This window comes from Stegostoma tigrinum, chromosome 15 (genome assembly GCF_030684315.1).
Source record: "Stegostoma tigrinum isolate sSteTig4 chromosome 15, sSteTig4.hap1, whole genome shotgun sequence".
Classification (NCBI taxonomy): Eukaryota; Metazoa; Chordata; class Chondrichthyes; order Orectolobiformes; family Stegostomatidae; genus Stegostoma; species Stegostoma tigrinum.
Window position 1 is genome coordinate 65,671,573 of NC_081368.1, and position 1,153,433 is coordinate 66,825,005.

The 1,153,433-nt window shown below is 42.0% G+C and overlaps 6 protein-coding genes and 1 non-coding gene across 32 annotated transcripts; 3 read left to right on the forward strand and 4 right to left on the reverse strand.

Annotated features, from left to right (window-relative positions):
- The first annotated feature begins 1,834 nt into the window (after window positions 1-1,834).
- Window positions 1,835-90,657, forward strand: LOC125458823 (diamine acetyltransferase 1-like). 8 transcript variants are annotated; one of them, XR_007248907.1, is made up of 4 exons: window positions 1,835-2,171; window positions 7,682-7,710; window positions 84,994-85,023; window positions 90,043-90,657. XR_007248907.1 is itself a non-coding variant. In XM_048544530.2 (3 exons), the coding sequence occupies exons 1-3, from the start codon at window positions 2,105-2,107 to the stop codon at window positions 90,211-90,213; spliced, it is 267 nt and encodes an 88-aa protein (XP_048400487.1). In that variant the 5' UTR covers window positions 1,846-2,104; the 3' UTR covers window positions 90,214-90,657. The 8 variants fall into 8 exon arrangements, 2 of the variants coding, with proteins under 2 accessions (XP_048400487.1, XP_048400488.1); XR_009446719.1 differs by lacking the exon at window positions 90,043-90,657 and adding an exon at window positions 89,895-90,036; XR_007248908.1 differs by lacking the exon at window positions 90,043-90,657 and adding an exon at window positions 89,895-90,036 and having other exon boundaries at window positions 1,835-2,144.
- Window positions 90,658-94,417: 3,760 nt separating this feature from the next.
- Window positions 94,418-132,217, reverse strand: LOC125458822 (MICOS complex subunit MIC27-like). 2 transcript variants are annotated; one of them, XM_048544529.2, is made up of 9 exons: window positions 132,054-132,217; window positions 119,702-119,806; window positions 117,196-117,315; window positions 107,307-107,361; window positions 104,780-104,878; window positions 101,235-101,326; window positions 100,205-100,303; window positions 96,277-96,406; window positions 94,418-94,811 (listed from the first exon to the last, which is right to left on the reverse strand). In XM_048544529.2, exons 2-9 carry the CDS (start codon window positions 119,768-119,770, stop codon window positions 94,723-94,725), a joined length of 753 nt encoding a protein of 250 aa, XP_048400486.1. In that variant the 5' UTR covers window positions 119,771-119,806; window positions 132,054-132,217; the 3' UTR covers window positions 94,418-94,722. The 2 variants fall into 2 exon arrangements, with proteins under 2 accessions (XP_048400486.1, XP_048400484.1); XM_048544527.2 differs by lacking the exon at window positions 132,054-132,217 and adding an exon at window positions 131,827-131,924.
- A 7,801-nt stretch (window positions 132,218-140,018) lies between these two features.
- On the reverse strand, window positions 140,019-694,844 carry si:ch211-26b3.4 (connector enhancer of kinase suppressor of ras 2). 5 transcript variants are annotated; one of them, XM_048544968.2, is made up of 23 exons: window positions 694,513-694,844; window positions 618,432-618,595; window positions 483,156-483,358; window positions 477,136-477,223; window positions 463,491-463,532; window positions 449,688-449,807; window positions 433,707-433,766; window positions 379,315-379,383; window positions 366,464-366,610; window positions 355,654-355,787; window positions 354,981-355,192; window positions 303,429-303,667; window positions 241,710-241,744; window positions 232,892-232,943; window positions 220,672-220,720; window positions 217,591-217,763; window positions 204,036-204,109; window positions 199,003-199,074; window positions 166,399-166,469; window positions 159,017-159,117; window positions 156,876-157,389; window positions 149,287-149,486; window positions 140,019-141,721 (listed from the first exon to the last, which is right to left on the reverse strand). In XM_048544968.2, exons 1-23 carry the CDS (start codon window positions 694,574-694,576, stop codon window positions 141,506-141,508), a joined length of 3,099 nt encoding a protein of 1,032 aa, XP_048400925.1. In that variant the 5' UTR covers window positions 694,577-694,844; the 3' UTR covers window positions 140,019-141,505. The 5 variants fall into 5 exon arrangements, 4 of the variants coding, with proteins under 4 accessions (XP_048400925.1, XP_048400926.1, XP_048400927.1 ...); XM_048544969.2 differs by lacking the exon at window positions 694,513-694,844 and adding an exon at window positions 691,712-691,803; XR_007248946.2 differs by lacking the exon at window positions 140,019-141,721 and adding an exon at window positions 150,934-151,042 and having other exon boundaries at window positions 149,373-149,486.
- A 23,920-nt stretch (window positions 694,845-718,764) lies between these two features.
- hdx (highly divergent homeobox) lies at window positions 718,765-808,857 on the forward strand. Of its 10 annotated transcripts, XM_059651290.1 has the most exons (13): window positions 718,926-718,984; window positions 721,161-721,268; window positions 723,245-723,355; window positions 724,578-724,725; window positions 747,162-747,308; window positions 752,394-753,524; window positions 757,834-757,887; window positions 783,751-783,897; window positions 790,469-790,667; window positions 791,717-791,853; window positions 802,184-802,279; window positions 805,566-805,688; window positions 808,606-808,857. In XM_059651290.1, the coding sequence occupies exons 5-13, from the start codon at window positions 747,162-747,164 to the stop codon at window positions 808,675-808,677; spliced, it is 2,106 nt and encodes a 701-aa protein (XP_059507273.1). In that variant the 5' UTR covers window positions 718,926-718,984; window positions 721,161-721,268; window positions 723,245-723,355; window positions 724,578-724,725; the 3' UTR covers window positions 808,678-808,857. The 10 variants fall into 10 exon arrangements, with proteins under 10 accessions (XP_048400538.1, XP_048400541.1, XP_048400545.1 ...); XM_048544580.1 differs by lacking the exon at window positions 724,578-724,725; XM_048544581.1 differs by lacking the exons at window positions 718,926-718,984; window positions 721,161-721,268; window positions 724,578-724,725 and adding an exon at window positions 718,765-718,890.
- A 31,706-nt stretch (window positions 808,858-840,563) lies between these two features.
- Window positions 840,564-962,177, forward strand: rps6kal (ribosomal protein S6 kinase a, like). 5 transcript variants are annotated; one of them, XM_048544249.1, is made up of 21 exons: window positions 840,564-840,663; window positions 901,266-901,382; window positions 906,151-906,232; window positions 907,985-908,065; window positions 916,176-916,255; window positions 916,775-916,881; window positions 917,230-917,267; window positions 921,323-921,465; window positions 922,298-922,368; window positions 924,748-924,836; window positions 928,770-928,834; window positions 929,266-929,368; window positions 933,132-933,256; window positions 933,433-933,555; window positions 941,873-941,962; window positions 946,493-946,651; window positions 948,382-948,543; window positions 951,761-951,837; window positions 957,672-957,789; window positions 959,817-959,957; window positions 960,259-962,177. In XM_048544249.1, exons 1-21 carry the CDS (start codon window positions 840,568-840,570, stop codon window positions 960,382-960,384), a joined length of 2,193 nt encoding a protein of 730 aa, XP_048400206.1. In that variant the 5' UTR covers window positions 840,564-840,567; the 3' UTR covers window positions 960,385-962,177. The 5 variants fall into 5 exon arrangements, with proteins under 5 accessions (XP_048400206.1, XP_048400208.1, XP_048400207.1 ...); XM_048544250.2 differs by lacking the exon at window positions 840,564-840,663 and adding an exon at window positions 840,991-841,193; XM_059651506.1 differs by lacking the exon at window positions 840,564-840,663 and adding an exon at window positions 843,417-843,431.
- Window positions 962,178-964,553: 2,376 nt separating this feature from the next.
- On the reverse strand, window positions 964,554-964,625 carry trnaq-cug (transfer RNA glutamine (anticodon CUG)). Its single transcript has one exon. It is a non-coding gene; the product is annotated as a tRNA-Gln (tRNA).
- A 140,250-nt stretch (window positions 964,626-1,104,875) lies between these two features.
- On the reverse strand, window positions 1,104,876-1,136,227 carry LOC125458732 (POU domain, class 3, transcription factor 4-like). The gene is made up of 2 exons (XM_059651507.1): window positions 1,135,081-1,136,227; window positions 1,104,876-1,104,960 (listed from the first exon to the last, which is right to left on the reverse strand). Exons 1-2 carry the CDS (start codon window positions 1,136,206-1,136,208, stop codon window positions 1,104,940-1,104,942), a joined length of 1,149 nt encoding a protein of 382 aa, XP_059507490.1. The 5' UTR covers window positions 1,136,209-1,136,227; the 3' UTR covers window positions 1,104,876-1,104,939.
- Window positions 1,136,228-1,153,433: the final 17,206 nt, after the last annotated feature.

Sequence of the window (1,153,433 nt, forward strand, 5' to 3'; positions counted from 1 at the left end):
TTGCTTTATCTGGTGTCTCTCTCTCTGTTACACATTTGTTTTGGTTTTGCTGACGGTCTCTGGGCTCTCCTCTCTCCCGCTCTTCAATTTTATTTTCTTTAAAGGCTGCATGTTTGGTAGATTGCTGTGGTGCTTGTCATGCTGAAGACAATCTAATGACTTTTGTGTTCCTAAGATACTGCTTGGCCTGCTGTGTTCAACCAGCCCCACAGTTTGTTAGCTTACCTTTCCCAGCCTTGCTACTGGAAGATTGTTGCTTGCTTATCATTATCTCCATCATTGGCACTGACAATAGACCCTTGGAAGATGAAACATTGAAAGATTTCTCCTGAAATTGTGCCATCTCATTATCTGATGTCAAAGTCAAATCTGCAATTTCAGTTGGCTCATGTACTGTTTTGCAATCTGAACAACTACAGCTAAACATGCTTCATTGAGCTCAAAGGGTTACGCTGCTAATTCCTTTCTGCTTCCTCTGCATTTTCTTGTCATCCTAATTTTTCTCAGCGTGGATTGAACTGCTTTGTATTCCTGACCAGCCTGTGTAATTGCAAATTTCACAATGAGATATGAGGTCTTCATTCTCACTTGATATTTCTGGCTGACGCACTGTTGCCTGAGCTCTCGATGTACAGCTAGCAATGTTGAAACAGCCCCAGCGCATCCTTTCCAAGACATATTCCTAAAGGGAAGCTACAGTAACTAGTCTTCAGTCGTAATCTTCATGAGTTTGAAATGCTATTGATGCTCAAGTATGTATTCAAAGCCAACTCATTAAAAACGTTGATCTGGCCATCCTTCAGTGCAACATCAATGAATCGTTGTCCATTTTTTGGTCATTCTTTTGTTCTTGTTGACTTTGCTTAAGCATACTTTGACTTGCTGCCGCTGGGTTTTGAACTGAGAAAGTATTTTTTCCCACAGAGCGTAATAGACATTTCCCCAGATATATTAGGAGACTGTTGTTGAGTGAGCAGTGAAGATTTCCTCAGCAATTCAGGAGATTGAGATAACATGGATTAACTATCAGCCTTAGAAAGGACAACATCCTCTCTGGAGAACAACCAAGGGATAACTAATCCTCCAGCAGAAAATCGATTTGCAGACCAATCCAAATCAAAATTAGAATTCAGGTCAACAGTACTGGGCCCACAGCCCACTGACCTTCCAAATCCAAAGATACACAATTTGTGAAGTCACAGGTTTGGCTACGGGTGAATGGGGCAGTTGGGTGCTGTGTGGGAGTGGAGGTGTGGTACCAATAAATGTAAGCATAGTTACATACCCGAATGTACAAAGGGTATGGGGTATAATGCTTGATGAAAGATGTGGTAGAAGGTAATGTTTTTGAAAGGGTTAATTGGAGGCTATTTTGAATCTTGCTCAATCTGATTCACACATTCACAGGTGGGAAAAAAGAAGATTTTAGCTGGAGATTCCAAGGAGAGAGGTGTAACATCATTGTCTCTCGCTAGTGTTAGTTACTTTGTATAACAATGAAACATAACTTGTAACTGTTATTATTAAGCAATAAACTCAATTTGTTAAGACAAGTGCCTCTTCTTGTTAAGATCCTCGACCACTGCTTACTAAGGAATTTTAACACTTTGATTTTTGTTGTGAAACCATGCTCCAATGTTTTTGTTTAGGAGCAGGAAGTTGGATAGGCCCTACTATTTGCTATTACTAATTCCACAGTGCATACAACAATCCCTATCCTGCAATCCCTTTCCTCTATGCCAGCCACGGCTTAGAAGCTATTGTCTCTCTTAAGAAGTCACGTATCAACACTTGAACACAGGAACTGTGATTCGTACTTCAGTGTAGTACTGAGGAAGTGCTGCTCTTCTGAATTTGATGTCTTTAGTTATACTGAGGTCCCAATTGCTCTCTTGGATGTGTGTAAAAGATCTCATAACAGAGCAGCAAAGTTGTGTTCTGGTTAATATTTATCCTGCAATCAATGTCCCAAAAGCAGATTATCTGGTTATCTTCATGCTGCAGTTTATGTTAGCTTGCTGCGTGCAGATTGGGTTCCTGCGATCACTGTCACCAGACTTTCCACCTTGTAATTTAAAGTTGCTGCGCAAGTAGAGAGATTGGAATGGAAATCCTGTCGGAGAGAGGAACAGAACTTCTTCAAGGTGGGCGTGCCTGGAAAAGAGGTGGCGGTGAGTTAAATGCTAAATAAAAACCAAAAGAACTGCTGATGCTGTAAATCAGGAACAGAAACAAAGGTTTGAGGAAGGGTCACCAGGCCCGAAACATTTACTCTGTTTTCTTCTCCACAGATGCTGCCAGATCTGCTGAGCTTTTCCAGCAACTTTTTTTTTGTTCCTGATTTACAGCCTCCACAGATCTTTTGGTTTTTAAAAGGCAGTGTGGCTATGTGGTAACGAGGCCTGGTGTGAGGGGTATGGGGCTGGGGCATGGGAGAGTTTAGGCTCTATAATTACAGAACTCAATATTGAGTCCAGAGGGCTGCAGGGTCCCCAAGCGGAAAATGAGGTGCTGTTCTTCCAGCTTGCATTGGGCTTCGCTGGAACACTACTGCTAGCCAGAGGCAAGGATGTTGGCCAGGGAACAGGGTGGTGCATTAAAGCAGCAGGTAACAGGCAGCGCAGGTTCTTTTTTACGAGCAGAACGTAGATGTTCTGAGAAGCGGTCACCCTGCCTCTGCAGAATGACGCAGCCTGAGACCTGAGCCAAACTCAGCCAAACTGCCCAGCAGCAGCATTTTGCAAGCTGGATTTACCAGTTGCCCAGTGTTCAACCTAACTGGTTGCTTACCTTGAAAGAAAGTCAAAAGAAACAATCCCATTTTTGTCCTGCTGTAAATGCAACTGGTCCTGCGTCTCCCCTGGGTTCGTATCCGTTTATTCCACTGGACTCCCAAGTATTTAACAAGAATGCTGTTATTGAAGCTTGCTTAAGATTTAGTTTAAGGCATAAGGTTAATTGTTAGCACATTTGTTTCATGTTTTAACCCCCTTTACGAGCACGGTAACCAATTATGTATAAACTGTAACCATGGCCCCAACTGATGACGGAATGCAAGTTCATGCTAGTCTGGGAGGTTCCAACAGTTGTCACAACGACAAACCATTGACATACTTTTGGAATCTGCAATCTTTTTGTAACGCAGATCTCTATTCTATATGGGTCAACAAACACAAAAGAGAAGATGGCAAGTCTCCCCACCAGGGTCTGGTAACAAAGGCAGCGTCATTGAAACAATAAAAACCGAAATCACTGGAGAAACTCAGCAACAAAAACACAAGTTGCTGGAAGGGCTCAGCAGCTCTGGCAGCATCCATGAAGCAAAAAATCAGAGTTAACATTTTGGGTCCAGCGACCCTTCCTCAGAACTGATGGTAGCTGAGAAAATGGCGGTTTATACGCGGAAGATAGGGAGGGAGTAAACGATAGGATAGAGCCCGAAGGGAGAGAAAAGCAGTGGAACAGACAAATGAGTTGTTAACAATCGGGCTGGGAGGGTGAATAGCTGTTAATGGGGACTGTTAGAGGCTAATAAAAGATAATGTGTAATAGCAGGCTATGTAATGACAAGGCCTGGTGTGAGGGGTAGGAGGCGAGGACATGGGAGAGCTTAGGATCTAAAATTATTGAACTTGATATTGAGTCCAGAGGACTAAAGGGTCCGCATGCAGAAAATGAGGTGCTGTTTTTCCAGCTTCTGTTGAGCTTCGCTACCACACTGCAGCAAGCCAGTTACAGAGATGTTGGCCGATGTGTTAAAGTGGCAAGCAATGGGTAGTTCAGGGTCTTTTTTGTGAGCAGAATGTAGATGTTCTGCAAAGCGGTTGCCAAATCTATGTTCCATTTCCCCAATGTAGAGGAAACCACATTGAGTGCAGCAAATGCAGTAGTCTAGATTCTGGGAAGTGCAGGTGAAGTGTTGCTTTACCTGGAAGGTATGTTTTGCCCATTTGAAACTGGGGATGGAGGAGGTAAATGGGCAGGTGTTGCACCTTCGCCGGTTACATGGTAAAGTGTCGTAGGGCTATGGGTGTTATTGTTGGGGGAGGAGGAAGAGTGGACCAGGGTGGAAGATGGCCAAGTGAGGGGAAGGGAATGTGTCTGGTGGTGGCATCTTGCTGGAGATGGTAGGAATGGCATCTGATGATCTTCTAGATGTGGATGCTGGTGGGATGGTAGGTAAGGACAAGGGGAACCCTATCGCTGTTGCGGGAGGGAAGAGAAGGGGTGAGGGTGGAAGTGTGGGAGATGGGTCGGTCCTGGTTGAGGATCCTGTCAACAAAGGTGCTGGGGAATTCTCACTTGAGGAAGAAGGTGGACATTTCAGAGACTCCCACGTCAAAGTTGGCCTCATCAGAACTTATGTGACAGAGATGAAGGAACTGCGAGAATGGGAAAGAGTCTTTACAGGAAGCAGGGTGTGAGGATGTATAGTCTGGATAGCTGTGGGAATCAATGGGTCTGTAATGGATATAGTGGCTATCCTCAGAAATGGAAACAGAAATGTTGAAGAAGGGAAGGGAGGAGTCAGAGATAGACCAGGTGAAAATGAAGGCAGGGTGAAAATTGGAAGCAAAATCAATGAACTTTACCAATTCCAGATGAGAGAGGGAAGCAGCACCGATGATATCAGTGATATATCAAAGAAAGAGTTTTGGATTGGAGCTGGAATAGGACTGGAACAAAGAATATTCCACACACTCCAGGAAGAGCCAGGCACAACTGGGGCCCATGTGGGTACTCATGGCCATCCCTCTGGCCTGAAGAAAATGAGATGAGTTAAAAGAGAATTTGTTGAGGGGGAGGACGAGCTCAGCCAAGCGGTGGAGGGTGGGGATAGCTCAGGTCTTTGCTCCAGGTAGAAGCAGGGAGCCCTAAGACCCTCCTGGTGGGGGATGAATGTGTAAAGGGATTGCACATCCATGGTAAAGAGGAGGCAGCGGGAGCCTGCAAGCTGGAAACTTTGTAACTGGCGTAAAACGTCCGAGGAATCAGGGATGTACGTGGACAGGGATTGGACCAGAGGGGAGAAGACTGAGTCAAGGTAGAGAGAGATGAGTTCTGTGGGACAGGAGCAGGCTGAAACAATAGGTTTGCCCAAGACAGCCCTGTTTGTGGGTTTTTGTAAGGAGGTAGAAGTGATCTGTGTGGACCTGGGGGACTACCAGTTTGGAAGCAAACTTGTGGCAGCATTAATCACTCATCAGTTTCCTGAGCTGAACATTGGATCTTTGAGCAGAGACGTAGATACTAATGAAGTTGAACCTAATGGCCTTATCACGTGACCTTTAGGTGTATAGAAAACAAATGCAGTCTTTCTGTGGATCCTGGTCAGTCTGCTTAAACATCAGAACAGAGTAGTAGCAGGCAGCACACCAGGTTGATATGTGAGCCTGCCCTAAGTGCATAAAACCCAGCTTTAGAAAGATTTAGCAAACCTATTCTCTGTCAATAAATATCATCTTGTGATGCCATCACCAACTTCAAAGAAATTTTGCGGTTCCTGTCTTTCATTCATTTGGAATCACCTGAACTTTACCCTCTGAGTGAAAAAAACCCTCTCACTGGACCATGATTTATATGATTTAACAATTACACATTTGGTTTTAATTTATTCCTTTTTGTGAAACTTTTATCTCTTCTGCTCCTCTTGTACTTGCATCGATGCGTGTGTTTACATGTGTGAGTAAAGCAATTTTTAAGACAAGAGAAGCATTTAAAAGGGACCTGAGGGGCAACTTTTTCACACAGAGGGTGGTTCGTGTGTGGAATGAACCTACCAAGGAAGTATAGGTGTGGATACACTTACAACATTTAAAAGACATTTGGATAGGCACACAGAGATAGTAAGAACCGCCGATGCTGGAGTCTGAGAAAACGCATTGTGGAGCTGGAGGAACACAGCAGGCCAAGCAGCATCTTAGGAACACAAAAGCTGTCGTTTCAGGCCTAGATGCTTCATCAGAAAAGGGGGAGGGGGAGAGGGTTCTGAAATAAATAGGGAGAGAGGGGGAGGCGGATCGAAATGGATAGGGGAGAAGATAGGTGGAGAGGAGACAGACAAGTTAAAGGGGCGGGGATGGAGCCAGTAAAGGTGAGTATAGGTGGGGAGGTAGGGAGGGGATAGGTCAGACCGGGGAAGATGGACATGTCAAGGGAGCGGGATGAGGTTAGTAGGTAGGAAATGGGGGTTTGGCTGAGGTGGGAGGAGAGGATAGGTGAAAGGAAGAACAGGTTAGGGAAGCGGAGACAGGCTGGGCTGGTTTTGGGATGCAGTGGGGGGAGGGAACGAACTGGGCTGGTTTTGTGATGAGGTGGGGGGAGGGGAAGAACTGGGCTGGTTTTGGGATGCAGTGGGGGAAGGGGAGATTTTGAAGCTGTGAGCCTAATGCAGGTAAGTGGGACTAGTTTAGTTTGGGAAACATAACTCGGCATGGATGACTTGACCGAAAGCTCTGAAGGTTGTCCTGCTCTATGACTCTATGAGTGTGAGAGAGAGTAAGAGAGAGAATTTGCAAAGCTCATTCTGAATTTGAATGTATGAAAAAAAATAAAACTCCCATATTTGAACCTGAGAGTTTGCTGCATGTCAGTTTAAAGTTCCATCACCAAAAAATGTTTGAAAACTCAACACAGCTTATGTGAAAGTAAATGGCCCTTATTTACAGGGGTGGGGAGAATGAAAGGAGATCTGTGTGTCTTCCTGGTCTGTAGAAGTAACTTGCAACTCTTTTTATGGCAACAGAATCTGTGATTTTAAAGTGAAAATGTTACTTATATTTTTATGAGTTGTTTATTGTTTACAATGATGAGTCAAAGGCTTCAAACTTTGATTTTCATGACATCACCGAAATCAAGAGGTTCCACAAGGTAGGTGATGTACTTTACATGTATTTTACATGCTACCCCTCTTCAACCTGGATTTTCGTTCTCATGATGCTGTCCCCTTTACATCTTTTTACTTTCACCTGAATGAGATTCTCTGGAAATTCCGGTAGTAATTGGTGCCTGTAAAGATGGCGTTGTTTTGCAAATGGTGGCCAAAATTAATCCAGCAGCCACGCCGAAACAGTAGACAGCACTGACTAGCACAATCAGTGAAACTGCAGGTATGACTGAATAAGGAACCTGCATTTTGTAGCAAGGTGAAGGGGGTAAAGTGCAGCCTGAAGGAGCAGCCACACAGATAGCTCTGGGCTGACTTCAGTGCGGTCTGAGGTGAGGTCTCGGTGCTGTCTGAACAGCGAACAAAGAACACCACAGCATACAAACAGGTCCTTCTGCCCACGATGTTGTGCCAAACGGGACGCTGAATTAAACTAATCCCTTCTGCTTGCCCCAGATTCCATATGTCTCCATTCCTTGCTTATTCACACGCTTATCGAAGAGTCCTTTAAATGCCCCTATCTTATCTGCCTCCACCACCACCCCTGCCAGTACGTTCCAGACTCCCACCACTCTCTGTGTAAAAAACTTGCCCCTCACATCTCCTTTTAACTTGCCTCCTCTTACCTTAAATGCATGGCTGCTTTAAGGAGTGTACTGCTGAACATTTTTAAAAATTTCTTCATTTTTCTAATTTATTCCTCAAGTTTTGTACTTAGGTATTTTGTACATAAGCTGGCACAAAGGATTGTAATGCTAAATTTCTTAATTCTTTATTTTTCTAATTTATTCCTAGATCCCGTACCTGGGTACCTTGTCCCTAAGGTAGGAGTCTGAGTGGTGTCTTTATAAACTATTCACCGTACTCATGTGAGTACATGTCAAAATAAAGCTAATTCAATTCAATAAAGTGTCCAAATATGGATAACTTTTCCTCCCTGACAAACACACCAGTGGTGAGAACAGACATCTGGTGGGCCTACATCCAATGGAAATAACAGTGAATGATAGATGTGGACTTCTGCTGATTGAAATCTAAACCAAACAAATTGCCTGAAAATGGTTCAAATTAGCTTAATTCCTTTTCACACTCTTGATGTTGCATTGGCAAAATTGAGGCATTGCAATAAATGTACAAAGCTAAAGCTATAGTTTGACATTAGCTTTAAAGGAATGATGAGTCTAAATATAGCCGATCTGAACTAATTTTACTTTGTAATAAACATTACCTATCACTGAAGGTCAGCTTGTTGGAATGCAAACACAGATGTGGTGAAAATCGAGATAACAACGTGTAGAGCTGGATGAACACAGGAGGTCAAACAGCATCAGAGGAGCAGGAAGGCTGATGTTTCAGGCCTAGACCCTTCTTCGGAATTGGTGGTGGGGCCGGGGGGGGAAGGGGGTTCTGAAATAAATAGGGAGAGAGGGGGAGACGGATAGAAGATAGATAGTCGAGAAGATTGGTGGAGAGGAAACAGACAGAGGCGGGGATGGAGCCAGTAAAGGTGAGTGTAAGTGGGGAGGTAAGGAAGACCTAGGTCAGTCCAGGGAGGACGTACAGGTCAAGGGGGCAGGATGAGGTTAGTAGGTAGGAGGTTGGTGGGGTGGTACGTGAGAACGAGGGGGATTCTGGTTTGATTGTTATTGCGGGGAGGGGGTGTGAGGGATGAGTTGTTGGAAATGCGGGAGACACTGTCGAGGGCGTTCTCAGCCACTGAGGGGGGGATGTTGCAGTTCTTGAAAAATGAGGACATCTGAGACGTATGGGAAGGAATGCCTCATCCTGGGAGCAGATGCAGTGAAAGCAAACGAATTGGGAATTGGGAATGGCATTTTTGCAGGAAGGTGGATGGGAGGAGGGGCATTCTAGGTAGCTGTGGGAGTCAGTGAGCTTGAAATGGATATTGGTTTCTAGATGGTTGCCAGAGATGGAGACAGAGAGGTCCAGGAAGGAGAGCGAGGTATTGGAGATGGTCCAGGTGAACTTAAGGTTTGGGGTGGAAGGTGTTGGTGAAGTGGATGAACTGTTCGAGCTCCTCATGGGAGCACGAGGCAGCGCCGATCTAGTCATCAATGTAACAGAGGAAGAGGTGGGGTTTAGAGCCAGTGTAGGTACGGAAGAGGGATTGTTTCACATAACCTACAAAGAGGCAGGCATGGATTGGGCCCATGCGGGTACCCATGGCCATCCCCTTTGTCTGTAGGAAGTGGGAGGAATTGAAAGAGAAATTGTTGAGGGTGCGGACGTGTTCGGCTAAGCGGATGATGGTGTCAGTGGAGGGGGACTGGTCGGGCCTGCGGGACAGGAAGAAGCAGAGGGCCTTTAGGCCATCTGCATGGGGAATGCAGGTGTATAGGGACTGGACGACCATGGTAAAGATGAGGTGTTGGGGACTGGGGAATTGGAAGTTCTGGAGGAGGTGGAGGGCATGGGTGGTGTCATGGGTGTAGGTATGGAGTTCCTGTACCAAGTGGGAAAAAGAATGGAATCGAGATAGATGGAGATAGGTTCAGTGGGGCAGGAGCAGGTGGAGACAATAGGTCGACCAGGGTAGTCAGGTTTGTGGATTTTGGGAAGGACATAGAAGCGGGCGGTGCAGGGGAGGGGAATGATGAGGTTGGAGGCTGGGGGTGGGAGGTCACCTGAGGTGATGAGGTTGTGGACTGTTTGGGAGATGATGGTTTGGTGGTCGGGGGTGGGGACATGATCTGGGGACGGTAGGAGGAGGTGTTGGAGAGTTGGCACCTGGCCTTGGCGATATAGAGGTCAGTGCGCCATACTACAACTGTGCCTCCTATTTTTGCCTCTCTGCCACTAATATTATTCCTCGGCCTATTTAACTGGATCTGTCTGTGTGTTATCTGTATGGCTTATATGCAGTGAAAGCTGTCAGCAATACTTTAACCTGATTGTGCAATGAAGTACTGGTACTGACTACCAATGAGCCTAACCCTCTCTCTACGGACCCCTTCTCCCACCACCAACACACCCCCTCCTCCTGGATGCCACCCCAAGGCCTCCTACTCTCCCTCTGCGGGTTGTATGGTCAGGTTGGGATTGGTGCGGAGGGCTGCCCGTTCTGCGGGGGAGAGGTTGGAGTGGGTGACAGGGGTGGAGAGGTTGAGGTGATTGATGTCTCGACACCAGTTGGAGATGAAGAGGTCGAGGGAGGGTAGGAGGCCTGGGGGTGGCGTCCAGGAGGAGGGGGTGTGTTGGAGGTGGGAGAAGGGGTCTGTAGAGGAAGGGTTAGGCTCACTGGTAGTCAGTACCAGTACTTCATTGCACAATCAGATTAAAGTATTGTTGACAGCGTTCACTGCATATTAGCCATACAGATAACACACAGACAGATCCAGTTAAATAGGCCATGGAGTAATATTAGTCGTAGAGAGGCAAAAATAGCATTTGGAAATCAGGGAACGGATGAAAAGATTGCATACTACAGAGTGTGAGATGCTGTCGTCTGAAAGGATTGTGCTTCAGACAAAATATCAGGCCCAAACCCAAACTCATTAAAGGTTGAGACAGTCATAACAAGCACAAGTAATGCGTTCTAAGGGCATTCTCCTGAACATCCTGGGCAATACTTGTCACTCAGTCAACATAGGTCTGGTCATTACTTCCATACTGTTAGTGGAGTATTGCCTTGTGCATAGTAGCTACTACATTACAATAGCAACTACATGTTAAAAATAGATCATTGGCTGTAAAACACCTCGGAGAAAAAGTAATTGAAGTATTTGATAGGATGTTAGGACTCATATATAACAGGAATGAAATGATGCTTCAGGTCAATAGAGCTTTGAACTGTGACAGGGTATTAACATTTTGATGAATATAGCACAAATTCACTGGAATAACACCAGTTAACAAAAATGTTGTTAATAAGACTATAAACTGGATTTGAGCAACAGTCCTTCAGTACCATTAGTTTAAATCCTTACTTGATGAACAGGATGGATCTGGGACTGGATGGTTTGAATTATGAGAGGTTGGGGGATAGGCTGACCTTATAGAGATTTATAAAATCATAAGGGGCATAGATAAGGTGAATAGCAAAGGTCTTTTCACTAGGATGGGGAAATTCAAAACCAGAGGGCAATTTTTCAAGGTGACAGGAAAAAAATTTAAAAGGAACCTGAGGGGCAACGTTTCCACACAAAGGGTGGTGAGTATATGGAATGAATTGCCAGAGGAAGTGGTAACTGCTGGTACAGTTACAATATTTAAAAGACATTTGTACAAGTACATGGATAGGAAAGGTTCAGAGGGATATGGGCCAAACAAACAAGTGGGACTGGTTTAGTTTGGGAAACTTGCTTGGCATGGAACAGTTGAATTAAAGGGTCCTTTTCCATGCTGCATGACTCTATGATTTAATGAGGATTGTTTTCATAGACCAGGCCTCCATGGTCCATGTCAAATCTGTGGATCACTGCTAACCATCATGCACCACATCCTCCCACTTCTCAGTTTCTAATGCCTTGCTCTCCTCTAATTGGACTCTCCTGAGGTTCTTCCCTGACATCAGGGTTAGAGAATCTCTGTTCCCCACACCCCAGTGACCACCCATCAGGTCCCTTGCTGCTTTACTCAGCTCACTGATAGTGCTCTGTGGGAGCACCCATCAGGTCCCTTGCTGCTTTACTCAGCTCACTTGATAGTGCTCTGTGGGAGCAGAAAGGCAGGTTCTTGTGGTTGTGTTGCAGGCTTCTGTAAGCACCATGTTTGCATCAGTATTGTGTCTTTATTTAGACATAATCCAATTCCTGGACCAATGGGTTTAAAATTGATTAGGAGGCAATCTTGGAGATAAGCTGTCATTACTTAAAAATCGATGGGGAACAGGGGCCAGATGAAATGCATCCAAGAATATTAAAGGAAGTGAGAATGAAAATTACAGACATGCTATCAATTATCCTCGAACCTTCTCCAGATTTGGGAATGGTGCTGAAGAATTGAAGAATTGCCCACTTTATATTCTTCTTCAACTAAGGGTTTAAACATTGGTTTGGCGATGACAAATCAGTTAGTTTAACTTTGGTGGTGAAGGAATGTCTCGAAACAGTTAGCCATGTTCAAATTAATAGTTAGGTGGAAAAATGCAGATTAACTTGGGAGAGACAACATGGATTTGTTATGACAGTATTGTGTCAAACTGACTTGCTACAGTTTTTTGAAGAGTTAACAAAGATGGTTGATGAGGGGAAAGCTAGTGATGTGGTGTATATGAACTTCCAAAAGGTGTTCGATACAGTGTTAAACTGTAGCAGATGTGTGAGAAAGTGCTAAATCATGGAATTAAAGGGACAGTAAAAACAAATACAAAATTAGCTAAAGGACAGGCAACAGAGAATAAAGGTTTCATGGGTTTTTTTGGGGCTGAAAAGTTTGTAGTGGAGTTCCCCAGGGCTCAGTAGTCGAACACTTGGTGTGCAGGGGACAATTTCAAAATTTACGGGTGACTCAAAATCTGGGAAAATTGTAAACTGTTAGGAAGAAAGTGTAGAACTCCAAAAAGACATTGACATATTGGTGCAGTGGAAGGACAGGTGATAGATGAAGTTCAATGTGAAGAAGTGTGAGGTGATGCAATTTTGGTCCAAAGGATGTAGAGAGTCAAATAAAATTAAATGTTGATTTCAAATGCTGCTTAGGAGTAGAAAGACCTGGCTGTAAATTTATGTAAGTCATCGTAGATGGATTTGTTAATAAAGCAAATAGCACTCTAGGTCTCATTAATAGAAAACACGGATTCATGAACTGGTTCTACCTCGACTGAAGTATCGCGTACAGTTCTGTGCCACACTTTTGAAAGATATTAAAACTTTAGCGAGCGTGCAGAAGAGCCTTACAAGAATGCTAACAGGGATGAGACACTGCAGTTATGAGGATATATGGAAGAAATTGGGACTGTTTTCCTTTGAGAGGAGAAGGCTAATGAGATCTGATAGAGGTTTTCAAAACCATGAAGGGTATGGACAAACTGAACAGGGCAAGGAGTTCATACTAGTAAATAGATTAAGGAAGAGAGGCACAGTTTTTAAGTCTTTTGCAAACAAAGCAAACATAAGAACATAAGAACGAGGAGCAGGAGTAGGCCATCTGGCCCCACGAGCCTGCCCCACCATTTAATAAGATCATGGCTGATCTTTGAGACTCAGCTCCACTTACCCGCCTGCACACCATTACCCTTAATTCCTTTACTGTTAAAAAAATTATCTAGCCTTACATTAAAAGCATTCAGTGAGGTCGCTTCAACCACTTCACTGGGCAGGGAATTCCACAGACATTGGGTGGAAAATCTTTTTCACACAGCAAGTGGTTAGGTTATATCATGAGCTGCCTGGAAGTGGCAGGGCAGGTTCAAGTAAAGCTTCCAAGAGGGTATTGGATGATTAAAGAGAAACAATATGCAGGGTAATGGGGTAAAAGCCATAAAACGATCAGTGAGCCAGTACAGGCGTGATGGGCTGAATGACCTCCTTCTGTATTGTAATAGTTCCATGATTCTCTGATCTCCAGTAGCTGTTGGCAAAACACTCAACCTAGCAGGGGAAGAAGTACTTTTCAATATCAATCACCAAATTTCCCTGATCATTAAGAAGACTTTAGGCTTGATTGTGTGAAACCTATGTCAGAGTTCTTTTCATTTGGGCTACCATGCTTCATCTTATTTTAAAGAATCAGAGGGTGTGTTTTTTTGCATTGACATCGTACTTAAACCAAAACCTATGTCCAAAATTCTGGGTGCCGCACTCTTGAGCACAAATTCAGACAACGTAAGGTTTTCCCTCAGAAGCAACCCTGAAAATGCTTTCACTCTGTTTACAGTGCTACCAACAGTGAGGAATCAAAGGAAACCCTACCCTTGATACTTATCAAATTACTCAGAGGAAATGTATTCAAGTGAACTGTAGCTGTTTTTTCTGAAAATTTATAAGGTTGATGCAAGATGAATGAATATTAAAAGAATCCGAATTTTGTTCTTTTAAGGAAGATGTGGGAGTTATTCTGGAGCTGTGCAAGTGGCACAGTGGCTGCACGGTTAGAACTATTGCCTAACAGCACTGGGGACCCCGGTTCGATTCACCCTTGGGTGACTCTCTGTGAGGAGTTTGCATGTTCACCCTGTGTTGGCATGGGTTTCCTTTACGTGCTTTGGTTTCCTCTCACAGTCCAAAGATGTGCAGGTTAGGTGGAGTGGCCATGCTACATTGCTCGTAGTGTCCAGGGATGTGTAGGTTAGGTGGATTAACCATGGGAATGCAGTGTTACAGGGATATAGTAGGGGTGGCGTGGGTCAAGAAATGCTCTTCAGAGGGTCAGTGTGGACTCAATGGGCTGAAAGGTCTGCTTCAGCACAGTAAGGTTTCTATATTGCCATTACTTGGAACCTCTGTGGTGATGATTATCCTATTGTGTTACTCTGTGTTAACTGAGTTGAGCTTTTTTCTTCATTCTGTCCGTTTTCAGTTACACTCTAACCTTCAGTTTATTTGAAAGATACTGTGGCACACAGATTTGCTTTTACTATTGTTCTTTGTGCTTTTTGTATATTGAGTGAAATGTTTGCTGTGGTGATGCCATTTAATGTAGTTCATCCCAGCAATAGCACAATGAAGGAGTTTGGACTCAAGCTCTCATTGTGTCTTTGCATAGAGCATTAGGTAAAGTGCACTGCTTGGCTAAGAACATCACCCACCTCCTCTCTGCAGAGTAATGGCGATTTTAACATGTTTTTGAGTGCAATTTAATTGCTTTTTATGTTGTGCTCAGTCACATTGGATTTCTATCCATTGCATATTTTGTGGTTGCTTATCTAAATCCTTAACATCTGTGTGGATGGCCTTCACTCTGGTTTTGTATAACCTCATCAGGTAAATGCAGCATAGCTGTGGAACTGTTTGCTTACTTAGCATCCAGCTCACGTTAAGCCGCTAAACCAAAGGGACAAAGAAGTAGACCATTCACCCCTTTGAAACTGTTCACTAGTTTATGTAAGATAACAAGGTTTAGAGCTGGATGAACACTGCAGGCCAAGCAGCATCAGAGGAGCAGGAAGGCTGATGTTTCGGGCCGAGACCCTTCTTCCAAAACATCAGCCTTCCCGCTCCTTTGATGCTTCTCAGCCTGCTGTGTTCATCCAGCTCTACACCTTGTTATGTCAGATTCTCCAGCATCTGCAGTTCCTACTATCTCTCCCACTAATTTATGTACCTAGTTGATGCTAATGCTGAACAAGACCGGAAATCACACGACACCAAGATATAGTCCAACAGGTTTATTTGTAAACATAAGCTTTCGGAGCCTCAGTCCTTCTTCAGGTGTTAGCCTAACACTAACACCTGAAGAAGGACTAAGGCTCCGAAAGCTTGTGTTTACAAATAAACCTGTTGGACTGTAAGCTGGTGTCATATGATTTCTGACCATGTCCATCCCAGTCCAACTCTGGCGCCTCCACATCAATACTGAACGAGACAGATTCCAGTGTGAAACTTGGCTTGATTGATTTAATTTTGTAGTCGGTTAATCACTGAATATATTAACATGAGGCTGCCACTATTCTTTAAAAAATTAACATAACTTCATTACATAAAAGATAAAAACATCTCCATATATATATGATAGTTCAGAAATAGTATGGCATAAACAGCAAAACAAAGTGTCAGTCTGCTTCCCAGAAACGTCCTTCAGAGATATTCAATCCCAATGAAATGTTACTGTTGTCTTCACTCCTTAATTTCTTCCTTAACTCTTTCCAGCCTTCAGGATCAATAGACTTCTTTCCAGCCCTAACCCATTTTTTGTTCAGTTCTGACAGCTTTGAACTTCTACACAAATTTCACAGCTTGGAGACTTCATCAATTAAAATCCATCTGCACTGCAAAACCTGACCCTGACTCTTCTGAATTGAACGAAAAGACCAGGGTCCCTGGTCTGTTTTCTCTGTCATAAACATTCAACTTTGTAAACACTTCGTCAATTAACTTCACTCCAGCCAGGCACTTACTAAATTGTGTGTTTTCTCAGAAATAATATATTTTGGCCACTTACACAATTTGGAAAAGTGAAATTGGAAATCCCAAAATTCCTGTCTTTTCCCCGTATTCTTTGATACCCGCCTAAGAAAAATCTATCAACTTCAATCCCAAAGGTCTTAAGTGACCCTTCTTACACCATAGAATCCTTCTAACAATTTTAAATCTTGAGTTAAACATTTGATGGATGGAACAGTTTCAATTGTTGATTGCACACTGGAAACTGGAATGTGGTTACTGATGGACGCCTGGATTCAATCCCAACACACTGACTCCCGATATTGCCCTATATCACTCCATTAACCATTGTACTGCAGTGCTGCAGAGCTCTGGTAAGCCCAACAAATCAAAGAAATGGAAACATCTTCCCACCACATCAGGACATCAACAATGATCTGCAACACCATTAGAACACACCAACATGGTTACGCAGTTTCTTGTAATCCCACATATCTGACCTTCAGCACTGACAATGCTTCCAAAGTGCAGATACAGGGGAAAACCAACACCTGCAAGATCCCCTTCAAGCCATGCATTATCTTGACTTGGAAATATATCGTCGCTCCTTCACTAGCTCGAGGTCAATATCCTAGAACTTCCTTCTGAACAGCACCCAACATCCCTAAGACTTGAGCCTGTTAGTTTCAGAACAGCAGCTTGCCACCACTTTCTTCAGGGAAACTAGGGATGGGCAATAAATACTTGCCCAGCCAATGACACCCACGACCTATGAATGAATAAAAATATCTTTAGTCCAAGTCACTATCTCACAACAACTAGATGAAACACTTCTCATCAAGAGCTGTAGTTGAAACCGTTGCCATTGAGTCTATGTCTGCAATAGAACTTTCAAGTAACTCACCCTGAAGGGATTATATTGTGCTGTAACAGATGACATTCCATTCAATTTTATTTCATTGACTGGTTTTAATGAATTGAGATAATATGGTGTGACAGACAATGGTGAGCCTAAGATAATAAAATGTGAGGCTGGATGAACACAGCAGGCCAAGCAGCATCTCAGGAGCACAAAAGCTGACGTTTCGGGCCTAGACCCTTCATTAGAGAGGGGGATGGGGTGAGGGTTCTGGAATAAATAGGGAGAGAGGGGGAGGCAGACCGAAGATGGAGAGAAAAGAAGATAGGTGGAAAGAGTATAGGTGGGGAGGTAGGGAGGGGATAGGTCAGTCCAGCGAAGATGGACAGGTCAAGGAGGTGGGATGAGGTTAGTAGGTAGATGGGGGTGCGGTTTGGGGTGGGAGGAAGGGATGGGTGAGAGGAAGAACAGGTTAGGGAGGCAGAGACAGGTTGGACTGGTTTTGGGATGCAGTGGGTGGAGGGGAAGAGCTGGGCTGGTTGTGTGGTGCAGTGGGGGGAGGGGACGAACTGGGCTGGTTTAGGGATGCGGTGGGGGAAGGGGAGATTTTGAAACTGGTGAAGTCCACATTGATACGATTAGGCTGCAGGGTTCCCAGGCGGAATATGAGTTTCTGTTCCTGCAACCTTCGAGTGGCATCATTGTGGCACTGCAGGAGGCCGATGATGGACATGTCATCTAAAGAATGGGAGGGGGAGTAGAAATGGTTTGCGACTGGGAGGTGCAGTTGTTTGTTGCGAACTGAGCGGAGGTGTTCTGCAAAGCGGTCCCCAAGCCTCCGCTTGGTTTCCCCAATGTAGAGGAAGCCACACCGGGTACAGTGGATGCAGTATACCACATTGGCAGATGTGCAGGTGAACCTCTGCTTAATGTGGAATGTCATCTTGGGGCCTGGGATAGGGGTGAGGGAGGAGGTGTGGGGGCAAGTGTAGCATTTCCTGCGGTTGCAGGGGAAGGTGCCGGGTGTGGTGGGGTTGGAGGGCAGTGTGGAGCAAACAAGGGAGTCACCGAGAGAGTGGTCTCTCCGTAAAGCAGACAGGGGTGGGGATGGAAAAATGTCTTGGGTGGTGGGGTCGGATTGTAGATGGTGGAAGTGTCGGAGGATGATGCGTTGTATCCGGAGGTTGGTGGGGTGGTGTGTGAGAGCAAGGGGGATCCTCTTTGGGCGGTTGTGGCAGGGGCGGGGTGTGAGGGATGTGTTGCGGGAAATACGGGAGATGCGGTCAAGGGCGAGCCTAATCTGGTTTCGGGAAAAGATTCCGCATTCTGATTGCTGTACAGTGAACTGAATGCAGTTAAGGGTATAATTTAGCAGTTCACCAGTGAAGAGGTGTTATAGTGAATAGAAGGGCAAATTCCAGGCACTTCGGAGTTCAGACGCAGAAGTGGCTTAAGTGAAAGATTCTCGAGAGGTCAAACAAATTCCGACATTCCAGTAAATAGATAGTGAGAATAGGTCAATCTTCCAATGATCCCTAGCCTAGTGCCACTCATTCTCAACAGTCACAATAATACTGACTACTTGTGACTAAATGATGGAAGGAAATTTTTTTAGCAGTGGATAGTTGCTGTCTGAAATGCACTGCCTCATAGCGGAAACGATTCAATGGGGACATTCAAAAGGTATTTAGACAATTACTTGAAAGAGTGGAACATGCAGGGCTCCAGAGAAAAGGCAGGAGAACAGGACAAAGTCTGATATTCATTGGGATAGCCAGTACAGACATGATTGGCCTCCTCTGCACAGTAAAAATACCATAAGTCTGTGAAATCCAAGAGGCTGGTGAAGAGGCGGGGTGGTGGGGAAGATGCACCTCTTCAAGATTCAGAGGCTTCACAAGATGACAGGAAAATGGTTGAAAATGGTTCAAACTTCAGTTTTGCCCAGCACCTGCTCTATCTAAGGAGGACATTGTCCAACTTCTAGCTGCTACAGAAGGAGATTCTTATCCATCAGAAATGGCCATTGGGTATTCAGATACACTGCTTCAGATCACTAAATCATATGCAATGCTCATCTAAAATTCCATTAAGCACTGCCAAAGAGCAGCTCTTCCACTTCCAAATTCCAGCGATTGCGAAAGAATAACATTGTGCCTAAGTTTACGGAATACAAGGTTAACCATTGACAGGGACAAACATAGAAGAGAATTTCATGAATGTCTTTAGAAACAAGTCTTTAAAAAGTAACGTTAAACTCCCTGCCCCACTACAGATTAGTAGGTTGACTGATCTGACCTGATTAAGGGAAGATCTTAAAACTAGTTCTCACTGTCACATTGTCCAGAGCAATTAAAAAGAATGAATAATAAATGCTGATCCAGCCATCAAGACACATAAAACCCACTGAAAATAAAGAAAACCTTCTACTGAACTTGCACAAGGAGGAAGCCAGACAGTTCATTGATTCCAATGGAAGTTAGGCTGCCATCAGAATCACTGAGGAGGCTGTGGCCTAGCTGGACTGTTAATCCAGAGACCCAGGTAATGTTCTGGGGACCCAGGCCTAAATCCTGCCATGGCAGATGGTGGAATTTGATCAATAAGTATCTGGAATTAAGAAACTAATGATGACCTTGAATCCATTGTTGATTGTTCAGGAAAAACCCACCTGGTTCAGTAATGTCCTTTAGGAAAGGAAACTGCCATCCTTACTTGGTCTGGCCTACATGTGACTCCAGACCCACAGTAATATGGTTGACCTGAACAATTAGGGATGGGCGATAAATGCTGCCTGATCAGTAAAGTCCTCATTCTGTAAGTGAATGATAAAAGAAGGAGAATTCAACAATTCAAGGAATAAGCTGTTATTCCCTCAGATCTATTGTAAAAGGAAGGCAAGGTTTCTTTTAAAAAAAATTCACTCACAGAATGAGGGTGCCACTGGCTAACTAAGCTTTTATTGTCCATCCCTATTTGCCCACAGTTAAGTGGCAACCACATTGCTGTGGGTCTGAAGTCACATGTAAGCCAGACCAGGTAAGGTCTGCAGTTTCTTTCCCTAAAGGACATTAATGAACCAACAACCAATTCATGGTCATCATGAGACTTCTAATTCAGATTTTTATTGAATTTAATTTCAACCATTTGCCATGACAGGATTCGAACCCAGATCGCCAGGACATTAACTGGGTTTCTGGATTAATAGTCCACTGGGCCATCAATTTTCTGCCCTCACCAGCATGTTGCCATTGTGCTCAGGATTTAGGTTTAAATCCAGGTAAAAGGGTGGTATTTCAATGTTGCTCTTAAGTGCTGCAAGTTTTCAGATGGGCTGCCTATGAAGGGGAGCATTATGGTAGAAGTCCTAGCAGATCAAGAGGAGGTGAATCCTGAGGTCTACACAGCACATGCTGCATCTCCTGTGAAAGAGAAACAGCTTAGCATTTTGGGTTGTGACTTTCAGAACCATTCTGCCTCATATACATTGCTAGATTGATTCCATACAGTTGCCCGCAACAGGGAATACAAACGAGTTAAGATGGCCTGAATTAGTCTCTCAGATCCTGTCAGTACATTACTAACGTTCCAATTTCAAGAACAAAAACAAAGTCGCTGGCAAGCTCAACAGGTCTGGCAGCATCTGTGCAAAGGATAAAACAGAGTTGGTTTTTGTTGGCAATTTCGAGATTCTTCTCACTGCTAGAAATATTGAAAGTCATTGTTTCAGATTGTATCCACTATTTCTCCAGAACTAGTGCTGAATTCTCTCAGATCAACATTTTAAAGAACAAATGAACAATTATCGGGGGATATGCGAGAATTTAGAGTGGAGGTTAAAATCGGATCAGAGAACGAGACTGGTACCAGCTTAACCTGAGGGTCAGTGCACATTGAGTGAAGGCTAGAGTTGAGAAGATTTGACCTTCATGGGCATTAATTGAACGTGTGCTGTTGGTGTTGCAAGCAACTGTCCAGCCAGTTGAGCTAACCAGCCCACAGAATGTTTGGCTTTATAGTGAGTTCAAATGGTTGCATTAAAGATGCCTGAACTTCCTACTGGGTATTTGCTCTCAGTATTTTCCAGTTCTTCCCTTGCCCTTGTTTACAATTTCCTCCATTGCACCAACAGATCTCATTAATATCCTCCATGTATGTCCTCACACTCGACTACTGAGTCTGTCGATAATGGCTGATTGGGCGCTTTGACAGTGTTCTTTTTTATTCATTCGGAAGATGAGGGCATCACTGCCTAGTCCAGCATTTATTGCCCATCCCTAATAGCAGGTAACAGTTAACCACATTGCTGGATTCCCCATTGTTGATAATTGTGTAGAATCAATCTAGCAATGTATACAAGGCAGAACGGTTCTGAAAATCACAACCCGAAAACATTCTCATAACCTACCTTATCAATGCCTCACATAATTTTGTACAGCTTAATCAGATGCCATCAGTCTCCTCTGCTCCCGGGAAAACAAACCAGAACCTATCAAGTCTCTCCTCAAAATTGAGACTTTCTAATCCAGGCTACATCCTGGTGAATCTCTTCTGCACCCTTTCCAGTGAAATCACATCCTTCGGATGGTGTGGCGATCAGAATTGCAAACTGTATTTTATCAGTGGCCTACCAGGTCCCTGTTCAACTGAATGGCTTATTTTTGGAAAACAGATAAGAGCCACGTTGATGTGTGTTTCAGTGATCTATTGATCAGACAAGATGAAGATGGCAGACTTCCATTGCTGAATGATATCAATAAATCAGCTGAGCTTCATGGTCGTAGAATCATAAAATTACATTGTGCAGAGTAAGATCATTCACTTCCTCATGTCCGTACCTCCTGTTTGAAAGTGTTATTCAAGTAAAGCACGCTCCTGCTCTTACTCATAAGCCCTGCAATCAGAGATCAAAAATGTCACTTTCATTACAGCAATAAATCCTTAATTCTTAATTCTGCCCTGATAGCCTCTGTTGTACAGTGGTGTCAAGTTCTGACGGGTTAATGCCTTAAGCAGTGGAGTTGTGAGCAGAACAGGTTTTGTGTTGAGGAAGTGTGACTTTACATTCAGATCCTTCTCATTGCCTTTGTAACAATGTTCATCATGTCAGTGTAACTCATACCTAGTTGCTGTCATGAAATAAATTAGATTTTATTTAAGAATCTCTTCTCATTAGAGTACCATGTGGTTTTCCAGCAACCACATTCAACTCTGTAGACCTGAACAAGGATGGAGCACCTCACAGTTAGCATTAGTGCAAAGAGCTCATAGAACAGTGAGTAGTGACATGGATTGTTCAAATAGCAGTTTTCACTGTCTATTGACTTCTAATTATATCTTTTCTTATCATTGAAGTGATTTCATCCTCAATCATGAAGGACATTGCAGCCCCTTTGCAATTTTCCCTATGTTTTTTGTAGACCTAATCATTAGCTTCCAGTCCTGAACATCTTGTAGCTATTTTTTAGTAATGATGAATACATTGTACAATCTAAGTTGAATTTGTGTCAGCAATTAATTGAACTTGTTACTTACAACCTGCTTTTTCAAATAATGAAAGTTTGTTTGGCCCCGAGTCTATGATTCTACTTGAATAATTTACTTACATCTTTCTTATTTCATTCCAATGGTTTAAAATCACTTTACAGCTTGTCATGTTCCCCATTGGTTCAGACAGTTACTTTCCTCTCTTCCATTCTGTCAATGTATGTATCATTATTTAAGCTACCCATTCTATCTGAGCCCACCTTCTATTTATTCACTCCTTCAGCCACATGCTCACCTCACTAATTTGTTTATTCCTGTGTCACAACTCAGGTAGTAATCTGGAGATTATAATCTGCTGTGATGATCAACATCACCCCTAACCTCAGTCTTTGTGCTGCTCTGTGATCAGCATTCCTGCAGCCCCTAGTGTCCCTGATTGTAGCTTCTGCAAGAATAATGTTGTTATGTGATTTTGAAGTTAATTTTGACAGGAACTCAGAGTCTCAAATGTCAACTTCTACACCTGACTTACTTCCACAATCTGCACTGTCGCTATTTCCCTACAGATCTCAGCGCCAACGTTACTTATCCATTAACCTGTACCCATAATACATCACGAGACAACAAGGTGTAGAGTGGGATGAACACAGCATGCCAAGCAGCATCATAGGAGCAGGATGGCTGACGTTTTGGGCCTAGGCCGGCTTGGCCTGCTGTGTTCATCCAGCTCTACAGCTTGTTGTCTCGGATTCTCCAGCGTCTGCAGTTCCTATTATCTCTCTCCCCCATAATACTCCGCATTGCTTCTCTTCTGACATGCTTCCCTCAGTAGCTTTAACAAGTTGATCTGGTAAGAGCATGATCCATTTATCAAAAAGATTGACATTTGTCTTGCTATGTACTCTTTCGTCCACAGTCTTCAGCTGGATCTCAGTTTTAGCTGCTGATGTGGGTACAAAGGGAGTCCAAGTCAAACAGAAATAGCTTCTGTTCTGGTGACAATTATTTTCCACTATGGGGAAAATAAGCGGGAGCTGGGCGCAGGGCAGCATGGAAAAGCTATCAAAAGCAAGCAAATGTCAAATCCACATTCAATAAACACACAAATGCAATTTTGTATCGATGAATGAAGTGATTCATTTTGGTTGAAAGAACGAGGAAAGGCAATATAAAGTAAGGGATACAATTTTAAAGAGGGTGCAGGAGCAAAGGCACCTGTAGGTATAAATATATTGAAGGTGACTGAACAAAATGAGAGTGTGGTCAATCAAAGAAAAATAATATAGCACTTTACGAATGGGGAATTGAGTATGAAAATGAGTGTGTTCTATTAAAAATAAACACAGAACTGTAGATGCTGAAAATCAGAAACAAAAATAGAAATTGTCGGAAAAACTCAAGAGGTCTGGCAGCATCTGTGGAGAGAAAGCAGAGTTAATGCTTCAGCTCCAGTGGCCCTTCCTCGGAACACTTGGAGTTCTGAGGAAGGGTCATTTGGACCCAAAATATTAGCCCTGATTTCCCTGCACAGATGCTGACAGACCTGCTGAGCTTCACCAGCAATTTGCGTTTTTGTTACATTAAAATCACTGTCTGTGCAGAGTTTACACGTTCTCCCCGTGTCTGCATGGGGTTCCTCCAGGTGCTCTGGTTTCCTCCCACTGTCCAAAGATGTGCAGGCTAGGTGGTTCGGCCATGCTAAATTGCCCATAGTGTTCAGGGGTGTGTGGGTTACAGGGGGATGGGTCTGGGTGGGATGCTCCAAGGGGCGGTGTGAACTTGTTGGGCTGAAGGGCCTGTTTCCACACTGTAAAGGAGAGAAAAAAAGATATATGGGAGTGCCACCACCCGCAAGTTCCCCGCCAAACCACTCACTATACGGGCATGGAAATATATCACTGTTCCTTCAGTGTCACCGGATCAAAACCCTGAAATTATCCCCTAAAGGCATTGTGGGTCTACCTACAGCAGGTGGACAGCAGTGATCTGGGAAGTGATAATGGGAACTGCAGCCGCTGGAGAATCCAAGATAATAAAATGTGAGGCTGGATGAACACAGCAGGCCAAGCATCATCTCAGGAGCACAACAGCTGACGTTTCGGGCCTAGACCCTTCATCAGAGAGGGGGATGGGGTGAGGGTTCTGGAATAAATAGGGAGAGAGGGGGAGGCGGATCGAAGATGGAGAGAAAAGAAGATAGGTGGAGAGGAGAGTGTAGGTGGGGAGGTAGGGAGGGTATAGGTCAGTCCAGGGAAGACGTACAGGTCAAGGAGGTGGGATGAAGTTAGTAGATGGAGATGGAGGTGCGGTTTGGGGTGGGAGGATGGGATGGGTGAGAGGAAGAACAGGTTAGGGAGGCAGAGACAGGTTGGACTGGTTTTGGGATGCAGTGGGTGGAGGGGAAGAGCTGGGCTGGTTGTGTGGTGCAGTGGGGGGAGGGGACGAACTGGGCTGGTTTTGGAATGCGGTGGGGGAAGGGGAGATTTTGAAGCTGGTGAAGTCCACATTGATACCATTGGGCTGCAGGGTTTCCAAGTGGAATATGAGTTGCTGTTCCTGCAACCTTCGGGTGGCATCATTGTGGCACTGCAGGAGGCCCATGATGGACATGTCATCTAAAGAATGGGAGGGGGAGTGGAAATGGTTTGCGACTGGGAGGTGCAGTTGTTTATTGTGAACCGAACAGAGGTGTTCTGCAAAGCGGTCCCCAAGCCTCCGATTGGTTTCCCCAATGTAGAGGAAGCCACTCCGGGTACAATGGATACAGTATACCACATTGGCAGATGTGCAGGTGAACCTCTGCTTAACGTGGAAAGTCATCTTGGGGCCTGGGCTTGGGGTGAGGGTGGAGGTATGGGGGCAAGTGTAGCATTTCCTGCGGTTGCGGGGGAAGGTGCCGGGTGTGGTGGGGTTGGAGGGCAGTGTGGAACAAACAAGGGAGTCACGGAGAGAGTGGTCTCTCCAGAAAGCAGACAAGGGTGGGGATGGAAGAATGTCTTGGGTGGTGGGGTCGGATTGTAGATGGCGGAAGTTTCGGAGGATGATGCGTTGTATCCGGAGGTTGGTGGGGTGGTGCGTGAGAACGAGTGGGATCCTCTTTGGGCGGTTATGGCGGGGGCGGGGTGTGAGGGATGTGTTGCGGGAAATGCGGGAGACGCGGTCAAGGGCGTTCTCGACCGCTGTGGGGGTAAGTTGCGGTCCTTGAAGAACTTGGACATCTGTGATGTGCGGGAGTGGAATCCCTCATCGTGGGAGCAGATGCGGCGGAGGCAGAGGAATTGGGAATAGGGGATGGAATTTTTGCAGGAGAGTGGGTGGGAGGAGCTGTATTCTAGGTAGCTGTGGGAGTCGGTGGGCTTGAAATGGACATCAGTTACTAGCTGGTTGCCTGAGATGGAGACTGAGAGGTTCAGGAAGGTGAGGGATCTGGGAAGGCAGCTCACTATCACCTTCTCATGGGCAACTAAGGATGGGCAATAAATGCTGGGCCATCCGAAGATTTCCATATCCCATGAGTGAATAAAAAAGTTACGATTTAAGAGACCTCAAATGGGGAAAGATTAAGTTGTGGAAGTCCTGCTCCCATCATTCTTTGTTTGCGAATGAGGAAGGTATGTGTCAGAAAGATGTTACACCATGGAGCACATTATCGTCAAGGCGCAGATACTCAGCAAACCGATCCCTGAGTCTGCGTTTGGTCTCCTTGATGTAGAGGAGACCAGAGATAATGGGAACTGCAGATGCTGGAGAATTCCAAGATAATAGAATGTGAGGCTGGATGAACACAGCAGGCCAAGCAGCATCTCAGGAGCACATCGGGAGCAACAGATACAGTAGATGAGGTTAGATGAGAGCATCTGCACCCTGCATGCACCAATCGACATGACCTCCTGGTTGCCATGCACCTTAACTCCCCCTCCCACTCCCCTGGTGACATGTCCATCCTTGATCTCCTCCAACATCAGAATGAGGCCAAATGTAAACTGTAGGAACAACTCCTCATTCTTCACCTTAGGAGTTTACAGCCCAATGGCCTGAATATTGATTTCACCAGCTTCAAAACTCTCTCCTTTCCTGACCTGTCCATCTTCATCTTCACCTATGCACTCCACCCTTCCCACTGACCAACTTCAGTAACCCCCCCTACCTGCATCCACCTATCTCCATCACATCTACTCTCCCCCCAGCTCCAATCCCTTCCTCTATTTATTTCTGGGGTCCCCTCACTCCTCCCCAAACCTGACAAAGGGCTTTGGCCCAAAACATTGACTTTCCTGCTCCTCAGATGCTGTCTGACCTGGTCTGCTTTTCCAACTCCACATTTATTGAAAGGTTCAATCCAGTTCTTTTTACTAACAGCAATTGTAGGGCCTCACCTCATCCAGAATCTCAAAGGAAACAAGTCAGGCCACATTCCTGTTGTCATTATGCACTTCCAAAGTGAGCATGGCAGAGGCAAATGAGGGCAGGTGATCAGAGACTGATATTTGGCACAGAACAGGTTTTGACTTGGGAGCTGCAGTTTGTGTTATGTGGGGAGGAAACGGTGAGAACTGCTGCGGAGGAGACAAAGTTGTCTAGAGTGAGAATGGAATGCTTTCACTTTTTCCCACACTGTTACAAACATTTCCAAATATAAAGAAGCAATCTCTTAACTTGTTTCAATTTTACAACCTGTCAGTACATCTGCATTTCTTCAGTCCTGACTTCTTGCACACTCCCAAAGTCAGTCGCTCCATGAATGAAACCAGCATTTCCAGTTGCCAAGACCCTTAGTTTGGGAATTCATTTCCTAAACCTCTTTTGTGCACTTTCCTCTAAGAGTTTCTTTAAAACATACCCTTTTGACTATGATTTTGACAGCATTTTCCAAATCCACGCCAGTTCCATGTAGAAGGATAAGGGCAGCCGATCTATGGGAACCCTACCACTATTGACTCACTAAGCAACTCACCATCTTGACTTGGAAATATATTGCTGTTCCTCCACCATCATTGGAAAATCCTGGAATTCCTCTACTAAAGGCCTTGTGGGCCAAACTGCAACACATGGACTGCAGCAATTCAAGAAGGCAGCTCACCGCTACCTTCTCAAGGGGCAAGTAAGGACAGGCAATAAATGCTGCTGCAGCCATCAATGCCCAAGTCCAACAAGGGAATAAATAAAAACAGTGATTTTAAAATTCTCAATCTCAAATTACTTCCGTCTGATCAATAATCGAGTTTCAGGTATCAGTCCAAATCTTTGGAATCATTCAAGCTTGTGAACAGTTTTAGGGAGTCAGGGGATGAATTACACACTGCAGATTTCCCACCCTTTGACATGTAGCCATTATATGTAAATGGAATTTATATCCAGTTCAGTTTTTTTGTAACTCATAAATCTTGGCTAGCCCCACCCTTTCTCATAGTAATTTGAATACCATGAGTTAGATTAGAATCTCTCAGCATTGCACTTGTCTGATGTGAATGACACTTTCCATTTGACGTCCCAAGCCTTGTTACATATAAACATAGACTGCTTCATTATCCGAGAAGTTGCAAATGGTATTGAGCATAGCGCAATCATCCATAAATATACCCACATCTGACTTCATTTTGGAAGAATGATCATTGATGAAAGAATTAAAAATGGTTTCAACACTAGTAGAGTTCCCTGGAGAATTATTGCAGCAATACCCTGGGGTAATGATCTTTCTCAAGGGAAGGGTTGCCCCAATTTCCAGTTGATTTTAATCCTCCCAGGACTCTTTCATGTCACATTCAATCAAATACTGCCTCAATGTCAAGGGCACTCACTTGCCTCTGGAATTCAGCTCAGTTATCCATGTATCAAGGCTGTTATGTAGCCTGGAACCTGCTATCAGTGAACAGATTGCCACTGCAGAGCACTATTGCCGATGTCTTCCAGCACTCTGATGGTGATTGAAAGGAGATTAATGGTGTGGGAAACGACTGGGTTGGATATGTCCTTTATTTGCAGAAAAGTCTATACCTGGGAAATTTTCCACATTGGCTGGGGGATAGCATGTTGCAGCTATACTGGTATAGCTTGATAACACATGCAGTTTGTCTGAGACACAACATTTCAACGCTGCAGCTCGGATGTTTTTAGGTTCCCTGGATCATCCGTGCGGCACTTTTGAAGTCAGATAGAGGCATAGATCAGTAGAACCATACAGCACGCAACAGGCCGTTCTGTCTGACGGGCCCATACCAACTAGGTATCCTAAATTAATCTAGTCACACTTGCCAGCACTTTGGTTGCCTGTGCTTCATCTATGTCTTCTGCACTGACACACTGGGTACCTCGATTGTTGAGAATGGAAATGTTTGTAGAGATAACACCTCTGGTTAAATGTTTAATCTTCCACCACCACCAAGTCATGACTGAATCTCGCAGGACACCAGAGCTTCAAACCCAGTCGATGGCTGTGGGATCACTTTGCCCTGTCTGTGTTGCTCATCCAGTCTTACATTTGTTGCCAAGTTTTTGGTAGGCCTGCTGCTGCTGCTGGCACTGTCTCTGATGCTTCCTCATTGAACCAGGGTTGGTTCCCTGGGTTTGAGGGTGAAGGTAGAGCCAGGATATGCCAGGCCTTGGAGTTACAGACAGGAGTTGAAGAAAAGCCTGCCGCTGTTGATGGTCCACATTTTTCGATCTGTTTGGAATCTGTTGGTGATAGGTGTCGTATCATGGCATCGTCTGCTGAGTTCGAGGACAGGACATAGAACATAGAACAATACAGCGCAGAACAGGTCCTTCGGCCCACGATGTTGCGCCGACCTGTGAACTAATCTAAGCCCCTCCCCCTACACTATCCCATCGTTACCCATATGCTTATCCAAGGACTGTTTAAATGCCCCTAATGTGGCTGAGTTAACTACATTGCCAGGCAGGGTCTTCCACACCCTTACCACTCTCTGAGTAAAGAACCTGCCTCTGACATCTGTCTTAAATCTATCACCCCTCAACTTGTAGCTATGCCCCCTCGTACAAGCTGAAGTCGTCATCCTTGGAAAAAGACTCTCACTGTCTACCCTATCTAATCCTCTGATCATCTTGTATGTCTGTATTAAATCCCCTCTTAGCCTCCTTCTCTCCACTCATGTACTGTACAATAGTCACTGCCACCAATCCTGACCTGGACAGATGTGTCCGTGACAGGTACATTGGTGAGGATGAGGGCAAAGAAGCTTTTGCCCTCCTGATGCTACTTTCAATATCAGCCATTGGCCCAGTTTGACAGATATGCCCTGAAAAAATGGTCGTCAGCCTGGCTAGTATTGACAGTACTGCGCCACTCTTGGCCATGGAAACTGAAGTCCCTTACATACTGTGTTTTTCCTATTCACAATGCTTCTGCAAAATAATTTACATTTGAACCCAAAATAGCAACTCTGAAGCAAGACTAATTTGACTTGCTAAGCAGGCACTGCATGATGGACAAGTACAGGCAAACAGGAACCAAATCTGTTCACCAATGCTATGTTTTTGAAGGGAATCTGGGGTGACTTTATCTGGGCATTACTGCTGAAGAAATGTGAGATAGCCAATGTGGACTCTTCACTTGAAATAAAACAAAGAAATGCTGGTGTTGGAAACTTGAAACAAAAACAGAAATTGCTGACGAAACTCAGGAGGTCTGGCAGCATCCAGAGAAAGAAAGCAGAGTTAACATTTTGAGTCCAGCGATTCTTTATCGGAGCGTGTTTAGAATCATAGAATCCCTACCGTTCAGGAAGAGGCCACTCAGCCCATCGAGTCTGCACCGACCTTCCAAAGAAGATCCAACTCAGATTCAGCCCCACCCTAACCTCGTAACTCCACATTTATATTGGCTAATCTACCTGGCTAACACTGCAGACAATTTAGCATGGTCAATCCATCTAATCTGCACATCTTTGGACTAAGGGAGGAAATCAGAGCACCTGGAGGAAACCCACGGGGTAACATACAAATTCCACACGAACTGTTGCCTGAGGATAGAATTGAAGCTGGGGCCTTGGCACTGTGAGATAGCAGTGCTAAACACTGAGCAATGGCACAAGATATTATCTTGCCAAGGGAATTGATAAGTATGCTACCAATAGCTGCACTAGCTGTGGGAATGTTAAGGAACTGAGGAACGACAATAAAACTGCTCAAGGTTACCTTGCTGAGAGCTCAGAGCCCAGAACAGCGAGGACTGCCCAGCCTGTGACAGTCAAAGCCAGAGTCATGTTTAATTTCTACGGTAACAAGGTGTAGAGCTGGATGAACACATTTCAGGCCTAGACCCTTCTTCAGAGATGCGGGAGGGGAAAGGGCTTCTGAAATAAATAGGGACAGAGGGGGAAGCAGATCAAAGATGGATAGAGGAGAAGTTAGGGTGAGAGGGGACAGACAAGGCAAAGAGACGGGGATGGAGCCAGTAAAGGTGAATGTAGGGGCTGTAGGCTGCATTGCCATCTATCAGGTTATTCTACCCACACTGGCCTCAGCAGCCTAGGTTACCCTGCTCACAGGCAACAGCCAGGGTGAGATCGGGGTGCTGGGGCATACAGCAGCAACAGAGCAAGTGTCCTGTATTTTATGTTTGCCACATCATGACTTCAGTGTCTCTTCCCAGCCTGGTCTAGTGACCTCGTGGAGGACAGATCTCTAGCCATCAGGGACTCCGTCAACCCTCTTCAATCAAGGAAGTCAGAGACTGCGTGATAATCTGCCAAGCTTGCAGTGTTGCATGTTATTGTGCAAAGTGAGCTTCAATGTCTGTGCTGAGACAATGTCAGGTTCTTCATTCGCCTCTGTGTTTGGAGGAGTGGTGACCGCTGTTTAACCTCTGTTTCATCAGAGGACGTGTGAAGGGGGCATCTGTGAGGTTGGGATTGTCAGAGATCAGGAACGTTTATGCATCTGTAGGGAAGGTGGGGTGCCCGCACACCCCTAAGCAATATAGCCCTTGCTCTATATCTGTTCACATTGTCCTGTAGCTACCACTGCCCTCCTGATTATGGTCAGTACTGACGGTATGTGGGTGTGTTTGACCTTCCCCAGCCAGGTCCCATTCACTCCCTGTTCTGCGCAGTCTTGGCCTCGAACAGAGAGAACAGCTGCTTGAATGAATATGTCACCAGGGCTGTCCGTACACGAGTGGTGCCTCACATCGAGTCATATAACACGGAAACAGACCATTCAGTCCAACACGACCACGTTTCCCATACTAAAACTAGTCTCATTGACCTGCATATGGTCACATAGATACAAGAATAGAAATTACTGGAGAAGCTCAACAGGTCTGGCAGCATCTGTGGAGGGAAATCAGAGTTAATATTTTGGGTCCAGTGGCTCTTCCTCAGAATGTTTCTGATTTACAGCATCTGCTGTTCTTTAGGTATTTAGTAGGCAACACTGAATTGTGACAGGTGTGTTTGTGTATGAGTGCGCGCATCTCTGCATGAAGGTCTGTGTGAGTGTGGGTGATAGTGTGTGTGGGAGCGTGTATGGGTGTGAGTGTTTGTGTGTCGGTATGTGTGTGTCTATGTGTGAATATGTGTAAGTATGTGTGAATGTGTGTGTATGTTTGTCTATGTGTGTGTCTGTTTTTCTGTATCTGTGAATGTGTGTGAGTGTGAATGTGTGTGTGAATGTGTGCATGTGGTTGTGTGTGTGTCGGTGAATGTGCGTGTGTGTGTGTCTGCCTCTCGTTCAGTGTCAATGTGTGACAGTGTGTGTGTGAGCATGTGAGAGTGAGTGTGTGAGCATGTGAGAGTGAGTGTGAGAGTGTGTGTGTGTGAGAGTGTGTGTGTGTGAGACTGTGAGAGTGAGAGTGTGTGTGAGTGTGTGTGTGAGTGTGTGTGTGTGTGTGTGAGAATGAGTGTGAGAGAGTGTGAAAATGAGTGTGTGTGTGAGAGTGTGTGTGTGTGAGAGAGAGTGTGAAAATGTGAGAGTGTGTGTGTGTGTGTGTGTGTGTGAGAGAGAGCTGTGAGTGAGACTGTAAGTGTGTGTGTGTGTGAGACTGTGCGAGAGTGTGTGTGTGCGCGAGTGTGTGTGTGAGTGAGTGCGACAGTGTGAAAGTGCATGTGAGTGAGTGTGAGTGTGTGTGAGTGTAAGAGTGTGAGAGTGTGTGTGTATGAGTGTAAGAGCGTGAGAATGTGAGTGGTTGAGAGAGTGTGTGTGTGACAGAGAGAGTGTGACAGTGTGAGAGTGAGTGTAAGACTGTGAGAATGTGAGTGATTGAGAGAGTGAGAGAGGCATAGGGAGAGAGCACGCGGTGGCTGTGAAGGATACATAATGAGGGCTGTGTGAATGTGACGGGGAGAATGGATGGATGAAGTGTGTGGAAGCTCTGATTTTGCTGGTTATTGGGAAGTGCTGTTGTGGGATCTGATTCTACCCTAACATTTTTGCCAGGTCATTAAACTGGAACCCGTGTCTTGGGACCTGGCTGGGGAAGGTCAAACACACCCACATACCGTCAGTACTGACCATAATCAGGAGGGCAGTGGTAGCTACAGGACAATGTGAACAGATATAGAGCAAGGGCTATATTGCTTAGGGGTGTGCGGGCACCAAGGGCCATCACTTTCCAGCTGAAACAGGACATTCAGTCCCACTACCTGCATCACTCTCTTTCTCCCTTTAAACCAATTCAGTTTCTGCTTGACCTGCTACTCATTTTCCCTAATTTCATCAATATTTCTAAATTTCAACAGTTTCTACGCCTGTTAAAAATCAGTTACTTTAATCGCCACATTAAGGTTGCCCATTAGGCTGGGTCTTTTGCTTAAACTTCAGTCTGTGGTGATCCACAATTAACCAAAATAGTAGGTGGTGGCTTGGCTCTTTGTTTTAAATATGTCTTTCTTACAATTTTAGCCACGATTTTGAAAGTGTCTTTCAAAATTTCTTTGAGGATACAGGTACAAAAGGAGGTAGGTTGCTTTAAAATGTTTAATCCTCAGGCTAACATGTTGGTGAATTTGACATTCAATTTTCATCACTGGATTTCTGAGGTGGGACTTAACTCAGATCTCTACACATTATTCCTCGCTTTTGGATTATAAGTCCTGTAACATTACCACTAATGTGACCGTCCTGCTGCTTTGAAACCGTTTGCTGCTGTTCGTATGCTTCACGTTCACCTGGATCTGTATTCTGCTTTACATTTGTATCTGCTTGTCCTTTTAATATTAGGCTGTCTCTTCTCTCTTTAGTTCTCTGTGGCTGTTGTCTTCTTCCAAGCAACCAAAACAATTGCTGATTCTACGTCATGATGAATTTGTTTTTGATAAAATCTAATTTTCTAATTTTTAATTGGGCCCTTAGTGTCTCTTCTCCCTGCTGACCTCTCTCTTTGTATCGTGCCTTTTCATTGGGGTGATTTCATAGTTAATCATTAACCCTTCCACGTCCAGCTTCCCTCCTGCAGAAGTTTTAACCCAGTATATTTTGTTCCCAGCTCTGACTGTCATGGGCATGTCTCAGTATTAGCTACCAAATTATATCCTCCAAGTTGAACTTGTGTCCACAATCCATTCAATTTGTTCCTTAAACTCCTCACAGAGACAGTGAGTGAAGACAGGGGCGGGAGAGTTTTTGATAACCAGAAGTTTAATGAGGTGAAATGTTGGAGGTTCAAGTGGGAATGTAAACATTTTCTTAGCAACCTGTTTGGAGATATTATTCCAGACCTCCAGAAGGGGTGGGACTTAGAGCATAGATTCATACAGCACGGAAACAGATTTTTCAGTCCAATTCATCCGAGCTGACCAGACATCCTAATCTGACCTATTCCCATTTAGCCCATATCCCTCAGAACTCTTCCTCTTCATATACCCATTCAAATGCCTTTTAAGTGCTGTAATTGTACCAGCCTCCACCACTTCCTCTGGCAGCTCATTCCTTACGCGCACTACTCTCCGCATGAAAAAGTTACCCTTTGGGTCCCTTTTAAATCATTCCCCTCTCACCAGAAACCCATGCCCTCTACCCTGGGGAAAAGGCCTGGGTTATTCACCCTATCGATCCCCCGCATTATTTTATAAACCTCAATAAGGTCACTCCGACACTCCAGGGAAAATAGCTCCAGCCTACTCAGCCTCTTCCAATATAGCTCAAACCCTCCAGTCCTGGCAACATATTTGTCAATCCTTTTTGCACCCTTTCACGTTTAACAACATCCTTCCCATAGCTAATTGACCAGAGTTGTACAGAGTACTCCAAAGTGGCCTCACCAATCTCCTGTAGACCTACAACATTATGTCCCAACTCCTGTACTCAATGCACTGACCAATGAAGGCAAGCACTCCAAACGTGTTCTTCACCACCCGTCTACCTGCAACTCCACTTTCAAGGAAACGTTCTACAATACACGCCGAGGTGCTACCATTAACTGTATGTCTTGCTTGAACCCAGCTCTCCAAGCTCAGAGGTAGGGACATTACCCCTGCATCACAAGAGCCCTTAAACAGGGGCATACCGGAATAGTTAATCTAGAGGGTAAGCCATCTTCATCTGCTTCATTAATGACAACCCTTCTATGATAATGTGAGAAGGGGAGGTTCACTGACTATTGCTCAATGTTCAATTCCATCCTCAGATACTGAGGCCACTTGGGATCTGCTTGCAGCTTGGCCTGGTCAATATTCAGGCTTGAGGTGACAAGCAGCAAGAAACATTTGACGGCAGGTGTGCCAGGTAATGACCAAGTCCCTTGGACATCCATCAGTATTACAGTCACTGAATCCTTCGTCATCAACATTCAGGGGGTCATCGCTGACCAGCGGTATAACTGGACTAGTCAGAGAAATACTGTGGTCACAGAAGCAGGGAAGAAGTTTGGAACTGAGTTGAGAAACACTCAGGAACAAAAGCAAAGTTGCTGGAAAATCTCAGCAGGCCTGACAGCATCTGTGAAGCAGAAAACAGAGTTCGCATTTCGGGTCCAGTGGCCCTTCCTCAGAACTGATGGTGGCTGGGAAAACGTCAGTTTAAGTGCAGAAAGTAGGGATGTGGGTGGGGTAGGGAATAAACGATAGGATAGAGCCCAAAGAGAGAGGAAGACAGTTGGACAGACAAAGGAGTTGCTAATGATCAGGCTGGGAGGACGAATAGTTGTTAATGGGGACTATTAGTGGATTAACAACAGGGGGTGTGCAGTGGCAGGCTATGTGGTAACAAGGCCTGGTGTGAGGGGTGGGGGGCTGGGACATGGGAGAGTTTATGCCCTAAAATTATTGAACTCAATATTGAGCCCAGAGGGCTGCAGGGTACCCAAACGGAAAATGAGGTGTTGTTCCTCCAGCTTGCATTGGGCTTCACTGGAACACTGCAGCAAGCCAAAGACAGAAATGTTGGCCAGGGAACAGGGTGGTGCATTAAAGTGGCAGGCAACAGGTAGTTCAGAGCTCTCTGAATGGCAATGTAAAGATTGTGATGGAATAGTCTTTGCCTGCCTGGGTGAGTGCAGCTCTAACAACACTCAAGAAGCTCAACATCACCCAGGACAAAGTAGCCTTCACTGTCAGTGGGTATAAATCCTGTAACTCCCTCCCAGACAGCACTCTGGGAGTATCTACATCACAGGCACTGCGCTGCAACTCAGCACCAGCCTCTTGACAGACCATAAATCTTAACCTTGCCAGTCATTCTGGGAATGGAAAGTTTGAGTTCTAGGGATAGGCCAGGAGTTTTCTCACTAGAGTGTAGGAGGTCGAGAGATGACCTCATAGAGATTTATAATATCATGAGGGGTATAGATAAGGCAAATGGCAGGTGTCTTTTCCCTGGGCTGGGGCATTTCAAGACTAGGGGGATATTTTTAAGGAGAAAGATTTAAAAAAGGACATATGAGGGGCAGAGATAATGGGAACTGCAGATGCTGGAGAATCCAAGATAATAAAATGTGAGGCTGGATGAACACAGCAGGCCAAGCAGCATCTCAGGAGCACAAAAGCTGACGTTTCGGGCCTAGACCCTTCATCAGAGGGTCTAGGCCCGAAACGTCAGCTTTTGTGCTCCTGAGATGCTGCTTGGCCTGCTGTGTTCTTCCAGCCTCACGTTTTATTATCTTACATATGAGGGGCAGCTTTCTTTTACATAGAGAATGGTTAGTTGTGGGGAGTGAACTTGCGGAGGAAGTGGTGGATTCTGCAGTTATAACACTTAAAAGGCATTTGGATAAGTACATGAACAGGAAAGGTTGGGAGGGATATGGGCCAAGCGCAGACAGGTAGCACAAGTTTAGTTTGGGATTATGGTCAGCATGGACTGGTTGGACCAGAAGGTCTGTTTCTGTGCTGTATGACTCTATGAATCTTATTGGTGCTGTTAATGATGATACTGATGTACGATTGTTAACTCACCTCAAATCCAAATGTAAAACCAGGATGGGGAAGGTGCGGTCCAGTCTTGGAAAGTGATGAAGAAGAGGCATAGTGTCAATCACTACAGAGAGCAGTTTGCTTTCAGAAACTGAAGGAAATTTCTGCTGATCTAGCACTGAATGCCAGATAAGCATTTTGGCAATATTTTTTTCCCCTTTTTCATTCATTCCCTGGATGAGGGTGTTACTGGCCAGGCAGCATTTATTGCCCATCCCTACTTGCCCAGAGGGCAGTTAAGCATCAATCACGTCAACCTGGAGTCACATGACCAGGCTTCCTTCCCTAAAGTACATGAGTGCACCAAATGGTCTTTTCCCCTGACAATCGACAATGGTCATCATTATATTCTTAGTTCCAGATATTTTTAACGAATTCAAATTCCACCATCTGCCATGGCACGATTCGAACCCAGGTCCCTAGAACTTTATCTGGATTGACAGTCCAGAGACAAAACCTCTAGGGCATCGCCTCCTCTTCGAAGGCAATGTGAAGATGATGAAGTAGGGCTGAACTGCCCAATGATTTGTGAAAACTGATGTTGCATTTTAGCTGATGTTGCAGGTTAATGAGAAAGAGTAAACAAATGTCAGTGCTGCAGTAATTCTTGCTTCTAATCCAGAGAGTTGTGGGTTCGAATTCCATTCTGATACAAAAACACTGGAGAGACACATCAGCGCAGTATTGAGGGAGCTTTGTAACATCAGAGGTCCCGTCATTTTCACAAAGGAAAGATTTGAGTTTATATAGCACCTTTCATGATTTCTGGATTCTCCAATAAGTAAGGACTGTCGTGATTTGGGAACCAATCAACCTGTTTTTGTGATGCAGTGGGAGTAATTATATTAGTCAGGACACGAGGGATGCAAATGAATTAAAACACCAGGAAAAAGTCTCCTGTTGTTCTTGAAAAATGCTGCAAGATTTTTTACATTCAACTGAGGGGGCAGAAGGTGGTCTGATTTAATATTTCCTCCAAAAGACTGCATATCCAACAGTGCAGCATGTAAACACTGGCTGCATGTCGGCTGTAAATGTTAATGTGCCCAATTCGCTGGAGTAGGGCATGAACCCATGATCTTCTGATTTGGGGAACTGAGATGCTAAAATGTGCTCCCAAAGTAAATACGAACGAAGTCATGCCAACATTTGAAAGATCGCTCCTTGCCCCCGGTCCTTTCCTCTTATTTGCTGTCTATAAGTTCTGTGCGAAATCGCTAGTGGTGTCTGAAGACTGCGAGGTGAGCTGGTTGTCTCTCAGAAGTTGCACGGCCCACGCAATTTTGTGACTGTCAACTTGCAGTTTAGCAGCAGGCATTAGCACTGAACAGCTGAAACCACTTACAGAACAAACAGCAAGCAATCCGAAACCATATCATTCGAGTATGGCGATATCATTGACATGATCAGAAGCCAGTTTTGGAATAATAACGTTCAGCAGTGGTGATGTCATTCCAGACTATTTACTGTCATTTAAGTTAATATTTATAAACAAAACAGACCCACAGGTGCTGCCCTTCAGAAGTCACGGTAAATCGCGGCCCATCAATTCTGCATGTTAGAAAGGTACCAGGAGCACAATTCAGAGAACACTGGGCGAATTCTCCTGGTGTCCCTGCCAACATTTCAGAGAGTCAAAGGCTGCATTTTATGGCAGGGGTAGGATCTATTCGCCCCACCCTACATCCCATACCCCAGGAAGGGAGGTCAAGCAGAAACCCCCTCACTCTCTGAAGGCTAACCCCACTATCACAACATGCTGTGGGTAGGCTAAGCTAGCTAACAGTGGTACCTCCAGCCCTTAATGGGAGAGTTCATGCCCTTGGGAGCTACGGGCTGGCCCGTCATTCCCGGCAGTGCCAAAGGGAGTGCTGAGGGTGGCAAAGGCAGAGTGTGTGGTCTGGGTGGGGGGAACTTAAGTGTTTGTCACTACGGGCTGCTCAATAGCACCATTGGAATTGAGAATTTTAGAATTAGGTTCATTGTCGTGTGTACTCAAGTTACAAAAGAACAGGAGTACTGTGAAAAGTGTACAGTGTTGCCAAAGATGGTGCCATCATAAATACTAAGTACCTCACTATAATCGTAGCTACAAAAAGTAGAGAAAATTAAAGAAAAAAATTATACTACACATGTATGCAAAGCTTATGTAAGAGTTTGGAAAATGAGGAATACAGCTAAAATGATAGATATTACAATCTTTCTATAATAGCTTCCATATGGTCTGACTGGGCTCCACCGGCTCCCAGACCAGTAGCTATCATCGCTCTGGGCCTATTGGCCATCCCCGCTCTGCTCTAGGCCGCAGGCAGAAGATGGAAAAGACAGGGAAAACAAAAACACAAAAGCAAGGAGAAAAAAAAATGAAAAAAAAGGAACACACAGAGCTGACAAGCTGCAGCTGGCACGTCCTACCCTGCTGCTATCTTGGTCGCTACTGACCAAGCTGGCCAGATGTTACTGCTAGACTGGCCCTGCAGCAGATGGTAAGGGCATTAACAAGGGGGAAATGTCCACTTGAACTCACCCTCACCAATCTGCCATTTGGTGATGGTTGGAGTGACCAGTGCACAAACCCTGTGGAGTCAAAGTCCTATCTTCACATCGAGGCTACCCCGCAATTTTTGGCACCATCACTGTGCAAACGGGACGGACTTCAAACAGACCCAGACACTCAAAGCTGGGCGTCCATGAGGTGTTGTGGGCTATTAGAAGCAACAGAATTGCATTCAATCACAACCTGTCAAGATCATACCTTAGCTATCCCCCACTCTACCATTACCATCAAGCAAGGAAATCAACCTTGTTTCAATGAGAGTGCAGGAGAGCATGTCATTAGCAGCATGCATATCTAACAATGAGGTGATAATCTGGGAAAAGCACATCTCAGGGCTACTTGAATGCTCAACAGCAGAAACAGCAATAGACGTGGCGGATGTGGGATTGCTTCAACAGGACCAGATATAAGCTCTGCTGTCCAGCCATACCCAGTCATGAGCGGCATTGGACAAGTGAAAAAACAAGAAGTGGAGGGTTCGCGTATACTCCACCTTCTTAATAAAGGGGACCCCAGCACATCAGTGTAAAATACTTGCACTGACCTTCAGCTAGAAGCACCAAGTGGATGCTCCACTGGTCTCCTATAGTGGACCGCAGATTCATAGATACCAGTCTTTTGTCAATTCGATGTTCAACCTCTCCCATTAAGGGCTGATATCAATTTGATATCATGTGATATCAAGAGACAGTCAGAGGCACCAGATACTGCAAAGACTTTGGCCCTTGACAACATTCTGGCGTAGTACTGAAGACCTATGGTCTCGAACTTGCCCCTTGCAGAAAATGTAGCCAAGCTGTTCCAGCACAGTTAAAACACTGGCATCCATCCAACAATATGGAAAATTGACCAGATAGGTCTGTAACACAAAAAGCATGACAAACCCAACCTAACCAATTACTGGCTGTCAATCTACTCTTGATCATTGGTAAAGCGATGGAAGAGGTTGGCTGCAAATACTTTCAAGTAGCACTTGCAAAAGAATAACATGCACACTGATATTCAGTTTGAGTTCTGCCAGAGCCACTCAGCTCATGGCCTCATTACAGCCTTAGTCCAAACGTGGATAGAAAACCCTAAATTCCAGAGGTGAGGTGAGAGTGGTAGCCCTTGACATCAAGTCTTCATTTGACTGAGTGTGACATCAAGGAGCCCTAGCAAAACTTCGCTCAGTGGGATTCAGGGTAAAAATTTCCACTGGTAGAAGTCATACCTGGCACATAGGAAGGTGGTTGCGTCTGTTGGATGTCAGTCATCTCAGCTCCAGGGCATCTCTGCAGGGGTTCCTCAGGGTGAAGTCCATCTTCAGCAGCTTCAATGACTATCTCTCCATCATAAGGTCAGAAGTGGGGATTTCGCTGATGATTGCACAATGTTCAGCATAGCCATATGCAGAAAGACCTGGACAACATCCAGAATTGGAGCAATAATTGTCAAAAAAACATCTGTGCCACCAAAGTGCCAGCCCGTGACTATATCCAACAACAGAGAATCTAATCAACATTTCTTAGACATTGAATTATGCCACCATCACTGAATCTCCACTATCAAAAAAAGAAATGATCCGATCATTTTGCTCATTTGTGGAATCTTACGGTGCACAAACTAATTGATACATTATACTCAAATGATGACAAGATGACACTTAGAACAGCAAACACCGAATGGAAAAAGCTTTGAGACATCATGAGACACAAAGACACCATAATAATATAAAATTACCTTCCCATATTTTGCAAGAAGTAAAATCTCATTGAGTTAGAATGAAGGAAATAGCGATGGAGTCAACATTGTCTGATACGTCAAAAGAAAAATGGCATTTGACATTTTGTTTAAAGAGGTCTATGTGGATGACATGACGGGGGTGGATAAAGAGGATGCAATAGATGCAGTGTTTTTAAATTTACAAAGGCCATTCAATAAGGTGTCACATAAAACGTGGCACACAATAAGAGTTCATGGTGGTGATGGTAATGGATAATGCAAATAGGATAAATGGATCATTGTCAAGTTGGCAAAATGTGACTAGTAGGGAGGCATGCCACAGGATTGCTAGGCCATCAGTATTTGCAGTTATATTAATGCCTCAGTTATAATTGTAGCTACACTTGCTGGTGGTATAAACAGTAGCTAGAAAGCAAGCTCTGAGGTGGACTCGAAGAGTGTCGAAATGAGTATGCAAAGATTGGGCAGATGAAATATAACATGGGAAGATCTGAGGTTACCCATGTTCACAAGAGAAAAAAGAATGCAAAGTAGTATTTAAATGAAGTGAGATGACAGAATGCTACAGCACAAAAGTATCCGTGTATCCTGAATCACGAAAGGTAGCATGCAAGAAGGTAAATAAAAATTGACCTTTATCAGAAAGGGAGCCAAGTATGTTGGAAGTATTTTTGAGGGGTTCTTTTCGATTGATTCCTGAGAGAAAGGGTTTCTCTACTAAGGAAAGATTAGCCTATTCTCACTGGAATTAAGGTAACCATACCGAAATACGTAAGATTTTGAGGGGCTTAAGAGGGCAAGTGCTGAGATGACATTGTCCCATATGGCAGTGACTAGATTTTTGGGTGCCTAAATTCAGAATAATTGGGGTGTCACCCAGTGAAGTTGAGATGAGGAAAATATGTTTCTCTCAAAGACTTGACAACTGTTTGGTGACTGTAGACAATTAAGGTTATTGAAAGGCCTAATAGAGCAACTATCAGAGGTTGACAATATCTAATTAACCCCCAAGCACCTGGAAAGCAGAATAAGTGCCCAGAGGTGGCAACCTCCTGGTGAAACACCAGGGGGCAGTGCTCCTGCTAGGGAGTGAAACCAATGAGGCAACAGCTGAAGCCAGGTTGGCACAGAGGAACCTGCCCATTAGCAACTAACCTGCCTTTTGTGACTAACATCATGGAAATGGTTATATCTATCTCAGCTAAAAGAATCTTCCCAAAATTTGACTAAATCTACACTTAGACTGGAGTCCTGAGAAGTAGCAATTATTGTAGAAGGGAGTGAGTCTGAAAGGGTTAATAAAAGAAGATTTACTGCATAATAGCACTGAGAATAACTACATTCTTGACAGAATAATGCCTAGCACTGTACGAAGCTGATACAGATACCTTTACTCTGTCTGAAAGCGAGAGTGGAGCTCCTTGTTTCCACCCACTGACTGAGACAGACATCAGTAGAATGGGAGGATCCCATTATGGACCAGACCAGACACCCCCTCTCCTCAGTGCATTGTGAGGAAATAGCCTAAACCCTAAGTTATGTACTTATTTGAAGGCAATTGCAAGGTGCTGTGTTCCAGATGTAATTCGACTGACCCACCACGAGGCTTTAGTCCAAATACATTTTATTCCCACAACACAATTAAAATACAAACAAAAATGACATTACTTTACTGCATTGAAATACTTCACAAGATAATGCAATATTTAACCACTAACCCTCAACTGTTCCATGCTACTGTTCCATCTTTGACAAAAAAAATGCAAGTTAGCTAAACAGCTATGATTCTCATGTGCTGTCGCTCTCCAGTCCAGAAGAAAGAAACAATCTTCCCTTTTTGATTTTGAAGAGGATACCTCACCCTATAAGACTTCAATCTAGCAACTGGGAACTCAAGCTTTTAGCTCAGCAACCAGCAGAAACCTGACTGAATGCAAGACTAAAAGCCGACCTGGATCTGTGTGAGCCTTGATTCCACCACTCAAGTCTATTTCTCTCATTTTAAAAAAAAAGCACACTTAGGGAGAACTTAAAGGCTGTTTACCAACTGCCTGCCTGAACGAGACATTTCAGCACCACTGTGGCAATGCCTCTCTGCATGAGAAATATCATAGAACCCCTCTCAAAGGTACAGTCTTGGCACAAGCATACATAACATGAACGGTAACCCCTTGCAGAACTGTTATCCAACACAAGCATTCGGTTATGGCTGATGGCTAATTGGCTCATTCAGGGTGCGTGCCTGGAATGTAACACACCCTCAGCTGCTCTGATTCCTCACCCCACTGAAATGCAGCGCTGAGACAGGTCAGCAGTTTCAAAGGAGAAGCAACTGTGGTTCTGCATTCATTTCTTCTCTTGCAGTTTGTGCTGAGGATTGCTAAGCCAACTTTCACTGTGAAACAGTAGCTCTGAGAAACAATTGCTTGCACTGGTGCCAGAAAGGGCCAGAAAGTTACGCACACACAGACACAGTATTGGAGAGACATGCCAAATGTGTAACCACCCTTTACAACACATCAACGCTCAGCTCTTGGCATAGAGTTGTCTGACAAAAAGACTGGGATTACTTGATGTTTTACAGGAATAAGAGCATTTTGGCAGAGATTTCTGATTGAAGCATGAATTTCACACAGTGTACTGTTCGTGAGCTAAACAAGAGGCATCGAGGCCTTTCCTTTAGCTTTTTCATTTAACTAATGTGCAAATGCTGGTGAATATTTCATCGTAAAATTCTAGTTTCAGTTGCAGGTGGCAAAAGAAAGCTAATTTCCTCCTCCAAATAACTGCACAACTTGAATCTCTTGGGGCAAAGTGAAATCATTCATAAGTAGCACCAGTGGGCTGTTTTGTGGTAAACAGCAAACTCAACCTGCTTGCTTGTACCAAACACAGGTGAAGTCACACATCAGTTGAAGTAAGGCAAGATGCTAACAATCACAATTATTTGAAATAAAAATGAAAGTGCCTGGGTAATTTAACATGTCTGGCAGCACCTGCAATGAGGAAAACAGTTTTAACATTGGCAATCTGAGGTGAATCGCAGAAAGAGAGTTTTTATGTGGTTGACAGAGGGGGAGGAGGAGCGAGCGGAACAGATGACCTGGCAGTGGGACTAAAGGAGAGCTAGATTTGTAAAATGAGTGTAAATGAGAAGAGTGAAGAGGACAAAATGGGTCCACTGCAGTGAGAGCAAAAACAACACACCACAAACAAGATGAGGGGGAGGGGGATGTGGATATTCAAAGTAGATGAAAAAAAAGTTGCATTGCTAAAAGTGGCTGTCTTCTATGTCGAATCCTGAAGCCTGCAAAGTAACCAAGAGGAAAATGAGGTCTTGCTCCTCCAATGTGCATTGAGCTCTGCTGAAATACAGCCACAGATCCAGGATGGGAAATGTTAGCATGTGGACAAGGCCATTTCAATAAGCCACAAGCAACTGGAAGGTCAGGGTCTTCCTATAAACAGAGAGGTAATGTTCTGCAAAGCTATCACCCAGTTGGCAGTTTGTCTCAACACTATAAAGAAGTTCATATTGTGAACTGCAAATGCAATTGTTTGGTTCAACCCTCTTCCTAAATACAAGCGATGCAGTTGACTAGGTCTGATGCAAATGTCTCTGCTTCTCATTCTATTTAATTTTGCAAAGATCCATAATATCTCACATCTAAGAAGCTTAAGGCACAATTCATTTTTTCCAATGCACCACTCATAGTTGAATTCAGGCTTGATTGCCCCAATAGAAACGTAGTAAGGAACAAGGATGGGCCATTTGACCTCTGACATCAGTTGAACTATTTAGCTAGGCTATGGTTAATCTTGATCCAGTTTCCTGCACTATCGACATTCCTTTGATGTCTTTAACAGATCAATATCTATCCATTTCTATCTTGAATATTTTCAAGGACAGAGTCTCTCCAACCTAATGGGGTGGGAAATTCCGAAGACTCATCACGCTCTGAGTGAAGAAATTGCTCCTTATCTGAGTATATGTTACCTCCTCATTCAAAGACTTTGTCTCCTTGTTCCAGGCCTCCCCAGGAAGGGAAAACCTCCTTCCAGCTTAATGCCCTGGAACATTATATTGATTTAATTCAGTGTTGGACAGAGAAACTGCTGGACCTAAAAGACCAGATGTTATTTTCTTCTTTCATCCAAATTCTCACATGATACAATGGTATAGGAGTTGACATAAACAACTGATCTCTACCAAGTAGTCTCCATCAGACTCCCTAGTGGTGGGAAGTGTGGTATTTGCCTTGATTGCTGGCACACCACTTCTGTCTGAATGTGGTTTGGGGGTAAGATTTGTTTGAAGTAGTCCAGGGTCACCAATCTTTCTTTTTCCACGTTGAGTCTAGGGCTTGTTTCATTACCTATTCTGGAGGGTAGACCAAGGGCGAGTCTCAGCAGAAGAGACACTTGTCTACATTAACAAGGTGGTTTATTGCACAATGGCAATAAATAGTTTACGTCAGGCACAATAACTGAAGCCTCTCAGGAGATGGACTGAATATATCTGCTCCCTCACATCTGCTTATGTAGAACTTCCTGTCTCCACCTAAAGTCTGGGGGAGACATTATCAAAAGGGATGAAACTAATGAAGCTTCAAGTTTAACCTTTTCACAAAATGCAATGAAAACATTAAGAACTGAAGGCCCAAAGTGACTGTCTGCTCCCAAGCTTGCTACCCAACAGAAATGTTTTACTTTGGTCTGCTCTTGTGTTCTTGAGGGGTACAAACATGACTCAGAATGATTTCTCTGCCTTGTTTGCCCATGGTTACAATGATCCCAGTTCTGCTATTTATACTAGTAATCCTACAGTACAGAAATTCCTACAATTTGCCACAGCAGTTTGAGAATCTAAACTCAATTTTTTTTTAAAAGAGTTTGCAAATAAAGTCATGGTATCAGAAAAAGGGACCATAAAATAATCGCAGTGCTGTTAAAGATTTACTTAATTTCCACCCTTTAGAGAAGGAACAAAAAGCAAAATATTGCAGGCGCTGGAAATCTGAAATGAAGGTGGGAAATGTGAGGGAAAGTCAGTTAACATTTTGACTCCAGTATAACTCTTCTTCAGAACATTCCCTAGAAAAGGAAAGCTGCCAATCTTACCCTGTCCAATGTTGTATGCGACTCCAGCCCACGTGGAAAGTCATGTGAATGGTACCTTCCACTGCTTTTCCTCCTGAAACCTCAACAAACCTATGAACAATTATAAATAGTCCACTCAGTAACAACACTCCACCAAGGATGTAACATTGTGAATGGTATAGTTGTTGTGGGTGTGAGTGCAGTCGGTGATTGGGGGCTGGGGTTGAACAACAAATTCCATCATTCTGTGCTGTCATGGCATCATGGAGAAGAACTTTATCAAATAACACTGTCCTAACAGTGGTGCATTATTGGTCAGTCCTGTGGAACAGTCAGGAGTGATGATGATGTCACAGCCTCCCTGTCAGTGTTGGATTAAATCTGGGAAAAGGTGAGGTGAAAAATCACTCCCAAGTTATGCTTTAAAATGGAGATTCCCAAGTGGCAAAGAACTATCCTTAGCTGCTATTTTAATCTGACATTGAAGGAAATAACTGTGCTAGTGTGCTTTGGAAATTGCCCTCTGTACCAAAGGACCACCTCCTTTGGCAAAGACCAGTCAGCTGTAGTGCCACAAGCATCTGTGTCGGTGAACACTCCTTTTCAGGGCAACATACATTACGATTACAACTTCTCATTTTATCAGTCCTTGCAAGGTACCTCAAAGATCATCAATCTTACACAAAAGGGAATGTGTGCTGTCTACTAATCTAGCACAGGCCAACTTGATACTGAAATTCCATTTATCTACAATAGCAATCAGCTGTTCTGCAGACGAATGAGTCATTCATTCCTTCAGGTTAAATTCAAAGCAGCAATTCCTATGCTTCCTACATTGACCTGACCCGGCATGGAGACACTGGAAGCCAGAGAGAAGCTATCATCTCCTTTAAAGGAAAACAGATTGAGACTAAATCTGCAAACCGGCCAATCGAAGAGATCTGTTTGAGATAAGCATCCCTTTTATAAGGTACATGAACACACAGAAATATTGGCAGGGCTGGACAGTGGCTCAGTGCCTAGCAATGCTGCCTCAGTGCCATGGACCCGGGCTTGATCCCACCTTCGGGTGACTGACTGTGTGGATTTTGCATGTTTCCATGTGTCTGCTTGGGTTTCCTCCGGGTGCTCCAGTTTTCTCCCACAGTCCAAAGATGTGCCAGTTAGGTGGACTGGCCATGCTAAAAAAATTGCCATAGTGTCTCAGGATGTGCAGGCTAGGTGGATTAGGGATAGGGCAAGGGGGTGGGATGCTCTTCAGAGGGTCGGTGTGGACTCTCTGGGCCGAATAACCTGCTTCCATGCAGTACGAACATTGCAGAATATAGAATACTGGATGGAATATATGCTATGGTGTAGCATGGTGTATATAGAATGGGCACAGCACAACAGGGACATTTCATAGCGCAGTATAGCACAACAAAAGACAGAACGGCATGGTTTGGCATTCCACTTCACAAGGTGATACAGAACGACACACAACCACCAAAAAGAAATTAATAAGTCTATACAGTCAACACATGTAACTAAATAAAATAAACACAACCCCACACCCTGGGCCCAGGGGCTGAGGGCAATTGGTATGCAGGTGGCATGTGTGAGGAGTAACTCTAACAGGTAAGCTGATCAAATAGGGGGCAGAAATATTTGCAACCACTGGGCTATGTTCCAAATAGCTTGAATATTTTGCAGAATTTGTACGGCAGACAAGCGCAGGGCAGCAAAGACAAAGAGAATGCCAAGCGACAGAGGTAGAATGATTTGGTAGTTAGGAAAATGGAGTTGAAACTTTATGGAATCTGAAAGCATACAACAGACGATTTACTTGCGCTCAATCTGAAGTGCCGAGGGAGAAGGTTGGAAAGTTTAAAAGGAACCAGGAGAGTAGGGAGTGGTTTTACTCTGGACACAGCATCGAGTGGGAATGCAGCAAGTTTAAAAAGGTCAGAGAGAGTGGGGAGTGGCCAAATGTGAAGAAATCCAACTCTGATGACATTGGAAACCAGAGCAGTTATTGGTTGAGAAGCAGCTGTTACCAGTTCAGTTCCAGGTTCCAGGTTTTTGAACCTGAATTGGAGTCTCTGGTGTTTACTATGAAGCAGAAGTCTACAGGAAAACCATATATAGGGTGGGGGTCACCCTGCAGATTTGAAGCATACAGCAATGGAACAGAGACTATAAAGCAGTCTCAGTAAACTGTTTGAGTCTATCATGCTTGCTAATCAGTATTCCATTCTGGAAACAAGTGAACATGATGGTTTTACAGGGAAGTGCAGTCAGACAGCAGTCCATGGCACCAACCACTTTACATGGGAACAGGAAGAAGAATGTTAGGGCAATAGTGACAGAGTATTCCTTAATCAGGGGAACAGATAGGCATTTCAGCAACACTAAATGTAACTCCAAAAACCAGCCCAGCTTGTCCCCGCCTCCCTAACCTGTTCTTCCTCTCACCTATCCCCTCCTCCCACCCCAAGCCGCACCTCTATCTCCTACCTACTAACCTCATCCCACCTCCTTGACCTGTCCGTCTTCCCTGGACTGACCTACCCCCACCCTACCTCCCCACCTATACTCTCCTCTCCACCTATCTTCTTTTCTCCCCATCTTCGGTCTGCCTCCCCCTCTCTCCCTATTTATTTCAGAACCCTCACCCCATCCCCCTCTCTGATGAAGGGTCTAGGCCCAAAACGTCAGCTTTTGTGCTCCTGAGATACTGCTTGGCCTGCTGTGTTCATCCAGCTTCACACTTTGTTATCTTGGGTTGGTAACTGGGTCAGTTGTTGTTTGTTACGTAATCATCTATGCATAAGTTAGGAGGTTCGATCAGTAAGTATATAGATGGGGTGAAAATTGGGCGGTGTTGTTAGTGGTGAGGCAAGTCATGCTTTGATCTCTACAGGATGATATGGATCAGCGGAACAGTCACATGAAGTTTAATCCTGAGAAGTGTGAGGTGATGCACTTTGGAAACAGTAACAAGTCAAAGGAGCAAATGAATGAATGGTAGGATCCTGAGAAGTATAGGGGATCAGAGGGACCTTTGTGTATGTAAACAGATCCTCAAAGACAAGTCAGGTGGTGTTGTGGTTAAGAAGGCATATGGGATGTTCCTGCTTAAATATTTTTGTAGCTCACCTTCCCCCAATTTAACACCTTCACCTGAGGACTGCTGTTATCCCTATCCATGAGTATCTTAAAATTCACTGTATTATGGTCACTACTCCCAAAATGCTCCCCCACTCACCTGGTCAGGCTCATTTCTCAAAATCAGGTCAAGTATAACTCCTTTCCTGGTTGGACTGTTCACATACTGTGTCAAGAAACCCTCCTGAATGGTCTTTACAAATTCTGCCCCATTCAAGCCCCTTGCACAAAGTGTGTGCCAGTCAATATAGGGGAAGTTAAAATCATCCAACACAACAACCCTGTTGTTTTTACATCTTTCCAAAATCTCTCGACATATTCTCTCCTCTACCTCCTGGGGGCTATTGGGAAGCCTGTACTATACCCCCAGCATTGTGATTTCACCTTTCCTATTCTTGAGTTCTACCCATATTGCCTCACTGCACAAGTCCTGTGATATATTCTCCCTCAGTACAGCTGTGAGATACTCCTTTATGACTAATGCAACTTCCTCACCCATTTTACAACCCTTTTTATCACACCTGAAATATCTGAATCCTGGGACATTCAACTGCCAGTCCTGCCCCTCTTTTGGCGAAGTCTTTGTAATCACAACAATGTCATTGCTCCAAGTACTAACCAAAGCTCTAAATTCATCTGCCTTGCCCATTATACTTCTCGCATTGAAATACAAGCATTTCAGACCACAGCACCACCCCCCCACCCCGCCAAACCCCCGGCTCTTTTCAACATTTATGTGGAGGCAATGGCCTCGTGCTATTATCGCTGGACTGTTAATCCAGAGACCCAGATAATGTTCTGGGGACACGGGTTTGAATCCCACCACAGCAGATGGTGGAATTTGGATTCAAGGCATTGAATATAAGAGCAGGGAGACTACAATCAAGCTGTACATTACTAGTCAGACCACAGCTGGAGTACTGTGTGCAGTTCTGGATTCAATGAAAAAAAAATCTGGAATTAAGGATCTAACGATGACTGTGAATCCATTGTCGCTTGTCGGAAAAATCCATCTGGTTTACTTATGTCCTTTCGGAAAGAAAACTGCCATCCTCACCTGGTCTGACCTACGTGTGACTCTAGACCCACAGCAATGTGATTTACTCTCAACTGCACTCTGGGCAATTAGCGATGAATGACAAATGCTGCCTAGCCAGCGACGCCCTCACCCCATGAATGAGTAAAGGAAAAAGATTTCCCTGCCTGTTCTTGTTCTTAGTCATTTTTGCCTTGGTTTCTACTTCTCCCTCAATATCTGCATCCACTGCCTTTCTCCTCTGGTTCCCATCCCCTTCTACATGAGTTTAAACCCTTGCTAACCAAATAGACCCCACCTAAGGACATAAGTGCTGGTCCTGCCCAGGTGTAACTTGTCCAGTTTGTACAGGTCGCACCTCCTGCAGATTCATTCCCGATGCCCCATGAATCTGACGCTTGTCTTTAGTCAAGGCATTGAATATAAGAACAGGGAGGCTATGATCAAGTTGTACTTTACTAGTCAGACCACAGCTGGAGTACTGTGTGCAGTTCTGGACACTACCATGCAGGAAGGATGTGATTACCCAAGAGAAACTGCAGGGCAAATTCATCAGGATGGTGCCTGGGATGGATTATTTTAACGGTGAAAAGAGTGGAGGCTGGGTTTGTTTTCCTTTGAACAGAAAAGGCTGAAGGGCACATGAGTGAGGTGTATAAAATTATGAGGGGCATAGACATGGTCGATTTTCCCTTAGTAAACAGGTCAATAACTGAGGGCATAAGCTTAAAGGTAAAAGGGGATGAGGGTGGCAGGGCATTTAAGGAAATTTTTTTTCGCTCAGAGTGTGGTGTGTATATGGAACTCATTGCCTGAAAGGTGGGTGGCAGAAACGGAAACCCTCAAAACATATAAGAACTATTTGGATGAATGTTTGTAATACCGCAACATACAAGGCTACAGGCCAAGTTCTGGGAGATGGGGCTAGAGTAATAAGGAGCTTCATAACCAACATGTATGCTATGGACTGAAGGTCCACATTCTGTGCCATAAAACTCTATGTCTCAACAGTGCAGTATGGAGGAAGCTGATGACCCATCTTCCCTCACAAGTAGATGTAAAGGATCCCTTAATTGGCACTTTGTTTAAAGAAGATCATTGCAGTTCTTTCAATTATCCCGGCTAATATGCACCTTCAATTTACATCACTAAAACAAACAACCTAATCATTATCATATTGCTCTTTGCGCAATCTTACTCTGTGTTAATGAGTTGTTACATTTCCCACGTACAACAGTGACTGCACTTCCAAAATACATAATTGGCTGTAAAATACTTTGAGATGCCCTACATTTATGAAACACATTTCCGTATGTGATCTCAATATTTCTATTCCCACAGCAGAAACATATGTTCAGTGAGCTTTCAATGCATTTGCTGTTATGATTAAAAGCAGAAAGTGAGAATGCTTTTTGATTGTTGAAAGCAACACTCCTTTTATTACAGAGCAGTGGTAGATGGTAAGTAATTAAACACATGAAGTGCAATTCCCTGTCTGTGACAGCATGTGCTAGGCATTTCATACTGGAATCCACACAAGTACTGGAATGGCTTTATTGTACACAGCCAGTCTTATAGTCAATCAATAATTTCTGAAATTACGCTACCTTAGTCTTAATGTGTATATGCTGAAATAGTTAAGGTTTTGATAATTATGTGCATTCAAAATACCCAGGCACTGTCTTGAATATTCTGTGCAGTGACAAAAATATTAGGGTATGAGTGAACAAGCCATTGGAATGCACCTACAATAATACTGCTGACACCTAGATTGATGGAATTGAATGGTTACAGCTTTGAAGGACGCCATTCTCCCACTGACTCCCCAAAGGGTTGTTTCAGTTATTGCCACTCCACTGACTTCTTCCCATAGCCCTTCACATTCCTCTATGTCCAAGAAATATCCAAAGCTACCATAAATGCCTCAATTGAACCTGCCTCCACTGCGGTCTCAGTGTATTCCAGATCTCAAGCAGTCACTCCATGGAAAGGTTTATCCTTACATCTCCTTTGCATCTTTTACCAATAAATTTGTGCCAACTTGTTCTTGATCCTTCCACTAAAGTGAAAACAATTTTCCCAATCTATTCTGTCCAGACCAATAGCAAATCTTCTTTCTTCTTTCTCCGAGGAAAAAGTTGTCCCAGCCATTTCAAGCTACATAAGTAACAAAGTTCCTTATCCTGGAACCATTTGTCTTAATTGATTCTGCAATTCTTTCCAATGCCTTGACATCTTTCCTGAAGTGAGGCACCCAGAAATGAATGCAGTATTCCAGTTGAAACTGAATCTCTGCGCGATACAATGCAACATAACCTCCTTAGTTGTAATGGGCACAGTAAGGACTGCAGATGCTGGAAGCCAGTCAATAGAGGTGAAGCTGAAAAAGCACAGCAGGCCAGAGAGTATCTGAGGAGCAGGAAAATTAACGTTTTGACCTGAAGTGTTGACTTTCTTGCTCCAATGATGCTGTCTGGCCTGCTGTGCTTTTCTGGCTTCACATCTCCTTAGTTTATGTTCTCTGCCCTGGTTAATAAAGCTTTGAATGCCACATACATTATTAATCATTCTCTTAACCTGTCCTGACACCTTCAATGACCTATGCATTTACATCCAAGTCCCTCTGCCCCTGCACCACTCTTAGAATTAAACCCTTTATTTTAGGAGGCCCTATGTCATCTTCCTTCCAAAATAAATCATCCCAAACTTTTCTTTTCATTGCCTTTCACCTTTCTATCTGTAGATTTAATTATATCCAATACACAATTAGTTATCTAAAGAGGATGTTTGTGGCTCTACAGCACATCCCTCACTGTTCACTGTACACTGAAAATCCATGTGTACAACATTACCCTTATCAACACTCTCTGTTACCTCTTCAGAAAAACTCTAGTCAGTTAAAAAAATATGACTTGCCCTTTGGAAATCCTTGCGGACTCTTCTTTATCAATGCATTTACATTGGGTTTAGATTAGGTTCTGTTGCTCTGGAAAGTTTGGAAACATTTGTATAAAGATCATTCCATGCTTAAATCCAGTATAGACTTCACCATTAGACCATAAGATATAGGAGCAGAATTAGGCCATTTGTCCATCAAGTATGCTCTGCCATTCAATCATGACTGACATGTTTTTCAATGCCATTTTCCTGGTCTCCCTATAGTCCTTAATCCTCTTCCTAATCAAGAACCTATCTATCTCTGTCTTAAATACACTTGTGATTTGACCTCCAGAGTCCTCTGCAGCAATCAGTTCCTCTGGCTGAAGAAATTCCTCGCCTCAGTTCTAAACGTCATCCTTTCACTCTGAGGCTGTGCCCTCAGCTCCCAGTCTCTCCTACTCCTGGAAACATCTTCTCCATATCTACTCTCTCCGGGCCTCTCAGTATTCTGTAGGTTGCACCATGGCAGGACCAGAAGATTCTGAAAAGCTGGCTTCAACACAAAGGCTCCGAAGATCATTAAACATGAGACAAAGATTGAAATGCTCCCTGTGGGATGGAGTTATCAAGCTGACTATCCAACACGCCCAGGAAGATAAGCACATATAACTCATAAATCTTGTGAAAAGGACAGATAAATTTAGATTAGTGATGTCAATATGTGAATAATTCAGGCAAAAAAACCTAGCAAAAACCAACATCCTCTTTAGATAACTAATTATGTATTGGATATAATTAAATTTACAGATAGATTAAGTTAAGCAATAATGTCGTAACAAAATATGAGAGGAAATTGGCAGTGATCTTAATGGTAAACTTTTGCACTCTGCTAATTTTTTTTTCTAAACAACTTTCTAAGAGTTGGTACTGTTATTTTCTAATATAACAATAACTTTCTTTTGTATAATATTTTTTATGTAGTAAAATGACCCAAGGTATTTCACAGGAGCAATTCCAAGCAGCATCTGATGCGTGGTCACATAGGGGTTATGAGAATTGGTAGGTTTTAAGGAGCACCTTAACGGGGAGTAATGAGGTTAGTGAGGCAAACTGGTAACTTCAAAGTTCAGGGCTTTAGCATCAGAAAGCTCCATTGGCGCAGGAATTAAAATCAGGTATGCGTGAGACACTCCAGTGCAGATGTTTTGTATATTTAAAGGAGGTTATAGAGATGGGAGCAATAAGGGATTTGTAAACTAGAATGAATGTTTTAACGTATAACACGAGGTAATCAGTTGGGGAAGTGTCCTGTTATCAGATGCTGTCCACTTCCATAAAGAAAATAATATTCGGGAGCTCTTGAAAAACAGGCATTCAACAAAACACTATTTTTAAGCCAAATTAAAGTAGGCTTCCTGTTGCAGAGAACTTCCAGCTGAATAGTTTTATTGGCGCCACTGAATGTATTGATAGAAAGCCAAGGGAGATGTGATAGAGCTGATTGTCCTCTGTTTGTTGGTCCACAAGTACATGATTCAGGGCTGCTGGCCAGAAGAAACAGCCTAGTCTCCACTGTTCCTTTGTGCCTGGTGCAGGATTTCTGGATGCATACCCTCTCTCCATTGAGTAAGCAAGAAATCTTGCCCTAAGGCTGGTAAATGTTCAATAATTCTGAAGTATGCGTAAATCCTCATTGTACATTAGTCTGACAGAAAGGGGTATCAGACCACCCTCACATTGCTGGAGTGTGAGGATCCTACCAAGCAGAAAACCCTAGAAAGGTTTTCCTTCGAGAACTTGGGGAGAAGATCTGCACGGATTTCCAGGCAGCTCCTGAGAGGTAAATGAGGGTAGGCCAGGAGGACGTTGTAACAAGAGAGCAATGAAGGGGGACCAGTCCAAGCTGGAATCCAGAGATAATGGAAACTGCAGATGCTGGAGAATCCAATATAACAAAATGTGAAGCTGGATGAATACAGCAGGCCAAGCAGCATCTCCGGAGCACAAAAGCTGACGTTTCGGGCCTAGACCCTTCATCAGAGAGGGAGATGGGGAGGGGGTTCTGAAATAAATAGGAAGAGAGGGGGAGGCAGACTGACCTATCCCCTCCCCATCTCCCCACCTATACTCTCCTCTCCATCTATCTTCTTCTCTATCCATCTTTGGTCCGCCTCCCCCTCTCTCCCTATTTATTTCAGAAACCTCTCCCCATCCCCCTCTCTGATGAAGGGTCTAGGCCCGAAACATCAGCTTTTGTTCTCCTGAGGTGCTGCTTGGCCTGCTGTGTTCATCCAGCTACACACTTTGTTAAGCTGGAATCCATCTTGGTGCTGTTTTTGGCAGTGAGGATTACATGTGGAGTACCATTCTTAGAGGTGTTTCTCTTGTAGGATAAAGGAAAGGCCACGCAGCTGAGCTGCAGCTAGGCATTCAATCCTGGTACAATGAGGCTGTTCTCTACTCCCTACCCATGCTGGGATCCCGTTGTAAATAGAATGGAAGTATAGAAGCCTGATGATTGGCTTCTTCATTGTGAAGGCAGCTTTACAGAAGTCTGAGGAAATCTTGAATCAAATGGGAGGAATGTTTGGAAAATATCTCTGCCAGATGGACTGATGGCTTTCCAGGCTGTTAAATTTTCATTTGGATACTTGTGCTCCACATCTGGTTAGAATTGTAATTCAAGTAAATAAGCTCTTCACGGCACTGAACTTCTGGGAAGTGGAAAGACTTCAAAAAGTTTTAATCTTCAATAATAATGCTTCAGGAACAACATAGTGTGTTGGATTCTGAATGAGGACTGGGATTATGCGTGTTTTGATTGAATGGTTGGCTAAGCGGATTGGTTAAAGGTATCTGTGAGGGTGACTCAGATCACCATTTGAGCAGGTTTCCTCATTTTTCAGAATACCAGTAAGTTTGAAGTCCATAAGGAGCACCTCAATGTCCACAACAAATGTTTATTTTCTCTCCCACATGCACCCCCCCCCACCCTGAACCACAGTGACCACCTGCCCTCAGATGTTGTTTCACGTCATAGAGGTTTTATGGATGTGAGGTTGTTGTTGTATGGATAGTCACTGAGGCAGCTGAACACCACATGATCCTCGCCCTTGGCTGGTGGTCAATACACATGAAATGATGCAACAGATGGTTTGGAAATCGCTGGTCACTGACAAACAGACAATTCAGGATCCAGCACCAAGCTGCAACTTTCGGTTTGCTGTTACAACTACTACACCATAATTGCAAGGCTCAGCCCTGTCAGGATGTCTCAACTGACTGGGGTCTATAAGTTACATGAAAAAAAATCACACATGTGGTGGCCACTTCTAGTCCAACAGTTTAGAAACAGCTAAGCAATTTCAATAAACCTTGAATTGAGGAACTTTGCAATTGGATACTGGGAGCATCTTTATCTCATATTCATTTGCATGTTCAAAGACAATGGGATATTTCCCAAAATGAGAAGAGTTGAAAATTGTTTCTGTCTCCACTTAACATGTTTCAAAGTGAAAAAAAACTTGAACAGCATTTCTTTAAAAGTTTGTTTAGAAACTGCTAATGCTCACAATCCACTTTGTATTTCTAAAAATTTCAGAAAGGCGTAAATAGGGATAACAAAGTGTGGAGTTGGATGAACACAGCAGGCCAAGCAGCATCTTAGGAGCAGGAAAGCTGGCATTTCGGATCTAGACCCTTCATCAGAGATGTCAGCTTTCCTGCTCCTCTGATGCTGCTTGACCTGCTGTGTTCACCCAGCTCCACACCTTGTTATCGCGGATTCTCCAGCATCTGCAGTTCCCATTATCTGAGGCGTAAACAGAGATATTGTTTTCTACAAAGAAACAATTTAATTTACTTTGTATCTCTAAACCATGCTAATGAAATGATCAACAATACAGTGCCACAGCAAATTGAAAAAAGGCTGTTCCAATATCTCTTGGATTACCCAAAACTTTCAAAAGTCTCTGATGTCTTTGACTGCACAACATGGAAACGTGCTCTTCAGAAAAAGGAACATGTTGTGTCTTAATGTGGTGTAAAAGTAAAATTACTTATCGAACTTCTTTCTTAAACACCCAAGGTTTGTGCCAACAGCTGTCTTGCAGTTGCTTCACAAACTCGTTCCGAATACAGGGGGTACCCATTTTGACCTAGGGCTGTCGGCTTGGAGACTGACTGATGTCAAGTGGAATGTGGAAAGAAATTCCACAGACTGTGTCAATGCAGTTTGCAATATGTAAGGCAGCAGCTGGATCACATGGCTGCCCAGTGCAGCTGACAAACCCTAGCGGCCACAAGGGATTAGAGACTTCACAAGATTAGAGCTATATGAATGAAAGCATTCAAAGTAAATGGGGTCTGAAATATAACGTTACAGTGGGAGAATTGACCTCAATAGCTGTGCACAGATTGAATAGTTACAGACAGCGATTTGAAATCACAGAGAGGGAAAATAATTCTCTGCACATTTTGTGTATTGATTTTCTCGTGGACATATATCGAGAGTTTGGGGCTGTATGATAAATTTGGGTTAAATGTAGGTTAGGTGAAGTGGCATCAGTGACATTGCCTGCTAAGTGGACTAAGTCACCTTAATAGGAGCTGACTCACCCTGCCTTGATCTACTTGCTTGCGAAAATCATACAATGGTTGCAGTGCAGAAAGAGACCATTCAGCCTTTCAAGTTCAAACCAGTTCTCTGCAAGAGTAGCTCAGCTAAACCCACTCTCCTCTCTTTCCCTGTAGCCTGGAACTCCTTTCTTTTCTCTTCTCCCTTTTTGGTCCAATTCCCTTTTGAAAGCCACATTTGAATGTTCTTCTGACCCACACTTAAATGGTGCATTCTGGATCGTGATCATCCAAAAGTTTTTCCTCATAGTTCATTGGTTCTTTTGCCAATTACCTTTAATCAGTGTTCTCTAACTTTCAACACTTCCACCAACTAAATTGCTTATTCCTCTCTGCACAGCCCAGAATCCTTGAAGACCAACCAATCTCAACACATCTCCTCTCAACCTTCTTTCCTCCAAGAGGAAAAGTCATTCATATAAATAAAGACCCTCATTGCTAGAACCACAGTTTTCATCATTCCAAATGTGTGATGCTAGGTCTGTTATCTTGTCAAAAGATGTAATCTTAGATAATAAAATGTGAGGCTGGATGAACACAGCAGGCCCAGCAGCATCTGAGATGCTGCTGGGCCTGCTGTGTTCATCCAGCCTCACATTTTATTATCTTGGATTCTCCAGCATCTGCAGTTCCCATTATCACAAAAGATGCAATCTTGTTAGGTTGTGAATTTGACTTTAAAAGAGAAAATCACGAAGGCTATCTTTATAAATCCAGACTTGGACAGGTGACTACTAATTTTGTCCTGGATTATAAAAGTAAATATTTCCTTCCACTGAGTTTAAACTGACTGGACTGCAGATGCTAGGTTTATCCTTTTTTGAACAAGGGCTCACCATTTGCGGATCTCCAATTCTGCAGCACTGTCTCTGTGATGAGGGAGAATTAAAGTGTTGTGCACAAAACTCCACAATTTCTAACCTCTGCCACCTCAGGTGCATCTGATCTAATCTTGGTTAACCCGAAATTGTAAAAACAGCATCTGTTTGCGAACTGGACTGGATACATGCTTCTTTCACAGGAATACCTCTTCAATTCACATTCGGCTGGAATGAAGAAATAATTGAAGACATGAGATCTGATAATGAAAACGTGAGCTGCAACAGTTATGTTCAGTTGAACATTTACAACACCTTAACAAAATGGTAGGAGAGAGGCTTTAATTCTTCTCCACTGCAACGTCTCAACCATTATGAAAATGTCTAATTATCCCACAGCTTTTCTAATCTATTCACCATGGTGACAGTTCTTACAGTTTTCTATTTAGCAAATCTGATGTCTTCAACATCTGTCTACCTAATTTGAACTTTACCTCCAGTTTGCTGAAAAGAGAGATACATTATTGAAATGTTATTGTTCTTCAGTCATCAGGACAAATGCAAGAATGTAAAATTTCAGAACGACAACAACAATTTTTGCTTCACGAGAAAAGGGGCTGATTATTTGCCATACAGTGTGGAGCTGGAGGAGCACAGCAGGCCAGGCAGCATCAGGGGAGCAGGAAAGTTGACGTTTCTGGCCAGGACCCTTACTATCTCTGATTGTTTGGTATCCTAACTTTGATTGGCTGAGGCATTCTCAGGGAGGAAGCAACAAGGAACTGCAGCCTCCTGAGTAATTCAAAGGGATGAGGCTTGAAAATATTCCTCCCATTTGCAGAAAGAGGGTTCTTACATATGTATGTTTCTTCTAGCATGCACAAATGAGCCATATTATGAGCTTGGCAGATTATTTTAAACTGGATTTTGATGTAGCTGTTAGCACACACAGGCTTGTTTAGCAAGCATTGCCCAATCGCAGACTCACATCTTATGAGGGACATTTTGTATGGGGCTTTGCAAGTCCAAGCTGGTTGAGTATAGTCTGTACCTGCTCATTATGCCCAATTTGTTCGCAAGCTGACAAATTACTTCTTGCTTGATTTCTGACTTTGATTTAATTTTGATTTGATTTATTACTGTCGCATGTCCCAAGGTACAGTGAAAAGTGTTGTCTTACATGCTCTACAAGGCAGATCATTCTATGTAAATGGTTCATACTGTAGGAAATAATGTTACAGCTGCTGAGAAGGTACAGAAAGAGATCAGCATTAACATTTGAGAGGCCCATTCAAAAGCCTGATAACAGTGGGGAAGAAGCTGTTCTTGAATCTGTTCATAAGTGTATTCAAACTTTTATATCTTCTGCCCGACAGAAAAGAGTTGAATGTCTTAAACTTGATCCAAGATTTTGGGACTCAATTCATCCAATCCTGGTTTATAACACTGAGGCAGGAATTGCCCCAGGGCTAATTGTACAATACCCAGAGTGAAATAGATCCAACACCACCACAATTTACACTTGGATGAAGATTCAGCAGTGGTATCCTTGAGCAGATGGCACAGCTCTGTATTCAGACAGCTATCAGTTCTCACTTCACTGCTCCCAGAAAATTGTGCCTGTGTCGGTAAATGTTTATGGGAGGGTAGTGACTGAATACAGACTAACTAACTCATGTGGCATTCCTGCTGTTGGTCCTCCAGTCAGAGTAACCAAAGGGAGTTCCCGTTCTGGAATATATAGGCCACTAAGTAATTGTTACAAAAGAGAAAGGAGAGACAAAGAAAACAAAAATAAAACCTTTAAATGCTGGTCTAAATAGCACAAATGGGACTCCTTGATGCTAGCTCTGGACCAAGAAGAACTGAGAATGTCCAGATGGACATCTTCCATTGGATGAGGAGGTAATTGAATGCTTTACTGGAAATAACATCAGGATATTGCTTGCATATCTGAAGAACTTCATTGGAGGCTACTTTTAACTAGCTGCACACAAATGAGCAACTGTCTAAAACCCACTCAGAATACTGGATGCCCTGTTACACGTGCGGAGATCTGGTACTGTAGATGTCCAACATTTTCTAGTCAGTCAATCAAACCCACTTCACACCCACTAATCACTCAGATGGGACAGTGGCTCAGTGGTTAGCACTGCTGCCTCATAGCACCAGGGACCTGGGCTCAATTCCACCCTCGGGTGACTTTCTGTGAGGAGCTTGCACATGTGTCGGTTTCTTCTCACAGTCCAAAGATGCGCAGGTTAGGTGGGTTGGCCATGCTGGAAAGCCCACAGTGTCCGGGGATGTACAGGCTGGCTGGATTAGCCATGGGAAATGCAAGGTTACAGGGATAGTGGTGGGACGCTCTTCAGAGCTTTGGTGGGGACTGGGTGAACTAAATATATTCACACTGTAGGGACTCCATGATAACCAATGAGAAAATGTTGGCAATTCTCCACACTGGAGAACAAACAATTGCTTGGATTGGCAACTGTCTTCTGCAAAGTTAGATAAGAGAGAACATCCAAACTTGGGCAAGTTGGCAGCTGCTTTGGACGTTCTCCCTTATCTAACTTGGCAGCAGACAGCTGCCAATCCAAGCATTTAGCAGCTGCCAACTTGCTCAAGTTTGACCCTTCCAGATGGTCTTTCTTCCATTCAGCAGTTGCTGGGATTAACGTTGTTTGGATGCGCACGTGTATGATTTAAAATTAGACATTCCCAGCAAATCCCTAGAGGATATTACAAACGTATCATTGTACAATGCAGACTGAGATATTCAACTAGTCTGATCATGAGCTTGGCTTCATGAATGTCATAGCTTGTCCAAAATTGAAATGCATTAAAACTCCATATGTCACTTTTGTGGAACCTACCCTCTCCTGATTAGAAAAATTAAATCTATCAATCAAAATAATGTACCTTCATGGTATATTCAATTGAAGGCTTTAAGTCTTTGAAGTAAAATTACACAGATTTTACAAGTCACAAATTAAAGAGCATTGCCATCATGAATTCTGTAATTGACATTTAAACAACGTATACATTTGCAATTCTACAGACTTCATGTCTACTACACACAACCACGTTCTCCAAACTTCAAGTACCCAGTCTTCAATGAGGAATTTGTACATGAACTCAGTTTGGCATTGAAATAGGAACAGTAACTGCCCTAACAATCACAGACTCAACCGTTTGTGATAGTTGGTTGGTGTTAGGCAGGTTGATTGTAGGCCATGATGCTGTTTTAATGTCACTGGACATTAATTCCAGGTGCTGGGCCATTGTACTGGGGAAATGTGTTTGAATCCCCCACGGCAGCTGGGGGGAGTTTTGATTGCTGTAAAAATCCGTCTTTAAAGTTGTTGTTAAGTATATGGATTGCTGTAAAAATCAATGGGTTGACTGATGCCCTTTCGAGAAAAAAGTCTGCCATCCAGACCTGGCCTAGTCTACATGTGACCGCAAACCCACAGCAATGTTATTGACTCTTAACTCCCCTTTGAAATAGAGATAATAGGAACTGCAGATGCTGGAGAATCTAAGATTACAAGGTGTGGAGCTGGATGAACACATCAGATGAAAGGTCTAGGCCCGAAACGTCAGTGTTCCTGCTCCTAAGATGCTGCTTGGCCTGCTGTGTTCATCCAGCTCCACACCTTGTTATCTCTGCCCCTTGAAATAGCCCAGGAAGGCATTCAATTTGAGGGAATTTTGGGATAGGCTCTCAATGTAGTGACACCAAATCCCATGAACAAATAAAACAAATTCTACATCTGAGATAATGGGAACTGCAGACGCTGGAGAATCCAAGATAACAAAGTGTGAAGCTAGATGAACACAGCAGGCCAAGCAGCATCTCAGGAGCACAAAAGCTGATGTTTCGGGCCTAGATCCTTCATCAGAGAGGGGGAATGGGGACAGGGTTCTGAAATAAATAGGGAGAGAGGGGGAGGTGGACCAAAGATGGATAGAGGAGAAGATAGGTGGAGAGGAGAGTATAGGTGGGGAGGTGGGGAGGGAATAGGTCAGTCTGGGGAGGACGGACAGGTCAAGGAGGTGGGATGAGGTTAGTAGATGGGAAATGGAGGTGCGGCTTGAGGTGGGAGGACGGGATAGGTGAGAGGAAGAACAGGTTAGGGAGGCGGGGACGAGCTGGGCTGGTTATGGGATGCAGTGGGGGAGGGGGAGATTTTGAAGCTTGTGAACTGCATCCCAAAAGCAGCCCAGCTCGTGGCCGAACCAAAGTCTTACACAACTGTAACATGACCTGCCAACTCTTGTACTCAATACCCCGTCAAATGAAGGCAAGCATGCCGTATGCCTTCTTGACCACCCTATTGACCTGTGTTGCCACCTTCAGGGAACAATGGACCTGAGCACCCAGATCTCTCTGTTCATCAATATTCCCTCGGATCTTTCCACTTACTGTACAGTTCGCCCTTGAATTAGATCTTCTAAAATGCATCACCTCGCTTTTGCCCGGATTGAACTCCATCTGCCATTTATCTGCCCAACTCTCCAGTCGATCTATCTATATTCTGCTCTACACCTGTTTATCTCTGATTCTCCAGCATCTGCAGTTCCTACTATCTCTGAAACAATTTTAACCCCACTGCAAAGCCATTATTCTGAAGAAGGGTTCAGACTTGAAACATCAGCTTTCCTGCTCCTCTGATGCTGCTTGGCCTGCTGTGTTCATCCAGCTCTATATCTTGTTATCGCAGACTCTCCAGCATCTGCAGTTCCTACTATCTCTCAGTTTCAGAAAATGCTTACTTGTGGAACGTTTCTCAGTATATGGGATAGACTGCGGGAAGATTGGTGCAGTGGAAAACTTTTTATCTTTTAAATTACGGTTGAAGGCTAATAAGTGGACTGGGGGAGTGTCATAGATTTTCTGCATGGGTAGGTCACTAACAGCTAGTTATTCTCATTTGGTTAAGACGTGTCTGAGGCTATTCACTGAGCAAGTAGATTGAAACCTGCTAATCTTTTACTGATGACGTTGGATTACTCATTGATAACCTTCTTTACCTGGCTACATCTGAAGGCATCACAAGTGCAATTTGCCTCCATTGTTACCCAAAACCTCTGCTTGAACTGGCCAGAATGTAACCAGCATACAACCAAGAGCCCTCACAAAGTGAATGTCCTTTTATATTGTGTGGGCTTCCATATAAATCCATGGGTGGTATAAACAGAAAATGGATCTACTGACCATCCCACAATGACTTCTGATCCATGAATTGGCATTAATTTGTTCTATTTGTGCTGCTTTGGCCATTTAGTTACAGCCCTTAGTGCAAGAACGTGCTTTAAAGGGGCTGTAGGAAAATCAACAGTGGGATTAGAAAGGTGTGACTTAGATCTTGGTTCAAAACCAGGTTCCAAAGCTTTTGAAAGCAGGAGAGAGAGATGAGCTAGTACAGGACTAAGAACGGGGTGTAGAAAGCTAAAGGAATGGCTATTGTTATTTGTGTAAAGGACCCAAAGTCAAGAGAACAAAATGATCAGCTGGTTCTTGAGAGGTGACAGAACTGAAATATTCATGACGGGGAGGACCAGCACCAGGGGGGAGTTAAGGACATGGAAGGCCTTAAATTAAGAACAATCATTTGCACTTTGCAATTTTAAAAAACAAGGAACCAATTTTTGGCCCAGTGAGGACAGAGAGCAGATGAGTGAGCATAAATTAGTTCAGGACAGCTAAAAGCAGCATGTGAGAGAGAGAGAATGTGAAAATATCAGTTAAAGCATTGGGAAAACTGAGCTAAGAAGTGAGGGAAGTTATCTCAGAGATTCAGTAGCTGATTGATTATGGGAAGAGCAGTATTAGATAAAGTTAAGGAGGTGAAAATCTTTATAGTGGAACGATCACAGAATTGGAAGCCTCACATGGTAAAACTGTTGACAGTAATCATTTGTGATATATAATTCATTTTGAAATATTTTGTTGAGGGCACAGTTTCTCTGCAATGAATTTGCATCTCCTACATCAGACCATGATGTAGATTGTGGTGCAGGGAGCTTTTGTGTAATGGGTTCAATGAATTGGGATCATGTTATGATATGGATCCAACTGTGAAAGGCAAGAAAATCAGTTCTTATGTGTATCATTTTTAAGATTCAGCTGCGGCTTAGCTCACTCATAAGCTTTCAGGTTCGAGTCTCACTCTTTTTTTTGTCGCATCAGTACAGTAGGGAAGAAATACTGCACTACTGGAAGTACAGTCTTTCAGATGAGCCATTAAGCTAAGTTCCCATCTGACTGCTCAACTGGATGTAAAGCATTCCATCTCTACATTGATAAACAACAGTGGAGTTGTAGTCAGTATAGAAAATATCAGCAGAAATAGGCCATTCAGCCCATTGAGCCTGCTCTGCTATTCAATAGGGTCATGGCTGGTCATATCCAACTCAGTCCCCTTTTCTCTCTTTCTCCCCTTATGCTTCGGTCCCTTCAGCCTGAAGAACTATGTCTGGCTCCTTCTTGAAAACATTCAATATTCTGGCCTCAAAATATTATTTTATGCGGCAGAAAAGGGCTATGTGACATAAGTGGTTGTGCTTTTGTTCTGCCAACACAGGTCCTGATCCTGAGGGAGCTCAACCCAGAAAACAATGTCACCGGCTTGAAATTCACCAAATCTCGTGTCCACCAGATCAACAAAGATAGCCCGAAATAGTATCCACTGCAATTTCCAGAACTGCTTCTCTGAAGTACGGCATATGGCATCAATGTCACTAACTAGAAAGGATAACCATTCTGAACTAGAGCCATCGAATGCCCACATTGGGAGAAAGAGGCCATTCGATTCCATCAGGTCTGCACCCTCTGATGAGCCTCCCACCCAGACTTAGCACCCACCCCCACCTCCACCATCCTTGCATTTTCTTCGGCTAACCCACGTAGTCTGTACATCCCCAGACTCAATGGTGAAATTTAGCACAGCCAATCCACTCAACCTGCACATCTTTGGACTGTGGGAGGAAACCGGAGTACCCGGTGGAGACCCACGCAGACACGGGGAGAATGCGCAAACTCCGCACGGACAGTCACCCGAGGCTGGGTTCGAACCTGGGACCCTGGTGCAGGGAAACATTGAGCCACTGTGTCACCTTACTTGCTCTGAACATTATTATACAGTGGTGATTCTGATGTTCGCTACTAACTGAGCAGTCACGGTGAGTAGATTTTGCCAAGGAGCATGTTGCATCAACTGCTGCTGTGCATCTACCCTAAGGACTATCATCTTCTCTAACCTCCAATTTATCTCTCAGTTGATCTAATGCTGTAACTAATGCAACCCTTGCTGCCTCTATCTGAAGACTGGTCGGAGAGATTGGGAGGCTACCTCCCCAAAGACAGTGGAACAGTTGAATCTTCATCTTTATTTTTGGCTAATGCCTACACCGCAGTAAACACATGATCTGGTTATGATCACACTGCTGCAGTGGGAGCGCAAATTAGCACCATATTTCCTACATTCCAACGCCGCAAGAAATACAGCAGTGCTTGGAACACTTTGAGATATCTGGTCGTTGTGGAAAACTCCACATCAATCCAAATTTTGGTTTACTATAAATTTTTCTCACCTTTTCAGCTAACGTGAAGCTCTCACTCTTAGAATACCCGTGCTTTTAGTTAATCATTTAATTGATAATCGGACGGTCTGCATCATAAAACAACGCAGTCAATTTTTCCAGGATTGAGTGCTCTTACATTTGCCGCCCAGGATGTGAGTCAGGCGCGGAGGATTCTGAAATGCCAAAAGCCTTACAGTGAACTGCACTCCGAAAGTGATGGTGAAGATCACCTCACAGGCACTGCAAAGAACAGCTGAGCAGATAGCTTTCTCTGGCTGATATTGAGGAACGGGTGTAGGGGGCAGCAGACAACAGCTGCTGGCATGCGCTACCAGGGTGAAAAAAAAGTTCCATCTTCCAAATTAACAGATATGAGGCTGATAAAAACTAAAGAGAGAGCAGACTGCACGAAGAGATCTGCTCACATCAGTTTCCTTCCCAGTCATGAATTTCTTGCTCTCCACAAGAGTACCAAGATCAAAAATCAGCCTTTTAGATTGCTCAAGATCATATCAACTACCGCAGTGTTCCCATGGCTACAAAAATCTACAGCTACCACCATCTTATAAGCACCAATCCTTTTACAGTAAGTTGATTAATGTGACTTCAGGAAGGTACCTGGTCCACTCAAAGGGGTCGAGAAATTATCCTGTGAATTTGGTGATACAACACTGTCATTGAATGATTTATCCAACCTCATCGTGACTTTAATAACTGGATGGATACTAAAGAATCATTAATTTATACGGTATTGTTATGGTGTTGGGATGAGCCTTCTGTCAGTACTTTATTTGGAATTCTAAAGCCCACTGCATGATAAAATGCCCTGCATGGTAATCGATGAGGAAAACGTGTGCAGAAATTGGGGAGAAGCAATTGCCACTGAATACTGAGGGAAGTTATTTACATGGGAGACATATGGTGAAGCTTTGCTTAAAATCAGCACTCCTTTTATCTAAAAGATCTCACTTAGAGATCTCATTGAACAACAATAAATCTTCAATAAAATCTTTGCTGCAGTGCCGAATTCTGTGAATTTGATCCTTATCAGGCTGAAACAGAACTATTTTAACAATTCCTAAAAGCAGGCCAAACCAATAATTCCCTCTTCCTGGCATGTGTCTGTGTCATACCTCAAAGCAGATATCAAAGCTCCTGATGTAATTACACATACACATCATAGTGTGCTCAGACAGAGCGAGGCAGACAAGGTTACAGCTGCACAGTAGGTGCGCAAAGTAAAATCAATGTTAGATTTGAAATTAGAGACGTCCATTCAGCAGTCTAAAAATAGGAGGGAAGAAGCTGTACTTAAACCTGTTGGTGCATGTGCTCAAGCTTCTGTGCCTTCTGCCTGACGGAAGAGGTTGGATGAGAATACTACTGGGGTGGGAAGGGTCTTTTTGATGTTGGCAGCCTTTTCAAAGACGCCTTGACTTTAAGGGCACAGATTAACAGATAAACAGACTCTAAACTACCCATTAGTAACATCAAGGGAAACCTACTATTCAAAACCCCTGTGAGCAAGAAGTGGGAGTAATTCAGAATGTTAATTTGCACCACATACTGGATATGACACATGGTCTCTCATAAACATTCAATGTGTGCTCATGATCTAGGAGCAAATTAAATTAATTTGTGGAATATTTCAAAAGTAATCATAAGATTGAAGAAGCCATGCGGCCAATTGTGCGACTGTATTTGTACACAACACCATAGTGACTGACCCGGGAGATATTTGGGAAGCTCCCAATGACAGCACTGTCTCTGTAATTCTTTCAGTCATTTGCCTAATACTTATTTACACGAGATGACATGGGGTCGATTGCTTATCTTTTTCGCCAGTAGTAACTTTACCAAGCTGGATGATTGACATTTTTATAGAGTCACAGCCAAAGGCGTTTTTTTCAAGAAAAGTAGGAAATAATGGACGAATGACAAGCTTTTAAATAAAACTATTTGACACATGCTATAGTTACTACAGGGTGGAATGTTTCTTTTAGAGTGTCTGTTGGATGAGTGGGTATTGACATGAAATAGGTTGGCATGGTGAGTATGAGACACCATGGGAGATGGATGGAGGGGAACAAGGGTGACATGGAGGGTCTGAGGGTCTGGGTGAATGGGTGAGATGAACTGGCCTGAGGTAGTGTGGAGCGAGTGTGTGAGGGGTGAGGGCTGGAGGATATTTTCTTTGACTTTGCTGTTTTCATTGTAACTAGGATGAAAAAAATCCCAGATCACCAAGGAAGGACTTTATACTCACCCAACTGCTCCAGTGGCTGCCTAGGAACTCTCCCCAGTTCCAGTTCCCAAATCCCGCTACCTGACCCCAGCATCTTCAGTGATCTATATGGTTCACTCAACACAGGTTGAAAGGAAAAATGCTGGAGATCACAACGGTTCAGGCAGCATCCATGGAGACAAAGCAAGCTAATGTTTTGAATCTAGATGATTCCGCATCAGAGCTTTGACGAAGAGTCATCTAGACTCGAAACATCATCTTGCACTCTCTCCATGGATGCTGCCTGACACATTGTGATCTCCAGCGTTTTGTGTTTTCAGTGCAGATTCCAGCATCTGCAGTTATTTGCACTCACAAAGTTGAAAGTTTTGTTTCAGGTCAGTCAAATCAATAAGTGTGGAGTTTGTAGCTTAATTTGGAAGAATGAACAATTGCAATACCATCAAATATCCATTGGAATCAAGTTCAGTTCAATTGAGAGCTGGCATTTGAATGATCTCTAACAGTTAATAGGCATTATGAAACTGTGAGGATTATTTTCTACTTCTATAATCACAGGCAGTTCTTATGTATAAGGAATGTAAAAACAGTCACTTTCAAACAAAGTGGAAATAAAACAATTATCAATGTTCTAGTAACATGGCACTGGGGGAAGAGGCGTTCAGTGAGGAATGCTGATGTCTATATTTCCAGGAAGAAAATTAGTGAGCAACAGTGGAAGTGATGTACCGGGGTATGATGTAAACTGAGTGCTCAGTACTCAGGTAAAAATTTAGCCATTATAATTAAGAGAAGGTGTGCACAACGAAGATTGACAGGGAGAAATCTTAAATGAAGAGTGAGAGGGGAGAGATATGCCTGTGATATAGCACCAAGATACGGAGTGAGGAAGTTACAAAACAGACAGAAAGCCCTCTATCAATTCAATAACCTCTGGTAATTACCAACCACAGTTTGAGACTCATTGTCTTAACTATTTATTTCACTCTTCTCTTACCCCTCTTTAATGCCTCACAGGACACTGTCTATGTTAAAGAGAAAATACAAATGCAATCTTCTATCTCTAGTCATGAATAACCTTGAGGGAAGCATTCCTGCAATATTACAATGTCTGCTACAAGTGATATCCACATGTGGTGAGATAAAAAGCAATAAAGATATGAACTTTCAAAGAGACCTGGACTAATATTGTTATTTGTTATAAGAACCGGTCCAGGTACATTAATGTAAATTAGACTATAAAAAGTAAAACCATAAAATAACATGAATTGAACATCAAAAGAATGTGTGTGTCTGGCCAGTGGGCAATTGTAATTGTGTTGGGGTCACTGTAAATGTCCCTCTTTAATGGGTAATGCCTGAGAGGGAAAGGATCGACTTCCAGAAAATGACTTTTAAAAACTAAAATAAAATTATAATGAAGATGTTTTAAATAAACAATGGATTAGCATGCTGGGGGGTCAATGGCAGTAATTTTCAACCGAATGCCAATGGCTGATGGCTAAAAGGCAAGAGGCTGAACATTGCTCCAGAGAGATAACAAGGTGTAGAGCTGGATGAACACAGCAGGCCAAGCAGCATCAGAGGAGCAGGAAAGCTGACGTTTCGGGTCTAGACCCTTCTTCAGAAAATGGGGTCTAGGCCTGAAACTTCGGCCTTCCTCCTCCTCTGATGCCGCTTGGCCTGCTGTGTTCATCCAGCTCTGCACCTTGTTATCTCAGATTCTCCAACATCTACAGTTCCTACTATCTCTGAAACAACATTACTCCAGTGCTTTCTGTGTGTATTGCTCAAAACAGCATTCCACAAACAGCAGTATGATGAAAAATCAGTCCGTGTGTTTACTGTGGTGTTGGTTGAGGGATCAATGCTGGTCGGGTGATTGGAAGAATTCCTAGGCTTTTATTTGAATATTGTGAGGGATTTTCTGTAAGAAGAAGCAGGCAAGGGCTCAGTTTAAAATTCATAATCTTGTTAAGCAAAGGTCAGCATTTGTTAAACACCCGCAACTGCCCTTGAGCTGAGAGGATGTTAGACCATTTCAGAGGCAATCAAAAGTCAACCGCATTGTTATGGATTTAGGTTCCATGTTGTCGGAGGACCAAAGATGTAGATTTCTTTCTGTAAAGGACAGTGAAAGGTTTAATTAAAATAGCCAATGATAGTTTCATGGTGTCATTCCAGAGACCAACTTTCAATTCAGGAGTTATTCTATTGTTGACCAAATTTATATTCCACCCGCTGCCAGTGGAAAGATTTGAAGCCATTAATGTTGCATTCTATCTCACAGCTGGTCTACCGTTCTGAGACATGCTTGAGACATCATCACTGTTTCCTAGCGCATGCTTTAGGGTACAACGGTCTCAGACTCCATCTTAACTGGGGTCACTTGAAGCATGACAAGCTGATGGAAGCGTGCTACAGTTGGCAATCAAATAGCTTCATGTTAGGAGCTAATAAATGTCTTCTGAAACGTTCAATATTACATAATTAACATCTTACTCTGTGTGTGTTCATAAGCATTGCCACATCACTCTCAACTTAGGCTGTGCAGTCAACACAGATGTGAAGCCATATATTTCTGTCTCATGTTAGATGTCTGTGAATATTGATCATAATCACACCCCTGACCCAAGTCCACATTAACTTCCTTTTGTTCCCTCCTCCCTCCGTCCCTTCCACAAGAGTAGTGCAATTTAAAGAAAGGACCCAGCAGGAGCAGTTGCGAACATGTCAATTAGTTCCTCCAGAAGCAAGCAGTATAAATGATTGACAAGGGAATGGAGGGTTTTAGATGCAGAAGTGTAAGCTGGAAATGATCAGGCGCTCCCTAGGTTTGGTGCTTCTTGTATGATTTGAATGTAGAAAGTCAGGACTGTGAAGCAAGCTTTATTGTTGAGATGGTGGAAGGATAATAGAAAAAGTAGAAATGTCAGATTTTTCTGGCTCAACGCTTGGGTTCATAACATTCTTTAAGGAGCTGAAATGAATACCATTGAGTTTTTGATAAAATAGGCAGATGGTGCAATGGGTAGAGTCCATGAGGCTGACCAACATTTCCTCGTTCTCCAGTCTCCTGTGTTAATTAAGCGGTTGTGTTTTCTTTTGTCATCCTTGCTGATTTTCTGAAAGGGAGGAACACGCCAAAACAGGAAGACCACAACTGACATCATTGCTATTTTTACTGGTGATGCTTTGTTGCAAGATGCATTTATTCCAGTTGGGTGTCGGCACTTAAATGAGGCCCTGGCTATGTGTCATTTCTATGGAATATTCTGCTACTGGAAGCACACTTACATTTTCCCTTTTTTTTAAAAAAAGCACCAGATCTCTACTTAAATATTGAAAAAAAATGTAGATTCGGTCAGGGGCTATTTGGAGATTGCATTAGTCATATTGCAAAAGTATGCAAAGTCTGAAACCACAGAAAAAAAGCAGGCAAAGTAAAATGCTGCACATTTGGCTTGCTAAATGTGACCTGAACAGCACAAAATTTTCTATTTTTTCAATGCATAATAACGTATCCATTACTAAGATTTAAGAGACGTGACACTGATCTAAACCTATTGTCTATTCATCAGAAAAACTGCAACTGCTGGGATCATGGGCTTAATATCGCCCTCTTCTGGCTACTTGGTCAAGCAACAATTGAATCCCTCCTCCGACATTTTCACGCACACATTACCCACACGCACTTCCGGGGCTTGAATCATAAACTTCAGAAATAAGGTCCTTTAACTCGTCGAGTGTATACCAGTTTACTGAAACAGTTATGCTATCCCACTCCCCTACCCTCTCCTCATCAGACTGTAAAACATCTCCTGTGAAAGTTCAAACCTCCAGACCAGAAACTTGATGAATTACTGTGCAAACACATTTCCATTCTTCTGACATTGCGAGTGTCATCTGCCCAATTAATATAAATAATCAAACAGGAATACTTTTCTTTAAACAAAAGCACAAAACAAGACACATTGGAGCCACATACGAAGAGAAACGTATCAGTTAAACAAGTGTGTTATACAGGAGATAGCAAGAACTGCAGATGCTGGAGTCTATACAGTGTGGAACTGGAGAAACACAACGAGTCAAGCAGCATCAGAGGGGCAGCATGGTCAACACTTCGGGTTTACACCTGTCACAAGTCCTGATGTAGGGTGCAAACCCGAAACGTTGACTTTCCTGCACCTCTGATGCTGCCTGACCTATTATCTGCCTCTACCTCCTCACTGCATTGACAGTGTACCGTATACACATCATAATAACATTAAAGTAAAAGCCTAATATAATGTGGATACTGGGGTCTATGAAGTGAAATCACAATGTAGCTGTACCTCATACTTCCACTGTACATATATTTATTCTTGTGTATAGTTACTTGCATGTTGGTTGTAGTCTTAAACATTAAATTATGATTAACAGGTGTAAATATTGAAAAGCTGTGACATATATGCGGGACATGACTTATCTAACTAATGACGAAATATGAGTGGAATTCAAAGGACAAAGAGCAATACAGCACAGAAAATAGGCCCTTTGGCCCTCCAAATGTGCACAGACACAGTTTATCCTTCCATTCTAAAACAATCTTCACATTTCCACTCAATTCCCTTCCTCTTCATGCAGGTTGTTCCTAAATGCTGCGATTGTGTCTGCTTCCACTACCCCCTCCAGCAGCGTGTTCCAGACACTCACCACCGTTTGCAGAAAAAACTTGACCTCGTGCATCTCTTTTAAACTCCCCCCCTCACTCCTTGAACCTGTGTCCCCTAGTAATTGACCCCTTCACCCTGGGAAAAACCTTCATACTTTCCACTCTATCCATGCCATTCACAGCCTTATAATTTAAATTCTGAAACATGTTAAGATTTGAATTTGAATTTTGAAAGTGTCCAGTACCCAGTTTCGGGCAGGTACCTGGGACACACAGATGTACATGGCTTTCAAAGTTGCAGCAGCACACTTTAGGAGAGATCAGGCAATGAGAGACCACAGTCTAACTATTGTCCAGTATTTGTGACATCTGGTTCATTTTCTGCCTTTGCCAAGCTGTTGTTTTCATTGATCCGTCTCTGCTTTGCGCTGTGGGTCTTTTTCTGACAGGAATTGTATTGAGTCTTTCCAAATATTTAAGAGCACTACATCCAGTCAGTTTGGTTAAATAATGAAAACTTACTCCCTTCCATCTCTAATTTGCACTGTATAACGTACCTTGTAGAAAAGGCACTAAACTCAAGAGCGACATATAGTCCACACACACACACGCAGACACATGTCGCCTGTTCTTGAGGGACTAATCAAAAATTTTAGTTAGCTACAAATGAAGGACAGCCAGAATCAACAGCACATCAGGATTTCCACAACCATTGATGCATGCTTATGTCAGCTGCTGAATAAGGGCTGGATGGCAAGCAGGAGCGAGGCCATATACTTTTGGAACCAAGCCATCCAATCCTTTATCCCCTTTGCTGTCAGGACAGATTACCTGAAGGTGCTGGGAATATGGCTGGAAGGCAACGTGGCATAAGCAGAAACTTGGGAGGAGCGCGTCGCCAAGTTGAGGTAGAAACCGATCTTTTGGCAGCACCGCTCCCTCTCCATTGCTGGTTAAAACCTGGTCATTAGGTGTGAGGTACCCTCTCTGTTGCTGTATGTGGTGCAGGACAGGCCCATTCCCTGAACCTGTGCTCTCTCAGTCACCCGAGCCATCTTCCACTTTAAAATGGACTGTGTCCGTAGGGAGTCCATATACAAAACTCTGGATAAGGGGGAGAGGCAGTACATACCCAGAACCGCTCTCATCCTGATGACTACCCTCGTATGCGGCTGCATCAAGCTGTATGCAGACCCTCAGAATGCAGAACACCAAGTGCAACTATATACTGAGGTTCTATCTGTCCCTGGTGTTGCAAAGGATGGGACTGGCTCATTGCCACGGGATGCTCCAAGTAGTTGGACTGTTCCATATCGCCTGTCCTTTGTGGAGAAATTTTGCAAAGAAAATCACCTTCGTCTACAAGTCCATCAGGAAGTGCTCAGCACATAGCATCCTTGAGACCCTGCAGGCAAAGGATCCTGCCTTGGCCAAGTGTTGCAGATGGCACATTCCAAGGTCCAGGACTATTTGCAGGGGGATGCAGTAAAAATCTGAGGCAGCAGCCGCCAAGCTGCAGGGGGGAAAGACCTCCATCTGAGGTCGTTCTGCTGAAGTTAAATGGGGGTCCGTTTAGTTATCAGACCCTCCCACTGCCTCAAATATATGTCTGCATTTCTTGTATAAGTAAGAAATGCTTTTGATTTGTTTGTTGCATAGAGCCAAACTCCGATATTTGCCTGTTTCCTCATATGCTACTGCACAGAACCAAGCTGCTTAAATGACCATGTATATAACGACATTTTTATGAATAAAGTTTATTTGTGAAGTGAAAAGAAATGAATCCATTCCAAGAGCACTAAAAGTAACTGCCGCCCTTTAGTTCTTTGTCATGGGATCATATCTGAGAACTACAAGTGACTTCTGTGGGGTCTTGGAATGCAATGGCAGCATGCCTACCTCTGGACCAAAAGGTCAGGGTTCAAGTCCCAGCTGCCCCGGCAAATATCTCAGCATGCCTGAACAGGCTAATTAAAAACATAACTGGGCGCCGCTGTCGAATTTCATGGTTGTCAAATCATACGTACAGCCAATGGGCACAAATGTTGTCTTCGGGGCAGACCACCGGTTCATCTTGCTCTACCTTGGCACAGGAGGTCAGGCAGTGAGGGTATTATGATTCTCAGTCACTGCTCATTCCTTGCTGGTTCACAAACCAGAGAATCTTTTCACCAACCAGCAGTCTTTGTGAACAGTAAAAAGATGGCCCCCTCAATGTCCAAATCATTTGTAACCGCAGCATCCAAACAGTGCAAGTAGTCATGCTATAAGACATGTTCCATGAACGTGAATTGGCTGTAACAAATTTGAAGAATAGTGGATGCAGTTTGGATAACACAAACTTTCTAGTGTACAGGTGTGGCGATTTTCTATAGTGATTTCCCTATAGCGCAATTATAGGTCACACGAAAATACAACTACCATGTTGGAGGGGAACTGCCTGCATAGTGCTGGCCATACTTCAGGATTGGGCATTGTAGAGCTACCAGTCGGCCTCTTAATAAAGAGATTGTGATGCCTGGACCAGTCTGGCATTGCCATTCAGTTTGCTCACGACAGTGTGTCCCATATCATTGTGGTGCTTGTCATCAACAGGGGACATGTGTTGGCAGTGGAGGAAAAGCAGCAGTGTGCACCATCTACAAGACACGCTCACCAACCTCCTTCCTTTAGGAGCACCTTCCGAAACCACGACCCTTACCACCGAGAAGGATATGGGCAGCAGATGCATGGGAAAACCATTATCTCCAAGTTCACCTCCAGGTCACAGTCCATCCTGATTTTGGACTTATAATCACCATTCATTCACAGTCACTGTAATTTAGCAGCAGAGTGGCATGTATCTACAGCAGCTGGACTGCAGCAGCTTACCACCTTCTCCAAGGAGAATGGGCAATGAACATCAGCCTGACCAGCATCAGTCACTTGCAGTGAACAAATAAAAAGAGGCCTCCACTCTCCCATCCAACCCCTTTGGAAAGTAATTTTGCAAAGTTGCTGAAGCATACAGTTTTGAATTAATTAGTGAAGGTGACAGCGTTAGTGAAGGTGATAGTAATGTGTCCCGAATTAGCATAACAAATCTACTGTACAATACCCATCTTCAACCAAGTCCTCATGAGCAAGGTCTCCAATCTACAAAGATGCAAAGATCTGTACAGCACAGGAACAGGCCCTTCGGCCCACCAAGAGTGTGTTATCATGATGCCTTGGTAAACTAAAAACAACATTTGCCTCTATGCAGTTCATGTCCCTTCTCTTCACTGCCTATTCATGTGTCTGTCAAATGCCTCTTAAACATTGCTATTGTCTCCAATTTCACCACCTCCTTTGGCAGCACATTCCAGGCACTTGCCTTCTTCGGTATAAAAATCCGTGCCTCTCACATCACCTTCAAATTTTCTCTTAAACCTATGCCCTCTTGTAATTGACTTTTTTATACTGGGAAAAAGATTCTGACTATCCATTCTATAATTGCCTCTGGCCATTAAATGAAAGCAGGGCCTCTACTTTTAGCCTGACGTGCTAAATGTAGTTCAAATTTACAGAAAGTAAGTTTACAGAGAGTAAGAGAAATTCACTAAAGTTAGTGGCAAATATTGTGATCAGAGATAATGGGGACTGCAGATGCTGGAGAATCTAAGATAACAAAGTGTGAAGCTGGATGAACACAGCAGGCCAAGCAGCATCTCAGGAGCACAAAAGCTGACGTTTCGGGCCTAGATCCTTCATCAGAGAGGAGGATGGGGATAGGGTTCTGAAACAAATGGAGAGAGAGGGGGTGGCGGACTGAAGATGGATAGAGGAGAAGATAGGTGGAGAGGAGAGTATAGGTGGGGAGGTGGGGAGGGGATAGGTCAGTCTGGGGAGGACGGACAGGTCAAGGAGGTGGGATGAGGTTGGTAGGTGGGAAATGGAGGTGCGGCTTGAGGTGGGAGGAGGGGATAGGTGAGAGGAAGAACACGTTAGGGCAGCGGGGACGAGCTGGGCTGGTTTTGTGATGCAGTGGGGGAGGGGGAGATTTTAAAGCTTATGAAGTCCACATTGATACCATTGGGCTGCAGGGTTCCCAAGCGGAATATGATTTGCTGTTCCTGCAACCTTCGGGTGGCATCATTGTGGCACTGCAGGAGGCCCATGATGGACATGTTGTCTAAGGAATGGGAGGGGGAGTTAAAATGGTCCGCGACTGGGAGGTGCAGTTATTTATTGCGAACCGAGCAGAGGTGTTCTGCAAAGCGCTCCCCAAGCCTCCGCTTGGTTTCCCAAATGTAGAGGAAGCCACACCGGGTACAGTGGATACAGTATACTACATTGGCAGATGTGCAGGTGAACCTCTGCTTAATATGGAAAGCCATCTTGGGGCCTGGGATGGGGGTGAGGGAGGAGGTATGGGGGCAAGTGTAGCACTTCCTGTGGTTGCAGGGGAAGGTGCCAGGTGTGGTGGGGTTGGAGGGGAGTGTGGAGCGGACCAGGGAGTCATGGAAAGAGTGGTCTCTCTAGAAGGCAGACAAGGGTGGGGACGGAAAAATGTCTTGGGTGGTGGGGTCGGATTGTAGATGGCGGAAGTGTTGGAGGATGATGCGTTGTATCCGGAGGTTGGTGGGGTGATATGTGAGGACGAGGGGGATTCTCTTAGGGCGGTTATGGCGGGGGCGGGATGTGAGGGATGTGTTGCGGGAAATGCGGGAGACATGGTCAAGGGTGTTCTCGACCACTGTGGGGGAGAAGTTGCGGTCCTTGAAGAACGTGGCCATCTGTTGGTGAAGTGGATGAACGGTTTGAGCTCCTCTCGGGAGCAAGAGGCGGCGCCGATACAGTCATCAATGTAACGGAGGAAGAGGTGGGGTTTGGGGCCAGTGTAGGTGCGGAAGAGGGACTGTTCCACGTAACCTACAAAGAGGCAGGCATAGCTGGGGCCCATGCGGGCACCCATGGACACCCCCTTTGTCTGTAGGAGGTGAGAGGAATCGAAAGGGAAGTTGTTGAGGGTGAGGACGGGTTTGGCTAGGCGGATGAGGGTGTCGGTGGAGGGAGACTGGTTGGGCCTGTGGGACAGGAAGAAGCGGAGGGCCTTAAGGCCATCTGCATGAGGAATGCAGGTGTATAGGGACTGGACATCCATGGTGAAAATGAGGTGTTGGGGGCCAGGGAATTGGTAGTTCTGGAGGAGGTGGAGGGCGTACGTCGTGCCATGGATGTAGGTGGGGAGTTCCTGGACCAAGGCTGAGAAAATGGAGTCCAGATAGTTGGAGATCAGGTCAGTGGGGCAGGAGCAGGCGGAGACAATGGGTCGGCCAGGGTAGGCGGGTTTGTGGATTTTGGGAAGGAGATAGAAGCGGGCGGTGCGGGTTAGTGGAACAATGAGGTTGGAGGCTGTAGGTGGGAGGTCACCTGAGGTGATGAGGTCACGGATGGTATTGGAGATGATGGTTTGGTGCTCGGGGGTGGGGTCATGATCAAGGGGGCGGTAGGAGGAGGTGTCGGAGAGTTGGAGTTTGGCCTCGGCGATATAGAGGTCATGGCGCCATACTAGAACTGTGCCTCCCTTGTCTGCGGGTTTGATGGTGAGGTTGGGGTTGGAGCGGAGGGACCGGAGGGCTGCCCATTCTGCAGGGGAGAGGTTAGAGTGGATGAGAGGGGTGGAGATGTTGAGGCGGTTAATGTCTCGACGGCAGTTGGAGATGAAGAGATCGAGGGAAGGTAGGAGGCCTGGTGGTGGTGTCCAGGAGGAGGACTTGCGTTGGAGGTGGGAAAAGGGGTCAGACTCCCCCTCCCATTCGTTAGACAACATGCCCATCATGGGCCTCCTGCAGTGCCACAATGATGTCACCCGAAGGTTGCAGGAACAGCAAATCATATTCCGCTTGGGAACCCTGCAGCCCAATGGTATCAATGTGGACTTCACGAGCTTCAAAATCTCCCACTCCCCCACTGAATCCCAAAACCAGCCCAGCTCTTCCCCTCCCCCCACTGCATCACAAAACCAGCCCAGCTCGTCCCCGCCTCCCTAGCCTGTTCTTCCTCTCACCTATCCCCTCCTCCCACCTCAAGCCGGACCTCCATTTCCCAACTACCTACCTCAACCCGCCTCCTTGACCTGTCCGTTCTCCCCGGACTGACCTATCCCCTCCCCACCTCCCCACCTATACTCTCCTCTCCATCTATCTTCTCCTCTATCCATCTTCTGTCTGCCTCCCCCTCTCTCCCTATTTATTCCAGAACCCTCTCCCCATACCCCTCTCTGATGAAGGGCCGAGGCCCGAAACGTCAGCTTCTGTGCTCCTGAGATGCTGCTTGGCCTGCTGTGTTCATCCAGCTTCACACTTTGTTATCTTAATTGCAAATATTTCTGGTTTTGTTCCTTTTCACAAGCTGACGAAAATTGTTTAATAAGCATGAAGTAACATTTGTTTGGGTTTCTATCAATATTGAGCATTTATTGTTATACCCTCGAGGCATGTACTAACTCATTGAAGGGTGTAAGTATCTGTTAGAGGGGTTGTTGAGTATCTCAAAGGGAGTATTGGATGTGTACTGGTGTGAGATTCTGGAAAGTTTCACAGACATGCAACCATTGGAAAGACAAGGTCATGTGATGCAGCCTCATGGAAGCAAGAGGCGGTGCTGAATGAGGAGTTCGAACAGTTTATCCTCTTCACTAATAGCTTCCACTCCAACCTTAAGTTCCCCTGGGCCATCTCTGATACCTCTCTGTCCTCCTGGACCTCTCTGTTTCCTTCTCTGGCAACCGCCTGGAAACCGATATCCATTTTAAGCCTACTGACTCCCATAGCTACCTAGAATACACCTCCTCCCACCCACCTTCCTGCAAAAATGCCATCCCCTATTCCCAATTCTTTCGTCTCCAATGCATATGCTCCCGAGATGTGGCATTCCACTCCCAGACATCCCAGATGTCCTCGTTTTTCAAGGACCACAACTTCCCCTCCACAGAGGTCGAAAACGCCCTTGACCGTGTCTCTCATATTTCCAGCAACTCATCCCTCACACCCCCTCCCGTCAATAACAACCAAAACAGAAACACCCTCATCCTCATATACCACCCCACCAACCTCCAGATCCAACGTATCATCCTCCGGCACTTCCCCCATCTGCAATCTGACGTGACCACCAAAGACATTTTTCCCTCCCCACCCTTATCTGCCTTCTGGAGGGATCACTCTCTCTGTGACTCCCTTGTCCGCTCCACACTCCCCTCCAGCCCCACCACCTCCGGCACTTTTCCCTGCAACCGGAGCAATTGCTACACCTGTCCCCACACCTCACACCTCAGCCCCATCCCAGGCCCTAAGAAGACCTTCCACATTAAACAGATGTTCACCTGCACATCTGCTAATGCAGTATACTGAATTCGCTGTTCCCGTTGTGGCCTCCTCTACATCAGGGAAACCAAGCCAAGGCTTGGGAACCGCTTTGTGCAACACCTATACTTGGTTCACGACAAAGAACTGCACCTCCTGGTCATGAACTGTTTCAACTCCCGCTCCCACTCCTTGGACAACATGTCCATCCTGGGCCTCCTGCAGTGCCCCCGAAGGTTGCGGAAACAGTACCTCATATTTCACTTGGGAACCCTGCAGCCCAAGGGTATCAATGTGGACTTCACAAGCTTCCAAATCTCCCCTCCCCTGACCACAGCCCAACACCAGCCCAACTTGTCCTCGCCTTCCTAACCTGTCCTTTCTTCCTCCCACCTGTCCACTCCTCCCACCTCAAGCCCCACCCCTATCTCCTACCTACTAGCCTCATCCCGCCTCCTTGACCTGTCTGTCCTCCTTGGACTGACCTATCCCCTCCCTAACTCCCCTCCTGCACTCACCCATACTGGCTCCATCCCTGCCTCTTTGACCTGTCTGTCTCCTCTCCACCTATCTGTTCCTTTATCCATCTTCTATCCGCCTCCCCCACCTCTCTATTTATATCAGAATCTCCATCCCCTCTCCTATTTCTGAAGAAGGGTCCAGACCCAAAACGTCAGTTTTCCTCCTCCTCTGATGCTGCTTGGCCTGCTGTGTTTGTCCAGCTCTACGCCTTGTTATCTCAGATTCTCCAGCCTCAGCAGTTCCCACTATGTCTGAATCATTGCTTTAGTGACAGTTTGCTTTACTGCTACATGAAATACTCTGCATTTCCACAAATAAAGACAGAAATTGAAGCAGGGAGAGAAAGAAACCAAGAGATATAGAGATTGATAGAAACAGAGACAGACTAAGGATTAAAAAAGCAAAGACATAAAGACAAACAGAGAGCAACATATGAAGATAGAGAGTCAGGTGAAAATATATGAGGAGAGGCAGACTATAAGACCAGGAGAAACATGACAGAGGAGATAAGTCTTGGCAGAGACTGTGAGAGACAGAGGCTGCAAACCATTGAACTCATTTTTGAAATGGAAGATTAAAATCTGCTGTCACTGTAAAGTCACAGAGAGCAGGCAATTCCCAATGCAAAGGGGCATTATGCATTGGGCTGCAGGAAGAATCTGTTTGGGACAAGCTTGTGCCTCTTGTGAAAGCTTGCACACTTTGAAAAGCACCACACAACCAGTGAAGCACTTTTAAAATGTATTAGCGGCTACAGTGGGCAAAATGTAGCAGTCATAGAGCGCAGTGAGCTCACACAGACAACAATTAGGCCAAAGAGCAGCTAATCTGATATTGGTGATATCAGGAAAATACTTCTCCACTTCAGTGTGTGAGATCTTCTCCACCAGGCAGGAGGCAAAGGGTAGCTGAGTGACTTCAGAAGGAAAGCACTGATGTTGAATACAATTTGATTATATATGTTATGTCTTATGTGAAATGACAGTTATCAGCGTTCATTGCAGCTTTCCCCCAACTCTGTGCCAGGTTAGATAATGTGGAGGGTCTGAATTTGCAGTTTGAGAAGGGGCTGGTGTTAATATTGATCCAAGGCTGATGACCTCCAGAATGGAAATGCTGAAAACTATGGATTCCACCCCATTTAACACAGTGCTTCAATAAGGCAGTCTGAAATCACAGCATTGACTGAGTGAGCAGTTCCCTTGTGCACACATGCAACATTTATTGTGAGAACAAAAGGTAATAAAACTTCAAATGATATTCATTTTCGTATCTCCTTTTTCGCTGATTATCTCTGCACCAGCTTTGCTTCATTTTATTGAAAGTTTCCAATTAAAGTAACAGATGAACTTTGGGGTTCAAATCACTGCACTTCCTTAAAAGAGGAACTCCTGAAATACGCACGCATTTCGAGTTTCAGAAAGTAATTACACCCACTCAAGAGACCGAGGAGTTTAATATGAACTTAACAGTTAGCTTAAAATTCCAAAGGTGGACCGTCCCTCTGCAGTGCACTGATGTGCCAGCTTATAATTACCAGTAAAGCCTGAAGATTGCAAGAAATGTCTGAAGATTAATACAAATCTTCTGAGTCAGAAGCAAAAGAGCAAAAATTGATTTATGGCTAAAGGCACAAGGAATATAAGAAAAAAAAAGCTTAAGTGAAGAGATTGAGAGAATAGAGGTAGATGGGGAGGGAAGGATGTGAATGGGAAGCCAATATGGTCTCATGCTTAGTGTCTCACTAGAAGTGAACGATATGAAATTTCTAGCCACCTTGAAAACTCACAACTCACTGAAAAGTTAAACATGCTCAACCTTTCCAACTGCAGTGCTGATATTACAGGTTAATGTTTAATCATATTTATAACGGCTTATGGCATTTGCCGTTCCCAAGCTGGTTAGAGCCCTGGAGATTCCCAGTGATTGACACAAAGTAAATAGCGGGTAGTGGCTTTCACATCTTCAGTCTGCTCCACTCCCAGCTGATGCAGCTCAGCAGCTATGGGGAGAGAGTAGGCCCTGCATCTGCGTGTGTGTCTGTGTGTGGCTGTCTGTGCAGAGTGTCAAAGAGTCATACACCACAGAAATAAACCCTTCAGTCCAACCAGTCCATGTCAAACATAATCCTAAAGTAGGCCCATCTGCTTCCTCCTGGCCCATATCCCTCTAAACCATTCCTATTCTTGTACTTATCCAAATGTCTTTCAAGCGTTGTAATTGTACCCACATCCACCACTTCCTCAGGAAGTTCATTCCATACACAAACCAACCTCTGTGTAAAAAATTTGCCTGCCATGTCTTTTTAAAATCTCTCTCCTCTCACCTCAAAGTGTGGCCCCTAGCCTTAAAATTCCCCATCTTAGGGAAAAGGCAACTATCGCAACCTCGATCTATATCTCTCATTATTTTATAAGCCATCTATAAGGTCGCTTCTCAGCCTCCTACACTCCAGTGAAAAAAGCCCCAGTCTATCCAGAGGCAATGGGAACTGCAGATGCTGGAGACTCTGAGATAACAAAGTGTGGAGCTGGATGAACACAGAAGGCCAAGCAGCATCTTAGGAGCGCAAATGAGACGTTTCAGGCCTGCTTTCTTTATAACTCAAACCTTCCATACCTGGCAACATCCTGGTAAATCTCTTCTGAACCCTCTCCAGCTTGGTAATATATTTCTTGTAACTGGGTGACCAAAACTGGACACAGTATTCCAGAAGAGGACTCACCAATGTCTTGTACAACCTAAACATGTCTTCCCAACTCTTCTACTCAAAGGACTAAGCAATGAAGGCAAGAGTGCCAAACCCCTTTTTAACCACCAAAGACTTTTTTCCCTCCCCACACTTGTCTGCTTTCTGGAGGGACCACTCTCTCCGTGACTCCCTTGTCTGCTCCACACTCCCCTCCAACCCCACCAGACCTGACACTTTTTCCTGCAACCGCAGGAAGTGTGACACCTGCCCCCACACCTCCTCCCTCACCCCCATCCCAGGCCCCAAGAAGACTTTCCACATCAAGCAGAGGTTCACCTGCAGATCTGCTAATGTGGTATATTGCTTCTGCTGTACCTGTTGTGGCCTCCTCTACATCAGGGAAACCAAGCGGAGGCTTGTGGGCCGCTTTGCGGAACACCTACGCTTGGTTCACAATAAACAACTGCACCTCTCAGTCGTGAACCATTTCAACTCCCCCTCCCATTCCTCAAACGACATGTCTATCCTGGGCCTCCTGCACTGCCACAATGATGCCACTCGAAGGTTGCTGGAACAGCAACTCATATTCCGCTTGGGAACCCTGCAGCCCCATGGTGTCAATGTGGATTTCACAAGCTTCAAAATCTCCCCTCCCCCCACTGCATCCCAAAACCAGCCCTGCTCGTCCCCGCCTCCCTAACTTGTTCTTCCTCTCACCTATCCCCTCCTCCCACCTCAAGCCGTACCTTCATTTCCCACCTACTAGGCCCCCTTGACCTGTCCATCCTTCCCGGACTGACCTATCCTGTCCCTACCTCCCCACCTACACTCACCTCTACTGGATCCATCCCCGCCCCTTTAACTTGTCTGTCTCCTCTCCACCTATCTCCTCCTCTATCCATCTTCGATCCGCCTCCCCCTCTCACCCTATTTATTTCAGAATCATCTCCCCATTCCCCTTTTTTGATGAAGGGTCTAGGCCCGAAACGTTAGCTTTTGTGCTCCTAAGATGCTGCTTGGCCTGCTGTGTTCATCCAGCTCCACACTATGTTATCTCGGATTCTCCAGCCTCTGCATTTTCCATTATCTCAAAGTACGTATAAATCATCTTTTCACCTGGTAGGATGGCACAATGGCTCAGTGGTTAGCACTTCTGCCTCACAATGCCAGGGACCCAGGTTTGATTCCACCCTTGGGTGACTGTGTGGAGTTTGCACATTCTCCTGCGTGTGTTTCCTCTGCGTTCTCTGCTTTCCTCCTGAAAGATGAGCAAGGTAGGTGGGTTCACTGTGTTAAATTGCCCATTGTGTTTGGGGATGTGTATATTAGGGAGGTGGGTCTGGGTGAGATGTTCTGAGGGTCAGTGTGGGCTTGCTGGGCCGAAGGGCCTGTTTCCACACTGTAGGGATTCTATGATCTCTGAACATGGTTTGGGCAAATATCCTTGCTATTATTGTCTCATTGCAGGAGCAGAAAAGGAGGACCAAATAGCAAACGGTAAGATTATTTTATTTATACCATGACCAGGCTGCTCAAAAGTACAGAAAACAATAAACGCTGGCTATCACAGCAGGTCAGGCAACATCCACAGAGAGAGAGTAAGCTAATGTTTCGAGTTAAGATGAGTCTTTATCATGAACAGTTCATCTAGACTCGAAACATTAGTTTACTCTGTCTCTGTAGATGCTGCCTGACCTGCTGTGATCGCCTGCATGTTTTGTTTTCAGTACAGATTCCAACATCTGCGGTAATTTGCTCCTGTTCAAAATTCATTTTAGAACATTTCTGCTCAATTTTCACCCTCTCACCCTATCTTTCTATGCCTTGCTGCTGTTCTGCTGTAAAGGGGTTCCGTTCCTGGTTCTGCTGGTGGACATTCAGTATTTTGCTTAAGAGGCCGTTGGCCTTATGATAGACAGTGAGTTTTGGAAGGCAAAGTGTGAGCCTGGAAACTGGACCTCAAGCAGTCTGTGTCTGGCCAAATGCAGAGGAGCTGGGGAACCCAAGGAATGTTGAGTCCAGTGACAAATACCATTGATGCCACCCGGTCTAAAAATTCCAGATATAATGTGCCATTTCAACCTCAGCTTCATGATGGCACTGACACTGAGTTAGAAAGTTTTAGGTTCAGGACACAAGCCACTCATTTGAGCAAACAAGTGTGGAGCTGGCGGAACACAGCAGGCCAGCCAGCATCAGAAGAACAGGAAAGTTAACATTTCAAGTCAGGACCCTTCTTCAGCAAAAAAGAGAAAAAGAAGGGCTCCAATCTGAAATGTCAGCTTTCCTGCTCCTCAGATGCTGCCTGGCCTGCTGTGTTCCTCCAGCTTCACACTGTGTTATCTCTGACTCCAGCATCTGAAGTTCTTGCTATTCCACTCAATAGAGCACTTTTTTTTGGTTAACTTTTCTGTCTGGTATGGAACATGCAACGCAATAAAAGCTGGTCAAAACATGAAAAATTCACATCACCATTTTGAAGAACCACAGAGCCGTTCCAATGTTCTGGTGAAGATTTATTTGTTGACAAGCATCAGTGAAATAGACTAACTAGCTAATTATTGTGTTGCACATTTGAATTTTGATCAACACAAACTAATCATATATGTCTAAAAGAGTTTTTTTTTAGTTTGTTCATAGGATATTGGCATCATGTGCAAGGCCAGTGTAAGATACTTGCTGGAACATTCTATGCATTTCCTACCTTACACATCGGGGAGAACGCAAAAGAGATTACATGGATGATTCCATGGATGATAAGTTTCATTTCCGAGGATAGTTGGAGAAGTTGGGACTGGTCCCCTTGGAGAGGAGGCAGTTAAGTGGATATATAATGGAAGTTTTCAAAATCATGAAGGGGCTGGATAGAGTAAGTGGAGAAAACTGTTCACACACATGATTTGAAATGAGAGGGCACAGAGCTAGTGATTACCAAATGCTGCAAATATGGTGTTTGCACTTGCAATGCTCTGCCTGGAAGTGTGATAGACACAGGTTCACTTAAGGCATTTGAGAGAGCTTTGGATGATTTTTTTTACATGGATAAATTTGCAAGGCTATGGAGAATGGAACTAAGTTCATTCGGAGAAACAGTGCAGACACAATGAGCTGAACAGTCCACGCTATATGGGACTGGATACGACCGGACTGCAGAGCTTTGATCTGATCCATTGTTTGTGCTGGTGCTTTACTCTGTTGACAGAATGCTGCCTCCTCTGTTTTGCATGCATGTGTTATAGCTTCATCAGTGTGATGTCTCATTTCTAGGGTTGCCTCTCAGTTTGTCCCTCAACTGATATTGGTTTCCTGGTTTAATAGTAAGGGTAAAGTGAGGGATATGTCGGGCCATGATGTTACAAACTAGTGGTTGAATAAAATTCCGTCTCTGCTGATGGCACTCAGTGCCTCACTGGTATCCAACTTTGAGTTGCTGGTTCTATTTGAAATCTATCCCATTTAGCATGGCAGTGATGCCAAATAATGTGACGGGGCAAATCCAGTGTGAAGATACTCCACCGAATCGCTGCAGTGGTCACTCTTAAAACAATGAAGACATAGACAGTTGTATCTGCAGCAGCTAGATTAGTGAGAATGTTTTTTTCCTTTTTAGTTGGGTTTTCTCACCTCTTACTACAGGCTGAGTCGCAGATTGTCTCTCAGGATGACACTTCAAAATTACTTAATTGGCTGTGAAGAATTTTGAGGCTGTGAGATTTGGGGGTCACTACATACATACACTTGCATTTAAGTGAGGAAACACCTTATGATTTTTAATAATTCCTTCTCAGCTCTTGGACACTACTGAACAACATTCATTGCCCAAACTAGCTGTACTGAGTTGAACTTCACTTGAGGGGTTTTCCTTTGTGGTCATGAGAGTGGCCACCTGGACCATTTTAAAGAGCATTTATGTGAAGTACCTTGGTGTGGGACTGGAGGGCAGACCAGACCTGATAAGAACCATCCCGCACATTACAGGACATTAATGAACTACCTGAGCTTTGATAACAATTAAAATATAGATAAAGAAGTATGAGCAGGAAGCTCAAAGAATGAACGTTCCTTGCTACATATTCCACCGGAACATATGTCACATTAAATCTTGTGGCAGACCACGTTTTCAGGAATTTTAAATGAATTCCAAAATGGAACCACCTTTGGCTTGATCCTCCAGTCAACTATGTGGGAAGTAGAGCCTAATTGGCACTCAGGTGGCTTTCAATTGGCCACCAATAGTTGCCTCTACCATTGCTGGTAACATGCCACGGCAGCTGGAAGGCAATGGTTCTTGCTTCCCAACTCCTATGCAAAAGACTGATAATGTTCAGCCTTGTTTCTATTGAGCAGAACTCTTGCCTCTGAGCCGGAAGCTTGTGAGTTGAATCTCATACCTGAGGCTTGAGCACAATTCAGGCTGACACGCAATGGAGTAGTGAGGGAACGCTGTGCCATTAGAAGTTCTGTTAGATTATGAATGAAATCTAAAAGCAACCTCCAATCTACCTCCTCAGGTAGATGATTTGAAGAGCAGAAGAATAAATAGTCGTGGGTACATTGTTTAAAACTATTTACTCTATTGGTTATAAAATGCTTTGGGATCTTCTCCAATTGTGGAAGGTTCTACATAACTGCATGCGCCTTTCTCATATTTCTAAAGAAGGTAAAATTATGGAAAACAGTTTATTATATAAAAGGAAGGTTTCTTTGAGATATCTTGCAAGTTTATGAGTCACTGACACATCTCTCCAAACAATTCATCAACACATTGGTTGAATGTTTCCTTTCCTCAAGTGTGTTTCCTTCATAAAATGTTATCTTAACTTGACAGCATGCTGTGCAGTGAATATACCTTTATTGTTAGGACACAAAGTTCTTACTTCACATATGACCCACAGACTGGAAAGATGATTTAGTTTGAAGACTTTTATATAATGGAACACACAGTGGTAAGCAGAGCTGCTGATTTTTTTTTCCACAAATATGTTTACATGATCCACCTTTCTACCGATCACCATAAACAGGAACGTGACCACTAGCTCAGCTGCCTCTCTGCAAACACGAACCAAAAGCCAGATCCAAACATCACTTTAAAAAGATGTATTCTCTGATCTGAGGCACTTTGTTACCATATCTGACTGACTGAGCTCAGACCCTAATCAATTTCACTGGTATTCTGGCCTGTCACAGTGGATCTGTCAAAGGTGATCTTTGAACAGTGTCCTGTTACAGAAAGATTTTTTAAGGCCACTCTAACCAACATGAATTGAGCTTGTGGTACATTAATCATTGTCATTGTGCTTGTCAGTTTGTGGAATTGTGCACAGGAACCCTTGGGTATCCTCACATCTCCCTGTGAGGATTTTGTCTCTTCCAGCTTTCCTGTAGATGCCAGTGGTGAAATTTATCAAGTGTTTAGTATGCGCACAGAATCTACTGTGCCATTCCAATTATCCACTGACCATTGTGTTAATTATCCAGTGTACAGTTAGATGACCACCTAAAATGTCTTTTTACAATAATATATAAACAATCCTTTAGGTACCAAAGGAGTTTTCATCCATTCGCTTGGGAACCCTGCAGCCCAATGGTATCAATGTGGACTTCACCAGCTTCAAATTCTCCCCTTCCCCCACCGCATCCCAAAACCAGCCCAGTTCATCCCCTCCCCCCACTGCACCACACAACCAGCCCAGCTCTTCCCCTCCACCCAATGCATCCCAAAACCAGTCCAGCCTGTCTCTGCCTCCCTAACCTGTTCTTCCTCTCACCCATCCCACCCCAAGCCGCACCTCCATCTCCTACCTACTAACCTCATCCCACCTCCTTGACCTGTCCCTCTTTCCTGGACTGACCTATCCCCCCCCCTACCTCCCCACCTATACTCTCCTCTCCACCTATCTTCTTTTCTCTCCATCTTTGGTCCACCTCCCCCTCTCTCCCGATTTATTCCAGAACCCTCACCCCATCCCCCTCTCTGATGAAGGGTCTAGGCCCTAAACGTCAGCTTTTGTGCTCCTGAGATGCTGCTGGGTCTGCTGTGTTCATCCAGCCTCACATTTTATTATCCTCGATCTATTGCTTTAATGACTTCTGACTTTAGGGCAGCTTATGCATCTTTTCTCCCTAATCCCCGATTAGAAGTGCAGTTAGTGCCAAGGTATTCTCTGCATTCACTTTTAGTTCTGTTTGGCATTCAGAACAATTTTATAAATATCAGTTTTCTCCTTCAAAGGTTGAAGATGCCAGATTTTTTCTTACCCTTTCCTCAGAGTTCTTTGACATAAGGGAGGGAATCAGCCAATATCTGAATGTTATTTCGATGCAGCAGTGAGTTGTTTTGAATAAAAGCTTTGTGATTTTGCTTGCAGGTTTGGGTACAGGATCTGAAATCCTGAAGAGGATTAGTCACGGAAATGAAAATTCAAAATTTCTGCCTAACAACCAGCCACATTACTGATTTAAAACCTTTCCTCGTGTTACTGTGATTTTAAATTGGATTTCTGTTGCTCTTTTCAGATAGCAATCCAGAACTGCTGTTGCACTATATATTTTCTTGTCATGTGGCAGAACACAACCTCGATAGAATACTACACCAGACATAGTGCTCAGGATTTGTCACAACAGGAAGGAAAGCATCTGTTCAAATTCAGTAAAGAAAACATGATCAAATTGGCACATGAGGAATGAAAGCAGCACCAGAGGACAAACTAAAGCAGGAAGATGATGTATGTTTCTTTTCCTTGTTTGAGGGAACAAACTTCTTTTTGAGACAGGAGTTCTGCCTCCAGCAGGATTATTTGAGCATCTCCTTTTTATTAGAAAACAACAGAAGGGTGTAGGCCTGAAGTGTCAGCTTTCCTGCTCTTAAGATGCTACTTGGCCTGCTGTGCTCCTCCAGCTCTACACCTTGTTATCTCTGATCTCCTCACATATCATTCAGTGACTGCATTTTTTCAGAAAGACATGCTGTGATGGCCTCTCTGAATGCAAAGTTCCATTGCTACTGGAATTGAAAAATAATGGTTGATTTAGCATGAGTACATTTGTTATTGACAATGTAATGTGTTAACACTTTCATCATGTACAGTCCTTAATTCAGGTTTGTGTCCTATATAAAACTCTAAAAGTGAATCAAGGCCACTATTTCTGACACTAATTTCTATGAACTTGTTGCTTTGATAGGCAAAACATTTCAGCAAACTGGGATTACAATTTGTTGCACCTAGTACTATAGAATGGGATCGTGCAGCTCATTGAACTGTGTCAGCACCTGGAGCAAGTGTCAAGTTTATTATTTCTGCTGGTAGCCAAGCAGTACAGCAGAGACAACCTCAGCAAAGCTTCGTAGCTAGTTCTCATCCTTTTTTGGATTATATAGCATAACACAATGTTGAATGAAACTATTCACCTCGCTGTTTGTGTGTAAACTGAGCAACTTTTCAATTTTGAACTGTTCCGCTTTTGACAGCAAATCCAAAGCTTCAATCGAATAGATCAGCATAATAAATCAGACTAAAAACTGTAGGAGCTGATAATATAAATTGCTTTGCATTGCAAAACAAGCACTTGCCCCAAGCCATACTCAAATATCCCTTCTCTAATTTCTGATTCAGATTTTAGAACCATCAATTCTCCCATATTAATAAATGTAATATTAAATCATAGTCAAATTGCTTCAAGTCAAACCTTAAAGCCAGTAACATCTCCTTAGTCAAATTACCTCTTATGTAAGTTTGGTTTTGTCAAACATGCCTGTTTATAGTTGAACTATTGAATAACCTAACACCACTGAAAACATTATAAACTGGCTGTTGCTATAGTTTGTAGAAATGGATCAAGTATTACGTGTCAAGGTGATGTGTGTTGTCAAACACAAGTCTGTCATCCTTCAATGGCGGACCTTTGTTAAATATAAAAAAATTGTCCTTTCTACAAAAAAAAACAGCAATTTCCTGTTGTTCTCCAAAGGTTAATCTGGTCTCTCACCAAGGTCAAGAGCTGGAGGTTCACAACCAGCTGCCAATCCACAGAAGTCTCTGTTGACAGTTTGCTTTTAGGACATGCCTATTTAAACACTACACAAGGGTGAGAGTTAAAAGTTCCAGGCCAGAAAAACAGCTTTGGCACAAACATCAAAATTGTAATAACAGACTCCAAATTAATCATAAGAAATGAGATCTATTAACCAGAAAAACAATACTGCCTATCCACATGTTAAATCTTAATGACAAGATGGGGTGGCACAGTGGTTAGCACTGCTGCCTCGCAGTTCTAGGTACCTGGGTTTGATTCCACCCTCGGGCGACTGTCTGTGGATTTTGCACATTCTCCCCGCGCCTGTATGGGTTTCCTCTGACAATCCAAAGATGTACAGGCTGCGTGGATTGGCTATGCTAATAATTGCCCGTAGTGTTCAGGGATGTGTAGATTAGGGGATGGGTCTCAGGGGAATGCTCTGACGGTCGGAGTGGATTTATTGGGTTGAAGAGCCTGTTTCCACACTGTAGGGAGTTCTAAGAATCAAGATGGTTTGCTGTCAGCAATATTTGAAAGGCTTACTTTTGCTTACTTGATTCTCTCAAATTTTCAAATTCCTCAATTCCATCTAATGATCAGGGTCCATGGGAATTAATGGTTCATTTTCTCAAAGAGGGACGGGTTATGTTTAGTTTCTCTAAATCACCATATACAATTGTTACTGTTGGAAGAATCTGATGAAAGCTTCCTGCTGATTTGTCCAATACTCCAAAATGAAATAGAGATATCCAAACGCAATTTGCATCTCTACTGGTCCCATTTCTTGTCTCAGGCTGTACAACCTCTGGTTTCAGAGACTTTACATTGAACTAGTTCTTAAGGTATCATAAGTGAGGAAATCTGTCATATCACTAGAGTATAGAAGCATTACCTGATAAGTCTGCCTCATCCACAATGAAGGATGATGGAAAGGACTGCAAAGGTATTTCTATGCATTTCTCTTTATAAGGCAAAGGTACTTCACTTCTTAATGTTTTTGGAGCTTAAAGATTGTTTTGCCTGATATCATCCTTAATTTTCTTAGTTAATTAACATCTGAAGAAATTAAGGCCGTTCCCCCGAGCTTGAGAACATGAGGCAAGATCTGGAGTTCCTTTAAGGACTGAATCTCCCCATTCATGTTGGGCTTGAGTTTTGCCTTACCTGTTACCAGCTGAACTTGAATGCTAACTTCTTGTGATTCATGAATGAGGACTCCCAAATCCCTGCTCTGTAGCTTTCTACAGTTTTTCTTCATTTAAATAATATTCAGCTCTGCTATTCGTCCTGCCACATATTTTTATATAACACATATAACCACATTTTCCCCATGATATTCTGTCTGCCAAGTTTTTGCCCAGTCACATATTTGGTCCATATTCCTCTGCAGACTCTCTTTATAACTTGCCATCCCACCTATTTAATGTCATCTACAAACTTGGCAAAAATATGTTCACTTCTCAGCTCCAAATCATTTATTTACCATTGTAAGTAATTGTAGTCCAACTATTGGTCCCAGTGGCACATCACTACTTACAGGTTGGTATCCTGAACATGCCACACCAACTCTTTCTGCAGAAGGCTTACTTGCCCTGAAACATTACCTCTGATTTCGCTTCATATATGCTGCCAGATCTGCTGACCTTTTCCAACAGTTTCTGTTTATGCTTTCCAAAATCCACAATTCTTTCAGTTTTTGTCCTGTATTCTGTTAGCTGGCCAATCCTCTATTCATACTAATATGATATCTCCAACACTCTGGAAACTTAAGTCCTCTAATGTGGGGTACCTTAGCAAAAACCTGAAAATCCAAATATATTACATCTACTGCTTCTCCTTTATCTTGTCTGTTACCACCTCAAAGAATTCTAGTAAATTTATCAGGCATGACTTCTTAAATGAAACTACGCAGAGTCTGCATGACTGTAACGTATATTTCTAAATGCTCGGCTATTACATCCTTTATGAGAAACACTAACATTTTCCCAACAACAGACTGAAGCTAACTGGCCTGTAGTTACCTGCATTTCTGTCCCCTTCTTTTTGTAAATAGATATATTACATTGGCAGTGTTCTATTCTTTGGAGACTTTTGCAGAACCTAAGGATTCCTGGAAGATTACTACCAGTATCTTTGTGTGGTGGAGTGACCGGAGTGTTTGGTTGATCCCAAGAGTGATGACATCAGGAGTCCTCAACACCTGCAGGGCAACCCGTGATGGTAAGGTCAGAAGGGAGGAGCCAGACAAAGTGCAATTAGAAACAAGTCCTTAGTGGTGATCCAGGCGGAAGTTACTCGATACACCAATGGCTGCAATGGTGGAAGTTGGCTGTAGCATTTGGAAGATCCTCAGTCATTGAGGTTTCCTTGCCACTGAAATTGGGTCTACCTTGTGTCAAGGCCTGTGTGTCTGATGTGCAACAGCATTTCCACTTTAAATAATGTCTACACAAGGCATCCATCTAGAGGGCCACACAAGGACCCACAGAATGCTTGACCAGTGACATGGAATTTTCTAGACAGACAGTCATAATAGCAAGTGATTGCCGACCACAGTGATTTCCTAGTGCATCCACTGTCTCTGTAGCTACTTCTTTTAATACCCTAGCAAGTATCCCATTAGGTCCAAGAAATGCATTGGCCTTTTAGCCCCATTACTTTGCCTAGCACCTTTTTCTCTGGTGATAGTGTATTTATTTCCTCTTCTTCTTTTGTCCCTTAAATATTTTGCAATGCTATTAGCATTTTCTACTTTGAAGATTAATGCAAAGTATTTATTCAACTTCTCTGCCATTTCCTGGATCACTAAGTAATCACTCTCACTAGAAACTGATCTCCTCACACATTCTGACAAAATAAAGATCTATGACCTTCCTGCAGTTACTCAACATTTATTTTCTAGATGCTACAAACACCATTAAACAATGTGGTATAAACAGGAACAACAATCTTATTTCTTTATTAAAATGTGTCAATTGAATATGTAAAATTTTAGGAGACAGGTTTATAATCAACACATTTTGACAGATATAAATAAATACACACTGCATAATGAAAAATTCACACTTTAGCATAAATGGTGGTCATCAACATTTCTGGATATACAAATTTGTTCCACTTCCAATAAAGACTCCTTGAAATACCAGAAAGCATATTGTAAGCGTCTGCAGTCGTGTGTCCTTAACTTCGAGTGCTGTACAAATCTGCATCTTCAGGACTTGACTGGCCATGGTCCATCAATTTGGGGTCAAGTGTAGTCATTTGTTTTTCTGTTGTAGGAACAAAACAAAAGATGGCTGCCATTTCATCCGGAACTTCTGAAACACGTTCCCCGTAACAATCGCAAAACATTGATATGTGGCTGTTTAAAATAGAGATGTCACAGCAGTAACTTTCTATCATGCTTAATAAAACAAGCCAAATATTTCCAGAGTTAAGAAAAATATCTATTAAGAGACCACAATTGTCATTAATACTTTGTAAAATAAAATGTACAGAAATAGAAAAAAAAATCGGATATTTAACTTACCTATTTCTAAACATTTAGCTGTTTATTACCCGAGGATGGTATAGTTTTACCTGTAGTTTTATACCAAGCTATATTTTAGAAGCAGGACCACAGATTGCCTGTTGCACGGTATGATATTTCTATCTAAATAAAATTGTACATCAAATGACCTATGACAAGCTAGATACAAAGGATAGTTGTGGAGTAGTGGAGAAAGGAAAACACAAGGCAGACAGAAATGATCAAGAGAAGTTGATCAATCTAGAGATGAAGAGATAGTCAGAGAGGTCAACTAATCAATTACTATTGAAATTATGTATATGTAGAGAAATTAATTGTACATAATATACTTGACATTATGCAAGCCAGGTCTTTGTAACTTGTACTTGTTTATATACGGAAGGTATTTGCTTATGGAAAATTGTTTGGCAAACAAATTTTAAAAACTTGGCAAGTGAGGAAACATGTTATCTTTGTAAAATCTAATCAAGTTTACTAATTAACTAACTTTTAATGGTCATTTATTTCAGAATATAGTGGCAAACAAGCTGTCTGCTTCTGGTGGTAACACAGGTAGTAAATTAGATGGCTAATGAGAACTGGTTACTTGATCAGCAGGGGCTGACTCTGGTCTTCAGAATTTCTGCTGGCACACATTCAGACGATTTTGCCGGCATGCAAGATCCAGCTCAATGCAATATCATTTTTAGAGAGTAATTAAGAGGCGAGTCAGCCTAGTGAGGGGATTCAGCACAGTGAGTGAAGGAAGATGCTGTTTGGTATTTTACAAAACAAGGAGTGGTTCAATTCTCAGGTTTCACTATGTCTTGCGCCCTCTCTGATGTTCAAAGACATTAAGTCAGCAAGCCAATACGATCCGTTAATAAGATTGAGTTTTTATTCTTCCTCTAAACCACGGCATTCATTTAAACTAGGAAAAGTTTACGTCCTGTATTAAATTTATAGCTTAATTAATTAAACTACTTAATAATGACATTAATTGTGGGAGAACATCTAGGTGGTGTATTACGCATAGTTAACAACTCTATGATCCTATGACTGAACATTGTTTTTAAATGTTCAGTTTTGTTACCCTGCTAGGCTTCTGGTAAAGCCTAGCAGGGTGACATTTGCAACCGAACCCACCAGCTCAGCGTGTCTACAGCCTCATTCACAGCCCAAACTACAAATCTTCGAAAACTTTAAGTAGAAATTCTGGTTAGTACCTCTTGTTGGCACAAAGATAACTTCTGGCTGTTGTACTTTTTCAGGCAATTCCTCTTCAAGCAGAGAGTCTGTGTTCTCTAATTCACCAAGTATCTCTTGCTTCGGCTGATCCTCCTTCACTTTAGTGGTCTAATATGAGGAATTAACACATCAACAATAAAACTGTCGAACTTAGCTCACTGTTTATTTCAAACAAGTAAAACAATGAGATGCCATTAACACTTCAGGAATCATGTGGCAATTTTGTTGACGCAACATAAAATGAATTTTGTGGCTGACCTCCCAAGACTGAAAGTTTCTTGTTCAGTTTCTTGTCATGTGTTGTATCGCCCCGATTACCCATGCACAGAAATTTACTGATAGTACTGTTCTAAATTGAAAGTTGAGCTTCAATAATCCTGCTCCACAGAAAGTTCATTACTGGCACTTCCAGTTACTTTAACAGTCTCTGCCCTGGCTCACTCCCACTGCCAATAAAAGCTAAGCTTTTCCATCAAAAGATGACGTTCATGGATTTTTTTAACATCCACTGTAATTAAACCAGAAATCTGGCATCTGCTTCCCATACACTCTGATTTCTGCCAACTTACAATGCTTTCCACTGACCAGTTTAGTTGTACTAGTCCATTCACAAATATTACACAAAAACAAAACTGTAATTGTATCAACTTTACTTTATGAGCTAATTCCACAACACCACAAACCCTCAGAAAGGTGTGCCCACAGACAGCACAAGCTAAGGTCAATGCTATAATATCATTATACACAGTCTTCTCGACCAGCGCTCTGAATGTCCACTGGAATTACTCCTTGTACATAACGATATAACTGAACTTCAGCTTAGTATAACAATTTTCAATTTTGATTGTTATTCACATTGTCATAGCTCCCAAATAGGTTTACAGCAGGAGAATGCTAATTTGCAGCTGGAAAGCTTTCTTGTCAGTTTAGGTTTCATCTGCAACATTCAGGAATGGCTCATGTTCAATTATTTACTGCTACAAAAACCAACGCTGTAATGTTTCGAGGTTTTCAATTAGACCACTGGAGAGCTCAGATTACCCCGCTGCCTAAAAACACAAATTACAGAAAGGAACAAGGTGGCAGGATAAACACAAAGAAAAATAATGCAGCACAAACACCAAAAATCAAAAATGTAGAACAAAAAGTTGGGTGGGGTGGGGAGGAGAGAGAAGAAGAAGAAGAACACATGGCAGGTCCCTCAACATCTATGAAGTTAAAAGCCAGGTAACAATACATTTTCAGGTTTACTGTGAGATTCCTCTATTTTCAAGCTTTGTTTCAAGTTTCTGGCAGTACATCAATTTGATTTTCTTTATATATACAGGCCAAATTCAAATGAATAAACTTGGAGCATTAATTTTTCCTGGCTTGTCAACATATACAGGAAACTCACAGTTAATACGCAAGAGTGGAAAAATATTTCACTTTTTGTTTATAATCATATTAGTGACAAATGTACACCCTTGATTTTAGTTGTCTCATTCTAGCAGCCACTTTCAACTAACAAGGCCCAAAGCTCTGGAATTCTCTCCTAAACTTCAGTGCCTCTGTTTTCCATTAAGATGCCTGTGAAACCAAACTCTTCGATTGGGCTCTTGGTCATCTTTTCTGACATCTGTCAGTGTCAAAGTTATTTTTTGACAACACTCTTGAGAAGATTCTTGGAAGCTGTTACCACATTAAACGAGCAATACAAGTAGTATATAGATGTCAGTTGTTGATTATATCTATTAGAAAAATGGGGTTGGGCGATTGCATTCTCAAGCTCACTTAAGCACCCTGACTGAAAGACTTCAATTTCAATTGAATAATTACTGAATTTAGCATCAATTAATTCAAATTTTTCAAACGTGGTCATCAAAAGAAACCATAGGTCACAGAAATGGGAAGTTATTTAAGCCTGGAAGTATATGAAGGAGAGTGACACAATTGGAAAACTTTGGACAAGATCTCAGTTTTGCATTGATGATAATTGCATAAAACATGTTTGTCATTAGTGGTTAAAGAAGAAAAAGTGATTTAATTGTCAGTGACATTATATAGCACCTTGGGCAAGCTTGCAAATAAAAATGAGTCCGAGTAACACAGACTTCCAAAGCAACTTAGTCAGCTCCAAGAATACTAGGTGTAGGGAGGAAAGCAAGGCCGGCACAAGGACATCAGCCACGGGCATGTAACATTTACTGACATCCTTGTCAGTAGTAAATGAGCACTTGTTGATCAAGTAATAATAAATACCAAATCACAGAGTCATCTCATCCTTTGGATTTATACAATTTTATACACATTGCTACTCTCAAAAGACCAAGAGTTAATGTACCGATGAACACTCTCACACCTCATCTCTTCTGAAATTATGTTTTCTACAAATTCAACATGTTGAATTACCCCGTGTTTGACAACTGACAGGAACAGGAGTAGACTTGTTCAGTCTTTCAATGGAATCTTGTTTGATCTGCTTTCCAACACCATATGCTTGTCTTGTTCCATATCTCTTTATACTTTTGGTTGGCAAAACCTTATCAATCTCAGTTTAAAAATTACCAATGATTTAATATCAATTGTCATTTGTAGATTTTCTACTACGACCGAAATGTCAAACACAAAGTTTTTAGAAAATGCAATTTAATCTCAGGCTCAAGGAGCAAAATTAATTTCTGTCCATCGACAACTATCGGTTCTTCTAAAATCACTGAACTTCAATCAAATCACCACTAACCTTCTAAATTTTGGGGATTACAAGCCTAGTCTGTGTAATCTCTCCGTGTAATTCAACCCTTGGATCCAGGTATTATTCTAATACAATCCACACCTCACTCCCTCTATCCTTTTTATGATACAATGCCCAGTATTTGAGTTACAGTTTAACCAGTTTGAATAGCTAAAACAGGACTCCCAGCCCCTTGAATTCTAGTCTTCTCGGGCTTTACTATTCTATAAACTTGATCATGACATTTTAATGGTGAAGGCACCCAGACCCTCAGGTTGCATATCCCAGATCCATTGATATGTTGTCTGTGGATCCACTGTGTGTTAACCAGCAAATGAGATTCATTCCTGAACTCCACATGCCATCATATCACATACCATCATATCACATACCTTGCCCCTTCTTCTTTCAATGCCCTTTGTGTAATCAATGAAACAGCTGAAGAAAATCTCATTATAAAACTGTACAATGTTGACTGATAATATTTTAATTTTATCCTTAATTTTCTTCAGCTGATGCCCACGCAGTGGGAAAATCAGTGAGAAACTACACTGCACGTAATGAAATGTGCATGTTGGGGGGGATAGGTTAAGAGAATGAAAACAAAGACCATTTTCATGCATCTGCTGGTTTTCATACCCATCAGCTGGTTTGCAACAGGAAGTACTGAAGAGATCCTGTTCAGTGCTGGCGTATCTGATCTCATCAAGAATGGCAGTGGATAGATTCTTAATAGAACTCAGTGATCACTTTTATTAGAATGGGGGGAACGAGAGAGAACAATGAGTGAGGAACAAAGGGCTATCAGGTATAAAGCAGCTAGGTTCAGGATTGAATCCAATGCCCACTTTAATAGCAACAAGGCGACAGAACCAATGTTGAATTGAGGGTCACTTTATACTTTGCACTTGCATATTAAAAGGGCTGTTTTCTCACACATCAGGCTAAACTTGTAATTAAAATAAAGATACCAAAACAATTTTAATAAGAATATCAAGTAACACACCACAAAGTACACACAAAAATTGTAAATGCAAACTAAAATAGTACATTTGTAATTAGTTGCAAGCCATACTTGTCTTTTCAGAAAATTGTGAATATTTAATGATTTAAACAATTTATACATTTTATCCTGTTTTAATGTTACGTTAGATTTATGTTCAATTACTATTGTACACAGTAATCTAAACTACCTCCAAGTCTTCCATTTTCTTTTCACTACTTCTTTTCCAGAGAGATCGAACTGCCTCATAACTCCCCTGGCTGACAGCATACATCTTCTGACCAGAAAACTAAAAGAAAAGCACAATATTAACAATTCTGCTGCTTGAAGCTGAATCCAATTGCAAACATTATCCTGTCCTTACACGGTTGGCAAATTGAAACACCGTCTGTCAAGCTTTCTAATAAAATTAGGGTAAAAATTCAAACTATGATTTGGGATTTTAAGATGCTTAGTTACGTGCTAAATAAAAAAAGCTGATAGAACAAAACATCAGTGAAACCAGGTCTAAGAAAGAAGCAAATAAAACATTCTGAGTACAAACAACAACTGCTGGATGTGGATCAAATTCTGGCCTCTTCCTCATTGTACTTTTAATCACTGCTAAATCTTTGCCATTCTCTCTACTTCCCTGTCCTCTTTGAACGTATGTTGACAAAGCTCTCTTTGTTCAAGCAATCAGGCATCTTCCTTGATCTTTCTTTATAGAGCTCTGTCAAAAGATGATTTTTCTTGATATCCATGTAAATTGTTATTTAACTATAAAGAAATGTTTTCAATGTCAACTGAGCAAAAGTTGTTGCTTCTTTAAAACGTTTTGTTCCAACTGAAAATAGTTTCAAAAATTTACCCAATTTTTTCAGTCCAGATTATTCCAATATTACTTAGTGATTATAATTTGTTCTCCAATGGGTTTCAGCTCCATCTGAAGAGCAGACTAATTCATTGCTTATCATACGGTACAATGAAAATTATTCATTTTCCGAAGGAAAAAGTCGAGAGTTCACATAGGTCTGCGTAATCTTCATCGTAAGTATTATTACATGGAAAATTCAAGATACATGCGGCTTGGGAAGCACGTCCAACTACTTTGTAAAACTCTTGTCCCAATTCTCAACAATGTTTTAAACAGTGAATAGTCCTACAATCATTAAATTAACTGAAAAGTAACACTTAAAATTACACTCAGGTGGAGGGAAATATCTTATCATCATTATTACCTTTGCCACTGAAATGGCTTGTTGAGGGTAACAAATGGCCATTCCAACAGATGCAAGTCCCGCAGGATATACCATCTTCTTAACCCGTGATCCTAAGAAGAATTAAATCAATTAGGGTGAATAAAACAGCACAGGAAGATAACTTCAAGATTCTTGAAACCAAATTTCCGCTTAGCCAAGCTGCAAACTGAATCAAATTTTTTAAAAAAGCATGAGTAGTACGAATACAGAGGACCAGCATTTATGTAGTTGTTGTAGTGATGTCATGGTTGGGGGCATGTCAACTTCAAACACTGTTTCTCTACTCAGGTTTCCTTCACTTCTGAAACAACTTTAATATACGCCTTCCAAGTCACTCAAACATCCTTATTTTGTTTAGGCCACTTTAGCAACAGTTTCATCAAGTCATTTCAAGCCATTTCTCACTCAGCCACTCCGTTAAAAACACTCTTGGTTCTTTTTTTCTAACCTTGTCCTGCATTTTCACTTTGATTTTGGGTCTATCTCCTTTATTTTTAATTATGTGACTTATTTTTCTTAGTATAAACTTCCAGGCGTCTTTTTGAACATTAGCACACTACAACAAGTAGGCTAGCTGCCTTCATCAGGTTTGCAATTCAGGCCTTTATGCTAATTGCTGCACTATAGTGGTGTTGGCTTGACTGCTTGATAATTTCCCCTGAAGCCACTGTTTAAAAATAACAGCTGAAATGAAGCAATTTTCAGCATGCAAACATTTCTGACCACTTAATTAATTCTTGACTGAGTGGTAAACAAATCTTGTAGCAAATCTAGCTAAAAAGCAGTCAGATTCCATTTCTGATGGTGCCTCTGATTCAATTGTTGTGGTCACATTGGAAAAACTGACATCATAGTTCATCAGAAATTAATACCTCAAATGTAACTGAGCAGCTGACATAGGATTCAGAAATGGAATCTTCGAGCGAGTCGGAACTGGGCTTAATCAGTAAAGGATTATGAGTAAGAAAATGCTCTTAAGTCAAATCTCACTTCAGAAATTTCAGAAAATATGAGAGTTGACCCTTTCACGCAGCATGGAGTAGACGGTGCGTTTTCAGACTTTCAGATGAGACATGCAATCTAGCCCTCCCTTTCCTTAGGAAAGAGATCCCGTGGTAAATATTATGAATCAACCTGTTCAGATACGTTATAGACACCTCTGGAGCAGGTGGATCTCGAGCTCAGGCCTCCTGGGCCAGAGATAAGGACATTACCACTGCACCCCAAGACCCTTAGATATCCCATGATACTATCAGGGGAGCAATGAGCCTCTCCACAGACAAAATCTATATTCACCCTTCATCCCATATGACTAAAGCAGATGATCTGGTCAATGATTTCACTGGTGTTTGAGGTAACCTTGGAGACAAAAATTATGATGTAGGTTGTGAGATTGCTGACATTTCAAATGTCATGACATTTCAAGATTGGTTGTTGACGTTAAAACACTTTGAGAAGCCAGAATTGCGACAGCGGTTTAGAAAAATGCAATCTCATTTCTAGGTGATGTACCACCTGCAGAGAATGTCTGATATCATAATTACCAATCATTATCCAAACACCATTTCACATGGATGTCAGTAGAAACTTCCAAGTCATTGCATTTTGATGCAATTAAGCTTTTAAATAATGCTATCTTTCTTCTGAAAGAAAGGGCAATTGACTACTGCAACAAAACTCATACTGATTCTTTCTAATTATTCTTAATCAAGTCAGAGGATTGTGCAAATTGTATGGTTTTCGATCTCAAGTTAAACAAAGAATTCCCATCAATTCTTATGGCTGTAAACATTAGGCCACGTGGGGAAAATGACTCATTTGGGTACTGAGGCAGATTTTTTTTTAAAGAACAGCCTGTCTACACACCTGTCTGCCAGTGTCTAACTCCAACTTTTTACTTCTCCAGGATCAGCTGGCCTCGCTCTCGTTAGCACCCTGTTCTCCACCCAGGAATGAAAATTCCATTTTCCTGGCATTTTGCCTGAAGGTAAACAGGGTGAGCCACGAACTTTCCCAGATCCAACCACCTGCCCCAAGGATGAAAATCCAGGCCAAACAGCAGGGCTCCAGTGGTTTGTACTAAGCCACTGGCTTTTCTTGACATATTAATAAACCAGATTTGGTACAGTGCATAATTTCAAAATTTGCATTTGACACAAATCTTGGAAGCATTGCAAACTATGAGGAGGGTCGTGACACACCTCAAAGGCACAAAGTCAAGGTCAAATGAAATTTAATGCAATGGTGAAAAGTTGGTAGCTTTTAATAGGAAGAATGATGAATGACAATATTATTTGAAGAGAACAATACTAACCACAGTGTAAGTGCTCCAGAGGTAGAAGTACAAAATCTTTGTAAGTGTCAAAATAGCCTGAGAAACTGGTTAAAAAGGCATACTGGATCCTGACTTTACAAAGTGGTATTTGATACAAAGCAAGAAATATTCAATGAGCTTTGCAACTGCGGGACTGGCATTTTTTTACCCTTGAAGTTGTCAAAGTCATGAACTAAAAGTTATATGGATCATAAAAGTTAATATTTTACTTGTTTTTTTTAAACTGATGTTTTCCCACTGGCTAGTGACATAGAAACCAGGGGACATAGATCTAAAAGTTCTGGGCAAGAGATGCTGGGACAAACTTATTTTTATGCAAGTGGAAATGGTCTGGAACTTTCTGCACATGAGGTGGAGAAAGAGGTGATCAGTGATTTCAAAAGCAAATTTAGTCAACACTTGAGGAAATGCACTACAAGTTTACGGATGCATGGGAGATTGCCGACATCACAGCTGGCGTGTGCTTATAGGGCTGCTTTTGTGCCACTTTGGCTGTACATAATGGTGAACCATAAAACCACTATAAAATTCTAGTTCAGCCTCAAGACTGGTTTGCCCAATTTGGGGAACAGCACTCTTGGAAGGGTATGAAAGCTTTAGACAGGCTGCAGAAAAAAAACTGATGAGAATGGGTCCAGAAATGCAGGACTTCAGTTATGTGGACAGATTTTAGAAACTGAGGTTGTTCTACTTACAGAAGAAAAAGAGGAAAGAGGAAAGGAAATTTGAGGCAGGCTTTCAAAATCATGAGGATCTAAATAGCACAAGTAGAGAAATATTGGGCCCATTTGCAGAAGGATCAGGAACCAGAAGTTGATACAAATTTAAGATGACTGTTAACACAACCAAAGGCAACAGCAGGAAAGACATTTTTTAAAAAGCAGTGTACATCACCGGACACACTTGTTCAGGTAGATTTAATTGTGGTTTACAAAAAGGAATAGGGAAAGAACCTGGACAGACAAAAGACTGCAGGGGTATACGGAAATGACAGAAGAGTGGGGCAAGCTATACTGTTCTAGTTGAGAGCCAGTATGGATTTGAATGGGCCTGAATCCTCCTTTAGTGTTGTAACCACTCTCAATTCTGTGAAAATAGATGGACAGCTACAACTGCTTTCAAACCTGTTAGCTGAATTTATGCGAATCAATGTCCAAGGAGTTAAAGCTGTTTCATGCTCACTACTTACCTCTTGTTGCTAGAATTAATCCAGCCAATCCAGATACTGTTATCACACCCACTCTTGGGAAGAAACCTTCAGGTGGATCCTTGAGAAAGATATAGGCATCTTAGAAGAAGAAAAAGATGAATATTTTCCTTGTTATATCTCTATGTCAATCATGGAAGTTACTGAGAGAACTGTGGACTAATGTTACAGCATACAATGCCCCACTCTGCACTTTTAATTTTACCATCTCAAGGGCTCCTGAAGCAGCACTCTCTCTCTGTCCATTCACAATTTACACTGTTGCAGACAATTCCATTTTAAATTGCATATTTGTTTCCAACTGCACAAATTCTACATAGATAACCACTTCTTTATACTTCATGATTCATTGCGATTAATGAGCATATAAATCTCTTCATTATAAACAATGAGGAGATCTTCAACTTACATATTCAGAAGGCTATGAAAGTCATGCTCATTTAATTTATCAAAATTTTAACAACCTCTCAAATTTCTCAACATTACTTGCTTCTTACCTTTGATAGCTGACATTATTCCACCTTCGAGGGTGGGTCAAGTTACACTCTTATATTACCTTGTGGAAATTTGATTAAAGGCCAGAAAAGGCTAGAAAACTTAGCAGCTTAGTAGTATCCATGGACAGAATCTAAGTTCACAATCTAGGTTGATGCTCTTTAATTGTGTTTCTTATCACAGAGACAACCTAACCACTCACTGTGTGAAAAAGGTTTTCCTCGTGTCATCATTGCTTCTTATACCAACTACTTTAAGTCTGTGCCCTCTCATTCTTGTTCCTTTCACCAATGGGAACATTTTTCTTCAACTATTCTGTTCAAATTCTTTATGATTTTTAATATCTTAGTGGAAATCTCAATCTTCTTCTCCAGGAATAGTCCCAACTCCTCAAATCTACGTAACTTAAGTTCCAGTCCTGAAACCATTTTTACGAATCTTTTCTACATTCTCTTTAATGCTTTCACATCTTACCTCAAGTGCAGAGCTTAGGATCAGGTGCAATATTCCAGCTGACACTGAACTAGTGTTTATTTTACAAGTTTAATATAACTTCCTTGCTTTTGCACTCTATGTTGATAAAGGCCAGGATGCCGTATGCATAATTAACCTTGTTTTCAACCTGATTACCAGTTTCAATGATCTACACACATTATACACCAGGTTCCCCTGCTCCTGTACCACCTTCAGAATAGTATTCCTTTCTTTAATGTCTATCCACGTTCTTCCTCTCAAAATTAATCACTTCACACTTCTCCATATTTAAGTTTATTTCTTAACTGTCTGTCCATTCCACACACTTGGCTACACCCTGAAGTTCCACGCTACTTACCTCCAAGTGCACAATTTTTAAGTTTCACATCATTCACAAATTTTGAAGCTGTGCCCTGTACACCAATATATAAATCATTCATTACATATCAAAAAGAGCAGGGGTTCCAACTCTGATCGCTGAGGAACCCTGCTGTAAACTTTCACCCAATCTGAAATGCAACAATTCACCACTATGGTGTGCTCCTCATCATTCAGCCAAGTTCATACTGATGTTGCTACAACCCCTTTTATTTTACGAGCTCTAACACTGCTCACAAGTCTGTGTGACACTTTATCAAATGCCTTTTGAAAGCCCATGCAGACCACATCAACAGCATTATCCTCATCAACTACCTCAGTTCCCTTACCAAAAAAAGGTCAAAATTTCTCTAAATGACTTGGCCTTTCTTTTGCAATATATTGTTGTTGCAGACATTATCGCTCTGCTTTCCATTCTTACTCTTGCTGGGCATCAGATGTGTAATTCTAAACAATCTTTTGTCCTCTGTTTATTCTATGTTAAAAAGCTTACTGAACTTCCTCCTTCTCAACATATCATTTCTTTAATATTAAACTGTGGAATTCTTTCCCTCCCTCAGTCTTCCATTATCTTGGGCTTCTGGAACACCAGTCTGCCACATGAGCACTGCATCTTGATTTAATCACACCTCTGCCTTTTCACATTAGTATCTCATAATAATAATAAAGGACTTTAGCTCTTTACTCAGGTTATAAATTTTTTTTTCCATCTTTCAAGATTTTAAAAGAAGTACAGTAGTTAATATTCCTCCCAATACCGTTCCAGGTCAGTATGTCATATACGTGGTCAAAGATTTTAGTTCCAAACCAGAGCTATCTTTCCATAAATTAAATCATTTTAGAACTTTTCCTGTCCAACATTTAGTCGCACTGTGTTTCAGCTGATACGATATAAACAAGCAATCAAAAATCTAATGCTCAGATGTCACGCAAACAGAATCCGATGATCAATATTTATTAAGGGAATGCATTTCCCTTACATTGTTGATGGGTTACCAAGTAGTGTACAAGCTGGAGCTGAGTCACATGAACCATTAAGACCCAGGGTTGATAAATGCTGAGCCAGTCAGCCTCAATCAGGACAAAAGTGGGCCTGCTCCAAATGGCGTTAGTATCCTCAGGCTAAGAGGGAAACAAAACCAAAAAGAAAAGCGACACTTACCTTTCCCAAACGTAACCATATTCGTCGTACTATTTTTCATAACATTATATACAACCTATGGAAAAAAAAAATGAAACCACGTCAAGTGTAATTTTATCAGTACTAGGAAAAGTATTGTGCAGGCAGAAATGAACACTGAACATACTGGAAGTGAAATAAAAATGAAAAATGCTTGGTAAATGAAAGGCTCTTGTAATGGGAATTTGAATATTTTGGCTGGAAAGGGAAATTAAAATGTGACTTAAACACATTTAGTGCCAAATGTAATGCAGAGGTTTCAGAGGAGGAACAAAATAGATTGTAATGTTCAGAAGAGAAGTGATAAGCTAGAAAGCCTAGTGCTGTTATAAATTTGTCAGAAGTATAACAGTTGATGTGTACAGCTAATGGGTAGGAACAGGATTTGAAAAAGATAACCAATTTTCAGAATGAAGGAAAGGCAGAAGAACTTCAATGAAAACTTTTCCCATTTTTTGTCTGATTAAAAATGTGGTAGTAGGAATATAGTTAGGTATATGAGGGAACGCTGGAGTAACTAAACACGTTAATTACTGATTAAGAAGTAAAATTTTAAACAGCTGGTGAAACTCACGAAGGAAGAGGCAATGGGCCTGATCACCTGCAACTCAGAATTCTGAAGAAACTGGAAGAGGAAACAGCAGAGGCCCTGACCATGATGTAGCCAGCATCCTTGACTATGGAAACTGGGGTGAAAGCCAGAGGATTTACTCATATCATATTGCTTTACAAAGAGAAGAAAAAGCAGGTGACCACTTAACTAACACTGGCAGTGGCCATTCGTAAGTTTTGCTTTTTTAGTAAACTTACTCACAGGATGTGGGTGGCATTGTCTAGGCTTGCCCATCACTAATTGCAGAGGATAGTTAAGAGTCAACCACATTGCTATTGGTCTGGTGGCACACACAGGCCAGACAAGTTAAAGATGGCAGATGTCCTTCCCAAATGTCATTGGTCAACCAGATGGGTTTTTATGAAGACGGACAATGGTTACATGATTGCCATTAGGTAGCTCTCCACTCCAGACATTAGTGAATTCAAATTTCACCACGTTCTGTGGTGGGATTTAAGCCAATATTCCAGAATTTGACATTGGCTTCTGACTTGTTGGTCCAGTGACATTGTCACTATGGCTCTGCCTCCCTTTAAGGTCAAAATAAAATTAATATTTACATAGAAAAGTATGGATTAATAAATAACAACCAACATAAACTAGGAGAAGGCAATTGTGTCTAACAATTTAAGAGCTTCTGACAAAGTAACAGATGAACTGATAAAGAAATATGTACATATGACTTTTCCAGGAGCATTAGAGTGGTACCATACACACAGCTTACTGATATAATGAAGGTGTACTGTACTAAAAGGAAAGTGACAGCAGAGGGAGAAAGTTCAAGGACAGAAGAAAAACTAGTATTTAGAAGATCATTTCCAATTCAAAGAAAATCTAAGTAATGGTGTCAGCATCAGGACCATTGTTCTTTGCCAAAAAGTATATAAATACATGCAAAAAACCCCACAACTTTGAGGAAGTGCATGCAATATCTAAATTAGAAAAGAAATTTAAAATAGGGAGCACACTAATTGAGAGGAAGAGGACCTACGTGATTTTTGGAGATCAGAGACAAATTAGCATAGTGGGTTGACCAGCTGAAATTTAAGACACATTGGCACCAGCCACAAGGATGTCTAAAAACAGTCAGTCAGTCATTCTAAACAATAATTAAAACAGTTTAAGAAGTGACGAGAACACAGGGACTTAACTGTGTACAATCAATGAAATGGAGGCACTGCAAAATGGAAAACTGAACCATACAATCTGGCTGGCATTTCAATGTCGCATTGAGGGATTACAGAACTTTCAGAGGTGACAATAATACCAAGGCCCATCTGCCACTTCAGGTGGCTGTAATAGATCTCGTCACTATTTGAGGAAAAAATATGCATTCTCTTCATGGTCTGACTAACATTTGTCCTTGTAGAGAAAGATAAGTTAATGTTTCAGGTCCAGTGACCTTTCTTTAGAACTGAGCCCACAGCTTTAACTCTGCTTTCTCTCTACGGATCCTGCCAGCCCCATTGAGTTTATCTAGTAATTTTTGTTTCAGGTTTCCAGCATCCGCAGTTGTATTGTAACAACTTTCCTTCATATACTTAAAAATAAAATGATTAAACACCTGACATAGCTGTTAACATAACCAGCTGACTCATGTCATCAAACTGTGGTGCTGCACTTCAAGAGTGCTGAGCTGGCTATGAAATGCACCCAAAGACGATGTAAGGTGTGACATACATAAAGTTGTTCTTTTTTGTCAGGTAGATCACATATAGAATCACAAGATTTTATGACTCTAAGATTAATTTTACCTCTTGTTCAGCAGGGAAACCCTTGCTTGCAGGGATCTACAATTCTCATCACATGCCTAATCCTTCAGATTTTCCATAATTCAAAGAAGCATTCTGCCCAGACAACATATTTAACTTAATTACACCCAAATCAAATAAAGTCATTATTCTGTATTAAAATAACAATACTCAAAATAAGTCACTTAAAAACTTGAGTACAGAATGGAGACTGGCACTTCACTACAGGAGAAAAGGAATGCTCTATTGTCAGACAGCAAACATGAAAAGAAGCCAAACTTTTATTAGCTAGATCAAATAACTCTACAACAAGGAGCTTTTCTGGCATCTTAGCCAATATTTCACCCTCACATAAAAAAGCGTAGTCACAAGTTTCATTTGCTATTTGCTGGTATTGAGGTTCTAATGCACTCTGTGCGCCAGATATCTCCTTTTCATATGTCAGATATTTTAGTGAGGTAAATACAATCCATATTGTTTTCCCACTATTTATACAGTTTGAAAGTGAATGGAAGGGAAATGAAAAGGAAACTCATATCTTGTTTTATTGCAAGGCTACTTAAAAATCAATAAACTGCCTTTTTAAATTAAAATATATACTTTAATGAATTTTTTTCCTACCAGTACATACAGAAGATTTTAAAACAGTTCTGTACAGGCTTTGCAGAGAGAAAACAAACAACGTATTGGAACTTGACACTGTAACGCACTTAAATTTGTCATTTGAGACGCTCTGAGGATGAAAATCCTTCAAGCGGAATCTGCTATTCGTCACTCTCATTACAAGGATCTTACTGCTCATAGAATTTGTTTGTGAATTCTTAGCAAAGAAAGAGTTATGCCAGTCTCTGTTCAGGCAAATCCATTTAACACAATGCTTTGCAAATCAATATCTCAAATTAAAAACAAGACACAAAGCAAGCACTGAATGAACATATGTAAATAAAAGGAGACTGGGCATGATTCACTGCATTGTGACGCTCACAGTAACTTACTATGTCCTCAAAATGTTACAGCTACGGCCTAAATGTTAAAACATTAGGAGAGTTATTATTCTCAAAGAAACTGGGTTTAAATCTTGTAGCAATTCATTTAATGCATATTATAGATGTTACAAATAGCTACAAGCCTTGATTTTAAATTCTTTCTAAACAAAGCCATCATTTTAGGATTCATACCATAGTTCTTGTAAATTGATTGAAAGACTGCATGCAACCATGAACATGTGGACAAGACAGTTTGGAGAACTACTTAGTTCCCTTTATTTTCGTAACACACCATGTTGATTCAGACATTTTTTACATTCTTTATAGAAATGGAATTATTAAAACTTTGCTGTTAGCAGATCAGGAAATCAAGTTTGATTAGTTGGTTTAATAATTGTATCTCAAATGAAAACAGTACTCCAGAAGTTGTTTGAGGCCTGCATAATGACAGGCAAACTCCAGTAAGTGAGAGCTCCACTAATATTAATCTCACCTCAGTCAGAAGATTTTGGCTGAGATTCCAATTTAGAATACATTAAATGAGATTCAAAAAAGCAACATCCCAACCTGTAAAATGGGCTTGAAGGATCCCGGGGAGCTATTCAAACGAAAGTAAACGGGGATTCCTTTTCTTAACCAACATTCCCAGACCAAGTAATGTTTGAATTTGACTGGAAGTTGGTTCAGAGCTGGGGGCACCATGACCTTTTCCAAAGTCTCCCTCTTGGTTACACTGTCCTACCTGACCCAGCTAAAATCATAGCAGTGTGCAGCATTTGTTACAACTCGTCCCCTCAGTCATTGCTTCAAATATCATACCATGTTCTAAATGTTTTCTCATTTAAAATTCTTGCTGTCTACTGTCACCAGTCTTGAATTTCTGGCTGCTGCTTTTATTAAACCGTGGATGCTTGTAATGAATCTGTAAAACTCTAAAAACTTTTTATTAACTGTATGTCAGGTACAATTGTCACCAACATCAAGAGAGGAGCAGTTACTGTGCCCATACAGCATTCTGTTACTTCCAAGCCAGTGGAATTTTAAGTTTCTTAATCTCGCAGCTAAAATAGCAGAATTCAAAACAAACATGTTAAGATTCCTTGATAACATTGTGGAGCTGGATGAACAGAGCAAGCCAGGCAAGATCAGAGGAGCAGGAAAGCTGATGTTTCGGGTCAGGATCCTTCCTTCTCTTAATAACACCATGAATTCTTTACAAGTTCTGACTCCAAAACTGGAATTATGTGGTCATTGCCAAATTAACATCTATCCTGTATGCATACAAGTGGGATCAAGCCATCTATTAACAAAAGGTTTTGCTTTAATTCAGCAGCCAATTCAATACAAGTGCCAGGATATGCAAAGATTTCTGTAGCACTCCTACATCAGCTTCAAGCAACAGTACTGAGAACAAGTGGGCAGACTGCAGTAACAGAAATAAAGCCAACACACAGGACAAAAGCTTGTTCATTACTTGCAATATGCAAGGAAGAAGTGGGATGGAATACTCTCTACTTTGTATAGATGAGCACAGTTCATCTCTCTATCCACTACTGACGCACAGTGGCAGCAGTGTGTATCATCGCATTGCAGTAAGTCACCAAGGCTTTGTCAATAGCATCTTCCAAATCAACAACCACCTCCTTCCAGGAGGCTAAGGGAAGCAGATTCTTGGGAGCAGCACTACCTGCAAGTTTACCTCCAAGTTACACACCATCCTGACAGGAAACTATACTGCTGTTCCTACACTGTCACTGGGTCAAAATCCTGAAACTCCGTTCCTATCTGCAATGTGGGTGCACCTACACCATATGAACTGCAATGGTTCAAGGTGGCAGCTCAGCATTACCTTCTCCAGAGCAATTAGGGAAATAAGTGCTGGCCTAGCTCGTGAAATCCTTACTTAATCATAGTTATTAGACTGAAAGTTCCATGAAGAGTTTTTTTAAGATTCTATGATTTCATTTTCTTGTACAATGCTATCTAATTGGCTTTCTCACCATATAATATGATTTCTTTCTCATCTTGGTTTCCTGAATTTAGGCCATCTCTCTCCATTGTGCTAGTACTGTTACTAACTAACAGAGCCAGCACTCCACCTTCCCTAGGTTCGTGGTATTTCTAAATGCACTGTCCAAATCAACATGCAGACCCCCGAACTAAATCATCCTGCAGCCATGGCTTTATAATGGCTAATAGATCATACATATTAAACCTTATATACTCTGTCATTTATCCACTTTGCTTCAAAAGCAACTTTGGGGCGGCACAGTGGCTCAGCAGATAGCACTGCAGTCTCACAGCGCCAGAGACCTGGGTTCAATTCCACCCTCTGGTGACTGTCTGCGTGGAGCTTGACACATTCTCCCTGTGTCCGCATGGGTTTCCGCCAGGTGCTCCGGTTTCCTCTCACTGTCCAAAGACGTGCAGGTGAGGTGGATTGGCCATGCTAAATTGTCCGTAGTGTCCAGGGGGTGTGTAAATTAGGAGGATTAGCCATTGGAAATACAGGGTGAAGGGGTGGATCTGGGTGGGATGCTCTTCAGAGGGGCGGTGTGGACTTGTTGGGCTGAATAACCTGTTTACACACTGAGGATTCTATGATTCAGATAAAGGCTCATTTTTGTTATTTCTGCAGCCCTCGCCTCCTCAGGTCATTCACTGCCTGATTGTATTCACCATTCCTTCCTGTCATAGTTTATTAGTTCCCAAATTAATACTTGTGTCTCATACTGTTTTTCTATGCCTGAATTATATTATCTGCCTAAACATGATTTTCTTCCCCCCCCACTATTGTTCGGTTGTACTTTCAGATGCTTAGATCCTAAGCCCGGGATTTGCAACCTTCAATCACTCAGAATCCCCACTTTTCACTCTTCTTTAAGTCATTCTTTCAAGCCTAGTTCCTTGACCAAGCTTCTGGTCACCAGTCTTGATATCTCCTCCTGTGGCTTGACATCAAATGTTAATTAATGGTGCCCACAAAGCACCTTGGAATAATTTGTAAATGAAGGGGCTATTAAATGGAAATTATTTTTCTGGATTTGAACAATTTACTAAAACTGACAATGACATTTTAAATGCGTTCAAGCAAGCTAGGTCATACAGTGCATCACAGGGCCATAGCCCTTGTTTCCGTCATCAACATCCTCCATTTTCTAAACTAGGAATATAATTTCACCAAGCTGATGTGACAGTTAAAACAACAAGGTGTTTCAAAGTTATGAAGTTCAGTAGTTTGCTTCTTGGGTGCATACAAATATCTTTTTCTGGCACAGTGGTTGTGTCCCTAACCCTAGACCAGGAGGCACAAGTTCAATTCTCACCTGCTCCACACGTGTCTAAAAACATCTCTGAAAGGTTGATTCGGAAAAAATTGTAATGATGACTAGTACAGATGAAATGATCCTGTCTGTTGTTGAGGTTTGCATACGTTTTGTGCTTCAACATATTACTGATCCATCTATGGCAATTTTAAATAATCAGCTCTTCTGAGGCCCTTAAATTTACCCTTTGCATTCCTCAAAAGTAGGTGCTAGCAGCTACCAGGAGGCTGGTTTGTTGGAAAGGGTAGAAAACAGTCCAAACATAGGACATTTTGAGGAAATAAACAGAACATTAAAAAAAGCTTGCTAAGTCATCTGAAATAGAGTAACCCATTTTAAGAATGAAAATGTGCAGTAAATAGGTTTCTAAAATATTTCAGTTTCTGTCATTCCTTTACACTATGGTGACTGATACAGATCACACCAGGTCAATAGATGTTGACAATAACATACAAGGCATGTGTCATTAACCATTTAACAGAAATGGGAAATCACAAAAAAAAAACAAAAATCGCTAGGAGCTGCTAGAAATTTTAAACGCAAAACATCAGATAGAGAATGAATCAAGGAGAAATGACTACGAGGGAAGGCCACAAAAAGAAAAGAAACCAAATGGAGAATAGTTTTTTGATTAATCTTCACTGGTATAAACGGTCATTAGAATGTTAATTGTTAGTAACAAAATCCAACTTTAGGGTGTCAGATACAAAATGTTGTGACTCAAAGATGCAGCTGCTGGGCATGGTTGAAGCAATTTGTGAAGAGATAGTGAAACATACATTTACAAGACACGGAAGCTTAATTTATCTTGTAGCAGTGACATCTAGGCCGCGGAGGATTATTAAACAATTGCTACCATTTTCTACACCAACAGTTCCAGCATGTAAGCAAGGAGCAGATGTATGCTTAAACCCATATAAATGGGAAAAACCATACAGGAACAAACAGTGAAAGACGAGCAGAAAACCTTTAATTTCATTAAGTGACCAGTATTCCAAAACAGGAATAACAAACCTTTGCTCAGCAGCAACATGCTCTTAAAAACACGAATAGCGCATCAGATAATTTACAAGAACAAAGCTTGCCATTCAAATTCATATAGTACAAACAAGGAAACTGAGTACACAAGATCATATACGGATTAAGCAACTTTGAATTATTAGACTGCATTTGAAAACAGAACAACCACCAGCACAAATGCTTGTGCCTTTAAATGTATCAGGCGTACATATTGAACAATCTCATGACACATGGAACAATAAGAAATGATAGTTCACTGACAAATTATTGAGAGCAATAAATTCAACAGGTTTTAAGAACAGGTAAACATTATTAGGTCCAATGTGATAATTATACAGGCATCAACCCAATCTACTGATCCTCACGTCATGTCTCTAAACTCCCTTATGAACTCATCTGTAGTGTCCATTTCAAGAGCCTCCTTTAGTAATTTAATGAAACACTTATTTTAGATAGAAAAGTTCTACTTGATTCTCATGCTCTAAAGTTCTTAGCTTTTAAACTTTCTTATTATAGCTGAACTGTTAAAATTGTGAAACTTTTGCAGCAGGACCTACTAACACCCAACTTTACATCTGGGTATAGTGAACTCAGATTGGGACGAAATTCCCACATATCTTATGGCTGGGAGAATTCATGACTGAGATACTCAGAATTGACATCACCTCTTATAACACTTAAAATTAAAAGTATTTTCCTAATTAGCAGACCTGATTGACAAGTTATATTTTGTCTGACTTCTTGAATACACTAGTAACAATCTGAGTGGCTATAGGGTGACATTATTCTACAGTCAAAGTTTTTAACACCCTTCATGCCCTAAAGTAGCTTGAGTTTTGTATTTCAGACTTCTTTCGAGGATGACTACTAAATGCGAATATCCAACAATTTGGGTCATGGTAAGCTTTGAGTGATAAGCCATGTGTAGGAACAGCACATCTACTTACTCGACGCTATTCACCTATACTATCATAAGTTTCATTTCAAGTCTTTGATAGTGGTAGGGGAGTACATTTTACGTTTTCTTCAGGGATTAAAGTTAATGAATACTTAGCTCATCTAACAGCAGTTTATATGGACTGCAGAGTCAATCATCTGACTCCTTCGTCACACAAAAGATCACAAATCTCAGAACAATCTAAGCACTTGTCAAAATATTTCAAATAGAAATTTTGTTCTTCTGGATATGCAAACTATACCTGGAAAATTTCAAACAACTCTTATGAATTTCAACCGAATGGTTCATTTTCAATTATTTTTAATAATTCGTAGTCTCAGAAAACAATTACCACACGATCCAGTATTCAATTTTCCCATAACTTACAATTATAAACAGAACCGTTAATCCAACACAAACTGAGCCAATCACAGTGATTGTTCATGTTTTTGCTTATTCATCTCTCTAGCCACTGGTCAATAAATGTATATACTGTACAAAACAGGCTACACAGGCAGGAGCAGGAAATCCGATCAATTTTTACAAACTGACTGACTGCAATTGTAAGTAAATGCATTAGCACCAACCCAAAATTAGGTAAAAACAATACACTTATCAGATCAAATACTTCTAAGTGCCACCAACGCTGCTGTCTTCAAAAAGAGTTAAAGCTGTACTCATTCATATGTGCCTAGATGCTTCTGTTTTGGAAAATAGAATAATATTTAATGGTTATACTGTATCCTTATTAAGCTCTGTAATTACATCAATAATTTGTGGCCAGGACATATGAAGTAGGGTCATACTTGCTGCAGCACCCAGAACAATTGAGTGTTTCTTTTTTAGTGCAAGTTTAATCTTTCTTATTTGTTGGAGGCACATGAATGGTGATTTCCATCCCTCGCCTATTCTCAAAGTCATCTGCTTGGTTCAGTCCAATACAGGTGCTGCTACAGTGAGGAGATCTGCAGAAGCTCAGTAACAAACTGTGTACACCAGAAGTTTTAAAATTTATTTTACTGAAACAAATTCTACAGTCTTTTTCTAACAAAATAATCACTGATGTTAGATGGAAAAAAAACCAAAAGTCAGAAAAGAGAATCCGTCAGACTTTTGAAATTTCAAAAGAAATACATCATTTTAAATCTTGCTGAAACAAACACTTGCACAAATATTTTCGTTCAAAAAAATCTATAATACATAGCACAAGTGAACACAAAAGAATGAATATATAGTACCTTGCATTGAGCTGCAAATGGTTCAAATGCTTGTCTCACAACAATTATCCGCTGGAGCAGCCAACCAGGCTGTTCACTTACGTACTTAGAGTTTGTGGGAGGTTCTGTGTAAACTGAAAGCTTAAAAACAACAAATGACATTCCAATAAATAACTGTGATACTTTACATAAACCTAATGCTTGACAGTCAACATTTTCTTTTGCAGAATTAGTTTTGCATCAAAAATCCTATTTAAAAATAGGAAGATTTATCATTTTCTCGAAGATACAAAGGCAGTTATGTTGAAATCTCTCCTTATATTTGTGTCTTTCTTACTGAAATAGTTTCGCCAAAGACACTCAGATCTTGAAGGCAATTTAGTTGCTTTCAGCTAGACTACCTGGAATTATTCTTTATGTAAGTATGGTTAACATACTGATACATTCTCCTGTAATGACTGTTGATTTACAACGTATCTATGCACAAATACACACAGTGACTCTCTGCTGTGATGATATATGTGCAATGGGCAAGAGAAAATTCAAAAATGCATTCAAGTCTGTACTGTGTCATAGCTCTCCAGTATTATCTTCTTTAATACGCTCTAACCTGAGTGTTATTCAAACTCTAATTAGGCCTTATTCCCTCAGTACTGCTGCACAGTTTTAACAACACTCAATGATGAAAACTTCCAGAAATGTGTGACTTGTTGCATCTAATGAATCATTCACTAAGTTTCAGAAAACAAATGGTTCAACAAAGACAAAACTTATATACCAACTATTTCATACAAGGCCTCACTGGCATCAATGACTAGAGGTTTCTGGAACTGTTACTCAGCATTCATCCTTTAGCTATGTCAGGTGGAGAGCATCCAATGTCACGGTTCCATAGCTTTAAAAGAAGTATTTTGTCCTTTTTATAATGAAGAAAAGCCAAGACCGAGGTTCTGACCAGTCTGCTCAAAGCCCATTAGCTAAACAGCTTGAGCACCCCAGGACTTGTTTTCTCCCCCCACGTCAGAACAACAGAAGCAGCCTGAGTGGCTGGAGTCAAGTTTCCACAGGAGGAAAACTTTTAGTTTTAGCTTTCTGTAGTTACTGGGGACTCGAAGCTGGACGTGGAAACTCTTATTCCTCACTCTGTGACAGACGAAAGCTGGGGTTCTCTTCCTGTTGACAGAATTGGATGCGAGACAGTCTATTTTACTAAATCTGCCTTTGCCAAAGGTGTGCTTTTGAGCTGTTACAATATTCGAACATTAGCAGTAGTTACTATAGCTATTATTTCATCAAGCATTTCAACAGAAATACAGTTAAGACAATTCTTCCATTTTAATTTTTCTGTATGTTAACTGTAGTGTAAAAATAAAGTGTGTTTTGTTTAAAGTTGAATAGTTTGACCAATTGAATTGCATTTGGAATGCAACACCTTAACATTTACCTTTAAAATAAGAAAATGTTAGCATTTAGACTATCTTAATAAATTCTGAGGCAGTTTGATCTGGTCCCTAACAAATCTTAATTTCTTTTCCTGCTCCTCCTGGCTTATACAAGTAAACCTTACCTACACAAGTAAATTCTTTAATGAAACTGAAGTTTACTTTTCACCCAATCCCTGATCAGGCTGTACATTCTGCAGCAACTTTTTCGCTTCCAGCATGCTTTTCTTTACAACTTCAACAACACTCAATGGCTTATCTTGTTGTCCCAGTGCTTTTTCGAAAACAGCAACTCTGCGATTTCATGCGGCCTAGTTTTTTGCAGCAAAAACACCCGAGTTTTTTTACTCCTCTTCCCCCTTATGGGTTTCCTTTTACCCTGTGGAAAATCATCTTTACTATTTTCAATGAGAAGGAAAATGACTGTAAATCTGCAGAAAGTAATTTAAAGATCCCATGTGAGCACCCCATTTCCTTCCTCTGATGTGAAACAAGTGTACAAGGCAAATTTCAATCTTCAAAACGGTCTTAGGTCAGATAAGCGACTTTGGTAGAAGAAACCAACATTGCACCCTCCCTCCTTAATTTTGAGTAATGGGGAGAAAATGACAAACAACAAAAAAAATCTTCATTTATATAGCACCTGGTCACATTTCACGTAAATGGTGATTTGTTTGAAAGGTTTACTACTTTGATGTTGAGACACTTTTGTAAGTGAACTCAACATTTCTGTTACATACACAAATATCCCACAAATTTAGCATGAGATGACTGTGCTGCGATACTGTACTAAACCGGGCTTGCAGGGCGTGCAGAGGGGAGGGGATAGGAGAGGAAGTGGGAGAAAGGGGGGAGCGAGCGAGGGGGAAGGAGAAAGAGAGAGAAAGGGGGAGCAAGAGAGAGGGAAGGGGAGGGGACAGAGGAGTAGACAGGGGAGGGGAGTGAGAAAGTGAGAGAAGGGGAGAGAGGGAGAGGGAGAGGGAGAGTTATATTTTTAAAAAACTTCTACATCATTGAAACATCGAATCCAACAGGTTTTGAAAACTTAACAGAAATTCAACAAATAAATGAGGAAAAGAACTCACCTGCTCAGGCTTGATTGAATACTTGTCCTGGTGGCTTTTATTTGAAGCATATACTTTGAAAGAGACCATGCCCAGGCCAGCTGGAAGTGCTGACAATCTAACAACCTGCAAGAATTAAAATCAAATTACATGATATTCCTACTGATTGGATTCATTTTTCAGTCACTGCTACCAAGGTTAAAAACTAACTAGTTGGGTAGTTACACCATGATCCACATTCACTCAATCTATACTTACCTCTCTTTAAAGGAAATGCCTAAGCAATTTATCGTGCTGTTCCTTCTTCCAATGCAAACTGATAATAAAAATAAACTCAACACGAAAAATGTCCTGCTTTCCTGCTCGTAATCCATTAAAATAATTGTGATTTCACTTTGTAAGGATCAAGGGTCAAATAATTGCTGTCAAAATTATTCGCAAAGCACAATTACGTTGAAGCCAAATAAACTTAAATTGGACATCATGAACACTTCACATTTGTCCATTACAACCAGTGCCTCTGCTTCAAAAATAATTGAACAGCACTTTTCAAATGTCCTGTGCTATATAAATGCATATTTGCTATTTCTTTTAACCTGAGCCAAAAAACACTTCCTGAATGTAGTGAAATGCCTGCTTCCTAGTCTGGCTCCTTCTGAAATGAGCAAAGCAACAGGATTTGGGTTGCTTTAAGATAACAAGGTGTAGAGCTGGATGAACACAGCAGGCCAAGCAGCATCAGAGGAGCTGGAAAGCTGACATTTCAGGCCTAGACCCTTCTTCAGAAATGGGGGAGGGGGCAGGGGATTCAGAAATAAATAGGGAGAGAGGGGGAGGCAGATAGAAGATGGATAAGAGAGAAGATAAGTGGAGAGGAGACAGACAGGTCAAAGAGGCAGGGTTGGAGCCAGTAGAGGTGAGTGTAGGTGGGGAGGAGGTAACCTGTCCGTCCTCCTTGGACTGACCTAAGGGGGCAGGAAGATGCCAGTAGGTAGGAGATGGGGGTGGGGCTTCAGGTGGGAGGAGTGGGTAGGTGGGAGGAAGGACAGGTAGGGAGGCAGGGACAAGCTGGGCTGGTTTTGGGATGCGGTAGGGGGAGGGGAGATTCTGAAGCTTGTGAAGTCCACATTGATACCATTGGGCTGCAAGGTTCCCAAGCGGAATGTGAGGTGCTGTTCCTGCAACCTTCAGGTGGCATCATTGTGGCACTGCAGGAGGCCCAAGATGGACATGTCGTCTGAGGAATGGGAGGGTTGAAATGGTTTGCAACTGGGAGGTGCAGTTGTTTAGTTCGATCCGAGCGTTGGTGCTCTGCAAAGCGGTCCCCAAGCCTCTGCTTGGTTTCCCCAATGTAGAGGAGGCCACAACGGGAACAGCGGATTCAGTATACCACATTAGTAGATGTGCAGGTGAACATCTGCTTGATGCGAAAAGTCTTCTTGAGGCTTGGGATGGGGATGGGGATGAGCGGGGGAGGGGTCACATTTCCTGCGGTTGCAGGGATAAGTGCAGGGTGTGGTGGGGCTGGAGGGGAGTGTGGAGTGGACAAGGGAGTCATGGAGAATGGTCCCCCTGGAAAGCGGATAAGGGTGGGGAGGAAAAAATGTCTTTGGTGGTGACGTCAGATTGCAGATGGCGGAAGTGTTGGAGGATGATGTGTTGGACCGGGAGGTTGGTGGAGTGGTATGTGAGGACGAGGGGGATTCTGTTTTGATTGTTATTGTGGGGAGGGGGTGTGAGGGATGAGTTGAGGGAAACGCGGGAGACACGGTCGAGGGCGTTCTCAACCACTGGCAGAAGGGGAAGTTGCAGTCCTTGAAAAACGAGGACATCTGAGATGTTTGGGAGTGGAATGCCTCATCCTGGGAGCAGATGCGGCGGAGGCAAAGGAATTGGGAAAAGGAGACGGCATTTTTGCAGAAAGGTGGGTGAGAGGAAGTGTATTCTTAGTAGCTGTGGGAGTCAGTTGGCTTGAAATGGATATCAGTTTCTACCTAGTTGCCAGAGATGGAAACAGAGGTCCAAGAGAGAAGGGCATCAGTGATGGGTCCAGGTGAACTTAAGGTTGTGGTGGAAGGTGTTGGTGAAGTAGATGAACTGTTCAAACTCTTCGTGGGAGCACAAGGCGGCGCCACACAGTCATCAATGTAATGGTGGAAGAGGTGGGGCTTAGGGCCAGTGTAACTATGGAAGAGGGATTGTTCCACAACCTACAAAAAGGCAGACATGGCTTGGGACCATGCAGGTACCCATGGCCACCCCTTTTGTCTGTAGGAAGTGAAGTTGTTGAGTGTGAGGATGAGTTTGGCTGGGTGAATGACAGTGTCAGTGGAGGGGGACTGGTCAGCCTGCGGGACAGGAAGAAGTGGAGGGCCTTTTGGCCATCTGCATGGGGAATGCTGGTGTATAGCGACTAGACTTCCAGAGTAAAGATGAGGTGTTGGGACCAGGGAATTGGGTGCTATGGAGGAGGTGGAGGGCGTGGGTGGTGTCACGGATGAGGACCAAGGGGAAGAAAACCAGACAGGTGGAGATAAGTTCGGTAGGGCAGGAGCAGCTGAGACAATGGCTCGACCAGGGTAGTCAGGTTTGTGGACTTTGGCAAGGAGATAGAAGCGAGCAGCGTGGGGTTGGGGAACAATGAGTTTGAAGACTGTGGGTGGGAGGTCACCTGAGGTGATGAGGTTGTGGATGGTTTGGTGGCTGGGGGTGGGATCATGATCAAGGGGCGGTAGGAGGTGGTGTCAGAGCGTTGGCACCTGGCCTCGGTGACACACAGGTCAGTGCATCATACAACAGCTAGGCCTCCCTTGTCCGCGAGTTTTATGGTGCGGTTGGGATTGGAGCGGAGGGCTTCACATTCTGCAGGGGAGAGGGTGGAGTGGGTGAGAGGGGTGGAGAGGTGACAGGGGTTGCTTTTACAGGTTGAAAATAGTTTAAGTGTTCCTCAGAGATGAAACCAAATGACAACTGACACTGAGCAAAACAAAAACTCAGGAGGAATATCTACTTGCAGAAGAAATCAGCTCTTTTGCAAGCACTGCCACTGCATCAGCAGTCTGGGTGCCCCTTCTGCAGTTGCAACAAATGCAGCCCAAGTTTAATTCTAAGGCTATGACAAGAAACATTTGGCAATGATAAAAACAAATTGTTACAGATCTGCTATTCCATACGCATAGAATTTGTAACTCGAGGTCAGGTATACAACAGATTCTGTGTCTGACTATACCTTTGTGAAGAACCATGGGACCATTCAAATACAGTAATCTACTAAGATTTTGGAGTAGATTTGTAGCTCAGGTTATTGGTTGGCTCACCCGCCGAGCTGGTTTGTTGTTCCGCAGCCGTTTCACATCCCTGCTGGGTAACATCATTAATGCAGCCTCTGGCGCTTCATTGGAGGCTGCAGTGATGATGTTACCCAGCAGGATAGTGAAATGTCTGCGGAATAACAAACCAGCTCAGCGAGCCAACCAACCTCACAGAGTAATCTACTGCTGTCCGCTTTGGAGATAGAAGCACTAATGTACAAAATGTGGTTCTCACAGAGGTTGAGATAAAACAGCACTAACATTCCAAGCTCAGACATGGCAGTAATTAGTGATAACGTAAACTAGTGTAATCCAGGAACTCAGCTAATGTTCCAGGGACCCTGAATTCAAATCCTGCCAAGGCAGATGGTGGAATCTGAATTCAATAAAACTATTTGGAATTAAGAATCTATTGATGACCACAAAACCATTCCTGATTGTTGGAAAAACCCACCTGATTCACTCATGTCCTTTAGGAAAGGAAACCTGCCATGCTCAACTGGTCTGGCATACATCTGACTCCAGACTCTGCAACGTGGTTGACTCTCAACTGCCTTCTGAAGTGGCTGAGCAAGCCAGTTGTACCAATTGCTACAATGTCAAAGAAATAAAACTGGATGGACCACCTGGTATCGAACTAGGCACCAGAAATGATAACAACAAAAACACCTCTTAACAAACACTTAAACTGTTTTCAAGCTGTAAAAGCAACCCCTCTCACCTCTCCACCTCTCTCACCCACTGCAACCTCTCCCCTGCATAATGTGCAGCCCTCCGCTCCAATCCCAACCTCACCATAAAACCCACAGACAAGGGAGGCCTAGTTGTAGTATGATGCACTGACCACTGTGTCACCGAGGCCAGGTGCCAACACTCTCCTACCGCCCCTTGATCATGATCCCACCCCTGGCCACCAAACCATCCACAACCTCATCACCTCAGGTGACCTCCCACCCACAGTCTCCAAACTGCAAAATTTCTCCTTACCAACATCTGAGGGCTGGTGCCAAAACTGGACAGCTGTCTCAATGACTAGTCAACCAACAACCTGACACAGTCATACTCTCAGAATCATACTGACAGGCAATCTCCATCTCCACAACCATCACCATTCTTGCACATATTCTGCTCCAATGGCAGGACAGACCCAGCAAAGTTTGTGGCACAATGGTATACAGTCAAAAGGGAGTTGCCCTGGGAGCCTTTTTGGCCAGCATGATCAATGGGCAGTATGACTTGCTTTGGTGTCTCAAACTTAATGTATCAATGTAAAATTCTACTAAACACCAACACACACCCCACGACTGCAAACATCCAATTTTTCCAATGCAATAAATCAGTGAGATGCTCTGGGCAGAATGTTTTTAATTGAAATTTGCTTTCAAGCCTTTAAAAAAAACCCAGACCCATCCCTCCATATAAAATCCTCTCTCTCAAAAAGGGCTCTGCCCATGATTAGTACTACACTTAGAGGGAAAAGGGTTCCTTTTATCCTGTTATCAGTTAAGGAAGTAACTAAACGCGCTTTATCAAAGACAGCATAGGATTTTCCAGAGACAGCAGTGTGATGCTTAGCCATAAGTTTACAGGATTACAACAATGATCTTTATATGCCATTACGATGCAATCTGTACAACACACACAGCAAAACCCAGGGAGATTTGAAGACAGAAAATAAATTCAATTTATTTTAGCCACGCTGTATCTGTCCATTATTCTCAATTTCATTGGCTGAAGTATTTTGTTAATCAAATGCAAGTATCACAGGGCTTCAGTTATAACCATATTGCATGTAGCTTTAGTGTGTGATTTTGAATGCAAGGGTGAACTTTTCCATGGTTTGTGACTTGCTCAAGAGAATTAACATGCTACATTAGGATTAAGGAACGAGAGCAGCTGCTATTATCTTTTCTTGAAAGAAGGTTCATTTTATGCAGGGAATGTACTGATTACCAAAAAGTGTTTTCCTGTACTGGTAAGATTTTATTAATAGCTGTAATGCCTTTTCTGTATTACCACAGTTTCTTTTGTTAGTAATAAAGGGTTAACAAATAAATAAGGAATGACAAGGCTGCTTCAGTCTTGAGAATACATCCAGTGTTATGTAATCACTCCAGGGTAGTTCTTGTGGCTTGAGCAGCCACTAGTGTCATTGTGGTGCATCCAGGAGGCTAAACTCTCTTGGGATAGCATGTTTGTAGATCAGAACACAGAAAGTGACAGCAAGTTAAAATTAAAAAAGGCAGACAGTATAGGGGTCCCTGCGAGTGCATCCCACTGTCCAACCAGTATTCATTTCTGAAAACAGAGTGGTGATTCATCTGGGAAGCACAATGAGAGCCAAGTCCATGATACCACAGGTGGCTCAGCTTCAGCGTGGAAAACAAATATGGCTTGAATAGCCATATTGAAAGGTATTTCGATAGCCTGAAGAGCAGAATGAAATTTTTGGGCCATAGGCCCTTAGTGAATAACTACACAGCACACAGAGGTGGTTGGGGGGGGGCGACAACATGGACAGAAAAAGGTAGAATTTAAGAAGTTGGTGGGAATTTAGAAAGATGATTCTCAAAAGTAATCACCTTCTGATTACTCTGAGTGCCACATACATGTTTAAAAATAGGACAGTTAAGAGAGATTAATCCAAGGTTGGGAGGTTAGTGCAAGGGAGAGGGTTTTAGATTTACTGGCTTTGGGACCGGCACTGGATGGGGTGGGACCTACATAGGTCAGACATTTGCACCCGAATAGAACTAGGCTCGAGTTCCTTACAGGGCATTTTGCTCGTGCTACTGTGGATGTTCTAAATTAATTTGGCAGGCGTGTGGAAACAACAAGATATTATCAGAGAGGAATTCTGAGGTTTAAAAAATACTGGGAGAGATAAAGTGTTCGCGTAGAGAATTATTTACTAGGTGAGAAGGAGAAAGTAATAAAGTCGACATCACAGTCATTATTACACATGCAAGTGTGCAGAGTGCGGTAAATAAGATTGATGAGTTCCATGCAGAAATTGCAAGTGGAAAATGATGTTTTGACTATAAGAATGGTGCAAAAATTAGACAGTTATCATGGGGAACATTAATTATCTAAATATAGACTAAATAGTGTTACCACTGAGCCTAGAGATGCCCAGTATTGTTCTATTCCCACTATTTTAAGAGACACAAGTTAAATATACTTTCTCCAATCACCAAGACAATTAAATAAATACATTTTCTTAAAAAAAAATCAGATCTCAAATAACAAGATCCACCAACCAGGTTTCTTAAAAAAAAACTTATTGCTTTATTATCACAACTAAACTAGAGATGCAATAATTGGTTTACATAAACAGTCGGTAATATAGAAGCATAGAGAGTTGTCATTCTAAATATGCACAAAACATACTGCACATACACATTATTAATGAAGAGAGAAAAATAAATTCTCTACAAAGATTAGCTTTCTTGGGGAAAAAAAGCACTTTGGCTAATGGGTTATTCTTGCAGGCATATACAAACTTTTGAATGGTTTGGAGTTTGTTCCTCCAATGTTCTGATACGTGTAGTCAAGTATCTAATCTTGCATTATTGTTTTTGAAGTCTTGCAAAGACAGCTTGCTCAAGAAATACAATTGAGATGTTCCATCAATTAATCAAAAGACTTGACCCTGAACTCGCCAAGGGGGCTTTCTTTTCAAAATTGGGAGCGCTCATCTGGATAGCTTGTTATTAGCAGGCTTTCCTCCAATTCAGCATTTCCTTAGCACACTTTCTTCAGGGTAATCCTGTTAAAGCAAGCATCTCGCAAACCAGTCACTACCCAAAAACAGCTGTAGCATGTATCTTGCAAAGCAAGCAGTTACCAACAATTATTCCCTATGTAAACAGTGAACTTTCAATTATCTCTTTTACAGAAACCACTTCAAACAAAGCTAGATATTAATTAACTCTAAGCAATCCTTTAAAACTCAAATCCCCTAAGCATCACTGATAATAAAGGGGACAGTGGGGCAAGATTACCATTAGCACATCCAAGTAAATTTTCTGCAGCAGCGGTGAATACAGGCATATTGTCCATTTACCCCAGGCGTGAATTTGGAATCTTAAAATAGTTACAACATAACAGGCAGACTTCAGACAGTTTATTCCATCACTTCTTGTCATGCCTCGTCACCAGAGGGGTTGCAGAGCCTTGACCCCTGCAATTGTCCAATAGTCATGAGATTCTTGCAGGTTGTGTGGATGGATCTGGGGGGCTGCAGGGTCAATGAGCAAAATGACTTCACACCTTAGCAAATGGAATCATTCAAGCGGGGCCAGGCAATAGGAATGTAGTAGTGGTAGACAGTATAACTAGGGAGATGCATACTGCGAGTGGGACTTTCAAAGATTATATGCTTGCCCAGTGTCAGAGTTAAGGACATTTCTTTGGGGCTTGAGAAGAACCTGGAGAAAGAGGGGAGGGATCCAGCTGTTATGATCCATATTGGCACCAACAACATTGACAGGAAATGAAAAGAGGTTCTACTGTAAAATTTTGAATATTTAGGAGCTAATTTCAAAAGCAGAAATTCCAAGGTAATAATCTCTGAATTACTATCTAATCCAAAGGCAAACTGACATATGGGAAATAAAGTCAAGGATTTAAATGTGAGGCTGAAAGATTGGTATGGATGAAATGGGTTTCAGTTTGTGGGGCACTGGCACCAATACTGTGATAAGCTTCACTCACAGTCATACAGCACAGAAACAGACCCTTCGGTCCAATCATTCCACCAAACATAATCCCAAACCAAAGTAGTCTCACCTGCCTGCTCCTGGCCCATATCCCTCCAAACCTTTCCAACTCTTGTACTAATCCAAATGTCTTTTAAAATGATGTAATTGTAACCACATCCACCACTTCCTCAGGAATTCATTCCAAAAGCAAACCACTCCCTTGTGTAAAAATCACTTGCCCCTCATGCCTTTTTAAAAAATCTCTCCACACCTTAAAATGTGCTCCCTAGTCTTGAAATTCCCCCATCGTACCGAAAAGACAACTACTGTAACTCTATCTGTATCTCTCATTATTTTATAAACTTCTGTCAGGTTGCTTCTTGACCTCCTGTGCTCCAGTGAGAAAAGTCCCAGGCTATCCAGCATTTCTTTCCAACTCAAACCTTCTGTACCCAGCAGCATCCTGGTAAATACTTTCTCAACCCTCTCCACTTAATAATATCCTTCCTATAACTGGGTGACCAGACTTGGCTATAGTATTCCAGAATTGGCCTCGCTAATGTCCCATACAACCTCAGCATGACTTCCCAACCCCTATACTCAAAAGGACTGAACAATAAAGGCAAGCATGCCAAATTCCTTTTTAACCACCCTGTCGATGTGTGACACAAACTTCAAAGAATTATATACCTGCACCACTAGCTCACTTTGTTCTACAGTGCTATCCAAGGCCCTACCATACATTAATTGTATAAGCACTACCCTTGTTTGTTATACCAAAATGCAATACCTCGCATAACCTGAACATGTTGGACCAGTGTCATGGTGACTTGAATAACTAAGCTATAGAAGGGGTTTTAAACAAATTAAAGAGGTGGGAGAGTTTCACAGAGGGGAAATGTAGGTATAAATAATGGAAGTTAATTGAGTAATCGCTTGTATAAGAGTATCAGAGGAATGGACAGAACATATGACCATTTAAAAACTGAATATGATCAAAGGCGGTTAAAACATGGTAAAAAGGCAAAACAAATGGCTATTTGCTTGAATATGTCTAATATTCAGAACAAAATAAATTGATGGTACAAATACAGGTTAACTGATTTAATCTTACAGCCTTTACAACATGCTTACAAGGATATTGAAACTGGGAAGCTTCGATGCAGATGTCCAGAAGTCACTAACAGTGAGAACACTTGCCACGGAGTCCAGTACATGATAAGAACCTGTGCTTGGGAATTTTTTTTTAAATGAATGGTTGCTGTTGTGCACAGTACAGGGAGGGAATGGCTGAGTGGTATTATCACTGGACTGTTACTACATAGACCTGGATAATATTCTGGGGACCTGGATTTGAATCTCCCCACGGCAGACAGTGGAATTTGAATTCAATAAAAAAGTCTGGAATTAACAATCTAATGACCTTGAATCGACTGTTGGGGGAAAAAACCCATCTGGCTCATTAAGGTCTTTTAGGGAAGGAAACTGCCATCCTCACCTGGTCTGGCCTACATGTGACTCCAGGTCCACAGCAATGTGGTTGACCCGGAAATGCCCTCTGGGCATTTAGGGATGGACAATAAATGCAGCCTAGCCAGCGATGTTCTCTCATTAACGAACAAAGAAAAAGAAAACTAAACCATAGTTCTGGCCAATTGGAAACTGTTAAGCTCTTACCACCTATTTCTGTATTTGAAGGGTTTACCGGTTGATGTTCGACCTGTTTGGCCACATGATGAGCACAACTTCCACGGCCATTGAGCAGGTAAACTGAATCTGACCATGGAGCTCCTGCCTTGCTGTGTCACAAGAGCTCTTTAGAAAATGTGGAGCTTACTCAGTGAAAAAGGCCACACAACCACATTTAATTCAGCGCTGTCAATTTAGAAAATCTTCTCTCAGAGATTTGGAATCACCAGATTTAGGACTTGCGCTCCAAACCCAACTCTGGCTTTTAAAGTCTTATCTAACAAAGATGTTGCCAGGGTTGCAGGGCTTGAGCTATAGGGGAGAGGCTGAATATGGTTGGACTATTTTCCTTGGAGTGTTAGAGGCTGAGGGGTGACGTAATACAGGTTTATAAAATCATGAGAGTAATGGAGAGGGTGAACAGCCTTTTCCCCAGGGTAGGGGAGTCCAAAACTAGAGGACAATAGTTTAAGGTGAGGGGAAAGATTTAAAAGGGACCTGGGAGCAACCTCTTCCTGCACAGGGTGGTGTGTGTATGGAATGAGCTGCCAGATGAAGTGGTGGAGGCTGGTAAAATTACAAGATTTAAAAAAACATCTGGATGGGCACGTGAATTGGAAGGAGTTAGAGGGATATGCGTCATATGCTGGGAAATAGGACTAGATTAATTTTGGATATTTGGTCAGCCTGGACGAGTTAGATCAACTCTATGTAAACGATAGTGCATTAATGTGAGAAGAGTCTCAGTTTAATAAGCACTCAACACTGCACTGTTTCCTTTCAGGCACTGTCACTTGAGCATGGTTTAAGGAAAACTAAAATGGAAAACAACAAAATCATTGCATTCTTTGTTGAAGTTGAGGCACTTTGGTGAGGCATGGTGACAGCAATTTTATTGTCTAGCTGCACCATATCTGACAATGGGAATGTTTGATATTAAATGTCTCATGTTCCCAAGTGTTGACAAAGTGTATCATAACAGCATTCACACCAGATATAAAATATAATATGCATTTTCACTAAGTGTTATACAGCTGTTCACTGCAAATCAAGCAGATATTAATATTTTACCACACCCTTTTTAAAAATGTTAGTTCCTTCAGCAATCTAAACCCTAGGAGCTAGGATTCCCACTCGAAATGTCTCTCCCTTCCTTTAGGACAGAATTTAAAACATAATTGTTGAACAAGGTTTTGGACACATGTCCTAATATTTCACGAGGTCTGGAACTACACTTTCTTTGATAACACTCCTATGAAGGAATATTTACATCAAACAAATCCTAAACATACACAGGTACATACCCACAGATATTTTCTTAACACAGCATATGGCATAATGGCTAGCACTGCTGCCTCACAGTATCAGGAACTCAGGTTCAATTCCATCATTGGGCAACTGTCTGTGTGGAATTTGCACATTCATCCCGTGTTGGTGGAGGTTTCCTCCCACAGTCCAAAGACGCGCAGGTTCGGTGGACTGCCATGATAAATTTCCCAAAGTGTTCAGGGGTGTGTAGATTAGGTGGCTTTTAGGGATGGATCTGGGTGGGATGCTCTGAGGGTCAGTATGGACTTGTTGGGCCAAAGGACCTGTTCCCACACTGTAGAATTCTGAGTTATGCACAGCTGATCACACCATCTCCCACCTCTGCTTCAGTGGCCAGATGGGTGGAGTTACACTCCCAGCTCAATTCTCATTTATCTGACATTAGTCACTTGCTGTAGCTTCTTTATCTGTTTTGTCATTATGATCACTGGTGTCACCCAAAAGGATCTATCCTTGCTTCCTCTCTCCCAACTACCCTCAATTCCTCAGAGTGTAAGTAACCCCCGGCAATATCATCAGAACGTACAGTGACCATCTCCACCTCAAATAAAGGCAAAACATTGTGGATGTTGGAAATCAGACACAAACAGAGAATGTTGGAAAAAGAAACAGAATTAATGCTTCAAGTCCGCTCCGGCACTTGTTCAGTTCCGACCGAGACAGATCAGACCCGAAACATAAATTCTGTTTCTCACTCCTCAGGTGCATTCAGGCCTGAATTTCTCCAGCATTCTGTCTCTGCTCCAGGTCCAGGCAGCCTGCCCCACACCTCCTAAAAATACCAAGGTTATTTGCCAATTAACACCTCTTTGATCAAGCTTTGGTCATTTGACCCTATTTCTTTATGAGGCTGAATGCTGTTATTCTAGAATGCTCCTGTGAAGCGCACAGGTATGGTTCGTCGCTTTAAAGGCGCTACATGAATGTACCTTGGTGCTGATCCACAAACTCTCACACAGAGGCCAACTTTCTGATAACATCTTATCATTCAGACTGTCAGTCCATACAAACGCCCGGAGTCCTGCTGCCCTGGACCACAGTAGCACAATAAAATGAGTAACGGCCGCTAGGACCCCGCCTCTCACGTTCGCACAACAGGCCTGCGGACACTCACCTGAAACGCCATCACGACACCGCCGGCTCCGGGCATGCGCAGTGCCCGAGGAACCGGCGCCAGAACATGATCAGTCCACGAAGAACACGCCAGAACATGCGCAGTGCCGGAGGAGCAGGCGCCAGAACATGCGCAGTGTCCGAGGAGCCGGGGACAGAACATGGGCTGAGCCGAGCAGGCGGTGTCGAAACATGCGCAGTGCACGAGGTGCCGGCTTTGGAACTTACAGACTGCCCTCAGAGATAGTGGGAACTGCAGATGCTGGAGAATCTGAGACAACAAGGTGTAGAGCTGGATGAACACAGCAGGCCAAGCAGCATCAGAGGAGCAGGAAGGCTGACTTTTCCCTTCTCCAGAAGAAGGGCCTAGGCCCGAAACGTCAGCTTTTGTGACCCGGTGTTGGAGCATGCGCCTTTCACCACGGCATTGACGTCCATCACATGCGCAAAACTTTCAGCGCCGGCTCTAAGGTCTTGGGAGTGCCTGTGCTGACCAGAGTCATGTTAATTGGGATAATTATCATCACTAAAGTCATCTTCATAGGCAACTTATCATCACCAGGGTCGTCCCCATGGGAAACGTATCACCCACAAGGGTTTCTTTTTATATTCCCCATGAGGATGACTCTGTTGATGACACAGTACCCAGTGAAGATGTCTCTGACGATATGTGAAACAGCTTGGAAGGCTTTTAATACAATAAAGGGTATGGATAAGCTTGATTTAGTTGTTGTTTGAAGAAACACGCAGTCAAAGAGAGCTCCCCACGATTATGTATGATGGGGACTGCATATGTGGAAACGGATACCCTCTGGGACAAGTCTCAGCAAATGGAGTCGCAAGCCAAAAGACATGCTGCAACTATAATCACATTTGTAGAAAAAAAACCTTCAAATATCGACAGACCCCAGCAACACACAGCCTCTCAAATACTGACTCACAAGTCAGAGGCATGCCTAACCATTACCTTCTCAATTACTGATACAGTCCCCCAGGGACAATACCCCATCGCTAACAATACTGACACATATCCCAATACCTAGAGAAAATGAAAAGTTCGGACAAGCTTCACGGGAGGCTGCTGAGTAAGGCGAGGGCCCACGGTGTTCAAGGTGAGCTATTGGTTTGGATTGTGGATTGGCTGTCTGACAGAAGGCAGAGAGTTGGAATAAAAGGCTCTTTTTCAGAATGGCAACCGGTGACAAGTGGTGTCCCGTAGGGTTCAGTTTTGGGGCCGCAACTGTTCACTTTATATATTAATGATCTGGATAAAGGGACTGGGAGCATCCTGGCGAAGTTTGCCAATGATACAAAGATAGGTGGACAGGCAGTTAGTACTGAGGAGGTGGGGAGGTTGCAGAAAGATTTAGACAGTTGAGGAGAGTGGTCCAGGAATTGGCTGATGAAATTCACCGTGAGCAAATGCGAGGTCTTGCACTTTTGAATAAGGAATACAGACATGGACTATTTTCTAAATGGTGAGAAAATTCATAAAGCCGAAGTACAAAAGGATCTGGTAGTGTTGGTCCAGGATTCTCTAAAGGTTAATTTGCAGGTAGTGTCCGTGATTAAGAAAGTGAATGTAATGTTGTCATTCATCTCAAGAGGGTTGGAATATAGAAGCAGCGATGTACCCCTGAGACTTTATAAAGCTCTAGTTATGCCCCATTTAGAATACTGTGTCCAATTTTGGGCCCCACACACCTCAGGAAGGACATACTGGCACTGAAGCGTGTCCAGCGGAGATTCATACGGATGATCCCTGGAATGGTAGGTTTAACGTATGATGATGGGCTGAGGGTCCTGGGATTGTATTCATTAGAGTTTAGAAGGTTGAGGGGAGATCTAATAGAAACTTACAAGATAACGCATGGCTTAGAAAGGGTGGACACTGGGAAATTGTTTCCATTAGGTGGGGAGACTGGGACCCTTGGGCACAGCCTTAGAAATAGAGGGGGTCAATTTATAACGGAAATGAGGAGACATTTCTTGAGCCATAGAGTGGTCGGCCTGTGGAATTCATTGCCATGGAGCGCAGTGGAGGCCGGGATGTTAAATATCTTCAAGACAGAGGTTGATAAATTCTTGATCTCACAAGGAATTAAGGGCCATAGGGAGAGTGCTGGGAAGTGCAGTTGAAATGCCCATCAGCTATGATTAAATGGCAGAGTGGACTCGATGGGCCGAATGGCCTTAATTCCACTCCTATGTCTTATGGTCTTATGGTCTAAGCAAAACAAAGACGAGCATGAGAATTTTTGGAAGCCTGGTTTTCAACTACTGGTACCATAAACAAGCATGTTGAAATAGACCCCAACAACATAACATTATGGAGTGAAACCAGAAACACAACTATCCACCATAACAGACTGGACCATATAATTTCAGAAGAGAATAGAACAGCACTTCAACGGAGGCTAGACAGGACTGAAGATGTCACCTAACCAGTCAGCTCGGCGAGCAACCAACAACTCCAGCGACAGATCTTTGCTAAAGAAAATAAAGAATTTAGACACAACTTGACCTTTCAAAACTTTGAAGATGCGTGAAACAGTTCACAGTCAATTAAATACTTTGATGTTTTTAGTCTTGTAATTTTAGACACCGTGGCAGAATTGAGAGAAAGGCTACCTTGGCAAGGGTTGGGGGCAGATGTGAAAGATGATGAATGGCAAAAATCCACAAATTTATTCAGGTGCTAGAAGGAATGCGCCAAATCTTTTTGGCAACTCAATAAAGAAAACATAAAACTTATATTTTGGGGAAATGGTACAGTGGTAGTGTCCCTACCTCTGGGCCAGACAGTTTGTGTTTAAATCCCACCTGCTCCAGTGATATATCACAAAATATGATCTAGGAAAGCACAGTGTGGTTGTGCTCTTTCATTAACAAATTTAGAAAAGATTAATTCACCCACATAATGGGACCAAGCATCAAATTTATATATGCCTGACCAATTCGTGTATCCACTCCTGGCCGATATGGCAGGCAAAGCACTTAAACAAAAGGGTATGGAGGAGCCAATCATCCACTATGCTGTATCTTCAGGTGCCCAATTAAAGAGAAGATTGGAGCATGCAGTACCTTGTTCAAATACCACCAATTACACTGTTGGTAATCTTGGTGGAGAATTGGTATGAAATCCTGATGGGTGTCAATATGTTGACCCTATTGTGGGTACAGAGAAGAAGGAATATTGACTTGTGCTATAAAACTGAGGCTAAAAGACAAACTCCTTTCGACATTTAAGGGGTCATTCTACTCAATCTACAATCCAGTCATTCAATTTATTGGGGCTTGTGATATTCAGGACATGAACCCAAAAGGAGATACAGTAGCTCAGTGGTTAGCAATGCTGCCTCACAGCGGCAGGGACCTGGGTTTGATTCCAGGTGAACGTCTGTGTGGAGTTTGTATGTTCTTCCTCTGTCTACTCCGATTTCCTCCCACATCGAAAGATGTGCATATTAGGTGGCTTGGCCATTGAAAATTACCTTGTGGTGTCCAAAGATGTGCAGACTGGGTGGATTAGCCTTGGTAAATGTGGGATTACAGGGATAGGCTGGGATGCTCCTTGGAGGGTCAGTACAGACTTGATGGGTTAAAAGGCCTCCATCTACACTGTTGGGATTCTATAAAAGCTGAGGATCTATTGGCAGTCACTTTATTTCCATCGAACCGAGGGGTCTATAGAGTATACAGCATTATTTTGGTCCATAAATTTGTAATATTTGCCTACCTATCCTCTCGTAAAACCATTGTTAAAAGAATGTCAGTCAAGCTGTTACACTGAGTTTTTGAGCTGTTTGTCAGGATTCAATTTGTATTCATACCTTTTGCCTTGTGTAACAGTAATTTGAACTGTTTATATCACAGCCACTTGCATGTAACAGCATCCTATCTTGCAGTAAACTAAAACAATCTCAGCTTTTGAACAGCCAAATACTGTTTGTGTTTTTTCAAAACATTGGCACACTCCCTGTAACAGCAGTGATGAATTAACAATTGCTGCAGCTGATATAAAACACATCCGAAATCCTCTGAAACAACCTACTGAGATTTATTACATAAATATTGATCCTTAAATGTGCATTTCCCAAACATTCAGACCCTTTGGATCACGAGATGCTGCAGCTTTTACCAAGTAAGAAGCTAAGCAACAATTAAAGGTTGAAGGTAGGGGTTGAAAGCATCAGATAAATTAGTTTTTCTTCTTATGGATGTGATGCTGGATATTATACCTTTTTTGATCAGGCTGAAACTGGATAACCTTGTCACTGAGGTTTTCAAAGATTAGGCAAGCGTTCTTTTTTGTGAAATGTACTTGCAGATTCATGTAATTACCATGACGAGAAAATATTGATTCTATCCACCATCTGCTGTATTGGCTGTTTTCTTGATCATTATCAGTTGGAAGAAATGGGCTTAGATAATTCCATGTTGTTAATTTTTAGCTAAATTGGAGAAAACCAGTGTACTAATAAAGATGAGCCAGGGAAACAACAGACCTAGTAGTCTTATAACCCTCACTGCAATCGAATGAAAATCATTATTACAGAAAAAATACTTAAGGTTACACTTGCCTTCATTGGGCAATGTTTTGAGTTTAGGAGTTGGGACGTCATTTTGCAGCTGTACAGGACATTGATCAGGCCACTATTGGAGTACCGTGTACAGTCTGGTAACCCTCCTATGGGGAAGGATATTGTTAAACTGGAAAGGGTACAGAAACGCTTTACAGGGATATTACTGGGACTAGTGGGTTTGACTTATGAAGGGAGTCTGGGTAGGCTGGCATTTTTATCCCAGGAGTGTCAAAAGCTGAGGGGTGACAATACAGAGGTTATAAAACAATGAGCGGTATAGGTAAGGTGAATAGCAAAGGTCTTTTCCCTAGAATTGGGGAATTCAAAACTAGAGGGCATAATTTTAAAAGTGAGGGGGAAATGATATAAAAGGGACCTGAGGGACAACTTTTTTTTCACACAGAGTGTGGCGCATATAGGGAATGAACTGCCAGAGGGAATTGTAGATGCAGGTACAATTACAACATTTAAAAAAAACTCTTGGACAGGTAAATGAACAGGAAAAGTTTAGAGGGATATGGACCAAACACAGGGAAACAAATCTAGTTTAGTTTGGGAAACGTGGTCGGAACAGACAAGTTGGGCCATACGACTATAATTATCCACATTTAATCTAATGAACCAGGATTAATTTTGCCTTGGACCATCCATTGAGCAGCACTCATTGTTGGATTGCTACTCCACTCAGTGTATCTCTGCACTGAGGGTATTCCTCACTTCTGCTCGAGGCTTCCAAGCACAGCTTCTTCAGAAGTGTGCACCATACATCAAGACGGCAGCTGCAGAGTAGACAGCAGTCAGGTGCCTCAGCCTGGGGCTTGTCAATCCGTCCACTTTGTTTCTCACATCTTTTCTTTCTCTACCTTTTTTTTCTAAGATTTTAAGGTTTTCTTTTCTCTGATAAGAAAAGTTACTTTGGAGCAGCTGAGAGCCGGAGCAAAGTGGGCCAGAGGCACAGAATGGCTGAGAGCTGGAGCGGAGTGGTCTGGAGGCACGGAGCAGAGCAGGGGGCGGTTGTTGGACTAGGGTCTAGTGTGTGCAGTCAGCAGCTTGCGAGGCCAGTCAGACCATGTGTGGAAGATCCTGCACTGAGCCACTGCAATGTAATGTTTATCTGTGATTTGTTTATCTGACTGTAATGTTTATCCTTTTAAGCATGTCTTATTTCTAACTGAGACTGTGAATCACTGTATAGTAATGCGACTTCTTTTCTTTTTTTATTCCTCTTTTTGTGTCTAAGATTTGTACCAAGGTACTTTGTACCTAAGGTGGTGTCATGACAGGCGACTTTGTAAACTTTTCACTATACTCCCGTACTTCTGTACTCGTGTGCACATGACAGTAGTCACGTTAGTTAGTCATGGGGTAGTTGGGTCAGGTGGGGTCACCAGGTCAGATCAGCCAGGTTAGGTCTGGCAGGGGCTAGTTGGATGATGGGGATTAGTCAGGCCAGGCTGGGAGTAGCAAAGTATTTGGGGTGTCAGGGAATTTCCGGGCAGAGTTGGTGGGCAGGATAGTTAGATAGGGTAATGGGGGTTGGTCAGGAAACATAGGCAGAGGAGATAGTTGGGGTGGGGAGAGGGTGTTGGCCTCAAGGGAGGAGTTGAGAGGGTTATTGTGAATAGAGTGGAGGTTGAGCTCAGCTGATGCCCAAGAGTTGGATTAAAATTGTTCTGTACAACATTTTCCTGGATGACTTTCCAACTACCTAAATTGGTACCGTGCAAAGTCTCTGAAACAGAGACTTTGTGGGCGGGGGGTGGGGAGATGTCCCAAGGAGTAGCGAATTTCACAATGGAGGTGTTAATGCATCACTCAGAAATCCCAATAGTTGTTCCATCCAGGCTCTGATGATTCAGAGATCAGAAGATTTAGGCCATGGTTTCAGGTGACCTGACCAAATGAATTCATTTGTTTGAGGAAGTTATGTCCCAAGGGGAAGAAGTCCTGGGGGGGTCTTGTGACAATCAAAGAGGCCATTTTGAAATGCTTCAAGGGGACTTTGTCCATGAGGAGTGGCATATCTTTGAACCGCTCACAGTGCTGACCATGTGGTGAGTAACCAGTCCTTGATGATCACAGGTTCTGAACATGAATCTGGAAAATTAATCATAAAAAGTAAAGAAATGGAGATGGTGAATTAAACAAAAAATTCACATTCAGCTTCACTGCAGAGAGTACAAGTAACATCCCAAAAATAATCACAGAACAGAAGATGAGAGGGCGGAAGGCACTTAAAACAATTACAATCACCAGGGAAAGGTACTTGGAAAATTATTGGCATTAAAAGCTGTTAAATCCATGATAGACTTTATACTAGGTTCTTAAAAGAAGTAGTTGCTGAGATAGTAGTCACATTGGTTTGAATTTTTCCAAATTCCCTGGACTCTGGAAGGTCCCATAAGGGTCCAATAGTGAGGTGACTCTTTGATTTGGGAAAAAAGAGAAATAAAAAGCAGAAAACTACAGGCCAGTCAGCTGAACATGTGTAGTAAGGAAAATGCTGGAATTGATTATTAAGGCTTCTCCTTTCCAATTAGCATTTTCTGTACTTCAGGGTGAACAGAACTGAAATTAATTGAAATATCAGCTGTTTAAATGCTCTTAAATGTACATTTTCTTCTTGCATTTTTCAGTTTCGTTTCAATGTTGTCAACAGGCTCACCTAACTCCTGCCTAAGCCCTTGACATTAATAGCAATAATTCCAGTTATTTGATTTTGGCAGGAGATGGGTATTGGATTTTTCCAAGATTTTGTCTGGATTTCAGCTGTCTTCCTCAGTAAGCTTCCAGCTCTGATATAAATGTAATCATTCATCTTGTGCCCACTGATAGAAATAGCTGATCCTCTCTCCATTGCTAAGCTTTTTAAAGAAACTACTGAATGTCACTTGAAGATCTTTTAAAACTTCTCAGAAATCTCTACGACACCATTAGTGTCCTGATTCATTACGGACAGTAGCTGTGCAGTAATTGCTTTCCCAGTTGACATTCCATTTACACTTGACTCATTCAGTTTTCCTTCTGCCACTAATGTGAGTCAATTTTCCAAATCAACATTAAATGGATTTAAAATGTTTTGGAATTGCTCACAGCTGCCGCAATGTTGCTGGCTGTCTCCTGGTTCCCAGATATTTGAAATAATTGCACTTCAGGATTGCCAAGGAGAAATTTTCTGGTGTTTAATCCACCGGTTGTGCTGCCTGGTCAGAAAGCTTTCTTGGTCAGTGTGAAGTTGCACAAAATCTGATTCTCCAGTGCAGACGTGAATGTTTCTCATTGGAACACTTACAAATACATCAATTTCCTGGCTAATTAGTTCCTAACTCTTGGCAGAGAATACATTCACATATAACATTCCCAGATTATTTATTGCATTTGTCGAGACCAACCCACATTTATGTCCATTAATTTTACAATGACTGAAAGAACTTTAGTGGACTTGCACTGTGGTAAAACATTTCACTGTCAAGGAACTCTGTTTATACCGAGCTGGCACATTTTGGTGTTTTATTACCTATTGCCCAAGGCAAACAAAAATGAATACCATCGCTTTCAAACGAAGATTAAATTAGTCAGGGGAGATACTGTATCACAGAGAGTTTCATTTAATGAAGTCAAAAGTTTTACAACTCAGGCTTACAACTTGTTCAAAAAAGACTACCTTTTAATCATGAGGAATAATTGCTTCCAATGATGCACAGAACACATGTTAATAGTTAACCATAGCATTGCAAAAAAATGTTAAATTTTTCTTTTTATTGTTGCAGTGCAACTGACAACTCATACATATGTGTAATGTACCGTGAGGTATACACACAGTGGAGAAACATACAATGGAAACCTACATATGGCAAAAACCTTCAAGTCATAGAAAGTGAAAAGAGGTGACATAAATTCTGTCAGTAACTGATACATACTATCCATGGATTTCAAATCAAAAATTTACCAAATTTACATTCTTGAATTTGCATGGCTCAAAAGACTCAACAAAGTCTTTAAACACTGATAAGGAAGTCAATTGACATTAAGTGACCCAAATGAACATTATCACAGTTTCAGTACACTCCTTCCCCTCAGCCTACAGTTAATGGTGCAGGTAAAGTGCAAGCAATAAAGACAATAAATGACAACAGAATAATGTATTTAGATAAACCTTACTACTGTGTTTTTTTTAAAGGTACAGTGTGGTCTAACAAGTCTTCTGTCTACTTGCATATAGTTAGAGTACTTATCCTGGGTGCCAGAAGCAAGTTCTGTCAGCTTTATTACACAATTAATAACAGTACAAAACTTGAACATGACATTTCAGTGAATCACTTTGAATCTGTCAATCGTTCATCCACCTGCTTCTGGGCCTCAGGTATATAAGTTTTGAGTCAATGTATTTCTTTTAACAAGCAATCGTATAAAAAATCGTGAGCAGGGAGTCATATATAAATATCAATACTTGTATATTTTTAGTCATTTTCATATACAGCTTTTAGCTATAATTTTAATAAAAGCTGGTTGTTTTCAAAGGGACATCAAAAATTACTCTTGTTCATTCAGTGTTACACTAGCAAAACTTTACATACTTTACATACATTCAGCAATTTGTATGTTCAATGCTTACGTAAAAATGAATGTTCACCTAAAACTGTGAGGAGATTAAGACATTCCCCTCTGGTTCACCAGAGATTGTTATCAACCACTTGTCACCAGCATTATTCATTTTGATGGGATGAATTAAGTTGTCAATATAAAATTGTCAGAACATATAGGTGCCGTTAACTAAAAGCTTAGCTTTTTTTTCAATACAACATGTACGGTATGTGTGCAATTATAATTTCTATAAACACCACTACCTGTTCTTTCAATGCAAGATTGAAAGCTCATTGTATTGGTCGACAAAAACAAAAACAAAAGTTGGGAAGAATACAGATGTGATCTCATGCAGATATTAGGCATCCTGTGACACTATTCTGTTATCCAATTTATGTACAAGAATACTTCTGAATATATTATGTACAAATATACAATGTAGATGCTAAAGATGTGATAGCATGGAGAGACTGCTGTCCGTCGGGCAGTATGCTGCAATTACAAATTGGTTTACACATGAGTTTCGATGAATGAGTGAGTGTGTGTCAACAGTGGTGCTGGTAATACCAGTTCAGATGCACCATTCTGTGGCTTCATAACTGCACTGTACCCACAAATGTCCAAGAAAAACTCATGATTCAGCCGTTTCCACTCTCTAAATCTTTTGGATGTTAAGTAGGGTTCTTCGAGAATTTGGTTGATAGTCATCAAGTCTCCTTCTTTCGCCTGGGAGAAGAAAGTAGATTGGAATGAGAAATGCAAAAACAGCAAAGCTCTGTTCTTTTCAGAAGACTCAGGTCATTGAATAACACGCTCAGATAATGCCATATCTACAGGTGCATTGTTATTATGCCACAGATGGATACATAAGAACATGAGTAGTCAAAATTCAACCTGATCGTGGCCTGTCTGAATCTCAACTCAATTTCACTGCCTCGGGTCTGTCACCCTTATTATCTTCAACACCAATACTTATCAAAAATCTATTGTCACAATTATACCATTTTCAACTGATCGAAGCTACAATTCTATTACTGAAGGTTCTATACTGAGGCATTCAAGAGGAATTCAACATTATTCTTGTCTTGTCTCCCTCTTCTGCCAATGTCACGTTTATGTCCTGTTTACTTTGCACTTAGTAAAAAGGACCAATTTCCCTCCTTTCACATCTTAATCTACACTTTTTAATGTTCTTTTCCCATCATTGACAACTTGTTTTCTTTTGCACTGAGCCTACATACTATCTGCCCTCTCACTCCTCCTCTGTCTCTACTTAAAGTGTAATAAAGACGCTTTCCAACACCTCTCAGTTCTAAAAGGTCAGACCAGGTTCAAGGCGTTAACCCTGTTTCTCTGTCCATGGATGCTGCCGGAGCTGCTGAGTTTTCTCTGTGTTCATTTCTTGACATGACCTACACATCTTTGACAGCTTTACGGTTGCAAACATTTTGTGCATTTTTCGACACAATTTTCTCGACTGTTAACAAACCTGTCGTCTTCCCTGCCTCTCCTTCCCTCAGGGTACCTGGCCCCCTCATGACCCTCACCCAAATGTACCCCTCGTGAAAAAAACGCACAAGATCTGGTGTCTCAGGCACAAGGGGGACCTTAGCTGAAGGAAGGAATACTCCGGCTCTGTGAATGAATGTGCAAAATTCAGGCACACATTCTGGTTTCCGCGCTACTGGGGATGCCAAAATCCCATTTCAGTGAGACAGCTAGTGATTTGAGTGGCCAACTTGCCTCTGGAAACCAGGTTTACAAGACTCACTTGCTCTGCCATGTAAATAGGAAATACCCTTTTCGGGGGGCAGAACGTGTGATTTCAGGCCACTTCCACCATAGGGGCTCCTTTGTGCTGAAAATTGTGTCTTACATTGGTGTAGCTGTGTTTCTGACATTCTAAAAATTTAAATTTAAAGGTGCTTCGCCAAATGTAATAGTCTTTGGGACATCTTGATGTCATGAAATGAAAGTATTTCTTTGCTGTTTGTCCAGTGAGATTCTGGCTGGCAGCTTTACTGGGAAAATTGGGTATGGGTTCGGTCTTCAGGTTTGTTTCATGACATGAATTGTGAAAATAGTGTATATCAAGCATTGTGGTTTTAGCCGGTGCTGAGATATATTGGGGAAATATTCATTTCCAGGTGAAGCACTCCAAAGATTCTGACCTTGACAACAATTTATTTTTAATCCAACAGTGTCTACCTATTCATTCCAAAGCACTGGAGGGAAACACATACAAATGTTGCTCCTTCCCTGTCACACATGGACTGTAACTACCCTCCCATTAGGGCTCCCTACAAATTGCATCCTCATACTGATTGACATCAAGGGAAGGTGTTGTCCCTCTGTGGCAAATAGCACAAATATTGTGTATTTTATGTAATGTAGTTTTGGAAAAGTTAGAGTTAAAATGGAAACTATCATTCCTGACCAAATTTTGGAAGGAAGGGTTGGGAGGGATTACCAGTTATTTGCTTTTGTCAATTCATCAAGGTTACCAACACTTTGCCTGTCCTGCAGTTCATTTCCATTTGGTCAAAGTCTGTGCTAAAAGATAATTCTGCCTCTGATCTTGATTGAATGACAGTTCTGTGCTGAAGGGCTTTTGACCTGAAACAGATACCGAGGACCCTTTCTCCCCAAATCATCAGTTCTCTCCAGGGATCTAAACTAGTTGGTCACATCAGTTAGTTGGTCACAACAGCTACATATATCCTTGTAAATAGACTTATAAAAGAATATTTCATGCAAGAGCCCTAGAGTTAACAAGTTGTGTGAGAAATGTGTTTGGGAAATGGTATTTTGAACCTTTGTGCAAAGTTCCGACTGAACTGTTCGAATCCTTCTTCTCGAAGTACTTTATTGTTATTGTATTTTACTTATAAATAAACCTAAGCTTGCCTACATCCCATAAAAGAATAAAAGAAAAGCCCAAACAATAATAGCCGTATTCTGTATGCATTGAACTCGTGAACTTTGGTGAGAGATAGTGGAGGATATTAATCTAGAGGATGTCTGATCCTGAGTTTGCCCCACACTGTATAATTTATTTTTGGCCTATATGCACAGACAGCCAATCTGATAACCCTTTCTCTGCCTTTTTAAAATGTGTGTTATTATGTTGTTATCTTGCTGTACTAAACACATTAAAAGGGTTTAAACAACATCATACAGGACTGACAATAAATGGAGAGAATAGAGAGCATTAGGTTCCAATTATTTGAAGTGGATGCACTTATTGATTAACGTTAGGCCATTAACAAGAATTGCTTCCATTCAGAATTGATAAATGACAATTTTGGCTCAATTAAATCATGACAGGCATTTTCTTTGCTGCCTCCGTCAGGGTTCAAGGAAGTTGTTACTTTAGCAAGCTCACTGTTTGAAAATTACGGCCCAATTCCTGGGGAAGGTGGTTGAGCTCCGATTGGTTCAAACACTACATGAGTGATAACTTAGAGCCAGGAGGTGAGAAAGTGAGGATGAAGGGGTAAGAGGGGAGTAAGAAAGTGGAGGAGAAAGAAAGAGAGTGGGAGAAAGGGCCAGGGGGAAGATTAATGTGTATCAGCAGAAAGCCTTGAAAACTCAGTCGTTCCTTTGGACAGATTTGCTCTGCAATGTTAAGGACAAAACTGATTTTCTGGTATATCTGCCATGCAGAAGGGGATTAACAAGTTATGGGGAAGGCTATGTTTAGACTGTGGCTGGGTAATAGGTCGCTCCGTAGGACTTTTTGCTTTTGCAAACAGTCTTAGTGATAAGATAGTAGGAACTGCAGATGCTGGAGAATCTGAGATAACACACTGTAGAGGTGGGTGAACACAGCAGGCCAAGCAGCGTCGGAGGAGGAGGAAGGCTGACGTTTCGGGCCTAAAATTTTCTGAATAAGGGACTAGGTCCGAAACATCAGCCTTCCTGCTCCTCTGATGCTGCTTGGCCTGCTGTATTCATCGAGCTTGACACCATGTTATCTCATTATTAGTGACAAGATGACATTTCAGGGAGCCAGTGTGAAACAGTTATGGGATTGCCACCTCCAGTCTCCAGTAGAACTCTATAACAATTAGGTTTCCATTTTATTTTCTACTCCAGTCACAGTTCATTGCAAATTATAAATCTAAAAGTATCTCACAAACCATGTTGACGTGATGAAGATAACTGCATTTTTATCAGCAATTCCTTCCTTGACATTAGCAAAATGAGTACAAACAATATTGAAGGATGGAAGTCATTAATTTTGGTCTGGAACATATTAGAAGAGATAGTAGCCCTATTAAAGGCATTTACTATTGAAATGTATTTCCCAAGATATCTGTAACTGACACTCAGCATTTCTTATAGATTTGTTCTACAAATATCTCGAATCAGTAAAATGAAATCACTTGACCAGATCCATTCTTAACATGACTGTGAAACTTATGTTATAATAGGGATCACTAATATTAAAAAAAAATCTCAGTTCTGTTCCAGTTGTAACCCAAAATTGGACTTCGTGAGTTTCACAGAGTAGCCCTGGAAAGAAAGGTTATTGAAAACTTTTAAAAAAGGCTTATATCATGTGTTGGTCACATCTCACAGAACACTTCAAAGCACAGCACATAATTAATTAGGTTCAAGTAAATTGTTGGACTGGAATGAATTGAAACAAAGTGCATGGCATGACAAAGAAGGCTTGCACTTATAAAGCTCAATTCAGAATATCTGAAAATGCCTTCAAAGTATTTTGGAAGTGTCAAAATGTCAGAAATGCAGCAGTCAATATGCACACAGGAAGCTGTCGCAACAGCAATGATAATCTAATAAAATCTGGCCTTTCAGTGATGTTGGATGTGGGGTGCATATTGACCAGGACCTCTGGAGAGTTCCTTTCTCTTCTTCAACATACTGCCATGAGATTGTTTGCATGCACCTGAGGGCAGATACAACCTTTTCTCTGTACTTATGTACATGTGACTACAATAAATCATATCAATAGACCTAGGTTTAATATCTCACCCAAAGGACAGAATGTTCAAATGAACGGTGATCCCTCAGAACAATGTCATTTTGCGCAGTAAAACCCCACACCCAGCAGTGAAATGAATATCCAGTTTGTCTGATGACATTGAGGGATGCATGTTAGCCAGGACAACAGGATATCACCCTGTTCTGTTTGATTAATGCTATGGGTTCTTTTTCTACGTAAGGAAGTATGAAAACAATTTCTGTACATTGGGACTCAGTCATATACAACAGATGACACTAGGATTTTATTAGATAGCATGAATGTCAGTGTAACCTGCGCAGGGAATAGCAACAGTAATTCCTGATTTAGAAATTAGGAACATCTTTGGATTGAAAACGTGATTTTCGCTTCTGCAGTATATCCCTAAACAAATTGCTTTTGAAATGCAATTACTGTTGTTATATAAGGAAATGCCAGAGCCAATTTATTTGAGTCATAGCCTCGCTTATGGGACTAAGTGAACTCTCTTGATCTTCTTTGAATGGTGCCATGGGATTGATTATGTCCACTTGACCTGGCAACTAAGGCCTCGTTTTAATCTTTCTTCAGGCAAAAAAAGCAGCTGTCCCTCAGTTCTACTGTTCAGTGTCAGCCTTAATCACATGTTGAAGGCTCTGGAGTGAGACTTGAAATCTCAGTTGGAGTTTACACCATTCTCAACTGAGCCAAGCCGGACCTTTCATACAATACCTCAGATTATATTCAGATCGAATATCTTTTGATTTCCCGATTATTAAACATGCCAGTGCTTTTCAATAAGCTTAAAAGCATGCAAATTGTGAGCAGATTTTTTTCTTTAGTAAGCATAGCTTCGATATTCAAACAACTATAAAGCTTTTTGATCTCCTTCTGAGATAATCTGACAATTTAAATACTTAAATAATATCAACTTTGGCATCCTAGAATGTCTTCCTTTTCCTCTGCTTTCATTTCTTTTTAACTGCAGACAGATGCTGAGTGACTCTGTAGGACAAAGCAGTCGCCTCATTTAATCCATTTGATGTATCAAGTCAGCATTGAAATAAAACACTGAGCAAAGAGATGCGACAACCTGTAAATCTCACGCCTAAAGTGGCTCCTGCTAACCTCAAACTGGCTCAAGGCGGTTCAAATGCAAAGTGCAAGGTAACAGCACTCAGTTCCGAGATGTCTAAAATTAGTTGCTGTTTGGGCAATGGGTTTGCTGCAAAATTGCAGTTTTCAGTCAAAGTTGGGATAGTATAGACTGACAGCTTTGCAGCACAAATCCCATCCTTGAAGCAACCACCACAAGATGCAAAACTAATATTCTCCCGTTCCTTCTGCAGTGCTGATCTTGCCAGGTACCTCAGTTTGGGAATTGTGTTGTCCATTGAGGAATGGAGTCAGCATTACAATTGACTGAATGTTCAGTGAGGGCCTCAATTGCAAGCAAGATGGCTACAGTTACCGTCATTCACTTTTGAACATTTACTCTTTTGGGCATTGGGTGGAATTGAAAACAAGACCTGTAGTTGCGGTAATCTTGATTCTTCAGCACTTGTAAGAATTAGGGATGTCTGGGGTTCCTCATGGTTAGCGAATCTTGCCGGCTGATGATTCACATTATAAAGTATGGTCAAGACGTGCAACCGATGCCATTCCATAAGACCATAAGAAATGGGAGCAGGAGCAGGCAATTTGGCCCCTTGAGTCTGCTCCACCATTCAATAAGATCATGGCTGATCCTCACATCCATGCCCACAGTCAAGTAATGAGAAACCGGGCATCCAGCCACAGGAAACGAACAGAGGGCAAATAGATGGGTAAATGAGAGTTGAGAGTTGTGAGAGCATGGAATGCGTTGCCAGCAGCAGTTGTGGAAGCAAGGTCATTGGGGTCATTTAAGAGACTGCTGGACATGTATATGGTCACAGAAATTTGAGGGTGCATACATGAGGATCAATGGTCGGCACAACATTGTGGGCTGAAGGGCCTGTTCTGTGCTGTACTGTTCTATGTTCTATGTTCTAATCCTGAGTTAGCCATTTCTAGACAGGCATCTAGAACTTTTACACATCAATTACACCTCTTTAGTCAGAGACCAATAGAATTGGTGAAATGTTGTTCTTCCAGTCTTGATATGGAACCACTTTGGGGAAGCAGGTGAAGAAGGAAATGAGTTGTGGTCATGTGAAGGATAATATCCTAATGGACTCAAAATGTTTAGCATTAGAAACTTATGTTAGAAATAACCTCTGTCATTATCAGTAAAGCAATGGCCAATATGATCACTAGACATTCCTATGTCTGTATTTCAGTGGAGGTATTATCCCATTTCAAAGAGATTAATACTTCCATTAAGATGGCACAGTGTTGCTCAGATGAGTTAAGCAATCATTGGAACAAGACCAGAGATAATGGGAACTGCAGATGCTGGAGAATCCGAGATAATAAAGTGTGGAGCTGGATAAACACAGCAGGCCAAGCGGCATCTGAGGAGCACAAAAGCTGATGTTTCAGGCCTAGACCCTTCATCAGAGAAGGGGGATGGGGAGAGGGTTCTGAAATAAATAGGGAGAGCGCGGGAGGCGGACTGAAGATAGATAGAGGAGAAGATAGGTGGAGAGGAGAGTATAGGTGAGGAGGTAGGGAGGGGATAGGTCGGAGACCAAGCCATTTAGCCTTGGAACTGCCATTCAGCAACATTCTGGTTGATGTGCACCCATCTCCATTGTCCTGCCTCTGTTTCCATACTCCTGGATACAGTAACTGAACAAAGTTTGTCAAAATTAGTACCAAAAGCTCTAATTGACACACGATCCACAGCCTTTCATGGGCAGCATTACTGAGAGATGCAGAGGCAGGAGGATAGAGAACCACATTTCCAGATATCCCTTTGTGTCAACATCCTTCCTGGCTTCACCCTTGATTAGCTTAGCTCTCAATGTATACTGATGTGCCTTTTCCCTTGATGACTTCACCAGATGAATCAGTATGTCTATGCTGCTGAATCTCTTAAAACTTCATTTACCTCAATTAGACCAGTTCTCAATCTTTAGTCCTCAGGGGATCGCAAGCCATGTTTGTGAAACCCCTCCTCACAATCTGCCCTTATAAGCCCTGTGTACCATTCTGGTGAATCTGTGTTGCATCCTCGGAAGGCTCTCAATGTTAAGAGGACATTTGTGCATCTAATTCTCTAACTTCAATTAAAACTAAGGGTTATGGCCCGTCAGAAAGGTCAAATGTGTATTCCAAAAATGGGCATCTTGTTCCTCGAGTTTCTGATTTAGAAGAAGTAAATGATGCTGCTTCTCACCTTTAGTGTACTCTTCAGCATCCTAATGTGGTGCAACTTTTCATTGACAACTGGATCATTACATCTTTTTATAAAAGACCTTCTGAATTCTTGTTTGGTGGAAGGGCGTTGCTCTCCGATTGCAGACAGACTGGCCTGCTCCAGGGACCTGTACAGCTCCTGTAGCCCGTCGGTAGATCTTCTGTCTTCTGCTGTACTTTCTGGAAGGGAATATTGCAGGTGTTTGAATCTTGTCACAGCTACTGACCAAACTGGACTTTAAACATACACTTCTATATCCGGCCTGTATTTTGTATAAACACTTGTGACTGACATAGGAGTGGATTTGTTTTATGTTTCTATAAAGTAAGGCTTTTTGGAAACAGCTAGGAGCCTAATGATTTTATAAGGGAGCCTAAAATGATATTGGCAGCAAGTGAGCTGGTATGAAACAAAACGCAGACCTCCTTGAGAAAGTTTGGATCCGTGAATGATGTGCCCTTAAAAGGCAAAGAATTGAATCCAATCAATCTTCACTCATTTATTCACGTATTTGCTTTGTACCTTAAGTCTAATTTTAATTCAATGTTGCTTCTTTTAATATTCCATTTCCCTGTTACCTGTTGAATTTGCTTGTCTCTTCCTGTTCTTACATAGACATTTTAAATTGGTTACTTAATCTGTATATGGATTTTATGAATTTTTTAATGTTACATTACACAACCATTCAGTGTTTGGGCTGTGGGCTTTTTTTTCAGCAAGACATTATTATTAATTTAGGCTGGATTTCATATAACGACAAATTCAGAAAATAACACGAAAATGGGAATGTATTACTTGCAGAGCAGTGCATGGAAAGCTACAAGGTATTGTGTGAAAATTTACAATAAAATTATAAATGGATGGAAGAAAAAATTAACATTTGACAAGTATTATTGGTCTAATAATATAAAAGATTTGGAAACAACTTTTGTTTGTTGAGTCAATGCTTTATTGAAAAATATCTTTTGCAGACTAAACTCAACATTGTAATATTACAAAAAGTGGAGTAAATTCATATTTGCCAACAGACATCATGCTTGCAGAGAGACATGGCTAATGACCATCTACTAAAACAAAAGTCACTCTTTTGGATTGCTAAGTGCTCCATGCATAATGAAATCTGTGCATGCAACAATGCTTAAATAAATAATCAGGTTTTGTCAGGGCAATGACTGCATGGGAGATTTGTTAACTGGAATCAGTCGTGATGTTTTTACTTATTATCACAGCTACATGTCAGCCAGTCACAACTTATGCAAATAAATACTAAAATGTAATTCCTCCAACAGCAATTGTAGTGCAGTATCAATCTTTTAATGAAAAAGATTATCCAATCGATGTATACATTATGGGGTATTCTGGATAGATCTTGGACAATTGTATTCCCTGCATTTAAATGCATGTTTCGGTTCGCAAACCATTTGGCACATTTTACATTACCTACAGTAGTAACAGCTACAAAGATATTTGCAACATTGCAATTCAAATATGTGTGTTACAAGGAAACAAAATCAAATATGGTGAATCAGCTGTATCTTTTACGATTACGTTATAAATAAAATAGGACAAAACAAAACCCATTTTAACGTTTAATTTAACCATGAATCGCTCACTGCTCCCTCTTACCTCACAAATTCTCCATTCTTGTGCTGTTTCCACTGTTTTCAGACATAAACAATGTAATCTTACAAGATTACATTATTTACGTCATGTGACTGCGGCCTTGCTGATCGGCCTGAAACAGGGAACAGGGGATTTTTAAAGTAGGAGGGGCAACACTCACTCTTTTACTGACCAACAGTTGCAGGTTATTAATGACCGATTAATTAAACTGCCATATTCTTCAATCATCATTATGTACATGCACTGTTTCATTTTCTTTTAAAACAAAATAAAACTTGGTGACATTTACCCAAAAAGAATTACTGTTCTAGTGCGAGTCGAGCAAATGAAAGCCTCTTTCACTCACACAGCAACACTGTTGATGGAAATTAAACACTAGGCTGCCATGGTTTGAAAATTTAGAATAACTGCAACTAAAAGAAGGTGTTTTGTTTCATTCAAGACCCCGAGTTAAGGAAATTGACCAGATTGAGTTAAGGATTGGACAACGGTGGTGAAGAGAAAGAAGGATGAACCTTAGATGTAGTATGGTGACAATAACATGAATGGAAAGGCATATGACTTATTGGCAGAATCCACATCATGATCGGTGCCAGTGCATCACAGTGACAAAAGGAGGAACATCGCATAAGCTTGAGTGAGCCTCTCTTGACAGGAAACTGGACTGAATATGAAACAGACAGCACCCGATTTTCATTCTTCCTGGTTTTATTTGAACCATTGGAAGATCAAGGCATCAATTGGATTCACCAATCTCCACATGTGATTAATCTACCCTCCTGGTGAGGCATCATCTCAAAAAACTGTCCTCAGTGCATCAGTCAGCCTTGTTTCTCATGAGGGATTATTATTTGCAGATTGCTCCAAACAGCATTATACTAAATTCTGTACTTGAGAACTGTTCTATTTTTGTCCCTCGCTGTCCGGGGCTTCTATGGTCAGAATTTAGGTAGAACCCTTCACCTGCACAATTCAACTATTGCATTTAACTCTGTGCCGCAAAGTTGAGACTTAAAACTGATTACTGGGTGGGACTTCTTGGGCCAAATGGCCTGTTTCCACACTGGAGGGATTCTATGAATCCCTTTGGAATGCTGAACACAGAGGGGATGATGCATTTTGTGAGATGGTAGCATCACATTGGATGCAATGGAAATGGCAGAAAATGATCGATTGAATAAGGACACTGACGAGGACCAAGAGAACCCTAACATTTGTTCTTGAAGCAATGAGAGTTGAAGTGTAGGAAATGGGGTGGTTCCAGTCCAGAGCCCCATCAACAACATTGGGTGGGCTGGAGTCCTTGAGCGCAAAAGCCAGAAAACATTTCAGGAATACTGGCTTGAAAGATTGCATCATTAGAATAAATGGGTCAGAGATGAAATGTAAAAGCTGAACTGGGATGCTGTACAGATCTGTAGCAGGTAGTGGCTGCTTTGAATTAAATGCAAAGGCTGAGCCTTGTGTACAGATAAACATGTGCCGTGTGTTTGCTTCAGAGCTAAATCTCATTCAGACTCAGTGTGGCCCTTCCTGTCTCGCCCAAAGGTTCTTCATTGTTACTGATGTGATTTTCCAGAGGAAAGCAATTCCTTTTTGTAACAGGATGAGAGGCAGCACACTGATTTTCTTTTTCCCTTTATTCATTAATGGGATGATGGTGTTGCTGACCAAGCATTATTTATTGCCCATCCCTAATTGCCCAGAGGGCAGTTAAGATTCAATCATATTGCTCTGAGTCTGGAGTCATATGGAGGCCAGAATCAGGTAAGGATGGCAGTTTCCTTCCTGAAAGGACATTAGTGAACCAGAAGGGTTTTTCCTGACATCAACAATGGATTCATGGTCACCATTAGATTCCAGATATTTATTGAATTCAAATTCCACCATCTGCTGTGGCGAGATTCGAACACACGTCCCCAGAACATATCTGGGTCTTTGGATTAACAGTCCAATGATAATACCACTGGGCCATCGCCTCCCCCAAGCAAATACACTCACTAAATTCCAGTATCACTGAATCCCTAAAGTGCTGAAAAAAGCCATTCAGCCCATCAAGTCTGAACCAACCCTCCAAAGAGGGTGCAAAGAGCCTCTAACCCTGCATTTGTCACAGCCAATCCACCTAACCTGCACATCCTTGGACCGTGGGGTAGAACCAGAGCACCCGGAAGAAATCCGTGCGGACACTGGGAGAATACCCCACACTGATAGTCACCCGAGGGTGGAATTGAACCCAGGTCCCTGCTGTGACAGGATTCAAATCCAGGCCCCTGGAGCATTATCTAGGTCTCTATATTAATAGCCCAGTGATGGTACCAGTAGGCCACCAATTTCCCCATAATCTCTTATTTCCTGCGTGGGAAATGAACCTGGGTTGCAGCAGTGATTTTGCCAAATCTTAACCACGAGATCACCAGGTAAGGTAAATGTGTTCTTGAAACAGACATGTCAATTTTAATGAACTGACTGCTGGATAAATGATTTCTGAGTCAAATTCAGCCTTATTCATGATCTGACCGGAAGCTTATTTTGTTGGTATTTGAACAGCTGGGCCAGAGTGGCTTGCTGACTGTCAGTCTGCTGATCAGTATCTTGGTCACAGTCAGAGGGTCTGCAAAGACCCTCGAGGCGCTGTTGCCTTTATTTTACATTGTGCTTAGTCATGGATACCTTCTACAAAATAGCGCTCAAGTTTTAAAGGGCTAAGACTGGCTGGCTAGCAGAACAAGGTATGAATAAATGAGTCTATGTCTGATTGGCAGGAGTCCTTCAGGCATCTGTGCTGGAACCTCAACCCTTTACAACTTCTAACAACATCTCAAGTGAGGGGAGCGAAGGCGTGGTGGCTAAATTTGCAGCTGACACAAAACCAGATAGAGAACACATGGGGAACACATACAGGGTTTGCAGGTGGATATTGACAGGCTGAGTGAGTGGGCAATTTTTGACATCCACAGATGGAGTATAACTTGGGAAAATGTAAAGATGCCCACTTTTACAGGAAAGATAAAGAAAAAGCAAGAGTTTTATATAAGTGGGGAATGACTGCAAAATTCCAAGATGCAGTGAGGTCTTGACGATCTAGTGTCATGAGTCACAAAAAAGTTAGTACGCAGGTACAGCACAGCAATAAAAAGTCTCATGGGCTGCTATCGTTTATTATGTGTGGAATTGAACATTACAGTGATGGTGCTTCCATTATACATGGTATTGTTGAGACTACGTCTCAAATACTTGGTATCCTTATTTAAGAAAGGATGTATATACACTGGAGGCAATTCTGAGAAGGTTTACTACATTGATGCAGCTTATGAACGAGTTGTCTTATGAGGGTGGGCTGCTTGGGTTGGGTTTGTTTCTACTGGATTTTGGAAGAGAGAGGGATGAGTTGATTAAAGTATATAAGAACTGGATGTTTAATTGCAGGCCAGTCCAGAATTAGGAGGAACTATTTAAAATTACAGGTCACTCTTTCATGAGAGACGAGCCAAGGAGAACTTTTTGCTCTCAGAGGGTTACATGACTTTGGAACTCTCTGCCTCATAAGGCAGTAAATGTGGAGGTCATTGTTTATTTTTAAGACAGATACAGGTAGATTCTTGTTTGGAAGGGAAATCAAAGGTTGTCAATGATAGATGGGAGTGCGGAATTCGAAACAAAAACACAATTACCCATGTCCTTACTGAACGGCAGATTAGACTCCAGGGACCAAATACTTCAGCTCCTATTTTTGAGGTTTGCATCCCAAGGGAACAATGGCTAAACACAATGAAGTTTATGGCTAGTGGCAAGTTAAGACAGACAGATAATAAATACCTGACAGGTAAAGATACTCCGTCTCATTTAACCTGTCTCACATAAGTGTACATATAGTCATCATTGCGAACTAAAGGAAGTCGTATTGTTCAGCAGGTAGTGCCCTTGTTTCAGAGCCAGAATTTCTGGATTCAAGATTTACTACTGGACTCGTTGGTCACGGAAGGAACATTTTCGATGTTGCCCTTCTAATACTCCCTCACTATTCCTCAAAGGAGAAAGCAAAGATACAAAACAAGCCTGTAAAACATAAATTTTTCAATGATTGGTCTTATTATTCACTTAGAATATCTTGAAACAAGTTATTGTAACAAATGGCCAAGTTTGATCAGAGACATCAAGCGAGCAACACAACTGTGCTGCTCTGTTAGTGCCAATCATTGACAATTTGCCTTTCAACATCATCCCTCATACAGGGACACATCTCAAAGTGTCTTTCTCTCCCTTGGTCTGGGCCTGATTGAAATGAGCTAACGCTTTGTCTAATTTTCAAATTCCCACATGTCTTCTCCACCCCTCTGACAATTCCTCTTACTCCTTTTCACTTCTCCAATAAGAATGTTCCTCATATAGTCCTTGCTGTTCAGTCTTGCCACCCTCTCTGTGTTTAAAAGAAAACTTCCAAAGGCACTTTTCTACCATTCTTTCCGAAACCTAGAGTTTATTTTTAAACTTGCCCTGATTGCTCAGCTTCCACTGTTTAATCTTCTTGAAGTGAAGCACTTCAAGATATGTCCCTGTATGAGGAATACTATTGAAAGGCAAGTTGTCAACTATTGGTGCTAACAGAGTAGCACAGTTGCACCGCTCACTTCATGTCTCTCATCAGACTTAGCCACTTATAACAAAACATTGGTAAATGAATAATAAGACCAGTCATGAAAATTTTATGTTTTACAGGCTTGTTTTGAATTTTCACAGATACTTTGCTTTCTCTGTTGGAGAATAGTGAGGGAGTATTAGAAGGACGATATCGAAAATGTTCCTTCTGTGGGTCTTGACCCCAAAATGTCGAGTTCTGAAACAGGGGCACTACCTACAGAACGATACAACAGCCTTTATTTTGCAATAGCGAGTACATGTGCACCAATGTGAAACAGGTTAAATGGGATATACTATCTTTATCTGCTGCTTATTTGTCATACATCTGTCTTAAATTTTCAGCCACTAACATAATTTGAATACCTCAAACTTGAAAGTGCTCAGTTACTCCACTATAGATAAATGGACTTTTAATGTCTGAAAGTGTTACACTTGGACAAGTAGGTTATGTTTTACTCTATAAGAAGGCATCCCTTCAGCTTTGATGGGAGGCCATATTGTCCTTTATCACATGAGTAGGAATTTTTTAAACATTTATTGCAAAGCAAACAAAAACAGCAATATAGCTTCGGCGTACTGCTTTGATTAGATAGAGATTCAATAAGCCTCATGCAGTTTCTAAGCTAACTGACAAACATATCCATTTACGCTTGAAAATAGAAAGTAACTCATGATTTTTGTACCAATTGTCTTGATTTTTAAGAGTTTGTCCATTGACTCATGAGATACAGAGGGAAATGGCTGGTTTGTGTAAACCAAACACTTAGTGATGAATATAAAATGTGAAGGGAATTGAAGAGTTACCTACTGATTCAGTGACTGCCAATTTTTTTTAGTTTTTTTTTCTAACATGACTCAGTGGTTGTCCCTTCTGAGGCACAAGACCCATGCATACAAGTAGCTGGGTGAGACTTTAGCATTATAACCAGGTTGACACTTCACTCCTATGCAGAGGAGGGCGCCCCAGTGCTATCAGTTGAGTAAGACATGAATTCATCTGCCCGATCAGATGAAAGAAGAGCAGAGAGTGAGATGATCCAGTGTGTTGTCTATCATTTCTCTCCCAACCAAATTCCTATCTTCTGTTTCTGGGACCTGACAATGTGCTTGCACAGCAACAAGGACAACACTGCAAAAGCGGGTCATTGCCTGCTGAGTGCTTTGAAACACCTTGAGAATGTGCAAGGCGGTATCAGAAGAGCAAGTTCCTTCTTTAATGAAATGAATTCCAGTCACATACAATATTTTCTAATTATTCTGTCGAATAATATGATAGGCTGCATGAAAAATATTGGCACACCAACCTTGTTTATTTGCGCCATTTTGCTTGATGCATTGGATCTCATCGTCCTCGGACCTCTCTTCAGTGAGCCCAGAAGCCGGTGCCTGCCCTTTCATTCTTCCTTCCCTATTCCTTGGGAGACTCTGGCTACGTTGTTTACATCCTCTACTGTGAGATCCAGGTCCCCGCTCACATTCCACCAATGGAAAAGGCCCATCGCTGTCACGGTTGTGGCGCCTCTGAACGGGTAACGTTGCCTGCCGTCTTCTCTCGGGTGACATTAGTCCTGTCCTGTCCGCGATATAATCCGTTTCCAGAGGGACAGTCTGCAGGAAGTGCAACCCTGAGCTAGTTAGCGGGGTTTCAATCAGGTCCTGCCATGACCGCCTCTCTCTGTAGGAAGACCTACAGCCAGATGAATGGGTGCTTCCTGATGCATCGTGCCGTGAATCCTCAGCAGATGAATGCGAGTATGTTGACTCACTTGAGAAATGACGTCCATGCTTAGGTTCCGGGTAGGGACTCGAAGAATTAACCTATGGGAAAGAGTCAGAGGTAACTCCTCTGTAATTACTGCCAATTATCAGAGTTAGCCTTATATATTCTTATAATGGTAGTATTGAAAATTGGTATAAAATAAATGGACAGCTAACATTTGCAACTTTGTAACATCCTCCAGCCCCCGCTCCCTCATATTTGTGCTCTCTTCCACCTCTGTGAGGTTCTTTGTATCTCATTGACAACTCCTGAGATCCTAAGCTTGAAATTCCATTTCTAAGCCTCTCCACCTTTCTAACCAACTCTCCTACGTGATAATGTAAACTTCACAACTCTAATAACTCTTCACAGATTGAAAGACGCAGCAGTAACTCTGTCTGGTATAACCGTTAAGGGACAAAGACAAATTTATGCAGGAATTGAAAACACTTAGCCATGTCTGGGAGAAGAATGAGTCGAAGCTACTGTTTTAACATCTGCTAGATAACTGGCTGCCTTATACCACAGCAATAACTGGTTACCCTGAAGAAGCATTTAAGGAGTTAATTACACAAACACTGTGTCTTCAAACAGACAGTCAAAACCAAATGTAACAAGGTGCAGGGAAGTTATCTCTAACAAGACGGCAAGCTGCAGACGTGCAATATTGCGGATGAAAGAATCTAAAGGATCATCAATAATGTCACACCGCAAACCTGAAGGAAGCTAAATTATTTAAGAAGTATGGAGAGCAACACTGCACAAGGATCAAACCCTGGGCACATCCAGAGATAGATAATTGTTGGTCTGAAATGTAGCTAATTTCCACCTTTAATCGGACAATAGCCAAGTTGAGGGATGAGGCTTAACTTGCTTACTGGAGTGGTCTTGTTTCAGTTATTGTCTGCAATAAAGTTTAAGTAATTATTTCAATGTTTGTTTGCCTGCGAGACTTTTTAATAATGAGCTCAATTTAAAAAAAGGATAATATACTCACAACACCTCCTTTAAGATGCTCACTAAACCCTATCTCTTTTTGCCAGACCTTTGGTCATCTATTCTAATATGCAATTCAATTATAAATATTGTTTGTCGAACCACACTTACAAAGTTCCTTAAAATGCTTTACCATGGTAAAGGCATGTATAAATACTAATTACGCTTTTTACTGTAGGAATGACATCAAAATATAGCACAGATGGACACCGTTTGGCTCACAGCTCCCAGGCCAACTCTTTGAAAATACTGTCTAATTGGTCAATCTCTCCTACTCTTCTCACAATGCCCTGCACGTTCCCTTTTCAAGTGCATTACCAAATCTCACTTAAAAGTTGCAGTTAATTGTGCCAGCACCTCCTAGGCAGTCCATCCTAGATCACAGCTCGTTGTGTTAAATTAATTTCTCTTTTAATTTCTTTTTGCCAACTATGTTTTAAAAAGCCCTCTGTCTGCCATCTGAGGAGAGGCTTCAATTCATTTAGCAAAAGGGGCATTGTGCCGTATTTCTCATGGTTCAGAAAGTTGAACACTCATCTCTAAGTCAAAAGATTGTGCATTTAATACCCACTCCAAGACTTCAGCCCCAAATCTAGCCTGACACTCCTGTGCAACGCTGATGAATATCATTGGAGTTGTTTGTCTGCAAGAACTGCAACACACATAGCAAGGATGCGTTATGATTCTTACCGATGGTGTCCGAGGGTATGTGTCACACACTGCTGAATGGCCCTCTGCTTTTACTGTTAAAGGATCATTGGCATCCTCTTGGTCACTTTCACTCCAGTAGTCTGGAAAGGAACAAAAAACACCTTATTGTAAAACACTCCTGACTTAGAATCTTTTCAAACAGTCCTATCAGAGCTGATAGTGAGAGTCATACAGTCATATGGCTGTGGAAGTAGGCCTTTCAGCCCGACTCATCTGTGCTGACCAGGTTTCCTAAGCCGAACTAGTCCCATTCGCCTCTGTTTGGCCCATAAACCTTTCCTATCCATGTACCTGTCCAAGTATCTTTTAAATGTTGTAACTGTACTCACCTTTATCACCACCCTCTGTGTGAAAAGGGTGCCCTTCAGGTCTGTTTTAAGTCTTTCCCCTCTCACTTTAAACTCATACCCTCTATCCCCGGGAAAAAGACCTCGGCTATTCATCTTATCTATGCCACTTATGATTTTATAAATCTCTATATGGTCAACCCTCAGCCTCTGACACATCAGGGAAAAGAAAATCCCAACCTTTCCAGCCCCACCTTATAACTGAAACCTTCCAATCTCAGTAACACCCTTGGAAATCCCTTTTGCACCTTTTCCAGTTGAATAGCATGCTTCCTGTAGCAGGGCGACCAGAACTGAAGGGCAGTATTTCAAAATGTGGCCTTACCAACGTCTTGTACAGCTCTGACATGACATCCCAAGTCCCATACTCAATGTTCTGACCAATGAAGGCAAACATGCCAAACACCTTCTTGACCACCTTGTAGACCTGTGACGCCGCTTTCAAAGAACTATGTACCTGCATCCCTAAGCGGTCTCTGTTCAACAACACTCCTCAGGGCCCGTCCATTAACTGTGTAAGTCCTGCTCTGGTTTGTCTTAACACAATTCGAATGGCTTTCTCACAGTTCTTCACACTCACCAAGTCTAAGGGTTCCAATTTGTTATTCTTCATTCCAGAGTAGATAAGCTCATACTGCCACACAGTCGACTTCATTTGCTACAGATTTGCCCTTTGACTCATTCAGCCTATGTTCATTTGTAACATGCTACACTTATTTATGCAACTTATTGACCCAAAACTTCTGAGGAGTTACAACCCACCTGTTTTGTTTAATTTGTTCATGAGGTGTGGGCATTGTTGGATGGTCAAAATTTACTGACCATCCCTAACTCTGCAAACGATAGTTAAGACTCAACTGCATCACTGTGTCTGGTGTCACGTGTAGACCAGACCAAGTCAGGATAGAAAATTTCCTTAGATAAAGGACACTGGTGAACCAGATTGGATTTTACAACCATATACAATAGTTATACGGTCACTATGAGACTAACCTTTCATTCTTCATGTTTAATGAATTCATAATTCACCATCTGCCATGGCCCCAGAACATTAGGCTGGAGATTTAGATCACTCATTGCAATGCCACTCTGACCCCAACATTTTACCCTCTGTTAGAGCTCTGCATTTTTGACCTGGATTTCCAAACTGGGCCTCTTCAGAAATACAAACCATAGTTTAAATCTCAGTCCACCCTCACTGCAGAAGTTTGTTGTGGTAACCCAAGCCACAGGCTCTTTTCAAGACTCTGCTAAGTATAGGATTTAGTTGTCCTGAAGCCTCTTTGAGAAGCCAAGAAAGGTAATCATTGGTGAGGGCTTAGAGTGGCAGGTGGGTGAGGTGAGGTACAATGGGAGGTCAGTGATGAGGACAAGACGCAAGGAGGGAGTTGGATCGGGTAGCAAGTAGGCAAGAGTATAAGCGAGCTTGTGTGTGAGAAGTTAGGGCGGCATATAGGTGAGAGGGGATGGGTGGCAGATGGGTAAGGGGATTGGGGTGGCAGGTGGACCAGGGGAATAGATGAAAGTTGGTGAAGGGGGTAGGGTTATAGATTGGTGGGTAAGGGTAAGTCAGGTCAGGGTGGTGTTGTGGTGGGCCGCAGTTAAATCTGATCAGGGTGGTACCTGAGGGTTTGACGTAGTTGTTGGTGGGGAGTATAGTCAGGCCAGGTTCAGGTTTATTCACATGTAGCGAGGGGTTGGTGATGGAATTAGTCAAGTGGTTTAAGGATAGTTCAGGATCAGGAAAGGCAGACACGCACGGGGGTGCGCGAGGGGAAATCTGATTGGAGGGGATGGAAGGGTGGTTGGGTGATGAGGGGTAGTTTGGGTTGAATGAGAAAATTGGGGTGTAGTGTTGAGGTTTGGTCAGTCAGGGGGTGTTAGTGGTACAGTTACCCAAGAGTTAGACATGGCTTTCAGCAGGCTGACACTTTGTGGGTAACTACATGTGCAGATCAGTGGGTTGGAATTTTCTGAAGCCTACGACTAAGTTAGTGGTGGTTACTTTCTCAGAGGGCTCCAGCTGCAGGCTTACTGCTCATTAGACGTTTAAACATCCAGGGCAATTCCTATACAAATCGCTGCACTGGGACTTCCAAGGGGACCCAATGTGTATCGTTTGGGATAGTTCAGCTATCCAGTAACTACATTGGATTGATACCTTCATAAACAGCTGACAGAGGAATTAGTGCAAACGTGTGCAGTACTCATGCAGTAACAGCATCCATTAGCAGACTCCAATATCTGTGCCTAATTTAAAATCAATAAATCAATGGTCAGCTATCTGGAGTCACACTGTGTTTGGTACAGCTGGGCAGCCATAGTACTGATTTATCCAACCTGCACCTTTATACTTAGGAGACCCACTACAGAAATTCCACGGGTGTGACCAGTGCGAAGAGGCAAACAGCCCGAACAGTGCACAGAAATTACGCACTGCGAGTCCAGACACCCATTTGCCCCTGCAAATGAAGAAAGGAAACACTCACTGATGCTGCAGAGAACATCTCCTTTTCTCCTGGTCTATTTCTGCATTTCCCACAATATTAATAATGACCGAATGCAAATTACAGTTCTGGTACCAATAACATTTTAATCTATAACAAGGTGAGAGCTGAAAATACAAATGATGTTTTGGGTGCATTACTATTTTATTCTGTCAGATTTCGTGCTGGAAGGACCATGACTGAGATTACCAAGGGATATGGTGAGGTTGTCATGGGCCCAGGTTTTGCTCAGGCAGTTTGTTGTTATATCGAACCTGTTTAGAGGAGTAGGCCAGGATGTGACCCAGGAGCTTCCTCAGCCACATGGCAGTGTGTGGGCCTTTACACAGATCAAAGGGAGACACTGTTAGATTGGAAGTCTGGGCCCTCATGGATTCCAAGGCCCAGGCATGTACATGATAGAAACACAGAAATGTAGAAAATAGGGGCAGGAGTGGCCCCTTTGGGCCTGCTCCATCGTTCAACCTTATCATAGCTGATCACCATAAGCAGTAGACTGTCCCTGCTTTCTCTCCCAGACTCTTTGATCCCTTTAGCCCTAAGAGCTATATCTAACTCCTTCTTGAATACATTTGATGTTTTGGCCTCAACTTCTTTCTGTGCCAGTGAATTCCACAGTCTCAATACTCTGTGTGTGAAGAAATTTCTCCTCAGTTCCGTCTTGAATGGCCAACCTCGTATCCATAGACTGTGACCTCTGATTCTGAACTCCCTGATCATCGGGACCATCCTTCTTCCATTTACACTATTCATTACTGTTAGAATTTCAATGAGACTCCCCCCACATTCTTCTAAACTCCAGTGAATGTAATCCTAACTAATCCAATCTCTCTTCATACATCAGTCATAACATCCCAAGAATCAGTCTGATAAACCTTCATTGCACTCCATCTACAACCAGAACACCTTTCTCCAGATAAGGAGACCATAACAGTGCACGATACTCTGGGTATGATCTCACTGAGGCAGCAACAGATTCTGCTCCTGTACTTGAACGCTTGACAATTTAGCAATCTTCACACAATCTTGAGATCTGCTGGTTTGGCTAGACACCCGAGACACATCACACACAGCAGATGCTTGACTATCTGAATAATATTCAGTGACTATCATCTGAGCCTGCCACAGATTTTGGGTGAGGCAGTTATGCTGTGGGTCTGATCAATGTTTTTTTAAGCTTAGAATCCCTTCTGTAACCAATTTAATCCTCACTATAAAGAGTTTTGTTCTCTCCAGTCTTGAATTTAAACACGTCTGTTTGTCAAATCACGGTGCTTATTATTTTATCTCTTGCTGTGAGATGAAATGATGGCCAAAGGCAAGAAACTTTTGTCATGACCATTTTCTGTTCTCGTGACTAACTTTTCAAAAGCAAAAAGAAAGGAAAGCTTAGAGATACTTCCCACGTTGGCATTACTTTTGTCAAATATCCCAATGGCTCTTTGTTACCTATCTTGAAAAATCATAAACTGCAATTCCTCACCTCACATGACAATGAAAATTAATTGTTGATTTTTACAGGTTAAATTTGATTTTATTCCTTTTTATAACAAATTTAAGACGGAAACGTGAAAGAAAGTGGAGGTGATATTTTCAGTTCTGGGATTGGCTCTTCCTGCTCACAAGAATATTATTGGCTCTGTTTAGGAGGACAACCATCATTCTGGAGCTAGTTTCCTGGCACCGTTAAATGGAGCTCAGTTTCCAACCTGAGCAGCATTATCTAGTTGTGAAAGATCAGGAACAACGGCTGAAATGATAAGTGGCCATTCCGCCCATACAACCAAAATTACGTTCAATTAGCCTTTCAATTCAGTTCAAAAATCTCCTCTGGACATGGTGCACACATGGAGCTGTGGTTGTCTGCTTTAAACTGGAATAGGTTATATAATTCTTCATGCATCAGCCGACTCTTAAGCCTGCAGCCTAATACATTCTTCTGTTGTTTAAAGTTCCACAACTTTTAAACTGAAAGTAAAGTTTATAACGAGGGAACTAAGGGTGAACTGTTAACATTTTCACTGGTGAATCGTTTAAAGCTTTCTCAGTGTTTGCCTCAAGTATCATTCTTAGTGAGATTTTCACCATTGTCAATGATCAGAAATTGCTGCATTTCTCAGTTTGAGTGTGTTCGAATGTTGTTGTTCACTGTGATCATTGACACTTTGGAGGGAAACACCCAGGAACTGAACGCAAGTGATGGTAGCCACCTCACACATTGGGAGTGCAGCTCCTTAAACTGGACTGAGGAAAAACATGTCAGATTTTCACTCTTAGATGGCAGAGTTTCTTGACAGGCTGGAATGAAAATGCAGACTGCTAGTTGCGGATGGGGGTTGGTTTGAGGTCACCCTCCCTCCTCCGCCAATGCACTGCAAAATTCCTCCAGCCCTCATCCCTGTGAATCCCTTCCCCATGCCCCGTTCATGCCAACTTGCTACTTTATATCTTCAATGCCACATTATACTCCTCTAACTATCACTATTTCCCCTAATAGCCCGTATGCCTCTCCGCCCATTTCCTAAAGCCATGATTACTCTCATGTTAACCCATTTTTCTTGACCCATGCAACCCCCACCCCCGCTACACCATGGTCCTTCAAACCCCAATGTCAACAGTTCCTCTGTGCCCATCACGCTGGTGGTTTATAGTCCTAATGTCAACTGTTCCCTTGTGCTCATTACCCTGGCCCCTATGCCAATTTAATGTCAACTCATGCCAAAGCATGCCCCCTCGCACTACCTTTTGGCCTTCTTCCCTGCATTCTGACTCATCTAGTACTGACTCAGGAGCTCTGCTGACATTAAGAAAAGTTACATGTCTCCTGGTGCCATCACAATTTAAATAAACATTCCCATTGATTTAAAGAAAAAAAAATCAATGTATTGTATTTCCTTCAATGGATCACCTACAGAAGCAAACATTTGCATTTTAAGTTGTTCAGCAGTGGTCTCTGGGAAGCACACATGTGTGATGCCAGGGGAATCCACAAAATTACAGTCTTTCCATCAGGAAAAGGAAGAGGTTACAGCAGGGAGTAAAGAGATGGCAGATGCGTATATTTGGTTCTGTCTTCAAAAGGAACGACAGTACAGTGGCTCAGTGGTTAGCGCTGCTGCCTCACAGAGCCAGGGTCTGGGTTCAATTCCAGCCTCGGGTGACTGTTTGCGAGGAGTTTGCGCATTCTCGTTGTGTCTGTGAGGATTTCCTCCGGGTGCTCCAGTTTCCTCTTAAAGTCCGAAGATGTGCAGGTTAGGTTGGATTGGTCATGCTAAATTGCCCCTAAATTGTCCAGGGATGTGCAAGCTAGGTGGGTTAGCTATAGCAAATGCAGTGTTACAGGGGTAGGGTAGGTCTATGTGGGATGCTCTTCAGAGGGTCAGTATGGACTTGGTGGGCTGCTTTCACAGTGTAGGGATTCTATGACTGAAATAAAATCCCAAATATATTGGGAAGCACAGGGTGTAGTGACAGGGAGGAACTGGAAGGAAATCAGTGTTAGTAGGGAGATGGTATCAGGGAAACTTGTGGGATTCAAGGCTGATAAAGCCCTAGGTTGCAATAATAGTGGAAATGGTCCTAGAAAAAAAGATGCATCGGTGGTCATCTTTCAAGATTCTATAGACCCTGGAGCAGTTCCTATGGATTGGAAGGTTCCTACTGAAATCCCACTACTTACAAAAAAGATCTCACACAGCAGACATGCTGTCTGGTAGGATATTGGGCCGAAAACCTCGCGAATAAAATATAAACACTGATGTGCTGTAAGTTCCTGTGGATCTCCATACACTGGGACTTTCGACAAAAGATCCTCTCCCCTCCACCTTCCATTCTCCTCCCAGCCCTGAGGACATAAGGGGTCCACAATCCTTGAGGCAAGCGGGAATGGAGGATAATGCTTCTTTTCCAAATCCAAAAGACAAGCTGAGGAAACGCACCCAGTCAAACAAAATAAGGGCAGTGCAGGAATTCCTCAGTTATCATGGAACGTCTGTCCTGTATTTAATGATTCCTAAATTCACTTCGGACATATGAAATCAACTTCTGACAACTTTCACCAATTTCAAACTGGTTGCTTCCTCCTTTGGAGTGTTGTGAGAGGTTTCCTGGATGCAATGATTAAGTGTTCACTTGCCCTACTTCCTTAATTCAACAGAATTTGGAATGCATTCCTTTGGAGTTCAGCAACTCCTGAGCAAAACAACAGCAGTGACAAGATCTGAGTGAAGGAGATTGGTTCATGGTAAAGAATGATGCTGACAAAGGGATGGAACAGCAGTAAAACTAAAAGGGAAGAAATCTCACTTTATTCCTCTTCATGAATCCTGTGCAGTGAATGTGATAAAATACTTTGACTTTTTGCTGCCTGTCATTCCCATGTGATGGCCACTGAACCTACCCTATTGTTTGATGGCTTTTCAGGTCCTCTGTGATTCCTCCTTGCCCATCCCCTGTGAGAAAGCATTATTGTCGAATATTTGTAAGAAATGCAGCTACAGACACTCACCTTCATCCAGTCTGGTCACTTTATCATCAGGAGCATACCCGATAGCAGCTAATCCCAGTCGGTTCATCCACCTATTGAAGCAGTAGAGATGCAAAGGAAATAAAAAGACACACATGGGATTAACTACAAATGATACAATTCACAATCGGCAGTCATTTTTTATATACAAAAGACTAAAACAGTCAAAATGCGTTTGATATTTTCAGCAGAATATTCAAGATCTCTTCCAGTGGGAAGAATCACACACAATGTTTGACGAGTTGTTCTGCATTGCTTTGTTCTTCACTGAGGAAAATGGATGACAAAGCTCGATAACTTTGAATCAATTAATGGCATTTTCTCTCTAGCGAAATATTGCTGCTTTCCATCCAGATTCTTTGTGCAGATATTAACCACCAGAAGGGTGATCCACCACCAGAATGTGGCTGGTCCACATTTTTTTATATTTGTTCACAGGATGACGGCATCGCTGGCTAGGCCAGTATTCATTGCTCTTTCCTAGTCGTCCAGAGGGCGGTTATTAGTCAACCACATTGCTGTGTGTCTGGAGTCACATGTCGGCCAGACCAGGTAAGGATGACAGTCTCCTTCCCTACAGGACGTTAGTGAAGCAGATGGGATTTTCCTGATAATCGAAAATGGATTCATAGCTATCATCAGACTCTTAATTCCAGATATTTACTGAACCCAAATTCCACCATCTGCCGTGGCAGGATTCGACCTGCGTCCCCAGAACATTGCCTGGGTCCCAGGATTAACAGACCACTAGCCTATTGTCTTCCCACATGAAGCAATATCGGATCTCATTTGTCTGCCACATTTGCCCACTACACCAGCATCATTCTGGAGAGCAAAGATATCTACAGGCTTCACAAGTCACTTACTCTTTCCCTGCCAGTAAGTGCAAGATGTTTATGAACGTCTTTACCAGTAAGACTGATACCAACTGTTCAGTTAAATCCTCCTTTCATATTACCCACCAAACTAATCCTTCCTCTGGATTCCTATTACCCAAGCATTGATCCCTTTAATTCTCTCCTATCTTACACCCTGCTATGTCCATGGGACCCACCTCTTACTGTCTCGGCTCCTTTCCATGAAAATGTGACCGCACATCTTCCCTTCCCAACCACCATGCGAGTAAAGGTTCCAATGATCAATTCCGTCTTCCAGATCTTACACCAATAACCCTTCCTCAAGAAATCTGCGCTTGATCCCTCTGTCCTTTCATATACTGCCTCATCTTTCCTCTCCAAAGTACTTGAAATGTGTGGTAACAAAGAGCAGAGCTGGATGAACACAGCAGGCCGAACAGCATCTTAGGAACAGAAAAGCTGACGTTTCGGGCCTAGCCCCTTCATCAGAAAATTATGTTGCTACCTCACAAACATACGCGCAATCTTCCTGGAATTCCTGATTAGTCTCTCCAGTTATGTTTCCAACCCCGCTGCAGCACTAAAATGGTCTGAATCATCATCGCTATGCATGTTGTTATGAGAATGCCTAACCCTTTTTCAATATCTCAGAGCCCTTCATGTGGTCAACTCTAACCATCCACCACCAATATTGACAAACTTGTTGAGACCGCTCTGGTTTGTTTCCACTTTTGTTATGCCATTGTATTCAAAACATCTCCAATAAAAGCTTCACTTCCTGCACCGTCAATCCTATCTCAATACCCAAACAGCTCTCTCCTCTCTCCTACCTACACACTACTCCTTTGGCAAAATCCCTACCTCTCCACTTCCTCTCATGACAACTCTGCTGCTTTTGTTCATAGAAACCCTACAGTGTGGAAACAAGCTATTTGGCTCAAGAAATCCACACTGCCCCTCTGAAGAGCATCCCACCCAGACCCGTTCCCCCACCCCTGCATTTCCCTTGTCTAACCCACTTAACCTAAACAACCTGAGGCACTATGGGCAATTTAGCATGACCAATCCACTTACCCTGCACATCTTTGGACTGTGAAAGGTCCCGGAGGAAACCCACGCAGACACGAGGAGAATGTGCAAACTCCAGACAGACAGTTGTCCAAGGCTAGAACCGAACGTGGGTCCCTGGCAATGTGAGGCAGCAGTGCTAACCACTGAGCCACCGTGCCACACCACTATCACACTGTTTGGCTGACGTTCAACGATGGGTCTGCAGTTCCCTTCAGCTAAAGAAGACTGCAGTTTTTATCATTGGCTGCCACCTCAAGGCCTATGCTGAGTACTTCCCCATGGCCACCGTCGCAGGTGGACTGGATTACTCACAACCTCGTCATTTTATTTCAACTTTCTAAACTCAAATCTTCTCCGTCATAATGACTGCCAACTTTATTGCATCACACGCCTTGCCCCCCTGACAAAACTAAGATCCGGGTCACCTCCAGACTCACCTATTCCAAAGCTCTCCTGGTCAGCTGCTTATTCGCAATTTGCCATCAATTTCAACTCATCTCAAACTTCATTGTCTATCCTATTTTGCCTTAAGTCTCACTGCATTATTACTTCTGCCTTGCTGAACTGCGCTGGGACCCAATCCTGAAACAAATCCTAAATCTTTCTCTGGCTTCGAAACATTCTCCAGGACAACAATAATGCTCAGCATCAGAGCCCTGATTTGGTGCCTATCCCTCTCCCTTCACTCTCAGCTTCAGAATGTCATTCATGAAGAGCGTCTTGAAATATTATCTTTCTGACTGCTCCTGTGCCTTCACTTTTGAGACAAAATCCATTTGATTTGATGAAACCGTCATTTTTACACAGTAAAGGCATCATTTAAATGCATGTTGGAAGTTTTCAATGCGACATTGAATGCTTCGTGGCATAGGTTTCAAAGTGAACTCCCTCAACCATAAAATAACAGGCACATTTCAATGTTTATTACCTCACAGAAATGTTGATTTTGTTGGTTTATTTCCTACAGTTTCTACAATAAATAGATTGCTTTCCTTTAGTTGTCTGGCACAGTATTCTAGAAACGAGGAAAAAAATATTTCCAAACTTTTACCAAGCTTGTTTGATCCTTTGTGCAGGTACTTTCAAGGGGTCTGTGTTTTTTCAGAGGCTTCTTGGAGTGTTTAAATAGACATGAGTTCTCTCAGTACTTGGGTGCTGGTATTTCCAATTGGGTTCTGGAAACAAATTAATATTTAGATACAACTGATGAAATTAGCCATGATTTACAGGAGGTTCCCTGATAGTTTATCATTCAATGGAGGGAAGTCCTGCAGATATGGCAATATGTGAGGAAGATCCAAAGGATGTGTCGGAACTTACATGGAGTCCCTCGGTCAATAGTTTTGCGGTATCCCTGGAGCGTGACTGTATTGGTAAGGGGTCCTGGTATTAAATACATTGTCCCTGAAAGGTGACAATATTTGCACAGTATAGAAATGTTTGTTCAAATTAACTTATTTTGTCAGAAAATTCCCTGTTTATAATTTTATCCAAGGCATCAACACCCATAAATAAGTCAGGTACCACACCCCATCCAGCAGCAGATATTATGAATTTCACACATCGAGGGAAATGTAGGAAACTGTAGGCAAATAGAATAATTACACTGCTAAAATCTGAAACCATAATGTCTTCTGGGAGATGAGCACTGTAAACTGCACCTGCCTATACCCAGACTAGCAATCTGTTAGAACATGCAGCAGGAGATTATGTACTTGTAAATGTTGCTCACTCTTTTTTTAATTTCAAAAATATACATTATTCATAAAAGTATCATTATATACATACATAGTCATTTTAGTTGTAGGCTTCTGTACAGTAGCAGAAGAGGGAACAAACAAATATTGGAGTTTGATTCTATCTGACAAACAAACCAAAAAATCTCTTACTTTTTTAAGATAATATTTATGTGCATTGAGGCACCAGGAAGTCCAATAACTGAGCAGAACCCTCATTTAACTATAGAAGATGGTGGTATTTCCCCAACTTGCTTTGGCAGCAACTGCCCCAAGCTTTAGCGCGTCCCTCCCCAAGTAGTACTGGATCTTAGAATGTGCCAGTCTGCAACACTCTGTCAGGGTCAACTCCTTGCTCTGAAAGACCAGTAAGTTTCAGGTGGACCAAAGAGCCTCCTTCACCGAGGCTCTCCAGGTGCAGTCGATGTTTGTCTCAGTGTGTTTCCAGGGAACAGAGGATAGAGCACAGAGTCCTGCATCACGGAACTGCTCCTGGACTAACCTCGACAAAAACCACTGCATCTTTCTCCGGACTTCCTTTGCATTTTATAGGCAAGAAAGCGCTTTTGAACTGTAGTCAACCATTGCAATGTAGGAAATGTGACTGTGAATTTATAGTGAATGCACACTAAGATCCCACAAGAAACAATGTGAAAATGATAAGATAGTAATTTTTTGTTAGATCGGTTAAGCAGTAAATATTGCCTGGTGCACTGGAGGTTCTTCTTCACAATAACACCATGTGACATTTCTATCTACAGGCCAGGCTGTTTCTCGATGTTGTATCATTTTCACTGTGCAATAGCTAGGATGGGCTGGAATCAGCGCTAACACCTTCCAAGGACCCAAACAGAGGTGGCAGATCCTAAGCTAGAACATTAGATGTCATAAACTGGGCTCCCTGGGTATAGACTTGGTTCCCACGAGAGTGTTAGGCATTGTATGTGGTCATAACATTGTAAAGTAAGTAAAGAGCAATTTGAAACCCTCTTCAAAGAAATTTAATCTTTTTAGGAGTTCGTAAAACTGTTATCTAGAACAGGAAGATGTATTCCTGGTGCCTGGGAGTGGGATGTGATCATGGGGTGAGATCTACTTACCTAAATGCTAAAGTGTACAATCCTGAGGTAGTCTGGCAGGCAGCATCTGATAGTGGGGGAGCCATGTACTCTTCATGGACCACAGAGAGTGCTGTGAAGGAACTTGGCTTCTCCTAGTGACCGTCATTGTCTTGGGGCAACTTTTGGGTTTCTTGAGGACCCATCATCCCTTTCGTCACTTAGCCTTTCCAGCCTTCAGAGACCTGCCATTTTGCTCCTTCCACCCTCTCCCTCTACCTGTTCCTGCACTCCCTTAAACCCGATACATCTCTGGTATTTGCCAACTCCAACAAAAGGTCATTGACCTGGAACATTAAGTCTGTTGCTCCCTCCAGAGATGATACCAGAACTAATGTGTCCTTTCAGTTTTCACTTCTGAATTCCAGCTTTCACAATCTTTCATCATAAGTGAAATTTCTGTGGCGGCCCCCGTTAATCCCACATGGTTTATCGCCTCACATACTTCAGACCAACAGAAATGTTTGATGGTTGTTGGCTGCTGTCAGGGGACAACATTGTTGTTTGTAATTTTAAAAGAAGCACATCAAAGGCAGGGAAGTGAAACCGAGAATATAGATGTGGCTGAAAGAATGTTTGCTTGCGGCGCAGACTATCCCAAGTTCTGCTTTATTTACATATTGGCACTTTCCCAGAAAGCTTGGAAAGAGTGGGACAAAGCCCTGCACATAAACTCACGAAGTGAAGAGTGTGCACTCTGTCTCTGGCATTGTCAGCTCGGGGGTTGGGGAAGGAAGTTGGAAACAATGATTGAGTGAAGCCTGACGTTAGTTTACTTTTCTGTAAGAATAGGGAAAAAAAAGGGAGAAAGTGAGAGATGAGGAGGAAGAGATTATGAAGTACAATGGCTGCAAGAGTAGGTCAGAGTCTTGGAAAACAGCAGCAAGTAACTCACCTCCTGGCTTCCCAAAACACTGTTCACCATCTCCAAGGCACAAGTCAGGAGTGTGATGGAATATTCCCCACTTGTCTGGATGGGTGCAGCTCCAACATGAACACCATCCAGGGCAAAGCAGCCCATTCAATTGGGAACCACATCCACAAACAACCATTCATTCCACCACGAGGCTCAGCAGCAGCAGTGTATACTATCGACAAAATGCACTGCAGAAATTCACCAGCAGCTTCCAAACCCAGGACAAGGGCAGCAGATACATGGGAACAACACCTTCTTCAAGTTCCTCTTTAAGCCACTCACCATCCTGACTTGGAAATATATCGACGTTCCTCACTGTTGCTGGGTCCAAATCCTGAGATTCCCCACCCCTGTGCGCCCCCCCAAAAGCATTGTGGGTTCACTGACATCACATGGACTGCAGTGGTTCAGGAAGGCAGCTTACCACCACCTTCTCAAGCGCAACTAGATATGGGCATTAGATGCTGGGCCCAGCTCCTGACACCCACTTCCCATGAGTGAATGATAACTTATTAGTGGCTCATGGTAAAATGGAAATAATACCAGCAACAACAAATAACCTACTTAGGGAAGGAAAGAGATGGGTTATGTATAAAGATACAGAAACAGAACTCAGCTACTCAGTTACAAAGCTTCCTAGAGAGAATCCATGGATATAATCGGGCAAACTTTCCTTCAATGTTATGAATTTTTCACACTCCCCTTCCCTATTCTCCTTCAGGCTTTTAAAACATTTTTTCAGGGATATTTATGAGGTCTCCATGATGAATTCAATTGTCATTGCGCCCTGCCACTCCCTCCACCACTACACTCCTCCCACCTCCCTGCCCAACGCCAGCCTCCAAAGTACATTGAATACTGAATCCTTGATTCCTATTCGATAAGTGGATAAAGTCTTTATTTTAAATGGGTTAGGTCCATCTGCAGACTGAGGATCACAAATGTAGGCACTGAACAGTCAACCACAAATATTGTCAATTGTTATTTCAAGGCTGATATTTCTCATTCGAGGCTAAATATTCTCACAGATTGCTTTTGGGCATGCTGATGTACTTGTGGTAAATATCAATATTTTATGCAACCACTGTGTTTTGTGTCTGGGAGAGCAATGAGAACCCTGCAAAACAGGATCTTTTCTTGCTCTTTGCCGATCAGATGGGGCCAAAGATTGACCAGACGAAACAACCCCGCCCTCCCAATATTATTTGGACAAAAGTTTTGATCATTCATTTGACTGAACATTGAATGAGGTTGGTCACCATCTTGTTATCTTTTTGGGATATGCAAAGACAGAGTTTTGAACAGTAAAGGAATTAAGGGTGAAGGTGAGCTGGTGGGAAAGTGGCAGAGTAGGTTCCAGGCGCCAGATGGTCTCTACTCCTGCTCCTGTTCCTTATGTTCTTATGAACTGCATATACATAAAATGTTCAAGGAGTTTTAACAGCTTACAAATGTTCAAGTTGGGCAATGGGAGAAATTGAAGTGCACTTGAGCCTGATTCAAGATAACCTGCCTGAGAGTCCGTGGTGTGACATATGTAATGGCCATTCGCTTGATCAGTAAATGCAGATGAGATTGAACCTATTGTGCGCTGCCACATTAGCTTAGCTATGCTGTAAAATGAGCATTGTTGAAGAAAAATTGCACTGAATAAAATTAACATGTCCTTGAAAAGAAATAAACTGCCTGCAGTAAACGACAGAAGCAGGAAAAGGATTTCGTAACAAAAATTTTACTTAAACAGATCAGGAGGTAAAAGAGACACTGCCAGTGGGTTGGGAATTCATTTATTGTTGCTGTTGGCTTAGTTGTGGCTTTTTAACTCAGTTCTAGGTTTGCTGATCATAAAAGGCAAGGATGCACTGAATCTACCAAATGAAGGATTTCTGTTTTGAGAGACCCTGGCAGCAATCAGGATGGCTTAACTGTACAGTGATTCCTAAAGCTTCAGGAACCATGAAAATGGGATGTAGATCTGGAAATTCTGTTCCTTAAACTATCCCTGGTTGTGGGACAGCCGCTACGAGGTCTTGCTGTGGGATCTCATGCTTTGTAGTAAGGAAGAGGACGTCCTCCTGGATCATGTAGGTTCAGATGGGGTGGTTGAGGAAGACAGTAGCAGGACTGGATGCATTTGAGCCTGGGTGCATTTCTCCAAAGATGCTCAAAAACCTCAGCAATGGCAGGGAAGGTGAGCAGCATCACTCTGGCTGGTATCAACTACTCCTCTTTGTCTTTTCTAGCATTCTTCCGCCCAGGATTCCTCAGACTGGTGCCCCTGTTTTTCTCCACTTACTCCCATCCTTCATTCGCAAAAATGCTGGCTCATATCCATACCTGGACAGCCAACATTCAAATGCATCTTCATGCCATGGCCCTCTCACCCCCAGCCCTCACAGGCATTTCCCTTGCCTCATGCAATCCACTTCTCACGCTCATGGCCTTCCGCTCTCCCATGGAACGCAGAGCTGCAGGCGCAGGCAGAGAACAGGGGGAATGGGGCTGAGAGACCGCTGGGTTGGAGTGCCGGAAGACTCCGCAGTCAGCGCTACCATGATGGCCACTGGCAATGTGTGCCCACCCAGATGAATAGGTAGTAAGTGACCAGTCTCCCACCAATAGACAGCTGTGCCAGCTGAGAATCTGGGCAAAGTCATGACCTGCTCTTAGCCCAATACCACCTTTTAGCTTTTAAACCACTCTGAGCTGCCTTTGTCTGGCAGTTATAAACCAGCCAAATTACTCTAATCTGAGATTACAAGATGTGGAGCTGGATGAACACGGCAGGCAAGACTGCATCAGAGGAGCAGGAAAGCTGACATTTTGGGTCAAGACCTTTCTTCAGAAATTACTCTAATTGACTGGATTTGTGTTTGAACATCCCATCAGTGCTAAAGTCCATTTGCTCCAATTTGAATAAGCCTTCTTTAGTTGAAAGACATCCATGTATTATCACTACAGCTGAATTCAGTTATCCACTGCCCTGCCGACAAGCCTGGAATTAATGAACATTTGCCTTCCTTTAATCACTTCCCAAGCTATGCACTATTTTTTGGGAACGTTTGATGTTATTTTTGCAGAGAATGTGAGAATATTTTATTTGCAAGCTTTTGTTCTGACAACAAATGCAGTCTTTCAACAATTGCCGTTCTCCCAAGCCAGGACTTGCCAGATAAAGGGAGGAATGAAATGAATTAATCTGTAGCAAATTCGCTTTCGTTGCAGCAAAGCAGTGCATTCACCCAGATAGAGATTGTACCAGCTCTGTGGAAGGTTCCTGAAAATCAATCAGCTCCCAGGAAGAAGTACTGTTGTGTACTCTTCACTGGCTGCACTAACGTGGCTCAGCTTGTGTGTAGTACACATTGTGGTACTGGGCAGGAAGTGTTAACGTGGAATAACTCTGGTATATCATCAAGCAACCAGCTCTGAGTGGAGCATGACAATGTTAGCCAGCTCTCCAAAATACCTCACCACAATCCTTCCAAAATACCTGAAATGTTCCGAATTTTGAAACACATCAGTCTTGGGATTTTCTGATGCAATAGCCTTGTCACTGCATCCAATCTAACAACTTTGCAGACAGTCAGTGGATAAGTTTAACCTTAGAACTCAGTTCTGAAATGGCACCAAAATTTACTCTGTTTCCCTCTTCACAAACGCTACCAGACTTGCTGAGTATCCCTAGCATTTTCTATTTTTGTTTAGGATTGGCAGCATCCACGTTTTATTGAATTTTAAGAGGAAGTTAGTGTTATCAACAAGACCATAGGTAAATCCCTATAATAACATGAGAATGTTGGATTCCTTTTGGAGGCGGAACCAGAGACGAAATACCAACATTTTTCAATAACTCTCCAGAAGTTACAGCCCATGGTGTTGTGCTGTATTGCTCGCTTGATTCTGCTGCCTGTGGGTACCACCGACGAATGGAACATATGGTCTGTTAATGGAGGAAGAGCTGCAAAGGTCAGGGAGTAGGACAGGGGCATTGTCCTTCCATAGTGATGATAATTAAGCTAAGGTTTTTCTAAATAGACTATCTTTTACCTTGTCTTCGGGGAGGTGGGGGGGGGGGGGGACGGGGGTTACCTCCATCAAATGCTGCCTCTTGCTTTCCTGCCTCAGCAGCTTCCACCTCAGAGGGTAGGGCAGCTCATGTGATACTGTTGGAAGGCTCCTATTGATTCTCTAACATCAGAAGCCTGCCCTCCATCCGTGCAAAGGTCAGAGGAGGCAATGGCCTTGTAGTATTATCACTGGACTGTTAATCCAGGTAGCATTCCGGGGTTCAGCAGATTGTATCGGGGAAAAACCCATCTGGTTCATTAATGTCCATATAGGGAAGGAATCGGTCATCCTTAGCTGGTCTGGCCTATGTGTGACTCCAGACCTACCGCATGGTTGATCCTTAACTGCTCCCTGGGCAATGAGGGATGGGCAATAAATCCTGGCCTAGCTCATATCCCATGAATGAATACATCGAGACTGTGAAGTCAATGTAACCTGGGTCAGGACCAGGAATGAGGCCCATCATTGGGGTTTTGACCCGACTGGAAAATCCCTAATTAGAGACAGGGTCAGATCCTCCCACTGACTTTATAGACAATGAAAATAATTAAAGACATGCAGACAGCTAGTTTTTGAAGAAGGGATAACCACAAATCTTGGGGTGGGGCTGGTGATGTTGATCCTGTTCTGAGAGAGATGGTGTGACTACTCGACTTTCTGTTTATTCCTTTGCATCCTCTGAGGACACGGTAAGGCAGCATTTACATAAACAAGGCTGTTCTTCCTTCATTCATTTTACATTCCAACTTGAAAAGCAAAGAGACTGGGTGTCGCGAGAAACTCCACATTTAGCATTGTTGCGATTTATGCTATTTAACAGATGCAGAGTTGGTGTCTCCACTCGAGGGAGAACAAATTTTCTTTGGAAAAATCAGGTATTAAGTATAATTAGAGAAGCATCAATATTGATGTGTTCTGATGTGAAGTGCCTGATAGTATCCATCACTGCATTAGCCAGCTTCATGCTCCAATAAATTTGTTGGTGAACCTGAGTCAGACAAATTCAGAAATCCATCTTCTCGTAGGCTAGCTACTGGTACAGTGTGATAAGCAGTAGGCAGCAAATTAATCATGAAGTGGGTGGCAATGGCAAGTCAGATTTAAAGTAGAACATTAGCCTACATGTGTTAAACGAGACCAGTCTTCCGAAATTAAAGCAATAGATATGAAGAAAATCCTTGCTTCCTGGTTCTCCAGCAACACATCCTTCATGTCAACACTTTTTTTTTGCCAATGCTTTCTTGATAGTATAAAGTAGAACATCAGCAAACCAGACGTAGAGAATGGACAATTTGTAAGTAAGTCTGAATGGCTGTAAATCATCATGTCGAACTGCCAAGGGTTTAGCAAAACTGCTAATGCTGCACAATTAAATGAATCCCTGAAAAAAATGATGCAAGCTTGTCAAATCACTAAAGAAGTGATGTATTCTTCCTTGCCAATGTTCTTCTCATTGATTACAATTTGAATCTTCAAATTTCAACATTTAGCAAAAATAACCTCCCATTCCAGAATCACTATTGAACCAACATAATTATTTTCTTTGCCTTTTAATAACTTCAAATTATTTGTCCGTCTCAAAAGTGCTGATTTTGATTGGATACTTGTTGCTCAAAGCAGTTGAAAAAAATGAACAACACTGCAGACTTTCCCAGCTTTGCTTGGGTTTTCCAAGAGCTAACTTATTCTGCGACAGCACTCCGCCATTTCTCTGTTTAAAATGACTGGAACAGTTTTTAATGCAAAATCTAGGTTGATTTAAAATTCTAACCATTGTCAAATGCTTAATTTCTATTTAGACACAGCATAAGTCAGAGGTAATAAGTGAAAAGGAAAAGAAATTAGACAAGGAAGGAAGGAGTTGTGATAGGTCCTGAATCACCATAAAATAGATTTAATTATGCAACAGTGAAATGTGTTTTTTCTCAATGCTTTTGACTGACAGCTATTTTGTTTCAAAGTCAAATGAACTGAACTAAAAAAAAACTTTGCAGACCAAAGACATTACATTACCTGAGCCCAGGCCTCCTGGCTCAGAAACAGGGGCACTACCACTGTACAAGATCCCTGCCCGCGTGAGTCTTTGTTTTAATATACATGTGAGTTGCTGGTATTTTTAACCAACTGTTTCAGAGATGTTATGACATACCTCTGCAGCAGGTAGGACTTGAACCCTGGCTCAGAGATAGGGGCATTGTCACCGTATCACAAGATGCTTAAAAGAAGCAAGCTTTCTTTTGTGCATTTTCTGATCAACCTGTTCAGAAATATTATGACTCCTCTGGAGCAGATGGGATGTGAAACCTGGTCACCTTGTCCAAAGTTGGGGACAATACCTCTTCCCCACAAGATCCTTACTCTGTGTGAGCTATACTTTTTTCATATACCTGTGTAAGTTATAGGGTAATTATACAGATTATAAATAGCTGACTTAGTTCCAGCAGTGTTAATTACAGATTAATTCAAGGGGCTCTTATGTCACACTGGTGGTGGTAAACTTTACAAACACTTCATTGCTATGTGCATGAGGATACATGAAACAAGATGAGGGAATAGATCTGAAACCGAGAACTGCACCAAAAGTAAGTGCCTTTCCTGTCTTTGAAGGAAAACACAGTCGACATCCATGTATCTATGAGTTAGAAAGGAGAAGGATCCTTCACTCGTCATAACTGCATGGGAACATAGAGACCGCATTGCAATGTGACCTCTGTTTGATGGTATCTCAGCATTGCAAAATCTGTAGAACACCACTGCCAAAAGATATGGACAGTAGGGGAGAATGTATCACTGAAATAGATAACAGCATTTATGTAGCACTCTTCACAACCTCAGACATCAAAATGCATTTTACAATTAACAGATTACTTTTAAAAGATAGTCACTGTTGAAATGTAGGAAATGCAGTAGCAAATTATCCTTTTCCAGCTTTGAGAAACATTTACTTGAATTGATGATCTCTGCTTGGGCAATATTAATTTGAGAGATAAATATCGGCCAGGATACCAGGAACTCATTTCCTCCCTTCTGAGCTAGACACACTCGCATCCACCTAACAGAACATATGATCTCCTGGTCTAACACCTCATATGAAAGACAGCACCTTGGGCACTGCCAAACCTCTTTATTATTGGAATGAAGCATTGGCCTTGATCAGCACTTTCTGAACTGGGGGTCAGGACCCAGCACTGAGGACACAGGCATTGGGGTTTCAATGGCTGCGTGTGAAGCTCTGACCAACAGCTGCACCCCTGCACATTCAGTCCTCACTCAGGACCATTTGCAACTTTCAAACCTCAAACAAGGGTGATACAAGGAAAAGGCTTGGGAAGCATTGGCCCAGAAACTGTGGACAAACCTCTGGACTAATGTTTGACCTTCTGGCTTAAATGTGAGAGTGTGAGAGAAACATATAGAATTATGAAGGTGATAGTTAAGAAAGAAGCAGGGAGGTTGTTTCCACTGGTGGGTGAAACTAGAGCTAAGGGATATGGTGCAGCAGATTTAGGACTGAGTTGAGGAGGAACTTGTTCACCCAAAGGGTTGTGAATCTATGGAATTCCCTGCCCATTGAAGCAGTTGAAGTTACCTCACTGAAGATTCTTAAGGCAAAGATAGATAGATTTTTGAACACTAAAGGAATTAAGGGTTATGCTAAGTGGGCAGGTAAGTGGAGCTGAATCCATGAAGAGATCAGCCATAATCTCAATAAAAAGGCGCCATGATCTCGGAGGATAATAGACTGCTCTCTCGTTACAGTCAGAGAGAGAACTGACGGTGAGTTTAACATGAGGGTTACTACATTTCAGACATTTGAGGGTGGGGTTGAGAAGGTCCCTCCTCTATCTTGACCTTAGCCAATACAGGAACCCATGCTTTTGCAGTCACTCTGCATTGCAAACAAGCTGCCATTGTTAACTTATCCTGGGGGTGACACAATATTGCACAAGATAATTGTTTTAGTACTGAGGGAGAGAAAAGCAGAACTCCTGAGATGCTGCTTGGCCTGCTGTATTCATCCAGCTTCACACTTTGTTATCTATGGTGAACTAAAGACGGAGAATGCTGGAGAATCTGGCAGCATCTGTGGACAGGGTAACAGCTAACATTCAGAACTGAAGAAGAGTCATAACAGACTCGAGATGTTAAGTCTGTTTCTTTCTCCACAGATGCTGCCAGGCCTGTTGAATTTCATCAGCATTCTCTATGTTTGTTTTAGTTTTTCCAGCATTTGTGGTATTTTAGCTTTACTTAAGCAGTATAATGAAATTGACAGTTACCTCTATTGCCTCTATAAAACCACTCTCATGCAAGAGATAACAAGGTGTAGAGCTGGATGAACACAACAGGCCAAGCAGCATCAGAGGAACAGGAAAGCTGATGCTTCGGGCCTCAACCCTTCTTCAGAAAATGCAACTCTAATGCAAGTTACCTTCTATTGTCCTTACAGCAGCAGTACAGCATTACAATAGATTTCAGCCTGACATGCAATTCCTTCAATCAACCTCAGGCAGATGCAGTGGGGCTGCAGAGAAGTGGGTGCATCTAAATTGGCTTTGATCTCCTCCTGGGCATGTCTGTTATTTTAATTTGTGCCACTCCAACTGTGAAATAACGTATCTCAGGTACTTAAAAACCATCACTGAGAATGAACTTAAAATTAATCATGGCTGCCAGAGGACATTTTCAGCTGCCATAAATTGCTTTTGGGTCTCTGAGCTCTGATAGATTGTAAGGCCCTTTTTCATAGTGTTCCTTTCCTGCTGGGGTTCTTAAATCAATCAGGTGATCTTGCACACAATGTTTGGCTAGCTTTACATCTACTTCAACATTCCATGAACAGAAATCAAATGAAAAGAAGATAAATAACTAACATCAGCGTTAATAAGGTGCTGGAAAAATGAGACGGCCCACAATTGCAGCTCTGTTTTTTAATGTATTCATCTTGCATTTTCAGAGCAGTCAGACCCAGCAGGCGTGGAACACGATCCTATCTAAATGGATATGACCTTCTTAAAGGGACGATTCCACCAACTGGTGTGATGTTTTAATTTTTACACTTTGTCAAGGGTGTACTCATCAATATTTTGGTAGGGATACTGCAAACTGAAAACATGAAAGGTTGGAAGCTGCTACTGGTGTTACAGAACACACATGTTCTATGCTTTCATGTGACATTTATCCGACTGCTACTTTATGGGTTTAATAACTGATTTTAAATACATGTTGTGTGTCCTGGCATTGAAATAGTGGGCGCAGGATCACTTATAAACACTTCAATAACTATCGTGAGCGATAAGTTTGGAATCAGAATTTTAGGCCAAGCATTCCAGTTGATTTGTACATTACAGCTTGATAATTAATTACTCAGTTTGACTTGTAGGACTGTCAGTGAACGTAATTTATGACTGGTTATCAAGTTCGCAAAGGATGCATCAAATTCTCTGTAAATATTTTGTGTTAATCGTTTGCTCATTACATGGCTATCATGCCAGGCCAGGGACCCTTCACCCTCGCACCATCGCACTCCCCTCACCCCACTCCCCATTGCTATCCTTCAACCTATTTCAACAGTACAATCCTTGGAAAATAGGCTGGGTGGAGTGTACAGCTATTCAGCAGAACACAACAGGTTGGATATTACAGTCAGAAGCGAAATATTAGCAGTTGAAGATTGATGCCCACAAAAATCTAGCAATTTCTGCGGCACGCATTTCCCTGTTCCTGATGACAGTTTAACTCTGAGGATCTCCAGACTTCAAGCAACAATAAGGTCAGCAAACAGATCAACTCCTGACAAAGAGTTTCAGCACGAAACATTGACTTCCCTGCTGTCTGACCTGCTGTGCTTGTCCAGTTTCAAACCTATAGACTCTGGCTTCCGAAATCTGCAGTCCTTACTGTATCCAAGTCAGCAAGTAGGGAGACAGGTATTCTCGCAGACAGCAAACCAAAACTTTAACATTTAATATCCTTCAGTTCCAACGGAAGTGGTCAGATAGCAAACTAAAGATGACTGCGACTCAACTAAGATTCATGCTAAAATATTATTTCGAAGTATACAAAGTAATTATTTTAAGGGTATGTGGATTTTGCAAATGGAGATTGAAACTCCATAAACATTCGCTAAGCTTTTTAGAGTCAATTGCAGCATTTGACAGCAATTACTATCTTAGTGCTGCTTTAAAAACCCAAGAGACAACTCTTTCAAAGAGATGCAAATTTTTGATGGTTTTTTATGAGGCTAAAAGAACAAGAGTGAAAGTTTTGTCAATTTATTGATTGCCCGGCAACTGCATTGGGGCTGGGTGGGGTCACATATCAATAATGAGGCCACTGGGGAGCACAGAATCATTAACAGCAACCTCTCAATTTCGCTGTTTTCCTATGTCTCTGTCGATTCTACAAGTTCTGCCTGTTTCAGTGGATAATGGCATCCTGACAGCTTTGCTGGTGTTGCCACTATAAACCCCAGGTCATATATAAAACATGCAGTGGAACCCAAGGCCGTTTGCAGAGCATGGAAATCTGGCCTGCCCTTATGTACACCAACCTTACAGTTCTTGCCATTTGGTTAGTTGGAAGCAGGCCAACCAACACCATATGTTGCCATAGCTCTTTACCCCATTATTACAGATGCTTAAATTACAAAGCTGTTAAAAATGAATGCCTCCTTGAAACCCTTCATTGTAGTTTCATGCTAAAGTGGGCCCTTCAAAGAAGTGAATCTTCCTTCCTTCTTCATTCAGCTCTTCCCATGTTACATAGGTTAGCCACAGCGTTTGTTGGTTGCTCTGCTTAAATATTGAGTATCACTTTTGGATTTTGACGTGATTTTACAATCAGATGCCTTTCTTGCCATGAATACTCCTCAATTTTCTGAGCTGCAAACTAGTACAGTCTTGCTGGTACCAGTGACTGGCTCCTTTCGTGACCCACAAGTCTGGAAGCGGGATTTGAACCCAGTAACTTCTGGCTCTCTGGCATGAAAACTACCTGCAGAACCAAGTCAGGAGTGTGATGGACTACTCCCCACTTGCCCAGATGAGCGCAGCTCTAACAACACTGAAGAAACTTCCACAGTGCCAGGGAGCTGGGTTCGATTCCAGCTTTGGGTGACTGTGTGGAGTCCACACGTTCTTCAATGTCTGCAGGGGTTTCCTCGCACTGTTCAAAGATGTTCATGTTAAGGTAGATTGGCCATATTTAAAAAGAGTAGCCCAATAGTGTCCAGGGAGATGAGGTGGGTTAGCCATTTTGGATGGAGTGGGGTGGGGTGGATCTGAGTGGGATGCTCTTCAGAGACTGGTGCAGACTCAATGGTCTCAATGATCTCTTTCTGCGCCAAAGGGATTCTATGATAAACTTGACACCATCCAGGACAAAGCAGCCCACTTGATTGGCATCACATGCGTAATATCCACTCCCTCCATCATGATGCTCTGTAGCAGCAGTGTGTACTATCTTCAAGATGCAATGCAGAAATTCACCAAAGTTCCTTAAGCAACACCTTCCAAACCACAACCATTTCCATCTAGAAGGACAAGGGCAGCAGATCCATGGGAACACCACACCTTCAAGCTCCCCTCCAAGCCATTCATCATCTTGACATGGAAATACATCACTGTTCCTTCAATGTTGCTGGATCAAAATCCTAGAATTTTATCCCTGCCAGAATTGTGGGTCAACCTACAGCATTGGTTGCAGAAGGCCACCACTTTCAAAAGGGCAACTAGGGGTGGGAAATAAATGCTGGCCAGCCAACGATGCCCATATCCTGTGAGTGAGTTAAAAATAACTCCAGTGGCAAACAAGTGAATCTTTGCTTCTACATATATTCCACTGTGATAATCTAGCCAAAAGATCATTTTGTTCTTTCATTAAATTCTATCTATTGCTATCTTGGTAAAAAACTTCCATCCACTTACCCATTCAGCTCTATCATAATCCACAGGAATTTTATCTTCTCCAATTTTGACATGTTTTATGCTTTCTGCTTTACAACGAGATTGCTGGTTCCCATAGGGTCACAGAATTGTACAGCACAGAAACACCCTTCGGTCCTTCTCGTCCGTGCCGATCAGATATCCTAAACTGATCTCATCCCATTTACCAGCAGTTGGCCCATATCTATCTAAACCCTTCCTATTCATATGCCCACCTAGATGCTTTTTAAATGTTATAATTGCTTCTGATGATATTCCAGTCAATGCCCATATTGAAACCTCACCTACTATTCTGTCTTTTCATTCTATCTGATTCCCAGCTCATGTAGTCTTCCGGTGGAAATGGAAGACAACAGATGAAACCCAGGTAGCTTAAGGAAATTTAAAAGCACAATCACTCTGACTCCTGCCTCACCACCCAACACAGTGCCTCATTATCTTTGCAACTTCCTGTTGCTAGACTCCATCGTGGTGTATATTCTCTGATTTTTAAAACAAACCTTTCACAAAGCCTCAGCTGCTGAGCACTTCTCAGAATAACATGCCACAGCAAAACTTGGAGAGTAAGTTAGATTTGCAAGTCTGAACTGACTTTGAGACTAACCAGAATCCTCAAGAGCATTTCACTTTACTTCATTCTGTCATCAAGGCAGGCTCCATTTTCAAGCTAACTACAGGCAGTACGTTGTGGAACTCTTCACACTAATTTTTGATTTGATTTGATTTGATTTATCATTGTCACATGTACCCAGGTACAGTGAAAAAATTTGTTTTGCATGCAGGCACGCAGATCATACCATGCAAAGTGCATCACTGTAACAGACAGAGCGCGACAAGTACAATTTTATGGCTGCAGCGAAGGTGCACAAAGAGTGAGATCAATATTAAAATACCAGAAGTCCATTCATACGTCTAATAGCAGTAGGGAAGAAGCTGTTCTTGACCCTGTTGGTAAGTGTGTTTAAGCTTTTGTATCTTCTGACCTACGGAAGAGGTTGGAACATTGTGTAACGGGGCTGGAATCATAGGACCCCTACAGTGCAAAACAGGTCCTTTGGCCCAACAAGTCCACACTGACCCTCAGAGCAGCTCAGCCAGACACATTCCCCTATAACCCACCTAATCTACACATCCCTGAATACTATGCACAATTTATCATGGCCAATCCACCTAACCTGCACATCTTTGGAATGTGGGAGGAAACCAGAGCACCCAGAGCAAACCCACACAGACATGGAGTGAATGTGCAAACTCCACACATACGGTTGCCCAAGGGTGGAATCGAACCGGGTCCCTGGCGCTGTAAGGCAGCAGTGCTAACCACTGTGCCACCGTGCTATCAGAAGGGGTCTTTGATTATGTTGGCTGCCTTCTTGAGGAAGTGGGAAGTAGCTGTAGAGTAATGTATACTGTTATGTAACTATACTGAATCTTTTTTAGGTGCAACGATGTAAACCATTGTGGGATAATTAATTGATATGACCTTATTTGCAATGTCCAACCAATTGCTAGCTTATAATTTACGGATTCAACCTTGAATAAACAACTTTTGATATTGTTATCATAGCAGAGCAGCATATGGTTTGTTAACACATCTCTCTGAACCATTCATACACTTAACTCTGAAATTACAAGTTTTGACTGAACATTGGAATGGAAGAGATCTACACATTCCAACACAACACAATATCTCATTTGAAAGCTTGCCATTGATGTGGACATAGCTCTGACTGGCTAGAATTGTTGCAACTTTTTTTGCATTCTGAACTGACTGAGTGGGTGCATATGGCATTCAAAAGGTTTTTACAGTCGAGTTTAAAAAGGGCGTGGGCCGAATACACATCTGTGGCTCTGCTTCCACAGATCCTTACAGCCCAACTGACAGGGTGATTGCATTTATGGAACTAATTAACTGTTATTATTTCTAATGAACACAATGTTTCCTTTTACTATCTAAGTATGGGGGCTTGTCAAATCAGGTACAAAACAGAAATAAAGATCAAGAAATAATGGGAACTGCAGATGCTGGAGAATCCGAGATAACAAAGTGTGGAGCTGGATGAACATAGCAGGCCAAGCAGCCTCATGGGAGCACAAAAGCTGATGTTTCAGGCCTTCAAGGGTCTCAACCCAAAACGTCAGCTTTTGTGCTCCTAAGATGCTGCTTGGCCTGCTGTGTTCATCCAGCTCCACACTTTGTTATCTCTAAAGATCAAGAAAGTTGGACTATTAAGACAGTGGGGGAGGAAAAACACAGAAAGAACAAGTGGAAAAAATTGACTTCTAAAAGTTTCCTAAAAATTCACCTCCCAAAGAAATGAGAAATCACAGAAAAGTTGACTGGTAGTCATCAATAATGACCACTGTTAAAAGCATGCTTGTACTGTTCATTATAGGATTTTATGGTAAATTTAATGGGCAACGTATGAAAGCAACAACTGTGTGAAAACCTTTTCTTTGTGAAAATACAGCAATACATATAGTCCAGCTACGTCAAGGATATCTGGTCATCACCACTCGTTGCTGTCTGATTTGCTCATTCGCACGGGGTGCGGCATTTGTATGTTGCTGGTATTTTTTTGACAGCAGAATCTGGGTGAACAAATGTTTAGCACATTGCTGGGTAGGCCCACATGGCTTAAGTTTGAGATGTCAGAGATAAGCCTGAGGAACAGGTATGAAAATGCCTGCTAAATACACGTGCTCGTGAGCTCCAGAGATCCGATTGTCTGCTGAACAGAATGACTCACCAAGCAGAGTGAGAATGGAAATCCGTGGGAATGACAGGTTAGTGTGGTTGAAAGTCGGGGGGGCGGTGGGATGAAATTGGGTGCTGCATTCCTGAAGGTGGTGACCCTGGAAAGCTGCAAAGAATAGTCATGGGGGGAAGGAGTGGAGCAAGTGGTTAGAGAGGTTGAGGTAGACAGTGCAGCAACTATCTGGAAGTATGAAATTTTCAAATCAGTTTGGGGCATTGACTGCTGGTAAGGGTGATGCTACTTAGGGAGGTATCCAAATATCCACGCCTCTTTGCTGTGACACCTCTACAGTTTTTTGACCTAATGTGTAGTATCCAAGGAGTGTCAAAGGGATGGGTTCTGCAACCATTAACAGGAGTCTCATATGGCGTATGGTGCCAGGCTGAAGGATTTTATTGAGAGAGTGCAAGGCATTTCAAGTTAAAGACTGAAACATCAAAGATTTCAAACCTTTGATTATTACTCCATGTCACATGCTGGTGAGTTTAGACTATATTCATCTCTCATGGTTTTGAGTTCCCTGTTCAACTGTGCAAAAACTCAGCAGTATGCATAACGCTACCTATAAGATACAACCATTTAAGTATTGCTGGAAAAAGGCACATTTTTATTGAAGTGTCTCATCTTGCACTCATCAGGCGACTTCTGAGGAATAACAATTCCTTGGGAATACCGAGCCTACTTCTTTATTGTAGGAGAACACTCAGTTTGGCAAGTAGAAGATGATTGATAGAGACATTGTCAGGAAGAATGCGCCAGTTCATGATAATTGGCAGTTAATTGCCCAAATTTGTTTCGATTTTAACAGGAACGTCGACTCTGATTGGTGAGGGTATTTCGCTGAGAAATAAACCAGTGAATAGTGTTCACCTATTTTGTTGAGTCGAAACTGGCTCAGCGTGTGTTTGCGTTCTTTCTGCCTTCAAAGAGCATAGACCTGAATATATATCGGTAAAGCTTCCACTTTGTGCAAGTGCATTTCTCTGCACTTTGAGAGAGAATTTCTTTTTCTTATCTCCATCAGCATTCAGCATGTCAAGTCTTCTCAAGGTATTTTCAGTTTTAACAACAGCATCTCTCATGCTTTTGAATTCCAATGGGTGCAGATCCAAATTGTCAAAACCTTCCTTGGAAGGCACTTCTCTCATCGCAGGAAGTGAACCTTCTTTGTACTGCTTTTAATGCAATTATATCACTTAAGTAAGGAGATCAAACCTATACACTATGCTCCAGATGCGGTTTCACCAAAGCCCTTTCCAACTCTTATGAAATTTCTCCACTTTTATGTTCCACTTACCCTGCAATGAACAACAAGATTCCATTTGCCTTCTTCATCGCTTGATGTGAAATGCTTCAGGTGCATGTCACAGTACTCCCAGATCCCTTTGTTTCTACAAAGTTCTGCAGGCTCTCTCTCCATTTAAATAGAGCACAATTTTTCCAGTCTACCTGCCAAGTTCACATTTCCTCACATTATAATCCATCTATGAATTTTTTGCCTTATTACTTAACCCAACTCTAACCTTTTGCTAGCATACACCTCCTCCCACCCACCCTCCTGCAAAAATTCCATCCCCTATTCCCAATTCCTCCGCCTCCGCCGCATCTGCTCCCACGATAAGACATTCCACTCCCGCACATCCCAGATGTCCAAGTTCTTTAAGGACCGCAACTTTCCCCCCACGGTGATTGAGAACGCCCTTGACCGCGTCTCCCGCATTTCCCGCGACACATCCCTCACACCCCGCCCCCGCCACAACCGCCCCAAGAGGATCCCCCTCGTTCTCACACACCACCCTACCAACCTCCGGATACAACGCATTATCCTCCGACACTTCCGCCATTTACAATCCGACCCCACCACCCAAGACATTTTTCCATCCCCACCCCTGTCTGCTTTCCGGAGAGACCACTCTCTCCGTGACTCCCTTGTTCGCTCCACACTGCCCTCCAACCCCACCACACCCGGCACCTTCCCCTGCAACCGCAGGAAATGCTACACTTGTCCCCACACCTCCTCCCTCACCCCCATCCCAGGCCCCAAGATGACATTCCACATTAAGCAGAGGTTCACCTGCACATCTGCCAATGTGGTATACTGCATCCACTATACCCGGTGCGGCTTTCTCTACATTGGGGAAACCAAGCGGAGGCTCGGGGACCGCTTTGCAGAACACCTCCGCTCAGTTCGCAACAAACAACTGCACCTCCCAGTCGCAAACCATTTCCACTCCCCCTCCCATTCTCTTGATGACATGTCCATCATGGGCCTCCTGCACTGCCACAATGATGCCACCCGAAGGTTGCAGGAACAGCAACTCATATTCCGCCTGGGAACCCTGCAGCCATATGGTATCAATGTGGACTTCACCAGTTTCAAAATCTCCCCTTCCCCCACTGCATCCCTAAACCAGCCCAGTTCATCCCCTCCCCCCACTGCACCACACAACCAGCCCAGCTCTTCCCCCCCACCCACTGCATCCCAAAACCAGTCCAACCTGTCTCTGCCTCCCTAACCGGTTCTTCCTCTCACCCATCCCTTCCTCCCACCCCAAGCCGCACCCCCAGCTACCTACTAACCTCATCCCACCTCCTTGACCTGTCCGTCTTCCCTGGACTGACCTATCCCCTCCCTACCTCCCCACCTACACCCTCTATCTTCTTTACTCTCCATCTTCGGTCCGCCTCCCCCTCTCTCCCTATTTATTCCAGTTCCCTCCCCCCATCCCCCTCTCTGATGAAGGGTCTAGGCCCGAAACGTCAGCTTTTGTGCTCCTGAGATGCTGCTTGGCCTGCTGTGTTCATCCAGCCTCACATTTTGTTGTCTCTAACCTTTTGCTGACTGTTTTGGCAGAATTATATGTTTTGAAATTAATTGTGGCTTCAGGTTTAAAGCAGGAGCTTCTTCCACTCAGGCCCTGGTCATTTTCTCATGCGATTACATTCTTTTAAGCTCATGCACGAGTAAAATGCCATGTTTTATAGGGAGGCAGGGCTGGATGTTCTGTCCTACTCCAGGACTTTCCAGACTACACGTTAAAGAGGTAACCGACTCACACTTCGCTCTCTGTAATCCAGGAGCATTAGTGGACATTAGCACATCACACCTACACACCCCAAAAGTATCCAAGATTTTGCACAAATCAACGCCAAGCTCAGCAAAGCCTCCCTGCAAAGTGTCTTGAATACTGTTGGGGAGGGAAGGGACATTCTTTCCCCCACAAATGGCAACAAGAAGCCACAATGGCATTGGAGGTCAGCACCTGTGGGTGACTGTCAGGACAGCCTGGCTCTAGTGCCGCAAGAAGGTGCATGATCAGTCTCTGTCAGGGTATGTGCCACTCTCCACTCAATGCTTCACGTTTCTTTCAGTGTGAGTCAGCATTGGAATGTTGCCAGTCCTTTCAAGTTACGCTCCATTTGCCTGCCCAAATCAGGTCTGCTGGAATCCACAGCAACCCTGCTTTTACCATGGCTAACTCACAGGGAGCTGGGTTTGGGTAGCAATGCTCTTCGAAGGGTCGGTGTGGACTTGATGGGCTGAACGATCTCTTTTTGCACTGTGGGGATTCTATGATCTTGCAGGAGGAAACCAGAGCACCCGGTGGAAACTCACACAGTCATGAGGAGAACATGCAAACTCCGCACAGGCTCCACATAGTTCTCAGGAAGGGTCACCAGATCCAAAACATTAACTGTGATTTTTTTTTCCTTGACAGATGCTGCCAGATTTGCTGAGCTTTCCCAGCAACTTCTGTTTTTGTTCCACATGGACGGTCACCCGAAGCCGGAATCAAACCCGGGTCCCTGGTGCTGTGAGGCAGCAGTGGTAATCACTGAGCCACCGTGCCGCTCAAGAAGCCAATTTGCTGAAGAAGTTTGAACTTCCTGGAGCTTGGAGGAAGAAATCTAACTCTGTAAGGCATACAGCTCATATATAAGGCTGGGTTTGTGAACATTGCTGCTGTCTCCTTTCTGGCGAATAAGATTGCACCCATGCGCTTAATTCCAGCGCGCTGGTATGTTAATGGGTATTCATGGCAATGATAGCAAATGCAAAGCAGAAAGCCAAGCTGCCTGAAAGGCTCTGAGAGCTTAACTGAAAACTTTGGCCCACTGCTGGAAAACTGAACTTTCCCCCCAATATAATACCCCTTTGGCTCTTCTAAAATGCTCTGTGGAGCCTCAGAAGATTTCACAATGTAATCTCCTACCTACGCTTGTGCCATAAGCAAATTTAGCAAACATACATCAAGTCACTTCTTCCAAGTCACAGTTTGTAAATAGTTAAGGCCCAGGTATTCATTTGTGGCACACTCCCTCCACTGGTTAATAACCTAAAAGTGAGTCAGTTATCCTGTCTGAGTTATAACTGTTAACCCATCTTCCATCCATGCTAAATACGCCATCGTGAGGCCTTATTTTGTATGGTAGCTTTTTATTGGCTCTTTATCAATGTCTTTTGAAAATTCAAGTGCCAGGAAAAACGGCCATCAAAGTGGCAGGATTGCTGTAAGTCCTGCCCCTATTTAGGAATAGAATGAACAAGAAATCCACAGTAGTATGGCTTAGAACTTCTCAACGTCCAACTTCGCATTATCCAGTTAGTTGCCCCAGTGCAACATCCTCAGAGGAACCTTCTTCCCAACGAGACATTACAGACAAGGTGCCTTTGCAATGTCCTGAGGTCAAATCAGGCCCCATGTAAATGCAAATCATTCATTCCTTCCTTTGATTTTATCAGTTACATTGATATTCCTGATCACTGTCTCCAGTGGCTGAGATAGCTCAAAGCATTCCCTGTTAGAAAACAGAAAAGTCAGCAAAAACATCACAAAACCATTCCACCGTACCAAGAGAATGTGTTACTGCCAGCTCTCCTGAACTTGTTATTCTTTCCAGACACTTTAAAAAACTTGTACTTGACTATGTTGCATCTTCACAGATGAAATACTCTCTTAATGAGGTACTTTAAATTCGATTACTGCCATTGGAAATGGCAAGAAAATAAATCAGTGGACTGAAATTGCGGCTTATCGTTCATTTTACATAAATCAAAACCTTCACATTTTGGATTATAAAAACAAATTAAACAGCAGAATCACTGCAAGGTAGATTTATATTTCACACCTTGTAAAACTCAAGCACGCTTATAAACATGCTCCCAACTAAAACTCTTCCTAGTTTACTTAAGGCTAATCTACAAGCAACATTACTAGTTAGAGATTGCTGCTGCTGATATCAGCAAATAGCTACAATATTTGTACTTCAATCTATTGTTTTAAACTGCCAGCTTAGCTCGGTGAATATCTTTTTTTAAAACTTGTTCATGGAATATGGGCTTCATGAACAAAATCAGCATGAATGGTCTTTCCCTGACTGCTTTGGAGAAGGTGATGGTAAGCTTACTTCTCAAACCACTGCAGTCCTTGGGACGTAGGGACACCTACAGTGCTGTTGGGAAGGGGGTTCAGCCCTGCAACAACGAAAGTACAATGATATATTTCCAAGCCAAGATGGTTGTGAATTGGAGGGGAACTTGTAGGCAGTGGTGTTCTCAGGCATCTGTTGCTCCTGTCCTTCTTGACAGTAGAAGTTGCAGGTCTGGAAAGCGCTGTGGGAGGAGGTTTGGTGAGTTACTGCAGTGTATCTTGTAGATGGTACACACTGCTGCCACTGTGCATTGGTGGTGAAATGTTGAAGGGGATGATTTTGGGTATTAATCAAGCGGGTGCCTTTGACTTTGATGGGGTCACCCCTCGAGTATTGTTGGAGCTGCATCATCCAAGCAAGTGGGGAATATTCCATCACACTCCTGACTTGTGCCTTGTAGACAGTGGACAGGCTTTGAGGAGTCAGGACTTTCTGCAGTCTCCCGAGCCTCTGACTTGCTCTCATAGCCATAATATTTATATGGTTAGTCCAGCTCAGTATCTGTTCAATGGTATCCCCAAAGAATGTTCATAGTAGGAGAACTTAATGTGGGTAATGCTATTGAATACCAAGAGGTGGTGGTTACATTGTCTCTTGTCAAATTTGGCGATTGTGTGGCATTTGTGTGGGGAAAAAGTTAATGTTTACTTATCAGCCCAAGCCTGGACATTGTCCAGGTCTTGTTGTGTTTGGACATGACTGCTTCAGTATGTGAGGAATTATAAATAGTGCTGAACATTGTGCGTGCATCAGTGAACATCCCTATCACTGATCATATGATGGAGGGAGGGTCATTGATGATGCAGCTGAAAATGGCTGGGCCACAGAAACATTTGAGTAACAGACGGTATATCAGAAAATTTTGTTTGCTGATAATCATTGGTAGAATACGCAAGTAAACTGCATTTTATAAACAATTCTGTTTGGCATCCAAAAAAATGCTTTTATAGTTCTGCTTCTTTTGATATGACTGTTAACATTTAATGTGACCGGGAAAGCATAGCTTGCATTCCACGAGAACCGTTATCAGTTATTTTCAGATGTGAGGATCGTAAAAACTGAGTGGCTCTTATAGAGTGAAAATGGGAACTGCAGATGCTGGAGAATCCAAGATAATAAAATGTGAGGCTGGATGAACACAGCAGGCCCAGCAGCATCTCAGGAGCACAAAAGCTGACGTTTCAGGCCTAGACCCTTCATCAGAGAGGGGGATGGGGTGAGGGTTCTGGAATAAATAGGGAGAGAGGGGGAGGCAGACCGAAGATTGAGAGAAAAGAAGATAGGTGGAGAGGAGAGTATAGGTGGGGAGGTAGGGAGGGGATAGGTCAGTCCAGGGAAGACGGACAGGTCATGGAGGTGGGATGAGGTTAGTAGGTAGGAGATGGAGGTGCGGCTTGGGGTGGGAGGAAGGGATGGGTGAGAGGAAGAACAGGTTAGGGAGGCAGAGACAGGTTGGACTGGTTTTGGGATGCAGTGGGTGGAGGGGAAGAGCTGGGCTGGTTGTGTGGTGCAGTGGGGGGAGGGGACGAACTGGGCTGGTTTTGGGATGCGGTGGGGGAAGGGGAGATTTTGAAACTGGTGAAGTCCACATTGATACCATTGGGCTGCAGGGTTCCCAAGCGGAATATGAGTTGCTGTTCCTGCAACCTTCGGGTGGCATCATTGTGGCACCACCCATGACCTCCACCTCCTCCAGGACTTCCAATTCCCTGGCCCCCAACACCTCATTTCAACCATGGATGTCCAGTCCCTATACACCTGCATTCCGCGTGCAGATGGCCTCAAGGCCCTCCGCTTCTTCCTGTCCCGCAGGCCCGACCAGTCCCCCTCCACAGACACCCTCATCTGCCTAGCCGAATTCGTCCTCACCCTCAACAACTTCTCTTTCGATTCCTCCCACTTCCTACAGACTAAGGGGGTGGCCATGGGCACCCGCATGGGCCCCAGCTATGCCTGTCTCTTTGTAGGTTACGTGGAACAGTCCCTCTTCCGCATCTACACAGGCCCCAAACCCCACCTCTTCCTCCGGTACATTGATGACTGTATCGGCACTGCCTCTTGCTCCCCAGAGGAGCTCGAATAGTTCATCCACTTCACCAACACCTTCCACCCCAACCTTCAGTTCACCTGGGCCATTTCCAGCACATCCCTCACCTTCCTGGACCTCTCAGTCTCCATCTCAGGCAACCAGCTTGTAACTGATGTCCATTTCAAGCCCACCGACTCCCACAGCTACCTAGAATACACCTCCTCCCACCCACCCTCCTGCAAAAATTCCATCCCCTATTCCCAATTCCTCCGCCTCCGCCGCATCTGCTCCCACGATGAGGCATTCCACTCCCGCACATCCCAGATGTCCAAGTTCTTCAAGGACCGCAACTTTCCCCCCACAGTGGTCGAGAACGCCCTTGACCGCGTCTCCCGCATTTCCCGCAACACATTCCTCACACCCCGCCCCCGCCACAACCGCCCAAAGAGGATCCCCCTCATTCTCACACACCACCCCACCAACCTCCGGATACAACGCATCATCCTCTGACACTTCCGCCTTCTACAATCCGACCCCACGACCCAAGACATTTTTCCATCCCCACCCCTGTCTGCTTTCCGGAGAGACCACTCTCTCTGTGACTCCCTTGTTGATCCACACTGCCCTCCAACCCCACCACACCCGGCACCTTCCCCTGCAACCGCAGGAAATGCTACACTTGTCCCCACACCTCCCCCCTCAGCCCTATCCCAGGCCCCAAGATGACTTTCCACATGAAGCAGAGGTTCACCTGCACATCTGCCAATGTGGTATACTGCATCCACTGTCCCCGGTGTGGCTTCCTCTACATTGGGGAAACCAAGTGGAGGCTTGGGGACCGCTTTGCAGAACACCTCCGCTCGGTTCGCAACAAACTACTGCACCTCCCAGTCGCAAACCATTTCCACTCCCCCTCCCATTCTTTAGATGGCATGTCCATCATGGGCCTCCTGCAGTGCCACAATGATGCCACCCGAAGGTTGCAGGAACAGCAACTCATATTCCGCTTGGGAACCCTGCAGCCCAATGGTATCATTGTGGACTTTACCAGCTTCAAAATCTCCCCTTCCCCCACCGCATCCCAAAACCAGCCCAGTTCGTCTCCTCCCCCCACTGCACCACACAACTAGCCCAGCTCTTCCCCTCCATCCACTGCATCCCAAAACCAGTCCAACCTGTCTCTGCCTCCCTAACCTGTTCTTCCTCTCACCCATCCCTTCCTCCCACCCCAAGCCGCACCTCCATCTCCTACCTACTAACCTCATCCAACCTCCTTGACCTGTCCGTCTTCCCTGGACTGACCTATCTGTCTTCCCTGGACTGACCTATCTCCTCCCCACCTCCCCACCTATGCTCTCCTCTCCACCTATCTTCGTTTCTCTCCATCTTCGGTCCGCTTCCCCCTCTCTCCCTATTTATTCCAGAACCCTCTCCCCATCCCCCTCTCTGAAGAAGGGTCTAGGCCCGAAACATCAGCTTTTGTGCTCCTGAGATGCTGCTGGGCCTGCTGTGTTCATCCAGCCTCACATTTTATTATCTTGGCTCTTATAGAGACTATGTGAAAGATGTGGAAATAAAAACTGCACTGTACAAATCTTTTCAGATGAAACTCAAGCCTGGAGTTCACAGCTCATAATATTAATGGATGAACATTTAATGCTCTTGTGTAACACTCCTTCATCATTTTAGTGAGGTGATCTTCCGATTAAAAATGCATTAAGGCAGCCAATGAATAAACATTATCTCCAACTTGCTCAGACTTTAGTGAATAACAATGACACTCATTCCTCAATTTGGTAGCAACTGTTTCAGAAAATAACAGACAGTGGTCAAAAAGGCTGTTGAACTTGATGGCTAGCAAATGGAGTTTGTGATGGGATTGAAGGTGATGACTTTGGGCTTCCTAATGTCCAGTTGCAGGAAACTGTAGCTCACCTAGGACGGATATTGGATTATCAAACAGTGTACAAAGATTGGAGGGGTTGAGAGAGTGGGACATAGCTGCGTTTTCTCACTGTGCTCATGAAACTAGATTTTGATTGGGCTTCTGAGGTATATGACAAATAGGAGACGGGCAAGGAAAGATTCTTGGAGGTTCCAGAGATAATGGCATGGTGGCAGGAGGAAACACCGTTAATGAAGATTAAACTAAAACTAAAAACTGCAAATTTGATACAATCTGCTTGCTGGAGAAAATCAGCAGGTCTGGCAGCATCTTTGGAGGGAAAGCAGAGTTAATGTTTCGAGTCCAGTGACCTTTCTTCAATACTCCAGTTCTGAAATGATAACTCTAAACATTGGATCTGCTTTCTCTCTACAGATGCTGCCAGGCATACTGAGTTTCTCCAGCAATTTTTGTCATTGCAAAAGATTATCTGGAGAGCTAAGAGTGGAATGAGGCAGTCTAATGCAGTAGGTCAATGCTTGCAGAGAGTTTAGTTTGCACTTTTATTATTTCTCCACTTTGAATGTGGCAAATGATCATTAAAAAATGTCTCATGGCTAGATCTTTCCTTCATTCTTTAAATAAAAAAAATCAAAAGCCATGGTTAACAGTCCCTCCATTTCCCCCCTCCATATCTATTTTGTTACATGCATGAATATCAAGGTAATGAGTGAATAATCAGCACTAATTTGCAGATAATCTTCGCACCACAAGAAAACCTATACACAATGTACATTTTGGAAAGGTTACCATGAATATTAAAGAAGAAAAAAGAATACCATTTTTCAGTCACTGACAGGTATCATGTTAGTCTGCAAATTTACCACATTTATGTCGAATTGTATAATTATCCAGTCCGCACCAACAAAAAAACTATTCTAAAACTCCCAGCGGGTCTGGCAGCGTCCATGGGGAGACAGCATGTTAACATTTCCAGTCTAGAAGTTAGCTTGCTCTCTCTCTCTCCATGGGTGTTGCCTGACCTGCAGGGATTTCCAGCATTTTCAATACAGATTCCAGCATCCACAGTTATTTGCTCCTATTCTAAATCTAAATGAGTTTCACTTTCCAACACTTGGCCTTGAATGTTATGACATTTCAAGTGCTTTGATCCAAGTACTTTTCAAAAGTTATGAGATTTCCCAACTCAACTACCATCTCAAGCAATGCCTCCTAGATTCCCACCACCCTCTGGGTGAAAACGAAGTTCCTAAAATCCCCTCTGAACCCCATGCCTTTCAGCTTGTGAGCATGTCCCACTGTTATTGACCATTCAACTAAGGGGAAAACATCTGCTTTCTGTCCATCCTGTTCATGCCCTTCATAACCTTATACACCTCAGACAATTCCCCTGCTCTGTTCCATCCAGTGCTCATCCAGACTTTCTTTGTAGCTAAACTGTTCCATCCTATTTCAATTTCAATTTTAGATTCAATTTAATATTATTTTCTGTTTAAATACACAGGTGGGTATCTGACTGCACAACTTCTGTCAGTTCAGTATTGTAACCGCAGAATCCCTACAGTATGGGAACAGGCCCTTCAGCCCAAAAAGTCCACACCAACCCTCAGAACATCCCACCCAGGCCCCTTTCCTGTAACCCACCTAATCGGCACACTCCTGAACACAATGGGCAATTTAGCATGGCCAATCCACCTAGCCTGCGCATTTTTTGGAGCGTAGGAGTAAACTGGAGCACATGGAGAAAATCCACATGGACACAGGGAGAACGTGCAAACTCCACACAGACAGTTGCCCGAGGGTGGAATTTAACCCGGGTCCCTGGCACTGTAAGATAGGAGCGCTAACCACTGAGCCACCATATCATCCTAACCACTTGCCCACCATCACTTGTTAGATTTGACATTGAATCTTACATTTTCATCACTTGGCAGCAGTAAAATTGAATTGTTTGCAATGTCTCAAGACAAGATCTTGTGTATCAATTGGACAAGCTGAGAAGAGAAAGAGCCGAGGAGGCGGGTGGTTGGTTGCCCTTTGAATCAAGGCAGAAAAGGTGGAATGGCAACTTTTACTTTTCAGCTTTTGACCGGTGTCCTTACGGAAAAGTGCAAAGTATAGTGAGGAAAATAGCTCAGTCATTTCTTCACATCAACCACCAGAATCAGGCAGAACTAAAGTGACTGTGAATTTGCAGAAAGGGTAGCTCTTGTGAACTGGAAGCTTGAGTTCAGAGAGAAACGGTGTGTGTGTAAATTGAGTGAATATTGAAAAGGGGGATAAACCATATCTCTGACCCAGGGAGAAAGTGCAGCCTCTGCCACAGGAATGGTCTTTGGTTATATTTTCAGCCAAGACAGAAATAATTCCCAGAAAATCCCCTGTTAGTTTAATGCAAACAGCCAACATTGTAATTAAGCAAATGTGCATCAACGCCTGTGTTCAAACAGTTAACTTGTGAAACTCACGCAAACTTATCCAGTTTGTGCACACCACCAGCACCAGCAGGAATTTATATATTTCATGCTGAGTTTCAAACTGCTCAAAGTATAATGTATCCAGAATAAGTTACATAAATTCTTTGTAATATGCCTCATGGCCCACAATTAACAAAATCTCTGTGATGCTGGTCTGTCATCAAGTCAATCCACTTTTCATTAGCTCATTAAAACAACATGCACTTTTCTTTCAGCTTTGAATAACCATTTACATTGCTGAACATTGTTATGGAAGCTTTTTTTTACCTGTTCATTTCTTCCAAGCAGTCAGTTGCAAAGTAGAAGCTCTTAATTTTTGGATGGCAAGCCTTGAAGGCACTGCAGAGGAACAAACATGAAAGTCACATCACACACACACATTGACTGAAAGAAATGCCATTATTCTTCAAACTTTCAGTGACACTGTGGCAGTCTGTGGGGCAGATTATGACTCTGTGTGCCAGTGTATAATGACTGATTGTGAGTGGGCAGCTCTGCTCACCTTCGCTCATGAAGATGGTTTTACAAAGGCAATGAGGAAAGATGGAAGATGAGCTAATGGGAACTGCAGATGCTGGAGAATCCAAGACAACAAAATGTGAGGCTGGATGAACACAGCAGGCCAAGCAGCATCATAGGAGCACATAAGCTGACGTTTCGGGCCTAGACCCTTCATCAGAGAGGGGGATGGGGTGAGGGTTCTGGAATAAATAGACAGAGGGGGAGGCGGACCGAAGATGGGGAGAAAAGAAGATAGGTGGAGACGAGAATATAGGTGGGGAGGTAGGGAGGGGATAGGTCAGTCCAGGGAAGTCGGGCAGGTCAAGGAGGTGGGATGAGGTTAGTAGGTAGATGGGGGTGCAGCTTGGGGTGGGAGGAAGGGATGGGTGAGAGGAAGAACAGGTCAGGGAGGCGGAGACAGGTTGGACTGGTTTTGGGATGCAGTTGGTGGATGGGAAGAGCTGGGCTGGTTTAGGGATGCAGTTGGGGAAGGGGAGATTTTGAAACTGGTGAAGTCCACATTGATACCATTAGGCTACAGGGTTCCCAGGCGGAATATGAGTTGCTGTTCCTGCAACCTTCGGGTGGCATCATTGTGGCACTGCAGGAGGCCCATGATGGACATGTCATCTAAAGAATGGGAGGGGGAGTGGAAATGGTTTGCGACTGGGAGGTGCAGTAGTTTGTTGCGAACTGAGCGGAGGTGTTCTGCAAAGCGGTCTCCAAGCCTCCGCTTGGTTTCCCCAATGTAGAGGAAGCCACACCGGGTACAGTGGATGCAGTATACCACATTGGCAGATGTGCAGGTGAACCTCTGCTTAATGTGGAATGTCATCTTGGGGCCTGGGATAGGGCTGAGGGGGGAGGTGTGGGGACAAGTGTAGCATTTCCTGCGGTTGCAGGGGAAGGTGCCGGGTGTGGTGGGGTTCGAGGGCAGTGTGGAGCGAACAAGGGAGTCACGGAGAGAGTGGTCTCTCCGGAAAGCAGACAGGGGTGGGGATGGAAAAATGTCTTGGGTGGTGTGGTCGGATTGTAGATGGCGGAAGTGTCGGAGGATGATGCGTTGTATCCGGAGGTTGGTGGGGTGGTGTGTGAGAACGAGGGGGATCCTCTTTGGGCGGTTGTGGCGGGGGCGGGGTGTGAGGGGCGTGTTGCGGGAAATACGGGAGACGCGGTTGAGGGCGTTCTCGATCACTGTGGGGGGAAAGTTGCGGTCCTTGAAGAACTTGGACATCTGGGATGTGCGGGAGTAGAATATCTTGTCGTGGGAGCAGATGCGGCGGAGGCGGAGGAATTGGGAATAGGGGATGGAATTTTTGCAGGAGGGTGGGTGGGAGGAGGTGTATTCTAGGTAGCTGTGGGAGTCGGTGGGTTTGAAATGGACATCAGTTACAAGCTGGTTGCCTGAGATGGAGACTGAGAGGTCCAGGAAGGTGAGGGATGTGCTGGAGATGGCCCAGGTGAACTGAAGGTTGGGGTGGAAGGTGTTGGTGAAGTGGATGAACTGTTCGAGCTCCTCTGGGGAGCAAGATGCGGCGCTGATACAGTCATCAATGTACTGGAGGAAGAGGTGGGGTTTGGGGCCTGTGTAGGTGCGGAAGAGGGACTATTCCACGTAACCTACAAAGAGGCAGGCATAGCTGGGGCCCATGCCGGTGCCCATGGCCACCCCCTTAGTCTGTAGGAAGTGGGAGGAGTCAAAAGAGAAGTTGTTGAGGGTGAGGACGAGTTCGGCTAGGCGGATGAGGGTGTCGGTGGAGGGGGACTGGTCGGGCCTGTGGGACAGGAAGAAGCCGAGGGCCTTGAGGCCAACTGCATGCGGAATGCGGGTGTATAGGGACTGGACGTCCATGGTGAAGATGAGGTGTTGGGGGCCAGGGAATTGGAAGTCCTGGAGGAGTTGGAGGGCGTGGGTGGTGTCACGGACGTAGGTGGGGAGTTCCTGGACCAAAGGGGAGAAAATGGAGTCCAGATAGGTGGAGATGAGTTCGGTGGGGCAGGAGCAGGCTGAGACGATTGGTCAAATCGTCTCTTCACTCGACCTCTTCATCTCTAATTGCCGTCGAGACATTAACTACCTCAACCTCTCCACCCCTCTCACCCACTCCAACCTCTCCCCCGCAGAACGGGCAGCCCTCCGCTCCCTGCGCTCCAACCCCAACCTCACCATCAAACCCGCAGACAAGGGTGGCGCAGTGGTAGTATGGCGCAGTGACCTCTACATCGCCGAGGCCAGATGCCAACTCTCCGACACCACCTCCTACCGCCCCCTCGATCATGACCCCACACCCGAGCACCAAACCATCATCTCCAACACCATTCATGACCTCATCACCTCAGGGGACCTCCCACACACAGCCTCCAACCTCATTGTTCCCCAACCCCGCACGGCCCGTTTCTATCTCCTTCCCAAAATCCACAAACCTGCCTGCCCTGGTCGACCAATCGTCTCAGCCTGCTCCTGCCCCACCGAACTCATCTCCACCTATCTGGACTCCATTTTCCCCCCTTTGGTCCAGGAACTCCCCACCTATATCCATGACACCACCCACGCCCTCCACCTCCTCCAGGACTTCCAATTCCCTGGCCCCCAACACCTCATCTTCACCATGGACGTTCAGTCCCTATACACCTGCGTTCCGCATGCAGATGGCCTCAAGGCCCTCGGCTTCTTCCTGTCCCACAGGCCCGACCAGTCCCCCTCCACCGACACCCTCATCCACCTAGCCGAACTCGTCCTCACCCTCAACAACTTCTCTTTTGACTCCTCCCACTTCCTACAGACTAATTGGGTGGCCATGGGCACCCGCATGGGCCCCAGCTATGCCTGTCTCTTTGTAGGTTACGTGGGACAGTCCCTCTTCCGCACCTACACAGGCCCCAAACCCCACCTCTTCCTCCGTTACATTGATGACTGTATCGGCACCGCCTCTTGCTCCCCAGAGGAGCTCGAACAGTTCATCCACTTCACCAACACCTTCCACCCCAACCTTCAGTTCACCTGGGCCATTTCCAGCACATCCCTCACCTTCCTGGGCCTCTCAGTCTCCATCTCAGGCAACCAGCTTGTAACTGATGTCCATATCAAGCCTACCGACTCCCACAGCTACCTAGAATACACCTCCTCCCACCCACCCTCCTGCAAAAATTCCATCCCCTATTCCCAATTCCTCCGCCTCCGCCGCATCTGCTCCCACGACAAGACATTCCACTCCCGCACATTCCAGATGTCCAAGTTCTTCAAGGACCGCAACTTTCCCCCCACAGTGATCGAGAACGCCCTCAACCGCGTCTCCCGTATTTCCCGCAACACGCCCCACACACCCCGCCCCCGCCACAACCGCCCAAAGAAGATCCCCCTCGTTCTCACACACCACCCCACCAACCTCCGGATACAACGCATCATCCTCCGACACTTCCGCCATCTACAATCTGACCCCACCACCCAAGACAATTTTCCATCCCCACCCCTGTCTGCTTTCCGGAGAGACCACTCTCTCCGTGACTCCCTTGTTCGCTCCACACTGCCCTCGAACCCCACCACACCCGGCACCTTCCCCTGCAACCGCAGGAAATGCTACACTTGTCCCCACACCTCCCCCCTCAGCCCTATCCCAGGCCCCAAGATGACATTCCACATTAAGCAGAGGTTCACCTGCACATCTGCCAATGTGGTATACTGCATCCACTGTACCCGGTGTGGCTTCCTCTACATTGGGGAAACCAAGCGGAGGCTTGGAGACCGCTTTGCAGAACACCTCCGCTCAGTTCACAACAAACTACTGCACCTCCCAGTCGCAAACCATTTCCACTCCCCCTCCCATTCTTTAGATGACATGTCCATCATGGGCCTCCTGCGGTGCCACAATGATGCCACCCGAAGGTTGCAGGAACAGCAACTCATTTTCCGCCTGGGAACCCTGCAGCCTAATGGTATCAATGTGGACTTCACCAGTTTCAAAATCTCCCCTTCCCCAACTGCATCCCTAAACCAGCCCAGTTCGTCCCCTCCCCGCACTGCACCACACAACCAGTCCAGCTCTTCCCCTCCACCCACTGCATCCCAAAACCAGTCCAACCTGTCTCCGCCTCCCTAACCTGTTCTTCCTCTCACCCATCCCTTCCTCCCACCCCAAGCCGCACCCCCATCTACCTACTAACCTCATCCCACCTCCTCGACCTGTCCGTCTTCCCTGGACTGACCTATCCCCTCCCTGCCTCCCCACCTATACTCTCGTCTCCACCTATCTTCTTTTCTCCCCATCTTCGGTCCGCCTCCCCCTCTCTCCCTATTTATTTCAGAGCCCTCACCCCAGCCCCCTCTCCGATGTAGGGTCTAGGCCCGAAACGTCAGCTTTTGTGCTCCTGAGATGCTGCTTGGCCCGCTGTGTTCATCCAGCCTCACATTTTGTTGTCTTGGACGATGAGCTGTTGGCTTATCGCACACTGTCGCTCATGGATTTTATTTAAACTTGCAAATCAAAACAAAAATGACCCTCTATTTGCAGCTCAGAACCTTATGAACAGAAAGGCACATAATTACCATCACATGGTAATTGAAAGTAAATGTTCTGATCTGTGTGCGAGACCATTTATTCTCTGTTGCTTAGAAATGTCCCTTCAGGGTCCCAGAACCTGGGTAAGGATGCAACCCCTGTCCCAAGGTCTGAGGTCCACTACTGGAAGCATGCACTTGGTAAATTTACACTCAGATGTTCATAGCTCAGGGGATGCTTCCTTCTGTTTGGAAACCTTGACGTTGATGAACTGCATTGTGGCATTGCAAGATTAACACTTACTATTTCCGTCTGCATTCAATAGCTCTGTCTATCCTGAACTCCGGCAAGCTGATGAATCCTTCAGCCTTTTCATCCTGTCAAGAAAGCACAGGGTCGGTGATGAGAAAAAAAAGTGCTCTGATATGAAAAATCAAGTTTTCTGGTCTTAAAGCCTCTTGTGATGCAAAAATTTATCAATTTACATTGACCAAATTTTAATCCATTTAGATTTTGACGAAAATGGGGATGAGAAAAGCTTCAATTCCTTCCCTCAAGTATCCATTCATTCAACATGTCCCTAAAATAGCTCCAATTAAACACTGAATTTTTCGTCTCATGAGATTTTATTCAAACCCTGTGCCTCTGTACATCAAACCGTAATATCCCAAAACAATGATTTCTGTTTTAAAGCAGCATTCTTTTCTCAGGTCACGCTGAAAGCTCTCCATCAACAAACTGTATGCAGGTTAATTTAGAATGAAGCTACACAAAATGGACGTACCATTGCAGCTGAATAGCAGCATTAATGCTTTAATCCTTCCACCTTAGCAGTTACCTGTCAATCTACTTGTGCTTCTTCTAACTGATAGCTCTGTTATGAGAAGTATTAGAATTGCAAGGAAATGCAAATGTATGCATCCAAGTAAATTACACAGTTGTTTCTGATAATATTCACAACATAGAAACGGAACATCCAAGCCAAAGGGCCTATGCTTATCCTATTGATATCCAGAACGAATCTTTGTCCACCCTTCTTCATCCAAACCCATCAGCATATCCCTTCTTCTTCCATGCTTACTTAGTCTACTCTTAAATGCATCTACACTAACCATTTTAGCTCTCCTTTATAGTCATAAGCTCTACATTCTAACCAGGTTATGAATAGAGGTTGCTCCTGTTGGATTTATTCATAACTATGATACACTTACAGTTATTTGTCTGTCTTCCATCCAGTGGAAACATCTCTGCATCTAACTTATCACAATGCCTCCTAATTTTATAGACTTCCATTAGGCATCCCTCCGTTTCATCCCTCCACGTCTCTCATCCCAGTCTGGTCAATTGTCTGGATTAGTATAAACTCTCAGTCCCGGTATCAGTGAAGATACATTGACTTCACATTCTCCCAAGTTGCTATTGTTTTAGGATATGGAGACTAGAATTGCACTCAACACCCCAAGTGCAGTCTAACCAAGATCCTATGCAAGTTTAACACAATGGGCTGAAGATTGATCCAGGCTATTAATTGGTTGTAGGGGTGCCAATTCCAGATCTGTCTCTTCTGGTTCCAGTGAAGGTACAGCTAAGTTTCATTCTCATTTCAATGATTTCTACATGTAACTCAGCATGTTCAATCCTGCTGGCTGTCTGCATTCACAACCCTGTGGTGCAGAAACTGGGTGCCTCAGTCTGAGAAGTGAACATGTGTTCCAGCAAGCTCCTAGAAGAGCAGTCTGTTCTATTTAAGGTAAGCTGCAATGGAACACGCATGTCAAAAAACAATTGGAGCAGAAATATTCAAAGTAAAGGAAAATGGAGCACCCATCTAGAGATAAGGCTCCAAGGTTCACTGATATTACTCTGGAAGAGGAGAAAGGAGAGGTTTCTTCACTCTGGTGGACCTATGGAATTCTCTGCCACAGAAATTGTTTGCGGCAAAGTCATTGAATGTTTTCAAGAAGGAGCTAGATACAGTTCTTAGGGATAAAGGGGGCCAAAAGGTGCAGGGAGAGACTTGCAATTGGGTTTTGAATCGCATGATCGGTCACGGTAGTATTGAATGGTGCAGCAGACTTGAAGGGCTGGATGGCCTACTTCTGTACTGATCTTCCATATTTTTACATTAAACACTAGCGTAGGCGGTGGACAGAAGGACAGAAACAAAACATGAAAGTCACATCATGCAGTCAAATAGGAAGGAACTTCATTATTCTTACATTGCAATCTTTATGGAATCATCCTGAGAGACTCTGTGTGTGTGTGTGTGTGTGTGTATGTGTGTGTGTGAGCAGATAGTTGATGATTTGTTTTGTACTGTTTACACAAAGTCAGCACCTCCTTCGCTGTGTTCAGTAACACAGAGCACTGCTGTCGGCTGATTTTGCTTAAATGAAGAGGAAATGTAGGCAAGTGACAAGGAAGGTCACTTTGAAAATTCCGATAGCAGTGCGAGAAGATGCTTAATAACTTCAGATGCATGGTCAAGGCCAGTGAATAGACCTTCATGTCCTGGCCTCATACCCACAAAACCACCATGGTCTCACCTTGTCCAGTGCACTGCACCTCTACCACTCAAGCAGCAGCACCTAGCACTCATCCCTAATGCTTACATACTGTGTCACACTAAGCTTCCAAAGCTCCTGACTTCCTCTCACTGCTTTTGTTGATTTCCAGCTATTAATCTATGGCAGACACATCACTGGGCACACTGTCACACAAACGCCAATATGCTGCCATCTTGCTTGCATGAGAAGGGCACCCATAACTGGAGGGAGCAACATGAGGCCAGGAAAACACAGAGACATCACAATTACTTGCACCCAATTAATGATGTGCCACCCTAATCACAGTCCAGCACCAAAGGAGTGTGGGCACCCGACACCGCACAGAACATTCAGACTGATCTTCTGCTCACTGCTCACCCACATCCTGACTTAAATTATAAATCTGAAGTTGTAGTTTGTGTGGCCTTCATAGAATACTGACAGTGTGGAAGCAGGCCATTTGGCCTATTAAGTCCATATCAACCTGACCCAGCATCAACCTGATCCACTCCCCTATCCTGTAACTGTAACCCACCATTCCCAAAGGCTAATTCAACCAGCCTGTTCCATATGCATGGATCATATGAGCAATTTAGCATGGCTAGTCCACATAAGCTGCACATCTTTGGACTGTGGGAGGAAACTGGAGCACCCAGAGGAAGCTCACTCAGACACTGGGAGAATGTGCAAACTCCACACAGACAGTCCCTCAAGGCTGCAATTGAACCCATGTCCCTGGCACTGTAAGGCAGCAGTGCTAACCACTGGGGCACCCATGCCACCCTGATCATCTTGGAGCTCTTGCAGTCCCACCCTTCCTCACCCTGATATTCGCCTCCTACTTTTATGCTTTCAGACACCGCCCAAGCTCTGGTACATGGCCAGCCTCAATGTAGCCATGTGGCAGAGAGAGATAAAGGAAGCTCATGCCACAGATAGGCAAGTGCCATCACTGGATCTCACGATCTCAGTCATCAGCTTAGATAGCAGTGCGTGGTGTGAGGCTGGATAGAGTTAGGATCAGCCATGGGGAGGGCAGGCCTGAGTGTGCTACACTCAGGTTTACTGTTGCTGCTTGTGATGCAATCTGACACTGAGTTCTCACGGCCTAGGGCTGCTCAAGGATAGCCTGTTCACTTCCGTAGTCACAGTTAACAACCTTGCATGAGCCACTGGGTGTACCCTGCTACAGGGTCAAGAACAAGCAAAGACCCCAAGAGTTCATAAGTCTGATAACAGCAGGGAAGGAGCTGTCCTTAAATCTGTTGGCATGTGTTTCCAAACTTTTGTACCTCCCAATGTTTTAAAAAAGATCTATAGCTTGGATTGTGGCTGGAGCTGTTGGTTGGTTCACTGGGCCGGCAGGTTTTCTGCAAGCATTTAGACAAAGAAGGACATCAGTTTAATTAGGACAACATAGCAGTACTAGGACAAGCAAAACAAAGACATGCACAAGCGTTCCTGGAAGCTTGGTTTTCAACCACTGGAACCATGAACAAACATGATGAAATAGACCCCATTTACATACCACCTATTTAGCAAAACCAGAAACAGAATGACTCACCAAGACAGACTGGACCGTATAAATTCAGAATGGAACAGAACAATGGCGCTTCAATGGTGGCTGGTGAGCAATGAAGATGTTGCCTCGAAGGGGGATGAAATGTTTGCATGAAAACCAGCCAGCTCGGTGAACCAACCAACAATTTTCTACCAATTGCCCAATGGAAGAAGGTAGAAGAAAGTATAACTAAGGTGGGAGAGTCTTTGATTATGAAAGATAGTAGGAATTGCAGATGCTGGAGAATCTGAGATAACCGGGTGCAGAGCTGGATGAACACAGCAGGCCAAGCAGCATCAGAGGAGCAAGAAGGCTGAAGTTTCGGGCCTAGACTATGTTGGATGTTTTCCCACCAACAGAGTCAAGGGAAGGAAGAGATAATACAGTGTGGAGAAGTACAGCAGGCCAGGCAATATCCGAGGAAAGGAAAATTGACGTTTCGGGTCAGTGAAGGTAGGGCAATATATTCCCATTCAGAATGGTTAGTGGCTTGGAGGGGAACTTGAATTTGGTGGTGTTCCATATATCTGCTGCGCTTGTCCTTCTCGATGGAAGTGGTCCTTTGGTGCTGTCTAAGGATCTTTGATGAATTTCGGTTGTGCATCTTGCAGATCGTACTCATTGTTGCTACTCAGCATTGGTGATGGAAGGGGTTGCTGCTTGTGGTTACGATGTCAATCAGGCGGGCTGCATTGTCCTGGATGGTGTCAACTTTCTTGAGTGTTATTGGAGCTGCACTCATCCAGTCAAATGGGGAGTATTCCATCACATTCCTGACTTGTGATTTGTAGATGGTGGACTGGCTTTGGGGAGTCAGGAGGTGAGTTACTCGCTGTGTTATCCTTACCCTCTGACCTGATCTTACAACCACTGTATTTATATGATGAGTTGAGTTGAGTTTCTGATCAATAATAACCCTAGAATGCTGACAGTGGGGGAACTCAGTGTTGTTAACACCATTGAATGTTTAGAGGCGGAGGTTAGACAGTCTCTTACTGGAGACGGTAAATGTTTGGCATTCGTGTGTCATGCATGTTACTTGTCACTTGTCAGCACACATCTAGATATTGTCCAGGTCTTGATGCATTTGAACATGGACTGCTTCAGTATCTGAGGAGTCACGAATGATGTTGAACATTGTGCAATTATCAACAAACATCCTCACTTCTGACTTTATGACGGAGGGAATGTCATTGATGAAGCAGCTGAAGATGATTGGGCCTAGGACACTGCCCTGAAGAACTCCTGCAGTGATGTCCTGGAGCTGAGATGACTGACCTCTAACAAACGCAACCATCTTCCTCTGTGCTAGGTTTGACTCCAACCAGTGGAGAGTTTGTCTCCTGATACCTAATGATTCTAGTTTTGTCAGGGATGCTTGATGCCACACTCGGTTGAACATAGCCCTTGACATCAAGGCTGTCACTCTCACCTCAGAATTCAGCTCTTTTATCCATGTTTGAACCAAGGTTGCAATGAGGTCAGCAGCTGAGTGGCCCTGACGGAACCCAGACTGGGCGTCACTGAGCAGGTTATTGTTGAGCAGGTACTGTGTGATAGCACTGTTGACGATACCTTTCTTCAATTTACTGATGAGAGTAGACCGATGGGTGGTAATTAGCTAGGTTGAATTTGTCTTGCATTTTGTGTACAAACCATACCTGGGCAATTTCCAGGTAAATGACAGTGCTGTAATTGTACTGGGCATTTGCTGAGTTTCTGGATTAACAGTCCAACGATAATACTGTGAGGCCATCACCTTGTTATCCTGGAATCTAGCCTCTCGACTCTTTTCTGCACTCTCTCTGCTAAAAGGCTGCCCAGAACAGGATACAATATTCTCGTCCAGGCTCAATCTCATTGATTTTGTACTCTATGCTCCTATGCATAAAGCCTGGGATCCTGCGTGCTTTACTAATCACTCCTCAACCTGTCAGATCCCTTTTGATAATATAGTGTAAAGAAAAATATGCACAAATACAGTCACGTCTTTTCCCCTGCACCAATTTTATGACTGTGTCTTTATTTTAAATTGTCTCTCTGCATTCTTCTACCAAAATGAATCGCTTCACATTTCTCTGCACTAAATGTAACTAGGCACTAATCCATCCACTCTGCCAGCCAATGGTGGTGTAGACTTTTATCATTTCAAGCTCTTGAATATATCCTGCAGTGACTTGTACTGCCCTCAGATTTGAGATGTGCCCTGTACACTGAGGTCTAGGGCATCATTAGATCTCAGGGGTCTGAACAAGGGAAGGGAAGAATAGGGACGCATTGTGACGTCTGAGGGATACTGACGTGTTTTTCAGGGTACATTGCTGACATTAATATCTTTTAATTGGAAGATCTGGGCCTTCATCTGATTTGACACTGGATGATGCAGTAGTAGCAAAAAACAACTCGAATTGAGAGTGTGGATACAGCATGTCCATGCAGAAGCCCACCTTTTTCTACATGGCTTTTCAGAGAGTTTGCTTCATAGCTGTACACTTACAAGGGGCAAGTTTATTGTCATGGTCAAACTGCAAACTCTCAGTGCAGGCATTGTCAAACAATGCTCAGTATTCTGGTAATTCATATTTTTATAATGGGGCTAACAAGGCTGTCAATTCATCATCACAAAATGTGTATGTTCCATCAATTTCAAAAATCATGAATTGTAATTTAAGATTTTTCTTAAAAAGTGTAGTCTGAATCAATAACCAGTACTGTAACTATAAGGCTGAAACAATGCAGTAGATGCTGTTTTGATTAAAATTATGGCAAGGAATGTAAGAAACAGCCTGGTTTCAATTCAATTCCAGTGAAGCATCTAGATTAAACAGAGGTTCTACAGAAATCAAACTGAGCAGTATGATGATACACACAGCAAGGACATGCTGTTTACAAGTCCTTATCAATATATATTAATGCATGTAAAATTCATTCTTAAAATGCCATTTGCTCCATATTTGTTTGTTTCATTTGCTCCAACAGTCCAATGATAAACCACAACATTGAAGCATTGTCGAAACTAATTGGAAATTAAATCAACAAGGTATTAGTGTACTGAGGCAAATGAAGTCAATCTCAGTAAAACACAGCCAAGCAGTGTGTTCTAACCTTGTGAGTTATAATTTAGCATCTGCAGACAATCAGGGACGTCAGCCCTTATACCTGCTAGGTGCCACCCTTACTGAGGCGCAAGAGTATTACCCATTGAAGTGAATATCGTTACTGATGAAGTTGTAGTATAAACAACCTAATCTTGCCAATTACAACTACAGAAACTCACATGGCCTTGTTCTGTCTATCGGCTTCTGGATGTAGGAAATTATTTTCTCAAAAATGATGATAATAATAATAATGATGATGAAAAGCAATGACGAATATATCAAGACATGGAAACAAATCTACTGATGAGGCACTGTGTGTTGTTCAAGGTGCCATGCAACTGAGAGCCATATAAAAACACAACATAAGTGCATTGGAAAAAGGGGTATGTGTGTTACAAGCATACAGAAGAAGATTCAAAGGCTGCAATTTAAACAAAGTGCTGGAGAAACTCAGGAGATCTGGCAGCACCTGTGGAGAGAGAAGCAGAGTTCTGAAGAAGAACCTACTAGACTCAAAAAGTTACACCTGCTTCTCTCTCCACAAATGTTGCCACATTTGTTGAATTTCTCCAGAACTTTCATCTTGACTTCACATTTGCACCATCTGCAGCATTTTGCTTGTTTTTTTTTAACCAACTTGTTCAGAAACGCAGTGACATATGTCTGCAGCAGGTTAGACTTGAACGCTGCCTTCATAAAACAGACCTTCAGGCCCTCTTTCTGGGCAATAATGAGAGGATACCAAGGCTGGTGAACCACATCATGTGGTATCCTTTCCATGGCTAACTATTCTTTGAGTGGATCGTGAACCTTCAACTTCTGGACTGGAGACTACCATAGTGCCACAAGGAGTGGGTGAATGGGTGGAAAGACTTGAGGTGGGAGGACAGAATCCACTCCTCCCACCTCAAGCCTCACCTCCATCTCCTACGTACCAGGCTTATCCCACCTCCTTGACCTGTCCATCTTCCCTGGACTGACCTATCCCCTTACAAACTCTCCACCTACACTCACCTTTACTGGCGCCATCCCTACCTCTTTGACCTGTCTGTCTCCTATCCACCTATCTTCTCCCTTATCCATCTTCAATCTGCCTCCCCACCTCTCTATTTATTTCAGAATCCCCTTCCCCTCTCATATTTCTGAAGAAGGATCCAGACCCAAAACGTCGGTTTTCCTGCTCCTCTGATGCTGCTTGGCCTGCTGTGTTCATCCAGCTCGACACCTTGTTATCTCAGATTCTCCAGCATCTGCAGTTCCCACTATCTCTGGTTTTTTAAGGTGTTGTTTTGATGACATTTTGAAGTTTACCTACTACCCGAGATGTATGACACATTTTATGGAATTGTACAACATATTTGTGAAGTCTTGGCCAAGTAAAATTCCTGATTACTGATGCCTGAGTTTTCCGTATTCCTAAATGTCCTGCCATAGGAATTTCATATGCTACTCAAAACATCCCCTTATGGTTTCTGGGCAGTGCCATTATCTGATGAACTAACTGCCCATTCTTCATCGGCAGGTCTGTTGGGGTCTCCACTTCCTCATCAGAAATCCATCTTTAATATAACAACCATCTGGAACACCATCAGATTCAGCTTCAGCCCAAGTTGTCTGTGATAACTTACTTAGCTCTGGATCTGCTTCCTGAGCCTCAATTCATGAAAAGATGTTAAATACTTCCTTTGAATTACCCTCTCCACTAAAGGAAAGTTTCAGCTAGTCTAACATCTGCCTATGATATTACTTTGACTTCTGGCACTGGACTTTGTTTAGCCACTAATCTCGTCACCAGGCATGATGGAAATATGCCTACAACCTGTCCTTGCAACTGTTCCTGCTTCTATAACCTCACTCAGAGCTTCTGAGCAAACATTTAACGTTCGCTCCAACCAAATCAGGTGTAAGTCTTTAACTACTCCTACTATCTCTGGTCTAACCAACAAGTCACACCCTAAATGCACTTTGCACAGTGGAATCAGTAGACATTCTCCACTTGTGGTGTTTCTTCACATTTTGGCTTTCAATGACCTTTTTCTGAAGGAAGAACTAAGCCCATCTGCAGTGAAAGCATTTGCGTAGTTATACTGTCCGTTAATGTTATGTGTTGAGATGCATTGTTTTGGGACAAAAGGATTATCTTTTCTATTGACAAAAAAACCCTTTATTTCTCGACCACCTTATTCACTTCCTCTGTACTTACAGCAGTGTTTTCCTCTGGTCTCATCGTCATAGCTAAAACCACACTTTAATCCACAACGTTTCCTATTTAAGTTCCATTTTCAGGCTCACTGTTAGCAGCCCAAATGTGAGTTTTTCTCACAACTTCCACCATTCTGAACAAATGTGTCTCATTTTATTACAACTGAAACACTTCAGCTTTCACCCATAATCCTCAGTACTTCCCTTTCTACTCTGTGGTGCATTGCCAGATGTCCATTCCTTACATTGGTTACTTGCTTCCATTTCACCCTCCTGCTGTCAGTCCATTTTAAATCTATGAGGATGATGGAAAAGATGGTTTAGTTTTATGAATCAGCTCATGATGGTCAGCCGTTACTGCTGCCTGTCTAGCAGTTGCGATCCAATGGTCTTCTAAAGGGCTCTTATCACAAAAAGTAGGGAATTTTGAAATTCTTCTGGGAAAATGCTATCACCGAGAATGCCATTGGTGGTTCTTGATCCTCATGCTTATATGCACATATTAAAATTACTTTGTTTAATCCTTTCAAATTCGACAAAAGTCATGGTCGTTAGAGGTCATCTCAGCTCCAGGACATCTCTGCAGGAGTTCCTCAGGGCAGTGTCCGAGGCCCAACCATCTTCAGCTGCTTCATCAATGACCTTCCCGCCATCATAAGGTCAGAAGTGGGGATGTTCAGCTATGACTGCGCAATGTTCAGCACCATTCGCAACTCATCGGGTACTGAAGCAGTCCATGTTCAAATGTAGTGAAATCTGGGCAATATCCAGGACTGGGCTAACAAGTGGCAAGTAACATGTAACATTTGTGCCACACAAATGCCAGGCTAAGCACCATCACCAATAAGAGAAAATCTAACCACGGCCCCTTGACATTCAATGGTGCTACCATCACTGAATCCCCCACTATCAACAACCTGGGATATATCATTGATCAGGGGCTCATCTGGACTCAATACGTAAGTACAGTGGCTACAAGAGCAGGTCAGAGGCTAGAAATACTGTGGCAAATAACACACCTCCTGAGTCCCCAAAGCCTGTCCATCATCTCCAAGGCTCAAGTCAGGGGTGTGACGGAATACTCCCCACTTGCCTGGATGAGTGCAGCTCTAATAACATTCAAGAAGTTTGACACCGTCCAAGACAAAGCAGCCTGCTTGAGTGGCACCACATCCACAAGCAGCAACTCCTTCCGTTACCCATGCTCAGTAGCATAAGTGTGTTCTATCTACAACACGCACTGCTGCATTCACCAAAGATCCTCAGGCAGCACCTTTCAAACCCACAACCACTTCCATCTAGGAGGACAAGGGCAACAGGTTTTTTGAAACACTATCACCTTCAAGTTCCGCTCCGAGCCACTCACCATCCTGGCTTGGGAATATATTGCAATTCCTTCACTGTCGCTGGGTCAAAATGCTGGAATTCCCTCTCTCATGGCATTATGAGTCAACGCACAGTAGGTGGGCTGCAGCGGTTCAAAAAGGTAGCTCATCATCATCTCTAAAGTGCAACTAGAGATGGTCAAGAAATGGTGGACCCAGCCAGTGACGCCCACAATCCACAAATGAATGTAAAAGAAAACCTCGGGTGTTGACCTAAATTTCAAAACTTTTGCCTGTATGCCTCAGGAACGTAAACATCTGTTCCTGGAATGGCTGTTTCATTTATTATCATAATCCTCAGAAACCTCGTCTGACAGGGAAACATAAATTTCCATGAACTTGCTCAGCATGGGAATTGTCCACTTTTCCTTCGACCAATCTAACATTTAGCTTGTTATTTTCTCATTTGAACTGAAGAATATCTCTTCATCTTTCTTCTCAAATTTTGGCAAGGTTTTGCATTAACAAAATTTCCTAACAACGTTAGATTAGGCTAAGGGTTTTCCCCATCAAAAACCTCTTTGTTCTGGGCTCTTAACTGTATTAATTTCAGTTTACGCTCTTTTCCTTCCCCCTGACAATTCAATTTCTAGACTTCTTGTTTCCATTTCCTGTACTTTTAAAGTAAGTTTCAATGCTCTTTCCTCACATCTCTCTGCTTTTTTAAGCTTCTTCATTCATCCCGTTTGCTTAACCTGCATTAATTGTACCTCAATATCAACTGTATCTGGTATCTCACTATTTGCAATATCTGGTCTCTCCCCTATTTCTTATTAAACCCAAATGCTGTTCTAGGACTTCCATTATTTCTACTTTCCTAGCTCTGACAGGAAATGTGCTTTCCAGATAACTTGCCAACTGAAACAACCTGACTTTCAGGATCTTGTATCAGTTCATGAGAAACATCTCTTCCACTTGCAGAAAGGATCTTCACAATTTCTGCTGAAATTCCACTACACATTTATCTTTTAATCCAGCAACTCCTACTGCCATTGAAGCTTTTGCCAAAGTCTCATCCCAAAGTCTTGTTCACTGAATCTAGAGAACAGTAGTTTGGTGTTCTGAAGAAGAGTCATACTGGAATTGAAACATTATACTTGCTTCTCTCTCCACAGATGCTGCCAGACCTGCTGAGTTTCTCCTGCATTCTTTATGGTTTCTTCCTGATTTACAGCATCCATAGTATTGTTCTTTCATTGTCATCGTATTGTGTTTGTCATTAAAGAGCACACAACATATTAAATTTCTGAGGATGCCATATCCCTGTTGTAGGTGATGGCCATCTTGTTTGTGTTTTTGTTCAAGAACAGGATCTTATAGATGAATGCAGCATTTTCTGTTTTGCTATCTCTGTTATACCAGAGAATGAGACAATGCTGAAGAAATATCAAGAAGCCCTTTTCTCAAAAAGAATCTAATAAATCACAGCAGATCCATAAATTTGTGCATAATTGAGGAGAAAGAGCAGTCAGAGGATACTGAGGTGATGAGAAAGAACTTACACAAGAGGTGTTATTTACTGATGTTTGTTCTTGCACACATTACACTGTGATGAGGTGTGAACCAGTGAATAAACATAGCTGTTTCTGTCAAAATAGCTGGAGCACGAACTTTAGAAAACAGTTCTCAATTTGACTGGTTATCATTTAATGCTTTTTAGCCAATCTCAGCCACTACCTATTCCATAACTGCAAACTGAACTTAAAATTTTTGTTCTCACTTATAAATTCTTTCAAGAAAACCATCCCACCTCTGCGATTTTCTGCATCCCATTATCACTTCCTAACTGCTTTGATTGGCTGTTTCAGCTGCAGGCAAAATTTCTGACCGCCTCAGTTCTTTCACAAAACCCTTCCTCATCCCTTGCCCATTACAGCACCCTGTGACTTTTTAAAACTGCCTCCTATCTTACTTCCGGTGCTGACACTCAGTGCAGTGAAGTCTTCATCACTTGGCAGGCATGTAGGATGGGCAGTGCAGATTAATCAAAACGCTAATCATGAGAAGTAGCATTATTCTTGACCCGAGACAAAATACAGCTCTGTCTTTGAGGGATGGAGGGTAGACAAAGTAGCAAGGAAGATAACGGTCCCAGTGCAGTAAGTGCTGCAGTAAAAGCCACACAACTGAAGAGCAGGCCAAAATCACAAGCTCCAGATAGGTTTTGAAAAGCAATTATACTGTCAGCTTTACTGATAATTGCTCTGAGCATGTATCTTTGCCCAGGCACAGCAACCAAGACGGCAATTCAATAACTCAAACGCATAGCATAAGACCAACTTCTGCAGACTTATAAACTACCACTGTTGTCAGTTTTCTTTAAAAAAATGCATTATCTGTACACTGAAGGCATTCAATTTTTTTAAAAAAATCGAGCTGTCAGATATTGCTGAAGAATTCTGGTAGTACACTGCTGAGTAACACAAAGCTTACAGCATCGTCTTGTCCTCTGTACAGCAGTTAGATGACAAAGCGAGCCATTGTTACTGAGAGTAAATTAAATTGCTCATTAAAAACGAAAAGGATTGGCATTTTCTTTTTACTCAAATTATCACAAAATCGGCAGCAAAACTTTAAACCGGTGGTAGGGGCTGTGTGCAACAAGTGGCTTGCAAAGTAATAAAGAAGCAAACTCGGCAGATGCTGAAAATTTGAAATAAGGGCAGGAAATGCTCAAAGATTTTTGCAGGTTAGGCATCATTGGTAGAAACAGAAACAGAATTAACGGGAAACATTTTCATCCTCCAGGCAGTGAATGTGAGTCAGGGAAATTCCTGGCTTTCCACATCCACTTCAAAATTGTCACCTTACGGTGCTTGGAATTCTAGTATCTTTGGGAAAATTGGGAAATATTGGTAACGTGTCAAGGCCCTTGCTCAAAGTGATGCAGGGAGTTCCAAGCATTTGCTCCATATTTTCATCATTCTGCTTAAGAGATAGAAAGCTGGGACAATGCAGCCACCTTTGAATGCCAATGATAAAGGCTTCGATGCACAGTGACATCCTTTAATTTCGTTGACTCTCCCTGAGACACTACAAAAGCAAAGAAAGGAGCGTGTCCCTTACATTTTGATTTGTGTACCAATAGAGTGAAGCTTCTTTCAGAATAAACCAATATTTCTTCCATTTCTGAGTGAAGTATCCTTTGGCATCTTTCTTCTTCCACAGCCAGCCTTCACAGTCTCCATGTCCTAAGTCCTTGCAGGAAATACGTCTCCTGCTGCCACCAGTTAGAGAACCTGAGGAGGAGAAGCAGAAATTAAAGGACAACTAGAAGTAATGTCTCGGATATCCCATCAATGCCTGCAGTCATCCAGCAGTGACATCACTGAGGGGGATAGTGAGGGTCTAATGGAGCGCTGCCTAACCTCTCTTTGCTTGCCGTGTAAATTCTAGTGGGCTTGACAAATGCCGCTCATTTCTGAGATGACAACTGGAGCCAACCCATGTTTGACTGACCTGTGCTGAAGAATTAAAGAGTCACAGCATTATTACAATGCAGACAGATGCCATTTAGCCCATCATGCTTTTTGAGCATTTTGTTCACGTGCCCTTTCTCCTGTTCCATAATCCTGCACCTTGTTTCAATTTAAATAATCATCCAATGCTTGTACGAATGCCTCATTTCAACCTACCACCATCATACTTCCAGGCATTACAATTCCATCCTCGAACCACTCACTGTGTGAAGAAGAAATGTTCACCTCACATATCACAATACAGCTTCAATCAGTGCCCTATGTTTCTCAATCCTTTTATGGGCAGCGGGGTTAGGGTCAAACTGATCTCAACATTCACTCACCATTTGAATAGGCGAGCATGGTAAAGAGGGGCAGCAGGTCAATGTATGAAGATATGTTTAATGGGATGTTGTACAGGCCAGAAATTAGGTTGGTGAATACATGAAATACAAAAGAAAAGTCACAGAAAAAAAAACATTCAAGCACATTAAGCATTCATCACGAATATCAGCAACAAGCTTTTCAAGGCAAATGTTGTTTCAGTTTATTAGGCTCGCTGGTTCTGCTCTCTGATGGTAAATTAAAGCTATTATTCCAGTATAACTCTTCTCTATATTTCTTCAGAAATGGCTGGAGTAAATGATAAAGACATTCCAATAAGTGGCAATCCTTAAAAGGGATAATGTGGCCGAGCAAAACCTACAAAAGGTTAATGGAACAACATTCAGGATTGAAATAAATGAGCTCTCAGGCAGTAGATTCAAACATGGCTGCTGTGGAGCAGAGTTCTACATTTTGATGTTTACTGTCTGTATTTGTTGTTCCTTTCACATATCCCATGAAATTTCAATGATTTTTGCACATTTAGAAGGTGATAATGAATCTTGGCTTGGCGAAAAAAGAGAAGGAAAATGAAATGTGATAATTCCCTCCATACAAGTAATTAATTCTCATAAGGATGTCAATAGCAATGTGGTCACTAAAATAATGCAAGTAGACAAATATGAAAATCGATTAAAAAGGCAATGGGCACATCTGGATTTATCTAAAGCGGAGGCAATTATGTTTCAGTTGTGTACATCTTTGATCAGATACCATCTGAAAGGCTGTATTTAGTTTGAAATCATCTCAGGAGAAGGTGTGACATGATTTCACCTGAATTAAGTTGGGTATTTCAAGGGTTGAATTATGAGGTGAAATTGCATCAATGTTGCTTGTATTCCCTTGAGTGGAGGCCATTCAGGAGTGGTCTGATTGAAGGTTTTTTAAATTGTTAGAACACATTAATAGAGTAGATCCACGGAGAAGCGATCTCCCCCAGTGGTAATCAAGAACCAGGGGACACAAATTGGAAAATAGCCAATCACGGGCAGGGTCAGAAAGTAATTTTTCAAACAAAGGGTAGGAGAAATTTTAAATTTAGTGACTCAAAGAGTGGACACAGGTTCAACTGTGGCTTTACAAGACAGCAATCGTCAGGCTGATGCTTTGTTTTAAGAATTTTCACAGCCCTTGGGAGAACGCTGGATTATTTTGTATGAATGAAAATCAGTTTAACTTCTAGTCTGCTGTATGATCGCTAAATATTGCGCAGTGGGACTAGCTATTGGCTGCCATGACTACTTAATCAGGAAATGTTGTAGAGAATGGGCTGTGACTCAGGGCAGGCAAAACAGAGCTCATTCATAAGGGTGGCATAGTTGAAGTGGTGGGCTTGTCAGCAGGTTTTATAGATGAGCTAGTTTGCAGTATCATTGCACTGATTATTCCACTTGTGTTCGGTACAATGAGAGAGGATCAAAAATCACAATGATTTTATCAGTAGCAATCGCTAAATTGCATCCAAAACAATGTTTGCAAGAGGCAAACAAATTGCTAAAAGCATATCTGGGTTCTAAAGCCAGAAAGATTAACAAATATAAATTATACTAATGTAACATGACATAAAGATTGGCTGTAAAATGACAGCTAGCTTAAAATAATGGAATGTCACAAAGACTCAGCTGCTCCTCTGAAACTGGACAACAATGCAAGAGTTTTCATGTTTAACAAATCACTGAATCATACAGGAGGCAATGAGCACATTCGCCCAGCTGTGATGTGTGAAAGAACTATTCCCACTCCCCCATTTCTTTCACTATTTTCCTGTGTATTTTTCCCTTTCAAGAATTATGCAATTCCCCTTCAACAGCTGTTAATGAATCTGCTTCTACGACAATTTCAGGCAGTCTACTGGACATCACAACAGCCCATTCTGGATAATACATTCTAATCATTGCCCCCGGTTACTGTATCAATTATCTGAAATCAGTGCCCTTTGTTACAGACCATCTTTCTTGTTTCTCTTGTCATGTTGAAGACATCTACTAAGTATTCCTCTGACCTTTTGTAGCCTGACGAAAATAATCTGGGCTTCTCTAGTCTCTCCACAAGCAACCCTGGTACCACTCTCGTAAATCTCCCCTGCATCCTCTTAAGTTTTGGTATTCTTCCCAATGCCTGAATTAGGCCCAATGTTACTGTTGTGGCCAAACCAGTGATTTATAAAGCTACAGAATAACCTGTTCACAATAGTGCTTGACGCCTCTGTTAATAAATCCTGGGACAGTGCATGTCTTTCACACAGTTTTGTCAACATGGTCTACCACCTTCAATGAATGAAAATGACATATTTTATGTTCCTTACCTTTTGGTTTCTTTTTGGTTTTCGATCTCAAAGAAGCATAATGAAAAGACTGTGAAAAGCAAGCAAACAGGATAAATCAACACTTCCAGTCAATGAACTGAAGCTTTGTACATAATGTGTGACACAATGATGAAAAGTGTTAATTGTCAAGTTCACAAAAGAAGCCATGCATTTTATTTCATGTCCCAGAGTTCATCCGTTGTATGAATTCTTTTTCTCAGATGTAAACTCACAGTTCAAATGCACATTACCCTGCAGCGAAGGGGTGCAGATACTGATATTGTTGCTTTTTGGTGCAGGTATCGCAGTGTCAACTTTTGAGAGCCAGAGGGGTTCAATAACTAAGCGTACTTTGGAGGGAGTTGTGTAAAAACTGACGGTGACATCTGGAAAACTTTCAAATAGCCAACAATGGAGATGTTGCTGGGAAATTCAGCACCCTTCATCAACAGGAACAAACAGCTTCTCTATGATAGTAAAAGTCAACAATCAGGAACAATACTACCTTTCAACATCACTCAGGAAATAAAACAGGTTCCACGTTTTTACCAGAAATAATCACTTCGAGATGCGACATGTGAGACAATTTTCTCCAGGCTAAATTTTCCGCTATTGACTCTAAATGTGAAACATTTATCTCCATTGCAAGTTTCTGTCAGGCTGACCTTCAGGAGCTACTTGGCTGAACTGGAGCACAGGAACTGGAGTAGTGGGCCTTTCAGCCCCTTGAGTCTGCTCAATTAGATCATGAGCAGAGTTTTATCTTCCCCTGCCAGTTATCCTGGATGCAGGGAGACCCATCAAATTACACTTGAGGCCTTCTCACAGCCCTTCCACTCATAAAGACCTCACTTTAGGATGGGCCAGGCCTAAGCTGATACATACGTGCACCAAGTGAGGCCCATGAGTGACCAAAAGAAAGCCCATTCTCCGCATGGCTGGAAGTTCAGTAGTGGGTGAGGAGATGTAGGCCCAGAAAATCACATAGCCTCGAGGCAGCAGGGTTTTTGATGGGTTTGGAAGGGGGTGGTCAAGGCGTTGCCCAACTAACAAGCTCAGGCACCCACGATCTGCCGACAAGGTCCTCACTCCCCTCAGCCCTCACCTGCCCTGAGAGCCTCCAAGTGTACACTCGGAGTACAGTTCAGAGATCTCTCGCTGCCTAGTCCTGCCTACTATGGCTTCTGGCACCAGTGGAAGAACAGAGTGTTGACTGTCCTTGGAGGCAGGGCTTCCTCTCAGGTGAAGACTGGCAGCCCCAGCTTGTGCCACATGGACATGGGGCAGCTGGAATCAGCTGGGATGGGACCTCCATCGATTTGGCCGGGAAACCTTGGCACCGGAAAGATCTCGGCACTGGCTCCTCCCACCTTCAACTCCATTCAGCTGCTGTTGATCAATATTCCACGATACCCTTTAACCTAATGAAAAACCATCAACTGCTCTCTTGTATGCTCCAGCGGGCACGCAATATCCACAACCTCTTGGTTAGATAGCTCCTGATTTCCAGCCGTGCTTGCAAGAAAGAGTGCTTCCTCATTTTACCCCTGAATGAGTTAGAACATGAGAACTAGGAATAGGAAGAGGTCCATCAGTCCGCTCTGCCACTTAAAATGATCAAGACGTTGGCTCCATTTCGAAGATTCTCCCACCTCCCTCCAGGTTTCCTCTGCCAGGTTGGGCAACCTCCCAGGGCCAGCCTTTTCTGTCACTTAAACACCACAATCTAATCACCTCGTGCTGATTTCAGTTGCTTGTAAGAGCACGAACTGAGTGGTTCACAGCTCGTTAACAGAAATGGAAATGCCTTGAATTTTACATCCACTGAAAACCCGCCCGTGGAAAAGTTGGCCTGATAGCTCTGTTTTATTTTCCAGGTGGGCAGCATTGCCTGGAAGGCAAATTGGGCAACTCTGGAGCAATACCAGGCCCTGCAGGCCTTGGATGTCCAGCTGGGCAAAGATCCCCTTGCGAGCTGAGCACTGAAGTTCAAGTTTAGAAATCAAAGCAAAAATATCCCTCCAACCCTCACCACTTGTAGGACCTTCCGCCCGTATATTCCTGCGCCACATCAATGCCCCTCCATAAAGTGCCATGCCATCCCATTATAATCCTCCAAGCTCCTTATACCCTGTGTTGTCTTATTCCCCTTTAACCATGCCACTCATGGCCCTCTCACTCTCCTGTGCCAACCTGGGCCTCTCCGCCCATTCCATCGTCCACACTGTGTCAACTTAGTGCCTACTCATGCTGACTCTTACTTCCATCTATCACCCTTCCCTCCTTGGCGAGGGAGATGGATCACGGTAAAAATCCCTGAAAATTGGAATTTCCACCCCCATATTTGTCCCGTCCAATTTTCACGGGCCCTGGATTTGTTATAGCGTAGGATTCATGGTGCATAAAACTAGTGGGCTGGCTAAGCAATGAGCCCTTTCAAGTTACATCCCAATTTGGTATTCCCATTCTCTTGAACCAGTGTGTACAGAGACAGAGCGTACCGAGTATCTAGAATCCGCTAGCACCTGTGCATACAGGAGAAATAAAAATAAAGTTCTATCACCAGAAGTTTCAGATTGAAGACTTCACTCTATTGGGGAAAAAATTCTCTGTAATTTATAAAAAGGTATTTTGAGGGATTTTGACAGTTCTTTGACAGGTTTGACAGTTTCCGGGTGCATATATATCTTTTAGGTTCAATCTTCTGTACTTTTAATAATCCCAAATGCTACTACATTTCCCCCCTCGCCCAAACAAAACCTGACCCTGACTCTCCCCAAAGGTATCTTGGGGCCATATTGAGTTCTTTAAAGTGCACTCCGGGTGCATATATATCTTTTAGGTTCAATCTTCTGTACTTTTAATAATCTCAAATGCTACTACATTTCCCCCCTCGCCCAAACAAAACCTGACCCTGACTCTCCCCAAAGGTATCTTGGGGCCATATTGAGTTCTTTAAAGTGCACTCTGTCTTTCCAAAGGGAATGCAGTGAAAACTGACCCACTCTGACCTGTTGTTCTGCACATTCTGGTTCCAGGCAGTGTGAATTTCGAATTGGGATTTATGTGGAAATAGCTTGACTGGTCCGCTGGCTTTGTCAAACAAAAATCCCAGGCCGAAACAAATCCAGCTGCTGTGAATATCAGACATGACGAGTATAGGGATGAGACTTCCAATCCCTCAGGATTTTCACCATGATTCATTACCCTGGTGAAAATCCGGGCCAAATCCATGGCTCTGTAAATGGGGTGCCCACTTGAACTTTTTGGATGGTGGTTCTGGCTCAAAAAAGTCTATTAGCTGTATTAAAGACTACCAATAACTGCATGATGTGTTTGCCATTTAAATAAGGGAACTCAAGCTGCATATGGACATGTCATGAGGATGAGTGTATCACTTGCATGTGACCCTAAATGGAACAGCAGATGACCTATCATCTATTTATTGCTTCAATGATGACAGTGTCTTTTTAAAGCAAACTGCTACTTTGCACATAAATGCAAATACAGCGGGTGAAATTAGATTTGTCTAAAATGGTCTTATGGTGAATTGGCAGCTGGTTTTACACTGCATCCATTTACTATTCGGCACTCTATAAAATGGGCTGCCAATTTGCTAAAAGTCTTTTACACTCAACTGCCACAGATCAATTCCAGCTCCATAACTCTAATAAGATAAAAATGCAGGAATGAAGTAAAGTAATTCCAGTAGTTTATTTGTACTTTCATCCTGCCGTGTTACATGCACTGTAATACATATTTAAAGTCAAGGAAGATGCAGTGTGACGAGCAGTGGGATTAGCTTTGCTGCATCAAACAGCCCACCCAAACAGAATGTGGACATAATGGTACTGTCAATGGACTGGTAATTTAGAAGCTAAGGCAAATGTGTTGGAGACGTGGGGCTCAGATGGTGGCTCCTGCAATTAAAATTAATGTAAAATCACAGGTGATGGTGAAAAAGAAGCTATCATCAACATTGTCCAAAAAAAATTGTAATAGAACTGTGTAGGGAAAGAAATCTGCTCTCCTTTCCTGGTCTGACATTTACAGTCCCTCTGAAACAGCTCTAGCAAGCCACTCAGATCACAGATAATAATTGATATGCACCAAAAGCTGACCTTGCCAATGACACTCATATCCCATGAAAAGAATAACGGGTTAAAAAAAAGAAAGCCCTCTGTCTGTGCTGTAAACACCAATAGAAAGTTTCTAACATTTATAAAGAATTTCCATTTGTGGAGAGACCATCTGGGGCCATAAATATATTCACAAATAAAGCAGACAAGAAATGTTGGAGAAACTTCCTATAGCTCGAAAGTCGTCACAACATGGAACTTATGGTTATCTATTGTTAAGCAAAAGTAAAGCCTTTCCTGATTGGAAGTGGTTGAGGAAAATCCAACTTACCCTTAAATATATCTAAGTGCACAAAGCAGATAGGAATAGAAAGATAGTGCTGATAGTGTTAGATGATATAGGATGGGAGGAGTACAAACACAGGCATTGATCTGCCAAGTCAAATGATCTGTGCTGTAAATTCCATATAAGTCTAGGCAACACTGCTATACTCAGCTGCACTCACTGAATCTCTGTCAACAATATGTATGCTGCAGTTTCCAAAGAACTACCAACAATGGATTGCTACAAGACAGTTTAAGAACAAATGCACCCAGGGACAAAACTGAGGGAAGATTGATTCCACAAATAGAACATTCTCTGTGTTCTGAATGTATCACAAGGCAATAGATGGGACCTTTTAGAGCCATCACCCGGCAATGTAGATCGTCAATAAAAAACAAGGAGCTTGTGTGTGATGCATATCATCTCACAGCTGGTCTTCAATATTCCTTTGATCAAACGCTCTCCAGACAGCTTGAAATGCTTTCTGTCCTGTCACATAAAGCCCACCTAAAAATAATGTACCATATTGAGAGATTTTGAGTGGAATTCATGAATGACAGAAAGGCCCACATCAGTCAAATAGTACCACAGGGAAGCGCAGTATTTAGCGATATTATTTACCACCATGGTATCGCCTGGCCAAGAACACAGCAGCATTTTCCACATTCTGTGTCAGTGTCTACACATCAGGAACATCTCATTGGATGTACTTATTCTGGGGTGGCCCGAGGTTTTATTTCCTGCTAACCGGGCAGATAATTTGGAAATTACTGCATGATTCTTTGGAAATGAGGTGCTTGGCAGCTTACCATGCAAATCCTTCACACTGTCAAGCTGAAGTCCATCAATAATTGGTGTCATTATTTGGCAATATTATCTGTCCAAATATGTCACTGTGCATAAGAATATTTTTGCATCAGAAATTTCTCCCTTCAGATAAAATAAAGTTACTAAAAGAGATCAAAGTTTGGTTATTCTAATTTGAGGTTTGCCTTCTCAAATGGAGTTCACTGTCTGAAAAGCACAGGACAGGATTGTGATAGAACACTCCAGTTGCCCGGGTGAGTGCAGCTCCAATAGTTCTGAAGAAGTGTAGGTCAAACTAAGTTATCTGCTTGCTTGATATCAATGCTCTTCGTCACCAGGGCACTGCGCACTGCACTGCTAGCTATGCACAGGGATACATACTAGCAATTGCTGTGAGTTCCTTTGATAAAAGGAACTTCCCAAACTTGTAACATCTATTACTGAGATGCCTATGCAGGGGAACACCATCACCTTCAACATCTGCTGCAAGGCATACACCATCACAGTTTGGACACGTAACACAATTCCTAAATGGTCATTGGGTCAAAGTCTTGGCACTTGCTCTCAAGTATAGCTGTCAGAGTACCTTCATCAAGTCAACTGCCATGATCAAAGTAAAGATTTAAGACCGGTTGGGGGGGGGGGCATATTTTTAAAGTAAGAGGAGAAATATTTTAAAAGACATGAAGGGCAACTTTTTTTACACAGAGGGTGGTCTGTGGGTGGAATGAACTTCCAGAGGAAGTGATGGATATGTGTACAGCTACAACATTTAAAAACCATTTGGATAAGTCCATGAATAAGAAATGTTTGGAGGACAAAGCGCAGGTAGGTGGAACTAGTTTAGTTTGGGATTATGGACTGCATGGATTGGTTGGACTGAAGGGTCTGTTTCCTTGCTGTATGAACACTTTCTCAATAATGAATGGACATTAAATGCTAGTCTTCCTGGTGCTGCCTGTATTATGAGCATGAATAAAAAGGAAACTCGCACCTGATATCATGTAACTTGACCCTTGAATTATTCTTTCACCCACCCAAATTGCAGACAGCAAGGAAGCCTGGATATCTAAATATCTGATATATAACCAGGAAATGGCTTTATTTTTGAGTTTCTGATGTGTGGCAGCAGAGCACAAACACATCAATGTAACCAATGGAGCTCCTGCAGGGATAGGGCAACAGTTGCAATTACAGCCACTGCCCACTGGGTTGGCCCTCTAAACACATAAGCTAGAGTTATCATTAGGTTTCCTATTCAGTTGATAGTGGAGCAGTCAGAAATTGGATCTGGCAATCTCAGGAAGGAGATGCAACACATCATAATTTATTGTGAAAGTCAAACAACAAATGTGTCTTTTATTTGTGATTCAATGAATTATTTGGAATGGATACCTTTATGTATAGGAGGCAAAACAAGGCATCAATCAAATGTATCAGAGATAATGGGAACTGCAGATGCTGGAGATTCCAAGATAATAAAATGTGAGGCTGGATGAACACAGCAGGCCAAGCAGCATCTCAGGAGCACAAAAGCTGACGTTTCGGGCCTAGACCCTTCATCAGAGAGCTCTCTGATGAAGGGTCTAGGCCCGAAACGTCAGCTTTTGTGCTCCTGAGATGCTGCTTGGCCTGCTGTGTTCATCCAGCCTCACATTTTATTATCCATCAATCAAATGTCCCGGGTTCAAATCCCGGACGAGATACCACCTCAGCATCAATCAAATGCACCATGGAAGCTTCCTAAATTCAAATGAACTGGGTCATTTTACATACATACTTAGTTGCCTTTTTACATTAACTTAGTAAACGTATCACATTGCACATCCAGATGCTCCAGTCTCAGAGTTTACAAGATCTCTGAATGGTTAGCATAAATCATGAAAGTAATAGAGGCATCACCAGATATTTAGCAGGGAGGAATGCAGCACTGAAAACACTTGCCAGAATTCATTAAAGTTGTCTTCACATCCTCAATTTTCTGTTGGAGACAAATGGACACAACACCCACGCAGAAAAAGAAACGTGGAACAAAAAAACAATGTGGGAAATTGCTGAGGTCTGTCCTGTACACAAAAAAGCAGGACAAATCCAACACAGCCAATTACCGCCCCATCAGTCCACTCTCAACCATCAGTAAAGTGATGGAAGGTATCATCCACAGTGCTATCAAGTAGCACCCACTTGGCAATAACCTGCCCTGTTTGGGTTCCACCAGAGCCACTCAGCTTCTGACATTGTAGATAAGGTCAACAGCAAAGATCTTTTCCCTAGAGTTGGGGAGTTCAAAACTAAAGGGAATAAATTTAAAGTGAGAGGAGAAAGATTTAAAACAGACATGAAGTGCAACCTCTTCACATAGATGGTGGTTCGTATGTGGAACGCACTGCCAGAGGAAGTGGTAGATGTAAGTACAGTTACAACATTTAATACACATTTGGACAGGTTAATGAATAGGAAAGGTTTAGAGGGACATAGACCAAACCCAGGCAAGTGGGACTAGATTAGTTTGGGAAACTTGGTTGGCATGGATGAGTTGGACCGAAGGGTCTGTTTCAATGCTGTGATTCTACGATTCTCAGGCTCCAAAGCCCTAGTTCAAACATGAGTAAAAGAGCTGAATTCCAGAGGTGAGGTTAGAGTGGCAGCCCTTGACAATAAGGCTGTGTTCGACCAAGTGTTACATCAAGGAAACCTAGCAAAACTGGGATCAGTGAATATCAAGGGACAAACTCACTGCTGATTGGAGTCATTCTTGGTGCATAAGAAGATGTTTTTGGTTGTCGTAAGTCAGTCATCCCAGGTCCAGGACGTAACTTCAGGAGTTGAGCATTCTAGGCTCAACTGTCTTCAGGAGCTTTAATATCAACCTTTTCTCCATCATAAGGTGAGAAGTGGGGATGTTCACTAATGATTACAAAATTTTCAGCTTCATTCATGTCTCCTCAGATACTGAAGCAGTCCATATTCAAATGAAACAAGATCTGGACAATATCCAATCTTAGGCTGAGAAGTGGCAAGTAACATTCACGTGACACGAATGCCACATAATGATCATCTCTAATAAGAGCCAATCTCAACACTGCTCCTTGACTTTCAATGGTCTTACCATCACTAAATTAGATTCCCTACAGTGTGGAAACAGGCCCTTTGGCCCAACAAGTCCACACCGCCCCTTGAAGCGTCCCACCTATACCCATCCCCCTATAACCCACACACCCCCTGAACACTGTGGGCAATTTAGCATGGCCAATCCACCTAGCCTGCACATCTTTGGACTGTGGGAGGAAACTGGAGTACCCGGAGGAAACGCCATGCAGACACAAGGAGAATGTGCAAACTCCACACAGACAGTCGCCCGAGGCTGGAATTGAACCTGGGTTCCCTGGTGTTGTGAGGCTGCAGTGCTAACCAATGAGCCAGCGTGCTGCTCCAAATCCTCCACTATCAGTATCCTTGGGATTGCCATTGACTAGAAACTCAACTGGAGTCACCATATAAATATAGTGGCTACAAGAGCAGGTCAGAGGCTGGGAATATTGCAGTGAGTAACTCACCCCCTGACTCCCCAAGGCCTGCCTGCCATTAACAAGGCACAATTCAGGAGTGCGATGGAATACTCCCCAGTTGCCTGGCTGAATGAAGCCCTAACAGCACTCAAGAAACTTGACACCATCCAGGACAAAGCAGCCCACTTGATTGGGCATTGCATCCACAAGCATCCATTCCCTCCACCACCAACGCTCAGTACGAACAGTGTGTACTATTACAGCACCTTCCAAATCCACAACCACTTCCATCTGGAAGGCAGGACAAGAGCAGCAGATACATGGGAATACCAGCATCTGCAAGTTCCCCTAAAAACCACTTACCATCCTGACTTGGAAATATGTTGCCATTCCTTTACAGTCACAGGGTCAAAATTCCCTCCCTCATGGCATTGTGGATCAACTTACTGCAAGTGAACTGCAGCAGTTCAAGACAGCAGTTCACCATCACTTTCTCAAGGGACTATAAATAAGTACTGGTCCAACCAGTGATGACCAAATCCCAGGAGTGAACAAAATACTGAGGGAGCTCACTGAGTCTTTAGGGTATCAGCAAATTAAAAAGTGTTCCTTGCTTTGTCCCAAGGAGCTTCGCTGAAGCTTCATTGTATGCTTCAATATTTAAGTACTAAAATCAATGAATTTCATCTTCAAAACCATTTCAATACCAGGATTTAAAGTCAGATGATGGAATTCAGAAGCCAATTGTTTACACTTTATCACTATTGAGACACTGATATCGAAATTATAAATGTTTGTTTCATAGAAACCTTTATGCAGTTGTAGTAACAGCAGTTATTTATGATTTGAAGTAACTGTTCCAAGATGTTAACAGATCTCTGAAACACTGTAGCTGTTATTGAGCTGAAATTTGAGTTCAACGGGTGTGTGTTGAATATCAGAAGCCCTCACTGTTTGACCAGAGAGTGGGCTCTATAGCAGAAAGAAGAGACTGGAGCCCGTAAACAAGGTGAGTACAGAGGTTTTGTGTTGACAATCTGGACCAGAGTTAACGTTACAGTCATTGGTCTTGGATCAGAGCACGAGAAGTGAAACATCACAGGTGCATACTCTGCGGATTGTCGGTGAGTGTCTCAGAAAACAGCGATTAACAATTGGAGTTGGGTGATCTGCATAAGCCTTCGACTCATGGACCATCAGTATGCGATTGACAGTGAGATACAGATTTCAGATAGACCATGCTGGCCAAGCAGGAACCAGACAGGACAGGGATATATCCTATCAGTCCTTGCTCTTCATGCCACTGAGGCTCCATGGAGGGACTGTTCTACAGAATGACAAATAACAAGCAGATATTAGTGGAGATTAAAATGAAAATGGACGAATATCGAATGGAAATGAGTCTGATTCCATGGCGTCAAATCTACAGATCCAATCCTGGCTCTGAAGCCTACATTGTGAATTTCCTAAGAACAATAAGGACTTAGTGTCATTAGCCTTATGCCACTGGGTTGTAAGAACGAATCCTCAAATGGTCAGCAACTACGTTCTGTTACCTTTTACATTTAGCCCACAGCATCCTTATCAAAAATTAGATCTAAGGGTTGAATTTAATGCATTTCTAAGGGTCAGGGGCACATTCAATTGAGCAAGTGTCTGCCCACCTGGTCAATCTGTAATTGTGCCACCATTGAGAGGGGCCTTCCCACCAGCGACCACATTGATGCCCTTAAGTGGGCAGTAAGTGGTGTTACCTGCACAACCACCTCTGATTAGTCAGCAGTTGGCTTTTCAGTGACTGTGTGGCAGCCATTCACCCACTGGGCCCTGTCCCCTTCTGGCTTTTAGCCACACAACTTTCTAGTTCATTAGAGAATCAAACTGGACAGTATAAATTCTCAAAGAAGCTCAGTGCGCACCTTATTTGTCCGACGATCATGATAAGAAACTACCATTGCATGAGGAGCAAAGGGGGTGGGGGGGTTTGGAATTTGTTTATTTTAGTGCCACATCTAATGCCACCATGATGAGGAATGCCCGAGACAACCTGTAGCATTTGTCACTGATATCATTCAAGGCACTGCGTAAGACACATGGGTGATGTCCACCTGCCCCAAGGCAATTAAATGTGTACTACTGCTTTTTCATTACTTCCCTTCTGTATAAACCCTCTCCCCCATTCCCATCCACATCTGTCACCCAGCGACTCCCCTAGCCTGACTTCAAGTAAAGGAATAGCTAAACATAAGTCCATGTAAAGTAGGTTAACTCCAGAACCTTGATTTCTGGACTTGGTCCAGGACTTGCCCCCTTTGAAGAAGTTTGACAACGATCCACTGGAACAGTTCCCCAAGATTTTGAAGACAACTGAAGAAAAACATTCATGCAATTGACAGCCCTCTTATGTGCATTTACACAGTCATAGAGCTCAAAAACAGGCCCTTTGATCTTTCCAGTCCATGCTGGTTATGTTCCCAAACTAAATTAGTCCCACCTCATTCATGAGATGAGGGCATTGCTGGCTAGGCCAACATTTATTGCCCATCCCTAATTGCCCAGAGGGCAGTCATGAATCAACCACATTGCTATGGGTCTGGAGTCACGTGTAGGCCAGACCGGGTAAGGATGGCAGTTTCCCTCCCTAAATAACTGAGTGAAATGGATTTTTCTGAGAATGGATTCGTGGTCATTATTAGAAGCTTAATTCCAGATATTTATTGAATTCAAATTCCACCAGCTGCTGTGGCAGCATTCAAACCCAGGTCCCAGGAACATTACCTGGCTGTCTGGATTAACAGTCCGGTGATAATACCACTAGGTCATTGCCTCCCCTTTGCATGTGCTTGGCCCACATCCCTCTCAACATTTCTTATTCATGTACTTATCCAAATGTCTTTCAAATTTTGCAACTCTACTCACATTCACCACTTCCTCTGGAAGGTTATTCTAGGCATGAACCACTCCCTGTGTAAAAAAAAAGTTGCCTCTCATGTACTTTTCAAATCTTTCACCTCTCACTTTAAACATATCTTCCCAAGCCTTGACATCCCCCACCCAAGGGAAAAGACAACCACCATTCATCCTTTCCATACCTCTTACGATTTTATAAACCTCTATAAGGTCACTCCTCAACCTCTTACACTTCAGTGAGAAAAGTCGCAGCCTAGCCAGTCTCTCCTTACAATGACAAGATGGAAATGTTGAATATCTCCACTAGCAAGGAGGATGAAAATTTGATTTGAGGAATTTGTTGTTAATGCACGTTCAGCAACCTTGCTGTGCAAAGGACTTTTCCGACCACGTTGCCCAAAAGAAGCAGCAAAAGTAAATGCATGGAAAAAAAATGTTGTGGCATATTTCTACTACCAAGTCAGTTATTTGTAAGCAAAATGTAAACTGCTGAGAGTACAGAAGTTGCAATAAACCAGATATGGCATCATTTCAGTGACATACACTGTCAGAAATGAGGTGCAGAGAATGGCTCTTTTTAGAAGTCTTACCTTCCTCATTGCTGTGCCACCTTGTCCCCTGTCAATGCCAGCACTTGCATACCTGTGTGAATAAAAATGCCTGTGTACAGCATTATCTTCAGCAGAGCAAGGAGATCTTCCACTTTTTTTAATTGAAGGAATACAGCATTAAGTGAACTAAACATAGCCTTTTCATTACTTCAATGCTGTGTTGACAATTTCAAATGAATTTCATAAAAATGATTCATGTTCTCAGTCTATGCCACATACTTCTGACAAACAGTAAGTGTTTTTTACAAGTAGGTGAATGATCCAAAGAAATAATTCTTAAAATGTTGTTAGCACTTAATAAAACAAGAATCAAAGAATTTGCCAATCTCTTGAGCTACCACTTTAGTGCCTATTAGTCGCTTAATAACAACAAAGGTTTTTAAATGGAAGGCCTTTCATGTAGTTGGATGTGATCAAACCAGCCCTGAGCAAGGGTTTTAAGATCGCAAACTTTAAATTTCTCTCGTTTTGCACAGATGTTGCTTGACCTGCTCAGCATTTCCAGCTTTCACTTGCTTATGATTTATAATTAATCAGGCACACCAGTCCCTTAGAAACCATGAATGTATGGTCACTTCTTTCAAAGCTGCAGCGCCTCAAATAACAACCTGTTCATAAAAAATCATGGCTCACTGAGGCCAAAAGTAATAAATTATTCCTTTCTGATATGCCAGTGGACATTGATGAGTGCCATTATGGCAGTAATCTCATCAAGGAATTTAAACAAAGCTGCAAAGTTCGAGGGAGCACAGCTACTATCTGAAACCCAAGATAATTTCCTTTGCAAAAAAAATTCAATATTTGCAGTTTCATGTAATGGGATAGTTTTACTTATGAACCTGAAAATTGAATGCAATAAAAGGCGATCATTCCTGACTATTAGCCATGGCATGCCAGGAAATGAAAATAAAAAAGAGAGCACATGAAAGGCAAAATAATGAAAATGTTTTCTATTATAATATTGCGAAATTATAGAAACATAAAAAATAGGAACTGCAGTCAGCCATTTGGCTCTCTAAGCCTGCTTCACCATTCAGTATGATCATCTGACTCAACACCCTGTTCCCACTTTCTCCACTTATAAGGAGCAAATGTATGTTCTGCGATGGAGGTACCGCTGATGCAAACTATTCTGAGCAATGAAACATACGGTGAAATTTACCATAGGGTCTCTTAAACAGGGGTCTAAGCTGCAATGCCTCAAGAGAGGGTCTGGGACACAGATACAACAGATAAAATTGTTCTGGGAGTAAACATTCTGCAACTCTATCATTAAGTGCCAATTGGGAACTTTACTGGACAAGCTTGGGCCTTTGCTGCAATCAAACATCCAAGGAGTGGACATCTTGCCCACAAGAGCTACCAGCCAATGAGAGGCCAAGGTGGCAAAGTAGCTCAGTAGTTAGTCTGCTGCCTCTCAGTGCCAGGGACCCAGGTTCAATTCCACCCACAGGTGACTGTGTGGAGTTTGCACATTTTCCCGTGTCTATGCGGGTTTTGGCGGGATGCTCCATTTTCTACCCACAGTTCAAAGGTGTGCAGGTTAGCTGGGTTAGTTACAGGTAATGCAGGCCCACAGGGATGAGATGGTCTGGGTGGGATGCTCTTCAGTGGGGCTCGATGGGTTAAACAGCCTGCTTCGACATCGTCGGGATTCTGTGACTCTAACTCTTCATAGCTCTGCATCATCACAGGACAGGTTTTGGTTGTTACTGGTATTGCACTCTCCTGAGACCTGAGATGGATGAGGGACTCAGGCTGCAGATGAGTCATAGCGGGATGGTGGTGGGATAGCGGGGGTGGAGAGTCGGAAACAGGGGTGGTAGTGGAGGATTGCTAGGTGTTGAGATTGGGCTGCTTTTTATTGGCGACATCAAACAGAGACTGGCTCCCCTTCCCCCACTGCATCCCAAAACCAGCCCAGTTCTTCCCCTCCCCCCACCACATCACAAAACCAGCCCAGCTCGATCCCTCCCCCTACTGCATTCCAAAACCAGCCCAGCCTGTCCCCGCCTCCCTAACATGTTCTTCCTCTCACCTATCCCTTCCTCCCACCTCAGGCCGCACCTCCATTTTCTAACTACTAACCTCATCCCGCCTCCTTGACCTGTCCGTCCTCCCTGGACTGAACTATCCCCCCCCCCACCCCCCACCTCCCCACCTATACTCTCCTCTTCACCTATCTTGGTTTCTCTCCATCTTCGGTCTGCCTCCCCCTCTCTCCCTATTTATTTCAGAATTCTCTCCCCATCCCCCTCTCTGATGAAGGGTCTAGGCCCGAAACGTCAGCTTTTGTGCTCCTGAGATGCAGCTTGGCCTGCTGTGTTCATCCTGCTTCACACTTTGTTATCATAGACTGGCTGACTACTTTGCAGAACACCTCCACTCTGTCCATAAGAGTGACCCTAAGCTCCCAGCTGCTTGCCAATTCAAGAAACCACCTTGCTGCCATGCCATCATTTCTGGACCCGGCCTACTGTAATTTTCCAATGACTCAAAACACAAACTCAAGGAACAAGACCTTATTTTCTACTTAAGGACCTTACAACCTCGAGTTCTCAATATCAAATTCAATAAGTTCATTAGCCAACTGCATTTGTCTAATGTCCAGTTTTCTTCAATTTCCCTCCACCTGAGCTATATTGAGTTTGTGTCTTGTTTACTTTGCATTTTGTAGAAAGGAATAATTCTGTCCCATCTCTCCTTAATTTACATCTTTTTTACATTTTTTTTCTTTCGCCAAGAATAACAACTCCTTTTGCTTTGTGCTGTGCCTCAAGATCATCTGCTCTCTCGGTGTTCGTCCGTATCTGTCAAAAGTGCAAAAAAAGTGCAACTTCCCAACACCTTTCACTTCTGAAGGAGCATTGTGATAACAGGCTCAAAATGTTAACTCTATTTCTCTCTACAGATGCTGCCAAACGTGATAAAGTTAGGAAGGTCTTGATAGAAATGTGCAAGGTATCAAACAGGCCACATCTCAAATACTGTGAACAGTTTTGGCCCCTATATCTAAGGAAACACGTACTGGCATTGGAAGCACTCCAGAGAAGGTTCATCAGATTGATTCTGGAAGAGACTGTCTCAAGAGGAGAGGTTGAGTTGGTTGAGTTTAGAAAAACATCCTTGAAACATTTAAGATTCTTAAGAGATTTCATGAGGCAGATGTGGAGAGGTTGTTTCCCCTTGTGGGCTGGTTGAGGACTAAAGAATGCAACCTCAGAGTAACAGGATACCTAGTTAGGGCATGTGAGGCAGAATTATCTTCTCTCAGAGGGTAATCAATCTGTGGAATTCTTTATTGCTGTCAAAGTTGCTTTGTTAAGTATATTCAAGGCTGAGGCAGACAGATTTTTAGTCCCGAAAGGAATCAAGGGTTATGAGAAATGGGTGGGAAAATTGATTTGAGAATTATCAGATCAGCCATGGGTTGATGACTTGATGGGTTGAATAGCCTATTTTGTTCTTGTGTCTTAAGGTCTTGTTTACTGAAAGTTATTTTCGAATTTGTTCTCGCTACTCTTTCCAGACAAGCATTCAAAACTTGCAACGCTGAACAGCGTCTCATCTCCTCTAGGTTGTCGCTTTAAATCTGTGTCCTCTGGTGAGCAACACTCCTGCCTGCGGAGAAAGTAAAAACTGCCGATGCTGGAGTCAACCTGAATTTGTTCTGGTCTCTGATTTGCAGCGACAGTGTTTTTCTTTTAGCTTCTACTTTACAATGTGCCCTTTTCTCTTGCTGCTCCTTTCCCACTTAAACCATTTATATTAACCTGGATTTGTGTTTCCTCTAAACTGATGGAGAGAAATTTTAGGCACCTTTGTTGTGTTTATGTAATCAGAACACAACTGGACCAATTTCTGTCTGACAGCAATGCAGTCCAACAAGGTAATACATTGCAGCCCAATAACATAGTTTCCTTGTACATCTCTGCGCGGGTTGCTCCCAGAATTTAAGACCTGCACTCATCCATCTTGGTGGCAGGACAAGTTGATAAGTCTGTCAAAAGACAGATTAAATACGATCATTGAAGTAACTCCGTGGAGTCCAGCATCTTATCACCAAGTCACACTTGCACAAGACACGGACCCTGGCCAGCTAGCTCAGAGCCAGTACCGAGTATGAGGAGAATCACTGAGACTCCTGTTTATATCTGTCAGCCACGGCTTCTGGATTGGCCCAGGTTAACATCCCCAGTCAAGGATCCCATACTCAACAAGATCCACCTGGCCAACCTGGTTCCAATCAACACAATCCTAGAATTTATAAGCAGGGGAATAAAGTAATGAAGTAAGAACCATTTGGCGAATCTTTATAAATCACTGTTTAGGGCTCCGTTGGACTGCTCAGTTCAAATGTTGGAGCACTATGCGGGATGGCAATGCCTTGTAGAGGCTGCAGAAAACATTACAGCAGGCCAGGCAAAGAAGGGTCCTGACCTGAACCATCAGCTTTCCTGCTCCCCTGATGCTGCCTGGCCTTCTGTGTTCATCCAGCCCCACAATGTGTTATCTCCTGCCTGTGGAAACAGTTTCTCCCTGTCTACGCTATTAGAATCGTGCTTAATGTTGAACACTCCAAATAAATCTCTCAGTAAGCTTCTCTACGTAGCTGACACCGCTCAATTCAAAACCACTCAGATAAATGTTTTCTGCAGTATGGGATTCCTGACTGGGGATATTAACCTGGGCCAATCTTCCAGCCGTGGCTGACAGATATAAACTGGAGTCTCAGTGATTCTCCTCATTCTCTGTACTGGTTCTGAGCTAGCTGGCCAGGGTCCATGTTTGTGCAAGTGTGACTTGGTGATGGGATGCTGGACTCCACAAAGTTACTTCAACGATTGTATCTTATCTGTTTTTTGACAGACTTATCAACTTGTCCTGCCACCAAGATGGATGAGTGCAGGTCTTAAACTGTGGGAGCAACCTGCATAAAGACATGAAAAGAAACTATGTTATTGGGCTGCAATGTATCACCTTATTGGACTGTGTCGCTGTCAGACAGAAATTGGTCCAATTGTGTTCTGATTACATAAACACAACAAAGGTGCTAAAATTTCTCTCCATCAGTTTAGAAGAAATGCAAATCCAGGTTAATGTAAATGATTTTAAGTGGGAAAGGAGCAACAAGAGAAAAAGGGAAGTTGTAAAGTAGAAGCTAAATAAAAACGCTGTCGCTGCGAATCAGAGACTAGAACAAATTCAGATATCCTCAGCAAGTAAACAGTTCAGATAAGACGCATGGGTAACAAGTCCAATAAATAAAGCTAGCCTGGCATTAGATGCAAAGATGTACTGAAATGGGTGATATTGCAATAACTATAACTCACTTGTAGGTCAATGCTCTGTGACACAAATCTACAATACTGATATGTGAGGTGGAAGCAGAGGTTGAATCTCCCTCAAATTTGCCTCAGCAGTTTGATAAAATCCCTCCTTTCCCAAATCCATTATAAAAGTGCATCAAACAGATCAATATCCAATTTCATATAGACTCCTGCTGGTAGTAAGAAAGATGAGCTGTAATCCATAGGTGTTAAACCACTGAAATTCAGGGCTATGGAAATATTTCAGGTTATTTTTATGACTTGTGGTAGATTTTACTAATCAGGACCGAATATGCTCTTCTTAATTAACATCATAACATGATAACGTTTCTCTTAATCCATTTTGCTCCAGGTAGGTTTTGAAGGTGTGTTTCCATGTGACACTTATTTAGCCTGTTTTCAACATATTGTTATAAACTTCATTGACACTGTACAATATTAAGAGGAGGTTCCTTTTGAATTTGCAGGGTAAGTATTTTGAAAGTCAAATCTATTCAAAAAATGGTGTTAAAAGCTTCCAGATCAGGGATGGAAACTTGATGTCCTCTGATAACGCTAAGTAGCAACCCTGCTGGTTGGCTTCTCTCTGTCACCACCTTACGCAAGGCGGCCAATTGAGTGGCGATCTCCTTTCTTCCTTTCAAGAAAGCACGGCAGCAGTCTCAGTTAGAGGGCCTGAGACTTTGGGCAGGCATTTGCTCAACTGGAAAGGTTTACCCTGCTGAGGCAGATAACAGAACCACAGGGTGGCTCAAAACAACGACAACAACAACAAAAATCAAATCATGGCGACGGACATTAGGCCACCATTGTAGAGGGCTTGTGGGGCCTGCTCATTCCGAACTAGAGTGATTAACAAGGAAGTGCCATGTCTTCCCAGCCAGCCACTGGGTTGACCAGCACTATTTGCCTACGGACGAACACGGGGATTAGGGTGAGGCTCTTCGGCCTCTCAAGCTGCTGCTCCATAAAAGTCATAGCTGATCTGATTGTGGCCTTAGCTCCATTTTCGTACTTAACCCCATAATTCTCGCAGGTAAAAGAAAAACCTAGTTCACCCTTCAATATATGCACTGACCTAATCTCCTCAGAATGGAATTCCACAGCGCAATAACCCTCTGAAAGAAAAATAAATCTGCTTATCTCAATTTTAAATGGAGAATGCACCATTTTTAAACTGTGTTTCCTCGTACTAGATTGTTCCATAGGTGGAAACACCCTCTCAGCGGCCACACTGTCAAGTCCCCTCAGGATCTTATGTTTTTCAACACAACCTCTCATTCTTCTAAACTCCAACACAGGCCCGCCCTGGACTACCTCAACTCATAAGATAACCTGCTCATTCGGAAGTCAACTGAGTGTACCTTGTATGGAATGCCTCTAATGCCATTATATCCTTTCTTTAATAAGGACAGCAAAATTGTACATAGTACTCCAGATTTGGCCTCCTCAACACTTCTCTGCTGAGCTGTAGCATAACTTCCCCATTTTTAAACTCATTCCTCCTCTTAAAAAAAAACCACCAGTCCATTTGCCTTTCTAATCACTTGCTGCATCCTGCCTATCAACGTTTTGTGATTCACGGATCACAATTCACGCACCCAGATTTCTTCTCATGGAACAGGTGACCTGGAGTTCAGCAGTCACCCTTCATTCAAATAATATTCTGCTTTTCCACTGTTCCTACTGAAGTGGACAGTTTAATCATTTCCCATATTATACTCCATGTGCCAATTTTTTTTTGCCAACTTTCTTAACCTACATAAGTTCCTCTACAGAGTCATTGGGATGGATTTTCTGAGGAACGGAAATCTCACGCTGGTTGTCGCTCTGTTACTTTCTTTCCATGAGACAAGAGGGCTCTGCATTTCTGAGAGCGGAATCTGCTCAGGGCTCCTCCTGAAACGCAAAGCCGTACTTCCATCTTGTCAGCCCCTGTCAGAGGAAGGCACACCATGCTGCTCTTTCGCAGCAGACAGAACTTGAGTGTCCAGAATCACAGACAGCCACTTGATCAGCTGTTGTCAAACATCAAGTCTGTAAGATAAGGTAGGTGTAGGTGCTCTCGCGGTACAGTGGCACTGTCCCTATCTCTGATCCGGGAGGTCCAGGTTCAAATTTCCCTTGTTCCAGAAATGTATAATAATATCATTGAATAGGCTGATTTAGAAATATCTATGCAGTAAGTGTGTTGTTAAGGAGCATATGTAGCGGGGTAAATACGGTGCCAGGTATATAAGGGTGCAAGCGGTCCCAGGTACATTGGGTGACATGTAGGTCAGCTGCTAGTTGGGCACAGGGTTAGATTCCAGCACGGAAGGTGAAAGATGGATAAGGGTGCCAGGGCACAAGTTAGCAAGGGAGTCAGGTAAGTGATGGAGTATTCAGTGTAGGTCAGGGTGTGAGGGAAATCAGGTCTAACAAAGGAGGGTTCTTACTGGTTCGACTGGGGGAATGTGCTGGTGGAGGTCTGTCAAGTCCACAGCAAGGATAGGAGGAGATGGAGCAAGGAAAAGGAAGGGTGCAGGCAAAGTGGGTCTGATCGAGAACAGGTCCGAATGGGTCCGTTTGGGTTCAAAGTGGATGAAGAAGGGTCGGGTCCCGGGGCTGTGCGGGCAGGGTCTGGGAGTTTTCTGGGGTCGAAGCTCGGTGAAGTCAGTGTGGGATTTTTCCTGGTCTACAAGCAGCGCTGTAGAAGTATCCAACTCCTCCACAAAGAAGACCTCACATCCATTCAGAGACCTGTGAGGGCTTGTGAGGGTTGTACACCTTACCATCCATTGACAAACCTGCTGCACCAAGTCCAGTCAAAGTCTGCCATCTTCATTAACATACATAGATATATTTGTGCATTTGTTTAGATAAAATGCCAATCTCTCTCCAGAGATTAGGCAGGCCAAAACCTCCCTCTCCCACTAGTTGCACTCACCCGTCTATTCATTCTTCACAATATGGCCAAGGAGGCAAATGCCTATAGAAGTCTCCTTGCTCTTGCTCTCAGCTGATTTCCCCCCGAGTTGCGGTCAGCAGAGGCAGGGGTTTCGTGGTAGTGCAAGGACGGGTCCCTGATCAACGTTCCACCTCTCTGCCTGTGCAGGGCTCAGTTGTCCCAGCCTGACTGCTGACTTAGCTTAAAGCCGTGTGGTATGACCTTTGGCGCTGTCTGCTGTTGGCATGTTTAGATTGTCCACTTCATTTTAATGGAGAGTGCCCCTGGGCAACAAAGCTCAGGACACACATATGCTTTGAGGTCTTGCCAACCTTTCTGCCAGGGCACTTTCACCTTGCTTAGACTTCAGTGCAACCCCTCACTCAAACAGAAGCCTTCAAACAATAAAAGGGTCAGGTTTTACCTAATTTACTATCTCTTCTGTGGCATACATTCACCGTCCACATCCAGGTGATTCTTTTACACTTTGAACAAGCAATCATATTTCAAGAAACGTAATCAGAAAGAAAAGATTTACCTTTCAGTCTCCCCAACAATAGAATCCCCTGCTCGCTGCAAACAACAGAAGATGGAAAGAGGAAAGAAAAAGCTGTGTTAAAGTCTTTAACAGAAATGAAACAAGCCCCTTTTCCCATTATTAAAACATTCAGCAAGTGTGCTCCAACATACCTGAAACGTGAGATCATAAACTCCAACAGGTATGAACAGCGGCTACTATAGAGGAGCAAGCTGAAACAACTCAGTAATGTGATAAATACTTGTCTGCAAGATCTAAAGGCTTACGCTTGCCTCACTGCCGCTGATGACACCTAAACCCACTGACAGCAGGTTTCATCTGCTTTTAGTCAGAAGTTCATGCGTTGGAGGCTTGTAGTGTTTTCCCCACCCACAGTTTTGTTTTTCAAACTTGTGAGACACAGACATTACCAGATGCTCTTGCTTTTGGTTCTACATCCAGGTTAGCTGATATGCCACTTGTGGAAACTAAAAGAAAATGTACTAATGGACACCCAGATTACACTTTCACAACAGGATGTTCGGATTCTCTGGTACAGTTCCTCCATTTCCTCATTGTCGGGAAAACTGGTCATTCTTTCTTGTTGACACAAAAGTTCTCTCTCTCCCTCTCCAGTCTTACAATTACCCAATGGATGAATGTCCTGCTCATGAGAGTCCAAAATAGACTCCAGGAGCTGTCTGTCTAATCTTGTTTCTTGGGGAGAAGAATGTCTTTGCTCGAACTTCTTTTGTGACTTTTACCTCTCTTAATGCTTATTCCAGGGAAGTTTCTTGTAAGAATGTTTCTCTAACCAAGTAAAGATGGAAAGCTAACTGAACAGTTACTGAGCAGCACCAATCATGCAAATTTTGAGCTAACAAGTTACTTAGAACCAGTATAACTGAATGTATAAAACAAAATAAACTTACTGAACCAAATGGTAGAAATATGTTTCAATTCATACAGAAGGCTGATCTGAGAGTATTTCATTCAAGATATTTAAGAAATCCAAATGAGGGACTACCTTGGAGATAGCAAGAACTGCAATTGTTGGAGTCAGAGTCAATACAATGTGGAGCTGGTGGAACTCAGCAGGCCAGGCAGCATCAGAGGAACAGGAAAGATATTTTTAAAAAGGCCATCCAACCTGTCGACAGATAAATCTTCTCCTGTTAAAATTATGGACAGAAAAATTGACCATTTGTATGACATTAGTAGTTTCTAGGCTACTAATGTGTTTCTTATATAACAAATATGAAAGTATTAAGGAGAGGTAAAGGGCCATTGGACATGCTGAACCTCATTTCTTTTTGACAGGATGTTATAGATAATTCCATGATCTCCGCGTCCAGGTGGGAGTCATGTCCTTAGAGAGGGAGGATTGGAGACTTGAGGCTGTGGTACAGTCTTACCTCAAACTGCCCTCCTTTTGAGCACAGCCTGGTGGCAGCTCAGGATTATGCCATGAGATCATTTCTCACCTTAGCATAAACCACAATTTTTGCATATCACTAATGAGTTTGCAGCATTTTATGTAATCCCGAGGAGAGCGAAGCTACATCTTCTTGATGACTTGTCAGTGTAAAACTGTTAATGGCTGGACACGTTGAAAAGAGTGAGAGAGCTCAACTGAATTTCATGAGCTGAATGTGACATAACATATACCATAGAACATTGAGTAAAATTCTAGATGCAGTAAACACAATAATTATAGATGCTTAAAACTTTTCACCCAATGTGGTAAAGAGCCAATTCTGCACAAAATGTATACCAAAAAACTTGAAGAGTAATTTCCACATTTTTTGACTACTTGTTAGAAGAGAGTTATGAGTTACTTTTCATTTCTTCCGAAAATGTTTATTTATTTCTCTTGATTAAGGTCTGTAAGGTCAGCTTCTTTTTAATTGTTTCATGGACTGTGGGTATTGCTGACTGGGACAACATTTATTCACCCCCACCCTCCTTCACTGCCCTCAAAGAGTATGGTGGTGAGCTGCCTTCTTGAACCACTGAAGTCCTTTTTAGTGAGGGTAGGTCCACAATATTGTTGGGGATGGAGGTCCAGGATTTTGACCCAGCAACACTGAAGCAACGGCGATATATTTCCAAGTCAGGATGGGGAGAGGATTGTAGGGAAGCTTGGAAATGTCACGTTTCCATGTATCTGCTGCCCTTATTCTTCTAGATGCAAATGGTTGTGGCACTGTCTCAGGAGTCTTGGTGCATTTCTGCACAACGGCTTCCAGATGGTATGCATTGCTGCTACTGTGCATCAGTGGTGGAGGGGGTGAATGTTTGTTGTTGTCATGCTGATCAAACAGTCAACAATGGTGTCAAGGTTTTCGAGTGTGGTTGGAGCTACACTCATCCAGACAGGGTGGGATGAAGTCCATCATGCAGCTGACTTTGCCTTGTTGACAACAAGGCTTTAGGGAGCCAGTAGGTGATTTACTCAGTACAGGATACCTAGCTTGTGAACTGCTCTGGTAGCCACAGTTCACACAGTTAGCCCTGTTCAGTTTCAGGTTAGATTGGACAGATTTGCTGCACCGATGTTTGAATGGCATATTACAACCACCTCAATAACACAACCCTCATACTTACGGACATTCTTGACGCTGCCAAGATGATTAACCAAATCCTCATTAATAAACAGATCATTTTCATCTTTAACTCAAAATTTGAATCAAGTTCAAAATAACAGTTCAAAAGGATTGTTCCTTCACCTCAATAATTATAATGTGGGATATCAGCATCTGTAATTATCCATAATGCACTACATCAGTGGGTGCCATTTACAACTAGGCAAAAGGGAGGAGGGAGAGATTTCAAACACATTACTCCATAAGAACACAACAACGTCATTTTAATAGAGATAGTAGGAACTGCCGATGCTGGAGAATCTGAGATAACAGGGTGCGAAGCTGGATGAACACAGCAGGCCAAGCAGCATCAGAGGAGCAGGAAAGTTTAATGTTTTGGGTCGAGACCCTTCTTTCCTGCTCCTCTGATGCTGCTTGGCCCAATGTCATTTTAATGACATGGTCATTAAATGGTCTTGAAGTTGTACCAAGAGTTTTTAGTGTAGTTTCCTTGTGTAGGATGTGATTTAAGAACACTTTATCAGTTAATAAATAACCGCACGATTATTAGTAATGTTGTATTTGTGAATATATATTCCTGGAACAGAGTAAACAGCTAATTGAAGCACAGGTTTTGTGACAAAGCCACAACAGAAGTTGATCAATATGTCCACCCTAGCTCTCACAACAGATCAGAACTGGATGTTCCCCATTCGAAACAATGTTTTACACTTACAGTGTCTTAATGTAACTGAACATCATACGACACCTTGAAGTGTTACAAGATGGAAATTTGGCAACCAGCAACATTAGGAGGTCTGAGACTACTTGACCAAAAGCTTGGTCAAAGAGACAGCTTTTAAGATGTCTTAAAGAAAGGTAGAAAGTTGGAAAGATTTCAGGCGGACAGCCTGCAACTTAAGGCACAGTTTTCAGTTATGGAGTGATGGAAGTTGATCCAGAATTGGCAGGACACAGAGATCATGGGAGGTGATCACGGAGCTAGGTCGGAGCTAAGTCGTGGAGGGATCTGAAGTCAAGAGTGAGGATCTTAAAATCAAAGGCGAGGATCTTAAAATCAAGGATGAGGATCTTAAAATCAAGGGCTAGGATTTTAAAATCAAGGCCTTGCTTAAACAGGAGCCAATGTAAGTCAGCAGGTGCAGAGGTGAATGGCTTTTGGGGCAAGTTAGTACATGTTTTCAAAATTGTGAATGAGTCCAGGCTTTCCAGGGAATAGAATAAGCATACTGGCAAAGAGTACACTCAAATAGTCAGGTTTAGAGATAACAAAAGAATGAGGTAGATATAATAAAAGAATGAGGTCAGGCTGAATTTGGGTAATATTACAGAGGTGGAAGCCAGTGTTCTTAGTGGATGTGGCAGGAAACTCTCCTGGGAGTCAAATGTAGCACATTCAAGCAGTCTGTAATTGTAGTGTAATTTCTTAGATTCTAAACAAAAACCGCAACATTCACACTCCAGAAGGTGGCAATTGTCCTGGTCACTCTGATCAACTATCAATGGGTTGATCCAAAACTTTTTAGTGCAATAGATGGTTTCACACCCATGATTTTCAGTGTGACAGACAGACGGGGCAGATTCCCACTCTTTCAGCATGAGATTGACAAGCTGACATGCGAGTTATAGAAGGATGGAACTGAAACGAAACATGCCGATGGGCTCACAGTTCACTCATTCAGAAGGGCCGTCTGACTGTGGTGACCAGATGTCCCACTTTGGCCTGGACAGTCCAAGCTCTCCACAGAGCCCTGACAGTTTCCTCCAGATGCTGTTAGTGGGGGTTTTGTGATGGTGATGCCATTGAATGTCAAGGGGTGGTGGTTAGATTCTGTCTTGTTGGAGATGATCTTTGCCTGACACAGTCTCACAATTAACATGCCAAATGGTCATCTGGGTGAAAGAGTGAGAGGAAACAATCTCTGGGGTCATTGCAGTGCAATTGGATATTTACTGGGATGGAACTTGGGACGGTAGTGATAGCAGAGTGAATCTGATTGGCTGAATAGCCATCTTCACCTCTGTGATCCCTGCAATAAAAGTGCTCAAAAATCAATCGCCACAGTAACCACAGTGAAATGAAGCTACGATTTTTCGTTAACTGATTATATATTGAATAATAATTTAAATGTGCTTTGTTTGCTGTAATAATGGACAAGTTAACAAATTTCACGCCAACAGTTTCTGCACAGCAGTGTAGCTCACAATTAACTACCTACTAAATGCAGGTGAATTTTTAATTTGCTTCCTTTCATGAATGATATTTCTCTCAAGGTACAAACCCTTAAAAAGGTAAATAGCTGCTTCACACATTTGGGAAAATAATTACCTTTTCCAAGCATTGAACTGAACGTTGCTCCCGTGTCAAATTGAACTGATGAAAAATCATTTGGGACCCAAATGGGGAAGGGAAACGTTGATTCCTGTGCCTGGATTTATGTGCTATGCTCTTCATAGAATCCCGATAGTGTTGAAGCAGGCCATTCAGCCCATCAAGTCCACAATGACCCACCCCTCTACCCTCTCCGTAATCCTGCATTTCCCATAGCCAATCCACCTAACCTGCACATCTTTGGAATGTGGGACAAATCATAAGCACCCTGAGGAAACACACATAGACATGGGGAGAATGTGTAAAATCCATCGAACCCAGACATCAGTGCTTTAATGTCCTTCCCTGATTTAAATGTCAGCTCTGCAGATGGTCGAAACAAAACACTTGCACAAATTCATGACAGAATTGGAAACTTGATGGAAGAAAGGAATCACTCTTTTGTGTTTGTGTGTACAAAACAAAATGTTCAATTCATGTGAAAAGAACTGGGTTATTTAATGCCTTGTTTTTGCCGCACCTCTAGTTACAAGTACTGACATCATCGACAGGAACTGAAACCCCTCCTTGTTATGAATGGAATTAATGACACCATAGTTCAACTTCTTTAAAGGTTAGACTTCATGAGTTTTCCACTGAGACCAACTTCATCAATTGTTTCTGAACTCTTCCATTGCGCCTAATAGCTTGAACTTGCACATCCTCATCATTCAGTCCGTCATGTCTGTCACAAAATTCTGTGATAAACCTTGAATGTGGAGCCCAGTGTCACTTTATTTTGCAGGTACAGTGGATGGAGTTGAATGCAGGTTGGTGTGATGAACCTGAATCTGGCTCGGGTGTCAAATCCCCCCCAAAAAATCAGCTCCAATTCTAGATTTCCGCATTTAAATGCAGTGTGCTAGGCTATGGATGGGCAATACTGTCGGGAGATTGAGGTGTGGGTGGGCGGAGGTGTGTTGTCAATTTCAAACAGCCATTCACTCAATTACAGCAACCCTGCGATGGCTTTTGGAGTCTAAGTTTGGGTCCAAAAAGCTTTCCGGGACACAGCAGCGCAACCCAGGCGAAACCCGTGGTGCTTTTGATGTGACAGAGAACAAGCACAGGTATCCTCTAACGGCTTGGTAACTGTTGGTTAAAAGGTTTCATCACAGTGGTCGCACGAGCTTTATGGCCACAGGGGTGTTGTTTTGTGCTTCGCATGTCTCATCTGCATCCTGCAGCTCAGATCTATCAGAACAGCGCTGACTGCCACTTACGTTGGATGCCATCAGGACCTCCTGTGGCACAGACAGGCAACAGTTTACTAACTCTACAAGAGCTGGGTGAGGGGCTGGTGGGAATCAGCAGCAGGTGAGCTTTAACCCAGACACAGCACCGACAGGGAGAGGACAGGCTTCCCTTGACCTGACAGAACAGCAGTCTCTCGCGAGGTACCGGCCAGCTGGACAAAGGCCTGCTGCAGTGAACCTGGTAGCCGTGCCACCAACAGTGGTCAATGTGTCTCTAGCATCCTTCTTACCCTTTCCCCTCCGACCCCTTCCAGTGCTCTGAATGAAACTAGTAATCAGTGGAGCGCAAAATGTATTAGGTACACACAGCTTGTGAGTTTTGAGAAGATTTGTAGCTCAGGTTGAGGTTCTGGATGTGAGTTTGCTCGCTGAGCTGGAAGGTTAGTTTTCAGACGTTTCATCACCATTCTAGGTAACATCATCAGTGAGCCTCTGATGAAGTGCTGGTGTTATGTCCCGCTTTCTATTTATCTGGTTAGGTTTCCTTGGGTTGGTGATGTCATTTCCTGTTCTTTTTCTCAGGGGATGGTAGATTGGCTCCAAGTCAATGTGTTTGTTGATGGAGTTCCGGTTGGAATGCCATGCTTCTAGGAATTCTCATGCGTGTCTCTGTTTGGCTTGTCCTAGGATGGATGTGTTGTCCCAATCAAAGTGGTGTCCTTCCTTATCTGTATGTAAGGATACGAGTGATAGTGGGTCACGTCGTTTTGTGGCTAGTTGATGTTCATGTATCCTGGTGGCTAGCTTTCTGCCAGTTTGTCCAATGTAGTGTTTGTCACAGTTCTTGCAAGGTATTTTGTAGATGACGTTCGTTTTATTTGTTGTCTGTATAGGGTCTTTTAAGTTCATTAGCTGCTGTTTTAGTGTGTTGGTGGGTTTGTGGGCTACCCTGATGCCAAGAGGTCCGAGTAGTCTGGCAGTCATTTCGGAAATGTCTTTGATGTAGGGGAGCGTGGTTATGGTTTCTGAGCCCGTTTTGTCTGTTTGTTTGGGTTTGTTGCTGAGAAATTGGCGAACTGTGTTCATAGGGTACCCATTCTTTTTGAATACGCTGTATAGGTGATTTTCCTCTGCTCTGCGTAGTTCCTCTGTGCTGCAGTGTGTGGTGGCTCGTTGGAATAATGTTCTAATGCAGCTTCGTTTGTGGGTGTTGGGATGGTTGCTCCTGTAGTTCAGTATTTGGTCCGTATGTGTTGTTTTCCTGTAGACGCTGGTTTGAAGTTCCCCATTGGCTGTTCGCTCGACTGTGACATCTAGGAATGGCAGTTTGTTGTTATTTTCCTCCTCTTTTGTGAATGTTATGCCAGTAAAGGGTATTATTGATGGTCTTGAAGGTTTCCTCTAATTTGTTTTGTTTAGTGATGACAAAGGTGTCATCCACATAGCGGACCCAAGGAAACCTAAGCAGATAAATAGAAAGCGGGACATAACACCAGCGCTTCGTCGGAGGCTCACTGATGATGTTACCTAGAATGGTGATGAAACATCTGAAAACTAACCTTCCCGCTCAGCGAGCAAACTCACATCCAGAACACACAGCTTGTTTGCTGGGTCGGCAATTGTGCCGCCCTTTCCCTGGTGCCGCAGTTCTGGTAGCTACAGGCCAAAAGACGCCGTCTATCCCCCCAACTCCACACCCGCCCCCAAATAAAAACTCCTCTATAAACAACTATCGCAAAGGTGTCCTGCAAATTACCAAGCATCCCTTTCACAACCCACATTACTCAGGACTTGAAGCAAGTTACAAAGCCTCTTCCCAGGCTGATAATTTAAAAAATATACGGGCACTGCAGAAAAGTAGCAGAAGGAAATTGTACTTAAGTTACTCAGAAATAAAATGCCAACTAGCTGATTTAAGATGGGGAATGCGAGGGAATGCAAATGCAGACTGGGATGGGTATATTTACATGTTTAGGTACGGGGAACGGTATGCCAAAGTAGGCCTGAGAAAGAAAAGTGGGAGATGGGCATCGAAATGTAATTGCTTTTACCTTTCTTGCGCTGGTCTGGTCATTAACACTTTGTGCTGAATACACAAGCACGGCATCTCTGCTCCTGGCCACCTTAGTAACCAGTAGCAACACACTTTATGTGCATCCAACTCAGATCCCCTTAGGCAACCTCTGCATTCTTTGTCCTATCACGCACAGCCCCACCCTCAGTTGTCCAGACTCTAAGTTTTGAAAAACCCTCTGAAACCTCTTGTTTCTCACACTTCTCCAAAAGGCACTTTTTAAAAATTTAACGATGTGATTAAGCTTTTTATCATCAATCCTAAAGCTACATGCTGATCTTCAGTTTATACTCCTGCAAAACGCCTTGGACAACCTTTCATTAAGGTAACAATGCTTTCTGAATACAAATTGCTTCATGAAAAGTACTTGCTGTCACATACTTAGAATCATAGAGTCATTCAGGATGGAAACAGGCCCTTGACAGTCCAACCAGCCCATGCTGACCATAATCCCAAACTTAACTAGACTCACTTGCCCACATGCCCCCCAAACATTTCTTATTAATGAACTATCAAAATGTCTTCTAAATGTTGTAGCCGTACCTGCATCTACCACTTCCTCTGAAAGGGTATGAAAGCAAACACGAGATGGGAGTGAGCACATTAACTGAGTGTTAGGCGGAGACTGCGGTACAGGAGAGTTGGTTTGGGGAGGGAGTGGGGGTAGCGCTCAGACTGAGGAGCTGGATGACTGCAGAGATTTCAGGTTAAGGCTGCATCTGCAGGAGCTCATTGTGAGGGAACAGACAGCAACAAGGTCAGAGTGAGAGCCTGGAGAGTGTCAGTCTCTGGGCTAAGTGAGACACGAAGAGAAGAACAGATAGCAGAGAAACATAGGCATCAGCTTTAAAAGGACACAGATAGAGATTGAGATGGCATGTCAGGTGCTACGTGGAATAGAAAAAGTTAATCCTGTGTCATTACTTGAAGCTTAATCATGACTGTAAGACATGGAAACAAATTGGTCCAAACAAGTTCCACAACAGACATCAGGATCAGGAATCATGCCTTCACACAGAATGACTTGTAGAAGAGAGCATTGGAGGGCAAAACTGGGTTCATTCAAGGGGCAATTAGATACCGAGATGAAAGGGTTACAGATTTCACAGGAAAGATGAGTCAAAGGAATAGTGTGCTTCCTCAACTGAATGTTACTTTGTGAAAGCACCTGAAAAAAAAGGCTTTTTTGTAACTCCTAGGAGTGTCATGGTTCAGCTTTCTCGCAGGATTAAAAGTATTTACTAAAATATGATCTCCTGCCTTTCTTGCAGCCTTGGATTGAATACAGGAGAAATCAATGTGGCCTCACCCTGCAAAGACTGTTTACAGCATCGAGGACGATACCAATTACCTGCAAGTTGCTAAGCAACCCGGCATGGTGGAAGTGTAGCCACCCTTGACTTTACTACGCTGATGCGACTAGCACAATCCTCCCACATGTTTAAATCTCCGCTTTACATAATCTAACGTGGCTCGCAATTTGAAATTGATGACCAATTCGAGGCTGCTGAGTAAACATGTGACTGGGAATACAGGCTTGAATACTGCTGTTTCGGGGACTACCAGATCTGCCTTTGACCCACTTGTGTCACAGCCCTCTCTTTTTCTCCGAGATTGGCAGAGGTTTCAATCCCTTTATAACAGCCGAAGGAAATCGGACGAATTCACCAAATGCTTGCTTGCTGAAAGTGCAGCAACAGTAAGCTTCAGTCAACGGAGGGATACATTGCATAGAATCCCTGCAATGCAGAAAGAGGCCATTTGATCCATCAAGTCCCCACTGGCCCTCCAACGAGCATCCCACCCCGACTCAGCATCCCTCCATCCTACCCCTGTAAACCTGCTTTGAGCATAGTTCACCCATCTAACCTGCACATGACAGACAATGTTAGCTTGGCTAATCCACCCAACCTGCACATCTTTGCAAACACTACATTGGACAAATTGGCAGAAAGCTAGCCACCAGGATACATGAACATCAACTAGCCACAAAATGACATGGCCCACTATCACTCGTATCCTTACATACAGATGAGGAAGGACACCACTTTGATTGGGACAACACATCATCCTAGGACAAGCCAAACAGAGACACGCACGAGAATTCCTAGAAGCATGGCATTCCAACCGGAACTCCATCAACAAACACATTGATTTGGAGCCAATCTACCATCCCCTGAGAAAAAGAACAGGAAATGACATCACTGACGCAGGAAATGACATCACCAACCCAAGGAAACCTAACCAGATAAATAGAAAGCAGGACATAACACCAGCGCTTCGTCGGTGGTATCGAAACGTCTGAAAACTAACCTTCCAGCTCAGCGAGCAAACTCACATCCAGCATCTTTGCAATGTGGGAGAAAACCCACACAGACATGGGGAGAACATGAAAACTTATCTTTAAAAGACATGGATAAATATCCATGTTCAAAACGCTAGCGTGGCCTCATATGGAATACTGTGGGCAGTTCTGGTCGCCCCATTACAGGAAGGATGTGCAAGCGTTGGAAAAGGTGCAGAGGACATTTACCAGGATGTTGCCTGGTCTGGAGTGCAGGCCCTATGAAGAAAGGCTGAGGGACTTGGGTCTGTTCTCATTGGAGAGAAGGAGGCAAAGAGGGGATTTAATAGAGGCATACAAGATGGTCAGAGGAGTAGATAGGGTGGACAGTGAGAGTCTTTTTCAGAGGATGATGATTTCAGCTTGTACAAGGGGGCATAGCTACAAATTGAGGGGTGATAGATTTAAGACAGATGTCAGAAGCAGGTTCTTTACTCAGAGAGTGGTAAGGGCGTGGACTGCCCTGCCTGCCAATGTAGTTAACGCAGCCACATTAGGGGCATTTAAACAGTCCTTGGATAAGCGTATGAATGATGTTGGGATAGTGTAGGGGGAGGGGCTTAGATTAGCTCACAGGTCAGCGCAACATCGAGGGCTGAAGGGCCTGTTCTGCGCTGTATTGTTCTATGTTCTGTATGTTCTACGCAGACGGTCACCTGAGGCTGGAATTGAACGCGGGTCCCTGGTGCTGTGAGGCAGCAGTGCTAACCACTGAGCCAATGTACCACTGAACAAAACAAAAGGAAGGACATTTCAGATGTTGAATTCCCTAAGTGAGCAATTATTAGAAGTTCAGTTGTGCAGAGCGTAAATTTCCTTGTGGATCATCTTGGGCTTCCTAAGGTGGCACAAGGTCAGAAAATTGCCTCAAAAGTCTTGCTGAGTCTCTTAATAACAGATTATTGAATCACGCAGCTACAGCTGGCCTCAGTATCTCTGATCAAACCTAAAGTTAGAGCTATCTGACTGTCTTCAATGAACCCTGGTCCCCCCCATTTGCGACTGTCCCCTGATTCGCGACTCCCAACCTAGGGAACACATCCCAACTGCATCAACCATGTTGAGCCTCGCTGCAATTTTATACATTTCAATCAGATTCCCTCTCATCCTTCCAAACTCAAGTGAACACAGGCCCAGTTGAACAAATTGCTCCTTGTAGAATAGTCTACCATCCCCAGCATCAGTTTAATGAACTGTGCTGCACTTCTTCTATGCCAAGTGCATCCTTCCTTAGGTGTGGAGACCAAAACAGCACACAATACTCCAGCTGTGGTCTCACCAAGGCCCTTTATATCTCAGCAAGACATCCCTACTTCTGAACTCAAATCCTCTTGCTATGAAGGTCAACATACCATTTACCTTCCTGCTTGGTTGCTGCACCTGATTGGCTACTTTCATTGGCTGCTGTAAATCATCTCGGAAAATTAAAAATTAAAACATTTTAGAACGGGTTATTTAAAAATTTTGTTGGAAAAACTCAGCAGATTTGACAGCATTTGTGGAGAGAAATCAGAGATAACGTTTTGGGGCAAGTGACCCTTTCTCAGAACTCAAACCAAAATTCTAACTCTCATTTCTCTCCAAACTTGCTGCCAGACCTGCTGAGCTTTTCCAGCAATTTCTGTTTATGTTTCTGATTTGCAGCATCCATAGTTCTTTCAGTTTCTACAAATTTCATTGCTGACGAGATTTAATATATTAAAGGAGATAATTATTTAAGTAGAAAACAAAAACAGGAAATGTTGGTGGAACTCAGCAGGTCTGGCAGCATCTATGGGGAGAGAAATGTTTTCTCATTGTACCAGAAATGTTAACTCTGTTTATCTCTCTCCAAAGACGCTGCCACAGTTTCTCCTGAATTTTCTATCTTTATTTCAAATTTCCAGCATCTGCAGTATTTTGTTTTTATTTGATTGTTAAAATACACAGTACTTGCTGGTCAGAGATAATGGGAACTGCAGATGCTGGAGAATCCGAGATAACAAAGTGTGAAGCTGGATGAACACAGCAGGCCAAGCAGCATCTTAGGAGCACAAAAGGTGACGTTTCGGGCCTAGACCCTTCATCAGAGAGGGGAATGGGGAGAGGGTTCTGAAATAAATAGGAAGAGAGGGAGAGGCGGATGCTGGTAGCTATTTTAAAATACAATGCCATGATTCTGAATACTGAGAGGCTGAATTACTGTAATAGTTAATTATTTAACTGTTAAGTGTCAGACACAAACCAATACTACAATTTTACAGTAGTGTACCTCACTTAATGTACTGTAAAATGGCATATAATTAGCTTATGTGGGGCGGCATGGTGGCGTGGTTAATTGCAGGTTCAGTTCCACCCTTGGGTGACTGTCTGCATGGAGTCTGCACATTCTCCACGTGTCCTCGTAAGTTTCCTGCGGGTGGTCCAGTTTCCTCCCACAGTCCAAAGATGCACAGGCTAGATCGATCAGCCGTGCTAAATTTCCTGTAGTGTTCAGGGGTGTGTGGATTAGGTGGGTTACAGGTGGATGTGTCTGTGTGGGATGCTCTGAGGGTTGGTGTGGACTTGCTGGGCTGAAGAGCCTGTTTCCACACAGTAGGGATTCTATCCGGTCATAATGGGAACTGCAGATGCTGGAGAATCCAAGATAACAAAGTGTGGAGCTGGATGAACACAGCAGGCCAAGCAGCTCCTGAGATGCTGCTTGGCCTGCGGGATTCTATCCTATTTATTCCTCAATGCTTCATGCAAAGCCTTCTTCAACAACAACATGGAAAAATGCCCCAAGGTGCTTTTACTTTGTAGTGACAATCAGCAGCTGTTAACAGTTTGTTGCAGATGCTCCACAGTTTTTGAAGGAGGCTTTAACTAAGCCAGTCATTTCAGCAGAATAGAATACAATAGAATAGAATTTCATGGTGGCTATTTTTGACCTGGCACCAACAACAGATAACCTAGTTTATATTGCCCTCTGATTGAGCTTGGGGATTCACAAGTCACTACAAACAACCAGATTTACATTTTCAAATCACTTCTTGCTGGCATTCATTCACACAACACTGAAGGACATCCTTCACAACCACTGAGATCCCATCACAGTGTAGTTCCTGAAGTAATGAAATCAAGACAGTGCCAGCAACTGGTGCTCAGTTAATCTCACAAACAGCAAATGGCCAGATCATATCTGTAATTAGTTGAGGAAGTAAATACAGGCTAAGCCTCTCCGTGGGTAAATCCCTTGTTCTTTAAATAGTCCTGCGAGATTTTTTCTGTTTACCTGAAAGGGTAGACAGATCCTCAACTTAACGTCACATTTGACGTAACCTGTCAATGAAGCAATGCTCCCTCAGTACTGCACTGGCAAGTTGGCCTCAATTTCATGCTCCAGTTATTGGAGTGCAATTTCTTTTTACACAGAGAGTGGTTGATATGTGGAATGAACTTCCAGAGGAAGTGATGGATGTGGGCACAGTTACAATATTTAAAAGGCATTTGGATAAGTACGTCAATACGAAATATTTGAAGGGATATGGGCCATGCACAGGTAGGTGGGACTAGGTTAGTTTGGAGTTATGGTTGGCATGGACTGGTTGAGCTGAAAGGTCTGTTACAGTGCTCTATGGCTTCATGATTCTCTGTCAATCGAGTGGGATTATCCCTACTTGCCATTCAGCCGTGATTGGTTACTGGCACCAAACTAGATGTGTGTAGAATACTGTCCATCATCATTGTTCTTTAAATGTCTTGGGCATCCAATTTGAGGGGATTCCCCAACTCAAATTGGTAAAAGATTGCAAGCAATTTAAATATGTTTTGTCACATTTCCACTGAGGGCTGCAGGGAACATGAAACTGCTGGCAAAATGCAAACAGAGACTGTGAGCAACAGGAAGGGGAGCGTGCGGGCAAGTCATGAAATCAGGCCAAATTTTTGTGGCTTTTGGAGCTGTTAGCAGGGCCTGTATACCAAAGACACCTTCCACAGTTACAGCACAGCAGCAATGCTTGGCAGGGGGCAGGAGGCAGCTCCTATGCTATGGAAATGGCCACAGGATGTGGGATCAGACACAAAGGAAAATGACACACATTAAGAAGGAATCCATCTCAGTCTATAAAACCATACTATTTGTCGAGGAGAAATGGCCTAAGCATGTTGTAGCTTCATTGCAATTCATGTTAAATCCTGACTCGATTTTAAGGGCTGCCATTGGCTGTGCGGTCACACTTCATGCAATTTACAGATGAAGGCTTCAACAGAACAAGGGAAATGATGCTCTATCCATGAGATTGTCAAGATAATGTCACATTCATTCCTTAGAAATCTGTCAGAGGAATGGGCGCAATATAAAGAATGGTAAAGAATGATTTTTAAATAAAGCGTATCTGCTGCAAATGCCCTTGAGCAGGAAGTTGATAATGTTGATTATTATCATGTTCTTACTCCTCAAAGCAAAAAGAACCAGAAAGGCTGAGTGCCTCTCTCTTGCTACCCTGCTAACTGTTCCCCGTTCTGCTGCTGAAACCCCGACTGTCCCTGTGACAACCCTAACCCTAACTTTGCCAGTTGGAGAGGGTACCGGGGAGACCACATTTGGCATACTGCAAATAGTTTCGATGTCCTTACTTAAAAAAAAGATATCAATCCATTTGAAGCACTTGACAGAAGTTTCTGATTCCTGTGATGGGGAGGTTATTTTCTGAGGAAGGTTTGGACGAACATCCGCTTTGGAGTTTAGGAAAATGGAAGGCTTTCTTATTGAAACATACTAAAAACCTGAAGGGGTAAGACAGGGTGGAACGTGAAAGGATGTTTTCTCTCATGGGAGGGAATAGAACTAGGAAATATAATTGACACATAAACGGTGGACCATGTAAGACGGAAATGAGGGCAACTTTTCTCCGAGAGTGGAGAAGGCAAGGTTCGTAAATATAATTAATTGTAGTGAATATAAATAATTTTCTTGCCCAGCGTGGGTACCAGGAGTAGGCAGGAATGTGGTGTTGTAGATTGGCCATGATGTTATTGAATACTGGGTTAGACACAACAGGCCAAATGGCTTATTCTGACTCTTACTTTGTAAGTTCATGTCACACCATCAAAGGTCTTTACATCTAAAACCACTGTAATACGCAGGATACACAGTCATATCATGAAACACAGGATCAGTCATTATATATACGTATCTGTCACTATGTATATTCTTCTTGAACTTATACCTCAAGATCACTTCTCAGCTCGCATAATAAATGGTTCAGAAAGATGTGAACTGCAGGGAAGAGTCAAAACTGTTAAGGAAGGACAGTGTGCTTACCATCACATTTATACTGTAAGTGTAAGGAGTGTGGATATATTGGGTTATAGAACCTACACAAACTCTGTATCAAATCCAACGAGCTCTTACACTTCTCACTCACCTTTCTCACTCACTCCAACACAGGTTTACAGACAACCATTGTGCATCTAATTACCACTGTCCTGTTCACTCATCATCCTAGATGCTTGCTAATTTGAACGAGCTCCTGGTCCCCAAAATAGTTCAATTGTAGAATTCTTATCCTAACATTGAAACCTCTCCATAGCAATGCCCAGCCCTACTTCTGTGACTTCTGTCAACTTTGCAATCCTCTCCAACAACTGTGTTGCTCCGAATCTGCCCACTTGTGCATCTCCATTTCTACTTATCATTTACATAATTCATGCCTTCAACTGTCTAGGTAAGAAGTTATGCAAATCCCTCCTTAAAACATTCCACCTCTCTCTCTCTTTCTCTCTCTCTCATTTCCTCCAATGGCCTGCTTTGACCACACTTTGGTCAGCATTCCAAAATATTTCCTTCTTTACTCAGTGTCACTTTTTGGTTGATTACGCTTTTTAACCACACTGTTTAACCATGTGAAAGTTGCAATGATAAAGTGAACACAAGTTGTTGCTACTAGTCTGCTGCATGGGAATACTATTGGAAAGGTGTGCCATACAGCTGGCACTTTTACATGAGTTTTTTTTCTGCCTTTATCAGAGAGGCAGAAACCCATTCAGGATAAGTGGCACATCACTCCATCCTATAGCCTATTTCACCATTGCCTATAAGCCTGAGAATCCTGGAGGATGAAGTTGAGGAAACATGAGGAGGCAGAAGCTGCTGAATGAGAACTTGGGGGTGACAAATGGCACTGCCATAAGAGGAACAGGAATCTGTTCCCCAGACTGCCACCTGATGTGCCATTAATGACTCTTTATTTTGGGAGGTACAGCAGTGTAATTCATCAGAGGGCTTTGTCAGAATGTCAGAGCAGCTAGCCAGCTTGGTAAAAGGCAATAGGGATCAATGAGGGTCTTGAAGAACAACAATGAGGTAAAAAGTTGAAGAGCTTATGACGGGGAATTCTGAAATGTTGGCTACATCAATCAACAAGGTAGCTACTTATTTAATTAGCAGGGATAAACACACATCAGCTGACATTGCGATTCATTCCATATCAGTCAGGATGGAGCCAGGTCAGAACTGTTGAGAAAGTGAGTGAGATGTCAGCAGGCAATGCTGTCTCAATGATGCAGATGCTTTCAGCTTTCTAACTGGCTCGCTACTGATAGACAATAACAAAGATGTCAGTTGTGTTAATTATTACCAGATAGCAGATGTGTTAAAGGCCTGAAAATAAGGTCACAGGCATAGTGGTAAGCTTGGGGAGACTGACCAGGATTACTGGCTATTTCCTTGGCATGCCTTCTCTCATCTCCTGATCCAATCAGCTTCTGCCACTTCTTTGAACGTTTTAAGATCAATTCCCCTCTTGCACTTAAATTTGACTTTTTAACTAACATAGCGCTTTGTATTGGAGTGTTTGTCTGTTAGATTTTCTCTGTCTTCCAGAACAAACTATGAAAGCTTACATTGTGTGAGTTCCCTTTTCATGTTGCCTTTTTCTCAGTTTCAGTTTTTGTAAGTGTTTCATTTAAAGTTGGCCTTCCTGCAAAGTGGGAGGCAGCATTTGCTATTTTAAGTTGCACTATCATTATGCAATGATAAATGAAAGTTCACCAACAAATAAGCCCTTTCAAAAAAAAGGATCAAAGCTTTTTATAATGATGATTCCAAAACAGAACATAACAGTCAACATTTACCGCCAAACTTTAAATTCAAAAGGCCGTGCAAACTAGTAAGGGATTGACAAGTGGATATATTTTCCTTTGAAGGAACAAAGGTGAACAGGACATGACAGAGGTGTTTCAAATTATTACAGATTTTAATAGATTAAATGTTCTTAATTGGAGGAAGAGCATAACTAGATAGTTGCCAAGAGATTCAATAAGAACTCTGGAGAAAATTCTTTCTCTAAAGAATGGTAAATCATGTGGAACTTACTACCACAATGTATGGTTTAAGAGAATAGTATTGATGTGATTTGGGAGAATATTAGTTAAGTGACTGAGGTAAAAAGGAATGGAGCATCATTCTCCAGCATCTGCAGTTCCCGTTATCTCTGGAGCATCACAATAGTGGGTTTAGCTGAAGAAAGATGAAAGCAACTTCAAGTGTTATGCTGCACAGGCTGGTTGGGCCAAATGACCTTTTTCTGTGACTTCTATCCTATTTCTAAATTACAACTCTGCCCTTTAAAAGTTCCAATTAAATTCATACTTAGAGTCACACTTCTCAGCTGGAGAATAGAGCACTGTGTGATATCATGCTCAATGGACAGGGAATCAAGCATGCTCTTCTTAATTTGTCCACTTTGTTTTACTTATTTGACATTATTGACGAGACAAAGGTATTTTAGACCGATCGAATTGCTGTGAGGAATTGGCACAGATCCAGAAAATGGGCCATTGCCAAATATTCTGGATCTCCCTTCGCTCTGCACTATGGTTTTGTACTCAAGTCTTTGGAGTAGTTTTTGAATTCACAACTTTCTGATTCCAGAGCCAATTCTGTTTCAGAGCTGCGCTACCCACTGAGCTACAGCTGATGCATTGGATGTAGCCTACACTGAGACTGGTTGCCCTGCAATATCAGTAAAGATGACCTCCTTCGATATTTTCTTCTTTTTTAACAGCTCCACATTTTAAGGGCACCAGTGAATTGCTGAGGACTGAATCAAATTGCTATGAATGTGGTCATCAATTGTCTCCAATTTGCCTATTCTTGAAAGGGCTTGACCACACTCGCAAGAAGCACAGTCTTGGTTCTTTCCAAAACAAAAGTCAACTTTTTCATAAGCAAAGCAACTTTGGTGATCCTAAACTAGAAGTTTGAAACAATGTGTATCCTTGTCCCATGTGCAGGTCAAGGCATAAATGCACCACTATGGTAAGTAAGAATATTTTATTAATTTGCACGATGTGGAAAATAATGAGCAAACTGGCTTCCATTGCTTATACAGAGCTCTCCTGGGAAATTGCTGGCGAGCAACCATCTTAAACTATCGCCGGCGATTCAATACAACTATCAATGAATGCTGGACAACATCACAGGGTGGTAAGTGCCAATCATTGATTTGAGACTGGAGTCACATATGGGTCAGACCAGGTGAGAGAAGGCCAGTGCGTTGAGTTTTTATTGCAATACACAGCCTCACGATCACCTCATGGTCAGCCCCATCATCCATTCCAGTTGCCTGCCACTTCAACACATCATCGTGTTCCCTGGCCAACATCTCTGCCTCAGGCTTGCTGCAGTGTTCCAGCGAAGCTCGGTACATGCTGGAAGAACAACACCTCATTTTCCACTTGGGAGCCATCCAGCCTTCCAGGCTCAATATTAAGTTCAACAATTTCAGGGTTTGACGCACTTTCTCCCATGTCTTTACCCCAACTTCCATATTCCAGGCCTTGGTATCACATGGTCCACTACTACACACAACCTGTTGTTAGCCACTAATAGTCCCCATTAGTAGCTATTCATTCTCTGAGACTGACCATTATCCAATCCTTTTACTGTCCAACTGTTCATCTCTCTCTTGGGCTTTATCCCCACTGATGGTTTATCTTACTCCCTCCCCCTACTCTATCTTCTGCATGAAAACCAATTTTTTTCCAGCTACCATCAGTTCAGAAGAAGGGTCACTGGGCGTGAACTATTAATTCTGATTTCTCCTCACAGATGCTGGCAGACCTGCTGAGCATTTCCAGCACTTTGTTTTTGTTAAACTTTAAAAGCTTTATAAATATAAGCACTCTGTGAACAAACTCCAGCCTCTACTGGTAGACTAGTAAAATACAGCCTCAGTTTATAACAAATAGGCATGAAGAACAGTAGAATTTATGATGCTTGTGGGCTATACTTTTTTGGCAGAATTAATTTGGGAGACAAAATGTTGTTCTTGCTGTTACCTTGGAACGGTCAGTGATTACCAAGCCCAAATCCTGCCCATGAGAAGGCTGAAGGCATCATTCAGTTAAGAATCTGACATCTCAGCTGACTACCTGACAGTGAAACAAGTTTTAACAGGAGCAGAAAAGCAAGGTGCCCTTCATTGCATAGAATTTATGCTGAAGAGTAAGTCAACCAAAACTTCTGACTGCCTCCATCCTGATGCTTTGTTCAATTCAGCACAGGACTGGAGTGCTCTTACTCCCTTTGGAGTTCATTTTCTCTGACAGAGTGAAGAAATATCAACATTGGCAAGCACTGTGTTACTGCTGCATTGTTAAGAAGTTGAAATTTTGCCTCCCGAATCAGGGTTAACCTGGAGCTACGACAAATGGCTGAAATGGAAGGGGACGGGTCTAGAAATTCTGATTTTCGCCGACTATTCCTACCACCCACCATTTTTGTTTTTGGAATTCAGGATGAAGCATATACAGGTGGTGGAACATGTTGGACAATTACTTAAGCACGTAGAAAGAGACACTTACAGACACTGATGCCAGGTGGTAAAGTTAAGGTATCCTTTCTCTTTTGAAAAAAATATGAAGGTGAATTAAGATTGACTTGCGGACCCAGATTTGTCAAACAGGAATGGACACCCCATTTTTATCCTGATCTAACAATAAGTGGTCTTAATCCTCAAACATTTCCACATAGCCTATGTGAATTCAAACACCAACTAACTTCCCCAAGATAATTTCCACGTGGGTAATTTCTGCAGAGGCCTTTACATTGGGATACACAAGTCCAGGCAAAACTATTGCAACAGCTGATTTCCTATCAGAAAATCTGGGCTCTGGAGTTTGCTCGCATCAACAGATTGTCAGATGTTTAAAAGCTATTTATTTTCATTTTCCTTCATGTCCCACTCATCCCACCCCATGGCCTCCCCCACTTCTCTTTCATATCTCTACTGATCCTGTTGTTTCTTCCAAATGGTTTTATGAATGCTGGGCTGAACCCCAAGAAAGGTCTATACACACAGCACAACAGGGGACTGCTAAAGCAGCTTTTCTATTACCAATGTTTCAATTACCTTGTAAAAATGCTTTGCAAACGTTTTTGTTTATTTGAATAAGGATAAGAAGTGTGAAGTGGATGAAAATGTTTAACTTTGATATGATAAATATCTGTGGCTTCATATCCCATGAATAAAAAAAAACAAGCTTTTCTGTGAAAAAAATCTAACTAATCATTGTTAAGTATGATTACTGAAGAAGGGTCACCGGACTCAAAACATTAACTCTGATTTCCCTCCACAGCTTTCCACAGCTGAGCTTTCCTGGTAAATTGGAATCACAGAATCCCTACAGTGTGGAAGCAGGCCATGTGGCCCATCAAGTCCACACTGGCCCTCTGAACAGCACCACACCCGGACCCATCCCCTAAAGCTAACCCTGTAATGTTGTATCTTCCACGGGCAATCCACCCAACCTGCATATCTGTGGGAGGAAACTGGCGTACCCCACAGGAAAACTCACGCACACATGGGAAGAACATGTAAACTCCAAACAGCCAGTCACCTGAGGGTGGAATTGAAGCCAGGACCCTGGCACTGTGAGGCAGCAGGCTAGGCACTGAGCCACTGTACTCCCCAACTTCTCTTCTTGTTTTTGTTAAATCATTATTAAGGCTTCATTTGACTGCTCAATTACATTTATTAGTTGCTGTGTTATAATTATGGATCATTATCATGTCATTTACTTAGCAGGTACCTGAGAGGCAGAGATTAACACAATGTTAATACAGAGCATGACTTAGCAGACCACTGTTCAAGCACGGAATTTAGTTTAATTACAATGGACTGATAGTGATCTCCAAGATTATGATAATGACACAATAGAGATGTAGGAGAAGTTGTTTCCAATTGCAGGCAAAAATTATGAACCATAAGTCATGAACCATAAATGTAACATGATATTACTAGAATATGGAATTCAGAAGAAATTTCAGAGTATTTTCATTCGTAAGAATTAATTTTTAATTACAGCTCAGAACAACAGAGATTATGCAATCCATCCTCTGAATCAGGAAGCTTACATCCCACTTCCGAATCTCAACTAACGCTCCACTACCACTACTGAAGGAATGAAGCATTTTTCAGTGCGCTACCTCTGACTGAGACTTTAAACAGAGCCCATTCTATCCTATTAGGGGACAGAGAAAATCATATTGTGCTGTTCAGAAAATGAACAGATCTCTCTGAGAATATTCATCCTTCAGCTAACAGCTAAAGAACAGATGATCTGATCAATACTTCACTGTTCCGTATGTTACTTGCTGTGCACAACTAGTTCTGTTTCCTACAAAAGTGGTACATTTTACATATAACTATTGCGGAAGACATGACAGAAATACGCATGGATCTTTTCTCTCTTCCAGCATACGTGGACGAAACCTTTGATTTTGTCACATTAAACCTGGAGGCAGTACCTCATGCACATAAAGTGCTGTCACAAACGGGTCATGTTTGCTCTCTTGGAAAAGGGGTTTGACTGTTGACCATATGGACTAGAAACTTTCCACCATAAATGTCGTCCAACTTATTTTACCAACATCGAAGAGACAGAATCTTCTACCCCAAGGAGAAGAATGGTCTTTATACCGTTATTTTTAAATGTTTCTCGATACTCCTCGAATTGCCAGAGTGGCTCCTTTAACTAGAAATATGATCCATCCCTTCGCAGAACTCTTTTGTATTCAGTTAAATATTTATTTATTGCGGCTAAAGAGCTTCAGCCATTGAACGTTTAACTTGAACAGCACGATAGTTAGAAACATACCTAATGTCAGTTTCGATGTTTATAACATGAACACAATAGTTTTGCAGTTCTATTAAAGAACGGCTGCAAAGCTCATTGCCTGTGATTAATTAATGTTGATCTTGTATATTAAAATTAAATTGACCTATTGAACCGTTTCAATGCAATCAATTTTCATGCTGGCAGGAAGTTGGGTTGGACAGTGTTTACTGTTAGGAGCTGACAGTACTGGAAGCCTGTTGTCCTCAAGAGCCTCTGAGAAGCTCTGCATCAATAATGGACAGCGTCAATTTAATTCAGGGGCCTCACGTGCCTATCACATGAAACTGTGGATAATTCCGGGATTAGCAGCAGTCAATAAAATCAATTTGCATCTGCTCAATGCCTTCAAAGTGATCAAATGGGCCAAGAGGTCCCGTTTTTATGAAGCGAAACACGGGGAGATATCTGGGGGTGGGGGAGAAGTGAACAATGACTTATGCCGTGGTCATAGAGACAGGGTTTTACAACCACTTTAAAGGAGCAGTTAGAACCAGAGCCGCAGACAGGTCATGGGAATTCAGATCATAAAATGGTTACAACATAGAATGAGGCGGTTCAGCCTGACATATCTGTGCAGCAATGCAGCTGCTTTCAATTCCGCCTGTACCCCAGACCCCTGAAATAACTGTGCAGAGGCTGGTATCCCATCACCAAGTCACCCTTTATTTTTGGGTGCACAGTACACTGGCTGTGGTTAGCCAGCTCACAATTAATCCCTGAATTCAGGACACTCTCTGAATCCCCTGTCAGCTCGGGCTCCCTGATTGTCCAGGGTTAACAACCCTGATCAAGGACCTCATAGTCAATAAGATCCACCTGGTTCCAAACACTTCACCCCTGTAACCTGCTCTTCAAATTATTACCAAATTTCTCTTTGGAAACCCACAAAAAAACCTTTATCCATCACACTGGACAGAATCACAGAATTACTAAAACACAGATGGAGACTGTTTGGCCCATTGTGTCTGCACTGGTTCTCCACAGAAGCAATTGATGTTGAGCCACTCTCCCAACCTTCTTGCCATAGGCCGGCACATTGCTCCTCTTCAGAGAATGATCCAATTCTCTCTTGAATATGTCACTGAACTGTCTCCACTACATTCTCAGACAGTGCTTTCTAGAACCTAAGCACTCACTACATGAAAGTGTTTTTCTTAATGCTGGTTTTCTTCTTTTGTTCAATAGACACTAGCTGCCCTTAGGCAGCTGAAGATGTGGCAAATAATGGCACAGCAATTGAAATTGAAGATGTTTGAAAAGTCAAATTAATAAAGCATAGGAATCCCAGATTGGACGACTTGAAGAAATAACAGCGTTAGGGAAGAGCAAAGCCAAAGAGGGGTTTGAAAACAGGGAAGATAATTTTGAAATTGTGAGCCAATGTAGAACAGATAGAACATTAATATTAATAATATTGATATTAATATAAATTAAGGGGAGGAGCAAGATTTTGGGATAACTTCAAATTTTACAAACAATGAGTGAGGATGTGAAGGGTAGATACAGGGCAGGGTCCTCAGATTCTGCACAGTGGAACCAGTGACGAGCCAAGAGCAGAAAGATGGACATTGTTAGAACTCAGGGAAAGTTCTAAGTTCTTAGGATTAGTCAGCAGCTAAGTGTTGGAGTCAAGACACAAAACAAGGTCGGAGGAGTGGCAAAAGTAGGAGCATTGCTGGCTATATGTTGGGAGAAGCTCTGAGATGCTGAAGATGTCTGTGAGAATTACAACTACTGTGCAGCTTAGTTGGTAGCAAGATGCTTGGCACATCTGTAAGGCAGACACCTTGCCATAATTGTGACAGCAGGTTGCCGGTCAGGTTTTGCAGGGCTCTGGCGCATGGCAGTGAAATGAACACAGAAGTACAAAGGGCAAGTTCCTTTGACAGCACTCCTGGCCTCTCAAGGAATTGTCAACTCATGCCTCCCACCAAGCAACAAGCTCAGAACTCAAGTTACAAGTCTGAAATAAGTTGGAGAAACTCAGTAGGTCTAGCAGTGTCTGAAGGGAGAGAAAACAGAATTAACACTTTGAGTTCACAGTGACTCTTCTTTAGAACTGTGACTGATTGACACCGCCACACTCTTAACCTCCAGCCCCAATGTTTATGATCTGCCCACCTGAACCCGAACCGCAAGCTTACTCAATTGCTGAGGAATGTCCTCAGTAGTCCTGACTGGCACTCAGTAATCCTGGGTAGCACACAGACTCAGCAGTTAGCACTGCTGGTTCACAGTGCCAGGGACCTGAGGTCGATGCCAGCCTCAAGCGACCTTTGGTGTGGAATTTACACACTCTCTCTACGTCTGTGTCGGTTTTTGCCGGGTACTCCGGTTTCATCCCACAGTCCAAAGGTGTACAGGTCAGGGGGATTAGCCATGCTAAATTGCCCCTAGTGTCCAGGGATGTGCAGGCTAGGCGGGTTAGCCATGGGAAATGCCGGGTTACAGGGATCAGGGGAGGGAGGGTTGGGATGGGATGCTCTTTAAAGAGTCAGTGTTGTTTCAAAGGGATTCTTTGACTGTCACTCTCTTTCCCTGAATTTTCCAGTAGCCAGACAGGCTATACAATTGGGAGACATAAAACACACTGAAAAGTGGTAACAGGGTCTTGCCTTTAAATTCAGCAGGATTTCCACATCCCTGAGATGCGACCCGAGATAACTCCATCACACTTTCCATTTCACCTCTCTGGAAACAACAGGCCATTGGTTCCACAGGTACAGTGGCTCAGTGGTTAACACTGCTGTCTCACAGCACTAGGGACCCAGGTTCTATTCCACCTTTGGGTAACTATCTGTGTGGAGTTTGCACATTCTCCCTGTGTCTGCGTGGGTTTCCTCTGGGTACTCCGGTTTCCTCCCACAATCCAAAGATGTGCAGGTTAGGTGAATTGGCTATACTACATTGTCCATAGTGTTCAGAGATGTGTAGATTATATGGGTTACAGGGGGATGGGTCTGGGTGGGATGGTATGAGGTTTGGTGTGGGCTTGATGGGCGGAAGGGCCTGTTTCCACACTGTAGGGATTCTATGAATACGCTCTTTCCCCTTGGTTTCATTATTCCGGATGAGGTGAAATAGTTTATCATGGTCAATACTATCAAGCCACCCTAGAAAACGAAAAATAGCACCACATCATCTCATAATGTTCTGCTCTTACATGAGAACTTGCTCAATTTACATAATTACTCCTCTCAATCCAATACTTCCATCCCCACGATCATTTTGTTTGTTCTCTACTGTATTAACTTTCAAAACTAGCAAGTCTGCAATTCCCCAGCAGGAGATTCTTCACAAAAATCCATTGCCTTTCTAAAAATACACCCTCATTTATGAATAAAAAATGATCCCTTCTTGGTTCCTTACATCCGATGAGCTCTCACATTTTTCAAAGACTTCAACTCCGGGTCCGAATACATCCACTGCTACAAATAATTCATTGGAAGTGCCATTATCTGGAAATTGCATGCCAGAAATTTCCTCAGGGATCTTTCTGAAAATGGATACTGTAATTTCAGCAGAGCCCAAGGAAACAGGCTACTGCTGGTGTGACAGCAAAATATCAAAGAAATTTCCAAGGAGATTCCTGGCTGTCGCACGCAGAGAATGCTGAACTTGCAGTTCAAAACTTAAGTAACTTCACAGGGAAAAATAGGTACTCTGGTTCATTACACAAAGAGGTTTTGAGAGCAGAATTGTTGGGTGCAGCATTACGGTGTAGACTTTGAATGCAGATCAAAAATCAGGAAACAACGTGAACTGGGATACTACTGGAAGAAGAAGAGTTTCTCAAGTATTTTCAACAGAATGTTCTTCAGCAGTACACTTTCAGCTGAATGGGGAAGGAGGCCTTACAACATCTAGTTCTCAGAAATGAGGTGATCACATGGACCAAACGTCAGTGGGATAACATTAAATCAACAGTGACCAATGAATCATAGGATTGAGATTAACTCTGAAAAAAAAATACAATGAACAATCTCAAGTTAAAATAAGAGCAGGGTCAATTTCGATTGCGTTAAAGACCTGCGCTGTACAAATTGGAACAGATGATTCCAGGCAAAATTGGAATCAAATGAAAGGGGAGATTGTTCAGGTATAATTAACGTACATCTCTACAAGGAAGAAACGTGAAGTGACCAAAACCAGAGCTTCCTGGATGACAAAAAAGACAGAGTGTAAGATGAAGTCGAAAAGGGGGCTCATGTGTCAAATGTCAGGCTGAGTAACAGCCTGGTTGAGTAGAAAATGTTCAGTAGAGAAGTGAAAAAGGAAATAGAATTGCAAATACAGTACAGAACACAAAAGACTGGCAAAGAACATGCAAGAGAATTGAAATGTTTACCGTAAGAATATAAATAGTAACTGGGTAGTAAAGGAGGCGTAGGAGCAATGAGGGATCAAAGAGGAAAATTCCCCATGGAAGCAGAAGGCACGACCAAGTAACAGGTACTAATTGAACATTTAACAAGGATGGCAATGTTACTGAAACCACAAAGAAGGCAGCTGAAATACCAATATTGATAAATTGGGTGTATAGGAGAGACAGGCTGCATGACAAGTCATAGGATTGGATGAGATGTTCCAGAAGATCCTGAGGGAAGTGAAATGTGGCAACTTTGGCGGCTACTGAACATAATCTTCTAATCATTTTTGGATTATAGTTGGTTCTAGAGAATCCATGGTTCAAAAATGATGCAAGTCTAAACCTAAATAGCTTAACCTCAATGATGGGAGAACTTTTCGAAATAATAGTCCAGGAAGAAAATCAGTCACTTTGACTGAGGGGAATGATTAAGGAAATCCAGCATGGAGTTAAAAGCAAAGCTTGTTTAATTAAATCGATGTGGATTGATGAGGGTAATGAGGTTGATGCTTTCTATTTGGGCTTCCAAAACATTTCAGGTAAATTGCCAAATAATAGGCTTGTCAGAAAAATTGTAACACATGGAATGAAAGGAACCGCATGGAGTGAAGTCAGCTCAACTACAGGAACCACGGAATCACAGTAAATGCTGAGGAAAGTAAAGAAATGGATTCACCAGGGGTCAGCACTAGGCATGCTGCTATTTCTGATCCATATTGATGATTGAGAATTGGCTGTATGTGGCTTAATTTCAAAATGTGAAGTTGACACAAAGCTTGAAAGTAGTGAATTGTGAGGGGGATGGTGTGTTTAAGAAGACACAGATGGGCTGATGGGTTGGGCTGTTGTGTGGTCAATGTAATTTATCATAGAGCAGTTGCTAGTATTGCATTCTGATAGGAACAATAAGAAGAACCAAATTAATGTAAAGGGTGTTAATCTCAAAGGTTTGCAAAAATAGACACACTTGTTGGTATGTGTACACAAATAATTGCAGGTAGCAGGGCAGGTAGAGAAAATGATTTAAAAAAAAAGAGGATTAGAGCTTTATTAACAACTGCATAAATGTCAAAAGCAAAATATTGGTGTTGAATTTTATCATAAAATATTGTACAAGCTCAAATAGAGCATTGTGTTCAGTTCTGTGCAAGGACATTCGAAGAATGTAAAGACTTGAGACAGGATACAGGAAGGATTCACACTTCTTAGAATCCCTACGGTGTGGAAACAGGCCACTCAGTCCATCGAGTCCATACTGACCCTCTGAAGAGCATCCCACCCAGACATACCATATCCCTGTAACCCAATATTTCCCATGGCTAATCCACCTAACTTACACACTATGGACAATTTAGCATGGCAAATCCACCTAAATTGCACATCTTTGGGCTGTGGGAGGAAACCGGAGCACCCAGAGGAAAGCCACGCCATCACGGGGCGAACGTGCAAATTCCACACAGACAGTAGCTGGGATTGAATCCGGGTCACTGGCGCTGTGCGGCAGCAGTGCTAACCACTGAGCCTCCATGCTGCCCCGAATGCTTCCTGGAACAAGGGACTTCATTTGCACGGATAGATTGACGGAGCTGTTTTCCTGCGAAGAGGTTGAAAGGAGATTTGACAGAACTGTCCAAAACTTCAGAGATGGACGGACTATGCAGAGAAAGTATTTTCCCATTTGCAGAAGAGTTGAGAAGCAAAAACCATGAGGCATGGTGGATGTGGAATTGTGAAATTCAGACAGAATTTCAATGTTACTGACAAGTACATCTGCAGGAAGTGTGTTTGGTTGCAAATCATATTGGATCAAATGGAGAAATGAGAACTGCAGTTAGAGGCAATGAGGAATTTACAGGATAATAAAATGTGAGTCTGGATGAACACAGCAGGCCAAGCAGCATCTCAGGAGCACAAAAGCTGACGTTTCATTTTGTGCTCCTGAGATGCTGCTTGGCCTGCTGTGTTCATCCAGACTCACATTTTATTATCTTGGAATCTCCAGCATCTGCAGTTCCCATTATCTCTGAGGAATTTACAGGAGCCGGGGGCGTGATGGAGGGTATTTGCAGGAAGCTAGAAAACGGACACGGTCATGTGGATGGGTTACCTCTTAGACAGGTAGGAGAGGTGGACAGATAGTGCAGGAATCTTCTGTGGCTATCCCATCTCAAATAATAATGCTGTTTGGAAAAATGTATGGGGTGACGGACTCTCAGGGAATGTAGCATTGACAGCGGGGCTTCTGGCACTGCGAATGGCTCTAATGTGTTGGGGGGACGACAGGTTCCAAGCGATCGATTGCGACAGGGCACCCTCTACTCAGAGGCACAGTCAGCTGTTTCTGTGGCTGGCACCGAGACACCAGAATGGTGTGTCACCTTCTCAATGCCAGGGTCAATGACGTCTCGGAGAGCGTGCAGAATATTCTCAAAGGGCAGGGAAAGCAGCAGGATGTCATTGTACACATTGGAACCAAGACATAGGAAGAGTGAAAAATGAGATTCTCAGGAGAGGAAATGGGAAATTAGGCACAAGTTTAAATATTAGTTCCTCAAAGGAAGTAATATCTGGATTACTCCTGGTGTAGGGTGCCAGTAAAAGCAGGAATAGGAGGTTAAAGCAGATGAATGTGTGGCTGAAAAGCTGGTGCAGGGGAGGAGGATTCACATTTTTGGATCATTAGACTCTCTTCTGGGGTAGAGGTGACATGTATAAGAAGGATGGTTTGCATCATGGATTGGAAGGGGGCTAATATACTCATGGGAAAATTTGTTAGAGCCGCATGGGAGAATTTAAATAGTTGGATGGTGGGGGGTGAATCCAGAGAGATAGTGAGAAAAGGGATTAGTTTGAGATTGGTGCAGGTGGGAAAAGGAGCAAGTCAAATCGTCAAAGCAGGCAGGAACAAAGCAGAGAACGAGGTGGGACTGATGAAGTAAATTTCACGTATTGCAATTCAAAAGGCCTGACAGGTTAGGCAGATGAACTCAGGGCATGGTCAGAATATGTTGGGTATGGACAGCAGGGATGAAGTGAATCACTATAGGAGTATATTAGCAGTAGGCGTATGCTTAAGAGGGAAATCAAGAGGGCAAAAAGGGGACACGAGATAGCTTTGGCAAATAGTGTTATGGAGAATCCAAAGGGATTCTACAAATACAGTAAAGACAAAACAGTAACTAAGGAGAGAAGAGGGCCCCTTAAAGATCAGCAAGGTGCCCATGTGTGCCAGAGGAGAAGTATTTTGCATCAGAGTTTACTGCGGGAAAGGATATGGAAGCTAGAGAACTTGGAAAAATAAACAGGGACATCTTGAAAACTGTCCATATTACAGAAGAGGTGGTGCTGGATGCCTTTAAACGTATAAAGGTGGATAAATCCCTGGGACCTGAACAGGTGTACCCTAGAACATTGTGGGAAGCTAGGAAAGTGAGTGCTGGGCCCTTTGCTGAGATACTTGCTGAGATAGCTACAGGTGAGGTGCCAGAAGACTGGAGGTTGGCTAACATGGTGCTATTATTTAAGAAAGGCTGTAAGTAAAAAGCAGGGAACTATAGACCAGTGAGCCTGGCATCAGTGGTGGACAGGTTAATGACGGGGTGGGGGGGGGATTCTAAGGAACAGGATTTCACATATTGGAAAAGGCAAGGACTGATTAGTGACTGTCAACTTGGCTTCATGCATGGGAAATCATGTCTCACTGATGAGTTTTTTGAAGAAGTAATGAAAGCGATCGACGTTGCCTATATGGACTTCAGTAAGGTATTTGATGAGGTTCCATATGGTAGACAGATGAACAAGTTAGATCACATGGGACACAAGAAAAACTGACCATTTTGGCTCAAAGGTATGCGACAGAGGGTAGCTGTGAAGGACTGCTTTTCAGTTTGGAGGGCTGTGACCAGCAGTGTGCTGCAGGGATTGGTGCTGGTTTCACTCTTTTTTGTCATTTATATCATGACTTGGAAGTGGAAACAGGAGGAATGGTTACTAAGTTTGCAGATAACACTAACATTGGAGGTGTAGTGGTTAGTGAAAAAGGTTACCTTAGAATGCAATAGGAACTCGACCAGATGAGCAGATGGACAGAGGAGTGGCAGATGGAGTTTAATCTAGATAAACGTGAGGTGCTGCAATTTGGTAAGTAAAACCAGGACAGGAACTATACTTTTGATGGTAAGGCCCTGGGGAGTGTTGCTGAACAAAGAGATCTTGGAGTGTAGGTTCATGGTTCCATGGAAGTGGAGTTACAGGTAGACAAGGCAGTGAAGAAGACCCTTGGTGTGCTTCCCTTTATTAGTCAGGTAATGAGAATAGGAACTGCAGCTGTACAGGACATTGGTTAGGATACTTTTGGAATATTTCATACAGTTTTGGTCTCCCTGCTATTGGAAAGATGTTATGAAACTTGGAAAGGTTCAGAAAAGATTAACAAGGATGTTTTGGGGGTTGGAGGGTTTGAGCTATTCAGAGGCTGAATAGGCTGGGGCCATTTTCCCTGCAGCATTGGAGGCTGAGGGGTGACCTTATAGAGGTTTATAAAATCATTTATGAGGGGCAAGGATGGGGTGAATAGTCAATGTCCTTTCCCCATCGTAGGAGAGTCCAAAACTAGAGGGCATAGGTTTAAGGTGAGAGGGGAAAGATTTAAAAGGGGCCTAAGGGGCAACATTTTCACACAGAGAGTGGTGTGTGTGTGGAATGAGCTGCCAGTGGAAGTGGTGGAGGCTGGTACAATTACAACATTTGAAAAACATCTGGGAGGAAACATGAAATGGAATGGTTTAAAGGGATATGGGCCAAATGCTGGCAAATAAGACTAGACTAATTTGGAATATCTGGTCAGCATGGACTAGTTGGACTGAAGGGTCTATTTCCTTGCTGTACCTCTCTGTGATTGTACAATTGGTTAAAGAACTAAAGAAATGGTGAGCAAAGATGTTTCATGCAGCAAGTTGTTATATCTTGGAAAACACCCCCTGAAGTTTACTGAAGGCAGATTTAACTGCTGTTTTCCAAAAGGAATGGATAAGTGCCTGAAGAGAAAGAATTCCCAGGGATATAGGACTGTGGAAAAAAAAATCTTGCTGTGGACTGGAGAGGCCCAGTGGACCAAATGACCTTGCCTTGTGCTGTAGGTTTTCTTTGATTCAAAATTTAAAGCACCCTCTCATCTTAGGTCCACAACCAAATGAAATACCTTTCCTCCACCTTCCCTTTCATCTCTTGAGACCTTCAATCGAATTGCTCCTTAATCTATAGCAGGATAATGCAGACGTTAGAAATCTGAGATGAAGAGAGCATGCTGGAAATATTCGGCCAGTTATGGAGAAAGAAATGGCCTTAAGGTTTTAGATTTGTGAATTCGCTTGGCAAATATTAGAGATGCAAAAGGTTTTGTGCAAGAGGTGGGTGGGACAAGAACAAAAAGAAGGTCAGTGTGATTGAATGACAGAAGATTTAGTCCTCCAGGGCTAAAAGACTTAGAGATGGGACAAGAAAAGCAACATAGAATTGTAAGATGTAACTAGAGGCGGTATACTGCCGATTGAAACAGCAAAACAAAATGAGATTGGCAAAGAAGAAGAAACAAAGTGGAGAATAAATATTATGATCTGAAACTGCTGAACTAAATGGTCAGTCCAGAAGGTTGTAGAGTGCCTCACTGAAAAATGTTGTTCTTCAAGCTTGCAAAGCTTAAAAAAAAATGTGCTTGAGAACTTTGGGGCCTTGAAAGGACAGAAGGTAGATGATAGGGTTTCCCTTTGTCCTCACCTTCCGCTTCACCAAGTCTTCATGCTCAATGGATCATATTCTGCCAAAACCAACTCCAGCATAATGTCGTCACTAAGCACACCTTCTCCACACCCTGTTTCACACTCTGAAGGGGCCATTTCCTCTGTGATACCCTGACGCACTCCTCAGTCATCCCTAATACCCTATCTCCTTCCCGCAGGACCATTCCATGAAGTGTAGGAGATGTAACATCTGCCCTACCTCCTCTCTCTGTGGTTCCATTTTGATAGTTTTCATTGCTTGTTTGCTCACTTACTGCTCTTCTATCAAACAGTAACACAAATATAGGTAAATCTTTCATTCCTTTGTTCCCCTTCCTACCTCATCCTCATGTCTTTCAGCCTTGGAAGACTAACGTTTCAGATAAAACATCAATGATCTGAAACTTTCACACTATCTCTCCACAGGTGCTGCCATAACCTGTGAATACTTCTAGCACTTTTGGTTCTTATCCCAGTTTCAGTAATCTCCATTTGTAGCTCCATTCATCCAGATATAAATTCTGGTAAATCTATGTCGCACTCTCTCCAAAATCAATATACTCTTCTTCAGGTGTGATACCAATTGCAGCCCACATTTCTCCAGGCATGGTTTAACCAGTGCTTTATAAAGCTGAACCATGACCCCTATCCCTTTGCAATTAGAGATCTCTCCACTTATAGGCTTGCATTTAAAGTCATAAAGTCACAGAGCTGTACAGCATGGAAACAGACCCTTCAGTCCAACTTGTCCATGCTGACCAGGTATTCTAAACTAATCTAGTGTCACTTGCCAGCATTTGGCCCATATCCCTATAAGCCTTTCCTATTCATATACCTATCCCGGTGGGCTTTAAATGTTGTAATTATACTAGCCTCCACCACTTCCTTTATCAGCTCATTCCATACACATGTGTATACGCTATGTGAAAAGGTTGCTCCTTAGGTCCCTTTTAAATCTTTCCCTTCTCACCTCAAACTTATGCTATCTAGCTTTGGACTCTCTCACCCCAGGCAGTTTTATAAACTCATCATTTTATAAGCCTCTGATAATAGGAACTGCAGATGCTGGAGAATCCGAGATACTGGATGAACACAGCAAGCCATGCAGCATCATCCTGCTCCTAAGGTGCTGCTTGGTCTGCTGTGTTCATCCAGCTCTACACCTTGCTATCTCTATTTTATAAACCTCTATCATGTCATCCCCAGCCTCCGAAGCCAGGGAAAATAGCCTCAGTCTATTCAGCCTCTCCTTACTGCAAAAACCCTTCAAACCCGACAACATCCTTGTAAGTCTTTTCTGAACCTTTTCAAGTTTCACAACATCTTTTCAAAAGCAGGGAGACCATAGTAAACTGCAGTATTCCAAAAGTAGCCAAACTAATGTCCTGTACAGCCACAACATGACCTCACAACTCCTACACTCAATGCACTGACCAATAAAAGCACACATACCAAATGCTTCCTTCACTACCCTGTCTACCTGGGATTCCACTTTCATGGAAATATGAACCTGCCCCCCAAGGTTTCTTTGTTCAGCAACACTCCCCAGAGCATTACCATTAAGCGTATAAGTCCTGCCCTGATCTGACTTTCCAAATTGCAGATCTCACACTTATCTAAATTAAACGCCACCTGCCGCACCCCAGCCCATTGCCCCATCTGATCTAGTTCCCACTGTACTCTGAGATAACCTTCTTCGCTGTCCAATACACTTCCAATTTTAGTGTCATTTGCAAACTTACTAACCACATCTACTACGTTCACATCCAAATCATTTTATATAAATGACAAAAAGCAGTGGGAGTTAGCACTGATCTTTGTGGCACACCACTAGTCATGGGCCTCCTGTCTGTAAAGCTCATTAGGCTTTTTCATTATTTTCTAGACCTGCTCATGTTACTGGATCAACCTGGGAACTTGGATCCTAAAGTCCGTTATTGACTCCCACTGCTTCTTGCTTTTCATCATTGGGAAGTTCTATCCCTTTTCGAGGCCCATGTCAATTAGCTCATATATGCCCGGATTGAAATCCATTTCTCACAGTGTTGCTTATCACTTAATTTATCATTATCTTTTTGTAACTTTACACAATGATTGACACTGCTTACAATACTCTAACTATGCGTCATTGGCAAAGTTGGATTCGTGGCTTTCTACAGATCCCTCTCAGTTATGACTAAATATCTTGAATAGTAGAAATCCTTTTGAGATGCCATGGTCACATCTTGCCAATTGGCGTGCTTGCTTCTTTTCCCAGTGGTGTTCCCTGCCACTCTGCCCTATTTCGCAAGAATTAGAAGCAGTGGTCAGCCACAAGACTCTTCGGCAATCGTTTACCATTCAATGCAGTCATACTGTATTTGTCACAGGAGAATAATTTGTCTTCAATTCTATGGGCATCAAATTTAAGTACTGGTTTCTTTCAAGAGACTTCTGGTAATACAGGTCATTATTCAGCCTTTATAAATTCAAGCAGCTTATAGGATTCAGAATGTTAACCTCATGTTTCAGGTCCAGGGGAATCTTTCAGTGCTGTGGCAGTTTCCTTACCTCTGAGCCAAGAGACTTGGATTCAAGTCCCACTTCCTACAGAAGAGTGTCATTATGTCTCTGGAGCAGTGGGGTTGATTGATTGTAATCTCTGGTTGATTACAAAATGCTTCAGGTCCATGACCGTTCATCATTGCTGGTGGAATGTCACAAATCTGGAATGCTAATTCAGTTTCTTTCTCCCCTGCAACTCACCCGAGTTCTTCCCACAGCACCTTCCAAAACACAGATTCTATCAAAGAAGAACACAGCCAGCAAAAGCATGGTAACACCATCGCCTGCAAGTTCTCTTCCTTATGTTTAACTCTTATCACCTTTCCCTTACTGTCACTGAAGAGGTGAAGAGTGCAGTGTAGCAATGAAATTTGCTCCAGTAGATGTGGGGTTTGAGTTTAGAAAATGCCAGGGTTGGGAGTGCAGGATTTGGAAGTGCACAATGGGACTGGAGAAGGAATGAGAAAGCCTTAGTTTGGTTATGGGTAAATTCAGTGCATCATTTCAGTCAGAGGTGATGAGAGATGCATTGGGAAAGGGAAGTGAAGCAGGTGTATTATTTTTGAGAAGCATTCTAGTGGATGGGATAGGAAATATCTCAGATGGAACAGAAGATATGCTAGGAGATAAAATGATGTGCAGTAAGGTCCAGGGAACATTGGTGAGGGAGATTGACAGCAGATTTCAGCTTCAGTCAACCAATTATTAACACAAGGTATGCAGCTCCCATACAGCTTTATAATGCGATCCAAAACGTTTATGTGGTTTCTCTCTCTACAAATGCTGAGTTTCTCCAGCACCTTCTGTTTTCATCTCAGACCCTCCAGTATCCTCTGCATTTTGCTTTTAAGTGTGGTCATTTGTTTCATGTTAAGCTTACAGATGGGTTATTTCAACATTGCAGCCCATATTTACTTTTTTACTTGCGGAGAATGTTATTGGGTTAGCCTGTTGGAATGACCATTTCTTGAAATGGCGGTGTGCCTTATATTAAATGACGAAGGAAGGAACGACCTGCCGTGGGCTGAAATTCGATACTTCACACTTTTTTTCGAATGAGCGTCACCCACTGCCGTAAGGAAATGTCAAAGCAATGGACGGTAGAAGTATGAAGGCACATTATTTGTTGGAAGGACCAGTAGAAAGCAATAGGTCAACATATGATGTTAACAAAACCTCACTTTATTAAGGACACAGACGGTCACCTGAAACTGGAATCGAACGCAGGTCCCTGCCTCTGTGGGGCATCAGTGCAAATCACAGAGCCGACGTGCTGCCCCCTACTACTTGTGTACTGGACCCCAACAATTTGAATTTATAATAAATAACACCTTGAATTAAATTTACGAAGGAAATAGTTTTGTCTCGATTATCGTGCAGCAGTCCAAGGATTAACGTATTCTGGAAATCTCATGAAATTGTTGTGTCACTGTGTGTCTGTGTTCGGGCAGAAACTGTAGAGCATGGCTCTTGCCCTGTAATTTCCCCACATCAAGTACACTTTCCCACGTGGAAGAATCTTCACAGAAGCTTGATTTAAGTTTGTCTGAGCGTTTCCCTTTCCAAGGTACACACAAAATCTGACAGTGAAGAGAAAATGGAAATCATGGGAAATAATGAACGTGCAATGATTCTGAAGGCACTGTTTAGCTTTTAAGAAAATTGGAAATATTTCAGTACTGAAATTACACTAAATATCTTCACATTGAGAATTACATATCTTTTTCTTGTTTTTCAAGCCACTGTTGCATAGCTCCATTCTATTAACAGCAGGATATCTCATGTCATTCTATGCCAATTTCTACTTCAAATGATCAAACTGCCTTTCTACTAATCCCAGGATACAGGAGCTGGTTAGATATCACTGGGGAATTGTTGCGTAGTCAATCTGCAGCTGCTATACCCAAAGCTCTACTCATCAGTCTATTTCAGCAAACTGGCCATACGGCACTTGCAGATTTATTACATTAAGGCTAAAAATAGCTGCAAGCAGTGAACCGAGACTGATGCCTTGGCTTCTTTCTCCTTTGGATATTTCGAGAATCGGGGAAGCAAGCTTCAAATCACACGTCACAGAGACAGTGCGAGAGCTGCTTAATGTAAATTATTCACTATACCCTCTCTCTGCTTTATTTCCAAACTGCTACTTTCTGAATCACTTTAATCTTTCCAACGGTTATGTTGACAATGAGTCTGTGCAGTAAAATATGCCTCGTGCCTTTGTGCATTTGCTTAATACCGTCATCATCGTGTCAACAGAAATGAACAGGAGCATACAGAGAGCAGAACAAACACTCTGATGTCCAAAATAGCCAAGATCACCTGTTTGCACTGTCAGTCTGGGGGTGAAAGTGCTATTTATATAATGTCACTATTAAAAACACTTTTTGCCAGCTTGACAATACTTTGTGTTCTAGGATTCCTTATGACTCATGCTGTTCAACATTGCAAACAACATCACGTCATTCTTTTATTCATAGGGAATAGAAAGCCAACTACAAAACTACAAAAGTACATTTATTACTTGAACACTTATTTGGAATACTAGAATTTTTAAGTAAAGGCTGACCAAGGTCCATCTAGTTTTTTTTTACCTTCCTGGTAGTCAGTGATACAATTTGAATGGAATTTGTCGCAACTAATGATAACCAAAAGCTTAATCAGTATACAGTTAAAACCGGTCAAGTGATAAATGTACTTGACGGAATCCTTTTACCTACACATGCAATGTTTATAATATTCCTCTCCTCTCTATTGCAATACCAATGCTAGGCATTCTCAGAATGATTGCCAATAATCTTTGCTGCAATATAGACACAATAGATCAGAACTTTATTAAGATTAAAATAGTCGATTGTGATTTTGAGTCTATTCTCTCTCTCTTCAATTCTTGCATGTAACTCCCTCTTTCTTTCTCTCTCCTCAACCCTTTACTGAACATGAAATCTCTGCTTAGGGGAAGAAAATGAAACTGGACAGAACTACGTTGTAAATGATGGGGAATTAACAACATGGGCTGTCAGTGCTCGAACAGAGAAAAGATACACCATCTAAAGAGGAATGTGTGAAGCACTGAAGGTCCTTTGTTTTTCTGAGATGCTGATGGATCTGTTTGTCTCCAGCATTTTCTGTTTCTGTTTCTTGTCTGCTGGTTGTACCATCTAACAAAACAAAACCTGAAACCAATCTACAATTTAAGCTGTCACTAAGCCAGTTTCGCTTTGTAGCCAAACTCTACTGTAGCACAAAGCAAGACAAATATTTCATTGAATTTCTTTTCATAGAATCCCTACAGTGTGGAAACATGTCCTTCAGCCCAACAAATTCACACCGACCCATACAGTATACCACCCAGACCTATCCCTGTATAGCCCACCTAATCTACATACCCTTGAGCACTACTAGCAATTTAGCACGGCCAATGCACCTAATCTGCATATCTTTAGACTGTGAGTGGGAATGGGAGCACCCAGAGGAAACCTACGCAGGCATGAGGAGAATGTACAAACTCCACACAGACAGTCACTTGAGGGTGGAGTCGAACCCAGGCTCCTGGGGCTATGAGGCAGCAGTGCTAACTACTGAGCCACTATGCCTCCCAAAATGAATATCCCTCTATATTAAGTCTAAAATTAAAATTAGTCACATAGGTGAGGAATTATCCTACAATTAAGAACCATGAAGAAACGAAGGAAGGTGAGAGTTGTATTCTACTTTATAATGATGGTATAATTTTCATATGTTAAAGTCTTTTTTGTAAACGAGAACAGCCCAAGATGGCACCAACTGCTGTCGATTTCCATTTTTGATTTTCATCCTGGAATCATAGAATTCCTAGTGTGTGGAAGCGGACCACTTGGTCCACTGAGACCACACTGACCCCTCTTGCTGTAAACCTGCATTCCCCATGGCCGATCCAGGTGCATTTTGGCTCTCGAGAATCTACACTATTACACATAATGCATATGCACTTGACAGCTTCTCACCACTTAAACCGTATTGAAGTAGGTGAACCAATTTATAAATAACTAAATATAAACAGAAGTGATTCTGGACCAATACTTCAGCACAAAATAAACTGCTTTCTAGTCTGTTTTGCCACAGCAAACCGCAATGGTTCACAACCGTGACAACTAAAGGACTCCACATGAGAAGAAGATTTCTAAAGTGTGCCTGTGTCATGTGGGCACAAAGTTCTCTCATTTTGGTCATAGTTTAAACCTATTAGGTCTCTAAGCATCAGGAACACGTGAGCCTCAGTGCCCCAAAAAGCAGGATGCTTGTACTATCCGATACATGCAAGCTACAAATTAAAACAGATACAAATGAGTCTGATATACCCCAAAACACATCTCTGAGCTAGGTTGCCATTTTTGGTGGTACATGGTGAAACCAATACTTGTGAAGCCAATATGGATTCAGTGGCCTTTTCTTTCATTAATTTCTATGCTCCACTTACACTAATTGAATAATATTGAAATTCTAATGATAAAACTGAAAACCTGATCAACAGGAGAAAGAGGAGGCATTCAATCAATTTATCTGGGTTAAATTTAATTTCCTTTCCTATTGTAATTTCAGAATACACACAGCTTTTTATAGTATAACATCAGTATAGCTGGGAAATAAAAGAGACATACTGGTGAAACTTTACATTTTGCGAACTGTCAGGACAAATGCAAGAATGCAAAAATTCAAAGGAAGCAACAATTCATTTTGCATGAGGAAAGGCTTCTGGTTGCTTTGTAAGTTGACTTTGATTGGTTGAGGTGTCACGATGGAGAATGTATGGTGGGGGAGGGTGGGTGGGGCTGTTGTTCTTTTGCTTAATTCAAAAAGACACACTGCTTTTTCTGCTTATAGAAATTAGGTCCCTGCCGGGGTGGGGTGGGAAAAACTTCTTGAAATTACCTTTCAAAAGATTACCTCACAAAACCGCTGTGCTGCTGCGTACCTTAATTCTAAAAGCGAGCCCAATTCCATTTGAATCAGAGATTAACCTATCTCCACAATGCAGATAACAAGTGTAGAGCTGGATGAATACAGCAGGCAAAGCAGCATCAGAGGAACAGGAAAGCTGACGTTTCAGGTTTTCTGAAGAAGGGTCTAGGCCCGAAATGTCAGCTTTCCTGCTCCTCTGATGCTGCTTGGCCTGTTGTGTTCATCCAGTTTTACATCTGCAGTTCCTACTAACTCTCCACATTGCAGTTAGTCAGGTTGGGGGTGAAGCCTGTTTACTCAGTAAGGCAGTGTCTAAATGTTTAATTTGTGCAAATCTGCAGGTTTAAAAAAAAATTATTTCCAAGACTTAAATTCAAAGATCAGCCAAATTATGAACCACTGAAATCAGATCCTTGTTAATTGAACCAGCTATGCTCATCCGGTTGGAAACTCACACCCCTTATTCTGTTTATTTTTCAATAAAATGTCCTGAAACCTGCTTACATGTACTAGTTTTCTTCCCCCATGAAGCACATCATTTAAATACTTCACTAGAGAAACAAACAAATGGCAGAATGCTCAGGAGATTGTCTCTTCAACCTTTCATCCATCACGCTAAAACATTCAGTTGTGTGGGCCTTGACTGTAGCTTTAAAGGCCAACCCCATTTTAATTATAGCTGTGAAGCTTGAGCTGAAAGGTCACTCTGGGCCCAGCTGGGGAAGTAGTGGTCATCATATGGACATGGCCAGTGACAGCTTAACTTTGTTCCAGTAACTTTACCCAAAAAGTGCAACTGGGTATATTTTTGATAGTGGTTATTTGAGTGGTTAAAACCACAGAGGGGAAAGCAACACAATAATATATTTAGAGATAACAAGGCGTAGAGCTGGAGATTCCAAGATAATAAAATGTGAGGCTGGATGGACACAGCAGGACAAGCAGCATCAGAGGAGTAGGAAAGGTCCATACCTGAAATGTCAGCTTTCCTGCTCTTCTGAGGCTGCTTGGCCTGCTGTGTTCATCCAGCTTTACACCTTGTTATCTCAGATTCTCCAGCATCAGCAGTTCCTACTATCTCTAAAATAACATGTTTGGAGCATTTTTTTAAAAAAAAGCCGATTCCTCATTTAGCACGTACTTTTAAAATTTACTTTTTTCTCTCTTTGTGCTGAGGTGTGCCTTTGCGTCAGGACCGACCTCTTGGGTGAATGATGCACATGGCACTAGGGCACTGGTCTAAAGGGTCACCCTGTCATTTGTTTCTGCTACACCACCCACCTCTCCATTGGCTCCTCTCAATTGGTTCACTATCAAGAGCCAAAAGACTCAGTGTAGGCTGAATCCCAATCTGGCACGTTAACTCCACCATAACAAAGAATGGGACAGCACAGGAACAGGCCCTCCTTCCCATCAAACCTTGGCTTAAATCCACCTGTCTCCCTCCCTGTACGTGCTGAGTCAAATTTGAATGAGCTTATAAAATACTGTTAAACTATCTCTTTAATCAGTTTGTCAAGCTCTCAATTGCCAGTTTTGAACAAGCAAGTGCCATTCAAATTGAATTGTTCCCACTGCTGGTAGATTACAGATATGATGGGATGCCAATTTTTCATCTCCCTCCTCTTCCCAATGCCTCCAAGACAAACCTCTATGGAACTACAAATTCCCTGTTTTCAATACATACAAAGCTGCATTAGCTGAAAGCAACCAGTGAATGCAGTCAAATGTCCAAATGAACATAGAACATAGAACAATACAGCGCAGAACAGGCCCTTCGGCCCTCGATGTTGCACCGACCTGTGAACTAATCTAAGCCCCTCCCCCTACACTATACCATCATCATCCAAATGCTTATCCAAGGACTGTTTAAATGCCCCTAATGTGGCGGAGTTAACTACATTGGCAGGCAGGGCGTTCCATGCCCTTACCACTCTCTGAGTAAAGAACCCGCCTCTGACACCTGTCTTAAATCTATCACCCCTCAATCTGTAGCTATGCCCCCTTGTACAAGCTGACATCATCATCATTGGAAAAATGAAATTTAAACTGAACAAACTGTGAAAAAAAGAGAGACTTTATGTACACAGAAATGTAATGGGGAGGAAAAAGCCAATTAACCCACAGAGCCTACTCATCCATGGGCCATGTATTATTTGCTTTATCAGTATCCTACCCATGTTCTTTGAAATTTCTTCCTGTTTTCTAAAGATAAATAAATACCATTCTGAACATCCAATTAACAAACAATGTCTGCTCTTTGCACATGTCCAATTGCATTCTCCAGATGGCTTGCCACAGTCTTGACCGAATGGCAACCATCCTGTCCCGTTCAACACTTCATCTCCGTCTACCTCTGTCATTAGCGTTAGTCCTTGCTCTTCAGAAATAAAGTGCTCCATTCATTTCAAACAGGTAAGCCCACTTTGTACACTTTCTCTTTGAAATAAACAGCAAACTCATCCCATTCACATTTCTGCTGCGTTTGCACATCCATTCTGAGGAACTCACCAGAAACACAGTGTCCAATAAATCTACACTCATGAGACTTAAATGGTTGTAACTTGGAATTGCTCATTGCAGTAAATTTTACAGTTGTGAAAGACTACTTTCAATGACGCGTGAATTTCAGTAAAGTAAAACAGTGCTACAGTATATATAACAGCTGCTGAATTTTATCAAAAATGCACAAGAAGCTCTTCAGTCTGAAAATTCACAATTATATGCTTGTACTGTGGATCCCCTGTTGCTTTTGCAAGCTGAAAATAAAGCAGAAAGACTGAAAAATGGTAAGGCTATATATTTGGTTTATAAATTGAGGCATATTCCATCATGTGGTTAATAATTACCATTTAAACTACCATTTAAAACATTTCAAACAAAATTTAAAAAAAGAGAAAATAATATTTGCAGTGCAAACGAAAATTTCCTTATCCCTATTCACCTGATCTTTCCACGATCTTTGCGTAATTTATTTATCAAGGTCTTCACCGAATGGATTTGGTCTTCTGAGAAAAACCTCAACAAAACCCATTGCATCAAAAGTTAAGTAAAGACAAGGGAAGCCACTCATTGCATGTTTAACATAGCCATCCAGGTTTTACAAAATTCATTTATATTTATTCATCAGCAGTTTCTGACTAAAAGTTTTCCTAATGTATTTTCCAATATATTTATACTGTAGCATTTCTATGACAATTTTATGCTTTGCATCAAAGGACTGGAATGTACAACTTATGCAAAATCCGGTCAAGATTTTCACCTTCACAGAGACTGTCTCTGCAGTGGTAAAAGTACTGGAAGCACTCCAGAATCTCAAGGCCTGCCTCTAAACATGCCATCTGTCATTTTTGCAGAGGAAGGATGAGGGCCAGTCCATAGTTCATGCACCCAAGCCTTCTGGAGGCATTTGAATGACCAATTGTCTCCACCAAAATGGGAATTTGCAGTCCATAGTTCCGGGACTCAGAGCGTGGCAATTAGACCAGGTAAGAACATGTCCTTCTCAGTGCGTTTCATTTGGATAACTTTTTGGAGAGGTAAGATCCCCCCATTGGTCAGATCCCAGAACACCTTGAGGTGGGGTAAGCCATCCCTGGAATTATGAAAAGCAGGCATGCTTGTGTGTACGAAATGCATGAACTCAGTTGTTTATTCTTTTGTAGGATGTGGGTGTCACTGCCCAGGCTAATATTTATCTTCTATCTTTAATTACAGCGAGAGATGTTGGCGGTAAGCTGCCTTGTTAACATACTGCAGTTCTTGAGAGGTGTGAGTATACCAACAGGAATGTCAGGAAGGGACTTCCAGGATTTTAATGCAGTGACAGGAACAGCAATCTTTTTGCAATGGTAGTGCAGGGTTAGGAGGGGAACTTGGAAGCAGTGGCATTCTCATCCATCTTCTGCCCTTGTTGTTCATGGTGGTATGGGTTTCGGGTCTGGAAGGTGCTGCTGTTGGAGACTTGGTGAGTTGCTGCAGTACATTTTACAGATGGCATACACTACTACCTGTGTGCATCAGTGGTGAAGGAAGAGAATACTGAAGGTGTTCAATGTGGTGCCAATCAAGTGGGTTGCTTTGTCTTCGACAGTACTGACCCTTCTGAGTGTTATTGGAGATGACCCCATCCAGGAAAGTGGGAAGTATTCCAACACACTCCTGACTAATGTCTCGTATCTTGGACAATCATTGGGAAACAGGAGGCAACTTTTGTTGTTAATGAATGCTTTTATAGTTTGCTTCTGAATTTGTTTATTGTTTACTTTCACATCCTAATTTTACTTCAGTTATCTCTTTATTGGTTCTCCTTGGGTAAATTCTAAAATGCTCCCATTCTTCAGATTGACTACGTTTTATCTGGTAATGTTATAAGCTTCTTCCTTTGATGTAATTCCAGTTTGGAGTTATCTTAATAACTATATCTTTCCTGTTAGGGTTTTGTGCATCCAAGAAGTGTAATAATGTTGTTTACATGTATTTGTTTTTATTAAACCTTACCACTGCCGATCTACTCTAACACCACTTAATGCAGTTTCCCAATCTACCGTAACCAATTTGCCCTTCATATGTTCACAGCTTCCCTTGTCAGATTTAAGATCCTAGTTTCAGATTAAACTGTATCCCATCAAACGTAATGTAAAATTTCACCATAACATGCATACTCTTACCTAACAGCTTCTTGGGGTAACATGGTGGCTAGTAGTGCTGCCTCAAAGCACCAGGGCCACTGGTTTGATTCTACCCTCGGGCGACTGTCTATGTGAAGTTTGCACAATCTTCCCGTGTCTGCGTGGGTTTCAGCTGGGTGCTCCCGTTTCCTCCCACAGTCCAAAGATGTACAGGTTAGGTGGATTGGCCGTGCTAAGTTGCCCATAGTTTCCAAGGATGTGCAGGCTAGGTGAGTTAGCCGTAGGAAATTCAAGGTTAAGGTAGAAGGGTGGATCTGGGTGGGATTCTCTTCAGAGGGCTGGTATGGACCTGATCGGTCGAATGGCTTCCTTCCACACAGTAGGACTATGATATTTTGCAATGAGACATCGATCTTTCCCTTCTGTGTGCATAATACTAGTTCTAACATATCCCATTCTCTTGTATGTTCCTCAAACATACTGTGCTTAAAAAAAATCCATTTTCCATACACTCCAGAAATTAATTCCCCACACATTGGCACTAATTAGGTTCACCCAGTCTATACATGGTTTGAAGTCCGCAGTCATGACTAAATATGAATATTCAAACTTTTTTTTAAATTTGTCACATGGAACATATCTATAATAATAATTGGTGCTCAGTTCTGAGGTAGAAGAATGACTTAAAATATGTGGCAGACACTGACTCCACCACAGGATCAAACAACAGAGAAATCCTGGTCAGAGTTCTGTCACAGATTTTGAAATGTCCTTCAAATGGTGTATTTATAATGGCTGTATACCTTAAAGCATGTGTGAACAGAATGAGATTTGGCTTTTAGCTATGCACTCAGTTCTATTCTTCCCACTTGGGGTACAACACCTGGTTCAAAAGGTTTTTAATTAATCTCAAAGGTAAATTTTTCATTATGCGCTGAATTCTAAGGAATACATAACCACACACAACCGACCAACTGTGTCTTACAGAAGGTGTAAGCAGTGAAATGTAATTCTACATATTAATTAATTAACCAATATGAACATTATATATGCAGACAAGCTAATACTACACAGAAAATGATGCAATTGTGCAGGATCCTATGGCATCAGGATTGTCATTTTTACAGTAGTGACATAAGCCTAACCTTTTCTGCTGCAATTGTGATTAGCATATGATATGAGAAGACACAACTCATGCCGATGGATTCACTATTCTCTCTCAGTATGTGGTGAAATGTATTCTATATCTTCAGTAATGAGCCCAGTTCTGGCCACAGGAAGCAATTCAGAAAAAAAGGCTGAGCCCTAATGTCATGACTTGACTTACGAGGAAAGAGCACAACAACTGAACCTACTGCGCCTTGTAAGTCATTGATTGAGTAATTGCACAGAGGTATACGAAATGATAAATGGAAGAGGAAGATAGGATAACAAATTGTGCCAAATTAAACTGTCAGTGTAGGGCAAGGGAATACAGGCCCAAATTAGTGAAATATACATTTAAAGACTGATTTTAGGAATTTGATTAATAATTGCAACATGCAAATGTCAATAAAAGTCCTGGAACAATTTCAGAAACAACTGTATGCGTGTTAAATTTCTTATATATTATTGGTGAAAGAGGAGATCAGAAGCTAATCTGACTCAGTATTTGATTTAGTCATAAAATCAGATATTACAAGTATTTGGTTCTTCGATCCACAACAGACTGCCAATATCAGCAAGTGTCTGTTTATATCATTACACGTAATTGGCAAGCAGTGCTGTAGGCCACTCCTCATGGGTGACAACAGCACATGGTCTGCCATAGTAGGCTACTGGGTGGGGTGAAGCAGGAGAGATGTTACAAAGGGGACTATGAAACTTTTCAAAAACAATGTGAATTTAGACTATACCAGACAGACGTCCAAAAGACCAGGAGACATTGCAGTCTTGGTCTCTTTATTTGAGGAATGCTGCACACATACTGAACTGAAATAAAGCCCTGTCATTGTGATTTCCTGTTTTCTTGGCTGCCAGATTGAAAATGCTACTAGGAGGAATCAATGGGACCAACAGATTTTGCAAGCACAAAATACTCTCACCGGATCTATTGATACACACAGATGAGACTCCCTGCAAATTACTTGCAAATTACCAGCTGTATTTTGTTCTCAGCATCTGTTGTCAAAAGACAATGCAAGGGGATGTGCCCGTTATGCTTAACAACAGTACACTGTAAACATCACTTCAGATTTAACCATGCTCCATAGACCCTACTATAGAGGCACTTCAATTATTCCTGAGTGTCGCAAATTATCTTTGAATTTTCAAAACTCTCTGCATCATGTCACAGATTAGTTTTATTAAATGTGACAAACATAGAACTAAATGACTTAAAAATGTAACAGAAGCCATTGAATCAAACAACGGAAAGATCCTGGTGAGAGGTCTATCACTGATCTTGAAATATTCTCGAAATGGTGCATTAATTATGATTGCACACTTTAAAAATAAAAGTGAAGACAAGTGCAATTTGACTCTTAGGTATTCACCCAGTTCTATTGTTCTTGGAGTTCTATTGCACTTGGAGTGCAACACTTGGTTCAAAAGGTTTTTAATTAATCTTAAAGATAAATTTTTCACTTTCAGCCAAAATCAAATGAATGCACAACCACAGGCAACGGACCAACTGTGTCTTACAGAAGCTTTAAGCAATGAATGTCATTCAAAATATAATTTAACTAACCCACATGATTATTACACATGCAGGCAAGCTAATAGTAGAAACTGCAAGGTTAGCAACAGGTTTCGTTTGTTGTAAATTATTTCATAAACTTCTAAATAAATGTATTCAATTCAGTCAACTGACAGCACTTATACCTCTGAATTAAATGGCAACAGAACTTGCTGGCAGAATTCAGCAGGTCTGGCAGCATCTGTAGGGAGAAAGCAGAGACCTTGTCCCCACAGATATTGCCAGACCTGCTGAGTTTCTCCTGCAGTTTTGGTTTTCGTTTCTGATTTCAACTGTCTGCAGTCTTTTGTTTTACCTCTGGATTGCTGGGTTCTAGATTCAAGTTTCACTCCAGAGAGTGACTAAGCACAAAATAAAACACTCACTGCCATACACTGTGGAGTGCTGCACTGTTGAAGGTGCCAACTTTCCGATGAACTGCTAAACTAAGACCACATCTGTCTGCTAGTTGGATAGGGGAGTTTTCTTTTATTCACTTATAGAATAAATGTGCGCACCTCTGGTTGGCCAGCATTTGTTGCCTGTCCTGAGCAGCCCTTGACAAAGTGGTGGTGAGCAGCCTTCTTGAACCACTGCAGTCCGTGTGCTGTAGGTTGACCCACAATGCCCTTAGGGAGGAAACACCAGGACTTTGACCCAATGACAGTGAAGACTCAAGGAGGACTTTGCAGGATTGATGGGACAGTTTTCACTTTGGCAGTACCAACCAAAATCTATGAACTTTACCACTCAGAAGGTCAAGGACAGGGGGTACATAGAAACACTATTGCCTTTAGGTTTCTTGACTTGGCCATGTATCACCATTCCTTCCTCTTGATTAAGGAAATTTCTGGAACTCTTTATTGACCAAGCGTCATGCCACTCTGTGACAGAATGGTTCACAAAGGAGGTTTACCACCTCCTTCTCAAGAGCGAAGACTGAAGATGAGTTTCATGGGAGAGACAAAGAATGAAATCTCAAAACCACCAAACACTAAGAAATTTCTTTTCTGAGAAACTCAGAGGATCAGAGAAGGTGGAGGTCTTTCAACCCTTCGAACCTGCACTGCTATTCTTCACCATCAAGGCTGATCATCCAACTCAACAGCCTAATCCTGCTTTCTCCCCATAACCAAAGATCCCATTCGGCCCAAACACTATATCTAGTCGCTGCTTGAGTACATTCAATGTTTTGGCATCAACTACTTCCTGTGGTAATGAATTCCACACGTTCACTTCTCTTTGGTCAAGGAAATGTCTCCTCATCTCTGTCCAAAATGGTCTACCCAAATCCTCATACGGTGACCCCTGGTTCTGGACACACCCACCATCGGGAACATCCTCCCTGCATCTAGCCTGTCCAGTCCTGTTAGAATTTTATAAGTATCTATGAGATCCCTGCCCCCTCATGCATCTCAACTCTAACAAAAACAATCTTAACTTAGTCAATCTCTCCTCGTATGTCAGACCCACCATCCACGGAATCAGCTTGGTAAAGTCCACTCCCTCGAGAGCAACAGCATCCTTCCTCAGAAAAGGAGACCAAAATCTCATGCAATATTCGAGAAGATAATGATGCAGAAGCCACAGTGGTCCCATCGAGGTCAATCAATTGGGTCCTACTTTAGGAAATATTTTGATCTTGCTCTGGGAAAAAAAGCACTTCAGTGTCAAGCTAGTCTTCCTGTCTCCCTGAAGACTCATATGATCATGTAAATGTTCCTCAATTCCCAAAGGTAATCAACTGAGAGGGCAAGATTTTGTGCGCAATGTAAATTTTGGATGGTAAGCAATAAAAGGAACAAAATGAAGCAACGAGATTTCCTCTCATGCCACATATACTCCAGGCAGCAGGTTGACAAGGTGAGGGTGAGCAGTGATTTAGTTTCCAGCTTAAAAATCTCACCGCATTCAAAAAAAAACTGACTACTATACAGTACCTGTTCTGCATTCCAGTGCTTAGTGGGTCTGCTACCTGTTGACCTATTCACTATTTTGAGATGTTGGCTTGATGAGGCCAAAAGGACTTTTTACTATTTTCCTCAGTTCTGTCCTTGGTAGATAATTAGAAGCACAGAGATAAATAAGGGCAGCTATCAAATGCTGGAGACAGATTTTCTGCCAGAATTTTTTTCTTAAACATCCAAGACTGTATATGCTGTCACAGCCATTCTGTTGCTCTATGTTTCAATAGACAGTGGCAAACAGCTTATGTATGTGCATAGCTGAGTTTCCTGCCTTACTTCCATTGATATTACAGCAATAGAGCAGATTCAGTTCCATGGAGAATGATGGCTCAAATCTTTAGCCATTGTTAGAAGTGAACCTCAGTGCATTTATTTCCCAACTTTTGTGTTAGTAAGGCAATACAACTAAGCATAGAAATCAATGGACAGCAACCAAAAAAAATTCCATTGCGGAGGCGCACAGGATCTATGCGAGAAAGGAAATCAATGTGAAAGCAAATTAATGGAGAGCACCACTCACCAGAATCTAACTTTTAGTAAGAAGAAGAATATTTTGTCAGTGTTTCCCTTTTAAAGTTAGAGAAATTCATGGGATGTAGGAGTCCATAGAGAACATTGTTCTCAATGTCACTCTTCAGTGCCTTTGAGCAATTGATAGGCCTTCTCAAAGTTCTCTCGTGCAGCAATGGAGATGCTACAAGAGGGTTAAGATTAGGAAGGGAATCCGAGCATATTGGTCTCTCGACACTGAAGGAGCAATGATATAGATCAAAACATTAACATTGCTCAAAAGTGACATGAACTTGAAGGCCAAACTCATCAGGGCTGAAATGCAGAAGACTTTAGAAATAAACCAACAATGTATGTAGCATATGAAGAGGATGTTGGTTGGTTTTGTTATGGTTTGCATGAAACTCTTCTTCACTGACTGATTAATTTCAAACCAGACAAGTCCACTCTGATGTATTAGGGTATTGACATGACCCTGCAAGAGAGATTAACTTTCTCTGTAGCCCTTTCCTTTCTGATAAAGGTGCAGTGTTCTGTACATATTCTGAACACCACAAATGCTGGAGATTACAGCAGCTCAGGTAGCATCCATAGATGGAGACCAAGCTAATGTTTCAAGTCTAGATGACTCTTCATCAGAGCTGATGTGAACTCCTTCCTTTTGCCTCCAAAAATCAGTGCTAATAAATATAGCTTCTAACTCTAATCCTATCACAAAATAAATCACCCTACGTATCCAATTAATAATCTTAAATTGCTTTTCAGTGTAACTGTTAGCACAGTCAGAATTATTTTACAAATGCTGTCCAATAGTAGAACCACATCTAATGTTGGACACGACATTCTGAGTTTTGTAGGTCCATGCTGGTAAAACACAGGCAGCAGAGTGCCCTTTGTGAACAGTAAGAGGAATGTGGCTTCTGATATAGACTGCCAACTCAGCATCAAATCCTAAAACCTTTTATTTCAAGGGAGTGGAATAGCAGAAGTTACTCTTAATATGCCTTGGAGAAGAGGGTGGTGGTGGATGGGAACCAGTTGGACCTCTTCAACCTCAAACCCACCCTCAGGTATCACCAGCGATGAGGTAGTTCAGTCAAAAAGAGGGATGGAGTTAACTTTTTCGACTGGATCTGAAAAGGGGGAAGATGGCCCGAATGAGATCTTCAACAGTCAGAGTGCTAGGATAGGGTAAATATTCCGTAGGTCTACGAAATCATGACAAGTTCACACAGATTCAAGACAGTTGCAAGAGTTAAAAGGGAGATGGCAAAAAATATATTTCCACAATATTGTTTGAATGTGGAATTCTCACTGTCACAAACTGCTGTGGAAGCAGGTCCCAAAATGTTTGTTTCTCTTTCAATAAAATGGAATTGGTTTGTCAAAAAGAGGAAATTTGCAGGATATGGGAAACAATCAGGAGCATTTGTTGGATTAGGTGGCACATGTGCATTTTGGAAAATGTGGACTACAGTAGTTCTGGTAACGTCGATGATCTATTCTTATAATTCGATGATGAAAATAGTCAAACTTAACCTTACGTGCATGAGTCAGAATTTCAGAAGGACAGCAAAGAAAGTTGTTGACTGAAGCAATTGGAAACAGGATCTAGTAGACCTTTTGTTCTTGAACTCCCATGTATTAGTCTAGAGTTGTGTCAAAGTTATTGCCATTCAGAACACTTGCAAATGACCATTTTAAAGGGAAATAACTGAATACACTTCATGCTGAGCTTTGTTGCTGTGCATTCTTACTATAAATACTGCATCCTTGGAATGAGTCATGGCAATAATGGTAGATGAATGCTTCACGTGGCTGTGTGATATTCTCTGTCCAGGTGCATAACCCATTTAAAATTTTAAAAAGTCTTATAAATGCAGAAATGTATGAATGTGCCATGATGAACTGAGCAGCGTCCCTCTGTGATTCTTTGAAGATAACTACAGTAATTTCGAGGCTTATGTGTCATGATAGCTGTGATTTAGATGAATGATTTTGCACCAAATATTTAAATATTTTAGTAGATTGAATATTTTTAAAATTGATTTTGTGCTGCAAAATCTAAGTTCTAGGTTTCTCTTGCAGTTTGCATGATGAAATAACAAAATTTTCACAGCCCTGTACATAAGAACATTAAGGTGTTTTAACAAATCAAGACAGCTTAAATAACATAGAGTGTAAAAGAGGTAAGAAATTAAACACAAAGAAACATATTTAACTAGAGCAATCTAATTCAAATATGTGACATTTTTAAAGCTAAGAAAATTTTTATTTACAGTTTGGCTGTGTTCTGATGTTGTAATTTGCAATTGCTATATAAAACTACTGCAATTTAAAGCATAAAGCTTACTCCTGATCTCTCTGTTTCACTCAGCTAGCAAGGGCCCTCATCTACAACATTAATTTCTCATGGATTTCTCTCCTCAGGCATTTTCAGTCTGACAACTGATGTGATTGATCACAAAACAACGGTCTGATTTGACTGATGATGTCTTCTCTGCTTTCATCAGTCTTGAGCTTCACTGCACAATTTGTAATAATCTCACTGATTCGCAAAACGGCAACTTTAATCATTCCCTACTGAATGGGTTTCTTCATTGCTGATAAATCATTTCAACTTTAAAATACAAGTGTTTTTTAAAAATAATTTCACCCTGACTGAGTGTAGACAATAGACTGACATATATAAGAAGGATATTTGCGGTAAACTACCAAAAGATAGAAGAGGTACAGAGAAGTGACAATGGTGGACCTCAATTATTCTGATGTCGATTGGCTGCAGTAACAGAGTAAAGGACAAAAAGTTTCTAAAAGATGCACAATGTAACTTCCATTTAAATGAAGAAGGAAGCAGTACTGGATTGAGTTCCAAGCATGAATTGGGGTAAGTGAAGCATGTTTCAATGAGAAACCATTTGAGGAACAATGATCACAATATCATCAGGTTTAGAATCAAAAAGGAGAAAGCACAATCAAGTATAAAGAATACCTTGCTGGATGGGGCTCACTTCAGTGAGCGGCAAAAGAATCTCACTGAGTTGGATTGAAATCAGACATTAATCGTCAAAATAGTAAGTGAACAATAAGACAAGCTCTCAAAGAAGAGGCGATTTGGTTACAGACTAGACACTCGCTCGAGAGGTGAAGGAAACAACGCAGTGAGATTTCTCTGGATGAGTAAAGATATAGCGATTAAGGTAAAACCATAAAAAGGAGGCTTATGAAAAATGTAATAACTGAGCCGAATATAGAAAGTGCAGACATCATCTAAAAAAAAGGAACTAAAAGGAGTAAAAATAGTGTCTGAGAATAGATCAGTGACTGATGTAAAAGGAAACCAATGTCCTTCAGAAACTCATAAATAGGAAAATGATGATCAAAAGGAAGATTATACACCAGGAAAGATACATTATTGTGAGAGCTGGAGAAATTGGATGCAGTAAGTCTATTTTCATAAGGTTAAGAAATGTTGCCATTGTGTACAAGAGTGAAACTGGGCTCACTGCGAGGATAAAAGCTTTCATTTACAGGAGAGAATAGATGAAGTGGTATTCTCGCCCTCCAATATTTGAGCAGAAATGTTTCCAGTGGCAGGAGGGTTGGTAAACAGGAGGAAACAGGCTGAAGGTGACTGCCAAACGAATCAGCTATGCAGGAAGAAATATGTTTTAGACAGCAAGCAGTTGCATCTCGAAGACATTGCCTTAATGAGTGACAGAAGCACATTCACTGGTAAGATTCAATGAATGAACCAGATAAATACCTGAGGGGAAAATCTACACCGAAACACAAGGGTTGTGAGATTAATTGGCTTTCTCCAGCAAAGTGCCAGTTTAGGCAGGTTGGGTTGATTGGTCACATTCTGTGCCATATCATTCTATAAATCTACTTTCAGTGAGATTTGATTAACATAATTTGAGTGGACTATTTGTCCACCTGTGCTGTCATTAGTATAGAGTTGATATTTGAATATACAGTTCCAATTCTTTTCTGAACGAATGGAATATAAATCCGTCATTTACATGAACTGTTCATCTAGAAGCCATGCTGGTTAATTCCAAGTATATCCATAAACCATGGCTGGTGGGATAAAGGCTGACTATTGGAATATTTAAAAGAGCTTGAAGAATTCTCAATGTTTATTGTTTTTGTTTGTGTTTAAGCTAACTCTGTAAAGGCTGGTATCCTGTCATCAAGTTACCAACCCAGCCCCCCCAGAGCCAGTGTATCAGGATGTCTGACATACCTATTCTTGTCTGTCAACCAGGGCTCCCTGATTGGTTCAGATTAACAACCCCAACCAGGGAACTCATTCTATGAGGTCCACCAGGTTGTCCTCATTACAATCACTACATCCTTCCCTCCGAAGTCTGATGATATAGACTGATTCATTTTTTTTGTAGCGCCTCCTGGGGCCTTTTAGCACTAGGTCAGATTCCTCCAACTCTGCCTCTGATACAGGTAGCGAGCAACGCACAACAGCTTGCCTCTTGCATCCGGAGTGTCTCGGAAGGAGCTCGTTCTCCTCTTCAGGCAGCAAAGGCATCGAGGAGGCAACATCCACCGTGTCTATTTCAAATTCCAAGGTGTCTTCAATGCTTGACGGAGAGGGGGGAACCCACAGTTTCTGAAACAGTCAGAAAGGCAGTCAAGGAGCAGGGCACGTTTTGCTCCTACACTGTTTGCGGGTTTACAGTTTTCATGTGGTCCATGTGCTTCTTCCAGATGGGCGTATCTATTCAAACTTCACATGTCATTCGTCCTGACCTCGAGTAGACCATGCCTCTTACCCATGTGAGCCCATTCCCGTGGTTCCTCTCCCAAACCTCATCACCAAATAAACCGTCTCTCTTGCTTTGCGGAGCCTTGTGTCCAGCATTGGCATTCCTGATGCCATTTCACACCACCTCCAACCCCGCCACCGCCGAGGTCAGGGAAGATCAGATTTAACTCTGCTGTAGTTGCATAACGGGTGGTCTGATAATCAACTTGGGAACTGGGACAACAAAGTTTGTAGCTGGATGAACACAGCAGGCCAAGCAGCATCTCAGGAGCACAAAAGCTGACACTTCTGGAATCTACTGAAGCTGTAGGCTGTTTCTTTAAGTCTGCCTTGGAAGTTTGGACTGCTCTATCTTCCAGACCTTTGTATGATGGATGCTATTGAGCTGTCCTTAAATCTCGAATGCCATTTGATTTTAGGAAATACTCTCATTTCCTGCTGGTAAACGACCTTCCTGAAAAACTTTCAGGTATTTAATTAGGACTTCACTCAGGCATCCATTTTCTCACTGAAAGGGTGTTGAGCCAATCTAGGTGAATCTTTCTCAACCAATTTCATCACATCACGTTTGGACCCGAGTCTTTTACTAGAATCAGTACAATAGGCTGTTTCTCAGAATAGACTGGAACTGAAGTTGTACCCTTAATCTGTAAAGGTTTCCCAGCAGGGGTTCTCAGTCTAGCTGAGGTCTTGCACAAACCCAAGGGTGAATTTTGTTAAAGACTGGGTCTGCAAACACTGAAACACCCACATTGGTACTGACCTCCATTAAAACCAGTTGATCATTTAAGCAGATGTTTATTTTGATTGATTCTGATTTGGATGTTGCTAAGCTAGTCAACTGTTCCAAACCAGATGTAGGTGGGCTTTCCAGGTGCGCACTCTCCTGGGTACTGACTTCTCTTCCTCAATTTAGGTCTCGTGAGGCTCTTTTGCTGTCTTGAGTCTGCGTACTGGCAGCAACTACAGTGGCTTGGCAGCCCAGATCCTGAAGAACATTTTAACCATTTGGCCGAAGCTTGACTTTGTTATGGGGTTTTGCTATGGGCTGACCAGGAGTCTGTCTGTTCAGCATGTGTCCTCAGTGAGGCTATGCGGTTATCTTCGCTCGTGTGGTGTTCCCCAAGCTCAGTCTGACTGGCAAGGGTGTCCGCTTCTATCAGAATTCCCTGTAACTCACAAACTCTGCGTGATGAATTTTCCAATGATAAAGTCAGCTGTGGGGCCAGTTTGAAGTCCACTTAGGTTTCAGCTAGTTGGTGCTTTTCAATGTATGCATCATTAATCTCACTTACCAAAGGATCTTTTAGCATCTCTTTAAGGCTTAAACAAAAGTCACATTCCTCTGCCAGTCATTTTAACCTCATCAAAAATCCTGATACGATTCCACTGGTTCTTATATTGTCAAGTAAAACCAATACAGTGTCAGAATTAGAGGAGGTTTGGTGGGGGGGGGGTCATAATATTTCTTTATTAAATCCACCAGCTCTTAAAAGGTTTTAGTATCTGGTGCCTCAGGAAAAGTAAGGCTCCTGATAACCGAAAAATCTGCAGGTCTACAAGCTGTCAGAGGAATTGCTCATTGATTTTTGTCTGCCCCAATGACAATTACCCAGAAGAAAAACATTCTTTCTACGTCCTGGGCCCTGCCTACAACAGCTAGATCGAATGAGTCAAGCTTCCCAAATAAAGACATGATGTCAGCAATGCCTACCCCAACTCAAGGATGAGTGTTGTGAGCAAATTTCTTCAGAAGCATGTATTTGTCACCACTGTAATAACTGCACAGAAGCTGTTAACCCATCACCAAGTTGCTCTCTATTTTCATGCAGAGAGTCCTTGACTCTGACCTAGCTCCCTCACAGCCAGCTCTCAGAGTGAACAGAATCTCTGACATCTCAGAATTTCTGACAATCCTGTTCTTATCCGTCAGCCAGGGCTTCTTGATTGGACCAGATTAACAGCCCCATATTCTATGAGTTCCAACTGGCTGATCTCATTACAATCACCACAGTGTTAACCCATGTTGTTTTTTCCTCCGCTACCTTGCAGCCAGCACCCTTTATGGGCAGAGGGCAATCTCATCCTGTACATACAAAATTACAGCACAAATGAAGCTAACTCAGCCCAGAAATACCATGCTGGTGTCAACACCCCACAGCGGTAATTATCCTAACTGCATTTCATTCCATTGCCCTGCTCTTTTGTGTCTCTTTCCTTTAGTCATCTATCCAACACATTCTTAAATGTCAGGACAATCTCTTCAGGCAATTGTGAAGTGTCTTCCTTGCAGTTTGGCAGTCACCAAACTCCTGGTCTTTCCTCGCTCAAAACAGTCCTTGGACTAGGGCAGTCAACCAATTCTGGTGGGAGGGGATGATCAGTGAAAGGCCGCTGTCTTCCTGGTATATATACTGTGGTTCATTGAGACTATAAGAGGTTATAGCTCCAAGCTTCCCACTTGCCTCAGGTTGCCTGCTGCTGTAAAAACAGGGTTAAGCAGCTGGTGCTTAGCATCACACACTCAGGGAACCTACAGAAGACTTGCTATCTCAATCCTCAGATATGCACACACACCGACACACACAACATTTTGCTTAGAGGATTCACTGCCAACCTGTCATGCCATAAGTGTTGGGAATGCCCAGTCATTCAACCTGGTTCCAGCACATGATTTGAAATTTCATGTGCCCACTGTTGCTGTTCATTTCAAGGCATAGCTAAAGGCTAAAGAGACTGGATGCATCATGTTCAGCTTACAACAGGAAATGCTGAGGGCATGAATTGCATTCTTAATGAGGCAGTGAGACCGAATTGCACTGAAAGAAATGTTTTGAAAACCTGGTTATGTCCTGTCTCAGAAACAGGAGGTTTATTCCTGGAGTTGAATCAAAGTCAAAACTGGGGTAGAATATTCTGGCCAGAAATTTGCATTTGGAGTTGTAAACAAATACTCCACAATGACTGTTTCTTTGCACATTAATTTTAAGGAGTTATTGCATAAATTTATTAATATATGGCTTGACAAAAAAAGAAAAGAAGTCTGATCACCAACATCACAAAATAATCAGAACATCTGGTCAGTGAATATTGCTGAAAAGGAAACACGAGAAATAAATATTAAGCCTCGAGTATTTTTTGAACTATCTGAAAGCTTCATCAGCCTGTTTACTCCTTGACAATGGCTCAGCCAATTAAGATCAATTTGCTGGTCAAACAGCACACTTTTCTCCCAAAAGTAGAAACTTGTCCTGATGAAATGAAAAGCTTCAGCAAAATGTCTCCTTTGTCAGCAACGTTCGCATTCTGTATTTTAAAACGACTGTTTGTCTCCTTGTTGTGCAAGGGACTTTTCTGTATGCAAACAGACTGCTATGTTTCTTACAATGTAAAAGTGACTACACTTCAAAAGTACTTACTTGGCTTTGGACATTCTGTAGTTATGTAAGGCACTTTATAAATGCAAACTCTTGAGTCAAATTCAAAGCTATAACTGTATTCAAATTGGAATTGGAGGGACTGAAGCTTCTCTATACAGCCTTGTCAATCCAAGGAATAACATAATTCTACGTTACTCAGGATATTTCATTACACCTGTTAAATAAAGGATTCAAAGTGCTGTTTCTGTTACCTCTCTCACAGATTTGCAACAAAAATAGTCATTTTACAAATGTTCAGCAAGGACAATCCATGAAGAAAGAAGACCAGCCACAGCTTGAGCAAGAATCCCTGGTTAAATTACTGAAAAATAGCTATGGCTGGCACTTTTTTTAACAATCGCTGTTCTTAACATTTAAAATAAATATAGGTTTCCAAAATGGACCTAATAGAAAGTGGTGCTTGTTACCTTGTGAGAAGTGCTGGTCAGTGCTGTGTGGCAGGAGCCAAGCCTAATACCTTGTCAAGAGGCCAGCACAAGAGTAGACACAAAGGCGTGTTGCTGTGTGAGTCCTTACTCCCAGCACAGAGCCATAATAACATTACATGAGGACTCCTGGAGTTAAATTCTATTTTCAAACTCCAAACTCAGTTTACTCCTTACTTCAATGGAGTGCAAGATTACTTACTGCTGTCAAGATGATTACAAGCAGTGACAGTAATGTTTATTATTATAATAATATTACTTGGATCGTGAGTAATTCAAACTTTCGTAGTGCCTTTCTAAATATGAGTGAGGGCTGCAATACTCCAGCAACCATTCATCACTAGGAAGGCATCCAGGCAGTGCCAGAGCAGAATGAAATTAGATTCACATTATATCCCCTTTGACAGCTAAATTATCTCATTGTATTTGTGAATGGCTGATGTAAATTATTTTCAAGTTGAACCCCTTGCTGTTCTCAGGTAAATAATTAAAGGGTTGTCAAAGGAAAGATGTAGCCAAATATAGGCCAGAAAATTGGATCTTTTTGTGTAGGCAGAGGGTTTGACAACCATTTTTACATGAAAACATTGCAACTGTTTCACTAAAGATAAGGATTCTTCTGGCGTCATTATGTGAAGGTGGAGACAATAGAAAAACCACATGAGTTAACTGGCAATTAGATCATTAGTCTGGTATTGATGTTGATGGGGAACATTCAGAGGCATTAAACTGAGACAAAATTAACCGGCTGTTGGAAAAATGGAAGTTAACCAATGAAAGTCAATGCAATGTGAAGGAATCAAAGTCCAGAAAGGGCTATCGGTATCTATCTACATTAGAGAAAGACAAATGGTTAGCTGAAGCTTGAGTTTAAACACTCTGCAAGCTTGGGGTAAGATGAGGAGTCAGGCACGAAAGTCAAGAGCGAGTTATCAAAGAGAAATTCTACTTGATGGTGCTGGTTGAGGTCTTTGATGAAATACTGGAGGTGGTGCAGTTCGCACAATTAAAGCCCACTAAACTTAAAGGTTATGTAGTAGTAAGCATGAAATTGGACAAGAGACAGAAGGCAGAGTATATTTGTGAGTGATTGTTCTTCAAACTGGAGTAATATGTTCAGTGTAGTTCATAGTGATTGCTATTAGAATCCCTTCTCTTACTGATGTGGACCTGGACTTGGGTAGACAGGGAAAAGCTTCAAAGTTATTGAATGATATGAAATTTGGTAAAGTGGCAAACAATGGGGAATATAGTAAAGGACTTCTGGAGGACATAGTCTGGTGAAATAGAAGGCATGTGATATTTAACTCAGAGAAGTATGAAATGAAATCTTTTGGTAGGAAGAATGAGTATAAACAATACAAACTAAAAGGAGTAACTTTTTAAGTGTAAGAACATAGAGCCAGTAACTTTCAAAAAGCATCTGGATAATTACTATAACTGAAAAAAAAATGACAGGGCTGCAGAAAAAGGGATTGAGATTGATTAGAGAGCTGTTTTAAAGTGCTGGCACAGACATGATTGGCTGAACGATCTCCTGTATTGTCACATTTATGATTCTGTTATTGGAGCAGTGACTGTTGTAGATGTGTTGCAGGATGGCACAAACAGTCATGTGGCATATGACCCCAAATTATCTGATTTAGCTGTTGTTTGAGTATAAATATTTATCTGTGATTAAGAAGGCACAAAAACGGACAAGAATGAACATCAGTGACCAAAGCGTTGCTGAAAATCACACAAAACAGGAACTGGAATAGAAAGGGCTAAAAATAATTGCACTTCAGCCAAAATAAAGTTCTGTGCTGTGATATTAACAGCAAGAAAATCTCAAGCTGCTGACAAAGGTAGAAACTCATAAAGACGAGCATCTAATTGTTTCAATTATTCTGCAATCTAATAACATCCCACCAGACATCTTTAATTCACTCTATAACACTGAGTTGATCAATTCTTGATAGTTCTGTTTCTCGGGCAGACATGTTAAATTATCTTATTTGTATAGTGCATGAATTTTACTTCAGAACTTTGTTAGAATAGAGACTAGGGATTAACATTCATAATATTAATATTAATACCATTTCAATGCTGATGCTGATCCATTTAAATTGATTAATACTTCACTGAAAAAAACAGAGGAGAGGAAAGTTGTGAGAACACTTGCTCATCACCATGATGATTCCTACCCTTTCATGCTTGAGTTCTTTAAGATTCACTTACTATAATAATTGGTATATTCTTGATCTCTCGCCATGCAAAGAACTGAACATTGAGCAAATTAGATAAAACACAAGAACACAGTCAGAGTTTGACATATTGGGAATGTAATGCTTCACATGAATCTCTTCACCGTTTAAATAACCCAGGTTTTAAAATTGCAATTAAACTACAGGCAGACAATAAAGGTACTGAGTCACCACTAAAATTGCACTGGATACCAATGACACCGATCACTGCTGATTGATGCTCGTGAGGATTTGGTGGCAGTCCAGTTATAAAAAGGCATTAACTTAAATTTAGCCATTTTATCTGCAACATGATACTGAAGTTAGGCTGGGACCTAATATTCCTTGAGGGCACTTCAGTGTGATTGAAAATGTAAAGCTGCTCCAGATTCAAACAGCTTCAGATTGAAAGTGCCAAATTGTGTTCTGTAAGTGTAACTGCACTCACCAACCATTGCTATTAAATCTACCATTGTACTTTAAAAGGTAAATTACCTTATTTAGACTGTACATAGTTGCTTCAGAATATTATTTAAAAAGCAAGGCCTGTGCATGTTTTGCTACACTTAGTTAAACAAGATGCAAATGCATATGCCCGACTTGAGCCAGGGAAACGGATCAGCTGAATAATAGTAATGTATGGAATGAAATTGAATGTAATAACTTACGTGATAGAGGGGTACCGTATTGCTTTCAGGCAGTGGAAAATTCAAGATATCCTGAGAGGTGGGGTCAAGTCTCACAGGGGCTGTCAATACAGAGGGGCTAATAGGGTAGCTGGGACTTCCTGGATTCTTCTTTCTCCTTGAACTCCTGCCTGTATCTCTCTTGCTCTCTCTCTGTGTCATAGGTTCCTCTTGAATGATCAGAATCTTATCATCATTCAGATACCGTAGAAGCGAATCCTCTGAGTCAAAGGAGGGAAAAAAAAGTGTGGTAAGTTCATTTGCAAGCGCATCGGAATGCACACGCTTGTAAAAGTCACAACTGAGGCATCACTTCCTTTAAGTGTTCAGTCAACCACAAAGCAACATCACTGCAGCCCACAACCGTCTACTTTGAGCTGCGTTAGCTACCACCCAACCAAGAAACATTCCATTACAACCAGAAAGAAAAGTTATTTTGGAGACACTGGTAAAGCCTTCTCAAAGTCAAATGTAGCTTCAAACCTTGTCGAGAAAGCAAACTGCGGCGCAGTTTGTGGTATATGTTAGTTATATTCGCAGTTTTATAACCATTTCCTGTGCCGTGATCAGATGAAACATTCTAATCTAGGCACAAATTTAACAGTAATGCAGAAAATCAGTCGCAAGGAAAAAAATCCTCTATAATTTTATGAACTGTGGTCACTTCCAGATTTCCAAAGAAATTCTCACCCATGAAGTTTCCACACAGTTCAAAAGCAGTGAAGGTATCACCCTCTACTGGACTACTTAATGCATGTTTTCAGCCTTGCATTGGCCTCAGTCAGTTCAAACCATTCAAAACAACAACATGAGAGGCAATCTTGGGTACCGCGTACAACAAAAACAAAACAAACAAAAAAAATGCTGGAACCACCATCAGGTCAGGCAGCATCTATGGTGGGAAACAGAGTTAATGCTTTAGCTTCATCACCTCTCATCAGAACAGTAATTGTATCTCTGTCCATGCATGACAAGTTTTCCCAGCTCCTTGCTCTCGTTGTTTCAGATTTCTATTATCCATAGTATTCGTGCTTTTGGGATTGGACATCTCATCCCTGGCACTCAGTGGACTTGTACCTATGAATCTTCAGATGAGTGACAAACCTTAGTTCAGACACACGGGAAAACTCTTCAGGACAACAATTCTGCTCTGTTTCCCAATAAAACCACCTGAGTACGACAGCACAAGTTATGGTATGCAACATGCTTAAAGCCTATCCAGTCAAACAGTGAGCACGAAATACGGCGCTGAGAAGGTCTGGCTTTGTCTTACTTTCTTTGTTGTACTGTTTTGGCTGGACTCAATGCAATTCTTACCATGAAAGTTAGACATACATTCATGTTGTGCCTTTCACAACCGCTGGATGCCCTGAAGTGTTTGACAGCCAATGAATTACTTTCGAAGACTGAATACTGTTGTGATGTGAGTAACATGGCACAAAAGGTCACCCAAACATTAATGAGATAAGAGCCAAATAACGTGATCTGTCAGTGATCGGAATAAAGGATGACTATTGACCAGGAGGACACCGAGAAGAATGCCCCTGCCCTTAAATAGAACACAGAAAAGTCTGGCATGGGATGGGATCTTCTTAGAAGGCAGGTGGGCCTCCACTGAAAGTGTCAACTGAAAGACAGCATTGTTATTACTGCAGCACTCCCTCAGTGTCAAATTTAAGTGATAGCTGAGATTATAGACTCAAGCCTCGAAAGTGGGACTTGAACCCACAAGCTCTGACTCAAGTTGAGAGCGCTACACACTCAGCCACTGTCAACACAAGAGTGACAAAAATTTGAACAAGTGCAGGATTATTGATTTCTACATTTAATTAATATAAAATAGACAATCCACTCCTATACATTTGAAATTTTTAATGGTTATATGTGTTGTACATATATTGTTTAGTCATTTATATTAAAATATTGCATCTGAGTGTAATTCCTGCTAAGAACGTGTTTCTTCCTGTTTTGTGTTTTCCAGTTTTTTTGGCTTTAGATTCATTTGTGGCAATGCACAATGGAAATACAGATAATTCATAATATTGGCGCAGCACACTTCAAAGGGTATAACTACACTTCTTTCTCAGAGGGCGTGCAGCAGAATCTCACATTCATATTTGCAAGTCTCCCACTTTATATACCAGAGAAACTCCTTTGCTCTAGCTAAGTCAACTCATGTACTTTGTTATTTCTCACTGCCAGGAGCCATCAGTATTTCCAGATTCATCGCAAAAGTTAAAGACTTTACATATTACAGAAGTACACCAAATTCCCTAATTTGCTTGTCTTTGAGAACCAGATGGGCAGAAAGTATGGATCACATTTCTATACTTAAGAAGAATTATTTATGTACTGTCAACATATAATTTCACTAGTTAAATCCAAGCCATTACGTACACCACACACACACACACACACACACACACACACACACACACACACACACACACAGTGTTATGGGTAGAGGAAAAGGCAGCTAAGGCAGTTCAGTGGTCCAGTAACACACAGTTTGCAGAATACTTTTGATTTGTCTGGACTTGCTGTTCCTTGACCTTCTTTCTCCAGGGACTTTCACTTGCTTGCAGAAGGCACGGAGAAACTAGATCACACTTATAAAGTCTCTAAAATATTAGTAAAAAAACATGTTTACAGCAACTGATGAGGTAAAATAAACTGGCTGTCCTTAGGCTTGAGGTGTATTTCATTACAGATAAGACAGTACTTACGTCTCAGCAGTCCGATTAGCTTCTGACCAAACATTCAGACCCACAAGCTGTTCAGCTACCTGGGAGCCAATGACATAGTTGTGAGCAGGCAGGAAGCCTTTACTATTGAGAATTGCTTACTATTGCAGACCTTTTAGCTACTTGCTGCTATCAAAATCTCCCTTCGTACGCAGCCCTAACTCCAACTTGCCTGCAGTCACCTTCCCAACTGCTCATGCAATCAGCCCTGGTAACGGCGCTTACAATGAGTGTCAGGTAAATGAGTTTACAAACTGTTGCAAGCCTTTCCACAATCCTTCGTCTTAACAACAATCCTTTTCCTATTTCAGTCCACAATCAAAGACGCAGGAAAATAAAAAGGTACAGCCTTTACAGCTTCTTAAACTAGGCCTGCTTAATAATAACGTCAAATCAATGTCTGATTTTGCAATGGAACATGTTGTTTGGCCTTAGTATATGGGGCATGGAAGGTGCGGGTGCACTCATTGGACAGGTTAGGCTTGTAGCTGCTGAGTTTAGAAGAATGAGAGACAATTTGACTGAACCATTTACGGAGGGATTTTGACAAGGGAGACATGGGTAGGATGTTTCCTCTTATTAGAGAACCTAGAACTAAGGATCACTGCTGAAAAATCAGGGTTGCCCACATTGATCAGATGAAATATTTTGTTTGAGAACATTCTGAGTCTTTGGAACTCTCCCCTGAAAAAGTGGAGGACTTGAATAATTTTGGAACAAAGGTGGGTAGATTCCTGTAAAATACGAGGCTAAAAGCTTGTCAGAGGAAGGTAGGAATGGGGATTTGAAATTACAATCAGCACTGCTGAATGGTGGCACAGGGCTGAAGGGCCAAATGGCCTACTCCTATACCTTGCTCACAACATTTGTATGAATTACATTGAGAGGACACATTCCCTAACTGAAAGATGGTACCTGTGCTTCACTCTCTAAGAGTAACAGCATGAGATAGAATCAAGAATCTCTACATTGCAGACAGAGGCCATTCAACCTTTCCATTTGTACCTCTGAAGAGTATCCCACCATATCCTCGTAACCTCACATTTACCATATTTGACCCAGCTAGCCTGTACACGACAGGCAATTTAGCATGGCCAATCCACCTAGCCTGCACATCTTTGGACTGTGGAAGGAAGCCGGAACAACCTGAGGAAACTCACACAGACACAGGAAGAATGTGCAGGTGAAACCGAGTCCAGGTCCTGACGCTGTGAGGCAGCGGTGCTAACCACTGAGCCACCATGCTGCCCAGTTATCAACCAGTTCACTCTAACTATGGGCTAGATTTTCCTTGTGAGCCTCTACACTTAACATTTGGCTCAAATTACGGTCAGGTTCCTGCGCTTTCTGGGTAACAGTCCCTCAATGTTATTTTCCAAGAGTAGCCAATTAAGGGTCAGAGGGGAGACTGAAAGGTTAAAGGGCAGGCTCTCAAAGCCATATGGGAAATCATTTTCAAAGGGAGCAGGGCACTCTGGCTGGTAGAAGTGAAGAAGGGCTCCCCAAGATCACCTCTCCAACCTTCTCAAACTTTGTACTCAACGTGGTCTTTGTGGCAGGTCCACAGCTGTAGGACACAATCCCATGTACAGAGTGACTTACAGCCACTCAGGCAAATCGGGAGGATCGCTGGCCTCTCAATCTTCTGTCTTCAAAACCGGCTCTGGCCGGAAGACACTTGGGAGTCAAATAGGGAAACTTTGTTGAGCTCCTATAATTGGCCTTCCCCAAATTTTAACAAGGGTGGCATTGACACACCCACCACCTCCTTGTCCCCTGTGTTCCAAGATCTCCAGTGGGAAATTAGGCTGGGGGCAAGGCCTAGCTTGTGAAGCATCCTGGAGGCCACACGCACCACCTTTAGTAACCTCCTGCCTCCAAAGCACAAGACTCAAACATCCAGATTGTGTAATTTTAGGATCTGCAGCTCAGCAATGAATTCAGTGGAATGCAAGTCAATTCAGATAAAGGACAGGTTGTGGCTTCGTGCAACAGGATAAAGCAGATGAACAGTAAGTTTCTAGCCTCTCCCAATTTGTGCCAAGAGAAATAGAAACGAGAAGGGACGCAAAGTGAATTCCTCATTCATTACCAACTATATTAGACCTGGAGCACAAGGCCACAATTTACCCATGGTATATAATTTTTCCTCTGTGACCCCCACCCCCCCTTGTTCTCAGGTTCCCTTCTTGAGGCAAGGGGAAAGATTGAGTGCAATGCTTCCTACATAGATTTGGGCCTGTTTCTGGGTGTGGACCCCCTCTCCATCACCGGAGGTGGAAGAACAGGTCACTGAATGTGATTTTACACAGCAAGGGGAGTGCCCCAAGCTGACATGGAGGCAGGTTCCTTGTCCAATCAAGGATGGAGGGCAGTCTTTCGAAGCTGGAGGGACCATCAGAGGCCTCAAGCTTGAAAGGTTGCTATGGCAGGTGAGTAAGAGAGAGGGGGCACTTATAGATCAGGCCACCCTCTCTCTCTGGCATCTTTAAATTTGTAATAGAAACAAGACTTTCGGTGCCAGACTACCAACATGAGGACTGTAGTGCTGCTGCCTCCAATCACATAAGATGGGCCCTGCCCCCAGTAGTGGCCTCGTTGGAGGCTTAGGTCAGCTCTTCACAAATCAGGAAAGCTCCCTGCATGTGTCAGCGTAGCCTCTCCAACTCCTCCTCCTGTTTCTTCAAAACTGAGCCCAAAGGCAGTGTGGAGCTGGGCTATTTTTAGCTCCTGTTTGCCTCCAATACTGGCCCTTGGGGTCGGGCTGAAACTCTAGTCCTTTGCGTTTCTGGTCTTCTTCCAGCTTTTTGCTAATTTTGGAAATGTAAAGCTGGCTCAGCAGCACATTCGGTGTGAAACAGGCAATTGTTAAAACATACCATGAAAGGCCAGAAATCCCCAGCTGTGTTATAGAAGCATCTGCGACTAAAAGTCAGTCAGATGGCATTACTATTTTCAAGGGATTGATTCTACTGTAAAGAATCGCTGAAAATATAAACCTGTTTTCTCAATCTTCATATATTAGCTCATCTTTCAAATTTAAAAACATGTAGAAACATTCATTTATATAATGCATTTCATGACAACAGGGCATTAGAAAGCACTTGACAGCCAATGAAGTACAGCGTAGTCCCTCTTGCAATGTGGGAAATATAGCATTCAGTACAACTAACACTCATGAGCAATTATGGAATACTATCCAAACAATCTGATAAAGGGGCCAGGGACTGAGGTACAAACAGTGACCATGAGAAATTGCTTCTCTTCTTCCAATCAAGGTTTTTTTTTAAAAGTTCATCCAAGACAGCAGGAGGGCCTCAGTTCGTAGTATATTCAAGGCTGAGGTAGACACGCATTCTATCAGTAAGGGTATCAAGGGTTGGGGAGACAAAGCAGACAGGGGTCCTTTTGTGGTGCAGAGGGTGCATGCCGACCATGGGCCAAGAGCCATAGAGTGATACAGCATGGAAACAAACTCTTTGGCCCAACTAGTCTGTGCTGACCATTTCAAATCCCATCCTCTGAGAAAAAGAACAGGAAATGACGTCACCAACCCAAGGAAACCGAAATAGATAAATAGAAAGCAGGACATAACACCAGCGCTTCACCGGAGGCTCACTGATGATGTTACCTAGAATGGTGACGAAACGTCTGAAAACTAACCTTCCAGCTCAGCGAGCAAACTACATCCAGAACCTCAACCTGAGCTACAAATCTTCTCAAAACTCGCTACTCTCTGTCTTCTGCATTTGAGCCAGTTCTGTATCCAAATGGCTAGTTCTCCCTGCGTTCCATGGGATCTACCATGAGGAACCTTGTCGAACGCCCTACTGAAATCCATATAGATCACGTCCACTGCTCTGCATTCATCAATCCTCTTTGTTACTACTTGAAAAAAACTCAACTGAGGATCATCAGACATGATTTTATTGAATAGCACAGCAGACCCAATATGCCAATATGCTGACTTCTGCTCTTATGCTCTATGGTCTTAACATTTTATTGGAAAGACCCTGAAAATGCAGTGCACTGATATTAATATTGAAGGACTGTGAAATGAGAGAGAAATTCAATATTAAATGGATATCCCAGCCTCCTTTCTGCTCATAATATCATAAATGGCTCAAATCCATTGCACTTGCATTGGATTTTTTGTTCAAATTCTTTCGAGGGATTGTTGGGCAATGTTGACGTTTGAACCACATTGATGTGTGTCTGGAGACACATGTGGGCCTGACCAGACAAGGGCAGCAGACTTCCTTTCCCTAAAGCTCCTCAGAACTCTCAATGATATCTGTCACAGTCACTATTGCTGAGACTGGCTTCATGTTCCAGACTCAATGAGAGGGTGAGGGACTTGAACCCCCGTCCCTAAAGCATAAGCCCTGATGTTCAGTTGAATAACCATTCCGTTAATATCTCCCAGAGATTGAGCTCACAGCAAGTAGAATTGCAGCATTCATGAGCTGCTGACTTCACCCAACTGCAGAGAAGAATAATGGGAGATCCTATGAAGTAAATAAGATGATACCACTTAAAGTTTCCTCCTGAGTAATTCTTACATACTGCATGCTCCATGTTTTTAGCAAAGATATAACACCGCTTCATCGGAGGCTCCTCTGATGATGTCACCTAACATGGCGACGAAAAGTCTGAACAAGAATAAAGCAGCTTGGCGAGCAGGTCAACAACCTCATACGATGTGTTCTTAGTTTACGTGATAGCAGGATGGAGATGCTGTTCATGAATGAGCAGAGATTGCCTGCTCAGTAAGAAAATTTTAACTCACAACAGGCCCCCATATACATGTGAGGATTTCCAGCTTCATGGAAATGACGCTGAGGAGAACGGCCTACTAAAAAGTTGAAGCGAATATCGGTTCCACCATTGACACGGGGACCAAGTGGTTAGGCCTTCTAGAATTACCAGCCATCTGACCATATGAGCATATAGATTGACCAATCACCTCAACAGCAAGAGTGAGCTTTCGCTGACCCCCAACAGTGGGTTCCCCTCAGGTCATTGTTAGTCTGACAGTGGCAGTGGAAGGAATTTTTACCTCCTCCACAGGGATGCCTCAAAATGAAGGCAACCCTCCTCGCTGCACCCCCCCCACCCCATTATTGCCCTTGTAGCCTCAGCAGAGGTCACCTCTCTCACCAATGCTGCTGAGGGTACAGAGCTAAAAGCTTACTGGCCAGACCAGCATTGTGAAGAATGAGCCTGGTGTCCTTAACTATACTTGGGCCTAGATTTGGCCACTGCTCGGAATGCTGGGGATTCACTCATTGACTGCATAGGCATGAGACCTGCCTGCCAACAGGAAATACCCCGTCCCAGGAAAACCCAAGAAGCACATGTCTCTGGTGTCGGTATTTGGATAGTGTCAGCTTTTTTTCTGAATGCTTCAATAGATTTATTTTCTTGGCCACAAAAGCCAAATTCTTGCCAGAGGTTTCAGACAGGCTCTGGTCAAAACAAACAATAGTCTGAGGAACTATACAGCCTACTTTTTTGTTGGGGCTTTAGCTTAAAACTGTTTTGAGAGAGTTCGATCTGGACTGAGAGTGTTTGGTGGTTCCCAGCAACCATGCATGTTTCTAACACGCGTGCTCAGGTGAAGTATTGATAAGGATCACTGCAGGTTTGGGAAGCAAACTATGTGTCTATGGACCATGAAAAGAAAACACACCAAGTTAAGTCCTGGTGTATTTTAAACAGGCTTCATTTCCCAGAAGGGTTGGAGCCATGCAAGATTAGCAGTAGAGATAACAAGGTGTAGAGCTGGATGAACACAGCAGGCCTAGCAGCATCAGAGGACCAGGAAGGCTGACGGGCCTAGACCTTTCTTCAGAAAGAGGATTAGCAAAAAAAGATTAGCAGTAAGCAGCTGGAGATCTTACTACTCCTTTTTAATCCTGTCAGACTTGAAAAGGTCCTCCATCAGCTGATTACCAGCTTTTTAAAATAATCCTCAACGACAAATTACAGAATTACAATCTCAGACACACTATCTTCAGCTGAAATCTCTTCTACAACTTGTACACACTAAGATTGAGGGGAAAATCTCTCGTGACCTTGCAGCTATTACTTGTACGGGATGATTGTGCACTTGACACAAAATCTGGAGCTGATTAAAACTTGATTTTAAATAATGATACACTATAAAATTACAGTATGAATCTTTTATACCTAGGTGAAAAGACCTAGGTTCATTGAAATCTTGCACTGGGGTAATGACATACATATTACACTTGTTAGCATTTTGGTGCTGAAGTTAAAGCATGAGTTAATTATACTGTTATATACCTGATTGGGGATTGGTTAGCTCAGTTAGCTGGTTTGCAATGCAGATTAACACCAACAGCGTGGGTTCAATTCCTGCATTTGCTGAAGCTACTACGAAGAACTCTCATTCTCAACCTCACCCTTGCCTGAGGTGTGGTGACCCTCAGGTTAAACCACCACCTGTCACCTCTGTAAAGATAGAGCAGCCCTATGGTCGATTAGCACTTTGGAACTTTAGCTAAGTACCTGATGATATCATTTGCTGGAATACCTGAACTACCTGACTAGAGGCTTTGCTAAATAGTTAATTATTGTAATTGTACCCTCACCCCCAAATTGCAATCAATGTCGACAATGAATTTCAGGTTCTTGATTGGTAAGAGGATCAAAGATTATGGGAAGAAGGCAGGAGACTGGGGTTGAGAAACATATCAGTCATGATCGAATGGTCTAATTCTGCTCCTACATCTTAAAGCTGCCAACTATTGCCACAGCTATTTCGAACATTGCCGACCAGTATTGGGGTACACTGCGATCACTGGAATCATAGTCTACTGTTTGACAGAGGAATATTAACACTATGCTGCTGCTTTTCTTTATTCTTCTGTGGTGTTCTTATGGGTCTTTGGCATCAAGTGCATAAATAGGAGTGGGTTCCTGGTTCTGGCGTTCAAATACAATCGAAATATAAACTGCTCAGGAACTCCAATTGCTGTCAGAAACCTGGGTTCTGACTCTGACTAGATTAAAAATGACCCACTTACCTCTCGATAATTGCTACTCTGGAGGTTCCTATCAGGGGCCTCCAAACACAAATCTGTCCAAGAATATACAAATCCAGCAGCAAAGTGAATTCTTGTAGAAAGCAGAGATAATGAGAACTGCAGATGCTGGAGAATCCAAGATAGCAAAGTCTGAAGCTGGATGAACACAGCAGGCCACATCTCTGATCACAATTTTAACCTCACTGCGAATCTTCTTCCAGGGATGTCTAACCTGAAGAAGTTACCCTCCTCCCTCCGGACCAACCTCAGGGAATCTCTCTCCCACTGCAAACCTGTCCGTCGTCCCTGGACTGATATCCCCTCCCCAGTTCTCCACCTATACTCTCCTCTCCACCTATCTTCTCCTCTATGCATCCTTGGTCCGCCCTCCCCTCTCTCCCTATTTATATCAGAACCCTCTCCCCATCCCCTTCTCTGATGAAGGGTCTAGGCCCGAAACGTCAGCTTTTGTGCTCCTGAGATGCTGCTTGGCCTGCTGTGTTCATCCAGCTTCACACTTTCTTACCTTGTAGAAAGCATGCCACCTTTTACAGCATTGAAAGGACAAGCCACCCTCAATGGAATTAACTATTCCCATTAATGAGTGGAATAACAAGGGGTAGAGCTGGATGAACACAGCAGGCCAAGCAGCATCAGTAGAGCAGGAAGGCTGACAGTTCAGCCTCGACGCTTCCCCATTTCTGAAGAAGGGTCTAGGCCTGAAACGTCGGCCTTCCTGCTCCTCTGATGCTGCTTGGCCTGCTGTGTTAATTCAGCTCTAACCCTTGTTATCCCAGATTCTCCAGCATCTGCAGTTCCTACCATCTCCGAAACAATTTTAACCCCTCTGCAAAGCCTCTTCTAAGGATGCCTACCCTGAAGAAGTTACTCTCCTCCCTCTGGAAAAACCTCAGTGAATCTCTCTTCCACTGCAACTCTCTCATAACCTCTTCAGCCTTGAAACTGCTCAACAACATCCTGAAGCAAACCTGGTACTACAGCCACATCACCTTTCTTATTACCTGCCTACAGAACGAGATTATCCCCAATGGACTACAGATTCAGGCACATTCAGGCCTTCCCAATTTGGCCCCGTGATTCCCTTGTCTGCTCCATACTCCCCTTCAGCCCTACCACACCCGGCGCTCTTCCTTGCAAGTGCAGGAAGCGCTACACTTGCCTCCACACCTCCTCCCTCATCCCCATCCCAGGCCCCAAGAAGATTTTTCACATCAAGCAGATGTTCACCTGCACCTGCTAATGTGGTATACTGTATCTGCTGTTCCTGTTGTGGCGTCCTCTACATTGGGGAAACCAAGCGGAGGCTTGGGGCCCGCTTTGCAGAACACCTACGCAATAAACAACTGCAACTCCCAGTCGCGAACCATTTCAACTTCCCCTCCCATTCCTCAGACGACATGTCCATCCTGGGCCTCCTGAAGTGCCACAACGATGCCACCCGAAGGTTGCAGGAACAGCAACTCATATTCTGCTTGGGAACCCTGAAGCCCAATGGTATCAATGTGGACTTCACAAGCTTCAAAATATCCCCTTCCCCAACCGCAACCCAAAACCAGCCCAGCTCGACCTGCCTCCCTGACCTGTCTTTCCTCTAACCTATCCCCTCCTCCCACCTCAAACCCCACCCACATCTCCTACCTACTAACCTCGCCCCACCCCCTTGACCTGTCCGTCCTCCCTGGGCTGACCTACCTCCTCGCTAACTCCCCACTTACACTCACCTCTACTGGCTCCATCCTCTTTGACCTGTCTGTCTCCTCTCCACCTATCTTCTCTATCCCTCTTCCATCCGCCTCCCCCTCTCTCCCTATTTATTTCAGAGCCCCCTTCCATTCCCCCACTTCTGAAGAAGGGTCTGGGCCTAAAACGTCAGCCTTCCCGCTCCTCTGATGCTGCTTGGCCTGCTGTGTTCATCCAGGTCTACACCTTGTTATCTTACATTCCCTGACCTAATGGAATGCATCCTTGAATATTTAAGAAATTAGCTAACTGCCAACGTACCACTCTTACTTAAAAAGGGGAAGGAGAGAGAAAACAGGTGATGACGGTCCAATTAACTTATCATTTATTCTTGGGAAAATGTTACAGTCCATTATAAAGGATAGAATTGAAATATTTAATATGATCAAACACAGTCAACATGGTTTCATAAAGGAGAAATCATACCGAACAAAGTTATAAGAATTATGTTGAGGAGATAACAAGTAGGATAGATGAAGGGGAATCAGTGGATTTATCCATGGATAAAAGATTGGCTAACTAATAGACAAAGAGTTTGGGTAAGGGGGAGTAATTTTAGAATGGTGACCTATAATTAGTGGAGTGACACACGGGGGGTCAGTGCTGGGACTACAATTATCTACAAAATATATCGATGATTTGGAGGAGGAAAGTGAATGTACATTAGCCAAGTTTGCAGATGACACAAAAATAAATGGGAAATCAATGGTGAATTTGACAGAATGTCTGCAGATAGTTATAGACAGTAAGTGGGCAGAAACTTGACAGATGGAATATAGTGTGAGAAAATGTGACATAATACTTTGGCAGAAGGAAAAGAGGAGTTGAATATTATTTAAATGGAGAAAGACTGCAGAAAGCTGTAGCAATGTGGGATTTGGGGTCCTTATACACGAATCAAAAATAGCTACCATCAAGTTCAGTGTGTAAAAGGAAAGCATGTGGAATTTTGCCCTTTATTCCAAAGGGAATGCAGAATACAAATAGAGAGGTGCTTCTTAAGGTACACAAGGTAATAATCAGACCACACTTGGAATACTGTGAATGGATTTCGTCCTCTTGTCTAAGGAAAAATATATTGGCATTGGAAACAGTACAGGCAAAGTTCACAAGTTTGATCCCAGGCATGAATTAATTTTCCTTTGAGGAGAAGTTCAGTCATTTGGATCCGTAATTGTAATGAATGGGATAGGTCAGTTAGGTGGACCTCACAGAACATGAGTTCCCTGATTGGGGCTGTTAATCCGGTCCTATCAGAGACCCCTGGCTGATAGATATAAACAGGCAGTGTCAAGGGTTCTGCTCACCCTAAGAGCCGACTCCAAGCTAGCTGGGTCAGTGTCATGTACTATGCACATGTAAATAAGGGATGAGTTGGTGACAGGACACGAGCCTTGCAGGATCATTTCAGTAATCGCTGGAGTTTAGAAAAATGAGAGGCGACCTTATTGAAACATATAAGATTCCTAATGTCCTGACAGGGTAGCTGCTGAGAGATTGTTTCCCCTTGTAGGAGAGACTAGTACAAGATTTCATAATCTGAGTAAACAGTAACAGGAATAATTTCTCTCTGAGACTGCAGTGAATCAGTGCTGTAGAGGCTGGGTCATCAAATATATTCAAGAATCAGGCGGACAGATTTTTAATTGGTAAGGATATTGAGACTTACGTGAATTAGACGGGAAAGGATTATTAGAACAGCCACGATCTCATCGAATGATCAACCAGACTCAGGCAAAAAGGTCTTTGATACAATTCCACAAAAGAGAATTAAATATTGCTGATAAAAACTTTTTGTCTCTTACCCATCAGAGAATTTGCAATGTTATTAATTCAAGGAGGAAACCTACAATAATCCTGCACGGGAAGAGACTGTTGATGCATTGGCAAACAGACTCCGGTAGAGGTATTGCTATAGAGAATGTATCCATACATACTAATTGACAGTTAACTACCAGGCATTTTAAAATTTTTGAACCAGTACAACGGCTTGCAGGTAGAGCTATTGTACATGAAATGAACAAAAAGGACAGTAACAACATGCATGAAAAAAATTGTTTGAGTACAGGAAATGATTGTGGTTAACAGATTTTCTTTTCAGATGGAGGAAGGGGGTCAATAGGTGGCAGATGAGGTTCAACATGGAACAATGTGAAATGATTCATTTAGGTTGGAAGAACATGGAGAAACAAAACAAAAAATGCATGATTCTAAAGCGGGTGCAGGAGCAAAGAGATCTGGGTTTATATTCACGTCAGTCATTGATGTTGCCAGGACAGGTTGAAAACATGGTTAAGAAAGCATATAGTAACCTATAATAGGGACACACAGTACAAGCAGGGAGGTTATGTTGAACATGTATAGGATAATGTTTGGACCTTAATTGAATTATTATGTCCAATTCTAGCACTGATGTTTGGAAAGTTGTGAAGGATTTCAATTTATTTAATTTATTATTGTCACTTATACCTAGGTACAGTGAAAAGTTTTGTTTTGCATGCAGTACACGCAGATCATACCATTAAAAAGTGCATCAGGGTAATAAAACACTGCACAGAATACAACGTTAAGGCTGCAGAGAAGGTGCGCAGAGAACAAGATTAACATTAAATTTAAAATTTCAGAGATCCATTCAGAAGTCTGATAACAGTGGGGAAGAAGCTGTTCTTGAATCTACTGATATATGTGTTTAAGTTTTTGCATCTTCTGCTTGATGGAAGAGGTTGGAAGACATTATAATCAAGGTGGAAGGTGTTTTTGAATATGTTTGCTGTCTTCCCAAGGCAGTGAGAATCATAGATGGAGTCAATGGATAGAACATTGGCCTGCATGATGGACTGGGCAGTGATCACAACTCTCTGTAATTTCTTACAGTTCTAGACACAGCAGTTGCCATACCAAGCCATGGTATATCCCGATAGGATGTTTTCGACTGTACATCTATAAAAATTGGTAAGATCCCTTTAAGGACATGCTGAATTTCCTTAGCTTCCTGAGAAAGTAGAAAGATTGGGCTTTCCTGACTGTAGCATCAACATCAGTGCAGAAAAGATTCACAAGAATGTGACAAGGAACTTCAATTACGAAAATAGATATCAGAAGTTACAACTTTTTCCCTTTGGGCGGAGAAAGAAGCCCGGGTGGAGATTTGATAGAGGCATTCATAATCATGAGAAGACAGGGTGGAATAGAGAGGGATAAACTGTTGGCACTCATGAAAAGAACTGAAAACATCAGATTTCAAGTAGCAGGTAAAAAAAGCTAACGTGGCAATCACAGCTTTCTTATGCAGTGAATGGTTAAAGTCTGTAATGCACTGCTGGACATGGTTCTATTGAAACATTCAAGAGGGAGTTAAATGGTTATCTGACAAGGGAGAGTGAACAGGGTTATGGGGAGAAGATGGGAAAATGGCATTAAGTTAATTGATCAGTAAGATCACCAGAGTTGGTGCAGGCACAGTAGGTTGAATGGACCCCTTCTGTACTGCACCAACTCTGCGATCTAAGTAAGAAACAAGCCATGCTGTCTAACGATTGGGTTGGGGGGTGGAATTGTTCCTATCTGGAACAAGTGAAACATGTTTCACTATGATGTGCACTATTGCCTCAGGGTTGGATGAAGAGTCTAGCTGGCTCTTCATCAGAACTGAAGTGAAGTGTGGAGGAGACAGCATTTATGCAACAGTTGAGGTGGGGTAATTGGAGTGCTGGGGGAAGAAAGGATGTTGATAGTTCGGATTAGGTTATCAGAATGTGATATTGCCTCAGTTGGCTGCTGCAAAGTCATTCTGCAGAAGTGGGGATACAGCCAAACAAATTCTACTGGGTATGACTGTGAAGGTGCATCCCAAATAGTGAAACATTTCCTCGATTGCCTTCTATTACCAGAGACTTGCAGCACAGGACTTGATATTCTATCAATTCCTCAAGCCACAGCCTGTGGGGAACAGTGATGAGCCAGGAGCGAGATGACAAGAAAATTACAGCTTTTTTCATCCCAAGATGTATCTTCCTTTTTCTTGCGCTGTGAGGTCTAAATTAAAGAAAAATTAAAATGTGGAAATGTATTAAATCTTGTCATTGTGCCCAGATACTGCTGCTCACATTGCAGGCATTTTCACTTATTTGAGCAATAAAAGACTGTCATTTCTACTCGACTGCTCTGGGAAATCAAGGGCATGAGAATACATTCATTGAAATCATAGAAACCTCAGGACAGATGTATCATGACTATCGAGTCTAATTCCGTTTTACAGCTCTGTTCCTCAATCCTTTAATATTCGCAGTACTGAAGTGTTTCTCCAAGTTCTATTTATACACTGAACTTCAAGATCCACTTAAGATAAAGTGTTTCGTACTCTAATAAGTCTTTGTACAACAAATTCCTTCCAAACACCTACTTCTACCTATATTATCGATATTGAGTTTTTTGCCTACTTAGTGGCAAGTGGAGAAGTGTGGGAGAGGAAGAGGAACAGGTAATACTTCACTGTTTATACTCAAAAGCATTTTTGTTTTGTATTTGTTCAGAACCACTTCTGCCGTACTCTCTTATTGCAGCCATATCTGTCCAGCATGTCAATCAACTCAGTGAATTTATGATAACTTTTATGTCTCCAGCATCGCTGATAAACAAGTGCAGACCATTGCCTTTTAATGGGCTGAAAATAAAAAAATGCTGGCAATCATACTAAGTAAGGGAGCATCCATGGAGAGAGTAAGCTAATGATTTGAGTCTAGCTGGCTCTTCATCAGAACTGAGGTGAAGTGTGGAGGAGACAGCATTTATGCAACAGTTGCGATGGGGTAGTTCGAGTGCTGGGGGAAGAAAGGATGTTGATCGTTCGGATTAGGTTATCAGAATGTGAGAATGGCAGAACAATAGAGCATAGAGCATAGAACAATACAGCGCGGAACAGGCCCTTCGGCCCTCGATGTTGCGCCGACCTGTGAACTAAACTAAGCCCCTCCCCCTACACTATCCCATCATCATCCATCTGCTTATCCAAGGACTGTTTAAATGCCCCTAATGTGGCTGCGTTAACTACATTGGCAGGCAGGGCGTTCCACGCCCTTACCACTCTCTGAGTAAAGAACCTGTTAGTATGCCCACATTCATTGAAGGAGTGAATAAACCAATATTTATCTTCTAAATTCCAGGGAATGCAACCTTCGCTGGTACAATCTGTCTTTGTTCTGAAATTTTTAGCACGTGGGTTCTATAATGTTCTATATTAAAAACAATCACCAAATTTTCTCTCCAAACCCTATTGCCATTTGCCAGTTTCTCCTCCTTTATTGCTTCTCGATGTCTGAGGCCCAGAATATTATCTTTCTTGATGCTGTCCATGCTCACATCTGATCTTTCAAACATGCAGAATGGCCATTTCAATGAGATGTTGGAGAGCAGCCAAAAAGATCCATTGCCTTTGAGGGAGAAAAGCGGGGAATGGTGGTTGAATGAATGTAACCACATTCTCCCAAAATCCAGCTCAGCATTTGTAAAGTTAATGGGTTACACAGTTGAAGTAAATCATTTTCAAGGCCATTTCCTATGACTGGCAACCAAATCATTTTGAAAACAATAGCTGAACTGGAGGGAAGACAGGAAACTAGATTCTGTTTTATAACTAGAATCAGACCGCCATTGCGCACTGTTAGTTTCATAATGTTCTTTGTTCTTTGAGGATGTGACTAGAAAAGTTGATGAGGGTCAAGCTGTGGATGTGGTGTATATGGACTTCAGTAAGGCATTTGATAAGGTTCCCCATGGTAGGCTCATTCAGAAGGTCAGGAGGAATGGGATACAGGGGAACTTAGCTGCCTGGATACAGAACTGGCTGGCCAACAGAAGACAGCGAGTGGTAGTAGAAGGAAAATATTCTGCCTGGAAGTCAGTGGCGAGTGGTGTTCCACAGGGCTCTGTCCTTGGGCCTCTACTGTTTGTAATTTTTATTAATGACTTGGATGAGGGGATTGAAGGATAGGTCAGCAAGTTTGCAGACGACACAAAGGTCGGAGGTGTCGTTGACAGTATAGAGGGCTGTTGTAGGTGCAGCGGGACATTGACAGGATGCAGAGATGGGCTGAGAGGTGGCAGATGGAGTTCAACCTGGATAAATGCGAGGTGATGCATTTTGGAAAGTCGAATTTGAAAGCTGAGTACAGGATTAAGGATAGGATTCTTGGCAGTGTGGAGGAACAGAGGGATCTTGGTGTGCAGATACATAGATCCCTTAAAATGGCCACCCAAGTGGACAGGGTTGTTAAGAAAGCATATGGTGTTTTGGCTTTCATTAACAGGGGGATTGAGTTTAAGAGTCGTGAGATCTTGTTGCAGCTCTATAAAACTTTGGTTAGACTGCACTTGGAATACTGCGTCCAGATCTGGTCGCCCTATTATAGGAAAAATGTGGATGCTTTGGAGAGGGTTCAGAGGAGGTTTACCAGGATGCTGCCTGGACTGGAGGGCTTATCTTATGAAGAGAGGTTGACTGAGCTCGGTCTCTTTTCATTGGAGAAAAGGAGGAGGAGAGGGGACCCAATTGAGGTATACAAGATAATGAGAGGCATTGATAGAGTTGATAGCCAGAGACTATTTCCCAGGGCAGAAAGGGCTAACACGAGGGGTCACAGTTTTAAGCTGGTTGGAGGAAAGTATAGAGGGGATGTCAGAGGCGGGTTCTTTACACAGAGAGTTGTGAGAGCATGGAATGCGTTGCCAGCAGCAGTTGTGGAAGCAAGGTCATTGGGGTCATTTAAGAGACTGCTGGACATGCATATGGTCACAGAAATTTGAGGGTGCATACATGAGGATCAATGGTCGGCACAACATTGTGGGCTGAAGGGCCTGTTCTGTGCTGTACTGTTCTATGTTCTAATGGTGTGTCTAACTGCAAGACTGGAAAGAACAGCCCCTCCACTGGGGTGGGGGCATTAGAGACAGAGGGTGACCGAGTGTGTAACAAGCAATGCTAAATGAAAGGGAAGTAATGTGTTCACAATCTGAAGGTGTTGAGCTCAATATTAAGTCCAGAGGCTGTAAAGTGCCTAATCTGGTGTCAAGATGTTGTTCCTACAGTTTGCACTGTGGTTCACTGGGGCACTGCAGTATGCTGAGGACAGACACGTGGGCATGCGAGCAGGATGCTGCATTAAAATGACCGGCTGTGAGAAGGTCAGGGTCATGCTTGTGCACAGACCGGAGGTGTTTTGTAAAGCAGTCACCCAGTCTGTGTTTGGTTTCTCCAAGGTAGAGAGGCCACATTGGGTGTAGCAAATATAATACATAGGATTGGAGGAGGTACAGGTAAAATGTTGCTTCACCTGGAAAGACTGTTTAGGCCCTCGGATGGTGAGAAGGGAGAATGTGAAGGGGCAGGTGTTACATCTTCTGCGGTTACATAGGAAGGCGCCGTGTGAAGGGGGTGTGGGAAGAGGGGCTGGTGTTGGTGGTCGAGGAATGGATTAATGTGTCTTGAAGGGTACAATCCCTAAGAAATGCAGACAGGGGAGTGAGTGGAACACGGGAAGGTGCTGACCCACTCTTTGTAATTCAGAATGCAAAGCATGCAGAAAACCTGGCACCTTTAAATCCCATTAGTTCTGTTCATACCATTTCCCATTTAATACTTATAAATATTAGCTGCCATTTGACATGCACCACTGGTAATCCAGGAGTGTTTCCTTTTATAAATATTAAGGTGAAATAGTCATTAACCATCATTCATTTATCCTCTCCTCTAAGATTTTGTCTCTCAGTAGATTTCACACTTTTAATTATCTAATTGTTCTTGATTTGTGCACAGTAGGGAAGTCTTTAAACTAATGACCAGTCTTTTACCATTCATATATTTAACTTTCCTAACTTTTGTCTTTTCCTTCTTCCCTAGACTTTTGCTATTTCTCTTAGTTTGCTTCCTTGTAACCGGCAGTCAATTTGTAAAATGTGATTACTTTAAATGCCCTTTTGCCCTAATCTCTTCATTTAGTTCTGTAACTTCACTTCTGACACAATTCTTTTGCTTCTCTGTAAAGTATTTGTAGTTTGAGTCTTAACCATCTTGTACCAGAATAGGTATTACTTATTGCAGTCCAGTCCTTTATATTACAGTCTGAGATAACAAGGTGCAGAGCTGAATGAACACATCAGGCCAGGCAGCACCAGAGGAGCAGAAAGCTGGCATTTCGGGTCTGGACCCTTCTTCAGAATTGGGGGAGGGGAAGGGGTCTCAGAAATAGAGAGAGGGGGAGGCGATGATGGAAAGTGGATAGAGGAGCAGAGAAGACGGACAGGTCAAGGAAGCGGGGATGAATGCAGTACAGGTGAATGCAGGTAGGGATAGCAAAATGTGAAGCTGGATGAACACAGCAGGCAAACAAGCAGCATCTCAGGAGCACAAAAGCTGACATTTCGGGCCTAGACCCTTCATCGGAAAGGGAACTGGAATAAATAGGGAGAGAGGGGGAGGCAGACCGAAGATGGAGAGAAAAGAAGATAGCTGGAGAGGAGAGCATAGGTGGGGAGGTAGGGAGGGGATAGGTCAGTCCAGGGAAGACGGACAGGTCAAAGAGGTGGGATGAGGTTAGTAGGTAGGAAATGGAGGTGCGGCTTGGGGTGGGAGGAGGGGATAGGTGAGAGGAAGAACAGGTTAGGGAGATGGAGACAGGCTGGGCTGGTTTTGGGATGCAGTGGGGGGAGGGGACGAGCTGGGCTGGTTGTCTGGTGCAGTGGGGGGAGGGGAAGAACTGGGCTGGTTTTGGGATGCAGTGGGGGAAGGGGAGATTTTGAAGCTTGTGAAGTCCACATTGATACCATTGGGCTGCAGGGTTCCCAAGCGGAATATGAGTTGCTGTTCCTGCAACCTTCGGGTGGCATCATTGTGGCACTGCAGGAGGCCCATGATGGACATGTCATCAAGAGAATGGGAGGGGGAGTGGAAATGGTTCGCGACTGGGAGGTGCAGTTGTTTATTGTGAACCGAGCAGAGGTGTTCTGCAAAGCAGTCCCCAAGCTTCCGCTTGGTTTCCCCAATGTAGAGGTAGCCACACCGGGTACAATGGATACAATATACCACATTGGCAGATGTGCAGGTGAACATCTGCTTTATATGGAAAGTCATCTTGGGGCCTGGGAGGGGGGGGAGGGAGGAGGTGTGGGGGCAAGTGTAGCACTTCCTGCGGCTGCAGGGGAAGATGCCGGGTGTGGTGGCGTTGGAGGGGAGTGTGGAGCGAACTAGGGAGTCATGGAGAGAGTGGTCTGTCCGGAAGGCAGACAAGGGTGGGGACGAGAAAATGTCTTGGGTGGTAGGGTTGGATTGTAGATGGCGGAAGTGCCGGAGGATGATGCATTGTATCCGGAGGTTGATGGGGTGGTGTGTGAGAACGAGGGGGATCCTCTTGGGGCGGTTGTGGCGGGGGGCGGGGTGTGAGGGATGTGTTGCGGAAATGTGGGAGTTGGGATGGGAGTTGGTCAGTGAGGAGGGAGGGGCGGGCAGGGGGAAGACAGACAGGGAATGTTAAAATTAAAATGGCTTGTGGATGGTAACCTTGAGGGAGTCAGTACAGACGGAACAAGGGCAAAAACAAAATACAGAATCATAAATAAGAACAGTGATTGGCAGAAAATTCAAGCCATTCAAACACAATAATGTGAACAACGCTAAAAAAAATTAAGAGGAAAAGTCTCAAGACATTGTCAATTGATGCATGGAGCATTCAATTAGTTGCACACATCGGTACAAATGGATACAGCATAGTTGGGATTATGGGGACATGGCTTGAGGGTCACAAGGGATGGAAATTAAATATCCAGAGGTATTCAGTTTGAATGAAGGAAATGAAGGGGGGCTGGGTACTGCTGGTTAAAGTGGACATTAACACAATGGTGAGGAAGGTGATTAGCTCCAGTGAAGTGGAATCGGTACAGTCAAGCTTAGAAACACCAAGACGTGAAAACAATAGTGGCGGATGTATATAGAACATTAAACTTCTGTCGTTAGGTTGGGGGAAGGCAGTAAGTACAAAATTACAGCCGACAGCAATAAGTTTACATTGTAAATTTTACCTTCATTCACTTGTGTACATGAGCATCACTGGTTGGCCAGCATTTATTGCCTGTCCCTAGCTGCCATCATGAAGCTGCACACAAATCACTGCAAGTTGGCATACAAAATCAAAGCGAATAGAAATAATCTTTTATCTCCACATTCCAAAGAAGGGAATTCTAGACCACATCAGAAGTATTACGTACAGTCTTTCACCTCGAAGCCCAGGTGCTGACTGACTGACAGTGTTAAAATTATGAGACCATGCAAAAGAAACTTGGATTGCTGGGCAGGGCATTTGTCAGACAGCCACCTTAGAAGAGCATGCACACATTGGAAGTAGTTCAGAGAAAGTTAAGTGGGTGAATCCTTGAGAAAAGAAGGGGCTTATATTATGAGGGAAGGTTGAGTCAGTTGGACTGACAGTTTTGGGAATCTGGAAGACTGAATGGTGATGTATTGAAACATTTAAGGTTCTGAGGCAACATGCCCGGATAGATGCAGGGAGGATGTTTCCCTTCATGGGGAAATCTAAAACAAGGGAGCAAAGTTTAATCATCAGGACTCTTCCATTGAAAACAGAAATGAGGTGAAACTTGTCCTCCAAGAGAAGAGGGTCAGTAGCTATTGGAGTTTAGGCCAATATTCAAGTCTGAGTTGGATATATTTTTGATTGACAAGGGAATCAAAGGAGAGGCAAGGAGGGAAATAAAGGGCAAGGCAAATTCAGAGCCCTGGTCTGATTGAAAAGCAGAGCAGGCTCAAAGGGTAAATGACCTCTGTTCCTATTTTTTCATGTTGTTTTGCTTAGATGCTGTCACTTTCAAATGTGTTTAAAGTCATTGAAGAGGATTAAAACTCACCAATTTAATGAAGAATATTGCATTTGAAATGTTGTCAGGGGATAAAGAATGATCAAACTTTATTGGAGCTATTGCAAGATCCTGAAAGGTGAATTAGGGTGAAGAACCAAGATAATACAAGGGTACCACAAGGCACTTGTATTTGCTACCAACAATGGTATTGCCCATGGTCACAAATAGAGAAGCTACCAATGATGAGTCCTAAGATGATAATACTGAAATAGTCCTGCTGGACATATTTGGTAAAATGAATCAGATAAAGCAAATGACATTAAACTAAAGCTAGATTCACCATTAAAAGTCACAGCCAAGACAGATGGGTATTGGAGACTGGCTGTATCATATGCCAAGATTTATTTTAGAGACTAGTATTATTTACTTTTCAACTAGCAGTGTGTAAGGAAAACACTATTTATTTTCAGGAACAAATTTTAAAAAAGGTCATGTTTCTTCAAGAGAAAAATCTCTGTCCGGAGTGTGCACCACTCCACCAAAACATTCTGCTGGCCCATCATCAACCCACTTGTATCAGCACAAGCTTCCAAATCACCATGAGCAATACCAAAGAATCATACAGCATGGAAACAGACCCTTCGGCCCAACCAGTCCATGCCGACCATAATCCCAGGCTAAACTAGCCCCACTTGCCTGCACTTGGCCCATATCCCTCCAAATCTTTCCTACTCATGAGCTTATCCAAATGTCTTTTAAACATTGTAACTATTCATACATCTACCACTTTCTCTGCCAGTTCATTCCACCCACAAACCACTCTCTGTATAAAAATAGTTGCTCTACATGTCCTTTTAAAATATTTTTTCTGCCAACTTAAAATATGTCCGCTGGTTTTGATTTCTCGCATCCCAGGGAAAAACCCTTGTCGTTCACCTTATCTATGCCCCTCATGATTTTATAAGCGTCAGTAAGGTCACCCCTCAACTTCCGAGTGGAAAAGTTCCAGTTTTTCCAGTATATTCTTATGTCTCAAACTCTTCATTCCCTGCAACATCCTGGTAAATCTTTTCTGAACCCTGTCCAGTTTAATAATATCCTTCCTACATCAGGGCGACCAGAACTGCTCGTAATGCTCCAGAAGAGGACTGACCAACGTGATGTTCAACCACAATCTGCAACATCTTACTAAAAGTTGCTGCTGTGATTGTGAATGAGATTGAATTCCTATGAGATCTGTGCTTTGGTATAATCTTAACATCACACGTGTAATTTGCAAAAGTTTCATTGCAAAAGTCCACAATTATTGCTAAAAAATGGAATGAGGTTGTATTGAGCTGCTGTATAAGGTGATAAAGCTACAGTAAATCATTGACTAGTTACTAACATGCCTGGAAAAGAAAAAAAAGGCTTTCATTATTCATGGGCAGCTGTGGCCATTAACTTCCACTAATAACCCCATGAAACATGCTCGATCTAAGACACACTTTGGATAGGAAACCTCAACATTAATGAGCTCATTACGTTTAATGCCTTGCGTAGGGTTTTACAATCTGATACAGCAGGGAGACTAAAATAGTTATACTCCAATGCCACTTCCAACCAAAGAAAGGAAGGTGGAGGATTAAACCTATGGGTTCACAATTTTTTCAGCAACACGAAACATTTTTTTAAACAGCCCTGAAAGCTAAATTAGATTTTTTTTAAGAGGAGTTGCACAGATGTCTCACTTTAGCAGTGTGAATGGAACGTGAGGATGGAGGGGAGGGGAGGGGAGAGGGTCATATACAGGGCCGATTACTCCTCAGAAAATGTCAAAGACTGGTCACATTAAAATAAAAAGTGACGAATCAGGCCCCAGCCCTAAGCTTTCCAAGTGATATTTGAATTCTAACAGCGTGCAAAATTTACAAGTTGAGGGGGAGAAGGTACCTGTGCTACACTATGTGGATTTTGTATGAGTTGAAGTTGCTTCAAGGCAGATTTGACAACTCTAAGATATAGGTTAATAATATCTATGCTTTTAATATTTCTGCTTAAGATGAAAAACACTTGCAAGGCCACAACTATTGCTCACCTTTAAATGCCCTGACGATCAGGAGATGGGCCTAGAGAATTGATGATTCCAGGATTGTTTTCCGAATGAAATTTCAGGATGTTGATTTAATGATGATGAAGGAACGGTGGAACATAAAAACCAAAAGAAATGGTGGAACATGCCCAGCACATGAAATAGTATATGTTCCCAACTCCCCTTTATATTTTTAACAATCCAACTATCTCATCCTTCCCTTCACACATAACACTCCTTTTTGCTAGCCTACTGTATTATTGACAGACAGAATTTCAAGGTCCCATCAATATTACTGCCTCCTCTGCCTTCAGTATCAAATTACTGATTAACTCGAACATAACTATTCACTGTTCCATCATATACACCTACCACCTACAACAAGATGCCTCTCTGACAGTGACACCTTCTCCATTACAGATTCCCTCTGTCCAATCTGTCACAGCAGCACTCATTGCCAAAATATGTCTTGCTCACTTCCACAACTCTTCTGTCAATCATTAATCCTCACTCCTCTCATTCCCAACCCTTGCCGTATACCACCCTCCAAAGTTCTGACACTGTCCTCCTCACTCAGATGCTGGGCTGATTTTTCTCAGCCCCTGAACTGTAAGAATACGTGGTTAGAAATAGACATTTGATTGTTAAACAAATATAATTAATGAGGCTGGATAGACATCAATATTAAAACGTTTAAAAGATTCAGATTAAAGGAGGAGTTAACCGTTAAAGACATCATTGCAGCCAGAGTGGTACACTTTAAAATTAGAATCTACTTTGAATCATTGATTGCTGTCCACAACATGAGGGAATGTTCCATGGACTGTAACCATTTGCAATCCTCCTATCCACAGAGTTTGACAGCAGACATGAGCCACATTATCGTTATCATCATACCAACCTAACACACTTCCAATACTGCTCTATACTTTAACGTTGCATGCTGAAGTGCCCCAATACTTTAATTTACAATTGTAATACTACTGCTTGGATGGTTTACGCACATCTCATGGATCAGATCAAGATGCATCTGCAGACTCCTTGCTTGCTCTCTTGGCACACATTCACTCAGTTTAGAGGGAGCTGGCACCAGTAGTGGAGTAGAAGAGGGGGAACAGGCTTCACTTGAACCATGCAGGGACCAGTGTACTGGTTGATCGAATAACATGGGCTGCAGAGGGGGCTTTAAACTAAACCAGGGAAAGGAACGTGCAGACAAAAGAGACAAAATGTAGGCTTACAAAGCAAAATGATACAGTGGCATTGCCAGGCAACTCTTTAGACAATGATAACCACGGTCGAAAAGGAAATGTCAGACTTTATAAGCGTAGAGTCATGGAGCACAGAAACAGACCCTTCTGTCCAACTAGTCTGCGCTGACCATAATCCCAAACTAAAATAGTTCCACCTTCCTGTGCATGGTCCATATCCCCCAAACATTTCTTATTCATTAACTTATTCAAATGTCTTTTAAATGTTGCAACTGTACCTGCACCCACCACTTCCAAATATGAAACACTCCTGTGTAAAAAAATTACCCCTCATGTCTTTTTTAAATCTTTCTCATCTCACCTTAAAAACACAGATGCTTGTCTTGAAAAATCCTCCCAGCTAGGGAAAAACACCTGTCATTTGCCTTATCTATACCTTCAAGACTTTATAAGCTTCTATTGTGTCACTCCAATGTGGAATAAAGACAAATGGTCCTTCAACTAAATATGCAGAACAAACTAAATCAATTAATAGCACAAATGTAAGTTAATGGATATGATTTAGAGCCTTGATGGAGATATGGTTACATGGTCATCAGTAACTAAATATTCAGGGCACACGTATGATACAAAGCCTTCTGTCTCACCATCTCTAGCCAAATGAAAAAAAAACACCAACTGGCAAAGCACTTCCTGGAAGGCAATGCCTTTTAAAGTGTTCCATCCTCTTGTTGCAAACCATTCAATCCATGAGGGGGCTGAATGCCTACAGGACAGGTCATCATTCTGTTTGATCAGGAATGAACTCCAACTGGCAGTAATACGTTGCTGGGCCAAAAGGTGAAAGTGGAAGAAGATTAACAATCAAAAAGCATCCTGAATGAAGACAGGAATCTGAAGTGGAGTTCATGACCAATCAGGAAAATCCTCACATGTTTGACTGAATTTTAGAACAGTCGAACGAAATAAAGTCACCTGTGTTAAACTCTGTATTCAGTCTCAGAGATAATGGGAACTGCAGATGCTGGAGAATTCCAAGATAATAAAATGTGAGGCTGGATGAACACAGCAGGCCAAGCAGCATCTCAGGAGCACAAAAGCTGGCGTTTCGGGCCTAGACCCTTCATCATCTAGGCCCGAAACGTCAGCTTTTGTGCTCCTGAGATGCTGCTTGGCCTGCTGTGTTCATCCAGCCTCACATTTTATTATCTCTGTATTCAGTCTACTGTGTTTGAGCATTGTTGTCAACAGAAATGGTTGAAAAAGTACAATGCTGAAGCCATGTACTCTCGTAGAATAAAAATGAGCAGCCTGGCACAACATCCTAAGGTCAAAAGTCAAGAAGGCAGCATTCCAACAAAAGGATGTCGCCCAGAGAGAAATCAAAAAAGTGAAGCATGGTGGGAAGTGAAAGCCCAAGAGATCCAATAATATGTGGACCATGACATGCAAAGCTTATCAAATGAACAAATTCCCTTCTGGCTGCAGTATGGTATTTGAATTCCTTAAGAGCGACAATGCATTTATCAAGTCTGGAAAGGGCGTTTTCAACAAACATTGAGCCACGAGTCTGCTGACAGCTGATACTCTCCAGGCTGTTCCCGGTATCCTGTCCAATCCAAGTGCAGGCCCCAGCGTTGGTGGAAGAGCGGCCCCAGGCAGTCACAACAACCAACAAAGCCAGGGGCCCTGATGTTATTCTAGGTGTGGTCTTCAAAGCATCTGTTCTTATTGAGATTCTGCACACTGCTATTAAGGAACTTGGGTGGAAAAAGATCCTCATCGTGAATTCAGGAATGCGGCAAATGTAAGTACCTGTCAGAAAGGAGATAAATGATAACTGTGGAAACTATCGATTTAGGGCCAGGAAAACCTTACTATGCATTTTCCCAAATCTTCTTGTACCCGAGGGAATGCTAGAGAGACAATATAACCTCGGAACTACCAGGAGAAGCTTCGGCAAGGTCTTTGTCATCAGACAAATCCAAGAGGAATGTTGAGAACAATCTTCGGGATCTATTCATTGCTGGACCTGACTAAAATGTGTGATTCTGTAAATCATAAGGCTCTGTGATGATGCTGTCCAATATTTAGACTTTTAAGAAGCTATATTGTAAACCTGCAATTGCTTTGTGATGTTACAACTTCAGCTGTCGTGTGTGGGAGATCTGAAACTGAAGCCTTCAAAATCCAATTTGTCATCCTTTAAATGAGAGTGAGCAGGCGGCGGGGTCCCTACGCCAATTATCCAGTTATGAGGATCGTCAGCATCCCTGAAGCCCCACCAAGAGAGGTCAGGTCTGGGACTGAGAAAGGATATCAAAGAGAAGGCTTCTCAACCTGGACAGTGGCCTTGGCTGCCTCAGACCTCGTTACTGAGATATGGAACCGCCAACTCCTGGTCCGGTCCATCAAGTTGGCAGCCTTTGCACATGAGGGCTGATTCGAGTTTTTCATTTGTTTTGATTTATTATTGTCACATGAACCTAGCTGCAGTGAACAGTTTTGTTTTGCGTGCAGTACAGGCAGATCACACCATACAATGTGCATGAGGATAACGGATCAGAGCTAATAATACAGCGTTACGGCTGAAGAGAAGATGCACAAGGAGTGACACTGACATTGAATTTAAAATGTAATGGGTCCATTCAGAAGTCTAATAACATCGGGGAAAACATTGTCTTTATTCTGTTAGTACATGAGTTTAACTTTTGCATTTCCTGTCGGACAGCAGAAGTAGGAGCTGGGGTGGGATAGTTTTTTTTTTGGTTGCCTTCCCGCTGGAGTCAGTGGATGCAAGGTTGGCTTACGTGATGGACGAGGCTGTGTTCCCAACTCTCTGTAGTTTCTTACAGTACTGGGCACAGCAATTACCATACCACGCCTTGATGTGTTCAGATAGAATGCTTTCTTTGGTGCATTGATAAAAATTGGTAAGTGTTTTTCCAGACATGCTGAATTTCCTTAGCCCCCGGGGGAAGTAGAGGTGTTGTTGTGCCTTCTTGACCATCGCATCATTGTAGGAGGACCGGGACAGACTGTTGATGATCATCACTCCTTGGAACTTGACAGTCTCGGCCCTCTCCACCTCAGCTCCACTGATGTAGACAGGGGCATGACTTCTACCTTGCTTTCTGAAATCAATGACCAGCTCTCTTGTTTTGCTGACATTGAGGGAAAGATTGTTATCTCCACACCATGCCACCAAGCACCTATCTCTTTCCTGTGCTCTGTCTCATCATTGTTTGAGGTCCAGCCTACAATGGCTGACATCATCAGCAAACTTGTAGATGGAGTTAGGACAAAAATTGGCCACACAGTCATGAGTGTGTTGGGAATACAGTAAGGGACTGAGTACACAGCCTTGCAGGGTGCTGGTGTTGAGAATTATTGCAGAGGAGGTATCCTCACAGAATGTGGCCTGTGGGTGAGGGGAAGGGATAGTGAAGGGGACAGGTGGGGATCACTCCTCCTCTGAGAGAATGCAGAAAAGATTTGTTAGGATGTTACCAACATCGGAGAGTTTAAGCGAACGAGGAGAGGCTGCCTAGGCTTGGACTTTTCTCCCCTGCAGCGTCATAGAGGTTTAAAAAATCATGAGGGGCTTTGTTAGGGTGATTAGCCAATGTCTTTTCCCCAGGGAGGTGGAGTCCAAAACTAGAGAGCATGGATTTAAGGTGTGAGGGTAAATATTTAACAGGGACCTAAGGGGCTACATTTTCACACAGGGGCTGGTGCATGTATGGGATGAGCTGCCAGAGGAAGTGGTAGAGGCGAGTAGAAATGACAACATCTAAAAAAACATTTGGGCAGGTACATGGATGCAAAAGGTTTAGAGGGATATGGGTCTAAGGTAGGTAAATGAGACTAGTTCAGTTTAGAAAACCTGGTCAGCATAGACAAGTTGGGCTGTTTCCACACTGTATGACTGTCTGAGTCTATTTCCCAGCTGATCCCTCACCCAGCAGTTAGCTTTATTGACAGTTTTGGTTTCCTTTCAGATGGGTTCTGGTGAAGACCACAGTCCAGGAAGCCTACAGTGTGGTAAATGGCAGTGTTCCTTGACAGGTTGGATTGGAAATCTATCTTTCTGAAGGGTCTAATGACAGAGGGGTCGGATTCTGATGGATGGGTGGGACATCTGCTCATCGAAGTGCTAACTGGTGACAGAATGGGCAGCAAGTAAGAGGGACGATGTGACAGAAAACAGGCAAGTCTGGAAGGCATTTACCTTTTCCACAATGCAATTTGTACCTCCCTTTGGCTGCCAGGTTTCCTGAAGTGTATAAATTCCAGCTGGGCAGGGTTAAGACTGGGGTGATGTGCCTGTTAAAGATTAAAGGGAAGTTGAAAGATGCTCCCATTTACACACAATAACATTGACAGCATCCGTGTTCACAGCGATTCATCTGCCCGTAAGGTGCTGAGAATGTTGGATTAAAAATGGTCATACTTTAAATCCTACATTTACTTCTATAACAGAATAAAGTTGGGGTCTGAAGCGCAGCTAATCAGCATTTCTGTTTGGATACAAGGCCCGTGAAGTTCATGCTGCCACGGAGATAGGCTGCGTGAAGAGAAGGGTTTCTTAGGTTTTCTGAAAAGTCACAGGCATAGGCGGTCTGCCAGGATTTGGAGCAAAAGTGGGGTGGGTTTGGGGGAGAGAGATAGATATATGTATGTGGAGAGAGAGGGAGAAACACCTGGCAGATGGAAATTGTGACAGCTCACTGTGTGGGAATGCAGACGGAAGCTTGTGTTCAGATTGAAAAGGCCAAGTTCATGAGGTCTTTCAAATGAGTCAAGAGGATTAACCTGTATTTCACAAATAATCCCCTGAAAAGAAACCTCCCTGAGATGTACAGTGCTGTGGTTAAAAATTACTTACCTGGTTCCAGAAAAACCGAATGTCTAAATGATTGACATAAAATACATCAGTATTTTTGATTGCTGGAAGTAGAAAGGGAACGTTCTGTCTGGTAATTTAAAATACAAGTTGATCTTAAAGAAGTGCTCAGTCAGTGCTGTTTATTGTGGCAGAGAAGATGGCAGACTTTTCCTGCTCCAGTGGAAAAAGTCCCAGCCTATTTGGTCTCTCCTGATAACTTAAACTCTCTAGTCCTGGCAATACATCCTGGTGAATCTTTTCTGAACCCTCTACATCTTAATAATGTCCTTCCCATAAGAAACCTTTAAAACTTAAAATCTTGCTGTGTCTGGAAGTTTGAATTTCTTTTGCTGCAGTTCTCAGTCTCGACAGGGATCTCAATCCTGTTCTTTTAAATCAATCTGTTCAGGCATAGAATCTCTACAGAGTGGAAACAGGCCATTCGGCCCAACAAGTTCACACCGACCCTCCGAACAGCATCCAACCCCGACCCAACCCCCTACCCCTTCTCTGTAACCCTGCACTTCCCATGGCTAACACATCTAACCTACATATCCCTGAACATTATAGGCAATTTAGCATGGCCAATCCATCCAGTGTGCACATTGTAGGGCTGTGGGAGGAAACTGGAACTCCCAGAGGAAACCGAAACAGGTAGAATGTGCACACTCCATGCAGACAGTAGCCTGAAGTTGGATTCGAACCTTGGTTCCTGGCACTGTAAGGTAGCATTGGTAACCACTAAGCCACAAATCAGCTTCATAGCAGGTGAATTCAAACATTCTGGTTCACTGCGCAATGAGGCCCTTTTGATTACTATTGAAATACTCACTTTAAATCTGTAGTCTTTATCCGTCAACTATTACTGTCTCACCTTTAGGTTTTGAAAACGAATGATTTTGAAGAAAGTGCAATTTGATAGACTACAGAAACTGTCTGAAGTCTTGTCATAGGGACTACAGGTTTGGCCTCAAGGGTCTGGAGTAGGTGTTGGGATGTGCAAGCATGGCAGATATAGGAATATTTGAGACAGGAGGTGGTTATTTGGTGACACCGTCAAAGTATGTCAAGTAAGAAACAAGAGCAGGGCCATCTGGTCCCCCAAGCCTGCTCCGCTATTCAATAAGATTCTGCCTGTTCTTTTTGTGGACTTACACTCCTGCTCACCATGACCCTTAATTCTTTTATTGTTCAAAAATCTATTTTTGCCTTAAAAACATTCAATGAGGTAATGTGAATTGCTTCCCTAAGCAGGAAATTCCACAGATTCATGACCCTTTGGGTGAACAAGTTCCTCCTCATTTCAGTCCCAAATCTAGTCCCCCATATTTTGAGGCTGTGCCCCCTAATTCTAGCTTCACTCGCCAATGGAAACAACCTTCCTGCTCCTATTTTATTTATTCACAATTTTATATGCTTCTGTAGGATGCCCCCTCATTCTTCTAAATTCCAAAGCATGTAGTCCCAGTTTACTCATTCTCTCTTCATTAGCCAACCCTCTCAACTCTGGAATCAACCTAGTACACCCCCTTTCCAGTGCCAACACATCCCTTCTCAAGTAAGGAGACCAAAACTGTAAACTGTACTCTTGGTGTGGCCTCACCAATAGCCAATACAGCTGGAGCATAACCTCCCAATTCTTAACTCTGCCTTCTTAATCCACCTGCTGAACTTGCAAACTGACTTTTTGGCAGCAGATGAAAGTAGTTATACAGGTTCTGAGGCTAAGGGTGTAACTATGAGAGTAGCAGGATGGGGGGTCAAGCTGGAGAGAATTAACATACACTCACTGGGATGAGCTGACAGAAATCATTCCATTCACTCCACGTAATGGAGAGAAGCATTAAACACAGCAGTAAACCTAATGAACCAGCCCTCTTGATAAACTGGCAAAAATATTTACCTGTGATACTGGAAGTTTATTGCCTTATCGCGATTGCCGAGTAGTCAGCTGAGGGCGTGAGTGAGAAGGCTCTCTGTCGGTATGATTTATTTGTTAGTATTTAAGTCATTTATGCTGTAATTGAAGTATAACAGTGATGCGTATGCCCTCTGCAATAGTTTCTAATAATTAGTGTGAGTTTCTAGATTGGCTACGTGGACCTCTTGATCAACCACTATATTAGAACAACCACTATATTTGATCAACTGGTACATTCCTGCTCCCAGAGGTCCTGGCTCATAAACAGTTTGCTATATTCATGTTAACTATTAAGAAACACTTAAGAATTGTTGTGTGGGGGGGAGTCATTTCCCTGTTACTGACATACAAAATTACCAAAACTTGAGTCACGAGTGGACCTTTCCAAAACTTAAGAAAATGTGGCATTAAATCAGAAGATGTTACAGCAAAGAAATGCAAAGTTTACAGTTATTTGCATATGTATGCAAAGTGTTTAATATATTGTTAATGAAAGGTTAATCATCAGCATTGCTAGTATGCAGATCACTTAATAACACTCATATGGTCACATACATACAACTAATTCCCAAAGACAAAATGTATTATAGTCTGCTTTATTTTATTCAAAGGTGATAACAGAAGATATATTCATCTCTGCAACCTCATTTATAGATACTGGACTCCTTCAACTTTCCTAGCCAATGGTATTCGGTTGGCATGGAGACAGGACTCAAGTCACCTGGAAACAACCCAATAAGTAGTCGAAAATTGACTGGTTTTGCAGTGCAAATTAGGCCAGACTATTTTAAAGGGATGAATCTGTGATTCAGCTTGTTAGAGTAAAATCACAGGTGCTTAGTGTGCTATTTTCTTTTCCTTAATTTTAACAAACAGAACATTCTGCGATATCTTCCTTTAAATCCATGACATGCACTTTTTGTCAGAACAAATTCCCAGGACAGAGCACAAGGTTACAGAGTCACACCCGAAGAATCCTTAGGTAGCAAAAGTCACTGTTCACTAAATCACTATTGTGATCTTTGCAAGTGAACTTGTGCGCCGTTCCCCTCAACAAAATATTAATGTGTGCATCAATCCTTTCATTTTAAATGGGTTAAATTGGGGGATAGACAGCCTCTGTCTACTAATGTCACTTAGAATGGTCTCTAATGTTATAGTCCTTTTTTCATAACAGGGGAGATAGACTTAAAACATTTTCTGTACAATACTTTTTATCACAGTGTGATCTTCTTTCCAAACCTATATCTAAACCAAACATACAGCTCACCTGTATGATGCAGTGCTTGTACCTGGATATATAACAATGAAATCCTTTTTAAAGAAACATTTACACCATGCCACCAGCATACCCTATATGTGAAACGTGAGTCTGAATTTCATCCTTTGAGCTAATGTGAATGATACAGCAATAGATATACAATGCATTACACTTACTGTTATACTGAGGTTAAACTTGCAAACTTAGAAAGGCTCAAGGCATATGGGAAGAGCCAACTTGGTTTTGTGAAAGGGAAATCATGTTTAACTAATTTTTGAGACTTTTTGAAGGAATAATATAAGCTAAGAATTAAGATGGTCCTGGAGATACATTTCCAAAAAACATTTCAACAATTCCACAATTCATGGATCAGACCTAAGCTCTGCATTCCTCCCATATCTAGTCATGAATGCAGGTGGTCAACTAGACAACTCACTGGAGCAGGAGGCTCCACAAATATCCTTATCCTCAAAGCTAAGCCTGTGGGGCTTTCAACAATATTCAGCCAGAAGAGCCAAGTGGCTGATTCATTTCAAATCTTTCTGATGGCTACCATATAATACCAGTCTTCATCCAAATCCATTCAAGAAATGGCAACAGACATTGAACACTGAAAAGTCTATCGGGCCCATTAAATGTTCTAGCAGAAGTACTTAAGATGCATGTCCCAGAACCTGCTGCTGTCCTAAGCAAGCTATTTCAATACAGCAACAATATTAGCATCTATCCAACAATGTGCAAATTGCCCAGGTATGCCCTGTACTCAAAAAACAGGGCACATCTAACCTGGCCAAGTACTTACCGCTTCAGTCTATTCTTGATCATCAGTAAAGTGATGGAAGGTGTCATCAGCAGTGCTAACAAGCAGCACCTGCTCAGCAATAACCTGCTCAGTGACGCCCAGTTTGGGATCCGCCAGGGCCACTCAATTCCTGACCTCATTACAGCTTTGGTTCAAACATGGTAAAAAAAGCTGAATTGCAGACGAGATGTCAGAGTGACAACCCTTGACATCAAGGCTGCATTCAACAAACTGTGGCATCAAAGAGCGCTAGCAAAGCTGGGATCAATGAGAACTGGGGACACACTCTGATGGTTGGAGTCATATCTGGCACAAAGGAAGATGGTTTTGGTTTTTGGAGGTCAGTCAACCCTGCCTCCAGAACATCTCTGGTGGAGTTCCTCAGGGTGGTGTCCTAGGCCTAACCATCTTCAGCTGCTTCATCAATGACCTTCCTTCCATCATAAAGTCAGAAGGAGAATTGTGAAACAGGAGGCAGATAATTGGCCATGTTTCATCAAAATTAGTAGTGAGATCATTTCTGTTTCAAGGCAAACAGGGTTGTTGGGGCACAAATGTCCTTAAATATTGGAAAAATGTTAGATAAATAAAATGATAAAAGAGTACAGGGAAATGGAAGAGGGAGACAATTCCACAGTAATAATAGAAACTAGCTGGAGGGGCATGGGTTCAAATCCCACAATGGTATTCGGAAAATAAAGCCAGACTCTGTGATAGTGACCAAGAAACTATTACTAAATGTCGTAAAACCCATATGGCTTACTAAAATTCTTCAGGGAAATTAGTCTGCTGTTCTTGCACAATCTGGCTGAAATGTGACAGACCCACAGAAATGTAGTCAACTCTTAATTTCTTAACTGTCCACTGCAATATCACAGAGTCTGGCTTTATTTTCCGAATACCACTGTGGGATTTGAACCCATGCCCCTCCGGTATAAGCTTGGGCTTCTAGTTTCTATTATTACTGTGGAATTTCTCCCTCTTCCATTTCCCTGTACACTTTTATCATGCCCTTACAATGCCCTATCAGTTCAAGGGAAGATATGTAACAAATTGCCTGGTCAGCAATGCCGGCATCTCATGAAAGAATAAAGAGGAGAAAATTAGGCAATCAGTAGATGGCCCTTTTAGAGTGCTTGCATAAATGAAAAGGCTTACTGAGATTTCTGGGAAATTCAACAATTTTATAATAAACAAGGTTACACAGAGAACAATGGAAAATGGAGAATTAAGGTACAAATAGAGGAGATCCTGAAGAAATCTTAATCAGTCAATTTTGCAATCGCAAAAACGGAACAGAAAATCATTAAAATGATCCAAAGTGCACAATAATTTTACAAGAGGCTCAGAGCGACTGAGAGAAGCTCTTGTAAGAGGTAAGTCAATGTGTTCAAACAAGAGAAAAATATTGCAAGCTGGATTCAGTAGGATAATATGTTGAAATTGTGTACGTGGGAGCAATGTGGCAGAGATTGCATCTGGCTGGTGAAAGTTAACGGAATTAAAAACATTTGAAAAGAAGGAAAAAGTCAACCCTGGGGACATAAACTCATAGAAAACTAACATGAAGCTCAAAATAATGAAAAAGAGATGACCAAACTTTAAAAATCAAACTATGGACAAGTATGCAACAAGAGACAATTTAAGGGAAATGGTTGAATAAGTCAGTGCACAGGAATGCCGTAATTGGGAGAAAAGATAATCTTGAATAAATGAAAATATTCAACTGAAGGGCTCTGTACAACAACAGAACATGCCACAAGCAGAAACAAATGGCTTAACAAAAACCCCTGAAGGTTGAGTTGAAGAGGAATGATGAAATTTCAATGACAATCTAAACTGGAGGTTAGGATATTGAACAACAGTGAACTGTAATTACTCAGCAGGTCAGGCAACACAGAGGAACACAGCTCACACGCAGAATCTTCTGTTCCTGGAGATGGTGAGCTTGCAGGTGGAGAGGGTAGTTAAGTAGGTCGAATTCCACCGGAATTAAGTTGGAGAAAGGAAATGTTAACCATCTTTCTCTGCTCCTAATTGAGGCTTTTAAGTGTTCAATTCAGGACCACTTAATGACCTTGACCAAGCAGCAATGCGGCCCATCACCACATTCTGCACCTAACAAGAATCAATAATTGTTACAGGTAGTTAGATTCTAGCTACAGGTGAATGAATAAATGAAGTAAACTCTACAAATAAATGTACCTAACTCCTCATAAACCCCTCCCCCACCTTACATACAGTTAGACAGAAAACAAACACAAATAGGAAAAAGAAAACATATATGCAGACGTGATGATAAAATGTGAGGCTGGATGAACACAGCAGGCCAAGCAGCATCTCAGGAGCACAAAAGCTGACGTTTCGGGCCTAGACCCTTCATCAGAGAGGGGGATGGGGAGAGGGAACTGGAATAAATAGGGAGAGAGGGGGAGGCGGACCGAAGATGGAGAGAAAAGAAGATAGGTGGAGAGAGTATAGGTGGGGAGGTAGGGAGGGGATAGGTCAGTCCAGGGAAGACAGACAGGTCAAGGAGGTGGGATGAGGTTAGTAGGTAGATGGGGGTGCGGCTTGGGGTGGGAGGAAGGGATGGGTGAGAGGAAGAACCAGTTGGGGAGGCAGAGACAGGTTGGACTGGTTTTGGGATGCAGTGGGTGGGGGGAAGAGCTGGGCTGGTTGTGTGGTGCAGTGGGGGGAGGGGAAGAACTGGGCTGGTTTAGGGATGCTGTAGGGGAAGGGGAGATTTTGAAACTGATGAAGTCCACATTGATACCATTAGGCTGCAGGGTTCCCAGGCGGAAAATGAGTTGCTGTTCCTGCAACCTTCGGGTGGCATCATTGTGGCACTGCAGGAGGCCCATGGTGGACATGTCATCTAGAGAATAGGAGGGGGAGTGGAAATGGTTTGTGTCTGGGAGGTGCAGTTGTTTATTGCGAACCGAGCGGAGGTGTTCTGCAAAGCGGTTCATATATGCAGATGTTGGGTTGGTTCTTGCCGATCCAAGCTTTCCCCTTGACTTTCTTTTCTTTGGTGTCTTTCACTGGTTTGCAAGAAGCATAGGGTGGCTGCCTTACAAATGGTCTCTGGCTTATCAAATCTGAAGAGTCAACGTGCATTAATTGCTGAAGGAGAGATAAGCTTGGATTATAAACACCAGTACTAGACTAGTTGGGCTGAGAGGCCTGACGTGTGTTGAATATTTGGTACAATTCTAGCGCCAATTTTCAATGTGCAAGATACAGAGCTATGCTTTACATTAGTGAAAAACTTCCCATGGGAGAATTGCTATTACCTGAAACAGATTTGAAACAAGTAATGGCGATTTATCTCTTGGCTACTATTCTTGTTAAATCTTGGAAAAGATATATGTGCCTGTGTTGTAACTCTTTTGACGTTTCTGGATTAACTAGTCCCCTGAGGAATTGGAAACATCTCAAAGATTATCAGTTGCAGGTTCTAATGGTGGTGACTCTGAGATTTGACCAACCATTCAAAGGGTAGCCAGTAGAAGACATGACTGGGATGGAGATGATCCCACTACAGATTTTGATGAAACATGATGGAAGTCCTTTGAGTGCTAATTTTCCCTCCACAGTTGGAAAAGGGATGATTTGAAGAGGCTTTGCAAATAGGTATTTGGTCCTGTTTACAGCCAACACTCTGATGTGGGCTTTGGGATCTGGGTTGCTGCTATTCTGAACCTTTTTTGAACAGTTGTGAAATGTTGGAGCGACTCGAGAAGGATGATGCTTTTCAGTGGGGCTGATAACAGTTTCAGAGGTTTAAGAAAATGGGGAACACCCAAAAAGAGTTCTTACAAAGAGCTTCTGAATCAAACAGGTAAGGTCAAAGACTACAGTTCACAATGTAGGGAGCAGGAAGCTGTACTTGTATGCAATGAGACAGTTCAGGTTTAGTTTAGGTGCAGGCTTTGTTCATCTTAATTCAGAGATGGGAACTGTGTTGTTCAACATACCTTCTTATGAAGTGAGATTTATCATGCTCTCAAATCTAGGACGAATAAACGGATATATATCAGGTACATGAGCCTCGTTATTTTTCATGCCTAAAGCCTTACTTTCCAGCAAATTATTTCAACTAGAGCGGTCACAACACTAAGTACTCCAGCAATTTCATCATCTGACTTGCAGCTCTGTTGCTTTCATGTTAGAATGGCTGAGTAGAATCATATCACTGGTCTGTGACTGATTTTTATTGCGAGGAATGAGTTACTGTCTCTCTCAGCCCTGATGAATAAGATGACACTGTGGTATTTCCCCAGATGACCACACCTGATACCTTGTTCCATTTTCCTCTCTACAAACATGTGGTCCTGAGTAATGGGTTGTTTGAGGTGGTCTATTGTCACCAAACCTCCTTTGTCTTTGTTTTGCCTTAGGCCTACCTAGTGATTAGCGGTAACAGATACACCACCAGAGAGTACCTACTGAAGAAGCACTGGTCTTGCATGGCAAGAAGGTTTATGACATGCTAGCAATGAGTACTACTACATTAGGTCGGACAAAATGTTGAGGACTGTTGGGAACTGATATAGATATATCTGCTCCTCCAACAGGCTAGAGTAGAACTCCTTGTCTCCACCAACACCAACAGAATGGCTGCAGCCAACGTAACATGAACATTAACCTATTCAGAACAATTACCTTATGCAAATTTTCCTCCAATAAAGTTTTCTCCCCGTAGTTAACCATTATACGGGCATCTATATATCTAAGCTACAATTATAACTACCCATCTCCCTTCATTTCTCTAACTTTACAACTGCAGGAGGTCTGGACATTTCACAATTTAGCCAGAACAAACTCTTATTGGACTTGGAAGGATGCTGGGAAGGTCATTTATTCAAAAAATTTGTTCCAAATCTGGGGATCATTTCTCTACTGGAAGATATTTTGTTTCTCAGATATCCTTCATGGAGAACATCATTCGTTGCAGAAATTTGTGCTGGTTCAGTACCTGAACTGAAGGACTCAGAATCTTCTGAATTCGCTTTTCAGAAGAACCCCTTCATGGTTAGTCAGGCAGTTGTCCCACGAGAGAATCTCGAAAATCTGTGACTTCGTGAACGTCCATCATAGAAGGCAGCTACTCTGTTAGAACAAATGCTTTCTTCCCTTTTGTATACTGGATTTCTGGACCGAGCAACATTGTACAAATAGGAAGAGATAGACTCTCTTTTTGCAGGATGTTAGATGGTTAGACCAAGTTGACCATGTCCTAGATCTATGGATATTGGTCTGGCTTCCATGGAGTTGTATGTAACTTCTTTGTTGTTCAGGGTGAATATCTTTTGTCACATTGCAAGATCAATTGTTTGACAGGTGAAGTAAATTTTTCAAACTCAAGTCTCATTGCTGAAAGATTACAGCTCATTCAGAACTAACTCTGTCAGTAGCATTGACAGTTCTGTTTTAGGAGACAGAGGATTGAACATCTCCACTGGCCCCGTGCAGTCTGTGATTTCCTCTGTGTTGACAATGTTGAACAGCTCTTCATTCCAACATAAATTATTTCACTTGATTCCTTCTTCTGTTTGAATTCTGCCATGAGACTGAGAAACCCAATAGTGTCTTCTACGGCTGCCCTTTGACTGGTTGGTCAAATCTCAGAATCACTACCATTAGAACAGATACCTGCTACTGACAACATTTTGAGAAGTTTCCTATTCCTCAGGGGACTAGTTAATCCAGAAGTGTTAAAAAAGTTACAGTGCAAAGGGAGGTGATATAACTCATAACAGTCCATACAGGTTGTTCATGGGCCGTTGTTCTCTGGGAGGGTGTCAATCTCCCCTGACCGCCCGGGAAAAGTTGAAGTCAAAACATACATGCAGGCTCAAAAGTGATGTTGTTTGATTGTGAACAGTGTACACATTTCTACCTTTCATATGTGTGCTACAATGCAGTGCAGCTTGTAGCAGGCCTAGGTTTCTGACCCACACTATGTTGTTTTATCTTGATAGGGTGTTCCTTCTGCTGCTTCAGCCATGTTGACTGGTTGATATGACAACAATGCTTCCGCTTGCACAAAATCAACAGATGGTCATTAGCAAAGACAGGTTCTGTCTCTTCTGACACATCTGGATTAACTAATTTCCTTAAGAATGTCTTGGAAATCTTCAATTCAGGGATCTTATCAATTACAGCTATCTTTTCTACAGATGGTGAGCATTGTACTGTGTAGACCCCTTTGTGTATGTGATCACCAGTACTTCTTTTATCTGTAGAGATGTCTAACTTTAATGCCTGGAGGCTTCTCTTGCTCCCTGCACATGCTTCTCCCAGTTCACACTCTTGCCCCAGCATTTCTTACCAGCTTCTGAATCAAGTTTTACCTTTAGAGGGCTCAGCTTGCCTGTTTGTTGCGATCTCTCCCTGTTGATTGTGTTTCAGCTGTTGATTTACTGTCCTTGTCTTACCCAAGTAGTCATGCTCTTAAAGTGGTAAATACACTTGCTTCAATTTTTAAAAATTTTCTTCTGCATCTTCCATGTTTTCTCTCCTTTTTTAGAGGAGGTTAGATCCACAATACTGCAACCATGTTGTATTTTCCCAGATGACCACTCCTGTCATTTCCCAACTCTACCACTATGTAGTACTGGGTAAAGGCTGACTGAGGTAGTTCGCTATAATGAATGCTTCTTTTTCTTCAGTCTGTCTACTGAGTACTTGTAGAGGACACACTACCACAGATCGTCTACACAGGTGCACTTTTCTTAGATAGCAAGAAGGTTTATTACACAATAGCATTAAATACAACTACATTGGTTAGGCACAATTCCTAGCACTGTAGGGAGCTGATATTGATATGTCTACTACCTGACTCCTCATCTCCATCCATAGATTGTTGTCTAACCAGTAGAATGGTTTGGCCAATATGAAATGAACATTAGCCCCTTCATTACCTTAGGCACCAGTCACAGCAGTAACAATGCCAAGACATTGCCTATAAATGATTAACTGGCTGACATTCAAAGCATATCATACAAAGAACTTAGCAGGGAGTACTGGTGACTATGAAGATGCTTTTTCACAGGTTTACCATCACTGCTCTGTGATATAAACAAATCTACAAAAATTTACCGTGCAGAAAGTGGCCATTCATCACATTGTGTATGTGCAAGTGCTCAGATAGAACTCTCGACCCAATTCCATACTGCGTCTGTTTAATTTTATCCCCTGATGATTCTACCTTCTTTGCCCTTGAACATGCAATAGTCTATATTGCTCCCTCTGGCAAAAACTTCTTTACTTGAGGAAAAAGTGATTTTCCTTCATCTCTCTTCTCACGTTTGTTGGGAGAATTGTTCATTGATGTTCACTTGTCATTGTCCCCCCAGCAGGAGGAAATTGTCCTTCTTTATTGATTCCAGCAAAGCCCTTCATCCCTTTAAAATATCTCTGATGATTTTTCTCATTACCTTCTCTGGTTCAGTGGAAATAACCCAGAATCACCCCGCAAGTTGTTTTTCAACAGTAGCAACAGCCAGTTGCCTGTGCATTTCTACTCTATGTAGTTTTAATGCTGACTAATTATCAGTGCACAGAATGAGAAAACCTAACCTATTGCCCTGCATTAGGTTACCTGTCCTACTTTGTGCAATTTACACTGGTAATGTAAGTCAGTGACCAAACTTCACCTTATTCAATATTAATTCATGGGCATATGGGTGCCACTGGTTCAACCAGCATTTATTGCTCATTCCCGTTGTCCTTGAGAAAGTGGTGTTAAGTTGTTTTCTTGACCCCTTGCAGTCCTTGGAATGTAGAAAAGCCACAATGCTATTAGGGAGGGAGTTCCAGGTGTTTCAAAGCCTTGTCCTTCATGGCCTTGGTGCTTGTTTGAATGATGTTAGAGGTGCCTCCATCGGGGCAAGTGGGGAGTACTCCATCACACTCCTAACTTTGAAGATCAAGGACCGGCTTTGGGGAATCAGGAGGTGAGTTACTCACTGTAGCATTCATAGACTTTGACCTGCTGTTGTAGCCACAGTATTTATATGGTTAGTTAATTTCTGGTCAATGACAATCTCCACATCATTGATAGCCACTGAACGTCAGGAGAAATGTTTAGATTCTATCTTGTAGGAGATGGTCATTGCCTGGCATTTGAATGGCACGAATGTAATGTGTCCACACCTGGACGATATCCAGAGCTTGCTACATTTGGATATGGATTGCTTCAGTATCTGAGGAGTTGCGAATGGTGTTGAACATTGTGCTGTCACCGGGGAATATCCCTGCACCTGACCTTAGGACGGAGGGAAGATCATTGATGAAGCAGCTGAGGACAGCTGGGTCTTGGCCACTATCCTGAGGAACTCCCGCATAGATGTCCTGGAGCTGAGGTGACTGAGCTCCAAAAACCTCAGTTGTTGTCCTTTTCATTAAGTATGGCTCCCACAAGCAGAGTGCTTTCACCCTGATTTCCATTGACGTTAGTTTTGCTAAGTCCCTTTGATAAAACTTTGACATCAAGGGCAGTCATTCTCACTCTAGAGTTCAGCTGTTTCACCTGTGTTTGGACTAAGGCTGTAACAAATTTGGCAGTTGAATGGCCCTTGAATGAACCAAAGTACTCTATGGAGAGAGTGATCCCACAACATTTTGACAAACACCACACAGAGTAAATAATGTAGTACTGAAATTGATTTTCAGTTGACTCAGTGCATGCTTTGCGGTCAGTGAACCCAGTTTAGAAAGCAGAGTTTCTCTACTCCCTGTCCTGTCATTATTTGCATTGCAAACTATTGGGAGCCAGCTCTGGGCCCTGTATGCCTCAGACAGCACACACAGCTTGCCTCTAAAATTTAGGTTCCAAATATGCAAGAGACAATCAACGTAAATACTGCAATGACTCTGATTGATTGGTACAGTAACAACGCACCCTAGGAATAATTACTAGGTTTGAGCCCAAGCATCTAATTCAGAGATCATTACAATCTACTGCAGTGAGATGTGTGCAAATTGTTTTTGTTAAAGAGCAAGGTTAGAATGTGACAATGAAATTAAACCATTGAATTGTTGGAAGATATGCAATTCATTTGTAAACAAAGTGGGATCGAATGTGTTTTTATTCTTTGTTTTGCTGTTCTCACAAAATGCATTCTCACTGCCAGTGTAGAAGTATAGAGTCATACAGCGTGGAAACAGGCCTCTGGCCCAACTTGTTCATGTCGCCTAGATTCCCGAAACTATACTATATCTTTGATAATGATGATATTTAGAGTTTTGAAAATATTTGGAAAGGATAGGAAACTGAGAAGAGCATTTCATTACAAAACTATGACAATCCATCAAATAAAATGACTTAACCTCAGATGAGGTCACTTGGGTGGAATTCTTTCACACAAAATGCTTGAAATTAATGACTGAGAATTAATGATCAGTGAGCCATGAGCAGAAATCAACCTAATTAATCATGCAAGGAACAAAGAGTACCTTAGGAATGAAGAGAAATAATTAGGAATGATTTCGATGACCTTTAGATTAAGTTAAACGATGGGAATCAACTTCAAAAATGAAAGATAAATTTATAGGCCTTGGCATGAGAGGTGCATTTTACGAAGATCAGCAAAAGCAACATATGTTAATTTGAAGTTTGAATGGAAACAGAAATGCAATCTAGAGAAGAGGATGAATTTAGGACGTGCTGGAATCCCTCATATACAAACTGAAATAAAAGCTGATGCTAAGTATATGTTATAGCAAGGTGTTGGTGTATTGGGAATGTCACTGGACTAGTAATCCAAGACCCTATGCTGATATTCAGGAGACATGGGTTTGAATCCTACAAAAAAAGTAATAAAATGTTAGCCTAGTGGCAACTTTGAAAGAAAAATCATTCAATAAAGTCCTTTAGGGAAGGAAATTAGTCTGCAGTGACTTCAGACCCACAGCAATATGACTGATTCTTAACTGCCGTCTGGGCACATAGGGATGGGCAATACATCTTGGCCCATGAACAAATAAAAGAAAGTGTATAATCACTTGCATAACTTGAATTAAATGTTTCTATTCACCGTGAAAGGGGAATTGAATCCTTTCATATCCTGTAACAGTCAATGGCAAAGAAAATGATATTCTGTTGATGGGATATTCCCTTGGAATTTGGATCTTAAGTGGGCATCTGAACCAATGCATGATGGAAACCAGGTGAGGGGGATCTATTTTCTTGAAGGCTATCTACATGGGTGGTACAGTAGCATTGTGGCTAGCTCTGGTGTCTCACAACACCAAGTTGAAGTTCAAATCTAGCCTTGGGTGGCTATCTGCATGGTTTGCATGTTCTCCCTGTGACTACAGGCATTTCCTTCCACAGTCCAAAGATTTGCAGATTAGATGGATTGGCCATGTTGAATTACCCATAGTGTGTAGGGTAGGTGGGTCAGCAGGTCTGCATGGGATACTGTTTGCAGGGTTACTGCATACTCAATGGGTCAAATGGCCTGTTCCTGCACTGGAGGATTCTATACTTTTATACTATGCTCAAATTCTTGTATCAGGAATATTAGCTAAGAGCACTGCTGTACCTTTAGTTTAGAATATGGTTTTTCTACTAGCTTAGAGAACTCTATGAGAGCCAGTAATTCATTTTTTTTAATGCTGAGAGATGTTTTCTTGGCAGATTACAGTTGACTCTCACACCGAATTTCAAATGCTCTCTTCTTTTATACCCTTGCTGACCTATTCATTTCTTACAACAGGATTGGTCCCTGGGTGTCAAAACTATCACATTTAAATTTAATTGGGTTTTGATATCTAGGACCTGGTTTAAATTAATTGGCTAAATTCAAGAACCTGTTGTCTTGGCAAAAATGCTGTTTTTCCTGCTAACAGAAATGCCTTTTGATACAGCGTTTCAATTTTAAGAATTCACTGTGTTTCTGATGCTGCCTGCATACATTGTTTTTAATCTCCATCTTTAACAAAACACATCATCTTTTAAAGGGATCATGCGCTCTTTCCTCTATCATTTTACAAACTTGAAATACTCCCCCAACTTCACCACAGTTAATCAGTTGAGAAATTACCCAAAGCTGACATTAGAAAATAATGCCTTAAATAAATTCTCACTTTAATACATGAAGCAATGGCAATTCTATTCAAAACGCAATTCACTGGGGATGTCAATAGTACTACAGAAATGTATGCTGTTTGTGTACTGGTTTTATTTTGCAGGAAATGGGGGAGGAGATTTTATTTTACAGTATCTTCACATGTTTCTGTGAGACAGTACCGCTGGATATGACAGCTCTACATCCAACAGAATCAGAAAATGTAATACAGAAAATATTAACATGGCATTGGTTTTTTTAAAATAAATGTTCTGTAATCAAAAGTACGTTGAGGCTGCGTTTTCGGTTCAAAGTTAAAATACTAGACAATAATCCTAGCAATTTAATAATTTATGCCAATAGGCAGAATCATTAGATATTACACACCAGGAAGATCATATTTCACCCACTGTGACTGTGCTAGTTCTCTGTCTTTTCAATTTTCATTTTGAAATGGATATTACATTTCACAACAATCTTTACATTCAAAATTCAGCTCTTCCTTTGTGCTTTACATTTTTGAACTTACTGATGCATGGAGCAATAAAAATAACATTTCCCAAGTTGCCTTGCCAAAGTTCCTCACTCTTCAAACTTTCCAGTTTCTCTCCTCTTCAGCCATGTCCATCCTTGTCCAAAGAGGCCCAATTTCAACAACCTCTGGCAAAATAACTGAACCCAAAGACTTCTAGTGTAATTAGTAAAGAGTAAAGTAACCATAGTTCTACCAGACCCTAGGGCTGCTCTCTCCTTAGAAAGAGGTGACTGGTGATGGCTTAACATGAGGGTCACTACATCTGAGGCATGGGAAGTGGCTCAGAAGGAGAGATAACCTCAGCTGCTGTGGTAATTGAACCACACTGTTGGCATCATTCTGCATTGCAAAGCAGCCATACAGCCAATTGAGATAGCCAACCCCTATTAGTAAATACATCTATGCCTTTTTTTATCAACACAATTTGCTTTCTCAAATAGCATGTGAAAATTCCACATTATCCAGCCAACAATGTGCTGCTTTACGCGATCCTCCTGGTGTTATTTCTAATTTTCCTGACCAATTTTAAAAACTTTTAGTTACTTTCCTCTAAAATAAGTTTACCCTTGTTTCCTATGTCTTTTAAATGTATTCTTTCACTTTGTTGCTAATGCCTTGAAATTAAAGGCTACTTTAAAGAGAATTTCTGAATCGGAAGACTTGGAAATGAAACACAGAAATATAGAAGATAGGAGCAGGAGGAGGCCCTTCGAATCTGCTCCGCCGTTCACCACGGTCATGGCTGATCATCCAATTCAATAGCCTAATCCTGCTTTCTCCCAATACCCTTTGATCCCATTTGCCCAAGTGCTATATCTAGTCGCCTCTTCAATACATTAAATGTTTTGGCATCAACTACTTCCTGTGGTAATGAATACCTGTGAACTATGGCATCTTGGGGACTATGGCCTCCTGCAACTTGTTCAATCAGCTTGAGAGTTTTCAAGTCACAGAGTCATACAGCCATATAGCATGGAAACAGACCCTTTGGTCCAACCAGTCCACTCAACCGTGCTCCCAAACTAAATTAGTTCCACCTGCCTGATCTCGGCCCATACCCCTCCAAATCTTTCCTCTTCGTGAACTTATCCAAATGTCTTAAGAACATTGTAACTGCGTCCACAACCAATCACTTTCTCTGGCAGTTCATTCCACACATGAATGGGTCTCTGTGTGAAGAAGTCACCTCTCATGTCCTTTTTAAATCTTTCTTCTCTCACCTTAAAAATATGCTCCCGAGTTTTGAACTCCCCCACCCTTGTTATTCATCTTATCTATGCCCCTCATGATTTTATAAACCTCGACCTCCTATGCTCCAGTGAAAGATGCCTCAGCCTTTCCAGTCTGTTTTTATATCCCAAACTCTCCATTCCTGACAACATCCTGATAATTATTTTCTGAACCACCTCCAGTTCAATAATATCCTAGCTATAACATAGCGACCAGAGCTGCACAATGGTACTGCAAAAGAGGTCTCACCAATGTCCTATACAACTTCACCATGATGTGCCACTTCCTGTACAGGTGGCATGGTGGCTCAGTGTTTAGCACTGCAGCCTCACAGGACCAGGGACCCAGGTTCGATTCCAGCCTCAGGTGACTGTCTGTGTGGAGTTTGCACACTCTCCCCATGTCTGTGTGGGTTTCCTCTGGGTGCTCCAGTTTCCTCCCACAGTCCAAAGATGTGCAGGCTAAGTGGATCAGCCATGCTAACTTGCCGATAGTATTCAGGGCTGTGTGGGTTATCGGAGGATGGGTCTGGGTGGGATGCTTCAAGGGGCAGTGTGGACGTTTTGGGCTGGAAGACCTGTTTCCACACTGTAGGGAATCTAAAAAAAAATACTCAAAGATCTGAGCAATGCAGGCAAGTGTGCTAAATGCCTTCTTAATCACCTTGTCTACCTGTGATGCAAATTTCAAGGAATTATGTAACTGAACCACTGAGTATTCTACAGCACCACCCAGGACCCTATCATTAATTGCATAAATCTTGCCCTTGTTTGCTTTCCCAAAATGCAATACCTCACATTTATTCAAATTAAACTCCAACTGCCATTTGATCAAGATCTCTTTGAACTCTGAGATAACTTTCTTCTACTCTACACTAGTTTAGTATCATCTGCAAACTTACGATCAATGCCAAAGGATGGTTGCTAAATGCTGGTTGGTTTTTCTTCTTCCAGCAGGTTGCACACTTCACTACAGTGAAGAGAATGAAGTGAATGTATGGCTTTCTCATTCAGCATGTGTTAAACCCCGATAGATGGGACGGACACAGATCTATATCTGTGTACATCAGTTCATAAGTCATTTGGAAAATGAACCATGCATGGTATGATGACAGAGACCTTCATGTGCAACTGAACCCCTAAACTCATCAGAGAGAATCGTGCCTGATCAAGCTCCTATCAATCATGTGAGGTGACTGACGAGCTTCTCAGTTTATCATGAGCCTCAACACTGAAGTCCCACCAGGCCAGATGCTGCTGGTAAATCTGAGAGTAGTTTGGGACCTCCAGACCCAGACTCATGAAAGGCAGCAACAATGAGTAGGTGAGTCAGGATCATAGGGTGGGCATCACAGGGTAAGAGCACAGGGGTAGCTTTGAGGCAACTGGAGGCTGTAGTGTCAGGAGGCAAATGTGAGGTTACAGGAATAGGGTGGGGTCTGTATCTGAGTGGGATGCTGTTTGAAGAGCCGGTGCAGACTTGAAGGGCCGAATAGTCTCTTTCCACACTATAGGGATTCTAAAATGGCTAATTGCACTAACGAGGGATTCAGCCCCATCATCATCATTAGTCACCCAATTAAGGGTTTCAATTCGTGTAGATTAGAAAGGTCGCCCATGGGTCTTATATAGTCATATAGTAATAGAGTCATACAGCATGAAAACAGACCCTTTGGTCCAATCAGTCCATGCCGAACATAACCCAAACTAAACTAGCCCCACCCCTCTGCTCCTGGCCCACATCACTCCACACTTTACTTATTCATATATCCATCCAAATGTCTTTTAAACATTGTAATTGTACCCACACACACCACTTCAGGTCAGTCGTTCCACACATGAACTACCCTCTGTGTAAAAAAAATTGCTCCTCATATCTTTTTTATATCTCTTCCCTCTTACCTTAAAAATGTGGCCCCTAGTCTTGAAATTCTCCAATTTAGGAAAAAGACAATGACCATCACCTCCATCTATATCTCTCATCATTTTATAAACTTCTATCAGGTCACCTCTCAACCTCCTTTACTGCAGTGAAGAGAGTCCCAGCCTATTCAGCCTTCCCATATAACTCAAACCTACAATGCTCGGCAACATCCTGGTAAATCTCTTCTGAACTTTTTCCAGCTTAATAATATCCTTCTTATAACTGGGTGACCAGAACTGCACACAGTACTCCAGAAGGAGCCTCACCAATGTCCTGTACAACTCCTATACTCAAAGGACTGAACAATGAAGGCATGCATGCCAAACACTTTTTTTTTACCATCCTGTCTATATGTGATACAAACTTTAAGGAATTATGTAGCTGCACCCCAATCCCTCTGTTCTACAAGACTATCCAAGGCCGTACCATTAATTGTATAAGCTCTACCCTTGTTTGTTGTACCAAAATGTAATACCTCGCATTATTCCAGTTTGAACGACCATCTGTCATTTTTCAGCTTATTTATCCATTTGATCAAGATCCCTTTGTAATTTTGGCAAACCTTCACTCTCTACAATGCCATCAATTTTGGTGTTATCTGCAAACTTACTAATCATGCCTTCTATATTCTCATCCAAATCATTTAAGTAAATGACAAACAAAAGTGGACCCAGAACCGATCCCTGTGGAACACTGTCAAGCTACAAAATCTCCCTCCCCCCACCGCATCCCAAAACCAGCCCAGCTTGTCCCCGTCTCCCTAACCTGTCCTTGTTCTCACCTATCCCCGCCTCCCACATCAAGCCCCACCCCCATCTCCTACCTACTAGCCTCGTCCCAACCCCTTGACCTGACCGTCCTCCCTGGACTGACCTATCTCCTCCCTAACTCTCCATCTACACTCACCTTTACTGGCTCCATTCCCACCTCTTTGACCTGTCTGTCTCCTCTCCACCTATCTTCTCCTTTATCCATCTTCTATCCACCTTCCCCTCTCCCCAATTTATTTCAGAATCCCCTTCCCCTTCCCCTTCCCCATTTCTGAAGAAGGGTCTAGGCCCGAAACGTCAGCCTTCCTGCTCCTCTGATGCTGATTGGCCTGCTGTGTTCATCCAGTTCTACACCTTGTTATCACAGATTCTCCAGCATTTATAGTTCTTACGATCTCTTGTCTGTGAAACACCTCTGGTTACATGCCTCCAGTCTGAAAAAAACAACTCTCCACCACCATTCTCTGCCTCCTGCCATTAAGCCAACTATGTATCCAATTGGCAAGCTTGCCCTGAATCCTATGTGACCACACTTTTCTAATTTGTCCACCCTGCAGAACCTTGTCAAAGGCTTTACTAAAATCCAAGTAAACAACGTCTACTGCTCTGCCCTCATCAATCTTTTTGGCAACTTCCTCAAAAAACTCAATCAAGTTTGTGAGACACAATTTTCCTTGCACAAAACAATGCCGACTATCCCTCATCAATTTTTGCCTCTCTAAACGTCCATAAGTCCTGTCTTTTAATAATCACCTCCGACAATTTACCCACAACTTATGTCAGACTCAAGGGTCTCTTGTTCTCTTTACAATCTTTCTTAAACAAAGGTACAACTTGAGCTAACTTCCAGTCATCAGGCACCTCACCTGTAATTATAGATAATGCAAATATTTCTGCAAGGCGCCTTGTAACTTCCTCCCTTACTTCCCACCACATTCTGGAATACATTAGATCAAGTCCTGGACATTTATCCTCCTGTATATTCTCTAAGCTTTCCCTAAAGACCTCGCAACAGTTGTTAAAACAAAGTTTATTTCTCTGCGTTGTCTAGACTCTATTTCTTTCTCCACAAAAATTGACATGAAGCCCTATCTAATATTTCTGTTGGAATTTTCTCCAAACCTTTGCCTGGTCTTTATCAAGAGCTATACTCTTCAGCACAGAAATTTAAGGAATTTGCAGCCCGCACTTGCTTAGCCAGAAGTTATAGGTTAAACTGATTACCTATAAGTTAGGAGGATGGTACTATTGCATTTTTGATAATATTTTGCTTGTTTTTAATTTTGCTTTGCACCTCCTAACATTCTTCACCATTATGTGCCATCTCCAGAGGGTAGGATGGATTCTCAGTGATTTTTAACTGGAAAGAATACAGATCCCTATGATAAAAATATAACACTTGAAAAAGCAAAATAGGTACCAACCATGAGTAGATGTTTTCTCCCTTCTCCGGATACCAGTTGCTCTCCCTCTTTCGTATTCAGAACTCAAGGGTAGACCTTCTCCCTCCATTAATGTGTAATATTTTCCACTTTCATGGTCCAGGTAGTAGCTAGATGATTCGGAGCCCTTAATCCCAGACTTGGCTATCCCATATTTGCCAATGTCGTCACAAGGCAATATCCCCAACTCATCCCTAAGAGAAGGAAGTAAAATGCCAAAAACAAGCATCAGTACTGGAGCTACAAAGCATGTTGACATTTTGCAGTTGCAAACCCTTTTAAAGCCAGTCTGATGGCTCTCAAATGGTCACTTTGTTGGAAGAACATCCTGTAGAATGAAATGGCATTCTGCTTCACACTTTGAATAAAAAGCTCATGTTCCTTGGGCATTACAAAGTCTGAATCCTCAAAGCAAAAAGAAAGCAGGTACAAGGTCAAAGCAACCTAGGGTTAGAGAGACCAGAAACACCACATAAACAATGTGATGGTTACCATTTTAACTCGTAGGAAGGAAGACATTTTTAATGATATCAGATGCTTATCAACAACAGAGAGCTGGAAACTCTCAAAGTTGGTATTTTTAGCTGACCTTAATGTTGAGTAATAATTTATCAGTCTGTAAGGTAGAGTCAGAGCTGCCCATTCTAAGACCTACCTGGGACCGTAGATTCCTGAAAGGGGAGATAGAATAAAGACGTCATGAAGTGTAGAACTATCATACTTTGATGACATGCCAATGGTGCTTGTTGGTGTTGTGGAGCTACTGGTAGGACTTGTTGGAATAACAGGCTGGAAAAGATGAAAATGACATATGATTAGTGCCAGAGACAAATCAGTCAAGCCTCTAAGTTATGACTATGCGTTTTTAGATATCAATAGTGTAACTATCACTGCAACCTGTTACAAAAATGCAGATCTATCAGTCATTATTGGGCACCATGGAAGGATGTTCGACAGAAGACAAGAACTTCCTTGTTATTTGAATAGCACCACAGGTGGCCTGGAGGTCTTGAATTAAAGGCCCACTCCACAACATCATGGCTGCAGAAAAGGTGTTCAAAAACTGCTGATACTTAACATCATTCTTCAAGAGCAAAAATGTATAGCAAGAAATACAAAATAAAGGGGCTTGTCATTGTTAATGTCTAGAAGTGTTTGACTTTTTTTTAAACTTCTGTGAATGCTGGCATTCTTTCAGGGCTGTCCTCAAGTATCTGCTCAGAACATGCGATCATGTTCATTTTCTGGATATATTTTTCATAAAAGTTACTCAGATTTTGTTTTTGCATTAATATACAACTATCATTAAAAGGGAGCTAGGATGCAATCTTAAATCACCTCAATCTACAAATTACTTGTATTGGAAAACGGAGTTGTTAAACAGTTCCCATGAAGGAGCTGAATGTTAAAATCAAATGGATAATGCCCGTTTTATAACAGTGGATGAAGAAATGGCACATCACATTAGTTCTAAACTGCTCAAATCACTCAACAGTCATTTCTCAGCTTTGTTTTCCAAGAATGAGTACAACCAATGGTAATAGTTAAGTAATGACTTTGACAAAGCAAATCTCTCAACCACTGAAATGCTTTTTAAGGATAGAAATTGCTGGAGATACTCAGCAGGTCCGGGCACATCAGTGAAGAGAGAAATAGAGTTAACATTTCAAGTTCAAAGACTCTTCTTTGGAACTGGCTTAGCATGGGTTTGATCTATCATCAGGCATAACTGTGCTCAAAAAATGACATTGATGTTCAGTGCTTGTTTATTTGGATTTGTTTCTAATTTAGCCAAATGTTATGTTTGTTTCAAGTTCATGTCTGGATTAAGTGAGCATCCTATGTTGCTGCATAAGTCCATCAGTTGTTTCTTTTCCCATTAATTAATACCTGAAATTTATCAGTGCAGAATAAACATCTCATCCACTGTCAGTTGACAGGGTCTGGGGTAGCACTACGGGACTTGCCACAGAGTAAGAGGTCCTCCCAGTGTTTACATTGCTGTGAGGCTGTAAATATGTTTTGTGAAAATTTCCTCTCTCAGAAATTCTGAACGCTTTCTGTGAGAACTGTCACGATAAAAGTAGCGGACTAAGAAAACTATCAGATATACATTTGTAATAACCACATGCAAAGAGCAGAAGAGAGTCATAGAGATGTACGGCATGGAAACAAGCCCTTCAATCTAACTCATCCATGCTGACCAGACATCCAAAATAAATTTAGTCCCATTTGCCAGTAGTTGGCCCATATCCCTCGAAACCCTTCCTCAAGCAGATGTTCCCCTGCACATCTGCCAATGTGGTATATTGCATCCGCTGTACCTGGTGTAGCTTCCTCTACATTGGGGAAACCGAGTGGAGGCTTGGGGACTGCTTTGCAGAACACCTCCGCTCGGTTCGCAATAAACAACTGCACCTCGCAGTCGTGAACCATTTTAACTCCCCCTCCCATTTCTTAGACGGCATGTCCATCCTGGGCCTCCTGCAGTGCCATAATGATGCCACCCGAAGGTTGCAGGAATGGCAACTCATATTCTGCTTGGGAACCCTGCAGCCCAATGGTATCAATGTGGACTTCATAAGCTTCAAAATCTCCCCTCCCCCAACTGCATCCCAAAACCAGCCCAGCTCATCCCCACCTCCCTAGCCTGTTCTTCCTCTCACCTATACCCTCCTTACCCCCTCAAGCCGCACCTCCATTTCCTACCTACCAACCTCATCCTGCCCCTTTGACCTGTCCATCTTCCCTGGACTGACCTATCCCCTCCCTACCTCCCCACCTATACTCTCCTCTTCACCTATCTTTGGCTCTATCCATCTTTGGTCCGCCTGCCCCTCTCTCCCTATTTATTTCAGAAACCTCTCCCCATCCCCCTTTTATGATGAAGGGTCTCGGCCCGAAACGTCAGCTTTTGTGCTCCTAAGATGCTGCTTGGCCTGCTGTGTTCATCCAGCTCCACACTTTGTTATCTCGGATTATCCAGCATTTGCAGTTCAAACTATCTCTATTCATGTACCCAGATGCCTTTTAAATGTTACAATTGCACTAGCCTCCATCACTTCCTCTGGCAGCCTATTCCATATACACACCATACTGTGGGTGAAAAGGTTACACATAGATCCCTCTGAAATCGTTCCTCTCTCACCTTAAACCTATGCCCTCTAGTTTTAGACTCCCCCACCCTGGGGAAAAGACCTTGTCTATTTACCCCTCGTGGGTTTGTGAACCTCCAAAAGGTCACCGCTCAGCCTCTGACACTCCAGGGGAAATATGCCAGGGCTATTCAGCCTCTCTCTACAGCTCAATCACTCCAACCCTGGCAACAAACTTGTAAACCTTTTCTGAACACTTATTTGAGATGCTTTAGCACATTTCAGGTAGATAGAGATACAAAGAAAGAAATAGTGATAGAAAGAGAGAAATGGAGAGAGAGATAAATAAATAGTGAGACAGAGATGAACAATGGATAGAAGAATGTATAAACAGATAGACAGACAGGCAAATAGATAGAAAGACAGATAAGACATATTCCTGGGATGGTGGGATTGACGTGCAGGGAGAGTATGAGACAATATTTTATAGAATACCACAAAATTCTAACATGATTAGACATGGTAGAGTCTGAATACCTCCAGTCTATGCACAAGCATCATCCCAACCTTCCCATAGCCAGTCGTTTTAACACAGCGTCCTGCTCGTATGCCCATATGTCTGTCCTCGGCATGCTGCAGTGGTCCAGTGAACCACAGCACAAATTGGGGAGAGTCTTCTCATCTTCAGACGAGGCACTTTACAGGTTTCTGGACTTAGTATGGAGTTTGACACCTTCAAATTGTGAACCCACTCTCACTCCTCAAGATAACAAAGTGTGAAGCTGGATGAACACAGCAGGCCAAGCAGCATCTTAGGAGCACAAAAGCTGACGTTTCAGGCCTAGACATGAAAGGGCTAGGCCCGAAACGTCAGCTTTTGTGCTGCTAAGATGCTGCTTGGCCTGCTGTGTTCATCCAGCTCCACACTTTGTTATCTCGGATTCTCCAGCATCTGCAGTTCCCATTATCCCCCACTCTCACTCCTCCCTTTCTTTTAGCTTTACTTGTTAAATTCACCATGCCCCCCCACTCCCCACTTCCCAGTGGAATTGTCTGTTCTTCCCAAATCCATGGATGCTGTGATCTCCAGCATTTTTGTTGTTTTTTGTTTTAGACAATACAGATGCAGGACGGATGTTCTCAGTGACTGGGGAGCCTAGACCAGGCAGTCTAAGGATAAGGGACAGGCCTTTTAGGACGGAGATGAGGAAAAATCTCTCCAACCAGACAGAGAGTGTTAAGGCTGTGGTATTATCTCCCACAGCAAACTGTTGAGGCTGAAACATTGAAGAATTTCAAGAAAGTGGTAGATATAGTTCTTAACAATACAGGCACCAAAGACAATTAGGAGCAAGTGGGGTCAGGATACTGCGCTGGCTGACCAGCCATGATCATTTCAAGTGGCGGAACAGATTCAAAGGGCTGGCCGCTCTACTCTTGCTCCTTTATTGTATGTTTTTTCCTTTCTACATGACAAAACACTGTGCATTGGCAAGCTGTTCCTCTCTGTGAGTGTGACCCAAGTAAACACAAAATTATTTCATTCCTCAGAATGAAATTTGCTGCCAGCATGAAGAACCAAAAACCTTATTACAGTGAGCTCTGCATAATGAGTCCAATAATTCAGGGATGCCTTCTCTCCTTAATACTGTAATATTTCTCTGCATTTCTGTAAGTAAACAGCTACCGAAGACAAACATCTTTTAAGTGAGAAATTACTCGGTTTTGCCAAGTAGGAAAACACTTAAAAATTATTAAAAATGATGAGGAGATCGCTGAACAAAATGAATCTATACACACTGATTGCTTTCAAGATGGCCAGAGTAGGATTCCTCAGTCAGGGCTCGTGCACTCTGTCCATTTCCTTTCCTATGTTTCTCTTCTTTCTCCCTTTTGTGTTTTCCATCTTTCTTCTCCGTGATGTCCTGAACTTCTGGACTCAGTGTGGACTCGGACTCAGACTCCCAGCCTCAGCACAGACTGTGGCTCCCAACCTCAGCGCAGACTCAGACTCCCAGCCTCAGTGTGGACACGGGCTCCCAACCTCAGCGCAGACTCAGACTCCCAGCCTCAGTGCGGACTCGGGCTCCCAACCTCAGCGCAGACTCAGACTCCCAGCCTCAGTGCGGACTCGGGCTCCCAACCTCAGTGCAGACTCAGACTCCCAGCCTCAGTGCGGACTCGGGCTCCCAACCTCAGCGCAGACTCAGACTCCCAGCCTCAGCGCAGACTCAGACTCCCAGCCTCAGCGCAGAGTCAGACTCCCAGCCTCAGTGCGGACACGGACTCCCAACCTCAGCGCAGACTCAGACTCCCAGCCTCAGCGCAGACTCAGACTCCCAGCCTCAGCGCAGAGTCAGACTCCCAGCCTCAGCACAGACTCGGGCTGCCAACCTCAGCGTAGACTCAGACTCCCAGCCTCAGCGCAGAGTCAGACTCCCCGCCTCAGCACAGACTCGGGCTGCCAACCTCAGCGTAGACTCAGACTCCCAACCTCAGCACAGACTCAGACTCCCAGCCTCAGCGCAGACTCGGGCTCCCAACCTCAGCGTAGACTCAGACTCCCAACCTCAGCACAGACTCAGACTCCCAGCCTCAGCGCAGACTCGGGCTGCCAACCTCAGCGTAGACTCAGACTCCCAGCCTCAGCGTGGACTTGGGCTCCCAACCTCAGCGCAGACTCAGACTCCCAGCCTCAGCGCAGACTCAGACTCCCAGCCTCAGCGCAGAGTCAGACTCCCAGCCTCAGCGCAGACTCAGACTCCCAGCCTCAGCGTAGACACGGGCTCGGGCTCCCAGCCTCAGCGCAGACCCGGAGTGGCAATCTCTCGGCTCGGAGTGGTGTCCTCTTGGCCCGGCATGGTGGTCTCTCAACGGTCTGTTGTGGTTATCTCTCACCGGCCTGGCGTGGTGGTCTTTTGGTGGCCCATAGCATGGCAGCCTCTCGGCCTGATGTGTGGTCTCTCATCAGCCCGGTCTGGCGGTCTCTCGGCCCAGCGTGGCCTCAGCATGGACCTCCGGCCTCCAGATAATTTCAGAGCGGTCTTCCAGCCTCGAGAGCCCTGATGTGAAGCCCAGCACGGTCCGGAGGTTCGGTGCTGGAGTGGGCTGGATGGGAAGGATTGTCTTTCTGATCATTTCATTTCTTTATTTTTCTAATGCATTCCTATGATCTGTAATACTGGGCTTCTTATTTCTTCACTTTTCTATTTTTTTGTTCCCTAAGAATTAGTACTTAAGAATCTGTACCTAGGTGCCTTTGTCCTAAGATGGCGCCACAAGTGGCGACATGTAAACTTTTCACTGCACTCATCTGAGTCATGACATGAAAGCTAATTCTATTCTTGACACCAGTCTATTCTCTGCAGTCAGCAAGCCAGTTTTGCGCACCCTGTTTAGTTGGACAAGCTCCGCAGCCAGGCCACGCCGGACGCATCAGTCAGGGCCTAATTCCGTGAGCAGTGTTAGCACCATTTAAAGCTGACTTTGTGAAGGAGGGCTGTTAACTCTTAAAAGGAGGTGGAATTTAGCTGCAGTTGGTGTTGGGAGCTCAGGATCAAGAGAATGGAACATTAGATGGCAGCACAGTTACATGGCATTTGAAGATAATAAAATGTGAGGCTGGATAAACACAGCAGGCCAAGCAGCATCTCAGGAGCACAAAAGCTGACGTTTCGGGCCTAGACCCTTCATCAGAGAGGGGGATGGGGAGAGGGAACTGGAATAAATAGGGAGAGAGGGGGACGCGGATCGAAGATGGAGAGTAAAGAAGATAGGTGGAGAGAGTATAGGTGGGGAGGTAGGGAGGGGATAGGTCAGTCCAGGGAAGATGGACAGGTCAAGGAGGTGGGATGAGATTAGTAGGTAGCTGGGGGTGCGGCTTGGGGTGGGAGGAAGGGATGGGTGAGAGGAAGAACCGGTTAGGGAGGCAGAGACAGGTTGGACTGGTTTTGGGATGCAGTGGGTGGGGGGGAAGAGCTGGGCTGGTTGTGTGGTGCAGTGGGAGGAGGGGACGAACTAGGCTGGTTTAGGGATGCAGTAGGGGAAGGGGAGATTTTGAAACTGGTGAAGTCCACATTGATACCATATGGCTGCAGGGTTCCCAGGCGGAATATGAGTTGCTGTTCCTGCAACCTTCGGGTGGCATCATTGTGGCAGTGCAGGAGGCACCTCCAGGCTTACATGGCTTTTGAATTCTGCAGTGGAGGAGATGGAATGAAAGACATATATTGCTTGGTCATGTTCAAGGGGGCAGTCCACGGCGTCCTGGGGAAAGGGAGGCACCTGAAGTCTGGGGGTGGTTTTCATTTTACAAGATTTTCAGAGGAATGGTGAGAGCTATAGGGAGCAATTTCAGATGATACAGTAGGACCTCACAGTGAAAAGGAGGGAGTGGGATTCTCCAGATTGGGAGGTTCAGATAGGTCCCAGTAACTCTGGTCTTTATTCGGGCTGATGTAGAAATAGGCACATGGGAATTTCCGAAGTTATGGGCTCTGGGGTAAAGTGATAGTCATGTAAAAAGGGCTCAACAGAAATGGGTGGGGGGGAGAGGTCAGGGAGTGGAGGATTGCTGGCGGCTGAAAGATCATGGGGATCACGGAAACAGCAGTAATCGGAGTCATTACGCTATGTGCTTCAGTCGCCTCCTTAACACATCAGATAAGCGAATATAACTAGAACAAAACATAAAGAGGCACCTGATGATTATATTGAGAGCATGACCAAGCACTGCATTGTTGAAGTCAAGAGGCCAAAAGTAACTGAGGCCTATTTCCAGGATGAATGAGCTGGGTTTGGACTTTGTCTAATAGTTTGTTGATTCGATTTGTACACAGCAAGCGACTCTTGCTTGGTGCCAAGGACATGTGGATACTTTTGTAGTCCTTGGCCTGTTGTGTTGCTGAACAATTGTTTCGTCACCCATCCGATTGTATGTTTAATACCTTTGGCTAACCACACTTTCAAAGATCTGTACATTATCGATCCCGCACTGGGAAAAAAAGCAGCATTGAGACACAGCACCAGTCTAACAAGGTTATGTACTTCTTGAGGCTTCCATCAGGATATTATAACAAGTGTTGTGCAGTGGCCTACCTCATGATAGCCAGCTGGTTGAGAAGAGATGTCCCTTTGCAGATTTCCATTGATGATGTTCCTTCAATCTTCTAGAACATGTACAAACTAGTAAGTTAGCCTGAAATATTTGAGCATCCTCTGGGACAGCACTGGAACTGTAAGAGGCAGTGGTTTGAGCAGCTTCTATGAGCAGACTAGTACACTATGAGGTGGAGTGTAGATTTGTACTGCCATTATGTAGCTCCCAGCCCTGAACGACTATGTTTTCCCTTGAAATGTTGATACATGGAAAGAATCTTTGTCTCCTGAGACATGTATAATCATCAGGTGAGTCTGAAATCTCTGCCACTAGATGAGGTGTAAGTCTGGAATGATGCGCACTGGTCAACGCCTAGCGCATCCCTACACATTGCATTTAATCTCAGTGGAGACCACATTAACTTGGCTCAGTCATTAAAGTCACATGATGTCCGAGGCTATCTACGGCCAAGGAGAGGGTGTGAGATTGTAAACGGATGATCAATGCCAACTTCTTTCAGAAGGGGCTGTTTATCTCTAACAGGGGTGTGATTTAACCAGGCCCCACAGCAAAAATTATACCACAGTGGCCATTTAAACAAAACAGGTGAAATTACAGGTATAAATTATTTACAGCATGCAGGGGCACTCAGAGTGTTTGCACAGATACACAGCATAGAGGGAGCACTGTTTCACAATTCCCCAGAAAAGAAGACCAAAAAATGCAGTTACGTCTTTAATAAGGCTTATTGAAGAGCAGAATTGTGTGTACCAAGCCAGAAATCTCACCCAGCAGAACACTTGAACTGAACAGGGGAGCATTGCTTCCTGTACTTATTTTAAGCCTTCAACATGACAAAACATTGCAAAATGTTCCACAGGAGCATTATCAAGTAACCATTTGGCCCTTAGTTACATAAGAATGTATTAGGCTGATGACTAAAAGCTTGGCCAAAAGGGTGAGTTTTAACAAGTGCCTGAAAGGAGGGAAGGGAGGTCAAGAGGCAGAGAAGTGTAGGAAGTGAACTCATTTAGCTAGGCAATGGAAAACGTGATCACCAATGGTGGAGTTATTCAAAACAGGACTGCTTGCGATACTAGAATTTGAGGAGTACAGAGTCATTGAGTCATACAGCATGGAAACAGACTCTTTGGTTCAACCAGCCCACGCAAACCATAATCCCAAACTAAACTAGTCCCATCTGCCTGCACTTGGCCCATATCCCTCCAAACCCTTCCTATTCAGGTAATTATCCAAATGTCTTTTAAATGTTGTAACAGTACCCACATCCACTACTCCCTCTGGAAGTTCATTCCACACATCAACCACTCTTTGTGTCAGAAAGCTTCCCCACATGTCTTTTTTAAATCTTTTTCCTTTCACCTTAAAAATATGCCTCCTAGTCTTGAAATTCCCGCACCCTGGAGAAAAAACACGTACCATTCATGAGAGAGAAGAGAGAAACATAGTCCAAATCATTACCGCTGCTTTTGACCTTAATCCATAACAGTTTTTTGTCTTTAATCACTCCCATCTTGTACTTTATCCTAGAGTTTCCTTTTTGTTCTTCCTTACACTCACCCTTTTCTAAGGCATAAAACTCATCACATCTCCATTTTCCTCGAGTTCTGCAGAAAAGGTGTTTCCAAACGAGGAACTCAATTTCTCTCTGCACCGATACTGCCAGTCTGAATGAATATTTCCAGAACTTCCTGCTTTTATTTCAACTTTGCAGCATCCTGAGTGTCTTATTTTTTGCAGCATTCTTTAAATGCCTGCTTCTTGTAGGGAAATGAATGCGGCATCAATTTGATTTGGAGATAGCAAGAACTGCAGATGATGCAGTCAGGGAAAACACAGTGAGGAGCTGGAGGTATACAGCAGGCCAGGTAGCATCACAGGAGCAGGAAAGTTGACGTTTCAAGTTAGGACCCTTCTTCAGAAATGGAAAGGAGGAGGGGAGCTCAAAAGTAAAGAGAGGAGGGATGGGGCTGGGGAAGGTATGTGGAATGGTGACAGGTGCCTACCTGCACTCAACTGAGTAATCCCCACCACTGCCTACCTGCACTCACCATACTCCCCGCGAGCCCCACCACCACCTACATCTTTCCCTGCAACCACAGGAAGTGGTGGGTTTGACCTGCCCCTACACCTCCCCGCTTACTTCAATCCAAGGAACCAAAAAAACCTTCCACATCAGGCAGAGGTTCACCTGCACATCAGCCAATGAGGTCTACTGCATCCACAGTTCCCGTTGTGGTCTCCTCTAATTCAGTGAGACCAAGCGGAGGCTTGGACACCACATTGTAGAGCACCTGCGCTCTGTTCATGACAAACGAGAACAACCTTTCAGTCACAAACCACTTCAACTCTCCCTCCCACTTCCTGGATGACATGTCCATCCTGGGCCTCCTCCAATGTTACAATGATGCCAGTCACAAACTGGAGGAGCAGCACCTCATATTCTGCCTTGGGAACCTACGACCCAATGGTCTCAATGTGGATTTTACTAGTTTTGAAATCTCCCCACCCCTCAGCCTCATCCCCTCCGTCTCAACCCCAACTCCATGGCTTGACACAACCTGTCCATCTTCTGTCCCACCTATCCGCTCCTCCCACCTAACTGACCAACCCCCACCACTGCCTGCCTGCACTCACCTATGGCCATTCCACCTACCTTCCCCAGCCCCACCCCTCCTCTATTTATTTCGGAGCTCCCTTCCCCCACCCACATCAAATTGATGTAGTTACTATTTGGTCATTTAGATGTGTAGCTACTTGGCACCTAATGTAGTTTATTAAGTTCTGGGATATTTGAGAGAGAGAGAGAGAAATTGGTATGAATGCAGCAGTGGGGCTGTCCATGTGCAGGATAGAGAGGTAATCCAGAAATGTCAAGATTGGGGTTGAAAATTCAGTGATAATTATCATTAATAAAGACTGAATACCATTAATACACACATTATAATAGAATGATTGCCTGATTCATTAAAAGACTGCAAAGAAGCCAAGCTCCACATTTCCCCAGTTGGAAAAGAAAGGGTAAAAATGGTGACCACTGATCTGCATTTTAAATGAAATTGAAAATCTGGCCTAAAAATAGCACTCACGCGGCAAGCTTTGTAATTAGTTACCATGGTGCACTCAGCAACTCATTTATCCAACTGTGTTAAAAGTGAACTTTTCAGCGATTTTATCGGACGCATTTGTCATGCTGACAGCACTTCAATCTGAGGGGCATCAGGCTGCAACTTAATGAGAACTCAGTTTACCTGCAGGGCTAAAGGTTTCCATCTCACATTTTTCAGCAGTGCAGGGGCAGAAGTGAGTGTGTTCTGTGGTCGTTTTTTCAAAGTCAGTATCACCCCACTGGGATCCTCCCTGAGTGCGTTGACGAGGTTCTTCAGCTGCCAGCCCACCTGGAACCGAGAGCCCAGAGACAGAAAGATGCAAACAAGATATTTATCTTTCACATGCATCGTACTGAACACAAGCATTGCTGGAAAAATAGTCAGTTTTTCTCAAGTCAGTCCTCAGGACAACTCGTGAGAGCTACGATTCAAGGGGAAAACTGACATTAGCATTGCATGAGAGGACAGTGCTGACTGGTTGGCAACTGGACTCTGATTGGTACAGCTGTTGGCTTGGGGAATGCTGCAAAAAATGATGAATGACAGTTAACCACAGTAAGGTTTCTTGTGCCTTTTAGAAGCAATTAATTTTCTGAACCAACAAATTAAACCTGAATGGAATTGAAGAAGCATGTAACCAAATGAAGCAACCACTTGAATATGTTTTACATTGGACTAACTGTAAATATGCAGAGAGGGTGAAGTGTCTGTCCCTATTATGTGAAACATGATGATTACAGTTCAAGAAGACCATTTGGTTTGTTTTAAATGAAAGAAATCCTGGGATGCATCCATTGATGTAACTAAATGGTCCTCAACTCTGCTGGGAGATGTTTTCCTGTTAGTCTATTGAGAATTATGTCCCCGTAGTTAGAGAGATCAGTCAGAATTATACAGAAAGTGATCTGCAGCTTGAAGTAACTCAGTGGGGTGGAAAGAGATTGTAGCCTGTGAACAGCGACACTATCCAACATAACACATTCTGAGCAACATCAGATTGTGTAAGGTAGTGTTACAAAGTTCATTCATGCTTCTGTGTGAAGAGCCACCTGAAGGAGACCTGGGAGTTGCCTGTTCTGCCCCTTAGGGTTGAGAGATAAAAGTTAGGCGGTTCAACAGGAGAAAACAGAGTGGTGTTTCAGCCACAGTGACACAGATTAAGGAGGGGTGGCGGGAAAGACGCATGGACTGCAGTTGCTGTTACAATTTTCTCTTATGCCATCTAATCACATAATAGTTATGTGCGGATATGCACGTTCCCTTTGCAAATTTGGGAAAAAATGAGTTCAAACAAGTTGAAATGGTATTTTCAGGATAAGTTGTTACTGGAAATTCGATTCACTATAGATATTTATAATAAAATTTTTGTGCATTTGCCTTACCTACACCATTGCCTATCGTTAATCTATATCACTAAAACACACGTGAACATACGGATAATGAAGGAATTTCTTTTCTTCCTTATGCTAGATGTTGAAGAAACAGGTTGTTTTCCTTGAAATATGCAAACTTCAGGCAAAAAATTCCCGAAGGCAACTATCAAGTGCCAGCAAGTAATCCAACCAAAGGAACAAGAATCAATTGAATGTCAGAAACAAGCCAGTGACATTCTAGAACGACCTGTACATGGTCATTTTTGACTGATAAAATCACAGTTAAAAAGTCATTTTCACGACGAAAGTTTCCCTGCACATTTGACTGAATGCTTCTAAACCTACCTGATCATATCAGTCAAAACATGATGATCAGATGATCAATACATAAAAAAATTTAAAAAGAAAATCACATCCTTTGCCAAAAACATTTCATCCATCTTTTAACTGCTGTGATAGCTTTCCCTTCTCCTATGAATATAAAACCAGTACTGGCCATCCCAGCCCAGTATGTTCTACCCCTGGAGCTTGAGCCTGCTCACGTTGGATGGTCACTTGTGGCCTAATGCAAAGCATGAACAGATAGGTTCAGCAGACCAATTGAATGAGCTGAGGACTTTATCCATCTCGAGTGCAAGTCCCAAACACTTCACACCCACTTCTTCGCATTGTTATAATTGTTCCAATAATTCTACTCTTCCCCTTCGTTACTCCCTCCACTGCTCACTTGCCAACCCACCCAAGCTTCACAAGGCCAAGACTGTTTCACTTTCCAGGCATCAATCTCCACATACTTTTTTCGGCCACATTTGGTCACAGCTCGAAAGACAAACATTTCAGCCTACCTTTCAACAGGCACAAGAGATCCTCAGAAACAAGAGGTGGGAATTTATGTCCCATACCAAGTGCGCTACCTTCCCTCTCTCCAACTACGCTCATGAAATTTGCTAGAAATTTGCTAGAGTTACTCAGGAGGGTGTAAACGGGCCTGGCAGTAGACGGTGGGATCCAAAGCAACAGGGAGACAAAAATAAAAGTTGCGGCAAGTACAAACATTAATGAGAGCAAGTTAAATACTAAAGACAGTGTTGGTAATCCCAGTACTAGACGAGACAATCAACAGCATGACAGAGTGTGGAGTTTGCTCATTCTCCCCACATCTGTGTGGGTTTCCTCTGGGTGCTCCAGCTTCCTCCCACAGTCCAAAGATGAGCAGGTTAAGCGGAATGGCCATGCTAAATTGCCCATAGCATTCAGGGATGTGTAGATTAGGGGGATGGGTGTAGATGGGATGCTCCGAGTGTTGGTCTGGACTTGTTGGGCTGAAGGGTCTGTTTCCACACTGTAGGGATTCAATGAAAGCAAGGGAAGTCTGGGCTAAAATGCATTTATTTTAATGCAGGAGGCCTGAAAGGTAAGGCAGATGAACTCAGGGCATGGGAAGGAACATGGCTGAAGGAGGGACAGGGCCAAATGTCCGGGGTACAGATGCCGTAGGAAGAAAAGAAGGGGAGACAAGAGTGGGGGGAGTTGCATTTTTGATTAGGGAGAACATCACAGCAGTACTGAGAGAAGAAATTCTTCAGGGTTCACTCACTGAGTAAATAGAGAGAGAATCGGACCTTTTACAGATCGACAAGGTCATCTACATGCAGATCCACAAGAGACAGGTGAGATTCTAAATGAACATTTCTCATCAGTATTTACTGTCAAGAAACATATAGATGCTACGTAACTTGGGGAAATAAATAGTGATGTCTTGAAGATGACGTGCTTTATGTCTTAAAATACATTAAGCTAGATAAATCTCCTGATGAAGTGTATCCCAAAACTTTGAGGGAGGCTAGGAAGGAAATAGTGGGGCTCCTAATGGAAACACTTGTATCATCGACATCCACGAGTGAAGTGCCTGAAGATTGGAGGGTGGTTCATGTTGTACCATTATTTAATGGAGACAGCAGGGAAATGCCAGGGAACCACGGACTGGTGAACCTTAACATCCAATGTGAGTAAGTTGTTAGACGGAATTCTGACAGATAGGATTTACAGGCATTTGAAGAGGTAAGGACTCATTTGAGATAGTCAGTAGGTTTTATGTGTGGGAAATCATGCATCATGAATTTGATTGAGCTTTTTGAAGGAGTGACCAAGAAAGTAGATGTGGGCAGTGCAGAAGACATGGAATTTAGCAAGGCTTTAGACAAAGTTCCACATGGTTAAGTTGTCGAGCAAGGTCCAATTCAAGGTCCGATTTCAATTTCAATTCCAATTTCAAGGTCAAATTTCCCGGGGTCCAGGGTAGGCTAGTCAATTAGACATAAAATTGGCTTGATAGTAGAAGACAGAGGGTATGGTAGACAATTGTTTTTCAGACTGGAGGCCTAAGAGAGTGATATGCCACAGGGATCAGTGCTGGGTCCACTGTTATTTGTCATTTATATAAATGATTTCGATGAGAAGTTAGAAGGTATGGTTAGTAAGTTTGCGAAGGACATGAAGTTTGGCGATATAGTGGACAGTGAAGAGGGTCATCTGGGAATGCAGCAAGAACTTGATCAACTGGGTCAGTAAGCTGAAGAATGGCAGATGGTGTTAAAATTAGACAAATGCAAAATGTTGCATTTTGTAAAGCAAACCAGGGTAGAACTCACGCAGCCAATAGCGGGGACCTGAGGAGTATTATAGAACAAAGAGATCGAGGGTTCTAGGTACATAGCTCCTTGGAAGTGAAGTGACAGGCTGACAGGGTGGCAAAGAAGGCTTTCAGCATGCTGGCTTTTCTTGGTCACAGCACTGAGTAATATGAGTTGGAACACCTTGTTGCAGCTGTACAAGACATTGGTGAAGCCATTTTTGGAGTATTGTGTCTGGTTGCCCTACTACAGAAAGATATTATTAAACTTGAAAGAGGGCAAAGAAGATTTATTAGGGTGCTAACTGGACTGGAAGATTTGTGTTATAAGAAGAGGTTGATGAGGCTCGGATTCTTTTTCCTGGCACGTAGGAAACTGAGGGGCCATCTTACAGAGGTCTATAAGATCATAACAGGCATAGATAAGATAGACAGTCAACAACTTTTCCCCACGGTGCGGGAATCTAAAACTAGAGGACAGAGGTTTAAGGTGAGGGAGGAAGAGAAACAGAAGAGTCCAGAGGGGCAAATGTTTTCACACGGAGTGTCTGGAATGGGCTGCCAGAGGTAGTACAAACGCGAGTACAAAATTCTGTCATTTAAGCAACATTTCGACAGGTACATGGATGGGATAGATGTGCAGGGATATGGACTAAATGCAGGCAAATTGAACTGGTTCAAATCGTGAAGATTGGGCGGTATGGGCAAGTTGGGCCGAAAGGTCTGTTTTCATGCTGCAGACCTTTCTACAACTGTGATGATATCGTGTCATCAATTGGAGGTCATTCCCAACTGACAGAAGGTGAGCTAACATAGGGGAATCGGGTTTTTTTGCCATTTTGAAGTTATTCTGTAACAAGTAATTAAGATTTTTAACAATCCGGTTGTCGGTAATATTTCATTGTTGGCTGCATTTTTTGGGTGTTAGGTACAATAAAGTTTGGGCGTCTTTAACATTGACAATGACAAAGTGGCACATTAGAGGAATAGTCTCACCTCCGGGCCAATGGCTGATTGTATCAGTGGATTCTGCTGAGATAGGTGGCAGCATCTGCATGCTTACATTTAAAATCTTTATTTCACCTTAAAACATCAACTAAAGACAGATTCGAGGGGCTAGAGCCTCTTACAATTCTACCCGTGACTTATTTCCTGTTCGAAGCATTAGTCCTTTATCACATGACGTCCTGGATTACTGTGCAGATTGGTCACATAATGATTTCATTTTGCTGATTAGTGGTTGTCCAGCTGGATGGAGACCAATCACACTTGAATGGTTAAGCTCAGGCAGCTGGGATAGGAGCAAGTGGGCCCCTCAGCTTCCATTCTGCTCCTCCCATCCCATAAAATTCAAACCACAAATCCACTCATAAAATGTGAGAAACTGGCAGGAAGGAGAACTAAAGGTACTTCACTCTAGTCAACTCCATGGTGCAAACTCCACACAGACACTTGCCTGAGGCCGGAATCAAACCCAGGTCCCTAGCACTGTGAGGCAGCAGTGCTAACCACTGAGCCCCTGTGCCATTTTGTCAGACGTCATGTCACAAATATAAAACCCAGTCTGGTGCATGACCAGCGGACTTGGAATTCCCAGGGAAAAGTAAGTGTCCTCCCTTGTCCGGCTATTTCGCTGTCAGGTACAGGGGACAATCATCATCATGACTGAGGTCAGCTGGCACAGTAGAGCGTGCAGGAAATGAAACTGGGGCCCACTTGCTCCATGTGATTCAGAATCACGCTGGGACAACAGACCCCATGCCCCTAACCCTGACCTCTCCCATACAAGCTCTTTCTGCTCGCTTACTGCAAGAAAACCCTGAAATTTAACACACGCATCTATCAACGTAAATGAGAAATACTTCTGTAGACTGGTAGGGAATCCCACTGATCTTTGAGGCATGCCAGACTTGTAAATGGAGAGATTCACTGCACCAGAAATCCATTCAGTATTGGCTCCTGGCAGAGGAAGCTTTCTGAGTCGGACAATTATCCTTTAAATAGCTGCCCTGCATCACTGAAGTAAGCGACGTCTGATAGATAGCCATCAGCAACTTGGGGAGTCTGGGAGTGAGAAAATCTCTTTGGAACGCAGGGTTATGCCCGATCATAAGCACTCTCACAATTAAAAAAAAGCACGATTTCACTCATCCGTTCTTCTAATTTTGGAAAATGCTTCTGTGTTTAATCTCTGTGCAGGGTTTCTCAACACATCAAAGTTCATCAATTGTGTAAAGGTCCACAGCAGCCAAGGATTCACATCCCATTTCACAGAGAAAGGTATGGCATGGCAACGTAGTCCACTGTTCAGAAAGGATCACTGATTTACAGCCTGTCAATTCACCACAGGCCGTGGAATCCTCCATGTGTAAAATCACAAAACAATCTCCCTCTGCTTTGTCAGTGTGTCACAGGTTCTTTACTGAGATAGTGGAATGCAAATGTGTTGAAGAGCTGTTCGTGCCCACTGTCTGTTCTCTCCAAAGCAAAGTTAGATCATAGATCACGGAATCCCTACAGTGTGGAAACAGGCCCTTCGGCCCAACAAGTCCACACCATCGGTCTCAGCACCCCAGCCAGACCCATCCCCCATAACCCACAAAATCGACACATCGCTGAACACGATGGGTAATTTAGCACGGCCAATCCGCCTAACCTGTACATCTTTGGACTGTGGGAGGAAACCCACGCAGACACAGAGAGAATGTGCAAACTCCACACAGTCGCCCGAGGGTGGAATCGAACCTGGGTCCCTGGTGCTAAGAGGCAGTAGTGCAAACCACTGAGCCACCATGCCGCCCCTAAAGTTAATGCATGAACATTTATTTCCGCTCAGGCTTCGCATCAACAAAGATGAACACTCATGGAATATGCATTCCCTGACTGGTGCTGTTAATCCAGTCTAATCAGGGATCCCTGGCTGACAGATAAAAACAGGAATTTCAGAGGTTCTGTTCCCTCTGAGAGCTGGCTCTGAAGGAGCTGGATCAGTGTCAAGCACGATGTACATGTAAATGAGGGGTGGCCTGGTGCCGGGACATGAGCCCCTGTGGAGTTATTTCAGTTGTAAAGCTCAAAATACTGAACTGTCACATCAATGTGATTACATAGCGTGAGGTCTTCTATCCTCCAAGCCATAGATTTAGTGGTAGGATATTGGGAGAATCCCTGTGGAAATGATGCCCTATGATATTTATCAGTACAGGATAGGAAGCGAATGGAGAGGGCTGATCAGGGTTTGCACTGCAACAAGGACATTGCAGGGCTCTGGTAGTTACAAGAGGTCCCCTTGCCTAGAGGAACAAGGGGTGGTTGGACTTGAGACTCTGTAGAACTGGAGCAAGAGTCCTGGAGGTTGGCAGCACAGCAATGGCAATTGGACACTATTTTACTTTGGCAGCACTGGCAAGATGCTTGGATCGCAGACTCATGACAGAAAGTGGAACTTATGTTCAGATTGAAGAGCTCAGAACAGTTGCTTGCCTCAACGGTAAATGTCTGCTTAGTGTCATCAGTGATGGGGTGTAATGGTGGAGCTCGCAGGGGCTGAAATGGAGTCAGGGTCCACTCCAATTGTCGTAGCATTCCTTTGTAACTATGAGATTTCTCCAAAGTTAAGAACATAGAACACAGAACAGTACAGCACAGTACAGCCCCTTCAGTCCAACAATGTTGTGCCGAACTTTTACCTTAATCCTAAGGTCTATCTAACCTCCACCCTTATCTTATACTATCATCAGTTTGGGTTATACCTAATACTTGGATATGCATTTCTGCATGCATTTCATTTAGTCTGTCCCTCACTGTTTGCATCTTTTTCACAAGGCTGATTTAAATGGGTTGGCATGTTCCCCGCATTGCCACCCCAGCTAAAAAGTTGTGGGGAACCAGTCCAGATGAAGAATAGCTTCCCAGAGACCATTTAACAGCTGGAAGTGTGTTTTCAGCCTCTCAGCCTTCAGTTGGACAAATTCAGACTACCAGTACAGACAGTGCTGGTATTTCATTTGTGTTCAGAGCTGAATTGTACTGAAAGTGTTTAGGGATGCTGATGGCCACCAATCTGGCAGGAACCAAGAAAGTGTTGCGGGGAGAGGAATAGGAGCCCTTCCCATTCATTGACTCATCCTTTTAAATTTTGTAATTGTACCAGCCTCCACCACTTCCTCCAGCAGCTCATTCCATACAAGCACCACCCTCTGCGTGAAAAAGTTGCTCCTTCGGTTCCTTTTGAATCGTTCCTCTCTCGCCTTAAACCTATACCATCTAGTTTTTGACTCCCCTACCCTGAGAAAAGGACTCTGTCTTTTCACCCTATCTGTGCCCCACGCGTTCTTATAAACCTCTACAAGGTCACTCCTCAGCCTCTGATGCTCCATGGAAAATACCTGGAGTTTTCTGGATTTTGCTCTTAACAACAGGCTTCACCCCGAGTATCTCAAAGAGACAGTTTAATTTCACGCACCAGTCACTTTGAAAAAAAAATTGGCAATAGCATCTCAAATGTGGACTTTGCCTGCAAAGTCAAATCCGCTGAGAATTAGACTGATTTTACACAAATAAGCCCCTCTTAATATATAACATATAAAGAAGCTAAGATCCTATCCACTTGGGAATGCAGTCAAACTCAGGCAGAAAGGTGAAAAACTATAATGTACACAGTGTCACAGGACTGAACAATGTAAGTGCACCCAAAATATTAAACAAAACCATCATGAATTAACATTCAGTCATCAATGTGAAAAGACAGGAATTAAAATGAGCCAAGAAATTGAGAGCTGTGCTGCAGCAGTTTACAAAACCTTTCATCTGAAAGACAGCAGAATATTATTAGCGTGTCGTAGAAAGCATGTAGTAGTGTTGGATAGTAATTCTATGAATACTTATTAAACTAGACTGAGTACCTTGGTCTACAACAACTATCTTACCCATCAGAATCTCAACATTCATTTCAAACAGTAAGAGGGTTTTACTTAACACCAGATTTTAAGCTGACCTTAAGCGTAAGAAAATATTTTCCATTTAGACAATAACAGGGGAATTTTAATTCATGTAGCCTATAATTGAAAACAGAAATTACTAAAGTGGTGCAAAAGAAAACTAAAAAGATAGGTAGTATTGTGGAGCATTCAAATAACCTCAAAACGGACAACGGCCGAAGCTGATCAGCACAGAGGCCTGATGTTTTAGATGTTTCCTTATGATTTTGTCTACATCAAATTGCTTGGATGTGGAGGTGTCTGTGTTGGACTGGGCTGGACCAATTCAGAAGTCACATGACAGCAGATTACAGTCTGCTCCTTCGTTAGTTGAAGTGGTAATTAAAAGTGTCAAAAGATAAGTATAAATACTGTGATTGGAGCGTCGACAGGCTGAATAACAAGTCTTTGCATGTGATCAAAAGCATCAAACCATGTGAGTAAAGTGTCAACAGCTGAACGGATGACCTACAATCCACTTAATTAAGGCGAAATTGCGATCAAAAATAAGATGGTGCTAGAGACAAGCCAAATAGCTGCAATAATGTGATAGGTATAAGGATCACATGATGAGGGTCTAGCCAAAGTGACAAGTAATCTAAAAATGTTCAAGCTAATTAAGGTAGAGAGACAACAAGTTATCAAATTGACAGTGACAAAACCGAGCAGTAAGGAAGATTCAACATAGAACAGTATAGTGGGGTTACATGTCGTGCCACTTCATGTTATGAAGGAACAGCGCTCCGAAAACATGTGATTTCAAATAAACCTGTTGGACTGTAACCTGGTGTCGTGTGACTTCTGACTTTACTTAGCTGGTAAAGTCCACTGGTGAATTTTGAACTGAATGATTTGTCACAGCAGTGCACAGGATGTTAAAATGAGGTATGTAAGTGTAGGGGGGAGGATCATTTACAGATCAGTTTCAAGAGGAACATCAGGGTTTTTTTTTTCGCTTAAGGATATTGATAAACCTGTCAGGTTTTTAAAACAACCTCTCAGGTTTCATAGTTAAAACGCCAGTAGCTCGGCATCTAAGTGCCTTCAGGCCTGTTAGCCTAACAGAGACATCAACAGGTGATGGGTTTCAGATCTCAACAATGGAATGTTATTGAAGAGGAGCACACAGTGTTTTTAAAGACAATTTGGAGAACATTTTCTGTATTCATGAACCTAGGGAGCTGGATCTGATGGAAACAAGCTGCAATGATAAGGCTTGTTTGCCCCGTGAAACTCTCAGGTATCATTGAACAAATTTTGACCCAAATTCTTAATTCCATGAATCAAAGCAGTTAAATGATATAGCTGACTTCAAGGGAAAGCTTTCAGAAGTCAAGTTCAGGAAAAGCCACATTTTCTTAGTTCAGCGAATGTAACAAGTGTGAAGAGAAGTGTGAAGAAGGTTGAAGTTTGGAATTTAGAATGGATTGTGATTCAATAGTTACACATGAGGTTGTTAGCGTGCCGGCTGACCTTGACCTGTTCCCATTCAGACATTTCATCACCAAGATGGGTGACATCATCAGTGGAACTTCACCATAGGCTCCACTGATGATGTCACCCAGCATGGTAACGAAACGTCTGAACGAGAACAAACCAAGCTCAGCAAGCAGGTCAATACCCTCATCCACAAACAGTTAAATATCTACACTCTAACAGAGGGATAGGGATGAAGTGTGAACTCCAGGATCTGAGTTTGCAGCACAGAACTACTGCAGTAATGTGTTCCTTGAAAATAACTTGCAACACCTCTGCTATTTCTCAACATTTGTTTTTATGTATGCATTCATGGGATGTGGGCATCACTGGCTCAGCCAGCATTTACCACCCATCCCTAATTGCCCAAAGGGCAGCTAAGAGCCTAGCACTTTGTTGTGGGTCTGGAGTCACATGTAGGCCAGACCAGGTAAAGATGGCAGTTTTGCTTTCCTTAAAGGACATTAGTGACCAGATGGGTTTTCCTGACAATCAGCAATAGTTTCTTGACATCATTACATTCTTATTTCTATTATTGAACTAAAATTCAATATGCAATCCCTAGTAGTGGTATTTGCCACTGGGAATACCTGACAATGGAATAACCTCATTAATCAAACAGAACCAGTACATGCAAAGTGCTCAGTAGAAATAAAGAAAGGCCTGTCTATACACCAAATATTACAGACTACTCATACAAACTGTACACTAGTTGAAGGAATCGGTGCCAACACAGGTGTTAAATTGTTATACATATCCTTGAAACTAAGGTAGTTGTAATTCTTTATTTTAGCATTATAGTCTCCAACAAGAGTAAAACAAGCTAGCACTCATTATGTTGTAATGGAAATTTGCTAAGAGAAATTGCAGTTCTCAAAACTAGACAAATGATGTTATTGTGCTATACTGAGGTAAAATGAACATACTTTCGGGTCTAACGTGAGGCTTTTATGACTAAAGAGGTCCCCGGACACGTTATGACATGCTACTTGAGTTTCAACTTGGGTCACAGAAATCAAACCAGTTCCCTGCGTCTTCATGGCAAAAGATGTTCCATTTATTGCTCAACAGCAGATCTCTAGACCTCGTTTCTGTGGCTGTGTTGCTTGGCTAATGCAATCTGTTTCAGGGACACAGACTGGATATGTGGATAATGGGCTCCCCTTATTCAATGAAAGCAGGCATCAGACCAAATCACCTCTGTTTCAGACAGCATAATGGACTAGGTGTGTTCCAGGTACCTCTATGCTAAACCGTTCAAAGCTGAAATGATCTGTTGTTTCCATGTGAAACTTATACATATTTTTATGATCAATGTCCAACATTGATCCCCTCTCTCACGATTGCACACAATACAGCTTGGGATAATTTCCTAGCTTCACTGTTTAAAAAACATCTGATCCTAAGTGAGTCCTTCTGAGCTTGGCTTAAGATTGTTAGAATTGGGCACAAAAGCCATGCACTGGTCAACCAGACTGCAAACGAAATGGAGCAAGTTACGAAATTTATCTGTAGACAATACTTCAGTGAGAAAACTGATCAATCTACGGAACAAGTTTACTCGACAGACTGTGGAAACTGTCAAATTCGATTTGTTCAAATGGAAATTAGATAGCTTTCTTCCAGAAAATAACATTTTGAGAGATGAGCTGAATTTTCACTTAACTGCAATATAACTGTCCAGTTGTTTTAAAAGTGCTTGGCATTGTTTACACAACTATTTTTAAGAGTTTTTTTAGTTATTTGGAATGTTACAGGCTATTCAACAACTTACAATTTTTATATCACGGCCTTTGAGTTCTGTTCTTAAAGTAGATAATGAGGTGGTAGGAGGGCTGAGGGGCTTTGCAAGGTATGGGGGTCGAGTAAAGGAGATGGGTAAAGTGGTCAGTAGTTTCAGGCACATATACATAGAAGTCTTTTAACCTGCCCATTTTGGAAACAGCTTCCTTCCACCCTTAGGCTTGGAAGATCCCATTTGTCAGAAGTCTCGAAACACAGGTAAGATTGCAACCGTGCCATCATTCCTGTCAACTGACTCCTGCCTCTGATATGGAAATCCAAGTATATGAATAATTTGAGACAGAACATGTGGTAATTGAGGCATCCTTGGGGGGAATAAAGTGATTTTGGACCAAAGTTTCCAAAATTCTGGGTGGGTTTTCTCTTGCAACATTTCTGGATCTGCTGGGGGATAATTGTTGGAGAACGATTGCTGTGAGTAGTCAACAATTGCATTATGATTGTATAACGTGTCTATCAGGACAGTAGAAGGCAAATTAGATGAAACTTTGACATTTTATTTCTGGCAATTCTTATGTAACGAGGTCCATCCTGAGGGCTCTTAAGGTATACCTGATGCAGTGCAAAATCTCAGTCTTAAATCTGGTATTGTGATGGAAGAGAGTTGACAAAATTATAAAAGGGACAGTAACCACTGTTCTCCTCATAACTTAGCTCAGGAAAATTCAAGAGAAAAGAAACTTCAACCACCAATGAAAGCACTTCCATTTTGAAGTTTAAACGACTTACCACAGTTTGATGGTTGACTTGAATCACTTCATCGCCTGCGTGAATCTTCTTGCACTGGTCTGCAGGGGACTGTGTGCAGAGAAAGGAATTGTTTCAGAGATTTGAGTATATAATTTAAAATAAAACACATCGCGGGTGCACTACTTGTTAAGATTTGAGCAATAACCGTGAAGTTCTGAAGCACAAAGAAACAGGTATCAAAATGTTATGAACGGATATGCTTAACACATGAGGGGAACTCAATCAAAGGACAGCCTTATTACATATGCACTTCGAAGTTGGCTTCTGAAAAGAAACCTAATTGTTCACATTTTCCATCAGAACTTCAGGTCTGTGTCACAGTTAGCAAATTAAGTCCTAAAACTCCAAACCCCGCAACTGTTCAAGCCCTAAGGTACACAATGCCTAATTGCCAAACCAAGAATATTAAACGGATAATATGTAGGTTAGTGCTTCCAGTGTGGAGGACTATGGATCGCAGAATTGACCCTGCCGTCCTGCATTTATCTTCAATTTACGTTTCACTTTTCAGAAGCTTATGCATCAGGAATAATCTCTCAACATCATGCCTGCAAGTAACTACATGACGAAATATCATTGTGTTAATGTGAAGCAAGTGACAGCATAACGACAGTAAAAACAACAGAAATGTTGGGAATACTCAGCCGTGGAGGGAGAAGCAGAATTAATGGCCTGGATTTTCGCCTTGTTGTGATGACTCAGGAACCCTTGATAAATGGCAGCCTGGTCTCACCAAGGGATTCCCGATCCCATTTCGGTGAGTTTCCAATTTTCAGGGTGTGAGCCAGTTGGGATCATCAACCTGTACTCCTGGCCTGGCAGGCTCCATTGAGGAGATAATCCTTACCCTCTGCAGTTCTCCTGCAGCCGGCTGCACTTTTTAATGAGGTGTAGTGCATGTCAACTCAGAGGTGTTGTGAATCATAGTCAGTATTTGGGAATCTTTTGCATGAGAGGTCAAGGGGGTGAGGGTGGCTGAGAGCAGCAGCCTGCCATGGGAGATATGAGGATCCATAGGAAGCGGGCAGGGGCACAGGCTTGAATGGGGCAAATGAGGAGTCATGGAGGCTAGGATGCATGTGATGTTTGTGGAGTTGGTGGGGTGAGTGAGAGGGATGAGGACACCATTTCTGTCACGGTGACAATGTCCCCTAGTGCAGAGGGAACATGTTCCGTGGCCATTCTCTCCCAAGGCAGGGTCAGTGACTGCCTCCGTAGATTCTCCCGTGCCGCCTGCAGCCTCCATCCTCAATGACCACATTGAAAATCCCACTGTCCACGATGGAAATCCAGACCAAAGGGATTCCAGTAAAGACCTTTTCCTCAGCTCTGAAGAATGTAATGTTGAAAGGAAAGAAGCATGTGCCCTTTTTTATTTGTTCATTGAATGTAAGTGTCTCTGTCAGGGGAAGCATTTATTACCTACTTCTAAATGCCCTTGAGGAGCTGGGGGGTGAGACTGTCTTGTCTGCTTCTAGGAAGGGAGTCCCTGGATTTTGTTTCTGTGTCATCGAAGGAACAGTGATATAAATACAAGTCTGGATGGCTTGTGCCTTGGAGGGAAACATTCTCCCATGTGTCTGCTGGTCTTGCCCTTCTCCATGGTAGAGATGCATCCCAAGCAGCATGGGCACGTTGCTGCAATGTTTTCATGCAGGTGGTACACAGGGGGAAGCAATGGCCCAGTGGTATTATCGCTGGCCTGTTAATCCAGAGACCCAGGTAAAGTTCTGGGGAACTGTGTTCGATTCCTGCCACGGGCAGATGGTGGAATTTGAATTCAATAAGAGTTAATGATGACCACGAATCCATTGCTGATTGTCGGAAAAAAAATCTGATTCACTAATGCCCTTTAGGAAAGGAGCCTGCCATCCTTACCTGGTCTGGCCTACATGTGACTCCGGAGCCACAGTGACGTGGCTGACTTATAATTGCCATCTGGGCAATCAAGGATGGGCAATGAATGCTGACTAGCCCTCATCCTGTGAATGAATAAAAAAAACACTGCTGCCACTGTGTGTCAATGGTAGAGGAAGTGATGTTTAAGGAGGTGAATTGGCTGCTTTGCACTGGATGGTGTTGAGTTTCATTGATGTAATCGGAACTACACTTTTCTAGCATGTAAACTAATTGTATCTTGTAGGTGCTTAGGCAGTCAGGAGATTAGTTGGTCATCTGGTTGGTTGTTCTAGTCACAATGTATATGGTTGGTCCAGTTCAATGCTAACCCCCAGTATGTTAGAATCACAGAATCCCTACAGTTTGGAAGCAGGCCATTTGGTCCATACTGACCCTCTGAAGAGCATCTCAACCAGATCCAGCCCCCACCTCCTGTCTCTTTAACCCTGCATATCCAACTAGGCTAATCCAGCTAGCCTGCACATGTCTGGGCACTATGGGCAACTTAGCACAGACACCCCATCGAACCTGCACATCTTTGGACTGTGAAAGGAAACCAGAGCACTCAGGTGAAACACACAGAGGGAGAGGAGAATGGGGAAACTCAACGCAGAAAATTGCCTGAATAGAATCAAACCAGAGTCCCTGGTGCTGTGAGGCAACAGTACTCAGCACTGAGCCACTGTGCTGCCCAGTGACTGTTGATGATACAGTGATGGTACATACCACTGATTGTCAAGGGGAGATAGTTCCATTCTCTCATATGGGGGATAGGTGGATATAAGCTTGGTAAATTCTTTTCTTTTCACAGCCATACATGTAAATGATGTAATCATAGCAGGCAGGAGGAGAACACTGAGCCCATCCTGTTGGCGTCAGCTCCTGAAGGAGCGATCCAATCAGTCCCACGACCCTGCTCTTTCCCATTGGTTGCAATGCTTTCTGTTACCAGTAGAATTCCAATTTCCTGGCAGAATTGAGTTTGATTTCATCATTCTTTTCGATGGTGTATACCAGATTGTAGTTTCCTCTCCTAAGAATAAACCCCCTTGACTGGAGGATGCTGAGATTGGAGGGTTTGAGCTTCAGGGAGATGTTGGATAGGCTGAGGATTCTTTCCCTGGAGTGCGGAAGGCTGATGAGGTGACCTTATTGAGGCTCATAAAATCATGAGGGGCATGGATCGGGTAAATAGACAAGGTCTCTTCCCCAGGATGGGGGAGTCCAAAACTGGAGGGCATAGGCTTAAGGTGACATGGACAGTAAGGATTTAGAGGGATAAGGGCCAAATGCTGGCTAATGGGGCTAGATCAGTTTAGGATATCTAGTCGACATGGATGAGTTAGACCAAACAGTCTGATTTCATGCTATACAACTCTACAACTCCTCTCTGCTTCGTTTATGAACCATCTTAAATTTTGTGTCCTGTCGTTACTGAGCCACCTGCCAGTACATACATACATACATACAACAAGACAGCACAGAACAGGCCCTTCGGCCCTCATTGTTGCGCCGACATCCTTCCTCTCGCAAGGAGACCAAAATCGATGGCAGTCTTCCAAAAGCAGCCGAATCAATGTCCTATATGGCTGCTAAGTGATCTCCCAACTCCAATTCTCAATGCACTGACCGATAAAGGCGAGCACACCAAATGTCTCCTTCATATCCTTTCTACCGGTGGCTGTACTTTGATGGAACTACGAAACTGCACTCCAGCGTCTCTTTATTAAGCAACACTCCCCACAACCTTCAGTGTAAACGTGCTGCCCTGATTTGCCTTTCCAAAATATAGCACCTCACATTTATCTAACCTCAACTCCATCTGCCACTCCTCAGTTTATTGGCCCTTGTCAATGTCCCATTGTATTCTGAGGCGACCTTCTTGGTTGGCTACTACACCTTCAATCATTGGGAAACTTACTAACCACACCTTCTGTTTTCATATCCAAATCATTGCATCACTTCAACTCCCCCTCCCACTCCCTGAACGACATGTCCATCCTGGGCCTCTTCCAGTGTCACAACCACACCACCCAGAAACTGGAGGAGCAGCACCTCATATTCCGCCTCGGGAGCTTCCAACTCAATGGCCTCAATATAGAAATCATTTCTCTGTAAAAATCCCATCGGAACACCTTCCTTCAGCCTTCTGTGTTTGAAAGAGAACAATTCCAGTTCCACACAACTGTCCAATGCTTATTTCCCACAATAAATGATCACATCCATTCCCATCCTTCACACAGTGAATTTGTGCTTTTTGCTGAGACTGCTGCCAGTGTAACCTTCCCCAAAGCCAACCCCCTTCCCCCTTCCAACAACCAATCGTTAGATCATAACCACATTAATACTTGAAGACAGTTGAGGCCAGACTTTCTGATCCACTCCAGCCTGGATGTGCAAGACCTCACTCAAATTCATCTGCTCACCATGTTAGCGAGAAGGCAAAATCCCAAACCACTCTTCCAGCTTGGAATTAGTCAGGAAGAAAGCAATACTTTCCATGATGTTTATTTCCCGCCCCCCCCAGTCTCCCAGAATGGAGTCAGCAGAATCTGGAAATTCCCAGTATTCAAGACCCAGCAAACATTCCAGACACAAGTCACTGACATGAGCTGAAATAATCACATCATTGAGTGGAAGAAACCGCTTGCATGCTTTTTAAACATTCAACAATTAATGTTTTAGAAGTGTGTATTGATTTTTTAAAAAGAACTGAGTAATTAATGTCCTATTGCATTAGAAGTTTTATGGCTAACTGAGTATACTTAACTGTGATAACAAGAAAATGGAATTATACTGTTCTCATTAGCCCAACTAGTGAAGTGCTCATTAGTAAAGTCTAAATCGTAGGAGTGATTAAGCAGGGTCACTACCTGTGAGCCAGAAGATTCAGGTCTGAATTGCTCCAGATGTGTGCATTGACATTTAATATAAGTTAGAAGTGTCATATACCAGAGGTAGCGTATGGCAGGGCGAGATTTTCCAGTTCCTTGAAGTTTGCACGATACGAAAGGCAAATAAATGGGTGGGTTAGCACCAGAGAGATACCCATCTCCTAGTGCGGTATGCTTCTGTCCCGGGATCTGACCAGCCGAATAGTCCACTGGGTCACCAATTAAGTGGGCCCTTAATATGAGGAGGTTGAGTGGGCACAGCTTTCGGCCCGTCATGCCTGTGCTAATTAGGGAAGGCTGACCCACTCTAATGCCACCCTCTTGCACAAGGCCAGTAGCCCTGCAGGCTAATATTCGTCAAGAAGATATCCAATTACTTTTTAAACAATCTCCGTTTGTGCCTCTAATACCCATCTCCTTCCCGCCACATCAGGGATTAAAACCTGGGCTGGAGTACCCATGGCCAACCTTCCTGTCCCACCACTAATTAAGGCTGTTGGATATTCAATTAATAACCATTCTGGAGCTTTAACCCTCCGTTGGCCTGAAAAGCTTTGCTCCCAGTCGGCAAGAATAACAGCAGCCTTCGCAGGTGAGAAAAATGGGGCATCAACCAAGGAGCAACGGGTGAACCTGGATGCTGGGCAGGAGTTGGAGAGTGAAAAACACCACCCTTACCCTTGCCCTCAATCACCTTCTACCTGTCATCTCCGCACCAACCATGTGATTCCACTACTTCCCTGTCTTCTTGTTGGTCATGGTGTAACCAACAGTCTGGGTCTGGCATAGGTCACAGAGGCTGCTGGTCCCTCATTGGCAAGCACCCTCGGTTAGTGCGGTATGCTTCTGTCCCGGGATCTGACCAGCCGAATAGCCAACTCTGGCTGAGAAAATGTTGCCGCAGCTCCTCTCCAATCCTTCTGATTACCTTAAATTTATACCTCCCCATGTCGTTTGACCAGTGTTAAGGTGAATAGGTTGGCCTTTAGCGTTTTATACAGTACAATTCAACCATGCAGCCATCTCTGTTCTAAGGGGACAACCCTAGCCTTTCCAATTTTTCCACATTGTCAAATGTTTCCAGAACTGACCACATTCCCACAATTCTCCAGAGACTCCCTCTGCAGTGCAATCATATCCCTCCTGTAGAGTGGACAGTATTCCATCTGTCATCTAACTAGAGTTGTTTACAGTTCCGGAATAACCTGCCTACTCTTATATATTATGCATTGACAAATTAAGGAAAGCATTCTATATGCCATCTTCTTGATCTGCCCTTCTATTTTTAGTGATCTGTGGAGATACACTCCACCCCACACCCTACTCGGTACCCTCCCATTTCTCATGTCTTTCTTTACCCTGCGCTACATTCCAAACACCTCACTTTTCTGGATTGATTTCCATTTTGCACTTCTCTACCCAACTGCCCAGATCAGGTATATCTTCTCATCGTCCAAAACTTCTCCTCACTGTCCACCACCCAACCAAATGTTGCACTTTCTGCAAACCTCCTCATTGTGCCCCCTACATTTGAGTCTAAGTCATTAATATAAACAAAAAGAAGCAAGGGACCAGGGACTGATCCTTGGGGAATCCTTCTAGTGACACTCTTCTCTTTGCAAACACACATATCAACCAACAGCCTGTACTTTCTGCTAATAATTCAATTTTGCTTCCAATTTGCCACTCTCCCCTTGATCACAAGCTTACGGACTACTGCTCCCTCATCAGGTAAGTCATTTTACCTGCCGAAAGAGCAGCATTCCCAAAGCTTGTGATTTCAAATAAGCCCGTTGAAATATAACCTGGTGTTGTACAATTTCTTGATTTGTACATCCCAGTCCAACAATGGCATCTCCACATCATGTCTTGTTTAATCAGGTTGCCACGTGGAAAGCTTCACTATCTCCATCTAGACACATCTGGCACTGCCAGCGTCAACTTCTTATGACCTCAAGAAATTCAAAGTAAAATGCCTAGAAAACACGTAGACAAGCTATTGCTAAAGTTTTCAAGCACTATTTAAAACTAGGTTGCCTTTCACGCTTCTAAAACAGATCGAGAGATTTCTGGGGCACTTTGTCAAGGCTCCACCAACACTTTATCAACATTTAGTCAAGAAATTCTCTTGACGATGTCACCTAAAAATAGTGAATGAGCTGCCATTGTATCTTAAGGGACACTACAAGGGAGCTAGTGTGAAATAAGGATTGTATGGCTGTTGGTATCTTGCTCAGAGTCCCATTTGACAAGAGGAATGAGGAAAACATGAGGCTATGTAGAAGAACCCTGTTGCTACAGGAGAAAAGGGCAGGAGGGTGAGGACAGCAGGAACTTAACTGCAGTGCCACATATCCCATGATCTCTACACCTCTAACTCAGCCACCTTGAAGTACATTGACCAGTGTTCTGCACATCACTAAGCAAAGTGAGTGCATGCAGCATGCGTGAATATAGCTTGCGGAAAGTTTCTTCTAATCAGCCTTTGAGTGTTAAACCAGCAGTTGGCTGCTCAGTAAGCCTGGACAAGGTAAAATTATGGAGATCAGTCATTAAGATCAAGATTACATGTAAAAACCATGCTGTCAAAAAGTGTTGTCTCATGAGCACACCAAACATTTAGTGTCTGCTTTTACGCTTTTCCCAATAAGTCTGGGAAAACAGGAAACACAACGTTTACGTTTTCCCCCAGGCCAATCAATCGAAATAACGATACACCATTGAGTCGTATTTTCCTGTTTATAAATATAAAACTCTCCTGATAAACAGAAATAATTAGCTCCAAGAGGCTTGCAGACATTGAATGAGCAATTTGCAGCTCAGAAAGGTACATGAAGATTGTGGACACAACTCTGAAATGGGCTCTTTCACCAACTGAACAGGCACATCTGAAATAAGTTGATTGATGAGGACAAGGTCAAGCAAATGTTTTCCTTGTGTTTGGTCTTCACAAAATGTCACTGGCAAATATATCCAGGACTCGGACAGCTTTGTTATTCATGGTGCTATTGATCCAGAGTATACCCGTGCGCCCTATCATCACCATTCATTCCAAATGGTAGAGTAGTGAATCGTCAGCTGAGGGAGGACGGTAAGTTATCATCAGCTGGAGATTTACTCACCCACATTTGACACAATTCCATGAGGGATCCAAGATAAATGTTCAGGGCTCCAAAGTTTGCTCCATTATGACTATATGTTATTGTGCTGCACAATGCAACATTAATAAATGTTGGCTGGTCGGTAATGGTGTTGAATAACTGTTTCAGTTGTCACTTGGCTAGTCTGTGGGGCAGCTCTCCCAAGTTTGGCAAAAGCCCAACGGTCTCAGAAAGGAGGACAATATAAGGTGGACTAGGCTGGGTGTTACTTTGTCTATGAAGATTGATGCTGGCTGGCTCCTCTTATCATCACTTTTTTTTGTTGAGTTTTAGTATGACTTAGCTATTTCCAGATTGACCCTACTGCTGTGGCTCTGAAGTCACATTTAGGCCAGAGTAGGCAAAGATGGCAGATCTCCTTCTTTACAGGACCTGAGTGAACAAGTTGGGTTTTCATAAACATCTCATAGCTTCATATTGACTAATACTGACACGCTAATGCCATTGACTCCAAATTTCTTTCCATCAACTAAATTCAAATTCACCAATTGCCATGGTATGCTTTGAACCTTTGTCTCCAAACTATTAGTCCTAGCCCTTGGATTTTTAGTACACCAACATTATTGTCATGTTACTGTGATTCGTCCCACAGTTTCCTTCCCCCCACCGCAAGACTGAGCAAGTCCTTTTCAAAATGACATCTAATTCCTTTTTGAATGCTATTCTTAAATCCATTTCTCATGCGCTTGCTGATGCTGCATTTCATATCATAACATCTTATTGCCTAACAACATGAATCTTCATGTTTGCTCTGATTTCTTTGACACTATTTTGTTTATCTGGTTACCAACCTTCTTGACAGTGGAAAGACTTCTCTACATCAAAACTCCTCAGAATATTGGAATTGTCTATTAAATCTTTCCTTAACCTTGAACACAAGTGGTAATTCCAACCTTAGTTTCACATGCCCAAATCTAGTTAATGATACTATTAGCGGCTCATTAAGTCACCCGGATCTGTTTTATTGGCTCGTATAAAAATAAGATCCACATTCAGTTATTTCGAGTGAAGCAGAATTTCCCCTGCATTTATTATCCTCTGAATGTGAATACCAATGCTCAATCATCCAGCAGCTGTTTCAGGGAGGCTGTAGAGTTGTAGATTGTACTTGGAGATGTACCTTTGACATACATGACAACCAGAGCATCATAAAGCAAATGCAATGCATTCTATCTATATTTAACATGGATTTTGTTTCAAATCTGTCGACATTGAGAGGAGCAAGGGAGAATCCCTCAGTTACGTTGTATCGAAACTTGGAAATTGGAACAAGAGTAGGCCATTTGGCCCTTTCAGCTTGCTGCCATTCAATATGACCATGGTTGATCATCCTACTCAATACCGTTGAATCCCTTTTGTCTGAAGAATTATATCTATACCCTTCTTGAAAACATGTAATGTTTTGGCCTCAACTGTTTCACGTATCAGAGGATTCCATGGGCTCACCAGTTTCTGGATGAATACATTTCTCCTCATCTCAGTTGCAAATAGCTGACCCCATTTCCTGAGACTGTGACCCCTATTTCTGGACTTCCTGCTCATTTGAAACATCCTCCTTGTGTTTATCCAGTCTAGTCCTATTAGAATTTTACAGATTTCCATAAAATTCCTTCCTCATTCCCGTAGACTACACTACCCCACACTCCACTCCAGTGAATGTAGTCTGAATGATGTCGTCTGTTTTTCAAACATCAGCCCTCCCATCTCAGGAATCAGTCTGGTAAACATTTTTTGCACATTCCTATTCTGGCCCCCACCCACAACTGTTTCTCCGATACATCAATGATATCATCGGTGCTGCTTCCCTCTCTCGTGTAGAATTGGAAAACTTCATCAATTTCGCCTACAATTTCCACCCTGCCCACACTCTCACCTGGTCTATCTCTGACTCCTCCCTTCCCTTCCTCAACATTTCTGTTTCCATTTCTGGGAAAAGGCTGGCTACTAATATCCATTCTAAACCCAGTGACTCCGACAGTACACCTCACTTCCTGTAAAGACTCCATCCCATTTTCTCAGTTCTCCATCTCCGTCGCATATGTTCAGATGAGGCCAACTGCGACAAGTGAGCCTCCAAAATGTCCACATTCTTCCTCAACCGAGGATTCCCCAGCTCCGTTGTCAACAGGGCCCTTATTCGGGTCTGACCCATCTCACGCACTTCTGCCCTCACCCCTTCTCTTCTCTCCCGCAACAGCGATAGGGTTCCCCTTTTCCTTACCTACAATCCCACCAGCATCCACATCCAGAAGATCATTGGACACTACTTCCGCCACCTCAGGCAAGATGCCACCACCAGACAGATATTCTCCTCCCCTCGTTGTCCGCCTTCCGCAGGGAACGTTCCCTCCAGGACACCCTGGTTCATACTTCCTTCACCCCTAACACCTCCCAACAGCCATACGGCACCTTCCCATTTACCTCCTCTCTCCCCACTATCAAGGGCCTAAACATACCTTCTAGGTGAAGCAACACGTCACCTGTACTTCCAAGAATCTAGTCTACTGTATTCACTGCTTACAATGTGGTCTCCTCTACATTGGGGAAACAAAGACTAGACTTGGCGACTGCTTCGCAGAACATCTACGTGCTGCTCGCAGAAAAGACCCTGAACTACCTGTTGTCTGCCATCTTAATGCACTACCTTGCTCCCTGGCCAACATCTCTTTCTCTGGCTTGCTACAGTGTTCCAATGAAGTCCAGCGCAAGCTGGAGGAACAACACCTCATTTTCTGCTTGGGGACCCTGCAGCCCTCCAGACTCAATATTGAGTTCAATAATTTTAGAGCCCAAACTCTCCCATGTCTCAGCGCCCCACCCCACTCACCAGGCCTTGTTACCACATAGCCTGCCATTACACACCCCCTGTTGTTTGTCACTAACAGTCCCCATTAACAATTATTCACCCTCCCAGCCTGATCATTAGCAACTCCTTTGTCTGTCCAACTGTCTTTCTCTCTCCTTGCGCTCTATCCTATTGTTTACTCCCTACCCCACCCACCACCCTATTTTCTGCATGTAAACTGAAATTTTCCCAGCCACCATCGCTTCTGAGGAAGGGGCACCGGACCCGAAACGTTAACTCTGTTTTCTCCTCCACAGATGTTGCCAGACCTGCTGAGCTTTTCCAGCAACTTTGTTTTTGTTCCTGATTTACAGCATCTGCAGTTCTTTTCGTTTTTAAACATTTTTTGCACTGCCTTCGTAGCCATAACATCCTTCCTCAGGAAAGGAGACCAAAACTGTACACAGTATTCCAGGTGATACCTCACCAAAGCCCTGTGTAACTGCAGCAAGACATTCCTGCTCCTGTTCCAAGAATCATACAGTGTGGAAACAGGCCCTTCAGCTCAACAAGTTCACACGAATGCAAAGGCTTTCCACCCAGACCTATCCCCATAATCCACATATCCCTGAACACTATGGGCAAGTTAGCATGGCCAATCCACTCTAACCCGCACATTTTTGGGCTGTGGCAGGAAGCCCGGAGCACCCGGAAGAAACGCGCACAGAGAGAATGTGCAAACTCTACGTGGACAGTCGCCCAAGGCTAGAATTGAACGCAGATCCCTGGTGCTGTAAGACGGCAGTACTAACCACGGAATCACCGTGCTGCCCTAAACTCTCTCTCTCTGCACCTGCATGCTTACCTTCAGCAATTAGTGTAGAAGGACACCCAGTTCTCACTGAATCTTATCCCTCTCCTATTCAATCACCATTCAGATAATAAGATGCCTTCTGAGTTTTGCTACGAAAGTGGATAGCCTTTTGTCCACATTACATTTCATCTGCCGTGCATTTGCCTGTTCACTCAACTTTTCCAAATCGCACTGAAGCATCTCTGCATCCACCTCACAGTTTAATCTTCCACCCAGCTTTGTATCATCTGCAAGCTTGGAGATATTACATTTTGTTCCCACATCTAAATCATTAATATTGATTGTGAATAGCTGGGAGCCGGGCAATGCTCCCTATGGTACCCCACTGGTCACTGGCTCCCACCTGGAAATGGGCCCATTTATTCTAACTTTTTGTTTCCTGCCTGCCAGTCAATTCTGTTTCCATGCAGGTACGCTACCCCTAATGATATGCACTTTAATTCAAAACTTTCGTCTCTTGTGTGAAACCCAATCGAATGCTTTCTAAAAAGTCCAAGTAAATCATAATCACTGGCCTGCCCAATTAACTCTACAAGTTGCAAGTTACACGTTTAGGCAGAGCTGAGGAGCAAATAAAGACTTTGAGAAAGTAACAATATCAAACAGCCGGAAATTTAATTAATTAAAAGAGAAACAGAAAGAGTTAACAAAGGGAAAATGTATCGGCTGATTGTTAAAGGGGATGTCATGAAAATAGTTTTTTCTGTATGAGATTATGGAATTCCCATCATAAATTGTTGCTGGAGCAAAAACTGCAAAATATTTTTAAGGGACTTAGACAGTTGCTTGAAATAGAGGAGTATTGAATTCTTCGAGGAGTAAGCCATGGAGTGCGAGTAAATTAGGCTGAGGAAAGAACAACCAGTGAATCTTGCTTCTGCATTTGAACATTCCATGATGCAATATTAATTGTTTTTGGTTGAGTATCAGATCAGCACTGGCAGTATGAATCAGTAGTCAGATTGACAACATAACTACACAGTGGCCTGTGGCAAGAGATGTGAACCAACCTTCAGGGAATAGTGCCACGCCAACTGCAGGTGGAATTACAGTCTGATGAAAAGCCAAGTTTTACAGATTCCAAACTTAGTTTTAATATCTCCCAGATTTGTAGCAAAACAACGTTGTGCAATCCATTCAGCAAACCTGCTGCAAGGAAGAGATACTCAGTGAATTGAAACAAGTTGCTTGATGATTTGCCCATTCTGCAGTTTGTCTCATTAAAATGGCAGATTGCCCTCAGCAGCCCCTTGACGTTCATGAAATTACAACGTTTGGATATTGATTGCCAATTAAACTGTATGGAGAGAGTTAGGGTGAGGAACCAACAGTACATGTAGTTTTATGTTGATGCATTGACACTCAACTACTCCAACACAAAAAAGGAGTTAGAAAATTTGGAATTGTGGACTTGCATTGCTATAATTAATAAAACTGTGGTCAGAGATTTTAATTTTCTTTTAATTATCTTCTTCTTTCTGTCTCCTTTTTTTGTGTTTTCAATCCAACCACACATAGCATCTCTGTTTCTCTTCTGGCACTCGTTCACTCTATTCTTGACATTTGTTCAATTTCTTTTGTTCCTTTTTAGAGTAAATGGTTTGTTAATCCAGTCATTCACTACGTCCAGTTACTCCAATGCCCCCAGTAAGTATTAGTAGCTCTCACATCTAGCAACATTGTGGGCAAACTATTCCAGTCACAGGGTAAGGGATAAAGGCTAACTGGTGGAATTAGCTGCAAGATGCCCTATTCCATTAAATCCTGGGCCGTTAGATATCTAATACAGCGAAAATGAAGTGTCATTTGGCAGTTAGTGAGCAAAGCTGTCAAGTGCACATTGAATTCTGCCCACCATGAACTGATTTGCTGGCCTCTTATCACGGGGGAGAAAACTGATACAAGAGAAAGTAAATGAGTGAAAAGATATTTTTGAGAATTTAAAGGAACAGAGATGGAGAGTATAAAAAAATCAGGGATCACAGTAAGAACTTCAAAAGGATGCTGGTTCAGGAGCAAATCCTGTGGTTGTAGATTGTACAACAGTTATCACACAAATAAGTCTGATTCCCATTTATAATTTGGTTATTATTGTTTTGTAACAATGTTGACCATATTACATCTTGACCAACCTCTTTCAAAAGAATTTTAGATTTGATTGATTTTAATATCATCTATAAAAAGCAAGTGGTTTAATTTAAGAATTTTATTTAATGTGATTGGGTGAGTCATGTGATAGAAATAAAGAAGCTAAGACATTAAGTTTATGATCTTTGCTCAAAGAAGTATTGGGAAAGTTCATCACTAATGCGTACTTTAGCTACATATTTCACCCTGATTTAAAGTGGGAATGGTATTTTAAGGTAATACTGTAATTTAGAGGCATTTAAATGCATAAAATGAAGAGCAAGAGGCTCCAACAAAATCTCTCCGTATGGAAAACACAATGCAGCCCAATTACATTTTAGGTAAGTTCACGCCTGTGTTAAAATAACAGAGAGAGGAGAGAGAAAACTTTCAGAAGAATGCCTCATCAATTTGCAGAAGAGTGTGCAATTTTAATGTTCACACATATGTTCACTCTTTACAACGTGTAATTTCACTCTCATAACTTGTTTCCTGAGTATAAGTTCAGTAGTCCTTGAATTGTCATGTCCAGTTTAGGGTCTGATAACCAAACTCCTTCCTCACCACTAAATGTCTTTCAATCCGAGTACTGAATGGAATTTTACTTCTTTCCCTTTGAAAGGCATTATCCTTCAATGGCATTCTTTCAAAAATCTATTTCTTCACGAAACGCAAAGCTTCCTAATTTCTTTCCACTTGAGTTTAATTCATTTTGTATTCATCCAGTCAGTGTGAGGGCTTGGAATGTGATCATGCCCTACTGAATCCACTTCCACTGCTGTGAACCTACACTTGTAGGGTTATTAAGGCCATAGATTAAAATCTGGGTCTGTCTGAATAAACATGCAAATTACATAGCTGGGAGCATTTAAGCAAAACATCAGAGAGGATGCTCAATTGCTGCTTGCCAGAGATACAGAGAGGCAGTGTCTGTCTTTCTTCCTTCTTCTTTTCTGACAGCTGGCCAAGAACGTCCAGCCGATTGATCCATTTTTATGTGCAATGTATGGCAGTGGTTTGCCACCTCCTTCTGAAGAACATCTGACCAGGAGACTCTCTCACTCTTACCGCCTGCCATCTAATGTGCTGGAAACATATACAGGCTAACAAGTCACTTGTTTGGCCATATTACGAAAACACCTTCCATAGCCAACAATTCCTGGCTCCTATCTGAAACATCTAGCCCAGGACTACCACCGCTTGAACAAACAGGTGATGAATTGCCTACTGCCACACTGGTCTGAAAGACCCAAGCTAGTCTGATCTCTGAAGCTAAGTAGACTCAGGCATGGTTAGCACTGGGGTGGGACAGTGGTTCACAGTACGAGGAACCTCAGTTTGATTCCATCCCTGGGAGGCTGTGGAGTTTGCACATTCTCCCTGTGATCATTCGTGTTTTCTCCTGAGTGTTCTAGTTTCCTCTGCAGGGTTAGTGGATTGGCCATACTATAGTGTACTGGGATGTGCAGGCTAGGTGGATTACCAATGGGAAATGCGGGCTTATAGGATAGGGGGTTGGGTCTCAGTGGGATGCTGTTGGGAGGGTCGATGTGGAATTGATGGGCCAAATGGCCTGTTTCCACATTGCAGGCATTCAATCTCAATTGATTTATGTTATTTTAAATTAATGTGACATTCAGTGCTCATCTAAACCTGGTTCAGAAGAGGTATTAGAGATTAGATTGGCCTGATACTTAACGCTTGAAATGGAATTCTCCATTAGCATAACTGGGGGGATGGGGAGGTGGGGGAGGAGGTTTATTTGGTGTACAATGATCAAATGCAAACATTTAGCCTTTGTACGCAGCTTTGTATTTTAGTTACATTTGTGCAGAGGAAACCTCTCCTGCTTTCCCAAATGCCAGACCACCTCCAACCATAAAACAACTAAACCGAAAGCAGGACATCTGTAGAAGTCAACAGATCCACTTGTAAAAGGTTTAGGCGTGCAACTAATCACCAACATTTATCTGCATCTCCAGTCACTTTGCAAATCAGTCCAGTGCCAATCTTAGCAACAAAGACCAGGAAGGCTCGAGAGTGTAAGCTCGTCTGGGGTTAGAGAGTTATCTTATCTCAGATGGCCAGCCGTCGAGCTGTTGTAGTCTCATTCTGGCTCGGGCCAAACAAATCGACCAGGGTCCCGAGTGCTAGCGAACACAAATGAAATTTAAATTGGGATAGCATCGGACCTTTACTGTGATGTCCTGAGGTCAAATTCAAGCTGCTGTTCAAAGTCATGGTTCACATGTGAGAAGTGTCCATCCAGTTCCAGTACCTCAGGATATTGATGTAACAAACGCCACATAGGGACCAACACATTCAACAGAAGTGAGAAAACAAGAGTTAATTTTGTTTCTTTTCCTGCTTCTGCAGCCTATTTTCTTCTGTAAATTCAAATGTTAAATGTACTGATAAAATGCTGAAGATATTGTTTTGTGAAGCACAGCTGATCAGATAGCATCCATGGAGAGACAGCAAGCTAATGATTCAAGTCAAGATGACTCTTCATCACAGCTGAACTGGTGTAGATAGGACAGCATTTGTGATGTAGCTTGTGGGGCAAGGGTAGTGAGTGTAGAGTGCTGATGGAGGAAAGATGTTGATAGTTCAGATTAATTGATCAGAATATGAGAATGGCAGAACAATGGTGTGACTCCTGCCAGGCTTGAAAGGACACTGAAATGGGGAGAATCGAAGAGAGGACATGATAACAGGTGAAAACAAAGAGCAAAAATGAGAACTGGTTTACAATTTGAAGCTGTTGAAATCAATATTAAATCCAGAAGGATGAAAAGTGCCTAATCTGAAGATGAGATGTTGCTCTCCCAATTTGCACTGCGATTCATTGGAGCACTGCGGAATGCCGAAGACAGACATGTGGGAATGAGGGCAGGAGACCGTGTTAAAAGACAGGCCATGGCAAGATCGGGGTCTTGCCTGCACAGGGGCCAGAGGTGCTCTGCAAAGCAGTCACCCAATCTGTGTTTGGTTTCTCCAATGCAGCGTGGGGCACATTGGGTATAGCGAACACAATACATAGGATTAGAAGAGGTACATGTGCAATGCTGCTTGACCTTGAAAGAGTGTTTAGACCCTTGGATGGTGAGGAGGGAGGAGGTGAAGGGGCAGGTATTACAGCTTCTGTAGGTACATGGGAAGTTTTCTAGGCTGGGGGAGGTAGCGTGTGGTGTTGGTGGTTGTGGAATGGACTCGAGTGTCCCGGAGGGAATGATCCCTGCAAAATGTAGACAGTGGGAGTGAGGGGAAGGTGTATTTGGTGGCAGTGTCCTGTTGGAGCTGTCTGAAATGGTGGTGAATGATTCTTTGACTGTGGAGGCTGGTGGGATGAAAATTCAGGAGAAGGACGACCCGATCATGCTGTTGTGAGTGATGGGAAGGGCAGAGACACGGATGATAATTCAGATGCTGTTGAGTGCCCTGTCAATCACAGTAGGCGGGAAACTGCAGTTACAGAAGATGCAAGCCGTGTCAGCAGTGCTGTTTTGGAAGGTGGCAATGTCCAAACAGATGCGACGTAAGCGAAGGAATTAGGAGAATGGGATGGAGTCTCTGCAGGATGTGGGGTGTGAATGGCTGTGGTGAAGGTAGCTACGAGAAGTCAATGGCTTTGTAGTGGATGGCAGTGAACAGTTTATTCCCCAAAATGGAGACAGAAAGGTCAAGGAAAGGAGCAGAAGTGTTGGAAATAGATGATGCAAAAGTTATGGGGGTGGAAATTGGAGGCAAAATGAACAATTTTTTCAAGGTCTTGACTGGAGCAAAGTGGCAGTGAGGTTATTGTCAATGTCCCAACTAAAAAGTGATGAGAGGGGGCCCATGTAGGACTGGAACAAGGATTGTTCCACATACCCCATAAAGAGGCAGGTGTAACTAGAATGCATGCAGGTGCCCATAGCCACTCCTTTGACTTGTCAGAAGTGAGATTAATTAAAGGAGAAAACGTTCAATGAGAGAACAAGTTCAGCCAGGTGGAGGAGAGTGGTGGTGGATGAGGATTGTTCAGGCTTCTGGTCGAGGAAGAAGCCGAGAGCTTTCAGACCATCCTGGTGGGTAACGGTGCAGGTATAAAGGGACTGGACATCCATGGTGAATAGGAGGCAGCTAGGGCCAGGGAATTGGAAACTGTCAATATGGTGGAGGGCATCAGAGGAATTGCTGATGTCAGTAGGCAGGGTCTGGACAAGTGGAGAGAGGATGGAGTCAAGGTAGGATGGAATGAGCTCAGTGGGGCAGGAACAGGCTGATGTGATGACCCTCCTAGGGCAGTCTAGTTTGTGGATTTTGGGAAGGAGGTAGAAACGGGCTGTATGGGGTTGGGAGACAACGAGGTTGGAGGCAGTGAGGGGAAGATCTCCGGAGGCAATGAGTTCAGTGACAGTCTGGCAACAATGGATTGATGTTCGGATGTGGGGTCATGGTTTAGGGGATTGTAGGAGGATGTGTCCGAGAGTCAGCATCGAACCTCCACAAGATAAAGATCAGTGTGCCAGACTACCACAGCACCACCTTTGTCGGCCAGTTGTGCTGGTGCCCAAAGACTGTAGCAGAGCATGAACCCCTACAAACTGTATTGGCTCCCTTGTCAATGCATCAAGATTTGGTTCTATCAAGATACACGTGGAAGCTCTGTGCAATGGTATCTCCAACCTAAAAGACATTCTGTACAGGTAACATCTTTTTTGAGCATATCTTCCAAGCCTTTCACTGACTAGTCGATAGGGGCAGGAGGAGGATTGTATTGTCAGGATTTCTCATTGTGATTTGGAACAGGTGTGGGATGATTATGTTAAAGGAGACAGATTTTGATTTGATTAGATTTGATTCATTACTGTCGTATGTACCAAGGCACAGTGAAAAGTGTTGTTTTACATGCTTTACAGGCAGATCGTATGATACAAGTGCATCAGAGTAACAGAACAGACTGCAGGATACAATGTTACAGCTGCCAAGAAGGTGCAGAGAGATATCAAGGTTAACATTAAAAAGTCTGATAGCAGCAGGGAAGGAGCTGTTCTTGAATCTTTTTGTACGTGTATTCAAATTTAATTCTTCTGCCTGCGGGGAGAGGGGATAACCGCGGTGCCAGGGGTCTTTGATTATGTTGGTTGCTTTCTTGATGCAGTGGGAAGCAGAGATGGATCACAGGCTGGTTTGCATGATGGACTGGGTTAAGTTCACAATTCTCTGAAGTTTCTTTCAAGAAGCCTTTTGGTAGCTGTAACTCTGACTGAGCAGCCTTACTTACAATCCAACTGTTCATGTCGTACTAAGGAGCAACACAGAAAAGATGCCCTAATAATAGTCCATCCCCCATGTTACCTCTCCCGACTGCATAGCTGCATCCAGAAGGATTACCTTCTGCAGTAGAACACACAGAAGACATAAGTAGAAAGCTCTGGGGCCTGAAAAATCAGAACTTTCATCTTTGTATATTGTGGGAGAATGCCTGAAGCAATGTGCTGCACTTATCATGTGAGAACCCCAGCAATATGACATTATCGTCACTGCTCACAGGCATCTATATTTCATCTAGAAGGGGAAATAAAAACCAGATGCAGAGTTCACGGAGTTGAGTTCGTTGTCAAAAATGAATTTGCCATCCAGCTTCATCAGTTCCCACTAGGAAGCAATGATTGTCTCATATGTTTCAAACTGCTCAGGAGCCAAGATAACACTGTGCTCAGAGCAAATGCCCCAACTCCACATGCTAATGGCAAAACCATGGGTCTTTTCTCTGCCAAAAGTGACCATACTCTCTGAGGGGTTCTGATGGAGCACAAGCTTCTACTTTTTGGAGACCTCCATGCCAGTGTTATAGGAGATTCCAATTTTTGGGACATAACAAAGGGCAGGGAAGGTACTGTCCACCTTATCAAAAAGAAATATAAGACATAGGCTCATTGTCTCCAATGTGCTGTTGCTCAAGCTGAAAATTTTGCATCAACAAAAATTTTGTCATCATGCAATCACTAAGTTGCAAAACCACCAGAGCAGTGGCAGGCAGAGATGACTACCAGATTGACACTGACTTATTTGTTCAATCGTGTCTATCAAAATGGCTCCCAAATGACAAATGCAATAGTAGAGATGACCCTGAGACATCAAAGCTCTAAAGGATCCGACCAAAAGAGATCATTTCTGGCAGTGATTACAATAATAATAAAATATAATAATAATATATATACAATGCCTTATATGCATACTTCATTCAGAAACAAAAAATGGTTGTTCACAACATGAGAGATGTCCAAGTCCAATGTCAGCAAAGGGACACTTGGGTTTTCTGTCAGGACAGAGCAAGACTGTATGAGTTGTACCTGGTGGAATGATTCAGATTCAAAACAGAAGAAATGGGTTCCCAACACACAAAGGCAGAGGCATAAAAGAGCAATGGCAACACGAAGACTCAGTGACATGAACTATATCTTTGCCTTCTGTGACTGCCACAAAACCAAATCATAGCCCAAGTTCTCAAAGACCCATCTCATCTGAGGCACAAGGATGGGGAAGATTTGATCAAGAAAAGTGAAGCTGGAAGGAGCATTCTGAAGACTTTTCCCATCTAGAAACCACTGTCGCTGAGAGCTCACACCACCCAGTTAGAGATTAGTTTGAAACTCCACCAACAGCCATGGAGGTGATGAAAGCCATCAAATTAATGAAGAACATCAAAACAGCAGGAGGTGATGAGATCTCCCAGTGAAATCTTGTAAGCACTGAGAAAAGGAACTAACATTGCAGCTGCATATCCTCATCTGACAGATCTCCAATGATGAGGGAGTCCTAAATGGTTGAAAGAATACCATAACTGAACGAATTTTAGGGAAAAATGACATGCAACTGTGGACATTGCAGGGGCAACCTCCCTGCTCTCCACTGCAGGCAAGATTCTTGCAAGAACCCTTCTGAACTGACTCATAACATTGGTGAATGGCTACCCCCTAAGTCTCAGCATGGGTTTACACCATCAACAGCATGGCTGACATGATCTTTGCAGCTTAGCAAGAGAAAGAAAGATGTCACGAGCAACATTAACCTCCCCACACACGGCATTTTCTGAATTGGCAATAAGTCTTCAGCTCTGAAAAGCGTGAGGCACTCAAGAGTATTTTGCTGAATTATTCATGCCCTCCAAAATTCATCACCACACTTCACCTGCGTCATGCTGCTAATGCGAGTGGTGATTCCGAGTGATGGATTCATAACAAGTCCCTTTTGAGGTGAAGACAAGAAGCAAACAATGCTGTCACTGCTTCATCTTTTTTACTGATCTTCCTAGCTGTTGTGTTCCATCTGACTGAAGACACGATTCCTACAGGAGTGCAACCTATTTATCAAATGGACTCTACTTCCTCTCAAACAAAAGTTAAGACCAGAGGAGTTCAATATGTTGGTGCCAATGCAGTTAGTTCCGTGTGAGAAACTTATCTTCAGAAGCTCATTCACATATTAATTTGCTGAGGAATATGAAAAAGAGGGACTCATAGTGACTTCTTAGGAAAGCAAAGTACCAAACCATTAATGATAAACACACAGACCCCAACACAATGAATTATGATTCATGACCAAGCATTCCTCTAGTACCTTCAACTGAAGCTGATATTGACAAAAGAATTCCATGTTAGCCTGAAATCAGTTGGTGCAACATTTGGCCAACTGGGCAAGTGAATGTTTGAAGATTCTGGCACTAAAATTGAAACCAGACTCGTGATATACCATGCAACTGTCATCCCAACCTTACGGTGTAGGGCTGAAACATGGACAATGTACAGAATTGAGCCGAAGACCTTGGTGCTGTGATGGAGCAGTGCTAACCACTGAGCCACCATGCCACCCTAGTTGGAACACCATCATCTGAAAATTCCCCTCCAATCTACATCCGACTTCCTCTCCATCCACACCAGGAACTATAACACCGTTCCTTCAATGTTGCGGGGCCAAAATCTTTTTCTATTCTCATAAAAGAAATGGAAACTCCACAATCAGACATAATGATGAGTTTGAGTATGATTGCTACATCTGGAACCTGTGATTTATTAACTCTCGTGAAGTAGCTGCTTTTCACCCAAGTATGTTGTAAATATGTTTCTAAAAAATTGAAGAACTGCGGATTGTGGAATCAGAAACAAAAACAAGACTTGCTGAGTTTTTCCAGCGATTTCTGTTCACATACTAAATACATTCTCCTAAATCCCAATGAGAACAGGCTCAAAATATCCAAGCTGTCCCCATAAGGAAATTCCTCCATACTCGAGATCAGCTTAGTGACAATTCTCTGAACTGCCTCCAATGCTAGGCTGTCTTTCCTCAGATAGGTGAACCCTATCTGTTTACGGTATTTTCAGTGTGGTCTATCTAACAATTGTCTGTATAGTTTGAGCAAGGCATCATTATTTTTAGACTTCATTGTCTTTGAAATAGAAGCCAACATTCCATTCGTCTTCCAATCACCTTCTCAATGTGATGCTATCTTTGTGTTGTTCATGCACAAAGACCCTAAAATCGATCATGCTACAGCCTTTTACAGTTTCTCTTTATTTAAACATTATTCATATTCTCTATTCTTCCCGCTGAAATGCACAATTCCACATTTTCTTACCTTATATTCCATCTGCCAAGTTTTTGCTCCACACATTTTAACTTATCTATATTCCTCTGCAGACTGTTTGTGTCATTCTCACCACTTGCCTTTCCATCTATTTTTATTCATCGTCAAACTTGATGATACGAAATACTCACCCAAACCATTATTATATATTGTAAATAACTGTAGGCCCGGAACTAATCTCTGTGGCACACCATTCATTACAGGTTGCCTTCCTGAAAATGATCCCTTTCCCATCTCTCTGTCTTCTGCTGGTTAGCCAATCCTTTATTGGTGCTAATGTACTAATTGCAATACCATTGGCTCTAATTTTGTAAAGTACCCTTATCTCCTGTACCTTATTGAAAGCCTTTTCAAAATCCAAATATATTACATCTACTGGTTCCTCTTTATCTGTCCTGCTTGCTACCTCTCAAAAAACTCTGATGCATTTATTAGGCATAATTTCCCCTTCATGAAGCCATGCTGACGTGACTTGATTATATAATGTATTTCTAAATGCTCTGCTATTACATTCTTTACAATAGGCTCCAAAATCTTACAAATGACAGATTTAAGTTAAATAGCTTATAGACAACTTCTTTTGCCTTCTCATATTTGTGAATAAGGATATTACAGGGTCAGTTTTCTAAGCCTTTCAGATTTTTCCAAAACCCAGAAGATTCTTTGAAGATGACAACCAGTGCTTCCATAATCTGTGTAATGATTTCCTTTAACACCTAGAATGTAACCAGTAGGCCAAAGAGACTTAGCAGAATTTAGCAACATTAATTGCCCTATCAATTTTCTCTGGTGATAATTATTGTATTTATTTTCTCCTTCACTTTTGGCCTTGAATTATTCTGAATGTTTAGAAATCTATTTACATCTTCTACTGTGAAGGCTGATGCAAATTATTTTTTCCTCTGGTATTTCCTGCTGCCCCATTATTAATTCACCAGTCTCATTCTTTTGGGAACCTATCTTCATATTAGGCTCTCTCTTCTCATTTATATATTTCAATAAGCTCTTATTGTCTCTTATTGTACTACTTGCTACTTTACACTCAAACATTTATTTGTTCCCTCTCTTTGTTTGGTTTGTCTTTGTTAGCTTTTAAATATTTCCCATTCCTCTGATTTACCACAAAGCACATTGTTGCTTCTGTCCTTCAATTTGACACTGTCCTTGTTTTTGGTTCAAAATCTCCACAAAATCATGTCACCTTAATGCCTGTAAGGTCATACTCATTAATCTCTGTGTCATTACTTCATCCATTTTCTTCAATATTCTACGTGTGTTTATGAAAAAAAAGCCATTAACTTTGTCTTTTCAAACTGTTTTTCCCTCTTTTGGCCCTATTTGCTGCTTTTTAAACATATCTATAACATACTTCCTGGTCCACTCTATTATTAACCAAGTACCTGCCTTTCAGTGCTGCCATGTGTTTCTGTTTTTTTTTAAGCTTATTTATCTGCTCTCAGAAATTGACACCCACCTTCCCCTTCTGCTAACTAAAAATATTTTGAGAAACACTGCTTTAAGTAACTACAGTATGAAGCAAAACCAATGCAACCCCTTTGCATAAATGGCAAGCTGTGGCCTCAAACAGGTTTTTTATCTTAGGGTCAGCCTATCAATGAGACAACAGCTTTAAGCTTGCACAAAATGTGAAAGACACACTGAGAAATATAATTGTAGCTGGATTGAGTTACTTGAATGTCACTGACTGTGCGAGTGTTCGGTAGCCTACTGAATGTGACTTGTAAATGGTAGATCTAGACAAACACAAGTACACTTTATTAAAAATGAACATTTGAGCTCTTATATGTTCAATTGCACTGTAAACCATTCAAATTTCTTTCAAACACATGTTTCAAGTTTACCACCTTGTAGCCCTGAAGGTGCAACACATCATTAAAGAAAACAGGGCTATGTTAATAGAAAGTCCGTAATTAGATAGAAAATAAAACTTAAATTAATACAAGTTTAACTTTTTAAACTTTCAGTGTGAAGGATACTGCTGAAATCCTGTAAAATACAGCAACTGCTGTTCCATGTCATACAGAAGTCGATTAACAGATAAATGGGGCAAGATAAACTTAATTAGGATGTCTGTCAGTTTTATTAAAACTTTCTGATGATGAGTTCTGTGCTGGGAGCATTGTTACTTTATACTTCCGTTCTGATCTTTCTTATCTCATGAGGTTGATGAAAAAGGGAGAAACAGAAGGCTGGAAAAGATTTTGATGGAAAGGATCACAATTATCATAATATAAACGACAGTCTTTGAGCGCAGGGAAATCAGTGGGGGACCAAAAGAAGAAAAAGCAATAAAGTGAGCTGACAGTAAATAAACATTAAAGGTATTTTGCACTTTTGAAGCCAAGTCTGAGTTCAAGGCCTTGTTTCACATATTGTTGGCAATTGATTTTTGTGAAAGTTCATTTCCACTTGGGTCTGTAACAATGACAAAACTAATCAGTAAATAAATAAAACTGGGCAATCTTTACTGCATTAAATGGAAACGAGCAAGTCTTCATATGTTGTCGACAATCTTTAACCAATGATAATTGGAATAACCACTGCAAACTGCTCAGAATAATTCCACTCTCTTATCTCTTTGTCCATTAATTCCATGACATTTACCTTTGCCAAAAAAAATGGTACACATGGTGCAAACAGCTTCAAGGCAGAGATAGAAGAGATCATTGTAGACAGTGTGTAGGAACCATCTGGACAGAGGTAGATAGATGGTCTTCACATAGTTTTAAAGCGAAGTCATTATCTCACCAAACTGTTTGACGTTTCTCAGAATGCTATTAAGTTGACAGACGGTGGTAGATAAGAAGTATATTTGCAAGGTAATTTAGAGAAAGTACCACACTATGCTGAAGATCTCGTGGAATGACAGGTATTTCTTGGTCAGGATATAAAATTGTTCACATTCTCATTAATAAGCAGTTATTAATGGCATTGATTCTGCACGGCGGTCTGGCCAAAACTACACAGTAGTGAATATTAATAGAAAGGCTTGCTCCTCAGAAACCTTGGAGGTAAACGTATGGTGAAGAATGAGGGAGCAATGGTAAATTCTAAATGCAATATTATGATTGATATCGCAGATCAATGGCCAGCATAGATTTAAGATAAGGCACAGAAAGTTTACAGAAACCTTTTCATATGGTGGGTATCTGGAATTCATTGCCTGTAAGACTGGTAGAAGGAGGAATTCTCACTACATTTAAGAAATATTTAGATATGTGCACTCGCAATAACAAAACACATAAAGCTACAGGTCAAGTGCTGAAAAATGGGATTACAATAGTTAGGTGGTTGTTTTTGAGTGGTGCAGGCTCGAAGGACTGTACGGCATTTTTCTGCTCTGTGCCTATGACTCTCTGACCTTATGAGTCTAGCAGGAGTGCTAGAAATGCTCTAGTATGCTGAGTTCAAATTTGGGAGCAATTGTATTAATACAGGATTCTTGAATGAAGGAACGTCACTGGTTTAAAGTTTAACAAATAAATAGAATGCCTAAAAAGATTAATTCGATAACTTCTAAAAATTGCAAACAGTAATTTGGACCATCTGCAGATTAACTGGATGCAGCCATTTAGAATTGATCGTTTGTTGGGTAAAACAAGCCACTTAATGGTGCATCATTCGTTAACAGAATGTTCACACAACACATCTAAAATTTTGGTCTCATACTGAGTTAGCATTATGTTCTGTAAAATTGAACACGACTGGTTCAGTGAAACGGAGTTGTCTCCCTCAAAGAGTTTCATTCCGCTTGAAACAAAAACAGAAATTGCTGGAAAAGCTCAGCAGGTCTGGCAGCATCTGTGGAGAGGAATGGGAGCTGACATTTCAGGTCGAGTGACCCTTCCTCAGAACTCACTTCTGAGGAGTTCTGAGGAATGGTTACCCAACCCGAAATGTTAACTCTGATTTCTCTACAGATGCTGCCAGGCCTGGTGAGATTTTCCTGCATTTTCTGTTTTCGTTTCTGATTAACAACATCTGCAGTTCTTGTCGTTTGCATTCCACTTGAACCAGGTGATAGATTAGGTTCTGACAGCATGTTCTGCACTTAAGTTATGCTTTTGTAGAGAAGTGAAGTTAGTTTGCATCCGTAAGAGGCTATTCTGCTGCAATATTATGACATCACAATAGTCTCAACTGAGCCTAGCTGCAAAGATATTCAATGTGAACAAATCAGGATAGATAAGGGGATCTAAAGGATGCCTGGTTTGGGAGCTTCCCTCTCAACCTGCTGGAGCTACAGTAAGAACATTATGAAAGGGTCCAGGTTGTCCTGAATATAGGAAAGGGAGGAACTCAAACACTGATGACAGCCAGTGACTTGACAGAGGTGAGTTCAAGTGCTGGGCGTTCGTTTACTAATGTAGAAATATTCCGGTTACCCTTAAGAAGACAGCATTGTTACTTTACTTGGGCCCCTTCCACAAATCCAAAACTATTCTGATGCAAACCCATTTTCAACAATGAATAAAACAATGAACTAATCCACTGCACTATCCAGTGCCGTTTGCCAATGCATCTTAAAAGAATCAATACTGTTTATTTTATTTGCCAGTCATAACGTTTATTCATTACTAGCAACATTGTAGGTACTTACTGGACGAAAAACCCGAAAGAATTGCGGATGCTGGAAATCAGAAACAAAAGCAAAAACGCAAAATTGCTGGTTCATTTCCTCCCTCGTCACAATCTAAGGTCCTAAACATACCTTCCAGGTGAAGCAGCATTTTACCTGCACTTCACTCAATCTCTCTGATGAAGGGTCTAGACCCGAAACGTCAGCTTTTGTGCTCCTGAGTTGCTGCTTGGCCTGCTGTGTTCATCCAGCTTCACACTTTGTTATCTTCACTGAATCTAGTCTGCTGTATTTGCTACTTACAACATGGTCTCCTCTACATTGGGGAAACAAAGTGTCGAATAAGAGACTGCTTCACAGGACACCCATGTTCTGGCCACAAAAAAAGACCCAATGTTTCCAGTTGCCTGCCACTTCAACATATCACCTTGATCCCTGGCCAACATGTCTATCTCAGGTATAACACAGTGTGGAGCTGGATGAACACAGCAGGCCAGGCAGCATCAGAGGAGCAGGAGTTTCGAATCAGGACCCATAGGCTTGCTGCAGTGCTCCAGCAAAGCTCAGCGCAAGCTGGAAGAACAGCACCTCATTTTCTGTTTGAGAACTCTGCGGCCTTTTGGACTTGCTATCAAGTTCTACAATTTTAGGGCTTGGGGTCATGTCCTTGCCCTAAACCCCACACACCAGGCTGAGTCATTACATGGGCTGCTACCACACACAACCCACTGTCAGCTACTGATAGCTTCCATTATCAGTTTTCATTCTCTTAGGCTGGCTTTTATCCACTCCTTCGTCTTTCCAGCTGTTTTTCTGTTTCTTTGGGCTCTATCTCTACCTATTGTTTACTCTTCCCCCAACCCCAATCTTCTGTCTTAAATATCAACTCTTTCTGGTGACCATCAGTTCTGAAGAAGAGTTGTTGGACATGAAACATTAACTCTGATTTCTCTCCACAGATGCTGCCAGACCTGCTGAGTTTCTTCGGCAATTTCTGCTTTTGCTTTAGTTGTAGATACTGCACTCATTTTCACTCAGAGCTTGACCATTAGATAGGTAGCAAAATTACAGTGTATGCACAATGAAAAATTCATCATGCATTGTACCACAGCCCTTCTTTCTCCCTTTACTTTTGGGTCTGCAGCCATCAATCCTGAGCTAAACGTGTGTCCAAGGAGTGTCTTCCCAAATCTTTATCAAAACCATACACGTTAACTGTAGAAAATGTGGGAGAGCAATCCAATCTTCCATTTACTTCTTTCGTCCGAAATTTGAAACAACTGCATTCTGCTCAGCATTGGACAATCACTTGAGATGTTGCAAGCCTGAAAATAGGTCTCAGACCGAAGCGCTCATCCTTACGACCTCTACACATTGGCACAGAGAGAGAAAACTTGCTCCCCTCTTCTTTCGCCAAAGTCTCAAGGCACAGTGGACAGGAAACCTGAGAGAAGGTTTGTTCTCTCCTTTCAGATCGTAACAAGGGGTCAACCGAGCAAACCCTGCTGGCTTGGGCCAATGTAGCAATGCTATATCCCACTGGAAAGAAAGGGATGCTCAGCAGTGCAGAAAGGAGGTCACTGACCCGCATGTTCCTCAAGAGTAAATAGAACCATCTTCTCTCTGTTACCCTCACACTCACAGGGCCATCCGTCACTCCAACTCTGTCACTGCACATGCACCTCATGAAGGCTGATGGACCACATCACATGGATCACAAGAACGTGCATCCAACTCATCCTCAACTGTTTCTACCTCCTCCTGTTCTCTGTGCTTCACTGGCAGAGTCTCACCAGCACTCTTCCATGCTCACTAATGCCTCTTGCTTCCACTTTGATCATGCTTAATCCCTCCCTTTGTCTCATTGGAGGAAAAGCAGGCCCATTCCTGGTCTAAGAGAGCCAAGCCAAAGTGGGTGTAGTGGGTGGCGTGGCTCAGGTTCTTCATCCCATTGGAAGGGTGGCACAGTGGCTCAGTGGTTAGCACTGCTGCCTCACAGTGCCAGGAAGCCAAGTTCAACTCCACCGTCAAGAAACTGCCTGTGTGGAGTTTAGTCATTCTCTCTGTATATAGGTTTCCTCTCGGTGCTCTGATTTCCTCCCACAGTCTAAAGTTATGAAGGTTAGATGGATTGGCCATGGTAACATCCCCATAGTTTCCAGGGATATGCAGGCTAGGTAGATTAGCCATGGGAAATGTAGGGATAGGGTCAGGGTGCGATACTGTTCGAAGGGTTAGCATGGGCTCAATGGGGCAAATGGCCTGCTTCCATATAGTAGGAGTTCTATGATTCCATGATCTGTCGAGAACATGTCGGAACTGAGTGACCAGAGCCAGGGAGACAGTAATGCCAACAAAACCAGAAATCTCCATGTGTTCTGCTCCTCACTCATCAGGACCAGCACCATCTCTCTTTCTACACAAACATTCATCCTCTCCCAATTACACCCCCTCTTCTCTAATACAAGTATTGATGGAACCTAGGAATCCTCCACAAGGAAAGAGCCTCAATATGAAGCCGTCAGCTCTTCTGAGAAGGGCTATCAAGGGGATTCACAGGTAAGGCTTTCTGCTGTATCTCCACCAGGTCAGAGACTTTCACCTTGGATGGCCCTCTTTCCAGATTAGACTCAGAAGCACCATCCGGTAAGTACACCGCAGGCACATCTCCGCAGTTGATCTAAGAGGGAATGATCAAAGTCTCTGATATTCATGGGACTGTCAGAGATCGGACATCTACTCAGTCTCTGGATGAGCACATGGCCCTGTTCTTGGCCATGAGAGAGATGCTCAGCCTGCAGAGGGAGGCATGAGAACATCAAGCAGCTATGCCAGAGACTCTCAGCCAGCTGGAGTGAAAGACTAGAGGAGCTTTCCACTGTCCTCGCTACTGTGTTGGCTCTGGCATGCAACTTCTGTTTGCAAGCTCTGTAGATTCTAACAGGCAAAATATTTGACAGAGTAACGTGGTTACACTGTTTTCTACTTAATTGCATCCATGTGGATACAGTTATGTATGTTTACTTTGTTATAAAACAGAGGTTGACACTCTTTCCAGATCTAAAGCCGAAACACCCAAAGAGGAGCACTTTGTCCTTTAATCAATTTTAAAAAATGTGAAAAGTGGTGTAACCTGCCCTTCAGCAACTTCTAGCAGTTAAATCAAGCAAATCCCTGACACTCATTTTACAATCAACAAGCAACAATTTATTTATCCAACTTTTAATAGTGAACAAATTAACTAAGCTATCAACAAACTTGAATAAATCCCTTCTAACTACTAACTACTTGCAAATAAAGTAAGTTTCGAATGGTATGTTGTTCTAGTAAATACGAGTCCCATTATATATATTAAAAAAAATTTTAGTCTCTCAAAATTACAACGAGGTCGCATATTTTCTGGAATGTTCTGTGCATTCTCCAATGATTCTTCTGTTAGGAATGCCTTCTCTGTGATTCTTCTGTCAGGAATATTAACTAGTTGCGCCATTAGTACTGTTGTTATTTAGTTGGTGCTTTCTCTAAGACATACAGGAGGCCGTTATAGCCAGCGATTCTCTCTAGGGAGCTGATGGCTGCTAGCTCTGGAGATGGCAGCTAGCTCTGGGGTTTCGTCCAGCTGCCCCCTTCTTTTTATACCCTGGATGACATATCGATATTTCAAAACCATCAGCTTTAAACTTAAAGAGATAGTAGGAATTGCTGATGCTGGAGAATCTGAGATAACACGGTGTGAAGCTGGATGAACACAGCAGGCCAAGCAGCATCAGAGGAGCAAGAAAGCTTGACATTTTGGGTTGGGACCCTTCTTCAGAAAATCAGAAAATTTCTGAAGAGGGGTCCCGACCCAAAACATCAAATTGATCCAGGCCAATAAAAATACTTCTGTATCTTAACCTGAGTCTTCCACACTCCCAGATGACCTCCTACAGGTAATATGGGAGCTGCCCACAATACTTGCTGTCTGCATGCTACCAGCAACACAATCTGGTTAACTTCCATCCATTTTTCATCTGCACTAACCTGCCAAGGTCTCCATTTGCACCTTAAGATTTTGTCCTTAAGATAATGGCATTCTGGAATATATTCCGATTCCTCGTCCAAGTAGACTTTGTGATATCAATCATTTATCATCCCATTCTTTAATTGGTTTTGTAATTCCAATAGTCTTTCAGAACTAAACACATCTGCCTGATCCTCTACCTGCTTAGGTTTTTCCTTTTACCATCCCATCAAACAGAGTGCCCGGTAACTGGGCCTCAACTCCTTCATCTTTCTCTTTGGTTTCCCCTTCTTGCTTTGACTTATGACTGTGGGATCTTGTCACCACACAGTCCAGGAAAATTCCAGGGTATTTTTCTTTTAACTCCTCAGTTCCCTGATTTTCTTTTGGCTTTTCCACTACAATGGGCATCACTCCTACTTGTGATCCAGCTATATTGTTTCCAAAATTAAACTGTACTCCTGGAATAGCCAATTTTTCCATCACTCTTACTATCACTTCCCCAGTCTTGATTGGACTTTATTTCCACAGATTACCACTCTGTTGGGCAATATTTCATAAGGAGTACAAATATTTTCATCTCTTATTATTTGAGACAGACTAGCTCCCATATCTCTCAATATGTTAACTTCTTTACTTACTCCCCTTGTTCTACCTGAGTAAATCGTACCCATACTGATGAATTTTTTGAAAAGATTGGGCACTATCTTACTGTCCAGCCAATGATTACGTTGTGCACTGTCCTGCAGCTCTTCAACTTCTCTTGGGATTCCCTTCATGGCTTTAAATAATTCCATTGTTTTAGTCTCTTTCACCACATCCTTTTACCAGTGCCTTCCTTAAACCATCATACTGTGACTTTACATGTCCCGTTCGATTACTGTGGAAAGACCTGAGGCCTTTCACCTCTTTTCCATTCTCTAGGGTTTCTTTGTTTGCATGTGGTAATACCATTTGTTTTTCATTAGAGGATCTCCCTCTTTCCAAATTTCTATCTCTCATGGAATGAAATTGCTGTCGGAAGCTAGATTTCGATTTATGCACTAAAGTGCATTCATCCACAATCTCTGAAGCACTTCTCACTGTTTTAATTTTCTGTTCCTCAACAATGAGTTCTTATCAATCCTGGAAGTGAGTTTTTAAACTCCTTCAGCAGATTAATCTCTAAAAGCCTCATATGTCTTTTCTATCTTGAATGCTCTCGTCCAGCTATCGAAGTCGCTCTGTTTAATTCTTTCAAACTGAATATAAGTCTGACCTGGTTCCTTTCTAGTACTTCCGAACTGTTATCTATATGCTTCTGGCACCAACTCACAAGCACTCAAAATAGTCTGTTTCACTTCTTCATAGTCTCCTGACACCTCCTCTGACAACGCTGCAAACACCTCACTAGCCCTGCCTATCAACTTGGTCTGAATTAATACTGCCCATGTAGTCCCTGGCCAGTTCATCTGTTTAGCAAATTTCTCAAAGGAAATGAGAAAGGCTTCTACATTTTTTTTCAGTGACTTTGGTAACATTTGGACACATTTATACGTATCTCTACAAGGTATTTGGTTACGATGGGTTTGTTCATCATCGCTATCCTCCTCACTCAGCCTACATTCTACCTTCATCGCCATCCTTTTAAGTTGACTCTCCTGTCTAATTGCCAACTTCTGACATTTAAACTCTCTCTCTTTCTCCCTTCCCTATCTTTTCTTCTTCTTCAGCTGGGAATCTCCTTTCTCTTTCTTTATTTTCTAACTCCAATTGTCTAATTTGCAACTTAAATTTTTCTACCTCCACTGCATTTAACTGTTTCTCTGATATACCTAACTGCTTTTTTAACTCCGTTACAGTCTCAACTTTCTTATTGTCCCTAACTAAACCCAATTTTAGCCTGTCTTCTAAACTATAATTGTCTCCTTTTCCTGTCTTTCTAAACTTTCTTGGCAAATTTGGGAAGCATCTTTGAACCCCTGAACCTCTTCAGCAATGCTAAGAGTCATTTCCCCACTTTTGATTTAACCAAGAGCAAGCAACTGAAATTAAACAGCATTTTCACTTCTCGCTTAAGTTTTATTTGAAGAACTAGGATATTAGTCCCCAAGTCTGTTTAAATCTGCTGGAGCCTTTTGCACCCTAAATCTGTTCAAATCTATTCAGATCTGTCCAGATCCATTCAAGTCTGTCCCAATCCAGGACTGAAAACCAAAACACCCAAAAAGGAGTGCCTCACTCTATAATCTGTAAAAGGAGTGTGCTAAGTGGTGTTACCTACCTTTCAGCAAATTCTAGTGGTAAAATAAAAGAAATCGCTGGCCTCACCTTAAAATGAACAAGTAACAATTTATTTATCTAACTCTAACAGTAAACAAATTAACTAAACTATTAATAAACTAAATAAATCCCTTCTTATGACAAACTATTCCTGAATAAAGCAAGATTATAAGAGTATTCTATTCAAATAATTAAAGTACCACTTATATATTAAAAAGAATTTAGTCTCTCAAAATTACAGCCAGGTTACACGTTTCCCAGAATGCTCTGTGCCTTCTCCGTAGATTCTTCTGTCAGGAATATTAACTAGTCATGCTCTTGGTGCTGTTATCATTTAGATGGCGACTTTCTCTAAGACATAGAGGAGGCTGTGATAGCCAATGATTCTCTCTTGAGAGCTGAAGGCTGCTAGCTCTGGCAACAGGATTAGTCCTTTGTTATAGAACATAGAAAAGTACAGCACAGTACAGGCCCTTCGGCCCACGATGTTGTGCCGTGGAATAATCCTAATCCAAAAATAAAATAACCTAACCTACATTCCCCTCAATTCACTGCTGTCCATGTGCATGGCCAGCAGTCGCTTAAACGTCACTAATGACTCTGCTTCCATGGCTACCACTGGCAAACTATTCCATGAGCTCACAACTCTCTGGGTGAAGAACCTCCCTCTGACGTCTCCTCTATACCTTCCTCCTAACACCTTAAAACTATGACCTCTTGTGGCAGTCAATCCTGCCCTGGGGAAAAGTCTCTGGCTATCGACTCTATCTATGCCTCTCATTATCTTGTACACCTCGATCAGGTCACATCTCTTCCTCCTTCTCTCCAGAGAGAAAAGTCCGAGCTCAGTCAACCTCTCCTTGTAAGACAAGCCCTCCAGTCCAGGCAGCATCCTGGTAAACCTCCTTTGCACCCTCTCCAAAGCCTCCACATCTTTCCTATAATAGGGTGACCAGAACTGGACACAATATTCCAAGCGTGGTCTCATCAGGGTTTTGTAGAGCTGCAGCAAAGCCTTGCGACTCTTAAACTCGATCCCCCTGTTAATAAAAGCCAAAACACCATATGCTTTCTTGGGTGGCAACTTTAAGGGAGCTATGTACTTGAACACCAAGATCCCACTGTTCCTCCACGCTGCCGAGAATCCTGCCTTTAATCCTATATTCAGCACTTAAATCCAACCGTCCAAAATGCATCACTTCACATTTATCCAGGTTGAACTCCATCTGCCATTTCTCAGCCCAGCTCTGCCTCCTGTCAGCCAACCAATTCTGAATCCAGACGGCCAAATCACCCTGTATCCCATACCTCCTGACTTTATGAATGAGCCTGCCGTGGGGAACCTTGTCAAATGCCTTATCAAAACCATCAGATTAGGTTCTCGAAAATGGTGCCAGGAATGGAAAGCTAAACATATGAGGAACGTTTGAGGCCTCTGGGACTATACATATTGGAGTTAAGAAGGATGAGGCGGGATCTAATTGAACCTTTCAGAATACTGAATGGCCTTTACAGAGTGGATGTTGGGAAGATGCTTCCATTTGTAGCAGAGTCTCGGACCTGAGGGGGCATCCTTCGAATATAGGGAAGACCTTTTAGAACAGAGATAAGGAGAAATTTCTATGGAATTCACTGCCACAGAAGGCTGTGGAGCCCAGGTTATTGAGTACATTTAAGACTCAGATAGATAACATAGAACATAGAACAGAGAACAGTACAGCACAGAACAGGCCCTTCAGCCCACAATGTTGTGCCGACCATTGATCCTCATGTATGCACCCTCAAATTTCTGTGACCATATACATGTCCAGCAGTCTCTTAAATGACCCCAATGGCCTTGCTTCCACAACTGCTGCTGGCAACGCATTCCATGCTCTCACAACTCTCTGCGTAAAGAACCTGCCTCTGACATCCCCTCTGTACTTTCCACCGACCAGCTTAAAACTATGACCCCTCGTGCTAGCCATTTCTGCCCTGGGAAATAGTCTCTGGCTATCAACTCTATCTATGCCTCTCATTATCTTGTATACCTCAATTAGGTCCCCTCTCCTCCTCCTTTTCTCCAATGAAAAGAGACCGAGCTCAGTCAACCTCTCTTCATAAGATAAGCCCTCCAGTCCAGGCAGCATCCTGGTAAACCTCCTCTGAACCCTCTCCAAAGCATCCACATCTTTCCTATAATAGGGCGCCCAGAACTGGACGCAGTATTCCAAGTGCGGTCTAACCAAAGTTTTATACAGCTGCAACAAGATCTCATGACTCTTAAACTCAATCCCCCTGTTAATGAAAGCCAAAACACCATATGCTTTCTTAACAACCCTGTCCACTTGGGTGGCCATTTTAAGGGATCTATGTATCTGCACACCAAGATCCCTCTGTTCCTCCACGCTGCCAAGAATCCTATCCTTAATCCTGTACTCAGCTTTCAAATTTGACCTTCCAAAATGCATCACCTCGCATTTATCCAGGTTGAACTCCATCTGCCACCTCTCAGCCCATCTCTGCATCCTGTCAATGTCCCGCTGCAGCCTACAACAGCCCTCTACACTGTCAACGACACCTCCGACCTTTATGTCGTCTGCAAACTTGCTGACCCATCCTTCAATTCCCTCGACCAAGTCATTAATAAAAATTACAAACAGTAGAGGCCCAAGGACAGAGCCCTGTGGAACTCCACTCACCACTGACTTCCAGGCAGAATATTTTCCTTCTACTACCACTTGCTGTCTTCTGTTGGCCAGCCAATTCTGTATCCAAGCAGCTAAGTTCCCCTGTATCCCATTCCTCCTGACCTTCTGAATGAGCCTACCATGGGGAACCTTATCAAATGCCTTACTGAAGTCCATATACACCACATCCACAGCTCGACCCTCATCAACTTTTCTAGTCACATCCTCAAAAAACTCGATAAGGTTTGTAAGGCATGACCTACCCCTCACAAAGCCGTGTTGACTGTATTTGATCAAGCCATGCTCTTCCAGATGGTCATAAATCTTATCCCTCAGAATCCTTTCTAACACCTTGCAGACGACAGACGTGAGACTTACTGGTCTATAATTGCCGGGGATTTCCCTATTTCCTTTCTTGAAGAGAGGAATTACATTTGCCTCTCTCCAGTCCTCAGGTACGACTCCAGTGGAGAGCGAGGATGCAAAGATCTTCGCAAGTGGCGAAGCAATTTCATTTCTCGCTTCCCAAAGCAGCCGAGGACAAATCTGATCCGGGCCTGGCGACTTGTCAATCTTAATGTTTGACAAAATTTTCAGCACATCAGCTTCGTCTATCTCTATCCATTCCAGCATGCACACCTGCTCTTCAAAGGTTTCATTCACTACAAAGTTGGTTTCTTTCGTAAAGACAGAAGCAAAAAACTCATTTAGGGCTTCCCCTACCTCCTCAGGCTCCACACACAAGTTCCCTATGCTATCCCTGATCGGCCCTACTCTTTCTTTGACCATTCTCTTATTCCTCACGTAAGTGTAAAATGCCTTTGTGTTTTCCCGGATTCCTTCTGCCAAGCCTTTCTCGTGCCCCCTCCTGGCTCTCCTCAGACCATTTTTGAGCTCCTTCCTTGCCTGCATGTAATCCTCTCTAGCTGAACTTGACCCTAGCTTCCTCCACCTTATGTAAGCTACCTTCTTCCTTTTCACTAGAAGCTCCACCGCTCTCGTCATCCAAGGTTCCTTAATCTTACCCCTTCTTGCCTGTCTCAGAGGGACATATTTACTCATCACTCCCAACAACTGTTCCTTAAACCGTCTCCACATGTCTATAGTTCCCTTACCATGGAACAACTGCTCCCAGTCCATGCTTCCTAACTCATGTCTTGTCAAGCTCTTGATGATCAAGGGGATCAAGTGTTACGGGGAGAAAGTGGTAGAATAAGGTTGAGGACCTCATCAGCCATGATTGAATGGCGGAGCAGTCTCGATGGCCAAATGGCCTAATTTCTGCTCCTCTGTCTAATGGCCTTATTTAAATTTAATAGGTTGTTGGTATCTAAGTGCCTGGTTCAAACAGATTGGCTGAATTCAAAAGCTTGTTGTCTTAATAGAAACTGCTGCTCTAGATATGGCCTGTTGATACAAATGCTTTTGGGTACTCTCTGTATACTTGCAAACTTTAAAGCTGCTGCTTAGTTATCCATTTTAAATCTCTAAGCACAGGAAAAAAAACACCAGATCCATTAAATGGGCTACGCAATCCTTTCCCCATAAGCATTTTACAAACACCAAATTCTAACTTCCTGCCTCCCAATCCACAAGTACTGCACTCAACTTTACAACAACCTGTAATGATAAAATAGCTTAATGAAATCAAAGTTGAATGATGTAACAACACAAAACGCAATTTACCATCACCCCCTCACCAGCCCAAAAGCTCAAAGTGAGGAGCGTAAGGTTTTGGCACAAAGAACAAAAAAGCCTGAAAATCGTCTCAAAACCATTATCACAATTACAGTCATGTTAATTTCTCCTCAGAAAAGCAGATTAAGCGGTTACACTTACTTTGCATTCAAATGAAAGGATTAATTATCTAGTTACTACATGGAAGGTAAAAATCGAATAACTGTCAAAATAAAATCGTCAGTTGGAACTAGTTTGACTTGTAAGGTTGTGTATTAAGTTCAAACTGCAGACAGCAAAAACACCTATCACTTCAGTACATCTCAGTTATGTCTTTGCAAATCATATGTAAGGCTGAATTTACAACTATCGTGAAGTAACCTTTTCACGTATCATTACAACGTATCAAAAAGTGCTTCTTTCGAACACACATTTTCTCCATTATTTCACACTGACACGCCAAACTATCCACATCACATGTTTGGCATCATCTCTGTACATCTGACAGCTTGGTTCAAATCTCACAATTATAACTCAAAGTCAAATCACACTTCAAGGTAAGGCAATGTAAATCACATTAAAGGAAATGATTATGAAAGCAACCTATTTAAATTGAAAGGTCATCTGAACATAACTTATCAGTGATTAGCAATTTTCTCAATAAAAACAGAAGCATCATGAATCAGAGATAGTAGGAGTTGCAGATGCTGGAGAATCTGAGATAACAAAGTGTACAGCTGGATGAACACAGTAAGCCAGGCAGTATCAGAGGAGCAGGAAAGCTGACGTTTTGTGCTCCTAAGATGCTGCTTGGCCTGCTGTGTTCATCCAGCTCCACAATTTGTTATCTCGGATTCTCCAGCATCTGCAGTTCCCATTATCTCTGATACAGTTTCGGGTCTGGACCCTTCTTCAGAAATGATGAATCAAATTTCCTATCATTGACTTTAAAATATATTGGGCAAATGTTCACATGGTGTAGGATAGAGAAGTTGGGACTGTTTCTGGTCCTGCACCCATATCTGGTGAGATACGGGTTGAACTCAAGATTTTCACATGGATCAGCCCTCATTTAGCATTTCCTTGCCCAATTAAGGGCTTTGGAAGTGTAGAGTCAATCTTTGGCTGTCGAGATTTCAGAGGTGGCTGAGCAGTGCCAGGTAACTATCTGGGTGGGCACTTCAACAAAAAGATCAAACACTTTACAACAACTTGAAATAAGAAAAAGGTAGAGAAAGTAGTGGAAGTGTGGGAGATGGGGATGGAGAAGACAGAGACTCCTCCACAGTGTAGTCTTTGGTTTTAATCCACAGTTGCACTCTAGTCAGCATCCTTTGCTGGCATGGTAAATGCATTGCATGCTGTAATTTTAATTTGACACCACCCTGACCTCCTTAGTTAGCCACGGATGGTGCAGACTTTTCATGAAGTCGTTCTTTCTCAGTGGAATGTATTGTTGTTGAGAATTATAAAATATCTCCTTAAACATCCGCCACAGCTTCTCGACCACTCGCCTTTTAACCCAATTTCCCAGTCCATTTTTGCCATTTGTCCTTGTACCCTTGCAACTTTAAGTTGAAATATTTAACTAATGGGTTAAAAAGAATGGAACTGGTTGATGTAAACAATTGGATTTCTAAAAAGCATTCAATGAGGTGCCGCAAAGAATGACAAACATGCAAGATAAGGGTTCATAGTGTTGGGGACCAATATACTGTGTGGATAGAGCAGTGGCAAGCAGCAGAGAGTTGGGACAAAGAAGACATTTTGAGGTGGAATACTGTGAATAGCGAAATCCTGCAAGGACCAGTTTGATAAAGTGATCATGGTGGGAAAACCACAGATACAGCACTGTACCAGATTTTGGTTCATGTGTTTAAAGAAAAATATACTTGGGCTGGAGGCAGTACAACGAAGTTTCAAACGGCTGGTTCCCAGAACAAAAGGATGAGGAAATTTGGCCTTCATATTCTGGTGTTTCGAGGAATGAAATGCGGTTTAATTAAGACATAAAAGACTCTGAAGGGACTTAAAAGATACTAAGAGTTTGTTTCTCCTGGCAGAGGATCTAAAACATAGAGGCACAGCCTCAGGATAAGGGCCCGATTTTCTTGCAACAAAATCAAGGAGTTGCTGAAAATGTTCACCAGGTCCGGCAGCAATTGTGAAGAAAAAAATCAGAATTAAAGTTTCAGGTCCAGTGACCCTTTCTTAGAACAGATGGTTGCTGGGAAAACATTGGTTTATATGCAGAAAATAGGGAGCAGGATGTGGTAGGGAGTAAATGATAGGATAGAGCCCAAAGAGAGAGAAGAGCAGTTGGATAGAGTTGATAACAATCTGTAGGAAGGCAAATAGTTATTACTGGGGATGGTTAGTAACTAATAATAGGTACTGTGTAATGGCAGGCTACTTGATAACAAGGCCTGGTGTGCAGCGTAGGGGTTGAGGACATGAGAGAGGTTGGGCCCTAAAATTATTGAACTCAATATTGAGACTGGGTGACTGCTTTGCAGAACATCTATGGTCTGCTTGCAAAGAAGACCCTGAGCTATCTGTTACTTGACACTTTAACGCACCACCTCGTTCCCTGACCAACATGTCTGTCTCTGGCTTGCTGCAGTGTTCCAGTGAAGCTCAAGATAAGCTGGAAGAACAACATTTCATTTTCCACTTGGGGACCCTGTCGTCCTCGGGGCTCAACATCGAGTTCAATAATTTCAGGGCCTAACCTCTGCCATGTGCTAGCCCCCTACCCCACACACCTGGCCTTGTTGTCACATAACCTGCCATTAAACACTACCTATTGTTAGTCACTAACAGTCTCCATTAATAACAATTCACCCTCCTAGCTAGATTGTTATCAACTCCTTTGTCTATCCAACAGCTCTTCTCTCTCTTTGGGTTTTATCCTTTTGTTTACTCCCTACCCCATCCCCCTCCTGATTTTCTGCATATAAACCGATGTTTTCCCACACACTATCAGTTCTGTGAAAGGGTCACCGGACCTGGAATGTTAACTCTGATCTTTTCTCCACAGATGCTGCCAGACCTGCTGAGCTTTCCCAGCAATGTCTGTTTTCATTCCTGATTTACAACATCTGCAGTTCTTTTGGTTTTCATCCCAATTTACTTGCTGTGTGTTGAAGAAGTATTTTTTTCACTTAGAGTATTGTTAATCTTTGAAAATCTGTAACCTTGAGGATTGTAGCTGCTCCAGCATGAGTTCATTTAGAGTTGAGATAGACAAAATATGGAAAGGAGGCAGACAATTGGTGTTACTGAATAGCAGCATAGACTCTAGGAGCCTTATAGTCAACTCCTGTTACTATTTCTTCTGAAGTATATTTTAGTTAAAGTTGCATTGAGAGGACTGTATTCTGCTCTGTGTTTCTGCTGTATTTTCAGCATTATTACTTAATACATGATATTCTATTTCAAGAAATATATTCTATTTAAACATGGTACTCAAATCCAAACACTAAGCTCTTTTGAGAGCAGTGTATGCCATTCAGAAACATATGCTTGAGTGAGGAATAGCACCTTGTATTTCAATCCAGATCCTTTTTGAAACACCATGTTTTATTCAAAGCTCTATGTTCAACTTGGAGCTCCACATTACAGTTACATCACTCGAGTCGAGCTCAAGCATCAATGCCTAGTTACAGCACTGTTACCTTGTTGGAGTACTGTACTGTTGTTGTAGCAATTGGAACGTTAACCAGTTAGATCTCACAGAATGAGTTTCCTGGCTGGGGCTGTTAATCTGGTCCAATCGGGGAGCCCTGACTGACAGATATAAACAGAGGTGTCAGGGATTCTGCTCACTCTAGTAGCCAGATCTGAGCTAGCTGGGTCAGTGTCATGTAATACACTTTGTAAACAAAGGGCTACTCATGACTTTGTGGAGCAATTTCAGTTGTGACTGTTGTATTGTGTTTTGAGCTCCACATTCTGTTGAGAGCTCCACAATCCAGTACATTGCAAGTTACTTCAAGTTCCATATTTTACATTGTTTTCATCAAGAGTAAAACACTTATTTGAGAACTATAGTTTTATTGCTATTCTTATGTTTTTTTTAAGAAAAGTAGAATAGGGCTAAGAATCTTTAAGCTTTAGCTGAGCGTTGGTTGTAGGAAAGACAAGAGAATCATTACTCAAAGATGCAATCAAATAACATTAAGGATCTGAAAATAAAATAACATGAATTTCAATAGCATGATCATGTTTGACTAAACTACTTGAATTCTTTGAAAAAGCAACAGGAAGGATAGATTAGGGTAATGCAGTCAATGTATTCAGATTTTCAGAAAGTCTAGACTGAGACAAAGACACGTGGAATCAAGACATAAGTGGCAGCACACAGAGCGAGGTTGAGAGAAGAATTTCAGGCTAACAAAAAGGAAGTCATGTTATGACAGAAATTGATGCTAAAAAATCGTAATTATTCGCAATTACATTCTGAATGTAGAAATGGAATTTGCACTTTCCAAGCATGTGGATTAAAGCAAATGGAAAATATAATTCATACAAAGGAAGATCGTTCCAAAATACAAGGCATGAATAAATTATTTTATTTTGTTCATTCTTGGGATGTTGGCAAGCCTGGCATTAATTTCCTATCCCTAACTGTTCTTGTGAAGATGGTAGTGTATCATTTCCTCCAACAACAGCAGTCTATCTGGTGTTGGGACACCCACTATCAGGATGCGAGTTCCAGGATTTTGACTTGGCCACAATGAACAACTGGCGACATAATCCCAGTCATGTGATTTGGAGGAGAATTTGCAGATAGTTCTTGGGTGTGACTGTTCTTAGTCTTCCAAGTTCTGTTGCAGGGATGTTAACAAGACAGTGTTTACAGCTATTAGAAAGTCAGAATAGGTTAGGGCTTTTTTTTCTCAAAAATAGATGATCTGACAAAGCTCATTCAAATGATGAATAGGATTGATAGGCATTTACATAAAATTATCTGTTTTACTTTTCAGTACTGGATTCCAGTTCGAAGTATTGTTTGCCTTTTGCATCTTCTATTCTCTAGAAAACAAAGCTTTTAAAACACCACGAGGGCAGAAGTGAATTTCAGAATGCTGTTTCCCTCCAGCTTGTCAAAACCAAGCTTATAAAATCTAATGGCCATAGTTATAGACTATTAGTTCACACTAAATAAAATCCTAAAAAGAATAATAGGGCAAATGCCACAGGACGAATGTGTGCATCAGAAAACGGTCAGCGACTTGTGGGAAACCAGCTAAAGACCCTAATTATTGGGCATGGTTGGGTCTTGGTCTGCAAAACTACAATGTATCTCTGGCTGCAGAATCAAAAGTAGCACTGTTGCCTGGAGCTTCCATAATTGATGATGTTTCTGAACCTAGTTAGATGCAATGGCTCCTGAGGAATATTGGAATCTCCAGATTATGCGCTTTAGCCAAACTTTCGTTACTTCTAAAAATTACTGCTAAATATTAAAATCTTTTGAGACTCAAGAATTTATAGAATAGAGAACCATGACTAATTGATCTGGTGTCTTCCAGCCTCCAATGCAGAAAGGGCAAGCTAGATGAATAAAAGAGAGTGGAAAGGAAGAGAAGGGTGCACTGATAATGTTGAAGATGGTCAGGAGGAATCCATGTAGAACAAAGGCATCGGCATAAACCAGTTTAGCAGTAGGTTTTGTGATAATGGGAACTGCAGATGCTGGAGAATCCAAGATAATAAAATGTGAGGCTGGATGAACACAGCAGGCCCAGCAGCATCCCAGGAGCACAAAAGCTGACGTTTCGGGGTATGAAGGGTCTAGGCCCGAAACGTCAGCTTTTGTGCTCTTGGGATGCTGCTGGGCCTGCTGTGTTCATCCAGCCTCACATTTTATTATCTAGCAGTAGGTTCTGTTCTTGCGTTGTTGATTTGGTGTTACATTGCATTCCATTATCTGCCCCACTTTCCATTTTATTCTGTTTCAAGTTCTGCACTGTAATTACAGCATAATATTCTGTTTTGAGCTTTACAATCAGTTTAAACTAGATTTCGGTTCACACATTCTATTTTGTTCCTGATTCCACATTCTAATTACAAACTGCAGATTCTATTTCACAGAATATAATATACTTAGACCACTTCATCTTATTTAAAGGTCATCTTTTCTATTAGGAACTCTGCATTCTGGGCACACTGCTTTCTCTCTGGAACATTACATCATATACATCTGACTTTTTTTAATCAACCTGGTTAGCGTTGTTATGGCACACCTCTGGAGCAGACTGGGACTTGAACCCTGGCCTCCTGGCTCAGAGGTAGTGACACTACCACTGTGCCACAAGAGTCCCTCAACACAATACAACTGGAGCTTGATACAGCGCTGCATTTCGAAGGAGTTGTGAGAGAAGTCAATAATACAATATTAGAGAGGGTGCCTGAACACAGAGACCTGGGAAATGAATAAGAAATTCATGGGGCACGACGTGACAAGTTTCTGACAAAAATACGCAAGCTTCATAAATATTAGCACAGGTAACAAACGTAAATAAACACTGCTAAACTGTTATAAAACAATGGGTTATGCTTCAGCTGAAATGCCAAGCCAGATATTTTGGAGTTGCTGCCACAAACAAAATGGCTGGTTGGGGCTCAAAGGATCATGTCGGAGGCCACAGAAAAGTGGATTCTGATTATATCACCATCACGTGGATGAGAAGCCATGCGTGGTTGTAACCACAAAGTGTAAAATATCAGAAGAGAAAAGCATACTAAGAAGGAAAAGATTTGCCAGACGGACTTTCTCAAAGGTGTACAAAACACCAGCGCCATGTCAATTGTACCTTAAGTTATTAAAAGGAAGTTCAGGAGGAAATTGATGACGGTCTGAGGGTCATTTTCCAATCCTCACTCCAGAGCGGCGAGGTACCAGAGGACGAAACTTCTGAGAATGTTGCACCACTATTCTGCAAGGGTGTGAGGGACAGGCTAATTCATTATAGGCTGATTAGTCTGACTTTAGTGGTGGACAAATAACTCAAATTGACACTGAGACATCGGACTAATAAGTGACAGTCAGCATGGTTTCGCTTAGGGATGTTGTGTCTCACTAACGTACATAGAATGCAGAATGTAGAACATTACCGCACAGGAACAGCGCCTTGAGCACACCCCCGCTTCCAACCCCGCCATATCTGTGCTGAATGGTCCCATTCTAAACTAATCCATTCTGCCTGCACATGGTCCATATCCCACTTTTCCCTGCCTGTTGATGTGTTTGTCTAAATGCCTTTTAAACATTGATATCATCTCTGCTTCTACCACCTCCCTGGTGAAGCATCTACCACCCTTTCTGTAATAAAAACTTTCCTTGCACATCCCTTTAAACTGAGGAAGGTCACCAGACCTGAAATGTTAACTCTGTTTTCTCCTTCACAGATGCTGCCAGAACTGGTGAGCTTTTCCAGCAACTTTGTTTTTGTCCCTTTAAACTTTCTCCTTCTCACCTCAGACCTTTGGTCCTTAGTATTTAATATTTCCACTCTGAGAATCAGACTCCCAACCATCCACTCCATCCATGCCTCTCATGATTTTATATACTTCTATCAGGTTGCCGCTCAGCCTCCAATGTGCTTGTGAAAACAATCCGAGTTTGTCCGACTTCTCCTTACAGATAATACACCCCAATCTAGACAACATCCTGGTAAACCTCTTTTGTCCCCTCTCCAAAGCCTCCACATCCTTCCTATAGTGTGGTGGCAGAGCTGCACACAATACTCCAACGTGGCCTAGCTGCAACAGGACTAGCCTCTTATATTCAATGCCCCGATTGATGAGTGTAAGCATGCCATATGCCTTCTTTACTGACTTATCCACTTGTGTCACCACTTTGCTGCCAATTTTCATGTCACCTGCAAATTTAGTAATCAGACCACCTACACTTTCATCCAAATTATTTAAAAATATATCACAACCAACAAGACGTCCCAGCACTGATCCTGATAGAATACCACTGATCATAAACCACCAGTCTGAAAAACACCATGCCTCAACTACCTCTATCTTCTCTGACCAAGCCAATTTTGTAACCAACTTGCCAATCCACCTCAAATCCCACGTGACTTAATCTTCTCGACCAGCCTACTAGGAGGGACCTTCTCAAAGTCTTAATAAAGTCATGAACACAACATCCACTGCCCTACACCAACCATCTTCATCACTTCCTCAAAAAACTCAATCAAATTTGTGAGATGAAACTTTCCCCACATAAAGCCATGCAAATTATCCCAAATAAATCTGTTCCTTTCCAAATGTGAGTAAATTTTGTCCATAAGAATCTTTTCCAATAATCTCCCCACTACTGATGTAAGGCTCATCGGCCTATAATTTCCTGGATTATTCCTGATTCCTTCCTTGAGTGACGGAACAACATTGGTGATTATCCAGCCTTCTGAGACTTTGCCTGCAGCTAAAGAGGATACAAAGATCTCTCTCAAGGCTCCGGCATTCTCTTTCTTGGCCTCCCTTAGTATCCTTGGATAGATCCAATCAGGCCCTGGGGACTTATCTACCTTAATGTTTCATGGATTCAGTCACCGAGTCAGTGCCCACCAGCTTCTCACATTCATGGTGACCACTAATCAGGTTCCCTTGGTCTTTAACAACAGCAACTTTGCGACCATCATCTGGCAAGAACATTGTTTGCTCTGCAGGAATGCAGAGAACTCCCTGAACCGTGGGTGGATTCCCCTCCAAATGTAACTGTCAATTCCATTGGTAACACCGAAGTGAACTTTAATGAAGAGAGAGAGATTTTGTCCACCAAGCCCCTCAGAAGCTTTCTGTTGCGATCGTCACACCTCTGGCCATTTTGGGTGGTTCGACTGCAATCTCCCCCCAGAAGGAGTGCCCGCAGAATTTCTGCTGGCAAACCTGCCCTGTAAATATGATGCCCCCTTCTGCATGTGCGGCTCAGGCAACGCAACATCAGAGACTGACCACCCCACCATGTGATCCCAAAGCAAGCTCACGTCGCACCTGGTCATGAGTTTTCAGCCACGCAATTGGGTTCAGGCATCTTTCCCATGCCAGATTCCCAATTTCTTCTTAGTTCACCAGCAGATTCTTGAATGCCAGGGCGAAAAGAGAGTTACTGTGGGCAGCATTACAGGACAAGAGGGATGAAGAAACACTAGGCAGAAAGTAGAAGAGTTTCACAATTCATTTGGCCCTTCAAGGCAATCACGATTCACTACAATCTTGGCTGATCGCCCAATCTTCTCCTCTATCCATCTTTCGTCCGCCTCCCCCTCTCTCCCTATTTATTTCAGAATCCTCTCCCCATCCCCTTTTTCTGATGGAGGGTCTAGGCCCGAAACGTCAGCTTTTGTGCTCCTAAGATGCTGCTTGGCCTGCTGTGTTCATCCAGTCCCACACTTTGTTATCTTGGATTCTCCAGCATCCACAGTTCCCATTATCTCTGATCGCCCAATTCAGCCTTGTTCCCTCTTTGCCCCATATCTTTTGATTATTTTAGCCTCGAGTGCTATGTCCAACAAGGTCTTGAAATCATATAGTGTTTTGGTTTTTCTGTGGTCACAGCCAGGGAAGAGGGTCTTCAGTGTTGTTGGGGCATCGGACTAGCTGAGATTATTCTCTTCAGAGCAGATTTCCCAAAGGCCCTATACGTTATGAAGGCTTTAATCCAACAGGAAATATATTTATTGGCCAGAGGTTCAAAATCTGATGATACAGATTTAAACATAATTGATAATGGCCTGGTCAACACTGAAAAATTGCAGTGCTGAAAACTGATTTAGTCATAACTTTCAAAATGATGTTTATTTGAAAAAGAAGGATTTTCAGGGCTTTAGAGAAAGAATAATTAGGTAATTCTCACACAGAACTGGCACTGATATAATGGACTGACTAGCGTCCATCTGTGTTGTAATAATCTGAAACACTATCTTGAGCACTATATTTTATTGAGTAAAAACATTCAATGTTGAACACTGCATTCTGTTATGGCTGTTTGGGGGAGCTCATTGAGTACAGGTTGACTGCTGTTTGCAGCCACACAAGTGATTAATTGTCTCGAAAGTACTCAGGCAAACATGAGAAAATGAAAGGCGACATATGAAAGTCAAAATTTCTTTTTTCCCTAGTGCTTTCTTAATCGCCTCACAATTGCCTTTCATGAAGGATCACTCCTGTCTTGTCAGAACAACAGTGCACAGTCAACAAACAGTGTCTCTCTCTCTCTGGCCTTTCACATCCAAATTCTGTCTTTAGGTATGGTGTAAAATTGAGCCCATCTCAATCTCTTGCAATCATTAGCATGAATGTCGAAGATTCTGATATTTCAGTTTTCAACACAGAAATTGGTCATACATCTAAACACTGTTTATCATATTATATCCAATATTTGTCGAACTAAATGCACTTCAGAATAAGTCACTCCATGTTAAGTTTTAGGTATTGATTATGTGGGATTTGCTGCAGAGAAATAACTTTATTTTCCATTCTTACTCGAATGGCCGGAAGTGGGAAACGTTTGTGGAAGGGAATCCATGGTCTACCTTGATTAAAAAGCCTATTGGATGAAACATCAATCTCACAACTGATTGGCTTTCTGGTCTTTTGTTCCAGCTTACTGCCAGAATTATGAAGTCAGATCCTGAAGTCCTGTCCACCTGGAACTACTGGCCAATCAGAGACTGGCACCTCCAGGAGGCCCCTGGCAGAGTCTATGGGTCCTCTTTGTTGGACCATCTAGAGCAAGACAAGCAGATATTCTTCGTTGCCAGTTCCTGGAGTCGTGCGTTGCAGGGAGATGGGGTCAAGAGACAAAGACAGCTGGGTCAGAGGGCTGACTTTCAGAGGCTACCCCTCCTACTTTTGGTCAAATCCCTTGATCTTGCATAAATTAGTATGGATCCAGGGACACTTCCCCAAACTGACAAACTGTCTGCACTGGTTCACCGGTCGATTAGATTCATCTGACTTGGAGTGAAGTAAATGTTGTCTAGGTGAGTCAAAGACCCTAAGTGGTGGTTAATTGGCCAGTTAATTCCTTAAATTTAGCAGCAGATCGGGAATATTAACTCTGCACAGACCTATTTGAGGTGAGCATCATCCTCGTGCCATTCGTCCCGATTATCTGCCCTTACCATCACCTTCCCCTCCAATACAGCTTGGGACGGAAAACTTCTGTTCATCGCTTTCTTCCCCTCATCAATGAAAAATAAGCAGTGCTGTATTCCGAGTAACATCATGCAGTATATTGCTGCTTAAAGTTTGCTTTTAATAATGTTGGCGTGTTTCTTATGATAAGTTTCCTTCAGAATTGTACTAAATATAATTGATCTTCTGATATTGACATCAGAATTTTATGGCTTAAGGGATCAAGAGAGAAACTTTTCACAATTCACCCCTTAGTGGCCTCTGCTTGATTTTTAATGATTCTGTCAACTATTATCACAAAGCAATTCCAGCCCACTTCAAAAACAAATGATGCAGGGGCATTCAGCGGACTTTTTCATTTTTACATATGAACCTAAATGACAATGGAATCTGAAACAAACAATACCAGAAATTCCCCGTGCACATTCAGCTTATTAGAGGGCCTTCACAAGAGAAAGCAAGCGAGAATCTGCACAGGCAGCTAAGGATGGAGACTGTAAACCTTTGACACAATCCAGCAGACAAAAAAGAAAGGAAAAAAGAAAGGGAATAAAGTAGGGAGGAAAAATAAGCTGAATTCAGGAACTGGATTTTGGACAAAGGACAATCAGATTCAGGACAATGCTGCTGGAATTCATGACAAAATTGATCACATTTTAAAAAAGAGAGACTTCCATTTTTATAATGCACTTTTCACAAACACTGGATGTCACAAAGGGGTTTTGCAGCTAATTAAGCAGCTTTGAAGTATGTTTGCTTTTGTAATGTAGGTAACAAAGCAGCTAATTTGCACACGGCAAATTGCTTTTGAGATCTTTTCTTTGAGAGATGAATATTAGCAGGAACATGGGGATGAATCCCCTAATTTGCTCTGAAGTAAGTGCAATGCAATCTTTTACATTCACACAAGCAGGCAGACAGAGATTCAATTTAGCATCTTATCCAAGAAGTAGCACCTCCAACAGTGCAGCACTTCCCCAGCACTGCACTGGAAAGTCAGCTGAGAAAGAATTGCTCAATTCCAAGGTTGGGACTCAGACACAGAACACTGTGACTGAAAGTGTCACCATTTGAGCTACAGGCTGAAACAACAAGAGAGAAATTGGCTCAGGTGTTATTTATTTCCAACTAATAGAGAAAATAAGTAATTCTGGTAATTGAGATGGGAGGACACTTTCATCCTTTAAGCAGTCGAGAATGTGTGAATGTATTTCTATCTGTGAATTCTTGGTTGGGTGGAATTAATTGTGTCATGAGAAGTTGAGTCCTGAAGACAATATTGCAGGATGAAGTGATGAGGCAGTGCAACAATCATCCAATTTTAGGAAAACATGAGAAGAGAACAGTGTCATTAATTGCAGAACTTGGAGCAATATGTGAAACTGGTCGGGAAATGTTGCATTTATTTAAATTCAAAGCGTATCCCAGCAGGAGTAATTGCTTATGGAAATAAGGAAGCTTTATGGAAGGATTAATTTTTCATGTCTAGTCATTATTGATAAGTCTACCAACAGTATTGATTCCCTAAGTGAATGTGCAAGAGGCATGTTGTTGCTTTTGGGAGTGTACATTCTATTATTGTTCTGGTTAAAAAAAATTGGAGCAATCAAATGAAATTCCCTTCAGTATTAATTTTAAATTATAGGCATTAGCCCATTCAAAGTGAAATATTTAATGTCTGCATTTAGAAAACTGGGTCCACAACATATACAATGAAATGTTCATTAATCTCATTAATGATAATGTTACTAAACATTTACTTAATCTCATTTCTAAGGGAGACCTCATTTTTATTTTTGCATTTCTCAAGAGTCAGAGGAGAAACACAGACTTATAAATACTTTTCACAATTTCAGCAGAACCAAAATACTTTGCAGCCAGTGAAACACGTTTGAAGCGTAGTCACTATAGTAATGAATGTAGCTAGACAGCAATTTCACACACGGCAAGCTCCCACAAGCAGCAGTGTGTATACGACCAGAGCAATTGATTTAGTAACATTGATGAAGGGCAAGTATAAGCAGGACACCAGGAGAACTTTCTTTTAAAGCGCATTAAGATGCTTATAGTTTAACACGCTCTTCCTTGGTATCTTGCAACAGTCTCCATTTCTTCTGCTTCAATGGATCCCTCTTTTACTTAAATGCACAGTTTATTTAATTAAAAAGAATAATTCTGCGTTTTGATAACCAGAATGTCAACCTAAGTACAGTTCCAACAGCAGTGTCTGTTCTTGTTCTACAGCAGTACAGGATAATTGCTAAATGACAAGCACAGCTTCATTTTATTTACTGCTTAAGATGCATCAAGATAACAATTTGATGGCATTAAAGGCATATAAACCTGAGCTATACTCAATTGTTTTGACATCTTCCAACATCCCAGAGTGAGTACGTGAATATCAACCAGATGAAATGGATGGGATTGTCACAGTGAAGAATTAACAAGCGGCATATTATTAGGTTCCACAGAAATGTTGCCATTTTACACAGTTTTCGGATGAATGCAATAATGGAGAATTAACAGCATCTTGATTTAGAAGTTACGAGCTCCATCCACCTGCTCTCTGCCATTTCTTATGTTACAACCGACTGTGTCTCTGTGTTCATGTAAAACTGAACTGAGCGTTTAAAAGGAAAAGTTGCTCAATATTGTGCTGTACATGCAGTTTAATCTTCCTTTGCCCCTTTGGAGACATAATATCATTATGGGAGTTCAGATGGTTTAGCAGGTCAGCAGTCTGTCTTTTGACTTCTAGAAATTACAGACCCAGCTGTCTACATTAAAGCCCCCTCTCTGACTGGCTGTAAACAACTTTATCAGTTGCAAGTTTGTTTCCACAGGTTGTGGAAGGCGAGTCTAATGCATACAAGTGGCATATTATGCAGTAATGCCAATTATATTGGGTGCATGAAAACATATATGCAGAGCAGGGGAGATTTGTTGAAGGTAAATTGTATTTGACTAACTTGATGGGTTTTTTTGTTGATATAATAAGAAAGGCATTGCAGTGGATTCTGTACATATGGACTTTCTAATGGTGCTAGAAGAAAGGTTGGAGAAAATTTGTATGGAGTTAAATAATAGCTGAGATATGTTGGACGAAATAGCATGTTTCTATACTGTTAGATTCGACAACATTTTCTTTAAGTTACATATAGCTTCTTTGTATGCAGAAGCTGATAATGGCTTTAACATAAATTAGTGTTTTCAACGATCTGAAGTTCAACTGAAGATGAACTCACATTGAGCATTTTCCTGATTAGTGTTTTTTTCCTGAATTACCTCCTTTCACAGCAGATCAGCAAGCCATGCAAAATTTTATACTCAGTCTTCCAGAAACAGATTTATGATGCACTTCCCACCACCTGCATTAGGACAGCCTCTCCCTGGTTAGTGTGTATAACACTAAGCATTTCAACATGCACTGGACTGCAAGAGCACAGACTTCAAACCATCACCTACTATGATATACTGCACATTTCAAAAGCAGATTTCGCACATGATTTTGAAACAGCCCTACACTGCTTCTCCCCATCTCTTGCACCGTCTGTATCCCTTACTGCCTTGAAAATTGATATCAAAATAGGACAAGGGATTTACATCTGATGAGAGGTCTGTAACTGACATGAACATTACTAAATGAAGACAGTCTCTTTCAACAAACCAGCAATTTTTTTTTCTTGGGAATTTATCATTTCATCATGCAGTTGCCAACTCTCCTTTCATCATACCTTGCAGTGGTATCAAGGACTGAGCACTTGGAAGCTCACCTCCACATACTATCATACGCCGATAACATCGTTGAGGGGAATGCAAATGTGAACTGCTTTGACACTTTAAACACCAATGAATTAATTTCAAACATCAGCTAGAGCCTGCAGGAAGGTATTAAACTAATTAAAAGTGGAAATTATGATAAATCTGCATGCAATATAAGTTATTGAGAATTCCCCACTTTGCTTGCAGCAAAGGTCACAAGATTAACCTTGAATTCTTTGGAACCTGTGCTCATCTCCAACTGGGCAAAGCGACTAATTGAAGATTCAACAAAATAGGATGACTCATTCAATGTTTCCTATTAGGAAATTATTACTTATTCACGTCAAAAATGGCACCTCAGGAGCATTTAACAATTCTGCACAAATCACTCAACGGCAGCCCTTTTTAAAATGTGCTCATAACTTGCTAAACTTACCAAGTTGTAAGTCATTGCATGCTGAATGTCTTAACAGATGCTGCTAATGTGCGAGCTGCAATTTTCACCTATACACAAACCAGCTCCATTTGTAAAGCTGAGATCATTCAAACATCTCTAAGTGGTTCAATGATGTCATAGTGTGAACTTGTGGAAGGCTATATGGTCCGATTCATCTCCTGCAAACTAAAACAACCTGCACACTCTCCAATATGGCATTGAATGTGGTGAATCCAATATTCTTACCTTCCATTCCGAGCTGATCATTCAAAACAACGATGGCTCTTTATAGAAAGAGGCTCTTGTTGCCAACTCTACCCGTCTTACCTCATCTTCAAACATTTTCACGCAATGGTCCAGGTTTACTTTAATCAACTGAGTTTTTAAGATTGTGTTTATTTGTGTCAGTTTTCTCTCAGTCTTTTCTTCTCTTCTTTATTCAGAGCTCACTGGTTTGATGTCAGCGCTCTGTCTCCCAGCTATTGTCTGCACCACCTCCATGACTTCCCTTTAATCTAATATTGATGGTAAGATGGCCACTTAACGGCCCACTCTACAGTTTGCAACATTGAAACATTGTCAATGCCTAATTTTACACTTGTTTTATATTTTTGGCAAAAATTTTTGAAAGAGCTGGATTTTACTCTCATATTTCAGCAACCTTCTGAGGACAAGCGTGTTACAACATAAGGAAACGGAAAGGTCTCCAGATGCTGGAAGCTACAGTCAAAAAATGTTGGAGCTGGAAAAGCACAGCAGACCAGACAGCATCCGAGGAGCAGGGAAGTCATCATTTCGAGTTGGAAAACTTCTTCACAATTTGACTTGGTGAGAAGCAGGAATCGTTTCCCTTTTCCAGTTGCCTCCACTTGATTAATTAGTTTCCAAAGTCCAGCAACAGGAATGAGCGATGGGTCGTTGCTGCAGGGGTTGAGAAAGTGCCCTCATTCTGAAAGCTTAATGGAGGTTGCAGCCTTGAGGAGGGGGTGTGGGTAGCGGGAGGAAATATCCACGGTCCTCAAGCTGACGCACTCTGCTGTGAATTCTGAATTCAGAACTGGGTGCAGACGGAAACGTCTGCAACGGCATGCACAGCTTGTTAAAATGAAGAAGGCAGCCTCAAAACAAAACAACAGCGCATCATTTGTAACTAAATCGCCAATTGTATAAATGGATCTGACAGTTGCCCAGCAGAGATTTATTGCTGCCTGCTGTGGGAGATCATGCCTAGAGAGACTGGCAAACAACTGCAGAATGTTATACAAATTGTTCAGAGATTTAAGCAAACATCATTCCAAAGCAAACAGGTATCACCTTCTCAGAGCATCAGAACTGACTCCACTTTCATCCACCAATGGCTGTTCACTCAAATTAATATGATCAAATATTGGGATTTCTTCAATGCTTGAGTGGTTGAGGTTAAAACTTACATTTTCTGTAGTTCCTGTGATGACATGTAGGCCATCGTAGGTTGACTTGATGTACATACCCTACAATAAGAGCAGACAGACAGGTCAATGAGATGTTGCATCATGGTAGATCATTGCAACTTTCCCATCCTTAAACAGCAGGCAATTCTCTGCTTTTGCAGAAACTGCTGGAAGATTCAGAAGAGAATGCACTCCCACCAGCAACAAAAACATACTTCAGAGGGATAATTACTTTTAATCAATATTATGGGGAACGTGAGACTTTGAATCTAAAAGCCCAGGGGTATAGATTTTTCTGGATTGCTAATCTTGTGACATACCACTCTAAAACCAGCCACTTCTACATCACATGACAAGCAATCACTCAACAAGTAAGAGGAAAAAAAGTCTTTAGCATCTCATAAAAACCACCTGCAAAGCATGCATTTCATTCAAGTAAGTTATCTTAAATGCAGGAATTTAAATTACAAAATTAAAATTACAGTGCTCATTAAACAATGCTGTTGGCACATGGTGCAATTTTGCATTCCAGAACAACAGCTTATTCTTTTTCATGCAAAGAAACTGACAGCAATAATAATTTAAAGTTAATCAATGTAGACTCATGGCCTATGGCCTTTGATGACATTTTCTTTTCAAATCTTGCATTCTGCAGTCCAAACATTGGTTGAGTACAATACTTTAGTGCATTATTTCCAGCGTACTGAAAAATTCAAAATATCTCTATAATTAAACATCCAACACAAGCCAAATGGAGTCATAGTGGTCTGCAGCACGAAAACAGCCCATGCTGCCCAGTTTCCACAATTTAATCTCGCCCCGTTTGCCTGTGTTTGGTCCAGATCCTTCCATACCTATCCCATCCATGTACCTGTCTAAATGTTTCTTAAATGACGGAAATTGTATTCTTTTCCAATACTACCTCTGGCTGCTAGCTGTTCCAGACACTGACGACCCGCTGCATGAAAAAAGTGTCCCTCTGGACCCTTTCATATCTCTCCCCTCTCACCTTAAACGTATGTCCTTATCATGGGACAAAGCTGTCCTCTTGCTACCTTATCTAGGCATTTCATGATTCTGTAGACCTCCAATGAGAAAAAAGTCCCAGCCTATCCAACCTTTCCTTATAACTCAAACCCTCCAGTCCAGGTAGCATCCCAGTAAATCTACAATAAACGTGTCAGATCTTGTTACAGTTAATTACAAGAATGCTACCAGCTTTGAAATAAGCCACAGATCTCCAGCACACCAAAAGAAGTAATGCTCAACACGTTTCTAGACATGAAGAAGTTTTTTTAATTCTATCACATGACCAGGGCATCACTGACAGCATTTATTATCCATCCCCAATTGCCCAGAGGGAAGTTCAGAGTCAACAACATTGCTGTGGGTCAGGATGGCAGCTGCCTTCCCTAAAGGGCATTAGTGACCCAAATGAGTTTTTCTGATAATCAACAATGGGTTCATGGTCATCATTAGATTCTTAATTCCGGATATCTTCTTGAATCCAAATTCCACCATCTGCTGTGGCGGGATTTGAACTCGGGTCCCCAGAATGTTATCTGGGTCTCTGGATTAGTAGTCCAGCAATAATACTGCAAAGACATTGCCTCCCCTTTCGGGCAAGTGTCTAGGACCCCGGGACATAATCTCAGAACTTTGGAGTGGGGTACCTACTTAAGGCAGAGATGAGGAAAAACTTTTTTCTTTCAGAGGATAGTGAATCTGTGAAATTCTCTACCACAGATGGCTGTGGAGGCTGGGTCATTAAGCATATTCAAGGCTGAGATAGGTAGGTATTTAATCAGTGACTGAATCAAGAGTTATGAGGAAGAGGCAAGAAAGTGGTTAGATCAGACACAACCCCATTGAATAGGGCTGCAGATTCGAAGGGCTAAATGGCCTCCTTCTGCTCTCACATAAAATGATACTATAGTCTTAAGCATACCTCAGCTCCGCCACATAACCATTCCACTTCAGCAGTCAGTATGTACAGTGCAGTTCCATCTGAAATACATTTTCTTTTCAACTGAAAATGTAAACCTGACACAGCACAAAAGAAAATCAAGCCCACAGCTTCCAAATCCCTCAGAAAAAACACGTGGGATAGCACAAAAAGGCAGTTAGAATTCTCAGATAACAAGGTGTAGAGCTCGATGAACACAGCAGGCCTAGCAGCATCAGGGGAGCAGGAATGCTGATGTTTTGGGCCTAGATCTTAGAATTCTAAACTTGCTTTGATTCCATTATTAAGAATATGACCATATCTATCAACAAAGCCAGTTGCTCACACTTCAGTTACTAATGAGGTTAGTTATGCCTTCTCCTCACTTGAGTGTTAAATTGTGTTTGCCTTTAAATCAGTTTGAGGGCACTGAATCAACTCATAAAAGGTGACCAGTACTCCTCAGCCAAACAGGAAGCAGCGCAGTAAATCTACATCAAAAACAAATCTGAATAACAGATGAATAACATCCACTTATTCATTGATGTCATGATCTACTGTCGCACTGCAGCTTTTCAAATGAATTTTTATAGATATCCAGGGATTTTGGAGGTTGCTGTAACCAAACTCTTCAGGCAGGGAACCTGCAGGATCACACAAGATGTTGTTTTTCAATCCTGCCCAACATGACTGTTTATTAATACTCAATAAATACAGCGACCTCAGTGTTTACACAGCAGGAGGATACAAAGAAAAAAATCAATTCTAAATTAGTTATAAATGAGCAACAAATGCTGACCTAGTCAGTGATGTCCACATCCCACAAGAAAATGGGAGATATTGTAATAAAACAAAAGAATTCTGGGTGGATGGAGTCAATGAGACAAGAGCGGTTGAGATGCAATCAAAGGTCAAGATAGAACTGAAATAAAAACTAGCGCAGCCCCAGAGATTATGTTCCTCACCTTGACAGTGCACTCGGAATAGCCTTGTAGGCACAATTTTGAATGGGACACGTGGATTCTCCAATTTGTGTTTTTTTGCCAGGTCTCCCACGCCGATGCCAGTCTGATTTACGAGTCTGTTTTCTAGTCAGGTGGAAACAGGACTAGATGTCTCAGCTGCTGGTGGGGTGCAAAGTTTAACCTAGCCTTGATGGCGGAGGGCCGGGGCAAAGGTGTGGAAGCTGGGACTGTGTCTTTATTCAAGCTGAAATTAAGAGTGGCATGTGGTCTGTTCTGTAGTCTGCCTGACAGTGACCCTGGGTAATTCGATTTATAGATAATCAAGGTAAGTTGTCTTACTGGGATGAAGGTACAAGATACAAGTTGTGTGTTAAGCTGTCCATTTACTTCCAAAACTAAAAGGGAGTTGGATCATCACAAACAACTGATCAGCATCGCTGCATGGATACAAAGCTCAAGTCAATCATGCTGCCATGTTGTCAGGCTTCGAGATAGGATGGGTACTGAAGAAGCCATGTAACAGGAGGTTACATACTTTTCTAAAACATCACTGAATGAGACGGACAGTTTGCCAGGGTCCAAGAAAGATACAGCGCAGCTAAAAGCAAAATGTTTTAGTTCAGTACACCGGAACGCAGACTGCAGTTTGTGTCTAGATTGAAAAGACGAGAGTCAAAAGAAGCTAAAATGAAGTTGGATTCACCCAGCCTGTGCTAGAGGGAGGATATCAAGTGAATGACAGCTCTGGGGCTGAGAAAAGAAATGAATACGAGTAAATCTCCAGGAGCTCAGAATCATTTTGGACTGATGCTGCGAGAATTAAAGATACTGTACCATATACACGATTTTATTTTTGTTTGTGGCTAAAGTAAGAAGGGGTATTCCATTCTGTAATTTCAGGTACTGGTTATCCACAAAATAGTGTTTATTCAACAGTGCTTTTAGTCATTTGTGACAGTAAACCATCTTACAACTTTAAACACTGAGGTGTCACTTTATTAAGGTTTAACTTTTAAAAAGGAATTTGAACCTCCAGTTCTCAGTGTCCATGCAGATCATTATAATCTGATCATACTGAAGGCAGTTTTACATCTAGAATCTTAATTGTTGTTTTATCATTCTTCATTTCAAACATTGCGTTGAACTCCATTGCGTTGTGATTGCTGTTACAGCGATGCTCACATACTTTTGGTTAGTCAATTAAATCTAGCACAGTACTTATCGGCAAATCTAATAGGTAATGCCAATTTGTAGTTGATGATACGTTGCAGAAAACTAAGCCAGTCAAGAAGTTCATTACCTTGCTGATGTGCGAGTGTGCTGAACCCAATCCAACTGAAAAACCATCCTGCCTTTCCTCAATATGAGTCTAACCTCCATATTACAATACAAGCTACCACTTCACAGTGCCCATCAAAGGCGCCATAGACAATTTCAACTGAAGTCTTAAATCAATTACAATTTTTAATTATAATAAAGTGTGTCCTGCCTGCTTACACCCATTATTAAATATTCTTTGATTATTGAAATGATTGTACCCTTCATTATCAAGTTTATCTCTCCCTTTCCACTATGTCCATTATCTTTCCTCTAAATCTTGTAGTATGGTATACACAGTTCCCAGTTCCGACTGTCTTGTAGTCATGTCACATTAAATGGCTACCAGATCATATTAATTACGATTAATTCATGCCTGGATAAATTCGATCTGTTCCTGACCATTTCCCATTTTAGTGGAATGAATGGTTATTTGGGCCATACATTCTAACCTGTACTCCTGGATGATTTCCTACTTCCCTGCCCTAATTTAAATACTTTACATCCTTTAGTTTTCCCTTCAGACACAGTGCCTAAATCACAATTCCTGACCACTGCTTGTTTTCCAATTGTTAGCTATATTAATTCTTCATTTTCATTTCTCCCCACTCCCTCCACTTTCCTGCTAAAAGTCCTTGTGATTGGTCCATATATGCTTTCTGCTCAGGCCCTGATCCCCACCCAAATGACGTGTAGGCTATACCAATAACATGGTTCTTCAATAGCAATATGAGTGCCAGTGTCTCTACAAAATAGAACCTCTGTTTCTCAAAGTGCTTTCCTCTCAAGTTTGTTTCTCCTGATACCAATTTCTACTCAGCTCAGAAAACAATACATGATCTATAATTATTGCCAAGCTTCTGATAGTTTCCTACAGAGCCTTATTCTTATGTTGGTATATGTCAAAGAGTCATAGAGATGTACAGCACAGAAACAGACCCTTCCGTCCAACTTGTCCATGCCAATCAGATATCCTAAATTGATCTAGTTCCATTTGTCTGCATTTGGCTTATGTCCCTCCTATTCATGTGCCCATCCAGATGCCATTTAAATATTGTCATTGTACCATCCTCCTCTACCTCCTCTGGCAGCTCATCCAGATGCACATCACCCTCTGCATAAAAAAAAACTGCCTCTTATGTAGCTTTTAAATGTCTCCCCTCTAACCTTAAACCTATGCCTTTGTAGTTTTGGACTGCCCTGCCCTGTGTAAAAGACCTTGACTATTCACCCTGTCCATGCACCTCATGACTTTATAAACCTCTGTAAGATCACCCTTCAGCCTCCAACACTCCAGGGAAAATAGCCCCAGACAAATCAATGTTTTCCTATAGCACAAACCCTCCAGCCCTGGCAACATCCTTGTAAATCTCTTCTGAACCTTTTCAAATTTCACAACATCCTCCCTTTAGCAGGGTGATCAGAATTGAATATAGTATTTCAAAAGTAGCCTAACCAATGTCCTGTATAGGCCAAAACATGGCCACCCAAATCCTATACTGACCAACAAAGACAAGCATACCAAACTCCTTCTTCACTATTATGTCGATGTGTAGCTCCACATTCAAGGAACTACGAACTTGCACCCCGATGTCTCTTTGTTCGGCAACACCGCTCAGGGCCCTACCATTAAGCGTATAAGTTCTGTATTGATTTGCCTTCCCAAAATGCAGCAACCTTAAGGGAGCTCATAAAAAATGCCCGCTGTCAGCACCATTAATTATGTAAATTAAACTCTATCTGCCATTCCTTGGCCCATTTGCTCATCTGATCAAGGTCCCTTTGTACTCTCAGGTAACCATCTTTGTTGCACACTACACCACCAGATTTGGTGTCATCTGCAAACTTACTAACCATGACCCCTTTAATCACTTCCAAATCATTTATATAAACAACAAAAGGCAGTGTACCCAGTACCAGTCCTTGCAGTACACTGCTGGTCACAGGCCTCCAGTCCAAAAAGCAACTCTCCACCACCACCCTCTGTTAGTCACCACCTTCGAGTCAATGCTGTCTCTAAATGGCCAGTTCTCCCTGAATTCAATGGGATCGAACCTTGCTAACTAGTCCACCATGCAGAACCTTACTGAATGCCTTGCTGAAGAACAAATGGAAAACATCCACTGCTCTGCCTTCATCAATCCTCTTCCTCACTGCTTCAAAAAATTCATTCAATTTAGTGAGACATGATTTCCCATCCACAAAGCCATGTTGACGATCTCTAATCAGTCCTTGCCTTTCCAAATACATGTAAATCCTGTGCCTCTGAGTCCCCGCCAACAACCTGCCCACCACTGATGTCAAGCTCACGGGTCTATAGTTCTCTGGTTTTTCATTACCACCTCTCTTAAATAATGGCATTGCAATAGCCAAGCTCCAGTTTTACAGCACCTCACCTGCAGCTATCAATGATACAAATGCCTCAGCAAGGGGCCCAACAATCACTTCCCTAGCTTCCCACAATGTTTTAGGGTACACCTGATCAGGTCCCAGGGATATACCCACCTTTATGCATTTTAAAACATATAACATCTCCTCCTCTGTAATGTGCACACTTTTCAAGATATCACTATTTATTTCCCCAAGTTCTCTACCTTCCACAACCTTCTCCACAGTAAACACTGATACAAAGTGCTCATTTATTATCGTTCCCACATCTCCTGTGGTTCCACTCATTGGCAGCCTTACTGATCTTTAAGGGGCTCCATTCTCTCTGCAGCTATTCTTTTGTCCTAAATGTATTTGTAGACACCCTTTGAATTCTCTTTAACTCTATTTGGCAAATCTATCTCATGTCCCCTTTTTGACCACTTGGTTTTCCTCTTAGCTTTCCTCCCACTGCCCTCCTACTCCTCCAGGGATTCACACAGTTCCTGCTGTCTATACCCGGCATATGGTTCTTTCTTTTTCTTGGCCGAAGCCTCAATTTCTCTAGTCGTCCAGCATTCCCTACACCTACCAGCTTTGCCCTTCACCCTAGCAGGAACATACTACCTCTGGGCTCTTGTTATCTCATTTTTGGAGGCTTCCCATTTTCTGGATGTTTCTTTACTCGTGAATATCCGCCCCCAACCAACCTTTGAAAGTTCTTGCCTAATGCTGTCAAAATTGACCTTCCTCCATGTTAGCACTTAAACCTTTTGAACAGGTACATCCTTTCCCATAACTATTTTAAAACAAATAGAACTATGATCCCCAGCACCAAGGTGCTCCCTCACTGACACCTCAGTCACATGCTCAGTCTCACTTCCCAACAGTAGATCAGGTTTTGCTCATTCTCTAGTACATGCATCCACCTACTGAATCAGAAAATTTTCTATACACAATTAACTAAATTCCATTCCTTCCAAACTCTTAACATTTTCGCAGTCCCAGCCAAAATTTGCAAGTTTAAGATCCCCTACCATTACAACCCTATTATTCTTACAGATAACTGAGATCTTCTTACAAGTTTGCTTCTCACTTTCCCACTGACTACTAGAGGGGGTCGCTAGTACATTCCCAATAAGGTGATCATCTTTTTCTTATTTCACAGTTCCACCCAAATAACTTCACATGGCAATCTCGCAGGAATATCCTCTCTAATTACAGCCATGATATTTTCAGTAATCAAAAATGCCACTATAACTTCTCTACTGTCTCCCCTTCTACCCTTCCTATAGTATTTATACCCTGAAATATTAAGCTCCCTGTCCTGTCCATCCTTGAGCCACATACTGGCTCCATCCCGCCTCCTGGACATGTCAGTCTTCTCTCCACCTACCTGCTCCTCTATCCACCTTCTATCATTGCCTCCCCCCCTCTCTATTTATTTCACAGCCCCCTGTATGTCCGCCATTTCTGAAGAAGGGTTCAGACCCGAAACGTCAGCTTTCCTGCTCCTCTGATGCTGGTTGGCCTGCTGTGTTCATCCTACTCTACCTCTTGTTATCTCAGACTCCAGCATTGGCAGTTCCTACAATCTCTGTTATAGCTATGATATCCCGGTTCCATCTTCCCAACCATGCCCTGAGTTCATTTGCTTTACCTCTCGGGCCTCTTGCATTGGAATAAATGCAGTTTAATTTATCAGTCCTATCTCGTTCTCTGCTTTGTTCCTTTTGCTCCAATCCTATGTGTTGTAATTGATGCCACAAACAAACCGTCCAGAAACACATTCTACTCCATTGTATGTGTGACTGCTTCCAGGCAGCCCTCCTGCTCAATGACTCTGAGCTGGAGAGGTGCACAATGGATGAATCAATTGTGATGGTGTTTGCTTGGAACGGCCAAACTGTCAACAAACATCCACACGCTGCAGACAGAGTCAGTCTGAAATAGAGAAAGTGAATTTGAAGCAGTCAATGGGAGCTAGAGGGAATGCAATCTGAGGGAGACAGTAGGAAACAGAGTATCCTGGGAATCAGTCAGAGTCAGACATAATTAGTTTGAGAGCATCAATCAGAATTGAAGAGAGTGCGTGCCTGAGGGCGTCAGTTTCACTGAGAGTGATAGAGCCACCAAAGGTGTCAGTGAGAGTGAGAACAACGACGAGACTGAGGGAGTCAGTGAGAGTGAGAACAACAGTGAGATTGAGGGAGTCAGTGGGAGTTATGGGGAGAATGGAGGAGAGAGACGAGGAGAAGGAGTGAGTCTGGGCCTTTAATCAGAAGTAAGTGTGATGGAGGCAGCTGGAGTGAGAGGGATTTGAGTATGAGACAGTCAGTTGCGGTCACAGAGAGAGAGAGAGAGAGAGAGCGAGAGAGAGAGTCGAAACGATTCAGTCTAAGTAAGTCTATGACAGAACGCAAGTGTGATGTGGATGGTCATAGAATCAGAGAGATCAACAGCACAGAAGGAAAAACACCTTCTGGTTCATCATGTCTGTACCTTTCAAAAACAGCCACTTAACTATTCTCCAGCATTTTCCAGCAACTGGCCCATAGCCTTGGCATTACAAGTGAACATCTAAATACTTCATAAACGTGATGAGGATTTCTGTCTCTCCCACCCTTAGAGGCAGTGAGTTCCAGACTCCCACCGTCATCTGGGTGAAAAGGTTTTCCCTCATATCTCACAACCTTCTCTCCCTCACCTTACGTCTGTATCCTCAGCCAGCAAACCCTCCATCAAGGGAGAAAAGTTCTTCCTGTCTGCGCCCCTCAACATTTTATACATCTCAATCATGTCCACTCTCAATCTCCTTTGGTCTCAAAGGAAAACAATCCCAGTCAGTCCAGGCTCTCTTCAGCCAAGGCAACATCCTGGTAAATCACCTCTGCACCCTTTCTAATGCCATCAAATCTCTCCTGTAATGTGGATTCGAGAATTGCACATAGCTGTAGCCTAACTAACACATTTTACAATTCCAGCATAACCTCCCTGCTCCTAAACTCTATGCCTCAACTATTAAAGGCACGTCACTTTAATCACTTTATCCACCTCTCCTGATACGTTAAGGAACTGTGCACACACACCAAATTTGCTCTGATCCGCAGTGCTTCCCGTGGTCCTACTGTTTGTTATGTATTTCCCTTTTTTTGTCTGCCCAAGTACATCACCTCACATTTATCCACAGAGATGGGCATGGTAGGAGCGAGAGAGAGATATACAGTTAATATGAGTCTTGGGAGTCATTAAAATTTAGAGAGGGTGTCAGAGTGAGAGAGAGAGTCAGTATGAGGAAGTCAGAATGAGAGAGGTAAAGAGTCTAAGGGAGTAAATTGGGATTAACGACAGAAAAAATGTAAGGGAGTCAGTCAGAGTATGACAGAGAGTGAGTCTGAGAGGGTCAGTTGAAGTGAGAGACGAACGGAGTACCAGGGTGTCAGTCAGTGAGAGCGTGGGAGTGAGGCAGATGAGTCAGCTGAATTTGAGAGAAAGTGAACGTGAGTGAGTCAGCTAGATTTAGACAGAGTGATTCTGAGGAGTCAGTTAGAGAGAATGATATTGCCTGCAACGGAGTCCATCTGACAGAGAGACAGTAAGTGCGAGTGAATCTACTGGAGTGACAAGAGGAAGTGAGTCTGCGAGGAAGCAAATCAATAAAAATAGTGATGAAGGAGGTGACTGGCTCTTCACAAATGCAGGAGGTCAGGAGTGAAGACTCTTACGGAGTTCTGAGGCCCAGCAGTAGAAATGAGAGAGCAAGCATTGAGGGAAAGGCAAAAATAAATGATCAAAGTATTGTCAGTAGGGTTCTGACTAAAGAGTTCTTTTCAACGTTTGTTCTAAATCCACAATTTGCTTCTGTTCGCTTTAGCAGCTCCATAATTAGCAGCTTACCAACAACAAGGGCTGTGCATGTCATGAATAACACATTCCTTGATGTGGTCATCTCTCAGCTTAATGGTTTGAAGTTTTGAGAGTGATGGTTGAGCTCCTGTTAATCGAGGCGAGCCAGGTGGAAATCCTTAGAGTGCATCTCACCCCCTTACCAGACTAACAGGAGTATCACTACAGCTACCAGTAGCTAATCCCTGAAGAAGCAACTCTAAGGGAATAGACCACTGCCTCTGGACCTCTAAAAATCACCTCTTCAGCTGGGTCTCTTCTCCCAGCTCTCCACTGAGCAACGCCCAAAGGAAAAGGATACACTCAAGGCCACTGAAAAGAACTGAGGCATTGACGCTTCTGACAAGGAGGAGAAAGCTGCCAACAGCTTGATTTGATTTACTATTGTCACTCGTACCAATGCACAGTGAAAAGTTTTGTTTTGCATGCAGTACAGGCAGATCATAACACAAAAAGATCATATGGTGACAAAACAGAGCGAGGGACAAAGAAGACACACAAAAAGCAAGATCTGCAATAAATTTGAAATTTGACAGGTCTATTCAGAAGTCTAATAACAGCAGGGAAGAAGCTGATCTTGAATCTGTTGGTGCCTGTGTTTAAGTTTTTGTATCTCCTACCTGACAGAAGAGGTTGGAAGAGATTATAACGAGGGTCTTTGATGTTGTTGGCTGCCTCTCCGAGGCAGCGAGAAGGGCAGATAGAGTTAATGGATGGAAAGTTGGCTTGCCTGATGGGCTAGGCTGGGTTCGCAACTTTCTGTAGTTTCTTACAGTCCTGGGCAGAGCAGTTGCAGCACCAAGCCATGATGCATCCAGACGGAATGCTTCCTATGGTGCACCTGTACAAGTTGGTGAGAGTGCTTATGGACATGTTGAATTTCCTTAGCAGCCTAAGGAAGTAGAGGTGACAGAATGGCATCTCCAGATCCACCACGGTACAAGTCGCTTTCAGGCTCAGCACCTCAACTATGATGTATAACTGCTACAGCAGGGGGAGGAGAACGAAGCCAAACCCGGGCCTACAAATTCGTTTTCACCCACCAGACAGGAACACCTTCCACCACTGCCCCACCCAGACCTTCATCCCACTGTGGAAAAACTTATGGATCCAAAATTGACCTCTTCAGTCATCTGAAGACCCACCAATGACAAACAGTCTCTGGCAGCACCATTAACAAAAATGCTCTGGCAGCAGCTGTGGGCAGAGAAACGGAGTTATCATTTTGAGTCCCGTTTGGTTCTTTGTCAGAGCCAAAGACTCAAGCAGTGTGACAGATGTCATCCTTGATTCTAAGAGACCACCAAAGATGGTGATGACTAAGACCAACAGCGTGGGTTCAATCCCTGTATCAGTTATATTAGCTCATTATTGCTTGTCTCTTCACCTTACCCCACAAGTAAGCAGTGGATACCTTCAAGCTATACACAACTAACCGTCTCTATCCAGTGGAAGGACAAGCCTGTTGTTCTTTGTAGACATTGACTCTTTAATTTTGCCCTTGTGCCAGAGGATGGGAAAACGGCACATTTTTCACCCTGACCTGAAAAGGGTGAAAGGTTAAGCCCAATAACCAAAGGGAAGTCAGCTTAACTTGCGCCATGTGAACTCGCTTTGAGAAACAATAATCCTGGATAATATGGACAAATGTGGAATAATTAAGGATAGAACTGATTCACTAAGGACCAATGATGTTTAACCAATTGGAGGGAGCTTTTTGGCCATTTAAGAGAAAGAGTCGGTGAGGGTAATGAAGTTGATATAGTATACATTGACTTCCAGAACGCATTTGAAACGCTGGGTTCAGTCTCAACCAGAATATCTGGTCCAACTCTGCTTCAGCAAGGATATGAAGGCATGGGAGAGGACGAAGAAAAGAATTACAGAGGATGAGAGACAAATTCTCCATGGATAAATTGTAGAAGCTCTCCTTAAAGATGATCGGGAAAGGATTTGAGAGAGCTTTTCAAACCAATAAAAGCCTTGGACAGCCTAGAGGGCAGGAATCCATTCCCATTGTTAGCTGAGTCAGTAAGCAAAGGACACCAATTTAAAGTGTTTGCCAAAAGGACCAAATATGACACGATAAAGAGAACCAGGTGGCTGGCATTTGGAATACCCTGCTGGAGCCTGTGCTAGAGGGAATTTACTCGCATCTTTCACGAGAGAATTGGCTAATCAGTGGAAGAGAAGAAGATTGGTAAAGCCAGGGTGAATGGATAGGGGAGTGAGACTCGCTGAAGTGCTTTCGCAGAGAGCTTGCATGGACATGAGGGGCCAGACAGTGTATAGTAATTATTCTGAGTCTATGAGACATAACAAATGAGCACAAAGTCTCAAAGAGATTAAGATTAATTAACCTTGTGTTAACAAGGTGTAGGGCTGGATGAACACAGCAGGCCGAGCAGCATCAGAGGAGCAGGAAAGATGACATTTCAGGTTGAGACCTTTCTTCAGAAAATTAACCTTGTGTGCTTTTTCTCAGACTCTGTTTTATAATACATGTCAGCTTTATAGTACAGACAATTGTTTTCAGCTTTACCAACCATCTGACTGTATTATGACACATTCAATCTTTATCGCAAATTTTTGCTGCGCTGCTGAATTAGTTTTCTTCAAATGTCCTGATTCTCTCATTCTTTATAATTATTCTAAAACTGTAGCCTTTATAACAATCCTGCGCCAAATGCCACTGTCCAATTCACCCATGCCCTGTCCTCCTTGCATGGCCCCCAGCACCTTGTATTGAAATCCCATCCTGACCTCAACCTTGCCTACTTCTGTGAATTCTGCCAACTGTGCTTTCTTTCTACATTATTCAAGGCACAAGATAAATGCTGTTTTACCTCCCACTGCTCAAAAGGCCTTGAAGCTTCTCTGCTAGTCAGTCCAAGCTGCCACCAGGCAATCTCACAGTCCGAGAGGAAAGCAAGAGAGGGCGCTTAGAAGCTGACATTGGCAAATTTCAAAGAACAAAGAACAATACAGCACAGGAGCAGGCCCTTCGGCCCTCCAAGCCTGCACCGTGATATTTTGCTCTTCCATATGAAAACTGTCTTCACATACAGGATCTGTATCCCTCTGTTCCCTTCCTGTTCGTGTATTCATCCAGGTGCTTCTAGAATGCTGCTATTGCGTCTGCTTCCACCACCTAATCTGGCGGCGTGCACTTACCACCCTTTGTGTGACAAACATGCCTTGTGCATCTCTTTTTATACTTCTCCACAAAACCCCCACCTTGAACTTGTGGCCCATAGTAACTGACCCCTCCACCCTGGGCCTGATCTGCTCTATCCATGCTATTCACAATCTTACAACCTTCTATCAGGTGGCCCCTCAACCTCCTGTATTCCAGGCAAAACAAACCTAGTAAATCTAACAAAATCCGCAGTTAATGGAAAAGCTCAGTAGGTCCGGCAGTATCTGCAGAGGAAAAAAATCAGAGTCAACATTTCGGGTCGGGTGATCCTTCCTCAGAATTCCTTTCTTCATGGCTAAAATCCCTCATACTAGGCAACATCCTGGTAAACCTTTTCTGTACTTTCTCCAAAGAATTCACATTCTTCTAGGAGAGTGGTGACCAGAACTGTATGCAATATTCCAAGTGTGGCTTAACTAAAGTTCTATAAAGCTGCAGCATAACTTGCCTGTCCTTGTACTCAAAGCCCCTTCCAATGAAGGCAAGCGTATCACAAGGCCATTTTTAACTACCTTATCTATGTGCGCTGCCGCCTACAGTGATCTGTTGGCCTATAGACCCGGATTCCTCTGCATATCAATATTCCGTAGGGTTCTGCCATTCACCGTATAATTTCCCCTGTACTTGACCTTCCAAAATGCATCACCTCACACTCACCTGGATGAAAGTCCATTCGCCATTTTTCTGCCCATGCCTCCAACTGATCTGTTTCCTGTTTAACTTAAGCTTTAATTTTTAACATTACAAATCAGCAAGGGGCAAGAAGTTCAGGAGGCACCAAAGGCAGGTCAAGGAGAAGAAGAGATGTTTTGAGTGGTATAGTTACAGGTTTTTCAATAGCATGAGGAAAAATTCTTGCAAATGGAAACTCAAAAACATTAGTGCAAAACAGTACATTTCAAGCAGTTTAAAGTTATTTTTCTTTTATTTATCCATCAATTATTCCCTGACTGAGAGGACCGGCAAGCAATTAATTAATGAAAATCAGTTTCTGATTATATCTTAAGAAAAATGGAATGAGTGTCAAGTGCAAATAGTCTAATAGGTCTCAGTATCAATGATGGACATTGAGCTCTCATATGACGCTAAGCCCACCACAGCACGTTCTCACACAGCCTTCCTGCTAGTTTGGCCAACCTAGAGAGCATAGAGTCAGAGTCATACCTGTCTATAGCTCGGAAACATGCCATTCAGCTCAACTTACCCATGCTGCTCAGTTTTCACAATTCAAACTATTCCCATTTGCCTGTGTTTGGTCCCTGCCCCTCCATACCTATCCCATCTGAGTACATCTCTAAATGTTTCTTAAATGATGAAATTGTACTTGCTTCCAGCACTACCTCTGGCAGCCTATACCAGACACCCACCACTCTCCGTGTGGAAAAAAATCGCCTTGCTGGACCCTACTGTATCTCTCCCCCATCACCTTAAATCCACAATGGGGAAACGCTGTTGGCTATCTCCCTTAGCTATACCTCACATGATTTTATAGGTCACCCCTCAGTTCCCTATGCTCAAGGGAAAAAAGTCCCAGCCTATCCAGCCTCTCATTATAACTCAAACCTTCCAGCCCAGGTAGCATTCTTGTAAATATTTTCTAATACATTCTAGTTTAATAGTATCCTTTCTATAGTTGGACAACCGAAACTGCACCTTGTACTCCAAATGGGGCCTCACCAATGTCTCATACAGCTGCAGCATGTGTGAAGACTTTTCACCATCACATTCAAATACATTGGAATGAATCAAGTAAAAGCTATGAAGTAATTCACTGAGGTCTTGGGTCACAGAGGGTAGTGGCCTGCCTCTGAACCAGAAGTTCCAGGTTCAAGTATCACCCAGGACTTGACAGTCAAGGAACATGCATTCATAAAGCAGGCACACAGGTTGAGGATCAATCTGCTAATCCTTCTAATAACAGGTAGTAAGAGCAGGAAAGATTCCTGGTCACACATTTTATGTAAATAATTGGAGCAATTGTCATACATTGCTCCAGGCATGTGAAAATGACATGACACCAATGTTTTGGCTGAATTGTCTATGTCAGCAGCACAGAGATTGATTCCCAAACCATATAGCTTGGGTTATGGACCTACCTCTTTGCCCTAGCTGTGTAGGTAATGTGCAGGTTTACAACACAACAGAAGATTGGAGACAAAATATACCACAGCAAGGATTCATCACCAAATGGTGGCTGCATTAAACTAAGCTGCAGTAAATAGAGAGTTTATTGCACATGGTTATGCAGTATTGGCAATGATGTGAAAGAAATAAGTCCTTACCAAGCCCTCACTGGGCATGATATTTGTTAGGTGGACAACTTCAAGGTGTGCAGACTGTGACACGAGGGAGTCCGATGACAGTGAGATGATGTGATCACAGATCCCAGATAATGTTTTACACTGTAAGTAATCAAAGAATCAAAGACTGGTGTTAGTAATGTGAAAAATAAATGCAAGCTACCTTTTCCTTTCATCAATTGTTCTTTTTATAGTTACCAAATGAAAGCATGTCATTAATCATGCTGCATAAAATACATTATGCTGAAAGAGAGGCACTATTAATCCATCATCATACATATTAACTCTGTATTTCGTGCTTTGTGGGTTTCCAATTGAGTCAATTTCATTACCATTTCAGGCTCACATTCTTAGGCAAGTCCTGAATTTCATGTCTGATCTACAATTTTATTACTTTGTTTTACCTATATGTTGCTGTGTGTTCAGTAATTGCTGAACTGTCAGCACAGACACAGCAGTGTTAATTTGTTGAAGATTTAAATGCAACAGTTTGTTCTCTGGCTCGTGTCACACTTTGCAGAATCAATGGGTCCAGTATTTAAATTTCTGCTGGCAATTTCATTTACAATACAGTTTTGTTTGTCAAAAAGTGAGGCAGTTATCGCCACCCCTCCCTCTGAAATAATGTAAGAATTGGCTATTTTGACAGATTATATTCACATCACCACCCAATCCGTACACTTCACAAAACTGAAAGCTTGTCAAGAAAAAGGGTTTCCAATTTTTCTGCACATGTTTCACAGTTCTTTTTATAAATGACACCAGAACACATACACACACAATAGTGACTTTCCAATTGTATTAGGGATGAACGAAATCAGAATCAGTTCTCAACCCTAAATGATTCATACGGGATATCCCACAAAAGAAAATCTTCTGTATTTTCTGAATGATGTGGTGTTGAGGCCAACCTTTCACCCTTACTCAACACCACAGCCAAAAAGATTCATTGTTTGTTCATATCATCATCATTTCATAAGATGTTGTTAACAAATTGGTCGCCACGTTTGGCAAGCAAACAACGATTACATTTCAAAGTAATTAATTGTGTATAAATTACTCGGGACTCTGCTGAGACAGAAGACAAGGTGCTGATTGACTTGCTGCTCGACGGAAGAATACAGTTAATGAATGTGGGGCAGAAGAAGAGAAATTCACTTGACTTATCACTACTTATATCATCGACGGAGATTGTGCAATTTCACGTCGCAGTGTGCACATTAGCCTTGGCTCTGGTGTCACATCCTTGCAGCAGAACCAGAAGATGTGAGTTTGAGCTCACATCAGAGACTTGAAAAACATAAAGCGGGAGGCTGCTTTTGGAGAAGAGTGAATATCACACTTTGGAGTTGCTTTCCTTCAGCCAAGGTGAAACCAAAATATTGTCTGCCCTATCAGGAGAATGTTAAAGATCACATGGTGCTTTTTGAAGAATAATATTCAACCAGCATAAAGAAACAAATTAACTTATTAATCCTCTTATTTTGGAACTCTGATGTGTAAAATCGACTTGCCAGATTGGCTGAGGAAACGCATGAATACGTTCCAAATGTTATTTGTTGTTCTTTTGGGCATTGCAAGGACAAAGCATGTACTTTAGAAATGTTATTTCCTCGAAGTATTAACGGCACTTTATCTGAACTACTGTCGTGATTTATTGTCCATTTTGAAAGTCCCAATGGCACAAAAATTCAAGGAGCCAAACACTCAGCTCCATCTGCCAGATACACCAATAATCTTTCACGAAGAATGGAGGGGCACACCACAAAACTAATGCTTTCCATTTATGGATTTATGATCCATTATTGTGCAGTGTTAGAAAGCCAGGATGGCAGGAACTGAGATGAGTTTGGAGAAACATATGGGGAATGTTGCACCTTCCTGTCTGGTAAGTTTGGTAATGAATGTGTATTTAATCATATTAACCAATCTCATCATTTTCCCATCTCCATTTTGATTATGTCTGAGCTGGAAAGACCTGTCGATCTCCGTCCCAGCCCACCGCCAAATGAGACCATTCAGTGAGTATTTAGAGCCGCGTCCTGTCAGCATTGGAAGTTGCATAACAAGCAAATCCATGCAGGCTCCCTGATCGAGGGACTCGGAATCGGGAAGGCCGACTGAGATAACCAGCCCTCTGGGCTTGCTGCTGATCCACGTCATAACCTGCAACCTACTCCCCCTCTTGTCATCAATCAGTTCTGGCCTGAACAATCTTGGGCCTCAGTTGAGTGTAGTGCCGGCAATGACCATCACCTCCCGGTGGTGATGCCGTTCAATGCATCAGGCGGCCTCTCATTGGCTGGTGGGATATCAGCCCCTGGGGTCCTCGATCCTGAAGGTAGGCCCACCACTGACCAATCAAGTGCCCTGGTGGAACAAAGTGCTGTGGGCTTTCTCAGAAAGGGGAGGCATAGAGACTCTTGTCAACACTTCAGTTGGCAGCTAAAATCCCCGTTGCCTCCACACAGGTCCAGTCATTCTCTCAATGCAATAATCTTGGGGCATTTACTAGAGCAGGGAACTGACTGAAATTAGAAATGATTTGCATTTTCCACACCTCTGCTGAAATAAGGGAACAGTGGAATCACCGAAAACAAAAACTATATCTCCACACATCTGGTCTGAAACAGAAAATACAGTCGTTCTTTCTGTTTCCTAAGTTTTACAAGTCAAAAAGAGAACATCTAAATGGAGTCACCACATTGCTGGATCTGTGGACAAAGGAAAAGCTATAATGTTCACCACTGAGCTCGAAGGAATTTCTACTGATCGCTGCAGCCTGGATTTTCCCTTGTCCAGTGTTACCATGAATGTGGAGCTAAGTCAAGGGGCAATCCAGGTTTCAAGCAGCGATCATATCACCAAGCAGCAGAAGGACCCAAATGCATGAAGGTGTTACATGGACAGCAAATTAAGAAGTGCAAACCACTGAATCTCTTCACATTTTTATAGATAGTAACATAAATTATTGGAGGGATACATGTCAGATTACGGTAGGAACCAAAATATCACCAACAAACTTCAAAAGATGTGTTTTAAGAGTGTGTAATTTCTTACTACAGTGAAGAAATGTGATAGTCAATAAATGAAAGATTCCCCTTTCAGGATCGGCTATACTTATCAGTAATAATGTCGCAATTTCTGCATTGTTAAATATGAATTCTATCCAGTATAACAGGCTTTATTTCAAGGACATCTTCTCAGTCTTGGCAAAACTCTGGGCCTTCGTCTCTGGCCCAATAGCAGAACTATTTCTGGGTCAAAAGTCCAAATTTCTGAGTAGTGGATCTGATCTACCAGCCAAACAATGAATCTGTCACAGGCAACGTGCCAGATCCTAACCTGCTATGTGCAAAAAAGTGATTTCTTTTCTCTCATCTCAGTGTTGGTTCTCTTCCAACCACCTTCAACTGGTCTTCATTTTCCACAATCCTCCCACTAACAGGAACATAGTTTCTCTGTCCAAATTCCAGAACCCTCAAATATATTGAGACTGTTTCTTACACTGCTTTGAGTTTGATGGATATGAGTTTGCTCGCTGAGCTGGAAGATTCGTTTTCAGACGTTTCGTCACCATTCTAGGTAACATCACCAGTGAGCCGGCGACGAAGCGCTGGTGTTATGTCCCGCTTTCTATTTATCTGGTTAGGTTTCCTTGGGTTGGTGATGTCATTTCCTGCGTTGGTGATGTCATTTCCTGTCCTTTTTCTCAGGGGATGGTAGATTGGCTCCAAATCAATATGTTTGTTGATGGAGTTCCGGTTGGAATGCCATGCTTCTAGGAATTCTTGTGCATGTCTCTGTTTGGCTTGTCCTAGGATGGATGTGTTGTCCCAATCAAAGTGGTGTCCTTCCTCATCTGTGTGTAAGGATACGAGTGATAGTGGGTCATGTTGTTTTGTGGCTGGTTGATGTTCATGTATCCTGGTGGCTAGCTTTCTGCCAGTTTGTCCAATGTAGTGTTTGTCACAGTTCTTGCAAGGTATTTTGTCGATGACATTCGTTTTATTTGTTGTCTGTATAGGGTCTTTTAAGTTCATTAGCTGCTGTTTTTGTGTGTTGGTGGGGTTTGTGGGCTACCATGAGGCCAAGAGGTCCGAGTAGTCTGGCAGTCATTTTGGAAATGTCTTTGATGTAGGGGAGAGTAGTTATGGTTTCTGAGCCCGTTTTGTCTGTTTGTTTGGATTTGTTGCTGAGAAATCCGCGGACTGTGTTCATAGGGTACCCATTCTTTTTGAATACGCTGTATAGGTGATTTTCCTCTGCTCTGCGTAGTTCCTCTGTGCTGCAGTGTGTGGTGGCTCATTGGAATAATGTTCTAATGCAGCTTCGTTTGTGGGTGTTGGGATGGTTGCTCCTGTAGTTCTGTATTTGGTCCGTATGTGTTGTTTTCCTGTAGACGCTGGTTTGAAGTTCCCCATTGACTGTTCGCTCTACTGTGACATCTAGGAATGGCAGTTTGTTATTGTTTTCCTCCTCTTTTGTGAATGTTATGCCAGTAAGGCTATTATTCATGGTCTTGAATGTTTCCTCTAATTTGTTTTGTTTAGTGATGACAAAGGTGTCATCCACATAGCGGACCCAAAGTTTGGGTTGGATGATTGGCAGAGCTGTTTGTTCGAGTCTCTGCATTACTGCCTCTGCTAAGAACCCTGATATCGAAGATCCCATGGGTGTACCATTGGTTTGTCTGTAGGTTTTGTTATTGAAAGTGAAGTGGGTGGTGAGGCATAGGTCCACTAGCTTGATGATGTTGTCCTTGCTGATGAGGTTGGTGGTGTCTGGTGTATGTGTCTTCTGTTCTTCTAATAGTGTCATCAGTGTTTCTTTGGCCAGGTTGATGTTGATGGATGTGAACAGGGCTGTTACATCAAAGGAGACCATTATTTCATCCTCTCCTATCTTGGTGTCTTTGATGGTGTTCAGGAATTCTTGGGTGGAGCGAATGGAGTGACGGGAGTCTTCTACTAGGTGTTTTAGTCTTTGGTGTAGTTCCTTGGCTAATCTGTAGGTTGGTGTTCCAGGTAGTGACACTATGGGTCTGAGGGGGGCTCCTGGTTTGTGAATTTTTGGTAGTCCGTAGAAGCGTGGTGTGTTGGATCCATCTGGTGTCATTTTTTGGAAGTCTCTCTTGTTTAATTTTCAAGATTTTTGAAGTTTTTTGAGTAAGGCTGTGATTCGGTTCTCTAGTTGTGGGGTCGGGTCTGTGGCCACCTGTTGGTTTGATCTGAGTTTGAGTTTGATCTCTGTTATCACTGCAATGTCATATATCCAGATGCTTGCAGCACACTAACTTGACTCATAGAGTCATAGAGCTGTACCGCATGGTAAAAGACCCATTGGTCCAACTCATCCATGTAGAACTGATATCCTAAATTAATCTAGTCCCATTTGCCAGCATTTGGTCCACAACCTTCTAAATCCTTCCTATTGATATATCCATCCAGAGGTCTTTTAAATGTTGTGATTGTATGAGCCTCCACCACTTCCTCTGACATCTCATTCCATTCACGAACCATATTCTGCATGAAAAATTGTCCCTCATGTCCCTTTTATTTCTTTCCTCTCTCACCTAAAACCTATGCCGTCTAGTTGTAGACTCCACTATCCTGGGGAAAAGACCTTGGCTATTCACCTTATCTATGTTCAGCCTGATTTATATACCTCGATAAAGTCACCCACAATCTCACACGCTCCGTGGAAATAAAAATTATCTGCCTATCCAGCCTCTCCTAGAGTCTCGGTAATACGTTTGTAAGTCTTTTCTACACCCTTTCCAGTTATAATATTCTTCCTAGAGAAGGGCAGCCAAAGTTGCGTGCAGTACTCCAAATGTGGCCTTATTGATATCTTCAAGATATAATGTGACATCCCGGCTCCTGTACTCAGTTCTCTGATTGATGAAGACAAGTGTGCCAAATGCTTTGTTCACCAACCTGTTTGCCTGTGATGCCACTTTCAAGAACTATGCACCTGCATCCCTAAGTCTTTCTGTTCGACAACACTCCCTAGGGCCCTACTGTTAAATGTCTATGTCCTGCCCTGGTTAGTCTTACAAAAATACAACACCTCAAATTTACCTAAATTAGCCTCCATCTGCAATCCTCAGCCCATTGGCCCAGTCAATCAAGATAGTGGGTTGTTGTACTGTTAGATAATCTTCTTCACTGCCCACTATACCACCAATTTTGGGGTCATCCACAAGCTTACTAACCATGCCTTCTATATTCTTATCCATATATACATTCATGTAAAATTATGAACAACAGTGGACCCAACACCGATCCTCACTGCATATCACTAGTCACGGGGCTCCAATCTGAACAACACTCTGCTATCATTGTCTGTCTCCGACTGTCAAGCCAATTCTGTATCCAATGGCTAGCTTCCCTTGATCGCTTGTGTTCTAACATAACTAACCAGTCTACTCTTCAGCACCTTTTGGAAAACCTTGCTAAAGTCCATGTAGACAACATCTACCACTCTGCCTTCATCTACCTTCTTGATCACCTCTTTAAAAAACTCAATCAAGTTAGTGACACATGATTTCCCATGCACAAAGCCATGCTGATTATCCCTCATCAGCCCTTGCCTTTCCAAATGCATGTAGATCCTGTCTCTCAGAAACACCTCCGAGAACCTACCCACCACTGACATCAGGCTCACCAGTCTATAGTTCTTGGTTTTTCCTTATAGTCTGTCTTAAACAATAGCACAGCATTAGCTACCCTCCAGTACCTCACCCATGGCTATTGATGATACAAATAACTCTGCTAGGTGACATAATTTCTTCCCTCACTGACTACAACATCCTGGGATGCATTTGAATAGATCTTGGGGATTTATCTATCTTTATGCATTTTAAGAACTCCAGCACCTACTCTTCTGTAATGTGGACTCCTTTCAAGCCATCACCATTTATTTCCCCAAGTTGCCTAGCTTCCGTGTCTTTCTTCTCAGTACGTACTGACACAAAATATTCATTTAGGATCTCACCCATTTCCTGTGGTTCCACGCATAGATGGCTGTGTTGATCTTTAAGGGGCCCTATTGTCTCTCTGGTTACTCTTTTGCCTTTAATGTACTTGTAGAATCTCTTTGGATTCTCCTTAACCTTATCTGCCAAAGTTATCTCATGTCTCCTCTTTGCCTTCCTGATTTCCTTCTTAAGTGTACTCCTGTACCCCTTGAAGTCCTCAAATGATTCACTTGATCCCAGCTGTCTATACTTGGCATAAGAATCTCTCTTTTTCTTGATCAGAACCTCAGTATATCCAGACATCCAATGTTCCTTACTCCTGCCAGGCTTGCCCTTCATATTAGCAGGAACGTGGTAGCCCTGAATTCTCATAGTATTGCTTTTGAAAGCCTCCCACTTGCTACATGTCCTTTTACCTGCAAGCTGCCTCCAACAGTTAACTTTTGAAAGTTCCTTTTCAATACTATCAAAATTGACCTTGCCACTATTTAGAACATTAACTGGGGACCAACCCTATCCTTTTCCGGAACTATTTTCAAGCTAATTGAATTATAGCCACTGGTTCCAGAGTGCTCCCCCATGAACACCTCAGTCACTTGCTGAGCCTTATTTCCCAAGAGATGGTTGAATTTTGCCTCTTCTCTAGTAGGGCCATCGACAAATGGATTGAGAAAATTTTATTGGACACACTTAACAAATTGCCCTCCATCCCAGCCCTTGACACAATGGCAGTCCCAGTCTACGTTTGGAAAGTTAAAATTCCCTACCTTTATATCTCTATTATTCCCATAGCTATGTGATCTTCCTCCAAATTTGCTCCTCGATTTCCTGCTGACTGTTGAGGGACTTACAGTACAATCCCATCAATGTGATTACCCCCTTCTTATTTCTCAGTACCACCCATATCGCCATATTGGACAATCCTTCAGTAACTACTAGTGTGATATTTTCACTAATCAAAAACGCCATTCCAAATCGTCTGTTTTCTGCCCTTCTATCCCTCCTATAGTATCTGTACCCGGGAGCACTGACCTGCCAATCCCATCCATCGCTCAGCCAGATTTCGGTAACGTGGCTTTGATATCCCAGTCCCATGTTCTCATCTATGCCTTAAATTCATCTGTCTTGCCTCAGGCCTCTTGCATTGAAATAAATGCAATTTAATTCATCAATCTTCCCTCGTTCCCTGCCACGCTCTTGCCTGCCTTGCTCCATTTAACTTTTGTACCAGCCTTGACCTCTCGCTTGTCTCACTAGTGTTTCAGGTCCCACCCTGCCCTGCTAGGTAGTCTAAAACCTCCTGAGTAACTCTAGCAAATCTCCTTGCCAGGACATTGGTCTGCCTCCAGTTCAGGTGAAACTTGTCTCTCTTGAACAGGCTAATTCTGCTCCAGAAGAGATACCAAAGATCCAAAAATCATAATCACTGCCCCCTGCACAAGTTCCTCTGGTGTGCTTTCGTTGGCCCTTTACTTCTATTTCTACTCTCATGAGGATGTGGCATTGGGAACAATCAAGGGATTAGTAGCCTTCACCTTCTGCTTTTTGACCTCCTGCCTAACTCCTTTTTTTACTCTCATCCCTTTCTCTACTTATGTAATTGGTAACAATGTGCACAGTGACCTTCAGCATGCTCACACTCCCCTTTTGTGATGATGCTGTAATTGTCCAACACATCCTTGAAGCTGGCACCAGGGAAGCAACACACCATCCTGGAATCTCGCTCACAGCCGCAGAAACATCTGTCTGTGTCCCCGACTAGAGAGTCCCCTATCACAATTGCTTGTTTGGACTTTGCCATACACTGCTTTGCAGCAGAGCTGGTCGTAGTGCCTGGCGGCTGTTGCTATTTTCCCCTGAGAGACTGTCGCCCAGCAGTATCCAAAAGGTATGCTTTTTTGAGAGGGGGATAACTATTGGAGACTCCTGAGCTAGTCTCCCTCTCCTGTCGGTCACCCACTTACCTCACTGCACCTGTGTTGTGACCCCCCCACCCCTGAATCCACTACTGAGCATACTCTCTGCCTCTTGAAAGCTTCTTCATGCTTCTAGCTGCTTCTCCGACTGATCCATGTGGTCCGAGAGCAGCTGTAGTCTTACACATCTCCTGCTGGCATAGTCATCAGAGACAGCAGACCACTCCCTGATCTCCCACATCTAACAGGAGAAGCATACAACTCCACTGACTGTCGCCTCTGTTCCTTTAACAACGAGCTAACTTAAGGGGGAGAAAAGAAATCTTACTGTACCCTTAACTTGTTGCTGCTTGCCCTCCTCAACAAAGCCTAGCTTCTACCTAGGCCTGCTTCTCCCTGACGCTCAATTATATTCCTATCACTGAATCCACTACGATCAATATCCTGTACACTGGCCCAGAAACTGAACTGGACCAATCAATATAAATATTATGTCCACAGAAGCAGGTCCTAGGTTCTGACCTTCTTTAAAAGACGCTGGCCGGAAGCTAGGAATCCTGCATTGCGTAAATCATCTCCTGTCTCCCAAAAACCTGCCTATCATCTAAAAGACACAAATCAGGAGTATGATGGAATACTCTCCACTTGCCTGATGAATACAGCTCTAATAATACTTAGAAGATTGATACCATCTAGGATAAAGCAGTATGCTTAAAAAGCACCGCATCCAACACCTTCAACATTCACTCCCTTCATTGCAGCAACAGCACAGCAGCAGCAGGTATTTTTAATCATCTGTAACGGTAGATGAGGCTCCTTCAATAGCACCCTCCAAATCCATACACTCTGCCACAGAGTCGGACAAGCACGGTTGATGTATGGGACTACCATTCAATGCAGGTTTCCCTCCAGGTCACACACCATCCTGATTTCAAACTGTACTGCTGTTCCTTCAGTATCACTGTGCCAAAGTGCTTGAACTCCCTTCCCCAAAGGTACAGCGCGTATAGTGACCCAACATGGACTGAAGAAGTATAAGAGGGTAACTCACTTTTTGAAGGATAATTAGAACGGGCAATAAACACTGGCCGAAGACTGTGATGCCCAGATCCCATGAAAGAACAAATATTTTAAAAAATTAATGCGTTGTGATTTTCCAACTTGAATAAACTGAAATATCTAGGTGTAAACTGAGAGTAACGTGTGAACTTTGTCAGATCACTGACACAGATTAAATGGTGCAAAAACACCAAAGCTGCCAAAGTAGCAGCCTATGCTACATGTGTGAAAAACAAACCACTTTCAGCCATGTAGCTAACTGAAGCTAACATAGGCCAAAAGAGCCTGCTTGAAGGATTATCCTAATCACAAAGCATCCAGCAAAATATGGCAGCCTGAGCTGAACATTTGCTCAAGTTGTTTTTTAGAGTCTGAACTCTCATCGCCGACAGCTTGTTGTCACCTCCCTCAGGGACCATTGGTACTAACTGTTACCAATGGTTTATTGTGTTTGTCAGAAGTTTGAGGTACCGTCCAAGGGCTTTCAAAAAGTAAGAATGCAGGCATTAAATTGAGTTTCGCCGATGTGACTTTGGAATCAAGTTCATTTGTATCCAACAGACTTGGGTAGAGGAAGCGGACTGCTTACTTGCCTCTTTAGATCCCACGAGATGGTGAAAGAATCGATCTCCTTCTTGCTAATAACAAGAGAATATTTTCATTCAGGGTCACAGAGGGGAAAAGAAACCAGAGGGGAAATGAAAGTAGCCAGTTACCCAACTGCGCTGCCCGAAGGTTTCTCAGTCTCTTCCAGTTCCTGCACTCAGGTTCTTGTGTGCAGTTGGAATAGCCTTCCCGTTGGCTGAGACAGGGGAGTTAATTCCAATCTCCCTTCTCATTTTCTCCTGACTCCAGCTGTTCGGTTCCCCGAGGCAGTAGTGACACGATACATTTCCAATTTTCATAAGTTTCCAGTTTTGTGACCCAAGCTACATTCTCTTTATTACATATGTCCAATCAATCTCCAGATCCATCACCCACCAAGACAATCTGAAGGCTCTCTGCTTCCACCTTGGAAAGAGGACAGAACAGTCTCCATGCACCACTACCCTCTTTCCTTTGTATGAGTTTGTTCTCATTTTTAGCAACGTCTCCTTCAACCTGTTTCTCCAGATCAAGCCTATGGGTACCTGCATGAGTCCCAACTGTATCTATCTCTTTGTGGAGTATATGAAATATTCCTTGATTCCAGTGCTACTCAGACCCCTCCCACAACTCTTTTTCTAGTGTATTGTGGACATCATCGATGTTCCATCCCATTTTTGCCCGGAATTATCAAAATGAATCAGTTATGCTTCCAAGTTTCATCCTACTCTCACCTTCACTTGTTCTATCTCTGACTCTTCCCCTGACTTCCTTGACTTCACACTTTCCATTTCTGAGGACAGGTTATCTATCAGTATCCATTACAAACCCACCAATTCCGACAGTTACTTTGGCTACCTTTCCTCATGCAGTGCTTTCTACATTCTCCGAGTGTATCCATCTCCATCAGATCTATTCCAATGATCCCAACCTTCCATTAGGATGTCTCTGACATGTTCTCCTTTTTCCTCAACTGAAGATTCTGTCCCCTTCCCACAAGACTATCAGCTGTGTCTAACCCAACTCCTGCAATTCTGCCATCATTCCCTACCCTCCCTCCCAAAACAACAATAGTTCTCTTGTCCTCACTTTCCACCTCATCAGTCGCTATGACATCCACAACCTTAAGCAGGATGCTAACAATGAAGAAATTTTCCTCTCACTTCCACTGTCAGCATTCTATAGAGACTATTCCTTCTGTAACACCCTGGTCCATTCCTCTGTCACTCCTAACACTTCTTCACTCACCTATGGCATCTTCCCATGCAATCATAGAAGGTGTAACACTTGCCCATTCACCACCTCCCTCCTCACTATCGAAGGTCTCACACATACCTTCCAGGTGAAGCACCATTTCACTTATACTTGTTTCAATCTTAGTCTACTATATCCATTCCTCACAGTACTGTCTCCATTACAATGGTGAAGCCAAACACTGACTGGGTAACTGCTTTGCAAAGCACCTTCTCTGCCTGTAGGAATGGCCTTGACCTTCCAGGTACTTGCCATTTCAATAAACCACCTTGCTCCCACAGTAGTATTTCTATCCTGGATGTGCCATGGTGTTCCAACAAAGCTCAAAGCAAGCTGGAAGAACACCACTTCATTTTCCAAACCTTTGAGACTAAACATTGGGTTCAACAACTACACAGCATGAACTCTGTTTTGATTAAACACCACCTCCCATCCCTCACCATCACCACTTCTCTTTACACCCATTGTACAACGCTATTGCCTTCACTTTTCTCTTTAAATTTTGACTTTTTTCTTCATTTGATCTCGGCTTTGAATTGAGCTTAAAGCATTATCCACAGCCCCAGGTATAGGATTCTCCAGAAAAATTACCCTAGCCCATTTAATTGGAACCCAGCCACAGGGAATAGTTTCCTCCGTACCTTTTAACGGTGCAAGTTCCCCTTGAACTGAAACCCCTTCATCGTACATCACTGTCGGAGCCACACAATTAATAAATCCTATGTCAATTGGCACAAGCCTTGAGAACCAAACACAATGTTATTACCCTTAAGGTTCTGAGCTTTAATTTGATACCTTTGGCGCTCTTAATCCAATTTGCTTTTAAATCCTCAGTTTGATTTGTGTTTTGTCAGAACAATGGGCTACATCCCAGAATGTTCACAAAACTTTGCCAAAAATTCTGGCAAGTTTCGTGCAGTAAAATGAAATTTGATTTACTCAGTCAATGTGTAACAAAAGGCCTAATTAGAAAGGACAGCAATAGGAAGAATCACTCCCCATAGTAAAAATAGAACTTGTCATTTCAACTACTGTAAACAATCAGCGTGGTCATGCTACAATGCAGCTGCCTTGGCATTGATGGGAGTGTGGGATCGGGTGCCAATTCCAGTGGACTCTATAGAGGAATTTCCTCTTACCCTCTGACAAAGGAGCCAACCTCAAGTGTTATTTCAATAGCACAAAGGCACAAGCTGACTAGAATGATATATTAGAACAGCAGAAAATGTCTTGTCTACTGAACGAGTTCAACATATATATGAAAAGTGAAGGTTTAAAAATATCTACTTTGCATTCAAAACTGCAATGATACTGGATCAATTTTGATCAATTGATTTGATAATACTGGTAATTGGTATCATTATTCTAGATGACCAAGTTGTACTTTGAATGTTTCAGTGCTGCAAAGAAAGGGGGTGGAGGATTCCAGGCAACCGGCATGTTATGCACGAGCTGTGCGGTGAATCCTGACAGGGTTCTCTAAATTTGTTTACTTTTGGTCTTAAAATGTCTTCCTTTGATGAGCAAATATACATCAAAACAAACTATTTCACTCTGTCAATACCAAAAGATGCATAATTCCCAACCATAAATGTTTGAACTTTGAAATCAAAAGAGATAACCACACTTCTGTTCTTAGTTCCGCACCTGGGAACCAAAGAAGCATATTCTTGTTATATAGCTGCAAGAACCTGGTACTTGCCCTGAAGGCTAGAACAGCTAAAATTTCAAGGCTGAGATACATCCTTTTGTGGGGAATATCAGGGATAAATGGCAAGAATGTGCAAATAGAAATGAGATCTGGCTCCACTTTGAATTAATTCAATGTGGAAGCAGGCTGAAGAAGTTGAACGCTCCACTCTGCTCCTAAATTCCCAATGGAATCTGGAAAACTTAGATACATTAATCAAATTGGGAAACAAAATGAAATAACTGTTGAACTAAGACAAGCAAACACCAGTCAAATGAATGGAATTTTTAACAACTCACCACGTGGAGAATCTTATTTTCGGTTTCATAGACTGTACAGTCCTACAGGAGGAGAAAGGGAATAATCAATTATCTCATTCCATTCTGGCAAACAGCATTCAGTGCTTCTCAGAAGCCCTGAGACAAGTTATAGGATGTTAGTGATCATGTTTTTGTTCAAAGTTTTTCAAACCATTACTTAGTTTAACCATGAAACCATTTTAAGGTACATGGACAAAAACAAAAGTACAGATAAAGCCCTCACATGCTAGCTTCCTCTAAGATCCATAGGAGACATCAGCACAAGAGGTTGAATAATGCAAACTCAAGGTGACAAAATTACGCCAAAAAATTTGAGTTCTTTGAGATTGTATAATCTTGATGGTCCTCTGATAAACTGTAACCAAAAACTATTGCGCTACTGGTGTGTGGAGTAGGGGTAGATTTTTAAAAAGAGAGACGAGTATTGTTGTTGAAACAACAAGGACATTCTTCAGAAAACTATTCGAACAGACTGAAAGCCTGTCTTGGTCCGATAACATAAAATGAACCCAAAGTGTAAAAGTACAGGATCCAGTCAAGCACAGTCGCTGATACAGATATCCACAATCTTACCCTTGCTAAGTAATCAGCTTTCTATATCAGGTAAGGGTTGTAACATGTGAAAAGGCAAGTATATTGACAGACTATCTAAGCGAATCCATGAATCATAGAATCTGTGCTGAGAGCAGTGTTTCGTCTTGCTAATCAATTTGAAAAGGTGCAGAAAAGATATAAAAGGATATTGCTGGGTTTGAAGGGTTTGAGTTATAGGGAGATGCCGAACTATTTTCCCTGCAGTGTCAGAGTTTGAGGGGTGACCTGATAGAGATTTATAAAATCATGAGAGTCATGAATAGGGTGAATAGTCAAGGGAATCTAAAACTAGAAGACATAGGTTTAAGGTAAGAGGGGAAGGTTGTAAAAGGGACCTGAGGAGCAACATTTTCACGCAGATGGTAGTGCACGTATGGAATGAGCTGCCAAAGGAAATGCTGAAGGCTGGTACAATTACAACATTTAAAAGGCGTCTGGATGGGTACATAAATAGGAAGGGTTTAGAGAGATATGGGCCAAATGTTGGCAAATGTGACTAGACTAAGTTAGGATGTCTGGTTGGCACAGACGAGTTGGACCAAAGGGTATGTTTCCATGCTGTACAACTTACGACTCTATGAACCTTTATTTTGATTGCACTTTTCCAAATATATGTTGGTGTTCTGTTTCACTTAGACTACAGCATGCCACTTTTGGTTATTTTGAGCCCAAGTGCTATTTGAAGCATCACTGGGCTATCGTGCCTACAGCCACTAAAGCTATTGAGAAGATGGCCTCATTGATTGTTAGTACTATTTGTTTTGGCGCTGAAAAATCATATTAAGTGTTAGCTGTAAGGCTGCATGATATAATTCCATTTACTGCTGCAAATTTTGAAAATAAAACAATGGGACTGATGCCACAGCATGACGCTAAATGCTTTTCAGGCCAACCTGGATTCTGCCTCCAAAGCTGCAGAACCTGCATTAGAAGCCAGGCATCAGCGTTAGAATTCGATAACTGTGTCGAAAACAAATTTCTGAAAGCTAACATACTGGCTGTAATTTAACATTTTTCAAACAAATAACCATAATGTAAAATGCAGCAGAACAAATCTGTGTAGATTTAATAGAAATATTGACCCAGATTTCCCACTGGTCAGACAGATAATAGTTATAGTAGCATAGACAGCAGTAGTGCATGGGGACACTATGGAATTTCCATCATGCTACACTCTGAAAGAATTGCTCAGGAATTTTGCACAATGCCTGGAGTCCTTTGCAAGTCTCCAATTCAATCAGAGGTCAGATGAATCCAATGAATTAGAGGTAAATAGTTTATCAAGGAAAGCCAGATGACTAAATATATCATCTAATGCCTGAGTCTCTATTGAACAAACCCCATTCTTATTCATCACATTCTCCATTATAACTGCCCTAAATTCTCACACTCCCTCCTTCCTTCCCCCACCCATTGTTACACCAAACCTGACCCTCCCACCACTGTTGAACACATGGCATGGCACAGCCAAATCGACTCAATGTGCCACACCACATGCCACCACTGGACTTGAACCACCCACTTCTGACAACTCCCACGCCAGCCCCATCAGACACAATTTTACCCACCTAAACCAATCTAGGATAAACACTGAATTTCTTACATTTCTACCTTTAACTCTGGTGCCCCAATTCACCCAGCACCTTAACTCCTACTCATCTGGTATCCTACCATTGGCACCCTACCCAACTGGAACCCGTCCTTACCAGTGCCCTAACATTACACTTACATGATGTATTTATCATTCGACACTAGCTGCCAAGGTGCTTGCCTGGACCCTTTCTCTTTTAGAATGAAGCGACTGAGTGCTGTGTAAAGGAGGCCATGGTTCACCCTGCTCTGACAGCTCGCACCGGGAAAGGACTATCAGGCTCTGCTTTTCTGAAAGAGCCCAGGTCGGAATCTCGTCTCAGAAGCACAGAGCTCCCAGCTTCCATAAAAGAAAAGGAAGGGTGGGTTGGCAACGTGTGTACAATTTCCACTCCTTGGAAAATACAGTCCACCATGAACTGTGGGGAAATGTGCGTTTCTCGCCGTGTGACCTTGCAGAGGGAGCAAGCTTGGGAGTGGCTTGGTGCCTGGAGGCAGCCATTTTGAAACAAATACTGAAGCTGTTTTGTAAATTTATCCAGAATGCTGCGGCTGTAATACTGTATTCTGCAATCTGCTCTGCTACTCTGATGCACTTTGTAAAATAGAATAGATTAGAATAGAAATGTATTGTCATGTATACATGAAAAATACAGCAAAAAGGTTAATAAGCCGCCCTACCGTGGTGCCTACATCAGCGACAGAAGTCACACTTGATAATAAAAAAGGGATGATCTGTCTATCTAGCACATAAAGCAACACTCTTCACTGCATCTCGGTACATGTGACAACAATAAATCAAACTCAAAAATGAAATCAAGGTCAACAGTGAATGTTAGTATCTGATTTTGCTACACCTCCCAAGACTGAAGCATTGTACGGAGGGCCAGTCCTGGGATATTTGGAGCCAACGCTGTGAAGGTTAATACTATCTTCAAGGTGTAGTCCAGAAGGTACACAGAAGGTTGCTCAGAAGTTGCTCACTTTTAAAAACCACACAAGAAAATGTTAATATGCCACACATTCAGCTGAGCAACTTGCATATGTTAAGTTTAGGAAAAGGAAATTGCTTAATGTTATAATTTCTACAGAAAAATAAGATGATAATTCTCAGAAAATAAGAATCTAAATCGGGTAAAGAAGCAATGGGATCTGGGATCACAAATCCACATTTCACAATAAGAAAGTGGTGACACAGGTTATCTTTAAGCTATGTATTTTCATTTTCTCTTATTCTTAAACTATCAGAATGGCACCAGGTTATGGCGACGAATGAAAGCTTTTCAATTTTTTAAATTGTATCTCACAGTAAAATACACACGACAACAAAAGTCATTTATTTGTAACAGTCATTCATTGCTTCGTAATAAGGCCCTCCAAAAGCAAACCCTCCAAAAACAAACCTTATTTGTGAGGGACAGAACTGAAAAGGAGTTAGAGCACACTACTTTTGGAGCACCGTGTATAGCTCTTGCCAATGAATAAAATCACTTTAGTCCACAGGAATACTCTCTCATCAGAAGGAGACGACTGGTGGTGGTTTAAACGGAAGGTCACCACATGCAAGGGGTGAGGTTAAGAAGGCAGAACCTTCACAGTAACCTCAGCCAGCGCAGGGATTGAACCCATGCTTTTGGCATCACAAACCAGCTGTCCAGCCAACTGATCTATTCTCTCCAGAGACACCGGAGATGGGGTAAAAGTAAAGATATAGAAGAATGATATCAGAGCTGTAGGTTAGTATTTGTCAGGGAAAGATGAACAGGTTAATTCTCTTTTCCCTTGAAAAGATAAGTCTAAGGCGGCAACCTCGATAAAATCTTTAAAATTGTACAAGGTTTGGAGAACTAAGTCACGGTGGGACTGCATCCACTTGGGGAACGATCAAAACTAGAGGCCATCACGATAAGCAAGTGTCACCGTAAAACCAAAAGGGACTTCAGAAGAAATGTATTTATCAAGTGAGAGGTGAGGACACAGAAGCTGCTCCCACAGGGAATGACTGAATTGAGTGTCATCGCTGCATTTAAAGGAAGGGCAGACAGGCATATCAGGGAGAGGCAAACAGCAGGTTCCTCCCATAGTATTATGACAAGAGGTGGCTCAAATGCAGCATCAACACTGAATTGTTGAGCTGAGAGGACAGATTATGTGCTGCATTTACAATGCAATTCAATGGAATAATAGGCAAGTTGTGTGAGGAAATTTATGAGAACATATCGTTAACGGAAACTCACACAACATGAGGGCTTTTACTTCAGCGTTTTATTTCAAATAACTGCAGATTCCCAATGGTATTACCAGTAGTTAGACTGATGATTAGCTGCTTTTGAGAGAATAGTATTTGAACTGGCTTTTAATGACTGCTGCTCAAATACTGCAGGTGAGGAAGTAGTCTAAATAAGCATGTCCAGGTCATTGCAACTGCTTTGGAAGCTTCTGAGACAAATTAGGAAATGGTAACTGCAGCTTTTAAATTTCTGGCTCTGGGTTAGAAGATCACTGCATTACACATTGATTTTTTTTCTGCAATAAAGCGTAACACTTTTAAATGCAACAAACAGGCAAGGAGCATCGCAGTTATGTGACTGTGCTAATAATTCATAAATAAAGGGAAAATTTTTGCTTTTTGTGCCAGGCCGATTATGGAGGACACATTTGGTATCAAAGATGTAGATCTAACAGGAGACCACAGAGATCAGAAGGAGGTGGAGTCTACAATGCAGTACAGAAATGGAGAGAAAGAGATGGCGCCAATTCACCCACTTTATAAACTTTTGAATGTCTCATTGTTTTGTGTTGGTTTCATTACTTGTTGCTGAAGCTCCCCACTGACGATGGGTCACCCAGAGAACCCAACACAGAGCACTGGGGTTAGCATAGACAGTATCACCATCTCCTGGGAATTTACCATTAGCAGTCGTTAGGCCACCAGCATCGACTGGCTCCAGGCTAGGGAGATGAACAAATAACAAAGCAGTTTATAATTCATATCACCGTCATAAAGTGGACCAAAAGCAACAGAGAACAGGCTAACTGGAATTCTCCTCCTCTGAGGTAGTGTGAAATACTTCAGCTTCTCAGGGTCGACATACATTTGGTCCATATTTGGGGAAAACAGCCAAATTCATGAGTTGAGGTAAAAGTGACTGCCCTTTACATCCTGTCACAATTGCCAGACTATGGAAGGAGACCAAACAAAATTGAAGTCAATTGGAATATAGCTGTTGGATTTAAGCCTGCACAAAACAAGATGGCTGCAGGTGCTTGTGGCACAGCGGTAGTGTCCCAACCTCTGGACCAAGAAGCCTGGATTCAGAGATGTGCAATACAATCTCTGAGTAGGTTAATATTTATCATGTCAAAACAAAAATGAAGATGTCTGAGATTGTGTGAGGACAACCTTTCAGCCTCAGGACATTGCCGCATGATGTCCTCAGGTTAATATCCTGGGCCTGACTATTTTCAACTGTTTTGTCATCGACTGTTTTCGGTTCATAAGATCAGCAGTGGATTGTTTGCTCATGATCACTCAGTATTCAGGATCAGTCACAACTCCTCGGATGCTGATACAGTCCATGCCTGTGTTCTGAAAAGTTGTGGACAACAGACAAGCTTGGCTTGACAAGCAGCACATAGCATCATATCAAACAAATCTCAGGTAACGTCCAATTCCAACAAAAGAGAACCTAACCTACTCTCTTTGATATTCAATAGCCTCACCATCATCAAATCCCCTGCCATTAACAACACATGAGTCACCATAGATCCGAATTTTTCAACTGAATCAACTGGAGCTATAAAGAGAAGGTCAGCAGTCAGACATTTTATGATGAGGAACTCAACTTCCTATCTCCCCAAAGCCTGTTCATCATTGACTAGGCACTAGCCAGAAGTGTGGTGGGCTACTCTCCACTAACCTGGAGGAGTACAGTTCCAACAACACTCAGGGAGTCAAACACTGTCCAGGACAAAACAGGGATCTGAAATCACTCTCCACCTTCAAATTAATTCTCCCCAACAAAATGCACTAGAGCAGCTCACCAATGCTTCATCAACAACACCTCCAAGTGTCAACCTTTACTCAAAATGTAAGGATAGAAAGTTCCACTCCAACTCTCGGACATTCTCAGCTTAAAACTAGCTTACCAATCATTTACCGTCACTGGGACAAAATCTGAAACATCAGCTATCTGAGGGGAACTTGGACAGCGTAACTTTTCACCCCCTATTAGATTCTGCCCGGTCTGACTGTAAAAAAAATGCAAATATTTTATACAAAACCAGATGCTACAGATCTTTCCATTTCTCAACACCTCTTCCTGATCTCAGTCTTTGTATTATAAATAAAACTTTTTTTATTCGTTGCAAAATTCTGCAGACAAATGTTTGGTTAAAGTTATCGCAAAATTGTTATAAACTGAGTAATTTCTGACAAGAAAGAGATGATTGATTTTTTTTTGGAATATTAAGAGACTGACTTCATTCAATCTAAGAGTCCTAACCTCTCTATGTCCAAAGCAGAGAAAGAAAGAGCTCTGTGTGATCAGCTTCACCATCCATGCACATTTCAAATTATTTAATTGGTTTAAAGGAGATAACTGATAATTGTTTAAAAAAAAACAGACAAGCACATTCTGAAGTTTTCACTCACAAGGGAAGTCAATATTTAATCCCCAACATTGTTCAAATAAAGCTAGTTTTCAAGTTTTGAATGTGCAAACAGATCCCCCTGCCCCCAACTTAATGCCAGAATTACCATTGGTTCTGATTTATGTTACATCAACGGCTCAGTGTTTCCTGCCATCAAAATTCAGCTGCCTGAAGCAGAAAGATATACCGATGACGTAGGTGCCAGATGGCAAGAATGTGTGAACATCAGTGATCTTTTGGCAGGATGCAGAAAGCTAAACATGAATGAGGATGTTCCCTCTTTTGTCCCAGACAAGTCTGGCAATTACACAATGTCCTTAAATGAAACTGGAGCAGTACAGTACATCAGACAGTGCTGCCCTTTCAAGATGATCTGTTGGACAGAGTTGAAAGCAGATCCGAATTTCATCCAGAGCTCAATACATGCCAATTTTAATATCCTGAATTTATGGTAAGTCACAAAGCTAAAAACACATGACTCATGGCTCAGTCATAATCATGCCTGAGCTCAGATGACGTACCCATCAATTTTGTTTCAAACTTCAAATCATGACATTCTTAATACAGTAGTCAGTTACTTTTGTCGGACAAAGGGTATAGCACAAAATGTTAGATAACTCTCTGCAAAATGCATTAATTAACCTCCTAAGCACTGTCAGCAAGATAACTGCTCCACAAGCTGTCAAGCTGTGGGATTTATCAGATACAACTAGTTGTGATAGCTTATCTGAGTTTAAGGTGCAAAAGCACATTTAAACAAAACCTTTAAATTGCCCTTAATTTCCAGCCAATGAAAATCTACTTGTAAAAAATTCTTCATATCTCCAAATGGAAGGTTGGGAACTGATAGGAAACAGACAATTCCAAAATATAAAATAGATATGCAAAAATAAAATTAATGAAGGTAGGGTAGAGCGAGAATGATAAAAATGTGGATAACAAAAGAGGCTATGTTCAGGGGCGAGTAAGAAATCAGACATTTTTAATATGATGTAAACCTTCTTTCTAAATACTTATTGTAACTCTTTTGACTTAGCGTTTCTTTAACGAAGGGGTTAGAATAGAAAAGGATCCCCCTCCATTGGGAAACTGGCCACTCGGCCCAACAAGTCCACACCGGCTCTCCAAAGAGTATCCTACTCAGTTTCACTCCATTACCCTATCCTTGTAACCCTGCATTTGATTGATCGATTTTATTGTTACGTACCGAAATATAGTGAAAAGCTTTGTTTATGAGCAGTACAGATAAATCACAGCAAGCAAAAGATGTACAGATCGAAAAGGCCTGGAGGCATACAGGTTACATTGTAGGTTACATCACTTAAGACTAGAGTCCATTCAACAGGCTGATAATTGCTGGAAAGAAGCTGTTCCTGAAACTGCTTGTGCATGTGTTCAGGCTTCTGCATCTTCTACCTGACAGAAGATGGTGTAGGAGGTTGTAAGCAGGGTGCGATGGGTCTTCGATGATGTTAGCCATCTTACTGCATCAGCGAGCCATCCTTGGATGGAAGGTTCGCTTCTGTGATGGTCTGAGCTGTGTACACTACCTTCTGTAGTTTCTTACGACCCTGCACAGGGTAATTGCACCCAGACAGTATGCTTTCAATCGTGCATCTGTAAAAGTTGGTGAGGGGCATTATTGACATGCTAAGTTTCCTGAGCAGCCTGAGGAGGAAGTGGCATTGTTGTACCTTCTTAACTGTTGCATCTATGTGGGAAGTCCAGGACAGGTGGGCGGATATTGTCACTCCAAGAAACTTGACGTTCTTCATCCTCTCAACCTGAGTTCCATTTCCCATGGCTAATCCAACTAACCTACTCAACCCTGAATAGCCTGGGCAAGCTATCATGGCCAAACCACCTAACCTGTGCATCTTTGGACTGTGGGAGAAAACTGGAGCACCTGGAGTAAACCCACACAGACACGGGGAGAATATGCAAACTCCGCACAGTCACCCGTGGTGGAATTGAACTTGGGTTCCTGGCGCTGTGAGTCAGCAGTGCTAACCACTGAGCCACCGTGTTGCCATTCCTGATATTGGGCAATTTTATTTGCATTTTCAGCATCAATATAGAAAACACATGAAATTACCACATCTCAGAGTATAAGTCGATCTCTGCAGCTTTGAAAACTCCTTTCCAAAGTGAGTAGATCAGCCTATTGGCTCAGTATACGTTATGAGCTATCTGCCTTCTGGTATGTGGTTGCGATTTTGAAATGTGAAAAATTTCTGCTTGTCAGTCACTAAGCGCAGTCTGCTCTGTGCAGGCATTTTGTCAACTACTGCACATCTTCTTGGCTCTACAGCCCATACGGCCTCAATAATCCATATACCAACTATCTCTACAGAAAACCTGAGGCCAATGCCAAAACTAATGTGGCCCTAAACGTGCAGTTATTAGTGAACAAACAGGGAGGTTTTAATCAACAAGTATTGGCCTAAACATCCACTTTGGTGCCTATCAAAATGGGGCTGTCTTACACATGACATCAACTTACACAATGCAATCCACGGCAGCTGGATAATGGAGACTGGAGTCTCTACTGGAAACTGCCAGATACCCATGGGCTAGAAATTCATTGAGGATGTAAGCATTAACGGGAAATTTTGATTTGGCCACCATTACACACACTGCCAGATAGTGAGTTCAATCGGTTAGCTCAGTTGGCTGGACAGTTGGTTTGTGATGTACAGCAAAGCCCAATAGCTAAGGTTCAATATCAGTGTTAGAGGAGGTTATCATGATGGTCTTTCCTTCTCAACATCGCCTGTCGCCTGAGCTGTGGTGACCCACTGGTTAAACTCACCACCAATCATCCCTCAAAAGAGAGAGCAGCCCGCTGGGATTATGGTGACCTTATTTGCTTCAGGCAGTGAATTTTAATGTGTGACTTATAAAATACTACCCGCTTTATAATCGTGCCCATGTCCAATGGACAGGATAATTTTAAAACAAGTAAAGCAGAATCCACTTTTGAATGTTTCCAATATTTCAAAGAAAGATGATTTTAGTTGAAGTTGGGGCAAACTGGCCAGTGTTACTTTATGGATACTCACTCTCAGCACTCGCTTATATATTTCCACAGTTCCTTGACTGCAGACCTTAAAGCATTTTGCAAAATTCATGACATCCTTAAGGACGGTAACTTCATTAAACTCTTTTTATTTCTCTCTGGTGCCACTTTTACAGCCATGCAGTCGATCCAGGCGGAGAGATGACATTGAAGGTCTTGGCTTCCTGTTACTTGGAAAGGCAACATGAATTTATCTTTCCATAACATAAAACTAATTGGAAATTATGATAACCTCCAAATAAGTAATAGTCTACCTGCCGGCCGAGGGGAATAGCTTTCACATGGACAGCCAGACTGTTCAAAACGTATTGTGATATTCTCAACCCTTCCGAAAATGGGTCTTTCTTTTTAAAAAAAACATGTCTATCATTTGACAAAATTGCTGACAGAAATCATTCAGAAACAGATTAAAAGGCAAAATCAAAAGGTTCACATTTGTACTGTGTGATGAACCCACGGACCTTGAAATTGATCTGAAGGCAGCTTCCAAGCAACGGCAAGCCTGGATATAACTGAGTGGGTCTGAATTTGCAATCACGACTGAACTGAATTCATTGACTTTAACTCTGAGTTTCAGATTTCCCTGTTTAGCCTCAGCTCTGTTGAACGCGGAGGTGACAGGATGGACGATTAATGAGAGGAAAAGCATCATCCAAGCTGAACTCGCTGAGATTATAGCTGGGAGGATAATGGGTCATCTTTTGTGAAGCTTTTCAGGAGTTCAACCAGAGAGTGTAAGCCGTCAGGGCTGGGACCTGTATAACAGCACTGCCCTTTATCAGAATGGTCCTCAGCAACAGCCCTCCCCTTTAACAAAAGGGTCAGAAACAAACAGGTATCAACTTAAGGCAAAAGAATCAATGGCAGCAAAGACTTTTTTATTAAATACAATGAGCGGTTAGGATCTAGAACACCCTGCCTAAGAGTGTGCTAGATGTAGGTTCCATCAAGGCTTTCAAGGCAGGACTGCATCACTACCTGAAGAGAAAAGATTGACAGAGCCATAGTTTGAGCTGAGTTGCTCACCTAGAGAGCTAACACAAGCAGGAGGAGTGCAACTGGCTTCCTTCTACGCTGTAGCCGTTCTGTCCTTCTACATCTGCTAAAGCACAAGGTGGCTTGTTTGTTAAGGAAGCAGAGGGACCACATTCATGGCTGCAGAACTGCACGTTACCTCCCCGGTGCTAGGGTCAGGGTGCCACTGAGTGGATATGGGATATTCTTCGGGAAGCAGTGGGACAGCTAGAGGCTGTGGTTCTTGTGCTGTGCCAAAGACTTAGGGAGGAAGAGCACAGCAGTCCTGCAATCAGAAATTTGGGAGCTCGGTAGCAAATTAGAAAGCACACCGTCAAATATAGTCATCCTGAGATTACCCTCAGTGGTATGTACAATGAATACAAAAGCAAAAAGATAAGGCAGATGAAGGTCTGGCTGGGGAGATGGTGGCGAGGGAAGGTTTTAGATTGCTGGGACACTGGCTTTGCAGAAAATGGTACCTGTTTAACCTGAACGGGTTGCACATGAACAGAGCTGTGACTGAGTTCCTTACGGGGTCCTTGCTAGTACCATTGGGACGAACTTAAACTAAACGGTGGGAAGCAAGAGAAAATATCAGAGAGGAATGTCACGGTGCCCAAAATACTCGGACAGACAGACGATATTATCATAGAGTATGGGAAGTCAACTAGTGAAGTCGGAATAAACAAGAAAGTAACAAGATCTAACTGAGGCTTACTGGGCATTAATGAGAGTGCATGGAGTATAGTTAATAAGACTGGAGAATTACAGGCACTGATTGTCAAGTGGAATTGTGGTGTTGTGGCAATTTCAAACTTGGCACAGCGAAATGTGAGACTGGATATTAAGTATTGCTGGGCACATGGTGTTCAGGGAAAGTAGAAAAAGGGGAAGGCTGGTAGTATTGGTTAAGGAGGGTAATGCAGTGCAATAGAAAGAGGTTATCCCAGAAGGATCAAGGGCAGAGCCAAGTAGCCTAAAGTACAGGGGCAAAACGGATACAATTACATTGCTCAGTGTCATCTACAGATCACCAGCTAATGGGAAGAATGTTCAGAAACAAATTGGCAGGAAAATTACAGCGAGATACAAACAACCCTCAGTAGTTACAATAAAGTTATTTAACTATCCAAACATAGACTGTGATATTGGTAGCATCAAGGGTGGAGAGGGCCATATATATTCCTAGATTGTGTTTAGAAAAATTTTTTAACAAAATGACTTGTCAAGCTCAACAAGAAACGATGCACTGTTGAACCTGGGGTCCTTGTTAATGAAGGAAGCCAAACAAATCAATTGTCAGCGGGAGAACATTTCTGTGAGCAGTGATCATGACAACCCAAAAGGACAAAAAGCAATTCAGGGTAAGAATAATTTAACTGGGTGGTAGCCAACTTCAGTGTGGCAAGGACAGAGCTGGACCAGATTGGCTAGAATAAAATTTTGGCAAGAGCGAAAGTTTGTTGAACAATGAGCCCTCTTCAGAAAGAAATGGTTGGGGCATAGTCAAGGTGTATTCCCTTAACAGACAAAATAGCAACCACAGATCCAGTAATGCTGGTTGAAAAAGGAGATATAAATTAAGATGAAGAAGAAAACTTGTACTATGACAGGTGTCACATAGCTGATACAATGGAGTGCCAAGAAAAATAGAGAAATTTTAGAGGAGTGATACAGAAAGCATATTAGAGAAGCAAAGGGAGATTAAGAGAAAAGACTGGCCGCCAACATTTTAATGCACTGATAAAAGTCAAGCCTTGCTAATGTTTCTCTGCAACATTTACCTGTTGCTGCACATAGTTCATTCTTGCAATAAATCCTGTAGATAGCTTATTTAATTTTCTCCAAATTTATGATCCCTGAACTTTAGTTCATATACATAGCAGCTACTGCCTGCAGCAAACAGGAATAAACAAAGGTCCAATTTTATATCCCTGAACGTGGACAGGTTTTGGATGAGTTAAAATCTCTCAAAAGTATTCCACAGATTTGAAGTCTGGAAAGGACTGAGTTAGACTAGGACACAGCACAAAACACCTGGACATCAACACTGTATTAGGACTCTATCACTGAGAGTAGACAAAATGCAAATAAAATTAAATTCCTCTGAAAGCTGCCATACCTCTCTATTAAAGCACAACCCTTTCCAATTCCGGCAGATTAATGCTTCTGTCTCAAAGAAATATTTCTGACTGGATTACGAATTACTTATGGCTGAGTGCAAGAGTAACATCACAATATTTTAACCATCAAAATAACTGACTAAGAGGTATGGATATAAAATTATGTATGCATCATCTGTGGTGTCAGCTTGCATTTACCCAACTCTTGCCAGCTCGTAAGCTCTAAGTACCCAAGCTCAAGATTTAAAACATTCAGATTCACATTCTTTAGGAAGCAGAGCTCCAGAGAACCATGCATGAGATTCTATCCAACATTAACTGATCTGTGTCCTATGTTATGCATTGTTTGATGTCTTGTTCAATCAAAAATGTCAGGGAGTTTGCATACTTCGATTTGTGCTGTTGTCTCAGTTATAAGAACCACCAAAATATTTCTGATGCAAATCAACACAATTGTTAAATTAACGTAAATGCAGGAATATTCCAATTAGGTTGATCACGGGTCAGGCCAACCTACCTCAATCTTTTTGTGGTGATATAACTACCCAGTGAGGCTCTAAAACCTTACCTGTTGCACGATTGTTGTTAATTCCAGACACAGCTGAACAATGTTATTTTTCAGAAGTGAGTATTCCGCCACACTAACAAATGGAGATCTAAAAACAGAATGAAGAACAATTCATTCTAAAACTACACTGGCTGGTCCTGATTTCATGTTACAAAATAAAGGATCCTTACCAGCAAGAACCGCTGACACAAAATGATATAGCACACCTTATGCAAATAAATCACAAGTAACTTCACAATTAACAGAATCATAGAACCTTACAGTATTGGAAGAAGCCATTTGGGTCCATCTCACCTGAGCTGGCTTTTCAGAAGTGCAGTCATGCTTTGTCCAGTTTTTACCTATAATCCTACATGCTTCTCATGTTCAGGTACCTGTCCAATTGTTTTTTGTTTATTTAGCGAATCAGCTTTTACCATCTTTCCCAGTCCAGATCCCATGAATTCAGTAAAAACATTTGGTCTCTTTTTCCCACTTGAACTCCTGCCAATAATTTCAAGTTCAGCTCTTCTCATTGATAGCCTACTCTCAAAAAGAAAGCTTAATTAACATTCCCGTTGTCTGGTCAGATCCTGCTGTACTTACTCTGTACAGTTTCCCAAGACATTTCTATATTTCCTTTGGAGAAGTGCCTACAATTTTCCAGAGGTCAGATCATGCACTTCAAACACAACCTCTTTGCTCTTATATACCATTGTTCTGTTTACAAACTCACAAGCCTCAACAACTATCCTCTTAACTTGTTCTGCCACCTTTAAGGAATTGTGCAAATAGACACAAAGATTTCTGTTCATCGACACTAGACAGAATCATATTATTTATAGTGCACTTCGTTTCTATATTAGTCCTTCCAAAATGCACCACTTCACGTGCATCCACACCAAACTCCACACACCATGCTACATCCTATTTTGGCATCCAATCTATAAGATACTGGAGTCTACAACTACCCTCAAAACTAGTTAACCTGGTAGCAGGTTACGTACTGTCTGCATACTTAATAACCCTGGTCCCTTTATGAGTTGCAAAAATTGCAAAAAACAAAGCACGAACCCCAAATTATCCCGTGAGCAACATGACTGCAAACTACCCTCCCAATTTGCAAAACATCCAGTGATCATGCACCCTTCATAATTACAGATACAACAACAAAAGTTCAACTTATATAGCAATTTTAACAAAATGTAACATCCCAAAACACTAAGTTTGATCCTGACCACACACACTTGGTCCAAAATGCAAGTAGCACGTTAACAGAGAGAGGGAAAGATGCAGAGGCAGGTCATGCTCCTGAGCTTCACGCATGGACAGATGAAAATATGGCCATCAGTGGTGATGTAATAGATGTCAGGGATGTGCAAGACCAGGGCTTGGATAAGTACAGAGATCTGAAAAGAGTATGGCAAGATGTAGCTCTGCTATCTCTCTCCTGACTACAAGGCCCCATTGTGAAAATGGACGGGTCACCCAAATCAAAACACAGAGGCTGGACCCTCGGCTTTTGCACTGATCCAGCAGATTTGAGGTTCTTACACTGTGGCTGGATGAGAGGAAGGGTTGCAAGTTGGATAAATTATTGGACACGGCACCAAAAGTAATTTAACTGTGAAAGTAAGAAAGAATGTACGGGTAGTAAGGGACAGTATACTGAGGGGGATTTATACTATTGCCCACAGAAAGGAGTGTTTGAGCAAGAACCCCACATTGCATGCCCAGTACCAGGCTTAAGGGTGTCTGCTCAAAGCTGGAGAAAAACCATCCAGTCTGTGCGGCCCATGTTGGTACCAACAACATAGGCAAGACAAAGAAGAAGGTTCTACATAGTATGAGGGTCTAGGCACCACATTACGAAGGAGAATTTCAAAGATCTCTGCATTATTACCTCAGCCACATACAGACTAGGGTAGACTAAGTTAGACCTGAAACATAAATACGTGGCACAAAGGCAGGCAAGGCATGAGTGTTTGTCAGACACTGGGGCACCAATCCTGGGCAAAATACGTGCAGTACCGATTGAACTGTCTCCACCTGATTCATGCTGGGGCCAACCAAATAACTAGGGAAGTAGAGAAGATTTTAAACCAGACAGTGATTTTGCTCACGCTGTAATTAACGTTAGGTAAGTGGTTGACAAGTCAAACATTGTGACTGAGTCAACACACCTTGTGTTGAGTTGGGGATTGGTGTCATCGGTGTACACGTGGAATTGATGTTATGAGATAATGTCACCAAGGGCAGCATGGGGAGGAGGTATCAGAAGGAGAGAAGGAGAGGTTTTTGGGAAAAACGTGAGGCGACAGCATAGGGGCAGGAAGAGAGTCCCTGCCTTTGACTGGATGGATAGAACATAGAACATATAGAACATAGAACATTACAGCACAGTACAGGCCCTTTTCAGCCCTCGATGTTGTGCCGACCTGTCATACCGATTTGAAGCCCATCTAACCTACACTATTCCATGTACGTCCATATGCTTATCCAATGACGACTTAAATGTACTTAAAGTTGGCGAATCTACTACCGTTGCAGGCAAAGCGTTCCATTCTCATACTACTCTCTGAGTAAAGAAACTACCTCTGACATCTGTCCTATATCTTTCACCCCTCAATTTAAAGCTATGCCCCCGCGTGCTCGCCGTTACCATCCTAAGAAAAAGGCTCTCCCTGTCCACCCTATCTAACCCTCTGATTATTTTATATGTCTCAATTAAGTCACCTCTCAACCTTCTTCTCTCTAATGAAAACAGCCTCAAGTCCCTCAGCCTTTCCTCGTAAGACCTTCCCTCCATACCAGGCAACATCCTAGTAAATCTCTTCTGCACCCTTTCCAAAGCTTCCACATCCTTCTTATAATGCGGTGACCAGAACTGTACGCAATACTCCAAGTGCGGCCGCACCAGAGTTTTGTACAGCTGCAGCATAACCTCATGGTTCCAGAACTTGATCCCTTTATTAATAAAAGCTGAAACACTGCATGTTTTCTTAGCAACCCTGTCAAACTGGGTGGCAACTTTCAAGGATCTGTGTACATGGAAACCGAGATCTCTCTGCTCATCTACATTACCAAGAATCTTACCATTGGCCCTGTACTTTGCTTTCCAGTTACTCCTACAAAGTGCATCACCTCACACTTGTCAGCATTAAACTCCATTTGCCACCTCTCAGCCCAGCTCTGCAGCTTATCTATGTCTCTCTGCAACCTACAGCATCCTTCGTCACTATCCACAACTCCACCGACCTTAGTGTCGTCTGCAAATTTACTAACCCATCCTTCTACGCCCTCATCCAGGTCATCTATAAAAATGACAAACAGCAGTGGACCCAACACCGACCCTTGCGGTACACCACTAGTAACTGGTCTCCAGGATGAACATTTTCCATCAACTACCACCCTCTGTCTTCTTTCAGCAAGCCAATTTGCGATCCAAACTGCTATATCTCCCACAATTACATTCCCCTGCATTTTGTACAATAGTCTATTGTGGGGAACCTTATCGAACGCATTGCTGAAATCCATATACACCACATCAACTGGTTTACTCTCATCTACCTGTTTGGTCACCTTCTCAAAGAACTCAATAAGGTTTGTGAGGCACGACCTTCCCTTCACAAAACCATGCTCACTATCCCTAATCAATTTATTATTTTCTAGATGATTATAAATCCTATCCCTTATAACCTTTTCCAATACTTTACCAACAACTGAGGTAAGGCTCACTGGTCTATAATTACCAGGGTTGTCTCTGCTCCCCTTCTTGAACAGAGGAATCACATTTGCTATCCTCCAGTCATCTGGCACTATTCCTGTAGGCAATGACGAGTTAAAGATCAATGCCAAAGGCTCGGCAATCTCCTCCCTGGCTTCCCAGAGGATCCTAGGATAAATCCCATCCGGCCCAGGGGACTTATCTATCTTCACCCTCTGTAGGATTTCTAACACATCTTCCTTGTGAACCTCAATCCCACCTAGTCTAGTAGCCTGTATCTCTGAATTCTCCTCGACAACATTGTCGTTTTCTAGAGTGAATACTGTTGAAAAATATTCATTTAGTACTTCCCCTATCTCCTCTGACTCCACACACAACTTCCCACTACTATCCTTGACTGGCCCTCATCTTACTTTCGTCATTCTTTTATTCCTTAAATACCTATAGAAAGCCTTAGGGTTTCCCCTGATCCTATCTGCCAACAACTTCTCATGTCTCCTCCTGGCTCTTCTGAACTCTCTCTTTCGGTCTTTCCTGGCTACACCCTAACTGAGCCTTCACATCTCATCCTAACATAAGCCTTCTTCTTCCTCTTGACCAGAGATTTCACCTCCTTCGTAAACCACAGCTCCTGTACTCTACCGCTTCCTCCCTGCCTGACAGGTACATACTTATCTAGGACACACAGGAGCTTTTCCTTGAATAAGCTCCACATTTCTAACGTGCCCATCCCCTGCAGTTTCCTTCCCCACATCGTAATTGCCTTTCCCCCAGCTATAACTCTTGCCCAGCGGTATACACCTATCCCTTTCCACCACTAAAGTAAACATAACAGAATTGTGATCGCTATCACCAAAGTGCTCACCTACTTCCAAATCTAACACCTGGCCGGGCTCATTACCCAGTACCGAATCTAATGTGGCTTCGCCCCTTGTTGGCCTATCTACATACGGTGTCAGGAAGCCCTCCTGCACATACTGGACAAAAACTGACCCATCTATAGTACTCGAACTATAGTGTTCCCAGTCAATATCTCGAAAGTTGAAAGTGTCTCTCTCACTCCTATCGAGAATCATCTTTGCTATCCTTTCCTCCTACATCTCTGGAACTATTCGGAGACCTATAGAAAACTCCCTTCCTGTTTCTAACCTCAGCCCATACTACCTCAGTTGATGAGTCCCCAAACATCCTTTCTGCAATTGTAATACTGTCCTTGACCAACAATGCCACACCTCCCCGCCTTTTACCATCTTCTCTGTTCTTACTGAAACATCTAAAGCCTGGAACCTGCAACAACAATTCCTGTCCCTGCTCTGTCCATGTCTCCAAAATGGCCACAACATCGAAGTCCCAGGTACTAACCCATGCTGCAAGTTCACCCACCTTATTCCGGATGCTCCTGGCATTGAAGTAGACCCACTTCAAACCAACTTCTTGCTTGCCGGTGCCATCTTGCGTCCCTGAAACTTTATTTTGGATCTCTCTACTCTCAATCTTTTCTATAAACGAACTACAATTTTGGTTACCATCCCCCTGCTGAATTAGTTTAAACCCACCCGAATAACCTTAGCAAATTTCCCCCCCAGGATATCGGTACCCTTCTGGTTCAGGTGAAGACCATCCTGCTTGTAGAGGTCCCGCCTATCCCAGAAAGAGCCCCAATTATCCAAGAATCCAAAACCCTCCCTCCTGTACCATCCCTGTAGCCACGTGTTCAACTCCTCTCTCTCCCTATTCCTCGCCTCACTAGCACGTGGCACGGGCAACAAACCAGAGACAACAACTCTGTTCGTCCTAGCTCTCAGCTTCCATCCTAGCTCCCTGAATTTCTGCCTTAAATCCCCATCTCTCTTCCTACCTCTGTTGTTGGTGCCAATGTGGACCATGACTTGGGGCTGCTCCCCCTCCCCCTTAAGGATCCCAAAAACATATGAATGGAACACCCACAGACAAGCAGTCCCAGATAGCAGGGCAACAGAGGAGAAGCATTAGAGGGGAACAGTGTTTTAAACCATGGTAAGGGCTGGACGTAAGGTCAGAAGGATGGGAAAGTACAGCTTACCACTGTCACAGTTAGCTGGCGTATTATTTGCAGCTGGACAACCATTGGTTCAGTATTGTGGCCGTGACAAAAGCCTCATTAGAGGAATTCAATATGGGGAAAAAATGGCCACAGATTTGGAAAGCAACGAGACGTTTCCAGAGTTCGGAAGGAATGAGGTGGTGGGGGCAAAGGTAGCCATGACTCAGCATTCCATGAGAAGAAATGACTTTCAATGATTATTGTTAAATCAGTAATGCATCAGCAGGTTACCTGTCCAGCCAGGCCAATAAGTTCTTAGCAGCACCGATGAGGTCAACCACCGAGGTAAGGAAGTCATTTGGCAGCCTTCTGGAAGCCCTGCCATCATAATGGCCACTCCTCCGCCTGCCCGTTATGAAATTCTGTAAGTTTTTGGCTGAAGCATTCAGCTTGTGGGAAAGTGTTCTGAGGTTCTCAGTCTCTAATCCGTAGTTCTGTAAGAGTTAAAAACAACAGTCTTAACAGCTAGTGCATCACAGGGCTTAGCGCCAATGTTAGTCTGTAAGGGAGTTAGGCTCAGAAAGAACAGAGGAACAGGAGAACCTCCATTCACAATGACCTTGGCAGGATGCCCCAGTGCTTTCAATTAGAACCAATGAACTAATTTTTAGGTCGAATTCCAACACAATTTTACATCCCGTACAGTATTCACTCAACTGCGCTGAAGTATCCACCTTGAATATCTGTCCAAAAGTTTGGAATGGGATATTGACGCATGACCTACTGAAGAATATAAGAATTGACATCAAGTTTTAAACTTGCTCATGTTAGATATTTGTTTTACTTTTGGTTTAATACTCCCAAACCTAGGTGCTGCCATTCTCTTAAATAAGCGAGCCCTAACAATGTTACAAATGATGGTCCTTTGAGAATGAAGCTGGACACACACCAGAGAGAACAGATGCTCTTTGGAGTGTATATTTAAGGGTTGGTCTTCCTCCGTAAAGGGGGGTTGGTCAGGGAGGGAGAGAGCAGATTCGAGTTTGTATTTGATAGTAAAATGTAAATAAATAGTTGTGAAGGACGGACTGACTCCTGTCTTGGGTGACTAGCAAAATAACATGCACTCTCAGCGATCAACAAGGATTCCAAATCCTCTTCATCTCCCTGGTTAGGGGATGCTTCTATGGGTCTCTGTCTATGGCTTCTTGCTGCATTTTCCTGAAACTCAGCCTCCAAGCTGGTGTAATCGATACAGTCTCCAAGCGGGAGTCAGGCCTGGAGGTTAAAAATGCCTCACATCAGCAAGCAGAGTAAACTTGATGCTTGCCTTGCCAATCCCAAAGTTCAAATCACCTCCTGAATTTTAATCAGCTCGACATTTTAAAAATGAAATGGATCTTCTGGCTTGCTTAGTAAAAGCTCAGAACAAGGGAATTTCAGTTGACATCATGCAATATAAACTATAAAATATGTAGGTAATTTTGCATAAGAGGTGTTTTGACCGTGATAATTGTTAGTCCACATTTTTTCTAAATTAGAACTTAAATCCAATGTCCCAAACATGACAGAATCACTCACTTTGACAGAATTAAAAGTCCTCACAAATTCACGTGAGTTCCCAGTTAGTTGATGCAGTAAACAATCCCAACTGCTTTCTAATCAGAATTCTCTTGATATACACAATGCCATTTCCTTTACAGTCATTAATCACACAAAAATGCTCTGAGATAGTTGGATCATGACTGTTAGATTTGTCAGTGTTCTGAATGTGTAATGCCATATCAGTCTTTCCCTGGATATGTCCAGTAGCTTCCAGTATAAGGGTCAGGAACTGTAGTTGCTCTCAAAACACGATCAATTACAATCGGTAAAAGGGATAGTTGCACGGACGTCGCTATTGCGTAGCAAGGAGAACCTGCCCTCTTCCAATGGGAATTTTGCTTCCTCCGTTCTGTCTTCACTGCATCAATGACCAAAGCAAACACCACGTGGAGTCCGGCGATAGCAGGTAAATCAGTTTGAATTATTACCAGACACAGCACATTCACTTAGAAGCTATTTATTTTGCAGAATACTTTGCTGGCTGGTTTCTCAATTTGATTTGCCCTACAATAATTAACTTAATTGGTATGCAATCAAACTGTAGCATTCCATTACAGACCAATTTAATAATACAGTGCAGACCAATGGTAATTACCATGTTGGTGAAATGCCAGTAGTGTACTGTCAAATAACACTACCGTACACAGGCCATCCATGATGAGAGTATGAGCATAGTTATTTCTTTTCTTCTCTTTGTGGACTACACTGCAGTGGTAATTAGGTGTTACATTTGAAGTCTCCATTGACTAGTATAACAGCAGTTGAGCCAGGTGTTGACTAAGAGGATCTATTCACCAGTCGTCAAACAGCAGCAAAAGCAGCCCTTCTACAGCTCCAGGCTCCAAGCTAAAATAGTGCAAGGCTGTGTTGGTACAGTCCCTCGTGACTATCTCTCCACCAAGAATGCTTCCCAGTTGCAGGTAGGAAGTAGGCTGCAACGTTGATCAGCTGTCACCTTTTCGAGGCCAACTCCCTGTCAGGTTCTGGGGTCTGCCAGAGCTGCAAGATTCATGATTCACAGCATAAACCATCGTTCCAAAAGTCCCTACCTACAACAACCTTTTTAAGATTTGTTCACAGGATGTGGGCATCTCTGGCTAGGTCAGTATTTCTTGCCAAGGCCTAGTTATCCTTGAGAAGGTGGTGGTGAGCTGCCTTCTTGAACAGCTGTAATCCATATGCTGCCATCAGGGAGACGATGCCAGGATTTCGACTCATCAACAGTGAAGTCAGTTTGGTGAGTGGCTTGGAGGGGAACATGCCAGTGGCAGTGTCCACATGTATCTACTACCCTTGAGCTTCCAGGTGGCAGAAGTCACCAGTTTATCAGGTGCAGTGGAAGGATTCTTGGGAGTTTACTGCACACTGGTAAACACTATGCCACTGTGCATCAATGATGGAGGCAGTTCATGTTTAAAGGTGTTGGATGAGGTGTCAATCTAGTGACCTGCTTTGTCCTAATGGTACTGAGCTTCTTCAGTGTGGCTGAAGCTGCAGTTATCCAGGTAAGTCAGGAATATCCATCACTCTCCAGACTTGTGCCCTGTAGATAGCAGACAGACTTTAGGGAGTCATTTGTATTTATATGACTAGTCCAGTTCAGTTTTAATTGTATCCGCAGGGTATTGATTGTGAGGGATTCAGTGATGGTAATGCCACTGAATGTCAAGGCAGCAATGTTTAGATTGCCATAGATGGCCAATGCCTGGCATTTATGTGGCATTAATGTTATTTGTCACTTATAAGCAGAAGCTTGGATATTGCCCAGGTCTTGCTACTTTTGGACATGGATTGCATCAGCATCACGAATTGTAATGAACATTGTGCAACCCTCAGAAAATATTTTCATGTTGGACATTACAATAGAAGGTAAATTATTGATAAACTAGGTGGCTGATGTTTTGGACACAACAGTGAGGAAGCCCTTCTGTGATGTTCTGGGACTGAGATAATTCACCAAGAACCGTCTTCAGCCCTTCTGTGATGTTCTGGGACTGAGATAATTCACCAAGAACCGTCTTCAGTTGTGCTAGGTAGGACTCCGATCAGTGGAAATTCTCTTTCAATTTCCATTGAGTCCATTTCTGCTCAGGTTCCTTGATGCTACACTCTGCCAGATGAAGTCTTAATGTCAAGGACAGCCCCTCCTGTCCTCTATTGCACTGAAAGTCACTGAGCTGTTAGTGATTAAAAGATTATGTTACCATAGTCTTACCAGGCCATATGGCACTCTCTCATTAGCCAGAGACGACTAGTGGTGGTTTAACTTATGAGTCTCATGCAAGGGGAGAAGGTGTGATAAATTCTGCCAATGTGAGAACTGAACCCACACTGTTAGCATCACTCTGCATCACAAATCAGCCCTCCAGCCACCTGAGCTAACTGGGCCCTCAGTTTGTAAATATGTGCGCAGAATGCATTTTTCAGCCTGATGTCAGGGTTCCAAATCCCACAGTGAGATTTAGCTTGTAGATTAAAAGTGAACTCCGCTGTCCAATCTTCACAAACCAGTTTCCGAAACATAGCTGTCCACGGTCTATGATTTGGGCAGCTCTGTGCCAACTGAAGATGTCCCAAGCACACATTAGAAACAGTAAGATTGTTAGAACCTGCACCGATGTGTTAACATTGAACTAGAAAAAATTTGCAGGCATAATGATGCCTCAGTTGAAAATATGTTAAAACAATGAACTGAGGAGTCTACCAATTAATTGTGCCCAAATACTTCACATTTCAATTACAGACTGAGAATCTGCCTCTACTTGTTTCTACAGTCAAGAACTGGAAGTGTAGACATATCGTAAAATGGTCATTCGTAATGGGAATACATAGTCCGGCAATAACCATAATAAGATAATGAAACTATGTTATACTGATACTTAATACTGATTGTAATGAATTGCTTTGATTTTGCAACCTGAATATTATAAAGAGCTCAATGCGAGTAATGACTATTTCCCATTCCCCAGGATCACCTCATTCAGTTATAATATTCCACCCAGGCAAGCACAGTGGTAGTCTGATTCTCTCCGCAGGCTTTTTATCATTTCAACTCCTTATGCTTCCAGCTCATTTGTTCTCCGTGAAAACTTTTCCCTCCTGCAACTCCTTCAAATTTGATTTGATTTATTGTTTCCGTATGTACCAAAATACAGTGAAACGTGTTGTTTTGCATGTTATACAGGCAGATTGCACCATACAAAGCACGTCAGAGTAGCAGAATAGAGTTGCAGAATACAGTGTTACAGCTGTGGAGAGGGTACAGAGGGCGAGATAAGAATCAACATTCTCTGAGGAAGGGTCACTGGACCCGAAACATTAACTCTGCTTTTTCCTTCACAGATGCTGCCAGACTTGCTGAGCTTTTCCAACAGTTTTGATTTTGTTGTTGCTGTTCACATTTGAGAGGTCTGATCAAAAGGCTGATAACAGCAGGGAAGAAGCTATTCTTGAATCTGTTCAACACAGCAGGCCAAGCAGCATCTTGGGAGCACAAAAGCTGACGTTTCAGGCCTAGACCCTTCATCAGAAATGTTATCTCGTATTTTCTTTGTTATCTCGAATTCTCCAGCATCTGCAGTTCCCATTATCTCTCCCTCCCTTGAATCTGTTCATGCGTGTTTTCAAGCTTGTATAACTCCTGCCTAAAGGAAGACAGTGGAAGAGAGCATAATTCGGGTGGAAGGGGTCTTTGATTATGCTGGTGGTTTTTCTGAGGCAGCGGGAAGTATAGATGGAGTCACTGGGTGGAAGGCTGGTTTGCATGATGGAGTGGGTTGTGTTCACGACTCTCCATAGTTTCTTGTGGTCTTGGGAACAGCAGTTGCCATGCCACGCCGTGATGTAAAAAAGATAGACTGCTTTCTATGGTGCATCTTTAAAAGTTTGTGAGCGTCTTTGTGGACTTGCTGAGCTTCCTTAGCCTCCTGAGGAAGTAGAGATATTGTTGTGGTTTTTTGACTGTCACGTTGACATGGGTGGATCAGGACAGGCTACTGGTGATCATCCCTCCCAGGAACCTGTCGTTCTTGACCGTCTTCACCTCAGTACCATTGATGCAGATGGGGCATGGCCTCCTGAAGTCAATGACCAGCTCCTTCATTTTGCTGACATTGATAGAGAGATTGTTGTCTTTATAACATGCTGCTAACTGCTCAATCGTTTTCCTGTATTCTGTCTTGTCATTGTTTGAGATCCAACCTACAACAGTGGTGTCATCGACAATCTTGTAAATGGAGTTAGGGCAGAACTTGGCATATGAGGAGTACAGTAGGGGACTGTGTACACAGCCTCATGGAGCACCGGTGTTGAGGATTTTCGCGGAGAAGGTGTTGTTGCTTATTCTCACTGATTGCAGACAACAAGTATAGGAAGTTGAGGGCTCAGTTGCATAGTAGGAGCAGTGACAGAGGTCTTGGACCTTGAAGATGAGTTTGTTTAGAACTACGGTGCTGAATGGGAAGTTGTCGTGAAAAGTAGCAACGTGATCCTTGTCATCCAGATGTTCCAGGGAAGCGCGTTGGGCCAGGGAGATGGCATCTGCTGTGGACAGGTTGTGCTGGTAGGCAGATTGCAAAGGATCAAGGCAATCTGGTGGGCTGGAGTTGTTGTGAGCCATGACTAACATCCTGAAGCACTTCAAATCCACTACTATCCACAGCCCTTCTCAGTCACTTAAGGACATCATACCAAAACCTCTTTCCACCCTTACCTTCAGGTTTATTCACACTCCGCATGCTCAAGAATTTCAACTTTCATCTACATTCATTTTATCTCCTCTTGTTGGGCATATTGTTCTCTTTGCCATTTCTCACAACACTTTGCACTATTGCCTCATCCATTCCATCCCCTTCAATTCAAGTTATTGTGCTAACATTTTCTTTTCCTTTATCTTTCTCAATTTAATCTCCAATGACTTCAACATGTAGCACATCTCCCGTTCAGAAGCCACTACTACTTCAAGATTCTCTTGGTACGTGGTTCATTGAGAAACTGCTTCTCCTTCTCAGTTCCTTCTGCAATATCTCCATGTCAAATACATGGAGCTTATGGCTTAACTGTCCCATAAGTTTGGCTGCTTCAGTCACTTCCACCGTTTTGTACCATACCCGATGGTCCCCTTGCCCATTACATGGTTTAAATCCTTGCTGGTCATATCATCCATAGCTCTCTTTAGGATAAATAAAATCTCTATACCACAACTCCTGGCACACATAAATGTGGCCTTTTCAATATTCCTAAAGCATTCTGCCCAACTCACCAGGTCTTCCAACGTTCTGTCCCATCTGAACTGGTAGTCATAAATACAAGATAGTCATTGACAAATCCAACAAGGATTTAGGAGAAATTATATCATTCAGAGTATGGTATGAATGTGGAATTCAATATTGCAAGGAATGTACAAGACAAAATGCATGAAACTAAATCTGGACAGGTGTAAGTACATAAGTGCTGATGCTGTCAATCAGCTCAATTGCTATCTTGCCTAAATCTTTAATGCCCCAGTTTCCAGCCACATACTTGCTCCTCCTTGTATCATCCCAACATGCTTTTTGTTCATTCATGGGAGGCAGGTGTTACTAGCAAATTCAGTCTTTATTTCCCTTCCCTAGCTCTCTTTAAGAAGGTAGTGCTGAATCACCTTCTTGGGCTGCTGCAGTCCAGGTGGGAGACGTGCTGTTATTGGGAGGGAGTTGCAGGATTTTGATTCGGGGACCGTGAAGGAAGAGCGACACTATTAGAGTCAAGCTGCTGAATGATTTGGAGGGGAATGTGTAAATGACAGTGCTCCCAAAGCATTTGCTGCCCTACTTCTTCTGGGTGGGAGAAGTCGTGAATTTGAAAGGTGTTGCCCATGCAGTTTTGGTGAGTCGCTGCACTGCAGTTTGTATATTTATGCGCACGTCGGACACTGTACACCAATCAAAAACTGCTTTTTCCTGGACATATTTGGACTCTTGAGTGCTGTTGGATTTGCACCCATCCAGAGAAGTGGGGAGTATTCCACCATATTCCTCACTTGTGCCTTAAGACAACGGACAAGCCTTGAAGTCAGGAGTTGAGTTGCTTAAGCTAGATGACTCAACATCTGACATGTTCTTGTGGACAAAGTATTTATATGACTGATCCAGTTTAAGTTATTGGTCAATGGTAATCCCAAAATAGGATTAGTGATGAGGGATTCAGTGATAGTCGTGTCACAGGGAAATAATTAGATTCCGTCCTGTTGGAGCTACTCATGCCCTGGCATTTATGTGCTTCTAATATTCCAAGTATTCATACGACTGATCTAGTTTAAATTTTTGGACAATGGTAACCTCAGAATAGGAATAATGAGGAGGCATTCAGTAATGGTAATGCCATTGAACATCACAGGTCCTTGCCACTAATCAGCCCAAGCGTGGATGCTGTCTAGGTCTTGCTACACAATGAAACAGACTGCTTTAGTATCTGAGGAGTCACAAATAGTGCTGAACAGTGTGCAATCTTCTCATTTTCTGACGAAGAGAATGTTAAAGATGAAGCAACTGAAGACTGTGGAACCTCAGACACCACATCATGTCCAAAGCGTCCAGATTTAATTGTGACCAGTCTAAAGCCAGCTACTTGTCCATTATTAAAACTGACCAGACCACATCATGCACTATCAGACCACACTATTCTCTGCCTAGTAACATAGCCCTCATCACAAAAAATAAAAGTGATCATCTCCGTAACTTCTCTCCACTGTTGATTATGTCCATAAACATGTCTGCCCTGCTCTCTTCTGAATCTGACTGTATACATTGGATATTTTGACTCTGCAATGAGCATCAAACTCCACACATGATCACTTGCCAAAACAACCCTTTCTTTTACATCTGCCTCTACCTCCCTCCCAAAACTACCAAAAACATTGACCTATGCCTTCACTGTTTCAAGGTTCATTTCCTGAGGTGGAACCAATGTAAACTCTGACATGTCCAAATTCCTGTTTCCTGGATTTTATAAGTGGATGCAGAACATGTGGCCACGGTTCCTCATATTTAGTCTCAGAAAGAAGAGGAATGATGCAGACATTCTAATCAATGCTGAGGGCTGTTAAATTTTAGAGTAAGCAGGATGAGAAGTGAAAAGCAATTGTATTGTTGCCTTTTCAAAGGAAGCCAGTGAGGAAATAAATGATGCTGTGACAGAGATAGTAGATACTGTAGATGCTGGAGAATCTGAGATAACAAGGTGTAGAGCTGAATGAACACAGCAGGCCAAGCAGCATCAGAGGAGCAGGAAGTCTGATGTTTTGGGCCTAGACCCTTCTTCAGAAATCAGAAATTTCTTCAGAAATGCTGTGATGATCATTTTCTGATCCCTGCTCAATGCAGGTAAGGTACCAGAGGATTGGAGGTTGGCAAATATTGTACCATTACTTAAAAAGGCTGAGAAGAACAAGCAAAATATTACAAGCAGGTTCATCTGACCTCGAGGGTGGACAAATAATTGGAATCAATATTGAGATTTAGGGTCAACTGCTATTTTGACAGGCAAAGATAAGTCAGGATGATGTGAAATAAATGAGATATATAAAATCATTAATCTCGTAGTATGAATTTTGAAGTCGTGGCACCTGGGTTTTGGTCTGTCTGTGTTATGGGGTTTAATGATAAAAAAAATCTGGAATTAAGAATCTGGTGATGACCATAAAACCATTGTCAATTGACGGAAAAAACATTCTGGCTCACTAATGTTCTTCAGGGAAGGAAATCAGTCGCCCTCATCTGGTCTGGCCTACATGTGACTCCAGGCCCACAGCAATGTGGTTGACTTTCAACGGCGCTCTGAAATAGCCCAGCAAGCTCCTCAGTTGTACCAATTGCTACAAATTCTCCACAAAGAAATGAAACCAGGTGACCGCTCAGAATCGACCTAGGCACTACAAAAGACAAAAGCAGAAACAGCTCTGACAACCCTCCAAACTCCTCCTCATAACATTTGGGGGCTAGTGCCAAAACTGGGAGAGCTGTCTCACAGACTAGTCAAGCAACAGTCTGACACAGTCATACTCATGGAATCATACCTGACAGACAATGTCCCGGATACCACCAACACCATCTCTGGATATGTCTTGTCCCTTCCACAGGACAGACCTAGAACAGGGGGGGCAGCACAGTGGTATACAGTCGAGGGCGAGCTGTCCTAGGAGTTCATAAAATTAACTCTGGACCACATGAAGTGTCATGGCTTAAGGTTAAACATGGAAAAGGAAATTCACAGTTCATCATCACGTACCTTGGCGGATGAATCAGTACTCCTCAATGTTGAGCAACACATGGAGAAAGCACTGAGGATGGCAAGGGCACCAAATGTACTGTGGCTGGGGGATTTCAATGTTGACCATCAAGAGTGGCTCGGCAATAGTACTACAGATTGAACTGGTTGGGTCCTAAAGGACATAGCTGCTTGATTAGGTCTGCGTTGGTGGTGAGGGACCCAGCAAGAGGGGAAAACATGCTTCACTTCATCCTCACCAATCTGCCGGCTGCAGATGCATCTGCCCATGACAGTATTGGTAAGAGCGACCACTGCACACAGTCTTTCTAGAAATAAAGTCCCGCATTCTCATTGAGAATAATCTCCATCGTGTTGTGTGGTACTACCACTGTGCTAAATGGGACAAACTTCAAACAGAACTAGCAACTCAACACTAGGCATTCATGGTGTGCTTTGGCCATCAGCACTAGCAGAATTGTACTCCAGTACAATCTGTAACCTCATGGCCCAGCTCATCCCCCACTCAAGTATTACTATCAAGTCAGGGGATCAACCCTAGTTCAATGGAGAGTGCAGGAGGGCATGACAGCAGCAGCACCGGGCATACCTGAAGAGAGGTATCAACCTGGTGAAGCCACTGAACAGGACTACTCACACCAAAAACAGCATAAGCAGCAAGTAACAGACAGAGCTAAGCTATCCCACAACCAATGAATCAGATCTAAGCTTTGCAGTCGTGCCACATACAGCTATGAATGGTGGTGGACAATTAATCAACTCACTGGAGGAAGAGACTGCACAAATATCCCACTCTTCAATGATGGAAGAGCCCAACACATCAGTGCATATGATAAGGCTGAAGCATTCGCAGCAATCTTCAGCCAGATGTGCCAAGTGGATGATCCATCTTGGGACCCTCCAATGGTTCCAGCGTTACAGATATCAGTCTTCAGAAAATTCAATCACTGACAGAATGCAGGGAATCCTCAAGGGCGAAGGTGAAGAGCCAGAGATGGTGGTGCATGTCGGCACAAATGACATCGGGAAAAAGAGGAGGGACATTCTACAGCAGCACTTCAGAGAACTCGGAAGAAGGCTGAAAAGCAGGACTTCCAGGGTGGTTATTTCCAGTTTGCTTCCAATTCCTCGGGCTGGAGAGGGCAGGAACAAGGATATAAGGGACTTGGATGTGTGGCTGAGGAACTGGTGCTGGAAGCAAGGATTTAAATTCTTGGATCACTGGGGTATGATTTGGGGTAAGGATAAATTGTACAAGAGGGACGGGTTGCACCTTAATAGGTGGGGGACCAGCATTCTGGCAGGCAGGTTTGCCACTGCAACACAGGTGTGTTTAAACAGAGTCACGGGGGGAGGGGCCAAACTGGAAATTTAAGAATGAAGTTAAAGGGAAAGTGAGAATAAGAGAAGTTAAGAAAGACAACAGAATCAATAGAGCAGAAAACTCAAGACGGGATTGTACAGTATGGCCAAGTGAAATAGGGATTGATAGGAAGGGTGAGGGGAGTAACAAATTAAAAATATTACATATGAATGTACAAAGCATAAGAAATAAGGTGGATGAGCTTGAGGCTCAGTTGGAAATTGGCAAATATGATGTTGTGGGGACAACTGAGACGTGGCTTCAAGTGGACAGGGCCTGGGAAATGAATATTCAAGGCTATACGTGCTATCGAAAGGGCAGACTGATGGGCAGAGGGGGTGGGGTGGCCCTGTTGGTGAGGAATGATATTCAGTCGCTTGCAGGGGGGGACATAGAATCAGGAGATGTAGAGTCAGTATGTATAGAGCTGAGAAATTCTAAGGGTAGAAAGGCCCTAATGAGAATTATCTACAGGTCCCAAGCAGTAGTCAGGATGTAGGGTGTAAGTTGAATCAGGAGTTGAAATTGGCCTGTCGCAAAAGTATTACCGCAGCTGTTATGGGAGATGTCAACATGCGGGTAGGCTGGGTGAATCAGGGTGGTACTGGGCCCCAAGAAAGGGAGTTTGTGAAGTGCCTCCAGACGGATTCTTAGAATAGCTGGTACTGCAGCCTACCAGGGAGGAGGTAGTTCTGGATCTGATGTTGAGCAACGAACCAGATTTGATCAGGGGCCACGAAGTAAAGGAGCCATTAGGAGGTAGTGACCAGAAAATATTAAGTTTTAATCTGCAATTTGTGTGGGAGAAGGGAGAATCGGAAGTGTCAGTATTGCACTTGAACAAAGGGAACTATGGAGCTATGAGGGAGGAGCTGGCCAAAGTTCAATGGTTCAATACCCTAGCAGGGATGGCTGTGGAACAATAATGGCAGATATTTCTGGATATAATGCAGAAGGTGCAGGATCTGTTCATTCCAAAGAGGAAGAAAGATCCTAAGGGGAGGCAGGGGCGGCCGTGGCTGATGAGGGAAGTTAAGGACTGTATAAAGATAAAAGAGAAGAAGTATAACACAGCAAAGATGAATGGGAAGCCGGAGGACTGGGAAGCTTTTAAAGAGCAGCAGAAGATAACTAAAAAGGCAACACACGGAGAAAAAATGAGGTACGAAGGCAAACTGTCCAAAATTATAAAGGAGGATTTTTTAGGTATGGGTAAAGAAAACAAAAGGTTAAGACTAAAATTGGGCCCTTGAAGACAGAAACAGGTGAATTTATTATGGGGAACAAGGAAATGGCCGAAGAGTTGAATAGGTACTTTGGATCTGTCTTTATGAGGGATGACACAAGCAATCTACCAGATGTAATAGTGGCTGAAGGACCTAGGGTAATGGATGAACTGAACGGAATTTATATTAGGCTGGAAAAGGTGTTGGATATACTGTTAGGCCTGAAGGCTGATAAGTCCCCAGGACCTGATGGTCTGCATCCCTGGGGACTTAAGGAGGTGGCTCTAGAAATTGTGGACACATTGGTAATCATTTTCCAATGTTCTATAGATTCAGGATCAGTTCCTGCAGATTGGAGGGTGGCTAATGTTGTCCCACTTTTCAAGAAAGGAGGGAGAGAGAAAAGAGGGTATTATAGACCTGTTAGCCTGACATCAGTGGTGGGGAAGATGTTGGAGTCGATTATAAAAGATGAAATTACAACTCATTTGGATAGCAGTAGCAGGATAGGTCAGAGTCAGCATGGATTTACGAAGGGGAAATCATACTTGACTAATTTTCTGGAATTTTTTGAGGATGTAACTATGAAGATAGACAAGGGAGAACCAGTGGATGTATTGTACCTGGACTTTCAGCAAGCCTTTGATAAAGTCCCACGTAGGAGATGAGTGATCAAAATTAGGGCACATGGAACAGGGGGCAAAATACTGACTTGGATTGAAAATTGGCTGGCTAACAGGAAGCAAAGAGTAGTAATAAACAAGATAACAAAGTGTGTAGCTGGATGAACACAGCAAGCCAAGCAGCATCTCAGGAGTACAAAAGCTGACGTTTCCGGCCTAGACCCTTCATCAGAGAGTAGTGATAAACAGATCCCTTTCGGAATGGCAGGCGGTGACCAGTGGGGTTCCACTAGGTTCGGTGCTGGGGCTGCAACTGTTTACAATATACATTAATGATATAGATGCAGGCATGAGAAGTAATATTAGCAAATTTGCTGATGACACAAAGCTGGGTGGCAGTGTGAAATGTGAGGAGGATGTTATGAGAATACAGGCTGACTTGGACAGGCTAGGTGAGTGGACGGATGCATGGCAGATGTAGTTTAATGTGGATAAATGTGTGGTTATCCACTTTGGTGGCAAGAACAGGAAGGCAGATTACTATCTAAATGGAGTCAAGTTAGGTAAAGGGGAAGTACAATGAGATCTAGGTGTTCTTGTACATCAGTCAATGAAAGCCAGCATGCAGGTACAGCAGGCAGTGAAGAAAGCTAATGGCATGCTGGCCTTCATATCAGGAGGAATTGAGTTTAGGAGCAAAGAGGTCCTTCTGCACTGTACAGGGTCCTGGTGAGACTGCAAGTGGAGAATTGTGTGCAGTTTTGGTCTCCATATTTGAGGAAGGACATTGTTGCTATTGAGGGAGTGCAACGTAAATTCACAAGGTTAATTCCTAGAATGGCAGGACTATCATATGTTGAAAGATTGGAGCGACTGGGCTTGTATACACTTGAGTTTAGAAAGATGAGTCGGGATCTGATTGAGGCGTATAAGATTATTAAGGGATTTGACACTCTGGAGGCAGGAAGCATGTTTCTGCTGATGGATGAGTCCAGAACCAGAGTTCACAATTTAAAAAAGAAGGGGTAGGCCATTTAGAACAGAGTTGAGGAAAAACTTCTTCACCCAGAGAGTGGTGGATATATGGAATGCTATGCCCCAGAAGATAGTGGAGGCCAAGTCACTGGATACTTCCAAGAAAGAGATGGATGGAGCTCTTAAAGATAGTGGAATCAAGGGTTATGGGGATAAGGCAGGAACAGGATACTGATTGTGGATGATCAGCCATGATCATAATGAATGGTGCTGCTGACTCGAAGGGCCGAATGGCCTACTCCTGCACCTATTGTCTATTGTCTATTCACTCCACGTATTATCAAGAAATGGTTGAAGACACAGGATACTGCAATGACTATAGGTCCTGAAAACATTCTGGCAAAATTACTGAAGCTCCAGAACTTGCCAATCCCCTAGCCAAGCTGCTCCACTACATTTGCAACACATTGTGGAAAAATGCCCAGGTATAGCCTGTACATAAAAAGCAGGACAAATCCAACATGGCCAATTACCGTCCCATCGGTCTACTGCTGTCAAGTGATGGAAAGTGTCATCAACGGTTCCATCAAACAGTATCTGCTCAGCAATAACCAGTTCAGTAGCCCCCAGTTTGGGTTCCACCAGGGTCACACAGCTCCTGATCTCATTACAGCCTTGATTCAAACATGGACAAAATGGCTGAATTCCAGAGGTGAGTTGAGAGCGACAACCCTTGACATCATGGCCACATTCAACTGTGTGACATCAAGGAGATTTAGCAAAACTGGTATCAGTAGGCATTGGGGAAAACTCTGCGCTGGTTGGAGTCATACTTTGCACATGGGTAGACAGTTGCGGTTGTTGGAGATCAGTCGTCTCAGTTCCAGGGCATCTCTGCTGGAGCTCCTCGGGTCAGTGTCCTAGGCCCAACCGTCTTCAGCTAACTCAGCAATGATTTTCCCTCCATCATAAGGTCACAGATGGGGATGTTCGATGATGATTGCACAATGTTCTGCACCATTTGTGACTCCTCAGGTACTGAAGCAGTCCATGTTCAAATGCAGCAAGATCTGGACAACACCCAGGCTTGGCCCAACATGTGGCAAGTCACATCCATGCCACACAAATGCACAGTAATGACCACCTCCTAATCGTGACAAATCTAACCACTACTCCACGCATTCAATAGCAATATCATCACTAAAGCCCCCCAACACCAACATCCTATGGGGTGCCGTTGACCAGAAATTCAACTGGACGTGTCATTTAAATTCAGTGTCTACGAGAGCAGATCAGTGGGGTTGAATACTGTGGTGAGTAATCTGCTGACTCCCCAAAGCCTGTAATTCATCTAGGCACAAGTCAGCAGTATGATAGAATACTCTGCGCTTGCCTGGAAGTGCAGCTCCAACAACACTCAACAAACTTCACAATTCTAGGGCAGAGCAGCCACTTTGACTGGTATCACATCCACAAAATTTCATTCCTTCCACCACTGACACTCATTTGCAGCTGTGTGTATGATCTGCAATGTACACCGAAGAAATTTGTCCAAGATCCTAAGATCGGACCTCCCAACTCCATGTCCAATTCCACTTAGAGGGAGAGGTACTGCAGCTGTATGGGACCACTGCCACCTGAAAATTCCCATCCAAGCCACTCACCATCCTGACTTGGAAATAGATCACTGTGCCTTCACTGTTTCTTAGCAACTCCCTGAAATTCTCTCCCTAATGGCATCGTGGGTCAACCCACAATTGGAGGACTGTAGCATTCAACAAGGCAGCTCACCACCACCTTCTCAAGGGCAACAAGGGATGGTAATAAATGCTGGCCAGCCAGCGATATCCATGTCCCCTGAATTAATAAAAAAACTTGCCAGTATTTCTGTAGATATGATTTATTTTTTGAACCACAGTGAAAGAAAGAAGTCCTCGGGTGGTCATGGAGATTTGCTTTTGCTTTGGAAGAATTTATAAGTCAGCAGAGTATATATGGAAGAGTATAACTTTACTTTTAGTTAAAAGAATCAGGTATTAATTTTGTTCCTGCTTCAGGAAAAGCATGTAGTTTGGAAAGCTTTTGTTTTTTGTTACCAGAACTCCTCCTGAAGATAAATCCTTGAACCAATTTCTCCTAGGAAAAGGAGTTAGTTCAGAAAAAGATAGGAAATATGTTACCTGGGTGTAAGGGTTTTTGGGTTTTTTGGTTTTAAGGTTCCAGACCAGAAGTGTTTAGTTAGAACCCTGAAGGGTTATTCAAAGCTGAGACAATCTAAGCTCAATTGTGTGAATAACCAAGGAAGAAGTTATTAAACTTTCAAGATGGGAAAATGATGAAGAATAGATACTGAAGGGGACTCTTTGGTTCTCAAGTACTGGAAAATGATGGTATTGGGATAGTTGGAATTTAATTTACTGCGTATTTCTCACGAATGAAGCCATTGAGTATTCATCATTGTTCATGTGAAAATATAGCAGGACATTATTTGTGGAGGTCAATTGTAGGGCTTGGCTCTGAAAAGGCAATAAGATGAGGATGTGTGAATATTGGAGGATGGGTACATGAAGAGATACTTACACAGGGAGGGGTACATCAAGAAGGTGAAAGTCAAATGGATATTGTGGAGGAGAATGATAGCAAAGTCAGACTATGAGGCTTGACGCCTTAAAGTGTTATGTCACTGGCCTGACATTGTCTTTTGACTTCTTAGTGCACTGTTTCCTGGAAAGGAACACCAGTGCTGATGACTTCTTTGACGACTTTCATGCATATCTGCTTTGTTTTTCCTCTTCCTCCTACCCTTGGGAGAGTTTAGTTCTTTGCAGCCCCTTAAATCCTGCAACAGAGTGAGATACACGGGGAGCAACTTTTTTGGGTCTCCATCCCTTTGCTCTGATTATTGAAGCCTCAGAAGTAAAACGTCTGGCTGATGTACCCAGTACCCAGCAAATCAGTGCCCTTAAAAAATCCTTCCTTCAACATAATACACACACACACACACACACACACACACACACACACACACACACACACACACACACACACACTCACACACACACACACACACACACACACACACACACACACACACACACGAACGGTTGGGCAACTGGAAGAAAGAATTTCATGCTGAGACTAAGAGGTTGGTTAGATCAGTTGGCTGCTCAGATGGTTTATAATGCAAAGTGACGCCAACACTGCAGGTCCACTTTCCGTATTGGCCCAGGTCAGCATGGAGACCTTGCTGTAGGAACCTTGCTCCTTGCCTGAGGAATGGTGACAATGCTCGGGTTAAAGTCACCACAGTCGCCCTTCTTAAATGAGACAGTAGACTATGATGAGGTACACTTTCAAAGAGCCATGGTAAATTAAGGACTGACAGTGACTTCATCCACAAGATTCCCTCCTGCATTCCTATTGATTTCTTCAATGCTCTTTGCGCATCATATACATATTTGGAACTAATCATATCCCTTCCAATAAGAGAGTTTTCATATGTGTACCCTGACAATCCGATTTCCTGTTTGTTCTTATTTGGACTTTGCATGTTGGATACATTCCAACTTTTTGGTATTTCATTGTAATCTCAACTGAAACTCTGCTCACAGTTGCAGTGATATGTGACTTTAGTCTGGATTTCAAGAACTGAATGCAATGTGTTAACCAGAGCTAGCAGCCAAAGTCTTAAGCATTAATTATATAACCACTTAATTGAGAAGCTCAGAGGTCTGCACTATTCAAAAGGCAATTAATTATCAGTCTTTGAGACCATATGTTGATTAGGCTCAGTGTTGGGCAATTCCAGATTCAATAGTCCCATGGCTCCAGCCCATCACTAGACTGGAATTGAATATAAATGCAAAATATTTCACGTCTGTGAGAACCAGCAAAAATGTTAACAAAGGTGTCATCAATCGTGCAGACAACATCTTTGTTTGGGTTTATTGGGTATTGCAGTACATTTGTAGAGGGATATTATAAAAAGGGGACACAACAGGAGTAAGATTACATTTTACAAGCTGGCACTGTAAGGTACATTTTAGCAGGCATGAACTTTGAACACCCTTGGGATCCACATCAGCAGAAATGGCTCAAGAGGAACCTTGTACACCAAGGGCCTCTACCCACATTGCAAGTAGGCAAGTATGAACAAATTCCTGTAGACTGGATAAAAGATGATGACGGAAGTTTTTCGTTCATTGTATAAGAATGAAATGTTTTAATATATGTGTAAATGATCACAGGGAGATAAGAGTTGATGGTTTCTCTGTATATGTGGGACGGAGGTAGGACTGAGCAGGACATAGTATCAAACAGATTTCTCGTTAGCTGGTCTAAGACGGTCTACTTTTCTTTCTCTCTCGCTCTCTAGTAAATCTTGGAATGCACTTAATCCACTAGCCTGAAATATCCTGTGGTCTCTGTAAGAGACTAACCACAACACATTTTTTTTAACCTACTGCTACCCACAGATGTATCAAATATGGCAACCTCAGGTTACCCTGTTATAGGAAGGGTACTATTAAGTTGAAGATGGTTCAGAAAAGATTTACCGGGATGTTGCTGGGAATAGAGCAATTGAGTTATGAGAAGAGACTGGATAGGCTGGGACTTCTTTTACTTGAGAAGTAGAAGATTGAGGGATGACCTCATTGAGGTTTATAAAATCATGAGGGGCATAGATAAGGTGAATGGCAGGTGTTTTTTTCCCTAGGGTTGGGAATTTCAAGATTAGGGAGTACTTTTTAAGGTGAGACATGAGGGACAACTTCTTTACACAGAGAGTGATTCCCGCGTTGAATGAGTTTCCAGAGGAAGTGGTTGACGTGGGTACAATTACAATGTTTAAAAGACATTTGGATAAGTACATGGATAAGTAATATTTGGAGGGTCAATGAACAACCATGAAGGTTGGGTCAATCCGTGGACACTGGGCCAACTAAACTGAACAGGGAAGAGGGCAAGATTGGTATGTTTTGAAAAATGAGATCCAGCTGGTTGGTTGTCCCCTCCACATTAGAATCTGAAGACAGGCCCACCGATGCTCAGAACTAGAGCCGAAGGCAGCCATTTGGTCTGTCATGTTTCTGCTGGAACTTCAGAGGAGCAATATGCCTGGTGCCCCCTGTCTTCTCATCACAGCCCTGCACATTCTCCTTTTCAGATCATATACTGTCTCCCTCTTGAATGACTCCATTAAGGTGGTCTCTCACACACTCTTATTAAACACTTCATCCCACTTCCTAACCACTCCCTGCATGAAAAAACTTCTTCCTCATGTCGACATTGCTTCTTTTGATTACCTTAAACCTTTTTGTCCTTGTTCTCAACCCTACATAAAGGAAAAAATAACAGGCTTTTATAGAGCATTTCTCATGAGGACATTGCGATGTATATTTACAGTCAATGCAGTCATTTTGAAAAGGAGGGATTTGCAATGTAAGATTGGAAGTCAATTTGCATATAAGATCCTTCAAACAGCAATGTGTTGGTGACCTGATCATCAATTTTACTGATGCCGGCTGAGGAATAATAATGTTAATTAATGTAATAATAATAATGAGTTAAAAGACAGATGTTAGTTTTTCTGTAAAATTCACATGGGGTATGGCCCTATAATCTCAACTGTGCCAATGTAGAACGTAAACTCATAATCTCGATCCAACTACACTCCAGTTTTGCAAGAATCAGAAATTCCTGCGGTCACCAAGATCATTTGCAAGAAGGAGAAACTTAAATGTGATATGGCACCATCTGGAAAGAATCCCTTTGCAGGAATGTGGTGGCAGAATGGAGTTTTGCCAGGGTTATGCATACATGGATAACAGCAGGTCCATCCAAGCCTATTCAGAGAGCACCATTCAGGAATTCAATCAATGCCAGAGCATACCTTTGTTCAATATGTATAAAATTATTTAAACTTGTTTGAAACTCTATTTCAGGCTCCATGTTTTATACTGCCACCCATACTTCATGAGCTAGTCTATTAGGCTCTTAAAACTAGTCTTGAATGAACTCAAAGAAATTCCTTCAGAGATAATAGGAACTAGAGATGCTGGGGAATCTGCAATAACAAGGTGTAGAGCTGGATGAACACAGCAGGCCAAGCAGCATCAGAGGAGCAGGAAGGCTGACGTTTCGAGCCTAGGTCCTTCTTCAGAAAAAGGTCTGGGCCCGAAACGTCAGCCTTCTTGCTCCTCTGATGCTGCTTGGCCTGCTGTGTTCATCCAGCTCTACACCTTGTTATCTCAAAGAAATTCCTGCTGTTTAATGATATTTTGCCTCTGCCTTTGTTTCTCTTGCCATGGAACCTGTCTTTTGTATATTGTAAGATTTTTGTTTCCACACGTCCTTTTACAGTACAGCTTCTTACTGTCACAATAAAGCTAGCAACAATCAAAATATCTAGGAGTAAGAGATTTTTTGTGAGTTCCTAAAGTGGCGTATTTTCAGAAGAGGATAATGAATTCCTGAAATATTACATAACAGTTGTCAAGATAGTCCTCCTCAGAGGATACCAACTACTGTCCCACATCTCAGGAGAAGGAGGTTGCTACATATTACATCACCTCCTGGAGGTGGAACAGCTTCCATGGTCTGACGGTCATTTTTCATTAACTTTTCATACCACACAGTCCGAGACCACGAGCAACACCTAGCACAACCGGCTCTCTGGGAAATTACGAAGCTATATTTTCAAACACTGATGTGCTCGGCAGTAGCCCTATAGGAGGGCAAGGCTGTCCAGAGCGCGGAGAAATATTCACGATTAAGGTGTCATCTCCTAGAAGACAAGGTGCGCTGATCTCTTTCGGGGCTGTGCCCTGGACTGTCAAACAAAGCATCTTTCCTTGCGTAACCTCTTAACCTTGCCAGCAAGTAAATTACCTGCAACTGTTGCACTCAACCACATACTCTAGCCACATCAAGGTATTAAATCAAGGCCCAGCCTTCCACCTCCTACTCAAGTGGGCACAAAATGTCCCAAGATATATTATTCAGACGGACAGAGAAATCCTGTAAATACCCAGGCCAACATTCAAAAATTAGCAATATAACAGGGCATCTGGTTATTTATCATGAAACTGCATAACGGATCTTGCTGCTTGCAAACTACCTGCTAGATTTTACTGCAAAAACTCCAATGAGAAGTACTTAATTGATTGGGAAGTATTTTGTAACATTATGAGGGAAAGAAAGATGCTGCATGGGTGCCTGTGTAGCATTACGGTAGCATCCCTATCTACCGACTAGTAGTCCCAAATTCAAGAGCCACCTACTTCAAAGGTGACTAATAACATCTCTGAACAGATTGATTCAGAAAGTATCCGAAAGGTGCTACACAGATTCATTTTACTGCATTTTTTCCCTTTATCCATTTATATTCAAATCATTTCGAGTCCCTACGGGGTGGAAACAGGCCATTCAGCTCAACAAGTCAACACCGCCCCTTCAAATAGCATCCCACCGAGACCCCATTCCCCTACCCCTGCATTTCCCACCTAACCCAAACATCCCCAGACACTTTGGGCAATTTAGCATGGCCAATCCACCTACTCTGCACATCTTTAGACAAATCCTTTCAGTTTGAACATAAGTCAGGTTCTTCACATTCCTCATTTAGATACTTGACAAATCTGCAACTGACCACTTACTTTAGTGAGGACCTGCACTGTGCTGGAGATCAGGCTTAATGAATATTTTTAAGGTAGAAGTTCCCTTGCCTAAGGTTGTCAGAAATAGATGGAAATGGGGATTCAAAACACAAACACATCAGTGACCTTTCTTAACAGCTCAAGCAGGCTCAAGGGGCTTAATGGCTTGATTTTGCTCCTCAAAGTATTGTTCCTAAATATTCTGAAATATCCCCTTAAATTTCCACCTTTGCAATGCTTATGATTCATCCCCTAGCCGAGTAGTGCAGTTCATTTTCACTAGCTCAGCTTTCAAGCCCAAGTAGTTGCCCTGATTTAAGTCTAAAATACTTGTCTCAGACCTGCTCTTATCTCTTTCAAACTAGTCGTAAACGTCAATCATATTATGGTCACTCCAACCTAGAGGAATCTTTATTCTGAGATCCTTAATTAATCCTCCCATGTTACACAATACCCAATTGATTGTAACTCACTCTCAGATTGGTTCCAGAACATGTTGCTTTAAGAAACTACCAGAAAAGTATTCTGTGAACTCCAGGCTCCCACGGTCTGACTTTTCCCATTTATAGATAGGTTAAAGTCACCAACAACTATTGACAACCCTTTATCACACATACCCAAATATAGAATATATTTTTGTACACTTTATCTTTAATTAGTGGGGTTAGATATCTAATATCTACAGGTGACACACGCTAATATCTTCTTTCCCCTACTATTCCTTATTTCACATTAAACAATTTAGCATCCTGATCTCCTGAACCTAGGTTATCTCTAACTATTCCATTAATGCAATCCTTTACTATCAGTGCTACCCCTCCATCTTTACATAATTTCTTATTCTTTTTGAAAGTCATATATCCTCGATATTCAGGCCCTAATCCTTGTCTTCATGCAGCCACGTCATATTTATTTATATTTATTTACTCAAGCTATCATGCTATCAATTTGCTTACTTTGTTATAAATGTTACCCGCATTTAGATACAGAACCTTTAGATTTGACTTTTCATAGAATCTCAACAGTGTGGAAGCAGGCCATTCAGCCCATCAGGTCCACACCAACCGTCTGAAGAGCATCCCACCCAGACCCCCCTTGCTAACCTATGCCTTTAACCCTTGATTTCCCATGGATGATCAACCTAGACACTACGGGCAAGTTATCACGGCCAATCCAGCTAACCTGCACGTCTTTGGACTATGGGAGGAAACCAGAGCACCCGGAGGAAACCCACACAAACATGGGAAGAATATACAAACTCCACACAGGTGGTTTCCCAAGGGTGGATAGTTGTCCATGTCCCTGACGTTGGGAGACAGCAGTGCTACCCAAGATATTACCATTTCAATACCTAGCTGTGACAATTGGGGTATTGTAAGGTTTCTTTCTCTCTGCTTCTTTCATTCTCACTCCTCCACTTCCCAGATTACTATCACTATAACAGTGCATGGGTTTATCAGCCACATGGCAGCAGAGTAGGATGCTCCAGTCAGAGCTCCTTTGCTCGCCAGTTTCTTTCCCTTTCCTTTCTGTGTATTTTTTTTTCCTCTCCATAGCTTTTCTTTTCTTCCCACTGCCCTGCCTGGAGACTGGAGTCGAGGAGTGAGGCGAGCATGGCTGAGTCCCGCAGCAGAGCAGAGAGAACAGGCCGATTCCCAGAGCGGCGGCAGAATGGATGGAGGCAGCACATGAAGGCAGCATGGCCTCATGTTCTCGGACTGGAACCCAAGTACTTATTGTCACTTACTTATCATCATCTGGACTTATTCAACTGTTCCCATGCTAATCTATTGTTTTTTCCACTCTGTAACTACACTTAAAAGTATCTATACCTAGGCCCCCTACACCCAAGGCCCAGAAGGTGACATAACAAACTTTTCACTGCACTCATTCAAATACATGTAACAGTAAAGTCTATTCTATTATGGTCTGTAGCCTTGGCTCTGCACTTTGATTTCTTACATCTATCTAGACTTGATTCCTTACCCCTATTATTATGGGTTGTGGTCCTCTCTACTTCTCTAGGTATAGGGTTTGCTAGGACAACCTAGCAAGCTCTATTCGGGCGCAGACCATCCCATGCACAGATCTGACTTTCCCCAGTCCCGATGTCAATGTCATATAAACCAGAAGCTGATTTCTCCTACATCAGTCATGTATCTGTTTTGCTATACTTATGTGCCCTCTGCCAATTGCTATGTAGTTCAGTTAGTAATCCGTAGTTTATTACCACTAACATTCTGCCTTTTAATTTGGAGCATAACTCTTCATACTATCTAAATCATATTCACCTTCCATGTGCTTTGCCTTCTACTTATGGAACCTCGAAGGGAACATCTATCTCCCATATTCTGCAGCTGATATTGTGTATGGGTGCCTGGTTAATTACACAAAATGTTCTGGTGATGAGAGTATAAACATGCCCGGTGCATATATTAAGGGTAATAATTAGCAATATCACAATGTTACCAGCTGATTCTCCTCGTCACCCTGTGCCCCGTCTCAGCAATACATAGCTCTTCAACCCAACACGTTTGTGAGAACACTTTCACCACACAGACTGTGGCAGTTCAAGACTGCAGCCAATCGCCTAGTCCCAGAACAACCAGGGATAGGTAATAAATGCTGTCACTTCAATATCGAATGCACAAATCCAAACTCAGTATGATTTCAATGTAGTCTCTTGGTTTGATTTGCTGAAGAGTGATTCCATCATAACACCAGCCTCCTTGGTTGCAAAAGAATCCCAACAGCCTGCTTGAGGAAAATAACTGCATTTCTTATTACATAATGACATTGTTGTGAATGAAGCCCTTAGTTGAACTGGGAGTATGTTAACCTGCCTCCATTTTGCTTAGTTTTAATATATATTCATCACCACGACTTCACTCCTAATTCTTTCTCAGTGGAAGACTCTTTTGTTATGGTATTGTTTTGATGATATATCTATCTGGAGAGCTTCTCTTTGATGTTATCAGGACACTTGTAACACACTTCTGCCATATTTGATTTTCTTTCTAATAGTTTCATTTTCATTTGTTCAATGGTTTTTTGCTGTGTGCGATTTGTTAATTCCTGCCCCCAGCCCTCAACATCATTCATCGGCTCCAAGCATTTCATCAACTTGACATTGTGAGTTTAGTAAGTGCAACAAAACTCTAAAGATAAGGATTTTTCAAGTCTTTTCAATGACTGGACCTGTTGATTCATCCAGGGTGCCATCACGGTCTAGAATTGAGATCAGCATTTTTAGAACAGGAACATCCTAAAGACGGATCGGTCACTAAGTGACTGACCAATGTTTGGAAGTTATTTCATATTTCTTAAAAGTAATGTGTTTTGAAAGGGATATACAACTGGCTGGCTTAGGGAACACAGCTGTGGAAAGAAACTTGAATTTTTTATGGATCAAAGCTTTGGTTAATAAACCAGCGTGGTTTGCCGACCAGATGAATCAATAAAAGTTTATTCTTCATTGTAAGTAATTTTCCTCACCTACCTCCTGTTTTGAATGATCATTTTCCTTTCTGTCTGCCTTGAATTAAATCAGTTTGGGAGTGAAGTTCAGAAAACCAAAAATATGATAAGCTGTTGACATTTTTGATGGCTTAACATTTTGCAATGTGATTTACTTTTTCACCAAATGCCAGATGTAACATTTTCAGTTTAATGGATGTCTGACCGTGGTAACACTTCTTGAAGGGAATTAGCCTTAAGGTTGAGAAATTGGAGCCAGTGATTGGAGCTTTTATATGTAACTTAGAACCAGTGATTCCTTTTGGTCTATCAATGGAAATATACACTGACATTGGAGGCAGTCCAGAAGGCTCACTGGCTGGAATCCAGGAATGGAGGAACTGTCTTATGAGGAGAGGCTGAATAGGTTATGCCTGTACTCATTCAAATTTAAAAGAATGAGAGGAAATCCTATTAAAATATACAAGATCCTGAATGGACTTGGTGGAATAGGAGTTTCCCTTTGGCATTGGTCTGAGACCGGAAAGAGGAGTTAACTATTTAAGACAGCGATGAGGTGGCATTTCTTTTCCAAGATGGTAATCAATCAGTGGAATTCTTTATGACACAGAAGCTGTCGATGTTGAGTCATTAAGTATATTGAAGGACGTGAAGGACAAATTTTTAATCAGTTAGGGAATTAACGGTTATGGGGAAAAGGCAGGAAGGTGGTATCTGAGATTAGAAATCAGGCATGATCTCATTGAATTTCAGCACAGACTCAATGGACTGAATGGCCTACTTCTGCTTGTGGCCAAGACTGGAGAGAATACTCCTTCAATTAAAAATGCTCCCAACAGATTTGATTGCAGTAATTAGCCGATGATTGTTATACAACCTTAAAGCCTGCTGAATGAGCTCAAATTATGCAAGCTGCTCCCCTAGCCAAGCTGATCCAGTACAGTTACAACACTGGCATCTACCTGACAATGTGGAAAATTGCCCAAGTTTGCCCTGTACACAAAAATTAGGACAAATCCAACCTGGCAAATTACTGATAACAAAGTGTGAAGCTGGATGAACACAGCAGGCCAAGCAGCATCTCAGGAGCACAAAAGCTGACGTTTCGGGCCTCAACCCTTCATCAGAGAGGGGGATGGGGAGAGGGCTCTGGAATAAATAGGGAGAGAGGGGAAGGCGGACCGAAGATGGAGAGAAAAGAAGATAGGTGGAGAGGAGAGTATAGGTGGGGAGGTAGGGAGGGGATAGGTCAGTCCAGGGAAGACGGACAGTTCAAGGAGGCGGGATGAGGTAGTAGGTGGGAAATGGAGGTGCGGCCTGAGGTGGGAGGAAGGGATGGGTGAGAGGAAGAACAGGTTAGGGAAGCGGATACAGGCTGGGCTGGTTTTGGGATGCAATGGGGGGAGGGGAAGAACTGGGCTGGTTTTGGGATGCAGTGGGGGAAGGGGAGACTTTAAAGCTTGTGAAGTCCACATTGATACCATTGGGCTGCAGGGATCCCAAGTGGAATATGAGTTGCTGTTTCTGCAACCTTCGGGTGGCATCATTGTGGCACTGCAGGAGGCCCATGATGGACATGTCGTCTGAGGAATGGGAGAGGGAGTTAAAATGGTTCGCGACTGGGAGGTGCAGTTGTTTATTGCGAACCGAGCGGAGGAGTTCTGCAAAGCAGTCCCCAAGCCTCTGCTTGATTTCCCCAATGTAGAGGTAGCCACACCGGGTACAATGGATACAGTATACCACATTGGCAGATGTGCAAGTGAACATCTGCTTAATATGGAAAGTCATCTTGGGCCTGGGATGGGGGCGAGGGAGGAGATGTGGGGTCAAGTGTAGCACTTCTTGCAGTTGCGGGGAAGGTGCCAGGTGTGGTGGGGTTGGAGGGGAGTGTGGAGCGGACAAGGGAGTCATGGAGAGAGTGGTCTCTCCGGAAAGCAGACAAGGGTGGGGATGGAAAAATGGCTTGGGTGGTGGGTTTGGATTGTAGATGGCGGAAGTGTTGGAGGATGATGCATTGTATCCGGAGGTTGATGGAGTGGTCTGTGAGAACGAGGGGGATCCTCTTGGTGTGGTTGTGGCGAGGGCGGGGTGTGAGGAATGTGTTGCGGGATATGCGGGAGACGCGGTCAAGGGCATTCTCGATCACTGTGGGGGGAAAAGTTGTAGTGCTTGAAGAACGTGGACATCTGGGATGTGCGGGAGTGGATTGCCTCATCCTGGGAGCAGATATGGCAGAGGCGGAGGAGTTGGGAATAGGGGATGGAATTTTTTCAGGGAATTTTTGCAGGAGGGTGTGTGGGAGGAGGTGTATTCTCAGTAGCTGTGGGAGTCAGTGGGCTTGAATTTACCGCCCCATCAGTTTAGTCTTGATCATCCATAAAGTGATGGAATGTGTCATCAACAGTGCAATCAAGCAATCTATTTGGGTTCTGCCAGGGCGACTGAGCTCCTGACCTCATTACAGCCTTGGTTAAAACATGGACAAAAGAGATGACTTCCAGAGGTAAGGTGAGAGTGACAGCCCTTGATATCAAGGTTGCATTCAACCGTCTGTGTTATAAAGGAGCCCGAGCGAAACTGGAACCAGTAGGTATTGGAGGGCAAACTGTCTGCTAATTAGACTCATAACTGGCACACAGAAATATGGTTATGGTTGTGGTTGTTGGGCATCAGTCATCTCAGCTCCAGGGCACCTCTACAGGGGCTCATCACGGTAATATTGTAGCCCAACCATCTTAAGCTGCTTCATCAATGACCTTCCTCCATCATCAGCTTAGAAGTGGGGATGTTCACTGATGATTGGACAATGTTCAACACCATTGTGACTCCTCAGATACTGATGCAGTTCAAGTTCAAATACAGCAAGATCTGGACAATATCCAGGCTTGGCCTAACAAGTGGCAAGTAACAAAGTGTTGCACAAATGCCAGGCAATGATCATCTACAATAAAAAGCTATCTAACCACTGCCCCTTGACACTCAATACTGTTGCCATCTCTGAATTGCACACCATCAACATCCTGGGGGTTTATCATTGACCAGAAACTCAACCGGACTCACCACATAAACACAGTGGTGCAAGAGCAGTTCAGGGACTAGAAATACTGCACTGGGTAACTCACTTCCTGACACTCCAAGGCCTGTCACCATCTACAAGGCACAAGGCAGGGCTGTGAAGGAATACTCCCCTTCTGCCTGGTTGGCTGCAGCTGCAACAATATTCAACAAGCTGTACACAATACTGGACAAAGCAGTCCCCTTGACTGGCACCACACCCACAGGCATCAATTCCCTCCACCACCAATGCTCAGTAGCAGCAGAGTGTACGTTCTACAAGATGCACTGCAGAAATTCACGCAAGGTCCTTAGGCATTAACTTCCAAACTCACAACCACTTCCACCTAGAAGGACAGGACAGCAGATATGTGGGAACAGCCGCACCTTCAACTTCCCTCCAAGTCCCTCATTCTTTCATTGTCGCTGGGTCAAAATCCTGGAATTTCCTTCCTAAGGGCATTGTGAGTCATCTCACAGCAGATGGACTGCAGCGGTTCAAAAAGGTAGCTCACCACCCCAAAATCTTAAGGACATGTAGGGACCGACAATAAATACTGCCTGGCCAGTAATGCCCACATCCCACAGAAGCTTTTGAATAAAGCTCGAAAGGACCCCTCAGTTAAAAAGTAAACTGCGCAATCCCTGCCTTGTAGCCAACCCAGCATGTTGGAAGTGGGGGGTCAGGATATTGAAATTTCAAGCAACTCCCTTGATGAACCTGAATGTCAGCTCTGATTTTTGCGTTCAGCTGGTACTTGAATTCACTACTTTCTGACTCTCGGCCATGGCTAGCACCCAGCCACAGCAGAACAGGATTCAAGTCTAAGTCTTATCTGTAAGTCTGGATTTTGCATTTAACATGATGCATTTGAAAAGCTGAAAACTGTTTTCCAAGAATGAGCTTTGAAATTCCGTCTGGAATTGAATGGATCTTGCAATCCAGCAATGCACAGATACTGCCAAGTGCTGTATTTTGCTTCCTCTAATTGCACTGATAATGTACACTATGACTAGGCTAGAAATGAATATGTGACCCAACCTGAGCTTATAAATTGTATTCCTGCCGAGAAACCAATTTTCTGCTTCCTGCAGGGATAGTTTAATGCAGACCAGAAATAGCTGGAGTCCTTCTCAAACCAGTGATTCTCTGACCATGAGAACACTTTGATCCTTGATTCAATATCAAAAATGAAGGCATTATTTTTAATTGGGTAGATACTGTGCTTAGTCACTAAAAGACAGAAATTTTATCTCACAATTGCTCTCGTATGAATTTTATTCTCCCAATATTTCAACTTGGGCATCAATGCATTTCTATTTATATAGATGAATGCTTCTTGTTATCAGTGAGTAACATTTCATAGAAGCATATTAAGCATAGTAAAAATATTTCCTTGAAAGCTTACTCATTGAAACAAGAAAAAAGCATGCCCACCAAAATACTGAATTGGAGTATGACAAAAATCTTCAGCTAAGAAATAAAACATTTTCCATACAATCGTTACCAGAGAAAGCAATAAGATTCCCAGTACTGTGATCCTGACTGTGACCAATCACTGCTCTTGGGCAATGCAAACAAAAATTTGTCTTGCTGCAAAAATGCAGATGCCTGCCCAGTAAAGTGAAGCTGATATGGTGGCATTAATAAATGCAGTCAATCTTAAGTTACATGTAAAAGTGCAGTACTTGCAGGCCAGTGCATGGCTATGACACGTTTATAGCTGTCAGATTAATTGGACTATCTCGTTGGTGCAGTCTTTCTCACAAACAATGCCAAGCTCAGCACAATTAGTGTCACAGCCTAAGGAAAAGGTTCAACGGTGTCCCTCCCACAAAGTGTAAATGAGCAGTCCAAGATATGGAATTTTTTTCAAAGAAATTTTCAAAAGTTATTTCAACGTGGGTGGCTCAGTGGCTCAGTAGGTAGCACTGCTACCTTATAGCACCAGGGTCGATTCCACCCTCGGGGGAACGTGTGGGGTTGGCACATTCTCCCCATGTCTTTATGGGTTTTCTCACACAGTCCAGAGATGTGCAGGTTAGGTGGATTGGCCATACTAAATTGCTCCCAGTGTCCATGGATGTGCAGCGTAGGCAGATTAGCTGTGGGAAATATTGGGTGTTGGGGGGCTGGGTCTGGGTGGGATACTCTTTGACGTGGGGAGAGGGGGTCAGTGTGGACTTGGTGGGCTGATTGGCCTGTTTCCACACTGTTGGGATTCTATCATATAAAAAAAAGGCCCTAAACAGTAACCCAAGATTACAGGTATATGGTAGAATGCACAACAATTCAGCCCAGCTGCTGAATTATTCAGACAGTCACCATAGCAAGCATTGGTCTGCTGCATTCATTTGTCTGCCCTTGTTCTCACTTATTTGCTCCCTGCCTCTTTACATTAACACATCTTCTCAAGTTTTCTAATAGCCACCAACAGTTTTATAACCATATTGTGACTAGCCCCTTTCACTGCTTCTATCCTTCCGATGTCACTCAAGTATGTTCTTCCACTCACACCAATGTCCTCACTTCACTGACATTAACTGATATCTGAAGTCACGCTAACAATCTGGCCGTGGAAATCTGAGTCTGCCTCCACCTGCTACTAACCATTTGGGCAAATGATATCATGAAAGTGGCAAGCCCAGGCTCAGATGTTGGAAAAAAATTTTCAATTTTCCTCAAATTTGTCAGATGCTCAGTTTTACCGTCACAAGTGATACTTAGGGACACATGTATCAACAACGCATTTGAAATTTTAAAGGGAGCACCACATTCCGAAACTGTCTAATCTATTTTTTCACTTTATTTTTTCCAGGCTGGCTATACGGGCAATGAATAGCAAATCCATTAAACTAAATCAAGTACCCAGTTGAGAGTGTGACTCCTTAACCCTCTTTGAAAGACCTCACAGTAATTCATGGAAACCAACTCTGCACACATAATAACTAAGAGGAGCAGGTATGGAATGGATGAAATTGAGTTGATAGAAACTGATAAATAAATCCAATCTAAGAAAGCTCTCAGGCAGTTCTGATGAAACATCCATGTCCATGGCTACTGGCTACTCCATTAAAGTAAATTCACTGGATTATTTTGCCTCTACGGTTGAAATATCTACAATTTCATTGGATTTGGTACAAATGGGGCCTTTGTGCAGATCATTGAAAGCCCATGTGAAACTGCCTGGCTGACTTGAACAAACTCAACTCCAACAAAATATTTCTAATTTATAAAAAAAATGTATTCATCTGAAAAGCCCAGTCTACCGAACAGTGGCACAGTAGAGACAAAGAAAGAAACACTGCAGGATCAGTTTGATAGCAATTGTCAACATTTATGTTGTCTTTTCATATCAAGTTGCTCTGACTGATTGCCCTTGAAAAGATGATGACGTGAAACGGTTTTGAGTCCTGTACTCCCTCTGATGAAGGTATTTTCAGGGAGGGTGTTCCAGGATTTTGACACAACATTGATATATTTCCAATGTGCAACTTGGAGGTGGTGGCATTCCCAAGTTTTCTGCTTTTTCAGGTGGTAGGCGCTGCAGGTTTGAACACGTCCCACCGCGGAGAACAGTAGGGGCTTACAGAGGATTAATCTCATGTCAGTCACTCAGTGTTGCAACATTGATCCTTTCATCCCTGCCTTTGCTGCATGTGCCATTATTCTCGGCTTTCAGCCATCCTGCCTGTTATGCTGCAGTCCATTGCCAAGAAGGTACAGTGTGCAGCCAAGACCTCAAGGTCCAGGGCTGCTCAGGTTCCACCTCCAAAACCATCTGCCGTTTTCTCCTCTTGAAGCTTTCCATCAGTGATGCTTGGGAGCACAGCAACAGGCAACAAGTCACAATTAGGATGGGCACCAAGATAAAGAACAAGTGTAAATAGTTCGCATGACTTTATTTGCAGATTCCAAGTGAGATTTTTACTTTGTGTTGGCTTTTTTAAAAAAAATCTGTATTGTGGCCAAGCACCAATGATGGAGGGAAGATGTGGGACTGAATGAGGAATTGGAGTGGAGATTACTGCTATTGAACTCAATTTGTTTCTTCATGGAAGAATAGCTCTGGTTTTCAGACAGTCAGATTTGAGATACTGTACACTTCTTAATATTGAAATTTTGACTCCTCTCATTAATAAAGACTTTGGGTGTGAAATTCTATGTACCATTCAAGGACCAAAATGACATCCAATGTGTGCACGTACATCTGTCACATATCACATTGGTTGCTCCCTTATTCAGGGTGTTAGTTCAGATACAACCAAATTCCAGCAGAGGTATGAAGTGCAGGAAATTATGATGGCAAGAGTAACCAATGTTTCATTGACATCAGGAGCATCAATGTGGAGATTTTACATTCCAGCCAATGTTCTTTTCATAGAATACAATTTAATCTACTAAGCAGCAAAAGGACCCCAAATCCAGCAATACGATTTAGAATAATTATCAATTACATAAATGCTGATTGCAAGCTGATTTATTCTAGCCATAATCGGCGACTCCCTGAAATCATTTGTGATTATTCTATGCCTTAATACAAAGATCTCATAATCTAGCTTGGGAATTGGACCAAAGTCATGACTTTAAGATGGAAAGAACAAAGGGAGCAGAGAACTGTTGACCTGTTCACTTGACATTGCCATCAGGGATAAGTTACTTGTAGCATAGACATAGGAGAACCAGTGGATGTGGTGTATTTGGATTTTCAGAAGACTTTTGTTATACTCCCACATGGGAAGTTAGTACATAAGATTAAAGTGCCCAGGATTAAGGGTACGGGATTGAGAATTGGGAAACATAAAGAAAGCAGGACCAGGGATATATGAATCATCCCCTTAATGGCAGGCTGCTACTAGTGTGATACTGCAAGATTCAATGCTTGATCCATAACTAACAATCTACAGAAGTGTTTTGGATGGAGGGATCAATTGCATATTTCCAAGTTTGCTAACAGCACCACAGTCACCAATAGGTAAGTTGTGAGGAGAGTGCAAGAGGATTTCAAGAGTAGAATGTGGCAGATGGTATATTATTCACTTTGCTGAAAAAAAAAGAAACAGCCAAATACTCCTTAAGTAATGAGTTTGTGAAATGCAAATGCCCAAAAAGATCCAGCTGTCCATGTCATGAGTCACCAAAAGCACAGAAAATGGGCCATTAGAAAAGCAAGCGGTATGTTGGCATTCATTGTAAAAGGGCTTGAATACAGAAGTAAAGATGTCTTGCTGCTGTTTTACAGACCATTGGTGAGACCTCACCTGACCACTGCGTACAATAACTGCCATAGAAAATGGAACAGAGGTTCACTAGATCAATTTCTGCTTTCATAGAAGATGATCATAGAATTCTTACAGTGTGGAAACAGGCCCTTTGGCCCGACATGTCCACACCAACCCTCAGAGTACCCACCCAAACCAATAATCTACACTCCCCACGACAGGCAATTTAGCATGGCCAGTCCACCTACTCTGCAAATCTTTGGACTGTGGGAGGAAACCGGAGCACCTAGAGGAAACCCACGCAGACATGGGGAGAATGTGCAAACTCCACACAGACAGCTGCCCGGGGTGGAATTGAACCGGGCCCCTGGAGCTGTGAAGTAGCAGTGCTAACCACTGAGCCATTGTGCCACTTTGGTAAAATTATTTTATGAGAAGAGATTGAGAGATTGATTGGGCTTACATTTTCTTGAATATTGAGGAATGAGAGGTGATTGATTCATTGCCACGTGTACTGAGATACAGTGAAAAGCTCTATTAATGAGTGGTACAGGCAGATCATGGTAAGCAAAGGACATACAGATCTAAAAGACTTAGGGGCATACAGGTTAAATTGCATATTACATTATTTGAGGCTAGAGTCCATTCAATAGGTTGATAATGGCCAGAAAGAAGCTGTTCCTTCTGTGTGTGAGTTCAGGCTTTTGTATCTTCTACCTGATAGAAGATGTTGTAGGAAGTCGACGATGTTGGCCGCCTTTCCACGGCAGCGAACTGTATAAATAAGAGTCCATGGGTGGAATATTCACTTCTGTGATGGTCTGGGCTGTGTACACCACCTTCGGTAGTTTCTTACAGCCCTGGGCTGGGAAATTGCCATACCAGGGCCTTATGCACCCAGACAGTATGCTTTAAATGGTGCATCTTTAGAGGTTGGTGAGGGACCTTATGGACATGCCAAATTTCCTGAGCGGCTTGAGGAAAAAGAAGCAGTGCCAATCAGTGTTGGTAACTTATTCAATCAGGAACAAAAATTCTTTCAGAGTGTGGCAAGATGTGAAGTGTCTAGATATAGACAGTATGAGTCTAGCACCTTATCATAAGATAAGGGATAGGCCATTAAGACTGAGACAAAGAGGAATTTCTTCATCCACAGGCTGGTGAATCTTTGGAATTCTCTGCCTCGGGGGGGCTGTGGTAACTCAATCATTGACTAATTTCAAGACAGAAATTGATACATTTCTGGAAATTAAATGACATTGACAAATATGGAGATAATGCAGAACAAGTAACATTGAGGAGAATGATCAGCCACGATCTAGAATGGCAGGCGAGGTTCAATGGGCTAAACAAACTATTCCTGTCCCAACATTCCTGAGTTTGTAATTTTCATAGGAAAATAACAGAATGTCATCCCATAGAGCTATTTAACATCTTGAGAAATGTTACCATTCAATGTGGGTAACTTATTCAGTTGCAATGAACTCAGATGTTTAATAGTAAGAGTAACAGTTGTACAGTCAACTGCACAGTTATCCAACTATCCAGAATACTACCTACTGTGTCACAAGAATTCCCCATGTTCTCCCAACATTGATTGGGTCTTCCAGTTGGCTCATGGGATATCTGTTGATCCAAATGTCACCAATGAGCTGGAGAGGGTCACCCCACACCAGGCTGGATAATCTTCTAGTCTAACGCTTAACTCCAAGTTAAACTTCCTATTTGGGGGGTGCTGTGGACCAGACCAGACCCCCTTAAAATGTGTTAAGACGGTAGCTCAGACCCTAACTTTTTTCTTATTTTAGAGGTAGATGTGAAGTGCTTGTTCCAGATGTGATGCGGTTGGTCAAACTACTCGATGTCAAGCAAAACACAGTTTATTTAAATACTGTAGTTAAAATACAAACGAAAGAAAGAGGAATTTAGAATAGCTTAACTATTGGAAAACTTAACTGAATAACAGATACAGTACCTATTACTAGTTAACTATACCAATATAGCAACATCCCATAAACATACCTCTAGGCAAAAAAAGTAAATTCAGACACAATTTCCTACACGCAGTTTTCCAATCTAGGAGGAAACAACATCAAGAGAGTTTTCAGAGAAAGTAGCAGCTAGTAATCATTTACTGAAGCTTCCAACTCTTCTGGGACCCTAAACAGCTTCTGGCTGCTACTGCTAAAGAAAACTAGAAAGTCTGGTCTGAGAGAGCTGGCCACTCCCAATCAAGCTGTTTCTATTGTTCCAACATTTTTAAAAGAAAACCCTGAAGGCCTGATAAGTTATTTACTTAAGCCATCTAAGTAACCATTTTGTCACCTCCGCTTTTACAGCCCCTCTTCAAAACAAAAACCAAAACAAAATCACCTTTTTAAAGTGATAGCATCATCACAAGAGCGTGGCATTCTAAGGTTCAGCCACAACCATAGCAGTGCCCGGTCCTGTAGAGGACTTTCCCCACTATGTCTGAGAGCCTTAAGCCTTTTAGCCATCTCATTTACTCCCAGGAAAGAGTGACCCAGATTGGAGGCACCCTGCTGCCTCCCCATATCCTTTACCTCTGATAAAGGAGTTGCCATTCTCGGAGTGCTACTTTCCTGGTCACACAAAACCTCAAATTTAAAATTCTCATCCTCCCTCTCAAATTTCCTCGAGGTCTTGCCTCTCCCGAAATCTGGAAACTCCTCCAGCCTACAGCTCTCCGAGATATCTACATTCTTCCAAATCTGGTCTTTTTCAGCATCTCTTATTTTAATCACTGCATCATCGGCCACCAACGCCCAACCTCTGGATTTCCATCTCAAAATGTTTCTGTCGCTCCTTCCTCCAGTAGGTAATTCTTTAAAACCTCCCTCTTTGACCAAATTTTTGGTCATTGTCCCTCATATATCTCTTCATTGCACTCAGTGTCACATTTTGTTTAAAAGTGTATCCATGAAGGAATGTGGGATGTTTTACCTCCTTAGATAATCAAAGACAAATTGGTGAAGTTGCGGGGAGAAGATGCATGCTGACCGATTTATATAACCACTGTAGATCCTCACAAAGTACACAGATCAGCGGCAATGTAAAGAGCTGTCTGTGTACTGCATTTCCTGCCATCAATCAGATAAACTTCTAAAATGAGTACCAGCCTGATTAAACAACCATCTAAAGTGATTGTGAGGCCAATGGATGATATAATTTCATCCATCCAGTTAGATTGGATCCTGACTCAGGGATCAACCATTCCACAGAAATGAGTTTGAATCAGCATTTTACATAGGGCAGACAGTAGCTTAAAACTTGCACCATTGAGTCTAATTCTTCAGATTTGCATGTGATTATGTCTTTATCCTGTCAGTGTCCCTGAACTTTGCACTTCCCCACACTTCCCTTTCAAAAACAAATTGCAAAACGCCTGAAGTGCTCAGCAGGTAAGTCATTATCTGTGGTGAGAAATAGATAAGTTCATGGTTCAGGTATGGATCCTTGGCCTTTTCAGGTCTGTCACCAAGGTCTATCTATGGGATATCACTGAAATTCTAAACCTGTCTCTCTATTGTTTCTAAAGATACAGCTTTAAAGCAGTGTGACTTCTCTTCTCACATCCTACTTTGCTGTGTAGCATCTGTCCTGTTGTGCTCTTGTGTGGACTTGCTGCTTTCTGCTACAGGGTTTCTTCTGTCCACTGGCCTTCATCCCTTCACTACCAGTCAGGAATCATCTAATTTGTCCCCATTTTACTCTCTTCCCTGTAAATCCTGGCGTCTAAATTGAAACCTCAGTTAAAACCTCAGTCATACTAATTCCTTTGGAAATTGGTAAAAAGATGTGAGCATCGGTCATTCTTACACCCTTTATGACAAATAATATAACTTCATTGCACTCCATGACTTGGGATCAATTTGGCAACTGTGAATTCAGTTGGAGTTTCAAGGAATTATTTCAACTACAGTTGTAGGTAGCCTGTAATTTCATGTCTTGGCCTGACTTGAATCAAGTTAGCTCTCTCAAATATGATAAATGCTCAGTGATAGGCGTAATTAGCCTGCAAATAAATGATCTAAAACCATGTTTTAAAAAGAGGCTATGCTTGCAACATACTGTTTATGGTCTCAGGGTCTGCAGTCTACTAAGTATGTGTTCAATTCTAGTCTCTCTTAATATGCAGGAAACTTGGAGCTCATTCGTGCATCGCAAGCTCTTAGAAACAGCGAGCTGTTAACACTAAATCTTTTTTTCTTCTAGTGATACTGGTTGTGGGGAAATAACGTTGTCCAAGACTTCAGTGTGACTTCCTGAATTCTTTTTGAAAATAGTGCCATAGAATCTTTTAAATCGGTTAGAAATGGGAGACAGGGCCATGGTTTAACAGCCCATCTGAAAGACTGCAGCACTCCCTCACTACTGCACTGAGGCATCAGCTTAGATTATATTCTCAAATCTCTAGGGTGGCATGTGGAACCAACAATTCTGTAACTCAAAACCAAGCGTGCTCCGACAAACCACAGTTTCAGGCAAAAAGAATTCTGTATTCCTGTCACATCTGGATACAAGTTACAAAAGAATTATTGGCAACAAGTTCCATTTTATTAAATACTGGGAGATGCCATGCTTTTGACACAAGATGCTGATTTCTTTTAGTTAATTATAAGCATAATGGTTCAGAGAATTTTTAGCAAATAAAATAGATTCAATGAATTACTTTATTGTCTATCTACTGTCCTTTGCATTGGTTTACACACAGCAGACAAGATGTCAGCAGAATCAGAATTCAAGGCATAAAATGACACTTAATGGGGCATAAAAGGAGCATATAACAGCAGGAGCTTCCTGTCAGATAGAGCAGACTTGCTACAATATATATTGATCATTCTGTCATACTTCCATTAAGAAGGCAGAAAAGTCACCATTTTTCTAATAAGCTAGTGATGATAATGATGTACTTCATGGGTGATAGAGACAGATGGTTGAACCAGAGAAGCACAATACCCCAGCTAACTTTGGTTTACACAGGTACAATTTTCTGGTTAAACAGGGCATGTCAACATCTGTGCCTGATTTGAAAAGCCACCAAAAAGTGGACTGACATTTCTAATTTTCATTATTGATGTTGACATTGACAAATACTTTCCTTTAGACTACTGATTTTAGAGATGTCTCGTGGAATTGTCTCGAAATAATTAGTGAGTCCAATACAGGTAATTTGAAATTTGCAGCTACAAATGTGCAATTAGGCATTCGAAAGGCACTACAATACTCCTCCGGATCTACATTTGACTCAGTCTCGACCAGGATGAGCAGCTCTTTCCGAGACAACTCCTTTCCCTTTCCATAATAAGAAAGAAGGTCGGCACAACATCGTGGGCTGAAGGGCCTGCTCTGTGCTGTACTGTTCTATGTTCTATGTTCTTAATACAACAAAAATAGGGAAATATGTCATTAATCTCAGTTTTTACAATGGATGGCAAGAAAAAGATACCATTTTGCATTTTTCTTGGAAGTGATGACATAAAATTCTCATTACAATCACTTTTTCTCACTAATACTTCAATTCTTGTTATTAAGTTTCTCCAAATGACTGTAAACCAATAAAACTATAATATTTGAACCCAATGAGTAGTGCGTTGATAAGGCTGCAGCCTACATTGAATCTATTTCTTAATGCTTTTAAGAATCAAATGCAAGTGGAAAATACATCTTGTATCACCAAACTGCCATTACAACATCCATATATTATCAAAACACAATAAACTGAACGCCTTGGCACACTTTCCCTGAACCAGCAACAATCTGATTGAAGTAATATCCCTTTCATTGCTTCCGATATCACTTACATATACAGCAGGCTATCAAAGACATTGTGAGGAAAACAATAGGGAGAATTAAAGAAAGACTTGTTGTATATGGCACATTTCAGGACCTCAGGATTCACAAAGGCTTTACAGCCAATTAGCTAATTTTGAAATCAGTCACTGCTTTAATTAGGGTGCAAAATAATGTGCTTTGTTTGTGCAATTAATCAATTAATTGTCCTCACAATGTTCTCTGACATTGTCCCAGAAATGGGTGACATTGTTTTGGACTTCTACTTTAATTGAATACCCCATTATATCAGGATTTTGTCATTTTTCTTATTATTACTCATAAGGAATCCTTTCACAATCTATTTATGTCACGATATTACATTACACTCTTGCTTCTATTGGTAATATTGGCACTAAACCATAACTGACATTTATTATGTATATAGTTCTGTTTATTCTGCATTCTTAATACCAATCAGTATTTTTATTAGCTATACATTTTTCATGGACAACAAATTTGACTGTATTTGCCAATTCCATAAACTATGAAAGAAGCTTTTGAGCATTCTTGGAGGTTCAGGAATTCCTCAAAGTGCTGCTTTACATGTGGTAATAGTATTCCAGATGATCAACCAAAAGTGTAAACTTAAATACAATAATTTTTTTTTAGAAAAATGCCATAAATTCATTTTATTTCTAAGCCGGACTTTACTTCTTACAAAGTTAGATAATAGAATGACAGGAAGACAGTCTTTCAGACAAATACTGAAAGAAATGCATGTTAGGAACAAAAAGTTATTTTGCGTCCTTTATGATTTAAGAAACCAGGAATTCATCACTCGTTTAACATCTGAATTATCTGGGATTACAGGTTGGGAGTCCAGTGGATAAATTTGGTGATGCCAGTTTATGGGTGTAAACCAGATGGAGTTTACTTGTGGTAAGGACCCATACATGGAGTCGTTTAACCTGGGAAGACTGAACAACAGTAATCGCTTGATTCTAACGAGCAGGCAACTCTCCTGTTCATACCACCTGAAGACAGACATACTGGAAGGATTTACAGATTGAAAACCAACCTTCCTTGGCAATTAAGTTGTCCTGGAGCTTTTGGTCCAGCAGGGTGAGGATATTACTATTGTGCTGCAAGACTTCCAGATATTCCAGGTAACATATTCCAATTATTCAGGATAGGTGTACCATTCTGAATAAGATTTTCCAATACAATATTATTCCAACTGATGATTTAATACATAAAGAAATATCTTTAAAAACCTTAAAAATTTGATTTCCAATTTTAAATTCTCCTCTCATTCATATAATCTCAATTTCAGCAGTACCATCCCACAAGAAATGAAGGTTTATTTTGTGACACTAATAAAATTTACTAGATTTATTTTTAATTGAAGGCGATCCATTTTCAGTGAAGATTCATTCGGATCAGAAATCCATTTGTTTGCTTTCCACTGTTTTCTTCTGTATCTGGTTCCTGTTAAGGAATCATTTCTTTCTGAAAGGTGACACCCTATAGACATACTGTGTTGTTGTCAACTGACCTGCACTCCAATTACATATATGGACAAAACAGATAAGAAGGGATTTTCAATCTTATATTTCTCAGCATGGAAAGACCCACTCTAAGATCTGTACCCACCTGTTTCTTTTCAAAAGCCTAATAAACTAGCCTTGTTTCAATCAAATAAGTCTAATCTGCAAATACATATTCAGTACAAGAATGTTAATGTGACAAAGATGATTCTTATTTTGTTCTTCAGAACAAACTCCAAACTTTCTCCATCTAGTAAATTCTTCACGTTTTGCCTCTCTTGCAATGTGATTTATTTTAGGTAATTTGCAACCAACAAAACCTCTCTATTTTCATGTCCAGTCCCCCGTAATCTTCTGTAGTCTTCAGTTCATTGTCTCATCAATTCAAGTTATAGCCTTGACTTGCACTTCTAATTCTGCTGGGACTACTATTGGGAGATTTCCCTCAAGCACTATCAGAGACTCTTTTGTCAGTTTGTAAATCTTTTCCGACACTGGAATCATCTCTGGACTCTCTATCAATATTTGCACTGTGCTTGCCTATTTTGCATACTTTTGTCCCATTCTGACAACTCATGAGACGTGGTTCTTGGCCACCAGCCTGAACATTCAACCAATAATTAAATTAACTGCACATCACAACACTGTAGCGAGTCTCTACTCAAGATATCCCTCAGGGATATAAATCACGTGAATACATGCTCTGGGCAATTAGTCTGTAGATGTCTCGTGTGTGTCTAAATCACTCATGGTATGACTAGTCAGCCCTTCATCATCAAGCACATGAACATTTGGTGCACAAGGATCCTCCTTTATTTTTGTCAGCTCCTCAGAGTCCGAGATTTTGTAATTAATTTCGATTAATCTCAAGAAATGAACCTCAACAGTTTTTTTGAAAATATTGTTTCAACATCACAACCTTACCATTCCCCAAGACTCACCCTTTTATAATACACTAAATCTCCTGAACTGAGCTCTGTTTCAGATTGAGACATATATTGCTTCAGCAGTCCCCGATTTTCATCCAAGACTTCAGCTATAATGAAGGCCCGTTTCTCTGCACATTCAAATATGCATCACAAATGACACTAATTGTAATGCCTTTGCAAGCAGGAGGATGATCACGCAGATCAAATAGTAACTTATGATTTCACCCAAAAACTAACTAATGGGGACAATAACCTTGAAACATATGGAGCGAATTCTTTGTATCAACCTCCCATGCCAGACTGGCTAATCGGCTAACATTTACTGCACCATCAATCACTGTCAGACTCTTTTCACCGTATCCACCGCAGAAAGGGCCTCCAGCTGTGCTGTTCATGACCATAATGTTCATATTTTTACATATGTTTCTAAAATTGTAATTGGCAAAAACTCTTTCATTAACAGTCAAAAATATCCCTTCTAATCGAAATCCAAATTGTTAACCTTTTCTCCATAAACTATCTTTCATACTTTTTTGCTATGTGTTATTGTAGAAAATCTATATCTGGTCACCATATCTATAAAAGACCAGGTGAATATATTTTTCCCTGTACCTTTAGATCAATGGTAAATGACTCACTAAAGTCACCTGCAATGGTGGCATAATTGTTACACATCTCACACTTCTCATAAATTCTTTTCTGGTATACACTTCGCCAACTGCACCTTTTATCTCAATTGTGGATATCTAAAAAGTAAGGTGAGCAAAGTATCTATGTAGCTTGAAAACAATTTGTTTTTGTCTCCTTGCTTCTTTTTACCTGATGCCATTAATACTTGTTTAATGCTGCAGTGAGAAACACCAAGTTTTAGAGGGTGCAATAATGTCTGGTGAATGGCAAAACAGCTGATTCCCAAAAATGATTCACTTATCATGCTCCATGTCCAGTTTCATTCGTGTCCTTTTCAGAGTAGGTTCAGTCAAAAGAAAAGATACCTGACTTAAGACTACATCAAATGGCTTATTCCTAGTGCTTATGTGGAATTACAACCTCTTCAGTGACCTCAATATGTTGTAATTACTAACCTTAAAGCAAATAGAACTTACGTTGATCCTCACTACTTAGTAAATTAAGATAAAATTTTAGGCAGTCTGGTCCACTTAACGTAGAAGTGCTAGTGCTATCTAATACTGCACAGATAAGGGATTTACAACTAACATTTATCACAGGAAAAAAAAACTCCTTGCCTTCAGTATAATGTGATCAGATTCAAAATTACTCCCATCCACTGACTTGGAATTCTCTTCTTCCCATGTCATTTCCTGTTCACTTTAAACAGTTCACTTCATGTTTCAAAGCATGCTTGAAGTATCTATTAACTCTTCCCATAGACATTCCTGGGATTCATTCACCAATTATTATTATCATTATATTGTGAATAATTTTATTATCGTCCTTCCTTATTGTCCTGAATCCGTTCCTGTGAAATGACATTGTAGTCTGTTATCTGTACCATTTCAAAAAACGGCTATCATTTAGTCTTATATTCATTCTGTAACCATAGAGTGTCCTAGTTCCATAAGGGTGAAGGAACTGTTTTCCCAGGATATCTTTTCACAGAGCAGGCATCTGATCCAGCTGGGTCTCCTTCTCCAAGTGTGGAATATCAATTAGAGCCTGTCATTTGACCATCTGAGATAACAAGGTGTAGAGTTGGATGAACACAGCAGGCCAAGCAGCATCAGAGGAACAGCAAGGCTGTCGTTTCGGGCCTGGACCCTTCTTCTGAAGAAGGGAAATGTCAGCCTTCCTGCGCCTCTGATGCTGCTTGGCCTGTTGTGTTCATCCAGCTCTACATCTTGTTATCTCAGATTCTCCAGCATTGGCAGTTCCTTCTATCTCTGAAACAACTTGACCATGTGAGACTCTTTAGAACAACCCAATATTTAAATCTCAGTATTGACCCAGGAAACCTAAATTGAACTTTGCATATTGGTTATGCAAGCTCTTGAGATCCATGGTATACTCTTCCATGGAACGACTATCTATTTTCCATAATCCATCACGAATATTAGGGTGGTAACGGTGGGGTACTTTAACCTTCCAAACATAGACCCGAAATGCCATTGTGTTAAGAGATCATATAGAAAAAAATTTAAGTGCAGACACAAAATTTTTCTTATTCTGTATGTGGATGTACCTAATGAGCAGAACTTGGTGTTCTCTTGGGAAATAAGGCATGGCAAAGTGAATGAAGCGTCGGTAGGGGAGCACGTTAGGGCAAGTGATCATAATTCATTTTTGTTTTAAAATAGTTATGAAAAAGGCTAGGACTGATCTAAAACTTAAAAGTTCTAAATTGGAGGAAGCCCAATCTTGACAGTATTAGGTAAGAACTTTCAAAAGTTGATTAGGGGGCAGATATTCACAGGTAAAGGGGCAGCTGGAGAGTGAGAAGCCTTCAAAAATGAGGTAACAAGAGTCCAGAGACAGCGTATTCCTGTTAGGGTGAAGCGCAAGGCTGGTAGTTGTACAGAATATGGGATGATAAGAGAAATTGAGGTTTTTGTCAAGAAAAAGAAGGAAGCAAATGTCAGGTCTCTACAGAAGTAATTGACTGAATCCCCAGAGGAGTATCAGGGCAGTAGGAGTATACTGAGAAAAATCAGGAGGGAAAAACTGGACATAAGATAGCTTTGGCAAATAGCATTAAAGGAGAATCCAAAGGGTTTCTACAAATAGATAAGGACAAAAAGAGGAACAAAGATCAGCAAGGCCACTATGTATGGAACCATAGAAAATGGGGGAGATACTAAATGAGTATTTACTGTTTACTATTTACTGTGGAGATAGATATGGAAGATAGAAAACTTGTAAATACATAGCAATATCTTGAAAGGTTTCTGTATTGCAGAGGGGATCATCTTAAAACTCATAAAGGTGGATAAATGCCTGGGACCTGATCAAGTGGAAACTACAACTCTGTGGGAAGCTAGGGAAGAGAATGCTGGGCCCCTTGCTGAGATATTTATATCATCGATAGCCACAGGTGAGGTGCCAGAAGACTGGAGGTTGGCTGACGTGATGCCATTGCTTAAGAATGGTGGTAATGAAAAGCCAGGAAAGGAGAGACTGGTGAGTGTGACATCGGTGGTGGGCAAATTATTGGAGGGGATTCTGAGGCACAGGAATTACATGTATTTGGAAAGACAAGGACTGATTAGGGATACTCAACATAACTTTGTTCATGGGAAATCATGTCTCACTAAATCGATTGGGCTTTTTGAAAAAGTGGCAAAGAGGATTGATGAGCTAGAGCGGTGGATGTTGTCCATATGAGCTTCAGTGAGGCATTCGAGAAGGTTACTTGTGGAAGAATAGTTAACAAGGTTATATCACATTTGGATAAAAAGTTGATTTGACGGTAGGTGACAGAGGGTGTGGTAAGGAGTTATGCTTCAGACTGGAGGTCTGTGATCAGCAGTGTGCCATAAGGATCAGTGCTGGGTCCACTGCTTTTTGTCATTTATAAAAATGATTTGGATGTGAACATAGGAGAAATGGTTAGTAACTTTACAGAAGACACCAAAATTGGTGGTGTAACGGACAGAGAAGAAAGTCACCTCAAAATGCTACAGTACCTTGGTCAAATGGGCCAATGGGCCGAGGAGTGGCAGATGGAGTTTAATCTGGATAAATGGGAGGTGCTAAATTTTGGAAAGGCAAATTGGGGCAGGGGTTATACACTTAATGATAAGGCCCTGAGGAGTATTGCTGAACAAAGAGACCTCAAAGTGCGGATCCGTAGTTCCTTGCAGGTGGAGTCACAGGTAGATAGGGTAGTGAAGAAGGCGTTTGCTATGCTTGCATTTATTGGTCAGCGCATTGAGAAAAGAAGTTGGGAGATCACGTTGCAGCTGGACTTTTGGAACACTGCGTTCAGTTCTGGTCTCCCTGCTTCAGGAAACATGCTGTTAAACTTGAAAAGATTCAGAAAAGATTTAAAAGGTTGTTGCCGGGGTTGGAGGGTTTGAGGTATAGGGAGAAGCTGAATTAGCTGGGGCTATTTTCCCTGGAGCATCAGAGGCTGAGGAGTGATCTGATAGAAGGTTATAGGATCATAAATGGCATGGATAGGGTGAATAGCCAGGGTAAGGGACTCCAAAACTAGAGTGCATAGGTTTAAGGTGAGAGGGAGATGATTTAAAAGGGACCTGATGGGCAACTTTTGCACACAGAGGGTGGTACGTAAATGGAATGAACTGCCAAAGAAAGTCGCAAAGGCTGGTACAATTACAACATTTACAAGGCATCTGGATGGGTATATAAATAGGAAGGGTTTAGGGGACATGGGCCAAATGCTGGCAAATAGAATCAGATTAATTTAGGATATCTGGTCAGCATGAAAGAATTGGGCAGAAGGGTCTGTTTCCATGATGTATTAACTCTATGGCTCTAAATTCTGACCACTCCTCATAGACCTTTAATAGCCTTCATCGTGTGACTCGTAGGTTTCATTTAAGAATGTGCAAAAATCTAAACCTTAATCATTATCAAACTGATGACCATTCTCCTTACAAAATACTTTATTTCTGTTCTTACTTCTCGTCGGAAGTAACAATACGAAGGCCACACCTTGTTTTCCTCTTCCAGTCTGGATATAACCTGCGTCCATGTATTCACTTCATTTTTCTATGAGACATAGGACAATGACTACAAAAACATATCACGGGGTAATTACATCCTGATCATTTTTACTCGTCATCCACAGTGGAGACAAGGATTCTATTTTCTGTTTGAAACTTGGCACTTAGTTTCCAACTTTCACTTCCAGGCAGCCAGAACAGTAAGTCTTTAGACACTCCCATATGCTTTAGTTTCAGAAATACATAATCCAAATCCTCAGCTAAACACTCACTGCTTCAGTGTGTTCATATTTACAGGAATAGAAGTATATCCCGGTTTTTGCTCACTAATTGTATATCGGACAGCATGGAGGCTCAGAGGTTATCACTACTGCCCCACTGCACTAGGGACCCGGACACAATTCCAGCTTTGGCTGACTGTGTGGAGTTTGCACATTCTCCCTGTATCTTTGCGGGTCTCTTCCAAATGTTCTGGTGTCCTCCCACAGTCCAAAGATGTGCAGGTTAGGCGGTTTAGCCATGGGAAACAGGGGTAGAGGGTAGGGAGGGGTGAGTGTGGGTGGGATGTTTGGTGTGACTTGATGGGCTGAATGGTACGCTTTCACACTGTTGTGATTCTACGATCGAACATAATTAGTGCCTGCAAGTACCAAGAAGCAACAGCCAGGAAAATTGACAAATTGGTACAACTTCAACACTGACCAACCCGATTGTACTTTGAAGTGAAATTTGTGATGGAAATTTGAAAAAGCTGTTCAACCACAGTGGGCATCATTGGTTCAGAAAAAAGGCAAAATGCTTTTCACCTTACCCTGTTACCAAGCTATTCTTTTCCCCTGTCATTATTATTGCTGGTGTGTTCTGGAAAATAACACTTTTGGCCTGGGAAATGATCAGAGAGATGCCGACAGATCAGAAAATCTGATGAAAAAGTCATCTAGACTTGAAGCACTAGCGTGCTCTCTCCATGGATGCTGCCTGATCTGTTGTGATCTCCAGCATTTGTTCTTTCCAGTTCAGATTCCAGCATCTGCGGTAATTTGCTCCTATACTTCAATGCTATGCTTCATCTTGATGCCAGTCAAGAACTTTCTGGAACTTTGCTGCCTCAGTGCATGCACAAAGAACATGGAGACCGGATTTCAGTTCTGAACAGTTGTAAAATACAACCACAGAGATGAAAGGTTAGCAAAGCTAAATATATTTTAAAACTGCTAATTCAGCTGGTTTAAGTGTTTTGAAAACTGTGAGAAAGTGGTACAAGATGACATTGACTAATGAGGTCAGAGTATGTTCTTGTGAAATGCAAATCGGTTTTTTGGAGGAAATACATTTTAAAAATGTGGAATTTATCAAGGTAGGATTTAATGCTATACTTTAAGCAAGATATTCAAAACAATATTGGGCAATTGTAGCCAAAGTGATTTTGATATTGCAGCATGATAATTTCAACAAAACACACTGCTCACCTTTAAGTGAGTGTAAAAATCCTCGTGGAAAGTGATTCAGGGCTCCATCTAAGCCATTAAGTCAATTAGTGAAGTGTTTGATTGATGGGTGGTGACCTCTGTGATCAGATGCATAATTTAATGTAATATGTTTTCGACTAATTGTTGTATTGTTGATGATGGATTGTCATGATTATTTGTACTACCAGCAAAGTAATAAACACCGTCTTGTATAACTTGCCCTCTGAGGGTTGTCTTACTATTTCTCATAATTCTCATTTCCAAACAGTGGCGAAACTCATCAAGGGGGGTTTTGTATTTTTTTTACAGAAAACAGTTTCCAATAAAAAGATTATGTTTACACTTGATTTCTAACTAACAAAATTTGTTTAACTCCATATCCCAAGATAGTAATAGAGTATATTATCCAACACAAAAACAAAGTTGCTGGAAAGTTTTTGTTCCTGATCTACAGCATCCGCAGTTCTTTTGGTTTTTATATTATCTAACATATTCAAATCTGCACACATGATTATAATGTCCAATCCAAGTGTGACATGTTCATGAGGAACTATCCAATCAAATAATTTCATGTTTACATCTAATCATTCAAAGTATTGAAAGCATAACACACAACAATTTTACTTTTACTGTATAAACTGTTTGAAAGCACTATTTACTAAACACTATTTTCTTTTGTCGGCAACATATGTTTTAAACTATAGGAATGGATGGTTCTTTTCACATAACATACTTCGCACATTCTCACAGTCTGACAGTTTCTGTCATACACATTTCAAAGATACTCTCAGCATCCACTGGATTGTTTCCTTTCGGTCTTTCAGCCGGGTAATCTCTAAGCCCAGAAGTATCTCTCACCAGAGCTCCTACCCCATTGATCTCTTCAAGTTAGAGACAAAATCTAGCCTGCTTTAAGATCATAATCTTCAATATGAATGCAACCTCTCAGCCAAATTCATCGTATGATAACAAAGAAGTCAGCATTTTCATTAAAGGTGTAGGCCTGTTTGCTTCTATTTCCAGCACTCTATTTTCAGTTGGGTACAGGTCACACATGACAAGACTACAACTGCCTTATTTTTGGATTAAAGAAATCCAGCAACCGGATCTCAAAACGCTTCCTCTACTTTCTTTCTCATGGCACGATAAACATGCCACCTTTGTATCTAAGTAAACATTAGTTTGTTATCCTTAATCCCAACTTTCTTTCATTCCAGGGGTAACAGGATATTTTCAATATGACCATTTATAATTTAATATCAATACCTCCTATCTATGACTTTGGGAGATGCAGGACTTAATCATTGTAGACTCAGAGACTGCCATCTCTAAAGCGACGTGTTCAGAGATACAATTATATATTTCTGGAGGAAGTGGGACTTGAACCTGGGTCTCCCAGCTCAGGTTAGGTATACAAGCACTGTGCCGTAACAGCACTGTGTAAATGGTGGTATTGTCTCAATGTGTGAATACCCTGACCTCTATCTCTCAATAGAACAATCAGTATTCAACTGACCTTTAAGTATCCAGCCACCCGGTACTGGGTCCACTTTTGTTTGTTGGGTACATAAAGGATTTGGATGAGAACGTGGCAAGCATGGTTAGGAAGTTTACAGAAGACATCAAAATTGGTGGTACAATGATCAGTGAAGAAAGTTACCTGAGAGATCTTGATCAATTGGGTCAATGGATTGAGGAGTGGCCAGATAGAGTATAATTTGGATAAATGTGAAATATTGCATTTTGGGAATACAAGCATGGGCAGGACTTATAAATTTGTTGGTAGGGCCCTGAGTGGTGTTGTACAACAGATGGACCTTGGGGTTCAGGTATATAATTCTTTGAAATTTGCGTCATAGGTAGACAGTGTAGTTAAGAAGGCCTTTAGCACTCTTACCTTCATTGCTCAGACCTTTGTGTACAAGAGTTGGGATATCATGTTGAGGGTGTACATGATGTTGGTGAGGCCTAAACTAGAGTACTGTCAGCAGTTCTGGTTGCCCTGTTATCGGAAGGATGGTATTAAACTGGAGAGGGTTCAGAAAAGATTTATCAGGATGTTGCTGGAAATGGAGGATTTGGGTATAAAAACAGACTGGAAAGATTAGGACTTTTTTCACTGGAATGTAGGAAGTTGAGGAGTGACCTTATTGAGGTTTATAAAATCATAAGGACCATAGATAAGGTGAATGACAAGGACCTTTTCTCTCGGGTGGGGGAGTTCAGAACTAAGGGACACATTTTTAGAGGTGAGAGGAGAAAGATTTGAAAAGGACATGAGGGGCAATACTTTTATGCAGAAAGAATTTCACATGTGGAATGAACTTCCTGAGGAAGTGGTGGATGCAGGTACACTTAGATTGTTTAAAAATATTTAGGTAAGTTCATAAATAGGAATGATTTAGAGAAATGTGGGCCAAGTACAGGCAGGTGAGACAAATTCACTTTGGGATTATGGTCGGCATGGACTGATGAGACTGAAGGGTCTGTTTCTGAGTTATATGCCTCGATGTCTGCAACAGTCATCACATAACCCCTTTCATCCACTTTACATTTAAAGCTACAGTCCCAAAATATAGTAATCTAAAAATGACAAGAATCAAACGTAAAACATAATTATCTTATAAACCTCACAACTGTAACATTATTGATAAGCACCTAATGGGAAGGTGCAACTTAGGAATTTGTCTTGCCAGTACGGATGCTTAGTCATGTCAAGCAACTTAGTCCCATTGATTAACTAGTAATACTTTTTTAGTGTAAAGTCTACTCTTGAATTGCATTTATAAATGTAAAAATATATTTAAAAGTGTGGTCATCAACCTGATGACATGGGTAAGAGCCAACAGAAATATTAGGCATGAACATCCTTCCAGGCCTTTGATAAGAGCACTTTTCAACATAACCTTGAATTGAGTTGTGACATGAATATCATGACGACCCTCTCCACGGCAGAAAATGATGAGTACACTTTGAAAATAAAGCTTCATATGCGCGTACTAAAACAACTGCATAATCAGCAGTAAAGTCGAATGGTGTGGAATCTGGCTTTTACATTTGTTTTGACATCTTGTGAAGCATTGGCCTTTTCATTTTCACAACACAGGCTGAGGTATCTCCTCTTACATCAGGTTGGAATTCATGTAATTAATTGGATTGACATTACAGTCTATGCAGTGTGAAGATGTCATCACAAAAATTCACCTAGTTCCTATTCCTAATTAAAAGGTTGAAAATGGGTGCAAATGAGACAAGTGAAAACAACAGTCCTGTCAGTAGTTCAGAGATAATGGGAACTGCAGATGCTGGAGAATTCCAAGATAATAAAATGTGAGACTGGATGAACACAGCAGGCCAAGCAGCATCTCAGGAGCACAAAAGCTGACGTTTCGGGCCTAGGCCCTTTATCAGAGAGGGGGATGGGGAGAGGGAGCTGGAATAAATAGGGAGAGAGGGGGAGGCGGACCGAAGATGGAGAGTAAAGAAGATAGGTGGAGAGAGTATAGGTGGGGAGGTAGGGAGGGGATAGGTCAGTCCAGGGAAGACAGACAAGTCAAGGAGGTGGGATGAGGTTATGAGCATCCTGGTCCGCCGCCATCTTATTATGTATAGACAATGGGAAGGGTGCTTTTTAAATAAGTGTTGAATGTTTGAAATACAGTTCAGAGGCATCAGCCATATTACAGGATCATGGCTTGTCAATATCTTAGAAAATGGGAACAAGAGTGGGCCACTGAATTCGATCTATCCTAAACGTCATATCACAACCTTTCGATCTATATCCCCTTATACACTTGCCTAACAAAGATGTGGACTGGAGGAATCCATGCACATGTTCTGGTACAGGCTCTTTGCCTTTTCTTAGTGTTTTAATATGTGCTGGCTACTGAGTAGATCTCAGTGGCCCATTAATTGCAGGACCAGTGCTAAACATCGTTCTGTACCAGTTCCAATGAGAACTTACTTCAATATATACTATAGCAGCTCGAAGAAATTATTTCCCTGAGGAAACACCTGCAGAGAGCAAAATCACACAAGCATCACAGCCTTTCCTCTTCTGTCAGAAAATCTATTTATGTGCAGATTTATTGCACCAACCCAGAGTCACCAATTCCAGGATGTAACACAGTGGAGTACGCCCTTATTACCATGAGCAGACACAACAGAATGGCCTGAGTTTGTTCTCGGACTGTGGACCTTTACTGCAAATTTGTACCAACTGGACCACTCGTGTGCTTTTTGTGGTGTCAAAAATTAATGACATTTTAAGAAAGACTGGTGAGAAGAGCTTATCCGCAAGTAACATACCATGAAGCAGTGGTTTTGGTCAGGTGGGAAATGCACCAATGGTGTGGTGTCACAATTGTGTGGCACAGGTCCATCCACAAGGTCTTTTCCTGTCCACTATTCTCCAGACCATTTAGTGGAAGAAATCCTTACAGTGTGCTGTTCAAATCATAGGGTACAATACGTCTGTTCAGCTCAAGTGATTCAACATCTGGAGACTGCTCATAATTTCTGCAGAGCTTTGCAATAAAAAGTTAAGTTGGGTTCACAAACTAAAAGCTACCAGTAATGTTAAGTATACAGGTAGAAGGCAATGTGATTGAGCCTAACAAAAGCAAGTTGACAGCCACACAACTTGCAGAGGGAGATTGACAAGATCAGCATAATTTGCTTTAGGCTGCGTCAGAGATTCCTAGGATGCAGTGGAAGAGATCTCACAGGGTTAAGCCCTCATTGTGTACTCTTCCATGTATCTACAATTCATAAAGACTTTGCAAAGCATGCACAAGGATTTGCCTTTGCCGTGAGCTGCTTGCAAAGCTGTCAAAAGGACACTGTGGGCTAAGGTGGCAGTATATCCTAGTGTAGAATAATGTTCTACAATAACAACACAGGCCTGGCAGCATCTGCGGTGAGAAAGCAGAATTAATGTTTCGAGTCCAGTGACCCCTCTTCAGAACACCCTTAACTCTGAAATGTTAGCTCTGCTTTCTCTCCACAGATGCTGCTGGACCTGCTGAGTTTCTCCAGCAATTCCTGCTTTTATTTCAGGTCTCCAGCATCTGCAATTCTTTGTTTCTTTTTAAGAAGCATATCTTGGAGCTTCTGGGACCTGCTCAAGTCACGGCTTTTTTTTCTGTACATTACTTTAATTCCTCTACCTTTCCTTTATGCCCCTTGATCAATTTCCCGAACAGAACTCTGTCAATTTCACACTTGAAAATTTCAACTAAACGCTACAGGGCTTTTGGAGGACATTTCCAAATGAGCAGTCATCATTGGGAGGAAAAGGCGCTTTCTTATTTCACTCCTCAACAGCCAAACACTGATTTTGCCATTAAGTTCTATCTTATTCTGGATTTCCCATCTGAGGAAATAGTTTCTCTCAGCTGAATTTTACACTTGGTTTTTAATGGCTAAGAGGGATTCTTGTTGTGTAACCCAGTGAGATTTCTGGCCATATCTTACGAAAAGTGCTTCATTAACTGCCCTATCTCACCTCTGTGATATCTCTTATGTTCTCTTTTATCCCCATCTTGCCACTTACCATTGCCACAAAAACTCACCACCCAGCGATATCCTCTGAAAGGCCAGCATTCTTCACATTTGCACACGATCTTTAAGAGCCCATTGTTCACCAGGAAAAGCACGGTCAGTCAGGAGCTACCCTGCAGATTTCCAGACATTTACCCCAGGGCATTGCCATCCTGCTTTGTGGCCATGGAAGTCCTGCAAGTGTTCCAACCTCCTCCCCAAGACATAGCAATGGAGGCCACAGCACCAAGCCAGCCCGAGCTGAAGTTGCCACCCGGGTCAATGTAATCTCAGCTGGCTGAAAGGAAAGCCCAGGTCTGTAGGAACGAGGTCAGTGTCCCTCTCCACTCCACCATTGCAAGTGCCATACTCTTCTTTCCAAGATCTCAAACTCTTTTAATCTTTGCTAAACTACCCACTTCCCACCAAGGTCCATGCACTCTCCCTATTGCCTGCAACACTTTCCCCCACTTGCTGTCACCCACCCCGAACTCTGACACTGCACTAACGCTGTTGGGCCCGCTCTGCTGCCGACTCACTCACCCAGGACCACACGTGCAATGACAGCTGTGCCAACCACTTTTATCTTGATTGATACTTGCATCCCTCTCATTCCAGGCAGAAAGCAGCCCCTTTGGATCAAAAAACTCAAGACAAAAGGGGGTCCCCAACATTTGACTCTTCACCCCACATTCTGTCACTGACAATCCCAAGTGCCTCTGACTTATTGCGTTGAAGCCCCTGGGAATGGTATCGAAGAGGGCCCTATCTTTTCTTCGCAGCAACTTTTACTTTATTCATGTGTACAGGTGCAACGTTGTGATTACTTACATGAACTATTTCAGTGAAGTGTTTCTAATCATCCAAGAAACAAGAGACCCAACAACTCAGTCTTTCAGCACCTTTCCAAAGATCAATAACCAAGTAATCAATTGATGGTGGATTACCTGAAATTATTTGTAAGATATATATTAACAAAGTAAGTGCAAGCTATTACAAGAGAACCTTGAATTTCCTCTGTGATTGATATTTAAATCAGTAGTTGTGCTGTGATTGTCAGAACTGTGATGCACGGATTTAGACAAAGAGGCTTCAGTTTAATGCTATTCGAAGCATATAAGAACATTTTTGAAATTTGGTCTGATTTCTGAAACATCTCCATTTTCAACGGGACAGGACCTCGTAAAAGAAATGCTGAAGTTAGTTCTGCTAATCAAGAGTAACAACTTGCTCCAAAATTCCTCCATGTTGGATGCCAGGCACCAACATCTCAGGTCAGGCCAAGCTCCATGAACCCCAGCCACAAGGTCACAGACACTGACCCACCAGCCTTTAAGAACCCTCATGACACATGTCCAATCCGCTTATAGTAGGCTTCTGTACTTCAATGTTCGACTGCACCGGTAACTCTCACTGTAATGCTAGAGCAAGGAGACGTTATGTGCTCAGGGTTACGCTCTGGAACAGGCTGCATCTCTAGGTCATTTTCTTGCTGTCATAGCACTCCGAGTCAACCTTGATGCTCATATCATCGCTGCCTTGCATGATCTTGTGCAATTCACCCCCTCACTTAGAGACACCAGACTCAAATTACTGCTGTCTTGCCTTGCTGTTTAGTGTAGACACAAAAGCATGAAGCCCGTCATCGTTGTCAGGGTGCCCTTGTTTAGAGTATTGAACACAGAACATAGAACAGAACAGCACAGGAATGCCCCCTTTGGTCCAAGATGTTGTGCGGATCATGATGACAAATTAAACTCATCCCTTCTGCCTGCCCTTGGTACATATCCCTCCATTCCTTGCTTTTCTATGTGCTTATTTTAAAGTCCCTTAAACACCCTTATTGTATCTGCCTTCACCACCACCCCTGGCAGCGCGCTCCAGGCTCCTTCCATTCTCTGTGTAAAAAATTTGCCCCTCATAACTCCTTTGAACTTTCACCCTCTTGCCGCAAGTACATGCCCTGTGTGTTAGACATTACAACTATGGGAAAAATGATTCTGACTGTCAACCCTATCTCTGCATCTCACTATTTTATAGACTTCTATTCAGTCTCCCCTCAGCATCCATTGCTCCAGAGAAAACAACCCTAGTTTTTCTAGCCTCTCCTTACAACTCATACTCTCTAATCCAGGCAGCATCCTGGTAAAGCTCTTCTGCACCCTCTCCACATCCTTCCTGTCATGTGGCAACCAGAATCAAATACAATACTGTCAATGTGGCCTAACCAAACTCTTATAAAGTTGCAACATGACATTCTGACTCCTGTTTACAATGCCCTGACTAATAAGGGCAAGCATGCCATATGCATTCTTTACCATCCTATCTACTTGTGTGGCGACTTTCAGGGAGCTATGGACTTGCAGCCCAAGACTTACTGTGCTGGGATTGCTTAACCAAAGTCTATCTCCCTTGACTTGACTGAGGCCTGCTAATAATTACAGAAGCTGATCAGGGATGCTAACCTCATAATTGAACCCTCCACACCCTACAATTATTTTTCACTGCCTCCAGCATCAATACATCTCACTTGAGTTTTATTGTTCAAAACTGAATGCAGCCATTTAGGACACTGTCCAACCCAGCTGATCTATAGTCCTTTATATGGTTCCACAAATATCCTACGGCACTGGAACCCATAGAAAGTTTAGAATTCCTGAAGCTCATTCGTAGTGATATTAACTGAGAAATTCAGACTGTTTTACAGGGCTCAGTAAGTGGAAAAGTACCACAGTAATATTGCATCCTAAAAGGAATATCAGTCAATAGCATGCAGTCGAGAATTCTCCTGGCAGATTTATTTTGGATTCTTTTTAATCTTTAAGCACTTGGTTTTCAGCAGACTAACATGAGGCATTTTGGGATATGTCCTCTGTTCAACCATCCCACCCCACTCAAACAAAAATGGTCATTCCCAAGGATGCTTGCAAGTGAGAAAGCTGCAGAAATTAGTTGCTGTGGGAACATTTGTTTATGCTCATGTACAGCTCCCCAGCAGAAATCCAACAATGTCAGGGGCTTGCTTATTGGCTCGATATGGCTACAGAATTGATGACAGAGCTGGTTAATGGTCTGAAACTGATTACTAGCAGCCACGAGTACTCCTGAAACTTGCCTCACAGTTGGAGCATGCAGCTCACAGCAAAAAAAATGTTTGTGTACACTTGGCATGGTCTCTGTACGCCTTAGTTACACAGGAGAGCACACAAAGAGGACTCAGCCCTGTGAGCTTTCTCGTACAAGTCAGTGGCTTGGAAATCTCCTTGGCTCATCTGAAATAAACTATATTGGCCTTTCCTGGATCTTAGATCTCAGCTTGCTTTCGACAAGTGACATACCTCAGTATTCCCGTGGAGGTTTTATTCCCAGCAAGCAACAGACCAAGATGAATCGTCATGGGAAGTTTGTGTGCAGTGTAAGCACCAGTACAGATTTTTAAATGCTGGAGATACTAAGCAGTTATGTATAACGTTATGGTATGAATGGTAAATAGCTATTATGCTCATTGTTAGAGTGCATCATTGAAGATGTTAGCCAATGCACCTGGAACTTGAAAGTGAAATGTCTGATGAAGTCCTTTACTGATTTAACCTTGCTAAGAGTGTAAATAGATTATAACAATATATGTTTATTCGTTTGTGGCAGCATGGTTTTCCAGCTCCCTTTTATTTGAGACATGCATAACTAGTTATGGTGTTAAGGCAAATATATTTCCAATTTAATCTAGCTGGTATTCTCTTCCTCGCTCCTTTTCTTTCCCCACTTTGCACAAAATCTGTCACTACGATACAAGGAAGGAATTGGATCAGTGGGGTGTTAGTGCCTCAAGGCACTGCCCTAAGCAGTAGTGGGAAATATATTTTCTAATCCAAGCACTCAACAATCAGTAATCTATTCCATTTTAATGACCAGTCAGCCCACAACCCAAATCCTGCTTCTGCAATGGGTTAAATGTGTCATGGAATATAGTGCAGATTTCACATGAACGCACAGTTAGGCATCATGTTTATTAATGGAACCCTATTAACATCAAATCTGCAGGAATAGAAATAAATCTAATTTCACTATTAAAAGAAATAATTTTTAAGAACCGAACAATTTTAGGGACCAGAAACTGGAGTGTGGTTCTCCAGGGATTGGTACTTGGGTACTACTTCCCTTGGCATATATATCATGCACAGGGGGAAGTAGGCAACCATGGCTGACTAAGGAAGTCAGGAATAGCATAAAAGCAAAAGAGAAAGCATATAATGTGGCGAAGGGCAGTGGGAAACCAGAGGACTGGGACTGGGAAGCTTACAAAGACCAACAGAAGGCAACAAAAAAAAGAAATAAGGAGGGAGAAGATTAAGTATGAGGGTAAGCTAGCCAGTTATATAAATGAAGATTGTAAGAGTTTCTTCAGATATATAAAGGGCAAAATAGAGGCAAAAAGTGGACATTGGGCAACTGGAAAATGATGGTGGAGACATAATAGTGGGGAACAAGGAAATGGCTGAGAAACTGAATAATCCGCCTCAGTCTTCATGGCGGAAGACATGAGTAATCTCCCAAAAATGCAAGAGAGTCAGGGGGCAGAGCTTGAGTATTGTGGCCATCACCAAGGAAAAGGTGCTCGTGAAACTGATTGGCCTGAAAGTGGACAAATCACCCGGACCAGATGGACTGCACCCCAGAGTTCTAAAGGAGATAGCTGAAGAGATAGTGGAAGCGTTAGTGGCAATCTTTCAGAAATCACTAGAGTCAGTGAGGGTCCCACAGGACTGGAAAATGGCTAACGTGGCACCTATGTTTAAAAAGGAAGTAAGGCAAAAGACGGAAAATTACAGGCCGATTAGCCTAACCTCGGTCGTGGGTAAAATTTTGGAATCCATTGTAAAGGATGAGATATCTGAATGTTTGGAAGTATATGGTAAATTCGGTAAATTCAGCATGGTTTCATCAATGGGAGGTCATGCCTGACAAATCTGCTAGAATTCTTTGAGGAAGTAACAAGCAGAGTAGACCAAGGAGAGCCAATGGTTGTTATCTACCTGGACTTCAAGAAGGCCTTTGACATGGTGCTGCACAGGAGGCTGCTGAGTAAGATTAACACCATGGGCCCTTGAGGCAAGGTGCTAGCACTGATAGAAGATTGACTGCCTGGCAGAAAACAGAGAGTGGGGATAAAAGGGTCTTTCTCAGAATGGCAGTCGGTGACAAGTGGTGTTCCACAATCTTCAGTGTTGGGTCCACAACTTTTCACTTTATACATTACTGATCTCGATGAAGGAACTGTGGGCATTCTGGCCACGTCTGCAGATGATACAAAGATAGGTGGACGGGCAGGTAGTATTGAGGAGGTGGGGAGGCTCCAGAAGGATTTGGACAGGTTAGGAGAGTGGGCAAAGAAGTGGCAGATGGAGTACAATGTGGGAAAGTATGAGTTCATGCACTTTGGTAAGAAGAATAAAAGCATGTACTATTTTCTAAATGGGGAGAGAAGTCTAAGGCACAAAGAGACTTGGGAGTTCTAGTCCAGGATTGTCTCAAGGTAAACTTGCTGGTTAAGTCAGTAGTCAGGAGGGCAAATGCAATGCTGGCATTTACTTCGAGAGAGCTTGAAAATAAAAGCAGGGATGTACTACTGAGGCTTTATAAGACTCTGGTCAGGCCACATTTGGAGTATTGTATGCAGTTTTGGACCCCATATCTCAGGAAGGATGTACTGGCCCTGGAGCGGGTTCAGAGGAGGTTCACAAGAATGGTCCCACGAATGAAAAGCTTAACATAGGAAGAACGTTTGAAGACTCTGGGACTATACTCATTAGAGTTTAGAAGGATGAGGGAGGAGCACAAAAGCTGACATTTCGGGCCTAGACCCTTCATCAGTTCTCTGAATGGCCTGGGCAGAGTAGATGTTGGGAAGATGTTTTCATTTGTAGGAGAGACTAGGGCCTGAGTGCAATCTTTGAGTAAAGGGAAGACCTTTCAGAACGGAGATAAGGAGAAACATCTTCAGCTAGAGACTGGTGAATCTATGGAATTCACTGCCACAGAAAGCTGCAGAGGCCAGGTCATTGAGCACATTTAAGACTGAGATAGATAGGTTCTTGATTATCAAGGAGATCAAGGGAGAAAGCAGGAGAATGGGGCTGAGGAACTTTTCAGCCATGATTGAATGGGGGAGCAGACTCAATGGGCCGAGTGGCCTAATTTCTGCTCCAATGTCTTTTGGTCTTATTACAGTGCTCGACTTAGGTGTGCAGCAACAATTTCATAATTTTCCGAGGAGGCAAAACTTGCAAATACAGTGAGCTTTGAAAAGGACAGAAATGGACTTCAAGAAAACAGAACAGATTGATGTAATGGGCAGGCACATGATCAATCAAACTCAATGCAGGGAGCCATGAAGTAAGACATTTTGGCAGGAAGAATGAGAACATGCTACTAGGGGTGTGCAGGAAGCAAAGGACCAAGAAATTTATACAGACAAATTGTTGACAATAACTGTTCCATTTGAGAGATTGGTTAAGAAAGCATTTGGATCCTGAGATCCATAAATAGAGGTACTGAATTGAAAAGCAAGGAAATTGTGCTGGACATTTAGAAAATCCTGTTTCCAATTCTGGGCACTGTGCTTCAGGAAGGATGTGAAATATTGGGCAGGATTTAGATAAGACGTACATGAATGTTTCCAGTGATGACAGACTGGAGAAATTGGGGCCATTCTCCTCACAGAAGAGTAGATTGAGGCAGGATTTGATATAGGTGTTCAAAATCTTCTGGGATAGTTCGAAGAGATGCTGCTCCTCGTGGTGGAAGCGTCAAAGGCAAGAGAAAATTGACTTAGATAACAAAGTGTGAAGCTGAATGAACACAGCAGGCAAAGCAGCATCTCAGGAGCACAAAAGCTGACGTTTTGGGCCTAGACCCTTCATCAGCTCTCTGATGAAGGGTCTAGGCCCGAAACGTCAGCTTTTGTGCTCCTGAGATGCTGCTTGGCCTGCTGCGTTCATCCAGCTCCACACTTTGTCATCTTGGATTCTCCAGCATCTGCAGTTCCCATTATCACTGAGAAAACTGACTTAAGTTGGTGGGCCAAAACTTAAAGGTGACATGAAGAAAAACATCCTTGCGCACTGAATGGTTAAGATGGGACACGCACATTAGAGTGTGATGGATACAGTCAGGCTTTCAAAAGGCAACTTGATAAATACCTAAATAAACAAATTTTCAGGGTCTCAGGAAAAGAACATGGGAGTGGAATTAGCTAAGTTGTTCATTCAGAGAGCCAGCACACACATGATGGGCTGATTATTCACAACTGTATTGGACCTTGGTCAGACCACACTGTTGCAGCACTGTGCACAATCCTGCATTGTAAAAGAAATGACACAGGAACTTTGGAGAAGAAAGCACAGAATTGATTTAACAGAATCAGACCAGAAATTGGAGGCTTTGTCTATCAGGAAAAACTGCATTGGCTCGGCCTCATTTCTCTAGATAAGAAACGACACAGTGATGACCTGATAGTCAGCTTCAAGTTTATGAAAGAGCTTGACAAGATAGACGCAGAGAAGATGTTTCCATGTTGTGGTGAAATGAAAACGGAGGGAAAAATAATAGATAGTAACTCAAAGTGCAAAAGGGAATTCAGGAGAGACTTCTTCATTCTAAGAATAGGAGGATTTGGAATTTAATATCACAAGACGTAGTTGATGTTCTTGACAGAGTCAGTCATGGGGAAGGAAGATGTGAAAGGAAAAAATGAAGAAGATATGTTAATGCGTCCCCAAATAGTGTGTCAGGATATTATACAGAGTCGTAGGAACTGCTAATATGATCAGGAGCTCCCCCTTCATCAGCTACAGCACCTCAAAGGAACAATTGGACTGGCGAGTGGTCAACATTTTTACAAATAACTTTAAAATCTCAGATTTTCACACTGATTTAATGTGAGAGCTTGATCGATAGTACATGAATGGGCTTGCATGAAGGTGGGTGGGAGAAATACAACTACCAGCATTGAGGAGGTGGGAAAGATTGTGATCGAGGGAGGATGGGTGGGGTGGGGGGGTGGTGTGGAGGCTGTTGAGAGACAGTGATATTGGAGAGGGAAGCCCAAAAAGTGGAGGGGCAGAAACTGTCATGAAGTGGAGGGGGACAAACAGAAGGATATGTAATGATATGGAGATGAGGGAGAGAGGGACAGAGGAGCAGTCATGTGGGGAGAGGGAGCAGTAATGTGGGGGGAGGGACAGAGGGGCAGTAATGTGGGGGAATGGGGGTGACGGCAGTAAAGTTGGGGGGGGGGAGTCGGGCAGTAACGTGGGGTGGAAACGGGGAGGGGGCAGTAATATTGGGAGAGGAGGAGAGGGCAGTAATATGCGGGTAGGGGGAGACGGGCAGTAATGTGCTTGGAGGGGAGGGGACAGTAATGTGGGGGTGAGGGGTGGAGGGGTAGTAATGTGGGGGTGGTGGGACTGTAATGTGGCGGCAGAGGGGCAGTAATGTGGGGAGAGGGACAGAGGGGAAGTAATGTGGGAGAATGAGGGAGAGGGGCAGTAATGTGGGGGGAGAGACAGAGGGGCAGTAATGCCAGGCAAAAAGCAATCAGGAGTGCGAAGACTGGAAGCTTCCTTGAGAGAGCCAGGAAGAGCAGTGTCAGGACCTCAATATAAATAGGTTAATGACCTATCCTAACTCCACTTTGTGGGTTTGAAATCCGTCCGAAAACACCTCGCATTTTGGAATTCCACATTGACATCGGGCAGGCCAATGGTTTGTGGGAGCTCATTTAAAACCTTCTCGCAGCATAGGGTGAAGTACTCTAGTAACTAGTGTAAAGGTCATCACTGCATTTTAATGACCATTTCTGAACCAATCCACTGACTGTTTATCCTGTCAGACCATTAATCAGCCTGGAAATCCTTCTGTTACTTTACATGATCCTTTAAGGAAAGAGTGTCATGATATGAAAACAACAGAGGGTCTGATTTTCAAAGACTGGACAGACAATTTCACATGAAAGAGTCGCCTTGTTAAATCTCTGTTAATTTTTTTGTAACAAATATCTTACTCCAAGTCTGGAACCTGGAGCAAATTAAAGCAAGCTTTTGTCTTCAAACAGCAAGCAAACACCTATATCAGTGAGTAAATTGCTGAGGCATTGGATGTAAATTTAGTCAGGGTGACTGCCTCAATGTGTTCAGTCAGGTTGTGCCAGGTCAGGATCAAATGGACACATGATAACTAAAACTCTTCGCTCACTATAAAAGCCTCATAATGAAATTAGATGAAACCATTGCAAAAAAGAAAAAAAATGAGGCCGATGTTAACTGTTACTGTATCAGCAGCACATTTGCACTTCAAAGGTTCTTCAAACAGAAGCAAATCCTGTTTAGTTCAGGTCTTCCTCCTGCAATCTTATCCAGCAGCTGGCAGTACGCTTTTGGAATTAATTTCTAATCTATGACCTCAGCTTCCATCTTCGTTTTATGAACTGAACTACAGGGTTCAAGGGAAGGCAATGGCTGGTGGTATTATTGCTGGACTGTTAATGCAGAGGCCCGGATAATGTTCTCTGATCCTGGGTTCAAATCCTGCCATGGCAGACGGCGGAATTTGAATTCATTAAATACCTGGAATTAAGAGTCTAATGTTGACCACGAATCCATTGTCGATGGTCAGAAAAACACATCTGGTTCACTAATGCCCTTGAAGGAATGAAACTGTGCTCCTAAGATGCTGCTTGGCCTGCTGTGTTCATCCATCTTCACACTTTGTTATCTCGCCATCCTTACCTAGTCTGGTCTACATGTGACTCCAGACCCACAGCAATGTGGTTGACTCCTAACTGCACTCTGGGCAATAAATGCTGGTCCCTTGCCAATGTTACCCTCACCCCATGAATGAATAATGAAACAAAAAATGTTGGTAGCAATGTCAGCACATAGAAAGTGAACATATCTGACTGCAGTTAGTTATTTTAAGGATGTTGATTAATATATTTTCTTTGCCAAAAACAGAATTTGAGCAGTGTATCTAAACCGTTTAAATATTTGAAATAGAAATTGTTGCTGAAACTCAACAGGTCGAGCAGCATCCGTGAAGAAAAAAACAGTTGGCATTTTGAGTCCAGCAACTGCTCTTCAGAATAACACCAGTCCAGCATTTATTGCCCATCCCTAATTGCCCAAAGGGCAGTTAATAGTCAACCACATTGCTGAGCGTCTGGAGACACACATAGGCCATATTAGGTAAGGACAGCAGATTTTCACCCCCCCAAGACATTGATGAACCTGGTAGGTTTTGCAAATAATTAACAATGGTTTTGCAGTCATCATTAGACTCTTAATCTTCTGAATTCGAACTTCATGTTGGCAAATGTGTCTATTCTGGTGCAGCCACACTGCTGAAGCAGGACAAGTGAACAGACCAACAGCTTAATTGCTTTTGGTGCTGGTGATGGAGGTCAAAGGAAAATTATGAGCCAGAACTCCTCAAGAGCTCTCTGATCTCCTTCAAATAGCCTTGGAACATCCTAGCAAGAGTATTAAAGACTTGTGTTCCAGAAACAGCCATGCCCATCGCTACAATGCTGGTATGTAGTTAGCAAAGTGGAAAATTGCCCAGGCATGACCTGTCCACAAAAAGAAAACGGAACAAATCCAACCCCACCAAATACCAGCCGGTAAGTCTACTCTCAATGAGGTGATGGATGGTGTCAGCAACAGTACAGCAAAGCAGTATTTATTCACTAAGTTTGGGTTCCGTCAGGGCCACTCAGCTCTTTATCTCATTCTACTCTTTGATCTACACTTGGACAACATACCTGAACTGCACAGGGTGGGGTGGGAGTGCTGGTGACAGTGGGTACTTGATTCACAGAATCTCTACAGTGCAGATAGAGGCCATCTGGCCCATCAACTTTACCTTAACCCTCCAAACAGCATCCCACTCTCCCACGGTATCCCCATAACACCACATTTCCAATGGCTAACCTACCAACCAACATATCCCTGGATACTACAGGCATTTAGCACACACCTAACCTGCACATCTTTGGTTTGTGGGAGGAAAGAGGAGCATCAGCCATAAACCCCCACAGACATGAGGAGAATGTGCAAACTTCACATTGTCTGAGGGTGGAATCAAACCCAGGCCTCTGCTGCTGTAATCCAGCAGTGCTAACTACCGAGCCACTGTGCCACCCTGACTAACCCTGACATTGGGGTAGCACTTGACAGACAGTGTAACAAGTATCCCAAGCAAAACCAGAATGAATGGAATCATCTCAATCCCACAACATCTCTGCAGGAGTTCCTGAAGATAGTGTCCTAGGTCCAAACATCTTCAGCTGCCTCATCAATGACCTTGCCTCCATCATAAGGTCAGAAGTGGGGATGTTCATCAATGATTGCACAGTGTTCAACACCATTCGCAGCTCCTCAGATACCAAAGTAGCATGTGTCCCTAGAACAGCAAGAACTGGACAACATCCAGGCTTGGGCTGACTAGTAGCAAGTAACTATCAGCATTTGCATCATACAAGTGCTAGGAAATTGCTATTTCCAATAAAACAGAGCCCAGCCATTGTCTTTTGATCCTCAGTGATACTGACATCAATGAATTCCTCACTATCAACATTGATCAGAAACTGAATTGAACTAAAAATGTTAATAGTGGCTACAAGAGTAGTTCAGATGCAAGGAATACTGCAGTGAGTAATTCACCTCCTGGCTCCCCAGAACCTGTCCTTGATCTAAAAGGCACAAGTCATGAGTGTGACAGAATTATTCTCCATTTGCCTGGATGGGTTAGTTCCAACAACACGTAAGCTCAACAGCATCTAGAACAAAACAGTTCACTCCCTGGCACCTCACCCAATGCCTACCATGTAACGCTATTTTAATTCACCAGAGCTCATTCAGTAGGATCTTGTGAACCACCAAACTGTACCACTTAAAAAGACAAGAAAAGCAGATGCCTCCAAATCACACACTATCCTGGCTTCAAATTATCACAGAATCCCTACAGTGTGGCAACAGACCCTTCAGCCCAACAAGTCCACACTGACCCTTGGAGCATCCCGCCCAGGCCCATCCCACTATAATGCACCTAATCTACACATCCCTGAACACTATGGGCAATTTAGCATGACCAATCCACCCAACCGTTGCATCTTTGGACCGTGGGAGGAAATCGGAGTACCTGGAAGAAAGCCAGGCAGGGATGGGGAGAATGTGCAAACTCCGCACAGACAGTCACCCGAGGGAGGAATGGAACCCTGGTCCCTGGCGCTGAGAGGCAATTTAGCTAACCAGTCAGCCACTGTGCTGCCCCAAATATATATTGCTGTTCCTTCAATGTTGCTGAGTCAAAATTGTGGAAATCGTATCCGAATGGCATTGTGGCTGTACAATTCCCTAAGGACTGCAATGGTTTAAGAAGGCAGCTCTCCACCACCTTTGCAAGAGTTATTATGGATTGACTGCTTGCCTTGACAGAAATGCTCATGTCTCCAGAAAGAATAACTGAAAAGGTGGTGGTGACCTTTTGCACCCGGCTGCATGAAAAAGCTGCGTGACAAGTGCAGTGACTATAGTGTTGTCTGTTTAATCTCCATCGTCAAAGTACTTTCGAAGCAATACTGGGGTCAAAATAAAGTCAATTGGACAAGTGTGCTGTAATTCAGGGGTGCCAGCACAGTTTGGTGGCATACATGGACTTCCAAATTGCATTTGATAAGATGGCACTGAACAAGCTTGCCAGCAAAGTCGATGCCAATAAAAGGAAGAGTGGTAACATGGATATGAACTTGGCTGAAAAGGACAGAAAGACAAAATACTGGTGAATTTACTTTTCAGTCTTGAGGATGGTACAGGTGTTCCCCTGGCGTTGGTATTAAAAATACTGATTGTACTAATTAATTTTTGATTAATTACTTGGACTTGGGTGTTCAGGCTACGACTAATAATTTTCCAACACCACTATACTTGACAGTGCTGAAAGCAATTAGGAAGATTGTGACAGATTCCAAAGGATGTGGGCATAGCAAATGCACTGTATGTACAATCTTACACAAAGAAGTCTGAAGTGGGTTAAGTTTAACAGCAGGAAATACAAGAGACGATATAAGCTAAAAGGTGCAATTCTAAAAAGGGTCCGAGCAAATCCTGAGGTGTATGTACATAAATCATCGAAGAAGGCAGGGTGTGTAGAGATGGTAGTTAAAAATAACTGATCCTGCATTTTACAAATAGAGGCTAGAGTAAAAAGCAAGGAAATAATGATGTAACTTTCCAAAACACCGTTTCAGCTGCAAGATATGTATTATTTTCAATTCTGAATGCTGGCTGTAGAAACAATATCACGGCTTTTAAGAGCATTTAGAATGGATTAATTTGATTGCTTGCGGGGGTGAGGAGGGACTTCGACTATAGGGGTAGACTGGAGGAACCAAAAGTGCTCTCCTTGGAGAATAGAAACTGAAGAGGAGATTTGACAAAGGCATTCAAAATTGCGAGGCATTTAGACAGAATAGAGAGAAACTTTCCCCGCTGGCAGAAGGCTCAAGGACAAGAGGTGACATGTGGGGAAAATAAGCCTTTCTAAGGCAGTGAGTGGTTACTGTCTGGAATGTTCTGCATGAAAGGATCTAGGAACAGATTCAATCTTATTTCAAAGGGGTATAAGTACTTAAAACAAAATAAGGTGAAGGGTTATCAAAAAACGGCTTACAAGTGAGATTAGCTGCATTGCCCCAGTAGAAAATCCACACAAAGTTTACAAGTTCAATGCCTTCCATCTGTAATGGAAGGTGTAATGTTGTAATCATTCTGTGGTTTAGTTTGGGATTGTGGTAAGCATGGCCTGGTTGGATCAAAGGGTCTGTTCCCATGATGCACGATTTGATGACTGTGACTCTATGACTCAGCCATGAATGCCACAGTTCAGCTGATAACACTCCCACTTGAGTTACAAGTGCCATTCCAGAGCTTGAGTTCAAAACTCAAGGCTGACACTCCAGGACACAGCACTGATGGACTGCTGCACTGCCAGAGATGCTATCTTTCAGATGAAATATTAAACCGAGACACCGTCTGTCTGCTTGGGTGGGTGGATTAGATCCCGTGGCACTGTTTCAAAGAAGAGCAGGGTGTCCGAGCCAACTTTCATTCCCCAGGCAAAGTCAGTAAAACAGAATGCCACCTGCTGCTTGTAGGAGTATTCAGGTGTAAACTAGTTGCTCCACTGTCTATATTACAATGTGCTAGCACTTCAAAAATACCTCACTGAAACACCTAGTGATCATTGGAAAGCACTGTATAAACGCAAGTCTTTTTCTCATATAATAAACAGGACTGGGACATTTCGTCCTTCAGTACCACCACATCATTTAATAGCTCATCTGGTGATGGCTGTAATTCCACTTTTCTCTCTGTTTCACATAATCTTTGACTCTCTTGCAGATTACAAAAAACTCTCCTGTGCAGCCTTAATTATACACAATAACCCAGTCTGCACTGTTTACTGGGGGAGAAAATTCCAGAGATTAACAACAGTCTGAGAGAAAACAATACCTCCAACCTGCATGTTAAATGGGAGATGCTTAATTGTGAAACTGTGCATAGTAGACCTAGCTTCCCTCACAAGCGTAAATGTCTTCTTTGCATCTACTGTCCCATGAGCACAGACAGCCTGTCCTAACCTTTCTGCACAAGACAACTCCCTCATTCCAAGAATCAACCCAGTGAACGTTGTCTGACCTGAGTAACTTCATCTTACCTTGAAGCATACACCCCTCAATCTGAAATCTTCAGCCTCACTGTAATTTCGATGCCAAAATGACACTTGTACTGATAACAACATGCCCTTGCATAGCACTTCAGACTGAATTAAATGTTCCAAGGATACTAAACCAAAGAAGGAGGCAAGCAAAGAGGTGCCCAAAAGCTGAGAGGAGAAAAAGAGAGGCAATGAGAAAGTTATGAAGGTGAAAGCCTGAACAGTTGGAGGCACAGCAGTCAACGTAATTTGTCAAAAATCCTCCAGTGTTGAATTGTTTAGATAAAATGCAATGCCCAAAGCTAGGTACAATACACCAGTGAGATCTAACTAGTGTCTTGTACAGGTTTAACATAATCTCCTTGCTGCTGTACACTGTGCCCTTTTAATGAAGACAGGATATTGTATGCTTTGCTAACTGCTTGCTTTACCCATCGTCCTGTAATCTGCTTCTTGTACCCCTCTGAAAGGTCTATCCTGGATTTTTACAAGTCTACACATTAAAAAAAAGTATCTTAAGTTACCTCTGATTCTTGAGCTCATCACCATTAGCCCACCTCCTTTGATTACTGCCCTTTATGAAAACAGAAATGGCTTCCCTTTATTTACTTTACCTAAGTAATTCATCATCAGGTTTGTAGAGCTGGAAAACGTGTTGGAGATAGGGAGAGCTGGAAAACATGGATGAATATTTTTGAATTCAAGCTCTGGTGGCCTAGTGACCAAGAACAGGGTGAAATGGTTTATCTGCGTTTCAGATTGGCCCAAATTCTGGAGGGCTGTAGCTTTCCATGTGAAACAATTGGGTTTGGAGATAATCAACATACACCTGAAGTTTTAGCAGAAGATGGGTTGAAGAAAAGACTAAGGGGTGCAATGAGAAATCCATAGAACAGAATCACAGAACAGTACAACTCAGAAGGAGCAAACTCTATCCATTGTGCCAATGGTAGGACGAGCCAAATAATCCCACATGCCTACTCTTCCACCAGGAACACAAATGTTGCAGCACAAGATGTCATGTGTCCCATCATGGCTGCACCAGCTTTAAAAATCAACCCTTGACTCTGTGTCATTCTGCTGGCTTTTCAACATAAACCTCAAATACTGCTTTTATACAAATAATCATCAATCGAACACTTCACTTGAACCCCTCTCCACCATACTCCCAGGCAGTGCATTCCAGAACCAAATAACTTACTGTGTGACAACATTTTTTCTCATGTCACATTTGCTTTTCACTTTTGCATATTCCCTTACATCTGTGCCTCGTCATTCTTGATCCTTGAATGAATGGGAACAGTTTCTTGCTATCCAATCTGTTCAGTCCCCTTACGATTTTATCAAATCTCCTTTTACCATTTTCATCTAGAGGGAAGCCTCCATTCATGCTGATAACTCGGTTTTCATACAGTCAGAGAGCTATACAGCATGGAAACAGTCCTCAATTCAATTCATCCATGGCAACTAGATATTTTAAAATTAATCTAGTTCCATTTGCCAGCATTTGACTCATATCCCTCTGAACCCTTGCCATTCATGTACCTACCCAGACACTTTTTAAATGTTGTAATTGTACCTGCCTTCACCATCTCTGGTGGCAGCTCGTTCCACAAATGCACCATTCTCAGTCTGAAAAACTTGCCCCTTAGGTCCCTTTTAAATCTTTCTCCTTTCACCTTAGACCTATGCCCTCTAGTTTTCAGCCCCTGTACCCTGGGAAAAATATCTTGGCTATTCATCTTATTCGTGTCCCTCATGATTTTAAAAACGTCAATAAGGTCACTAACGCCCAGCCTCCAACGTACTGGGGAAAATAACTCCAGCCTATTCAACATCTCGCTATAGCTCAAACTTTCAACCCCGGCAACACTCTTGTAAATTTTTTCTGACCCTTTCAAATTTCACAACTCATCACTGGAACCATTCTCATAAACCTCTCTGTACTCTCTCTAATGTACTCACATCCTTCTGTAAATGTAATGCCCAAAGCTAAGCACAATACTCCAGTGAGATCTGACTCCTGTCTTCTACAAGTTGAGCATAACCTCCTTGCTCCTGTACGGTGTGCACTTTTAATAAAGCTAGGATATTGTATGCTTTGCTAACTGCTTGTTTTTCCCATAGTCCTATAATCTGCATCTTGCACCCCTTTGAAAGGTCTATTCTAGATTGTTACAATTCTATATATTAAAAATATATTTATCTTAAGTCACCTCTGATTCTTTTGCCAATCACTATTAACCAATCTGCTTTGGTTACTGCCCCTTTATGAAAACAGAAATGGCTTCCCTTTATAATAAAATGTGAGGCTGGATGAACACAGCAGGCCAAGCAGCATCTCAGGAGCACAAAAGCTGACGTTTCGGGCCTAGACCCTTGATCAGAGAGCAAATTTCACAACTCATCACTGGAACCATTCTCATAAACCTCTCTGTACTCTCTCTAATGTACTCACATCCTTCTGTAAATGTAATGCCCAAAGCTAAGCACAATACTCCAGTGAGATCTGACTCCTGTCTTCTACAAGTTGCTCTCTGATGAAGGGTCTAGGCCCGAAACGTCAGCTTTTGTGCTCCTGAGATGCTGCTTGGCCTGCTGTGTTCATCCAGCCTCACATTTTATTATCTTGGAATCTCCAGCATCTGCAGTTCCCATTATCTCTGATGGCTTCCCTTTATTTATTTTATATAAACAATTCATCATCATAAATAGCTCTGTGAAATCACTTCTTAATTTTCTGCACTTCAGGTGAATAATCCTGGCTTCTCCAATCACTCCACATAACCGAAATTTCTCATTCTTGGTACCCGGTCTTGTAACCCTCTCCCATACTGTCTCTGTGGCATTTCTTCCTTCCTAAAATGTAGTTCCCAGAATCAAACACAGTACTCCAGCTGAGACCTAAGTAGTCATTTATAAAGATTCAGTATAACCCTTTACTTTCACATTCTGGTCATCTCCAGCTAAGCGAAGGATCGCCTAGGCTTTTGTTTAAAGTTTTCTCAACTTGTCCTGCCACATTTGAAGATTTGTGTGTACACTTAACTCATTTTATTTCCTGCACCTTCATGAAATCTGTACTACTTATCATGCATTCCTTATTCTCCCGACCAAAACATATCACTTCAAATTCCCCCGGTTAACTTCCAGTTGCCATGTGCCTGCCCATTTCCCCAGTTTACTATGTCTTCTTGAAGCCAGTTGCTATCTTTGGTGTTTATGATACTTTGGTATTTTATACAACCTGCAAACTTGGAAATTATGTCCTTTATATTCAAGTATGGATCATAACAGAATGTAGACTTAACGTTGATCCCTGGGAAACTGACTGTGTACCTCCGACCAGTCCAAGAAATAACTATCCGCCACAACTCTCAGTTTCTCCATCCCTAAATTAATTTCTGAATCCATTTTGCCATTATCCCTTTAATCCCAAGGCCTTTAATTTCATTGACAATGGATCACATAATGGACTTATTAAATGCCTTCCAGAAGTCCAAATGTAGCACTTCAAATACACCAACCTAAACAGCCATTTCCATTCCTCAAATGGAACTCAAACAAACTCGCCTTTAACGATCCATGCTGACGTTCATTTATTAGCCAAACATTTTTCGAAATGCCATTTTTTTTTGTCAGATTATTGCCTCCAAGTTTGTACCCCACGACGACCATTAGGAGATTGGCCTTTGGTCACCCAGGTTGTCCTCCTCTCTATTTTCAAACAGGGGTATAAAGTGTGCAATCGTCTCATCCTCCGGTGCCCCGCGTGAACCTTCAAGGAGAAGACTTGGAAGACTATGGCCAGAGCCCCTGCACTTTTCATCCCTATTTTCTTCAGTAAGCTAGGATGCGGTTGCAGGAACAGCTCATATTCCGTTTGGGAACCCTGCAACCCAATGGTATCAATGTGGCTTTCACAAGCTTCAAAATCTCTCCTCCCGCTACTGCATCCCAAAACCAGCCCAGCTCGTCCCCGCCTCCCTAACCTATTCTTTCTCTCACCTATCCCCTCCTCCCACCTCAAGCTGCACCTCCATTTCCTACCTACTAACCTCATCCCGCCCCCTTGACCTGTCCGTTCTCCCCGCAATGACCTATCCCCTCCCTACCTCCCCACCTATCTTCTCCTCTGTCCATTTTCAGTCCACCTCCCCTTCTCTCCCTATTCATTTCAGAATCCTCTCCCCATCCCCCTTTTCTGAAGAAGGGTCTAGGCCCGAAACATCAGCTTTTGTGCTCCTAAGATGCTGCTTGGCCTGCTGTGTTCATCCAGCCCCACACTTTGTTATCATGCTTCATATCCAGATTCTTGTTTTGAGGGCGAGGAACCTTTTAACACCATCCTTATAATTTATATTTTAATCTAATCCGATATCACAACACCCTTCTTCTGTACTAATGCATTTTGTAGCACCCTCTTCTCTCGGGAAGGCAGATCGTAAACATTAATGTAACAAACAAGCCATGCCCTTTCCTTCTACAAAAATACCTTGAAAAATATTCTGGGAAAATTCCAAAATATCTTGACTCACATACACTTCTTTTATTTACCCATTTACTGTTCCTGATTTTATGATTCCCATTTACAAGCTACTAATCTATTCATGTCCCTCTCTCATTTCCTTTTGAAAATTTTCTCTACAATGTCTCTCTCTTCAGCTTGCTTCTCTGCAATTGTCATAAGCTTTTTGTTTCTCTTTCAAAGAAGTTTTAGATTTGCACATGTATTCAGATTACCTCATCATCAAAAATGTATTCAATACGGTGAAATGTATTTGCTAAAGGATTCATATGGCCAATGAACTAAGTGAAGCAATGAAAATTACTTCTGTGTCACGTTGTGAAAATAAACCGAAATAATATGCTTTGCATATTGATTTATGTGTTTGATTACACTCCGACATTGGTCATTGACAGCCTACATTAACAACTCAAACTAGCTGTTTCCTGTTCTTTAATAAATTGAGGAAGGACATCAGGATTAACTGACTTCTCATGGCTGCCTCACAATCTGTAATTTATTTGTACATGTATTTCTATTTACTTGCTGCATACCTACGTCCAGTGAAGTAAGTATATGTGACCGCCTGGTGGTGATTCATTCAAAATCTGACAAAATGCACCTTCACATATTACAACATGTTCACAGAATCACAGAAGGAAATGACCGGTCAATCGTCCCTCCACCAGGTCTTTGAAATAGCAATCCAATTTTTCCCTTGCTCTTTTCCACAGTTCTGTGATTTTTTTTTCACTGTATGTATTAACCCCATTCTCTTTTCAGTGTTATAACAGAATCTGCTTCCATCATCCTTTCAGGCAATATTTCCAGGCCATAATTCCTCAGGGAGAAAAATAATCCCCTTCATTCGGACCTCTGCTTCTTTTGCCAATCACCTTAAATCTTTTGATCAGCTAATGAATAAATACTGTCCTTTCTGTCCAAACTGTAACATGTTGCAACTAAAAAATATTGTATAAAGCCATTAAGGCAGGTGATGAGATATAGATCCTTCCGCACGGTTGTAGGAAAACTGTACATTCTGTAAAAAAACTGGAAGATTTAGAATGCAGATCCATTAATGTTGATCTGATACTTTCTACATTTGAGAAAGGGCATTTATCAGTGAGCAGGGTCATGGTATGCACATCCTTTCTGCCAGATTTACGATTTGAAATGCCTCGAGGGATGCTTAATAAAGGGTTGAGAAAGGATTTTTCCCTGCATTGTTAGCAGAGTATACATTTTTCTCACTTACATTGTTCTGAAACACTGCCATTATTTTGGATGTGGCAAATATGATGAAAAATAATGGGAGTGTGGGGAGGAATCCAAGAGGCAAAGTAAACTATAAACATAAAAGGATGGAAACAATGAGCAGATCAGCCAGCATTTATGGAGACAAACAAAATAGTTGAAGATTTCAAGTCAATTATCTATTATGTAAACTGGAAAATGACGAGATAGGAATGTAAAAGGTTATAAGAAAGTAAAAGAAGAAGGAGCAAGAAGACTAAATGGCAAAATGACTTATTGTTAATGAAATCCAAGCGAGTTTGTGAGATTGAAATCAATATGTATTTTACTTTTCTTTTTGGAGAGAGTTTAATGACTTTCACTGTCATACGCCTCCCATCTCACACCCAGTGTCACGGGCAATTCCTGTTTATATGTGCACCGATGATTAACAACCACTGACTAATTCCTTATCTTAGATAAAAGGCATTGACAATTTGATTAACCAAACATTAATGTTCACATTACAGAAAGCAAAGGGCAGGGGGCATAATAAGCAATGGAAGTAAATAAAATGTGTTTAGAAATGATCAGTTTACAAAAGCTGTCAGAATGAAAAGCTAAAAGATAAAGGAATTAGAAAACGAAATCAGTGAAAACAAAATATACGTAAAGACAGAGAATTATGATCGAAAATAATTGCAAAATGAAATGACAGTTGACAAGAAGCTTACGATCAGTCTCGTGGGCCAAATGGAAGTGATCACCCAGTCTGCATTTGGTCTCCCAAATGTAATAGGTGAGGCCACAGAAAGAACAGTACACCCAGCATATTAAATTGGAAGCAGTCCAAGCAAATCAATGTTTCACTTGGAAAGAGTGTTCGGTACCTTGTGTGATGAGCTGGGAGGCTGTAGAAGGACAGGTGTTGCATTTTCTTTGCTTGCAGAGAAACAGAGAGCCTGTTGCCAATGACTTAACAGTGGATCAGTGTGTGAAAGAGGGAAAAGTCCCATTATTTTTCCTGTCCTTGGCCTGCCACACAGTATTTTAATAAAGCTCAACAGTAGCTCAAGGAACTGCATCTTATTTGTCACATTTACCAAGATACAGTGAAAAACTGCTGACTGAAGTGTGTTATACAGGCAGATTGTACCACACAAAGTGCATCAGGGTAGCAGAAGAGAGTGCAGGATACAGTGTTACAGCTGCAGAGAAGGTGTCAAAAGTCTGACAACATCAGGGAAGAAACCGTTCTTGAATCTATTCATATGTGTGTTCAAACTTTTATATCTTCTACTTGATGGAACAGGGTAGAAGCAGAGTGTATTCAGGGTGCGAGGGGTCTTTGAACGCATTGGTTGCTCTCCTGAGTCAGTGGGAATTATAGATGGAGTCACTGGATGGGAGGTTGGCTTGTGTGATGGATTGGGCTGTGTTCACGGCTCTTTGTAGTTTTTACGGTCTTGGGAACAACAGTTGCCATACTATACTGTGTTGTAACCAGGTAGGATGCTTTCGATGGTGCATCTATAAAAATTGTTAAGAGTCTTTGTAAAAATGCTGAATTTCCTTAATCTCCTGAGGAAGAAATGACATTGTGGTGTTTTCCTGATCATCACATCAACATGGGCAGACCAGGACAGATTGTTTGTGATCATCACTCCCATGGACCTGTCACTCTTGACCATCTCCACCTCAGCACCTCCAGTGGCACAGCCAGTCCACATCGTGGAGTCAATGACTAGCTCTTTCGTTTGGCAGAATTTGGCCACATAGTAATGCGTGTATAATGTGACAACACTATGGCTTTAAGGGGTGTGCTTTGTCCTTTTTTTTTAAAATGAGGAGAGGTCGAGACAGAAGTGGAAAGAAGTCTGCTCAAAACCAATAAAGTAAGCCGCTTGTGAGGCCTTGGGGTGTTTTGAAAGTTGCAACAAAAGAAGCAGCCTGAATGGGTGGGTTTGAGCTCCCACAGATCCAGGATTTTCATTTTAGCTTTCTGCAGTCGCCGGGGACTTGAAGCTGATGTGAAAGCCCTTAGTCCTCACTCTGTTACAGCTAAAAGCTGGGGTTCTCTTTTCGCTGCTAGAATTGGAAGGGAGACAATCTATTTTACTGAATTTGCCTTTGCCAAGCATTTGCTTATGAGATGTTATTATACTGGAGTAGTTCATTAGTAGCTTATTATTTTGTTAAGTATTTCAATAGAGTTACATTTAAGCCAATTTTTTTTTTTACTTTTAATTTTGTCTGTGTTTAACTATAGCGTACAAAATAACCGTGTTTTACTTCAAGCCGGTAGTTTGACGAATCGAATTGCATTCGGAACACAACGTCGGGCACTTGCCTTCAAAATAAGAAAACGTTAGAGTCTAGGTTATCCCTTGACATGTTTGAGGAGGTTTGGTCTGGTCCATTGCAGTAAGGAGTACAGTAGAGGGCTGATTGCACAGCCTTGCGGGGCACCACTGTTGCAGATTACCAGGGAGGAGTTGTCACCTTACTATGGGTCAGGAAATTGAGGGTCTAGTTACAGAGGAGGGAGCTGAGACCTGGGTCTGAGTTTAGAGGTGAGTTTGTTTGGAATTTTGATGTTGAGGGCAGAACTGTAGTCAATAGGTAGGAGACTGATGTGGATATTCTCATTTTCTAGATACTCCAGAGATAAATGTAAGGCCAAGGAAATGGAGTCTACTGTGGACGTGTTGCACCAATAGGTGAATTGTGAAGGATCAAGTTAACTTACTAGGCTGGAGTTGATGATTAAGTTTTAAAGCACTTCATAATTGTGGAGGTTAGAGCCACTGGGTGGTAGTCATTGAGGCACGCTGCTTTATTTTGCTTTGGCAATGGGATGACAGTGGTCTTCATGAAGCAGGTGGAGACTTCAGACCGTAGTAAGGAGAGGTTGAAGATGTCTGCAAATTCAAATGCCAGCTGGTCTGCACAGCATCCGAGTGCATGCCCAGGGACTGCATTGCGCCAGTCACTTTCCCTGGGTTGACCCTCAAGAAGGCTGCAGCGGTGGCCATGGTTATAGGCATCTGAGGCTGTTGGGAAAGGTGACATCGTTTCATTAACCTTCTGTTCAAACTGCCTGCAGAAATCATTGAGCTTGCCAGGTGGGAATGTACTAGTCCCGCAAACCTGTTCGACTTTGCTTTATAACCCATTATGGGGTGTAAGCCTTGTCATAAATAACGTGTGTCCAGGGTCTCAGGCTTAGGTTGGTATTGCCTTGGCCTTGCGAAGGTCGTACCTGGATTTCTTGTATAGGTCAGGAATATGGGTTTTGCATGCCTCAGACCTGAACTTCAGTCAGCGGTGATCTCCCAATTTTAATCCTACAGTGTGGAAACAGGCCCTTCGACCCAACAAGTCCACACTGATCCTCAGAGCATCCCAGCCAGACCCATCCCCCTATAGTCCACCTAATCGACACATCCCTGAACATGGAGGGCAATTTAGCATGGCCCACCCACCTATGCTGAACATCTTTGGACTGTGGGAGGAAACCCACACGGATAAGTGGAGAATGTGCAAATTCCACTCAGACAGTCACCCGAGGTCAGAATTGAACCTGGATCCCTGGCACTGAGAGGCAGCAGTGCTAGCCACTGAGCCACTGTGCCTCTCTTCATCCATGGTTTCCAGTTGGGGAGCATTCTAATTAATTTCTTCGGCATGCAGTCTACTACAAACTTACCAATGAAGTCTCTGATGGTAGGGGCATACTCATTTATGTTGGCTGCTGAGTTCTGGAATATGGACCAGTCCACAAACTCTAACCATTCCTGTAGAAGCCCTTCTGTTGCCTCACACCAACACTGCTCTACTTTCTGCACTGAGTCCTCATGCTTTGATTTTTGCCTATAAGCCAGGAGCAGAGCACAGCACTGTGATCTGATTATCCAAAATGCATAATGGGGTATGGAGCGTTAGGCATCTTTGATGGATGTATAGCAACAGCCAAGCATATTCGGAACTCTGGTGGGACAGGAGACATGTTGATGGTATTTTGGCAGCACAGTCTTCAGATTGGCCTGGTTGAAGACACCGGCTATGATGAACAAGGCCCTGAGGTGTTCTGTCTCAAGACTATTTGTAGCATGGTATACTTTGTTAAGCACACTCTTCACCTCTGCATGGACACTTCACTTCACATGGTGATTTTTTTTACATGATGAAAACATTTCCTATTTCATCCCTGCTTTCTTCTATCCTATAACAGTCTTCACCTTTTCTTTTTCGCTATCAACCACCTCACCATCGCTTTCATCTGTTCAAATATTTCCCTTCTGATGAAGGTTCATCAATAATTCTTTTTCTCTCCCTACAGATTCTGCCTGATTTCTGAGTATTACAGGTACTTCTGTTTCTATTCCCAATATCTTTTATATTTTGCCTTGGTCCCAGAGTCAATCCACTGTGTTGGGGAGTCAATTATCACGGCATAATGGTATCTTCCTTCATGAGGGGCCTCACCTCACCAGTCACCATCCAAAGAAACAAACATAAAAGGTCCATAAGCCACTGACATGGAGACAACCATAAAGGCCTGAACTCATCAATCACTTTACATACTGCAACTGCACCCAACTCCCCACAAAATTTGCCATCTCATTTCATACCAAAGAATCATAGAATAGTTACCGGATAAAAAGAGGCCATTCAACCCAACACCTCAATCCTGACTCTCCACATGCTGCTTGGCCTGCTGTGTTCATCCAGCTCCATATTTTTGTTATCTCTACACAGCAAATCATTTGAGCCATGCAAATTTTTCTTTTCACATGCTTATCCAAACCAGCTACGATTGACTGGACCACCAGCACATTTTCAGGCAGCACATTCCAGTATATAACCAAATCGCTGCACATAAAAAGCTTTCCTTGAAACTCTCACCATGTTCTTTTAACTTTATTTCTTTATTTTTAGACTGACACTAAGAACAATGATAATACCTTATGCAGTCATAGAGCTGTACAGCATGTAACCAGACCCTTTTGGTTCAAGCCAGCCATGTGGACCTGATATCCTAAGTTGATCTGGTCCCATTTGCCAGTATTTGTCTCATATCCATCTGAACCCTTCCTCTTCATATACCCTTCCAGATGCCTTTTAAATGTTGTAATCATACCAGCCGCCATCACTTCCTCTGGCAGCTCATTCCATACATGCACCACCTTCTGCATGGAAAACATTGCCCATTAGTCTTTCTCTTCTCACCTTAAACCTGTGCCCTCTAGTTTTGGACATTTCTACCCTCGTGAAAAGACCTTGGCTACTCACCCAATCCATGCTCCTCATGATTTTGGAATACTCTATAAGGCCTGTCTCAACCTCTAACGCTCCAGGGGAAATAACCCCAGCCTACTCAGCCTCTCCCTATAGCTCAAACTCTCCAATCCTGTCAACATCCTTGTAAATCTTCTCTGAATCCTTCCAAATTTCACAACATCCTTCCTACAGCAGGGAGCTTACTTTGTTCCTTGAGGTTACTGCTGAATAGAATGTTGTCATTTCTCATGAGGCCAACTTAAAACAAAAGTCAAGAGGCTCAGCTTCAGGTATACAGGACACGAGTGAGACCACATGTTGAGTACTATGTATAGTAGTGGTCTCCCCATTTAAGGAAGGATGTAAATGTGCTGGAAACTGTTTTGAAAGTAAGCCTTGTTTCCACATCATAAATGGAGATTATTTGCTAAGACCGGTGGAGTTTCATGCCTGTGTTTGGTGCCGGTTCATTTGCTTCCCTCGGATCACTAATAGCTTCCTGGCTCTCAATTTCTCTTGTGACAGCTACTGACATCAAACCAACATCTGGGATTAAGTCCATGCTCTTTACATTGTTAAACCCAGGTTCTATGAAACACTGATAAATTTCAAAGCCTAGATTTATTTTTAACGTTAAGTCAGTTTTCAGCACAAATGCTAGGAGCTGCCTCGTGTACGATTGTCTCTCACTTAAGAACAAAACGGCGCCAGGCTAAAACTAAACCAAGGAAGAGAGTGCTAACACTGCGTATTCGATTCCAAAGGGCCGACCCACCCTGCCTCAGTTGGAGCACAACAGCTGAACATATAAATAACCTCCACACTGAGCAGTCCCTTTTGGTTTTCAAGATGAAACCATTGGCAGGTAAATGGATTACTCTCTGCAAAGTTTTGCAATAGCTCAAAGAAGTCATTTTCAGCAAATAACTCATCTTCCAGGCCGTGCATAAGCATTACAAACAGGAAAATATGATGTCTACAGAATACTTTACCATTCCGCCTATTTACTGTGGGAGCTATTAAGTTATCTTAGAGCAAGGATTTTGGGAAAAAGAATCAGAGCCGAATAATGACAATTGAGTGTACTGAAATTTTGTTCACATAAAAAATTATTTTCATTCATCAACATTGGTATTCTGCTATGAACTCAACAGAAACTGCCAGAGGAAATTAATGACTAAATACAATAGATTATGGGAATAATCAAGTATTATCTTACTGCAGGTATACATGAACAAAGGAGCATTCCCACTTCAACATTTATTAATACAATTGCTTTCCAGAAAATATTGAGGGCATAGCAACATAAAAGACATTGAAGTTACACTGTTAGACCTACAAAACAGATGTGGGAGCAGAGGGATATATTAAGTCACGAGGAAGAGAGTTCCAAACATCCTTGCATATAGAAGTGCTTCCCAACATCTCTCCTGCTGAGTCATGTCCTAGTTTTTAGACTATGCGCCTGAGTACCAAAATCCCCAACAAATGGAAACAATTCATCTTTATCTACCTTGCCTTTTCCTCCTAGTATGTTGACCAACACCACAATCACTTACACTGACTCCCTGTGCTCAGTATGCCCTGATTCCCTCCTGACGCCTAGCCCCAACCTCCCACTGATTCTCCACTGAGCGGAGAGTTTGCTGGTCAGCCATGAGGTGGTTGGTGTGCCCGGGTGGAACTCTGCTGGTCAGCAGCATTGTGAAGCAGCTAAGGGCCCTGGGTGGCACCAGAGTGGGATTCTGGTGGCCTGTGACGAGGTGGCTGGTGAGAGTCGATGGTGAAATGGCAACGTGGAGGCATGGGATCAAGAGATCAAGGCCAGCGTGGGAGAGAGATAGAAAGCCCAGAGCAGAGCGACTACAAGCCCATGGCTAAAGAAGGACTGTAATTTGGAACTTTTAACTTTATTTCTTATTTACTACTTTATACTGAGAAGAACCTGCAACGTTGAAGTGGCTACAAGAGCAGGTCAACAGGCTAAGAATACTGTGACGAGTAACTCACCTCGTGACTCTGCAAAACCTGGACATCCAGGACAAAGCAGCCTGCTTGACTGGCACTACATCCACAAGCATTCACTCCCTCCACCACTGGACGATAGATGTTACGGAGCTGTCCTTACATGCTGAATACTGTTTGACTTCAGGAAATATTTTACTTCGCTGCTGGTAAAGGGGTCAAGCTTCCCAAATAAAGGCATGATGACGGAAATGCTTACGTCCACTCCAAGATGACTGTTGCAAGCGAATGCTCTTTGGGCACATCCTGTTTTCTCCCATCACCACTGAAACAACTACAGAGAGGCCGGTATCCTGTCACTCAGACACCTTTTATTTACTAGTGCAGCCAGCTTACATGCAGTTCTCAACCGAGGAGGTTCTAAATTGGTCAGCCAGGGATTTCCTGCTTGGCTCAGGTTAACAAACTTGTAGTTGATGTCGACCTGGTTCAAATCACTACAGGCTGCAACTCTAGAATCCCTTCTCTAGACCAATTTGTCCTTTAAGATGCTCATTCAGCCCTATGCTTTGACCGAGCTTTTGTCTATCTGTCTTAGAACTCCCTTAGTTTCTCATTTTGCTTTCTAGCCCTGCTTTGAAACACGCTATGACATTTCACCATTTACCATAGTTGCAAGTTGTTGTTCTGTATAGCTAAAGGTGTACTCCAATAGTTTGTAAAAATACTGCAGATGGACAGCCATATTTCAAGGGTATAAAAGACAGGGCTTTGGTGAGGTTGGTTAGTGCTATTTCCTGTGACCCATAGACTGCCCTTTATCATTGGTTCCTGGAGTGTGGGTGTCTCTGGCTGGGCCAGTATTTAGTACCGGTCTCTAATTGTCCAGAGGTCAGTTAAGAGTCAACCAGACTGCTGTTGGTCTGGCATCACATATTGGCCAGACCTGGTAAGGATGGTAGATTTACTCAGAGTGAGAGCTGACCCTCACTTGTCCAATTCCTAAGAACCTCACTTACCCATTTCACAAATACCTGACGACTGAGTGGTTACTAGCATGGTAACTAGACCAAATTGGAGCCTAAGCCACTGGTATGCCACCTCTGAAAGTGACAGATATGACAGCTCACCACAACTAGACCAGAAATCAAAATCTGTGGGATTGCACCATCCAGCTTCTGGTTTGCAATCCTGGCATCGACAATTTCAGACCTCAATGATTCTAGAAAAATTTCCAGTTTCTTTGTTCATTTTCCTAGAGAGAGAAGCTTCCACTTGTTACCTTGGGGCTTAATGTCAGGAATCTGTCACTAGATTGGTTCCCGTGCAATGTATGTTTATATTCGCTGCTGTTCACAACAGAACATCAATCCATTCCTACCTTCCACTACGGCAACAGTGTCTCATTTTCCTCATATATGAATGCTGTACTGATTAAATGGCAGAGGACGCTGGATCAGTTGTTAATTTTAATCCACAAAGATAATTTTTTGTTAGGAAGAAGTATTAAGGGATATAAGACAAAGGACGTATGGAATTAGGCCACAGCTCAGCCATAATTTTACTGAATGGCGAAGCCAGCTCAAGAGGCTGAATGGCCTACTCCTGTTCCTATGTTCAGGAGTTAGACTGGGTTATTTCTGTCCAATATATCTGGGTAGCCATTCATGTGTACATGTAGGAACTGCCCAAAGTCTCCTGTCCTAACACAGAGCAGAGAAATGGCCAAGTGGAGGCTGAAACCTCCCATGCATTTCCCATCCACGTCAGCACATCAGCAATTCTGTGGGATCCAGAGGCACATCGCTGATCAGACAGCTGGTCCTCCCACAATCCCTAAAAACAGAGATGGCTTACATGATACTTCAGTGCTCCCCAAACGTTCTAAGCCTTTAGCCTTGACTGAAGTTTACCCTCCCGCATATAAAACGTTCAGACTTAAAGAAACAATGGTATTGATTGTAGTATGTTTCACAGCAGGAAGGCCATCAAGAAGCACAGAAAGCAGTTTGAACATTTTGCCTAAAAACTAATTGATTGGGATTATACCCTCCAAATTTGTATTGGCTACCTACAGTCTGGTGGAGGAGCTTAAATTTTATGCAGCAAGTTTCATGCAAAACTCAGACTCCCTTCCAGTCATAATAAAATGTGAGGCTGGATGAACACAGCAGGCCAAGCAGCATCTCAGGAGCACAAAAGCTGACGTTTCGGGCCTAGACCCTTCATCAGAGAGCAAGGGTCTAGGCCCGAAACGTCAGCTTTTGTGCTCCTGAGATGCTGCTTGGCCTGCTGTGTTCATCCAGCCTCACATTTTATTATCTTGGATTCTCCAGCATCTGCAGTTCCCATTATCACTCCCTTCCAGTCAGCAGTGTGTGCATTCCCACACAATATGGGCTGCAGCAGTTCAAGAAGACAGCTCACTATCGCCTTCTCAAGGGCAACTAGGGACTAGTAATGAATGGTGGCCAAGCGAGCATACGCACATCCCATGAAAGAATATACTTGTGTAAAATTAATCCTCCACAGTGGTTGCCACATCAATGGCTCCTGTAACAGCAAACTTTGCTGATCAAACTTTTCAGCTGCAGTAACCATAAACATATTCTCACAAATCTCTGAACTCATAAATAGCACATTTCCCTCCATTAATCAGAAACATCACCGGTGTCCTGAGTCCTGCCTTGTCTATTTCTACATGATTTTGACAGTTCTTGGTATGGGTTTTAGAAGAAAAACTAAATATAGGCATCAGATTTATGACACGTGGAATGAAGGCTTTCCATGAGAAGGACACAATAGGACGTGGTGTCATCTTCAGATATTTCTGGTAGATTTCACATTGATCTGTTCCATGAGTTGCAATTATGCACAGTAGGTAACACTATACAAATTGACCTGTTTTCCTTCTCCACTTCCTGTCACTTAATGCCATTAACACCTGATGAGAAACATCCTGATGGGAAACATTAGGTTTTGTTCAGAGGATATAATAATTCCCTGACGGGACATATTACAGGTCAACTAGCACTCGAAAAATAGTTGCCAGCTCCACGTCAAGTTCATTAGTGTTTTCTTCATTGTAGGTTTATGACCAACATGGGTACCTCACTGGAGACTGCATCACCAATTATTAAGTTGCTTACTCCAACTATTTTACTTTGAATTATAACTCTCTTTAGTGATCTCAACGCCTTATGATGGCCAACTTGGCTCTCAGATATCCCCAGTGTGAAGTACTGACCCAGTCCCAACTTGTGATCCACAAGCTCAGTGCTACCATCTTGGTGGTATGGCAGCTATTTCCAGATTAGAAAATCTTGCACTGTCCCATTTGGACCTGCTGTCTGCTGCTACAGTGTTCCACCTAGGAAGGGTTCCTTACCAGTTTCAGTTGAACAAAGCACAGGCTTCTGTGTAATCTAAGCTCCATGGAATTTTCCCCACCCTGCCCCAAAAGCCTCCTGTGGCCAAACAATCATCTTCGGCCTCTTGCTAGCCTCTTCAATGAAAGAAAAGCAGAAAACTTCACAGACTCTTGAGAATGAGAGCATCCTCATGACCACACAGGCTCTCCCTTTCAGAATGATGAGCACAACTTCCAAATGTGGTTTTCAAACAGTATTGGCAAAATTCTCGGGAAATTGTCATGGTTTTGCAGAAGTATCAGCAAAAGCACCACTTAAGCTGCTTTAGAAGTCAGATCGGGTCAAATGGATGTCTTTAACAGTGCAAAATCCTTTCATTTGTTCTTGTGAGATAAGTTTCGTTAGCAAGGCCAGCATTTATTGCTTGTATCTAATTTCCATTCAGAATGTGGTGGTGAGCCCCAGTGATCCTTGTGCTGTAGGAACACTAGCAGGCATGTTTCAAAGAGAGGTACCGGATTCCGAACAAGTGACATTGAAGGGACAATAGAATGGATCGAAGTCTGGATGCTGTGTGACATTGGAGATTGTATTCTTCGCCACTTGATGCTCACAAGCTATGGAAATAGTGAGACTATATTTTCTGTTTTCAGAAGTTAAGGTCATAGAATCATACAGTATACAAACTAGCCCTTCGAACCAACATGCACTATGCCAGCCAAAAAAAAACAAAACTAAATGAATCCCACTTACCTTGAGGTCCATAATCCACTTTGCCCTGGCATTTTAAGAGCTCATCCAGCTACTTCATAAATGCTGCGTTTAGTCTATTATTTGTCACCTGGGCTGTGTGTTAGTCTTTTCTTTCAATGTATGCACAAAAAGGTTTCTGTAAATAGATCACACAACTTCAAAGACAGCGATCATCAGATCAATTCAAACGTCTGCATCATTCAATAACTATTAGAAAATCTAATTTTCCTTTGAATTTGTTTGGGATTTTAACCTAGCCAGACCAGAACAAATTGCCCTTGAGAAGCTCCAGTCCAATTAGTATATGTACATCCACAGTGCTGGTGGGAGGGGGTCCCAGTGGTGCATCTTGTGTAGCAGTGTTGCCAGGAGTGAGTATTACTAGTGATGGGTGGTGTGTTAAACAAGCCTGCCTTCTCCTCGATAAAAGTTGTTGTAGCTGTGCTCATCCAAGTGCCAGAGGATCTTCCATCGCATTCCTGCCTGATGCCATGCAGACGGTGGCAAGGCTTTGCGTAACTTTAGGAGGTGGGTTGCTCACTGCAGAATTGCCAACATCTGACATGCCCTTTTGCAGGGGTGGTCCAGCTGAGTTTCTGTTCATTAGTTGCGTCCAGGGTGTTTGTCTTTGGAGATTGATTATGCTACTTAATATTAAGAAAAGGCTTTTGCACTCTCTAGTACTGGGGAGAATTACCGCCTGTCCATATTTATTCTTGTTTGCCATTCATCAGCTAAACCTGGATGGTGTCCACATATTTCAGAATAAGGTCCGAGGCCTGTTGCGGTACCTGATGATTGAAGCAATGCTGAGGAATGGGTTTGCATTCCGTTGGGTTGCTAGTGTTTCCCTCCCCTCCCAATGTGGCCTGTTAGTTTGCCAGCATTCACAATCCTGGCTCAAATACAAACATGCTCTTTGGAGTTCCAGAAACACGGAACTGGATCACGGAAGCAGAAAAAGAGAATCACTGGCACCTGTTGGGAGCTTACTAACTGGCAGGAAAACAAACACATTCTCAAAGTAGTACTTGGGAAGAAGGAGTTTATTTTTCTCAGAGAAAAGGCACCCTTAAAGCAAGAAATCTATGTTCTGGTGAAGAAAAAGCTGTAGCCATGTTATTGGTTCAGTTAAAATAATAGCAGCAAATGGTTGGAATAATGTTGGTGTTGCTGTTGGACTATCTTTGCACTGAGCATTTGAATTATCCTGGATGTTCTTGGAGATGTCTAGGCTGTCCTATGTTGAGTAAATGCTAATAATACAAGGGATGATGCTGATTTGTAGTAGAGAGACTTACCAAGCACAGTTCAATGGAACGAACCAGCAAATGCTTTTGGTTAGTGTTTCAGATTATATCAGAGCTTTCATTGCTGCCACTATGCGGAATCATAAATGGAAGAAGAGGCCCATCGAGGCTGTGCCACCAGATATTGCTCTAACTGCTTTACCAAGTTTGAGGTTACCTGCCTCAACTACCCTCCAAGGCTTTGCATTCCAGACACATACCACACTCTGGGTTCAAAAACAGATTACACAACTCCTCTCTCACCCTCTTGCCTTGCATTTTCAAAGTGTTTCACCTTGTTCTTGACCCTCTGATTCAGGGGAACAACTGCTGTCTCTTCACCCTGTCCACACCACACATACTCTTCTACACCCCTCAACCTTCTCCGCTCCAAAGAAAAACCCAAGCCAATCGAGCCCCTCCTCAGAGTTTGAGTACTCTCTTGTCTTGACACTTCTTCTTCGACACCTCACATCTATCTGTATAAAATTTCATCAGCCTCTGATGTGGCTATGTGAACACTTATGAAACTGGAGGAACAGAGCAGGCCAGGCAGTATCAGAGGAGCAGGAAAGTTGACATTCAGATTGGGACCCTTCTTCAGAAATGGGGAGGGGGAAGGGAGCTGGAAAATAGATAGAGAGAGGAGGGGTGGGGCTGAGGAAGGGAGGCAGTATGGCGAAAGGTGAATGCAGATAGGGCGTGGTGGGGATAGGTCAGTGGAATGGGTGGGGTAGATAGAAGTGATGGACAGTTTGTGTCAGGTCAAGGAGGCGGGGACAATTCCTCCCGTAACCTAATACTTTCCTCATCCCTGAGAACCACCCAACTATTCTTTGTGCCATCTACAAAATTATTTATCATTTCCCCACCAACACCTCACCCCAAACCCCACATTCTCATCATTATCTTTTATAACACAAACAAACCTTGATTTTCTTCCTGTTCTCTAGATGTTATTCACAGAAGAAGAACTGAAAATTCCAGTCTCTTGTTTTGAAGGTCTAGGCCCGAAACATCAGCTTTTGTGCTCCTAAGATGCTGCTTGGCCTGCAGTGTTCATCCAGCTCCACACTTTGTTATCTCGGATTCTCCAGCATCTGCAGTTCCCATTATCCCTGATACAATTTTAACCTCACTGCGAAGCCTCTTCCAGGGATGCCTAAACTGAAGAAGTTACCCTCCTCCTTCCGACTTTCTGATGAAGGGTCTAGGCCCAAAATGTCAGCTTTTGTGCTCCTAAGATGCTGCTTGGCCTGCTGCGTTCATCCAGCTCCACACTTTGTTATCTCTTGGTTTTCCTATTTTGGTGAATTTACAGACTGATGCAGTTGAGATCTTTTATGAGCGAGCCACAAATAGTATTTTGGACACGGAGTAGAATTCTCTTTTGACACTCTGTTCCGTTATGCTGAAGACTTACAGGACGTTAGTGAGGCCTCGTCTTAAGAAGTGTGTCCACTATGTTATAGGAAGGATGTTTTCAAGCTGGAGAAGGTTCAGGACAGGTTTATCAGGATGTTGCCAGGAATGGAGAGATTGAGTTATAAAGAGAGGCTGGATAGGCTTGGACTTTTTTCACTGGAATATGTGAGGTTGAGAGGTGACATTATGGAGGTTTATAATATGAGGAGTATAGATAGGATGAATGGCAGATGTCTTCCTTAGGGTTGGGGATTTCAAGACTAGGAGGCATATTTTTAAGTTAGAGGAGAACGATTTAGAAAAGACATGAGAGTATTATTTTTTAAACACAGAGAGTGGTATGTGTGTGGAACGAACTTCCAGAGGAATTGGTCGATGCGGGCACAGTTGCAACACTTAAAAGACATTTAGATAAGAATATGAATAATAAATGTTTGGTGGGGTATGGCCAAAGCACATGCAGGTGATAATAGTTTAGTTTGGAATTATGATCAGCATGGATTCGTTGGATGGAGTGCTTTATGGTCCGAATGAAATCTGGACACTGTCAAGGAGGTGATCAGAAAGCATAAAAAAGTGGCAAACGCAACCACCTATGATAAAATAGAGAAAGGTAAGTACAAGATCATATAATGTATTCCCTACACTTCTTACAAGGTTTTGTAAATATCAACCCTCCGTACCAATAGCTTGTAGAGAGATTATATCTGAATGGCACCCTCCTACATACAGTCTGGGAATGTCCTCATATTCCTCAATGTAGGTAGGAGACCACCAGAGAGTCAATGGTTTTACAGCCCTAGGCTCCTTAACTCAGTAGTTGGTGAATCTTCATACCAAAGGAGGTGGATCAGACAAACGCAACGTTCACTATTAGCTGAGAGGACACATATTCAATCCTCTAACAAAATACACAAATTTCCCCACAAGAAACAAGTGGAGATCTCTCCCAAGAAATGCACCCGATCAGTGCATCATTTCCTGAATTTGCTACCCTATGTTTTAACTGGAATAAATCACCTAAAGGAGTGCATCATAAAATCTTTCATTCTTATCCAAAAATAATAATAATCATTTCACTGGGCAGCATCTTCCCCAGCAGTGAGGGGCTATAGCGAGAAATCTGGGAAAAGCAAGCCAGATGCCGATATCAAGTCAGAAAAGTCCTGAAATTGTCCAACGAAGTCCTGACTATCAAGGTGAGATTCCTGTCAGTGAACAGCAAGAGACCTATTAAAAGCGATTATTTGCTCATTATCATTCTCACTGCAACCTTATTTCTAAGCACCGTCTACATTCTCCCACACCTCTGGATAGAAGCTAGAAATTAAGAATTCCTGACAGGAAAGACAAGGTGGATACCTGGTGTGAGATAACAAAGTGTGAAGCTGGATGAACACGGCAGGCCAAGCAGCATCTCAGGAGCATAAAAGCTGACGTTTCGGGCCTAGACCCTTCATCAGAGAGATCCACGTTAAGCAGAGGTTCACCTGCACATCTGCCAATGTGGTATACTGCATCCACTGTACCCGGAGTGGCTCCCTCTACATTGGGGAAACCAAGCGGAGGCTTGGGGGCCGCTTTGCAGAACACCTCCGCTCAGTTCGCAACAAACAACCGCACCTTCCAGTCGCCAACCATTTCCACTCCCCCTCCCATTCTTTAGATGACATGTCCATCATGGGCCTCCTGCAGTGCCACAATGATGCCACCCGAAGGTTGCAAGAACAGCAACTCATATTCCGCTTGGGAACCCTGCAGCCTAATGATATCAATGTGGACATCACCAGCTTCAAAATCTCCCCTTCCCCCACCGCATCCCAAAACCAGCCCAGTTTGTCCCCTCCCCCCACTGCACCACACAACCAGCCCAGCTCTTCCCCTCCACCCACTGCATCCCAAAACCAGTCCAACCTGTCTCTGCCTCCCTAACCTGTTCTTCCTCTCACCCATCCCTTCTTCCCACCCCAAGCCGCACCCCCATCTACCTACTAACTTCATCCCACCTCCTTGACCTGTCCATCTTCCCTGGACTGACCTATCCCCTCCCTACCTCCCCACCTAAATTCTCTCCACCTATCTTCTTTTCTCTCCATCTTCGGTCCGCCTCCCCCTCTCTCCCTATTTATTCCAGAACCCTCACCCCATCCCCCTCTCTGATGAAGGGTCTAGGCCCGAAACGTCAGCTTTTGTGCTCCTGAGATGCTGCTTGGCCTGCTGTGTTCATCCAGCCTCACATTTTATTATCTTCACACTTTGTTATCTTGGATTCTCCAGCATCTGCAGTTCCCATTATCATGGATACCTGGTGTGTCCAGTTTGCTGCCTGACACAAACATCTCAGGGTACACTCCACAGGCAGCAGCACCACGCAGCCCACATCCACAGGCCTTGGAATTCGACATGTGCCAGACTTTGTGCACTGCTGTGGCACATTTTCAATCTACTTATCACTCTTCAGGTTTGCACTCTGGAATGCACCAGCACTTTTCATTGAAAAATAGCAGCCAGGACATATCATTGACAAATTGAACCAGGTTTGCATGTCACTCATTCTTTCAGGCACACTCACTTTGCACTTACCCCGACTCTCACAGCATCCCTGCCCTGCACATTGGCTCGTCTCCACTGTAGCTGAACCTTCAAGGCATGCGCTACTTCTATCTTACTTTGTTTCTTGTTTCTCCTTTGCTGTTTAGTACAGATACAAAGTCAGGCAGCTCGTCATAGTTGTCAGCAGGGATCAGTCAAGGGAGTGGTCAATTTGTTGCATGGCATTATGCTGTGTCAATGTCATACCTACAGCATGTGCCAGCAGACTATGGGGCAAACACGCTGTCTACAGTTCAACTAAATGGCTTGACTTCAAAATCTGGGGGGATAATCCTCAGTCAGTCAAGGGGTCCCAGTACAGTCGGTCAAGAGCTTCAGCCGATATCAATCTAGGCACTTGGGCACAGTCAGGGTCAGGATCCTATCTCTGTGGAGGGTGAGCAGCCAAATGTCAAGCACCCCACTGCCATCTTGCCCTACTGTGGGCTGTTTTCTCCTGGAATGAGACAAAGGGTGGGGGCTAAGTGTAATGAATGCAGCTGGCACAGGTTTGGGTGGAAAAGGCGAAGAAATTTCCTGAGTGCATGAAAGGGTGAGGCAGGATCCCTGCAGGGTTAGTATTGTGGAGGAATTGGTTGGGTGAGAATGAGTCAGAGAAGATGTTGTGGCTGATTGTGAGAACATTAGAGAGCACGACTTAATGGGAGATGTATACAGTAGCAGACATACAGTGGGTATGTGTTGGTAGGAAAATGGGGGTGGCATTTACCTTGGTGGACAGCAGAAGATCACTGACCTTTGTCTGGCATTGTTCAGCATTCCTCTGGACTGTTGACAGTGCACTGCCCCAAATGGTAATCTCATGCCTGGTGACATCGTCTGGTCGGGTGGCCTCCTCTGCCAGTCCTGAGGGGAAGAGAATGGCCCTTCTCTCCACCAACCCAACCATTAGGACCTCCAGATCTCATGCCACAAAGCCACGTACCAACACACCCTTAACCGCCATGTCCAGGGCAAATGTCACAAACTGCTCAGCAGCCCTGAACTGCCAGCATCTGTCCAGGTGCAAAATGGCCTTTAAAATATGGCATTAGTGCCAGAAATCCTGGCATATTCCAGCAGTGGGTGGAAGAATCACATTAACACAGAGAGGGATGTGGTAAATCAAAGTTTGGGATGATTAGTATGTGAAAATGCACCAGGTATCATGGATAGATCGCTCCACAAAACTTAACAAAACGGACACATGGCCAATTTTTGGTAAGTTTCAGCCGTTATGCAACATTAAACCTCAACCTTTATGCAGCATTAAAAAAAAGGTGTAAACAAAGCTTTATCCTGAAAAGAGCATCATCCAATCACACTGTGCAGAAAATTCATACTTTGCAAGATGCAAAAGTTTGGCAGAAAAGTTTAGCGTTATCTTTGATGAACGTTGATCCAATGAAGTAATTGTAAATCTCACACACATAGGTGCCTGAGGAATGAACATGGGTACTGCCTCCTCAGTTGAAAAGCACTTGTCAAATGAAAGAAAGCTTTACTGGTGTTCGAAAGGTTAAATAAAAGAATTGTCATCTTTAGTTCAGCATTTGTTCTTGTTGCTTTTATCTCACAACAGATGATGAGCTTCCATCTGGAGTGAAGTCAATGGTTGATTATGCAATCTATTGGAAAGGTGTCAATTATTTGTCATACTTACTTGCTCAAGTCATGCCTCTGTATTTAATGAATCATTATTGGTTAACTTGTAAACCAGATTAGCTCATTTTCACCCCCGAAACCAACAATCAGCTCCAAAATGAACCAACCAAATCAGAACTTTCTGAGCTCTAATTTCTTGGTGCAACCCAGTTAATTCCTCAGAGTGCCACTTATATTAATTGCAAGAAATAAAAGTATACCGTAATAAATTTTTTTTATTGCTTAAAAACATTCTAGTCTTTTGAAGCAGTAGTTTGAGAACCCACTGAGCATCTGAACTCATCAAAGTGCCAACAGATCATGAATAACACCTCAAGGTCAATGTAGTGTCGGTTTAGCAGGGGCTTAAGAAATTAATCAAATGCTTGGTCTCTGGAGGTTACCTATGAGGGCAAGAAGTTCTGCCCTTTTTGTTGAATGCACTGACACCACTCATCGATCAAGAGGTGACTGGTAGTCTGCCAATGTTGGTAGGTCCACTGACGTTGGCTGGGCTGGTAATTTTTTCAACAAGAGGCCAGACAATGTCAAAGTTGGGTAGCACAGCGACCGAGGCTACTTTTCTTAAAAGCTTGTCCACAAATAATCTGGAATCAAGCACTTCAAAATGAGGCTAAGTAGAAAGCAATAGAGGAAGTGACAGCAGAGTCAGTGAGAGTGGAAGCTTCCATCTTTCACCAATTTATGGAGCTGTGGATTTTATGAGCAGAGCTGAGGAGGGGGAGATGGACTACTAAGTGCATGTGGCAGGGAGCCAAGTGTGGGGCTCTGATGGTGGTGGGTTAAGATGATGAGCTTCGTAGGCTGAAGGGAAGTGGGTCTGCTCCTCTCTGTCCACGAATTATGCCATAAAACTGCAGAATGATGTGCATCACTGGCCCTTCCTCAAGTGATGGAAATCCCAGTGTATATTCTTGTTCACATTACTCAACATCCAAAACCCACATTACACATCCACAGATGTGTTGAGGCTGAGATTCTTTATTCCGAAAGGGGCAACTGAAAATAAGATTAAATAATAAACAGCATTGTTTATTCTTATCCATTCATAGGGTGTGGGTGCTGCTGGCTAGGCCAACATTTATTGGCTATCTCTAATTGTCTAGAGGTCAGTTAAGAGTCAACCAAATTGCTGAGGACTGGAGTCACATGTAGGCCAGACCAGATAAGGATGAGTTTCCTTCCCCAAAGAAAATTAGTGAACCAGATGGGTTTTTCTGACAACCAACAATTGTCGTCATTAGGCTCTTAATTCCAGATTTTTTTGAAAAAAAACACAAATTCCACCACCTGTCATGCCAGGATTTCGAGTCAGGTCTCCAGAACATTAACTGGATCTCTGGATTAACAGGGTAGCAATAATATCACTAGGCCATCGCCTTCCCCACGGGATTCAAATCACAGTTTGTTAGGCAGACTTGCATGAAATTATACTTTACAATTTGGGAGACAGCCAGTAGCAACCAGTAACTCAATCAGTTACCATGCTAAAGGTTAATACACAAGAATAGGAAGTGATATATTAGCATGGATAGTGGATTGTTTAACAGTCTGGCAGTGAAGAGGGGTAAATGAGGCATTTTCAAGTTGGCAGGCTGTAACAAATGGAGTGCCTCAAAGATCAGTGTTGACCCTGACCTTTTTACAACTGATATTCATCACTTAGACGAAGAAAAAGAGCATACGTATTCGAAGTTTCTTGACAATATATGTGTAGATGGAAACGCAAGTCGTGAGAAGGATGCAAAGTGATATGGTCAGGTTCAGTGAGAGGGTGGCAGGATGACAGATGGAGTCAAAGGTTGAGAAGTGTGCGATTATTCATTTCGGTCGCAAGTACAGAGAAGTAGAATTGTTTAAAGTTTGAATCATTTTAATTTTCAGAGAGGGGCTTAGAAGTACTCTTGTGAGAAATACGAAAAAGTTAGCTTGCAGCTACAGCAAGCAATTAGGAAGACAAATAGCAGGTTGGCTTCTATTGGAAGAGGACTGGAGTACAGGAATAATGAAATATTGTTCTAATTGTACAGAGTTCTGACATGATTATTGTGTACATATTTAAAGAAGAATATATTTTTATTGGAAACTCTGCAGCAAAGGTTTCTGAGTTTGATACTTGGCAGCAAAGTATTGATGTTTGATGAGAGATTGAGCAAATTGGAAATGTGTTCCCTGGAATTTAGAAAACAAGCGATAATCTCATTCAAACGCACAAAATTCTGTGAGCTCTCGCTGGAGTGTAAACTCATAGGTTGTTTCCCCAGATTGGGGAATTTAGAACAGAGTCGTGATTGCAGAATAAGTGGTCATAATAGAGTTAGGCCAAAGCCCAACCAGGATAAAACTGAATAGCAGAAGCAGCTCAAGGGGGCGACGCAGTGAGAGAGTAGATAGATGCCACCTTGAAATGTCATTGGCATCTGATAGAAAAATTGAGTGCAATTTAAATCCCTGCATGGCATCACAACACAGACCACTTTGCCTGTTTGACCTTTAGTGCTCCATTATAAAGTCAATAAAATGTGTACGTATGGGATGAAAAATTGAGGATAAGTACTAACGCAAGAACAGTATGCCATATCTGAAAGGAGGGTATATGCATAAACATGGGGTTTTTTTAGCCTGGAAAACAGTAGGGTTGCCCAATACACAGGCTGACCTCGACACCACAATTTAAAGTCAACACTATTTTAATCCTGAGACAAGATGTTTGAGGGGCCTGTGATCTTTTGCACTGTCAGATCCTGCTTCCTATTTCCAGTTTCACCATTACAAATGATGCATTCGAAAAAGCTTGGGGACTGCTCAGGGAAGCTGGTCCCTTGAATGCCAAATTGAAGCACATTAATGAGCTTCTAAAGGCGCAATGGCATCTGGAAAAGCGGCTCCCAGTGGCTTTGTTGACAAGCTGAGAGGGAGAGAACAAAATTTCACCTTAAAATAATCTTAAGCACTTATTAAGGCTGCAAGTCTGCCTCTGTTACAGTCCCTTACCCTATTTCCCTGTCACCAATGGCATTCACACTCTTCACATGGTCACTAGGCAAAGTGAGGAACACAGCCACAACTGAGAGGTCTCTCACAAAATTTGTTGCACGACTTGAAAGCTTCTTTCTAATTCTTGGCAATCATATCCTGTTTTGCTGCATACCAAACTTGGATAAAGGCATCAGTTTCAATACAAAAGACCTCCAATGAGAGATTTCCTGCTAGTTCAAAATGTTTGCCCTCCCCTGTGGCAGTGCTGCACAGCAGATAAGAAAGACACTACGACACAGAGCACACTATCAGCGCAAGAAGTGTGACTATGGTCTAGAGAGAGTTATGTCCATTGTCAGAAATCATCATATTCCTTGATAGAACTCATTAACCTATTGCAAAGTAAAACAGCAGTTAAAGAGGTTGACTGAAATGTTTTTTAAGAAATGTATTGCATGTCTACTTTCAGCAAAAAGCGACGTTTGTCTATTGGACAAAAAGACAGCCCAATTTGTCAAATAAACCTCTTCCACAATTGCCTGACATTTGACAATGATTCAGCATGTCCAGCAGTTGGCTCAATAAAGCCTACATATTTATTGTAACAAAGTGTAGAGCTGGATGAACACAGCAGGCTAAGCAGCATCTTAGGGGCAGAAAAGTTGACGTTTCGGGCCGAGACCCTTCATCAGAAAATGAAGAAGGTTCTAGGCCCGAAGCGTCAGCTTTTCTGCTCCTAAGACACTGCTTGGCCTGCTGTGTTCATCCAGCTCTACACTTTGTTATCTCGGATTCTCCAGCATCTGCAGTTCCTATTATCTCTGGCCTATTTATTGTGGTGTTTTCTTAATTATAGTAATTATATGCAACAGAAACATAGCTCTGAGTGTTTATCTGAGACTGGAACTGGTATAAATAGTCAGAAAAGTGGCATGAAGTTTTCCTTCTCTGGAATGTTTTACACTGTTTTAGGATGCAAAGCAGAAGAGGGAAGGAGAAACACTAGCATTCACCCCTTCCTTTAGTGTTTGTTTAGAAGGCTGTTTGAATGCACAGAATGGATCTCACAATTGGAGCACGTGCTTGAGATTCTGTCATGAGGAGAAATACAAAGTTTGCTGTTTATCATGTCAAGGTAATAATAAAAATAGCCAGTGCTAACCTTACACTTACAGTCCAAACGTGAAAAGCAGATTGTGACCAACAGCAACTAGGAACATGGAACAAAAACAAAGTTGCTGGAAAAGCTCAGCAGGTCTGGCAGCATCTGTGAAGGAGAAAACAGAGTTAACGTTTCGCGTCCGGTGACCCTTCCTCAGTTCCTCAGTGGCACTTGGCAAGGCGGAAAAAACAAGCTCTGCAGTAATTTGAAGCTACTTTACCCCAATACCCTTCTCACCAAAATCTCACTTTTATCAGTAAGCTTTGCACAACCAAGGAGACAGGGTAAGTCCTGCTTTTCTCTGGATAATAGTTTTGTAAAGTTTTTTTTTGAAAAAAATTGGACAAATTGAAGCCCAGGATCAGGGGCACATCACAAAACAAAGAGTGATGTTACAGGAAAACTGTAAGCTCATTGTTGGCAATAGCTGCTAATTTGACATTTGTATATTACTTTTATAGTTAAAGAAAATAAATATTTTACAGATTCAATGCTAAATGGCCACAAGGAAATTTATAACATACCAAATTAAGAATTAAGTAAACAAAATAGAGATGCCAGGCCAGGTGATATGTTGTACTTACATGATGTAGGAGCTACTGGACCCCAATGTGGTTTACAGCAACCATATCTATAGCCAAGTGCTAGTTGCTTCAGTTCAGTGTTGATGAGCTGGAGCCTGAGTTTTGAACACCGTGACAAAGGAAGGAGAGAGTGACCTGGGCACTGTGCTTCAGGAAGCAGTCACACCCCGTACTATTCAATCAGTGATCAGGGACGAGGGTGTGACGATAAATGAGACAGGTAGATGGATCCAGGAGGTAGTACTGAAGGACCCTTAGTCCTTGTGTTTGCCTAACAGTTTTGAGATTCTTGCTCCCTGTGTGGATGACAGGGGGGGGTCTGCAAGGAGGATGAACAAACTGACCAAAGAATGGTGGTACAGGGAGCCATTCAAGAGTGGGGGAGGAACAAGAAATGTGGTTGTGATTGGGGATAGTTGTGTCATAGAAATAGACACTGTTCCCTGTGGTCAGGATAGAGTGTCCCGAAGGCTGTGTTGCCTGCTAGGTGCCCAGATTCAGGATAACTCATCTGGCCTGTAGAGGAACTTGGAGTGAGACGGGAAAGGTCCAGTTGCCATGTATAGGTAGAGAGAAGAAAGAGGTTCTCCTGAGGCAATATGAGCAGCTAGCAGCTAAGTTAAAAAGCTGAACCAAAAAGGTAATAATCACTGATAATGACCTGAGCCACAAGCTAATTAGCACAGCGTCAACAAGATCAAAGAGGTTAATGCACGGCTGAAAAGATTGGTGTGGGACAAATCAGTTTAAATCCATGGGTCATTGGCACCACTCCTGGACAAAGAGGGAGCCGTTCTGATGGGACAGGATCCACCTGAATCATGCTGGGGATCAGTGTCTCGCCTAACTACTGGTGCATGATTAACTAGGGCTATGGATAGGGCCTTAAAGTAAAATAGTGGGAGGGATGGATTCAGTTTCATAGAAAATTAGAAAATCAAAGGGAAAGGAGTAGGTAGGATTGCAGGTTAATGGTGGGGCTAACATTTACCAGAAAATATAAGGATCAGATTTGTGAATGTCGCATCAAGGAACCTTTATGGTTTTACAGTCTTATATGTAAGGAAATTCAATAATAGAACGCTTAAAGGCTTTGCACCTTCATACGCGAAGCATTCCAAATAAGGTAAACAACTGATGAAGCAAGTTGATGTAAGTGCGTATGATCTTAAAGCCATTATGGAAACATAATTACAAGAAAACCAACATGGGAAACATAACATATCTGATCTTTCAGAAATGCAGGAGGGATGGAAAAGATAGTGGGATAGCACTGTTAATAAGAGATGAAATGAGGACAGTTGTGACAGATGATCGAGGCTTGGTTAATGCAGAGTCCATTTGGGTGGAAGTAAATAATAGCAGGGGAAAGAAGACATAGAGGTAGAAGCTGTGTACAGACCTTCAAACAGCAGCCACTTTGCAGGAAAAAGTTATAAATCTACAAATGAATAGGAACATGTGAAAAGAATACTGCCATAATTATGGCTGACCTTAATCATCATGTTAGAACACAGAACATAGAACATAGAACAGTACAGCACAGAACAGGCCCTTCAGCCCACAATGTTGTGCCGACCATTGATCCTCATGTATGCACCCTCAAATTTCTGTGACCATATACATGTCCAGCAGTCTCTTAAATGACCCCAATGACCTTGCTTCCACAACTGCTGCTGGCAACGCATTCCATGCTCTCACAACTCTCTGCGTAAAGAACCTGCCTCTGACATCCCTCTATACTTTCCACCAACCAGCTTAAAACTATGACCCCTCGTGCTAGCCATTTCTGCCCTGGGAAATAGTCTCTGGCTATCAACTCTATCCATGCCTCTCATTATCTTGTATACCTCAATTAGGTCCCCTCTCCTCCTCCTTTTCTCCAATGAAAAGAGACCGAGCTCAGTCAACCTCTCTTCATAAGATAAGCCCTCCAGTCCAGGCAGCATCCTGGTAAACCTCCTCTGAACCCTCTCCAAAGCATCCACATCTTTCCTATAATAGGGCGACCAGAACTGGACGCAGTATTCCAAGTGCGGTCTAACCAAAGTTTTATAGAGCTGCAACAAGATCTCACGACTCTTAAACTCAATCCCCCTGTTAATGAAAGCCAAAACACCATATGCTTTCTTAACAACCCTGTCCACTTGGGTGGCCATTTTAAGGGATCTATGTATCTGCACACCAAGATCCCTCTGTTCCTCCACGCTGCCAAGAATCCTATCCTTAATCCTGTACTCAGCTTTCAAATTCGACCTTCCAAAATGCATCACCTCGCATTTATCCAGGTTGAACTCCATCTGCCACCTCTCAGCCCATCTCTGCATCCTGTCAATGTCCCGCTGCAGCCTACAACAGCCCTCTACACTGTCAACGACACCTCCGACCTTTGTGTCGTCTGCAAACTTGCTGACCCATCCTTCAATTCCCTCGTCCAGGTCATTGATAAAAATTACAAACAGTAGAGGCCCAAGGACAGAGCCCTGTGGAACTCCACTCACCACTGACTTCCAGGCAGAATATTTTCCTTCTACTACCACTCGCTGTCAGCTACCACTCACTCAGCACATCAGCTTCGTCTATCTCTATCCATTCCAGCATGCACACCTGCTCTTCAAAGGTTTCATTCACTACAAAGTTCGTTCCTTTCGTAAAGACAGAAGCAAAAAAACTCATTTAGGGCTTCCCCTACCTCCTCAGGCTCCACACACAAGTTCCCTATGCTATCCCTGATCGGCCCTACTCTTTCTTTGACCATTCTCTTATTCCTCACGTAAGTGTAAAATGCCTTTGTGTTTTCCCGGATTCCTTCTGCCAAGCCTTTCTCGTGCCCCCTCCTGGCTCTCCTCAGACCATATTTGAGCTCCTTCCTTGCCTGCATGTAATCCTCTCTAGCTGAACTTGACCCTAGCTTCCTCCACCTTGTGTAAGCTACCTTCTTCCTTTTCACTAGAAGCTCCACCGCTCTCGTCATCCAAGGTTCCTTAATCTTACCCCTTCTTGCCTGACTCAGAGGGACATATTTACTCATCACTCCCAACAACTGTTCCTTAAACCGTCTCCACATGTCTATAGTTCCCTTACCATGGAACAACTGCTCCCAGTCCATGCTTCCTAACTCATGTCTAATCGCATCATAGTTTCCTCTTCCCCAATTAAATATCCTCCCATTCTGCCTAATCCTCTCCTTCTCCATAGCTATGTAGAATGTGAGGCAGTTATGGTCACTATCACCAAAACGCTCTCCCACCACAAGATCTGATACCTGCCCCGGCTCGTTTCCGAGCACCAAGTCTAGAATGGCCTCTCCCCTCGTCGGCCTGTCAACGTACTGCGTTAGGAAACCCTCCTGAACACACCTTACAAAAACAGCTCCATTCAAATCTTCTGCTCGAAGGAGGTTCCAATCAATATTAGGAAAGTTAAAGTCACCCATTACAACAACCCTACTGCGTGCACACTTTTCCGAAATCTGTCGACCTATGCTTTCTTCAATCTCCCTGCTGCTATTGGGGGGCCTGTAGTAAACCCCTAACGAGGTGACTACTCCCTTGCTGTTCCTAATTTCCACCCATACTGACTCAGTAGGCAGATCTTCCTTGACAATGGAAGCTTCTGTAGCTGTGATACCCTCTCTGATTAGTAGTGCTACACCCCCTCCTCTTTTTCCCCCCTCCCTATTCTTTTTAAATGTTCTAAACCCTGGAACATCCAGCAACCATTCCTGCCCATGAGAAACCCATGTCTCTGCTATGGCCACAACATCATAGCACCAGGTACTGATCCATGCTCTAAGTTCATCACTTTTATTCCTGATACTCCTTGCATTAAGCAAACACACTTTAACTGATCCCTTGGTTCCTTCCCAGGAAAATCCTTCCCACTAGCTGGTCTACCTCTTGCTACTGCCTCACCTGCATCAACGCTCACCTCTGGTATACAGCTCAGGTTCCCACCCCCCTGCCATGTTGATTGGGCCAATCAAATTAGAAAGAAAATCAAACTGATAGATAGTTTAGGGACAATTTCCCAGAGTAGTATGTCATGAAGCCAACCAGAGAGCAGTCTGTCTTGAACCTGGTAGTGGGTAATGACACAGGATTAGTAAATATTTCCCTCGGAAGTACTTATCATAACATGGTAGGTTTTAAATATTCAGTTCAAAAGTTGTTTCCCTGGGTCAGAAATAACTCTATTAAGCTTAAATAGAAGGAATTACAACGAAATGAGCACATGGTTGACTAAAGTGAACAAGCAAGTATATTAGCAGTAATGAACGAAAGTGGCAGACATTTGAGGAAGTAATTCATGATTCTGAGATAAAACATACAACAGTGAGGAGGAAACATTCTAAGAGTGTGATAAACCAACCATGGCTAATCAAGCTATAATAAAAAGCATAGACAGAGGTTAAAGACTAGGATAAATTCAGAATCCAGCAAAGGAGGACTAAAAAGATAAATACAGAGAATAAACTACAGGGCAAATTATTAAGGAGCATAAAAATTGACAATAAGAGCTTCTTTAAATATATAAAAAGGAAGAGTTAGGTAAAGGTGAACATAGACCCCTTAGAAAATGAATCTGGGGACACAGTTAGAGCAAACAAGGAAATGGCAGAGGAGTTAAACAGATATTTTGCATCAGTCTTTACAGTGGAAGATTCTTTGAACATCCCATTAATTCTGAAGAATATGTGAGAGAAAGTAAGTGCTATCATCAATACTAGAGAAGTATTACAGAAAATAACAGGGCTAAAGACAGATATGCCTCCTGGCCCTGATAGCTTGTATCCTAGGATCCTAAAAGAGGTAGGTACCAAAGATAATGGATGTACTAGTGTGACACTCCTTTAAAAAAGGGAGGCAAAAAAAGGTAACTCTAAGATGATTAGCATAATATTTATTGTCGCAAAAGTATTGGAATGAATTATTAAGGAAGTAATAGCAGAACATTTAGAAAATCACAATCTAATCAAGCAATAGTCAGCAGTGCTTCATGAAAGGGAAATCATGCCTGGTTAATTTATTAGAGTTTTTTGAGGAAATTTGAACCTGAATGAATAGAAGTGAACCAGTAGATGTGTTTGTATTTGGACTTCCCAAAAGCATTTGACAAGGCATGTCACAAATGGTTAAGTCATAAGCTAAGAGCCCACAGTATTGGAGGCAGTATATTGGCGTGCATAATAAACAGATTTATGGGCAGGGAACAACAAGTGGAGTAAAGGGGCTCTTTTTCAGGTTGATGACCTGTGGCCAGTCAGCGTTCCATTGGGATCAGTGCTAGGACCACAACTGTGACTCGGAGGAAGGAAATAAATGTACTGCAGCTAAATTTGCAGATGACAGAAATAAAAGGACGGAATGGCAGGTAGTGAGAGGGATACAAACAATTTACAGACGTATTGGTGGGTTAAGTAAGTAGCAAAAATGTTGCAAATGGAGTATAACGTGGGAAAATGTGAAGTTGCTCATTTCGGAAGGGAGAACTAAAGAGTATTTAAATCAGGAAAAGCTGCAAAAAGGTGCAGCTCAAAGGGGGGATTTGTTCACGAAACACAGAAAGCTAGCACACAGGAGCGGTAGGTAATCAGAAACTATGACGGAACGTTGGACGTTATTTCAAGGGGGTTGGAGATTAAGAGTAGGGAAGCCTGATTGGAACTGTACAAGGTGCTTGTGAGATCATATCTAAAGCACTGTAAGCAGTTTTGACCTTAAAGAAAGATATAATTTTCACGAGTTCAGAGAAGGTTCACTAGAATGACCCCTGGTGTGGAGGAATTGTCTAATGAGAAAGGTTTAAACAAGTTAGGATTCTCCCCACTGGAGTTCAGAAGAATGAGAGGTAACCTTATTGAAACTCATAGGATTCTTAAGGGCCTTGACAGGGTAAAATGTTGAAGGGATATTTCCACTTTGGACAGTCTAGGACCAGAGGGCATTGTTTGTTTCAGAATAAAGGGACACCAATTTAAACTTGAGATGAGGAGGAATTTCTTCTCTCAGAGGATTGCAAGTCTTTCCAACTTGTTACCACAGAGTTGTGATGGCAGAGTCCTTTTCCATAATTATGGCTGAGATTGGCAGATTCCTGAAAAGTCAGGGAATCAAGGATTATGGGGAAAATGTAGGCAGGTGGACGTGAGAAATGTCAGATCAGCCTTGATCCTATTGAATGGTGGAGCAGGCTCCAGGACCTGAATGACCTACGGCTGTTCCTATTTCTTAGGGCGTTATTTATGATGCATGATGAGATTTTGAAGCTTTTAGAGGCCCCAGGTTAATTTCTACTTGCGCATCGTGTTAAATGTCGACTTCTCTGGCAGTGTTTCATGTGCGTCAGACAATTTGCCAAGACTCCGGCCCTCTATTCTGAAGAAAGATTAGCTACTGGAAGTCGGACATCCCTTCCTGATTAAAAATCTTTGTGTATAAACCTTGAGTACATATAGCAATCCAGCTTCTACAGCTCTCTGCATTAAAGAATTCTTCCCCTCATGGAAGAAGTTCCTCCTCATCTCTGTCCTAATTCTGATCCTGGAGTCACCCACAAGAGGGAACAACCTTTCCACATTTACCCTGTCAAGTCCCCTAAAAAGCTTAGATGTTTCAATAAGACCTCCTCTTATTCTCCGACATGCCAATGTGTGTAGGCCCAATCTACTCAACCTCTCCTCACAAGACAGTCCCTGCATATCTGTAAAACATGCTTCTCTGGACTGCCTCCAATGCCAGTATATCTTTCCTTAATATATATATATTCTTTAATATATTGCAAATAATAGTGCCCCCGGCACTGATTCCTGTAGCACTCTATTGTTACAGGTTCCTATCCTGACAACGCCCCCTTTTACCCCAACACTCAGTATTTGATTAGTTAGCCAATCCTCTATTGATCATATCACACAACCAATTGACACCATGGGCTTTTATCTTATTTCAATCACCCTATGTGTAGCACCTTATCAAAGATCTTTTGGAAATTCAAATATATTGCATTTACTGGTTCCCCTTTATCCATCTGCTCATTACCTCTTTGAAGATTTCTCACAAGTTTATCAAGCATGATTTCCCCATCATGAAGCTATGTAATTTTGCTCGATATAATATGCTTTTCTAAATGCTCTGCTATTATTCTTCATAATAGACTCTTACATCTCCCCAGTGGCAGGTGTTAAGCTTATTGCTGTATAATGACCTTTCTCTTGCCTCCTTCCTTTTTAAATAGAAGTGCTGTGTTGGCAGTTTTCCAATCCTCTGGGACTTTTCCACAATCTAAGGGTACTTGGAAGATTACTTTGTGTTCTTCACTATCTATATTCATTTACACACTGGAATGCAATCCATCACATGCAGGAGAGTTTTTAAACTTTAGCTCCATCACTTTCCCTGTTTTTTTTGCGAGTGACGGTTATTATGGGAGTCCTGGTAGTAATCCAAAGATTATCAATTTAGTTCCTAACAATTCAAAGCCTTTCAGCAGAACCTCCTTTCTCATGCAATGGTATTAACGTGAGTGATGATTACTGGATCTACCACCACCACCACACACCGCACCACCCCCCCACCCTCCCCCCCCCGACCTCCTTTGGCAAGTTTTTCTCCAGCTCTAAAGAGATTACTTTAAAACCGTGGTCCCAGGCTGATAACACAGCTTTCCTGACCCCTGCCCACGGCTGCACAGAACAGAATTCATCCTTGCAATTAAACTGTCCCATACTGCTGGTTATTTCCTATTTACTCCCCTGATTGAGTGCTGTGGTCAGTTTGCTCATCCACCCATCAATTTTTACTCTCATCCGCATTGTTTGCAAAAACCTCATAAGTGTTGGGCAACTGAAGGAACACAGGCTCCTCGGTAGCTGCTGCTTGGATTTCAGTGGCCTAAAATCGCACCATTTTGTCATTGGTCACAAGCTGAGTTTGAATGACCTAATTGATGGAATGTGACCGCCTCCTACAGTGAACTGTCCAGGTTACACTGACCCTCCCTGATAGGCCACAATGTCTGAGGCCCCTCTACTTGGATTTGAAATTGCTCGAGCTGCAAACGTTTGCTACAGATGTGTTCACTGTGGATCACCTCAGCATACAGCAACTCCTACAAGCTGCAGCTGCAACACATCACAGTCCTGCCTTTTCTATCATATTTCACTTTAATTAAATCACTCTAGAATTCCTGCTGTTTTGACTTGAGAACATCCCCGTTGTATTTTCTCACTTTTATTATGCACGTGTATCAATCCTATTAAAAACATGCTATTTTCAAGAAGAGAGAAAAAGGTTTGGAGCCCAACATTGCCTCTAAGCTGTATGGCTGCTGGGAAGCTCCATGCACATCAATCCACGTGCCGATGAATGGCTTCCACTTCGAGAAGTTGTTGCCACACACCAACTTCAGAGGTCCACACAGCAGCAAAACAATTACAGCAAGCATTTTTGAAGACCTTTGCTGAAACTAAAGACCTTATTTTAACAATAAAGGCTAGAAATATTCAACAATCCTACTCAGCAATCAGCTGCTTTGTTTAGATAAAAGTACAAAATACTTCTCTCCTTCCACTGCTTGAGACATTCAATTCCAAAACTTATTAAAGAAGGCGGACTCCAACACCTAGTCACACTAAGTTGCCGACTTATATAAGCACCAAAAGGAAAGCCTAGCCAAATTATTTTTATTCATTCATGGGATGTGGACATTGCAAGCTGGGCCAGTATTTATTGTCCATCCCTAGTTGCCATTGAGAAGGTGGTGGTGAGCTGCTTTCTTGAGCTGCTGCTATCCATGTTCTGTAGGTTGAACCACAGTGCTGTTAGGGAGGGGGTTTCAGGGAATTTGACTCAATCATACGACAGAATGGCGATATATGTCCAAGTTAGGATGGTGAAAGGCTCGGAGGGGACATTGCAGATGGTGATGCTCCCATATATTTGTTGCTCTTGTCCTTCTAGATGGAAGTTGTCATGGTTTTGGAAGGTGCTGTCTGAGGATCTGTGGTGAATGTCTGCAGTGCATTTTGTAGTTGTACACACTGCTGCTACTGCGCGTCGGTGTTGGAAGGAGTGGTTGCTTGTGGGTGAAACACCAAGCTTTATCCTGGATGGTGTCAAGCTCTTCAGTGTTGTTGGAGCTGCACCCAACCAGGCAAGAGGGGAGTATTCTACCACACTCCTGACTTGTGCCTTGTAGATGATGGACTGGGTTTGGGGAGTCAGGAGATGAGTTACTCACCCAGCTTCTGACCTGCTCCTGTAGCTATCGTGTTTACATGTAAGTCTAGTTGAGTTCCTGGTCAACGGTAACCCTTAAGATATTAATAGTTGGGGATTCAGTGGTGTTTACTTGAATGTCAGTTAATGAGGATAATGATTCAGCCCATTCTAAATTTAGCTGCACTTCAACTGCACTCTTTAAAAAGAAACCTGCTCAGAGGTCACACATGCAGAAGTTGAAACTGCAGATATAAACAGTTGGAAGATTTAGACACATTCTTTTCCAGAAAATGTATGCACTCAGTCCAACCTAATTGACTGTAGTCACCCAGCCACACCAGGAGTCAGTAGTGGATGCTGTTGGAAGTGCAGGAAAATGCCCAAAGACAATCATGGCTGGTGCAGCAAGGAGTTCTTGTTGCTTTATAATGCTCAAACCGAGGAAGGAAAGGAAGAGGAGTTTGGAGGGCCAGGTTCTGTCAAGTAGACGCCATGGAATGAAGGAGAGGATTGCATCTTGGGGTGAAGAGTGTTTGGAATGGGGTTTGAGAAGGTGGGGTGTAATGTGTGGTTTAAAAATTAGACCTTTGAACTGGATCATTAGGGGTCATTCTTCAAGGGTTACCTGTTCAGGGGAGACCTTAGAGGTCCACACAGCAGCAAAACAAATTACGCATGGCAATGAGCAACTGAAGGAAAGTGGAAAAGTCAATGGATAGGCTGGGGCTTCTTTTCATGGAGTGTCTGACACTGCGGGGTGGCTTTATGGAGGTTTATGAAATCAGGACAGCCATGGATAGGATGTGGAGCCAACATCTTTATCCTAGGGTTGGAGAGTCCAAAACGATACGGTATAGGTTTAGGGTGAGAGGGGGAAGATTTAAAACGGACCTGAGGGCAACTTTTTCACAGAGGGTGCCACATGTGTGGAATGAGCTGCCAGAGGAAGTGGTGGAGGTGGGTACAATTACATTTACAAAAAACATTTAAAACATCTGGACTGGTATCTGAATAGGAAGGGTTCAGACAGGTATGGGCGAAATGCTGGCAAATGGGACTAGATCAGATTGGGATGTCGGATCGGTGGAGACGAGTTGGAGCAAAGGGTCTATGTTTCAGTGGTCTATGACTCTATGATGACTGGTGGTGGTTTAACTTAAGGATCTCCATGCAGAGAAAGTGGTGGATGCAGGTGTGGTTGCAACATTCAAAAGACATTTGGATAAGTTCATGAGCAGTAAAGGTTTGGAGGGGGGATGGGCCTAGCGTAAACGGGTGGGACTAGTTTAGTCTGGGATTATGTTAAACACGGACAGGTTGGAGTGGAGGACCTGTTTCTGTGCTATATGACTCCATGATTCTATGGCCCATTAGGTACTTTCAGTGTGATGACACCGGGCGGGGATGGGGTTCACCCCAATGCATGCCGGTCACTTTCTGAATGAGATTTCCAGCTTCCTTCCCATCTTTGTTCACAGGCTTGTTCTCACTTCTGACTGACTGCACAAACCATGTTTTGATGTGGACAGCATCATCTCAGGGTCAGTTGAGCTTTTAACAACTGGCCCCTAATTAAATATTTACACAGATATGGCAGGCAGGCTGCTTACTCTGGTGCCCCTCGCTGCCTCTATATTAGTAGAATATGCTGGGGGTTGCATAGAAAAATAGCAAGTTAGGCATCTGCTCTTTTTAACAGGCAACCCTCCCACTCCCCTCCCTGCCGAAGATATGCCCGGTTGGAGCATATAATATCTAGGCCCACAGTTCATGTTATTTCAAGACCAGAAGTTGCAGACAAATCTGAATCATAAATCATAGAATCCCCACAGTGTGAGAAACAGACCCTTCGATCCAACTAGTCCACATCGACTCTCAGAGCATCCCACCCAGACTCATTCCCCTGTAACCCACCTAATCTGGGTTACATCCCTGAACACTACGGGCAATTTAGCACGGGCAATTTAGCATGGCCAATCCACCCAGCATGTGTATCTTTGGACCTTGGGAGAAAGCACCCGGAGGAAACCCACGCAAACATGGGGAGAACGTGCAAACTCCACGCAGACAGTCGCCCAAGTGTGGAATCAAACCACTGAACCATCGTGCCATCCTCAAATATGAGGGGAGAAAGGGTAAACTGCTGAACAGAAACTCTCTACTGGCCTTCCATTTGCAGGTGTCAGCTCTGACACAGCAGCTGGGCTGGGCTAGAGGGGCCTCCGTACTGCATTTTGCCAGACAGCAAAAGCAGCAGGTTGTTCAATGAAAATGCTTGTTAACGGACCTCAATCTTGAGCTGGGTGTCTGCAGGCAGTATCATGCAGGGATCTGACCAACATGGGCTAAGGCGAGAATTGTGGCAGAATCAAACAAAAGATCATGGATGCCCCAACTTGACATTAGGAGCATCTCACTCCATCTTTCCTGCTTTTCACATCAATGCAGTGAGTTGCCAGTTAAGGGGACTTATCGCATGTTAACTGATTTGTTGGGCAGCTCAACTCGCATCAATAACATTCAGTTTTACTGTCCACTAAACCCACCAGATTAGCTCAATGTCATGCAATCACAACATGGAAACCACAGCAGGTACTTGGCACATTCAGCTCGCTGATTGCCCCAAAAGGGAATCTATGTTGGACATCAGGCACCAAGATGTCAGGGCAAGTTCCATGGTCACCAAGCATATACACTCCATGTCCACAGATACTGACCAGTCTTTAAGAACCCTCCTGACATACCTCACATCCAACAAGACACACCTGCAATTCAATGTTGAATCTCAACCAACGTTTTGAACTGTGCTCCCTCAGCCAGAGACAACAGGGGCACATCACTGCTACAGTACCCCGCTAATTCACACACAGATAAGGGAGGCAAACTGGTCATGGCTGTCATTAGGTTTCAGTCAAGTCAAAGAACAAAAAAAACCGCATCTCTCGAGGAGGTCTCCACACAGTAGGTCAAGGGCAGCCTATGATATGAGTTTAAGGGCACGGGCACAGCATGTCAGCCACTCAGGGCAGTCAGAGTGAGGGCACTCTTCTTGTAATGGGTGAGGAGCTGAATGTCAGGCAGCCCACCACTGGTCCTGAGTCTTTCTGCCACAGTGTAGACTGCTTTCCCCCCCTGGAATGAGTGAGAGCAAAAAGAATGAGACAGACGGGCAGGTTTTAATGGAGACAACATGTGTGGTGCACCTGCTATTTTTGGCGCAGTTTCAGTAAGGGTACTGAGCAGAGTGGTAAAGCATGAGCCCTGGGGGGGGACAGAAACAGAGATAGTGTAAGTGTGAGGTATCGGAGAGATGATGTTGGGTCTTCACTGCGGAGTAATGCCTACAGAGTTCTTCCCGTAGTGCTGGCCATTCCTCTAATTCTGCCTTAAGCTGGGTGGCAAGCTCAGGCCAGCTGCAGGGTGTGGTGTCATGGCCCCTAATACTGGTCCTGGGGGAACAGAAAATCCTGTATCTACACTAACCTGTCCAGCATAACCACCAGGTCCCTGCTTCAAAGTGTGGTGCTATTATTTTCCCCTGACTGCCATGTCCAGGGTAAGTGCCAGGAACCGAGAACGGCAGCTCTGAACTGACAGTGCTTGTCCAGCCACACAACAGACTCTTAAAGATGGCACAGGCACAAGACATGCCAGTGAATTCTAATACATCCAATGAGTGGTGCATTGCATGGTTAAAATGGGGCCAGAATTGGACGTGAAAGGCACTAAAGGGGTGGGCTAGATAGCAGTGAGTTTGGCGAGATGAGAAAAGTCTTGCCGGGCCTTGCGACTGAAACACTCCAAAAAAACCAATGCAATTCAGACATAGCTTAAAAACAAAACAGAAGTTTCAGCCCTGTGTCTGGTTTCCAGGTTTTGAGGAAGTCAGTGGAACAAGAGATCATGTCCTTAGGTTCTATGATGTACGTGGTAGATCTGCTGCCTTTCTTCACACAACAACTTAGTGGTACCAGCTGCTGAGCAATGTTAAAGCTCCAACAGTATTCAGTAATGCTCTACTCCCAGTTGTTAATCCTATCCTTAACTGAAGATTTAAAATATGACGATGCCTTTAAGAAAGATGTGTTCTGTCCTGTTTCTCTTTCAGAGGAGAGTTGTCACAACAGTGATGAAATGTCTCTTTCAGGCAAGCAGTTGGTACGTATTTTTGAGTTCTCGCTGAGTTTATTTTAAATGCTAGACAAAAGCAGCACGAGTGGATGGGATCAGCCTCATACAGATCTAGAAGACTTTAGTTTTGCTTTCAGTTAGTTGATTAGGTTTTTGCTGGCTGGTAAAGCTGAAAGCTTGAGTTCCCTGCTGCTAGAGTGAGGCTTCATCTTAAAAACCAAAAAGAGGCAGATTGTTTCTTTCTAATGGACTGGAGAGAGACAACACACGAGAATAATAACTGTGTTGCTAATTGCCTTTGCCAAGGGTCTGTTTATGGGATGCTGCTTAAAATGGGAATAGTTGATGGTTAGTTGATAAAAAATGCATTATCTTGTTAAGTATTTCAATACAGAAAAGTTATGCCAATTTCCCTTTTCGTTGAATTTTATTTTAACTGTGTTGTAAGAATAACATGCGTTTTGATTAAAATGTAGTGGTGGACCAATCGACTCGTATCAGGAACATAGCACCTTATGCTTGTCTTTTAAAGAAAATATAAAAGTTCAGGTGTAAGCTGTTACCATAATATACTTTTTTTAGTGGGGGGGGGTCTGTCTGGTCCGTAACAAAAAGCGAATAGTATTTCATCTGTGAATTTATATCCATAGCGTTGCATAGGTTCAGAGGAATCCAGGGTAGAGGGGAGTCATCAGTCAAACCACGTTTATTTTATTTACATTAAAATTAAGATACATTAAACTCATATAAATACAATAATCTTATTTTAAAAATCTGGAATATGTCTCCTCTCAATCCTCTGAAGAAAGTAAGTTCAGTTCCCGAAGTTTCTCTTCACACCTTAAGAGGACAAAGTCATAGTATCAACCTTGTATAATGCAGAACACATCAATTCATCCTTTGACTTTAAACTGCCCAATACTTTCCTGTCCTTCAAGAAGACATGGTTGATAGGACCAGTCTCTCATGATGTGACAGCAACCAGTAAAGACTCAGTCATCAATCTCATGTTCCATTGTAATAAGGGCAGTCAATTGTTGGTGCAAGCAAAGTCAATTTTATCACAGAAACTACACTTAGATGAAAAGCACGTTCTGCATTTTATATAAATCAATCCATTGTACTCTAATTTAATGATCTTTAAAATAATTAATTTATCGTATCTACAGTTGATGGAGAAGTACACATAAAGTATTGGTTTTCTCATGACCAAGGGAATTAAATTATACTTATCCATCAGGCTGCACAACAGAAAACACACTGTGAATTATGTCAAAAATGACTGATGTCTGTCTTTATATAGGCCTCCCTGATTTGTGGAAAAAAAAAATTCTCCCTAGTCTGTCTTGTCAAAGAGCTTTAGAACAATTATTAATCATTACTTCTTTTGGAATAATATCTAGTTTCAGCTACTTTCAGATAAGCATTGATATTCTTTCTATTTGTGACTGAAACATTCTCCCCTTTCCTGCTTGGCACTCCCCCATTACTTCCTTCCGACGACCTATACTGTAACACTGTATTCTGATTTTACAATCTCTCAGCTATTTTACTATTATAGCTTGTTCACAGATTTTGGATATTTCATTCCATAATGGAAGAACGAGAATACAGGGGGTCAACAAGCTGCCAGATAGGTTTAGGGAAGGAAGATTGGCCTGGCAAAGGAAATCCAATTTCTCCCATAGCTAGATCCAGTCAGAACTAGAAAACAGGGACTCATTGGGGATTGTTATCAGCTCTCGTGCTCAAGGGCAGCTCTCGAAATACGTTGAACATGAGGAATGATTGGGTTACAATAATTATTCACATCGAAGCAGCCAATCAATATGTATTTGGCCTAGCCTCACTGAGCTGTTTGCAGCTCCTCGACTTAAAAGAACAGCTGACAAACATTAAAACTCAACAGTATTCACATTATGTTCTGCTCCCAGCTCTTAATCTTGCCCCTAAACAGCGATTAAAAGGGAAAAGTGTTTCTTTCATCTGTTGAGATTTATATCCACAACACTATATGAGCTCAAAGGAATCCAGGGAAGAGGGCAATTATCTTTCAAACCAAGTTTTGTACTTGTAGTAAAATCAAGATATATCAAGCTTATAGAAGTACACTAATCTTGTTTTGAAAATGTGAAACATGTCACCTCTTAATCAAGGAACAATTTGTATTAAAAAGTCTAACTTGAATGAGGCTAACTTAAATGAAATGAAAGAGGATCATGTCAAAGTAAAATGCAACCAAAGGTCAAAAGGAAAGCCTGTACAGGAAAAATGAGATAATTTAATTATTTCAGATATAGCCTGGATCCACTGTAAGGGGGAAAGGCAGGAGAACTCTAGCCAGAATCTCTTTCATAATCAGTGAGATCAAGATTATGATGAGGCTCAGTGCTTTGCACTGCTGCCTCACAGCACCAGGGACATGGGTTCGATTCCAACCTCAGATGACTATCTATGTGGAGTTTGCACATTCTTTCTGTACCTGTGTGGATTTCCAATGGGTGCTCCAGTTTCTTCCCACAGTCCAAAGATATGCAGGTTGGATGGTTTGGCCATGCTAAATTGCCCACAATGTCCAGGGATGCGCAGGCTAGGTGGATTAGCTAAGGGAAATGCAGGGTTGCAGGTACAGGGTAGAGGGGTAGATCTGGGTAGGATGCTCTTCACAGCGTCAGTGTAGACTCCATAGGCCCAATGGTCTGCTTGCGCTCTGTATGGATTCTAAGAATAAAGAGGGTGTAGATGGCATGACAGATGAATTCTTTAAGTGAGGACTTGGTCAAATACAAAATGTTGAGGTGGAACATGAAGAGGAAAACATGGCTGACTTTGACAGAATATGAAAACAGATTGGCAGTAAACAATAAAAGGAACAGTTGAAGGAGGAGCAGATTAGTTCCAAGTTAGAATTATGTGGGGCTTGAGAAGAATATGCAGGTAGTGATCTTCCCTTGCATCTGTACCCTTGTCCTTCGAAGTGGTAGAGTTCATGGGCTTGGAATGTGCTGTTACTGTAGTACATCTTGTAGATAGTGTACACTGCTACCACTGTACATCAATGGTGAAGGGAGTGAAAGCAGAAAGTCATAGATGTGGTGCCAGTCAAGTAGACTGCTTGTCCTGGATGGTGTCAAGCTGCTTGAGTATTGTTGGTGCTGTTTTCATCTAGCCAAGTGGGGAGTATTCCATCAAACTCCTCACTTGTGCCTTGTGGATGGTGCACAAGCTCTGGGGAGACCGTGGGGTGAGCTACTTCGTACAGGATTCTCAGCCTTTAACCTGCTCTTGCAGCCGCAGTATTTATATGGCTGGTTCAGTTCAGTTCCTGATCAATGGACGTCCCTAATCCCTAGGATATTGAAGTGAGCAATTCAGCAGTAGTAATGTCATTGAATGTCAAGGGAAATGGTGGATTATTTATTTCCATCTTACGAAGGGGGGAAGTTCACCAAAGCAGCTGAAGATGATTAGGCCTTGGGCACTACCCAAAGGAACTCCAGCAGAGATGTCCTAGAGCTGAGATGTCTGACCTCCAACAATCGCAACCATCTTCCTTTGTGCCCGGTATGACACCAGCAGCAGGGAGAATTTACCTCTGATTCCAGTTTTGCTAGGGCTTGTTGAAGTTACACTCAGTTAAATGTACCCTGCAAATCTAAGGTAGTCACTCTCACCTCACCTCCGGGGTTCAGCTCTTGCCTCTATATCCAGACCAAGGCTGACATGCGGTGAAGAGCTGGGTGGCAGAACCTAAGGTAAGCATCAGTGAGCAGGTTATTGCTAAGCAGTGGCTGCCTGAAGGCACTGTTCATGACACTTCGCATCACTTTGTGAGAATAGACCGATGGTGCAGTAATTAGCTGGATTGAATTTCCCCTACTTTGTGTGGACAGGGCATATCTGGACAATTTTCCATATTGCTGTAGCTATACTAGTCAGCTAGACTAGGGGGTAAACTAGTTCTGGATCACAAGTCTACAATATCATTGCTAAAATGTTGTCAGGGCCCATAACTTTTGCTATATCCAGTGCCTTCAGCAGTTTCTTGATATCATGTGGAGTGAACTGATTTGGTTGTAGACTGGCATCTGTGATTCTGGGGACTTTAAAGAGAGAAAAATAAATTTTTACTCTTGGCTAATAAGTTATTTTCACGAAATAGAACTTGAATTTTAAAATGCATGTAATTAAAAACACAGGATAACAAATTTTGATTGAAGGCATTAAAAAATAAAGGAGCAATTTCCGAACTCGAAATTGCATGTTCAGATGAAATAGATGAGTGTGTCAAAAATCAATATCTTCTTATTCCGCAAAACAGATTCCAATCAAGATATTGGGAGGTCCAGTGCATTAGTAAAAAACATTAGTCTTTTTCTCCTGAGACCTATTCAAATGCAGAACTGGTATGAGATTAAATGTCTCTCTCTGTGTTAATGGGCAAATATGGGAGTCAAACCATCTTAAATCAGTTCCTCGTGAATCAAATATTTTCTGAGGGATAGCAGGAATAAAGTTTGATTTCCCAGAGAAAGCCTCAAGAGAAAGGAAAGGAAGAATCAAACTTGTGCCCGATACCATTAAAAGGTAACAAGGTGCAGAGCTGGATGAACAAAGCAGGCCAAGCAGCATGATGGCGCAGGAAGGCTGACGTTTCGGGCCTAGACCCTTCTTCAGAAATGAGGAAGGGTCTAGGCCCTAAACGTCAGCCTTCCTGCTCCTCTGATGCTGCTTGGCCTGCTGTGTTCATCCAGCTCTACACCTTGTTATCTCAGATTCTCCAGCATCTGCAGTTCCTACTACCTCTGAAACAGTTTTAACCCCACTGCGAAGCCATTTTTCTGAAGAAGAGTCTAGCCAAAACGTCAGCCTTCCTGCTCCACTGTTGCTGCTTGGCCTGCTGTGTTCATCCAGCTCTGCACCTTGTTATCTCAGATTCTCCAGCATCTGCAGTTCCTGCTATCTCTGAAACCATTAAAAGGTATTCTGTTGGAATTGCACATTGAGGATATAACTCCACATGTGATTTGCAAGTTAAACAAAACGGAAGGTAGTTACTTGCTTTTTCAAGTTGTTGCAAATTAAACAGCATCATTCTAGCCTGGTATCAAATAGCACAATTTGTTACATTTGTTATAAGAAGGTATAGAGCTGGAAGAACATAGCAGGCCAGGCAGCATCAGAGGAGCGGGAAAGCGAGCGTTTCGGGTCTGGACCCTTCTACACCTTGTTATCTCAGACTCCAGCATTGGCAGTTCCTGCTATCTCCTTGTTATATTTGTTTATATTTTGCATTTTCAATGGTCATATCTTCGGGGCTGTGGAGTTGCAATTGTATATTTAAATTTTTTTCTGCTTCATACCTCTCTCAGAGGGTTTCATGCAGGGATATACATTTTGCATTTTAATTCATTGCTGTAGTATCTCTGTTTTGTCTTGCTTCAGTATGGATCTTGTCACTCCATGATGCAATTTCCTAAATTCTAACTGGCTGTTATTCAAACATTAAGAGTGGTAATTATATATTACAATCCCACTCCATGAGCACCCTGCCCAAAGGGTCGTCTGTGGATCATTATCTGCAGGTGCTTCACCCCAAGGTGTCTTTTTTGTCCGTAGTTGCTTGCCATGGCCTTCTACTTTCAGAGGTGTGGTGAGAGGTCTCATGTTGCCAAAAGATCAATATGCCTGTACAATTACTATACTCCTGCCTTTTTTTATTCTCAAATCATAGTTTTATTTACTTTTGTGACTGATAAATTAATTCATCACTATCATCACGTATGGTACAAAGTCATCAGGAGGTCTTGAAAACTTACAACCTGTCAGACAGAAGCCTGAAAGTTGGAGGTATCCCTGATTGTAATTTTCATTCAGATGTGTTCCGCAGACTCAGTGTCCAAAACAACATAAACCATGGTTCTTTTTATATGGTCAATAACTGGCAAGGTCACAATCCCCTGAGTTTCATGGTAACTTGCAGCAGCATTTTTTGATCTTTTGGTCACATCATGAGTCTTCATACTTATCGAATGTAAATTTATCTAAAACTCAATTTACTTAGGAAGAGATGAGCAGTAGCAATTAAAAACAAATCATTTGTTTGCAATAATTTACAGTTTGCAGTAAAAAAATTAAAATGTTTATCTCAGTTGCATCAGATGGGCTATCATCGACAGGACATAGGTTGCTTGCCACTAAGGCCGTACATTTTGTTGGTTCCGCTGATTCAAACAAATGTCTCCTGTTTTTTAAATTAACTTATTTTTAGCTTTTATACGGGCCATAAAACTTTCACTAGCATCTTACTGGTTTAACCGTAAAGCCGATAGCAAAGGAAGGAATTTATCTTCGCTTTTCAAGAACTTTTTACAAACAAAACGTGAAGTAGATGGTCAGAGATACTAAGAACTGCTGATGCTGGAGTCAGAGATAACGCAGTGTGGAGCTGGTGGAACACAGCAAGCCAGGCAGCATCAGAGTGTCTTCTGATGTTGCCTGGCCTGCTGCATTCCTTCAGCTCCACACTAAAGTAGATGGCAATTTCCAAAACAAAAATAATAAATATTTAGACTTCAGATTAGATTAATGTTACTTTCTTACCAACATCCACCTTTTATTTTGGTTCATAAATTGCTGACCAGTTGCATCTATCAATTACAACACCCCATCATCAATCTATCAATTTAGGGCAAAGAAGAAATATGCTAATACTTCAGAATCTCAGCAAACTTCTGGGCAACTCGCACTATTCACATAGAACATAGAACATTGCAGCACAGTACAGGCCCTTCGGCCCTCAATGTTGCACCGACCTGTGAAACCAATCTGAAGCCCATCTAACCTCCACTATTCCATTATCATCCATATGTTTATCCAATGACCATTTAAATGCCCTTAAAGTTGGCGAGTCTACTACTGTTGCAGGCAGGGCATTCCATACCCTTACTGCTCTCTGACTAAAGAACCTACCTCTGACATCTGTCCTATACCTATCACCCCTCAATTTAAAGCTGTGCCCCCTTGTGCTAGCCATCACCATCCGAGGAAAAAGGCTCTCACTGTCCACCCTATCTAATCCTCTGATCATCTTATATCCACCTCTGATTTCGCTCCAGATCTGTTGAGCTTTTCCAGCAATTCCTGTTTTAGTTTCAGTGAAAGTTTGTTATTCCCATGAGGCTCTGACCTCAATCACAAAATTACTAAATTTAAGGTGTCATTTCTATTTATTTCCACTGCAGCCACAGACCGTGCTGTAGATGACCCTCATGATGTCTTGTTCTGACATGACATTCATCCTTGGAGGTGGAGTTTCATTCCAGCATGTAGTGAATTACATGGAGAATTATTATGATCTGTCTGACAGTCTTTTGCAATTTATTATCCATAGTCCTATTGGGTAACGACATTTGACATTCAAAAAGCAACCACATTTGAAAGAAAATTAATTTCAGAAAATAAAATTTTGGGATACAATGTACAAGTATGATGAAACATGGCATTCTATAGCTATAGCAGGATTGTGGTCATTGGTTCTATACTTTATAGATCAAGACTACTTGCACCTTTCACACACTGGTTACTTAGTCATCAACTTCTCAAGGACAAGCGCAGCAATTTCCAAACAATTATTGGTTTCTCTCTTCTAATTTTTCTTTTTTAATACTGCCCACCAGCCCAGTTGGTCCCCTCCCCCCACTGCACCACACAACCAGCCCAGTTCTTCCCCTGCCCCCATGGCATCCCAAAACCAGCCCAGCCTGTCTCTGCCTCCCTAACCTGTTCTTCCTCTCACCCATCCCTTCCTCCTACCCCAAGCCGCACCTCCATTTCCTACCTACTAACCTCATCCCACCTCCTTGACCTGTCCGTCTTCCCTGGACTGACCTATCCCCTCCCTACCTCCCGACCTATACTCTCCTCTCCACCCATCTTCTTTTCTCTCCATCTTCGGTCCGCCTCCCCCTCTCTCCCTATTTATTCCAGAGCCCTCTCCCCATCCCCCTCTCTGATGAAGGGTCTAGGCCGAAACGTCAAATTTTGTGCTCCTGAGATGCTGCTTGGCCTGCTGTGTTCATCCAGCTTCACACTTTATTACCTTTCCTTTCTCTTTCTTTTCACTCTTACTTAATTCACTCTCTGGCCCTCTTTTCATCCCCTGGTCTCTCTATATTTCATCAGACTTTTAATTCAGCTAATTTCCTTGGATTTTTTTTGAAAGCTTAATACTCTGTTTCATTCTGTTCTTATTTTCTATGTATGGTTCAGCCTGGTCTCCATCGAGAGCTCTCTCCCCACTGAGTCAGAAGATCAAGTTCCACTGATCCTTAAAAATTTGATACTGTTACTCCAATGCATTATTGAGGAAATGATGTATTGTCAGAGGTGCTGGCTTTTCAATGAGGTGTTCAGGGAAAGGGACAGAGTGAGGTAACTCATGCTGACTGTAGTCAGGCACTGGGACAGGCTTGCTCCCTCATGTCCGAGTGTAGTCAGGGACAGGGGCAGACTCACTCACTGAAGGAAAGTAGTTAGGAGCAGGAAATGAAGGCACAGTTACCTTCAGTCTTCAGAGGGTGACAGTGAGAAGTGACTGAGGAGGATCCTGGGGGAAATCGGCTCACTCGAGAACATAGGTTTAAGCTGAGCGGGGAAAGATTGAAAAATTTACCTGAGGGGTAACTTTTTCTATACAGAGGATAGTGCACATATGGATTGAGCTGCCAGAGGAAGTGGTGGAGGTGGATACAAATTACAAATTTAAAAAGGATCTGGATGGGTCTATGAGTAGGGAAGGTTTAAAGGGATTTGGGCCAAATGCTGCCACATGGGACTAGGTCAGATTGTGATGTCTGATTGGCACGGACAGCATGGGCTGAAGCGTCTGTTTCCATGCTGTATGGCTCTATGACTCTGTGAGGTCCTGTACACTTTTGCAAGTAAACATAAAAGAGTCCTTCCATTATTTAATCACAATCCTCAATTTAGCACAAAAGCAGAAGAACCGATCAATATCTCTTCTCCGTTTGTGGGTGTTGGTTGTGTACAAATTTGGCTTGACTGAAGCATCTGAATGGCGCAATGTGTCGCTCCTGCATAGTCGTTGCTCCAAACGGCTAGCTTCAACTATTGCTCAAATGTTTGAAATACCTAATCTTCCAGGATAGCTTGAAGTACAGTGAGCATCTTTCAGAGCTGAAATTGGAGGCCCATTTACATGAATGGTCACTGCACCGCAAGTATTGATTTGATCATGACAACCATGATCCTGCAGGCCATATTTGGTGCTGTCTGTTTCATCAAGCTTGTATGAAAAGTAATCCTGGGCCCTACTTATGAAAACATTGATGGGGCTGGTCTTAGGCCATGTGGAGCTATGGGAATGTCAAAAAGACGTTTAAGTAGGTGAATGACTTGCATCTATCCCGGTATGATGCCAGGTTCATATGCTAAATGTCTCAACAACCGATGGATCATGCTAATTAGTTCATTCCTTTGGATGTTTACAGCAGCTGCCGAGAGTAAAGCAGCAAAACTCGGAACATAAAGTCAACTAGTCACATGCGATGGCATGATTAGACAGCACTTGCTGAACAATCCCAACTGTGCTGAAAATTATCCCGATAACCAATTTAAGATTACAAGGCAAGATACGAACATGGCTCAATGACGCCCACTAGAGTCTACAGGCAGAATGTTCCCACATTTGAGCAGCATGGGCAATTGGGAGAGAGGGGGTAAAAATGGCCAAATTGAAAGAATCTGAATCAAACATTAAAGAAAAGTCTCAATTTTCCCCTTAAAGTTTCAATAGGAGTTTCTGAAACTCACACTCACATGCACACACATACACATACATACACACACACACACACCACACACACACACACACACACACACACATATACAGGTTTTACAGTGAAGAAGGAGGCCTTTCAGCCCATTGTGACCCTCAAAGTTGGCATCAGCAAACCACCAGCCTCACCACATTTCGTGGCTCATTCTGTGCCAACGCAGCACCCACTTCAGCACTTCAGGACTTCACTTTAGGGCTCAGAGTTACCTTTGACAGGCTCCTATGGGGTCACTTTGTGGACAGGAACACACAACAATCTCATGCATCTACACAGGATATATCTTATGGCTCTTAGCTTCATGTCTTAGCACTCACTCTCTTTGTGCTTACTAGGAGGCTGCAGGTCTCTGGGATCACGCAGGTTTTCAGCAAGACATCAGGAATGGTTTGCTGATTGTGGAGGATGAGATGGGTTTAAGCCTTTGGGTGGAGTTGCTGCATCTGCACAGAGGTTGGCCAACAATGAGAGTTGGTAAGGTTTATCTGCAGTGGTAGGGGTAGAGCGATTGCGAGGTAGCAGAAAGGAGGTGGTAATGCTGGAGAGCAAAGACAATGATTTACTTTCTTCCTGCCCCTGCACTGCTATGCATTCTGCCCAACCTTGGAGACACCACTGACCAGGGACACTCTCCATGTCCAGGCCAGGGAGTCTGATGCCTTGACCTCCTCCACTGCCTTACTCAGCAGAGGTCAGCCCTCTTCTTGACCATCCTATCCAACAGGGCCTTCAGATCCCTATCTGGGAAGTGGGGTGTTAACTTCTCTTTGAGACATTTTGATTCCAGCGTGTGAGACAATACCTGGCTTGCAGCATCTGAAATGGTGGGCAACCGATCTTGAAATATGGCACCTGCTGCTTGAATGAGGTAAAGTCCCAGACGCAGCAGGGATTTCACCTGTCATGATGCATAATATGCTGAGAAGGGCGCCAAATAATTAAAGAGTGAGGAATGGAAGATAGCATGGAAAAGGTCACCGTGAACTGTAGCAGGACAATTGCCATGAAACTCCCTTAAAATTTAGCCAAAAATAGGGATAATCTTGCTCCACATAGACTCATACAAATGCAGGGACTTAGCCCCTGCATGAAAAAGGGACATGTTCAAGTCTAGACATAGCAAGAACTGCAGATGTTTGTGTCAGAGGTAACACAGTGTGGAGCTGGAGGAACACAGAAGGCCAGGCAGCATCAGCGGAACAGGAAAGCTGACATTTCAGGTCGGGACCCTTCTTCAGAAAAAAGAAAGGAAAGGCCAATCTGCATTGATTTCAAACAGTGTAAATTGTTGTTCCCTTTGGAATTTGACACTCTTGTGTCTGTCCTGATGAGTACATGACAAAAGACTTTGATTGCATAGCTCTTCTTTTTATCAGGGACTCACACAATTAAGTTTGTTTGCTGTCAAACTCACCATTTCAGCTCAGTAGATACTGAGACACTTAATGGTAAGGTCCTGGGGTGTGTAACTGAATGAACAGAGATTGGAGTACAGGTTCATAGTTCCTTGAAAGTGGAGTCACAGGTAGTCAGGATAGTAAAGAAGCTTAGAGATAGTAAGAACTGCAGATGCTGGAGTCAGAAATAACACAGTGTGGAGTTGGAGAAACACGGCAGGCCAGGCAGCATCAGGGCAGCACCAAAGTTGACATTTTGGGTCGGGTCTGAAGAAGGGTCCCGAGCCGAAATGTCACCTTTCCTGCTCCTCTGATGCTGCTGGCCTGCTGTGCTCCTCCAGCTCCACACACTGCTATAATGAAGAAAGTGTTCAGTATGCTTGCCTTTACTGGTCAGTGCATTGAGTGTAGGAGTTGGGTGGTCATGTTGTAGCTGTACAGGAAATTGGTAAGGCCACTTTTGGAATACTGCATTCAGTTCTGGCCTCCCTGCTGTGGAGGGACGTTGTGAAACTTAAAAGGGTTCAGAAAAGGTTTACAAGGATGTTGCCGCAGTTGGAATTGGCTGGGGCTATTCTCCTGTAGCATAGAGGCTGAGAGGTGACCTTATAGACGTTTATAAAACAATGAGGGGCATGGATAGGCTGAATAGGCAATGTCTTTTCCCCATGGTAGGAGAGTCCAAAACTAGAGGGCGTAGGTTTAAAGCATGGGGAAGGATTTAAAAGAAACCGAAGGTACAAAATTTTCACACAGAGTATACATATGGAATGAGTCACTAGAGGAAGTGGTGGAGGCTGGTATAATTACAACATTTAAAAAGCATCTGGATGGGTTTCTGAATGCGAAGGGTTTAGAGGGATATGGACCAAATGCTGGCAACTGAGAGCGTTTGTTTAAGATTAATTTAGGATATCTAGTCAGCATGGACAAGTTGGACCAAGAATTTGTTACCGTGCTGTACGTCTCTATGACTCTAATTATAGCAATTGGGGTTCAATTGAGAATCAACCAAATTTGAGGCAGAGCAAAGGGAATCTTACATCTGACAGACTGAAACTTCACTTTGGATTATGTGATGCTGACCATCAGTGCTCAGGTATTCAAGCTTTTCAACACTGATATTCTTTCAACAGGTAGAAAATGAAGCACGATCATAAGGAATCAATGAATCAAATAAAAGTATGATGACCCATTTTTACTCTTTCCAGATATAATCTGCACACCCTACTTTGCATTAATTACAACTTTACTGGTCTGGCCAAACAGAAATATCTTTGCATCTAGAAATAAATTTGAGCATGTTCCCCAACCTTTTCTCACCCATAATTCGCCCTCACAAATAGGAAAAGGTGTTTTCCTGCCCCAATCACGACTTGACTTCAGCCTTGGCATGGGTCGTCACATTGCATTTTCCAACAGATCTACAACCAAGGGGCACTGCACTTCGTTGCTTCCATATGAAAATATTTAATCACAGTCAATGCTTCCACACCACAAACACCTGAAGTTCTTCCAAAGACCTTGGTACCCTTTTATTTTCACAGAAGTGTTAATGCACAGAATGAGGTTGTTCAGCCCATCCCGTCTATGCCAGCCCTCCAAATCAACAGACATGACTCAATACCTTTCTCTTAGCCTTTACCCCAGTCACTTGCTCATCATCATTTATTAGAAACAATCTAATACCCTTTTGAATGCCTCAACTTTGCCCCCACCACATTTCCAGGTAGTCGTTTCAGATCAGAACCACTCTTTTTTTCAAACTTTTCAACTATACGCTACTTCCGAGCAGCATCGATCAGAAACTGTGTTCATTTTCACATACACGCTTCTAATAACCAACATTAACTCATCACTACCTCTGTCAATGCTTGTCCAACATCCGGTACAGGATGATAAGAAAGTCTTCCAATTAAATACAGGACTTATTCTTACTCATTAAATGAATAGATAATGCTTGTCAAAATCATAGTCTCAAGGGAAAAGGCTAAAAGTTCGCTTCTCTGGTAAAGGTCTCTTTAATAATGAGGCACCACTCTTACTATTTGCATTGTCTTAATCTAACTTTTTTCAGTAAAAGGTCCGGCAGGACAGCTACATCCTTGGATATAATGAAGAAAAAGGTTAAAAGGGAGACAAAGCATGAGCCAAAATACTGTTTAAGAGAAGGTGAAAGACGGGATTCAAAGGTTTCAGTGCTTCATTTTCGATCAGCAACAACCACTTTCACATCTTTCAAATTGCATCACATAGTTAGAACGATGAATGAAAAATCTAAAAATTATTTGTTAGAGTCAATAATGAGGGTCACATTGTGTTTTGAAGTGAATCTGAAGTTTCATTTGCCATGATTTATTCCAAAAGGGAACAGAAGCAAAGCAAAGACTCATCATCCAGAGGCTTATCTGGAAAACTGCTGCACAGAATGGAACTGAAATCCTGTGGCAGACAGGATTAATTAATTAATCTATTTTTTATTTCAAAAGCCAGCCTCAGTAATGGGCATCATGGAGCAATCAGAACTGTGTTAAACAGAGGACACTGCACGTGATAGACTGAGATAAGCAATCCTACAAGCAAAAGATCAGATCATAGTGCTGTAGTGGCATTACATCTCGTCGTGATCAGCAATGGGCAAAGTTAACCCTGAGCAGAATATTAAGAAGTTGTTATCATTGGAATCGTAGGGTAGTGGCTGTGTCCCTATGTCTGAGCCAGGGGGATCTGAGTTCAAGTCCCGCCTGCTGTAGAAGTGTGTAATGTTATGGTCCAGACCAAACCTCTTCAAAATATTTTCAGAAGATAGCCTAGACTCTAACATTTTCTTATCTTAAAGGTAGGTATAAGGTGTGTTCCAGTTACAATTTGATTAGTCAAACCATTTGGCTTACGTAAAACACACTTTATTTTTACATTTCTATTAAAATGCAGCCAAAGTAAAAAGAATTGACTTCACTGTAACGCTATCGAAATGTTTATTAAGCTCATAGATGCATTCACTACTCCTAATTAACTATTCCAAAATAGTAACATCCCATAAGCAGACCCTTGGCAAAAGCAAGTTCAGAAAAATAGGTAATTCTCCAATCCAGAAGGAAAAAGGTCAAGAGAAAACTTGGAGAGACACAGTAACAGAGAGAGATGTAGCTCTGTGGGGACATGACCCCACACATTCAGGCTGCTTCTATTTTTCCAACCTTAGTAAAGAGAAAACCCAGGGCCTCACAAGCTCTTTACTTTAATGCCTTTGAAGAAAACCAATTGGCACATCTGATCTCAACCTTTCTTCATTAAAAAAAATTAAAACAGGATACACCCCTCGGAGACATTGTATTGTCACAGTAACAACATCTCTGAAGAAGACCGATCAGAAATGATCTAAGAAGTTGTTGCCAACAGCACTATCAGGTTGTATTTATTCTCCAATAACCTGCCCAGTTCAAATTTTTCCAGGCCACTCAGCTCCTGTCCTCATTCAGGTATTATCCCAAACAAGCGGACAAAACATTACATTCCAGAGGTGAGTTGCGAATGACAATCCCTTAATATCCATGTGACATTTAATTGCAGCCAGAATAAAGAGGTCTGTGTAAAACTAAACTCAATGGGAATCTTGGATGAACGCTCTTCAATGTCGTGTGTCATACCTGGACCAAAGAAAGATGACTGTGGTTGTTAAATGGCAATTAGCTCTTCAAGGAAATCCTCAAGGGAATATCCTAGGATCAACAATCTTCAAGTGGTTCATCATTGCCTTCTCTCCATCATTAGAACAGAACTGAGAATGGCCACTGATGATTGCACTACTCCTCAGATATTGAAGCAGTCCTTGTCAATGTTGCAGCAAGACCTGGGCAATACCCAGGCTTGTGTTGACAGGTGACAAGTAACATTTTCACCACGCAAATGTCAAACAATGACTATCTCTAACAAGAGAGAATCTAATGTTGATATCCAATGGCATTACTATCGCCGAATCTCAAACAAGCTCCTTGGATCATTATTAACCAGAAATTGGACTGGACAAGTTATATGAATGTAATGATTGCAAAGGCAGGTCAGCAGATCTGTGGCAAAGAACTCAATGCTTGCCCCACAAACCTGCTCAACAATCTAGAAAGCATGCACAGAAATGTGATGGAATATTCTCCACTTGCCTGAGTAGGCGGAGTTACAACAACTCTGAAAATGTTTGGCACTATTCAACCCTAACCCTCACCCTACCCTTAACTCTCACCCTGCATGGAAATGTGCAAGCCTGGAGCAGATGTGACTCTCAGAATTAGTGCACCCTCTTACACGGGTGTGTCAGCAAACCTCCCAGTGGCGCTCACGTTGCACTGGAAAGTAAGCTCCAGCCACGGTGCCGCGAACATGCAGTATCTGACCGGCCTAATGCTCAATGTCAAAATGGCGGCCTTGACAAACACTGCAGCCATCACCTGGGAGACCCACTTCAGGACAATGAAGATGCAACTGTGGAGATATCACCAGCAGATCCAAAAAAAGGAAATGAAGGTGAAGATATTCAAGGCCTGTATAAGGCGGTCTTCGATTCAGGGATGTTGGTCGCATTTAGCATGAAAGCCTTGTGCTCCTTTGCCACTTTCAGAAATTAGACCCTGTGGTAGGAACTCACCTCCTCTAATTGTAGCGTTTCTGTTCAGTGCTTTTGATTTGCAAAGACAATTTCTGTTATCGGTGTTGCTGCTGCTGCTGGTGGCACTGTGGTTACTCCTGTTGGTCTTTATCGGCTGTAGCTGCATCAGTTCCCACCCCCACCCCATGCTGCTGTAAAGGCTGAAAGCTGTGAAGTTCACACCAGGGTGAAGAAAGCCCAAGGCAATCGAAACAGCTTCCAAATCCCTGCAAATCACCTTCAAAGCAAGGATATCACACGCTCACAACAACAACCTTGAGCAAAGGCTCTTCTCAGCAACGTGGTAGCATCAATGCAGTTTCACTGCTTAAAGACATTCCAGTCCATCGGTTTTGTCAATCAAGGACTCCCTGCTGTGCTCTCATTTTCCTGGCTTTGCTGAGATCGACACTGTAATTTAGGCATTACAGAGTTCAAGATACAAGACTCAATCAACTCATTATTTAGATGATTGAGCTGAGTGGGAGACCCCTGGAAGCAAATTGTGGCCCAGTGAAACCTAGAAATAGCAGCCTGGTTTTCAAAGTGGAGTATGTTTTAGACATTTAACACCAGGACAGCACCCAAATATGTTTCTCACTTTCCCTTCTGCCCCACCACTCTGGCTGACTATTATCCTTTCTTGGCAATTAAAATTCTGCAAATGAAGTAATGATGAAATGGGATTTCCTGTCCTGAGTGATGACTTAAAAGTCCTAGAAACGCCTGTCTATGAATACGTAGGATGAACACTAATGAACTAAACTGTACAGTATTTCACAGCCAGAGAGCTGGGACTCCCCATCCATCTTTGTACATAAGTAATAGCCCCTTTCATTAGGTACAGCCGTGCAACTAATATCTGATGAATCTTAACTGAATTAAAATAAAGGAAGATGCTTGGTTTCCTCCCACAGTCCAAAGATGCGCAGGCTAGCAGAATTGGCCATGTTAAATTGCCCATTGCATTGAGGGATGTGTTGTCTAAGTGAATTAGCCGTGGGAAATGCAGGATTACAGGGACTGGGTAGGGGTAGGGAGTGTATCTGGATGGGATTCTCTTCATAGGGTCGGTGTGGATTCGATGGGCCTAATGCCATGCTTCCACACTGTAGGGATTCAATGATTGATTGATTCCGTTGATCAATCAATGAATCTATTCTAATCCAATGGAAGCCAATCAGAAGCGAGGACAGGAGAAAAGACAGACAGACAGATACTGTTATAATTAAGAAAATATAGCAGCCAGTTTTCATGAAACAAGGATCCAGAGCAATGTGGTAATGATCAAAAAAATTCAGGTTCATTTTAACGTTTGATGGGGAACTCTGGTGATTGGAGAATCATGTTGACTACAAGATCTTTGATTGGGGTTATTAACCTGGGCCAATCAGGAAGGCCCTGCAAACCAATGTAACCAGGGTATGGTGGTATGTTAATCAAATTATTTTACTGCACCTGGAATGACAACCTGAATTCTGTGCCAGCTGAGATAACAGGATTTGTACCCAGCATCCTCTCACCCAGAGGCAGGAATTCAACATTGAGCCACAAGTGTGGGGAGTACTGTACTGTTTGAGATGAAAGAGGAGAACATTAGAAAAATGGAGAATTAAAATAATGGATGTTTATAGTTGTAATTCATGACAGAAAGCCACTTGTAAACATAGAAAGAAAGAAATTTCAACAAAGCTTTTTTAGAAAAGTTACCAACAAAAGAGAATTTAGACCATAGAGTCATAGAGATGTACAGCACAGAAACAGGCCTTTTGGTCCAACTCATCCATGCCAACCAGATATCCAAAATTAATCTCGTCCCATTTGCCAACATTTGGCTCATATACCTCTTAAACCTTCCGATTCACTACCCATCCAGGTGCCTTTTAAATATTGTAATTGTACCAATCTCCACCACTTCCTCTGGGAGCTCATTCCATACGTGCACCACCCTCTGCATGAAAAAGTTGACCTTTATGTCGCTTTTATATCTTTCCCCTCTCACCTTAAACCTATGCCCTCTAGTTTTTGGCTCCCCCACATCGGGGAAAAAACCTTGCTTATTTACCCTATCCATACCCCTCATGATTTTATACACCTCTACAAGGTCACCCCTCAGCCTCCGATGCTCCAGGGAAAACAGCCCCAAACTATTCAGCCTCTCCCAATAACTCAAGCCCTCCAGCCCTGGCAACATCCTTGTAAATCTATTCTGCACCCTTTCTATTTTCACAACAACCTTCCTATGGGAAGGAGATGAGAAATGCATGCAAAACTCCAAAAGTAGCCAAACCAATGTCCTGTACAGCTGCAACATGACCTCCCAACTTCCAGACTCAATGCAATGATTAATAAAGGCAAACATACCACATGCCTTTTCCACTATCCCATTAACCTGTGACTCCACTTTCAAGAAACTATGAACCTGCACTCCAAGGTATCTTTGTTCAGCAACACTTCCAAGGGCCATAACATTAAGTGTATAAGTCCTGCCCTGATTTGTCTTTCCAAAATACAGTACTTCAGATTTATATAAGTTCAAATCCCTTCTGCCATTCCATGACCCATTGGCAAATCTGATTGAGATCCCATTGTACTCTCAGGAAGCCTTCTTCGCTGTCCACTACACCTCCAATTCTAATGTCATCTGCAAACTTAGTAACCATACCTTCTATGTTCACATCCAAATCATTTATATAAATGGCATAAAGCAGAGAATCTGGCACCGATGGTTATTGTTACAATGCAATGCATTTGACAGACGAAAAAATGCAAAAGGAATCTTTCAAAAAGCCTAAGATCCATTTAATTAACTTGTTTAGCATTAATCAAAATTCAAAGAATTGTCACATTTAACACATTATAACCAAGAATAGCAGTGTGCTACAGGTAGGATAACAGATGGCAGTAAGTCATGGAAAGTGGCTCTGATCACATTTTAGAAAGTCGATGGAGTCGCGACACTAAGTTGTTACTTTCAACTCACTGACAGACATTCATTGTTCCTTAAAATACATAGACAACTGTTTAATCTTTGACTTGTGATTTATATTCCTTTAAAGAGCATTTGAACTTGATTGAAGGATGTTGGTGAGCAGTATTTTAGGTGCTCAACTTCAATGTTGAGACTTACCTCGTCAGTTGTATCAAAGACAAATACGCAGAAATGCTTCCTTCACTGTGCCTGAGCTCTGACCTAGAGAACATCTCCTACTGTGACATTCAGTTCCTGAGTGGCAATGCCAATTTTTACCGAGTTAGGGAGATTTATTCCGCAAGCTCACATTATTTCACAGTATCTTACAGCCAGCAGGCAAAGGCAAGGGTGTTTCATCCTCTCTCTCTAGCCTAGATTTAATACCAGTGGTGACCGACCAATATTAAAAATCCTCAATCATTTAGTTCTGCAAATTAATCCACATTTAGGGTATGGCAAATACCACAATATTGAGGAAAAGATAATTATAAATGGCTGAAGAATTGATATTAAAGGATAATGGCTAGCTCTTTAATATTATCAATTGCTATGTCTTCAAAAATATTAACAGTTTCTCTCGCTATATTGGTCAGAAATATGGCATATAATTCAACAGATCCTCTCTGCTACCCAAACTGAGTAGAGTGTCCTTTCCACGTACAGAAATTGTTGTTAGTCACATTATACCAGCACTTCAAATTCACAAGGTAAATTCCTCGATATTATTTTAACATACATTGGTGGGGATTCGCTGGGTATTCAGGGTGAAACAATAGCATCATTACCTTAGAACTTGAAGGAATGAATAAGAATAATTTTCACCATTTACTATAATCTACAGTCCTACACCCATTTGATGGCTGCTGAAGCCATTGTACACAAACAACAAGATATTTTGATGTCAATATATTAAGCTCTGAAGGGAATTTATTCATGACAAAATACACCAGGAAGGCTGCAGCAGATCAAGAAGACAACTCACCACCTTCTTCTCAGGGTAATGTGGGATGGACAATGCCGCATCGAAGACAAGACAAAAACCAAATGATCACATATAATCAAATAATATTCTAAAATATAAACATATTTATTCAAGTACTTTTCCATATTTGTGAGCAAAATTAACAGAATAGATAAATCAAAGCCTTACATGTTCAAAGTTCCATAACATTTAGATGTTGCTCAATCTGAGAAGACAAAAGATGTGCCAAGAATATGTTGGATATTTAAGGGAGACAGACCAGTTTTCTCATTCCTACATTTTTGTATGGAACACACAATAAAGGACCACCAAACGGCCACATCATCTGGTTTCATGTAAATGCTAACATTGATATTTAGTTCTTGACAGAACCTCAGTGCAGGCCATCAGAATAGGCACAAAGTTAATAACACAACTAAATTAAATTGTAGATAATAAAGTGTGAAGCTGGATGAACACAGCAGGTCAAGCAGCATCTCAGGAGCACAAAAGCTGACGTTTCAGGCCTAGACCCTTCATCAGAGAGGGGGATGGGGTGAGGGTTCTGCAATAAATAGGGTGAGAGGGGGAGGTGGGCCGAAGATGGAGAGAAAAGAAGATAGGTGGAAAGGAGAGTATAGGTGGGGAGGGGATAGGTCAGTCCAGGGAAGACGGAAAGGTCAAGGAGGTGGCATGAGGTTACTGGGTAGGAGACGGATGTGCGGCTTGGGGTGGGAGGAAGGGATGGGTGAGAAGAAGAACAGGTTGGGGAGGCAGAGACAGGCTGGACTGGTTTTGGGATGCAGTGGGTGGAGGGGAAGAGCTGGGCTGGTTGTGTGGTGCAGTGGGGGGAGGGGACGAACTGGGCTGGTTTTGGGATGCGGTGGGGGAAGGGGAGACTTTGAAGCTTGTGAAGTCCACATTGATACCATTGGGCTGCAAGGTTCCCAAGCGGAATATGAGTTGCTGTTCCTGCAACCTTCGAGTGGCATCATTGTGGCACTGCAGAAGGCCCATGATGGACATGTCATCTAAAGAATGGGAGGGGGAGTGGAAATGGTTTGCAACTGGGAGGTGCAGTTGTTTATTGCGAATCGAGCGGAGGTGTTCTGCAAAGCGGTCCCCAAGCCTCCGCTTGGTTTCGCCAATGTAGAGGAAGCCACACCAGGTACAATGGATGCAGTATACCACATTGGCAGATGTGCAGGTGAACCTCTGCTTAATATGAAGTCATCTTGGGGCCTGGGATAGGGCTGAGGGGGGAGGTGTGGGGACAAGTGTAGCATTTCCTGCGGTTGCAGGGGAAGGTGCCGGGTGTGGTGGGGTTGGAGGGCAGTGTGGAGCGAACAAGGGAGTCACGGAAAGAGTGGTCTCTCCGGAAAGCAGACAAGGGTGGGGATGGAAAAATGTCTTGGGTGGTGGGGTCGGATTGTAAATGGCGGAAGTGTCGGAGGATGATGCGTTGTATCCAGAGGTTGGTGGGGTGGTATGTGAGAACGAGGGGGATCCTCTTTGGGCGGTTGTGGCGGGGGCGGGGTGTGAGGGATGTGTTGCGGGAAATGCGGGAGACGCGGTCAAGGGCGTTCTCGATCACTGTGGGGGGAAAGTTGCGGTCCTTCAAGAACTTGGACATCTGGGATGTGTGGGAGTGGAATGCCTCATCGTGGGAGCAGATGTGGCGGAGGCGGAGGAATTGGGAATAGGGGATGGAATTTTTGCAGGAGGGTGGGTGGGAGAAGGTGTATTCTAGGTAGCTGTGGGAGTCGGTGGGCTTGAAATGGACATCAGTTACAAGCTGGTTGCCTGAGATGGAGACTGAGGGGTCCAGGAGGGTGAGGGATGTGCTGGAGATGGCCCAGGTGAACTGAAGGTTGGGGTGGAAGGTGTTGGTGAAGTGGATGAACTGTTCGAGCTCCTCTGGGGAGCAAGAGGTGGCGCCGATACACTCATCAGTGTAACGGAGGAAGAGGTGGGGATTGGGGCCTGTGTAGGTGCGGAAGAGGGACTGTTCCACGTAACCTACAAAGAGGCAGGCATAGCTGAGGCCCATGCGGGTGCCCACGGCCACCCCCTTTGTCTGTAGGAAGTGGGAGGAATCGAAAGAGAAGTTGTTGAGGGTGAGGATGAGTTCAGCTAGGCGGATGAGGGTGTCGGTGGAGGGGGACTGGTCGGGCCTGCTGGACAGGAAGAAGCGGAGGGCCTTGAGGCCATCTGCATGCGGAATACAGGTGTATAGGGACTGGACGTCCATGGTGAAAATGAGGTGTTGGGTGCCAGGGAATTGGAAGTCCTGGAGGAGGTGGAGGGCGTGGGTGGTGTCACGGACGTAGGTAAGGAGTTCCTGGACCAACGGGGAGAAAATGGAGTCCTGATAGGTGGAGATGAGTTCGGTGGGGCAGGAACAGGCTGAGACAATGGGTCGACTAGGGCAGGCAGGTATGTGGATTTTGGGAAGAAATTAAATTGTAAATGACTATTGTTGAGGAATTGTTTAACATGCTTCAAAACACTCTTTTGTCCACCATTTTACCAAAGACACTAACCAATTTAAAACTAATGGCATAAATCCCACTTAAGATAGCGAAAGGAATACTGTAGGAATATTTTCAAATTTCCAGTGATTTAACTTCACAATGTATTTCTAAACAGCACACACCCCGACATGACAAATATCACTCTACCTTCATGCTACTAACACAACCATCACAATGTGCCTAGTTTGAATGCTTTCCCATCCATCAACTTTTCATCTGGGTTTTTTGGGACAGTACACAGGATAACATGGATTTGAATGGTACACACAATAAGTATGTGGGGAAAAACTGAAGTACAACATTGTTCCAACAAAGCATAATTCACTTTGAGAATATTGCATTGGAGAATAAATGTTGGCTTTGATGTTTGTAGCAACAGGGGAATTTCATGACCATCATATTTACACATGGCTGTCAGCACTCCATCATTGGGGTACCATTTGCAAATTGCAAGATCATGCAAAAGGTACCAATTCCACAGTCAAAACGCATTTACCCACCCGACAGCGACAGAAGCTGAGAATGGTGACGCCACTTTGAGCAGTTAGTTTCCTGTTATTTAAGTTTCACATACAGTGTGCTGTCTTCCCAGGTACAAGAAGCCACATTTCTAAATTCCCTAGATGCCTCAAATTGGAAATTTAGGCAATTTGCTAAAAATGTGTCCGGAATATTTTTCAATCTTTTGAGAGAGTATTGTCTCTGATTTTCCATTGTTTTCTCAAATTGCATCATAAAGACCCAGCAGCAAGCTCAACGGATACATATCAAAAAACAACAGAATGATTAAATTCAACAAGCACATGCAACAGCCTAATGCAGGATTTTGCATGGAAAATGTTATGTCACCTAGGACGTGTGACTTTACAGTGCCCCTCTTTATACTAATGATATTTCTCACATCCTGAATACCATAATTTGATACAGGACAGACACAGATTATTTATTTCTAGCGTATTTCTTTTTAAAATTTGATTGCTCACAACAGGCATTGGTAACAACCAGCAAAGCACTGCTAGAAAAGTTCAATTGAGAATTATATTCAAAATGCTTTCATCTTCCGCAGAACCTAAATATTATAAATATTTCATGTGTTGACTGCCTCAGGCTAAGTTGGTACCGACCTGAATTTTGTAATTGCTTGAGATTATCATTCATGTAAGGGCCTGGGACATGAATTATGTTGCTATCTCTTCTTGTCCCACCTCCAGTGGATCTGCACTGCAGTAACTCAATGAACAGAAACATCTGGGCTGCAGTTGCTATGATATTCACAGCCATGATAAGGATCAAGTGCTTATTAGCTGAACATATCCAGTAACTGCAGGATCTATTTTACATATAGCTATGTACCAATAGACCACGTCCCAATCAAAAAATGTACAAATGGTTAAAAAGAAAAATTGTACATAAACTGCTTGATCAATGAGAAAATATGCTTCTTTCTCAGATTAGAGAAGCAAAACTACAAGATGCTAGAATTAACAATTGCTGAATAGTGGTACTTGCTGAATTATGTCATTATTATCTATTAGAGCCAAATTAAGTAAAATTTTAATTAATATGTTCAAAGAAAACTACAATCATATCACACCCTTCACAACACAAACATGTTCTGCATACAATGAGTTACTTTGACGCACGGACACCGCAGTGTAGGGAAGTAAATTTTGTTCAGGTAAATCCCACTCTCAACAATGAGATGAATGCCAGTTAAATCCAGGATGTTGGTGAGGGAATAGTATGAACTGGGATAAAGCTTCAATGCTGGCAAATGTCCTGCTTTTAAATAGCTCCTGTCTGGTAAGAACCTGATGGGACAGTTAGCTGGAGTAAAGCAAATCACATTCCCCTCTCTGATCATGCAGCCACATCAAGATATTGAATTGTTCTCTTGAGTAAAATGCCTAAAGAATGGAAGCAGGTTCCTATGTTAAATACAGAGGTCTGGTCTAATGTCGCTATCAGAATTTTGCTTGGTTGAAGGTCTGAGTAAATGTGACAGAATTGATTTTACCCTCAGGGTCCAGGTCAAGAGTTAGCTTGTGGGCCCCCAGAACAAAAGTTTAAATTTGACTTTACGTCATGCTATGATCAAGAAGGGTAGTTGTGCTTCCCTGGGCATTACTAAAAAGCCGACCATACATTGGGGTACTTCCACCATACTTCTCATTTCTGATCCTTGCCATGAAAATTCACTGTATCCCAATCAGTGCCCGGAAATTTCTCCAGCTGCCAGGATGTACAAAGACTATTCAGGTCATTCCCCAGCTGTCTCTTCCTCTCACCAGATTTATTTTATTCTTTCACTTCGCCCAAGTCAAATTGTCCTTGAATGGAGTGCACTGCTGGGCCACTTTCAGATTCTTTAACTATTAACTTGCGTTAAAATCAGCAGGCTTCTTTCTCCTGAGTCTTGGTGGTCTTGTTGCCCATGATTGGGGTCCAGTGCATCCTAGTGAACATGCAGGCTAAACTGTCAGTGTAGAAACTCCTCATAATACATGGTGCATCTCCCATGTACCTTCCTTCAACTGTGGCCAGGTAGCAACATTCCCACCGTCGAATTAGAAGGTTATGAGTTCAAGACTCAATGCAAAGAGCTGTGTCTCTAGGCTGCCATGCCCAGGAACTGGACACTGTCAAGCATTTTGCCAATACTTTCTGATAAATTGCAACATGTTTTAACAAGTACTTCACATGTTACTCATAATTGGCCATACATTTTTGCTTTTAATGTAATTATAACATAATGAATGGTCACTAGAAAGTGATGAATCGTTAACCATAATTGAATCATGTCCAGTTGCCAACAGTCGTCTTCATTGAACAATAGCAGAAAAAGGCAAGACATGTATGGAACTGAAACTTACCAATGCACAGAGCAGATCAACTGCTTCCAAGATAAGTTCCTGATGGCCAATGCGTGTGACACCCAACTCCTCCAGCTCCTGATGTGTGATGTGTAAAAGCTGATCTCCATTGATCTTTTCTCTTTCAAAGTTTTTTATATACTGTTGGAGGCAGTCATCGAGTCCTGTGCACAATATTGAAACAAAAAGACCATGAGTACTACAATGATTATCATGGAGTCACATTGCATAGAAGGAGGCCGTTCTGCCTATTGTGCCTGTGAGAGCTCTCTGAATGAGTTGAGCAACCATCTAATTCATCCCATTTCCTTTCTCTTGCCCTGTAGCCATGGAAATTTATAACTAACTCATTTTGAAATTGACTTCAGATGCTGCTTCTGTCATTCTTGGAAGTTCTGCTTTTAAGATTATAGCAGTCTTTTCCTTACATTTGGATATGATTTGAATTACAACTATTACAACCTAATTCTGAACCACCATGTTCCTCTGAAAATGACTATGCTGCAGTCTCAAGTGAATAGGGCTCCTTATTTTAAAATAGCTGATGCCACAGTCAGATGTTGGTGTATAAATTCATTACAAAGAGAGAAATTACAAACTCAAGTGTTTCTGAAACATGCATGTTACCAAACAGGTTGGAAGGTCATGTTGCCATAGGACCGTGGGAATGATTGCTGGAGAAAGACAAGTGGTGGTGGTAATCACCACACCTCAGGCAAAAGGCACTGCTGAGAAGGCAGGACTTTTATGGTGACTGTAGTGTTTGTAACAAGGTCAGCCAGAATATGAGATAACAAAGTGTGGAGCTGGATGAACACAGCAGGCCAAGCAGCTTCTTAGGAGCACAAAAGCTGATGTTTCGGGCCCAGACCCTTCATCAGAAAAGGTTTTTCTGAATAGCTTTTCTGATGAAGGGTCTAGGTCCAAAATGTCACTTTTGTGCTCCTAAGGTGCTGCTTGGCCTGCTGTGTTCATCCAGCTCCACACCTTGTTATCTCGGATTCTCCAGCATCTGTGGTTCCCCTTATCTCTGATCAGCCAGAATATGAATTACCTGATTGATGCTGTCAATCTGGTCCATTCAGGGAGCCCTGGCTGACAGATACAAACAAGAGTGTCAGGGGTTCTGCTCGCTCAAGGAGCTGGCTCTGAGCTCGTTGGGTCAGTGTCATACGTTATGCACATGTAAATGAAGGGTGACTTGGTGACAGGATGCCGCTTTTTGTGGAGTTATTTCAGTGACCTTAGTTCATGCAGGAATTGAATCCATGTGGTTGACGTCACTCTGCATCACAAACCAGCCATCCTTCCAACTGAGCTAACTGACCCAAACAGGCTGTACACACAAGACGATACAATGTGAGGCTGGATGAACACAGCAGGCCAAGCAGCATCTCAGGAGCACAAAAGCTGACGTTTCGGGCCTAGACCCTTCATCAGAGAGGGGGATGAGGTGAGGGTTCTGGAATAAGTAGGGAGAGAGGGGGAGGCGGACCGAAGATGAAGAGGAAAGTAGATAGGTGGAGAGAGTATAGGTGGGGAGGTAGGGAGGGGATAGGTCAGTCCAGGGAAGACGGGCAGGTCAAGGAGGTGGGATGAGGTTAGTAGGTGGCTGAGGGTGCGGCTTGGGGTGGGAGGAAGGGATGGGTGAGAGGAAGAACAGGTGAGCAAGGCAGAGACAGGTTGGACTGGTTTTGGGATGCAGTGGGTGGAGGGGAAGAGCTGGGCTGGTTGTGTGGTGCAGTGGGGGGAGGGGACAAACTGGGCTGGTTTTGGGATGCGGTGGGGGAAGGGGAGATTTTGAAACTGGTGAAGTCCACATTGATACCATTGGGCTGCAGGGTTCCCAGGAGGAATATGAGTTGCTGTTCCTGCAACCTTCGGGTGGCATCATTGTGGCACTGCAGGCGGCCCATGATGGACATGTCATCCAAAGAATGGGAGGGGGAGTGGAAATGGTTTGCGACTGGGAGGTGCAGTTGTTTGTTGCGAACTGTTGCAGTTCGCAACAAACAACTGCACCTCCCAGTCGCAAACCATTTCCACTCCCCCTCCCATTCTTTGGATGACATGTCCATCATGGGCTTCTTGCAGTGCCACAATGATACCACCCGAAGGTTGCAGGAACAGCAACTCTTATTCCGCTTGGGAACACTGCAGCCATATGGTATCAATGTGGACTTCACCAGTTTCAAAATCTCCCCTTCCCCCACCGCATCCCTAAACCAGCCCAGTTCGTCCCCTCCCCCCACTGCACCACACAACCAGCCCAGCTCTTCCCCTCCACCCACTGCATCCCAAAACCAGTCCAACCTGTCTCTGCCTCCCTCACCTGTTCTTCCTCTCACCCATCCCTTCCTCCCACCCCAAGCCGCACCCCCATCCACCTACTAACCTCATCCCACCTCCTTGACCTGTCCGTCTTCCCTGGACTGACCTATCCCCTCCCTACTTCCCCACCTATACTCTCTCCACCTATCCTCTTTCCTCTCCATCTTCGGTCCGCCTCCCCCTCTCTCCCTATTTATTCCAGAACCCTCACCCCATCCCCCTCTCTGATGAAGGGTCTAGGCCCGAAACGTCAGCTTGTGCGCTCCTGAGATGCTGCTTGGCCTGCTGTGTTCATCCAGCCTCACATTGTATCATCTTGGATTCTCCAGCATCTGCAGTTCCCATTATCTCTGTACACACAAGACAGTTAGCCTCTAGCATCTCTTAAGGATATGTGTGTACCAGAACACAACTGAAATGTGTGCTTTCTGGCAAACATTTCATAATGTTATATGAATCTTGCAAAAATAAATATTGAGTGATATTCCCAGTCAGAATCAGAGGTGCTAACTACCAGGCATCTTCACTTCTTTGTAGCCAAGTCCCATTTCCACAGGGCAATGACTGATGCTGGCTATAATTAGATACCTTGGCAGGAAACTATAAACACAGCAGTATGAACAGTTTACTTTTTATATCATTGACAAGAAACAAACCGTTCCAAACACAATATGTTACCATGCTTAAACTGAAATACTACTGATTGAGGCCTCCACATCTTTTGCGTGAGCCACAGCTAATTATTGGCTACTGAGCTGCGACCAGATGCATGAGCTTCTAATTCTATTCTGATCCTACTTTGTCCCTTTACAACCATTACAACTGAGATATAACCACCTTAATAATCTCTAGCCTCCTATTCACGTAGCAAATTAAATTTTAAGCTTAGCAAGAAAATATCTCATGCAGAACGGCTGACTGGGGATGAGAATGTGGAAGAAACACAACAAAGTGATGTAGGTATTTTTCTAATCAACCTGTTCAGAGATTTTACACACATCTGATACAGGTGGGGCTTGAATCCAGGCCTTCTAGCTCAAAGGTACCGCCATTACCACTGCACTACAAGAACTCCTCAAAGATATGTAAGTGTTATCCTTGTCGATCTATTCAGAGATATTATTATGAAGTTCAAGAGTAGGTGGGATTTGAACAAAGGTCCCTTGATCAAGAGATAAGAACACTACCACTGCATCACTACAGCTCCTTCACAGGTATGTATTATGATTCCTATAACATGTTCCACTTATCAATATTGTTGAAATCAATTCCAAGTGAGGCACAAATGGTCAAGCTGATCTCCCAAAGTATGCTCACAAGATATTTGAGAGCATGCTGCTATATGAACGTGTGAGCAGACTGCAGTTTGGAAAGCAGATGCTTGGCTTGTAAATATCTATGAGCGGTCTAGACACTACGAACCTGATTCTCAACTGGACCGGTCAAATAACTCCTTCAACAGGTAATAGGGCTTGCTCATTCTTCATCTCCTCACTCACCAAAGATTCTCCAATTCAGAATCTCCACCTGCCTGTACTCCCAAACAACACATAAGATGCTTGAAGCCATTCAAATTTGCAAAAATGTAAGAGAGCATTCATTCTGCTACTTTACGAGCTGTGATCAAGCTGCAAATTTAGAACCCTCAACCGAGAGAACTGCAAGTGTTAAAACTCACCCAGGCTTGCCTGCCACAATTTAAAAAATGGGACATGTGATGGAAAACTTCAGATTTTTCAGGATATGGATCATAATTCTCAGCAAACCCACTTTTGGAATATTGCGTTCAATTCTGGTCTCTCTGCTATAAGATGGACGCTGTGAAATCTGAAAGGGTTCAGAAAAGATTTAGAAACGGGGAGATGACTGTTAATCCAGAGATCCAGATAACCTTCCATGGACCTGGGTTCAAATCCCTCCATAGCAGATGGTGGAGTTTGAATTCAATTAAAATCTGGAATTAAAGAGTCTAATGATGACAGTGAATCCATTGTCGATTGTTGTAAAAACCATCACTAATGTCCTGTAGGGAAGGAAACTGCCATCCTTACCTGGTCTGGCCTACATGTGACTCCAGACCCACAGCAATATGGTTGACTCTTAACTGCCCTCTGGGCAATTAGACATGGACAATAAATGCTGCCTGGCCAGAAATGCCCTCATCCTGTGAATGAATTAAAAAAAGGATGTTGGAGGCTTTGAGCTATTGGGAGAAGCTGAATAGGCTGGAGCTATTTTCCCTGGAACGTCAGAGTTTGAGGGGTGATCTTATCAAGGTTGAGAAAATCATGAGGGGCACGAACAGGGTGAATAGCCAAGGTCTTTTCCCCTGGGTAGGGAGTCCTGAACTAGAGGGCGTAGGCTTAAGGTAAGATGGAAAGATTTAAAAGGGGACAAAGGTGCAACTTTTTCGCACAGAGGATGATGTATGTATGGAACGAGCTGCCAAGGGGAGTGTTGGAGGCTGATAAATTTGCAACATCTAAAAGGCCTCCAGACGGATACATGAATAAGAGGGGTTTAGAGGGATATGGGCCAAATGCTGGCAGGCAGGACTAGATTTATTTCGGACATATGGGCAGCATGGACAATTTGGAACAAAGGCTCTTGTTTCCATGCTGTACAGTTCTTTGACCCTGTAACTCCAACAATATATTCCATTGAGAAAGAAAGGCTTTATGAGAGGGATGCAATACTGAAGGACGTTAAGGATAAGATACAATTGAAAGAAGAAAAGTGGACAGTACAGCAAAGAATAGTAACAGGTCAGAAGATTGGATAGATTTGAGAAAACAGCAAGAAAATGGCTAAATAAATAACAAGGAGGGAGAAGAATGAGAGAACGCTCACTGGAAATATAAAAACAGAAAGTCAGATTTTCTGCAAGTATTTTGAAAAAAAAAGAGTAACTAGAGGGACTGCTGGACTTTTTAAAAGTGAGACGAGGGGCCTAATAAGAAAAAGAACCAAAGAAATGGCAGAAGTGTTGAACAGGTATTTTGTGCCTGCCTTCACTGTTGAAACTAAAATAAAACCCAAGAACACTTGAAAATCATGAGGTTAAGGGGTAGGAGGAACTTAATCACTGGGGAAACATCACTGGCTAAATGCTGAAAACTAAATGCTTACAGGCTCCCTGGACCTGATGAGCTACATCCCAGTGCCAGAAGGTAAGATAATAGATACATTGGTTGTGATTTTCTAAACTTTCCACAATTCTAGAACTGTCACAAAAGATTGGAAAATTGTAAATGCAACACCTCTATTCAAGAGAGAAGAAAAACAGGAAACTATAAGCTATTGAGCATAACATCTGCCAGAGGGAAAATGCTATAATCCATTATTAAGGAGGTAACAGCAGGACATTTGGAAATGCAATAACATCAAACAGCGTCAACATCGTTTTGTGATTGGGAAATCTTGTTTGACTAATTTACCCCAGTTGTTTGAGAAATTAACAAATAGCGTAGATAAAGGAGACATGGTACACTTAGATTTTCAAACAGCATTTGTTGAGATCGGAGGCAATGGCCTCATGGTATGACCTCTAGTCTATTAATCCAGAAACTCAGCTGTTCTGGGGATCCCAGGTTCAAATCCTGTAGATGGTAGGATTTGAATTGAAAACAAAGAGTCCAGAATTAAGAATCTACTCACAACCATTAAACCATTGTCAGAAAACCATTTGGCTCATTAATTCCAGGAAATCTACCATTATCACTCAGTCTGGCCTACATGTGACTCCAGACCCAAAACAATGTGACTGACTCCTCAACTACCCTCTGAAATGGCCTAGCCAGCCACTCATTTCAAGAGCAGCTAGGGACAGCCAATAAATGCTGGCCAGCCAGTGACCCCCACATCCCATGAGTGAATAAAGCAAAGATTAAAGATGCGACAAAGGTTACTACACAAAATAGTAAGGTGACATATTCACGTGGACGGAGCTCTGGTTATCTTAGATTAGATTCCCTACAGTGTGGAAACAGGCCCTTTGGCCCAACAAGTCCACACTGCCCCATGCAGCATCCCACCCGATCCATCCCCCTATAAACCACACACTCCTGAACACTACGGGCAATTTAGCATGGCCAACCACCTAACCTGCACATCTTTGGACTGCAGGAGGAAACCAGAGCACCCGGAGGAAACCCATACAGACAGTCACCCGAGGCTGGAATCAAACCCAGGTCCCTGGCTCTGCAAGGCTGCAGTGCTAACCACTGAGCCACCATGCCGCTAACTAGATGCATGGAATAGGGATAGAAAATATAATTTTCAGTTTGGCAAGGTGTAGCTAATGGGGTTTCAAAGGGATCAGAAAGGGGGTGTGGGCGACAACTATTTTTAAATTGTAACAATAACATTAATGAATAAACTGAATGAATTGTCACCAGGTTTATAAATTGTGAAGAGGACAGAAAGAGCCTCAAAGGACTTTAGATAAGACAAACGAATGGGTAAAAGTTTGGCGGATGGATTACAGTGTAGGAAAATGTAACCTGTCTACATTGTCAGGTAGAGTAAAAAAAAATGAGCTACTCATTATTTAAATAGACTGAGACTGCAAACTCTGAAGTACAGAGAGATTAAAGTGTTCTAGTATCTCAAGACAGCAAGTGCTTCAAAAGGCAAACAAACACTGGCGATTGTTACAAGGGGAATTCAGTTCAAAAAAAAGGAAAGGTTCGCTATAGTTCTTTGAGTCCTGAGTGAAACCACATCTGGAGTGAGGTGCGCAGTTATTTTTCGTTTCCATACTTAAAACTAAATATAATGACATTAGAAGCAGTTTAGAAAATGTTCACTTGACTGATTGGGTCATCTTGTATGGGGAAAGGTTGAGCAGTTGGGCCATTAGGGTTTAGAAGAGTGAATGGTGATCTTACTGAAACATATTGGCTCCTGAAAGGGACAGGATGTATGCTGAAAGCATTCTTCCTTTATGGGGTAATATAGAATAAGGGGGCACAGCGTGGAAATGATAGAAATCCCATTTAAGGCTCAGATAAGCAGAATTTCCTTTCCCACAGTGTCTTAATTATGTTTCACAGCCTCCTCACAATCCTGCATCACCTCGCCATGCAATCACAGAAGATGTAACACGTGCCCATTTACCATCTCCTTCCTCACTATCCAAGGCTCCAGACACACCTTCCACGTGAAGCAACAATTTATCTGCACTTCATTCAATTTAATTTACTTTACTGGCTGCTCACAATATGGTCTCCTCCATGTTGGGGAGACAAAATCTATGCTCTGCCCATAAATTAACAACACTGAGTCTCCGGTTGTCTACTTCAACATGCCACTAAGTTCACTGGTCAACAATTCTGTCTTGGACTTACTACAAGCTGGAGCAAAAATGCCTCACTTTTCATTTAGCCACCTTCCAGGCCTTGACACTGGCCCTGGCCTTAATAATTTCAAAGTGACACTGCCCTCCTCTATGTTTGTTACCCAGCCCACACTGCCAGGGTGCTCCTGAGATGCTGCTTGGCCTGCTGTGTTCATCCAGCCTCACATTTTATTATCTTGCAGTTCTGTATGAGTTGCTCCAAGCACAGCCAACCCATTTTCAACCATGTACACTTCTCAATTTATAGAACCCACTCAGCAATTATCTCCCTGCCAACTCATCATCAGAAAATCCTTTGCTTGCCTTTCCTTTTTGTCCTCATTCTCTCAGCACCGTCTCGGATGACCAGGTGTTTAATATTTGAATTTTTTTTATAGAGCATACATTTTGTACTAACATTTTAGGCATTGATTCAAAACAACACTCATTGGAAATTGTATTCCCACGTGTCTCAGCAGATCAAGGCAGTTGTTATTAACAAGAAATTAACTTGCATTTACAAATTTCAATAATTTTGTAGTCCATTTTATTGGCATTTGCAAACATCAGCCAACAGGTGGATATGAGTGTTTAGCTTTCTAGTTGGAATAAAGCTACATCTTAACCAATTTATTGATGATAGTCTCTAATGTGACATGGCCTAAGCCACAGGTTATGGGACAATTTTTAATTGTTACACTTTTATTTATTTCTATATGGCTTTGACCGTTTTTGTTCCCTTATCCCTTGATTTTAACATTCCTCTCTCCACAAATTTCGTACCATGCCCTGACCAGGAAAGAAGGTAAACTGTTTGCTTTGAACAGGATATTCCAGGCTGCAACAAGCAATTTCACAAGTGTAGTTATTGGAAAACCACTTTCAGATTTTGTTCAGCTCACCTTCATGTTTTCCACTGATAGACGGGCTAAAGACAGGTGGCCTAATGTCCCAGATATTCTGGAGTCTGCAGGAATTGAATATGAGCATGGGTAACTGCCAAGAGAAGTTAATGTAAAAATATCAAGTATGGAGAAAAGGAGCTGCTTGATTAATCGTCAATAATCGTCCAAGTGTGAAATGCAGAGCTGAATTTTCCCATTTTGAGTCACCAACCCGGCTGATTCCTGGCTCATGGACCCAGCTCGTCCTGTGGTGGAATATCAAACAGGATCCTCAGGGGGATGGTAGGCCACCTGAGAATGAGCAAGAACTAGTCGGAGCTCCTGAAGTGAAAGGCAATGAGTGTTATGCTGCTGCTTCTGATGCAGTGAATGATGCAGGAGGCCCCATACTGCTGATAGGATGAGTAAAATCAGTTCCTCACCACCAAAACAATCTATCTGCAGGTGACAAGCAGTCGTGGCAAGCATTTGTAGTGGATATCCTATGGTTCACCAACTTTGCCCTTTAAAGTGACTATTGCTTATGAACCTCATGGCATACCACCTTCCCTCTTTGCTTTCACCCGCTATCAGGAATCAAGCTACCACCGAAGTCAGGTGTACAGGCAAAATTCAAAGCCTTCTTAAATTGTCAGCTAACTGCCTCTGTAATTACCTTAATCGGCTTCCTGCCAGTAATGGGTTGTCTGTGCATGGTTCCCCCTCCAAGTAAAAGCAAGAGTTGCTTTGATAACAAAAACAGAAACTGCTGGCGAAACTCAGCGGGTCTCACAGCATCCATGGGAAGAAAGCAGAGTTAACATTTTGAGTCTGGTGACTTGTCATCAGAACTGTCAGCAGCTGGGAAAATGTGGAATGACAGCTTGATGTCAAAGTTGGGTTCGGGTGGGGTTGGCGTGGCAGGGGGAGAAGTGAGCAGATTGGTAGAAATGGAGCCCACAGAGAAACATGAAAGTGGACTAATAAGAAAAGCTGGATAAGTGATAATAAAAATTAAGAGTAGGAGAAAATGGACATGCTGTACTAAAAAGATCCTAAATGATCTGATAGTAGAGGTAGGCAGGGTTGTGCGAGTCTACCAAAAGCAATCTATGTCATGTCAGGTCTGGGGTGGGTAAAAAAAACATAGAAAGAGGGAATCAGGCTCTAAACATTACTGTCCTAAAGTTATTATAGAGCCTGCAGAGTCCCCATGCAGAAAATGAGATGCTGTCCTTCAAGTTTGCACTGAGGCTCGCTGGAGCACTGCAGCAGGCCTGAGACAGAGATGTTGGCTGAGGAACAGCACAAGGTGATGAAGTGGCAGGCAACTGGAAGTTCAGGCTCTTTTTTGCAACAGAACATAGGTGTTCTGCGAAGCGGTCACTCAGTCTACACTTTGTTTTCCCCCAGTGCAGAGAAGACCTCATTGTGAGCAGCGAATGTAATTGCCTAGATTGTCTGGAGTGCAGATGAAGTGCTGCTTCAACTGGAAGCCGTGTCTAGGCCCTTGGATGCTGGGAAGGGAGGAAGTCAACGGTCAGCTGTTACACCTTCTGCAGCTGCAGGGGAAGGTGCTGCGGGACCGTGGGGGGTGCTGGGAGTAAATAAGAGGTGGGCCAGGGTGTCCTGGAGGGAACGGTCCCTGTGGAAGGCTGACAAGGGACGGGAGAGGAATAATTGGCTGGTGGTGGCATCCTGCAGGAAGTGGCGAAAATGGCAGGCAACAATCCAAAATTTTGACCAAAAAATAGAGGAGGGAAGGTGGGGGTGGTGGGGGCATGGTGGTGGTGGTACGGTGGTGAATCAGTAACAAAGAGGACGTGAATTAAATGGAATTGAACTGCATAAAATAAGGTTTATTGTCGCATAAGCTCAAATGTGGTCATCTCTCAGCAGTCTGGCATGGTCTCAGCATGGAATGCCAGCCTCAAGGTGATTCCAGAGCAATCTCCTGGCAGTATATTAGAAAATAGAGAAGTACGAAGTTCAGAACAACAGTACTTCCAAACCAGTCGGTGCAGGCAGCCAGCCTCTAGACCGCACTGGGCCTTCACTCCAGACCGTGCCAGGCTTCACTTCAAGTCTCTTGAGGCCAGGACACTGCTCTGGAATCATCTCGAGGCCAGAAGCTCATGCTGACACATGTCACATGGCCGAGAGACCACCACACCAGGCCGAGAGATCGCATGCTGGGTTGGGAGACCATCACAATGAGCCAACAGGCCACCACACTGGGCCAGGGAGGCTGCCAGACTGAGGCCAAAAGTCCAAATCCGCACTGCAGACCAGAGTTTGGAACGTTGCTGAGAAAAAAAAAGAGAAAACAAAAAAGAGAAAGAAAGAATAAGAAACAGACGGAGTGGGCAAGCTCCAGCTGAAGTGTCCTACTCAGCTGCCATCTTGGAAAGTGGATGGCAGTGAAGGGAGTAAAAAAGAGGGCAGAAGGTGAGAATATGAAATTCGGTAAGGGGTGACGTTGGAAGTTGAAGTTTAGGGATGAACAAGGGTTGTCAGCATTAACTGAGGAGTAAGGGAGACAGCCAGCATGTATGAAGTCTAGAATCCAGAAGGAAAAGAAGACCACACATAAGACCAGAGGGGGAATGAAGAGTATTAGCTGATTGAAAAGAGAATAAGCCAAGAATCAATGCTTAAGAACGAGGGAGAAACCTTAGCAAATCCAAAGGGCTGAGGCAAAGAGTATTTATGTGCAAGAGTGGTGCGTTGGATGGGGTTGAGTGTCCAGGTGAAAAAATGTTGGAGAATGGACAAAAAAAGTCGGGGTTAGGGTGAGTATGGAAGGGCTAGAATGTGGGTAAGTGGACGTCAAGTGACAATTTAGAGTTAATCAAACAATAAAGGCTTCATTAACTTGGGTGGAAGTACAGGATTAAAGGCGGCTGCATCCCCATGAATATGGCCAATGAAGATCTGTGGGGTGTTCAAAGCTCCAATTCAAGAATGCTATCAAAAGAGACATCACAGCCCTCAACATCAATCACAACAAGTGGGAAAACATGGCTGATGATTGCAGAGGTTTACCATCATGATTACGTTGTTGTAAAAGCTCTAAAGCAGTCACCAGCCCTGTAAACAAGACATCAGTAGAGATCACCCCACCACGAGTCAGGGACAGCTTTATGTGTACCACTTAAGAGCTGGCTTAGCCTCTCTAAAACCGTTTGTTAAGCCATGAAAAGAAGCACAACAGGCAGTCATATCTAATCTCACCAGAGTTGCAAGGCTTCATTCACATAATCCCTGACAGGTAGCAAGATGTCACTCAACAGTTGACACATATTTTGGGCCTTGGTCAATTTGGTCAATTGAAAACCCCAATGTCACTTTTAAACATTAAAAACCATTTTTATTTTTAAATTCTGAAATGAAGATATGCTTAAAAGTAACCATAATATATAGTGTTTCAATTAACAGTACCATTTAGGGAAGATGATGGCCAAGTGGTTTTATTGCTGGATAATAAAATGTGAGGCTGGATGAACACAGCAGGCCAAGCAGCATCTCAGGAGCACAAATGCTGACGTTTCGGGCCTAGAATGAAGGGTCTAGGCCCGAAACGTCAGCTTTTGTGCTCCTGAGATGCTGCTTGGCCTGCTGTGTTCATCCAGCCTCACATTTTATTATCTTGGAATTCTCCAGCATCTGCAGTTCCCATTATCTCTGGTTTTATTGCTGGATTGTTGATTCAGAGACGCAAATAATGTTTTGGGGATCTGAGTTCAAAACCTACCATGGCAGAGGATGGCATTTGAATCTTTTTTTAAAATCTGGAATTATGATTGAGATGATGAACGTGAATCCATTGTCAATTGACAGAAAAACCCATCTAGTTCACTGATGTCCTTTAGGGAAGGAAACTGCCATCTTTACCTGGTCTGGGCTACATGTGACTCCATATCTGCAGCAATTTGGTTGATTCTCAACTGTTCTCTGGGTAATCTGGGATGGGCAATAAATGCTGGCCTAGCCAGTGACACCCACATCTAATGAATGAATTTAAAAAGTTACTAATTACACCACCAATCGTCAGTTTCCTGTGGTGATGTGTTTTTCCCCACATGCAACGGGTGGAATGTTGAAACTGTTGACAGATTAAGCATAAAGCCTGGAAGGCGACATAAATATAGATAAGATACTGTGGATGCTGGGGGTCTGAAATACAAATAGAAACTCACCAGGTCTGGCAGCATCTATGGAGGGTGAAACAGAGTGCACGCTTTGACACAATGACTCTTCTTCCTGCCAGACCTGCTGAGGTTCTCCAGCAGTCTCTGTTTTGAACGAATGTGATTACGAGTTTTTGATTGCCAGGAGCATACGGCCATATGAGACAATTTTTGCTGGCTTTCCTTCGTGTAGGTCAGACAGTCCTCAAAGAAGAAAGTGAAATAGGTTGCTTCATGAAATGCACTGTAGCTCAAAATGGAATGCAAAATATTTGCCTATTAGAATGCTTCAAACATAACATAAATTAATTGAGCAGCTCACTGTAATTAACCATACTCATTAAAGCAATCTACTGAACCTGTCAATCAAAACCTGGACTCTACCAATGTATAAGGGATACTCCAAGAGCAACAGGAAAACACTAATCTGCTTATTTGCACAGATGATCTTTCTATTTATACAATAGCAGACAAAACTGCAAAGGTCTTTCTGACTTCACTATTTCTAAAGCAGCATTCAGAGCTATCTTTAGCATTTCAGATCCTGGAATAAATGTCATCTGCTGTCGGCAGTGCTAGCAAAAAGGTATTCTCGGCAACAATACTGGAGTCTGACAGAGTAAAGCTGGTAATAAATCAACCATCCTGTTGGGAGTGGGTGGAGATCTCCCATATCTAATAACTGACAGGACAACATGCTTTCATTTTTTTCCCTATAACATAACAAAATATCACAGGGCATTTCAGATGAGCATTTGGTCAAAGCTGATGTTTAGCCCTCCATGTTAGATCAGTCACTAACGCCAAAATCCTTTACACCTTTGAAGCATTGTTCATATCGCTATCTTACCTGCCCTAGTGCCAAACCTCCAATCCATGCATTAGAAGTGGATTTCCAAAGTATCCTGGTTGGTCTCCTCTCACTCTTCAGTAGAGTCTACATTACCCACCCCACCATGTCTGACATTCCAATCACCCAACATTTAAAAGCTATCTGGATGGGTTTATGAAAAGAAAGGGTTTAGAGGGCCAAATGCTGGCAAATGGGATTAGAGTAATTTAGGATCTCTGGTCGGCAAGGAGAAGTTGGACCAAAGGGTCTATTTCCATGCTGTACAACTCTAAGACTCTACACTTGCCTTGCCTCAGTGGATTCTTGTGTCTCTATTTATCCTGTATCCCATTCTCAGATCCCCTCACAGCCTTACCTGACTGTCCAGTACTGAGTGTCAGGCTACACCTCTGCTTTGAATCTGGATTTGTGCTCTTTCTTTACGCTCTGCTTCTTTACTGGGAGCGGCATTTTCACCTAGAAAGCTGCCAATCCTTCGACCCCAAAGCCAAAATCACTTTGCCCTTTCCTATGTCCCTTTTCAATTGCTGACTCCACTTCTCAAATACATTTTCAGTCTCCCTATGACATTTCCCATCTCTTATTTGGCTTCCTCTAACACCATTAATGGAATCAAAAAATCATACAGCACATAGCTCCTTGAAAGTGGGGTCACAGGTAGACAGGCTGGTGAAGGCAGCATTTGACACACTTGCCTTCATTTGTCAATGCGTTGGGTATAGGAGTTGGGAACGTCATGTTGCAGATGTACAGAACATTGGGGAGGCCACTTTTAAAATACTGTGTTCTTATGCCCAATGGTCTCAATATAAATGCAGGGTTTTTTTTATTTTGATGCCAATATATCTATACTCATCGGATTCACATGGCAATCATCTACGTCAGCAACTAAATATTACAAGCTTAATCAGTAGGAAGTCTCACTTGACTGAGTGTCATAGCACATAAGCTTACTGAGGCAACAGCATTTCAACAACTATTAACTCAGTGCCTTGAGTTTAGCAGTTGAGATTCCACAAGACATCCACAATGTTTATGTAGAAATAATGATGATTTAAGTACAAATTGCCAAGAGGGCTGACGAAGGACATGAGATTACTGCCGGTAACATCAGCTTTGTATGTATACACATGAAAATCGTTGTCTACTTTTCACAGGTATATTAACCCATTATTTAAAGTGAAATGACACTCCCGTTCAAAAAGAAGACAGGCAACTGTCACGTGAGCTCAAAAATATTGGCACAAGCAATTTTTCTTTCCATAACCTCTGGAACACAAACAAAGATTGCTCACTGAAAGAAAATGCAAAGCAAAAGGGCCATTATCGGGTTGAAATTGAAGCCTTTATTTGATATTTCCCAAATCATACTGCACCATGCTGTTGGCCATGGCTAAATGGTAACAATATTGCCTCCATCTCAGAAACTTGGAGCACTCCAAAGTCAGGAGATTTCCTGACTTGGGAGAAGCACCTCAAACACTGCCATCTTCACTCTAGGGAAGAGGGGAGGGTGCACGCAAGAGCTGGACCCACTGCCAAGGGGCAGTCATTTGCAACAGCAAGCAGTTTAAAAGGCTCCTCCTGGTTCTTTGCCACATCGCCTCTGTTGCTTAATTACATTTCAGGCCGTCATCCTTTGCATCTCGCCACACTGAACCCTCCATTCACTCCCCATGCAACCTGCAAGACCCTATGTCAGGTTGATGTCAACTCACACCCTCCACATGCTTCATGACTCCTAGTATCCCCATTGCCAATTTACTGCCAGCTAAAGACAACCCATCCAACAACCCTTCACTTTTGTTTCAACTATGATGCAGTGATCCCAATCGTTATGAAGTAATATCCAGTAACTGCTGGTACCTGGAAAATCAGATCCCTGACTGGAAACTAGCTGGACAGATGGTAGTTTTTTTTAAATTTTTGATACAAAAGTGATTGTTTACTGAAACATAAGTACATAACATTGCAGTCTTTGTTTTAACAACAAAATGAAAGTTTATAATTACATAATTGAAGATATATCAAAGAAATAAAAGAGTTCTTATTACCTGAATTCAAAGATTTTTAAAAACACCGTAGAAATACCCAAGCATTGTTTATAGACTGAACAGAAATGACAGCTTTGATTTGGAATCAGTATACTGTGATGCAGCTTCCAAACAGTGCTTCAACTCTTAAAAAAAAGTTCATGCTCTACCTATAGCAAGGCCCAGCCCAGCTTATTTCCATGGAACAGTGCTTATTTTCTTTTACTTTGACAGGCTTGAAATAATTAAAATTTTGACTTGTCTAGTGGAACTTTTGATTACTTTATCTGAATTACTATTTTCATATTCCTGACCTAATTTCCATCCAGTGTCATACTATCCCTAACACAGCTTAAATTCCTGGTTTATTTAAACTTCAACATCTTAATTTCACTTCTTTTTCACTAACTGTAACCAAAACTCCAGCCTGAGATCAATAATAACTTCTTATCGTACAATAACTTCATCACTTTAAACTCCTTTCCTTCAGAGTGTTGCTCAGCACATAGCACGCCATAAAAAGCCATCAGTATTTTGAAGCACAATAAATGTTTCTCTCTCTCTCTCTCTCAAATGACTTCACCAAAGATTGAAATGAAAGACAAAATTTGGAAAGTTCTTTCCTGAAGAATGCTGCATAATCCCTGAGGAACTCTGGACAATATTTTCTCACTTAGAATTTTGGGTATTGTAATATTACACTTTATTTTTGAGGATTCATTTTAAAACAAAGCCTAAAAAAAAGACAACCCCGTAGGTTTAACTAAGAATTCCCAGAACACAAACTTGCAAGAAACAATACTAAAGTTCACGGATCCAAATCTCATAATTCTTGTATACTTTATCCCAAATCACCCAATATCCACAATGGGTAAACCTCGGGAGACAGAAGATAAAATGAAGTAAAGGTTGAAAAACAATTCGAGCCTCTTATTCCCATTCCAGCCTATACACAATTTTTAACTATCATCGAGTGATTAATCCTTTATAAAAACAAACTATTCATAACACCACTCACACCCTTTTTGAGCTGGGAATCACAGTGTGAGTTTAGGATTTGACTGCTGTGAGAATTTTAGATAATGAAAAGCATTCATATTGGCATTTATGATAGCCCCTGAGGAAATATTAACAAACACTGTGACTGCTGGAATGTAGTCTTTTCAACTCTCAATGACACAGGCAGCTTTTAAAAATAATTTAATGGATGAGGGAATGAAAGAAATTCACATCTTGACATCATCTGCACATCAATTCTAGATTTATGCACCCTTTACATCTCCTCTAAATATTTATGTCTGAGGGTAAACTCTTTGTAAAGCAAAAATGGAGTCCGCTTGAACTGCTTGAGTTCAAGTCGCCCGGTTGAAATTGGAACTCCCATGTGTCAGTTTTTCTCTGCCATCCTTCTACCAACAAAAATGAAGGCAAAACTTCCATACTCGCATCCCAGCACTATTTTAATAGTCTGCGGAGTTAACATGATTCCTCAAATTTCCTGGCCCAGAAGTTTAATGATACAATCCGGTACTGAAGGAGATGCTGTCTTTCAAACGAGACATATAACCTTCTCTTTTACTTCATCTCACTTCTGCCAAGTCAATGGAGTGGCTATTGGCACCCACATGGGTCCCAGTTCTGCCTGCCCCTTTATGGGATAAGTGCAACGATCCTTGTTCCAGTCCTACACAGGTCCCCTCCCATAACTTTTTCTCAGGACATCAACAATTGCTTCAGTGCGTCATTCTCCAGTCAGGACCTTCGAAAATTTGTTCACTTTGCCTCCAATTTTCACCCCTCTATAACTTTCACATCATCCATTTCTGACATTTACCTTACTTTCCTTTACCTCTCTGTCTCCATTTTGGGGGATAAACTGTTCATTGCCACACACTACAAAGCCACAAACTCTCGTAGCTGACCTCCACTACAGCTCATCACTTCCCATGTCCTGCAGGGACTCCAACCCATTCTCCCAGTTCCTTCACCAATGCCGTATCTGTTCTGATGATGTCACCTTCCAAAACTGCGCTGCTGACATGGCTTGCATCTTTTGTAACTGTGGTTTCCCACCCACTATGATTGACAGGGCTCTCAACCGCATTCAACCTATCACCCGTGCTTCTACCCTTATCACCTCCCATCACTCACAACAGCGTGATCGCGTTCCCCTTCTCATTTTTCATGCCACCAGCCTCCGCATTCAAAGAGTCATTCTCCACCATTTCAGACAACTCCAACAGGACACCACCACCAAACACATCTTCCCCTCACTCTGCCATCTGCACTTAGCAGGGATGAGTCCCTCCCTCCATTCACCAACCACTGACACCATCCCTCTTTCCCACAGCCCCTTCCCATGTACCTGTAGAAGGTGCAACACTGCCTCTTCGCTTTCTCCCTGCTCACCATCCAAGGGCCTAAACAGTCCTTCCAGGTGAAGCAGCATTTCACCTGTACCTCCTCCAATCTTGTGTACTATATTCGCTGCACCCAATGTGCCCTACTCTACATTGAAGACACCAAATACAGACTGGGTGACTGCTTTGCGGAACACCTCTGGTCCCTGTGCAAGCATGACTCTGACCTCCCCACAGCCGTTCATTTTAACATAGCGTCCTACTTGCATGCCTACGTGTCTGTCCTCAGCATGCTGCAGACTGGGGGAGAAACATCTCATCTTCAGATTAGGGACTTTACAGACTTCTGAGCTTAATATTGAATTCAACACCTTCAAATTGTGAACCAACTCCCATTCCGTCCCTTTCTTTTAGCTTTTGTTATATCCACTGTCACCATGTCCTCTCTCCGGTCCCCACACTCCAGTGGGACCGTCTGTTCTTTAAAGTCTGGTACTTACACACACCATAGTTCTGCCACTCTCCAATCCAGATCAATTAATCTGAACTATTAACATCTCTTCTCCCCCAGCACTCTATACCCATCACCCCTACAGCCCCCACTGCACCTCCAACTATAGCATAAATACCGTGCCCTCCACATTTCACTTCAGCTCTGATGAAGAGTCATCTAGACTCAAAACGTTAGCTTGCTCTCTCTCCATGGATGCTGACTGACCCGTTCTGATCCCCAGCATTTGTTGTTTTCAATATAATCTAAGGCCCCATTTGTCGTCTGAAGGAAACACAAAAGATCTCATGGCACTGCCCAGGGAAAAGCACATTAGTTCACACTGGTTCCACATCTAACACTTACTTCCAATATCCTGAAGTCACAACTGCATGATTTAAATACCTCTTTTGTGCAAGGAAGTCAGTGGTGGTCCCAGACAATGCTGAAGTCTCAACCCAACATCATTGTGATGGTAATGAGGAAGGATCTTCATCAACCCAAAGCAAAATCTGTTTCTCTCCACAGATGCCACCTGAGCATTTGTCACATTTTCTACTTATATTACTTCTGTTCATTTATGTTATTATTATGTGTGAAAACATTTGACTACTAATGCACCAACAGCTTTATGCTATTTAAATGTCAACTTTATACACAAACATTGCTACATTTCCCAATATTATAAAACTGTGATTGCACTTCAACAGATTTGTAGCACTGTAGAGCGTCTTGGGCATTCTGAAGTTCTGTACAGATGCAATTTGTCTTATAATCAATGGTCAATTAAAATTCGCTCTACTAAAAAAATTAACAAGATTTCATCAATTTATGAAACTCCAAAGTGTGGTGATCCATTCACAAAATGTAAGGTTCAAACCAGTAAAGGACAAAACCAATTCCAATGAACAGCCCCTAAAGTAATTTGTGTCAAATCAGCTTGTTATTGTCAATAAGGTGACCCTGAGCACATTCAAATCAAGACCACCTCTCAAACGACCACCAGGTCTGAGGCACTGACTGGCCTTTGCAGTGAGTCAGCACAGTACCACTGCAACTGGAGTCCTGTAATGTATATGGAAACTAGTCCATATTCTGGGCCAGAAGCCATGGGTTCAAATCTATTGCAGGGCTCTCTAACCACAAAAGAACTCAGTTGAGGCAAGCAAACATGGATAGGTGCCAGATATCAGATGAGAGTTACCAGAGAGAAAGCTGTCTGGCTGTAGAACCACTCACCAAATTCATAAACTACAGTTGATATGAAGGGATGAGCATTGAGGCATCGCTGTGCAACAGGGGGAAAGCTAAAACAGAAAGTATTAATGGAAATCCACTTACCTAGTTACAAATTCACGTTCTCTTAGGGCAGTGGGCAGTCTCAATGTGTGGTGACAGATATACCTTGGCACATTATCAAATGAGAGACTATATAGATAGAATTCTGTTTGCATTATGTAATACACCGGTATTTACAATAGTCTAACAGCAGTATTAAAATCTTTCCTGTTCAACCTGCACTAATGGTTCTTTTATCCTCTCTTACTAACACACTATATAATGCATGAATGTCAAATGTTAATTCCAAACACACAAATGTAACATTTAATGCAGGAACAGAACAAAAAGCATGAAATCATTCTATAAGCAGCTCTCCTACAAGGAGGATTTTCCTACACAACTCTTACTCTGTATGAAGCATACGTTTAGCAGGATATTCATTGTCGTTTTGCTGTTAACCAATCTAACGGCTCCATTATTCATTGTCTGTTTTGCCAAATCAGAAATGTCATTGCTGAAAGAGGTCACTTGCCCTTCCAGACTAACAATAAAACAATACAAAACAATTCCAAACAGAAACTAATGCCAGTATATATTTCTTTTCTAAATATATCAATCTACAAAATACATTGGCAAAACCATCTCAACATAATGAAATTATGTCACTTAGAACATTAAAACAAAATGGCAAAATTTAGTCTGCCATTGTTGTAAATATTGTTGAAAACAAATAGGTTAAGAGCCTGGGCTAAGCATATATGAAGAACAGAAGAATTTGTACTCAAAGAAGGCTTTTTCTCTCTCAGCAGTCCTTCTGGGCTGACAATGAATCATACAATCCCCCAGAGTGGAAGAAGGCTATTTGGCCGATAGAGCCCAGACTGATCCTCTGAACAGCATCCCACCCAGACTCATCTCCTTACAACCATGCATTTCCCATGGCCAATGTATCTAAGCTACACATCTTTGGAGTGTGGAAGGAAACCAGAGCCCCCAGAGTAAACCTACACAGATGCTGGGAGAATGTGCAAACCCCACACAGATAGTCGCCCAAAAGGTGGAATCAAACCCAGGTCCCTGGGGCTATGGGGCAGCAATGCTAACCAGTGAGCCACTGTGCTGCCCCGATACCATACTTCACTCCAGAGGTAGGGTTCCTGAGGTGATGAAACAGTCCACCAATGGAACAGCACACCCTGACACTGGTGAGCTGGGTGGGAATCTCAGGATTTCACATGCCTCTTCCATTGTTTGAGCTTGGCATTCCCCTGAGTTTATCAGAGATGCTCAAAAAGGTTGGCATCTTCACAGACGCAGCTTCTCCAGTTTGGGCAGTTCGCACGAGGCATTTCCACAACTTGATGGAATATCTTTCTGGGAGGCTTGGAGGCTGAAATGTTTCCCCTGTTTGCCATGATGAGGCTTGAAGAGGGGAGCTCATTTTGGGAGTTTTTTTGGCATATGGATGAGAGAGTACATCCAACACAGCTGACTGAGCCTAAACTGTGCATCAGTGCCAGGGTTGGTGGCCTTAGAGAGAAGACAGATTTTGGAGGGTCTGCCATTGGATTTGAAGGGTTTAGCAGAGATACTGTGGATGATTTTTCCACAGGGATTTGAGGTATCTGCTGAGTACTGTTAATGTCAACATTATACTGCTGCCTTGAAGACCATTAGCTTGGTTCTGGATCTAAAGTATTTATCATGAAGTACTCTATTCCTTGGATGGCCAAAGGCCTCAGTGAAACACTGGGTGCAATGTTGAGTTTCATTGTCAATGCCTGTCCTCGCTGAGAGGAGTAAGGGAATTGATCAATGCTGTCCAGTGGCTCGCTTTGAATCTTGAGAATAAAGAGCAGACTGGCAAAGGAGCTTCTCTTATGGGTATTCAGTCATAGGCCCATTCTCACATACATCTCCCTTGATCCATCAGTGACAACATAGAGCTTGGCCTCGGTGTTTGGACAGGCAAACATCACTTGTAGTTGAAGGTCAGAGGTCAGGGTCCTGTTGATATTGGACTAAGGGTGACACAGATTGAACAATTTCCCAATCACCCTGTAGATCAGCTCCACACCAGGGGTATGGGGCAGAGTGCTGCAGTAGGAAGGATGGAAAAGAGGGTTGGTGCGAAGACACGGGGTTGCAGATGTCTTATGTCTGAGTTGGATCCATTAGTGCAGGTCACAGTCACCTTTGATGTAGAAGGCGGAAAGCAGAGGATGGCGACAAGTTTCTGTGGGAAGCCCAATTTGAGGAAGTCACCCCATCATTCCTCTCAAAGGCCTTTGTGAGATCAAACTAGGCCACTATAAAAGCCGCAATCAGAGGTAATGGGAACTGCAGATGCTGGAGAATCCAAGATAACAAAGTGTGGGGCTGGATGAACACAGCAGGCCAAGCAGCATCTTAAGAGCACTATAAAAGCTGCTGATGGCTTTGTACCTTTCATTGCCTTGTCTGGCTGTTTCAATCATGTCCACTGTGTACCTTGATGGATAGAATTCGCACTGTGACTCCAATAGGACCTGTTCAGCTTATGAAGGTAGACAACTGAGGAGAATTTAGTAAGGCAGTTCCTTGTGTGCTTGAGGCCTAGATCCTCTTGGCTGCACTGAGGAATCCACACACATCATGGTGAGTTCCCAGATTTCCTGTGCTCCCTCTACCCACCATCCGTTCTTCCAATCACAGGATTTTGTCTTGGAGCTTGGCCTGCATCAGCCTTTTGAGCCTGCTTTCTTTCCCTCAAGTGCATGTGATGACTCAAGATCAGGAAGAACTTGCTTTTGCTTTTTAATAGCTTATGGATTTCCTGATTGTTCACACCAAACCAATGGAGGCAGATATATGATGCAAAATCACCTGAAACAACCATTTATTCTTACATCATGTATGTTCTCATTGATTACAAGCGCCCACCCCAACAACCCCAACTTGTCCCACAGTATGAGTCCAGGAAGGGTAATGATACTATGACTTTAAAAGGTGTATTTTGTCCTGAATCTTTTTTTAAGAAGAAAGTTTGAGATCAGAAAGGCTGAGTAGTCTGCTTCGAAGACCATAAAATAAACAGCCTGTGAGGACTTGAGGGTTTTTTTAAAAGGTTGGAACGATAGAAGCAGCCTGAAGGGGTGGGGTCAAGAACCAGGATTTTTAGTTTTAGTTTTTCAGTAGCAGTTGCTAGGGTCTTGAAGCCAGGTTTAGAAGTTGCAGCACATCTCTCCCTGCTAGTCTCTGTCTCTTAGAGTTTTCTCTTGATTTTTTTTTTGTCCCTGGACTGGAGAATTGTATGTGAGAGGATCTATTTTACTGAATTTGCCTTTGCCAGGGGTGTGTTTGTGGGATGTTACAATGTTGGAACAGTTACTGTTTAGTAGATAAATTGTGTATTGTTCTGTTAAGTTTTCAAATTGAGTTGTTATTCCAATTCTTTTTCCTTTGTTGTATTTTTGCTTCAAATCTGGTAGTTTGACCAATCGAATTGCATCTGGAACACAATGCCTGACACTTGCCTTTAAAATAAGAAAAAACTTGGGTCTAGGCTATCTTCTTAATGTATTTTACCAGGGTTAGGTCTGGACCATACCAGAAGCTTGAAAGCAAAATGTATGGGCACCCGTACTGTGCAGTATGCGGAGATATTTCACACTTGTGTTGTTGGCTGTGAGTTCAAAATTCTAAACCCAAGCTCCAGACAAAAAAAGTGCTATTCACTGATCCACAAAAAAAATTGACCCTACTGGTTAAAGTGACTTTCATTATAATGTATCTGTATATTACCAATTTTGGTGAATTTTTGGGGGTGACAGGGAAGTGGGGGAATAATTGTGAGGTATACAAAACCCTGAAAAGGTGCAATAACATCTTTAAAAATAATACAAAATCCATAGGTCTGAAAGGAAAGCTGCCCACTGAAGGATAACACAATGCTTGAATGCACTCTCTGGTGCTGGCAGCACTGCTCCTGTTAAGTAGGTCACACTTACATCTCCAACACAACAAGGAGACAGCTAACAATGCCCTTGTGTTTTCAACTAATTCATTACTGTTAAATGCCACTTTTTACTTCAAGTCAAAATGATGACAATCCATTGTCACCAAGTGGCTGCATTCATCATGTGAAGTCCTGTTGTGCAGTTTTGTTCCTCCAAGAACAAAAGCTGCTTTCTTATGCACGAATTTGGAACTGGAGTAAGCCCCACAGACTCTCGAGCCTGCTCTGCCATTCCATCCACGGCTGACTCAATCACTCCACGTTTCTGGCCCATTCATCTCCCCACTACACCACCGCAACCCCACCAACCCCCTCCCCGCCTCCGATAACATTTCATCAAAAAAAAATCTACCTACCTATTCCTGGTTAATTTTCAAGAACTCTGCTTTCACTTGTCTTTTCAGGAAAAGAGTTCCAGAGACTCTCAAACCCATGTGAGAAAAATAATTCAGTGATAATGGGAACTGCAGATGCTGGAGAATCCAAGATAACAAAGTGTGGAGCTGGATGAACACAGCAGGCCAAGCAGCATCTCAGGAGCACAAAAGCTGACGTTTAGGGCCTAGACCCTTCATCAGAGCCCTCTGAAAATAATTCACCCATTTTGCCTTAAATTAGTAATCTCTTACATTTACACGGTGACGCGGTTTTAAATTCTCCAGAAGAGGAAATATCCTTTCCATATCCCTCCTGTCAAGATTCTTCAAGTCAGTTTTTATACTTCTAAACTCCATCAAACACAATTACAGAAAAAACATCGAATATGGAAGCAGTCGTGGGCCGTCAGCTCATCGGGACCACTCCACCATTTAACCTGATTGTAACAAATCTTCAATCATATTGCCATACTCCTGTTCACTACTCATATCCCTCAGTGATTTTAGTCTCCAGAAGTCTAACTGTTCCTTTCTTAAGCAAGCTCAGTGCCTTGATCACCACAACTTTCTGTGGTAGCGAATTCCACGCTCTGAGTGAAGAAATTTCTTGTCATCTCAGTCCAAAATGGCCTATCCTCTATTGTAGAAACGAGACTTCTTGTCTTAGACTCCAAGCAAGAGAAAACATGATCCTTGCCTGCAGATGTCCAACATATCATTTGCCTTCCTAACTATTTGCTGTACCTGCAACCTTGTATGAAACAGCCTATTCACAAAGATACCAAGATCCCTTTGTTCATCAAGATTTCCTAATCTACCACCATTTAAATAAAACTCTGCCACTGATGACAAAAGTTCAGAGACATTATGTTCCTGTTAGACTGAAGGGTGAGGCTGGTAAGATGGGTGAATAAAGATGGGTGAATAAAGATATTGGGGTTCTAGTCAGGAATAAAAAAGATTCATATATTAGATATAAACAACTGCGTTCAAATGAATCTTTTGAGCAATATAAAGAGTGTAGGGGTATTCTTAAGAGGGAGATCAAGAAGGTAAAGAGCAGTTATGAGGTAGCCTTGGAAAATAAGGTTCAGGATAATCCAACAAGATTCAATTAGCACTTCAAGTGTAAGAGATAACTAGAGAGAGGTTAAGGCCCCTTAAAGATCAAGGCAGTCATCTTTGTGCTAGACCGCCAGTGATGGGAGAAATACTAATTGAATATTTCACATCAGCTTTTACTGCAGAGAAAGAAATGGAGGCTAAAGAATGCAGAGAAATAAAGTGTGATGTTTTAAAAACAGTTCACAATACAGAAGAGGAAGGCTGGGTGGTCTTAGAGAATATAAAGGTGGATAAATCTTCAAGACCTGAACTAATGTATCCCAGAACGTTGTGGGAAGTCAGGGAGGAAATTACGAGACTCCTTGCAGAAATAATTTGAAACATCTATAACTGCAGGTGAGGTGCCTGATGACTGGAGGGTGGCTAATTTTGTACCTTTGTTTAGGAAAGGTTGTAAGGAGAAACCAAGGAATGATAGACTTATGAGACTGACTTTGGTTGTGGGTAAATTGTTGGCAGTGATTAGAAAAGATTAAATCCCATCATTTAGAGAGGCAAAATTTGATTAGGGAGATTCAGCATGGTTTGTGCGAAGATAATCATGTCTCAGAAACTTGATCGAGTTTTTTGAGGAAGTTACTGAAAAGGCTTATGACAGCAGAGCGGTAGGCATTGTTCATGTGGGATTTTAGTAAAGCCCTCAACAAGGTTCTGCATGGTTGACTCATCAGTACATTAGGTCACATGGGTTTCAGAGTGACCTTGCCAATTGGAAACATAATTGGCTTAATGGGGCAGGAGACAGATAGTAGTGGTGGAGGGTTGCTTTTCAGACTGGAGGCCTGTTGAGAAGTCCTCTTTCGTTTGTCATTTACATAAGTGATTTGGAGGAGAATATTGAAGGCATGGTAAAGTAAGTTTGTGGACAACACCAAATAGTTGGCGTAGTAGACAATGAAGGTTTTCTAAGTTTACAAAGGGATCTTTATCAAATGGGTCAGTGGGCTGAAAAGTAGCAGATGGAGTTCAATCTGGATAAATGTGAGGTATTGCATTTTGGTACAACAAACAAGAGTAGGGTTTATACAATTATTGGTAGGGCCTCAGATAGTGTTGTAGAGCAGAGGCGCAGGTACATTGTTCATTGAAGCTTGCATCATATATGAAGAGGGTGGTTAAAAAAAGCATTTAGCATGCTTAGATAATAAAATGTGAGGCTGGATGAACACAGCAGGCCAAGCAGCATCTCAGGAGCACAAAAGCTGACGTTTCGGGCCTGGACCCTTCATCAGAGAGGGGGATGGGGGGAGGGAACTGGAATAAATAGGGAGAGAGGGGGAGGCGGACCGAAGATGGAGAGTAAAGAAGATAGGTGGAGAGGGTGTAGGTGGGGAGGTAGGGAGGGGATAGGTCAGTCCAGGGAAGACGGACAGGTCAAGGAGGTGGGATGAGGTTAGTAGGTAGCTGGGGGTGCGGCTTGGGGTGGGAGGAAGGGATGGGTGAGAGGAAGAACCGGTTAGGGAGGCAGAGACAGGTTGGACTGGTTTTGGGATGCAGTGGGTGGGGGGGAAGAGCTGGGCTGGTTGTGTGGTGCAGTGGGGGGAGGGGATGAACTGGGCTGGTTTAGGGATGCAGTGGGGGAAGGGGAGATTTTGAAACTGGTGAAGTCCACATTGATACCATATGGCTGCAGGGTTCCCAGGCGGAATATGAGTTGCTGTTCCTGCAACCTTCGGGTGGCATCATTGTGGCAGTGCAGGAGGCCCATGATGGACATGTCATCAAGAGAATGGGAGGGGGAGTGGAAATGGTTTGCGACTGGGAGGTGCAGTTGTTTGTTGCGAACTGAGCGGAGGTGTTCTGCAAAGCGGTCCCCAAGCCTCCGCTTGGTTTCCCCAATGTAGAGAAAGCCGCACCGGGTACAGTGGATGCAGTATATCACATTGGCAGATGTGCAGGTGAACCTCTGCTTAATGTGGAATGTCATCTTGGGGCCTGGGATGGGGGTGAGGGAGGAGGTGTGGGGACAAGTGTAGCATTTCCTGCGGTTGCAGGGGAAGGTGCCGGGTGTGGTGGGGTTGGAGGGCAGTGTGGAGCGAACAAGGGAGTCACGGAGAGAGTGGTCTCTCCGGAAAGCAGACAGGGGTGGGGATGGAAAAATGTCTTGGGTGGTGGGGTCGGATAGTAAGTGGCGGAAGTGTCGGAGGATAATGCGTTGTATCCGGAGGTTGGTAGGGTGGTGTGTGAGAACGAGGGGGATCCTCTTGGGGCGGTTGTGGCGGGGGCGGGGTGTGAGGGATGTGTCGCGGGAAATGCGGGAGACGCGGTCAAGGGCGTTCTCAAGCAGAGGTTCACCTGCACATCTGCCAATGTGATATACTGCATCCACTGTACCCGGTGCGGCTTTCTCTACATTGGGGAAACCAAGCGGAGGCTTGGGGACCGCTTTGCAGAACACCTCCGCTCAGTTCGCAACAAACAACTGCACCTCCCAGTCGCAAACCATTTCCACTCCCCCTCCCATTCTCTTGATGACATGTCCATCATGGGCCTCCTGCACTGCCACAATGATGCCACCCGAAGGTTGCAGGAACAGCAACTCATATTCCGCCTGGGAACCCTGCAGCCATATGGTATCAATGTGGACTTCACCAGTTTCAAAATCTCCCCTTCCCCCACTGCATCCCTAAACCAGCCCAGTTCATCCCCTCCCCCCACTGCACCACACAACCAGCCCAGCTCTTCCCCCCCACCCACTGCATCCCAAAACCAGTCCAACCTGTCTCTGCCTCCCTAACCGGTTCTTCCTCTCACCCATCCCTTCCTCCCACCCCAAGCCGCACCCCCAGCTACCTACTAACCTCATCCCACCTCCTTGACCTGTCCGTCTTCCCTGGACTGACCTATCCCCTCCCTACCTCCCCACCTACACCCTCTCCACCTATCTTCTTTACTCTCCATCTTCGGTCCGCCTCCCCCTCTCTCCCTATTTATTCCAGTTCCCTCCCCCCATCCCCCTCTCTGATGAAGGGTCCAGGCCCGAAACGTCAGCTTTTGTGCTCCTGAGATGCTGCTTGGCCTGCTGTGTTCATCCAGCCTCACATTTTATTATCTTGGAATCTCCAGCATCTGCAGTTCCCATTATCTCATTTAGCATGCTTGCCTTCATTGCTCATTCCTTTGAGTATAGGAGTTGGGAAGTCATGTTGAGCTTATACAGGACATAGGTGAGACCTTTTCTGGAATACTGTGTCTAGTCCTGCTCAACAAATTATGGGAAGGATATTATTAAGCTGGACAGAGTGCAGTAGAGATTTACCAAGGATGTTGCTAGGTAGGGATGTTATGAGTTATAAAGAGAGGCTGGGACTTTTTTGACTGAATCGTAGGTGGTTGAGAGGCAACTTATAGGTGTTTATAAAATAATGAGGGGTATAGATACAGTTAATGATGGTTGCCTTTTTGCTAGTATGGGGGCTTTCAAGACTAGGGGGCACATTTCTAAGGTAAAAGGAGAGAAGTTTAAAAAAGACATGATGAGCAAATATTTTACATAGAGGGTGGTTCAAGTGTGGAATGAACTTCCTGAGGAAGTCGTGGGCGTAGGTACACTTACAACATTTAAAAGACATTTGGATAAGGGCATGAATAGGAAAGGTTTTGAGGGACATGGCCAGGAGCTGGCAGGTGAGACTTATTTAGTTTGGGTTTATGGACTGGTTGAACCAAAGCGTCCATTTCCATGCTGCATGACTCCATTACTTTATAACTCTACTTATCTCTGTCATATTGCATCTGCCATGCACTTGACCACTCTCTCAAGTTTTGTTACATTGCCTTTAAACCTCTTTACCTCCTTTGTTACTCGATTTTCTTATATCAAGCTAGCAAATATCATATTTGGTTCCCTTATCCAAACCATTGATATATATTGTGAATGGATAAGGCCCAAGCAGTGATTCCTGTAGTAAGTAAGTTAGTGCCTTCTGTTGCAAAAAAATGGCTCCTTTACTTCTACTCACTGTCTCCTGTCTGCTAACTAATTCTCAATCCATTACCAATAATCAAGCCTAACCTGTCCAATCATTCCTCAAGGGACGACACACCTATTACAGGTAATAAATGAGTAAATCTTCACTGAACTGCTTCACCTACATTTCTGTCCTCAATTAAGTATCCCAGTACTATCACAGTACACGAGACATGATTTCACCAAATACTTTCCAATCTATTGGAATCTCCCCGAATTGAGGGAGTTTTGGACAATTAAAACCAACGCATCAACTGTCTCTCAAGGCACTTCTTTTAAGATCTTGTGATAGAATTCATCAGGATCCAGGAGTCTTTTGAGACCCTCACTCCTTTTCAGCTCCTTTCTTTTTTCTATATTTCACTAAATCATCATAGAATCTCTACAATGTGGAAACAGAACATTCAGCCCAACAAATCCACACTGACCCTCAGAGCATCCCACCAGACACATCCCCTGATCTATATATCCCTGAATACTACAGGCAATTTAGCATGGCCAATCCACCTAACCTGCACATCTTTAGACTGCAGGAGGAAACAGGAGCACCCAGATGAAACCCACACAAACATGTGCAAACTCCACACAGATAGTCACCTGAGGGTAGAATCGAACCTGGGTCCCTTACGCTGTGAGGCAGCAGTGCTAACCACTGAGCCACTGTGCCGTCCACCAAGGAATATAAGACACCTCCCCTTTGTAGGTCAACAAGCTGAAATATCATTATCTGCCTTGGTGGGTTTTAAACTGGCCTCTGGTTTACTATTCCAGTGACATTACCATTATACACAAAAGGTGTTTTTATTTCCTTCTTCTTCTAAAATTAAGATTGATGCAAAATACCTTCTCAATCCCTTTATTTATCATTATTAATTTTAAAGACTAATTTTCCATTAGGTCAATGCTCTCGTTGTTAACTCATTATTTTTTGAACTATCTGTGCACACTCATGCGATCTGTTTTTATATTGCAAGCTAGCTTTCTCCTGTACTCTATTTTTCCCTTTTTTTATTATTCATTGCTGTTTTTACATTCCGTCTAATCTTCTCACCTACCACCTGAATATGCTTTCACTTCACATTTTGTACTATTCTTATGGTCCAGATTTTCCAGTGGCCAGGTAATCATTTCTGAAGAATGGATTGGATTTACATCTGTGAGAACAATGTCAAATCCCAATCATAGTAGAATTGTAAGGAAATGGGATGATTCACTGGGCAATTCCCCTACATCTGGAACGCTGCCACCCTGAAAACTGGAGAAATTCTCCTGGAGTTAAATAAACAGTTACACAGGCAAAATTAAACTTTTAAGTAGCTCGTTGAACCTATCTAATGGACCATCAATTTGCATCTACTTTCAGTGACTTTCCTCAGACTCCCAACACCCCACAAACCGTGTCCTGTAACCCCAGTACCCCCAGCAATCTGACTTCCACAATCTCCCCCATCCCGACTCCGAGAGGTAATATCCCCCTCCCTATGCCCAGGACCTGACATCCACTCCAATATGGACTGCCTTCTTCACCACTGGATCCGTAGCCCTGCCCTGCAAACAGACCTTACACTCCTTCCCTTCTGCTGGACATGATCCCTCTCACTCCTGACCCATCATCTGAATCAGAATGCCACTCTTCAGAAAGTGTGGCCCAATATTTTTAGTCAATCGTTGGTCTTCAATCCTCCCCTTAAAATCTTTCTTTCCTGTAGGAATGTATCTATTCTGTGTATTCGGAAGTGTTCCCTTCAGTACCTGCTATTGCATCTCCATCCTGTTTGCTAACCCACTTTAGCCGTCTCAGACTTCATCCCCTATTTGTGTAAAAAATACTGGTGCTGGACCCGCTCTTCTCTCCCTCATGCTGAATGCAAAATTCAGTCATACTATGGTTGCTGTTAATTAGTGGCATATTCACTGCAAAGTTGTTAATAAATGCTATCTCATTACATATAAACAAATCTATTATAACTTGCTCTGCAGTTGGCTCAATAAAGCCATTTCATTTATTTTTAGATAAATTAATTGAGGTATCTTCTTGCAATGAATTCAGTCTACAGCAGTAATGTTTCACCATGAGTCACGCAGTATTATGGTGCAGTTGCTTAAGCACTAATGGATGTCACCAAGATTGAGGAAAGCACTGAAATCAATTTCAGTCACAATAGTATTCAAATGTGCATATTCCGAACAGAAGATTCAAAAGAGCAGTTCTGAAAGCTTCTTATTAGAAATAATGGGCTGCATTCTCCATTTCGCTTAAGGAGAATGATCCCCATCTCAATCTGAGAAAAACCTGGACTCAGCAGCAAATCTTCTGAGTGGAAACTGAGACACATGATAATGAAAGCTGTGAAGTTCTAATTGGAAAACTTCTGATGAGCTTTCTTTAATAGTAAACTGTCAGCCATATTTCCATTGGCTTAATGAGATTGTATGGTTAGTGGCTGAACTGTGCAGATTTGAAAAAGATTCAAACGCTCTTTGTAGCATGGTGGCCCGGTGGTTAGCACTGCTGCACCAGGGGCCCGGATTCGATTCCACCTTCGGGCAACTATCTGTGTGGAGTTTGCATGTTCCCCCCGTGTCTGCGTGGGTTTCATCTGGGTACTCCAGTTTCCTCCCACAGTCCAAAGATGGGCACGCTAGGTGGATTGGCTATACTAAACTGTCCATCGTGTTCAGAGATGTGCAGACTAGGTGGGTTATGGGAGATGGGTCCGGGTGAGATGCTGAGGATTGGTGTGGACTTGTTGGGCAGAAGGGCCTGTTTCCACACTGTCGGGATTCTATGATTCAGATTGATTGACCTGAGTCAAGACAGAGGTGAAAATGCTAAACAGCCTCATTCGGGGCATTTAAGCGGCTAATAGATAGGCATCTGGATGATAATATAAGGTAGGGGTGGAGGTTAGATAGACCTTAGGATTAGGATAAAAGTTCGGCACAACATCATGGGCCGAAGGGCCTGTACTGTGCTGTACTGTTCTATGTTCTATGTTCTAAACTTGGTGTCCATAAGAAATCAGAACAGGAGTAGGTTGTTTGGCTCATCAAGTCTGCTCCACCACTGCATAGGATCGTAGCTGAACTAAAATTTCTCATGTCCATTTTCTTGCCCTTTCCCTATAGCCCTTACTTCTCCTACTGATCAAGAATCTGTCTCAGCCTTAAATATACACATATATCCTGCTCCCAGAGCTCGCTGTGGCAGGGAATTCTAAAGAGTCATAACCATCTGACAGGATAAATTCCTCCTCATCTCAGTCTTAAATTGGTGCCCCTTTATCCTGAGACTATGGCCTCTGGTTCTTGACTGTCCTATGGCAGAAACATCTTTTCAGCATTTACCCAGTCAATCCCATTAAGAGTCCTTTATGTTTCAGTTAGATCACCTCTCATTCTTCTAAACTCCAATGATTACAGTCCCAACCTGCGTCAATTCACTTCTGTGCGAGCATCCTTCAATTATTACTCCAGGTTACAATGATGCAAGGGTCTTGAACAATAATCATATGAAGGAACCCTATTTAACTGAGTTAAGTTTCCTTGGGAACATGGCACCTGTATAGCAAAAAGCTTTGAGCCTAAACACTACATTATTATCAAAAAATGATCATGAGAACATGCAAATTTGTATTGCAGTTGTTAACTTATTGAGGTACATGATGGATCAACAAGCACTTTTGTTTACAACATTAAATTGAACAAAACATTCCTCGTATTCTGTAGGAACCCATTCATCAAATTGCACTTAAAACATTCCAATGCTGTCCATTCTTAGCTAAATTGAAAGCAAAGTTTTTTATCGTTAAGAACAGCTGATGAACCGAAGCATTATACCGATATTTGCCCAGAAATGGAAATTTGTAATTGTAAAGTGGTGTGTGGAAGGGTAGAGATGGTGTTTCCAAGCCCTTTGGAGAGGAAAATAATATTTGTCTTTCTTCAGCTCAATGTTTTGATTAATCCAATAGACAACATGAGGGAGGAAAATGTTCGAAAATCTATGCATAGTCAATTATTGTCTTCCATCTCCATAATATGCCTTTCATCTCGGAACTACAAAATCCAATATGAGTGATGCACTCTGGATACCCTCCATCTTCCTGTTCACACATCACATGTGGAGCAGAAATGAAGGATCCCCACCAAGAGGAGCAGGAGCTTGAGATTTCTCCACAAGATCATATCTCTGTATTTTGAATTGTTTCTTTAACTTAAGTATCAACTTGGCTTAGTAGTACCATTCTCACCCCGGGGTCAGGTGGTTATGGGTTCAAACACCAATCCATGCAATGTCCACTGAGAGAATCCTGTTGCTGGTGGTGTACACCCATCTGGAAAGACGACAAACAGAGGTCTATCTCCCTCTTCTTACAGTAAAATGGTCAATGGCACTGATTAAGGAGAAGCATTAAATGCTCATAGTTTATGAGTTAATATTCATCAATACCACATAAACATACCTTGTTCCTGTGCACAAACTGAATGCAGGGTTTGCTTATTAACCATTAAGCTTCAATAACACTTCATTGGCGACCATTCAGATTTCATTTACAGGGCTAGCGTTCCCTTTCCTTTAACAGCTCCACCATTGCAGCCCACTTGTGGGGAAAGTGCCTACTATTCCAGGAGACATCACAAATGTTAAAGATTCAATCAAATTGCTAAAAGTCGTCAATTTTACTGTCTGATGATCTCAGTGGTAAAGTTACTGTACTTAATAAGAAACAACCTTTTATTAGAAAGAAATCAAGTCTAACCACTGACAAACAAAACTACAAATTATCAACATCTAACTCCTGGCTGAGACTCTAACCTCCTTCTTGTATGCTTATACACACATAGAGACAGAAACAAACAAACAAACAAGGATATTATGGCTGAGAAAAAAAATCTATTGGTGAAACCCTGTTCAATAGTACCATCGGATATAGTGAGGGGTTGCTTTTGCTTCTTCCAATATCTTCCGTTCTCCAATCTCCTGACCAGATTCTTCCAATTCTTTACTGAAAACACAGGGTCGTTGACACACCAATTGTACAGTCTTTCAGTCACCAGCTGAAGGCAAAGGTTTATAACAGCTGGTGGGATCGAATAGCTAGATATCATCCAAGTTTTGGTTACTTCACTGCAGAGAGAGAGACCCTTTCTCAAATTCACCCTGGAGCTTCTACCTCTGTATTGTTCACAGAACTCTTGTCTACCCAGGAGCCGATCGGAGAGTCATTATTGTGCTGAAAACTCTTGACCTCAACAACCTGTTCTGACTACACAAACCAGTTAGCAATCTGCCTCAGGATGGAACTTACCCTGCACACAACCACGATGCCACAACATCTTAGGCCTCTTCCTCCATTGCTTGAACATAGCCACACAGTGTAAACACAACTGATGATGAGTTTATAGAATTATAGAATCCCTAGAGTGTGAAAACAGGCCATTCGGCCCATCAAGTCCACACTGAGTGTCTGAAGTACAACCGACCTCCATCCCATCCCTCTACCCTATCTCTTTAACCTGCATTTCCCATGGCTAACCTACCTACACTGCAATTTAGCACAGCCAATCCACCTAACTTGCACATCTTTAGAGTGTGCAAGGAAACCAGCAGCGCCCGGAGGAAACCCACACAGACACGGGGAGAATGTGTAAACTTGACATAGTCACGTGCCAAGGCTGGAGTCCCTGGCACTGTGAGGCAGCAGTAAAACACTGAGCCACCGTGCTGTCCCGTAAGTTGTGCAGCAACTCCTTCCTCAGTCTTTGGTTTAAAAAGATGCCCTTTTCCCATTTTGATCTACAATCCAAAACAAAGAAAAACAGAAAGGTGCGATCTTTACACAACTTTATTCAACAATAGGATTGACCACGTCACCATTCAGAAATGACAGAGTGTTTCATTTCTGCTCCAAAATGTTCTTGTCTTTGAGGGCAATGGATGTTGCGTCACTAAACATATCCACGTCCAAACTGGATAGGTTTCAAATAGATAAGAGAATCAAGGATTATTGTGGGTGGAAAGGCAGGAAAAATGGAGCTAAGTCAGCAATCAAATCAACCATGATCTTATTGAATGGCAATGTAGGCTTGAAGGACCAAACTGCCTACTTGTGCACCTATTTCTTGTGTTTTTATACGAATGCTCGTAAAATTGATTCAGAAACTTCATTTCCTAAGGGAATGTTCTTCCCAAATAGCTTCAGATCACTCATGTCTAGGTATAATAAAGCCAGGGTAAAAGAGAGTGAAAAAACAACATTCATGCAACAAATCCAACCAAATTAGTCAGCAAAATAAGTGGCAAATTCCAACTTCAAATTTGTTAGCGGTCACTGTTGAGTCAAGCAGCTCAGAGAACAATTACGTTAAAATATGCCGACATTTGGTGTCATCAGAAATTCCAAACTACAACAATCAGTCTGCAGTTGTATGAACCTACAAACAAAGATACAAACAAGGAACAGCAGACCATTCAGCCCTCAAGACCGTACCATCATTCGATAGGATCATGGTCATACTCATTGGGTCAACAAGAATCTATTCACCTCCACCTTAGAAATATTCTAGGACTCTTCTTCAGGAGCTTTTCAGGAAGAGAGTTCTAAAGACCGATGATCCTCTACCACACATTCAGATACAGATCCCTCCTGCATTACTTCAAAAACACTTTAAGCCTCTTTTGCACTCCTTCTCTGGACAGTCAGGAGTTCTAGACAGCCTGTGGTCAGGTTTTGCTATGGCACCCATTCTTACTTTAAATATCCTTTTTCAAATGCATAACCCAAAGTAAACTCTATTATGGCAGAGAAGGATTGTGACCAAAAGGCTAGTGTGAAGAGTTTAGTGGTATGTCACTATTAGTAGTTCATTAGCAAACTCCCCTGAAAAACAATAATGCACTGTCCAGCAATCTCCAAATTGGGATAATGTCAAAAATGACTCATGAAGTTGCAATATGGCCGAATGAGAAAGCGGAAGTGGTACTGAAACAGTCCAAGACTGGATTGGCTGTTTCAGCAGTGACAGATGGTCTCTGGTAATCAAGACCACAGTCTGAAAATGAAACTGTAGCAAACATTATAAATGGTGCCATTTAATCTTCATTGGAGATCTTCTTTATAGAAACCCTAAACTTGAAAAACAATTTGGGCAATTCTGAATTGTACAAATCAAACTGTTCCTTTATTATTATAGTTTTTGCCAATAAAGCCAGACCAGTTGCCTTCTCTGTGTACAAATGAATAGGAAATCCTGAGGTCTTTCAAAACAAAAGACTTGTACTTGTGGTGAAGTCACAAACTGAACTGCTTGCATTTAATGTCCACATAAGTCATAAAGCACCACTTTCTAAGTAAATGTTACTACTAAATCAAACATAGAGAAATGATATTTTTAATGTTGCTAAAAATCAGAGTTAAACCGCCTCTGATTAAAATGCAAGCAAAATCTGACAGTTGACTGTCAGTCATCATAACTGGAGCATTATCCATGCCGATGCTTCTCTTGGTCAAAGTCTACTTGGCAAGCAATCTGCACTGTCCTCTCAGAATATTAAAGTTGGTTTTCCCCTTAAATTAGTATTCTTGAAAATTCTACGAAGGAGTATAAGACAAAAAAATTTTGACAAACTTTTTCCAACAATGTCTGTACGACAAACTAACTGTTTTAAAAATATTCATCAGAAAACCTATGTGATTTCTACCTGATATGTTTTCCCTTTAAAATCATCAGCATTTCTTTGTAATGCAAAACATGTTGCTCCCAGTTGCTTTTAAAAATCAGACAAAAGTTCTAGAAAGGCAGGCTCTGTTTGATATTCATATTAATGTTGAATTATTCTCAAAGCAAGGATACATTGCAACAAATAATTCTCAATAAGATTCAGTCTTACATGGAGAATACTGTAGTGTAGGTCACAGATGGAGTCTGCGTAAAAGCAAACAATACAGACCCATACTTTTGAAGCTGTGAAGTTTAACTACACAGGAAGAAAAATATACATCCAAGAATAATGCTTGTGGGATTTCAAGGGTTTAAGTTACAGCTTGGAACATCTAAGCTGACTTCTCTCCAAAGCCAGTACAACCTTCCTAAGTGATACTCGTAACAGCTCGTACATCCCAAGTATTGCCTAATCAAGTGTTTGTATAGATGTGGAATATCTTTTAACCTCTTGTGTTTCAGTCTTCTGGATATAAAGGCCAGGATGCCTTTTCAATCATTTCCTGTACCCGATCAGGGTCATTTGCTGGTTTACGTATCCCCAAATCTCTTTAAACCCCCAACTTTTCCAGTCTTTCATTATTTAGAAAGTAAATCATTTTCAGGTCAAAAGTGGATGATTAAAGAATAAGCCACTGCCATAATACTCCTGTGTCATTCAGATATATTTGATTGATTGTAAATTATTACCTGTCCCTATGACACCACACTTTCAGATGGAAAAGTGCACCACTCAACTGTGATCACTGAAACATGACGAGAAAGGGGGTCAGGCTATGCAAGATTATATGTTTATGTTTATCGATCTTCCAGACTGGTCGGCATTTGGACAATGGGCCAGAAACCCCGATTAGGATTATGGCACAGATAATGGTATTCAGCCTTGTTTACAGGACAATGGTACAGCAACTTCTGGTGTGGTTGGAAGCATGTTAAATGCAAACATCCAAAAGTCACTTTCAGAAGTGCATTAATTTCACCTTTCACTAAATTTCACCATCAGCCATCCTATTTTGCCTTTGGGATAACATTTGCCCATTAAAGGAACCATATGAACTTATCAACACAAGCCGAGAAATCTTCTCAATGATGCAATATAAGGTATTGAGTGCTAATCAACCTTCCTGCCTGAATAGTTAATTATCACAATTATCAAGTACCAATCTATGGGGTTATGTATTTTTCAAGGAAATATTAAAGACCTCAAATTTCACATGGGGGTAGAATCTTATACAGGTTTGATCAACAGGAGATATATGACAGAATTGGATGAGAAGTCTGGTGAGGCCAATCTAAATGTTGGGGGCAGTGTGTGCCATCTTTTCAAAAGCAGAGTGGTGAGTTTCCTACTAGTCAGCAACAAGGTGCCAAACTAAGGGAGATTATTGCTTGTTAAAGCACCTTGTTGATGGTCAACTCACCTCATTAATACTTTTCCTTACCAAACTCACCTAACAAGCCAAACATCAACAAATCTTCATGAGGAAACTAGCGTGAGTACTTGGCAACTCCAGCTTGCTCCAACAGAACTCCAGTGTGATTCCAGGCACTGGCATCTCAGGGTACATTCCATGTCCATGGCACAGCCACCAAAGTCCACAGCCATCTGATAAATCAACCTCTTTAAACCTTCATGGCACATCACCAATCCACCTACACGATATTCTGCAATGATGCACCTCATGATGCATCAGTAACACTCATTGCAATGCTGCAGCAAGCATACTGCACATTCTGGGACCAGCACCCAGCTCCTGGTCTGGGCCAGATTGCATCTCCTGTCTGTTCATTGTTCTCTTAACACTCACTCACTCTGAGCCTATCTAGATGCTCACGGTAATCTTGCTATTTAGTACAGAGACAAAAGGTGAGGAGATGAATGTCAGGCAGTCCACCATCTGGTTTTGTTCTTTCTCCTGTTTGCAGGCTGCCTATCTCCCGGAATGACAGTGATGCAGGGTAGTAAGGGAGCTGAAAGTGGTGGCACACTGTTACTGTTGGTCAAATACAGAAGTGCCCCAAGTCATTGAGTGGGCAGCACAGAGGGCAACACAGGGTTGGTGGTGTCAGGGGTTGCAAAGGGCAATGTTTGAGACAATGGGGAAAGTGGTGGAACATGAGCCTCGGTGGGAGCCAGGGACAGTAGAAGAGACAGAGTGAGTGTGAACCTTTCGAGAGAGGATGGTGGAACTTACAGTGGGAGTGGAGAAGAGCACTGAGTTTCTTCCTACACCACTGAACATTCTTCCAGACAGCTGGGACTTTACTGATAGCAGAAACTGCAGATGCTGGAGAAACTGAGATAACAAGGTGTGGAGCTGAGTGAACACAGCAGGCCAAGCAGCATCAGAGGAGCAGGAAGGGTGACTTTTCATGTCTAGACCCTTCTTCAGAAGAAGACTCTTTTTCTGAAGAAGAGTCTAGGCCTGAAACGTCAGCCTTCCTGCTCCTCTGATGCTGCTAGGCCTGCTGTGTTCATCCAGCTCTACACCTTGTTATCTGGGACTTTACTGAGCTGGGTGGCAACCTTGGACCAGGCTGGCATGATCTGGTGTCATAGCTCTCCTGAGCCTACCTGGATGCTCACAGTAATCCTGCTTTGTATTTAGTGCTGAGACAAAGCCAGGAAGCTGGTCATGGTTGTCAAGTCAAGAGGGATGGCCTTCACTCAGGGGTGTGGGCACAGTCAGCGAAGGGCAGCATCCAATACTAGTCTCGGGGATTGGAAACAGTCAGATCTGATGGAATAGAATGTCCTACTTCTGCAGCATCCCATCCAGCATGACCTCCAGGTTCCTGCCCTCACTTTGGGAGTGCTCATTTCCCCCCTGCCTGATGCATCCAGGGCAATGTCAGGAAGTGTGCAAGCCAGCTGCACGTTGGCAATGCGTACCCAGGTACACAATGGGCTTTTAGACAAGGTCCATGTACAAGGGGTGTTGATAAACAGAGACATCTGCTTCCTGGTGAATTGCTTCGGTATAGGGTAAAGTAGGCTGCAATTGGATATTATGACTCCATAAGGGAAGGTAATTCCTTTCTGAGGCAAGTTTTGTGAGAACAAAACAAGAAAATCTACTAAGCCTCAGAGCAGGAATTCTTCCAAAACACTCGAAGCAAACTGGACTAAGACAAAAATAGTAAAAAAAAGCCTGATGTGTGTTCTTTATTCTTCTATACCTTGATTTTTCAAAATTTTTCTTCCCTCTCTTAATCCAAACTTTTTTTTCAATCTTTTAATTTCCTCCAATTTTACTTGATATTGATTCCACTATCCTTCTCTCTAATTCCACTGTTTGTTTCATTTGAATTGGCTCTGGCAATGCCCTGCTGGTTTTCCGAGACTAAAATACCAAGTTCCTCTCACTGTGCCATTGCCAGTTTTTGCCTTCAGCAACTTTGTGAGAGAAATGTATTTTAAGCAGCAGACTGCAGGGGCACGTGGCTCAACCACGGGCACGTATAAATGCCCCCCAGGTTTGTGCAGTTTGAATCAGTAAAATTCCATTCTCGTGCAAGGCAGGATCATGACAAGCTGCCAAACAAACACAAAAAGCAACACGGCAGTAAAAGTAAAACCAAAACCTGCAAAAGCATAATGTGACGGACTAAGGGCAGATCTCCTTTTTGTTCCACACTCCCTCTTTTCAGCTTTCAGACAGCAGCTATCCATAATTTTGCTCTTCACACCTCCACTGGAGACTTTGTTTCCTCACTACCCGCTTTGGCTCTGCACCTCCAACTCTTTCGTCCTTTCACAGAACCACAGAATCAGGGAATCAACGAATTGCCAGGGTGCAGGGCAGGTCATCTGGTTCACCATAGCTGCCCTGGTTCCATTCTATTCTCATGCCATTCTTCTATCTTTTTTCCCTTCTACGCAAATATTGCAATTTCTCCTGCATTCCACCCTGTCACAGACAGTTCCTTCTACTCTCTTCCCAACAACCCTCATTCATTTGTTTAAAACCTACCACAATTCCAACTTCTCCCAGTTCTGACGAAAGGCCACTGAGATAGAACATAGAACATAGAACAGTACAGCACAGAACAGGCCCTTCAGCCCACAATGTTGTGAGATGAAACGATATTGGTCAGAATTTGACAGTGCCTGACAAGGGGGAAGGATGAAGCAAGTGAGCTAACATGTCTTGCTGCTTCTACTGCTTTTTTACCTGCGGTGGGTTAATTTTGTTGCCTGCTCTTGAACCATCAAGGCAAATTGGGTGCTCAATTGTCACTTAAGGGCCCTTAATGCACTTCAGTGCATTACGAGTGGTGGAGGAGGGTAGAAGAAAGGATTCGGGTGGCATCATGGCAGCATCCCTGGCTCTGGACCAGGAGACCAGAGTATAAGTCTCAACTGTAGCAGAGGTGGAGGCTGAAAGGGGATGGCTTGGCGCCATCTGCAATGTTCCTTGATAAACTCTGGTGGCATGGCTTCAGGCTTCCCCTCCAGGCAACTTTTGCCCAAAGGAAGACGCCAACCAATGGCGTTTGCCACCCCTGGTGGTATCTCTGCCTCAAACTTCCTCATGCTGGTGGCCGGACTCAGCCATGAACCTGTTCTCGACTGCTAGCCCTCGCGGGTGGACTTGGCACAGGATACTCCATGGCTGACCAGTCACTCTCAGAGAGTGGGGGCATTCCTCCAGAATCTGGGAAGGTTGGGCTGCAGGTGGAGAGGCCACAGTCTCAGGTAGTTCACAGCCTTATGAAGGGACAAGTCAGGTCATAGCGTCCTCCCAAGTGCAGGGTGGGGGTGGGCCTCTGTTAACAAGGGAGGGGGAGGGTGTAGTAAGCCATCTATGAAGAAACATAAAAATAGGTGCAAAACTAGGCCATTTGGCCCTTCAAGACTGCACTACCATTCAAAATTATCATGGCCGATCATGCAATTTCAGTATTCCACTTCTGCTTTCTCTCCATATCCCTTGATCCCTTTAGCCACAACAGCCTTGTCCAGCTCCCTCTTGAATATATCTACCAAACTGGCCCCAATAGTTTTCTGTGGGAGAGGATTCCACAGGTTCACAATTCCCTGAGTGAAGAAATTCTTCCTCATCTCAGTCCTGAATGGCTTATCCCTTATTCTTACACTGTATTCTAAGTCCTTCAAATACTTTCAGTACAGATTCCAACTTCTGCAGTAACTTGCTCCTAAGTATTCCCACTTGTTAACTTCTACAAAATTTTGCTCCAATGTCGGGGGGATATAATTTGTTGAATGTGTATTGATAAACTTCAGGTTATTATTCAAATGTTGGGGGAAAGGGTACAGGGGCATTAGGCAGAATGTCCTGAGGTCTCCAAGATAATAAAATGTGAGGCTGGATGAACACAGCAGGCCCAGCAGCATCTCAGGAGCACAAAAGCTGACGTTTCGGGCCTAGACCCTTCATCAGAGAGGCCCGAAACGTCAGCTTTTGTGGCTCTCTGATGAAGGGTCTAGGCCTGAAACGTCAGCTTTTGTGCTCCTGAGATGCTGCTTGGCCTGCTGTGTTCATCCAGCCTCACATTTTATTATCTTGGAATTCTCCAGCATCTGCAGTTCCCATTATCTCTCATGTCCTGAGGTCTGTTGGGATACGGATACCGTAACAGGAGCCTGGAAATGTTGGGAAGCATATTCTCAGAATTGTAGGAATTCTCTGAAAAGGAGGAAAGGGGGGTTCTCAGTGTCTGGGAATTTTTAGGAAACAGATCAATGGGGTTATAAGCAACTGGGAAGGTCAAGTGTAACTAATCTTGGGGCAGGGTACCGGGATAGGATGGCCTTCTGGTACAACAGAATTGGACAGAGTGGGGAAATCAGGACCCAAAGCAGCCGGCAATGGGATCCTAGAAAGAAGCAAAGAGGTTTTTTGATAAGTAGCAGTCAAAATGTCTTTTTGAAATACAGATTTCACAGATAAGCTGAAACCTTCCTGCACATTAATAAGGCCACTCACACACACAAAGTGACAGGTTTAAACACACTGTTATAAAATAGAGCTTTTTTTTGTGTGAACACTATTTCTAGTCCACATACTCACCAGTCTGATAAGCAAATCCAACTGTGAAATGAAATGTCTCTTCTCACTTGTCTTCAAGAATCACTTAGTTTTACCAATCCTCAACAATTTCTCAATGTTTGTTTGACCCATTTTCCTTGCTTGCAGTTTGTGTATCACTGTCTGTCATTTCTGATTTGTTGTTGTTTCACACTGAGCTAAGTTGACAAAGGACAGTCTAAGAAAGCATACCAGAAGCAAGAGTTCTAATATCTTAGCAACAGAGGATCTGCTGCAGCATTGTCCACGTTGAACTGGAGGATTGGCTACTGTTCAGGTGGTTGGCATTCTTCCATCTGTGAGAGATGATGGGATTACATTCTCACAACCTTGGCAAGGGCAGATGAGATCATCTGCAGCTCTTCTTTTGTTCGTTGAAGAAGTTTATTCTGGCTGGAGAACAGTGGAGAAAATAGTGCCTCTTAATCCACAATGTGGCACATGGGCCATGGTCCCTAGTGAAGGGAGGTTTGCTTTTGTAACGTGGAACACCCAGGGCTGAATCCTGCATCCTTTCAGCTCATTGCAAGTTGTCTTGAGTGTGTTGGATATTTTAATCACCCTGAGGCCGAGCTCACCCTTTCTGACCAAACTCGCCTTATTAATTATTTACGACACCCCTACGGCATCTGTCATGTCCAATGTCTGCTCCAGCATGCAATGCACTATTCCCACAACAACTTGCCACTCAGAAATATCCACTTGAACACTGGTACCCTGGTCACATGCAATTCTTAAAAGAACATCGCGTATCTGGATGAACACTGGCATTCCGAAGCTATTTTATTCAAACAAAGATGGAGTCTGGGCATCATGGAGAAGGGAAAGATGGCACCATAATTTTTTGACAGAGACCTGAAGGTCCTAGTGGACAGGAGTGGTCCATAGGCAGAGTGCTCTCTCCCTGGAGGACTAGCAGATGAGGCCATGCCACCACAGTCTGCCGATACCTGGTACGGATTTGATGGACTGAATGGCGTCTTCCTGCACTGTAGGGATTCTATGATTCTACCATGGCCTGAGGTTGCCACGTGGGTCTTTGCCTTCTCCGGATTGTGGAGGTAGGGCCAGTCATGTAGAAAGAAGGTCATTGACCTTCTCCATTCCACCAGGTTGGTGTCTCACACACACTCTATCTCTGGAGCCAGGCCCACTTCTCACCAAGGCTTATGCTCTGCCACTCTCACCATTGCCTACAACTTCTTCTGCTGAGTTTCTCCAGCGATTTTTAAGTTTGCTCCTAACCATGGATGGTCCCATGTCCCATATTACCCACCTGTCAGCCAGGTTTTACTGTATATTTCCTTGCAAGCCCTGCTGCATCCCATGCCTTCACAACTGTTCTGTGCTCTTGCCCAGAACCTGCAGTCCCCTCCTCAGAAGACTAAACTGCAGCAGTGCCTGCACTTGCCTTCTCTCCACTCAGTATATGTGCATGGTCTTAGTGGATAGGTCCTGGTCTACAACCTTGACCAGCAGGATCACACAACTCTGGACAACACATGCCCAGACTCCTGACTGGCATCTGTACGTACCGCCAACCAGGTTAGCATTAATACATGGTGCAGGTGTGAGACTGATATAACACACTGCCATGTGCACTTCCAGACTGACGATTGCTGACCAGCAAGGCAAGGTACCTATTTGTGATAGTGCTGATTGGCATGACAAGACAAGGCAAGGGGGCATTTTTCTCATTTCACAGAGGTCCGTAAACATGCTGAAAATGTGTAAAAACAAAGAGCAAAAACAGAAGCAGGGAGTGTGAGGGGCTCCAGTAGGGTCTCAAGTAGCTGACATTAAGAACAACTAATTTAACTTGATGCCAAGAGCTCAAAATGGCAGAGGTAATCCATTCTTAAAGTTCCTTAATTAAATGGAGTACGATGTTTAAATTCCCTACTCTGCCGTTTTCAATGTTGTTTATTGGATGATTTTACTCCCTTGTACTTAAAATCCAACCATCAGGAATGGGCCAGACAAGAATAGACAGATGCACAAAGCACGGTGAGAAGCCATTAAAGAAATAGTCCAACAGTAATTAAGAGTCATTGAATTAATGTTGATGGTCTCTCATACTATGCAAGGATTTGATAGATGGAAGAAAGATATTTCCTCATGTGCAGGAGTCCAAACCAAGGGTCATAAATAAAAACATCATTACTAAATTAATTCAGGAGGAACATTTACACTCGGAGCTGTTGCAATGTGGAACTTGCTATCCCAAGGAGAAATTAAGGCGATTAGCAGTGAAAAAGGCTATTACAAATAAAGAACATAAGCAAATGAGAGAAAAAAATAATAAAGGTTTGGTGAGAGGGTTAAGTGAAGTAGGGTGGGAAGAGGCTGGTGTGGATCTGTCACAGCTCAGTTAAACAGTAAGGCCAGTTTCCCTGGAATGAAATTTATGCGATTATAATATATTACCTGCAGTGATGCATCAAAAATTTGTTTTTTAATATTCACAAGATATCAGGGGCTTGAGAGGCTCACTTCACAGAGATGCGTGATGGCCAGGGCCCACATGTTGTTGCTGATGGTTGTGGAAAGTTTCACAATCGTGCTGGTTTCTCATTACTCGCGCAATCAAATCCTGAGAACAAAATAGTGAAATTCTGCTCGAGAGCATTAAAGTCAAGATTCAAGACAAGTGGAGACAAAGAGAGCACAGGTCCGACCAGAACTGAAACCAGTGGTGGGCACATTACTGAGCACCAACTCAGCAGTAGAACAGCAGCTTTACACTGCCTCGGAAGCTTAGTGTGAGCTGGCCAGTTACTTGGAGGCTCATGCCTGCCTCTACAATATTACTTAACATCAAAAACATACAACTGTGAGATTAATGGCTAATGTCTCCAAAGCTCTGATTGAAAGGAATGGCTGTCCTAACGCCAGATTCATCCCCAGGTTGATTGTGGCAATGAGATACAAAAATAGTGTCTTTAGCAAATAAACACAGTGAGCAAATTGAAGCTAAGGTTGTCACCATACGATAATAGGTATTTCAAGCATTTGCCGAGAGAAAATCTAATAATAATAACTCACACAGATGATCCACCAATTTTCCAGCATGGATCTGAACAAAATAGAAAGGATAAAATTTGTTTTAGTAATCCAATTTTCAGTTACTCAAATGTTGATTTCACTATTTTGCACCACTGAGGGAAATGAATTGTATTCAAATAAAGGATGAAGCTGCTGAATAAACAGCAGAGTTCAATGACATTGAGTTTTAAAAAGGTGTTTCCTGGGTGATGTTGAAAAGGAGCAAATTAAATCCTCACATTTTTCACTCTCCACCAGCTAATTATACCCGCCTGACACAGACTGATGCTATCTTATTATAGCTATTTAAAGACGCTTTCCTTTTGTTCATTTTTATTCTTACTTGTCACTAAATCAATTATGCCCAGTAATTTGTGAGCATGAAATTAGAAGTTTGTTTTATGTTAAACAGACACAACAAATACATCTGTAAAAATACAATTACAAATCCAAAATACTGCTGGAATTCTGGAACAATATCAACAAAAATGCTGGAAATACCAAGCAGACCAGGCAGCATCTGTGCAGGGCAAAGGCAGAGTTAAGGTTGGAGGTTGAAAGCTAGTTTTGATGAAAGGATGGTGACTTGAAACACTGAGGAAGATTCTTAATCACTCATAGCTTGCTCACTTCCACAGCCAGAATAGAAGCTACTAACTCCATTTTTCTCTCTCCAAAATGTTGCATGCCGGAGGAATATTTTCAATCATGCATTGAGAAAATCTTTCTGAAACATTTCTTTTTATGTATTTGTGGGATGTGGGCAACACTGGCAATTGATTGCTAATCTCTTATTGCCTTTGAGAAAATGGTGATCCATCTTCCATGAGTCCCATCACAAATCCATAGAGACGTAGAGATGTGCAGCACGGGAACAAGCCTTTCGGTCCAACTCTTTCATGCCGACCACAAATTCTAAATTAATCTTGTTCCATTTGCCAGCGTTCGGCCCATATCCCTCTAGATGCCTTCTAAATATTGAAATTGTACCAGCCTCCATCATTTCCTCTGGCAGCTCATTCCCAACATGTATCACCCTATTGTGTGAAACCGTTGCCTCTGAGGTCAAGCCATAGTGTTGTTATGCAAGGTATTCCAGGATTTTGACCCTGTGGCTCTGAAGCAACAGCAATTTGTTTCTAAGTCAGAATGGTTTAAGAGGGCTTTGTCCCAGATGGCCTCAAGCTTCTTAAGTGTCACTGGAGTTGCAAGTGAGGAGTATTCCATCAAACTCTTCACCTGTGGCTCATTGATAGAGATGAAGTTTTGAGGGGTTGAATTTAGTCCATTACATGCTAGACAGAGTGTGTATGTGTGACTCAAGTCAACCTACAACACAGATTAACACACACACACACACACACATACGCATATAAATCTATGGGGCGAATTTGCATTTGCAGATACAATCTAGTTTGTTCAAAAAGCACAAAATCTGTAGACAGTCAATGCGGTATTTTATAAATTCCTACTTTGGAAATAAAGCCAGTCTGACTCCAAGTTAATACACAACCAAATTCTGAACAAGGCCTCACACCTAAAGTGCATCGTTTGTCTTGGCATATCACATCTGGTACAATGATAAGCTTTTAGTTATCTCGGGGCAGTGACATGAAAGAAATTCAGGGACTTTTACTTTCTTACTGATTAAAGATTTAACAGCCATCTTAGGTTTGTTCAATACATTCATGACACTTTGATCCCTTGCTTATAACTTGTGTGTCTGATGCCACCTTTCTCACTGACACCTGAACAAAAAGGAACCAGATTCCAAAAGCTTGTGATTTCAAATAAACCTGTTGGAGGATAACCTGGTGTCATGTGATTTTTGACTATGTCCATCCCAGTCCAACATCAGCACCTCGACATCAGTCCTGAAGAGGTAGCACACTGTCAGAGCTGCTGTTGTTCATGTGGAAACTATTAAACCAGTTCCCTAATCTGCCTGCTGCCATGGAAAAGAACCTGCTGCGCTATTTATAAGAAGCGCTAGGAGTTACACTTGGTGTCTTGGCTAATATTTATCCCTCAAACAACATTACAAAAACAGATTGCCTGGTCAGTGTCATATTGCTGTTTATTGAAATTTGTTGTACACATATTGTGCACTGTGTTTCCTACATTGCAAAAGTGACTATATTTCAAAAGTACTTCTTTGGTTGTGCTTGGGAATGTCCAGTGGTTACGGCAAACATGATACAAGTGCATGCCCCTTCATTTTAAACTGTATGGCCTAAAATCCCACCTTCTACTGTTGTCGGATAAGATATGATTCTAAAAGAGATAAATCGTGGAGACTGCATTGAGCTTCTCCAAGTGTGACATTAAGTTATCACAGGTGGAAAATTAAAGGGCAAGCTAGAGGCCATGATGTGATCAAAGTGTCACCCTTAGCTCGTGATATGTGTCCAACCAGCTGATACCTTGTACATACTGCCATCATGCAATAAACTGCACTTTCCTGTTAACACAAGTCCATCCTCTTGCGAGGGCTAGAGGTTTATCCTCTGCCACTGTTAAGCCAACATGCCCTTTGACACGTTACAATAAAGAGGATTAGTAGCAGTACAATACCCCTACCATTAGCTGGTAGCAATTGGCTCCGCAGTACCATCATGCCAAAAGATTATTACTTAGATAGCTCAGGATAACAGTTGGGGAAAAAGAATTTCAAACCAGCAGAAACAAAATTCAGAAAACAGGTGAAGGCTGTGAGGAAAGGTTGAGTAGACTGGGCCTGTACTCATTGGAATTTAGAGGAATGAGCGGTTCTTAGGGGACTTGGCATAGCAGATGTGGAAATGTTGTCCCCTACACTATGGGCCAGGCAGCATAATCTCAGAATAAGGGGGTCACACATTTAAGACAGAGGGAAGAAAGAACTTCTTCTCTCAGAGGGGTTAGCTAATCTGTCAAACGCTTTACCACAGATGGCTGTGGAAACTGGGTCGTTAAGTATACCCACGGCTGAGCTAGATGAATTTTTAATCAGTAAAGGACTCAAGTGTTAAAGAAAAGGTAGGAAAGGATCTCACTGAATGGTGATACAGACTCAATGGGCTGAATGGCCTGTTCTGCTCCTGTTGTCTTCTGCTGAGTGTTTACTTTAAAAACATGACCGCTTTGAGAATGCTCAGTCAAGCAGTCAGCAGGATGCATGGAAGAAACAGCACAACTGATGTGGCAGTCCAGGTTAAAATCCTCACCTTGGAACTTGGAAGAGAAGCAGAAGAAGACATATGGTCTGGTAAGAGAGTTTGAAAAAGTGAGTCACACTTGGAAGTTGCTACAGAGAAAAAAAATGTCTGTAGGAGTAGTCCCAATTTAAGGTTCAGCTGGGAAGTAACTATTTGAGTTTCAAGAGGAAAGTTCAAAAACCTTGTGGGCAAGGGGAAAAGTAACACGGCATAAAGAGACAAGGCAGTAGGGACAGAAGTAAAAAGGCAGCACTTACTAATCATAGTGAGCAATGTTGCCATCACGAGTGTCTATCGTGAGGGAGGGCTAAAGTGGTGAAGTCAATGGCCAATAAAATGATTAATACCAAGATTTGAATGTCACAGAACAATGGGCAATTTAGAAGATTTAGCTGACACACGCTGACAAAAGAAGAAAGAAGTATTAACACTGACAGGGCTGGGAGATGTACAAGTTAGATTGTAGATTTGACATGAGAACTTCTTAAGGTCATGGCTGCAAAAATTTATTTTTAAAAAAATTGAGGGAAAATATGTGCATTTGTTCACTGGGGCATGAAAGGCAACAACGTGCCCATTTTGCCACGGAGAAGCAGGAAGCTTCCATTGGAAGGAAAAGCTCCGTTTTGCACACAATTAGTGGGAAACCACCATTTTTTTAAAACAGGTTAAACAGAAGATATGATTGGCTATCTTAGAGAAAACAGTTCTTAAATAGAACAGCTCTGAGCATGCAGAATTGCTTCAAAACTAAAGATTGAATTTCACGCTGAGCAGATAAATTCACAGTTGTATGGAATAGAACATAAAGCAGATTACATTATGAATCAAGAGATAAGAAGATACAGTATCTTTGAAGGAATTATTCAAGTTTTTCATAATTACTTTAATTTTGGAACAAACAAAGTTATCGGAAGAACAAGATATAACAGAGGAGTTCAGCCTCCAGAAGAATCCATGGTTAATTTAATGCTGTCTATAAAATGAGTAGACAACTGTGGCTGTGGAACTTAGAAATCAGAAATCACAAGAAACAAAATTACTACTGGGATTTTTGATACAGCTTCATCAGATTTATCACAGTGCAAGGAAGTTTGGCAAAATCAACTTAAATTGGACTGGATACAGATACCAGGAAGGCTCACAGACTAATGACAGACAAGAGTGAAATAATCTGTCCACTCTATAAAGGGGCAAACACCCTAAACGCACACAAGGCAAGACAACACAAAGTGGAGGCAAACAGAAGATTCAATGGAACAATGGAACAAAAAAGCCTCACAGGCACTCGCATTGCCTTTTGAATTTGGATCTAAGCCCTGTGAAATAGAACTCAAGTTACCTTCATCTTGTGAACAAAGCTTACTGACTCCTCAGTCACTTAGCACATCCCATCCCTTCACACTACCTGATTTCCCTTTATAGTTTTTTTATACCCAGAAGTGCACTTACACACAACTAAACGTTATTTTGGGGAAGTCGCCTGAAAACTGATGATTTGCTTCTACCCGCCTTATTTTAAAATCTCTTCTTTCTAGCAGTTCTTTTATTCTTACAAGGTCAATCTTCAAGCTCATCTTCATGATAATTCATTTAAGTGTCAAATGTATATTGTCCCAAAGAGAACAATCAACTATGTAACATTCTTTGGACACAAGTGTACTCAGTTTGCTCCTTATATTGAATTTCTTGTAGAATACTTACCCCTGTATCTGAAGTTTCAAGTCATGCCGCTGTTTCAGTGGCTATTAAGAAGTACCTTTAGAACATAGAACATAGAACATTACAGCGCAGTACAGGTCCTTCGGCCCTCGATGTTGCGCCGACCTGAGAAACCAATCTGAAGCCCATCTAACCTACACTATTCCATTATCATCCATATGTTTATCCAATGACGCATTTAAATGCCCTTAAAGTTGGCAAGTCTTTTTCCTCCATTTTTCTCTTGGCTTGCCGGATCAGTGGACAACACATTTTATTCTTTCCCACCAAGAACATGATAAATGCTGCTGAACCGAATTGTTATCTGCAGTAGTGTCATATGCAGCATCACTGAAGAGGTCTAGTTTCATAGCTACCGGGTGCATTTTTTCTTCTGATGTTAATTTCTCAAATGCTTTATTTGCTTTCAAGAGTTCCTCAACAATGTGTTTCATCACTTAACTTCATTCTAAATAATCATAACTGGCATCTGATCTAGCCTGAATGCATGATTGGTTTTACTTCCAAAAAAGAATTCCAGACTGATCTGTTTCTTTCTTAAATGAAAAAGTCATTTTTCTTTGAGGACCCGACCCAATTTATCGGGATATAATTAGTACTCTGTTGAGCTAAAGTCAGTCCTGACTTTTGTTTTATACAATCGTGGGATAAGGGTGTCATTGGCTAGGCCAGCATTTATTCTCCATCCCTACTAGCCCAGATGGCAGTTAAGAATCAGCCACATTACTGTGGTCTGGATTCATATGTAGGCCAGACCAGGTAAGGATGGCAGTTTCGTTCCCTAAAGGACATTAGTGAACCAGATGTGTTTTTCGAGCAATTGGCAATGGATTCATAGTCATCGTTAAATTCTTAATTCCAGACTTACACACTGAATTAAAATTCTGCCATCTGCCATGGCAGGATCCAAACCTAGGTCCCCAGGATACTACCTGAGTATCTGGAATAACAGTCTAGCGATAATACCACTAGGCCATCACCTCTCTGATTTATTCTATTTAATATCTAATCCTAAATACTTCAAGGCCTCTGAAGTCTGACTTCCCATCTTAAAATTCCCTTTTTATTTTATCTATCACAAACATATCATTCAAATTCCAAAGAAGCTTCACACAGAAAATGTGATTGATGTGCACCATAAAGATACCCACTAGTTTGCCTTAGAGATACATGTAGAACACATTGGGTCTGCTTTAAATTGACTGCAATCTATTTTCAGCAAGATGGACCCAATTAAGAGATTCTAAAACTCTCACTGCATCATTCAACCCATAAACGCATATGGTTAATTTCCATTGCTACTCTTTTATATTTCCTGTTTCCTTAGGTGATTTCAAAATGAACCCTTTCACACTGCAGAAATGTAGCTGGCATATTGATCGACTTATATTCCTCCAGGAATATGCTGCTAAAGCTGTTAATATTATCAAAACCACTTTATATGCAGGAGGGGAAACCCATTGTAAATCTTGACCTCCAACTTTCTCTTCAAAACTCCAAGCCACTAAACTGGCTTTAGCTTTTTACATCCCAATAGGGAGCACTTTTTCTGTACACGTGCAACTGTATGGAAAGGTTAGCTGTCCTTCTCTGATACTTCAGTGTTAACATCAACTTCTTCCAGCTGTTCAACTCTTGTTTGGCATTTTTTTTAAATATCAGCTTACTTTCTATTTTATTGGTGGCCACAAAATCTTCACAATAATAAATAGTTCTACTTCTCATGATAATCCTAATTTGTCCCATAGTCATTCCACAACCTGAAACAGATCGAACTTTCAACTTCCTTAACCTTACTTTGGTCCTTGGTATTTAGAGAATTTCAGAAACGTTTTTGCCAACCTGTTGCACAAATTGTGGATACACATGCGCTCTCTGAAATCGTGCAATTGAATGAGCTGAAGTTTCTTGTACTTCGTACAATTCCCTCTCTTTGATCAGTATCACCACTTTTTCAGTTTGAACTTTCCATACTATGACTGTTTTCGAAAACCATATGATTTCAATTAGCACAACTCATGATTAGATAGTATTTTGAGTCACATGTACAACCACATAATAATTCCACAAGTGTTCGTGGCTTTCTGCTCTGTTACAGTTCCCCAGGTCCTGTTATCTGTCATGATTGATGAATGGACCTCTATTCTTATTCCTTATGATTCTCTTTGCAGGCTACAACCAGGCAGTCTTGCATTGCCAAGATCATCCATTCTGTTTGTTATTGCTGGATGTCTCATTTGAGCCATGAAAGCCACTAGGAAAGAATGTTTTTCCCAGAAATTTGTTTTGAAAGTATGCTTCTTTTTGATAACTTAATTCCAGTTAAAACTAAACATGCTCAATACATTAGTAAAACTCAACAATTAAAGCAAATTCTGAATTTTTTGTGATCTCCAAGTAGAATAACTATCCAGCTCTTTACCTTTATTAAAGTCTGCCCATGCCTCATATGCATTTTACAGATTTTTTTTAGAAAAGGTTTTGTCCGTAAATGTCAACAGATTATGCAAACCAATCTTCAGCATCCAATTCACCAGGCTTCTACTCTGAGAATATTTTATAGCTGATCCCGCTTTAGGAAGAAACAACAGTGCCAAATCCTACCTCACCTTTTCTTTGGTAAGAAACAATCTTTGTCCATAGCTTGACTTGATTTTCTATTTATCATAGAATGGCATGCATTTAAGGTGAGAGAGGGAAAGTTCAAAGATGATGTGGGGGCACTTTTTTTCACACAGAGTGGTAGGGGTCTGGGTCACGCTATCAATGGAAGCGGATATGATAGGGTCATTTAAGGGACTTTTAGATTAGCACATGAATATGCAAGAAATGGAAGGATATGGACCAATGACATGCAGAAGGGATTAGTTTAGGGTGTCATGTTCAGCACAACATCATGTTGCATGTTCTATGTTCCATAAGGTTCAGCTTCACACAACATCAGTGGGAAACTGTATCCCAACACCTTATACTTGTTTTCACCCATTCTTCTCAAATGTTATTCAGATTCACGAGTATTTGTCTGAAAAAGGACTCTCAATTTTTAATCATGACATTTTAAAGCAACTATCCTCTGCTACCAAAGTCACCCCGAATTGAAATTGGCAAAAAAAAATGTAGCAGACCTTTTCCATGTGGGTAGGGAATATTGACTGCTCGATCACACAACTCATGCCACCTCCAGTACCACTTTTTGTTTACTCGGTCACCTAATTAATCTATGAGCCATAGTCTGCAACTTCTCTCTTGCTATACTGATGCTTGCAATACTAAACTGTGACATCTATATAGCAGTACAAGCTGTGGAGAAGCAGCAACAGTTTCATACCAGCAATAACCCAAGTGCCTCACAGAATGACAGATATGTTATTGTACAGAAGGAAGCCATTCAGCCCACTGTGTCTGCACTAGCTTGTTAACTGAGCATCATTACCTAGTGTCAATATCCTCATTCCCTTATGCAGGATCTATTAACCAACCAACTGTTCAAGGCGCTCTTCAATGCATCAACTGAATTTCCTTGCTTGATATCAACATTTTTGAGGTGGCAATAGTTCAGCTGGGTCCAAGAGACAGCAAAATAATATGAAAAACCACATAGTCTATTCTAAGTGAAACCAATCAGATATCTGGTTCAGGAACAAACTGTTGTCATCTCACCAGTCAATGGGAAAGCTTAAAAGACTTAATTGACCCTCTTAGCCTTACAGTGGAACCCAAAAAATAGGAATAATCAAATGAGATTGCTAATGTTAGCGTAAGGGAATTGTTTCATACCGTCAAGAGGAAGGAAACTTGTGACTGTTTTTATGAAGTTGTGTAGAGTAATCATGAATGGAAAGGTAACCAAGTGTGGGGCCGGATGAACACAGCAGGCCCAGCAGCATCTTAGGACCACAAAAGCTGACGTTTTGGGCCGAGACCCTTCATCAGAAAAAAAATCTTTCTTTCTGATGAAGGATCTAGGCCCGAAACGTCAGCTTTTGTGCTCCTAAGATGCTGCTTGGCCTGCTCTGTTCATCCAGCCCCACACTTTATTACCTTGGATTCTCTAGCATCTGCAGTTCCCATTATCTCTGATCATGAATTGAAAGGTAGGAAGGTAGAATTTGTTTGTAAAAAAATGATTCGGGAGAAGACTGTGTGGCTCCTTTAAGAGGTAAAGTGATTTTCTTAGCTTAGAGATATAGCCAAAAAAAACAGTCTTCATGCAGCTGAAGATATGCCAGCAGTTCTGAAAATGAAACATGTATCAATTGGCTGTGGGACTGGAAACCTTAGGCTTGCTTTGTTGTTTTGGCAACCAGGTGGAATCAGCCAATTAATTTAAACAAAGTACTTAGCGATTGAAAGCCAATTGAATTTAAACCTGAAGGTTTCGACAACCTCAGAACAATGCTATTGTAAGATAATTGATGCGTCATTCAAGGTATATAAGGAGAAGGTTTTCGAAAATCGGGGCAAGAGCGAACCATCATCCTACAAATAAGCATCTAGCTCTCACAAGAAATCACTAAGCTCTCTAAAAAACATCTATCTATCCATTAAAGGTACCACAGCAACTTCTATCTCAGAGTCCTCACAGAAGATTTCACGGAGAAAACATCCCACACAGCCAGATCAGCAGAAGAAAGGCATTTATGACTCAAGAACAGAAGAAAGGCATGTAGATTTTGACAGACTAAGTCTTAATTTATTTTCTCATAGAACAGAGAACAAAGAAAATTACAGTACAGGAACAGGACCTTCAGACCTCCAAGCCTGCACCGACATTCTGCCTTTCGCAACTGAAACCCCCTACACTTCCAGGGACCGTATCCCTCTATTCCCATCCTATTCAGGTATTTGTCAAGACGACTTTTAAAAGTCACTATCATATTTGCTTCCACTACCTTTGCCGGCAGCAAGTTCCACGCACCCACTGCCATCGGTGTAAAAAAACTTACCACGGACATCACCTTTAAACTTTGCCCCTTGCACCTTAAACCCCTGGCCCCTGGTAACTGACACTTCCACCCTGGGAAAAAAAACTGCAGATTGTCCACACCCTTCATAATCTTGTAGACCTCCACCCGGTCACTCCTCAGCCTCCATTGTTCCAGTGAGAACAACCCAAGTTTCTCCAACCTCTCCTCGTAGCTAATGTCCTCAATTCCAGGCAACATCCCAATAAATTTTTTCTGTGCCCTCTTCAAAGCCACCACATCCTTCTGGTAGTGTGGCAGCCAGAACTGAACACAATGTTCCAAATGCGGCCTAACAAGGTTCTTCAAATCTGCAACATTACCTGCCAATTTTTAAACTCAATGTCTTGGCCGATGAAGGCAAGCATGCCATATGCCTTGTTGATGACCTTCTCTGCCTGTGCTGCCACTTTCAGGACCTGTGTACCTACACACCCAGATCTATCTGCTATTAGTACTCTTAAGGGTTCTGCCACTTACTGTATATTTTCCATCTGGTCTAGACCTTTCAAAATGCATTACCTCACAGTTTTCGGGATCAAACTCCATGTGCTATCTCTCTGCCTGAGTCACCAACCGATCTACATCCTGCTGTATCCTTTGACAATCCTCGTTGTTATCCACAATTCCACCAACCTTTGTGTCATTGGCAAAATTACTAATCAGACCAGTTATATTCTCCTCCAAATCATTTGTACATATTACAAACAGCAAAGGTCCCAACACTGATCCTTGAGGAACACCATTATTCACAGCCCTCATTCAGAAATGAACCCTTCCACTACTACCCTCTGTCTTCAATGACCAAGGCAGTTTTTTATCCAGGTTGCAAGCTCACCTCTGACCCTGTGCGACATTACTTTCTGTATCAGCCTGTCATGAGGGACCTTGTCAGAGGCCTTACTGAAGTCCACGTAGACAACATCCATTGCCCTAGACTCATCAATCATCTTTGTCACTTTCTCAAAAACTCAATCAAGTCAGCGAGAAATCACCTCCCCTTCACAATACTGATGTCCAGGTGGGACTAAATCCTTTCTCGAAGAATCCTCTCCAATAATTTCTCTACCACTGATGTCAGGCTTACCAGCCTGTAATTAGCTGGATTATCCTTACCGCTCTTCTTAAACACGGGAAAAGGATTGGATTTATATAAGTGAGACTTGTGTTCATTGGAACAGCATACCAATAGAATTTAGTTGAGTTAGGGAAAAGTTAGCCGTTAAGGGGAGATGTTCAGTTTGTTAGTAATTCTGTTAACTTGTTCGCTGTTAGAGTTCAATAAAATAAGTTGTTACTTGTTACTCATAAAGTGAATATCAGGGATTTTGTTTCATTTAACCACTTTTTAATTGATTATATCAGCGAGACAGACTTCTATAGATGTTTCAAGTTTAATTATTAGAAGGGAACCTCTACTGCCATCATAACAGACTGGGGGCTTGCATTTCATTTTAATTATCAGAGAGGTTCAAATTCCTCTCAGTAACACTGTAAAGGAGTGGTGGAAAATCTTTACTATCCCTGTCATCACCATGAACATTCAGATTACAGAAATCATCAAAGCTTGCCACCAGAAGCAAATGCTATCAGCAAGAATGAACAGCACAACTCACTTGAGATCATCCAGAACAGCAAAACTACCTACAAAACAAATCATTAGAATAAATTTACTTTGATATTAGATGATAGAAAAACACAAATTCAAATGGTCCACTTTTGCTTATTTGGCTTCCAAAGACAAAATTTTGAATGCCAGCAACCTGGAGGATGCTAAATAAATAGAAATACTCCAGTAACATGAATGAGAATGGAGAAATGTCTAGTTCACCAGAAAGACATCCACAGAAGGCTAATAAAGAATTCCAACCTTCTCGGCAAGTTGAAGACCTGATATACTTCAACACAGATGTATCAGCAGACTAAGAATAAAGATTTACTTGAAGAAAAATGTAGTTATGTTGCATGGGACTCAATGGAATCCAGAACTACAAGCACAGGGAAAAAAGTTTGGCTGGATATTTTGGATAAGTTTATGGTTCTGGAAGAGTGGTGTTGGAGTTGGATTAAGCTCTATCCAATCTGATTATATCAGATAGTTCTGGGTGAAGAATTGGGAATTCACCTTGAGATTTCTCGGGGCTCAGACGTGTCATCTCTGGCTGCTTTGTAGTTATGTCTAACTAGCTAATGTATCTTATACGCACATTCGCCACATAATAAACTTCACCTCTTCTTAAGAATGACTAGTGGTCTCTGCCACAATCACCAAATGGTCCCTTTGATCCAGTATAGGCAGGACAATTTGTGACAGCACTCTACCAAAAACATTACCTGGCAATGGTTGGTTCTCCAACATATATGAATACTTATTCCAAACAAGTTACAGCCTGCTATGCTACATCCAATATATTGTATTGGGTCACTGCAAAACTGACCAGTCTAAATTATGTCTGCAACTAAGACTAAGACCAAAACCATCACTGCATTGTCCATTCACTTAATCAGTGTACACGCTTTAATTAAAAGTGTGATTAATCACACAGTGATATATTCAATTCATTACAATTTCAGTCCTACTTCACACACTATAGTTACATATATCAATTTGAAAATAAAAATAACTACTTACATGAGGCTTATGCATTTGAGATATGAAAAGAGAACTGGAAATCAGTATATAAATATATATTTTAGCCCATGGCAGAGCCTAACTTTCAACAATAAAGGATAATTTTCTTTCCACATTTCTCACAATATTGAATACAAATATAGTTACAAGGCAGAAGAGATAGCAAAATTTGGAAGTTGGCTTGCGATCTACTTGCAAATGTATTGAAAAAGTAGTGGATACCTACCCCTGGAAATCATGACACACCTGTTTAACTTCACTATGTAGCTCTACTTATTATTGAAACAGATTTTAACTGTGTCCACAGTTGAACTACTGTGTACTTGGCAAATTTACTTCTCAGGCCTTTCTTTTGCTGTGAAGGAAGCTATGACTTGAATGATTATCAAACATCAAAGGAAAGTGACATTGAAGAATAGTCATACATTTGTGCAGTGGCCAATGTTGTTGCTAAAACATATTTTCACGATCTGAAAGGTCACTTGATTATTATTGATCAGTGTGATCACAAAAATAATGAGATCTAAATTATTAACAGAATCAAGGTATTAGAGCGAAAATCACATGACAAGAAGTCATTATTTCATGCATTGAATTTGTTCCTGAAATATCTCACATGAAACAGTGTGTTTAAGAGTCAAACCCCTTCATAAAATTACCTGCCGTCCACTTGACCTGATATTTGCCCTCGTAGGCTAAACATGAGAGTTATGCAGGAGTTGTGCAGGCGTAATGACAACATTAGCATGAAACAGCAGCAACACGCTGCAAATACAGGCTTCTAATTGGAGAGTGGCATTAACAGAACCAATATTAAATGAAATCTTCTTATTTATGGACCTAACCCTAAAGCTTCCATTGTGTTGCCCCATTTAATATATAGCAGCACAATGTATGTAAAATCACTAAATCGCTGCAAAACATTGCTACATACTACAAATACATACTATGTCAACCAAAAAGCTAGAATCCATAATCATTTGCATTAGTTGAAACCAGCTCAGTCCTAAAACAGGTCACACCCCTGCTTTTAGCTGAAGTTCATTAATAAACGCAAAATCTGTGCAACACTTCCATATTCTTAATCCTACTTATATAGCTACTTTACATATTTATTAATTCTTTGAGGTAACCAGCTGGCGGTGTGCAGTATAAAAATAATTAACCTTATTAATTGCTATTCTGACAACAAGCACCAGTACTTAACAGAAGGATTCAAGACTCTACCAGAAATATTTGACATCATTTATGCTCTACAGCATTTGATCACATTCATTTGCAAATGCCTGTGTTCCAAAGCATTCATTCAGTCATTGCTTGACATCTAGGTGTGATCTATTGAAATCAATGACCCTGAAATAAAATCGCACAGGCCTCCAAGCACATCAATTGCAAATATTTATTTTCTTTTTGAAAGTGCTCAACAGAAATCACTGAGAATCAACTGAAAAGAAAATTAGCTGAAACAAAACCTTAATTTTCCTGGAAATGGTCAAGAAAAGGAAAAAGACTCAAGAGAACAGAATTTTTCCCAAGACCCTACTGAAAGTTTTGATTGTTTAAGAAGAAAAGGAAAAGCTCAGTCAAATGTCAGATATTTTTCTAAGTTCTCATTGTAAGCGTAATTTTTTTAACACAGGCAAATTGCTATGTATATATTATAATGATTGGCATTAGTTATATCAGTGCATGTAAGTGACTTTGGAAAGCCGACAGAGCCTGGAGAGGGCGGAGGGCAGTCGTGAAATATTGTCTGAAGAATGAGATCATAGCTGGGGGTGGGCAAGCCCGAAGCCAAGGTAAGTAGAAAGGATAGGACAGGATGGTTGAAGAATTGGAAAGGTGGGGGCAACTGTAAAACTGTGATTCTGATACATTCATTGGATGTTCAAGCTTCAACTATTTTTATTCATGTTAGAATTTTACCTTATTCTGATTGTTCCCCTATAGGGTGTCTGGTTTGCTTGAACAGTAACGCAGTCTCAATATTGGACAGGACCATGCTTTGACCTATGGTGGCTCCCACCAGCTGCCTGTTAAGATCCCCCATCATTGCGAATGGTGAGCTGCAGGTGACAGGAGTGATGTCAGTATTCTCTGCTTCACATTGTTCCTCCAGCTCCAGACCTCCAAGGTCAGGTGCTCGAGAACAGTGGATCAGTAGTCAGGGGCTGTTAGAAAGGGATAAGTTGACTCAGCAACACTGAAAAGTGGTGTTATATTTCAAAGTAAGGGTGGTGAGTGGTTTAGAGCGGAACTTACAGGTGGTGGTGTTCCAATGCATCCGTCTTCCCAAATGGTAGTGATCCCAGATTTGGAAAGTGCCGTCAAAGAAGCCTTGACAAGTTGATAGCTTTCGTTATTTTATTTAATACCACTGGACTCTCATTTTTCCCAATATTGCAGTTGCGCTGTCAACTCCCTGCATACTACTTCTCTCACCTCCACATTCAGGGGAAGCACCCCTTGTTTTCCCCACAAGGTTAATCAGCTGGCAGAGTAGACACAGGGGTCATCCTGGCAAAGTGGGTACAAGGGTCATTGTTGCAGTGTCAGTACAGAGGTCATCCTGGCAAAGTGGAAGCATGAGTCACCCCCACAAAGTGGGCACAGAGATCATTCTGATGGAATGGACATTGCAGTCACCCTGGAAAGAGTGGGTATTGAGATGCTGGAAAATGATCTCGGGGTGGGGTCACATTGTCAGTTGAACTTGATGGGGTGAGTGAAGCAAATGAGAAAAAGAAACCTGAAAATACATTGTATGATTTGTTTATTTATATTGTTACCTGAAGGAAGCTAGATTTGATATTGAGTGTTAACACACAATCATTTTAAATCACAACATCTGCTGTGCTCTGTGGCCTGTTGCAGTTTTGAGTGTTTTAGAACATATTTGAATGTTTGATTTTTATCTGGTAGGGAATGGCCAAGTAATGGCTGAAAATTAAAAACAGAGGCAACAATAGATTGCCTTGTCTCTAGTGCATTATTTATTGGGTAGTTGTTTGTCAAAATATGTGGAGGAAGAAACAGACAATGTGTTTATATTTTCTTTCTGCCGACCGAGAAGAGCCACGTATACTGATATACGTACCATGCAGAAGTTTGTCACACTATAAACCTGAATGACAATCATAAATTTGTTGTTATTACATTGACAATGGTTGTAAATGAGATGTAATTACATATTTGGATTACATTTGCTAAATAATTTTCAATGTGTTAGGAATATCCAATTTGTGAATGAACTCTAGGTCACCTATCATTTGACACCAGTGAAAAATCTACAGAAATATCAATGTTTCTTTACGATCTGAATAGAAAACTCAAATTTTAAACTGATTTCCAAAAAACATTTACTGTAGAAAATCATTCAGCTTTGGATTACTCCATGTGTTTCCTAATATGCATATGTAAAGTTGCAAAGGCTCTCAGAGAGAAAGTATAAGCTCAGTTTGTTTTTTCAGTTGTATCCATGTAAAGTTTCCAACATTTGCAATAAAATCTTCCTATACTTACAATTTTTCACACAATTGAATGTATTGGTTCTCAGCTACTGACCATCAGCTCAATGTACAGACACAATTCAGCACAACTGTAGCTTTCTGGAAAATCTCCTTTCTACTGCAAGGGCAGCTGAGTCCAGAAGAAAAGACAGTGGCAAAAGATCTTCGACTTGAACTGGAATACTCCACAAAAATGGTTTTGACATAATTTGAGAATAAGGTAAACATTAACGTAGATTTTAATTGTCTTCTACATTTATACCTCAGGAACTGAACTATTTATGTTTGGTTATTGCTTACTAAAAGTTTTCTCCACTTGAATATTGTCATCAATTGCTCTGAAAATGATGCAAAACAACATTGAAATGCCACATTATGTGAGGGCTTATTGGGTTCAGTGGCTGTTGTTGTATTTGACATAAAATACTATGGAATGGTCAGTTATCAATGGCTATATGCTTGCAGTTATTTTGTTACATTCCTGTTCCCACAAAGTGTTTTTGGTTGTGCATAAGTACAAAAGTTACTGTAGATATTAGAAGAATAACGAGCATACGAGAGGTCTTTACTTGCATGAACACTTGAGAAAGCTGCCTTTCATCAGCTTAAGTGCTGAGGGTAAGCATCATCAAGCCAATCTTAAAGCTCAACTGATGAAAGGTCTGTATAATACATTATTTTTTTCAATTATGAATGTATCAGTTGCAATGGTGAACTACCAAATTATACAGCAAAAAAATCTTACTACATTATGCTGAAACTGTCATAATAATTATGTAATTACTAAAGTTAGGATGAGATACATAGACAAATTTCAACTAATAATAAGTATAGATTCTTGAAAAAGATACTCTCCCTGTAGACTAAACTATATAGAAACACATTAAGCTCTCCATTAGAAAGCAAGTCTTATACACCCAAACTGATATCTAAATTCGGTGTTTGCGAACAGCGAGTCTGGATAGTAACAATATTGATAGACAATTTTGCCCATTTGATGCAAATTTTACAAATAAATACCAAAAGGTTTCACTTGAATCAAAAAGGCTAATATGGTGATTGTTTGGAAATATGCTTTAAAATATCAAAAATGTTGGCCAAAGTTTATATAGAGTTATGGAGTCATACAGTAATGCAGCATAGAAGCTGGTTCTTCGTCCCAAACTGGTCCATGCTGGCCATGTTGCCAACTCAGCTAGTTCCAACTGCCCACATTTAGTCCATATCCCTCTAAACCCTTCCCATCCATGTACTTATCCACCTATCTTTTAAATTTTGCTATTGTACCTGCCTCAATCACTTTCTCTGGCAACCCATTCCATATACATACCATTCTCTGCGTGAAGAAGTTGCCCCTCAGGCTCTTCTTAAATCTTTCCCCTCTCACCTTAAACCTATGCCCTCTAGTTTTCAATTCCTATATACGAGAAAAGGTCTATATGCATTTATCCTATCTTTGTCCCTGACAATTAAATTCACCTCAATAAGGTCAACCCTCAATCTCCTATGTTCCAAGGAATAAAGTCCTATCCTGGCCAACTTCTCCCTACTACTCAGGCCTACTAGTCCTGGCAACATCCTCGTAAATATTCTTTGCACACTTTCCAGCTTAACTATGTCCTTCCTGTAACAGGGTGACCAAGACTGTATACAATACTCCAAGTGCAGCCTTACCAATGACTTACACAACTATAACATAACATCCCAACTCCTATAGTCAACGCCTCGACCGATGAAGGCCAGCATCTTAAATGCCTTCCTCACTACCCTGTCTACTTGTGATGCTGCTTTCAACAAACTATGTGCTAGTGCTCCTAGGTCCCTTTATTCCACAACACTCTTCAGGACCTTACCATTTACTGTATAAGTCCTACACTGGTTTGACTTTCCAAAGAGCTCACAGTTATCTGTATTTAATTGCATTTGCCAGTCCTTAGCCCATTGCCCCAATTGATCAAGATCCCTCTGTAATCTTTGATAACCTTCCTCACCATCAACGATACTTCCTAGTTTTATATCATCTGCAAATTTACTAATCATGCCTTGTACATTCACATCCAGATCATCTATGTAAATAGCAATTAACAAAGATCCCAGCATTGATCCCTGTGGCACACCACTTGTCACAGGTCTCCAGTCCGAGAAACAACCTTCAACCAACACCCTCTGCTTCCTACCATTGAGCCAGTTTTGAATCCAATTAGCTAGCTGTCCATGGATCCCATACAACCTATCCTTCATGACTGCCATGTGGGACCTTGTCAAAAGCATTACCAAAGTCCATATAGACAACATCCACTACCCTACCCTCATCTAACCTCTTGGGTATCTTTTTGAAAACCTTGAAAATATTTTTCAGATACAACTTTCCGTGCGCTCGTCCATGCTGACTATCTTGTATGAGACCTTGACTATCCTGTCCCTCAATATCCTCTCCAATAACTTGCCTAATATTGATGTCAGGCTCAGTGGCCTGCAGTTCCCTGCCTCATCTCTGCTACCTTTCTGAAACAATGGAACAACATTAGCCACGCTCCAATCTTCCGGAATTTCACCAGTGGCTAAACTTGAAGCAAAAATCTCTGCAAGGGCTCCTGCAATTTCTTTCCAAGCATCCCACAATGTCTGAGGATTGACTTGATCAGGCCCAGGGAACTTATCCACCTTGATGTGATCTAAGGCTGCAAGCACTTCTTCTCCAGTAATATGTAAGTGGTCCAAAACATCCCCATTTGTTTGCCTTAATTCCTTAACATCCATGATTCCCTCCTCAGTAAACACTGAGGAGAATTATTCATTAAGAATCTCTGTTGGTCGTTTGCTCTCCAAGCTGGTTGTGCTGTGGTGTGCAGGCATTTTGTTACCTTTCTAAGGAACATCATCAGTGCAACCTCTGATCGAAATGTTGGTGTTCTGTATCCCTCCAGATTTATATGATCCTCTGGTGTGATGGTCTTGTCACCTCCTGTTCTGTTGTTTTAGCAACAGGCTGTATACAGGGTCTATTTCTATGTATTTACTAATGGAGTCCCATGCTGAGAACCAGGCTTCCAGAAATTCCCTTGCATGTCTGGTGTTCACTTGTCCCAGTATGGTCACTTTGGCCCAGTCGAACTGATGGCACTCATTGTCTCTGTGTATTGAGAAAATATTGGCTGTGTCTTTTTACTGCCATGCCGGTGTATCCTGGTCGTCAGTTTCCTCCCTGTTTGTCCAATGTAATGTTTATTTCACTTGCTGCATGGTATTCTATATATTACACTAGTTAGTGTGGGGTCTTTAGTCTTTGATAACATTTGGCGCAGTGTTGCTGTACATTTGTGTGCAATCACGTCATGCGGTCTTAGGAGTCTGCATCCACAATCTGAGCTACAAATTTTCGCTAAATTATTAAAAATCTCCCCCATCTCCTATGGCTCTGCACACAGACAGCCATGCTGATCTTTAAGGGGACCTATTCTCTCCCTAGCCAACATTTTACTCTTAATAGAGCTGTAGAACCTCTTGAGATTATCTTTAATCTTATCTGCTAGATCCATCTCATACCCTCTTTTTGCTCTTCTGATTTCCCTCTTAAGTGTGCTCCTACCTTTTTAAGAGTCATCTTGGGGTTCACTTGAGCCCAATAGCTTAAACACAATGAATGCCACTTTCTTTTCCTGACTAAGCCTCAATAGCCCTCATCTGCCTGAACCTGGCAGGTTTTCCCCTCTCCCTAGCAGGGGCATACTGTCCCTGACTCTTGATATCCTCTTCTTGTTTCTAATTTCTAATCATATTTCTCCTGCACTGTTCAAGAAACTTTCATCCAATTACAGGTGGTTTTCTTGGTTTACTTATTTCATCATTAAAGGCTAATCTAGAGAATATTCAACTGCACACACATGTTAAAAATTGTATCTAGTACAAATCCATTGTGACACCTCTTAGACGTCATGTCCTTCCAATAATGTAAAAACCAATGATTAATTAAAATAGCCATTATTTTGTTCAATTAACAAAGCTTGTTGAACTTAGTCAGAGGTATTTGTGATAATTCAACTTAATTGACTAGACAGATGGAAAAGCTTTTAATTTGCATCAAGCAGGGACCACACACTATCTAATCAAACTAATCAATATGTTCTTAAAATGAGCAATCTCGAAGCAACAGTATTAAAAATCAGTTCAAATTGTTAAAATGATCTATTTTCAAATAAGTTTGTCGCCTTGTAAAAATTCTTATGGCCAATATATAAAATGTTACACAATTTTGACACAATGCCATTAGATCATTTAATTTTAGAATTGCCCATGACCAGGAGCTACCCACATAGACTAGTCCTTCAACTTGGGATCTGTGCTTTATTTTGGAAACTTTGTCTCGGCTTTGGAACTGGAGGTTTGCAGCTGCTGTGGACAAATAGTTCAATGGAATTGATAGCAATGCATCGCGGAAATAGTAACTGTTTCTGTGGAATGACAACAGTGATGAAAGTGACATCCACCGGAACCCCTATCATGTGACATGTCGAGCTCGACTGGGCTCATTTTGACAGAACGACAAACAGCTGCAATCTCCACTGCTCTGAACAGCTGTAACCTTGAAATAGAGAGCAAGGGAAAGACTGAACATTGTAGTTTCCACCCTGTCTCAATGGAATTACAATGCTTAAATACAAAATGACAAATTGCAGCATGTATCAACCAGGTAGATTATTCATGGACTATGAGACAAGCTTCTCAAACAGATCTAAAGGCTGCTTTTAAAATTGTTCTCTTTTGAATTTAAGCCATTCCAAGGTGGATATTGTAATTAGAATGAGATTTGCAGGAATGCTGCTGAGAGAAATTGATATTTGTAGTGGGTCAGAAAGAAATTAGGCACTTTTATACTGAAGTGACGCACATTGCAGTTAGTCTGTTGACTAGATCCAGAATACAGCCAGTATCAATTTGTCTAAATCAGTGCTCTTCAACCAATGTGCTGTGACAAACGTTTGCTATAAGAACTATCTAAGTGTGAATGCAATTTTGTATGAAGGTAACACAAAATCAATATGAAACAAACATTGCTTCATCTTAACCTGTATTCTATTCAGTGAAAATTAAAGTCATAAAACTCATGGAAATTAATTATCAAATTAAAAGCAAGGTATTCTCTTTTGATTCTAAAATAAGAACATTCTAACGGCAGCATGCTTAAGAGCAAAATTGAGGTGATGAGACAATACTTATTAGTGACCATAAATCCAAGCAACAGCGTTCGCTCAAACTTTTTGTTGATAGTAAAAGAAGACAACACAAGCCAACATTAGCACGTGTGGCTAAATTGACCACATCTAAATTTCTTTGTGAAATCTATTTTGTTTCCCCGATCTACGGAGGAGTGACTAAATTTGTCATAAAAAGAGGCAAGTCGTCTACCAATTCAGTTGTTCATGAACTATCAGAAACCAAAGAAAGGAGTAAAAACTATTCAGAGTCAGAATAATGACCACTATCTGGCCTTTGGATCCAGGAGACATTGCTCGCCCCCTCAACTGCATGTCTTATCTGCAAACAGAAGTTGGCAAATGCTTTAGCAGTACCTAGTAATTTAAAGTGCCAGTTGCAGCAGAAACATCAAGTAATTTAAAAACATGGGTACACTGTGGAGTGGTCTCATTGAACTGTCACTGTCCAGTGAAGCAGTTGCGGCTTCCTCAATGAATGATATTAAGGCAAAGATATATTTTGGAACAGTAAAGAAATTAAGAGCTTTGGTGTGCAGGCAGGTGGGTCAAGCTGAGTCCACAAAGTTGTTTAGCCGTGATCTTATTGAAAGACAGAGCAAGCTCGAGGGGCCAGATGACCTACTACTGCTCCTATTTCTTATAATCTTATGGGTTACTGAAATGGCTGGGAAACACTGGTCTGGATAACAGTCACTGCAATACCAATAGTGTGAAGCTTTCCTGGGACAGTTTCAACAAAAGCTACAAATCCACTCTGGGAGGGAAGGGTGGGGAAACGATTATTTTATAATCCAGCAAGTAAAAGATTGTTTTGATGGAGAACAAAGATAAGATTAAGTAAAAATAAAGTATTTGCTTCTTACAATGGTAACTGCTTCGAATTAGATAGCACATTTAATATAACGAAACATTCCAAGAAGCCTCACTGCAGCATTATAAATTAAAGTATGACTGAAACACAAAGAGATAACAGGCCAGATGACCAAAAGCTTGATAAACAGGCAGATGTTAAGGATTGGTTTAAAGAAGGAAAGAAATTTTGTCACGCTGAGGACCATGAGGAGGGAACTGCAGAGCTTTGGCAATCTAAGGCACAGCCACTAACCATGGAGCTATTATAATTAGGAATGATCAAGAGGCCAGAATTAGAGGATATTTCAAATGGTTAGGTGCTGGGAACGGTTTAAAAATCGTGGAGGGCAAAAGACATGGCGGGGTTTGAAAGCAAGAATGAGAATTTTAAAATCAAGACCTTCTGAAGCAAGCACTGAAAGCAAGCAGCACAGAAGTTAGAGCAAAATTTAATTAAATTGCTGTGAATAAAATATTTGGAGTATGACGAACCAGCCAGTTATATTCACACAAAGCAAGATTTATAATGTTGAATAATAAATTTATTTATTGATTAAAAGTGATTAAAAACATTGTATTGTGCCTGTGAATCCAGGATCCTTTTTGAGAATAGTCACATGTATCTAAGTACAGTGAAAAACTTTGTTTACAAGCAGTACAGGTGGATCATAGTAAGCAAGGCCATACAGATCATAGGGTGAAAAAAGAAGAGTCATAGGGTGAAAAAAGAAGAGGCATACAAGTTACATTCGATAGGGTATGCGCTAGTCAAGATCAATATTAGTAAGATCAGCTTTATGTGAAGTCAGCCAGTCCATTCATCAGTCAAATAAGAGTGGGGAAGAAGCAGTTCCTGAACCTGCTGGTGCGCATGTTCAAGCTTCTGTATCTTCTGCCTGATGGAAGAGGTCATAGGAGAGCATTGAAGGGGTGCAACGGGAAATGATTTTGGCAGCCTTTCTGCAGCAACTGACCTTTTAAGTGGAGTCCATGGATGGAAGATTGGCTTCTGTGATGGTCTGGGCTGTGCAAACTACCTTCTGTAGTTTCTCATGTTCCTGGGCAGAGCAGTTGCCATACCAGACCGTTATGCACCTGGGCAGTAATCTTTTAATGTTGTATCTGGAAATGTTGATGAGGGACCTTGTGGGCATTCCAAATTTCCTGAGCTTGCCTGAGGAAGAGGAGATGTTGTTATGCCTTCTTGGCTTTCGCATCTATGTTGGAAGACCAGGACAGGGTGTCAGTTATCGTCACTCCTATGAACTTGATGCTGTCCACCCTCTCAACCTCAGCACCATTGATGTAGACGGATAGGGGCATGTACTCTCCTCCCTTCTTTCTGAAGTCAATGATCAGCTCTTTACTTTTGCCAATATTGACAGAGAGGTTGTTCTCATTGCACCAGATTATCAAGCCCTCTATTTCCTTTCTGTGTTCTGACTTGTCACTGTTTCATATCCATCCTACCACTGTGATATCGACAACAAACTTGCAGATGGCATTCATTCAGAATGTCCACAGCGGGTACAGTAGGGGGCTGAGAACACATCCTTGGATGGGCTCCAATGTTGAGTATTATATCGTGGACATCAAATTCTTTCAGCAACAAACTGTGATGGCCAAACTGCTGTCACATTTTGATTGTATGTGATAGCAAGAAACTTCAGAAGCTGCAGGCATTATGGCAGAAATATTATTATAGATCCACTTATATCATTTATATAGTATAGTTGGACCAACAATCTTTTTGCAAGTATTCTGGTTGGTTGACAGTGACACACAATCTTGCTAGATAGATGAAATTTTCAAATTGCAAATTACACTAACTTTTAAGCTTTTCTTTAAAACACTGATCTGCAGTGCCTAAATAAGTCACATCATTTTATAATGTTGAATCCCGCAAAAGTAGGGTATCAAATTCTGCATGCCACTCTACTTCTGGATAAAACCATACACAGTGGTTTTGCTCATTCTAAGAGCTGCAAAGAACATTTTTGGGCTTTTACATTAATCAATGTCTGATTAGTAGGGGTACACTATTGTCAAATTTCTTGTTGCACCTAAATTATTGTCTCTTTTACTGTAAATAACTGGAACAACATCCCTTAATTATATGTTAACTTCCATTTTCATTTCCACCCTGTGGTTGAAACATTAAACAACGTCTGCAAACTGATTAGGTAATGATATTGTGGGCCGGGTTCCTTGATGAGCACAGATGGACACCATTTACTGCAGAAAACATTCACTGAAAATTCATGCCACCATGTAGACCAGGCTGCATTGATATAATGATCCATTCAAGCAATACTGCTGCTACACATCAGTGTTAAACGTTTTTTACCATGGAACTCACAAGCAAAGAAGAAACAGAGCAAGCTCATTATTCCACACAATTGTAGTCTTTTTTCAATAGCACTGACCCCCATACGTCATCAAGTCTACAAGCTTTAATTGAAGCAATAAAGGTAACACTGGATAGTATGAGTATCACCACAAGTGTCCCCTCTGGGAGGGCACTATTAATACAGTAGTCCAACATGAGGTCCAATTAAACTGAGAGCATATTTAAAATAAAAACCAAATCAGATGCTGTGTTCTGCATCCATTATACACAAAGCAGGGCTCATTTATCTTTTTTGGTCCTTGTTTTCTCTTCCACAAACCTAATTAAAAGTCAAAGGAACACAAATGGAGATCTTCAATTGGCCTGTCTCCATCATTGCTGAGGCTATAAAATCATAATCGAAACCTGTTATCACAATTTGATCGGCAGGTTTTATATCTCTGGTTTATTGGTTCAGTTATATATCACTGAGTAACCTTTATACACATAATACCAACCCAGCATTATAATTGGCCTGAGATTACTCCTTGTAATATTCTAACTACACTTAAGGTTGTACAACAAGTGACTGCAACAAAATGGAATTAGTTACTAAAATCCACAATAATGTAACTGAGAAATCTTGGGAATCTGAAGTCAGATGAAAAACAATTAACATTACAGACTAGCAGAATAAAAAGAACTCAATTGTGATTGACTGGCAATGATGGCTTATTCTTACTTTGCTCCAATCACATATTTTACTTAAAACCAAATATTCATTCAAAGTAAAATAAAATACTTTTATTAAATATGCATTGTTTAGTGGCCTTTAATGATTTAAAGCACTGCTGAATACTAACCACTGATATTTTATTTTATTGTAACGTTGCGCAAGAAGGCATTTACAATCTGAAAAAAAAGTCATGCAACCTTACTCCCAACAAGAGTTAGGAGTTAAAATGTTGCAATTGTTTGTAGTTGCTCTGACTGGTGATATCTGAATATCAAGGAACCTCACTAACTGTTCTCAATGTTACCACGAATAGGCATTAAAATGAAAAAATGAGAAATAGTGAGTAGGATAGGCCAGAAAGTTTTAAGGACCTCCTTGGCCATTCAATAGGTCATGGCTGATTTCCAACATCAACTCATTCACTTAGCATCCACAGTTCCCTGCAAGAAGAGAATTACAATGATTCACAAGCCTCTGTGTGAAGAATTTTTTTCTCATTTCAGACTTAACTTGCCAAACCCTTACCTAGAGACTGTGCCACCAACTTCTCATCTCCCTCTTCATTGGAAACAGCCTGTCACCATCTACCCTGTTATGCACTCACAAAAACATGTGTTTCAATGAGATTATTGCGCAAACTTCGAAATGTCCATTCTGCTCAATCTCACCTAATAGCAACCTTCTCATCCTAGGAATCAATCTAGTGAAATTTTGTGCTCTGCTTTTAAGGTAAAGGTATAGTTTGTTAGGTACCAAGGCAAAACCCCCACACAGAATGCTAGGTGTGATTTCATCAAAGCACTACACAATTGTAGCAAGGCTTCTAACTGATTTCCTTGAACTCCTTTGCAAAAGGGCCAACATACCACTTGTCCAAGCAATTTCTTGCTGCACTTGAATTTTTACTTCATGTATTTCACGTTCAGAAACACCCACATTCCTCTGAACACCAATGTATGAACATTCGTCACAATTTAATACGTGTATTTTTTTTATTCTTCCCACCAAAGTGAGTAGCTTCATATCATTATTATTTTGAAACCATTCCACCCAAAAAGGTTTCTATCAAATAAATACAGCCAAAGGACAAAAAAGTCTTAAAATGCAGTCCATGATCGAAATGATCATGTTCTTTTCAAAACTATCACTGGTTCCTAATGCAATCTACAACTGGTGTCCCACATAAGAAGTTAAATCATTCAGTGCAGTGAAATGTGGCTGGGATTCCGGATACCAGTGACTCCCTAGATTGAGATAAGTCCTTTTTAATGTATACCCAAGCTCCTGAAACATTCTGAGCAAAACTTCATTCCTAGTTCTAACCATGTACGGGAACCATGGCAGCCGGATTCGTCCTCCTCTGCTGGAGTTGGACTTTCAGATCTAAAACTCTCATTCATTTGACCACTAGGTCTCTGTCTTGAAGACAGAGCATCGTTGTCTTTGTGATAATAAGGTGTAGAGCTGAATGAACACAGCAGGCCAAGCAGCATCAGAGGAGCAGGAAAGCTGACGTTTTGGGCCTGGACCTTTCTTCAGAAATGGGGGAGGGGAAGGGGGATCTGAAATAAATAGGGAGAGAGGGGGAGGTGGACAGAAGATGGAGAGGTGGATAGAAGATGGATAGAGGAGAAGATAGGTGCTTTCCTCGTTGAACGTTCTGGCTTTGCCAGTGACAATAAAGACATTAATCAAGTGAGTTGTATCCTGAAAACCAACTGTGGGAGAATCATTATTTTGCCTCTACTTCACAGAGTGGCAAAGAGAAACCGAGAGTATGGGGCGGGGGGGGGGGTGCTGGAACGCCTGAAAAGTTGTGGCTATTGTCTTCAAGTGAATTAACCTCCCCTCTCCCCAGTAACAATGTTCAGTAGCTGTAACAAAACTTAAGGGGCGAAAGGGACAACACGGTGTGGAGCTGGATGAGCACAGCAGACGACGCAGCATCAGAGGAGCCGGAAAGTTGACGTTTCGAGTCGGGACCCTGCTTCTGACACGTTGAAAGACCCTGAGATCGCCCCAAATGCACACCCAGCCAGGGGGCGACGGGGATTGACTGATTCCTCCTCACCTGCCTGAGCTCTGACCCCACGCCTGACTCTCTTAGCAGCGCGGCATGGCATCCTCCACGTTTCACATTCTGACTGCCAGGAACGCGAGCAATGAAATTAAAGCGACACAGACGCCTGCCCTGACTGAGCCCGCTACAACCAGCCGCTGCGTTGGCGTTTTACATGAAGGAGGGAACAGTTTTTGCCTGCGGATGGACAGTCGTGAGGGGGGGGGGGGGGGGGGGGAGGCGGGCAAGCCTCAAGTGTGTGAGCTGAATGTTAACGGAACTGCGGGCGCCACAGAGCGCCTCAGATCCACCACCTCTTTCTCCCTGTCTCTCTAAGTCTGTGCGTCTCTCTCTCTCTCTCCATTGAAAGCTCAGCCAGTCAGTCCAGCTCCGGGTCAGGCCCAAACTGATCCCGAATCCTAACCGTACTCAGTTCGCCCATCGGTTACTGTCCCACCCCAGGAATGTTGGAAAGGTGCCTTGCCCGTGACGTGTGCCTGTGAATATACACACAAGTGCAGGTGTATGTTGGAACAGCAAACCCAAAGCGGTGGTAACAAAACACCATCGTGGCAACTGGGGTGCAAATCTACTCCCAGAGGAGCTGGTCCAGAATGGAACTTGCATCCATGCTTCAACTGGGGGATGGGGGTGGGGGGAAGACCCATTGTATCAACCTCCTGTTTTGTCCGCCCCGCCTCCACAATAACATGAGCGTGTCATTGTCATATCAACAGGGAAGTCCTGCCTGCTTTTCTATCTCATTGTCAGCACTCCCCCGTTTCTGGCTTTCAGAGCGGCTCATGAGTAAAACCGTCCCGCACAGCTGCGGGTTAAAGGGTTCGCCGCGCCAGCGGCTCCAGTCTGGGGAATAAATACAGCCACTCCCGCGTGAAAGCACAACATGCTCATCGCACATTTTCGGCTCCCATTGAGCGGCTTGGCCCGCAAGAGATGAACAAATCCGACATATCCCCCAGTGTCTTCGCTATAACGAAGATGCGCGTGTTTGGAATAGACGATGAATGGGGTGGCTAGCAGGGGCAGTCTGAATCGAAACCTTCCTCCCACCCCCAACCACTTACTCACTCTCAGCTCGGCCCCTCATGACCCAAACAAACACCCACCACCCACCCACATTTCCACTCCGCTCCCCAACTGTGGTGGAGTGCAGGATGATTCATCAATCTCGTGACAACAGTATTAAAACAAAACACGACACAGTAGCCAAAACATGAATGGGAAAAGACGACGTGGAAACCTCTACATTCGCAGGCTTCCTGCCTTCGCTTAGCGCCGGTGGAGAGTGTTCCAGCACCCACCGCCTACAGTGTTGGGAAACACTGGGCCCAATGTTGCTGTGATGACAGAGAGAGAGAGAGAGACCTGGTCTGAAACAAATACTGTGAGCATAGAGTGTAAAGGGTGACAGGGAGTTTCTGCGGAATGAGGCAGTTGCCCAGGGTTCTGGAGGCAAGTAATCTGCTGAAGGCGTCTGTGCTTTCCTCTTGCTATGGGGGAGGAGGGAGGGGGACGGTATTCACTGGTGGAGAGACTGACGGATCGCTCATTTAGTTTTTAGCTGAGGATTTCTCAGAAAATTATGCTGCTTCCACAGCAGAGTGTCTGGATGGTTCAGCTTCCCCGTGGTTTGTGTTTGTATGGGGTGAGTTGGGGAGGGGGCAGGGGGGTGGGGGGCGGTGAATATGTACGTTCCTCCTCTCTGGGCTCCTCCGGAGCTGCTAATGCTTTATAACACACGCAAACACTCAGCTTTCAATCAGAGCAGAGAATGTATGCTATTAACTCAGGGTTTTAAGCATTTCCCGCACTTTCCATTTGCATTTCAGCCTCCACAGCAGACCTGTTTATTTATGCATATCTCAAACAAAATGCCATCCGCACTCAAATCCTCGGCCTTCCAGGTACATCAGCATCTGGTAGCGAGAACAAGTGTCGGATTTTCAAACATGAGAGAGGCCGAACTTCGAAGGGGCCGGCTTCCTACCAGCAAAAGCGGTGGGAGGGACACGAGGCCAGCCAACGTTTCTCCGCCAGCCCTGGATTAAATATCGCTGTTTGCTCCCCCTCGGTATTTGGCAGCAGCTGCATTGGTCTGATGTTGTACAGTTAACGGAGGGGGCTGGTGAAACACACACACACACACACAGATATGCAGAAAGCGAACTGGGGAGCCCGGGTGGAAGAGAGTGACTGGCAAGGCTGAGATTCCACACACACACACCCTTCCCCCCTCTCCCCCCCCCCGCCCCGCCTCCGTCACCATGCCCTGCCCTTGCCTTGCCTGCCTGCATTTTTGCAAACAGCAACTTGCTGGCGGCGGCTTTCTGAAGCAGTATAGCCTGCAATCCAAACCGCATCGGAACATGACCCACACACAGCAGCAGCGGAACGCCAGTGGACAAGTGCACTCCATAGAAAGCACTCTTTTAGCACGCTTGCACTGGAATCTTTAACAAATGGAAATATTCAGAAGCACCGCTACGGAGGAGGAGGGTGAAGGATGATCCTAACTAGACTGGCACTGAGGGATGTGGTACCCAGATCTGAATGGAGCACAGCATTGTTAACATCCACTACAGCATCTGCCAGTTCAGTGGCTACAATATCGGCGTTTTACTAGACAAGGTTGTCCCTACCCCACCCCTCACACCACCATCCCCACACCCCTCTCCACCACCAACAACAACCCCCTCCTCACAATACCTGCAAAAAAAATAAAGCGACAGTAACAAACGCTGAGAGTACAGTCATGCCACCGTGCATTTCGAACCCAGCTCAAATGCATGTACCTTTCATCCAGTCCACCACTTGCTTGGGCGTCCACTTGCTGATGGGTTCCATCACCAAAGCCATGGGTGAAGAGTAGTGTGTGCCTGTGTGTGTTACACGCCAGGCAGAGACGGGGTATGGCGGGGGGAAGAGAAGACGGGGTCTTTCAGAGCATGGCTGGGACACAGAGCGGAATGGGGTGATCCAGCTGTGTGTGCGTGTGTGTATGTGTATAACAGAGACACTGAGAGAGGGGTGGTCAGACAGAGCCCCCGTGGCTCGATGCACACCGCACTGATCCTATCGAGATGTTAGCAGCAGCTTCAGCGCACGCTGGCTGCAGTAACCTCAGACACGGTGCGCCGGAAATAGCGCAATATGCAAAGTCAGGACTTGTCCCTCTTCACTCCCATCCTGCTCTTCCCAAACTCTCTTTTCCGACGTGAGTGTGTGAAGGAGAGGGGGTCTGAGCAGAAACGCAACCCCGAAAGCTGAGTAGGGGCCACAGGACTTTAGCTCCTACCACCCCCGGTTCAACCCAATAGATAGAGAGAAGGGTTGCTCCTGCTTCATAGGGAACCTCACAAGAACGGGGAGCTGCAACTTCACACAGACTCCCAAACGGCGGTGCTTATCCATAACCTGGTTGTGAACTCACCAACAACAGGGGGGAAAAAACAGTGCAAACTCGCACCAGGTGTTAACGAAAGGGGAAATAAATTCACAAGTGCTACCTCCCCCCCAGTAACCGCTACCCTTTGAGGGCAGGAAAAAAGTGAGGTCCTCTCGGCCCCACACTCTCACTCACGGGCGAAGGAGTGGTGGGGTAGGGGGTGGTGTTGACTGCATTTCACACCTGAAACTGGGCGGGGAGGTCCCGGTAAAAGTCATCGTGGTGGTGGGATGTTCGCTGTCAGTGGGACACACAATGAAAAGGAACAAGTTTATAAGGGAAGGGCATGGACTGTACAGGCCGTGCAGAAAGCGACAGGACGAGTTTCCTTCGGAAGGACTGCAGAGCCAAACGAGCCCGTGAGAAATGTACTCACATCCCAATGCCACATCTTCAAACATTTCAACAAGTAACCTGCTTCTTAGCGCCTGCCTACATCTCAAACTATGGTGGATTCTTTGCAAAAGAAACGATAAAACCAGTTTTGAGCAGTGATTCGGCTGACAGTCCCCATTGGTTTCCAACCTTTACTTGCTGGAAGACGAGGGATGAAAGATGTTACATTCACACAGATTGCTTGCATAGGAACACAGTAGGCCATTCAGCCCTCAAGCCTTCGCCATTCTAGACTACGGTGGTCATTCACCGTAATACCAACGTCCCCCCTTAAGCCCATGTCCCTGGTAGTCATTAGAAACTGAAACATAATAGCCTTTGTCTTGATTGTTGTCTATGGCTGAACCTCCACAGATCACAAAGATAAGGTACTCATTAACACATCATGTCAATGATTCAGTGATTTTCGATCACAACATTTTAAAGGCTGGGCGCATGAATAGGAAGAGTTCAGAGGGATATGGCCCAAATGCTGGCAAGTGGACTGAGATTAATTTAGGATATCTTGTCGGCGCGAGCGAGTTGGACTGAAGTGTTTGTTTCTACGCTGTATATTTCTATGATCCTATGGTTCATTTACAGCCACAAGCCTCCACACCAACTCTTGCTTATGACCACTGACCACGCTCGGAGCGACCGGCAGCTCATTCAACTGCGGGATACATCCTTAACCTCGCTTCACTCAAGGGCTTTGCGGGTGGGCTGTGGTTGGTGGAGAAATGATAACAATGCGGAATACCTCCAAAGCTAGGGCGACTAAATCCTTTATTTTTTGAAAAAAAATCTATTTACATATTATGTACAAAGCAACTTGGGATGCTGAATATACCCAAAATGAAGCCTCTGGATTATATTGTGATGATGGATATGTTGCGTGCGTGAACACATGGGCCGGATTATTTTCACGGTATCACTTGCCTTGCATGTTCCCTAGAAATGAAGCATTGATTAAACATTTTACCAAAAAAAACCATTACTGTCATCTCAACTAATTCAGAAAACATTCAACGCATAGACTTGCAAAAAGGGTTGCATGACATGCAGGAACCAATTCAAATTGTATTGGCATGCACCTTCGCACTGGAGTACTCGAGGTGTGTAAAAGTTGGAGCTCTGATGGTTTTGTTGGTGGGTACTCAGCGTGCTGAGTGTGCTTTTTCTGACATACACTGGCGACTTTGTTACGTGCAAGGTTCGGGGTGAACCCTTTTGAGAACAGCACAGCCACAATAATTCGCCTCTTACTCGCCCAGAAAGATACTCCAGAAAAAAAATGGTGCAGTACTGTCTCCCTACAACAGTAAACTGATATCAAGAAGCAAGTACAGTTCTTGATTCTTCCTCCCAGTTATTTAAATGGGAGGATTGGAATACTTGATTAGGGGTTCGAATATCTCATTTGTACTCTTAAACAATAACAGAAATTGCCGGAGAAATTCAACAGGTCTGACAACATCTGCGGAGAGAAGACAAGAGTTAACGTTTCGAGTCCAGCAACGCTTCCTCAGAACTGTATTATTTGTATTCTTCCCTCGTCTTGAAACTTCACTTTTATGACTGACAGGATGAGGTGAGATTTCCTCCAAAACTCCTCAGATCCTGCGCTTGTTGCTGTTTTCGCCATACTGCCACAGAGAGATGCAGAAAAGAACGTCGGACTGAGAGGGGAACACTGGTTTCCACTCCACTGAGGGGATCAGCAAAGGTTCCAGTTTATTCCCCTCGCGCTTTGCAGTGGGATTAGCCGTCCTGTAAACATACCGTCATTCGACGCTATTCAAGACTTGCCGAGTCTAGCCCTAAGTGATGAACGGCAAATAGCCTTAAAATCACCTGCAGCCTTTATTTTTGCAAGATCCGAACTCGGCCAGGGAAAGAAAATTGATTCCAAATCGTTATTTCAAATGCTTTAACTGAAATTGTATGAAATACCGAATTAAACCCACCCCGCACCCCCACCAGTTTCTCTCATCGCATGTCACATGCAGTGGTTCAGCCTGGCTGTCATATGATGTAAATATTCACAGCACATACTGGGCATCGTAACCGCAGACGATAGAGTAGAAAATCCAACACAAACCTTTCGAATTCATCTCTCATCTACTCGATTGGCATATTTGGTGATCATTTTTGAACAATTGTGCATTTGTTACTTTGACTTCACCATGCTATAACTAAAGACGTTTCTTTTTGTGAATCTAGAAAGATAGTTAATGTTTGATGAATCTGGTCAGTTTTGTGATAGGTGTTTGTATATCTGAAGTGAATTGGTTACTTAATTGATCTCTACTGGATACCTTTGTATTTAGAAATTCCTTTCCATTTTATTCTGAAGGCTGGTTGGTTACACCAAAAATGTAGCTATTTGAGTCAAGGACAATTGTTTCCTCCACTGATAGCTGATGCTTTGGAAGTTTTGTGTATTTGTGTTAGCCCCAAAACGCAAATAAATATTGGTATTAACATTTTTTTCAGATATGTAGCATTTTCTATCCTCAAAGCACTTGCATATTATGCAGATTGTGCTCTCTGACAGATTGCAACAACTATATACCCCAACATTTTTTTGTATGTTTTTGTATTCACTATGTAATGGAGGCAAAGTATTAACCTGACAGGAAATAACACTAGCATATTCTCACAGAATCCCTCCAGAGCTCATTAATTCCACATCGGCCCTCCACAGAGCAACCTATCCAGACCCAACCCCCATCCATTCCCTGTAACTATGCTTTTCCCATGGCTGATCTGCATAGCCTGCACATCCCCAGACACTGAGGGCAATTTAGCATGGCCAATGCACCTAACATTCACATCCTAGGACTGTGGGAGGAAACTAGAGCATCTGGAGGAAACCCACACACACAGGGAGAAACTACAATCTTCACAGACAGTTATAGAGTCATATAGCATGAAAACAGACCCTTCAGTCCAACCAGCCCAAACCAAACATAGTCCCAAACTGCGACAAAAAGAGAAGTTGCTGGAAAAGCTCAGCAGATCTGGCAGCATCCATGGAGAAAAAAAATCAGAGTTAATGTTTTGGGTCCGGTGACCCTTCCTTCATCCCAAACTGAACTCGCTCAACTGGCCTGCACCTGATCCATATCCTACCAAACCTTTACTGCTAATACACTTATCCAAATGCCTCTCAAACATTGTAATTGTATCCGCTTCCACCACTTCCTCAGGAAGTTCATTCCACATGTGAACAGCCCTCAGTGTAAAAATTTTGTCCCCTCATGTCTTTTTTAAATCTCTCTCCTCTCACCTTAAAAATATGCCCCTTGGCATTGCTATCTCCCATCCTAGGGAAAAGACAACTACTATCATTTCTGAAGAAGGGTCCCAACCCGAAATGTCAGCTTTCCTGCACCTCTGATGCTGCCTGGCCTGCTGTGTTCCTCCAGCTCCACACTGTGTTGTCTCTGACTCCAGCATTGGCAGTTCTCACTATCTCTACACTAACTGTATCCATACCTCCCATTATTTTATAAACTTCCATAAGGACACCTCTCAACTTTCTATGCTGTAGTGAAAAAAGTCCCGGCCTATCCAGCCTTTCTCTCTAACACAGGCTTTCTGTTCTTGGCAACATCCTGGTAAATCTCTTCTCAATCCTCTCCAGCTTAATAATGTCGTTTCTATAATTGGGCAACCAGGACTGGATGCAGTACTTCAGAAAAGGCCTCACCAAAGTCCTGTACATCATAAACATAACTTCCCAACACCTATACTCAAAGGTCTGAGCAATGAGGGATAGCCTGCCAAACAACTTTTTAACCACCCTGACTATACGTGATGCAAACTTCAAAAAATTATGTACCTGAACCCCTAGGTCCCTCTGTTCTACAACACTACCCAATGCCTGACCATTAATTGTATATACTCGACGCCTGTTTGTTGTACCAAAATGCAATACCTCACAAACATCCAAATTGAATTCCATCTGCCATTTTTCAGCCCATTGACCCATTTGATCAAGATCCCTTTGTTATCTTAGAAACTCTTCTTCACCATCTACCAAGCCACCAATTTTGGTGTTGTCTGCAAACATACGAACCAAGTCTTCATTATTCTCATCAAAATGATTTATATAAATGACGAACAAAAGAGGATCCAGAACCAATCCCTGTGAAACACTGGTGGTCACAAGCCTCCAGTCCAAAAAGCAACACCCCCCCCCCACCCCCACCCCACACCACTACTACTCTCTGTTTCCCGCTATTAAGCCAAATATGTATCTAATTGGCAAGTTCACACTGAATCCCATGTGACCTAACTTTACTGATTAATCTACCATGCAGAACCTTGTCAAAGACGTTTCTAAAGTCCAAGTAAACAAAGTCTACTGCACTGCCATCATCAATCTTTTTGGTAAATTCCTCAAAAAAAAATTCAATCAAGTTTGAGATACAATTTTCCATGCAGAAAACCATGCTGATATACTTGAAAAGTTTTTGCCTCTCTAAATGTCAATAAATCTTATCTTTCATGATCACCTCCAACAATTTACCCACAACTAAAGTTAATCTCACAGGTCTGTCGTTCCCTGGTTTCCCCTTACAAACTTCCTTAAACAAAGATACAACTTTAGCCACCCCCAAGTCAACTGCACCTCACCCGTAATTATAGATGATGTGAATATTTCTGCAAGGGGGCTTACTATTTCCTCCCTTACTTCCCACAATTGCCTGAGATACATTAGATCAAGTTCAAGAGATTTATTCACCTTTATATTCCCTAAGACCTCCAAACCTTCCTCTTCTGTAATGTGAACTGTTTTTAAAACAGTTTATGTGTCTGCTTTCTATGTCTCCATTTCTTTCTCGACAGTAAAAACATTTTGCAAAATATTCATTAAGCCCAAAGCTGGAATCAAACTTGGGTCTCCGCTCCTGTGAAGTAGCAGTGTGAGCACTGTGCCATCCCAATTGATACTATTTGAATTAATAGAAGTGAATGCAATTGATCTAGACAGCACTTCAAATGCCAAAACACTGGTAATTATAACAACTTGAACACATATAAGCAACTTCAATGTAATAATCATCGTAAACCACCTCACTGGAATATTTTAAAACAAAATATTGGGTCAGTCCACACAAACAATAGAGACCTAGGGATGTAGGTGCAAAGTTCCTTGAAAGTGGAGTTGTATTGGTGAGGTTAGCGAAGAAAGCATTTGGCATTGCTTGCTCTTCATTGGTCAGAACATTGATTTATAGGAGTTGGGATGCCATGATGCAGCTGTACAGGGCATTGGTAAGGCCACTCTTAGAATGCTATGTTAAATTTTGGTCACCCTTCTATAGGAAAGATGTTGTTAAACCTGAGATGGTGTAGAAAATTTTTATAAGGATGTTGCTGGGACTGGAGGATTTGAGTTATAGGGAAATGCTAAAGATTTTTTCCTTGGGGTGTTGGAGCTGAGTGCTGACCTCACAGAGGTTTACAAAATTATGACTGGCATGCATGAGTGGAATAGCCAAGGTCTTTTTCCTCGGCTGGGGAGTCCAAAATTAGAGAACGTAGGTTTAAGGTGAGAAGGGAAAGATTTAAATTGTACCCACCTCCACCACTTTCTCTGGCATTTTGTTCCATACGCGCACCACCCTCTGCGTGAAGAAGTTGCACCTTCGGTCCATTTTAAATCTTTCCACTCTCACCTTAAAACTATGCCCTCTAGCTTTGGACTCCACTATCCTGGGGAAAAGACCTTGACAATTTACTCTGTCCCTGCCCTTCATGAGTTTATAAACCTCTATAAGGATCAGCTCTCAGCCTCCAACCCCAGGGCTAAAGAGCTTGTCGTATGCGGAGCGATAGAGGACCCTGGGTCTGTACTCAAAGTAGTTTATAAGGATAACAGGAGAATCTCTTTGAAACTTATAGGCCTGGATAGAGTGGAATTGGAGAAGATGTTTCCACGATTAGGACAGACCTTCAGAGTGAAGGGATGACCCTTTAAAAGTGGCGTGGGGAGGAATTTAGCCAGAAGTTAATCTGTGGAACTAATTGTCCAGAGGACTGCGAAGGTGTACAAGTCATTGTGTGAACTTAATACAGAGATAGATTAATTCTTGATTGGTAAGGGGATCGGGAGTACAAGGAGAAAGCAGGAAATGTGGTTGAGATACACATCAGCCATGATTGAAAGGACAGTTCAGACTTGATGGGCTGAATGGCCTAATTCTGCTCCTACATCTTTTGGCGTCATAAATTTTAAATCATCAGTTAGATTTCAAACCTGTAACTCATCCACCCTATTCTGAATTCTAATGTAAGAAAAATCTACATTAATAATTACTTAAGTTCTTCCTTTGCATGCTTATTAATGCTGCCTTGAAAATTACAAGATTAGATCTACATACTCAATGTAACATTTAATTGGTCATATAAAGTATAATTAAGATTATTGGAACATTAGCATTGTATTACATATACTATAAGCTTCCCTCTTGTGACTACAAATTTTGACTGATTCCCTTGGTCGTAAAATTCACTCAAAACATTTTTTGTGTAGAAAGCAGGAAGTTTATCAACTTTCAGTCATATTTGAGACTGGACTGAAACCTGACTTGAGAAAATATGGACATTACATGTCATTCTGCAATCATAAAATCTTAATATAGGAATCCTGAGGACCTATAGACTGGCATATTTGTGACAGAAGCAACAATGCTGTGTCTCACACAGAATCAGTTTTTCCCTCTCAGATGGCTTTCAGGCAAATTTTAGAAATTATACAGAAATAAAACAGAAAAAAATGTTGCAAGATTTCACTTACTACATGGACTAGCTCACAACTATAACAGCTGTTGATAGCTAGGCTGAAAGATCAGCATGCTGCCTAAAGATAGGCATTGGTTTATTTGGCAGCAATCATACACTGATGAATCTTGGAAATTAGATCAAATTGGTTCATCCTTCAGTCCTTCATGTCGACTCATAAGACATTCCAAATGGTCGGTCACATTCAAGACAAAATCAACAGAAGAGTCTGTGTTCGTGGACAGGATAGCTTGACTCCAGATGAGGACGGTATGGGAACACAGAGGAAGCATTTGAGGAGATTCAGCCCCTGTGAATGTCCACAAATTACAAGGTCCATGCAAGCTGTGTGGCTGTGAGTGACTAAAGGAATTCCACAGGAGTCAATGTTGGGACTACGACTATTCACGTTATACATTAATGATCTGGATGAAGGAATGAGGGCATTGTTGCTAAGTTTGCAAATGTCACAAAGATAGTTGGAGGGACAAGTAGTGTTGAATAAGCGGGGAGGCTATGGAAGTACTTGGACATGCTAGCTGAGTAGAGAAAGAAGTGGCATGATTAGAATTAGAATTAGCTCTATTGTCACATGTACTCACGTGAGTATGGTGAAAAGTTTACACGTTGTCACTTATGGCGCCATCTTAGGTACAAAGATATCAAGGTACAGATTCAAGGACAAAGTCTTAGGAGAAAAATATATTGAAAAATAAAGAAATAAAAAGTTCAACATTGCAGATCATAAGAATAAATTAGAAAATATAGAAATAAAAAAGCTCAGAACAACAGTCCTTCAAACTGTGTTCATGCCAGCACTTAGTCTCCTCAAGGCTGAAGCTGGGAGACCACTCTATATACACCTCAAGGCCAAAAGACTGCCAGCTGGGTCTGGGCTGAGGCCAAGAGTTCAAGATATCATGGAGAAGAAAGGATGGAAATAAATGAGGAAAAAGGAAAATAAATGGACAGAGCAGTGGAGCATTGGCTGAAGAGTCTACTCATCATCAGGGAAGGAGGGGAGGAGAGAGGGGAGGGGAATGGAGGGAAGAGAGAGAGGGCAGCAGAGGGGAAGAGTCAAAGGCCCAGTAGGGCAAGCTAATTACTGAATCTGATGGTGGAGAAGATGGATTTGAAGACAGGAAAGTTCTAGAAATCTGAACCCAACTTGGGGGAGAGGTGGGTGGAAAAACAAAATGAAAATGTGGGTTACAGTGGATGGGGAGGGGTGTCTATAACATTGATGAAAAGTCCAGCAAGATGTCGCCTTTAATCTGGAGGAGGAAGGGAATAAAAAACAGAAGAATGCCCGAGGTTATGGCTCAAATCCAGGGAGGGGCAGGGTCTTTCCCCCTCCTCCCCTCTCTTAGGGAGGTGCAGGATTTTAGAGCAGGACAACGGAGGTTTCTTTCAGAGAGGAGGGGTGGAGAGAATCCCCAGAATCAGAGGATAGTTACGTGGGTAGACAGGGCTACCCTGGGCTGTCATCAAGGCACTGGTCCTCCTTGGCAACAGTTGCGCATTGCACACAGCCCAGGCCATACACCCTGCCCTTGCAAAGGGGAGCTGAGTCACCAATACTCACTTTCTACTCCCCTCTCCACCCACAGTCAGCACCATCATGACACCAAGACATGGAAGGTCATTGTGTTTTTTTTCCCTCTCTCCTCCACCTGCACTTTTCCATTGCAAGATCCTGTATAGGCTGCTGGAGACCTTCCAGGGGGCGTGCACCAGTCAGTTGCTAAGGTGATCGCTGGGGTACTGGGGTCTGTTCTTGGGCTTTTGAGGCACCGGTTCTCCTTGACAACAGCCACCTTGGAGTCTGGAAGACAACGTGACAAAGTGTGAAGTTACAAATTTTGGCAGGAAGAATAAAGGTGTAAACTATTTCATTAAATGGGAAAAGATTTCAGAAATCTGAAATGCAAAGGGACTTGGGAGTCCTAGTGCAGGATTCTCTTAAGGTTAGCATGCAGATCCAGTTGGCGGTTAGGAAGGCAAATGCAATGCTAGCATTGGTTTCAATGGGCTAGAAAATGAGAGCAAACATGAACCGTTGAATCTATGCAAGGCTCACATTAGAATGCATTCAGAATATTGTGAGCAAACTTTGGGCCACATTTAAGGAAAGATATGCTGGCTTTGGAGGGGGTCCAGAGATGGCTCACAAGAATGATCCCAGGTCTGAAGGGCTTGTTGTTTGAAGAGTGGTTGAGGACTCAGGGTCTGTACTTGATGGAGTTTAGAAGTATAAGGGGGATCTCAAAGAAACTTACAGAATACTAAGAGACCTTGGTAGACTGGACATGGAGAAGCTTTTTCCGCTCGTAGGAGAGACCTGGACCCAAGGTCACAGCCTCAGATTGCAGTGCTGACCCTTTAGAACTGAGATGAGGAGGAATTTCTTCAGCCAGACAATAATGAATCTGTGGAACTCATTGTAGCAGAGGGCTGCAGAGGCTAATAGTTATCATATCCTCTTCCACCTACTTCTCACAATTACTTACTGACATGAACTTCTTCCAAAAATTACCATTTAAGTTTTTGTTTTCCTTTGTGCTTCATTTCTTAACTCATATTTCTGAAAAATCATCTGGTTTCTGCCAAATCTGTCATCTTGTTCCGTCGCTACTTAAAAATCTTTTTAGATGCCTCTCTTGACAGCATCAGGGATTTTTCTTTGCCATTGTTCATGCCCTTTCATCAATTATTTAACACCTCTCTATTGCTTGAGCTATCACATCACATATATCCACTGACATAAAGAGAGAAAACGCTGCAGGAACTCAGCAGTTTGGCAGCATCTGTGAAGGAAGAAACAGTTTAACATTTTGAGGGTGTTACGACTCTAGAACTCTGTTCTAATAGAGTAATTGTTAGAACCTGTACTCTAATAAATTCTGAGATAGTAGGAACTGCCAGTGCCGGATAATCTGAGATAGCAAGGTGTAGAGCTGGATGAACACAGCGGGCCGAGTAGCATCAGAGGACCAGGAAAGCTGCTCCTCTGATGCTGCTTGGCCCTCTTGATTCATCCAGCTCTGCACCTTGTTATCTCTAACATATTTTCTCTGGTTTCATGCATCTGATTTGATTCACAATCAAATCCTTAAACAACTGACAGCATCATAAAAATTCTCAAGAACTTCTCACGTATACTTATGCAAAAGTTGAATTTTTTAATACCATTTTTTAAGGTTAAATTTATGGGGTCAACTGTTACATGGGTACCACTTTAGAAGGGCTGAAATTCATGCCTGTCAAAATTACTACCGTATCATGAACAGAAGCCCAAATGGTCTCTAAATGAATAAATTTTAAATAAAAACACAATGAATTATGGTAGTTACTGGATAAAGACTGATAGGAACAAAAATGAATTAGTAATTCTTCCGTCACCTTTTTTTAAAACTTGTTATTGCCCCTATTTTTAAAAAAGAACAGCTTGCCTTGGAGCGGCAATGACACCGTTGGTGCAGCTAAGGGCCCGAACGGAGCAGATTGGAGACCCGCAGTGGAGTGGGACAGCTAGCAGGCTGGAGGTGTGGAGTGGGACGACCAGCAGGCTGGAGTCCCGGAGCACTGTGTCACGACCAGCAGACTGAAGATCCGGAGCAGAGCGCCTTGGGCGTACTAAAGGTGACTACTAATTATACCAAATAGAGTGCTCGTTCGATAATAAATTTCGGAGAAATCCGGAGCCCAACACTGGAGCGAATTGTACATCGAAACACTTAATAGCTCGAAAAAGTTCATCTTCTCATTGTAACATTTGTGTACATGATAACACCTTGGCTCTCAAATGTTGAACAGTTATCTGTAAAGAGGATGAGATTTCACAGGTCGGCACAACATTGAGGGCCGAAGGGCCTGTACTGCGCTGTAATGTTCTTTGTTTCTATGTTCTATATATATGGAAAATTCCAGACTATTTTTTGCCAAAAATAGGAGGTCGACTTTAACATGAGATTGACTTTATCGAGGACATACAGTAAGAAGTTCTATTGTTGTAAAATTTTGTTAATCATGAGCACCATTTCATTCCGAATTAATCTAATCTAATTTGCATGGAAACATAGTCACTTCAGTCCTAGTTAGATGCTTTGATTCTAAACTGGCTGCTCACATAAATAACTTCGATAAACCATGGTTGTTCTCCATAGAGAAGATTGAACGGAAATAGACTACATTAACTGCATCACATATAAATAAGTAGAAATAGATTAAGAACATTTACAAGAATGACAAAATACCACAAACACTACCAATGCCCTCAGGATTTACAACATTTACTCACATAGTACAGATATGTCATAATAATTAAGGATACTTCAGAAGTCAATTTGAAGAGTTATTATAATGTCGCATATTGGACACACTGCTGTGGCACTGAGGAACACAGAACATGATTCCAATCTTTATTTCTTGTCTGTGTTATTGTCAGTAAGGAACATTAAAGGTGGTCTTAGCCTTCTCGTAATTGTGAAACTTCTTTAAATAAAAACAGAAGTCACAATAAAATGAACATAAACTTTTTTTGTAATCATTTTATGCTTAACTGTTGTTTTTACACAGACTCATTTATTTACTGTCTCAACATGGAAAACATTCCAAGGCACTTTGCAGTGTAGTAAGTAGAATGAAAAGTTTAAGTGAGACAGCATATTGGAGCAGTGATAAAAAAAATCTTGATAAGATTGTAAACAAGGAGTAGTGAATCAGATAAAAGTGAGGAATGAGTTTCAGGGCATCACTTACTTAAGTAATAGTACATCAAAGCAATCAATTCACTGTATAATCCAGTTAAGGTGTAAAAAAGTGAAGCCAACAATAATTTTTAAAGTGCATTTTGTGTGAAGCAAAAAATGACAATAATTTAGTTACAGCATTTGGGACAAGATATACAGGGCAGACTTCATTCAAACATTTGGAAAACAAAACTGAGCTGAATTCCACCATAAAAATGCATCACAGAGAGGATTGGAAAATTAAACTATTCATTTTAATGTTGTTCAAACCTCTGCTTTTTCAGACAGTCTAAAGAAAATGGGTGCCTGGTGCCATTTTTGCAAATTAAAATAATCTTATTTATCATGTCACACTGTGGCCTCCTGAACATCGGGGAAATGAAGCATTGACTGGGTGATTCCTTCACAGAATACCTACGTTCTGTCTGTAAAAAAGATCCTGAGCTTCCAGTTGCCTGCCACTTCAACACAACACCCTGACACATCTCAAAAAATATTATCCTTTGAAGTAATTTATTGCCAAAAATGTTTGAAAGCCAAACATGACCATGATTTATCTCAAAGAAGTATCCGATAATCCAATAAGTGCAGATGTAGGGTTGTCCATTTTGAATCTACAAAGTAAAATTAGCGACATTTAAATAGTGAGAAGTTGGAAATAATAGTAATGCAAATAGATTGGAGAGCATATTCATCAATGATTAAAATATCACAGAGAGATACAGCAAATAATCAAAACGTCTACTTGAATGCTAGCTTTTGGAAAATTAGAATACAAGAGAAGAAGCCGAAATCTAAGTGGCACCTCAAGAAGCTAACTTACAGGCTATTTTGGATTTTCCCATGCTTAAATTAGAAGCAACATTTTATGCTCTGTTGGTGTGAATGTACTATACAGCAAGTTTGTTCTGAATGTCACCATTCCTCTCCCATCCCTTGACATTCCCTCCCTTTAAAAACATATTCAAAAGAGGCAGAAAATTTGAATGGATGGAAGAGTGTCAATGTGCCTTTGAAACTTCAAAAAGCAGTGCTGACAACAGCACCAGTGTTAGTCCACTTAATAATGCAAAACCATTTACTGTTTGATGCCATTGCTCTATTCAGCATTGGTGTAGGAGCTATTTTATTGCGAGATGATATGAACCCATCAGTTATTTTATATCTGACACAAAGAAAATAACTTCATGAGAACAAAAGTATTCAATAGTTGAGATTGAGACATTGAGTGTTGTGCTGGCTATTTTGAAATATACACGTGCAACAATATGGAAGAAACAAAATCAAAAAGTGCTGGAAAAGCTCAGCAGGTGTGGAGAGAAATCAGAGTTAACATTTCAGGTCAAGCGACCCTTCCTCAAAACTTTCGGTAGCAAGAAAAATGTCGGTTTATATGCAAAAGATAGGGTGGTGGAAGGGGGCAAGGAGTAAACAACAGTGGGAACAGAGAAAGAATAGTTGGACGGATGATGTAGTGGATAACGATCTGGCTAGGAGGATGAATAGCTATTAATGGGGACTGTTAGTTCTGAACAATAGTTTGTGTGCAATAGCAGACTATATGATAACAAGCCCAGGTGTGGGGGGTTGGGGTAATGACATGGGAGAGCTCAGTCCCTAAAATCAATGAATATTGAGTCCAAAAGGCTGTAGGGTCCCCAAGTGGAAAACGAGGTGCTGCTCTTCCAGCTTGTGCTGAGTTCGCTGGAGCACGACAGCAAGCCTGAGACAGAGATGTTGGTCACGGAACAGGGTGTTGTGTTGAAGTGGCAGGCAACTGGAAGCTCAGGATCTTTTTTACAGACAGAACGTAGGTATTCTGTGAAGGAATTACCCAGTCTATGCTTCATTTCCCCGATGTTCAGGAGGCCACAGTGTGAGCAGTGAATGCAGTAGATTAGCTTGTCTGAAGTGCAGATAAATCATTGCTTCACCTGGAAGGTGAGTTTGGGCCCTTGGATACTGAGGAGGAAGTGAGCAGACAGGTGTTACACCTTATGTGGGTGGTGGGCGGTGGGGGGAAGTTGTGTGGTGTGGGAGGGTTCAGCTGTGAAGGAAGCATACATGAGGGTGTCCTGGAGGGAATGATCGGTGTGGAAGATTGTCAAGGGATGGGAGAGGAATATGTATCTAGTGGTGGAATCTCACTGAACAGTGGCAGAAATGACTGCTAATGATCCTCATGAACATGGAAGAAAATGTTGTTTATACAGATTACAACTATTTTGACTTTCTTTCAAAAATTTTGGGACAAGAACCTATCCTTATTTTGATGGAGCTTCATTCTCCAATCCTGTAGTTTGAAAATTGTTCATGCGCATGGAAAAAGAAAATATTATTGCAAACACTTGATCAGGATCACATACACAAGACAGCACGGAATGTTGTACAAATGAGCCTTTGTCAAAATGGCTGTGATGTAACCCAATATATACTCGATGAAAATATTATTACTTCTACAGTATTAATGTTACCACTGTTAGTATGACATTGAATTAGCATTGAGATAAGTGTCTTTGAATAATGAAAATGCCTCTAAGATATATTTTCATCCTTCTTTGGTGATGGAAGTGTGATATAAACTGTTGTTTCCATACATTATAACAATTTATTTTAAGCATGTATCTTAAATTAACTTGTAAGTGTTTCTGCAGCCATGGTGATTTATTTTGCAACAGTTTGATAGAGCTTCTTTTGCAATACTAATTGTTTCAGCTTAGGATGTTTTATGACTTACCATTATGCTTTAAATTCTCAAGGATATGTTTGTTAACATACCAATGTCATAACTGCTAGAAATTTTCAGTCTTAGAGTTTTTTTAAACTTAGAGAAATAGCCTTAGTTTATAGGGAGAAACTGATTTTAGTTTTACTTTGTTTTGGCAGATCTGTGGAGTCCTCGGATGGAGCTGGTTGAACAGAGAAATGTTCCTGTGAAGAGGAGAATAGAGCAAAAATAGGTTACCTTACAATAAGGAGTTGATGATAGTCCAAAGTCAGAAATATCTTGATAAAACCCTGAAATGTTTACATGATGCTCATTAATTTTAAGTTCTAGTATAAAATATCTCCAGGAAGAAGCTCTCAGTATTTTAGATATGGAACTAAAATCACAGTTTACCTATCAAGGTGTCAGAAAGATTGTTATTTTTCCCCCGAGAGAGTACTGTACAGGGGGTGCTTTGGGGTACCATACAGGGGATGTTGTTGGGACTTGGAAAGAATTGTTTGGGGATCAATGAGGTCATGCTTTTATGCAGTGTGTTCAAAAATATTTGAATTTGGGTTCAAAGTAAATTGCTTGATTTGTTCAACTTTATCGTTGTTTCTTTTAATTAATAAATTTGTTTTATTGTTTAAAAAAACTCTGTGGCATAGTCTGCTTACGTTTTAGTGAGAGACCATCTCATTAAAACCAAAATAAAACAAAACAAAACATGTTCTTGATCACTCACAAATAGCAAGAACTGCAGATCATATAGTCAGAGTCAACAAAGTGTGGAACTGGGAGGAACACCTCATATTCCACCTTGGAACCCTATAGCTCAATGGCCTAAGCAGTTAATTCATCAGTTTTAAAATCTCCCCAACCTCAGCCTCATCCCACATCCAACCCTCCCTCTCATCCCTGCCTCCTTGACCTGACACAACTTGTCCATCTTCTCTCCCACCTATCCACCTCTCTCACCTCACTGACCAATCCCCACCACTCTGTACCTGTACCCACCTATCACCATACCACATACCTTCCCCAGCCCCATCCATCCTCTCTCTATTGACTTCCCAGATAAAATTCTCCCTCCCCATTTGTGAAGGAGGATCCTGACCCAAAACGACAGCTTTCCTGCTGCTCTGATGCTGCCTGGCATATTGTGTTCCTCCAGTTCCACACTGTGTTGTCTCAAAATATGTACTAGTAAGCTGGAATTCAATTCAGGATCTGACTTGACCAATAATGTCAGCTGGGATCATAACAGTATAATCAAATTTCAAAACAATTCAATGAAAAGCCTGCATTATCTACACAGAATATCACATAATCAGTAGATAGTGCAGCTCCTTTCACCTGAAACACCTAAGAGTTCTTATATCTATCCATTGATTTTAGTAAAACCATCAGACACCACCCAAAAAAGTCAGTTTTCTTTTCTCTTCAGGACTGAATTTAAGCCAGTGAGGTCAATCTCTGAGCTTTTCCCTGTCACATTTTCCATAGAGTATATATTATTCTACAATAAATAACCTACTGCATAAAATTCAATGGTATAGTATCTTTAACACTGTCCAAAATTGCACTTAAAATGTTTAATAAAATAGCATTCAATTCCTACAGCCTCTGCCTGAGCTAGCGTTTCTGCAGCCAAAGTGGTTTCAGGAACCTTTATTATAGCTTCCCAAGTTAAATAACATCTCACATCAGAAATATTATGAAACCAGTCACAATAGAATACTCATCAGGAATATTAATGTGAAAAATATTGCTAAACACTACAAATTTGATGTTCTTCGGGTTGCCCAAGTAAGGGAACTTAGGGACGCATTACTCCAAAAAAAAAATTATGTTTCATCTGCCCTGAAAACAGCCATGGCTTTGATTGCTTCATTGCAGTATTTAACTCCCACACAGCTCAACTGACCAATAAAGCTTCACAATTGTTCTGTCTTTGGAAAATGAAAATCTCTGTGTGTGGGCCAAAGGTAATTAACAGGGATGGGAATAACTCAGAACGTAGGTTTGTTCATTTACAGTTATTTCAGGGCAACTCTGCTTAATATTTCAAACCAATATATTTAAAAGTTCCATAAGCTAGGCCTCAATTTAAAATCCTACTTTAATAATACCACATTCCTTAAATTCTTACTATGATGAAATGATTAACATGCATCACGAAGATGCCTGAAATTTCCTATTCTGATCCTAATAAAACATTGTGGGATTTGCTATTGTTATTTGAACATAACCTATTTTCAGCTAAACACATGTCCCTAAACCTTACATGCCTCAGAGGCATCATTCAGGCCAGGGATACTTTTATCTTTATTTTCCGTCCATAACTCCTGCTGCTATGGGACAGTTTCAAAGAAATTTCACTCAAAAATTATGAAACCGCAGGATACAGGTTTTGAGGATTGATCTGCAATGCCATGAAAATGTGGCCAAACAAGATAAAGCTGCTGGGCCTGCTGTGTTCATCCAGCCTCACATTTTATTATCTTGGATTCTCCAGCATCTGCAGTTCCCATTATCACAAAATAAAGTGAACTGTCATGATTACTCATTCAGTTTTGGGACAGTCTACTATAACATTTTAACTAATCTGTTCCATATGCTGTTAAGGTCCAAGCATCATACAGTGTCTACAAATAACATAATTTGCAACTAATATTTTCACAACAGGACTAAAGCACCACTTGACCAGTATAATCTGTTCTGTTTCACCACTATATCCAAGCTCTTCCTTAGAATTTGTATCATGAAGTGTAAAGAACACTATCTCTTCGTTTTGGGTAGTTTGTCACACAATACTTCCTCTGAGTCACAATTGAAGGGACCATTAGCTGTGTCTTGGGCATTTCTGAATTTTATTTCCCAATTATTATTGTTTTAATTTTATGTTCTGCTGTCTTAGCTAGATCTGCAAAAGGGGCTTTCGTACTGCTATTGTACCTCCATTGCCGATTATCTTAAAATGTTGCAATAATTGGGTTCTTTATTGCGTCACTTTGGTATGTGTTCATTGAAGACTAAAAGGAATAACTGTTTTGTTTGGACTTTTATTCAAGGTAGGAGATATCTAATCCAACAGGACTCACCTCTCAGAGAACCAGACACCAATTTGAACCAATAACATGCTCAAAGGGGATGTCTCAGTACATACCAGCAATTTAACCTCTCACGGCAGGCATGTCTAAGACCAGAGGGCACATGATTAAGGTAAGGAGTAAGTGATTTAGAGGAGATCAGAAGGAATTTGCTGCCTGAAAGAGCAGTGGAGACGAGCACTCTCACAACTTCTAAGAAACATCTGGATGAGCACTTAGAATGCTAGGGCACAGTAGGCTATGGACCAAGTGTAGGAGAATGGTATTAAAGTAGTTTGGTGTTTGTTGGTTGGCAGAGACATGGTGGGTCGAAGGGCCTGTTTCTCTGCTGTATGATTTTATGATTCTGCTGATGTTGGGATTACCAGATTGAATTTTGTTAATTCAAATTTTTGTTAATCTTTTACATATCTGTTAAAGTCCATAAAATAATTGACCCTGGAATGACCAACAGTGTTCCTAAAGCTGTTAAAATATGATCATGCCCGAGAGGCTTTAACACATCACCTCTTGCATATTTCACATAATAACTCGAAGAGGTGGTACAAATCTTTATCACTATTGAACTGAGAGGCAACCATCAGAGTAGATTATCTTACACAACATTTCTTCAAGAGGGACATAACACATGCCCATACATAGATTTCATTTTTCAATTGATCATACAGTTCAGATTCTCAGAATATTAGAGGATAATCATATATCAACAATTTTATTTCTGCTTTTTGCCATTTTTTCATAATAGCCTGAAGGATTTTAGTGTTTAGTTTGATAAATTCATTCCTTTAATTTCTAACTTTTATCCTAAGTGAACCCATTCTATATCACTATGCTATAAACATGCTGGAAAGTCAGTTGGCGAAATAAAGAAATTCTACATACGTACACAATCATTACACAACTTTAAAAACATTTATTCAGAGTTAAACATTACATGTATGGAATTTCTATCCCAACAATTATTTACAAATTGCCACTACTTATAGCAGCACGTGATTCTCCAAAACAACTAATGTACATTTAACAATTACTTCTTTATTGTAGCTGCCCTGAAATGGGTACTCCAAATGAACTTATGATCCAAGTACTTTTTGATTTGCAGGCAACAGAAACATGAAGAAAAACATTTGATAAAGGAATGCTGCTTGGCTTGCTTTTGAGCTGGAGAAGAGTAGGTATCATATAATATTTATGCAGCAGGAGGAGAAACCGTTGACAAATAGTAAAAAAAGATAACAGATAATGGATGCTTAAAAGGCAAAGATGGAAAAATATTGTTTGAAAGGGACGCAGTCGTGCTGACACCAGGTGAGTGTCCTACAGCAGACCTTACTCTAACATCTATTATAACCGTTCCACAGTTTTAAACTTAAATTCTAAGTCTGTATCTTGCTTTATGCATCTCCTGAATAGTGTAACCTTGTGTGCCTTACTCTGTCTAGGCACCCCTGTGACCTTCATTACTATGATCTACTCACAAACAAAGCTTTTCATTGTACTTAGGTACACGTGACTACAATAAATCAAATCAAAAGGATGGTTAGAATATATAAGTAAATTCTATAATGACCCAATTTGAGGGAGTCCTAAAGATATACAGGCAAATGATGAATGGAATATAGTGATATCAGATGTTAAAAAATAATTTTGAATAGATGAGTACAGGAAAAGCTCCAGGCAGAAATGAAATAACAAAACATCTGAAGTCCCTTGGAGAAACACAATTAGAAGTGGTGACAGAAATTTGTGATCAAATATATTCCAAAGGCAACATTCCAATGATTTGAAACATCTGTTATTCAGTAAATTACTCATGAAACCTAAAGAATTGGAATGCAATCATTTTGGAGTTATAAACATAATAAATCATTTCATTGAAGTCACCTTGAAAATCATAATAGAATGAAAAAAAAATTTGAAGTGAGATTGGTGAAATATAATCTGGATTTGACCTGAAATAATGGGAAGTGCAGATGCTGGAGAATCCAAGATAACAAAGTGTGAAGCTGGATGAACACAGCAGACCAAGTAGCATCTCAGGAGCACAAAAGCTGACATTTCGGGCCTAGACCCTTCATCAGAGAGGGGATGGGGAGAGGGTTCTGGAATAAATAGGGAGAGAGGGGGAGGTGGACCGAAGATGGAGAGAAAAGAAGATAGGTGGAGAGGAGAGTATAGGTGGGGAGGTAGGGAGGGGATAGGTCAGTCCAGGGAGGACGGACAGGTCAAGGAGGTGGGATGAGGTTAGTAGGTAGGAAATGGAGGTGCGGCCTTTGGTGGGAGGAAGGGATAGTTGAGAGGAAGAACATGTTAGGGAGGCAGGGAAGGCTGGGCTGGTTTTGGGATGCAGTGGGGGGAGGGGATGAGCTGGGTTGCTTTTGGGATGCAGTGGGAGAAGGGGAGATTTTGAAGCTTGGGAAGTCCAAATTGATACCATTGGGCTGCAGGGTTCCCAAGCGGAATATGAGTTGCTGTTCCTGCAACCTTCGGGTGGCATCATTGTGGCACTGCAGGAGGCCCATGATGGACATGTCGTCTGAGGAATGGGAGGGGGAGTTAAAATGGTTTGCGACTGGGAGGTGCCATTGTTTATTGCGAACCGAGCGGAGGTGTTCTGCAAAGCGGACTGCAAGCCTCCACTTGGGTTCCCCAATGTAGAGGAAGCCACACCGGGTAGATCCACTGTACCCGGTGCGGCTTCCTCTACATTGGGGAAACCAAGCAGAGGCCTGGGGACCGCTTTGCAGAACACCTCCGCTCGGTTCGCAATAAACAACGGCACCTCCCAGTCGCAAACCATTTTAACTCCCCCTCCCATTCCTCAGACGACATGTCCATCATGGGCCTCCTGCAGTGCCACAATGATGCCACCCGAAGGTTGCAGGAACAGCAACTCATATTCCGCTTGGGAACCCTGCAGCCCAATGGTATCAATTTGGACTTCACAAGCTTCAAAATCTCCCCTTCTCCCACTGCATCCCAAAACCAACCCAGCCTGCCCCCGCCTCCCTAACATGTTCTTCCTCTCGCCTATCCCTTTCTCCCACCTCAAGTCGCACCTCCATTTCCTACCTACTAACCTCATCCCGCCTCCTTGACCTGTCCGTCTTCCCTGGACTGACCTACCTCCCTACCTATACTCTCCTCTCCACCTATCTTCTTTCCTCTCCATCTTCTGTCCGCCGCCCCCTCTCTCCCTATTTATTCCAGAACCCTCTCCTCATCCCCATCTCTGATGAAGGGTCTAGGCCCGAAACGTCAGATTTTGTGCTCCTGAGATGCTGCTTGGCCTGCTGTGTTCATCCAGCTTCACACTTTATTATCTTCGATTTGACCTGAATTGGGATCCAGAAATATCTAACATAGAACATAGAACATTACAGCACAGTACAGGCCCTTCGGCCCTCGATGTTGTGCCGACCTGTCATACCGATCTCAAGCCCATCTAACCTACACTATTCCATGTACATCCATATGCTTGTCCGATGACATCTTAAATGTACCTAAAGTTGGCAAATCTACTATCGTTGCAGGCAAAGCGTTCCATTCCCTTACTACTCTCTGAGTAAAGAAACTACCTCTGACATTTGTCCTATATCTTTCACCCCTCAATTTAAAGCTTTGCCCCCTCATGCTCGCCGTCACCATCCTAGGAAAAAGGCTCTCCCTATCCACCCTGTCTAACCCTCTAATTATTTTATATGTTTCAGTTAAGTCACCTCTCAACCTTCTTCTCTCTTATGAAAACAGCCTCAAGTCCCTCAGCCTTTCCTCACAAGACCTTCCCTCCATACCAGGCAACATCCTAGTAAATCTCCTCTGCACCCTTTCCAAAGCTTCCACATCATTCTTATAATGCGGTGACCAGAACTGTACACAATACTCCAAGTGCGGCCGCACCAGACTTTTGTACAGTTTCACCATAACCTCTTGGTTCTGGAACTCAATCCCTCTATTAATAAAAGCTATTAATAATTAATAACGGAGGAACAAATAAACAAGAACATTTAAATGCACTTTACAGACCTGAAAAAATATTCAATCATGTTTATCATCCATGTTAATAAACATGTTGCTGAAATCTGACACTGAGAGTAAAGATGTAAAATTTATCCACAACATATACTGGGACCAAATCGAGTGCATCACGCAAGAGAAGCCACAATCAGATATGTTTCAAGGGAAGAGAGGACAACGATAAGGTTGCATACTGTTACCAAAATTATGTAATCCATACTCAAATATTCAAGAATGAGATGTACTTTGAAAGGTAAAGAAGAGGGAAGACGATAAATTGTAGAATACTGACCTCACAGAAGTACTTTAAGAGTTAAAAGAGGCCCTACAAAATAACTTAGATCAATGAAAATCTAGAAATTTTCCATTTGGATTTAAAAAGGCAAATAATGGTAGTTCGCAGGAATATCTTTGATTAAGTGAAGGATTGAAATAGACAATGTCACAAAGAAATGCATAGATACATTTGCATACTTATGAGAAATGATAAAAATCATGCAGTGAGGCAGTAGTTAGAAGGGTAGAAATAGTCATAAGTATTTTAGGATTCTATGAAGATGAAAGATGTGGTAACAAGAAACTTACATAAATATGGAAAAACCTCGAAATGCTACATTCTATCCATTTTGTGTCTGCCTCAGGGCCTAATTTTCAAGTCATCTAGGCTCTAAACATTAGCTTGCTTTCTGTCCATAGATGCTGCCTGACCGGCTGGATCTCCAGCATTTTGGTTTTTATTTTCCATTTCTTTCCCAGTACTGAACTTGTCTCCCCCTACTGACACCGATTGGCCTATAAAGTGCACTTCTTGAAACTTACATTATTTGCAAATAAGACAAGGCAAATGTGAAGTTTAAATACTATCAATTGAACAACTTGGCAGACAAAAGCTCGTAGCAACTTGTAATTCACACTTCGGTCTTACTTAACCATTTTTGAACATGAAAATACGTATTCCACCTAGTGGCAGACAAGCAAGTTTCTTTAAGTAACTGAGCGTATAGTATTGAAGAGGGGTGTCCAAGTTTACAGCAGGAGGCCAGCCTGCAAAATTTAACCCCAACTTTGATCTTTGCCTATTTTCTTGGTTTTCACACCCTGCTTCCTTTACTTTCTCCTGGTTGGCACACAATAATTTCAAAACAGTGATAATAAAGTGTGGAGCTGGATGAACACAGCAGGCCAAGATGCTGCTTGGCCCGCTGTGTTCATCCAGCTCCGCACTTTGTTATCTCGGATTCTCCAGCATCTGCAGTTCCCATTATCTCTGATTACGAATTTCAAAACAGTGTCAGTCAGGGTCTTTTTAAGGGAAGAGTACTAAAGGCCAAGGATAAATGCAGGGCCAACTCTTGCTCCCCTTTGGCTTTTGTTCTCAGCACAGTGCTGACATAACTCAAGCAGCGATGCATCTTTGAGTTTTTGGGGGACTGGCGGGGGGCGGGAAGGGATGAGGGTGCAGACTATCACGTGACTTGAGTCCACCCATACAATTTCACTACGGGCATCCTCTCGGCTTTCCCACAACCGTCAAACAGCGTGAACAAATAAACCTCGCCATTAGATTTAAAACAAAAATGCCAAATCAACAACAACCCACGCCATCCACCACACCCCACACGACCTGACCCGACCCCAAAAATGATCAAGTCCAAAGCTTCTGGAGACTCCAGCCGCAAGTCGGTCGTCAGGTAGGGGCAGAGACTTCCGGCCCGCGGAAAGGCAGCCGTTGCCATGGAGGAGAGGCGGGACTTCCGGCTTGGGGCCGTTGCCATTGACAAACCGGGGCGGGGGGGTTAGGTGGGAGGGGATGAGAAAGGGGTCTGGCAGCGGGGTGAAGGGGAAAGAGACGGGAGAATTCCCGTCGGCGCCTGCGCACCCCGCTCCTTCTCCCCGCCGAGCCTGGGCAGAAGCCGGGCGTCGATTGGTTCCTGTCGCCTCGGACGTCATGATCATGAGAGCAGGTGCGATTGGACGGGTCTGATTTTATTGTCTGGCTCGGAGAGCTGGAGAAATCTGCTGAATTGATATTCTTCTGATTTTTTACAGGGCTTCAAGGTACGCGCGGCTGATTTTACCGTGAATTCAACTGAATTTAGAGGGATTTCTCCCGCCCCCTCCCTCCTGTCCTCCCCTGCCGGGCTGCGGTGGTGAATAGGAGGCAGCGGGGTGGGTTTTTTTTGTTATTTCAGAAAGTGGCTAAAGTTGCCGTTGGTGAGCGTGGCCTGGCCTGGCTCGGCCTCCCTCCCTGCGGCTGGTAGGTCATCCCCGTGAACTGAAGTACTCCTCACTTCAAACATCCCAATTTAGAGTCACGGCGACCGCCGCTGGCAAACTTTCCGTTAGCTGAGAGAGAGAGAGGAATAAGCTCCCCTCTTCCCCGAACCGTCCCGCCAACAGCATCTACTCGGTTACCCCTCCCCCCTCAAACCGACGGACACCCTCTGTCTGTCTCCAGTCCACCCTGTCCTGGCGGATGGGCGGGCGGGGACGACAGACACACATACACACACAGAGAGGAGGATTTCACCAGAATGGCCCAGGCGCTGCTAACTCCACTCATGCGCACTTGCTGGGATCTTCTTGCTTTCATTCACTCCGGGAGGGAGGGCACTTTGTAGAATTTTGCTGTAACCACAATCAAATCCGTAGAATAAACACGCAGCACATCGTATGCTCGTCTAACGCCTGCCTACACAAGCAATCCGGTCTAACATGCTGCAAATTAACGAGAGCAATGTGACCTTATAAACTGTACATCGACTGTGCATTCAATGCCGTATAATCTAAAGTAAATTTTCTTTGATGTAAACAAAATATGTACGACAAACACTATGTTCTAATAGCATAACCTATAATATCACAGTCCATTACAATTTAACTTAATGTGTAATATTAAAATAGAGGAATATTAACAGCAGCTAACAGGGACAGTCTAAAATAACATTGCGATTTACAAATACATAATTGTGGAATGTATCCTGTTCTGTAAAAATGCACTAACGAAGTACAGTTTAATACAATGTAAAATGCAGTGCAATTAAATATAACTTGGCACACGATGTCTTACAATTTAGTAGCCAACAATATAATTTAACATGCAGAATTACAAGTTTGACATAATTTAAGACAGGGTGCAATATAATTTAACATGCAGCACATACAGCTATCCTGTTCAACTGCTATCCAGTGCTGCATAGTTTGTTCTGTACCACTGAATTTGATTAATCTAAACTTTCTTTTAGTTCTCCAAACCCACCTTTGTTATTTATCCAACTTATGCCCTGCAGTTCATAAAATTCTGAATAAATTAACATTTATTTGGAAATCGTGGTATCAAAAAACGGATTATATTTTAAAGGGAATTGTGGTGGATAGCAGTAGAAGACACGGCTATACAATTTGCAGCAGCTTTTTCTTAACATACTAAAAAGCACTGGATATTTGGCATAATGTTTTGAAATGAGAAGGTCAACTTTGAAGTATTTGGATTTGTCGTGTGACATTTTTGCCGTCATTTATCACGTCCAAGTAAAGGAAAACTTGTCTGTCACTCAGCGTTGGTCAGGCACTTGTCTGCTTTTGGAACAGGAACATTTGCTGTTTAGACTTTGCTACTTGTTAAATTATCTTGCCTTGATCTCCTCATGAATCTTTCTCTTACCGGTAAAATACAACTTCCATGGCTTTGGGTCAAAGTTTTAAATTGTTTTGAAACTTCTTTGAATCGCTCATTGTGCTAAATGCTGTTTGGCATATTTTAAAACAAAATACGTGCAGTTACAAGTTACAGTCAATTGCTTCTTTATTCCCATACTGCTAAGTTTCTGGTTGCAGTTGTAAACCTACAGGAGTTCCAGGAATTTAACCCATATATTAAAAAGTGTCTGTTTTCTATGGCAGAAGCGTCAATAAACAGAGGACACATCTAAATAATCGTAGGGAAAAAAGGCAAAATGCTTTTTTTCAGTAATTGATAGAAACTTGAATGCAGTTAGCTTTATGCTGGTGAATGCATATTCATGAATAGACTTCAAAATGGAATTGGATAAGTATATGAAGGGAGTAGAGAAAGGAATAACTGGGTTTTCCTTTCTGGACTGAAAGGATGGTATCGTGTAGGAAACAACCGATAATTCCATGACCATTTAGATGGCATCGTAGATTATGTTTCCCTTTCTTTAGTCCAAACTAATCAATTTTGAAGTTATTTATGTTGCTGTTCTATACCAAGTTCAGTTAAGTCAGTAAAGATGGAAAATAAAGACCGAAAGAACTACGGATTGCTGAACAAAAACAAATTTTCTGGAAAAGCTCAGCAGGTCTGGCAGCATCTGTGAAGGTAAAAACAGAATTAATGTTTTGGGTCTTGTGACCCTTCCTCAGAACTGATGGTGGCTGGCATTGTCTTAATCTGTGCAGTCTGTACACCTACAGCTTGATGTCATATAGTAAATAGTGCAGAAGTTTCAATATCATTTCATGAGAGCACTATCAAGTTAAATTTGGCATGAAACTACAAAAGATTCTCCGATAAGTGAGTAAATCTTTTCAAAAAGTTCGGTTTTAAAGGACAGGAAAGAGAGAGAGAGAGAGAGAGAGAGAGGAGTGGGATTGTAGGGAAGCCCATAACTTGGGGCTGAGGTAGTTAAAATATGTATTCCAATGGTAGAATGACTTAAACATTTCAGGCATGCTGAAGCCTTGTGTTGAGCAGTTCAGAAGAACTACAAACATAGTGAGAGACAAAGCCATGGAAGGATTTGAAAGGATGTGAATTTTCTCATTGTGATCTTGTTGCACCTGGAGTAAATGTAGGTTAGTAAGGGATGAGAGGAGAACAGAGCTTGTTGGGAGTTGTGTTTACCATGAAATATTTATTCACATTTGTACAGACAAGTGGAAAGTGAGAAATAGGAAATGTACTCTGCAGCTTCAATTTGTATCAATAACTGATTTACTCTGAAAACGTTTGTATTAAGGAATTGAATTAAGCAGTTTTGTCAGTTTGTTTGGTAGCTTAATTGGATGGGCTGATTATATATTACACCCTCTGAAAATGTATAAGTTATTCACAAACTGTATTTTCAATATATGGTACAAGTGCGACAGAAGTAGCTGAATTGTACTTGTCTTTTGTATTCTGGAGATTTAAGCACTAAACTATAAATGGAGACTTTACATGTTAAGATGCGAACTGAAAATTTATACGTTAAGGTGCCAATATTATTGACTTTGTTGATATTAATTTTGCTTGGTTAACATTGTTTAATTTGCCTTCTCCCTTTGAGCTATTTACATTTATATGCTGAGACATTTAAGAAATTATGACCCACAGGCAAAATAATGAGACATGTTTGTGTTCATGTTGTGGTTTTATGATCTATCAGATGCTTTGGTGTGGATGTTGTGATTGTAACAAGGATAAAACTTTCAGTGCTCAAGATTATTACTGTGTAAAACTCACTGCAGCTTCTGGTGTCCACACATGTCCAGTAAAAACGCACAAATTCGAAAGGTGCTAGGAGTGATGCCCTGCTTGCCCATACAATGCGTAGTTGCAGTTTTTGCAGATGCACTCAGCATAGAAACTAATGAATTGACCTGAACAATGTTTAATACTCTATTCCACCTGGAAATGATTGGTCATGTTACAGCATGTTGAAATGGATTTTTATTTCTGGACTTGATCGTAATTATTGCTGAACAACCTCGCTGTTGTGAAAATCTCATTCTGGAAGCGCAGGGTTTTCTGTTCCATGATAAATTTTCTAGATTTTTAACTTTATTTTATGTTTAATATATCACCTAGGTTAATCACATGTAACCCAAACTTTATACTCCTCACCAAATTTATTAATTAAAGAAGGAAAAGTATTCTTTATTTTTACAACTTTCTTGTCTGAGAGAGTGCTTCAGTTTGATTGGCTGTTTGATGACTTCAATATTCTAGCATGCCATGGGTTACATGGGTTGGACTAGTGTCTCAAAGTTTGCAGGGTAGTAATGCAACTGTACCGAGTGTTCTGTTACCTCAGGGAGCTCGTCAGAGTTAGTTGAAAGTGCAGTTGCAGCAGCCAACAGAGTGGCCTACTGGCTTGCACTCTGCCACAGTAATTGAGCAATAAGAATTTTATTTTCTTTGGTTTGGCTATGAGAAAAGTCAATTCCTTTCAATAAGAGAACACAATCTATTCCTCAACATGGGTGCAAATATGCTGTTACCATTCAGTAATACCTTTTGAAATGTTGAAAATTACTCCTTTGAAGAAACCAGTTGTATTTTTTGTATTTAAAAACCACTGGTTTCGCCTCCAGCTGAGGAACCGTGCAGTACGAGGTGGAGAAGCAGTCTTGTCTTACAAAGTTATCTTCGATCGAATGTGACAGGAGGGTCGGGAGCCAATGAGAATGGGGGATTGTCCACAGGTATGATTGAATTGATAGTGTCTTAAGAAATTTGTTAAATAGGGTAGATCGAAGATTATCTTGGCTTTCTTGACTCATACCAAGTCACCTAGCACTTGGAAAAAAATTGCAATTATACTTTTCACAATGGCTTGTTCTATAAAAACCTGAAAAATAGATACTACTTCTAGAAGCTGAAAATGTGGGCAGTGTTTCAGCTGACTAAAGAGGGTCATAGATCGTGATACATCTGAGAGCAATAAATTTTCTTTCTGTTAACTTGAACTGTATTCACACTACCGATGCAGTGTCAATGTGAAGATGTTTTCTTTTATACTAAAGTAGATCTATATCATAATGTTGGCATTGTTGCAAATGAGTTTGCTTCACATAAACACCAAAGTATGTGGAAATACAGTCCAAGATGCAATGAATGGACATTGCATAGTTTTTTACCTTTGTGCATTGTCAAGTGAAGGACATTACTGCTGGAGATGTTTAATTTCAGGTACCCTGTTCCAGGCAAATTCCATAAGAAGTCAAGAACTATAAGCTTGCATAGGCTGTTTAGCTCCTTGAGTGTGCTCCGCCATTTGATGAAATCACAGCTGATCTAATTGTGACCTTTACTTTCCCGTCTACCTCCCAAATCTCTTGACTCCCTTTTCTGTCAAGATTGATATAACTCGGCCTTAAAATTTTCAATGGCCCTGCCTTCACACAATGTTGTAAGTCAGGGAAGGGAGTATGTGTAGAGAAAAGGGAGAAAGAAATGTATGTTTCCATAATTACCTGTGACGATTAGTTTTTAAAAACAAAATTTTAGAAATAATGGATGGAAGGACAGATTATGCATTACTTACTTTTTATGTTGGAAAACAGATTGTTGTTTGCTCCGATCAACAAAACACTAAACCACATGCTTCCATGGAAGGACTAATGGTGACTAATGGTTGTGACGTGATAGATTCATTCTCCTTTGCATTGACGATACATTTCTTTTGTTGTATAGTTCTATGTCCATATCCAAGCATTTTAGTTCAAGGTAGACTGGTTGAAGAGAAATCAAGGTCAAAAACAGTCTATATGCTTTGGCTTCTTATTATGTCTGAAGTCTAAGTACGGCAGTACATGATGCAGTTCAGAGATATACCAGCCTCCGTTCTTAGTATAGCATTATTGAATGGCTGTTCAATTAACTCTGTCACCTTATCCTGCTCAATCTTTTACATTCTTTGCACAGTGGCTCAGTGGTTAGCACTACTGCCTCAGAGCATCATGGACCTGGGTTCAGTTCCAGTCTGTTTATGTGGAGATTGCGCGTTGTCCCCGTGTCTGCATAGGTTTCTGCCGGGCGCTCTGTTTTCCTCCCACAGTCCAAAGACGGGCAGGTAGGTGGATTGATCATGTTAAGTTGCCCATAATGTCCAGGGATGTCCAGGTCAGGTGGATTAGCCATAGTAAATGCAGGGTCACAGGGACAGAGTAGGGCCTGGGTCTGGGTGGGTTGCTGTTTGGAGTGTTGATGCAGTCTCAGCAGGCTAAATGCCCTCTTTCCACACTGTAGGATTCAGGCAGACACCTGAAGGCTATTGCTAGCCTTCAGGTGTCTGCCTGGCTCCCCATTTGTTTTTCACTTTTTTAGCTCTCCAGCCACTGCTGTTTGTATCCATTAAGATGCAGCTCCATTACATTATTGTTGAATTGAACCAGGCTCTTACATCCCTTACACAACAAACTGCAGCTTTAATATATCAGTTAAAGTTCAGTTCAAATGTTAATCAAAGGGAAAATTTGATAACTGAGCATTCATTTCAAAAATATGGTTAATTTATCATTTTTCTTCAGAAATTTGACAGTTTTTTTTGGATTTTGAAATGGTAGCTAATTGTTGACGAATAGCTATGTGTTGGGCACTAACTCCAAGTAAACAGTTGCTCAGTAGTGCACAGTTTATGTATTGCTGAGAAAAAGATACATTTTGTTGAAATTTTTCACCTTGCATTCATAAGGACAATTCACAAGAATACCAATGCAAGGGAACCAGTGTTTATACTGTGTGAGAGGAGCGTGTTGATGGTTGATATGTGTGCACTTAAAGTGACATAAATGAATACACAGGCCTCTGTACTTTGTGGACAGAAAGGACACATCATACTGTACCTGTTCTAACTCCACCAAATAGGTGATAGTCAATCGCTGGTTCGTTTCTTAGGGCAGTATTTTGACAAATCAGATTCTTCTTGGTGTAAAAGTTAGACATAACTTGGCAATTAACTGTCAATTATTGACTGTTAAATTCTCCATGACAATATCTCCTCTATAAGCGCCATTTGCCAACAGATCAGCACTCTCCAGTCACAATATAAATGTATTTCTCCTTGAACTTGTATTGTTGCAAACTGCTAATGAGTACAAAACAAAAACTTTGTTATGATTTTTCACCATTAATACCAGATAGCAAACAGAATGAACGTGGTGGGTCAGTGGTTAGCACTGCTGCCTCACAGCTCCAGGGACCCTGGTTTGAGTCTTCCCTGTCTGTCTGTAGAGTTTGCACATACTGCCCCTGTCTGCACAGATATCCTCTGGGTGCTCCGGTTTTTTCCCCACAGCCCAAAGATGTGCAGGTGAGATGGATTCGCCATGCGAAATTAACCATATCAAATTGCCCATAATGTCCAGGGATGTGCAGTCGAGCTGGATTAGCCATGGAAAATGTAGGGATAGGATAGGAGAGTGGATCTTTGTGGGATGCTCTTCGGAGGGTTGGTGTAATCTTGATGGACTGAATGGCCTATTTCCACATTGTAGGGATTCTGTGATTCTATGAAATCAAATTCGGCTCACCATTAATTTGAAATGATCTGGAAATTGTAACTCTGGGGCTGAAGAGGATGAGAAGTTGTCAAGTGGTCTGATTTGACCTGAAGAAGTTGCCAGAGAAAAATTGTGCAGTTTGTGATAGGGTTAAGAAATTGCTGCTATTTATATGGGGAATTTTAAAACATTATCAGAACAGAGAGGTGTAGAAATAAGAATTACATTTGTGGAGTGTTGTAGCTCAACGCATGAATATGTCAGTAAATGTCATGATTTATGACAATTTTCATACCTGCAAGTGAATGCAGCTAATAAATGGGAGTAAGTAAATATATTGAAATCATTATTCTACCTGAGAATTTGCTATCTCTCTGGAAGCTGGTGGGTAAACATCCAATATGAATCCAAAGAGTTTCTAATTCACATGTATAAAAGACCTGTAAGATCACTGGTTGACCCAACTTAGCTTTGATGGGCTGAATGATCTGCTGTGCTTTGTACTTTGAGTACATTAGGAGCAAAGTCTTTAGAATTCCAATCCCTCATGACCAAATTCTGTCTTATTCCCAACTAAATCGCAAGCATCTTGTGCACCAACTAATCTTGTTTCACCTGCAGATCAGTGGGAGCCCTCTTACTTTACGTGAGGTGATTGTATTTGTGGATCCCAAGTATGAAATTTAAAACTGGCATCATTGCAGTTCTGTAGTAGTAGGAACTGCAGATGCTGGAGAATCTGAGACAACAAGATGTAGAGCTGGATGAACACAGCAGGCCAAGCAGCATCGGAGGAGTAGGAAAGCTGACGTTTCGGGTCTAGACCCATTTTCTGGAGAAGGGTCTAGACCCGAAACATCAGCTTTCCTGCTTCTGAGATGCTGCATGGCCTGCTCTGTTCATCCAGCTCTATACCTTGTTATCTCATTGCAATTCTGTGTGTGTGCAACAATGCCTGAGGTATTTTGAGCCATGTTACCCTCTCAGGTGCACACCAAATACTTCACGATGTTATTGAAAGGAAAGCAGGAGTGTTCTCCCTGAAGTCCTTATCCATGTGTATCCTTCAAACATTACGACTGTAACAGATTATCTACTCACTTCTCTCACTGCTGGTTCTGGAGTCTTGTTGTGCGCAAACAATTTCCAACATAGCAATGGCTACATCTGATGCTTTGGATATTCTGAGGGTAAGAAAGGAGTACAGCCAAAGTCTAGATGCATGAAGGCTGGCATGAAAAAGAGGAGGAACAATAGTGATAGAAACCTAAATACTGTGGCTGCAGGCACTACTCCAGGATCGATGAAGGGTCTAGGCCTGAAACGTTAGCTTTTGTGCTCCTGAGATGCTGCTGGGCCTGCTGTGTTCATCCAGCCTCACATTTCATTATCCAGGATTGTGTGTTGCTTTCTGGAGCCAGAGTCAAGGATATAACTAAGCGGCTGCAGGGCATTCTGAAGGAGAAGATCAAATAGATGGAGGTCATGGTTCATGTTGGTACTAACAGCATTGACAGAAAGATTGATAGGGTTGTTGGGGCGGGGTGTACCAGGAGGCAAGACATAAAAGTCATAAAAATAATCTCTTGATTATTCCTAGTGTAATTTGCTAGTAAGTTTGAGAATATGTAGGTAGAGCAGGTGGTTACATGGCTGAAGAGTTGGTGCAGGAGGTAGGGCTTGAGATTCCTAAATCACTTTTCATTGGTTCTGTTTCTGGGTAGCTGGGACCTGTACAAGTAGAGAGGTTAATTCTGAATCTTAACAGGAACTGCATCTTTGCAGGGGACAAAGGTTTGCTAGTGCTGTTAGTGGGGACTTAAACTAATTTGGCAGGGGATAGGAGGTTGAGTGGAGGTGAAATGGGTGGTGATGCATGAATAGATATTGAATAAAAATCAAATCAGTGTGGAAAGCAGAATATATATGGGTAAGTTAGGGCTCAATAGAGCATCTCAAGACTGGAGCAAGAAGTATTGCAATTGAGGGCACTGATTAACATGTCAGGTATATGATATTATTGTTATCACTGGTTTTTGGTTAAGGGAGGGACAAAAGTGGCAGCTCTGTATACCATGGTACAAAATCTTCAGGCAAGGCAAGAAAGGGGGTTGTTTTGTAGAAGATGGTCATATATATTGAACTTAAAAACAATAACAGAGTAATCATATTTTGTATATAATAGACACTGGAACAGTTAGGAGATATTGTAGGCGAAAGAAGTATAAAAATGATAAAGGATTTCAAAGATATTGGGAACTGTAGATGCTGGAGAATCCGAGATAACAAAGTGTGGGGAGCTGAATGAACGCAGCAGGCCAAGCAGCAAAAGGAGCTTTTGTGCTCCCAACATACTGCTTGGCCTGCTGTGTTCATCCAGCTCCACACTTTGTCTGTCCCAGATAAACTGAAACCCTTTATAACAATGTGAAAGGCTTAGAGCATGCAGAATTCATAAAGCTCCCTTGTGTCTGTGTGTACAAAATCCTAAAGTCTTAAAAAAGATTGGGAAGGTTGGTTGGGGGATGGGGTGCTGGTGTGGAAGCTATGTGATGAGGTGGGCAGAGGTGTGGAATGCTGATCTTAATTTTTGTGAATGAAGCCAGACAAGTGTCAATAGGAAGCATTCAGTGGTCATGACCATAATACTGTAAGTGTTAAGGTAATTACATTAGAGTTGGACTGGAAATAATTGTTTTGAGTTGGGGGAAAGCCTGTTTTATATTGTAAAATAAGATCTGGCCAAAGTGGACTAGAAGCAGCTATTGTAGGAAAATCTACACCAGAGCAGTGGATGCCACTTAAAAAAGAAATAATGAGAAAGCAGGGCCAACGTGTTCCAGTGACAGTGAAAGGGTGGGCAAACCCAGGGAACCCTGGATTTTGAGGAATGTACAGGATTGAATAAGGAATAAAAGGAAGCTTATGGTAGGTATCTGGGGCTAAAAACAGTAGAATCGTAAGACAAGTATAGAAAGTGCAGAGAGTTTCTGAAAAAGCAATTAGGTGAAGAAAGGGAATGAGGAAAATACAAGTGGGTTAAATAAGGGATAATCCAAAGGTGTTTTATAAGTATATTTAGAATTATACTAGGATTATCAGGGACAAAGTAGGGCTCTTTAGGGATCAAAATAGTGATTGTGTTGAGCCAGAAGAGACAGGTGAGGTTTTAAATGAGGTACTTACATCTATTTGTGATAGAGAAGAATTGTGTAGGTGTAGAAATCGGGGAGGACAACTGTGAAATGTTAAACAAATCAGCACTGAGATGGAGATAACACAGCGTAGAACTGGAGGGACACAGCAGGCCAGGCAGCATTTGAGGAGCAATAAAGTTGAGGTTGAGCTGGGACCCTTCTTCAGAAATCTGAAGAATTTTATTTTCTGAAGAAGGGTCCTGACCTGAAACATCAACTTTCCTGCTCCTCTGATGCTGCCTGGCCTGCTGTGTTCCTGCAGTTCTTCTGTGTGATCTCATCAGCATTGAACTGGAGGTGGTAGTAGTGGTTTTAGCAGGCTTAAAATTGGATTAATCCCCAGACCCGGTTGTGATGTATCCTAGGTTGCTGTGAGAGGCAAGAGAGTAGACTAGGAAGGGTCTTGACATGAATTTTCAAATCAACCCCAAACACAACGTGTATAATTATTAAAACAAAAACCAAAAGAACTGCAGATACGGTAAATCAGAAACAAAAAGAAAAGTTGCTGGAAAAGCTCAGCAAGTCTGGCAGCATCTGTGAAGAGAAATCAAAGGTAACATTTCAAGTCGAGAGATCCCTTACTCAGAACCCGGACTGGAAATGGGTTGGGGGGGTAGGATGCAAAGTTGCTGACAAGGGTGAGGTGAGCAGATAAATGGAAACAGAGTCCAGAGAGAGAGAGGGATGAAAGGGGTTGGTAAGTGAGGAGGTTATGGACAAGCATCAGCATAACTGCTGATTGAAGAGTCACCAGACTTGAAATGTAAACTCTGATTTATTCCCACAAATGCTGCCAGACCCGTTGAGTTTCGCCAGGAATTTCAGTTTTTGTTTCAGATTTCCAGCATCTGTAGTTCTTCGTTTTACTGTATTAATCGCTGATAATCAGCATGACTTTGTCAGGCCATGTCTAACAAATTTAATTGAATTATTTGAAGAGGTAACTAGGTGTGCGGATGGGGGCAGTGCATCTGATGTATTTTATGTGGCCTTCAGAGAGGCTTTAATGAGTTTTCACACAGGACACTGGTCAAGAAGGTAAGAGCCCATGAGATCTAAAATTAGCTTAGTGATAGGAGGCAGGAGATGCTTGTTGAATGTTGTTTTTGTGATTGTAAGCCTGTGTCTAGAGGCATACTACAGGTTTCATACTGGATCCCTTTCTGTTTGTGGAGTGCATTAATGATTTAGACGTAAGTATACCGAAAGATTATGAACAATTTCATAGAAGACACAGAAACTGATGGTGTGGTAAATAATAGAGGAAAGCTTTAGATCACAGTATGATATTGATGGATTGGTCAGATTGGGTCGCAGTTCGATCATGAAAGGTGTGAAATAGTGCATTCTGGAAGTACGAACAATGCAACGCAGTACATGATGAATGGTTAGATACTGTGTAGTATTGGGGATCAGCAGGCCCTTGAAATGTGAAGACAATGACGCTGGTGGATAGGATAGTTAAGATGGCACATGGAATACTTGCCTTTTTTCGTCAAGATATTGTATGCAAGAACTGAATGGTTATGATGGAGCTGCACAAGATGTTAGACCTCATCTGGAGTTCTGAATTCAATTCTAGTCGCCACATTACTGGAAGGATATCCTTACGATAGAGTGCAGAAGAAATTCACCAGGATGTTGCCTGGCTGGAGTATGAAAGTGTACCTATGTAGGCTAGGGTCCTTTTTCTTAGAGCAGAGAAGGCTGAAGGGAAATCTGATTGAAGTGTACACATTTACGAGTGGTATATTTAGGATTGAAAGGAATAACTTTTCCACCTTGGAGTCTATTATCGCGGGACATAAATTTAAGGTTGGTGGCAGGAGGTTTAGACCAGATTTAAGGAGAATTTTTTTCGCATCTGGAGCTCATTGTCTGAAAGGGTGGTAGTGGTGGAACCATTGCAACATTTTAAGAAAGTAAAATAAAAAGCAAGTTTCCATAGTCCTACTGGATTGCCGGGCTTCTCTCTCTTTAGAGAGAGAGAGAGAGAGAGAGACAGACAGACAGATTGACAACTGCCGGTGGTTTAACCCACTCCTCAGGCGAGGGAAGAAGTTAAGAACGTGAAAACCTCAGCTGGTGCATGCTGTTGACATCATTCAGCATTGTAACCCAGTCTCCCAGCCAACTGACCACTAACAGCATTAGGTGTTGGCCCCTGGAAATGGGATCATATTAAATTTTTGAGTCGTGTGGACACAGTGGATCAAAGATCCTCTTTCTGGACTGTAACACTGTATGACTGATGACTCAGTCTAGGCTTGGATTGAATACTTTTGCCCAGGCTAGTCACTGATGCTTTTTGAGCAGTAGTGCAGAGCTTGTGTACAGAATCTGAGCTTGTACCACGTGCTGAATTTTCCCTGAAACGTCAGTAATATACAGGATTGTAAAGAAGAAAGGAATTTTCAAGTCTGAGCAAAGAAGTTCCTCTAACCTTCATTACTGAGAATAGAGATATTTGCCTATGCCCCACACTTGGGTATGACAGGGTATGAAGCTACAGAAATTTAGTCTGTCATCTTTACTCAGTTCTTTCAAAGTTTGTCGTGATTTTATTCATTCTAGGAATGTGAACATTGCTATATGAATGACATATATTGTCTGTCTATAGTTTTCCAGTGAAGGTGATATGTATCACATTCTAGAACTACTCCAGTCTCTGATACAGTTATGTTGCATTGCTCTACCAAAAAATCGCATTAAGTAAAGCTTCCAGCTAGCCAAGGCAGATCCTTGGCAATCTGGCTTTGCCTACAAAAGCACCTATGTTGGAAAAAAACACAGTGATGCTGCAAATACGTGAAAAAAATGTCTATTTTTCAAAATATTTGCACCTTGCAACAACCTGACTCATATAGTAAAAGGCATTGAAAAATGTTGCAAGTTTGCTCTTGAAAAACTTAGTGCAGTGAGCAGAAAAAGATTACTATCTTCAAATGAGTATGGTACAGCCTGTCCTTCCGTCAGTGCAGTGAAATATCTTTTGTATTTCTTTTACTGCTGTACAAAATCTCAAGAGCATCCATGGTCTTTGCAGCTTCGCTTAGGTAGATAGGCAGGTGAGTGGCTGGGCATTCTTCAGATACTTCAGGGGCATTGGGTTTTTTGGTTCAAGAACGTACTGCATCCACTACGGTTACCTCCTTTGTCACTTTCATTGTGTAGCATATGATCTTCTGTACCTGAATATAAGTTTCCATGGTTGTCTCTGCTGGGATTTCCATTCTGGCTTCCTGCAGGTGAGGGAAAAGGACTTTGTTGTTGGGCTGCTTGGTGTCACTCCATTGCACCTTGTTGTGCATCTTGTGTAGTCATAGCTTGTTTGAACCTGGTATTGCAGAACCAGTCAATGATTTTGCCTTCTGGCACCATCTTCTGTGCTGCTTTCCTCATGTACGTGGTCAGCAGAAAGCTGGGTTTCACTGCTGTGTTTTGTTGACAGTCTTGATGACCTAAGAGGTAGTTGCGATCAGTTGTTGATTTATAAGTTCTTATTCGTCCAAGATTTATTGGCTGGAGCTTAAACGTGGTGTTGGGAGGTTGGAATGTTAGCTTGACCCTTTTGAAGCTAGCTATCCCAGCATGAGCAGCATAATTGTCTGCCATGATGGATCATCCTTTGCTTCCATTGCTCCATTTTGTCCACTTGCCTGATCCACTCGTTAAATGCTACAAGTGGTCCACATAATTTTATTAGCCTCCTACTGTATGGTTAGCAACTTTATCTTCACAAATGAATGTCATTTCTTGCATTCCTTCACTGGAAGTGGCAGCTTGTTGGTGCCATTCATTTTGGCACAGGCCATAGCAATGATACAACCTTTCACTTTCCACCATTTCATCTTTTATCATCAACTATTAAGGAGCCATTTAGTAAAAGATGGCAGAACAATTCTGTTTTAACCATCTTAAAAATGCTCCTTTTGTGCAAACTTATTCAAGAGGTGGGAAAAGCCATTTCTCAGCCAGCTGTGGTATGATTATTTTACCCTCCCATTCTTTGAGTTTATTAGCCCAGGCCTCTGGCTTGCTAGCTCAGTCACCTTCAAAATTACGTATCTGGCTGCTGACAATGTTAAAACAATTATTCTGTGGCCTTAGCCCCGAGTGAGGTTGTGGTTTCAATTGCCTGGGTATTATCTTCTTCATTTGTCATTGCAAAGTCAGATGTGCACTACCTACTGAGGCTTCCTTGTGCACTGAATCAGGAAGCAGTCATGCATTACATCAACTAATTCAGACTTTCAGTTGAGTGTTCATCATTTATATTGGCTGTATTCATGCACCATAGAGCATATAGCCTTTTTCAAACCGACCTTATGAATTGTAGTTTACCTTGAGTACCATTTTCAAGTTTAAAAATAGTCAGTTTTAACAGCTGTGTATCTTTTGACAGACTACAGGTTTGTGGTTCTTTAACCTCACAGGTGTCCCTGGCAAACAGCTATTTTTAAAAACTGACGTTGGATCCACATGCTAATTGTGCTGAATCAGATGTCTTTTCTCAATGCTGGAGTGCAGCCGACATGTAGTCAGTGGAAAAAAATTTGCTTCCTATACTGTGAATTAAAAAAAAAACTTCTTTCTGACTCTTGGCAGTAACTATACTTGTGCTATTTATATGTTTATGAAATTTGATTACTGCTGGCTCAAATAATTATCAATTATAAATGCCACCATCCTGAAAACAAATAAACTACCTTTGTATGTATGTGCTTGGATCTCATAAGATCAGCAAAACGATAGGAGACTCTCGGCCTCAAATCCAGTAAGTTTACATCGGGACTTCTGTTTGTTGTGTAAATATTCTTTGTTAGGAGCTACTGTTGTTGATGCTAGTTTCTGTGCAGTGCAATGGCAGTTCTAAAGTACTGTGTGAATTTGCTAACAATTCACATTTGTAGGTATCCAGATAGAAACATCATAATTGAAAATACAGGTTCTTCAGTCAGAACCTTCAATGACTTCAGCATTGATGCTACATTTGTGTATTTCACAATCGGGTTCTCTGGATTGCTGGCTTGAATTGTTCTTAATTTTGTTATTCATCTTAATGAAACAGGGATGTCAGCAAACACAGATGGCTCATTAAACTATCAGCCCCTTGGTTGGCTGTGAAGGATTACATACCAATTCTATGAGAAAGGCGTTTCTGGTTTCCAGTCAAACATTCTTCCTTCAACTAAACCATCACAGCAGTTTACCTGGTCATTCCTACTGACATTTATATGACCTTGCCCAAAGTGTATTAACTGCTATATTTTCTTGTGTGTTTGATTAGACTTTGTCAGCGAGAAGTAATATTCAGCCTACTTTTTAAAAAAAATTCTGAATGTTTCTATAGAAGAATAGTTATGTAAGCAAAAGCTGTCCTCTTGTATCTGTTATTACACAACAGGAGTGAGCAATTATTTAGCTTTGTGTTTTAGAGAGCAAAGAAAAAAAAGCAAGACTAATAGGTGCATAGTTTTTAATTTAAATACATTTTCTAGTTTTAATAACCATGACACAATTACATGTTTGAGACAGAAATAAGTGTGGAGCAGGAGGAGCACAGCAGGCCAGGCAGCATCAGAGGAGCAGGAAAGTTGACTTTTCAGGTCTGGACCCTTCTTCAGAAATAAAGAACGGTCCTGACCCAAAATGTCAACTTTCCTGCTGTTCGGCTGCAATCAGGATTTTATATATTTCAATGAGATCCCCCTCATTCTTCTAAATTTTAATGGTTACAAGCCCAGTTGATCCAGTCTTTCTTCATATGGCAGACCTACCATCCCTTGAATCAGTTTGGTGAACCTTCATTGGACTTGCTCCGTTTCACCTATGGATTCTGACCTTGACTATCCAATTTACAATAACTGGATTGATAATAGTAGACCTTAATCTTGCATTATTGCTGTGACATGAAGCTACATGGCCTCAAGGAAACAAAGTAACGTGAGGTGAAGTGGTTAAATTTGACAGTACGTGATGGGGATGGCTAGGTAGTTTGAGATGTGCGTTCTACAAATGAAAGTAGATAGGACTGTCTGTTAAAGGGCTTAATGCGTGTGGTATTCATTATTTTCCACATCTATCTTCCAATATTTATGAATTACTCACAGCTTGATTACTTTTACACAGTGAGTGAGTAATCTGGAACGTGTTGCTGTGAAAAGGTATTGGAGTAGGTACAATCATCGCTTTCAAAATAGAATTAGCTTCGTACATGAAGGGAGAAAAAAAATGCAGAGCTCATGGCGGATGGGAGGGGAAGGATGTGGTGATCTAGTGGAATTAGCTGATTTGTTGCAGAGTGCCAGTGCTACCTCAACTAGCAAATGACCTCCTCTATAACATCTTAAGCTTAGGTAATTTTCTTTGCTTTTCTTAGTTGCAAAGGTATTGTATATTAAGATGAAACTTCAAGATTGTGCTATTGACAAGGATAGAAATACCTTTTAAAATGCAAATCCTTGGATCAATTCAATGAGAAATGTTGAGTCTCAAAATTGATTGTATTAAAAATGGAATTCGAAGGAAATTATTTGAAAGATGGAGAGGCGAGAAAGTGGACAAGCCAAACAGTTATATGTTTCACTGTATTATATTATTCAGAATTGTTCTAAATTGTGACACATGATAACTGTAGGGAATATACAGCATGGAATTTCATTGTGCTGCCACTAAAAGGCAGGTGACATTGTAGACTATGTCAGTGATAGCAAAAAATAACTGTGGGACATTGATAGCCTAAATGAATGGGCAAAACTATGGCAAATGGAGTTCGGTGTAACCTGCACATGGAGTTATCCATTTTGAATTTAAAAAAATAGGTCAGGCTATTTTCTAGGTGGTAATAACTTAAATATAGTGAATGTCTAAAGAGACTTGGGGGATTTAAGTGCATCAGTCTTTAAAGTGTGACAAACAGGTGCAAAAGTAATCAAGAAATCCAATGGATGCTGGCCTTTTTTCTGGAGGACTGGACTGCAAGGATGCAGAAACTATGCTGCAGTTTCTCAAAACCCTAATTGGATTCCGCTTGGTGTACTGTGAGCAGATCTGGACAGCACATCTTAGGAAGAGTATATGGCCTTTGAAGGGAGTACTAAGTAAGTTTACACCAATGATACCTGAAGTTCAGGGATTGTTACTCAGAGAGATTACACAAATTAGGCCAGTCTTCTCTAGAATTTGGAAGGTTAAGGGATGATTTGATTGAATTCGTCAAGGTATTGACAGGAAAAGACAGAGTAGATGAAGATAAACTATTTCCACTGATCGAGGGTTCAGGAACTTGTGGGCATAACCTCAATATTAGAGCCAGACTCTTCAGAAGACATGTTAGGAAGCACTTCTGTATGCAAAGGATGGTTAATGTTTGGAACTATCTTCCACAAATGTCAGTGGACACTGGATCAGTTGTTAATTTTAAGTCTGAGATCGATAATTTTTTTAAGTAAAGGTATTAAAGGATATGGACCAAAAGCCGTTGTATGGAGTTAGGCTGCAGATCAGCCATGATCTCACTGAATGCTTGTATAGGCATGAAAGGTTGAATGGCCTACTCCAGTTCCTATGTTCTCACTGTTTGTGCTGAGCAGAGTTGGGCATGAAGAGCAAACCTATTGCGATGTTGTAGGTGATTACTGAGATGGGGAGGACTGGCAGTGGAGTGATTTGAAAGCAGGAGTGAGAATTTTAACATCAAGATGGTGCTGACTGGGAGTCGGTAAGTTAGTGAGCTCAAGAACAATTTGCTGTGAGTTAACACAAGCAGCAAATCTTTGAAAGACCTTGAGCTCATGAAGGGTGGTGTAGGAAACCAACCCGGAGTGCATTGGGAGGGATGAGTATCAAGTCAACAAAGACATGGTTTAAGGGTTCAGCAGCAAAAATAAGGGCACAGTGAATCACATCACATATGTAGAAATTGGCAGTCTTGATAGTATGAGGTCAGAAGCCTACCTTGGGATCAGATGCGACACCAAGATGGGAACAGAATACCGTGATCCCCAACTACTGCCAAGAGAGAGATGAAATTGCTAGTTAGGAATTTAGTTTTCAATACAGATGGAATAAACTTGCTTCAATATTATTAGTATTTAATTGGAAGTATTTCTGCTCCATCATTATGGGATTTTAGTTAAGTGGTCTGATAAGTTAACAATAGAGTTCAAGAAGCAGAAGGTAGAGGGACACTGAAGAGTTGTGATGTGTAATTGAGAGGACAGAGATCTTAAAATTGGTGAAATGAATGGAGACGTATGATAAAAGAAAATCCAGGAGGGGTAAAGGGAAAAGTAGTTCAAGAAAAGAGCAAAAGTGAAAATAGGTTTGACTGGACTTGAGCCTGGAGCAGGAGCCCAGATATACACGTGAATGGCGACAGGGAGAACACAAGTTATGTGAGACTACTTAGATTAAAAGAAGAATATGTAGAAACGTGATAGTAAACAGGCAATATGAGTTGATGACAGTAGGAAGGAGCCCCAATTCAAATTTGCCGACCCTCGATAGGATAATACCAATTTCAAAGGAGTTCAATAAGGACGAAAGATCACCAAGCTGCTGTCAAGTATTTGGTAGGTAAAGTGATATTGTCTACAAGTGGTGAAAAGCTTTTTTTATATTTACCCATGGTATGCCAGCGCCATCTGTCTCTACTTGTTCTGGAGAAGGTTGAGGTGCTGATGCAGAATGGCCAAGTTTCAACAAGCAAGAAAAATTGCAAGGAACAGACCCACCATCCATGGAAAGTTAGAGATGTTAAAGATCATAGCGTATCGTGCAAGCATGGGTGATAAGTCAAGAAATGGGACAGAATATGAAAAAAGTAAAAAAAGTGACTTAAAGCATTAATAAAGGAAAAAAAATTAGAGTCTGAGAACAAAGCTGTTCAGAACTTTAATAACCAATCTTAAGAATTTCACAAAATGTTTAAAGAAAAGATTTTTAGAAATGGGGGAATTGATCCTCAAAGACTGGAGAATTGCTAGAAAATGTGGAAATGGGAAATGAATTAAAATGTTACATCAGTCTTCACTAAAGAGGATATACCTGTCATCAGTTCATAGAAAAGGCATCCCTAGGTAACAGTGATGGCATTACAATTGAATTTTATACCCTTTTGGAAAGGGAGAAGGCTGGGTTTAAGATGAACATTCTTAACCTAAATAGGGACTATGCAAACATGAAACCTCCATCAGAGGTCTACGTCTGGGCCCGAAACATCAGCGTTTGTGCACCTAAGATGCTGCTTGGCCTGCTGTGTTCATCTAGCTTCACACTTTGTTATCTTGGATTCTCTAGCATCTGCAGTTCCCATTATCGCTAACTGTAATGAACTGGATATATGAATAGAGATACAGCAACATCCACTTAAGGGCATTTTTCAGAATATCCGAATAAGTATGTTTCTACAATGAAGAGAATTTTTAAAGGAGGGCTACCATCATGACTGACTAAAAAAGTTAGAGAACCCATCAAAAATAAAGAAAAAGCAGTGTAACCTATAATTGCACAAAAATGAGTGGAAGGCCAGATGATTGGTCAGAATATCAAGAACGGCAGAAAGCAGTGAAAAAGTTAATGAGGTGACAGAATTTAGAATATGACCAGAATAAGATAGCTAGGAATGTAGAAATAGAGAGCAGGAGTTTCTGCAGTTATTTGTGGAGCATTAGAATACATGAAGTGAGTATTAGAAATTGGTGAATGGTAAGTGTGAGTTAATAGTAGATGATAAGGTAATAGTGAAGTATTGCACAAAAGTTTTGTGTCTGTCTTTGCTATGGAAGATGTTTTTTAAAAAATTGAGGAATACAAAGAGCTGCAGGATGACAAGTCTCCAGATCTCAATGGACTTCAAAGTTGGGTCTTAACATTGGATAAAAACTGAAAGAATTGCAGATGCTGTAAACCAGAAACAAAAATAGAAATTGCTGGGGAAGCTCAGCAGGCCTGACAGCATCTGTGAAGAAGAATCAGAGTTAATGTTTCAGGTCTGGTGACCCTTCCTTGGAACTGATAGTAGCTAGGAAAATGTTGGTTTTTATGCAGAAGATAGGATGGGTGGAGGGATGCTTGTGCTAATCGAGGTGTTGGTATTAATTTCCCAAAATTTCCTAGATTCATGATAAGTTCCATCAGACTGGTAAGTAGCACAAATGACCCCTGTGTTCAAGAAGGGAAGGAGGCAGAAAGAAAACTGTAATTCTCTTAGTTTGACATCTGTCATTGGAGGGAGTTTGAATTAGTAGTGACAGATGATAACAGTGCACTTAGAAAAACGCAAGGTACTTGGGGAACAGTCAGCATGATTTCACCAAATGGAAATCGTACTTAACCAATTTATTGGCATCCTTTGAAGGAGGAGCTTGCATTATGGATAAAAGCATTGTGGAATGTGGAATCTGACACAAGCTGATCAGCCATGATCTTGTTGAATGGCAGAACAGGCACGAGTGGCCAAATGGTGATCTTTTGCTTCTACTATGGTGAGACAACAATTGGTAGAGCTTTTATGTTGTGTGTTTGAAATGATGTTCCCTCCTGCATTTTGCTGCAAACAGCAATGTGATGTCTTTATTCTTTGTCATTTCACTTTTACCCCGGTTACTACGGGCTTTTGAAGCTGTAGACATACCGTACAAGGTGTCCCTAAATTAAGAGCGCTCATACTTTTGTATACAATCACATACAGAGATGTAATTTTAAAGACTTGATAATATTAACATTTCCTGTACTTATGGCTGTTTTACGTTGTCTGCATTGTGTTCTGATTTGCATACAAATCAACTTGCAAATGGACTCCATTTGCAGTCAGTGCTTGGATTGCCACACATATTTGATGAGGTGCGACATCAAAATTTATTGCATAATGAAAGCTCATGGTAACATTTAAGCATGGATAGAAGATTAGCTGACAGTGTGCACAAATGGGCCTTCAGTTGTTTGGCAGGTGTAACAAGTGAAGTTCCTGCAGGTATTGGTGTTGGTGCTGGGGCACCATGAATGACATAGATGAGGGGAGCAAAGGCATGGTACCTAAATTTGCAAACACACCGCTATATCAAGGAAAGTATGCTGTGAAGAAGATTTAGCAGATACAGGGAATGATTGGGCAAGAAATCTGGTTGAGAGTGTATGACACTGAAAAATATGAGGTTGTTCAATTCAGCAGGAAGAATGAAAAAGCGCAGTGTTAATTGAATGGACAATGACAGCATAAATCTGAGTTTTAGAGGGATTTAAGTGTTCTTGTGGCATTTTTGATATTGATGTGAATTGTTTCATGGAGATAGATTGAAGTTGTTGGCTTGCTTACCAAGCTGGGTGGTTTTTGTATAGTTGTTTCGTCACTATGCTAGATAACATAATCAGTGCGGCCTCTGATGAAGCAATGTTGTTCTCCTCTGCTTGGAATTTATATAACCCAGTTCGTTAAGTAAGGTTGTGTCATTTCTAGTTCTTCTTTGCATGGGTTTGTATATGGGGTCTAGTTCCACATGCTTGTTGACTGCATTACAGGTTGAAAACCAGGCGCATCTATTGTTGGGGATGAGAGATAATGGGAACTGCAGATGCTGGAGATTCCAAGATAATAAAATGTGAGGCTGGATGAACACAGCAGGCCAAGCAGCATCTCAGGAGCACAAAAGCTGACGTTTCGGGCCTAGACCCTTCATCAGAGAGGGGGATGGGGGGAGGGAACTGGAATAAATAGGGAGAGAGGGGGAGGCGGAACAAGAGAGTTGCAATGGGAGAGAGATTCCCTGAGGTTGGTCCGGAGGGAGGAGGGTAACTTCTTCAGGTTAGGCATCCCTGGAAGAGGCTTCGCAGTGAGGTTAAAATAGTATCAGAGATAATGGGAACTGCAGATGCTGGAGATTCCAAGATAATAAAATGTGAGGCTGGATGAACACAGCAGGCCAAGCTTGAGCTAGGATGGTCACATTGTCCCATTGTCCCAAAGGCCCATTGATGGTTTTCGTTGTCTGAGTGCATGAAGATGAGGGAAAATTAGCTGTGTTGGTTTGCTGCTAGCTGGTGTTTGTGTATCTTGATGGAGATAGGCTAGGCTGGACTTGTTTCTACTGGAACTTTAGAAGAGTGAAAGGTGACCTTGATTTGAAGCTTGTCAGATTCTGAATGGCATCACAAGGTACGTGAGGAAAGGATGCTATTATTCGTGGGTCAATCCGTAAGTAGGGGTCACTTTGAAATTAAGATTTGCTGTTCTGTCGCAGTTGAGAAGAATATTCTTTTCTCTGAAGATTGTGAGAATTTGGAACTCTCTTCTTCAGAAGGTGGCAGAGATGGTGTTCATAAATATTTTTAAGACAGGTAGGCAGATTGATTGTTTGTTTGTTTGTATTTAGACAAAGGAAGTTAAAGGTTATCGGGGTGGATAGGAATGTGGCATCTGATACAACCTGATCAACCATGATCTTGTTGAATGGCACAGCAGGCAAGAGTGGCCTAATGGTGATCTCTTGCTTCTACTTCATATATTTCCATTTGAAATAATCATGATCTGTATGGTCTCAAAACTCATAAAGGCTCAATGTAGGAGAATTTCTTTTACTGCAACCCTTCCATCTTACTACGGTGTGACGACAATTGGTAGAGCATTTATGTTGTGTGTTTGAAATTATCTGCCCTCCTCTATTTTGCTGCAAATAGCAATGTGATGTCTATTCTTTGTCATTTCACTTCTACCCCTGGTTACTATGGGCTTTGAAGGCATCTGTTAAACGTGTATGCTGCGTTTGGATAGGAAGGAAGTGTATTTTGACAAAACTGTGGCAGATAGGCCTTGAACCTGGACCTTCTGGCCCAAAATAGGAATACTATCACTGCACTGCAAAAATAGTTATTTATAGGCATTAAGCATCATTATTTGATGACTTTCTGTTTAACCATTTGATTAGAGTAAAGAGTTTGTCCTCTTTTTGGAGATGTTTGCCACCAGGCTGTTAATTAGTATGAACATCCTCTTCTTTAGGATGATTAGGAAGCAGCCAGAATTTGTCTTACTTTTTCTCGAATTCAGCATATGAGAGATCTCTTGTTGGGATACAACCCCTGCCAGTTCTGTTTTTAAACTGATAAGGATCATTTTTAGCTTAATTGAGTAATTGTGTCCCTTGATCTTTGAGGATATTATTTTGAGACCAGCCTGTTTAAGATAGGGTGGTAGATAGTTTTGTGGCTTCCTTGAGAGTTACAAGTTCAGTTTTAAATAACCAGAAAATCTCTTCATCTGAAGTTTCAGGGTGTCTAAAACATTGTCAACTTTTTTATAATCGTCTTGCCTCGCAAATCTTAAGTATGCATACATTAAGAAACAGAACAATTCTGTCACTTAGTTAAGTCCAGACATAAAAACATGTTTAAAAACAAAACTCTTCCCATTATTATTTTAGCATTCACATAGCAATTCACCCACAATTGTAGCTGTGAAGCATTAATTCATGCAAAGCATCAAATTCAGTCTCCTCAATGACAGTAAAACCAATAATTTACTGATTTGTTTATTAAATACACAGCAAGCAAATAAATTCTTGTCTCTTGTCCAAATATCATTTTGTGAAGGAATGTACATGTCGAAGTGTATCAAATTGAAAGGATTGCATTTACACCCCTCTCCCATTTTTTAGTTGGTATCCAAATGTACACTTCAAGTAGGTGTTAGTGGGTATCATTCGGAAACCAAAACAACAGTCATACACTGATGTTTTTGTTTGGGAGTTGAAAACTGGCAGTCTGGCTGGTCTGACCAACATAGACCAAGGATTCAAGGACTGAATCTGGCATGTTACGAGTGTTATAGTGCTACGCAGAGACAACCAATCAGTGTTGAACTTTGGAAACTTTGAGTGTTCTGCGGTGGATGAACGCGTAAATGTAATAAATTTGTGCATTAATTAACAGTGCCTTTCTCTTATGTGCTATCAGTTATGACTTGTTCAAGTTACATTTGTTTCCTTTGAAATGGATGTTTGGTGAGTTTATTTTGTTTAAACCTAGTTTAAAAGCAATGTGCTTTATTTTCTTCATGTTACCATTTTTCTTTCTGCACACTAAGCATAGGCTGAAGGAGCCAAGAGGTAAGGATCATTACAAAATAGCTTCAGGTAGAAGGGGAATGGGGTCAGAAATAAATGGTTAACTGGGATGCCACCATCGCAAAGAATGCCAAACAGTAAAAATACTTGAGGTAAAAATGTTGTTTTTAAGACCAGAGCTGAATTTAGCAACATCAAGACTTTCCCCCTATTTTTTTGACATTTTAAGGGCAGCTTGCCTCGATTCCCTCCCTTGTTTCTCCATAAAAGTTTTTATTTGCCTCTGTCATCAAGTCCCATCCATCTACAAACAAAACTATCCTTCACTCTTTCCTCCATTAGCTTCTGTAATAATTAACTCCTCATCAATATCTATAGTGATTAAGTTCTCATCATCCATGATTAATGTCTGCGTACACGGTTCACCCCAATTCTCTGATTTTATTATCCTCCAGTCATCCCCACACTTCCTCTCTGGACTCTGGGGTTTTTCCCACAGAGTAGAAAATAGCCAGTGAATACCATTGTTTAAAAAAGGAAGTAGACATAAAGCAGGTAACTATAGGCTAGTTAGCTTAACTTCGGTAATGGGGAAAATGCTTGAATCTGTCATTAGGGAAGAAATAGCAAGACATCTGGATACAAATTCTCCCATTGGGAACACCCAGCATGGGTTCATGAAGGGTAGGTCATGTTTAACTGATTTGGTGGAATTCTTTGAGGACATTACTTGCATGGTGGACAATGGGGAACCTGTGGATGTAGTGTATCTGGATTTCCAGAATGCATTTGACAAAGTGCCACACCAAAGGCTGCTGCATAAGGTAAAATTGCACGGTATTTCAGGTAATATATTGGCATGGATAGAGGATTGGTTGACTAGTAGAAGGCAAAGACCAGGGGTAAATGGGTATTTTTCTGGTTGGCGGTCAGTGGCAGGTGGGTGTGCCTCAGGGATCAGTGTTGGGACCGCAATTGTTTACAATTTACATAGATGATTTGAAGTTGGGGACTAAGTGTGATGTGTCAAAATTTGCAGATGACACTAAGATGAGTGGTAGAGCAAAGTGTGCAGAAGACACTGCAAGTCAGCAGAGAGATCTAGATAGTCTGAGTGGGCAAAGGTCTGGCAGATGGAGTACAATGTTGATAATTGTGATGTCATCCATTTTGGTAGGAATAACAGCAAAATGGGCTATGTTTTAAATGGTAAAAAAATTGCACCACACTGCTGTGCAGAGGGACTTGGGTGTCCTTGTGCACGAATCATTAAAAGTAGGATTTCAGGTGCAGCAGGTGATTAAAAACGCAAATGGAATTTTGTCTGTCATTGCTAGAGAGTTGGAGTTTAAAAACAGGGAGGCAATGCTACAGCTGTATAGAGCCCTGTTGAGGCCACACCTGGAGTACTATGTGCAGTTTTGGCCTCCTTCCTTGAGAAGGATAAACTAGCACTGGAGGGGGTGCAGAGAAGATTCACTCGGTTGATTCCAGAGTTGAGAGAGTTGGATTATGAGGAGAGACTGAGCAGGCTGGGATTATACTCATTGGAATTCAGAAGAATGAGTGGAGATCCTACAGAAACATATAAGATTATGAAGGGAATTGATAAGTTGGAGATAGGGAGGTTGTTTCCACTAGAGGTGAAACTGGGACCAGGGGGCATGGCCTCAAAATAAAGGGAAGCAGATGTAGGACTGAGATCAGGAGGAACTTCTTCACCCAAAGGGTTGTGAATCCGTGGAATTCCCTGTCCAGTGAAGCTGTTGAAGCTACCTCCCTGAATGTGTTTAAGGCAAGGCTAGATAAATTTTTGAATGGTAAAGGAATTAAGGGCTGTGATGTGTGGGAGGGTAAGTGGAGCTAAGTCTCAAAAAGATCAGCCATGATCTTATTGAATGGCGGGGCAGGCTCGAGGGTCCGGATGGCCTACTCCAGCTCCTAGTTCTTGTGTTCTTATTGTGTTCTTATTGTGTTCTTATTAGCTCTTAGCCATTATTGTTTACAATCCTGTCTTGATCTTGTCATCTCATGTGGTCTCTTGACTGCAAAGGACTAAACAAAAACACAGCTGACACTAAACACTTTGTGTATCACTTGAGCCCACACAACCTGTGCATCATCCCAGTTCTGAGCACAAAAATCAAAGCTGCCTTGCTAATACAGTGTTGAAGGTGTGTTGCACTGTATGAAGTCCTGCCTTTTGAATGAGACGATAAACTGAAGCCCTGTCTGCCCTCTAATATTGATGGAAAAGATCTCCCTGTGCTATTTTAAAGAAACACAGTGGATTTATTGTGTTTTAATTCCTGTTTATCTCTGTCAAATAAAGCAAAGTATTTGGCTATTATCACATTGTATGTGGGATTTTGCTGTGTACAAATTACCTGTCATATTTCCTACATGTGAGTACTCTCCAAAAACTACATAATTAGCTATGAAGTGCTTTGTGATGCCTTTCATGACCACAGGACAGAAGATAAAGGCACTTGTTTTCAATGGATGTAGAAAGGTAACTAGAAGTTACCATATTTGCCATCTTTCTGTAATAAGCGGATTGAGCTGCTCAGATCTTTGAATGGGTGATGAGAGGATGGAATCTAAGTTCAGATTGTGGAAAGCTCTAGCTACTGAAAGTTGGTGTGCACTTTGAGTAATCTCAACTCCTGAGCCATTTGGGAAGCTTTTTCTGTATCTCTTAAGTCTGTGTCCGCTTCTACCATTCAACGAGAATCTTTTTGACAAAAGAAAAGTTTATATGATAATTTGACTCAATATACAATTCATTACAATGCACAGAATATTAGAATGCTCCTCAGCATTAGAAAAATAGCAATATTTTCAGCTTGTTTCATACATTTACTGTTCAATCTTTAGAATACACTGAAGTTACTTAGCATAATAGTCAGCATATGTTGAGAGAGTAAGAAAGTTAATATTTAGATGCTGATCCTTTTTCAGGAAGTTTTATTCATCTGTTCTCTCCACAGATTATGACTGGCCTGCTGAGTGTATTACGTTTTGTTTTCATTTCAGCATTTGCAATACTTTGCATTTACTGAAGTAATTTTCTCTTGTATCCCAACACTAACGAATTGTGGCAAGTCGCTAGGCAACTAGCTTCTATTAATAGAGCCAGTTGCTGATAAAACACACAAATTGATTAATTTCCTGTAATCATTCCCGTCTCCATTTTATGTTTGTATATAGTTGTTTCTACGCAGCATCTTCCTTCATCAAATCCTGCTGAGTTCAAAAGATGGATGGTCGCAGTCTCCTTTTCCAGTGTTAAACATTGTATTGCAGGAATTCTTACTTTGAGCAGATTTTTGGATGCATAAATGTACCAATCTTTTGGTAATTTAAATTGAACAATCCTATGAAAATTGGAGGCAATACCTCTTGGTGCCAGCACTTAAAAGCAGATTTCTTAATGAGGGGATCAAAAAATTCAAATTAAGCCCTCTAGTTGATTAATTAACCAGACAGAACTTCTTGGTTTTGGCAGTTTTATTTGAATAGCAAGTTCACAAGTTCAGCTTGTGTACAAAGCATAATGATGTGCTATGAAGAGCTTGACCTAGCCTGGAATTAAAATGGTCAGGTTTTATACTAAATGTTGCCATAGCATCTGTTGTTTACTTGTGTATTTTGAAATAACTATTTTTTAAAAAAGCAGTTTTTGTCTTTTTTTTACACATTTCAACTTTGTGGTAACAAAAAGCACTATACTTTCTTTTATAGATGAATCTGCGTTCTATATTCACAGAGGAACAGCAACGAGTGTTACAGCGTTATTATGACAGTGGAATGACAAATCAAAGTAAAAATTGCTTTGGATTAATAATACAGTGTGCACGTGAAACGGGGTTAGATTTTAATGTAGTCAGGGTAAGTAGTATAATATTTTTCCACAAACGTATTGGAAATGTTGAGTTAATATTGGATCCCAGTGGTATTAAATAAGGGGGCAGTATCCATTATCACACTGTACTCTGCAAGACATTTATCTTAGAAAGACACCTGTTCCAGATCAAGCCGCCTGAACATAACATCAAATCCTGTGTTATAACTGTTAAAATGGCCAAACTGCAACAGATCTTTGAATGCTGTATGATTAAACCTGTATATATAATTTGTGTTTGGAACTGTTAAAAGGCTTATATCAAAATAGGGCAGCACAGTGGCTCAATGGTTAGCACTGCAGCCTCACAGCGCCAGGGACCCAGGTTCGATTCCAGTCTTGGGTAACTGTCTGTGCGGAGTTTGCACATTCTCCCCATGTTTGTGTGGGTTTCCTCTGGGTGCTCTGGTTTCCACCCACAGTCCAAAGATGTGCAGGCTAGGTGAATCGGCCATGCTAAATTGCCCGTCGTGTTCAGGGGTGTTTGGGTTATAGGGGGAATGGGTTTGGATGGGATGTTCCAAAGGACAGTGTGGACTTGTTGGGCCGAAGGGCCTGTTTCCACACTGTGGGGAATCTAATCTAATCTAAAAATGTTCTCACATGGTATCATTTGTTAGCAGTTGGCAGGGAAAGGAGGAGGGTCTTTTAAATTGTGACATCAGATTAACCCTCGGGTGTTTGTATGTAAAACATATTCCGAAAAATAAATTGCGCTGTCATTCGTTTTCTAGCATTTTGCTTTTTGTTGTATATGCAAGGCTTGGGGATCTGAATATACCATTTTATATTTAGCTATCCTTGCTGTTCTGTATTTTTAGTAAGCAGTTAGGTAGGATCTGAAAGCTTTTGACCCCTTTGGAAGTGTTTAGCCCAAAGTCTTTATTTTCTTCCGCAGAGCTGGAATTGAAATTAAGTTATTTCAATCTAAGAATATTTAGGGAACCAGTCTTTAGCTATTTTCATTGTGTTGCCAAGAGGGTTTCTATGGTTAAATAGTTTTTGGGAATGGTTCCATTGTATTACCACCATTGGTAAATGTTGAGAAATAGTTAACTTATCAAAATTGTGCTATGGTGCATTTGATTTTGAATATAAACTAATGGGATCGAAAGCCATATTACTTCTGTTCAATGATATTTACAAATGCACTTGTGCAAAGTACTTAAAGATTATTTGTCTGTTCACTGCTGTTCCTGAACAATGAGCCTGACGCGTATTGAACTGGGTGATCGTAACAAAAGCTACAGTTTTAAGGTATTGTAGCAACGACAGAGCTAAATTGCAGGGCAGTGGGTATCGAGCCAATGCTTAGCCCAATACTTTTTTTATGAACAAACATCGGTTTAACGTTTCTCACGATAATGCACAACGATGAAACAAAACAAAAGGGCCAGCTATTACGGAATGGGGGAGATTCTGCCGAAGATAATCAAATAACTAAAATTGCAGTTGTCACATGAATAAAATAGATCAGTTGATCAATAAAGATAATTTGACATAATGTTTATTATTTAAAGAACAAACAAGTGTATAGGTTGGTGTAACATACGTAAAAGAATCCTCAGGAAACGTTTTGCAAATTTTGGCCTAATAGAACAATCTGCTATGTTGATGCTGATTCTTCGGAAGATCAAACTAGAACCTCACTCACTTTTCTTTTTTCCATTCTTGTAGCTTATATTCATGATTTCTTCATTCAAATGTTCACTTTTGAAAGTGACTGATTAAGCTAAAAGTAACACTGGTGCCTCACAAGGGATTTAAAATTGACCAGAAACTGAATTAAAATAAGCATCTAAATACTGTGACAACAAGAACAGGTCAGAGACCAGGACTTCTGCAACAAATAACTCACTTCCTGTCTGTCCAAAGCCTGACTTCCTAGTCAGGACTGTGATGGAATGTTTTCTGCTTGCCTGAATGGATGGAGTTCAAGCAACTCTTGAGAAATTTGATACCATCCAGGAACAGAGTAACCTGCTTGACTGGCGCCCTGTCTAACACCTTCAACATTCACAACTGGCGCATGCTGACAGTAATGTGTACCACCTACAAGATGCACTCCAACCTTGTTTCACCTACTGCTTTGACAGACAAGGCAGCAGGTGATTGGGAGAACTCGTCAGCTGTAGGTTTCCCTGCAAGCCACACAGCATTCCGACTTGGAACTGTATTATCTTTCCTTCAGCATCATGGGTGCAAGTCCTGAAATCTTTCAAACGCCATTGTGTGTGCACTGCTACTCACCGCATTTAGTGGTTCAAGGAGATATAGTTCAAAGATGTAGCTCACCATTGCTTTCTCAAGGGTAGTTAGGGATGAACAAGGTGTAGAGATATTTCTATTTCTAGGATTGTCTAGAAGTGAGATCTCTTTTTTAAAACTCTTTATCTATTTAAACAGATTAAGCAAAATTGTTTCTTTCACAGGGTTGAGTCAGAAACTTGCTGGTGGAGGAAGCAGTGACCTTGAATATTGTTAAGGAAGTGGTAGATAGCTTTGTGTCAGTTACATGTTTGAAAGATTATTAGGGGTAGATGAGAACATGGATTTGAGGTTACCAGCAGATCAGCTTTGATCTTACTGACTGGCAGGGCACGCTCGAGTTCTACCTCACCTGTTTTGTATATTTGTCATAACGTACTGGTTTTGCCAGCAACACTGGTATCTTGTGAAATAATAAAAACAAATTGAGTTGCTTCCAGCATGTTTTCATGCAATGCATTCCATATTGTAACAACACTTTTCAACAAAAAGCTTCTCCAATTTCTATTTCCAATTATCTTAAATCTGTGCACACGATGTAATGGGCTCACCCAATGGCATTAGCCAAGTATATTTATTTACACTGATTAACATCTTTCCACTAAAAGCGGTAATTGAATATTTTGAAATTGTGCGTTTAAATGAAGAAAGTGGGTGTTTGAAGTCAAAAGTAATATCAGCAAATTCTGGAAACTGGCAAACAGTGATGGCTGATCTTTGCGTGAATTTATGCAATATTCCATTATTTCCTTTTAAGTTTTCATGTCTGCAGTTTGATTGCAAAAGGAAAATTTGTGTTTTATTCATACTAGGATAGTTCATAGAAGATCACAGGAGTTCTGAGAAGGTTTTAAGTATAATGAAGGAATTATTATGTGTAAAATGAAAGGTATATTGCTCAACTTCAAATGTATTTCTGCAACATATAAAACAATATCTGTGCCACTGCTCCCCCTTGCCTTATTTATCTTGGATAACACTTGAAATTGCTCAAACTATGTACTTGGTCAATTAGAACATTTGGAGAGAGAAGCAGCAACATTCCAGGTCGTTCACTATGCTGCATTGACCTGTTAAGGATTTCCAGTGATTTCTGTTCATGGTTCAGCATCTTTGCAAAGTCCTGCTTTTGCGCTTATCGCATAATTCTGGGTGATATTGTCCTGTTGAATTGAAGTGACAATATTTAATGAGAAAGTAGCACTCCATTATCCATGATAGTATCAGAGATAATGGGAACTGCAGATGCTGGAGATTCCAAGATAATAAAATGTGAGGCTGGATGAACACAGCAGGCCAAGCAGCATCTCAGGAGCACAAAAGCTGACGTTTCAGGCCTAGACCCTTGGGGTCAGGCCTGCTGTGTTCATCCAGCCTCATTTTATTATCTCCATTATCCATGTTCTGTTTATTAAGGATTGTCTTTTGAAGAGAATTTTCATCTTGTTGTTTCAACACTAGCTGTTTATGGATTTCCAAAGAATGTATAACAAATGCATGCAGTTAGTATGATGCTGATTGACTTGTTGTCAATACTTTCCACAGCACAGCAGTGGCTTAATGGTTAGCACCGACCGCACCAGGGACTCAAGTTTGATTCCCGCCCTTGGGCAACTGCCTGTGCGGAGTTTGCACATTTTCCCTATGCTCTCCCCATGGGTTTCCCCTGCATGCTCTGGTTTCCTCCAACAGTCCAAAGATGAGCAGGTTAGGTGGCCATGCTAAAATTGCCCATAGTGTCCAGAAATGTGCAAGCGAGGTGAATTAGCCATGCGAGATGTAGAGTTGCACAGATAGTCTAGGGAGGTAGGCCTGGATGGAATGCTTTTCGAAGGATTGGTATGGACTCGATGGGCTGATTAGCCTACTTCCACACTGTAGGGATTCTATGATTCTGCATATAGCTTCAGTATGACAATTTCACAGCCACTTAAGAGTTTATCAATGGGGTCATTAGAACTGGACTCTAATTTATTCATTTATTTTGATGTGCATTATCATCGGTAACCTGCTCTGCAGTTTGCTTGCATCAGGTATTTTAATTTCTTTAATGTAAAGTAATGTATTTGTGCTATGCCTGTTTAAGGGTAGAGAGTGGGTGTGAAACAGAGAAATCTTTGAATTGGTGAGTTTATTTGGGCTTACTTATTTGACTTTCTTCCATGTTCACGTGCTAAGTAACATGGCCCGTTCATTAGTAGTTCTGTTGAGTATATTTTTGGGTAAAACATGGACCCATGACCCAGACAAGTTTCAGATTTGTTTTCTAATTGGGTTTTAAATCCTGATCATCACATCACTGCTTGTCTGTACTGGTTTTAGTGTGTGATTACTCTTTTGAGACAAAGAAACGCAACAGGAACAGCACTGAGCCTAAAGTAGTACTACCAGTGAGATTAGCCAAGTTATCATAAAAATCCTTTTTCTTCACCCTTTATTTTGTGAAAGTCCATCCATTAGATTGGTGGTTTATGTGCAAGTCTGACAGAAAATGGCTGGAATTGCAACCTTTGCATGTTTTGGGCTCAGTCATTGGACGCTGCATGTATAAATCTGAAGGTGGTCACAATTGTTAAATTTAACTTGCATTGAAATTCTAAGACATAACTTTTTTAAAATGTGCAATAATAAATGTTTTTTATTTATCCACTGAACCTGCCATGTCAAATTATGGGGAATGGCTGAATTTTTTTCCTTGTTTTATCTGTTTAAGAAGACCGTACTGAACTTTAAGTTTTTGAATTGACTGTGCTTTTCTCAAACAAAATCTGCCATTTGCACAGTTAATGTTGTCTGTTTTGCAGACTTGGATTGGCAATAAAAGAAGGAAACTGAATTCTACAAAATACAGTTTGGAAGATCCACCGTCTACACAAGGACCAGCAAGTACGATGGGAAAATCTGAGACACCAGTGAAAAATACTAGCCTTGTCTCTCCATCCCAGAGCCAGCAAACAGTTTTGACATCACCATGTAGGAATGTAATGGTAACTGGTGTGTTTACCTCTACACATTCTGCTAGTGGACAAGTGTTGTCTCACCAAAAGGACGGCCACAGATGTGACATTCCTAAGGGTCTTGTGCATAGATCGATAGGGAGAACTATAACTGAAATGGAATTGCAACAGCATGCCACAAGTCAAAGGCAATCAGTTTCCAAGAACTCTGCAGTTTCAATTTGTGAGAAAATTACTCCTGGATCTAGATCATTAAATGTTCACAGCCCCACCAGCACTGTGTATTCTTGCAGTACAAAAAACTACAGTCCTGCTTATGTTCAGACTGAAATAAATAGAGTACAATCAGCCGCAACTAAATCAGTTAGTGGTTGGTCGAAACAACAGTTTAATTCAACCATTGCAGAGCTATCTCAGTGCCCACGGAAACTCACTTGTGAACCCTCTTTCTCAAGAAGTACATCCAGCTGTTTGTCTGATTCCAAGGTTAACCGAAACTCAGGCGACTCTGCTGTAAGCTCTCTCCAGATCCGTGATGTATACTCACTGGCAGGCAGTGAGCAGTGCTCAAAGAACAGGGGGGACCATGCATTTAGGAACTTGCGTCAGATGGAAAGTGGATGCTTTTCCATTGCCATGGAAACTGGAGATGTTGATGAGTATGCAAGGGAGGAGGAGCTTGCATCAATGAGTTCAGAGCTGAAGAATCATCCAAGAGTATCTGAAGCGAATACCTCGAAAGAAATGGAGTGCTCAAATGCATCTCTTGCAATACAAGCAAGGAACGTCGGCACTGGTTCGTCACAGGTCAGTGCGCGTGATACATCTGGAAGCACATTTTATCGTAGTGGAGAGTTCCGAGCACCTGGGACAACAATGACCTTGTACAGTAATGCTGTCCCAGCAGAGGATTCATTTAACCTCCGCCTTCCATCATCTAGCAACCAAAGGCTAAACCCCACCCAGAGTAACTATCAGGTACCAATGTTTTATTTTTTCATTGGAAATAGTGTTTCAATTGTGCTAATGTGAGAAAGCAATATATGTAATCATTTTAAATGTAATTACACGTCATATCGACCACTTGCTGAATACTTTCCTTTTGATTTTCAAACCTTTGTAATTTTCCGACATTGTCACTATACCCTTTTGTTTCTGAATTTTTACACGATTGTCTTTTATGAATGGATTAAACTTAGTCAGTTTTTGTTTTCCGCATAATTGAAACAAAATTATTTTGTTTTGAAGGCAAATATACTCACTGGTTAAAAATCAGTCATTTATATTGCCCATAAAAGTTTAATAAAAACTCAAATATATAATAGTAAGGTAAATAGATTGAAAACAGCAACAGCAAATCTTTGTGCATCAAAGGTTAGACTGTTTGTTTGGTTTCCATTTGCAAGGTTGAGTTCAACACCTAAGGGTTCTGCTCAGATTGAACTTGCTAGGTTTTATTTTGACTTTTGCACATCTTAGCTGGACCGGCGGTTGTATCCTCATTGAGACAAAGCTAACACTTTCTGCCTTAGGAAGCATTCTTGCAATACAAATGCATCATGGGAGATTCCACTGATTGCGTAGTTAATAACATACTCCTTTTAAATTCTGCTTGCATTTGCCCTACAAATTTTGCCATGCTTTAACTTGCAGTTGTTGAAATTATTTGTGAGACACTTCCTCTTGCATTTGTCTGCCAACATCCACAGAACCAATCTTTCTGTCTCTTCCGTGTCCAATAGGTATTGTAGAATAGATAAGCTACTACTGATCCTTTCAGACCACTGACAGTTGTTCAGCAGATACCGCTATGGCTTGCTTCTCCAGCAAGTCAAACTACCTTCAGTCACAATAAAAAAGTTCACCTCCTTGCTTCATAGTACCGTGACCATTTAATATTCTTCCCCAAGGAAACAGAGCAGTGAACTGCCATGGACACAGTTTGTAATAGCATTGTAAATGAATTGAAGGAGACATTTAAGAAGAAAGTCCACTCCATATTGTAATTTCAGTAATCTTTTTCTTTCAAATATTCCAAACATAAAAGTACTGCAGAAGAGAAACTCATTGAAAACATGTTGTGTTTAATGCTTTACAAACATACTTGTGCACCATCTGTCCATCCATATGATAATGTGAACTAGTTAATTGTGAAACAAAATTGCAGCACTAACAGTTAGTTCATCTTTTCTTAGCTGAGAGTTATCTGAAAGTTCTACTTAGAATCTCTCTTCACCTGAGAGAAAACTATCTTTTCCTTTCTTGTACCTTGAAATAGAATATGCATTTTAGCATTTTCCAAATTAAATAAAATGTTTTCAATCCGTTTCTCTTCTAAAATACTTTAATGCATGTTAAACTTGGAAGAAAGATTACTCAAACTGTTAGCTGGAGTGGAAGCTCTTTTTAAATGTCTCCTTGAATTTGTTTACAAAGCTATTAGAAGTTACGTCCACAGCAGTTCTCTGCCCTCTTTCCATGGAGAAAAATGGTAAATGTTCACAGTACTTTGTGGTTGGAGGTAGTTTGACTTAATGTAAAATTCTGAGGAGCAAATCATAGTGATACCTGCTGAGCAACTGTCTGTGATCTGAAATGGTCAGTAGTAACTTCTCATGTCCAGTAGGTAATGCAGAATGGCCATGATGGCACTAGATTCTACTGCAATGAATTATCAAGATGCTGGGATTTCAAAAGTTTGGAATGCAGATGTAGTGTGTTACTATTAACAGTTTTCTATATGGTCAGAATGCATTAAAATATTCAACAAGGATTTTTATTTCTTGGTTTGGGAGATATTGTTCAAAAGAGTAATGGAGGTAAAAGCTTTCATCAAGTGAGTTAAATGGGACTGCACAACAATTTATGTTGCAGATTGGTGTATTGCACTTGAAGTTCAGGAAAAATAAATGAGATTGAATTGTATACATGTCATTGGATTGAAGAACTGTTGTACATCTTGAGGAGAAAAATGGTATATGGAAGAATAGCTCATTCTTAACTTGAATTCAGCAGCTTTGCGTCGACTGATTTTAGTGAAAATTCTCAATTGTTAAATTCAAATGATAGGATACAGCAAAAATTTCATGGTGGCAAGGAAAAGAAATTTAGTGGACTGACAATATGAGAAACTGAGTGATGAATAGCTCCATGTTGAAATGTCTATTTTCCAAAACTTGAGTACATTCAGAATATTAAGGCCACTTTGCAGACCGCATCTTCTGCATTGCTGAATTAACATAAATATTTTCATTTAAATTTGTCTTGCTAAGCTCAGATTTCTGAAGGAAAAATGTATAAAAATGTTGGTAAATTTGCACTAGAGTCTACATTGTTTCTATTTGAATTTAGAATAGAAATGAGGAAATATTCTGTTTCAGTTCTGCAATGCCCAACTGTAAATGTAGCCTCACATTTTGAAGTTATGAGTTTCTAACAATGCCGATAAGCTGCAATGTGGAATGTTGAATATGGAACACACAGTTTGTCAGCATGTTGGAATCCTACACTATCGTTTTAGACCAGACCAAACCACCTCAAAACATATAAAGATGATAGCCTGGACACTAACTTTTTCTTATTTTAAAGCCAAATGTCAGATGTTGCATTCTGGATGCAATTTGATTGGTAAAACTACCAGTCTTAAAGCAAAACACACTTTATTTATACACTATAGTTAAAATACAACAAAAGAAAGAAGTTGGAATAACTACTGGAAAGCTTAACAACAGAATAATATATTATTTAACTACTAAACAGTGACTATTTTAATTTACTAACATCCACAAACACACCCTTGGCAAAGGTCAATTCAGTAGAATAGTCTCTCATGCATATCTAGCAGCAGGAAGAGAACTCTAACTTTTAGCTGTAACAGAGAGGGGAAAAACAGTTTCCACAGCCAGCTTCAAGATTCTAGCAATGGTACTGAGAGACTAAAAAAAAAATCTGGGCTCTGTGGGAGCTTGATCCCACCCATTAAGGCTGGTTCTATTGTCAAAGAAAACCCAAGACCTCACAAGCTATGTACTTTATTCAAACCATTATAGCCAACACTTCACCTCTGTCTTAAAACCCCTCTTCAAAAAATAAGACAAGATATACCTCTGAAAGCCATAATATCGTCACTATGCTTTGAACTCTGAATAATTTCTCCAAAGTTACTTTTGCAGAAGAGGGAGAAGTTTTATAAGTTTGAGTGATTTGGCACTGCTAAAGTCTGATCTAAATTGATACTAATTTGTTAGCATTATGTCATTGTGATGTGTGGATGATGCCACAAGAGCACAAAGTGCTTTAATTCATTTTGTATAAAATCTTAGGCATAAAGGGAGGCCAATTGGCCTTTGTGCCTGTGCTGGCTCTTTTAAAGAGCTATTGAGTTAGTGCCGTATCCCAGTTCTTCTGTAACCATACTGGTCTGGAAACATTTCCTCTGCCGTATGAAAATAGTAGAAATATATTTTAACTTGGTTTGCAGTAGGAATGGCCAATTTATTAAACTATCTTGGGCCTCATTCTCTGAGCTTTTTCTTTGACTTCTCCAAAGTTGGTAAAGACTGTGTAAACATGCTGCAGGTTGTCATCTGCTATTCAGATCTGAACCAGCCAGGTGCTGGATTCCAAGGTCAGTTCTTGGTTTCCATATGAATTATTATAAATGCTTTTTGCACACTTCTCCTTGAAAGCAAATTTTAAAAAAATAGTATGCCTCTGAAATGTGGCAATCAATGGTTACATTAGTTATTAATTATTGAATAATTCTTTAAGCAAGATTTAACTCTTCCATTTGACCAAAGGAAGTCCAAGATCAGTTGCTGCATAAATGTAGTGATTTGTGTAGAGTCAGAGAGTCAAACAGCAGTCTTGCCTTTTCGCTTCCAAATGCAATCCAAGATAAAGTTGCGAGAGAAAGTTGGAAATGAAAGAAAGAAATATTAGTAGAGTTGCCTGCTGCTTTTGTATGATCTTTTATTTTGGATACTTTGATCAACAGCTTTAACAGAAATGTTAAAAGATCTCAACTTTGTATCTGTTGTCAATTAAAGTTTGCAATATTGCATTTATTGTGAGGTAAACACATTTCTGACAGTCCAGGATCCATCGTGATAATTTTTAAAAAAAATTCTGAAGTCTTAAAATATTCTCAATTCTGTCGCCTGGTATGAATGTGTAACATGAGGTGATGGCTTGAATCACCTTAAGGATATTGGGTGTTTATGGAAAGGCTTTAATGGTATGTTTTACAGATCATAATTTGAGCACAAATGTTGTTTTTATACTTCAGGTGTCTGGGTCCGTTCTATTGCCTTGTATAACTGGAACCTCAAGGAAAAGAACAGTAAGTATTATGTGTATGCTTTGCTATTATTTTTAAGTTCATGCTCCTTCACTATTGCAAATTATAGGCCCTTTACCCTCAAACTCTTTTCAATGTTTAACATGAATGCTGGCGTCCGTCAAAATGACAGGTAGTTTCTGTCTGTCTTCATAAATAAAAGTTTAGAAAAATATTTGAGAAAATCAAGACTCATGCAAAGTCCACTTGGCCCATTGTCATTTATTTCCTCATAATCTAACTCTCCCATCACCATATTTATCAACGTCAATAAATTTAGTAGGAATTTTCAAAATTGGCTGCTTGCAAGACACCTTATGTTATACGTCTGTTGCTGTGTTGGTAAAGACAATCTTACTGGTGTATTTCAAGCATACTGTTTCCTCTGGCTTACTTATAAGTAATAAGCTGGATTTATTAATTTTGTTATATTTTAATATTTAAGTATTTGAATGAATTACTCCCCCCCCCCCCTCCCCCCCAGCCCCCTTTTCAAAAGAAGCCCAGAATTTAGGTATTTCTAACTTATACACCTGGGATCACCTTTCTTGTTCACTTGGTGCTTCTTTCTGAAATATCGTTTTTTTAGAATAGAGTGACCAAGATTTATCATGTTACTTGGAAATCTGCTCTGACTTGTGCAAAGAGCTTAAGCCTTAATGTTGCACAAAATCAGATCTTTAATGGTACTAAGGTTGAAATACCTGCCATGTTTTGAAGCCACATTGATTTTGTTTCAATTTATAATACAGATATTTAGTGTGAATGTAGATGTCAGCAGACTTTTCTGGGATCCATTGGTTCACTGAGTGGCCTGCTTTTGATGCTTGGCATGCATGAAGCCCAATTCTGGCTCTGCCCCAAACCTCCCTGAGTTGCAACCTCTGTTATTTAACTTATTTAAAACTATCATCTGCAGCTTATGCAAACTCCTATTCCCTAACACTGCTGCCCCTCCTTCCTTGGTGGATTGATTTGAAATCCTTGATCTTGCCTCACCTTGACTTTGACTCCTTTTCCAGCCATGTGTTACTGATTTCATTTTGTCTGGTCTTGCCTGGTTTATTCCTGCCCTTCCTATAACACTACTAGCAGGGAGCATTCTCTGTTCCAACTCCTTGCACCACACCCTAATTTTGCTTATTAATCTTGATAAAATTCAATGTTTTGGAAAAGCTATACAAGTCCAAGTTGCTGCTCTTGTACCTGAAATTGATGACAGTTGTTCCTTTATCAAAGGTGGATCTGAGCTGGTGCAGTATCACAACTATTTCTTGTGCCTGTGCTAAAAATCTGATTCTGTTGGTACATTCGAGTTGTTGCAGTCACAGATAAGCATTTTGTGCCAAATCATAAAGCCAGAACATAATAATTATGAGGAAGCTTGCACAGTCTCATGTGTAATTTGGAGCTTGCCCAGATTTTACAAATACTTGAAGCTTGTCTCCGTGTTAGTTACAAATGGTTGCAGCAGCAGATCTGACTCTTCACACTATCCTAGTGTCTTAACCATGATTAAGGTCTGGATATTTTTTAAAAAAAAATCAATGGGAACATGGTGATTCTCTTGCCAGCTGCACCAGCTTGCAGCATTTTTAAGAATGGATTTTCAAACATGCTGTCAACAAAACAATTTGATGCCCAAGCTCCATCTTGTGGTAATTGAGAAGGTTTCAGTTTTCTTTGGATTTCATTAGAAGGAAAAGCCCGGAATGGCAGAGCTTCAAGGTTTTTTAAGATTACAGGGTATTTATATTGCCTCAATTAAGGCGCTGACCTCAAACGTCGACTTTCCTGCTCCTCTGATGCTGCCCGACCTGAGTTTCTTCTTCTTCACACTGTGTTGACTATCGAGGTTGTCTGTCCTTTCCTATATGCTGTTGATCAATGAAAATGCAAAATATTTTGAAATCTTGAGAAACATCTTTAAAATGTTAGACCCAAATCCTCCAGGAAAAGCAGATATTGATCAGTTACTGTTCTCTTACCTTTTAAGCCCTGCATCTGTTCCCACATATTCCAAGCCTCAACTTCACGACCTCCAATATTGGAGGCTTCAGTGGTGTGCTGTGTACTTTTTAGTGTGGCTGAATCCTGTAGTTTGGTACAGTCAGGAAAAACCAAGCCTCACTGCTCCTTTTTGTTAACAGCTGAGATTGTGGAATTCTGGCAGAGTCATTCATTTACTAGCACATGACAGGTGTTAGGCGTTACTACATTGAAAAGCTATATGAGTGAACAAGTTTGAGCTGTTTACGTGAGTTAAAGGATGGGGATCGATATGTGGTTGCAGTTTCAGGTATAGTGACTAGTTGATTGGGTAGGCTGGTCAGTTCAGATTATGGAAATGGTGTTGGGGGTCAAATGGTTGATGTTGATAGAGTTGAGTTCAAGTCAGTGTGGGGAGACTGAGGGGAGAAGAGGTCAGATGTCCGTACAGGTGATAATGGGAACTGCAGATGCTGGAGAATCCAAGACAACAAAGTGTGAAGCCTAGACCCTTCTGGCCCGAAACGTCAGCTTTTGTTCTTCTGAGATGCTGCTTGGCCTGCTGTGTTCATCCAGCTTCACACTTTGTTATCTTAGATGTCCCTATAGGAGTCAGTTTTATACTTACCCAGGAATTAGAGCAGGTTTTAATTCCTTCAGCTATTTGTGGAAAATGAGTCTAAACAATCCTCAATCTCGGACTCTTAATTTTGAGTGTTCTGGGACTGGTTAATTGCCATAGGAAGTTTCTGTTTTTTTGCGCTGTTCACAGATAGTCCGTGCATTCTAAGGGTACTGATGTACACATTTCAGGTATCATCCAAGATCTGATTATCCAAAGGAGGGAAGATCTTGGCTATGCTTCCCATCAGAAAACTGCTGAATTTAATAATGCTGTGTACTATTTAGGTTCGCTTTGTAGATGGTTACCATGTAATGCATTTTTAGAACCTAAGGTGAGATCTGATTTTTTTCTTTAATACTAGAATTACAATAAACTTGTATCATCATAATTCCTATATTTATAGACCACTTTGACATAAGAATACTTGTACATCATTGCTGTATGCAATACTGTAAGATTTATGCATTATTAAAAATAAATTATCTTGAGATTTATAGGTGCACTGCCTTAAATTTCAGGCCCTGTACTTTGATTGGATGTGTTTAGCCTTTGAAATAGGCTAAGTAAGAATGACGCTGAAAAGGGCTGAAGGGTTTGGAACAACATTGGATGAATTCGCTTCTTGAAGAATCTGAGCCAAGGGATCATGACCTTAAAATTAGACCTAGGTTAGTGGAAAGCCAAAGCTGCTGTTATCGTCAGCTGTATATTTTTAATGATGGGCTTATCAAGGGTTATGCAACCACAGGTAGATGGAGGTAAGATACAGATTAGGTACAGTTTACTCAATAGTAGAACACGTTCAGTTGAACGGCCATCTCCCATGGGCATTTGCAGTCACCCTAAAAATATGCTAATAGGTTGCCTTCTGCTGACAATGTCCAATGGCTTTGTGGCATTGTGAAGTCCAAGATAACGAAGAAGCAGCGTGTAGTCTGTATCATTAGGTTTGCTTTTTTCTTTTGGAGGCAGATCTCTTGTTGGAAAGGCTTTGATTTTAGTGTAACCATGACTAGTTGGTATATCCTGATATTGCAACCATTCTTCATTGTTGATGGGCATGGAACTTGTGTCCAATGCTGAGGTCACTGACATGTGAAATGTTCTGATTTGAATGGCACCAAGGTTCTTTAAGTGTTGCTGTAGCAGCCTTCATCCAGGTGAGCAACAAATATTGTAACATACTCTTCACTTGTCAAAAGTTGTGAATCTTCGAACGACTAGGAATTGAATTATTCAGTGAAATCTGAAACAGAGTTCAGTTCTGGGCATTACCCCTCAGGATTGATATATTGGTTTTGAGGAGGTGAAACACTGACATTAGAATAATATGAGATAAAAGGGTTAAATTAAAAAACAAAGTTACATGGATTGGGTTTGAGCTCCCTTGAAATATAGCCCATTCTGTGAAGCAGTACAATCTAGCTCCAATTTCAAGGGAATTTTCCTTTTGTTCATAATTTTTTCGCCAAAGGAAGTATGTCCTTTCTATCTCCCTTAACTCAGTTTATCATCTTAAATGCCAACGTTAGATCATCCTTTAATCTCTGTTGCCTTCCAGTTGCATCTGCAATATTAATATGGCATGAACAGTAATGCGTCTGGTGGCCTTCAAGATGCTGCTTGTGGAGTGATGATCTTCTTTAGAAGGATCATGAAGATGCTTGACATTTTCCTTGTTGGTCATTAGTTTTTACTTGTGTAAAGGAAATGTCACCTGCCATTTCTCAGACACTGATGTTGTTTCGGTCTCATTCTTGTCTGGAATATACTACTTATTATTATATAAGTTGCAAATCAATGCACAGTTCCACATCTCCCTCCTGACCAAGGCAAACTGATTGAAGTGGCTTAGGATGATTAACTCAACACTTCCCTGAAGAAATCTTGCAGGGGTACGTTGGTTAGCTTCTGACTATCCTATTCACTAACACTCTGGCAATTCCTATGAAAGGTCTGAAAATGAGCATTTCACAGCCATCTTGTCACATATCAGCTCTAACACCAGTTACTGGAGGAAATTATCTTTTGACCTACATTGAATTAAACTTTACAGTGATTGTGTGGTTGAATGTTGCCTTCATGTGGAGGGCAGTTACTATTTTCATTGCTTTGCCATTCAGCTCTTGCAATTCCCTCTGGATGAACGAACTGATGATTTCTCATACTGAGGTGTTCTGGCAAAGTCTAAGTAGGTTGTTGGTGGTTAGGCCTCATTCTCCGTAATGGCACCATTGACTCCTATCATTTTATTGACTATTGTGGAGAAGATGCAAAACATGGTGTGTTTTTGGATATGGAATATGTATAGTTGAATGGATACCCTTGTACTAACCATAACGGCATAGTTTGGTTTGGTTGGTGCACAGGTCTTTAATATGAATGTATAGCCTGGTTGGAATCAACAGATTTTCCTGTGTTTGTGACATTCAGCTGCTTTTTCCTGTAATGTGCAGTGGACTGAATTAACTGGACACTGGCATTTGTGAAGATGAAAAGTTTGGGAAGGTATCCAGTTGGGAGGATGTCATGTGGTCTTATCTCTTGATGAAATATCATGTGTTCATGCAGCCGTCACCTCTTTCTTATTGTCCACAACAGCTTTTGACCAGATGTGGATGTCAGCAGACTTTTCTGGGATCTATTGGTTCACTGAGTGGCCTGCTTTTGATGCTTGGCATGCATGAAGCCCAATTTAATTGCTTCCCTAAGGAAATAGTTATGATATTGCCAAACTTTTATTGGAATTTAATGTCACACTTTGTCTTAATGAGGACTTACTGTATGTGTACAGGTAGGTTGGTCATGATATGGCCCAGTTAGTTCCTTCATTGCGTTGTTTCCCTCATCATTTGAAAAAGCCCCATTGACAGCTACAACTTGAGTACACCACTCAGCTATTTTAGTGATGTTCTTGATGACCCTTGCCCTGCTCCTCTCATTCTCCAAGTAATTTTCAAAGTTGAGTGCTGCATTGTGAGCTGAGGGTAAGTGGTTGATGATAATTAATGGTGGTCTTCATGACTCTTTTTGATCTGAATCCATGTTAGGTGTGGAATCACGAATGAGGACTCCTAGAACCTCTTTGGTATAGTGGTATCCCAATGCCCCATCAAGGATGGGTTTACTCTGACGGTGCTTCAGATCCAGGAATGCTGATGGAGGAGTGTGGAATGTTCCTTGATTAGATAACTACCTCTGTTGAACTTCAGTCCCTAGGCTTCAGTGAATTTAATGTTGAGGAGTTTGACTGGATTGGTACAGCCTCAGGCTTCATTTACGTAGGATGCCTAGCCCATTGCTGATAAGTCTATTCAATTTTTTGTAACACCGAAAAGTGTTTGTTGGGTATAGATTTAATTATCTGGCCTATTAATCAATTCTTTGACTGCCAACAAAACGCTATTTAATCAATAAGACTGTCTTAATTTCTGAATTTAAACCATGTTATTTGTGGTCTTAAATAGTGCGATCTGTAACGAGTATTGTGATTAAAGATGTGGACTGGATTTAGCCACCAGTCAACATTAGGGGATGACAGATTTATCCCTCGAGATTTTCCCTCAATTATATAATAAAAAGTATTTTTAAAATGGGAAAAGTAGAATTTTAAAATTGTGACAACTTTGATGGAAATAGCTAAATGGATCCAGGATTGTTTATGAATTAATAACTGAAGAGGGAGCATGATTTGGCCTTACTGAGTAATTGATTTACTACAGACTAAATTGCAATAAAGATCATGAGAGATTGAGATTAAACATAGCATGTGGAACTGAGCTTTTGTGCCACCAATGAATAAATTGGATTTTTCAATGACTGTATGGCAGCTTTTGCATTTTTATTTACTGAACTTTGCCCAAAAATTCAAGGATATATTTAATTTAATACAGATTGTGCCTGAGGGTTGTTTGAGGTGGGGGTGGTTGCAGAAGCATTTTGGCTGGCTTCCTGCGTGCTGTAGAGTTTTAACTGCACAGTGTGCACCTTTTCATTTTCAGCTGGTTTCCCACCTGGAAGCTAGCTTGATTGGTTTTGGCTCAGCATCAGGCAGGGAACATCAGGAAGAAGCCATGTGAGCAGGTAAGGAATCTGTTGCTGTGTTAGCATTAGGCAAGGTGGTAAGATCGCATGCAGTTTGTCCCACTAAGTGGGCTCAGAGGAAGCCTTCTTGCTCCTGAAGGCACAGAAGCTGTGCTACGGGGATGCTTACTTTTCCCTGAAAACTGTTATTGCTGCCTTTTTTAGCTGCCAGGTTTCCCAAGGTCCAGAAACATTGGCCAGCCAGAGATGAACATGCAAGATAGGTTAAATGTCTCATAATATTGCTGGGATCTTCATGTTGAACTGCTAAACCACATCCTCTGAGCAGACCTGCAATGTGTTGCTTGGTAGCCCTTAATTAAGCCCAAAAGTGATTGGATTCGGTTTGGTTTAAAAATGATCATAATTCGTGGATTCCAGTCAGCCTACTTTTGGGCAATAGTGTTACCCCATTGATCTCATGGTGATTGATGTTAGTTGCAGTTTTGTAAACATCTCACTAAAGTGTGCACACAAAAACACCTTCTTCCAAAAGATATTCCTCAAGCCAATGCTCTTGTTTGCTAAGGAACTAGAGAGTTGTTCATATGATTTGAAGAAACTATTCTATTGCCAGAAATCATTAGCAAGAACCTGAAAGCAGCATTTGTGGCACTGGGGGAAAGCCTAGTGTTTGACATTGGCACTTTTCCAGGAGCATTATTACTGTGTTCCATTTACTCTTGTGAATATTTTCTATTGTGAATACAATTTGCATTGTAGGAAATTTACAGTTTTGATGTTTCCTTCTGTCCTGATTGATGAAGATTATAGTGGAGCATTGACGGTGTAGATATATAGAGTTAATTTAGGCAGAGGTTTAGAAAATTGAGTGACATGGATGGTCGGAATGTCAATTAGTAGGGGACATACCTTTAACGTAAAGGGGAGAAACTTCAAAGGAGATGAGAGGCAAGTGCTTTTTTTTTCTCTCTCTCTCTCTCTCTCTCTCTCTCTCTCTTTCTCCACCACCACCCCCCCCCCCCCACCCCACCCCCCACCACACTGCACAGGATAAGTGCAATATGTTGTCAGAGGATGTGGCAGAAGTGGATGCAATAACAACATATTTTGGCAGATATGTGAATAGGCAGGGAATAGATGGATATGGATTGCAAGGAGGCTGAAGGCTTTTAGTTTAGAAAGGTGTCTTGTTATTGCAGGCTTGGTGGGCTGAAAAGCCTGTTCCTATATTGTTCTGCTCTATGTTCTTGTTAATTGTTACATTATTGGATTAAATGAATTGAGTGCAGCAGAGCTTGAAAGACTCAGCTTTCAACTTAAGGTGCAGCCTTCTATCCAGCACTTTATATGGGAAACAATCAGGTCTGTCTGGTATAGTACCATTTACTTCTGATTTTAAGAAAAACATATTGTGGTGTAAATTTTTATGTCAGCTTCAAAATCAAACTTAGCTGTCAAACTGAAGCTTCACAAGTGGCTTGGAGTTGATTTGTATGATTCCTTTGTTAGTGAAAAACATGTGGCTTGCAAAGTGTTTTAAAGGACAATATCAAACTAATGAAGAGGAAGAAGAAATTCTGTGCTTTTTTTTTGAAGAGAGCACGTGTAGTCTTACTTTTTGTGATGCGTTAGATATTATTAGTTTTGTATTAATAGCACATTTCTTTGTAAAATAGAAAAACGTTGAACACTGCAAGATCTGAAGCACATATGCATTACACTGGTTTTAAAAAAAGGAAGGTTCAAAAGGTGTGCAACAGTTAGTCGGACAGTTTCACAATGTACAGTTTTGTACTTTCAAAAATATTATAGCTTAAGCATTTAGGATACAAATGAACTGAACTCTAAAACACTGACAGTCCATGAGTCACATTAACAAGTTTTGCATGCACTGTTAAATATCAGTAATTTTATTTAAAATTTTCCCTGTCAAACATTGATGTCATAACAAGATCATTTTCAAGTCAATTTGTTTGTGTCTGTTTTCCCTCCCTGCAAGCATATAATTCTAATCAAATTCATCCAAACTGTTCCTTTATCCTTTAAAGTCTAGCGAGATTCTTAAGGGGAATAGATATGTTGACAGTATACTTGGGATTACCTCAAACTCCAGATCCTGAGGGCATACCTATTATTATAAGCAGCATGTGACCTGACTCCTCATCTGCTAGTCTTGGACCAAAGTAATGAATGTGACTGTATGACAGATGGGCGTAATGTTCCACAAAGACAAAGGAAGTCACATGCCACATTACTGGCTTCTTTAAAGTCAGAAATCTACAAGCAGTTATAGTTGTCCATCAGTCACAATATACCACACAATCTAGATTTGTAACTGAGTGCAACTCTGAGGGAGTGCCGCTCTGACAAAACTGTCACTTCCCAAATTAAATATTCACCAATGTTCCTTTTGCCTGTGCAGATGGTGATAAAACACCCCATGGTACAACTAGAAAAAGACAAGGGAGCTTCTTCCTGTATGGTGACCATTGATTCCTCAAACCACACCACTGAAGCAGCTGATCTGGTCATTTATCTCCTTGCTGCCCAGAAATTAGATGCTGAGTTTGTCTATCAACAAGTGACTACAGTGGTTTACAAGTTGTTATCTTTTATTTTTAGGCATGCATAGGATTTACAAGTGTTGCAATAATCTCAAATTGTCACTAAGTCCATTTTCCTCACAATGAGTTCCAGAACAGTTGAGCTGCGAATGAATGTGGTTTGCAAAGATTTGTCAAAGGATTAAAGGCAATCCAACCAACATCACTGTGCCTTTCTTGTCCACTTTGGAGCTGGTTAGTTTAAAGCTGCATGAGCTTCTAAGTGCAAACATGACAACTTGAACAGTGGCTTTAAATGAATTGATGTCACCTTAACAATGATCCATCCCAATAGTGTTCCATATGAGCAGTAAACTATGACACAAGAGAGCTGCCTCGTTAAATTTTACTTGTATGTTCCCCATTGGGAATTAGTTAGGGTGAAGCTTAGAAGACGCCTTGAGTTTGGATCTGAGAGACTGATTTTATTTTAAAGTATTTTTTAGCTTTGTAATTTGCAAGGGGGAAGACCTATGTAGATATTGGACCCACTTTACTTCACAATAATCCTCTTTAACCTCCTTCAACTTTAAAACCTCCTGCCTGTTTCTAACTGTCTCAAACAGTAGCATCTGGTTTTACCTTGATAAACATTCTGCACTCCCTTCTTCCAACCCTGTTTGTAACATTAGCCACTTGCCCCTTAGCTATGCAACTTCTTCCTAAACCTCTGAACCTCAGGGTGCTCCTTACGTGTTTGTTTAAGACTCACTTCTGAACAAGCTTTAGTTTAAGCTTTACAGTATGTTTCTTTTGTTTATTATGATATCTTGTCCTCTTTGATTAAACTTCTTTGAGCAATATACAATATTTTTGTAGATGAGGGTGCTGTGGACGATGTAGGCTGCTAACTGTTGTATTAGTTTGGTTGAACCTGCTTCTCAAAGATGCCAATTACAGCTTTACAGCATGAATAAACACCATCAGTAGACGAGGAGACAAGTAATAAAGGACTACTGAAGCAAGAAAATAGATATTTTCAATCGTATGCCAATATTTTTCAGTTTTCAGAAAGAGCTAAAATTGCTTTGTCAAAAGACTTGAAAGACTTTTGCTTACATAACTCTTTTCAAAACTTAAGAACCAGTTTCTCAAACCACTTTGAAAATAATTTTGAGTATTATGATAATGTAGTGACTGTTGTATAATAGGGAAAACACAGCAAATGCTTACAAACAGTGCAATAATGTTTTAGGTGTATAGTTTGGAAAGAGGGTGGCTAAACATTTCAGGATGTTGAGAAAATCTATCTCTTTTGTTCCTTGAAATCACAATATGGGATCTTTGGTACATGCCTTTAAAAGACAGACACAGTCTCAGGCATGTGTGGAGTGTCAGTCAAAATTTTGCGCTGAGGTGTCTAGTGTGGTTCTTGAAACCACAGTATTCTGTATCGGTTGAGTCATCTAGTTGATTTGCCAATGACTATCTTGCGTTGCCAGCCTCTTAATTTTGCTTTTGTCCATAAATGGAAACACTTGCTCCCTGCGTCAACCAAAATCCGTCATAATTTTGGGATCTCATTCAGGCAACCTCTCAGCCATGTTTAGGCACAAGCCACACAGCCTGTTGTCCTTTCTTGATGAACATCACCTTGCATTTCTGGTAGCATCCTTGGAAATCTTTATCACATTTGTTCCTTTTGACCTTTTCTTATGATGTGACAAGACTATAAGCAATAAGGTTTGGAACAGGTCTTTGACTTTCAGTTCTATTCCTTTAGAAATAAAGCATTTTTTAAATTGATAAATTTAGTAATTTGTGTAAATGTACTACTTCATCCCTTTGCTCCTTTGCCCTATTGGCGTTCTAATTTTCTAAGTAATATCTAACCACCTTGTTTTGCTCTGCAAAAAGCAATATCCATTGCTTAGTTATGTTGTTAAATTACCAGATATATTCCTGTTTTGCAGATTTATTAGTGTTGTTGTAATTTGTTGCAGCCCTCCTCGTTATTCCCTATCCAGACCTAGATGTTTGTCTTAACTGCAAGTTTGGAAATTATTTTTTAATTGATGCTCAATGATTTGATGCACTGATCCATTTGTAATCTCACTTTGCACACTTATGAATATTCACATTATCCCCCACTGTTTTAGCTACCTAGTTAGTTTCGCTACATGTCCTTGACTCCACTCACTCTGATTTTATTAACTTTCTTTCACGTGGCATCTTAACAAATCTCCTGACTTACATCTGCTACATCAGCCTTGTCTACTCTATTAACTCTTCAACAAACTGAGAGGATGGTCAAGCAAGAATTTCCATTTTGGAACCCATGTTGACTACTGATAATTAACTTCTTTTTGCTTCTAGATTTTTTGAATTGTTTCCTTTGTCACAATTTTAGTATTTTCCCTGACCATTGACATGAAGCTGAATGACCTGTGGTTTCCTGGACGCAATTTCCCTCTTTGAGTATCAATGTAATAGTTTTGAAAGGAAAATTAATTAAAAGGATGTACAAATTCCTGTTGCACTGAAAGAGGAGGACTTTCTGCCCATTTAGTCAATGCAAATCAAAAAGAAGCTCTCTAGTTTAATTCCACCTTCTAGCTTTTCTTCCATGCTGCGTAGGTTAAGGCACGTCCAGTATATCCAAGCATGTTTTATATGTAGTATGCACTTGTATCTCTACCATCCTTTCAAACAGTGAATTCAAGCTTTCACTACCCTCTGGGTGAAAAAAGTTCTGGACCTGCTCAATAATGACATCACTGATTACTTTAAACCTGTGTCGTCTGACTTCTGTGCTGTGGGAGCAGGTCCTTTCTATCCCTTAATTTAAGTTTTTATCATGGTGTGGAGATTGACCCTTCCCTGATAACTAAAACAGAAACACCCAGAGAAACTCACGTCATCTCATGACCTGTTAAAGAAAGTGTGAAAAGTGGTGTAACCTACCTCTCACTTCCCAATCCGTTATAAAGGGGAGGTTAAATGAAGTGAACTCCTGACAGTCACTGTCAAATCTACAAGTAACAATTTATTTATCTCACACTACTAATGAAAAAATTAACAGAGCTACTAACAAACCAAACTGTTGTCCCCCTCCCCTTAACAACTAAATATTCATGAGTAAAACAAAATTTTAATGGTATGCTGTTCCAATAAATGCAAGTCCAACTTATATAAACCAAATCAATAATAAAAAAATCTTAAAAACTTAGTTTCTTGAAATTACAGCCAGGACACGTCTTACAGAATGTTTGGTGCCTTCTTCATTGTTCTTCAGTCAGGAATGCCTGTTTCCATCAAATTCTTGTGTTAGGAATATTAGCTTCGAGTGCTGCTGTACCTTCAGTGAGATGATGGTTTCCTGAGAGCTTAGCGAATTCTGTGAGAGCCAGTGATTTTCTCTTTCAGGCTGCTGGTTGTTAGCTCTAACAGTTGCTGTCACACCGATTTTCAAATACCGTTAATACAGTGTGGAGCTAGAGGAACATAGCAGGTCAGGCAACATCAGAGGAGCAGGAAAGTTGACTCTGACTCCAGAACCTGCAATTCTTGCTATCTCCAGTTTTCAAAGACAGTCTTCTTTTGTGCCCTTGATGACCTCCTATCAATTTCTTACAATAGGATCAGACCTAGGTTGTCAAAACCATCAGATTCAAAGTTAGCTGGCCTTTAGTCTCTAAGTGCCTGGTTTAAATTAATTTGCTGATATTCAAACTGGTTGCCTTAATAACAAGACTACTGCCTGGGTTGCTAACCATACAGCCTTTTGATATAACTACCTAAATTTCAGGAACTCTTTGTGCCTGCGGCTGCTGGCAGACACTTTTTTTAAAACCTCCAAGCCAAGAAAAAGGGAGCACACACTTACCCCCCCCCCCCACCCTATCATTTTACAAACAAGTTCTAAAGTCCTGTCTTCCAATCCAAAAGTGAAGTTCGTTAGAGTACAACACCTCCCCATTAAGGATTAAAAAGAACCTTTATAATGAAAAGACAGCTTGTTTTTTAAAAATCCTAATGCTATTATTAATAGACCATTAACCAAGAGTTACACATTTATGTATATATTAGTATGAAAACATTGAACACTGCTGTTCTTATACACATTTTCCTTTTAAATCTGCGATATAACATCAGCAATAACATTTCATGACCTACAAAATGTACAATCTGTAAATTAAGCGTTTGTAACATAAGACTCCAATGAAATAGTTTGGTATTCTTATCTTTAAATCTTTCCAAAAGGTGATCAGTGTACATAGCCATCTCTGATACATTGTTTGCAACAAAAACATTAAAATGTTGTAAGGTCAGTACCAAACTCAATAATTCCTTTCAATGGTTGAATATTTTCTCTGGTAGATATTTGAGTTTCTTTGAAAAATAACTGGCGTCACAATTCCACAATCATCCTCCTGTAACAACACAGCTTCAATCCCTACATCACTTGTATCAATAGCAACTTTAAAAGGTTTCAAGAAATTTGTTGTGGCAAGCCTTGGAACCTACTATTAGAGACTGACCAGTAGTTGTACTTTTTTTATCTTGTCTTCCTGAGTTAACCATAGCCACAAAGATGAAGTCTCAGGAGATCAGGCACTATCTTATTATCCAGCATGTGACTAGGGAGTGCACTGTCCTGCAGATCCTCAACTTATCTTGGGGTTTCCTTCACTACTTCAACTAGTCCCATTGGTTTAGCCTCTCTTATCGCATCCTTTTCTCCAGTGCCCCTCTTGATCCATCAGCACTGCGACTTTGTCTCCTCTATTACAGTGGAAACTCCTGAGGCCTTTCACCTCTTTTTCACCCTCTCACATATCTTTTTTCACATAAGATCACACGGGAATAGTTTACCACCTTTTGGCTTTTCATTGAAGGATCTTCCTCCTCCCCAATTTCTATCCCTCACGAATGGAATTGCTGTCAGAAGCTAGATTTCGATTTATGCACTAATGCGTATTCATCCACCATCTCTGCAGCTCTTCTTCAGGTTTTAACTTTCTGTTCCTCAACATGAGTTTGTATCATTTCTGGAAGTGAGTTTTTGCATTCCTCCAGCAGAATAATTTCCAAGACCCTCCTATGCCTTTTCTAACTTTAATACCCATCTATTGAAGTTACTATGTTTAATTCTTTCAAACTCGAGGCAAGTCTGACCTGGTTCCCTCCTTGTATTTCTGAACCGTTGACTATATTCTTCTGGTACCAATTTGTAGGCACTCAAAATAGTCTGTTTTACTACTTCATATTCTATTGACATGTCATCTGACAGTGTTGCAAACACTTCACTAGCCCTGTTACCAACTTGGTCTGAATTCACATTACCCACGCAGTCTCTGGCCAGTTCATTCTGGTTCACAAATTTCTCAAAGGAAATTAAGAAGTCTTCTATATCTTTTTCATTGAATTGTGGTAAAGTTTTGACATATTTGTAGATATCCTATCTCCTCCTCACCTAAGCTTATCTTCTGCCTTCATTCCCATCATTTTTAGTTGGCGATCCTGTTTAATTTGCAACTTCCAAAGTTCAAACTCTCTTTTTGTCTTTTCTCTGCTTGTAACAGCAATTCAGATTGTTTCAATTACCTTTCATTCTCAGACTCCAGTTGTCTTATCTGCTGTTTAATTTTTCGTAACTCTACTGCATTTGATGATTTCTCTGGTATACCTAAATGCTTGACTCACGCCTTTACAATTTCAGCTTTTCTGTTATCCCTAGTTGAACCCAATTTTAGCCTGTTTGTTAAGTCTAAAACTACATACTTACTCTGTTTTCCTAAATTTTCTTGACAAATTTGTAAAGTATTCTCAAGCTCCAGAAACTCTTTTACAATGTTATGAGCCATTTGCCCCGCTTTTGATTAGCCAGCCACGAGTAAGCTAAATTAAACAGATTTTCCACTTCTCACTTAGGCTTTATTTAAAGATCGAGAACACTCCTCCCCAAGTCTCTTTAAATCTGCTGGTGCTTTTCTTACCCTAAGTGTGTTCAGATCTTTTGAGATCTGTCCAAATCCATTCAGATCTTTTCTGATCCCATACATGAACTAGCCAGATCCCAGACTCAAGCCCCCAAACTATTATGAAGTAGATGTCAACCTCCATCTGATGACTAAAACTGAAACACCCAGAGAAACTCTTGTCACCTTACAATCTGTTTAAGGAAGTGTAAAAAGTAGTATAACCTGCCTCTCACCTCTCAATCTGTCATTAAGGGGAGATTAAATGAAATGAACTCCAATATCCTAGCTGCAACAAATGGTGATTGTTTCTTTCTGGCTGCTGATTGTTAACTCTAACAAATGACCGTTGTTCTTGCACCAATTTTCAAATACCCTCTTGTTTTGTACCCTTGATGATCTATCAGTATCTCACAATAGGATCGGTACGAGGTTGTTGAATCTATCAAGTTAAATTAATTGGCTGATATTTAAACTGTGCTGCCTTAATAACAAGACAAATCAACTGTCTGGGCTGCTACCCATTGAGCCTTTTAATAGAAGTGTTTCAATTTCAGGAACTTTCTCTGCCTGTTGCTGCTTGCAGACATTTTTTTAAAATCTCCAAGTCTTTTTAAAAAAAATGCACATCATCTTTTATAGGGACCACACTTTTTTTCACCCCACACCCCCATCATTTTACATACAGATTCTAATGTCCTGTCTTCCAATCCACAAATACACTACCCAATTTTGCAACAAGGTCATATTTCTCCGTTAAATTCCCACAGCCTCTAGTATTCACCAGAAATAAAAACACAGCTTGTTTAATCTTTACTTGTAGCTAAAATTCTTTGTTCCTGGCAATGTCTTTTTAAATTCCTCCTTTCTTGTGTCTTGTGAGATTGTATTCCTGTATTATAATGACCGGATTATGCCATATCCAGCTGCAACAAAATTGATTTATGCAAAATGCTATTGACTTAGAAATGATACAAACTGCTCAGAAAAATACTGACAGTCTGAAGAAAACTGCTTCTACTTCTCATGACTTGAAATGGGGCTCAGTGCACCAAGTGTACATTTTCTACCTATTTTAAGCCCTTTTTAATTCCTCTGACTGATTGAACTTAACTGCTGTCAGATAGATAAAGTCAACAGCAATACAGCAGGGAAATAGGCCTTCCGACCCAAACTGGCCCTTGCTGACCATGGTACCCACTCAGCTAGTTCCAATTACCCACATTTAGTCCATATCCCTTAAAACTCTTCCCACAATATACCTATCCAAATGTTTTTTCAAAATGTTGCTATTGTACCTGCCTCAACGACGTTCTCCGACAGCACATCCCATATACGCACCACTCTCTGCGTGAAATTGCGGCCTCTCCCAGGTCCTCCTCAAATCTTTCCTCTCTCACCTTAAACCATATGCCCTTTAGTTTTCAATTCCCCGTCCCTGGGAAAAAGACTATACTCTTTCATCCTATCTATGCCCCTCACGATTTTACACATCTCAATAAAGTCACACCTCATTCTCCTACGTTCCAAGGAATAAAGTCCTATACAGGCCAACCCCTGCCTAAAACTCAGGCCTGACAATCCTGGGAACATCATCCTAAATCTTTTCACAGTTTCCAGTTTAAATATGCCTTTCCTATAACAGTTTGACCAAAACTGTACACAATTCTCCAAGTGCAGCCTCACTAACAACTTGTACAAGTGTAACATAATGTCTCAACTCCAGTCCTCAGTGCCTTGACCAACGAAGGCAGCATGCTAAATGCCTTCTTCACCACCTTGGCGACCTATTACACCGCTTCCAATGAACTATGTACTTGTACCCATACATCCCTCGGTTCCATAACGCTCCTCAGGACCTTACCAATTGCTGTATAAGTCCTAGTGATAATGGGAACTGCAGATGCTGTAGAATCCAAGATAACAAAGTGTGGAGCTGGATGAACACAGCAGGCCAAGCAGCATCTCAGGAGCACAAAAGCTGATGTTTCGGGCCTAGACCCTTCATCAGAGAGGACCCCTCTGATGAAGGGTATCAGCCCGAAACGTCAGCTTTTGTGCTCCTGAGATGCTGCTTGGCCTGCTGTGTTCATCCAGCTCCACACTTCGTTATACTGTATAAATCCTGTGTTGGTTTGACTTTCCAAAAGGCAATACCTAAAACTTATAAGTATTGAATTGCATTTGTTAATCCTCAGCCCACTTTCCCGTCTGATCAAGATCCCTTGGTAATTTTTGATCACCTTCCTCACTATCAACAATACCTCCTTATTTTGTATCATTAGTAAACTTACTAATAATGCCTTGTACATTCACATTCAGATCATTTATGTAAATAACAAATAAGAAAGGTCCCAGCACTGACCCCTGTGACACACCACTAGGCAAATCCTCGAGTCCAGGAAACCACCTTCAACTATCACCCTCTGCTTGCTGCCATTGAGGCAGTTTTGAATCCAAATAGCTAGCCCTTTTTGGATCATGGGCAACCTAACCTTCATGACGAGCCTCCTGCTCAGGACCTTGTCAAAGGCTTTACTGAAATCCATATAGACAACATCCACTGCCCTACCCTCATCTAACCCCTTTCCAAAAACCTCTAAAATATTTTTCAGACATGACTTCCTGCGCACTCATCCATGCTGACTATCTCTTATCAGACTTTGACTATTTAAAAGTTGGTTGATCCTGTCCCTCAGTATCCCCTCCAGTAACTTGCCTAACACTGATGTCCAGCTCACAGGCCTGTAGTTCCCTGTCTTGTCTTTGCTACCTTCCTTGAACATTGGAACAAAATTATTCACCCTCTAGTCTTCCAGAACTTCACCAGTGGCTATAGATGAAGCAAAAATCTCTGCCAGGGCCTCTGCAATTTCTTCCCGCCGCCCCCCCGCCCCGCCCACAATGTCCCAGGATGGACTTGATCAGGCCCAGGGCATTTATTGACTTCAATGTGGTTTAAGACCGCAAGCACCTTGTTTCTGGTAATATGTATGTGGTCCAAAACATCCTCACTTGTTTCCCTTATTTCCATAGCACCCATGATTCTCTCCTCAGTAAATCCTGAGGAGAAATTTTTCATTTAAAAATCTCTCCCATCTCTTGTGGCTCCACACAGCCTTGCTGGTCTTTAAGGGGACCTATTCTCTCTCAAGCAACCCTTTTACTCTTAACATAGTGATGGAACCTCCTGGGATTACCTGTAGCCTTATCTGCCAGATCCATCTTACACCTTCTTTTTCCTCTTATGATTTCCCTGTTAAGCTGCTCCTACACTATATTTATCGTCATGTAAGGATTTACTTTAGCCCAGTAGCTTGTATCCAATGTATACCGCCGCCTTTTTCCTCATCAGAGCCTCAGTATCCCTTGTAAGCCAGGGATCCCTAAACCTGCCAGCTTTTCCCTTCACCCTAACAGGACATACAGTCCATAAATTCTTGATATTGATGATGTAGTCTTACTGTGTAATTCAGCAGACATAGCAAATAAAACATGTCAATGCATGTAAATCCAAATAGTGTGAAGTGGGACGTTTTCAAATGTATAGAATACCACTAGTTGTGTCCTCCTGCGGATTCAAAAATGCTGAAGCACTTAAGATATTACATATTCGATTTACATATTTTAAATGACTTGATATTGTAAAGTAGTATTTTAGTGCTTAAAGATTTACTCCTCTCATGTCTTGAATAATTTTGAATTGAGAGCAGAATATATGAGGTCAATATTGCTTTGATTAACAAATTATTTGGCATTGCCAAACTGTTGGTATTGATGACAGCTTATTAGACTTCTGCATCTATAGATTTGTTCTATCATTCCCATACCTTACTTGCTTATGTGATATATATGAGATAATGGGAACTGCAGATGCTGGAGAATCTAAGATAATAAAGTGTGAAGCTGGATGAACACACCAGGCCCAGCAGCATCTCGGGAGTACAAAGGGCCCAGACCCTTCATCAGAGAGGGGGATGTGGTGAGCGTTCTGGAATAAATAGGGAGAGAGGGGGAGGCGGACCGAAGGTGGAGAGGAGAGTGTAGGTGGGGATGTAGGGAGGGGATAGGTCAGTCCAGGGAAGACGGACAGGTCAAGAAGGTGGGATGAGGTTAGTAGATAGGAAATGGAGGTGCGGCTTGGGGTGGGAGGAAGGGATGGGTGAGAGGAAGAACAGATTAGGGAGTCAGAGACAGGCTGGGCTGGTTTTGGGATGCAGTGGGGGGAGGGGACGAACTGGGCTGGTTATGGGATACGATGGGGGAAGGGGGAGGGGGGAGATTTTGAAGCTGGTGAAGTCCTCATTGATACCATTGGGCTGTAGGGTTCCCAAGCGGAATATGAGTTGCTGTTACTGCAACCTTCGGGTGGCATCATTGTGGCACTGCAGGAGGCCCATGATGGACGTGCCATCGAAAGAATGGGAGGGGGAGTTGAAATGGCTCGCGACTGGGAGGTGCAGTTGTTTATTGCGAACCGAGTGGAGGTGTTCTGCAAAGCGGTCCCCAAGCCTCCGCTTAGTTTCCCCAATGCAGAGGTAGCCACACCGGGTACAATGGATACATTGGCAGATGTGCAGGTGACCCTCTGCTTAATATGGAAAGTCATCTTGGGGCCTGGGATAGGGGTGTGGGAGGAGTTGTGGGGGCAAGTGTAGCATTTCCTGCGGTTGCAGGGGAAGGTGCCGGGTGTGGTGGGGTTGGTGGGCAGTGTGGAGCGAACAAGGGAGTCACGGAAAGAATGGTCTCTCCGGAAAGCAGACAAGGGTGGGGATGGAAAAATGTCTTGGGTGGTGGGGTCGGATTGTAGATGGCGGAAGTGTCGGAGGATGATGCGTTGTATCCGGAGGTTGGTGGGGTGGTGTGTGAGAACGAGGGGGATCCTCTTTGGGCGGCTGTGGTGGGGGCGGGGTGTGAGGGATGTGTTGCGGGAAATGCGGGAGACGCGGTCAAGGGCGTTCTTGACCATTGTGGGGGCAAAGTTGCAGTCCTTGAAGAACTTAGACATCTGGGATTTGCGGGTGTGGAATGCCTCATCCTGGGAGCAGATGCGGCGGAGGCGGAGGAGTTGGGAATAGGGGATGGAATTTTTGCAGGAGGGTGGGTGGGAGGAAGTGTATTCTAGATGGTATCCAGATGTGTTGGAGATGGCCCAGGTGAACTTGAAGTTGGGGTGGAAGGTGTTGGTGAAGTAGATGAACTGTTCAAGTTCCTCTGGGGAGCAAGTGGCGGCGCCAATACAGTCATCAGTGTAACGGAAGAAGAGGTGGGGTTTGGGGCCTGTGTAGGTGCGGAAGAGGGACTGTTCCACGTAACCTACAAAGAGGCAGACATAGCTGGGGCCCATGGCCTCCCCCTTTGTCTGTAGGAAGTGGGAGGAATCGAAAGAGAAGTTGTTGAGGGTGAGGATGAGTTCGGCTAGGCGGATGAGGGTGTCGCTGGAGGGGGACTGGTCGGGCCTGCGGATAGGAAGAAGCGGAGGGCGTTGAGGCCATCTGCATGTGGAATACAGGTGTATAGGGACTGGACATCCATGGTGAAAATGAGGTGTTGGGCGCCAGGGAATTGGAAGTTCTGGAGGAGGTGGAGGGCGTGGGTGGTCACAAACGTAGATAGGGAGTTCCTGGACCAACAGGGAGAAAATGGAGTCCAGATAGGTGGAGATCCTTCACCTTCCTGGACCTCTCAGTCTCCATCTCAGGCAACCAGCTTGTAACTGATGTCCATTTCAAGCCCACCGACTCCCACAGCTATCTAGAATACACCTCCTCCCACCCACCCTCCTGCAAAAATTCCATCCCCTATTCCCAATTCCTCCGCCTCTGCCGCATCTGCTCCCAGGATGAAGTATTCCACTGCCGCACATCCCAAATGCCCAAGTTCTTCAAGGACCGTAACATTCCGCCCCACAGTGGTCGAGAATGCCCTTGACTGCGTCTCCCGCATTCCTGCAACACATCCCACACACCCCACCCCTGCCACAACCGCCCAAAGAGGATCCCCCTCGTTCTCACACACCACCCCACCAACCTCCGGATGCAACGCATCATCCTCCGACACTTCCGCCATCGACAATCCGACCCCACCACCCAAGACATTTTTCCATCCCCACCCTTGTCTGCTTTCCGGAGAGATCACTCTTTCTGTGACTCCCTTGTTCGCGCCACACTGCCCTCCAACCCCACCACACCGGGCACCTTCCCCTGCAACCGCAGGAAGTGCTACACTTGCCTCCACACCTCGCTCACCCCTATCCTAGGCCCCAAGATGACTTTTCATATTAAGCAAAGGTTCACCTGCACATCTGCCAATGTGGTATACTGTATCCATTGTACCTGGTGTGGCTACCTCTACATTGGGGAAACTAAGCGGAGGCTTGGGGACCGCTTTGCAGAACACCTCCGCTCGGTTCGCAATAAACAACTGCAGCTTCCAGTCGCGAGCCATTTCAACTCCCCCTCCCATTCTTTAGATGACATGTCCATCATGGGCCTCCTGCAGTGCCACAATGATGCCACCCGAAGGATGCAGGAACAGCAACTCATATTCTGCTTGGGAACCCTGCAGCCCAATGGTATCAATGTGGACTTCACCAGCTTCAAAATCTCCCCTTCCCCCACCGCATCCCAAAAACCAGCCCAGTTCATCCCCTCTCTCCACTCTATCACAAAACCAGCCCAACCTGTCTCTGCCTCCCTAACCTGTTCTTCCTCTCACCCATCCCTTCCTCCCCCCCCAAGCCGCACCTCCATTTCCTACCTACTAACCTCATTCCACCTCCTTGACCTGTCCGTCTTCCCTGGACTGACCTATCCCCTCCCTACCTCCCCACCTATACTCTCCTCTCCACCTATCTTCTTTTCTCTCCATCTTTGGTCCGCCTCCCCCTCTCTCCCTATTTATTCCAGATCCCTCACCCCATCCCCCTCTCTGATGAAGGGTCTCAGCCCGAAATGTACTCCTGAGATGCTGCTTGGCCTGGTGTGTTCATCCAGCTTCACACTTTGTTATATGTGATGTATATGCTGTGTATTTTGTAAAGACTGTTTCTGGATAATTAAAAGACATGAGAATGGGTCCAAAAGTTACCTATAAATTTAGTCAGCCCTGTCAGAAGGAGCTGAAAGTTTTGTGAGTATGGTGCTTTTTCTGAGTAAGGGTATAAAATAGTGAATGGAACATTCAAGTCAATCCCTATGTATGTTTTTGTTTTAAGTATGATACAGCAAGAAGAAATGGTCGAGTAGGGAAGGCCAGTATCTAAGATGGTTTTGTTTGGATAGTGAAAAGTCTGAGCTCAGAAGGCATTTGGTAGGCAGTTAATGTGATAAGTAAAATCAAGGGTTTATGTGGAATGATGGAACAAAAAAAAATCTTGAGCCAAATGTTCTGTTTCATCTGTACTTACCTTTTTAAACACAATTTATATAGCTGACATATTGGCTGTGCTTCTTTTAGAAGAAATCAGGCCTGAAACTGAACAGTGTGACTCTGTTATAAGTGAATGCATTAAAATGCAAACTATGTGGGTGCAGGTAATCTGAAATAACACCAGAAAATTCTGTTTAGGTCTGGCAGCATCTGTGGAGGGAGAAATGGAGTTAATAATGCCAATTAATAATTTTTTATCAGTACAGTAGAGCTTGCTTATACTTGGCAGATGTAACCTATTGTCCATTCTTAAACATTTAACTGCTCCATTTTTACGACTGAAAAGGGTCATCACTTGGCTATTTCAATCAGTTTAAGTTCTTCTTCTTCTTCCTCTCTGAATTTTAGATGGAGAAGGTCTTCTGTGCTGCAGTCTGGCTTTTCATTTGGCCTCTTAATTCATGTTCATTCTAGCTGCCTATTTTCTCCTCCTGAGTGTGTCTGTGTTCAAATACCACCCTAGTTCAATACCTTCCACAACAGCAACCTCTTCCAAATCTATTTCCCTCTGTCTATAGCCTTGTAATTTATATCTTAGTTATCCAATTATCTGTATTTGCTCCAGAACTTCCACTTGTTCTGAGATATATTTGTATAATGGCTTAGTTAATTTGAGCTGTGCATTTAAATCCATTGGAGCATATAGAGAAACAGAACTCAAAACTGGTTGTTAATGGCTCAGAAAGTAACTATTGAAAACCTGTCAGATTTAGTGGACAAACCTAACTGGTTGACTCACCATGTGGAGCTGGAGGAACACAACAGGCCAGGCAGCATCAGAGGAGCAGGAAAGTTGACGTTTTGGTTCAGGACCCTTTTTTGCTTCTGAGTCTGGCCTGCTCTGTTCCTCCAGCTCCACACTGTTTATCTCTGACTCCAACATCAGCAGTTCTTACTATCTCTGGTTGACTGACCTGCTGTTCCAGTCCGCCAACGACTTCTGTCTTTGAATGTGTGTTTAAGCCTTAATGGACTCCAAAGTTGCCATCAGAAGCGAAATTGAGAATGAACAGTGAGTGCAAGCTTACTGGTGACATTCGCATCCAGAGAATAAATAATACAAAAACCCTAAAGGTCTTACTGAGAGTGAAATTGGTAAACTCACTTCACTGGTCTATCAGTAGTCATGGCCATGTTTTCTATGTAATATTTGACTGGTAGTCGCCTTTTGACCTGTTATCTAGTATTTCAGTTGACAAGAAACAGAATCTGAAATAGGCTATTCAGCCTTCCAACCTGTTCCACCAGTCACTAAGATCATAGCTGTGGCTGCTTCTTCCTCAACTCTATAGTAGTTAGTATCCACAAATCTACTGTCTTTGTATTATATATGTTGTATGACTAATCATCCACAGCTATCCAGAGTAGCATTCCAAATGTCCACACCCTTGTCTGGAGAACAAATTTATTGTTATCTCGGCCTTAACTCACTGATCCCTTTATCTTAGACTGTGACCTGTTGTTCCAAACCCCTGCCAGGGGAACTATGCTACCGGTAACTAGTTTGCCAAGTGTTCAAAAAAAATTTATGCATTTCAGTTAGATCACTGCACATTAGTCTTTGCTTCAGTGAATAGCCACCTCGTCTACAGGACCTATCCATATTAGCAATGCTTTTTTTCCACACCCTCCCCTCCAGTCAAGTATATCTTTGGTGAAAAGATCAAATTTACATAACACTCAAATATTGCCTATGACTCCATGTAATTGGAGTAAAAAGTCATTATCCTTGTATCTAATCCCTTTGTAGCAAAACCTAACTGCTGTTCGCCCATCTAATTGCTTGCTGTATCTACATTTTAACATTATGTTGTTCATGTACAAGCACACTTGGTGTCCCTCTTGTGTTCTCCACTCACCATACAAAAATATCCAGGTTTTTCATTTTATCTTGGGTGATTTCACACTTGCATATATTATTTTCCATCTACCATGTTCTTGTCTCCTCACTTTACATATACATAACACTTTCCAGTGCCTCTTTTTTGTGCTTCTCAAAATATACTTTCCCAACTGTTCTTGTATTATCGGAAAGCTTGGAGATGTTGTACTTTGACCCCTCCATGCTGCTAACATAAATAGTAAATATCTTAGCCCAGCACAGATCCTTGCGGTGCCCCAATAGCTATAACCCACCAACTTTAAAGTTGATCCATTTATTCTGTTTTCTCTCTGTTGACCAGTCTTAGATAATATGATCCCCTGAATCTCACGAGCCCAAATTTGTGCAGTAATTTCTTGTGTGTCATATTATGGAATACATTTTCAAAATCCAAAGACACTCTACCTGTTGATTTCCCTCTTGTATAGCTTACTAGTTTTATTCTAAAGTCGTTGTTTGTTGAACGTTATTTTCCTTTTGTGGGATCCTTATTCCACATCCGCAATAATAGCATCTATATTTTCCTGATTACAGCTTCAAGGTTCCTGTTTTCTCCTTTATTTTTCTACTTTCTACTTCATAGAAATTATTCTAGATTTTAGAATTTTAGGGTCTTAGAATGTTGGCCGTGCAGCCCGGGATCTGTTGAAAATTAAATTCATCAAGTTCTCCAGTACTGTCTGTTTCATTGTACTAATTTAAAATTTCTTGTTTGACCTTTGTTTTCCCACTCTTTCTGGAATGTTTTGAAGAGCCTTCAACATGTTTTCACAGGCTGTCCATTTTGGAAAAGCTTCTACTCTTCATGCTTTGCATCACACTTAACTACATTGTGCAATTCAGTGCAGCATTGACAAACTGATATAAATAGTGGTCACTTGCTACTGCTACCCACCCTAGAAATACCACCTATCTCATTTATAAGAATGCCTGTCTAGTAAGTGGCAGCCTAGTTGTTAAGCTCATTATTTAACTTTACTTCATTGTAGTATGGCACTTGAGTAACTAAATCAGCACAAGCTTAAGTAGCAATTGTAATTGTTGAAATTACAGGATACACCAAAATTCTTTTTCTAATAGTGCCAGTTTGTACTTGAATTACAAATTGGAGACTGCAACTCACAGTATATAATAGGTTGAAGATTATAATCACACAGTTATCCTGTTTTTAAGAAAGTAAGCCAGCTTGCAGATTCCTGACTTGAGTTGCATGTTAATTTTATCCATAATAAGCAATGCGACATAATTTTAATGCCTTATGTAAATTCTGAATTACAAATTGCTCATTTTGAAGCATTTTACTACAGGTTTCATAATGCATTATTTCACACAATTCTTTCTTCATATTAAGCTTTCTCTTTATTTAAGCTCCAGGATCGTACCCAGTTTAGTGAGAGTGATCTGGCCATTCTGAAAAAATATTGGGATGTGGGTATGACCAGCCTGGGTTCAATATGCAGAGAAAAAATAGAAGCGGTCGCCATGGAATCAAATGTCGACTGTGAGATTGTCAAGGTAAGAATGTCATCTTGGTGCATTTGCATTTTCCCTACTTCTTTGGGAAGTTTAAGTGATGTGGGTCAAACCATTCTAAGCTTGCTCAAGGCCGTATGCAAGTATGTCTTATTCGATTGTTTCTTAAAATAAATAAACTGTACTTCGAGGTGCAACATCAGCTGCTGCTTTGTCAGAATGTTCTTAATCTGTGCCAAAAATAGACTAATATTGCCAAGTGTGCTTCCTGAAGGTTCCAGGGTTATTGAATGGTTGGCAGCATCTTATCCGGACTGATACTTTATCGCAGTGCAGAAGAACTGTATTATGCATTGTATTTCTGTTCAGATTCTTGACTCTGCAAAGAACTTGGAAGCTTCCAGCTATTTTTAAAATCGGCCAAAATATGTAGGATCTGAAAATGGCACAGTAGTTTTTCACATCGAAGACTAGCATTGTGAAAGTGATGCCTTTAATATCATTCTAATCATGTAAGAAATTGGCTTTGATCACACTAACTTCAATAAGTTTGCAAGACTGGAAAAAGGAGGATGTAAGAGAGTGCATTCCTTTGACAGTAAACAATGTGACTTGGTTTTTATCATTTCCTTCGGCTTCCACCTCATTCATTTGCTGTGACGTTGATTCCTTTATGTGACGCAAGTCATGAGTTGCTTGTTTATTTGTTTACTCAAGGAATGCAGCTATTTCTGGCTAGGCAGATTTGTTTTCTTTCTTGAATTCAAATGCCATTATCTGCCATGGCAAGATTCGAACTCAGGTCCCTAGAATATCACCTGGGTTTCTGGATTAATCATCTAGTGATAGTACCACTAGGCCATCGCGTCCCCTAGTTATCCTTCACGTAGTCATTACTTGTAGCAGGGACATAAATATGACCTTGTATACATGACAAACCTCTGCAAATAGAAAGAAAATTATATTTTTGGCCTTCACTCCCCATCTGAGACTCTGGCTGGTAAATTTCTCTCAGCTTAAGCCCCCACCCCTTTAAAACCCACTTAAAATCTGATCACCATATGTGACTTGGATCTGGATGGGTCCACTACCTTCAGCCCACGTGACATTGGAGCTCAAACCATACCCAAGATCCAAGACCTGTTGCTGCACACAACGTAGCCTCATGCCTAGATGTTACTTTGGATTTTACGCAGACTCAGACCCTCACAATAATATTGTGCGCCTGCTGTCTTAACCAATATGTAGCAATTAGTAGCACTGCCGGTTGACTTTGTCTCAGTGGTTACTAGATGAGCTAAATCAAGTGCAAGATGAGTAGGATAATTATAATAGAATAAGATGGGGAATATTATTTTCTAGGAAGGAGAGCAATTGTTTGGAAAGACCTTTGCATTTCAAATATCCATTGTCATAGGGACTTCCAAAATGTTATGCAGTTGCATATAAACAGGCTTGAGGAAAACTATAGTTCACAGAATTAAAAGGACAGTGGATACATGAATGACAGGAAAATGTAATTAATAGATGTCTTTTGGGCATGTTTCTTAGAAGATTCCCCAGGGGTTAGTTTTGGGCCCCTTGCTTTTCCTGATGTACGGCATTGGTAGTTTGGGAATGGGGAACACGTGGCATACTGGGTTCAATGTAGAGAGATGGGGATTGATCATTTGGTAGGAAGAATGTGGACTACAATACAACATGAAGGGCGCAGTGCTAAAAGGCGTGCAGGAGAAGAAGACCCGCATGCATTCAAGCATAATAATTGAAGGTGGCAGGACAAGTTGAGAATGTCATTATTAAAACATAAAGTATCCTAGCCTTTGAAAACAGGAACTTGCAATCTAAGTATAAAGAGTTTATGTAGAACCTGTATAGGACAGTGTCAACTGGAATATCGTGCCTAGTCCTGGGCACTGCACAGTAGGAAGAAAATGAAGATTTTAGAAACAGTGTAGAAATGATTCATAAGGATAGTTAGAATGGTAAGAAACTTTTTAGTCACAGCATCTGTCTTTGTAACTGTTTGGAGAAAGATGGTCTAAAAGAAGATTTGATAGAATTTACAAAATTGGCTTGATCCTAGAAGATGGAGGGTAGTTGTGGAGGGATGTTTTTCCGACTGAAGGTCTGTGACCAGTGGTGTTTTATAAGGCTCAGTGCAAGAAACTCTGTTTGTAATATATGCAAATGATTTCAATAAATATACAGGTGAGTTTGATTAGTAATTTCCCAGACAAGACAAATTGGTGGAGTTGTGGATAGTGAGGAAGATTGTTAATGGATGCAGCTGGACATAGATCAGTTGAAAAATTGGGCTGAGAAAAAGCAGATGGAATTTATGCTAGACAAGGCTGAGGCAATACATTTTGGGAGGTCAAATGCAAGAGGAAAATACACAGAAAATGGCATGACCCATAGGAGCATTGATGTACACAAGGATCCAGGGGTTCAAGTCTGTAGCTCCCTGAAAGTGGCAGACAAGTAGATAAGATGGTAAAGAAGGCATGCTACTGTCAATCAGGGCATTAAGTATAAGAGTTGGCAAGTCACATTGCAGCTGTATATGATTTTAGTTAGGCCATGTTTGGAGAATTATTTCCAGTTCTGGTCCCCACACTACAGGAAGGATGTGGACCCCTTGGAGAAGGTGCAAAACAGATTTAACAGTGTGTTGCTTGAATTGGAGTGTTTTATCTATAAGGAGAGGTTGGAAAAACTTGCATTGTTTTCACCAGAGAAATGAAGGCCGAGGGGTGACCCAATAGAAGTATGTAAAATTAAGAAGCGTGGATAGCTGAGTCTTTTTCCCAGGTTGGAAATGTCAGTATTAGGGAGCATAGGTTTAATGTGAAAGGGCGTGTTAGGTGCCTGGAGCGTACTGTCAGGAGAGATGGTGGAAGCAAATTCAATAGCAATGTTGATGAGATATTTAGACAGACACCTGGAAAGGTAGGAAGTGGAGGGATATGGACTCTGTGCAGACAGATGTGATTAGCTTAGAATGGCATTATTCAGCACAGACATGGCGGGACAAAGACCCTGTTCCTGCATAGTAATAGTCTGTTCTTAATGTATTCAAAGTAATGAAGCATCTAGAATAGACAGGGAGAAACCTTCCCCACTCCTGAAAGGATCAAGAACAACCAGCACAAATTTTAAGTTATTGTAAAAGAAGCAAAGATAACATGAGTAAAAACGTAGCAAATTTGATAACAAGCACATGCACTCGTGCGCACGTACTTTCACACTTGCACACATGCAGTCTTGCATACACATACTCTCCTACTCCTGTTTCTTGATGGCATGGGTTTACTGTAAGCAAAGCTGTGTACTTTCTGCTGTTCGCACCTACCATTAACATTTATTTAGCTTCTATATCTAACATAAACTATAGTTATCACTTTTGTTTTTTTGCACTGGAATCCCTCACAATCTGTTCAACTTGCTCCTCCTCCACCTTTATCAACAGGGTAAAATCCATCATTTTCCAGTATCTTCTGTTTTGAAGAAGATTCTTGAAATGTTAATTCTGTTTCTCGCTTCACAGATGCTGCCAGATCCACTGAGTTTCTCCACTTTCACTTTTTATTTCGCATCTCCAGCACCTGGAATATTTTGCTCTAACAGCGGAAAAAACTCTTCATGCATCCAGTGATTAAGGCCTGTAATGCTTTGAGAGTATGGTGGAAGTTGTTCAGTTGAAGCATTCAAAAGGGAATTGTGTAAGAAAGGAACAATGTCTAGGTTTCAAGGGAGGAGATGAGCGATTTACTCTAAGCAGATTGCTGCTTGGAAGGGACATCACTAAACAAATGCTGCAGACATGAAGAGCCAAATGGCTCCTGCACTGTAACAAGTCGGTGATTTAGTGATCAGGGCTTGAAATAGTCAGATTTGCTTGGTGCAAATCTTAATTGTCCCAGATTTTGATAGCTTTGTGACGTAATTCTTTTTATTCAAACTCTGACAGGGTTGCCCACAGTAGATGATGGCCTGTTGTCTTGAAATGCTGCAGTCTGAGTGGTGAATGTACTTCTGTTGTGTTTGCAGCATTTGATTAAAAGTGGTCATTTGTTAGACCATTTGAACGGGCAGTTGAGAGTTTGACCTCACTTGGACTGGAGTCATGTGTGGACACCATCTGGTGAAGCTGGATCTGCCCTTCATTATGGGTTATTAGTGAAACTGTTCTGCAGTAACTGTTGAACAAATTCACAACCACTTTCAAAGAAATCTAAAATCTCAAATTACCACAGTAGGATTTGAAACAAATTGTTAGACCAGGCAATTGAATTTTCCATTCAGTAATATTTCTACTGGGGTACTTCACCAGTTTGTTCATGGACCTGCTGAAGTTTTTAGTATCCAATTTTAGCATTTTTGATTTGTGTTTCAACTGAAGTGATAAAAAAAAGGTTGCTTTGATTTTTTTGAAATCAAAATTTAGTCTAAGTTTTGAATTAATATGCTAAATAAAATTTAGCAAAGATAAGTAGTAAGTAATTAATTGTTTTGGCTGGCAGTTGAAGAATCTCTCAAATCCATAGTGATGGGAAACTCTTTGATTTCTCTGTATCTGTGAAGAGGGAGATTAGAGGCAGAGGCACAGAGAAAACGGGCATTGAAATCAGAAGGCTGTAATGAGACCAGTTTTGTTGAAAGCATATTTCGAAGGGACATCACTAAAGAAATGCTGGAAGATGTTTAAAGGACCTCGTTTAAGTTTACCCACAGATCCGAGGAAATATGACTTTTTTGTGTGTAAATGTATATTGTACTGATTGCACCAAGCAAAACTGATCGTAGTTGTTCTGTGTTCACATCCTGTGAAATAGCTGAATTTCATTTCAAGCTTCAGATTATTCAGGTTTTGCTTGGCTAGCCTTTGCACAGTGTGCAGGGCCATTCACGTGAAGGTTTTAAATACCCATGATTGATAATTCGGTGGGTTCTAGTTTTAGGTCCTTTGTGCTTCTAAACAAGCCATTTCAGGGAAGTGTGTCAAATCCCACTCAACCACCTATGGAAATAGTTGATGTTGTTGAACCTGCAGAAGTATCTTTGCAAAACCCAAATGTGTTGCACAATGAGTTGTTTAACTGGTTTTGTTAATGATATACAACGAGTGAAGGTAGCAAGCGGCACATAAAAATTAAAGACTGAATGCGATAAACACAACGATAACATTGCAGACCAACTTGGGAAATGGGAAATTGCACTTTGAAGGATGTCGTAACAAGATTGGGTTATTTGTGCTGCTAGATAAGTTATTGGCATTGAGGCACTTTGTGGTGCTTGATTTTCTATTTCTCAGGAGTTTTCTGTTTTATTAGAATCACATGCTCCCAGTGAAGAATTATGGCTATGTCTACTCCAACTTCACAGTTTCTCTTGGGTTTTAATCACCAGGGTGCAATGAAATAGACCTAATCCAGCTCGCATATCTATAAGACGCTATTGAAACAGCTATGCCCATGACACTCCAATGACTCAAAGTAGCCATGTATTTATCAATAGGGCAGCAAACTTGCATTAAAACAGCACCAAATTAAACTGATCTGTTTTGCACTTTTATTGATGTTTGTGCACAACATGAGAACAACTTCAGTGTGTAGCTGCCTTGCACCCGCAAATATGATATTTAGAATTTTTCTCAGCATTGACTGCAGCTCAGCAGCCGCCTTTTAAGCAGTCCAATGTGTGTTATGTTTCAGCTGGTGTCCTGTTAATGCCAGTTCAAATGGTAATGTAAAGAGTGTTTTTTGAGTTTGAAAAGTAAACAGGTCTCCCTAATCTGCACTTGCAGTTAATAAATCCACTACAGAATTTATGTACTTGAAAATGCTACTTGAACATCAACTGGATTGCTGAGCAACTTGAAAATGAATGGTTATGATAGGCGACAGTTCTGAACTTTTGCACTTCTTGCCGCACAAACTGAAGGTGTGGCTATTTGGTGAGCACGAGAGGTTTTTGTTTAAAGTTGAATAACCCTCAGTTTCACCTCAGTCCAAGTCATTGCTTTTTCCTTGTCAGTGTACTAATTCAGTCATTGCCATGAGTTTCACTGCTGATCTGAGAGCACAAACCTTATTTGGAGTGTATTTGCCCATCCCACTTTCGACAGTTTTAAGAAATTGCAGTGCATATTTAGAATTTTTTCCTGTCAAATGGATATGCACTGGCATTTTGCTTGGAAATTAACCATGTGCTCAAATGCCTTACAAATTCAACTTGTTCATTAATGTCCTTTAGCAAAGAGGACATGCCGTGCAGGTCTGCTCTGGCCTGTTCCCTTGCTTTTACTACAATATGTAGTCGACTCTCATTGTCTTCTGGGCAAACAAATATTAACATCGTATGACCGCTTATTATTCCTGTCCACATTGCTATGCTAAATAAATTTAAGAATTCAAAACAAACTGAAAGATTTGAATATTTCATTGTAGTGTGCCATCCTATCAATTTCTTTCTCCATCTATTCCTACCTTGTCCGGCTGGTCACTTTGCCTGTCTTTTATTTGAGCATTTCAGCTGTTTAGATGCTTTTCCTTGCTCTTATTTCAGCACTGTTTTATTTCGCCCCCCTACCCCTTGTTCTTATGAAAAGACATGGATAGGAAATCGGAGAAGGAAATACCGCCAGTTGGGAATTGAGCTACCTCCTGCTCGTGGTGGACCAGCAGATTTTTCCAAGTTGCCTGAATCAAGTTCACCCTCGCTGCCTGCAGTCAAAGCTGAAACTTCAAAGGTTCCTGAAAATTCAGAGGACAATGAGAAGAACAAAGAAGATGTTAGTTTCTCTGAAGGTACAATCTATTTAAGAGCTTTCCTGCGTGATATAGAATTCTACATGTTGAAGTGTAGTTATTGGATAACTCACATGTGTAAGCAAACATTTTGTTGATGTAAAATTGTGTCCAGAAAATGGCAGTAGGCACCTTTTTAAGAATATAGGGAACATAATTTATCCTAACCTACAGATTTTGAAACTGGTGAAGTCCACATTGATACCATATGGCTGCAGGGTTCCCAGGCGGAATATGAGTTGCTGTTCCTGCAACCTTCGGGTGGCATCATTGTGGCAGTGCAGGAGGCCCATGATGGACATCCTGTCCAGTCCAACCTGTCTCTGCCCTGCAGCCATATGGTATCAATGTGGACTTCACCAGTTTCAAAATCTCCCCTTCCCCTACTGCATCCCTAAACCAGCCCAGTTCATCCCCTCCCCCCACTGCACCACACAACCAGCCCAGCTCTTCCCCCCCCACCCACTGCATCCCAAAACCAGTCCAACCTGTCTCTGCCTCCCTAACCGGTTCTTCCTCTCACCCATCCCTTCCTCCCACCCCAAGCCGCACCCCCAGCTACCTACTAACCTCATCCCACCTCCTTGACCTGTCCGTCTTCCCTGGACTGACCTATCCCCTCCCTACCTCCCCACCTATACTCTCTCCACCTATCTTCTTTACTCTCCATCTTCGGTCCGCCTCCCCCTCTCTCCCTATTTATTCCAGTTCCCTCTCCCCATCCCCCTCTCTGATGAAGGGTCTAGGCCCGAAACGTCAGCTTTTGTGCTCCTGAGATGCTGCTTGGCCTGCTGTGTTCATCCAGCCTCACATTTTATTATCTTGGAATCTCCAGCATCTGCAGTTCCCATTATCTCTGATACTTTACATTGATATCCTTATGCATGTTTGCCAATACTAATAATTCTGAACTCCTGGGTTTTATTTGCATTTTTATTTGATTCTTGTTCATTTTTTAAAGCAGTCGGAATTGATATCTGACCTGGCTTTTCTTGCTTTTTTCTGTAGTTCTTAAGTTGTAAATCGTAATTCATACATGGTCTTCATAGGTGCCCCAAGTGAATTGGAGCAACGGGAGGAGGAAGAAGATGAAGAAGCAGAAGAGGAGGACGATGCAGCAGAAGAGAATGGGGATGGAGAAAGTGTTAGTGATGGATCATGCAGTATTCCAACATTAGAAAAAGTGGTAATTTTTTTAAATTTTGGAATATGTTACTAGAACTGGAAGAGGGAATTTGCAGTGAGACTCTCCATTCAGTCATTCCATCAGTCAAACCTCCAATCAGATACAAAGAGAGCAAACACTTCTTTAGCACGTTGGATACAACAAAGAAATGAAGCAACCAAGATAGCTCTTGCTCAAATAATTAGTAATTTACTTATAAGTTTGGTTTACAAATAACTGCCTACATAATAGTTGAGTGGGTGTACAGATAATGTATTTTCATTACAGCAAACCTGGTGAAATTTGGAAGTCTGTTTCCTTGAAATTTACGACAAATCTAAATTTCTGGATACTTGTTGTCTTAGACTTGGACAATGGCCCTAATGGGACTGGAGGCTAGTGACAGACTTTGTCACTGCCCCCCCAGTCTATCACACTTTCTTTTGCTGCATCTCCAGTGATGTCTTGCTTTTGAAGGTATTTGCCAGGTGTTCTGGTTGACCTGGTATCCACTCTGTTGCTACTTTGGTGACGTGTAGACTCAGAAGAATTTGTCCACCTAGCGTCACTCTTCCTCTTGAAACAGTGTCCCACAGGCAATCCTCTGCAGCACTATTTGGATAATGCTGCCTCTCCATGTGTTGTCCAGGTTCTCCTGTTAAGTGACATTGTTAAAGAATGATCGACTTGTGCAATAGTATTTGCTATTCTCTTCCATGTCTTGCCATTCTTCTTCATCTTCCTCCTCCATGCTGTTTTTACCACTAAGAGCATGTAGAGTCACAGCTTCATGGCTTATCAATGATGCTGGATGCCCAGACTCTGTGACATTGCTGGAAACCAAATGCTAAAATTTCTACATCACCCTCTCTGGAGATGTTGTTTTGGAGGTAAGGGACGTAGTGTATCCCTTCTATGTTCTGGCACCCAGAGGTAATGAGTATTGGCATTGTAATTATTCAGTTATCATTATTATTGTCATCTTGCAGCTGAAGTGCTGAAGCTGACCAGCTTTAGCACTGTCAATTTCAAGGCTAGAAGTACTGTCCTGAAACATGTTGGCTGAAGAGTCACACGTGAATGTGGTCTGCAAATCTTGCTGACCAATTGATTGATTGGTACAGCAGGCTGTTAATTAAACCAGGGTAACTGACCTGCATACATGTGTATGTAGATCTGCAAAAGGCATGTTTCTAGAGAAGCCAATGGGAAGGCGAGAGGGAGAAATCAGGGCCTGCTGAATGGAGATCAGTGCCAGGGAAGGGAAAGTAATCCAGACCAAGCTGAATTAGATCAGTTTGACAATCCATTTTGTAGCTAGAGTTCCAGCAAAGGACTGGATACACAAGACATAGGTTTAATGAAAATGAAAAACATGTTGCAAATACATTTTTTTACAAGTTTAACTCCTTTGGAATCTTAAGAAAAGCTCAGAAATATTAATAACACTTGCTTATTTTGGAGCAGTGTGAAAAATCTGCACTTGCAACACTTGGCTAACTTTAATAATAAATATTAATATTTGAGTCAGTAAGGGAATGTTCATTCAGGTGCATCCACTAGTGAAGATGTGTCTGGTGTTAAAATGACAGCAGAGCAATTTCATGTCTTGTGTTTGACCATAACCTTCCAGAAGCACACTTCCTTATTTAATCTTACTGAAGCAAAAAGTGTAACCCCAAACACCTTTATTTATAAATTAATACAGTTTGGACATTTTAATGAACTCTTACTTGAGGCATAGGAAGACGTGTATTGGTTTACATGAAGTTTATTTACAATCTTGAGGCTGAAAACAGGGCTGTTCTTGTATGTTGCTCACTTGTTTATGCTACTTCATCACATGGGGTTGACCTCTGCTATGGTAGCCAGTCCTTAGCCAAAAGTGGATAAAGCAACTTGTCTGACACTTCACACAGACTGAGCAGAAGCTGCTCCTGATCACCATTCAAGTGATTATTGGTAACAATGAACAGTCATAACATGATTGAGGCAAGCTGTGATCAATTGATTTGCAGAATCTTGCAGGAAAACCAAATGATCAAGGCTTTAGAATTGCCAGTGTCTGTGAAATGGTACCTATTCAAAGCACTTCATGTTGTTTTTGTGCTGAAATCGATACTTGCAATGATGTTGCTGTGCAGTACCTTTGCAATGTGAATTCCCACGCATGAATTCATGAACTGCTGCCCCTTAAAACAAAACAGTGTAACTTAAAACTACTTACTTTCTCCTTTAAACACATTTTTAAAGAATATGGATGATTGCTGGTGATACATGTATCTCACTTGAATTATTTCCTGAAGGTGTTTGCTCAAACATTCTAGATCTTACATTGTTAAATGAGTTTCGTCCACTTTGTCAGAAAGATAGTATTACTTTGTGATTAGCAAGAAACGATGTAAAACATCAGATTGTTACATTTGCTGGAAACACTTCAATTGAAGGGCATTTGTCGCAGCTAGCAAAATTTAAAGTATAATTTGGAGTCAAATGCTGCCATCTAGTGTTCGGTAATGATGTAGAATTTGTGAAGAGCATTCAATTTGGCTAAAAAGGAAGTTCATAGCATTCCCACGGTCTGGAAACAGGCCATTCAGCACACCCCGACCCTCAGAGCATCCCACCCAGACCCATCTCCCATAACTGAACTAATCCACACATCCCTGAACACTGTGGGCAATTTAGCATGGCCAATCCACCTAACCTGCACATCTTTGGACTCTGGGAGGAAACCGGAGCACACAGAAGAAACCCACAAAGACACGTGAAGAATGTGCAAACTCCACACAGACAGTGGCCCGAGGGTGGAATTGAACCTGAGGCCCATGCGCTGTGAGGCAGCAGTGTTAACCACCATGCCACCCAATATATTATTGTTGCCAGTGAGATAACAAGGTGTAGAGTTGGATGAACACAGCAGGCCAAGCAGCATCGGAGAAGCAGGAAGCTGATGTTTTGGCCCTCGACCCTTCTTCAGAAATGGGGGAGGGAAAGGGGGTTCTGAAATAAATGGGAAGAGAGGATGAGGCAGATAGAAGATGTATAGAGGAGAAGATAGGTGGAGAGGAGGCAGACAGGCCAAAGAGGTGGCGATGGAACCAATAAAGGTGGGTGTAGGTCGGGAGTTAGGGAGGAGATACGTCAGTCCATGGAGGATTGGACAGGTCAAGTGGGTGGGATGAGGCTAGTAGGTCAGTGATGGGGGTTGGGCTTGAGGTGGGTGGAGGGAATTGGTGGCAGGAAGGACAGGGTAAGGAGGCGGGAACAAGCTGGGCTGGTTTTGGGATGCGGTAGGGGGAGGGGAGATTTTGAAGTTTGTGAAGTCCGCATTGATACCATTGGACTGCAGGGTTCCCAAGTGGAACATGAGGTGCTGTTCCTGCAATCTTCGGGTGGCATTGTTGTGGCCTGCAGGAGGCCCAGGATGGACATGTCGCCTGAGGAATGTGAAGGGGAGTTGAAATGGTTCGCAACTGGGAAGTGCAATTGTTTAGTGCAAACTGAGCATAGGTGTTCTGCAAAATGGTCCCCAAGCCTCCGCTTGGTTTCCCTGATGTAGAGGAGGCCACAACAGGAACAGGGGACACAGTAGACCACATTAGCAGATGTGCAGGGGAACATCTGCTTGCTGTGGAAAGTCTTCTTGGGGCCTGGGATGGGGGGGTGGAGGGGCAGGTGTAGCACTTTCTGCGGTTGCAGGGAAAAGTGCCGGGTGTGTTGGGGCTGGAGGGGAGGGTGGAGTGGTCAAGGAGTTCTGGAGAGTGGCCCTCCCGGAAAGCAGATAAGGGTGGGGAGGGAAAAATGTCTTTGGTGGTGGGGTCAGATTGCAGATGGCAGAAGTGTCGGTGGATGATGCGTTGGACCCGGAGGTTGGTGGGTGGTACATGAGGACGAGGGGGATCCTGTTTTGGTTGTTATTGCGGGGAGGGGGTGTGAGGGATGACTTTCAGGAAATGCGGGAGACACGGTCGAGGGCATTCTCGACCACTGCCGGGGGGTGGAGTTGCGGTCCTTGGAAAAACGAGGACATCCGAGATGTTCAGGAGTGGAATGCCGCATCCTGGGAGTAGATGCGGCAGAGGCGACAGAATTGGGAATAGGGGATGGCATTTTTGCAGGAAGGTGGGTGGGAGGAGATGTATTCTAAGTAGCTATGGGAGTTGGTGGGCTTGAAATGGATATGGATTTCCAGGTGGTTGCCAGAGATGGAAACAGAGGTCCAGGAGAGAGAGACATCAGAGTTGGTCCAGGTGAACTTAAGGTTGTGGTGAAAGGTGTTGGCGAAGTGGATGAACTGTTCGAGCTCCTCGTGGGAGCACGTGGCGGCGCTAATACAGTCATCGATGTAACGGAGGAAGAGGTGGGGTTTAGGGCCAGTGTAGCTTCGGAAGAGGGACTGTTCCACATAACCTACAAAGAGACACTCATAGCTTGGACCCATGTGGGTACCCATGGCCAACCCCTTTGTCTGCAGGAAGTGGGAGAAATTGAAAGCAAAGTTGTTGAGGGTGAGGATGAGTTTGGCTGAGCGGATGAGGGTGTCAGTGGAGGGGAACTGGTCGGGTCTGCGGGACAGGAAGAAGCAGAGGGCCCTTAGGCTATCTGCATAGGAAAATGCGGGTACGTACAGACTGGACATCCATGGTAAAGTTGAGGTGTTGGGGACCAGGGAATTGAAAGTTTTTTGGAGGTGGTGGAGGGTCTGGGTGGCGTCATGGACGTAGATATGGAGTTCCTGAACCAAGGGGGAGAAAATGGAGTTAAGAGAGGTGGAGATAAGTTCGGTGGGGCAGGAGCAAGTGGAGACAATGGGTTGACCAGGGCAGTCAGGTTTGTGGATTTTCGGAAGGAGATAGAAGCTGGCGGTGCCGTGTTGAAGAACGATGAGGTTGGAGGCTGTGTGTGGGCGGTCACCTAAGGTGATGAGGTTGTGGATGGTTTGGTGCTCGGGGGTGGGGACATGATCTGGGGACGGTAGGAGGTGGTATTGGAGAGTTGGCGCCTGGCCTTGGCGATGTAGAGGCCAGTGCGCCATACTACAACTGTCCCTCCCTTGTCCGCGAGTTTTATGGTGCGGTTGGGATTGGAGCGGAGGGCTGCACAGTCTGCGAGGGAGAGGTTGGAGTGGATGAGAGGGGTAGAGAGGTTGAGGCGATTGATGTCGCGATGGCAGTTGGAAATGAAGAGGTCGAGGGAGAGTATGAGTTTATTTTGTGCCTTGAATTAACTTTATTTTTGGGCTTTTCAGTACAAAAGGCTGCTTCGTCTTGACTTTTCCTCTTGTATGAAGTATGCCAGTTTTAAAAGGCACTGAAAGAAATCCTTGTATTTATATAATGCCATTGGAAGACCCAAAGTGCCAATGAAGCACTTTTTTGGATGGTAGCCACTGTTTCAGAACATAGAACAGTACAGCACAGAACAGGCCCTTCAGCCCAAGATGTTGTGCCGACCATTGATCCTCATGTATGCACCCTCAAATTTCTGTGACCATATGCATGTCCAGCAGTCTCTTAAATGACCCCAATGACCTTGCTTCCACAACTGCGTGCAACACATTCCATGCTCTCACAACTCTCTGTGTAATGAACCCGCCTCTGACATCCCCTCTATACTTTCCTCTAACCAGCTTAAAACTATGACCCCTCGTGTTAGCCATTTCTGCCCTGGGAAATAGTCTCTGGCTATCAACTCTATCTATGCCTCTCATTATCTTGTATACCTCAATTAGGTCCCCTCTCCTCCTCCTTTTCTCCAATGAAAAGAGACCAAGCTCAGCCAACCTCTCTTCATAAGATAAGCCCTCCAGTCCAGGCAGCATCCTGGTAAACCTCCTCTGAACCCTCTCCAAAGCATCCACATCTTTCCTATAATAGGACGACCAGAACTGGAGGCAGTATTCCAAGTGCGGTCTAACCAAAGTTTTACAGAGCTGCAACAAGATCTCACGACTCTTAAACTCAGTCCCCCTGTTAATGAAAGCCAACACACCATATGCTTTCTTAACAACCCTGCCCACTTGGGTGGCCATTTTAAGGGATCTATGTATCTGCACACCAAGATCCCTCTGTTCCTCCACACTGCCAAGAATCCTATCCTTAATCCTGTACTCAGCTTTCAAATTCGACCTTCCAAAATGCATCACCTCGCATTTATCCATGTTGAACTCCAACTGCCACTCTCAGCCCATCTCTGCATCCTGTCAATGCCTCGCTGCAGCCTACAACAGCCCTCTATACGGTCAACGACACCTCCAACCTTTGTGTCGTCTGCAAACTTGCTGACCCATCCCTCAATCCCCTCAACCAAGTCATTAATAAAAATTACAAACAGTAGAGGCCCAAGGACAGAGCCCTGTGGAACACCACTGACTTCCAGGCAGAATATTTTCCTTCTACTACCACTCGCTGTCTTCTGTTGGCCAGCCAGTTCTGTATCCAAGCAGCTAAGTTCCCCTGTATCCCATTCCTCCTGACCTTCTGAATGAGCATACCATGGGGAACCTTATCAAATGCCTTACTGAAGTCCATATACACCACATCCACAGCTCGACCCTCATCAACTTTTCTAGTCACATCCTCAAAGAACTTCAACTTTTCTAGTCACATCCTCAACTACTTTGTCAGACTGACGGTCATAACTCGATAATCTGTATTTATAATGTTGATTGGGGAATAAGTATTTTCCATAGCAATGGGGATGCTCCTTTAACTCTTCAAAACTGTACTGAGCTCTTTCACATCCATGACAGGACAAAAGTGGCATTCAGAAAGTCTGAAAGAGACTTGTACTTATTGTAAAGTAGTCTGTAAGAGTAGTATAACATGCTAACGTTATACTTTCAGCTCAATTTCTGTAATTTTGGCAATGTTCGTACTGAAAGGTCATGTAAACTTTCACCACCTCAACTTAATCTCATTCAATTTCATCTATTTGGGCATTTGTGACAGAGCACCATAGGAAAAAAGATTGTGTATCTCAACAGGTTTTCTGGTATTACTCACGACATAGTGCCACCAAGCAGATAACTGAAAGCTTGGTTTGGAATTCTAGCTTCTATTCAGTATTAAACTTGACTAAGTTTTATGCAAGTATACAGTTCATAGTAACTTGTATGAAGGGAAATGCATGTATTCTATGGTGTGTTTCCATATAAATTACTTGCTGCCAGATCAGAAATGTTAAAGCACTGAGGCACAGTTATGATAAGGAAATAGATGAACATTATATATGTAAACACATTTGGAATCTAGTGATGTATTTCAAAACTAAATATCTCATAATATTTTGCTACTTACAAAATAATGCAGTAATTTATTAGAAGAAGCAATCTTCCTCTTCAAGCATAGCGGTAACAAGGTGTAGAGCTGGATGAAGACAGGAGGCCAAGCAGCATCTTAGGAGCATGAAAGCTGACATTTCGGGCCTAGACCCTTCATCAGATTCTGATGAAGCACTATGAGATTTTGCAATATCTTTAAATGACCTTAAAACTAATGAAAAGTGTAATGAAGGAGCTGTAGCACTGTTGTAATAACAATGTATTTGTAGTCATTGACTGACATTGTCCAGAAGTAAAGGGATTCTCTCTGAATGATGTGATTTTAGTGATGCCTCTGCCAGTTCTCTTGTTTCAGTGAAGAAGGTATCTTTTGGCAAAATCTCAGATCTTGAAGAACTTGATGCTCGTTTCCTGTGATGAGGCAAAAGTTGATTCATGACCAAGATTGTTGATTTGAGGTTGATTAGAGAAGCAAATGATGGTATAAGATAGGGGTGGAGGTTAGATAGACCTTAGGATTAGGGTAAAAATTCGGCACAACATTGTGGGCCAAAGAGTCTGTACTGTACTGTGCTGTATTGTTCTATGTTAAGCCAGTCTGTAAACTTTTTAAACACCGTTAAAAGCCCCCATCCGTGGGCAGTGTTTGAATTGTTTGATCACTGCTATCACTGAACATCTTCCTCCCAAGACCTACTCAGGAAAGATGTCTTGGCTGCTTGTTGTTTTCATCAGTGCTTTGTTCGGGCTTGTTTAAAGTGATCAGATTTCACAAGTGACTAATTCCTGACCAAAAGTTGAACAGTTGCTGAAAACCTGCAAGGGGATGGAAAGAACAAGATAATTGGAGCCAGTGTTCGTAGAATCATTGATTACAGAAGATGTTCTTTGGCCCATTGAATCTTCGCCAACAAGAGCTTCTCTGTATCTACACAAGGCCAACTTGCCAGGAATTGGCCCATAGCCTGAACATTATCACCCAAGTGCTTATCCAAGTATCTTTCTAAAGAACAAAAACAAAGTTGCTGAAAAAGCTCAGCGGGTCTGGTAGCATCTGTGAAGGAGAAAACAGAGTTAACATTTTGGATCCGGTGACCCTTCCTCAGAACCCATGTGCTGCACCACTCCACTGTTCCACTTCATCCTCCAGTTCATTTGTCGTGCTAACGAGAAACTTTTCCTTTTCCTTTTAAGGCACCAAGGCCTACAAGATGCAACAACTCAAAAATACTCATGGCCCTCTGGAACCTACCTCTCCTTCCCTCTATCCCCACCCTAATCTTCCGCTGTCTGACGCTGAACGCTCTGTACTCAGCAAAGGCCTCAGCTTTATCCCTCTGCCTTCCCACCACCATCAGTTCTGAGGAAGGGTCACCGGACCCGAAATGCTAACTCTGTTTTCTCCATCACAGATGCTGCCAGACCTGCTGAGCTTTTCCAGCAACTTTGTTTTTGTTCTTGATTTACAGCATCCTCAGTTCTTATGGTTTTTGTCTTTTTAAAGTTTGAGGTTTTCTGCCCCAACTACCCTCCCAGGCAGTGCATTCCAGATTCCCACCACCCTCTGGGTGAAAAGATCTCCTGGTTTTCATCTCAAAGTCTTTGCCCCTTGTATTGACCCTTCAACTTAGCGCACCACCTGTTTTCTATCATCCTTATCCAAGCCCTTCATAATCTTATGCACCTCAAATGTGTGCCCCCTCAGCCTTCTCAGGTCTAAAGAAAGCAACCTGAGGTTCTTCAGCCTCTTGTCATAGCGAAATTGCTCCAGCTCAGGCATCTTCTTGGTGAATTTCCTATATGCCCCCTCCAGTGCAATCACATCCTTCCTATAGTGTAATGACTAGAACTGCAGACATACTCCAGCTGTGGCCTAACCACAGTTTTGTACTGCTAATGTTAGTGTCACAACCGATGAAGACAAGTGCCTCTGCACTGCTTTACTACCCTGTTAACCTGCCCTATTACCTGTTGTGTCAAATGATCAGGAGATAAGAGTCTAAGCTATTATTTTGAAGCTCTTCTGTTCAACATGCTGAGGGAATGTTGAATACCTCCATGAAAGAATGGAGAAACTTTCCATACATTAATGTTGGTGTAAATATTTTCTAAATAGCTTGTTCAGAGATCTAGTCACGTACCTCTGGAGCAGATGGGACTTGAACCAAGCCTCAGCTTCGAGGAAGGGAAACTACACTCTGTCACAAGGCCCATAATTAACATTGGTATAGCATTAGTCAGAATGTGAAATTTGAATAATATTTGAACAGTAGTTAATAATGTTACCTATGCACAGTTGTTCCAATGATTGTAAACTTCCTGACTACATATGATTCCTTACCTTCTGTCTACAGCACATCAGTAGCAAAGATTCATGCACAATTCCTCCCTTTGAAGTGAATGTTGAATCAATAATTTTGCTGGACGGTGGTTAAATAAGCAACCTTTTGCTGCTGATGATGTTACCAAGTTTTTTTTATTCTCCGAACAAACAGATTACATATCATGAAATATTCAGATTGCAATATAAATGCCTCTTGGCAGACCTGTTAAACCATCCAAAAATCCAGAAGCTTTATCCTATATGTGCAGCCCTCAACCGAAGTTCAGCAAAGAATATCCATTTTTTTGTCCTATAGCAAAAGCAGTAACTGTGTATTCTTTGGTATGAGTGGAAGACTTGCATGTAAAATAGAAGGAGTGCTTAGTGTCACAGGATGAGGAAAGCTCTCACATGTGTAACATGTTGAGTGGGGAAGTGCCTTGTGGAAGTTAGTGCCTTGCATGGAGGAATTGTAAGAAAGAAGGGACTGGGGGAGGTAGTAGGATGGAAACTATATCTGTTCATTCTTTCAGGCAGCTAGCTACAAGTTGCAATGATACTGTACTCCTGACTGCACTGCAAGACTCCTGGTGAATGGGGTAAAGAAATTGAAGTCACATGCGAGTGACTAAAAAGGCAAATGTGACCTGGAATATACTGTTTTCAAATCAGTCAAAAAGGACTGAACATGAAAAGATTTCTCAACCTTGAAGCATACTTTACTTTTGGTCTTTTTGATGCAGAAATTAGAAGTACTTGATGACGATGCAGCTGAAATGAGCAGTTGTGACCGTGTGACACCTGATGGTGAGCAGCTCCAGAAACAACTGTCTCTTAGGGTAAGGTCTGTCTCCATTAGAGGAAATTAGATTATTGTCCAAATATGTTACATGTTAACAGTTATTTATTTTTCATGATTTTTTTGCTGAATGAGATGTTTGCCAGAGTCAATGTTGAAAAGATGCCTTGGATTAGTTAATCATATAATGACCACAGACAACTGCAACAATGTTTGCTTATAATGCCAAGCTGATTGAGCTTGATGTTAGTGAAAATCTGGTGTTCAATTTTTCATTGTTTATATCAAGAATTTTTTGTCATCCTCTGTTTTCTAGGATGGGTTTCATTATGATGTTCCAAAGTATAGCATTATGTACTGGAGGATATTTGGTTATAACTACCCTCAGTTCGTAGCATTCTTCAAACATTTCTCCATTTTCACATGTATTGACGTCTTGAGTAACTTGCAGTTTTGTACAATTGTAAATTATAGTCATGAGGCTGTTTTGCTTAGATGTAATTAGGCAGCTCCATTGAGTCAGAATTCAAATGCTGTAGTCCTACGCAGACACTTATGTGAACTTGAGTTTATTTTCAGATTTTTTTCGTTTGTAGTGTTGCTTTGGAAATAGAAAAGGAAAGAAATATCCTGGAACAGGGTAATAAAGACAATTTTGAAACAAAAAGGGAAAAAAATAGAACCCAAGAGTAATTGTAGAGAATGAGACCTTATACTATCAAGCATTGTATTTCAAGAATAGTTACAAATGAACATTGATCTAATTTATAAATTTGACATTTTTTAAACAAAGAAGTAGCCGATACCAATGTCTAATATACTTGTACAGTCTTGTTATTGGAGTGAATACAGTTAGATCAAAAATCTGGGGCTGAACTGGACTGTTTACCACCTTGGTGTTAGATTTAACCCCAAGGTGAGCTTTTGATCTCAAGATTGCTAAATAGGCCTATGCAGACCTCCATAATATTACCTAACTCTCCATTCCCTTGGCTCCATTTGTGAATCAATTCCTCACCTACGCCTTTCATGCCCCCAGACTACTCCAATTTGCTCCAATGAATTCCTGGTAGACTTTCCATTTTCCGTCCTCTGTAAAATTGAGCTAAATACACTCCTGCCTGTGTACTAATATGCAATATGTTCTGTTCACCCGTCATCCACGCTTGGTGATCATCTTTGACTCCCAGTCAATCAGAGCTTTCATTTTGAAATTGTGCATGATTATGCTAAATCCTGTGTGGCTGCCGCACATACAGTCAAGGCCAGTGATCAAACTTTGCCACAGCAGAATAGGCAGCAGGAAGCATTGCTAATTTTATCATGTTGTGTGCCTTTTCTTGTTGAGAATGGACTCCTCAAAACCCAGCCCATCCCTTTAATCGAACCTTTGATCACCTGCCCCAATGTGACTTCGAATTAGAATTAGAACACTAACACCTGACGAAAGACTGAGGCTCTGAAAGCTTGTGTTTTCAAACAAACCTGTTGGACTATCACCAGGTCTCATGTGATTTCTGACTTTGCCCACTCCTGTCCAATATCAGCACTTCCACATCATCATAATCTCAAGCGACAGCACTCATGCCTGATATTTATATGTTCAGCCTCACCCTTGCACACTTAACACTGTTGTAAGCTTCAATCCCACATCTTGCAGTTTCTACACTGTATCAGCTGTTCAATCATTGTGGTAGCGAGGTCACCCAAGCACCTTGTAGCACGGCTATTGATATTCCCACCACCCATCCCTCCCAAAGCATTCGCCACATGGATGCTGGCTCGCTTGCTCAACATGTTTACATGTAATGGGGCCGCAATGAAGAATTTCTGCTGCTAGCATTGGTTAGGAACACTGGACAAGGGAAACATAACCACAAGGGCAAATTGTTCTTTTTCCTATTATTAGAAATGTTGAAATTTCTTCTTTTCAAAATTTTGTTGAGTCGGTCTGGGATTGCATGTGTGAAGCACGGAGAGGTAGGTTTAGAATTAATCGTGTGAGGTGAAGTTTGAATGATTTTAGCAGAGCCGGAGGCTGACTAACTGGTCACTCACTGACCGACAGACTGTCGAGAATAACAAGGCCTGAGATATCTCTGCCACCTTCTCTTCCATCTGGGTTTCTTGGCTGAGTGCTGTGCCATAGTGAGAGCTGGGTTGAATAGCATGGAGTGGGGCGCCACTCGTTCAGAGGTATTCTCCGGCGAGTATTCTGGGGTTCCTGACAAGTGATCCAGACAGTGGCCAAGTTTTAGAACATTGATGGTTTGTTCCATGTTGTTGCTTCAGGTGGCATGGTTCCCATCTGAGCTTGTGGCCACATTTTTGAAGGAAGTTAGCTACATGTGGAAACCTTGTCACCTCACAGATCCTGTAGTTAGTTGTGCTAACTTTGAACATGGTGGAACAGCTGAATGGCACAAAATGAAAGCATTCTTGCCCCTGTCAGGATAGCTGACATTCTACTGGCATAATGCTGTGCATTGGTCACACGGGTACTTGTGCACCCAAGCGTGTGCACTTGATACCTCACCCTGTCCCGTTCACTTTGCCAGTGTTTTGCATCACCATGTGCTGATTCCTTCAGCATCTGTCCTGTTACAGAAACTGCAAAGTCCCCCCTCCTGGCCTACGAGGCATCTGTTACATTTTGGATGCAATAACACAGTGAATTGGAGATACAGTGTTGGCAGTGCTGCCAGCTCTGGCTAAAACCAGTCAGGCACTGGAGGCTCTGACAGCTACTGTCCTGTGGCAGCAGGTCCAAACGGAGGTGATGGTACAGTTCAGTAACTACTATTTGGATGAATCACAACTGCTTCTGATACTTCTTAACTGAGGAAAAGGTAGACGAGTGGCTCTCACAGCCATTTCTGGAGTCAACCTTTTTTGTGAGCAGTGCCCCCCGCCCCCCCCCCCCCCCCCCCCCCGAACTCCAAATCCAATCTACCATCCTCTGAGAAAAAGAACAGGAAATGACATCACCAACCCAAGGAAACCTAAACAGATAAATAGAAACCAGGACATAACACCAGCGCTTCATCGGAGGCTCACTGATGATGTTACCTAGAATGGTGACGAAACGTCTGAAAACTAACCTTCCAGCTCAGCGAGCAAACACATCCAGATTTTGAATGTGTAATTGGTCATTGCAACTGAGGCAAGGAGATTGATGGAAGTATCATTTGTTTTTTAAAAAAACGCAGGTAAACATTTGTCCGAGCAACGGGAGTTCATTTCCTTGCTGTGTCCCCATGCTATCTGTATTGTATGCAATGTCCAAGTCTACGTTTTATTTTAATGCTGTTGCTTCTTCTTTTCAGAATGACAAAATTAGGTACCTTGAGAATGAACTGGAGAAACAAAAACAGAAATACCTCCATCTTCAGAATTTTACTACAAGTTTAGTTCTTGCAGTCAAAACAAATGACACAGAACAGCAGCAGGTAGGTCTGGTGCTGCAGCAGAGTGTGTACTATGATCTTATTCTTGACCAAATGTGCAAGGTTATTCAGAACGCTGCTGTGATGATGGTTTGAGAAAGATCAACATAAACTGGTTAAAATAATCAATGAGGGAGAAATGAAATAACTTCATAAATTCACAGTTAGTTGAGATATGCCAGTAGTTAGCCACATCGGTATGGAATAAGGCATGTGGTGAATTGCTCTTTGCAGGCAGCTGTGATCTAACAACGATAACACATTTGTGGTGTTTCTTGAATAAATTTTTAAAAATTGAACTTGTCCTGTTGAGTGCTGTGCAACTGTTAAATCAAAGGTTATGTTGTATGTAAAGCTTGATGTTGAATTTTACCTCGATTTAGAAAGAACATAGAACAATACAGCGCAGAACAGGCCCTTCAGCTTCGATGTTGCGCTGACCTGTGAACTAATCTAAGCCCATCCTCCTAAACTATTCCATCATCATCCATATGCTTATCCAAGGACTGTTTAAATGCCCCTAATGTTGCTGAGTTAACTACATTGGCAGGCAGAGCATTCCACACCCTTACCATTCTGAGTAAAGAACCTGCCTCTGACATCTGTCTTAAATCTATCACCTGTCAATTTGCAGCTATGCCCCCTCATACAAGCCGACGTCAACAACCTAGGAAAAAGACTGCCACTGTCCACCCTATCTAATCCTCTGATCATCTTGTATGTCTCTATTAAATCCTCTCTTAGCCTTCTACTCTCCAATGAGAACAGACCCAAGTCCCTCAGCCTTTCCTCATAAGACCTTCGCTCCAGACCAGGCAACATCCTGGTAAATCTCCTCTGCACCTTTTCCAATGCTTCCACATCCTTCCTGCAATGGGGTGACCAGAATTGTACGCAATATTCCAAGTTAAGCCGCACTAGCGTTTTGTACAATTGCACCATGACATCATGGCTCCGGAACGCAATCCCTCTACCAATAAAACCTAACACACCATATGCCTTCTTAACAGCATTATCAACCTGGGTGGCACCTTTCAGGGATCTGTGTACATGGACACCAAGATCCCTCTGCACATCCACACTACCAAGAATCTTTCCATTGACCCAGTATTCTACCTTCCTATTATTCTTCCCGAAGTGAATCACCTCACATTTATCTGCATTGAACTCCATTTGCCACGTTCCAGCCCAATTCTACAGTTTGTCCAAGTCTCCCTGCAACCTGCAACATTCTTCCACACTGTCCACCATGCCATCAACTTTAGTATCATCTGCAAACCTACTAACCCATCCACCTATGCCTGCATTCAAGTCATTCATAAAAATGGCAAACAGCAGTGGTCCCAAAACAAATCCTTGAGGCACACCACTAGTAACCAGACTCCAGGCTGAATATTTTCCATCAACCACCATTCGTTGCCTTCTTACAGAAAGCCAGTTTCTAATTCAAACTGCTAAATCTCCCTCAATCCCATGCCTCCACATTTTTTTCCAATAGCTTACCATGTGGAACGTTATCAAAGGCTTTACTGAAATCCACATACTCCATGTCAACTGCCCTACCCTCATCCACATGCTTGGTCACCTTCTCAAAAAACTCAGAGGTTTGTGAGACACAACCTGCCCTTGAGGAATCGATAGAAAGAAGTGATAGAAAATTTCTGATATGGGAAGTAGATGTTGAATTCAAAAATATTTTGTTACAATGAAGTTGCTTCAGCAGGAGATGGCGTGTTCTCCACTTATGCTGATCAGAATGCTGCAGAAAATCTGCATTTCATAGAATCATAGAATGGTCACAGCACAGAACGACATTCAGCAGCCATGCCCATGCCAGCTGCCTGCAAGACCAATTTATTTTATCCCATTCCTATACCTTACCCAGTAAACCCTGCAAATATTTTCTCTTTAAGTTCTTATCCAGTTTCTTTCTCAAAACCACAATTGAATCTACCCTCATGACTTTATGTGCATTCCAGATCCTAACTATTTGCTATGTAAGCTTCAGGTTTCCCACACATTGCCCTTGATTCTTTTACCTTGAATCTGTATCATCTAGTTCAATCATACTCATTCTTGTCTAGTTCGATCCTTAATGCATGTGATGTTCTTAACTTTCTCTAAAGTTAATAATCGCGAGTGTTCAAATAAACCCAAATGAGTGCAGTCCCTCATCTTGGGCTATTATGTAAATCTTGCACCCTCCATAATGCCTTCACAATCTTTCTGAATATTTCCCCATGACTGGATATACGACTTCTATTATATCAAATTATAGTTTTATAAAGCTACACTATAACTTTCTTACTATAATATTCCATGCCTCCATTTGCCCAGGATCTCTTGTGGTGTTTTAATCACATTGTAAATCTGTTCAGCTACTTATAAAAATTTGAACACACATATTGCCAGCTCTGTTTTAGAATATGCTTCCTTATGTTGTATCTCCGTGTTTTCCTTTAGTTCTCTGCTTTAAGTGTAACTTGTACACAACTGTTGATTCCACCATCAGTCAGTATTTTGTCTATATCCTCATGAAATCTGCCACTTTCCTCCTCACAATCCTTTTAAGTTTTCTGTTTCTGGTTGATTATCCTGTTTTCAAACAGAATTATCGAGTGCTTAAATTAGCTGTGTGAATTGTATGGGTCCACTCTATATAAATTCTAAATGTCTGTAACTTCTTTGGGGTATATTAGGAATTTAAAATGACAATTTAAAAAAAAAATAACTTTTGGTAAGCATTCTTACAAGATGAAGAGGATTTGATAAAATGCAAAATGATTGAAGTTCCACAAATTCTTGTTTTATGTTCTAGTTATTAGTTGTTTCTCAATCAGATACTTAGCTCAGTTCCATTTTCAGTTTTTGATAGCTGCTGACACAGGTATTTATAAAGAATGTTGACATTTTCTTATAGATGTTGCTGACAAACTTGCCTCCTGACACTGAATGCAACTTGGATTCACCTGGCAACCGGGAACAAAGCTAATTAGATTTCCTCTGTATCAGAGGATCTTGCTGAGTGTGAAACAGCCTTTTGGAAGTGGTAAAGACTTCTTTAAATTGTTTGTATCAATGTTAAATCTTTTACATATTTTAAAAACAAGACTGCTTGTGCTACAGCTTGATCACGAGATGAAACAACTGCAGAATAAAATGGATTTTGTTAGCTGTCGTTGTTTTCTTTGATTGGGAGGTGGGAGGCATTAGAGGCCATAGTTTGGCTAATGAACATTAAATGCTGCAGAGCATTAAAAACTTTGCCCCAAGTTTTCAATGGATACAGACATGCTAGTTACCTTTGGCTGCAGAATATCTACATGAAAATAATATTGTCCCTGCATGCAGGAATGTATTCTCACCATATTTCAACTTCAAATAGGGATGCAGAGTCCTGAGATCATGAAAGACGCTGTAGGTGCAGGGTATTTTATTTTACCCCGTCCTGTATTCAGTGAGTCTGTGCGTGAGCACCAACAGATTTCTGAGGTAGTAGAGTTGTGGCCTGTGAATGAGGAATGGAAGGGAAGTCTATTTAGCTCCTCCAGGATGAGGCACCCTATTTCCAAGACAAACAAAAACACCGTCATGTCAAATGTGCTCAAAGCATCGACTCATCAAGAGAAGTGAACGCACTGAAACAATCCTGGCTCAGAGAGTGACATTGCTGAAGAAATTCTGGACAATATCAGCAGGCTTTTCTTTCCTCAAGCAGTTAACTTGGCTCTGAAGTGACATTTAACTACAAGTGAATAAATACATGACCAGTTCTTCTGAAATTCCTACAACATATTTTAAGAGTTCATTTCTTTTATTTTAACCAATAATTCAATACGCTTGGTTAAAATAAATTGTTTTAGAGTTTGTGCTTGAAGTGACTGTTAGTTATGGCTTCTCCCACGTCCTTACCCCAACCCTCACATTCCAGATAACAAAGTGTGGAGCTGGATGAACACAGCACACCAAGCAGCATCTTAGGATCACAAAAGCTGATGTTTCGGGCCTAGATCCTTCATCAGAAAAGAGGGAGGGGGAGGCGGATCAAAGATGGATAGAGGAGAAGATAGGTGGAGAGGAGACAGGCAAGTTAAAGAGGCGGAGATGGATCCAGTAAAGGTGAGTGTAGGTGGGGAGGTAGGGAGGGGATAGGTCAGTCAAGGGGGTGGGATGAGGTCAGTAGGTAGGAAATGGGGATGCAGTGGGCCCCGTTTGTTGTCTCGGATTCTCCAGCATCTGCGGTTCCCGTAATCCCTTACATTCCAGGCTTTGTTATCACATTGTCTGCTATTACTCACAACTTATTATTACCCTCTAATAGTCCTGTTAATAATTATAATGGGGATGCGGCTTGAGGTGGGAGGAGGGGATAGGTGAGGCCCACTGCATCCCAAAACCAGATCTCCAGCATTTGCAATTTTTTTTGTTTCGGGTTTAAATTGAAAGGCCTTGGTTAGACAATGGTTGGACCTGTTGTTGTGCGTTTTTAAAAGGCTTAATTTTAGTATCCCACTTGCCGGTTTCCTGAACAATCAGAGGGCAGGTGGAATAGTGCACTGAAGCATCAAAGGAGGATTTCCAATTCAGGGGAGCATGGATTGTTGTGTCACAACTGTGTGTCACAACTGCATGTCTCTCTGTATTTTCACCGTAACTACTTGTCATGTCATAAGCCTGCATTAGATATAGCTTTTATACAGTCGTGGTTTTAGGGAAGCTATTCCAATGTCTCTTAATTTATTAGTCCATTTTAATTAAATTGGCACAGACCAGAAGTAAAACAAGCTCAAACTACAAACTTAGCAGTTCTGAGTTGCTAGGTTATTCACCAGTTCTGAACTGCTGCCATGCAGTCAATTTTGTTTTTGATTTGTAGCCACTTGATGACACGCTTCACTTTGCATTTAATATACAGTGGCATGGGCTTAAATTATTTATGATGGAGAGCATTTGAAAATGTGTGTTTGATGGATATTTGGGAGGGATGCCAGCTGGAGATGTTGTGCAATGCTTCATCAAAGGAAGAAGAAATGTAAAGACCTCACCCACCATCAGTCTTGGTCTCTGGCTGTGAGCAATATCTGTAAATTTTCTTTTATTTTCCCCTGTCAACAGAAAGCACATCAACAAAGTTCAAGTTTTAAAAAGACACAAGAAGATTGTGTAGAAAGTAATCAGCGTTGGAAAATTAATTTAGCATTCAATTTAATTTGTAATTGAATCAAGTCTTAGAATTGTCAGTATTTACCCAAATACTGCCCACACCTAAAGTGGTCTGCAACTTGGAACTATTAATCTGTGCAAACCAAATTAATAACATGCATTAAGGAGGCCCTCGTTAAATTTCTTTTTAAATGTAACATGTCTGCAAGTTAATATGGTACTCTTGATTTTACAGGTTTCCGTTTTTCTGTTCTAGTCCACTTGACATTTCTATTTCTACATCCTTGCAGTCTCTGAATGTATTCTGTCAGCTGTGATTCAAAAACTACTGTAAACATGTGCCCACTGTTAACACAGTTATAACTTTATTCTCCCTGTCCTGCTATTGTTCTTGGATTTCAATTCCCAGAAATAACTGAACTATTAAAATCTCCTCTCAGTTAAATTTTGAAGCAAATAATATGTTTTTGATAAAACCAACCCCAAAGTGACATTGTGAAGTCAATTTGATGAATTTTACTGTTCTTTGCTTTTGACACTGTTTTCCTGGGAAATCACTATAGTATTTGACATCCTTTGTTCAGTGGGCTTGTGTAGGACGTTTATTAACTGAAACCCTATTGTGAAGCCAGCAGAGGATTTGTCTGTGCTGAGTTTTCATGTATCACTTTCATGACTCATCATCTCCTTTGCAACTGACCACCTCAAAAAGCTTGTGCATGAAATCTATCAGTAAAACAACCACAACCTCTCATATCTGCGCTAATATTGATTTTATGAATTATGTAAGTGAACCGGAACCCATGTATACAAGAAATACTTTGCTCAGCATTTTTTAAAAATCATGATTCCTAATGGGATACTGTAAACAATATAAGTGGCCTTTTAAACAATCTACTGAATTGTTTCGCTGAATGACTTGGCCAACTTAAGTAAATTATGGAGGCGCTGGGCTGAATCAGGTTTTTTTTCTTCACTAAGCTTCATCCAGTTTTTATTTGGTTGGTTTCCTGCTGCAAAGCCCGAGTGAGATGTTTTACCATATCTTATCAAACTAATCTCACTAGCTACCTACCACACTCTTATGATATTCCTCTAGCCCAATTCTGTCCTCACCTTGCCACATGACGTTCTCGGAAGAACTTGCCACGCAGCGAATATTCACCAGTAAACCAGCATCCCTGGCACCACCATATTTAAAAGACTAATGTGATCCTGGAAGATTTCTACTTTGCCACACTTAGTATTGCTTATTTTATCTTCCCTGACTTGCTCTTTCATTTCCTCCCTCTTCCAGACCCTGGCTTCTGTGCTGCCTGCTGTCTCTCACAGGACATTTCACTGCTCTTTGACCACTTAAAACAGCACTAATAGCTGTGCCACCTACTTTCACCTCACTCAATCCCTCTCTCTTTTCATTCCAAGCGAAGACAGCCCACAACAGGGCAGAAAGTGCCTGAATAGATGGCAGGTTGCCATGACACCAGGCTCCATACCAGCTGAGTGAGAATCTATTCCTTTGCGGGCGAAGACTGGGATCGCTCCTGTGGAATGCAAAGACGCCAATGTCCCACTGAACTGAGTAAGCACCGTATCTCTCAGTACCCCCACTGTCAATCATTCATTGCGTGTCACTCCTCACCATGGCTATGATGCCTTTTCTCAATTTTACCTTATGGCTAACAGTAGAATGTCCACAACACCAGGAGCGAGGCTGGCTGCTCATCCAGACGTTATTTTCTCAATCTCTGAGGAAGAGTTCTGAGGCCTCAGAGGAAACATTGGCAAGTTTGCTGCCTGCACAACATCATAATGGTAGCTGGGTGCGAATATCGCCCATTTGAAAGTTTGGGTGCACAATCCAGTGAGCACCTGTCCGTGGAAAAATGGCCCAGGCTGCTGACCCTTGAACAACAGTCACAAATCCAAGTACCCACTCCTCCCCAGGCAAGTGAAGATCCTGAAATGTAGGCACTTTGGGATCTTGTCCACCTGCACAAGTGACAGCAGACCAATATGTCAAGCCCAATGGCCCTTGTTTACCCAGAAGTTGCAGCAATGCAGCTGTACAATGGGGATCAAGTTTGTTCATGCGTTGGATTGTCTGGCTGCCATGGAGGTTCAGGTCCAGTACCCTTGAAGTCAGCTGGAGAGATCCACAGAGTTGCACTCCATTGTCCCAGCCACTGGTCATCAGAATGATGGGGAATCTGGCCCACGCTCCAGGTGCTCTTTCCTAGCTAGGAGACAGAGGATGGCAGTAGCCACCCAGCTAGAGCAGGAACTGTACATAGACTCCTCAAAAATCTCCTGTCAGGATGTTCAGACTGGTGGAGAAAATTGATGCATCTGTCCATGACAATATCGATAAGAGTGACCACCACACGTTCCTTGTGCAGACAAAGTCCCAGCTTCACAGTGAGAATAGCCTTCATCATGTTGTGCAGTACAATCACTGTGCTAAATTGGACAGATTTAGAATGTAGCAGCTCAATACTGGGCATCCATGAGATGCTGTGGCTCACCAATAGTGGCATAATTGTACTCCGGCAACAATCTGCAATCACGTGGCCCAGCATAGCTCCAACTCGATCATTACCGTAAAGCCAGCGGATTGACTGAAAACACACAATGCTGGAGATCACAGCGGGTCTGGCAGCTTACATGGAGAGCAAGCAAGCTGACATTCCAAATCTAAATGATTATTTTTTTCAGAGCTGAAGTGATGAAGAGTCATCCAGACTTGAAACATAAGCTTGCATTTTCTCCGTGGATGCTGCCTAACCCACTGTGATCTCCAGCATTTTGTGTTTTCGGTTCAGGTTCTAGCAGCTGCAATACTTTGCTCCTAAGCTATAGGATCACCCTTGGTTCAACAGAGAGTGCAGGAGGGCATACCCAAAAATGAGGTGTAAAGTTGGTGAAGTTATCAAACAGGACTACCTGCATGTCAACAGCATAAGCAGCAGACAGAGTTAAGCAATCTCTCAACAACAGATCAGATTTAAAGTCTGGAGTCCTGCCACATGACAATTAAACAACTCACTAGAGGTGGACCCGACATAAATATCCCATCTTCAATGAAGGAAGAGCCAACCTGTCTCTGCAAGGGATAAGGCTGAAACAATTCAACGAGATGTGCCAAGTGGATAAATGTGAGGTATTGCATTTTAGTACAGCAAACAAGGGTAGGGCTTATACAATTAATAGTAGGGCCTTGGGTGGTGTAGTAGAATAGTGGGACTGAGGGGTTCAGGCGTGTAGTATAGGAGTTGGGAAGTCATGTTGAGGTTGTATAGGACATCGGTGAGACCTGTTCTGGAATACTGTGTCCAGTTCTGGTCGCCTAGTTCCCAGAATCTCTACTGTGTGGAAACAGGCCAGTGCCGACCCTCCAGAGAGCATCCCACCCAGACCCATCTCCCTACCCTTTTCCCTGTAACTGTATGTTTCCTGTGGCTAACACACCCACCGTAACACTCTGAACACTGTTGGCAATTTAGCATGGCCAATCCATCTAACCTGTACGTCTTTGGACTGTGGGAGGAAACCGAAGCACCTGGTAGAAGCCCATGCAGACACGAAGAGGAAGTGTAAACTCCCCCACAGTTTCTTGAGGGTGGAGTTGAACCCGGCCCCCTGGTGCTGTTGTAGGGAGGATGTAATTAAGCTGGAGAGGATTCAGAAAAGATTCACCAGGATGTGGCTGTGATGGAAGATTTGAGTTATGAAGAAAATAAGATTGGACGTTTCTCACTGGAATGTAGGCAGTTGAGCGGCAACCTTAGAAGTTTATAAAATAATGAGGGGTATGGAGAGAGTTAATGGCAATTACCTTTTCCATAGACTGGGGGATTTCAAGACCGGGGGTTGCATTTTTAATGTGAGAGGAGAGAGATTGTAGAAAAGACATGAGGGACAAGTTTTTTACACAGGGCGTTTTGCGTGTAGAAAGAACTGAGGAAGTTGTGGATGTGAATACAGTTACAGCATTCAACAGATGTTTGGATAAGTACATAAATAGAAAAGGTTTGGCATGATGTAGGCCGTGAGCAGGCAGATGGGACTCGTTTAGTTTGGGGTTATCTCAGTATGAACTGGTTGGACTGAAGGGTCTATTTCCATGCTGCTTGACTCTGACTGTATGGATGATCCATCTCAGCCTCCTCCAGTGGTGCCCAGCATCACAGATAACAATCTTCAGGCATTTCTATTCATTCCATGTGATATCAAGAAACAGTTGGAGGCACTGGATACTGTAAAGTTTATGGGCCCTGTCAATACTGCTGAAGACTTTTGCTCCAGAACTTGCTGCTTCCGCAGCTAAGCTGTTCCAGCACAGTTACAACGCTTGTATCTGCCTGACAACATGCGAAATCGCCCAGTACTTCCTGAACAAAAAAAAAGGACAAATCCAACCCAGCCCATACATCCTATCCATCTATTCTTTACCATCAGTAAAGTGATGGAAGTGTTGCTTAAATCTGGAAGGACAAGGGCAGCAGATACATGGGAAGATCACCATTTTAAGTTCCTCTCCAAGCCACTCACTGTCCTGACTTGGAAATATATCACCGTTCCTGTGTCAAAATCCTGGAATTCTTTCAGTAAGGGCAGCGTGGGTCAATCTGCAGCATGTATACTGCAGCTCATTACCACTTTCTCAAGGGCAACTAGGGATAGCAATAAATATGACCCAGCCAACAATGCCCATGTCCCATGAGTGAATTAAAAAGAACGCTGCAGCATGATGGATAGCAACACTGAATACTCTTCGGGCAGTCGTTTCCATCCTTTGCCTCTACGTGCTCCTGACTGTGGGTGAATCCTCATTCCACATTACCCTGTTCCTAAATGCATGAAATACCGTTGTCCTGTTCTGAACTGGTTTTCCCCCTCTCGGCATCTGGCTCTCATTCCACGTGAATAGTTTCTTTCAGTCTCTTTCTGGCCCGCTGGTCCTCCACCTTCCTTTCCCCTTAACTTCTGCAGATCAATTTGATAAACTAACTGTGGCCTACCCATCGAACAAACTCGCAGCTCCAGGCGTGAAGCGCTGAGACCTGTGACTGATGCCTGTATGTATCCTCAAAGACGTTAATCCTGCCTATTGGATTAGCTGCATTGGAGTCGCAGGACTGACTGTGACCCACTCTTTGGATTGCTGAGGCAAGGACCCCTGACTGAGACCACCCTGATTGGACGCTTGACCATGGTCAGTTCCTTGGACTGGTATAGGAGGGTGCCCTTGACTGATGTACGCCGTTTAGTGGAGGACTTTGGTGAGGGCTACTCCCTGAAGACTTTGAGACATGGCTGTTTTCATACTACACGTGTCGTGTGTTTGCCATGAAAGCTGCTGTCACGGGCTACAGATGATTTAGAGGCAGACATCCTCTTGTCTGAGGACTGAGAAGCAAGGTAAGCGGAATACCTGTGTGACTATGCTAATAGGCTTGGCAAAACAAGACGTGGATGTTGTGAACATGCAGATTGGCATGAAGAGAAAGAGCCCAGAGCAGGTGAACAACCTGAGACACAGCATGGTCCAATCTATGAGCAGAGTGTCATTCCCTATGTGCAAAGGATCCTTGCAGGAACCTTTTCAATACCAGTTGTAGATGTCTCCTGCAATGAACACCTGTCTTTCCTGATTATTCTGCCATTGAATCAGAGAGGAGCCATGAGGAACCTGAGAGCTTGGCAAATAGTAGGTGCCTGTGCCAGTGTCTGTGGATGAAGGGCACAAGTGACTGTTGTATGGTGAGCAACATGGAAGCTTATCACAGCCAGCAGTGAGCTGAAGTTACCAGGTCCTTATTAGATTTGTTGGCACATAACTTTATAGCAGCAGATGGTAGGATATGAAGCTACATATTAATGAAGTGAGATCTGTAGTTAATAATATAGATAATATGCAATGCACCCCATTAATATGCAACTCTCCACTGAATGTAGAACATAGCACTGTACCAGTACTACCGAATCTGCCACCCATGATGCTATTCTAAACTAACCCAGCTCCCTACATGTGGTCCATGTCCTTCTATTCTCTGCCTGTTCCTGTGTTTGTCTAAATACCTCTCAAATATTGCTATTGCCTCTGTTTCTACCACCTCTCCAGCAATGTGTTTGAAGCACCTACCACCTTCTGTGTAATAAAATCTTTCCTCGCACATCCCCTTTGATCGTTTCCCCCTTTCACCTTAAATCTGTTTCCCCAAATATGTGATATTTCCATCCTGGGAAAAATACTCCCAAGTGTCCACCTCTCATAATTTTTACATACCTCCAACACATCAGCCCTCACCCTCCAATGCTCTAGTGAAAGCAATCAAAGATTATCCAACTTCTCCCGATCGATGATACACTCCAATCCAGGCAACATCCTGGCAAACCTCTTCTACTCCCTTTCTAAAGCCCCCACATCCTTTCTATAGTATGCTGACCAGAACTGCGCATAGTATTCCAAATACCAACTTCCATAGTCACTGCTCCAATCGATGAAAGCAAGCATGCTGTTTGTCTTCTTTCTCACCTTATCCATTTGTGTTGCCACTTTCAGGGAACTATGGACATGAACCCTGAGATACCTTTGTATATTAGTGTTCCTAAAGGTTTTGGCCAATAACTATGTATTTTCTTTCATATTTGACCTCCAAAAATACATCACATCACCCTTGTTTAGATTAAACACCGTCTGCCATTTCTCTGCCCTACTTTCCAACTGATCAGTATCCTGCTGCATCCTTTGACTTGGTTCCTCACTATCCACAACTTCTCCAATTTTTGAGTCATCTGCAAACTTCCAAATCAGACTGCTGATAATTTCATCCAAATTGCGTATTAAATATCTATACATTGCAATCAAACGAGGCCCAGCAGTGATCCTTGCAGAACATCACTCGTCACAGACCTCCAGTCAGAAAAATACCCTTCCAAAACACTATCCCCTATGGCTAAGCTAATTTTGTATTAAATTTGCCAATCACTATGGTTTCCATGTGATTTTCATCTTCAGGACCAGCCTACTATGAGGGACCTTTACAAATGCTTTAGTAAAGTCCATGAAGACAATGTGCACTGCCTTATCCTCATTAATAATCTTTGTCATTTCCTCAAAAAACTTAATCAAATTAGTGAGACGAGACCACCCTGCATAAAGCCATGCTCACCATCCTTAATAAGCCCATTCTTTGTCAAATACATGTAGTACCTGACCCTACAGATCTTCATTAATAATTTCCCTGCCACTTCTGTTGCCCTTTTGAACAAGAGAACAGTATTGGTTATTCTGTAGTCTTCCTAGATTTCACCCGTGCTAAATAAGATACAAAGATTTCTGTCAAGGCCCTAGCAATCTCCCTTGCCTCCCTCAGTGTTCGGAGATAGATTCTTTCAGGCCCTAGGGACTTTAATGTTTTTTCAACACAAAGCAATGCCACCTCCTTCTTAATATTGACCATGCTTTAAATTATCAACCCACCCCTTTCTAAACCTACCAGCATCCATTTGTTTTTTTCTTCATGAATATCAATATGAAGTACTTATTGAGGACCTCACAAACTTCATCTGGCTCTACGCAAATTTCTTCCTTTTTCTTTGAGTGGACCTAACCTTTATCTAGTTAACCTCTTACCCCCAACATACATATAAAATGCTTTTGAGATTTTTTTAATCCTATTTGCCAAGGAGATTGCATGGCCCCTTCTCACCCACCTAATTTTTCACTTAAGTTCATTTGTGTTTCCTTTATACTTTTCAAAGGCTTTGTTTGATTTCTGTTTCCTAAACTTTCTTTTTCACTAAACTCACACAATCTTTTGCCATCTTTATCTTTCATTCTTACACGAACATGCTGGTCTTAAACTCTGGTCAATTGGCTTTTGAAAAACTCACATGTCAGATGTGATTTGCCCCAAATCCCGTTTCTCCAGTTCCAGCCTCATACCATTGTATTAAGCCTTCCCCCAATTTAGCACTGTTACCTGAGGACCAATCCTCTGCCCATTTCTCTGCCCAACTTTCCAACTGATCAATATCCTATTGGACCCTTGACTTGGTTCCTTACTATCCACAACTCCTCCAATTTTTGAGTCATCTGAAAACTTCCAAATCAGACCTTTTATCCTTTTCTGTAACTATCTTAAATCTTACAAAATTATTATCACTGTTCCAAAGTGCTCCCCCACTGAAACTTCGATCACCAAGCCCAGTGCAATAACCCTATCTTTACATCTTTCCATGATCTGCTTACTTATCTGTTCCTCTAATTCTCAATGGCTATTGAGAGGCCTATTGTATAACCCCATCATAGTGACTGCACCTTTCTTATCCTGTATTCTACCCATATGGCCTCAATGAATGAGCCCTCCAAAATGTCCTTTTTGATGCAGTTGTGACTCCCTACTTAATCAGTCATGCAACTCCCCTTTTACATCCCCCCCTCTAACACCAAAAACACCTCAGCCTTGGAACATTGAGCCACAGTCATGCCTTTCTCTCAATCACATTTCTGTCATGGCTACCACAACGTAGACCCAGATACAGATCCAGGCTCTCGGCTTATTTACTTTATCTGTTATAGTCTTTGCATTAAATTCGACCACCAGTCCCACTGTGTTTATTAATCTTGGCCTCCTGTCCTTCCTACTAGACTTACTTGATGTAGCTCTTCTCAACTCTTCAAACATTCTAATATGCTGACCTACTTCTCTGGCTGCACCCCCTTCCCAGGCCGTCCTCTTCAGTGACACAAGCAAACCTGCCTGCCACGACATTGGTGCTCCCATTAAGCGTAACCCATCCTGCATGTACAGGTCCCACCTACCCTGGAAGAGATCCCAATGACCCAGACATCTGAAACCCTCCATCCTTTACCACATCTATAGCCATGCATTCAACTGTATTATTTTCTCATTTCTGGCCTCTTTAGCACATGGTACACAGAGTAATCTTGAGATTACAACCTAGATGTTGCAGGGTTCATACCTAACTTCCTAAATTCTCTTCACAGGACCTCATCTCTCTGTCATTAGTACTATGACCTCTGGCTGCGCATCCTCGCTTTTCAGAATATCCATGCCCGGTGAGAAACTCATCTCAGCACCCAGAACTTACTTAAAAGATGCAGCAAGTTGCTCCCAATATCTGCCACATTTATTGTCATAGCCATGATTTTCTGCCTTCAGTGTTTGTATTCTTTTTCTTCTCAGAATTGTGGCCAACACTGACATGGTTGGGTGTTATTAGTTGCAAGCTGAGTGAAAAAAAAATGTATTGGTGTACTGCCTTCTTAAACTAGTCCCTTCCTTGTGATTTTGCCGCTTCCACGATGCTGCTACAAAATTCATGAGTATTGATACAAAAGTTATGAGGGAATTGTATTTGCCCAATTCAGGACGGTGCTGGACTTTGAGGTAATGCCTTGGCCTTCCCGTTTTTGCCTTCCTCACTTATAGACTTCATGGGATTGCAAAGTGTTTTCAATTAGTCTCAGTAAATTACTGCAGTGCATTCTGAACAGCACATAATTAGTGTGTTAATTTTCAATGCAAAGGTTTCAGCAGCTTGTTTGCTATTATAGCAGGTTCTTCAGTGTGAAAACCAAATTGATCTTTTCACCATCTTTGATCTTCATTAAAAAAAACTTGGAAGTTCTGAACTGAGTTTTTGTTGAAACAAAATTGAATTTCTGCCAGTGGCTTGGAAAAGTGGGTGAAAAGTCTCTTCATCTTTCATGGCGTATTGACATTTACATTACCGCAACAGCGTCTTTGTATTTATATATGGTTTTTAATGTAGTAAAATGTCACCTGCTACTTTAAAGGAGTGTCAAATAACAAAATTTAGCCTGAGCCAGATACCATTAGGTCAGATGGCCGAAAACCTAGTCAAAGCAAATGGTTCAACATCTTCAAGGAAGGAGAGCTGAGACAATTTCATGAAGAAATTTCAGAGTTTAGTCTTGGAATCTAAAACGCATACATAAATAGTAGAGTAATAAAAATTTGAGGATTTGCTCGTGGCCACGACAGGACAAGTGTAAATATCTTCAGGCTGTGGCACTTGAGTTGATTAGGGATAGGAAGTGCAAGGCCCTGGAAACATTTGAGAGCACAATGAGGACCTTACAGTAGAACCTTGCATCACGAGCCCATGCATAAGAGCGAATGGGATGTGAAGGAAATTACTGTAATAATATCACAAGGTGAAGTAGTACATTATGGTACAAAGAAACAAGGTCAAGACTTAGCCTCGTAAAAATATGTTCACTGTACACTGTCCATGTTCCAAAGGAATTTACTGTGTAATTAGTTCAGCAAAACCATTTGAAATAACTCTAATGTTAAGCCTGCTTTAACTGCCTAATTATAATATTTTGCAAGCAAGGCTTATCTGTGTTTAACATAGACCCACAACCTGACAAGATGACTCCCAGAGCTTGCTCTTATTGATTCACTGCAGCCAGAACAGACAGACGGTGGTGTTATCTAAAGAACGTTTAATAATTCAAAGCATTCTGGGACTGATGATTGAATCTTCAAATGGTGTAAAAACTCAAAGGCCTCTTTGTTTTCAAAAAAAGGTTGGAGAGACAATGCAAGAAATTCAAACATGATTAACTTAGCTTTGATGAATACTTGTTCTACAAAATTAACACAAGCAACCATTCTATTTGATTGCAATTAACAACTGGCTATAAGTGCTACTTTGTGCTGTTGAATTATTTCATTCTTTTCTCAAGGTACTACTTGACCTGATGATTAGATCCAGGCAGTTTCAGATTTTATTTCCAGTTTCTAGCATCTGCAATATTTTGCTTTCATTGGGTTTAAAATATTACACCTTAAGTGGCTGAAAGTTATTCGTCATAGAATACCTACGGTGTGGAAACAGGCCCCTCGGCCCAACAAGTCCACAACTACCCTCAGAGCATTCCACCCAGGCCCATCCCCCTATAATCCACCTAGTCTACACATCCCTCAACATTACAGGCAATTTAGAATGCCCAATCCACATGGCATGCGCATCTTTTGAACAGTGGGAGAAAACTGAAGCACCCGGAGGAAACCCACACAGACATGGGGAGAGCGTGCAAACACCACACGGGCACCCAAGGGTTGAATCAAACCGGAGTCCCTGGTGCTGTGAGGCAGCTGTGCTGACCACTGAGCTAAAGTTTTACTTTTTATAATTTTTACTTTAACACAAGCCAGAATCAACAGGCTAACCATGGTTATTATGATTATGAATTACACATGGAATAGAAGCTATAATAAAGACTATTTCATGGAGGTAAGTAGGCAGTCTCATTCAACTGTTGTGATCCCAGTTTGCATCATGCAGTTCTTCCAAGGAGAATTCCATGTGCTTTGAGACTGGTTATTTTCTACTGGCAGCATTTACCTTCTAACAGGACAGTCTTCCTGACATGTTACACGTCTTTCCAGAAACTCCTGTAGTCTTTAGCTACCAATTGTCATAGTAGTGTAGATATACCAGGATCTGTTAGTACTTCTAGGTTCAAGATTGCTAGGTCATGTAGGCTAGTATATCTTCGCTACCCCTTTAGATGTTATCTGACCAAAAGTCCATTTCAATCATTGTTTAAAAAAATACAGGTTCCTGCCATGTTTAAAATATTCAGATATTTTCTTCTTTGCTCCCAAGATTACACTTCAATGGTTTTCTGTTTGAGTTTCTCTTCCCTGTGGCAGTTGAATCACAGCTGAGATGTTTTTCAAGAATCCTCTGTTTTATGTTGAGTCAGAGGTATTTCAGAACATAACCATCTTGTATAAGTTCAGTAATCATGACAGAAAAGACCAAAGGCCACACAACTGATGAACAGCCTGCTATCCATACGCCAGGAATTTCTGTCATTTCATAAGAGAAAAATGACTCAGCAATTGACATTTTCAGCCAACCATTGACTTTCTTGGTAGCTCACGTAACCAACAGACTGTTGCCATAAGCTTTGTGGGTCTATGTGCTTCATCCACAGATCTCAGCGAAGGTGCTAGGATACTGCCATTGGCTTCAGAGCTTTCTAAAGGAGTTCTCACTGGAGCTGGTCTGAGCCTGGGGTTTGATGATACCTGTGAGCAAATGAATAACAAATGCATGCTGTCTGTTCAGGCTTAGTGATTACTCTTTTACTCTTGAATCTGTGATTACTCGTGAGGCTCATTCCAGTGAAAACCATATTAGTTTGGCTCTTATATACATATTTTACATATACACGCACACACACAGTTCTGAGGACGAGTGACCGGACTTGAAACGTTAACTCTGTTTTTTTTCTTCACAGATGTGCCAGACCTGCAGAGCTTTTCCAACAATTTCAGTTTTTGTTATCTTGGGTTATGCTTCACGACAATTTATAAAGAGCATAGTGACATGAAACTTAAACACTGAAATTATTTGAGTCAACCCAAAATTTGTTTCTTACTAGCATAGAAATATATGCAAGGCAGTTATCATATGAGTGGTCTTCTTGACTTGCTTTGATTATCCAGTGAAATCAGAAAAAAGTCTCAATATTTTTCCCTCCAAATCAGCTTGTTTTTGTTTTTGTCTCCCATCTCCCAAGAGATCATCTGGCTTCCAGGTATCATAACCAATGTCATTTTAGATGCCAACAAATGTGATGATTTCATCATAGAAACGTAGGAGCTGAGCAAGAGTAGCCTGTGCTCTATGATTCAAATAGATCATGATCATTTCATCCTACACAATTTCCCCACTGTCTTTATATTCCTTGATACCAATTGTATCTAGAAATCAATATGTTTCTGTCTTGAGCACAATGATTGAACTTCCACAGCTCTCTCGGGTATAGACCTCTGAAGATTCACAACCCCCTGACTGAACAAATACACATGCATCTCGGTAACTGTGTAGTCCTGCCAAGTTGTGGCCTGAAGTTTCACACTGTATGACATGTATATAACCACATAGCCCTTAGTTTTGTACCTTGGTTTTGTTTCATTGTATTATCTGATATTTGGTTTCTGAACTAACCAAAAACTGTCTCACTCAACAATTGTTCTTAGTAATGTTACTCTTTACATCCTTCATTGTTTTGGCTATAGATGGTATATTTTTATTTTAAGCATTCTTCCCTCTCCAATCATTGTGCCACTTCAATACATTTTGTTCATAAACAATAACAAAAATATCCCTCATGTTCATCTCAGTGTTTCCAACATTGGATTTTAACTTTTGAATCTTCACTGTTAAAACTCAACAGCATTTCTCTATCTAAATTGTACTGCTTTTACGTGGGCAAAAGTTCTTGCACAACAGGGTAACACTGTTCAAAAAGAATCTAAAAATAGCACGGTTGTAATGCTCTTTGTCGAAGTGTTGATTTTAGAGTTGTTTTTTGGAACAAGGTACTTAGCCACATTGAGTTCCTGTTCACACTGTTAAGTAGGAGGGGTTAGGGTATAGTCATAAACCACTTCAGCAGACAGAATCTGCATGTTGATTATCATTAATACTATCTTGAAGGAGCATTACAGTATGGACTTTAATCTGCGACATCTTTTTAAACAACTATTATCTATTATTGTTTCACTATATGTATGTATATTTGTATCTATTATTATTTTCTATTATCCTGAAGAATTAGACAAAATAATAAAAGCTTATGCAAAAGTTATTTTGTTTGTACCTATTTGTTAGGAAGTCCATGTGGTTTTAACTTCTAAGAAAACACCTCAATGAAAATTACATATGAACAGGTACGGGATTATTTTAAGCTTGTCATTCAATGCACACTATTATGTTTTGCAAGAATTACTTCTGTAGATATTTGAGAATGGATGTTCAGAGCTGATGTTTCTTATGAAATTACTGACCTGGGATCTGTTTGTTTGTTTATCTATTGCTGTAATACACAAGAATATGTGGATGTCATACATAATGCCTTGTTCCAGAAGGACAAAACTAGCAACTAAATGGAAACACGATCACCTCCAAATTCCTGTCAAACCATGCATCATCCATTCTTAGACATGTATTACTGTTGCTCCCTCTTCACAGCGACAAAATCCTGGAAATTTCAAACTGATGTATTTTTAATAATTTCAATTGTGGTTTTTCTACCTACTTAAGACACACCTAACTGTTCTGGTGCATTTGGGTGTGTAACTGATTCAGCTATACATTGACAAATTAACCCTAATGTAATAATACGCCTTTCCTCAGCTAAATATTCCCTTAATTCCAGGATCATTGAGAAAGGTAAATACAACAAACTCATCGCTGTATTTCTCCATGATATACCACTTCCTTCACAAATACCAGATGGCAATAATATGATGTTTATTTGTTTTAACATTAAAAACCATTCCTTCACTTCTCTACCCCTTTCCCTTCACTTCCAACCTCTGCTGATTTCTCAGTCTGTAACAACTCTCCCAGTTTCTGTTCTTCCCTCATTCCCCTTCCCTGGTGCTTCAAGGTTATTAATTTCACCAGTTCCTTATAACCCAAAAGCATCTTTCATGGCATCAATGCCTACTAAAATCATTAACCAAACCCTTTCCCTTTCAAAACCTTCTATATGACTGACAACCTCAAATGTTCATTTCTCTGTCATTCGTCCCTAAGCTTCCTTTACAAGTCACTAGCTTAAAGCTCCATAGCTATTTGTCTTGAAACTCCCAGTGTAAATTCCATTAATTAAATATTTGCATTTTTCATAACCACACTTCTCTTCCACCCATAGCTAGAAACAACTGTGACAATGTGTGCATTTTCTCCTCGGTGTTCAACCTTGCTACTGCAGTATAATCTGTCATACTGCCCTTCCCCCAGCAGATCTTGAGAGCGGAGGAGGGGCCTTCTTCCTTCAGCCAAATTGTTCTTGCCACTGTGATGTCCGTCACTGCTTGTTGGCCCTTCGGCCTCATCCTCTTATCTTCTCATCTGACACAGAAAGTCAACATCCAAATTCTTGGGAGGCAACTAGCACAGAGTTTGCGAGGTGCTAGCTGCAGATTCATGAGACAGTTCTGCCTCACGTTCATTATTCTGTTACATCCCGCATTACTTGTTAACCAGGTTGCACAGAAGGTTACAGATAAATTGATGAGACTTTGTAACTCTCCTACAAGCTGCCCATGAGAAAATGAATGATGTGGCTTGTTCAATCAAGCAAGATATCTGTGACCTGATTAAATGTAAAAGATTTTCCCTGTGACAGCTTAGAACGTCCTTGTAACATCAAAGGTCATGAAGAATCATAAAATCAACAAATTAGAACACAACAAATTAGAAGAGACCCACCAACGCATCAACAGTGTATTCCTAGGGATTAAATTCCTGAAGGAAGAAGCAAACAACAATCAACTTACGCTCAACTTTAATATCCAGAGAGGATGACCAACAGGGAGTTCCAAACATCAGTATACAGAAAAGCAACCCATACTGAAAAATCCTCAACTGCCACAGCAACCACCCCAACACCCACAAAGCTCTATTCGGACACTAAATGGGCCAGAACACACTGCAACACCCCAGAACTATGCAGGAAAGAGGAACAGCACCTATACAAAATCCTCGCTATAAACGGATAAAACCGCAACTTCATCCACAGATGCCTATTAAGCAGAAACGACAGGAGGAGACAGTATGGCCTAACACACTGGCCGCACTGCCATACTTAAAGAACATATGGTTACTGACAACAGGACTTCTAAGACCTGTAGGAATCATGGTGGCCCATAAGCTCACAGCCACCCTACAACAAACACTTTCAAGGATTAAAGACCCTATTCCCACCATACGCCGAACAAATGTGGTTTACAAAATACCATGCAACAGCTGCCACAAACATTACATCAGACAGATATGAAGGAAACTAGCCATCAGAATACACGAATATCAGCTCGCAGCAAAATGGCACGACGAGCTCTCCTTAATATCAGTACACTCAGACAATGAAGGCCATCAGTTCAACTGGGACAAGATAACCATAGTAGCCCAAGCCAAACATAGATACATGTGGGAATTCGTAGAGACATGGTTCTCCACCCATAATGCAATCAACAAACACGCAGAATTGGACCTCGTGTGCAAACCCATACAGGTCAAAAGTGGAAATGACAGTATTCGCCATAACAGACCAAACAATATAGATTCCAAGCAGAGTAGAACAACTTCGCTTCATTGGAGGCTCCGCTGATGCTGTCACCTAGCATGGTGACAAATGTCTGAATAATAACAAGCCAGCTCGGCAAGCAAGTCAGCAACCTTACCCACAACCCAAGCTACAGATCTTTGCCAAAACTTTAAATAAAATCCCTACAGTTTGGAAGCAGACCTTTTGGCCCACCGAGCTTCCATCCACACCAGTCCTGCAAGAGCATCCCACCCAGACTCACTTCCCTCCATATTCCTGTAATCCTGCTTTTCCCACAGCTAATCACCTAACCTGCACATCTTTAGACTGCGGGAGGAAACTGGAGCGTGCGGCAGAAACCTATGCAGACATGGAGAATGTGCAAACTTCGCAAGTGTTCCTGGTGCTGTGAGGCAGCAGTGCTAATCACTGAGCCACCGTTTCACCTACATTGAAGACTACAACATTACAATTTAACTTAAACCCAGCTGGGAATATTAGAAAGGGTATTGCTGATATCATTTGGAAGTGCATTGCCAAAATGGAAGAAGAAAAACTGACCATGGTATTTGCTAGATGAGGAGAAAAGCCAGTATTACAATTGAGAATGGCTTTTCTATACTACCTTACTTGCATTTTTTGATGAGGTAATCAAGAGGGTTCATGAGGGTTGTGTGAGTGAGGTGGTGTATATAGACTTCCAAAAGGTATTTGATAAAATTCTGCACAACAGGCTTGTCAGCAAAGTTAAAAGTTCATGGAATAAAGGGACAGTAGGACCGTGGGTACAAAATTGGCTGCATTAACATTTTTTTTGCTCTGGAAGAACATATATACCATAAATTATGATCAAAATGTCAACTTGTTGAAAATAACAACTTCATTTTTTCTTAGCGACAAGTCATGTTTCCATGTTGTTGCATCTGTGTTTAAGTTGATCACCCCATCTTTTCAGCCACAATATGCTATACTCACAAGTCATCAGCTTCATTTTTCTGCCACCAAAATGGATGTTTTGTTCACTGGTTCAAGGGATGAAGTGGGGTGTTTATTGAAGATTCAAACACGTTTAAGACACATCCCCAGAGAGCAGACTCCATGTTTTGAAGGACAGAGATGATGAACACTCACACTGATGCCAGTAGTTCACTTTCATACTGTGTATAAATGGGGGATTGTCAAGGTTTAAAAGTCAATTTGTACTCCAACATGTACTGTTGTGGAGTTCCCCAGAGCTTGATGTTAGGACCCCTGCTTTCCAGATATGTATGACTGACCTAAATATGACTGTACAGGATAAAAAATTCAATTTGATCCAGTAGGACTGAAGGAAAGCCAACATATTTCTAAGTCAGTATGTTGAGTAGCTTGAAGGGGAACTTGTGGTGTTCCCATATCTGGCCTTGCTCTTCTACATGGTGGTGGTCATGGGTTTCCAAGCTATTTCTGCAGTGGACCTTGTAAGTAGCTCACACTGCTAGTCCTGAGTGTTGCTGGAGAAAGAAGTGAATCTTTGTGGATGGGTCCAGCCAAGCAAACAGCTTTGAACTGGATGGTGCTGAACTTCTTGACTGCTGAACCTGCACTCATTCAGGCAAGTGAGGAGTATTTCATCACAGACCTAACTTGTACCTTTTGGGAGTCAGGAGGTGAATTGTTAACTGCAGGATTTGAAGCATCTGAACTGCTATTTTAACCACAGTATGGTATATTGTGTAAGGAAGCGTACATGAAAGGTATGTGATAATACAACTCGGCTATTGCCATTATTTGGGAGAACATCAGTGACCAGAATACACAACATTCTTCATTCTGTTCTATTACCCTGATGAACTTGTGTAAGGTATGATTTGTCTGGTTAGCAAAAAACAATGTTTTTTCACTCTGACTTGATGCTTGTGACAATAATAAATTTAAATTAAATTAAGGCCATTTTTGGAATACTGCATTCAATTCTGGTCTCCCTGCTATAGGAAAGATGTTGTGAAACTTGAAAGGGTTCAGAAAAGATTTACAAGGATGTTGCCAGGTTTGGAGAGTTTGAGCTATAGGGAAAGGCTTAATAGGCTGGGGCTATTTTCCCTGGGGCTTCGGACACTGCGGAGTGATCTTATTGAAGTTAATAAAATCATGTGGAGCAAAGCTAGGATGAATAGCTAATGTCTTACCCAAGGATAACAGAGTCCAAAGCTAGAGGGCATAGATTTAAGGTGAGAATGGAAAGATTTAAAAGGGACTTAAGTGGCAACTTTTTCACACAGAGGGTGGTGTGTGTATAGAATGAGCTGACGGAGAAAGTGGTGGCAGCTGGTACAGTGACAACATTTAAAAGACATCTGGATGGGTATGTGAATAGGAAGGGTTTAGAGGGATATGGGTCAAATGCTGGCAAATGGCACTAAATTAATTTAGGATTTCTGACCGGCATAGACAAGTCGGACCTTAAATATAGTCAATTTTTTCTCAGTTTGTCGATGGAAGAACATATTAACACACTGTTGTTCTTTACAGTGGCTTTTTCACTGTACTCCCTTGACATTACTGCTTGTATTGTCCTCCTAATCTTCAGTGGATAGCTTCAGTCTCCTGTTTATCCCGAAGCTGAACCCAATACCATTTCCAGCACCAACATTACTAGCTTGATCTGTTAAAATGTTCCCTGGCTTAATTTTGACCTCAGAACTCACTGTTGAAACCATCACCTGTACTTTTATGACCTTAGTTATCAATTCTTCCAATGTCCTCAGTTTATGTTTCTCCTGTGCAAGCTTCAACATCCATGGATGAATTGACCTAGGGGAATTATCACTAGACTATTATCCTGGAGAACTGGGTTCAAATCCCACCATGGTTGATGGTGGAATTTGAATTCAATAAAAAAAATGAATTAAGAATCTCATGAAAACCATGGAATCATTGTTGATTGTCAGAAAAGAACTGATCTATTTCACTAATGTCCTTCAGTGGGAAGAAAGTCTAACATCTTCACCTAGTCTGGCCTACATGTGACTCCTGATCCATAGCAATGTGCTTGACTCTCAACTGCCCTCTGGACACTTAAGGATGGGCGATAAATGCTGCCTACATCCTATGAATAAATAAAAATAAAAACTGATCACCTATATCCCCTACTGCATGCCAGGTCCTGCACACTTACAATTCTCCATCGGCTTCTCAGTGCCCAGTATGTTGGTTTCAAACTCTTTCAGTAACACTACATATCCCACTATTGTTCTGCTCTGGTCTGCTTCCACAATCTGAATGAATGAATGAATGAATGAATTAGCTGAATGAATTCATCTCTTGCAAACAATACTATCCAGACCAATTGCTCTTCTGAGCTAATCTTCACTCTCTAATCTGTTGGTGAGAGATCCTACATGGCTCTGTTCTTTACCTTCCAAACTCCTCCCGATCTTATTACCTCTGTCATTGTGCTCCATAAGTAGCCACTTGCATTATTGGAAGTTTTAGTGTCAATGTTTAGTAAGACATATGGCTTAAAACATAAAATAATGATTTAAACAGTTTGATCAATCAGTTTCATTGTAGATTTTGCTTTTCAAATAGTGATTGAGGAAAAAAGTCAAGAGATCCAATTACTCCATTTTACTTTGGCTGGTCATTCATTCCTCATTGTTTATTTTTGTTCATTTCTGAAGAGTTTCCATTAAATGAGGCATTTTAGCGGATACTTAGTTATTTGAGATAGTCATGATATTTTGGTCCTTAGAGGTGTGACATTGCTTTTAAAGGTTACACCTTTGCAAAATGTAATGGTGTGGCTGTTTGCTATAAGGATTGGTGAATTTAACTGGAGCAGCGGAAATCCCATGGCTGAGGCAGAAAATAGGAGGCGATCCTGCTTCAGCCAGTGTCAGGACTGGTATTAACATATCACTGCGGCTAATTGAGTGAGCCTTGTGGAAACTGTTGTTACACCCAGCATCACTCCCATCAACCCCATTCTTCCTTCTGCCCTCACAACATCTGCCTTACATATCAGATAGCTGGTAATTCAACAATACCACTGTTATTAGTAGCCAATGCTTATGTTGCAACTGTGGTGGACGATATCCTGAGGTCAGGCACCTTCGAAAGTGGTTACTCAATGCCTGGGCCAGTAGGCAGTTGTTGGTGCAGGCATTCATCAAGATCCAGCAGCACCATTGTCAAGGGCACATACCATCTGGATCATGGAATGCCTGAAGAGAAAGGTCCACACACCCAGATGTTGTTGGGTAGCCAATGGGTTTCACTGGGCAGCTTCCTCATGAAGTGGCAGCAGGTCCTTTTGGTGTGGCCCAATGATGGCAGAGGCAGGAATTGGTCTGTAACTTACCCCTTAAAATATTTAATTAGCAGGCAGCCAATCTACCACTTTCCATGCTGCTAAGAAAGGGGTGTGGCTGTCAAAATACAACATTGTCCTGCCTATGCCACCCTATACCATTTTGCAGTCACCTTGCTTCCTCCCTGTCTCCAAGAAGTTGATAAAATGTAGGTCGATCTGCTGGTGAAGTTGTACATCCAACGCATGAGTCTGAGCAAAACTTTTCATGCAATATCAAATCTATGCAGTAAACTCAAGAGTGAAACAAGAGCTAAATTGGATCTTTAAAAATTTGTAGCAATAATGGAATAACCTGTAAAGCTGCACAGCTGGTCTCCATGTGATTTTTATTTTTGAGGAAGTATTGTTAGCGCAGCATACGTGCACTCAAATATATATAACTTGCATCATTCCATCAATCACATCCGGAATTATGTTTCAGTTGTGTTCAGTCATGAAAAGCAGCCAATCCATCAGAGGTAGCTGAAGGGAGATTCAGGAAAAGGATGTTTTCACTTAGTGTAAGTTATTATTTTAATTGACAGCAGAAGAAATGCAGAAGTATAACATGATGACCTTAAATTGAAATAATGCATGGTTCCTATAGTGATATGATATTTAATTAACAATTGGACCTAAATGTATAGCAAATAAATGAAAAAGACAAAAATGACTTATACCCTGTGGAATCTATGATTTATTTAAATAACATATTACATTGTTGGGACACACTGCTATTTGGCACACGAATGTTAATCTATAAAATGATATATAATTTACAACACGGAAGCAGATATTTAGCACAATCAGCTTGTTTATCTTTATCCTTAAACAGTAGTGGCTCTAACCTTTTCCATATTTCCTTCAACATCCCTTTCTTTCAGCCATTTATCAAACCTATATTTATAAGTTTACTTAACTGTTACTTCAAATGCTAACTCATGTAGCATAGACTGGTAACTCACAATAGCCAGCTAAAAAGGTTCTTGTGCTCGCTCTCAAATAATCTTTTCCTCTAGATTTTAACTCATCAATCACTACGTAAACATCCCATTTTCTCCTAAGTTCTCTTGAGTACAGTCCCCTTTTTAAAGCTTCTCTTTACATCTTTATCCCTTTCGTACAAGGGTACATCTTAATGAATGTGTGCCCTATCCTACTTATAACTTTATAATCCTTCCAATGGTATGGTGCAAAGGCGTAGCCAGTATTCCAACTATGGTCTTACAGAGGTCACATATTGAACAACAATTGATTGATTTCCGTGTTCCACATCTATTACAATAAACCAAGCATTCCAATACTTTTTTTGTGAAAAAGCATCTTATCCATTTGATGTAGTTGTTTCCAGTTTCTCTTGAAGCTGAAACCCAAAACCTGCTTCTTCACAACACTAGCTTTCTTCCAAATGATAATTATTATATTTTTTGTACAGCCTGGCCTTCACAAATTTTGAATTCAATCTATCATTCCACCACTTCTCCCAATAAATCATTTTGTAATTTATTATGATTTTCAGAAAGATTTGCTGTGCCTCCTGTTTTAATATCATTTTCAAATTTTGATACACCGTGCAATTATTCTCAATTGTAGCAAGGTTAATTTAGCGGAGATGATTTGGTTAAAATGGACTGAAGACAACCATTTAAAGGCAAATCAGTGTGTGAGATCAAGGAAGCGATAGTGAGGGTTTGGAGCAAGTATTTTCCTTAAAGTGTGGAACTAATAAATATGAGTTCCCCTCAATGCCAAGGCTTAAACGACAGGTTGAAAAAAAGAGCACCTTACATCAGATACCAAAGACTCAATACTTCAGATAACCAAGCATTGCATGAAAAATGAGGGCTGAAATGAGAAAAGGAAATGAGGAAAACAGAAGGTCTGAAAAAAGTATTGCGCAACTGAAATCAAGGAAAATAGAACAGTACAGCACAGAACAGGCCCTTCAGCCCATAATGTTGTGCCGACCATTGATCCTCATGTATGCACCCTCAAATTTCTGTGACCATATGCATGTCCAGCAGTCTCTTAAATGACCCCAATGACCTTGCTTCCACAACTGCTGCTGGCAACGCATTCCATGCTCTCACAACTCTCTGTGTAAAGAACCCGCCTCTGACATCCCCTCTATACTTTCCTCCAACCAGCTTAAAACTATGACCCCTCGTGCTAGCCATTTCTGCCCTGGGAAATAGTCTCTGGCTATCAACTCTATCTATGCCTCTCATTATCTTGTATACCTCAGTTAGGTCCCCTCTCCTCCTCCTTTTCTCCAATGAAAAGAGACCGAGCTCAGTCAACCTCTCTTCATAAGATAAGCCCTCCAGTCCAGGCAGCATCCTGGTAAACATCCTCTGAACCCTCTCCAAAGCATCCACATCTTTCCTATAATAGGGCGCCCAGAACTGGACGCAGTATTCCAAGTGCGGTCTAACCAAAGCTTTATAGAGCTGCAACAAGATCTCACGACTCTTAAACTCAATCCCCCTGTTAATGAAAGCCAAAACACCATATGCTTTCTTAACAACCCTGTCCACTTGGGTGGCCATTTTAAGGGATCTATGTATCTGCACACCAAGATCCCTCTGTTCCTCCACACTGCCAAGAATCCTATCCTTAATCCTGTACTCAGCTTTCAAATTCGACCTTCCAAAATGCATCACCTCGCATTTATCCAAGTTGAACTCCATCTGCCACCTCTCAGCCCATCTCTGCATCCTGTCAATGTCCCGCTGCAGCCTACAACAGCCCTCTATACTGTCAACGACACCTCCGACCTTTGTGTCGTCTGCAAACTTGCTGACCCATCCTTCAATCCCCTCATCCAAGTCATTAATAAAAATTACAAACAGTAGAGGCCCAAGGACAGAGCCCTGTGGAACCCCACTCACCACTGACTTCCAGGTAGAATATTTTCCTTCTACTACCACTTGCTGTCTTCTGTTGGCCAGCCAATTCTGTATCCAAGCAGCTAAGTTCCCCTGTATCCCATTCCTCCTGACCTTCTGAATGAACCTACCATGTGGAACCTTATCAAATGCCTTACTGAAGTCCATATACACCACATCCACAGCTTGACCCCCATCAACTTTTCTAGTCACATCCTCAAAAAACTCAATAAGGTTTGTGAGGCATGACCTACCCCTCACAAAGCTGTGTTGACTGTATTTGATCAAGCCATGCTCCTCCAGATGGTCATAAATCCTATCCCTCAGAATCCTTTCTAACACCTTGCAGACGACAGACGTGAGACTTACCGGTCTGTAATTGCCGGGGATTTCCCTATTTCCTTTCTTGAAGAGAGGAATTACATTTGCCTCTCTCCAGTCCTCAGGTACGACTCCAGTGGAGAGCGAGGATGCAAAGATCTTCACAAGTGGCGAAGCAATTTCATTTCTCGCTTCCCAAAGCAGCCGAGGACAAATCTGGTCCGGGCCTGGCGACTTGTCAATCTTAATGTTTGACAAAATTTTCAGCACATCAGCTTCCTCTATCTCTATCCATTCCAGCATGCACACCTGCTCTTCAAAGGTTTCATTCACTACAAAGTTCGTTTCTTTCATACGATGCGAAGTTTTTTTTCCACATACAGGAAGATAGCTAAATAAAGAGTAGGGCCAATTTGAGACTGTCAGGCTGGAAGCAGAAGATACTGGTGTGCTTCTTGCCGAATACTTTATCCTCATACCAACGTGTTAATGGAGAAGGCCAATATAGACTTTCGGATCAGAATGGAGGAGTGTGATATACTGGATGCAATTAGCATAATGAGAGGGGTTTAACATTTCTCCATGACCAGATTAAATATAGTCTAGATTGTTCATGGAAGAAAGAAACAAAATAGTGAAGGCTTTGACCATTGTTGTGCAATCACCACTACTTATGGTGCTAGAGAACTGAAGAACAGTTCATATTGTACCATTACAGGAATAGACCAAACGATTACTTGACAATCACCCTAATTTCACTCACTGATGAGAAAATTAAGTAGAAAAAATTCTGAAGTATTGCTTAAAATTTCATTTCAAATGACACGGATTGATAGAAGACGGTATAAATGTGCAAAGGGAAGGTTGATTCTGACTAATATTCTTGAGATTTTTATGAAGAATAAATGAGGTTACCACACTATATGTTATTTGTATTTTAACAAGGCTTATGATAAAGTTTTACATGTCAACTGGCCACAAAATTCCCAAGAAATCCAATATGAATCCAAAACTGGGGCTCAATGGCATGAAGTAAAAGTGAATTGATTTTTTTGTGACGAGAAGACTATTTCCAGTGGGGTTCCAGGAGACTCACTACAACGTCCCTTAGCTTAACAATGAATCGCATTTGAATACCAGTGTAAGAATAAGGAGGTTGGACATTCATGATTTTATGGTTGACATGGAGGCACAGAGGCTCAGTGGTTCCCACTGCTGCCTCACAGCGCCAGGGTCCTGGGTTTGTTCCTACCCTTGGCTGACTGTGTGGGATTTACACATTCTCATCATGTTCGCGTGGGCTTCTTCCCACAACCCTAAAACGTGCGGATTAAGCGGATTGGCTCTGCTAAATTGTTCATAGTGTGCAATTTAGGTGAGTTAGTCATAGGAAATGTAAGATTACAGGGTAAGAGGGTGGGTGTTGGTCGGTATGGAGTTGATGCGCTGAAAGACCTGCTTCCACACTGTCGAGATTCTATGATAATGAAAAAGAAAGCTGCCTACTGCAGCAAGATATTAATGGACAAGTCAGGTGGCAACATGGTATCAAGTGCAGTTCAAACAAGAGAGTCGTGATGTAATGGTTTGGAAAAGCTACAATGGAAAGGGAATTGTGATGGTACTGTGCCTTTAACAGAGATCTGTACTGTGCCATTTCTGTTCTAGAGATGTGTTGCCAGTGTGAGTAAGGAATGTTTATTTCAGAAACAGTGGGTCAACAGCTTTGATTTCCCTGCTTGTATCTTTTTAAATTAGACAAAAGGAGCATGGGTAGGTGGAGTCAGGCTCATACAGACCCAGGTTTTAGTTTTGCTTTTAGTTGGGGTTTGGAGTTGGTTGTTGAAGGAGCTTGATATAGTTCTCTCCTTACTACTGCAAATAACTAGAGTTCTCTCACTGCTGCAAGTTTGATTTTTTTAGTGTTCCTTTCTCCTGGACTGAAAGAGATAGCATGTGATGAAAATCGGTTTTGCTGAATTTGCCTTTGCCAAGGGTATGTTTATGAGTTGCTGCTGTATTAGAACAGTTGATAGTCAGGCCAGGATCTGCCACGAGTCGTCCCTTATCTCTCTCCTTAGTCACGTGCTTTCCTGTGTAGTTTTCCAAACTTGGGCAAAAGAAAAAGTTGTGCCATAGGTGAAGAGCTGCATGTAGTTCTGGTCACTGCATTGCAGGAAAAATGTGATTGCACTGAAGAGGAATTGTAAATGATTATTCCTTGGATTAGAGACATTTTTATTATAGAAAGACTGAATAGGTTAGACTTGTTTACTTTAGCACCAAAGAAACTGAAGGGAGACTAACTGAAGTGTCTAGATAAATGAATAGGAAGGTGTCACTCTGCTGTCAGATCAGGTCTGGATTGTAGACCCATCCACCACATCTGTAAACACCAACATTTATTGCATATTAACTCACTGTAACAGGAGAGAGTAAGAGAGGATTTCTCTGGAACCTTACACCCTCACATCCCCATTTACATGCAATCTGACATCATGACAATGAGTGAATGATTTATTTATTGTCTGTTGCATTGTACAGCAAATAATACAGTAAATTACAGCAAAAAGCTTCAACAGTCACCACAATCCGGCACCATTTTGAATACTTTAGGAGTAAAAAGAATAAAAGATATAACTGAAAGAGAGATAACAAGGTACAGAGCTGGATGAACACAGCAGACCAAGCAGCATTAGAGGAGCAGGAAAGCTGAGAGAGTCCTGCATAGCCTCTCCTCCTCTGCTGCCTTGCCACTGCTTGCGCCTCCATGTTGAGGTCACCACTCTTGAGGTGCATTTCTTTGCCGCTAGGCCCACAGTAGCTGACACTGTTGCCGATCCCAGGTCCCTTGCTAAATGTGTGCTCACCCTGCAACCAGTTGCCTCCTGGAATCCTGGCTCCGGGCCTCCCACGCCACTGCTGTTGCTTTGTACTTACACCAAGAAACACCACTCTGCACCTAATTCAAACCAGGAGGCCCGAAACGTCAGCTTTTGTGCTCCTGAGATGCTGCTTGGCCTGCTGTGTTCATCCAGCCTCACATTTTGTTGCCTCTGGCTCTGCTATTGTCTCGCCAAGAGTTCCACCCTGGCCGCTCCCTCCACCACCCCCCTCCATGATGTCGCGTTGCCAGCAATGTCATCTCAAAATGCCTGCTGTTGCTGGCACCACCTCCAATCGCAGAAGCTGCGTCGCCGCTACAGTAGCCAGCCCTAAACACCAAGAGGACATCCCTGCTGCCGCCACTGCCATCGCTGCCAATTGCTGTGAGGAGCCACATCCACTGCCGCTGGAAGGAGCCACCATTCCATTCATGTCCTGCTCTGGCGACCGCACCAATTTTGCTGACTAACCCACCATGAAAGGATCTGAAGAAAAGATAAATGAAGAAAAGAAAATGAAAGAAAAAGAGCAGAAGTTAAAAAAAAGCATGTGGGAGGGATGACCTCAGGCAAGATCCTGCATGCAGCCTTGCTACTCCGCCGTCATCTTGAACCTTCTCCTGCTAATATAACTTAGACCATAAGACATAGGAGTGAAGTAAGGCCATTTGGCCCATCGAGTCCACTCCGTCATTTAAATCATGGCTGATGGGCATTTCAACTCCACTTCCCTGCACTCTCCTCGTAGCTCTTGATTCCTTGTGAGATCAAGAATTTGTCGATCTCTGCCTCGAAGGCATCCAACATTCCGGCCTCCACTGCACTCCGTGGCAATGAATTCCACAAGCCCACCACCCTCTGGCTGAAGAAATGTCGTCTCATTTCTGTTTTAAATTTACCCCCTCTAATTCTAAGGCTGTGCCTACAGGTCCTCGTTGCTCCACCTAACGGAAACAACTTCCCAGCGTCCACCCTTTCTAAGCCATACTTCTTATACTCATTTTCAGTAGTTATTCTTCAAGTGAAGGTACAGTTAGACTTTCAATCCTACATTTCCCTGTCAAGTCTTTATCTCCATTTACTATTTACACATCTTCCTGCACTCCACCCACAAAATCTCCGTTCTTTACCAAGAAAGTCTAGAAGGCATTTTCACCATTCTCCCTGAATCTCTATGGACTTTTGTTTGAAGTTATGGAGGATCTGTACATTCTACACTCTTTTGCTGAGGATATACATTTTTTGCCTGTGTCATGGATAGTTGACCGTGCTTCTTGCTCACTCACTGGGGGCACTTCACTGGTTTTCCTACTCCTGAGTCACCACTAACGCCTCTTCCATCTACTTCAATCATTCTCAATCCCTCCCTATATCTTATTGCAGTTGGGTGGCTTTATGGAATCAATGGACATACGATAAGAGCCCCTGGTGTTAGAGGTAGTGTATTTGCATGGACAGAGGATTGGCTAACCGGTCGAAGACCTAGAAAATTGAAGTAAAGGAACAATTTCTAGATGACTACTTATAACTTGTGGATTGCCACAGGTTTTGGTGCTGGGGCCACAATTATTCACCATGTACATTAATGACTTTGATGGCAAAAGTCAGCGTACTGTCAAAAAGTTTGTGGATGATCATCAAAGTCTATGGGAAAGCAAATGGATAGGATGTCACAAAAAGTCCATAGGAGGATGTGGACAGGTTAAATGAATAGGGAAGAACTTTGTGGAATACAACATGGAGGAAGGTAAGTTATGCACTTTGGTAGGAAGAATGGGAGAACTGAATGTATTTTAAATGAAGAGTGGGAGAACTAGCAGTTTGGAGATGGAATGGGCTCAAAGGTAGAAGACAAAGGGTGATGGTCGAGGGTTGCTTTTCAGACTGGAGGCCTGTGACCAGTGGTGTGCCGCAAGGATTGGCACTGGGTCCATGGCTTTTCGTCGTTTATGTAGATGATTTGGATATGAACATAGGAGGTATGGTTAGTAAGTTTGCAGATGATACTAGACTTGGAGGTGCAGTGGACAGTGAAGAAGGTTACCTCAGACTACAGTGGGATCTTGGTCAGATGGGCTGCTGTGATGAAGAATGGCGTGCTGCATTTTGGAAAGGCAAATCAGGGCAGGACTTGTACACTTAATGGTAAGGTTCAGGGCGTGTTGCTAAACATAAAGACCTTGGAGTGCAGGCTCATAGTTCTTTGAAAGTGGAGTCGTAGGTAGATAGGATAGTGAAGAAGGCATTTGGTATGCTTGCCTTTGTTAGTCCGTGCATTGAGTGTCGGGATTGGGAAATCATGGTTGGCTGGATAGGACATTGGTTTGGCCGCTTTTGGAATACTGTGTGCAGTTCTGGCCTCCCTGCTATGGGAAGGATGTTGTGAAACTAGAAGGGGTCCAGAAAAAAAATTACAAGGATGTTTCCAAGATTGGAGGGTTTGAGCTATAGTGAGATGCTGAAGAGCCTCGGGCTGTAGTCCCTGGCAGCACGGTGGCTCAGTGGTTAGCACTGCAGCCTCACAGCGCCAGGGACCCGGGTTTGATTCCCGCCTCGGGCAACGGTCTGTGTGGAGTTTGAACATTCTCCCCGTGTCTGCGTGGGTTTCCTCTGGGTGCTCCAGTTTCCTCCCACAGTCCAAAGATGTGCCGGTTAGGTGGATTGGCCATGCTAAATTGCCTGTAGTGTTCAGGGGTGTGTGGGTTATAGGGGGATGGGTCTGGGTGGGATGCTTCAAGGGGCGGTGTGGACTTGTTCAGCCAAAGGGCTTGTTTCCATACTGTAGGGAATCTAATCTAATCAGACTGTCAGAGACTTGATGGGGTGACCTTATAGAGGTTTATAAAATCACGAGGGATATGGCAAATAGCCAGAATGGTGAAATCCAAATTTAGACGGCATAGGTTTAAGGTAAGAGGGGAAATATTTAAAAGGGACCTCAGGGGTGGCTTTTTCACACAGAGGGTGGTGCAAGAATGATATGAGCTGCCAGAGGAAGTGGTGGAGGCTGGTACAATTACAACATTTAAAAGACATTTGGATGGGCAAATGAACAGGATGGGTTCAGAGGGATATTGGCCAAATCTTGGCAAATGGGACGAGATTTGTACAGGATATGTTGTCAGCATGGACAATTTGGAGCAAAGGGTCTACATCTATGCAGTATACCTCGGTGACTCTCCACAATTCTACTGGAGACAGAAGCATTATCCCCGAAATTGATAAACGGAGTTGTATTAATCCATACAAAGCGGTAAACTGAACAAATATTATTTTTTTCAGTGATAAATGGAGTCAGGATTAATTCCTAAAGCTGGTAAATGCAGTGATGATCACATTGTTAATTCGGAGACCCACTGATCCGCAACTGGCATTACTAACCCGGTGCTTGAGAACTGAACGGGCGTGCGCACGGCGAAAGCGGGGGCGCGCTCACCCGCGCGCAAGGGCGGGCTGGGGTGTTCAGAGGTCTTGGGAAGGGGTGAGGGAGCAATGATGTCACGCGCGGGCTGACGTCAGCCACGTAGCAGTGGGTGGGACGAGGATGGGGGTGGGAGACTGGGCGATGGGGGAGGGGCGCTGTTCCAGTCTGTGCCGGAGTCGTTGGCGGTGTCTGTGTGGCTGACGGTGAGAGTCTGCCCGCAGCCAGTCCGTGTCCTCCCGCCGCCGCCGCCGCCGCCGCAGCAACATGAACAACGGCCGCGCCTGGCGGCGGGACTAGGGATGCCGTTTGTCCAGCTGGAGGAGCACTGGCAAAAAATGGAAGTGTCGAGCGTGAGTGAGGTAGGAAGCAAGGGGAGTGGGTGAGGGAGGCCCCGAGGCTTGGACTGCCCCACCTCCCATTACACATCCCCTCCCCTCCCTATAACACATCCCCTCCCCTCCCTATAACACATCCCCTCCCCTCCCTATAACACATCCCCTCCCCTTATAACACACTCCCCACGCCCCCATAACACAGTTCCCCATAAAACACATCCACCCACTCCCCGTAATACACCCCTCTCCTCATAATACGCCCCTCTCCCCACAACACACAGCCTTCCCCAATAAGACAACCACTCCCCAAAAACACAACACCGATCCTCTTCCCCCATCACACCTCCAGCCCCATAATGTTGCCCCTACCCATAACGTGCCCCCTTCCCCATAATGCACCTTCTCCCCACAACATACATCCCTCCCTTTTCCTCCATAACATATTCCTCCCCAACTCACCCACTTCGCTGCAACTCATGCACATCCTCACAACACTTTCACTCCCCCTGAATGCAGCTACTCTGTTGTACCTGCCCACCACCCCCAGAGTCTGTGTTCACTTCATCCAACTTGTTGAACACGTCCTGAGACTGTGCCCACTGACTCCCTGTCCAACATCAGTAACCTATTTCCCCTCCACAGACCTTGCCCTGAGTTTGTTTTTCTCCTTTCTCTGCAAAATCACTGCCCTCCTTCCAACCATGCATGTAGCTATTCTCATCTCCCTGCTCAGATCTCTGCCTCCCAGGCTTTGTCTATTCTCTATCTGACCCCTGGGGTCTCACACTTTGATTGCTTGTTGTATTTGCCCCAGTTGCCCGATTCAACTGATGGCCTATTCAGTGTCTCCATGGTGTTGACTTAGAACAAATAGGAGGATTTGGAAAACTTTTCGTATTCATAGTGCTGGTGGTCTCTGAGACCTGTCACTCACTATAGTATTACCAAGCTACCCTACTGTTGAACATTGGGATTTCCTAAACATTTTGTTATCCATCACACTTGCCAGAGTAGAAAGGCATAATATGTCAATCAGTTCCAAACATGAGATTCAGGTTCCATGTCAGTTACCTTTTAATCAACTCATATCAATGCTGTATTTGTGCATTTGCTGCTTAAATGTATTTCTGAATTTGATATTGTTCGGCGTGTGGGGAAAAAAAAAGACAGTGATAGTGACTTAAAGTTTGTAATTCCAGGGGATTCTGCTTGTGTTAATAAACTGGCTGATTTATATGTTTATTTTGGTTTAAAGACTAGTTCTATTTCTGTGCTGACCTGACGGACAAAGAGTCATTTCCTAAACCTTTCCTGTCTTTGAACTGGCTATAAGTAGATTTATGGGCAAACAGAATTTTTTTTGTATTGTTAAATAATTTTTGGTGAAGAAGTGCCCTTACAATTTCTTGTAATTTGTCCTGAAATATATTTCCACTGTCTTTCCATCAGTGTACTGTTCAGTTGTTTGTTGTTTGTTGCACAAGTCTCGATCAAACTCTTGTTAACCCATGCAGGAATTCATTACTTGTACGTAGACTTCCTGATGTCTGTCCTGAATTAGCTGTGAACCATTGCCCTTTGCTAATTCAACATTTCACAGGAAAGGTTTGCTGTTGGGCGGCATACTATGGCAGACTTTCCTGAGGCACCTGCTAGGTACTGAATAGTTCCAGTTTTTAAGCCATGCAATTTTGTGTAATTCTCCTTCTCTTGGTAGATTAGGATCTTGGAATGGTGGGAGTCATGTGGCAAACCCACATCCTGTTTGTTGCAAGCTAGCACGCCCTATTCCACTTTGGGTATTTCGGATAGTGAGTCGGTTTTGATATTGAGATGAGCGATCAAAGATTAAGATGCCAGTGTTAGAGTGTTATGGCGAGAAGTGTTTTATGTTCATAAATTGGCTATTGCAGGGGATATCTAACCTCAAATTTGGTAGCATTGATTTTTGATTAATTTTTTGGGTTCCCGTGCAAGCACTTTCCAAAGAAAATAAACTGGGAGGGTGAATGCTGCAAAAAATTTATCTATAAAGCAAACCTCAGTGTTACCTCATTGCAGAAAGCTGTCAAATTCTTGACAAGCAGACAGTTTCAGATGGTAGAAGAATATATGGAAACAGAAAGTCTGTAAGAGTGTTTAAAAGTAAGTTCTTCCGACATGCTTTCCATTCCTCCAACCAGAAAAGAAATTGTGCTTTGCAGCTACGGACTGACTGGCAACCTGCGTGGTTTGTGTTGTTAAATTCTACAGTGACCTGTGGTAAGCAACAGTGCAGTCTTGTATTGGGGATATTTTTTGGCTGTATTTCAGTATTTAGAAATGGTATATTGTCACTCCACTCCCTCCAAGGGTTCAACTATTAATATTCAGAAGGACTGCAAGTCCAGCTCCACTTGAATGTGAAGGATTCAGCTGCATATTGTTCAAATTAAGTGTCCTATCCAAATGTTTGTAAGTTCTGTTATCCTCAGTGTCATGTTTTATTTGATCATTGTGGTATAGATTTTTCTGTAATTCTATATATAATTGGCAATAAGAGACTGGTATTGGTATTGGTATCTCTCTTGAGAGAGGACAAGGTTGCAATTTGGATTTTAACAACAGCCTGTGTTTATATTGTGGCTTTTAATGTAGTAAAATGTTCAATCCGCTTTACAGGGCTCATTTTCAAACGAATCGGCACAAAGCCACGTAGAGATTTGAGGTCAGGCAGAAAGATATTTTATAATGCTTCGTAAAGGAGGAGAGAGAAGGAGACAAATTTAGGGATGGGAGAAGTTGGGGCCTTGGCAGCCAAAGGCATGGCTGCCCATGCTGGTGTGAATAAAGTTGGGAAATAGAGGAGGATTGAATTGAAGTAACAGAGATCTATAGAATCCCTATGGTGTGGAAGCAGGTCATTTGGCCCATTGAGTCCACACCAACCCTCCAAAGAGTGTCCCACCCAGATGCATGCCAGACCTATCTCTGCATTTCCAATGCTAAACACTATGGGCGATTTAGCATAGCTAATTGACATAACCTGCACATTTTTGGACTGTGGGAGGAAACCGGAGCACCCAGAAGAAACCCACGGAGAGAATGTGCAAACTCCATACAGACCAAGGCTGGAATCAAATCCGGGTCCCTTGTGTTTTGAGGCAACAGTCTAACCACTGAGTCAACCTACTACCTCCACCCCTCCCAAGCATTCTGGTGCTGGAGGAGGTTACGGGGATAGAAAGGGCAAGGTCATGGAAGATTTGAAGACAGGAATGGACTGGACTAGGAACACTGAGCAATAAGCACACAGTGAAGGATGAATGGGACTTGGAGTGGATTGGGGTATTGACTTAATTTGTTTCTCAATATTTTCTTTAGCTGCCAGGGTAGGTAATGCAAGCATTGTGGTTCTCCATTTTTCTGAACACCTGTTTTTTTTTTCTTCTTTCACCTCCTTTCTAGTTCTAATCACCGTAGCCTTAGTTTCCCTCTCGCCATATCTGCAAACTGAAATTGCCTATCTGGTTAATAAAATGTGAGGCTGGATGAACACAGCAGGCCAAGCAGCATCTCAGGAGCACAAAAGCTGACGTTTTGGGCCTAGACCCTTCATCAGAGAGGGGGATGGGGGGAGGGAACTGGAATAAATAGGGAGAGAGGGGGAGGCGGACCGAAGATGGAGAGTAAAGAAGATAGGTGGAGAGGGTGTAGGTGGGGAGGTAGGGAGGGGATAGGTCAGTCCAGGGAAGACGGACAGGTCAAGGAGGTGGGATGAGGTTAGTAGGTAGCGGGGGGTGCGGCTTGGGGTGGGAGGAAGGGATGGGTGAGAGGAAGAACCGGTTAGGGAGGCAGAGACAGGTTGGACTGGTTTTGGGATGCAGTGGGTGGGGGGGAAGAGCTGGGCTGGTTGTGTGGTGCAGTGGGGGGAGGGGATGAACTGGGCTGGTTTAGGGATGCAGTAGGGGAAGGGGAGATTTTGAAACTGGAGAAGTCCACATTGATACCATATGGCTGCAGGGTTCCCAGGCGGAATATGAGTTGCTGTTCCTGCAACCTTCGGGTGGCATCATTGTGGCAGTGCAGGAGGCCCATGATGGACATGTCATCAAGAGAATGGGAGGGGGAGTGGAAATGGTTTGCGACTGGGAGGTGCAGTTGTTTGTTGCGAACTGAGCGGAGGTGTTCTGAAAAGCGGTCCCCAAGCCTCCGCTTGGTTTCCCCAATGTAGAGGAAGCCGCACCGGGTACAGTGGATGCAGTATACCACATTGGCAGATGTGCAGGTGAACCTCTGCTTAATGTGGAATGTCATCTTGGGGCCTGGGATGGGGGTGAGGGAGGAGGTGTGGGGACAAGTGTAGCATTTCCTGCGGTTGCAGGGGAAGGTGCCGGGTGTGGTGGGGTTGGACGGCAGTGTGGAGCGAACAAGGGAGTCACGGAGAGAGTGGTCTCTCCGTGACTCCCTTGTTCGCTCCACACTGCCCTCCAACCCCACCACACCCGGCACCTTCCCCTGCAACCGCAGGAAATGCTACACTTGTCCCCACACCTCCTCCCTCACCCCCATCCCAGGCCCCAAGATGACATTCCACATTAAGCAGAGGTTCACCTGCACATCTGCCAATGTGGTATACTGCATCCACTGTACCCGGTGCGGCTTCCTCTACATTGGGGAAACCAAGCGGAGGCTTGGGGACCGCTTTTCAGAACACCTCCGCTCAGTTCGCAACAAACAACTGCACCTCCCAGTCGCAAACCATTTCCACTCCCCCTCCCATTCTCTTGATGACATGTCCATCATGGGCCTCCTGCACTGCCACAATGATGCCACCCGAAGGTTGCAGGAACAGCAACTCATATTCCGCCTGGGAACCCTGCAGCCATATGGTATCAATGTGGACTTCACCAGTTTCAAAATCTCCCCTTCCCCTACTGCATCCCTAAACCAGCCCAGTTCATCCCCTCCCCCCACTGCACCACACAACCAGCCCAGCTCTTCCCCCCCACCCACTGCATCCCAAAACCAGTCCAAACTGTCTCTGCCTCCCTAACCGGTTCTTCCTCTCACCCATCCCTTCCTCCCACCCCAAGCCGCACCCCCCGCTACCTACTAACCTCATCCCACCTCCTTGACCTGTCCGTCTTCCCTGGACTGACCTATCCCCTCCCTACCTCCCCACCTACACCCTCTCCACCTATCTTCTTTACTCTCCATCTTCGGTCCGCCTCCCCCTCTCTCCCTATTTATTCCAGTTCCCTCCCCCCATCCCCCTCTCTGATGAAGGGTCTAGGCCCGAAACGTCAGCTTTTGTGCTTCTGAGATGCTGCTTGGCCTGCTGTGTTCATCCAGCCTCACATTTTATTATCTTGGAATCTCCAGCATCTGCAGTTCCCATTATCTCTTGCCTATCTGGTTGTTGAGTGATGGAAATATAATAGTAGAAAATGTGAGGAGATGTCACAAGTACATGGATTTGATGTGACTTATAAAATTACTGATTGTGGTACTAAGGCGATTGAAGACAACTGCCTCCCTGTGGCTAGGCAAGTACACTCCTGACTAAGTTGCTGTTTGTTCTGCAAGTTACTGAGAGTTGCTTTATTGAAGTACTGATAATTGCACGATTCTTTGTAAGGGGACTACCAATGTTCAAACAAAATAATCATGAAAGAAAAAGTCAAAAGGAGGAGGAAAGAGAAAAGTAAGAAGAAAATTTTACATTATTTGGGAATTAATGAAATTTAAACTAAAAATAGTACCGAAATTCTCTTCTGGTTTCAGAATGCTCATTTGTTAGGCCGGCTATGATTTAAATTTTGCAAACTTGTAAAAATTCAAATATGTTAAGAAACTCTAGACTAATGTGTAGATACGGTCTTTTTTTTAATCTGAAACAGAGACTCAAGCAATGTTTATATTTCTTAGAATATATGATGACAAAAAGTCAGACTGGAAGGAGGAGTAATCAGTCTCTTGAAATATTAAAACAGTAGGTCATAGTGAATTCAGTTACAATTTTATCCACCAGCACAAACCAGGGAAATCCCCCTCATGCTCCTGGCATCATTGACAGTCGCTCACTAATGAGCATGACTGTCTACCTTAGAAGTTCTGTGTCACTGGTCATTGGTTCTGTTGGTCCTTGTGTGGCAGATGATCCTGATCTTGAAGTCCCATCTTGACCACATTTGGTAGGTGTTTACAGGAGATGGAAGTGATCTTTGGCCTTGAGATCATTGGCATTCCTCTCTCCGGTTCCTTTGCTGCACATCCTCCTGCTGATGGGTGTTTTCAAAGAATTGCAATCCATGGTGAACCTTTTTTACAGGGGTTTTCTCCAATTTAGTTTCTTTCAAACAGGGGTCTCCTGTTGCGTGGAAATCTAGATTGCATTTCTTGAGGGAAGCCTTTAGAGAGTCTTTGAAATGTATTTTTGTCCTCTCACTTGACTGCCTTCCTTGAGCTGGGTGAAGATAATTTCGTTTCCAAGCCAGAAGTTGGACCTGTTCAATGGAGTTGGTTTTGGATGATTATGACTCGATACTGATGCTGTTAGCTGCATTCAGGGATGCTGACGTTAGTGTGCTGGTCAACCCAGCTGATGCGGAGGATCCATCTCAAACTGCATCGATGGTTCTTCTCAAGGGTCTTGTGGTGGCATCTAAACATAGTCCAGCCTTTGGAGGAATGTATAAGATTTGGAAGGATAGCTGCCTTATACGTAAGGATCTTGGTATGAGTATAGATGTCACAGTCATTGAAGACTCGCATCCTTGGGTGTCCAAAGGTGGTACTCGCAGATTGGATGTGATGCTCAATCTTTGCATCAGAAATGAGAGGTGACCATCCCGGATAAGGGAAATGTTCCATATTTGGGAAGATATCTTCATTGATCTTCGTTGAAGGAGGAACTGGAACTTTACCTGGGTTTGGTTGGTAAAGGATTTGAGTCTTCCTGAGTTTAATGCTGAGACTAATTCTTCCACTGTGCTTCCACAAAGGCATTAAGCAAGGCTTGAAGATTCTGTTCTGAGAGACCAGAGATGACATTATCTTCTACATACTGATGTTCTGTAGGTCACTGTCATTTTCTTCTTGGATTTCAACTAGTTGAGGTTGAGAGGTTTTCTGACCTGTGCAGCCTCCACGTTACTGGGCAATTTCTTCTTGACAAGGTGAAGTTGAAGAAAAAGGTGTGCGTGAATCAAAGCATTCTGTTCTATTACTGCCTGTGAGGACCACACCGACATCTTGTTTTGGAGGACATGGAGAGTGTTGATAAATTCCGTTGGATGCTGGACTATGACAGGGTGTCCATAGCCACCCTTGAATGAGTCAAAAGCCTTGGTCAGACCAATGAAAGTCATGTAGAGTGTTGGTGTTAATTTGGAATTGCTGAGCAGTGAAAACAGTGTCCATTGTTCCATGGTGTAGTCGGAAACCATATTGGCTTTGAGGAAGGATTCTCTCAGTAACTGGGAGAAGCCACCAGTGAGGATTCGAGTGATGATCTTCCCAGCTGTGAAGAGTAGGGAGATTCCTTGGTAGTTCCCAGAGTCCACTTTGTCTCTTTTCTTGAAGACAGTGGCGATGGCAGCATCCCTAATATCATGAGGGATTTCTTCTTTGGCTCAGATTTTTGGGAGCTATTGTTGGAGATTGTGTAAGCTCTGCTCCTCCAAGCTTGAAAATCTGTGCTGGTATCCATCTACTTCTGCAGCTTTTCCATTTTTCATGTGTATAGTGGTGGCTTCAACTTCTGCCACATTACGTGGGTGTCCAAGTTCATCTTTGGGGAGTTGAGGATTTCCTGGTATGTCTAAAAAGTGAGATATGGCAATTCAAGGTCAGCTGAAGAAAAGAATGTAATATCTGATCTAGGATTTATGATCTGGGTTGTGATCTTAGCTGCATTTCAGAGACTCGTGTAATTGGTGTTTATTTATGAAACTTGCACTTTAGATTTTCAGAAGGGAAGGGACTGCCATAATCTGAGGTAACATGAGGAGCATCAAGTCTTAAGCTTTTAGTACATCTGCAACAGTTGAGGTACCAGGCTACATGTCATGATAAGTTACAAACAGTTTTCTAAAACCCTGCTGCAATCATTATCCGCTATGTTATTTAACTGTGTTTGAAAATGATATTTGCCTTCTGTTTAACTCTGAAATTATAGAGAGAATTGTGATGCATTTTCTCTCTGGATGATCTCTAATGATTGGTACCAGCACCAGTGAATGTATTGTACCATAAAGGTGTGCACTCTGCAAATAAAGGCAAAAAAAGACTTTTTAGTGTTTAGTCCCTACTGTGTGGAAACGGGTTATTATTGCTTCTTAATTAGAAGGTAGTGCCATAGAAGGATTAATGCAAAATCAGCTATTTTTGAGGGGCCATGAACCCATTGGCACCCAACTGACTACAAAATACTATGTAGTCTGACTCAGATATCCTAAGATATAAGGTCTGCTGTTGTGGGTCTGAGAATTTGCAGCCTGTTATTGAGCAGAGGTGGAGAACATGCAGTTTGCATCCAAATCTGGACAACTTGTGGCTGGAATTCTGTTCTAAACTTGACAAAAAATGCTCATTATCCAGCACTAACATTTCTATTCTTTGTCATGGCAGTGGGGAGGCCCATTGGTATTATCGCTGGACTGTTAATTCAGAGACGTAGATAATATTCTGGAGACCTGGGTTAAAGTCTCACCATGGCAGATGGTGGAATTTGAATTCAACAAAAAAAATGTGGAATTAAAAGTCTAATGATGACCATGAATCCATGATTGGTTGTCAGAAAAACCCATCTGGTTCACTTTGGGGAAGGAAACTGCCATCCTTATCTGGTCTGACATACGTCTGACTCCAGACCCACTGCAATGTGGTTGACTCTTAATTGCCCTCTGGGCTACTAAGGATGGGAATAAATGCTGGCACACTAACCATCCTGTTAATGAATAAAGAAAGAAACACATAGAGACAAAATTTCTTGCACTGGCTGCAGAAACATGGGGTTTTAGAGAGGAAGCTCGTCACAGTTAAGTTTGTTATATGTGAATTTTAAGATGTAGCTTTTCTGTAATTGAGTTATGTATGGCCCTTTTAAGTCAGAGACAACGTAATGTAGATTCACTTATGCCAGGGGCAAGACAAAATTACTGGGGACATTGGGATGATCTCCAGTGAAACTGAGTCTTTAATTCCTTTTGCTTGAAGCAATGGTGATGGACAAATTAAGTTGAAGAGAGGTGGGTGGCAATTCTTTATACAGAATTAGAGCACAAAATGGTTTACTACGGGGAGTGGCTGAGCCTGAGACTTTGCATATTTAAGGAGAAATAAATGCACATTTGAAACAGAGGAAAAATAAATTGGTATATTTTCTTGAAAAAGAGGAGAACGTGGCAGGTGTAATGGCTTAATTCAGTTCAATGAAGCAAAGCTAACTCAAGTGACTGAGGTTAATTGTCTTCCACGAGTATAATAAACAGCATGCCTTTCCCTTTTGTTTGCAGCATGTACTGTTTTACAGCTGGTGCTTTGTGAAATTTTTTTTTGGAATATGCTAAATTTTGTTTAATGCCGGAACCAAACATGGCCCTATTGTTTGGCTTTTTTTGAGGAGGAGTGAAGGCTGATCTAATGGAGGATCTGGCAGTAGGCATTGCAGAGTACAGTGAGGAAGTCTGACGCAGGATCGCTGAAATGTGTGGGTGAAGTAACAAAGGACTGCCTGCGTTATTTGTTAAGGTTATTTGTTAAAGTGCGTTTTAAAATTATAGCTCCACATATTTTACACTTAAGTCCAAACAATATGTGGTCTGAATACATTTTTTTGCTTTCATGCATCAACAGGATTTGTTGAGCTTTGTGTACCATTATTAGATGGAAGAACTTGTTTTATGTTGGGCTTCATGTTCAGATGAGCACAAAAGGCGACAATTAAGGGCACATAAGTGCTGCAGTGTTTCACCATTCTGTCTAAAGTTTATATGTATTGCAAAGTAAGTCATGAATACCCAGTTTATCTTACGAATATGTGAAATGCATTTCCTTGTTAAAGTGATTAAAACTGACATTATATGAATTAGTGCCTTAAATGGAATTTCAAGATTACTCCAGTGCTCTATACTATTTGCCACCTGCTGGTTAGTTCACTGAGGCATTGATGCTGCAAACTGAGGATAGTGGTCTATAGTGCCAGAGGTATCCCAGTAGGAGCAGCTAGAAATCTGATGCTTGACATTCACTGACTTCTGTTGCACCAGCAAAGTTTTGATTATGTGGTCATACACATTTGTAAAGGGCCATTGGGCCATTTAAAGGAGGTGATGGCCAAGTAATGTTATAGCTCGATGGCTGAGCTTCTGGATTAATCAATGTTCTGGGGACCTGGGTTGAAAAATTCCATCATTACAGATGGTGGAATTTGAATTAAGTTTTAAAAATTTTAATTAAGAATTGTTGATTGTCAGGCAAAAAAAAGTTCCATCTGGCTCATTAATATCCTTGAAGGAAGTAAATCTGCCATCCTCACCTGGTTTGGTTTACATGTGACTCTCAACCCACAGCAATATGATTGACTCTTAACTGCCTTATGGCTGGTTAGGCATGGACACTAAATCCTGGCCTAGCTGGTGATGCCCTCCTCTTGCAAATGAATTTTTTAAAACATGGTGTTCTTGCCCAAGAATATATATTTCCAGATATATGAAAACTAATGATAACATGGTTTAAAATTTGATTGAGAGCCCTGAAGACTACATAGTTTTCACTAATGCAGGCCAGCAGTGCTGGGGCCAGCATGTACTACTTCTAGATCACCCTCTATTGGATTGTGATTGACACTTCACTTGCTGGCCCTTTTGTTTTCACTGGGCAACATCTAGAAATGAAAACACCTCAGCCTGTTCCAGACAGTCTTCATATTCGCACCATCTGCAATTATTGACCAAACTAGGTCCTGAGTTTAATCAATTCGCCAAGTTGATTCCACCCTGTGAACAAGTGGGCTTCAGGAAAACTTTGAAATTCCTTGTATTATCTATTCTCTGCTTAAAGCAGGACATTGTAATTTCTGAGATATAGTAGGAACTACTGATGCTGGAGAATCTGAGATAACAAGGTGTAGAGCTGGATGAACACAGCAGGCCAGGCAGCATCAGAGGAAGAGGAAAGCTGACGTTTCGAGTCTGGACCCTTCTTCAGAAAATTTCTGAAGAACATCAAGTTTTAAATCTTTCAGTGATTTCTTGCAACAGTTGCAGTTCCAGGCTACATGTCTTGGTTTTGTAATTAGAATATGATAAAAACACTTTTCTGAAGCACTGGTAAAATCTCCATCCAATATGTTATTTAAATTTGTTTGAGGAAGATGATATTTACCCTCTGTTCACCTGCTAAAATTCTAGAAAACGTGGTGGTAATTTTTTACGCTGAGTGGGGATTTAACAATAAAGATGCCCCCTGTCATGTTTGTTTAACACTCCCTGCGAAATATGATAGATTTCAAACAGGCCTAGGATGGCCATGCGCACAGAGTTGTCTGTATGCAGCAGCACCAGCACCACAGTCTAAAACTAGCCATTTGTGGGAGTGCCAACATCAACAAACTGCAAAAAAGGCAACAAAAGCAGAAGTTGCTGGAAAAGCTCAACAGGTCTGGCAGCATCTGTGAAGAAAAAACGAGTTAACGTTTCTGGTCCAGTGACCCTCCTTCAGAATGTTCAGAGGCACAGTTTACAAGATGTAGTACAACAACATACCATGACTTCTTCACTGAGGGCAGATATTGTATGGAATTAAATCACCATTCCTTCAGAGCCAAATCATGGACCTTGCTCCCTAACAGCATTATGATTGCATCTAACGTCTTGGATAGCATGGGCTGAACAAGGCAGCTTGACATCATGCCCCCACCACAAGGCAAATTGGGAAGGGCAATAAATTCTGTACTAGCTGGCAAATACATAGTCAAATTTCAAAATCAACTTGTGAAGCCAAACTTAGAAGTGTGGCAGACAAGGACGATGACAGTTATTAACTGCAAAAAGGACAACACAGGCCAGCAGAATGGGCAACCAAATGTCAGTTGACAATTACTAGACTGGTGTGTACTGATGCATTTCGCAAGGAGGGTTAGGAAAAGCCAATAAAGTTAAAGGCTCAGATTCAGAACATGTGCAGGAATAGAGGGATTTAGGGTGCATATGTCTAGGTTACTGAAGGTGGCAGACGGATTGAAGAGTAGTTAGCCAAGTATGTAGAATTTTGGATTTTGTAAATAGAGGCATTGGGTCACTGGTCAACTTTTATCAGGCACTGGTTAGGCCATAACTACAGCATCCAGTTCCACCACACTTAAGCAAATAAAGAAAAGGTTCTTGAATTCAGACTTTTTAATCAAATTTAAATTCCATCAGCTATTATGGCTGGTTTTAACTTCTGTCTCTGGGGTATTAGTCATTGAGATGTACAGCACGGCAACAGACCCTGCACTCCAACTTGTCCATGTTGACCAGATATCCTAAATTAATCCGGTCCCATTTGCCAGCGTTTGGCCCGTATCCCTCGAAGCCCTTCCTATTCATGTACACATCTGGATGCTTTTTAAATGTTGTATTTATATCAGCCTCCTCCACTTCCTCTAGCAGTTCATCCCATACACACACCACCCTCTGTGTGAAAAAGTTGCCCCTGAGGTCATTTTAATTCTTTCCCCTCTCACTTTAAACATATGCCGTCTAGGTTTGGACTCCTCTACCCTGGGGAAAAGACCTTGATTATTCACCCTATCTATGCCCGTCATGATTTTATAAACTTCTGTAAGGTCACCCCTCAGCCTCTACTCCAGGGAAAATAGCCTCAACCTCTCCGAATAGCCAAACCTTCCAATCCTGGCAGCATCCTTGAAATCTTTACTCTACCCTTTCAAGTTTAACAAGATCTTTCCTATAGCTGGGAGAGCAGAACTGAACACAGTATTCCAGGAGTGATCAAACCAATGTGCTGTACAGCTGTAACATGACCTCCCAATTCCTATACACAATGCGCTGAGCAACAAAGATAAGCGTGCCAAATAACTTCTTCGCCACCCTGTCTACCTGCAATTCCACTTGTAAGGAACAGTTCTCTGTATGGTAACTCCCCAGGTCCTTATCATTAGGTGCTGCCCTGATGTGCCCTTCCAAAATGTAGAACCTCAAATTTATCTAGATTAAACTCCATCTGTCATCCCTTGGCCCTGCAGCCCACCTGATTGAGGTCCGGTTGTACTCTGAGGTAACCTTCGCTATCCTCTGCACCACCAATTTTGGTTTCATCAGCGAATTTACTAACTATGCCTCCTACGTTCACATCCAGATCATTTACATAAATGACAAAAAAACAGTGTACCCAGCACCTGCCCTTACGTCACACCGATGGCCACAGGTCTCCAGCCTGAAAAGCAACCTTCTACCACCCTCTGTCTCGTATCTTCAAGCCAATTTCATATCCAAGTGGCTAGTTCTTCCTGTATTCCATATGACTTAACCTTTTTTAATCAGTCAACCATGTGGAATCTTGTCGAATGCCTTACTGAAGTCTGTATAGACAATGTCCACCGCTCTGCCTTTGTCAATCCTCTTCATCACTCCTTCAAAAAACTCACTCAAGTTAGTGAGACATGATTTCCCATGCACAAAGACGTGTTGAACATCCCTAATCAGTCCTTGCCTTTCCAAATCCTTATAAATCCTGTCCCTGAAAATCCTCTCCAACCACATTTCTTTAGATCTAGGTGTACATTACAGGCAAACTGAGGTAAGAATGACAGATTTCAGGTGTGTTTTGAGAAAAGCCATCTGTTTGCACGTTTGCAATTATTCCAGTTTTAATGCATTGAAATGTCATCATTTGCCATAATGGGATTTGACCCCGTGTTGTCAGAAGATTAGCCTAAGATTGACAGTCCAGTGACATCACCACTACACCAATACCTCCCCAAAGTTATGGTCTAGTTTTCACCTTTGTGAAGTGGATTGGATTTATGGTTTGGGCTCTTACCTGTTCTATTCTGAACATGAACGCTACAATTTTTAAATAACGTAAAGCACAGAAATAAGTGAGAAAGCAATTTTTTAATTTATGTTTTAGACATTTCTGGCTGGGCTCGTCCAGAATCAGATTAGGTGACAATTTTTGAATTTTGATAATATGGGTTTATTTCAATAAATAGGTATTGATAGCTAGCTGCTGGAATTTTACATGATTTGTAATAAAGCTTTATACTTAGCTGGCTATTAGGGTGTAGTTGAGCTTGTTAGAGGTTTCTCTGTTGATTTAGCCATGCCAGTCTCCGCAGAATATTCTCCAGTAAGAAATGTGGTCCCACAGATTCTAAGTTTAATGGAAGACCCTAGGGTGTTCCGTGTCATCTGTGATCTAATGGTAAAGTGTGCCGATTTTTCTGATAAATTGGGAACTGGAAATATCACAACAGTTCCCTGATTCATAAGCAATGAAAGGAACTGAATCATGAAGTATCAGTCATATGTTGAGTAGTTGGCAAGGAAAACAGTCTTTTTTGCATTTTTGTTATTTTTAATACAGTGTTAGAATAGCAGTCTGAGGAGAAAATCAGCTTAAACAAACACTATCAGGTGCCAAACAGATGTCATTTTGACTCAGTTGGTGATAGTTTTATTTCTGAGGCAGAAATAGGTTGGTTTAAGCCACGCTCCAAGTCCCTAACGGTTCCACTGGCATTTCAACTTATTACAGAACAAGAATGCCATTGTTTGAAGTGTCACTCTTTTGATGAAATACTGAATTGCTGAGATGGCTCAAGTTTACATTAACAGAAAAATAGAAGTTAAGTAGGGGGTTCTTTGAGAGTTCTTAATAACCTTCTTATCCCAGATAATATATCTTACACATGAATTAGCTGTTCCCCTCAGAATTGTGTGAAAAGATGGTTATTGCATTTATCTACTTAGTTGACTGGTTACAATGAAAAGCAATTATATGTTAAGGGCTTTGGGAAGTTTCTGAGGTATACAAATAAAGTATTGTTCATCTTGTTGACAGCACATTATCAATTCCTATTTCTCTTGCCCTACTGAAGTAGCCTTTGAAGAAAACATAAACATACATACCAATTGCTAATAAAATGCCGACCGAACTAGCTTTTTGTTCCATCTTGATTATCTGACAGTACACACCAAAGATCACAATGTTCCAGAGGCAAAAGGTTTCCTCATCCTGTTCTAAATATGCTTGTTTGAAATTGACTGCTTTCTTATTACAAAGTAGATAACTGAGATCTGGAATTCTAGGCTAATATTGATACTGGGAAAACAAAATGTTTCCTTTGAGGAAAGAATAACTGAATAAGTACATGCTAATCCTACAATGTTGTAGACAGATCCACTGTTCCAGAGTTTTGAATCAGTATTTACAGCTAATCTGTACCACAGTTTCCTTCATTTTTATCAGAAGATGGAACAGGTAGTGGTGGACTTTCGCAATAATAAATTATATTTTGCTTGGATATTTCTGAGCTCTCTGGATCCCTTTTACCATTCATTCACTGTTCATTATCTTGTGTGGTTTTTCTGTAAAATGAGGTTTATTAATCTTAGTTATAAAACATGAAGATTTGCAGAATCTGGGAACTTTTTTTTAAACATAGTTTTTTCCCTCAATCTTGAAAATGGAATGTGTAATGGTTATAACTTTGAATAACACTTGAAATGACTTTGGGGTATCTCCTTTCTGTAGAATGGTTTCTGGTATAATTTTGGAGTTTCCTTGCAAATATTCAGACTAGACAGCATCTTATAACAGACTTGTGAAGCGAGTTGTAGGATAATTCTATAAGTAGGTCAGTAACTCTGGATACAAAATCCAGTGTTTTCAGATGACATGAAACTTGGAAAAATTGTAAACTGAATGAAGAACAGTGTTGAGCTTGAAAAGGGCATTGACAGATTGGACTGGGTACAAAGGTGGCATGTAAGGTTCGATGCAGAGAAATGTGTCGTGATGCGCTTTGGGAGGAACATTGAAAGACATTATAAAATAGAGAGCACAATTCTGAAGAGGATACAGGAGCAGACAAACCTGGGTACATATGTGCACATGACATTTGAAGTTGGCAGGAGAGGTGCAGCAAGCAGTTGATAAAGCATATTGTGTTCTTGGCTTTATTAATAGCAGCATACAGGACAAGAGCAAGGAGGTGATATTGAACTTGTATAATACACTTACACCTCAGTTGGAGTATTATTTATTGTTCTGGATGTCACATTATTATGAAAGATGTGAATGCATTGGACAGTGTGTAGAAGTGATTTGCAAGAATAGTGCTAGGAATGAGAAACTTTAGTTATGAAGATAGATTGAAGAAGTTGCGGATATTCTCCTTGGAGAGAAGGAGGACGAAGGATATTTGATAGATGGTTTCAGATTCATTAGCGGGCTCAATGGATTAGATAGGAGAAGCTGATTCATGAAAGGCACATGAGCAAGAGTGTAAGGTGATGATCAGTTTGTGGAGATCATGTCTCATTAACTTGATTGAGTTTTTTTGAGGAAGTGACAAAGATGATCAATGAGGGTAGGCAGTGGATGTTGTCTACATGAACTTTAGTAAGGCCTTGGACAAGGTCCCTCATGGCAGACTGATACAGTAGATAAAGTTGCATGCGGTCAGAGGTGAGCTTGCAAGATGGATAAAATACTGGCTCGGCCATAGAAGACAGAGGGTAGCAGTGGAAGGGTGCGTTTCTGAATGGAGGGCTGTGACTAGTGCCATTCCTCAGGGATGAGTGTTGGGACCTTAGCTGTTTGTAATACATTTTCCTCCAAATCATTTATATATAACTGGTCTGATTAGTAAGTTTGCCGATGACACAAAGGTTGGTGGAATTGCGGATAACAGGGAGGATTGTCAAAGGATACAGCAGGATATAGATCGGTTGGTGACTCGGGCAGAGAGATGGCACATGGAGTTTGATCCTGAAAACTGTGAGGTAATGCATTTTGAAAGGTGTAGTCCAGATGGAAAATATACAGTAAGTGGCAGAACCCTTAAGAGTACTAATAGCAGATAGATCTGGGTGTGTAGGTACACAGGTGGAGAAGATCGTCAACAAGGCATATGGCATGCTTGCCTTCATCGGTTTAAAAATTGACAGGTAATGTTACAGATTTATAGAACCTTCGTTAGGCTGCGTTTGGAATATTGTGTTCAATTCTGGCCGCCACATTACCAAAAGGATGTGGTGGCTTTGGAGAGGGTACAGAAAAGATTTAGCTGGATGTTGCCTGGTATAGAGGGCATTAGCTACGAGGAGAGGTTGGAGAAGCTTGGGTTGTTCCCTCTGAAATGACAGAGGTTGATGGTTGACCTGATAGAGGTCTACAAGATTATGAAGGGCATGGACACAGTGGACAGTTAGAAGCTTTTTTCTAGTGTGGAAGATGCAGTTACTAGGGGGCACAGGTTTAAGGTGCGAGGGGCAAGGTTAAAAGGTGATGTATGAGGCAAGTTTTTTTACTTGTGGGTGCCTGGAACTTGCTGCTGGGAGAGGTAGGGGAAGCAGATATGGTAGTGACTTTTAAAGGGTGTCTTGATAAATACATGAATAGGATGGTAATAGAGGGGTACCGTCCCTGCAAGGGTAGGGGGTTTTAGTTGTGATGGGCAGCATGTTGGTGCAGGCTTGGAGGGCTGAAGGGCCAGTCCCTGTGCTGTAAATTTCTTTGTTTTTGTTCTTTATTCTTTGTTCTTTGCATCAATTCAAAGTGATGCGCATAAGAAGTGAGGGCGTCATGAGAAAAATCCTTTTCAATTCTGTAAGTAATTTTGGGACCATTATCAAAGGAAAGGTGTGGTGGCATTGGAGGCAGTCCAGAGAAGGTTCACAAGGCTGATTCTACGTATAGAGGGGCTGCCTTATGAAGAGAGTTAGAGTACGTTGACCCTGTACTTATTGGAATTTAGAAGAATGAGAAGTGACCTTATTGAAACATACAGGATTCTTAGAGGACTTCATATGGTGGATGCTGAAGTGTTGTTTCCTCTTGTGGGAGCGTCGAGGAGCAGAGGGCACTTTCTCAGAATATGCTGTCGCATGTTGAACACACAGATGAGAAGGACAGAGGATTGTTCAGATTGGCTCATTAAGTTCAAGGCTGAGAGAGACATTTTTAATCAATAAGGAAATCAAGGGTTTTCCAGCTGGGGTTGGGGAGGAAGGATAGGAAAGGAATTGATGATGATCAGATCAGCCGTGGTCTGATTGAATGGCAGTGCAGACCCAACAGGCTGAATAGCCTACGCCTGCTCTTCTGTCTTGTGATCACACAACAAGTAGTTAGGATATAGATTGCGCTGCTTTGAAAGATTGCGGAGATACGTTCAATTGATACGTTCAAGAGGACGTCAGATGATTATTTGGATAGAAATATTGTGCAAGGCTACGGAAAAATGCAGGAGATTCGCACTAGATGACAATGGTTGCTTGAAGAACCATATAGTCACAATTGGAAAATGGCATCATTCTGCACCATAACAATTCTATGATTTGTGTGATCCTTATTATAACAGCGTGCAAACAGATACATAAGCCCAAGTTCCAAAGATCTGTGCCCTATCCATTCCTGAAGTCCTATTGCCACTTTTTAAGCCAATTATTATACCAAATCAGTTTTTGATCTATTTAAATATCAGCAATTCTTTGCAATGATACTCGCAGAAGGAATGATCCACACGCAACCAGCTCTTCAGTACTGGTATAGAGGTACCATCTCTGCTCGTCTTGTGCAAGTGGGGTTGAAGGGGAGGAATCATAAAAGTAGTTCTGAAAGCCTATCCTTGGATTTGTAATTGTATTTTAATGTAATTTATTCCCTCAGTAAATAAATTGATGCCCAATCAGAATCATTGCAATACTTAGAAAAAAATCTTATATTTAGTTGAGTTAATTAATTTTGATGTAATTTTAGCCTAATCCTGGTTCTAGCTGTATTTCTAATTATGTTTTAAAAATCAATTTCAGGTAAATTTCATTTAAGGATATGTATGTTATCGATGGCCATTGCTTTGGAGTTGGATGTTTTATGGGTTCAAACCTCACTGTTGAGATTTGATGTTGATAATGAAACTGTATAATATTGTCACATTTGCGGTCTTTCAGTTGAGACATTTGTCCATGAAGGTTGATATCAAAGATTTTGTGGTTCTGCTCAACAAGGAGGGACTGAGTTCTGTCACTGTCCTGGTTAACGTGTATCTCTCATTTGACGCCACAAACACAAATTGTCTGCTCACTAGCTTTGCTGAGAATGGGACTGAGCCATGCATTGGATTCACATCTACTTACATTGCAACTACAAATATATTTAGGATGTATTTAATTAGCAGAACCATGTGGATGTACAACTTTTTAAGCTTTGCAATTAATAAAGTTCTTTTCTAAATTTGCAACATGGTACTGAAGAGCAGAATGCATCTGAATTTGACTGAATAAGACTTTAATTCCTCTTGCATAAAGTTTTCTGCTGGTTTAGTTCATTTTGGTGCCAGTTAACAAATTGTCAGGACCACTGCTTCATGATCACCAGATAAGTCAGATTTTGTCTTTTCTAATGCGGATTTTACATTGTTAATTTTGGGGTTGTTTTTTGCCTTATTTTGTGAAATATGTGTATTCATTCCATTTTTTAAATGTTAGTTATAATTTAAAATAAAGAACTGTGGAGTAGGATGGTTAAAAATACAAGTAAAGTATTTCGGGTGATGGAGACTGCTAAGCAGGTCTGGCAGTATCTGTGGACAAAGAAACAACATTAATGTCTGAAGTCCACTTATCACTCCCCCTCGTCTCATTCAGTTTCTTAACAAGAAACTACTCCTCTTCCTCTGAGGTGTAAATGTAGCTGAAATAAGATCTGATGAGTTGGATTCTTCTAATCATTCATGTATGCTGTGGTTTCACTTATTCATTTAGACATCTCCGTTTTGCTATTCACCTTTTCTGGGAAATTCCTGTTGCCGAATGGCTTTGTTTGCTGAAACTTGAACTGTTAAGTGCTAATCTAGTCATCCTTTGGATGCAAAGTAAATGCTGAAAATCTGAAATAAAAGAAAATATTGGAAATACTTATAGGGTCAGGCAGCGTCTGTGGAGAGAACAACAGTTAACATTTCAGATTGATAACCTTTCATTAACTTCTAATTTTAAAAGGTGGACTACCTGAAACAATTAACTGTTTCTCTCTTGACAGATCCTTCCTGATTTGTTGAGTGTTTTCTGGTGTTGCTTGATTGGTGAATCAGTATCTGAACCTAGGGATTTGACTATGACCTTGAAATGTTCCAGTATCTGTTCTCTATTGTGCATCTACTTTTAATACAAAGTACCTAATTTTAAATTCAATTTGAAATCAGTACTAAATTGAAAACAGGCCATTGCTGCTGCTAGCATTGTATTTAGGACATAAATTTAGTTTTTTTGTGTACTGTTGATGTTCATGTTATGGGATTTGTGCACTAATACGAAATAATTGTAGTATAATGAGCAGCGTGTTGCAAAATTACCAGAAAACTGTACAGGGGCTATGTATTCAACCAGCAAACCACCTGTGCTATTGCCAATACTCATTTAGTATTTAAGTCATGGAATTGCTCTATGGGTTAGTTAAAGGATAATTCCCTTAATGTTTCCCTTTTTGTTTGCTCATTGCTAGCTCTGCAAGCCCATCTGATTTGCCGTTCCCTGTCACGCCAATATCTAGCCTTGGTCACTTCCAGTATTCATGACTGGTTTATCAATATAGTGTTTTACTATTTACTTCCTTGTAGAATATTTTGGGTTCTCTGCTTACTTCTCTTATTCTCTTTGTCATCACTCTAAACCACATTTATTCAGCCTGGTTCTCATGGTTTTCTAGCTGACACCAGTCACAAGCACACTTTATCTTAATTTCTATCTATTTTGCCATCCAGAGACCTCTTGCTTTGCTTGTCCTACTTTGCCTTTGCCCAAAATAGCACCTTTAAGCTCCTTCTCCATACTGATTTATCTTGCTAATCTCTAACTCCAGGTTCAACTGATTTCCATTCATATCCCGTTGAATTTGGTTTTTCCCCAGTTAATTGGATGTATAACTGTAAGAGGTCATTGAGGTTACACCCAGTCTCACCATGCACATCATTTCAAATTGGTGAATAGAGTTTTGGAGTTACGTGGTTAGTGTATGGGTAGCAGCTGAGGTCTTGTGCATGAGTTGTGGTGGGCTCCAGCATTTTAGTCAATTTTAACTTGATGAAACCTGTGGTACAGTGCAGGTTAGGTGATTGTTCTGAGAATTCTTGCTTTGTGGTGAAGATTTGGATGGTAGGGATGAAGTTAAGCAACGTTGAGAGAGTTAAAGGAAGTGTTAGGTGTCAGCAGAGAAGCAGGGACACAATTCCGCCTTTGCTTTTCTCATCCGTATGTGATTTCCAACAATGAAAGTGGAAGGTATTTATACTCCACATTTTTAATTGTGAGAGCATGACCGCATCTTCCCAAAGAACAAGGACATTTCCATTTTGTTGAATATGCTGTAATTAATATCTGACCTTTTTTTCCTCCCAGAGACTTTTTAAAATTGCCATAATTTTCTGTGAATTGATTTTTTTTTGTTCTGTTCCATTTCTTTATTTTTGTTCCATCATGCTTTACAATTTTTGCATTCTATGCTATCTAACTGCAAGAATTAAATTATAAAACAAGAAGACCTAGATTTGATTACATTTACGTTTTATTTGGCAGTGGAGTAAAGATTATTATACAAATAATTGATTTAGGATTGCAGGATATTGAATGATTAATGTTAAAAAAAATTTAAAAGAAAACTCCGTTTTTTCTGAAGAGACATGATTAACATGGGATTATGTCAAACCTCAGGACTGTTGTTTTTGAATCCGGTTTGTTTTTTGTCTCACCCTTGATATTTTTGAGCCTTTTGTTTCATTGCTGATGAGGTCAGTGATCACTACTGTAAATTATGAAGACAAGTTGGAGTTCTGAAATATTATTTGACTGTATTAATCACTTGCATTTGCTGCATGTGCCTGTTTGCAGAAACAGTAGATGCTGTATCTTGCAACTGGATGGTTATAGTTTACAGTAAGTAGTGTGTTTTATCGCTGTAAGTTCTTATTCTAAAGTGAAGCATCATGGACCTGTTTCACATTGCTACTGAAAATGCCTTCCAGGCTAGTCTTCTGGCAAAATAGACAGAAAAAGCATAATTTAATCACGCTTTACTCTAGGTTGTATTTTGGTTGACAGGAATATGATCTACAAATGGGGGCTTTAGTGGTAGTTCTGTGATGGGCACTCCCACCCTCAAACCTGACATTTTGTCATGAAATGGAGAGCATTTTAAAAATGTTAAAAGATGACAGTTACTGAAACCAGGAAACTGCAGTGATGTAGCACCACCTCCAGCCAACATGTTGTGGTGCTGCACCGTGCTACATAATGGCACATAACTGTAGTTGTGACAGCAGTTTACAGGACAAATGCATTTGCATACAGGTGCTTCAGCCAAAAGCCATGTCTGAAAATTAAATGGGACCAGTTAAATGGCCTCAGTCAGTCTACAGGTCTGGCGCAATCAGTCTGGGAATTACAGGTACTGTATATCAGTCTTCATTGCTGTGGAGAGGTCAGTCTGAGGGTTGAGCCAATTTTTTTCTGCATTTAGATAAATGGGGAGGTTAATTATGATAACAGTGGATGGAAGAGCATTTACTGATGATGCATGGACAGGAGAGGCAATAATGTGTCTCCAGTGATGGAGTAGAAGACAGGAAGCGTGTGTAGTTTGGGAGAATTAGATGGGTGAGCGCCGTTAAGTGGACTTCATGGAAGCAGTAATGATATTTGTAGCCCATGAGCTTTTATGAGAGTTTGTATCATTGCAAAGTTTGAGTGATGGCCTTTTGAATGTGAGTTAGCAGAGAAAAGATGGCACCACCTCTCCTTGTAGAGCACCAAAAGTCATTTAGCCTTCTTATAATCTGCTGTGCTGTATTCCATTTGGCACACTGCAGTGATTAAGGCTACCTCCTGGGTCCAGGCTGGCTGAGCGTTTTGGAGCCTCCTTTGCTGGTCAGCAGGAAAATTCACTGTGATAATGGGAACTGCAGATGCTGGAGAATCCAAGATAATAAAATGGTGAGGCTGGATGAACACAGCAGGCCCAGCAGCATCTCACTGCTTTCTTTTCCACAACCACATCCACTGTCTTGTCTGCCAGTCAAGGATGCAACTTGCCTTCTGGAGGCCATTCCTTGAGGATACTGCTGGAACACCATAGTAAGAGGCAGTTCCTGGCTTGCAGCACCTGAACTGCTATAGAGCTGGGTTTTAAACGTGATGCTCTTGAGTGAATATCACAAAGTCCTGGCAATAGCGAGCACTTTCATCTCTCCTGCCACAGAATTCCTCTGACTTCTTCAGTGCCTTAATTAGTGAGATGAAGAGCAGGAACTTCATGAGAAAAGTCAACATGTACATGGTCAACTGGCTGCCCTGAATCTTCCTTAAGAAAACATCTTGTTAAAAAATGGGAGAATTCAACCCTATGTCTCAATTTATAAAGTCCAATATCCATACGTCTCACTTAACATTTTCTCAACCTGATGGTTTGTGGACGTGCACTTCTGGATGCCTCTGCTCAGGTTCCTGCAATCGAATTGTGCCTTTTTATTTTAAATTGCCTTTCCAGATACTTCCACCCAGATGTACCACTTAGCACTTGCCTGCATGAAATTTCATCTGTCTCGTGGCTGACCATTTCACCAGCTGGCCTCTGTCCTTTTGAGGTCTATCACTGTCCTCCTTGCAATACACAATACTTTCAGCTATGGTATCTCTTGCAAGTTTTGGAATTGGGTCCTGTTGCACAGGTTCAGGAATTTTGACTTGGTGCTATTTGAGGGATGGTGGTTTTTCTGAGTCAGGTTTATACCTGACTTGGAATGAAATTTAGAGATTGTGGTATTTGTACATGTGCTGCCTATGGCCTTTTATGGTAGAGCTTGCAAAACCGTGCGATTAGGTCATGAGATCATGGATTCTAAGCTAGCATTGGCTGCCATGGAGCTTTAATTGAGTGTTAACCACTCTGAGCCTCTGTTAAGTCATTGTGTTGTCTTCTTAATGTTGCATGCAGCCTAATTGATCTTCAAGGATTGACTGCTTTTTCCAAAAAAATCGCCAGTGGTAAGATAAATAATTTAAAATCCCTTAAGATTGACTATTATCCCTCCTTTCTCAAAGGGAAGTTATGGTAGTTTTCAAGTTTCAAAATGACGTAACTGTGAGAAAATGTTTGGGTTGTACTGTTCAAGGGGAAAGGGGTCATGAATCTGAGAGGTGCAGTGACAGAAGCCATTGTTTGAGTTGCATCTTGTTGACGGTGTACACTGCAGATGGAGGATGGATTTCTGTTTCAACAGGCCGTTCTATTCTGGGTGATAACTTTATGTTAGTACTGTGCTCAGCAAGGCAGAGTGAGTTTCTTCCATATCTTGACTTGCTTTTGAACCACAGGTTTGCATTACATATGATGCCATGTTTTATTCATGTAATTGTGAAAACCTGAAAATGTTGTAACCATGAAATGCATTTTTGGGATTTCACGTAATGATAATAAATGTACAAGGATTCTGAAACATAAATTGAAGAATAATGATCTTACTGTCCATCCCAATGATTAGTGAACTGTGTATTACATGCTTCAGACCAGTTTATACCATGATAAGTTCAGCAATGCACAGGATATTTGGCTTTGGGAAATGAACTAAACACTGCCATTTCCTTTCACAGACCGTACATTCAGGTATTTGACTTCACCCTAAGCTAACAGCTTTTTGGAAAGAAAAGTTTAGCTGTTTAGGACGTAATAAATTTTGGTGATAATTTTGAGTGCACTTATTATTATGACTGCAGCTATGTAATTCGCATTGATCCCATTAACAGATTGAATGGAAGAGAGTTACGATTGAGGAGAAATCTTTAGGGAGCTTCTGAAGTAGATTGAGAGGTGATGTGGAGGAGCTGAGATGGGGTCTTCCAGATGTTGGGGATATGGTAGGTAAGGGAGCAGCAGCTGCAGGTGATACTGAAGGAGAATGAGAATAAGAATCTAGCCTGTGACAGAAGAGCTGAAGGTGTATTAAGGGAAGAACAGCATCGAGAGATGAAAAGCTTAGTGAACTTGACTCAGTAACGACAATATTTGATTTAATCAAATGTAGTGATACAACAGGGCAAGTGTACAGAAGGTCTGAACTAATAATCTAGAGAAAGAGTTCATATCCCACTTCTCAGTTTGAGAATTTGAGCTTAGATTTTTGTTAATAAAAAGCAGTTGTCAGTAAAAATGATAGTTTTGGGTTATGGTAAAAACATCCTTTTGAAAGAATTTTTTTCAAGGATGGATACTTTTTGTAGCTATACCAAAATGATTGACTCCTGATATTGGGTTCTGAAGTGGCCCAGACAACTGTAATGAGGGTTGGCTATCCCCAGTAAGGTAAACATTTATGGACCATCCCTAATTGATCTTGAGAAGGTGAGGTAAGCTGCCTTCTTGAACTGCTGCAGCCCCTGATGGTTAAGTACACCCGAAACCTTTGGTGTTCGAGGGAAATGCCATGATGTCAATCCAGCAGCAATGAGGGGACAGCAGTTTATTCCAGGTCCATATGGTGTGTTGTTTTGGGAGGAACTTTGCAAGTGGTATTCCTATGCATCTGCTGCCCTGTCCTTCTGGGCGATCGAGGTCATGGTTTTGGAAGGTGATGTCAAAAAAGCTGGTTCAGTAAGCACTGATTATATTTAAAAGATGGCCTTGGTGCCTAATGGACAAAATTGGCGGAGAAAGACTCACCTTGATTCGCTCAACATTTTTCGATTAGAATATGGCTGCCTGTGTGAAGCCCGAATTAAACACCCAAAAGTTTCTCAGGAAGGCTAGGGTCTGTCAAAGGAGCCAAGGCCATCTTGTAAGTTGACCAGGAGGCAATTCCATGATCCTGCCAGGCAAAAGTAGAGGCGGAAATCAGAAGTCTGGAGTGTGAAGGAATCATCAAATCAGTCCAGTTTGTGGAATGGACAGCACCAGCCGTATTGGATGTGAAACCTGATGGGTCGATTCACTTTTGTGGAAATTATAAACAAATGTTAAACTGCTTCTCTCAACTGGACAAAGAACCAGTCCCTCGCATGGAGGATTTGTACGTAAGGCTGGTAGGGGGACTGTCGTTCACAAAGCTGAACATGAACCATAGGAACTTGCAGTTGTGGTTAGATGAGGATTTCCAGAAGTGTTTGATAAATAATAAGGGTTTGTACCAATATGTGAGACTGCCATATGGAGTACCATCAGCCTGTGAAATTTTTCAGCGGATGATGGAGAACCTTTTACAAGGTCTACTCCAGGTCGCCATTTATCTAGATAATGTTCTAATAACAGGGAAGACCAATAAGGAGCGCTTAGAGAACTTGGACGTAATCCTTAGATATTTCTCCCAGGTGGCCATATGCCTGAGAAGAGAAAAATGTGTGTCCTAGGCACCCCAAGTGACCGACTTGGCCTACATAGTTGACAAGACTGGGTTGCATTTGTTGGAAGATCAAAATGAGGATGATAAAAAGTGCCCCGGCTCCCGTGTCTATACCGGAGCTTATGTCTGTCTTTCAGCTGGTGAGTTTTAATGGAATGTTTATACACAACCTGGCCTCCATCCTGGCACCTTTTGCATCAACCTGTTTTTTTAAAAAATGAGCCAGCCTTGGAAATGGTCACATAGCCAAGCGACAGCTTGCAGGGAAGTGAAGAAACAGCTATCATCTTCTCAAATGTTGGCACACTTTGATCCCGGATGAGATCTGTGATTGATATGATGCCTTCCTTTACAGCATCAGCGTAGCATGAGCTCATAAATGGGCCAAAAGCATGTACATCCAGGACTTTGGCTCATGCGGAGCATAAATATGCCCAGATATAGAAAGAAGGTTTGGCAGTCATATTTGGAGTTAGGAAGTTCGACCAATACCTTCACAGATATAAATTTGTAATAATAACACACAATAAACCCTACTAGATCTATTTAACAAAGACAAGGCAGTGCTGCCCGGAGCTTCAGACCAAATTCAATGGTGGACCCTAATTCTGAGTGTGTATATTTACAAGTTGGAATACCATCTGTGAAGTCGAATAGCAAATGTGGATGCATTCAGCTGCCTCCCACCGGCAGATACACCTGTGATGTCACCCCTGGAAGAATCTACAATGTTTTTACATTTTCTGGACACTCTTCCAGTCACAGCTGACAATATCAGACTTTGGACATAGAAAGATTTGATCCTGACTAAATTGAAACAGCTGGTGGTGGTGGGGGAGATCACCAGAATTGAAACTTTTTTGGACCTGTGAGACCAGATCACAGTAGAGGATGGCATGTTATTTTAGGGAGCAGGAATGATTGTGCCAAGCAAAGGTTCCCACAGATATGGCTGAATTTCCACCAAGGTCATCGAGGGTTTTCTAAAGTAACTTCTCACCTACATCTTTATGTCTAATGGCCAGGGCATAGCCTTGTGTGGGTCAGTGCCCAGATTACCAATAAGGATAAAAATTACCACCAGCAGCTCGCTCTCTTTCGTGGGAATGGCCAAATAAGCCCTGGACTCAGTTATACATTGACAATGCAGGTCTTTTTATGGGCTTAATGTTCTTTGTCATAGTGGAGGCCCACTCAAAACGGCTGAACATGTATGGAGTTCATTCGTCAAACACCAGGATAGTGATAGAAAAAGTGCATGTTTTGCAATGCAGAGACTGCTGGAAGTGTTGGTCACAGATAACAGGCCATTGTTTATCAGCAGCAAATTTGAGAATTTCCTAAAGTCGAATAGTATTCATAATATAAGAGCACCTCTATATCATCCATCATCCAATGGTCTGACAGAAAGAGCCATCCAAACTTTGAAGGCAGGCTTAAAGAAACAACCTACACTGCACTAACTACCAACTTGTCCCAGTTCCTATTTGATTGATAGAACCAGCAGAGTTGCTAATTGGGAGAAGTCTCTGCACCAGGTTAAATCTGATCTTTCCATACCTGGGGTTGCGGGGGTGGGGGGGGGGGGGGGGGGAGGGGGGGTGGTGCGTGGAACAGCTGCAGACATGTCAATGCTGGACACCGGACTCCTCGAAGCATGAGAGAAAGTTTTCTTCGGGGATGATGTTTAGTGTAGGAACCACTGGAATGGCGCTGTGCGCATAAGAGGTGTGGTCGACATCAGGTCCTGTGACATAAAGTCCAGGTAGGTGTGATGGACCTAAACAAGCACGTTAACGGTATAAAAGTTGCAAACTTGCAAATGGTGCGGGAGCAAAACGTGCACAGGTCCTCTGCTGCCTTTCCGACTGTTCCGGAACCCATGGGTTCTCCCTGTCCATCAAGTGTTGAAGATACCTCGGAATCTGAGATGGACACAGTGAATGCCACCTTGATGCCTTTGCTGCCTGAAAAAGAGAACACATTTCTTCTAAGACACTCCGGGTACAAGAAGCTAGCTACTGTGCATACGCTGCATTTATCAGAGGCAGAGTTGGAGGAACCCGACCTGGCATTAAAATGGCCCCTGAGGAGCTACAATAAAAAGCACCGACCTGAGTCCTTGGACTCTGAGAAGGATATTGTGATTGTAATGAAATCAGCCAGGTGGGCCTCAGAATGAGTTCCCTGGTTGGGCTAGATGAATAGCCCCAATCAGGGAGCTCTGGCAGACAGATATAAGCAGGTTTGTCAGGCATACTGTTCACTCTGAGGAAGCTGGATCAGTGTCAAGGACTCTCCAAGTGTAAATAAAGGGTGACTTGGTGACGGAATACCATCCTCTGTGAAGTTACTGCACAACTATAGCTTTCTGACACTTCTGATATATTATCCAGCCATAACTTTGTATAAATAACACATCTCAAGATTTCAGAAGGAAAGTATTAGTGAATAGAAGAAGCTACTTAAAATGATGATTTTCTTAAATTAATGACATTCAGTGGGAGACAGATAATGGCCTTTGCATGTATTTCAACCTTTTAGTTCCCCATGGTTTCCTTTTAAAATGATACGGGTAGGAGTAGGAAGTTGCAAAGGGATAGAGACAGATTAAGTGAGTGGGCACACCTGGCAGATGGAGTGCAGTGTGGGGGAAGTGATGATGTCATTCGTTTTGGATCCAAGAATGAAAAATCAGTTTGCTTGTTAATAGTGATATAGCAGGCAATATCGAGGAGCAAAGAGATTTTGTCTGTGTACACAGTTTACAAAAGTAGTGTAGAGGAACAAAAGTAATTTTGTTCTTTCGTTAAGCAACAATAATAATGTTTTAATATCAAAGACTGATAAATGGAGTTGAGGTACAGGCAGCCATGATCTGTTTGATTAGTAGAATAAACTGGTTGGCCTCTTTCAGTTCTCTGCTTGGAGAGACTATTAAGATTGGTCACCAGGGCTACCTGATCAGTTGGAAAAGCCAAAATTTAAGCTCAAAAAACAGACATTGTTGGAAGTACCCATTAAATCAGAGTTTCTGTGGACAATAAAATGGAGTTAATGTTTCAGGTTAATGACCTTTCAGAGATAGTCGGAATTGCTGATGCTGGAGAATCTGAGATAACATGGTGTAGAGCTGGATGAACGCAGCAGGCCATGCAGCATCAGAGGAGCAGGGAAGCTGACATTTCTGGTCGAGTCCCTTCTTCAGAAATGGGGGAGGGGGAGGAGCTTACCTCATTTTATTATGTACCTTGCAACTTCCTTTTAGATATTAAGAGTCTAAACAATGCTAATTAAGGAAGAAATGAGTAGAATAATATTCCAGCTGGATGCCCATGTGTTTTAAGCTGAACTCTGAAACCAGCCCAGATTAGATTTGAGACCAAAACTAATTTTAGACTGCCTAGCAAAAAAACTGGTGGTGACCTAGCAAAAAAAAACACTTCTTGTGAATTGCTTTTCCTTCCCATGCTTAGCTACTGTCCATGGATTAAATGATGACTTCCCAATGGGTACTTCAGGGTAGAAAAAGAAGTATTATGTACATAGATAATAAAATGTGAGGCTGGATGAACACAGCAGGCCAAGCAGCATCTCAGGAGCACAAAGATGCTGCTTGGCCTGCTGTGTTCATCCAGCCTCACATTTTATTATCTTGGAATTCTCCAGCATCTGCAGTTCCCATTATCTCTGATATTATGTACATAGTCTTTTCTGCTATTTATTTTCAAAGAGCTGCTTCAACTGAGGCCTGTGCCCAGTCAGGTTTGTTGAGGATGGAAAATAATTGTCCCAGTTTGTTACAAAAGATATTCCAGTGTGCAAGAACAAAAAGGTATGTTCCATTTTCTTAACAGACATGGGCATTAATGTTATTAGGTAGATCTGTTAACATCCAGAAAAGAGGGGGATTCTTCACCTGAGAATGGTATCAATGGGGGAATTTGAGAGAATGCAATGTGATATGTTATATTTCTAGTCCCCTTTTAATGCTGTTTCATTTCTGTTTGAGTATTTCTAACTGATTTTTATATTCTTCTATCCTTTCATGGAACAGGCTTCCTACATTGAAATAGTGTCTACACGTTAAAAGTACTTGATTGGTATAAATTGCTTTGGGATCATCATGTAAAACAGTACATAAATGCAAGTCTTCTTTTTTTTTGCTGGAGAGGGGTGTTTTCTGAATGAACCACCTTCTGTTTTTATGATTCTTTCTACTTGTCTTAGTGATTCATATCTTTCTATTTCCCTACCCAACTGATTTACATCACCCAACATTTTCAACTGGGAAATCAGTTGTTTTTCCTCTCTGTCCTCACTCACATCATCACTTCTTAGAATCGTGTAGAATGTTCAGTTCTGTGATGATGTGTACTAAACATTACACTTGCATTAACATGAAGCGTGAAATGTTAATCTGTCTTTTCCAATGCTGGTGCACCATTTTGTGTTTTATGCTCTCTGCTTATCTGTGCAATAAGAGAAAATATTTTTCTAACTTCTGATGTTAATGCAGCTTTTGTTGAATAATCTATTTGTTTTCTGTGCTGCTTTCCCTGTTATCCTACTTTGGAAAGATTGTTCGCTTGAATCTTTTTAAAATTATTTTGAAGACCTGCTTTATCCTTTCTTCCCATTTTTCCAGTGAAAATATGTTTTATCCATTTGAGATTTTCACTATGACTTTCTAAAAAACCTGCAGCTGCCCTGCTCCCACTTTTAAAATCCTGTTAGTATTTGGAACTGATGATTAAAACTGCTGTCTTGCTGCAAAATTGGCCCTATTATTGATCACTACAATGTATAATTACAATTTGTTCTGACTTGAAGTTCCAGTGCATCCCAGTAATTTGCTTTATTGATAATTGCCTCACAGAAACCAAACGCAGAATACTAGTCCCACAGTGTTATGTTTTTGAACTCTGACAGTAGAAACACAATCAAAATAGAATCCTACATGTACGTGCTTACTGGTGCATGCTTCTTTATGAATTACTCATTGTTTATACACATTGAAATCCAACTCTGATTTGTCAGTCTATGTACCCAGTTTTTTTACAAGTCTCAGTGAAGGTTGACATACCCAGTTTACGCCTGACTATACGTTCCCATCATCAGAAAATTCAAAATTAGTTGTAATAGCTGTATTTGGTGAATATAATCTGATCGTGGAATATCCTTGATTTATGACCTTGCTGTTCGAATTATTGTTGCTGTTTGCAAATGCTAATTTAGCGTGGGCTCACTGTAAACTGTAGACGTTCTCAGCCATATGTTCAGAGATCCATCAGATAAGGACGTGTCCCTGCAAAGATCAATCCATGATATCATCGAAGTACCCCAAGTATTCTTGGAACAGTCCATTGAAAGTACTAGAGACCACAACTTTAAATAGATATATGAACTTCGTTGTAGCTACCCACGCCCAGACAAACACATTACTGTCTGAATTTACAAAGTGCGTGGCTAGTGCCATGTCTTCCTTTAGTTGAGAGTTCAAATAGACATTAAAACATGTCTGAAATAATAGCCTGTTTGATGTAATGCAGATAACCAATTATCTTGTTAGTTGAGATAATGGGAACTGCAAATGCTGGAGAATCCAAGATAATAAAGTGTGAAGCTGGATGAACACAGCAGGCCAAGCAGCATCTCAGGAGCACAAAAGCTGACGTTTCGGGCCTAGACCCTTCATCAGAGAGCTCTCTGATGAAGGGTCTAGGCCCGAAACGTCAGCTTTTGTGCTCCTGAGATGCTGCTTGGCCTGCTGTGTTCATCCAGCTTCACACTTTATTATCTTGTTAGCTGATATTGTTAGCTTTCTATTCATGTGATGTCCCTCTCTCCTATAAATCTGCTAGTAGTGCTCCTGTTCTTCAAAGTCCACCCTTGATCATACAACCTTTTGGAAGCTACAACTTCATCTCCAAGTTTCTTTTCCTCTACTAAACCTTTAAACATGTTTGTCCCAAATCAATGCCCATCTTTGCTGGAACTTGGTGTCTGATGTCCTCTGATCAGGTTTTTTCCCTTATAGAAATACCAAACAAGTTCTTTGTTTACATTCCAGATTACTTCGTGCTAGGAGCTTTCAGTCTGCAGGATGTGAAGGGCGATATTTTAAACATTTAGTCAAATTTCTTTATTTGAAGAATGACAAAGCTGTTACTTAAGCACCAGTGATGTTGATGCACAGGACATATGCATTTATGGATCTCTATGCAATGTTGACTATGTTACAGTCACTGAAATGTACATCTGTTAATATCAGTGTTAAAGGACAGTTAACAACCAAATTTTGACAAATTGCCATGTTTTCTCACAAGGCCAATATTGATACAGTAATATGTTTAAAACAAAATGCACCATTTCAATGAAACCAAATCCTTCCTTAAATCAAAGGCCTTTTACTTAAATGCAGTTATGACTGCTGGATTTCTTTGGAGAGTTGTTTGATAGTGTGCTACACATTTTAAGGTAAGACTAGAAACTTAATGTAAAAGCAAAAATTACTGCAGATGCTGGAATCTCCAGCTTTTTTTTTGTTTTCAGTTGGCTTCTCATGCTCACAATAGAGCTGAATTTATTATTCTCAACTGCGAACTAGTGATGTCTGCAATGATCTTTACTATTTTGTCCCTCATGGTCTTTACAGGTAAAGGAATGTCTTTAATTTCCTGAATATTTTGTAAAACATGGCGCAGCTACTCTGAAACTTGTATGAAGCTCTCTTATGTATGTCATCATTTGTGAAAGAATTTCCTAGTTTCACATCCGCTTGAATTGCCTCAAACAGTTGTGCTTCCTGAGCAAGTGTGTTCTGAGCTTTCTCTGCCTTGACCTTCAGATCCTATACTGCTTTCTTTTCAGCTTCTGCCGTTGAGTAACTTTCAGCTGAATCCTTGGCTTCTCAAGATTTGATTTCTTCCTTTAGTGAGTTTCTCCTTGCAGGTAAGAAATTCAGGGAGCCAAATTTGCGATGGATGTGAATGAATCGCTCTGGGAATCTTAATTCCTTTTCAATTCTTCTCTTCCTTGTAACCAGTTAAAAATGTGTTTTAAAACAATGAGTGAAATAATAAATAAAATCGAAAGAACTGCGGATGCTGTAAATTAGGAACTAAGGCCAAATCTGCTGGAAAAGCTCAGCAGGTCTGGCAGCAACTGCGAAAGAAAATATCGTTAATGTTTCGGGTCCAGTGACTCTTCCTCAGAATGATGAAATGAGTGAATTGAGTTTATCCTGTCAAAGATGCATGTGCTCAACAAGACCTGAACTCCAGAGCCAGAGTGAATATGCAGTCTTATTGATTAATGTGCCTGTCTGCACATACCCTGCTACTCTGGCACCACCCACCCCACTGTCAAGATCATGCCCTTTTGAAATCTTGCTTATTAGCATAGTTTCTAATATCTCAATTCTAGCTGCAGGACTACTTCCCTCTGTGACTTCAGGTACAAATGTGGACCATAACTGATTTCTGTTCATCCACCACTCGATATGCTCTGCAGTGATCTCCTAGGTTCCTGCACCAGAAAGGCAATACACTATCTCAATTTCTTGTCAACGACTGCTAAAACGCTAATTTCTTCTCCTATTGACAAGATTCTCACTATTGCATCTGCAATTTTCATAACCTTCCTAATGCAGCTGGAAGTAGCTGTGCTGTGAACGTGGGGCTGGCAACGCCTTTCTGCTGTCATGTCTTCCAGTCAGTACACTTTACAGAGTAAAGCTCATGGTATCATCACTTCATAGCATGTAACCCGAAGGTATATAAAAATCTCGTATTTAGTCTTGACCTGGATCACTGGAAGCATGCCCTTCCATTAAATGTGACAGCTTACGATGAGCCCAGATGTTGTGACTGAAGAATGTATTGTATGTAATTGTTAGTTGCAATAAATGACTGTTGGCTTCTTCAGTACCATGATATTAACACCTAATTCCTTTTGTGACTTGAGGTAATGTAAGCATTACAGCATACGATATAACACTGTGTTGGGGCAAACTCAGGCCAGTCCTTAGATGAGCTGTCACTTTTGCAGAGAAATATCCTGTTTCCTTTCTGCCTGCATACACTTTAGCCTTATGTATATGAGAGATAATGGGAACTGCAGATGCTGGAGAATCCAAGATAACAAAGTGTGGAGCTGGATGAACACAGCAGGCCAAGCAGCATCTCAGGAGCACAAAAGCTGATGTTTTGGGCCCAGATCCTTCAGAGAGGGGGATGGGGAGAGGGTTCTGGAATAAATAGGGAGAGAGGGGGAGGCGGACCGAAGATGGAGCGAAAAGAAGATAGGTAGGGAGGGGATAGGTCAGTCCAGGGAAGACGGACAGGTCAAGGAGGTGGGATGAGATTAGTAGATAGGAAATGGAGGTGCGGCTTGAGGTGGGACAAAGGGATGAGTGAGAGGAAGAACAGGTTAGGGAGGCAGAGACAGGCTGGGCTGGTTGTGTGATGCAGTGGGGGGAGGGGACGAACTGGGCTGGTTTTGGGATGCGGTGGGGAAAGGGCAGATTTTGAAGCTGGTGAAGTCCACATTGATACCATTGGGTTGCAGGGTTCCCAAGTGGAATATGAGTTGCTGTTCCTGCAACCTTCAGGTGGCATCATTGTGGCACTGCAGGAAGCCCATGATGGACATGTCATCTAAAGAATGGGAGGGGGAGTTAAAATGATTCACGACTGAGAGGTGCAGTTGTTTATTGCGAACCGAGCGGAGGTGTTCTGCAAAGCGGTCCCCAAGCCTCTGCTTGGTGTCCCCAATGTAGAGGAAGCCACACCGGGTACAGTGGATACAGTATACCACATTGGCAGATGTGCAGGTGAACCTCTGCTTAATATATGGAAAGTCCTACACAGGCCCCAAACCCCACCTCTTCCTCCGCTACATTGATGACTGTATTGGCGCCGCCTCTTGCTCCCCAGAGGAGCTCGAACAGTTCATCCACTTCATCAACACCTTCCACCCCAACCTCAAGTTCACCTGGGCCATCTCCAACACATCCCACACCTTCCTGGACCTCTCAGTCTCCAGCTCAGGCAACCAGCTTGTAACTGATGTCCATTTCAAGCCCACCGACTCCCACAGCTACCTAGCATACACCTCCTCCCACCCACCCTCCTGCAAAAATTCTATCCCTTATTCCCAATTCCTCCGCCTCCGCCGCATCTGCTCCCACGATGAGGCATTCCACTCCCGCACATCCCAGATGTCCAAGTTCTTCAAGGACCGCACCTTCCTCCCACAGTGGTCGAGAACGCCCTTGACCACGTCTCCCGCATTTCCCGCAACACATCCCTCACACCCCGCCCCCGCCACAACCGCCCAAAGAGGATCCCCCTCATTCTCATACACCACCCCACCAACCTCCGGATACAATGCGTCATCCTCCGACACTTCCGCCATCTACAATCCGACCCCACCAGCCAAGACATTTTTCCATCCCCGCCCTTGTCTGCCTTCTGGAGAGACCACTCTCTCCGTGACTCCCTTGTTCGCTCCACACTGCCCTCCAACCCCACCACACCCGGCACCTTCCCCTGCAACCGCAGGAAGTGCTACACTTGCCTCCACACCTCCTCCCTCACCCCCATCCCAGGCCCCAAGATGACTTTCCATATTAAGCAGAGGTTCACCTGCGCATCTGCCAATGTGGTATACTGTATCCATTGTACCCAGTGTGGCTTCCTCTACATTGGGGAAACCAAGCGGAGGCTTGGGTACCGCTTTGCAGAACACCTCCGCTCGGTTCGCAGTAAACAACTGCACCTCCCAGTCGCAAACCATTTTAACTCCCCCCGCCCATTCTTTAGATGACTTGTCCGTCTTGGGCCTCCTGCAGTGCCACAAGGATGCCACCCAAAGGTTGCACGAACAGCAACTCATATTCTGCTTGGGAACCCTGCAGTCCAATGGTATCAATGTGGACTTCACCAGCTTCAAAATCTGCCCTTCCCTCACCGCATCCCAAAACCAGCCCAGCTCATCCCCTCCCCCCACTGCATCCCAAAACCAGCCCAGCCTGTCTCTGCCTCCCTAACCTGTTCTTCCTCTCACCCATCCCTTCCTCCCACCCCAAGCCGCACCTCCATTTCCTACCTACTAACCTCATGCCACCTCCTTGAACTGTCCGTCTTCCCTGGACTGACCTATCCCCTCCCTACCTCCCCACCTATACTCTCCTCACCACCTATCTTCTTTACTCTCCATCTTCGGTCCGCCTCCCCCTCTCTCCCTATTTATTCCAGAACGCTCACCCCATCCCCCACTCTGATGAAGGGTCTAGGCCCGAAACATCAGCTTTTGTGCTCCTGAGATTCTGCTTGGCCTGCTGTGTTCATCCAGCTCCACATTTTGTTATCTAGCCTTATGGATATGTTGTCCATGTAGCTCTCTTTACTTGACGATGTAACAGTTCTGGCAGCGGCAGCTCGTGTTTCAAAAACCAGAGTGTAAGCTGCTGAAATTGTTGACACTTTACACATACGTGGTTATGTGCACAATGAGAATATACATTATACATTATGCAGTTCCCAGATGGAACATGATATGAACATTCCATGATTCCAAGTTGCGCTTCCATGTATCTATTAATTAGACTCTTAAATTTATTACTTAAACAGAGTTACCAGTTACTCTTCATTGAGTTGCTTCTGCTGTGATAACGCTGCTTTATTATATACGGGAGTTAACTGAAATGTTGTTACTTAGTTCATTGTCTAAAACCTCATGTTATAATGAGGTTACCATGAAGAATTCTCATGCTCAACTTCTCCCCTTGCCTAAGATTTGGTGACCCTCAGGTTAAACAACCACCAGTCATCTTTGTGTAATGAGACCATGACCCAATCATCTGTAAGACAATGGCAACTTTACCTTGCATTATAATTTATTGGAAAATTTAGACTTGTTTCGCAGACCCATTTTATTTAATTTTAACTTTATGCCCTATAGCTGATTAATTGAGCATTGGTTTTAATGGTATGATAGACTGTCAAATCAGTTTTCATTTTTAAATACTTTTAATCAACCTGTTCAGTGATGTTATATGCCTCCAGAGAAGGTGTGAGTTGAACCACACTTTTTGCCTAAAGCCCAACCACTGTGCCACAAACTCCTCTTTTGTTTAGGTCTCTGGATTATTAGTTGAACAACAATACTACTGTGCCATTTCCTCCTTCAGTTTTAGTTTTTAAACTGATGAATCAATCAGTTGCTTTCTAAATGATCAATTTGAATTAATATATTAACAGTATAGACATTCTGATCTGATTTCTGATTCTTTGCTCGCAGTTCTATTAGTATTGCTTGGTCATCGTTCTTGATTATTGTGTTTGACTTGGCTACTGGGGTACTGATTTCAAGTGTCTGATCTGCTCTTGTTGTTTCATAACGAGGCTGTGATCTTTTGAAAATAACATTCCTTAAAAATTAGTGTAGTTATGAGAAATGTCAGAGTGTTTCAATTTAATTGTACCCACTGTTTTGCTTTGGAATGAATTGCTAGAGTACTGTTTTGAGAATGGTTAGTGCTCTTCTTCATCTGCTTGAGATTTATCAAGATACTGGTTTTCAGCAGTAATGGTGTAAGCTGGGAATCTGACGGCATCTCTGAAACTCGTGTAGAAGAATGTGGGAATTCAGAAGTTGCTGCCAATTTATACTGTTGTTTTCCAGAGGGTGCAGCATTATGGTACTGCCCTCCCCTCCCCTCTTCCAGCTCCCCACAGTCACTCTGGGATGCTGGCGTCACAGTTAAGATCATAATATATTGCCCGTCTTTAATTCTCCTGGAGAAAGTGATGGTGAGCATACTCCTTGAATCACAGCTTGTACATCCATCGTGCTTAAGAAGGAATTTTCAGAATTTTGATCCATCACAATTAGCCTCAGTAGCTCAGGGGGTAGTGCATCAGGCTTTCAATGTGATTGTCCAGGGTTCGAATGTCTGCTCAGGCGATGTTTATTTCAGCATCATTCATGACTCCTTGGGTACTGAAGCAGCCCATGTTCAACTACAACAAGGTCTGGACAATATCCATTCCTTAGCTGTCAAGTGCCAGGTAACATTTGCGTCACACAATTACCGGGCTGTGACCATAACCAATAAGAAACAATCTAACCACTACCCCTTGACGTTCATTGGTATTACCATCACTGAATCCTCCACTGTCGTTTTCCTGGGGTTCGTCATTAACCAGAAACTCAACCGGATTCACCACATAAGCACAGTGGCTACAAGACCAAGTCTTGATAGGATAGGAATATTTCGATGAGTAACTCACCTCTGACTCCCCAGAGCCTGTCCACCATCTACAACGTACAAGTCAAGAGTGTGACTGAAAACTCCCCACTTGCCTCGATGAGTGCACCTCCAACAACGCTGAAGAAGCTTGACACCATCCAGGACAAAATAACCTGCTTGATTGGGACTACATCTACAAGCATCCACTCCCTCTACTGCTGATACTCAGTAGCAGCAGTGTGTACAATCTACAAGATGCACTGCAGAAATTTACTAAAGATCTTCAGATAGCACCTTGCAAACCTATGACCACTTCAGTCTATAAGGACACCACCACCTTCAAATTCCCCTTCAAGCCTCTCACCATCCTGACTTGGAAATATATCGCTTTTCCTTCACTGTTGCTGGGTAAACATCCTGGAAATCCTTTCCTAAGGGCATTCTGAGCCAACTCACAGTAAGTGGACTGCAGCAGATCAAGAGAGCAGCTCATCATCACCTTCTCCAGGGCCACAAGGGATGGGCAATAAAGACTGGCCAGGCAGCAATATCCACATCCTACAACTGAATAAATTTAAAAAAAAATCTGAGGGAATGGAAATTTAATTCTAAGCCTAGTGTGTGGATTGGAGGAAGTTCCAGTGGTGGTCTTCCCATGCATCTGCAGCCCTTGCCATTCTAGGACCTGCTGTAGGCGACTTGGTGTGCTGCTTCATTGCATTTAGTATATGGTACGCAGTCATTTTTTAATGTTTTGATTGAGGGAGTAAATGTTTAAGGTGATAGGTGACTTTCTGTTCAAGTGGGCTGCTTTGTCCGAGACTGTGTCAGACTTCTTGAATGTTGTTGGAGCTGCACGTATCCAGGCAATGGACAGTATTTCCACCACACTCCTGACTTGTGACTTACTGTAGTTAGGCAAGTTTCAGAGAATCCAGAGATGAGTCAGGTTAGCAGGTAAGATCTGCCCCTGCAGCCAGAGTATTTAAGTATGGTCTGGATTAAATTTCTGTTCAGTGGTAATCTTTGGGGTCTTGACAGTAGAGGGTTCAGTGCTTCAAAAGCCATTTGAATATCAAGGAGAGGTGGCTAGATTTCTCTTGTTAGAAATGGCCATTGTCTAGCACGTGTGGTGCAATTTGAGTCCAAGCCTAGATGTTGGATGAACTACGGATCATTCGGGAGGCAGAGGGGGTAATTGAGAGGAGTTATCGGGAGTTGGTCACTCCTAAGGCTCAGGACGAGGATAGATGGGTTACAGTTAGGGGGAGGAAAGGGGACAGACAGACAGTGCAGAGATCCCCTGTGGGCATTCCCCTCAACAATAAGTATACCGTTTTGGATACTGCTGGGGGGGATGACCTACCAGAGGAAAGCCATAGTAGTCAGTTCTCTGGCACTGAGCCTGACACTGTGGCAAAGAAGGGAAGGGGGCAGAATAGAAAAGTACTCGTGGTAGGGGACTCGATAGTTAGGGGAATTGACAGGAGATTTTGTGGGCAAGATCGGGATTCCCGGAAGGTATGTTGCCTCCCTGGTGCCAGGGTCCGGGACGTCTCCGATCGGGTGTATAAAGTTCTAAAAGGGGAGGGCGAACAGCCAGAAATCGTGTTACATATTGGCACAAATGATATAGCCAGAAATAGGTTAGAGGATATAAAAAGTGATTTCAGGGAGTTAGGATGGAAGCTGCAGAGCAGGACGAACAGAGGAGTGTTCTCTGGTTTACTACCGGTGCCACGAGATAGCGAGGTGAGGAACAGGGAGCGGGCGCAGCTGAACACGTGGCTACGCAGCTGGTGTAGGAGGGAGGGCTTCAGATATGTTGATAATTGGGATGCCTTCTGGGGAAGGTGGGACCTGTACAAGCAGGACGGGTTGCATCTGAACTGGAAGGGGACCAATGTCCTGGGTGGAAGGTTTGCTCGAGTAGTTCGAGAGGGTTTAAACTAGTATGGCAGGGGGGTGGGAACCTGAGCTGTATACCAGAGGTGAGCGTTGATGCAGGTGAGGCAGTAGCAAGAGGTAGACCAGCTAGTGGGAATGATTTTCCTGGGAAGGAACCAAGGGATCGGTTAAAGTGTGTTTGCTTTAATGCAAGGATTATCAGGAATAAAAGTGATGAACTTAGAGCATGGATCAGTACCTGGTGCTATGATGTTGTGGCCATAACAGAGACATGGGTTTCTCATGGGCAGGAATGGTTGCTGGATGTTCCAGGGTTTAGAACATTTAAAAAGAATAGGGAGGGGGGAAAAAGAGGAGGGGGTGTAGCACTACTAATCAGAGAGGGTATCACAGCTACAGAAGCTTCCATTGTCGAGGAAGATCTGCCTACTGAGTCAGTATGGGTGGAAATTAGGAACAGCAAGGGAGTAGTCACCTCGTTAGGGGTTTACTACAGGCCCCCCAATAGCAGCAGGGAGATTGAAGAAAGCATAGGTCGACAGATTTTGGAAAAGTGTGCACGCAGTAGGGTTGTTGTAATGGGTGACTTTAACTTTCCTAATATTGATTGGAACCTCCTTCGAGCAGAAGATTTGAATGGAGCTGTTTTTGTAAGGTGTGTTCAGGAGGGTTTCCTAACGCAGTACGTTGACAGGCCGACGAGGGGAGAGGCCATTCTAGACTTGGTGCTCGGAAACGAGCCGGGGCAGGTATCAGATCTTGTGGTGGGAGAGCGTTTTGGTGATAGTGACCATAACTGCCTCACATTCTACATAGCTATGGAGAAGGAGAGGATTAGGCAGAATGGGAGGATATTTAATTGGGGAAGTGGAAACTATGATGCGATTAGACATGAGTTAGGAAGCATGGACTGGGAGCAGTTGTTCCATGGTAAGAGAACTATAGACATGTGGAGACGGTTTAAGAAACAGTTGTTGGGAGTGATGAGTAAATATGTCCCTCTGAGACAGGCAAGAAGGGGTAAGATTAAGGAACCTTGGATGACGAGAGCGGTGGAGCTTCTAGTGAAAAGGAAGAAGGTAGCTTACATAAGGTGGAGGAAGCTAGGGTCAAGTTCAGCTAGAGAGGATTACATGCAGGCAAGGAAGGAGCTCAAAAATGGTCTGAGGAGAGCCAGGAGGGGGCACGAGAAAGGCTTGGCAGAAGGAATCCGGGAAAACACATTTTACACTTACGTGAGGAATAAGAGAATGGTCAAAGAAAGAGTAGGGCCGATCAGGGATAGCATAGGGAACTTGTGTGTGGAGCCTGAGGAGGTAGGGGAAGCCCTAAATGAGTTTTTTGCTTCTGTCTTTACGAAAGAAACCAATTTTGTAGTGAATGAAACCTTTGAAGAGCAGGTGTGCATGCTGGAATGGATAGAGATAGACGAAGCTGATGTGCTGAAAATTTTGTCAAACATTAAGATTGACAAGTCGCCAGGCCCGGATCAGATTTGTCCTCGGCTGCTTTGGGAAGCGAGAAATGCAATTGCTTCGCCACTTGCGAAGATCTTTGCATCCTCGCTCTCCACTGGAGTCGTACCTGAGGACTGGAGAGAGGCAAATGTAATTCCTCTCTTCAAGAAAGGAAATAGGGAAATCCCCGGCAATTATAGACCGGTAAGTCTCACGTCTGTCGTCTGCAAGGTGTTAGAAAGGATTCTGAGGGATAAGATTTATGACCATCTGGAAGAGCATGGCTTGATCAAATACAGTCAACACGGCTTTGTGAGGGGTAGGTCATGCCTTACAAACCTTATCGAGTTTTTTGAGGATGTGACTAGAAAGGTTGATGAGGGTCGAGCTGTGGATGTGGTGTATATGGACTTCAGTAAGGCATTTGATAAGGTTCCCCATGGTAGGTTCATTCAGAAGGTCAGGAGGAATGGGATACAGGGGAACTTAGCTGCTTGGATACAGAATTGGCTGGCCAACAGAAGACAGCGAGTGGTAGTAGAAGGAAAATATTCTGCCTGGAAGTCAGTAGTGAGTGGAGCTCCACAGGGCTCTGTCCTTGGGCCTCTACTGTTTGTAATTTTTATTAATGACTTGGACGAGGGAATTGAAGGATGGGTCAGCAAGTTTGCAGACGACACAAAGGTCGGAGGTGTCGTTGACAGTGTAGAGGGCTGTTGTAGGCTGCAGCGGGACATTGACAGGATGCAGAGATGGGCTGAGAGGTGGCAGATGGAGTTCAACCTGGATAAATGCGAGGTGATGCATTTTGGAAGGTCGAATTTGAAAGCTGAGTACAGGATTAAGGATAGGATTCTTGGCAGCGTGGAGGAACAGAGGGATCTTGGTGTGCAGATACATAGATCCCTTAAAATGGCCACCCAAGTGGACAGGGTTGTTAAGAAAGCATATGGTGTTTTGGCTTTCATTAACAGGGGGATTGAGTTTAAGAGTCGTGAGATCTTGTTGCAGCTCTATAAAACTTTGGTTAGACCGCACTTGGAATACTGCGTCCAGTTCTGGGCGCCCTATTATAGGAAAGATGTGGATGCTTTGGAGAGGGTTCAGAGGATGTTTACCAGGATGCTGCCTGGACTGGAGGGCTTATCTTATGAAGAGAGGTTGACTGAGCTCGGTCTCTTTTCATTGGAGAAAAGGAGGAGGAGAGGGGACCTAATTGAGGTATACAAGATAATGAGAGGCATAGATAGAGTTGATAGCCAGAGACTATTTCCCAGGGCAGAAATGGCTAGCACGAGGGGTCATAGTTTTCAGCTGGTTGGTGGAAAGTATCGAGGGGATGTCAGAGGCAGGTTCTTTACGTAGAGAGTTGTGAGAGCATGGAATGCGTTGCCAGCAGCAGTTGTGGAAGCAAGGTCATTGGGGTCATTTAAGAGACTGCTGGACATGTATATGGTCACAGAAATTTGAGGGTGCATACATGAGGATCAATGGTCGGCACAACATTGTGGGCTGAAGGGCCTGTTCTGTGCTGTACTGTTCTATGTTCTATGTTCTATGTTTGTCTTATTGTATGCATGCTTGAAAAAGCTGATGATGGCTGCCAGACCAGATGAGCTTTTACAGCAACTTTTTGTTTTTGTTAGTATCAACTGTTTCCTCCAATTAAAACTTGAAATATAAGGTAGTCTCAATGCCTTTTCCAACTTGGTAGTTGTTTGTTTTCTTTATCCAAATTCTTATGTTCTTAAATATGGACTGAAGTCAATCGCAAGTGACTGATCTATAGGTAAATAATGGTTTGACAATTCTACTCAGCCGTAAATCTTTCTTTTTGATGCATCTATGTCTCTGCCATGAAGGCAGTTGTGCTGTCATTAGAAAATGTAGCAAGCTGAAAACATGACTCTACATGTGTCTCAATCAATTTAACTGTTAACACCTTAATAGTGGCTTTAGTTCTATCAAGAATACTGTACACAGGCAGAAGAGACAGCGATGGAAGTGTTGTGACGACCATAACTGCCTTCAGGCCATTGACTGGGTTTGATTCCCAGTCATTGCTGATTTCCACTTGGAAATCTCTAATAGGACCTCATGTTTATCACTGATTTTGATTCACAGGTGGTCAGGTTTTGCATGGGAAACATATACAGAACTATTTTAAGGCTCTTGTGATATACTGCCAAACCCCACCCTGAAGGGTCTAGACTCCAAACACCAACTCCACTTTCTCCCCACGGATGCTGCCAGACTTGCTAAGTTTCTTTCGCGGTTTTTGTTTCTATTACTATTCATTTCTGCTTCAGTTTACTGCAGGAGTTCATTACGTAGGTAAACAATCACCGTAATGCCAATGCATATAAATGTGCAATCACATAAATTAATGTATAACCTGAAAAGTATGTAACTTGATGTTTTAACGCTTGTATGCTTATTGCAATGAGAAAAATTGTTTACTGATGTTACACAATATAGTACTGTAATTTGGTGGAGACCTAGATCTTGCTTGTCTTCAGAAATCGAATTTCCCAAATTCTGTATGGATTCACTTGCTAGATTTTGTTCGCAAGGTGATTTTAGTTTTGTCTTAAAAACAAGATGCCTGCAGGTAGTTTTGCATGCTTAAAGTGATGGTTTGTTTTAAGCTCTGTTGTGTGAAGTAGTTTGGGTTTAGTTTATAGCTAATAATTAAGCAGTGAGCAGTGCTTAGTTGCTATAAAATTTAACAGGACTCCTGTATTTGGAATGTTTCATTAATCTGTTAGTGTAGAACAATGTGGGTTGACCAGAAGCCACTGCTGCCAGTGTCACAGGACTGTTGATAACATAAACAGAAAGTTGGAATGGCTGCAGAGAAGCAAACCAGAAGCAAAAAATGTTAACTGTGTGGCTTTCTGATCTCTCTGGTTTACTGTTCTCTTGAAATTCTGTACCAAATGTGATTTTCAGCAAAATAACAAATCTTTATTTTCAGAAGACTTTGGCTTCAAATGGGAAGTTGTAGCATATTTAACAGTGAATTCAGTACCACAGATAAATTAGTTGGAGATCTAAAGTAGAATGAGGGAAAATTTATTCATGAGTGGGATTTTCAGATTTAAATCTGATTTTGTATTCTGAGGAGAATTTGTTTTAGTTCTAAAGTTAGAAGTTATATAATCTAATAGGTGAAACACTTCATTTATGACAATCTAAGGCCTTCAACCTCCAAGTACTCATAGCTGTGTGATAAAATGTAGTACAGCAGATTTCCTTTGTTTGCGGTGTTTTCATTTCTAACCACTGAACGTGAAAACCAAGTTTCTGTTGGTAATATTGTGAATTTGGCAACTAATTCATAATTTTTTTTACTTGTGAGTTCAATAGACTGTATCGTCTTTTCAGCTCCACATGATGTACAGAGATATTTTTATGTCGTAAAAATTATGGTTCTAATTTTGATTCCTCTCAAAATATGGTCAACACAAGGCCAAATATTACATGAGTTAATCTGAACCTCAGCTCATCTGGCAGCCATAAATGTAACTTCCCAGTGCCAGCCAAACTGCAGAAGACAGGAACAAGATTTTAATTTTGTTCCCTTTTTCATAATACTAGGTCCTGTGATTCTTCTGTCCAACACAGCTGAGACCTCTTGCAGACAGTGTGTAGAATCTGGGACCTGATGTTTAGCTCTCCTATGTAGAACGTTTACAAATACTTTCTGTATCACTAGTTAGTTAGAGTAGAGGTTGAGATTTTTTTATGGATTTTATAAGACTCAATCATTTTTGGAATTGTTTACAATTAATGAGAGAATCTGTTCTAGTATTGTTTGTGTATATGCCAGTGTTAACTTCTTGTCCTGAAGAAAACTTATTTCACAATTTGTTTTTTATAGGATAATGTACCATTACAGTATTTTGTTAAATGTATGACCTATTTTCCTTTGGCTTTCTGATATGTTGTCCAGACAATTTTGTTAAAATCCAGTGAAATACATGTTTGTGTATTTTCGTCAACTGCACAAAATACATAGTACATCTGATTCTGTGGTTGTTCAGGGCAATAAGGTCAAACTGAACTCATTTTGCTTAAAAGCAGTGCAGTGGGTGAGCCATTATCAACTTTTCATGAATGAATGCTTCCATGTGACACTAGTACATGGCCTGAATGAAACCTTTCCCTGCTGAAACTAGCTGCGACCAGATAAATTTGAAAGGTCATGACTTACTGCCAGGCTGCTGGACTGCTGCTTAAGTGAGTCAAGAAGCATTTCATGGATTAATGTATGAATGAAAATAATTTAAGAAAGGTGGCCTTCATCAGTGATAATGCGGATAATTTTGAAGTGTTGTTCAATTATTATCCTCCTAAGATCTGTTTGGAAGTATTTGCTCAAAAGATATGAAATATCTGATTACAACTGTTCCTTTACGAAAGACAAACCGATCTCACTACTTTTCCACATAAATCTTGATCTGGGTACCACATTTTACAGGATGCATTGACAGCCAGGCCTGTGACAAGTTTGATGTTTGATGTCAGAAATCTTGAATATTCCAACAATGCTGTTGACATACCCACGAAAGAGTAGTTGGAATTATATTGTTACCAGTCTTCAAGTTTAGGGAAACTTGAGGCTTCTGTATTGGGAATATTGTTCCCAGTACAGTGACCCTCGAATCAATTTTGACATGTATTTTAAGTCATGTGATCAAATTTGAGAAACTTCTTTTCCCAAAGGGAAAGTAGTTATTCGTGTTTCATTAAGTTAGATGGTGGACTTTCACGTTCTAGTGAGATGAGAAGGAATTTCTTTGAGGGTTGAGAACACCATGTCACAGAGAGTAGTTGTGGGACGCAGCAGAGTCTTGGAATATTTTAAAGCATGAAATAGATTCTTGATCAGTCAGAGACTCAAGGTCATAGGAAAAGGGCAGGAATGTATATGTAAGGAGGGTCGGATCAGCTATGATCCTATTTAACAATGGAGCAGGCATGAGGGCCGAATGGCCTACTCTTCATACTTTTTATAGCCTTACAGTTTTAATATAAATGTAGTTAAAACTCTTTGGACTGAAAGTCTTTTCTACAGCTTCTACAAGAATTGAATTCACAATTTCATTACCAGCAACATACATTTCATGATGTAAAAATTTAGCATTCATTAGCCAACACGTTTTCAGAAAGCACTGGAAATATCAACTGGCAAGCTGACTTGCTGGCCGATTAGTGTGCTTTTCTGAGGTTAAGTTCCTTTCAGCTTGGAGCTAAAGGTGAGAAATATTTTGAGTTGCTCGTAAACTGCGACATTACTAGCTAGGCCATCATTTATTGCCTGTCTCTAACTGTCCTTGAAAAGGTGAATGTTAGCTGTTTTCATGAACTTCTACAGTCCATGGGGGCAAAGGTGCTATTCGGAAGAGAATTCCAGGATTTTGACCCAGCAACAGTGAAGGAACTGTGATACTTCTTAAAGTCAGGATGATGAATGACTTGGGAGAAACAGGTGTTCGTGGTACCCTGCTGCTGATCCCCTTGAATTCTCAGGCAGTAGCAGTCATAGATGTGAAAAACACTGCCAAAAGAACCCTGGTGCATTGCTGCAGTGCATCATATAGATGGTGTACGCTGCTGTTAGTGTGCGTTGGTGGAGGAAGTGAATATTGAAGATGGTGAATGGGTGCTGCTCAGTAGCTGCTTTATCTTTGACAGTGTTGAGCTTCTTGAGTGGTATTGATTGTGTACCCATCCAGGTAAGTGAAGAGTACTTCATTACAGCCTTGTTTTATGCCTTGTAGTTGGTAGCCAGGCATTGGATAGACAGGAGTTGAGTTCCTTGCCATATAATTCCCACTGTTTTAACTTTCTGTTGTAACCACACTGTTTGTTACGGGTCTCTGTCTCAGCAAGATGGCACTGGGGGAAACAGGGCTGCATACGGGCTCTTGGCGGAGCCCGGTAGCGGCAGCAGCAGTGAGATCATTCTCCTGGTGTGCAGGGCTGGTGGCAGCGGCAATGGCAGCAAAACTCCTGCTGCAATCAGGGCCAATGGCACCAGTAGCAGTAGATTCTTTAAGATGGCTGTGCCAGCAGGGTGACATCTGTACTTGAAGCAGGACTTGAATGGAGCCAGCGTCTCTTGGTTGTTGGGCGAGTGTGGGTTCAGTGGTGTCAGCAAAGTGGGCCCAACTGTGAAGAGATAATGCCCCCTAAAGTGGGTGACTCCTAAGTTGGAGGGTTTGGCGCATGTGGCAACATGGCAGTGGAAGTCTCCCTTAAGGCCAGGTGCCAGCATGGACTGGGTCAGAAGGACTCACACTAAAATTTTTACTATACTTTTCGAATACACTCCTATGACCTAGAATGCTGTTCTATTTATTTCTTTACTTTTTTAATTTTTTTTTGTTTCCTAAGAATTTAACTCAAGTACCTATACCTAGGTACCTTTGTACCTAAGACGGCGCTGTAATGTGGTGACTGTAAAAGTTTCACTGTACTCATGTCACAAGTCCCTTAAGAGATCGCAACTTTGGTTTGATTCAAGCTGATGAGGGTGTTGGTGTGTGAAGTAAGTAGCCATTGGAATTACGCAAAGCAGACAAATCATGATGTTGTTCACCCCAGGTCATTGAATTGACTGCCTTGACAGTTGGGAGTTCAGTATTTTGGCTGCTAGACTTTATATCTCAGGGATGCAATATTGACCAGCTATATATCCCTGAGCACAGTTATTTGAGGTACCTTTAACTATTTGAACATTAACTTCTATTAATTTTACTCTGGGTTTTGTTTTGTTACTGTTTTGTATTTAATGTTATCTACAGTAAAATTGCAAAAGCCTACAGGGTGTTGAAGGACACTGTACACATTCACATGCAGTGTGGAGGAACAGAGGGATTTTGGGGCCCACGTCCATAAATCCCTCAAAGTTGCGACCCATGTTGATAAGGTTGTAAAGACGGTGTATGGTGTGTGGATTTCATTGGCAGGGGAATTGAGTTTAAGAGCCGTGAGATAATGCTGCAGCTCTGTAAAACTCTGGTTAGACCACACTTGGAATATTGTGTTCAGTTCTAGTCGCCTCATTACAAGAAAGGTATGGAAGGTTTAGAGAGAATACAGAGGAGATTTACCAGGATGCTGCCTGGACTGGAGGACAGGTCTTATGAGCAAAGGTTGAGGGAGCTAGGGCGTTTCTCATTGGAGTGAAGAACGGTGAGAGTTGACTTGATAGAGGTTTACAAGATGATGAGAGGCAAAGATAGAGTCAGAGGCATTTTCCCAGGGCGGAAATAACTATTACAAGCGGATATAATTTTAAGGTGATTGGAGGAAGGCATAGAGGAGATGTCTGAGGTGGATTCTTCACAGCGTTGTGGGCGTTTGGAATGTGCTGCCGGCAGTGGTAGTGGAGTCAGATACTTTAGAGACTTTTAAACACTCTTGGATAGGCACGTGGAGGCTAGTTAAAATGTAGGGAATGTGGGGTAGATTGATCTTAGTCGGATAATAGGTCAGCACAACATGGTGGGCCAAAGGGCCTGTACTGTGCTCTATTGTTCTATGTTCTATGTTCTACGTTCTATGCTGTAGGCTGCCATTGTTCACGTGGCAATGCTTAGCAGCTACAACATTGTCTACTCGTTCCAGCAATGAAACTGAAATACCACTTCCTGATATCCAGTTGGTGTGTGGCAGTGAATCATGCAGTTCAGTGCTGAGCATCCTCACACCAGTTGTAAGATCTTCTTTCTGAATCAGTCTGTTGTACCATCTCTATTTGGGCATGACTAATCTAAGAAAGACTCCTGGGTAATGAGAGCTATCTGCTCCCACACAACTGGAGTTAGAATATAATGAAAACCATACTACCATATACGGTATGATAGAACTGGCTATTGACATCCTGAAAAACTACTCCAACCCTTGAAGCTCTTAGAATACTTTCAGGGGGTTGCATCAAATTCCCACTGAGGGGACAACCTATACAAATAACTGTATGGTAAGCAGCTGAAAAGCAGGAGCATTTGTCGAAGAAAGATGGGAAGGGATGAAGCAACCATAAAAGGGCATTGATTAATATTCTGTTCCTTGAAAAGCAGATGGCGGGACTGCTGTGACGTCCCTTACACATTAATTAACAGTCATGATGGTAACAGTCACTGCTTGCATAGCAACGATATGAACTTGCTTTATAGCAATAGGAAAATTGGTGGATACTATTTGTGATTTGATGAAAGCTGTATTACTGGCCCTCAGGTGCAGGCATACAAATAGCATTGGCCACAACTGTGAATTATGAAGGGATGATCTTACAGGCATAACAATAATAAGGGAAGGCAGTGACAGGAATAGGCCCAGCAGGAGATGTATAAGGTAAGATGATTATTAACAATGAAGAGTTAGTTGAAATACTAAAAAAAAATTGCTTGTGTATTTACTGAGGAGATGGAAAAAGTAAGTGCATTTAAAATAAAAAGAAAGTGGATATCTTGGGGGGAACAAACTGTTGCGGATACCTTGCTGATCTGGAAGAACAGGGTTCCTATATTTTGAAATAATCTAACGAAAGAGCACCAGAGGCATTATACATTTAAATAATATGTAAGATATTGATGTAGTGCTCTTGTGTATAGTTAATGTAGTTCCTACACAGTATTTAATGTGGGGGAACCATGCTTGGAAAAATAACAACATGTATACATGAGTAATGATAATGTCTGAAAATGGGGGTGGGGGGGGAGAGAGGAGGGAGGAGAGGAGCGAGAGAGAGAGAATGAATAGTTAACATAGGTTTCAAAAATGAAAACTTTGCTGGACCAACTTTTAAGTTCAGAGTCCTAGAACAATTAGCAAAGTGGATTTTTAGACAGTGTGTGCGTGTGTGAGGGCAAGAGAGAGGGAACATGCGTGCGTGTAAGAGCGAGCGTGTGTGCATGCGTGTGCACCTGTGTGTTTGGGGGGGGGTGGGCGTGTCTGCGTGAGAGGGAGAGGGCATGCGCATGGCCGCATGCATGGGAGAGGGTGAGGGCGTGCGTGTGTGTGGGTGTGTGTGTGTAGGAAGATTGAGTGAGGGAATCACCTGTTATGTGACATGAGCCCCAGATCCTGGTTAAGGCCATGCTCATGAGTACTAAACTTACCTATCAGCCTCTGCTCAGTGACTCTGCCTTGGAGGACATTACCCGAAGATCCGAGGCTGAGTCTCCTTCCACTGGGAGGAAACATCCCTGACTGATTATTGTACACTGTCCATTCGTCTGTCATCGTAGTGTCTGCATGGTTCTGTCAATGTACCCTGACTTCGGGTATCCTTTCCTATGAGATAGTCACACTAGTATCTGCCGTGTATGTGGTGGGTGGTGTTCCCATGTGTGATGATAGTGTCCGTGTCAAAGATCTGGCATGTCTTGCCAAGGTTGCCATGACAGGATTGTATATTGTTGTAGTCGATTTAGCCCTGAAGGCTGGATAGTTTGCTGGGAACAATGGTCTGTTTAAGGTTTGGCGATTATTTGAAGGTGAGAAGTGCAGGCGTGCGGAAGAGCTTGGCGAGGTGCTCATCGACATCGATAACGTTTTGAAGGTTGCAAAGAACATGGTGTAATCTCTCTGCTTCAGGGAAGTACTGGATGATGAAGGGTACCCTGTTGGATGTATTCCATGTCTGCCTTTCGAGGACGTCATTGTGGTTTCTCACTGTGGCATGTTGGAACAGGTGATTGATGAGTTGAGCATTGTATCCTGTTTCTTTGATATTGTCCTTTAACACCTTCAGCTGCCTGTCCTGTTCCTCCTCATCCAAACAGGTCCTGTGTATGCATAGGACTTGTCCATAGGAGATGGCTGTTTTAATATTTAGGGTGGAGGTACAAAATTACAGCATTGTGAGGTTATCCATAGGTTTGCGATAGAGCGAGGTACTGAGGTGTCCGTGCCTGATGGAGATGCGTGTGTCCTAGAATGAGATGAATTCTAAAGAGTAGTCCATGGTAAGTCTGATGGTGGGATGAAACTTGTTGATGTTGACATTGCTATATAGTTGTTTCAATGATTTCTAAAGGAAGAAGATGTCGTCAGTATATCTGGTGGATGGCATTGATTGGATGCTCCATTGAGCAAAGAAGTCTTGTTCGAACCTGTGCATGAAAATGTTGGCATATTGGAGAGCAAATCTGATCCCCATGGCTGTTGCATATCTCTGGATGGAGAACTGGTTGTTGAAAGTGAAGACGTTGTGGTCGAGGATGAAGTGGATGAGTTGTAGGATGGCATCTGGAAATTAGCAGTTGGTGGTATGAGTACTGAGGCTGTTGCAACGATGCTGTCATCGTAGGGGAAGTGGCAGTGAAGGGGGTTATCCAGAATGGCACAAGATGTTGCTTGACGATCATTTTTGGGATCACTGCTATTGTCAATTTGCATGATCAGGTTAGACTTTAAAATCAAAAAACGACAATGTCTGAATTTACAAACAGCACCAAATTTGGGAATATTCAATGCTCAGAAGGCCAACAACACATGATTTGAGGACTTTAAGAAACTTGCAGAATGGTGATGTGGTAAGTGAATTTCAATGTGAGATAAATATTTGGTAGCTAGAATAAGGAGGCTGCTTATTACCTGGAAGTTGCAAGTCTGTGTGCGTCAAAGAACAAAAGGAGCTTTGTGTGCAAATATATCAAATTGTTATGGTGCAGAAGGATACCATTCAGCCCATCACACCTGCAGTGGCTTTCTGAGCATGTTGATTTGGTGCCAAACTCCAGACATTTCTCCAGAATTCTGCATGTTGTTCTTTCTAAATTATTATCCAATACTCCTTTGAATCCATCAATTGAACTCTCCACTGCACTTCCAGGTAGCGCATCCCAAACCTAGACCACTTGTGGTGTGAAAAAGCTTTTAACCTTGCCTTGCATTTGCTACTTCTGCAAAGCACTTTAAATCACTAACCTTTGGTTTCTGAAATGGGTATAGTTTGGTTTCCATCTAATCTATCTAGATGAATCATTGTTTTGACAATTTCTATCAAATCTGGTGAATGTCTTCTTTCCAAGGAAAACAGTCCTGACCTTTACAATCTATTCTCATAACTGCAGTTTTTCAAACCTAGAACTATTCTTGTAAACCTCTTCTGCAGTCATTGCAATGCATACTTGTTCTTCCTACAATGTGGCATTGAAAGCTATACACAGGACTCCAGCTATGGTGTAAACAGTACCCTGTATGGGTAGCACAACCTCCCCACACTTGTAAACTGTGTCTCTATTAATGTACCCTAGAATGCTGTATATTTTATTAGCTACTGTCTTTACCTGTCTTGTAACCTTTTATGACTTATGTACGTTTACACCTAGGTGCCTCTGTTCCTGCATACTGTTTAGAATTGTGCATTCATTTTATACTGTCTGTCCATGTTCTTTGAGTCAGAGTGCCATCTCACTCATCACTGCATTGAACTTCATCTATCACTTATTCATCCACACTGCCAACTTTTGAACTTTATGCTGTGCTGCTCATGCTTTAAATTTTTCCCCAAGTTTTAAGTAGTCAGGAAACTTTGAAGTGTGTTCTCTGCACACGAAAATCTACATGGTTTTTATACATGTGTATATTGTATATATTTTGTGCTATGTGATTATATATGGTGCATAGGAAACTCCACTATACATCTTCATCCAGCCTGAAAAACACCCATTAACCATTATAGCCAATTTTGTATCTGTATTGCTGTTGGTTTAATTGAATCTTTTAATCAACAGACAGAGTGTAGGGCATTTTTTAGAAAGAAATCATGAAGGCAAAGAAGGGAAATAAGATGACATAGCCAGATAAGGTTAAGGATAGTTGCAAGAAATTCTATAATTAAAATCAAGAGTGAGGGAGTAGGGTCCCTTAAAGATCAAGGGGGTCGTCTTTGTGTTGTGCCCCGGAAATGGGAGAGACACTAAATTAATATTTCATATCAGTTTTTACTGTGGACAAAGAAATGGAGGCTAGAGAACCCAGGGAAATAAATTATGTTGTTTTACAGATGAGGAGGTTTTGGAGGCCTTAGATAATGTGAGGTGGATATATCCCCAGGACCTGATCTAATGTATCCCGGAATGATGTGGGCAATAAGAGAGGAAATTGCAAAAGCCCCCTGCAGAAATACTTGCATCATCTATAATTATGGGTGAGGCGCCTGACAACTGTAGGGTAGCTAATATTGTATCTTTGTGGGGAACTATAGACCTGTGAGTCTGACTTCAGTTGTGGGTAAATAGTTGGAGATGATTATAAAAGATAGGATTTTATGGACATTTAGAGATGCAGAAATTGATTAGAAGTAGTCAGCATGGTTTTGTGTGAGCAAAATTGTGCCTCACAAACTTGATTGAATTTTCAGAGGAAGTTGCCAAGAAGGTAGATGAGAGCAGAGCACAAGACATCATTTACTCAGACTTTAGTAAAGCCTGGTTGTATCCAGTTCTCACTGGTCCCAATACGCATGGACAAAGAAGGACACAAATTCGACTGAGACAATACATCCATAATAGTGCCAGCTACACAGAGACATATCATGGAATTCCTGGGGGCCTGGCATTCCAACTGGAACTCCATCAACAAACACATTGCACTGGACCCAATATACAAACCACTGAAAAATAGAACCAGAAGTAATGCCAACCACCCCATCAGTCCGCGGGACAGAACACCAACGCTTCACCAGAGGCACACTGACAATGTTTCCCAGCAGGGTGACGAAGCATCTGCAGCCAAACACACAGACCTAGTGAGCAAATCTGCAGCTTTGACTAGTCTGAGATTGCTAGGGCAATCTTGACAAACTTCTAACTAAAAGTATGTAATATTTCAAATTCTCTGGTACCATCCCTGAATCTAGTAAAGATAGAATGGTTATTCCCTGTGCCTGTGTAATTTTCACTTTCACTTCTTTCAATATTGTTCATTGCATCTCAACTGGTCCCTGTGTCTTTTTAACTTCTAGCTCCTAAGCTTAGTTTATCTAATCCCACCTTCTTATCATATTTTAAATCCTTCCAGTAACTGAGTTTTCTCCTCTGTCCATTGATGATGGGTATTCTGCCTTGTTGGTAGAGACATGTACAAAGTATTTTTAATGTCTCAGCCTTGCTGCTTGTCACTGTGTGCAAAACCCCTTTTTGGTCCCTAATTAGCCATTCTCCAATAAAACAAAGAAATGCGGATGTTGGAAATCTGAAACAAAAACAAAAACTGCTGGAGAAAATTATTAGGTCTGGCAGCAACTTGCAGAGTTAATGTTTCGAGTTCAGCGACACTTCTTCAGAATGATTCTGTTCCAGATTTCTGTTTTTGTTAACCATTGTACCTTTGTAAAATCTTTTATTCTGTTGATGTGCTAATGAACGATTTTGGAATTTCTGTTTATATAAGCTACCAGTCTGTTTTTCCAAAGTCCCTCTCTCCTTCTCTTACTTGCTTTTGCACCTTCTTTCGGAATCTTCAGTATTCTACCTGATACCTGGCGTAAGCGTGCATTTTCTTCTTTGTTTTAGTTTCTATTTCCTTTGTCATCTAGGGAGGTCTGGATTTATTTCTTCAGTCTGTTCCTATTTGAAGAAGTATACTGTCACTGTGCCCAAGCTATCTTCTCTTTGAAGGTAGCCGGTTGGTCAGCTACTGTTTCTCCCACCTACTTTTGGTTCCGGTCTATCTGACCCAGCTCCGTTCTTGCCACATTGAAGTTGATTCTCCACCAGTTGATTGTTCGTACTTTGCGTTGACCACTTTCATTTTCTATTGTAACTGTAAAGGCTATGATACAATGATTACCATCCCCAAACTGTACACTACTGACACTTGATCTATTGAGCTCACCTAATTCCTAAGAACCAGGTTTAACGGTGCCTCCTTTCTTGTTTTTCTTTCTTTCTCCAGGAAATTCCCTTGAATGCAATGTATGAATGCTTGCCCTTTTGCTGCCTTTTCACAACTACTATCCTATTTGAGATTCAAGTAATAAGTCCCTCATTTTAACTCTGATGTTTATACCTCTCTACAATTTCCTTGCAGATTTGATACCCTTCTCACTTCCTGCTAGTTGAGCAATAACGTTTTGCATTATTTAATTTGGCTCAAACTGATTTGGTCCCTCAACTCTCTAAAACATCACCTTTCTATAGTATTACAATGCTCCCCTTAACCAAAAATACCAAGCCACTCTTTTTTTTTCTTCTACCTCCTTTCCTACCTTTTATTCTACCAGCTATCACTTAAAGTTGTGCTGTAGATAAGCAAAGCAAGATTAAATTCAAGCGCTAAGCTTATGGCTTCGTCCTTTGAAGAAGATCTTGAGGTGCTGCAGCATGTACAGAGAAGCATTGCAAGGATAATACCAGGAATACGTAAGTGTACATATCGGGAAAGGATTGACCAGTTGGGTCACTTTCTTCGATGTGGAGGTGAGCCTGAGAGGTAACCAAATATAGTCTGTGTAAAATTCTACAAGGTTTTGATGATGTGGATACAGAGATGAAGTGCTTCGAGGAGAGGAAACTATCTATCATTACAAGGTAACGGCAAAGAAATCCAATGTTTTTTTTCTCAAAGACTGGTCAAAATATGGAACCTGCTGCCACATCAAGTAGTTACAGTGTGAATGGTATAAGTGGAGAATTTAGACAAACATGAGAGGGAGTAGGGAATAGAATGATCGGATGATGTTTACTGCCCTGGTATTCTGTGTAACCCTAAGTTTAAGTGCCCGACTTATAAAATTGTGTGAGTTCTGCAGCAGTATTGGAATCCTGATTGATAGAAATTGATGGTAGACGACTGGTGTTTGGTGAATTGAGAAATGTGAGATGTGGCAGAACATAGCAATTGATAACACATTCACTGACCTTGATCCCTTATGAGGTCTTCAAAATCTAGTGCTGGTAGAACCAGACCCTGAGGCTTGATTCATCTCTGGCTATCTGCTCTCACTGTCTTCTTAAACCGTGTCTAAAGGGTTCCCTGGCCTTCAATGGATCCAGCAGCTTTCTCCTTTTCCAAATCCTCTCACCATTGGTTTCCAATGCCCTGCCATTGATTGTTATCAGTCTGAAGAATAGTTTACATTTGTTGAGTCATTGATTCATTTTTACTGAATTTCTATCAAGATTGCCAATTTGATATTACATAGACCATGTTGGTGAAGGTGACACAGTCAGAAAGCCTGACCTGATTTGTTCCTTAAATCCAAACAAGTCAGCAATCTCATTTTAATACCTTTTGTGTTTTTGTTCATATGACATTGTTTCAAGACTTATTATACAGTGTTTGAACATGTTTGTAATGGATTCAAGTCATGTTTCGTCTTTTAATGGAGTCATGTACATCTTAAAATCACTCGTCACTTGTGCATGCTGTCTGGGATATTGTACTGGTTTGAAACTTTAAGTGGCCCTGCAGGATTTGATATGTTTTCGTTACGCTATTGGGACTGTAGTTTGGAGTTGCTCAAATACCTTGATTGTAACTTGTCCATCTATTTAATGCAGCCAAATATTAATTCTTAAATAAAAACAGCATAAGATGTCTGAAGCAATGGATTTGCATTAATGGACAAAGCTCATCTTGATTTCTTTAACTGAAGAAGTTTTATTCTGCAAAGAACTAATGTACTTCTCATTTAAGAAAGGTGGAAAGAAGTTAAATTATCAAAATTACACCCAAGTATCTGCTGATTTCTTCAGCTCAGTTGCTGCACTTGTTGATTAACTAAATACTCATTGTTTTAGTACACCAAGTGGCACCAGAACAAACCATGTTGTATCTAAGAACTGCCACACTTGTTATTCCCATCTTCTGATTGTCACAACTTTTATGGATTTCAGTTTGGACCTCGAAAGGGCTCTATAACACTGAAACTGCAAAACCTTATTGCAATGGCAATTCAGTTGAACCTATTTAAAATGTATACGTAGGGGGTTACACTTGGTAATAGTTCAAAGCATTCCCTGTTTGAATGTAGCAGGAAGTATGAGTAGCTGAACTAACAATTTATTAGGAGCTGTATTAAACATTGTAAGTACACCTTTATTGGAGATTTGAAAAGTTTCTAATTTCTGTTAATAATTTATGTCCAATACTTTAAGTATAAAAACTAGTTGCTAGTTCATTTTTAGTAGCACAGATTTAGTAATGTTGCTTCATATGTGTTAAAATCTTTCAAGAATGAAATTGTCAGATAACAACTTAATTTGCTCAATGATGCAATTTACCTTCGCTACAAATTTCCAGGGCACTTAAAAGGAAGCTAGACCAGTACTGTAAATGAGGGAGTAATGAGTAGGAGGATATGTTGATGAACTGAAACGGAGCAGGGTGGCAGGAATCTTAGGTGAAGCATCAACACCGATAGACCAGTCTGACACAATGGCCAGTTTCAGTGCTGTAAAATTCGGTGTAAGTAAGATAAATTACACAGATAGCCATATGCAGCAGTTCAGAAAATCAGTTGTAAATTAAGATTTATTTCTTTCAAAAAGTCCAGATTTTTGTTTGCATTATGGATTCTTGTAACTGAAATACTCTGTTAATAATTGTACATGTCGGCTTTAGGCTTGGAGTGGGTTGCAGTGTGGGTGTTTTGGCAAATTGAACAGAACGGTGTGTCTTTATTTTCAAGTTTGAGTCATGAATCCTTTTTCAGATCAACTCCCAGTTTGTTCAATTTAATTTGCTATGAGAAATACATTTCATACACAGTGTTTGCCATTATATAACAAAATTTTGTTTATGTTGATGCGCTATGCAAACTTAAATCTGTTTGAATGGTTCTGCCTTCATATTTTCTGTAATACATAGCTTCAGAAGAGGAAAAGAAAGTGACTGCTCTCTTCATTTTTGTGAAATAAATTGTTTGTTTAGAAAGCCTTTTATAATCTCAGGAATACCGCATGTAACTGGTCCAACAAAATCATTTATTATGCGTATGTTAAGTCAATTGTAATTAATACAGCACGAGTAGATAATTGGACCAGTCTAAGTGGCTAAATCGTATGTAAAATATTTTCATGTAGCTGTTTCCAGTTGATTTCCTTTGTTCTATTTTACATTTAGCAATTTGTTTTTGATTTAAGATCAATCCAACCAAGAAGCAACAAGATGATTAAATTATGTTGTATGATCTGACATTCCAGTTCTTCAAAACATTTTTCTCTAATTTACCGTTAATTGCACATCACACCTCTGTATCTATTTGCCTGCGGTACTGTTGTCTGCTTTCCAGTGGTATTTGAACTTGCCTCAGATGGACCCGATTAAATCGATTTGGATTTGAGGTCTCGAAACAGGAGCCACAAGTTGGATAAAATACAGTTGTATTAGGAAGGGCGGGCAGGCGGGCATGCTTTATAAATCTATGCATTCATGTTCCCAGTTTAAATTTTGTTCCACTTTCGTTCAATGTTGCTGTATAATATTCCTTGTATGTAAGAAACCTCAGATGAGAGTGCTGGATTATTTGACTGTGGAGGGCATTGGAATGGTCTTGAGGAATTAACCAAGCATCAGCTCATGTTAGATGTGCACTGTCCATTAGGTGATTCAGTGGACTATGATCAGGAGTAGTCATGCAGAGTGACTTGCCTCCTGTTTTCATCTGAGGATACTGAATTCAATTTTAGCCAGGGCTTTACTTGTGTTTTTCTCTAACTCATTTTCCAAGGTGCTTCTAAAAATGCTCCCCACTTTCTGACCATTCTTTGTAGTAACCAAAGAAAAATATTAAGGAAGTTAGCCTATTACACTTGATTGCTGTGAGATTATTTTAATTAAAATACCGTAATCGGTTGCTTGATGTTCGATTATAGAGCTGTGTTTTCTAAACTTTGTGTCTGCAGGATGAAGGAAGATTCAAGGAGATTGCAATCACACATCATGTGAAGGAAGGTTGTGAGAAGGCTGATCCCACCCAATTTGAATTGCTGAAGGTTCTTGGCCAGGGATCTTTTGGAAAGGTCAGTGTAATTGCTGTTTTGGTGACAGCAGGTTGTTGAGAAAAAATTGACCACTCTTTGTTTAACAGGCAGGAATTCAAATTCATTTGTTCATCTGATCCTCTAAGTTTGCATATATTTTTGAATGTGAACATCTTGTTACAAAGGATAATTTTTTCTCTGATTCAGTCTTTGCTGGTGTGTTCGTGTTTTCTTTTGCTGCAAATCAGAATTTGTTGTGGGTTATCCAGTGCGGACTAAATTAACTGATGTCCAATTGCTATGGTTACCTTAGTCTATAAACTGGTCTTGTGTCAAAAATATCTGAGAAACATGACCAATTAGTGAATCATGTACAGCGGAAGTGATATTCGAAAAGAATGGGTAGGTGTGTTTGCTTTTCTGAAGTTAGAGCGGAGATTAAGAGGTTTTATTCTTGATCTGGTCAGTCTTAGTTGAGGATGGTGGGGGAAAGAGAGAAAGCTCTGTATTTGTCCTCTATTCCTGGACTCCTGAAGGCAGAAATTATCAAGGGCTTCTATTTTTCATGGACAGGAAATAACGTTTTGAAGTATGTACAGTAGAAGACATTGAAAACTAAATTAGAATCAATCACAGTGCATTCTTGCTCAAATAGTCCAGATACACTGTCTAAATTTTTCATGAGTAGCCACTAGGGAATCATAGAGATATGCAGCACAGAAACAGAGCCTTGGTCCAACTTGTTCTTATCGACTAGATATCTTAAATAAATCTAGTCTGATTTGCCTGCGTTTGGCCCACGTCCCTTTAAACCCTTCCTATTCGTTTACCTATTCAAATGCCTTTTAAATGTTGAGATTGTTCCAGCCTCCACCACTTCCTCTGGCAGCTTGTTCCATAAAGGCATCACCCTCTGCGTGAAAACGTTGCTCCTTAGGCCTCTGTTAAGTCTTCCCCTTCTCATCTTAATGACCGATGTCTTCTAATTTTGGACTCCCCTACCCTGGGGAAAAGACTTCATCTTTTTGCTCTATCCATGCTCCTCATGATTTTATAAATCTCTATAAGGTCACACCTCAACCTCTGACACTCCAGGGAAAATAGCCCCAGTCTATTTAGCCTCTCCCTATAAAACCCTCCAACCCTGGCAACATCCTTGGAAATCTTTTCTGAACACTTCTGAGTTTCACAGCCTCCTTCCTAAAGCCGGGAGACCAGAATTGCACACAGCGTTCCAATAGTGGCCTAACCGATGTCCCGTGGAGCCACAACGTGACCTCCCAACTCCTACATTCAATGCACTGACCAATAAGGGGAAGCATACCAAGCACCACCTTCATTATCCTATCTACCTGCGACTCCACTTTCAAGGAACTATGAACCTGGACTCCATGGTTTCTTTGTTCAGCAACCCTCACCAGGACCTTACCATTAAGTGTATGAGTGCTGCTTTGATTTGCCTTTCCAAAATCTAGCACTTCACATTTATCTAAATTAAACTCCGTCTACTACTTCTCGGCCCTGGGAACCAAATGTGCCTGAAACAAATGTCCAGAAGTTTAACTTTACTCACAACTTGAATTATTTGTTTTGATCTTTGAAGACCTAATCTCCGTATTTACAGAGCCAGAACATTCTTATGCTGACCATCGTCGTAAAAACCAACATCACTCCTGTTTTCTTTCCCTCACCAATTTTTTCATTGGGTTCTTTCCTATTTAAAGGACTTTATTCCTTGCTGGGATCTGATAGCTGGCCAAGGTGGCCAGTATTCATTCAGACAGATGTCAGAGGTAGTTTCTTTACTCAGAGTAGTAAGGGAATGGAACGCTTTGCCTGCAACAGCCGTAGTTTCGCCAACTTTAAGTACGTTTAAGTCGTCTTTGGAGAAGCATATGGACGTACCTGGAATAGTGTAGGTTAGATGGGCTTCAGATTGGTATGACAGGTCAGCACAACATTGAGGGCTGAAGGGCCTGTACTGTGCTATTATGTTCTATGTGCACACTTGATTCTGCACGTCTGCAATTATTCAACCTTGAAAGGATGATGTCCTCTCAACCAAACCTGACCTGATGTTTATCTATTTGTAGGGAATGTGGGCTAAACATCAGGAGCCTTTCACCTGATGTCAGCTAATTTTCAAACTGGAAATTGAAATTAGCATATTCTATGCTTGAATGGCTCAACTGTTTCTTCAAGAAACCTGTTTTGCAAGACATCTATTAGCATATTTAACTAGTAGTTGTTCATGCTCTTGATTTCGAATCCGTAATACTTTTTAAAACATTTTCTGAAATCATTGATTTTCTTTCTTTCTAAGTGGTAATTAACATTCCATTCGGGTTGGTTGATTTCTCAGCTCTGAAGTTTGACTGAATATGCATTCCTCTGGTTTAGTTGAAAATTTATGAGCAATTGACAAATTCTGATTGCATGTTTTGAAGCCATGATTAGCTATATTTGAATAAATTTGTAGATCACATTTTAGGGCACGTGAATGTTTCAAACCTTTAAACTTAGATTTTATTGGAACACATTGTAAACAAATGAATTGTAAATGCATCTATTGAGGCAATTGTGTACAGTACTTTTGACATTCAAACATGAAAAGTAAACTAACTGACTGTATTTCTGGGCAGCAGTGAGCTTCAGAAGTAAAAATAACAGGTCCTGAAGATAAAACACAGAATGCTCGAATTTCAACTTTTATTTCATCCATGTGAAAATTTTCTTGGTGCTGTGTTGATTAAATCATTTACCAAATTTAAACAAATGGGTTTATGTTTCTTTTAAATATAATGAATGCAATTTCAGAGAAACACTTTGAACATCTGCTTGTTCATATTCCAGGATGTAATTTAAGGCCTTTTACCCCAGTTTTGTTAACCTTAAGAGGCTCCTCCCCACCCACACACCCACAAAAACCTCGAGTTACCAAAACTCTCATTTGATCAAAAGTAATGCCATTTCCCTTCTAAAGTATGTTAATCAACACATTCGCTCTAAATTTGTGTTTTGCATACATGTAGGACTGTTTGGGATAGATGGGAGATTGTATTTTTACTGTAGGTTAAGCTCCTTCAAATTATGATATGAAAGTAACTTGTTTTATTATTTCATCTTTTGTTTTGCATAATGAAGTTCTCTCTTATTTTTAAAACCTGTTCTGCAGCAGTGTATGTTTTTGTTTCAGTTAAAGACCTGGCTAAATAAAAACAAAAACATATGATGCATGAAATCCGATTTCGGTCTGGAACTTGACTCGTTCAGTAATATCGTCAGCTGGGATCGTAACAGTATTGTCAAATAAAGGATGTTCTGATTCACTGTGATCATTGCCATGCTAGTGCTAATCTGGCCTTTCATGGTGCATTCACGTTAAAATGTTTTACTGTCTGCTCATCGTGAAAGAACAGCATTGCTACTTGAATTAACGACTGCAAGCATCAACAGAGGTTTTAATTTTTTTATTGCTGAACTGAGTGGGACTAGAAGCCATACTGAGAAATACCTCAATTTCAGGCTGAAAACTGTTGTGCAACTGTTAAATGTCACCGGGTTGCAGTGATTCAAAAATCAATGTCTTAGAAACAGAACAGGAAGAGATGGACTTTGTCTTGTTTTGATAGGACATTTCTTACAAAAAACTTTTTTTTTGCAATTCACATGCTTTTGAATAGAACAGTGCACTAACAATGCTGTGAAAAGTGCCACAGATTTAATGCACCCGGTGGAAAGAAAAAGAAATTCTGATAAAATTTATTAGTCTTCAAGTTCTGCTTCGGTTATAAAGAAATATTGCATGTATTTACAATGCACAAGGAAACCCAAATGGTGTTCATGCTCCACTTAACTTTCCTTGCACATTGCTTCTTCAGACATGACATTTTGTTTATTTCTCTCTCAAGTGTAAATTATTGCTTTCATTTGGAAACTAGCTGAACAATGAATGACCGATACAGTAAGATTAATGAGAAAGTTCTGTAATTGTTAGGCTATGACTGATAATGTTCCTCTATCCATTTTGGGGCTTGAGCTATTCACCTCAGTGTTCATTAACAACTTAGATAATAGAATAGAAAGTCACTTACCCAAATTTGCTATTGATACAAGGATATGTAGCGTTATAAATAGTGTAGATGGAAGCCTAACATTATGAAGAGATTTCATTCAGTTATGTTTATTGACAAAATTTCTGGCAAATGTATTTAAATGTAGGCAAATTTGTCCATCTCTTTGAATCTGTGAGTACATCAAACAAAACACCTGCCAGTTGGTGAGAAACTGCAAACTGGATGTTCAGTAAGGCTTGGAGGACAAGGTACGTTGGCCATTAAAATATTATGAGCAGATGCAGAAAGTAATTCAGTAGACCAATGGAAAGCTGTGCTTTGAATTGGATTAATGGTCCCTCCTCTTTTCCATCCATTTTGTTTAAGGGGTTAGCTGCTGCTGCTTCTTGAATTGTCACCCCAATGAATAAATTCAAAGGGAGTGTTTCCTTTGATGAGATGCATTGAAAATAAGAATGTGATAGCTTTAAAGTTAGTGTCTAGTCTTTAAGGAATGAATTGAGGAAGCACTCTTCCCATCCTAAGGGCAATGGCAATTTGGAATACATCCAAAAAGCAGGCTTTTTCAGTGGATTTCAAGATTGTGATCACTAAATTTTGGTTGCTGTATGGTGCAAGAGATTAGGAAGCCAAGTCCTGTACTTTATTTGACCAGTTGATAATTCTTGATAATTGGTCCAGATACTTCATCAAAATTATAACTTTTTCCCTTCGCAAATTTTTGTAATCAGGTCTTTCTGGTTAGAAAGGCAGTTGGCCCTGATGCTGGACAGTTGTATGCAATGAAGGTATTGAAGAAAGCCACGCTAAAAGGCAAGTGTATTTTAATTTCTTCTTTCAAGTTTTACTTTTAAGTGTTCATTCTGAATGAAGAAGGAAGAAGAACACATTTTTAAAATACAAAATCAAAATGCTGAAAAGCCATAATAAAACAGTAAACGCTGGAAATACTGAGGTCAGGCAGAGAGAGAAAGTTTATAGTTCAGGTTAATTATTTTAACTGAGTATTTTCTGAGCATTTGTTGCCTTTTTGTCCACCATGCTTTATCCTGGTTTGAATTCTAATCTTAAACGAATGGGCCTTAATGTATTTTATATCCTTAATATTTGACCATGTTAAAAAAATCTTTGAGAAAATAATGCTTTGTTGATTTTGTAAAGAGGCCTTTAGCTTTCAGCAGGTTTAACTAACTGGTCATTCATAAAATTCAAATAAAAGAGCAATAGTGCATTTTGCATCTAACCCAGTGACCTGTGAGAAGTGAATTCTAACAGATGGCAACTGACAGATGGTTTAGCTCAGCTACTTCTAATAAACATTTGACACCACTGACATTGTTTCAGTCTTGGCTATAAATGTTATATCACTCATTTAGTGTGGGAATCTGAACTGGCAAGGTTTTCAGATCTCTGCTTGCAGATTTGGTAACAAATGTACCCACTGCTTTAGGTAAATTAGTGAAGTGCCATTTTCCTTTGGAAGTAAGCAAGCTTGATATGCCAGAAATTAAGCACCCTGGATGTTTTGGGAAGGGTTTAAGAACATAAGAACCAGGAGCAGGAGTAGGCCGTCTGGCCGTTGGAACCTGCTCCGCCATTCAATAAGATCATGGCTGATCTTTTTATGGACTCAGATCCACTTACCCATGCTCTCACAATATCCCTTAATTCCTTTATTGTTCAAAAAGAAACTATCCTAGCTTTAAAAATGTTTATTGAAATAGCGTCAACTACTTCACTGGGCAAGGAATTCCATAGATTAACAGCCCTCTGGGTGAAGAAGTTCCTTCTCAGTTCAGTGCTAAATTTGCTTCCTCTAATCTTGAGGCTATGCCCTCTTGTCCTAGCTTCACCTGCCAAGGGAAACATTGTCTCTACTTCTATTTTATCTGTTCTCTTCATAATTTTATATGTTTCTATAAGATCCCCCCAAAGTTTGTTTCTTGATACTCCCATCCACACTTGTGCTGTTCCAAGTTGTCCAACTGTAAGCTTTCAGAAGTTGTCCACCAGGTTAGTTTGAATATTATAATTTTGTACCCTCCATAATGGAAAAGAAAATCTAGAGAAATATCTGACTTAATTCCGAGAAAGCAGGTTTACAACCAAGTGACAGGTAGGTTACCATTACCAGTAACTCGGTTTGTCTTATGACAATAATGACGATTTCTCTGTCTGTTGATACTGTTTGACTTGAGTATTTACTGCATTTTTAAAAGCGTTTCCTTTTTCTGGCATCTACAGAATTTTGCTTTAGTTTTAATTGATAATAGATTCAAGTTTTCAGGTAAATTGTTTTGGGTTGTGTATTCCTAAGTAAGAAGCCAAAATTGAACAAAGTCACAAAGAATTAATGTTCCATGTTTACTTTTTTACTTTTTTTAATCTCTGTATATTCTATTTTCTCTTTGCAAAGGGCAGGGTAGTTAGCTTCATGCAGCCAACACTCATTGAAGAACTAAGATTGGCACAGGTTGAAGGAATGCTCAAGTCCCATGTGATTTTGACAACTCTATGAACTTGCTGTATTTGTTTTCAATGACTGCACGTATTTTACATTTTCAGTGCGGGATCGTGTCCGAACAAAAATGGAACGAGATATTCTAGTTGAAGTAAATCATCCATTTATAGTTAAATTACACTATGGCAAGTACTAAATTTGACTCCTGTTAAATTAATTTTATACTTCTAAGTTACTTTTGAGTAAGGTTATTTTAATTATAATAATTATTTTGATTAAGGTTGCCTGTTGTATTTTACACAATATAATAGATTCAGTACTTCCATTTTCAATTATAGTAGTGTACTTTAAGGTATTATGTAAGCCAATATTTTACAAACAGAGTACTTGTAGAGGCTGCTATCTTGAAGAAACTTGAACTTTCAGCTGATAGTTGCAAATATGATACGAAAAGTTTCACATTTTGAGATTTTTGCTATAATAATCATTAGCTCAATACTGTTGTGTGTTTATACCTGCAAAGCTACCAAACAGAGAAAAATAACAATTCACAGGTATGCTGTCGCTTAAGTCATCATTCAGACTTTCCTGGACCCAGTCCAAAGTTATTAGCTCCTGAGGATTTACTTTAGATTCTTCCCTTTGCGGCCTGGCAACATCTAGTCCCAGGGTTGTCTTTCACAGTAAATGTTTTGTCTGGAAATTCTCCTGTTAGCACAAGGTAGGCAAATACTTGTGCTTTTGATATTTTCAGTCTGAGTGCTATCTCCTAACTACATTCCTGCATGCCTGAACCATGGATGTTTTCAGCTGTTGGCTGTCTCTTCACTCTCCTGGATCCTGACAGACTAACTAACTTGTCTGAATTTCAGGAATATCTTGAGAAATTCTTATCCTCTCAAAGTCCATTTCTATTTGATGTGGATGATATGGGCCTTGTATTCAGATATAAATACTTCTTAGCTATCATAAAGATCCCAATTTACTTGTGTCTTTGAAGCAAATAGAGAGTCTGCAGCATGGCACTTCACAAACTGTCATTGGTACCTTCTCTGGACTTTGGAAACTAGCAGTCTGACCACTGAAAACACAGATGCCTGTGTCAATGTCTTTGAGCTTGAATAATCTACACCTTTTGTCCTGAAAAACAACTGAGGCCTCCTTTTAATTTTTAATGGACTCTTACTGTTATTAGTAGATTTTTCAACAGGTCACATTTTAACTTTCCGTTTTGTCCCAGATTAAAGACCGTCTCAAAGCATAACAAAGTTCTAAATCTCATATTTGAAACAGTACTTTTTCAATGCTGAAAATAGTCATCCATGCATTTGTGTGATGCAGCAAAAATCCCCTAACATAGCAATGTAGTGTAACAAACAGAGAATTGAACAAGGCGGGGAGCAAGGAAGTTCAAATACAGAAAGAAAAAGGTTTAGTGGTTGCTGCTGGAAATGTAACTGAAGGGGAAGAATTAATTTGCCTATGCTCCTGTTGTTAATTAAGTTAATGATTTATAATATGAATTTTGAGAAAGTAAGTAGTCAAAATAAGATAGGAAGAAAATGGTATTGCCTTTGGACAATTACAGGAACTTTGGCTTTTTATCACTTCCCTCTGGTGAATAATTGGCTGTTCAAGGATGTGCTGCTGAATTCTCAAGACCTCTAATTCCAAACACACCCGCATTTAATTAACTGAAGCTGGTTGACCAGTTTTTTTCACAGTATAACTCAGAAAAGATGGGGACATTATAACTAAGAAGTGCAAATAATGTTTGTTATCTTTTATTCTAGTTTAAAATCTGTGGAAGCTGACCTCACCTAGAAATCTGGGCTCATCTCCAAAATAAATTGATTGCCATGTGGAATTTCACTAACTGCAGTGGTTAACAACAGCCCTTCAAGACAGCTTTAAAATCAAGCTGGTTCTTTTGGCCACAGGACATTAATAGGCACAATTTTAAAATTTTCGAACGTTATTTTGAACTTACTAAAGCTGACAAGTGTACTGCAATAGAACCAAAAAATTATGTGGTTCTTTTTAAGTAATTTTCAGGAATTTATCTTTAAATTACTTACAGGTCGTGACAACACTGTGATTAAAAATACTCATTTTTGTGTGAAGCCCATGTTCAGTTGTATTAATCAAAGTTACCATTCTTATATTGATGAATATTGCAAAGTAAAGTCTAAAGAAAGAAACTGCAAAATATAGCCCAATTATGATTTCTGGCAAATTTTGCATCTGGCAATATGGAAATTTAGCTGGAGAGAAACTTCATTAAGAAATATCGCTTGAAAGTAGCACAATCTCTTCTATTACACTCTGGAAACGCTGTCCCCTTATTTTCCTTTGTTTGACATAGCCCAATTATGGAAAGAATTACTATGTTTTATCTGAAGAAATTTGTTTCCATCAGGTCGTTTGTACCCTAAGCTTGGTACCTACAAACAGATTACCATAAATCACAACATGTATTAGGGTAAAGATAGTTTGCAAGAAGAAGAATAGACCAAAGAATAAATAAGGAAGAAGTTTTGGATAGATTGTTCGTACTTAAAAGTCGACATGGGACCTTGACCAGACGAGATGCGTCCTAGGATTTTGAAGGAAGTGAAGGTAGAAATTGTGGAGCCATTAGCTGCAATCTTTCAGTCTTCCCTAGACTCTGGAGAGATGACAGAAGACTAGAGAGAACTACAATCATTATGGGCCTCTTTGAAGAAAGGTTGCAAAATGATCCCAGCAATTTCACACCAGTTAGTTTAACCAGTTAGGCAAACTTCTAGAAATAATTATTCAGGGTAGAATCAGTAGTGGCATTGAAAAGATTGGTTGTTGACTTGGAATAGCCTGCACAGATTTCTCATCAGGACATTTAGAAGAATAATAAAGGGGCATAAATTTTTATACTGTACAAGAAGATTATGCTGGTTGGATGGTAAGTGGACAGTGAATCATAGAGGCATTGCCGCAGAGAATACATCAGTGAGATTATTGATGTTAAATATTAAGCTTTGTTTAAATTTAAACCAGATAAATTTTTGTGAAATAATCACCCAATAATCGCCCCACAGAATATACTAGAAAATTACTGTTGCTGGTTTTGTTAATTTTAAAGCAGTATAATGTGTGTGCAAAGAACAGGAGGCATAGAACTAGGAGTTACATTGACAATCAATTTAGAATTATACGTCACTTTGGCAGAGTGGCATACGTACATGCACTGCAGCTGTACATGTTAGCACATATTCTCATTCTTTGTAAACAAAATAAAAATGTGCAGACGTTGCACCTGTTTCGATTTAGCAAAGTAAGTGACAGCAATTCTTTGGTTCATTGAAATCACAGTAAACTGTCTTAGTGTGTGATAAGTTGAGGTCAGTTTCATAGCTCCCTAAGAGTTAGGCCAGACATTTTGATTTAATGTCTGACTTTTCCTGAGTAGTTAGTTACTTAATTGTTGCTCAATTCATCAATGTAAGTAGGCACCTGGAAACTGAGAACAGTTTTGGCCCCTTTATCTAAGGAAAGATGTACTGGCATTGGAGGCAGTCCAGAGAAGATTCACTAGGCTGATTTTGGAAATGAAATATTTTCTTATGAGGTGAGGTTGAATAGATTGGACCTGCATTCATTAAAGTTTAGAATATTGAGAGACCTATTGAAATGTATAAAATTCTTCAGGGACTTGAAAGGAGAAGGGTTGTTTCCCTTTGTGGGAGAGTGTAGGACAAGAGGGAATTTATTTGGAGAATAGGGTCATCCAGTCAGGAGAGAAATGAAGAGAAATTGCCTCTAAGTGAGTCTTTGGAATTATTTATTGCAGATACCAGTTGAGGCTGAGTTATTTAGTATGTTCAAGGCTGAGAAAGACAGATTTTCAATCAGTAAGAACATTGAGGATTATAGAAAAATGGCTGGCAAATTGAATTGGGGATTATCAGATCAGCCAACATCTCTGTGAATAGAGGACCAGGCTCAATGGACTGAATGATCTATTTATGCTGTTATGTCTGACAGTCTTATTACTAATCTCTTTGCCACGCTATTTCTGAACTCCACCTAAACTGATTCTCCAAATTAATGTTTCGCATTCAGACCATCTTTTAGTAGTGAATGAATAACATCTTATGGGTGGCACGGTGTCTCAGTGGCTAGCACTGGTGCCATACAGCGCCAGAGACCCTGGTTCGATTCTAACCTTGGGTAGCTATCCGTGTGGAGCTTGCACGGACTTCCCATGTCTGTGTGAGTTTCCTCCTAGAGTCCAGAAATGCGTAGGCTAGATGGATTAGCCATAGTGTTCAGGAATATGTAGATTAGGTGGGTTATCGGGGCATGATTCTGGGTGGAATGTCTGAGGGTCAGTGTGCACTTACTGGGCCGAAGGACCTGCTTCCACACTGTAGAGATGCCAAGGTACTTAATTAACAGAGCTACCCCACCACCTATGTATTGGTAAAATACCCCATGAACATTCAGATCCCACACTTTGTCATTTACAGCCACGTTGCTAATGCTCATCAGGCCATGCATATTTATCCATTTGTGCCAACATTCATGTCTTCTGAAACAAATGTATACATTCAGATACTTAGCTCTTACATTTCTTACAGTCAGTCCTTCATCTGTTAATGCTCTCTTAGATTTGTATGTTTTGTCACTTCCTGTCATATTCCAGTATGTTCCTAAATTGTTCTCCTGCTTTATTATTTTTTTGTTTCTATTTATATGCCACATCTCCACTTACTTGATTGCTTCCCCTCACTACTTAGTTCAATAACCTATCCCTTGCTCTCGTAATTTTTTTTCCAGACGCTGTTCTTTGCACAGCTCAGATGTCAGCCCATTATCAATAAGCACAGCTTCTACTTTCTCCAGTGCTGGTGCCAGCGCTCCAGCAATTATCTAACAGATTTAAGGTTCTTAGAGCCTGTATGGATGTACGCAGTGGCATAGAGTGAATGAACAAACTGACCATGGTGATGTGGTACTGGAAGCCATTCTTGCAGGGGAGTTAGCCGGAATGTATTGATAGAAAGAAGACAGTGAGGTTGAGGGTTAGATATCTAAGCTCCCAAATTTACATTCCGTCACAAGCTGCACTCTTGGACTTCTGTTTACATAGAGATAGCAAGAACTGCAGATGCTGAAGTCAGAGAAAACACAGTATAGAACTGGAGAATCACAGTAGGCCACACAGCATCAAAGGAGCAGGAAAGTTGTCGTTTCAGGTCTGAAGAAAGATTGAAAAATGAGAGAATTGGACACTCAGACGTGCAAACACTGGAGTCAGTAGAAGAGTCATTACCGCAAAGCGAAAGCTTTTGTACACTGAAGGAGGCACCTACTGACCTGTAACATGTCCATCCTGGGCCTCCCTCAATGTCATGATGACACCACCCACAAACTGGAGAAGCAACACCTCATATTCCATCTCAGAAGCCTACAGCCCGATGACCCAAACATGGAATTCACCAGTTTTAAAACCTCTACCCCTGGCCTCATCCCATGTCAGATCCTCCCTCTCATCCCCACCACCTTGACCTGACACAATCTGTCCATCTTCTCTCCCACCTATCCACCCCACCTATCCCACTGACTAATCCCCACCACTCCCTACCTGCACCCAGCTATCACCATCCCACTTACCTACCCCAGCCCTACCCCTCCTCTGTCTATTTATTTCCAGCTTCCTTCTCTCTCCCCATTTCTGACGAAGGTTGCTGACCCGAAATGTCAACTTTCCTGCTCCTATGATGCTGCTGGCCCTGCTGTGTTCTTCTACCTCCATACAATGCTGTTTACATCATTAGATTGATACCACTCTTGCAAAATAGAATTTTTTTTTGATTAATCACTCAGAATCTAATGCAGTGCCTGCATTTTCCTTTGTGTAGAAAACCATTTGCTTTGTGGTAATAGAGATAATGGGAACTGCAGATGCTGGAGATTCCAAGATAATAAAATGTGAGGCTGGATGAACACAGCAGGCCAAGCAGCATCTCAGGAGCACAAAAGCTGACGTTTCGGGCCTAGACCCTTCATCAGAGAGGGGGATGGGGGGAGGGAACTGGAATAAATAGGGAGAGAGGGGGAGGCGGACCGAAGATGGAGAGTAAAGAAGATAGGTGGAGAGGGTGTAGGTGGGGAGGTAGGGAGGGGATAGGTCAGTCCAGGGAAGACGGACAGGTCAAGGAGGTGGGATGAGGTTAGTAGGTAGCTGGGGGTGCGGCTTGGGGTGGGAGGAAGGGATGGGTGAGAGGAAGAACCGGTTAGGGAGGCAGAGACAGGTTGGACTGGTTTTGGGATGCAGTGGGTGGGGGGGAAGAGCTGGGCTGGTTGTGTGGTGCAGTGGGGGGAGGGGATGAGCTGGGCTGGTTGAGGGATGCAGTGGGGGAAGGGGAGATTTTGAAACTGGTGAAGTCCACATTGATACCATATGGCTGCAGGGTTCCCAGGCGGAATATGAGTTGCTGTTCCTGCAACCTTCGGGTGGCATCATTGTGGCAGTGCAGGAGGCCCATGATGGACATGTCATCAAGAGAATGGGAGGGGGAGTGGAAATGGTTTGCGACTGGGAGGTGCAGTTGTTTGTTGCGAACTGAGCGGAGGTGTTCTGCAAAGCGGTCCCCAAGCCTCCGCTTGGTTTCCCCAATGTAGAGAAAGCCGCACCGGGTACAGTGGATGCAGTATACCACATTGGCAGATGTGCAGGTGAACCTCTGCTTAATGTGGAATGTCATCTTGGGGCCTGGGATGGGGGTGAGGGAGGAGGTGTGGGGACAAGTGTAGCATTTCCTGCGGTTGCAGGGGAAGGTGCCGGGTGTGGTGGGGTTGGAGGGCAGTGTGGAGCGAACAAGGGAGTCACGGAGAGAGTGGTCTCTCCGGAAAGCAGACAGGGGTGGGGATGGAAAAATGTCTTGGGTGGTGGGGTCGGATTGTAAATGGCGGAAGTGTCGGAGGATAATGCGTTGTATCCGGAGGTTGGTAGGGTGGTGTGTGAGAACGAGGGGGATCCTCTTGGGGCGGTTGTGGCGGGGGCGGGGTGTGAGGGATGTGTCGCGGGAAATGCGGGAGACGCGGTCAAGGGCGTTCTCAATCACCGTGGGGGGGAAGTTGCGGTCCTTAAAGAACTTGGACATCTGGGATGTGCGGGAGTGGAATGTCTTATCGTGGGAGCAGATGCGGCGGAGGCGGAGGAATTGGGAATAGGGGATGGAATTTTTGCAGGAGGGTGGGTGGGAGGAGGTGTATTCTAGGTAGCTGTGGGAGTCGGTGGGCTTGTAATGGACATCAGTTACAAGCTGATTGCCTGAGATGGAGACTGAGAGGTCCAGGAAGGTGAGGGATGTGCTGGAGATGGCCCAGGTGAACTGAAGGTTGGGGTGGAAGGTGTTGGTGAAGTGGATGAACTGTTCGAGCTCCTCTGGGGAGCAAGAGGCGGCGCCGATACAGTCATCAATGTACCGGAGGAAGAGGTGGGGTTTGGGGCCTGTGTAGGTGCGGAAGATGGACTGTTCCACGTAACCTACAAAGAGGCAGGCATAGCTGGGGCCCATGCGGGTGCCCATGGCCACCCCCTTAGTCTGTAGGAAGTGGGAGGAGTCAAAAGAGAAGTTGTTGAGTGTGAGGACGAGTTCCGCTAGGCGGATGAGAGTGTCGGTGGAGGGGGCCTGGTCGGGCCTGCGGGACAGGAAGAAGCGGAGGGCCTTGAGGCCATCTCCATGCGGAATGCAGGTGTACAGGGACTGGACGTCCATGGTGAATATGAGGTGTTGGGGGCCAGGGAATTGGAAGTCCTGGAGGAGGTGGAGGGCGTGGGTGGTGTCACGGACATAGGTGGGGAGTTCCTGGACCAAAGGGGAGAAAATGGAGTCCAGATAGGTGGAGATGAGTTCGGTGGGGCAGGAGCAGGCTGAGACGATGGGTCGACCAGGGCAGGCAGGTTTGTGGATTTTGGGAAGGAGATAGAAACGGGCCGTGCGGGGTTGGGGAACAATGAGGTTGGAGGCTGTGGGTGGGAGGTCCCCTGAGGTGATGAGGTCATGAATGGTGCTTTGTGGTAATGACTCTTTTATAGTGAACCCAGTGTTTAGATGTTTGAGTCTCCCAATTCTCACATTTTTCAATCGTTTTGTGCTGCTATAAACTTTTGCAGTCTGTAGATTATATCTGGTGCTCCGTGTATTCAAGCAACACAGGTTTAAGCTTAAGTTTTCAACCTGTTGCTAATATAGTATGATTCCAAAAATTACACTTTTACACTCATTTTATTAATTTGTGCTTCAGCCTTTCAGACTGAAGGGAAACTTTATCTAATTTTGGATTTCCTCAGGGGAGGGGATGTATTTACACGCTTATCCAAAGAGGTAAGATATCAGATATCATTTTCAGGTGATTGTTTATGTCATTGTAAAATCAAGTTTGAAAGAAAATGATCAAAGAAAGTAAAACATGCTGACAGTCATCATGACTTGCTAAATTTGTCATCAGGGAGAGGGAGTAAATTGCAAGTGCCCACAATATAACAGATCTAATAAAAGGAAGGATATCAAAATAATTTTCTTTATTCTTAATTTGCCATCAATTGTAATTTGAAACTGTCTCAAACAAAAATATAGGATTTTTAAATTTAGTTTTGTTTAATTCGTTTTGGTCACAATACTGCTGTCTCCCTAGTCCTTCAGTTACTGGAGTTTGTTTAGCTTGATTTTTTTTGTGCTTGTAGCATTGTCAATAAATTGCTTATCCATGCTTTTTACAGTTGGTCTGGAATTAGGGGGAAAAAAGGAATTTCTCTTCAAAATCAAAACTTGCAAAAACATGATTGTGCAGTTTGATGTACTGAAGTCATAGAAATTGATAAAACAATACAGTTCTTCATATAGGTCATGTTTACTGAGGAAGATGTCAAGTTCTACCTCGCAGAATTGGCCCTTGCTTTGGATCATCTACACAGTTTGGGAATAGTGTACAGAGATCTAAAGCCAGAAAAGTAAATCTTTTATTTTCTTCTGGATTAATTTACATATTTATCATTATGCATTTTATGAATATTTAAATTATAATCTTTAATAGTTAATCATTTTCTTAAATGCTATAATTACATTGCTGATTAGTTGAATTCTATATTAACCTTATTTTACAGAATTTTTATAATACCTTTTGAAAATTTGTGCTGAAAATATTTTGAGTGATACAGAAAAATACATAAATTACTGTGTATTCTTTAAAAGCAAATGCTCAATTTTATTTATAATTATTCAAATAATTGTAAAGAATTTTTGTAAGAATTCATTCAAACTTATGTACATACATTGGAGAATGTGAATTTTAATTTCAGCATTTTACTTGATGAAGGAGGACATATCAAGTTAACAGGTAGGTACATTCACCACCCGTGAATTAACTGTATAGATAATTATTTTATGTATGAACAAGGTTGTTTTAATAATCTTTAATATAATTCTATGACTTTTAATGAAAAACAGACTTGGAATTTGCTTGGACTTGCAAATATAATGGCAAAGTTTGCTGTTCTGAGACTATCTTGCTCAGGTAGTTTAATTCAAGCCAAAACATTTTTGTGTGCAAAATTGTGGAAATATTTGTTGCCTTTTAGTCAAAGGGCTAACTGACAAATGCTGAATGAAGTCCTGTCAACTGCCAAAAAAAAGAGATCTGCCGTAAGCGTAACATTTGATGGTTAGCTTACTGCTTAGTTTCATTCATTACTGATGTAATGATGATCACTTCATTCAGTAAATAATGAATAAAGCAGCATCTTCTATTAGATTAATTCATTTAAATAAGTGAGTTTAAAAACATTCACAGTCTGTCAACTGAAAATAACTGTATTGACTACAAAATCATGTAATTAATCTTTGTTCATTTTGCATAGTCAACCTCGAGCCCTAGCTTAAAAGTGAATGGTTGAAGAATGATCACTGTGTTTCTATCTTATTAAAAGTTCTCTTGAGTAATTTAAGAACTTTAAAGATCTGAAGAGCCTGTGTCTGTCATCTGTTTGGCCTTCATTTGACTTCAAAATACTGGAATTGTACTTGTCATGGATTAGTCCTCGTTTGATAGACCACTCCAATTCCCTTCTTTTTTACATAGAATCATAACAGTAAAAGCGCAGGCCACTTGGCCCATCAAGTCCACACCAACCCTCCAAACAGCAGCGTACCCAGACAGTGCACTGCCCCCCCCCCCCCCCCAAACTGTATCCGATGACCTTGTATTTACAGTGGCAAATCCAGCCAACTTGTACACCCCTGGACTTTGTGGACAATTTAGATGGCCGATCCACCTAACCTGTACATCTTTGGATTCTGGGAGGAAACCAGCCCACCCAGAGGAAACGCGTGCAGACATGAGAATGTACAAACTCCACACAGACAATTGCCCAAGGCTAGAGTTGAACCTAGGACTCTGGCACTGCGGTAGCAGTGCTAACCACTGAGCCACCAAAAACTGGCATTGTGGCAAGTGGCTTTTTTGTGACCTGAAGTTAGGTTTGCAGTTCACTTTGTTTCATACTAGTTGGGATCCAGCCATGGTCAAACTGATGGTGTTAATAAGACATGTCACCATGGAAATACATTATCAAAATCATTGTCCAAAATGTAAGTAAAATTTGCAGTACAAAATGACTTTCTAAAATAAAATTGTAACTGTTTTAAGAAATTAGGACTCTACACAAACAGAATTTTTATTTTTTTTAAAAAGGATTCTTTAATTGATTCAACTTTGTAAAAGTTCATTGGTCTGTCTAAATGTCTCTTAAACATTGCTGTTGTATCTGTTTCCACCTCCCTAGCACTGCGTTCCAGCTACTGAGCACACACTGCAAAAGAAAAACTTACTTTCCACATCTCCTTTAAAATTTTCCCCTCCCACCTTAAATCTGTGCCCCTTTCACCCTGGGAAATTAGGAAAGGTGTGGGTAGGGTGGATAATCAGATAATTTGATTATCCACCCTACCCACACCTTTCATAATTTTATTACTCCTATTAGGTTGCCCCTCAGCCTTGGCTCAAATGAAAGCAACCCAAGTTTGTCCAACCTCTTCTTACAGCTAATGCACTCCAATCTAGGCAACATCCTGGTGAGTATCTTTTGCACCCTCTCCAAGGCATCCACATCTACCCATGATGTGACGACCATAGCTGTACACAATGCTTCAAATGTGGCCAAACTAAACTCTAATACAGTTGCAACATGACTTGCCAACTCAGATACTCAAAGCACTGACCAAAGCATACCATACACCACCTTTGTCACTTTCAGGTAGTTATGGATTTGCACCCCAAGATCCCTCTCTGTATCAATGCTTCAAAGTGCCCTGCCATTTACTGTTTTTCTTCCTCTTCCATTTGATCACCTGAGGGGCAGGGTAGGGTACAGCCTGGAAGAGTACCTGGAAGGTTCAGGCAGTTGAAAAGTTAATATTGATTTCAACAAGACCTTTGATAAGGGTCCACATGGGAAACTGATAAAGCAGGTAAAAAGTTCATTAAATCCAGAGTAATTTGGGCTATTCACAGGAGACAGAAGTTGCTGGTAGCAGACTGTTTATGTGACTGGAATCCGGTGTGCAGTGGTGTACCACAGAGAACAGTGCTGGGTCCCTTAGTATTAATGATATTCATAAATGATATAGATGAGAATGTGTTGAAGGGTTGGGTGGGCGGAAGAAGACATAAATTTGTGATGACAAAGATTAGCTGGGTAGTTGACAGCACAGAGCAAAGTGTTGGGTTACTGGACGATAATTGATTGGTCAGAAGGGCAGTTCAGTAGCTGATGGGAACTAACCCTAATAAATGTGAGGTGATGCACATGGGAAGATGCAGCAAGAGAGTACTCATTGAATGGTAAGAGGCTGTGAAACTCTGAGGAATGGAGGGAAAATTGCGGTATTTGTCCATATATCCCTGAAGGTGGCAGGACAGGTGAATGGGGTAGTTAGGGCATATTGGATGCTTGCTTTTATCTGTCGTGGCATAGATTATAAATGTAGTCAGGTCAAGTTGCGCTGTACAGAAGGTTGATTTAGGCAGCAGCTTGAGCACTGTGTGCAGTTCTGATCATCATGCTATAGGAAGCATGTGATTGCGCTAGAAGGCTGTCAATGGGGATTCACCAAGAAATTGCTTGGGATGGAGTATTTCACCTGTAAAGAGAGGCTGGATAAGCTTGAGTTGATTTCTTTAGAGTAGTGAAAGTTGACGAAGGACTGGGATAGAGGTTTATAAGATTGAGCGGAATGAACAAGGTTAATAACTAGGAGATGTAATTTTAATGTGAATGCCAAGAGGTTTTGAGGGGATTTAAGGAAAAATATTCCTGCCTAGAAGCTAGTCAGGGTCTGGAATACACTGCCTGGAAGGGTAGTTGAGGTGCGAAATCTCAACACCTTCAAAAATTATTTGGATGAGCACTTGATGTGTCATGACATTCAAGGCTATGGGCCTAGTACTGGAAAGTGGGACAAATGTACTTCGAAGTCAGTTTTTGGTGGTCCAGCCCTGACGGGCTGAAGGGCCTCTTCTATTCTTCTGTATGATTTGATGATAGATTTTAATTTGTTTATGAGCTATGAGCATTACTGGTTAGTCCATTATTTATCGCCTATCTTGACTTTCCCCTGATTAGCTGATGGTCAACAGCCTTCTTGAACTGATGCAGTCCATGTAGTTAGAGGTTCATCAACAATGCTGTTTAGGTTGGGAATTCCAGTATTTTGCTCCAGGAATGGTGATATACTTCCAATTTAAGTTCATGTGTCACTTGGAAGGGGGACTGGCAGGTGTTCATGTTCCATGCATCTGCTGTCCTTATCCTTTTAGGTCTCTTTCATAAAAACTCTACAGTTATCTTAAGGTGGTTGCTGTGATTCATTATCTTCCTTCATTTTGCCTTTGTGTACCTTTTTGTACCATTTAGCAGACTGGCTCAGATAATGTTATGGAAAATAACATCAAAAAATTTCTATTCACGCTTAAATGGGAATTCCAGCTATTAAGCTTTGGCCTTGAATATTGTATTCTGCTGGTCACTAATTAGAATAAAATCTAGTATGTTGTTTTGTTGGTGGGGCAGATTCAAATATCAACTCTAGACAGTTAATAATCTGACTATTCGGTATTGATATTCATTCATTTCTGCAGATTTCACAAGGTGAAACTTGTGTATGTTTACAAAAAAAGAGCTGTTCTGTATCTTACTTTTTGGTGTTAATCCAGGAAATATACAATATGCTTCCGGATTTCATTCCTTCCCCTCCCTACTTATCCCTACAACAATCTTGTCAAACTATATGCGCATTTGCATGGCTATTTTAGTAACATATGTTTAATCAGTTGTGCTTTAAAGTGATTGCTTACTTACGTAGTGTTCACAATTTTGACGTGACTCTTATTTATAGATTTTGGGCTCAGTAAAGAATCAGTTGACCAAGAAAAGAAGGCATACTCATTCTGTGGTACTGTGGAGTACATGGCACCAGAAGTAGTAAACAGGCGAGGTCACACACAGAGTGCAGATTGGTGGTCATTTGGTGTTCTTATGGTATGTCTGAGATTTTGCCTGCCCAGTTTTGATTTTTTTTTCTGCTTCATATCCTAGTTTGTGAAAGTGACTGCACCCGAGTGTAGAATTTTCAGTTTGGTTCCAATGTGCATTTATGCCTAAATTTTGTGGTATGCTCTTGTCCTGCATAGGGAATTAAATGCTCTATGGTTATTAACTATGGAGAGCTTGGCTACGTAAGCACCTCGAGGTTGCTCTCAGCATGTAATTCTGAAAGTCATTGTCAACGCCACACTCAAACATCCATGTGGTGGTTTAAGTATGTTCTTTTATAGGAATTTCAGTTGGAGGCTTGAACTTCTGAAAACCATGTTTACTCTAAGCTAAGGGCTCTAGTGTAGAATTCCTGGCTTTTTGGAGTTCACAACCAGAGTTCACAGATTCCCAGTCCTGAGAGCCCCAAGGAGTTATAACCATCTTTATGTTCCAGCTTTAGTTTTGTGGCCAAGCAGAAACTGTTTCACAGCAGTGTTGAATTTGGAGTGCCAAGTCATTTTAAAATATTTCAATTATTTTCTATTTCTATCAAGACAGAACTGACCTATTAGTCATCAGCTGCATCTTGTCTTTATACTGCACCATTGATTTGTAAATGTTCCTGATTTGCACCCTTTCAAATTTTTGTCTTCATTAAGTATAAATCTTAAATTTTTAAATATACATATATAATGCTGATACCTAGTTAACGTTAGTTATTTGAATGTTATGCATTAGTTATCATACTGTTACTGATTTTAGAGGAAACTATGTACTTAACAAGTATTAGGCCCAATTTTGCTTTAGTAACATCTTAATTCTCATTCACTTTCAGTTTGAGATGCTTACTGGTACATTGCCATTTCAAGGTAAAGACAGGAATGAAACAATGAACATGATACTGAAGTAAGTTTGTTAAATGTACTGTCATGCACTTTATAATCTTGTAATAGTTTGCAGGAAGTTTCACATTTGTTAACTTGATCACCTTGTGGAAGCTCCTGTTGTGACCTTTTTTGAGATTATAGGAAAATATACTAGACTTTGGACAACTTGTATAAATGTTCAGTTCAAGTATAAGCCTGTAATGGATGTGCCAATTCATTCAATCCATCAGAATTAGGGAAAATAAAATAGTTTTCCAATTTCCATTCCCATTTTTGGCATTTGTACGTTCTGTTTTGCTTATTTCTTCTATTTACTCCTTATTCAGTTTTAACATGAACACTTGCAGTCAAAACTATGAAAAATATCGGTCTTAGATTTATTTTTAGTTTGGCAGTGGCCTGTTGTTTTCTGTAGTTAGATTCAAAGTTATCTAAATGCAGTTAATAGAAGCAAGCTGGATAAAATGCAAGCCCATGCAGCAGTTTCAATGAACAAACTTCTAAGTTACAAGTTTGACTTCAATTCATGGGGGTATTTTGACTGTTTGGATGTTTTTAATTTAACGTATATGGTATTAATACTCATAGTAAAGACAAACACCATTACACCAGTTTTGAAAGCTGGAAAGTCCTAAAGTATGACTTTACAACTGATGCTCTGTGATCCCACATGCTCTCGTGAATTGCTTCACATACTCAATTCAATCTGTCAGAAGTAGATGGAGGTGTCTAACTTAAATGGAGAATAATAGATACCAAGAGTGATTGCAACACACATTTAATTAAGGATTACAGCTCATGCCATAAACAAATTTAAATTGCAGCAAATTGCATATTTCATCGGAAAACACAAATTGAGATTGCAGTGTGAAAATCAATCACTACTGCCTGCTGTTTATAATGTAAACTGGTTTAATTTTGTCTTTTCTTTTGTGTTGATAGCACGGGTTCATTCGATTAGATATATGTGCAATTCCACATTGTTAATGCATAACAGTGTTGAACATGAGACCAAATATTCGAACATCGTTACTTCAAACGTGTTTAGAAATAATCCTGGTTAGTTTTATATCTGCTATATCTACTTAATAGTCAATTGAAATTATTCTTGAGAGTTTCCACATTAGGAAATGACCACAAAGCTTGCATTTTAAGAGGTAAAAGAAGGGAAATGAAAGTTCAGCCCTAAAATATTTCAAAGGAATAAAATCGAATGATCATTCAATCATTTTCATAATGGCCACTTTGATCTCTGTTGTAAGGATTTACCATCAAAATATTTATGGTAATCAGGGTTCCTGTGTCATGCTGTGGCAAGTTTATGCCATTGATATTCTGCATCTGAATAAAGTTCACTTATGAGAATGCTATAGGGCATTTGAGTCTACCCTGGCTATCATGCTCGAATTGGGAATTGTCAAGAAAATAAAAAAAAAAGCAGGTTAAATACTGTATGCTCAGTAAAAATTATAAAATGACTGGCCTGTGTTAGTATGCAGTTTGTATCATACAAGTAAAATAATGAATTGATTTAGAGTCATAGAGTAATACGGCGTGGAAACAGGACCTTCCGCCCAAACTGGTCCATGCTGACCAAGGTGCCCACTCAGCTAGTTCCAATTGCCTGCGTTAGGTCCATATCCTTCTAAACCCTTCTCATCCATGTACCTATCCAAATGTTTTCTTTAAATGTGCTATTGTACCTGTCTCAACTACTTTCTCCAGCAGCCCAATCCATATACACACCATGATCTGCGTGAAAAAGTTGCCCCTCGGTTCCTCCTTAAATCTATCCCCTCTCACCTTAAACCTGTGCCCTCTAGTTTTCAATTTCCCATCCCTGGGAAAAAGAATATATGCATTCATCCTATCAGTGCGATTTTGTACATCTCAATAGCGCCACCCGTCATTCTCCTATGTTCCAAGGAATAAAGTCCTATCCTGGCCAACCTCTGCCCATAAATCAGGCCTACTAGGCTTGGTAACATCCTCGTAAGTCGTTTTTACACACGTTCCAGTTTCACTTTCTCTTTCCTATGACAGAAGTGTGGGTTTTCTCTGGGTGCTTTGGTTTTCTCCCACAGTCCAAAGATGTGCAGGCTAGGTGGATTGGCTGTGCTAAAGTTGCCTGTAGTGTTCAGGGGTGTGTGGGTTATCGGGGGATGGGTCTGGGTGGGGTGCTCCAAGGGGTGGTATGGACTTGTTGGGCTGAAGGGCCTGTTTCCACACTGTAGGTAATCTAATCAGAAACATCATTGGACCTGAAACATTAGCTCTGCTTTGTCTCCACCACGTTGTCAGACCTGCTGAGTTTCTCAAGTAATTTCTGTTTTTGTTCAGATTTTCAGCATCCAAAGTTCTTAGTTTTATTTTAATGAATTGATTTGCTTTTTCTTAGGGCGAAATTAGGAATGCCTCAGTTTCTTAGTCCAGAAGCTCAAGGTCTTCTCAGAATGTTATTCAAGAGAAATCCTGGGAACAGACTAGGTACTGCTTCATGTTTTAAAATAATCATTCTTCTCTTTTTTGAAGTTATTGTTTCCAATTTGAATGAATGCATATTTGATAGTTAATGAAAGCCTATTGGCAATGAGAATAAAGTCAAATTGGAATTCTTACTTGCATGCCTATTTACGATGTTGGCTAACTGTAACCTGGAAATAGTTTTTTAGATTAAATTTCGTTTGTTTTCTATAAGTGTAATGTTTACTGTTTCTTGTTCAATAATGTTAAGGAGGTCATTCACTTTTTGATATTTGCAGTGTCCCAAGTGCAAATACATTCTAAATTTGTTTAGGCATCGAATCTGTAAGGCAGCCCAAAGCATAAATATAAATAAATAAGAGAGAACTCTGGAAAAGACTATGGCAGTTCATCAGGCCAACTTGAAGTTGAAGCAACGTTATTTTATTTCTCATGTCTTCATTCACCTTCTTGTTAAATATTGGATTTCTCTCTTGAATTTTCTGACTTAAGCAAATTATATAGGTTATTGGTGAATTCACATGTTCAGCAACCTGTGGAGAGCAATGAAATACGTTCACTTTGTCTCAACTTATGGTCTGCCCCATGTAGATTTGTGTGTTATAACCTTGTGGAAATAAAACATTGGGTAGCAAGGTTGGTCTGTGGTTTGCCTGTGGCTTGGGCACTATAGGTGTCGTTTTGTTGCCAAAATGTTGCCTGCAACATGTACATACACTTCTGGTGTTCCGTGCTTGGAACTTGTTCTAGTTGAAGATGTCCATGTAGATTTTGGGAGCCCATGCCGAAAATGTGAAGGCTAAGTAGATTCTGATGTTTTTTAATGTGTCATACTAACCTGATGTCACTGCTGCCATCCTTGCCATTTTAGGTAATACCCTTTCAATGTTTCTCAGCTGCACATAAATACAGCAGCCTGAAGCCATTCTGAATGTTGAGGTCAAGGAGAGGTGTGTGAATACCCTCGGGCAGGTCAATGTAATGAAGGAGGAAGTGTTGGGTGTCTTAAAATGCATTAAGGTAGACAAGTCCCCACAGCCAGATGGTATCTATTCAGGATACTCTGCTGGGACCTTTGTTGTTTGTAATGAATATACATGACCTGGAGGAATGATTAGCAAGTTTGCCGATGACGTCATAATTGGCAGAGATTAGATAGTGAGGAGGATTGTCAAAGAATCCAGTGGGATGTAGATTGCAGCGTTAGGCTGAGAAATGACAGAGTTTAATCCAGACAGAAGTGAGCTGATGTAGTTTAGGAGGTCAAATTCACATGCAAATTATACAATAAATGGCAGAAGCCCTAGGAGCAATGCTGTACAAGGAATCTGGGCATGCAGATCCCTGAAAGTGGCAACCCAGGTGGACAAGGAGGCCACAAAGGCTTACAACATACTTGTTTTCATCAGCTGGAGCAACAAATATAAAAGTTTGCAAGTTATGTTACAGCTGTACAAAACTTTAGTTAAGCCACATTTGGAACATTGCGTTCAGTTCTGGTCACCACACTACCAGAAGGACATGGATGTTTTGCAGAGGGGGTGGAGGTTTACCAGGATACTGCTTGTTCTGGAGGGTTTTAGGTATGAAGAGAGGTTGGATAAACTTGGATTGTTTTTACTGGAATGACTGAGGCTGAATGGTGACCTGATAAAAGCCTACAAAATAGTGAGGGGCATGGATAGGGTGGATAATTAGAGGCTTTTTCCCAAAGTCGGAAGGTCAACTACAAGAGGGCACAGGTTCAGGTTGGCAAGGTGAAAGTTTAGGGGAGAAGTGCGGGGAAAACTTTACATGCAGAGGGTGATGGGTGCTCAGAACACTCTGCCAGTGGAGGTGGTGGAAACAGGCCGTTAACGGCGTTTAAGGCATATCTTGATACTCACATGAACGAGTGGTGAACAGGGGAACAGATAATGTGTATAGGCAATATGTAGTGGATTTAAATAAGGATTAGCAATCAGTGCAGGCTTGGTGGGCCAAAGAACGTGCTCGTGCACTTTGTTGTTCTTGGTCTTTGCAAGTTTGTTTCTAATTTCTCTCTGTTTTGATTTGCGCTTACAGAAGCGATGGGTACTTTGAGAAGCCAGTTAAAATTGAGGCTTTCAAGGATTGATCTGGCACTTGACTGTGAAGGTTCTGGGTGTACCACTTGCTCCTGATCATTTGCTTACAGTTGCAATTTTTCCTGGGCTACAGCTTGAGAGGGAAATTAATGAGAGAGATGTATTGAAGAAGGCTGACACGCGCGCACGCACGCACGCACACACGCACCATCCTGTCGGAATGAAAAAAAGCCATTGGAACATGAGCTGTCTCTTGTCAGGAATGCAGGCTTCCTCATGGTGGAGACATGCAGCCTTGTGGAAATGTTACTGAGATGTATTGCAACCACAAAGATGTGCCACGTATTTAATGTGCACTTGGTAACCTGGCAGTAGTTGGGCTTTCATTCAGCTCCAGTGTGCTGTTTTCACCATAGTATCACTCCTTGGCTCCACGGAATTCACTTTACACTTGGCTCATGATTATGCTCTGCAGCACAACTAAATGTGTCCAACATGTGCATCCAGTTGTGCTAGTACAAGAAACATTGATCACACATGTGGAGGCAACAGGTCTGCAGCGTAGACTGCTCTGGAGGAACCCTCGCATGGTGCCCCAATTCATGGGGACCTGCTGCATACTCTAATACCTGGCTGTTATGAGGGCAGTGTGTGCAACCTATGAGATGTAGGTTCGAGACCTGTAACAGTGCTAAATGGATGAGGTGCAACTATCTAAGTGTCCATGTTCAATTGAGATGTTGTGGTGATTGAAGCGATGCCATGTCAAGGGTGTGAGGCCTGAGGCTCAAATGTAAAAATATGGCACTTGGAGAGACCAGACCTTGACTCTCACTGTGTAAAGTTATTGGACTTCTTTGGCTCTGCATCCAGTTCTTCGCAGTGAACTTCTCCACTCTCATTCATTTGGGTCTCCCTGCATACGTTGCTTGCGCACGTTTAGTGGGTTTCCTGGTTCTCTGGATACAAAATTGCCCCATCTGATGCACCAGGAACTTTAATCGTATGTCAGATAGTCTGAGAGCCTGTGCTTAACAATGTTGCACTAGCATCACTGGTCCTCTTTCGTCAGACACCCGGCTAATATGACCTCAAGTACTTGCTGCAGCCAGAATGGAACTCCACTTTAGGAGGGACCGGCTAGCTTTAAGTAGTGCTAACATTGGATGTCCTTACCCTTCTAATGAAGTGCGCAAGCATGCAGCAGTAAACTTAACATTGGGATGCATGCCACTAATACTGGGTTGGCAGGTGTCATAAAGTTTTTGTGCTGCCTGTATTATTTTGAATGGGTGTGTGTTAATCTGGCATTATGATTGAGCTTTGAGCCCTTGCTCTTTCCCAGCAGCTACTTTGAACTCAATTAAATATTTGATGCAAAGCTAAAGGTAAGCTATCAAGTTCTCTTTTGTTCAAGAAAATCCTTGAACTTTCAACTGAAAGCAGAATTAGTGCTTTTTTTTTCCAATAGCTATTTGAGAAACTTGCCTTGTTTTGTCCCTGTATTCACAGTTGAGAAGGGCAATGTACAATTTTAGATATCACTGAAGAAACCCAGTGATGTATTAACACTGGTCCATCAAATGAAAAGTGTTGCTTGTCATTGATTTTTTTTTTCTACAATGCTGTTTACACTGGAAATAGACAAGCATAAGTAATTTTCCACATTCCTGCACATTTGAGGAGTTGGCTTATATAAAGTGCAAACTGTCCTCCATGTTGTACTGTGTTTGCAAAATTATGCAGTGATGTAGCAACAGGCATTTATCTCCACTTTCAAAAGCAGTTGAATGTACTGGGCTGGAGATTGATCTCTGCCCTCATACAACCAAAATTACAAACAAACATCCTGTGATCTTAATTCTTGTAGGAGCTGGCCCTGATGGAGTTGAAGAGATCAAAAGGCATCCATTCTTTGCTACCATTGACTGGAATGTAGGTGTTTCCCATTCCAACAAGCAAGATCAAGGTCACAAAGCTGTTAAATGTAATGCTTTTTACTCCTGAGAAACCCAATGTTAAAAACTAAATTTTTATGCTTTTAATTCATTGCTTGATCAAAATAATTCTTCCACTGCTATTAATAAAATATTTGAATACATTTCTTATACACTTTCTGGGATAATAGATATTTTGATTTGAAATTAAATGTCTTTGCCAGTCAAACTCATGAATTTTTCTGTAAGGTGTTTGACATCCTTTGCACAATAAATTGTGAAAGAATGTCACAATTATGTAAATCAAGAATTTTTATCATGTTAAATCAACAATTGAAAGTACGATTTTTGGTAGTTGGAGTTGTCTACATTGTGCATACAAATTAAGTAACTGAAACATGTAAAATCTAAATGTTCTCTTTTGCCCAGAAACTGGTCAGAAAGGAAATTCAGCCTCCATTTAAACCTGCTTCTGGGAAGCCAGAAGATACTTTTTGCTTTGATCCAGAATTTACAGCTAAAACACCAAAAGGTACAGATGATTATTTTTTATTGTCTGTATGCATAACATTCTCCAAACAACAAATTTTATTAATTTGGTTTGTGCTTTGTCATGGATAAGTATTGAAGAAAAGCATAATTTAACTCTATTATTCACAATATGCATTAAAGTTATTGGATTGTTCAAGTCACAAAACTAAGAGATTGGTATGATTAGCTTTTTTATTGCCTTCTTTTCATATTCCCACATTACTAAAATTACATAATTCGTCTTAAAGCACAAATGATTTTAGTTTCATGAATTTTAAAATAAACATTTGCATTTGTACACATTAAAGGGAAGCATTTTTTATTAGGTGTCTGCATTACTACCTTTTTTAATCTGCTAATTGCTGTTGGTTTTGATGCTATGAGACGTCACCTGATTTCTAAAGCATATTCACAGGAAGCTAACTGAAGAGGGTAATAATCTTTAAATTTTAAAGCTGGTGAAGTCACTATCAAACTTGCATTATGTTAATAAATAGTTCAGATTAACTCGACTCATCTTTTGCAAAGCTGTATGAAATTAACTGAGTCCCTAAAGCGTTTTGAAAGAGTAAGCATTATTTCTTAATTCACTAATCTCTTAGCAGAAACAAAACTCCTTTTCAACATGCATCTGCTTCTCACTCTGGTTTGAAGTCTGATTTTGTACCAAGTACAAGCAGAAGAAAGCAAAATAATCCACTTTTCTATTCTGAATCAAATAGCTTTTAACTCCCCAAGATCACCTTTTAAGTTGTGGAAAGAGTCAGCAGAGTTCCAGGCTAAATTAAAGAATAAAACATCAAAAGTTCTACCCTCTGGATGATTATCTAAACTGTGTGCAAATTTGCATGGAGAAGAGGAAACTGGGGAGGAGAACACAAAATCAAAAGAATGGCTTGTGAAAGAGGGATTCCATTTCATGGGTCAGAAGAATCAGGATCGCACTTGGGAAGAGCTGTACTTTTGGGGCACTCTCCATCTGAACTAGGCTGGAACGAGGTCCCTGGCAGAATGGATTAATTGGACAGATGCAAAACTTTTAAAACTAGTAAGCTGGAAAAGGGCTCATATAGAAAATGTATTGATAATCATTTGAGGACAAACAGACAGCAGAGCACCAGTAAGAAATTGTGCGTAAAGCACTGTTCGTAGAAGGAAAACTAAAAGGTGTAATGTAATGAAATCAGTAGTGAGAAGTACGAACCGTGTTAACAAAACGTTGGAGCTTTGAGGCAAGTCCAGCTTTGTGGTCCAACATAATGTGCTACAACAATACATGCAATTATATGATATGGCAACTGTTACTGAAACATGCCCTTAGGATAGTCAGGACCAGGATCAAAATATATCAGGATATAAGGACAACACCGTAAGGAAACAGATGTAGTGTAGGAGCCGTAAGGATTGAATCACTTCAGTGATGATAGAGGATATAATGAGAGGTAAGCAGGCAATGGGGATTTGATAGGCTGAATTAAGAAATGGAAATAGATTCAAGACTGTTGCTGGAGCTCTGTTTATGCCCCAGATATTTGCTGTATAGTTGTAGCTTATACATATTCAAAGGTGAAGCAGAGAAGTGTGGCAAAATTCATTTTGGGAAGAAGCAAATGGAAGAGTGTTTTAAAGGAGATAGTGGATTCAAGAGCAAAACCATTTGGGCACTTAAATGCATAAGCCCTTGATTATGATGATACAGGTAAGAGGCTTCCTGGGATTTGTCAACAGATGCATGACATACGAAAACAAGAAAGTTATGTTAAGCCTGTCAAAAACTATGGCCCAGACTTGATTGATTAAATTGCCTGCTACTGCTCCTACGATTTATGGTCTTATAACTATTATCTAATTGAAGGGCAGAAAGGGGTGAATGAACTACTTATGTTCATTCATTGATGAATTGTTTTCAAATTCATCTCCAAGTTTGGGCAGCACGGTGGTTCAGTGATTAGCACTGCAGCCTCACAGCACCAGGGACCCGGGTTCGATTCCAGCCTTGGGCGACTGTCTGTGTGGAGTTTGCACATTCTCCCTGTGTCTGCATGGGTTTCCTCCCACAGTTCAGAGGTGTGCAGGCTGGGTTGATCGGCCATGCTAAATTGCCCATAGTGTTCAGGAATGTGCGGGTTATCGGGGGGGTAGGTCTGGGTGGGATGCTTCAAGGGGCGATGTGGACTTGTTGGGCTGAAGGGCCTGTTTCCACACTGTAAGGAACCTAATCTAATCTAAAAAAAAGTCCTGAGTTGGGCGTAGTGCCAGCCTCCAGGCAAATAAACAAGCGGAGGCCTGGGGACCGCTTTGCAGAACACCTCCACTCGGTTCGCAATGAACAACTGCACCTCCCATTTTAACTCCCCCTCCCATTTCTTAGATGATATGCCCATCCTGGGCCTCCTGCAGTGCCATAATGATGCCACCAGAAGGTTGCAGGAACAGCAACTCGTATTCCGCTTGGGAACCCTGCAGTCCAATGGTATCAATGTGGACTTCACATGCTTCAAAATCTTCCCTCCCCCACTGCATCCTAAAACCAGCCCAACTCGTCCCCACCCCCACCTCATCCCAAAATCAACCCAGCTCGTCCCTGCCTCCCTAACCTCTTCTTCCTCTCACCTATCCCCTCCTCCCACCTCAAGCCGCACCTCCATTTCCTACCTACTAACCTCATCCAGCCTCCTTGACCTGTCCGTCCTCCCCGGATTGACCTATCCCCTCCCTGCCTCCCCACCTATACTCTCCTCTCCATATGTCTTCTCCTCTATCCATCTTTAGTCTGCCTCCCCCTCTCTCCCTATTTATTTCAGAACCCTCTCCCCATCCCCCTCTCTGATGAAAGGTCTAGGTCCGAAACGTCAGCTTTTGTGCTCCGAAGATGCTGCTTGGCCTGCTGTGTTCATCCAGCTTCACACTTCGTTATGTGTGAAAACAAATGTTGGATTGTGGGCGTATTTAGGAAGAATAAAGATGGGTATTTTAATAGTCGCATGAAGAATCCAAACCCTCAGGAGTTTGAAAATGAATTCTGTCTGCATTCTTACCTTCTTACTCATTTTGTGTACGCCTTTCAATGTGCATATGAAAAGAAGTGTTCCAGGTTAATTTTAGTTTGCGTGTTGTTAATACATTAGTAGATTAAAGTCCTGAAGACATGTAAATAACACTGTAAAAGCTATATAATTTAAGCCCTTTCTGCATTTATATTAAATTCTGTAGGCTACTCGATTAACAAAGCTGTTGTTAGTGACTATTGTGAAAATAGCTGGCAAAGGAATTTAATCTGAACAGATAAGAAGTTTATGTGCTAATCTTCTCACATTGCAATTTCAAGGCTGAAATCTTCAATTTGGGATCAGTGATGGTGGGTCATTGGTCATCTTAGATCCCTGTCTTGACAGTTTTATGATAACTCTCGACAACATTATGGTAATACTTCACAGACAACTGGCATTTGTTTCAGAAATACGAGACTTCTAAATATTTCAAATCTTAGGTGACACTGTATCAGGTCAAGTAGCAAAGTATCATTTTATGGAAAGAAATATTTACATTAAAATAACATTTAATTGTGATTTTTAAATGAAGCTTGATATATAAATGTGCTTTTTCTGGGAATGTTATTTGTTAGTTTGCTCCATTTAATAACCAGGGATATTGTATTTTGTTAGAGGTTCCTATGGAGGAGTTTAATGAGATTATCATAATTTGAATTACAATAGTCTCATACTTTTTGAAATGATTTGACAATTGAATGCTTTTTCTTCAAGACTCACCAGGAATTCCACCTAGTGCTAATGCACATCAGCTGTTCAGAGGATTTAGTTTTGTTGCAACCAATGCAGTGGAAGAGGTCCAAAGCACCCCACTCTCAGCAGTACACCCTATTGTGCAGGTATATTTGGATAGCTAAATGTTAAGCGTTTATGATGCTGATGTAATCTGCTTATGGATTAAATGATAATGTTGAGCAGAGTTCTGTGCTTTTAAAAAAAACTGTTAGTTTTTCTATGAAGGAATGCTGGAACAAAAATCAAACTTACCGACTTTACTTTTGTACGATCAAAACAGCTTCACGGGAATAGTATGCAGATCACTGATGGATATGAGCTCAAAGAGGATATTGGCGTTGGTTCCTACTCAATTTGCAAACGTTGCATACATAGAGTTACCAATCTGGAGTTTGCTGTCAAGGTAATTACTGAATAGTTGGTCACCTATTCTTAAAATGAAGATTTGAAAATTTACTGACAGACATGCATAGCGGTTTTCTTTACCAAAGTTCTTTGGCCTTTATGTTTTGGATGAGGAACACATTTCTGCTATATACCCCAATTTCGGCATCAAACTGCCCAAGTTAGGTAGGGTATAATCAACTTTAAAGATGATTATGATGATTTTAAACAAACACACATTTTCTGCTAGGTGACTTTTTGGGGCTTTGGAGATGAAAGGATAGTGATGTGCTCGATTAATAAAACCTGTGATCAAGAAACACATAATACAGGCTCCAGTTTGAATATTCTATAAGTGATATACAACTGGCTGCATCATAAAACAAAACCGAGTGATCTCCTACTTTGATTCATTGGCAGTTACAAATCATAACTGTTTATATTCCATTTTCCCAAATTGTTGAAGAAAAACATATTACTTATAGACAATTTTTTTTATTGCTTACTGATACCCTTCTTGTTAGGTTTTCTAAACTATTACGCTTATAGAAGCTATGGCAATTGTCTTCCATTTTGTTGGGACTACAGAATTGTATATATTACGTCCCTGGAGGATAAGCCCAGCAACTATAGCCTTTGCTAAATTGACAGAAATTTAACCTGGTGTTAAGACCTTGTAAAAATGATAATTGAGGACAAATCTAACCATCACTTGAGCCAGCCTAGATTAATTAAGGAAAGGCAGCACAGATTTTTACAGGGAAAAAACAAAATGATTTAATCAAGATTTTTGATGGGAAACTGTGGATTAAAGCAATTTATATGGTTTATTCAATGTCCAGAAGGTGTTTGATAAAGTGCTGCATAACAAGCTTGTTAACCCATGAATACAGAATTGTTGAGTGAGAATTTTTCGACTGGAGGTTTCCCAAAGGTCAGCATTCAAAGTAGTGTTTTTCTTGTTCTATATTTATGGCCTAGTCTTGACTATGCAGGATGAAGTGTTTTCGTTTGCACATGACATTAATGAAAATCCATATTATTATTACTTGAGCACGTAATTTTTTTCACCACTTTAGAATCTGTTTTAGTATTATAGTTGTGCGAAGATCTGACATTGTTTAAGGTCAGAAAGTTATTTTGGTGAATGAATTCAAAGCAACATTTATAAGATTTTTTTGTGATTTCAGCTAAATAACCAGAAAGTCACTCAGGACCTTATTTGCTGAACTGAAAGCAGGTTTATGTAGGGGGAAGAGTTCTGTTGTTAATAATTTTCAAGCGGCCAGGGCTGAGTAGAAATCTTGTACTTAGAAATCATTGAAAATAAAGCTCCAGAGACAGAAGGCTGCAGGGTATCAAAGGTGAAGACATCTTACACGCAGTTGAAGACATGAGTTGAGGGAACCCACATTAAGAAATAATGAGCTGAGTTAGCAGGTAGTCTTTAAGGTTGGTTGGAGAGATGTTAACTGAAGAAATTGTGGATCCACAGAAGTTTACCAAAGAGAAACTGATCACAGCTGTGCCAGTTGAGCAAGAAGCTTTAGAATGGAGATGGAAGTCACTTTTTACTGAAGTTGGCACGTCTGAAATGATGTTAATTTGATAAAAGGGACAAATCTTTCTCTCTCATATTTATAAACAGATCATATTTGAATGCGCAAGTGGATCCTAATTTTCTTTTAGTATGATACATTTGAAGGCCTTTTGTTAAAAGTACTCCAGCATGCTCTTGTGTATATGTTCAGTAACTGACCTCCACAGTCAGCAAAAGCAAAATAAAATGTCAGCGATAGTAGGATCATGCAGTTGCTGGAGAATCTGACATAACAAGGTGTAGAGCGGGATGAGTACAGCAGGCCGAGCAGGAAAGCTGACACTTTGGGCCTAGACCATCCTTCAGAAATGGCCTGCTGTGTCCATCCAGCTCTACACCTTGTTATCTCAAAATAAAATATCAATCAGATTTCACTCTAGGATCTGACTTGGCCAATACTAGCATCTGTTGTGATCATAATAGCATAAAGCTAATTTGGCCTGTGATGAGGATAACGATAGACTTCAGAAGAGCCAAGGCTTTTTTGAAAATCATTCTTGGAATGTGAGTGATATGAGCAAATATTGAGTGCACGTTGGTAATTGCCCTGGAAAAGGTGGTGGTGAACTGGTTCTTGAACCGCTGCAGTGCATTTTGGTAGAACATTCAGAGTGATGACAAGTTTGGCATAATAGCTGGGGAGAAACTTTTTCTTAAAAGAGCCAAGATTGTCTTAAGGAAATGCTTAAAGCAAATGGTTTGGATCTGGAATGTCCAGCATGAGACATTGTTGGAGGCAGATTGAATCATGTCTTCCAAAAAAGAACTAGCTAATTATCTGAAGAAAAAGCATTTGCAAGGTTGTTCTGGAGGATGCAAGCTTGGGACTGGTTGAGTTGCTCTTTCTGTAATCCGGTACTGGCGTGAAAAATGAAGTGGCCTCTTGTGCTATAAGCATTCCATGGTTCAATTTTTTGACTAATATAAATTTGTGAAAGTATTGGAAGACCATTTAAACATAATTCTATTGGTAATTGGAATATATATGAATGTGGATTTATCACCGTGTGTAAATATTTGGGTGGTTGAGAGGATTAAGAGTTGAAGAAATTCAAGTCCCAAATCACTCCCTGTTGTGAAGGATGGAGGTTAGAATTTAGATGGGAAATTTACATTTGGGTGGAATATGGATGATTTGGAACTTTTATTAGTCCAGATTGATCCAAGCGTTGTGCATATGAAGTTTCACTGTTTTGGAATCTAATGACGTTGCAAAATATCCACACGGATGGTTTGCTTTTACATTCGGTGTGTAAGCCACCCCTGTGTTTAGAGGGATTTTTTTTGAGATTTCAGAGGTTGACTTGCATTCTGACGTCTACAACATTTGTGTCAACTTTTTCTCAACTTTGTTTACTGCTTGTTAAACAGTCTTTTATCCATGTTAATATCTTTTCCCCAATACCATAACTCTTGTGCAACAACTTTTATGTGGCACCTTTTAATCAATTGCATTACATTTACTGTTGTGTTTTTATTCACTGTGTTCATTACATCCTCAAGAAATTGTTAAGCACCAAATGAATTTATGCACAAATTTATCCTTGCCTTTAGTACAAAGCACATCCTGATGAATCATGGCATAGCAAAGCTGGCTTAGTTCCACGTGTTTTATTACCAATGCAGTGTGACATCCCAGTACTGCAGGAGTTGAGTCTATGGTTATGCACCATTTTCTTGACACGGCACAGTTTCTCTTAAAACAACTACTGGAATTACTTGAAAGAAAATTTAACTCCTTTTAATGCTGTATTTCAAAGGCATTATTGTTAATAACTTCAGCAAATATTTCAGCATTTCAAAATGAACAAATCATAGCTAACATTGTAGTGTTGTTTGCTACATGATTTATCCACTAAAATAGCACAACATCATGCATCTTTCATATCTGAGAGTACTTGGTGAAAAACATTATTGAACCGAAGCTTTATATACTATGATTGTGTTGAATCGTACATTGGGATATCCCTCAGCCCTTTCCTAAAATCACATGAAACTTGACCAGTGCTGCTTCCAGTTTTTAGTCCTTTATAACTTCAGCATCAATAAATTACTTGCCTTGTATGTCCAGCAACTACCATAACTTACAATTATACCTTGATTGCTGCTTTGAGTTGGTCTCTTGTCAGATGATACAAAAATGGAACAGATTTCTGATTTCAAGACCAAGTGGATATGGATTATGTAATGAAGACTGTACACTTCTATATTACCTTATTGAAACCATTGTACAGCAAAATATTCACAATAGTGTTAGGGTTATTGCATGTCTGCTGAATTTTTATGTAGTTTCCAGAATTGACTTTCACCTTGATTCCATTCAGTATATTTTTTGAGTTTAGTATATGGAAAAATAAATTTGTAGTTTGTTTGAAATAGTGTTAATAGTCTAATGTCTGAGGCACTGGTTATGGATTGAAATCTTGATCTAGGGATTTGAGCTCAAACCTAAACTGACACTCCAGTACTCCAGCACAATATTCACCATTAGAGGAGGTGTCTGTGGACACAGGCATTGAACTGAAGCATCATCTGCCCCTTCAGCTGGATGTAAAATATCTCATTCATTCTACACAAAAAAGCAGGAGAATTTTGCATTGGGGTCTTGCTAGCATTTAACTGTCAACTAGCATATTGTGAAGTGACTTGCACAAACAGATTGCCCAGTTGTTGGTGGAATTATAATGCGCAGAAGTTGTCAGCCATGTTTCATGCACTGTAACTGTTACAACACTAGACAGTTGTCAACTACTTTAGAATGTGCTGGTGTCATGCATGTAACTGGAAATCTTTTAATATGTTATTCATAGCCTTGGGATTTTCTTGGATAACAGCAAACGCATAGGACTCATGTCACTTTGTCCACTGTATATTGGAAACATATTAAAAGTTTCATTTTCATGTAAAGAGGGCTTGAGTTGGAAATTTCTTCTATTGACTTACTGATAGTTTACACAGGAAAAGTTAACTTGTATTTACTGTACACTTTTATAGTCATAAAATAATGTACTTTTTCTATATCTGCACTTAAATACAAATCCAAATCTAAATTTATTTTCCTCACATTGCCCAAGCTCTTTCGTGACACTCATGTTCTCTTTTCATCTCGCTCAGCATTATTTCAAGGTTTTGTGACTGTTGTCTGCTTTTCTGAGCAACAGGTTTTGCTGCCTCTGGATTGTGACCTTTTCCAGTCTTTGCTGTTTTTTTTGAACCCTGTCATTTTTGGTTAAATTTGGATGATTCCTTCAGCCTTTGTTATGAGTCATGCTCCACTTCAATTACACCCTCCTCTCCCAGCATGGAGTAGACTAAGCTGTTGATGTCAGATTCTGTATACAATCCCAATATTTATTAGGTCCAATTTATCATCAGTAATGCAGCCTTCAGTGTGCAATAACTTCTAATCAAACCTCCATTCTAATAGGCTTTCTCATTTACTGAATGGTTACTAGCTCAGTTTAATCAAACTTACGAATAGTTCATGTACTATAAACTTCCTAGTGCATTTTTCCCTTTTGGGAATTGCAAATGCCACTTTTGTTTTTTGTCTTTTTTTCCAGGACACTTAGCTCTTTCCTTTGATTTGCTTGCTGTTGTATGTTCTGCTGTTTAATATTAAATTGAAAAGGTATAGCTGTTTTGGTGCCAACAGAAAATGATTCAACTGGAAAAATGAACCAGCGTCCAGTTTTATACTTGGCTGAGTATAATTTCGCAATTAACTCCACTATTGTTAAATTAGTATGATCGTTATAATTCTGATATGCAAGGAGGAAGATCAAATAGATGGAGGCTGTCTTTAGAACCTTGGGCTTGAATTGGAGATGTCTGTCAGATCTTGAGTGTTTAGAAATCGGTCAGCTGTGATTTAAGTTCTGCATGAATGAGAAAAATGCAACATGGCAACGTCATTATAGTTTTCAGCCTACTTATTTGGGACTGCAATCTACAGGCAGAAATATTCCAAGTTTCTGAGGGTTCTGATGAGTGCGATGGGTGTGAATAATAATATAGAGTTTTTAATTCCACTGTGCCATAAAACTGAAAGTTTTAGAGCTTAGTTTTTTTTTTCTTTCTTTTTGTTTTTGGGGAGAAGATTGAATGTTGCAGCGAGTGATAAAGGGCATGTTTGAGGCATATTGATGCTGAGCCCAGATTATCTGACCTCCGACTTTCAGCTCAGTAATGACCAGTAAACATTTAGTCGGGCAGTGGTTCAAAGAGATTTTAAGTGAACATAAATGAAGGTGCGATAGGGGGCAAAATGGGCCCTCTCTGCTGAGAGCAAAATAACCAAGTCATGGAGAAGTCTAGGCATGGAGGGATGGTGGTGAAGAAGGTGTAGGTGGAGGAGAAAATCTAAGAAAAGTGTGCAGTGCATCATGTGGTCAGGCTGTGAAGTTATAGAATTGAGTCTTGAGCACTAGAAGCTATAAAGTGCCGAAGAGGAAAGTGAGGTCTCGTTCTTCGTGCTTACGTTGTGCTTCATTAGAAATCTGCAGCAGGTCCAGGCCAGAAACGATAGCATGAGAGCCAGATGGTTTAAACATTCTCTGTTTTTCTTTCAGTTAGCAACCCCTTTTGTGGTTTGTCCAGGGCCTCTACTCTAAGCTGTTCCCCTTGCTCTTCCACCTCTGCAAAAGTATAAAAAAAATTTCCAATTTGTTTCCATTTTGAAGAAGTCATACCAGACTGAAATACTAACTCTTTTGCTCTCCACAGGTATTGTCAGACCTGCTGAGCTTCTCCAGCAATTTCTATTTTTGTTTCTGATTTACAGTACCTTAGTTCTTCCAATTAATTAGGAATAGTCAGTGGCCTGGTGCTTGTGGGAACTCAGGTTTCACAAACTTGATTATCTTTTTGGTCACATCCTCAAAAAAAAACAGTTGAAAGCAGAACGTTAGACATTTGTCTACGTTGACTTTAGTAATGTCTTTGACAAGATTCCACATGGTAGACTGGCGAGTAAAGTTAGATCATATGGCATTCAGGGAGAGCTTGCCAACTGGATGCAAAGTTAGCTTGATGGTATGAGACAGAGGCTGGTGATGAAGGGTGGATTTTTGGACTGGAGGCCTGGGACCAATGGTTCTCTGCAGAGATCAATGCTGGATCCACTGTTATTTGTTGTTTATATGAACAATTTGGATGAGAATATAGGCAGCATGGTTAGTAAGTTTGTGGATGGCACCAAAGTTGGCAGTATAGTGTGGAAGGTTATTTAAGAGTACAGTGGAATCTTGCTCAATTGGGCCAGTGGACCCTGGAATGGCAGATGGAGTTTAATTTAGATAAATGAGAGGTGTTACATTTTGGTAAGACACACAAGGGAAGTCTTGTGCAGTTAATTTAGACTTAGATTTTATTGTAATGTGTACTCAAGTATAGTGAAAAGTGTTGAAGAACTGTTGCCACACATGGTGCCATCTGAGGTACCAAGATACTTTGGTACTAAGTAGTAAGAGAAATGAGAGTTAAAAATTAAGCAATACTTCATAGAATAGTAGAAAAATTAAGGAAAAAGATAATATTAAAACCTTTCATAATTTAAACTTGGAAAATAAAGGAATAAGTCAAAGTTCAACTGTGTCTGAGGAGTCCTCAGTCATCTGTTTTTACTGCTGCTGCTGTAGATGCTGTAGTTGCTACTGATGCTGTCCCCTCTGATCTTCCCTCATGCCCTGGAGCGTCTTGTAGATCAGAGATCCAGGGGTTCAGGCTCAAGGTTCACTGAAAGTTTTGTCATGGATAGACAGATGTGGTAAAGAATGTGCTTGGCATGCTTGCTTTCATTTCTCAGACCACTGAGTATAAGAGTTGAGACACCGTATTGCGATTGTGCAGCACGTTACTCTCCAAGGACAAATTAAAGGACCTTGTTCCTATTCTTGGTGTGTTATTGGTCACCAACTCCCTACTGTGCAGAAAGAGGCCATTCAGCCCATTGAGTTTGCACATCCGTCCGTAGAGTATTCCAGCCACACCCAGCCCTGTAACCCTACCGCTATAACCTCACATTTATCATGGCTAACCCACCTAGCCTCCTCCACATCCCTGGTCCCTACAGGGCAATTTACTGTTATCATGCCCCCTAACCTGCACATCTTTAGAATGTGGGAGGAAACTAGAGCACCTGGAGGAAACCCACACAAGCATGGGGAGAACATGCAAACTCCGCACCAACAGTCACCCAAGGCTGGAATCAAAACCAGGTCCCTGGTGTTGTGAGGCAGCAGTGTTAACCACTGAGGCACTGTGCTGCCCCTTCATGGATCACAATCATTGGGTCCTGTCTTCCCCTTCCTGTCTACACCAATCTTGAATCCTCTCTTCTTGCCATCTCTTTGAATAAGAGTCTGATAACTCTTCAGATTTTTTTCTTCTTTGACTTATACATTGAAAGAAATCAAAACTGTTAGATATACAAATTGTTCCAGGGCTTGTGTTGCAATTGTTCAGAACAAATAGATGAGCTAGTAAAGGTACAGAGTTGCTTGAATAACTGAAACTGTTTACAGTGATTGGAGCAGAGATGGCAGGAACTGCCGATGCTGGAGAAGGGTCCTGACCCGAAACGTCAAGCTTTCCTACTCCTCTGATGCTTCTTGGCCCCTGTGTTCATCCAGCTTCACACAGTGTTATTTCTTAGTACAGTGATTGGGGATTGGTTTTATGGCAAATGAAGTATCTTTGCGTTTGTGTTTTTAATTCAATTGTTTTACATTTACAGATAATTGATAAGAGTAAACGTGACCCTTCAGAGGAGATTGAAATATTAATGCGCTATGGACAGCATCCAAACATCATTACTTTGAAAGATGTAAGCCCATTATTTTATTTTAGTTGCTTTTATAATTTGCAGCCTTTTTCAAGGCTAATTCTACGGTCACCAACAAAAAGCATTTCTGTTACGTTCCTCATGTTTCCCCTCCCTAAACTTTCTGAACTTTCCTCGGACTCATACACAATCTTCAATATGTGCTGCTGGATCAAAAATCTGGAACTTCCCTACCTACTTAACACTATTGCAAGCAACTTCGGCATAAGCCTCCGACCATTCAAGAAGAACATCCACCATCTAGTCAAGACAAGTAGAGTTGGAAAATATGTTCTCATGTTTCTAATTAAAACATAATTGGAAAGTTTGTAGTTTGGTTCATTGCGAAACAGTAGGATAGTTTAGGCCATTGGATATTGATCCCTGATAACTGCTGCACTTTGTGGTGATCCACTGCTACAGCATTGCAAATATATTGACCGTGTGTGGGAAAAGTGCCTTTCTCAACAATTTAATCTCTACGTGAACTCAGGCGCTGTGCTGATCTTGTTTGACACTTTGTTGTATCTTTATAAACAGGGTACTAATAATATGCTTCAAAACTAATAGGCTGGTTCCTCCACTTTTTGGCCAAACCCAATTTTTGTAGTTTTTAGAATTCTTTTTGTTGCAAAGCCTAGTGAATTCACTTGGCATAAGTTATGAAACTCATCTTGTTAATTACTTACCCATCCCTATGGCGTGTCTGATATCTAGTTCTGACCTCATTTTATCACGCGTTGTTCCTAGAACAACTTGCCTGTCAGTGGGCATCTCAGATTGCATAAACATTACTTATGCCCATGCTGCATTTACAAGCACCCAGATAAGTACTTGCAGTCCAGAGATGCTTCATTATGATCCCTAATCTGGAGGTTCTACTTGTCAAGGTGGCGTACAGGCGGTAATTATTCCTTCCCCAGGTCCGGGATGGAGGCCATAATGCAAGACCATGCCAGCCTGGTCCGAGGTTGCCACCTGGCTCAACGCAGCGTTATCTATGTGGAAGAATGCCCAGCAGTGAAGATAAAGGTCACTGACCACCTTCATTTAGCCAAGTGTAATTACTAACACACTCAATGGTAACCCCTTGTAAATGCTGACAAATGTAGAGAGCAAAGATAGCTGAGTGATACTCACTAGGCTATTAATCCAGAAACCCAGGATTCGAATCGTGCTGAGGCAGGTGCTGGAATTTGAATTCAATATTTTAAAAAATCTGGAATGAAGAATCAAATGGTGAAATATTGCCGATTGTCAGAAACACCCATCTGGTTAGCTAATGTACTTTAGGGAAGGAAACTGCTGACCTTACCTGTGATGACATGTGACTCCGTACCCACAACAATGTGGCTGACTCTTAACGGCCTTTTGGGCAATTAAGGATGAACAATAAATGCCTAGCCAGTGATGCACACATCTCTGGTGTGATTATAGAATATCACAAAAACTTCTAGGTGACCCCACGTAAATGTAACTGTCTTCTGTCCGATAACTCTCTGCTACTGTGCCCACCTTCCACAAAGACTCATTCTCTGCCAATCTCCCAGTTGCCTTCAAGATCTTCTCCCTCTGGCTGTCACCCACCTCAACTTCAACCATACTAACCCTGCATGCCCTGTGCGTCCCCTACTCATTCCCTCGTTCAGGATACCATCCTGTCTGCACCAACAGTAACAACTATTCGCCCCACTTGCATCATCGTGAAATCACCATGTGACCTGCCTCTTCCCTGTGATTTCAGGAGGAGAACAGAAGGGGCAGAAAGACTCCAAATGAATAGTAGGCTGCCTGACATGCAGCTCCTCATCCATAATGCGGAGAGGATCCTGACTCTGACCATTCCGGGTGGCAGAAAGGCCATTTCCAAGGGCTTGGATTGGTACATGGAGGCTGCCCTTGACTTAATGTGCCAGCACCAGCTGAGTGAATGCTATCTCCCTTGACTTCACTGAAGCTGCTAACAACAGTGACAAGCTTCCTAATTTTGTGTCTGACTAAATGTGAAGTTAAGAATAAGTTTTATTTGCCTGATTTTTATGGCTGAGAGGGCAAAGTGTAAAATGGCAAGGCAGTGCAATACAAGTCAGACACGCTGTGCCGCCCATCCAGGTGCGCTCTGAGTGAGCATGCATTATGGCATTGAAGAGCCTAATGATGCAGCTTGGTCCAGCCCATGAGTTAGGTGTGTCTCCCTGAGCGTAGAATGTCATTGATGCAGCTTTATAATGATACAATAAAGCAAAGAGCTGTGCATGCTGGAGGTCTGAAAACTTAAATGCTTGTGAAACTCTACAAGTCTGGTAATGTCTGTGTGAAGAAAACAGAATTAACGTTTTGGTAAACAGTCACTGGACTCAGCATGTTAACTCTGCTTTCTTCCTGCTGATGCTTTACTGTAATAGTTGCTGGTGCAGCATCAGTGTATGGAAGGCTGTTGTAAGTTGTTCAGAGATGAGCCATTAGAGGCCGACACACGTCAGATGCCAGTAACCATGAATACCGATGTATGGGGCTGGTGTCATGGAGATGAGGTATTGATGCCTCGTGTCCATTTGGAGCATGCTGAATTTGTCAGACACCTGATCTAGTTTCCATGTTGAGCTTTCTCAACAAATAGCTTGTTTGGCTGCCTTGGTAAGATAGTTAAATATCAATGAGGCAAGTGGTCTATCAACAAGCCATGTAACATGCATTAAGCCCCTAAGTGTCAAGTTGCTGCTCCCTGATAACACACTGCTTTTGAAAAACGCCAGTAAAGTTATGTCATATAGGATTCTGGGTGAGCTTGCCAATTGGATACACAATTGCCATACAGCAGAAGACAAAGTATTGGTGGAGGGTCGTTTGTTTCTCATTTATACAAGTGGTTTGGATGAGAAGAAAGACCAAGTAAGTAAGTCTGCATGACACCAAAATTGGCAGCATATTAGACAGTGAAGAAGGTTTTCTAAGATTGCAAAGGGATCTTGATCAAATGGGTCAATGGGCTGAAGAATTGCAGATGGAGTTCAGTCTGGATGAATGCAAGGTATTGCATTTTGGTATAACAGACAGTGCTAGGATCTATGCAGTTAATGGTCGGGCCTTGGGTCGTGTTGTAGATCAGAGGGACCTCAGGATTTAGGTACATATTCTTTGAAGTTTGTGTCACGTTTGGTAGGATAGTTAAAAAGGCATTTAGTCTGCTTGCTTTCATTGTTCAGTCCGTTGAGTTTTGGAGTTGGGAAATCAAGTTGAGGTTGTACAGGACATTTGTGAGGTATCTTCTGGTGTACTGTGTCCCTTTCTGATTTCCCAGTTATTGGAAGGATATTATTAAGCCGGAGAGGGTTCTGAAGAGATTTACCACGATGTTGCTGGGTATGGAAAATTTGAATAATTAAGAAAGGCAAGGTTGTTTTTCACTTGAATATAGGAGGTTGAGTGGTGACCCTGTAGAAGATTACAAAATCATGACGGGTATAAATAGGGTCAATGATAGTTGTTTTTTCCCTGGGATAAGTGATTTCAAGACAATGGGACACATTTTTAGAGAGATTTATAAAATACATGAGAGGCATACTTTTACCATAAAGGGAGGTTTGCATGTGGAATGAACTTCCTGAGGAAGTGGTGGATGTGGCCACAATTACAATATTTAAAAAACATTTGGACAAGCACATGAATAGGAAAGGTTTAGAGGGATATGGGTCAGGAATAAGCAGGTGGAACTAGTTTAATTTGGGATTTTGCTCAACATGGACAAGTTGGACTTGAAGGGCCTATTTCCACGCTGTATGTCTTCATGACTCTATGTCGCAAGTTACTCACATTTAAGATCATCGAATTCTAGTCCGATTCTGCCACTTGACACTTGAGGCTAAAGGTATCAAAGAATGCAGGGGAAAAGCAGAAACAGATGATTAGCCATGACCTATTGAATGACAGAGCAGACTTGATGGGCCAAATGGATTAATACTACTCTTGTTTCCTCTGTTTCTGCCACACATCTTGCTGTATCCCACGTCACTCAGACCCCTGTAAGATTCTGCCCTTTTTTTTATTCACAGATAGCTTGAAAACTAAATTTAAAATGATTGACAAGAACCTAAAGGCAACACGTGGAATATATTTTGTTTGTGCAGTCTACTTAAAATCTGGAATGCATTGCTTGAAAGGGTGATGCATCTAGATTGGGGACAGGTGAATGTGTCCTGCTGGACTCTGTTTATGATGGTAAAATCCATGCTTGTGGTTATGTATGTATGTCTGTATGTGCAACTGTGTTAATGCATTGTTTGTATATAAATTAATTTTGGCTCTGACTGTATGTGATTTTAAAAAATCCACACCTAGTTTCTCCCAAAGAAACCTGTCAACAGACTGAGTCTGTTACCCTGTAGCATGTGAGCTTTAATTACTCTGAGGTTATTTTGTGCCCAAATAAATGCTTACAGTGTAATTCATTATTAGTCAAATTTGAGGTTTATTTATGAGCAATTTAGGAGCTATTTAGAGCACAAATCAATATTGCCTGTTTTGCATGCACAGGTATATGATGATGGCCGATATGTTTACCTTGTCACTGAACTATTGAAAGGGGGTGAGCTGCTGGATAGGCTCCTTCGGCAGAAGTACTTTTCCGAAAGAGAAGCCAGTGCTGTGCTATTCACAATAACAAAAACAGTGGAATATCTTCACTGCCAAGGGGTGAGTTGTTAAATTTGTGGCAGATTTTAGCTTATCAGAACCTCAGCCAACAAATGTGGCATAATTCTTTTCAAAGTTGTTATTTCATTGAAAATATGGAAATTTTAGATGTAGAAAAACTACATTCTGACTGTGTCTTGACTCCTTTTTTTTAAAGCTATGAACCCTGGTTCTAGCTCCTGCCACAAGAGGAAACAACTTTCTATGTCCACACCGTCAACTTCCCTTAGGAGCTTGTACGTTTCAATTAAGTAGTTTCTAACTCTTCCAAACTTGAGGTTCCAGTCCTAGCCTTTCCTTATTAGGTAATCCACTCGTTCCCTACACAATAAAACAAAACAAAACATTCCATTAACTTAACAGACTACTTGCTGTACTTGCATATTAACCATCTGTAATTCATACACCAGAACACCCAGGTCTGTCTGCATCTCAGAGTTCTGCAACCACTCACCATTTAGGTAATATGCTCTTCTTTTATTCTTTCTGCCAAAATGAACATTTCCCACTTTTTTCACATTATACTTCATTTGTCACATTTTTTTCTGCTCACTTGAACTACCTAGATCCCTTTGTAATAACCAGGTGTAGGGCTGGATGAACACAGCAGGCCAGGCAGCATCAGAGGAGCAGGAAAGCTGACGTTTCGGGTCTAGACCCTTCTTCAAAAGGGTCTGAAGAATTTGTGAAGAAGGGTCCAGACCCGAAATGTTAGCTTTGCTGCTCCTCTGATGCAGCCTGACCTGCTGTGTTCATCCAGCTCTACACCTTGTTACCTCAGACTCCAGCATCGCAGTTCCTACTATGTCAATATCCCATTGTAGGCTCCTTATGCCCTCTTCATTTTTCCATGTGTCGATGTCATCAGCAAATTTAGTTACCATTCCTTCTGTCCCTTCATCAAAAAAATTTTGTGAATTGTATAGCACCAATCCCTAAGGCACACCACTCATGCCATCCTGCTAGCATGAACAAGATCCAATTATTCCTATTCTCTGCTTCTTGTTAGCTGACCAACCTTCTTCTGATGCCAAAATGTCATACCCAGCACCCATGAGCTTTGATTTTCCGCAATAACCTTTGATTTGGCACGTTATCAAATGCCTTCTGGAAATCAAAGTACAGTGCAACCACTGGTTCTACTTTATCCACAGCACAAGTTGCTTCTTCAAAGAACTCCAGTTTATCAGTTAAACATGCTTTGCTGTGATATAACTGTGCTTAAAAAAGAAATTAAATCTTTGTGGCAACCAGTTGGGGGGCTTAAAAAGAGGAGAGCTGATTCATCTCTCCTCACTTGGTCGGCGAATTTTTATGAAATAAGCTGAGTTTGGAATGTCTCAGTCCTATTCTGACGAGAATGCTAGGTTGGCTTTTACGAGGATAGATTATTTTCAAGTTAGCACACTTCAAAAATGTGAATTTATTTACTTTGTCTTAAATTCCACTTAGAGCAAATTTTTGCTTAATTTGGCCCACGAGGTTTTAATGGCGAAATATATTTGCTGGTATTCCTTTTTCAGAACTACTTTTGTGCGCAGACTTGATTGGTATTTATTGCAAGGTGCCATTTTTGTATTTCCTGTTCACTGCATAATTCTGTTGAGGAATATTATTACTAAAATTTACCAGAAGTTGTAACAAGTTTAATAATGTTCCAATGCTGTAAACAGTCTTGCAAAGACCTGGATGAATTGTGTAAATAATTTTGGTTTACTTCTTATATATAGGTTGTACATAGGGATTTAAAACCAAGTAATATTTTGTATATGGATGAATCTGGCGATCCTGAATCTATCCGGATATGTGATTTTGGGTTTGCGAAACAGCTACGTGGTGACAATGGCCTGCTTATGACCCCATGCTACACAGCCAACTTTGTGGCTCCTGAGGTGTGCCAACTTTCCAACTTATTTGTTGCACTTTATTACAGTGAAGGACACTAAAACTTTATTATTTAATCAATAAGCAGCCTGTGCCCTCGCTTAGAATCTGGGACAAGTTTGTAAAATACAAATCTACTGTCATGAACTTGTTGTTTTAAACAGTAGAACTCTACACGATGTAACAACACTAAATGGAAATAAGAGATGAAATAGGTATGATTCAGTCTGTAGATCAAGTGTGGTTAGATCTAAAGATTTTCCCTCAATTTCAGTTTATTTGGATTGCTTCTGTAAAACATTTTAGTACCCTGGATGGAAACTTACTTACAGTAAATTGGAATCAAAATTATATCATATCACGTGCTGTGGACCATGAATTGCCTGTAACTCGGTGTTCAGACTGTTTAAGAAATTTTGAGTTCAAATCCCACGCCAGTAATTTGTGTGGCATAAAATTTAAAAACGATACTTCAGTGCAGTATTAAGGGTAGCACTGCAAAATTGGAAGTGCTGTTTCTTAGCTGAGGCATGAAATCCTGAATACGTTCCTCTTGCAAGAGGACATAGATCCCATGTAGTTGTCCGTGACTAAGTAAGTTCTCTCCGCTCCCTACCTATCTAAGTGAAACATGTTGAATCAAATCTTCCTGGCAGACTAACAGTGCAAACACAACAAACACTTATTGATGTCTGAATTGGCTAGCATTTTGTAAGGCTGCATACCTCAAAAACTTATATATCATTTATTTGTTTCTTGCAAGCATCATCTCACCCATAGCCTTCCAGTTATTTTCCTGGATTTGCTCATTTAAAATCATGGCAGAATATTAGGGCTCATAGCTGACAGCTTGAATATGTTTTTAACAACATGATTGTAAATCAGTGCTAAACACTCCGTCCCCACCCACTAAAAGAGCAATTGAATCTTTTTTTTAACTGACAAATTTTAAAAATTCTTCCTTTCTTTTTAGTTCCAACTCTGTCATTTTTCCTGTACCTGATTTTACTAGTACCCCCACCTTCTCTGATAATCCTTATGTATTGATCCCCTCAATCCTTAAAACTCTTGCACTGTTGTTTCTTAAAGTCCCAATGTTCCACTTGCGCTTCCAGCCAGGTATGGTTTTAAAAAAAAAACTTGAGCTGATGATTGCGGGAAAAGGTCAGACCAACATCATGAGCACATTCCTCCAGTGACATTCAGCCTATTGCTCTTATCAGATTGTTATTTGTAGAACATTGTGTGCAAATTACTGGCTGGCTTTCCTATATTACAGCAGTGTTGACACTTCCAAAATACTTCCTTGTCTGTAAAAAAAAAGTTTGAGATCAAGCCACTGAATAAATTTCATTTTGTTTAAGCAAGGCTGGACAGCTCTCTGTTACTTATTATTTCCTTTGCCTTTGTTTTGTTTGCTTTTGAGACTTATCACATTTGCAAAGGTCTGTTCTTATCCTACATGTTGAAAAATTCTAAATCAGACTACGAATGTCTGTTTGCGCGGAACCTTTAAGTATGCAAGTCATTGGGAAATAAAGTTAATCACATGTCCCTATACCACATCTTTGTAATGACTCAAGTACTTTAATCCAAAATGTAGCCACTGCCAAACAAGGATGAGAGCAGTGCTTTCATTTAACAAGTAACAATATGATACCAGACCAATTTAATCTGAGTGGTTGGTATTGATTGAAGAAAGGAAAACTGCTCTGCTCTTTGAATATTGTCAAGGGATAGTCTGAATGGTCAAACAGACCGTTGGCTTAAAGGGTACATCAGAAACACACTCATTCAGCACTTGCTGAAGTGAAGTACAGCAAAGATTATGTATCCAAAATTCATTGGTTTGACTTTATTAGAGGCTTGAAAACCCAAAGCAAGAACATTGGGTGCATTCCAATCAGACTGAGGAGAGAGAATGTTTTTAAACTGTTTTGATCTCAGCTGATGGTACAACAGGATATATTAGAATTAAGCCCTCTTGAGGAGCAGCGATGACATCCCTACTCCTGGCCCGGGAGGCCTGGATTCAAGTCCCACCTGCTCCAGAGGTCTGTGATAACATCTCTGAACAGATTGATTAGAAAAATAGGTTAAATATAAAAAAAGTAAATGAAACCTAGTTTGGTAGTTTTTTAAAAAATGCATTAATTGCTGAGATGTATTCACAAGAAGCTACAGATTTTCTTTACAGCACAAGATAATTTATAAAAAAAAGTCTTGAGTGAACTCAAAACACACAGAAAAACAATGTTTCACCCTTTTCCTGACCTTGTACATTACAGATTCTCAAGTACAAATCATGCATGAAGTGCTTTCCTAATCTGCCAGTGTGAATTTTTCACAAATCTAAAGGTCTAAGTTTTCACAGTTCTAGCAGTTTATAGATTGCTAACCAAGCTGTCCAGGCTGGAAAGTTTCACAAACTAAACCCTTCTGCTGAGTTAACTGGTTTCCTTAATTGCATTGAGGACAGAGACTTAAAAAGACATGTAACCACAGCACTCGTGTCTTCTGAACTACATTGAAAAGTTTACTTCTGAACTGAATTGTTTTAAAACAACTTGCTCATCCTAGATTCTTCTGAGCTGAAAACAAAGCCTATAGCCCTACATGATTACTTGCAGTAAACACAAAGTAATATAAACCTCATTTCACTAATACCACAGGAGTTTGCAGTCACCTGCTTTCTGATGCATACTGGGTTAGTTCACAGTTCTGAAGTACTCCCTGACCCCTTGAATTTTAAACAAAACACTTCACCAAAGTGACCAATACCGAAATAACATTATTAAATCCTATTTTCAAAAATAACATTTATGTATTATGCCATTTCATCACAAGGCTAGATCCTAACTCGGAGTGGAAAGAAATCATGGATGATTAGTTTTGTTTAAATAAAAGCAGAATTAGAAAGGATGAAAAGATACATCATGATTAAGCACAGGAATAGAATAATGTGTGAAGTGCTTGACTGAGTACAGGAGGTTAAGTGGCAAAAGTAATAGTCGCCAGAGACAGTTGAGATGTAATGAAAAATTAGAGGATGTAAGCAATGTGGAAAAATCTTCCATTGATTTGAAAGCAAAATAATGACACCAGAAGATGAAGGCTTTCTTAAACAAAGTAGCACATAGGAATTGAACAAAATGTTTAGGTAATGAGGATGATTTTCCTTATGATTGAAATTTGTTGAAATTGCATATTTTGGTTACTTTTCAGGTTTTAATGCGTCAAGGTTATGATGCTGCATGTGACATCTGGAGCCTTGGGGTGCTCCTATATACAATGTTAGCTGGGTAAGTACAACCAAAAAGGCAGTGTTGCAGCAATTGGCCTTTGCTTCTGGGATAATCGTGTCAAAGTGTTGTTCTCAGATGTGTGTTATTACTCTAACATATTAACTGATATCTTTGAAAACTTGCAGAAGTAATCTGTCAGAGATTTTCTGATGAAGGGTCTAGGCCCGAAACATCAGCTTTTGTGCTCCTAAGATGCTGCTTGGCCTGCTGTGTTCATCCAGCTCCACACTTTATTATCTTGAAGTAATCTGACAACTGGGCTAGCCTGTGCTATTTTTTAAATTGCTGGTGAAGGTGCACGTACATTCCACTGTCGTCACTAATGTATGTCAGTGTTGGACAGACTAACTAGTTCGTGACTTGAAATGTGTCTTAATTACTGGTTAAAATCCACATCTTCCAGCAGCTGGTGTGGGAAAATAAACCAGCTTTCTTTTGGTTTTAGTTATTTTTCATTGCAGAGAGAGAGAGAGAGAGATACACCACTCCTTTTCTGGAGGTCTGAGGATTTCTGTTGCATCGTTCACACTCACAGCTGTTCAGCTATCTATGAGCCAATCAAATCCTGCTGGAAGGCAGAAAGCCTTTGTCATTGACAACAGCTCACAGCTCCATAGAGGAATTAGGGGCTTGTAGTCAATCTAAACTCATGTTGTACACACTCTCTGGTGCCAGCCCATCTGCATCTAAATGGTATCCGCTGCTTGAACAAGCAAAAGTGATCATCTCCGTGAACTCTTTGGACACGGCACATTGAACTGCCTTCCCATTTTTTTTTCCACTAATATGACTCCAATTTTTATTTTCTCTGTCTCCATTTGTCTGTATGGCTGTTTTTTTAAAGGATTTTAGAAAGAGTTAAAGATAATTGGAAGACAGATAAATTGAGATTTATGCACTGTGATAAAATCCTTAACTTTACTGATGATTCCAGAGGTAACAGGGTTTAATATCCAGTGTGCTAGTCCAGTGAGGCATGACACTTCCTGTACACAGGAAGTTGTAGAAATTGGAGTGGCTTTTCATGCATCATCATTGAACGTGACCAAAATGGATGATAATTAGAGGTGTTCCCTTGCTGTGGCCAGTTCCAGGTCTCTCAGTGCTGAAATAAATATATCCATCTCTGCAACTGTTGCACTTGTTGAGCATTTTCCCTTCTTACTGTCTGCAAAATGTCTCATCACAAACCTTGCAGCTTGTGTTCAAAATTGACTTCTAAGCATTTTTGCCTATCTTTTTATTTGATTTATTGTTGTCACATATACAGAGATGCAGTGAAAGGTATTGTTTTGTGTACTATCCAAACAAATCATACCTTTCATAAGTACATCAGGGTAATAGAACAGAATGTAGAATATAGTGTAGTGGCTACAGAGAAGGTACAGAGAAAGATCAAATCTAATATGCAAGATGTCCATTCATGATACTGGGAAAAAAGCTTGTTCCATTATTATTCATTCTAAATCTGTTGGTACATGTTTTCAAATGTTTCTATCTTCTGCCTGATGGAAGAGAGTGGCAGAGACTATAACCAGTGTGGGAGGGATCTTTGATCATGTTGGCTGCTTCCCCGCGGCAGTAGGAAGTGTAGACGGAGCCAGTGGAAGAAAGGCTGACTTTTGTGATGAACTAGGCTGCATTCACAACTCTGTAATTTCTTGTAGTCTTGGGCAGAGCAGATGCTATACCAGCTGTGATGCATCGAGAAGGATGCTTTTATGGTATAAAAATTGGTATGAGTCATTGTGGGCTTGCCGAATTTCCTTGGCCTTTTGAGGAAGTAGAGGAAATCGTGTGCTTTCTTGACGAGTGTATGTATGGATGCACCAGGCTAGAACGTTGGTGACATGTATTCTTAGGAACCTGAAGCTCTCAACCACCTCCACCTCAGCACCATTGATTCAGACAGGGGTATGATCTTTGATAACATGGTGTGAAGCTGGATGAACACAGGCCAAGCAGCAGCAGAGGAGCAGGAAAGTTTGACGTTTCAAGTCGAGACCCTTCTTCAGAAATGATTTTCACTGTTTCCTGAAGTTGATGACCAGCTTTTTCATTTTTCTGACATCGCGGGAGAGCTTGTTGTTTTGCTACTAAGATGTCTATCTCTTCCATTTACTTGAAGACCATAAGACATAGGAGTGGAAGTAAGGCCATTCGGCCTGTTGAGTCCACTCCACCATTTAATCATGGCTGATGGGCATTTCAACTGCACTTCCCTGCACTCTCCCCATAGCCCTTGCTTCCCTGTGAGATCAAGAATTTATCAATCTGTGCCATCAAGAAATTTAGCGTCCCAGCCTCCACTGCACTCTATGGCAATGAATTCCACAGGCCCACCACTCTCTGGCTGAAGAAATGTCTCCTCATTTCTGTTTTAAATTTACCCCCTCTAATTCTAAGGCTGTGCCCATGGGTCCTAGTCTCCCTGCCTAACAGAAACAACTTCCCAACATCCACCCTTTCTAAGCCACACATTATCTTGTAAGTTTCTATTAGATCCCCCCTCACCCTTCTAAACTCTAATGAATACAATCCCAGGATCCTTAGCCGTTCATCGTACGTTAAACCTACCATTCCAGGGATCACCCATGTGAATCTCCGCTGGACATGTTCCAGCGCCAGTATGTCCTTCCTGAGGTGTGGTGCCCAAAATTGGACACAGTATTCTAAATGGGGCCTAATTAGACCTTTATAAAGTCTCAGAAGCACATCACTGCCTTTATATTGCAACCCTCTTGAGATAAACGACAACATTATATTTGCTTTCTTAATCACGGATTCTACCTGCAAGTTAACCTTTAGAGAATCCTGGACCAACACTCCCAGATCCCTTTGTATTTCTACTTTATGAATTTTCTCACTGTTCAGAAAATAATCCATGCCTATATTCTTTTTACCAAAGTGCAAAACCTCACATTTGCTCACATTGAATTTCATCAGCCATTTCCTGGGCCACTGTCCTAAACTGTCTAAATCTTTCTGCAGCCTCCCCACCTCCTCAGTACTGCCTGCCTGTCCATCTATCTTCGTATCATCGGCAAACTTCGCCAGAATTCCCCCAGTCCCTTCATCCAGATCATTAATATATAAAGTGAACAGCTGCAGCCCCAACACTGAACCCTGCGGGACACCACATGTCACTGGTTGCCATTCTGAAAAAGAGCCTTTTATCCCAACTCTCTGCCTTCTGTCAGACAGCCAATCCTCAATCCAAGCCAGTAGCTCACCTCGAACAACATGGGCCCTCCCCTTACTCAGCAGCCTCCCATGAGGCACCTTATCAGAGGTCTTTTGGAAGTCTAGATAGATAACATCCACTGGGTTTCCCTGGTCTAACCTACTTGTTACCTCTTCAAAGAATTCTAACAGGTTTGTCAGGCATGACCTCCCCTTACAAAATCCATGCTAACTTGTTCTAACCCGACCCTGCACTTCAGGAATTTAGCTTTGTCTCGTCGTTGTTTGATATGTATCCCACTGCAGTGGTGTCATCAGCAAGTTTGTAAATTGTAAACTAGCTAAGAAAACTGAATGGTTCATGTAAGGACTGAATAATTTAATCTGAATACCATATTAGTTAGCTTTTATAATCAGTAAAATGTGGACAAAATCCAAGCTAAACTTCACCAAGAAGATTTTGGGAGTTTGAATCTTGAGTGAGATTTGAGCGTGCTATGATCCAGTCCAAGTCTCTCTCTCTCTCTCTCGCTTGCTCGCACACTCTCCCCCCAAATTCACTACTCACTGAAGATTTTTTTGCTTTCTGTAAAATGGTCGATGTCAGATGAACAACTGTTATGCAGTGATAATGGGAACTGCAGATGCTGGAGAATCCAAGATAACAAAGTGTGGAGATGGATGAACACAGCAGGCCAAACGGCATCTTAGCACAAAAGCTGATGTTTCGGGCCTAGACCCTTTGGTACTTTTCCAAAGTTGTACTTTTGTCATAACCTTTGCATCCTTGGTTGATTTTTAAGCATTGCTTTCAGACAAGGAACTTGTTACTTCAGTAAATTATCCACTTTAAAAATGGACTGATCTAGTCAGTGGGTTGTGTGGCTCAGCAGGTAATCTTGCAGAGGTATGTGTGTGTAAGTAAGTTGGAAATTATTGTTACCAGTATTAGTGAACAGATAGTTAATTCGCTTGCATCATGTTTCTGTATTTACTGTTTCAGTGTGACTTTAGCATGATTTAGCATGAGGCCCTTCTGTAGCCGTCCAGGGCCCTGGTGAGACCGCGCCTGGAGTATTGTGTGCAGTTTTGGTCTCCAAATTTGAGGAAGGACATTCTGGCTATTGAGGGAGTGCAGCGTATGTTCACGAGGTCAATTCCTGGAATGGCGGGACTATCATATGTTGAAAGATTGTAACGACTGGGCTTATATACACTTGAGTTTAGAAGGATGAGAGGGGATCTGATTGAGACATATTAGGTAATTAAAAGATTGGACACTCTGGAGGCAGGAAGCATGTTTCTGTTGATGGGGGAGTCCAGAACCAGAGGACACAGTTTAAAAATAAAGGGTAGGCCATTTCGAACAGAGTTGAGGAGAAACTTCTTCACCCAGAGAGTGGTGGATATATGGAATGCTCTGCCCCAGAAGGCAGTGGAGGCCAAGTCTCTGGATACTTTCAAGAAAGAGATAGATAGAGCTCTTAAAGATAGTGGGATAAGGCAGGAACAGGATACTGATTGTGGATGATCAGCCATGATCATAATGAATGGTGGTACTGGCTCGAAGGGCTGAATGGCCTACTCCTGCACCTATTGTCTATTGCTTTGTTTAATTTATATTGCTTAACATCTATACTATGATAATAAAAGTACGCTATATAATTACATTGTCTTTATTTGTGAATATTATGGCATAATTTCCGACCCATTTGTACCTGTTTCCAGTATTGTCTGGTGAGTGGATTTCTTCAATCCATTTAGTAAATGTACTGAAGGACAGGCTGCCAGTATCAGCTTTCAGATCTGTTTAAACATAATTTTGAACACTTAGAGCCATTCAGTGCTGCTTATATTTTATCATGAAACATGACCAATGAGCTTTATTTGCATTAAACAGCAGTAATTATTTTGATCTTTGCAAGTTGTAACATTGAGTATAGGACTGCTTTTACAAATTTGTCCACACCTTTGTACTGCTCACTCAATTTGTAAGTGCAATGGATGGACAAGTCTTCTGTTCATTTTTTTTAAGAAAGTGTTATGAAGTCTTGATGCCGTACAATCATTGGGCAGATCACAACAAATGCACATATCTTCTTGAAAGAAGTGGAGAGTTCTTCAAAGTTATTGTTGAAAATACATTATCAAAATTGCCATAACTACCACACTTGTTTCCTGAACCCTAACTCCCATGTCCCCTGCAAATGAATTTGGGCTTTATTGGTGCTCTTGGTTAGTGTTTTGCTGTTACCATTTCAAACTGTATTGGGGAATTGTACATAGAGAAATAAATGATTTTGGTTCTCTTGATGGCTGGACTACGATGTACAAAATTAGCCACATCAGTAGGTTTTTGCAGTCACTCTGCAAACTGCAGTCTCATTTGGAGGGCTGCAGCTGGTCCTTGATTGAGGAGAAAGTAATTGGTTGAGTTTCCTACTGCTCAGCAAGTGCATGTTGCAAGAGTCGAATGAGATGAGCTCATGGTCAGGTTCAGCTGCAGTGTGACCTGTAGGCTGCACTAGGCTCAGATGTGAAATGTGGCCACTGATGAAAGGGCCATCAACATCTGTAGAACTGTATTCAGTGCTGTTACAAGAAAAGGTCAGTGTACATCATTTACTTATTCATTTGTCTCCTACTAGTTATACTCCTTTTGCCAATGGACCAAATGATACTGCAGAAGAAATTTTATTGCGAATAGGAAGTGGCAAATTCTCACTGAGCGGAGGCAACTGGGATACAGTTTCAGATGCAGCTAAGGTAAAATAAATGGTTGTAGTAATCATTTCAAGTTAGGCAAATTTGCTTGCAAATATGACATAATATTTCAGAAATAAATTATGTAACCTATTGGTATTATCGTTGGTTGAATGACCAGCTTTTCTGTTTGAATGGGTATTGAAATGGTTACCTCGTAAACAAATTGAAGGCAAGATGAGTGATAATAGTATTGGAAGAGAAGCAATTTTCTTCTTTGCACCCAGTAGTACCATTACATAGACCACCATTCTATACTGTTGAGCCTAACAGCTCCATTCACACGCTTATCAGTGGTGCCTTCAATTGAACACAGAACTCAAGCTGACATCAAATCAGTGCCCAAAGAAAGACTAACCACCTCGTTTTACTTTGCACCTTTATTTTGAAGCTAATGATCTTTAACAGCATTGTTCTGCCATCTTCAAAGATTGTGCACAACCTCCCATGTTTCATTACTCCTATACCCTATTTAAAATTGTGTCATTGAGTTTATCTCCACTCTCTTCATTCTTACATTTCATGTTTGGAGTATTTCCTTTTGGGATAGCATTGTTTGATTAATATCAAATTTATTTTTGGTTTGATATAAATCACTGAGGAAACATGCCTTGTGGTAAGTACTCAGTCTGAAGGACTTTTCCAATCTGAAGACATAAGATTGTGAAATATCCTCTCCACATTTCCACTCCAACCAAACTTTCCATGTTAATTTTGTGACTGAAGAGACACTATTTCAGAGCATTGCTGGTTGGTTAACTCAGTTGGCAGGACAGCTGGTTTGTTTTGCAGAGTGACGCCAATAATGGGAGTCAAGTTCCTTTATTAGCTGAACTATCATGAAGGCCGATCCTTTTCAAACTCTCACAAGGTGTGGTGACCCTCAAATTAGACTCACCATCGGTCATCTTTGTCTCATAGCAGAGCAACCCAGTGGTCCGCAGGAGCTATACTGACTTTACCTTTGCATGGCAGATGGAATTCAAGCATTTGAAATATGAAGTGCAAGAATGAGGACAGAGGAGATAAATGGCACAATTTAAAATAGGGTAGAGGAGCACGGAAATGTGGGAGTTTGTGTACACAAATCTTTGAAGATGGCAAAATAATGCTGTTAAAGACCTTTAGCTTCAAAACAGAGGGGCAAAGTAAAATGAGGAGGCTAATCTTCTTATAAGAGCACTGATATGACCTCAGCTTGAGTTCTGTGTTCAGTTGAAGACACCACTGATAAGCGTGCCGATGCCTTAGAGAGTATACAGAATAGATTTCCTCAAGTGATACCAGAAATGACGGACTACAGATACATGAAGAAGCGGGGCTTGTGACCCTTGAGGTAGATGTGTTTGAGGAGATCAGATCCAGCTGCTCAACTTCATGAATTGTTTTGATAGAATAAAAAATAAGTTGTTTCCAGTTGTCAAAAGATCAGTAATAAAAGAATGCAGAGTTAAGATGATTGATAAAAATGACCAGAGGTGATGTGATTTTCTTATGGACTATGTTTTGATTGGAATGCAGCACCTAAAAGGGTGGTCGTGCCAAGCAGAATGGTATTGTCTTTTTGGAATGGATATATACTTCAAAGGAATGTTCATAAGTTATGGGAGAATGTCAGGGATCTGTTTGGCTCATTCTTTTAATGAGACAGTGCACACTCTTTAGGTGTTAAGCCACTTGTATGGTTTAATTCTGTTGCAGGCTATTGATAGACAGTTGGAATATTGGTCTGGATGTAATGAAAATGGGGAGTAGTTCAGTAGTAGGTGAGTACTATAGATAGGACAACTGTTTAAACTGAGTACATGGTGCTCCTCGCTCTCAAATTATTCCCCTCCCAGTTTTGTCAGAGAAGGAATCTCATATATTCAGCTTGAATCAAATTTAAATTAGTGTTATATTCTAGCAGCAGCGTTGCCTATAAATTAACCTGCAATTTTTTAAACTATCTACTTTGCAGTTAATTTGCAAGAGTGATTTTATTTGTTATACCCCATCGTTTACTATTTTCATTTAATTCTGAAATCCAGGATTTATTATCCAATATGCTTCATGTTGATCCCCATCAACGATTCACAGCTGAGCAAGTGCTCAAGCACCCCTGGATTGCTTGCCGGGATCAGTTACCACATTTCCAGCTAAACCGACAGGATGCACCTCATTTGGTAAAAGTAAGTATTATCACTGAGCAAAAAAATATATTTAGCCCGTGGAGGAGTTATGAAATCTTGCGCAACTCATCTTTTACTTGTTTTACTGTCTTACTTGAGTATTCTGGTAAAAGATTAAACTGGGAATGATGAATGCACTGAACCAATGAAGAGTCCTGCCTTTCAATGCCGGTTCATACAATTACAAATGGCTATTTTCAAAATTGTGCAGTAAAAAATATACTCTCTAGTTTAGAACATCTAAATGAAAAGTAGTGATAATTCACTGTATTTTGTACTGAAGGCCTGTCCTTATCCACAGGGTGCCATGGCTGCTACATATTCTGCACTGAACCACAAGACGCTTCGTCCAGTGTTGGAGCCAGTTGCTGCTTCGAGTTTAGCCCAGCGCAGAGTAATGAAAAAACTTACCTCAACGGACTTATGAAATATATATGAACCAACAATATATAACATTTTTCAATTGACTTGAATGGCATCAAGCTCCTGGAGGTTGCACTAACTGAAGAGTTTTTGCTTTTCCTTATTTTTTACTTTGAGTATTGGGAGATCAAGCTACCAAATCAGGATTTGAGGGATTGGGGTCACTGGAAGATGTAATAATTTTATCATGACAAAAAAGTTTTTGAAGATAACTCATCTCAAAAAATACAGACAGGTTTACATCTTGAAAGTTGAAGCTTTGAATGGCATTTTTTAAAAAAGTGCATATGAATTCTAATCAAGGTGGCAACGGGTTCAGTAAAGTACGCAAGTGGATCACTGGTGGCTACATTCAGAGCTACTTTGCTATTATGTGATCTTGTTCTGAAGCATTGTTTAATTAAACTTTGTATTTTATTTATTTACTTTCATTTTCAAGAAATACAATACTTATAGATAAAGTTTTATTTTGATGTCAATTTATATATTGTCATTAAAATATCATATTGCACATCACCTGGATTGTATTAAGTTGTCCAACAGCCTTAAAATTGCTTCTTAACAGAGGTCCTTTATTTGGTTTTCCACTCTTCCTGAAATTGCTAGACAGCACTTGAATTTGTGCATCTTTTGTAATTCGGTAAATATTATCCAAGAGGAACATTTCACAGTATTTCACCTTTTGTCGTTCAGATTTCACAGTGAAATCTGGAATGCGTCAACATTTAGGGCAAACACATGAATCACACTGAGGTAGACGATCCTGCAGTCCCTTCAAGTAGTATCTAAATAAAACATTATTGTATAAAGTTAATGTACTTCATCTTCGTGTCTACCACAATAATACTTTGGTTTCTTTACTTTTCTGTGGATTGTGAAGATGAAGGTCACTAAATTGCATGGAGAAACTAAGACTCCAATATCACTTGTTCCATATTCTACTCATGGTCATATTTTCAAACCATAAACAATCACTTGTATAATCGGCCAGAATTGGCATCTTGGCCTTAGGCGAACAAAAAACATTAGATGTTGTTTTTAACTTTTGTTTTGCTTTTCTGTTGTAAATGTTGTTGCATATATATGTTACGTATGTTATGAGGGTCCTACACAACTTCAGTGTCGATTGCAATCCTTGCTGTGGATGAAATCCTTGACATATGCTACCTGAATTATACAATTCATATAGCTGTCTCTCTCCAATCCAGTTATGCTTATGAAATTGCCTGCAAGCTAGAAGGACTACATATCTCTGAGGGACATTGCTGAAATTATTTATTGTGTCCATTTTCCTAAATTCATATATGTCACTTCGGTGAATTGTGCAGAGGTATTTCTGCAGAACTTGGCCTTGGATTTTGCCATGCTGATAACGGTGAGCCTGTTGGCACTCAGTATTACTGAGTAACATTGACAGCAACTTTAGCCATAGCAATGTTGATATTAGTGATACTGTGTCCTTCCGTAAGGTTGCTGTTGCCGTCCTCTCAGGTGGATTCTGCATTGAAATTTGTTTTGAGATGTGAACTTGGGGATTTTTGGGGAAAGTGAGGAAGATATTTATATGTAGCAAGTGGTAGTCACCTGAAACTTGCTGTTTACAAGGGTGGCAGGAGTGGAGGTCATCAGTGATTTCGAGATGAACTTGGATGGGACTTGAGGAACATAAACTTGCAGGGCTGTAGGGTAGACCGAACAATAGAACCGATTAGAGATAATGGGAACTACAGATGCTAGAGAATCCAAGATAACTAAGTGTGTAACTGGATGAACTCAGCAGGCCAAGCAGCATCTCAGGAGCACAAAAGCTGACGTTTCAGGCCTAGACCCTTCATCAGAAAAGGGGGATGGGGAGAGGATTCTGAAATAGGGAGAAAAGGGGAGGTGGACTGAAGATGGATAGAGGAGAAGATAGGCGGAGTGGGGAGGTAGGGAGGGGATAGGTCAGTCCAGGGAGGACGGATAGGTAATAGGGTCGGGATGAGGTTAGTAACACCTACACTCGGTTCGCAGTAAACAACTGCACCTCCCAGTCACAAACCATTTCAACTCCCCCTCCCATTCCTTAGACGACATGCCCATCCTGGGCCTCCTGCAGTGCCATAATGATGCCACCCGTAGTGCCATAATGATGCCACCCGTAGATTTCAGGAACAGCAGATCCTATTCCGCTTGGGAACCCTGCAGCTCAATGGTATCAATGTGGATTTCACCAGCTTCAAATCTCCCCTCCCCTATTGCATCCCAAAACCAGCCCAGCTTGTCCCAGCCTGCTGAACATGTTCTTCCTCTCATCTATCCCCTCCTCCGACCTCAAGCTGCACCTCCATTTCCTACCTACTAACCTCATCCGCCCCCTTGACCTGTCCGTCCTCCCCGGGCTGACCTATCCCCTCCCTACCTCCCCACCCATACTCTCCTGTCCACCTATTTTCTCCTCTATCCATCTTCAGTCCGCCTCCCCCCCCTCCCTATTTATTTCAGAATCCTCCCCCCATCCCCCTTTTGTGATGAAGGGTCTAGGCCTGAAACGTCAGCTTGTGTCCTCCTGAGATGCCGCTTGGCCTGCTGTGTTCATCCAGCCCCACACTTTGCCAATAGGACCGATTAGACTGCTTTTCACAAAACTGATTGACTCAATGAGCTGAATTTTCTCCGTCTGTGCTGTAATGATTCCCTTCTGATCTACTTTTCTCACATTAAATACTGATGGAAGAACTTTTGTCTTGTTCAATCAGGAGCAAGTTTGAGATTTTAAATGATATAGTAAGCATAATCACTGCAGAACAACCTCTCTGAAAATGCATTTCACAAATGTGGAATCTAGTTCCTGTGGATGAAATTTCAAGTTGGATTTATAAAATAAAATTAGAATAATTTTTATAAAATTTTGTGTTCTGGTCGTCTTATGTCTTTCCCTTAATCCTATGTATATATCTCTATTTTCACTTGTCATACAATTATTTAAATGTAATTTAAAATTTCTGTTTATTGTTGCTTATTTTGCCATATGTTAGTTTTTCAAGTTGATTGATTGACGACATCCTTCTGCTTGCTGTGTTAACACATGTTACTGGTCCGTTTATAATGCTGAAATCAACTGGATATCCAAAGAGTAAAAATCTCTGCTAATAAACCCACTGGAAGTCTCTGTAATTGTACTTGAAGTGAACTGAAGCAAGTCTTTCTGTTGCTCCCTAAAACAAGTTTCTGGGCCAGTACTGGTGATTGCATGACATCTAAATTGTTTTTGCTTCAGTATGATGGAGATTGCTCAAAAAGAGTCTCTAAAGACTTTGATTCTTTCATTTTAGTCATCTTCTGGGTTTTGATGTTGCAACGTTTGAAACAGGAGTATTGTAAGTCAGAACTTGCTGAGAATAGCTTATCCCAAAACTACTTTTATTAAAAAAAAATACAAAGAATCGGCTGTTTTAGTAACACTCAGAAGACCGTAATAAGTCAAAGATGGAGAATTAACATTTCTCAACATCAGTACACTGAAACGTAACTATCTTGAATGGACATACATTGATATGTCTGTAATCAAGTAGATTTCTTGATAGGACATAACTACATTGAAGATGATCAGAGTTCCATGACAGCTAAGCCTCACCTTCAAAATCACTCTTCAAAGTTAACTTTAAATGAATGCTCTTCCCCTTAGAAATTCTGCTGTTTATCTATTAGATTAGATTCCCTACAGCGTGGAAACAGGCCCTTCGGCCCAACAAGTCCACACCGCCCTTTGAAGCATCCCACCCAGGCCCATCCACCCATAACTCTGAACACTACAGGCAATTTAGCATGTCCAATCCACCTAGCCTGCACATCTTTGGACTGTGGGAGGAAACTGGAGCACCCGGAGGAAACCCATGCAGACACGGGGAGCAGTCACCTGAGGTGAAAATCGAACCCGGGTCCTTGGCGCTGTGAGGCTGCAGTGCTAACCACTGCGCCACCGTGCCGCCCCAAAAGTGACCAGGAAATAGGCTGCCCTGGGACTTGAACTCAGATCCCAGCAGTCAGAACCCCGCGTGCTCACCATAACGCCAAGGCAACCAGAGCAGAAATTTGATGAGCTCTGACGTGTCAGGGCTGTAAGACCTGGGTTAGAAGCAGATTTCATTGTTGAACCCCAAGTTAAACAACTGGCAGGGACATGGAAATTAGAGGTCCCACTGAGATTTGAACTCAGATCGCTAGATTCAGAGCCCAGAGTGCTAACCATTACACCATGGGACCAGCTTAATGCATGATTTATCAAATTAATTCTGATGTACGTTAACCATTCAAATATACCAATTAAGTTCCATTCAGGCCGACAAATGCGGACAACCAATCTTTTTGCAGTTATGAATTAATTTACCCAGCAGCGCTGCATTTGATCTGGAGCTGGTTGTTAGAGAGTCTGATGCTTGTTATGGGCGGTTGATTAAATTTGTCATCTGGAGCGAAACTATACAAAACTGAAGACTGAAATTCCTATTTATTTTGGCGCAACATATTTTTCCATGGTAATTACAACTGGGTTTGGGTTTTGAAGAAAGGTCAACATCTAAAATTTAACCTGTATTTTTCTGCTTTAAGATGCTGATGGCTATGCTGTGTATTTCCTGCATTTGTTTTTATTTCCGTATTTTCAGTCTTTGATTTATTTTTAATCATAATTCTGAATATTTCAGAGTCAAATTGCTGACACGAAGTGCCATTGCTAAGAAAGTGAAAGGGGTGAAGTTTGCGTGATATTTTGTTTTTGAAATGCCTTGTTGTACAAAGCAGTTGCACTCTGCTAGACCTTTGTTTTGGTTTCAATGAATTTCCACCTAATTAACCAAAGAAAGAAGTAACACAGCCGCGATCTGGTACCTACCACTTAATAGTGAATGAGCTGTTGACTGGAGACTAAGAATTTATGAAGAATTTCTTTAACAATAAGAAGGCTTTCTGACCCATAACACACGTCGATAAAGTAGTTTTCAAAGCATCTTCTCCAGATGCATCATATCCAAAGGCCTTTACTATTTTTGATTAGTCTGAGAGCAGACTTGAAGCAACAGCTTTCAAAGCAAGAATTGCTGCTCAGTCAGCTCACCTGAAGTTACTAGAAGATGAGCCAGTCAGACTCATGGATGCATGGAGGATGTTACTCTTATGTCTCTGAGAATACCCAAAATCTCTTCATAAAAACTAGGAGCAGGAATAGGCTATTCAGCACTTCAAACCTGTTCTACCATTCAATGTTGTCTCTCTCCAAGCCATATGTCTGCTTTCTCCCCTTGAACCTTGATGCCTTTAATATCTAAAAATGTGTTGAAAACAAAGAATTGCTGGAGATCACAGTGGGTCAGGCAACTTGCATGGAGAGAAGGCAAGCTAATGTTTCAAGTCCAGATGAGTGTTCATCGGAGCTGTCCTGAAGAGTTACTCTAGACTCAACATTAGCTTGCCTTTTCTCTGTGGAAGCTGCCTGACCCACTGTGATCGCCAGCATTTGTTTTTGTTTTCAGTACAGATTCCAGTTTCGGCAGTAATTTGCTTCTAAAAATCTTATTTTCCAGTATATTCAGGGCCTTGGCCTCCACAGCTTCACTACTCTGAAGAAATGCTTCATCATCTCAGACCTAAATGAGCTCTCCATATCCTGAGATAATGGGAACTGCAGATGCTGGAGATTCCAAGATAATAAAATGTGAGGCTGGATGAACACAGCAGGCCAAGTGTTCATCCAGCCTCACATTTTATTATCTCCATATCCTGAGGCTGGCCCTCATTGTCCAGCTCTGTTAGAAGTTTATATGTTTAAGTCAGATCCCTCTCATTCCTCCTAAACTCTAGTGAATGCAGGCCCAGTCGAACCAATCTCTGCCTATCGGACAGTCCTTCCATTTCTCTACGAGCCTAGTGAAACTCTTCTGGAAGAATATCCTTCCTGAGATGGAGAGACTAAAAATGCAAACAGTATTCCATGTGTGGTCTCAGCAAGGCCCTGTGTCTACAGAAAGACATCCCTACATATGAACTGCAATCCTCTTGCAGTGAAGGCTAATATGTCATTTTCCATCCTAATTGCTTGCTGTCTGTCAACTTTCATTGAAAGATGTATAAGGATGCCCAGATACCTTTGCACATCCACACTTTCCAGTATGCCACCACTTGAATAATACTCCACTTTTTAGTTTTTCACACCAAAGTGTAAAACTTTGCATCCGGAAATGCCCTACCTCTGCCATGTTTGCCCATTCACCCAACTTAAGTAAATCACCTCAGGCTTCCTTGCTGCATCCTCAAAATTTTCAATCCTGCCCAGTTTGTGTCACCAGCAAATTTGGAAGTGTTCCATTTGGCTCTTTCATCCATGTCAATTACATGTATCATGAATAGCTTGCCCCAAACAACATCCTACTAGTCACCGCCTGCCACTTGGAAAAAGACCCATTTATTTCCATGTTTCATGCCTCTCAACCAATTTGTAACGCCAATATATTTCACCCAATCCTGTGTGCTTTTGTTTTGTGCACTAACTTCTTGAAGAACCTTATCAAAAGCAATCTAAAAATCCAAGTATACAATATCCACTGGTTCTTTCCCATCAGTTATGCTAGTTTCGGCCACTAAAACTCCAGTACATTAGCTCAGCATTACTTGTCTGACATAAATTCATACTGACTTTGTTCAAACTCATTAATGCTTTCCAAATGTTCTGTTATTTAGCCTTTTATCATAGTCTCAAGCATTTTCCCTGATGACTGATGTTAGTCTAACTGGTTTATAAATTGCTCCCTCCCTTTTTAAATAGTGTGGCTTACATTTGACACCACCTAATCTGAAGTATTGCAGATTCTATATAGTTTTGGAAGATGACCACCAATGCCTCCAGTATTTCTAGGGCCACTTTCTCTCTCACTCTCAAATGTAGGCTGTCAGGTTCAGGTGACTTTGTAGCCTTTATCCTATTAAATTCCCTCGTACTATTTTCCTCTAAATACTGATTACATTCAAGCTTGCAGTCTCACAGGACCCTTGGTTCCTTCACATTTCTGGGAGGTTATTGGTGCCCTCTGTGAAAACACAGCCAGCGTATGTGTTTAATTCTTCCACCATTTCTTTGTTTTCATTATAACTAAAATTATGATTAAAATTCTTTCTTGTGATGGGGATAGATGTTAAATAGCATTTGGTATCCGCCCTCTTGTTCTTGAGATTTCTTGAGGAGGCATTGCTAGAGTATCAGGTATTACATTATGGAAAAATCATATGCAGAAGAAAGATTGTATTGCATGTGCCATATTATTCTACATCAAAGGAACTGCAGCAATTTGTGTGATGCTGGCTGGTATTTGAGGTGGTTCTATATTTCATTATTAGCATAATAAGCACTCAGGTACTGGTTCTGTTTCAATTTCTTTCTGAATAAGCTGTCCGATACAGATCTCAACCTGGGATCCATTTGTTGCACTTAGAAGAAAGAAAATTGTCCAAACATTGTCAGCTGCATTCTCTTTTATTTTACTACTTTGAAAATAATGTTAGTTGACTGAACTTCCCTGCATATCCTTTTTGTATAGACTCTTCCATTCCAATTCTATGCGTCCGAGATCCAGTCACAGTACAATCAGGAAATAATTCAGGGTATTCCTCCTGCAGTTCAAAATAACGTGAAACTTGTGGTCTATCAAGTCAGGTTTTCTTCTGGGATCTGGTTTGTCCAGTATCATCATCAGCCGGTATATAACAAAATGGGGGCTTTTTTTAAGATCAAAATTACTTGAATTGAAGAATCTTCTAAAATGAGGATGTGGGGGTATTGAGCAAAGAAACATGAGCATTGTAATGAAGTATATAGTGGGAATTTTAAAATGGCTTTGACTGTTGCTCAGACTTTTCCAGGAGTAGGAGATATAATGGTGGTTTATTTGAAATATTTGACCAAGTTAAACTAAGAGTTAATGGACAAACTGGAGCCAGGAATAAATGCAGGATCTCTGACTACCCAGTTTAGAGTTCAAAGGAGGGAAAATTGAACTTAATGTGTTAATGCTAGAAATAGTTGAGTTTTTTTAAAAGAGCTTGAATTGTATGAAAAACTCAGAAAATGGAAAGCATAGTGAATTAAAACCAAAGACAGTTGGAATGATGGGAAATAGTCAAACAGAAATGGAATGGGTTGAGATTGAAAAGGGAGATTAAAAAAAAACTTGAATTGGCAAATTAGCAAAAGGAAAATGGAATGTAAAACTAAAATTTGAACTTCATAAAGAGACAGTATAGATGACAATAACATTATAGACAGTCAAACCGCAGTGAAGAGTACCTCTGTTTCCACACTAAAGCTTCTTGCTCGAATGGCACAGCTGTCATCAGCTTCCTTTCTGCAAATCTCTGTGCTGTCACTCAATGCCACATTCTTCAGTCAATGTCTCTCCCTGAGAGCCTTAAAACAATCTGCCAACATTAGATCATTGTTACTGCATAACATGGATTGTCTAAACTTCTATTCCAGCTCTCACCCACAACTCTCTTCTATATATTGACGATATCAGTGCTGCTTCCATTTCTCATCCAGAGTTGGAAAAGTTCATTGATTTTGCTTCCAATTTCCACCTTGCCATCACTTTCACCCGGTCTATCTCTGACTCCTACCTCCCCTTCTTTGACATAATTGTTTCCATTTCTGGGGATAGACTGGTCACTAATATCCACTATAAATCCATTTACTCCCACAGCTACCTAGACTATGCATCCTCACACCCTGCTTCCTTTAAATATTCCATTTACGTCTCTTAGTTCCTCTTGTCTTCATCGCATATGTTCCAATGAGGCCAACTTAAACAAGGGAGTCTCCAGAATGTCCACTTTCTTCCTCAACCAACAATTCCCCACGGCCATTGTCTGGCCCTCAACTGGGTCTGACCCATCTCCACCGCCTCCAGCATGATGCCACCACCAGACACACATTCTCTCCCCCTCCCTTGTCTGCCTTCTCCAGGGACTGTTCCCTCTGTGATACCGTGGCCCATTCTTCCTTCACTTTCAACATCCCCCATCTCACCCCTCCCCCACCAACAGCCCCATGGCACCTTCTCCTACAACTGCCAAAACTGTAACTCCTGCCCATTTACTTCCTCCTTCCTCAGTATCCAAGGGCACAAACATACCTTCCACGTGAAACTGGAACTTTAGCTGCACTTCCCACAATCTAGTTTACTGCATTTACTGTTCACAATGTGGTCTCTACATTGGGGAAACATAGGTGGGTCAGCCAGTCTATGCTATGTTCTGCCCACAAAAATGAACCTGAACTTCCAGTTGCCTGCCACTTTAATCCACCACCCTGTACCCGGCCAACATCTCTGTCTCTGGCTTGCTGCAGTGTTACAGTGAAGCTCATTGCAAGCTGGAAGAACAGCACCTCATTTTTTTCTGCTTGGGGACCCTGCAGGCCTCTGGACTCAAAATCGAGTTCAATAATTTTAGGGCCTGAAATCTCCCATGTCCTAGGCCTCTACCCTATACGCCAGAGCTTGTTACCACATAGCCTGTTGTTAGTCACTAACAGTCCCCATTAACAGCTATTCACTCTCCCAGCCTGATCATTAGCAACTCCTTTGTCTATCCAACAGTTCTTTTCTCTTTGGACCCTATCCCCAACTATTGTTTACTCCTTACATCCTCCCCCAACCCTTTACTCTGCATATAAACCAACATCTTCCTAGATACCGTCAGTTCTGAGGAAGGGTCACCTGACCTGAAACATTAACTCGGATTTTTCTTCACAGATGCTGCCAGACCTGCTGAGCTTTTCCAGCAAATTCTGTTTTTGTCTCTTAAACTCATACCCTCTACAGCCTTGTAGAATACCTTCCTCCCTTGCACCTCCGCAGACTTCAGGAGTTTGTGGGCAACGTAAGACTTCTCCCCAGTCCTGAATGCTTGGTGACGTGAACCTGCTTCTGGCCATGTCTGTCTTTCTCCCTGGAGGCCCTAAAACACAAGTCAGCAAACATATTCAGCCACCATCTTTGTAGGTAGCTTCCTGAACATTTTGCTGACGTCACGTAACTTAAATGCTGTTTGATCTCAAAGTTCAAAATGACTTTCTGATCACTGAAAATCTAAAATCCATTTTCGTCTACTTTAGAGCCCACAGCAATAATACATTATGAACCTTTGTGATGAGTCCCAGCAGGCCATATTGTACAATTGTTTTCAATTTTCCATTCTACATGGAAGGAAAGCAGCTGACATCTGGGATGGAATTCTATGTTATGGAGTTCTAAAAAATTCTTGGGACAATAAGCATGGTGTTACTCACCGTTTTCAGAGTATATGAACACAGTAGCCAGCAAACTGATGTGTTGTCAAATGAAAGCAAAATACTGTCGAAGCTGTAATTTAAGTTCTGAAGAAGAGCCAAATCAGACTCAAACCATTGACTGTTTTTCTCTCTCTAAAGATGCTGTCAGACTTGCTGAGTTTCTTTTACATTTTTGGTCTATTTGTTTCCACCAATCCATCTTTTCTCAGAATTAAAATTCTCCAATCCTGTTGAATTTTCACAAGGATTACACACTTCCTGTAATGCTGTGACCAGAACTCAGTGCTCTATCTAGATGTCTGACCAGTGTTTTATGCAGTTGCATCATAACTTGCCTGTTGATTTATTCTATGCTTTGGCTAATAAAGAAAAGTATCAAGTTTGCCTTCTTAAACTTCTTATTCTGTTACCTCCAGGGATTTGTGTACCCACACTCCAAAGTGTCTACCTTTCTCAGAATCACTTTATTTGTATGCACTTGCCTTTTGTACTCTCTTTACATGTGTTATCTCTTTTCTCTAGATTAAATTTCTTTTTGCCAATTTTCTAGCCCCTCAAACTGTCCAATTATATCTTCCTGCAGTCCATCGATTTCTCCACTGCAATCAAAGACGACAGCCACGTGTATCTCCTGCAAATATCTTAATTGCATTCCCTACATATAAATTCAACTTGTAGACCTATCCATTCAAAAGCAACATGCCTAGTGCTGAGGCCTATGAATCCACATGGGAAACAGCATGTCAGTCACAAAAAAGCATCACACTCTATTTCCTGCCACTGAGTGAATTTAGGGTAGACTTTGTCATTTTTTTTGACAACTTCCCTTGGATCCCATAGGCTTTTAATTTTCTGCTCGGACTGTCTTGTAGAGCCTTACCTTTGCAAAACTACAGATATCATTACAAGTGCCAAATTACAATATAATTTGTGCTACTTAAATTAACCTTCTTCAAAGCATTCATGTAAGCTCATCAGACACACCTGCCCTAAACAAATCCAACTTGACTGTCCTTGATTGGTTGTAGAAAGAGATCATAAGATTGTAAGGTCTGTAAGGAAAGATGGAGAGTTGTGAATGCAGTCCAGTCCATCATGCAGGCCAAACATTCATCTATTGATTCCATCTATAATTCTTGTTGCCTTGGAAGGGCAGCCAAAATAATCAATGATCTGTCTGACCCTGGTTATTAGTTCTTCCAACCTCTTCCATCAGGCAGAAGATATGAAAGCTATTAAAGACAAGTACCAACAGATTCAAGAACAGCCTCTTCCCTGCTGTTATTAGACATCTGAATGGACCTCTCAAATTTTAAATTTAATGTTGACCTCACTGTTTGTCCACCTTCTCTGTAGCTACACCAGTGTTCCTCGCTGTGTTCTATCATCCTAATGCAATTTGTATGATAATGATCTGCCTGTACTGCATGCAAAGCAATACTTTTCCCTGTACTTAGGTCCATGTGACGATAATAAATCAAATCTGGAAAAAGAAAATCATTCTACATTATGTACTGTATTCTCCCCAAACTTTTTGCGATTTTCCCAGGAGGCCGTGTTAGCAGATCTGCAATTCCTTGGTCTATTCCTTTTCTTCGCTCTCCAGCGCGAGACTTCTATCACCTCTACCAATTTCTCCCTCGTAATGTGAACCACATAAACCTGGTCCAAGATGCCAATTAATTGGCTAGACCTCGAGACGACAACTCCATCTATTTTTGGAATGAAGTAGACCTTTATAAAACCTGACATTACAGTACCTGCCTCTGAGGCTAAAGGCTGATCGAGAATCAATGCTGATGTTGCCTATTATTGACCTTACCAGTACCTTGCCCCTTCTTCCCAGTAATCAATCCAGGCCTCACTGTTCCTACAGCAACCAAGCCAACATAGCTTGTTGTCTGTGAGGATTTAGAGCAGGTTCTTCAGTCCTCTGTTTCAACTTAAAGAGGCAAGAGCATTGAAAATGTGTAGCACTTGTCAGCAGTGTTTAACATTGCTTCACTCCACTTCCACTGTAAGTTTGCTGAGACTTTGATGATGTTTAGGTCTTGGAGATGCAAGGTCCACAGCAGATAAAATCCAAGATTTGACCTTTTAGTCCCATCCAATGTTCCTTTTGGAAATAAAGGAATAGTAGATTGTTCAGTACCTTGCACCCGTTTGACCATTCATCTTGATCATAGCTGATCTGTATCTTAAACTCCAACCTATCTGATTTGTTTCTGTAACCGTTAATATCCTTGTCCAAAGAGAATCTATCAGTCCCAGTTTTGAAATTTTCAGTTGAGGGCAAAAGCAGGAGCAATTTTCATGGCGAAAATAATTTCAGATTTTCACTACTCATTGTGAAGAAGAAGTGCACCTTGATATCACTCTTGAGTGGCCAAACTTCAATTTTAAGGTTAAGCATTTGTTCTGGATTCTCCACATGAAGAAATGTATTCTTTCCGCCTCTTAATTATCTGAATGGGTTTTATTTCTTGGGGCTGCTCGATTCAGAGTGAGCAATACCTCGTGAAAATTGATGAATACAGAAGAGTTTCCTCTCATCTAAAGAAGCACAGCATCCTCATCATCTTCACTTATTCATTTGTGGGATGTGCGCATTGCTGGCTGGCCAGTATTTCTTGCCCATCCCTAGTTGCCCTTGAGAAGGTGGTGGTGAGGTACCTTCTTGAAACGCTGTAGTCCTCCTGCTGTGGGTTGACCTACAATGCCATTAGCGAGGGAATAGCAGGATTTTGACCCAACGACAGTGAAGGAATGTGATATATTTCCAAGTCAGAATGATGAGTAGCCTGGAACAGAGCTTGAAGGTGGGTGGTGTCGCCATATATCAGCTATCGTCCTTCTGGATATATTAATCTGTCCCATCTACATGTTCCTCATAACAACCTTCCTCTCTGACCTCTTTGCAATGATATGTGTACTCTGAAAACTCAAAGAACCACACTTAGAGCTGGTACAATCATTGATTTTCATAGAATCTTTACAGTGTGTAGGCAGGCCAATTGGCCCATCGAGTTCACAGCGGCAATCCGAAGAGCATCCCACCCTATTCCAGTAACCCTGCATTTCCCATGGCTAACTCACCTGGCTTGCACATCCCTGGACACCATGGGCAATTTAGCATGGCCAATCCACCATAACCTGCACACCTTTGGACTGTGGGACGAAACCGGAGCACGTGGTGGAAACAGACATGGGGGGATTGTGTCAATTCCACACAGTCACCTGAGGCTGGAATTGAATATGGGTCCATGGTGATGTGAGGCAGCAGTGCTAACCACTTGGCCACCATACTGTGGTCTTAAGTGAAACTAGCTGAGGCTGTTCTTTTCGATAAAACTGCCTTCCAAAGACCAGTGGTGAAAATTGTCCAACAACATAAGGCATGGCGAAGGTGATCTGAGAGTAAACTGTACTGCGTAATTGTTTGCTTCGCAAAATGACACCACTCGCCGTTAATTTCCTTGTGAGTTTCATGAGGCTGTCACATTTTCATATTAGTTACTGATTAAATGATCTGCTACAAGTTAGAGCAGCTACTCAACAGCTTAAGTAACTTGGTTGTGAGAGTTTTGTATCTGCAATGCCATTCAATCCCTGAAAGGGAATTGAAACTCTTGATCCTCATTAATATAGGCAATCGATTGATTGATTAGATTCCCTACAGTGTGGAAACAGGCCCTTTGGCCCAACAAGTCCACACTGCCCCTTGAAGCATTCCACCCAGACCTACCCCCATAACCCGCACATCCCTGAACACTATGGGCAATTTAGCATGGCTGATCCACCCAGCCTGCACACCTTTGGACTGTGGGAGGAAACCGGAGCACCCGAAGGAAACCCATGCAGACACAGGGAGAATGTGAAAACCTCCGCACAGACAGTTACCCGAGGCTGGAATCGAACCCGGGTCCCTGGTGCTGTTAGGCTGCAGTGCAAACCACTGAGCCACCGTGCCGCTGTGATTGGCTTTAAAATGTTGAGCTTAAAATTTTCCTTACTATTTCTTGGATCCCTATTTCTCTCAATCCAATGTTTTCCTCTTACTGATGCTGAATTCACCATAAACTAAGTCTGAAAAAATTGCTTTGCCCTTGCATTGAGAATGTCGGATCAGCCATGATCCTACTGAATCACACAGCAGCTCACTGGTCCAAACTGCCTACTCCTAATCCCATTTCTTACAGTCTTATCGCTGTTAGCACTCCACACTTCAGCAAGTTATAAGCTAAGATCCCTGTCTTTTTGTTTTGTGGCATGTGCTGGCCACTGTTCCTTAAAAAGGGCATGACTTAAGCGTGGCTTGTTTGGGGTATCCCAGATTACTGCACAGCTGAGCTGCCTCAAGGGCACCTTGCTTAACCTTGAAAATGTAGGAACTGATAGGTGAGCAAGAAATTCCAGCTAACAGAGCACTTTGCGCCTTGGTTTATGGTCCTATTCACCAATCTCCCAAGGGTGAAAGAAGGTTAATGATACACAGACATGGTACTGGCGAAACCAATAAATTGCACACCATACACATGTTGAAATTACAGAAAAACTCTGCACTAGTTCTTATTCACAGCTTATTTATTTTTTTCAGGCCAGAACATTGGCCCAGAAACAGGCACAGGCAAGACTCTCATCCCACCTATCTTCAAATATCGATATCCAGATTCATCTGGTTTGAAGTCTTCTACTTTGCTACTTCCTGGCTTGAAGTTTTCAGTCTCATCTTGTGCAAATTCTTCTGCTAAGATGGTCTTCAAGTTGCAGCAAAGCAGAACAATGTTAATCGTTTAAAAAGAAAGCTTTTTTTTAACCATTCATGTCTTATTAGTATAATCATGATAGGCACAAAGTCTGTTTTCTCTGTATCATATATATTTAAGAGATTTGATTCAGAATTCTGCAACCATAAACAAACATTTAGTATATGTCTCTCATCAACCTGTTCAGAGGTGATACAACACACCTCTGGAGCAAGTGGGACTGGAACCCTGGTCTCCTAGCTCAGAGGTCAGGACACTACCACTGCACCACAAGAGCTCTGGAAGCAGCGTACTTCACCCGGTTGAGGTTAATGACTTTGCAGGTATTAAGGTCAGGAGCTACAGCAAGATCAGGAGTCCTACTGATGCTGGGGTGCGGGATGTCAGTGCTGTACAGTTAGTATGGTTAACACTACAAAAAAAACAAAATACTACAGAAGCTGGAGATCTGAAATAAAATCAGAAAGTGCTGGAGGAACTCAGCAGGCCTGGCCGCATTTAAAGAGAGAGAGAAACAGAACTAAAATTTCAAGCCCAACATGACTTTTTGGAACTGAAGAGAGGTAGAAATTGCTTGGTTTTAAGATATTGATAAAGTGCAGAGGGGCAAGTGGGAGAGAGGGAATGTTGAGGAAAGGTTAAATTAGATGGAATTTATAAGTGTCACAGACTACATTCCACCAATTGCTACTAATTGGGCAATACGGTGGTGACGTGGAAGATGAGGTGCTGTTCCTCCAAGTTGTGTTGGGCTTTACTGGAACACCACAACTGGCCCAGAACTGAAATGTCTGCATGAGAGCAAGATGATGTTTTGAAATGATAAGCAACTGGAATGTCAGAGGCATTCTTGCAACTAGAGCAGAGATGTTTTGCGAAGTGGACACCTGATCTGTGTTTGGTCTCCTCAGCACGCAGGACACCACACTGCGAACAGCAAATATAATAGACTACACTGAAAGAAGTGCCTTCCTTGGAAAGAATATTTGGATCTTGGGCAATGAAGAGAGAGGAGGGAAAAGGGGCAGGTGCTGTACCTCCTGCAGTTGCCCAAGAAGGTGCCATGATAAGAGAGGTTGATGGCTTATTGGATTTCATAGGACAGAACCAGATATCACAGAGGGAGTGGACTCCTTCACAATTGGAATTGTGGTGACCAAATTGGGTTCAAAATGGGTTCTAATAAATAACTTGTTGATCTGAGAGATTAACACACACTTTGGAAGCATATTGGTTTGACTTTCAGATCACACAGCGATGCCTTCTGGTCATGAAGACAGATGGATGGGCTATGGATTTATATGAATGTACTCTGTTAAGTATTGTTAAGATCAATGATTTTCTTATGAAGCAATTTGTTACATACTGTGAGCGTAAAATCTACCTCCATTTCATGCAGATGTATTGGGTGTTTTGATGGCATCCTTTTATTCGGGCACCTTGGCTTTTCGAAGCTGTGGATTTTATGAATCTTTGATTGTTTCAAATTGAAAATAGCATCCAGATCTGTAATGGAAAGTGACAATATCGGTTTTCCATTTTGGGTGACATAATGCAATATTTAAAACAACCTCTAGGTCCATTATTGAGTAAATCTAAGTAAAGAACAGCTCCACTGGGTTAGATTGCCCTGAATGCTACAATTTTGATTACATTTGAACTGTAACAAACAGCTTTCCCTCAAACAATCATGACAACCCTTGTCAACATTATCACACAAGTTTGTTTTTCACTTGCATGCCTTTGAATTGCCTTGGGAGGTTTTTGATATTAAAGTTGCGACGTAAATATGTACATTTCATGTACTGATGTTCAACATTTTCTTTCCATTTATGCTAAAATGAATAGATGAACAGAATACAGGCAGGGCATTCACCAGATCCTCACAGGCCCTTTGATCGCGATATCACTTTTACATGGCAACTTACTCAGGGGATTGGTCACCGGGGGGGCTATGTGAAATATTTGTGTGTCTTGTCATTTCTCAGTGGTAACCATGTGGTTCCAACAACCAAAGACATCCCCCAAGTACAATGTGACTTCTTGGAACGGTTTCAACTGAATTTTTGTCCCCTACGACAATGTTTCCAGCATCAAGAGTAGAATATTGATGCTGGATTCCCATCCCCCTTTCTACCTTGATAAGACAAAAAGAATTCAAAGTGTGAAGCAGGCAATTGAACAATGGACTAGCAGGTCACATGTTATGAACCAGACCACACCCCCTCAAAATATTTTACAAAAGATAGCCCAGACCCTCGCTTTTTCTTATTTTACAGGCAAAAATAAAGTGTCTGCTCCAGATGTTATGCGACTGGTCAACTAGTCGACATTAAGGAAAACACAATTTATTTAAACTCTGTATTTAAAATGCAAACAAAGAATGAAGAATTTAGAATAACAACTCTATTAGAAAATGCAACCGAATAATTGATACAGTAAGTATTGCTAATTAACTTTTCCAGTAAAGTACATTGTAAACACATTCATTGGCAAAAAAGAAGACAAATTCAGACACAGATTTCTGTTGAAGGGTCTAGGCCTGAAACATCAGCTTTTGTGCTCCTAAGAAACTGCTTGGCCTGCTGTGTTCATCCAGCTCTACACTTTGTTATCTCAGATTCTCCAGCATCTGCAGTTCCTACTATCTCACAGATTCTCACATGCAGTTCTCTCATCCATAAGGAGGAAAAATAAATCGAAAATATTCAGAGAGAATAGCAGCCAGGAGGCATTCACTGGGGCTTCCAACTCCGTTGAGACTTCAATATCCTGATCTCTGACAGGTAGCCACACCCGCTCAGGGTAGTTAAAAAAAAACTCAAGGTCTTCTGAACTGTTTACTCAAGTGGTCTTAACTAGCTAGCTGCAAAAAAACAAAGTTGCTGGAAAAGCTCAGCAGGTCTGGCAGCATCTGTGAAGGTAGAAACAGAGTTAACACTTTGGGCCCGGTGACCCTTCCTCAGTTTTTATTTAGTTTTAACTAGCTAGCTCTTCACCTTTGCCTTACCAGGTTCTCTTAAAACAAAAGACAAAATAACATTTTAAAGTTACAGCATTGTCACACATGTCTCTGTTGGAAGACATTGAAACTATAAATTTGTAACAATTCCTATACCTGGGCAAAGTCATGCTAGATCATCTGTCCATAAATATTCAGCGGGAGGTAGCTATATCAGCAGACACCACTGATTTGACGTAAACTACAGAGTGGCCGAGGAAGAATATTGTCTCAAGGGGAAAACATACAGCTAGGGAATAGACAGGAATCATAGGATCCCTACAATGTGGAGGCAGGCCACTTGGCCTTTTGGATCAAAACCAACCCTCTCAAGAGCATCCCACCTAGATCCACCTCCTACCCTAGCCCTATTTCCCATGGCTCACCCACCTAGCTTGCGCATCTCTGGACACTATGGGGCAATTTAGCATGGTCAATCCACCTAGCTTGCACATCTTTGGACTGTGAGAGGAAACCGGAGATCCCAGAGGAAACCCACACAGAGCGGGAAGAATGTGTAAACTCCAAACTGATAGTCATGCGAGGCTGGAATTGAACCAGGGTCCATGATGCTGTGAGGCTGCAGTGCTAACCACTGTTTATCTTGGATAAAACAAAACACGACTGTCTGTTGTACAAACCTAATAACGTTTTCTGATTAGAAGAGATTTCCAAATACTTGTCTTCATTTTTTGTGTGTGGGAGGGTAGGAGTGGTACATTCAGCGTAGTCTTCATCCATTGTGTGTCGTGTTAATTTGGTGTCTTTGATTCAATGGGTTTTGTTACCTTATCCACGGTGGTTATTCCGATTGGCTGCCCTCTGCTGAGAGAAATGAGTAGTTGCGTTTTTTTTGTTAGAAATAAATATGAAAAATTTTATTTTCAAGCCACACTCTGGCAATGACTGTTGGAAATCTGAATGATGTACTCTCCACACAGGAGCATCACAAATCATAATTCCCAAGTGTGAAATCTCAAGTTTCTTTCGGAAATGAATCCTTCTGTCTGTCTCCTTGCAACTTATAGTTTATCTGACAGAGTTTAAAGCTTTTCTCTACAACACACCTACTAATTTGTTAGCAAAACAGTCATATTTTATAATCCCAAACCAAACTAGTCCCACTTGCCTGCAAGTGGTCCATATCCCTCCAAACATTTCTTATTCATGTACTCATCCAAATGTCTTTTAAACAGTGTAATTGGACCCATATCCATCACTTCCTCAGGAAGTTCATTCCACACACAAATCACATTTAGAAAAAAAAATTACCTTCATGTCTTTTCTGAATCCTTCTCCTCTCAATTTAAAAATATATTCCCTAGTCTTGGAATTCCCCGGCCTATGGTAAAGACACCTGCCATTCACCTTTTCTATACCCCTCATGATATTATAAATCTCTGTAAGGTCACCTCTGAACTGCCCAAGCTCCAGTGGAAAAAGTCGCAGCGTATCCAGCCTATTTTTATAACTCAAACTCTCCATACCTAGCAACATCATGGTATAACTCATCTGAACCCTCTCCAGCTTAATCATATCCTCCCTATAACAGGGCAATCATCCCTGGGCACAGTGCTCTAGAAGAGGCTTTATCAACGTCCTGTACAACACCAACGTGATGTCCCATCTCCTTTACTCGAAGGTCTGAGCAATGAAGGCAGGCTACTTGAACATACCACGATGAACCCCAAATTCAATGTTATTGTGAAAATCCCCGGAAATCGCATTTTTCAGAAAGTACGTGTTCAAAATAATTGTTCACTTACACACTTATCACAGCCTAGTTTAGAAAGTGTGTTTTTATTCCAGGACAGAGGTGTATGCAATCCCTATTCAAGGTTGGTCACGGACAAGACTGCATAGTTCATTGTTCCAAAGATAATTTTAGGAGGTCGATTGTGATCTCATAGCGAGTACAACAGTGAGTTCATAATTGCTCTTGAGAGCTCAGCTCATGAAGTTCCATTTGATTGAAGTCTACTGCCCTTGCACTCTTGGCATCGCAAATGAAAATAAAAGTGTACTTCTAAAAGTCATCTTGCCTTGCGCCGTAATTAGTTGAAATGTTTGATGTGCTTTCACAGGTTACAGGGAAAGCAAATACCTGATCATTTTTGATATGTGCCCAATTGCAAGTAATTTCTGTGCAGCAAGGAAGTGACAGATGAATGTGACCTGACAAAATTTAGTCGGTGGTAATTTTCTGTTTATGAAGTAAATAGGCTCCCAGATTCCCTCTTCCAGTCATTTAAATAAAAAAATCAATGTAATGTAGTTTAGTACAGACTGGGGACAAGACGCAGCACCAGGTTTCCAGTTTGCTTCTCCATTGTTATATAAGCGCATTGTTATATATGATTCCATAAAGTATACATCTTTTGGATGAGTTGTTCAAATGATGCCTTGTTTGCTCACAAATATCCTGTTAGCATTTAACAACAGCTGAGAGGTTCTCCCTCATCGTCTGGTTCAACATTTATTCGCCAGCCAAAATCCCTAAAACATTTCCAGAACATATTTACCTGTGAGACTCTGCTGTTTGCAAATTGGCTGGCACTTGCAATGAATACTCTTATACATGCATTGTGCTTCATTTGCTGCAAAGCACCTCAGGATGATTTGACACAATGGTAAACATTTTATAAATGAAAGCACTGTTAATGACATGCTTCATGCATCCCAGTAAATCAGCGTTAATCAGAGCATAAAGAGGAAAGTGCTCCCATCTTCTGCTGTGGGATAATTTCAGCCAACTTTAATTAAAAGCAATATACTGTGGATGCTGGCAATCTGAAAGGAAACAGAGAATGCTGGAGAAACTCAGCAGGTCTGGCAGTAGTCAGAGAAACACAGTTTGTGTTTTGAGTCTAATATGACTCTTCTTCAGAGCTGAATATGTTCAGTCGTGTGGGCTCAAAACATTCACTCTGCATTCTTTGTCCACTTGTGATAAGTTGCTCCAGCATTTTCTACCGATACTCCAGACATCTTTATCCTGGGAGTGCATCCAGTTAACACCCTCCTTCTGTGCAGGGCTCACAGCAGCTCCTTGTTTAATTGCAGTCACTCTCTCTGTGTATTTATCTTACCAACTATTCATGACACACAGCCACTTGTTTGATCAGAAATTTCTCCCAGACTTTTTCAAGTTTCATCATGAGACTAAAGTGGGCGTTATTTAAAGAAATTAATTCCTTTTGCTGAATGCTGGTATCCTTAGAGTTTATCTTGTCACAGGTACTCTGTTGCAAAGCCTTCCCTTCCAGTCAGTTCAAGAATTATAAACCTGCGAACAATTAATTCTCAGGAACTGTCAGTATAAATGTCTTCATGTCTGACTGTGTAACAATGTATCATTAAAAAGGTGTGAAGGTGAATATTCCCATTTTTTGGCTAATTCTGAATTGGGTCATATATTTGGAGGGGAATGCATTGCCCAATGGGTTTTCTAGCCCTCTCTTACCAATCTCGACTCACTGACTACCTACCAACACCCTCATGGCACCCGTCATGTCCAATTTCCACTCCAACGACCACATATTTTTCCCAGAGGTGGATGTCCCACAAGTCACCGGCATTCCTGATTCTGATGCCATCTTTAAAATCCCACAGTGCACCCTGGAAAGGCCTGGAGCTGCCCAGCATTTACCCCAGACATGGCAGACGGGGCAAATTTGGACCCCGCTTTGTAGGCAAGCACCTGGTGGTCTTGCTGGCTGGGGTCGTGCCAATGTGGGCAGGGCTGGCAGTGAAGGCTATGACATCAGACCACGCCAGCCTTTGCCACCTGGGCCAGTGCAGTCTTAGCCACCTAGAGGAATCTCCAGAACTCCAGGGCACAGGTCAATGGTCTTCTCTATTCTGCCAAACTAACTGCCATCATCTTTTCTCCGATGCCTCACACTCATTCTATATCTGTTTCCATACCCATCTCCTGTCACTCCCACTTTTGCCTGCAACATCTTCTCTCTGTCACTCTTGCCAACCCCAGCCCCTAACATTATTAACCCTGCATACCCTCTGCACTGCCTGCTCACTGAGGACACCTCTCCACCTGCACCATAAGTACCACTTGTGCTACCCACTTCCATTTCATGCAATACCTGCCTCTATCTCCTTCCAGGAGGTAACAGCCCAAACTGGGGCAGAAAGGGTTAGGACGGGTGGTTTTTTTTAGCTCCTCTCCCCTTATGTGGAGACGATCCTGACTCTGACTGCCCCAAGCAGGGTCCTGGGCTGGTATCAGAGACTGTGGTTGACCCATTGAAAGCTGGAACCCCTGGCAAAGGCCTTCCGACAGCTTCGACAGGCTTCCTGGATTTTCACACACCAAGCAGTGAGGCACGGCAGCAGTGAGATGAGCATGGCATTTCTGGCTGAGAGAGAAAAGCTCAAGAAGGCATTGGATGAACATCCAGGTAGGTTCAGAGCAAGTGAGTGCTAATAGATTGAGCGAAGAGCCCAAAGATGCAGCCTGGTCCAGTACAGGAACTGGGTATGTGTCCACAGTGCTATTAAATATTGGTACGGTCTGTGACACAGCATTGAAGAGCGGAAAGGTGCTGTAAGTGGACTGGGGATCTTAGTGCTGGCACAGGTCAGATGTCAGCGTCTATGGACAAGGGCTGTAATGTGGCTGGTATCCTCCAAGTGAGCACTGAGGATGTTTACACCTGGTGTCCACCACAGAAGTCAGCCAGAGCTCATTCTGGTTTCCTTTTCAAGGTTTCCTGACACCAAGCTGCTTTGCTGCATTTGGTAAGATAGGAAAATGAATATTAAAGTGTTGAATCATGATATTAATCAACAGTGACCACCAAGTGACTTGTTGCCCCTGCTTGGCAAGAGTCTCGCTGTGTCACTTGTCCGAACTCTACCACCCATCTCACTCATCATAAGAGCCCGCATTGCTCTGACCCCCATAAAACATTCCCCATAGTTTACCAGCTGTCCACTCACTTCATTGCTTCCTACAGGGTTCCATTTCTTCTAACTTCATTCTTTAAACTCAAAACTCATTGATTTGATTTCAAACTTTTTCCTGACACACACAGGGGTAAGAAATGGTCAGTGATTGGAAAAGGAGTTACCATCCTCAAAAACTGAGATCCTGCTGTCAACCTTCCTCAATTTTAACTGCTGTTTGATTACCGACGGAGATACAGGTCTGCAGCAACATTTTAACGCTACCCATTCTGGGCAAATCCTATATTGTTTGACCAGAACAGCAGAGGACCAAGTAAATTTTAAAACTTGCCCTACTGTTGAAGTCCTCCGGGGCAGGAAGAGCAGAACGGCCGCTGCTTATTTACAGTCAAGCACTTGGTTAATAAATGTGGAGCTGGAAAAGCTCAGCTGGTCAGACAGCATCTGAGGATCAGGAAAGTCAACGTTTTGGACTAACACTGTTCGTCAGGATTGGGTGGAGAAAAAACGTTTGTTGAGGGTGTGAGTCCTTCTGAGGATGAAGAACAGGATAGAGGACTCCTGTATGTCTTGGTAAGGAAAAGCTCTGAGCTGGGTGCAGGGAGAGACGGTGTTGCGGTATGGCTGTGAGCGTGGAGCTGAGAATCCGCAGGGAGAACCACTTCTGGAGTTGCTGCAGGTAACAGTTGTCAAGCTTGGGTCCATATTGTGATGGTCTGAATATTATTTGGAGTCCATGGCGGAGAAGCTGGCTGCATAGATAGGCACTGAGGAAGAAGACGTGGCTATTGTAGTGGGATTGCTTCGGAATGTGGTCGAAGAGCTTCAGAGCACAGGGGATAACCGGGGGTTGTACTGGGAGAGAGACTAAATAAGCTCTCTTTGGATAGAAAACAAAATCTTCTTCAAGGCGGGCTTCCTTAGAGGGCACTTTGCAGTATGGATTTCAGTGACTTGGAGACAATAAAGACTGTAGATGCTGGAAGCTAGAGTCAGTAAATGTGGGGCTGGAGAAGCATAACTGGTCAGACAGCATCGGAAATTGCGATCTTCCTGCTCTTCATCTGTGCTTTCCCAGCTCCATATTTACTGACTCCATCTTGCAGCATCTGCAGTCCTTTACTGTCTCCAAGCACTTGGTTACTTGTTTCCTCTGAGATTAGGTATTCTTGCCGTTTTGTCCTGGTGAGTGAAAGATGGAAAGCTTCAAAAGCATGTAAATTGTTTTCAGCGTTACTCTTCAACAAAAAAAACTTTGGATGCTGGAAATCTGAACGATCTCTGAACTTCTGATGTAAGGTCACAGACCTGAAGCCATATCTGTTTTTCTATTTTGACAGGATCTGCTGGACCCATTGAGTTTTTATAGTGAAGTGGCAGCAAATCATTCCTTGTAGAGGTAGCAAGGAATTGCAGGCCTCTGCCGTCTTGGCTGAAGAGAAGAAAAACGTTTGCTTGTTCTAAACTACTGCATGATTGTCATAAAAACAGCGTGCGCTTGAGTTCCAAAGAAGAGCCATGGGACTTGAAACACTCGCTCTGTTTCCATCTCCACTGATGCTGCCAGACCGACCTGGTTTCTCCAGCAGTTTCTGTTTTTATTTCAGATCTCCGGCGTCCGCAGGATTTAGCTTTTCTTATGCTGGTGGTACCTCACACATCTGCTAACCTTTTAAACACCACTGAGGAAAGCACACAGATTTACCACAAGTCGTGCAAAATGGTATTCTTCAGTTTACAGGCAGTCGTCAGGTGGAAAATGAGTTTGGTTATGGGTTCGCAAGTCGATTTGTACACAAGTTAGAGCCCAGAACGATGTAAGGAAGCTGTTCGTAAGTCTGGGGTATGTTGGAATGTCACATCTTTAAAATTACATTCCTGCACAGATCACATTCATAAGTATGAGTGTTCATAAAGCATACATTCCCATAAATGAGAGACCCTCCGTACTTCTAAAACTGCTGCACGATGACCTTCGGCCTGTTTTTTTTTGAAGCAGGCAACTGTTGTGTGAGCTCAGCTTGACCACCAGGTGGAGCAGCCGAGTCACCCATTGGTTTCACTGCTTGTAGAAGATTAACTTAGCCACAAGGTGGAGCAGCCAAGTCACTCTTCGTTTTCAACCTCAATGCGCAGTTTCACAATGCCGAAGCTGTAAGAGACAATCCTGGATACATTGAACTCTCCGATTAGTTGGGAATGAGTAACGGGAGTTTATTTATGATGAAACCTGAGGTTGTACGGGCTATTTAGTGAGGCCTCTTCTGGAATACTGCGTTTAGTTCTGGTCACCCATTTCTACGAAGATTGTTTTAAGCTGGAGAGAAGAGGGTAACTAGTATGTTGCTGGGTAGGGAAGGGTTGTCATAATGAAAGGCTGGATAGGCTGGGACTTTTTTCACTGGAGCCTGGGAACTTGAGAGGCAACCTTGTAGAAGTTTATAAAGTAATGAGGAGTACAGATAGAGTTAATGGTAATCATTTTCCCCCTAGGTTAGGAGATTTCAAGACTAGGGGACACGTTTTTAAGGTGAGAGGAGAAATATTTAAAAAAGACTTGGGGGAAAATTTTTTACTCAGAGGGTAGCTTGCGTGTGGAATGAACTTCCTGTGGAACTCGTGGACATGGGTACAATCACGTTCAAAAGACATTTAGATAAGTACATGAACAGGAAAGGTTTGGAGGAATATGGGCCAGGAGCAGGCAGGTGGGACTAGTTTAGTTTGAGATTATGTTCATCATGGATTGGTTGGTCCAAAGGGTCTGTTTCCATGATGTACGACTCTATGACTGTATAACTGTAGATGCTGTAAATCAGATTCAAAAAAAGAAATTGCTGGAAAACCTCAGCAGGTCTGCGGCATCTGTAGAGAGAAATCAGTGTTAACGTTTTGGGTCCAGTGACCCTTCCTCAGAACTGGGCTGAAGTCGAAACAGTTCAATAAAACACCCTACATGATGACTGTGATATGTGAGTTAAAAAAACCTGATTGTTTGAAATGCAATAAGGTCGTTATGATCACCAGTGTGGATATTTTAACTGAACTAATGGCCTATGCTAGCAGCAAGAAGAGAGAGAAACTTAAAAGGCATTTAAAATTTTGGCAAAGTTCTGGAGCATGGGTTGTGCATGAGGCATCTGATGATGTCAGCTATCATGGTGACAAAACGTCTGAACAAAAACAAGCCAGCTTGGCAAACAGGTCAACACCTTCAACTTAAAAGCATTTACAAAAGGCGATTGTTAAATGTCAGTTCATGGCAGCACCACAGTGGTATATCCCTGAAAACAAATTAACAGGAAAATGTGTGTTAAACATTAATCACCAGCAATGAAATTTTTGTCTGATTTTCACTTGATGGTAGAAAGGTACTCCAAATCCATGATTGGCAATGGAAGGAATTGTAAGAAGATTTAAAAAGCAGTAATGTGGAAATATGGAATGGGTGTGACACAGACAGAGGCTATTTGGCTCATCATTCCTACTCAAACTGCTTACCCAATCCCTTTTTCTTGCTTTTTCCCTGTAACTGCAAATTTTTCTCTTCAAATAATTGTCTAACTCCCCCTTTTCACGGCCTCAGATCTATCCTCACTAGTCTTTTGAGCAGTGTGTTCCAGTTTCTAATATCTCATTGCACAAAACTCCTTCCCCCTCAGATTGTTACTGCTCCTTTTGCTGATCAAGTTGATGTGCTCTTGTTCTTAACCCTTCTGACAATAGAAATAGTTTCTCCCCATCTACTCTGCAGGTCTCTCCTGGTTTCTCACACCTCAGTCAAACCTTCTCTTCATCTTTTACTTTCGGAAAGAAAAGTCTCGGCTTTTTCACGCCATTTTTAAGTAACTGAGGGTCCACGTTCTTGGAACCGTTCTTACAAACCCGTCCCGTGTCTTTAACGCCTTTCGCATTCTCTTTGAAGCCCAAAGCTGTCCGCATTATTCTGGTTCTGTCAGGAACAATCTAGAGTAAGAATAATTAATCTGCGGACGAGGGATTTCAGAGGGGCAAGAACAGAACGGGATTGGTTAGATTGGAATCAAAGGTTGATGAGGGATATTGTAACTGAACAATGGGGAACCTTCGAAGTTCAGACATAATGAAGATTCATTCCCTCAAAAGGAAAAGGAAAAGGTAAGTAAGATAACTCCAGATCTCCTGGATGAAAAAGGAGACAGAAATTAGGTTAAAGAGGAAAAACTTCTGACAGGGGCATGTTGAAAATACAATTGAGAACGAAAGCTGAATACAGAAGTGAGGTCAAAAAACATGAAGAGATTATGTAAAGTGGTTTGCAGCTAACATAAATGGGAATCCGAAAGGCACACAAATAGAAAAAGGGTGGTAAAAGCAAAAGTAGGGCTGACTGGTTAGCAAAAAGGGAATTTATGCAAAAATAGGAGCAAGGGACATGATAGAGCTATTAAAACTTTGGTTTGAACCTTTACAAAGGAAGTGGGTACTACCAAAAAAGAGTAATAGAGGAGGCAATCCAGTCACTGGATGGGCTCAAAATTGATATGGAAGATGTATTGGATGAACTGTTTGTATGTAAGATTGACAAGTCCCCAGAATTAGTTGTGCTGCACCCAGAGGGGAGTGAGAGTGTCAGTAAAGGCATGGGCAGTAACTTTTTGATCATCCTCACACTCAGAGGAGAGGTCAGAGGGCTGGAGAGTTGAAAATGTTACAAGCTTGTTCCAAAAACGAGCACAAAGATGAAGTGAGCAATTACAGACCAGTTTAACATTTTGCTTGTGGAATGCTTTAAGATCATTGATGTGGAAACTTAGGGGAAGAAAAATCTGGGGCAGAATTAAGTCACATGGATGAGTATGGATGAAATGAGGATTGTCAGCAACTGTTTCATTGGGGAAAGCTTTGTTTAACTTATATGCTAGGGATTTTGGAAAGCTAAGGGAGAGAGACAGCTGATCTGGGCATTGTTGTTGATGTGGCAGAAATGGACTTGTAAAACACATTTTGGTGGATGGAATATAACATGGGAATATATACAGCTATGTATTTTGTCAGGAAGAATTGACGAGCTGAATATTATTTACCTGGATAAAGACTGCAGGTGGCTGCAGCATAGAGGCATTTGGAAGTCCTTGCGAATAAATCACAAAATAACTCGTACAAAAGCTCAGTAAGTAATAAGGAAGGCAAATTGAATGTTGGATTTATTTCAAAGGGAATGGAGTAAAATGAAGAGAAATTTTTCTAAAACTGTACAAAGAAGTGATTAGACCACACTCCGTAGAGTCGTAGAGTCATACAGCATGAAAATGAACCCCTCACTCCAACTTGTCCACACTGACCAGGATTCTGAAACTAAACTAATCCCATCTGATTGTCATATGGTCATATCCTTCTAAACCTTTCCTATTCTTTTAACCGTCCAAATGACTTTTAAACGTTGTAAATTACCTGCATCTATCACTTCCTCTGGCAGTTCAACTAAGAAAGTTGATCCCAGGTATGGAGGGATTTTCTTGTGATGCAAGATTGAGTCGATTGGACTTGTTCTCATCAGAGTTTAGGGGAATGACAGGCGACCTATTGAAACGGAGAAACTTCTTGGGTGGGATGGTAGTGTTGCCGATGTAGATGTTGAGATGTTGTTTCCTCTTGCAGGACAGCCTATGACCAGAGGACATTATCTCACAGTTAAGGTCACCATTTAAGACGTAGATGAGGAGGAATCTCTTCTCCTAGAGGGTAATGAATCTGGGTAATTCTACACTGCAGGCTGGCTGGACTGTAAATTCAAGGCAGTGATAGTAAGATTTTTAATCAGTAATAGAAGAAAAGGCAGGAAAACGGAGTTGAGGATTATCAGGACAGCTTTAATCTCATTGAAAGGTGGAGCAGACTCAATGGGCTGAATTGCCTTCAGATCTGACTTCTTATGGTTTTATTTGGTACACTGCCACACAGACTCATGAGTGAAGTTGGGAGCCCTGGGATAAAAGGGCCAGTAGTAATGTGGACACAAGATTGGCCGAATGATAAGAAACAGAGATTATTGGCTATTTTTCTGGCTGGGAGGAGGCTCAATGTGAAATTCTCCAGGGGATTGATATTACAATCCTTTGCTTCTCCTGATACATATTAATAATCTAGATTCAAAATTTATGGATGACACAAAACCTGGAAGCATTGTAAACTGTAAAGAGCAGTGCGTGGCACATCACAGGACATTGACAAGTTGGTAGGATTTAGCAGATAGGTGGCAGATGAAGTTCAATGCAGAGACATGTAAGGTGATACATTTTGATAGAAGGAATATAGGCAGTGTGAGAAAACAGGTGCTATTAAAATAAAATGTGCTATTCTAGAGATTACGCAGCAGGAGGACACCTGGGTGTATATATACATAAATCATTAATGGTGGCAAGACAGGTGGAGAGAGTTGAAAATAAAGCTTACAGCATTCTAGATTTCATTTATGGAGCCAAATGTTCAAGAGCAAAGAGGTTTTACTGAATTTATGTGAGGCAACATTAGACTTTAGTTGGAATATTATGCACAGTTTTGGACACCTCATTTCAGAAAGCATATGAATGAATTGGAGAAAGTTAGGGTTGGGATAAAGTTAGTTTACAAGATGGTTTCAGGAATAGAAAACTTCAGTTATGAAGATAGTTTGAAGAAGTTCGGACAGCTTCTTTGGAGAGGAGAAGGCAAAGAAGAGATTTGATCAAAGTTTCCAAACCATGACAAGTGTGGATAAAGTAGAAAGGGAGAAATTATTCTCACTTGTAAAATGATTCAGAGCCAGTGGGCACAGTTTTAAAGGAATTTTCAGAAAAAATGGATGTGAGGAGAGATGAGGACTTTTATCACACATGTGGTTCAGCTTTGCAATTTGCCGCCCGAAAATGTGTTGGAGGTAGGTTCAATCGAGACATTTAAGAGGGCATGAGATGGTTACTGAAATAAAAATTATGTGCAGTGTTACGCGAAATAGACAGGGCAATGAGACGAAATCATGAAGCTTATTTGGTGAGTCAGTGCAAATATGATGGCCAAATAAACTCCTTTGGCACTGTAACAATTCTGTGATGTTGTGATACAAGTTTACTATAACTTGTTTGATTTTGTACTTGAGGCTCCTGTTATCAATGCTTAGGTTCCTGGGTGCTTTAATTATCACTTTCTCAACTTGCTGAGCGATTTTCAATGCTAAGAAATATAAAAAGAGAGTTTAGACCAAGATTGTAACAAACTGGGCACACAATTGTATAAATCTACGGGTGTATAAAAAGAAAAAGAGAGTAGCTAAAGTAAGTGTGGAACCTTGGAAGATGTAACTACAGAATTAAAAATAGTGAAGATGGAAATGAAAGATAATTCAAACCAATATTTTGCATTGATCTTCATTGGAGAACATAGTACACACCCCAAAGGTAACAGACAAGCAAGATCAGAGGACTTGACAGGGTAGATATGGAGTAGATGTGGTTTTCCCCTCACTGGAAAATCTACGACCAGAGGGCATAATCTCTAGATAAGTGATCACACATTTAAAGCATAGATAAGGAAGAATTGGTTTCTCTGAGAGTATTGAATCTGTGGAATTCTTTAACACAGAGGGCTATTGAGGTTGGGTCATTATGTATAATCAAAGCTGAGACAGAAAGATTTTTAAGCAGTCTGAATCAAGGGGTAATGGGGAAAGGCAGGAAAGTGAGTTTGAGGGTTATCAGATCATGAGTTCAGCGAATGGTGGGGCAGACCTGTTGGGTTGAATGGCATTTCTCAGCTCCTGTGCCTTATGGTCTTTATGGCTACATGGTGCTATTGGGGGGAAAAGTCTTGTAACTTCCTCTCTCACAAAGGGCAAAGTATTTGACAAACTAATGAGACTAAGGGCCTGATGGCCTGCAGCCAAAGGTTTTAAAGGAAATGGATACAGGCACAACGGATGCATGGTCAAAGTATTCCAGAACTCACTAGATTCTAGAAATTTCTAGCAGAGTGGAGAGTCACTAATGTAATACACCTTTTCAAAAAAGGAGACAGAAAACACTAATCTATGGGCTATTTAGTTGAACATCTGTCTTTGGGAAAGTGCCAGAGACTGTCATTAAGAAGTAGCATGAGATGAGAAGAGCTTAAAGCGCTGAAATGTGGTCAATTTAGTTTCTTGGAAAGGAGAGAGCATATTTGACAAATGTGTTTGGGTTCTTTGAGGATAAAACAAACACAGTTGAAAAAAGGAAGCCAGTAGATGTCATTCATTTGGGTTTCCAGAAGGCATTTGGTAAGACATCACATAAAAGATTATTTCACAAAATAAGAGCTCACAGTATTGGGGGTTGACGTGTTAGGTTGGTGTGAAAATTGAGTAACACTGGTCCTCAAGACTCTATGCTAATGTTTAACCCATGACCTTTTGACTGTCATTAATAAAGCCTGCCCTTAGAGATATATATATGTATATGTCAAATGACCATTGTGTCAAGTTGTTTTCACTCATAATTGTGGGCATATGCTGACGACAGAGCATTAACACAAAAGGTGTCTTTCAGAATGCAGATTGTAAAATTGCAATATTTAATTTCACTTGCCCATTCAGGGTCCATCTTCACCGCCCCCTGGCAATGAGAACAAATCTATATAAAGCAAAATTAGTATCTCTCTGTGACACTGATTTTTGCAGTGGTCACATACATCACCCAGACCTGCTGGCCTATAACTCACAATGCGATGCCAAATTTTGGAATAAGGGCACACACTGAGCTCTAGGTGGCAGTATATAGTCATTTTTTTTCTGTAGCCAGGCAGCACTTCAAAACCTCAGAGAGCACTAGTGTCAGTTATACTGTTCAAAGGTAAAATACAAACTGCCATTTATGTTCACTCTTTGATCTCCTGAGCTGACATAATTAATTCTTAAGACCATACAGTGTAATATTAAGAGAAAAGTATCAATTTTTATATAAGGTGAATTAATATAATTGGTAAAGAAATGCATCAAAAATGTACCCATTAATATCACAACAGTAATATCTAGGTTTTTGCTTAGTCTCACAGATGCATTGTTGTCATTGTTAGTTTATAGTTGTATTTAAAATAGTATGCTGGGAATTTTCTGCCTGAGTGCTCTTCTGTGTCAATTTTCTTTCCGCATAAATTGCTGTGCTTCCCTTTATAAGGTAGCTGTGTATGTAAACGCACCACAATGTAATAACATTCTCTGATCTGCTGTGACACTGTGGCAGCTCAGTTCTGCATCGCACAATCTCTACCCAGTGCTGCAGAGAATTTTTTGCATTCCAACTCCTCCACATTTATGTTTTTCAGATCGCACATTTAATGATTAACTTTGTTATCAAATCAAGGATGATATTTCAGGGTAGAAATGAAGAGACCTACAATGACGGAAGTGTCATCTTTCAGCTAAAATATTAAACCAGGACTCCGTTAAAAATTGAAGGATACTTTTAAAGAAAGTGTTCACCTGATAAAGGGGCTACACTCCGAAAACTCGTGATTTCAAATAAACCTGTTGGACTATAACCTGGTTTTGGGTGACTTCTGACTTTGTCCACCCCAGTCCAAGACTGGCACCTCCACATCATAACTTTTGAAGAACTCAGGGGTTTTATAGTTCCCAATCTTTAGATACTGGGTGTTTGGATGAGGGCATTTCTGGAGAGGTCAGTACTTACTGCCTGCCTCTAGTTACCTTTGAGAAGGTGGTGGAGAGCTGCCTTCTTGAACTGCTTCAGTCCATATGGTGCAAATGCACCTACAATGCTTTTAGTCAGATAGTTCCAGGATTTTGTCCCAGTGACAGTGAAGAGATAGTGATACATGTCCAGATCAGTTTGCCGTGTGACTTCGGTGTGACTTTGGGATTGATGGTATTCCCATGCTCTTGTTGCCATTGTCCATCTAGGCTGCAATGTTGAATCCTTGATAAATTTGTGCAGGGCATTTTGTAGGTCACCCACACCACAGCCCTGGTAGAATGATGGTGAAGGCAACAGTTGCTGTGACTATTGGTTGAAGTGTTAATCTAGTGAACTGTATTGCCTGGATAGTGTTGATCCCGAGTGTTGTTGCAACTTCATCCACCCAGAACATTGGAGATCATTTCACCATACGTCCCACTTGTGCCTTTTGGCTAGTGGAGAGACCATGACAAGCTAAGAGACGAGTTATAGAAAATATAACCTCCTCTTGTAGCCACATCTACTTGAGTTTCTGGTCAGTGGTGACTTGCGGAATACTGATGGTGAGGGAACTGGTGCTGGTAATGCTATCGAGCGTACTGGAGAGGTGAGTAGGCTGTCTTGCTGGGAGATGGCAATTGCCTAGCACCCATATGGGGTGAATACTAATTGCCACATATCAGTCCTGGTTAAGATGCTGTTCTATTCTTGCCATTTGGATTGTTTCATTATCTGAAGATTGTAAATGATGCTGAAAATTACAGTCCACCATGAACAGCCTCACTCCTGACATTATGATTAAAATTAGGCCGTTACTAAAGCAACTGAAGATAGTTGGGCTGAGGACACTTTCCAAATAATACCCAGCAATGAAGCCTTGGGCTATCATTGGGCTCTAAAAATCCAACCATCTTCAAGGTATGACTGCACTCACAGAACACACACAATGCCCATTGGCAACAGCAGCTCCTTGATGTCTCACTTGGTCAGGTTGCATTTTTACCTTTGTTTGAACCAAGTATGTCATGGAATGTGGAGTCAAGTGCTCCATGTGGAATCCAGACTAAGTATTGGTGTACAGGTCATTGTCGGGTGAGTGCAACTTGATATTGCTGTCACCAACACCTACCATCATTTTGCTGATGATTGGGTGTATGGTGAAATATTGCATTTGTTGCATTGGATCTTTTATGCCAGGTTCGACCTGGAAATTGCTAGGTAAAAGCTAGCACTGTGATTAGACTAAACTACCTGGCTAGAGGTATAGTTAGTCTGATCAGCAAGCCATCAGTGCTATTGCCAGCATGATGTAGGGCCCTTAGCCTTTGCCCTATCTTGTGTGCTCAACCATTTCTTGATATTATTGGATTTGTTGGAGACTGCCATCGTTAATGTCGGAGGCCTGAAGAGGGAACTGCGGGTGAGTCATCCTTTCTTGCTGAAGGTGGCTTCCAAATGTTGGGATACCACTCTTAAACAAAGCTTTTCACTGTATTTCAGTACACGTGACATTAAATCAATCAATCATTCCATTAAACGATAATCAAACCCATGCTGAACTCAACCATTATTGAGATAGGGATGATTCAGGAGTGTTTTCCTTCTTTTCACTGTGTAATTGTCCACTGCCATGCATGACCTGATGTGATATGACTGCAGATCATAGACCTGATCTGTTAGAATCACTTAACACTGTCTAGAGCAGGCAACTTCCTCTTTTTGGCAGATATTTGTTCTTCCTTCACAAAGACTGGCGCCTCAATTTTCAGATGCATTTAATGTTGCTGTTGACATTCCCTCCCAGACTCCTCCTTGATCATGGATTAATCCCTTCATTTGATGGTGAAGGTAGAGTGAGGGATCTGCCAGGTGATCGCTAATAGATTCCAGTGACATTCAATTCTGCAGCTGCTGATGTCCCACAGCACCCCATGGACTCTTAGCTGTGAGCTGTTAGATCAGCTCTTAACTTGTCCCATGTCACAAAACACTATGTGCTTAATGTGAAGATGGATTGTGGTCTCCACAAATCACTGCACTTCGACCTATAAACAGATATATCTACACCAGGTAGATTGGCGAGCTTGAAGTCAAATAGATTTCTGTCTTGTTAGATCTCATATTACTTGCCGTAGGCTCGGCCTAACAGATTCATCCTGCATAACTCAGCAACATGATCAGCAGTTCTGTTGCTGAGCCACTCTTGGAGATGGGCATTGAAGGCTTCTACCTAGAGTACATTGAGTGCCTTGGCTATTCCCTAGTGCCTCTTCCATTCAGTAGAGGAGAACTCAGCGAGGGTTAGAATCAGCAGCAGCTTTCTTGGCCCATGGTTGACCAATGCCATAAGACTCCATGAAGTCCAGAGTCAATGTTCAGCACTTGCCAGCTCCTGTCTCTCTCACACACTGTACACTTGTGGCCGTATCTCTGTGGATTGATCCTGTCTAACCAAAAATGGTGATTGAGGATGTTGAAATGTTGTTTTATGGCTGTGTTCATCACGAATATGTCTATCTATTGATATCTAATTTATGAGACAGCCCCACAAAATTGACACCAGAGATTTGTAAGAATGGTGATAAGATGTAATGGAGCTGTGTGAGAGACATTACGAACTGCAGATGCTGGAAAATCTGAGATAACAAGGTGTAGAGCTGGATGAAAACAGCAGGCCAAGCAGCATCATGGGATCAGGAAGGCTGAAGTTTCTGGCCTAGACCTTTCATCAGAAACATCAGCCTTTCTGATCCTACGATGCAGCTTGGCCTGCTGTGTTCATCCAGCTCTACACCTTGTTATCACGGAGCTATGTGTGTGCCTTTGTCATGTCCTGATTTGATTTGGTGTCTTTCTTTTTGAGCTGTGTAATAGTTTGATTATTGTTTGATTGAATGATTGATTGATTTAATGCCACGTGTACTGAAATACAGTGAAAAGCTTTGTTTAAGAGTGGTGCCCCAACTGTAAACCTTGAATGAACCAGGAAGTCCACTCCCTACTGAAGACCAGACGTGCAGCATTCAAGTCAGGTGACCTCGACCAATACAGAAAATCCAGATATGACCTCGGCAAGCCATCAGGGAGGCCAAGGGACAGTACCAGACCAAGTTGGAGGCTCAAACCTACAAACAGACTCCCACCAACTACGGCAGGACCTAAACAACATTACAAGATACAAAATGAAGCAGTGTGAGATAGAGGACAACAGCACATTCTTCCCTGACATGCTCGATGCTTTCTATGCTTTGTTTGAGCAGAATGCCAGTGGTGCGGTCGTGCCTGCCCCCGGAGTGCCGGACACACCTTTCCCCTCCATCTCCGCTTCAGGCATCAGATCGGTCTTCCTGGGAGTCAACCCAAGGAAAGTGATCTGGAATTCCCTGCCCAGTGAAGTGGTTGAAGCTACCTTGCTAAATGTTTTCAAGGCAAGGCCAGATAAATTTTTGAGCAGTAAAGGAATTAAGGGTTATGGTGAGTGGGCAGGTATGTGGAGCTGAGTCTCATAAAGGTCAGCCATGATTGTATTGAATGGTGGGGCAGGCTTGAGGGGCCTGATGGCCTACTCCTGCTCCCAGTTCTTATGTTCTTATGTCTGGACAATGTCTCTGGCCCAGTGTTAGAATGGCCCGGCCAAGTTAGAGGACAGTTAAGAGACGAACACATTCATTTGAGATTGTAAACAATTATGAGAGATTTTCCCAGCAAAATCCTTCCACCCCAACAAGACAGCAGCCTGAATTGGCATCTCAAACTGGGCAGGTGAGAAGGTGAGTACATCATGGGTGGGAGTTCCTTAACGTAACAGGCAAACAGATGGTATCTTGGCCTTCACAGCAAGAGGATTCAGATACAGAAGCAGGGATGTTTTGCTGCAGTTGTACTTCAACCACACCTGCAGCATTGTGCACAGTGCTGATCTGTCTAACTGAGGAAGGATGTTCTGGCTATGGAATGTTTGCTAGACTGATGTATGAAGACAAACTGGATTGGTTAGAACAATATTCACTGGAGTTTAGAAGAATGAGAGGGAATATCACAGAAACCTATGCAATTTTAATAGGGCTACACAGGGTAAACATAGGAAGGATGTTCTTGATGACTGGGGAGTCCAGAACCAGACGTCATAATTTAAGAGTTGCATTAGACTGAGACGAGGAGAAATGTCTTCATTTAAAGAGTGATGAGACTGTTGAATTCTCTGCCACAGAGTGGTTGAGGCCAAAATATTAAATAAAGAGTTAAATATGACTTTTAGGCCTAAAGGAATCAAGCGGTTTGAGGAGAAACCAGGAAGAGGGTACTGAGATGGATGATCAGATATTCAATGGTGAAACATATTAGGAGCAGGAGAAGATCCTTCAGTCCCTCGAGCCTGTCAATTAAAAGCATGGCTGATTTATTTGTATGTGCTAATCCAGATTTCCACCTATCCCTGATAAGGTTTCACCCACATGCTTAAGAAAAAAATTATCTACCTCTCCTTGAAAACAAATCAAGGATTCTGTTTCCACCACCATTTCAGTAAAAAAAGTTCCAAAGACTCCCCACCCTACCCAATGAGAGAAAAACATAAACATGCCTCATCTGCTCTAATTGCGCAATCCCCTGATTTTTAAGAACCAATTTAAGAAGTTGCTGGAAAAGCTCAGTGGGTCTGGTAGCATCTGTGGAGAGAAATCAGGGAGTTAACGTTCCATGTCTAGTGACCCTTCCTCAGAACTTGTCCCTGATTTTTAAGAATTGACCTCTAATTCCAGATTATTCTGTAAGAGAAACATCATCTCTAGGCTACCCTAACAAGACGTCTCGAGATTGTTTATTTATTTCAATCAAGTCTCCTAATACTGTTCTACATTCTAGCGGGTACAAGCCTAGCATGTCCAATCTGTTTTCGTAAGACGAACTGCTCAAGCTAGGTAATACACTAGCACAACCTTTCCAACTTTTACACATTTACACCCTTCTATACATTAGGTGGCAGCTATTATGCACTGTACTCTCACCAGCGCCCTGCATAACGGAAGCATAATCTCCCTACTTTTCAACGCAATGCCCTTTGTCATTAATGATAAAAATTCTGTATGTTTTCCTAATTACTTGTTAAACTTTCAAGCCTACCTTTTACGATTCATTCACGAGGTCATCCAGATTCTTTGGTGTCTCAGTAATCTGGAGTTTTCGTAAAATGGCAAAATGCACCATATCATTCCATTTGGATTGGTCAAGGATCCCGGAAATGGGCTCTTCATTGATTCGTTCTGGTACAGAATTAAGAGACCTATTCCTTCTGGAAATTGGATTCACAGCCTCAAAATGGCCCAAATATCAGAAATTCCATAAAAACTCAGAGCGTGTTGTTTGACAGGTGCCTAAAGGACCAATGCTCCCATTCGGTAGAAAGTCTAAAGGTATGGGAATCAGGCATACATAAACTTATATCCACATATTCCAACAAAGCAACAGCAATTACACTTCAAAAGTCATTAATTGACTGTGAAAAGTGCTTTCAGGTGTCCTGAGGATGTGATAGGTGCTACATTGATGCAAGGTATTTCTTTTATCCTGTTACATCTCTAAGCTTTCGACACAATGGCAAAGGAATAGATGGCTTTTAGATGGGGTCTCGATTAAATCCTGATCGTCCAGTAATCCTCTGTGTTTTAATACTCGCCTTCCTGCAAGCAAGACAATGAGAGAGCAACAAGCTCACATTCTCCTGTTTTTAAATATTTATCCCCCACATCTCAATCTCCCTGGTTGATAGAGAAATTCTGCCAATTCTTTCCTGGAACCAGTCCATTTGAAGCTTTGACTTTCATTCTCTGATTCTTGTTAAAACTTGCCCTCTGGGAAAAACCTCCTCCCACGCTATAGCACACCCTTCCAATAACCTAACTCAGACAGGAATTTCACAGACCCAGTTCTTTGAGGGCATAAGCTAGCATCCCACCACTTCAATGTGGAGTACATCTGTGCAGTGGCAATTTAATATCTTACTGCATTTAGCTGCTAGTGTCCAAATCTTTTGTCTTTGTAGGGAATGTGGGGGCTCACCAGGCAGATTCCTGGTCCTCACGTTCAGCTTAAATCCACATCTCTCTTACTTTCCGTATCTCAAGTCGCAGACATGAACACATCTGAATGTTCTAATTTAAGTTTTGTTCACGAACGAGATAATGACACCTTGAATCATCTTCAGGCAATAAATTCAAACAAGGCGAACCATTGAGTCAGAACCTTAAGCAGAAATAGAGCTGGTTCACTTGCACTTCCTGGATTGTAACTCAGTCTCCCACCCCCCAGGGTCTGATCACCCCCTGCTTTTGAGTATTTAAGCAGAAAGAAAATACAATCGACTGGAAGCTAGAAGAAGGGGGAATGGAAAACAAGTTACTATTTTCTTTCAATGGTCTTGGAGGTTACGGCAGAACACTTGGTTTTATCGACCTACAGCTGCTTAAGTCCCAATCTCCGGAAGTCTTTGTTGGAGGAAAGTGTGGGTTGAATCCACCAGGCTTGACGACTGAGGCGAGCTTTAGTGACATTGACAGAATTGTGAGAGCAGCCATGAAGTATCAGGAGTCTGTTCAAGGGCCTAATTCCAAAGACCTCCTAACCGAAGGCAATTTTTGACTCTACACTGGACAGCTGGATGAAGAGAAAAAGATTTGAAGGGATATGGGAATAAACTGAGTAAACATGACCAGAAATTTAGTTAGAGGCTAAAAATCAAATAGCCTAATTCCTGTTAAAATAACCACGGTGATTATCGCATTGCTGAAAGGACTGCCCTTTTTAAATTGGAGGAGAATGTACTGGATATATTGAAACACTTTGCAGCAAAATGGTCAAAGGATGCAATAAAATATTTAACACAACTCAAGAACAGAAAGGGTCCCATCACAAATTACATAGTGGGACAACTCAGCCTGCACATGGCAACACCACCACTTTCAAATGGTCCTGCAAGCCATTTTGAATTGGAAATAGATCACTGTATATCACCTATTCTGGGTCAGAATCCTAACATCCTTTCTTAACAGCACTGTCAATGTCTCCACACTGTATGAACAGCAGTGGTTCAAGAGGTGAATTATCTTAGAATCTGAGATTCTTGCACACTAAGCTGAAATTCTGAAAACCATAGATAAGAGAAATCCAGTTAGCGCTTTGAAAAACAGTCATATCTTAGCTTTTTGTAGGGTTGGCAGACATTGTCCAAATGTTGAGATGTAGAACTGTTTAAAAAAAGTTTTCAGGTTCAATCAGAAGACAGGGAGCTGCAGCTTTTCACTTGCTTATGCTTCTGTTCCTTTTTCCAGCGGCCCAAAATCTCAATTTCCCAGTTGTTCAACACAGAAAACCAAGTCTGGCCAGGGTTACTAATCAGCCATCAGCATTGTACTGCTTTATTCTCCTCCAAACATTTCAACACCTTCTTGATCTTTTCCACGCAGTCAGTAGGTGTAAATATATATTCTTAAGGCATCACATTGTGATGTGGGATAAGGTGTTTTTTTTAATTCACAGTTTGATCTACAGCTCAAAGAGGTTATTTAATAATTCATTGTCTTTGACATGGGGTTATGAGTAGATATGCTTCTTTTGAGAAGATGTTAGGTACTTGAAGGGATTTAAATATACTGAATGGATTTTTAAAATATAAATAGTGAACTCTATGACCGATATTTAGAATTTTTATCTCAGGCTTCTGAGTTATGTCAATGGATACTACATGGATTGTATAAGCACAAAGAATAGTTAGTGGGGTTTTCAGTTGGCATTATGTTGGCAAAGGATTTGTATTAGGGCCATAAGGATAGGGGAATGTGTGCATTGGTGTTAAGCTAACACAGGGATGACATGGTACCATGAGAATGAATGGGGACATGGGTTAGCGTGGAGGCTTATGGAGTTTGAGGCCATTAGTGAGGAATGAGTTGATATTAAACTGGTATAAAGCTTGTGAGGGTTTAGAGAGTGGGGCTGTGGATAAGGGCCTGACTTGGAATGGATGGATTATGGATGAGTAGAGGGCTGATGAAGTATGAGTGGTGAGGATCAAAGAGAGAATACTTGCTAAAACAATTGGTGGGAGACCATGGAGAAGCAAGACAGGGCTTTTAAAGCCTGTCTCAGCACCTGGCAAGTCCTGTGACCACATCTGATCCACATCTGAGGGCGGGGACGGGGGATGGGGAGCGTGGGGAGACTGACCTCATCCTATGTTCCCCCCAAACCTCCCTGCCTCCTTCTGGGAGTGGAAATCACCACCAATCCTGGCATGTTTCTGCTGAGCTGGCTGTGTGAATTGGGATATTTGCCAAACTGAGCTACCAGCCTGAAGAATAATAACTAAGCTTCAGGCTTCACAGATCAGAAGAGAGAGGCCATTTAGTCCACATTTCCATCATAACTATTGAATTAGAACAGATACATGGAGCCTCTCAAATGACTACCGAGTTACTTTCCTGTTTCCTTAGCCAGAATATCATTGTTTCTGTGAAGAAGTGTTTCCCGACATCAATCCTGAACCTACCTTTTGCTAATTCGCGTCCATAATCCTTTCTCCTCTGCTTTTGGTTTAGGTGGAAACAATGCATTGAATGGACCATTCTTCTTCCGCTTATTGGGATCAATTAGCTCAGTTTACTGGTTGACAAGTGTGTGGCTGTGAAAAACAGTATCAACATGGATTTGAGATAACAAAGCATGGAGCTGGATGAACACAGCAGGCCAAGCAGCATCTTAGGAGCACAAAAGCTGGATCAATGCCCAAAACATCAGCTTTTGTGCTCCTAAGATGCTGCCTGGCCTGCTGTGTTCATTCAGCTCTCCGCTTTGTTATCTCGGATTCCCCAGCATCTGCAGTTCCCATTATCTCTCAACATAGATTTGATTCCTGTTCAAGTTGGAGAAGACTCGAAACTGTCCTCTTTCCTGTTCTCCTGAGAGAGGAAGGCAATGGGAAGATAAATGTCAAGGGGGTGACGTTGGATGAATTATCAGCAAGCAGTGAGACAAGGATATGCCTTTGGGTAGAGCATACAGGATGATGGTCCTTCTGTCAATTCCTTACAGTTCCTCTTTTCAAACCTGAAGAATTCAGATTTTTCAGCAGTTTATCGTAACTCAACCTTTTGATTCGATGAATCAGTCAGACGCTCCTCCACTGCACCACATCCACGGCTAAGCTGATCTCCTTGTATGTTGAATTGAACAGGATTTCTATGGTTTTGCTCAGCGTGAACTCTGTATATTTTCAGTCTGATTCCCTCAGAATTATACCACAGTCATTTGACAAATGTAACTCAGCATGTCAGAGACAGTAAGAACTGCCGATGCTGGAGTCAGATAATACAGTGTGGAGCTGGAAAAACACAGCAGGCCAGACAGCATCAGAGGAACGGGAAAGTTGACGTTTTGGGTTGGGACTGAGAACGTCAGCTTTCCTATTCCTCTGATGCTGCCTGGCCTGCTGTGTTCCTTTAACTCAGCACGTCACCTGTTATTCTGATTTCTGGACTACAGCAATGTGTTTGACTTTTAACAGACCCCCGAAGTGGCCCAGTAAGCCACTCAGTTGTATCAATCACTACAAAGTCTCAACAAAGAAATGAAACCAGATGGATCAGCTGGCATCGACCTAAGTACCAGAAAAGACAATGACAGAAGCAGCTCTACTGACTCTGCAAAGCCCTCCTTACCAACACCTGGGGGATAGAGCCAAAATTGGGAGAGCTGCCTCACAGACTTGCAAGCAAAAGCCTGACATAGTCGTACTCATCGAATCATACCCTACAATGTCCCAGAGACTGCCATAATCATCCCTGGATGTGTCCTATCGCATTGACAGGACAGACCCAGCAGAGGTGGCGGCACAGTGGGATACAGTCGGGAGGGAGTTTCTTCCTGGGAGCCCTCAACATTGAATCCAGGCCCCATGAAGTCTTGTGACTTCAGGTTAAACATGGGCAAGAAAACCTCCTGCTGATTACTGTGTATTGTCCTCCCCTGGCTGGTGGACAAGTACTCCTCTGTGTTGAACAATCATTGGAGGAAGCACTGAGGGTGGGACGGGCACAAAATGTACTCTGTAGGGGATTTTAATGTCCACTACCAATGCTAGCTTGGTAGTAGAACTACTGATCAAACTGGTTGGGTAGACTGTGGCTGGTGGTGAGGGAAGCAATAGGAGGGAAAGACAGACGCGGCCTCATCCTCACAAATCTGCCAGCTGCAGATGCATCTATCCATGACAGTATCGGTAAGAGAGACCATCGCAGTCATTGTGGAGACAGAGTCTGCCTTCACTTTGAGAATAGCCTCCATTGTGTTGTGTGGCACTATCACTGTGCCAAATGGGACGGACTTCAGTCAGATCTAGCAGCTTAAGACCGGGAATCCGTGGGGCACTTTGGGCTATCAGCAGCAGCAGCAGAATTGTACTCCAGCATAATCTGCAACCTCATTGCCTGGCATATCCCCCACTCAACCATTTCCATCAAGCCAGGGCATCAACCCCGGTTCAATAGAGAATGCAAGAGCATGATAACAGCAGCACGAGGCATCCCTAAAAATGAGGTCTCAACCTTGAAGGTACCAAACAGGACTACTTGGCATGCCAAACAGCGCAAGTGATAGATAGAGCTAAGCAATCCCATAACCTGACGATCAGATCTAAGCTCTGCAGTCCTGCCACGTCCAGGCATAAATGGTGGTGGAAAATTAAACAATTCACTGGAGGAGAACACACCACAAGTATGTCTGTCCTCAAAGACGGAAGAGACTAACAAATCAGTGCAAAAGATAAGGCTGAAGCATTGTCAGCATTCTTCAGCCAGAAATGCCGAGTGGATGATCCATCTCGGCCTCCTTCAGTGGTCCCGGCAACATAGATACCAATCTTCAGCCAATTTGATTCACTCCACGTGAGACCAAGAAATGGTAGGAGGCACTGGAATTACAAAGGCTATGGGCCCTGGTATCATTCCAGCATTTGTACTGAAGACTTGTGTTCCACAACTTGCTGCTCCCCTAGCCAAGCTGTTCTAGTGCAGTTACAACACTGGCACTGGCATCCTGACCATGTGGAAATTGCCTATAAACGTACTTTACACATAAAACAGGGAAGATCCAGCTTGGCCATTTATCACCTCATCAGTTTATTCTCAATCATCAATAAAGTGATGGAAGGTGTCACCAAGCAGCCCCTGCTCAGCAATAACCTCCTCAGTGACACCCAGTTTGGGCTCTCCCAGGGCCACTCAGCTCCTGACCTCTTTACAGCTTTGGTTCAAACATGGACAGAAGAACTGAATTCCTTAGGTGAGGTGAGAGGGACAGCCCTTGACATCAAGGTAGCATTCGACCGAGTGTGATATCAAGGAGCCCTAGCGAAACTGGAATCAATGGGTATCAGGGAGAAAACTCTCCAATGGTTTGAGTCATTACTGGCAAACGGAATATGGTTGTGGTTGTTGGAGATCAGTCATGTCAGGTCCAGGAAATCTCTGCAGGGGCTCCTCAGAATGGTGTCCTGGGCCCAAACATCTTCAGCTGCTTCATCAAAGACCTTGTCTCCATCATAAGGACAGAAGTGGAGATGTTTCCTGATGATTGCACAATATTCAGCACCATTCCTCATACACATGTTCAAATGCAACAAGATCTGAACGCTAAACAGACTTGGGCAAGTACCATCCTTAATACACAAATGCAAGGCAAATGACCATCTCCAACAAGAGAAAATCTAACTACCATCCTTTGACATTCAGTGGTGTTACCACCACTAAATCCCTTACTTTCAAAATCCTTGGAATAGCCATTGATGAGAAACTGAACTGGACTTGCCACATAAACACAGTGGCTATATGAGCAGGTCAGAGCCTATGAATACTGCAGCAAGTAACTCACCTTTGGACTCCTCAAAGCCTGCCCACTATCCACAAGGTATGAGTCAGGAGTGGGAAGGGATACTCCATGCTTGCCTGAGTGCAGCTCCAATAACACTCAAGAAGCTTGACGTCATCCAAGACAAAGCAGGCCACTTGATTGGCACTACATCCACAAGCATCCACACCCTGTACTACTGATGCGCAGTAGCAGCATGTGTACTATTCACAAGATGCACTGCAGAAATTTACCAAAGATCCTTAGACAGCTCATCATCTTCCAAACCCATGACCACTTCCATCTCGAAGGACAAGGGCAGCAGATACATGGGAGCAACAACACATGCAAGTTCCCCTCCGAGCCACACACCATCCTGATTTGGAAATATATTGCTGTACGTTCACTGACATTGGGTCAAAATCCTGGTATTCCTTCCTAAGGACATTTTGGGTCAACCTGCAAAATATGGTCTCCAGTGGTTCAAGAAGGTTCTCAAGGGCAACCAGGGACAGGCAATAACTGTTCGCCCAGGAAGAGACAGCCAGGTCTCATGAATGAATAAAACAAAAGTTCAACATACAGATTAGAAAAAAATGCACCTGATTACTATGAGTATTTTTCTACAAATTTCCCTTCCAACAGCTCTTGTGGCTTCTGATGATTTATTTCTTGTGTTGTTTAAAATATGAAAATGAGGAAAACAGTGATGTAGTCATAATTTCACTGAATAAGCAATCCAAGGGTCCAGGCTTTGGAGATATGTGTCCAAATCCCAGCACAGCAGATAGGGGGACTTTCAAATCATTTAATAAGTGATGAGTTAACTACCGATGTTAGTAATGGTGACTGTGGAACTGCAATTGATTGTCATAAAAACTGATCTGGTTCATGTTTGCCCTTCAGGGAGGGAAATCTTTTGCTCAACACATGACCTCAGACTCACACCAATGTGGTTCACATTTGAAAAAGCCATACATTGGCCATTAGTTCTCTGCATCCAAATTCCTGTGAAATCTTAGAATGACTGTTATCTGATTAACACTGTTTTGAAGGAGTGGCTGATTTCTTGTCATCTTAGCAGCTCACAATTGTATCAATCTCTGTTAGCAAAGACATTGTAGGCTGGCATGGAGAGGTGGATGAAAGGAAAAGCTATTGCTAGGCTATGTGAATGTGGTAGATGATTGTCATTGGAACCACTTGACATTGGAGATAATGGTAAGATTCTTAGTAGTGTAGATGAGCAGAGAGATCTCGGTGTCCATGTACACAGATCCTTGAAAGTTGCCACCCAGGTTGACAGGGCTGTTAAGAAGGCATACAGTGTTTTAGCTTTTATTAATAGGGGGATCGAGTTCCGGAACCAAGAGGTTATGGTGAAGCTGTACAAAACTCTAGTGCGGCCGCACTTGGTGTATTGTGTACAGTTCTGGTCACCGCATTATAGGAAGGATGTGGAAGCTTTGGAAAGGGTGCAGAGGAGATTTACTAGGATGTTGCCTGGTATGGAGGGAAGGTCTTACGAGGAAAGGCTGAGGGACTTGAGGCTGTTTTCATTAGAGAGAAGAAGGTTGAGAGGTGACTTAATTGAAACATATAAAATAATCAGAGGGTTAGATAGGGTCAATAGGGAGAGCCTTTTTCTTAGGATGGTGACGGCGAGCACGAGGGGGCACAGCTTTAAATTGAGGGGTGAAAGATATAGGACAGATGTCAGAGGTAGTTTCTTTACTCAGAGAGTAGTAAGGGAATGGAGCGCTTTGCCTGCAATGGTAGTAGATTCGCCAACTTTAGGTACGTTTAAGTCATCATTGGACAAGCATATGGACGTACATGGAATAGTGTAGGTTAGATGGACTTAAGACTTATGACAGGTCGGCACAACATCGAGGGCCGAAGGGCCTGTACTGTGCTGTAATGTTCTATGTTCTATGTTCTATCACTGACTGGCTGGTTTCACTGCTGTAAGTTCCATGTACTAAATTATATTTGCAAAAAAAGAAATAATTTTGAACAAACTTATCACTCTTGCTCCTGATCCTATTCCAATCTACGTTCATCAAAGTCTACTCTAAGATCTCAGAACTGGTTCCTCATTGAATATGATTTCTCACATGAATTGTTGATGGAGTTGATTCTTAATGGGAGTAAGCCTGATAGTGTCATTGTTCAAACTACAAATGTTGGCCCAAAGCACAATTCAAAATTTACTTCTATTTTCAATAAGAATCTGAAGTTTGTTTGAAATATTAGTATCAACACTGCAATCATGGCCATTTCATTTAGTGGGTTTACTTATTGTTCATTCTGCCAATAAGCATATATCTCAAAGTTCCTACTGCTCAAAATTGGATGAGGATATCACTGGCCAGAAGGGTCTAGGCCTGAAACTTCAGCCTTCCTGCTCCTCTGATGCTGCTTGGCCTGCTGTGTTCATCCAGCTCTACGCCTTGTTATCTCTGGGTAAGAATGGCAGTTTCTTCCCTGAAAGGATATCAGTGAAACAGAGAGATTTCCAGCAATCACAAATAGATTCATATCACCATTAGACTCTCAATTCCAGATGTTTATTAGATTCAAATTCCACCACCTCCCATGGTGGGATTTGAACCCCGGTACCCTGAATATTACATGTATCACTGGATCAAATATACAGCAATGCTACCACAAGGCCATTTTCCTCCCCATGAGTACAAGCTGGTGCTGACCTTAAGGAGTTTTCTTGCAAGTGGTCAAAATGCTTATGCAAAAAGTTAGTTTGAGCTTAATCCCAGCAAACAAGATAACATTATTGTCATCTTTACATTTCCACTTTACCAAGTGCAGGTTTTCTGCTCATTTCTTTATCCTTTGCAACTGGGCATATTGCTCTTCAGATTCCTGTTTCCAACTTCAATCAGCAAAGAGCAATTTGCCTGCTGAAAAGAATACATGAGATGGGTTCTGAGATAATGGGAACTGCAGATGCTGGAGAATCCAAGATAACAAAGTGTGGGGCTGGATGTTTGTTTTCTCATGTGTACTTGAGGGAAACACAATCCCTGTTGTCAAAGGATCCTCAATCTATAGAAAGTGGCAGTCCTTTGAGGGTTTAACTCTTCCATCAGCACCTCTGAAAATTCACTGGTTCTATGATTGGCCATGACTCATTAACCAAGCATGGGACCTTCACCGGCACGTGGGACAATTCCCAAACTGGCAACCCCCTGAGGTCCCAAATGACCCTGTTATCCAATCTCAGTTAGGTGTTTGTTCTTGTTCAGTGAAACCAATGAATAAGTTGGAGGTTGGATGGAGGTGGAACTGGAGGGGTTGGAGTGAGGCAAAGTCCTCTGAGCCCCACATAGACTATTTGTTTCCTTGCCTGATGGCAGGCAAACCATTCTTTGTTCTTCAAATGAATTTGAATCTTTTTGCTTGACCAGCTTTTGAATCAGGACTTGCTCATATTGTGCGGTAATATTCTCCATCAGACTTTCTACATCCTCAAATTCCTGAAATGAAGCTTTAATCTCTTGGTTATAATTTGCACTGTTCAAGTAAGGCTTTAATGCACAAGTGGTGAGTTTCATGGAGGATTAATGTGGTCACTGGGTTATGCACGGTGTTTTGTGTTGTGATAACCACATTCGGGATAAAAGACCCAGGTTGTTACAATGCTGGATGGGATGTCCCAAAATGGGGGTCTTGATCCTGGGCATCCTAGGTGAGGAACAAAGTAATAGCTTCTCTACACTAATAAAAACCAAAAGAACTGCAGATGCTATAAATCAGATATGAAACCAGAAGTTGCTGGAAAAGCTTAGCCAGTCTGGCAGTATCTGTGAAGTTAAAATCAGAGTTAACGTTTTGTTGCTCTGAGGAAGTGTCACCGGACCCAAAGCGTTAACTCTGATTTTATCTTCGCAGATGTTGCTGGATCTGCTGCGCTTTTCCAGCATCTTTTTGATTTTGTGGCTTCTTTATACTGATGATTTTCTACTAGGTTAATTGAAAAAATGGTCTCTTCCCTCATGGATGCCTTTTCCCAACCCAAATATATTTCTGTTTTAAGAAGACAATTTAACTAGACTTTCTTGAGTTCAAGAAATAGTGATGTTATTACTAAGGTGCGAAAAGAGAGAATAAAATGTGATGCACAGATCAGAACGAGAAGTCAGTTTGAAAACTAAAAGTTGCCAGGAAAGTAGCATCTGGTTTCAGCTTGTCTACGATGGATAGACTGTGAATTATTGTGGCTGTTAAGAGCATGATTCAGTTGACATGGACTCTGGTTTCTGATTCTTATTTTTAGATGTTCTTGGTTTTGCAGTTAACTGAATATTTTCTTCAACAGTAGCTTTGCTGATGATTGATTTTCAGCAATCAGACAGGAAGAGAGAGAGAGAGAGAGAGAGCGTAACTTTATTCCTTTTTACCTGCACGTGCAGGGGACTGGAATATCGCAAAGTTCTTAGCTGTGCCTCCTTGCAGCAAAGTTGGCAAAGTGGAACTTTTAATCACAAGTCATCTTACCAGCATGCCAGCTCTAGAGCATTGAGACCCAGTGTTGCAGTTGGTTTTAAGCTGTATTCCTGGGTACTCCTGTAAGGGTAAATCACAAACATAGAGTGGCACGATGGCTCGGTGGTTAGCACTGATGACTCACAGTGCCAGGGATCTGGGTTTGATTTTGGCCTCAGATGACTGTGTGGAGTTTGCACATTCTCCCCACATCTATGTGGGTTTCCTCTGGGTGGTTTGGTTTCCTCCCACAGTCCATGTTAAGTGGATCGGCCATGCTAAAGTTACCCTGCAGTATTCAGGGATGTAATATATAGGGTAGGTGTGTTACAGGGATAGGGTAGGGGAATGGGTCTGGGAAGATGCTCTCTGAGGGTCAGTATAAACTTGTTTGGCTTGTAAGGGTTTCATGGAAACATATCTTTCACAGGAATTACCTTTCTTCATCATGCCCACAGTCGGGTCAAAACTCACAGGATATTACAGCTCAGTTTATTGAATGGTGTCTCTCGCTTTGAAATGTTGTTGTTTGAAGTTCATTTGACACACTTTTGGTGCAACATTTGGTGATTCCTCCTTGGACTCAGCAGGTTCTGCACAGGTTCTTTAGGCAGCCACTGCATCTACATCCCTAGCCTTTCCTTGGCTTATAAGACTTTCTTTTAAAAATACACATTGTAGTTAAAAGTTCCAAATATCCGTACATAATTTGGGGTTATGATATATTTGTGATCCATTTGACACTATTGCATGAGGATCTGTGTTGCATTACAGGCCGAGTGACAAGCCTATGTAACAGTATAATCAAAAGCCTTATAATACCACACATATCTGTCCCGTTACTAAGAAAAAGCATAACATTGTGAAAGGACTTTAAGATGAAGTTCAATTTGGAAAAATGCGTAGTATTACATTTTGGTAAAACAAATAAGGGCAGGATTTATACAATAAAAAGTAGTGCCTTGGTTGGTGTTGTCGAACAGAGAGATCTAGGGTTCATGTACGTAATTCTTTGAAATTTGCATCATGTATGGTTGAGAAATCATTTAGCACCCTTGCCTTCATCACTCAGACCTTTAGGTATAGGAGTTAGGATGTTATGTTGACGTTATACAGAGGTGAGACCTCTTCTGGAGTACAGTGTCCAATTCTGGTCTTCCTGTGATAGGGAGGATCTTATTAAGCTGGAGAGGGTTCAGCAGACATATACCAGGATGTTGCCGGGAATGGAGGGCTTGAGCTATCGGGAAAGGCTGGATAGACTGGGACTTTTCCCACTGGAGCACTGGTTATGGGGGTGACCTTATGGAGGTTTATAAAATCATAAAGAGTAGAGGTAAGGTGAATAGCAGGTGGCTTTTCCCTAGGATGGGGGAGTTCAAGGCTAGGGAGCATATTTTTAAAGAGAGAGGAGAGAGACTTAAAAATGACTTGAAGGGCAATTTCTTTGCACAGAGTGGTTCGTGTGTGGAACGAGTTTCCAGTGGAAGTGGTGGATGTGGGTACAGTTACACTGTTTAGAAGACATCTAGATAAGGACAGGGATAAGAAATATTTGGAGGGATATTGGCCAAGCGTAGGCAGGTAGCACTAGTTTAGTTTGGGAACATGGTCAGCATGGACTAGTCCGACCAAAGAGTCTGTTTCCATGCTGTATGATTCTATGACGTGTAAAAAAAAGTCTTAGAGATTGAATTGTATTAAGAAAAGCTTGGTTTAGGGTATAGAAGCTGAAACTGCCAAATTACAGACAAAATGCTATAAACATACAGAGATTACTGCTAGACAAAATGCTAAATATTTGACCAGGTGAACTATCTGCAGAATCAATCATTGTCAGCAATGCATTGCCTATTAGACTCAGCAGGGCTTTGCACATTTTCAAAGAATTGCTGTTTGTAGCCTATAACCAAGATCCGAAAGCCCATATTACATGTATTTTTATTGAAAACAACTTGTCACCAGAGGATTGAAACTGTACCAAACTGCCAGCAATTGAGGTTTCCAATCAATTGTAGAAAATCTCTAAACCTCACATTGCTCAGAGTTCACAGTAACTAAGCTTCAGATGTAAAAATATCATTGCTCTACTGGGAAAATATTTTTTAAAAATCAGCTTTCTACCTTCAGGCTTCAGATGGAAAAAGGATCTGCAGTAATTGGAGTTGTGGGCAACATTGGGAGTGTTGTGGCTCTTGTAATTTCTCTTGCTGACAATGTAGCTACGACATGCTACTGGGCAACAGTTTACAATAGGGACAGTCTGTCAGCAGTCACATGCTGATTATCTGTGCGGGGCCATGGATCCTGGAGAAAGTAAGCTCTAAAGGCTTTGCAGCTTGAGGTGACATTTTATGTTATTAGTAGTAATGTTTGTACAGCAAATCCTGTCAGTCACTCAACTTTGAAGGAAATCGTTAACCGTCCTGTCTAACCCCGCTTAACAGATGAGCTGCAATGTAGTGTTCCCTCGAATAAAAAGATTTGTTTTGCTTCCCTTCATCAAGTAATGCAACCTCTTTGGGTGGCAAAAAAAAAGCAAAGAAACTCAAGCCCCGAGAACTGCCTCACCTGAAAGCAATCAAGCAAATTCCAGAAGACTGTAGAGACACATGATAGGAACTAAACCTTTGATTTTGGTCTGCAATTCGATTAGATTGTTGCTGATATGTAACTCAGTCCCACGCCCCATTTACTTTGATGTTCTGACTTGACAAAGATAGTTTTAATATTTAATAATATCTATTGCTCATATATCTCATATCTTGAGAGTCCGTCAGCTTTTGGGAACTTACCCAACCCCTTCTTTGAAGAACTGCATTACAATAACGGAGAAACAAACTTATTTAAAACACAAAAGGACTCTTCCAAAATGATGCTTAAAATTGTGTGCAGCAGACACTTTTAACCATTCCTATACAACGCACTACAGAAAGAAAAAAGGTTCAGCAAACCTGAAGAGGTCATTAGAACTGCCGATGCTGATGTCGGGTCAGGGACCTTCTTCAGGTTTCCTGCTCCTTTCCTGTGATGCTGCCTGGTCTGCTGTGTTCCTCCAGGTCCACACTGTGTTTTCAAGTAAACCTCAAAATGTCTTTTTACTGAGGTATGAGCTTGAATTAAATAAACCAGAAGTGAAATTTTGTTCCTTAAAAATCAGTAGTGAAGGAATCACGAATTATCCTCATTTAATTAAGACTCTATTAAGGACTTTGTCACAAGCTAAAATTTACTGCTGGCATTTAATGGATAAGTGCTCCACGCATTCCTCAAATCTTCCTTACTCTCCTGTTTTAACCTATTAATTCAAACTGGGATAAAAAGGAATGTTATGCAAACTTGATCATTATTTTGCTTTCATAATTGTCAATGATAATATTTAGCCTATAATTTTAAAGGAGTAAAACCATATAGTTTTTGCTTGGTGGAGGTTTTGAGCAGACACAGCAAGTATTAGGAAATAATTATGTGGCAATTTGATTCTTAGGAAGTTGCATTGCTGGAATCTGTTTATAAATGGCTTAACTTTATAATCCATCGACTCATGAAATGATCTAATGATATTCAGAAATCACTTATGTTAAACTAGGCATTTAGTAAAGTGAGTTCCTTGCTAAATTTTTGTAAACAAATGATACTTTTTAGCCGATTCTGACCTCCAGTTTATCTCTCATCACTTAAAAACTAAATGATTTACAAAAATACTTTGAAATATATGGTCAACCTGTCTTCTCAAGTGATTTTACCCTGAATGCCAGCAAAATGGAAAATACAAAGAAAACGTCACTCCAAACAAGTGACAACAGGGATGTCAACAAGTCAGCCTTCCACCTCCTCTGATGCTGCTTGGCCTGCTGTGTTCATCCAGTTATGTCAACAAGTAGGGCATTATTGGTGTTGTAGTTTATGAGGACCCATATTAATTTTTGTTACTATACATAGAGTCATGGACTGTACAGCATGGAAACGGACCCTTCAGTCCATCTCATCCATGCTGACCAGATATCCTCAATTAATCTAGTCCCATTTGTCAGCATTTGGTTCATATCGCTCTAAACCCTTCCTATTCGTATATCCATCCAGATGCCTATTATGTGTTGTAATTGTACCAGCCTCCACCACTCCCTCTGGCAGACTATTCCAGGCAAACACCACCACCCGTGTGAAAAAGTTGCCTCTTTTAAATCTTTCCCCTCTCACCTTAAATCTATGCCCTCTAGTTTTGGAATCCCCCACCCTGGGGAAAAAAACTTGACTTTACACACTATCTATGCCCCTCATGACTTCACAAAACTCTAAAAGATCACCCCTCAGCCTCCAACATTCCAAGGAAAATAGCCCCAGCCTATTTAGCCTCCATCTGTAGCTCAAACCCTCCAACCATGGCAACATCCTCGCAAATCTTTTCAGAACCCTTTCAAGTTTCACAACATCCTTTTTTGGTGCTAATTCCATTACTAACTGTTCCTTAATTCTCTTGTGACTTATGTAAACAAGTTGCTGATGGACGAGATATTGTCCCTTCCTTTGCCATGCCCCACCCAAAAAAATTCCAAATACCATCACACTATTGTGTGTAGTATTCCCAAAGTCCCAGAAGTGGTACACAATGAATCCGTCTTTGGCCAATTTGAAAATTAAACAGTTGACACATTTGCATTGGGCACGAGGTATCAGGAGTAGTACCAAAGGAGCTGCATTTCTCAGTACTCAGATGACAGGTTGCAAACATCTCTTGTCTGCTCTGATTTTCTACAGACAAATCAAGCTTTATACATTATGTCACTTCACAGCTGCAGTAGCAGGGCACTTGGCACCTTAGCTGGCAAAGCAAGATTTACATATGTTGAAGCAATGAATCTCAGTAAGTCCATTTCTCATGGTACTCATCATACATTAAGAAAATTGTGTCTTCATTATTTTTTGCAATTTATTTCGTGGGAGAAGGAGGAAGTGTGGAGGATATGTAGCAAAAATAAACCTCTCACTGCATAGTAGGGATAATTATTAAAGGTTTCAAAAAAATCAATGGAGTTGAGCATGAAACAAAGCAGAAAATAGGTAGATGTTAACTCATTCATAGTCTGTGCTGGCATGCCTTAGTTTCAAATAAATGGATTAATGCCTGTGTAAAAATGAGGCACAGGAGAATACAGTTTGAATGGTTTTTCTGGTATATGAAATTTATAGAACATTATTTCTACCCTAGTAACTCTCAGTTCTGCCTTATTAGATGCCAAAAGTGCGTATGTACTTTACACGTTGCCCTGGCTGCCTTCTGCTAGGCTAATTGTAGTTTGGCAACACTAAGCTTGCCCAATAGGTTTCTGTTATGCATAATGCATGCTGAGACATTTCTACGATATTACAATCCATATATCTGAAAAAAACAGATATCTGGTCATGATCTCACTACTGTTTGTGGGAGCTTGCTGTGTGTCACTTGGCTGCAGTGTTTCTTACATCATGGCCCTGACAAAAGAATTTGATTGGCTGAGACATGCTTTGGGACACCCTGAAGGATTGAAAGGTTAATGCCACTGAATTATTTTTGCACAGTTCCAGACTAATATTTGGGAATATGGTCTGAAATCCATAGCAGATAGCCAAATTCCCTTAAAATTAGGCATTAGAAACTCATTTAATGCAACTGTTGACAATAGTAAATACCAGTCTGGTTCACCAATGTTCTTTAGGGGAAGGAATTCTGGTTTGGCCTATATGTGATTCCAGACCCATAGCAGTGAATCACAATTGTGTTGCAGTGCAGACAGAAGGGTCTTGGCCCAGTATGTCTGTGGCAACTCTTCGAAATAAGCATGGCGCTTTAGGGCCATTTTCTTGATTTTTCACCATACTCACACAAATTTGTTTCCGTTTAGATTATCATACAATGCCTTTTTGATGCCTCAATTGAACCGAGCTTCAGAACATTTCCAGGCAGCACATTCCAGACCTGAACCACTCGTTAGCTGGAAAAACTTTGCCTTACCTCGCATTTGCTTCTTTTGCAAATCCATTTAGATCCGTAGCCTTCTCAATCTTGGTCCTTTCATGAGCAGGAGCAGTTTCTTCCTATGTATTCTATCCAGTCCCCGTTATGATTTTGCAAATTTCTATCAGATCTCTTCTCAGCCTTCTTTTCTCTCCAAGGCAAATGATTTTTTTCAATCCATCCTCATAACTGAAGTTTCTCATCCCTGGAATTTTCCTTGTAAATTAATGAATCTCAAATTAGCCACTGAAATGGCTTAGCAGGCTGTAAGCCAATTAGGAATGGGTAATAAATGTTGGCCCAGCCAGCAATATCCATAATCCATGAATAAAAAATAGAACTGACTTCAAATGTGCTGCATCACATTTAATGCTTGTACCATCCATTGTACAGGAATTCTTCATAGAAATGAAAGTGTGGCCATCTTTTATTTACTTCAGTCTCACATGGGAGCATCGAAAATAGGAGCAGAAGTAGACCATTCAACCCCTTTGAGCCTGCTGAACCTTTCAATAGGATCATGGCTGATCATCCAACGCAATATCATGCTTCTGTTTTCGTCCACTACCCTCCAATCTCTTTAGCCCCAAGAATTATATCTAACGCCTTCTTGAAACATTCAATGTTTTGGCCTCACCTGCAGAGAATTCCACAGGTTCACAATTCTCTGGCTGAAGAAACTTTCTTTTCATCTCAGTCCTAAATGGCCTAACCCACATCCTTAGTCCTGGACTGTGCCAGTCATCAGGTATATTTTTTCTACATTTACCCTTTCTGGTCCTGTGAAGTTATATAGGTTTCTATCCTATCCCTTCTCATTCTTCTAAAATCCGGTGAATATAGCACTAACCAATTCGATCTGTCTTCATATGTCAGTCCTGCCAACTTGGGAATCCTTCCAGAGCCAGAACATCCTTCCAAAGGTGAGGAAACCTACATTGCACACAATGCTTCAGGTGTGGTCTCATCAAGACCCTGCACAAGGTTAGCAAGACATCCCTAATTTTGTACTTGAATACTCTTGCTATGAGGCCAACATACCATTTGCTCTGAGATAGCAAAGTGTGGAACTGGATGAACACAGCAGGCCAAGCAGCATCTTAGGAGCAAAAAAGCTGACGTTTTGGGCCTAAGAGGGGTCTAGGTCCGAAATGTCAGCTCTTGTACTCCTAAGGTGCTGCTTGGCCTGCTGTGTTCATCCAGCTCCACACTTTGTTATCCCGGATTCTCCAGCATCTGCAGTTCCCATTATCTCTGATACTATTTGCTGTCTTCATCACATGTTGCACCTGCATGCTTACTTTCAGTGACTGTATAGTGATTGTAATGAGATCAGCCAGGTCATAGAATATGATTTACCTGATTGGGGCTGTTAACCTGGTTCAATCAGGCACTTCTGGCTGACAGATATAAACAAGCGTGTCAGATGTTCTGTTTACTCTGAGAGCTGGCTTTGAGGAAGCTGGAGCATGTCAAGGACTCTCCCTGTGTAAATAATGGGTGACTTGGTGATGGGATACTGGCCTTAATGGGGTTATTTCAGGCTGGTAGACAAGGACACCCAAGTCTTGTTGGATCTTTCCCGTTGTTAATCTATCAATATTCAGAAAATTTTATATCTTCCTATTTTGGTGTCAAAATGGGTAAATCTCACATTTATCCACATTCTCATGGAATCCTCCATTCTGCGGTTTAGGTTTGGTGGTGGGTGTTGAAGTGAATGTCAGTTTGCTGGGAAATTTTCTTGTGCAATTATGCAGTTCCCTGCTCATTATATGTGCAGGCAGCAGGAGAAGAGCAAGTCTTGCGGACAGGAAGTCAACACCTCTTCTGTTATCTTTGGCGGGGTGGGGGCGGGGTCAAGGTCCTGGTGCTATAATCGGGCACACCCAAACAAACATTCGTTGCAAGCCAGGAGAAACAACTTGTTCACTCAGAGGATTGTGCCATTTTGGAACTTTGCCTCAGAATTTGGTGGAGGTGGGATCATTAAACATTTTTAAGATAGAAGTAGATAGCTTCTTGTTAGGCAATGGAGGGTTTTGGCGGGGGTGGGGGTATGGGAATGCAGAGTTTGAAACATATTATTGAGTTGAATAACTGAACACTGGAACTGGCCGGAAGGACCAAATGGACGACATCTGGTTTAATTCAGTATGTTCGTATCTCCCCACCCTTGGCCAGCTTCCTTGTCCTGTGCCCATTATAATCCTGCTTCCCTCCTTCCCTGACATAGGTGAATGTTCCCTAGTGCAATGCTGCTCATTCCAAAATTCAGGAAGTCCAGCACCTCACCTGCTACATGCTATTGGAGATGTACAGTTGGGAGTCAATGGACCCTGCTCACTGAGAACTTACTTGGTGAGGATCCCTTTCCTTCTGGTGAGCTGGCTTTTTAATGAGCTATGTACAAGATGCAAATATGTGCAAAAGGGCTTCCGGATACTTTGTGTTGGGAAGTTCAATCCCTTTTTACATCTTCTGAGAACTTGATCATAACCTTTCATTGTGGAGCTGGGAAACTGAATTTTAATCTCTTGCTAGTTTGTTATGTTTCCCTGATCGCCTCGACCCTGGGAAGGGCACAAAATTTATTCCAGTATGTGCCCATTTGATGACAAGTCACAGGATGAATTTTAAAGCTCTCTGGTGCTGGGTTTGACATGGGCAGTAGAATTGGATGCCATGCCAAGTATACCATTTTTACTGCCTTAACTCCCCCATGGTCGGGAGGCCCAACAACTTTTGGCTCAATTGAGGTTCTTCACTGATGAGTTAATGGGCACATGCGGGTATCCTGCCACTTGTATTTGTCAAATTCACCAGATATGGCTGGGCGAAATGATGGTTGTTCAAGAGAGGGGACGGTTTCCTTTTAGCATCCCACATGTCTATTGGAGGCTTGCAGCACAAAGTCTCCACATTCCGGCAGTTCCCTTCAACAGCTGGCCCCTTTGACCTCCACATCTTGGCCATCCCACCCATTTTGCTAGCCTTGCTGAGGGCTGGTAGTCTGACCCTTGATCTTACCTCCTATTTAGAATTCACCACAGTCCCAGTGATGGTCACCATTCCTGGTGGCGCCCCTGAGCACCAGAGAACTGCAGGTCTGTTGATAGGCAGGCAGCTGTCAGAGACAAGAAATTCTCCCTGATGTGGGCATAAGAGCCAATTACTAGTCTCTAAATGGCTGAATGGCTTGGCCCGCTCAGTTGGAGTAAGCTTCCCCCTGATATTTACACAGTGGGACAGATAACTCGTGCCCGTGTAAAATTCAGCCCAATGCTTTTTTTCTGCCCCAATAGGCTCTGTACAATAGGATTTCACATGATTAAAGACTTGGAATGAAAACATATTTCTCTGGAGGCTTAAAGTGCCGAGAGGAAATTGGAAAAAAAAATCAGATTGGGGAATTATTTTTGTAAGAGTGATCTCACATGAGGCGATTCAAGTTTGGCTGTGGAGATGATAGAACCTATCACAGTGGTAACTTGTCACACCAAAGAAAGGGAGTTAATTGGGAATTGTTCGAGATAATAAGGGAAAGATGATGAAATTATGCTGGGAATTATACAAGCAAACACACAGAGCACTGGAGGATGGAAGGTTAGTAATTATGGCTGATCTTAATTACCCAGAAATTACTGAAGGTCTGTAAAAACAATGAGGAGAATTCACAGAAACCTTTCAGGCTTGTTTTTTGGCAGAACATCTGATGGAAAGTTTGTCTAGCGTTCCGTGTTGAGCTGTTTGCAAAATTAGAAGGCTGTCCGGCTTCCGAGAAACAGTGAAAATAGCATAAACTCAACTCAGCCTTGAACGGGGGCTGGGTGTAGATCAGTGGAATACCTGGAGGAGATTTGATGGAAGCAAAGTGGGATGGGAAAATGGCATAAAAACGTGCAAATGAAATTGAATATTTTGCATATAGATGAGAGAGAAATTGCTAAGTGAACAGACTGTACCGACTGGACCAAGGGAAAGTAGTTTTGAGATGTTGGAAGGAAGCGAAGCAACGGGAAGAATGAGAAAATCACGGGAAGAGGAGGTGGCTTTCGGGAATTCCTGCAAATTGTTGGACGGTTGCTCAGGCTTTGGAGTGAGGGTACCTTGGCCATAACTCTCCACGCAATAAATTTACAGACCATTGATCAGTAGGACTGGGAGGTATGGTTCGCTGATGGTGGTACCATCCCTCAATAGGTGAAAGTAAATGGAGTCAAAGTTGGTAGAGACTAAGAAATTTAATGAGGTTATTAGAGAGGATTTCCTCTATTTTCTATGGAACACCTATAAATCTGTCCTTCCAAAATGCTTTCAATATTAACCTATTGGACATTTGCTGCGTCATCAGTGCGCTCAACTTGTACAAGTTTTTGCATCACTTTGGCTCAACCAGTAAGACTTTAAGTTCTGAGTTTAAAGTATATGGGCTAATGCCCAACTGTGCATTTGTAGCCAAAGACGGCAATTCAGGGCCATATTCCTTCATTTCAATCGTGGGAAGACTTAAAAAGTGTCCATTTTTTGTTTGTCTCTCCTCTAGTTGGCATTCCTTAGCTGCCAGCTTCCAACATCTCCCTGGCAACTGAGATTAAACAATTCTGTTTGCAGCTTTGGTGCCAGATGAGTTTCCAACCTCCTGCAAGACAAGTAACCTATGAATAAGTCAAGCAACAGCCTGACACACCCATACACACAGAATCACACCTTGCAATGTCCCAGGCACCACTATTATCTACCCATGGGCCTGTTCTGTCTCACAGTACGGCAGACCTGGCAGAGATAGCAGCATATAGTTTAGAGGAATGGCCCTGGAAACTCTTATTGTTGACTCCAGACCTGATAAAATCTTATGACTTCTGGTCAAACATGGGAAAGGGGACTTCCTTTTAACTACCACCTACGGCCCACTCCTCGGCTAATGAATCAATACATGTCCATGTTGAATATCGCTTGGTGAAAGCACTGATGGCAGCAAAGACAATCTCCAGCATCCAGGATGGCTAAGTAGCATCGCTACTGATCAACCTGGTCAAGTCCTAAATGGCTTCAAGCCTGGATCTGCAGTGAGCGGTGAAGGAACTGACAAGAGGAAAGTAATCTACTTATTCTAGTTGGCACCAATCTACCTGCATCACTTGCAGTTTCTTTGCCATAACCTTGTCAAGATAATCTGAAGAATCTTTTCCCAGTCTGCAGAAATGAACTTTTCACAAATCTGGCGGCCTAAACTTCCCCCATCCTAATAACCTACAGATTTAAAACCAAACTCTCCTGGCTTGGAGGCTTCACAAACCAAACCCTTCTGCTGTGGTTACTCTTCCCTTGAACTGCCCCTTATTTGCTTCCGAGGAAAGAAACTAAACTTACTTCTGCACTCTACCCGACATTATTCTTTTGACCAGAAAGCAAAGCAAATGGGCTTGAATGTTAATCCTACCTGTCATATAAGTCAACAGTACAAAACGCCTTTCCAGCAATACTGAAATGAATTTGCAGTCAACTGCTTTCTGACTAATGCTGAACTTAGGTCACTGTTCTTGAAGAATTCTCCTTTTGTTGTCTTGTTTAAAAAAAACCTTCAGAGAAGTATTTAACACATATCTGCCTCTATTTTAAAATGCAAATACCAAAATGATAATATTAATATACATAAATTATATACTTTTTGTCACAACAGCAAGCCAGATGGTAAATGAAGAAAGAAAAAGTTGTTTCAGAGACAGTAGGAACTGCAGATGCTGGACAATCATGGATAACAAGGTGTAGAGCTGGATGAACACAGCAGGCCAAGCAGCATCAGAGGAGCAGGAAAGCTGATGTTTCGGGCCTAGACCTTTCTTCAGAAATGGTTCATTTCTGAAGAAGGGTCTAGTCCCGAAACATCAGCCTTCCTGCTCCTCTGATGCTGCTTGGTCTGCTGTGTTCATCCAGCTCTACACCTTGTTATCGCAGAGAAAAAGCAGTAATCACATTATTGGCCTCTACAACTTAATGCCTTTGCCTGCTGTGTATTTCTGAAATTTTTTGTTGGGATCCCATGGTTAAGATTTTGTTAAATTCATTGGACTCGTAAATAAGCCCTCAAGAATTGGACTCTAGGAGCAGGAATTGCCCCTGGGCAAGGGAATGAGGATTGGCACTGGAGAATCAGACTGGAGAGTGGGAATAGACACTGGAGAATTCGACCGAGGAGTGAAAATTGATTGAATAGAATTGAACCAATGAATGGGAATCTAACCTGCAGTTTTGAAATTAGGTATAGAATCTGGAGTTTTGGAACCAGGAATGGGAATTGACCCTGTGAATGCAAATTTATCCTGGATTGGGAATAGAGTACTGGCAAATTACGCTGAGGAATTAGATTTTACCATGATGAATTGCACCTGGAAATCAGAATTGTCCCTGGAGAACTTAACGTGGGAATTAGAATTGTCTCTGGATTTTTGGACAGGAGAATGTGAGTTAAAACTGGAGAACTGCAAGCCGGATTACAAATTGAAACTAAAGCTGAAATGTTAGGAAATAGAGACCTGTCAGCTTGAGATGTGCAACAGAAGAATATCAAAATAACAGAAACCATTCAAATATAACCAACAATACGAAATCTGGTAAGTTCAAACAGATCACTTTATGAAACTTAATTATGACTGTGATGAGTTCTTTGAGGTTGCACCTATTATCACTAATGAAAAGCAGATAGTGGATATTGTTGTGAAAGTTACTTTTGGTGATTATTAGCAAGCTATTTGTTTGTACAATTCTCTTTTATTTGTTCTTTTTAGCAGAGGCATAAAAATGAATGTATAATTGCCTATATTAATCATATGATTTATAACTTCCCAGAAACACGATTGGGTTTCATGTAGATAGAATTCCTCATTGAGAAATTTCATATAACAATAGTTATGTTGTAAAACTTTCTGTCAATGGACTATTGGTTAGGAAATAGAACTCTTTATTTGCAATACTTTTAAAAGATTGCTGGTCGCCAGGTCTCAATGATGGATCATGGAGCTCAGTTTGAAGCATGACTTGAGGGAAGTTAGGTGAAATACTGTGAATACTCGGAATCTGAAAGAAGCACAGAGAATGTTGAAGACACTGAGTAGGTCTGGCAAAACAATGGAGAGAAAAATAGAGCTATCATTTTGAGTCTAATACGACCTGAGTGAGATTATTATGTAGGGAAAGTTAGTTTTGTTATGAGAGGTTTGTATAAGGGTCTTGCACTGTTTCGTATTTTTTTTGTTAGTCCAAGTTGTGATGGTGTAGACCTGTGTTTATGCTCATTACTTATGAATGAAATGCCTACCTTTGACTTTAGGGACTAAATGAATTGGATCTTGCAGGAAGTAGTTCTTACTGTTTTTGAGATATTTAGACACTGGGGAACTGGACAGCTGAGTTACAAATTGAATTTATTAATAATCAGTGCGTGATGACTCTCACCATTGCTAATATAGCAAAGGTAATTTGCATATCAAAAACAGTATCATTGAATAAAGCGTACTTTTAAAAAATGGTTTGGATGCCCCAGTTGACCGAACATTATGGTACATTGTAGGAATTGTGAAAGCAAATAGAATGATGGGGTGTATAAGTGGATTTAAAGAGCCCTATCAAGAACTGCAGGCAATCAAGTACTTTAAATTGATATGCTGCATTTAACATTCATTCTGCAAGACTGCACTTTTCAACATATAATTGCTCCAATCACCTAGGTTCACAACAGTGTACAGTAATGAATATAAGTGGAATGTGTAATGGTGATGGTGTTTAACGATGCAATGATGATGTCAGTGTCACATACGTATGAGGAGATGGAAACTCTCCTACATTCTAAGAGAACATATGCATCTGCTCTGTTGTAAATAAAGAGTTTTAAAGAAAACACTTTGTCCTCTAGAAGTAGTGTTTGGGGAACTAAGAATAGTTAGGCCTCAGATGCACAATAAAACAACAGGTCAAGCGGAAAATTGAAGGGTTGCAGGCTGTGGTTTGACATTACTTAGAAACACAACAGTTGATTTGAAAAGAATGAAAATGAAACTGAGAAGCTAGCCCTATTTGAGTTGGAGGGCATAGTAGAAGGCTGGTAGGTTTTGGAATTGTCCTCATTCCTTCATGCACGCTCAAGACCATGTACTGATCGAAAGAGAAAAGAATGCATGGTTGATGAACTCAATGTCTGCAAAGAACGTTTCTGATTCAATGAAGTGAAGGTGAACATGAAGTGCAAGATGATGTCCAATTGCCAGGCCAATAAATTCATTGAAAGATACCTGTAGGAGCCAGAAGAGATTTGTAGATATAGCACGAAGAGAAATCCGCCAGGTCAGCAGGAGACCAACTTCCCACACATCACCTTCTTCAATTCGGTACCTCAAGATACGCTCCTAGTGATTATTTGCCTAACCACAGTAAAGTACCTATTTTTTTAAATTCAGGGGAGGTGCAGGAACAAGCCTTAAGTCTGCCTCAACTCGAATAGGAATGAGTTTCATGCTGTTAGTGTTTCATTGATCCACATGTTTTTTTATCTCACTAAATAACACCCAGCTGGTCTGGCAGCATCTGTGAAGGAGAAAACGGAGTTAATGTTTCAGGTCTGGTGATCCTTCCTCAGAACTGATGTTGGCTGGGAAAACGTCAGTTTATATGCAGAAAATAGGGAGATCGGTGAGGTAGGGAGTAAACAGTAGGATAGAGCTCAAAGAGAGAGAAAGACAGTTGGACAGACAAAGGAGTTGCTAACGCTCAGGCTGGGAGGGTGAATAGTTGTTAATCGAGACTTTTAATGACTAACAACAGAGTAATGGTAACAAGGTATGTGGTAACAAGGCCTGGTGTGTGGGGTAGGGACCTGGGACATAGGAGAGCTTAGGCCCTAAACTTATTGAACTCGATATTGAGTCTGGAGGGCTGTCGGATCCCAAAGTGGAAAACGAAGTGTTGTTCTTCCGACCCTGCTCCTTCGCAACATCTCTGTCTCTGGAACAAAAACAAAGTTGCTGGAAAAGCTCAGCAGGTCTGGCAGGATCTGTGAAGGGAAAAAACAGAGTTAAATTTTCGGGTCTGGTGACCCTTCCTCAAAACTGTCTCTGTCTCTGGCTGACTGCACTGTTCCAGTGAAGCCTAAAGCAAGCTGAAGGAGCAACACCTCACTTTTTGCGTGGGGACCCTACAGCCCTCTGAGCTCAATATTGTGTTCAGTAATTTTAGGGCCTAAACTCTTCCCTGTCCCAGCCCTCTACCCCACACACCAGACCTTGTTACCACACTGAGATAATGGAGACTGCAGATGCTGGAGAATCCGAGATAACAAAGTGTGGGGCTGGATGAACACAGCAGGCCAAGCAGCATCTTAGGAGCACAAAAGTTGACGTTTCGGGCCTAGATCCTTCATCCGAAAAGCTTGTCTGATGAAGGGTCTAGGCCTGAAACGTCAGCCTTTGTGCTCCTAAGATGCTGCTTGGCCTGCTGTGCCCATCTAGCTCCACACTTTGGTATCTTGTTACCACATAGCCTGCCATTACACACTCTCTGTTGTTAGTCACTAAAAGTCCCTATTAACAACTATTCACCCTCCTAGCCTGATTGTTAGCAACTCCTTTATCTGTCTAACTGCTTTTCTCTCTCTTTGAGCTCTATCCTATCATTTACTCCCAACCCACCCACCTCCCTATTTTCTGCATGTAAACTGACATTTTCCAACCCACCATCAGTTCTGAGGAAGGGTCACCAGGCCTGAAATGTTAACTCTGTTTCTTTTCCTTCACAGATGTTGCCAGACGTGCTGAGCTCTTCCAGCAACTTTGTTTTTGTTCCTGATTTACAGCATCTGCTGTTCTTTCAGCTTTTGTTCCCTTTAAAATGTTGTCACTGTGCCTGCTGATGTCTTTCAGTGTGAGGTCTCTTTATTTTTAGTTTGTTTGGCTGCTGTACATTTGTGCAAGTACAGAGCCTGCATGATACCTTCCAGGCTGCTGCACAGCTTAATGTGAACATTGACTGTGTTACTTTGACAGCATGGTTCCTCTCAGATGTCAGTGACTGAGATACATCTGGAAGGCAAACTTGAACTCTGGGTCATTTTGAGGAGTTTGTGTGTGAATGTGTGTGTGAGTCTGTGCGTTTGCGAATGTGTTGTGTGTATGAGTGTGCGCCTTTTGTCTGTATCTGCAAATTTGTATGGGGGCCTATGTACATCTGTGCGTGTGTGTCTGCGTAATTTCTTCATGATCAGGCAGAGGTTTGCTCATTATGTAGAATGATAACAGACCCAACAGGAATGATTATGTTTGGAGGAAGCCTTAGGCTAAGTAAAACTTAAAGAGTAGGTACTTCATATTTTGAGTTGTTACCTTGGGGATTTGTCTGACCAGTGAGGGTGAACACAGTTGAGGCATTAAAATTACAAGTGGTCAGATTGATAATGTTAGAGAGTAAATGGATTCCGGTCTGGCAGCAAGTTAAGAATGAGATAATTCAAACATCCTGCAGGCCAGTCTCCTCAAATATTACCAGCTGAACAGTGGGAACCGTAACTGCTTTGTGCCGACAACCTGACAGTTTCTGGTAGTTGAGAGAGATAATGGGAACTGCAGATGCTGGAGAATCCGAGATAATAAAGTGTGGAGCTGGATGAACACAGCAGGCCAAGCAGCATCTTAGGAGCACAAAAGCTGACGTTTCGGGCCCAGACCCTTTCTGGTTGTCAAACTGCAGGAGTGTCTCTGTACACACTTGGCAGTACCTAAGCCTTAGCTCATGCCCTCTGAGAATATGTAGGAATCTGTGGTTCTGTTGGGTAAAGAGAAGATGGTCTGCATTAGGCAAATCCAGATTCTATGATGTTACATTTGCCAGATGCGTTAACTGGAGCTTTTTAATTGATGTGATGATGGGTTTCAGTGGGTGTCAGACACTCAGCAACGAAAAAGGAAAGACAAAATGGTGTGGAGAATTTCCACCTGTGAATGGGTAACCAAAAGGCTTCACCCCTCTGGGCAATAGACAGACTTTTCATCATTTCTTCGTTGTAAATTGAAGTTGAGTGATTTGGAAAACTGGACATTTTAAAGTTCATCTTCTGAGATCTTAAAACATGTGTAATTGTGAGGACATGGATTCAATTTTAACCTCACAAAGTGAATAATAGAAAATTAGCAATGTAAACTCATCAACCTACAAAGTTCTGATTAAAATATATTTATAAAACTGGATCAGATTTCACAGTAGGTTGTCAGCACTTACAAAATCATAGCTTGGCTGTGGTGGGGAAGGAGATAATTTGGCCCATCACATCTACAGTTTCTCTAAGCATCCTGCCTCTTCCATGCACATTATTTGTAAATAGATGATCTTCAAATATCTTCTTGAATTCTCAATTTAAACAGTCTGCGCCACACTTCAAGACAGTTCATTCCATGTCGTCACTACTTGCTGTGTGATTTTTTTTAGCTTATATTTGCTTCTTCCAGAAGACACTTGAAATCTGTGCCATTTAGTTCTTGATGCTTTTACGAGTGGGAACCATTTTTCCCTCATCCACACTGTTCAGACTCTTTATGGTTTGGAAATCTTCTATCAAATGTCCCCTCAGCCTCTCCTCTCTAAGGAAAGCAACCGCCACTTCTCCATTCCGTTCTCGCAGCTGAAGTTTCTCATCTCTGGAACCATTCTCATAAACATTTTTTTTGCATGCTTTCCAATGCACTCACACTTTCACATCCTTCCTAAAAGTGCAACATTCAATGGAAGGAATCACTGCCCTCCTTCAAAATGGGTTTGGTGGCATGGAGCAGTTAATTGGGTCAAGAGTGACAACAGAAGCCCAACAATTCTCCTGCCTGTGCCCTGATTAATGCCAGTGTGAAAAGACCATCCCACAAACTGAGGTCCTTGTGCAGGCTTGAGTGTCCTCAATTACTATAACTGGAAGTATTTAGAGCTGAGCTCATATGACTAAGACAGGTCACAAGTGTACGGTATACTTACAAATGCCTTTCTTCAAAGATTGCTTTTTAATGAGCAAAATTAAAAATTTAGTGCACTAACATTTGTTGTTACAGATGACTCAATGTACATGACCTATAGAAGGCTATCTTCATGAATAAAGTTTGATTCTAAGCAGTCCCACTTTAATTTTCTTCAGTACATGTGTATTACCTATAATTCTACAAGTATTCAGGATATTCAGCAGCTTGCTTGTGAGTTGTTGGCTGCTCATTTGGAAGCTCCTCACTCCAGAAGTGATGTTGCATCTCGGGGGAGTGTCATTTAAGTGTTGAACATTGACCAGGCACATGCCTTTCAGATGCAATGCTGCTGCTGGCTTGATGACTCCCTAAATGTGTTGTGTTCTTGGTCCTCTTTGAGTCTGATTTCTTCATAGGGAGTTCTACTCTTGACAGCATGTTGGCAATGTAATTCTGCTTCCCTTGCTTGTACATCAGTTTCAGATGATTTCTCTGTAAATGGAGTAACACTCTTTGCAGACCCTTTGAAACAGATAGAAATGGCTTGAGAGAGGTGCTTTGAAGTGACTTGTGGTCAGAGTCTACAATCTCTTTGACTCTCCTAAATAGGTTTTGATTTGAACGCCCACAAGCAAAGTCAATAGCTCAACACTGTTCCTCAAAGTGTGTTAATTCCTGGATGTAAATGCAATTGGTTGTCTTTGCTGACTGAGGGTTGCTCAAATTGCAGACTCACTGATGTCATGATGCAGGATGATTTCACCATTTACATTGTACTACCTCAGCACCGGTATTGTATTCCCTGGTTTATTTTGATGCAAGGGAAATCTGTTTGTTTTTCTAAGTCCTGATACCACAGCACATCCTCAGCAGTAAGTTTTCCCGATGCTCACACACCAATGAAAAATAAGGCAAAAACTTTGCTATAATTTCACAAGTCCAACAAATTGTTGCAACTCTATTACAGCTCTCATCAGAATGCAGGCGCAAAGGTTTTACTGGCAATACAAAACATTTATATTTGACTTCAGATATCTTTAGTTGCATTTTTTTAAAAAACTCATTTGTTAACCTGATTGGAAATTGATAGAAGAAACATAAAGCTGGTTTAGGAAATGGAAAGAAATGTAAATGAAAGCAAAATGCAGCCTAAATTACAGAATAGTGTTAAAAAGGCAGAGGTAAAAACAGTGTATCGGAATTTACATGTGATAAGATAGGTGAATTGACAGCATGAGTGCAAGTACAGAGACATGTCTGACCAAGATTGGATGACCAAGGCATGGAACTGAACACTTAAGTGTATTTAACATTCATCAGGAGTAGGCAAAAAGGAAAAGGATTTGTGATCATTCAGATTATAAGGTAGTACTGACAGAGGATGTCTGATGAGAAGAATAGGATATAGAATCTATTTGAATAAAGCTAAGATATAGAAAAGGATAGCAAACATTGTTAGAAGTGGTCACCAAATGGCTTGTAATAGGAATGTAGGGCATGGTTTAAAGCACAACATTAGAATAGAATAAAATAGAATAGCTATTTATTGCCACTTATATTTAAGAAAATACAGTGAGATGTATATAAGTCAACACATTTGGCTCCATTTTAATTTCAGAAATTATAAAAAGAAATAATTGAAACAAAGTTAGGACAAAGTTTATCTTTTGTTCTCTCTGTGGCTCCTGGGTTTATGGTGCAGCTATGACATTCCACCCCTGAGGCTACCAAAGTGAGGATTTCCAGACCAGACCCACAATGTTGTCACCACTGAAACCAGTACCAAAGCCACTGCATCGCTGCCATAGCCAGACCGGACCCACCAAGCTGCTGATGCTGAAGCCATTGCTCAAGCTGTCGTCACTTCATTCGCTGCCTGAAGCCGTCACTTTGTCGCCATAGCCATGAGGAATGAAGTGGAACCACTGTGCTGGCATCGTTGAAACCGTCGCACTGCCACTAGGAGGAACGGACCAGATCCACTGACGATGAAACAAACACAGACGTTGCTGTGAAAGCTCAGCAGGCCTGGCAGCAACTGTGAAGAGAAATCAGAGTTAACACTCTGCGTCCGGTGACCCTTTCTCGGAACACTGATGAGGTCTATGTTAAAGCCACGGCCACTACGGCCAGGAGGAATGGATGTCCAGATCCACCACATGGCAGCAGGCCCTTCTCCACCACAGCCGCAGATAGGAAGAAAAGGTGCACTTTGATGCAAAAGAGAAATGAAGAAACATAACCAAAAAAAGGAGCAAAGAAGAATGTGGCTGATCAGGTGAGTGAGAGTGGGAACATATGGGCACAGAACCCAAATACTTCCTACTCTCCCACCACCACCATCTTTAAATAGATGTGCAGAAAGAAGGGAACGCAGTAATCAAGGGTGACTTCTAGCCATATTTAGATTGAGAAAATGTGATGAGCACCAGTGCTATGGAGGAAGAATTTTTGGAAGGTGTTTGCAGTAGTTTTCACAAAAAAAAATTGCAAACGCACTGGCTATTTTAGATCAATTAATAACTAATGAGAAAGGGATAGCTAATAATCTTGATGTAAAAGAACATTTCAGGATCAGTGTTTAAAGAGTTTGCCCGAAACATCAGCTTTTGTGCTCCTAAGATGCTGCTTGGCCTGCTGTGTTCATCCAGCTTCACACTTTATTATCTTGGATTCACCAGCATCTGCATTTCCCATTATCTCTTTAAAGAGTTTGCGCTGGGTTTTCAAAAAATCATTATTTCTTGAAGACAAGATATATAAAACTAGAAAAGTAAAAGAGCCATGGCCTTGAAGGAAGTTAAAGTTTTTAAATCAAAGGAAGAGGCTTCGGTAGTTGCCAAAAATGTTGCTAAGGCTGAAGATTGGTGGAAAGTGCAAAGTTAGCGCAGGAAAGTCAAGAAATTGATAAAGAAGAAGAAAACAAAATACAAAGTAAAAAGAAACATAAAAATGGTTGCAAAGGCTTCTCTCACCTGTGTATGTGAAAGTGAAAAATTAGCAAAGAGAAATGTGCCACCTTTACAGGTGTTCACGGAGAATTTATTATCGGAAATGGAGAAATGTCAGAGGTGCTAACAAAAAGTACCCAGTGCCTATCTTTACAGAGGATCACACAAAAAGACTCCCTGAAATAATTAAGCTCCAAAGGTTTATTGAGGGCATGGAATTAAAAGAAATTTATATTTTAAAAAAATAAGAATATAAGATATAGGAGGCACGTGGAAGTATTTTCCTCATGGCCACTGTATCCAGGCCCAAGGGTATTCTGTAAGCTTTAATGAAATTCCACCCTCATCCTGACAAATGCCATTGAGTACACCACAGAGTCCTCAACTTCTCTTAGTATGACAAGCCCTTCATCCCCAGGATCATTGTTGTAAACCTTCTCTGGGCCTCGTCCAAAGCCAACACATTCTTCTTTAGATATGGGGCCCAAAATTGCATACGATATTCAAAATGTGGTCTGACCATAGCCTCAACAGTACATCTGTGCTCTTGTACTCAAGCCCTCTTGAAATGAATGCTACTATTGCATTTGTCTTCCTAACTACCAACTGAAGTTCCGTGCTAATCTTAAGAGAAACCTGAACTAGGATTCTTAAGTCCGTTTATGCTTCAGATTTCCAAAGCCATCCCCAATTATAAAATAGACTGTGCCTCTCTTCTTCCTACCAAAGTTGATAACCTCACTCTTTCCTACATTGTATTTGATCTACCACTTCTTTGCCCACTCTCTGAACCTGTCCAAGTCTTTCTGCCAGACTCCCTGTTTCCTCAACACTACCTGTCCCTCCACCTACCTTTGCGTCATCTGCAAACTTAGCAACAATGCTGTCCAGATCATTAATATACAACATGAATAGTTGTTGCCCCAACCTGGACACCTGCAGAACTCCACTGGTGATGAATATTTTGGTGGGAATGTGAATTGTGAGAAGGATGCAAAGTGGCTTCCAAGAGATTCAGACTCAGTGAATGGGCAGAAAGAATATAATGTAAATGAATATGAGGTTAGACACTTTGGCAGATAGAATGAAGATGCAGAATAAATCTTACATGGTGACAAATTAGAAAATGTTGATGACTAAAGGGAAGTCCTAAAGGTGTCCTTGTTTGTACATCTCTGATAGTTAGCATGCGGATGCATCAAAAAAGTCAAAAGCAAACAGCATGTTAACATTTATCACAATAGGATTTCTGTAAAGGAGCAAAAATGACTTTCCTCAACTGCTGGTGAAACTGCAGCTGGACAATTGTTCTGGTCCCTTTGACTTAGGAAAAGATAAACTTGCCATAGAGGGACTGTAGTGGAAGTTCACCAGACTGGTTCCTGGGATAATAGGACTGTCCCATGAGGAGCAATTGGGCCCCTACATTTCCTTTTAGAAGAATGAGAGTCAATCTCATAGAAATTTACAAAATATTTGAAGGGATAGACATGTAGATGCAGGAAGGATGCCTCCCATAACCATAGGGTCGAGAACCAGTGGACACATTCTTAGAGTAAAAGGCAAGACATTTACGACTGTGGAAATTCTTCCCTTAGAGAGTGGTAGATATTTGGAATTCTATTCTCAAGAGGCCTGTGGAATTTTTTAATTGAACAAGACAGAGTTTGATAGATTTCTGGTCACCGATGATATTAAGGAACATGGCTTTGTACGAGAAGCCAGCATTGAGAATGAATGATTTAGAATGATGGTGCAGACCCAAGGAGCTAAATAACTTACTGCTGCTGAGATGTTCGTACATTCCTTAGTTGTGTGCCATCCTGATTTGCAAATGCATCACTATTCTTTCTGTGTCACTGGGCCAAAATCCTGGAACTCCGTCCCTCAGAACATTATGGATCTACTTATGTACAGCAAAGGTTCAAGAGGACAGCTCACTATCACACCTTCTCAAGGGCTGTCAAGCATGGGCAATAAATGCTGACTCAGACACTGAAATCTACAAACCTTGAATGAAATTTTCAAAATTGCCCAAGTATGAAAATGGATGCTGCTGAGACCATCAGGAATTGAATATTTTGTTTAAGACCAGCAGGTTAAGAGAAACATCTACTTACTGGATTTATAAAAAATATTTAATTTTGCTTTCGCTTCTTCCAGTTGGCTTCTATATTTTTACCTGCAAGCTGGTGAGTGACGCCTCAAATAGTGACATGTTACAGCTAGAATGTATCTCGTAAGACTGCCCCTTTGTGTGCATACACACACCACTGCAATTTTACAATGACAGGAAGAAACAAATTTAAAAATGAACTTCTGCATCAAATTAAAAAGAGCAGCTCAAAGTTAAGTCATTCTTGCAGCAGAAAAGTGTCCAATCTCATATTTTCTTTTGTAGCACTTTAGAAGTCAATTGACTCCTCTTTGACAGATTGTTTATATGATACCCTTAAGCCATCGAAATTGTTTTAAATTTCATATCTGTCAAATTAAAATATTACCGAACTTATAAACAAAACTGACATTCCATTCTAAGTTGGTGAAGGTTCCCTTCTGGGCATCTTTGTATTTACGTTGTGTTTTAATTGTTCATTCTGTTTGTAGAGGCCTATGTATTGCTGCTTTCAGCTCAAACAGAAGCAACCTGCATTATTGATTTAAATGGGTGGCTAGGGTTATTAATGCTCAGGTGCTAATTTATTTACACCGATTACTTGAAGGCCCCTGATGTAAACCAATTAGTATCCAGCACTTAATGAAGTCATTAGCTGTCAGATTAGCTTTTGAAATGCTTGTCACAGCTCCAGAAATGTGCATCAACATGCTGGTAATAACACTAGCGGAATTAATGGAGTGAGCAGCATAGATAATGAATTAACGTGGAACATATAGAGAGAAGACTAAGACAATAACATCCTAAAATGAAGATGTCATTGCATTACAGCTATGTGCAAAATATTGTACTACCATCAGCCTTCCCTTGAGTGAATCCCCAACATTTGTCATAGCTTTTCAAATCAGTAAACTTTAGTTGCTGGGGAGAAAGTTGTTTTTTTTTGCAGTTTTCAATTCTTTGCGGCAATATTTTACTTGGAAATAAATTAACCAGAGAACATGGTAACCTTGGTTGTGCACATGTGTCTATCTACATCTGAGGAATAGTTTATCTTTGAGCTGCCTTTTTTCTGTTGCTCATTAAGAAAGCTGTGGGATTCAAATCCAACTCTGGACTGCAGCACATTGTGTAGGCTGGTTGCATCAGTGAAGTATCAAGGGGGTGCTGCTTAAACAAATGAGAAATGGAAGCAGTCATGCAATATTGAAATGGTGGCACTCACTGTCTGGGGCACTGTGAATATTGTTTGATGTCCAACATGGCACCTGCAGTGCATTTGGGGTGAGTTATAGAGTCATAGACTCAGAGTCAAACAGCACAGAAACAGACCCTTCTGTCCAACCAATCCATGTTGACCATTATCCCAAACTAAATTAGTCCTATCTGCCTGCACTTGGCCCATAACCTTCCAAATATTTCTTATTCATGTACTTATGTAAGTGCCTTTTAAACATTGTAACTGCACCTGCATCCATCACTTCCCCTGGAAGTTCATTCCACACACAAACAGCTCTCTGTGGAAGGAAAGTGCCTCTCATGCCCTTCTTAAATCTTTCTTCTCTCACCTTAAAAATATGCCTCCTAGCCTTGAAATCCCTGACTCAAGGGAGAGAAGGTCATGTAATCACTATTCAGACCAGGGTGCCTGAGCGGGATTCATCTGAAACCAGTAACAGCAATCCCAATTTCCAACTCATTGTAAGTCCCATGCCTACCTTCCCTAATCCATCATAGTGTCTACTTGACTAGAATGCTAAACACAAGCCCATACAAAATAAACAGCAAATATATAAATGAAAACATTCCCTATTTTGTACATAAGTCAGATTATTGCCCTCACACATTTCTTATTCCTGCCTTGAATGTGGCTTTCCCTGTCCTTACCACAGCACCTCCCCCGCCTGCACCCCATTCTCCAGCAGTGCGACCCTGGTGTCTGATTTTGAGATGTTGTGATCCTTTACCGGGGAAAGTTCAGATAACTTTTGAGCTGCTTTGCTACTAGTTAGCATGTCTGTGGCCTGCAGCATCTCATGATAGCCATAGTCAGATGGCAGTGAGAGGCTCGACATAGTCTTCCTGAGAGAGACCAGCATGTTCTTGACCATGGAATCCCTGCCTTTCCTATGGATGGCATATAGCTTAGCGATCTGAATGATGAGTTAGGGGGCACACTGCTGAAAGGGCCTGGCAACTCACTGGGATCTACAGCTTTGCTTGAGCTGCAATAGAGACTGATATAACAGCAATCAGATGCTGCCTCATCGTTGAAGACTCATTGAATGACTTTGACCACTTGTATGAGATCATGGAGCTTCTTGGGAGTTGATTTTTGTATTATCTTTCTGGCTATCTCTTACCTGGACTTCTGAGCATTTGTCAAGGCCTGTTGTTCCCTCATTGATATGGGGCATCCCTGTTCCTTTCCATTTCCTTCACTAAGGGATCCACTTCAATACGCAAAGCACCAGAGACTGCCTTTTCCCATGTTGTCACATCTTTCAGTCTTTCCCAGCTCAGATTTACTTTCTGCGTGATTGGTAGCATTGCCTCTGCTTCATTGCACCTCCCTGTTTAATGGTGCAGTCTACCTTTATACAGTGCAGGCTAGCTTTAACTGGTCCCATTGCAACCAACAGGTCATGCTAACCAGATTCTACAATCATGATCATTAGCCGGTCTCATGCAATTGTGGTCTGCTTACATTAAACTGAATGAGCACAAATTACACATCTCAATGCCCGAAATCTTTCTCAGGACTGTCCAATACAGCTCACAACAATTGGTATCTGCAAAATATTAGATTTTTCTGAAGGCAAATTGCGTACGTTGAAAGAAATTCACATTTTTTAATGGGTTTGTAGCTTTTGAATTTAGTCTTAATGCATAGGAACATAGAAAATAGGAGCCTGCTATGTATTCAACACCATCACGGCTGATCATATCCAACCCGGTTCCTGTTTTCACTCCATACCCTTTGATCCTTTTAGCTGTAAGAATAATATTGGACTTATTCTTGAAGATATTCAATAGGACTGCAAAGTCCGTTTCTGGGTGGAGTTAGTGGAACCGAAAAAGATGTCTCCCTCACAGCATTTGTGACAAAAGAATTGCATCGTTCCTTGGCAGCCTTTCAACAGAATAATATTGCAGAGATTTCACAAGTGGTAAGATTGTAACTTCTTTTACTTCTCTTTATCTCACTTTTTCCAACAATTGGAAAATAGATGTTAGAAATAGTTTTGAGCTGATGAAGTGTGAAAAGAATAATAATTCCAAGCAGTGGTGGGAGTTGGTCAGTGAGGTGGGAGGAGTGGATAGGTGGGAGAGAAGACGGACAGGTCATGGAGGCGGGGATGAGGGGAGGAGCTAGTCTTGGGATGAGGCTGGCGGGTGGGGAGATTTTGAGGGTGGCAAAGTCCATATTGAGGCTATTGCGTTGGATGCTCCCAAGGCGGAGTATGAGGTGCTGCTCCTTCAGTTTCTGGGTGGTGTCGTTGTGACACTGGAAGATGCCCAGGATGGACATGTCATCCAGGGAGTGGGAAGCGGAGTTGAAGTGATGCAATGATTTGGATATGAAAATAGAAGGTGTGGTTAGTAAGTTTCCCAATGATTGAATGTGTAGTAGCCAGCCAAGAAGGTCACCTCAGAATACCATGGGACATTGACAAGGGCCAATAAACTGAGGAGTGGCAGATGGAGTTGTAGTTAGATAAATGTGAGGTGCCACATTTTGAAAGGCAAATCAGGGCAGCACATATACACTTAAGGTTGTGGGGAGTGACGCTGGAGTGCAGTTTCGTAGTTCCATCAAAGTACAGCCACCAGTAGAAAGGATATGAAGGAGACATTTGGTGTGCTTGCCTTTATTGGTCAGTGCATTGAGTATAGAAGTTGGGAGATCACTTAGCAGCCTATAGGACGTTGGTTAGGCTGCTTTTGGAATACTGCAATCGATTTTGGTCTGCTTGCGAGAGGAAGGAGGTCGGCGCAACATTGAGGGCCAAAGGGCCTGTTCTGCGCTGTATTGTTCTACGTTGTTATATGTCTATGTCTATGTTGGCCTCAACTGTCTTCCCTGGCAGAGAATTCTGCACACTCAAAACTCTCTAGGTGAAGAAATTATTCCTCATCTGAGTCCTAAATGGATCTGTATCCTTAGATCTGTATCCTGGTTCTGGATTCTTGATATCAGGAACATCCTTCCCCAGATAAGGAGACTAAAACAGCACACAAAACTCTAATGCAGTTTCGCAATTCTTTAACATTGGATTTCTTGCCATTTACTTTTCATAACGTGGCCTATTTAGGATATACCCCGGACGAACATAGTTGGGAGTAGAGATCAGCATGGCCAGCAATGTGTGGAGCCACAGGAGATGGGGGAGATTTTTAATGAAAATTTCTCCTCAGTGTTTATTGAGGAAAGAATCATTGCTGCTAAGGAAATAAGGGAAACAGGTGTGGATGTTTCAGACTGCATACATATTACCAGGGAGGAGGTGCTTGTAGCCTTAAAACACATCAAGGTGGATAAATCCCTGGGCCTGATCAAGTCCATCCTTGGACATTGTGGGAGGCTAGGGTGGAAATTGCAGAGGATCTTGCAGAGATTTTTGCTTCGTCTTTAGACACTGGTGAAGGTCTGGAAAACTGCAGGGTGGCTAATGTTCCATTGTGTAAGAAAGGTAGCAAAAACAAACCAGGGAACTACAGGCCAGCAAACCTGACATATTTGGTGGGCAAGTTATTGGAGAAGATACTGAGGGACAGGATCAACCAACATTTGGATAATCAAGGTTTGATTAGGGCTAATCAGCATGGATGTGTACACAGAGAATCATGCCTGACAAATCTTTCAGAGTTTTTTGAAGTGATTACCAAGAGGATAGAGGAGGATAAGGCAGTGGATGTCGTCTATATGGACTTTACTAAGGCCTTTGACAGCATCCTGCACGGTAGGCTAGTCATGAAGTTTAGATTCCATGGAAGCCAGGGAGAACCAGCTAATTGGATTCAAAATTGGCTCAATGGTTGGAAGCAGAGGATGGTGGTTAAGGTTGCTACTTCGACTGGATAACTGTGACTAGTTGTGTGCCATAGGGGTTGGTGCTGGGACCTTTGTTATTTGTTGTTTACATAAATGATATGGATGTGAAACTACTAAGGCATGATTAGTAAGTTTGCAGATGATACAAAAGGAGGTATCATTGATAGCGAGGAAGGTTCTCAAAAATTACAGAGGGGTCTTGATCAGATGGGGAAATTGGCTGAGGATTGGCAAATATAATTTAATACAGATAAGTTTTGCACTTTGGAAAGTCAAACCAAGGCAAGACTTAAACAATAAATAGTGAGGTCCTGAGGAGTGTTGTGGAACAGAGGGACCTAGGAGCACAAGTACATAGATAATGGGAACTGCAGATGCTGGAGAATCCAAGATAATAATGTGTGAAGCTGGATGAACACAGCAGGCCAAGCAGCATCACAGGAGCACAAAAGCTGATGTTTCGGGCCTAGACCCTTCATCAGAGAGGGGGATGGGGTGACGGTTCTGGAATAAATAGGGAGAGAGGGAGAGGCGGACCGAAGATGGAGAGAAAAGAAGATAGGTGGAGAGGAGAGTATAGGTGGGGAGGTAGGGAGGGGATATGTCAGTCCAGGGAAGACGGACAGGTCAAGGAGGTGGGATGAGGTTAGTAGGTAGGAAATGGAGGTGCGGCTTGGGGTGGGAGGAAGGGACGGGTGAGAGGAAGAACAGGTTAGGGAGGCAGAGACAGGCTGGGCTGGTTTTGGGATGCAGTGGGGGGAGGGGACAAACTGGGCTGGTTGTGGGAGGCGGTGGGGGAAGGGGCGATTTTGAAGCTGGTGAAGTCCACATTGATACCATTGGGCTGCAGGGTTCCCAAGCGGAATATGAGTTGCTGTTCCTGCAACCTTCGGGTGGCATCATTGTGGCACTACAGGAGGCCCATGATGGACATGTCATCTAAAGAATGGGAGGGGGAGTTGAAATGATTTGCGACTGGGAGGTGCAGTTGTTTATTGCGAACCGAGTGGAGGTGTTCTGCAAAGTGGTCCCCAAGCTTCCGCTTGGCTTCCCCAATGTAGAGGAAGCCACACCAGGTACAATGGATAGAGTATACCACATTGGCAGATGTGCAGGTGAACCTCTGCTTAATATGGAAAGTCATTAGTACATAGTTTGTTGAAAAGGCATCACAGGAGGACGGGGTAGTGAAGAAGGCATTTGGCATGCCTGCCTTTACTGGTGAGTACATTGAGTATAGGAGTTGAGATATTATGTTAGAGGTGTGTAAGTCATTGACAAGGCTGCACTTGGAGTACTGTATACACTTTTGGTCATCTTGTCATAGGAAGGACGTGGTTAAACTGGAAAGTGTGCAAAGAAACTTTATGGGGATATGGTTAGGACAGGTAGGTCTGAGTTATGGGGAGATGTTGGCCAGGATATGGCCTTATTCCTTGGAACATAGGAGAATGAGGGGTGGCCTTAGTAAAGTGTATAAAATCATGAGGGGCATAGATAGGATGAATGCATATAGTCTTTTTCCCGGGGATTTGAAAACCAGAGGGCATAGTTCTAAGGTAAGCAGGGGAAGATTTAACATTTAAGAAAGACCTTGGGGGCTAATTCTTCATGCAGAGAATGGTATGTGTATGGAATCGGCTGCCAGAGAAAGTGGTTGAGACATTTACAATGGTAACATTTTTAAAAATAGGTAGGTACATGGATGAGAAGGGTTTAGGGGAATATGGACCAAATGTGGGCAATTAGAACTAGCTAAGTGGGCACCATGGTCAGCATGGACCAGTTCGGGCTGAAGGGCCTGCTTCCATGCTGTATTACTCTATGACTCTTTGACTGTAAGCCTTAAAATAATTTCACACTGGACACATCCCATTAAGATGTTTACAATATGAGCAGCTGCATTGTTGCATTCCCTCCAGACATTCATCGATGGAAATTAAATGATATTCTGAAATCCAACATACGATTTTCTTCTTTTTGATCAGCTGCAGCCCTCTTCAAAAAGCCCCCAACATTTGTATCGAAGAGGCATTGCTAGTGACTGGTATCATTAGGCAGGACCTTAATCCAATTGGCTTTAGCTGCTGCATGAACAACTGTCTCTTCATGCTAAGGTCAAGGCTAAATATTCCTTAATGTCCAATCCTCAGATAATGAAGCACACTAGTATCAGCTGAGGGCAGGATCTGGATGGCATCCAACCTGTGTCTTATTCATGTTAAGTGGCATTTATGCTACGTAACTGGCAGATAATGACCACCTCAAACTTCAAGGAGAAAGGCTAGCAATCTCCCACTGAATTTCCACCATCACAGAAGCTCTACCATCTGGGGAAGTTGCCTGACCATTTAACTGCACCAGTCATATCAATGCAGGACCATTGAGTAGGAAGAAGCTGGGCTCTCAATACTCTAGTCCACTTGCTTTTGGTGCAAAGCAAGTATAAAATACATTCTTTGCTGGAGGTGATATAGGATACAGCACACGATTGATCCATTGAGGCATTCACTGCTTCTCTATGCTTAATAAAGAGCTTGAGCGGGTGAGAGGTGAAGGTAGCAGGATGTTAATGTTACCGGTTTGGTAATCCAGACTTCTCGGCTAATGATTTGGGGTGATGAGTTTCAAATCTCATCGTTGGCAGCTTCTGGAATTTATTTAATTAATAGTATTCGGAAGTGAAGGCTAGTCTCTCACCATGAAACTACTGTTTTAAAAGAACTGATTCACGAATTGCCTTTAGTGATGGAAATCTGCCATTTACACCTGGATTGGCTCCACTCCAATATAATGGTCTCTTAACCATGCTCTGAAATGGCCAAGTAAGTCACTCAGCTCAAGGGTAATTAGGGATGGGCAAGGACATTTTCTAGAAAAGGAAAGGCAACTAAAAGAATATTTTGATATTTTAATTAGAAAAATCCAAGGTAAACTACACAAACAAATCTAACAGATTTGATAGGCTAAATAGCTTGATTCTATTCAGTAATGATGCTATAACTTCATAATTATATAGAACTAGTGTCATGACTTTGAAGAGAGCCTGGGTTCCAGCTGAATCATATTAGCTTTGTTCTTCAAGATTAACAATGCATAATTGCTGAAAGGAGAGGCAAGTTGCCAAAGCATTTCATCTTGTGCTCATCAGGACAAATGCAAGAATGCCAAATTTCAAACATTCGCAACAATTTATACAACAGATAAAAGTGATTTGGTTGGTTGGCGTGTCAATTCTGATTGGTTTTCCTGTTGCTTGGAGAAAACTATAGGCTCCCCAAGCTTCAAAGATATTCAAAAATTTTACAAGGCTGGAACATATTCTTTTTGTTTGCAATATTTTGCAGTAGAGGTATATTTTCTAGCAATGGTAAACAATGTAATATATGGTAACTATTATAGAAACTGTGGGAGCAGCATCACCGCCACTTTCTGAAGGGTGACTAGGAAAGAACAATAAGTGTCAACCTTACTAATGACACGCACAGCCCAAGAATGAATATAATAAGTAACTGAATAGAAAGAGTGGATTGGATTTTGCCAGCCTTCTGGGGAAGACTGCGAGGCAGAAAGGTGGCAGTTAGCTTACCTGGCACCTACCTAATGCCTTATTATCTTAACATCAGTGGGGCAAGTGATGGATGACTCTTCTGCCCAATGAAGTAGCCAATTAAATATGTCTGGCCTTTTACCAGTGGAGGCCATGGGATAAGGGGAGATGGCAGATGAATCCTGGTGGTTTCTGAAAGGTGCAGATGGGGTCCATTTCAGGGGCTCTTTGGCCCATGAAAGGACTTCCTGTGGAAATGACTTTGCATTCCCATGCTAACTCTCGTATCACCAGAACCTGCCTAATTGGCACCCCTGGACCTCAGTTACCTGTGGTTGAGAGTCCACATCCATTGGTGTGTTTCTCTTCCTCCCGATGCAGCCCCCAGTGTGGCTACCATTACGAGGGGTGTTGCTCACACGACTGAGATGTTGGTCTGCCAATTAACTGGCAGCTGGTAGCACAGGTGGCCATCTTTTTAAGGGGTGGCTGCCCCAGTAGAAGCCAATTCTCTCTCTCTGTGGCATCTTGGTATTCCAGAGCTATTTGTGCAAAGTTCTTGAATGTTTCTGTCTACACAGGCTAAGGTTAACAGGTGACAAATTTCAGGTACTTAACAAGAATTACTAGTTCTTAAAAATAAATCGATTTTAGCTACTTTTAATCAACTTTAAACTGTTGGCATATTGCTCTATTGGTTAAAGCTCTAACTCTTATAAACTGCACCCCCAACACATCGACCCCAAGGCCCTGTACCCATGCATATAGAGAAAAAGGAAATGGTGTTATCGTGGAGGGAAAGACTGGGAAGGTAGTTCAAAGATCGTTATCCAGAGAGATTGCTGAGATTATCCTTTTCTCCTGCCAGAACCTACTGTTTGTTGACCTCAGGTTTCCAGGTTCTTTCATTTCCTTGCAGGAAGCTTAAAGTGATTGGTTCACAAATGATAAACTCTCTGACTTATTGGTTAAACGTCACAGGTTACTGCAACTGATTTTTATTTTTATTTAAAAAATATACTTTATTCATAGAAAAAAATACAAAAGAAATAAACTCATTCACAGACCTAGCCTGCGGGTACATACTTAAACTAAAGGAAAAGAAAGCTTTTGGCGGTTGTCTCACCGCGCAGTCCCCGTTGGCCCCCTGACCAGTTGGGGAAGGCGCCAGCTGGGCCCAGTTACTGAATAGGGCCCCTGTTTCATCCCGGCCGAGGGGTCTCACATGGTGGTCATTCCCCACTGCGCCTTGGCGGCGGCTGCCCCAAGCTTTAGTGCGTCCCTCAGCAGGTAGTCCTGAACCTTGGAGTGCACCAGTCTACAACACTCATTTTTTTATATTTAAAAAAATACTCTATTTGTAAAAAATACAAAAAATAAACATATTTACATTCCATCCCCTATTCCCAATTCCTCTGCCTCCGCCGCATCTGCTCCCAGGATAAGGCATTCCACTCCCGCACATGCCAGATGTCCAAGTTCTTCAAGGACCGCAACTTTCCCCCCACAGTGGTCGAGAATGCCCTTGAATCTCCCGCATTTCCTGCAACACATCCCTCACACCCCGTCCCCGCCACAACTGCCCAAAGAGGATCCCCCTCGTTCTCACACACCACACCACCAACCACTGGATACAACGCATCATCCTCCGACACTTCCGCCATCTACAATCCGACCCCACCACCCAAGACATTTTTCCATCCCCACTCTTGTCTGTCTTCCGGAGAGACCAATCTCTCCGTGACTTCCTTGTTCGCTCCACATTGCCCTCCAGCCCCACCACACCCGACACCTTCCCCTGCAACCGCAGGAAGTGCTACACTTGCCCCCACACCTCCTCCCTCACCCCCATCCCAGGCCCCAAGATGACTTGCCATATTGAGCAGAGGTTCACCTGCATATCCGCCAATGTGGTATACTGTATCCATTTTACCCAGTGTGGCATCCTCTACATTGGGGAAACCAAACAGAGGCTTGGGGACCACTTTGCAGAACACCTCTGCTTGGTTCGCAATAAACAACTGCACCTCCCAATCGCGAACCATTTCCACTCCCCCTCCCATTCTTCAGATGACATGTCCATCATGGGCCTCCTGCAGTGCCACAATGATGCCACCCGAAGGTTGCAGGAACAGCAACTCATATTCCACTTGGGAACCCTGCAGTCCAATGGTATCAATGTGGACTTCGCTAGCTTCAAAATCGCCCCTTCCCCCACCGCATCCCACAACCAGCCCAGTTCGTCCCCTCCCCCCACTGCATCCCAAAACCAGCCCAGCCTGTCTCTGCGTCCCTAACCTGTTCTTCCTCTCACCCATCCCTTCCTCCCACCCCAAGCTGCACCTCCATTTCCTACCTACTAACCTCATCCCACCTCCTTGACCTGTCCGTCTTCCCTGGACTGACCTATCCCCTCCCTACCTCCCCATCCATACTCTCCTCTCTACCTATCTTATTTTCTCTCCATCTTCAGTCTGCCTCCCCCTCTCTCCCTATTTATTCCAGAACCCTCTCCCCATCCCCCTCTCTGATGAAGGGTCTAGGCCCGAAACATCAGCATTTGTGTTCCTGAGATCCTGCTTGGCCTGCCGTGTTCACCCAGCTCCACACTTTGTTATCTTATATTTACACACCTACCCAGTCATGCTAGCTGCTCCACGTTACCCTTGGGGGTAAGTACACCAACTAAAAGAAAAAAAAACAAAAAACAAAGAAAAAAACCCGAGCAATCGACTTTCCGCACAGTCCCCATTGGCACCCTGTCCAGTTGAGGAAGGCACCAGCTTGGCCCAGTTGCCAAGTAGAACCCCTGTCACATTCCAGCCAAGGGGTCTCATACAATGGCCTTTCCTCACATCGCCTTGGCAGCAGCTGCCCCAAGCTTTAGAGTGTCCCTCAGCATATAGTCCTGGATCTTGGAGTACACCAGTCTGCAACACTCAGTCAATAATAGTTCTTCCAGTTGGAAAACCAGCAAGTTGCAAGCAGGCCAAAGAGCGTCCTTCATCGCATTGATGGTCTTCCAGGCTCAGCTTACTGCAACTGATGAGAGAAAAAAAATGAACTTGTTTTCTTGCACCCTTAGGCATTTATTACTGCAGAGAGAGACCTGTTTACCTTTTGGGGATCTGAAGGCTTCTGACTATATTGTGCACACCCACAAGCTGTTCAGCTACTTTTGGGAGCCAATCACATAGCTGTTGGCTTTTATCATTGACAACTGGTCTCAGTTCTATAAACCAATCAGTGACTTTCTCTTAATAAATCTCAGTTTGCACACTCTTCAAAGTGTCAGCCAATTTGATGTAACATTCCCCCACTGCTCCAACAAATGATAGCATCTACAATACATTTGGTAGTGTGCTTTTCAAAACCCTTCCACAATCCTTGATCATCAAAACAATCCTTTTCCCAACTCAGTCCACAACCAAAATTACAGGAGGAAGAAGAAAAGAATATCCTTTATTGTCACGTGCACTCCACTGTAGGAGTACAGTGAAAAGTTTTTATAGAAAGTCTGCCTTTTAGGTGCAGGTCCCTCGGTACAAATCTTAGAAACAACAGAGGAATAAAAGTGTTTGCATTACTTTACAGTGTTTAAAAGTAAGTTAAAAATAGGACATCATTAAAGGTAACAAGGTGTGGAGCTGGATGAACACAGCAGGCCAAGCAGCATCAAAGGAGCAGGAAAGCTGACGTTTTGGGCCTTGAGCCTTCTTCAGAAATGGGGGAGGGGAGTGGTGTTCTGAAATAAATAGGGAGAGAGGGGGAGGTGGATCGAAGATGGATAGAGGAGAAGATAGGTGGAGAGGAGACAGACAGGTCAAAGAGGTGGGGATGGAGTCAGTAAAGGTGAGTGTAGGTGGGGAGTTTGGGAGGGGATAGGTCAGTCCAGGGAGGACAGACAGGTCAAGGAGGCAGGATGAGGCCAGTAGGTTGGAGATGGGGGTGGGGCTTGAGGTGAGAGGAGGGGATAGGTGGGAGGACAGCTCAGGAAGGCAGGGACAAGCTGGGCTGGTTTTGGAATGCAATCAGGGGAGGGGAGATTTTGAAGCTTGTGAAGTCCACATTGATAAATTGGACTGCAGGGTTCCAAACGGAATATAAGGTGCTGTTCCTGCAACCTTCGGGTGGCATCGTTGTGGCACTGCAAGAGGCCCAGGATGGACATGTCGTTTGTGGAATGGGTGGGGGAGTTGAAATGGTTCGTGACTGGTAGGTGCAGTTTAGTGCGAACCAAGTGTAGGTGTTCTGCAAAGCGGTCCCCAAGCCTCCGCTTGGTTAGAAGGCCTCAGCATGTGGTCTTTCCGCCTGCGCCAGAACCCAGTCCAACAGCTGTTCCCACTCTACTCCAAGCCCCAGACCACTCCATACTGACGCTCAGCTGCTCCAAGGTAAGCTCCAGTACTGGCTCCACTGCGCTGTTCTCTGCACAGAATTTGCTGACTGCATGGTACTCTGGGACTGCTTCCCTGTGTGCTGTTCCAGGGCTGCTTCACTGTGCTGCTCTGGGGTTCACAGCCCATGCGCTGCTTCAGGGCTTGATGCCTACGGTGTTCCAGGGCTCACTGCACGTGAAGACTTGCTGACTGTACCTGCCGCTGTTCCAGACTCGCCTCCAGCATTAAGGGGAAAGAAGAAGTGAGAAAAGTAAAGAAATGAGAAAGAACAGGTGGAGTAGAGGATCCCCGATAGGGGTGCACTGCTCTGCTGCCATCTTGCCATGGATTGGCAAGGATTGTTTTGATAACCAAGGATCCTGGAAGGGTTGTGTGCACTTTTGAAAAGCACCTTACCAAACGTATTGTAGATGCTGTTACTTGTTGGAGCAGTGGGGGAATGTTACATTAGATTGGCTGACATGAGGAGGAGTGTGCAAAAGATGGAAAATGAAAATGAAACAAAAATGAAAAGAGATAATGGGAACTGCAGATGCTGGAGAATTCCAAGATAATAAAATGTGAGGCTGGATGAACACAGCAGGCCAAGCAGCATCTCAGGAGCACAAAAATGAAAAGATACGGTCTTTACTCATGTACTTCCTCAGAGTGACAAGACATTTTCTCAGTACAAGAACGCACATGTGGACACACGGGGAGGTTGGTTGCAACTATCAAATAGCTCTGACTGAACAGGAAACTCTTCTGCTTTCCTGGCCTGCATGGAAGTATCAAAAAATTTTGATTGATAATGTTATGAGTTATGATACGCCTCCCGTGGCCATCACATCCTGAGGTGAGACTTGAATCTGGTTGCAAGAATCCCATAGCTAGCTCTGAATCTAGTTTCGCTGCTGCACCCTAGCTTTCGGAACAGATGCTTTAGTTTTCAACCCTTGTTTGGGAAATTAGCTATTTCCTGGAGAAGTGGGTGACATTCATGCATCACTGCAACAGTGTAGGATGGGGGTATTCCTGTCACCCACCCCAGCTTGGAAAGAAGACCGTTGGAAATCCCGGACAGTCAAGTTGTGAATGTTCGCATCCAGTTAAAGCTCACTGAGTGTATGTCATGTGCTGATTCTGTCTTGTTGCACTTATGGATCTGCTACAAAGCCATGAGTTTATCTTTTAATGTTGGTGCAGATTTGAAGGTCTGGTAATTGAGATATTGCTGAACGTCCTAATGTCTGTTCATTGTTTTAACTGATCCAAGACAGTATTCCATTGTTGAGATACAGCCAAATTATTCTCAGAAGGAAATCCATTTGTTACCATGTGAAAGGATTAAATCCACTTAGAATGCCCTAGAACACAGGGTTCGAATAGAACTGGGGTGCGCATTGAGATTTGGTGCAGGGAAGAACTTATTGTCAGAAAATGTGCATTAGAAATTAGAATTTTAATGAGAAGATGCCAGCTGGCATATTTTATGTTCGTTGGCTGTTTTCCAAGCGTTCTCTAATTGTAGCAATTACTTTCTGGTGCTCACATTATATCTGCACCCTGTTTTTTGGTGTAAGATTCACTTTCAACTGCAAAGTACCATTTACTTTGTTGAAGGGAATTGTGTAAATCCTCACAATGGTTTAAATTTCTCTGGAGACCTGCCTCACTGTAAAAGATGACGTTTGTGTGACAAGAAAAAGTTAATCGTTGGCAAATATGAGCTTGAAGTCATGACCTACTCTAATCAATACAGAGCAATTAACTAGCTGATGGTGATGGTGGAGGTAATGTGACACTGTTGGTGCAGGTGAAGAAAAAGGAATGTTTCATAGGAAAACAAACCGAGCCACAGAATGTGATTTGAAAACAATCATTAGAAAGCTGAATTAAAAGGAATTTTCAGTCGCCTAATGGCATTGGCCTAGGATCAAGACTGTTACTTTTTCCGATGAATTGTTTTGAGTTGTGAGCTTTTATGAACAGGTAAACTCTTACATTAAATAATAGGCAAAGGCAGTGTAAAGGTAATTCCACTCGGCTGGTACTTTAAGGGCTAGGCTGATGGGGACACAGGTTCAGATCACATCACATCAGGTGATGATAGTTGAACAAATCTAAGATATCACAGTAGACTTGGGGATTTGGGGGAAGAAAATAGCTCATCTCAGTACTGGTATCATACAAATAATTGTTTCATTTTTTTATAAAAAGGACAAAATCTGACTCACCAAGGCACTTTAGAGAAGGAATACTGCCATCCTTCCCCTGTTTGAACCCACATGCGCCTCCAGAACCAGATCAATGGGATTGGCTTTTAACTCGCAAACCATTCCATTCAAGGCAACTAGTGCCCACTTAGCAAAACAAAAACCTTAAAATTCCAAAGTTGTCAAATTGAATATTAACCTGATTTACCTTGACTTCTCACCAAGGCCAATCTACATCAAGGAAAGAACTTGTGAACTGTCTTCCACCAGGCCATACAGATTACAATATCACTTAGAATGTGGAGTGCAGATTGCTACAGGATGAATTAAGCCACAGCTTTGTTTCTTACAATAATGCTGTTAGCAGCATAAGTGTTTTGCATAGAACTATGCAAATTAGTGAAAAGATAAATTTAACTGATTAAATGAATAATTGTAATATGAATATGAATAAAACATACACTGCAAATTTTAGAAGCCCAATGGGTCTAATTTATTACTAATAGACTTGTGGCTTTAGTATGAATTCAAGACCTTTTATGATTTACTCCTGAATTGGATTAGGGCAACTGGTTCCTCTGGTACAATATTGTCAACATCCCGAGGCTATCAGAATGCTCTACCTGTGTCCGGAGAAGATATATCCTTGTGGTACATTAGTTTGCAAAATTTCCTAATGTTCAATGACTTCGCTAGATGATGAGTACAACTGTTGCTAAAGTGATGAGCAATTTCATTTGGCATACAGGATCAGGACAATTTATGCTTGGAAGGTAAGTGTGAATGACTTTCCCTATCATCCAATCATTTAACCATTCCCAAACTCAAGACATTTTTCTTTGAGGACAGAAGGGCATGAATGAGACACATCAAAACTGCACTATGGACAGACATTGTGCACTAGAAATACAAATACGGATATTCAGATATCAGAAAATGATTCTAACATATGCACCTATCCAGAACATAACTGTTCTGAGGAAGGGTCACCGGATCCAAAATTTTAGCTCTGTTTTCACCTTCACAGATGCTGCCAGACCTGCTGAGCTTTTCCAGAAACTTTGTTTTTGTTTCGTCATGAAATGTTAGTTGACCCAACAAACACAACCTGCTGCAGGGGGAGAGTTGCAGATGCCTATTCAAATTTGTGTGACAAAAGTGCAGTACAGAACTGGATTAGTGAATATATATATTTGCATTCAACAAGAACTTATTCCTCAAGTGTTGCTGGATTGTTAATACGCGACTAAAATTATGTATGTCTTCAGCTGATCCACAGGCTGCATTCAGGGGCTGTATGCAAACCCTTAGAGTGCCTGATTTAAATGTAAACTGTGGGGTTTATATATTTAATTTTTAATATCCTTTGGTGTAAGTATGGATGTCTGCATTTTGTGTCAATAACTGGTTGTATTTTTCTGTAAATCTGAAGCTGAGTAAGTAAGTATTTCTGTAACCATAGCAGTTGATTTGAACAACAATATTTGAAGCCTGGCTGTAGAGCAAATAGATTTTGTGCCCTGATAGACTTTTGTTTGTTTGGATTACTTTGCGATGTAGTACGGTAAATAATGATGCCTCAAAGATTTGGTCGAGTTTGAGACAGAGAGAGACTTTTGATTTTACTTTTGGTTTTACCTTCACCCTGCTGGCCATCCCTGCTTCACATGAGCCTCCAGCCTGTTGGCCAATTCCTGCTCCATTCGGGGCCCACTGCCTGTCCCCGCTCTGCTCAGGGCCCACTGTCTGTACCCGCTCCACTCAGGGCCCACTGTCTGTTCCCACTCCATTCGGGGTCCGCTGTCTGTCCCCACTCCATTTGGGGCCCGCGGTCTGTCCCCGCTCCATTCGGGGCCCGCTGTTTGTCCCCACTCCATTCGGGGTCCGCTGTCTGTCCCGACTCCATTTGGGGCCCACTGTCTGTCCCCACTCTATTCAGGGCCTGCTGTCTGTCCCCACTCCGCTCGGGGCCCACTGTCTGTCCCCACTCCATTCAGGGCCCGCTGTCTGTTCCCACTCCATTCAGGGCCCACTGTCTGCTCCCACTCCATTCAGGGCCCGCTGTCTGCTCCCACTCCATTCAGGGCCCACTGTCTGTCCCCACTCCATTCGGGGCCCACTGTCTGTCCCCACTCCATTCGGGGCCCACTGTCTGTCCCCACTCCATTCAGGGCCCGCTGTCTTTCCCCACTCCGCTCAGGGCCCACTGTCTGTCCCCAGTCAGCTCGAGCTTCCAGCCTGCTCAGCTCCATGTTTCCAGCCCGGTCTACCTCTGGAGAGAACACCAGGAGGGGAAAAAAGGTGAAAAGATAGAAGAAAACAGAAAATAACAGAAGGAGTAGAGGAGCTTCGGTTGGAGCATCCCATTCTGCTGCCGGAATTGAGTGATGGCTACCATATGAAAGCTGTTTTGTTTCTTTACAATTTATGCATGTTTTGGGATTAGTAGGATTATATCCTTACCATGATTTACAAAACGTCTTTGAACAGGAATGTATGTACACCTGGACAAGGGTAGACCATTCATCCTGAAAAGCCTGTCTTACTATTTAAAAGAATCATGGCTTGATAAGACATTTCAAATCCTTTTATCCATCCTATCCCCATACCCTGTACTCCAATGACCACCAGGAATCATGGTAGCACAGAAGCCCACAGCCACTCTATGACAAACACTCGGAAGGATTAAAGACCCCATACTCATGACGCGCAGAACCAATGTAGTTTACAAAATACCATGCAATGACTGCCACAAACAGTACATCAGACAGACAAGAAGGAAACTAGCCATCAGAATACATGAAAATCAGCTAGCAGCAGAATGACATGATGAACTTTCCCTAACATCAGTACACTTGAACATGAAGGCCATCAATTTAGCTGGCACAATGTAATCATTGTATCCCAAACCAAACATAGACATGCACGAGAATTCCTAGAAGCATGGTTCTCAACTCATAACGCTATCAACAAACATGTGGAATTGGACATACCAATTATACAAATCCATACAGAACAGAACCGGAAATGACGCAACTCCCCATAACAGAATGGATAGTATAAATTTCAAGTAGAGCAGAATAACACTGCTTCATCAGAGGCCTCACTGATGATGTTACCTAGCATGATGACAAAACGCCTGAACGAGAACAAGCCAGCTCGGTGAGCAAGTCAACAATCTCACCCACAACCTGAGCTACAAATCTTTGTAAGAATCTAAAACCCTATACTTCACTGTTAGCCAGAAATTTATCAACCTCAACCTCAAACATACTCAGACACTGAGTTTCTGCAATCCTCTGTCCTCTGAGCTAAATAGCATCCCTTTATTTTTAAACAATGCTCTAACCAGGGGAATCATCACACTGACATCTACCCTGGCTATCCATTTAAGTCATTTGTAGGTTTCAGTGAGATCATCTTAAATTTTTTGAAACTCTAGAAAAACCAGATCCAGTTTGCCCAATCACTCTTCATAGGCCAGCTCAGCCAATCTGGGAACAAGAATGGTGAATCTGAAATGTAGATCAATAAATTGGATTATTCCATTTTATCTTCGTTTCTTTTGCAATACACTTCTGTTTTGTTACAATAAAATCTACAGCATTGCATACTTCTGTTACAGTGTGAGACAACTTTGTTAAAACCCAAAACAAAATGTCAAGTTGGGTTTCTGACTGGAATCTGACCCGTCTGGTAAGAACACGAAATGGGATCATAACATCTGAAAGTAATTTTTTTTCTGGAAGACTGAGATTTGTCTCCGTTACCCTGGGATAATTTATTAAGTTTAGAAACAACCTGTGCGATCTTTATCTAACCTTGACCTCCGAAAGTAATTAAGTAACAACGCTTGGAAATCAATTTTAAAAAACAATCATTATTAAGTCAGTTTTTGGTAAGTTAGGAGCGTGAGAACACTGCACCAATTTTTATAGGCTGCAACCAGGCGCTGGCACAATCTGGACAGGAAGTATGTCAGCTGCCATATTGGTATAGAAATACGCATCCAGGTTTCATGCTTGAAAGAGGTTACTGTGCTTAAGAAAGCCAAGTTTACATGCAGCCTTATCAGTGATATTTAAGGGTGTTTCTGGAAACTACAACTATTCAGGTCAGCCCTGTTTCTCAAACAAAGCTTATTTGCCTGTGTATGGCATTTAATGCAACTACCAGAGCAAAATAAATTCTTATGCTGTTCTATTCCACAAGTATATTTGTAATGGGACAGGGACCATAATGATTCAGTATTTGGATTTCAATGTAAATCCTTTGCATTTGGTTCTGAGCTTTGAACTGAAACCATGTCCAATACTTTTAGCTTATGTCACCAGATCAGACCTGCATGAAAGTGCAGTACTGAATATGTAAATATCTATGTAAATTAATAATGAAGCAGTGTTATTCTGCTCTACTTGAAATTTATACCATCCGGTCCATTATGGGGAGTTGCGTCATTTCCGGTTCTGTTCTCTATGGGTTTGTATAAGTGGTATGCCCAATTCTATAAGTTTGTTGATTGCATTATGGGTTGACAACCTTGTTTCTAGGAATTCCCGTGCATGTCTATGTTTGGCTTGGGCGACTATGATTACATGTGTTAGCTAAATTGATGGCCTTCATGTTCAAGTGTACTGATGTTAGGGAAAGTTCGTCATGTCGTTCTGCTGCTAAGTTGCCAGGTAGAAGACCATTGATGATGTTCTATATATCAGAGCCAGACTACTGTGGCCTGAAGATAATCCCTCAGAGTTTCCTGATTTTCAATAAACCACTGGAATTATTTATGACTGGTCGAAATAAAAAAAAACAAAATACTGCGAATGTTTGAGATCTCAAATAAAGACACGATGCTAATATTCTTCGGATGAAACAAGGGTCATATTGGAAACTAAAAGAGAAAATGCTGGAGAAACCCAGCAGGTTTTGCAGCATCTGTGGAGAGAGAAACAGAATTAATGTTTCAACTCTGATGTCGCTGTCCTTCATATGATGTTTCAAGTGCTTATCCAAATACTTTTTAAAGGTTGTGAGGTTCCACACTTTAACAACCTTCCCAAGCAGTTAATTCCTGACCTCATTACCCTCCAATTGAAAAGAAAATTCCTTAAATCCTCACTAAACATCTTGCCTTTCACTTTTGAAGTGTCCCTGCTTGTCTTGACCCAAAAACTAAGGGGAACAGCTGATTTCTATTCACCCTGTCCATGCCCTTCATAATCTTAAACACCATTTTGCAAAAGCAAATCAGGGCAGGACTTATACACTCAATGATAAGGTCCTGGAGAGTGTTGTCGAACAGTGAGACCTTGGGGATGCAAATTCGGAGTTCCTTGAAAGTGGAGTCACAGGTAGCTAGGGTAGTAAAGAAGATATTTGGTACACTTGTCTTAATTGGCCAGTTTGTTGATGTAAGAGTTGGAAGGTCATGTTGTGACTGTACAGAATATTTGGTAAGCCACTATTGGAATACTGCATTCAATTCTGGTCTTCCTGTTACAGAAAAGATATTATGAAACTTCAAAAGGTTCAGAAAAGATTTACGAGGGTGTTGCCAGGGTTGGAGAGTTTGGAGAACTGAATAGACTGTGAGCATTTTCCCTGGAGCATTGGAAGCTGATGCGTGACCTTGTAGAGGTTTAGAAAATCACGAAGAGCATGAATAGGATGAATAATCAAGGTCTTTTCCCCAGGGTAGGAGAGTCCAAATCTAGACGGCATAGGTTTAAGGTGAGAGGGGATTGATTTAAATGGGACCTAAGGAGCAAATTTTTTACACTGAGGGTGGTGCATGTATGAAATGAACTGCCAGAGGAAGTGGTGGAGTCTGGTACAATTACAACATTTGAAAGATATGTGGATGGGTGTATGGATAGGATGATTTAAAGGGATATGGGCCATATGCTAGTAAATGGAATACCTGGGCAGCATGGACAAGTTGGACCAAAGGGTCTGTTTTCACGCCGTACATGTCACTCAATGACCTCTATCATGTTCACCACTCCTATCCCCTCAACATTCTCTGCTGCAATGAGAAAAACTCAAGCTTATCCAGGAATAGTAGGAACTGCCGATTCTGGAGTCTGAGATAACAAGGTGTGGAGCTGGAGGTAAACAGCAGGCCAGGCAGCATCAAAGGAGCAAGAAAGCTTTTGTTTTGGGTCTGGATTCTTCTTCAGGACCCTTTTTCTGAAGAAGGATCCAGACCCGAAACATCAGTTTTCCTGCTTCACAAGCTCATTCAGCCTCCCTTCATAGCAAAAATGCTCTATCCCAGAAAACTTCCTGGTGAATCTCCCCACAATGTTCATGCAAGTGTAGCCTTATCTTTTGGAGTATTACACTGCTATTTGAGCTGGATGTTGTGAGAAGTGGTCCTTCTGATTGGGTACAGTGGTATCCAAGAAGATATTTGGTACACTTTTGAAGTTTCATAATTTCTTTCCTGTAGCAGGAAGACCAGAATTGAATGCAGTATTCAATCAGGGAAAGCACATTTCCCCTCCATATTCCTTGCAAAATTTCCAAGCCAACTATAGATGATGCATGTATGGAACATGAAATAACTCCACAGTGGCTGATATCCTGTCATTAAACCACCCTCTATTTATGCATGCATAGTACTTGATACTGGTCCAGCATCCTGAGGGTTGGGTATGTTTTGCTTCTGCCCTATTTGCAAGTAGCAGCTTTCATGTGATTCATATGTTGGGTGAATCAAAAAATGTTGAGCCAATCTCATTGGATCTTTCTCAACCAATTTTGCCCCATCAGGCTTGGATCTTAGCATTTTACTACAATCAGTAGTAACTGAACCAGCTGCCTCTCAAGCGAGACCAGAACTGAAGTAATACCTTTAATCTGTAAAGGTTCTCTGGCACAGATTTTCAGTCCAGCTGAGGTCTAATGCGCACCTAAGGGTTGGAGTCCACAGTGCATTTTGTTAGCTACTGGTTTTGCCATTACTGGTACAGCTGCACCAGGTGACAATTTAACCAGATGTTTATTTTGATTAGTTCTAGCTTGGATGTTGCTAAACAATTAAACTGCTCCAAGACAGATGTAGTTGGGCTTTCCAGGGCATGTACTCTCCAGGATACTGGCCTATGAGCTCCCTTACACAACTCAGGCCTTGTGGGACTTGTTTGCTGTCTCCAGACTGCATACCAGCAGCAACTATAATGGCTCACTGGCCCAGATTCTGAAGAAAATGTTAACTGTTTGGCAGAGACTTGGCTTTGTTTTCAGATTTTGCTGTGGGCTGACCTAGAACCTCTCTGTTCAGGATATGTCCTGAGAGAGACTATGCAATAGCCTTCACTGATGTGGTGTTCCCCCAAACTCAGCCGGCTGGTGACGGTATCCCCTTCCATTGGAATACCCTCTAACTCATGTTCCATTTGCTGCATTTTCTAATGATAAATTCAGTTGTAGTGTCTGTCTGAAGTCCAGTCAGACTTCAGCCAATAGATGTTTTTGCATGGTTAGTCATTCATCCCACATATACCAAATGGCCTCTCAGCATCTCAGTGAGGGCTTAACCAAAGTCACATGCCTCCATCAGTCATCTTAACCTCATCAAAAATCCTGACACAGATTCCCTGCTTCTCGAATTGCTGAATAAAACCAAGAATGTCTCAGCATTAGAGGAGGATTGGGCTCATAATATTCCTTAACCAAATCTTTTAGTATCTGGTGCTTCAGGGAACATTAGGCTCATAATAAGCAAAAAAGCTGTGGGTCCACAAGCTATCAGGAGATTTACTCGCTCCTTTTCATCCGTCCTAATATCATTTGCCCAGAACAATTAACACATTCTTTTAACATACTGGGACCAATCTTCGATGGCAGGATCGAATGAGTCATGCTTCACAAATAACGGCATGATGCCAGAAATGTTTACCCCAACTCAAAGGTAATGTTGCGAGCGAATTTCTTCAGGAACATTTTTTTTCTCTTGTTGTTGCTAAAATAACTCCACAGAGGCTAGTATCCCTTCACCAAGTTATACATTATTTACACGTGTATAGTATCTGACTTTTATCCGTCTTCCTCAGAGCCAGCTCTCAGAGTGAACGAAACCTCTGATAGTCCTGTTTATATCAGTCAGCCAGGGCTTCTTGATTGGACCAGGTTAACAGCCCCAATCAGGGAACTCATATTCTTTGAAGTCCACCTGGCTGACCTTGTTAAAATCACTATAGAATTAAAGTGCTGATCTGGCCCTTTTCTAAGTAGCTTTTCCAAATCATTGTACTTAGATTTTACATATTGGGGTATGAATTCATGTTGGGGTCTTGTGCAGAATAGGTCGTGGAGGATCAAATGTCAGTCATCTATTCTGTAAGCAGAATAGTGCAAATTTTCATTGACTTTGAACAAACAGATTGTAGGGTGGACTGCCAACTTGTCATCTTATGTTTTGTACCTCATCCAAAGACGTGTTTCTAACCCAAGTACATTGCCAGTTAATGTTTAGTGAAGAATTTACTTGTGCACATCATTCAATACATTCTGAAAATATGGAAGAAGACGGTAATTCAGTTTAGAACAGAATAACCAGAGTAGCAGTAGTTCACAGGAGATTTATTCAAAGCAGACTGTGGAGTTAAGCTTCAAAAGCAACAAGTTACAACTGTATGGTGTTTCCCTTCACTAATAAGTTCCAGTTGTGTGTGTGGCTTGGCACAACAATAAAATCCAGTGATATTCTAATTTCTGATTGAAGTATTTAACAATACACGCCACAGTAGCTCAATGGTTGGTACTGCTGCTTCACAGCACCAGGGACCTGAGTTCAATTCCAGGTGATTGCCTGTGTGGACTTTGCACCTTCACCTTGTGCCTGTGTGGGTTCCCACCAGCTGTTCCGGTTTCCTCCGACAATCCAAAGATGTGCAAGTGAAGTGGATTCGCCATGCTAAATTGCCCATAATATTCAACAATGTGTAGGCTAGGTTTGTCAGCCATGGGGGATGCTGGGCTACAGGGATAGGGTAGGGGGATATGTCTGGGTGGGATGTTCTTTGGAGGGTTAGTGTGGAGCTGTTGGACTGAATGGACTGTTTCCATATTGTAGGAATTCTATGGAACACTTTCACTGCAAGATGGGTAATGCTAGTAGCATTTCCGAAATGCCCTGGACTAGCAATTGTGCTGGAATTCCTTCAGGAAAATATTACACAGGAACACTCGGCGGGGAGGAAAGCGGTGGTTTGCAGTGTTTTGTGGACGTGCCAATAAGCGTTGACATGGAACATTCTATTTTCAGAACTCTCAACTTGATTGTAGTCAATTCTAACCTAATTAATTTAATAGTTTTTGACCTTTATAAGAAATTGCTATACATGAAAATTAACAGTCAATGAGTTCTCACCAAGGAATACCTCCCTAACAGTACATTGGCATTTTGGGAGGATTGGGAATGTGTACATCGATAAACATCGCAATTGGCAACTTGTACATTACATTACTCACTGATTTATTTCTATCCTCTCTTTGCATTTGTTTTTGATTATCTCGATGTTGTGCCCGCATTGGATTAATGTAATTTGCGTAATTAACATATAATCTCGCCATTAATTAGCCTCAAAGGCCTATTATTATCACATTTAATGAAAATAATGGATTTACAAAAAGAATTGTAATCCCATGCCCATCTCAGCACAACAGGAGATGTGACAATGCTGAGCTGTTTTCTTGCAAATATTTTGAAATTCAGACCCCAATGTCTGCCAGGAGATGTAACTGTACAAAACTGATGCTGTCACTTTGTCTACACAGATGATATCCCTTCTGAATTTTAAGAAGTGGGAGTAGACTGAAGCAGCGTTTTTAGATTTTAATGAGGTAACTGTAATTAGTATAGGAGTACTCTCAAAGGAATAGCAGAGAATGTAGCCACATAAATTCAAAATGATTAAACTGCCGAACTGCATACAGACCATTGTGTAGCTGCTGAGAAAAGTTTAGTAGAAAAACAGATTCGGCAAAAATGCTAACCAGCTAAAATAAAAACCTGCCTTGCTGTTCTGATGAATCATAGACAAGAGGACAGATGAATAGATTAATCCTCACAGTTCTCCTCTTCTTCCAGCCATAACAGAGGCAGTTTTAAAATTTATTTTCTCAGTTTTCTGTTTTTTTCTAAAAATAGACTGGGATGTGTTTCCCCAAACCTTGCCTCTGATGTCTAGTTAAAAATGAGCCATAGTAAATTATTCGGGGCTTGAAACAAAACAGAGCTTATTACTACCTTTAATATCCAGGTGGATGGTATGTGACACACATTTGCGTGCATGTGCATCCAAGAGAGAAGGAATAGAGAAAGGCATGAAGAGAAATTACAAATTTTGAAAATCAAAAATATCAGAATTAATTCCCATTAATTAGAGCCCACTAAGTCAATGCTTAGTTGATGTTCTTTCAGTAGGCCGTGTACAAATGTCTCTATTTTAGGGGGAGAGATACAGTGAAATTGTAATTGAAGGTATAGTGGCTGTAAACTGGGAGTTTCCAGGCAAAACATAAGTTTCTTTTCAGGGATCAGAGTTTTGAGAGATGTGGAGATTAGAGATAGGTGGTTAGCAAAGCCTAGAGCTACCCTTCTCTTTTGGGTGTTATAAGCAGACTGATGAGACTAATGCTGTATAATTCAATGGTAATGCAAATAAACCAACAGCTTTAGATGTGTGACCAGAGCTTCGGGTTGAGAGACTCAACTAACATGGTGGGCTTTGTCTTGTCAGAAACCATTATGTTTTATAGCAGATAACTGTGGAGGCATTAGCACAAAATCAAATAAAGGTAGGATTCAGTTATCTTCTTTGTTGGGAACTGATTGAGCAAATATCTTGTGTGCTAATTCTTTGCATTGGCTTGGTTTCATGGTAAGGAATGCCACATTCTAGGAGGTAATGAGTTGGAACAACTCTACCTGGAACAAGTCTGCCTTCTCATTCTATATTTGTCAGTAGCTATTTTAAGATCTGGTAAAAAGTCTTTTAAAAAAATTAAAATAAGACAATAAAGTTTATTGAGAAAAAAAATTCAAACAAGATACAGTTTATTTTAGAAAACAGGATCCCTTTTTGCCGGCCTCTGGGTTTAAGTTTAGTCCCAATGTCTATGTTCCAAACATTCACTTGAAACTCTGAAGAGAATAGTGGGGAGGATTTCTGGATGGTAAACCTGAAAGTGCAGATTTCCTGATTAACCTGCCATTATATAACTCTAAGGCATGTTTACCTTTGTTTTTCAGTGGGTGTCTTGTATAACAACCAACCTGTCAGGATAGTAGTCAAGGGACAAGTGCCAGGCAAAGTAGAAGCTAGAAGTTTGGGGTTAGCTGAGGTAGGGAGCAACTGAGTGTCCGAGATTATCTGTGGTACTGTGGGGAATGGGGATTAGTTGGCTTTGGAGGTTGTAAGTTGAGGAGGTGTGAAGTTGAACGATCAGAGGGTATGCATAGACATTAGTTTGTTGGGCATGCAGGAGCAGTTCCACCTGGTTCCTGGCCCACAAGAAATGCTACAAAGAAATTTGCCTTTTGTATGCGAGATAATAATGTGTGAAGCTGGATGAACACAGCAGGCCAAGCAGCATCTCAGGAGCACAAAAGCTGACGTTTTGGGCCTGGACCCTTCATCAGAGAGGGGGATGGGGTGAGAGTTCTGGAATAAATAGGGAGAGAGGGGGAGGCGGACCAAAGATGGAGAGAAAAGAAGATAGGTGGAGAGGAGAGTATAGGTGGGGAGGTAGGGAGGGGATAGGTCAGTCCAGGAAAGATGGACAGGTCAAGGAGGTGGGATGAGGTTAGTAGGTAGGAAATGGAGGTGCGGCTTGGGGTGGGAGGAAGGGATGGGTGAGAGGAAGAACAGGTTAGGGAGGCAGAGACAGGCTGGGCTAGTTTTGGGATGCAGTGGGGGGAGGGGACGAATTGAGCTGGGCTGGTTGTGTGATGCAGTGGGGGGAGGGGATGAACTGGGCTGGTTTTGGGATGCGGTGGGGGAAGGGGAGATTTTGAAGCTGGTGAAGTCCACATTGATACCATTAGGCTGCAGGTTTCCCAAGTGGAATATGAGTTGCTGTTCGTGCAACCTTCGGGTGGCATCATTGTGGCAGTGCAGGAGGCCCATGATGGACATGTCATCTAAAGAATGGGAGGGGGAGTTGAAATGGTTTGCGACTGGGAGGTGCAGTTGTTTATTGCGAACCGAGTGGAGGTGTTCTGCGAAGCAGTCCCAAAGCCTCCGCTTGGTTTCCCCAATGTAGAGGAAGCCACACCGGGTACAAAGGATACAGTATACCACATTGGCAGATGTGCAGGTGAACATCTGCTTGATAAGGAAGGTCATCTTGGGGCCTGGGAGAGGGGTGAGGGAGGAGGTGTGGGGGCAAGTGTCGCACTTCCTGCGGTTGCAGGGGAAGGTGCCGGGTGTGGTGGGGTTGGAGGGCAGTGTGGAGCGAACAAGGGAGTCATGGAGAGAGTGGTCTCTCCGGAAAGCAGACAGGGGTGGGGATGGAAAAATGTCTTGGGTGGTGGGGTCGGAGTCCCTTGTTCCCTTGTTCGCTCCACACTGCCCTCCAGATCCCTCCACATGGTTTTATATTAGCTTAGACAGTTTGGCCTTTGATGCATTGAGAAAGATACATTTATAAATAATTGCTTGCTTTTCCTTTATCAAGAAAAGAAATCGTGTCATACCATTAGACCACGCTGTATAGGAGCAGAATACCGCCAGTCAGCCCATTGAGTCTGTATTTGATTATGGTGCTTTATTTCTAAAACCCATGCTCCTACCTTCTCTCCATCACCTTTGATACCCATACTAATCAAGAACCTATCCATCCTAAGCATAAAGACACTCTATAACTTGACCTCCATAGCCTCCTGCAGCAACAAGTTCCACAGATTCACTACCCTGTGACTGAAGAAATTCCTCCTCATCTCAGTTCAGAAATGCTGTCCCTTCAACTCTGGAGCTGTGCTTTCAGGTCCTTGTCTCTCCTACTAGTTGAAACATCTCCTCCACATCCACTGTATCCAGGACTGTCAGTATTCTGTATTCTTCAATGAGATTCCCTCCATCCGTCAGAACTCCGTTGAGCACAGGCCCAGAGTCATCAACTGCTCCTCAAATAACAAACCCTTCATCCAGTGCCAGCATATTCTTCTGTAGATGTTCACAATATTCTAAATGCAGTCTGACCAGAGCCTTACACAGCCTCAGCAGCTCATCTCTGCTCTTGTATTCTTACCCTCTCAAAATGAATGCTGACATCCTAACTTCCACTGAATTTGTGTGTTAACCTTAAGAGAAACATGAACTAGGATTCCTAAGTCCCTTTATACTTCAGATTTCGGAGACCCCCTGGAGTGGGATGGGTTGATGGTCTGGGATCTGGCGCGAGCAGTCAGACCATGTGTGGAAGCCCCTGTGCTCAGCTACTGCAATGTAATGCTTATGTGTAATTTGTTTCTATGACTGTAATGGCTATCTTTTTAACTATATCTTATTTCCGAAAAGTAACGTAACCAGGTTTCTTCTTTACTCCTGTTTTTGTATCCATGATTTGTACCTAATTACTTGTGCCTGAGATGGTGCCATAAGAAGCAACACTGTTAGACTTATTACTGTACTCCTGAAGTTGTGTACAGGTGACAATCAAGGATATTCTAATGCTGATATTCCATTTAGAAAAAAATTGACACTTCTACCTTTCCTACCAAAGTGCTTAACCTCACACTTTGTCACACTGTATTCCAGCCTTGACTCATTTCAGAGCAGAGAGGGTTACTCATTGAGTCAAGGCAGGAGTATAATTGGGCAAGTGTGAGGTTACGCACTTTGATAGGAAGAACTCGATTTGGACTGGAGTTCAATTTACACACCAGAGATTTGAGCACAAAATATAAATTGACACTTGTCATCGGGCATTTATTAAAATGTTAAATATAAACAATTAAATTTATGTTTATACTACAGGAGGTAACTCAGTATGATATGATTCCATTCTCTTGCTCAGTCAGTTAGCATGTGTAACCTGAACAGCACCAAGCCTCCATTAAAGTTCTGCCTTCAATCTCTCTGCCTGCACTTCAGCTTAATTTGTATTAATCAGGTAAGAGATAACACAACATTGTGGCAGCAGTAGTGAGTTAACAGCATTCATCAGCAGCTGAAAATGACAATTTAAGTCAAAAACCTGACCAGAACTGCTGCAATATCAGGACAGCATATCAGGAGAGCAAAAGTGTCAGAAAAGGGTGAAGGAAACTTAGTTTTTGGATCCTATTTTCCCTCCAAGCTGGCAAGATGGAAAGTTAATGGACACTTCATCTGCAAAGGCTAGTTGTGATTTGGGTTATATCCACTATCACTGAGCTTGCATGCAATTAACCAATCGCGATACCAGAACTCTTCCTGACTGCAAGCCCAAAGCCCAGGCTGCAGAAATCAGCTCCTGCTCAACTCTCCAGTCACTGCTGTTTGCTTATGGAGTGGCAGCCTGGTTTTGGAGATGGACTAGAAAGCATCTGTTGTCTTATATGAATTCAGACTGTTTAGACAGGTGATTAATTTTTTTTTCTGAGACCTAGAGATTATGGATGCAGAGAATCAACCTATAAGAATTAGGAAATGAAGATCCATGCCAATAAGCAATCCCAGGTTATCTAATTCTGACAAGGAGGATCAATCAAAGCTTTAGGCAACATAAGATAATCTGTTCAGAACTAAAGCCAATTTCAGAGTATAATGCCTTGAACTCATGTGATATGGGTAGAACACTGACAAAAGCTTGGATGACTTTCGTAACTGATATTGTGTTAAACTCTTTGTTCAGTCTCTCTGCATCGCTTTAGCCTCAATTGTATTGATCTAAATAGAGATAATGGAAGAGCGCCCCAGTCTAATACTTAGAGAGTATGCAATATCAGGTGCTGTCTTCTCAATGAAACTGAGGGCTCAAATTGCCCTTTTCAAAGTGGTTGGAAAAACAAAATCTTAGTATTCACAGGAGAGATGGAATGTTCCCTAGCCAATTTTATCCCTTAACCAATGACTAAAATGAGATGATCTTGAGCCATTCACACTGGGGTCTCGGTGTCTGAAAGTTTGCTACTCTGTATTTTCTACCTAAAGGCAATGACTACGATTCTTTGGCTGCAAAATGGTTTGAACATCCTGAGATTGTAGAGAGACAGCATATTTTAAAATTAAAACTCCAAATGGCTATTCAATTTGTGAACAACATTCTCTGCAGGTTCACTGATTGACTACACAACTGGAGTTCAGGCTGGAGAAGATGCTTTCTATGGGTTGATTAAAGGTCAATTCAAAGGCGAGAAACTTGTCTGAGTGAAAACCAAGAAAATAAAAAGCAGGAGAGTGCTGGAGGGATATAACAGCTCTGGTAGCCTTAGTGGGGAGAATAACGTTTCAGGTTGATGAGCTTTTTTCAGATACATTTTCAGGCTTGGTTCCTTACTGCCACACTCCCAGCAGTGAGCGGGACAGGGAATGGATTGTGGGTAATAGCTATTCCTGGTGGTGCCTAAAGCCAGCACTATGTGTTCCCCCTAAGTGCCATTCCCTACTGGAAGCCTTGAGCCAATGCTTCCGTCAGATAGAGGGTGAGGAAGTGTCTGGGAACCTGAATCAATTTAAAACACTAAGGTTTGGGTTGCTAACTCACACTAGGTGGATTCTTGGAGATTTCATCACATTACCTCCTGCTTCTAGACTTCACCCGAACACTGCATTTCCACCATCCTCCAGACACACAGCTCTTCCAATCAGGAAGAATTTTATCAATCCTGATCGAATTAAGCATGCCTGTGACAGAAACAAACTTTCTTTTCCTATCTCCAACTTTATTATAGTTAAGAAAAAAATGTCAAAAATATGTCTATTTTCTCATTTTTATTTTTTTCTTGAATCACTAATAATTATGGGAACCAAATACTGGACGGGTTATTGGGCAGAAAGGAGGTAGTAACTAAAGCCTGTAGGGAACTAGATAATGAAGTCGGCGTGACTAAAGGGAAGAGTAGGCGGGGAGCAGATGATGAACACAAAGGGACAGGTGGTCTGATGTGCATTTGTTTAAATGGAAGAAGTGTAGTAGATAAGGCAGATGAACTTAGGGCTTGGATCGGTACCTGGGTATGATATTATTGCTATTACTGAGACTTGATTTAGGGAAGGGCATGATTGGCAACTAGATGTCCCAGGATATCGATGCTTCAGGTGGGATAGAGAGGGAGGTAAAAGGGGTGGAGGCGTAGCATTACTGGTCAAAGATGATATCACAGCTGCACTGAAGGAGGGCACCATGGAGGACTCGAGCAGTGAGGCAATATGGGCAGAACTCAGAAATGGGAAGGATGCAGTAACAATGTTGGGGCTGTATCACAGGCCTCCCAACAGCGAGCATGAGATAGAGGTACAAATATGTAAACAGATTACGGAAAGGTGTAGGAGCAACAGGGTGTTGGTGATGGGAGATTTTAATTTTCCCAATATTGACTGGGATTACATGGAACATAGAACATAGAAAAGTACAGCACAGTACAGGCCCTTCAGCCCACGATGTTGTGTCTTGGAATAATCCTTATCCAAAAATAAAATAACCTAACCTACATTCCCCTCAATTCACTGCTGTCCATGTTCATGTCCAGCAGTTGCTTAAATGTCACTAATGACTCTGCTTCCACGACTACCACTGGCAAAGTATTCCATGCGCTCACAACTCTCTGGGTGGAGAACCTCCCTCTGACGTCTCCTCTATACTTTCCTCCTAACACCTTAAAACTATGACCCCTTGTGGCAGTCAATCCTGCCCTGGGGAAAAGTCTCTGGCTATCGACTCTATCAATTCCTCTCATTACCTTGTACACCTCAATCAGGTCACCTCTCTTCCCCCTTCTCACCAGAGGGAAAAGTCCGAGCTCAGCCAACCTCTCCTCATAAGACAAGCCCTCCAATCCAGGCAGCATCCTGGTAAACCTCCTTTGCACCCTCTCCAAAGCCTCCACATCTTTCCTATAATAGGGTGACCAGAACTGGACACAATATTCCAAGTGTGGTCTCACCAGGATTTTGTAGAGCTGCAGCATAACCTTGCAGCTCTTAAACTCGATCCCCCTGTTAATGAAAGCCAAAACACCATATGCTTTCTTAACAACCTTATCCACCTGGGTGGCAACTTTGAGGGAACTATGCACTTGAACACCAAGATCCCGCTGTTCCTCCACACTGCCGAGAATCCTGCCTTTAATCCTATATTCAGCATTTAAGTTCGACCTTCCAAAATGCATCACTTCGCATTTATCCAGGTTGAACTCCATCTGCCATTTCTCAGCCCAGCTCTGCATTCTGTCAATGTCTCGCTGAAGCCTGCAATATCCCTCAATACTATCAACGGCACCTCCAACCTTTGTGTCATCAGCAAACATACTAACCCACCCCTCAACCTCCTCATCCAAGTCATTTATAAAAACTACAAAGAGCAGAGGCCCAAGAACAGAGCCCTGTGGGACACCACTCAGCACTGACCTCCAGGCAGAATACTTACCACCTACAACCATTCTCTGCCTCCTGCCAGCCAACCAATCCTGAATCCGGACAGCCAAATCACCCTGTATCCCATACCTCCTGACTTTATGAATGAATTCACTTAGTGTTAGGAGTCAAGATGGAGCAGAATTCATAAGGATCATCCAGGAAGGTTTTCTAGAGCAGTATGTATGTAGTCCAACTCGGGAAGGGGCCATACTAAGGTTTGCGTTGCTAATGGAATGACCCTGGCCAGATGGTTGAAATTACAGTAGGGGACCTACTTTGGAAATAGTGACCACAAGTCCATAAGTTTTACAATACTCCTGGACAAAGATGAAAGTGGTCCTAAAGGAAGAGTTCTAAACTGTGGGGAAGGCCAACTATACCAAAATTCAGCAGGATCCGGGGAATGTAGATTGGGAGAAACTGTTTGAAGGTAAATCCACATTTGATATGTGGGAGGCTTTTAAAGAGAGGTTGATTAGCGTGTAGGAGAGACATGTTCCTGTGAAAATGAGAGATAGTAATGGCAAGATTAGGGAACCATGGATGACAGGTGAAATTGTGAGACTAGCTAAGAGGAAAAAGGAAGCATACATAAGGTTTAGGCGACTGAAGACAGATGAAGCTTTGGAAGAATATTGGAAATGTAGGGCGAATCTGAAATGAGGAATTAAGAGGGCTAAAAGGGGATATGAGATATCTTTAGCAAACCTGGTTAAGGAAAATCCCAAAGCCTTTTGTTCATATATAAAGAGCAAGATGGTAACTAGAGAAAGGATTGGCCCACTTAAGGACAAAGAAAGAAAGTTATGCATCGAGTCAGAGAAAATGGGTGACATTGTTAATCAGTATTTTGTATCAGTATTCACCAAGGAGAGGGACATGATGGATGTTGAGGTTAGGAATAGATGTTTGATTAGTCTAGGTCAAGTCAGCATAAGGAGGGAGGAAATGTTGGCTATCCTAAAAGGCATTAAGGTGGACAAATCCCTAGGTCCGAATGGGATCTATCCCAGGTTAATAGAGGGAAGAGAGCGAGGAAATAGTCCGGGCCTTAACAGATATCTTTGCAGCATCCTTAAACACAGGTGAGGTCCCGGAGGACTGGAGAATTGCTAATTCCCTTTGTTTCAGAAGGGCTGCAGGGATAATTCAGGTAATTATCGACCGGTGAGCTTGATGTCAGTGATAGGGAAGCTGCTGGAGAAGATATTGAGGGGTAGGATCTATTACCATTTGGAGGGAAATGGGCTTATCAGTGATGGACAACATGGTTTTGTGCCAGGAAGGTCATGTCTTACCAACTTAATAGAATTCTTTGAGGACGTGACAAAGTTGATTGATGAGGGAAAGGCTGTAGATGTCACATACATGGACTTCAGTAACGTGTTTGATAAGGTTCCCCTTGGCAGGCTGATGGAGAAAGTGAAGTCCCATGGGGTCCAGGGTGTGCAAGGTAGATGGATAAAAAACTGGCTAAGCAACAGGAGACAGAGAGTAGTAGTGGAAGAGGTTTCTCAAATTGGAAACCTGTGACCAGTGGTGTTCCATAAGGGTCTGTGCTGGGACCACTGTTGTTTGTGATATACATAAATGATTTGGAGGAAGGTATAGGTGGTCTGATGAGCAAGTTTGCAGATGACACAAAGATTGGTGGAGTAGCAGATAGTGAAGGGAACTGTCAGAGATTACTGCAGAATATAGATAGATTGGAGAGTTGGGCAAATAAATGGCAGATGGAGTTCAATCTGGACAAATGCGAGTTGATGCATTTTGGAAAATCTAATTCAAGAGCTAATTCAACTATATAGTAAATGGAAAAGTCCTGGGGAAAATTGATGCACAGAGAGATCTGGATGTTCAGGTCCATTGTTCCCTGAAGGTGGCAACGCAGGTCAATAGAGTGGTCAAGAAGACATACGACATGCTTTCCTTCATCAGATGGGGTATTGAGTACAAGAGTTGGCAGGTCATGTTAAAATTGTGTAAGACTTTGGTTCAGCCACATTTAGAGTACTTTGTACAGTTCTGGTCGCCACATTACCAAAAGGGTGTGGATGATTTGGAGAGGGTGCAGAGGAAGTTCACCAGGATGTTACCTGGTATGGAGGGTGCTAGTTAAGAAGAAATGTTGAGTAGATTAGGATTATTTTCATTTGAAAGACGGATATTGAGAGGGGACCTGATTGAGGTCTACAAATCATAGACAAGGTGGATAGCAAGAAGCTTTTTCCCAGAGTGCGTGACTCAATTACTAGGGGTCATGAGTTCAAAGTGAGAGGAGGAAGGTTTATGGGAGATATGCATGGAAAGTTCTTTACGCAGAGGGTGGTAGGTGCCTGGAATGCTTTACAGGAGGTCTGGCAGCATCTGTGGAAAGAAAGCAAAGTTAACATTTTGGGTCCGATGATTCTTCTTCAGAACTGTTTGTAGCTAGGGAAAGGTCGGTATATATGCTGAAGATGGATTGGGGGAGGGGAGAGGAGTGAATATTAGGCAGAGATGGAACCGAGGGAGAGAAAAAGAGGGAGAACATCAGTTGGGCAAAGGTCAGCGTGGGAAAATCAATAGCTGCTAATGTACATCACTAGTAGCTGACAATGGGTTGTTTGTTAGACCTCATTTGGAGTACAGTGTAGAGTTGTGGGCACCACATTGTGGGAAAGATGTAAATTCATTGGAAAGAGTGCAGAAGAAGCTTATGAGACTGATGCCAGGAGTGAAAAACTTAAATGATGAGAATAGATTGAAGAGATTGATGAGAGGGGAGGTGATGGCCCAGTGGTATTATTCCTAGACTGTCAATCCAGAGACCCAGATAATATTCTGGGGTTCTGGTTCAAATCCCACCATGGCAGATGGTGGAATTTGAATTCAATAACTATCTGGAATTAAGAATCTAATGATGAACATGAATCCATTGTCGATTGTTGGAAGAAAAAAGAACATCTGGTTCACTAATGTCCTTTAGGGAAGGAAACTGCCATCTGGTCTTGCCTACATGTCACTCCAGACCCACAGCAATGTGGTTGACTCTAAACTGCCCTCTGGGCAGTTAGAGATGGGCAATAAATGCAGCCAAGTTAGCGATGCCCTCATCCCATGAATGAATGAATTAAAAAAAAGGAAAAAGGTTTGGACTGTTGTCCTTGAAGAGAAGGAGGCTGAGAAGAGATTTGGTAGAGGTTTTCAAAACCATGAGCGGGTCTAGACAGACTAGAAAGGGAGAAGCTTTTCCCACTTGTAAAAGGAACACAAATGACAGGGTGCAGGTGTAAAGTGATGTACCAATGAAGTAAGGATGATGTAGGAAAAATACTTTTCACCCATTGAGTTGTTTGGGTGCGGAATGTGGTGGAGGCAGGTTCAACTGAAGCATTCAAGTGGGTGATGGATGGTTACTTAAGAAGAAATGGGGTTCAGGATACGAGGAAAAGGCACTAGGCACAACGCCATAGAACTGGTGCATATGTGATGGGCCGAATGCACTGTAACGATTCTGTGATACTGTGATTCTGTGAAGTTCTACTGTCACCATTCATCCCAAAATATATACCTGAGCCAGAAGATACAGCGGGTAACAGCACTTTCTTCCACACAGCCAGGGTATATAACTGACTGTGCAAGTGTAGCCATTCCTGTGGGTTTGCACTTACCTCAATGTGCACAGTTTTAAGCAGGAAGGACACTGCATTAGAATTCTGTACTGATTTTTGGCACAAAAGGCTCTGTTGAACTGATTCCGTGTTCCATCACTGGTTGTGTGCTCTGCGATAATTGCATCAGGAGAGTGGGGAGCTGACCTTTTTCTGGATTCAGTGAGGTCAACTCATTTAAATAATTACCTCTGCATATTTTTCATCACCGCAGGGACCATTAGAGGCTGTGAGTCGGCAGGGCATAGGGAGAACGGCTCTTCTCAAAACCAAGCTGCTAATTTTCTGGCTGCAACAATACTGCAGTCCTGCCAATGACTGGGAAACAGGCTGCCCCTTTCAGCAAGGAGAGGCTGGCAGAAGGCTAGGGGCAGAATTTGGAGACAAAATATGGGGGAAAAGGAGGCCTTCCTCCCCATCAGACAAAGAGCATCAGCATTGCTGCATTTTCTGGTTCAGTTCGTAAAAATTCAAGACTCATAGTTGGCAAAGTTGAGTGTTTGAGTTGCCCTTCAGACCTTGAGCCCACAAATGAGGGACATGAGTGGAAGATTCCACTCTCTGCAGATTGCAAGACTGGTGGTGGGAAACTGAAGTAATTGGACAAGTTGACCCTGGGGAAATGCTTGCCCCAGCCCCTTCCCGCTACCTCACCATTTTCTTTACCAAATGAAAAGGCTCACTGGGGGCTTCCCCAACTCACAAGTAATTCAGGCTCTTAAGTGGCTAACTAATGGTCACTCAAGGGCCTCAAATTACCATCTTCCCAAACACTTGCCTTCCTGATGGGCAAGATAAACAGCCCGTTTCCTGTCTAGGAAACCAAAATGATCTGCTTGCTGGATTGGGAGGGAGAGCATGGAGAGGGAGCTCCATTTGTCCCAAAATGGGAGCAATCAGAGAAGTTGATTGGGGGAAAAGGTGTGGCCTCTGGAAGCCATCTTCCTTGTCCCTATCTTTACCCCCGGAGGGCCCTTCCATGTGATTCCCATCTTGCAAGAAGCAAATGAAAACTACATACCTTCTCGTTTTCCGAAGAAGGGCCCAGACCTAAAATGTCAGCTTTCCTGCTCCTCTGATGCTGCTTGGCCTGCTATTTTCATCCAGCTCTATATCTTGCTGTCCCTTACCTTCTCATTATTGGATCTCCTGACGACTAGATGTTGACTGATGGTTGTCAAGACTCAGAAACTACCAGCCTTTGCTTAGCATGTGATCCATTAACCTTTGCCACAGTAGGTGCTGGGGACTCTGAATCAATCACCACTGAACATGCCCATCCCACACATAGACTGAAAACCAGAGAGCTGTGGCCTGACATCCTGTTGCATTACTTGGATGAAATATTGCACTGTCAGAAGAATGAGACTTTCAACCAAGTTTCCAGCTCCTTAGATAACAAGGTATAGAGCTGGATACTTGGATGAGTATAAAAGATCCTATGAAACAATCATGAAGGTGAGAAAGTGAGTTGCCCCTGGTATCCTGGCCAATAATCATCCGAAATTTAACACCACTGTTGTTTGTTTTTGATAGGTACATACTTGCAATATACTTCCTACATTACAACTGTGACTGCACCCACAAAATTATTTTGTTGAACGTAAAGTGCTCTGAGACACCCAATGCTTGTGCACAGTGCTATATAAATGCCAACCCTTGTTCTTTTCAAGTGAGAAGTAAATTCTCCTGCATGAGGAAGAGATTTATGGTATGATTGTTAAAACTATTATACACTCTATGCTTGCCACAAGCTCCATGCAGCCAGTATCGTGCAGCATCAGTAATGGAGCTGGAGTAACGCATCACTTCAGATAAAATTTTGTGACTTGCATAAAGAAAAGATTTCTAAGGTTACTTTTCACCATTGTGCAAATTATTACCAAATCAATATGACATATTATATCTCTTGTATGATTTGCAGGCATTCATTGATGAAGGTGGGATATAGGCTGAGTACCTCTGTGTGTTTGATGCTTTCAGGTTGATACCCTATCTGTACAATCCACCCTTGGTGAAGAAAGGGCAGATAGCAGCAAGAGGGAGGCAGTGATTTAGTGGTAGTATCTCTATGTTACTAATCCTGAACCATAGGCCAATGTTCAAGGAATATGAGTTTGAAACTCACAGTGGCAGATGGGTGAAATTTGATTTCAATAAAAATCTGGAATAAAAAATACCATAATGGCAGCCATGTAATCTCTGTTAGTTATCATAAGCTCCCATCTGACTCACAAATGCCTGTGAGGGAAGGAAAATCTGCTGCCCTCACTTGGTCTGGCCTACATTGTCAGATTCATAGCAATTAGTTGACTCTTAATTTTCCTCCAGTCAGTTAGAGATGGGCAATCGAAGCAGGCCTTGCATATGTCTCACAAATAAATAAAAGAAATGGAATGGCATGATCCGTTTGTAGTCAGATGTCCTCACGACAGAGCAGCAGGCCAACAATTACACTTTCTACTCTCCTAATGTTTAGACGGTGTCTGTTGTTAGACATCAGAGTCTGACCAAGTGCAGGGACTAAAGGTTAAACTTATATACACCAATCAGTGGATAGCAATATTGATTGATTTCGACTGAAAGTTTTGTCAGTCAATGATGGATGGCTGCCTTTTACTCCACCTGTCTGCCTGTTATCTGCAGGTTGACCACACTGGCCTTTCAGATACTGCCAGTGTGTGAATTCTCAAGTTAGATCGAGTCACTGGGCATGGTTACAGTGCAATTATGTGCAGTCCCATCCCTCCAATTTCTCTGACGATGAGGTTGCAGACCGATTCTTTTGGAGGAGACTCAGAAGCGGAACAGAAATGTATGATGCTGATATGGGCTGAGATGTTTCGTGCTTTGGCAGACCAGTCAAATCTGTGACAGAGTGATGAGGAGTATTGAAGAGTCTGATCCCACCGTGACACAGGACGAAATGAGGAGCTTAGGGCTCAGGAAGTTGGAAGGTCTGTCTTGAAACATTATCTCTGTTTTTGCCTCTCCACTGATGATGCCAGACCGGCTGAGTTTCTCTAGCCGATTTTGTTTTTATTTCAGATCTCCAGTGTTGGCAATATTCTAGCGTCAGCTGTGGCTCAGATGGTAAAGACATTTGCCTCAACACCACAAGTTGAGGGCTCCAGGGCTTAAATGTATCATTTATAAAAATTAAAGTGAATACTCTAATGCACTACTAAAGGGATACTGCAATGTTGGTGCTATGGGCTAATTTTTAATTTTAAAAATCTAAGCTTTGCAGGGGACAAAAGGTTTTTAACAGGAAAACTGTTAAGGGAAATGAACGTGGAAAAAGAAATATTGCAGAATTTATCATGGCATCAATTTATATTATTATTAATAGTAACACATTGTTAATGCCCAAATATGGAGGTTGACGGCAGGTGCAGGAACTGGAAAGTTGGACTGGCTAATTCGGCACGTTAAAAACCTATTGCTTGCGCCCATTTACTAGACTCAGGGAAGCCCCCTCACTGAAAATGTGGATGCATTTCAGTGCATCATTGTGCAATTCATCCTTGTACACTTACATTTGTGGCTGTGATCACTTTCATTTATGCACTGCCCTGACTGAGCACAAGCTGGTGGTTGGCATATAACCTCTGTGACTCACAGCTATGTAAACAGGGTGCCTTTGAGTTCCCTTTCATCTCCCATGTTGTCAATTACTTACAAGGAAATATGTAGACAGGGGCCAGGCAGGTGGAGTGGAAGTTTTATTGCGCTATTGTTCAGCAAGTGAGAAAAGACTCACTGTTCATGTGGTGTCAGAAATAGTCAATATTGATCAGTAGACCATTAAATGGATTTTCTCCATCCATGACCTTTGAAGTCAGCCAGCGTGTGTGTGAGGGCAGGGGTGGGAATAGTGTTGACGAGGAGAACGGAGGGCATGGGCAAAGCACTTTCATCCTTTCAACTCAAGGTGCCTTGCAACTGTAAATATGCTTTCAGAAAAATCAGCAAAATTGTGTTCTGAGCCTAATCCACAGTTAGCCGTAGTTGTGAGCGATGTCAACTTGGCCCTTCTTTTGCTACTTCTGGATTTCTCAATGTTTTCGGCACCCCATACCCTTGGCTGTCAGGAGATTTCCACGTCCCAGTGCTGCAACTCAGTGGAACATTCTGGGAACTTTCAGTTTGACATCGAAACTTGGCAAAGTGGAAACTGTTTCAAGTTAAGGATCACCTTAAGGCATTCTGGCACGTTTATTGCTTAGGAGCAGGATAGAGTTTAACTAAAGTTTTACACTCAAGTGAAACCTGCTGTGTTAATTCCTGCTTCAGCTGTCTTCTCTTCATACAGTGCCTAATTTGTAATTAGTTGGCAAAGAGACACTGCCAGTTAGAATGTTATACACCCATCTATTGATGAGGCTCGGAGAATATAAGAATATGTCTTGTACTTTTACCAATAAGAAAATCAGCAGTGCTTGAGAGTCATTGATCACTTTGGTCATGCTACTGCCGAGATTACTTCAAGCATAGTTAAGACTCAGTTCATGGGAGCTTTCTGTGGAAGTGTTATTTTTACCAGGAACGAGAAAGAGAATGTGGAAAGTTCTCAACCCTTAGCCTACAAGTGTTGTGCACCCCCACCTAGAGAGCATAATGGACCTGAAGTGTCCACACCCGCAGGACAGTCACATGACACTCCTTTCCTGAATGAATAAAATGAGAGAGTGCCTCCTGCAGGGGATATGAAGACAGGCAGGTGTGCTTCCGAACAATGTTGGAGTGTTAGTACGAATATTGATTTAAGCCATGTCACCTTTGTGCCATTGCCAACTGTGGAAAACCACCTGGATTCCCAGGCTTTCAAGATCAATCAGGCTAAAAGAGGGCATATTCTGCTTCAAGTGCATGTATGAGTGCTTTGGCAAAGCATCTGCATAATGTGTGCCACTACGGTCAATTTGCAAAGTTTTCATTCCATAAAATCGGCAGCAAAAACAATAATCCAAGGCTTAAATAAGAAGTGTGAAGAATGATAAAAGTGGTAAATGTGTAAGTGATGTACTGAAAATGGATCTGCACACGAGGATATTTAAGGAGATATCTAACACGAACTGCTCGTTATATTCAGAGTACAACTGTCTGTTAAAAAAAAACTTTTATGCCTGAGGATTTGGCAGCATGCTAGAATTAACTGCTATGACATTATTCCATAAACAAAGGTATATTTTCTCAGTTTCTCCCAGAAACGGGTTTGCCAGAAAAACATGAAAACGTTTAGAAAGTGCACTCATTCCTTTCTAAATGGCAACGAATATCAGCTGAAGTTAACACTATGGCGGTAGTATAATGACACCCTACACATTATTTTAAATTGTACAGGTCTACTCCTTCTCTAATTCATGTTGTAGACTTCTGCCACTTTTTAAAAGTAAAGATTGTATTTTCATGTTTATGGAACTTTATAGTTGTGTATTCAGAGTATCTTTGAGAGTGTTGTAGTCTCATCAGAATTCTGTGCTGTAAAGTAAAATTGTTTTGAAAAAATGTTTTGCCTAAAGTTATACTAAGTTTTTAGTTCATTTCATGTTATGCAAACTTCTCACTGTTTGTTACTGTTAGGTTCTCAACTAGTTTCATGCAAAAAAGTTGTATTATATCACACTGGTTTTTCAGAGAAAAAATAATCTTAGAGAATAAATTAGACTATTTATTTGAATCCACTGATGACCCTTTGATAAGATTATGAAAAAAATGTTTCTCCAATTGTGAAGAGAGTAGCTAAGGTAAATGCTGGACCCTTAGAGGGTGAGATTGGAGAATTAATAATAGGAGAAAAGGAAGTAGCAGAGACCTTGACTGATTTTATATCTACGTTCACAAGGAATAACTCAAAAAAAATCCCAATAATGATAGCAAATCAAGAGGCAAAAGGGAGTAAGGAAGATAACAGTTAAAGTCACAAAATTAAACAAAAAAAAACCTAAGAGCTGACAAGTCCCCTTGCTACTTAGACCTGAATCCTAAGGTATTGAAAGGCTGGTTGCAGAAAAGTTGGTGGCATTGTTTGCAATCTTCCGAGTTTTTCTAGTTTCTGGAAAATTAAACTGAGATAATAAATTATGCCATATTTATTTGAATCCAGTGTTGAGCTTTTGAAACAAATAGGAAAAGAAATGCGGCTCCAGTTGTCAAGAAGAAGCTAATGTAAATATTAAGTCTCTCAGAAGATGAGACTCGGGAATTAATAACAGGGGGAACAAGGAAATGGCAGAGACCTTGACTGACAACCACTAGAAAACTAGAAATGTAACAAATCAGGAATCAATAGGTCAGTTAGTTCAACATTTGTCATTGGGAAAATAGTAGAGCCCATTATTACGATAGCTATTAAACGCACAACATTTAGAAAATACACTCAAGAATCGTCAGCATAATTTTGTGCAAGGAAATTCATAGTTAATTAATTTATTAAAACTCTTTGAGGATTTATCAAGTCACTTTTGAATGGAAGAGAATCAGTAGATGTAGTGTGTGTTGATTTTTGAACTGCACTTGAAGCAATGCTCTTTGAATGATAAGTACAAGAGATCATAGTGTTGTGGGTGATATATTAGTTTGGGTAGAGAACTGGCTAACTAACAGGAGCAGGATAAAAGGGTTTTTTTTCAGGTTGCCAAACTGTAACTTGTAGAATGCCACAAATCAATGCTGGGTCTTTAACTACTTATAGTCTACGACTTAGCTGAAGGGACTGAGTATGTTGCAGCCAAATTTCTGATGATATAAAGATACTTATGAAAGTAAGCTGTGAGGAAGATACAAAGAACCACAAAGGGATTTACATAGGTTAAGTGAGCCCTCACCTCCTCTTTTCCCTCCCAAACAATGATAGGGACCCCTTTGTCCTTACCTATAATTTCACCGGCATCCATGTCCAGAGGATCATTAGCCAGCGTTTCGGCCACTTCTAGCATGTTGTTTGTATTTTGACTATAGTGTTTAAATAAATTGTGTTTTGCTTAACATCGAATAGTTTGACCAATCACATCGCATCTGGAATGCACACTTGACATCTACCTTTCAGATAAGAAAAAGGTGGGTCCAGGCCACCATCTTAAAATATTCAGATGGGGTTTGGTCTGGTCCATAACAAATGTCAATGGCAAATGACTTAGCTACTGACAAGGAAACTTAGGTAAGTATGTGCTCCTGAGGTTTGATGCTCAGCTCTTGTTCTGTTTCCATAGACAGCTATGTGCAGTTATCATGAACTAACTCTCTCTTCACACTGTGACTGTGCAGCACCTAATTTCTGCAGCGCGTCACACAGAATTTGACCATTTCCCACTGACACAGAGCATTTTACAAGCTAAGGATGTGGGTTTGGAACCACTGTTGTAATGTAGTAAACGAAACAGCTAATTTGTGAATATCAAGGTCACAAAAACAGCCACAGACAGATAAGTTGTTGTCTGAAGTTCTGCAGGTAATTTTTTTTTCTTTAATCATTCACAGGATGAGGGCGTCGCTGGCTAGGCAGCATTTATTGCCCATCCCTAATTTCCCAGAGGGCAGTTCAGAGTCAACCACATTGCTGTGGGTCTGGAGTCACATCAGGCCAGGTGAGGATGGCAGTTCCCTTCCCTGAAGGACATCAGTGAACCAGATGGATTTTTTCCGACAATCGGCGACGGATTCGCAGTCATCATTAGATTTTTAATTCCAGATATTTATTGAATTCAAATTCCACCATCTGCTGGAGTGGGATTCGATAGGAAATAGGAAAGAATAGAAAATGGATTGCTGGCCTTTATTTCAAAGGGAATGGGATATACCAATTCGGTTAGGCACTAGCAGATCACAACTGGAATACTGTGAACAATTTTGGACTCCTTATCTGCTAAAAGGTATACTGGTGTTAGAGGCAGTCCAGAGAATTTTCATAACTGGTATGGGGTAATGATCTTATGAGGTGAGGGTAAATAAGTTGGGCCTGTAATTATGGGAGTTTAGAAGAATGAGAGGCAACCTTATTGAAACATACAAGATTCTTGGGGGACTTGTCAGCGTAGATGCAGGCAGGTGTTTCTACTGTGTGGGAGACTAGGGCACGAGGGCATAATCCCAGAATAAGGTGTTGCACATTTAAGAGGCAGCGAGGAGCAATTTCCTCTATTGGAGGGTAGTGAAACTGGAAACTGAAACTTTCTGCTGAGGACTGTTAAGGCTGGGTTGTTAAGTATATTCAAGGCTCAAATAGATTTTGAATCAGTAAGGGGATCGAGGGGTATAGGAAAAAGGTAGGAAAGTGAAGTTGAAGTTGATCAATCAGCCATGACCTCATTGAACAGCAGAGCAGAGTATATGCTGAATAGCCTACTTCTGTTCTGACATCCTATGATCATAAATTGTCCAGGACGCTGGGGAAGAAGTCCCTTGCTCTTCATCAAATCTTTTATATCAGTCTGAGATGATCTAGATTTAACCTCTCATTAAAGATACAACACTTCTGTCAGTTCAAAATAACAAGATTCTGCACTGCAAGTTTCTGAAAAATAGAGAGACTTGCACTTCCATAGCCCTTTTTGCAACCGCTGTATATCTCCAAGTACTTTCCAGCCAATGTAGTACTGAAGCACAGCCATCGCTGTAATGGAGGAGATGACATCCCATGTGACTTGAACCCCAAGCAGGAATGCTGCCTTTAGCTTGTAACCTTTTCGGATACAACAGTGATCTGGGACAATGGGGCAGCCTTCCACTGTGGGAGGAAACAGTGACTCAGCTGTGACTTTCCCCAAATTTGGGACCAGAAGATCACTTGCATTCAAGTGAATGATGATGGGAATGCTCTTGAGGCTAAGGGGCCAGTAGGAGTACTGCCATCTGGGGCAAATGAATTTCAAGTAAGAAAGAGACAGCGCACCTCCATTTCTCCAAATTGTTAAAATTTTAAATTTAAAGATGCCCTCAAGCAGCTCTGCCACCCTTCTGGAGTGGGAGCCTATCTGCCTACTTGCAAGCAAGTAGCCCAGCTGTAGACTCCCAACAGCCCCCATTCTGAGGCAGGGACAGGATATTGGCACACTGGTAGGTTGGCTCTTTGTTGGAATTTCTGTGTCTACTCAACTCTGGTGCTCATTTTCAGGTGGAGCTAAAAATCTTGGCCCACAACTTGCTGACTTCACAATGAGAGTGCTTCCAGCCAGTCTACAGCTGGCACCTATTTAGGCTGGCTGTTGATGCGCGGGGCAGGAATGAACCAGAATATAGAGCAGTGCAGATTGACGGTAAACGACATTTTCTCTGCTTGTCTCTTGTGTATGTGCGCATAGTGTTCATGTGCCTCACTCTCTAGAGGAATTTCAAACAATTTCACCAGGAGCGTTTCTTGTCTATATATTCTCCAATCCTTGCCTGTGAGGGGGCGATTATGGATTTGAACAAAAAGGAATTGGGCAGAATGCAATAACATTTCCTTCCACTTGAACTTTATTTCTACAACGAAAGGTGCGTTTAATTCACGTGCCTTTGTTGCTTGTGGTTCTCATTTCACCTCCTCCTCTTCCCAAGAAAAATGTCTCTGAAAATTTAATGTGTTTAGCTTTCCTATGCTGGCTTGAATCAAGGTAACTGTGAACTCTTGGAGGCCTTAAAAATTGGCCTGCTGGCCAGAGTGGATACAAATTCTGAGTGCCGGAAAAGGCATAATGTGTTTCTCCTATGGTATTGGTGTCACTTTTGGTAGCTGTACCAATTGTTATGTACTGTGCTTCCAGCTGAGAATATGCATGACACCAAATTATGGATACCCTTTGCTCCTGTTTATATGCCCCTATTCCATGGGACCAGCATTATTTTGGTTCTAGGCCAGCAATTGCTGGGATTTTGTTGAATAACAGACTATGAATTTTGACATGACATGTCTTAGCTTTCCTTGATGAATGCAGGCATTACTGTAAAATGGTTTGATGTTCCCTGTTTTCTATACAGCAGTTGTGTGTTTTTTTTATTGTGATCTATTCTTGCCCATGAATGCTGCATATTATGCTTCTAAGAGGGATTTTAATAAAACAAACTGAGTTCAGTTAACAAATCAACTCCTGTTGTTGAAATCCCTTTAGTACAAGAACCCCACAGCAAAACTGAAGTCAGTAAAATCTTTCCTAATCTTGCCAGATGTCAAATTGAAGAAAACAAAAATGTTTCCAGGGAATAATTCACAAAAAATGTATCTGTGCTATAAATTTAAATGGTTGCTAACCAAGTTGAGGTTATTAGCGAGAAGTTAATGTAGTGGGCCTAAAGTTGCTCAAAGCTTCACTAACAAATGTGTTGTATACATTCTCCCATCTTCTTGCTTTTACACTATTGCCACTTTACAATGGTAATAAGCAATTGATTTTGTGGTGGCCCGTGAAAAAATTTCAAAGCCTCTTAATGGTGACTTTGAATCATAGTGAAAAAAAATCTTCTGTAAGTGGGAGCAACCGTGCTCAGAATATTAATAGTGGAGGTGATGGCCTCGTGGTATTATTACTGGACTGTTAATCCAATTACCTACGTAATGTTCTGGTGACCCAGGTTTGAATCCCGCCAGGGCAGATGGTGGAATTTGAATTCCATAAATATCTGAGTTAACAATCTAACGATGACCACGATTCCATTGTCAATTATTGGAAAAACCCATCTGGTTCACTAATGTCCTTTAGGGAAGGAAACTACCATTCCCACCTGGGCTGGCTGACATGTGACTCCAGACCCACAGCAATGTGGTTGACTCTGAACTGCCCTCTGGGCAACTAGGGATGACAATAAAAGCTGCCTAGCCAGTGACACTCTCATCCTGTGAATGAATAAAAAAAAAGTTAAACTCTGGCAACAGGTCGTTCTTCAAAGCGCCAATACTATGCACCCTAGCACAAAGCTGAATGTGGTTGAACAAGTGTGTCTGTGAATTGAGATAGCTTGAATCCACTTTTCAATTCATAACCGTGCATTCCTTCCATAAATTGCCTGATGAGTCAGCAAAGAATTTGTTGCAAGAGAGGAGCGCCTGTTTTGAATATCTGCTTCAGATTCAAAACATGGATAATGAGTATTACAATCCTTATCACAATTGAGACTGATTATTTTGATGGGTAGTGAGGTAATGAGGCACAATTTGGAACATGTGATGAGAACAAAGATGTTTGGAGGTTGGATTCTCGGAAGTATCCATTCACAGAGCTTTATCCTGGCTCCTCGGTTGCAGGCAGATCACTTACTTCTGGATCTCCACTAGCTCTGGTCCGTGATTGATCGTCAGTAAAAGTCTCAGAGCAGCCATACAGTCACACAGCTCAGAAACAGATCTTCTGGTCCAACCACTCCAAGCCAACCATAATCCCAAAATAAACTAGTCCCACCTGCCTACGTTTGGCCTGTGTCCCTCTAAACCTTTCTTAATCATTTACTTAGCCAAATGTCTGAAAACACCTTGTAATTGTAGCCTTGTAATCCACCGCTTCCTCTGGAAATTTACTCCATACACAAACCATTCTGGAGGAAAAAAAATCACCCTTTAAAAGTCCTTCTCCTCTCACCTTAAAAATATGAACCCCTAGTCTTAAAATCCCCCAACCTGGAGAAAAGACACCTGCTATCACCTTATGTATACCCCTCATGATTTTATAAACCTCTATAAGTTCACCACCTCAACTTCCTACACTCTAGTGGAAAAATGTCCCAGCCTATCCACCTTCTCCTTACAATTCAAAACTTCCATTCCTGGCAACGTTCCAGTAAATCTCTTCTGAACCATCACCAGCTTCCCATAACTGGGTGACCAGAACTGGACCCAGTGCTGCAGAAGAGGCCTTACCCAACATTCTGCATAACCTCAACATAACATCACAACTCCTATATTCAAATGATGAAAATAGGCATCCCAAATGCCTTCTTGATTACCCTGTCTATATGTATATGATAGCCTAGTCTCTTCCATTGCTTACCTCCCTGCCTTGTATTTTCAACTTTTTCCATCCAATTATCTAATTCTGAAGATGACTGTTGTCCCTGGAGAAAAGAAGCCTGGGAGATGATTTGATAGAGATTTAGCATTCAAAATCATGTGGGATCTGGACAGAATGGATAAGGAAAAGCTACACCCACTGTCAATGGATCAAGACCAAGAGGGCATAGATTTAGACTCATTGATAAAAAAATTAAAAGCAACACATGGACAAGCTTTTTCACATAGCGAGTGATCAAGGTCCAGAATGTACTTCCAGAGACTGAAGTGAAGGCAGATTCTATTGTAGCACTCAACAGCGATGGAGGGAACTTTATACTGCACTGTAACAATTCTGTAATTCTGTAATTCTGTGTATACTGACAAGATACAAGAAGGAAGACATAGCCAAATCAAGTCCTGTCTCCAGCCATCATCAAAACTTAGCATTTCTGCTTCTTAGTAAGTGGGATATTTGACTCTTACAAGTTACACCCCCAACCCCTCTCTTAATCAGGAAGAACTGATGACAGTTCCGGCAATCTAACCGCTGCTTACATTAACAGTAACCTACTCAGCAAAACCCAGGAGTAAAACTGGAATCTATTGATGTCATGACTCACTGGAATCGTGAGCTGGAAGTGAAGCCCCACTTTTTCCTGGAGTTGTGACAAAAGTCAATGACTTGAAAAAAATTCATCGATGTATCTGTTTACCAGACCAGATTGATAGAAAGCATGGGCCAGGTTTCTGTATGTAACAATAATTACTATTTATTGCAAGTAATTAGACTCTAGTTACAGGTAAACAGTTATGACCTGGCAGCATGTAACTACTAATTAAAGCTCTAATCTCTTTATAAACTCCACTTTAGATACACACACACAAACACACACACACACACACACACACACACACACACGCACACACACAGGAAAAAAGACATTGATGTCTTTGATGACATCGATGGAGGCAGGCATCTGAAAAAATACTGTTCAGTGGTTCTTGTTCACAGGGATTGCTGTGATTGTTCCTTGCAATCTTGTGCTGGTCAGAGCATTGCTTTTAAATCATCCTTCTCTGAATCCTCCTCCCACTGGTTTGCAAGAAGTACAGGGTAGTTAGTTCACTTGTAAAAAAAGTCTCTGATTTGTCAATTGAACACCACAGTGGCTGAAGGAAAAGGTATACCGGTTTTCATTAAGTTTAAAGTGGCTTGCTGCAGTGAACAGAGAGAGAGCTCCTGACTGTTCACAGCTTCAGGCTGTTCAATTGTTTCGTTAGCTGAGTACCAATACATATTGTTGGAGGACAGTGGGATTTTATCATCGGTAACTGGCCACAAGTCCTGAGACAAATCAGCTTCTTGTGCTAACCGAAGCTCTATCTGTACACAGCCCTTCGGCTCCAACTTGTCTACAAACTACACTTGAATTATTCGTTCACAAGTAGTTGTATACATGGTGCCTGCAATGACTAACGGGTGACTTGCTTTCAAACATGCAGCAATCCTCCAGCTGTCCTTCATTTTTAAAACAATTCTTTTCTCATTTAGAGTCATAGGGTTGTAGAGCATGGAAACAGACCCTTTAGTCCAACTCATCCGTGCCGACCGGATAGCCGAAATTAATCTAGTCTCATTTGCCAGCATTTAGCTCATATCCCTCTAAACTCTTCCTATTCATATACCCATTCAGATGCCTTTCAAATATTGTAATTGCAAGTCTCCACCACTTCCTCTGGCAGCTCATTCCATACACGCACCACCCTCTGCATGAAAATAAATGTCCCTCAGCAACTTGTTAAATCTTTCCCCTCTTACATTAAACCTAAGCCGTCTTGTTTCAGACTCCCCTACTCTGGGGACAGACCTTGGCTTTTCACCCTATCCATGCTTTTCATGATCTTATAAACCTCTGTAAAGTCAGCCTTCAGCTTGATGTTTCATGGAAAATAGCCCCAGCCTATCAACCTCTCCTTATAGCTCAAACCCTCCAACCCTGGCAACATCTTTGTAAATCTATACTTAATGCACTGACCAATAAAGTGAGTATACCAACCAGCTTCTTCACTGTCCTATCTATGGCACCATTTTCAAGGAACTATGAACCTGCACTCCAAGGTCTCTGTTCAGCAACACTCCCCAGGGCCTTACCATTAAGTGTAGAAGTCCTGCCCTGATTTGCCTTTCCAAAATCCAGCACCTCACATTTATCTAAATTAAAGAAAAAAACATAAAAGTAAAAAGACACAATCTTTACACTGATCTAAGCAGTCAAATTATACACTGCTATTTATAAACCAATCTAACAGCTGATGTTACTCTTATCAAATACTGAGAATTTGACCAATGCCCACAATCCGGTGAATGTCTCTGTATATTTCTTGTCGTTAGCCATGTGTGGAACCCCAACTTCACCAACTTTCTAAGGGTAGTGCTTTTCTTAACGATGTGAAAGATCTCACAGCACTATTTTGAAAGAAAGCAGGAGGGTTGTCCCTGGTGACTTGACCCTCCCTATCCCTGGATAAACATTACCAGGACACTGGTACAACTGTGTCTAATAAGTAAAGTGGCTGCTGTATTTCCAACATTGTAAAAAGTGACAACCACTTCGTTGGGTTTAAGGCCTGGGATTGTCTGAGGTCATGAAGGATGCGAAATAAATACCATTTCTTTATGATTTTACCCATCGAATTACATTGCTTACGATGTCATGTGTTTGTTTGTCAGCGGCACTATAGATATGTAGTTTCCCTTCCCCGTTCACTGAAGTCATTAATGAAAATGAATGCAGTTCAGGCCCCAGCAAAGATCTTTATGAGACTGGACCAGTAACATCCTGTCAATTAGAGTGCCTACTCATTATCCTAAATCTCTGTCTCTTGGCACTCAACCGATTTTATAACCAGGTCAATAATAAGGCCTCATTCCATTAATTCCAAATTGAGTTAGCAACCTCTCATTGAATTCAACGAATGCCTTCTGGAAGTCTATATAAATAACATTTATAGATATTTCCTTTGAATAATGTCTTCAGTCAGATTTCCTACACTTTATAAATCCACACAGAGATCTTGTGGTGCAGTGATAATGTTCCTACTTCTGAGCTAGAACCCCTGAGTTCAAGTTCTACCTGCTCCAGAGGTGTGCCATAACATGTCTGAAATGGCTATCTCTAAGTGTCTATAAATGCATACCCTCTGATCAGCTGAAAATGTTTACAGTTTATAGTAGTCAGTTACTCCATCCTCAGTTGTAGGTTGTAGTGATTTCCTCACAGCGAATGTTAGGTTACATGGTCCCAAACAGTGATACCCCGAATTACCATGCTTAATATGTGCAATGAAGTCTAATTTCCTAATCCAAATAAATGTTTTCTGAATCAAGTGAACCTTGAAAGATTATAGCTCGGGCATAGAGCCCTTTTGTGGTGCAGCAATAGTGTCCCTTCCCATTGACCAGGAAGCCTGGGTTGAAGTTCCATCTGCTCCTGAGATGTGTAATAACATCTCTGAACAGACTGGTGAGAAAAATGGGTTAAATTAAACAGAAATTATAGCTCAGCCATCAGCCATGTTTTGACTTAATTTATTTAACTTTCTGGGCCAAAGCACCTCCAGACCGAGAGATCTGTCATTCTTTAGTGCTGTTATTTAGATTTCATAAATTTTAGCGAGTCCATGTCCCCTGATTTGAATTATTCTTTTGGAATATTCAAGGAATAATCCTCCTCTGTGTAAGTACTGGTGATAACTATTAAACAATTCTGTAGTTCCTTAGTTTCATTTACAGTACCCCATTGTTAGTTCTTGAAAGGACACCAAACACCTTTTTTTATATTGATTATTATCTGTTTTGTTACACTTTATATGCCTGCCATTCAGCAAGATCTCAACTTTCCACTCTTGTGTACTGCTCCCTTTAGTTCTATATTGCACCCCCATCCCTCCCAGATTCTTTAGTCATCTGTGACTGCTTCAGTGGAGGAGCACTATAAATTGGAGGGTGCTCTGACTTAGAGGACCATGTGCCAGCTGGGTATAGCTGGCAGCAGTCTGGGTTGGCTGGCTGACGGGCAGGAGATCAGGCACTGGTGGAATGATAGTGGTAGAGGCACAAACACTGCCCTTCAGAGAATGGGCAGCAGATTTATGTGTTGCATGGGGACATTGACAATCTCCAAGGGCAGTACCTCAGAAAATCCAGTAAATGCCAGAGTGCAGATTGATGGACTTCTGTGATGGCAGAAGCCCCTTTGAAACATTGGCATTAAGGGACATAATGGCAACCATCTGAGCTCCCAGATGTTAGATGGCTGGTGAGTTGTTGTCGTGGACGCTGAGAAATCAGCCAATACGTTTTGAATTTTAGTTGATTCTTCAGTTGTGCTAATCGAGTTGGTAGATCTTTCTATGCTGGGAATAATGGGATCCAAACTTTACTCAAAACCTTGTAGAAAGTCACTGACAAACTCACCTTAACTCATTGGTGCTGAATACAGGCTTTCTAGCAGTTTCCAAGTGCCCCAAATTATTTTGTATGTGCACTCATCAGCCATTGCTGTTGCCTGGTCCATTAAAGTCCTCATCTGAGTATTCTGCTGCAGAACATATCTGTGACATGATCCTCCATCAAACTGACACATGCATTGATCTTACTCCTTGTCCTTGCTATCATGCACTTGTACCCAGTATCTCATTGTCTGTAAAACCTGCGTCCATGCTACCCTGTAAATACATGCTGCTGTCAGTATCTGAGCTCGAGGCTGTGAGTGTGCAGAATCAAATGATGGTCTATCTTCACCAATTTCCAGCCTTTCCACTGTCTAATCAAGTTCAAGTTTTTGAGTACCTGAAATGGGAAAGAAATTATGTTGTATGGGGATGAATGGAGAGGAGTAAACAATGTGTACAAATTTCTTTCATTTTCAGCTTCCAAATTAGCAAAGGTTGAGTGATGAAGAACAAGGGGATATGAGAAGGGAAATTAGGTGTGAAGATACTTGTATCTTTAATAGATTCAGTGCCGCTGGTTGTTTAGGGACCAGACCAGACCCCCTTAAAATATATCAAGAAGATAGCTTCAATCCTAACTTTTCTTTATTTTAAAGGCAAGTGCCAGGTGTTATATTCTGGATGCAATTTGATTGGTCAAAAGACCAGTCTTGAAGCAAAACAGCATTTATTCATATACTACAGTTAAAATACAACAAAAGAAAGAAGAAATTGGAATAACTCTGTTGGAAAACTTTTAACAGAATAATAGATTACTTAACTACTAAACAGTGACTTTTCCAAAGTAGTAACATCCCACAAACACACTGACGGCAAAGACAAATTCTGTAAAATAGATAGTCTCACGTGCAGTTGTCTAGTCTAGGAGGAAAAACAGCAAGAGAAAAATCTGAGAGAGAGGGTATCAAGGAGAAGTGTACTGCAGCTTCCAAACCCAAATCAAGATCACAACAACTGATACTGAAAAACTAAAACTAAAAATCCTGGTTCTGTGGGAGCTTGACCCTGTCCATTCAAACTGCTTTTATTATTCTAACTTTTAAAAAAAATGGCCTCACAAGTTATTTACTTTATTTGATACCTTGGTATTTCTGTCTTAAAACCTCTCTTCAAAAAAAAAATTCCAGGACAAAATAGACCTCTTAAAGCCATAGTCTCATGGTGGATAAGAGACCAGAAATGGCTATTCTCATGATGGTGAATGCTGTCCTCTCATTGAGGCTTAGGTCAGCTAAACGTACCTCTCCCACTTCAGATACTTCTTGTTGCCTTTGGATGTATGTCAACCTTTCCTGTGAAAGAGAAGTACATGGGGAAAGACAGAGTGTCAGTGAGAGTTAAGGCTGGTGAGGCTGGCATTTTAAATAGCTGCCAGTGTGTGCAATGCAAGGGAGTACAATAAAGCAAAGCCCTTGTAAACAGCAGCAGTACTTGCATTGCTTTGGGGACTAGAATGAAGACAAAATAACATGGAAGGATATGGGGAGAAAGCAGGCAATTGGCACTCAGTAATGATGCTCATTTGAAGAGCCAGTGCAGGCACGATGGGCTGAATAGGCTCCTTCTGCATTGTAACACTTCTGCAATTCTATGCAAAACCAAAGTATTTGAAAGAACATTTAAATGAATCAGAAAACAGCAACCTCTTTGCATTTTGGGTGCATGCTAAAATTTACCTAAAAATAAATGGAGCATCATCTGATAGGATATGGTATCAGGTAATGAAATTCATTTATTAAACAAGTATTATCCAACCGTAATATAAATCAAAACTTCTTTATATGTACACTGATGAAATTAGTAGACCATTCTTAAATGCTGTTGAGAAGGACTTATTTTCAAATCACTGTAGCATGTCTGATGAAGTATTCCCACAGCTCTATTAGATTGGAAGTCCCACATTCTTGGCACAATGACAATAAAGGAACAGCAATGAAGTTCCAAACTGGGATCTGGAGGTAGTCGTGCTCCCATGCATTTGCTACCTTAGTTCTTCTAGAATGCAAAGGATTGTAGGTTTTTGCAGCACTACTGAAGAAACTTTAGTGGGTACATAGAGAAGCACTGCAGTAATGTGCTGCTGTTTCTGAAGAGGTTGCATATTTAGGCTTGTAGTTCAGGCTAATTGGAGGACCATCACTTACAAAGGGAATTTCCACTTGAGGGAGTGATTAAATGTAACTGGAAAGCTATTATAATTTCATCTTACTTTGTGAAAGCGATTGATGATTAGTTGGAACAGTTTATCACCCAACTTCCTATATGGTTGGAACCGGAAACTGTGCCCCCAATTCTTAAGCAAGTGCAAAGAGTAACTTTCATTGAATTATAGACTGCATCTTTAACATCTGCTGGATTTAAATTCTTCAAACTTTCAATATTGATTTACATATTGTCATAGATCATTAACATTGAATCCTTGTTCATTACTAACATGTTCCCGTTAAGGACATTCATGTAAGACCTAACCGATCTTGGCTGTGCCACGAGCTAACAAGATATTTTAGTGGGAAGTTACAAGACTTATTAAATATTGATTATTTTAGAGTTCATAATACATCTCCTTATTGGTTTTGAAATCCCCATGACCGTACCTTTTTCTATCTTTGTAACTCTCCAGCTCGACAAACCCTCAAGAACTCTGCTATCCTCCAGTGCTCGCCTCTTTAGATCTATGATTTTTTTTTCTCCAGTATTGTGGTTGTACTTTCAGTTACTCATGGCCTAAACTTTAGAACCCCCTTTCTAAATGCTACTTCTTATTTTCAACTTTTATGGTACACTTTAAGACTTGCTTCTTATTCCTAGAACACGTAAATGCTAGATCGAATATTTCTGTGGTGTTATGTTTCATCTGAAAATACAGCTGTCAAACACGATATTTTACTATGTTAACCATGCTATGTTATTTGTTGTTAACGTATCAGACTATAACTGATCTTGTTTGTGCATTAGTAGATTATCACCTTGGAGTTGTGCTATGGGACAATGCACTTCTGGCTTTACTAATTTAATGGTGACATTAAACAATTTAAATAGAGTGAAGTTACAAGGGGGTATGTATTAAATTTGTCTGTTCCTATCTTGGAGTATAATTTCAGTGCTGATATTTATAACATTAGGAGTGCCAATTAATGTTTATATAAACTTTGCTGGAAAACAGTGATCGTCACTCCACCGGATATTTATAAAACAAACCTGAAAGATGATAGGGTATATAAATTATCTATGTTATCAAAGTTAACTCCTCTGTAAAAACTGACAGCCATTTTCCAAAAATTCATTGTGAAAAGTAATTTCTACCCTGGAAATTATACAACTCAAAGTGTCATTACAGAATGCATTTAAATGATATTACAGGTCAAAATGACCTCCACAATCAGACTTGTTGCTCGGTAATGATCCCTATTTATGTTGAAAGAATTGAAAACTTGTATGATGCTGTTGCTTTATGTGTTGGTACAAGCAACATGTTAATAGACACCTGATTGGGCTGCCAAAATTAAATGCAAAAATCACACAAGACAAACATAAAAATCCCCAAACCTGCCTCACTTCAGTAAATGAGATTGATATGGAGACTGTAAAATGCCCATCCATATTCAGTACAGAATTCATGCTGGTAGATTCATTTAATTGTTTTTTAAAATCGGTTTATGACAAGGTATGTAAAGAGTTGCAATCATATTTATCCACAAAAATAACAAACCCCCGTGGTCACAAAGAATTGGGTAATTCCTTGAGGGTTGCTGCTAGTGACTACAAATATGCTGTGTGATATCTCATTCGTGTTGCCTGATTGGGGAATGTATCAAATTAGAAAGCAATTGTTTACATTTTGCTGGGTCAGACCAACATTGTCCCTTTTAAATTAATGAATCAAAAATACGATGACTTGGATTGTGATCATCAGGGAATGAATGTCAGCAGCCACATTTGTACTTGCCCACAAACTTGCTATGGGCATTCGTACCTATATTTTGGAAACTTTAATTGTACAATGCTCTCTTAGGAATCTGGGACCTACATAAACAGGGCAAGTAACTGTTTCACCTGAGCTAATTGACTTGAAATATCCTTGCTCAGTTTGAGTATGTAATTGCAGAAAGTGCAACAAGGAATTTTATTTATAATAGTTAGTTTTCAGTGCCAGAGAGGTGTTGGGTGATAATTAAGACTCATCACACTCCTAAAAGTTCTATCTCACATTATGAGAAAATCCCCTTTTTTCCATCATGTTTAGTAGGTATTATGTTAGTCCTGCCACTTCACACCATACATCTATTCCCATTCCAACTCTCTCCATTGAATTATACATTTCTCAGGCAACAGTGCCCTAATTTTTGTATTTATTGCTCATGTGCAGTCACTGAAAATGGATGCCCAATTTATGTTTTATTAATGGTGAAAACCGGTCCTTTATTATTACTCTTAACAGTAAAATTTGGATTGGATTGCCGCTACAACATGCATACTTGTCTATTACTGTTTAGCAAGTTTGTTTGCTGGTAAAAACCTAAACTAAGCTTGACTGCAATGCCATTTTGTTACCTTTCTATGTCGATTTACAATCCATGCAATTTGGGATAGAGCCAAGAACTGAGGAAATCTGAAAAACAAGGTTTCTGTTTGTTGTCCTGGATATGCTGACAGTAGAAAGCAAAGGCGTTACAAAAACTCCGGAGGACATGGGATATTTAGAACATAGAAGCAGAATGTATCTTGTTTTGAGACCTTCATTGTTTTGTTTCAACTTTTTTGCACTTTTGGTTTGGAACTGTGAGCTGAAGTTAACAATCAAACTTTAAACTATAAGCAGCAGCTTGTTCCGGAAAGGAGGACAGAGCAAACAAACTGATGAGCCAATTCTGAATCTAATCTGCCACGTCGCCCCCTATTTCATGCTTCCATATCTTCTGCATGAGCCTACCTTGGGGAACCTTATCAAATGTCTTACTTAAAACATGTTTCAGGCCAGGATGCTTCGTCAGAAATCAGAAGACGTGTCCTGGCACAAAACATCAACTTTCCAGTACCTCTGATGCTGCCTGGCCTGCTGTGTTCCTCCAACTACTGGACCTGTATGCAAGACTCAGTGATTTTGGAATTCAAGCAAATCTCACAGTTTACTTGCCCATGAACAACTCCATTACCAAGGATTTCTGAAGGCCTGGTATAAGGAAGTATTGGACTGGCAAATTAAAGTCCCTTTTTTATTTTAATTTATTCCTTAACTCTGTGTCCGTATGTCTTTGAGAGAGTGAGGATTCTGGCTAAAGAAGTTTGGGCTGAGATCACTGCTTATCCATGTTCTGCTGAAGTTCCTTTATTAATAGTTGTGTTAATTTCTGTTTAAGTCATAAAACTTGACGTCTGATATCTATCTATGTCTGATTATTCTGGAAGTCTGTTTTGGAATAACTGAGCAATTTTGAGGGACATCAAATGTTTTAATTTTACTGCATTGTGAATCCATTGTTAGAGAGTCTGATTTGGTCAGACTTGCTGTCCCCTGTCATAACTGTCATGAGGAATGCATTAAAGAAACATAAAATTGCAACAAAAGCAGGATTTGCTAGAAAAGCTCAACAAGTTTGGCAACATCTGTGCAGAGAAATCAGTGTCAGTGCTCTCAGGAAGGGTCACTTGATCTGAAACGTTAACTCTGATTTCTATCCAAAGAAGCTATAAGTCTGGCTGAGCTTTTCCAGCAATTTCTATTTTTGTCTTCGATTTACAGCATCCACAGTTCTTTCAGTTTTTATGGAAATGTAACAAATGGTGTTCATCAATGACTTCATGGTTTTGCTCAAATAGTGGATGGAGGAATGAAATGAAAACAGGTTAAGCACTCATGTGTTAATGCCAACAACTTTATTTTTTCTTTAAAAAATTCATTCGGTGTAACTTGGGTATTGGTAGGCCAGCATTTATTGTCCATCATATTTACACGGGGGCAGTTCAGAATCATCCACATTGCTGTGGGCCTGGAGTCACATGTAGGCCAGGCCATGTAAGGATGGCAGTTTCCCTCCCTCGAAGAATATTGTGAATCTGATGGATTTATGTTTTCTGACAAAAGACAACAGTTTCATGATTGTCATTAGAATATTGATTCAAGATTTTTATTGAATTCAAATTCCACCATTCACCATGGTAAGTTTTATACCCGCAACTTCAGAACATGGCCTGATTCTCTGAATTAACAGTTGAGTGACCGCACCACTAGGTTATCACCTCCCCTTAAATTTCTAAGTTGAAAAGCAGGAAAAGGAAAATGCTATCTAGTTCATTGTTTTGTGTAGAGCTGGATGAACACTGCAGGCCAAGCAGCATCAGAGGGGCAGGAAGACTGATGCTTTGGGCCTAGACCCTTCTTCAGAAATCTGAATTTCCTGAATCAGGAGTTCTGAAGAAGGGTCTAGGCCCAAAACATCAGCCTTCCTTCTCCTCTGATGCTGCTTGGCCTGCTGTGTTCATCCAGCTCTACACCTTGTTATCTGAGATTCTCCAACATCTGCAGGTCCTACTGTCTCTAGTTCATCGTGCCTTCGTTTTAAAACAGTCAAGCCTAAAATGTTCACCTCTCAATTTATTCAAACTCCTCAAGTAAACAAGTAATCATAGTTTACAAAGTATAAAATGGATAAAATTCTGGTGAAATTCATCCCTGGCACTTGAAAGAAATTGTGAGAAAACTTGTTATTAATCTCATATTCAGAACTGCACCATGCAGTTGGACCCTGCAGTTAACAGTGCCAGCATCCCAAAAGCACTAGAACAAGAGTGTTGTGTAACACACTTGTTACAATCCACACTTCTCCTTATAGGCAAGGTCATGGATTGGCAGTTTTCACCATACATGGAATCAGGTCTCCAAATTATACAGCACGAGTGGAACTTGATTTGTTCTCTTAATGTAAAATCTCTCCCACAATTCAGTCTGTTTATAAGCCTGTACTTGTGAGTTGTTAGCTCAGAATGGATTTTCAGGAACTAAAACCCATGAATTAATATTTCTTTATTTTGTAAATGACCAATCATTTTCATAGAACTAAATTCCACCCGGACATAAAAATGTTATGAAGCATATACTCAATCGATTTCATTAATGAAAACACAACTTTGCACTTAGTCAGACTGAGCACATTGTATAATTTGGAGACATGGAGCAATTTAGTACTTGGACAAATTGGGTGCATTACATGTATCAAACCACATCAGCAAATGCTTTGAAGTGTAAATATTAGATGGATTAAGTGAGCAACTTTGTATCGATTTATTTTCTGTCTTGCCTTCTCTTTTGGCTGATTTGATTTTAAATTTTATACATTTTGTTTTCCAAATTTACTTACAGTGTTCAGCAATGACCTGTGTGATCTGAACACATTACTTGAAATGGTCTGTCCCTCATTTCCTTCACCAGCAAAACAAAACATGTGAGTGATGCACAGGCCAAATGCATCCCCTTGCAACTAACCTGCAAAAGGTGGAAGAGTCCAAAAGGAAATCATATAAGAGGAGCCATGTCAAAGTACTTGTAGATGTCATGGTCCAGGCTACAAGGGTACTTTTTTGCACTTCTACTTGGACTGTCCACGATAAGAATCATTGGAGCATACAGTGCAGAAGACATACTTTGACTTATTGAGTTTGCAACAACAAGCAAACTATTCTAAATCTACACTAACCCCTCTTGCCAGTACTTGGCTCACAACCTTGAATGTTATGATGTTTCAAGTGCTCATCCAAGAACCTTTTTTAGAGGCTGTGAGATTTCTTGCCTCAATTACCTTTCCCAGCAATGCATTCTAGATTCTGACCAGTCTCTGGGTGAAATTGAGATGAGCAGTGTTTACCATGAAAAGGGGCAGATAGGACATCAGGCTGTTGATCAAGAGCAGATGCCCATTACAGACCAACCTCCTTTTCCCTAATGAAACATTAGCTTGGACCAATCTGGTAAAGAAGTTGAGAGCCATATCACTATCATTGGGCCACAAATTCAGTGGACACTGTAGCAAAGGATAAAAACAGAGAAGTGATTTACTGGTCATCCACTGCAGCTTTGAACCTACCTGTATGTCTTATATTTTCCTTATCTTTCAGGTCCTGCAAAAGTAGTCTAGAGGGTGGGATCAGCAACATGTGCCTGTCTCCCACAGAATCAGATTTGTTTGTCTTTAACTTTAAATTGTGGCATATAACTAAACTTGGTTTTTAATTCTATTTTGTGACTCGAATGCCACTAACAAGGCCAGCATTCATTTCTGCAGGTTAGGTAGCTTCTGTGGAGAGAAGGAAACTTACCATTTCATGTCTGTGAGCTTTCATCAATTTTATAATGTATCACTAACTTCATCCATTGGCAAAATCATACTGTAGTCCCAATGCGCTAGCTCATTTTGGATTCCTGCAATCTTCTATCTGATTGATTTCACAATTTCAGCAGTGGCAGGACTGCCTATGTGCTCAGGTCCCAGTATAGTCACAATTCATGGGTTCAAACCACACCCACTGCGGTGGACCAGACCACCAGTCAATCAATGATCTCAAAGGACTGTAGCCAGTCAGATGGTACACAATTGGCAATTTTAAGGGTGATGCATTCTTGATAAAATAAGGATGAGAGAACCCCATTTATTGACCCTCCAAGAAAATATAGCATGCACATTCAGGAGAAACATTGAGTGGAAACATAAAAGTATACCTAGATCCATACTGCCTCAACCTTTTGCTTAAGGAATGTCCGTATAAAATATTAAGGCTGGATGAATTAAGCTATAACATTACCAAAAGCCAGGTTCTTTCCCAAACTAGATACAAGGCTGGCCTATCCAATGATCAGATCACAACAGTTCATGCCATTTGAACAGTGCTGTTTCCAGTGGTTAACATGTGGGCTAGTAGTTAGCCAAACTAATTACAGCGGGACATAGATAGGATCATTCAAAATGTACCTGCCCATATTTGCAAAGCACTCAATACCATGCTCATGTGTAAAACATAGATTAAGCATGACTGTAACATTTACCTACTGACAGCTGTAGTGTGACATCAAAGAGTGGCATTTAAAAGGACAAATGCCTCTTTGAGTCCATTCACTCCACTCAGAATCTTTTTTGATGCTATTAAAATTCAGGACATTTGCCAAATGCTGGTTGATTGGACAGCCATTGGCATGGAGGTACAGCAAGACAGTTCACTGTCAATCTTCACACTCAAAGCAAGCAGATACACTCTGCTTGGTCATGATATTACCATGGGAATGCAGTTGAGATTTTCCATGACAACAATGCCAGGTGTACATGAATTCCTTTTGCCTCCAGCCACAAGGGTCCCCTGAAATGTATGTAGCTTCCAGAATGCACAGATATACATCACTTGACTGATGATCTAAATTTTGTTTATGGTGTAATTTTTAGCACAGCCTGGATTTTTTGATTTGATTTGATTTGATTTATTACAGTGTACCAGGCTACAATGAGAAGTATTGTTCTACTTGTTTTACAGACAGACCACACAATACAACTGCGTCAGGATAACAGAACAGAGTGCAGGATACAATGTTACAGCTGCCGAGAAAGAGCAGAGAGAGAGAGAGAGAGAGAGATCAACATGAACATTAAAGAGGTCCATTCAATAGTCTGATAACACCCGGGAAGAAGCTGTTGTTGAATCTGTTTGCACGTATATACAAACTTTCATATGTTCTGCATGATGGAAGAGGATGGAAGACAGTATAACCAGGGAAGGAGGGGCCTTTGATTATGCTAGTTGCTTTCCCAAGGCAGCAAGAAGTATAGTTGGAGTCATTGGTTGGGAAGTTGGATTGCATGATGAACTGGGCTGCGTTCACAACTCTCTATAGTTTCTTTTGGTCTTGGGAACAACAGTTGCCATACCACATGGTGATGCTTTCAGGTTGCTTTCTATGGTGCATCTATAAGAAATTAGTGGGAATCTTTCTGGACATGCTGAATTTCATTAGCCTCCTGACGAAGCAGAGGTGTTGCTGTGCTTTCTTGATGGTCACGTCCACACAGGTGAACCAAGATAGATTATAGCTGATCATCTCTCCCAGTAACTTGACGCTCTCGACTCTCTCCACCTCAGCGCCATTAATGCTGACAAGGGTGTTCCCTCCATTCCACTTCCTGATGTCAATGACCAGCTCCTTTGTTTTGCTGCTAATGATGGAGAGATTGTTGTGTTCACATCATACCATTATTTACTTATATTTCCAAAGCAGAATCTCACAAAGTGTTGCACAAGCTGCCCTGCAGCTTGAAAGCACATACCGGTTGATCACAAATGACCTGCATCCCACTGTGAATGGTCAGTGGGATATGTTGTTTGATATGGTCTGCTAGACATTAGGATGCCTGGCATCACACTAGCATGGAGGCTCACTGTATCACATTGTACATTTGTATGGGAGGCAAAGTGACTTTTTAGCTTGATGATAGCATCCTGTTAGGGGAGAAGACCACTAGTGGGTTTATTGCAGAGTAAAGTTTAACCTGAGGGACACTATGCCTCAGTTGAAGGGCGAGTCATAGAGTAATTGAGTCAAGCGACAAGAAACAGACCCTTTGGCCCAACTAGTTCCTCCTGCCTGCATTTGGCCCATACCCCTCTAAACCTTTCCTATTCATGAACTTATCCACATGTCTTTCAAACATTGTATCTGTACCTGCAACAACCACTTCCTCTGATAGTTCATTCCACACAGTAACCACTCACTGTGTAAAAAAATGCAGTCCCTTTCTCATTTTTAAATCTTTTTCTCCCACCTTAAAAATATGCCCCCTGGTTTTGAACACCTTCACCTCAGGGAAAAGACCATTGCTATTCAACTTATCTATGCCCCTCATAATTTTATAAACCTCAGTAAGGTCACTCTCCAATCTCCTGTGCTCCAGTGAAAAAAATTCTCAGCCTATCCAGCCTTTCTTCATAACTCAAACCTTCCATATCTGGCAACATCCTGGTAAATATCTTTAGAACCCTCTCCAGGTTCATAATATCCTTCCTATAACAGGGTGACCAGAATTGGACACAATAGCCCAGATGAGGGATCAGCAACGTCCTGTACAACCTCAACATGACATCCCAAGTCCTATACTCAAAGGTCTAGGCAATGAAAGGAAGCATGCTAAATGCCATCTTTAACAGCCTGTCTACCTCTGATGCAAATTTCAAAGAATTATATACTTGAACCCCTAGGTCTCTTTGTTCTACAACACTAACCAGGGCCCTAATATTAATTGTATAAGTCCTGCCCTTATTTGTTTTACCAAAGTGTAACACCTCATATTTATCCAAATCAAACTCCATCTGCCACTCCTCAGCCCATTGATCCAATTGATCAAGGTCTCTTAGAAACCTTAGATAACCTTCACTGTCTACTGTACCACCAATTTTGGTATCATCTGCAACTTACTAATCATGCCTCCTGTATTCTCAACCAAATAATTTCTATAAATGACAAACAAAACTGAACCCAGTACTGATCCCTGTGGAATACCACTGGTCGCAGGCCTCCCGTCTGGAAAACAAACCACCCCCATCATCACATTCTGTCTCCTACCACAAAGCCAATTAACAGCAACTCACATTTGCTTGGGAAACCTGCAGCCCAATGGTATCAATGTGGATTTCACAGGCTTCAAAATCTCCCCTCCCACTACCGCATCCCAAAACCAGCCCAGCTCATCCCCGCTTCCCTGAACTGTTCTTCCTCTCACCCATCCCCTCCTCCCACCTCAAGCCGCATACCCATTTCTTACCTACTGACCTCATCCCGCCCCCTTGACCTGTCCTTCCTCCCTGGACTGACCTATCTCCTCCCTACCTCCCCACCTCCACTCACCTTTATTGGCTCCATCCCCGCCTCTTTGATTTGTCTGTCTCCTCTCTACCTATCTTCTCCTCTGTTCATCTTCAATCCACCTTGCCCTCTCTCCCTATTTAGTTCACAACCCCCTTCCTCTCCCCCACTTCTGATGAAGGGGTTAGGCTCGAAACGTCAGCTTTCCTGCTCCTAAGATGCTGCTTGGCCTGCTGTGTTCCTCCAGCTCTGCACCTTGTTATCTCATATTCTCCAGCATCTACAGTTCCTATTATCTATGTATCCATTCAGCAAACTCACCTTAATCCCATGTGATCTAATTTTACTCATTAGTCTACCATGTGGAACTTTGTCAAAGGTTTTACTAAGGTCCAAGTAAATGATATCTACTGCTCTGCCCTCATCAATCTTTCTGGCTACTTCTTGAAAAAAACTGAATCAATTTTGTGAGACGCCATTTCCTTTGTACAGAAGCATGCTGACTATCCCTAATTGTTCCTTGCATGTAAATATTACCTTTAAGAATCACCTCCAATAACTTACCCACTACTGATGTCAGACTTACTGGTCTATACTTCCCAGGCTTCTCCTTAAAGCCTTTCTTAATTAAAGGTGCAACGTATGCCACCCTCCAGTCCTCTGGCATCTCACCCATGGTTATAGATGATACAAATATTTCTGCCAGGGGCCCTGCAAATCCTTCCCCACCTTCCCACATTGTCCTGGAATATACAAGATCAGGTCCTGAAAATTTATGCACCTTCATATTTTCTAAGATCTCCAGTACTTCCTCTTCAGTAATGTGAACTGTTTATTTCCCTGAGTTCTCTAGCCTCTATTTCTTTCTCTACAGTAAAAACTGATGCAAAGCATTTGTTTAACGTCTTTCCCTTCTCCTAATGTTCAACACAAAGATGACCTCATTGATCTATAAAGGGCCCTATTCTCTCTTTAGTTGCTCTTTAGCTGTTAATGCAATTGTAGAATCTCTTTAGATTATCCTTAATTTTAACTGTCAAGAGTATTTCATATCCCCTCTTAGTCTTCCTGATCTGTCTCTTAAGATTGTACTGTTCAAGAAATTCATTTGATCCCAGTTGTCTATATTTAATATATGATTTGTTTATCCTTGATCATAACTTTAATATATTTATTCATCCATCGTTCCTTCATCTTACCAGGCTTACCTTTCACTCTAACAGGAACATAATGCTTCTGAAGTCTCGTTACTACATTTTTGAAAGTCTCCCAGTTGTCAGTCATCCTTTTTACCTGCACACAGTTCGCTCCAATCAACTTTTGAAAATTCTTGTCTCATATCAATAAAAATTGCCTTACTCTAATTAAGAACTTTAACTAGTGTGGAAGGCTTTTTCTTTTCTGTTGCTATTTTAAAACAAATAGAATCATGAGCATTAGACTCAAAGTGTTCCCCTACCAATACTTCAGGCACTTGGCCAGCTCTATTTCTCAAGGGAAGGACAAGCTTTGTTCCTTCTATAAGAGGAATGTTTACATATTAATGCAGAAAATTTTCTTGAACACATCTAACAAATCCCTCACCGTCCAAACCTTTGATGCTATGGCAGTCCCAGTCAATGTTTGGAAAATTAAAATTCCCGACGATTACAACCCTTTCATTCTTAAGTGTACCTGAGACCTCACTGCATATTTACTTATCAATTTCCTCTTGATTATTGGAGAGCTTATAGTACAATACCAACAAGATAATTGCCCTTTTCTTATTTCTAATTTCAATCCATATGTTTCAACGGATGATCCCTCAGAAATATCTTCTCTAATTACAATAATAGAACATAGAACATAGAACAGTACAGCACAGAACAGGCCCTTCAGCCCACAATGTTGTGCCGACCATTGATCCTCATGGATGCACCCTCAAATTTCTGTGACCATATGCATGTCCAGCAGTCTCTTAAATGACCCCAATGACCTTGCTTCCACAACTGCTGCTGGCAACGCATTCCATGCTCTCACAACTCTCTGCGTAAAGAACCTGCCTCTGACATCCCCTCTATACTTTCCACCAACCAGCTTAAAACTATGACCCCTCGTGCTAGCCATTTCTGCCCTGGGAAATAGTCTCTGGCTATCGACTCTATCTATGCCTCTCATTATCTTGTATACCTCAATTAGGTCCCCTCTCCTCCTCCTTTTCTCCAATGAAAAGAGACCGAGCTCAGTCAACCTCTCTTCATAAGATAAGCCCTCCAGTCCAGGCAGCATCCTGGTAAACCTCCTCTGAACCCTCTCCAAAGCATCCACATCTTTCCTATAATAGGGCGCCCAGAACTGGACGCAGTATTCCAAGTGCGGTCTAACCAAAGTTTTATAGAGCTGCAACAAGATCTCACGACTCTTAAACTCAATCCCCCTGTTAATGAAAGCCAAAACACCATATGCTTTCTTAACAACCCTGTCCACTTGGGTGGCCATTTTAAGGGATCTATGTATCTGCACACCAAGATCCCTCTGTTCCTCCACGCTGCCAAGAATCCTATCCTTAATCCTGTACTCAGCTTTCAAATTCGACCTTCCAAAATGCATCACCTCGCATTTATCCAGGTTGAACTCCATCTGCCACACCTCAGCCCATCTCTGCATCCTGTCAATGTCCCGCTGCAGCCTACAACAGCCCTCTAAACTGTCAACGACACCTCCGACCTTTGTGTCGTCTGCAAACTTGCTGACCCATCCTTCGATTCCCTCGTCCAAGTCATTAATAAAAATTACAAACAGTAGAGGCCCAAGGACAGAGCCCTGTGGAACCCCACTCACCACTGACTTCCAGGCAGAATATTTTCCTTCTACTACCACTCGCTGTCTTCTGTTGGCCAGCCAATTCTGTATCCAAGCAGCTAAGTTCCCCTGTATCCCATTCCTCCTGACCTTCTGAATGAGCCTTCCATGGGGAACCTTATCAAATGCTGGTCAATAATGTTGTCTTTAATAAAAAAAACTCCTCCTCTCTTGCCTCCCTTTCTATCCTTCCTACAATATCTAAGGCCAGCAATATTGAGCTGCCAGTCCTGTCCTTTCCTCAGCCTTTTTTCTGGAATAGCTATGACATTCCAGTCCCATGTCCCGCAACATCCCTTGACGTCAACAGCCTAACTTGTCAGACCCCTTGCATTGAAATAAATGCGGTTTAATTTTTCAGTTACCTTGCTCTTTGACTTAGTCTTGTCTGTTCCTTCTAACTGACTTGCTCTTTTCTAATTCACACCATTATCATCTGTCTTTTTATTTTCACTGCTACTTAGAAACCCCCACTCCCTCTCTAGTAGTTAATGGCTCCCAATTATAGAAGTAGAAAATATCCCCACCGGGATATTAGTCTCTTTTCCAGTTCAGGCAAAACTTTTGAACAAGTCTTTTTTCCTCAGAAAAGACCCCAATGATCCAAGAATGTGAACCCTGGTACATCATGCCACTTCTTCAGTCATTAATTTATCTGCCCTATCCATTTATTTTTTCCTCATATGAATTCGCACCAGAAGTAACCCAGAGATTACTACTTTTGAGGCCGTGTTTTTAACCTGTTACCTAAGCTGTTAGTCACTCTGCAAACATTTAACCCTTTTCCTCATCATGTTGTTCCTACCAATTTGGACAACATCTTCTGGCTTCTCACTGTCCTGTTTTACAATATGCTTCACACATTTTGATACGTCCTTTATCCTGGCACCAGAAACGCAATGTACTAACTGAGATGACAGGAGAGCACCCCCATAACAATTTGAGGATGAACGGTCTGTCCTAAGCAAGGGGCTCACCTTTGTCAACCTCCACCCCACACATCAACGAATACCAGTCACGTTTGGACATCGAGCAGTTTTTCTGCCGCTTCCGCCTCCACACTTACTTCTTTAACCGGGAGCCTAACCCTCCCTCCACTGACCCCTTCACTTGCCTCCAACACAAGTCCTCTTCCTGGACACCACCCCCAGGCCTCCTACCCTCCCTTGACCTCTTCATCTTCAACTGCCGTCAAGACATCAACCGCCTCAACCTCTCCACCCCTCTCATCCACTCCAACCTCTCCCCCACAGAACGGGCAGCCCTCTGCTCCAACCCCAACCTCACCACCAAACCCGCAGACAAGGGTGGCACAGTGGTAGTATGGCGCACTGACCTCTACATCGCCGAGGCCAAACGCCAACTCTCCGACTCCTACTCCTACCACCCCCTTGATCGTGACCCCACCCCCGAGCACCAAACCATCATCTCCAACACCATCCATGACCTCGTCACCTCAGGGGACCTCCCACCCACAGCCTCCAACCTCATTGTTTCCCAACCCCACATGGCCCATTTCTATCTCCTTCCCAAAATTCATAAACCTGCCTGCCCTGGTCGACCCATTGTCTCAGCCTGTTCCTGCTCCACCGAACTCATCTCCACCTATCTGGACTCCATTTTCTCCCCTTTGGTCAAGGAACTCCCCACCTACGTCCGTGACACCACCCACGCCCTCCACCTCCTCCAGGACTTCCAATTCTCTGGCCCCCAACACCTCATCTTCACCATGGACGTCCAGTCCCTATACACCTGTATTCCTCATGCAGATGGCCTCAAGGCCCTCCGCTTCTTCCTGTCCGGCAGGCCCGGCCAATCCCCCTCCACCGCACCATCATCCGCCTAGCGGAACTCGGAACTCGTCCTCACCCTCAATAACTTCTCTTTCGATTCCTCCCACTTCCTACAGACAAAGGGGGTGGCCACGGGCACCCGCATGGGCCCCAGCTATGCCTGCCTCTTTGTAGGTTACGTGGAACAGTCCTTCTTCCGCACCTACACAGGCCCCAAACCCCACCTCTTCCTCTGTTACATTGATGACTGTATCGGCGCTGCCTCTTGCTCCCCAGAGGAGCTCAAACAGTTCATCCACTTCACCAACACCTTCCACCCCAACCTTCAGTTCACCTGGGCCATCTCCAACACATCCCTCACCTTCCTGGACCTCTCAGTCTCCATCTCAGGCAATCAGCTAGAAACTGATGTCCATTTCAAGCCCACTGACTCCCACAGCTACCTAGAATACACCTCCTCCTACCCACACTCCTGCAAAAATTCCATCCCCTATTCCCAATTCCTCCTTTCCCCCCGCAGTGGTTGAGAACGCCCTGGACCGCATCTCCCGCATTTTCCGCAACACATCCCTCACACCCTGCCCCCGCCACAACCGCCCCCAGAGGATCCCCCTCGTTCTCACATACCACCCCACCAATCTCCGAATACAACGTATCATCCTCCGACACTTCTGCCATCTACAATCCGACCCCACCACCCAAGCTATTTTTCCATCCCCACCCTTGTCTGCCTTCCGGAGAGACCACTCTCTCCCCAACTCCCTTGTCTGCTCCGCACTGCCCTCCAACCCCACCACACCCGGCGCCTTCCCCTGCAACCACAGGAAGTGCTACACTTGCCCCCACACCTCCTCCCTCACCCCTATCCCAGGCCCCAAGATGACCTTCCATATCAAGCAGATGTTCACCTGCACATCTGCCAATGTGGTATACTGTATCCATTGTACCCGGTGTGACCTCCTCTACATTGGGGAAACCAAGCGGAGGCTTGGGGACTGCCTTGCAGAACACCTCCGCTTGGTTTGCAACAAACAACTGCACCTCCCAGTCGCGAACCATTTCAACTCCCCCTCCCATTCCTCAGACGATATGTCCATCATGGGCCTCCTGCAGTGCCACAATGATGCCACCCGAAGATTGCAGGAACAGCAACTCATATTCCACTTGGAAACCCTGCAGCCCAATGGTATCAATGTGGACTTCACAAGCTTCAAAATCTCCCCTTCCCCCACTGCATCACAAAACCAGCCCAGCTCGTCCCCTCCCCCCACTGCATCTCAAAACCAGCCCAGCCTGTCTCCGCTTCCCTAACCTGTTCTTCCTCTCACCCATCCCTTCCTCGCATCTCAAGCTGCACCTTCATTTCCTACCAACTACCTCATCCCGCCTCCTTGACCTGTCCGTCTTCCCTGGACTGACCTATCCCCTCCCTACCTCCCCACCTATACTCTCCTCTCTACCTATCTTGTTTTCTCTCCATCTTCAGTCCGCCTCTCCCTCTCTCCCTATTTATTCCAGTTCCCTCTTTGAATCCCCCTCCCTGATGAAGGGTCTAGGCCCGAAACGTCTGCTTTTGTGCTCTTGAGATGCTGCTTGGCCTGCTGTGTTCATCCAGCTCCACACTTTGTTGTCTTGGATTCTCCAGCATTTGCAGTCCCCATTATCACTCCCCCATAACAATTGTTCTTTTAAATCTTGACAAAACCCCACTTAATATAAGATTCATTCTTAGTGCTGCCCTGATAGTCCCTGATGCCCTAGTGTAACATTCTTCTCATTGCCATGCAGGGGCTATCATTTGAAGTTTCCTTAACTTTAATATTCATGAAGCACTTCACCTCCTATCTTAAACCCAGCTTCTGTCTGCCTTGGTACTGCCTATCATTTCCTCTGACTGAGCCACAGGCTGTCCAATCTCTATTATTGTACAACAGGCCCGAATGCATTTTTGCTCCACTATCCAGGTGCTGAAGTTTGCATAAAATTCATTCCACACAGTCTTCTGTTTTTCCTTTAGCAGGCATTGTAATCCCATCCATGAGACATAGAACTGCAGAACTGGAAAAAGCAATGAGCCTCCTTTTCTTATTTCTAATTTCAATCCATACGTTTCAACAGATGATCCCTCAGAAATATCTTCTCTAATTACAATAATAATGTAGCAGTTCATTATTGACCCAGGTCTTCTGATCATGATTGGAAACCCTGTGCAGACAAAAAAAAAGTTACATTCATTTGTCTTCAGTTTTTCTCCCTGTGTACAAGGGACACACAGCAAAGGTAGTATCTTTCCTCTTATTTCCTGCACTTCTAAAAACTTCTGAAAAAAAATGGGTGGCTCAGTGGTTAGCACTGCAGCCTCACAGTGCCAGGGACCTGGATTCTACACTTGGGCAACTGTCTGAGTAGAGCTTGCACATGCTCCTCATGTCTGCATGGGTTTCCTCCAGGTGCTCTGGTTTTCTTCCACAATCCAAAGATGTGGAGGCTAGGTGGATTGGCCATGTTAAATTGCCCGTCATGTTCATGGATGTGTAGATTAGCTGGTTTATAGGGGGAATGGGTCTGGTTGGGTGCTCCAAGGGTCGGTGTGGACTCGTTGGGCTAAAGGGCCTGTTTCCACACTGTTGGGATTCTACGATAAAATGTTCATGCTATCCCACTTGCTAGTCCATTCCAAACGTATGATAGCATAGGCAGGGAAATATTGGGATCAGTTGAGATTGTTGCGAGGGAGCGTGGTAATATTGCTGGACGGTTAATCCAGGGACCCAGATAACATTCTGGAGACCTAAGTTCGAATCCTGCCATAGCAAATGGTGGACTTTGAATTCAATAAATATCTGTAATTGAGAATCTAGTGATGAATGAGAGTCCATTGTTAATTGCTGGGAAATAAACCATCTGGCTCATTAAGGTCCTATAGGGAAAGAAGCTGCCATTCTTACCTGGTCTGGCCACTGTGTGACATCAAACCCACAACAATGTGCTTGACTCTTAACTGCCCTCTGACCAATTAGGGATGGGCAATAAATACTGGTTTAGCCAGCAATGCCATCATCCTGTGAACAAATAAAGAAAGGAGAAAAAAGGTCAATTGATGCCGATTTACTTACATATGATAAGTGCATTATGGGATTGAACTGCCCTATTTCATGTGCCTCCTCCACTGCATACAATCCTGGCAGTGACATATAATAATATCCAGCCCAAGGGCAGAGGTGAGTGTATGGAGTTGATTACAGGTCAGACATGACCTCGCTGAAAGGTAGAATGCGTTTATGATGACAAACAGCTTACTCCTATTTCCATGTCCCTAAATGGACAGGTACATGACCCGAGTACCTGAATGCAGGTAAGAGTGAATTTTGATAAGGAAACCGAAGTGTTATGATATAAGCCGAATACACAAATCTTAAAAGGTGGCAGAGCTGTTAAGCAAGACCTTTGGATCCCTTCACTATATAGTGTGCATGGAGAGTATAAAAGCAAGGGTACCATTTCCTAAGCCACTGGTTATACCTTAGCTGGAATACCAATTCAAGGTAAATAAGGCAGGTGTAACCAGTGGTTATCAAGTTGAACTGTTTGAAATAGTCAGGAATATTGGGTGAGATTTTCCTATTTGCAGTTAGTGTTTTGTCAAATGCCATTTATGGCACCCAGTTGCCCCACACAGCCAGGCTCTTGGTTTCCTTTCTAGAGGGAGTCAAATGGCTGGAGAGGCAGAAATGTCCACCACTCTCAGGCCAACCTAGCTTTATTTAATGATTTATTTAAGGTTTGCTGAAAACCAGGGCCTAGCCCTGATACTGACCATTATCATCGACAGCACGGCCCAGAGGGAAAGAAAACGAGTTCCCTGTCAAGTTACCCTCCTCTCTCCGGACCAACCTCAGGGAATCTCTCTCCCATTGCAACTCTCTTGTAATCTCTTCGGCCTTGAAACTGCTCGACCATGTCCTGAAGCAAACCAGGTACCACAGCCACATCACCTTTCTCAGCTTCCTCTCACCCATCCCTTCCTCCCACCCCAAGCCGCACCCCCAGCTACCTACTAACCTCATCCCACCTCCTTGACCTGTCCGTCTTCCCTGGACTGACCTATCCCCTCCCTACCTCCCCACCTACACCCTCTCCACCTATCTTCTTTACTCTCCATCTTCGGTCCGCCTCCCCCTCTCTCCCTATTTATTCCAGTTCCCTCCCCCCATCCCCCTCTCTGATGAAGGGTCTAGGCCCGAAACGTCAGCTTTTGTGCTCCTGAGATGCTGCTTGGCCTGCTGTGTTCATCCAGCCTCACATTTTATTATCTTGGAATCTCCAGCATCTGCAGTTCCCATCATCTCTGATACTATTTTAACCTCACTGCGAAGCCTCTTCCAGGGATGCCTAACCTGAAGAAGTTACCCTCCTCCCTCTGGACCAACCTCAGGGAATCTCTCTCCCATTGCAACTCTCTTGTAATCTCTTCGGCCTTGAAACTGCTCGACCATGTCCTGAAGCAAACCAGGTACCACAGCCACATCACCTTTCTCAGCTTCCTCTCACCCATCCATTCCTCCCACCCCAAGCCGCACCCCCAGCTACCTACTAACCTCATCCCACCTCCTTGACCTGTCCGTCTTCCCTGGACTGACCTATCCCCTCCCTACCTCCCCACCTACACCCTCTCCACCTATCTTCTTTACTCTCCATCTTCGGTCCGCCTCCCCCTCTCTCCCTATTTATTCCAGTTCCCTCCCCCCATCCCCCTCTCTGATGAAGGGCCTAGGCCCGAAACGTCAGCTTTTGTGCTCCTGAGATGCTGCTTGGCCTGCTGTGTTCATCCAGCCTCACATTTTATTATCTTGGAATCTCCAGCATCTGCAGTTCCCATCATCTCTGATACTATTTTAACCTCACTGCGAAGCCTCTTCCAGGGATGCCTAACCTGAAGAAGTTACCCTCCTCCCTCCGGACCAACCTCAGGGAATCTCTCTCCCATTGCAACTCTCTTGTAATCTCTTCGGCCTTGAAACTGCTCGACCATGTCCTGAAGCAAACCAGGTACCACAGCCACATCACCTTTCTCAGCTTCCTCTCACCCATCCCTTCCTCCCACCCCAAGCCGCACCCCCAGCTACCTACTAACCTCATCCCACCTCCTTGACCTGTCCGTCTTCCCTGGACTGACCTATCCCCTCCCTACCTCCCCACCTACACCCTCTCCACCTATCTTCTTTACTCTCCATCTTCGGTCCGCCTCCCCCTCTCTCCCTATTTATTCCAGTTCCCTCCCCCCATCCCCCTCTCTGATGAAGGGCCTAGGCCCGAAACGTCAGCTTTTGTGCTCCTGAGATGCTGCTTGGCCTGCTGTGTTCATCCAGCCTCACATTTTATTATCTTGGAATCTCCAGCATCTGCAGTTCCCATTATCTCTGATACTATTTTAACCTCACTGCGAAGCCTCTTCCAGGGATGCCTAACCTGAAGAAGTTACCCTCCTCCCTCCGGACCAACCTCAGGGAATCTCTCTCCCATTGCAACTCTCTTGTAATCTCTTCGGCCTTGAAACTGCTCGACTTTACTCTCCATCTTCGGTCCGCCTCCCCCTCTCTCCCTATTTATTCCAGTTCCCTCCCCCCATCCCCCTCTCTGATGAAGGGTCTAGGCCCGAAACGTCAGCTTTTGTGCTCCTGAGATGCTGCTTGGCCTGCTGTGTTCATCCAGCCTCACATTTTATTATCTTGGAATCTCCAGCATCTGCAGTTCCCATCATCTCTCCCTGCTTCAAACACTGGGCTGACTGTGAACAAATCCCTGCACTGCAAACAGATGAGTGCTTTGACTGTCTGTGACAGTTACCTCCCTACTGATCATTGATCCCCCCTGACCCTACTAAGGGCTGCTCCCTTTGACTTTCACATATAGCCACTTGCTTCTGGCATTTGCAGTGTATTTGTTGTGTTAACTGCTGGCACGTGCTGCAAACATGCTGTGACCTGGACAAAATTCAGTATATAGTGCGATATCTATCCCCGCGTCTGTTCAGCGTTCCCCACTGGGGTATACTTCCTGCCTATGCTTTAGAAGGCAATGCAAGCCACAGAGGCTAGCAGCCTTTAATGAGCACTAAAAACCCTATACACTAAGAGAGCAAGCTTAGATCCATCAGCCACATGCTGTGCTGATGTATGAGATGCAGAGTGATTTGGCAGCAGATTGCAAGGCATAGGTGTCTCTGAGGTTCAGAGTAACATGTTGAAGAGCTGCAACGTGTGAGAGTTGGCCCAAGAGCACAATGATTTAGTGAGGCCTAAGTGCTGACTTGCGTAGTTGAAGTGTTAAGCAGGCTAGTGACAGTGGAGCACACAGGGATGTAGTTGTAAAGAAACAGTTGGATGAAGGCTAGGATGAGCAATTGGTGATCTATAATCACCAGGTATCTGCTCTGATTTACATGTTGTGAATCCTAGTTTTTTTTCTGTGGAAAGAGAGAAGAATTGGAAGTTGTGCACAAGTAAGGTGAGTTGGGGCTTTAATAAGAGGCAAATGTCTGGAATTAAGACAATGCCACTCATTGGAAAGAATCTGAAGTTGCTATTTAAGGCTTGAGTGGAAAATAGGAAAGAATTTTCTTGACATTGTGATTTTGATTTTTTTCATTCTTTCAGTATTTTCCCATCTTTTACACCATTGCTCAAGACATCCCAGAGAGGGAAGATTCTGTCCATTATTTGTTCCAAATATTAATAGTCCAACCACTTTGGCATTCATGAAACTGTTAAATCTGAGATTACTGGGCTTGTTGGACAGACAAATGTTGGCATTTTGTCACGTTTTGAATTTTTGGCCATCTTATCAAGATCTGCAATGTGAAGTTTTGACATGTAAGGACCTGCCTTTGACAATATTAACATTGTATGTGAGAAAGATTGGTGAGAACTTCTGTCACCGATAGAAAGTAATGCAGCTACATTCTTAGAAGAGACAATGGTGTGTCCTGTGATTGTTTGCATCCAGGAATGGACTGTATTTACATTACATGAGACTTGTATTAAATTCAGACTGTGGGCTATTTTAAGAAAAGGTTCTTGACACAGAAACTAAAACCTGCACTCCTGATGAGATGGGAGAAAGAAAGATATGCAGAGATGTTATTATTCTGCTAAACTGAAAGTTAGTTAGTGCATTCCTGGAGTTTTACTGTGAAGACTAGCAATGCTAAAAACTGTGTCTTTAAGCGATGTCAAACAAGTCTTTAACAGAAGCAGTGAAGGAATATATCTAACTCAGGAAAGCTTAATGATCATCTCAAACTAATAGTAAATTTTGTTGAAATATCTTTATTTCAGCATTTTAAGTCAATACAACTAGTGAAATGCTTACATCCAAATACAGTCTTTCAATTCCAGCTGATTAGCGACTTAGTGTTTAAATTGCAATGTTCCTTCATACTCTCTGTTCCAACAGCATTGTTCCTGTTCTGTATGGAGAGGACACACAGTTCTAAAGCTTCTTTCCCTCATATTTAATATGATAGATGATTAGTGCTATAAAAATCACACTGGATTTCTGGGTCGATGCCCTTTTTTACCAAAAGCACTGATTGGCACCCATAAGCAAATGCAATAGCCAAGATTATTTAACACACAGTGAAATTTATCTTTACACAACATTTGCATTTGTGACAGCATAAAAATGCACTCATGCCTGAATATGCATTAAAAACACAATTTAGATCTACTGAAAGATAAAGAAACAGGTGAACTGTTACCAGTATTCTTTTGCACTGAGAAGCTATTGAACCATATCTCACATTGCCTTGTTCAGCTTCTGTAGAGCTTGCTCCATGTCAGGCCACTATCAGTAAGGTGAAAAATGAACTCCAGTTCTCATATGGCTTTAAACCAAATATAGACAGCTCAATGCATTTTGAAATTCAATGACGATCTCTATCAATCTCTCTTAACCGAAGGCACATACATCATTTTCGAAGTTCGCACGTTCTGAAAGCAGTCAAATGTTTGATGAGAAAAAGTTTAGACAAAACTAAGAACAATTTTCTTTAAAGTTATGAAAGAATAGTGCATGCAATAGGACAATGGATTAGCTAGCCAATAGCTAACATGAATTGCCCCAGTTCTAATCACATGGGAGATATAAAGGTTGTTCACAGCAGCATTTGTCTGCATGTGATATTTGTGGTAAAATCACTAAATTGGGCATCCCATCTAGAACTGAAAGGAATGGTTTGATGTCTAGATTTATAGCTGACTCAAGAATTATAATGTAGATTGTTGTAATAGTTTACTCATAACTTTGCCATTTATCTAATAGTAGTGATTAAGTCAAAAATATTCTTTACCCCAGTAATTTTCTGCTGAATTAAGCATAATGGGCCATAGAGGCTTAGTTTAATTCTGTTAAACTGCATCTATCTAGAAGAATAATGCCATGTTGCAGGCTTTCATACATCATTTACAGCGCATAAAGTGCCACTACAGACATACATACTGGCTAAGAACAATTGTATTTTCATTAATTAACAACTAGTTTCAAATGCAGGGATAATTTTGTACCCTGGATTCCTAATCACTGAGAAAGTTCAAGACTTATTCTTAAGACTGACCATCCTACTGGAAAGACCTTGCATTTGTGCGGTGTCTTTCACAAGCTCAGGCCGTTTCAGATTGCTTCAGGATCAATTAATGACTTTTGGAATTGTAAGTATTGTTTGTAAGTGCAGCTGTCACTGTATTATCAGAAGTGCCACAGCCAAATGTGCTCACAGCAAGGGCCAATAGACAGAAAGGAGATATACGACCAGATAATGTAGTGATTCTGGTAGAGGGCTGATCCTGTGACTTATTGACCCAAGTGTGAACTGTGTTGCCTTCCCTACTCGTATGATTCATAAATGCACATTGGAAATGGAATATGGCGGTGACCACAACAAGAGTGGGCAGCCTAAGTGTTTTTTCCTCTCTGAACATGTGGGATGTGCTTGTGAGTGATGTGAGGCCCTTCAAGGGTCAATTGCATTGATCAAACACTTCCACAGTGCAGGTTGAAGACATTTGTAATCACAGTGCATGTGATATGTCTGTAGTGTACAACTTTGTGGGGTGCAAATACTGGTTGCAAACAATCTTGGCCACGTCTTCTGTCATTATAGATTGATCATTGTCGTTTCTGTGAAGTAAAAGTAATGACAGGTGACCTTAAAAGAGTCACCTGTGGGTCACAATTCGCAAAGACAACCCAACAGGCTGCCCATCAGCATGGAACTGATTTTCCTTCACCTTTAAGTATGTGCCAACATGCACTTATATGAAATGCTACCTTTACTGGGTGGTGTGGAGAATGGGCGTGTGTCGTAGCAGAGGCAACGTGGTAACAGCACTTACAATCTCCCACTGTTTTTGCATGTCATAACTTATGCTGCACATATCAGAAGAACACCCCTATGTCAAAGGTCCAAATAGAGGAATTCCATTGCGTCTTGGTTGGAATCCTCCATGTCCCATTGTTTGGGTACTACGCTAGACCGTCATTTGTGTGAGCTGTGAATACTGGCTGCTCTGGCACAGATATTTCCCTAAACAGGATCCTTGAAGCTGTGATGATTGGATACAACTAAGGTAGGGTGTCAATGTTGCCGTGGCCACAGTGCTACAGAGGGCAGAGACCTGGAGCAGAAGCAGATGCATCAACAAGCCCAGGACCTGTAGAAAGCCCTGGTGGCTGCTGAACACCCTCCACTTGAAAGAGGGCACAGCAAAAGGCCCTCTCAGAATGCCCAGAAAATACAGGAAGCCCAGAATCTGTTCCTTTGGTGCCATTTTAGTCCAGATGAATGAAATGCAATGTCACGACAGACTGCAAGTGTCGCAGGACCACAGTCTTTAAACTTTGCTGAATATTGGAGCAAGATTTATGATACCAAAGAATGCTGGCCATCCTGTCCAAGTTGCAGTCAAGGCGAGAGCTGTGCTAAACTTTTATGCAACTGCTGCTTCAAAGGATCCCGTGGGACTTGGGTGGGATTCCTCAGTCCTCAAAACACAAATGTAAAATGTTACTGATGTAATGTGTACCAGATCACACCAATCCAGCCTGTTTCCCCAAAACGAGGTCAGTGCTACAGGCTGGGTAGTAAACTTTACCAGCATGACTGGATTCAGCTGGGTGCAGAACATTATAATTTAAAAGGACACTACAGTAGAATGTTGCAAAATGCTGCTTTGTGAATCCCATAGCTCAATGAAGCTAACTTCAACAGAAAAAAATTCCATTCCATCAATATGCAAGTCATCTGTGATCATTGGTATCACATCTGTAAGCACACACCGGGTGCGCTGGAAGCTGCCATAATGCCTAGATCCTTAAAAACTGTCACGTTTCTACTTCAGATCAATAAGAGAAGAGACTGAGAGACAAGGGCTATCCTCTGCAACCATGGTTGATGTTCTATTATGCAAACCTCCCCATCCACCCCCCCCCCCCCCCCCACACACACACACACACACACACTGGAGTGAGGCTGAGTGTAGGTACAACACAGTTTATTCTTCACCTAGGGCCATGGTGGAGTAGATGATAGACCTCCTGGAGATAAGGTCCTGGTGATTATGGAGCCCTTACAGTGTAGTCAAAATGGTGTGTGCTGCATAATTCATGCATTCTGTGTTTCTGCATATCTGAAGCAGGCAAAGAGGGGATATGATGGACACAGAAGAACTGGAAGAGTGGCTGCAGTCTTCTGAGGTGGAAAGTGAGAACATTGAGTTGAAGGAACATTACCTTCTGCATGATAGAGAGCAGCACCTTCAAGTGCAACAAGCCAGATTACTCATTGTCTGTACATTTTTTGTTGCTCACATGATCCTTGACTGCTCCTAGACACAAATGCAGCTTTACTTTGTCTTCTGTTTTGCTTTAGCCTGTTGCTGAATTAAAGTGAAAGTTTTCTACCACTTGAAGGCTTTCCGGTACATAATGCTCCCACATTGCACAAGAAGAAAATGTAATGTTACCCTGGATATTAGGGAAAGAATATCATTCCCTTACACAGGATTCTAAGATGAGGTAACACTAAGGATGAGTAGCTTGATTCTTGTAGCTGCTGTTATAATGACAGACAATTGGGCAGGTGATGATATAAAATAATGAATTTAAGAATGTGAGCTTATATGTGCACTGAGATGTCACCCTGAGCCCTCAGAAGCTTTGTCTTTTCTTCCCGTCCCAATAAAGGTAAAGTCACCCTACACTCAATGGACCATACAGCTGTGCTTTCACTAGAAAGAGATGATTCACAGTGAATTAACCTGAGGGTCACCACACTTCAGGTGAGGAGCGAGGTCGAGATGGAGTGTCCTTCATGGTAACCTCAGCCAGTGAGGGAATTGAAGCCAAGCTGTTAGCATCACTTTGCATGGCAAACCATCCCCCTACACTCACTCTGATTGGCAGGTCCTGGTTGGCATTGGTTGAGTTGGTGAGAGGCTGGACTTTCAAAATGGGGCCGGGGCTAGGAATCCCAGGAGGTCTTGGCAGTGGAGAGTTTGAGGCTGTGCCAAAGATAATGCTGCTGCTGGTGCATCGTATAGGTATGGTGCATTGCTAATGAGGCAAACTACAGAAAATAGCTTGAGTAAACTTTCTAGGGCTCTCAGAGAGAATCCCTCCATGAAACCCTCTAAAATTGTCAATGAGCTGTTTTCCTATAAGATTCAGCCCTAAATGAATTTATTGAGAGCTCAATCTTCCTAGTATTGCAACTTATTATCATGTTTTGCATTAAATATTCATACTGTAAGACACATTCAAATTAGTTTTAAGCATCTCCTATCTATTAGACAACTGCCGAGTCACGGAATTGCCTTTAATGAATTGTACTAGAAAGCATTTACAGAAGTATTGAGGTTCCTTACAAGTTAATATGATAGGGATGCAATTTGTAAGCAATGCAGGATATTTAAAAGCTGCCTGCGCTGACTACAGTGTACCATATAATTGATTTAAAGAAAATGAAATGTATGATCTGAATGGAAATTGCATGTTCTCCAACTATATTTGTGGACTGTGTAGCAAATCATGCTGCAAAAAATTGAAGATTCAGAGGATAAAGGTGCAGCCCAGATGTTTGGAAACTGGCAATGTGGGACATTGCATGTAATGATATAATTATTTGTCACAGAATGTAAATAGCTAATAGCTTTGTTGGAGTATTGAGTTAACAAGGTGCTAATTGGTTAATTGGGAGTGAACACAATATAAATCAGACACTTAAAGAGATGTAGGGTTTTCAAGTCAAAAGGAACAATGATTTGTTTGGGTCCCTATGAACAGAGGATAGTTTCATTCCTCACAAGAAATCCACAGAACTATCAGCAAACATAGATAACTTTTTATTTCAAATAATGGTGTTGAAGAAATGAGATGTGAATAAGTGAAAAAAAAGCAACTGTTCACAAACAGCTCTGAGAATGTATACCTAATGCGAGAGAGAAAGGAGAACCTGGAGACAGTCATCAGCACCTAAAGGAGCACGAGAGAGGAGGTCTCTATGCTTCTTCTGAAACATAGCAACCAAATTTGCAGTATGTGTTGGCTGTTTACGGAATGTTGGCTCGGAGTTGATGAGCTTGAATTTGAACTGCAGACGCTGAGAGACATCAGTTCAGTTACCTGGATGCTGTCTTTCAGGATTTGTCAGACCCCTTAGATTAATTACGTCAAACTTGGTTCATGGTCAGGAATAGGACATCATATGAGGCAGGTATGGGGATTCAGGCCTTTACTTTGGAGGAGCCTCTGCCAATCCCCTTGTCCAACAGCTGTAAGGTTCTTGATTGTGGATGAAGGCACAGACAGTAGGGAGAATGATCAAATTGACCGCAGCACTATGGTGCAGAGTGTCATTGGTGTGGAAAGGGAAAAGGGAAATATGGTGGGGTTAGGGGGATTGATGTTGTTCTCTGTGGTAAAAACTGCATTTCACAAGCTGTGCTGCCTCCCTGGTGCCAAGTTTAAGGACATCTCCTTTCAGCTGATGAGAGACGTAGAGTAGGAGGGAAAAGTTCCACTTCTTGTAGTTCATGTACATACCAATGACAGAGGTAGAACCAAGAAAGAGGTGCTGCCGTGGGATTATGAGCAATTCAGGGCCAGACTAAAAAACATAAGAACATAAGAACTAGGAGCAGGAGTAGGCCATCTGGCCCATCGAACCTGCCCCACCATTTAACAAGATCATGGCTGATCTTTTTGAGACTCAGGTCCACTTACCCGCCCACTTACCATTACCTTTAATTCCTTTACTGTTCAATAATTTATCTAGCTTTGCCTTTGAAACAGTCGGCGAGGTAGCTTCAATCGCTTCACTGGGCAGGGAATTCCACAGATTCACAACTCTTTGGGTGAAGAAGTTACTGTTGACCTTAGTCCTACATCTGCTTCCCTTTATTTTGAGATGATGCCCTGTAGTCCTAGTTTCACTTGCTAGTGGAAACAACCTGCCTGCCTCCACCGTATCTGCTCCCTTCATAATCTTACAGGTTTCAATAAGATCTCCCTTCATTCTTCTGAATTCCAATGAGTATAATCTCAGTCTACTCAGTCTCTCCTCATAATCCAACTCTCTCAACTCTGGAATCAACTGAGTGAATCTCCTCTGCACCACCTCCAGTGCTAGAATATCTCTTCTCAAGGAAGGAGAACAAAACTGCACACAGTACTCCAGGTGTGGCCTCATCAGGGCTCTATACAGCTGAAGCATCGCCTCCCTGTTTTTAAACTCCACCCCTCTAGCAATGACAGACAAAATTCCATTTGCGTTTTTAATCACCTGCTGCACCTGCAATCCTACTTTTAGCGTTTCACACACAAGGGCACCCAAGTCCCTCTGCACAGCAGCGTGCTGCAATTTTTTACCATTTAAAACATAGTCTGTTTTGCTGTTATTCCTACCAAAATGAATAACCTCATGCTTATCAACATTGTACTCCATCTGCCAGACCTTTGCCCACTTGCTTAGACTATCTAGACCCCTCTGTAGACTTTTCAGTGTCTTCTGCACACTTTGCTCTACCAGTCACCTTAGTATCATCTGCAAATCTTGACACACCGCACTTAGTCCCCAACTCCAAATGATCCAAGTAAATTGTAAACAATTACAGTCCCAACACTGATCCCTGAGGCACACCACCTGCCTGCCGACTGAGCAGAGAAACTTCACTTGGTGACAGGATGAGATCCGAATCTCAGGAACATTTGGAGGACTGGAGTAAAGGAACCTATTTGTTGTCATTTGGTGCACGGCCGGTTCTAATGAGGCCCACAGGATTCACTCGTTCTGACAGACCCAAGGACATGTGCTGACAGGAACCCTCATGTGGATTAGAGACCGATTTATAAACTAAAGCACAAAACACTCCAAAATCAGAAAAAAAACATGAGAGATAGGTTAAAAACAAAAGTGATTATAAGCACCAAGAAAAGTTAAAAATGACAATGGTAAAAATGAGAACTGATATTTGCTGGAACTTATAAAAACAGAGAGAAATTCAAAGTAATTGAAAAAAGTTTGATGTGTATTCCAGACACGAACACAGAGTGGAATAAAATTGTCAGAGAGATTTGATAATGAAACAGAAAAAAAACTTCAAAAAAGCCAACTCTACAGCAACTTCACTGATCAATACGAAGGTAGATGAAAAGTTAGATGGTATTTTCTCTGGCGTTGGGGAGCGGGGTGTGTGGAGGGGTTGGTCAGTGAGGGTCGAGGTGCTGCTAGAGCAGGAGGAGAGAGCTGGTATTGACTGACAGAGGCAGTGCTGCCACAGGGTCTAGGGTATCATGGCCAATGCCTGCCGCAGGGTTGGGGGTTGGGGGCTGATGGTTTATCCATGCCCAGGGAGAGCTGGAATCACCATGAAGCTCAGGCCTAATGGGGAGGGGGGGGGGGTGGCCTGAGGATCCCAGGGACGTAGGAATGGGGTCTCCCTGTGTGACCCCCAGGGGTTCATTCATAGGGTCTCCCTGTGTGACCTTCCAGGTACTGGAACAGGGTCTCCCTGTGTGACCCCCAGGGGTTCATTCATAGGGTCTCCCTGTGTGACCTTCCAGGTACAGGAACAGGGTCTCCCTGAGTGACTCCCAGGAGTTCACTAATGGGGTCCCCCTGAGTGACCCCCAAGTGGTATGCAAAGCGGGTCTCCCTGTGTGACCCTCAGGGGTTCACTAATGGGGTGTCCCTGAGTGACCCTGAAGTGGTACAGGAACATGATCTTGTGTGACCCTTAGGGATTCACTAACAGGGTCTCCCTCAGTGACCCCCAGGGGTTCACTAATGGGGTCTCCCTGGAGAGCCACGAAGAAAATAATCTCAAGGTTACTACCTGAATGACAGAAAAACCTTAGAAAAGTAATTACATGACTCAAAGATTGGTGTGCGAGATGTGGATTCTAATTCACAGCACACTAGCATCAATACCGGGGAAGTTGAGAATTGTTCCATTGGGACAGGATTAATATGAACCAAAAACAAAGTTGCTGGAAAAGCTCAGCAGGTCTGGCGACATCTGTGAAGGAAAGGGAAGGGGAATTTGAACCATGCTGGGATCAGCATCCTGGTGAACAATAGGGCTGGGGTTATAGACAGCTCTTTCAACTAATTAGTTGGGGTGAGAATTCAACTGAAGGGTTGTTTAAAAAAATCAAACGATACAAGAGAACAGAGGTGCAGGGTAGCAAAGAGGTGCATGATAAAGTGTGACAGCTCGGGATGGAAAATGTACACAGAAGAATGCAGAAGAAATTACAAACACAGTAAGTAATGTGGCAAAAATTGAAAGCTTGAGGCTCTTTATCTGAATGCAGGCAGCATTTGGAACAACACAGACGGGTTTAAGCACAAACAGAGATAAATGAAGATGATTGGATAGCTATTACAGAGATGTGATTACAGGATGACCAAGGCTGAAAGCTCAATATTCAAGAACATTTGACATTCTTGAAGAATGTACAAGAAAGGAAAAGATGAGGAAACTTTGTTACTAAAGGATGGCTTTGGTGCAGTGTTAAATAATATAAAATGAGCAATACATTATGATGTGGAATCACTTGTATGGAAATAAGGAATAGCAAATGAAAGAAGCCATGGATGGAAGTCATCTATAGGCCTCTGAAGAATTGTCTCAAGGTAGGCCAAAGTATAAATTGGGAAGTAACAGACACAGCTAAGAAGCGGACTACAATTTGTCATGGATTTGACTGGACTAATCAGATCAGCAAGGGTAACATGGAGGACAAATTTGTAGAGTGCTTTAAGGGTTGTTTCATAGCGTAATGCATTGCACAGTCTGCCTGAGAGTAAGCTAATAATGTGTAATAAGACGGGAGACCAAATGCTATTTTAGTTAAGGATCCTTTAGGGGTTGGAAACCACAGCATGGGAGAATTTCAAATTCAGTTTGAGAGACTGCAACTCAAGTCTCAAACCAATGTCCTCAGCTTAAACAAGGGCAGTTACAGACTTGTAAAGAAAGTGTTGGACACATTGCTGAGAAAATAAGCTCAGCAGAAGATTAGAGTATTTAACAAGATATTTCATAACTCTCAGCAAAAACTTATACTGGTTAAAAAAAAGGACTCGATAAAAAGGACGAACCACCCATAGTTAACAAAGACAGTCATAGAAAGTATTCAGTCAAAAGCTAAAACAAAGTGGCAAAAACTAGTGATAGGGCAGAGGATTGGGACCTTTTTTTAGGAGCCCATGGTGGATGACGAGAAAGCTAATAAAGTGAGAAAATTGATGATGAAAGAAAATTGAAAAGAAAAGACAACACAAGCAACAAGAGCTTCTGCGGGTATATGAAAAGAGAGAGTAGCTAAAGTGAGTATGGGACTCTTAGAGGTCACAACTGGGGAATTAATAGTAGGGAACTAAGAAATGACAAATAACTTAAACCAGTATTTTGCCTCACTCTTCAGAGTGTAAACATTTCCAAAATAGAAAATAACCAAAGTCTAATGATAGGGAAGCTTTTGTAACAACCTCTGTCATAAGGGATAAAGTATTTAGCTAACTAATGAGATTGAAATCAAACAAGAGTACTGGACCAAATGGTCTACATCAAAAAGTGGTGGCAGAGATAGTGGAGACATTGTTTGAAATATTCTAGAACTCACAGGTTTCCAGAAGGTTCCAGAGGATTGGAAAATTGCTAATGTGACACCCCTTCTCAAGAAAGGAACAAAATAGACAGCATTCTATAGACCAGACAGCCTGTCATCTTAATTGGAAAAATGCTGGAGTCCATTATGAAGGAAAAAATAGCAAGACATTTAAAAAAAAGCTTAATGCAATCAAACAATTAATATGGTTTTGTGAAAGGGAAACCATTTTTGAGAAATAACTAAGACAATTAATTATAAAGGTAAATTGAATTTTGGTCTTCATTGCTAAAGGGTAGAAGTTCAAAAATGGGCAAGTCATATTACAACTACACCCAGTATTGGTGAGGCCACACTTGGAATACTATATACAATTTTGGTCTCTGTATTAAAGAAAGGTTACAATGACTTTGGAGGCAGTTCATAAGAGATTCAACAGCTGATTCCTGGGAACAATGGGCTGACATTTTAAGAACCATTAAACAGGCTAGGCATTTACTCATTTGAGTTCAGAAGAATGAGGAGAGATCTTACTGAAACATACAAGATTCTGAGAGGCTTAACAGGTGAGATGTTATGGAGATGTTTCTACGTACGACTAGGGGGCATAGTTATAATCTCTGATGAAGGGTCTAGGCCCGAAACGTCAGCTTTTGTGCTCCTGAGATGCTGCTTGGCCTGCTGTGTTCATCCAACCTCACATTTTATTATCTTGGAATTCTCCAGCATCTGCAGTTCCCATTATCTCTGATAAAATAAGGAGACACTTATTTAAAACTGACATTTAAAGGAATCTCACCTCCAAAGGATAATGAATGGCTGGAGTTCTCTACCGCAGAGAGTTGTGGAGGTGAGGTCACTGGAAGTGTTTCAAGAGAAAGTAAGTTGATAATTTTGAAATGTCAGTGACTTGACAGCTATGCTATGCTGGCGCCAAAGAGGGATTGAGGTCTGTGGAAGATTAGCCATGAATGAACAGAGGTTTGCAAAATTATGAAGGTGTTTCATAAGGTAGATCGAGTGAAGATGTGTCCACTTGTCTGGAGTTCAACACAAGAGCTAGATAAAGAAAATAGTCGCTAATAAATCCAATAAGTAATTCAGAATAATATTGTCTTCCCAGGGAATGATTAGAATATTGAATTTGTGACCACATAGAGTGATTAATGTGAATATTTTAGATTACTTTTAATTGGAAGCTAAGCAAGCATGTGAGGGAGAAAGCAGTAGAAGGATATTCTGCTCCTGTTATACGATGTAGTGTGGGAAGCTGGTTACGCGGGGTCTAAACGTCATTAGAGACCTATTAGGCAGAATATTCTGCCCCTGTGCTATAAATTCTGCCAAAATTAACAAAAAATTATTTGCTTCATTATTGTTTATGATTATCAAATGATGTTAAATACTGTTCCATGCACAACCTCAGGAGGATATATTCACAGATTAATTATACCAAATCTAGGGACTTTCAAGGTTTCTCCAATAATTTTCAGTACCAGCAGATTGATTGCCTTAGATTTGACTCCTGAAAGGTTGCAGGTGGAGAACGGGTGAGTGTTAATACAATCAGTAGACTAATGAAACAGAAACATAAGAACTAAGAGCAGGAGTAGGCCATTCAGCTCCTTGATTCTGCTCTGGTATTGACATGATCATTGTTGTTCTCATCATGGCCTCAACTCTGGTTTCCTGCCTGGTCTACCATAGTCCTTCAACCTGTTACTAATTAAAAATCTGGCCACCTCCTCCTCTGATGTACTCAGTACCCTGGCATCCACTGCGATCTGGGGTAGTGAATTCCACACATTCACACAACTTTTTTCACTTAAGTAATTCCTCTTCACCTCTGTTTTAAATCTGCTACTACTTAGCCTAAAACTATGTCCTCTCATTCTAAATTGCCTTAGCATTTTAGACACCTCAGTTAGATCTCCTCTCATCCTTCTAAACTCTATTAAGTATAGGTCTGAACTGCTCAATCTCTTCTCATAAGACAATTTTTCATCTCTATAATAGCTGAATGTAATCACCCAATTTATAAAGGCTGAGCCAAAATTGTTATCTCACTTTGTAGTTATTAGTATTTTTTGTTCTTGCATGAGATATTGTTGATGCTGACAGGTTGGCATTTGTTGCCGATTCCTACTTGTCTCTGGTCATTTAGAGTCAACCACATTGGGTCTGGAGTCACATGTAGGCCAGATCAGGTAAAGATTTCATTCCTTAAACACCATTAGTGAGCCCGATTGGTTTCTATGACGATGAATGTACGCTGTCACCAGTTAACCAGCTTTGAATTAGGGTGGCACAGTGGTTAGCACTGCTGCCTCACAGTGCCAGTGACCTGGGTTCGATTCCAGCCTTGGGCGATTGTCCGTGTGGAGTTTGCGCATTCTCCCCCTGTCTGTGTGGGTTTCCTCCCACAGTCCAAAGATGTGCAGGCTAGGCAGATTGGCTATGTTAAATTGCCCATAGTGTTCAGGGATGCGTGGATTAGGTGGTTTATAGGGGATGGGTCTGGGTGGGATACTCTGAGATTCAGTGTGGATTGGTTGGGCCGATGGTCCTGTTTCCACACTGTAGGGGTTCTGTGATGAATTCCACATTTTATTGAATTCAAATGTCATTGCCTGTCACGGTGGGATTCAAATCTGCGTCCCAGAATGTTACCCTGGGCCTCTGGAAACTAGTCCAGTGACATTACACTGCTGCTTCCCTTGTATTTTATGGCAACAAATTATTTTGGTGCCTGGAACATATAATGCAGTTCAAGTTGTGCAGTCAAAAAGAAACCAAGGGACATATATTTGTTTCAAGAGTCTAGTGCACCATTTCTTATTTTATAGCTCTGAGAGAGAAACTCAAAGGTGACAGTTTAAAGAATCCATCATGTTTTGCAACCTCCTCCTGAGCTCTGTCTGTAATGATGACATTATACTGTATAATTGCTGGAAATCAAGTGCCATATGATAACATCCCATCATCCTGCACTGAGTCCTACTAGTTTTCATTTTCCTCCTCCCTAGATAACCCTGTGATTCTTCCTTCCAAAAATTGGCAGAGATATAAAGGAAGCCAATCTGCAGTTTGCAAGGTATGAACCTAGGATTTTAAACTATCCATTATCTGAGAACATTTATGTAAAGCCTGCTATTTACAACATATCCTCCATTTTACTGGAATAAATACAGATGGGCAGTGTCAGACCATATTGGCTGTGAAATTATTATTGATATGCATATTATGCTTTTGCATTTTATGGGAGATTAATTATTTAACTTGAATCCAACAGCGTGTATCAGATACAAAAATATGACCCTAAATTCAAATGAATATATATTTGTATATTATTAATAATTAATAATAACTTAAAAATCTGGTGATGTCCTCTATAATTCCAGTGATAAGGCTGTAAATTATAGTCATTCTTATTTCTGCAGATATTAGTAATTGTTTTCTGGGTTTGCCTTAGTTCTTATCCATTCAACATTGACCTTTGCTTGATCACCTGTCTGCGTACCAACGTTATAAAGTTCTTTACACATCTCATGAAACTTTGACATTTTGCAAATGTTGGAATGTGTTTATCCATGGCTTTTTAGTACTTACTTCTGTAGTCTGATGTTTACTTGTTTGTTTTTAGTGGATTATTTCAACAAAACATAGACCTCTATCCTCGAGACTTATATTGTTTTTAATTTTCCTGCAATCAACTTGACTGCAAGCTAAACCATACTTTTTTACTAAGACCAAGTGGGTTATTTCTCACTGTTAAGCTGTTTCATTTATCCTATTATATGTTGTATTCTATCTGATTGCTTAATTTACAATAGTAGTGGTAAATTATTATGCAAAAAATAGGCTGAAATGATATTCTGATGGTTGCATAGTAAATACATGTAATTATCATATTATTACTGTGTAAACAGTTTTAATGGCCAAGGATTGATGTAGCTGGCTAAATTCTTTATACATGTGCCTCATTTCTAATAAACAAGATAGCAAAATGGCTACAAGAACTGTGTAAAATGCTTTTGTACTTTGCAAGGTTTTTAATTGTCTTTAGAAATGTCACCCATGCATTGGGAATGAACCCAATTCTTAAGCAGAATTTGTACAAATTATATTCAGGAATTGTTGGCGCTGAATAATATTCAGAGTGAAACAGGAAGCTGAAGCAAGAAGTACAGAACAAATGCCATCATTTGCGCATAATCTTGTTTTTTTTTGCTTATTTCTTTGGCTAACTAAAAGATAGTTGGAGCAATAGTGAAACTATCCTGACTGTCTACATTTTCATTAAGAATCATACTAATGCCGATTTTTAGCGATTTTGGTCATCAGTTTGAAGTGCCTTTTCATCAATGCTTTTGCATATACTTTAAAAGAATGGCACTACAGTAATAAAATGTATACAATGTTGAATATCACAAGTTTAGTCCTAAATATTACCTTTCATTGCCTGGAACATGAATAGAAGGGGTGAATTTGTGTTCAAATTTAATGTAGAATGTTTAAGGTTTAATACAAGTCTTGGCAAGTGAATAGCTTGTGACAATTCTTTTGTTCATTGAACCTCCACATAAAGAACAACATTAAAATGATTTCAGCAGTCTAATTTCTCAACATCTTTAGAGTGGTTTATGTAATCAGTCAATCATTTCCCTTAGGGATGATCAAATCTTATAACATAAAACAATAATTTCCTTTAGCTTCAGTACATGAGGCATTTACAAATTCGAAAGCATTAGGTTTACATAGCCTCAAATTCTTCTAATGAATAGCTTGAGAATTGTGTTAATGTTATTAGACCAATGTACAGCTTTGAAACTTGTGAGTAATAAATGTGATTTTGTTTATGGGTGGCAAGTTATTTTATTCCTATGCGTAAATATTAACTAAAAATTAATTTATGGGGTTTCTCATAATATAGAGGATGGTATTTATTTCTTGCCCTTGGACGGCTATAAGGTTTAGTGGTCACTTCATTGAAGTTTCGCAACACAAGTTTGATACAGTTGACTCTTACGCCAGTTCACTTCAGAGGAGTGTAAAGAATCAAACAAGGTGCTTTGGATTAGAGTCATGTGTGTCCAAACTAGATAAAGATGGTAGGTTTGCTTCTGTGAAAATATTCAGTGACCAAGTTGTTTTTTTAAACAATAATCTGACAACTTCATGGTCAGATTTACAGATACCAATGATTTTTGTTCCAATACATTTTTTTACAAAACAGAATTCAAATACCTAAGATGTCACAATGAGATGTACCTGCGAATACAGTTTCATTTCTTTTGACTACCAGTTGGGTGTAATTATTGCTGGACTGCCATAATCAGTTAAATGAGTTAAGTTGGCAGGGGATAGTTAGAACCAATGTGCCTGATTGGCATGATACATGAACGTATGACAGCCTTCTTAGCTGAAAGAAAAAGATGTGCTGGATGGATATTTTTGGATTTTCATTCTTGTTTGGGGAAATGCTGTTAATAAGGTCCACAACGAAGGAGGTGCTTTTGATCAAAGCCTGGATTTTAAAAAAAAATTCTTCTGCTTCGGCTTTACTTGTGTCAGCATTGTACATAATATCTGCAATCTTAAAAGCTTTTTACCTGTTCTTGAATAACTAACATTTTGAAATCGGTGCTTTACTTCATGTTTGTTGGTTGACGAAAGTGCTAAATTCTTTAAGGGCAACCTTTCTATAAATCATCATTTTAAACTGTTAGCTTGTTAACAATCAAATTAGAGCTGCACTTGTGCAAACCTCAGACCCATGCTAATTTTTGTAATTGCTTGCTGCAAAATTTATCACCTCTAATAAAGAATATAGTTCAGATTATGTGATAAAATATCTTACATGTCAGTGTGTTCAGTAGAACATATGAACATAGGATTTGGAACATGATTAAACCATTCAGCTTTTCAAGTAGTCAAGATCATGACTGTGCTCTGTCTCTCTCTCTCTCTCACACACACACACACACACACACACACACACATACACACATACACACACACACACACACACACACACACTCATTCTTACTCTCTCTCTTGCACACAGACACACACTCACTCTCAATCTCTCATTCTTACTCACAGAAACACTCTCTCGCTCCCTTTCTCACTCCCCGAATGTTTTCTGGAGAACTCATCTGACTCATGATCTTCTGAAAAAGAACTGTTCTCCTCATCTTCATCCCAAAAGCAATGCATCCCAAAGGCTGAAGCTGCAATATCCAGAAACAATATGCAGAAATGATTTCACCCCTGAAATTGATTAAGAACGTAAAGACAGGGACTGGCTAGTCAGCCCATTGAGCCCGGTGTGGTATTCAGTTCAATAATCAGTGATCTGTACATGTTTCAGCTCCATATTCCTTAATACCCTCACTGACTAAAAATCTATTGATCAATTTAAATTATTTTGAGCATGTTACTGATTGTCTTTCAAGCCCATTTCTTTTATGCACAAAACTTCAAAGGGATTTTCTAATGAAACCATGACACACAGTGAAGAGAAGTTAGTTTAAAATCATAATCCCTTTTGTGCAGATTTTTTTTTGCATGGAATGAATCCAGCATAAAAGTATCAGTTATTTCATTCAGTTGAGTCATACACTGTGCTGAAATTCTGTTTACTCTTTTGTTCATGAGATACTGTATATGGTTTAAGTTAAACCACTTGATCAAAGCCCTGAAACAGAGGAGTATTCTGCTTACACCCAAAGAAACAAAAACAAGCATTATTTACAGTCTTTTTGGGAGGAGAATCAGAACAAAGAGTATGAAGAAAATCCAGAGATTAAGAATCACGATGGAAATGCACATTTCACTGAGATAAAGACACGAATAAGGGGCAAAAAAACCCCTTCTGGTCAGACAAAATTAAACAACACTATATTTTCATTTTTTGTATGACTGGTCCACTCTCTTCTTTCTATGAAATTCCCTTCATTTAAACTCACTAATGAGGACAGGCTCTAATTATATTGCAGGATACGTTGAAAGGCCACTTCTGCTGTTTGTTTTTTTTTTCCCAACTCTGCATTTGCTTCTGTTTCTCTAAGCTGTGCATAGGCCTTGATGTTTTAGTAGACAGTTTTCAATCACTTCATCTGAAACAAAACCAACAGCCAGCAGTGCAATTCTGGTACAAAAGGCATTAAATAGTAAAAGAAAATGAACAAACATGAATGGCTCACTACAGTAAAGGGTCATTGAATTAACCCCAATTATAATTTTTAATGTGCTTTTGTAAAATCATCATCTAAATAAACACTAATGTAGCCTTTATGTACATTTGTTATGGAAAGCATAATTGTACTTTATATTGTGTCAGGGTAAATTAGAATAGAAATTATAAAAAAAAATGACTGTGATGTTTATAAATACAAACCAAAATTGCCTTTGCATTGGTTCTTGTATATATTGTTACATACCAAATCAGAAACATAAATCAGCTGATTTCCAACCTTCTATTATTCAGTCCTCATCTTCCTAACAGTACAATAATTTGACATTTTTGCAATCAACATACAACTAACTGCCCTACAGATTTCTAACAGTTCAACCGGGATTTAATAACTTCAGAGCTTTTATCAAAAATCTGAAAGATTTGATTTCTCTTCTAGGACCTTTTATTGTATATTTTGCACATCTAGATATTAAATATAAGAAGAAAATGCAAAATTTTCCTGGTTTATGAAATAAGAATTTGTTATAAGATAAATATTTCCTAAATGCAATAACTGTACGCCAGAATAGTAAATTTGTAGTGAATAATAATAAATATTGCAGTTAGGCATTTTGAGGCTTAATGCAATGTGCAGAAAGGGCAATGTTTAATTTCATCCAGTTGATCAAAATCTTGAAACATGGGAGGTTTCTGCTTAAAACCACAGAAATAAAAATGTATTTTAATGTTTGATATGTGAATTTTGTACTGAAGCACTGTCACTTTTATTTTAAGTTTTGAAAGGTTCATTTCATTTTTAAGATACACTTCTTATTTTCATATATTTGGAAAAAAATGAGCACTGAAAAATACATGTGAGGATTCAACTTTTATACATTTGTCATCCTTCAAAGTATACAAAAAGGTTGTAATTTTAATAGGTATCTCATCCTGATACATCTGTCTTCCTGAAAGTGAACATGCTGGCCAATCATTTTATTTGTTCTCTATTTTTAAACATTTTATGTACAATATGCTTTTGATAAATATGTTTCTTGCTATCAAGTGAACCTTTCCAGAGCAATAACATTTGAACTGCACAGGAAATACTTTGTTCTATTAGTTGTACATTAGCTGAGAACACATTACAGGATGAAATTATTGCCAACAATTACTTAAAACTCAATTGTCAGTGTCATGTATTTAAATCAGTTTTGTGAAAATAATAAATTTGTGTAAACTCAACATTTAAGTGCTCAGTATATTGATATAATCTTGAGTTGTATTTGGATATGATGTCAAAAGTTTCCATAATTTAACACCTTGCTCTTAAATCCAACATATATTTAGTTTTCAATACAGACGCCAAGTCGGCAACAATATCTGTGACTATATTAGATATGTATTTCAATGAGTTCTGATTACATTTTTAATGCACAAACTTTGGAAAAGCTTTTGAATGGAACGTTTTTGGTTCTATTTCACAAAGCTTCTGGATCCCAACAATGTCTACAATTAATTGATAAGCCACTCTGGGATATCATAAGATTGTAAATGGTACGATTTAAAGGCAAATTAATGTTTTTTTTCTTTAAAGACAATCTATAATCTAGCAATATTAAACAAAATTAGTGAAGAAATGATTGAAAACTTTTGAAGTTATAGTAGGGAGATGATACATGCTGTAGAATGTGAATCGACAACACTTTGGGTTTTTTTCTCTAATATGTTACATAGATATTTGTATACGAAAATGATATATATGCAAAAAGCTCTTGAGAGATTTGTTAGCAATTTTTTGCTAATTCAATTCTTTCCATGAGGAGTTGATTGGAAATTGTATTTGCACAGACCACACATATAAAAATCCAGGCCCTGGAACTTTTCTTCACTACCCTCATGTGTGCAAAAGCAGCCATTCTCTTGGGACCTGACACAAATATTTAGCAAAGCGAAATCAAATCAAAAGCAGCTAATGGAAAATATTATCATATAGTGACTGGTGTGAAAGCCACTCCGGTTCCAAAATTTGCAAAATTCTACAAGAAAGTAATTGCCAGATGAAACAGAAGTTGGCACAGTATGCTTAAGTAATCTTGTTAATTCTTTCAGTGCTATCGATGATTTTGGTGAAGGAATGTGGAGGAATATTAAATAGTGATGCTTTTAACATCTGTTTTTTTTTGCCTTGAGAGGAACTCAATCAATTTATTTGCATCTTTAAGTGAGAACTACTCCTAACTGAAGATGTCTGATTGGGTGGTCACACACAGCATCAGGTAATAATGAAATACCTAGTCAATGAGAATCTGCACCTTGCCTTATAATTCAGTTCAGGGATCAGGTGGCCAAAAACTGACATTGGCACAGGTTTTAGGGATTTCTGCTTTCACCTGCCTCTCCTTAACCAGTCACCCTACGGTTCAAACCAGCAGGCCACCTGTTCTTAAAAATGCAAATAATACATGCTTCGAATGTATTTTTATGATTACAGTCATAACAAGAACCTCATCAATAACTACCCCTAATAGCTCTGTAAGTACCTAGAAAACCGAAGATCAAGGAAATTATTTAGGATAATGGAAATAAAACATAAAGTGCTGGAAATTCGCAGCATCCAATTAGGAGGGAAATCTTGTTAATTTCTCGGTACCATTTCTTGTGAGGACTTGCATCGTTTACATTTAGAATGTTACACACACTAAGCATCCGTTAAGACGGAAACAGAGGTGATCATTTCATGTCGATTACATCCCTGCATTTAGAACGATTTCAGCATTTCGTACAGCAAAATGCAGCAGTATCCGGATGGAAATGAAACGTTGCTGTAAGGTCGATGAACCAAAATAAACTTCCAATTTGACTCTGTAGGTCAGAATAGATCCGGGTCCAACTACCATCACTGATTATCGCCGTTGGTCAGTTTGTCTTCAACCTCCTAGCTCCCACAAAATCAATGAGACGCTTTCATAACTTTTATATCAGAAAATGGAGAAATTAGTTGGAATGAGCTGTGCCATATTGCAAGAATTACATTTGTAAAATCTGCATCTGTTTGGTGCTCAGTTTTGCGGAAATACGACACTCGTTATAACCAACATATGCTCGGTCAATTTTTGAACAAAACTGCTTGACAAAGGCATGAAATTGGATAAATACAATTTGACTATATTCGACATGAATCCCCATCAGCTACAGTTACGTTTTCAATCTGCAAAATTTGGAAAGACAATTATATGGAACCTTTGTGGAAACCATTCTGGCAGCTGACATGTAGTTTCTGTACTGCAATAATGACTAAAATTAACTGATACTTCACTTTTGGATGTCTCGAGACGATTTAAAGCAAATCAAATTCTTTTTTCTCGACAGAGAATCTCATAGATCCAGTTTATTTGTTTTAGAAAAATGTCAAAATAGTTTAAAACTCTCAAAGTTATGTTAGGGAGATTAATGCATGTCGCCCGTTCCCTGAAAGAGTTTGCGTTGAAATTTTGAGTTCTTGTTAAAGACTCCCTCCAGGCCTACAGGCTGGCATATTTATCATACTCTCGGTATTTCAATAATTTTCACGAATGCAGAAAGTCGCCGAAATTCTACGTGTCGACAATTTTACCGGCATAAAATGGTGTGGGTAAGAGAAAAGGCATATTTCCTATTTCTGCACCCACGACAGTCTCTTAATAGGCTGGAGGAATTTTAGCTCCAAGGAGTTCTAAAATCGTGGCGAATGGCAACTTTTAATCACCTTAAAGACTCCCCAGCAGGGGGAGCCCTTTGCGCCTCCGTTCCTGGATACATTTTGTGTACCCGGGCTTCTCGACTTTCCGCAGAGTGTCGGCCTCCCAGCAATAGTCTGCTTTACTTAGGAGCCAGAGACCTGTGGAAAATTGCAGACCAACTTTATAGAGTACAAGCAGTCCTCAGTGATGTCGTCATACCCAGAATACACTACACACCGGAGAATTCCCATACCCTTGCGGCGCATAAAGTGGAAAGCTTCAGGCTAAAATTTTCCAATAGCTTATGTTCCAGAAAACTTGGCATTGCAGTGCATTTCTTTGGAGCAAAACTATTGTAGCTTGCCCCTTTCATGCACACACATACATATGTATATAAAGACTGAAACTCCATTTTTTCAATTCTGTTACGACTTGTTTGTATCTCCCTGCCGAACAACAACTTTCAGTAGACCAAAACACCTTTGACTTTTCTCCATCTAAATATCACCTCATGGACTTCAAGCCACACTTTCCAGCATCAAGTTGAAATCTCACAATGACTTAATGGGAATTTTGCTATGTCAACCTCTGGAAGCTGATCTTCAAACATTAGCTCTGACCCTTTAATCTCCCCCCGTCTCCATCTTCGTACAATCGAGGCAGAGACGGTTGTATTGATTAAGTCTGTAGCTCTCGTAATTTGGTAGGCAGCAAAAGTCAAGGCGTTTTGCAACAATCAACACAGTAACCTTTTCAATAATATTTCAGAGTAAAAGGTTGAGTAGGTTGGAAGAGAAAAGGGTGAGATTGAGATAGTCCAAAGCGACAGCAATAAACAACATTTTGCCGAACGGGAGGCTGCAAGAACACAGCAAGCCAGACAGCATCTGGAGGAAAAGAACAGTCAACGTTTCGGATGACTTCAGAACTAACTGAGGAAAGGTAATATCTGAAACGTTGACTTCTCCTTTCCTCCAGATGTTGCCTGGTTTGCTGTGTTCTTCCAGCCTCCCGTTTGTCTACCCTGGAATCCAGCATCTGCCTTTTTTTTGTCTCTAATCATTTTGCTATAATCTTATGAGCAGCATATTTTGTGATTTTTCAGATTAAAAAGTCATTGAACGGACAAAACTCCAGCAATTATTAAATGAAAACAATCAAAAAGGTCCAATTAAGGGGGTAAGGAAGTGTGTGTGTTGACAGGGAAGCGGGGGGGGGGGGGGGGGGGGGCGGTGGATGGGTGAGAGCTGGTTGTGGTAGGTGGAGAGCCCTGCTAATGCTGTTACAATTTTTCTTCACAACCAGACTCGTCAAATTAACAAATCATTCAGTGAACAATCTGCTATCAAAACAAATCGCAGTCCGACTGATGATTTTGTCTCAATGAAATATGATGGTCATTTCAAAATTTCTTTCAGGTCTGCAAGCGTCTTTATTTTATTCTGTTGTCTGTGCCTATTGTGCTAAGTAAGAGGGAGGGGGATCCCTCCTGTGTCATTTGAATCATTCGGGTCATCACTGCCAATATTTCAGTCTGTGCTGGATAAACTAACCCAGGCTGTTGGATCGACAATAAAACACGAACAAGACGCTGACCGGTCTGCTACAGGAGGGATACCAACATCATCTATTCCTCACAGAACAACGCACAACTAAACATACTTGTTTTCACCAGCTCTTTAGATATTCTAAATACCGCCTTCCCCCAAAGAATAATTGAACAGCACAGTTATCTCGTGTCTTATTTTGCATACCCGTGCATAAAGCAACCAACAGTTTAAAGGGAAAAAAAATACTCGGGATGAATCAAAATGCTTCTGTAAATCCAGACTGGCATAAATTGGGGATTGATGTCATCAGTACTGATTATATAAGCAAGACAACTGGGACTGAGAACGATTTGCATACATCAGTGCATTGCATGCAATGAGTCGTCTACACGGACAATCCTGATTTCAGGGCGTTTTAAATAAGAAAGCGGCCCATATTCAAATTGATGTGCCAACTCTCAGCCTGCCCAATTACATCCTGAGTAACCACACTTACATGCGCAAAACTTTTATAGTCCGTTGCAACCCCAGAGATATGTCATTATTCTGTTTAATACAGAAACCTACAGCAAGGGTGGGCAAGGCAAGAATAACTTAAGAATCTTGTTAACGCTTGCTTTGTAATTTGTGAACTCGGCCATGTAGTGTCTGGCATTGACCGTTTGTTTTTCTCTCTATTTAATGGGTTACCTCATTTTTTTTAGATTGGTGTAAATTCAAGTAAAGCCATGTTTCAAAAAGAGGTGAAAAAGTACCGTACTTATTGTTCTTGCCACCGACACTTTTATCCAAATTCATTCATTTAAAGCCTACATTTAAAATCTGTGTTTCGTACCCAATAAGCTGGATCCGGATTCGCAACTGGGCGTTTTCTTTATCCCGAGGTATCCCGTTTGTTTGAAAAAAAACGTATTATTTTAATTTCGCCATCGCTACATATTGACGAGTGCGGTTCCTGCATTACACAAGAGTCAATCTTTACATCTTTAATGGTATTAGTGATTACAGTATATTCATCCCTTCTGAATTACAGGCAATCTAATTACTTCGGGAAAATAAAAGCCCCTCGTCCTTCAGGCTGTTCTCGAGATCTGTCAATGAAAGACTGAATAAAGTTTGTATTGAACCTGAAGCGGCATGGAAAATTAAATCCCATTGTGCATCAAGGCTGATCGACAACACTGCTACACCCATCGTTGTAAAGGAATAGGGAGCCCTTTCCGCATTTCTTGGGTTAGTTATTTTCCCCACGTTGTTCTTTTAGCATATTTAATGAGAAAACAAGCAAATACTGGGAAGAGGGACGACATTCTTTGCGCAATTTCCTCACGGCCTGACCCATGTGAAAACAACATTTAAGAACAAATTTAGTCACGACAGGGTCGAACGGCCCGGGAAGGGAAACTGGGGACGATTCAACTTTAAAAAAAGGCGGCGGGGTGGGGTGGAGGTATGAACGCAAAGCTTTTTTAAGGGATTAGACTTAACCTCTCGCACCCTTCCCCCAACCCGAGCCCTTCAACGAAACATCTGTCTATTCGCTTTGCAATGTTGAAGAGTCGACGTTGACTCGGCTAAATTCATGATTGGGGCCCAAAATGCAAACAAGCCAGCGCCCAAAAAAACACATAAAGAAGAGAAAAAATACGTGGAATATACAACATAATCTGCAAAGTAAATCACAATGCTAAATATGTGAGGACTAAGCAAGAGAGAAAGCAAAGGACACGTCTGAACCGGCACAGGTCTCATTAGGTTAGAAAGGGATTAGAGCGAACACTAAATGCTGCAGTTGGACCCCCGGCACCTCACCTTCAACACACACACACCAATTGAATTTGGTCGAAAGTCTTTCTTTCTTTAAATCAGTAACGGAATAGAGATTAATTTTTACAACAAATTCTCGTTTGGGACATCGGGGCTGTGTAGGCTGGGGTAGCCCGTGCCTTTAAGCTATACTCCCGTGATGTCGTTTCTGATATTTAACATGCAGATTTTGTTCAGAGTAGTCAAAACCAACAAAACAGGAATCCTATCATTTTCCAAAAGGGCATTAATCTATCAGACCTACTCCGAGATGCTGGAGGAGCATTAGACACAACTGCAAACACGATATCTTTTTAATAACAAATTTATTTGAACAGATTTGATTCCTTTGTACACCAAAATGAAAGTCTTGTCACCAAATCACAAACTTAAATCGTGTCACAGTCAAATCTGACATCAAATATATAATTTATTAAACAACAAACTTTTTTTACTGTTTTCTTAACCGTGATTCTGTCTTTTAAAAACATAATACAAAATTTGAGGAAAATAAATTACTGTTCGCAGCCTCCATAAGTAATCCAAATATAATCGTTGAAAAAAGAAACATTTAAAGAAAATATCTTATATTTTAGACCAGCAACTGATCCGTCTTTTATTTTTAAATTTAAAAAGTTCTGTTTTATAATCTCCCTCCTCCCCACTCGTAACAAATAGCAAGTTTTGTTGGAAAACTCACTCTGAACTCCTCTGAAATACGCGTTCTGTACTGCCAAAACAGTATTTGCCAGATTTCTATCCCCTTACCAGCGGTTTCCACGGCAGTGCTAATGTTAAGGGTCTTTTGTTTAGGCTGCAGTCGGAAGAACCACGAAAATTCTCCTTAAATCAAATTCGGGGCAACCTTGGTCTTCCAAATACTTTAGACCGTTGCTTAAAGCGAGGTTCGTGAGCAGCTTTAGGGCATTTTGGAAATAAGCTGCCTACTGGTTCTGTATGTGTCTTTTTCCAAAACAAAAAATGGTCCTGCTATTAAACAATACTCTGGGGCCTAACCGTGTGTATATTGCATTTTCTACCAGTCCAGTCCAACAGATAATACAACACTGCACGCTTTGCTGTCAGGTCCCTCTGTTTTGCAACCAGTTACGGAAACGAAAGGTTGTGGGGAGGGAGGGAGAGAGAGAACGGGGTTGGGGGAAAGGGGCAAACACGCCGTCCATAGCAACAGATTCACCTGATATAGCCGAGAGAACCAAGGCGCTGATAGGTGTTAGGCACACAGTCGGTCTGCAATCCTTTTGTTTTTGCCGGGGTTGGGGGAGGTGTGGTGTTGGGGAAGGGGGGAAGAGAAAAAGAAAATGAACCACAAAGACCTTGTCCCCTCGAAGTTTTTCTTTCACCACGGGGCGGTGGGGGTGGGGGTAAGGTCCGAGACGTCTGCTAAAACTGTACATCGATTTGGAGAGAGGCTTCGCCCCGTTTGCAGACTTTTCTCGAGTCAGATATATAACTTTCTCGTTCTTTTTTCTTTTAAGAAGTGTTCTGCCTCTATTCCGGTTGTGCCAGTCCAATATGTAGTTTAAGTGGGGGTTGAGGAACGAAGGAGGGTGGAGGGGTGATGCTGGGGAGATAAAAGGAGGTGTGTGTATGTGTGTGTGTTTGAGGGTCTCCCTTCTCCCCTTCTCTGTTCGACCGAGTCCCCCAGCCAGCGCTGAGCGGAAAGGATAGCAGGGAGGGCGGTTAAAGGTCGCGGTGGGTCGGGGTCTCTGAGTCCATACTGTGGACGAATACCTCGTCTTGCTGATGAAGTCCAGGCGGTGTCATCCGCTTCTCCTTCTGCCTCCGGTTGCAGAACCAGACCCTGACCACCTCTTTCTCCAGTTGCAGGCTGTCGGCCAGGGTGGAGATCTCCTGGGCTGCTGGCTTGGGGCACTTGAGGAAGTGAGTCTCCAGCGCTCCTTTCACGCTCACCTCGATGGAGGTGCGCTTCTTGCGTTTCCGGCCCTGGGCTGCGATCTTGTCGATGCTGGTGGGGCTGCCGGTGCTGGAGTCGGCCTCCTCCAGCCACTTGTTGAGCAAGGGCTTGAGTTTACACATGTTCTTGAAGCTGAGCTGCAGCGCCTCGAACCTGCAGATGGTGGTCTGCGAGAAGACGTTGCCGTACAGGGTGCCCAGGGCCAGCCCCACGTCCGCCTGGGTGAAGCCCAGCTTGATCCTCCTCTGCTTGAACTGCTTGGCGAACTGCTCAAGCTCGTCCGAGGTCGGCGTCTCCTCGTCCGAGTGCTCCAGGCAAGAATGGCCAGCTTGGCTCAACTCGGCGCCGGCTTCGGAGCCTTCCCTCAGCCCCGGGTGCACCGCCGAGGTCTGCGGGGGCTGCCCCGGAGCCTGAGGGGGGCTGATGTGCTCCAACAACCCGTTGACTTGGAAGGCAGTCTGCGAGTAGAGATGCGGCGCCCCGCCTCCGCCGCTGCCCGCGCCGCTCCAGTGGGGCGAGTGGTGTTGACTCTGTTGCTGGTGATGCTGTTGCTGTTGGTGGTGATGGTGTTGGTGGTGATGGGGGTGAGGGTGATGGTGGTGATGGGGGTGTCGGTGGGGCTGTAACTCATCCCTTCCCGGCTTCGAGTCCTGTTGACCCAGGGGACTGGCCGCGATCGCCGCCGCCGCCGCCGCCGCCGCCCACGGGCTGCTGCCCTCGGGTACAGCCGTCACCCACTGGTGCGACAGAGGGTGTCCGTTCCCGGCCAGAGCCGGCAGGTAGTCACTGGCGAGGAGTTTGGAAGGGTGGCTCCGGAAAGTGGCGGCCGCCGCCGCCGCTTGCATAGTGGAGGGCGGCTCGCTGTGGACGAGGGAGTGCGATGTTAGCATGTTGTTTCTGCTGCAGCTGCTGGCCAGGTACAGATTGGAGGCTGCAGTGGCCATGGGTTTCTCTCTCACTCACTCTCTCTTCTCCCCCACCCCCCCCCCCTCTCCTCCCCGCCACCCCCTCCCGCCACTCTCTCTCCCTCCCCTCTCCTCCTTCTCCTCCCCTACTCTGCAAACCCCCCCCCCCCCGGCCCCTCCCTCCCTCCCCCCACCCAACCCGCCCACCTTCCGTAATAAGAACCTGCCTTCAACAGCAGCAGCAGACCGAGCTTCTGACAACAAAGCGGAGACACTCTCACTCTCTCTTTCTTTCACACACGCACACGCACAGACAAGTGAGGGAGGGGGGTGGGTGGGATGTTTTGGGGTTTCTTTTTTTTCGGTGGGTGGGAGGTTTGGCGATATGGGCGAGTTTGGGAAGATCAATGATAGGCAGCCTCCCGCACCAATAGCGAGCCACGCCGATGTCTACAAGCAGGAGACCAAAAACTTCAGGATGGGTGGCACACGCATTAACGACCAATCGCGCCTCTTCAGGAGGGGATCTCCAATTCCAAACCGTTTGTGAGGAGGGGGGGCTGTGTTCCACCCTTCCTTCCAGGCTCCCAAATGTGTCCATCCAATGAGAATGTCAACAAATCCCATTGGATTCCTCCCCCCCCCCCCACCCCACGCAGGATAACTGACAGGTTCAGATCTCGCCGCCTGTTAACTCTTTGAAGGAGCGGGGGACACTGCTTCTTTTTGGACTAACCTGGCAAGTCTGTGCTCAGAAGTTTACATCCCCACCCAGGGTCTTCCCCACCCCCACCCTAAACCCCCACCCCCGGGTCCCCCATCCAGCCCCCGCTACCTTGCCCATCCCCATCCCCACGCCGACCTTTCAGGATGAAAACTAAAGCAAGAGGCAAGCTTCTTCTGCAAAATGGAGAGAGCCTGTTAGACCGCTTAACAAAGCCACTTTTGAGGAAAACAGGCGCTTCAATTGAACGGCGGAGACTTGGCGTGCACAGTCCTGCGTTCGGAGTTTGTCACTCCCGCTTTAGATGTCCCCACAGTGTCGGCTTTAAGTCACATTCGGTCGGGCAAATGGCGTGCAAATTTGATTCGCTCCCGTCAAGTTAAGCATTTTAGCAGCTCCGCAACTTGTTCTTTTTGTTTGATCACTTCTGTCGCTTCTTGCTATTCTCAATCGGTGAAATTCGTAATACGAGGAGGACCCCGCCAGCCATCAAATAATTGTCAATTTTTTTAAAAAAAGATAATCCTTTGTATATTTGTGAGCGCTAAGGAGTCAGGCAACTAAGACTGGACCCTGCATTCCAGCGAATATGTAACTCCCTTTAATGCCAGAAATTATGTATATCAGTCTCTCTGTTCAAACGAAAAGGGCATCTTTTCACAAGCAGAGCCAAGGCCAGAGGAATCGAGGCTCGTAGTGCCAGCTATCCGGGTAGCTAGTTCCTGGGAAGCCTGATAAGAATTGATGAGGGCATTTTATAGGCGCTTTGAGACAGAGGCCCGCGGAATAATTTCATTTGACATCGGAATAACAACTCCACAGTCCAGCTATTGGTTTGAAATTCCATTAAATACAACGAGAGATACGAGGTTAAGATTGATTTAAATTTGCATACATTTTCATATATTTAGAGGGAAAATAAAGGAAGCGCCTGCAGAAGTGCCCGCGACACTTTCCCTGAATTCAGCTGGGCTAACATTTCCAAGCATCTCTAGCCTACGAAAGGTGAGTATTTGGCATTTCATTGTTAACCGCATTTCGATTCGGATTTCGTTTTCGAAACCTTTTTGCACGGTTCAGTTTTGCAACGCGTTCTCAAGCGGCCGCGCCAGTGGAGGTGTTATTTCAATCATTGTAGATTTTTGTTCTGCAACCCCTTTCGCTTCAAAGAACCCTTGGCCCAGAGACCTTCAGCGCGCACGAGCAAAATAAATTGCAGTGCTGGCCGGCGAGATTTTGCAGGGCTAAAGCGGCACAACGCAATAACACCGTTGAATAACCGGTCTTTCCCATTGACAGCAGAGTGGCTCTCCTCCACGCAACCCTCTTTAAACCCCCCACCTACCCTCCACTGCAAGGCTGTAGGGCTGTCTCCCTGAACCCCGTGAAGTCTCAGTAAAGTTTGTGATGTTAAAGGCAATTTTACCCCTTGTTTGTGGGGTGGTGTCTGGTTTCTTGCCCCGTGCGTGTGTGCGTTCTGGGGAAGCTGTGGACTGATTCCGCCCAGCATTCTCAAGGTCAAGCGGAAAGGGCAAAAAGACATTGTGGTCCACGAACCTATCCGCTCGTGTACCAAAAGCAAATGAAGCGCTGTGAGCTATCAAAGCGGACAGCACATCATATCTAAGGCTGACAGGAACAGGAGAAAACGGGAGTCAGAAATTGACAGTAAAGCATCGTGGCGAGTATTTTGAGTTTGAGAAACAGTCAAATCTCTGACCTTTGAACGGCGTGATTTTAATTTATAATTGTCGCCTTGCCAGCCCGCAGTGCACAAAGGTGAGGAGATTACATCAATTTACTGAAGCTGCATTTACGGCTGGCTGTTTTAGTTCGATTTGCCGTGTTATTTGGTGCTGGGGTTATTTTCCCTCCTCTAAAAGGCCTGACGGAGGAATTTCCCTCTTAGCTCTTTCATGTTAGAAACTAACAGGCGCTAACTTTCCAAGTGTAACAGATGCGGCTCTCAGCCGCCCTTTTATCCTGATTTCCTTATTCATAGACACATTTTTGCGCCGATGATCTCGGTTACCATAGAGAGAGAAATAAAAGAGAGAACAGTGGTCACATTATACCATATATCCAAGGAGCAGAATAAAAAAAAGGCCAATTCAAACAAGGAGTCTGGCCGGACACGAGACAGGGACCTAGGGAGCACAAGGGTGCTGTCGCAGGCTGCTAACTGCAACTTTAATGTATATATACAAACGTAGAATAATTTAAATATATAGATATATGATGTTAAAGGATTCCATGTGCAAGCAAACGGCACGCGTTCAGTCCGGATTTGCTAACTGTTGGTGGCTAGATTTCCAACCCTTGTGAATTGAGGGGGAGGAAAGAAAAAGGCATAAAAATCTCCGAGTCCAGACTGTCAATCAGTGCCAGGACCTTTGAGACTGGAACCTCACCTGCCCTGTGTGAGCAACTTCTGTTACAAAAACCGCATTGTGCCGCACCAGATCGTGTTGAAATTCTCCCCGAGAGGCGTTTTCTCTTCCACCGGCCGCACGAATTTGGTTTCGTTTTAAATTCAGAATTCTTGAGAGGAAAGTGAAGGGTGTCGATTGGGGTGGGGGGCTGGTGGGGTGGGGGTTGATGTTGGTGGTGATGAAGGGAATGTGTTGCTTTCTGGTTTAATCGGGCGTCCTCCCCATTGGAAGTAGTCAAATCGGAGATCTGAAACGTCCCATTTCTTTTCCCTCTTTGATGTCAATTAAGTCCAGTCCCATTTTTAAAGTGTATTTTCAAGGGTTTTGGAGACAGCGTCGTTAGGTTTATATTAGCAAGGTGCAATATTCTTTCCTTTGCTCAAACTTTTATCCAACCCTGTCTATGATTTCAGTCCTGTTTCCATATCCTTAACAACCAACAAACCGGTCAAGAACGCTCTCTCCGTTATCAATGGGCTACTGCTACAGCCTAGGAAAACAGATCATGGCATTTAAAAAAAAGAACAATTTTTTTTGCATTTCTTCAAATTGCCAAGCCTTTCTGTCAATTCATCGCAGTAAGGTGTAAGTAGTCCACCGAAATTCTCAATGATCAAGTCGTTTCAATGCAAAAACTGAAAGCATAGGCTTTTACTTGTATTCGCACTGACATCCTCAGAGCAATTTGTTTCCAATAACAATACTCCATTTAATTTTGAAAATTTCTTTACGAATAGCGCTGTATTCATGAAGCAAGTGAAAAGTCCTAGGAAGTGCCAGGAGCTTGAAATTTCTACAGGGTCCCGAATCTATGTCTTTGAAACGTTCATTCTTTGTCATAACTTTAAACAGGTTAGAGAGAGGACGTGACATATTGAGATAAATATGCACCGTGTGTATCTCTAAAAGCCTAACAGTCACTGGGATTGTTTGGGCCATCCCAGTACGTAGTAAATTCACAGCGGATGTTTGTGATGAAACAGCAAAGAAGTAGAAACAAAAAAACAGAATTTGCCGGAGACCCTCAGCAGACCTGGCAGCATCCTTGAACAGTTAACATTTCGAGTTCAGTCATCCGTCTTCAGAGCTGAAGTTACTCCAGCAATTTCTGTTTTTGTTTCACGATCGCAAGCATTCGTGTTCTTTGTTTTATTAAAACAGTCTTTTTTTTAAAAAAAAATCTGGGTTTAGAAACATTGAAAAAAAATGCTTCTGAGCAAGGGTCACTCGACCCAAAACATTAACTCTGATTTCTCTCCACAGACGCTGTCAGACCTGCAGAGCTTTTCCAGCAATTTCTGTTTTTGTTGAAAATAACAATTTGGCTACACACGCCACTCCATGTACAGTGTTTGCCTTCCCATGCCTTCTGGAATTCAGATCCGGTAATGTTACCAGGCGGCTGTCTGTTTCAATTAAGCCTGTTCCATATTTTGTACGTTCTAAGCGGGCGTTTGCGAAGATTTGCTGCTTGTCCGCCTTACCTCTTTGAAGTTCAGTTCTCTAATTTTGGGTCTTTATACCTCCTAACGAGTTTGTGTGTGCACGAGAGAGAAAAAGAGCGAGTTGCATGTCGTTTGCACATTGGAACCAGATTATCAGTGGTTTCTCTGCGATGTGTTGGAAATGAAGGACTGCTGACGAAGAATATTGTTGACAAAAATGTAGTCGGCTCTTGAAGCAAAAACACACGATTAAATACTGTGGCACAGGCCAGAAAAAATGCAAAAATTTGACGCGGTGCTCGAGAGACTCAATGACATATTGGAACAAGATCGAGACTGAGAGTCCAGTGCCGTACAAAACTACCTGGCGCTGCAGCTTTTGATCGAATGCATGTGCTTATGACAGGAAGAATCCGAGTGAAATCATGCAGCATTTTAATGGAAAGTCTCCTCAGATATTTACTGTCCGTTCGTGTTCGACAACGGCTCGGCCTAATTCGGAAAGAACCCTGTCACAATCATTTTATTTTAATTCAAGCAACCAGTTAGTGTAGCCTCGCCGAGGGAAGAGGCAAACATGTTTCATGAATATAGGTTATTTAGTTAAGGTTATAAGTTAAGGGCTTTACTAAAACAAAAAGACCGTTTTGCTAACCCTCCCGTGCTATTTATTTCATGCAGGCGATATCTGTTTAATTCGGGTTTTAAGGGAGAAGTTTGTGCCTGATGTTGTTTAGCAGTGAAAACAAAAATATGGAGAGTATAGCCTGGGAGAACTGCTCCAATAGGCTGCAGAGACCCCCCCCTCCCACTCCTCACCTCTTCCTCCCCCCACCTCCCCACCCCGACTCCTCAGATCGGTTGCCGGACCAAACGGATCTTAGGGAATCTGGGAGCACAAAGTGGGGCTTAAACGAATGCGGAACGGATACTGACTGGATGAGCTGGCCATGAATCTCCGCACGACTAGGAAAGGGGAGGGTCATCCCCAGAGGTTGTTTACAAATACAGATTGTAACGCTGACGAGATGCCAGCCTTGGTACAAGGGGGTGCGCCGGTCTGTTCATTGCGGGGGGGGGGGGGGGGGGGGGGAGTGGGGGGGGATGCAATCTGAGTGCGAGGGACGAGATCACCTCCTGCACGGTCCCTTCAAAATAAAGATGAAACGTTTGCTTAAGCAAGTTAGGCAGCGACGATTTTTAAAACACTCCTATTCTGACATGTCTCGGATAGGCCAACAATAAAATTTCAACACTGAATAACTTTTAATTTAGGCAAGGCACACAGGTTTGTGAGAAAGCAGTCAAACACTGGTTAGCTATTAACAGAATAACTATTAATGAATGAATAATAACGAATAAGAAATCCCTACTTTATTGAACCACGCCCCTGACACATTCAGTTGTTCAATTACATTTTTAAAAAATTCTTTACATTTACCTTGTGATGTGTTCTTGGTGTCTCTCGGAGTTGCGGCCACTCACGAGCAATTCCCTACCGTCTCATTTAGTACCAATTAGCCGGATGCATCTAAACTTGTGAGCACAAAGCAACCGTAGGAAATTGGCAAAATCGAATTGCAAACGCTTCACTCCCTACAGATAGCTCTAAAGCAATACATGGGTGCAACTGAACACAGTGGTACAGGTATTGGAAACGATTTCAGCAGCAACACGCTTAGCAAGCGTTCTTACCCCTGACAATTTCATGCCTCCATCTCCCTGGTTTATTGAGGGGTTTAGTATTTGTTTTAAAGTCAGGGAGCTAAGGTTTGTCAAGGTGGTTCTGCCTTGCGCGCTTGTAGCCATTTTACGGGGAATATTTGCCCCCACTTTAATCCAGGGGTACACTTTCGAAAGGTCACTGTGCCCGCTTACCCAATAAGGTGGCGGATTTCCCACTTTCTTCATTGGGAAGTGTCCGCTGTGAATCAGTTTTTTGAGGAGCTTCAGGGCAGGACAGGGCAAAGAGATTGATGCTGACACATGCAGTCGAATTTCTGATTATTTAAAGTAAAAGTGTAAAATCGATCAATGCTGGTTGTTCTCCATTGCTTCAGGCAACAAGGTAGAACAGAATGGTACTTGGAAATAAAAGCTATCTTAACGTTTATAGATGTTACCCCTCAAAACAGTTCATCGCCAATTGTGATACTATCTAGAAATGAGGTTCTGTTTGTCCCTATTAAGATGTGTGTAGAGTTTTATTCGTCGTAATTCTGAACTGCAATAAATCCAGGTCGTAGTTTATTTGTTTGATTCAATATTTTCTTTACCACAGAGCACAATGTTATCAAAGCCAAGGAACACCTTATCTGGATTGATTGATCAATGCCTCCTAACTCACAGGGCTCAAACTACAGGTCATAAAACTTACAGGTATGTGGTTTCCTCGAGACCCAGTTACTTACTTGCTACTTAACTGGAAAATGTGACCTTTTTTTAAAAAAATGCTTACAGTTTCGCATTTGTCTAGAATTTGCAGAAAATTCGAGGAGGAAAAGGGGCAGTTTTGTCCTCGAGTGCAACAGCAGTTTGAGCCCACTCCTCATTTCCATTCCCGTTGTGTTTTGGGTTTGGTTTCAGCTATCCCGAATTGCTCGTTAAAATAAGTTATTTTTTGAAAGGGGGACATTTTGTACTGACGTTCTAATGTTGAACCTCACCTAAATTGAAAGGGATTGAAAGATCTGTGTTTACCAACTCCGTCATCCCCCACCCCGACACCCGACTGACCCCTCGATGTATCGAGTTATTGCGACAATATTGAAGGGCATTCCGTGTTAGCTGTAGCACAGACTCTTTCGGTGTGACGTCATGTGTCCAGCAACATCTGTATGCGAAATGATTGTGGATTTCTGAGGCTTCATCGGATCTCCAGACTGGAATCCATTTTTTTTTTCTCAGCATTGTGTATTTACCAATTCAAGTGATAATTCTGGAGGTTTTTTTTTAGCCCCGCTCTCTCACATTTAACAAAACGCTGGCGTACACCCTGTTATCATTCCAAAATCTTTTCCTTTTCAGGAAATTGCATTTTAAACATCTGGAGAGAATTCATGCATGATTTAAAATCTGATCCTTACTAACGCCAAATAAGGACTCCGTTATAAAAGAAGCAAGTGCTTTATTTTAGTGGGCGAGGTATTAGGGACAAAATTTAGGTCAAGGATATAACATGAAGTACTCCTACGTGAGTGACGTTTCACTGCTGCAAGAGATGATTCTGATTGTGTTAGAACTGATGTGATGAGTTCCGGTTTTGTTCGGACTTGTGAAAAAAATTGTCCCTTTATTTCAGTAACAGCGAGCAACTTTCTTTAGGTGGTCATGGCAAAACAGGAATGAAACTTCATTACCGGCAATATACCCAATTACTTCGCCGTGACCTCTCTCTCTCTCTCTCTACTCTGTTGCATCGACAGAAATTGCTGGGGAAACTCAGCAGGCCTGGCAGCATCTGTGGAGAGAGAGTAGAGTTAATGTTTCGAGTTCAGTGACCCTGTCGATTAGCCGTGTAATGTGATAAATGTGGCGCGTGTTAGCTGAGCAGTTCCTTCGATGTGTTTGAACAGTATCCGCGCAATGTCCCCTCCGTTAACTGTTAGGAATGACTTGCGCTTACGGTAAAATCAGAGACACGTACAAAATACTGGAATTCTACAGGATGTTGATTGGCAGCTGCGAGGAGAAGTGATGGGTTAATATTCATTGTATTGGCCCACTGGGTCAGTAATCAGTAAGGACCACCACAGAGGTGATCTAAACCTTCCACGTTGGGCGAATTTCCGTTCTGTAATCCCAGCACTTTTTCCCCTATATCTGCGCGCGCTGCTAATGCTATTTCGCTTGATAATAAAACTTAAATATCTCCCACATTCAGATTTGCGATGCCTATTAGCCACAATGTCTGTATAAGATAAACACGAAGAACGAAGCTGCTTCTGACACTAACGAGGCAGGGTGAAACAGGGAAATCGCCATTCAAAGAAAAATAAAGGCGTGTTACAGAATGATCAGGAGATTTAACTGATGGGCAATCTGTTCCCAGTTACCGATACATTTACTGAGCTCATATCATAATTCGTTATTAGACAGTAATGAAAGTAAAAATGATGAAACTGTGCGATCATTTTAGTCAGCTTTGTCTGCAAAATGTCTCCTTTATCAACCGCTTGCAACGATCTAATGTGCCTCATATCTAATTAGAAATGATAAAAGTTAGATTAGTCAAAAGTGTGTTCAGCTTAACCAGTCAGCGAGAAGAGTTGGCCTGTCGTGTCTCCCATTTAGGATTAAATTTTAAAGTATAAATGCTAAAAGCACGTAGAGTGTTTTTAAATGTACAGACTGGAGCCGTTGGTGTTGCTTAGATTCAGTTACAGCCTGGGGCGAGAAATCCCCTTTCCCACCAGGACAAGAGCAATCCCGCTGGATGCATATTGGCCAAGGCTCTTTCTGATTTCCTGTGACCTGCTGTTCCCGCGCTGATGCGGACGTGATTTATAAGATACATACAATCCGCAAAGTTAATAATTGTGAAATTGTATACAATAAAGCGTGCAACAGCATTGAATATACACATAAACTCGAATAATGCCAGTTGCAGCTCGCTTTGTGCCCTGTCAAGCATCCCTCAAACAAAGTCAAAGAAGAACACTCTGTGCATTAATGGGCGCCATTCAAAAATTTCAGCTACGTGCTCGCTAGCGATTTCTGGAACAATGTAGATGCGGTTGATAACCAGCCATTCTAATATCAATACACTATCGCTATAAGTCTTGTTCTTTATGATTCGGCTGAATTAATAGACCGGGGTTATATTAATAAAATAAATACACTCGAAACTCCAAATATCACGTTTTAAACAAAACGTGTCTTAAGGAAGTAAACTTCAGGGAAGCTGAAGGAATCTCCTTGGGTGACCAGGTCCCTCTGCCCCGAACACTGTCCAAGCTCTAGGTCACATTAATTCAGACGAAACACGCTGAACGTTACAATGAGAATCGAAATTGTTTAGGGCTGTATCTGTCTCACATAATGATGTGCAGAGCAACGAGAACACCCGCCAGAAACTGTGTCAACACTCAGCAGGGCTCTTCGCCCGCTCCCCTTCAATCAGGACACGGGCCTGTTTAGTTTTGAAGGAATCGGCCCACCATTAATCAGCGCCCACCCGCCAACTCCTCAGCTTTGCGCTCTGGTAGTTTCTTTTGGAGACCAGTTTCCACCAAATCTGCACTCCCCTTTTTACAACGTGGGAGAAAGAAGGCAGATTGAGCCAACCCCGGCTGCGTGAATCCCTAATTATACAAATGGCAGGGAACGTCCACCACAGCAATCCCTCTCTGACGGTCTCAGCAGGCTGTAATTGTGGTTTTGCTCTTGACCAGGTGAGCGCCCGGGGAGAACACAATTGCTGTCAAAGGCGACGCCACCACAGTTGAAACAGCAGAACAGATATCGCGCTCACGACGTCGTTACGTACATGGTAATTCCTTCTCCCCCACCCCTACACTGCCGCCCCCCCCACCCAAGAGCATAAAGGATGAATTTCTTTCTACAAGCGTTAGTGCTTGCAATTCCTCATTATAATCTCACGGTCAGTCAAAACCAGGCAATGCACGATATCAACCGCAGTCAGAATCAGCGGGAAAGATAATGAGCGTTCATCACTTGTTTAACCCGAATATCTGCCCTAAGAATGGCCAGGGGAGGCCAATATTTTTCGGTAAGCCGCAGTGAGTGAATGCCAGACCTCTGGTTTGTGAGCTTGGTCCAGATGCCAGGATGCGAGCGGGCACAGTTCCTAGAGGAACTGCAGACCGCTCCTGCTGCAGCGAGAACCAGCCATCTCTCATCCTGCTAACACACAGACCGCCGCAGCGATACATAACATAAACAACAGGGGTGATTGGGTAAAGAAGCGCGCCCCACACAAGCAAGGGTTGTTTTTTGTGGAGTCAACCAGCCCACTCTCACAACGCCACCACACTTTTCTTTGCCCTCCATCCAGACAGACAGACACACCCCAGAACACAGGCGGTGCTGAAAGTGTTTACCCTGCCAATTCCGATTGCCCTGCAAGGAATAAAAGTTTGTCCGTTCTGCGAATGGAAGTTCGTTTCAGCGAAGCATCTGCTTGTATTTTGCCATTCAAAGTAAGAATGCTGTTAGAAACAGAACAAAATTTGCCGGAAAATCTCAGTCGATCTGGCAGCATCTGTGGAGAGAAATCAGAGTTAACATTTAGGGTCCAGTGACCCTTCTTTAATTCTGTTCTAAAGAAGGGTCGCTGGATCCGAAACGTTAACTCTGATTTCTCTCCACAAATGTTGCCAGGCCTGCTGAGAATATCCAGCAATTTCTGTTTTGTTTCTGATTTCCAGCATTCGCTGTTCTTTTGTTGCTTAAATAATGACATTGCTAATTTTTGAGTTATTTATTGCTTTAACTTATTCGAGAAATCAATTAAATATTGTTCGGTGTTATACATCATTTATTTGAACTGTTACCGAATGAAACATCTTCCCAATAGTAATGAACATCTTTACAATAGTAATGAACGTCGTTACAACAGCAATTTATTTAATCCTTTCTATGAAAGTTTACGTGTCACTATCCTGTTAGTAAAGTGGAACTGCGAGATTAAATTTACGATGGTGTTTGAAACCATTGCAAACTTGTATGAGAGTACATAAGGTCGAATTTCTAAAGCATATGCATTTCATAAGACCAAAAAAAAGCAATGGTACAACAGCATATTTTGAGTACAACATATGATTTAGTTGAGCAACATTTTGAATGTTACGTCGAGTTCTTAACAAATCGTTGCAGTAGGATTTTCGAAGAATTTTTAACTTTTATTTAACAATTTCAAAGGGCCGATGAACACAGAGAGTACATCTTTAGGTCGAAGTTCAGTGTATTTTTTATTTGATCATGTATATTAAAAGTATTCTGTCTCAAATTCCCAAATTAAACTATTTGAATGCCGATTAATTTGAATATTAATTTCAAAGCGACACATAGAACCAGGAGCTGTTTGAACTCAAAAAGTTTTTTTTTGCTGGTTTCGAACAGGTGAAGTTTGGAAATGCGTAGACCTTTATGTTGTTACAGCGACACAAGTGTAAGAAGTAACATTTTTTGACAAAATAAACTTATTAGATTTAATTCTGGATGTTTTAAAATTGGCAACTTCTCACTAATAATGCATGAATAATTGGCAAGTACATTAACTATATTGAAATAAATAGCTTTCTGAGCAAACCTGGTTGGTTGAAGAGCCAGGTCAGATGTCCCTGTTGATTCGTTTTGGTATCTGATGACTTGTTATATCACGATCAAATCGTGTTCTGTCAATGCATAGAGATTCAATAACATTCTGTATTCTTTTCCAATCATATCGCTCAACAAGATGTCACACAGCTAGCTGGACCAAATTAATCATTAATGATTTGCAATGACGGACTCTTTTACATTTTTTTCAATAACAAAAATGCCTATTGTTTTTACCATGTAGAAATCTAGGCTTGTTCTGATTCATCTTCATTCTGAGTTAGCTAACGAAAATCTGTAGAATGAAGCACCTAGCTAGATATCAGAGACAGAAAACAGCCAATATTTACCCATCTACAAATGCAATCCCCAAGGGGAATGCTGCTTATGAGGATGATGTAATGCCTATCTGTCATGGGCTTAGATGTATCTTTCAACACTGCTGTGATGCATGGTACATTATCTATCTATATATCTATCTATCTATCCACCTATCTATCTATCTACAATATACCTGTGTGTAAGGAGTTATCAATTTTCCTCTTTAGATGGAATGTCAAAATAATTCATTGTTTACATGATCAAATAAAGTGCAAAATTTTCTTATTTCAATATTCAGATTTTTAAAAAATGCACTTAGTTCTAATATTCCAAATTGACTGTGTTCTATCTTTTCACTGTTAATGAGTTGTTTGAGTATGTTTATCTTTTGAGGACTAATTTTTCTATGATTCTTACAACAAAATCAATGTCTGTTACTACAGATGGAATGTTTATCCACCTAAAAATGGAATCTTTTAGTTTTATCTTATTGTAGTCACATTCCGAATATTAAATCATGAATTAAAAGTGTTACAAAGTTCACAAATTGTACATTAGAAACATGTATGTGAATAAAAAAAGAGTTGCACACTTGCAAGATGAAATATGTTCAATACTTAGAAGGGAAATCTATGATTATACATAAAGAGCTAAAGTGTGCTTATCAAGATGATGAGATTTAAGGTGGATTTAAAATAAACTGAAACTGACAATCCAGATACAATACGTGACCAGTATCTATGCCTTTTTTTGTTTAACTTCTTTTCTCTTCTGCTACTTGGGAGGTATCTCTTTTTAACATTTATATTTGGCATGACGTGAATTTATATTAATATTACCATACAAAACAAGTGTGCTGTCATTACTATAACACAATTACTACAATACTGCCTATGGACAATGCTGAAAAATAGATAGAATTGTCTAACAATGTCTTGGACTTTAGAGCTACATGAAATCTGTCGATTTTTATCATAAAAATATATTTAATTAGCAATTTCAATCCCTCTTAGATAAAAAGCACAATATAAGCAATTATATGATAACTTCACAATCACTGCAGAAGGTTATTTAAATACATTGAGAAAATGGCTCACCAGACTAGCTGACATGTTTGAATAGATTGCACTTCATACCAAACTAATAACAGAGGTAGTTAATTTGATTGTAATTTAAATGTGTCACTTTCAAAATATAAAACAAAAGGGAAAACTATGGAGTAAAGACATTTTCTGCATTCATTTATATTGCAATGAAGAATTGTCAAATTTCACAAATTATTCTGTTTTTAAAATAATCTTTAAATGTGCTTGCATTCAAAAATAATCATTCAAATTTAAAACACAGCCTTAATTTTTCTCTTTTTTTATTGTCTTCTGTCCTGAGGGCAATTTGCCAAACAACAATGCAGCTTCATTGATAGTGATAACTGCAGCACTGCATCTATGTGGACATTTTCCATGCATGAGGTTGTACAATGAGTGTTGGTGTTTGATTCTATCATGGGGTTCAACACAGATTTGCTTCTATCTACCTAAAGTCAACATGCTAATCCAGGAAATTGTGTTTGAAGGTTGAGCATGGTTACTGGACACATCAGGTTTGGTAACCTTTATCAATTGTTCTTGTTTTCCTCCATTCCTTAATACATTGTCATTAGACTGAGATCAGCCAAATCCACACAATGCAGTGATTAAGTTCAAGATTTTCTTGATCCATGTGGTGCACTGAAGCTTTAGGGCCTTCAAGAAATTGATCTTCTTTGTGAATGGAAAGAAAACACAAGTTATAGTGGATCAAAATCTTCAAAAGCAATACTTATGAGAACAAGGACTTCTCTATTTAGGAGTTCATAATGGTGAAAAAACATTTATAAGGCTTAAATTACTGGCCTTTTTCTGTGTAGACACAATGTTCTTCTTGAAATGTTACAAAATGTTGTATCTGACACTGTTGATAGATTTATAAAATAAAAGTTGTTATATTTGTGAATAGAATCAATAGGTTGAGCAATTAACCATTTTTCTTGGTTTTGAAGCACATTTGTTGCATTTTAACTTGAATGAGTTCATGTTTTTTCTCTGTTACAATTGAATAAAGATGCACACAAACTTATTCTGACTTTGCCGTAGTAAGGAATCTAATTTTATTTAAATTCCTTTGATCACCTTGAACAACATAATTACTCTGAAATTCTGTTGACTATTTTGATCCTACTATAAACTTGATTTTTTTTCACTTTCAGTTTGTGAGCACTCCACCTTGTTTCAATTAAGAACACCAAGTAATATATAAACTTTCACCTAATTTTATGATTTTGGATGTATTCACATAATCAATTATAAGTATTTCTTTTGCCATTTGCTTTAACAAACCTAAACTTTGCGCCGTTCAGGAATTATATTATCTGAAAGGAATACACTTGATTTCATTAGCTGCTATTGAGCTCAGAAGCCTGTTCTTTAAAAAAAAATGTCTGGATCACCAACACAAAGTATGAAAGAGGAGTGATATAGACAAATTACTGAATTATCCAGCTTTTTAAATTTCGAGACAATGTAACTTTGCAAATTGTTTATATGCAGAACAGTGTTTGGGAATTGAATCAAAGAAGCAGACTGATGTCCAAATCTTCTGATACAGTACTATGAATAAAGACATTAAATTAACATAAAGATGATGTGTGTTTAATTTATATAAGGACATAAAATAGGAATCATACCATATCGTGAGCAATAAAGCAGCAGTGAAATAATTTCTTTTGGAACTTTAGAGTTATGTTATTCAAAATAACTCTGCCCTGGTGAACTCTTTATACAGCCGAATATTTGTATAGCTGGCAATATGCATTAGTAAGTTATTGTTTGCCATGTAACAAATTATTTGTAATTGTTCTGGAGAAAAAGCAAAATGGTAGCAGATCAAATTGGATACAAAATCAGTTAAACTATCAAACATAACAAAACAATGCCCAGATATTGAGGTAGCAGTGCATCTAATGACATTGACCTTCAAATAACATCAAACCCCCACACACATTTATATTTTTATATACTTTTGTCTTGCAAGTTGTGCAGTGTAAGCTGATAATGAGGAAGCTGTGATTTGAGTCAACAGGGAAAATCGCCGTGTATCTCCTTTACCAATCAAACTAAAAGATTTTGAAAGGGCTGAAGAGGATGTCTGTATTAGTGTGGGTGGGTTCAATGCCAAATCAGGGACATACAAAGAAATAAAGAAGGGAAAAGCAAGATTGGATGAAGGGAAGCAGCAAAAAAAGAGTGACAGAAAGACAAATACTTCTTACTTCAATACTTCTTGCTGGTATTTGTCCAGAGTACTGATACCACATGGGGAAGGAATTCCACATGAAGTTTTCACCAGAAGTAAGCTCAATCTTGATGAGCATTAAAAAGCTTATTACATTGTACTTAATAGCTAGTCACATTTCACCCAAGATATATGATTGTTTCTGTGAAGCTATCAGGTTCAACAAAGGTGTTGAGGCACCCAGTAACATGAAACAAACACATTTTTTGGTTAGCTTCTCCCTGGGTCAGCCCTTTTGTATCCTAATGGGCCGCATTTGCCTCATGAAATCACTTAATTATTTCAGGCACTGTTAGGCATATCTGGCCTATCCTCTCAAGCTTTATCTTGTTGTACAATTCTTTATACCGCAGTTATAATATTTGATAAGATTGTTTCAAATAAGCATGTATGTTCAGCACTACGTATGTTCAGTATCCTATGCTCCCTCAAGTCTCTAACTTTATAAATTCAGTTAATCTGGAGGCTCGACTATCCATCTGATCAAGTATGTGTTTGACTGGGATGGAATGTGTTTCTGTCATCAGAGGACAGATGATCTGACTGCTGATCTCACATTGGAGTTGGGTCTGGCTGTTCTCACTCTTGACATAATTCGTTAGCTTCATCCCATTGCAACACTAATGGGCTATTGCTCTTTAGTAGACTAGGGCTGAATATTACTTGAGTCATTGTGCGTTTTCAGCAGGGGGAATGCAATAAATAAGCTGAGGGATACCCAATGCACCATCTTCATGCCCAGCCCAGAACTTACCCCATAATACAGGTGCACCATTGGCAGTTCATTAACCATTTGTAAGTACACAGTTGAGAGTCAATTGAGCTTGTCAAAAGTTCAAATGACCCTGAAAATGCACTGCCCAAGCCAAATTACAGCCAAGAGTGGCCTTTATGTCTTTTAAAATAAAGTTCATAGAACTGTGGGAAGGAAGGAAGTGCCCAGTGCTCAGCTGATGACCTTTATACGCCCTTGAAATTAATAGTCCCCATCCTTATTAGCCTCCTGCTTTGCAAAATGCCTCCCGTATTCTGCATCCCATATTCCTTTCACCCTCTTCCTTAATCTCTGCAGATGCTCCCTGACCACATCCCTAGATTTATCTTAGATCAGGATATGCCTTGCCTCCGCTTGCAATACTGGAAGCATCCACCACTAAGCTGATGGTGCTGTCAATAGTGCTGGAAATTGGCCAACAGAACCCGAGAGTAGGAGTTCCTCCCTAGCGAGGGATGGAAATCTCATAATGAGACAATGTAGCTTGCCATGGCACCTTTTGGCTGCAGCTGGGGGAATCGGGGCTCCAATGGCAAGACAGCTTTCAGACAAGTGTTTTCTGGGGTGCAAGCTGTCTGCCTTCTTCCACTTCCATATTTTTTTCACTCTGGTGTCTGCAATTGCATTGCACCATGCTAGTGAGGTATATCTGTTGCTGATTTGATCATGTTGAATGATGCAACCATTTCTGTTGAGATCCTGATCCACTCTATTTGATCGTGTTCCAGACTTGGCAGTGTACATTACAGTTAATCATTTGTTGTTGGCGAAATTTCTGGTCTTTCTTACAGGCTTGAAAATAAAATTGGGGTGCTCATTCGTGAAGCTATCACTTTGGAAACATAAGGAGTTACATTTTTACTCTTTTCTCCATTAATATTTCTGATAATGGAAGCCACATTGGAATGCTGTGGAGCAGTAGTTTGCTAGAGCCAAGAGGAGTTTGATTTTCCTCT

Excerpts from the sequence above, each read along its gene's own strand:
- LOC125458823 (XM_048544530.2), top strand. The coding sequence starts at position 2,105 with ATGGAAATCCTGTCGGAGAGAGGAACAGAACTTCTTCAAGGTGGGCGT. Across the intron at positions 2,172-7,681 it reads TGCCTGGAAAAGAGGTGGCG|ATCCCGTACCTGGGTACCTT; the intron begins GTGAGTTAAATG and ends ATTTATTCCTAG. Across the intron at positions 7,711-90,042 it reads CTGGGTACCTTGTCCCTAAG|ATAGCAATCCAGAACTGCTG; the intron begins GTAGGAGTCTGA and ends TGCTCTTTTCAG.
- LOC125458822 (XM_048544527.2), bottom strand. The coding sequence starts at position 131,862 with ATGCCCGGAGCCGGCGGTGTCGTGATGGCGTTTCAG. Across the intron at positions 107,362-117,195 it reads CATTTGCAGCTCAATGCAAG|GTTGTATATAATGTTATGAA; the intron begins GTACTATATATT and ends TTTTTTCCATAG. Across the intron at positions 94,812-96,276 it reads TATCTTTGTGCCAACAAGAG|AAAAACAAATGACTACACTT; the intron begins GTACTAACCAGA and ends TTCCTACAACAG.
- si:ch211-26b3.4 (XM_048544968.2), bottom strand. The coding sequence starts at position 694,576 with ATGGCTTTGGTGATGGAACCCATCAGCAAGTGGACGCCCAAGCAAGTG. Across the intron at positions 483,359-618,431 it reads TTGATCTGCTCTGTGCATTG|AACTACGGATTAGAGACTGA; the intron begins GTAAGTTTCAGT and ends TAACTCTTACAG. Across the intron at positions 355,788-366,463 it reads GGAAACCTTTAGCCCTGCAG|CCTGTTATTCCAACAAGTCC; the intron begins GTAAACTGAGTT and ends CATCTTTTCCAG.
- hdx (XM_048544581.1), top strand. The coding sequence starts at position 723,332 with ATGAGAATGGGGGATTGTCCACAG. Across the intron at positions 791,854-802,183 it reads TTCCAACATTAGAAAAAGTG|AAATTAGAAGTACTTGATGA; the intron begins GTAATTTTTTTA and ends TTTTTGATGCAG. Across the intron at positions 802,280-805,565 it reads AGAAACAACTGTCTCTTAGG|AATGACAAAATTAGGTACCT; the intron begins GTAAGGTCTGTC and ends TCTTCTTTTCAG.
- rps6kal (XM_048544249.1), top strand. The coding sequence starts at position 840,568 with ATGCAGTATACCTCGGTGACTCTCCACAATTCTACTGGAGACAGAAGC. Across the intron at positions 929,369-933,131 it reads TACAGCTAAAACACCAAAAG|ACTCACCAGGAATTCCACCT; the intron begins GTACAGATGATT and ends TTTTTCTTCAAG. Across the intron at positions 941,963-946,492 it reads ACATCATTACTTTGAAAGAT|GTATATGATGATGGCCGATA; the intron begins GTAAGCCCATTA and ends TTGCATGCACAG.
- LOC125458732 (XM_059651507.1), bottom strand. The coding sequence starts at position 1,136,208 with ATGGCCACTGCAGCCTCCAATCTGTACCTGGCCAGCAGCTGCAGCAGA. Across the intron at positions 1,104,961-1,135,080 it reads GACTTCATCAGCAAGACGAG|GATGATGGCATTGCTGGCTA; the intron begins GTATTCGTCCAC and ends ATTTGTTCACAG.